This window comes from Bos javanicus, chromosome 22, assembly GCF_032452875.1.
Source record: "Bos javanicus breed banteng chromosome 22, ARS-OSU_banteng_1.0, whole genome shotgun sequence".
Lineage (NCBI taxonomy): Eukaryota > Metazoa > Chordata > Mammalia > Artiodactyla > Bovidae > Bos > Bos javanicus.
The window spans coordinates 32,974,883-33,885,447 of record NC_083889.1 but is presented as its reverse complement, the minus strand read 5'-3'; the positions used below and the strand labels follow the sequence as shown (position 1 = coordinate 33,885,447).

The window sequence follows — 910,565 nt, the reverse complement described above, 5'->3', positions numbered from 1 at the left end:
ATCACCCTAAAAAGAAAATTCAAAGATTCAAAAATATCTAGAAATCTGCCAATACCTTCTAACAAGAATGGAAGTTGAGGCCCATGAAGGGAAAGAACCTGCCCAGTGTCACACAGAACACTAATGGTTTTCTTCACTGTTCTTCAGAGTTCTTAGATGCCTTCAAGATCCACCTCTCCCCAACCTCTCTCTCTTGTTCCCAACTTTTATTGAATAGGTATGTGCTTTCTCCAAGCCTTACAGAACTTAGTCCCCACCACAGCCTTATTTTACAGATTTGCAAACTGAGTCTCTTGGAAGAGAGTAAGTTGCCTGAGATAATGATTAGAAGGAGGCCAATCTCAAGCAATCTGGGACTGAATCTATGCCAGCACTATCCAATAGATCTTTTTGCAGTGAGGGAAAAGTTCTTTATCTGGGCTGTCTGGTATTATAGCTACCAATCATGTATGGCTTTTGAGGACTTAAAATGTGACTAGTGGAACTAAAAAAGTCTTTATTTAAATTTATTTTAATTAATTTATATTTAATTTTGAATAGCTACTCATAGCTAACTGGGATTTTCCTGGCAAAAATACTGGAGTGGGTTGCTGTGCCCTCCTGCAGGGTATCTTTCCGACCCAGGGATCAAACCAGAGTCTCTTGTGTCTCCTGCATTGCAGGTGGATTTTTTACCACTTAGCCACCCAGGAAGCCCATATATAACCATAAATAATTTGAAATCTAGAAAGTAGGATTGGGGTGATTTTTCTATATTTTTATCTAAATTTATCATAGTTAATGCATATTATAGTAAAAAAATACTAAATATATTTTTAAAGGACCCAAAAGATCCTTTTCATCTTGTCACTTATATGTCCTATTTTAAATCACTTGATACTTCCCATCACTATAAATTAAATCTAAATTCTTCCAGTCAGTGCTTAAGGCTATTGAACCACTGGTTTAAATACCTGTTTCTAACTGTCTCCCCAGTGGCTTCCCTCATGAGGGGTTTGTTCAGCCAGAGTTGGATATTAACTCTTTGTCCTCAGGAAAGGCCTTATAAATTCTGCCTTGGCACACTTAGTCATAGCTTTTGTCCTGTCCAGAATGCCATCCTTCACAACCTAAGCCTGAAGCACCCAGCTCTTCCCAGTTGCATTCCTAAGTCCTTCCGACAGCATCATCTTCCCACAGCATCTACTGTCGTGGGTGGAAAATCTGGTTTCCTTTAGAAGACAAAGCAAGAAAGCCTAAATGAGTCAGTGATGCCATCTAACCATCTGATCCTCTGATGCTGAAGCTGAAACTCCAATACTTCGGCCACCTGATGCAAAGAACTGACTCCTTGGAAAAGACCCTGATGCTAGGAAAGATTGAAGACAGGAGAAAAAGGGGATGACAGAGGATGAGATGGTTGGATGGCATCACCAACTCGATGGACATGAGTTTGAGCAAGCTCTAGGAGTTGGTGATGGGGAGGGAAGCCTGGTGTGCTGCAGTCCATGGGGTTGCAGAGTTGGACGCGGCTGAGTGACAGAACTTAACTGAACTGAGATTCAAAATAGGGATGGGGGTAGGTTGAAAACGACAGATGGACAAGATGTTTCAGACTTAGGGAAAAGGCAGAGAATAGTCCATTCTTCAATCCTAAATACATTTAGGATTGAAGACTGGACTTAGGGTGTCTGTGGTAGAAGTTATGCAATAATTTTTAAAATGAAATTCCAGTGTCTTATATTTTAGGTTATACCAGATTATCTCTAGTGCCAAAATGGCTTCATCAAAACAGACCAAACAAAATACCTTGCTTCATCTCCCATACCCCCACCCAAGTTCTTCTCATAGTAATAAAAACAACAATAGTTGAGTTGGATCTATAATATGTGCAATCAGTGTGTTAAGCACATTTACTAGGAGTGTCCACCTGAGTCAGTTCTCAAAATAGCTCTGTGAGATGAATGCTAATCCTCTATTACAGATTAGAAAAAAGACATAGGGGCAGGTTTTATGGATCTGCCTCAGGTTATATGGCTACAAGGGGGCAGGGCTGACTTTTGAATCCAGAGTCCAATCCAGAAGTTTTACAATGAACACAGATCATCTCCAAGCGTTAACCACTTAACCACTGCAGTGTACAACTCAGAAGCGGTGAAAGAAAGAATGTTTGGTAGCAAGCATATAAGTTAGAGGATCTTAACCTCAATACTATTAACATTTTTAGGATGTGCATTGTAGAATATTTATTAGCAAGATTAGCCTCTACTTGCTAGATGCCAGTAGCAAATGACTGATAGTGACAATCAAATCTGTTACTGTATATTGCCAAATGTCCTTGAGAAGAGTGGGATTATTAGTGGAGGAGGAGAGGGAGCAAAATCTCCTGTAGTATAAATATTTGTACCACTGATATAAATACTTATTCTTAGAGCAGAAATGCAATACTTACTGTATTGCTTAATACAATATAATATTGTCATTTCCCCTATGGACGTTCATAATCCTAGATACATCTCTTCTTCCACCAATTTTCCAACTATCAAACTGAGAGCAACAGAGATTATTGCACAAAATGTTCATTTTATAAATCTAATCATTTCACAGATTAATTTCATTAAAAAGCCATAGCAAAAGGGAAGCAAAAACTTTTTAAGTCATCAAGCAATCATTAAATGAATTAAAATAGTAACTCTCAAGTCATTAGTCTGATTTTAGCCAAGCCAAGTAAGTACTATTCCAATATTCTGCACAAAATAGAAAATTACAATTTGAAAGTTCTCCAAGCAGTTGATGGTCCTGTTATTCATTCGATTTAGTAAAGGTTCAGAGCATTTGTGAGCTAAACTTTCCCAGGAAGTCATTTTTATACTATTACTGTTAGTCTGTGCAATTAGGATCTTTTTTTTTTTTCTCCTTTGGTAAATGGGTTTTTATGTTATCATTCTGTGTCTCAGGGAAAAGTACAATTTTTAATGGAACAAACCTAAAATCAGCCTCCATATTCCCCCTTAGTGACTTTATATCATCAATCTGTGCAAAAGGAGAATTTTGCATTCTAAAGAGAATCAGTTTGAATTATTAAAAACAATTGACATACAGTATGAAAAATATTGTCAAAGTATTTGATTATACCTCAGAATACAAGTTGTATTTCTTTGCCAGAGGGGGAAAAATGTGAAATCTATTTGAACTCTAATTCTGAAAGGCAAAATTTTGAACACTGAATATTGGTTATTGCCTATGGCCTTACTGGATAAGAGTAGTCCACCTGTTTGATCCAGTTTGTTCTAACCTGTGCATTTCACATGGCAGGGGCAGAAGGCCCTAGTTCCATTGCTTAACCAGAAATTTTGATCAAGACTGCTTCTATTACAAGTGACAAATCTTAAACCAGACTCATTTATTGGCCAACATAAAACACTTCAGAAGGAAAGAGTATCTATTCTGAAATATAACTGTTTGGACCTAAATACCATGAGAAGGGGCTTCCCAGGTAGGGCTAGTGGTAAAGAACCCACCTGCCAATGCAGGAGACATAAGAAATGCAAGTCAGGAAGATCCCCTGGAGAAGGGCATGGCAACCCATTCTAGTATTGTTGCTAGGAAAATTCCATGGACAGAGGAACCTAGCAGGCTATGGTACATGGGGTTTCAAAGAGTCAGATACAACTGAAGCAACTTAGCACAGGAGTCTCTCTCTCTCTGTCTCTATCATCATCATCATCATGGTTTGAGTTTCTCTCACTTTGGCTTTTAAAATCATTTTTCACAAGATGAAGTGGGTAGCAGGAGCTTCCATGTCACATCCTTATTGCCTCTTGATTTTAGAGGAAAGAGAGTCCTCATTCCCTAACTCAAGTTCTAAAAGAATATCTGAAAGATTCTGATGAGGCTATCTGGGGTCCCAGTTCCATTTCTTGGCATCTCTGTGGCCAGAAAGGGCTGCCATGATATTTTAGATTGAATTCAAGTACAAGTGGTTTTATCCAAGAAATTCTCCCTATGGAAAATGGTAAGCAAATGGGGGAAACAGGGTAAAGGAAGGAAAAGAGTCTGCCAAAGCTGCAATATCAGATGAAGTGCCAGCCTCCTTCTGATCCAACATGGAGCTCTGGACCATAAATTGCATGTCAGTTTGTCCCTGTGTGGAAGCAGCGAAGCTGGGCTTGTCACCTATGCACCAGTAAGTTAGCTACAGGTTGCCCTGAGAGGGTATAATCTCCTAGGCACTTTCAGCTCTGGCTCTCTGGAAGTGAGGCAGCTCTAGCAGCCCAAATGCAAGCCTCTGAGGAAGGTTGCAGGTACCAGCCTTTTGCAGCATAGCCCAGGGAAGCTGGGGGCTGGGCACACAGCACTGGTGTTTCCTGCACAAGTTATCCCTGAGTGGCCAAAGTACTGGTTCTCTATGATTGATTACCTCTGTCCATGGAATTTTCTAGACAAGAATACTAGAGTGGGTTGCCATTCCCTTCTCCAGGGGATCTTCCCCACCCATGGATTTAACCCGGGTCTCCTGCACCACAGATTCTTTACTGACTGAGCTATGATGGAAGCCCAAACACACATTCAGAGAAGGAAAATTACATTTACTGAGAATCTTCTGTGTCACTAACAGTTTTTGTTAACAGCTTCATTGAAGTATAATTATAAGACAATAAAGGACACATATTTAAAGTATAACTTTAAGAAATGTTGACATATGTATACATCCGTTCAACAGTTATAGCAATCAATCAAGATGATGAACATCTTCATCACTACAGAAGTTTCTCTTTCTTACCCATCACTTTCTCCCTTTCCTGGTTCCTCCATCCTTGAGCAATTGCTCAAGTGCTTTCTGTCACTATAGATTACTTTGCATTTTCTAGAATGTTATATAAATGAAATCCTTCAATATATACTCTGCTTTTTTACTTAGCTTGAGATTAATCCACGTTGTTTCATGCATCACTCACTAGTTCATTCATTTTTATTGCTGAGTAACTCCCTATTGTGTCAGGGTACCGCAATTTGTCTATCTGGTGAACAGCTGATGGATTTTAGCACTTTTATGTATCATATTATATTTATATTTCATATTCTTTTCACCATACTGTGGGGTAAGTCTTCCCGTACTCTTTTTACAAAAGAGATATTTAGGCTCAGAGAGATGAACTAAGATAACTGATCATTTAGCTCATAAGTAATGGAGTTTAGATCTCAGGTTTTTCCCTCAGCAAACTCTGTGCTGTTTTCACCCTCCCCATCTTTCTAAGAACACAAACTTGACACTCAGTAATTGCTTGTTATTCACTTTAATTAGCAAAATTTACATATTCAAAAGATGTTTTCCAATTTTAAACTCTCACTTAAAAGTCTTGCCTCCAGCTTTGATGCGTTCTTTATGCTGCAATTGGGAAATAGCCCATTTCCTGCTCTTTTTCCTCTTAAAAATAATGAAACAGAATAATTCTGTTTCCTAGCACATGTCCAATTTTTGGCCATTTTTACTCCGTTGCCCAAAATCATGTATCATTTCACTACTGAGTTACACAAGTGATAGTTTAAGAAGTCAGCACTAAGTAAGTGTGTGCCCTGTTTAGATCCCTTGAAGTTTCAAAGTGAAATGGGAAATGATACTAGATGAAAGCATTAGGATTTCAGCAGCTTTCCCAATGACAAAACCTCACATCTCACTTAGAAAACTATACCGCACCTACTATCTACTTTGGTACCTTAAATTTCTAAATTTACATTTTTTACTAGTGTATGTCCAATCTCTCCAATAGTAAATTCTGTGAGAGTGTCTACCAAACCAACCCTGTTATAAACTCTGGTCGTCCAAGTTCAAATTTCTAAGTCCATTCAACCAGAGGGTTGACACTCTAATCTTGCCAGCCTACAGTTTCCAGATGAGTAGATGCCTAAGAATATAGTTTGAAAGATTTTACCTGTATTATAATAACATCATAAAGTAGGATATCATCATTAAGGAGATTAATAAAGTCTGGGTTAAGAAGAATGCAGCAGATCCTGCTGGAGCTCTGCCCATATCCCCTGTGTGTGCACTTCTGTACTTGAAAGGCCAGTTACTGAAATCTCTTTGATTCTTTCTGCCTGTGGTCATTTGCTTTTGGGAACAGACTGTTCTAGCATTCAGGCCAGGCCAGAAGGGCAAGAAGGTTAATGTCCCCAGAAACAATTCTCAACCAATAATATGATAAATACCCTAGCTTTCTCACCTCTTAGGTGGGGATAATACTGAAGCTGTTCTGCTTTGATCTCTTACAGTTCCCCTGAGGAATTGAGCCCCAGTTATCCCTAGCAGCCACTTGGTCAATAAATCACCTGCTAATGTCTTCCTTCCCTTCTCTGTCTCCCTTCCCAACTCCTCTCCTCCTGTGCTTTCTGTGATTTCTTATATAAACTTCTTGCACCCAAATCCTTGTCTAAGAGGCTGCTATTAGGAAAGCCAAAGACAGACATTAACTAGAAAAGCTATAATAACAGCCACTGTTGCACATCTGCAACATATTGTGTTGTTTCCTATACATTAACCTACTCAATTCCCATAATTAATGTAGAGGTAGGTATTTTTATTCCCATTTGACTAATAAAGAAATTGAGTCTTTGAAAACTGAAGAAATGTCCCAACTTCATACATTAAGTGGCAAAGTCAGGTTCCACCCAATTCTGAGTAACTCTCAATTATATGTTTTATACTCTATTGCAACACTAAAGCCAGGCCCCTTCAGTGTTGTGTGCACAATTAATACAAGCTTACCTAGTGGGCCTGGGAAATGCCAGCATCTTTTTCTTATATGTTTGATACTACCTGAAAAAGATAACTCCAGGAAAAACTAGTTAAATTGCAAGGATTTTTTTCCTTTATTTGTCGTGATTCTTTTGAAGCACTGACATGCAGTTTTAAATGACATTAACTCTCCTAGTTGCGTTTGCGGAAGTAATATCAAAATGATACCCTGCTGCTGCTGCTGCTGCTAAGTCGCTTCAGTCGTGTCTGACTCTGTGCGACCCCATAGATGGCAGCCCACCAGGCTTCCCCGTCCCTGGGATTCTCCAGGCAAGAACACTGGAGTGGGTTGCCATTTCCTTCTCCAATGCATAAAAGTGAAAAGTGAAAGTGAAGTCACTCAGTCGTGTCCGACTCTCAGCGACCCCATGGACTGCAGCCTACCAGGCTCCTCCGTCCACAGGGTTTTCCAGGCAAGAGTACTGGAGTGGGGTGCCATTGCCTTCTAATGATACCCTATTAACATCTATTTCAACTATCCACTCTGGCCTCACTGACGGTATGCCAAAGAAATTGTTGTAAGTGACGTTTTCATCCTTGCCACTCATTACTGGGGAAGGAAATTCAAGGAGTTCCTAATATATTTTATTTTTTAGTAGTATAACAAACATACACTACATTCCTTGTTCTTAAATATATGCAATTTATCTATCAGTATCAGAAAGGGTTTCATTTCTTATTCACTTGCTTTTCTTTCTTTTCCATCCATATGCCAGAGAGAAGGAATTTTAATCACTAAAGGAGCATTTGTGTAATAGAAATGATGTCTGCAATTCCTTCAGCGAAGAGCATGAATAAATGATCTGTAGGTTTTTAATGCGTTGCTCCAAATACGAGTTTCACTTTGTACAGAAGTTTCAATAAATTCTTTTGTGTCCCTACAGATCTGCAGATGCCTCATGGGATGTGTTGCAGAGGATTCCTTTTAGGAAGAATTTTGTTTATGAGTAATATATTCTCTGCATTTTTCTCCCTCCTATTAATGACTAATGACATTGAATAATATAAGCATGCTGTTTTTCTTTTCCTTTTAATAAGAGGTCTAACATCAACTTCAATCTGAAGTTTTCTGGGTGTTTCAGAATTCAGCACCATGTTTTCACTCAAGGATTTAAAAGCACAATACAACAAGAGTTGAGATCAAATGATAATTTAAGCTTATACAATAGTTAACTTCACACTGAAGTGACACACACTACTCTATTTTTATCTTAGGTCGCTTCAGTAGTGTCCAACTCTATGTGACCTATGGATTGTGGCCCTCCAGGTTTCTCTGTCCATGGGATTCTCCAGGCAAGAATTCTGGCATGGATTGCCATTCCCTTCTTCAGGGGATCTTCCCAACTCAGTGACGAAACTAATGTCTCTTAAGCCTAACCTGCACTGGCAGACGGGTTCTTTAACACCAGTGCCACCTAGGAAGCCTTTGATGATGATGATAAAAGTCGCTCAGTAGTGTCCAATACTTTGTGGCCCCATTGACTGTATAGTCCATGGAATTCTCCAGGCCAGAATACTGGAGTGGGTAGCCTTTCTTCTCCGGGGGATCTTCCCAACCCAGTGATCAAATCCAGGTCTCCTGCATTGCAGGTGGATTCTTTACCAGCTGTGCCACAAGGGAAGCCCTTATAATATGTCTATGATACAGATGCTATTATTATACCCATTTTTTAGATAAATACACTGAGACTTAGAAAGGATAAACATTTGGCTAAAGGGCACACAATCATTATAGTGTTTAAATTTTACCCACAAGCTTTATCAGTTTGTTCCTTAATAATTAATCCTATTTCATCTTGCATACAAACCCTGTCCTGCAAGTTAGCCTAAATACCAAATATTTTGTCTCTAAAACTTAACAGTTGGAGAAGGAAATGGCAACCCACTCCAGTATTCTTGTCTGGGAAATACCATAGAAGAGCCTGGCAGGCTACAGTCCATGGTGTCACAAAAGAGTGGGACACAACTTAGTGACTAAACAACAACAACAAGGCACTAGCCACATATAACTATTGAGCACTTGAAATAAGCTAAGGTGTGCTACAGGCAAAAAAATGCACACTGGATTTTCAAGACAGTTTGAAAAAAAAAGAGAAAGAGTGTAAAACACCTAATAATCTTTATATTGACTACATGTTAAAAGCTGTTTGGTGTATATTGGGCTAAATAGAATGTTATTAAAACTCAGCAGTGGCCACAGGACTGGAAAAGGTCAGTTTTCATTCCAGTCCCAAAGAAAGGCAATGCCAAAGAATGCTCAAACTACCACAAAATTGCACTCATCTCACACGCTAGCAAAGTAATGTTCAAAATTCTCCAAGCCAGGCTTCAGCAATACATGAACCGTGAACTTTCAGATGTTCAAACTGGTTTTAGAAAAGGCAGAGGAACCAGAGATCAAATTGCCAACATCTGCTGGATCATGGAAAAAGCAAGAGAGTTCCAGAAAAACATCTATTTCTGCTTTATTGACTATGCCAAAGCCTTTGACTGTGTGGATCACAATAAACTGTGGAAAATTCTGACAGAGCTGGGAATCCGAGACCACCTGACCTGCCTCTTGAGAAACCTATATGCAGGTCAGGAAGCAACAGTTAGAACTGGACATGGAACAACAGACTGGTTCCAAATAGGAAAAGGAGTACGTCAAGGCTGTATATTGTCACCCTGCTTATTTAACTTCTATGCAGAGTACATCATAAGAAATGCTGGGCTTGAAGAAGCACAAGCTAGAATCAAGATTGCCGGGAGAAATATCAATAACCTCAGATATGCAGATGACACCACCCTTATGGCAGAAAGTGAAGAGGAACAAAAGCGCCTCTTGATGAAAGTGAAAGAAGAGAGTGAAAAAGTTGGCTTAAAGCTGAACATTCAGAAAACTAAGATCATGGCATCTGGTCCCATCACTTCATGGGAAATAAATGAGAAATCAGTGGAAATAGTGTCAGACTTTATTTTTTGGAGGCTCCACAATCACTGCAGATGGTGATTGCAGCCATGAAATTAAAAGACGCTTACTCCTTGGAAGGAAAGTTATGACTAACCTAGATAGCATATTCAAAAGCAGAGCTATTACTTTGCCAACAAATGTCTGTCTAGTCAAGGCTATGGTTTTTCCAGTGGTCATGTATGGATGTGAGAGTTGGACTGTGAAGAAAGCTGAGGTCCGAAGAATTGATGCTTTTGAACTGTGGTGTTGGAGAAGACTCTTGAGAGTCCCTTGGACTGCAAGGAGATCCAACCAGTCCATTCTAAAGGAAATCAGTCCTGAATATTCATTGGAAGGATTGATGCTGAGGCTGAAACTCCAGTACTTTGGCCACCTCATGCGAAGAGTTGACTCATTGGAAAAGACTCTGATGCTGGGAGGGATTGGGGGCAGGAGGAGAAGGGGACGATAGAGGATGAGATGGCTGGATGGCATCACCGACTCAACGGACATGAGTTTGGGTGAATTCCGGGAGTTGGTGATGCACAGGGAGGCCTGGCATGCTGTGATTCATGGCATCACAAAGAGTCGGACACGACCTAGTGACTGAACTGAACTGAATTGAAATTTTTTTAAAAAAGAAAAGGATGGATAACTAATGAGAACCTACTGTATAACGAAGGGAACTCTATACTCAGTGCTCTGCAGTAACCTAAATGGGAAGGAAATCCAAAAAAAAGAGGATATATGTATACATATAGCTGATGCACTTTGCTGTACAGCAGGAACTAACACAACATTGTAAAGCAACTATACTCCAATAAAAATTATTTTAAAAAGAAATAGGCTTTGCAAGCATGAAGATAGGAACACCTTTTGTGGGAGCCCCAAACTTTATGTGTCTCAGAGAAAAATAGCAGGATGGCAGAGAACAGCTCTCAATCTTGTTGTTGTTCAGTCGCTCAGTCATGTCCAACTCTTTGTGATCCCATGGACTGCAGCACACCAGGCTTCTATGTCCTTCACCATCTCTCAGAGCTTGCTCAAACTTATGTCCATTAAGTCTGTGATGCCATCCAACTATCTCGTCCTCTGTTGTCCCCTTCTTCTCCCACCTTCTATCTTTCCAAGCATCTGGGTCTTTTCTAATGAGTCGGCTCTTAGCATCAGGTGGCCAAAGTATTGGAACTCTAGCTTCAGCATCAGTCCTTCCAATAAATATTCACTAGCCCTTCCAATGAATTAGCTCTCAACCTAATTTTGCATATTGGCAATGGTGGCTAATCTGTCTTAAGAAAAATTGTTCACCCTTGTGAGACTGAGAGCTTCCCTGATAGCTTATTTGGTAAAGGATCTTCCATCAATGCAGGAGACCCAGTTTGATTCCTGGGTTGGGAAGATCCACTGAAGAAGGAACAGGCTACCCACTCCAATATTCTTGGGCTTCCCTTGTGGCTCAGCTGGTAAAGAATCTGTCTGCAATGTGGGAGACCTGGGTTTGATCTCTGGACTGGAAAGATCCCCTGGAGAAGGGAAAGACTACCCATTCCAGTATTCTGGCCTGGAAAATTCCATAGACTGTATAGTCCATGGGGTCGCAAAGAGTCAGACATGACTGAGCGACTTTCACTTCACTTCACTTGTGAGACTGAGCTTTTGACCTCAATGCCAGAATCTCCTATGATCTCTATGCTAACCTTGACAAAGGGGCAATTGGCATGACAACTTTCAGTGCTTCTAGAAATAGCATGTGCTAAGTCCCCTTTTCCCAGGGAATGTGTCACATAATCTTCAGCACTGTTGATTGCTTTCTCCTAAGACCTAACCAGAAGTCATAGCCTCTGTGGAGGTTAGAATCTAGTGGTAGATAAGCCATACAGGGGCTAAGTGGCAAACATAATTGATACATTTCTTGTTTTCATGCATATCATGTTATTTTTTCTGATGTTCAAAAGTTAAGGGTTAAAGGTATAAATTCTGTTTTTCTATTTTCTCAAATTTTAAGCCTTAACACTTAGTAAAGCTAACTCTGGTAAATGTTGTTTTACTTAGAAATCCTAAAGTATGTCTGACTGTATTTAGAGAAAAAAAGAAACTTTAAAACAGTTAATAAAGTACATAGATTTTTAAAAAACATAATGCGTACCAAACTTGAGAAGTAGAGAGTTTGGAGGTTGGGGAAAACTAGAATTTATGTATCTTTCCTGAAGGGCATACACAAATTTCATGTGACTATGGCTCTGGGGGTTAAAGGTATACAGAAATTCTCAGGACCTACAGCTCTCTTTTTCTCCTGTGACCAAGGTCAGTCTCAGAACAAATAATCTGAAGGTTTTCTGGATTCCTTTATCTTCCTGGGCTGTTGACCTTATGGCCATCACTGCACAAGCAGGAAGCCTAGAGCAGAGAAGAATGAGTCTCTGTATGAGTCTCTTGGATGAGTTTTGTGACCCAGCTAGTGTTTAGGGGGTCAGAGTCTTAATTTTCTCCACCCTTTGCTGCCTCTGCAAAGCAAGAAGCATGTCTTGACCCTATCAAGACATGGAAAATGGGAGATGGTTGAGTCGATATATAGGATTGGTTGATTTTCCCAAAGAACTGGGAGATCCAGATTTTTATGTAGGCCCATTTAATCTCTTAATATCTTTGCTGGTTTATAATTGTAATGGAATAAACAGCACTTACTTAAATTGTGGAGCTTCCCAGGTGGCTCAGTGATAAAGAATCTGCCTGCCACACAGGAGATGCAGGTTCGATCCCTGAGTTGGGAAGATCCCCTTGAGAGGGAAATAGCAACCCACTCCAGTATTCTTGCCTGGGAAATCACGTGGACAAAGAGGAGCCTGGTGTGCTACAGTCCATGAGGTTGCAAAAGTTGGACATAACTTAGCAACTAAACAATAATAACACTTAAATTGTACAATGTGCTGAATTTTGACATATGTATGTAGCTATAAAGCCATCACAACAATTAAGGTAATGCATATATCTTTACCCCCAAAAGTTTTCTCATGCCCCTAAATGGTCTTGTCATTCCCTAATCTACATGCAACTATTGATTTGTTTCATTTCATAACACATTAGTTTACATTTTCTTGAATTTTTTACAAGTGTAATACAGTGTGAGGTTTTTTCCTACCTTCTGTCAGTAAGCATAATAGTTTTGAGATTATTTACTGTTAGGAATATCAATAGGTTATACCTTTTTATTGCTGAGTAATATTTCCCTGTGTATGGATGGTATACAGTTGTTTACCCATCAATTGTTTATGAACATTGAGGTTGTTTACAGGTTCTGTCTATTAAAAATAAAACTTATTTGAAGCAAAGAAGCAAACAAACTAAAAACTTGGCACTTGTTCCAAAGTCATCAGGTAGTTTATATTTTACACTGTATGGTTGAAAGCTTTCCATATTAGTTTGCTTGATAAAGGGAGTAGTACTTGACATTTTTTTGACATCTCCATCAATTTTAACCTATTCAACTTTGATAGTAACCCCAAAGTTTTCATATTTTTTGTTATTTTAGTAGTTAAGAAGAATACAAAAACTACCTACATGTGCTAATAATTCATTTTTGGATTTATTATAATCTGATGGTATTGATGAAAGACTTTAAACCATTAATTAATTATCATGGGCAGAACAAAGAAATATTCTTCCTCTTAAGTTTTAATTTTAGATTTCTTTAGCTTAAGGATGTTGCAGACCTTCACGTCTGAGATCTGAAAACTTACAGGGTATCATTTTTGTAATTGTTAACAAAATTTCATGTACAAAAGGAGAGGGAGGGGCCAAAAGGATTTTTTTTTTTTTTTATCTGTTGAATCTCTAACTTGTGCTATGCATCTCCTACAGTGTTATTTACTTTCAGTCCACTGTCTTCAGCCTTCAAAAGCAGGTACACTGCTCTTCTGCAGCCGTTTTACCAAGTCACTGTGAGTTCAGGGAACAAGCCCAAGCTGGAGACACAGGGAAGTGACAGGATGGAAATTTGAATCCTGGACTGACTGTGGTCCAGGTTTTTTTTTCTCCCTGTTCCGGTATATCCCAAGACGTAGATAAAACATAACACTAGTTTCAAGGTCAATGATGGTGTTGTGTTAAAGTTTTCATTGAGGCCAAACAAATTTGGTGAATAGGTGGGAAGAAAGTCAACCAGATTTCTTTCCTCTAGGATTTTTCAGAGATCATGACATGCTAATTCACAAGCTGGATCTGGGCTGTCAAAAGAAGAATTCTAAGGTTGTCCCCAAGATTCCAACCCCTGAATATTTGAGTGCAGTGTAATCTTGTCCCCTTGAGTGAAGGTCAGATGGGAGAAGTTGATGGGATATCCTGCCTATGTTTTGGCTACATTACATGGCAAATGATTCTGTGTGTGTGTTTGTGTGTGTGCTCTGTCATTTCTGACTCTCTGTGACTCCATGGGCCTACCAGGTTCCTCTGTCCATGGAATTTTCCCAGGAGGAATATTGGATTGAGTTGCCATTTCCTCCTCCAGGAGATCTTCCCAACCTAGGGATCAAACCCATTTCTCCTGTGTTGGTGGGTAGATTCTTTAACAGTGTCACCACCTAGAAAGTATGAAGGGTCTCAAAACAGTTGACTTCGAGTTAATAAAAAGTGGGATGATCCCAGATGAACCTGACTTAACCAGGAGAAAGTCCTTAAAAGGGACTGAAGTTATCCTGCTGACCTTGAGAAACAAGCAGCCATGTGTGGTTGCCCATGGAGAGATGCTGTCTCTAGTTGCTGAGGGCAGCCTCCAAGAGGAACTGAATTCTGCCTCATACTGCATAAGCTTGGAGGAGAACCTGAGCTCCAGAAAAGAACACAGCTCAACCAATACCATGATGAATCCCCATGAGAATCTGAACAGAGAGCCCAGTTAGGACCTGCTTGGACTCCTAACCCACAGAAACAGTGAGATAATACATGACTATTGCTTTAAGCTGCTAAGTTTATGGTAGTATGTTATGTAACATAGAAAACTAATAGAAGGATATAGCACTGGATTGTCAAGAAATCCTTTCTTTTTTTTCCCCAGTATATCTTATGGGATTGGCATTCCATAAAATTAACTTCCAGAAATGCTTAATTTTTAATAACTTTTTTTTTCTTTTTGGAGAACGGTTAATGGTCCTATCACAACATTTTGCTTCTGGGAATAGACAGACCTTGTTCTGATCAGGAAAAGAAGGGATGTGTGCTCATTTAGTAGACCCAGACTTGGTGTGGCATGAGGGTAGAAGCCAATGAATTAGCAAGGCAAGGCCAGGCAAGAAGAAAAATGTCAAAATTTCACTCGTGGGATGGTTAATTGTATATGTCGACTTGACTGGACCAAGGAATCTTTAGAATTTGATTAAATATTATTTCTTGGTGTGTCTCTGAGGGTATTTCTAGATGAGATTAACATTTGAATCCATAGACTGAGTAAAGCAGATTGCCCTCCCCCGTGTGGGTGGACCTCATGCAATTCACTGAACAAATGGCTAAGTAAGAAAGTACAACAAAAAAAGTAGCCAAGTAGAACAAAAGGCTAAGTGAGAAAGAATTCTGTCTGCCTGACTGTCCTCAAGCTGAGACATCAGTGTTTTCCAAACTTCATATTTGGACTCGGACTCTAACTAAAAGTTGTATCATTGGCTTGCATGATGCCCTTCTCAGCCTGACCAGTTTTGAAATTCAAACTATCAATGCCCCAGAGTTGATGAGTGATGCTTTCCAAAAGTATACTGATGAAGGAAATTCAAATGCCAACAATTTACACTGCAGTAGTTGGACAAGACCATTTTGAGTTGGCCTGATCAAGTCATCCCTACTTGTAAAAAACTTGCATTTTTGATGGTTTACATGTGGAGATTAAGAGAGAAGGGCAGATCCTGGATGATTCCTAGGTTTCTGGTTGCTAACAGCATGGTTGGTTGGGGGCAACATTCACTCATTGAAAAAATAGCTCAGGTTTAGTAGAGAAAGATCATTAGTTAAGTTGATTTTGATATGCCTTTGAAATATTTTAAAAAGATATATCAAAAAGGCAATTAAATATGTGGTCACTACTGGACTAGCAATATACATGTGTGGGCCATCTGAAAAATAGTTGTCATTGAAGCTGTGGTCATGGGTGAGGTTGTTATGCTGGGGGTAGTTTGGGGATCAAAGGAGTGGATCTAGAATTCTTGAAGAATTCTGTACCTATAATTCTATAGCTAATGGGCTGATAGAGGAAGCTACACTTGAAAAGGTGACAAGAACCTTTTGTAAAAGCATAGGAAAATAGAATTTGAGCTCCTACTTGAAGGATAATTAAGCTTCTGACTAGAAATCAGTAGAAAGGACATTTGGAGATGGAGGAAACATAATGAGCTGAATCACTGAGGACAAAGTGAGAAGATACAGAGAAGAGCAAGTTGTGCAGTTTGACTGTGAGGCTGAGAGAGAGCTGGGATAACAAAAAGAGCTGGTTGTCATACGATGAGCAGGCCAGAGCATTGTTGTAAAGATTTGCATTTGTTCAGCAGACTTGGGGTTTTTCAACTTGGGATGCTGTGTGTCAGGGCTCTGGACATCCCATATACACCTCAACTGTTTTGTCTTTCCATATTTGGCTAAGACAGTATTTGGAGATACAAATCCGTTATCTTCCCTCTCTGTATTTCTCTCCATTCAAATAGAAGTTTGCTCTACGCTCATTGCCTGCTCTGTTTCTCCAGTGGGAGACACATGTTGGAAGCTTAAATTGCCTAGAAACAGCAGACAGGTGGTGGGAACAGATCAAGTGGATTGGGTGCAGAAGAACCAATGAGTTACGAGGTTTGTGGAAACTGGGGAGCACTTTTCTCTTTTAAAGAATTCAAATTTAAACTTAGACAACAAAAACACATGAGGAAGCCACACAAGGATTATCTGCAGGCTCTTTCTCAGTTCCTGTGGACTAAACTTTGGAAGAATTGGGTGAAGAAGGTGGCTGCTGCTGCTGCTAAGTCGCTTCAGTCGTGTCCGACTCTGTGCAACCCCATAGATGGCAGCCCACCAGGCTCCCCCATCCCTGGGATTCTCCAGGCAAGAACACTGGAGTAGGTTGCCATTTCCTTCTCCAATGCATGAAAGTGAAAAGTGAAAGGGAAGTCACTTAGTCATGTCTGACTCTTAGCGACCCCATGGACTGCAGCCCACCAGGCTCTTCTGTCCATGGGATTTTCCAGGCAAGAGTACTGGAGTGGGGTGCCATTGCCTTCTCCAGAAGAAGGTGGTGGAAAGTTTTAAAAATGCAAAAATCTGGGAAGAACAAGATGGCAGAGGAGTAGGTGGACATGGAGTACATCTCTTTCCATGAGTACGTCAGGAAATACATCTTCAGACACAGAAGTGCATGCAGAACACCAGCTAAGAGTAGACAGAAGTACCTGACCAGCAGAAAAGAATATATAGAACCACGCAAAACTCGGTAGGAGAAAGGAAATAGGGGGAAAAATAGGAGTTCTAGTAGGACTGGACCTACTAGTCAGGTGGGGGAACTGAAGCAGGGGTTCAATCCCCACATTGGGGCAATTGTCTGAGTCAGAGGAGAAACATTTAAGACTGAGAGTGAAACAGCTGATCTGCGGCAGCCTAGATGGAATGATAATCAGACAGTCCTTGCTGTAGCCATACATACCCTGGATAGGGATGCAGGTTCCCTGGAAAGCACAGAAGCTGGGAGCTGGGGTTTAGGGATTGTGGAGCAATCCCAGAGTGAGGGCTGCTGTTGACTGCGGAGACATGGATCAAGGGGATCTGAGGGAGATTGTGGTGGAAAATGCCTGTGGAGGAAAGCCAGGCAGCCATGGAAGCAAGGTAATACTGCTGAGTTACGAGTAGAGGGTGGAGCCATCACCATAGCCTCTCTCCCCCAACAGGCGAGCATCTGCAGCTGAACAATAGAGAGGCTGGCCCATCAAATGCCTGACGCACTGAACTACAGAGTAGGACCCCACCCAAGGTGCTCCTTTAAGTGACTGATGTGCTGAACTATAGAGTAGGACCCCACCCAAGGTGACCCTTTAAGTTCCTGACATGCTGAACAACAGAGAAGGACCCCAGACAAGGGAACCCTGTAAGTGCCTGAATGGGTGGAGTTATGGAGAAAGACTGGCCAAAGAGGCCTTCTGATCGCCAGCTATAAGAGACTGAAAAAAAGACTCTTATAGGGCCATAACTCTGGCAGTCCATGTCCCTGCACACTTGGTACCACCAGGGTCCCTGAAAGCCAAGTGGCTATGCCACCTTCACACTCAACTCTCACTGGGGCAGAGCTGCCACAGGCAAAAAAAAATCTTGCATCTGTGTGCACAAGGTCATTTTGGTAGTGTCCAGCTCTTTGCGTCCCTATAGTCTGTGACCTGCCAGGCTTCTCTGTCAGGGCAGATCTCCAGGCAAGAATACTGGAGTGTATTGGCCGATACTGGTTGCCACACCCTTCTAGAGCACTATACTTCCTGCTGCCCTAGCTGCCAACTCCTCTGAGTACCTGGTGCTGCCAGAATCCCTGCAACCCAAGTAGCTGCCTCATTTCCACACCTGGCCCTCATAAGGGCAAACCCAAGTCCTCCAGGGCAGCCTCGAGAGCAAACCCCAGTGGACAACCTACATGCAGAGGTGGAAATAAAACTATGACTGAAACCCAGGGGCAGTGTGGCTAAGGAAGAAGACCCAAAACTTTCCCACCAGCTGTACATGCTGCAGGTTAAATCCACACAATCAATTAGGCAGACTCTGTGGCTATGGAATATATAAAAAAACACTGAGAGCACCCACAAAAGAAACAGTAGTTCTAATAGCTGTGGACATTGGAGGCAACAACACACAGGAGTAGGACCTGATTAGAATCTGAGATGCCACCACAACAGGTCCAGAGATCAGCACAGTGTTGGAGGGCATCCTAGGGAAGTGAGGTGGACTATGACTCCCAGCGAAGGAAAGGACTCTGAGAGCAGTGACTCAAGAAAAACATTTATTATTCTTATGTTTTGACTTGTTCTGTAGATTCTTTTGGATTTATTTTCTGCCCCCTCCACCCCATTGTAGTTGTCAATTTTGTTGCCACTATGAAATCTATTTAAGCTTTTGAGCTTTTTTTTTTTCTCAGTCACAATTTTTATTGTTGTTATAAGCCTCTGCCTCTACAGGGCTTTTACATTTCTCTGGAGTTTTCTTTTTTTCCTTTCTTTTCTCTATTTTTAATTTTTTTAACTTATTATTGTTTTTTCTACATTTATTTCTTTGTTTGCTTTTCCTGATGTTCTTTTCCCCTTGCAATTAATCTTTAATGTATATAAATCTTCTTCATCTACCTCTATCTAACTTTACATATCTATTATTTCTTTCTTTTCTTTCTTTCCTTTCCTTTCTGCATATTTGATAGTTTTGTTTACAGTGTTTTGTTTCCCACTTGGTCCTTGCTTTAGTTTGGCTTTTCAGTTTTTGCTTTAGTTAGTTTTGTTCTTAAATGGTAAATATAATTTTTTATTTCTTTGTTCGTTGGGTCAATCTACTGTACTTTATTTTTGTTGGACTGTTTTGACTTTGCTTATGGGTGTATATGTGTATGTGTATGTTCCATTATTTTAATTACTATTTGCCTGATTTTGTAACTGCCATTTGTCTGAGGTTCATCTTTGGTCTCTCGTTTTTGGGTATTTGTTTTCATCTCACTTAATGCCTAGAGAATCCCAGGGACAGAGGAGCCTGGTGGGCTTCCTTCTACGGGGTCACACAGAGTCGGACACGACTGATGTGACTTAGCAGTAGCAGCAGCAGCACTTAATGCCATAAAAAACCACTTGTGGAACCTTTGTTCCTGATCAGATATCAAGTCCCGACCCTTTGGAGTGGGAGCACTGACTCCAAGAACCTAGACTACTGGAAAACTAACCCTGCTGCTGCTGCTAACCCTAGGGATTATCAAATAGTGAAAACTCACACAAAGGAAACTACTTGAATGCAAGACCCAGTACCACCCAACCACCAGTAAAACCCTATGCAGGACACTTCATCTAAACAACAAACAAGATGAAAATCAAACACAATCATCAGCAGACAGGATTACCACCTCACTCAGCCTTGCCCACTGAGGAAAAACAAACAAACAAACAAGAAACTCAGCACAAATATCACCCTATACGTAGGTTGCACACATCACTGGAACAACCTTAGGAGGGCAGAAACCAAAAGGAAGAATGAATTCAACCTTTAAGCCTGGGAAAAGGAGACTTCAAGCATAATAAGTTAAAAAAAATAATGAAAAGGCAGAGATGTACTACACAAATGAAGGAACAATCTAGAAACACAGAAGTCCAAATAAATGAAGAGGAAATAGGCAAGCTACCTGATAAAGAATTCAGAATAATAGTAAATATGATCAAAAACCTTGAAAACAAAATGGAGAAAATGCAAGAATCAATTAACAAAGACCTAGAAGAATTAAAGAATAAACATACAGAGACAAACAACACAATTACTGAAATTAGAAACACTCTTGAAGGAATCAATAGCAGAATATCTGAAGCAGAAGAGTGAATCAGTGAGCTGTATTATAAAATGGTGGAAATTACTTCTGAAGAGCAGAATAAAGTAAAAAGAATGAAAAGAACTGACGGTAGTCTCAGAGACCTCTGGGACAATATCAAACATACCAACATTCGAATTATAGGGGTCCCAGAAGAAGAAGAGAAAAAGAAGGGTTATGAGAAAATTTTTAAAGAGAATATAGTTGAAAATTTCCTCAACATGGAAAAGGAAAAGACTCAATCAAGTCCAAGAGGCACAAAGAGTCCCATATAGGGTAAACCGAAGGAGAAACATGCAAGACACATACTAATCAAAGTAACAAAGACTAAACACAATGAAAGAATATTAAGAGCAGCAAAGGAAAAGCAACAAGTAACATGCAAGGGCAATCCCATAGGCTTAATAGCTGATCTTTCAGCAGAAACTGCAGGCCAAAAGGAAATGCAGGATATATTTAAAGTACTGAAAGAGAAAAATCTACAACGAAGATTACTAGACCTGGCAAGGATCTCGTTCAAAATTGACAGAGAAATAAAAAGCTTTTCAAACATGCAAAAGTTAAGATAATTCAGTACCACCAAATCAGCTTTACAACAAATGTTGAAAGGACTTATATAGTCAAGAAATACAAGAGAAGAAAAAAGATCTACAAAATCAACTCCAAACAATTAAGAAAATGGCAAGAAGAACATATATATCAATAATTACTTTAAATGTAAATGGATTAAATGCTCCAACCAAAAGACACAGACTGGCTGAATGAACACAAAAACAAGACCCATATATATGTTGTGTACAAGAAACCCACCTCAGACATAAAGTAACATATAGACTAAAAGTGAGAGGATGGAAAAATATATTCCATGCAAATGGGAAGCAAAAGAAAGCTGGAGTAGCAATCCTCATATCAGACAAAACAGACCTTAAAATTAAAGAATATTACAAGAGATAAAAAAAAAAAAAAAAGATGTCCTTTTCATTATAGGGGACTGGAATGCAAAAGTAGGAAGTCAAGAAACACCTGAAGTAACAGGCAAATTTGGCCTTGGAATACGGAATGAAGCAGGGCAAAGACTAATAGAGTTTTGCCAAGAAAATGCACTGGTCATAGCAAATAACCTCTTCCAACAACACAAGAGAATACTCTACACATGGACATCACCAGATGGTCAACACCGAAATCAGATTGATTATATTCTTTGCAGCCAAAGATGGAGAAGCTCTATACAGTCAACAAAAACAATACCAGGAGCTGACTGTGGCTCAGATCATGAACTCCTTATTGCCAAATTCAGACTTAAATTGGAGAAAGTAGGGAAAACCACTAGACCATTCAGGTATGACCTAAATCAAATCCCTTATGATTATACAGTGGAAGTGAGAAATAGATTTAAGGGCTTAGATCTGAAAGATAGAGTGCCTGATGAACTATGGAATGAGGTTCGTGACATTGTACAGGAGACAGGGATCAAGACCATCCCCATGGAAAAGAAATGCAAAAAAGCAAAATGGCTGTCTGGGGAGGCCTTACAAATAGCTGTGAAAAGAAGAGAAGCAAAAACCAAAGGAGAAAAGGAAAGATATAAGCATCTGAATGAAGAGTTCCAAAGAATAGCAAGGAGAGATAAGAAAGCCTTCCTCAGCGATCAATGCAAAGAAATAGAGGAAAACAACAGAATGGGAAGGACTAGAGATCTCTTCAAGAAAATTAGAGATACCAAGGGAACATTTCATGCAAAGATGGGCTCAATAAAGGACAGAAATGCTATGGACCTAACAGAAGCAGAAGATATTAAGATGAGGTGGCAAGAATACACAGAAGAACTGTACAAAAAAGATCTTCACGACCCAGATAATCACAATGGTGTGATCACTCACCTAGAGCCAGACATCCTGGAATGTAAAGTCAAGTGGGCTTTAGAAAGCATCACTACGAACAAAGCTAGTGGAGGTGATAGAATTCCAGTTGAGCTATTTCAAATCCTGAAAGATGATGCTGTGAAAGTGTTGCACTCAATATGCCAGCAAATTTGGAAAACTAAGCAGTGGCCACAGGACTGGAAAAGGGCCGTTTTCATTCCAATCCCAAAGAAAGGCAATGCCAAAGAATGCTCAAACTGCCACACAATTGCACTCATCTCACATGCTAGTAAAGTAATGTTCAAAATTCTCCAAGCCAGCCTTCAGCAATACGTGAACCGTGAACTTCCTGATGTTCAAGCTGGTTTGAGAAAAGGCAGAGGAACCAGAGATCAAATTGCCAACATCTCCTGGATCATGGAAAAAGCAAGAGAGTTCCAGAAAAACATCTATTTCTGCTTTATTGACTATGCCAAAGCCTTTGACTGTGTAGATCACCATAAACTGTGGAGAATTCTTCAAGAGATGGGAATACCAAACCACCTGACCTGCCTCTTGAGAAATCTGTATGCAGGTCAGGAAGCAACAGTTAGAACTGGACATGGAACAACAGACTGGTTCCAAATAGGAAAAGGAGTACGTCAAGGCTGTATATTGTCACCCTGTTTATTTAACTTATATGCAGAGTACATCATGAAAAACGCTGGGCTGGAAGAAACACAAGCTGGAATCAAGATTGCCGGGAGAAATATCAGTAACCTCAGATATGCATATGGCAGAAAGTGAAGAGGAACTCAAAAGCCTCTTGATGAAGGTGAAAGTGGAGAGTGAAAAAGTTGACTTAAAGCTCAACATTCAGAAAATGAAGATCATGGCATCTATCCCATCACTTCATGGCAAATAGATGGGGAAACAGTGGAAACAGTGTCAGACTTTATTTTTCTGGGCTTCAAAATCACTGCAGATGGTGACTGCAGCCATGAAATTAAAAGACGCTTACTCCTTGGAAGGAAAGTTATGACTAACCTAGATAGCATATTCAAAAGCAGAGACATTACTTTGCCAACAAATGTCTGTCTAGTCAAGGCTATGGTTTTTCCTGTGGTCATGTATGGATGTGAGAGTTGGACTGTGAAGAAGGCTGAGCACTGAAGAATTGATGCTTTTGAACTGTGGTGTTGGAGAAGACTCTTGAGAGTCCCTTGGACAGCAAGGAGATCCAACCAGTCCATTCTGAAGGAGATCAGCCCTGGGATTTCTTTGGAAGGAATGATGCTAAAGCTGAAAGTCCAGTACTTTGGCCACCTCATGTGAAATGCTGACTCATTGGAAAAGACTCTGATGCTGGGAGGGATTGGGGGCAGGGGGAGAAGGGGACGACAGAGGATGAGATGGCTGGATGGCATCACTGACTCGATGGACATGAGTCTGAGTGAACTCCAAGAGTTGGTGATGGACAGGGAGGCCTGGCGTGCTGCGATTCATGGGGTCGCAAAGAGTCAGACACGACTGAGCGACTGAACTGAACTGAACTGAACAAGAGACAAGGAAGGACACTACATAATGATCAAGGGATCAATCCAAGAGGAAGACATAACAATTGTAAATACCTATTCACCCAACATAGGAGCACCTCAATGCATAAGAGAAACACTAACAGACATATAAGGAGAAATTGACAGTAACACAATAATAGTAGGAAGCTTTAACACCCCTCTCACACCAATGGTCAGATCATCAAAACAGAAAATTAATAAGGAAACACAAATCTTAAATGATACATTAGATGAGATGGATCTCATTGATATCTTCAGGACATTCCATAAATGCAGAAGAATATACCTTATTCTCAAGTGCACATGGAACATTCTCCAGGATAGACCACATTTTGGGTCACAAAGCAAACCTCAGTAAATTTAAGAAAATTGAAATCATATCAAGCATCTTCTCCAACCACAACGCTGAGACCAGATATCAATTATAAGAAAAAAAATCTCTAAGAAACAAAAACACATGGAGATTAAATAACACATTTATAAGTAACCACCAGATTACTGAAGAAATAAGAAGGGAAATTAAAAAGTTCTAGAAATAAGTGACAATGAAAACACAACAACTCAAAACGTATGGGATGCAGCAAAAGCAGTTCTAAGAGGGAAGTTTATAGCAATACAATCCTACCTCAAGAAACAAGAAAAACATTGAGTAAACAACCTAACTTTATACCTAAAACAACTGGAAAAAGAAGAATTAAAAAAAACCCCAAATTAGTAGAAAGAAAGAAATCATAAAGATCCGAACAGAAATAAATGAAAAAGAAATGAAACAATAATAAAGATTAATAAAACTAGAAGCTTGTTCTTTGAGAAGATAAACAATATTGACAAACCTTTAGCCAGACTCATCAAGAAAAAGAGAGAGAAGAACCTAATCAATAAAATTAGAAATGAAAAACGAGAGATTACAACAGACATTGCAGCAACACAAAGGATTATGAGACTGTTATGAACAACTATATGGCATAAAATGGATAACCTGGAAGAAATGGACAGATTCCTAGAAAAGGTCAATCTTCCGAGATTGAATCATAAAGAAATAGAAATAATGAACAACCCAATTAGAAGCACTGAAATTGAAGCTATTATCAAAAATCTCCCCAAAGACAAAATCCCAGGACCATATGGCTTCACAGAATTCTGTCAAACATTAAGAGAAGAGCTAATGCCTATCCTTCTAAAACTCTTTCAAATAATTGCAGAGGAAGGAACACTTTCAAACTCATTCTATGAGGCCACCATCACCCTGATACCAAAACCAGAAAAAGACAACACAAAAAAAAGAAAACTACAGGCCAATATCATTGATGAACATAGATGCAAAAATCCTCAACAAAACTTTAGCAAACCGAATTCAGCAACACATCAAAAGCTCATATACCATGATCAAGTTGGGTTTATTCCAGGGATGCAAGGATTTCTTCAGTATACACAAATCAATTATTGTGATACACCATATTAACAAATTGAAAGATAAAAGCCATATGATAATCTCAATAGATGGAAAAAAAGCTTTTGATAAAATTCAGCATATATTTATGATTAAAACTCTTCAAAAAATGGGCATAGAAGGAACCTACCTCAACATAGCAAAGGCCATATATGATAAGCCTACAGCAAACATTACTCTCAATGGCAAAACACTGAAAGCATTCCCGCTAAGGTCAGGAACAAGACAAGAGGGTCCACTTTCACCACTATTATTCAACATAGTTCTGGAAGTCCTAGCTACAGCAATCAGAGAACAAAAAGAAATAAAAGAAATACATACCAGAAGAGAAGAAGTAAAGCTCTCCCTGTTTGCAGGTGATGTGATACAGTACGTAGAAAACCCTAAAGATAGTGTCAGAAAACTGCTAGAGCTAATCAGTGAATTTAGCAAAGTTGCAGAAAACAAAATCAACACACAGAAATCACTTGCATTTCTATATACTAACAATGAAAAATCAGAAACATCATTTAAGGAATCAATCCCGTTCACCATTGCAACAAAAAGAATTAAATATCTAGGAATAAACTTACCTAAGGATGCAAAAGAACTGTACACAGAAAATTGTGACACTGATGAAAGAAATCATGTTTCATGGATTCATATCTCTCCATGTAACATGGAGAGATATTCCATGTTACAGAAATATTTCATATGCCTGGGTAGGAAGAATCAATATTGTGAAAATGACTATACTACCAAATGCAATCTGCAGATTCAATGTGATCCCTATCAAATTACCAATGAAACTTTTCACAGAACTAGAACAAAAAATTTCACAATTCATATGGAAACACAAAAGACCCTGCATAGCCAAGTAGTCTTGAGAAAGAAGAATGGAGCTGACGGAATCAACCTTCCTGACCTCAGATTATGCTACAAAGCTACAGTCATTAGGACAGTATGGTACTGGCACAAAAATAGAAATATAGATCAATGCAACAAGATAGAAAATCCAGAAATAAACCAATGCACCTATGGGTACCTTGATTTTGACAAAAGAAGCAAGAATATACAATGGGGTAAAGACAGCCTCTTCAATAAATGGTGTTGGGAAAACTGGACAGCTAAACATAAAAGAATGAAGTTAGAACACTTCCTAACACTATACACAAAGATAAACCTAAAATGGATTAAAGACCTAAATGTAAGACCAGAAACTATAAAACTCTTAGAGGAAAACATAGGCAGAACACTCGATGACATAAATCAAAGCAAGATCCTCTATGATCCACCCTTTAGAGTAATGGAAATAAAAAGAAAAGTAAACAAGTGAGAGCAGTCTGAAGAACCTTAAAAGCCTTTTGAGTTTCTGGACACCAAACCAGTTTGTCAGTTTGGGCCTGCTGAGTTTCACAAGTGGAACCTCATTAATCTTAAAAGCTTTCGCACAGCAAAGAAAACTATAAGCAAGGTGAAAAGACAAGCCTCAGAATCGGAGAAAATAATAGCAAATGAAACAACAGACAAAGGATTGATTTCCAAAATATACAAGCAGCTCATACAACTCAATACCAGAAAAACAAACAAACCAATCAAAAAGTGAGAAAAAGACCTAAACAGACTTTTCTCCAAAGAAGGAATACAGGTGGCTAAAAAACACATGAAAAGATGCTCAACATTGCTCATTATTAGAGAAATGCAAGTCAAAACTACAATTAGATATCACCTCACACCAGTCAGAATGGCCCTCATCAAAAAGTCTACAAACAATGAATGCTGGAGAGGGTGTGGAGAAAAGGGAACACTCTTGCATTGTTGGTGGGAATGTAAGTTGATACAGCCACTGTGGAAGATGGTATGGAGATTCCTTAAAAAACTAGGAATAAAACCAGTATATGACCCAGTAATCCCACTCCTAGGCATATACCCTGAGGAAACCAAAATTGAAAAAGACACATGTATCACATTCATTGCAGCACTATTTACAATAGCTAGAACATGGAAGCAACCTAGATGTCCAATGACAGATAAATGAATAAAGAAGTAGTGGTACATATACACAACAGAATATTACTCAGCCATAAAAAGGAATGCATTTGAGTCAGTTCTGATGAGGTGGATGAACCTAGAACCTATAATACAGAGTGAAGTGAGTCAGAAAGAGAAAGATAAATATCATATTCTAATGCATATATATGGAATCTAGAGAAATGGTACTGAAGAATTTATTTATAGGGCAGCAGGAAAGAAAGACATAGAGAATAGACTTATGGACATGGCAGAGGGGAAGAGAGGGTGAGATGTATGGAAAGAGTAACATGGAAACTTACATTGCTGCTGCTGTTGCTAAGTCGCTTCAGTCGTGTCTGACTCTGTGCGACCCCATAGATGGCAGCCCACCAGGCTCCCCCATCCCTGGGATTCTCCAGGCAAGAACACTGGAGTGGGTTGCCATTTCCTCCTCCATTTCCATATGTAAAATAGATAGCCAATGGGAATTTGCTGTATAGCTCAGGAAACTTAAACAGGGGCTCTGTATCAACCTAGAGGGGTGGGATGGGGAGGGAGATGGGAGGGAGTTTCAAAAGGGAGAGAGGATATATGTATACCTATGGCTGATTAATGTTGAGGTTTGATGGAAAACAACAAAATTACGTAAAGCAATTATCCTTCAATAAAAAAAAATTTTTTTTAATGCAAAAATCTACAGGTATACTAAAAGGTGCTAAAGAAGCAAGGGGACAACTGCAACTTCCCCTTTTCTACCCCCTAAGTTGGGGAAATTCCTCCCAATTGCAGTGAGAAGGGACCAAAAGCAGGGCTTATGAAGCCCGTGAACTCCCTCCATCCAGGCTGCTCAGAGGAGGCAGGGCCTCAGAGCAAAGGCAGACATGACCCAGAAGCAGCAGAGGCTTCAGCACTGGAAGGGGCCTAAGGCACAGGGACAGTAAAGAACTCAGCAGCTGCTTCCCGGGCACCACACTTGACTGAGGGCCAGGGAAGTCCCTTTACCCCTCACCTGGGCCTCTGCTTAGAATCCCAGCACTGAGGCAGTCTGTGAAGGCGAGATCATAGGTTAGACTAAGATTTTTCTTTCCTTCTAAAAATGAAGTCAGAAAGTTAAGTCAGAACTTAGTCTAAATTATTTTTAAAATAACAAAAATAAGCAGTTATGACAAATTTCACCATCTGTCTTTGAACCAAAGATTCATATCTGTTGTATACATTCTAGAGTTCCACAGAATTGTCTGGAAATAAACGGGGCTCCCTGCTATGGGTCATCCATCATGCTAGTTTGCCTGGGACAAGGGCTTCTTCAGTCTTTCGATGCTAAAATGTTAAAACTGGGAAAATCTTGAACAAAATGGGAAGAATTGGTTACTCTTGCTGCCAGGGAAACAGTTATAAAATACAGCTCAGAATAAGAACAAGCTTTTGAAAAGGAGAATATCTAACCAGAGCTGTGTTTGGGGGAGATCAATATCCTTACTGTATGTAGGGTGAGCTGGGAACAACAAGAGGCTTGAGCCTAGCTCAAGGGATACAGTGTCTCTAGTGAGGGGAGAGAATGCTTGAAATAGGAAAGAGACTATAGGAATACAGAGGAGGGGCAGGATTCAGAAGACCCTGTAATGGTAAGTGACTGTACCACCAAACTGTTCTATGTGGAGTTAGGTTTGATGACTAAATAGAACCTTAACTGTGCTGGCTAATTTAGGCAATGGCTCCTTAACAAATAAAAATTAGAAACCCTAACTTAGGTGATAAAATATTTTCTATCTTTAGTTCTGTCAGTTTATACCTACCTGTTTATAAAGACTTGGGAACACAGTCCCCATCAGGCTAGGCTAGTGGTTTTCAACCAAGGAAGACTTTGCACCCTCCCCTCAACCCCAGGGAACATTTGGTGATGTCAGGAGATGTTGGTTATCACAACTGGGGCTTCTACTGGGATCTTGTGGGTAGATGCCAATGATGTGTCTAAACATTCAACAATGTGAAGGGTAGCTCCCCACAACAAAGTATTAACCAGCACTGAATGTCAGTTGTTTCAAGATTGAGAAACCCTGGGCAATGTGAAAGAGCATGAGAAAACCTGGCCATCACTGTAGAGAGCATGTAGTCTAAGCCTAGGTAATGATGGATGCTTTCATCAAAAATATTTGCTAGAGTAAGTAAACTTTTTCAAGTCAGATATTTTTTACCTCTGAATTTCTGGAATCTTGCACATAGTAGCTGTTCAATAATTGCTTAATGGACAAAAATTAAAACAATAGTTATCTTTTATTGAGCTTTTTACTGTATGTCAGGCATTTCTTTAAAATATTGCTTACTGTTTGTAAGAACCGTTGGAGTTAGATACTATTTTTGTTATTCCATTTTGCAGATGAAAAAATATGAAAAACAGATAATTAAGTCATGTTCTAGCAAGAAAAGGAGCCAATAATGGAGTCCTTGTTTATCTGACTGTAATGTTTATTTTATTAATCATCGCATGGCACCATCTCTGTTTGTTTGTTTTTTTTTTTAATGCCCCAGTGAATCCTGAAAATTTATTATTTGGGAGAATATCAGATATTGATCCTTTGTTTTACAGCTCATGATAATTATCAGAAAATATACATTTTGAAATGACAGTCAAAAGAAAAGAAATAATTACATATAATACAGATTACAGGTATTTTACTTGTACATAAGCAAAGCAGTACTAAAAGCATACTTATGGGTTCATAGTAGGTGAACATGGCAATTTTCTGTTTAAAGCTGCAGCAACTCAAATCCTCTTCGGGTCAATAAAGAAAGACAGATTGAGAAATACATTTAGGGCTTATCTCTGCGTCTGGCTGTAAACCTATTTTTTTAACCTTTCCCCTCCCCCCATATATATATGTATATACTTTATTGCCTTTATATTTCTGCTGGTTTAATATAATTAGTATACTAAATAGTTATCTGCATTTATTTGGTTTCTAAAAATATATAAAATGCATTGGAATAGAGCTCCTGCAGCTTTCAAGCAGTCACTGTCCTGGCATCGAAAGCTTATTCTGGAAACGTAAAGCAGGAAACGTAAAGCAGGAAAATGAATTACAGATTGAACAGGAAAATGAAAAACAGCTGAAAGATCAACTTCAAGAAATAAGACAGAAAATAACAGAATGTGAAAGCAAGTTAAAGGACTATTTGGCTCAAATTCAGACTATGGAAAGTGGTGTTGAAGCAGAAAAATTGCAACGGGAAGTCCAAGAGGCACAAGTAAATGAAGAAGAGGTTAAAGGCAAGATCGGTAAGGTCAGAGGGGAAATTGACATTCAAGGCCAGCAGAGTCTAAGGCTGGAAAATGGTATTAAAGCTGTGGAAAGATCTCTTGGCCAAGCCATCAAACGATTACAGGACAAAGAACAAGAATTGGAGCAGTTGACCAAAGAGCTGCGGCAAGTCAACCTCCAGCAGTTTATCCAGCAGACAGGGACGAAAGTCACCGTTCTGCCAGCGGAACCCATTGAAGTGGAGGCCTTGCATGCAGACATAGAAAGGGAGGCACCATTCCAGTCCGGGTCTCTGAAGTGGCCTGGCTCCTCTCGGCAGCTCCCCAGTAACCTGCGTATTCTACAGAATCCTATCTCATCTGGTTTTAATCCTGAAGGCATATATGTATAACATTACCTGTCTTCAGGGTGGAGATCCAGTAAAGGTACCAAGGATGGTGAAGATTATTCCTCCTTTGATTTTGTGCCAATGATGAACAGAGGATCTGTTTCACAAGCCATCGTATCTTTTTTCTGTCCTAAGTTGCATACCACTTGGAGCCATACCCTGTGCACTGATGCTAAAGAACAAAGAAACTGTGTTTTCACACGTCCACAGTGTTGACGTTTTTGTCCAGCAGCTGTAATGCCATCTCTGTTTTAACATGGACCCAAATTGGGTCGGGTGGAGAAGGCAATGGCACCCCACTCCAGTGTTCTTGCCTGGAGAATCCCAGGGACGGGGGAGCCTGATAGGCTGCCATCTATGGGGTCACACAGAGTCGGACATGACTGAAGTGACTTAGCAGCAGCAGCAGCAAATTAGGTCAGGAATAATCAAATTTCCAATTACCCAAATGCTGGAATAAATGCCTTTATAAGCTTCATAAACTATCCTCCCTTCTTTTTTTGTTTTGTTTTGTTTATTGCCACTCTCTAAACTTGCTATTGCTGTATGCACATTGAATTTATAAAGTACCATATTACTCAGGAACATTCTATTTTTTTACAGCACAAACATTTGCAGATGTATTCCTGCGATTTATGCATTAATATCACCAGTTGGATGGCGTGTTTGATATTACTTCAGTAGATAAGAAATCCTTGAAAGGAGGCTTGATGATAGCAGTGAGCAAAAATTGCCACTCCTCTTCCTATTAAAAAAAAAATCTCATTCTATTATTTTTGGGGTGAAATGTAAACCAGCCCATTTTCATCTTATTCCCTCCTTTTATTATTCTCTCAGTAACTTTATTTAAGAGGGAAAAAAAGGTTAACTGAGATGGGGAGAATTCAATAGCAGTGTATAGTAGGCTCAAAGAATATATGCTACTGCTTACAACCATTTGGCTGTCTGATGGTTGATTGCTTTCTGAGAACTCAAAAAACAGGAGATCAATATATTGCAAGAGAAGTCTGCTTTAGCATTGTGGGAATCTTTTCTACACTTTAGTGCTATCAGCAGGTGGCTAGAATAGACTGATGCTACAAATAATTCATAAAAAGCCTTCCACACTTTTCACCATCTGGCCCCAGCTTATCTTTCCCATCTCATCTTCCATCCTCATCTACACTCCTGCCTCCGAAGTCAAATATCATTGACTGAATGTGCCTTAGATGTTCACCTTCCAGGACATTCAGATGTTTGGTCTCAAGTATCCCACTGTCCAACGTGAAGAACAATTTGTTCTTCTAAACCAATTTCGAACATCATGTCCAATGAGAGGCTTCTTCTGCCCTAGTTCTCTCTGATAAGAAATCATTCACTTGTTCCCTCATTCGCCAAAGTTTTATGGAGCCCTCTGTTGTCTACTACTGAGAAAATGGCGAATAAGACAGATTTGGTTGCAGCCCTCAAGGAATTTACAGCCTAGATAAATCCAGAAAAATTAAGGACTACCTTCCTTGATTCCCACACTGTTGCTTTTTTTGTTTCTATATTATGTCTTTTTTTTTTTTTTTATTGTGGGCCCACGTCTGAGCTTCGTGAGTGATTCAAAGTCTTATTCAGCCCAGTCTCTTATACATGGTAGATGTTGTTATAGATTTGTCAAAAAATAAGTAGAGTGGTACAGTCAGATTCGTTTGGTTTCTTCCATTTTTAACTATCCCAGAGTTTGCACTCAGTTTATTCTAGGTCTGTGCTATCCAATACATATGGCTAGTTAGTGCCTGAAATGCGTCTAGTCTGAAATGAGATGTACTGTAAATGAAATCCTGTGAGATATATACTGGCTTTCAGAGATGTAAAATACCTGATTAATAATTTCATATTGATTAGTTACCAAAATGACAATGTTTTGCTTGTGTCAGATTAAATAAGCTACTGCTGCTGCTAAGTCATGTCAGTCGTGTCTGACTCTGTATGACCCAATAGATGGCAGCCCACCAGGCTCCTCCATCCCTGAGATTCTCCAGGCAAGAGTACTGGAGTGGGATGCCATTTTCTTCTCCAAAGCATGAAGTGGAAAATGAAAGGGAAGTCGCTCAGTCGTGTCTGACTCCTAGCGACCCCATGGACTGCAGCCTACCAGGCTCCTCCATCCATGGGATTTTCCAGGCAAGAGTACTGGAGTGGGGTGCCATTGCCTTCTCCGAAATAAGCTACATTATTAAAATTAGTTTAACTGTTTATTTTTAGTTTTTACAATGTGGTTATCCAAAAATTTTTAGTTGTATATGTGGTTTCCTTTTTACTTCTGTTGGACAGTACTGTACTGGATTCTTGCCCTCCAATTCTCTGAGTTCTCTTCCTGGAGCAAGCCCTTTTGTGGCACTCCCATAACATTCTGGTGTCTGAGGTGAAAGTCCTTAATTCTGGATTTGTCTGTATATAGCATGTTTTATCTATTTTGTCTGTGTATAGCATGTTGGCATCCTAAGGTGAATTTACCAGACATGGCTGGGAAAACACAAGGATATGAATTCTTGCCTTTTTTTTAGGTCTCCCCCAAGACTCCTCCTGTCCACTCTGCCAAAGCTTCTTAGTTTTCCTCTTGGAAAGATCTGGTCTCTCTTTCCCTGAACTAAACTGCCTCAACTTGTTGGCCTAATTGTCACAGCAGAAGGGCTGTGGATTTTCTTCAGAGAAGCAAAATACAGTTTGATATTTAAAACTTTCATTCCCTCCATATTTGTTTACTGATTGGATGAAATATTGGGACCATCGAGCCTTAGCTGGAGTTCATCTTCTGTGAAATGAAACTTAACTTTATCCTCCTTTTTAGGCCCCAAAGCTTGGGCGAAAAGCACCTTTTGTCATTGTTTCTTTCATTTGTAACACTAGAGGATTTTTTAGAGAAGGGAATATAGCAATAAGCCTCACAAGGACATAGGCTTTCTAGAAACCCACTCAAAGGGTAAATATTGGTTTTGCAAACCCAGAGTGACTCACCAAATAAACTGGACCAGTTATAATTTCCCCAGGATTTAAAATTTTAAACCATGAGAATTTGAGTTTTCTCCCATATAAGGATGGAATTGAAGGATTTCCTCTAGGATTACTAGTTTCACATCTTTCATATTACTCAAGGCTCCAGCTCACATTCTTAACAGTTCAATATAAAATAATTCCTTCTTTCAAAACTGCACCCATAATTAGGCTGTAGCTACACTAAGGGTATCAGTATCAAAGCTTCTTGGATGAGTCTCTTTGAAAAGGTTGCTAAGCAAAGCCTCCATTTTATTTCACAGAATGTCAAATGATTGCCCCTAGATGTTTGTCCTGCCCTTTTAATTCCTAATCTATAGTACTATCAACAAGCTGGTACTCCCCTTCTGAATTGTGCATCTCATTTTTGCCTATGGCAAATGTGAGTGTTGTTATTTTCCTCAAATAAGCTAAATTGTGAATTACATCAGTTCATCACAGCCAAACCTCTTTTTAATTGCAGATTAATCTCAAATGTCCCCCCTCCAAATTATAATGAAACACAGAAAATGCTGCCAACTGTTTCTCCATCTCTTCCAATGTGGAGTATATCCAAATGCTATGAAGTATTCTGATAGATTGAGCCACAGTAAAACACATAAACATTTAAAATCACTTACATCTTCTTTGCTGTTTGGGAAAAATGTTAATGTTTGAGTCATGGAGGTTGCTAGTAAGTATGAGAGTCTGTCTGTTGATTACTTTTTGCTTTCCTTTGAAGAATGAGTTTTGCCAATTTTCAGTTGGATTTCTGCCATTTGTGATCAAGTGTCTGAGGCTGCATTGTTTATGAGGAAGGACAGAACTGTCAGGGACAGCCATTAAAAACATTAATAATTAATGTTTTAGAGTAGTTTTTTTTTTATGGAAACTTTCATTTACTACTCCTTTTTTAAAATTTAAGTATAGTTGACTTACACCATTGTGTTAGTTTCATGTATATAACAAAGTGATTCTGTCATACATATATTTTTTCAGATTATTTTCCATTACAAGTTATTGCAAAATATTGACTATAATTCCCTATGCTATACAGCAAATCTTTGTTGCTTATCTGTTTTATGTATAGTAGCATGTTTCTGTTAATCTTATAATCCTAATTCATTTTTCCCTCTCTTCCTTTCCCCTTTGGTAACCCTAAGTTTGTTTTCTATGTCTATAAGTCTGTTTCTGTTTTTTATATAGGTCTATTTGTATTATTTTTTAGATTCCACATATACGTGATATATATAATAGTTGGGAGAAGGCAATGGCACCCCACTCCAGTACTCTTGCCTGGGAAATCCCATGGATGGAGGAGCCTGGTAGGCTGCAGTCCATGGGGTCGTTAAGAGTCAGACACGACTGAGCTACTTCACTTTCACGCATTGGAAAAGGAAATGGCAACCCACTCCAGTGTTCTTGCCTGGAGAATCCCAGGGATGGAGGAGCCTGGTGGGCTGCCATCTATGGGGTCACACAGAGTTGGACACGACTGAAGTGACTTAGCAGCAGCAGCAGCAGCAGCAGCAGCATATAACAGTTGACTTACTTGATCCATCCATGTTACCACAAATAGCAATAGTTCATTCTTTACTATGGCTGAGCAATATTCCATTGTACACGTATACCACATCTTAAACCAACAGTCTGTGATGAGCACTTAGATTGTTTCCACGTCTTGGTTATTGTAAATAGTACAACTATGAACATTGGGGTGCATGTATCTTTTTGAATTAGAGTTTTCATCTTTCCTGAGTATATACCTGGCAGTACAATTGCTGGATCATATGGTAGCTCTAGTCAAAGCTATGGTTTTTCCAGTAGTCATGTATGGATGTGAGAGTTGAATCATAAAGAAGGTTGAGAGCCAAAGAATTGATGTCTTTGAACTATGGTGTTGTTGAAGACTCTTGAGAGTCCCTTGGACTGCAAGGAGACCAAACCAGTCCATCCTAAAGGAAATCAATCTTGAACATTCATTGGAGGGACTGATGCTGAAGCTGAAGCTCCAATACTTTGGCCACGTGATTTGAAAAGACCTGAATGCTGGGAAAGATTAAAGGCAGGAGGAGAAGGGGACGACAGAGGATGAGATGGTTTCATGGCATCACCAACTCAATAGACATGAGTTTGAGCAAGCTTCAGGAGATGGTGGAAGAAGGGAAACCTGGCGAGCTGCAGTCCATGGGGTCGCAAAGAGTCGGACATGACTGAATGACTGAACAACAATGGTAGTTCTGTCTTTAGATTTTTTAAAGGAAACTCCATATAGTTCTCCATAGTGGCTGCACCAATTTACATTCCCGCCAACACATTTACATTCCCTTTTCTTCACACCCTCTCTAGAATTTGTAGACGTTTTGATGACAAGCCATTCTGACCAGTGTAAGGTCATACCTCATTGGGATTTGATCTGCATTTCTCTAATGATTAGCAATGGTGAGCATCTTTTCATACGCTTTTTGGCCAACTATATGTCTTCTTTGAAGAAATGTCTATTTAGGTCTTCTGTCCATTTTTAATTGGCTTGTGTGTATTTTCAGTATTGAATTATGTGAACTAGAACAGTTTTATTAACAGCACAGTCGAGGGGAAAGTATGGATATTTCCCACATACCCACTTCCACCACACATGCGTAGCTTACCCACAGTCAACATCCCCACCAAAGTGGTACATTTGTTACATAACGATGATGAAACTGCCTTGACGCATCATAGTCTCCCAAAGTTCATAATTTACATGAGAGTTTCCTCTTGATGTTGTGCATTCCATGGATTTCGGCAAATGTGTAGTGATATGTATCTCTCATTATGAAGAGAGGAGTTTCGCTGCCCTAAAAATCCTCTGTGTGCCACCTATTCATTCCCAACACTCCCAATTTTGGCACCCATTAATCTTTTAGTTTTGTCTCTGTAGTTTTGTCTTTTCATAATGCGTTATAGGTGGAGTCAAACAGGATATAGTCTTTTCAGATTGGCTGCTTTCACTTAGTCATATGCATTTGTGTTTTCTTCACGACTTTACATGTCTTGGTAACTTATTTCTTTTTAGCACTGAAAAATAGTTCATTGTCTGGATTACTATAGTTTATCCATTCACCTACTGAAAGATATTTTGTTTGCTTCCTGGTTTTGGCAACTAGAAATAAATAAAACTGCTGTAAACATTTATATGCAGGTTTTCGTGTATATGTAGGTTTTCAAATTCTTTGGTTAAACACCAAGGAATGCAATTGCTTGGAGAAGGCAATGGCAACCCACTCCAGTGTTCTTGCACGGAAAATCCCAGGGATGGAGGAGCCTGATAGGCTACAGTCAATGGGGTTGCAAAAGAGTTGGACACGACTGAGATCTTATGGTAAGAATATGTTTAGTACTGAAAGAAACAGCCAAACTGTACTGCAAATTGGCTGTACCATTTTTCATTCCCACCAGCAGTGAATGGGAGTTTCTTTTGCTCTACATCCTCACGAGCATTTGGTACTGTCAGTTTTCTGGATTTTGTCCATTCTAGTAGGTGTGTAGTGATTTCTCATTGATTTTTTTCATTTGCATTTCCCTGATGTTATGTGAGGTGAGATGACCATACATCATGAGAAACGCTGGACTGGAAGAAACACAAGCTGGAATCAATATTGCCGGGAGAAATCTCAATAACCTCAGATATGCAGATGACACCACCCTTATGGCAGAAAGTGAAGAGGAACTAAAAAGCCTCTTGATGAAGGTGAAAATGGAGAGTGAAAAAGTTGGCTTAAAGCTCAACATTCAGAAAACGAAGATCATGGCATCCGGTCCCATCTCTTCATGGGAAATAGATGGGGAAACAGTGGAAACAGTGTCAGACTTTATTTTTCTGGGCTCCAAAATCATTGTGGATGGTGACTGCAGCCATGACATTAAAAGACGCTTACTCCTTGGAAGGAAAGTTATGACCAACCTAGATAGCATGTTCAAAAGCAGAGACATTACTTTGCCGACAAAGGTTCGTCTAGTCAAGGCTATGGTTTTTCCTGTGGTCATGTATGGATGTGAGAGTTGGACTGTGAAGAAGGCTGAGTGCCGAAGAATTGGTGTTGGAGAAGACTCTTGAGAGTCCCTTGGACTGCAGGGAGATCCAACCAGTCCATTCTGAAGGAGATCAGCCCTGGGTGTCCTTTGGAAGGAATGATGCTAAAGCTGAAACTCCAGTACTTTGGCCACCTGATGCGAAGAGTTGACTCATTGGAAAAGACTCTGATGCTGGGAGGGATTGGGGGCAGGAGGAGAAGGGGACAACAGAGGATGAGATGGCTGGATGGCATCACTGACTTGATGGACACGAGTCTGAGTGAACTCCGGGAGTTGGTGATGGACAGGGAGGCCTGGCGTGCTGCGATTCATGGGGTCGCAAAGAGTCGGACACGACTGAGCGACTGATTTGGTCTGATCTGATCTATGTTAAGTTTATCCCTTGATTTCTACAAACTTCAGCATCTTCATTTATAAACTATTAATGGCGATACATGTCTTGCATGATTCAATCCAGGAAACGATTATAAATAACAAATGTAAATGTATGATTCAAATAGGCCTTCAACAATGAAGTTGTGAGGATTCACAAAGTGATAATGTCCAAGTGTCAGACAAGTCAGCCCCCTTAGCATTTTGGATTTCATGAACTAAGATAATTGATTTTTTTTTGACAGAGCTGATAGAAAGTTGACAAACTTTACTTTTATCTTGTTGAGACACTAAAGAAGAAAGTCAATTCAACTATCATTTACTTTCATTATTTTATCTAAAAGAAAGGAATTTTTGCAACAATGACAAAAGAAAGGAAATACATAATCCAAGAAAATAATACTGTCATTTAAATAAATACAGCTTGTGAAAGAAGTTCTTACTTTTTTTCACTTTGCTATGAATGGTAAAAACAATTCATCTGAAGCAGGCATTGGCTGGACTGATGAATTCTCAGGAAGGCCTGGAACGCTTTCTTTGTTGATGTGTTTGTCCAAAACCGTGTTTCTCTCCTTGGCTGGGTGCCTCTTGTTTTCTGAATGGTCAACATGTCACAGTCATATCTTACTAGGGAAGCAGAATGATGTTGAGTCTTTTTTTCCCCATTGAGATTGAATTTAAATTCTGCTGTTTCAAATGCATCCTTTTGTCAGGCTTTACAGCTTTCTGATCTATTTTCAGTGGCTCTCCATCTGACCTGACAACATGCATATGGGTGCTTGTTCACTGACGTTCCCATCTGTACATATCTGCCCACATTCTCAGGTTTAGCATGCCTTATTTTGCCTTCCCATTTTCAGAATACTACAGGTGAACTCCCTGAAAATCTTGTCATCCATGGTGTTGTTTACAATTTTTTAAGAAGATATTCATTTATACTGTACATTTGGCATTGATTCTTACCTTAAATTTTAAGGTTGTATATCCTACAAAATTGGGCATTTGGTTTAACATATGTATCAACAGAAGCAGTGTGCATTCTGTAACCACAGAAAAACACATGGGATTGTCTCTATAAGAGTGAAAAACTTGGAGAAAGAATGTCAAGTTGATAGAGAATTAGAATTTTGAGTTCAAAGATAAGCTTCTTGATAATATATAGACCAAGACCCTTATTTTCAAATGGAAACAATTAGCATACCAGAAGGGGAAAGATCTGCTGATGGTCACATGGGAGGTTAGATCCTGGATAAATAATTGTAAAATCATGTTGCAAAAGATACTGTATTGGTGATGGAGCTGTTAAAGAATGTCTACTACTCTAGAATTACTTCACAAGTAGGATTTTGGATTATGACCCCCCTATAACTTTAGTGTGATTGCCTTAAGACTTGAGTATATTAATTGCCCTGAAACTAAGATCACAATCATAGAAGAGTCAAGAACAGAGATAGCCAATATAAATATTGCGTTTGTACCCTAAACCAAATTTCCGGTTACACATTCAGTGCATAGGGAGGCAGTTCCCAGTAATTGGTTTGGTGTCAGAAAAAATATTTTGACCCTTGGCTCTGAAACTCATTATTTATATGAACTTCAATAATTTATTTAATTTCTTTCAGATTTAGTTTCTAACCTCTGAAATAATAATATTACCTTCAGGGATTTTTTTGGTCAGTATTTTATAGTACTGTAATAGTAAACAAGTAGGGTATTCTTTCACTGGGGTAAGGCTATACCTTAAACGTTACTGCTCTGAACAATTTTGCATCATTAATACAGTTAGGAGGGCCAAATTTAAATGATCAGATGCAACAAGATTATAAGAAGAATTGTGTAAAAAATATGAACAGGATGAAATATATAATGAAACCATACAGTATGGTTTACGGCATCATATTTAACAGTATATGGTATGTTATGGTATATAATATGGGTAGGCAAACCATTGGCCTGCTTTTGTAAACAAAATTTTATTGGAACATAGCAATGCTCATTCATTTATATATTTTCTATAGATATGCTATTTTTGTGCTACAGTCAGATCAGATAATTCGCTCAGTCGTGTCCGACTCTTTGTGACCCCATGAATCACAGCACGCCAGGCCTCCCTGTCCATCACCAACTCCCAGAGTTCACTCAGACTCATGTCCATCGAGTCAGTGATGCCATCCAGCCATCTCATCCTCTGTTGTCCCCTTCTCCTCCTGCCCCCAATCCCTCCCAGCATCAGAGTCTTTTCCAATGAGTCAACTCTTCGCATCAGGTGGCCAAAGTACTGGAGTTTCAGCTTTAGCATCATTCCTTCCAAAGGACACCCAGGGCTGATCTCCTTCAGAATGGACTGGTTGGATCTCCTTGCAGTCCAAGGGACTCTCAAGAGTCTTCTCCAACACCACAGTTCAAAAGCATCAATTCTTCAGCACTCAGCCTTCTTCACAGTCCAACTCTCACATCCATATATGACCACTGGAAAAACCATAGCCTTGATTAGACGAACCTTTGTCGGCAAAGTAATGTCTCTGCTTTTGAATATGCTATCCAGGTTGGTCATAACTTTCCTTCCAAGGAGTAAGCGTCTTTTAATTTCATGGCTGCAGTCACCATCCACAATGATTTTGGAACCCAGAAAAATAAAGTCTGACACTGTTTCCACTGTTTCCCCATCTATTTCCCATGAAGTGATGGGACCGGATGCCATGATCTTCGTTTTCTGAATGTTGAGCTTTAAGCCAACTTTTTCACTCTCCACTTTCACTTTCATCAAGAGGCTTTTGAGTTCCTCTTCACTTTCTGCCATAAGGGTGGTGTCATCTGCATATCTGAGGTTATTGAGATTTCTCCCGGCAATCTTGATCCCAGCTTGTGTTTCTTCCAGTCCAGCGTTTCTCATGATGTACTCTGCATAGAAGTTAAATAAGCAGGGTGACAATATACAGCCTTGACGAACTCCTTTTCCTATTTGGAACCAGTCTGTTCCATGTCCAGTTCTATATGTTGCTTCCTGACCTGCATACAAATTTCTCAAGAGGCAGATCAGGTGGTCTGGTATTCCCATCTCTTGAAATTCTCCACAGTTTATTGTGATCCACACAGTCAAAGGCTTTGGCATAGTCGATAAAGCAGAAATAGATGTTTTTCTGGAACTGTCTTGATTTTTCCATGATCCAGCAGATGTTGGCAATTTGATCTCTGGTTCTTCTGCCTTTTCTAAAACCAGCTTGAACATCAGGAAGTTCAAGGTTCACATATTGCTGAAGCCTGGCTTGGAGAATTTTGAGCATTACTTTACTAGCGTGTGAGATGAGTGCAATTTTGCTGTAGTTTGAGCATTCTTTGGCATTGCCTTTCTTTGGGATTGGAATGAAAACGGACCTTTTCCAGTCCTGTGGCCACTGCTCAGTTTTCCAAATTTGCTGGCATATTGAGTGCAACACTTTCACAGCATCATCTTTCAGGATTTGAAATAGCTCAACTGGAATCCTGTCACCTCCACTAGCTTTGTTCGTAGTGATGCTTTCTAAGGCCCACTTGACTTCACATTCCAGGATGTCTGGCTCTAGGTCAGTGATCACACCATCGTGATTATCTGGGTCGTGAAGATCTTTTTTGTACAGTTTTCTGTGTATTCTTGCCATCTCTTCTTATTATCTTCTGCTTCTGTTAGGTCCATACCATTTCTGTCCTTTATCGAGCCCATCTTTGCATGAAGTGTTCCTTTGGTATCTCTGATTTTCTTGAAGAGATCTCTAGTCTTTCCCATTCTGTTGTTTTCCTCTATTTCTTTGCATTGATCGCTGAAGAAGGCTTACATATCTCTTCTTGCTATTCTTTGGAACTCTTCATTCAGATGTTTATATCTTTCCTTTTCTCCTTTGCTTTTCGCTTCTCTTCTTTTCACAGCTATTTGTAAGGCCTCCCCAGACAGCCATTTTGCTTTTTTGCATTTCTTTTCCATGGGGATGGTCTTGATCCCTGTCTCCTGTACAATATCACGAACTTCATTCCGTAGCTCATCAGGCACTCTATCTATCAGATCTAGGCCCTTAAATCTATTTCTCACTTCTGCTGTATAATCATAAGGGATTTAATTTAGGTCATACCTGAATGGTCTAGTGGTTTTCCCTACTTTCTCCAATTTAAGTCTGAATTTGGCAATAAGGAGTTCATGATTTGAGCCACAGTCATCTCCTGGTCTTGTTTTTGCTGACTGTATAAAGCTTCTCCATCTTTGGCTGCAAAGAATATAATCAGTCTGATTTTGGTGTTGACCATCTGGTGATATCCGTGTATAGAGTCTTCTCTTGTGTTGTTGGAAGAGGGTGTTTGTTATGGCCAGTGCATTTTCTTGGCAAAACTCTATTAGTCTTTGCCCTGCTTCATTCCATATTCCAAGGCCAAATTTGCCTGTTACTTCAGGTGTTTCTTGACTTCCTACTTTTGCATTCCAGTCCCCTATAATGAAAAGGACATCTTTTTGGGGTGTTAGTTCTAAAAGGTCTTGTAGGTCTACATAGAACCATTCAACTTCAGCTTTTTCAGGGTTACTGGTTGGGGCGTAGACTTGGATTACTGTGATATCGAATGGTTTGCCTTGGAAACGAACAGAGATCATTCTATTGTTTTTGAGATTGCATTTACTGCATTTCGGACTCTTTTGTGGACCATGATGGCTACTCCATTTCAAATGCATTTACTGCATTTGAGATTGCAAGTACTGCATTTCGGACTCTTTTGTTGACCATGATGGCCACTCCATTTCTTCTGAGGGATTCCTGCCCGCAGTAGTAGATATAATGGTCATCTGAGTTAAATTCACCCATTCCAGTCCATTTCAGTTTGTTGATACCTAGAATGTCGACATTCACTCTTGCCATCCCTTGTTTGACCACTTCCAATTTGCCTTGATTCATGGACCTGACATTCCAGGTTCCTATGCAATATTGGTCTTTACAGCATCGGACCTTGCTTCTATCACCAGTCACATCCACAGCTGGGTATTCTTTTTGCTTTGGCTCTATCCCTTCATTCTTTCTGGAGTTACTTCTCCACTGATCTCCAGTAGCATACTGGGCCCCTACTGACCTGGGGAGTTTCTCTTTCAGTATCCTATCATTTTGCCTTTTCATACTGTTCATGGGGTTCTCAAGGCAAGACTAGCATGCTTGTGCTACAATAGCATGGTTGAATAGCTGGGACAGAGACCATATGCTTATGAAGCCTCAAATATCTCTATCTGGACCTTTACAGAAAATGTTCGCTGATCCCTGGTATATATGTATGCTGATACTATGGGTTTGTTTCCTTTTTCACTGGAAAACAGCAAGGCAGCCTTTATTGCCTGAACACTCACTGTAGTGCCTACCTCATTGTTCTGCACATGTTCAGCCACCTATGCATTCAGTAGCTTACTTTTACTATTTTCTATAACTTTAGTAAAAATAAATAATTAACGTAAGGTGGGCCAAGTACCTTCTGACATTAGCACTGTAAAGGGCTAAATACTTTCCTAATACCTGGTTCATGAAACCACTATCCCAGCACAAACCTTGCTGGTTTTAGCTTAGTAGTTCTAAAACTTAAGCATGTGTCAAAATCACCTGGAGTGCTGGCACAAGCACACATGGCTAGCACCATCCAGATTTCTGATTCAAGAGATCTACTCTAGAGCCCCAGAATTTGTTTTTTGTTTGTTTGTTTTGTTTTTTTGGCTAAGCCGCATGGCTTACAGGATCTCATTTCCCCAACCAGGGGTGGAACTAGGGCTCTGGCAGTGAAAGCCTAACTATTGGACTGTCAGGGAGTTCCTCAGAATTTGTAATTTTAATAAGTTTGGAGGTAATGCTGATGCCGCTGGATCACAGACTACCTTTGAGCATCACAGACATCTGGACTCTCTGCACAGGATGATTAAACTGCAATCTCCACAAGGTCCTGAACTTACTTACGCATTTCATTCATTTAAGCATATCCAGCCTCTGTTACAGGGCCTGGCATGTCTTTACTGGGCACTCAGCACATGTTTGTCAAATGGGTGAATAAAAATCCACCACCAGCTTGAGAATAGAGTTTCTTGGATCCCGAGAAAAGACATCTGAGCCCATTCTGAAAGAAAAAGCTTGGTGAGGCCTCCTCAGGACACAAGATTCCATCTTGATCACATCTGGACATTCATATGGCATGTATTTCCAAGTCTATGACAGCCATATTAAAAAAGTCTACTGTAAGTAAAAATGGGCACTCTTTTGCAACCTTTCTGGTCCATGAATGCTCCTTTGTGAGCTAGACCGGGGTCAAAAAACTTATTCTTGGAGGCCCAGTTTATAACTACTTCAGGCTTTGCAGGCAAAGAGGCAAGATCAAGGCAATTATACAGATACATTTATAATCATTTAAAGTGCCATCATTTAAAATTATTTTTCATTTGAAGACTATGAAAAGATAGGCAGCTGGCTGAATTTGGCCCATAGGCTGTGCTTTGCTAACCCCTGAGTTAGACATGAAAGAAAATAGAAGGGAGGTCAGAAAGAGTAAAGAGTAGGTCTAAATATAAATGCTGAGGGGGAGGAAAAAGAAGTTAGTTAGGAAGGTGAAACCTAAGTAGAAACCCGTTTTATTCTTCTACATGGGCCTGCCCTGAGACATTGATATCTTGTTGAAAGCTGTGATGGACACAACATTATAAGCCACTTTCTAGTTTAACTCAGGGCCCATGATCCTGGTTACCTCTCTGTAACCTGACAAAGCAAACAGCTTTGCTTCAGTGTGTGTATGAATAAGCTGCACCCTTTACTTTATTCTAATAAATATAACTAGTCTAGTCATTTGCAGCTGTGTGTTAGAAGAGGCAGAGAACGTTGAGCTTTAAGTCAGCTTTTTCACTCTCTTCTTTCACCTTCAACAAGAGGCTCTTTAGTTCCTCTTTACTTTCTGCCATTAAAGTGGTGTCATCTGCATATTTGAGGTTATTGATATTTCTCCCAGCAATCTTGATTCCAGCTTGTGATTCATCCAGCCTGGTGGTTCTTCTGGTGTACTCTGCATATAAGTTAAATAAACAGGGTGGCAATATACAGCCTTGACATATTCTTTTCCCAATTTTGAACCTGTTTATTGTTCCATGTAAGGTTTTAACTGTTGCTTCTTGACCCGCATACAGGTTTCTCAAGAGAAAGGTAAGGTGGTCTGGTATTCTTGTGTATTTAAGAATTTTCCACAGTTTGTTATGATTCACACAGTGAAAGTCTTTAGCATAGTCAATGAAGCAGAAGTAGATATTTTTCTGGAATTCCTTCGCTTTCTCCATGATTCAGTGAATGTTGGCAATTTGATCTCTGGTTCCTCTGCCTTTTCTAAATCTAACCTGTGCATCTGGAAGTTCTTGGTTCATGGACTACTGAAGCCTAGCTTGAAGGATTTTGACCATGACCTTGCTAGCATATGAAATGAGTATAATTGTGCAGTAGTGTGAAATTCTTTGACATTGCCCTTTTTTGGAACTGGAATGAAAACTGACCTTTTCCAGTCCTGTGGCCATTGCTGAGTTTTCCAAATTTGAGGACATATTGAGGGCAGCTCTTTCACAGCATCATCTTTTAGGATTTGAAATAGCTGAGGTGAAATTTCATCACCTCCACTAGCTTGGTTCCTAGTAATGCTTTCTAAGGCCCACTTGACTTCACACTCCAGTTTGTCTGGCTCTAGGTGAGTGACCACACCATCATGGTAATCCAGGTCATAAGTCCTTTTTTGTATAGTTCCTCTGTATATTCTTGCCACCTCTTCTTAATCTCTTTTCCTTCTGTTTTGTCCTTGTCATGTCTGCCCTTTATTGTGCCTATCTTTGCATGAAGTATTCCCTTGGTATGTCTAATTTTCTTAAAGGAATCTCTAGTCTTTCCCATTCTGTTGTTTTCCTCTATTTCTTTGCACTGTTCACTTAAGAAGCCTTTAGTATTTTTTATTGCTATTCCCTGAAAGTCTGCATTCAGTTCAGTATATCTTTCCCTTTCTGCCTTGCCTTTTGCTCTAGTGCACAGGCTAAGGGATTCTGGCACATAGTCTTAGTTGCTCCACAGCACATGTGATCTTCCTGGATCAGGGATCAAACCCATGTCTCTTGAATTGGCAGGAGGATTCTTTACCATTGCGCCACCAGGGAAGCCCCATTGTAATTTAATCTTCAGTAGAGTGGCCCAGGTGTGGATGATGCCAGAAGCTGATTCTTTCTAACTAAGGCCTGTGGAGAATCCTACCTTTAATTGTTGCTACACAGGCCCCTGGAGCTGTTTTAGTTCTTATACATTTTATGGCCTGTGGTTTTAACTTCTCCTTTGATTCTTTGAGCTACACCAAGCATATTTATTTTTGCTTTAAAGAGTTTGTTTTTATTTGTTACTTGCCCATGCACACACACACAAACACTCTGACACAGAGATTTCTAAAAATACATATTTCCAGGCCTCACCCCCATCCCACCAAATGAGAATATAAGAATAAGCTTCTAGTACTCAGGAGCTTGACTGAGTCTTTAAGTAATACTGATTCAGTTTGGCAACCCTGGACTAAATGCCACTTCAGACACACTCTTGCCCCTGAACCTCTGTGCCTCCTTGCTGATGATTTGGAGTGGGGCTGTGCAGCATGGAGTCTGGTTCATGCCTATTCTCCTGTAAAGTAGTGATCCTCCTCTCTTTAACCTCGTTAAGTTCACTCAAGTCAAGTGAACAAACCATCCAAGAACCCTGCAAAGATAAGGTGCAAAGGAACATTTTCTATAGTCCTACCCTGCTCGGATCTAGCTCTGTGACCTTGGGTAACATTTGTTTTGGCACAGCTGCGTGCTTGTAGAGAAGGTACATTTCAGGAGCAGGAAGCCCTAAGGTTTCTAAAACATGAGCTCTTATGCTATGTATGGATATGTTTACTATTTATTTTTAGCTCATTTTATGCACTCCCTCTCTCCTAATACAAGCTCTATGGGGATAGGGACCTTTTGGTTTTGTTATTTCTGTATCCCCAGTTTCTAGAATAGTACTTGCCACTTAGTAGGCCCTCAGCACTTTTAGAATAAATTATTTATTTATTTTCCATTTTTAGAATGAATTAATTTTTGAAAAACATATTGTACATTAACTGAAGTTTTACCAAAGGTTTTGTTATTAACTATCAACTTGAAAACCTTGAAACTATAGCAGTATTTCCAAGCTCAAGGCTAAGATGGGCTATGTCAGAACTACTTGAAAAACTTAAAGTAGAGATTCCTAGGCTTGTTCCTGAAGCTGTTGATTCAGTTATCCTAGGGCTTTGTATGATGTATTATTACTATTGTTACTGTTGTTTTTGTTATTATTTTAGTGGTGGCTGTTCTGAATTGCATTCTTTAAGCACTTGACTAGATGATTGTTGAAGTCCCTTTCCACTTTGATATCCTAGAATATGGTTCCGATGAGAAAAATAATGCCCAAAACTTCACCAAAACATCTCTGAGATCCATTCTCTTCAAAGTTTAGTTCTCTTCACAAGGAGGTGCTGATGTTGCCTCTGAGGGTTTTACTTTCTTGCTTTAATAAGGTCTTGGAAAAAATCCCCATAAAGTAATTTCACTGCTTTGTGACCAAGGGCAAGCAGAAGTGGTAGGGGGAGAGCTCCACAGTCCTCTTGGAGCTCTGGGGTTTCTCAAGATAGTAGAAGGTATTGTTTATTAAAATGTCTTAGGTGTGTTCCTTCCCTGTGGCAGGCAGGATGGATTAGGCAGTGAAGAAGGTTCACATCTTTTTCTGATTGTGCAGTTTGAAACTCTAGCAGGGGAGATAGATATTAAACAATGACACAAATAAGAATTTAAATTACTGTCACGAAAGGTGAAACACGGAGGGTTTTTAGAGCAGTGAAACTATTCTATATGGTACTGTAATGGTGGATACTTGTCATTATATATATATGTCCAAATCCACAGAAGGTACACCAAGAGTGAACCCTAATATAAACTATGGGCTTCGGGAGATAATGTGTTATTGTAGTTTCATTGATTGCAGCAAATGTCCCACTCTGGTGGGGGAGGTTGATAGTGGGATAGGCTGTGTGAGAGAAGGAGGTATATGCAAAATCGCTATACTTTCTTCTTAATTCTGCTGTGGACCTAAAACTGCTCTTTAAAAGTCTTATGCACATGTACCCTGATGTTCACTGCAGACTATTTACAATAGCTAGAACATGGAACAGTATTCTTGCCTGGAGAATCCCAGGGACAGGGGAGCCTGGTGGGCTGCCGCCTATGGGGTCGCACAGAGTTGGACACGACTGAAGCAACTTAGCAGGAGCAGCAGCAGCAGCAGAACATGGAATCAACCTAGATGTCCATCGACAGATGAATGGATAAAGGAGCTGTTGTACATATATACAATGGACTACTATTCAGCCATACAAAGGAACACATTTGAATCTGTTCTAATGAGGTGGACAAAACTATGGCCTATTATACAGAGTGAAGTGAGTCAGAAAGAGAAAAATAAACATTGTATATGGACACATATATATGGAATCTGAAGAGATGGCACTAATGAATTTATTTTCAGGGAAGCAATGGAGAAACAGACCTAGAGAACAGATCTATGGACATAGTGAGAGGAGAGGAGGGAGAAGGGGAGATGTATGGAAAGAGTAACATAGAAATTTACAATACCATATGTAAAATATATAGCCAATGGGAATTTGCTGTGTGGTTCAGGGAACTCAAACAGGGGCTCTGCCACAGGGCCTGTGAAGGGTGGGATGTAGAGAGAGATGAGAGGGTGATCTGGGAGGGAGGGGATATGGGCGTATGGAAAAGAACTGCAAAAAAGCAAAATGGTTGTCTGGGGAGGCCTTACAAATAGCTGTGAAAAGAAGAGAAGTGAAAAGCAAAGGAGGAAAGGAAAGATATAAGCATCTGAATGCAGAGTTCCAAAGAATAGCAAGGAGAGATAAGAAAGCCTTCCTCAGCGATCAAGAAATAGAGGAAAACAACAGAATGGGAAAGACTAGAGATCTCTTCAAGAAAATTAGAGATACCAAGGGAATATTTCATACAAAGATGGGTTCGATAAAGGACAGAAATGGTATGGACCTAACAGAAGCAGAAGATGTTAAGAAGAGATGGCAAGAATACACAGAAGAAATGTACAAAAAAGATCTTCATGACCAAGATAATCACGATGATGTGATCACCCACCTAGAGCCAGACATCCTGGAATGTGAAGTCAAGTGAGCCTTAGAAAGCATCGCTATGAACAAAGCTAGTGGAGGTGATAGAATTCCAGTTGAGCTATTTCAAATCCTGAAAGATGATGCTGTGAAAGTGCTGTACTCAATATGCCAGCAAACTTGGAAAACTCAGCAGTGGCCACAGGACTGGAAAAGGTCCGTTTTCATTCCAATCCCAAAGAAAGGCAATGCCAAAGAATGCTCAAACTACCACAAAATTGCACTCATCTCACACGCTAGTAAAGTAATGCTCAAAATTCTCCAAGCCAGGCTTCAGCAATACGTGAACCGTGAAATTCCAGATGTTCAATCTGGTTTTAGAAAAGGCAGAGGAACCAGAGATCAAATTGCCAACATCTGCTGGATCATGGAAAAATCAAGAGAGTTCCAGAAAAACATCTATTTCTGCTTTATTGACTATGCCAAAGCCTTTGACTGTGTGGATCACAATAAACTGTGGAAAATTCTGAAAGAGATGGGAATATGAGACCACTTGACCTGCCTCTTGAGAAACCTATATGCAGGTCAGGAAGCAACAGTTAGAACTGGACATGGAACAACAGACTGGTTCCCAATAGGAAAAGGAGTACATCAAGGCTGTATATTGTCACCCTGTTTATTTAACTTCTATGCAGAGTACATCATGAGAAATGCTGGGCTTGAAGAAGCACAAGCTGGAATCAAGATTGCTGGGAAAAATATCAATAACTTCAGATATGCAGATGACACCACCCTTATGGCAGAAAGTGAAGAGGAACTCAAAAGCCTCTTGATGAAAGTGAAATAGGGGAGTTAAAAAGTTGGCTTAAAGCTGAACATTCAGAAAACTAAGATCATGGCATCCAGTCCCATCACTTCATGGGAAATAGATGGGGAAACAGTGGAAACAGTGTCAGACTTTATTTTGGGGGGGCTCCAAAATCACTGCAGATGGTGACTGCAGCCATGAAATTAAAAGACGCTTACTCCTTGGAAGGAAAGTTATGACCAACCTAGATAGCATATTCAGAAGCAGAGACATTACTTTGCCAACAAAGGTCCTTCTAGTCAAGGCTATGGTTTTTCCAGTGGTCATGCATGGATGTGAGAGTTGGGCTGTGAAGAAAGCTGAGTGCAGAAGAATTGATGCTTTTGAACTGTGGTGTTGGAGAGGACTCTTGAGAGTCCCTTGGACTGCAAGGAGATCCAACCAGTCCATCCTAAAGGAGTTCAGTACTGGGTGTTCTTTGGAAGGACTGATGTTGAAGCTGAAACTCCAATACTTTGGCCACCTCATGGGAAGAGTTGACTCATTGGAAAAGACTGATGCAGGGAGGGATTGGGGGCAGGAGGAGAAGGGGATGACAGAGGATGAGATGGTTGGATGGCATCACCAACTCGATGTACATGAGTTTGGGTGAACTCCAGGAGTTGGTGATGGACAGGGAGGTCTGGCGTGCTGCAGTTCATGGGGTTGCAAAGAGTCGAACACGACTAAGTGACTGAACTGAACTGTGGCTGATTTCTGTTGATGTATGACAGAAAAGCACAAAATTCTGTAAAGCAATTATCCTTCAATTAAAAATTTTTTTAAAAATCTAAATAAAATGCAATTGCTAAGAAAAATAAAAGAGTCTTGCCTTGAAAAAAAAATTATTATCATGAGCGTTTCCTTAATTGGGGAATAGCAATTAAAACAGAAGAGTTAAGGATTTATCTTTAGTGTTTCTAGTACGAACAGCATTTTAGGATAAGCAAAGAGCCCAACCTAGTAAGGGAATATTCTTTATAAAAGGGCTTTTACTAATAAAGGGGAAAAGAATAAGGGAATTCACAAAGCACCATTTTATTACTCTTAAATAATAATGCAGATCACACTCATCAATGAATAGAACCATTAGAAGGAAAGTTCCTGGAGAACTTTGTGAGGGAGGGATCAGGCTGATACATTCATTTGCTCACCTGAAATGTACTGTCTCAATTCTAGAGGATAGAAATCCGAAATCCAGCTCTGCTGCATTCCTTTCAGGGACTCTGAAGAAATCATTCCTTGTGTCTTCTAGCTTCTGGTTGCTGGGTTTGTGGCCCCATCACTCCAGTCTCCGACTGCATTTTCGCACAGGCCCTCTGCCTGTCTTTGATGAGAATATATGTGATTGCATTTACAGTCTACTCAAATGATCTAGGATAAGTTCATCTTTTTACAGTCCTTAAATTAATCACATTTTTTCCCCATATAACATAATATTCACAGATTCTGGGGATTACAATGTAGAATTACATTTTAGAAAAATATCTTTTTGGGGACCACATTCTTTCCACTACATGTGTTTGCTGTTGGGGTGCGCTATGAAGCACATGGCATCACTTGTCATATTTTATTACCGCAAAAGTTATATCCGAGTAGAATAAAGCCTATAGAGTTATGATCCTTCCTGAAAATATTGGGAATAGAGAAATAAGTGAAACGACTCTCTAATGTGTCAAAACCAAAGCAGAACAATCTTTAGACAATTAACATTTTTTTTTTCTTTTTGAATAATGGCATAAAAAATGGTGAGGGAGGACTAGTCTAGAATAAAAGAGATTTGAGGACATAGTAGCCTTAACTAATTAAAGATATAATTTTTGGTCCTTGTTTGGATCCTAATTAGGCCAAAGCAGCTCTAAAAGACATTTTTGAGGCAATTGGGGAAATTTGATTTTAGACTGTTAGATGGTACTAAGGAATCAGGATGAATTTGGTTAGCTGTGGCAATGGCATTATAGTTGTGTCAGGCACCTCTTGTGTTTTAGGTCTGGTCCTCTCAGCTCTGTGTTTATCTAGCTGTTGCTGTTGGTACACAGAGCTGTACAGGTGGAAACTGATAACACCTCTGCAAAAGTGCCTCACAGACCTCTCAGCTTCTGCTCCGAGCTTCTCTTTGCCTCCTGTAGATCACCAGTAGCCACATTTCTAGCCCTTCTGTCTTATTCTAAAGCACTCCATTGCAAACCTGGGAGTGTAAAAAAGTTAATACTTATCCCATGGGGAATCCCTAACTATAGGCAGTATGGGAACTGGTGGATAACCCCTTTCCCCACTTTGGTCACTCTATGCACAATCTGAATAAAATTCAACAGCTTGTCACGGACTACTCCACAGAATCAAGCCCCAGGTGTCCCCAGGGCTGATCCTCTTGTAATGCATCTTGGGTTGGCTTCCCCGCCTTCCCTGTTCCATTCTTCCCAGCCCTGTTTTCTCCCTTGGGATCACTTCCCAAAGAGATTACTTGCATACAAGCCTTTGTTTTAGGTTCTGCTTTTGGGTGGAACCTTGGTGGATACAGTGGTTGTGAAAAAATTTATCATTTTTGAGGCACTCATTTTGAAGACTTCAGAGATGAATTGACATGATCCCTAGGTTTGGCTTTAAATATTTCATCAATATACAAACACTGTGGAAAACAGTATGGAGGTTTCTCAGAAAACCAGAAATATAACTACCATATGACCCAACAGGTCCTTTCGGGTATATATCCAAAACAAAAACAACAAACGAAACACTAATTCAAAAAAATACATGCTACCCAAAATTCATAACAGCATTATTTACAATCACCAAGAGATGGAAACTACCTAAGTATCCATCAACAGATGAATGGATAAAGAAGATGTGATATAAACACATACACACACACACACACACACACACACACACAATGGAATACTGCTCAGCCATAAAAAAGAATGAAAATTTGTAATTTGCAACAGGATGGATCATACTAAGTGAAATAATCAGAGCAAGACAAACAATGTATGATAGCACTTGTATGTAGAATCTAAAAAACAACAGAAAGTAGTGAATATAACAAAAAGAGAAACTGACTCACAGATACAGAGAACAAACTAGTGGTTTCCAGTGGGAAGAGGAAAGTGAGGAGGATCAAAATAGGGTTAGGAAATTAAGAGGTTCAAATTATTATGTATAAAATAAGCTATAAGAATATATTGTACAGTACAGGAAACAGAGACAGTATTTCATAGTAACTATAAATGGAGTACAGCTTTTACAATTGTGAAGCAACTATATTGTATACTTATAACTTATTTAATGTTGTACATTAACAGTTCTTCAATAAAGAAAATAAAAATAAAGATTTCACAGAAATAAAAGAAAAAAGAGAAGGAAAGGGGTAGATGAAGCAACGTAGTAAATTACAACAGTTGTTGAATCTGAGTGTTGAGTATATCAGAGAACATTCTTGAGTATTTTTTAATTTGTTGTAACAAAAATGCAAAAAGTTAAAATTTCTATAAAAGCTTTGAGGTAAAGGAACAGAGTTTGTTAATAATGTATACAGAGGACCTAGTCTAGCCTGAGGAGAAGGCAATGGTACCCCACTCCAGTACTCTTGCCTTGAAAATCCCATGGATCGAGGGCCTGGTAGTCTGCAGTCCATGGGGTCTCTAAGAGTCGGACATGAGCGACTTCACTTTCACTTTTCACTTTCATGCATTGGAGAAGGAAATGGCAACCCACTCCAGTGTTCTTGCCTGGAGAATCCCAGGGACGGGGGAGCCTTGTGGGCTGCCATCTATGGGGGTGCACAGAGTCAGACATGACTGAAGTGACTTGGCAGCAGCAGCAGTCTAGCCTGAAGATTAAAAGACTTCTGATGAAGTGGCTTTTAAACAGTGGCTTAAAGAACAAAATGGACTTTTCAGATCCCTTTTCTCAAGGCACTTGTGGTACCTTGGTGAATTGTCCCACAGTTTAAGGATCACTTCTGGAATCTTGCTTAGAACACTAGATAAACAGCCTGCCATTCATGTCCTTCTAGGGCATTTGTTTGTTTTTAGCACTTCAGTTCAGTTCAGTTCAGTCGCTCAGTCATGTCCGACTCTGCGACCCCATGAATTGCAGCACGCCAGGCCTCCCTGTCCATCACCAACTCCCGGAGTTCACTCAGACTCACGTTCATCGAGTCAGTGATGCCATCCAGCCATCTCATCCTCTGTTGTCCCCTTTTCCTCCTGCCCCCAAACCCTCCCAGCATCAGAGTCTTTTCCAATGAGTCAACTCTTCTCATGAGGTGGCCAAAGTACTGGTTTCAGCTTTAGCATCATTCCTTCCAAAGAAATCCCAGGGCTGATCTTCAGAATGGACTGGTTGGATCTCCTTGCAGTCCAAGGGACTCTCAAGAGTCTTCTCCAACACCACACAGTTCAAAAGCATCAATTCTTCGGCACTCAGCCTTCTTCACAGTCCAACTCTCACATCCATACATGACCACAGGAAAAACCATAGCCTTGACTAGATGAACCTTTGTTGGCAAAGTAATGTCTCTGCTTTTGAATATGCTATCTAGGTTGGTCATAACTTTCCTTCCAAGGAGTAAGCGTCTTTTAATTTCATGGCTGCAGTCACCATCTGCAGTGATTTTGGAGCCCAGAAAAGTAAAGTCTGAGACTGTTTCCACTGTTTCCCCATCTATTTCCCATGAAGTGGTGGGACCGGATGCCATGATCTTTGTTTTCTGAATGTTGAACTTTAAGCCCACTTTTTCACTCTCCACTTTCACTTTCATCAGGAGGCTTTTTAGTTCCTCTTCAGTTTCTGCCATGAAGGTGGTGTCATCTGCATATCTGAGGTTATTGATATTTCTCCCGGCAATATTGATTCCAGCTTGTGTTTCTTCCAGTCCAGCGTTTCTCATGATGTACTCTGCATAGAAGTTAAATAAGCAGGGTGACAATATACAGCCTTGATGTGATCCTTTTCCTATTTGGAACCAGTCTGTTGTTCCATGTCCAGTTCTAACTGTTGCTTCCTGACCTGCATACAGATTTCTCAAGAGGCAGATCAGGTGGTCTGGTATTCCCATCTCTTGAAGAATTCTCCACAGTTTATTGTGATCCACACAGTCAAAGGCATTGGCATAGTCGATAAAGCAGAAATAGATGTTTTTCTGGAACTCTCTTGCTTTTTCCATGATCCAGGAGATGTTGGCAATTTGATCTCTGGTTCCTCTGCCTTTTCTCAAACCAGCTTGAACATCTGGAAGTTCATGGTTCACATAGTGCTGAAGCCTCTGCTTCCAAACATCCCATTTCACCCTGTGTTGAATGTTTCTGCTGTGAGTGATAAATCATTTTGAGTGAAATATAATTCATTCACCTGTAGTCACTGATTGTATCTCCGAGTGACTCTTTAAACCTGGATTGTTGCTTTTCTTTGTTGTGAATGGTAGAGAGGAAATAGGAGGATTATTTTAGGGTGGTCCAGTGCTGTATGAACTGCCTGGTAAATGTCATGAAATAGTCTTTTTGGGCTATTTGTGACATTGGAATGCCTAGATCTATTTGATGCCAGTGGGTTCAAGCCAGGTTCTCTGTGCTGTCATTTTGTGCTGTGAATGAAGCAGCAGGAAGAGTTTTCCCCAGTTAAAGCACATTCATCCTCTACACACAGAGGAGAAAGGAAGATTTCTGTGTCACTAACTGGGTTATGAGAGTGCATTTTGCCAATAATTTCAGAAAATAACTAGTCAAGTCATTCTTTTTAATTTACTTTGCTTTATAGTGTCTTATTTACTGTTGTTTTCTCCACTGGTATTGACATTTCGTTCCCAAGGCTTACTGATAGTTACCAGTACTATTCTGTGATTATCCCTTGCACATTTGCTTTCTCTACCTCAAAGTACTTTTACAACTATATCTCATTTAGATATCAACACAACCCTGGGATGTTTTCTCTCTTCCTTTCTTCCTCTTTCTTTTTGCTATTCTTCTTCTTTTTTTTCTCCTCCTAGTTCCCTACTTTAACCTGTGGGATCTACACTAACTCCAGTTAGTGTCAGCACTGAAGTGAATTGTAGGACCTCTACATCTATTGCTTAGTGTAGGGAAATGCCCCTTTCCCTCATTCGGGGTCAAAGTTTATGAGTGTAATAGATGAGAATTTAATTTCCTAGACAGAATCCCATGTTCGTGTTGATGCTATCACACTATAGAAATGAAGATTCACACAGGTCAGTCACTAGTTGCTTAAACTTCTTAAGTCCTCATCTAGTATAGCATAGCAGTTAAGAAAGGGGAGTTTAGAGCCACCAAGACACATTCTTTATCCTTTACTAGCTGTGAGACCTTTTGATGTCTCTGTTTATCATCTGTAAAATTAACAATGGTAATGATTTCATTGGAGAAGGAAATGGCAACCCACTCCAGTGTTCTTGCCTGGAGAATCCCAGGAACGGAGGAGCCTTGTGGGCTGCCGACTATGAGGTTGCACAGAGTCAGACACGGCTGAAGTGACTTAGCAGCAGCAGCAGCAATGATTTCATGGTGCTATTGTGAAGTCTTAATGAGCAAATTTGCAGAAAACAATCTACATAGAGTTTAGTATCTAGGATGAGGTTATCACTGCTCTTCATTTGGTTGTTAAATGCATTTTGAATACCTAGTATATACTGGACATAGGCCAAATGCTAAAGATGCAAAAGTGAGCCCTGTTTAATTTACCCTTGAGGAGTTCACAAAGTGTTCTGAAATTATTTTTATATAGCAAAGCAGAACTATGGTAAAAAACGATTAATACATAAAGCCTCCCAATTCACAGAGTTGCAATGATATGCATCAATTGTATAGTCTGACAAGGCAATTAATTTGGCCCTATGTATGACCATAACTGATTTTCATTTTGACAGTTTCCTTTTGTGTTCAATGCCTGATGCTGCCATTCATTCCAAAGAAATATCTTTAAAACAACACTCTTCGAAAATTGTTACGTTAGAACATTATCAGATAACCTAATGCAATTAGAGCCACACATTGCTGATGTGATCAATTTCAAAACCTCTAGTTTGAATGTAACACAGAATGATTTATAGTTAAACTCCACTGAATTTTTCAAGTTAGATTCCATGTTATTTTAGCTAAGTAGGAACTTACAGAGCCTGAAGGCACTAAGAAAATATAAGCATCTGAAAAAAGAAAAAGAACATAGACTGACAGCTATGTTTGAAATTTAAATTTCATGGAAACTAGGCAGCCACAGATTGTTATGATACCATGTAATGTCAAATCATTACTAATCATTAACTGGGTTGGTTAATTATTACAAACTTTTACAGCTGTGCAGAGGTCAAACAGGGAAGAAAACAAAAGATGGTTATAAGCCAAAGACTCAGAGAGGTGTATGCAGTTTTACCGAAAAATATTTGCTGGCTTCAGGGCAAAGCAATGAGTACCCCAGGATTAACAGCGTCTTTACCCCTCCTCAATGCTGACAAAAGAAGTCACACAGCTTGAGTTTCGTTATTTGTAGATGAAAAATATTGGAAAATTATCCTGTACCTTGAATTTAAGGATTTAAACCAAAATGAATTGACCAATCTGGGTTGATGCTTCAATTTCATTTTAGTGAAAACATACTTTAAATGAAATACAGCATGAGACATTTCAAAATCTATTTATCTGATTAACTAAATAATTCAAAGACATGTCTTAAGGAACGGAAGTTCCTTATGATAGTGAAAATTTCCTGTTTTCCGAGATGAACAAGTGCATTTCCCCCCCCCAGTATGGGTTTGCCTAATCCTTGCTTTCTAACCCAAATCTTTTCTCCTGTCTTAAATGAATAGATCCATCTGTATCTATTATCCAGATAATATGAGTTGTCTGTTGACAATGTACATTTCCCAGTTAATTTTCCAGCCATTTCCATCCCCTCAATCCTTTCCCCATCTTTCTAGGGTTGTTTGACTTCCCCTAGTTATGTCTTACTGTGATTACACATTGGCATTTACTATTCACTCTCTGTTTTTGTTTGTCTGTTAGTTTTTTCTACATGATAAAGTCCTATTCACTTTCAAGGTCTCATTTCCAATATCACCTCCTCCATGAGGTCTTGGCTATATTTCTCACGTGACTCTTGCCCTCACTGTTTACATTATCTTAACTTATTCCTTAGGTTTGGGTCTGCCTAAGTGGACTGTGGACTTCCAGAGGGGCAGGACCATATCTCATTCATCTTTGTACATTCAGAGCCCAGCCCAGGCCTGGCACATGGTGGGTCCTTCATAGACATTTGCTGGATGCAGGGTTTCTTTATATGATGACTAGCATCATATACAAAAACATCTACCTAAGGGAAGCAGTGCACTGAAATCCAGCTTGCCATGGTGTGTACCCTGATGTAGATCTGTAGTAAAGACCTAAGGAATGGCAGCTATTTTGTAATATATTTACCAAGGAGGACCCCTTTTTACAACTTCCACAGAGGCTATTGTACCTGGTAATAGCAGACCTGGTTGGATGGGTGGATAAACAAACAAGTGCATGAAGTTCCCCATAATTCCTAGGACTCTTAAAAAACAAAAAAACCTAAAGAAGTTTTTTCACTGGGTTAAAATTACTATCTAGTCTAGATATCAAAACCAATCAGATTCAACAAGTAATTGCTCATCTTTTTATTCTAGTTGATCTCTGACAAATGCTGTGAAGGATAAACTTTGACATCTCTATCTTAGATTATATTACTCTATTGGCAATGACATCAAAATGGTATTTGAATGCAAGAATTTCTTATGATAATTCTGTGTATACCATCCGTCTTTCTCTCCTATAGAGTAATGCCAACTCTTAAACATTATACAGTGATACTAAAATGTGTCAATAAAGAGTCTATCAGATGTCACATAAACATGTATATACTCAGTAAAAGAGGATGGCCCCAACATCTAGCTGTGTAAGAACCATTACAAAAAGAAAAAAAGAAAGACAAGAAAAAAATCACAAAAATTTCTAGGCAAAAGGCAAGCTGTTTAATTGATTTAAAATAAACATTTTTGTTACAGTGGATTTTTTCCAGCATACTGAAAATGCTAACTCTTATATTGTAAAATCCCATTTCCTATACCAGAAGAGAATATTGAATATAATCTCATTCCTTCATCCACTCATTAACTTACTGAAAAAATATTTACATGTCTTCAGTGCTCACTGTAATGCTTAACATATGGTAGATACTCAGTGAGTATATTGAATTTATTTACATGTTCATTCTTCCATTAATATTTATGGGAAAGCTACCACAGACAAGATACTGCTAGGGATATGTTGCTGATCAATGAAGAGAGTCTCTTCCCTCATGGTGCTTAAAATAACTGACCTATATTACAGTGTTCATTCTGAATGAGTAGATCCTATTTTTAAATATTATAATAAATGAGATATTTAATGAATAGTTTTCAATTCTGGCTACACTTTAGAACTACCTAAGATGCTTGTTTATAATATTTATGCCTGGGCTCCTAACCCAGACTAATTAAATCAAAGAAAATGAAAGTGGGAACCAGGTAGAGCTAATTTTTTCAAAGCTTGCCAGGAGATGATGAAGCATGGCCAAGACTGAGAATACTGTCATTTGTTACCCTTTTGGACTATCACTCTTAGGAGTTGAATTGTGTCTCTCTTTCCCCAAAATCCATATATTGGAGCCCTAACCCTTAGTATCTCAGAGTGTGACTTTATTTGGAAATAGAGTCCTTACAGAGATAAGCAAGTTAAGATGAGATCCTTAATGGGGCTCTGATTCAGTGTGACTGGTAATCCCTATACAAAGTCTATATTTGGAGACAGACACCCACATATGGGATAACAGAAATAGGACTGATGCTTTTACAAACCACACAATGAAGCCCCTGAACCTGGGTGACATGCTATCTCTTTGCTCTTTCCAAGACACATTATTTCTATTGAGGCAAAGTGTTGAAATGTAAATGACCATCCCACCTGGAGCTGGAGTCTGATAGCCTGACTCCATGATGAATAATCAATGCACAATAATTCCACTTGCCAAGCAAAGCTTAGGGTTAACAGTAGCTGCTTCTGGCAGATCAATAAAGTACTCAAAGACACTTGTTTCAGTGGTTCTTTAAATTCCACATCATTTGCTGTGCTCCGACAACATTCAAGTCTTAACTCTTTAAGTTATTGTTTTAGCAAATTCAATTTACAATTACTTTCAATATGAAAAGCTTAAGAGATTCAGTTTAATGCCTTATTAGCTATAAAATCAACCACTGTTTCAACTGCACAGCGCAAGGAGCCCTGAAAAGGCTTTTGTTGCTTGCCTCAGCTTTCCTTCTGAGTTTCTGAGTGACAGCTTCTTCAGTTTCAGAACCGTCCTCACAATACTTGCTTTCTGAACCCCTAATCGTTGGACCCAAATTTGAATATCATTTCCCTCCAATGTCAGGCATTTCTGGGATAAAAACAAGCTACTTTAAAGACATGACTCCCAGCGGTAACTTTTTGCTTGTCAAATGTGAATCCATGCAACAATTTCTAAAGCTCATACTGATGCAGATTTTATTATAATTTTTTTGGTTGTGCCAGATGGCATGTGGGATCTTAGTTTCCCAACCAAGGATTCAACCTGCACCCCTGTGGTTAAAGAATGGAGTCTTAACCATTGGACCTTCAGGATAGTCCCAGATTTTATTTTTAAATCAAGGGACAAAATGGCCATTACAACAGGCGGGCCTTATTAGAGGTTAAGTGGGAGTCTGTTGCTGTGTTGGTTGAATCATTTCTAGCAATGGATATTTGTGTCTTTATATAACTAAATGTTAAAAGTGAAGAAAATTCTCATTATGTCAAATATAACAGACCTTACTATGGTGCACCAGGTCCCATGAGATCCTTTTAGCACCTGTTTCTCGGAACTCAACTTCGCCACCCTCCAGAAGTCATTGCCCTCTTGCCCACAACCTTGATGTCTCCAAGGAATGGAAGCCTGATCTCATGTGTGTTGACAGATAGTGTTTATTGATAGAAAGCTGTTCCCTCACAATTTTTGGCCTGGCTTATTTCTTCTCAACATTCAGGTTTCTAATTAAACATAAAAAAACCAGAAAACCTCTGAAAGTCTTCTTTGTCACTGCCCACTTCAGTCACTCTCCCTTTATCCTGCTTTGTTTTTCTCACAGCCATTGCCTCTTTGTATGTAAAGTTATTATTCATTTCACTATATTTAAATCATCGGTCTTTCCCTTCCTTTACCTCAAGCAGTAGATGTAAAGGCCTTGGAAAAAGGGACCATTGTTGATGTTCACCTGTTTGTCCAGCACTGGTGACTGGCATATAGTTTGCACTCCATACATAAATATTTGTTGGAAGGATAAATAGCTGAAGTGCTACTTTACTTATTGCTGCCTAACAAACTACCCCAAAATGAAGTAGCTGAAATCAAACCCCTTGTATTCTTTGTCTGGCTTGGTGGGTAGTCAGGTAATTCTGCTGTTCTCTCTGGGTGGTCTGGGCAGGCTCCCTTGTGACGGCCAGGGTGCCTGAGCTTCTTTCTGTACACATTCTTTCATCTCATATTCTTTTTTTTAATCTTTCATCTCATATTTAATTTTGTCAGGCACAGTGATCTCAGGGCTTCAAAGAGTGAAAGCAGAAACTGTAAGGCCTTTTAAAGGCAGACTAGAACATGTACTGAGTGACTGAACTGAACTGAGAACATGTGCAGAGTCATATTTGCCAGATTCTACTGGTAAAGAAAGTTAAAAGACTTGCCAAAATTCAACTGAGTAACTAAATAGACTCAGCCTCATGACAGGAGTGACAATGGAGCATTGGTACAGGGAAAGTGACTCATTCAGTTCAGTTCAGTTCAGTCGCTTAGTTGTGTCTGACTCTTTGCGACCTCATGGACTGCAGCACACCAGGCCTCCCTGTCCATCACCAACTCCTGGACTTTACTCAAACTCATGTCCATTGAGTCAATGCTGCCATCCAACCAGCTCATCCTCTGTCATCCCCTTCTTCTCCTGCCTTCAATCTTTCCCAGCATCAGGGTCTTTTCAAATGAGTCAGCTCTTCGCATCAGGTGGCCAAAATATTGGAGTTTCAGCTTCAACATCAATCCTTCCAATGAACACTCAGGACTGATCTCCTTTAGGATGGACTAGTTGGATCTCTTTGCAGTCCAAGGGACTCTCAAGAGTCTTCTCCAACACCACAGTTCAAAAGCATCAATTCTTTGGTGCTCAGCTTTCTTTATAGTCCAGCTCTCACATCCATACATGACTACTGGAAAAACCATGGCCTTGGCTAGATGGACCTTTGTTAGCAAAGTAATGTCTTTGCTTTTTAACATGCTGTCTAGGTTGGTCATAACTTTTCTTCCAAGGAGTAAGCGTCTTTTTATTTCATGACTGCAGACACCATCTACAGTGATTTTGGAGTCTCCAAAAATGAAGTCTGCCACTGTTTCACTGTTTCTCCATCTATTTACCATGAAGTGAAAGAGTCGGACACGACTGAGCGACTGAACTGAACTGAACTGAACTGATGGGACTGGACGCCATGATCTTAGTTTTCTGGATGTTGAGTTTTAAGCCAACTTTTTCACTCTCCTCTTTCACCATGATGCTCTTTAGTTATTCTTCACTTTCTGCCATAAGGGTAGTGTCATCTGCATATCTGAGGTTATTGATATTTCTCCCAGCAATCTTGATTCCAGCTTGTGCTTCTTCCAGCCCAGCTTTTCTCATAATGTATTCTGCATATAAGTTAAATAAGCATGGTGACAATATATAGCCTTGATGTACTCCTTTTCCTATTTGGAACCAGTCTTTTGTTCCATGTCCAGTTCTAACTGTTGCTTCCTGACCTGCATACAGGTTTACCAAGAGGCGGGTCAGGTGGTCTGGTATTCCCATCTCTTTCAGAATTTTCCACACTTTATTGTGATCCACACAGTCAAAGGCTTTGGCATAGTCAATAAAGCAGAAATAGATGTTTTTCTGGAACTCTCTTGCTTTTTCCATGATCCAGCAGATGTTGGCAATTTGATCTCTGGTTCCTCTGCCTTTTCTCAAACCAGCTTGAACATCTGGAAGTTCATGGTTCACATAGTGCTGAAGCCTGGCTTGGAGAATTTTGAACATTACTTTGCTAGCGTGTGAGATGAGTACAATTGTGCGGTAGTTTGAACATCCTTTGGCATTGCCTTTCTTTGGGACTGGAATGAAAACTGACCTTTTCTAGTCCTGTGGCCACTGCTCAGTTTTCCAAATTTGTTGGCATGTTGAGTTCAGCACTTTCACAGCATCATCTTTCAGGATTTGAAATAGTTCAACTGAAATTCCATCACCTCTACTAGCTTTGTTTGTAGTGATACTTCCTAAGGCCCACTTGACTTCACATTCCAGGATGTCTGGCTCTAGGTGAGTGATCACACCATCGTGATTATCTGGGTCGTGAAGATCTTTTCTGTATAGTTCTACTGTGTATTCTTGCCACCTCTTCTTAATATCTTTTGCTTCTGATAGGTCCATTCCATTTCTGTCCTTTATTGAGCACTCATTATGGGATCATTATTATAAAGATCTGCCCTAAATGATATATTTTTGTGCAAACAGCCCATTTGACCTCTACAGGAGCATAAGCTTTTGCGACATAGGATTCATGTCTTACATGTTTATATCATAGACATTTGCATTTCTATTGCCTCTCAAAATACCCCACATACCACAGACCATATACATCTCATTGGTTTTTGCTGCCACTGTTATATTTGAAAGTGAAGTGAAAGTGAAAGTCTCTCAGTCCTGTCCGACTCTTTGTGACCCAGTGGACTATACAGTCCATGGAATTCTCCAGGCCAGAATACTGAAGTGGGTAGTCTTCCCCTTTTCCAAGGGATCTTCCCAACCCAGGGATTGAACCCAGGTCTCTCACATTGCAGGCAAATTCTTTACCTGCTGAGCCACAAGGGAAGCCCAAGAATACTGGAGTGGGTAGCCTATCCCTTCTCCAGCAGATCTTCCTGACCCAGGAATCGAACCGGAGTCTCCTGCATTGCAGGCAGATTCTTTACCAACTGAGCTATCAGGGAAGCCTATTGCATTACTCTATTTAGGATACACTTTATTTTTACACTCACATCAGTGGACATGGAGGTACATGTCCAAAGACCTTGATGATGCTGATGCTGATGCTCAGTCATGTCCAACTCTTTGCGACCTCATGCACTGTAGCCCACCAGGCTCCTCTGTCCTTGGGGATTCTCCAGGCAAAAATACCGGAGTGGGTTGCCATGTCCAAAGACCTTAGGTACATCATTTGAAGAAAATGGGAGTGGATTCTGGAATAAATTATATTGATTGTAACTCAGACATTAAGTTTTTTTTATTCCTTTTGCAGTTGAAGAATTGATCTCAACAAGGCAGGCAAAGCAAAAATAGATTGGTTTTATTGAATTCACGGCGACCTGATTAAAAAACGTAGTCATTATGAGGAAAATAATTTTCTTTACTATTTCATTACAGACTCTTTTTCTTTCAAAAATTTATTGGCTTAATATAGTAAATAAAGAAGATGAATTTTACTTAGAGTTGTGCAGAATTGTTTGGAGGCAGTTAGGAAGCATGTTTCTTAGAATATATCTTTTAATCATCATGTATTCAGGTGATTGCAAAGCTTGTTTGGATCAAAAAGGTGCCTCTGTTTGATGCTTTTAATTTTGAAGGAGCAACAAACTGATGGTCAATCATACAATTCACATTGAACTGACTTAGATCTTTTCTCCTTAAAGAAATTTTGAAATGTGAGTCACTATGTGAAATCTTTCCTTAGAAAATAAAACACTCGAGTTCGATTTAGAAAATTTCTAGAGGATAGAGGTAATAGAGAAGTAAGTAAAAATCACCTCATTTCCTGAAATCTCATCTTCAGTGTGTATGATTAAGATGTAACTTCCAATATTTAATTAAATTTTGAGTGCTCCTATTTGAACCCAGGAGACATTTCCTGATAATTTCACACTAACCAAACTGCTGCTACCAAATAGATTTTAGATAACTCAGAATGCCTTGTTATAGGACATTTCTGTGTAAACTCCCCCTAACAGAAATCAGATTTAGATAGCAAGGTGTCCTTTTATATGTTATCAATGCTTTTTAGAGAAATTGGTATCCTACTGATCCTGTAATCTATACTGTTTGTAAGTTAATTTTTTTTCCCCTGAAAAATGTATTGTGAAGATAAGATTCCAGCTGGGGACATGATTTGTCAATCTGTCTAAAGCTCCACACAAAAACAGAATAACTAGACAGCAAAAAGGAAGCCTTCAGAATATCCGGCATAAGGCCATGACACAGCATTTCTTCACAAACTCCACATACAGTCCATGGGGAGAAGTGTGTTTACACAAGTAACAAACATGGTGCAATAATGCTCTGTTCTGAGCATTAGTGGGGTGAGGCCAAACACAGGGAGTTCCTATAAAATCTTCACAGAGAATCGCAGACTATTTATGAGGAAAAATGCCATGTTGTTTACTTAGGGGTAAGCCTCACACATAGTACTGCTCATATTCTTCTTCCTCATTCAGACTTTTTTTTTCCTTGTGTGGTACTAGCTGATATTCTGAAATTCTAAGAGTTGCTTTCTCGTTTTGCAAAATCAGTTACAGATTGTTTCAAGAAAATAGGTCTTGTCATTTGGGAGGATGACTACTCAGTCCAGTCCTTAATTAGAGTTGGGCTCATTTGCCTGCTCCCCAGCAGCAGCAATATTTTATTTTTTCCAGCTTTATTGAGATATAATTGACATATAACATTGTGTACATTTAAATGAACAACGTTGATTTGATACAGCTGTATTAATATATTGCAGAATGACTACCACTGTAGTTGATACCTCTATCATGTCACATAATTGCCATTTTCTTTTTGTGGTGTGAACATTAAGATCTACCCTCTTGGCAACTTTAAGTATGTAATACAGTATAATTAACTACAATCACTGTGCTATACATTAGATTCCCAGAACTTATTAGTATTGAAACTGAAAGTTTGTACCATTTAGTGGCTATTTTTGTTATTAGTATTTTTCAACAAAGGGTACCATACACAAATAGTTGCCAGTTTTAGGTGTTAAAATGCACATATAGAAGGTTGTTAAATCCATTATTTCTATGCTTTGACCTTTGATATGTTCCAACTTACAGTAGATAGAGTTTGATTATTAAACAATTACTGAAGCTTGTATCACTTTTTTATAAAACACGCTAGTAATATAAGTGATGCATGTCAATTTCAGAAAAATTATAAATGATTTATTAGGAAAGGAATAAAAGGTTACCTATGCTCCCAGTTTGAGGAAAAATTGCTGTTTAATGTTTGAGGTATATATTCTTTCAGAATTTTTTCTATTCAAGTATATTGTTTTCTCTAAATAAGATAATGACATATACTGTTTGCAATCTGATTTTCTTTACACAATTTCGATAAATAATTCTCCACAGCTTTATTTTAAATGGCTTTATGGTACTTTATTGTATGGGCATACCATAATAAACTGACTGATCACCTATTATTATTATATATTCACATTGTCTTCATTTCTTTTTTACTTTCATGAAACTGATATAATAAAAATTGCACATTTAATTTGGCTAACTTGTATAATTGCTTAATTAAAAAAATTAATGGGCAATAGAATTAATGGAAAAATATATATGCATGTTAGTGCTTTCAATCAAATTACCGAATTGCTTTTCAAAATGTACCATTTTATATCTTATTAGAAATGCACGATGATACCCTGTTATTCAGAAGTAATGGATTTTTTTTTGTAAGTAATGAATTTTTCTCATTGCTAGTTTAATTTTAATTTGATTATTACTAAAGTTGAACATATTTGTTATTTATACCTCCCATCTACTAATTGACCACAGGAAGAGTCTACAGTAAATTAAGAGAGCCTAATTAAATTGGGCCATGAAGTATTTATTGACTGGTCCTCAACCCAGTGATTTAGTATTTTAACAGGAGCATTAAAAAATAAACTTTGGTTTATCTGTGTTGGAATAATGTATAGTTTTGAAAAAGAATTCAGTAGTCTTCTATGTATTGAAAAGAAAAAAAAATCAGTAAGAAATTTTACATTACAAAAATATAATGCAGAGTAATCTATATAGTGAAATACCATTAATGTAAAAAACAGCAAAAAGACAGAACTTAATTTTTTTACAACTAAAATTCTTTTGTTTATGGATAAAATTTTAATTTTATTATACATTTTATTTACTTGTTTAAATTAAAAATGTACAAAAGCTTATTTGTTTGAAACTCTTTCTCACCTCTGTCCCAGCCACTTGACTCCTTTCCCTAAAGGTTATCAAGTTTGTTTAATCTTTTTAACCTTTTCAGAAATATTTTCATGCATTTAAAATAAATAAAGAAAAATAAATGCATTAAAAAAAATAAAGAAGGCCAAGTGCCGAAAAATGGATAGTTTTAAATTTTGATTCTGGAAAAGACTCTTGAGAGTCCCTTCGACTGCAAGGAGATCAAACCAGTCAGTCTCTAAAGGAAACCAATCCTCAATATTCAATGTAAAGATTGATGCTGAAGCTGGAGCTCCAATACTTTGGCCACCTGATGCAAAGAGCTGACTCACTGGAAAAGACCCTGATGCTGAGAAAGGTTGAGGACAGAAGGAGAAGCGGGTAGCAGAGGATGAGATGGTAAGATAGCATTACTGACTCTATGGGCATGAGTTTGAGTAAAGTCCAGGAGATAGTGAAGGGCAGGGGAGCCTGGAGTGCGGCAGTTCATGGTGTGGTAAAGAGTCAGACACAACCTAGAGATTGAACAACAATAACCCTGTGTACGAGACAGCAAAAGAGACACTGATGTATAGAACAGTCTTATGGACTCTGTGGGAGAGGGCGAGGGTGGGAAGATTTGGGAGAATGGCATTGAAACATGTATAATATCATGTATGAAACGAGTTGCCAGTCCAGGTTCAATGCAGGATACAGGATGCTTGGGGCTGGTGCACTGGGACGACCCAGAGGGATGGTATGGGGAGGGAGGAGGGAGGAGGGAGGAGGTTTCAGGATGGGGAACACATGTATACCTGTGGCGGATTCATTTCAATATTTGGCAAAACTAATACAATATTGTAAAGTTTAAAAATAAAATTAAAACTAAAAAAATAAAAAAATAAATAAAAATAAAAATGAACACATACTTTACACAGAGTTGTATATCTTGCTTTTTTTCATTTGAGAGTATATTTGAGAACTGTCCATATTTATACATAAAATTTCCTGACTTGTTGCTTGCTGCCTCGGAGAATTTTATTACATGGATGAGTCTTTTATTGGTCTTGTAGTAATGCATATTAAACTTTTTTTAATCTTTTGCTAGTATTAAAAATGCTGCATAAATATATAAATATGTATTTTCAAAGTGAGTTTTAAAATGTCTGAAAGGTTAAAAAACAAATATGGTTGACTACCACCATGGCTTGAAGAAAGTAGGGAAAACCACTAGGCCATTCAGGTATGACCTGAATCAAATCCCTTACGATTATATAGTGGAAGTGACAAATAGATTCAAGGGATTAGATCTTATAGACAGAGTGCCTGAAAAACTCTGGACAGAGGTTTATAACATTATACAGAAAGCAGTGATCAAAACCATCCCCAAGAAAAAGAAATATGAAAAGGCAAAATGGTTGTCTGAGGAGGTCTTACAAATAGATGAGTAAAGAAGAGCAGCAAAAGGCAAAAGAGAAAAGGAAAGATACAGGCATCTGAATGCAGAGTTCCAAAGAATAGAAAGGAAAGATTAAAAAAAAAAAAAAAAAAAGCCTTCCTAAGTGAACACTGCAAAGAAATAGAATGGAAAAGACTAGAGGTCTCTTCAAGAAGATTGGAGATACCAGGGAATATTTCATGAAAAGATGAGCAAAATAAAGGACAGAAACAGCAAGCACCTAAAAGAAGTAGAAGTTTTTTTTAAAGATCTTAAAGCTTTAAAGATCTTTTTAAAGATCTTAAAGACCCAGATAACCACGATGGTGTGATCACTCACCTAGAGTAATACATCCTGGAGTGCAAAGTCAAATGGGCCTTAGGATGCATCACTACAAGCAAAGCTAGTGGAGGTGATGGAATTCCAGCTAAGGTATTTCAATCCTAAAAGATGATGCTGTGAAAGCACTGAACTCAATATGTCAGCAAATTTGGAAAACTCAGCAGTGGCCACAGGGCTGGAAAGGGTCAGTTTTCATTCCAACCCCAAAGAAGGGCAATGATAAAGACATTTCACATGCTAGCAAGGTAATGCTCAAAATTCTTTAAGCTAGGCTTCAGTAGTACATGAACTGAGAACTTCCAAATGTTCAAGCTGGATTTAGAAAAGGCAGAAGAATCAGAGATCAAATTGCCAACATCCGTTGGGTTATAGAAAAAGCAAGAGAGTTCCAGAAAATCATCTATTTCTGCTTCATTGACTACGCCAAAGCGTTGGATCACAACAAACTGGAAAATTCTGAAAGAGAAGGGAATACCAGACCACCTGTCCTGCCTCTTGAGAAATCTGTATGCAGGTCAGGAAGCAACAGTTAGAACTGGACATGGAACAACAGACTGGTTCCAAATTGGAAAAGGAGTATGTCGAGGCTGTATATTGTCACCCTGCTTTTTTACCTGCTATGCAGAGTACATCATGCAAAATGCTGGACTGCATGAAGCACAAGCTGGAATCAAGGTTTCAGGGTGAAATATCAATAGCCTCAGATATTCAGATGATACCACCTTTTAGGAGAAAGAGAAGAGGAACTAAAGAGCCCCTTGATGAAGGTGAAAGAGGAGAGTGAAATAGCTGGCTTAAAACTCCACATTCAGAAAATGAAGATCATGGCATCTGGTCCTATAACTTCATGACAAATAGATGGGGGAAACAATGAAAACAGTGAAATACTTTATTTTCTTTGGCTCCAAAATCACTGCAGAGGGTGACTGCAGCCATGAAATCAAAAGACACTTGCTCCTTGGAAGGAAAGCTATAACAATTATAGATAGCATATTAAAAAGCAGAGACATTACTTTGACGACAAAGGTCCATATAGCCAAAGCTATGGCTTTTCCAGTGGTCATATATGGATGTGAGAGTTGAACCATAAAGAAGGCTGAGTGCCACAGAATTGATGCTTTTAACTGTGGTATTGGAGAAGACTCTTGAGAGTCCCTTGGACTGCAAGGAGATCAAACCAGTCAAATTCTAAAGGAAATCAGTCATGAATATTCATTGGAAGGACTGATGCTGAAGCTGAAGCTCCAATACTTTGGCCACCTAATGCAGAGAGTCATCTGGAAAAGACCCTGATGCTGGGAAAGATTGAATGTGGAAAAGAGGACGACAGATGATGAGATGGTTGGTTGGCACCAGTGACTCAAAGGACATGAGTCTGAGCAGACTCCAGGAGATGGTGAAGGACAGGGAAGCCTGGCACGCTGCAGTACATGGGTCACAAAGAGTTGGACACAACTGAGTGACTGAACAACAACCACCATGGAACGAGAAAGGAGAAAAGAGTGTGCTAAGGGAGGATTTTATATCATATAGCATGAACATTTTTGATTTTCCTTTTTTTTTTAAATCAAAGTTTGACTGCTTTGAATTTTAAAATCGTTAGATTATCAACTCTCCAGGGTACATCCCAACCTAGGGATCAAATCCTGCCTGCATTGCAGGCAGATTCTTTACTATCTGAGCCACCAGGAAAGCCCTAGATTATGAATGGTGATTTAGATTCAGAATTATGGTTTGGAAAGATAAGTACATTTGGGAAGTTGGCACTGGAAAGAAGTTATAATGAAAAGTTAGACTTTGTAAATTAATCCCTTCTAATTCTGATAGTGGTGATTAGGCAGATACATACCAGTTCACAGAGGAAAAAAGAGAAGTTTTTGTCCTTTATAGAACCTCAGTTCTAGAAAGAAATAGGCTTAGAACTTGACTTTTCTTTAGACTAACAGACTCCTCAGATGAAAGTAAGGATGACTGAAGGCTAGTGGGGAAAGTTTTCTGTAGTTGAAGAAATTATACACATGCAGACATTAAACTGGAGAAGGAAATGGCAACCCACTCCAGTACTCTTGCCTGGAAAATCTCATGGATGGAGGAGCCTGGTAGGCTGCAGTCCATGGGGTCACTGAGGGCCGGACACGACTGAGCGACTTCCCTTTCACTTTTCACTTTCATGTATTGGAGAAGGAAATGGCAACCCACTCCAGTGTTCTTGCCTGGAGAATCCCAGGGACGGGGAGCCTGGTGGGCTGCTGTCTAAGGGGTCTCACAGAGTCGGACACGACTGAAGTGATTTAGCTTAGTAGACATTAAATATCTATGTAACTCTTTGTCTAGAGGCACATTTGTAAATTAACAATGATTCATGTTAAAATAAAGATTTATACTTTTAAAATGATCTATGCTGTTACTTGTTGACATCACACTTTTCACTGAATCTTAATATTTCACATTGTAATGCTTGATTAGATTGAATATTGAACATGAGAAAGAGTACCAACATTTATAAAAAATGACATAATTTATTTTGTGAAACCAATTCCAAATACATGAAAACATGGGACTTGAATGAATTCATCAAGAATATCAATAAGCTGATAGATCAGGGGCATTTTCATTTCAATCATAATCTTTAAGCTATAGTCACAGAAAAATTACTTATAAAGAAGCCATATGTGTGATTAATAGGTCGGTAGTGGTACTAATTACTCATTAGAATGCAAGGACTAAAATATCCTAGGACTTGAGGAAATAGTGATTTTCATTACAAGTGTTGGCTGGGTGCCAAATTCTCAGTGAGATTGTATGCTGAGCTTTAAGGGATGGTTTTGATCTAAAATGAGAGGGAAATTATCTTAGGAAGGTCTCAAGTTACTCTAACATAATAAGACCTTTCTTTCAGTTCAGTTCAGTCGCTCAGTCGTGCCCGACTCTTTGCAACCCCATGAATCACAGCACGCCAGGCCTCCCTGTCCATCACCAACTCCTGGAGTTCACTCAAACTCATGTCCATCAAGTCTGTGATGCCATCCAGCCATCTCATCCTCTGTCGTCCCCTTTTCCTCCTGCCCCCAATCCCTCCCAGCATCAGAGTCTTTTCCAATGAGTCAACTCTTCACATCAGGTGGCCAAAGTACTGGAGTTTCAGCTTTAGCATTAGTCCTTCCAAAGAACACCCAGGACTGATTTCCTTTAGGATGGACTGGTTGGATCTCCTTGCAGTCCAAGGGACTCTCAAGAGTCTTCTCCAACACCACACAGTTCAAAAGCATCAGTTCTTCGGCGCTCAGCTTTCTTCACAGTCCGACTCTCACATCCATGCATGACCACTGGAAAAACCATAGCCTTGACTAGAAGGACCTTTGTTGGCAAAGTAATGTCTCTGCTTTTGAATATGCTATCTAGGTTGGTCATAACTTTCCTTCCAAGGAGTAAGCATCTTTTAATTTCACCATCTGCAGTGATTTTGCTTATTTAATCAAAAGTCCCTACCTTGAGATAAAGATCCAGGTTTCTGTCTACATATATTTTAAAAGTTAAAAATTTGAAATATGTAATTTGTTTTAATCTATTGAATGCTTGATCATCTACTGATAAGGTAATTGCTCCTCCACTCCCCACGGCTAATTGCATGGGTGGTCTCTGTGGCTGTTTAAACAGTAAAACCAAACTTTAAGAGTCATAAATTCAATTGGGCATCAGATTAGCAGCATTAATCATCATTAGAAGACAAATAGTGCATGTAAGGATGACTTTCTTATATATTAAAAATATTTTCTCCATCATTACCACTGAACACTGCAGCTCAGAGTAGAGGAAAACCTGCTGTTAGGTAAAGATGAATATCCTAAAGTGTTACTTTTTTCACTTTTTATGTGCTTCAGATTAGTTGAAACACTTCAACTGTTTAGTAGTGACAGGGACCCACTGATGCTGGGGTAGTGTTTTACTTTATATTCAGGATATATAGTAGGCATTCAGTAATGTCTAATGAATTAAAAAGCCAGGGATCTGATTTTCCCGTGGGCTCCTCACCTTCTTGCTGTTCCATGACTACAAACTATAGTACTCTCTGATGCACTGAAGAGAACACTTTCATTCCAATCCCAAAGAAAGGCAATGCCAAAGAATGCTCAAACTGCCGCACAATTGCACTCATCTCACACGCTAGTAAAGTAATGCTCAAAATTCTCCAAGCCAGGCTTCAGCAATACGTGAACCGTGAACTTCCAGATGTTCAAGCTGGTTTGAGAAAAGGCAGAGGAACCAGAGATCAAATTGCCAACATCTGCTGGATCATGGAAAAAGGAAGAAAGTTCCAGAAACACATCTATTTCTGCTTTATTGACTATGCCAAAGCCTTTGACTGTGTGGATCACAATAAACTGTGGAAAATTCTGAAAGAGATGGGAATACAAGACCACCTGACCTGCCTCTTGAGAAACCTATATGCAGGTCAGGAAGCAACAGTTAGAACTGGACATGGAACAACAGACTGGTTCCCAATAGGAAAAGGAGTACATCAAGGCTGTATATTGTCACCCTGTTTATTTAACTTATATGCAGAGTACATCATGAGAAACGCTGGGCTGAAAGAAGCACAAGCTGGAATCAAGATTGCCGGGAGAAATATCAATAACCTCAGATATGCAGATGACACCACCCTTATGGTAGAAAGTAAAGAGGAACTAAAGAGCCTCTTGATGAAAGTGAAAGAGGAGAGCGAAAAAGTTGGCTTAAAGCTGAACACTCAGAAAACTAAGATCATAGCATCTGGTCCCATCACTTCATGGGAAATAGATGGGGAAACAGTGGAAACAGTGTCAGACTTTATTTTTGGGTGCTCCAAAATCACTGCAGATGGTGATTGCAGCCATGAAATTAAAAGACACTTACTCCTTGGAAAGAAAGTTATGACCAACCTAGATAGCATATTCAAAAGCAGAGACATTACTTTGCCAACAAAGGTCCTTCTAGTCAAGGCTATGGTTTTTCCAGTAGTCATGAATGGATGTGAGAGTTGGACTGTGAAGAAGGCTGAGCGCTGAAGAACTGATGCTTTTGAACTGTGTGGTGTTGGAGAAGACTCTTGAGAGTCCCTTGGACTGCAAGGAGATCCAACCAGTCCATCCTAAAGGAAATCAGTCCTGGGTGTTCTTTGGAAGGACTGATGCTAAAGCTGAAACTCCAGTACTTTGGCCACCTGATGTGAAGAGTTGACTCATTGGAAAAGACTCTGATGCTGGGAGGGATTGGGGGCAGGAGGAAAAGGGGACGACAGAGGATGAGATGGCTGAATGGCATCACCGACTCAATGGACATGAGTCTGAGTGAACTCCGGGAGTTAGTAATGGATAGGGAGGCCTGGAGTGCTGTGATTCATGGGGTCACAAAGAGTCGGACATGACTGAGTGACTGAACTGAACTGACCCAAGAACTTAGGGAAAATGTATCATTGGAAAAGACCCTGATGCTGGGAAAGATTGAAGGCAAAAGGAGAAGACGGTGGCAGACAATGAAGTGGCTAGATAACATCACCGACACAATGAACACGAGTTTGAGCCAACTCAGGGAGATAGTGAAGGACAGGGAAGCCTGACATGCTGCCAGAGGTTGCATGTGGTTGCAAAGAGTCCGACACAACTTAGTTGCTAAACAACAACAATAAATACAAATCCAACAGTGCCACTGAAAGAATACATTTGCCAATAGGAAATCAGTATCATCATCATTCACTGGAAAGACTGGATTTGAATTCAAATATAGAATTTGAATTCTATTATTTCTGTAATTCCACTTTACAAAGAAATCTAAGTAAAATGTTAAGGATAAAAAAGATGAATATCCTGAATGAAATCTTAATATAAGATGCAGTCTGAAGGACATCAGATTATTTATATTTTGGATTACACAATCATGTTAGACTTCTAAGTAGGAGCTATAATTTTCACATGAGTAACACCATTAATTTTCACAGGCTAAGAGCAACAACAAAACACCCCACCCCTCAAAACATTTTCATTTTAATTAAGTACCTTAGAGAGAAATGCTGTGAATCACAGGGGTTTTGCTCTTAACACTGGATATAGAATAGAGATCTTGATGCTTTAATTATAATTTTTTTAAAGTCAGGGAGGATTCTAAATATATTACTATTACAAATAGCTTAAAAATATTGAAACACCAGGTTAGTATTTTGTGATGTGAGAGAATTTTATTTTGTGAATGATGAATCTTGTGAAATTTTTGCCTGTGTGGTAAAGTGAAAGTTGAGCAGTCCAGCCCTGTTCATGGTATGTGAGGGAAGGGCAGCAAAATCCCCAATACCATAAAGAATTAAGAAAGAACAAATGATGAGAAGAAAATATGGACATTAATTTGGATCTTTTTCTATCCATAAAGTATCCAGTGTATTCTTCTAGTAAGATGATCTAGCTTTAATACATGAATACATAGTAGGCCATAGTACCTTTTCTTGAAGAGGCAAATTATAATTCTACTTCCTTTTTCTTCCAAGAGAAGTTTGACTAAAATGATTTGTCATTCTGCAGTGACAGGGGGCCAACATTTCAGGGATGATGGGAAACTGAAATAATTGTTCTTATATTTGAAATTTCGACTCCTGACATCTCAGAATACCCACAGAAACAAATATGTTGGTTATGCAAAGCTCTTCCTAAACCTACTGAATTAAGAGAGATGACCACCTTTGTAAAGTCTTAGTGCTGTCTGAAAATGTGAGTTTAGGGGAGGACATTTATAGCATTTTATGGTACAGGCTGGGTGACTTTATGGGCAGTCTTCCAAGGTAGGCAACTGTGATTGGGGAGAGTCTGTGACCTGATAGCTCTGGACTGGTGAACAGAGCGACATGAAGGTCTTCAAGATGGCTTGACGAGCAAGATGTTAGTCTTGCTGAGTAAACTATCTTAGTTTACACTCTTAACTTGCAAGATCAGGTGTTTCTTGGAGTAAGCCTCTGGGTAATATTTGTTTGTTCTAAGTATTTTTTATTGTAGAGGAAACATACCCCACTTAAGATTATGTAGTATGGGGAGAAGGAATTGTATTGTGTGACAGGCAGCCTCTAAAATGGCTCCGATGATCCCTGCCTGTGAGTATTCATGCCCTTATATAATTCTCTGCCTTTGAGCCTGGGTTAGTCTAAATGGTTTCTGTGAATAGAATGGGGGTGGGGGGGACAAAAACATGATGTATTGTTACCTCAGATTGGATTATAAAACATTGTGATTTCCACATTGCTATTCCCTCTTTTGCTTCTTCTTGTAGCCCTTGCTCTGGGGAAAATAAGCTGCTATTATTATGAGTAACCCCTTGGAGAGGTCCAAGTGGCAAGGAATTTGTGTGTCCAGCCAACAAACATCAAGCCCATGAGGCCTGCCAAGGTGTGAGTAAGCTTGGTCTCAGATCCTCCTCTAGTTAAAGTGTGAGAAGACTGTAGACCCAGCTGATGTACCTTGTGAGGCCGTGATGCCCTGCTGACCTGTGCCCAGATTCATGACTGTCAGACACCATGAAATAATAAATCCTTGTTATTTTAATTTACTGTTTGGGGATAATTTCTTAGGCACCATTAGATAGCTAACACAGGTTGGTTCCACTTCTCAGGATGTATGAGCATACTTTCTATTGAGATGTCTGCTTTTTTCAATATAAGTGAATTTATTGGCTGAACTACTAGTTATATTTACTAACTCTATTAGCATGATAATGAGACTTGAGAGCAATGCATCACGTTATGTTCATTTTTATTTATTTATTTTTTCTTTTTTGGCTGTCCTGGGCTTTAGTTGTGGGTGCAGGATATTTAGTGGCGGCATGGTAATTCTTTAAGTGCTGCATGTGGGATCAGTTCCCAGACCAGGCCCCCTGCATTGGGAGCGGGGAGACTTAGCCACTGGACCACCAGGGAAGTCCCCATCATGTTATGTTTATTAGGAACATTTATCCCTTCTGCTCTGTAGAACGTGGGCCCATTTGGAGCAGATAGTAACTACTCTATGAAGGAACAGCTAAAGGGACTCATGTGGAGTTAATGCGTCCTTCATGAGCATCCTCAATTAGTGCCTTGAAAAGAGTTTCTCTCTACCTTGGAGCATTTTCCTTCAGCTTTGTCTCTTTATCACTTGGTGGGCCTGAAGTTTGCTTGAGAAGAGTAGATGTATGCCTGAGACCTGCTTCAGAAGCAGGGTTTCCCAGCCTTAGCCTCAAAGGAGCATTGCCAGAGGCTGCTTGGCAGTGAATCCCGACACTCCCATTGTCTGTGATCCCCTCCACACCATCCACATAACATCTGCTTGAAGGAAACAATTTCCTTCTCTCATCACCAGCCCAGGCAAATCCAGTTATTGGGAGGCAGATGTTTCTCAGAACTTTATCATTTTTTAAATGTAAAAGAAAAAGTACCAAGAAGTACTTTTTGGTACAAAAAGTACCAAAATTCTGACAAAATTTTAAAACAGACACACGGTCACTGAATGGGACAAGGAAACCTAGAGTGCAAACCCTGTAAGAAATGGCTTCTAGGATAATTTGTAAACAGACAGTTGCCAGCATTGTTCTGAAAATTTTCAAGATAGCAACTTCCTCCAAGCCACTGTTAACAAGCTAATGAGTTCAATTGCTCCTGCTGGGGATATGAGACAGGCAAGAACAGTCAGAATGTATTTAGGTTCCATGTGTCTCCCAGTCAACTTTGGTCTCAAATGTGGATTCAGACAGAGTGGGGCTAAATTCCATTTGTTTCAGATATGCAACTTATTTTTGGCCATACACATTGACTTTGATTGTTTGCTTTTGGGTTCATGAAATTTATTAGTTCTTTGCATCTTTATTTTTCTTTTCTCTATCTACCAACTTCTGTGCCCATTCATTACCTATGTATTTCCGGTTTTGCAATGTCTGTGAAGATGTTGAACAAGAAAAAAGAAACTAATGGCCCAGGTGATGTCTGTTGACTGTCCATGGACAAATATGCATAGAGCAAGCACTATGCAAATTGTACCACCTTTGTCCATCTGTCCTTACAATAACAATGTCCTTCTGGAGAGTGTGATCTCGGTGGCACTCCTCACACTAGCTGTGTGGCCTTGCTTGTTCTGCTGTCGGTGCCTCATTTTTATTATCTGCAGTCTATTCTGCCAACGTGAAGAGCTTAACTCATACACAATTCATACTGAGAGTCTTTGCAAGCCATTTTTGAGGTTTTCATTTAGGAAAGTCAAGGGCTTATGTGTTGGGGATTCTGTTCATGTTTTCTAATTTGCTATATTCCTTTATTCAGGTGTGCTGTTTCTAATTCTGCTATGAAGTTGGCTTCCATCTGTAAAGCTTCAGGGCCCCCAAATGTCTATATTTTCTATAGTGTTCTGGGGCTGAGGCATCCAAGGCCACAGTTGGAATCATTACATCAGAGAAGAAAGGTATTGAGCCTTCATTAACCTAAACCCTAGGGTAGAAGAGTCTCCTGGTTAATCAAGAAATTCTAACTAGTTTCTCAGGCTAGGTTCAGGATGAGGGCATTCAACAAAGCAGGGTGTACTTAGACTTTGAAGGTGGAAGAGGCAGAGCTTTGGGGTGAAGGTTAGTAATGGGATGCCCCTGGAGGGCTAGAGTTTTAATCAAAAGGCTAGTTAACAGTAAAGTGATTCCCAAATGGGCAGTACATTAGAATGCACATGTGATCTTTTAAAACATACTGAAGCTGGTTTCTATTCCAGACATTCTAATTCCATCATGTGCAGTGTTACTCAGCACAAAGATTAGAACAAAAAAAAAGTCACCATCAATTTTAATGTACAGCAAAGCCTGAGAACCGCTGGAGTAATGGCCAAAGGCTTGAGCTTTAAAATCAGATCTTAGTTCAAATTCCAACTTTACCACTAGACTACATGACTCTGGTCTAGTTTTTCAACATCTTTGAACTTGGGTGTTCTTTTTTTTTTCTTTCCTTTTCTTTCTTTTTTCTTCCCTCCCACCCTCTTTTCCTTCCTTCCTTTTTCTTTTGTAAACTGTAGAAAATAATAATATCTGGCATATGTGGCTACTAATATTAACATTAAATGTATGTTTATTAGTGTCCAGCACATAGTAAATTCTCAGAAGACATTAACTAGTGTGCTACTGCCAGAGTTTCAGTGTTAGGAAAGGGCTTCATGGTGGCTAAGGCAAAATGTACTTAAGACAGTGTAGCGTGGAGGAAAACGAGGCTTCCTTCCTACTCTGGCTTCTCCCTCTGGCCGCTTCCAGGAATCAGGCAGGGCGAGTATTTGACAAAATCGCTGTCTGTTATTCCCCAAGGGTTCCACCTTACAGGGTCTCATCAATCAACCCATTTGACTTATTATCATATGTGTAATTCTGAGGTTTGTGTCAAAGGAACAAGTTTGTCATAGTTGCTCTAATTATGGGGAAATCAGATAATATATATTACACATGAATTTTTATGGCAGGTCATTTAGAAAATATGCTCTGTTTCTGATAATTTAACAAAAGAGAGAAGTGGTCTAAGGTTTAATTAAACCATTTTAAGTGCATGTTGGACTCATAATTTGTGGATTCAGATATTTCAAATTTGTGTTGAAAACAGCCGAGAATATACTCAGGACTGTCAGTATTTAATTTGTAGAAAGATGCGTATATTTTACATCCACACTGTCCTTTATTTCATTTTTAACTAGAGCTAAGTATACATTTTGTAGACACTCTTATCATTGTTAGCAGATGGCTGCATTCGTACTAATGAACAGTGTCTTTTTTTAATTAAGCTTTTCAATTTGAGGTGATTATGATTATATAAAAAAGTAGATTCGTATGCAGTTGCAAGAAATTAAATGAACTGTTTCCGCAGTTTCCTCCAATGGTAAAACATCACAAAGCCATAGTACAATATCACACCAGTATATTTTTTTAAATTAAAATTTAAAATTTATATTGGAGTATAGTTGACTTGGGGCTTCCCAGCTGGCTCAGTGGTAAAGAATCTGCTTGCCAGTGCAGGTTAAATTCCTGGGTTGGGAAGATCTCCTGATAGAGGAAATGGCAGCCCAGGCTGGCATTCTTTCCTGGAGAATCCCATGGACAGAGGCGTCTAGCAGGCCGCAGTCTAAGGGGTTGCGAACAGGTGGACACAACTGAGCGACTGAGCACACCTGCATAACTGACTTCCGATGTGTGTCAGTGTCAGGTGTACGGTGAAGTGACTCAGCGATTTATATATTCCTTCTCTTTTAGCTTCTTTCCCCATATTCTTTATTACAGAATATTGAGTAGAGTTCCCTGTGCTATACAGCAGGTTCTTGTTGATTGTGTAGTTTAAATATATTACAGTGTATAAGATAATCTCAAGCTCCAGTTTATCCCTCCTTGCATCCCACTTTAACCCTTGGGAAACCGTAAGTTTGTTTTCTAAGTCAGCAGGTTTGTTTGTTTTGTAAATGAGCTCATTTACATCATTTTTATTCCACGCATAAGTGATATTACTGGATATTTGTCCTGCTCTGTCTGACGTTTTTCACTTAGTATGATCATGTCCAGGTTCATCCACATTGCTGGAAAAGGTGTTATTTCATTCTTTTGTATTAAGTTGCTGAGTAATACTCCATTGCAAATATGTACCACATCTTCTTTATTCATCCAACTGTCAATGGATATTTTCCTTGCTTTCATCTTTTGCCATTGTCAAGAGTGCAGGAAATTTGGGGTGCATGTGTCTTTTCACATTATACCTTTTCTCCTCACACAGGCCTAGGAGTGGGATTGGCACATCATGTAGTAGCTCTATTTTTAGGTTTTTTAAAAGGAATCTCCACACTAGTTTCCATTTGGCTGTTACCAATTTCCACTCCCTAAAACAATGCATAGGACTGCTGCCTTTTCTCCATGCCCTCTCCTGCATTTATTGTTTGTAGATTTTTGATGACAGCCATTCTGACTGGTGGAAAGTGATACCTCGTTGTAGTTTTGATTTGCATTTCTCTGTTAATGAGCCATGTGGATCATCTTTTCATGTATTTTATATATATATATAAAACTGGTGTGCATTTAATTTACCTGTTGAGATTGGCTTCTTGATGGTCTGCTTGTTTTGAGTATTTTTTCAATTACCTACCCACGGACATTTCTCAAGGGCAGATAGGCTTTACAGCCCCTCAGGCCTTAGAAATATGAAGTGATCAGAAGCAATGGTTTGAAAGTTGTTATTCAAGGAAATGTCCACAGGGTGGCAGCACTTCTCAACGCCCCTCTTGGATTCCTGGGGCAACCAGTGGGCTGTGCTTAGTCTCTCAGTCGTGTCTGACTCTTTGTGATCCTGTGGACAGTAGCCCATCAGGCTCCTCTGTCCATGAGGATTCTCCAGGCAGGAATACAGGAGTGGGTTGCCATGCCCTCCTCCAGGGGATCTTCCCAACCCAGGGATGGAACCCAGGTCTCCTGTGTTGTGGGAGGATTCTTTACCAGATGAGCCACCAGGGGAGTGGAAATTGCATTCTTTTTTATGGCTGAGTTATATTCCATTGTATAAATAAAGAAGATGTACCACACCTTCTTTATCCATCCATCAATGGACATTTTGCTTGCTTCCATGTCTTGGCTATTTCAATAGTGCTGCAGTGAACATTGGGGGTGCATGTGTCTTTTTGAATTATATTTTTTCTTGGCATATAGGCCTGGGAGTGGGATTGCTGGATCATGCAGTAGCTCTATTTTTAGTTTTTTAAATGAACCTCTTTTCCATCATGGATGTTACCATTTTATATTTGCAAAAATAGCCTAAGAGCGTTCCCTTTTCTCCATGCACTCCCTCGCATTTACTGTTTGTGGACTTCTTGATGCTGGCCATTCTGACTCATTTCAGATGATACCTTGTTGGAGTTTTGATTTGCATTTCTCTAATAATGAGCTCAGAGAAAGCAATGGCACCCCACTCCAGTACTCTTGCTTGGAAAATCCCATGGACGGAGGAGCCTGTTAGGCTGCAGTCCATGGGGTCGCTAAGAGTCAGACACCACTGAGTGACTTCACTTTCACTTTTCACTTTCATGCATTGGAGAAGGAAATGGCAGCCCACTCCAGTGTTCTTGCCTGGAGAATCCCAGGGATGGGGGAGCCTGGTGGGCTGCCATCTATGGGGTTGCACAGAGTCGGACACGACTGAAGTGACTTAGCATAGCAATAATGAACTATGTGGAGCATTTTTCATGGACTTAAAAAACAAAACAAAACAAAAAACAAAGCAAAACAGTGTGCATTTAATTTACCTCTTGAAATTGGCTTCTTGAAGGTCTTCCCTGCTTGGAACTGTTTTCCAATTACCTACTCCAGGACATTTCTTGAGGGCAGGTGTGGTTTACTGACCTGCAGGCCTTAGAAATAATGAAGTGCTCAGAAACACCAGTTTGAAAGTTGTTACAGAAAACGTCCACAAGGCGGCAGCATTTCTTGATGCCCCACTCAGGTTGCTTGGACAAGGAAAGCTAAAGTCCTGTTACTGGGTTGTAGATTAAGGTGGAATATGCTAGAAGAAACAGCCCCGGGTTCATGTCTCATACTTCGTTTCCTTTACCCTTCACTCCCCAGACAAATTCCAAGCATTTAGCCGAGACCACTATGTTGAGGGTGCCGTCATACTTAGGAGAGGTGACTCCCAGGAAGGAGCCTGCCACGGGGAACCCCACCAAGAGGAGACTTGAAGAGCAGGGGACTTTTCAAAGCTCTTCCAGCCCTGAGAGTCCACTGACCTTTGAAAGCACTAAGTTTAGTTGAGCTGTTGGAGAGCCTGTCTGTATCTAGAGATTGGGGTTCCATCCACAGGGGACCAGACCCTCCAGGTCCAAAGGGGGCTAATTTACTGGCAGGTACTGTCCTTCCCTCTCAGGTCCACCCCAGTCTTGCCTTGGGAACCAAGGCTGCTCAGCCTCTGGGATGTGATATCAGCTCAGTTCCCCCATTCCTTAGGGGAATATTACTGTGGTTTCTTTTCCCTTTAAATCAATTAATGGTGTTGGAATGCTTCCTGAGCTCCATTGCTGCTGATGAGAAATCCATTATCATCCAAACTGTTTTCCTTATAGTATCATTACTCTGTTTCTGTCTTGAGGAATTTTTTGTCTGTAATTTTCAGAAGTTTTGTTGTGATGGATGTTTCTTGGTGCTACAGAATGAAATGTTGCCCCCAAATTTGTATGTTTAAACTCTAACCCACAGTGTTACCATATTTCATGATATGGTCTTTAAGGAGGTTGTTGTTCAGTGGCTAAGTTGTGTCTGACTCCTGGCAACCTCATGGACTGAAGCACACCAGGCTTCCCTGTCCTTCATTATCTCCTGGAGTTTGCTCAAATTCATGTTTCTTGAGTCAGTGAAAATCATCTCATCTGCTTCCCTCTTCTCCTTTTGCCTTCCGTCTTTCTCAGCATCAGGGTCTTTTCCAATGAGTTGGCTCTTCACATCAGGTGACTAAAATATTGGAGCTTCAGCTTCGTCATCAGTCCTTTCAATGAATATTCACAGTTGATTTCCTTTAGGATTGATTGGTTTTATCCCCTTGATGTCGAAGGGACTCTCAAGAGTCTTCCCTATCACCACAATTCTTCAGCACTCAGCCTTCTTTATGGTCCAACTCTCACATCCATGCATGACTACTGGAAAAACCATAGCTTTGACTAGACGGATCCTTCTTGGCAAAGTGACGCCTTTGCTTTATAATACGCTGTCTATGTTTGTCATGGCTTTTCTCCCAAGGAGCAAACATCTTTTAATTTCATGGCTGCAGTCAATGCAGTGATTTTGGAGCCCAAGAAAATAAAATCTGTCACTGCTTATACTTTTTCCTCATCTATTTTCTATGAAGCGATGGGACTAGATGCCATGATCTTAGGTTTTTGAACGTTGAGTTTTAGGGCAGCTTTTCCACTCTCCTCTTTCACCTTCATTGCAGGCTTTTTAGTTCCTCTTCACTTTCTGCCATGAGAGTGATATCATCTACATATCTGAGATTGTTGATATTTCTCCTTGATTCGAGCTTGTGATCCATCCAGCATGGCATTTCACATGATGTACTCTGCATAGATGTTAAATAAGCAGGGTGACAATATACAGCCTTGTCATGCTCCTTTCCCAATTTTGAACCAGTCAGTTCATATATTCACTCCTTTTAGGAGGTATTATATGTCAATTGAGATTACAGTGTGAGGTGCTAATCTGATAAAGCTTGTATTGTTATAAGAAGAGAAAGAGACTTGAGATCTCTCTCTCCCTCTCTTTTCCTCTCTTTCTCTTCCCTTCTCTCATCTATACCCCTCTGCCATGCACATACAGAGGAAAGTCATGAGAAGACATACTAAGAAGACAGCTGTTCTACAAGCCAAGAAGGAAGGATTCACCAGAAAATCATTCTGCCAGCACTTTGATCTTAGAATTCTAACATGCAGAACTGTGACAAAATTAAGTTTTGTAATTCAAGTCACCCAGTGTGTGATATTCTGTAACAGTAGCCTCAGCAGATAAATACACTTGCTGTGGATTAAAGAAAAAATTATACTCTTTGGAATTTGCTTGAGTTTTTGAATCTATAGGTTTATCAGTTCAGTTGCTCAGTTGTGTTGGACTCTTTGTGACCCCATGGACTGCAGCATGCCAGGCTTCCCTGTCCATCACCAACTCCCAGAGCTTGCTCAAACTCATGTCCATGGAGTCAGTGATTCCATCCAACCAGTTTGTCCTCTGTTGTCCTCTTCTCCTCCTGCCTTCAATCTTTCCCAGCATCAGGGTCTTTTCCAATGAGTGAGCTTTTTGCATCAGGAAAAACTATAGCTTTGGCTATATGGGCCTTTGTCATCAAAGTAATGTGTCTGCTTTTTTAATATGCTGTCTAGGTTTGTCATAGCTTTTCATCCAAGGAGCAAGTGTCTTTTAATTTCATGGCTGCTGTCACCATCTGCAGTGATTTTGGAGTCCAAGAAAATAAAGTCTGTCACTGTTTCCATTGTTTCCCCATCTATCTGCCATGAAGTGATGGACTGGATGCCATAATCTTCATTTTTTGAATGTGGCGTTTTAAGCCAGCTTTTTCACTCTCCTCTTTCACCTTCATCAAGAGGCTCTTTAGTTCTTCCTTACTTTCTGCCATAAGGGTGGTGTCATCTGCATATCTGAGGTTATTGGTATTTCTCCCAGCAACCTTGATTCCAGCTTATACTTCATTCAGCCCAGCATTTCACATGATGTACTCTGCATAGAAGTTAAATAAGCAGGGTGACAATATACAGCCTTGACGTACCCCTTTCCCAGTTTTGAACCAGTCTGTTGTTCCATGTCCGGTTCTAACTATTGCTTCTTGACCTCCATACAGGTTTCTCATGAGGCAGGTCAGGTGGTCTGGTATTCCCATCTCTTTCAGAATTTTCCACAGTTTGTTGTGATCTACACAGTCAGAGGCTTTAATGCAGTCAATGAAGCAGATGTTTTTCTGGAATTCTTTTGTTTTTTATATGATCCAACAGATGTTGGCAATTTGATCTCTGGTTCCTCTGTCTTTTCTAAATCCAACTTGTACATCTGGAAGTTCTCAGTTCATGTACCTTTGAAGCCTAGCTTGATGGATTTTGAGCATTACCTCTCTAGCATGTGAAATGAGTGCATACAGACCCAGGGAACTTGCCACTGTGTTGCTCCTTGACTTCCAAAGCCCCCAGATCATTTGTCTTCCTTTTCTACTTTTTCCAATCTCTGTATGTTTCTGTCATATGTAATGCCCAGAGTCTTTAGTTGTAGTTGACACAAGGAATAGGAAAAAGTATGTTTATTCCATCTTCCCTGACATGAAAGTCCCTCAAACTCTGTCATTTTAATGGCTAATGCTTTTTAATTCATTATAATGTGCATCTTGGCTTCTCTAGATTAGAGAAATCAAACAGAAGGTTTCTTTTCATTTGTTTGTTGCCTGAGTCAAGAGAACACCCTAGAACAGGTGTCAAGCAGCCTTTGGTAATAAAGTTAGCATCACAGTCTCCCAAAAGGAAATGTTGACAAATATATTGTATATACAATTCAGGGCTGACCTTTTACAGCTGCATTTAAATTTGTGCATATTATGACGTTTTTTTGTTTGTTTGTTTTGTTTTTTAAATCTTGAGCATCTTGTTAGCATACTGCCAGTAACCCACTCTGTTTGGAGTTAAAACCTTTCTCTGGACATTAATGTTGTAGAAAGGGCAGAAATCAGCACTGTAAAATTGTCTTATTTTATAATCAAATGTCAACTAATTACTCCAATAAGTTAAAAAGCCTTGCTCATTTTTAACCAGCATTATATTCATTTTCAGAGGAATAAAAGTCTTCTGTCATAAAATATCTCTCCTCCCCTCTCACCTCCCTATTATAAAAAGTTAAGTGTTATTTTATCTGAGTTTTACTATAGGGGTGGTATAAATGACCAGATATATTAAGCATAGTCTGCTTAGATGCATTCATGGAAGAGAAACTTACAGCCATTTGTCTATGGAGCAGTTTTAATCTGCAGTGCCTTGTGCTTGGAAGACTGATGGTCCGCTTCGTGGAGTCCCACGGGGAATCATTTGATTCAGTGTTTCTTCCCAAGCACTGTCTTACCTTTCACTGGGATTGTGTCCAGAGAATACCCAGTTTTTCCATCCTTCACTGGTCTCAGCTCGGTTCATATCAGGAAATCACTTTCTTACTGGTTCCCAGGTTTTTTTAATTGGCTATTGAGATAGATTTTACGTACTATAAAATTTACTGCTTTAAAGTGAAATTTTTGAAAAGTATAGTTAATTTACAATGTAATGTTAATTTCAGGTGTACAGCAAAGTGTAATCTTTGCCCTTACAGATTATTGTAAGATATTAAATATAGTTTCCTGTTCAACAGTAGGTCCTTCTTATTCATCTACTTCATATCTCGTAGTGTGTATTTCGGAGAAGACAATGGCACCCCACTCCAGTACTCTTGCCTGGAAAAATCACATGGACGTAGGGGCCTGGTGGGCTGCAGTCCATGGGGTCGCTAGGAGTCGGACACGACTGAGCGACTTCACTCAATTTTTTCACTTTCATGCATTGGAGAAGGAAATGGCAACCCACTCCAGTGTTCTTGCCTGGAGAATCCCAGGGACGGCGGAGCCTGGTGGGCTGCCATCTATGGGGTTGCACAGAGTCGGGCACGACTGAAGTGACTTAGCAGCAGCAGCAGCAGTGTGTGTTTGTTAATCACAAACTCCTAGTTTATCCCCCCTTTCCCCTTTGATAACCATCCTTTTGTTTTCTATGTCTGTGAGTCTACTTCTGTTTGGTAAATAATTTCATTTGTATTACTTTTTTTAGATTCCACTTGTAAGTGATAGCATATGACATTTATTTTTCTCTGTATGTCTTACTTCACTTAGTATGGCTATCTCCAGGTTCATCCATGTTTCTGCAAATTATTTCATTCTTCTTTATAGTTAAATAATATTCCAAGTGTCTATGTATATATATATAGATATGTACATTCAGATGGAAAAAATCTTCCTGCAGTGTGGGAGGCCTGGGTTCAATCTCTGGGTTTGCGATGATCCCCTGGAGAAGGGAATGGCAACCCACTCCAATATCTTTTCTGGAGTATCCCATGGACAGAGGAACCTGGCAGGATGCAGTCCATGGGGTCACAAAGAGTTGGACACGACTGAGTGACTAAGCACACATGCATGCACATTCATCTGTTGATGGCTGTTTAGCTTGATTCCATGTCTTGGCTTTGTAAATAGTGCCACTATGAACACTGAGGTGTATGTATCTTTTCAAACTAGAGTCTTTGTCTTTTTTGGATATATGTGCAAGAGCTGGATTGCCCATGCCTTCATTTTAACTCTGGTCACAATTCGTTTCCCTTACAACTTCAGTTACTTTTAGAAATCTCAAAATCACATTCTCTTCTTAAATTAATATGGGAACAAAGACCTGGGGAGATTAAAGTGGTTTTGTTAAGATATGCATATTGACAGTGAAAAGAGAGAAGAACTCCAGTTCTCTAACCAAAGAAAAATTCTTATTATATTTCTGTGATTTCTTCTTCCTCTTTTTGTTACATTTCTATAATCTTCCTGGGAACAGAGGAGGAAAGAATAAAACATTACTAACAATGGGCAGAGGAACCAGAGATCAAATTGCCAACATCCGTTGGATCATCGATAAAGCAAGAGAATTCCAAAAAAATGTCTACCTCTGCTTTATTGACTATGTCAAAGCCTCTGACTGTGTGGACCACAACAAACTCTGGAAAATTCTTAAAGAGATGGGAATACCAGACCACCTGACCTGCCTCCTGAGAAATCTGTATGTAGGTCAGGAAGCAGCAGTTAGAACTGGGGATGGAACAACAGACTGGTTCCAAATAAGAAAAGGAGTACTTCAAGGCTGTATATTGTCACCCTGCTTATTTAATTTATAGGGAGAGTATATCATGAGAAACACTGGGCTAGATGAAGCACAAGCTGGAATCAAGATTGCTGGGAGAAATATCAATAACCTCAGATATGCATATGACACCACCCTTATGGCAGAAAGTGAGGAAGAACTAAAGAGCCTCTTGATGAAGGTGGAAGAGGAGAGTGAAAAAGCTGGCTTAAAACTCCACATTCAGAAAACTAAGATCATGGCATCTGGTCCCATCACTTCATTGCAAGTAGATGGGAAAACAATAGAAACAGTGGCAGACTATTTTCTTGGGCTCGAACATCACTGCAGATGGTGACTGCAGCCATGAAATTAAAAGACACTTGCTCCTTGAAAGGAAAGCTTTGACTAACCTAGACAGCATATTAACAAGCAGAGAAATTACTTTTGCCAACAAAGGTCCGTCTAGTTAAGGCTATGGTTTTTCCAGTAGTCATGTATGGATGTGAGAGTTGGACTATAAAGAAAGCTGAGCGCCGAAGAATTGATGCTTTTGAACTGTAGTGTGGAGAAGGCTCTTGAGAGTCCTCTGGACTGAAAGGAGATCCAACCAGTCCATCCTAAAGGAAATAAGTCCTGAATATTCATTGGAAGGACTGATGCTGAAGATGAAACTCCAATACTTTGGCCACCTGATGTGAAAAACGGACTCATTGGAAAAGACCCTGATGCTGGGAAAGACTGAAGGTGGGAAAGGGGGATGACAGAGGATGAGATGGTTGGATGGCATCACCAACTCAATGGACACGAGCTTGAGTAAACTCTGGGAGTTGGTGATGGACAGGTAGGCCTGGCACGGTGCAGTCCATGGGGTCACAAAGAGTTGGGTGTGACTGAGCAACTGAACTTAACTGAACTTAACAATGGGTGATCAATGGTAGGAATAGACCCAAATCAAGAAACATGAATAAAATAATCAGTGACATCTAATTCAGATTTTGGAAATCTCTGGAACCAGCCCACATGGTATCAGAATGTGGAGACAGCTTGTGTGGGTCTTCTTTGGTATCCTCACAGAAGTATTCTAAAACATAAACTATAAGTTGACATTTGTTGTAAAATAAATCAGCTCTTTTGACTGAAAGTGACCAAAAGCCAACTAAAAATGCCTGAAATATAAAGGACAAATCATTGGCTCATGCATTTAAGGAACACACTTGAGACACAGGTGTTTAAAATGTGTAGTCAGAAATTTAATTTTCTATGTTCCTTGGCTCTACCTTCCTGTGTTGGCTTAATTTCCAAGTAGGCTCAGTGGTTGCTTTTTGTTGTTGTCTTATAAGCAGCATCAGACTTGCCTCTTACAAGCTTAGAAACTCTAGGGGAATGAAGGGTTTTTTCCTTAGAGTCTGAGTAAAATCATGCACCTTGGTCCTGACTAGAACTGCTAAGATCACGTGCTCATCTCTGGACCAGTCAGTTAGGTGAAGGCCGAAATGCTCTGATTAGCTAACCCAGGGCTGAATTCCCTGCATGCTTCTTAACTTCAGAGATGGAGTCGGTAAACTTCATAAACTGAGAGTGTAGAATTTTTTCCTCTGAAAGAATATTGAGATGCTATCACCCGATGAAGGGGGAAGGGATGCCAGGAGGATAGATTGACATGTATCTGTTACCTATGGAGGAGGTGGTAATGCAGAGAATGAGGTCTGGGGAGAATTATTCCCATGAATGCCAAGGCTATCATTACTGCTGTTGCTGGGTTAAGTACTCCTGTTGCCGGGATGGGATTCTACAGGTTCAGATTTTTCACAAAATTTGTTTCAGAATCTTTCTAAAAGTTTTCATTTGTCTCATCCATTTTATTTAAAGCTGTATTTGTTGAAATACGAGCCTTCAAGATACATTTGAAAGTAGAAACTTATTATTTAATTTTACTTCTTTATTTAACAATAAACACCAAGACTGTATGAACATCCTTGTGAATATATGTTATTCTAGCAAAATTACAGGATCAATAAGTTTGGGGGCTAAGCTGGAAAAGTAACTACCTTTTATAAATATCTTTTTAATGGAAAAATGAATTTCATGTTCCACATAACTGGTTTACAAATGGACCATTGAAATACAATCCATTCACAAGCCCACACTGCTAAGCAATCTGGCAGATGCATCAACGAACTTTAATTACACGGAACCATTTTGATAAATTTAGTCTTCTTTCTCTACTCAATAACTAAGGATCTACCTGGAGCAAAGTCAGAGCAGACATGATCATACATATAAGAGTTGGGTCAACCGTGTTTATGTGTACAGATGATGTAGAGAGGACCATGCTAAACAGAACTCACTATCCTTCCTGGTGAGTATAGAGGAGAGATTAAGAAAGTGTTCATATGTCCAGGGAATTATCAGGAAATCTTATTTTCATAAAGATAAAAAAGATGTTAATGACTCTTAAGATAGGCAGACTCTTTGAGCTGATGGCTTTGGAGAAGTCCTTTAAAAGAATATAATTCCCAAGAGAGAACTTCCTAGGGGTGTGGGCAAGCAGTCCTGATTGCCCTTGTCTGCTACCTTTGATTTCCTGACTTGTAAGACTAATGGCCATGAAGTTAAACACAGTTCAGTCTTTCAAGGATTTCATCCACTCATTCATCCTTTCCTTCACTGAGACACACAGGTCCAAGACTCTGAAAGATGGGGACAGGCAGCTTCCAAGCCCCAAGCTTACATAAACCTTAAATTCTGACATCTGCTCAAGCCCCAGTGTGCAGGGAAGTATCATGAGGCCTCATCACAGATGTTGAATCCACTTGAAATCTGAGAAATCCAAGAATAACCAAAGAGTTAGACTGAAAGGATATCCTCAACTGAATCGAAAAGTTGTTTAATTCCAAAATAATCTTTCAGAAAGCGTTTGTGATGTTGTGCTGGGAAAATAGAGAAACAAATAAGGAAAGATCTTGAATTTACATTCTAATGGAAGAACTCGATGTGTAGAAGTACATTATAATATAAGGCAGAGAGAAACAGTTGCCATGCTGGCAGTATAAGCTGTGGGCCAAGGGAGGACTCAGGACAGCTTCAGTCCCACATTCTTGACCTTGTCTGGAAGTTTCTGTCTGACAGACTTTGGCTCCTACCATTTCTGCCTTCACCTCTGAGGTGAATATCTTAACTCTTTGTAGTTCCAGATAAGAAGAATCCCCTGACCCAGAGATTCACAAACTTTCTTGGTTCGTAATACTTGTAGGCCAAAAGAAATGCTTAACAGTTTTGTTTGTTAAGTAGATTAAAATAGATAATGAATTTGTGTCCTAACAACTTAGTAGCCATTTGAAAAAAACACATGTACTTGAATGAAAAAAATATTCTTTCCATTCTTTCATAACCACAGTTGCTTTCTGATGGATGTATGTGCTTGTTGAGCACTGCACAGCTTTTCAAACCTTGGCATCGGATTGAACATTGACATCCTTATTTCCAGTTGCACAGTGATTTTTGCAGGGCACTACCATTTTTAGTGCCTGGCATGTTGCAGTCCATGAGGTCGCAAAGTGTCAGACATGACTGACAACTGAACAACAATAACAGCTTTTTATCACAGAAACCTCTAAACATCCAACTTTGAGAAGGTAGGGTGTCCTCAAAGGAGCTGGAGGTAATGTTGAAGCTGTGGAATACTGCAAGCTAGTAATTCCTGCAGTGTGGATGGATCTGGAATATTGCTGTGTTTCTCTTTGAACTTTAAAATCCCCTGTAGCACTCTGATGTTTGTTGCAGTGCCCTGGGCATAGTCTGGAACCAGGACCTTAGCGGTCTTTTCCCTGTTCACTTTGCTACAAGAACCTTCTCCTCGTGTTATCCATGGCCTCTATCCCCAAGTCCTGTTTTCAGGTTTGAACAGGGAATGAGGGATTTCGCAGAGTCAGAATGTGGACGCTGTTGCCAGTAAGCTCAATCAAGATCAGTTGTGTTGAACTGGTCTACATCCATGGAGATGAAGTATTAAATCTGGAGAGGATAATGGAATACACTTATTACTTGAGTGCAGAGTCAACATGGCTTGATGTATTTGTTTTTTCATGATTTGGAAGCAGTTCTAAGTCTTGAGGTCCTCACCACAATTATTTACTAACATGGTTCTAGTTCATGAGTTCACTGAGGCCCAGTTTATAGATTTATGTTGTCAGAATACCGATTTTATCTTCACTGTAGTATACAATATATTATTTTCTGATTAGACTAATATGAAATTGGTCTAGAGCTTCAGATGACTTTGGAATGCCGCTGTTTTCTGAAAGCAATGAGGAGAATGAGACATAGGTTTGTGAGAATAAGAAATCCTACTGAAAATGGGAATCTAAATAGACTTACAAAAGTTCTTTTTCAGGACAGAAAATAGGACCTGTGTAAAGGGGTTAATGTTTCTGAGATATAGAATAAGTCCATTTTTTATTTAAGTAAATTGTATTACTCTGTGATTCCCCATCAATGGAATCCATAGCATTCATTGGCTTAAGGGAAAAGACAGTTATCACTCAGGACAAAGAAATCATTGTTGGACTCTGAGCCTCAGAGAGAATATCCTGGACTCCCTACAGCACTGATTCTTCAATTTTAGCGAGCATCAGAATCACCTGGAGTGTTTGCTAAGTGATAGATTGCTGGGCCTCATTCCAAAATCTCATCCAGAGTTTCTGATTCAGAAGATCTGGGGCGGGACCCAAGAATTGCATTTCTGATAATTTCCCAGGTGACACTGATGCTGCTGATGTTGAGACCCACTGCCTCCCTCCCAGAGGACAATAATTCCCCAAGATCAAGTGTACTAGGAGAGAAAGGAGGTTTATAAATTTCAGAATTTCCATTTCCGCATCAAAAGCAAAGCCTGGGGTTCTAAAACTGGGTCTTTACTGTAAATAAATGTTAGTAGGCATCACCAGATAAGATCTGAAGTCACCTCTGCTGCTGGAGAGAGGTGACAGAGAGGTGGGAAAGGAAACAAAGGGAAAAAGAGAGACCCGCTGCCTCTCCCTAACCTTAGAGTTTAATTTAAATGGCAAGAAGCAACAATCCTTAGTAAATGCCAGGGAACCAAATATTATCCAAAGCCAGTGCCCATTTTCTTACCTTGAAAGCTATCTGTTCTGTCATGAAAACTTTTCTGCTATGGTGTTTCAGTACTTCTTCCTATTGCTATTAGGTTTTCTCCTATGCATAAAGAATTATTCTTACTTCAGAATCCAAGATCTAGCTTCATGAAAGTTTCACATACTTGAGCACTGAATTCACTGATGACTTAAAATAAGACATCACTCTATTGCCCAATGAATCAGTGTTTTGCAAAGTATCAAATGTCTCCCGTTTTTGTATGAACAGAAGGTTCGTTCAGGACTTTTAAGTGTTAAGAAGCTTCCTTCTGTTTCCCACTGAGGACAAAAGTTATGTTCTTTCTGCAATGGGTACAACCCTGCAATGGCATTCTTTTCCTATTTGGATATGACAGATACCCTCTCAGGAACTAAACTCATTTCTGCACAGTGTACTTGAGACTTGGAGAAGTAAACCACAATTTATCTCCTTTAAATAGCACTCCCCAGTTCAGAGCATAAGGCAGATAACCTCAATGTGAACTTTGCCTATGGATGTTTATCTACAGCCTCCAAGTTATATGGATTTACTCCCATAATATACAGACCATTTTGCAGATAATGTCGAGAGCAAACATTTTATTACTGATTTCTTGTAAATTACACATGGCTGTGTTTTAATGGATTTTCCTTCCAAGCCTCAGTCTCACAACATGAATAGTTACACAGATTTTTATTATGATCTTGAATATTGACTTTTAATTATGCACTGGTTAACAAAACAAATAAGGCTGTCATTTCCATCAAGGGAGCGTTAAAGATGGAGGGTATCTTTTGATATCCCTCCTGCTTTCCCATCCCAGTACTGTTTTTTAAACATCACCCACACCAGGCATAAAAATGTTAAAATCTCACATAACTTTAAGAAGACCCTGGAGCAGTTTTTAATTATGTTTATCGCAAAGGATACATGGCTTACAGTAATGATAGTTGAAGGGCACCTTAACAATCATATTCAGCAGTAAGAAGGACTGTTCAAAGGGGCATAGGATGCATTATTTCCAGCTCAGTAAAAGACAGACTAGAAAACATACTTTAAATTGAAGCCAAAAAACATAGACAGTACAGTGAACTTCCTGACCACAAGGATATCAGGGGAAACAAGTCATTAAAAAAATCCAAGGACTAACCTCCACTCTTTCTGGTATGTTTCAGTTCTTAAGATGGCCTTGTAGAAACTCAGCATCTGATGGCAAAGGCCCAAGAGTCCTGAAAATCTGAAGTCAGCATCCAGAAATGTTGACCACCTCCCCCAACACCACTCTCATTTGCAGGCCCAGTGATCTCATCTTTGAAGATAAAAAGAGGTGGTAAGGAACTTCTATAGGGCATTTATATTTTTAGATTCTGTTTCTGAGTTTGAGGAGGGTTAAAGCCTTTTGAAATTTCTTCCTGGCCATTCAGGCAGGAAAATAGGTCAAGAGCTCAGTAAGACCAAGGAGATCAGCGGTTTATTTCTGTATGCCAGTTACCATTCTTTTTAACTCTTTGTCCCCAAAATATCCTGTCTTGTAGTATGCCCTGTTTGGAAGTGTTAGAGGAAAAGACAAGTTCAAGATATTTGGGTTCTCAATGAATGTTTGTTGTTTAATAAATCTTGGTAGGAGATACAAATGAGTGAATGAACCATGAAATTTTGACAATGACATAAATGGTATCAACAGGTTTAATGTATTTTATTTAGAACTACAGAAAATTGGAGTTCATTCAAGAAATGAATCTAACCCATTTTTTAAAACTCAGTTTTTAAACTCATGGAGCAACAAAATAATTTGCTCCCTCCCCCGCCACCCCTGAATAATAGTATCAGAACTGGGAACTGAAGCTATGAAGCTAGTTCAATGATATTTTCCTTACATTTTACTCTTCTGGGATGCCAGTTCTCTCTGCAGTTTGTCTTATGGAAAAACCAGAAGTTTTTGGTTTGTTTTAAATTCCTATACACAACAACATAAACAACAATTGAAAAATCCCTCAAACCAGTTATTTGGCTCAATCAGGGAACAACAGAAGCTACTCTTATGTCCTGCATGGTATTACAATTCTTTATTCGCTTCTTGGTCTACCATGCCAACTTTGCAAACCAAAGAACAAAAATAAGATAGTGTTAATTACTATAAGAAACCATCACTACACAAAACAGTAGTTTTGTCATTATCATAAAATTTTACAGGCCCTAGCCAAACAGTGAGAAAAATTGTTGCTGGAAAATATCAACTACTTTAGGAGTCAATGGACTCCTTCACATCTTCTCAATTGATTGATCCCTGACTTACTGGTTAAAACAGAATATAATCTAGGGAGTCCATGGGAAAAGGTCACTTTGGATAGCTGTATTTTGAGAGCAAAGTTAAAAAAGGGGGACATTTTTCTAACACAAGGAACTTTAAGGTTGTCTTAATACTGTTAGAGAAAGAAGCACCTGCCTGATAGAATTGGAGCCTCTATGGCCAATGATGAGGAATTCTTTCTATCCCAATGATGGAATCAACTCTTAACAAGAAATGAAACAGCACAAGCCCACTGTGACTTGAAGAAGCTATGTTTATTTTAGATTCTCAAGGAGCCATGTGTTGTTAAACAAAATATAAAATGTGCAATAAACTTTAGGTATAAAGGACTTTGTTGGCTATAAAATTTTATTTTACTGCTGTCCTCCCATGGCTAAACACGTTCGAGATCAGTAAAGTATTAAAATATTCAAGATGACAGAACATGAATCCTAATTCCAGAAATGCAGTGAGAATGAATGACAGGGGGCAGACACAGAATGCCTAAAACTGTCATCTGTGTAAAGTCCATCATTTCAGTAGGTACTTAATTAAAAAGGATGTGGAGGGTAGAGTGAGCATCCTTAATTGATCATTTCTATTACTCTTCACACAGATACCAGTTGAAACTGAGAGTGACAATTCTGAGCCAGAATCTCCTTGTTACAGTGAGTCGAAGGCAGGCATATCCATCTCACTGACACACACAGTCAGGATGTTGCAGAGTTTTCCAGAGGCCCAAATTGTTCTTGTAAATCTATGGGCGCTCAGAAACATACATACTGTTCTAAATTTCCCTGAATGTGCAGGAAGGAAAGGATTTGTACTTTGAAATAGAAAACCCCTATATACTGTCTGAGGAAAGCCTTTGTTACTGAAACAAGTCTCCCTGTGAAGAATCGTAGTTTCCAGGGGAGCTATCCCTACTAATTAGACTCAAGGTTGATTTGGACATTGCAAAACTGTATTATATTCCCTCAGGACAGGAATTACTAAATAAGGGGAAGCAAGATCTTAAAAAGGAGGGAACAGTGGAGTTTCCTACTGAACCCTTGCAAAGTAGGAGAATTGGAAAATTCTTTTGGATCTTCTGTCAGACTTAAAAAACATGATTAGGATGATGTCACAGAAGCCCGTCATTTTTGTTGCTTCTGGAGTAGCACAGTTACATTTAAACTTGATTTTTCCAAGTTCCAGCTTTCCGGTACATGAACATGTGGTTTAAGGTGTCTTTTGTTGCTTTTGTTGTTCCCTGGTGTGTGTATGTATGTGTGGTGTAGGATGAGGGTCGGAGTTCTCATTATTGTGTCCTTAGTTTCTAGTGCAATAGCTGACACACAGTCGGATTTCAATCTGTACATTTTAAAGGAAGGTATTTTAGAACATTTACTTCCGTTCCTTATTTATAAAAATCATACTTATTCATTATAGAAAAAAATAGAAAGGATAATAGAAATAATAGAGATAAAAGTTAAATTCACTCATCATCTAACATCCAGTATAATTAGGGTTAATGTTTTAGTGTAATTCCAAAAAGTTAATTTGTGTATGTATATGTGTACATGCACAAGTATACCTAGAAACCCAGAAGTACACACACTTATATACATACACCAAACAAATGATATAAACCCAAATTCAGTTATATATTCTTTTCTTCAACTTAACTTTAATGAGTTAGGAGAGATATTCTACTGAGTAGATAATTGCTTATAGAGTTCACAGTGTCCACTCACTAAAAACTCTCAAACCATGAATTCCACAATCTGAGGTTGAAGAAGTTACCCTGTGTTTCCCTTATCCGCTAGTAATACCATATATTGAGCAATTACTAAGTGCCAGAAACTCTGCAAAGCACTTGACTCATGGTGAAAGTGAAGTAGCTCAGTCATGTCCCACTCTTTGTGACCCCATGGACTGTAGCCTACCACTCCTCTGTTCATGGGATTTTCCAGGCAAGAGTACTGAAGTGGGTTCTGTTTAAACTTTCACAACTTTTGGAGAGAAACACTATTAGGATCTTCTTTTTAAGACCTGCAGTGTGTAAATAATTTTCTCCAGTTCTCTCAACGGTAAATGACAGAACTGGGTTTTGAACCTGGGCTTTCCTGGTGCCTCAGTTTGTAAAGAATCTGCCTGCAATGTGGGAGACCTGGGTTCTATTCCTGGGTTGGGAAGATCCCCTGGAGAAAGAAAAGGCCACCCACTCCAGTATTCTGGCCTGGAGAATTTCATGGACTTTACAGTCCATGGGGTGGCAAAGAGCTGGACATGGCCGAATGACTTTTACTTTACTCACTGCCTAATTTAGATCCTCAGCTGAATCCAGGGTCTATCACTGCCTTGACTATGACCAAGACTATGTTACACATTTCCACTTTTCACCTTTTGATTACTTGGTCCTTTTAATCTTATTTCTGAAATATTTCCTATTTTCCATTCCCCCCAGAATACCTTAACTCATTGTTTCTCAGTAGAGACAGTCTGCCCTCTGGTGAGACATTTTTGTTGCACCTTGAAGGGGGATACTACAGCGCATCTATTGGGTAGAGGCTAGGGACATTGCAAAACATTCTACAATATTTGAGACAGGCTCCCACAGCAAGGACTTATCCAGCCCAAAATGTTAAAGTGCCAAGGAGCCCTGCTTTAGCTCATTTCTCCAGGCTCTCTTGTCTAAACACGAACAGCCTCCTAATTAGTTTCCCTATCTTACGTTTCATGCTCATCCACACTGCTGCTTTGTCTGTCTCCTTAAACACAGATAAAATCGTGTCTCTCTTGCTCTGTTTAGCTCTGTAGTTATGGAGACTGCTTGGGTCCAAATACATTAGGCAAGTGTGAGGATTTTAACACTTCACGGCTCAGATAGTTAAGTCCTTGATAAATGTTATCCATCATTAAATATATATATGAAGTGAAGTGAAGTGAAGTGAAGTCGCTCAGTCGTGTCCGACTCTTTGCGACCTGATGGACTGTAGCCCACCAGGCTTCTTGGTCCATGGGATTTTCCAGGCATGAATACTGGAGTGGGTTGCCATTTCTTTCTCCAGGGGATCTTCCCAATCCAGGGATTGAACCCAGGTCTCCCTCATTGTAGGGAATTGCTTTACCGTCTGAGCTACCAGGGAAGCCCAAATATATATATATATATCTTTGAAGGTTTTCAACTTCTTGCAGAAGAAAACCCAAACTGAACCCAGCATTCCAACTCTTACACCATAGAGACCCATCAGCAGCCTCTTCTCTGGGCTGTTGGCCTGGATGACCTGTGCACTAGCTGTGCAGGACTACCTGTCATCCTCTAGATTCATGGAGACTTGCATGTCTGTGTCTTTGCTCATGCTCCCCTGCCAGCCTGGGAAACCCATTTCCCTGTCCCCACCTGGAAGCATCTGTCTTTAAGACGGAGGTCAAATATCACTTCTTCTGTTTAGCCTTCTTTTCTAGCTAGTCAGATGTGCTTACTCCTTCCCCCGCTGCTGCTGCTAGGTCAATTGTCGTGTCCAACTCTATGCGATCCCATAGATGGCAGCCCACCAGGCTCCCCCGTCCCTGGGATTCTCCAGGCAAGAACACTGGAGTGGGTTGCCGTTTCCTTCTCCAGTGCAGGAAAGTGAAGAGTGAAAGTGAAGTTGCTCAGTTGTGTCTGACCCTCAGGGACCCCATGGACTGCAACCTTCCAGGCTCCTCCATCCATGGGATTTTCCAGGCAAGAGTACTGGAGTGGGGTGCCATGGCCTTCTCCGCTCCTTCCCCTACCACTCCTTCCCCTACATGGTCACAATATTTTCATTATTCCATTTGTCAGTCTACCCATCCATCCACCCACCCATCCATCCATTCATTCATTGGTTGTAATACATAGTAGTTAAGATTACAAACTCTGAAATGAGATTTCATTAGTTCATAATCAGGTTCCAAAATGAAATTTATGAAATCTTGAACAAGTTACTTGGCTTTACAAAGCCCTATTTTCCTTGCCTTTAAAATAAGTGTAATAATGATAATATGCAGTCAGTAAATTTATTGGGAGGATTAAATGTGTAAACCCTTTATCATATTGCATGCTATGGATAAGCCCTAAATAAACCTCAGATTTCACCCAACTTGTACTTGTTGAGTACCTGCTGTGTGGCAGGCCGTCTTCACATTGTGCCTTCAATTAGAACCTGTGGTGCATATTGCCCACATCTCTCACTGGATATAGTGCTAGTTGCAGAAAGGTAATTTTGAAAAATCTCTTCATATCAACACTTGCAATGTAGGTGACAAAAATACAATTTCTGCCAATACCCCCTCTATGTTTCATAAAGTTGTGCTGGTCAGTATTTCACTCTTAAGATGCTATTTATGCATCTCCTGGTGTGAGAAGTATGGCTGATAAAGGAGTCTACAGGAAGCTACTATTCTCCTGCAGTGATAGACCCCCCCTTCATTTCCAAGCCACCTTTTAAGCTGCTTCTCTGGGCATAATACAATCAAAAGAAATTTCTTCATGATTATAATTCTGGCCTTGAGCCTTCTCCGTTACTCTGGAGTAGGAGAGATGATGTCAGTGACATATTCTTATAGAAGGAACTCAGTGACTGCTTAATTCTACATGTGGACTTTGAATGCTTTGTATTATGCTAAAATTCAGATTACAGTCTTCTCACTAAGCGAGTGGTCCAATCTGATTAATATAATGCATTCTCCTCTGTTGCCCAACATCGCCAAAGGCAAAGTATTACTTAGGGAACCACCCCCTTCCCAACATACACTCACATAAATGCAAAATAAATAGATCTGTACAATCATTATTGAGCTAAAATAACACTTAGAAATGTATTTTTATTGTGAAAAACGGACAAAAAGACTTTCTGACTGTTTGTAGTGCTGTAATGTAAAAGTCAGATAAATTGGTGCCCAGAAATCTGACATTTCAAAAGCCCAAGAATATGTTGCACTTTTTCTGATATGCCATTTTTGTAATTCTCCCAGCTATTTTTCTTTTGCAAAAAGCAATCCTTCTGTGCCCAGGCAGTTCAATTAGAGCATTGTAAAATTGTCAGAATGACTTCAACATAAGTGCCCCTGAGCAATAGGCATAATTTTGGAGAGAAACAAGTTCTGTTCTTACCACCCTGGTGTGGGCAATGGTGTTAACTAACTTGAAGAAAGAATGTATTGTCTGCACCTTCTCCACTCAGTTAACCAGCCCAGAGAATTAGACGCATACTGTCTCACCTCACAGCGGGTTCTTGTTCAGGACAGTTCAGTATCTCTGAGCCCTTCTTTTACCAATAGCACCCTCATTGTCCTCTCAATGTGTTTGTACTAAGTGGTGCCACCTCTGGGTGGTAGTTTTGTTGTTGTTCAGTTGCTAAGTTGTGCTGATTCTTTGAGATCCCAGGGACTGCCAGCACACCAGGCTTTCCTGTCCTTCACTATCTCCTGGAGTTTGCTCAAATTCATGTCCATTGAGTCAGTGATGCTAACTAACCATCTTATTCTCTGCCTCCCCCTTCTCCTTTTGCCTTCAGTCTTTCCCATATCAGGGTCTTTTACAGTGACTCGGCTCTTTGCATCATGTGGCCAAAGTATTGGAGCTTCAGCTTCAGCATCAGTCCTTCCAATGAATATTCAGGGTTGATTTCCTTTAGGGTTGACTGGTTTGATCTTGTGTGTGTGTGCTTAGTTGCTCAGTCATGTTTGACTCTTTGTGAGTCCATGGAAGGTAGCCCACCACGCTCCTCTGTCCAAGGAATTGTTTATTTTATTGATCTCTTTAGTACATGTCAACTAATTCTCCACTTGAGCATGGGCTCACCTTAGAGGCTTATTTGTAGCAAATAGAACGCCGCAGAAGTTAGACTGTGTGAGCAAAGTTTTTCTGTAAAGTGTCAGTTAGTAAATATTTTTGACTTTTCAGGCCATACCCATCTGGTCTCTGCCATAGCTATACTTCTCTGGTATTGTAATTGGTAGTGCAAACAGGCTTGGCTGTGTTAGATGGAAATTTATAAGATTACATGAAGACTCAGATTTGTCCCACAGGTCATAGTTTGCCAACCCTGGTATTAGGTCATAAAAGATGATGTGACTTGTGCTGTTTCTTTCTCTTTCAATCTAAAAAGACAATATTTCTAGAGTAGTTTTAGGTTCATAGCAAAATTGAGCAGAAGGTACAGATGTTTCCGACATACCCCCTGCTCCATTCATAGCCTCCCCCATGATCAACTTCCCTCACCAAGTGGTACATTTATTGTATCACATTGATAAAACTACCGTGACAAATGATAACCTCTTGAAGTTCATAGTTTACATGAGGGTTCACTCTCGATGTTGTGCATTCTGTGGCTTTGGTCAAATGTATAATGATATTTATCTCTCATTATGGTATAATGCAGAGGAGTTTCATTGCTCTAAAAATTCTCTGTGCTCCACCTATTCATCCTCAACTCCCCCAGCCCTGGTACTCACTGATCTTTTTACTGTCTCTGTAATTTTGTTTTTTACAGAATGCCGTATAGCTGGAATTATAGAGTATATAGTGTTTTCATACTGGCTGCTTTCACTTAGTCATATGCTTTTAAGATTCCTTCATGTCTTTTCACATGGCTGGACAGTTCATTTCTTATTAGCATTGAGAAATACTCCATTGTCTGAGTGTACTACAGTTTATTTATCCCACTGAGGGATAAATTTTGGTAGTTATGAATAAAGTTGTTGTAAACATTTGTGTGCAAGTTTTTATATGGACATAGTTTTCAAGTCATTTGGGTAAATACCAAGGAGCACGGTTGCTGGATGGTACATTAGGAGTGTGTTTTAGTTTTGTAAGAAGCTGCTAAACTGTTTTCCAAAGTGGTTGTATTATTTTGCATTCCCACCAGCACTAAATGAGAGTTCCTGTTGCTTCACATCCTCACCAACATTTGGTGGTGTTAGTGTTCTGGATTGTGGCCATTCTAGTAGATAAGTAGTTTATTGTCGTTTTAGCTTGTATTTCCCTGTTATACGATGTGGAGCACCTTTCCATATGTTTGATGTCTGTACATCTTTTATGGCATCTTACTCTCCATTCAAGCCACCACATCCAGCTGCCCTTAAGCCACCTTGCTAGAGAGGCCATGAGGAAAGGCTACATAGAGGAAGAAGGAGATGCTCAAGTAGCCCCAGATGCCCAAGTCTTTTCTCACAGATCTATGAGGAGGCAGTCTTCAAGATGAGTCCAGCTCAGACAAAATCTATCTGACTGCAACCATGTTGTGAGACCCCCAGCAAGAACAACCTAGCTGAGTGCAGTTAGTGTCCAAAATGGGAGATGATGGGATGAGCATATGACATAGTCCTAGCCTTTCACTATGTTCCACCAACCTGCACATATTGCTTCCTATAGGGATGGGTATGCATCTCAATTTGGTCTGGTGAGACTCAGTTCCTTGATCTTCACAGTAAGAAAGAGTGCACGAGTTCTCTTTTTATTATGCTTCCTAATGGGTAGCATGTAAATCTGGGGGTGCTAGTGGACATTTTGGCGGCGTCCAGGGAGACCCTGTCCAAGACAACAACCAGTGAAGAAAACAGGGCAGACTTACTGAGAGAGAGAAAGAAAGATAATGTGTGTGTGTGTGTGTGTGTGTGTGAGAGAGAGAGAGAGAGAGAGAGAGAGAGAGAGCGCGCATCTGTGGAGCCATTTCTGAGGACTAAACCTGGGTATTCCAGGTGTAAGAACCAACTGTTGATTACATATATTCAAAAATCATAATTACAGGTTGATCAGTTTTTTAAAAAATAGACACAATCAGGTCAAGAAAGCAATGTGTACAGCTTTCCCAGACCCCTGCCTCTTGCCTTCTTTCAACTTCCCAATGGTAAACATTATCTTGAATTTTACCAACATATATCAGTTCTTTCTCTTTTAGAGCTTTGTAGAAATTTAATCATATATTATATACTCTTTTCATGTGACTTCTCTCATCCAATGTTCTATTATGACATTTTTTCCTTGCTGTTGTCTGTAGATTTAGATTATTGATGTGCACATCTGTGCAATTTATTTAGCCTATAGTTGATAGACATTTCCAGTATTTGTCTATTATGAATAATAATGCTATGAACATTCTTGAACATGTCTTTTGGTGAATATATATCCACATTTCTACTGGATATGTACCTTCCAGTGAAACTCCTGGATCACAGGGGATACATATGTTAAGTGTTATTTAATAGTACAAAATCATTTTCCTAAGTGGATCTTCCTTCAGCAATGTAGAAGAGTTCGGATTGCCCCACTTTCTCTTCAGCACTGATGTATTTCCATCTTACTCATTTTAATTATTCTGCTAAGAATAGTGTTGCATTGTGCTTTTAATTTACATTTTCCATATGACTCATGAGGTGGAGCACTTTTTATTTATGTTTATTGATATCCTTTCTGATGAAGTGTCCAAGTCTTTTGCTTATTTATCTATTGGGTTAGCTCTGTTTTTCTCATTGATTTTAAGGAGTTTTTCACATATTCCAAATGTGAATTTGTTTTGAAGAAATGTAGGTATGTCAATACATTTTTAATCGTGTATTTGAGTTAGGACTCCCTCCCTTAAAACTGTGGTTTTATTTAAAAGAACATAGCTTGGCTGAGATGCTTAATCTGGACCCCAAAACAGTTGTACACTTGCTGTTCCATGAACGGGAAAGCCTGGAAGTTATGGCTTGGTTGAACAGTGAAGAATTTTTCTGACTCTACCACATAGGCCCTTGTTATGAACTACAAGTTCATCAGGTAAGCACACAGAATCACAGGTCATGCCCCCTTCCCTGTTAAAATAGGCTGGTTAGAGAGGAAGGGATATTTAACTTGAAATGGGCTGCATGGTTGAATTCTTGGATTTTCTTTTTCTAAAAATATATTTCATCATTACAATCAAACTAGCATAGTGTATAGAAGTACTTGATAAGTAACACTTGCTATGCGGCATGTTAGTTCTCTGCCCAGGGATTGAAGCCACACTCTGCATTGGGAGTCTTTACCACCAGACCATCAGGGAAGTCCCTCCCTGCACGTTCTATCCTCTCAATTTGACTTTCTCTATTTGTCTTTCAAAGGAGGTTGCCGTAGTGTGCATTGCATTGTCAAAGGCTGCTCCCATGTGCACCAGGCTCTCTGATGATTCTCCGGCTGGTTCTTTTTTGGATTTAACAACAGAACTTTATGTTTATTTTTTAAAATTTTATTTTATTTAACTTCACAATATTGTATTGGTTTTGCCATATATCAAAATGAATCTGCCACAGGTATACATGTGTTCCCCATCCTGAACCCTCCTCCCTCCTCCCTCCTCATACCATCCCTCTGGGTTGTCCCAGTGTACCAGCCCCAAGCACCCAGTATTGTGCATCGAACCTGGACTGGTGACTCGTTTCATATATGATAATATACATATTTCAATGCCATTCTCCCAAATCATCCCACCCTCTCCCTATCCCACAGAGTCCAAAAGACTGTTCTATACATCAGTGTCTCTTTTGCTGTCTCGTATACAAGGTTATTGTTACCATCTTTCTAAATTCCATATATATGTGTTAGTATACTGTATTGGTGTTTTTCTTTCTGGTTTACTTCACTCTGTATAATAGGCTCCAGTTTCATCCACCTCATTAGAACTGATTCAAATGTATTCTTTTTAATGGCTGAATAATAATCCATTGTGTATATGTACCACAGCTTTCTTATCCATTCATCTGCTGACAGACATCTAGGTTGCTTCCATGCCCTGGCTATTATAAACAGTGCTGCGATGAACACTGGGGTACACGTGTCTCTTTCCCTTCTGGTTTCCTCAGTGTGTATGCCCAGCAGTGGGATTGCTGGATCATAAGGCAGTTCTATTTCCAGTTTTTTAAGGAATCTCCACACTGTTCTCCATAGTGGCTGTACTAGTTTGCATTCCCACCAACAGTGTAAGAGGGTTCCCTTTTCTCCACACCCTCTCCAGCATTTATTGCTTGTAGACTTTTGGATCGCAGCCATTCTGACTGGCATGAAATGGTACCTCATTGTGGTTTTGATTTGCATTTCTCTGATAATGAGTGATGTTGAGCATCTTTTCATGTGTTTGTTAGCCATCTGTATGTCTTCTTTGGAGAAATGTCTATTTAGTTCTTTGGCCCATTTTTTGATTGGGTCATTTATTTTTCTGGAATTGAGCTGCATGAGTTGCTTGTATATTTTTGAGATTAGTTGTTTGTCTGTTGCTTCACTTGCTATTATTTTCTCCCATTCTGAAGGCTGTCTTTTCACCTTGCTTATAGTTTCCTTTGTTGTGCAGAAGCTTTTAAGTTTAATTAGGTCCCATTTGTTTATTTTTGCTTTTATTTCCAATATTCTGGGAGGTGGGTCATAGAGGATCCTGCTGTGATGTATGTCGGAGAGTGTTTTACCTAAGTTGTCCTCTAGGAGTTTTATAGTTTCTGGTCTTATGTTTAGATCTTTAATCCATTTTGAGTTTATTTTTGTGTATGGTGTAGAAAGTGTTCTAGTTTCATTCTTTTACAAGTGGTTGACCAGTTTTCCCAGCACCACCTGATAAAGAGATTGTCTTTTCTCCATTGTATATTCTTGCCTCCTTTGTCAAAGATAAGGTGTCCATAGGTGCGTGGATTTATGTCTGGGCTTTCTATTTTGTTCCATTGATCTATATTTCTGTCTTTGTGCCAGTACCATACTGTCTTGATGACTGTGGCTTTGTAGTAGAGCCTGAAGTCAGGCAGGTTGATTCCTCCAGTTCCGTTCTTCTTTCTTAAGATAGCTTTGGCTATGCGAGGTTTTTTGTATTTCCATACAAATTGTGAAATTATTTGTTCTAGCTCTGTGAAGAATACCGTTGATAGCTTGATAGGGATTGCACTGAATCTATAAATTGCTTTGGGTAGTATACTCATTTTCACTATATTGATTCTTCTGATCCATGAACATGGTATATTTCTCCATCTATTAGTGTCCTCTTTGATCTCTGTCACCAGTGTTTTATAGTTTTCTATATATAGGTCTTTTGTTTCTTTAGGTAGATATATTCCTAAGTATTTTATTCTTTCCATTGCAATGGTGAATGGGATTGTTTCCTTAATTTCTCTTTCTATTTTCTCATTATTAGTGTATAGGAATGCAAGGGATTTCTGTGTGTTGATTTTATATCCTGCAACTTTACTATATTCATTGATTAGTTCTAGTAATTTTCTGGTGGAGTCTTTAGGGTTTTCTATGTAGAGAATCATATCATCTGCAAACAGTGAGAGTTTTACTTCTTTTCCAATCTGGATTCCTTTTATTTCTTTTTCTGCTCTGATTGCTGTGGCCAAAACTTCCAAAACTATGTTGAATAGTAGTGGTGAAAGTGGGCACCCTTGTCTTGTTCCTGACTTTAGAGGAAATGCTTTCAATTTTTCACCATTGAGGATAATGTTTGCTGTGGGTTTGTCATATATAGCTTTTATTATGTTGAGGTATGTTCCTTCTATTCCTGCTTTCTGGAGAGTTTTTGTCATAAATGGATGTTGAATTTTGTCAAAGGCTTTCTCTGCATCTATTGAGATAATCATATGGTTTTTATTTTTCAATTTGTTAATGTGGTGTATTACATTGATTGATTTGTGGATATTGAAGAATCCTTGCATCCCTGGGATAAAGCCCACCTGGTCATGGTGTATGATCTTTTTCCTGTGTTGTTGGATTCTGCTTGCTAGAATTTTGTTAAGGATTTTTGCATCTATGTTCATCAGTGATATTGGCCTGTAGTTTTCTTTTTTTGTGGGATCTTTGTCAGGTTTTGTTATTAGGGTGATGGTGGCCTCATAGAATGAGTTTGGAAGTTTACCTTCCTCTGCAATTTTCTGGAAGAGTTTGAGTAGGATAGGTGTTAGCTCTTCTCTAAATTTTTGGTAGAATTCAGCTGTGAAGCCGTCTGGACCTGGGATTTTGTTTGCTGGAAGATTTCTGATTACAGTTTCAATTTCCGTGCTTGTGATGGGTCTGTTAAGATTTTCTATTTCTTCCTGGTCCAGTTTTGGAAAGTTGTACTTCTCTAAGAATTTGTCCATTTCTTCCTCGTTGTCCATTTTATTGCCATATAATTGCTGATAGTAGTCTCTTATGATCCTTTGTATTTCTGTGTTGTCTGTTGTGATCTCTCCACTTTCATTTCTAATTTTATTGATTTGATTTTTCTCCCTTTGTTTCTTGATGAGTCTGGCTAATGGTTTGTCAATTTTATTTATCCTCTCAAAGAACCAGCTTTTGGCTTTGTTGATTTTTGCTATGGTCTCTTTTGTTTCTTTTGCATTTATTTCTGCCCTAATTTTTAAGATTTCTTTCCTTCCACTAACCTTGGGGTTCTTCATTTCTTCCTTTTCTAGTTGCTTTAGGTGTAGGGTTAGGTTATTTATTTGACTTTTTTCTTGTTTCTTGAGGTATGCCTGTATTGCTATGAACTTTCCCCTTAGGACTGCTTTTACAGTGTCCCACAGGTTTTGGGTTGTTGTGTTTTCATTTTCATTCGTTTCAAGGCAAATTTTGATTTCTTTTTTGATTTCTTCTGTGATTTGTTGGTTATTCAGCAGCGTGTTGTTCAGCCTCCATATGTTGGAATTTTTAATAGTTTTTCTCCTGTAATTGAGATCTAATCTTACTGCATTGTGGTCAGAAAAGATACTTGGAATGATTTCAATTTTTCTGAATTTACCAAGGCTAGATTTATGGCCCAGGATGTGATCTATCCTGGAGAAGGTTCTGTGTGCGCTTGAGAAAAAGGTGAAATTCATTGTTTTGGGATGAAATGTCCTATAGATATCAATTAGGTCTAACTGGTCTATTGTAGCATTTAAAGTTTGTGTTTCCTTGTTAATTTTCTGTTTAGTTGATCTATCCATAGGTGTGAGTGGGGTATTAAAGTCTCTGGTTGGTTCTTAATGACCTTTTAGAAGCCTGGAAAAAGAAACCAATGCATCTGATTCCAGTCATGAAAAAGCAGGTGGTGGGACTTCTGGGCTTTCAGATTCTTCAGGGACTTTCCCAACTTCAGAAATTCTTTCTTTCTTCCATGCCGTTAACAACAAGATCTACATAAAAAAAAAAAACACTTAGCATCAGTGGAAGAAAATGTCTTTTCCATTCTCCTCTGAAAGCTACACCCACCTCCAGGTAAAACATTGAAATGTGGATTTTTAAGCCCCTTTCTTTCTATATGGCTTTGTCATTAAGTCACCTTTGAAGTGTATGCTGGTAGAAGAGTCATGTATAAATTAAAAAAATAGGTAGCTAGGATATGTGAAACAGATCGCCAGTCCAGGTTCAATGAATGAGACAGGGTGCTCAGGGCTGGTGCACTGGGATGACCCCGAGGGATGGGATAGGGAGGGAGGTGGGAAGGGGGCTCAGGATGGGGAACACATGTACACCCATGGCTGATTCATGTCAGTGTATGGCAAAACAACTACAGTATTGTAAAGTAATTAGCCTCCTATTAAAATAAATAAATTAAAAAAAATAGGTAGCTAGGAAACTAGGAAAAAATAGAAATTGACAAATTAGTTAAAATAGAAATAAACATGCATCAATTGATAAGACCACATCTGCCTTAGGATTTTTAATATACTTGACTCTGGAAATCAGATATACTGAAGGATCAAGAGATCAGATATGCTTAAGAAATATTGTATTAACCATTTTGATGACTTACAAATAGAGTTTATGTAAATGATAAAAACCGTGGTCACTGCATCAGTTCAGTTCTGTTCAGTTCAGTCGCTTAGTCATGTCTGACTCTTTATGACCCCATGGACTGCAGTATGCCAGGCTTCCCTGTCCATCACCAAATCCCGGAGCTTGCTCAAACTCACATCCATCGAGTTGGTGATGCCATCCAGCCACCTCATTTGCTGTCGTCCCCTTTTTCTCCTGCCTTCAATCTTTCCCAGCATCAGGGTCTTTTCTAATGAGCTGGCTCTTCGCATCAGGTGACCAAAGTATTGGAGCTTCTGCTTCAGCATCAGTCCTTTCAGTGAATATTCAGGACTGATTTCTGTTAGAATGGACTGAGAGTCTTCTCCAACACCACAGTTCAAAAGCATCAATTCTTTGGTGCTCAGCTTTCTTTATAGTCCACCTCTTACATCCATACATGACTACTGGAAAAACCATAGCTTTGACTAGATGGACCTTTGTCAGCAAAGTAATGTGTCTGCTTTTTAATATACTGTCTAGGTTGGTCATAGCTTTTCTTCCAAGGAGCAAGTGTCTTTTAATTTCATGGGTGCGGTCACTGTCTGCAGTGATTATTGAGCCCAAGAAAATAAAATTTGTCACTGTTTCCACTGTTTCCCCATCTATTTACCATGAAGTGATGGGAACAGATGCCATGATCTTAGTCTTCTGAATGTTGCATTTTAAGCCAGCTTTTTCACTCTCCTCTTTCACTTTAATCAAGAGGCTCTTTAGTTCCTCTTCACTTTCTGTCACAAGGGTGGTGTCATCTGTATATCTGAGGTTATTGATATTTCTCCTGGCAATCTTGATTCCAGCTTGTGCTTCATCCAGCCTGGCATTTCGCATGATATACTCTGCATAGAAATTAAAAAACCAGGATGACAGCATATAGCCTTGACATACTCCTTTCCCAATTTGGAACCAGTCTATTGTTCCATGTCTGGTTTTAAGTATTGCTTCTTGACCTCCATACAGGTTTCTCATGAGGCAGGTCAGGTGGTCTGGTATTCCCATCTCTTTAAGAATTTCCCACAGTTTATTGTAATCCACACAATCAAAGGCTTTGGCGTAGTCAATGAAGCAGAAGTAGATTTTTTTTTTCTTTTGGAATTCTCTTGCTTTTTGTATCATCTCTCTTTGGCAATTTGGTTTCTGGTTCCTCTACCTTTTCTAAATCCAGCTTGAACATCTGGAAGTACTTTATAGTAATGCTGCCTACGAATAGTTAAATTGTTGTCCATGAAAATAAATCAGTGAGGGAGCAGTGACTTTTAACACATAAGCATGGAAACCTAGTTCAGTTCTCCTCCTCAACATGTTTCCATCAGATCTTTAGATCAATTAGAGTGTTTTTGCATGGGATATGACTGGCATCTTGAAGGAAGTGAGGCTCAAAGGATTAAGAGATAAATATTTATCCTGCCTTATCCATCCTTCCCAACAAACAGACTGATAAAAAAATAGCATCAGTCTCTTTAGGCTGACACAGGCTTAGGAGGCCAACTTCACTCCTGTGGGTGTACTGATACTGCTGGTAGTTTATCAGATGTCATGAGGCTCCTGGCCTTTACTTTGGTAAAAGGAAAACAAGATGATCAGATTGCAAAACCCATCAACTTTAATATCTGATCATGTCTAGACAGTTGATGGCCTTGCCTCTTAGGACAGTAGTCAACTGCTTTGCATCAATAATTCGATATAAGGGCATTTTTGAGATGCTACACTTTTATGTCATATCTTGCTGTGCCAAACATCTATCTTTGCACATTCATTATGGCATAACTCAGTGGGCTTAGTACATTTGGTTTAATTCAAGTTTCTTGAAGAAGAACCAAGGGGGCTCATTACCTTAAAATACTACCTGTGGACAAGTTAGGAAAATGTTAGCTAAATTTTAAGCATCTAATGTGTATTTGCTGTAATAGAATTTGAAAGCAATTGTCACATCTGAATTTGGATACTGGTTTTAAAAACCTCGCATCATTTAAATTTATAATTAAGGGAAGAATTCAAGATAGTATGGTAAATAATTTTGGGCAAAGTGAAAGTGTTAGTTGCTCAGACGTGTCTGACTCTTTGTGACCCTATGGACTGTAGCCCTCCAGGCTCTGTCCATGGGATTCTCCAGGCAAGAATACTGAGGTGGGTTTCCATTTCCTCCTCCAGGAGATCTTCCCTACCCAGGGATAGATTCCAGATCTCCTGCATTGCAGGCAGATTCTTTACCATCTGAACCACCAGGGAAATGAGAAAAAAAGTCACACGGTAAAATAGTAATAAAAGAGTGAGAGGTTAATGATACTGACAAAAATCATAATAACTTCGCCAGTATATATTTGTATAAACATTGATTTGCATCAGTTTTACATACAGACTAATCCTGTGGCATTATATTGAGCCAATCCATATTATACTCGGGCTTCCCTGACATCTCAGTTGTTAAAAAATTTGCCTGCAATGGAGAAGACCCCGGTTCAATTCCTGGGTCGGGAAGATCCTCTGGAGAAGGGATAGGCTACCCACTCCAGTATTCTTGGGTTCCCCTTGTGACTCAGCTGGTAAAGAATTCACCTGCAATGAAGGAGACCTGGGTTCAATCCCTGGGTTGGCAAGATCCCCTGGAATGGAAAGGCTACCCACGCCTGTCAGACAGGACTGAGAGACTTTCACTTTTACTTTATCATCTATTTGAACAAGTGGGAAATTAGAGATTCCCATTCTAGCTCTGCTTGTTAAAAAGGATTCAATCAAATCATCCAGTGTATCCTTTTTATAATGGGTATAATAGTGAAAGTTGCTCAGTAATGTCCAACTCTTTGCAACCCCTTGGACAATACAGTCCATGGAATTCTCCAGGCCAGAATACTGGAGTGGGTAGTCTTTCCTTTCTCCAGGGGATCTTCCCAACTCAGGAATCGAACTGAGGTCTCCCACATTGCAGGTGGATTCTTTACCAGCTGAGCCACAAGGGATGCTCAAACAGACAATAAGAACAGCTCAAAACAAAAATACAACCTCTAAAGAATTGAAATTGGCTTTGGGAAGCAAATTATCATTTGTTTCATTTCTTAAATTGTAATTATCACTTAGAGCTACTGTTGCTTTTGCTTTTACTCATGACACTGTGCTAGTTACTCCATTTAAAATACACAAATTATTATACCCATTTTCCAGGTAATTTGTCAAAAGTTACATATGGGAACCACTAGAGAAAACATTACCAATATCCTGTGAACAAACATGTAGACTAAGAACAATAGGAACAAAACCCTTTAGAACCCTATGCCAAGATCTTGGTTTCTAATGCCATTCTCCAAAAAAAATGAACCAGGGTTTCTTGGGAAAATGTCTGATTCTAGGACTGGAATGGAAAATAAACAAGATTTAGCCTGGACCTTTTGTGGAATTAGGAAGTAAAGTGTTCTGAAAAATGAAAGGAAAAAACCCACAGTAATGGGGTGTGTCAAAGGGACACAGAAGTGAAATGAAAGACCTCCTAATGGCCAAAAGTGCAACTATTTGAGGAATAAAATGAAGTAATATTGGATTACAATCCAAAGTGCAAAATAAATATCAATGTGTCTGTACTGATATAAATAAATAATTAAATAAATTAACTGGAGAAATAGACAAATCTCCTCTGCAGAAAACTACAAATACTTTATATAGACACTCTGCTTCTAGGAAGTGGAGCATAACTGCCCACCCCTTAAATGTGAGATATGCACAGTAACTTGCTTCCAAAAAGGACAGTATTAAGGGGGAGAGTAACACAATAACACAGTGGAGAAACCTGACAAGCACTATCTCAGCCAAGTGACCCAGGTCAAATGATAAGTAATAAGTCTAGTTGATAGCATGTACCCTTGATATGGACATGGAACAACAGGCTGGTTCCAAATAGGAAAAGGAGTACATCAAGGCTGTATATTGTCACCCTGCTTATTTAACTTCTATGCAGAGTACATCATGAGAAACGCTGGACTGGAAGAAGCACAAGCTAGAATCAAGATTGCCAGGAGAAATATCAGTAACCTCAGATATGCAGATGACACCACCCTGATGGCAGAAAGTGAAGAGGAACTAAAAAGCCTCTTGATGAAAGTGAAAGTGGAGAGTGAAAAAGTTGGCTTAAAGATCAACATTCAGAAAACGAAGATCATGGCATCCAGTCCCATCACTTCATGGGAAATAGATGGGGAAACAGTGGAAACAGTCTCAGACTTTATTTTTTTGGGCTCCAATATCACTGCAGATGGTGACTGCAGCCATGAAATTAAAAGACGCTTACTCCTTGGAAGGAAAGTTATGACCAACCTAGATAGTATATTCAAAAGCAGAGACATTACTTTGCCAACAAAGGTTCATCTAGTCAAGGCTGTGGTTTTTCCTGTGGTCATGTGTGGATGTGAGAGTTGGACTGTGAAGAAAGCTGAGTGCAGAATTGATGCTTTTGAGCTGTGGTGTTGGAGAAGACTCTTGAGAGTCCCTTGGACTGCAAGGAGATCCAACTAGTCCATTCTAAAGGAGATCAGCCCTGGGATTTCTTTGGAAGGAATGATGCTAAAGCTGAAACTCCAGTACTTTGTCCACCTCATGTGAAGAGTTGACTCATTGGAAAAGACTCTGATGCTGGGAGGGATTGGGGGCAGGAGGAGAAGGGGACGACAGAGGATGAGATGGCTGGATGGCATTACTGACTTGATGAACATGAGTCTGGGTGAACTCCAGGAGTTGGTGATGGACAGGGAGGCCTGGCGTGCTGCGATTCATGGAGTCACAAAGAGTCAGATAGGACTGAGCGACTGAACTGACCTGAACCCTTGATATGATATGATGAGAATGGCATTTTTCCTCTATGGTCTTTCTTCCAAAAACCTTGTAGCTAGCTCCAGTCTAATCATGAGTAATATACCAGAGGAAGCTTAATAGAGGGACAATCTACAACATACTTGAATAGTACTCCTCAGAACACTTGAGCTGAGAAATTGTCCCAGCCAAGAAGAACCTAACTCTTTAGAATCTTTAGATGTGACAAGTACATATGGTATCTGAAATGGAATCCTAGAACAGAAAAAGAATGTTAGGTGAAAACTGAAATCTGAATAAAGTATGGGATTTAGCTAGTAATAACACATCAATATTGGTTGATTAATTGTGACAAACATACCATACGGATGTAAGATGCTAATAATAGGAGAGAGATATGTGATATATTGGAACTTTTTACTATCTTAGTACCTTTTTCATAAATCTACATCTGTTCTATAATGAAATCACTGTTCAAAAAAACTTCTCTAACCTTGAAATAAAAAGTGGGAAAAGCAAGCCAGTCAGAAGAAAACATATTTTTTTTTTTACTAATTATCAGTTCATCTGTTCATTTGTTTGTTTATTCACTGATAATTGTTAATTGTTCAACAAATATTCTTTCACGTCTACTTTGTGGTAGTACAATCCTAGTTGTAATGATTCCTCAGCTCTACAATGGGCATCTAGTGACTGGCACAGTCTTAGGGAAGAAGTTGCATACTGTATTGGGTAGTCCAAAATTCTAGGGCAGTGCAGTGCATGAAGATATTTCACAGTACCCATAAAAGAAAGGAGAGAAGTATTGGAGGGGGAGGTGGCAACTGGAAGATTACTATGGATGGAGAATTTCCCTAATTGGAGTCTGATTATAAATTATATTGCATACACTGGTCTGTTGAAAATTACTGCTTTTTTGATGATATAATCTAATGCTTTGTAGTGTTACTCAGAACTTATACTGACTACCTATTTCTGGTTGACTATAACACTACTGTTTTCTGAAAGTAGCAAATAAACCATTTTATGAAGCTCACCATTTTGGGTCTGCAACATAATTCAACAGAAGTTGATCTCATTTCTTAAGTTCCATTCTGTAAAAGAAATGATTGAATTATACTCTTGGGTTATTTTGCCTTTCACCAGGAGTATATTCTAATTGTAAAACTTATTTTATAATAGAAAAATATATTGAACACAAAAAATGAAGTTCTTGAAGCATTTGGACACCCACTTGTTTTGTAGTGACCTCTGCAATGTTGAGGAAGCTAACTAGAAATATATCCTCAACTTGATGATCTAATGGCTACACTCCAAACCTCCAGACATAACACACAGCATAAATCTGTGTTTTCTGAAAATATAACATTGTGTTCCTGAGGATTTCAGCATAGAAATGATCTCCAGTGTAAAATCTATATGAGATGTATGGAACTCTCTACAAGGAATATTGGATTATTGCACTCTGTAGCTTTGAAAACCATCTTTCTTGGATGGCAGCAGAGAGTTTCAATACACTTGCATGAATTATAGATGACACTCAGTACTCTTGTTAAAGTAGATACAGGATGCTTTTCTAAGACCCTTCAGCCTATGTTATTATGCATCTGTCACACCAAAAATTTGCCTTTGGAATTGCTTTAGTATTCTAGACATTTCTCAGTATGTTGAACATAGTACTCAAAGACTGCTTTTTTTTTTTTTTCTCCTTTTAACTCTGAGAATAGTACAGGCATGTATTTAACCTGGAAATGATGTCATGGCTTTTAAACAATTAGCCCCAAAGAGGAATTGATTTCAAAGAAAGTCTGTCTGTGAAGGAGTTGGAGACAAAACCAACATTGATTCTGAAGTAGAGCTTCTTAATAGTTCAGACTTTTAGGTGCCTAAAAATGAACATCTTGTCAGTAGAGAAGTGGGGTAGCATACAGATCAGAGGCCCCAAATCAACATTCTCCTTTTCAAAGACCCACTGCTGGCTTAGTTTTCATGTTCTTTCATACATTTTTTGATGTTCTCTTTAAACACTGTACACATTACCAACATGAGTGCTTATCATTTCAGCAATTTTCCTTAGTTACAGACTAAATAAATAGTCACTTGGGTTTTTAGAAAGTACTTATTGTTTAAAGGCCACCGAAATGAAGTCAGACTCCTGAATATATAAAATGGTGATATATTCAACTGAAAAAAAACAGTATTTTATATTTTAATTCATAGTCTTTTTTACTTTAGCAAAAAGTAACTTTTAATACCTTAAAATGGTTTTCTCATTAATTATAAGTTGGCAAAATCTCCAAAGAAGGGGACCATGACTGTGTTTGATATTGGATCATGTAGATTTTTTCAACAACATAAAATGTTACTACACAATGCACTAGATATGCAGTTTTACTAACTCACATTGTTTTGAAAGGAAATTATAGACCAAAAATTCACTTTCAGAGTATGAAGAGCCAAGACTGGTGGACAATGAATCCATAGTATCCTACAGATTCTATCATCTTCTCTAGGGTTAACTTTCTGAAATTTACCATTCTCATTTGTAATAAAATTTAAGTAATAAAATTAATAAAATATAGTACATAATTTAATATTAGAATAATGAAGTTAAAAGGGATCTGAGAATAATTACACGGTCACCCTCACCAAATCAGCAGCTTTATGAAATAGAATTAGGAATACACAATAAAGATTCCAAAGGAATTAAATAAAGAGCACTCTAGAAGTGTAGGGCATGGAGTTCCAGTTTCAGCTCCAACATGCAATGTGATTGGCAATCTTTTCCAACCATTCTTATCCTTACAACAATGACAAAAAAGCTAAATAAACTGACAAATCAATCAGCTTTCTTAGCTGCATCAGAGAACTGAGGCCCCAGGGAAAAGCACCATCTGAAAGTCTGGAGAGACAAAGGAACATTACAGAGAATCTCAGTCAAGATCAACTTACCTGGAGCAGAAGACACTAGAGTCACAAATTGGTAGGAATGAATTGCTGGAGACTGAGTGTGAACTGATGCTTTTGAACTGTGGTGTTGGAGAAGACTCTTGAGAGTCCCTTGGACTGCAAGGAGATCCAACCAGTCCATTCTGAAGGAGATCAGCCCTGGGATTTCTTTGGAGGGAATGATGCTAAAGCTGAAACTCCAGTACTTTGGCCACCTGATGTGAAGAGTTGACTCATTGGAAAAGACTCTGATGCTGGGAGGGATTGGGGGCAAGAGGAGAAGGGGATGACAGAGGATGAGATGGCTGGATGGCATCACTGACTCGATGGACGTGAGTCTGAGTGAACTCCGGGAGTTGGTGATGGACAGGGAGGCCTGGCGTGCTGCGATTCATGGGGTCGCAAAGAGTCAGACACGACTGAGCGACTGATCTGATCTGATCTGAGTGTGAATTAACTTGACAGTAAGAAACTTTCAGTGCACAGTTTTAAGGGGACCCTTACACTCTCATGAGTTTGAACTTGAGGAAACTCACCAAATTTCCATGGTAATGATCCTAGGGAAAAGCCCTCTTGTTTTGGTCAAGTGGAATGGGGAAAGCTACCCTTTTGAAGTACTTTCAGGACATTCTCCATAAAAAAAAACTTACTCTTAAAGGGTATTAGAGCTTTATTTGACTTGGGAAGAGGGCTATAAGGCCCCTTCAATCTTCAAGTGTCACCTAAAGGAAGAAAAAAAAAAAAAAAAAAAGCCTAAGAAAAATACTTCTGAAGGTCACAACCCAGGGACTCAGGCCCATTAAAAGACTGACATTTAATAACAAGATTGTAGAATGCCTCCCCCTACCCACACAAAACTTACCACCACATCAACAAGGACTCCACAAAAATAACAGTGAATTATAACAGAAGGAGCTGTGGGACACAGACTTTGTTTAAGAAGGAGTTCTTAGGAAAATCCAATAGTGGAAGAAGCTAACAAGAACACCAGAGGAAACTGAAGTATCTGGTATGCATAGCTACAGACAATATTACACATAACTCAGTTCTTAGACAGGTTAACATAAAACCACACACTAAAGACCACTTTGTCTTAATTCCCATTGCCTGATATATCACATCTGACTTTTGAAAAAAACTTACAAGACATGCTAAAAGGTAAGAAGCAAGGTAGTTTGGAGAGACAAAGCAAGAACTAAAGTCACATATGACAGAACTTAGAATAATTCAGTAGGGAATTTTAAATAACCATGATTAATGACATTAATCTGCATGCTGCAGTCCATGGGGTCACAAAGAGTTGGACACAACTGAGTAACTGAACTGAACTGAACTGAAGGACATTAAGAGCTCTAATGTAAAAAGTAGACAGTATGCAAGAATGTATGAGTAAGATAAACAGAGATGGAAGCTCTAAGGAGGACTCAAAAGGAAATAATAGAAAAGAAAAAACAACACTGAAACAGAAATGAAGAATACTTTTGATAATCTCATCAGTAGCCTGGACACAGACAAAAAAATAATCAGTAAAACTGAAATTATATATGTAGAAACTTTACAAACTTAAATGCAGAATTAAAAATGAATGGAAATAATAGCACCCAAGAATGTCCAAGAATTATAGGACAATTGAAAAAGGTATAACCTATGCATAATTGGAATATATGATAGAGAAAATAGAGAAAATTATAAAATGATGATAATAGCCAAGAATTTTCTAAAATTAATAAGAGACACTGAACCAGAGATTCAGAGGTCTGAAAACAGCAAGCAAGATAAATACCAAAATTCTAAATGTAAGCATATCATATTCAAACTGGAGAATATCCAAGACAAAGAGATAATCTTGAAAGAAGCTACGAAGGGTTTACAAGCTTATCTGTAAAGGAATAATGCTAAGAATTATATCAGACTTCTTCTCAAAAACCTCAAAACCATGCAAGGAAGTAGAGAATGAATAAAACATACAAATTGTTGAAAGAAAAGGTCCCACTTAGTATTCTGTATCTATCCAACTCGTTATTCAAAAGTGAAGGGTATATAAAGATTTTCTTAGATAAACACTCAGTGAGACTGCCACCAGTAGGCTTGTGCTCTCAAATGTGCTTAGCTGCTCAGTTGTGTCTGACTCTGCAACACCATGGACTGAAGTCTGTCAAGCTGCTCTGTCCATGGGATTTCCCAGGCAAAAATACTGGAGTGGATAACCATTCTCTTCTCCAGGAGATCTTCCAGACCCAGGGATCAGACCCAGGGATCAAACCCAGGTCTCCTGCATCACAGGCAGATTCTTTTCCATCTCAGCCACTAGGCCTGCCTTGCTAGAAATGTTAAGAGACATTTTCAAAAAGAAAGAAAATAATATAGGTCAGAAACTTGGATCTACATAAAGAATGGAAGAGCATTTGAAAGACCACATAAAAATAAAATATACCCTGTAGATAAGTGAAGTAAATGAAAGCAGTGGTAAAAGGGGCTGGATGGAAGGAAGTGAGATTGCTCTATTATATGGTGACTGCACTACCCAGGAGGGCTTCCCTGGTGGCTTAAGGTGGTAAAGAATCCACCTGCAATGCAGGAGACCTGAGTTCGATCCCTGAGTTAGGAAGATCCCCTGGAGAAGGGAATGGTTACCCTCTCCAATATTCTGGTCTGGAGAATTCCATGGACAGAGGAGCCTGGAAGGCAACAGCCCATGGGATAGCAAAGAGTTGGACACGAATGAGCGACTTTCAATGCTCAGGAAGCATAGCTGTGTTCATTGGTTGTGGTTACTTGTAAAGGCATGTTGCAAACTATAGAGAAACAACTAAAACATTAAAAAAGGAAATGTAATTGATATGCTAAGAAATGAGACTAAATGTAATTTTATAAACTATGCTTAATTAAAGGAACTCTTTTCAACACCTTACTAGAAGTACTAGCTAGTAATAAAACAAACAAACAAACAAGGAAATAAAAGGTACACAGATGGGGAAGGAAAAGAAAAATGCTGTCTTCGTTTGCAGATGACATGTGAACATTTCTGTTTAGAAAATCCCAAAAAATAAAAAAAAAGCTCCTGAAACTAGTAAGTGATTATAGTAAGGTTGTAAAATGTGGTCCACTGGAGAAGGGAAAGGCAAACCACTTCAGTATTCCTGCCTTGCTGCTGCTGCTAAGTCACTTCAGTTGCGTCCGACTCTGTGCGACCCCATAGACGGCAGCCCACTGGACTCCCCCATCCCTGGGATTCTCCAGGCAAGAACACTGGAGTGGGTTGCCATTTCCTTCTCCAATGCATGAAAGTGAAAAGTGAAAGTGAAGTTGCTCAGTCGTGTCCGACTCTTAGCAATCCCATGGACTGCAGGCTACCAGGCTCCTCTGCCCATGGGATTTTTCAGGCAAGAGTACTGGAGTGGGGTGCCATTGCCTTCTACGATTCCTACCTTGAGAACCCCATAAACAGAATGAAAAGGCAAAAAGATAGGACACTGAAAGATGAACTCCCCAGGTCGGTAAGGGCCCAGTATGCTACTGGAGATTAGTGGAGAAATAACTCCAGAAAGAATGAAGAGATGGAGCCAAAGCAAAAACAATAGCCAGTTGTGGATGTGACTGGTGATAGAAGCAAGGTCCAGTGCTGTAAAGAGCAGTATTGCATAGGAACCTGGAATGTTAAGTCCATGAATCAAGGCAAATTGGAAGTGGTCAAACAGGAGATGGCAAAAGTGAATGTCAACATTCTAGGAATCAGCGAACTAAAATGTACTGGAACAGGTGAATTTAACTCAGAAGACCATTATATCTACTACTGTGGACAAGAATCCTTTAGAAGAAAAGGAGTAGCTATCATACTCTACAAAACAGTCCGAAATGCAGTACTTGAATGCAATCTCAAAAACAACAGAATAATCTCTGTTCATTTCCAAGGCAAACCATTCAATAACACAATAATCCAAGTCTATGTCCCGACCAGTAATGCTGAAGAAGCTGAAGTTGAATGGTTCTATGAAGACCTACAAGACCTTTTAGAACTAACACCCAAAAAAGATGTCCTTTTCATTATGGGGGACTGGAATGCAAAAGTAGGAAGTTAAGAAACACCTGGAGTAACAGGCAAATTTTGGCCTTGGAGTACAGAATGAAGCAGGGCAAAGGCTAAATGTTTTAGCTAACATTTAGCTAAATGTTCTGCCAAGAGAATGCACTGGTCATAGCAAAAACCCACTTCCAACAACACAAGAGAAGGCTCTACACATGGATATCAGCAGGTGGCCAACACTGAAATCAGATTGATTATATTCTTTGCAGCCAAAGATGGAGAAGCTGTATACAGTCAGCAAAAACAATACTGGGACCAGACTGTGACTCAGATCATGAACTCCTAATTGCCAAATTCAGACTTAAATTGAAGAAAGTAGGAAAAACCACTAGACCATTCAGGAATGACCTAAATCAAATCCCTTATGACTATACAGTGGAAGTGAGAAATAGATTTAAGGGACTAGATCTGATAGACAAGAGTGCATGATCAAATATGAATGGAGGTTTGTGACATTGTACAGGAGGCAGGGATCAAGACCATGCCCAAGAAAAAGAAATGCAAAAGAGCAAAATGGCTGTCTGAGGAGGCCTTACAAATAGCTGTGAAAAGAAGAGAAGCAAAAAGCAAAGGAGAAAAGGAAAGATATAAGCATTTGAATGCAGAGTTCCAAAGAATAGCAAGGAGAGATAAGAAAGCCTTCCTCAGTGATCAGTGCAAAGAAATAGAGGAAAACAATAGAATGGGAAAGACTAGAGATCTCTTCAAGAAAATTAGAGCTACTAAGGGAATGTTTCATGTGAAGATGGGCTCAATAAATGACAGAAATGGTATGGACCTAAGAAAAGCAGAAGATATTAAGAAGAGGTGGCAAGAATACACAGAAGAACTGTACAAAAAAGATCTTCATGACCAAGATAATCATGATCGTGTGATCACTCACCTAGAGCCAGACATCCTGGAATGCAAAGTCAAATGGGCCTTAGGAAGCATCACTACCAACAAAGCTAGTGGAGGTGATGGAATTTAAGTTGAGCTATTTCAAATCCTAAAAGATGATGCTGTGAAAGTGCTGCACTCAACATGCCAGCAAATTTGGAAAACTCAGCAGTGGCCACAGGACTGGAAAAGGTCAGTTTTCATTCCAATCCCAAAGAAAGGTAACGCCAAAGAGTGCTCAAACTACCCCACAACTGCACTCATCTCACATGCTAGTAAGATCAGATCAGTCGCTCAGTTGTGTCCGACTCTTTGCGACCCCATGAATCCCAGCACGCCAGGCCTCCCTGTCCATCACCAACTCCTGGAGTTCACCCAGACTCACGTCCATCGAGTCAGTGATGCCATCCAGCCATCTCATCCTCTGTCGTCCCCTTTTCCTACTGCCCATAATCCCTCCCAGCATCAGAGTCTTTTCCAATGAGTCAACTCTTTGCATGAGGTGGCCAAAGTACTGGAGTTTCAGCTTTAGCATCATTCCTTCCAAAGAAATCCCAGGGCTGATCTCCTTCAGAATGGACTGGTTGGATCTCCTTGCAGTCCAAGGGACTCTCAAGAGTCTTCTCCAACACCACAGTTCAAAAGCATCAATTCTTCGGTGCTCAGCCTTCTTCACAGTCCAACTCTCACATCCATACATGACCACAGGAAAAACCATAGCCTTGACTAGACGAACTTTTGTTGGCAAAGTAATGTCTCTGCTTTTGAATATACTATTTAGGTTGGTTATAACTTTCCTTCCAAGGAGTAAGCGTCTTTTAATTTCATGGCTGCAGTCACCATCTGCAGTGATTTTGGAGCCCAGAAAAATAAAGTCTGACACTGTTTCCACTGTTTCTCCATCTATTTCCCATGAAGTGGTGGGACCGGATGCCATGATCTTCGTTTTCTGAATGTTGAGCTTTAAGCCAACTTTTTCACTCTCCACTTTCACTTTCAAGTGAAAGAGGCTTTTTAGTTCCTCTTCACTTTCTGCCATCAGGGTGGTGTCATCTGCATATCTGAGGTTATTGATATTTCTCCCGGCAATCTTGATTCCAGCTTGTGTTTCTTCTAGTCCAGAGTTTCTCATGATGTACTCTGCATATAAGTTAAATAAACAGGGTGACAATATACAGCCTTGACGAACTCCTTTTCCTATTTGGAACCAGTCTGTTGTTCCATGTCCAGTTCTAAATGTTGCTTCCTGACCTGCATACAAATTTCTCAAGAGGCAGATCAGGTGGTCTGCTATTCCCATCTCTTTCAGAATTTTCCACAGTTTATTGTGATCCACACAGTCAAAGGCTTTGGCATAGTCAAGAAAGCAGAAATAGATGTGTTTCTGGAACTCTCTTGATTTTTCCATGATCCAGCGGATGTTGGCAATTTGATCTCTGGTTCCTCTGCCTTTTCTAAAACCAGCTTGAACATCAGGAAGTTCACGGTTCACATATTGCTGAAGCCTGGCTTGGAGAATTTTGAGCATTACTTTACTAGCATGTGAGATGAGTGCAACAGTGTGGTAGTTTGAGCATTCTTTGGCATTGCCTTTCTTTGGGATTGGAATGAAAACGGACCTTTTCCAGTCCTGTGGCCACTGCTGAGTTTTCCAAATTTGCTGGCATATTGAGTGCAGCACTTTCACAGCATCATCTTTAAAGTAATGCTCAAAATTCTCCAAGCCAGGCTTCAGCATTATGTGAACGGTGAACTTCCAGATGTTCAAGCTGGTTTTAGAAAAGACAGAGGAACCAGAGATCAAATTGCCAACATCTGCTGGATCATCAGAAAAGCAAGAGAATTCCAGAAAAACATCTACTTTTGCTTTATTAACTATGTCAAAGCCTTTGACTGTGTGGCTCCCAATAAACTGTGGAAAATTCTTCAAAAGATGGGAGTACCAGACCACCTGACCTGCCTCTTGGGAAACCTGTATGCAGGTCAGGAAGCAACAGTTAGAACTGGACATGGAACAACAGACTGGTTCCAAATAGGAAAAGGAGTATGTCAAGGCTGTATATTGTCACCCTGCTTATTTAACTTATATGCAGAGTACATACATCATGAGAAACACTGGGCTGGAAGAAGCACAAGCTGGAATCAAGATTGCCAGGAGAAATATCTATAACCTTAGATGCTGTATGTAGTGATTCCTGCCCCCTGCCCCAAATACATTATGGAAGGGTGGGGCAAAAAAACTACAGTGGAGAAACCTGACAAGCACTATTTTAGTCAGGTTATCAAAGTCAACATCAACAGCTATAAATCACATGGATATAAACTGATATAATTTAATGAAAATAGTGTTTTATCTCTATGGTATTTTCCCTTTAAATCCAAAGCCTCAGTATAATTACAAAAAAATATCAGAAAAGGCCCAATAGAAGGACATTGTACAAAATACCTGACAAGCACTCATCAAACAGTCAAGGTCATGAAAACATAGAAAATCTGAGAAACTGTCCCAGTCTAGAGGAGACAGACAGACTAAATGTAACATGTATCTTGGATGGGATCCTGGAAGAGAAAAAAGACATTAGGTAAAATTTAGGAAAATCTGAATAACATATGGGATTTAGCTAACAATAATGTATCATTGGTTTATTAATTGTGACAAATATACCATTCTAAGACATGTAAGGCATGTACCATTCATGTAAGACATGAATAATAGGGGTAACAGTCTACAAGAGGCTGGGTGGGCAGAGTATATGGGAACTCCCTGTGCTATCTGCTCATTTGTTCTGTAAATTAAAAGCTGCTTTAAAAATAATACTTATTGAGGGTGGTCCCGAAATGGTGGAGGATTAGGATGGGGAGACCACTTTTTCCCCCACAAATTCATCAAAAAATCATTTGAATGCTAAGCAACTCCCACAAAACAACCTCTGGACGCTGGTGGAGGACATCAAGCAGCCAGAAAGACAGCCCATTCTCTTCGAAAGGAGGTAGGACAAAAGATAAAAGATAAAAAGAGAGACAAAAGAGTTAATGAGGGAGACCCATCCTGGGCAAGGAGTCGTGAAGGAGGAGGTTTCCAAACAGAAGGAAAGCCTCTCATTGGTGGGTCTGTGGGGAGTTTTGAAATCTCAGAGGGGAACATAACCAGGAAAAAAAAAAAAAACCCCACAGAATAGGCTCCTAACCACCACTCACAGTGCAGAAGTAGCCCAGATGCTGGTGTCTACCACCAGTGAGCTGGGGCTGGACAGGGAGGCGCGGGCTGAATGCTTAGGGTAAAGGACCAGGCCTAAATGCCCTGAGGACAATCTGAGGGAGCTAACTTGTGAGATAGCAACCCAAACTGTGGGATAGCCAGAGAGAAAAATAAGAGAACTTTCCCATAAAAGGCTCTTACCTAACATGCAGCCTGGCGCGCTCACAGAACAAAGGATTGAATGAATAGGAGAGCTAGTTGGCTGCGTACAGGCTCCTCCCCCCACCGGAGGCAGAGAGACAGGCAGGCGACAGCCAGAGCCAGAAGGCAAGGGGCAATCTCTGCCCCAGAGACCGGCATCCTCCACCAAACTATGAGCAGGCTCTCAGTTGCTAACAAAGTCTTCCTGGGATCCTAGATGGTTGACATCTGCCAGGAGGGTCGCAGCCTGAGATCAGCTCCCCAAAGGAGAAACACGACACACTAGAGACGGTGCTCTTGTGGCGCACCTGGGAAACTGAGCAGCCAGGTTGGAGAGGTAATTAAGATGCATGGTCCACCTGGGACAGTGCTCTCACCAAGCACCTGGTCGCCTGAGTTGCTCAGACCTGGGAAGGGCAGAAAACGCATGCCCAACTGAATCTGTGCCCTTGCAGAGTACCCGAGCGGAGAAGGCAATGGCACCCCATGCCAGTACTCTTGCCTGGAAAATCCCACGGATGGAGGAGCCTGGTAGGCTGTAGTCCATGGGGTCGCTAAGAGTCCAACACGACTGAGCGACTTCCCTTTCACTTTTTACTTTCATGCATTGGAGAAGGAAATGGCAACCCACTCCAGTGTTCTTGCCTGGAGAATCCCAGGGACGGGAGAGCCTGGTGGGCTTCCGTCTATGGGGTCGCACAGAGTCGGACACGACTGAAGCAACTTGGCAGCAGCAGCAGCAGCAGAGTACCCGAGAACTTGAACCTGAGCAGCTTAGACCTGGGAAGTGCACAAAATGCAGGGCCTGCTTTGGACAGCACCCCTGCAGAACAACCTGGAGCCTGAACAGTGTAGACCCAGAAAGCACATGCCACTGTGAGCTGGGGCAAGCGCAATGTGGTCCATACACTGCGAGCATGCCCCCCACATGCCAGTGATATTTGTTTGCAGTGTTCCTCCCTCCCTACAACACAACTGAACAAGTAAGCCTAAATAAGTGACCACCTTCATCCCCTTGTGTCAGGGCAGAAATTAGACACTGAAGAGACTTGCAAACAGAAGAAGCCAAAATAAACAAAGAAGAGGGAACCACTCTGGAAGTAACAGGTCCAACAGGTTAAAACCCTATAGTTAACATTGACTAAGCATTGGAAGAGGTCTATAGAACTTAAGAAGAAATACAAGCTGGAACAAGGAAATATCTGAAACTGAACTGACACTATACTGCCCACAACAGCTCCAAAGAAATTCCTAGATATATTTTTACTATTATCATTTTTTATTTTTTTATTTTTAAGTTCTTTATTACTCCTTTAATTTTCATTTTATAAACTACTCTTATCTTGTGAAAAAATACCCTATTTTTAAAGCAAATTTCATATATATATATTTATAATTTTCATGATTGACTTTGTTTTGTATTTTTAATATTGTATTTTTGAGAATTTAAACTCTAGATTTTAAATCTTTGCTTTTTGCTATTTTGTTATCAATTTTGTATCTTTAAGACCTCAGATATGCAGATGACACCACCCTTATGGCAGAAAGTGAAGAGGAACTCAAAAGCCTCTTGATGAAGGTGAAAGAAGAGTGTGAAAAAGTTGGCTTAAAACTCAACATTCAGAAAACGAACATAATGGCATCCAGTCCCATCACTTCATGGGAAATAGATGGGGAAATAGTGGAAACAGTGTCAGACTTTATTTTTCTGGGCTCCAAAATCACTGCAGATGGTGACTGCAGCCATGAAATTAAAAGACGCTTACTCCTTGGAAGAAAAGTTATGACCAACCTAGATAACATATTCAAAAGCAGAGACATTACTTTGCCAACAAAGGTCTGTCTAGTCAAGGCTATGGTTTTTCCTGTGGTCATGTATGAATGTGAGAGTTAGACTGTGAAGAAAGTTGAGCACCGAAGAATTGATGCTTTCGAACTGTGGTGTTGGAGAAGACTCTTGAGAGTCCCTTGGACTGCAAGGAGATCCAACCAGTCCATTCGGAAGGAGATCAGCCCTGGGATTTCTTTGGAGGGAATGATTCTAAGGCTGAAACTCCAGTACTTTGGCCACCTCATGCGAAGATTTGACTCATTGGAAAAGACTCTGATGCTGAGAGGGATTGGGGGCAGTAGGAAAAGGGGACGACAGAGGATGAGATGGCTGGATGGCATCACTGACTCGATGGACGTGAGTCTGGGTGAACTCCAGGAGTTGGTGATGGACAGGGAGGCCTGGTGTGCTGCGATTCACGGGGTTGCAAGGAGTTGGACACAACTGAGCGACTGATCTGATCTGATCTGATGGCTTAGTTTCATTGAGTTAGACAGGCTGTGGTCCTAGTGTGATTAGATTGACTAGTTTTCTGTGAGTATGGTTTCAGTGTGTTTGCCCTCTGATGCCCTCTTGCAACACCTACTGTCTTACTTGGGTTTCTCTTACCTTGGGCGTGGGGTATCTCTTCACGGCTGCTCCAGCAAAGCGTAGCCATTGCTCCTTATCGTGGACGAGGGGTATCTCCTCACCGCCGCCCTTCCTGACCTTCAATCTGGGATAGCTCCTCTAGGCCCTCCTGCGCCTATGCAGCCACGGCTCCTTGAACGTGGGGTTGGTCTTCCCAGCCACTGCCCCTGGCCTCAGTCATGCGGTTGCTCCTCCCCGCCGCCGCTCTTGGCCTCAGGCTGGCGTGGGGTATCTTCTCCCGGCTGCCGCCCCTGACCTCAGACGCGGGGTAACTCCTCTCGTTGCCGCCCCTGGCCTCGGGCATGGGTTGCTCCTCCCGGCCGCCGCCCCTGGCCTCGGGCTTAGGGGCTTGGGTTACCTTAAATGTAAATGGGTTGAATGCCCCAACCAAAACACAAAGACAGGGTGAATGGATACAAATATAAGACCCCTGTATATGCTGTCTATAAGACATTGACCTCAAACCAAATGACACATACAGTCTGAAAGTGAAGGGCTGTAAAAAGATAATTCATGCAAATGGAGACCAAAAGAAAGCAGGAGTAGCAATACTCATATCAGATAAAATAGACTTTGAAATAAAGGCCATGAAAAGAGACAAAGAAGAACACTACATATTGATCAAAGGATCAATCCAAGAAGAAGATATAACAATTATAAATATATATGCACCCAACATAGGAGCACCGCAATATGTAAGGCAAATGCTAACAAGTATGAATGGGGAAATTAACAGTAACACAATAATGGTGGGAGACTTTAATACGCCACTCACACCTATGGATAGGTCAACTAAACAGAAAATTAGCAAGGAAACACAACTTTAAATGATACAATGGACCAGTTAGACTAATTGATGTTGGAGCCTGGTAGGCTGCAGTCCATAGGGTCGCTAAGAGTCGGACACGACTGAGCGACTTCACTTTCACTTTTCACTTTCATGCACTGGAGAAGGAAATGGCAACCCACTCCAGTGTTCTTGCCTGGAGAATCCCAGGGACGGCAGAGCCTGGTGGGCTGCCGTCTATGGGGTCGCACAGAGTTGGACACGACTGAAGTGACTTAGCAGCAGCAGCAGCAGCAGGACATTCACTCCAAAACAATCAATTTCACCTTTTTCTCAAGTGCACATGGAACCTTCTCCAGGATAGATCACATCCTGGGCAATAAATCTAGCCTTGATAAATTAAAACAAAAATGAAATCATTTCAAGCATATTTTCTGATCACAATGCAGTAAGATTAGATGTTAACTACAGGAAAAAAAAAACTATTAAAAATACAAACATACAGAGGCTAAACAACACACTTCTGAATAACCAAAAAATCACAGAAGAAATAAAAAAGAAATCAAAATATGCATAGAAACAAAAAATGAAAACACAACTACCCAAAACCTATGGGATTTAGTAAAAGCAGTGCTAAGGGGAAGGTTCAGAGCAATACAGTCTTACCTCAAGAAACAAGAGAAAAATCAAATAAATAACCTAACTTTACACCTAAAGCAACTAGGAAAAGAAGAAATGAAGAACCCCAGGGTTACTAGAAGAAAATAAATAATAAAAATTAGGGCAGAAATAAATGAAAAACAAACAAAGGAGACTATAGTAAAATTCAACAAAGCTAAAAGCTGGTTCTTTCAGAAGATAAATAAAATAGACAAACCATTAGCTAGACTCATCAAGAAAAAAAGGGAGAAGAACCAAATCAACAAAATTAGAAGTGAAAATGGAGAAACCACAACAGACAACACAGAAATACAAAGGATCATAAGAGTCTACTATCAGCAGCTACATGACAATAAAATTGACAACTTGAAAGAAATGGACGAATTCTTAGAAAAGTATAACCTTCCAAAACTGAACCAGAAAGAAATAGAAAAATTTAACAGACCCATCACAAGCCTGGAAATTGAAACTATAATAAAAAATCTTCCAACAAACAAAAGCCCAGGACTAGATGGCTTCACAGGTGAATTTTACCAAAAATTTGGAGAAGAGCTAATACCTATCCTACTCAAACTCTTCCAGAAAATTGCAGAGGAAGGTAAGCTGCCAAACTCATTCTATGATGCCACCATGACCCTAATACCAAAACTAGACAAAGATGCCACAAAAAAAGAAAACTACAGGCCAATATGATGAACATAGAAGTAAAAATCCTCAACAAAATTCTAGCAAACAGAATCCAACAACATATTAAAAAGATCATACATCATGACCAAGTGGGCTTTATCCCAGGGATGCAAGGATTCTTCAATATCCACAAATCAATCAATGTAATATACCACATTAACAAATTGAAAGATTAAAACCATATGATTATTTCCATAGATACAGGGAAATCCTTTGACAAAATTCAATATCCATTTATGATAAAAACCCTCCATAAAGCAGGCATAGAAGGAACATACCTCAACATAATAAAAGCCATATATGATAAAGCCACAGCAGACACTATCCTCAACAGTGAAAAATTGAAAGCATTTCCCCTAAAGTCAGGAACAAGATAAGGGTGTATACTCTCACCACTACTATTCATAGTTTTAGAAGTTTTAGCAATAGCAATCAGAGAAATAAAAGGAATCCAGACTGGAAAAGAAGTAAAACTATCACTGTTTGCAGATGACATGATCCTCTACATAGAAAACCATAAAGATACCACCAGAAAATTACTAGAGTTAATCAATGAATATAGTAAAGTTGCAGGATATAAAATTAAGACACAGAAATCCCTTGTATTCCTATACACTAACAATGAGAAAACAGAAAGAGAAATTAAGGAAACAATTCCTTTCACCATTGTGATGAAAAGAATAAAATACTTAGGAATAAATCTATCTAAAGATACAAAAGACCTATATATAGAAAACTATAAAACAGTGATGAAAGAAATCAAAGATGACACAAATAGATGCAGAAATACACCATGTTCATGTAGTGCAAATGAGTATACTACCCAAAGCAATCTATAGATTCAATGCAATCCTTATCAAGCTACCAATGATATTTTTCACAGAACTAGAACAAATAATTTCACAATCTGTATGGAAATACAAAAAACCTCAAAAAGCCAAAGCAATCTTGAGAAAGAAGAATGGAACTAGAGGAATCATCCTGCCTGACTTCAGGCTATACTACAAAGCTACAGTCATCAAGACAGTATGGTACTGGCACAGAGATCAATGGAACAAAATAGAAAGCCCAGAGATAAATCCATGCACCTATGGGATGCCTTATCTTTGACAAAGAAGGCAAGAATATACAATGGAGAAAAGACAATCTCTTTAACAAGTGGTGCTGAGAAAACTGGTCAATCACCTGTAAAAGAATGAAACTGGAACACTTTCTAACACTGTACACAAAAATAAACTCAAAATGAATTAAAGATCTAAATGTAAGACCAGAAACTATAAAACTCCTAGAGGAAAACATAGGCAAAATACTCTGACATTAATCACAGCAGGATACTCTATGCCTCACCTCCCAGAGTAATGGAAGTAAAAGCAAAAATAAACAAATGGGACCTAATTAAACTTAAAAGCTTTTGCACAACGAAGGAAACTATAAGTAAGGTGAAAAGACAACCTTTAGAATGGGAGAAAATAATAGCAAATGAAGCAATTGACAAAGAATTAATCTCAAAAATATACAAGCAGCTCATGCAACTCAATACCAGAAAAATAAATGACCCAGTCAAAAAAATACACTAAAGATCTAAACAGACATTTCTCCAGATGGCTAGCAAACACATGAAAAGATGCTCAACATCACTCATTATCGGAGAAATGCAAATCAAAACGGCAGTGAGGTACCATCTCACACAGGGCAGAATGGCTGCTATCAAAAAGTCTAGAAACAATAAATGCTGGAGAGGGTGTGGAGAAAAGGGAACCCTCTTGCACTGTTGGTGGGAATGCAAACTAATACAGCCACTATGGAGAACAGTGTGGAGATTCCTTAAAAAATTGGAAATAGATCTGCCATATGACCCAGAAAGAACATACACACCAAGGAAACCAGAACTGAAGGAGATACATGTACCCCAATGTTCAATGAAGCACTGTTTACAACAGCTAGGTCACAGAAGCCACCTAGATGTCCATTGGTAGATGAACGGATGAGAAAGTTGTGGTACCTATACAAAATGGAATATGACTCAGCTAGTAAAAAGAATGCATTTGAATCAGTTCTAATGAGGTAGCTGGAGCTTATTGTACAGAGTGAAGTAAGTCAGAAAGAAAAACACCAATACAGTATATTAATGCATATATATGGAATTTAGAAAGATGGAACGATGACCCTATATGTGAGACAGCGAAAGAGACACAGATATAAAGAACAGACTGTTGGACTCTGTGGGAGAGGGCGAAGGTGGGATGATTTGAGAGAATAGCACTGAAACATGTATATTACCATATGTGAAATAGATCATCAGTCGAAGTTCGATGCATGAAACAGGGCTCTCAAAGCCGGTGCACTGGGACAACCCTAAGGGATGGGATGGTGAGGAAGGTGGGAGTGGGGTTCAGGATGGGGGACACATGTACACCCATGGCTTATTCATGTTAATGTATGGCAAAACCACTACAATGTTGCAAAGTAATTAGCCTCCAATTAAAATATATAAATATATTTTAAAAAGAATAACACATTATAGCATGTATTATCACTGAGAAAATTTTATACATAATGATATTAATCTATGGTATGGCTTAGAAGGGCTTCCCAGGTGGTGATAGTGGTAAAGAAACCGCCTGCCTGTGCAGGAGAAGTGAAAGACATGGATTTGTTACCTGGGTTAGGAAGATCTCCTGGACAAGGGAATGGCTTACCCACTCCAGTATTCGTGCCTGGAGAATCCCACGGACAGAGGAGCCTGGCGGGCTATGGTCCACAGGGTGGCAAAGAGTTGGATACAACCGAAGCGATGTAGCATGCACGCACATAGCTTAGAAGACTAATTTACATTTTAGCTGTTATTTCATTAAATATTATTTAAGTTTTTAAAAGAATTGCTCCACCCAACCTATCTACAATGTTGTTTTGTTTACAAATATTTTCTTGCAAATTGAGACATTCCTTAATGGAAATAATTGATATATTCATAATTTTTCAAAAGAATTCAGTTAAGTTTTTTTCTTTTTTGATGCTTTAGGTGGCACAATTAATTCAAAATTTAAGCATCTCTCCTAACCAACCATACTTGTAGGTTATCATTATCAATAACAAGTACACATGCATTGAGTTTTACACAATGTTGCAATGATATCTTGGATGAATTCTACTATGAAATATTATTTTAAAAGTAGCGTTATGTTTAAATCCTGATCTGCTAATGTACTAAAAATGAATTATGCAAATTGTTTAATTTCTGTATTTTTTTTACCTCAAAATGCGTTATTAAGAATAGTAACCTTTTTTTTTTCTTCTTAGTATAAATTAAGACAATCAGTACAAAACTCTTAGCACTGAGCTTAGCATATTTTAATATTAGTTCTTGATACTGTTATTACCTTATAGTGCATAAAACGAGTTTTGGAGTAAAAACAGCATAAGAGATTAATAATGCTCTACATTTATATGGAAGCCTAGGGCTTTTTAAGTGCTAGATGCATGTGAAAACATTTAAAAAAACACTAATACTTTTTGCAGATGTAAAAATTAGGATTTTTCTTGGAGATTTTTGCAGATCACTTCAACTGCACAACTCTTCTGTGAGGTCAGCAGGGAAAATATTTGTCTTGATTTTATAAATGAGGAATTGAGATTCAGAGGATTTATCAATAAGTCCATCACCTCCACTATGCCATCTTGAACAAATTCCCTAACCTCTCTGAACATCAGCTTCTCCTTCTTTATGAAATAAAGGTACTGCCATTTACCTTTAGGATGGTTGTTAAATGAGTTAATGTACATTATGTACTTAGCTTCATGCCTGATTTTCTAAAAATGCTAAAATAATTATTATCACATTGTATTACTTTTGTATGTTTTTCTATACTATGTTCAGCCTCATGGGGGGAACAGAGTGAGTAGATAGTTGAGATAAGTGTTATCATTTCATTTCCATGATTCCAGACTGAGTTTGATCAGTGTGGTTTCCAGATTCAAGGTTTCATCTGTTTATTAAGCATTTATAGAACTCTCATAGCCAAGCCCTGAATGAGATACAAGATTGTTTCTTGCAGCCTAAATTTTTTTTCTCAAGGAGACAATAAACCTATATAAATAACTTAAAGAGCATATAGGGAGAGGATATAAAATTTTGCAGAAGCAGATGAGATCACTCTATATTTGTAACACTCAAGAAAGTATGTGGGAATAGGTGGCATTTGGATGTGGTTTGAACAAGGAGTGGCTTGTGTGGCACACAGTTGTGTGCTGGAAATACACATTTTCCAATGGGGTGACAGACTGTATTTCATTCTTTCAATAATCGTTAATGAAATAATAATTTTTTATAATAAAAATAAATAAGCTCTTCTGTTACACATATTTCCATAATGCTTATCAGTTCACATACAATTGTTAACAGGTAATGATAATTTAACACAAAAGTGATATTGCAGTTGCACAAGCATTTCCTTAGGCAGGGAAAGCTGGAATGATGGAAGAATTATAAACTTCAGCAGAAAAGGATGGACTTTCACATTATCTGTTGTTCATGCAGGAGACTTTTCTACTCCATGTTGTTGTTTCTCTTGCTAAGTCATGTCTGACTCTTTACAACCCCATGGACTGCAGCACGCCAGGCTTCCCTTTCCTTTACTATCTTCCAGAGTTTGCTCAGACTCATGTCCGTTTGTTGGCAATGCCATCCAACCATCTCATCCTGTGTCACTGCCTTCTACTCCTGCCTTCAATCTTTCCCAGCATCAGCTTCTTTTCTAGTCAGTCAGCTCTTCACATCAGGTGGCCAAAGTATTGGAGCTTCAGCTTCAGCATCAGTCCTTCCAATGACTACTCGGGGTTGATCTCCTTCAGAATAGACTGGTTTGATCTCCTTGCTGTCCAAGGGACTCTCACAAGTCTTCTCCAGCACCACAGTTCAAAGCACCAATTCTTCAGTGCTCAGCCTTCTTTGTGATCCAACTCATATCTGTACATTAACTACACATTAAAGAAAGATAAAAATAAATGCCTGCATCCAATATGCTCCCTAGAAAGGAGCACCTCCACAGTGCCTGGCTATTGTTTGCAGCAGGTTGCACTTCCTGGTGTGCCCACCTTAGCAGCAGCCCCGCTGACTCAGAACTTTCTTTCCATCAACATTGGTTCTGCTCTTAAGCCATCATTAGCACTGTATTGTTTCTTGTTCATTTCTATTTCCTCTAAGGAAGTCTGATGCTGCTGCCTCTTGAGCTGTTCGGATTCTCTTCCAAGGAACCAACTGTTGTTTAATTGTTGATTTCGTTGTGAACTTGAATAGGGTATGGTGTACCCATAACTGTATTTTTTTTCCCACAAGGGCATCATTTTTAATATACTGTTTTATAGAACACAAATGTTTTGTTCAGACCACATGTGTCATCTTCCACCAAGTACTCCCCTTGGATCTTGGCAAAAGATATCCTGGGCCCCATGCTTTAGAAGACATATCTCTGGAACTCCTCAGGGTAGAGTTTATGTGGTTAGGGAGAAAGTGCTTGTGCAACCTTCTAGAAAATGCTCTCTGTACCTAGACCTAGAGTTTTCTAAATTCTACTCACAGAGCCTGTATGAGCTTCTTTCTGAATCTCTCCCACCCAGGACAGATCAAGCTGACAGTTTGGAATACCTAGAACCAGAGTGTATTTGAGAGGTAGTTATTTGCGGGAAGTGGGCTGGGATTGGACATGCAGGACCTCACAGTGTGAGATGGAGCTGTGTGTGTGAAACAAAGGTGAACAGGGCCTGGCATGACAGCTGGAAGCTGGCTCTTCTCAGGCTACCTTTTTTGCTTTAGAACAACAAGGACTTTGATAATTCTAAATTCAAATCTGACCTTGCAGGTCTTTATGATGATATATTTATCAGTGTATGAACTCACAAATTTATTGTCAAGCTCCAATACTTTGGCCATCTGATATGAAGAGCTGACTCATTAGAAAAGACTCTGATGCTGGGAAAGAGTCAAGACAAAAGGAGAAAGGAACAGCAGAGGATGAGATGGTTAGATAGCATCACTGACTCAATGGACATGAATTTGAGCAAACTCTGGGAGACAGTGAAGGACGGAGGAGCCTGGTGTGCTGCAATCCATGGGGTTGCAAAGAGTTGAACACGACTTAGCAACTGAACAATAACAACAACATCTGTCCAGTGTAGAAAGAGAGACTGTGTTTACTTAACACAATGTGAGATTGAAATATTTAGTTCTGTTAGTCATCTTACTCTGGACCTGGAAAATATTAGAGGCAGAGCTTATTAACAGTAAAAGTATTCATGCTAAGAAATTGAGCATTGGACATGAGCGTTCCTCTGGTTTGAAAGAGCTTTCACCGTAAGTTGTGGTACATATAGATTTAAAGGAAATGGTAAACTATGTTAGAATAGTTATTTCCAATGATTTTCAAACCAACATAGAGGACATTATTATTATCTTTGCTATTATTATACTTTGAATCAGCATTCTTTACCCTTCCCCCCCACATCCACCCCTCTTCTGATAAAAATAGAGCTGCCATGTCCTGACTGGAGGATCAGACACATGATCATTCTGGGTCCATGATGTCTTTCTAGAATTTTCTCAACTGAAGGTGGTAGGATTGTTGCTTCTTGACCTTAAGTGTTGAATATAGAAAGGAAGTGACTCCAGATCTATTGGGGCCATGTCCACTCCTAAACAAAGGGTCTGAGATAATAAGGTCAACAAGGGAGAACTGAAACAAGCAAAGGGTCAGTGGAGAAATACTGGGTACTCCTACTTCCAGACAGCCTAGGACCTGCCTTTGGTGCTTTGTTCATGCAAGTCAATAAATTACCACATTATCTAGATTAGTTTCAGATGGATTTCTGCCATTTCAGACAGAATTTTGACTTGCACAAGTGCCTGTTGAGCATAGAATCTCATACAGATCATTGCACTGGAAATGGAAACCTCTCTCAATTATTCTTGTTCGTTAATCATGTTGAACAGTGGTTTGACACCACTGTTCATTAGTAGGAAGGCAGTTTTCTTTCCAGGAAACATTTGAAAGGTGTGAGGACATTTTTTTGTTTGTTACAACTGGGGAGGGGACATGGGTGGAGAAAAACCAAGGATGATGCCAAGTATCCTGGAATGCACATGACAACCCCTATGGCAAACAATTATTTGGCCCCAAAGGGCTTCCCTGGTGACTGAGATGGTAAAGAATCTGCCTGCAATGCTGGAGACCTGGGTTTGGTCCCTGGGTCAGAAAGATCCCCTAGAGGAGGGCATGACTCTCCACTCCATTATTCTTTCTGGAGAATTCCATGGACACAGGAGCCTGATGGGCTACAGTCCATGGGGTGGAAAAGAGTCGAACGTGACTGAGCAACTAACACACTCACTAACATTAGTGGTGCCAAGCTTGAGAAACCCTGATAACACAGAAAAAAAAAAATGGAAGGGAGATAGGAGAGCTAGATTCTAACTGTATTTCTGTCCTTAACCACAGTGTGACCTTTGTGCAATTTATTTCACCATTTTGGACAGATGTACTTGCCTGCATTTCATAAAGCGGCTGAAATAAATGACTTTTAGGATCTGCCCCACACTTACAGTATTTTATTATCTTTCACAAAAATGGGGTTTGTTTTTTTCCTGCTTGCCCCCTTTTCTATCAGTAGAATCACTTTTGTGAATTTTCATTCCCTGTAGTTTTTCAAACTGCCCTGGTCTTTTTCTTAAAACTTAGTGCTATACGAACCAAATTTGCAATATACAAAGTTATCTCTCAGGACTTTACATAAAACAATATTCAAGAGCTTCAAACTTGGAGTGACATTTAAGGATAGAAATAGTCAGATAAAAAGATAAGTTTCTGATTTGCTCTAAAATGAATTCTCTGAATCTGCATTTCTAAAGCTTAGTGGAAATGGTTGCTTCAGTTATTATGCATGGCAAGGTAAAATTCCCTCAGCCAGGAGGATTTAATCGAAACCTTTCCTTATTTCTGCAAGCTACAAAACATTTTCCCCTTCCGTGATGATGAACTTCTCATGAAATCTCTTTCATATGTGACTTACATAGCCTTGGTGACAGCCTTTACCTTCCAAATCAACTAATGGTAAGAACATGGTGACAGATTCTACTGCTGGGGAACGTTAGTGAGGTAGGTGGTGAAAGGTTATATTTAATCATATCACTGGAAAATCTTGTGCAGCCAGAGTACAGACAGCACTCAATTACATTTGAAAAAGAGACATAATCATCATAAGATTACAGTGTATTATAAAATAGATATCAAAGTGAGAATAATATAGGAGGGGTCATGAAATGCAGAGTTGGAATTAAGTCAAGAAGTGTTTATCTCATGAATACCTGTGGGGTGCTTTGTTCTCTGCCAGTCATGGGAGAGGATTGAAAAACCAGAACATGGCTCTTACTCTTGAGCTTCTAATTTACTTGAGGGGACAAGTCATATATGGAACAATTAGAACAAAAACCAAGCTGTGACTGTTGTGGAGGAATTTATGAATTCAGTGAAGGAGTTGTACTTTGTGGAAAAGAACAGGCAGGGTGGAGGAGGACTCTGGTTTAGATTGGAAGGAAGGGAATTTTATTAAAATATTTAATATTTCCTACTATGAAAATGCCTTAGTCCTTCATTTTCCTTACATATTCATTAGTGTTTTTCAATAAGTGTAGAGTGCCTTTATGTTGAAGGCAATATTCTTATGCTGGTGAGCAAATATACTAATGGTAGAGACTAATAAATAAGAAAAATAATATGCAGATGGTGTTAAGTTCTCTGAAAAAAATGTGGAGAAAGGAATAGGGAGCAGTGGGAACATGGCATTCAAGCAGACACCTAGACATGGTTTGGGAGTTAGTCATGTGAATATCTTGAGGAAGAGCATCCGAGGTAGAGGGAACAGCTAGTGCAAAGGCCCCGAGGCCAGGATTTGACTGGCGTATTTGAATAATAGCAGAGACCAGTAAGGCTGCACTGAAAGATGGAAGGAGGGAAGTGTAGACGGTGCAAGGTCAGAGGGGTACAGTGGGAGTCAGACCATGCAGGACATAGAAAGCGCTGACCTTTTCTATGATGGTGTTTATGTTTGGAAGCCATTGAAAGGTTTTGAAGAGAAAAATGTCATGCTCTGACATGTTTTAAGGGATCACTCCAGGTGCTGAAAATTGACCACAGAAGAACAAGGAGATAGTATAGCCATTTATGATGCTGTTAGAATAATTTGGGTGAGAGATGATGGTAACAGTGAAATCAATGAAAAAGTGGCCAGGTTCTAGATGTATTTTGCAGACAGAAACAACAGAATTTACTGATAGATTAGACATGAGGTATTAAAAAAATGAGAACAATCAGGGAAAACTCCAAGATTTTAGGTGTCTTTAGATAAAGTTTTGGAAAACTAAAGTATGAGGACAATGAAATACTTCTCCAAACACATACTACAAATATGTATATTTCTCCAAGTACTCAGATGCTGGAGTTCATATATATATTTGTATGCAATCTGGAGCCAAGCATAAACCACTTCAGCGTATTTACTCACAGATGTTAACATCTGGTTATGTTAATCACTCAGAGTTGGTTGGGGTTTGGGTGTTTTTTATTTGCTTTGCTTCGTTTTTACAAGTGCTCATCCTTTTATGACTGAAGAAGAAGTTGGGTAGTCTCTGCTCCCTTCCTACTTTGTTGTTTTAATTAAGCTTTTTGTTTTTAAATAATTGTAGACATACAAGTAGCTTAAAGAAGTAACATAGAGTGATCCTGGGTACACTTTACTCAGTGTCTCCAAATGATAACCTCTTATAGAACTATACAGCATCATATTTTAAGTTATTAGCCTGGATTCAGTCCAGCTTCAAAACAATTCCATCACTAAAATCCCTAATTTTCAGGTGGTCCTTACAAATACCCCTGTTTCCCTTACTCCACTCCCTGATCTTAAAGGTAACCATAGCCCTGTTGTTTATGTCACACTTAAAACATTACCTTCTTTGCTTTAAGGAAAAAAAAAAAAACCAGTGACACTGGAATGTGTTTAGAGACGAGCTGTTTAGGATGGGGAAGGACCATAAAAGCGTTATATATGAGGGAAAATAACTGAAAATGTTATAAAGAAAATCAAACTCAAAGCAAAAATAAAAAACTGAGCTCTTTTCATGATTTTGAAGGGCTTACCATGTGCATGAGGGCTTAAAGTTATTCTGTAGGAACAATGGATGCAGCTTTTTAAAAAGAGATTCCATTTTCAGTTTCAGGAAGAACTTTTCAGGCTGAGGAGAACTGTTACTGATTACCTCAGGAGGAGGTAAATTTCCTTTCGGTCCAAGTAAATAGAGGTTAAGCAATCACTAGCTAATAATTCAAGAATTTTCTAAGAGTTTGAACTGTGTAATTTCCTTTCAATACTGACATTGTATAATTTCTTTTTCTTAGTGTGTTCATTTAGTTTAAATTTTTATTAAAGTGTAGTTGATTTACAATAGTGCATTAATTTCAGGTATATAGCATACTGATTCAGTATTAGATTGCATGGCATCAAAAGTTATCATAAGATATCATTTAGTTTAATTTTCAGTTGAAAATTTTTGTGATATTGTAGACTAATATTAGTTGTAAAAAATAGTATAGAAAGATTCTGGGTACATCATGTCCAATTTTCACCAATGGTAACATTTTACGAAGTTATGGTATATGGAGAAGGAAATGGCAACCCACTCCAGTATTCTTGCCTGGAGAATCCCAGGGACGACGGAGCCTGGTGGGCTGCCATCTATGGGGTCGCGACTGAAGTGACTTAGCAGCAGTAGTCCTATCCACATTCTACTTAGAACACTTGAAGTTCATGATCAAACTGTACAAAGAAGCAACTTTTAATAGAGTTAAGTTCTGGTCTATGAGCCATTTAATGGTCCTGGTGTTGTGTCAGCCATTCAGTTTTATGTTAATTCATCTATATGAAAGTAAGCAGAAAAGTTGAACTTAAAACTCCAAGCTATTTAACATGAAAAAAAAAGAGGCTGAAAAATGCAATAAACTATTACTGTGCCTATCAAAAAAAAAAAAAAAGTTATGGTATAATATGGTAACTAGTGTATTGACAGTGATACCATCCAGCAATCTTATTCACATTTTCCCAGTTATATTTCTACTCATTTGTGAGTCCTGTACAGTCTTATAGGGCTTCCTTGGTAGCTCAGAGGTAAAGAATCCACTTGCAATGCAGTAGACATAAGAGATGCAGGGTTGATCCCTGGGTTGGGAAGATCCCTTTGAGGAGGGCATGGCAACCCACTCCAGTATTCTTGTTAAAGAATCCCATGGACAGAGGAGTCTGGGGGGCTACAGTATTGGGTCGCAAAGAGTCAGACATGACTTAAGAGACTTACCATACACGCATGCATACAGTCATATTATGTGTATTTGTTGTTGTTGTTCAGTCACTCAGTCATGTCCAATTCTTTGTGACCCTATGGACTGCAGAATGCCAGGCTTCCCTGTCCTTCACTATCTCCCAGGGTTTGCTCAAACTCATGTGCATTGAGTCGATGATGCCATCCAATCATCTCGTCCTCTGTTGTCCTGTTCTTCCCAATCTTTACCAGCATCAGGGTCTTTTCTAATGAGTCAGGTCTTTGCATCAGGTGGCCAAAGTCCTGGAGCTTCAGCTTCATCATCATATGTATATGTTCTTATATCTGCCACCTCAGTCAGGTAATGAACAGTTCCAATAGCACAAAATGATCTCTTATGTAGCCCTTTTATTTATTTATTTCTTTTAATTGAAGAACAAATACTTTACAATATTTTGATGGCCCCTGCCATACATCAGCATGGATGGGCGATAGGCACACATGTGTCCCCTCCCTCTTGAACCCCCTTTCCACCTCCCTTCCACCCCATCACTCTTTGTTGTCACAGAGCACCAACTGGGTTCCCTGTGTCACACATCAAACTCCCAGTGGTGTTCTGTTTTACATATGGTAATGTGTATGTTTAAGTGCTATTCTCTCAAGTCATCCTATCCTCTCCTTCCCCAACTGTGTCCAAAAGTCTGTTCTTTATATCTGTGTCTCCTTCGCTGCCTTGCACATAGGATTATCTGTGATTCCATATATGTGCATTAATATATGATATTTGTCTTTCTCTTTCTGAATTACTTCACTCTGTATAATAGGCTCTAGGTTCACCCACCTCATTAGAACTCACTCAAATGAGTTCCATTTTCTAGCTGAGTAATATTCCATTGTGTATGGATAACACAACTTCCTAATCCATTCATCTGCTGGTGGACATCTAGGTTGCTTCCATGTCCTAACTATTGTAAATAGTGATGCAGTGAACATTGAGGGTACATGTGTCTTTTTCAATTAGCCTCCATAGTGGGATTACTGGGTAATATTGTACTTTTATTCCTAGTTTTTAAGGAATCACCATATTGTTCTCCATGGTGATTGTGTCAGTTTGTATTCCCACCAACAGTGTAGAGGGTTCACTTTTCTCCATACCCTCTCCAGCACTTATTGTTTGTAGACTTTTTGATAGCAGCCATTCTGATCAGTGTGAGATGATATCTCATTGTAGTGTTGATTTGCATTTCTCTAATAATGAGTGATGTTGAGCATCTCCTCATCTGTTTTTTAGCCATCTGATGTTTTCTTTGGAGAAACATCTGTTTACATCTTTCATCAGTGTCTGATGATTTCTTTTATCAGTGTCTTATAATTTTCTGCATACAGGTCTTTTGTCTCTTTAGGTAAATTTATTCCTAAGTATTTTATTCTTTTTGTTGCAGTGGTGAATAGGATTGCTTCCTTAAGTTCTCTTTCTGATTTTTCATTGTTAATGTATAGGAATGCAAGGGATTTCTGTGTATTAATTTTGTATCTTGTGACTTTACTATATTCATTGATTACCTCTAGTAATTTTCTGGTGGCATCTTTGAGGTTTTTTTATGTAGAGAATTATGTCATCTGCAAATAGTGAGTTTTACTTCTTCTTTTCCAATCTGGATTCCTTTTATTTCTTTATATTCTCTGATTGTTATGGCTAGGATTTCCAAAACTAAGTTGAATAATAGTGGTGAGAGTGGGCACCTTTGTCTTATTCCTGATTTTAGAGGAAATGCTTTCAGTTTTTCAGCATTGAGGATAATATTTGCTGTGAGGTTGTAATATATGGCCTTTATTATATTGAGTTATGTTCCTTCTGTTCCTACTTTCTGGAGAGTATTTTTTATCATATATGGATATTGAATTTTGTTGAAGGCTTTCTCTGCTTACATTGAGGTGATCATATGGTTTTTATCTTTCAATTTGTTAATATAGTGTATCACACTGATTGATTTGCCTATATTGAAGAATCCTCGCATCCCTGGGATAAACCCCACTTGATCATGGTGTAGGATCCTTTCAATGTGTTGTCGGATTCTGTTTATTAGAATTTTGTTGAGGATTTTTGCATCTATGTTTACCAGTGAGATTGGCCTGTAGTTTTCTTTCTTTCTTTTTTTTTGGTGGCATCTTTGTCTGGTTTTGGTATCAGGGTGATGGTGGCCTCATAGAATGAGTTTGGGAGTTTTCCTTCCTCTGCAATTTTCTGGAAGAGTTTGAGCAAATAGGTTCTCTAAACTTTTGGTAGAATTCACCTATGAAGTCACTTGGTCCTGTATGTTGCCCTTTTATAATCACACCCACCTCCCACTGGTTCCCTTCCTCCCTCCCACATCAGTCCCTTCCTCTGCACCCTCCTTCCCCTGCCCCCTCCACATGTCATTTACCCTACTTCTACCCTGGGGCAACCACTAATCTGCCTTCCATTTTAAAAATGTTTGCCATTTCAAAAATGTTACAAAAAATGGAATCAATAGTATGTACTCTTTTGAGATTAGTTTCTTCCACTCAACATTATTCCCTAACATCCTTCTAAATGGTTGCTTGTATCAGTAGTTTATCTCTTTTACTCCTGAGTCATAATCCATGGCATGGTTGTGCTGTAGTCTATTTAACCGTTTGTGTAATGAACTTTTGGACTGATTCCAATTCTTGACTCATAGATAAAACTGCTATAGATGTTTGTGTACAGTTTTTTGGGGTGAAAATAAATTCACTTCTCTGGAAAATTTCTACTGGAGTACAATTTCTAGGTCATATGGTAGTTCCATGGTTAGTTTTTAAAGAACCTGCCAAAGTGTTTTCTAGAGTGGCTGTACTCCACATTTCCAGTCTCTTATTTTCATATTGTGGTTTGTCTTCTTTAAGTGAAATTATAATTGGCTAAATGAACTACAATTTGAGAAGTTTAGAAACTTTGCAGAAACAAAAAAGTAAAGTATGTTCTGTACTAATTTGGAGAAGAGAAATTTCTGTTTAACTAAATACCTCTATGTAATAAATTCACAAAAGATGCTACATAATAACAGAGAGTATAGTTCTTTTGGCTTTTCAAAGAAACTTTTGTTAAAATTCTACATGACTCAGCTCTACTTAAAACCACAACCACAGCCACAGGGATTAAGGGAAAAATATAAAGAATCAAAAGTCTTTTCTATGAGTTGAGCAGCCCATTTTATGCCTGGATTCTTGTGTACTTATAGCTGCTTATAGAATATCCCATAAGGAGATGTTCTCCTTGAGGTTGTTTGCTTTCCCAGACCTGCTTTGATGTCCTAGAACTACTAATGTGGACAGGATGAGCTGGGCTACAAAAGGATGTGAGGATACAAAAGGATACAAAAGGATACAAAAGGATGTGAGAAAGTATCACACCTCCATCATGCATCCCATCAGAGGGAATGTTTGGAATTAGAGATAAATTTTGATTGTTGTTTTCATCCTGGGAACAATAAGCTCATAGTATAAATTATAGTATTTATAGTTATGGCTGCCATCTTTCAGTGTCTGCTATGTTGCAGAAGCTATGCTAGATAAATTATATTCATTGTAAGTTGTCTTCAAAATAAACTTGCAAAGAAGGCATTCTTTTATCTCTAATTTATAAATGAGGGCTCTTACACTATTAGAAGTTACTACATGAATTCATTAGTCTTGTCCATGAAGGTGATCTGAAAAATGTTATTAATATCCATGCTGCCATCATTCTAATGGACCCTCAATTTCCATTTTCACCACCTGTTAGTGACTTCTCCATTCATCATGACATATTACAGACTGTGGGGGACAGGGGAAGAGTTGTCGGGCTAGATGGTAGAGGTAGAGTGGCTTAAGATACATGAATATTATTATATTTATTATATTATAGTTACAGTATATTAAATATGTATATTATATCATAGTTATAGCATATGTACATATTATAGCATAGTTACAGTTAACATATTTATAACATAATATCTATATATATTATACATACATATAACATATTAAATGATAGTTACAGTAATACTTTTATTATGCTATTGTTTGTTGAGATTCTACCATATGTCGAGTTCTTTGTTTAAGACATGTAAAATCTTAATACCAAACAGCACCCTAGTAGGATGTATGTTTTTCTTGTGGCTCCTGAAGCAGCCATGCAAATAAAGGAGGAAACAGGCTCGAGGAGGTGAAGTAATTTTCTATTCAGTCACACCACTGGAGAGGAACCATGCTAGAATTTAAATAATGACCTACTGAAAGGAAATCAATCCTGAGTATTCATTGGAAGGATTGATGCTGAAACTGAAGCTCCAATACTTTGGCCACCTGATGGGAAGAGCGGACTCGGTGAAAGAGACTCTAATGCTGGGAAAGATGGAAGGCAAAAAGAGAAGGGAGTGGCTGAGAATGAGATGATTAGATAGCATCACTGACTCAATGGACATGAATCTGAGCAAACTCTGGGAGACAGTAAAGGACAGGGGAGCCTGGCGTGCTGCAGTTCATGTGATGGCAAAGAGTTGGACACAGCTTAGTGAGTGAACAACAACAACTGACTCGAAAGCCCGTGCTCTGTTTGTCTGGGTATCTCTATCAATGTGAACACACACACACACGCCACATTTGTGTATATGTTTGCCAATTATTAGAGACACTGGAGACACTTGATTTTGAAACATGCAAAAGCTTACAAGCATGATATACTAAAAAGTAATTTATCAGTAAATATAAAAGATTATATTACTACATTTAATTTTTCTAAGTGTATTTAGGAATATAAAACTTTTCTTCATGGTGCTAAGGTGAACATTTCACTATAACATCTTCCTTCAACAATAGACATAAAGTGATTTTGAGAGTTGTTATGACTTTTGAGCCTGAAGTCAAAGCTTGTGAAATTGTCAACAATTAATAGAATATTCAGAAATAGGATCATTATAGTGTTATGGTCATTGACATGGTTTGTTCATGCTGATTAGCTCTCCAGTCTCAACCATTCATCTTTATACTTAATGCTTAAGTTTCTTTGTGAGTGGTTATGGAAAACTTGTTTACTTGTGATGGATTGTAGATAATTTCCAACCAAGCAGGAGTTCCGTGCTCTCTTCCTTTTTCTATAATAAACACTTCCTAGATATTTGTTGAGTCATGAATGGATGATTACATCTTTCTCTTCTATGCAATTGACCTTCTTTATATTAATTGTTCTTTACATTTCCACCATTTCTGATATCTCCTAAGAATATATAAAGATGACCCTCTGTGTTGTGTCTGAGCATACTGCTTACTTCATTGTGACAACATTTAGTGAGTGTTGCCTCTGGCCCACGAACTCTGCTGGGTGCTCAGGGCAAGGAAATGGCTCTGATATCCCCTGGCCTTCAAGGGACTCCCCATCTGGTAGAGGACACAGCGCAGAATGATAAGGGTATCTGTGTGAGAAATGGGCAAAACCTCTTGGAACAGATGAATAATTGTCAGAGTAGATGAGCAAAGATGGCTATCTGCAAGGGATGATATCTGAACTGGGTTTTGAAGGATATGTTTTCTTTTTGGATAAACAAGCAAGAACTTTATCTTAAATAGAAAATGTTTTTGTTCCTTCACTTTGTTCTGGAACTTATTAAAAATATTATGTTGGTTTTGAGTCTGTGGGCTCAGAATCAGAAGCTAGGATTTGATGTATTAGGAGTTTCACTTTCACGGTATGCCAAGGTAAAGATTGCTTGGTACAAGTACTCCTTTTGTAAACAATAACTGCCCCAACTTTTTTATAGTTCCCTGATGAATGAAAGCACAATGAAAACCTTCATGGAATATACAAATAAATCTGTCTTAAAAATTATTTAAAATCAGGAGATTAAATGCAAACCTTCTCAATTCAAAGCACTTTATTTTTTCAATTATAAGTGAGGTGTGCATCCAAATGCACAAATTTAAGGAATTGAGGGACTCAGTATGTCAAAAAGTTGAAGAAGGATCCCCTCCCCATCAGCTCTAAAGATTGCTATATCCTTGATAAATACAATTCATGTGTCCAGACTGATGGTGGAAGTCATTTCCGGAAATGCTGTATTGAAACGAATTCTGAGTCAATATCAACATTCACTGGGTAAAACTGATCAGTTATCAGGGTATGTGTATGTATCAGTTCAGTTCAGTTCAGTCGCTCAGTCATGTCCGACTCTCTGTGACCCCATGAATCGCAGCACGCCAGGCCTCCCTGTCCATCACCAACTCCTGGAGTTCACCCAGACTCACGTCCATCGAGTCAGTGATGCCATCCAGCCATCTCATCCTCTGTCATCCCCTTCTCCTCCTGCCCCCAATCCCTCCCAGCATCAGAGTCTTTTCCGATGAGTCAACTCTTCGCATGAGGTGGCCAAAGTACTGGAGTTTCAGCTTTAGCATCATTCCTTCCAAAGAAATCCCAGGGCTGATCTCCTTCCGAATGGACTGGTTGGATCTCCTTGCAGTCCAAGGGACTCTCAAGAGTCTTCTCCAACACCACAGTTCAAAAGCATCAATTCTTCGGCACTCAGCCTTCTTCACAGTCCAACTCTCACATCCATACATGACCACTGGAAAAACCATGGCCTTGACTAGATGGACCTTTGTTGGCAAAGTAATGTCTCTGCTTTTGAATATGCTATCTATGTTGGTCATAACTTTCCTTCCAAGGAGTAAGCGTCTTTTAATTTCATGGCTGCAGTCACCATCTGCAGTGATTTTGGAGCCCCCAAAAATAAAGTCTGACACCGTTTCCACTATTTCACCATCTATTTCCCATGAAATGATGGGACCAGATGCCATGATCTTCGTTTTCTGAATGTTGAGCTTTAGGCCAACTTTTTCACTCTCCACTTTCACTTTCATCAAGAGGCTTTTTAGTTCCTCTTCACTTTCTGCCATAAGGGTGGTGTCATCTGCATATCTGAGATTATTGATATTTCTCCTGGCAATCTTGATTCCAGCTTGTGTTTCTTCCAGTGTATGTATATATAAGGTTAATCATGGGTTGCATTTCTGCATCTCTCAATCAGGAAAATGATGGGCCTCCAAAATGACCTGAGAAGCTAGCTTACCTGATATTTAAATAATTATGAGCACCCCCCCAGACACCCATGAGGTGTCAACATTGCATTTTCAGCAAATTACTGAGGGATGATTTTCTAGTGTTCTTCCTTGTTAGAATATAGCATTTTCAAAAGTGCAACCACGAAATAGGTTGACATTTACTATGATTTTACATAAAATAATGGTGTTGGCTAGAGAGTGATTACATGCAATGTTTAATAAGCACTTATTTTTACCTGGCTCTCTTTTTCCATCCTTTATATTAAATAATAGGAAAACAATTTAATTTTGTGATATATCCATGGAAATAACCACTATAGCTTGGCACTTATAGCTTGACAATGCCCTGTATACTTCTATACAACAGAGAAGGCTCTCAATAAATACATGTCAAATGAAAGAATAAGTCCCTGAGTTGCACAGCAGGGGGAGTAAGAAAGAGACTAAACATGGGGAAAAATTAAGACAAAATTCAAGTGGAATTTTTCTGGCATACATGAAATATGGGATGCAAAGGGTTCTTCATTGTTTTATCGCCACTTCTTAGGGAAGGGCTGTGTAATTCATTCGATGCTTCTCTTCCTGTGACTTATGCTGTCATCCCAGATTCATGGTAATGTAAGTTTACAGCACTCCAAATCGACATATATTCTTTCTCCATTGTGTTTTCAATTCCTCTCTACTTCTTCTGTTTCTCCAGGGGAAGGGGTTAATCCCCGCTAGGGTCCCCCTAGGGTAATGTTGTAGGTGACATTGTCCCAGGTAAACAGTGTCAGCAATGCAGTCATTCCAGTGTGCATTGCACAGTGAATTTGTGTATAGCTTCTAGCTGGTGGCTAAAAGAAAGTTTGGCGTGCTTACCTAGGCCAGATCTTCGTGAAGCAAATAGGACTTTTTTCATCCTTCTTATACTCCATTCTAATCAGAAAAAAATATTTTATTGGTTATAGATAAATAACATTTAGTGAATGCTCGCTCTGTTGCCAGATACTATGGAACCCCTTTGTAGACATAATGCATTGGATTCTTTCCAAACCACATCAGGGAGCACCTATTATTGTCACCAGTTTTCTACCGGAAAAACTGAGTCTTAAGGAGCATAACTAATTAGTCTAAGATTGTACAACATGTAAGTGTCAAAGCCTAGTCAAATCAAAGAATGTCAGATACCTGTGTTTGCACCCTAATCACTGTACAGTGTGGCCTCTTGAATGAAAACTGTGGTTGACATCTTTCCACTTGCTTGGCTGATTTAATAGTCATTCCTAGAAGCTAGCAGCCTAGAGAGTTGTGTCAACCCTATAGAGCAAACATCAGGAATGTAGTTTATAACTTGAACAAAATGTCCACATGTCAAGGAGAGTGCCAGAGAAATAAGACACTGGTTTATTTCCCTCCATTTTCCAATCTTTTATTCTGGTCTTAAAACTGCTTGGTTATAACTAATAAATGTTATTGGGTGAATAAATGTTCATCCAATATACCATTTTTGACATAAATAATATAATATCCAAACAATGCAGGAACTGGTTTAAATAAAACATGTGAAGCCTGGGTCTTTCTTGTAATAATTTGAAAAATATCAATAATGCTGTCAGTTTAACAGCAGAACATGCTATCTGCTCCTTTCATCTTCCTGGTTATGTTAGAAAAGGGAAAATTCACCCCTTCACCACATTAAAAATTGTATTTCCCACCACCACTGTCTGAAAAGTTTGTTTTAGGAGCCCAACATTTAATTTTAGAAATGAGCAAGCAAATATATTTGTCATGTTTCTGAAAATTGAGGAAAGTGATCTGGTTTAATAAGCAAGAAACTGACTTTAGGATCACATTACTTGAATTTGAATCTTAGCTGAGAAACTTTGAATATCACACTTTCTCTGAACCTCTGTTTTCCTATGTATAATAAAGTAGAGATAATTATATATACCTCAGAGAGTTGCTGTGAAGATTAAATGAGATAATTCATGGGTATCAGTTTATTAACCAACTTAAATTTCAGGGAGGTAAAAACAGGAAACAGCATCATTTATTTTTTCTTCCAAACACAATTTTTAGTTCCTTGTTCCATAAGGTTATCTAGTTGGAACCATGGCTATAAGTAACATTGACTGATAATAATTTCTTCCTTGTAATTATCTTAGTTTGGGTTGCCCCCTACAAAAGGACTATAAGACAAGAATTTGGGTGCAATTAGCCTACTGGGCTTCCCTGATGGCTCAGAGGGTAAAGAATCTGTCTGCAATGCAGGAGATCTGGGTTCGATCCCTGGGTTGGCAAGATCCCCTGGAAAAGGGAATGGCTACCCACTCCAGTGTTCTTGCCAGGAGAATTCCATGGACGGAGGAGCCTGGCCAGCTACAGTTCATGGGGTCACAAAGAGTTGAACACAACTGAATGACTAACACAGAGCCTATCTAGGAGGTGGTTCAAAGTAGCATAAGTAAAGAAATGGGGAGAGAGGAAAGAAAGAATTGTTAGTAAAAGCATTGTATGAGCAGGTCACTACTCTGAGTAACTAGGGCTCAATGTCTCTGAAATTCCACATGCAACAGACATTGTCTTTAGAGAAAGGTGAGCATAGTAGATGCTTCTGATTCCTGAACTGGATCCCTTTACTGGCCTGGTGTACATGGCCTCTAGTTACTCTGAACTTTGGGTTTCTCACAGCCTCTCCTCCCTACCCCTTCTCTGGAGTGTTGTCCTTGCTTAAGGGCCTTTCTATCCCAGCTGCCAGTAGCACTGACTGACTTGTATGGGGATACAAAAGCCAGCCTTTTACCTCCAGGGAAACATTTCTGCTGCATGGTTGATGGCACAGAGCCCTCTTCACCATAGACAGGCCAGGGCTAGACTGACTGTGGCTACACCTAACTTGATTTTTTCCCCTTACTTTTTCTGTTTCCTTCCTTCCCTTACTGGTGTCTCCTGATATGTCTACAGTGCTTAATCTCACACATTTAGAATCCCTGTCTCAATCTCCGCTTCTAGGGAACTTGATCTAAGACAGGGGCATTGGGGGCAATTATTCAACATTGTTCATCTCCTGTTGGTTGAGGGTTTGGTAATGTTCACTATCTGCTGTCTCTTCTCCCCATTTGTTGAGGCTGTTTCCAGCCAGCATTCCCTTCCAGCTTCAGAAAACTTTAACAGGAAATTAATGTCAGCTTCTTGTTTCACAAATGCTCCCAAATTTAGGGGACACATGTGAAACTCTTTCCTGAGTCTTGTCACTGAGCTCTGTATGGAGAGGGATGGGGAAGTAGTGGGAAATGCTAAGATTTTTTTTGTAGACCTGAAAGCAATCTGGTAGGGAATGAGACTATATGGATGTGAGAGTTGGACTATAAAGAAGGCTGAGCTCCAAAGAATTGATGCTTTTGAACTGTGGTGTTGGAGAAGACTCTTGAGAGTCCCTTGGACTGCAAGGAGATCCAACCAGTCCATCCTAAAGGAGATCAGTCCTGAATATTCATTGGAAGGACTGATTTTGAAGCAGAAACTCCAATACTTTGGCCACCTGATGCAAAGATCTGGCTCATTTGAAAAGACCCTGATGCTGGGAAAGATTGAAGGTGGGAGGAGAAGGGGAAGACAGAGAATGAGATGGTTGGATGGCATCACTGACTCAATGTACATGAGTTTGAGTAAACTTCAGGAGTTGGTGATGGACATGGAGGCATGGAATGCTGCAGTCCATAGGGTCACAAAGAGTTGGACATAACTGAGTGACTGAAATGAACTGACTGGGAATGAGACCCTAATCCCCTTATCTTATATTCAGTCCCCAGTCTCCTACTAGAAACTTCCTCACTTGGCTGGTGGAATGGCTACTGGGTCAACAACCATCCTGATTTAACCAGTCTGTCCTAACTCTAGTCTTCTACTTATACAGTCTGAATCAGTGATGGGTGTGAGGGTCAAAAGACCAGTTTGGCCATCTTTTTTGAATAAGGGGTTATCTATTGCCTCTTTGGGACTTAGTTAATTTCTAGAAGTCACAGAAAACATTCTGCCTAATAATTTGTATATACATATTTAAATTAATACTTAAATGCTTATTAAGTGGTAGCTGTTAATTAAATTAAAAAATTAATTTCTAACATCTTTGACAAGCCAGCACATTTTACTGCTTGTTTTAATGATGTGACTCAGCACATTTGATGTAAAGATCGAAGGGTCTACGAATCAGGACACCTGGGTCAGCAAGGATTCAGTCTGTGACCTTTTCCAAATCATTTCACCTTCCAAAGGCTTTGACTTCACAGCTGTCAAATAGGATTATCAAAGCTGCTTTACATATTTCACAGGGTTGTTATAAGTCTGAAATTAAGGGGAAAATGCAGGAGCACATATGAGAGTGTAAAATACTGTCAGGCAATGATTAATAAAGTCACCCACTTTTATAGGAATCTACCCAAAGGCATTTTCCCTTCTCTTCAGATACACAAATCTGACAAGCTGCTGTGGCTGAGACCTGACTCATTTGCAGCAAACAGATGTCATGTTAAATGATGACAAAGTGATAAACATATGTAAATATTTCATATGGAAATGAAATCAATATGGACACATGCAAAAGACACAGTTCCAAGACTGGGAATGCCAGGCTATGCATAGTCACAGCAGAAAAAGGCACAGTGTCGGAGTGGATCATCAGCTAAAATCAAGCCCAGTGTTGTTATTTAAAATTTTACCAGAAACTATTAATAGGCATGGACCACGCATAATTTTGCCATTTGTTTCAGACTTCATGATGTAGTATACTGTTAATCGGGCAAGTGTATCATATAGAGGAAAACAGGCTGGGTTCTAATCCCTGCTCCTGGTGACTCTAAATTCACCAACTACCTTTCTAGGTTTTTTGCTGGTTCAAGGTGACATCGTTATGTATATCTGTTCACATTAGTTACAGGTAGTATGCCTTTCTGTGTGTAAAAGTGTTTTGAAAATCCATAGTTATGTTATACGGGTAGAGGATGATATTAAACAAGTGAAAAAAATAGATGAAAAAAATCCAGAAGAAGGTGAATAAACAGCTGGATAAGAGGAAGCTGGAAGGTGTCTAATTCTATCACATCACTGTGGGTTGCCCAAAAGAACAAGTGTCTCTAAATTTCGTAGTGAAAGGGAAGGAGGGAGAGAAGGCGAGAGAAGTTGAATGGACTCAGTGAGATAAAAACAAAGACCGGAGAGTCCCAGCGTGGGACTAGAGAACCTAGAGAGCTGTGCAAGCTGCAGGTATAAAGGCATGCTTTATGTGGTATGGACACTCACTTGTCCAGTGCCAGAGAGTTTTTATAAGATCTCAAAAGTGTAGCCCTTTGAAATGGCCCGTGGTCAACACATGAAATCAGGCTTTAAACAAAAACCAAGTCAAATAATTTTTGAAAAAGCAGAGATCTTTGTTACAAAAAATTTTAACTTAAATGTTTACAAACTGAACAGAATAGAATATCAGTCCTCTTACATACCCTTCACCCAACTTCAATATTATCAGCATTCTGGAAAGACAAATTCCTTTAGGGAACATAGTATTTAAACATTTTTATTTGGAAGTAATTTCATATAAGAAAAGAATAGAATAATATACAGTAATATAATAAAAATAGAATAATTTTAAGTAAGAATAAGAGTAGTGTGAAGAATATGCAGGAATCCTTTATCCAGATTCACTTACTGTTAATATTTTATTCCTTTTTGTTTGTCATTGGCTCAAGTGCATGCACATTTTCTCTCCTTCTCTGTAACATTTTCTTTTTCTGAACAACTTGAGGATAATTTATACCAACTATGGAAATTTACCCCCAAATGTTTCACCATGTATTTCCTAAGAATAAAGACACAGTCATATAGAACCGTAATAAAGTTACCAATCTCATAAATTTATATTGATAGAATTTTATTATGTTCCAAGTATATCAGTTGACCAAGACACGTATGTTATAGCATTTCTCTTCCTTCATTACAGTATCTAGAGTACAGTTAGGTGTAGCATTTACATTTTCACCTCTTTCTGTCACCTATAGTATGGAACATTCCTCCAGTCTTTGCTACTTATGATGCTGACAATTTTATTTTATTTATTTATATATTATATTTTATAGATAAAATAATATCATTTTAATTTCTACATCTTTATTTTTTTAATATAAATTTATTTTTTAAATTGGAGGCTAATTAGTTTATAGTATTGTATTGGTTTTGCCATACATCAACATGAATCTGCCACGGGTATACACATGTTCCCCATCCTGAATCCCCCTCCCACTTCCCTCCCCATACCATCCTTCTGGGTCATTCCAGTGCATCAGCCCCGAGCATCCTGTATCATGCATCAAACTTGGACTGGTAATTCATTTCACATATGATGTTATACATGTTTCAATACCAGTCTCCCAAATCATCCCACCTTCGCCCTCTCCCACAGAGTCCAAAAGACTATTCTATACATCTGTGTCTCTTTTGCTGTCTCGTATACAAGGTTATTGTTACCATCTTTCTAAATTCCATATACATGCATTAGTATACTGTATTGGTGTTTTTCTTTCTGGCTTACTTCACTCTGTATAATAGGCTCCAGTTTCATCCACCTCATTAGAACTGATTCAAATGTATTCTTTTTAATGGCTGAGTAATACTCCATTGTGTATATGTACCACAGCTTTCTTATCCATTCGTCTGCTGACAGACATGTAGGTTGCTTCCATGCCCTGGCTATTATAAACAGTGCTGTGATGAACATTGGGGTACATGTGTCTCTTTCAATTCTGGTTTCCTCGGTGTGTATGCCCAGCAGTGGGATTGCTGGGTCGTATGGCAGTTCTACTTCCGGTTTTTTAAGGAATCTCCACACTGTTCTCCATAGTGGCTGTACTAGTTTGCACTCCCACCAACAGTGTAAGAGGGTTCCCTTTTCTCCACACCCTCTCCAGCATTTATTGCTTGTAGACTTTTGGATCGCAGCCATTCTGACTGGCATGAAATGGTACCTCATTGTGGTTTTGATTTGCATTTCTCTGATAATGAGTGATGTTGAGCATCTTTTCATGTGTTTGTTAGCCATCTGTATGTCTTCTTTGGAGAAATGTCTGTTTAGTTCTTTGGCCCACTTTTTGATTGGGTTGTTTATTTTTCTGAAATTGAGCTGCATGAGTTGCTTGTATATTTTTGAGATTAATTCTTTGTCAGTTGCTTCATTTGCTATTATTTTCTCCCATTCTGAAGGCTGTCTTTTCACCTTGCTTATAGTTTCCTTTGTTGTGCAGAAGCTTTTAAGTTTAATTAGGTCCCATTTGTTTATTTTTGCTTTTATTTCCAATATTCTGGGAGGTGGGTCATGGAGGATCCTGCTGTGATTTATGTCAGAGAGTGTTTTGCCTATGTTCTCCTCTAAGAGTTTTATAGTTTCTGGGGTCTTACATTTAGATCTTTAATCCATTTTGAGTTTATTTTTGTGTATGGTGTTAGAAAGTGGTCTAGTTTCATTTTTTACAAGTGGTTGACCAGTTTTCCCAGCACCACTTGTTAAAGAGATTGTCTTTAATTCATTGTATATTCTTGCCTCCTTTGTCAAAGATAAGATGTGTCCATATGTGCGTGGATTTATGTCTGGGCTTTCTATTTTGTTCCATTGATCTATACTTCTGTCTTTGTGCCAGTACCATACTGTCTTGATAACTGTGGCTTTGTAGTAGAGCCTGAAGTCAGGCAGGTTGATTCCTCCAGTTCCATTCTTCTTTCTCAAGATTGCTTTGGCTATTGGAGGTTTTTTTGTATTTCCATATAAATTGTGAAATTATTTGTTCTAGCTCTGTGAAAAATACCATTGGTAGTTTGATAGGGATTGCACTGAATCAGTAGATTGTTTTGGATAGTATACTCATTTTCACTGTTTTGATTCTTCTGATCCATGAACACGGTATATTTCTCCATCTATTAGTGTCCTTTTTGATTTCTTTCACCAGTGTTTTATAGTTTTCTGTATATAGGTCTTTTGTTTCTTTAGGTAGAGATATTCCTAAGTATTTGATTCTTTTTGTTGCAATGGTGAATGGAATTGTTTCCTTAATTTCTCTTTCTGTTTTCTCAGTATTAGTGTATAGGGATTTCTCTGTGTTGATTTTATATCCTGCAACTTTACTATAGTCATTGATTAGTTCTAGTAATTTTCTGGTGGAGTCTTTAGGGTTTTCTATGTAGAGGATCATGTCATCTGCAAACAGTGAGAGTTTTACTTCTTCTTTTCCAATCTGGATTCCTTTTATTTCTTTTTCTGCTCTGATTGCTATAGCCAAAACTTCCAAAACTATGTTGAATAGTAGTGGTGAAAGTGGGCACCCTTGTCTTGTTCCTGACTTTAGGGGAAATGCTTTCAATTTTTCACCATTGAGGATAATGTTTGCTGTGGGTTTGTCATATACAGCTTTTATTATTTGAGGTATGTTCCTTGTATTCCTGCTTTCTGGAGAGTTTTTGTCATAAATGGATGTTGAATTTTGTCAAAGGCTTTCTCTGCATCATTGAGATAATCAAATGGTTTTATCTCTCAATTTGTTAATATGGTGTATTACATTGATTAATTTGCGGATATTGAAGAATCCTTACATCCCTGGGATAAAGCCTACTTAATCATGATGTATGATCTTTTTAATGTGTTGTTGGACTCTTAATGCTAGAATTTTGTTAAGGATTTTTGCATCTATGTTCATCAGTGATATTGGCCTGTAGTTTTCTTTTGTTGTGGCATCTGTGTCAGGTTTTGGTATTAGGGTGATGGTGGTGGCCTCATAGAATGAGTTTGGAAGTTTACCTTCCTCTGCAATTTTCTGGAAGAGTTTAAGTAGGATAGGTGTTAGTTCTCTAAATTTTTGATAGAATTCAGCTGTGAAGCCGTCTGGACCTGGGCTTTTGTTTGCTGGAAGATTTCTGATTACAGTTTCAATTTCCGTGCTTGTGATGGGTCTGTTAAGATTTTCTATTTCTTCCTGGTCCAGTTTTGGAAAGTTGTACTTTTCTGAGAATTTGTCCATTTCTTCCACATTGTCCATTTGATTGGCATATAATTGCTGATAATAGTCTCTTATGATCCTTTGTATTTCTGTGTTGTCTGTTGTGATCTCTCCATTTTCATTTCTAATTTTATTGATTTGATTTTTCTCCCTTTGTTTCTTGATGAGTCTGGCTAATGGTTTTTCAATTTTATTTATCCTCTCAAAGAACCAGCTTTTGGCTTTGTTGATTTTTGCTATGGTCTCTTTTGTTTCTTTTGCGTTTATTTCTGCCCTAATTTTTAAGATTTCTTTCCTTCCACTAACCTTGGGGTTCTTCATTTCTTCCTTTTCTAGTTGCTTTAGGTGTAGAGTTAGGTTATTTTTTTGACTTTTTTCTTGTTTCTTGAGGTATGCCTGTATTGCTATGAACCTTCCCCTTAGCACTGCTTTTACAGTGTCCCACAGGTTTTGGGTTGTTGTGTTTTCATTTTCATTCATTTCTATGCATATTTTGATTTCTTTTTTGATTTCTTCTGTGATTTGTTGGTTATTCAGCAGCGTGTTGTTCAGCCTCCATATGTTGGAATTTTTAATAGTTTTACTCCTTTAAGTGAGATCTAATCTTACTGCATTGTGGTCAGAAAAGATGCTTGGAATGATTTCAATTTTTCTGAATTTACCAAGGCTAGATTTATGGCCCAGGATGTGATCTATCCTGGAGAAGGTTCCGTGTGTGCTTGAGAAAAAGGTGAAATTCATTGTTTTGGGATGAAATGTCCTATAGATATCAATTAGGTCTATCATATAAAGTTTGTGTTTCCTTGTTAATTTTCTGTTTAGTTGATCTATCCTTAGGTGTGAGTGGGATATTAAAGTCTCCCACTATTATTGTGTTATTGTTAATTTCCCCTTTTATACTTGTTAGCATTTGTCTTACATATTGTGGTGCTCCTATGTTGGGTGCATATATATTTATAATTGCTATATCTTCTTCTTGGATTGATCCTTTGATCATTATTGCATCTTTCTTTGTCTCTTTTCACAGCCTTTGTTTTAAAGTCTACTTTATCTGATATGAGTATTGCTACTCCTGCTTTCTTTTGGTCTCTATTTGCATGGAATATCATTTTTCCAGCCCTTCACTTTCAGTCTGTATGTGTCCCTTGTTTTGAGGTGGGTCTCTTGTAGACAACATATACACAGGTCTTGTTTTTGTAGCCATTCAGCCAGTCTTTGTCTTTTGGTTGGGGCATTGAACCCATTTACGTTTAAGGTAATTATCGATAAGTATGATCCCATTACCATTTACTTTATTGTTTTGGGTTTGAGATTATACATCCTTTTTGTATTTCTTGTCTAGAGAAGATCCTTTAGCATTTGTTGGAGAGCTGGTTTGGTGGTGCTGAATTCTCTGAGCTTTTGCTTGTTTGTAAAGCTTTTGATTTCTCCTTCATATTTGAATAAGATCCTTGCTGGGTACAGTAATCTGGGCTGTAGTTTATTTTCTTTCATCACTTTAAATATCCTGCCATTCCCTCCTGGCCTGAAGAGTTCCTATTGAAAAATCAGCTGTTATCCTTATGGGAAGCCCCTTGTGTGTTGTTTTTCCCTTGCTACTTTTAATATTTGTTCTTTGTGTTTGATCTTTGTTAATTTGATTAATATGTGTCTTGGGGTGTTTCTCCTTGGGTTTATCCTGTTTGGGACTCTCTGGGTTTCTTGGACTTGGGTGATTATTTCCTTCCCCATTTTAGGGAAGTTTTCAACTAGTATCTCCTCAAGTATTTTCTCATGGTCTTTGTTTTTGTCTTCTTCTTCTGGGACTCCTATGATTCAAATGTTGGGGCGTTTTACATTGTCCCAGAGATCTCTGAGATTGTCCTCATTTCTTTTAATTTTTTTTTAAATTTAAATTTATTTATTTTAATTAGAGGCTGATTACAATATTGTATTGGTTTTGCCATACATCAACATGAATCCACCACGGGTGTACACGTGTTCCCAGTCCTGAACACCCCTCCCACTTCCCTCCTCATACCATCCTTCTGGGTCATCCCAGTGCACCAGCCCCAAGCATCTTGTATCCTGCATCAAACCTGGACTGGCGATTCATTTCTTATATGATATTATTCATGTTTCAATGCCATTCTCCCAATCATCCCCCCTCTCCCTCTCCCACAGAGTCCAAAAGACTGTTCTATACATCTGTGTCTCTTTTGTTGTCTCGCATACAGGGTTAGCGTTACCATCTATATTTCTTTTAATTATTTTTTCTTTTTTCCTCTATGATACATTTATTTCTACCATTCTATCTTCTACCTCACTAATCCTATCTTCTGCCTCTTTTATTCTACTATTTGTTCCCTCCAGAGTGTTTTTGATCTTATTTATTGCATTATTCATTATATATTGACTCTTTTTTATTTCTTCTAGGTCCTTCTTAAACCTTTCTTGCATCTTCTCAATCCTTGTCTCCAGGCTATTTATCTGTGATTCCATTTTGTTTTCAAGATTTTGGATCATTTCACTATCATTATTTGGAATTCTTTATCAGGTAGATTCCCTATCTCTTCCTCTTTTGTTTGGTTTGTTGGACATTTATCCTGTTCCTTTACCTGCTGGGTATTCCTCTGTCTCTTCATCTTGTTTATATTGCTGTGTTTGGTGTGGCCTTTCTGTATTCTGGCAGTTTGTGGAGTTCTCTTTATTGTGTAGTTTCCTAGCTGTGGGTGGGGTTGTACGGGTTCCTTATCAAGGTTTCCTGGTTAGGAAAGCTTGTGTCAGTGTTCTAGTGAGTGGGGCTGGATTTCTTCTCTCTGGAGTGCAATTAAGTGTCCAGTAATGAGTTATGAGATGTCAGTGGGTTTGGAGTGACTTTGGGCAGCCTGTATATCGAAGCTCAGAGCTATGTTCCTGTGTTGCTGGAGAATGTGCTTGGTCTGTCTTGTTCTGGAACTTGTTGGCCCTTGGGTGGTGCTTGGTTTCAGTGTAGGTATGGAAGTGTTTGATGAGCTTTTGTTGATTAATGTTCCCTGAAGTCAGGAGTTCTCTGGTGTTCTCAGGATTTGGACTTAAGCCTCCTGCTTTTGGTTTTCAGTCTTATTTTTACAGTAGCCTCAAGAATTCTCCATCTATGCAGCACTCCTTTTGAAGACAATGGGCTGCTTTTCTGGGTGCCTGATGTCCTCTGCCGGCATTCAGAAGTTGTTTTGTGGAATTTTCTCAGAGTTCAAATGTTCTTTTGATGAATTTATGGGGGAGAAAGTAGTCTCCCCGTCCTATTCCCCCTCCATCTTAGGACCGCCTGATGCTCACAATTTAAAAAATTACAGTTCTCCTTTGTACCCATTTGTTTTCATAGAATTCTCCTCATTTGGACTTTGTCTAATGTTTCCTCATTATTGTATTCAATTATGTATCCTTGACCAGAACACTGCATAATGATGACAGTGTGTCCTTCTCAGATGCCATATTTGGAAGTAGAACACTCATCTACCCCTAATTGGGGGTGTTTATTTTGAACACTTAGTCAGACTATTGTCTGATTTCTCCACTGAATAGTCAATATATATATATATATATTTCCCTTGTAACATGGAAACAAATTGTGGGGAGACACTTTGAAAGCATGTACAGATTCTGCTCCTCATCAAGCTTCCCTCCCAGGGTTTAGCATCTTTGGAGGAGGGCATGACAACCCGCTCCAGTATTCTTGCTTGGAGAATCCCCATGGACAGAGGAGCCTGGAGGGCTAAAGTCCATGAGGTGGCAAAGAGTCTGACATGACTGAGTGACTAAGCACAGCACAGCACATAAATCTTGCCTGCTCCAGTTTTTACTACTATTATTGCAAAATGCTGATTTTCTATCCCAGTACACTTTCCACATTTATTAAGTATTACATGGCATTCTATTGTAAGCAAGAATCTTCCCTTTCTTTCTATTTATTACCAATAAGGAATAATGGATTTCTTCTTTCCTTCCAAATGGCTTTTGGTATATTACTACATAGAGTTAATTATTTGGCACTGAAATTGTCCCATATTGATAGTGGAAGTATTTTTAAGTTGGCTACTGTGTCTGGGCCATGTCCCCAAAATAAGTTTGAACACTTACTTTATGACATAGCAAGGTGTTCCAAAGTCTTGTACCTATTCACCCAAGCCCTGGCATTGGCCATTGCTCTAAGGATCCCTGGTAGATTTTAGAGGGGAATGATATTAAACCCTAGCTCTTGATACTGAGTGTGCTCATTTCACCTGGAGTGTGGCGTTTTGGCCCCTTCAGTGCATAAAGGTTGGAACCATATGCATGCATAAACACGTTTACATACATACACTTGCATACATATATTCTTAAACCTATGCACTTGTATATGCATATGCACATACATATGCATATCCCAAAATGAGAATTCACATCAATATCCCCAGTTTCTAAACCTTCCCCACAGGGCTGTTTCTTGTCTTTTCCCATTTTATGTTTTTATGTTCCCTCTTCTTGATTGAGAAAACTGGCTCCCAAATTTATTTACTCGCTCCATCTTACAACACATCTAAAATAGTTTCACAATTCCTTTGCTCATTCCATTACAAAAAGCAAGCCATATTAAAAACAGGTCAAGATTTGTTTGCAATTCTTACCCTCACCCCATTCTGCCACAAACTGAGGGTGTATAGTTAGTTACATGGATTAATTCTTTCTTTTCTCCCTCCCTCCTTTTTCTTCCTTCCTGTCTCTAGTGTTCCACTTAAGGGTAGTTATGGCATTTGTTTGGAAAACAATTGAATTTATGTTGTTTAAATTGACTTTCTGTTTTAGTGCTCTTTTCCTTCTGTATATAGGTATATGTGTACATTATATATATATATTTGTATATATATTGGTGCTTCCCATGTGGCACTAGTGTTAAAAAAAAAAAAACAAAAAACAACCTTCCTACTGATTCAGGAGACATTAAGAGATGCAGCTTCAATCTCTGGGTTGGGAAGATCCCTGGAGGAGGAAATGCAACCCTCTCCAGTGTTCTTGCCTGGAAAATTCAATGGACAGAGGAGACTGGCAGGTTACAGTCCATGAGGTCCAAAAGAGTGGGACACCATGGAAGTGACTTAGCATGCACAAACACATATATTAATATATAGGAGATTAAAGCCTTCAGAAAGTCTAACTATATGCAAAAAATAATATTCACAGATATCACTTTTTTCTTCTCCACTCCTTTCCCACCCCAACATGACAATATATTAGAATAAAAGTATTCACAATAAACCTAATTATATGGTTGTCTTTGGGGGAACAAAAAGGAAATGAGTTAGAGGTGAATTGATCAGTCAGTTGATCAAAGTGGGAACCTTGCACTACGGGGCAGTGAAGATGATACACATAAACTGAGAGATACCACTGACTGTACTGTACTTAAGGTTAAACATTTTACCCCCTAAGATCCCATAAACATGCAACAGCATTTCCCAATGTACGTTCTACAAAACACTAGCCTCATAAGGTTTTTTCCTCTGAGAGGAAAAAAGTTGTTCCTGGTCAAATAAGAATGGGTAATAGTATATATTTGATCCCCTTCCTGGAAGTCTTACTGTTAAGAAACTAAGTGTGTTTCTATAGTTTTTTTTTTTTTTTAACTCAGAGAAAGAGAGAGTAGAAAAGTAGTTACTAGGGCCTGGGAATGGGGAAAATAGGGAGAGGCTGATCAAAGGGTACCATTTTCAGCTCTAAGATGAATAAGGTCAAGTAAGGGGCATACTGAGCTTATTATTATCTTTTAGAAATAATCTTTAAAGGGACAGATTTTGGAAAATTTGGGTCCATGTACTCAGTGAACATTTACTGAACTCCTATTCTATGCTGGGTGCTGTTTTTGGTGCTATGGATGGACAGCCAACAAAACAAATGAAGTAACTGTCCTGGTGGAATTTATAGCTTAGAATGTTTGTAGGGGAAGTGGAGGCAGGCAGAGATATCGTACAGTATCCACTAGCCACTCAGGAAAGATGAATTCAGGCTGCCAATCCCCTTTCTTCCTTTGGGAATATTTCAAAATGCTGACCCAAAAGAAAAAAATAAATAAATAAAGTGGAGTAAATGCTGCAAGCAGCTTGGATGCTAAGCATCAGGTCCAGAAAGAATATATCAAGAAGGCTTCTTCATCCTTCTACTTCATCTGCACACATCTGAGCACAAGCCAAAAATTAAGAGTATAAAATCACTAAAAAAAAAAAAAAAAAAAAAACCACAAGGGAAAAATTCTTGAGTTTTTAATCACATTCCCATGTTGATAAAATATTTATGAGCTCTCTTTCAATTAATTAGAATAAACTGTGTAACATTGCAGCAAACAAATTGAAAATTTAATAAAGTAAGTTCATTTCTAATTTCTTTGAAAGAAGCTAATTATATTTAGTTCTGTAATTATAAGTTTAATTAAAATGTAATGCAAAATATTCCATAAACTGAAAACAGTGCTGAGTAATAAAATTGGGCCTTTAATACAATTTGCTCTTTAGATGAAAATTTATAATTTAAAATGAGGTCTTTAGTGTATCATTCTCCAAAAATTTCATCCTTTCAGTCTAGATTTAATTTAACAACCTTTCTATAAAGACTAATTAATGTTTATTTACTGTTTTAAACCTGTTTCCTTCTGTTTATTACATGCTGAAAATCTCCTTTTCATTGGTTTTAGCTATTTTCCTTTTAGACTTGGTTTAAAGAGACACTTGTATTTCCCTCTTGCACATCATAATTTATAGCACATCCCTTCTGAGTTGGAACATGGCTTGAAACTTTCAGTGATTCAAAACTTGAAAGCTCAGATGCCCTTAGAAGTATGTTCACATATCAGTCGCCTTCACCTGGCTGACACGGAGATGATATGATTGCTCCAGGCAGACATGCAGGTAAAAGGAAATTTAGATCCTCTAAAATGAAATTAGGAAGATGATGAAATGACCTTTCGGTGATGTTTTTAATAATCATTTGCTCTCATACATTTATCAGAGGAATAGAGTAGACTAATAGTTTGCCCAGATGTTAGGCTTAAATTCCAAAGTCAATTGAAATTTGGGGCCATTTGCTGTGATGTTGAAGTAATATCCATTTCTAAAGGCCTTTCTGACTGTTCTTTAATTTGAAAGGGGCTCTGCTTTTACCTGAATCACAGAGGTTTGTGGAAGGGAAATGACACAGTGAAAAACTCACTTTTTCAACTCTTTATTCTTCAGCATTCAAGAAGGATTCACTTGGTTTCATCTGAGTCAGTTTAAAATGACTAAAAAATATTTATTGAATGCACAGTGTATAAAATAAGTTATATTTTCTGTGCAAAGATATCTCCTTGAGGAGTTGTTGAAAATTGCATTTCTGTACCACTGCTCCTGCTCTCACATTCAGACCCACGATGTTTGGTGTGGATCCCAGTGATCTTATTCAGTTAGTTAGAGAAAGGTACTGAATGTTTATAGGCTTCTAGAGTTGAGTAATATAGTCCTAGAACTTATATCTCTGGAGGACAATGTTCATTGAATCAGTGGTTTGTTCTGCTTTCTATTGGAGCAGAACTGACCTTGCCTCTGCAGGAGTCAAGATGGTTGAAGAAAGGAAGGAATAAGTAGGGAGAGGGGATTGTTAGCTCTTTGAATGTGGGGAATGAAGGTCCTGTCGCCTATGATTTGGGTAACTTGCAGAGTGATTACCTCTATTACAAGTTAATCAAGAAAAGATATGCTAGGGGACTGTTAGCATTCAGGGTAGAGATGGATTTGGAATTAGTTTCCAGCTTGGTGCTTTGCTTTAGGGCCTACAACCTTGATACCCCATTCCTAGAACACTCAAGAGAGAATATTTCTAGAACATTCTGAGAACATTCTCTTTGCTTTTCAAACCTCCTGATCTTTCCAAAAGGAATTGGTGGCTTCAGGAAGAGACTTCATATGCTTCATCTTGGTCTCTATCACATGTCTACATGTAACTGCGGGTCTGCATGTACTGGATACTCTAGTTATTACTGCCTAATTATAATTGATAAAACTATTTGGAAAAATACTTGGAAAGGTTTTGCTCATTCTAATAGGTCAAACCACAAAAGGAACACATTTAGAAAAATCTCATCATCTCTCCTACTCTTGTTCCACCAACATCCTTAATGTAATGAATGTGAGCATCTTCATTATCTTCTGCTGTAGGTATGTTTCAATGTCATTTTTTTTTTCTTTTTTTACCAAATAGTGTATGAAACACAATAATCTACATCTCCTTTCCAAGTTTTGTAAAAGCATGCACTTCCCTCTGGGGTCTGTCTGCTCTTATAGAACATGGATATACCTGGTGAGGGCATCACAATAAAGAACAGGGCTGTGGCACATAAATGAAATTTAAGGATATTATGCTAAGTGAAATATGTCAGTCATAAAAAGACAAATACTACATGATTCCATTTAGGTGAGGTATCTAAAAGAGTCAAATTCATAGCGCAGAAGGTAGATTGGTGGTTGCTATGGTTTAGGGGGCAGAAAAAGATAGGAGGTATTCTTTGGTGGGTAAAGAGTTCCAGTCATGCAGAATGGGAGAATGTTCTGGGCTCTGTTATACAACAATGTGAGCATTTGACAATATTATAATGTATACTTGGAAATTGTTGTGTGGGTAAATTTTGTGTGTTTTATTGCCACAATTAAAAAAAAATAATGTATTGTGCAAATATTCCCTTGTCAATAAAAACTACATCATCCCCTGAAAAAAAAGAGAGAATAAGTCTGTGGCCTTTACAGCTCTAGTCTCTGAGCAAGAAGCCTTCAACTCAGTGGTTCTGGGAGGGTGTGGCAGGGAGAGTGTGTTTTTGCCCTCAAGAGGCATTTGGCAATGCCTGGAGGCATTTTCAATTGTTGCACCTGTAGGGGGTGCTTCTGGCATCTAGCTAGTAAAGACCAGGGATCCTGTGAAATAGCCCACAATGCACAGGACCACAACCTCCCTACAAGCAAAGAATTACCCCACCCAAAATATCAGTAGTGCCAAGACTGAGAAAGTCCAGCACAGAGGAACTTTAAACAACAGAAGGAAGAATCTGTTCTTATGCTTGTGAGAAATTCTGCCTGGGAAGACTATATGGTTATCTGTATTTTCTGTGCAATGCTTTTCCATTTATAATGTACTTTCCTATTATTATGGACTACAGATTTGTGTCCTCCCCAAAATTCATATGCTGAAATCTCAACATCCAGTGTGATGGTATTAGAAGGTAGGGCTTTGGGGAAATAATTAGGTCATAAGATGGAGCCCCCATGAAACAGATTTGTGCTTTTAAAAAAGGGACTCCAGAGAGCTTTCATGCCCACCGTCTTTCTGCCACGTGAGGGTAGAAGGAGAAGTCCTCTTGGGAAGAGGCCCTCACCAGAATCCGCTAGGTGGACATCCTGATCCTGGACTTGCATTCTCCCCAAATGTATGAAATAAAATTCGCAGTCCATGGTACTTTGCTATAGCAACCTGAACTAAGACACTTATATCACCCAAGTGTGGTGTTTATTAATTGTGTCCAAGTGACCCCTTTAAGTCTCAGATTCCTCGTAGGTTTAGTGGACCCAATGTCAGTCTCTACCTCATGGAACTATTGTAGGAATTCAAGGAGATGGGACAACTGAAAGCACATAGCTCTATGCTGGGTCTAAGAAGTGCTTCATATGACTATGTGGTTACTATTGTTTGGCATTCAGGGTTTCACTGAATAACAGAAATTACTCTATGTATTTCACTATAAAGTGACTGAATTTGGGGAATTAGAGGCATGTGCAATTTTTGGAAGGTTTGAGGGAGGAAAGGTCAGGAAAGCCACTTCTAATCATCTCAGCCTGCAGCCCTAACAGGCTGGTTGTTGTGAACACTCCCTGAAAGCTGCTGTTACTTTCAACAGCTCCAGGAGATGACTAGCTCAGTCTGTACGACCTAGGGGAAAGAGCCCAGAAAGCGTTGCCCACCACCTCACATACCTACAGCACTGAAGCAGGGGATGTGTGGGGTGCACCCAGAAGCTGCTGCAGATCTCCCAGCTGTTGCAGTACCTCTTCACAGTAGTAATCACCTGCTTTCAGCTTCTGTTCACCACTACTTATACCATTGATTTTCCCTGGCAGAATCCAACCTGGAGAGGCTTTGAGAAAAGGATTGTGGGAATTATTCTAGCACTTTCTGTGCAATGTAGAGGGCACCCCACAAGGGAATGAGAGTGATGTCAAGGTGACAACAGACAATTGGCATACTTTGTCATTACTCTTATCTCTGTAGTTCTTCAAGGCAGATATTATTCTCACTTTTTAAATGAGAAAAATTGCTGCTCTGAGAGGGAACATAATTCTTCTTAAAGTCTAATTTGTGCCCAGACCTGAATTCTAAATTTAATACTCCCCTCCAATCCCACCATCCCCTAGATGTAGTCCAGAAAAAACTAGCTACTATTTTGGAGTCATTAATGAAAACGAAAGATTTACTCTCCCATATATCTTTCTGTCATAGGTCTATCTTTATTATTCGCTTGGGTTAAAATACGGAATTACTCTTTTAAAGTAACAGTAAAGTAGTAGGGGTAGATACAAAGGCTTTATTGATTATTAACACCTTAGACAAGATATCTTTCTCATCAAATTAGGGTATTATGTCAAGGAAATCCTACTGACCCTTTGACTGATTTCCTTGAGGAGCAACGTCATGGAGAGAGTGGACTTTTGAATTTGCCTCAGGTTTTGTAAAACATAATTTTATGTACTTATCTATATTTATTTTTGGCTATGCTGTGTCTTTGTTGCTGCATGAGCTTCCTTTAGTTATGGTGAGCAGGGGCTGCTCTCTGGTTGTATTGCATACTGCTTTCATTAGAGTGGCTTCTCGTCGTGGAGCACAGGCTTAAAGGCCCATGGGTTCCAGTAATGGTGACTTCCAGGGCTTAGAGCACTGGCTCAGTAGTCATGGCGCAGGGACTTATTTGCTCCATGGCATGTGGGATCCTTTTGGATCAGAGATCGAACCCATGTCTCCTGCATTGGCAAGCAAATACTTTACCATTTGAGCCACTAGGGAAGCTCCTATGGGACTTTAAAAGTTACTTAAGGCAATTTAGCTTCCTCTGAGCTTTGATATTCTCATAAATAGGAAACAACATCATATACCTCAGAGTTTGATATAAAGATAAAAATAGGATAATATCAAGACAAGGTAGAGAAAGCACCTTATTTCATTCCATGCTTGTATGAAAAATACTCGAGGTGCATCAGTATGTTAGGTGCTATGTTAAGCATCATGAGGAAAGATGTGGTCCTGGGGTTTACAACCTACTGTGTCTGGGAGAAAGGTGTTATATTCAAGTAAAGAACATAGATAACACAAATACATAAGATAATACAGATTTTCATGATTACTGTGAAGAAATAAATAAGTGATAGGTGAAAGAATGGGGCTGTGAAAAGGTATTTTTGATGACTTTGAAACCGATTACCTCAGACTGGGACTTGAACCCACGTGGCTGGGACTGGAACCCAGTCAAAACACACAGTACCTGTTTTAGGACCTAATGAAGCTCAGATTCTTGATGTCTCATTGCAGAAAGAACTCAGTGAGAGACAAAGTGACATGAGGCTTCCCAGGTGGCGTGACTGGAAAAGAACCTGCCTGCAAATGCAGGAGACATAAGTGATGAAGCTTCAATCCCTGGGTCTGGAAGATCCCCCAGAGAAGGAAAATAGCAACCTACTCCAGTATTCTTACCTGGAGAATCCCATAGACAAGGAGCCTGATGCATTACATTTATTGGGGTCACAAAGAGTCAGACATGACTGAGCAGCTAAGAATGCAAGAGGTGGATTTATTCAGATTCAGAGAGAAGCACAGTCTACAAACAGAGTGTGGGCCATCACAGGCCACGAGTGCAGCTGCAAAATGTGTCATGGTTAGTTTTTATAGGCTGGGTAATTTCATATGCTAATAAGTGGGAAGATTATTCCAAGTATTTTTGGGAAGGGGTGGAGATTTCCATGAATTAAGCCACCCACTGCCCACTCCTTTTGACAGTGCCTTGGAACTGTCATGGATGTGTCATTTAGATTGCAATTGACGATCCCTAAGGCGATGCCAAAGAATACTCAAACTACTGCACAATTGCACTCATCTCACATGCTAGTAAAGTAATGCTCAAAATTCTCCAAGCCAGGCTTCAGCAATATGTCAACTGTGAACTTCCTAATGTTCAAGCTGGTTTTAGAAAAGGCAGAGGAACCAGAGATCAAATTGCCAACATCCGCTGGATCATAGAAAAAGCAAGAGAGTTCCAGAAAAACATCTATTTCTGCTTTCTTGACTATGCCAAAGCCTTTGACTGTGTGGATCACAATAAACTGTGGAAAATTATGAAAGAGATGGGAATACCAGACCACCTGACCTGCCTCTTGAGAAACCTATATGCAGGTCAGGAAGCAACAGTTAGAACCAGACATGGAACAACAGACTAGTTCCAAATAGGAAAAGGAGTACGTCAAGGCTGTATATTGTCACCCTGCTTATTTAACTTATATGCAGAGTACATCATGAGAAATGCTGGGCTGGAAGAAGCACAGCTGGAATCAAGATTGCTGGGAGAAATATCAATAACCTCAGATGTGCAGATGACACCACCCTTATGGCAGAAAGTGAAGAGGAACTAAAAAGCCTCTTGATGAAAGTGAAAGAGGAGAGTGAAAAAGTTGGCTTAAAGCTCAACATTCAGAAAACGAAGATCATGGCATCCGGTCCCATCACTTCATGCGAAATAGATGGGGAAACAGTGGAAACAGTGTCAGACTTTATTTTTGGGGGGCTCCAAAATCATTGCAGATGGTGATTGCAGCCATGAAATTAAAAGACGCTTACTCCTTGGAAGGAAAGTTATGACCAACCTAGATAACATATTGAAAAGCAGAGACATTACTTTGCCAACAAAGGTCCATCTAGTCAAGGCTATGGTTTTTCCAATAGTCATGTATGGATGTGAGATTTGGACTGTGAAGAAAGCTGAGTGCCGAAGAATTGATGCTTTTGAACTGTGGTGTTGGAGAAGACTCTTGAGAGTCCCTTGGACTGCAAGGAGATCCAACCAGTCCATTCTAAAGGAGATCAGTCCTGGGTGTTCTTTGGAAGGAATGATGCTGAGGCTGAAACTCCAGTACTTTGGCTACCTGATTTGAAGAGTTGACTCATTGGAAAAGACTTTGATGCTGGGAGGGATTGGGGGCAGGAGGAGAAGGGGATGACAGAGGATGAGATGGCTGGATGGCATCACCGATGCGATGCACATGAGTTTGGGTGAACTCCGGGAGTTGGTGATGAACAGAGAGGTCTGGTGTGCTGCAATTCATGGGATCACAAAGAGTTGGCCACGACTTAGCGACTGAACTGAAGTGAACTGAAGGTCTAATCAATATGGACTTGTCTGCCATTTTGGACCCATTTGATTCCAATCTGTTTATGTTGTGTCCTTGAACTATGGACAAGGTTTCTAACATTGTACAGGAGGCTGTGATCAAAACCGTATCCAAGAAAAAGAAATACAAGAAGGCAAAATGGTCTGAAGAGGTCTTATAAATATCTGAAAATAGAAGAGAAGCAAAAGGCAAATGAGAAAAGGAAAGATATATTCATCCGAATGCAGAGTTCCAGAGAATACCAAGGAGAGATAAGAAAGCCTTCCTCAGTGACAAATGCAAAGCAATAGAGGAAAACAATAGAATGGGAAAGACTAGAGATCTCTTCAAGAAAATTAGAGATACCGAGGGAACATTTCATGCACAGATGGGCACAATAAAAGACAGAAATGGTAGGGACCTAACAGAAGCAGAAGATATTAAGAAGAGGTGGCAAGAATACACAGAAGAACTGTACAAAAAAAATCTTCATGGCCCAGATAACCATGATGGTGTGATCGCTCTCCTAGAACCAGACATCCTGGAATGCAAAGTCAAGTAGGCCTTAGGAAGCATCACCATAAACAAAGCTAGTGCAGGTGATGGAATTTCAGTTGAGCTATTTCAAATCCTAAAAGATGATGCTGTGAAAGTGCTGCACTCAACATGCCAGCAAATTTGGAAAACTCAGCAGTGGCCACAGGACTGGAAACAGTCAGTTTTCATTCCAATCCCAAGGAAAGGCAATGCCGAAGAATTTTCAAACTACCGCACAGTTTTACTCATCTCACATGCTAGCCAAATAATGCTCAAGATTCTCCAAGCTAGCCTTCAACAGTACATGAATCAAGAATTTCCAGATGTTCAAGCTGGATTTAGAAAAGGCAGAGGAACCAGAGATTAAATTGCCAACATCCATTGGATCATAGAAAAAACAAGAGAATTCCAGAAAAACATCTACTTCTGCTTCATTGACTATGCTAAAGCCTTTGACGGTGTGGATCACAACAAACTGTGGAAAATTCTTCAAGAGATGGGAATATTAGACCACCTGACCTGCCTCCTGAGAAATCTGTACACAGGTCAAAAAGCAACAATTTGGAACCACAGACTGGTTCCAAATTGGGAAAGGAGTACGTTAAGCATACAATACGTACATGTCTGCGTATTGTCACCCTGCTTATTTAACTTATATGCAGAGTACATCATGTGAAATGCTGAGCTGAATGAAGCAGAAGCTGGAATCAAGATTGCTGGGAGAAATATCAATAACCTCAGATATGCAGATGACACCAGCCTTATGGCAGAAAGTGAAGAGGAACTAAAGAGCCTCCTGATGAAGTTGAAAGAGGAGAGTGAAAAAGCTGTCTTAAAACTCTACTTTCAAAAATGTAAGATCAGGGCATCCAGTTCCATCACTTCATGGGAAATAGATGGGGAAAAAATGGAAATAGTGACAAAGTTTATTTTCTTGGGCTCCAAAACAACTGCAGATGGTGACTGCAGCCATGAAATTAAAAGATGCTTGCTGTTTGGAAGAAATGCTATGAACAACCTAGACAGCATACTAAAAAGCAGAGACATTACTTTGCCAACAAAGGTCCATCTAGTCAAAGCTATAATTTTTCCAGTAATCCGGTATAGATGTGAAAGTTGGACCATAAAGAAAGCTGAGCACTGAAGCATTGATGCTTTTGAATTATGGTTTGGTGAAGACTCTTGAGAGTCCCTTGGACTGCAAGGTTATCAAACCAGTGAATCCTAAAGAAAATTAGTGCTGAATATTCATTGGAAGGACTGATGCTGAAGCTGAAGCTCCAATACTTTGGCTACCTGATGCAAAGAACTGACTCACTGGAAAAGACCCTGATGCTGGGAGGGATTGGGGGCAGGAGAAGAAGGGGACGACAGAGGATGAGATGGTTGGATGGCATCACTGACTTGATGGACATCAGTTTGAGCAAGCTCTGTGAGTTGACGATAGACAGGGAGGCCTGGCTTGCTATAGTCCATGGGATCACAAAGAGTCAGACACAACTAGTGACTGAACCGAACTGGACTATGACATTCTTTCAAAATTGTACCCTGCCCCTTTCCCTCCTGTTACAGGTTAATCCACCCTAGGAAAATGAGTATTTGATCTAAGAATTGAAACATAAAATTAATTCTTTCGGCAAATTTTTATTGAAAAATACGCTATGTTCTAGGCACTACAAATGAAACAGTGAACAAAACTGACAGTCTCTGCCCTCATTCCTAGTGAGGGGAGATAGATAATATAAAAAAAATTACATAAGTAATTATATACTATCTCAAAGGGCAGTACATTCTCTGAAGAAAAATAAAGTAGAAAAATAAAGTAGAAAAGTAAAGTAGGGTGCATGTCCTTGCTAAGAAGTCATTGGAGTAAGCTCTAAAGGGAGTCATAGGTGAGCTGTGAGAATATCTTGGGGAAGAGTACTCCAGGCTGTTGGAAAGGCAGATGCAAAGGAGCATTTTCTCCTGAGGCAGAAGTGTGCCCACCAGTTTGAGGAAAGTTTGGAAACCAAGATGAATGGAGTGGAGTGAACAGGGAGAGGATGGTAGAAGAGAAACCCTGAGAAGTAGCAGGGGTCCAGAGCACACGGGGCTTTGGAGTTTATGGTAAAAATGTTGCCTTTTTCTTTCAGTCAGATGGATGACCCTGACTGTGTGAAACAGACCGTATTGAGTGTTTTGTCAAAAGTTTTCACTTTCGTCTCAGGTTCAAAGAATTTGTTAACATAATAAGACACTCATTACATACAAATAAATAATGCCAATATTTATTAGAGAATTATCTAGCTTACTTTCAATATGCTAACATTAAAAGAAAAGAGAAATAGAAACAGCAGAGGATACAGCACGAAATTAGGTTTTGACCAACATCCAGACTTGGCGCTAGGAAGTCCCGTGTCACAGCACATCTAGAGTCCCAGGCCGCACATCAGCTCTGTGGGTGAGACTTCGAAGATTGCATTTCAGGTTCCGTTTATAATTGGATGCCAATTGATATCGTCATCAATCTGTGAGCAAATTGCAGCACCAGTGTCATGTTAATGATGTTTATTTTCTCTTAAAAAACTTGGAATGTGATTAAGCCTAGGGCTTGGTTGTCCAGAGCCCCTCCAAGGGCTCAAGAATCTCAAGATTTCCCCCTATCTTATCTGTGGTGCTATAAGTCTTGCTCTTACAGTAGGCAGTCACATTCACTCACAATCAGGGCAGTGTCCAGGCAGGTGAGAAGCAAGGTCAGAGGCCTGCTCTGCTTTGTCTCTGAAGCCCAAACAAGACTATTTAATTTCCCTAACAGGGAGCAGGGATACCCATTAGGATGCTAGAGCAATAATCCAAATGAGACAGGACAGTGGCTGGGGCCAGAATGGTAGTAGTGGTGGTGATGATAAATAGCTAGATTCTAGATGTATTTGAGGGCTTTCCAGGTGCCTCAGTGGTAAAGAATCCTCCTGTAATGCAGGAGATGCAGGTTTGATCTCTGATCTGGGAAGATCTCCTGGTGAAGAAAATGGCATCCCACTCCACTATTCTTGCCTGGGAAATCCCATGAACAGAGATCCTGGTGGGCTACAGTCCCTGGGGTCACAGAGAGTCAGACATGACTTAGCGATTAAACAACAACAAATGTATTATGAGAGTGAATGCCAAAGGAGGGATATACTGAAAGACTTAATGTTAGGTGAACAAGAAGGAAGAGTCATGCATGTCTCCAAGATTTAGGGCTAGAGCAGTTCGGGAGATGGAATTTTCATGTATCAAGATGGGGAAGCAAGTTTCAGGGAGAAAATTATTTCTATTAAGGTCTTATTAAGTTTAAGATGCCTCTGGATATCTATACATAAAAATGGAAATCTGAAGCTTAAGGAAAAGTCAAAGATAGAGATCTGAGTTTGGGAGTTGGAAACATATAGTTGGCACTCAAATCCATGAAACTAAGTGAGATCACTGAGGAAGTGATTGTAGATAGAAAAGAGGTCCTAGGTCTAAGCTCTGGGGCCCTGCTACTTACAATTGGAGTAGATAAAGGGGTCCAACAGAAAGGATCTATTAGCAAGACAAGTGAAAACCAAGGGAAGAAAGTGCTTCAGGAAGAGAGGTAGTTCAACTGTGTCACATATTGTGAGTAACTCAAGTAAGACATAAACTGAAAATCCTTTGGATTTAGCAAGGTGAGGTCACTGGGGATTTTGGCATGAGCAATTTTGACATAGTAGTATGGGCGTAAACTTGATTGGAGTAGGATTAGAAAGATTGTGAGAAAAGGAATTAGCTTCTCTTTGAGGATCAAAGAAATGGAAACTCAAGACAGAAGACAGATGTGAGGTCAGAAGAAGGTAAACTGTTACTTAAGAGTCCCTGGAACTTAGAGATGCAGAAGTGCTTCATAATCAACAAAATGCCATCAGTAAACTCATAAGGGATTTAAACCTGACTTAATCCGATCACCTTCAGAGAAGGAAATGGCAACCCACTCCAGTATTCTTGCCTGGAGAATCCCATGGACAGAGGAACCTTGCGGGCTGCAGTCCACGGGGTCGCAAGAGTTGGACACGACTGAGTGACTTTGACTTAACTAAGAGTCCCTGGAACTTCGAAGTGCAGAAGTGCTTCATAATCACTTGGGAAGTGAGAGATGGTGCTTATTAAAACAGGACAGCTGGGTTTACTTCCAGAGTTTCTGCATCAGTAGGTCAAGAGAGGGAGTGATGGGGGGATACACAAGAATGTGCATTTTTATCATGATCTCAGGTATCGCAGTTGTTGCTGGTCCAGGGAGTTCATTTTCAGTATCACTACTCCTAGTCATTGATTTCTTTGTTGACCCTTCTATCTAAAGTTGCATCCATCTTCCTATCCTTTTCTGCCAGTCTCTCACTGTAAGAATCTGCCTTATGTATCACTCATTATTAAAATTCCCATTGGTATAGTCTTCATAGGAAAATTCTGTCTGCTTGTTAACCATTGTTCTTCTTGTGTGTTAACACAGTGCTTGTCATACAGCTGGAACTAAAAAGAAAAACCATTGGAATGAATTAATAAGTGAAGAAATGAATGAATAAACGAAGAATCCCAACAGTGATGAGCATTGTTTTATGCATGTTTTGAAACACCTAATGCTTCTTTGGAACTGTTTGTAAAGAAAAAAACTTATATCTTGCCAAATGGCAAATCACAATATTGAGTTAAATTTCAGCCTCTAAGACACTGTGAGGGATCTGAGCAGGCTATTTACATTTCAAAATTCATGGTAACCAGCCCAGAGATACCCAATGTGGCTGTTATGTGGTATTTCCAATGTGATCATGTAGCTTTCAGAGAAAATGCTGCTTGAAAGTAATAGATTTAGTCATTAATTATTTACATGTAGGTCCCCAAATGTCTCTATTTTAGAGACCTCTCTCTAGTGTAAGAGAAAATAGTTAAACAATGCTTTGGTCTTCGATGCACCAATTAGCCTGTAATCCAAGCATTTGTAGCAAGCGTTATATAACACATCTAGGTTTTACATGAAGGATATTTAAGGCCTGTTCAGTTGGAAGAATTTATCTGTCAATCTGAGACTCAAAAAAAGAAGCAACTAAAACAGGGCAGTCAGGTTCCTGTTGAAGTTTTTTTTTTTTTCCAAGAGTGTTAAATGAAAACATCTCTGCTTGATATTCATCATTTGGCAATGACCATTTCATCACTCAGGCAACATGAATAAAAGATATTACTCTTAGTCATTAGCAACTCAGTCAGGGAATAGAGAAAAATTGAACATTTAAGAACATTTTACTTTTCTGTCATTTCAAACTAAATGACACTCTTAAATGATGGCTAGTCAAACCTACAGAATCTATTAGTAACTTGACAATAAGTGTGAAGGGATGCCAAAACCCAAAGGAATCTCAAACTTGCATTTATTAGGCTTGTCACATCATTGCTACTAGTAATAAAAGCATTTTTGTTTTATGTTGTAATGTCTACAGAGAATAATACTTTTTTGCACCAGAGTAAAAAGTGATATTGCAACATTCATCATATTCTTTTATATAATATGGCTTAAAAAGGTTTAAAATTGACATTCTTTATTTTAAGGCTAATTTAAAAGCCTGATGCATTTATAGAGGTTTTTCTGGTTGCTTTTTATAAAGTTCCAATATTCAATAGTCATTCAATTTTCAGAAGCATTTTCTTGCATGGATTTTGTTGGGCTCCCAGCAGTAAATGCTCAGGTTTTAATGGAGGTGGTGACCAACTTATTGGTGTATTTATTTTCTTGTAATCAGTAAGATGCTGGTCCTGTTGTATTGCAATGACCAAAGAAACAAAGAATTATCATTTGTCAAGTTCTGTGAGATTTAATTGTAGTCTAAGCTTTCACTCTTCTATTTTTTTTTTTTTTTTTACCCTCAAGGTCCCTAAAGCAGTGATTCAATGAAAGAAAACTTAATCTAGGAAGTGAAAAAGAACCCAAAACTCCAGGCACCGTTGATATGGATTGCCACATTTATATGTACATTGATTTTTACATGACTGCATTCAGAAACAAAACACCTTCCTTTGTGATCAATTCATTTTCAGTTCTCTTTTAAGGTAAATTAAAAACAAAGTGAATCCAAAGTAGCAGTTCTCTCTTTTGGCTAGAGTTCTGAAGAAGCAAACATTTCTCAAGAAGCAAACATGTATTTATATACCCCTCATTTGCTGGACAGCTAGGACAACAATTGAATTCTCTGAAATTACTAGGAATCTGCATAGTAAAGTAGGTGTAATACCTGGCTAGAAATTCAGATTTAAGACAAACTGCTATACTGGAGAAGTACAAGATTCTAATTCCGCCACTTAATCATCCTCCAAATGTTAGAGCAGGAAAGAGGAGGTATAACATGACTTATATTTCTTGTGGGCTACCAACCCTCATGCTAGCACAGTATGTCCCAGAGAATAGCACACAAATCTTCTGGTAAAATACAAATTGATTTAAAGAGGTACATTAATAAATGCATTTTGTTTTACTGCTTAGAGATTAATTTTCTTTCAACTTTCATTTATTTTATTTTAATTTTTGGAAATATTTATTTATTTGGCTGTGTGGGGTCTTAGCTGTAGCTCACAGGATCTTTTAGTTGTGGCATGTGGGATCTAGTTTACTGATCAGGGATTGAACTTGGGCCCCCTCCATTAGGAGCACAGAGTCTTAGCCATGGACCACCAGGGAAGTCCCTAGACATTCATTTTTATATTTATTAAATATTGTTCAATTCAGTTCAGTTGCTCAGTTGTGTCTGACTCTTTGCAACCCCATGGACTGCAGCACTCCAGGCCTCTCTGTCCATCACCAACTCCCAGAGCTTGCTCAAACTCATGTCCATCTAGTCGATGATGCCATCCAACATCTCATCCTCTGTCATCCCCTTCTCCTCCTACCTTCAGTCTTTCCCAGCATCAGGGTCTTTTCCAATGAGTCAGTTCTTCACATCAGGTGGCCAAAGTATTGGAGTTTCAGCTTCAACATAAGTCCTTCCTGTGAATATTCAGGACTGATTTCCTTTAGGATTGACTGGTTTGATCTCTAATGATATTTGACCTAAATATTGTTAGAACCTCTTTTCTTTTAACTTCATTGATAATATAATTAAGGCACAGTTAAAGAAAGAGTCAATGTAAAAAAATTAATGAAAATAATAGCATGGGATACTCAAGTTATAGGTAAATATGAGTGATTGAAGGATGGAAAATACTGCTAAGGTTTAGTTATTTTTCTTTCTGTTAAGACATCATTAAGTCGTGTTCAAAATTTATAAGGTATTTGAACAAAAGGGAGGGAGAAGAGAGAAGGAGTGAGGGAGGAAGAGAGATGGATCTGACTTTTGGAGAGGTACAGCTATTGAAAGTTTCTCAGAGAGGAAAAAGAAATATTGAAAACTTGAATTCAAAATATAGAGAATGATATTCTGAACACTAACTCAATAATGATCAAGTGATGGCCAATCCTGTTTCCTCTATATCCCTATTCTCTCAGATTACTTTGAGGCATCCCAGATATTATATTATTTTATCTATAATTATCTCTTCATGTGTCATGAAAAGATAACAACCACTTTATAAAACAAAGTAGATTTCCAGTCTCTGGTCTGGACCTTATAAGCTGCCACTCTGTCTTAAAAGTTTACAGATAAAAATATCCTCTTGTAGAAAATCTGAAGAAACTGACAAAAAATTACTCTTGGAAGTAACAAGTGATTATAGCAAGGTTAATATATAAAAATACATTGCTTTCCTATATACGTGCAATGAACAGGAACAATTGAAATTAGAAACACATTATTATTGACACTGTTTGCTGTTGTTTAGTCACTAACTCATGTCTGACTCTTTTGCGAGCCTGTCAGGCTCCTCTGCCCATGGGATTTCCCAGGCAAGAATGCTGGAGTGGGTTGTGATTTCTTTCTCCAGGGGCTCTTAACAACCTCTAAAATAAAATAGCTAGGTTTATGTCTAACAAAATATGTATATGATGTATATGAAGAAAACTATAAAATTCTGTTGAAACATATCAAAGATGGACTAAATGTGAAAGGAGAAGTACTTCATATTCAAGGGCAGGAAGATTTGATACTATCAGATTGTTCTTTTCAGTTTAATCTTTGGATTCAATTCAGTCCCAATTAAAACTCCAGCAAATAGTTTTGTGGACATAAAACTGTTTCTAAAATTTAAATGGTGAGGCAGAGGATTCATAATCGCTACCTCAGTATTAAAAGAGAAGAACAAATTTAGGGGACTGACACCACCAGACTTTCAAGGCTTCTGTAAAGCTGTAGTAATCATGAGAGTGGTATTAGCGAAAGGACAGACAAAGAGATGAATGGAACAAAATGTGGAGGCAGAAATAGACCTATATACATACAGGCAACTGATCTTTGATGAAGGAACTAAGGTAATACAATGGAGCAAAGACAGTCTTTACAAGTGTTGCTGGAACAACCAGACATCTGTATGCAAAAAAATGAACCCGTGACAAAATGAAGTGAATTGCATCAGAGACCTAAGTGCAAAATGTAAAACTGTTGAACTCCTTGAAGACAACACAGGAGAAAATCTAGGTGATCCTGGGTATACTGTAGGCTTTTGAGATACACACCTCTAAAGAGGCACAGTGCAGTGAAGAAAGAATAAGCTGGCCTTCACTAAAATCAAAAACTTCTGTCCAGCTAAATATAGTGTCAAGAGAATGAGACCATAAGCCACGGCCTGTGAGAAATTATTTGCAGAAGATACATCTTTTAAAGGACTGTTATTCAAAATATACAAAGAAATTTTAAAACTCAACAAAAAAAAAGATACTCTGGTTAAAAAATATATCATAGCCCTTAACAAATACCTCACCAGAATATACAGATGGTAAATAAACACTTGAAAAGATGTTTCACATCCTATGACATCAAGGAAATGAAAACTAAAAATAAATTAAAAAAACATGAGATGCCACTCACTTCACATCAGTTAGAATGGTCAAAACCCAAAGCAATGACCACATCAAATGGCGGTGAGGATGTGAGGCATGAGGAACTCTCATTCATTGCTCATGGGAGTGCAAAATTGTGCAGCCACTTTGGAAGACAGCTGGCAGTTTCCTACAAGCGTAAGCATTCTCTTAACATATGATCCAGCAAGCATGCGCCTTGATATGTACACAGATGAATTTAAAATTTATGCCCTCCAAAACCCTGCACTGGGAACTTTATTCATAATTGTTAAAACTTAGAAACAACAGAGATTTCCTTCAATAGGTGAATGGATAAACTGAGATATATTTGTTTAGTAACTAAGTTGTGGCCAACTCTGTGCAACCTCATTGACTGTAGCCTGCCAGGCTTCTTTTTCCATGGGATTTCCCAGGCAAGAACACTGGAGTAGGTTGCCATTTTCTTCCTCAAGGGATGTTCTTGATCCAGGGATTAAACCCCCATCTGCTGCTTGACTGGCAGATTATTTACCACTGAGCTGTCTGGGAAACCCACTGGGAATACTTAGTGCTAAAAATAAATGATCCATCAGGCCACAGAAAGACATGGAAGAAACATAAATGCACATTACTAAGTGAATAAAGCCAATCTGAAAAGGTTACATAGTGTATGATTTCTGGAAAAGGCAAATTAATACTTACAAATGGTAAAAAGACTAGTAGTTGCCAGGGAGTAGGGGAAGGGGGAGATGCATAGGTAGAGCACAAGGGACTTTTAGGACAGTGAAACAATTCTGTGTGATACTACAATGGTGGATACATGGCATTTTACATTTATCAAACTCATAAAATATATAGCAACAAGAGTAAACTGTAATGTATATTATGTACTTTGGGTTAGGATTTATCAGCATAGATTTATCAATTGTAACAAGTGTAGGATTCTCATGAGGGATGCACATAGCAGAGGAAGTTGTATGTCTATGGAGCTCTCTATACATCCTGCTCAATTTCGTGAATCTGAAACAGCTCTAAAAATTAAAGTTTATTAATAACAAAAAGTACAGTATGATTTTTATACCAAATAAATGACTGCTGCTGCTGCTGCTAAGTCGCTGCAGTCGTGTCCGACTCTGTGTGACCCCATAGACGGCAGCCCACCAGGCTGCCCCGTCCCTGGGATTCTCCAGGCAAGAACACTGGAGTGGGTTGCCATTTCCTTCTCCAGTGTATGAAAGTGAAAAGTGAAAGTGAAGTCGCTCAGTCATGTCTGACTCTTAGCGACCCCATGGACCGCAGCCTACCAGGCTCCTCTGTCCTTGGGATTTTCCAGGCAAGAGTACTAGAGTGGGGTGCCATTGCCTTCTCCGAAATAAATAACAGTAATTCCCAAATACCATCAAACATCCACTCAATATTTACATGTCCCTGGTTGCTTTATGAATTTATTTTTGATTTTCAGTTTACTTCAATCAGATTCTAAATAAGGTCCATATGTTGCCATTAACTGATTCATGTCATCTCTTTTAATCCATAGATTATCCCCTCTTTCCTTTACTTTTTCCTTGGTATCTAGGTTGAATTAACATAGAGTTTCTGAAGTCTTGATTTTGCTGATTGTATCTTCATGGTATCATTTAATCAGTTTCTCTGTTGCTTGTATTTTTGAGTGGGTAGTGAGATTGTTTTGATAAGACAGTTTTGATTTTTTTGGTGAGAATACTTTAGGCGGTATTGTGTGCATTTATCAGGAGTGTGGAGTGTGCATAATCATCTGGTCTTGGCTTATTTTGTGGACTTAGCCATCACTGATGCTTATCAAGGGATTCCCTGGTGACTCAGACAGTAAAGAATCCATGTGCAATGCAGGAGACCTGGGTTCGATGCCTGGGTTGGGAAGATCCCCTGGAGAAGGGAATGGCTACCCACTCCAGTACTCTTGCCTGGACAATCCCATGGACAGAGGAACCTGTCGGTCTATAGTCCATGGGGTCACAAAGAATAGGACATGACTGAGTGACTAAGCATGCATGGTGGTTATCAAAGTCCTTATTTCATTGGGTGTTACAAAACAATGAAATCCTAATTCTAGCATTCCTTCTGCAATTTTTAGTTTAAATACTTCTCTGTAAAGGGAAATTTTCCCTTATCAACAATTGATATCTGGAAATAGAGTTCATTTAAGAAAGATAGGGTATATTTTTGATTTCTTCCCTCTCATTTTTTTTATTTGTTGTTGTTCAGTTGCTAAGTCATGTCCAATTCTTTGCAACCCCATGGATTGCAGCATGCCAGGCTTCCCTGTCCTTCACTATCTCCCAGAGTTTGCTCGAATTCATGTCCGTTGAGTTGGTGATGCTATCTAACCATCTCATCATCTGCCACCCCTCTTCTCCTTTCAATTTCAATCTTTCCCAGCATCGGGGTCTTTTCCAGAATCCCCCTCATTTACTGGTTCTAAAAATAATGTGGCTATTCCTCTGGTAAAAGTGACGAACAATATAATAGGTGACATAGTCAAAATCTTGCTGGCAAAATTGTATCATTGAATTGGCCCTTGAGTCAATTATCAGTTGCATTATACCAATGTGCTCTTGGTTTTAACTTTTATTTTCTATTTTAGTGAAAGTAAATGGCAATCTTTAAGCTATCATAGAGCCCTTGGGCTTGAAGCTCAACATTCAGAAAATGAAGATCATGGCATCCAGTCCCATCACTTCATGGGAAATAGATGGGGAAACAGTGTTAGACTTTATTTTTTGGGCTCCAAGATCACTGCAGATGGTGATTGCAGCCATGAAGTTAAAAGACACTTACTCCTTGGAAGGAAAGTTATGACCAACATAGATAGCATATTCAAAAGCAGAGACATTATTTTGCCAACAAAAGTTCGACTAGTCAAGGCTATGGTTTTTCCTGTGGTCATGTATGGATGTGAGAGTTGGACTGTGAAGAAGGCTGAGCGCCGAAGAATTGATGCTTTTGAACTGTGGTGTTGGAGAAGACTCTTGAGAGTCCCTTGGACTGCAAGGAGATCCAACCGGTCCATTTTGAAGGAGATCAGCCCTGGGATTTCTTTGGAAGGAATGATGCTAAAGCTGAAACTCCAGTACTTTGGCCACCTCATGCAAAGAGTTGACTCATTGGAAAACACTCTAATGCTGGGAGGGATTAGGGGCAGGAGGAGAAGGGGACGACAGAGGATGAGATGGCTGGATGGCATCACTGACTCGATGGACGTGAGTCTGGGTGAACTACGGGAGTTGGTGATGGACAGGGAGGCCTGGTGTGCTGCGATTCATGGGGTTGCAAAGAGTCGGACACAACTGAGCGACTAAACTGAACTGAACCTCTCTTCATTTTTTTGGTGCCAGGCACCCAATGTGTGCAGCCACCTGGCATGTAACATATATGAATGAAGTGGTTCAGGTGAAGGTTGTGGCCAACAGGAAGGTGCAGGTCCTCCCCGAGGTTGGCAGAGGTTACTCAGCTCTGGCCAACATTACCCTATAGGAAGTTGTGTGATGGTGGTGGGGGTGGGGGTGGGATAGTATGCCAGACCTTCAAAGTAAGCTGGTATTCTGAATTTTTATATGATGTCTCCTGATTTTTAAAACTTGTCTAATAGTGTGAAATTTTAAAACACCACCATACAAGGTCAAAGAAAATACATCTGCACACAGATCTAGTTTATGGCCTGCCAATACATCATTTATCATCTAGGTAATTTAACTATTTTCATTTCTATTGCCTTAGTTATTTTCCTTTTGGAAGTTAAGGGGACATGTGCTCCACTCCTTATTCCCTAGTCTCCCTCTCAATTCTAGATTGTGACCACACCTTGGGAAGAGCTAATCTAGCCCAAAGGCTTCACTTTCCTGATGGGACACTGGGGCTCAGAGAAGAGGACTTTTTACATGAAGTCGACTGACTGTGTGGATGATCTGAACCTTGAATCCAGACCTAATGTTGGTACAGTGCACTTTCCACTGGGTACCACGGCCTTTTGCTGGCAAAGCAATTGTCCAGCACCATCATCACATCTCCCCACCAGAAGATCTGCTTTCCTAGGCCTTGGCCTCCCATCACTTGTCCTGTTGTTGTGAAACAGCAAAGGAAGAAAGAAACTAACAATGACCTAGAATCTGCAATGTTCTGAATCCCATCCTAGATGCGTTATATTTGTTACCGTAATAATTGTCACACAAAATCCTCAAGAAGTGGGTACTATTATGTTTTACATAGATGAAAAAAACAAGGCTCAGAGATTTAAGTAACTTTCTTTGGGCTACAAAAGTACTAACAGAATCAGGTCTGTGTGACCCTCAAGCCTGTTTTTTTTTTAAATATAACCTCATATTGCCTCCCAAGCTCCCAATGACACCCAATGTCATTTTCTTAATTTCGGCAGCACCATAACCTAAGCCAGATGGCTACAGTAGTAGTGCTGCTTTCCTAGAGGACAGCCAAGGACCACAAACAGCATGTCGTCCTGGAGGTTTCTCTCCCATCAAATGTACTATTTTTTTTCCCTTCTCTTCAAATTGCCTTTCTAGAACTCATTGCCAGAACAAATCTAATGCCCAAGTTAGGGTCCTGCAGGAAATAGATAAAACATTCAAATGGGGTATTTGAGTTGAGTATTATAAGGGGATTGTTATAAAAAGTATGGGCAGTGTTAAGAGAAACCAAGAAAGGTGGTGAAGCACCCCATGGCTAGCAGCAGCAGGGAGCAGTTACTATTGCCCAATCCCAGCAGTAGTCTTGGAAGAACACAGCCCCTGTGTCCTCACAGCCTAGCAGGGAAGGAGCTGGGGAATAAATGTGATTAAGTTGCCTCCTTCCATCAACAATAATAATAGAAATACGACTACTACTAATAATAGAGAAGGGAGAGAGTGGAACCGGAGGGCCAAAAAATGATATAGGATATCTCCCCTGCTTTTCTATAAGCTGCTGCCACCAAAGTAGACAGGAATCCTATTCTGAAGGGCATTTCTGTTAGAAAAGATCAGAATGCCTCCTCCTCATTCCCAGCTTCACTTCTGCCTCCCTGGCTGGAGGCCCAGCCAGCTCGCATGCAGACACACCTTCAGTTCTGCACTGGCAGAGGAGAGAATCTCCACCATCTGGGTCAGGCAACTGGGGTTTTCAAGTTCATATGATCATATCTTGAGTAGAAAAGCTGCAGTCTTTCCCTAGCATATCTACACCATTAACATCTGTATGTTCCTGCCCTTTCCAAAGCCCTGTCCTGTATTCTCATTTCACTCTCTTGCTTTCTCTGGCCCTACTTCTTTTTCTTCAACCCCTGGGATTATTTCTTCCCCAAACCCTACTGCTTCCAGGCTCAGAATGCCAACGAATCAAGTTATTTTCATTTTATGAATATGCATATATAAAACCCAAGATATTTTCTGAGAGAAATTGCAAATTTGATCTGCAGGAAATATGTTGCTATTTCTGCCAATGGGTAGAAGCATTGCTAAATTACACCAAGGGCAAGCTAGTTGTGTGCTCTCAGAAAGTGTTCTGCCCTTTTGGGGAGCAGAACTACTTTTTCAGGCTGCTGATGTTTTTTGGAAAATGGCTTTTCATTTTGCAAACAACCATTAAAAGTTGGATTTTTACCCTCTTTCAAAATACTTAGAAAAGGTGATGTATGCTCTTCTTTGCACAGATGCATAAGTTAAGTGCTTTGCTTTAGAAATCCTAGGTTTTTTTTTTTTTTTCCTAAACCACATCAGGATTTCCTTCCTCATGGTTAAGTCCTCTTCCAGGTAGTCAGCAAGAATATTACAATTTGATTCTCTTTGGGTTCCTCTCTTGTAACGTAAGGAGAAAATTCCCCCCTTCTCCTCACATTTGCTTGATGTATAACAACATGTGTAAAAAGAGTATGAATTATTTTTTTCACCATCTGCATCATGGTACAGAGAGCAGCAAATGAAAAAGAATGAACAGTGGGAATCTTAGTCATGAAAACACCTCAAAAATTAAAAGCTTATGCCAGCTGAACTTTGTTGCAATTGACAAAGATGGCCCAATATTAAGTTATTTGTGTGCCTGCTATATATGCCTTAATTCCTCTCCTAAGCAGGGGGGTGTCCTTAATATTAACTTTCCTTTGCTCTTTCTATTTATTGATGCTGCAGCAGCATAGCTAGGCTTAGAGCATAGGCTCTGGAGTCTGACAGACAGATCTGGGTCTTTGTATTGGTTCTGCCACCCTTTAGTGACATGACTTGAGGTAATCCCTTAAATTCACTGAGTCTCAGATTCCTCACCTATAAAATTAGGAAAATAATAGTACCACTACAGAAGAATTCCATGATTATCAAATGAACCAAATGTATGTAAATCATTTGGCACCAGGCCTGACATAAAGTAAGCGCTATTAGGGTCAGTCTTATTTGGTTATTTCTATTTAGCTCCAAAAGCATTGCCACCTGTGGACTTAATCTTACTCCTTCATAAGAACTTTTTTTACAGACTTTTTCATTAAGTTTCTGTTTTTAGTATCCTCTGTCCCAGTGATTTGGTTTTGCATCATTCACAGAATTCTGTAGGTGCTTACTTCATTGAGTGCTGTATTCTGAAATGCCCATCCTTTTCCTTAAATCTGTTCATATACTGAAGTGCTAGTACATCTGATTGATGGACAGAGCTCCTGGGTCCTCTCCATCCAAAATAGTAAAGCCCTCATCTGCTTTTGAGCTTCAACAAGTTTTCACTTTGCCCATTGTTCTAAGACCTAGCCCAACATCATTATATGATATGAATTTAGAAAGTGATCATCTCATTTTTAACCTCAAATTATGACTTCCCTTCGGAGAAGGCGATGGCACCCCACTCCAGTACTCTTGCCTGGAAAATCCCATGGACGGAGGAGCCTGGAAAGCTGCGGTCCATGGAGTCGCTGAGGGTCAGACACTACTGAGCGACTTTGCTTTCACTTTTTACTTTCACGCATCTGAGAAGGAAATGGCAACCCACTCCAGTGTTCTTGCCTGGAGAATCCCAGGGACGGGGGAGTTTGGTGGGCTGCCGTCTATGGGGTCGCAGAGTCGGACGAGACATGAAGTGAAGTAGGATGAGTTCCCTTGGGAATTCCCTGGGTGTTAAGTGGTTTAGACTTGGTACTTTCACTGCTGAGCACTGAGTTGGATCCCTGATTGGGGAACTAACATCCCACAAGCTGTGTAGCATGGCCAAAAAATAATAAAAATAAATAAAAGAATAATGTGTTTCCCCTTTATCTGTCATCTCAGATTTCACTGTTACTTTGGCTCTAACTATCATCTAATCATTTTCTGTTATCTGACACAATTTATTCAGAAACAGAATATAAGTTTTAATCTTAATTGTTAAATGCACCACTTTTTATTGAAGTATTTAGCCCATATCACTGAGCAGTGTGGACTGTTCAATTTCTAGTTTATTGCTACAGTTAAGATATCCTTTAAAACAGAATAAAATACATTTTTTTCCCTTACTTTGAAAGGAACGTTAATATGTAAATTATTTTTAAATTTTTAAAATATTTGTAAAGAATAAAGAACAATGATATAATGAATGCCTGTGTATCCATTACTCAATTTGTGGGGAAAAATATTACCTTTGAAATCCCCTTAAGTACCCCTGAAATCATCTCTTTCTCTCCCCTTCAGAAGTAACACCATTTATTGAATTTATCATCTTTGCTTAGGCTTGGATTCTTAAATGAGTAAATGAATATATCACAATTTATTTCTGCATTTTATGTTGATGAATATTTGAGTTTTTTCCAGTGTTTTTAAAATTAAACTTTTGGTTTGCAATAATTGTAAACTCATATGAAGTTGTAACAATACAAAGATGTCCCACATAACCTTTATTCAGTTTCCCCAATTGTAATGTCTTGTAAAACTCTAGTACATAATGACATTGATGTAGTAAAGAAAGATAACATTTCCATGAACATCAGTTCAGTTCAGTTCAGTCGCTCAGTTGTGGCCGACTCTTTGCGACCCCATGAATTGCAGCACACCAGGCCTCCCTGTCCATCACAAACTCCCGGAGTTCACCCAAACTCATGTGCATCGCATCGGTGATGCCATCCAGCCATCTCATCCTCTGTTGTCTCCTTCTCCTCGTGCCCCCAATCCCTCCCAGCATCAGAGTCTTTTCCAGTGAGTCAACTCTTCGCATGAGATGGCCAAAGTAGTGGAGTTTCAGCTTCAGCATCAGTCCTTCCAGTGAACACCCAGGACTGTTCTCCTTCAAAATGGATGGGTTGGATCTCCTTGCAGTCCAAGGGACTCTCAAGAGTCTTCTCCAGCACCACAGTTCAAAAGCATCAATTCTTCGGCACTCAGCTTTCTTCACAGTCCAAATCTCACATCCATACATGACTATTGGAAAAACCATAGCCTTGACTAGATGGACCTTTGTTGGCAAAGTAATGTCTCTGATTTTTTTTTTTAATTTTATTTTATTTTTAAACTTTACATAATTGTATTAGTTTTGCCAAATATCAAAATGAATCCGCCACAGGTATACGTGTGTTCCCCATCCTGAACCCTCCTCCCTCCTCCCTCCCCATACCATCCCTCTGGGTCATCCCAGTGCACTAGCCCCAAGCATCCAGTAACGTGCATCGAACCTGGAATATACTATCTAGGTTGGTCATAACTTTCCTTCCAAGGAGTAAGCGTCTTTTAATTTCATGGCTGCAGTCACCATCTGCAGTGATTTTGGAGCCTCCCCAAAATAAAGTCTGACACTGTTTCTACTGTTTCCCCATCTATTTCCCATGAAGTGATGGGATCAGATGCCATGATCTTCATTTTCTGAATGTTGAATTTAAGCCAACTTTTTCACTCTCCTCTTTCACTTTCATCAACAGGCTTTTTAGTTCCTCTTCACTTTCTGCCATAAGGGTGGTGTCATTTGCATATGTGAGGTTATTGATATTTCTCCCAGCAATCTTGATTCCCGCTTGTGCTTCTTCCAGCCCAGCGTTTCTCATGATGTACTCTGCATATAAGTTAAATAAGCAGGGTGACAATATACAACCTTGATGTACTCCTTTTCCTATCTGAAACCAGTCTGTTGTTCCATGTCCAGTTGTAACTGTTGCTTCCTGACCTGCATATAGGTTTCTCAAGAGGCAGATCAGGTGGTCTGGTATTCCCATCTCTTTCATAATTTTCCACAGTTTATTGTGATCCACATAGTCAAAGGCTTTGGCATAGCATAGAGGTAGCCATATTCACTTTCTGAAAACCTTGCCTCTGTCTTTAACTCAAAGCAACCCATAATATAGTTTCCATTTCTATAATTTTCTGTTTTCAAGAATGTTTTGTAAATGGATTTCTTTTTATTGCTAAGGCCTATTCCATGGTATGGATGTACCATAGTTTGTTTAAACACTTACCTGTTCAACAACATCTGGTGTTTTCAGTTTTTGGTTATTATGAATAAAGCTACTACGAGCGTTTGGGTCCAGGTTTTGGTATAAATCCAATGCTTCATTTCTCTATGTTAAATGCCCAGGAAAGCAATTGCTGGTTCATTTGATAATTACATATTTAGTTGTCTAAGAAACTGCTGAATGGTTTTCCAGAGTGACTGTTCCATTTTACATACCCACTAGCATGCTTCAATAATTCAATTTCTTCTCATCCTAGCCAGGTTCCAGTATTGTCATTGTGCTTTATTTTACCCATTCTGATAGGAGTACAGTGGAATCAGATGATGGTTTCTATTTTCATTTCCATAATGGCAAATGTTGTTGAACATCTTTTCATCTGCTTATTTACCATCTATATACCTTCTCTGGTGAAATGTCTTTTCAGCTCAGTTCAGTTTAGTTGCTCTGCTGCTGCTGCTAAGTCGCTTCAGTCGTGTCTGACTCTGTGCGACCCCATAGACAGCAGCCCAACAGGCTCCCCCGTCCCTGGGATTCTCCAGGCAAGAATACTGGAGTGGGTTGCCATTTTCTCCTCCAATGCCTGAAAGTGAAAGTGAAGTCACTCAGTCGTGTCTGACTCCTAGCGACCCCATGGACTGCAGCCCACCAGGCTCTTCCATCCATGGGATTTTTCCAGGCAAGAGTACTGGTTTGGAATGCCATTGCCTTCTCCATTTAGTTGCTCAGTCATGTCCAACTCTTTGTGACCCCATGGACTGCAGCATGCCAGGCTTCCCTGTCCATCACCAACTCCTGGAGTTTACTCAAACTCATGTCCATTGAGTCAGTGATGCCATCCAACCACCTCATCCTCTCTCGTCCCCTTCTCTGCCCTCCTTCAATCTTTCCCAGCATCAGGGTCTTTTCCCATGAGTCAGTTCTTCACATCAGGCAGCTAAGGTATTGGAATTTCAGCTTCAGCATCAGTCCTTTCAATGAATATTCAGGACTAATCTCCTTTAGGATGGACTGGTTGGATCTCCTCGCTATCCAAGGGACTCTCAAAAGTCTCCAACACCACAGTTCAAAAGCAGCAATTCTCCGGCACTCAGCTTTCTTTGTAGTACAACTCTCACATCCATACAGGACTACTGGAAAAACCATAGCCTTGAATAGATGGACATTTGTTGGCAAAGTAATGTCTCTGCTTTTTAATATGCTGTCTAGGTTAGTCATAACTTTTCTTCCAAGGAGTAAGCATCTTTTAATTTCATGGTTGCAGTCACCATCTGCAGTGATTTTGGAGCCCAGGAAAATAAAGTCTGTCACTGTTTCCATTGTTTCCCCATCTATTTGCCATGAAGTGAAGGGACTGGATGCCATGATCTTAGTTCTCTGAATGTTGAGCTTTAAGCCAACTTTTTCACTCTCCTCTTCCACTTTCATCAAGAGGAAATGTCTTTTGCCTGTGTTCTATGTAGATTGTTTGCTTTTTTAATGTTGTTCTTAAAGAGTTCTTTAAGCATTCTGATTAGTTGAACTTTGTTAGATGTATGGTTTGCAAATATTTTCTCCCTATCTTTAGTTTTTCTTTTGATCTTCTCAATAAGATCCCTAGATCCCAGCCAGTTTGGCTTCTCTTTACTTTGTAGTTCAGTTCAGTCACTCAGTCGTGTCCAACTCTTTATGACCCCATGAACCACAGCACGCCAGGCCTCCCTGTCCATCACCAACTCCCGGAGTTTACCCAAACTCATGTCCATTGAGCCAGTGATGCCATCCAACCATCTCATCCTCTGTTGTCGCCTTTCCTGCCCTCAATCTTTCCCAGCATCAAGGTCTTTTCAAATGAGTCAGGTCTTCACATCAGGTGGCCAAAGTAGTGGAGTTTCAGCTTCAGCATCAGTCCTTCCAGTGAACACCCAGGACTGTTCTCCTTCAAAATGGATGGGTTGGATCTCCTTGCAGTCCAAGGGGCTCTCAAGAGTCTTCTCCAACACCACAGTTCAAAAGCATCAGTTCTTCTGTGCTCAGCTTCCTTTATAGTACGACTCGAATATCCATACATGACTAATGGAAAAACCATAGCCTTGACTAGACAGACCTTTGTTGGCAAAGTAATGTCTCTGTTTTTTAATATGCTATCTAGGTTGGTCATAACTTCCCTTCCAAGGAGTAAGCGTCTTTTAATTTCATAGCTGCAGTCACCATCTGCAGTGATTTTGGAGCCCCCCCAAAAAAAAGTCAGCCACTGTTTTCACTGTTTCTCCACCTATTGCCATGAAGTGATGGGGCCGAATGCCATGATCTTAGTTTTCTGAATGTTGAGCTTTAAGCCAACTTTTTCAGTTTCCTCTTTGACTTTCATCAAGAGGCTCTTTAGTTCTTCTTCACTTTCTGCCATAAGGGTGGTGTCGTCTGCATATCTGAGGTTATTGATATAACTTTGTAGAGTTATATATATATATATATATATATATATATATATATATATCTTCCCCTAACCCCAGCAGGACTTTAGTTACACTTAGTGGGAAGAATAAGAAAAACTGCCTCTACTCTTTATTCCCAGAAATGTAAATGGCCCACTACTTTCTTTCTTTTCTTTTTCCTTTGCCTACGCCTGTGCTGTTCAATACATTAGCACAAGTGAGTGTTCTAATTAAAATTGAAAATGAATTAAAATAAAACGTCCAGTTCTGCTGTCTCAGTAGGCACATTTTAAGTGCTCAGTTAGCCACATGGGGCATGTGGCTACTATATTGGACAGCAAGATTATAGAATATTTCCAGCATCATCAAAGTTCTATTGAGCAGCACTGGCTTGGAGTACATACCCAAGAGCAGAACTACTGGGTAGAAGAGTATGAGCTTCTTAACCTTTATTATGTAACACTAAGATGTTTTCCAAAGTAGTTGTATTGATTTTTACTTCCATTAGCAGTGAATAAGAATTCCTATTATTCCCTATTCGTGTTAACACTGGGTAGGATCAGACTTCAAAAAAATTTTGTACTACTGATGGGAATAAAAATTGTGAGGTACTATTTTCTCATTTACTAAAGAGAATGGCTATCTTGTTATGTGGTTATTGACATTATGAAGGAGGCTGTTCAAATCTTTTGCCCATTTTTCCATTGATATGTTTCCTTACTATTTCATAGAACTTTAATAATATATTGGATGGTCATATTTTGTCAAGTAGATGTACTGAAAATGGTTTCTCCATTTTGTAGTTGTCATTTCTCTATGGTGTTTATTCATGAGTGTAGGATACACGAAACTAAGGTAACTGACTTTGAATGTCAGTGAATAACAAAGGCTGATGTTAGTAGATGATCCTCAATATAGAAGCTGTGCTTTAGAAAACACACAGTAAAAGAAGGAAAGTTGGGGATTCTGTAGGTTATTTCTAAGTAAGAGACCTGAAAGTGGTTTCTGTCACTCCTGTCCAAATTGCATCTCATCATGCAGCCCCAAAGGAGGTTGGGAAGTGTAGAATACTCCCACACTGATATTTGGGAGTACTCACGGTTTCTACCACATGGTGCTTTATATGAACAGATGCTCTTAATTTTAATGTAATTGAACCTAACTCTCTTTGCATTTTCTACTTCTACTATATTTAAGAAATCTATCTCTGCTGCTGCTAAGTCACTTCAGTCTTGTCCGACTCTGTGCGACCCCATAGACGGCAGCCCAGTGGCTCCTCTGTCCCTGGGATTCTCCAGGCAAGAACGCTGGAGTGGGTTGCCATTTCCCTCTCCAATGCATGAAAGTGAAAAGTGAAAGTGAAGTCGCTCAGTCATGTCTGACTCCTAGCGACCCCATGGACTGTAGCCTACCAGGCTTCTCCGTCCATGGGATTTTCCAGGCAAGAGTACAGAAATCTATCTCTACTACAGATCAACTCCAGAAAAAATGGAGAATTCCGAGGAGGGAATGGTAAAGTCATTTTTTATGTTGCCTTCTAAAATTTTTATACTTTTGCTGTTCATGTTTAGATCTTTAATGCCTATGGAATTGTTTCAGTTAGGAGTTAATTTTGTTTCAGAACTATTTGTAGAAAAATTCCTGCTTCCCACTAATCTGTCAGTTGAACTTCCATAGTTGTATGGATATATTTCTGAGTTCTCCATTCAGTTCCTCAAGTATATTCCGGGATCTATCCCTGGACCACTATAACCATATCTTAAATATTAGATTTTATAACTCTTGATATCTGGTAAGGCAATTATTCCCTGTATATATTTCCTGTTAAGGGCTCTTTAGACTATTTTTGGCCTTTGTCCTCTAAATTTCACAACCTTTTTTGTCATGTTTCAAAGTAAAAACTATTTAGATGGAAAATATGGATCATTTTGGGGAGAAGTGACATTTTTACAGTACTGAATCTTCCCATCTATGAACCATGGTACATCTTTACTTAGCTCTTATTTAAGTGGTTTCAACAGAGTTTCACAGGTTTTTGATGTCATTAAGGTTTTGTGCATCTTTGGTTAAATTCATTTGTTGGTGCTGTTGCAAATGGTATCGTTTAAATATTTACATATTTCAACTGTTTATCCTATATGGAAACTTTTTCTTTTTTTGTATATGTGTACTCTGTTCTTTTTAATTTATAAATATTTCCTCCTGGCTGCCATCCAGACACAAGTTTAAGGTGGCTAATTTTATTTTCTACTCCTGAGAGGTACAGTTTTATTTCTAGTTTGCCTGCTGAAGGTATAATTTTCTAGTTCAGGTTAATGTGTGGAAGCTCCTAGCAGGTTTCCCACTCTGAAAGATTTTCTTACGCCTTCACTCTCTGTGAGGCCATGCAAAGTAAAGTTCAGAGTTGTCTGGGCTCAGAAGATGCCCTTAGGATAAAGGTGAACTCTGGTCCTCGGCTTATCATGTTGTGCTCCCGTTTTCCTTTAACTTTAGGTCTCTGAAGCATTCTTACCTTCTCATCAATTTGTCAAAGCAATAACATAGATAGATATTCATACTTTAACTTACTTTAATTGAGAGCTGATTAGATTATTTAGTCTGCCATGCTGCCAGAAACTGAAATTGAGATACAGGTACAGATATAAAAAGCAATGCCAAAGAATGCTCAAACTACCGCACAATTGCACTCATCTCACATGCTAGTAAAGTAATGCTCAAAATTCTCCAAGCCAGGCTTCAGCAATATGTGAACCGTGAACTTCCTGATGTTCAAGCTGGTTTTAGAAAAGGCAGAGGAACCAGAGATCAAATTGCCAACATCCGCTGGATCATAGAAAAAGCAAGAGAGTTCCAGAAAAACATCTATTTCTGCTTTCTTGACTATGCCAAAGCCTTTGACTGTGTGGATCACAATAAACTGTGGAAAATTCTGAAAGAGATGGGAATACCAGAACACCTGATCTTCCTCTTGAGAAATTTGTATGCAGGTCAGGAAGCAACAGTTAGAACCAGACATGGAACAACAGACTGGTTCCAAATAGGAAAAGGAGTTCGTCAAGGCTGTATATTGTCACCCTGTTTATTTAACTTATATGCAGAGAACATCATGAGAAATGCTGGACTGGAAGAAACACAAACTGGAATCAAGATAGCTGGGAGAAATATCAATAACCTCAGATACACAGATGACACCACCCTTATGGTAGAAAGTGAAGAGGAACTAAAAAGCCTCTTGATGAAAGTGAAAGAGGAGAGTGAAAAAGTTGGCTTAAAGCTCAACATTCAGAAAACGAAGATCATGGCATCCTGTCCCACCACTTCATGGAAAATAGATGGGGAAACAGTGGAAACAGTGTCAGACTTTATTTTTCTGGGCTCCAAAATCACTGCAGATGGTGACTGCAGCCATGAAATTAAAAGACGCTTACTCCTTGGAAGGAAAGTTATGACCAACCTAGATAGCATGTTCAAAAGCAGAGACATTACTTTGCCAACAAAGGTTCGTCTAGTCAAGGCCATGGTTTTTCCTGTGGTCATGTATGGATGTGAGAGTTGGACTGTGAAGAAGGCTGAGTGCCGAAGAATTGATGCTTTTGAACTGTGGTGTTGGATTGACTCTTGAGAGTCCCTTGGACTGCAAGGAGATCCAGCCAGTCCATTCTGAAGGAGATCAGCCCTGGGATTTCTTTGGAAGGAATATTGCTAAAGCTGAAACTCCAGTACTTTGGCCACCTCATGTGAAGAGTTGACTCATTGGAAAAGACTCTGATGCTGGGAGGGATTGGGGGCAGGAGGAGAAGGGGACGACAGAGGATGAGATGGCTGGATGGCATCACTGACTCGATGGAAGTGAGTCTCAGTGAACTCCGGGACTTGGTGATGGACAGGGAGGCCTGGCGTGCTGCGATTCATGAGGTCTCAAAGAGTCGGACACAACTGAGCGACTGATCTGATCTGATATATATATAAAAACACATTCAAAAACACCTATACTAATTCTTAAAATATACCTCTATAATAATTTTTAAAGGTTTTCCATAAATAAATTATTTAAATTGAATTACAAAACTTGATAGCAAAATATTATCAATCTATCTTCTTAAATAGTTCCTCCCCCCGCCCTCCCCCATTTTTCTTTCTTACTTGGCTGTTAAGTCAATAAAGCGCTCTAAGGCTTGTGGGCAACAAAGTTATCTTATTCTTCTTGTTAGAGGGATTGACATTAAAAACAATCCCGCTCAGTTTCCTAACACCATGGTCAACACTTTATATTCTGAGTAGGTGAGAGTTGGTGGTAACCTTGCTAGATTTTGCAAAGTCAAGTTGTCTGTAATATAAGCTTTCTTCCCTTTCTTCACAATGAATCAACAAGTGGCCATTGAGTTTCCACCACAAATCTGTTATATGATAATGGCAAACTTGTTCTGATAGCAGTGGGATGTTAAACCAGATTTTCCATGGGGTGAGAATCTGATTAAATAGACCTTCTATGATTACTCTAACCCTGCACCTTCCTCCACAGGTTCTTTATAGTGATTTCTCAGGGAGACTAGAGTTTATTGCTTTTGGAGATTTCTCCTTTGTGGTGGTAAAGCCAGTACATAAAACACAGAAATAATTTAAGTCCTAAAAATATCCAAATCATTATAGTTAACATTAAAATACTTCAAGCGATATCCATATATATTAACTTTCTTTTACTTGAGAAGTGAACATTGGCCCATAAAGTATTGCATGTGGGTATATAATCTCTTTGTTAGAAATCTGTTGTAAATCTTGTTCTATAACTTCAAAAAATCTGATAAATATGTCTCATGAAGTTAGTATTTGCTCAGATCATTAAAACACTATCCTTTTGAGTGGTTGATAAAGTTAATTGATATGTCTTCCTGAATACTTTAAATGTCATTAAAATACTTATGTTTAAAAAAAAACTAATCTCTGCTGTTGAAAAAGAAAATAGGATAAGGAGATAGAAAAAACACCAATTCTTTAATTACTCAGAAAAATACACTACAACATTTTCAAAAATGCTTTGTTACAAAATAATTTCAAATTTACAGAAAGGTTGTAAAAATAATACAGAGTACTTCCATGTACCCCTTACCTAGATTGTATATATATATAAATATATATATTCTACATTCTGCATATATAAAATCTATTATTTCCCATATATGTAATCTATTTTATATATATATATACACACACACACACACACACAGGTGTATATATATTTATGTTTATTTTTTTTCTGAATCATTTGATTGAAAGTTGCAATTATCATACCCTAAGTGTATCATATGCCTAAGTGATATCATATGTATCATATGCCTAAGTGTATCAGGATATATTTCCTGAGACCAAGGACCTTCCATTACATATCTATATTTCTATGATCAAATTGGGGAAATTTAGTATTGATACAATATCCTAATTTAAAATGAAATCTGTATTCAGATTTTGTCTTTTTTTTTTTTTTCAGTAATGTCCCTTATAACAATTTTCCCCCAATCCAGGTTTCAATCAAGAATCAAGTATAGAATTTAGTGGACATGACTCTTTGGTTTCTTTTAATCTGGAACATTTCTTCAGCCTTTCTTTATCTTTTATGACACTGACATTTTTGTGGAGAAGAGGCTAGTTGATTTCTAGAATGAGTCTCAATTCATCTGATATTTCTTAATTTTGAAAGGACTTTGAAAGAGTTGTATAAACTCACTGTCAGCCCTGCCTCCCATTCTCTCTTGAGATCCTAATTTACTGACTTCTGTCCCTATCATTCTCCCAAGATTGCTTTTATTCAGGTCACCAGTGATCTTCATGTCACAAAATTCAATGGTCATTTCTCAGTCCAGCTCTTATTCAACCTTTCAGGAGAATTTGATAGAATTTATCTTATCCTCCTCTTGAGGGTATCATACTTTCATCACCAGGCTTCGTTCATACAGCTCTTTATCTCTTTGCTCGTTGGTCCCTCCTTCTAAGTTTTGCTGGACTCAAGCTTCTATTCTGTAAAAAACAAAAGAATACATTCCTCAGTCTTCAGACTTCTTTGACTTCCACACTTCTTTTCAAGGTAGTTTTACTTGATTAGAAAATTGATTTAAATACCAGTTCAAATCTATAAAACCAGTCTGGAATTCAGTCTTGAACTCTAGATCATGTACCCAACTCTCTATCACCCACTTGGAACTCCTGGTCTATTACCAACTCTTCTGCCAGCCTTTGCACTCTATTCAGAAAAGAGTACTTACAGGGGCACTACATAACATGGTTTCACACTGATGTGTTTATCTAACCTCCTACCTCCTCTCCTCTTACTTACTCTATCCCACACACCAAGTACACTTGTACTTTGGACCTTACACTTGCTGTGCCCTCTTCCTGGAATCCTGGTTCCTTAGATACCTACATGACTTATTGTCTTACTTCAGGCTTTTAGGGAAATAACTTTTCATCAGAGAAGTGTTTCTTAACTACTTTATATAATGTTGAAATATTCCCTGCACCAGCCCTATCACTCTTTGTTCAATATTCTTGTTTTATTTCTCTTTGTTGCACTTATTACTATCTTAAATACAGTCTCTCCACTCTGCCTCCTCCCCTACTAGAATGCTAACTCCAGGTGCATAGAAATTTTGCTTTGTTTATTCTCATATATGCAGATCTTAGAGTAGTCTTTGACTCATAGGAGGCTTTCAGTAAACATCTGTAAGGTGAATGAATGAATATCCTTTCAGATCTATTTGGTACATACAAGAGTCTATATAAAACTTTTTGGATAATGTGCTGTATGGTTCTGTCAATTGATTTCTTACTTAGTAGTATGTCCTGAACATCTTTTACATCACCAAATACAGATCTAAATCATTTTTAATAGCCTCAGAATATCCTGAGGTAGTATAACTGCTTTATTCAACCTTAACTGATAGACAACTGGATTGTTTTCAATTTTTTGCTATATCAAACAATGTTGTAATGAATAACCTTATATTGAAGTATTTTGTAATCTAATTCATCAAACAAATATTGAGTATCTGCTTTATGCAATTCACTGGTCTGAGGAATGGGTTGGGAAAGCAGAGACAAATGTGACATGGTTTCTGCATTCTGGGAGCTTATGATCTATTCAGAGAGAGAGATGATGATAAATTAGGATGATATATTTTAGAGAATTGTGAGTATTATATGACCAGTAGAGAAGTACAATGAGCAAGCAGAAGTGAGAGATGGGGACAACCAGAGATAAAGAAAGAGACAGAAAGGCTAACTGGAACTATGTATTTAAATTGGGCTTTAGTAAAAGTTTCAATTGACAGAAGGTCGGGGAGGAGAAAGTGCCATATAATCAGAGGATGGTGGAAATATCCTTGGATAAGTTAGGTTTCTAATTCTTCTGTCTAGAACAGAAGATGAGTGAGGGATAAGGCCAGAAATGTAGGTTGAGGCAGGAACATATGGCAGATAAGAAATCATTGTCAAGTCAAAGGACCCAGAGATAGAAAATACTTGCAAATGGACCCATTTGACATATCAGATTTTTCATTTTTGGGAAAACAGTTTGCCTGGACTCTCCTGGGCTGGGGGAATGCCGATTCATTATTTCTAGATATTCTGTTATTTGAAGAGAAACTAAAAAATCTGTCTTTTTAAAAAACTTCCTGACTTTAAAATGCTGGCTATCAACTCATATTTTTTTCACAACTTCTTTTTTTGAACCATAGAACTAAATAATAATAACAATAAAGCCCCCAGTTCACTCACTCCTGATGGACCATATGTATCCTGTGAATCCCCAATTTATAAACACTGCCCTGAACTGACACTGTCCATTAATATGGTGAATTTCATTCTTCTGGACCTTAAACCACAGCAAAAATTCCATTCTACATTGCAATCTAATATACACATGCATAAACACAGATAAATGAAGCAAAACTTTCTAGAAAACAATGCTCAATACTAACAATAGACTTAACTGAAACGAAAGCACTTTGATCTATTCTACTTCGAACTAATCTATTCTATTATAAAGATAAATGTTTGACTTGACCTACTAAATTAACTTCAGGACTCACAATGGTTTAAAATTTATTAAAAACACTTTACTGACTATGATGATTCTTTTATCCTCTGAATCTATGTTATGTGTGTGTGTGCTCAGTCATGTCCTACTCTTTGCAGCCCTATGAGCTATAGCCTGCCAGGCTCCTCTGTCCATGGGATTTTTGAGGCAAGAATACTGGAGTGGGTTGCTATTTCCTACTCCAGGGGATCTTCCTGACTCAGGGATTGAATCCCTGTCTCTTGAGGCTCCTGCATCAGCAGGTGGATTCTTTACCACTAGCGCCACCTGGGAAACCCCTATCGGGTTGGCCAAAAAGTTCATCTGGGTCTTCCATCACATCTTAAGGATATTGTTAAGATCTAACATCTTGTTATATTGCTTAAGAGTTGCCTTCTCAGGTATTTAGAATTTAGGAAGCCAACCAGAACATAAATAGCTCTGGGTAGGATCTGCTCTTTTCTCTTAGACCCATGGTCTCAGGAATATAACAAGTTATTTGACTCTTGGATACTGGAACTGGGGCCTCTGAGGGTCTCCGTCAATCACCTTTCATATTCTGAGTCCCAAGAGCCTTGAGTCTGTAAGCCTATTATTGAGCTGGAGGAGATGGTCAGTGGGTGTCAGTGAAGAAACTATCTGTGACTAACAGCTACCTCCCCTCCAACAATGTGTCTGTGAACCTCAGCTTGAGATTGAGATCCTCTAGACCTCAAGGTCAAATTGAGTCAACTGACCTCTTCTCCAGCTCCTACCTCAACTCCAGTCTAGATCCTCATCAGTAGATTTACTGTGAAGGATGATTCATAAAGGACCCTCATATTTTAAGCTTCGTGTGATTGATTGTGTGATCAGAATCCTTCTCAGTTACTAAGAAACACAAATGATTTTAGTTACCTTGGAATTAAATATAGCCTAGAACACATCAATATTTGTCAGGCTATATTGCAAATGAGCTACTGTATTCATAATGGATGTGTCACCATCATAAATACAACAAAAGGACATTTTCAAAAAGATGATTATCCACTCTGATGGGAGAGAAATACAAGCTTAAGAAATTAACATTCTCACCAGTGCCTTGTCTCTCTTTGCTTTGCATTATTTAGGGATCTCTGGTGACTTGACTGAAGGCCTCCCTGCCCCCCGAAACCCACAGAGTGCTGAGCTTTTGGAATATACACCGCCCTCATATCAAAGGAAGGACCCCTGTTGGAAGAGTTGACATTTCCCCTCTCATCTCCAGGTTAATGGGAAGACCTGTATTCAGAGGTACATTTGTCTCAGTGGGAGCACGGTAAGACATCTTTGGTATTGATTTACATTGGTTGCAGGTACATGCTGGATCAAAGCACACGAGAGTGGGAGAAAGAAGTCAAATGCAGAGTTGATCCAGGGGAAAAATTGAAATATAGGGCATTTTACTTCCTTGTGTAGCTAGGCTGTGTAATAATAACTGGCCAACATTTATTATTTATTATTATACTATTTATATTTAAATTTTATTTTTTATTATAGCATTTATTATTTATTCTTATTATTTATTATTGAACACTCATCATGCACAAGACCAGTGGTTCACAATCCTCCTGTCTATTCAAATATCTTTGGGGGCTTTTTAAAACTACAGTTGTCCTGGCCTTACCCCCAAAGACTCTGGTTTAATTGGTCATGGCTGGGACCCAGGAAATGCTACTTCTGAACAGCTTTTGGATGATTCTAATATGCAGCCAGGGTTGAGAACCACTGTATTAGATGCTATTTAAAAGCTTTTAAATTAATAGCTCTTTCAGTCCTCATAATAAGTCTGCAAACTTGCTATTATTATTGCTATCCTCAATTTTCACATGAGAAAAGAGAGATGAAGAGAGTTAAGCATCATACCTGTGAACATACAGGCCAGCAAGGGGTGGAATTCAAGTCTGAATCCAGGCATTTGGATTCCAAAATGCAAAGCACGTTTAATGCCAAGATCAAGGGCGAGAGGAACACTTTCTGCCAGGTGTTTGGGGCAAGAGTCACGAAAAGATGACTGCAAAGGAAGACTAAAAAGAGAAGTAGAAAGTCTAAAGCATCTGCAGACCTGGCTTTATGGTTGTGCAACCGTACATGGGCTCAAAGGGGGCCCATATATGCTTTAATGCTGTGTTGCTGTCTTTAAATTCTTAATACATTTTGAACAGGGAGCCCCACATTTTCATTTTGCACTGGGCTCCACACATTGTGTAGTCAGTCCCAAGTGTCAGACTCATGGAAGTGGAATACTGGCCATTTTCCTTGGTTTGAATCACATGTTTGGTGAGGGAGGTGATTGCTTCCCTGGAGTGATTTCAGTGATTTCCATACTTTAAGAGCACTTTTCCTGCAACTGGAAAAACAAACATCAAAGGCCTTGACAAGGGAGCAACAGAACCATGAGTTGCATGCACTCAGATGCAAAGGGCCAGAGTTAGGGGCGGATGAATAAAAAAGAGCAAATATTCTAAAAGATAGGTTTTTGCAGCTTTCTACGTAATGATTGCTATGTTCTAAGCAGTTCAGTGTACATGCATTGTTTCCTTTAATCATTATCAGTCTATGAGATAAAAACTATCATTTGTCCCCTTTTTATGGCTGAGGGAAATGAGATACAGAAAGGTTAAACAACATTCAAATTCACATAAGAGGAGGAACTGAGCTTTTAACCTGACCTGTGCACTGCCCCACTACACTATGCTGACCCTTAGAACATAATGGACCAATTCCTATGTGTTCACCTGAACTCCTGATCACCGCACTCCCAGAGATGCTCCTTCCAATCTCCTCTCTCCTAATTCCTTTATGTGGAGAGAGTGAAGTGTCATAGGAAACATTAAAAAAAATCTGAAACTAGGAAGCACCAGTTCTTGTCCAGTTTCATCCCTGCTGTTTACTGGCTAGATAACTCTAAGCAAGTCAGTTTATTAACACATTTATTTGTACCCCATCATCGCCATTCAATAATTATTCATGAGAAGTGAAGTGAAGTGAAAGTCGCTCAGCCGTGTCCGACTCTTTGCGTCCCCATGGATTGTACAGTCCACGGAATTCTCCAAGCCAGAATATTGGAGTGGGTAGGAAATGGCAACCCACTCCAGTGTTCTTGCCTGGAGAATCCCAGGGACAGTGGAGCCTGGTGGGCTGCCGTCTATGGGGTCCCACAGAGTCGGACACGACTGAAGTGACTTAGCAGCAGCAGCAGTCGTTCCCTTCTCCAGAGGATCTTCCCAACCCAGGGATGTAACCCAGGTCTCCCGCAATGCAGGCGGATTCTTTACTAGCTGAGCCACCAGGGAAGCCCAGAAGCAATCACAAGGAGCCGGGCGTGCCCGGTGCAGGGCGCGAGGCGCAGGGCGACTCGTGGAGGCTGAAACCCGAGAAGTGAGGAAGCGGGAAAGCGATCACCGGTGGCCCGATCCACCCGCCCAGCCAGCGGCGAGGACGGCAGACTGCCCACGCTCGATCCATTAGGGGCGCAGCACGCCGCTTTGACGGCGTGGAGGAAGTAGGGGGCGCCCCTCGTCTTGGGCCCGCCGCCCCGGCAGCCCGGGAGCGGGAGTGTTAGGCACTGTGGTCCTTTCTTAAATTTCAATAGCTAATACGAATAGGTCTCTTCCCTCTTGGGACATACCTCATCCTGAAAAGGGATTTGAAGTACTTAATTACTGGTCTCAGTTTCCATGTTTGTTAAAAAGATGTGAATTGAATTGAGTTGTGAATAAGAGCATGGGAGATAATAGCTATTTAAATGTAAAAATAGAAGGATTGTGAGATGATGTTGTACGAATACAATCTGTTGTTACTTGGGTTTCCACCTCCTAGACAGTTCGGGCTATTTACCAAATTCCCAAGTGTGACTTGTGATTGCATGGCCAGCTATCTCATCTCCTATTTGAATCCTACACTTCCTTCAAGACTAAGAGCAAATCCTATCTATTTCAACTGATTTCTTTTTCCAGAATTCTATAAAACCTAATCTTAGCAAAGATGGTGGTTCTAAGAGTAATTATCTTTTATGGAGCACTCACCATGTGTCAGATGCAGTAACATCACTCATTTGGATCAACTCTTTTAATTCAACCCTTGCAACAACCCAATGAGATAGGTACATTTTACAGGTGAGCGGACTAAAGCTAGGGAAGGAATACTGATCCCAGATACTAATACAAGAGTTAGGATCCAAACATTATTTTGCATGGGTCTAGTTAGTGTCCAGGCTCTTAAACACTGCTGTGGTCAATCACTAATTTAGTACTTCTGTTATTACATAAATATATGATATGTACAACTTTATATTCATTCAAATATTAGTATTTAACATATATTATTTTTGCATGTTGATATAACTCAACTTATTTAGTACTTAAAATATTATTGTACATTGACTTAGAACATATGTCATGTGTTAGCTTCCAAGCTCCTAAAGAAAACTATATTTTAGGCTTCATGTCATATGCAGCATTTTAAATCATGTCTTTCACAGTGTAGATATTAAAGCATATTGATTGACCAAAGTCCAAATGGAAAATATATAATAATAACTAATCTCAGGTCAAGTGAAAAAATCTACAAAATACTTTATATCTGTTTTCTCTTTATATGTATAATTTCTCTTGGTTTGACATCACTTCTTTGTTGTTGAAATTTTTAGAATTTTATTTAGCAAGATTTGCTTTTCTCCCAAAGAGTGGTTAATATTCCTGAGCATTTTTCCATATCCCAGGTATTGTCCAAGTGCTCTTCTACCTGCTCTCAGTCACTTAGTTTTCGTACACTGGATGAAATCAGGTACTGATGAAATCAGGCAGGTACTTTCCTGCCTGATTTACCCTTAGGCATTTATAATTACATTACATAAAGAATCTGCCTGCCAAGCAGGAGTTGAGGATTCAAACCCCAGGTCGAAAAGATTCCTTAGAGAAGGAAATGGCAACTCACTCCTGTATTCTTGCTTGGGAAATCCCAGGGACAGAGGAGCCTGGCAGACTATAGTCCATGGGGTTGTGAAAAAATCAGATACGACTTCGTGACTAAACAACAACAACAACAATTTACATTAACTCCTTGTAACACCAGTGATGAAGAGGAAGCAAACCTGTTTTCAACTCCAGAATGAGTCTGATTTGTCTCCTATGTCTTTGATTGTAATTGGTGTAGGGACTCAGGCATAAGATAGCCAACCATTTCTGGACAGAAGAATGGGTTCAGAAAATGGCATGTAACTCCTTATAAGCAAAGGAGACAGGAAGGGATGTTTGCTGAGGGCATTTGGAAAAGAGAAAGTCATGGAAAAAGATGACTTCCCTTGGCTGTGAACAATGTCATGACAGATTATGGTAGCCTTTTCACTGCCAGCTCAAAGACGAGGTCAACAGAGAAAAACGAAAGAAGAAGACAATCCCAAAGAAACAGATTCTGGCTTGGTTAGTCTGCCCTATTTGTAGGATTTTTCATACATTGAGCCAATAAATTCTCTTTATCATTTAAGCAGAGTTGAAATGGACCTTCTGTTCCTTGTCTCTAAAACTGTTCTATTACATAAATACTCTGTATGTTAAGCATGCGTGCGTGTTAAGTTGCTTCAGTTGTGTCCGACTCTTTGTGACCCTATGGACTGTAGCCTGCCAGGCTCCTCTTCCATGGGATTCTCCAGGCAAGAATACTGGAGTGGGTTGCTATGCCTCCTCCAGAGGGTCTTTCCAACCCAAAGATTGAACCCGTGTCTCATGTCTTCTGCAATGACAGGTGGGTTCTCTACCACTAGTGCCACCCTGGGAGCCCCTGTTATGTAATATACCAGTATTAACATAAAAGGATATACCGAAAATCAAAATACAATAATAACGAAATACATATAACGTCTGCAGAGTGCATAATATTTTAAAATTTGTCTACTACACATTTTTTCATATAAATTTATTTATTTTAATTGGAGGCTAATTACTTTACAATATTGTATTGGTTTTGCCATACATCAACATGAATTCTCCATGGGTGTACATGTGTTCCCCATCTTGAACCCCTCTCCCGCCTTCCTCCCCGTACCATCCCTCTGGGTCATTCCAGTGCACCAGCCCCGAGCATCCTGTATCATGCATCAAACCTGGACTGGCGATTCGTTTCACATATGATATTATACATGTTTCAATGCCATTCTCCCAAATCATCCCACCCTCGCCCTCTTCCACAGAGTCCAAAAGACTGTTCTATACATCTGTGTCTCTTTTGCTGTCTCGCATACAGGGTTATCGTTACCATCTTTCTAAATTCCATATATATGCGTTAGTATACTGTATTGGTATTTTTCTTTCTGGCTTACTTCACTCTGTATAATAGGCTCCAGTTTCATCCACCTCATTAGAACTGATTCAAATGTATTCTTTAATGGATGAGTAATACTCCATTGTTTATATGTACCACAGCTTTCTATCCATTTGTCTGCTGATGGGCATCTAGGTTGCTTCCATGTCCTGGGTATTATAAACAGTGCTGCGATGAACATTGGGGTACTACGCTATGCATTTTAATCTCATTGAGATTCTATAAGAGTAATAGGTTACACAGAAAAGATTGCAGTAGAATTATATCTCGGAGAAGGCAATGGCACCCCACTCCAGTACTCTTGCCTGGAAAATCCCATGGATGGAGGAGCCTGGTGGGCTGCAGTCCATGGGGTCGCGAAGAGTCAGACACGACTGAGTGACTTCACTTTCACTTTTCACTTTCCTGCATTGGAGAAGGAAATGGCAACTCACTCCAGTGCTCTTGCCTGGAGAATCCCAAGGACAGGGGAGCCTGGTGGGCTGCCGTCTATAGGGGTCACACAGAGTCAGACACGACTGAAGTGACTTAGCAGCAGCAGAATTATATCTAATTTACGAGATAGGTTCTATAATTATATATAGTTAAAGTTACCTTTGAAAATCCCAGCCTTCAACATGTACGACTTAGCCAGCTTCCCGTTTCTGTCTCTTACACTGTTCATTCTATTGGTCAAAAATATTTATTGAGCACATTCTATGTGTCATATACTAGCATGGAGACATGACAAGTTCTCTGATCAGATGAAAGTTACTTCCTAGTGTATAAGAAAATTATTAAATAGGTAAACAACATAATTATAAACTGGGATAGTTTCTGGAAAGATTGGGATTACTGAGATGAACAAGGAGAAGCAGACTTTTAGTGAAGGTTGTCAGGGAAAACTTTTCTGAGGAGGTGACTGAGCCCTGAAGGATGAGGGTTGACAAATGCCCAGGGGATGATTGCAGACAAAAGAAAGAACAATAATGGCAAAGACATTGGCTGGGAAAATTTTTGATGTGTGTGAGGAATGGAATAGTCTACCTGGACAGTAGTAAAAGATGGGGAGAGACTAGGAGATGAACTCACAGAGGAAGATGATGGTTATATGCAAAATCTTCCTGTAGAACACGGTATGGGAATTTGAGTTTTATACTAATGAAGATGAAAGGCAAAGTCAATGAAAGACTTTGAGCAATGTAGCGGCCTGTTCTGATTTGAGGTTTAAAAAAATCGTCATGACAAGGGGTAAGAGAGGAACATAAACCAAGTTAAGGAGCTACTGAAGTTCAAAAAAGTTTTACTGACGTGTGGTTGAAAATATTTCCAAAAATATTTTTGATGAAAAACCTGCAGACCTTGGTCATGTTTGGATGTTAGGAGTGATAACACTTAGGCATCAGTGATGATGCTTAAGGTTTTGTCTTAATCATCTGGGGGCAGAGGGATGCCATATTCAAGAACAGGACTATAATATGAGCATTAGAATGAGAACAGAAGAGCTCTTATTAGTACCTCTCAAGTTTGAGATACATAGGGGCATGATATTGTGCAATTTGAAAGAAAAAACAAAGAGGGGTCTAAATGATCTGTTCAAGTCATATGATAAATAAGTGGAGAACCTGAGCTTGAACTTAGGTGTGTCTGAAAACACAGGTGGCTCCCTTCATCACAAGCCCGCAAGATTTTAGCAGTGACTGACCAACTGAGTTGTCATTAGATTATCAAACACCTCACAAATAGTAATGAATACATGCTTACAAGCTTCACAATGGTAGCAACAGCTTTGAAGTGTTTGTGAGCATCTCCATTGACAAGCCCCACAGAGCCAAGATGGAAATGTCAATCGTGCTACAAGGCTGAGCTGGTTGATGGAATGAACAGCTTATTTTCTTCCTTGGCTAATTTTCCTGGCCTTTGGGGGTAGTAACAGCTCCAGTATTTCAACTGTAGAAATTTCTTTTGCCAGGTAACTACAGAAGCTATATACAGCAGTTGTGTTATATAACAGAGTTCCATACAACAGCATATACTAGTAGGTGAAATCAGATAATGACACAAATTATTATGACTTTATTCTTGCCCACTACACCATTATTATCCATAATACCATTCTATATTTTAATCTTATTGTGTCCTTGTATGAGCCCGATAATTTAGGTTTTGCATGCATTTTTATGATTATTATTGTAGTAGAGTTGCATCTTATTTGGTTCAATTCAGTTCAGCTCAGTTGCTCAGTCATGTCTGACTCTTTGCTACCCCATGGACTGCAGCAGGCCAGGCTTCCCTGTCCATCACCAATTCCTGGAGCTTGCTCAGACTCATGTTTATTGAGTCGGTGATGCCATCCTCTGTCATCCCTTTCTCCTGCTTTCAATCTTTCCCAGCATCAGGTTCCTTCCAATGAGTCAACTCTTCACATGAGGTGGCCAAAGTGCTGGAGTTTCAGCTTTAGCATCATTCCTTCCAAAGAAATCCCAGGGTTGATCTCCTTCAGAATGGACTGGTTGGATCTCCTTGCAGTCCAAGGGACTCTCAAGAGTCTTCTCCAACACCACAGTTCAAAAGCATCAATTTTTTGGCACTCAGCTTTCTTTATAGTACAACCCTCACATCTATACATAACTACTGGAAAAACCATAGCTTTGACTAGCTGGACCTTTGTTGGCAAAGTAATGTCTCTGCTTTTTAATATGCTGTCTAGGTTGGTCATAGCTATTTGTCCAAGGAGCAAGCATATTTTAATTTCATGGCTGCAGTCACCACCTGCAGTGATTTTGGAGCCTAAGAAAATGAAGTCTGTCACTGTTTCCATTGTTTCTCCATCTATTTCCCATGAAGTGATGGGACCAGATGCCATGATCTTAGTTTTTTGAATGTTGAGTTTTAAGCCAGTTTCTTCATTCTCCTCTTTCAGTTTCATCAAGAGGCTTTTGAGTTCCTCTTCACTTTCTGCCATAAGGGTGGTGTCATCTGCATATCTGAGGTTATTGATATTTTTTCCCAGCAATCTTGATTCCAGCTTGTGCTTCTTCCAGCCAGGGATTTTGCATGATGTACTCTGCAATAAATTAATAAGCAGGGTGACAGCATACAGCTTTGACGTACTCCTTTCCCAATTTGGAACCAGTCTGTTGTTCCATGTCTGGTTCTAACTGTTGCTTCTTGATCTGCATACATATTTCTCAGGAGGCAGGTCAGGTTGTCTGGTATTCCCATGTCTTTAAGAATTTTCCACAGTTTGTTATGATCCACCCAGTCAAAGGCTTTGGCAAAGTCAATAAAGCAGAAATAGATGTTTTTCTGGAACTCTCTTGCTTTTTTCTATGATTCAACGGATGTTGGCAATTTGATCTAAAGAACGGAAGCAGAATCTTGTGTATAGTCATAGATACCCCTGAGAATTCTATCTTTCAAAAAGTCCAACACAGCTAGTTTTCCCATAAATATAATTCATTTGTATCTATTCTACTCACAATTTGTAAAATGGATGATTTCTCTTTTGGATCATGCCATACCAAAAAACAGAGGCACAATACAGCAAGATGCTCACTATTTCTTCATTCCTTTTTCTTTTCTTCTATATTTCCCTCCATCCATTCCTTCCCTAAATTTTATGGCCTCCTGCTGCTGCTGCTGCTAAGTTCCTTCAGTCGTGTCTGACTCTGTGCGACCCCATAGACGGCAGCCCACCAGGCTCCACCATCCCAGGGATTCTCCAGGCAAGAACACTGGAGTGGGTTGCCATTTCCTTCTCCAATGCATGAAAGTGAAAAGTGAAAGTGAAGTCTCCCAGTCATGTCCGACTCTAGCGACCTCATGGACTGCAGTCTACCAGGCTCCTCCGTCCATGGGATTTTCCAGGCAAGAGTACTGGAGTGGGGTGCCATTGCCTTCTCCAATGGCCTCCTACAGGGCACATATTATTTTAGACACTGGGAATACAGTGATGAACCAGAGTGGCAAGCAGAATGCAGCAACAATGGTCTAGGTCCCCCTGACACATGGTCATTGCCATTAATGATAGCAAAACTCTTGTATGAGAGATATTGTTTCCCTCTCTGGGCACTTACATTTGAGCTTGCATAAGCTAAACTCCAGTAACACACAATTCTGTATTCCAATAATATATATGAAGAAATAGGCTTTGTAAATACAGTAAAGTTGTTTTGAATCTAAGTTTTCAAAGTTAAAGTCCTAAGTTCTGTCTGCATGAGTATCTCTCTCACTCCTTTACATAGTCTCTTGGACCTAAAGTCTGTTGGTCTCCATGTCCCTCCTAAAATCTGACCACTTGTGTCCTTAGTCTTGCCTTTAGCTTACTGACTTTACCCTGTGTAGATATGAATTTTCAAGTATTTATCCTAGTCTTGTGTGTTTGTGCTCCATCTCTTCAGTTGTGTCCAACTCTTTGCAACTCTATGGACTGTAATCTGCCAGGCTCCTCTGTTCACGGGGTTTTCCAGGCAAGAATACTCGAGTGGGGTTGTTATCCCCTCTTCCAAGGGATCTTCCTGACCCAGGGATCAAACATGTGTCTCCTGCATTGCAGGTGGATTCTTTACCCAGTGAGCCACCTGGGAAGCCCTATCCTAATCTTAGCTTTACCTTAATAAAGGAAGTAAGAAAAGGATTCTTAATGTCTTCATGGCTTGGTCTTCTTGAAATCCTTGACTCTTGGTCAAGATTAGTCTAGGCATGGCTATTGAATAGGAAGGGCCTGACTTCACTTTACTGACATATTTCCCTTCCAGCTTCCCCAGAGATTCCATTATATTCCTACAGCCCAGGTAGGAGACTGTCATTGTTACTGACGATAAAGCTATTTAGGTGAATGTCCCTCTGCAGAATCATTTATCTTCCATTCCAAGTTATACGATACACAAGGCTCTGATCAAAAAAAAAAAAAAAAAAAAAACACAACAAAAAACAAAAACCCCTGTGATTTATTAGGGTTTCTATTTAGGACTATGTTTAAAGACACGATGCCCTACATTGTGGGATTGTTAAAGCAAGAAATATCCAAATAATTAAATTTAGAGTAGAAAAATTGGTGTGAGGGAGGAAAGAGCATTATCTAAAGTACATAAAATTCTTAGTGTTAAGACTTCAGAACCCTTTGACTGTGTCATGTCAGTTTGTCCTCTCTCATTACTGGGTAAAAGTAGAAAATCTAAGTGATGTCTCTTCATTTATCTGAGCGTACTGTGTTACAGAGCTGGTTTAAATGTTTTGGAGTAGTTGCCACTGCAATTTTATGATATAATGACTTGGTTTAATGTCATGTTGGTACAGTGAAGTTTTTACATTTACCTGAGATAAGGTATGAAAGGAAACAAATGATTACTTACAAACAGGAAACTTTTACAAGTTAGTTTTTAATAATAAGAGAGATTAAAAAATGAAGTCTTCTGTAAATAGAGCAGTATCATTGGGTAGAAAGAATTGCTATGAACTGGGTACTGAATTGCTATGCCCTTATTTCACTGTGGAACTTTGAACATGTTGCCACATGTCTGGACCTTGGTTTCTGTCAAGGTAAGTAATGTTAGCTGCAATGCCAGACAACCTCAACATTTCAGTGATTTAATCAAATGAAAGTTTCTTTCTCATTCACCTCAGCCTAAGGAGTGTGTGTGGGGAGGTGGACTCTGACTTTTCCATATTGTAGCTTCATCATCTTTAACACATGGTTTCAAAATTACTACTATTTTAAAGTTTTCTAATGGTTAACACCATTGCCCTCATGAGGAAGCCATCTTTAACACTAAAGTTATTTTTTTCTTGTAGGATGTTTTTCCTCTTATCCTTTTCTTACCATACTAAATGACTACAGCATTAATTTGGATAATAATGGAAGAAACATAACTCTTTGATACTAAACTATTGTATTCCAAGAAAATATTTAGGCTGTAGCTCATAATATTTTAGATTTCTTAATTAAGGTTTTAAAATAACAAATCTAGTAACATTTCAGTTTAATCGTTCCAGAAGTGTTCTTCACAAAACCTCAGCCATAAAACCAAAAATGTCTAGTTTATTCAGAAGAAAGTTATTTTTTTTCCAAAAAACATTTCCCAAATTCTTTTATGGAATTACAGTTTTTTTTTTTTTTTAAATCCAGATTCTTCTCTCTTCTTTCTCCTCCAAGAAGAGCACTGAAATGCTAAGTATTACCAAGTAGTCTTTTTTTTTTTCCTTTTATTTAAGTAGACTATCTACCAACATCTTGAGGAACACATTTTGATTAATACCATTGGAGGAAGTATGAAGAATTAGAAGACTGTAATAAAATATTGAAAAGAAATTAAAAACTTGTATTTGGAGTGGATTAATTTGATAAATATGTGGGACAAATTGGTGAAGGATTGGACCAGAGAGGCATGCAAATACATTTGAGGTCTTTAATTAAAGCAAATAACCCAAGTTATTATTAAAACAGTAACCCAAGCCAAATAAGCAAGTTTAAAAAAAGTAAATGAAAAACAAAGGACTGTTGAATCTGCTATTTCAAAAGAAAAAAATTTTAAAAAAAGAGTGAACAATATCTCAGAGTGGTAAAAAGGGGGAAAGCAGTATATAGACTATAGAAGACAGAAAAGCAGGGTAATTAAAACAATAGTGTTGAGAGAGACATCTTGGAATTTATTTCTTGGCTTTGCCTTACTACCTATGGGACTCAGGGAAAGTGGCTTCACCTCTCGGACCCTAAATGTATTCTCTTGAATACACAGACATAATTAGAATACCTACTACATGCTTTTGTTGAGAGGATTTAAAAGCATATTGCAAGCACTCATAAAGGAGCTTTTATTATCATTTTTCTTTTTTTATTGAAGTATAGTTGGTTTACAATGTTGTATTAGTTTCAGGTATACAGCACAGTGATTCAGTTTATATGTATATAAACTGGATATACATAATATATGTATATATAATATATATGTATAATATTTTTCAGATCCTTATTCTCTTAGAGGTTATCATAAACTATTGAGTATACTTCCCTATATTATCATTTTTCCTATTGATTTTTATTACTTTTGAGAAATTTGGAATGAAAACTGGATTTTTATTATAAATAGGGGATTCAGTTATTTTAAAATGTTTTTTTGGAAAAATTATGGAGCCTCATTCTTCAAACTACTATAAGGGGTTAATACAGCATGACTAGTAAAAGGTAACTGTGGTTGAAGGGAGAAGTCCATCTACTTGCTTCCATTCCTTTTCCACACTGCAGTGTTGTTCAAAGAAGCAGTGTAGCAAATTAGGAAATCTATAGTTTATTCTTTGAAAACCATGGCTAAAACTAAACTAAACTAAAACTAAAACTAAACTAAACTAAAGTGGCAACATTTAAGATGAACTGTGAGAAGCTTGGAGAAGGCAATGGCACCCCACTCCAGTACTCTTGCCTGGAAAATCCCATGGATGGAGAAGCCTAGTAGGCTGCAGTCCATGGGGTCGCTAAGAGTCAGACATGACTGAGCGACTTCATTTTCACTTTTCACTTTCATGCGTTGGAGAAGGAAATGGCAACCCACTCCAGTGTTCTTGCCTGGAGAATCCCAGGGACGGGGGAGCCTGGTGGGCTGCCGTCTATGGGGTCACACAGAGTCGGACACAACTGAAGTGACTTAGCAGTTAGCAGCAGTGAGAAGCTCATGGTACAAGTAGAAGATCTGTTTCCTCATAGTAGAGACAAATAAATATATCCTATCCAGTGTGAAGCATATGGGGTCCCCCAAAAGCTGAATTCAAGTGCTGTAGAGGAGAGTGAATTGCTTTCATTATTCCAAATGAAAATTTAGGTTACCTGATAGTTATTATAACTTTGTGGGGAAGGTGCTGGGACTTATTCACTCTCAGATCCCCAGTGTCTCTTTCAATATACGCCACTTAATGATATGCTCAGTAAATAGCAGAGGAATAAATGAATGATGAAACAAGTGGATAAAGGAATAAATCTTTGCATGAAAGGGGCTAGTATACATGGAAGTGTATAAATAGATAAAAAGAAACAGAAAGAAGAATAAATCCAACTTGGCTACAACTAGATGCACTGAATGAAGCAGCAAAACTTCGTGATTTGTAAGAAACAAAATTGCTGAACTACATGATCCTCTTTGAGGTTTAAAGCCCACAATTCTATGTTTTGTGAGTTCTGCTACTGCTAATTTGCTTCAGTCGTGTCCGACTCTGTGTGACCCCATAGACGACAGCCCACCAGGCTCCCCCGTCCCTGGGATTCTCCAGGCAAGAACACTGGAGTGGGTTGCCATTATGAGTTCTAACATTCTCTAACTCTTTAAGCTTAACTCCAGGTTGTATTAGTAGTAGTACGTTTGATAGAAATTTGGGATGCAGGAGGGAAAGCCCATTTGGAAAAGACAATAAAAGAATATACTTTGAGATCTATTGTATTAGAATATTTACATTGAAGCAGAACTACCTAGTAGACAATGGAGATATGGAAGAAACTAGAATGCATAAAGATTAAACGTTGTGGTTCTCAAGTTCCTTCCCTCCAGGAGAATAGTTTTGTAGTGAGGAGCAGTCTGCTAACTGAGCATTTTCCATGTGCCCTGTGCATTAGTCATTATGTAATACCGAAGGCGTGGAGAGCACCCAATTGGGTGAATTGGTTACATGGAGGTCCGTGAATAGGGAGACTAAAGCAATGATAACGATAATACCTTGCATTTACTAAGCATATACAGTGTGTCAAGTACATTAGTATTTGCATGTATCTTTATAGTCTTTCCAGCAATTCTGTGATATAGAGCAGGGATCTGTAAACTTTTTCTGTTATTATTATATTATATATTATTTTTCTGTTATCATTATCACACGGTAAATATTTTAGACTTTGTTGACTATACAATCTCTGCTATAGCTACTCAACTTTGCCCTTGTAGAGGAAAACAGTCATAGATGACATGTAAATGAGTAAGAGTAGATTTGTCCCAATAAAAATTTATTTGCAACCCGTGGATGTAGGTCATCACCCCCATTAGTGTCTTTTAATCTACAAAACCAGCTCACATCCATCTATACCAGAGCCTGTTCTGTTAATCACACCACTACATTGCTCAAAATAGGCTTCAGAAAAAACTGGATTGGAAAGAAAAAACTGGTAATAGACAGGGAGATCAGATGGCAAAAGTCCAAATGTGATCCAATAATACTAAAATGAGGGAGATAAAGGTAGCAATGGCTGGGAGAGAATGAGTATTGGTCCATTGTAGGGATAGAATCTGCATGGATTGCCAACTGACGGGATATATGATGATGCACCAGGATCTGAAAACAGATCCTGACATTGTGCTTGTAAGCCGTGACTGTTAAAAAAGAGAAAACACCACTTCATCAAGATGAACCAGCTCTACCTTTATGCATCAAAGTACTGCCTTATCCCAAGCATGAAGACAATACATGGGGTATGACCATCGGTGCAAATCTCCTGAACAAACTCTCTGTCTGACCAGAGCCTCAACACTATCCGGTACAAGCCCATCTTCCCTTCTTGACCTGGCCCTGACTTTGACCTTAATCACAGAAATACTTGGAACAGCACTTGGCACAGTTGTCCAGGGGAAGTCCCTGTAAATCTGTGACAAACTATGTCACTCATATAAATGTTCTTGCAGCTACAGATGGTTCACAGGGCCCCAAAAATGCCCTTTCATGTTTCAGATGAGTTCTTATGCTTTTGCTGGCCACATTGCCCATCTCTGAGAGATGCCACAGAGTCTGTGCATGGCTCAGTACCCAAGCTTTCTCTACTCCTTTCATTGGAGACAAATTCTTTTTTCTGTTTCCTGCTTTTTGTAGCTATGTGTGAGCCTAAGCTAGGGTCTGCCTTCAACTGGAGCTATTTATTCCCAAGATTGTCTCCTTAACTTGACTGGGGGCAAGTTGAGGGCTGATGTTCTTCTAGTCTTTGGATTAGAACACAGCGAGTCTGCTAGTTTAATACAACATCAGATAATAAAGGCCCCAGAAATCTCAGGTGGATACAGGAAGGGGATGAGGGACTATGAGGGCTCATGAACAAATTTTTAGAAGCACAGAAGTAGAGATAAAAACAATGTTAAAGTTTTCACAACATCTTTACATGCCAGAGAAATATGAAGTGAGGTGTACTTCCTTCTGGTGATAAAAGAAACATTTGGTAGCAGACATTTTTTTAACTTTTTAGTACACATACCTAAATAGATTTCAGGTGCTCAGAAAATTTAGAAAATAAGAATGCCATGGAGGTAGAACTGATGTCATTATTCTTACTATAGAAGCTGATACTGTCAGGAACTCAAGTTTCCAGTCTGCCTTACAAGTTCAAGCATGGGCTAAGACAAACTTGGTCTATCAGGCTGCCCACTCCAGGCTTTGAGTGGTTTCTTGGTTTTGGATCTTCCAAGAGCTCACCCTGAGGCATGGTTTTTGGTTAGTTTGTTTATTTGGGGAGTAATCCCTAGTAGCTCAAGGGGAGGAATAGAAAAGTGAGGAGGAGGGTGGAGAAAGCTCACTAAAAGGAATGTTGATGAGCAGATTACAGCTATAAACAGATGAGTTGCAATATTCCTGACTATAGTTTAAGAAAGCTTCTAGAAAGCAGGCAAGAAGAGCCTCAGTTGGGCTATTTAGCCACCAACTTCTATACATCACTGGTTGAGGTTTTTCCCAGTACATGGGCCAAGTGAGCTCTTGACCACCAAAGAAAGTCCCAGGAGGCAAAGTAAAAAGACACAAGAGAGATGGGAGATTTCCAGAGTGACAAGAATTGCTTGCTGTAGTCACATCAGTGCTGGGCCTAGGGGATATGGGGCAGGGTGTGGGGGGGGCATCAACAGCAGCTGCTCCATGTTGGGGACCTAGGTGCTAAAAGAACAAAACAGCAGGGGAATCTTCCGTAGTGAGGAAGTCCTGGTTGAAGCACTCAGAATCATGGATCATCATCCATCAGGGGAGAGTGCCACAGTAGTTAGGGATTTATTCTGAGGTCTTTTCATTCAGCCTTCATGACCACTTCTTCACATCAGGTGGGGAGGAAACAAAGCCTTGGGGAGGAAAATATAACTTGTCCATGATTATACAATTACTATTACAAGATAAGATGTTCCTGTTCAAAAAGTGCATAATCAATAGTCCACAAACGGTGGCTGTTCTTAAAATTTAGGGGAAATTAGAATGTCATAATAATACTAGTAGTGACAATTTCAGCTCTATGTGCAGCGCATTTATCATACATCTTGTTGACTTTGTTTCTTTCATATCGAGGTAGTTCTAGTCTCTTTTTACAGATGGGAAAACTGAGGCTCCGATATGTAATAATTTGCCCAAGAAGCTATGGAATCGATTGCAGTCTCAGTGCAAGTTGTCTGAGTCTCTCTACCCAGCATGCGTCCACCTTCCCTGCACCTCCCAGTAGGCAGCAGCTGACAAATGTGCTATGCAAACAGTGCAGTTCATTTCCCTTGTATGTGTACGCCTCTCTGTATTCAATTCCCATGAAACCTTTCATGAGGTTAAAGTATCTGTTTGCAGAAGTTTTGAAAAATCCCACTGTTGCAAAGGAAAACACAAAATCTTTATACATATTTCAGTTTCCCTAGTTGCAGAATGGAGTTAGCAAACAGTTGATGTAACCACCTGGTTCTCTGGAGAGATGAAAGATTTAGAGGGCATGTGAAATCTGGAGAAATGGTTCCATAGAGAATTAAGACCCTTTTAAAGGAAGTCTCTGGTTGTTACAACTGGATACATACAAGTATTTCCTCAGGGTTTAAAAAAGAATGAAATTAGATTTTACAAAATATTTTCCTACTATTTCCTACTAGTGACAGTTTGCTGATCTAAACATCTGGATTTTGTGTGCTTTCTCTCATTTTGGAAAGACTAAGTATGAAAGTGAATGGCATTCCAGATGAAATGTTAGAAATTTTGGCTGTACACAGTTGTCCCCATAACCTACAGAAATGTGTAGCTCTGCCAAGGCAGGTGATGTAAGGCTGAAGGATGGAATGGGTCACATTAGAGTCAGTTCTTTTTATCATCACCCCCAAATGCACTGAGGTGCTTGGAGTTTTCAACACATTGAAATCTGTGTGTTAATTAAGTCATGACCTTTGCATATTTGACCATTCAGTTTTTTTTTTTTTCTGATGCTCCCAGAGTAAAAATGAATATAAAAGTAATTAATCCCAGGCCTCGATTATTGGACTATTAGAATCAGATAACAAAATAATTCCTCTTGGGTTTCTTCCTGATACAAATGTCAAACCCAAAGGGGTGAGAATAGACTAGAAAAAGAAGAACATTATTAGAAACTGGGATCAACTAATGTATGCATAATCACTCATTTGGAATCAATATGTTGTACAAACCAGCAGAAAGAGATGCTATGGGCTGGGAATGCTGTATCAAGGTAAATTTTTATACAGAACATATATGCTGAGCAGTTTCCCTGATAGCTCAGTTGGTAAAGAATCCACCTGCAATACAGAAGACCCCAGTTCAATTCATGGGTTGGAAAGATCCACTGGAGAAGGGATAGGCTACCCACTCCAGCATTCTTGGGCTTCCCTTGTGGCTTAGCTGGTAAAGAATCTGCCTGCAATGAGGGAGACCTGGGTTCGATCCCTGGGTTAGGAAGATCCCCTGGAGAAAGGAATGGCTACCGACTCCAGTAGTCGGACATGACTGAGTAACTTTCACTCACTATGTGCTGAGCAGGACTGGGCCATTCTTCAAGTTAGCACTTTGGGTTTATCTGTTACTGCTTAATGAAATACATCATATTCAATGGCTTAAACAAAACCCATTTTATTTATTTGCTCCCAAATCATAGCTGGACTGCTCCACTGGAGCTGGAAGCTCCACTTCTAAGATGGCCTCAGTCACATGGCTGGCAAGGTGCTGCTGGCTGTTGACTGGGAGCTTGACTGGAGCTCCTGGCTGGGGCCTCAGTTCTCTTTGATGCGTGTCACTCCACATGACTAGGCTGGACTTCTCCCAGCAAGGCAGCTTTAGGATAGTCAGACCTAACCCGACAGGGGCTTCCCCCAGAGTGCAGAAGCCGAAGCCATAGGCTTTCTTAAGACAAACACATCATTTCTGTTACACTCTGTTGGTCACAGAGAGGGTCCAGGTTTAAGGGGAGGGAGCTACTAATGGGTATGAACACCTGGAGTATCCTTCATTAGGGGTCATTACAGTCTACTATGTCAGCTCTGTATATAATAACTTAGAACCAATTTATGCACTTTCCTTTGAGAATATGTGTGCAAAGATGTGAAATTTTTCATGGTGCCCTGAGATGGAGTGTGCAGCCATTCTTGTTGGCTGGAGAAGAATGTGAGTGCGAGAGAGGTGTGGAACTGGACATTTATGAGATGTTGAAGTAGCACTGTCCGACAAACTGTTTTCAAAAATACACAGTATTACCTGTTTGTACTTGTAAAATGTCAGGAACAATGTGAAACCTATCAACTACTTGAGATACATGTTTAGCATAAATTGTTTGAATAATTTCCCCATTATGCTTTCAAGCAATGAAGATTTTAAGCAATTTGATTTAAATATTAATACATAGTACTAAATCTCCGTTACTCTGGAAAAATTGTGGAGACTTGGGTAAAAATTTCAGCATACAGTGATCATTCAGCAGGCACACAATCCTTTCTTCTAGGTGAGGAAAAACTGTAACCTAGCAATGGAGGAAAATCCCTTCTGGTAAAATTCAGACTTAAGTATTACTGAACATACCTCCATCAAACATGGTTATCCTTGCCAGCATCATTAAAATTTGATAATTCATTACTTAACTTTCTGGAAATGTATCAAAATGAGGGTCTCTACCCTTGCTAATGGGACTTTTAAAACACATCTTGGAAGTTTATATCCTAAAGCAATGTACCCGTTGATCAAAGTTTTTGAACCTACAAGTTTCATGATCATTTTCATAATGATTTCTGCCTGATCTTAATTTCCCTAAAGACTGCCCAGCTTCTTAGAAGGGATATTTCCTAATTTATATACCTTGTTATGAGGTAGCATCAAAGAAGATGGCTAAGCACTTGTAGCCTGAGTCATGACAAAATGAAGCTAGTCAACAATTACTGAAAATGCTCTCTCTCTGTCACACTGCTGCTGCTGCTGCTGCTAAGTCACGTCGGTCGTGTCTGACTCTGTGTGACCCCATAGACGGCAGCCCACCAGGCTCCCCCATCCCTGGGATTCTCCAGGCAAGAACACTGGAGTGGGTTGCCATTTCCTTCTCCAACCCATGAAAGTGAAAAGTGAAAGGGAAGTCGCAGCTGCTGCTGCTGCTAAGTCACGTCAGTCGTGTCTGACCCCTAGCGACCCCATGGGCTGCAGCGCACCAGGCTCCTCCGTCCATGGGATTTTCCAGGCAAGAGTACTGGAGTGGGCTGCATTGCCTTCTCCCTCTGCCACCCAGTGTTAAATTATTATTATCACCATCTCCATGTCACTTTTTTTTTTTTTTCCAAAAGAAAAAACCTGAAATACAAAAGAAATAATTATGCAAATTAGCAGAGCCAGGATTCAAACCTTCACAGGTTTGGATCTAGGTCTAAATGATAAATTCTTGTGGGGCTAAGGCACACCTTTCTAGACTGGTGGTTCTCAAATGTGTTCCATGTACTGGGATTTGTGGGAGGGCAGAATTGTGATCCCACTCTAAATCTACTGAATCAGAAGCTCTGGGGGCAGAGGCCCAGTGATGTGTGTTTTCTCCCTCCTAGTGATTCCAATACATGCTTAAGGTTGAGAATCACTTATTTTGACATCTACTTCAAGAAAAATGCTATAAATTACAGGTTTCACTGATTAGTGCTATGACTCCAAGGGCTTCTCAGGACATTTACTACTCAACAAAGATCAACATACCTCACAGAGTGATCCACATCTGGCAAACATCCCAGATATAATTTGACAAAATGGTCTTGTCTTTCACATTTGGCTTAGAATCTGAATTTGTTCCATGTCCCTACTCTCCAGTTGAGTCTATGCTTCAGTTTCCTTGTATTAAAATATAGATAATGATGCTTGCTTTCTTCTCTCACAGAAATAGTCTAAAAATTAATGAACTGTATTAAACTCTTTCAGTTCCTGGAAGAAAGGCAGTATATAAACACTGTATTAATATTTGAAACAGGTTAACTTTTTCTATGTGAATAAAAGTCTTTTTTTCTTTTGGTAATCAAACATGCTGCCTTTTCTCCAGAGAGTTTTTTGATTTTTTTCAAAAATTTCTTCTTTAAAGGCACAAGACATTTCTTTCTCAACACCAGGAGGAAGGATATCAAGATGAGAAGGCACTTTTTCTGAGAAATCCTAAAGTTTTAAAAATTCCTGATTTCACTAGTGATAAGAGAGAATGTCGGAGACGGCAATGGCAACCCACTCCAGTGTTCTTGCCTGGAGAATCCCAGGGACGGGGAGCCTGGTGGGCTGCCGTCTATGGGGTCGCACAGAGATGGACACGACTGAAGTGACTTAGCAGCAGCAGCAGCAGCAGCAAGAGAGAATGTGGCGATATACCAGGAACACTAGGTTAGAGATCCAGTAATGCCAAGTTTAAGCTATTTTACTTTTTAGTTTTATAAATTAGGGTGGCCTCTTCCTCTTTCTTGGCTTCAGTTTACCAAGCTGTAAAAAGTGACAACATAGCACAGAATTATAAAGTACAGGCCCTGGCTTCAAAGAACTGGGTGTGATCCTGACTTGGCTATTCATCACCTGTGTGACTTTATGGGTTAGTTATGTACCCTCTCTGATCTTTCATCTACTCATATGTAAATTGAGAATGTGTGTGTGTGTGCGTGTGTTAGTCACTCAGTCATGTCTGACTCTTTGTGACCCCATGGACTGTAGCCTGCCAGGCTCCTCTATCCAGGGAATTCTCCAGACAAGAATACTGGAGTGGGCAGCCATTCTCATCTATAAGGAATCTTCCCAATCCAGAGATCAAACCTGGGTTTCCTGCACTGCAGGCAGATTCTTTACCATCTGAGCCACCAGGGAAGCCCACAATGAGAATAGTGAAAGGATTAAATAAGGCAGTACATTTAAAGTGCTTAGCTCAGTGACTGGCACTCAACAAGGAGTGCTGGCTATTGTGATCATTAAAAAAAATTCATTTGTATACTAGATAATCCCAAAGAGGTCTTGCTGCTTTGGAATTTTAGGATACCTTTTGAAGTTTCTCTCAGACTCTCCGGTTACTTTCTTCCCTAGGACTCAACATTCAACATGTAGTAATTGAGTACTTACAATGGGCCTGGACCGTTCAAAGCATTAGGGGTACATTGAGCACAGATAAACATCCTCGTCCTTCAGAAACCTTCATGCAAGGATGAGCTGGCCTTTCTTGAACTCTTCAGAGTGTGTGGGAGTACTCAATACATCTTAGTTCCATTGAATGGAATTCCTTTTTTGGACTGAAAAATCTTCAACACAAATAGAAAAGTATTTTTCTTAGCCTTCACCTATTCAAGGTGATAGATACTCCCTTTGATGAGTGTTTTGCTTGTTTATTTTTATGAAAAACTAGGTTACCTCTCAGCAAATGTGTAAAGAATTGTGGGAAGAAGGTGAATGTCTTTACTTCTTCTTGCCTGGATTGAGAGATGACTTCATAAATTGGGGTGGGTTGGGGAAGGAAGGCATAGAAGCTTAATTAACAGAGCAAAAGACATTTCGGAGAAGGCAATGGCAACCCACTCCAGTACTCTTGCCTAGAAAATCCCATGGATGGAGGAGCCTGGTAGGCTGCAGTCCATGGGGTCTCAAAGAGTCAGACATGACTGAATGACTTCACTTTCACTTTTCACTCTCATGCATTGGAGAAGGAAATGGCAATCCACTCCAGCGTTCTTGCCTGGAGAATCCCAGGGATGGAGGAGCCTGGTAGGCTGCCGCCTATGGGGTTGCACAGAGTCGGACACGACTGAAGCGACTTAGCAGCAGTAGCAGCAGCATTTTAAAATCTGTGTCACTGCCAATCCCTGTTTGCAGGTTAAGACAAAAGGGGTTTTAAAATTTAGCTACCTGTCTGTGTAGGGGAGTATTCATTTATCTAGAGGTTTAGGGAAATCTGAGATGCTGCTGCTCAAACCTGTTGGGAGGAACATGTTAAACCTTTCTGGATTCAGACAGAAAGTCTTCCTCCTGATGTTCTCTCTTCATAGCACAGGAAGAGCAGTGCCAGGTCTCTGCTGATCTAAACATTTTAAGCAGGAAGGAGTGCACTTTTATTTCTTATGATATAAATTAAACATCATCTCAGACATCAGGCTGGAAAAAGTTACAGGAACTTAGGGTACTTCCAGCACTTGACTAATGCAGTCTGGCCAATGGGGTCTGAGAGGTAGTGAGATCACCAGCAGGTATGGAGCCTGGGGTGATTCCTCGCCAGCCCCACAGACAGGCTGGGGCTCAGGAGGGCAATTATTCTGGCTCCGGATGCTGTGTCTCACCCACTCTGCTTAGGTCTGGAGACAGGAATACAGGCAGAGAGATGGGACGAAAGAGCCTAATCAGTATCTCGCTGCAGCACAGAATCATGGTCAGGGCCAGCTAAGAAGGATCCAAACCAGAGGCCAGGCTGGGCTGGTGAGGGAAAGTGCGAAGCATTGCCCATGCTAGAGCAAAAGCCGGACTTGTCCACATGGAAAGGGTGTGTAGTTAATGATGAGGCTTACTGGCAAAATAAGGCCAAGTCCAGATTGCTAGGCCAGACTGCACACCAGTTTAGCATCCAGGGAGACAGGTTATAGTGGGTGTACTATTTTCCTAATGCACCCATAGGAAATCATCACAAACTTGATGACTTACAGTATATATTTAATCTTTCTCGGTTCTGGAGGCTACAAGTCCAAGGTCAAGGTGTTTATAGGGTTGGTTCCTCTTGGAGGCTCTGAGAAACATTTCATCCCGTACCTTTCCTCCTGGCTTCTGGAGACTGCTTCGCAACCATGTGGGTCCTTGACTTGTGGAGGCACCACTCTAGTATATGCCACCCTCTTCATATCATCCTCCCCTCTTCTGATAAGGACTCCTGATCTCATATTGAGATTCTTACCTACTTCTACAAAGATTCTTTTACCACGTAAGGTTGCTTTTTCATGTCTGGGGTTTAGGACTTGGCCATATTTGTTTTGGGAGCCACCATTCAACCTACTACAGTAGATACAGAGTCGTCAGAAAACTCGAGCTTTTAACCTCAATTAATAGTATGATAATAGATACACTTTATTTTTATTTGTTTTTATTTTGCTATGCCAGGTCTCAGTTGCAGCAGGAAAGATCTTCATAAACAGGAGTGAGACCTTCATTGTGGCATGTGGAATTTTTAGTGGTGGCTTGTGAACTGTCAGTTGTGGCATCTGGGATCTAGTGTCCTGACCAGGGATCTAACCCGAGCCCCCTGCATTGGGAATGCAGAGTCTTAGCCACCAGACCACCAGGGAATTCCCAATAACTACACTCTAAGCTTTTACCATTTTTCAGGCACTCATTCATGAACGAAAAATATTTAGTGAGCATCCAGTATATGCCACCTACCATTCTTGAATCTGGGACATTAGGAATAAACAAAATTGGCAGAAATCTGTCTTCATGAAGGCTATACTTTAGTGGGGGTGGGTGGAGATAGACAAACAAATGACAGACTGAATTATATGGAACATCTAAGAGATGAACACCATAGAGAGAGTAAATTATAGGAGGTGAACAGGAAGTGCTGGGAAACAAGAATGGTGCAAATTTCATAGGATAGGCCAGGAACGCCTCAGTTAAGGCTACTATCTGAGCAAAGACTTTAAGGTTGAGCAGGCATGAGCCTGAGAGAAGACTGGAGGAAAAGTATTGCAGGTTGAGGAAACAGCAAGTGTTGGGGGGTGGAGGATAGAAGATGAGTAGATGGGTCAGCTAGGCAGAAGGTGAGTGAGCAAGAGAGAAGAATCGAAGTAGCTGAGTAGAATTGGGAGAGGTAACAGAGGCCAGATCATGCACATACAGCTGGATGTCTACTGTAAGGACTTCAGCATGGACTCAGAGTGGAGTGAGGAGCCACTGGGGATTTTGAGAAGATGTGTATGACACGATGTGGTTGTATGATTGTAGAGTCACTTCTGCAGATGTATGGAAAGTAGCCTTATGTGCTAGTGAGTGCAGAGTCGGGGAGGATTTTAGGACTATTGCTCTAATTCCAGAGAGTGATGACTGGGGCTTGGACCAGAAGAGACTGGGAGAAGTGATGGAGTGCTGCACGTGTTCTGAGGCTGGAACTACTAGAACATGCTGATGGCTGAACATAAGGAATCAGTGATACTTTCTCTTAAGGTTGCTTGAATTTCTCACATAACTGCAGTCAGATAGTGCTGTGACTGGAGTCACCTCAGAGACTTCCTCACTCACATGTGCTGGCTCTTGGTTAAGATTTTAGCTGGAATTGTCAACTAGAACATCAGCACATGGCCTCATGTGACCCAGGCTTCCTCACAGCATGATTGACTAGGTTTCAGATGCAAGTGTCCTAAGATAAAGAATCAGGTGGAAGCTGTATTATCTTTCACGGATTGAGTCTGTGAAGTCACGTAGAATCAGTTTTATCATATTTATGATCGAAACAGGGATCCCTTTAACAGAAGGGGTATAGACACCACTCTTGCTGGGGAAGGAGCAAAGTCACATATAAGTCACTTAGGTAAGAAAAGCATATAGGTTGAGAGAGGTTATTCAAGCCATTTTTGGAAAATATGATTCACAACTAAGTGGAAAGTATTACTATAAGGGAAATTCATCAAGGCAAGAAGGCTTGATAAAAATAGATTGGGCTCTGGGTTTAAGCCAGGCACAAGTAAATAGAGGGAGAAATTTAGAGCAGGTAACTGGAAACAGCCTCCTGGAGTTGCAGCAGAATAAGCAGACAGCATCATCCAGCCAGATGATGATGAATGTCTGGACCCAGATCAGGAAAATTCTGCTCATTGTTGCATTTTTTCCTATCTCTTTTATGATTTGTTCCTAAACTTATAAAAGGAGCCAGGTAATAATGTTATAGGGAAAATGGCACCCCACTCCAGTACTCTTGCCTGGAAAACCCCACGGACAGAGGAACCTGGAAGGCTGCAGTCCATGGGGTCACTAAGAGTCGGACATGACTGAGCGACTTCACTTTCACTTTTCACTTTCATGCATTGGAGAAGGAAATGGCAACCCACTCCAGTGTTCTTGCCTAGAGAATCCCAGGGACCGGGGAGCCTGGTGGGCTGCCGTCTATGGGGTCGCACAGAGTCAGACACGACTGAAGTGACTTAGCAGCAGCAGCAGCGTAGGGAAACATAACAGGAAAACAGTTACTCATCATCCCACCATAGGTCCAGAGTCCATGTACATGTGCTGGTGTTGGCTAGGTCCTGTTGTCTGCCTGGGTGAGCCCCAGAGCAGAGCATAAAAAATCCAGGTTTGGAAATCCCACACACCAGATTTAAATTTTCTTTTAACTGGATGATCTTGAGCAGTTCTCTATGCTTCAATGTCCCAATCTGGAAAATGCTGATAATTGTGAAATAATTCTGTAATGCAGTCCACGGACTGGAAAAAGTAAGTTCTCAATGCACATTAGCTTGTAACTTCATTATTATTATTATTTTTTTCAACTTCAGCTTCTTCAGCATTACTGGTAGGGGCATAGACTTGGATTACTGTGATATTGAATGGTTTGCCTTGGAAAGGAACAGAGATCATTCTGTCGCTTTTGAGACTGCATCCAGGTACTGCATTTTGAACTCTTTTGTTGTCTATAATGGCTATACCATTTCTTCTAAGAGATTCTTGCCCACAGTAGTAGATATAATGGTCATCTGTGTTAAATTCACCCATTCCAGTCCATTTTAGTTCACTGATTCCTAAAATGTCAATGTTCACTCTTGCCATCTCCTGTTTGACCACTTCCAATTTGCCTTGATTCATGGACCTAACATTCCAGGTTCCTATGCAATATTGCTCTTTACAGCATCGGACTTTACTTCCATCACCAGTCACATCCACAACTTGGGTGTTCTTTTGCTTTGGCTCCATCTCTTCCTTCTCTCTTGAGTTATTTCTCCATTGATTTCCAATAATTATTTCCAAAATTATTTCCAATAATTTTCATTATTAAATAAATACATCATTCTTTTTATAAAAATGGTCTCATTTACAGATACAACATGTATGCTGTTTTGTAACTACTTTTTTTTTTCACATAATTTTACCCTGAACATATTTCCATATGACTGTGGATACAGACACTTTTATCATTGTATTTATGAGATGCACACCTCTGCATTATGCACATGAACTACAGATTGTTTAATAGATTCTAAATGTTGAATAGTTGGCTTTTAAAAAATTAATTTTTACCTATTACATGTAATACTGCAATAAACTTAAATACTTATCTAACTGTTTTCTTAATATTTGGCACATTTGTTCAATGAACAAATGAATATTTACAAATTTCTAGAAGTAGATTTGTCAGGCCCAAACTTTGCCATTCAAGAGTATTTTTTAATTTACATTATACTATGAAGAATTTCAAACCAAATAAAATCAGGAAGGATTGTATAATGCACACAAATATATGGCTAGCATTTGTAATTATCCTGTTAGAATTTGCTTTATTTGATTGATCTGTGTTTTTCTTGAGTGTTTAAAAATAAAACACATCAATCATGATATTTTATTCTGATACTAGTGTGTCTCATAAAAACATTTTCCAGCGTGACTGTTATACCATTATTATATATTTGAAAATTAAATATAATACCCTAATATCACCTAACACATTTATTTTAAAATTTCTGAATTTTCCAAATTGCTTTTCACATCTTTTACAGTATTTTTTTTTTTAAATCAGGACCCAATCATGAACCCGAATTACCTTTGGGTGTTATTGTCTCTTAAGTATTTTCCATCTAAAGCAGCCCCTTCTTACTTTTGTTTCCCATTTTTAATACTGATTTGTTGAAGAACCAGAGCTGGTTGATCTTTTCACCTTCTCACCATTAAAACAAAAAACAAAAAACCAAAACCTACCTCATTTTAAAGAAAATGCTCAGAAGTGACATTATTGGGCCCAAAGGCCATCCTCATTGTAGACAGCCCTCCTGGAGAGAGTATGGACTGCTCCAGAGTGATGCTCTCCTTGGTAGACAGGTATTTTGAAATAGAAAGGTTAACTTTGGCTGGCTGCTGGGAGGTCTCACCCTTCCAGCAGAGATTCGGGGGTGTGCTTATTTTATTTGTATTGCAATATAGTTGCTTCACAATGTTGTGTTAGTTTCTGCTGCACAATGCCCTTCCCCTTGGACCTCCCTCTCACTCTCACGCTTCCTCCCCATTCCTCCCCTCTAGGTCATCACAGAGCTTGGAACAACCTGTGCTATAGAGCAGCCTCCCACTAGCTAGCTATTGACAGAAGTTTGTGTGTGTGCGTGTGCGCTCAGTCGCTCAGTTGTGTCCTATTCTTTGTGACCCCATGGACTGTAGCCTGCCAGGCTTCTCTGTCCATGGGATTCTCCAGGCTAGAATGCTGGAGTGGGTTGCCATTTCCTACTCCAGGGATCTTCCTGAGCCAGGTATCCTCCAGACCCAGGGATCAAACCTGAGTTTCCTGCATCTCCTGCATTGGCAGGTGGATTCTTTACTACTGAGGCATTGGGAAGCCCTGACAGAGGTTTACTCTTCACCAAACCTTCCTCAGAGTAAGACAGACTACTCTAAATTAGCTCCAGAAATGACACTCTGGATTATTGGACAAGGTGGCCTGAAGTCTGACACAAAACAAGATATTCTGAGAGATTTCATTTGACTCCAACTTCAGAGGCAGGTAAGTCTCTCCTGGGTACATTTCTGTTCGTGCTGGTAGGGTGGCTGAGAGCAGACCTAAACAGTCACAAATGTACATCAAAATCCTGGTTCTGCTTGTTACTAGGGTAACACATTTCCTTGGAAAAACCACTTAAAATTCCGTTCTCTTTGGCACTTTGATATGTGCAAGGGATTGAGCCCTTTCTAATGGACCTGTCTGCCTTACGTACTGTCAAGCGGCAAAGACAGCCTTCTTATCCTCCAAGATAGAATTTCTCAAACATTTACATGCATAAGAATCACCTGGAGGACAAAGAGGGCTCATGATAACCAGCTGACATTTTGATACAGTTAGATAAGCCCAGGAATCTGCTTTTCTTCACGGGAAACCCAAAGGGATTTTGACTCAGGTAGTCCAGGACCATGCTTGAAGAAATTCTTATCTGGGAACCTCAATTTGGCTTGTCTGAAATAGGCAACACTTAATAGCAATTACTGTGTGTCAGATATCCTTCCTCCTACTTTAGACACATTGACTAACTCAATCCCTCCAGTCACCCTATGAGCTAGATATTCTTTGTACCCATGTTTTATTGATGAGGAAATTGAGGCTCAGAGAAGTTAAGTAAATTGCCCAAGATTCACACTGTTAGTAGGCAGTAGAGCCAAGCTATGATAGTACGTGTGGAATATCGTGGTGTAAAACTTAAATTAAAAAGTACCTCTTACTGAATTGTAAATTCAGAAGTTCTTAAAGTAAGAGGTTGTTACTACTGTTGTTGATGTGCAGGGAATATTTCCCATTGGGTCAAAGAAGTATGTCTGAAGTATGCTTTTATTGAACCTGAGGTCGACTAGTAGAGAGTAGATGAATGCTTGCTGAATAGAGAGCATTCAATGTGTGCTTATTGAATGACTAAATATGTTCCAGTATGGATGCTCCAATACTTTTCAAAAGTTAGTTCTTGAACCCAGGCACTGATGACATACTTCTCTGTGTCCTCTTGTGATTTTTCTTCCTGGTCCAGTTTTGCTTTTTCCACGCAATACCACCAACTAGAGATCCAGTTGATCAGTCATGGCAACTGTGGATTGCCAGGTGACCTTGCTGTGTTTGTTTTCTCCTGTCCATCTGCCATATTGATATGGTGGGGAAATTTTTGAACTGAAGCTTTTCAGGGAAGATTCCTAGCACTGCTCGTTGAAACACCCCATACTCTGATCCTTCAGCCACTTAAGGCTTCCAGTTTGTTTACATAAAAATGGTATTTAAAAGTACAGGCATGGGTTCAATGTTCAGTTCTGACATCAGGGAAATGGATTCAATTCTTGAATGTGAGATGCTTCCTGTGTCAGATGATCTGATGTCAGTAATTTGCAGTGAGAGCTTTGGAGATATTTTGCCTGTGTTTGAATCTCAGCTGTTTATCAGGTCTCTGAATGTTGGGAAACTAACTTGCCTTATCTGGACAATGGGGCAAATAATATCTATGTTAGAGGATAGACAGTGTAATATAGTAAATCACTTTGGCACAGTGCCCAGCATATAGTTAATAATCACTAATGTTAGCTGTGTTATTGCTATGAAAATGAGGTCATATCTACTCTTTTGGGAGTTTGAAAAAATGTTTGTAAAGTTCTCTGTTTTGTAACTGCTCTATAAATACTAAATGTTAGAATTATTATCACTGTACCTAGAGGTTAAGCTTATAAATTTATTTAAATAAATTTTTAAGCTCACAACTTTATAAGAAAATTTCCAGCACTAACATTTTGTAATTTAAAAACAAAACAAAATAAATGAACTTCCTTGAAAGATATGGCATCCCCACAAAATACAATCATGTGGTGTTTTGGAGGCCGCTTGGGTCATGAGGAGCTCTGAACTCAGGGATGCCTTCAGCTGTCGGCTTTAAGGGCGAAGATTGATATAGATGTTTCCAGTGAGAAATTTCAGTATCTTAAGATTAGACAAGATCACTGAGATTTGCTTTTATAACTAATGGAAATGTCAGTCCTTTTTAGTGTTATTGTATTATTTAATTTCGGGATAAGAAGCATACAGTCCTAAAGTCTGCTTTCAGAAACCAAAACTGAGTCTTTGGATACCTTTTCTTGAAATTCTGATAAATGTTATCTGATTTCCTTCTGGAAATATAAGATACCCAGATAAACTTGAATTTCCAGTAAAAATAATTAATTTTTTAGTATAAATATGACTACCTATATATGTATGGGTGAGTATATCCCAACTATTGCAAATAATTATTTGCTAGATTCGGTAATCATAGGTGTGGTACACGGCAGTGTTTACTGGGGCTGTAAATCACCTGGGCATTTTGTTATACTATGAAATTTGATTCAGTGGACGCAGTGTCGAGACTGCTGTTTTGAGGACCACATCTGAGTGGAAAGTGTGAAAGATAGAGTTTCCCAAGCTTGCTGGTTAGAAGAAATATCTGTGGTGGTGATTGAAAATACAGTTACTTTGCTGTAACAAAATACCACAGACTGACTGGTTTAAACAACAGAAATTTTATTTCTCACTGTTCTTGAGGCTGGAAGTCCAAGATGAAGGTTGGCAGGGTTAGGCTTCTTCTGAGGCTTCTCTCTTTGTCTTGCAGATGGCTGCCTTCCTGTTGCCTTTTCACAAGTTCTTTTTTCTGTGCCCGTTTGTCCCTGGTGTCCCTCTGTTTGTCCTATTCCCAATCAAGTTGAACCAGGACGCACCCTAACAGCCTCATTCACTTAAGTAACTATTGCTTCTTTAAAGTCACATATCCAAATAAAGTCATTCTGAGGATGCGCCAGTTAGGGCTTCAACATATAAGTTTTGGAACAGGGAAATAATTCAGTTGGTAACAAGATCTGAGACTCAGTGAGACAGAATTTCTTTTGGAGGGGTTTTCAGAGGCTGGTTCACTTCACCAGCTTATCAGGCAAATCTAAGACACCTGGTGTAGAGCAACCATGCTTGGACTTGAGCCTAAATCAGAATCACCTGAAAAACTTATTAAAACCCCCAAGTTTTTGATTCAGGAGGTTGAAGTGAAGCTCCAGTTCCTGCTTTTCTAACAAGCAGCCATCATTAGAATTACCAACTCAGAAGAACGCCTACACCTCCTGGAAGAGCAGGGTAGTGATAACATGGCCTTTCTGTTGCTTTTGTGTGAATTTCCTGAGATTGGGAGGCAAGAGCTCTTGGGGACTCTAGAGCCCTGTGTTAGATGAAAATGGGTCTTTGTGATACATTTTCTACAAACTCTAAAATATAGGAAACAAAGTCAGTGTATTTTCATAAACAGGAAAACACTGATTTTTAAAAATATTCCTCTTATTCTATTCTTGAGAGTCAATGAACTGCCTTTTATTCTTGCCACCATTGTGGTCTTTTTGTTAAATAGTACATTATTAGATCCCATGAGGTCATTTTCCAAGATGTGATGGGGGGTTGAAGATCAAATCATCTACCAACTGTTGTGAAGGAAGAGTTGGAAGGACCTAAAATCATGTGATTATACCTTCAGTCTCCTGAGAAACTGCTTGCTATGACTACAGCTAAAGTTCCTGAGACATGAGTCACTTTGATGTTGATCCTGTTAATAAACATGTAAACAAACTCATGCAGGAACAGAAATCAATAGTTTTTTTGTTTGTTTATTCATTTTTTAGAACAAGTCTCTAAATTACTTACAAGATTGACTCTTTCTGACATATTAAAATTCTAGAATTTAGCCCATCCAGGTAAATACAGAGGTCTTCAGAAAATGTACCTTTCTCAATATTATAGTCTCAAAAGAGTCTCTCATTAAAAACCAATACTCATTTCCTTTTGTTTTTCTGAAGATGTAAATGATTGATTGGCAAGCAATTTTAAATATCTTGTTTATAATTATGGGACTGTACATTGATGGTTTTATTATTATAGGTAGCAGTTCAGAGTATCTCTTGGGAGTCCAGGAAGTTGTTGGACTGCTATTGGGTGCTCTTACATATGTTGTTTTCAGAGCTTAATTTCCCCTTTGGTGCAGTGGATTTAAGAATACTACCTACCAGGACTTGGGTGAAAATTATATGTTTGCAATACTACTGCCATGTGCTTGGTGACATAATAGCTTCATATATGGGAGGTGTCATTATTTATATGATTATAAATTAGAATGTGTCATCACTATTTTTTTCTGCTCATTTTATCTTTCTTGTTTTCTTCTTTGCTTTGTTCTTCCTCACTGATTAAAAACGAGGTCTGTTTTGAATAACGGTACTTTGACCAGAAACATTATGAGTAGGAGTTTTGTTTGTTTGTGATTTTTAAGTAACAGGGAAGCTGAGACCTAGAGTTTAAACAACTTGACCAAGATCAACCAGCTGATTGTGACAGAGAAGAATATGAACACAGGATTCTGGTCGCTAATGCCATTTTCTTAGGTTTATGCTCCTCTGATTATTCTTGGACTCAAGATAAAGAGTTATTGGATTTTGAAGTTGAAAACTGATATAGGGGGGAAAATGTATAATTCACTGCTGTTGATTTGGTGGCAAACCATCCAGCTGATTGATTGGTGGAGCCCTATGTCTCTTTGTTAATAGTGTTTGGCTTTTGGGTTCAGATTCATTAATATTTCTGCTAGATGCAAAATATTATATATAGAATGGACAAACAGCAAGATTCTATTGTATAGCACAGGGAACTATATTCAATATCCTGTAATGGCACCATAATAAAAAGAATATGAAGAAGCATATATATACATATTTGTATAACTGAATCACTTTGCTGTATACCAGAAACTAACACAAAATTGTAAATCAACTATTCTTCAATATAAAATGAGCCATGTACTCTGATTTGAACTGAATAAAAATTTTTAAAATTCTCAAAAAAAAAAAAAAACATTCTGCTACAGATTTATCAAATTTGAAAATTTAGAATTCCTGAATAAAAGGGAAAGTTGGTTGAAGAGTAGAACAAATCTGTTGAAAACTGAAATATGATATTCAAAATATCTAGTCATGCTAGATGCTCGGGTATTAGTCCATTGAAGTGTTAATGCTTTGGTTGCTGGATTGAGGAAGTTCTGGGCAGCTGGGGTAGAGGTTGGATTCTTGGGAGCTGAGGATACTGGCTATTTACCAACAAACAAGCATTTAACCATGGGCACAACAATATCAGTGTGAACAGGATGGATTTATGTACCCAAGTTAAAAGACTAGGTTCCTTAATATCCCCTTCTCTTTGGATAATCAATAAATTGATGTTAGTTATACAAAGCCAAATTTGCAACTCCAAGATTTTTAATTTTTCTGGAATAATAAGAATTATAAAATAAAAGTTAATATCAGGGTTTTAAATTAAAAATGCACAATCTTAATGACAGGTGTGCATCACAATAGCCTATACAATTTGCCCCAAATTCATCTGCCTATGAATTTTGCTATGATTTGATTCAGGGAGAGTGGAGTTTCTGGAATCTGTGCTTTTGTGAGTCCTCCCTAGGTGCTTCTGGTCCCTGCTATATTGAATATCTTCTGTTTTACCCTCCAGATGTACACTCAACTTCTCAATTTTTTTTTTTTTTAACATTCTCTGTTCTGTTTTCAAGAGGCCTAGGTCTGTGGACAGTCTTGGTGAACTCCTTTACTTTCTGCCTTCCTGTTGGGAGCAGCAAGTGGGAAGTCCTGCCAGGATATGGGAACAGGGAAGAAGGGAGAGGGTGGGACATTGTATTCCCTTGGCTCTCTCTTTAAGGGATAACTTTGGACTGGCTGTCGCTTTGACCAAAGATCACAGGTCTTTGGGAGGTGGTCCTCTCCATATGTCTCTTTCTGTCCAAGTTCCATAACTGCACCCTCTCTCAGCTCCTTTCAGCTAAGCAGAGGGAACAGCTCTATTGGCACTAACATCAGAGCACTAGTATAGCCTTTAATGGTTTTCTTATACCGTTTGTAAATAGTCCCTTTATTTAACTCTCTTCATTTTTCTATTTGTGCCATTTATTTCCTGCTGGGACCCTACCTAAGGGACGCTGCCTTATACACTTCCCTAATGTTTCTTTAGACTTAGAGGATATTTAAGGAATATGGTTCCTTAAATATGATATTTAAGGTAATGTTTCCCATTACCAACACTCTGACTCTATCCATAGCTCAGATAATTCAGGTAGGATTCTGCCATGGTTGGTCTCCCCCAGGTTCAAGGAGAGATATGGAAAACAGGCAGGAGTTCTAACATTTACCTTCTAACATCCTACTGGCTTTGTGTGAACTGTTTGAAGAAAGGCTAATCCCAAATGGCAAAGGACAAATAAATTAAAGATCATCCTAGGGACAGAAAACTTAAGTGGAATTTGTTTCATTCAAATGATACAATATGATTAAAATATAAAGGCGTTCACTCCCAAGGAGGAACACTTAAAGAGGCCTTAACTAGGTCTCTGTTTGGCAGCAGAATTTTATGCCTCTCAGTATTTGCATGGTCAATTAATCCCTTAAAGTGATGACTAGTAGGCAATTTATTTGGATGGTACAAGAGGCTAATTGGTAATATTGTTATACAAAATCTTGTAGGCAAAAATTATGCCTTTTAAAAAACGTGCCTTTGGTATTTGAAGAGAGAGCTTTAGTGCCTTGGGCCTCAGAGGAATTCAGCCTGCTGATGTCAGAATTAATGAAGAATATGGAAACTTAAGTGTGGGATGGATGGAGTGAAACATGCATTAAAGATTAATGACAGTAGACTAGTGGGGGAGCCACATTTTCTGGTGATCAAAGACTCTGAGGCTTTCATCTCCCAGTGCCTGGGAGAATGTTGAACATCTTGGAATTTGTCATATCGCCTATTGGTTATGTTTTTATCAGCCTGCTCTCCAGCAAGGTGCTCCAAGGAAAACCCCTACCCTCCAGCTCTGATCTGTTCATTCATTTAGCAAATGTGTTTTGAGTACCTACTCTGTGGCAGCGCCGTTAAAAAAAATGGTGACAAGTCAAAACACATATATTTGCCTTCTCTCAGGGAGATTATAGCATAGTGAAATGGATGAGCTTTCTTAAATAAGAAGGTAAATGAAACAGATCAGGGCACTATGGTCCTTCCCTCCCCTGCCCTCTGTCCCTTCAACCTGTATTTTGTCTGTAGAAAAACTTTAGCTACAGAATAAGTTTAATCAGAGTAGAGAGGAGAAAAGCAAAGAAAAAGAGTCAAACGACCAAATAATAACAGTTTAGTCATTAAGTAGAGTCAAGGACCTTTAGTTCCTCCTCAACAGCTATTGGTAATATTCTGAGCTTTATTCTTTGAGCTGTTCTGTAAGATACTGAAACCCCCACCAAGTGGAAGAAGTTAACTACGTGATGACCAGATTGTAGCCATGACATAAGCTGTCATAATTCCAGGAACTTATTTCAAAGAATTGAGAAACTGATCCTGGAATTGAAGACTTAATTTAATTGAAAGTTGCTCAGTTGTGTCTGACTCTTTGCGACCCCATGGATTATACAGTCCATGGAATTCTGCAGGCCAGAATACTTGAGTGGGTAGCCTTTCCCTTCTCCAGGGGATCTTCCCAGTTCAGGGATCGAACCCAGGTCTCCCGTGTTGCAGGCAGATTCTTTACTAACTTAGCCACAAGGGAAGCTCAATGCTACTTAAAGCAATCAAGATGATGCTGATAAGACCAATTTCAAGATGACTGTCAGAGCTGACTGTGCAGTTTCTAAGTGTAGCCCCTCCCTCCACCTATATACCCTTGAAACTCCCATTTTTAAAGCTCTTGCCCACTGATTATCAGTAGGGGCAGTCCCCTGCCCCAGGTTGCCAGCCTCCACAATAAAGGAAGGTTTCCTTTCCAACCAATCTTGCCTCTTTATTGGCCTTCAAGTGGCCAATAGCCTGACCCCACTTTCAATAACATAAGAGCATATTTACATTCTTAGTTGGAGAAACTACATTTCCTATAATAGTGTTTAACAGGATAACAAGAATTCCTCCAGTTTCAAAATATCCCAAATATTGGATGAAATATGGTAAGAAACATTTCATTGGCAGGATTGAACATCTCCAAAAGTCAATGAAACTCTCAGAGGCCAGAAAAAAACAAGATGAAACAAAAGAGAGGAGTGTAAATTAAAGATCTGGTAGCTTTGTTTGTGGAGCAAGAGGGGACGATTCTCACAGATAGTTCATAAAGGAAACAGTTCGCCATGAATGCGAATCAGCAGATACAATGGGCAAGAGAATTTAAGCCCTCCTGACTAAGTGATGTTCTGAAAGAATCAAGATTGCACCCAGAGCACTGAACCACATCATCTGATCTAAGGTGGGCCAGGCATCTGTTGTGGAAGCTTCCATGAAGATACCATGTGTGGAGAGGGCTCTGTGGGATAAGTGGGACTGGGGGAGTCAAGGCCATGGCTGGGCAGTCCTAGCAGAAAGTTGACCATGTGATACATGTCTGGGCCAGATGGGCAGTAGTACATTGAAAGGACAGAAAAGCTACTGGGGCCAGTGAGAGAGAATGAAAGGGAAAGCTCTTTAGTACAAGACTGAGCAGCTAAGTTAAAAAAAAAATTTTTTTTCAGTCTTTATAGGTAGGATTTTCACCTGCACCTGAAAGTCAGTGGGCAACTCTTAAAGATTTTAAGTGGTGGGAGTTGCTCTTTTTAAATCTTTTTGCCACTTTGTAGAGTAGGACTACAGTTGGGTAAGAGTGGAAGATGGTCCAGGCAAGAGGACAAGTGCTTTAAACCCCGGTGGGGATCAGAACCCCTACTCTTCTGTTCTTCTCCCAATCTGGAACCATGAAGCGAAGGAAGGGGAAAAAAAAAAGAGGGAGAGATGGGAAGTAGCAGGCATATGGAGTTTTCTTTTTAAAATGTTCAGGAATGCAGAAAACATAAAACGATAGAAATTGTATAGCCCTAGGATTTTCACATCGATAAAGGTTTTGTTTTGTCAGTCTTATTTCATGTTTTTTTAATGTAAAAGAAACAAAGCATAACAGATAATGTTCATCCCCTTTATCCCACTCTGCTCCCATTTGCTCTCCTACCCTCTCCTGAGTTAGAGAGGTGAACTTCAGGTCATGTTTCTCTACTTCTGGGAAATAATTTTCTAGATAATTTTTATATACATATGTATAATATTGAATATTTAAAATATTCAGAAATTATACTGTGCTCTGTGTAATAATGTACAGGGTACATTTTTCACTCAGCATTATGTTTTTGACCTCTGTCCATGTGGAATCACATACATATGGCTTTTCACTTAAAATTCTACTGCCTCCCATCTTAATTATCTCTTCTTCTATTGATGGGTGTTTGGGTTGTTTATAATATAATGTCACAAATGCTGGTGTAAGCATTCTCGAACAGTCTTCTGGGACACAACAATAGTTTCTATAGGTTCAGATCAGATCAGATCAGTCGCTCAGTCGTGTCCAACTCTTTGCGACCCCATGAATCGCAGCACGCCAGGCCTCCCTGTCCATCACCAACTCCCGGAGTGCACTAAGACTCACGTCCATTGAGTCAGTGATGCCATCCAGCCACCTCATCCTCTGTCGTCCCCTTCTCCTCCTGCCCCCAATCCCTCCCAGCATCAGAATCTTTTCCAGTGAGTCAACTCTTCGCATGAGGTGGCCAAAGTACTGGGGTTTCAGCTTTAGCATCATTCCCTCCAAAGAAATCCCAGGGCTGATCTCCTTCAGAATGGACTGGTTGGATCTCCTTGCAGTCCAAGGGACTCTCAAGAGTCTTCTCCAACACCACAGTTCAAAAGCATCAATTCTTCGGTGCTCAGCCTTCTTCACAGTCCAACTCTCACATCCATAAATGACCACAGGAAAAACCATAGCCTTGACTAGACGAACCTTTGTTGGCAAAGTAATGTCTCTGCCTTTGAATATGCTATCTAGGTTGGTCATAACTTTCCTTCCAAGGAGTAAGCATCTTTTAATTTCATGGCTGCAGTCACCATCTGTAGTGATTTTGGAGCCCAGAAAAATAAAGTCTGACACTGTTTCCACTGTTTCCCAATCTATTTCCCATGAAGTGGTGGGACCAGATGCCATGATCTTTGTTTTCTGAATGTTGAGCTTTAAGCCAACTTTTTCACTCTCCACTTTCACTTTCATCAAGAGGCTTTTGAGTTCCTCTTCACATACTTAAAAATGGTATTGTTGAGTAGTAGATTATGTCCCTTTAAAAAATTACTGATCTGTTGCCAAATTGTTCTTAGAAGTGGTTGTAGCAACTCAGTTGCTTCCAGAAGTTTACACTGTCATCACTTCATGAGGTCAGCCTTTTTCCCACCAACTTGAGAAGTATGAAATAGTATTCTGTTGTTACTTTAGTAGGTGATGCTTTTGGTTGCTACTTGAAGTTGAGCTCTTTTTTTTTTTTTTTGCCCTATTGGAACAAAAAATGTTTTCTACATTTTTGTTTGTCCACATGTTTGGCTCATATTTTCTAACTCACATGTGGGCTTTTTGTTTCTTTGCCCATGTCTTGCATCTTGTAGGATCTTAGTTTCTGGATCAGGGATTGAACCTAGATCACAGCAGTGAAAGCACCAAATCCTAATGACTGGACCACCAGGGAACTCCCATTAATGGACATTTTAATCTGTTCTGAACACTGTTTCCTAACTGTGTATGCATTACAAATAACTATTTGCATTCTGTTACTTGTTCATATTATTTTACATTATCCTTAAGTTGATACTTTTCATTCAGTGAATTTTGTTCTTTCTTTTGTGAATTGTACTTTCTCTTTATTAAGGGTTTTTTTGATACAGCATAGCAGAATGGTTATAATATTTGTCTCTGAAACCAGACTGCTGAAATGGAAGCTGGGTTGCTACTTTCCTATCATATCCTGGCCTGTCCACCTTATCTTATCACATTGCATTCATGAAGACCTTGAGTACAAGGTTGAATAGTAGACATATTTGAAAGAGGCGGATCAGTGGAGATCCTCGAAAATGGCAGCATGGTCTTGACTGGGAAATATGAAATTCTTTCTTTAGTTTGCCTTGTGTAGCAGTCACTGAAGATGGCTTTTGTTGCTGATGCCACATCCTCTCAGGGGCTTTGGTCAAGTGATCATTTGCTCAGAGTTGTGTTATTATACATCAAGATAGAAAGGCTGAAAACTATTTTAGGTTCACCACTAATTTGCTGTTTTGACATCATTTACTCTTAAGTTTTCATTTTATTTATTGATGTCCCTTACTAGACTCATGACGATAATGCAGGTCAATATTACTGATCCAAAACCTGAAATATTGGGCTGGCCAAAAAGTTCATTTGGGCTTTCCTGTAACATCTTACAAGAAAACTTGAGCAAACTTTTTGGCCAGCCCAATAATATCTGGCATATTATAGAGGAGAGTGGAAAAGTTGGCTTAAAGCTCAACATTCAGAAAACTAAGATCATGGCATCTAGTCCTATCACTTCATGGCAAATAGATGGGGAAACAATGGAAACAGTGTCAGACTTTATTTTTTTGGGTGCCAAAATCACTACAGATGGTGATTGCAGCCATGAAATTAAAAGACACTTACTGCTTGGAAGGAAAGTTATGACCAACCTAGATAGCATATTCAAAAGCAGAGACATTACTTTGCCAACAAAGATCCATCTAGTCAAGGCTATGGTTTTTCCTGTGGTCATGTATGGATGTGAGAGTTGGACTATGAAGAAAGCTGAGTGCCGAAGTATTGGTGCTTTTGAACTGTGGTGTTGGAGAAGACTGTTGAGAGTCCCTTGGACTGCAAGGAGATCCAACCAGTCCATCCTAAAGGAGATCAGTCCTGGGTGTTCATTGGAAGGATTGATGCTAAAGCTGAAATTCCAATACTTTGGCCACCTGATGGGAAGAGTTGACTTATTGGAAAAGACTCTGATGCTGGGAGGGATTGGGGGCAGGAGGAAAAGGGGACGACAGAGGATGAGACGGCTGGATGGCATCACGGACTCAATGGACATGAGTTTGAGTATACTCCGGGAGTTGGTGATGGACAGGGAGGCCTGGCGTGCTGCGATTCATGGGGTCCCAAAGAGTCAGGCACGACTGAACGACTGAACTGAACTGAATAGATGCTTATTAATGATTAAATTAGTGATCTTGTTTTATCTCTCTGTTAAATGATATCTATAAAATAGGGTCCTTGAAATTACCTCTATCTCCCACAGTGAGTTAGGAAGATACAATCTGATGTGCTTTGAAAGGTATCCAGAGTTTTTGATGACCATAGGTCTTGGTGGATAATAGCAGACAAGGAAGCACAAGTAGGTGATAACATTTTCCCCACCCTAGAGTATGCATTCTATGAGAATAGGAATCTTGTTTACCTTGTTTATGGTTGTCACCCAAGTACCTAAAATAGTATCTAGAATTCAGGTATTTATTGAATGAGTGGAATAGAGTAAAATTTAATCAAGATCTTTATTTTACTCACAGAAAATAAAAGAAAACATAAAGTTGAATCCAGGGGTTTGATATGAAAACATACATATAAATGAAGGTGAATCGGAGAAGAACGAAAAAGAAAAAAAAAAAAGCAGAATAAAAAATGGATAAGAAAACCATAAAAGAGAATAAAGAAGACCTTGTCTAGGACTTAAAAAATTCTAGACTGAAAAGGTCAATTTGATATTTGACTTATCTTTCTGAGTGGGATCAATAGAATGACAAATCTGATTGCTTAAAACTGGTCTTAGAGAACTGCAATTTAACTGTAAATTCTTGCTCTAGTATTTTTAAGTCTATGAAGAAAGATGAGAGACAAGCGTCTGGAAATCTCTGACCTTTTTTCATTCTTTGGAAGTGCCTTAAGAATTGGACAGTTGCCTGTGGTCTGAGAACAATAATAATGTATCCTAAAGAACTCTGAATTTAAACTTGAGTTTTGTCTTTTGTAACTTTCTCTGTATCCTCATAAAAGTAGTTTGAGTGGGCATCTGCTGGTTTTTCTTGCCCTGCATCTATTGACTTTTTATTTTTCTCCTAATAGCATCCAAATTTGTTCTGGGGAGTAACTTCCTAGCTTCATTCATTTGATTTGTGTTAGGATGGGCTACTCTTCCATTGCCAGGATTGGCCATGTAACAATCAGAATAGACCGTTTTCTTCTGGTAACAATGCTTGACTCAAGAGATGGAGCACAGAGACCAAGATAGGTGAGGACACTCACTCTTGGAACCTTGGTCTAATTGTTGGGAGAGAGAAGTTATTCTTTAACTAGGCCTTCTGCATTGACTAACACCCAAAGAAGACTAATGAAAACTAATGAAACTGAGGTCTTACGATTATGTGTGAGCATCTGAATCCTTTCTTCCTTGAAGCTCCATTTCACTTAGGTCAGCCAGCACATTCTCGACTTCATTTAAGTTTGAGTGGGAGTTACCTTGCAATTCAGAAGAGTCTTGATTAATACATTTTGATTAAAAAAAACTTTTTAATGGAACTTATTCTTTAGAAAGCAAAGCCCTCAGACCTAGATTGGTGAAAGTCAGGAGTATATGTCATTTAGCCTATCTAGGTAATTAGTTATTGAAAACGTATCTTTAGAAACTTAACCTCTCAACAATGTTTGTGTTTCTATAGCTATAGGTGGTTGAATTAGATGATCTCAAGGTTATTTTGAGGTCAAAGTGTAAAAGTCTGCAACAGCGTCTCTTTCAATGACCTTATCTCTCGTATTTGCTGACCACTCCTGATGACCAAGACTAATTCTTACCATTTTCCAGAGTATGCCCTGCCATTAACCTCCCTTTCTTATGTCTGCCTTTGTTTCCTAATGCCTCATAACATAGGAAGACCCTGCAGCTGCAGTAATGATGATGTAAATAGCTACCCTTTGAAATCCTCACAATACCAAGAACTTCACATCATTTCACTTAATCTTGCCAAGAACTGTAATGAAATAATGTGTAATCACTGATCTACTGTAAGAATCTTGGATTTATTCAGTTTAACTTTACCTCACCTACGCACCAAGTGCAGACAGGTATAATTTTTCCATCATCACCTGAATTAATGTCCAGAGACTCATTATCATTTGAGGGACTTATAGGTTCCTTAAGAGATAAGAGGTGTATTCATGGGGTGTCAAGGGCCTGTCAGGTGAAATCTACCAATTCTTCTTCCATAAGTAAGCATTTTACTCCTGCTGGGTTTATAGGTGATCTTCTGTTCTTTTGGCTTTCAGGGAAGGTCAGCTGACATGTTCCTTGTTTAACAATGGCTGCATAATTAGTGATGAGAGTGCTAACTCAATCTCTCACTGATCCTCTAGTCTATATGAGCTGTGCCATGCCCAGTGATCCTTCTGTGAGTTTGCATATCTGGATCTTTCTGGGAAGATGGTCTTCAATCTATTATGGAAGTTGTTCCAATGTAACAACTAACCTTCCAGAGCTTTTTGAAAAATTTACCCAATTCTACTTATCTTTGATTCTTCTGCTGTCTCTTCCATTTTCTCCTTCTTATTCTTACTATTTTTTGGTAAACATTCGTTTTTCTTGTTTTTTAACAATTGACAGGAATGTGTCAAACCCACATGCAAATTTTTGGCAATCCCCCCTAAAGTTGCTTTTTCTTCAAAATCATGAACTTAAATGAAACTGTGTCAGGAAGTGAAAGGAAAATCTTAGAATTGATCTTTGAATTTCATAAAGAAAAAAGAAAAGAACTAACTTTCTCTATTAAAACATTATGAAGAGTCTAAAATGACTTCAATCCTCATTTTACAGATGAGGAACCAGAGGCTCATAGAATTTGAGTCAGATCAAGAGTTATAAAGCTGTAGAGTTCTGGGTCAAAACTTGATAGGATTAAAAACAAAGCCCTGTTATTCTCCACTGAGCTTAGAGGAAGTGGGAAGGATTGGCCCATGATATATTCTTTGGAAAATAATTCTAGAAAAATGTCACAAATAATAGTTTTTAGCAAAAATCTGTAAGTCACAAGTTTTGTCAGATACTCTTTTCTACAAATCGTTAGGGGGAGTGAGCCAATGAAACATTTAAAAACCCATGTAATTTTCTGGAAGAGTTTGAGTAAGATAGGAGTTAGCTCTTCTCTAACTTTTTGGTAGAATTCAGCTGTGAAGCCATCTGGTCCTGGGCTTTTGTTTGATGGAAGATTTCTGATTACAGTTTCAATTTCCATGCTTGTAATGGGTCTGTTAAGATCTTCTATTTCTTTCTGGTTCAGTTTTGGAAAGTTATACTTTTCTAAGAATTTGTCCATTTCTTCCAAGTTGTCCATTTTATTGGCGTATAGTTGCTGATAGTAGTCTCTTATGATACTTTGTATTTCTGTGTTGTCTGTTGTGATCTCTCCATTTTCATTTCTAATTTTGTTGATTTGATTCTTCTGCCTTTGTTTCTTGATGAATCTGGCTAATGGTTTGTCAATTTTATTTATCTTCTCAAAGAACCAGCTTTTGGCTTTGTTGATTTTTGCTATGGTCTCTTTCGTTTCTTTTGCATTTATTTCTGCCCTAATTTTTAAGATTTCTTTCCTTCTACTAACTGTGGGGTTCTTCATTTCTTCCTTTTCTAGTTGCTTTAGGTATAGAGTTAGGTTATTTATTTGACTTTTTTCTTGTTTCTTGAGATAAGCCTGTATTGCTATGAACCTTCCTCTTAGCACTGCTTTTACAGTGTCCCATAGGTCTTGGGTTGTTGTGTTTTCATTCTCATTCCTTTCCATGCATATTTTGATTTCTTTTTTGATTTCTTCTGTAATTTGTTGGTTATTCAGCAGCGTGTTGTTTAGCCTCCATATGCTGGAATTTTTAATAGTTTTTTCCCTGTAATTGAGATCCAATCTTATTGCATTGTGGTCAAAAAAGATGATTGGAATGATTTCAATTTTTTTGAATTTACCAAGGCTAGATTTATGGCCCAGGATGTGATCTATCCTGGAGAAGATTCCGTGTGCACTTGAGAAAAAGGTGAAATTGACTGTTTTGGGGTGAAATGTCCTATAGATATCAATTAGGTCTAGCTGGTCTATTGTGTCATTTAAAGTTTGTGTTTCCTTGTTAATTTTCTGTTTAGTTGATCTATCCATAGGTGCGAGTGGGTATTAAAGTCTCCCACTATTATTGTGTTATTATTAATTTTCCTTTTCATACTTGTTAGCATTTGCCTTACATATTGCAGTGCTCCTATGTTGGGTGCATATATATTTATAATTGTTATATCTTTTTCTTGGATTGATCCTTTGATCATTATGTAGTGTCCTTCTTTGCCTCTTTTCACAGCCTTTATTTTAAAGTCTATATTATCTGATATGAGTATTGATACTCTTGCTTTTTTTTGGTCTCCATTTGCGTGAAATATCTTTTTCCAGCCCTTCACTTTCAGTCTGTATGTGTCCCTTGTTTTGAGGTGGGTCTCTTGTAGACAGCATATATAGGGGTCTTATTTATGTACCCATTCAGCCAGTCTTTGTCTTTTGGTTGGGACATTCAAACCATTTACATTTAAGGTAATTATTGATAAGTATGGTCCTGTTGCCATTTACTTTGTTGTTTTGGGTTTGAGTTTATACACCCTTTCTGTGTTTCCTATGTAGAGAAGATCCTTTAGCATTTGTTGAAGAGCTGGTTTGGTAGTGCTGAATTCTCTGAGCTTTTGCTTGTCTGTAAAGCTTTTGAATTCTCCTTCATATCTGAATGAGATCCTTGCTGGGTACAGTAATCTGGGTTGTAGGTTTTTCTCTTTCATTACTTTAAGTATGTCCTGCCATTCCCTTCTGGTCTGAAGAGTTTCTATTGAAAGATCAGCTGTTATCCTTATGGGAATCCCTTAGTGTGTTATTTGTTGTTTTTCCCTTGCTGCTTTTAATATTTGTTCTTTGTGTTCCGTCTTTGTTAATTTGATCAATATGTGTCTTGGGGTGTTTCGCCTTGGGTTTATCCTGTTGGGACTCTCTGGGTTTCTTGGAATTGGGTAACTATTTCCTTCCCCATTTTAGGGAAGTTTTCAACTATTATCTCAAGTATTTTCTCATGGTCTTTCTTTTTGTCTTCTTCTTCTGAGACTCCTATGATTCGAATATTGGGGTGTTTCACATTGTCTCAGAGGTCCCTGAGGTTGTCCTCATTTCTTTTGATTCTTTTTTCTTTTTTCCTCTCTGCTTAATTTATTTCCACCATTCTATCTTCTACCTCACTTATCCTATCTTCTGCCTCTGTAATTCTACTGTTGGTTCCCTCCCAAGTGTTTTTGATCTCATTTACCCTAATAGCAAAACCAGACAAAGATGCCACAAAAAAGAAAACTACAGACCAATATCACTGATTAACATAGATGCAAAAATCCTTAACAGAATTCTAGCAAGCAGAATCCAACAACATATTAAAAAGATCATACATCATGACCAAGTGGGCTTTATCCCAGGAATGCAAGGATTCTTTAATATCCACAAATCAATCAATGTACGTTAACAAATTGAAAGATAAAAACCGTATTATTATCTCAATAGATGCAGAAAAAGCCTTTGACAAAATTCAACATCCATTTATGATAAAAACTCTCCAGAAAGCAGGAATAGAAGGAACATGCCTCAACATAATAAAAGCTATATATGACAAACCCACAGCAAACATTATCCTCAATGGTGAAAAATTGAAAGCATTTCCCCTAAAGCCAGGAACAAGGCAAGGGTGCCCACTCTCACCACTACTATTCAACATAGTTTTGGGAGTTTTGGCCACAGCAATCAGAGCAGAGAAAGAAATAAAAGGAATCCAGATCGGAAAAGAATCCACTTGTAAAAGAATGAAACTAGAACACTTTGTAACACCATACACAAAAATAACCTCAAAATGGATTAAATATCTAAACATAAGACCAGAAACTATAAAACTCCTAGAGGAAAACATAGGGAAATCACTCTCCAACATAAATCACAGCAGGATCCTCTATGACCCACCTCCCAGAATATTGGAAATAAAAGCAAAAATAAACAAATGGGACCTAATTAAACTTAAAAGCTCCTGCACAACAAAGGAAACTATAAGCAAGGTGAAAAGACAGCCTTCAGAATGGGAGATAATAATAGCAAATGAAGCAACTGACAAAGAATTAATCTCAAAAATATACAAGCAACTCCTGCAGCTCAATTCTGGAAAAATAAACGACCCAATCAAAAAATGGGCCAAAGAACTAAACAGATATTTCTCCAAAGAAGACATACAGATGGCTAACAAACACATGAAAAGATGCTCAACATCACTCATTATCAAGAAATGCAAATCAAAACCTCAATGAGGTACCATTTCACGCCAGTCAGAACGTCTGCTATCCAAAAGTCTACAAGCAATAAATGCTGGAGAGGATGTGGAGAAAAGGGAACCCTCTTACACTGTTAGTGGGAATGCAAACTAGTACAGCCACTCCAAAGAACAGTGTGGAGATTCCTTAAAAAACTGGAAATAGAACTGCCATATGACCCAGCAATCCTACTGCTGGGCATACACACTGAGGAAACCAGAAGGGAAAGAGACACGTGTACCCCAATGTTCATCGCAGCACTGTTTATAATAGCCAGGACATGGAAGCAACCTAGATGCCCATCAGCAGATGAATGGATAAGAAAGCAGTGGTACATATACACAATGGAGTATTACTCAGCCATTAAAAAGAATACATTTGAATCAGTTCTAATGAGGTGGATGAAACTGGAGCCTATTATACAGAGTGAAGTAAGCCAGAAAGAAAAACACTAATACAGTATACTAACGCATGTATATGGAATTTAGAAAGATGGTAATGTTAACCCTGTATGCAAGATAGCAAAAGTTACACAAATGTATGAACAGTCTTTTGGACTCTGTGGGAGAAAGGGAGGGTGGGATGATCTGAGAGAATAACATTAAAACATGTATATTATCATATGTGAAACATATTACCAGTTCAAGTTCGATGCATGAGACAGGTGCTCAGGGCTGGTGCACTGGGATGACCCAGAGGGATGGTATGAGGAGGGAGGTGGGAAGGGGCTTCAGAATGGGGAACACATGTACACCCATGGCTGAGTCATATAAATGTATGGCAAAAGCCACTACAACCTTGTAAAGTAATTAGCCTCCAACTAAAATAAATAAATTAAAAAGATTTAAAAAAAAATCCCATGTAAATTTCCAAACACTATATCCCATAATAGTCCTTGACAGTGAACACTCTGAAATTCATAGCTTGAGGCACACTCCTAGGTGTTTGTTTTTGTTCTGTGTTAAAAACAAAACAAAACTTCGGTATGTTCTCTATATAATTTACTGATTAAATTTTGCAAACAATATCTGTTTTTAATTCTTTCATACCTTTGTTTCTCACTATCTAATGAGGTACGGGGCGAACTATTTTAAATAATGTTTGTCCTTATAGTAGCTATGAACATAGTACTTTGCCATCCTACAGAAAATGGAAAGTACTTTTCTGCATGAAAACCTTGGCTTTTCACAGTTCAGATGAAAATTTTTGATGAATAAGTTTCTTCTCACCTATTCTTGACGTACCTTCCTGCTTTATTTCTGTGTCAGGATATGGAAAACAAAGAGTTGTGCATTTAATATCCTAAGAGAATCTGGCCATATCCAAAGTGGAATAGTTATACAAGTCTAGACTTGCACAGGAAAGACTTATGAGCCTAATAGTGAAATATGCTTTCCATTAGCAATTTACAACTGCAGAAACTAAATAGCTCTTTGTATACACAAAGTTAGACTTTCAAATGAGGGAGTACCTGATGCCAACTTGTTGCTTTATAACTACTTGTCTTTGCTGACTAGAGGCCACTGAAACTTATAAATTTCTGATATTTTTTATTTTGTATATTTTCTTTCATGGCCCGAGTATTAATCCTTGGATAGACAGAAGTACAAAGGTTTTATCCTGTTGTCTGATGTAGACAATATATCTGTTGCTCTACACAGGATCATGTTAGAAAGTTGTGTGGACATATTAAGTCAGTTGCTGTGACATCCCAGGTAATGTTAGAAATGCTTCTCCATTTCTTTTCATCAAGAACTAAGAGGTTTGTGTTGAGGGAGGTGGGAAATGGGGGTAGGGCTTAAAGTCCATCATGAAGGGTTCCTTATAATATCAAAGTTGGGAGGGAGAACTACTGTGAAAAATGCCAAAATGAAAATAAAAATCTAAAGTGACAAGCTAAAAGGGGAGTAATTCCCTTAAGATTACTTCTGATTACAGTGAAGCTTCAGAGGCATCAAAAAATCCAAGAGTTGTATCAGGATGATCGGGTTTAAAATCTACATATGAGGGGGAAAGTAGAGATCTTAGCTGACAAGCACTGCTTTTATAATGCAGCTGCTTATTAGATGATACAATCTTAGGTTAAGCCTTGAGTCACTGCATATACAGTATTGTCAGGGTATATCTAGAATGTAGGCTCCTTTCATAAGGCAGTTGAGAAGTTGAGGCAAGTCCACAATTCTAAGCTGGCTTTAAGGAAGACCAGGAAATGTTGCTCAAAGACACGAAGACCAAGTTAAAGCACATTTTTTTCTCTCTGGCCTATTAATAGTTCAAACTTTGCATGTCATAAATGGAACTGGTAATTTTCCCCTTAAATTTGCTTTTTATTCAGTGTTCTCTATCAAGTGGTAAAGGATATACCAAATAAGATTAAAAAAGAAAATGTGCCACTTAGCTGTAACTTTGGCACATGGCAAACTCTCAGTGAAGTAAGGATTACTGTTACCTGCAATCTCAGATGAAAAAACTGAGTGTCACTGAAGTTAGGTGGTTAAGTCAAGACAACACGGGCTTCAGAGCGGGAGGTAAACTAAGGCCTCTCTGAACTTGAAGAAAGCTCATAGTGTTAACCAGTAATTGCTTCTGCCTCTCAAGAATGTCTAATATGATTGGATAACAGTGATCAAGTGGAACTAGGTTATGATGTCCACATTCTCTTTTGACTTGTTCTGAAAGAGTTGCTACTTTCCTTTGGGTTTTTAAAGCTTCCTGCACCACTCTTTCGTACTTTGAATGTTCTTCTCAACTAGACAGAGAGGGAACTGCATTAGCTATTAAATTGGATACTTGACCGTATACTAATTTCCGACTGAACTTTTTAGGACTTCAAAGACTTGAAGTAGAGTTTAATGGTGTTTTGGCTGTCACTGGAATTAAAAGTTGAGTGCTATTGTAAGCTGGGTTTTGTCCCTCCTTTGGCTGATATTTGGAGAAGTAATTATCCTCCTTGAGGCTTGCAAAGAAGTGTGTACTGTGAAACAAACAATAAAGACAGACCTGTTGAGGTGTGCCACGGATTATTTATTTCCCCTTAATATTGCTCTCTGAGAACAACTCACTGCCTATATTTTTGACCCGCTGTAACTTTTTCCTTAATAGAAAGGTAAAGAGACCTTAGATCTAACTCTCCCAAATCTATATCATCACTAAATCACACAGTATTCAACCCCCCAAATCATCTAGTCCTTAAGGTTGCCAACACAGGGGAGCAAAGGCAGAGTTAGCCATTGCCAGACACTGATTAAACACACCCAAAGTGGTCTCTCTCCTGAGAGGCTCCTGAGGTGGACAGAACAGACTACTAATTGTCCTGTGAGGAGTTTATCCTTCTACATCCCCTCCTTTCACTACACCAGGAATAGACCTCTTCCCCTGGTTAAAATTTGCAAGTATTTATTGCTTGTATTTTGATTTGCTGGTTGTTGGCCTGATATCCCAGTTAAAGCAGCATATCTCCTGCTTTCTCCTCTATTATCACACTCTGAGTCATCTTTATGTGCTAGGTTAATACAGGGGAGCTCCTTCTCATCTTTGAGGAATAGACAGACCAGTTTTCTCCTGTATTATTCAATACAATCTCTGGTTTGAGGTGTTCAGGAAATGCTTGATCAGTACCTGTTAACTTGGTATGCTTAAGAATGAGGCAAGAAGATGATGAAGCCCTGATTCCGTCCCAGTAATAACCACAAGATGCTTTCTGTATCAGCTCTACATGTGGCATATACGACATGAACAGCAGCAGTTATAAGCCTTTTGACATTAGCAATATTTTTTGTATTATGGGAACCATTGACCAGATAGGAAAGAAATGGGTGACAGGAAGTGATCTATAAGACAAGAAGGCATTGTGGGGTTTGTGGGAACTACAGAGGGTTTGTTACATCTAAAAGTACCCAAATTCAATCTCTGTAAAAAAACATAAAACAAAAAAGCATCCACAGACCTTTTAGACTGTTAGTTGTTGGGTTCTGATTAAAAAGAAACTGGGCCAACTTTAGAGAAAAGCATCATAAGTATCAGGGGTTCAATCATGTCTTAGGAGGAATAGTTGGAGCCAAATACTTTATCCTACATGAAGAGAACTCAAAAGAAAGATAAAATTTTCCTTAGCTATCTGAAGGACTGACCAGAGTGAAACAGGACTTAGTGTCTGAGGCCAGTATTTGGAATCAAGAGGAAGAAAGAGATTTTGCTTGGATATATTTGCTTGAGATTTTGATTGAATTCTGATGAGTAATGAGTACCCATCACTGAAAGAGTTCAGGTTTATCTTGAAAAACTTATAGCTGACATGCTGAAGAGGCATTTAATTTGAGAATATTTATTTTTATTTATTTATCAATTTTGCTACTTTATGATTTCTTAAAGGTCAAGGTGCATGGATAGGATGAGCATCTTTTCACACACAGTGCCTTGCAGAAGGAGTAGGTGGGCTATTTGTTCACTGTGCCAAAGCACCCTGTAACTAGATATATACCAAGTAGAAGAACAGATAGACCTCTTCAGCCTTAGGCAAATCCCAACCTTGAGGTGCATAGATCATTGAAAGAATATTATGCACTTCATTTCTTAACAGTAATCAGCATTAAAAGATACATAGTAAAATTTTCACTCAATTATCAAACAATAGCTTTACAGTCTAGAGAATAAAGAAATTAATTGGCTAGTAAATTGGGCTTCCCAGGTGGTGGTAGTGGTAAAGAATCCAGCTGCCAATGCAAGGAGATGTAAGAGACCAGGGTTCAATCCCTGAGTTGGGAAGATCCCCTGTATACTCCAGTATTCTTGCCTGGAGAATCCCATGGACAGAGGATCCTGGCAGACTACAGTCCATAGGGTCGTGAAGAGTTGGACACAACCGAAGCAACTTAGCATGCACAAGCATGCCTAGTAAATTAGTTATACGTCATAGCAAAACAAATCATCCCAGACAATTTGGCTGGAAACAACAATAATCATTCCTGACTGCATGCCTTCTGTGGATCTGGATTCTGTGAGTGGCTTAAGCTGGGCATTTCTGGCTTGCAGTGTGTCATGATGTTGTAATCAAGATATCCACCAGGGCTACAGCTGTCCAGGCTTAACTGAGTCTAGAGGATCTGTTTCTGTGGTTTACTCACATGGCTGGCAAGTTACTACTAGCTATTGGTGAGAAGCTTGTTTCTTCCCACTTAAGATTCTCCAGAGGGCTACTTGAGTGTCCTCGTAGTATGGCAGTTGGACTTTCCCAGAGTGACTGGTTCAAGAGCAAGCAAGGCAAAAGCCATAGTGTCTTTATTTGAAATCACACTTCCGTTTTTTGATATTCTATTGGTTTCACAGGCCAGTCCTATGCATTGTGGGAAGAGACTACACAATGGCATTAACACCAGGAGGAAAGAAACACTGGGGACTGTCCCAGAGGCTGGCTATCACATGTCTTCTGGCTACCCTTGTGGATTCATGTCTCAAATATTCCTCCAAATTTGAAGTATCTTAGTCAAGGAGAATTTCATCATAATTCTATATTTCAGGGTTTGGTTTTTTTTTTTTCAGTTTTATTTTTTCCTTCACTCTTTATAAGGGTGTTTTGAAGCGCAGCTTGACAGCATTCAACCCTGAATCTCTTAGGGAGTAATTCCTCACAAAATCTTTTGTAGTTAACCACAAAGAGCAAATAAATTGGAAAAAATCTGTAAGAGCAGATATTGAACAATCTAATATTATTGTTTGAAGTATTTACTTGTTTGAAAATTTTAACTAAGTGTTTTACTAAGTTTAACATTTTAAGTTCTTATAATTTCTGGTATATAAATAAAAATTACATATAGGCTTGGAAATTTATATTGTCCTTCATTGGTTACTAACATTTAATCTACTGCTCAAATCCTGATCAAACTCTATTTTTTTAAAGTGAGGAATTCATAAAAGGAAGGTTTTACTGAGTCCATTCCATCAGATTTTGGATGGATTTACCAAACCTATCAAAGAATTGCTGTGTCAGAATGTATCACTTTTTAAAAATGGGCACTTGCATAAGATATTTTTGTTTTCCTGGTTATAATATTACAGCACTGTCAGCTGCTGATTTCCACCCCCCTTATACCACAGATTGTTATAGTATTTAACGTTTATGTGTTCTCTCTCAGTACCAACTGGGGCTATGGCCAAAATTCTGATTGGGAGTGGGTGGTGGGGTTGGAAACTATATATGTGATGGCTGAACAGCTGTGATAATCTATGTTTTAGAGGCAGTAATCATGAATAATGCAAATTTAGCTATTAAAAGAGAATGAGGGGATAACGTCTTACTGGGTGGGAATTTTAAGGAAAAGTGATAGTTTTAGAGTTATAATGATAATACCTATGGCTAGGTGTCAGTATTATTACTCACTATACACTCAGTTTGAGAATGAAAATGTAACATCTTTAAATTAACCCCTGAAGAACAGATGATGGGAAATCCATATGATGATGTCCCCTCTGAAAAGTCTTTCTCTGCCTGATCCCCCTAAATTGGGTCAGTGCTCTTCCTGAGAGCTCCCATATCTCCCTGTATTTATCCTCTGTTAGCAGTTGTTATGACTCATTGATTCATTGATACCTCTCACAAGAATGTTGATTCAGTGAAGTGGGATTACTATTTTATTCCCAGCACTGAGAAAGCTATAGGCAATACTGTTAGTCAGTAGACCTTTAACAGTAAGTGAGGGAAATGTAACTCAGGTAAGCATGACCATGAACAGTAACTTATTACTCAATATAATGCAAAAGTCTTTTAGTATAAGGCTTCAGGCATGATTGGACCCAAGTACTCAAAAGTATATGTATCTCCACCTTGAAACTTTTTTCCTCAGTACTGACATTGATTTCAGACAACTTCTTCCTTTGGGGTAACAAGATGGCAACCAGAATGTCCTGTGCTTACCGAGAGGGGATTTTCTCTTCCTCAGTTATCCCAGCCTAAGTGGCTGGGAATCCCAGGGACAGGGGAGCCTGGTGGGCTGCCATCTATGGGGTTGCAGAGTCGGACACGACTGAAGTGACTTAGCAGCAGCAGCAAGTGGCAGGTGCCAAAACACTTTGCTTTGGTGAAGCCATCTGTGGTCAAGTGTTCTGAGCAATTCAATGGGAGGGACAGAAATCTAGTAATTGATACAAGCTGTTTACAGATTAAAGGACCTGCCAAGAAGGTGGAACTTGAAGGTTTTGACTGGATCACTTGGTTTGAGGGAAAAGGGAAGACTTTCTGACCAGGCAAACTAAGGAGCAAAGACAAAGAAAGGATCATGGATGTTGAGAAACCAAAGAGGCAAGTAATTGATGGAAGTAGGATTTGAACCCCCAGATATTTGAACATGTATAGCACTTAGCCACAGTTATGCCACATTGCTCGCTTATGAATGCTATCCTGTAAATGCCTTTTTTTTTTTTTGCTATTTTTATATCTTTATATACTAATGCCATTTCAAGCACTGAGTAGGGTAGGGTATCTCCAAACCATCTGGAGAAGACAGAAGGAGTTGATGTTTTTAGCACTCCATATATTGGTTGAACAGATTTTACCCACCTGAGTGATAAAGTTAGGTATAATTCTAAAACTGCTAAAGTAACAAAAGAATGATAACAATTGACTCAAGTGTGATTTCTAAAATAGAAAGCAGATATATTAATCTATAAAGGCAATGATTTTCCTGAAATGAATATCAAAGCAGAAGTTAACTTAGTGTTCTTACACAGAGGATATTGAGACAAAGTAGTATGTCATTGTTTAATCCATAAAGATCCAAATGCTATTGGTTGGTTCATTGGCTGTACCATATCCACATAGGAGATAAGTAGAAGGCACCTCCCATTTCAGTTTCATTAAGTGATCATATGCCTTCAACACCTCATTTTCTTAGTTGCTAGTATTCTTTTTTATACTAGCAACTTTTTTATTCTTTTATTCTTTTTTGAGTGTCCCCAAACAGACACTCACTTAATGTTCATACATGTGCAAAAGCAGAACACCCAACTCCTCAGACATGTGAAATATGCAATAATGTCTGATGTATTTACAAAGAGTACTTTGTGTTGGTGTCTTTGCACTGAGGTCATTTTCTCTGTTAGAATTTTAAATGCATGCAAAATATAAGTAGTTTTGAATATGATTTATTATTAATTGCCATTAAGATTTACTGGAAACCTTAGTATGTATCAGGCCCAGGTGCCAAGCACTTTATAAATGCAATCTAATTTAACTGACTAGTATTTGTATAGATTAATAGTGGTGTGAATAGAGTAGAGGCAAAATTTATTTAGCTGCTTCCTTGGAATTCACTTTAGGAGAAAGGTTATTACTTCCTTATCTCCCTTTCGAATTAAAATAAGCGGCCAAGACAATGGTGTCTGTTTCCTCCCCAGACCCATATCATTCAGAACCTGTCTGCAGCCATGAGTAACGTGGCTGTGAGTTTCTGCGCCATCCAGATGTTTCAGACCAGACTTGAAGGCAGACAAATACATCCAGTGGAACAGTCACTAGTTGTACTGGTGACCTTGTCTTTGGCACATCAAAATAGCCTCACTGAACAGTTAGGAAATACCTGGGCTCTTCTGTGATTGGGATAGGGAATCAGGCCCTTCTTTTAAAACAACAGTTTAAAAGCCAATGAATAAATTTTGCTCACAATTAAGTCCAAAGATAAAAAAACCAAATACTAACAGTTTCTAAATCATAAACATTTAAGTAATAAGGGGTAAGTGAATTCCCCAATGCAACCAGAAACTATGGACAAATTTGTAACATCAAGTTTCCACTTGGTGAGTACTTGTTATACTAAAACACAAGTTTCCATTTCCCAGCTGCCAGTGAGACCTCAGGACTATAACTGTCCTTATTTTGTGTATATTTTTGTGGGTTAATTGTAGTAAGATATTATGGTACAGGTTTTGCCTTAATGTTGACCCTCTAGCCTCAACTGATATAGTTTTCATTATTCTATTTGGTCTGAGATATTTCTGGTTAGGTTACATAAATGCTAGAGATTTTTGAGTGTAACGAAATGGCATACTAAATGTTCATCAAACAAAAGAAGTTAAAAAAAGACCAAAGAACTACCAATCGGGGATTTTCACCTAGAAACATAATGATCCACTTCTATGGCTTGGCTTGCTCCACAGGAAGGGAGAATCGCTTCTGGCCAGCTGTTGGTTCTGCAGTGTCTTGGCTGTCGCTGGCAGGAGGAAATGCTTTTCCTTCCCTCAGGCAGAAAAGAATTTGGAATTTAGGGAAGCATTGAGGAAAAGGTCAAGATTGATGGGAAAGGGCATTTGTAACAGCTGGTGAATACTACTTTTGTTCTTATGAATCATTGGCTATTTCATATGCTAGAAAGCATTTTTATTTTTATAAAAAGCTCTGAAGTTTGTATAGAAGTATTGGTCTCTGTTTTTCAAAAATTCAGATTTTAAGATAAGCCTTGGTGACCTCAATGTTTCATTACAGGTAATCATTTTCAGCTTTCTTAGCTAAGGTAAAAGAATGTGTCACTTAGCTAGTGATGAACTCGGCTAACTGCCCAGCATCAAAATCTCAATGAGACTTTGATATTGTTGATGTTTCCTATATTTAGTAATAGTTATCCATTTATTAAAATTGAAACTAATAGCAACTTAGATTCTTTGGGAAAATGGCTACCAAATGAAGGTGAAGATGAGGAAAGTTGGAAAGTGGACTATTGGTGGGGTAAAGCCATGCAGAGGAAGCATGTGTATCTTGATGTGATTGGAAAGGAAGCCATCAACCTATATTTATCAGTTTGAGCACTTGCAGTGGTCTCATTTTACATGTACTTCTGAAGATGACCGTCAATTAACATATGTGCTTTAATAGGCACTTTTTTTTTAGTGTAATAACAATGTAGTTAGAAGGATGATCACTATTTAGGATGGTGTGAAATGAATAAACAAATGGCTTAGTCTTCAATGCTCCTCATCTTCTAAACAATTACCAAATCTGATACTGGCATCTTTCCCAATCTTGACACTTCATTTTTTTTCCAGAAGTGAAATAAGGGAGAGACTTAAAAGGAGGAAAGATGGGAAAACCAGCATAGTGCAGGCTATAAGTCAGCCCTGCATCTGTAGATGAAGAAAGCAGCACAGAGGTGACATCATTGAAAATGATGGAGTAAGACTTCCAAAAGTTTCCTCCTTCATAAGAGCAATGACAAAACAGGATGCATTGTCTGAATAAACTTTTTCAGAACTTTGGAAATGAGTAAAGACTTGTAGTAACCTGGAAAGTGTTCATTCAAGAAAAACTGGAGAATTTTCATCAGAGGAGAGAGCTTTGTTGCGCTTTAACGTGCTTGGTTTCCATCTCCCTCCTCATAGCTCCACAGTAGCACTGAAAACTAACAGATCACAATTATTGTGGAAGAATGGGAAGAAAGAATTGGAGCTTCTTCAAAGTCACATTCCCAGAGAATTGTCATTATTTGCCTTTATGATGGTTCCTGGGTCTTCTCAGGTAGCACAGTGATAAAAAATCCACCTGCCAATGTAGGAGATGTGGGTTCAATCCCTGGGTTGGGATGATCCCCTGGAGTAGGAAATGGCAACCCACTCCAGTATTCTTGCCTGGAAAATTCCATGGATAGAGGAGCTGGGTGGGCTATAGTCCATATAGTCACAATGAGTTGGACATGACTGAGCGACTCATCACAATGGTTCCTGAGAAAACCCCACCTGCAAAGCCATCCTTATTTGACCTGACTTACAGCTCATTGAACAAAGAGAGCCTTAGTGAAGAAAGTCTTTTCCATGGGGGCTTTTGTCAAAAATATGTAGAGACAAATGTTTAACTTTATGTCTGTCTGAGGCAATGGGTAACAGGTGGGGCAAACATAGGCAAACCAAAAAACTTAAAAAGCTAGGGAATGAGATGCCCTTTCTAAAGGCTCTGAAAAACTCCTCTTGTTTCTCAGGATTTAGAAAGTCATACACATGTGTAGGGCTATGTGCATGCTCAGGGCTGTGTGAGTGCTGACAAAGACCTGAGATAAATGTCCTAGGCTCTCACCTCTGGCTCATTGAACTAAAGACTAAGGTAAAGTTGTGAGCTGGCTGGCTGGCTGTTTAAGATGTGCCCCAACATGCACACCAAGATTCTAAACAAAGACCGAGACACCTATTTGTTTCAAGAGTTTAAAGAAATTTCTATTCAATAATTAGCAACTACTAAGCTAACTGTAAAGCATCTGTCTACAACGCAGGAGACCCGGGTTTGATCCCTGGGTCAGGAAGTTCCCCTGGAGAAGGAAATGGCAACCCACTCCAATATTCTTGCCTGGAAAATCCCATGGATGGAGGAGCCCGGTAGGCTGAAGTCCATGGGGTTGCAAAGAGTCGGACATAACTGAGCGACTTCACTTCACTTCAAGCTAACTGAGCAGACATTTCATTTACCAAATAAAACAGAGAATACAGATTTTATAAAAATAGTTCAGAAAAGTCGCTAAACAAATAACAATCAGCAATAATAACAAACTCTGCAAAAGAGGGAGAATATAATTTTCAGAGTTTCCACATATGTTCCATTTTCAACCAAAATTATGAGACATGAAAAGAAACAGGAATGGATAGCCCAAACAGAGGAAATAAGCACATGATAGAAACTGTCCCTTAGAAGCAAAGATGGTGGACTAAGTAGATAAAGATTTTAAATCAACTATTTAAAATATATTCAAAATAACTTAAGAATATCATATTTATGAAATCAAAGAAAATATGAGAACAATGTTTCACCAAATAAAGACTACCAATAAATATATAAAAGTTATTAAAAAAAAACAAAATAGAAATTCTGGAGCAAAAAAATACAGTAAGTGAAATTAAAAAAAAAACACAACTTACTAGAAGGGCTCAAAAGCAGGCTTGATAAGGTGGAAGAAAGAATCATTGAACTTAAAGATAGATCACTTGAGGAACAGAAAGAAAAAGGAAAGAAGAAAAATAATAAAGAGAGCCTTAGAGGCCTGTAGTGTATTCAAATGTATGAACACACAAATAATGGGAATCCCAGGAGAGAATAGAGCAAGAGAAGTAGAAAGAATATGTGAAGAAATAATGGATGAAATATCCCAAATTTTATAAAATAAAAACATTTATCCACATATTTAAGAAGCTCAGTGAGCTCCAAGTAGGATAACCTCAAAGAGAGTAACACCAAGACAAAACATAATCAAATTGTTGAAATGCAGAGAAAGTCTTGAAAGCAGCAATAGAGAAGTAACTCATCATTTACAAGATTAACCTTATTTCTCATCAGAAACCATGGACAGCAGAGGCAGTGGGGTGATATATTCAATGTGTTCAGAGTCACTCATTATCAGAGAAATGCATATCAAAACCACAGTGAGGTACCATTTCACGCCAGTCAGAATGGCTGCTATCCAAAAGTCTACAAGCAATAAATGCTGGAGAGGGTGTGGAGAAAAGGGAACCCTCTTACACTGTTGGTGGGAATGCAAACTAGTACAGCCACTATGGAGAACAGTGTGGAGATTCCTTAAAAAAACTGGAAATAGAACTGCCATATGACCCAGCAATCCCACTGCTGGGCATACACACTGAGGAAACCAGAAGTGAAAGAGACATGTGTACTCCAATGTTCATCGCAGCACTGTTTATAATAGCCAGGACATGGAAGCAACCTAGATGCCCATCAGCAGATGAATGGATAAGAAAGCTGTGGTACATATACACAATGGAGTATTACTCAGCCATTAAAAAGAATACATTTGAATCAGTTCTAATGAGGTGGATGAAACTGGAGCCTATTATACAGAGTGAAGTAAGCCAGAAAGAAAAATACCAATACAGTATACTAACACATATATATGGAATTTAGACAGATGGTAATGATAACCCAGTATGTGAGACAGCAAAAGAGACACAGATGTATAGAACAGTCTTTTGGACTCTGTGAGAGAGGGAGAGGGTGGAATGATTTGGGAAAATGGCATTGAAACATGTATAATTTCAAATATGAAATGAATCACCAGTCCAGGTTCGATGCATGATACAGGATGCTTGGGGCTGGTGCATGGGGATGACCCAGAGGGATGGTATGGGGAGGGAGGTGGGAGGGGGGTTCAGGATGGGGAACATGTGTACACCTGTGGCAGATTCATGTTGATGTATGGCAAAACCAATACAATATTGTAAAGTAATTAGCCTCCAATTAAAATAAATAAATTTATATATAAAAACAAAACAGAACCAAAAAAAAGAATGTCAACCAATAAATCCATTAAATCTATCCTTCAAAAATAAAGGAGAAATTAAATCATCATGACACAAACAAATTTGAAAGAATGTTGTATACAAAAATTTACTCCAAAATGGATCAAAGACCTAAATGTAACAGCTAAAACTATAAAACAGAAGAAAACACAGATGTAAAGCTTCATGACCTTGTCTTAGGCAATGGTTTCTTAGCAATGCCACCTAAAGTGCAAGGAACCAAAGAAAAACAGATCAATGAATAGCATCAAAAAAGTAGAAAGATAGCCCCCAGGATGGAAGAAAATATTTGCATAAACACACACATTGGATAATATACCCTTTTTGATATATGATATAATAAAATATTTGTATATGATATGAGATGTTATCCACCTTCATTCTCTTGTATGTGGATAATCCAGTTGTCTTTATACCATTTGTTGAAAAGACTCTTCTTTGTCAGTTGACCCTTGTTTAAAATCAATTGATCAGACATTTATGGGTTTATTTCTGGACTCTTAATTCTTTCTCCTTGATCTATCTATCTATATATATATCTTTATGCTGTCACCACACAGCCTTGCTTTCTGTAGCTTTATGCTAAGTTTTGAAATTGAACTTCAGAAGCATTCAAGGTATGGACTTGAGAGAAGGGATCATCAGTTTAACAGACAGCTGAAACAAAGACACATTATAATTTTTATGTTCACTGCCTCAACTGGGGAATTTCCCAAACTGCATTTTGCCACTTGAGTCCATGTCAAGACATACAGCCAGAACCCTAGTTTGTATGACAGACTGAACAAACATCACGTGGGAGTGTGGCATTTCTGAAATTTGAGTCACCAAGTACTGTTGTAGTATTTTTTGCTATAGCCACTTACCTACTTCTTTCTCATTTTTTCTATGAATTGATTCACGTTAAATGTCTAATTGTTTTACATGACAAATCTATGTTAAGTACATCATAAAAAGTGTTATCTGTGAAAGCATGGGTTTTAATTGTTGGTAATATTTCTTCTAACATACATTAAAATAAATACATAATTATTAAAAATAAAGTTTGCACAGTTAACAGCTACAATTTTTTAGAAGCCATAAGACATACGAATAATCTATTTTGTGAGACACTGCTATTTGGAAAGAGCCTTCCTCTTTGGGATTTATTTGACCAGGTTTCTGGTTTCCATTATACTTTGTCATTCTTGATGAACCAGACAAATTCAGCGACCTTATCTGAAAAATGTGAGTGAAATATTTTATCTCATATTAGCCATTATTTATTGAAGACCTCCTGGAAGTCATGATCTTGGGATCATGGTCAGTGATCTGACCATGAAATTACGTGGTCAGTTTGTCTATTACATTCTGTCATGAGTTGATGTGTATTTGTCTCCCCAAAAGAAAAGTTATTTTCCTAACCCCTAATACTTGTCAATGTGACCTTACTCAGAAATAGGATCTCTTCAGATATAATTAGATAAGGTCACAATGGATTAGGGTGAGCCCTAAATCCAATGATTGGTGTTCTTATATGATGAGAGAAATTTGGACATATGGGCACATTTTGAAAATGCCATGTGACAATGAAAGTACAGATTTGAGTGATGGGTCAATAAACTGAGGAACACTGAGGATTTTTGTTAACCACTAGAAGCCAGGAGAGTCAAGGAAGGGCCCTTTTCCAAGAGCCTTAGAGGGAGCATGGGCCTAGCGACACCTGGGTTTCAGTCTTCTAGCCCCCAGACAATAAGAGGATATATTTCTTTAAGTCATCCAGTTCATAGTAATTTGTTACAGAGCCCTAGGGAAATAATACACCTATCTTTTCTTTTCTGTGTGAACTAGATGAGGGCAAAGGTCTCTCATTTTTTCACTACTAATCCTCAGGTGCTGAAACAGTTTCTCACATTTACCAAATACTCAGTTTCTTTTTCTTTTTTTTGACTGAATGAATCAGTGAGGCTTGTTAACAATCCTGAGAGTTATACATTTATTGTATTATTGAATAAACCAAGCTTAGGAGACTTTGAGAAATATGTCAAAGTTTATATGACTAGCAAATAGTGAAGACTCAAACTTAAATAATCTAATTCCAAAATCTCTGTCCTTTTCCACATACTCTTGTTCAGTCGCTCAGTTGTGTCCGACTCTTTTCAGCCACATGGACTACAGCACACCAGGCTTTCCTACCCTTTACTATCTGAAAAATATAGAGCTGCTGGAACCAAATGATCTCAAGGGGTCTATGATAGCATGCAAACGTTTTAGAAATCATCACGTGCATGCATGTGTGCTCAGTCGTGTCCAACTTTTTTCGACTCCATGGACTAGAGCCCACCAGACTCCTCTGTCCAAGGAATTTTCCAGGCAAGAATACTGGAGTGGATTGCCATGCCTTCCTCTAGGACATCTTCCTGATCTAGGGATTGAACCCGTATCTCTTGTGTCTCCTGCATTGACAGGTAGATTCTTTACCACTGCACCACCCGGGAAGCGAAAGATCATTGCTAAATATCAAGTCATTGTTTATAAAGATACTTATTGAGGTTGTAGTAAAATTGGGACTCCTAGAGAGAAAAGTAATAAGAATTAGTTTCCATTTTTGTTAATTCAGTATGTAGAGAGTCAGACACGACTAAAGTGACTTAGCAGCAGAAGAAGTGGCAGTGAGAGCTTACCAGGCACTAGAACCCATACATATTTTACTCAACAGATTATTTAATTTGCTTTTCACAGGCGCAAGTTGAAATGATTATCATTTCCATTTTACACATGAGGAAAGTGAATCAAAGTCATGCAACTTGATGAATGTCACAGCTTGGAAGTGGCCAAACCTAGATTCAATCCAGACTTTGAAACTACAAATCTTAATTGCCTGAAATGCTTGTACCCTCCCCTTTCGTGTTCCACCTGTTCTAGAAATCCTAGTTCAGCATCTTGCAGCCCAGGAAACCTTCCTTTCATGTTTTACATCTTATGGTATATTTCTCCTTTATACCACTCTTCTGGCCCTTCCCTCTACTTTGGCTGCCTCCCACACTTAAATATAATGCATGCATAATCCCCGTAGCTTGAGCTGGTGATATAAATGGTGTCAAGGAAGGAGCTGTGTGGATACCTGAGACACATTGTCCAAATTTTCCCGGATGACCACATTCTGAATTGGTTCAGACTACCATGTTGCCTCTGACCTTCTCAAGGTTTTTAATCTTTTGCATTAAAATCTGTTGGGTGTGTTTGTTAAAAATTTATTTTCCAGGGCTTCTCTTCAGACTTCTTGAATCAGAATGTCGCACGGTGGGATCTTCCCAAACTCAGCATATGTTCTTGCAGTGCCTACAGTGTTTTCTGCCCCAATTCAGTGACTTCACTAAAAAAATTCTCTTTGTGTTACAGGTGTTAGTTTAAATGTCCCAGTCTCTAAGAATGTTTCTTTTCATCCCAGGCTAAAGATGAGACTCTCCTGCCCTGTTTTCCCATTGAGCAGCTTGGTATTTAGCATTCTGCATGCTCTAAAGGAGAAGGCAATGGCACCCCACTCCAGTACTCTTGCCTGGAAAATCCCATGGATGGAGGAGCCTGGTGGGCTGCAGTCCATGGGGTCGCTAAGAGTCAGACACGACTGAGCGACTTCACTTTCACTTTTCACTTTCATGTATTGGAGAAGGAAATGGCAACCCACTCCAGTGTTCTTGCCTAGAGAATCCCAAGGATGGGGGAGCCTGGTGGGCTGCCATCTATGGGGTCGCACAGAGTCGGACACGACTGAAGCGACTTAGCATGCTCTAATATGCCTGCATCTTTACTTGTAAGTCTCCCTTTGGCTTCTCTGTGAGCTACTTGGGGCCGAGGTCTTTCACTGTATAGCCCATGTTTTTATCGCAGTCCTTGGCATTTACAGGTGGTGAGTAATAATATAGACAAATGCACCAATAAAAAAGAGATAATAGAATTAATGTGCAATTAGGAATACTTAATTTCTACTCAAATTTCTGCCAGGAGTATATAGGGACAGAATATGTCTTCTACACTTAGTGTTAGCATTAGTGTTGCCCCCCACACTCAGCCATTTTCTCTGTTGCAAGGTTGAGTCAGAATTAATTGTCATAGAGAAACAGAAGGAAACCACAAAAGTTGATGGTATTGTTTGTCTTACCTAGTTTGAGAAAGACACAAAGGCAGTCAATTTAGATGTCATTGGAACAACAGCCTTAGCCTCCTAAATAGTTCTGGGCAGATCTGGCTTCTGTGGAAATGCAGGAAGAAACCAGTAATGACAGACACATAATTTTGCAAATCATAGTATTTCAAACAAAACACACCTTTTTGGAAATCCAGACTAACTATAAATCAGAGGAGCTAACATCCCGTTCTCCTAAAATCTAGGAGATTGTTACTTGCTGATATCATATGGCAGGTGCTTTATTGGCATTTAATAAATGCTTATAGATTGGATTTAAGTAGCTAGTAGCCTTCACACTCCTGTATATGGGAATAAAAATATGCTGTTGAGAAAAAATTTCTTTGTGGACCACATGTTTATACAAATCTGCCTTGCAGAGGAGAAAAAATCTACTCTGTTCATCCAGTCAATGAGGTTGTGGTTTGTAGAAAAATCTTGAATCATGATAGCAAATATTCTTAGGCTTGGTCTTGAGTTTGTCTCTAACCAGGTGGCCTTTGATACATTCAACTTTTCTTAAGTTTTTGTGTCCTTACTTCCCAAAGGAGGAAAGCGTTAGCCTCTTTATTAGCTCATGTGTTTATTCAGAGGATTTAATAAGACAATGTGCTAATGAATGTTTCTCTTGTATATAAGAAGTAGTCACTTAGTAAATATCAGGAATAAATAAATAAGTAAACAAGCCAGAGTGTATGAAAGAGCTTTAGAGTTATAGAATTACTAAAGATTATGAAGCCTGCTAAGAGATCAGAAATTTCCAAAGAAAATTATTTCTGAAGGACTCAGGTTTCTTCTTACTTAGGAAGAAATTTGAGCACTGTATTATGTCAGAGTAGGACCTGAAGGAGACGGGCCATAGATTGGATAAGTTTGACAGAAGGATAAAGCTAAGGGCTTATACAGGGAAGAAATGATTGGAGACCAGGTGAAATGTTTCAGAGTGGGGCCATGCATTGCCACACCTTGGGATCTGAGGCAAAAAAAAAAAAAAAGCAACAAAAACAAGCTGGTGGCAGTGGGGAGGGAGAGCAGAGAAGAACCTAAGGTGAAAAGCCAGCTTCTTGTACTACTGTTGATAAAGTTTCCAGCATACATAAAGAGTTCACTGGGATCATAAGCAGTGACATACTGGTAAATGTTCAACAATTAATTCTTCAGAAACAAAAAGACTTGACTGTAGCATTAACTTATTTCCATATACCCACTATGGCTGAATTCAAGCCACCATTGGTTTAAAAACAGGCTTGTAAAAAGTTTAATGGTCAATTCTCAGGACTATTGTGAGCCAACTCTAGCAATATGAAAATTTATTACAGAGTGTTTCAAGGAGCAGAGAGAACTGGCTGATAAACTCCCATGTTCCATAACTAGCTTCAGTAATGATACAACCAGGCAAATTCTTGTTTCATCTGTACTCCACCTGCTCCTTCCATCCCCAAATTAATCATTTTGAAACCGGTACTACAATGTCTCTAAAAAGGAAGGACTCTTTAAAAATAAAACCATCTGGGACGACCCAGAGGGATGGTATGGGGAGGGAGGAGGGAGGAGGGTTCAGGATGGGGAACACATGTATACCTGTGGCAGATTCATTTTGATATATGGCAAAACCGATACAATATTGTAAAGTTAAATAAAATAAAATTTAAAAAAAAACCATAATACAAAAAATACTGATAGCAATTTCTTAAAATTATCAACTATCTAGCCTGTATTCCAATTTACCAGATTATGTATATACATTTTGGTGATTATATATATACATTGGAGGGGATACAGAATTGTTTTATTCAAATCAAGATCCAAACAAGAGCTACTCATTGCATTTACTTGATGTATCTCTTAAGACTCTTTTAATCCATAGGTTCCCTCTTTCTTTCCCCACCTCCTTTATTTTCTTTGCAGTTTGTTTGCTAGGGAAACCAGGTCACTTGCAGTTTTCCATAGTTTGGATTTTGCTGGTTGCGCTTGCATGGTATTACCGATGTGTTCTCCTGTCCCCAGTTTGTTGTTTTTTTTTTTCTATACAGTGATAATCAGATCCAAAGCCTTGATCTGATTTTAGGTTCTCTGTGTGTGCAGGTGTGTATGAATGTGCATACACATGGGTCTTTTATGATGAAACATATTCTGTCTGGTTCTTGATCAGTGAGTTCAGCCTGAAATGGACGACATTCAATGTTGCCCAAAAAACACCCCAAATCTGAAATAAATATTTTCTTTCTCTGTCTTGAAGATGCCTTTTTACCACAAACACATAAATCAATATACAAGTATAAACAGTTACTAAATCAACCCATCTATTTTATTCATGATCACTTCACATTTGAAAGCTCTTGCTGTGTTTATTTTCTTTGAGCTGAATTTGGGGCTTTGACTAGAAAGCCATAAATCCATTTTTTAATGAAATACGACTCATCGTGCTAGTAATGCCAGATTGGAAAACATTCCTTGCTAATTTTTTTTTTTCCTTAACATTGGTTTGGTAAGTAGTAAGCATTCAATTTCATTCTGTTCAGTGTAACACACAACAAAATCAGTGTCAACATTAGAGAAACTTATTTTCTTTACTGTTTAATTTTTGATGGACACAGCATTACCAGGGCCATTCAAATCTGCCAGGTTGTACAGGCAGGATTTGAAGGGTGCCTAAAGTGTGGGCAGGTGAACAAATTCTATCACCTGGAGTTTAGCTGCTGCTTCTAACTTTCTCTAGCCACTAGTTAGGCCTTAATACACTTAGAAGGTTGCTCTTCTAATTTGAACTGTGTGAGACTTTGGCTGGAGGGTAGTTCTGTGTCCCAGTGATAAAAGAACACATAAAACAACCCAGTGCCTGATCATTCTCCCTGGCTGTCAGTGAATCATGTCTAATAGCATCTCCATGCAGTTTGTGCCAATTTGCTTGCAATGGCATCCTTTTCCGTGGGCTTGCTGCTCGGCAGGCCCTGAAGCAATCTATGAATAACTTCCCAACAGATGCTGTTTATGAATTGAAGCAAATGGCTTCCCTGTTTCTCTTTTTTCTCACTTCAATAATTTTCAGTTACATTACGATGAATATTTATAGTCCTGTAGCAGTGCATAAAAATGGAGAACAAGCGGACCTGGGCATTGTTTTATACGTGAGTGCTGTCCTAATGGGTTTTGGCTGACTGGTTTTAATAATGTTCTGTTGATGGACTGAAAAGAGGATGCAAATTGTAGATCAGTCATTTTCATTCACTGTTTTTAGCAGGATGAGCCTTGATGGAGCACTGGCTGCATCCGTCGCATGCACACGACACCTTAACTCACCAAAACAGCCCGTCTGTTGCATGTCTGTCTCCTCTTGATATGTCTTTTGAGTAATTTCAAATATGTGACTTCAACAGGGCCTCTGACACTCACATAAGGGCTCATTAGGTTGATTTTACCACTTTCCACAGGTATGATCATTTGTGATTCAAGTGACTAGCTGCATTAGAAACTGTAGCCCAACTAACATCCTATTCCTAGGAATCAAAATGTGAAATCACAAAGAATGTGTTGGATTTGCTGGTTTCTTTTATAGAAAGGTACTGGGCCATGTTTTACTCTAAAATGTCTTTTTCAAAATGTTTCATAGTTCCCTGTTCTCTTAAATATTACAAAAACGAGACACTTATCTCTAAACATAGCTCTTGAATTTGATTCTCAGGAAATTACTCTGTCTTCAGTGGCTTATGTTTCAAATGAGCTGATATACCTTACTTGCGTTTTCTACTCACAATAATGAGTCAGTTAACTAGCCTATATTTTCCAAACCATTGACTGTGTCATATTGGCCCACATACAAATAATTGCCTCTTTGGCTATTTGCTTATAAATAGAATGCTGAAATTGTATGTAAATATGTATATGCACGCACAATGAATATATATTGAAGCCTCCCCAAATATTCAAATTGTCCCATTTTCTACTCTTGCTTTATGAAATGTTCACCAACTACTGAAATGAAACTGTATTTATTATGCATGCATTTCCGCAATATCTTCACCACCTATCATTTGTATGCTATACACAGAAGGTTGTCCTGTAACACAACAATAAAAAATAAAAAAGGCAATTTGAAGAGGAGTGTGTTTCCTGCTCTAACTGCAAAATGTGCAAAGAGTGATTTTCCTTTGAAAAGGGGCAGTATAACCCCCAATTCTGAAATGTTCTAAAAATTAACAAAAAGCTGAAGAATTTAATATTTGATAGAGAAAGGTTATTTTTAAAGAAACTAATATACAGCATAATGCCTCAAAGGGATTATCCTACCACAAAAGTGCAGAAATACAAAACTCTGGAAAGATTTCTAGGCCTGGAGCAAAAGGGCTAAGAATAGAGTGAGGTCCCTACTCTTACAGAACAATTCTCCATAGCACTTTTCATTTGTTTTAAATAATGGTAATCAAGGAATTGGCAACCCACTCCAGTATCCTTGCCTGGAAAATCCCACAGACAGTGGAACCTGGTAGGCTACAGTCCATGGGGTTGCAAAGAGTTGGACACGACTGAGCAACTTCCGGAGAAGGCAGTGGCATCCCACTCCAGTAGTCTTGCCTGGAAAATCCCATGGACGGAGGATCCTGGTAGGCTGCAGTCCATGGGGTCGTGAAGAGTCGGACAGGACTGAGCGACTTCACTTTCACTTTTCACTCTCATGCATTGGAGAAGGAAATGGCAACCCACTCCAGTGTTCTTGCCTGGAGAATCCCAGGGACAGAGGAGCCTGGTGGGCTGCTGTCTATGGGGTCGCACAGAGTCAGACACGACTGAAGCGACTTAGCAGCAGCAGCAGCAGAGCAACTTCATTTTCACTTTCACTCATTGTCAAAGTAACAAATGTAAATGCTATGTGAAGCTAATGTGAAAATTGTTCCCCTCACTAGGATAACTATAGTTAGCAGTGATTTCTGTATAGTCTTACGTGGTTATATTGAGTTTGTAACATTCATACTAGAATGCTTTTTTTCATGTATAAGATTTTCTCTTTCCCTATTGGAAATTTCTAGATCTTTATTTCCTGTTTGCCTCTAGTTCTGTGGTCAACAACTACTCTGATTTCTAAGAAGGCAAGCCTTTTATTCAATTTATTTTCTTCCATATTATCCCTTTGTTGTTGTTGTTTAGTTGCTAAGTCATGTCCGACTCTTTTGCAACCCCAAGGACAGTAGCCCACCAGACTCCTCTGTCTGTGGGATTTCCAAGGCAAGAACAGTGGAGTTGGTTGCCATTTCATCCTCCAGGGGATCTTCCTGACCCAGGGATCAAACTCTCATCTCCTGCATTGGCAAGTGATTCTTTACTCCTGAGCCACCAGGAAGCTGATATTGTCCATTCACTCTAGAGTAACTTATAATTTCATTTTAAGGATGACTTTTGAAAATCAGGAGGAGACTTTGGGGAAAATCATCTTGTTTATGGTCCTTTTTATAGTGGTCATGTCAGGGCCACTTCCCAGTGAATGGGTGTTGCAAAAATATATGAGTGTGGAGGACTATGTGTGAGAACTGACACTTAGAATATTTTAAAGTCATACTAACCCTGCTGGGCTTTGAACCTAAATCTGTGTGAGACTGAAGACATTCTCTTGAATAGTGTGCTTCCCTCAACCTCTCACAAGAACTCCCTAGAGAAAGAAGTAGGACAAGCTCATAGATAGAAAGGCCATCCCACAGGTAGCATGCTCCAGATAAAGAAAACATTCTGGATCAACCTCTGCCTACCAACTGATTCTCCCCTTTCCCTGACTAAAAGAGCTAAAATTGTTCCCACATCAGGCAGAAATTGGAGCAATAACGATTGTGAAAATCATTTGCAAAATGCTTGTGTCTATGGGGGCCCCTAAAATCTAGAAATAATGGGGTTTATCACTATTGTTATATAATATCATTAAAGAAATCTTTGAACTAAAGGAAATAAAGCATTAATTGTGTTTCCAGACTTTATGGACACGCTATTAGAGAAACAAGAAGATACAGATCATTTTTTTTTCCTCCTTAAACAGTGCTTTCTTACACTGTGGTCTTTAATGTATTACTGCTTGATTCTGGTATCTGAGGTGACTAAATTGCACTGTTACATTTGTCACGTCTCTGCTTTCTCATCTGTCCTGTCATATTCCTCCATATAGTTCATTTATCCATCCATCTCTTCATTTATTTGACAAATAATATCTGTTGAGCAATTACTAGCAGTCATTGTAGTCTGCACTAGGAATTCCCCAGTCAATAAGACAGAGCTTGAACCCACCCTGAGGGAACAGTACCTCTAATGGGATTTTTGGAAAATCACAAAGCTCATTATGACATAAATGTTAGAATAAATGAGAGGAATGATATGCAATGTGCCTAGACAGGTGGATTTGGGGTACAGGCGGATTGTGTATAAGCAGAGATATGAAGAGATCTGAAGGCTAGATAAGAGTTAGCAGTGAAATATGTAGAGATGATATAAAAGGGGTCCACGCTGAGGGACCAGGGTATGGAAAGGCCAAGGGGGAAAAAAGATCATGACTTTGAGAAGAAATGAAAGAAGGTCTGCTTGTCTGGTGTCAGAGTGGGATGGGTGAGTGGGAGCCTGGGTGGAGATGGAATCAGTGTAAAGGCATCATTAGAGGTGCAGACCAAAGAGGTGAGGTGTGGATGGGGTCTGATTTTAAAAGGCTGGGGAAGACTTGGTAAACACCCTGTGTTCCATTATTCTGAGGGTCATGGGAGTTCAAGATTAGTTTTAAACAGAGTAAGGATATGAAATTTTTGTTTTGGAAAGACCGTACTATGAACACGGCATGACAGGTATGTTGGGAAAGCAAGACTGAGGGCAGTGAGCCTGCTGAGAATGCTGCTGTGGTCCAGCTGATAGGTGACTGTGGTCTTAAGTGAGGGTGTCCAGAGAAGTAGACTGACTAGCATCCTTAATCAGAAACCACTATATTGCTTATTGGCCTTTCCTCAACCTGACATTCTAGATGTTTTCCAATATGGAGCTTGCTGCCTGAGTTAACCCTTGAAACCCAACAGGAAACTACAGTTGGGGTCAGTAAGAATTCTTTATAGTGTCTTGAAAAAACTTCCTTTTCTGTTTTCCCAGCCTTTCAATGTTTTTATTATCTCCTTTGTTTGCCTTACCCATGTTCTCTATGAATGTTTCATTTAAATCTGTATACATTTAGAAATTTTATTTAAATTTGGTTTATCTTGAAAATCTGTTGGCAAACATATAGGCTTTGGTGTTGGACATACATAGGTTTAAGTTTTGCTACTCAGTATCAAAGTGAGTTAGGACATGTTTCTTAACTTCCCCAAACTCTGTTTCCTTACTTTTAAAATTGGTGGCACCGTCTTCATCATCATCATCATCATCATTAATCTTTAAAGCCAAACACTAATTCATCACAATAATATTTATAGCATCTACTTCATTAGCCCTGGAAAGGGGCCCATGATTTATAACAAGCATCTCCCTGAAATTCCAAATTGTATGTGCAAAAATGTTGTGTTAGCTCATGTTTCTTTTTCACTGGGTAGATGCAAATTTAAACATTTTAAGATAATGTAAACTAAAAATTCCGCTGTTGGGAAAATCAGACCTTCTAAACATTAACACCAACTGGCAAGTATAAGTTCTAAATTATTTTAGAAATTACATATGAAACATATTATTTTACTCACATAACCTAATAACTAGAGGTTAGATACACTTAAAAATGATGGTTGCCCAGTTACCATAAAAGCATGCATTTTTAAAAAGCATATTTTAAACAGCACAGCACAGAAAGTATCTAATAGCAATTTTTCATTGAAATTACTTTTTTTTTTGTCCCTGGACAAAGCATTCAGAGTCAATCAAAAACCAATCAATATAAACACTAATATAAACTATAATTAAAGATGACAAATAGGTTCTTATGTGATGTTAAATAATGTATCTATAAAAATCCAAAGTAATACTTAATACCAAACCATCAATGTCTAGAGGATGCATGCTGGTGATATTCCTGCCAATTTCTGTTCAAATTTTTATAGATACCAGTAACTGACTATAAATCCCTTATAGGGCTGCATGTACTAGATGTATGAGTCCTGTGATATTTTAAAGGTTGTTTAGGTTTTCATGTAGGGATGACTCATTTTCAGTCAACTCTTGATATTCAGTTGATGTATTGATAGGGTTGCATAATTCTGATTTTTTTTTTTTTGGTGGAAAGAGCAGGGATATCTCTGATGTATTTGGAACTTGAAGGGCCAGATATCTCTCATGTGTTAGCTGAAATCAACACCTATAAGAACTTATACGAAGCAAAAAGAAAGATGTTGTCCATTTCAAAGCAAGGGCTTACAGGAAAAAAAAGACATATGTAAAAGGAAGCCAGCATCTGGGAAACATACAGGGCTATCATGCTGCACACCTCCAGGGGGTGCCAGTTCCATTGTGCTCTGATAAATATCATTCACACTGGGAAGTAATTATTCCCCACACAGAAAATGAAGGTAGAATACCAGTGCATTCAGACTTTACAGAAATATCATGATAACTAACTTATTGGTAAAGGGGCTGAGTATTTTGAAGAATGGAGTAGTTTATATTTAAATATGAGGGTTGCATTCTAAGCCTTCAGTATATCTAATGAATTGTTTTATTAATGTTTTATATGTCTGATGTGCTATCTGATCAATAAAGTATAGATAAAAGGTACTATACGAACTTATGGCTTATATTATTAAAGAACACAAATTTAAATTGATGACTTGAGTTTGTGCTACTTACAAGCAAATTTCTGTTTCATCAGCTATTTATTTTGTGTTTCCCTGTTTGAAGATAATTTTCTAAAGGATTCATATATCTAATGGAGGAACACACTGATCATTTTCTTTAAACTTCGGTTCACATTCTGTCTGCATGTCTGACTTTGAATTTGCCTGTGTGAAGGATTCTTGGGCTCTAGGCTCTTTGTTTTCATAGGCATTAAGGAAGGCCGAGGACTTCTGTGAATCAGATGTGAGTATCAGGCATGGCTACCGCAAAACCAACTGGTAAGATTTACTTTGTCAGGAATAAGGATAAAAATCTCTCTTCCTCCCTACTGGTTAGATAAGTTAAGCAACAGGATCGCCTGATCAATCTAGTCAGTTCTTTCAACTCAGTCAGTCCTCAGGTTGTTTGCTTTGTCCTTTTTATCACTTGAGTTGAAAAAAGTCTTGCTAAATAACTTGTGATTTCTGTCTTAGGTGTTCTGGTAGTGTGCTTCTCATGGACTTGGTAAATCTATCCAGAAAAACTGATGAATTGTTCCAAGATCTAGATTTCTTCTTCTTTCTTCCTTCCTTCCTTCCTCTCTTTTCTTTCTTCCTTCCTTCTTCTCTCTTTCTTTCTCTTTCTCTTTCTCTGTCTCTCTCTTTTTACTATATGTGCAGAAGTAACTTGATATAGTAAACTGACTATACGGACTGTACTTTTTTCCAGCTCTCTTCAAGGTGAAAATAACTATTTATTGAGTATTGACTGTAAGAAGAGTGCTGTACCTTAGCAGTTTAAATGTAGTATCTAATTTATTCTATGCAAGAATCCTACAAAAGAAGAATCTATAATGTTTCCCCCTTTTATAAATGAATAAACTGAAGATCGGAATGATTATGGAATTTGTTCAAGGCCAAAAATTCAGTGTTTATATCTAGGCATGTTAGACTCAAAGTTTTTCTGTAACTTTTCAATAACTTATCTGACAATTATATAGACCTGGCAGGAGATTTCATTTCTGTAGATACAGTTTTATCAACTGTATAATGAAAGGTCCTCAGTAAGTTACTTCTAAGGCTTCCTGAAATAATACAAAATCTTGATTCCATTAATTCATTGCTTTTCTATAGGATATAATTCAGTGTAATGAGTGTCTTTCTTGGTCTCATCCCTATTCAAGGGGGTTAGTGAATAAATTAGCACCTTATTAGGACTTGTTATGGAGGGGGTTTTGCCTATTAATTAAGAATCTGAGAAACAGTATTATCAAATATGTCTAACATACTATTCTCCTCTCCAGAGGTCAAAAAGAGAAGTCCTTCCAAAAACTAAAAACCTACAGGTAGATTCATTAATTATAAGACTTTGCACGTTCACATTTTATTCCAGGAATTGTCAGGGCAGATATATATATATATATATATATATATATATATATATATATTTTTTTTTTTTTTTTTAAAGTAGGTCACAATGCCTGTTTTGCAGACAAATAAAGCAATCAGCTAAAACTTTATGTTTAAATGATACTTGTTGCATCTCTAGGGTCCACCCTGGCAAGAATGAAAAAAGAGCCCTTTCTTCACTCAATTAAGAACACCACAATGATATCTCCATTTCTCTGTGTTTTCTCTCAGCATGAGATGACTCAGCCAGAAATAGCACGATAATATCGCAGATGTTCCTTTGCTCGGGTAGCTGGTTATTGCTTATCTCAAAGATATTTTAATACAAACACACAACTGTTCACCCTGTTTTATGGCTGTCAGAATTTTGCCTCATATTTAACAAATGGAAGTTTGTGAGCATTGACTCAGGTTTACTTTTTCCCTCATTGTGTTACATGGATAAACTAATTCCTGGAGAGGGTATGAGTCACATCTGTGCTAAGTCACTTCAGTTGTGTCTGACTCTGTGCGACCCCGTAGACGACAGCCCACCAGGCTCCCCCGTCCCTGGGATTCTCCAGGCAAGAACACTGGAGTGGGTTGCCATTTCCTTCTCCAATGCATGAAAATGAAAAGTGAAAGTGAAATTGCTCAGTCGTGTCTGACTCTCAGCGACCCCATGGACTACAGCCTACCAGGCTCCTCCATCCATGGGATTTTCCAGGCAAGAGTACTGGAGTGGGGTGCCATTGCCTTGTTAGGCTATTGGATTCAGGTTGCTCATCTGATCCGTCAGCTTCCATCAGCTCTATATCCCCAAGTTTCACTCTCTATTGTTAAGACTAAAAGATCAAAATTTGATTCTAGAATCTTAAGCAAAGTTTTCCCTGTTCTTAACAATGAACTATATTTAATAGCACCATGTCCTCCCTTTGCTCCAGGTACAACTTTGTAGAAATATTGAGACAGTTTGCTCATCCATCATCATTTTCAAATGATTTTTTTTTTCCTGATCTGACTCAGTACACTGAACAAGGCTTTGGAACCAGGCACATTTGGCTATGAGTTTTGACTCCCTCTTGATTTAACTGTATGACATTGGTCGATTCATTTACACTTTGATCTGGTCCCTTACTATCTTCCAGCTTCATTTTGAGCTTCCATTTAATTTACTTCAGTCATAACTGGTCTTTTTTGCTTTATTGCAACAAGTTGCAGGATTTGCCTCTAGAGGATCTGAAGCCCCAGACTACTAGGGGGCTGGTATACCTGGGGAATTCATAGTGCACAATACGGAGCTAGGTGCAAGGTTCTTACGACTTCCACATGCTCAAAAGTCAGTCTCCAAAATCACTGAGATGAGCCAGAGGCCTATTGAAATACACAAATAAAAATGAGGCTGATAAGCAGACCCTTCCAGCTGACCTGCTGCAATTCTTACTCCAGTCATGGTATGATAAGCAGCTGGAAAAATTTAAGTCAAAAAAATTTATAGCTCTGAATGAATATTAAGAAGTCTGGTTCCAGGCCAAATTCAATGCACGATTTCTCAGACCAATAACAAGACTTTTTCCCAGCAGGTTGTTGCTCTCTCCACACCAGACTTGGCACACAAATCCCTCTCTCTTGTCTCCCTTCCCTTACCCCATCATCCAGAAAGATTCAGGAGCCTTTGTTTGGGGCTCCAGGATGAAATGATTCCCCCTACTATGTGCATTGTGTCCTCGTGACCTTCAACTACTACAATTCCTTGAGGGGCAGGAGAACTATGGGGGCCTGACACCCTTCTTTTGCATCTCAGTTGCACTATCATAGTGAGTGACTGAAGCCATGATAGTTGTTCTCATTTGGGCTCATTGTCCTATCTGGCCACTTTGACACCTGATTGCTTAACCAATATGCCACCGTGTTTCCCTTTCTGTGTGCTTCAATAGCAACAAGATGGAAACTTAAGATTTATTGAGGAAGTGGCAACCCACTCTGGTATTCTTGCCCGGAGGAATCCCATGGACAGCAAGCCAGGTAGGCTACAGTCCATAGGGTCACAAAGAGTTGGACTCCACTGAAGCGACTTAGCGATTGCGTGCTTGGCACAGTTTCAAGTACCTTACAAAAATGAGCTCATTTGACAAAATTCAAAACAGGTATTGCTTCTGTCCCCATTTTGTAATTGAGATAAGTGGTTAAATAAATTGCCTAAATCTTGTAGAGGTGGTAAGTGGGAAAATGAAGATTTGGAGTCAGGTAATGTGGGTCAAAACCTCCTGACCTCCATGGCACATGACTCTCCTTTCTGTTTCTTGAAAGAACTTTTATCCTCTGCCTGTGACTTCTGATATGTTTTCATCAATCAATCATGTGAAAGCTGCTGGGACATCAGGTCTGTGTAATTTTCCTCCTCAGGCCTTATGCACAAGAAGTCCACTCGTACATTCATCCTACAGCCTTGTATTCATCAGCTCAAAGATTCTTTTCTCAGAGAAACTTTCCTTGACTCATTTCTGCATTTATTCTCACATCCTCCTGTACCTCTACTTTGAGTACTTACCACAATTGCAATCAAACAATTATTTGTAAACTCATCTCCACTGCTAATGTCAGGTTCCTGGAAGGTAAAGGTCTTGACTTTTCTGGTCATCAATGCACATCCACAGTGAGGTGTAATGCAAAGTGCATTACAGAGCTTAATGCAAGACTTGTGCTTGAATAAATAAAACTTTATTGTGTGCAAGTTTCCTCATTTATAGAGAAGGAACAAGTACAATGATCTTACTTGGATTTTGTGGAGGTGAGATATAATGTATCTAATAGCATATAGAGTCATTCTTGGCATATTATAGATGCTTAATAAACACTACTCATTATTAGGTATGGTAGCAATAGTATTCTTCAAAAATTTTTTTTCCTCTTTTTTGTGGGCTGATTTTACTATCCTGATTCTTTTAGGTTAGGTTAGGCCTTGTGACTTACTTTGGTAAGTGAAATACATGTGGAAGTGATATATATTGTTTTCAAGTTGAAATTATAAAAGTCATTGATCCTCCAGTGCTCCCTCTTCTCCTCCATGAAACTGGCCAAGTCCCAGACATGAGCTCCTCCTTCAAAGATGAAGCATACTTGAGATTCTGTTCAGCCCAGCCTTACTTCTACCAACATCAGTGTGAAGTGCAACCCAGAACTTAAACTTTGCTGCTGCTGCTGCTGCTAAGTCACTATTGCAAACCAATGAGATTTTGGCATTGTTTTGCATGATAGTAAAAATTAGCTTGAGCTAACTGATGTCTGAGTCAAATGTCAATGCCAATACATTATTATGTATTATACTGAATCTTTTTGGAAGTCATTTTATGATTGTGCTTTTCCCAGTATCAAATGCTCTCTTACAAGTTGATACATATGTGAATGTATGGACAAAATAAAAGTAATAGCTAACATTTATTAATTATAGTAATTTACTAGCTTATATAAAAGTTATTAGGTGCAGAACAGTTAGAGTAAATGCTCTGAGGATATACAACTCATAAGCGACAAAGCCAGAATTGCAGTCCAAGTGTTCAGAGTTCAGAGTCCATGGAATACACTGATTAGTGTATTCCATCATGTCACGTTTATAAATACACAAATATATGGACATTAGTAGAAACAAAAGCATCTACAAATTGCTACAATGGAAACAGTGAGAGACTTTTTTGGGCTCCAAATCACTGCAAATGGTAACTGCAGCCATGAAATTACAAGACGCTTGCTCCTTGGAAGAAAAGCTATGACCAATCTAGACAGCGTATTAAGCTATGGTTTTCCCAGTAGTCATATATGGATGTAAGAGTGGACTATAAAGAAAACTGAGCACTGAAGAATTGATGCTTTTGAACTGTGGTGTTGGAGAAGACTCTTGAGAGTCCCTTGAACTGTAAGGATATCCAACCAGTTAATCCTAAAGGAAATCAGTCCTGAATATTCATTGGAAGATCTGATGCTGAAGCTGAAACTCCAATACTTTGGCTACCTGATGTGAAGAACTGACTCATTTAAAAAGACCCTGATGCTGGAAAAGATTGAAGGTGAGAGGAGAAGGGGACAACAGAGGATGAGATGGTTGTATGGCATCACCAGCTCAATGCACATGAGTTTGAGTCAGCTCTGGGAGTTGGTGATGGACAGGGAGGCCTGGTGTACCACAGTCCATGGGCTTGCAAAGAGTCAGACACGACTTAGCGACTGAACTGAACTGAACAAATTGCTAAGAAGGTATATCATTGATTGAATATGATTTAGTTTCATCATATGGAAAATGAAAGGATGGACTGTGTTGAGCATCTTCTCAGATCTCAAGTTCTATCATTTAACTTTCTTTTCTTCTATGAATATGATTCAGTCAAGAAAAAGATCAGTCTTATTCATTGGAATCTCCCACCTGTTGCCCTACAGGAGACAGTGGGTGGAGCAATGGTTCAAATTCACAGATGCTTGGAAAACATACTTTCATGAGAGTTGTTCCCAAAGCGATTATTCAACACTACCCGTTCATTTACTGATTTAATAAAAATTTAAGAGTGTCCACCATAAATGTATAACCAACCACTCTGAAATTGGCTGGATGGCCCACAGTACTGAGAGAGTCAACACCCAGCTGAGATTTTTGGATTCTCTGTGCTAACTCATAGAAAAATGTGTGCTTTCATTTTGTTGAAAGTGTAAAATATGAATATACACACATTTTGAATCATTTAGGAGGTAAATGGAAAGTTGAGGAGGAGCCAAAATGCTAGAGTTGTTGGAAGCAATGAGTTTTGAGTCATGCAGATTTGGTTTCAAATCCTAGTTTTATCTCTGTGTGATGCTGAAGCATTGCCTACAGTCCCTAAGTTTCACGTCCCTTATCTGTAACTTCAGCATGATGAATTCCTAAATCATATGATTACTATGAAAAATAAATTAAATTTTTATCATTATGTAGTATTTAATAAATGTTCCAAAATTAATAAAGTAGCTATTATTTATAATTACCATTAATTATGAAACAAATCTCTTAAAAGGAAAATTCTACATTGTAATATGCTGGCTAGGTACTTATTATCCAAGATGTCTCCCAAAGGACTTCTCCATGGACTGATAATGTCATGAATGCTACCACAGAAAAATTGGCTTCCTTTTAAAGATGTTAGCACTATTTGGCAAACAGGAAAAGCCCTGCATGCCGCAACTATGATTCAATACAGTGTCTAAGCAGCACCTAGATAAATAGATATCCCAAGGAAGAAACTGTTTTAGCATAAAAACAAAATCAGGTAAAGACAATAAAATACAGCAAAACAAATAGATTTTATAAATATAAGGTGAAAACCAAACCACCCTGGCAATTATAGCTTTCATATGATTTATGTCTTTAATTTTTCTAAATCAGTGACCCAAGAAGTATTGGCATAAAAATTTCAAATTCAGCAAAAACCTAAATCACTATAAAGAAACGCTGAGTTTTTATTAGTTATTTTCTTTTACCAACTTCTCCCAAACAAAATGAATTCTTCCCTGAGTGTGGCAAAATGAAGGATTGTACTTTACTAAGATATTAATGTCATCGATCTGTGATTCTTAGTATCCAATATGTCACAGAAACACAGAAACACAACTTGACTGTGAAATCAACACTGTTGAATTACCATTCAAAACTTCCCCCCACCCCGCCTTTGCTTCTGTTAAATATTAACACTTGATATCACATATATTTGATAGAAATCAATAGAAATGGACTCTGACTAACTTGGGTTAAAAAAACACTTTTTAGAAAGATAAGGTATAATTCAAAAAGTCAAGAGAATAGGTCCTATCCAAGCCTCAGAAAAGGACGGAAATCAATGTCAGCTTCTTAGGAGGCATGGACAAATGACCAATCATTTCAGGTCCCCTCAGATGTGATGAAAGAGCTGCACTGAGTTCCGGTTTTGAATTGCTTCACTTAAAATTCATATACTTGGGAAAAACTGTCGATTCTTCAGAGGCCAGAGGAGGGCAAGGCACCTTGATTTTCACTGTTCACAGTGAGGAGATGTTCCTCACATTGGGGATCCTCACCTCCTGAAACGTTTGAAGTCTTATCAACTAAAATTTTGATTTTAGTCCATAATCTGAAGTGTGAACTAGATTACCAAAGCCAGACTTGCTGAGACTTGGCTGTTCGGTGTTCTCTTAGATTGTATATTTGTCTGTTTGGAATCCATTTGTTGCAGGGCCAATTGAAGTAACTTTATTTTCTTATGTTTTGTATTCTTGATGCTCTGGCATCTGGGAGCCTTATAGATCCAGGGAGATATACACTTCTCTGCTGCTGCTGCTGCTAAGTCGCTTCAATCGTGTCCGACTCTGTGCGACCCCAGAGACGGCAGCCCACCAGGCTCCCCCGTCCCTAGGATTCTCCAGGCAAGAACCCTGGAGTAGGTTGCCATTTCCTTCTCCAATGCATGACAGTGAAAAGGGAAAGTGAAGTCGCTCAGTCGTGTCCGACTCTTAGGGCTGATCAATTCTTAGAGACAGCGGGGGCTCGACCAGGAGCACATTTCTCATTGGTGCAAACCCACCAATCCCAAGTCTATTGCCCCAACCACCTCATTTATCTAGTTCTTAAGACCATGCCAAGATTCCCCCTGCTCTAAACCATCCCAGAGCCAAGGACCATCCCTATGCCCCACAGTCCCCTGGAATGATTCAAACTTTGCCAACCCTAAGCTGTTGACTGTGTACTACCTTGCCTTTCCTGTAGAAAATGCAAATACAGGCTCTGGCCAAGACTTTTCCCTTGGCCCTATCTGTCTTCTGCCTCCTGACCACCTCAGTGCTCTTTTGGCCTTTTGTAGTGTGGTATGTCCCCTTCGCACGTGAAATGTGAGTCCTAAATTCTTCCTTTCCTGGCATTGGCCTCTCTGTGTTGTCACTCTGTCAGACCACTCTTAATTAAATCCTGGGTACAACTTTAGAACAATGGCAAACCTGATTTTCCGAATTTTAAGAATAACCACCTCTGGCAGTTAAGGTTGAAGGGAAGAATGAAGAAAAGTGCGGGTGTGCTGCACCCTTTTGTTTTCACACCATCGCCCCACCAGGGACAGGAAGGATGTGTGCCCTTTCATCTAAACCCAAGGTGGGAGAAAACGGGAATGCCGAAAGTGTGGTATCCATCTTTTCTTTTAATTAGACCTGTGGGCTTCCCTTGTAGCTCAGTCAGTCAAGACTCTGCCTGCAGTGCAGGAGACCCGGGTTCGATCCCTGGGTTGGGAAGATCCCCTGGAGAAGGAAATGGCAACCCACTCCAGTATCCTTGCCTGGAAAATCTCATGGACAGAGGAGCCTGGTGGGCTGCAGTCCATGGGGTTGCAAAGAGTCGGGCACAACTGAGCGACTAACACTTACTTCAAAGAGGGAAGAATAAAACACAGTGTATGGTTTTACAGAGGCACTGAGAAAGAGACACCACCCAGGAGAACTTTAAGGAAGGGACCCCAGACAGAGGTGAATGGTAGGAAGTCCTGGGCTAGAATGGAAGTTGAAAGTGGCCGGCCACCTGGACAACAGGCAGAGCTAGTGTCATGGGAACTCTAGTCAGAAGCTCTCAACTGGAGAATGCCCCAGGCTCAGCTGCTAAACCACGGCATGCTTCTTGGATTAGATTCTCCAGGCCTCAGAGAGCAGTTTGCAGAAGAAGCTCTGGAAGGGTGAACACGGGAACAAGAGAAGCCAACCCCTCTCTCTGTGTTCCCTAATTATAATGGTTTTAATGTACCTTGGACTGGACTTTACTTACTGAAATGAGATCGCTCTATGAATTGAAAAAGCTAGGAGAAACTAAGGGACTTTTCCAGCAGCTCAGGTAAGAAGCAGAAAGGATCGGCATGCAGTCCAGGTCAGGAGAGACAGTGGGAGCATCTAGACCAACTTTTTTCATGGTTGTAACTGGTTGAGTCCAGCGTTTTTCATATGTGGTTGTTTATACAAACAGAAAAGTACTTGGCAGACCCAAGGAAAGAAATCTACTAAAACAGAGTCATTACAGAACAGATACAGTAATTAGAAATACTAAGGGAGAGATCAACACTGAAAATCAAATTATTGACATAGAGGAAAGACTAGACATAATCATAATGGATTCTGATGACAGCAAAACAATAAGAATGCTAGCAGATGAATAAGACTAAAATAGCTGACATGAGAAGAGCTGATCTCTCTGAGGTGGCTATTCCTCCAAAAGGGGGAAAAAAAAGCCTAAAATGAAGAAAGAACTACACCTTCAGATCAACAAGCACACATTGACACACTGATCCATGAACACATTCACTGTGTTCTATGGTTTCTGGTTTCTATGTATAAAAATAAAATCATGTACTAGGGTAAGAAATCAGGCTGGCCTCAGACTGTTCCATTGGAATATAGTAATGTCCAATGCCTGAAGACAGAAAGCAATGTCTACAGTGTTTTGACACAGACAGAGTACCACCCAAGGAAACATTACCTGGCAAAGTTGCTTTTATTTCTAATGGTTACAGAGTTCAGTTTAGTTCAATTCAGTTCAGTCGTGTCCGACTCTGCGACCCCATGAATCACAGCACGCCAGGCCTCCCTGTCCATCACCAACTCCTGGAGTCCACCCAAACCCATGTCCATTGAGTTGGTGATGCCATCCAACCATCTCATCCTCTTTCGTCCCCTTTCCTCCTGTTCTCAATCTTTCCCAGCATCAGGGTCTTTTCCAATGAGTCAGCTCTTTGCATCAGGTGGCCAAAGTACTGGAGTTTCAGCTTCAGTATCAGTCCTACCAATGAACACGCAGGACTGATCTCCTTTAGGATGGACTGGTTGGATCTCCTTGCAGTCCAAGGGACTCTCAAGAGTCTTCTCCAACATCACAGTTCAAAAGCATCAATTCTTCAGTGCTCAGATTTCTTTATAATCCAAATCTCACATCCATACATAACCACTGGAAAAACCACAGCCTTGACTAGATGGACCTTTGTTGACAAAGTAATGGCTCAGCTTTTTAATATGCTGTCTAGGTTGGTCATAACTTTTCTTCCAAGGAGTAAGTGTCTTTTAATTTCATGGCTGCAATCACCATCTGCTGTGATTTTGGAGCACCAAAAAATAAAGTCAGCCACTGTTTCCACTGTTTCCCCATCTATTTGCCATGAAGTGATAGGACCAGATGCCATGATCTTAGTTTTCTGAATGTTGAGCTTTAAGCCAACTTTTTCATTCTCCTCTTTCACTTTCATCAAGAGGCTCTTTAGTTCCTCTTCACTTTCTGCCATAAGGGTGGTGTCATCTGCATATCTGAGGATATTGATATTTCTCCAGGCAATTGTGATTCCATCTTGTGCTTTCTCCAGCCTAGTGTTTCTCATGATGTACTCTGCATAGAAGTTAAATAAGCAGGGTGACAGTATACAGCCTTGACATACTCCTTTTCCTATTTGGAACCAGTCTGTTGTTCCATGTCTAGTTCTAAATGTTGCTTCTTGAACTGCACACAGGTTTCTCAAGAGGCAGGTCAAGTGGTCTGGTATTCCCAACTCTTTCAGAATTTTCCACAGTTTATTGTGATCCACACAGTCAAAGGCTTTGGTATAGTCAATAAAGCAGAAATAGTTATTTTTCTGGAACTCTCTTGCTTTTTCAATGATCCAGCAGATGATGGCAATTTGATCTCTGATTCCTCTGCCTTTTCTAAAACCAGCTTGAATATCTGGAAGCTCACGGTTCACGTATTGCTGAAGCCTGGCTTGGAGAATTTTGAGCATCACTTTACTAGTGTGTAAGATGAGGGCAATTGTGTGGTAGTTTGAGCACTCTTTGGCATTGCCTTTCTTTGGGATTGGAATGAAAATGGACGTTTTCCAGTCCTGTGGCCACTGCTGAGTTTTCCAAATTTGCTGACATATTGAGTGCAGCACATTCACAGCATCATCTTTTAGGATTTGAAGTAGCTCAACTGGAATTCCATCACTTTCACTAGCTTTGTTTGTAGTGATGCTTCCTAAGGCTCACTAGACTTCACATTCCAACATGTCTGGCTCTAGGTGAGTGATCACACCATTGTGATTATCTGGGTCATGAAGATCTTTTTGTATAGTTCTTCGGTGTATTCTTGCCACCTCTTCTGAATATCTTCTGCTTCTGTTAGGTCCCTACCATTTCTGTCCTTTATTGAGCCCATCTTTACATGAAATGTTCCCTTGGCATCTCTAATTTTCTTGTAGAGATCTCTAGGGTTTCCCATTCTATTGTTTTCCTCTGTTTCTTTGCATTGATCACTGAGGAAGGCTTTCTTATCTCTCCTTGCTATTCTTTGGAACTCTGCAGTCAAATGGGTATATCTTTCCTTTTCTCCTTTGCTTTTCACTCCCTTCTTTTCACAGCTATTTGTAAGGCCTCCTCAGACAGCCATTTTGCCTTTTTGCATTTCTTTTTCTTGGGGATGGTCTTGATCCCTGCCTCCTGTACAATGTCATGAACCTCTGTCCATAGTTCCTCAGGCATTGTATCAGATCTAGTCCCTTAAATCTATTTCTCACTTCCACTGTATAATCATAAGGGATTTGATTTAGATCATACCTGAATGGTCTAGTGGTTTTCTCCACTTTCTTTTTATTTCAGTCTGAATTTGGCAATAAGAAGTTCATGATCTGATCCACAGTCAGCTTCCGGTCTTGTTTTTGCTGACTGTATAGAGCTTCTCCATCTTTGGCGGCAAAGAGTATAATCAATCTGATTTCGGTGTCGACCATCTGGTGATGTCCATGTGTAGAGTCTTCTCTTGTGTTCTTGGAAGAGGCTGTTTGCTATGACCAGTGCATTTTCTTGGCAAAACTCTATTAGCCTTTGCCCTGCTTCATTGTGTACTCCAAGGTCAAGTTTGACTGTTACTCCAAGTGTTTCTTGACTTCCTACTTTTGCATTCCAGTCCCCTATAATGAAAAGGACATCTTTTTTGGGGTGTTAATTCTAGAAGGTCTTGTAGGTCTTCATAGAACTCTTCAACTTCAGCTTCTTTAGCATTACTGGTCATGGCATAGACTTGGATTACCATGATATTGAATGATTTGCCTTGGAAATGAACAGAGATCATCCTGTCGTTTTTGAGATTGCATTCAAGTACTGCATTTCAGACTCTTTTGTTGACTATGATGGCTACTCCACTTCTAAGGGATTCCTGCCCACAGTAGTAGATATAATGGTCATCTGAGGTGAAGTCACCCATTCCAGTCCATCTTAGTTTGCTGATTCCTAGAACGTCGATGTTCACTCTTGTCATCTCCTTTTTGACCACTTCCAATTTGCCTTGATTCATGGACCTAACATTCCAGGTTCCTATGTAATATTGCTCTTTACAGCATCGGACCTTACTTCTATCACTAGTCGCATCCACAGCTGGGTGTGGTTTCTGCTTTGGCTCTATCCCTTCATTGTTTTTGGAGTTATTTCTCCAGTGATCTCCAATAGCATATTGGGCACCTAACGACCTGGGAAGTTCATCATTCAGTGTCCTATCTTTTTGCCTTTTCATACTGTTCATGGAGTTCTCAAGGCAAGAATACTGAAGAAAGGAATGGTTACAGAGAGACATTATCAAATATGAAAGAAATCAAGAAATATAATTCTATGAGCTCTTGTTGGAACAAAAATATCTTGAAAACTGAAGTCAGCCAATTGAGTGATCAGTCAGAATGACAAAGCCAGGAATGATAAAAGATCCTCTGAGAACACTGATGGCATTTGAATATAAATATAATATCTTTTAGTTATAGGACAGTAACTCATTCATCTCCATTCTATTGTCCTTTGATGGTGCAAAGTTGTAACAGTAGGGCCTTCCTTCCCCAGCAGCTATTGATTTAGGTTGGGCTAAAGTTCCTAAGTTCTGTTCTCTCTGCCTTCAGGCCCCCGCAGAAAAGTCTTGAGTTTTCTGTAGAGATGCTGCAATGAGTAATCACGAGCTTGTGATTTCAGGTTAGAGTGAAGGACATCCCATTTGTCTTCTCACCATTCTGGATCCAGGAAGCATGGTGTGGCCCTGAGAGCGGTAGTTGTGATGGCAGTAGTGTCTGGTGTCTGTGTCGTATTATGTTTTAAATCAAGTAATTCTGTCCCGGGAGCTGTCCTGTACACTGTAGGATGTTGAGCCTCTATGCATGAAATGCCCATAGCACCTGTCCTCCTCCCCAGATTTAACAACCAAAAACGTCCCCTGGGGTTAAAATCAACTTCTGTGGAGAACTACCCATATAAAGTCAGGTAGCCTATTCTACAGTCCTTCTCATCCTCTTGTTTGGTTTGTGCTCTGTGTTAAGATTTGAAAAAAAGGAGAAGGTTTCAAATATTTACACAAAGCAAGAATTTTAGGACAAGGATCACAGCATGGCTTTCTATCACTGGAACAGCAGGACTGTGTTTAGGTAGGCTGAATTACTTTCTACCTGGGGGTGTATCATGAGCAGTGACTGAGCATCCTCCACAATCCTCATTCTGGGAGTCTTTGAGGACTCTCTTCTATCCTCAGTAATCTTGTGATACAGGCCTTGGGATGTTAGAAAACCATATAGCAGAAGCATATTTGAGGCAAAGAATTTACTCTGCCTAACCCTAGGGTCCAGTGCATTATTTTGTCATATTTGTTATGCTATTGATTTGTGGTACTCTAAGAGGTACAGTTTGTATATTTTGATAAATTATAAAATATCTATTTCTTATTCTACTTCCCTATCCTTTATTTTCTGTTGAATTTGGGACAGACTTTTTATAGCATCACTTTTAAGATTATAAATTATAATTAATACATATTCGATGGCACCCCACTCCAGTACTCTTGCCTGGAAAATCCCATAGATGGAGGAGCCTGGTGGGCTGTAGTCCATGGGGTCGCCAAGAGTCGGACACAACTGAGCGACTTCACTTCATTTTTCACTTTCATGCACTGGAGAAGGAAATGGCAACCCACTCCAGTGTTCTTACCTGGAGAATCCCAGGCACGGGGGAGCCCGGTGGGCTGCTGTCTATGGGGTCACACAGAGTCGGACACGACTGAAGTGACTTAGCAGCATTTTAGAAAATCTGAAAAATATGAAGAATACAATAAAAATTACCTGTAATCCAACTGGCCTCAGATACTTATTGTTTATATTTGGATACTTTTTTTTTTTAATGTCCTGTCTTACCTATCACTATATGTATGCATGTATTTATTTGTGATTACTTGCTCCTTAAACCAAATTTCCATGTTAATGTGTAGTTTTCAAGGTACTTATTCACATAGTCACATGCTGTATTTTATGTAATATTCCACATAACATTACAATGAAAATGTGAATTTTCTTCCCACTCTTCTAAGTTCGTGCTTTTAAAGGCTACTCTTCTCCATCTTGTCTGTGCCATTCATGTATTCAACAAGTATTGAGTAGTTCCAATATGGTAGGTTCTGGCTTCAGCACTGAGTGAGAAAGCACAGCTGAGCAAGAAAGCATTCCTGCCACCAAGGAGCTTTTTAAGCCAAGACACATAAAGAAGCAAACACTTTCAGTGCCATTTCCATTGCCGTCACCAACACTGAAGCTACTTTTCTGCCATTATTTAAAATTAGGTATTAAGTTCCTAATTGCACAAAGAATTGATTTTGGCAGAAAGCTAGGGAAAACATGCTGATAAGACACAACAGTGAGCTGCTGACATCAACCAGAGGTTAAGGGCAAGTGCATTTTTGCCGAAGAAGGCAGGGGTCAGTACCTAACTGGTAGGAGAGCTGGAGAAGTGATCAGGGGTGCACAACACAACTGGTTGTTGGCCCAGCCAAACCTGGGAGAGGCTTTGAAGCAAAAAAAAATTGTAAGAGAGAAGGACCAATTCATGATATCAGCTGGTGGAACACTTTATGCTGAGTGTTACCTGCTGCTTTAGGGTTCAACGTCTGCACCATTTATTAAATAGTACTGTAGCAGAAGTCACTTGCCTCCATCCCTTGCTTCCAAGCAGCCATACCCCACAGCCATCAGAAACAGACTTGGCTTGGATTCACTAGATGAGTGGAAGAAGTTCTGGATGTCAAAAATTCTAAAGTCAAGAAGACTGTTGACATCTTACTGCAGTTCTCCATATTTTAGGATTTTAATTGGCTAAACAGTAGGGTAGTTAGCTCTGGTTACAATTAATCACGATGATATTTTGCTGCTCAAAGATACCTTGAAAGGTATTTTTGACCAAACTTTTCTATCTGTGAGAAAGCACCCTGTATTCTTTCTATGGATCTGTGGGTGACAGTATGAAATCCAGGGTATGTTTCCTCTTAAATGCTCAGCATACCTACACCTTTTTCTGTGGGTGTCAGTTGGTTACCTTGTGTTCTATTAGTGGAAAGCCCTCAGTGGAGGCTCCTGATCTTATGGTTTTAGGGTTCTGGTCTTCCTTCCTCTGGGGAAAAAAGCTGGACTATTTACTGTGTGAACTGCATTGTGCTTGCTGTGGTGGAAACCACAGCAGTTCCAGCCTCAGGTCTGGACCCACAGAGCTCTGGCTTTCCCAGTAGCTTCCAGGAAGGGCTTTGTACTGTAACCCAAAAATGCAGGAAGATAACAGCGCATGGGGAGAACTTTGGCCAGTAAGTGACAGGAGAGGGAAATGAACCAGCAGATGAAGTGTTGCTACTGTTGCCCTTGATGGGCTGTTCTTATTGATAGCCATCCACTATGGCTTATGAGGGACTGGGTGACTGCTCTGTGTTCTTCTGGGAAGCCAAGGCCATCTTAATGATTCACCATCTGGTCTTGGTTGCCTTTCCTTTTTGCTTGAATTCACTCTTTCCCTCAGTCTTGCTTCCCTAAGATTAAATACCCCTCCAAAGTGAGGGAATGCATTTTTAAAAATTATGTCCTACCAACCATGGGCTTCCCTGGTGGCTCAGACAGTAAAGAGGTGGGAGACCTGGGTTCAATCCCTGGGTTGCAAAGATCCCCTGGAGGAGAGCATGGCAACCCACTCCAGTATTCTTGCCTGGAGAAATCCCATGGAGAGAGCAGTTTGGCGGGCTATAGTCCATGGAGTTGCAAAGAGTCTGACATGATTGAGCAACTAAGCACGGCACACCAACCGTGATTGGAAACAGATAATTCTTAATTTTGACTTTTAACTTAAAAAACATAAATGAGGAGTTTATAGGCCATCTGAACATTATTGCAAAAGTGACAGATTTCATCTTAACAGGGCAGTCACTGGCAGCAAGCCTATAAGGTCACTGTGCCTGTGGGGTGAAAGTGAAGGAATGAGCTTAAAGACTATCCATCTGTGTTTGGAGTGTCTTAGAGAAGTGTGTAACAGGATGCAAGCATTAGGTCAGTGGGCATCCCTGCTGAGGATAAATGGGAATGTTTATAGGCAGAGTTCAGTACACTGGAAGTGAGCTTGCACAAATCCCCAACCTTTTGACTCCGTCCCTGCAAAATGTGTCGCTGAAAAAGATGAAAAGACCAATGCATCCTACTCGTACCTACTATATTCTAATCAGCCAGCTGGGTATTTCTCCTAAGGTATGACATGTACCTGTTCAACCATATTTTCCTAAATGGAGATGGCATCAAGAGGAAAAAGTTCTCAGGTATAAAATCATCATACATGCTTAATACCAAAGGAGATGTTTTCAAATGAAAATAAGGTCCCTAATGCAGAAACTAACAGTTTTACTAGATGAAGTAAATTGAGACTATTGGCTGCTGAAAAATTTTTGAAGAACTGTTTGAGGTATCTAATATCAGTATAACTTTATTGCCAATTTTCACTCCTGTCGACAAATAACTTAGAATGTTTTCTAGAAGCAGCAAGTTAAATGCCTGACATCCCCCAGGAACTGAGGAAGCAAGCCAGAGCTCCCACATTCTGGCCACTGCTCTATCTGTTGCGGGCAAACTTTTTAGTACTAATAAATGTTTTTCTTGTTCCTGATTTAGTCCCAGCTCCATGATTACTTTACTGTAACTTTTCTTTGACAGCTTATTTCCTTTGCATAGTCATTTGTTATTAAAAAAAAAAAAAGAGAAATGAATAATATATACATTTTAAAAACTACCCCTTCTCAACTCTCTCATTATGGCCCTCTGAGTTTTTAGTAGTTTTTGTGTTGGAGGAGTGTTTGCAGTATTCATGACTTGAACTTCTAATTTATGGGCTCTTAAAGCTACACTAATCATCAGCACAGTATTAATATTGTACTCTAAGGATTTTCCTCCAACTTCTATTCCGGACAAAAAGAACAATCTTAAAAGTAATATTCAACGATTTCAATAAGCAGGCAGGTCAGGTTAGAACATGAGCCACTGGCATTGATGTGTGGATGGTAGCATTATAAGAAGTTATTTACTACAGGAAATGCCAACCTTGCCAATTTTTAAATGTTAATGGCCTTATGGTGAAGATGAAAGGTTTATGCATTCTACCTAGGGATTTCAGAATTTTGCAATCTGGGCATAGGAATGGCTTGATTATCTAATAAATCATTTTTACTTCTCTTTAATTATAGGTGTTTATAAATTTTTATAAATTTAAAAGCAGAACTTTCTGGTATGTTGTGTATAATAATTGAGCCTAAAAGACTGAATTTAATATGCAGGATTTACTGATTTGGGGGGAAGACAAATTTTTTTGTTAGTCCTGGGGGGAAAATGAACCAAAATAAATTTTAAATGGATTATGCAGATTTGTCTAAGCAGATCCAGAATGTTCACTGCATTTACAGGAAATTCTAATTGACTTACTGTAACTTGAGTGTATCATCTTTAGCAAATTAGAAAGAGTTGCCCAGGGCCCAGCTTATTCTAAGAGACTTTGCCTAAATGTTCATAGAATCACAGTTCATTACTTAATTTTTATTTATCATTATGAAGCTACTTTAAAAAATGTTCAACTCAAAAAATATCTTACATTTGGATAATATTCCTTAGATGTGTTTCACCTTAATTGATTTCATACTAGTTGCAATATTTTAGAAAGCTATTCTTAAAGTCTTTATTTTAAAAAATGATAAAAATTGCACAAATTATTCATGAGATGCTACTATAGTTAATAATAGGTGATGTGCATATTATTTGTATGAATGATACCATGAAATATATCAGGAAGCATTATCCAAACACTTACTTAATAATAGAAAAGCTATATGTTCTCCAATCTGAAATTACTTATGGTTTTGAGAGATTTAGAGAAATGCACTACCTTTTCTCTGTTTGTTTTCAAGGCAAACTATTCAATATCATGGTAATCCAAGTCTATGCCCTGACCAGTAATGCTGAACAAGCTGAAGTTGAACAGTTCTATGAAGACCTACAAGACCTTCTAGAACTAACACCCAAAAAAGATGTCCTTTTCATTATAGAATGCAACAGTAGGAAGCCAAGAAACACCTGGAGTAACAGGCAAATTTGGTCTTGGAGTACAGAATGAAGCAGTTCAGTTCAGTTCAGTTCAGTCACTCAGTCGTGTCCGACTCTTTGCGACCCCATGAATTGCAGCACGCCAGGCCTCCCTGTCCATCACCAACTCCCGGAGTTCACTAGACTCATGTCCATCGAGTCAGTGATGCTATCCAGCCATCTCATCCTCTGTCGTCCCTTCTCCTCCTGCCCCCAATCCCTCCCAGCATCAGAGTCTTTTCCAATGAGTCAACCCTTCACATGAGGTGGCCAAAGTGCTGGAGTTTCAGCTTTAGCATCATTCCTTCCAAAGAAATCCCAGGCTGATCTCCTTCAGAATGGACTGGCTGGATCTCCTTGCAGTCCAAGGGACTCTCAAGAGTCTTTTCCAGCACCACAGTTCAAAAGCATCAATTCTTCAGTGCTCAGCTTTCTTCACAGTCCAACTCTCACATCCATACATGACCACTGGAAAAACCATAGCCTTGACTAGATGGACCTTTGTTGGCAAAGTAATGTCTTTTCAATATGCTATCTAGGTTGGTCATAACTTTCCTTCCAAGCAGTAAGCGTCTTTTAATTTCATGGCTGCAGTCACCATCTGCAGTGATTTTGGAGCCCCCCAAAATAAAGTCTGACACTATTTCCACTGTTTCCCCATCTATTTGCCATGAAGTGATGGGACGGATGCCATGATCTTTGTTTTCTGAATGTTGAGCTTTAACCCAACTTTTTCACTCTCCACTTTCACTTTCATCAAGAGGCTTTTGCCATAAGGATGGTGTCATCTGCATATCTGAGGTCATTGATATTTCTCCCGGCAATCTTGATTCCAGCTTGTGCTTCTTCTAGCCCAGCGTTTCTCATGATGTACTCTGCGTATAAATTAAATAAGCAGGGTGACAGTATACAGCAGGGCAAAGGCTAATAGAGTTTTGCCAAGAGAATGCACTGGTCATAGTAAACAGCCTCTTCACAACACAAGAGAACACTTTACACGTGGACATCACCAAATGGTCAACACTGAAATCAGATTGATTATATTCTTTGCAACTAAAGAGGGAGAAGCACTATACAGTCAGCAAAACCAAAACTGGGAGCTGACTGTGGCTCAGATCATGAACTCCTTATTGCCAAATTCAGACTTATATTGAAAAAAGTAGGAAAAACCACTAGACCATTCAGGTATGACCTAAATCAAATCCCTAACGATTATACAGTGGAGGTGAGAAATAAATTTATGGGATTAGATCTGATAGACAGAGTGCCTGATGAACTATGGACAGAGGTTTGTGACACTATACAGGAGACAGGGATCAAAACCATCCCCAAGAAAAAGAAATGCAAAAAGGCAAAATGGCTATCTGAGGAGGCCTTACAAATAGCTGTGAAAAGAAGGGAAGCAAAAAGCAAAGGAGAAAGGGAAAGATACACCCATTTGAAGGCAGAGTTCCAAAGAATAGCAAGAAGAGATAAGAAAGCCTCCTCAGCGATCAATGCAAAGAAATAGAGGAAAACAATAGAATGGGAAAGACTAGCGATCTCTTCAAGAAAATTAGAGATGCCAAGGCAACATTTCATGCAAAGATGGGCTCAATAAAGGATAGAAATGGTAGGGACCTAACAGAAGCAGAAGATATTAAGAAGAGGTGGCAAGAATACACCGAAGAACTATACAAAAAACATTTTCATGATCCAGATAATCACGATGGTGTAATCACTTACCTAGAGACAGACATATTGGAATGTGAAGTCAAGTGGGCCTTAGGAAGCGTCACTACAAACAAAGCTAGTGGAAGTGATGGAATTCCAGTTGAGCTATTTCAAATCCTAAAAGATGATGCTGTGAATGTGCTGCATTCAATATGCCAGCAAATTTGGAAAACTCAGCAGTGGCCACAGGACTGGAAAAGATCTGTTTTCATTCCAGTTCCAAAGAAAGTCAATGCCAAAGAATACTTGAACTACTGCACAATTGCGCTCATCTCACATGCTAGTAAAGTGATGCTCAAAATTCTCCAAGCCAGGATTCAACAATATGTGAACCATGAGCTTCCAGATGTTCAAGCTGGTTTTAGAAAAGGCAGAGGAACCAGAGATCAAATTGCCAACATCCACTGGATCATTGAAAATGCCGGAGAGTTCCAGAAAAACATCTATTTCTGCTTTATTGACTATGCCAAAGCCTTTGACTGTGTGGATTACAATAAACTGTGGAAAATTCTTCAAGAGTTGGGAATACCAGACCACCTGACCTGCCTCTTGAGAAATCTGTATGCAGTCAGGAAGCAAGTTAGAACTGGACATGGAACAACAGACTGGTTCCAATAGGAAAAAGAGTATGTCAAGGCTGCTGTTACCCTGCTTATTTATTGTCACCCTGCTTATTTAACTTCTATGCAGATTGCATCATGAGAAACGCTGGGCTGGAAGAAGCACAAGCTGGAATCAAGATATCCGGGAGAAATACCAATAACCTCAGCTATGCAGATGACACCAACCTTATGGCAGAAAGTGAAAACTAAAGAGCCTCTTGATGAAAGTGAAAGAAGAGAGTGAAAAAGTTGGGTTAAAGCTCAACATTCAGAAAACGAAGATCATGGCATCTGTCCCATCACTTCATGGCAAATAGATGGGGAAACAGTGGAAACAGTCACAGACTTTATTTTGGGGGGTTCCAGAATCACTGCAGATGGTGATTACAACCATGAAATTAAAAGACACTTATTCCTTGGAAGAAAAGTTATGACCAACCTAGACAGCATATTAAAAAGTAGAGACATTACTTTGCCATCTGTCTAATCAAGGCTATGGTTTTTCCAGTGGTCATGTATGGATGTGAGAGTTGGACTATAAAGAAAGCTGAGTGCCAAAAAATTGATGTTTTTGAACTATAATGTTGGAGAAGACTCTTAAGAGTCCCTTGGACTGCAAGGAGATCCAACCAGTCCATCCTAATGAAAATCAGTCCTGAATGTTCATTGGAAGGACTGATGTTGAAGCTGAAACTCCAATACTTTGTCCACCTAATGTGAGGAGCTGACTCATTGGGAAAAAACCTGATGCTGGGAAAGATTGAAGGCAGGAGAAGGGGATGACAGAGGATTAGATGGTTGAATGGCATCACCACCTCAATGCAGATGAGTTTCAGTAGACTCCGTGAGTTGGTGATGGACAGGGAGGCCTGGCATGCTGCAGTCCATGGGGTTGCAGAATTGGACATGACTGAGCAACTAAACTGAACTGAACTGAACTACCTTTTCAAAGTTGAGTTCAGGAATAGGTAGAAATTTCTGTGACCATATTCAAGTTGGAATTTCTATTAACCTTTTTGAGAAACATTTTGATCAAGACCACATTGTAAGCTAATAAAAATGTGAAATAATTTAGTAACTATAGAGGATAACTTTCTAACCACCCACTAGTGAAATGTAGTCAAAAAGTACTCAAGTTTTGTATCATCAAAGATAATCATCATATCTTTTCATACGTTTTAGTCTTTTATATACACAGAGCCTGTTTTTGTTTCATACAGTGCTATGTTCAAATATGAAATGAAATTCTGTATTATACTTTTGTTATACATGTTTTTCTATGTAATTGCAATACAGTGGTGGTGATATCAAAGTGTGAGAGTGAAATTCTCAGTTGCTCAGTCATGTCTGACTCTTTGTGACTACATGGACTGTAGCTCTCCAGATTCCTCTGTCCATGGAATTCTCCTAGGCAAGAATACTGGTTGTTGTTGTTATTCAGTGGCTCAGTCATGTCTGACTCTTTAAGACTCCATGGACTGCAGCATGCCAGGCTTCCCGGTCCTTCACTATCTCCTAGAGTTTGGTCACACTCATGTCTATAGAGTCAATGATGTCATCCAACCATGTCATCCTCTGTTGCCCCATTCTCCTCCTGCCCTCCACTCCTCTTGGAGTGGGTAGCCATTCCCTTCTCCAGGGGATCTTCCCAACCCAGGGATTGAATCTATGTCTCCTGCATTGCAGATCAATTTTTTTTTTTTTTTTAAACCGTTTGAGCCACCAGGGGGACATGAAGGTGTCAGGTAATTCCTCTTGAAGAAAATAGTTTTAAAAGATTCATGTCTAGAATTTGCCATCTGTATATCCTCTTTTGTGATTTGTCTTTTCATATCTTTTCTGGTTTTCTAATTCATTGTTAAGGTTGTCTATATACCCTAGGTATAAGTCTAGAGCAAAATACACTTTAAAAGCACAATGGGATATCACTGTATACTTATTAGAATGGCTAAAATAAGAGTGTTGATGAGGGGATGAATAAACTTGATCACTCATGCTGAAGGGAATGAGAAATGGTACAGTAACCCTGGAAAAGAGCTTGCAGTTGTTTTTTTTTAAACTAAACCTGCAGTTGCCAAATGATACAGTGATTATTCTCTTAGGCATTTGTCCCAGAGAAATGAAAACCTGTGTTCACATCCACAAAAATAGCAAACTATATACAAATGTTTATAGTAGCTTGATCCAAAACTGGAAATATGTCGGATATCCCTCAAACAGGTAAAGACTAAAGAAAATGTGTATATATTCATTCTATGGAATACTACTCAACAATAAAAAGAAAGTAGCTGTTGATATAGCCCACAGCTTTGATGAATCTCTGGGGAATTATGCTGAGTGAAAAAAAGTAAATCCAAGAGAATTACATAATGTTTGATTCCCTTCAGATAATATTTTGAAATGACAATATTCTAGAAATGGAATACAGACAAGTTGTTTCCAGGTGTTAAGGAAGGATGAGGTGGAAGGGAGGTAGATGTAGTCTTTAAAGGGCAGTTCATGGGATCCTTGTGATGATGAAACTGTCGAGTATCTTGACTGTGGTGGTGGGTGCACAAGTGATAAAATTTAATAGAATAAGACACATTCACACACAAACACAAGTGAAACTGGGCAATGTGGAGAAGATAAATGTATTATATCAATGTCAATACCATGGCTGTGATACTGCATTGCAATTTTCCAAAATGTTCTTATTGGAAAAATTGAGTAAAGTATACCTGGAATTTCTCTTAATTATTCCTTACAACTTCATAATTATCTCAATAAAAACTGCCCCAACTTCCTTATTGGATGATAGATCAGAGCACAGAAATGTCTGAGCTTCAAAGAAGAACTTTCAAAAGTGGAAAAGCGTCAAAGGTGCTTAAGTCCAAAATCTAAGTATAAACTCTACTCAAATTCCTAATTGATCACAAAACTACACATGCTTGGAATTAAGAGACCCCAGGGGGTAAAAAAGTGAAGTAGAAACTAGAGAATCAGCTGCCACTAAAATTCAAAACTATCTGGTGTTAAGGTTTTTGAGTTTGCTGTGTTTTTGACTGAGTGTGTTCTCCAAATCACACACAACTTAAGCAGCAGAAAGGAGAATGCTTCTTTATCTTAAATATCAGAAGCATGAAGTTCGGACTGGAAAAACATCTGGAAATTTAGAGAACCCCCCCAGAAACAAAATAACCATTGAGAGTGAACCCTAAAATCTAAATGTAAAATAGACCCAAATTTTTGCTGACAGCCAAACTATGCAGGCACAGAGAGACCCTGAGGGGTCGAGCCAAATAAGCAGCAGCTGGAAGCCAAAGAAAATTGATCAAACACCAGCTGCTGCACATTGCAGGGAGGACTGTTTCACAGTTTGATTTTGGGCAAGAAAATTGCCTTTAGAACAAATAATAAAACAAACAACCCAATCATCCTCAGACTATCCCAGAATCACTACAAAGTATAATCTACAGGATACAGTTTCAAAGCAAGAATTACTAGATATGCAAAGCAGGAAAGTGCTTCTTTGCCAAACTACCAGTGACAGTCAATAGAAAGTGAAATTGAGTGGGCCCTGACGATGTATTGAGCAAAGGTTTCAAATAGTCAATTTAATATACAGTTAAATAATTAAAGGAAAATATAATATTAATGAGTAAACAGATAGGAAATTTTAACAGATGTAAGCTAAAAGAAAAAAGCAAAAGAAAATTTTAGAACTATAAAGTATTAACTGGGTATAAACACCTCACTCTATGAACTCAAAAGAAAATTTGAAATAGCAAAAGAAAAAAAAGTCAGTGAAATTAAAGTATCAGTAGAATTGCCCACTCTGGACAACAGGGGGAAAAATATTTAGCAAAAGTGAAAAAACTGTAGAGGACTGTGGAGTAATATTTAACAGTCTACTATATGTGCAGATGGAGTCAGACATGACAAAATGAGAGAGAAAAGGGGGAAAAAAACTGAAGACAGATTGGTCAAATCTTCTTAAATGTGCAAAAGAAAGTCCATTAACTTAGAAATCCAAGAAGTTCAGTGAAGTTCACTTAAATAGACACACACATACCCCCCATAGTTCAATCTCAATATACCATAGTAGAACATCTGAAAACAAAAGATAGAAAATGTTGAAAGACTCATAACATGCAGAGAACTAACAATATGATCAACAACTGACTTATCACCAGAATTGATGTGGGCAAGAAAACACTGGACTTACATATTCAAAAAAAAGAATAAGTAAACAAACAAAACCAACCAAACAACAATGACAACAAAAAAACCCTGGCTGTCAAGAAATCTAGAGTTCCTACAGGTATTCTATAAATATGAAAATAAGATAGAAGTTTCTGATGAAAATTTACAAAACACAATGCTAGCAGACTAGCATATCAAGAAATATTAAAGAAATACCTTTGGGTTCAAGGGAACTGACACCAAACAGTAGCGGTGATGTTCAGAAAGAAATGAGAAGCAGTGGAAAATGTACATATATGGTGAAATATAAAAGATTATACAAATAATTTTTTCACTTAATTTTTTAAAAAAAGGCAGTGTAGAATGCTTAAGGTATATTAGTATATATGACAATAAAAGAACAAATGAGAATGGGTAAATGGAATTATAATGTTTCAAGATTTTGGTATTTTAATCAAAGTCATAATTCAGTGTCAGGCAAAAGTAGATTGTCATGAATTAACAATGTATCTTGTTATTCTTAAGCACCTAATAAAAATAATGTAATAAATATAGTCAAAAGTTAATAGGGATTAAAATGACTTACAAAAATATTTTCAGAAAACCAAAGGAGAGATGAACAAAAAGGAGAAGAGACAACTAGGAAAATACATACTGCAATGGCAGATTAGAATATTGCTGTACAAAAATCACATTGCTATAAATAGATGACCTATTCTAATTAAAAGGCAAAACTTGGATTAAAGAAAAAAGATTCAACTGTTTTCTTTCAATAAGAGATATATAGGGTATACAAATAAATTAAAGGAAAATGATGGTAAATAGTGCAGTATTTGAAAAATAAGCATAAGAAAAAGGGGATGTATATATTAATATCATATAAATCAGACTTTAAGACAAGGATTAATAGAGACAAGGAGAGATATTTGATTCAAAAAAGATCAATGCAACAGGAAGATAAAGCAATTATAGATTATGTTTTTGTTGCTTAGCCGTTAAGTTGTGTCTGACTCTTTGTGACCACATGGAGTGTAGTCCACCAGGTTCCTCTGTCCATGGGATTTTCCAGGCAAGAATATTAGAGTGGGTTGCCATTTCCACCTCCAGGGGATCTTCCTAATCCAAGGACTGAACAAGTGTCTCCTTCTTAGCAAGGCAGATTCTTTACCACTGAGTCACCAGGGAAGACCATGGTAAAACATTCATATACATTTAGTTCTCAAAATAACTTTATAAACTATATATTATTATTACACTTATTTTTTGTAAATTAATTTATTTATTTTAATTGGAGGCTAATTACTTTACAATATTATAGTAGTTTTTGCCATACATTGACATGAATAAACCATGGGTGTAAATGTGTCCCCCATACTGAACCCCCCTCTCACCTCCCTCCCCATCCCATCCCTCAGGGTGGTCCCAGAGCACTGGCCTGGAGTACCCTGTCTCATTCATTGGACCTGGACTGGTGATATATTTCACATATGGTAATATACTTGTTTCAATGCTCTTCTCTCAAATCACCGCACCCTCGCCTTCTCCCACAGAGTCCAAAAGTTTGTTCTTTACATCTGTGTTTCTTTTGCTGTCTTGCATGTAGGGTCATCGTTACTATCTTTCTAAATTCCATATATATGTGTTAATATACTATACTGGTGTTTTTCTTTCAGACTTACTTCACTCTGTATAATGGGCTCCAGTTTCATCCACCTACTTAGAACTGATTCAAATGCATTCTTTTTAATACCTGAATAATATTCCATTGTGTATATGTACCACAGCTTTCTTATGCATTCATCTGCCGATGGACATCTAAGTTGCTTCCATGTCCTAACTATTGTAAACAGTGCAGCAAAGAACATGGGGGTACACAAGTCTCTTTCAATTCTGGTTTCCTCAGTGTGCATGCCCAGCAGTGGGATTGCTGGGCTGTATGGCAGTTCTATTTCCAGTTTTTTAAGGAATCTCCACACTGTTCTCCATAGTGGCTGTACTGGTCAACCACTTGTAAAAGAATGAAACTAGAACACTTTGTAACACCATACACAAAAATAAACGCAAAATGGATTAAAGATCTAAATGTAAGACCAGAAACTATAAAACTCCTAGAAGAAAATATAGGTAAAACACTCTCTGACATAAATCACAGCAGGATCCTCTATGACCCACCTCCCAGAGTAATGGAAAAAAAGCAAAAATAAACAAATGGGACCTAATTAAATTTAAAAGCTTTTGCAAAATGAAGAAAACTATAAGCAAGGTGAAAAGACAGCCTTCAGAATGGGAGAAAATAATAGCAAATGAAGCAACTGGCAAAGAATTAATCTCAAAAATATACAAGCAGCTCATGCACTCAATTCCAACCAAAAAATGTGCCAAAGAACTAAACAGACATTTCTCCAATGAAGACATACAGATGGCTCACAAACACATGAAAAGATGCTCAACATCACTCATTATCAGAGAAATGCAAAGCAAAACCACAATGAAGTACCATCTCACACTGGACAGAATGGCTGCTATCAAAAAGTCTGCTGCTGCTGCTGCTAAGTCGCTTCAGTCATGTCGGACTCTGTGCGACACCATAGATGGCAGCCTACTAGGCTCCCCCCGTCTCTGAGATTCTCCAGGCAAGAACACTGGAGTGGGTTGCCATTTCCTTCTCCAATTCATGAAAGTGAAAAGTGAAGTCGCTTAGTCATGTCTGACTCTTAGCGACCCCATGAACTGCAGCCTACCAGGCTCCTCTGTCCATGGGATTTTCCAGGCAAGAGTACTGGAGTGGGGTGCCATTGCCTTCTCCAATCAAAAAGTCTACAAACAATAAATGCTGGAGAGGATGCAGAGAAAAGGGAACCCTCTTACACTGTTGGTAGGAATGCAAACTAGTACACTTATTTTAAAGGCAAGGAAAATTGGGTTTCATAAAGCCAAGTAACTTATTCAAGATTATATAAATTTCGTTCTGGAATTTGATTTTGAACTAACAAAATCATGTTCCAGAGCTTGTGATCTTAACACTACATATTATATCCAATGAATAGATGGATAGATGGGTGGAAGGATAGATGGAATAGTAGCAAGTATAGTTGAAAGTTTCAGTAGTCCCCTTCATAATTGATAGAATAAATAGCATTCACCAAGACACACCAAATGCAGGGCCATAAAGCAATCTCAGTGATGCCATGTATATGTGTATGTGTGTGTACATATTCTCTTTCCTTGTGGGTTATTACAAAATATTGAATATAATTCACTGTGCTATACAGTAGATACTTGGTTGTCTATTTTATATATAGTAATGTGTATATGCTAACTTCTAAACTCCTAATTTATTCCTTCCCCCACCTTCCTCCTTTGGTAGCCATAAGTTTGTTTTCTGTCTGTGAGTCTGTTTCTGTTTTGTAAATAAGTTCATTTGTATCATTTTTTTTTAAGATTACACATATAAGTAATATCATATGATATTTGTCTTTATCTGTCTGGCTTACTTAGGGTGATAATCTCTGGGTCATTCCATGTTGCTGTAGATGGCATTATTTCCTTCTCTTTATGGTTTTATGACTGAGTAATATGCCATGATATACTGCTTAGCTGCTTCAGTCATATCTAACTCTGTGCAACCCTATGCGCTGGAGCCTGCCAGGTTCCTCTGTCCATGGGATTCTCTAGGCAAGAGTACTAGAGTGGGTTGCCATACCCTCCTTCAGGTCATCTTCCTGACCCAGGGGTCAAACACAGGTCTCCTGCATTGCAGGCAAATTCTTTACCATTGAACCACCAGGGAAGCATATATATCTCTTTATCCCCTCATTGTGGATGAACATTTAGGTTGCTTTCATATCTTGGCTATTGTAAATGGTGCCGCTATGAACACTGGAGTGCATATATCTTTTCAAATTATGGCTTTCTCTGATATATGCCCAGGACTAGAATTGCAGGATCATATGGTAGCTCCATATTTAGTTTCTTAAGGAACCTCTATACTGTTCTTCATAGTGGCTGTACCAGTTTACATTCCCACCAGCAATATAGGACGGTTCTTTTTTCTCCACACCCTCTCCAACATTTATTATTTGTTTTCATTTCTTATGGTTTGTAGTTTTCATTGTATTTGAAACTTTAATTATCATTATCCATTATTGTTGGTTAAATCTGAATACTGCATGATAAATCAAATTAAACAGAAAATATTCTTGGACCATTGAGTATAAGGATATCTGATATTTGTGACATTCAGGCCCATTGAGGCAGTTTGCATTTGAACTGGTTCTAGGCAATGCAAATCCTTTGGAACAAACTATGACAAATTTGGGGGCATTATACCATTTGATAGTTCCATATCAGGGATAATTGGCACTATGATACTTAAAATAGTTCATTAATTCTCTTTAAAAATCCTTCTTCATGGATATAGGGATTATCTCCTTCCTGTAAGAAACTTTGGCATTTAAAATCTGATTCTGCTACTTATTGTCTATGAGATCCTGATAAAATTTCCTAATCTTTCCATTTCCTCATCTTTAGATTAAGAGTGATAATTGCCCCCATTTTTTCAAGAAGGACTATAAGGACTGAATGAAGTAATATGTAGAGGGCACCAATCAGAGCCTGTAACTTACCTAGTGCTAGATAAGTATTTATCATCATCGTAATCCATTTTCCTTGTTAATGCTGTATTTTGATAGAATAGGTTTAAAAGTTTTATAACAGCCATTGTGATTAGTGACTGGATTAATGAATTAAGTTGAATGGAAGAGAAATTTTAACCAGTATTTTTAATAATGTCATTCTTTCTCAACTCATCTTCCACAGCAGTTATCTTGCCTGGAGATAGGAGCTCAATATGGGTTGAATGAAATAGATTCCTGATAGTTCATGATCCGAGCAAATACAATAACCTTGTTGACCCTATTATATTAGAAGTCCGAGTCCTCATAGGTGACTTGCTTGCTAATTATAGTTCTCTCTTCTATGAGTAAAACCCTAGTAACAATAACCAAATAATAACAAATAACAAAAAAACTTAGCCATAAAATGAAGCCTTTCTACAATGAATTATAGCTGTCTCTGCCAATTTCAACAGTATTTTGAACAGAATATTGTGTTTTATGTAAGATACCTTAGGGTTATCTGTTTGCTCTTATTGAACTCTGTGGACAGCAGTGTTGTCATGAGATGTCCTTCCTGGTCCATGAGAGCTAGACTTTTGAACACTTATATCAGATGCTGTATTATTTTCTCTTCTTTCCCTAAGTGTTAGACACCACTTCTTGCTCAATGTGTGTCTTACCAGCTCCCCTTCCCTTTCTCATTTGTTTTTTTACAATAGCTATTATACAGGGAAATGAAATAACTAAAACTGTTCAAAGTATGTATAAAATAAGAGTAAGTCATTAGTGAGTATGCTTTCTTAGGAGTAAAATACATCAGTTGAGATCAGTTCAGTTGCTCAGTCATGTCCGACTCTTTGCAACCCCATGGACTGTAGCATGCCAGGCTTCCCTGTCCATCACCAACTCCTGGAGCTCACTCAAACTCATGTGTATCAAGTCAGTGATGCCATCCAACCATCTGATCCTCTGTCGTCCCCTTCTCCTTCTGCTTTCAATCTTTCCTAGCATCAGGGTCTTTCCCAATGAGTTAATTCTTCGTGTGAGGTGGCCAAAGTATTGGAGCTTCAGCTTCAGCATCAGTCCTTCCAATGAATATTCAGGACTGATTTCTTTTAGGATTGACTGGTTTGATCTCTTTCCATTCCAAGGGACTCTCAAGAGTCTTCTCCAACACCACAGTTCAAAAGTGTCAATTCTTCGGCACTCAGCTTTCCTTATGGTCCAACTCTCACATGACTACTGGAAAAACTGTAGCAGCTGACTTATTTTACACATCTTAGTGCCTCTGAATTCTGTTTTGGGTCTTATTTACCCCAATCCTCCATCCTCAGTTGAATTTCGTATATGAATTGAGTTAAAAAGTTTCTCCATCTGTATGAACTATTCTTGTAAGATGTCTGACATATCCATGAGCTCAATTGGTAGGTATTAGTTAGTGTTATTTTTAAAACAAATGATATGGATAAGACTTGTCTTCAATTATTTAAGAGATGAACAGGAAAATATGAAGATTTAAAGGTAACAGTTCCTAAGTACTAGCAACAATATACCACTTGGGTATGCAGTGTATTTTTCAATATTATAAAAACTTAGTTTTTGATCAGAACTAAGTGTTATAGTCTTCATTAAGCATCTGATTGATGGCCAAATTTGCATTTTTATGTTGCTAAATGTATAAAATACTTCAAATTTATAGTGACTTAAACTTAAACTAGGATTTGGGGTAAATGCTTCACCAGGTCCCTCTATAAATAGCTGTCAGTTCAGTTCAGTTCAGTAGTTTAGTCGTGTCCGACTCTTTGCAACCCCATGAACCACAGCACGCCAGGCCTCCCTGTCCATCACCAACTCCTGGAGTCCACCCAAACCCATGTCCATTGAGTCAGTGATGCCATCCAACCATCTCATCCTCTGTCATCCCCTTCTCCTCCTGCCTTCAATCTTTCCCAGCATCAGGGTCTTTTCAAATGAGGCAGCTCTTTGCATCAGGTGGCCAAAGTATTGGAGTTTCAGCTTCAACATCAGTCCTTGCAATGAACACCCAGGACTGATCTCCTTTAGGATGGACTGGTTGGATCTCCTTGCAGTCCAAGGGACTCTCAAGAGTCTTCTCCAACACCACAGTTCAAAAGCATCAGTTCTTCAGCACTCAGCTTTCTTTATAGTCCAACTCTCACATCCATACATGACCACAGGAAAAACCATAGCCTTGACTAGCCGGACCTTTGTTAACAAAGTAATGTCTTTGCTTTTTAATATGCTATCTAGGTTGGTCATAATTTTCCTTCCAAGGAGTAAGAGTCTTTTAATTTAATGGCTGCAATCACCATCTGCAGTAACCTTGGAGCCCAGAAAAAGAAAGCCAGCCACTGTTTTCCCATCTATTTGCCACGAGACAATTATTCTAAAAATGAATCTATCACTTGTGGTCAGCTGTATAATAGCAAAGTGAATCTCCCTTACTAGGAAATACAGCAAGCCATTGTCTAAAATAAAGAATGAGGTGATTCTCAGTGATTCTCATATACACTTGATATAGAGCTGCTTTTAATATTTTTTCTCATTGTTTGGGCTCTAGGCAATGCTACGGAGGTAATAATGGCATGTTCATAGATGCTGGCATGCTTTCAGAGAAGACTTTCACCATACGGAGAAAGCACAACCTTTACCATTACTTTAAAGTAAGGGATCTGATCTTGCCTGCTCTAAGTCACATAATTCTCATTTTATGTTAATAGAAGTATGCCTAATTATCAAGGGGAGAGTAGATTTCTAAATTATAGTCTCTTTCAGAAGAGTTATGAGTATAACCTCCATTAACACTGGGGAATATTAAGAAGGCAACTCTTTGAATGTTGAGATAAAAATATGTCCCTCTAGTGGAGGGTTATATTTTATCCATAACTGAGTAATTTTGACTCAAGTGACCTATATTGAGAAATAGATTTAATAGTGGAAAGACTGTGGATTGATGGATCCCTGCCAGGCAGAAACAGAAAGTTCAGAGCATTAACAGTAAGTGGAGGAATGTAGGACATGATGTTATTCCCAAAATTATCAGGAAGAGAAAATAATAGAGGAGAAAAAATAGTGTGAACTCTTGCCCACCCCCACCTCCCTGGATGTTCAAGTTAATGTCTCCTCAGATGGAGTTTTGTATCAGATTTCTCTTTTGAAATGGTGAGTGTTTTATAGGCTCTTATCTAATCAGAAATAAACCAAAAGCATTTGTTTATTTTTGTAGCAGTCACTGTGCCTTCAGTATGCAATTCTCTGAAGCCCATTTGCTGATGTTCTAAGAAAATTTGCTGCCTCATCTGTGATAAAACCAGCATACACAATCATCTTCCAATTTAAAGTTCAGATAGGAATGTTTTCTAGTCTTCAGAGCAGTCTAAAAGTCTCTCTCTAAAATAAGAATTGCTTGTTCATGGAAGGAAGTCTGGGGAATAAGTTACGTTGGTTCTTTCTGTTCCTTCCTTCCTCTCTCCTCTTCCACTCCTACCCTCATCCTGCTCCCTTCTGCCTTCCTCCATCCTTTCTTCTTTCTTTCTTCTCTCCTCTTCCTCCTTCCCCTCCCTTTTTTCACCTTCCCTGCTCTTCCTCCCACATTAGTTCTTGTAACACTGCTGAAAAAAATCTGTCCCAGATTTTAACTTTGAGATTTTTATACACCCAGAATTTAATCTGATTATTTAGGAAAGACTTGCAGATTCAATTTACTGTAGTAACTTGTTACTGCTTTATTGACCTGATGTCTTTAGGACTTAGCTAGCATCATCTGAAGTGGGTGGCAAAAGGAAAACCAACAAATAAAAACCCCAAATAACCTGTATTTCTTCATGATGTAATGTGTGTGCTTAGTTGCTCAGCTGTGTCTCACTCTTTGCAACTCTTTGGACTTAGCCCACTAGGCTCTTATGTTCATGAAGTTTTTTAGACAAGAATATTGGAGTGGGTTGCCATTTCCTCTTGCAGGGGATCTTCCTGACCCAGGTATCGAACCCGAGTCTCCTGCATTCCAGGTGGATTCTTTACCACTGAGCCTCTGGGGAAGCCCTTCAATATATAATACAGACTCAAAACTGTTTCAAAAGTTTTGGAATTGTATCACTGTTTTGTTTTTGTTTTTTCTTTCTGTCCTAGGTGCTTAAGGGAATTTAGATGTGCCTGTGATGCATTAAACTATTTTTAAAGCTAATTTCAAGAAGAGCAATCATTAAGCCCACAAACATCACTCTGAAAGATGCAGATTCCTTAGCTGTATAACTTAGCTTCTGAGTGGGCATGGTTTTTGATCTTTGAACTGAGAGTTTGTATCGGCACAATCACTTCCTGAACGATCTAATTATTTCCAGGCTTCGGTCTATAAATCAGCCATTTTGACATTCAGTAGCACAGCTGCCTTCCTTAAAAATCTAAGGATATAGATTGATTTCTCACATAAGCATTCTGAGAAAACATAAGACTTGCTAGTATCATTAAAGCAATAAAATATTTTTCAAGAATTATATGCTTAAAAGAACTTGATCCAAGTTGAAACTCAATCTGTTTTGCCTTTGAGGCTGATTTTATTGAATATTTATTTATTAAAATCAGTGCCGGGTTCAACACATAATATAAGTTCATTAAATGTTCATTTATAGGGAAGGGGAGGAATGATCTCTAGGAACACCAGTTTTCCATGTGTAAAACCAAGGACTGGCCTAGTTCGGGTCCCTTTCAGATCCACAGCCCTATGACTGAATCTTAAGCACACACTTCATGAACCATGAAGTGGTGATGAACTAGTCAAGCCTTGGCTTCTGGTTATAGACGTAATTCGCGCGGTCATGTCTGACTCTTTGCCACCCCATGGACTGGAGTCCACTAGGCTCCTCTGTCCATGGAGTTCTCCAGGCAAGAATACTGGAGTGGGTTGTCATTCCCTTCTTCAGGGATCTTCCTGATCCAGGGATGGCCAGCTTTCTGGCAATCATACCCTGTCTTTTTCTTCAGTGAAAGGAATAAAAAATGTGAAAGTTGAGTAAAAAATCTGAAGTATTTAGCAGTCTTCCAGATGCTGGCAGATTCGTCATGACAGTCACCCCAGAGCATTAACATCTGTATCTCTTGACTTGTCTTGTTGAAGGTTCTGCCTTAAAATCTGTCTATACTGATATGATGTGATTTCTCAGATAAACTAAAATGCAAAGGAGCAAGAAGGGGAGCAAGTCTACATGTATACACATAAATATATATGCATGTAAAGTATATATACACATATATGTAATGCATATATACACATTAAAATGTATCTATGTTGCCTAGATTAATACATTATGTATACAAACATTCAGTATCTCTGAAAAGATGCATAGGAATTGGCATGAGATTGCCTTTAGAATGAGACACAGGGAAGAAGACAAATTTAATTTTCACTTTATGTACCTATTTAAATTTAAAAACAAGATTAAAAGTAACTTCTCCTATATAACTATTCTGGGGCTAAGCTGATGTTAAAGCTGATCTCTTCAATTAGATGTCTCCTAATTATACATCAATAGTAAGGTGCTTAGCCCAATACCTTGACAAAAATCTCTTGTACATATGCTGATTAAATAGCTTTTTTATAATGTGATAGATGGAAAATGACCAGATCACTGTTAGAGTCTAAGCATTGGCTTTATCACTGTAAATCTACAGGACTTCCATTGAAAAAGAAATGTAGAAGGTTCCAACGCAAGTTGAGGCACTTTTGTAAACCACCTCTAGGTCTGTGTGTATGAATGCGTCATTGAAATCTTGCGGGCTGTCTGAACATACTATATAATGGATAGGAATACTAAGTTGTAGTTGAAAAAGAAAATTTTAAAGAATTGATGAAAAAAATTCATAGTCTGTGTCAGTTAGGTATAGTTGAATAAAGAATCACCTAAAATGTGATAACTTAAAGTAGCAAGCATTTATTTGGTTCATGACTCTGCTGGACTGTCCTGGTTGTGGGTTGGTCCCCTTCATGTGTGTGTAGCCATTTGGGAGTGACCATGAAAGCTGCAGATTGACTCTGCTTATTAGTTTGGGCTCTCACGCCTGTCTGGGATCAGCTGGGCTGACTGGCCCGCGGCTCACATTGTCTTTCCAACTCCTGCAGGCTAGTCTGAGGTTGCTCCATGACCAAGGCAAAGTACAACGTGATGCTCACGTGACCTCTTGAGGCCCAGGTCTGGAATGGAATGGACCTTATGCCTCCTTTACTGCATTCTCTTGGCCAAGCACTCCACAAGCCAGCCTAGATCCAAGGGGCTGAGAAGTAGACTCTGTCTCATGATGGAGGGCCGTCAAAGCCATTTTCTAAGAGAAGAGGTCCTGGACAGGAAATCCCTTTTGCCACATGGTCTTGAAGCTTTATGGCAAGGACCCTAAGTTGGGTAAAAGGAATATATTTAAATTTAAAAATTTAATTTTCCAAGTAGTTTAAAAAAAGAGTAATTTTAATGTTTTGGGAGGAATATGTCATAGTAATTCCATCTGTTTTATTTGTTTTCATATTTTTCTACCACAATAATAATAGTTATAATTTACTGAGAACTCCTAACACGCTGCTGCCGCCACTGCTGCTAAGTCACTTCAGTCGTGTCCGACATAGACAGCAGCCCACCAGCCTCCGCTGTCCCTGGGATTCTCCAGGCAAGAACACTGGAGTGGGTTTCCATTTCCTTCTCCAGTGCATGAAAGCTGGATGCTATCAACTCACGAGTTAATTTATATACATTTATCTCTCAGGTTTACTGCTATAATGTAAGATCTCATTCCACTTTCTCTATTATAAACTAAGTTTCATCAGTTGACTGACAGTAGCAGACCAGACCATTGATCTAGATCTGTGTGGCTATAAAATTCAGGTCTTTTCTTTGCCCAGTGGAGTTCCATATCTGGAATTAATTTTTGTGACTTCAACTGTGGATGTGCCATTGAAGGTCCAGATATGGGGATTGGGAGAGAATGAAAGAGAAAGTGATTTAAATATTATGGATAAACCAGCCAGCCATTTTACCCAATAAATATGTGTCCTACTGGAATCCTGATTTTCGAGCTATAAACCTACTGTTGGTTTCCCTGATAGCTCAGTTGGTAAAGAATCCACCTGCAATACAGGAGACCTGGGTTCGTTCCCTGGGTTAGAAGATCCCCTGGGGAAGGGAAAGGCTACCTATTCTAGTATTCTGGCTTGGAGAATTCCATGGACTGTATAGTCCATGGGTCACAAAGAGTCGGGCACAACTGAGAGACTTTCACTTTCACTTTCAAACCTACTTTAGCATAGGTTATTACAGCTCCAGGTGCCTCTTAAGTGGATGTGGTTTTGATATTTTTGTTTCCTTTTAGGAATATGGCTCTAAATGTAAGATAGCTCCTTTATCTTATAGTCAATCAGAGGTAAAAATGATTAAATTAGTGTTAGAGGGAAAAAAATCGTCTTGCAGGGTTGTGAGTTGTAATGCAATCTTTGGTCTGTCACATTGTTGGAGAATTTTCAAGGGTAATTTCGAACCTGTGTCTCCTGCATTGCAGGCAGATTCTTTACTGTCTGAGCCTCCAGGGAAGCCCTAATTTCAACTCTACATACTCTTAATTTTAAGAGCAAAGTTCTGATCTTAATCCACAGTAATATGCAAATTCAGTTAACTATGCTATATAGTATTTTCTGGAGAAATAAATTTTAATGTTTGTATAATAAAATGCTTTTTGAAGTGGGGTACAAAATATTTATTCTGCATTCTTCAGGTATGTTAATATAGTTAAGCCTATCAGAAAAATAAGTGGCATAACTACAACAATACTACTGTAATGCTACAAAAACACTAGTCCATATATTTTGTAGAAGAACTAGATTTTGCATCATGTTTTATGAATGTATCATTAGTTCATTTGTAAAGAATATTCTGCAAGTAAGAAGATAGTCTTGTTATTAAGTACACTTAGCTGTTTAAAATTAACATAAACAGTGTATAAATTGAAGTAAGCAAATGAAATTATTTTGTCACAAGCATTTATAAAGAGACATGCACATAGAAGTGTACAGTTAAATATATCTTCACAAGTTGTATACACCTGTGTGAGCAGCACTCAAAAAGAAGCCCACTAAAGCCCCCTCATGCTTTTGTCCACATATGATTCCCCCAACCTCCAGAATAACCACTATTCTGACTTTTGACAGGATAGATTAATTTTGCCTACATTGTGCTTATACAATGGAATCAATGGTCTATATCTTTTGTTTTTCTGACATTTATTCAACACTGAATTGGCAAGTTGATCTGTGAGACTGCATGATATTCAGATGATTCATCCTCATTTTTGATGAGTGAATATACCATTCCAGAGACATGAACATTTGAGTAGTTTCCAGTTTGGGGCTATTAAAAAATGCTGGTCTGAATATTAAAATTTTCAAATACATACCTTTTATGGACATGCACACATTTCTGTTGTGAATGTACCCAGGAGTAGAAATTTTCAGTCATGGACCATTCATGTTTTCATCTTTTTCCACTAACTTTTTTTTAGCCAGTATAGTTACCTTACCTAAAATACTGTAAGGTTGAAGTTTCATATATATATTATTAGAGAGAAGATATTATTTTTCAGAATTATATTGAAACTCACCTTCATAAAAATAGAACACAGAAAAATTATAAATTTAAGTTAAAAGTGATGGTAGATGGTTTGTGTTATTTTTTTTATCTCCCTAATCAAACTGTTAGGAATGACTAACCCACACTGTATATTCATTTAAAAAGCAAAATTTTAATATAACAATCTTCTTTTTCCATTGGAGTTTTCTTTCCAAGTATGATCAAGGCCTAATTAAAGTTAGAAAATAGTCTTTTCAAAGCAGTTTTTTGCATTACAATCCTAAGACAATTCTATGTAGAAGAAATACCTGTGGCTTCATTTTCTCAGCACATGCTTAAGTTAAAGAAGAAGCCTATGGATACATGCAAGTTCCCCTTTTGCATCTCAAAAAATAAGCTATTTATCAAAATAGTAAATCTCTAGAGAGCATATGATTTTTGGCAAATTACATTTTCATTAGTTTTGATTAGGGAATTATGACTCCAGCACTCTTGCCTGGAAAATCCCATGGACGGAGGAGCCTGGTGGGCTGCAGTCCATGGGGTCACGAAGAGTCGGACACGACTGAGCGACTTCCTTTTCACTTTTCACTTTCCTGCATTGGAGAAGGAAATGGCAACCCACTCCAGTGTTCTTGCCTGGAGAATCCCAGGGACGGTGGAGCCTGGTGGGGCTGCCATCTATGGGGTCGCACAGAGTCAGACACGACTGAAGTGACTTAGCAGCAGCAGCAGCATTTTTGTGAATTGCTCAGTAAATTATAAATAGATAAGAAAAAGTTAAAATAATATAAATTATTGGAAGACAGTATTACTCTACAAATACAATGGTGGCAGGATTTTAAAAGTTGGAGTTTCTTAGTTTAAATATTGTGCTGCAAGAGGCTTTATAAATCAAAGATACAGTCATTTTTAAATGATATTATTTTGATTAGATTATAGGCATTGGTTCATTTATAGTAACCCTAGTGGAAACGTCACAAGAAACATTGATTCATGTACAGTTAACCACTAATTATTTATTCTTTAAAATAAGACATATGTAAAGAGGCTGTTCATATTCATTTACAGGTCATGACTTTTCTGAATGATATTCTCATCTTATGGGTAAATAGCAATTGGTGTGGGCCAAGTATCTTTTAAACATGTAAGCCACATTTGGGGGACTGTAAAAAAAAAATCCTATAAAAATGAGTGAAATACTACTATTTGCAGCAATGTGTATGGTCTTAGAAAATGGTATATTTAGTGAAATCAGACAAATATTATATAACATCACTTTTACATGGAAAGTTAAAAAAAAAAAACAACAACTGTACAAAATAGAAACAGACTCACATACATAGAGAACAAACTATGCTTACTGAAGGAGAAAGCAAGGGCAGAAGAATAAATTGGAAACTTGGAACTAACAGATACAAGCTACTATATATAAAGTAGATAAGCAGTAAGGATTTACTGTATAGCACAAGGAACTATATTCCATATCTTATAATAACCTATAATAGAGAATCATCTGAAGAAAATACATAACTGAATATCTTTGTTGTATACCTAAAACTAACGCAATATTATAAATAAAATATACTTCAATTAAGAAATATACATTCACCAAATAACATGGAAAACACTAACACCTATAAAGAAAAGGAAATATTAAATGTAACATTTCCTAATCATTACCATATTAACACTTTTAGCATCCTACCTGGTGTATGAATGCCTAATGAGTGATAGTAAAAAAAAAAGAAATGAAACAAAAACAATGGTAAGTGCTGTTATTAGCTCCAGCTATCAAGGAACCCTATTTTACAAATAAAGACATTAAAACTCAAAAAAAAATTAAAATAAGTAAATTGTCAGGCCAGATAGCTAATAGTGTTCAGATGTAGAATTCAAATGATCCTACATGGGTCATTGGACATATCATCTTTTAAGCTATCTAGATGTACAGTCAAAGGAACTTAGTGAAGGCAAACTTATCAACATAAACAGGGAAAGGGATTGTGATGAAAATATGAAGGTGTCCTAGAAGAAGTGACATCAGAAAAAGTATTCACATTAGAAGAGCTCTTGGAGATATTTCATGACATTGAAACTCAAGGATAAAATGTTGGAAGGTGATTTGTACTTAGAAAGGGCTATGACAATTTTCCAAGGCAAGAAAAGATGCTGACTGGGTATCATAAGTCCTGTGATGTAAAAGAAGAAGACAAGCAGAGTTTAAACTACCCTTGATATGATTTTTCTTTTTTAACAAAGAAATAAAACACCTTGTCTTACTCAGCTTGGAATGGCATAATAAAATACCACAGACCGGGTGATTTTTTTTAAAAAGCAGAGATTTATTTTTCACAGGTCTGGAGGCTGAGAAGTCTAAGAACAAGGTGCTGGCAGGGTAGATTTCATTCTGATGCATCTCTTCTTGCTTGGTTGGTGGCCGTGATCTCGTTGTATGCTTCCATGCTTGTCTGTGTGCTTGCACACAGGAGAGAGAGATAGAGATCTTCCTCTTTCTCTTCTTATAAGGCCATTAATCTTAATAATCTTAATAGATTAGGGACCTACCTGAGTTATCCTTCTTAAGGATGAGGACACATTTATCCATCCACTCCCAGTCCCCAAGCTCAGAAGTCGCCCCATGGACATGAAGTTCCTCACAGGCTCAGGAATTAACCATCTTCTTGTAGGTACCCTATGCCATGACTTAGATAAATTCTGGAGAAAGAAGAAAGAGATACGTGAAGACTGGCAAAAATTTCACATTGAAAAAAATCTTGAGGCTATTTCATGACATTGAAAGTACAAAGAATAAAATATTGAAAGCTGATGCAACTTTCAAAAGGAGTGAGTTACTGTGAGGTTGCACCAGCACCAGGTTGATCAAAACTTGGAAGAAAGCATCTTGACATCAGTAGCTAGAGTGAATGATGGGACAGGAGGATGTAAAGTGCTGTAGTATGAACTATTTAAAGAAATAAAAGGTGGAATAAAAATGAGCATTCAACTTTAAAAAGTTGTCAAATATAAGCAGATATTTGACAAGTGAAGATTTATTTTTATATCCAGTATAGCCAGCTCTTTGATATTAGAACTGTGATAGAAAATAAACATTTGTGATTCATGAATGGAAATATATACAGAAAAAAATTAATTCAGAGATTATTAGGTATAAAAAGTCATTAAATAAAAAATAAAATCTCAACTCACTAGGAAGAGGGAATAATTCTCAACATGTATCCACTTCACAAAAGAGCTTCAAAAAATATAAAGCCAAAGTTGTTAGAAACACAGAGACAGTCTAATATCACATTAGGATATTTCTATAGCAAAGGGCTGGCACATGTTCATCATATTAGATATTATTTACTTTATTAATCTTTTCAATTTTACTAGTTCCTTGAAGACAGTTGAGTCTGACTCTTTGGCATATAACATGAAACTATGTTAAAAAATTTCCATGTTCACTAAGAAGAATGTGTCCCGTTTACTTGTTGGGCATAATGTTTAGTGTGTATTTTCTAGAGAGCCAGACTTATTAATTGTCTCCCTCAAATCTTTTATAAATTTATAAATTCACTCATTCAAAGAAAGCACCAGACCAAGATGACTTTCTAGGAAAATTCTACAGCACATTCAAAGAACAAATCATTCCAATTTCATGCAGATTCTTTCACAGAGTAAAAAAGGAGAGATTACTCAACAATTCCATTGTATGAGCCAAAGTGGAAACAAGAAATGGTTTCTTTCATAAGTATAAATGCAAAGATATTAATCAAAATAACAGCAAAATAAAATTTGGCAATATATACAAAAGGTAATGCATCAAAACTGAGTTTGTTCCAGGGATTCAGAGGTAAGTTAACCTTAAGTGTTTCTTCAATGATTTCTTGCCAAAAGCACAGGCAACCAAAGCAAAAGTAGACAAGAGGGATTATATCAAACCAAGAAGTTTCTGCATTGCAAAGAAAACAATAAAATAAAAAGGCAACCTGTAGAATGGAATGCAATCAAATTGCAACCCATGCATTTGTTAAAGGGTTAATATTCCAAAAATTGTAAGAGATTCTTACAATTCAATAGCAAAAGCAAATAACCTGATTTGAAAATGAATGGACAAAAGAACAGAACAGACATTTCTGCAAACAAGGCAGACAGAGGCAATAGGTATATAAATGGATGCTCAACATGGCTAATCATCAGAAACAATGGAAATCAAAACCACAATGAGATATCACCTCATGCCTCTTAGAATGGGTATTGTTTAAAAGACAAAAGATAACAAGTGTTGGCAAGGGTGTGGAGAAAAGGTAACCCCCTGCATTGTTAGTGGGAATGTAAATTGGTACAGCTACTTTGGAAAAGAATATGGAGGTTCCTCAAAAAATTAAAAATAGAACTACCATATGATCCAGCAGTAAAACTTCTGGGTGTGTATTGAAACAAAGTGAAATCACTAATGAAAAGACATGCAACCTCATTACAGTATTATTTGTAATAGCTAAGACACAGAAACAACCTAAATGTCTATAAACAGATGAAAAGATAAAGAAAATGTGGTATATACCCACACTGGAATACTACTTAGCTTTATAAAATAAGGAAATCCTTCCATTCGTGAAAATATGGATAAACCTGGAAGACATTATACTAAGTGAAATAAGCTAGACACAGAAGACCAAATACTGCAGAAAACCACTTACATGAGAAGTTTAAAGTAGTCAAACTAATAGAAACAGTAGAAAAGTGGTTGCCAGAGGACTGAAGAAGGACAAAACAGAAAAGTATTAGTCACAGGACACAAAGTTTTAGTTATGCTAGATGAATAAATCCTGGAGATCTTGGGAACCACATAGTATCTATAGTTAACCGATTCATTTTGATATTTGGCAAAACTAATACAATTTGTAAAGTTTAAAAATAAAATAAAATAAAAAAAAAAAATAAAGTGAGGTTGATACATTGATGACAAAAAAAAAAACAAAAACAATATTGTATTATATATTTAAAATTTTGCTAAGAATATGGTAAAATGTGTAGTGTCTGGGGGGCTTCCCAGGAGGCGCTAGTGGTAGAGAACCCACCTGTCAAAGCAGGAGACATAAGAGACACTGTTTCTATCCCTGGGTGGGGAAGATCCCCTGGAGGAGGACATGGAAACCCACTCCAGTGATCTTCCCTGGAGAATGCCATGGACACAGGAGCCTGGTGGGATATGGTCCCTATAGTCGCACAGGGTTGAACATGACTAAAGTGACTTGGCATGCACACACGCACATAGTGTTCTTCAGTTCAGCTCAGTCGCTCAGTCATGTCTGACTCTTTGCGACCCATGGACTGTAGCACGCCAGGCCTCTCTGTCCATCAACAACTCACGGAGTTTACTCAAACTCATGTCCGTTGAGTAGGTGATGCCATCCAACCAATTCATCCTCTGTCGTCCCCTTCTCCTCCTACATTCAATCCCTCCCAGCATCAGGGTCTTTTCAAATGAGCCAGTTCTTCGCATCAGGTGGCCAAAGTATTGGAGTTTCAGCTTCAGCATCAGTCCTTCCAATAAATATTCAGGACTGATTTCCCTTCGGAAGGACTGGTAGGATCTCCTTGCAATCCAAGGGACTCTCAAGGATTTTCTCCAACACTGCAGTTCAAAAGCACCAATTCTTTGGCATTCAGCTTTCTTTATAATCCAACTCTCACATCCATACATGACTACTGGAAAAACCATATCTTTGACTAGATGGATCTTTGTTGGCAAAGTAATGTCTCTGCTTTTTAATATGCTGTCTAGGTTGGTCATAAATTATCTCCCAAGGAGCAAGTGTCTTTTAATTTCATGGCTGCATTCACCATCTGCAGTGATTTTGGAGCCTCCCAAAATAGTCTGTCACTGTTTCCACTGTTTCTCCATCTATTTGCCATGAAGTGATGGGACCAGATGCTGTGATCTTAGTTTTCTGAATGTTGAGCTTTAAGCCAACTTTTTCATTCTCCTCTTTCACTTTCACCAAGAGGCTCTTTAGTTCTTCTTCACTTTAGCCATAAGGGTGGCGCCATCTGCATATCTGAGGTTATTGATATTTCTCCAGGCAATCTTGATTCCAGCTTGTGCTTCATCCAGCCCACCATTCCTCATGATGTACTGCATATAAGTTAAATAAGCAGGGTGACAATATACACCTTTTCCTATACTTGATGTACTCCTTTTCCTATTTGGAACCAGTCTATTGTTCCATGTCCAGTTCTAACTGTTGCTTCCTGACCTGAATACAGATTTCTCAAAAAGCAGGTCAGGTGGTCTGGTATTCCCAACTCTTAAGAATTCCACAGTTTGTTATGGTCCACACAGTCAAAGGCTTTGGCATAGTCAGTAAAGCAGAAATAGATGTTTTTCCGGAACTCTCTTGCTTTTTTGGTGATCCAACAGATGTTGACAACTTGATCTCTGGTTCCTCTGTCTTTTCTAAAACCAACTTGAACATCTGGAAGTTCATGGTCATGTACTGTTGAGGACTGGCTTGGAGAATTGTGAGCATCACTTTACTATTGTGTGAGACGAGTGAAATTGTACGGTAGTTTGAGCATTCTTTGGCATTGGCTTTCTTTGGGGTTGGAATGAAAACGGACCTTTTCCAGTGCTGTGGCCACTGCTGAGTTTTCCAAATTTGCTGGCATGTTGAGTGCAGCACTTTCACAGCATCATCTTTTAGGATTTGAAATAGCTCAACTAGAATTCCATATCCTCCACTAGCTTTGTTTATGGTGATGCTTCTTAAGGTCCACTTGACTTCGCATTCCAGGATGTCTGCCTCTAGCTGAGTGATGACACCATCATAATCATCTGGGTCATGAAGATTTTTTTGGTATATTTCTTCTGTGTATTCTTGCCACCTCTTCTTAATAGCTTCTGCTTCTGTTAGGTCCATACCATTTCTGTCCTTTATTGTGCCCATCTTTGCATGAAACATTTCCCTTGGTATCTCTAATTATTTTGAAGAGATCTATAGTCTTTCCCATTCTATTGTTATCCTCTATTCTTTGCACTGATCCCTGAGGAAGGCTTTCTTATCTCTCCTTGCTATTCTTTGAAACTCTGCATTCAAATGGGTATATCTTTCCTTTTCTCCTTTGCTTTTTGCTTCTCTTCTTTTTACAGCTATTTGTAAGGCCTCCTCAGACAGCCATTTTTCTTTTTTGCATTTCTTTCTTGGGGGTGGTCTTGCTCCCTGCCTCCTGTACAATGTCAGGAACCTCCATCCATATTTCTTCAGGTACTTTGTCTATCAGATCTAATCTCTTGAATCTATTTTTCACTTCCACTGTATAATCGTAAGGGATTTGATTTAGGTCATACCTGAATGGTCTAGTGATTTTCCCTACTTTCTTCAATTTAAGTCCTATTTTGGCAATAAGGAGTTCATGATCTGAGCTGCAGTGAGCTCCTGGTCTTGTTTCTGCTGACTGTATAGAGCTTCTCCATCTTTGGCTGCAAAGAATATAATCAATCTGATTTTGGTATTGACCATCTGGTGATGTCCATGTGTTGAATCTTCTCTCGCATTGTTAGAAGAGGCTGTTTGCTATGACAAGTGTGTTGTCTTGGCAAAACTCTCTTAGCCTTTGCCCTACTTCATTCTGTACTCCAAGGCCAAATTTGCCTGTTATTCCAGGTGTTTCTTGACCTTACTTTTCCATTCCAGTTCCCTATAATGAAAAGGACATCTTTTGGGGCTGTTAGTTCTAGAAGGTCTTGTGGGTCATCATAGAACCGTTCAACTTCAGCTTCTTCAGCATTACTGATCAGGGCATACACTTGGATTACCATGATATTGAATGGTTTGCCTTGGAAACGAACAGAGATCATCCTGTTGTTTTTGAGATTACATCCAAGTACTGCATTTTGGACTCTCTTGTTGACTAGAAGGGCTACTGCATTTCTTCCAAGGTATTCTTGCCTACAGTAGTAGATATAATGGTCATCTAAGGTGAAGTCACCCATTCTAGTCCATTTTAGTTCGCTGATTCCTAAAATGTCGAATTCCTAAAATATTCACTCTTGCCATCTCCTGTTGACAGCTTCTGATTTGCCTTGATTCATGGACTTAACATTCCAGGTTCCTATGCAATATTGCTCTTTACACCATCAGACTTTGCTTCTACCACCAATCTCATCCACAACTGGGTGTTGATTTTGCTTTGGCTCTGTCTCTTCATTCTTTCTGGAGTTTTTTCTCCACTGATCTCCAATAGCATATTGGGCACCTACTGACCTGGGGAGTTCATCTTTCAGTGTCCTATCTTTTTGCCTTTCATACTGTTCATGGAGTTCTCAAGGCGAGAATACTGAAGTGGTTTGCCATTCCCTTCTCCCGTGGACCACATTTTGGTCCACATGACCAAAATGTCCACATGACCACAGTTCTGTAAGAGACCACAGAACTCTCCACCATGACCCATCTGTTTTGTGTGGCCCTACATGGCATGACTCACAGTTTCATTGAATTAGACAAGGCTGTGGTCCATGTGGTCAGATTGGTCAGTTTTCTGTGATTGTGGTTTTCAGCCTGTCTGCCCTCTGATGGAGAAGGATAAGAGGTTTATGGAAGCTTCCTGATGGGAGAGACTGAGGAGGAAACTGGGTCTTGTTCTGATGGTGGGGCCATGCCCAGTAAATCTTTAATCCAATTTTCTGTTGATGGGTGGGGCTGTGTTCCCTCCCTATTACTTACTTGGGGCAAAACTATGGTGGAGGTAATGAAGATAATGACCACCTCCTTCAAAAGGTCCCATGTTTGTACTGCTACACTCAGTGCCCCCAACCCTGCAGCAAGCCACCACCAACCCATGCCTCCACTGGAGACTCCTGGACACTCCCAGGCAAGTCTGGGTCAGTCTCTTGTGGGGTCACTGCTTCTTTCTCCTGGGTCCTGGTGTCCACAAGATTCTGCTTGTGCCCTCCAAGAGTCTATTTCCCAGTCCTGTGTTAGTTCTGGCAGCTCTTTGGTGGGATTAATGGTGACCTCCTCCAAGAGGGCTTATGCCATACCCAGGTCTGCTGCACCCAGAGCCCCTGCCCCTGCAGCAGTCCACTGTTGACCCGCACCTCCAGAGGAGATGCTCACACACAGTTCTGGCTCAGTCTCTGTGGGGTCTCTGGGTCCTGGTGCGCACAAGGTTTGTTTGAGCCCTCTGAGCGTCTCTGGCAGGAATTTGGTTTGATTCTAAATGTGAACTCACTCCCCCTACTATCTTGCTGGGGCTTCTCCTTTGCCCTTGGATGTGGGGCATCTCCTCAAAGTTGCTCCAACATCGTGCAGCTGCCACTCCGGCACCTACCATCTGGTGGGGCTTCTCTGACCTTGGATGTATCTCCTCATGGCCACTCCAGCACCATGCAGCTGCTACTCTAGTGCTGTCCAGCCATAGTGTTTTTACAACACTCAAAATTAATGATAAATAAAAAGGGTGGGGGAAACTTTTGGAAGTGATGGATTTGTTTATGGCAAAGATTGTCATGGTGGTTTCATGGATGTAATGTTGTTGTTTAGTTGCTAAGTAGTGTCCAACTCTACGTGACTCCATGGACTGTAGCCCACCAGCCTCCTCTGTCCATGGCATTTCCCAGGCAAGAATACTGGAGTGGGTTGCCATTTCTATCTCCAGGAGATATTCTCGACCAAGGGATCACACCTGCATCTCCTGCATTGGCAGGCGGATTCTTTACCCCTGAGCCACCAGTATACTTAATGCCAAAGACATTTAGATATATGCTGCTGCTGCTGCTGCTGCTAAGTTGCTTCAGTTGTGTCCAACTCTGTGTGACCCCATAGATGGCAGCGTACCAGGCTCCTCTGTCCCTGGGATTCTCCAGGCAAGAACACAAGTGGGTTGCCATTTCCTTCTCCAATGCATGAAAGTGAAAAGTGAAAGGGAAGTTGCTCAGTCACGTCCGACTCTTCACGACCCCATGGACTGTAGCCCACCAGGATCCTCCATCCATGGGATTTTCCAGGCAAGAGTACTGGAGTGGGGTGCCATTGCCTTCATATGTACAACTTTTTGTGTGTCAGTCATACCTCTCTTAAGTGGCTCTTAAATAAGTTTATTTATATATTTTCCACATTAATGCATTGAAGAATAAAACCCACAAATTTGCAATAGATGTCAAATAAGCTCTTGATATATCTCATACTCATTTGTGATAAAACTTGAGCAAACTGTGAATAGAGAAGAATTTCTTTAGTCTGATAAACAGTATGAAAACCTACAGCAAACATAATTCTTAACACTAAAACAGTAGAAGCATTACATTTCAGACTAGGAACAAGACAAAGATGCCAACTTTTACTGCTACTGTACAACACTGTACTGGAGACCCAGCAAGTACAGTAAGGAAAGAAGGAGATGCAAAGACTCTAAGAACTGGAAAGGAAGAAACCAAGCTCCCACTTTTTTTCTTTTTTTGGCATGTGATCATATATAAATAAATATATAAATAAGTGTATATAAATTAGTTAGTAGAATATAGCAAGGTGGATATAGTACTGTCAATCAAAATTTGCAGTTATATATAAGCAAAGAATTTTTAAAACACAGTTTTGGAAAGATAATGAACAATACTGAACAACAAAGAATGTACAGTATTTAGGAATAAATTCAACAGGAAGTGTGTAATTATAACACATTATTACTTTATCTGGGGATTCCCAGGTGGCACTAGTGGTAAAGAACCCAGCTGTCAATGCAGGAGACATACGAGATGAGGGTTTGATCCCTGGGTCAGGAAGATCCCCTGCAGGAGGGCATGGCAACCCACTTCAGTACTCTTGCCTGGAGAATCCCATGGACAGAGGAGCTTGCTGAGCTCCACAGGATTGCAAAGCAATGGACATGACTGAAGCAACTTATCATGCATGCATGCATTACTTGCATTACTTTATTGTAAAATATAAATAAATAATAATATGTAATCACTTTTATGATATGAAGGCTTAATATTATAAAAATGTTATTCTTTCAAGTTGATGTATAGATTATATAAAAGTCTCAACAGAGTTTTATAAAAGAGCTTTACAAGCTGATTTTCAATTTAAATGGAAGATCAAATGCCTGAGAACAACCAAGAGACTTCTGAAAAAAAAAAGAAAAGAGAAAGAATGTGATAGTATTAGCTCTATTAGATAAGAAGAACTATGACAAATTTATAATAATCAATAAAGAATAGCATGATAGGCAATTTGACCAGTGGAACATACCCAAAAGCCCAAAAGGAAACCCACACTTATGTGGCATTTTCGTATATAATGAAACTTTTGCAAAGTTATGAAGAAAAATGAACCTTTCAATAAATGGTACTGGAACAATTCATTATTCAAATAAACAAACAAAACAATAAAATGAGATTCCTATCTCATGCCCACAAATAAAATTAATACATGATGAATTTAAAGCTTAAATGTGAAGGCAAGTATTTACAATTTTAGATAAAAATATAGAGTTTTTTTTATAGCTTTAGAATTAAAGAAGTTATAATACAAAAATGGTTGACAATTGTATTAGTTTCTTGTGCTTGCTGTAATAAATTACTACAAAGCTGGTGGTTTACAATACAGAAATATATCCCCTCATGGTTTTGGAGACTACAGGTGCCTCTGCATTCTGAATGCCTTAGGAAAGAATTACTCCCTGACTCTTCCCAGCTTCTAGTCCTTACTGGAAGCCTTGGTCCAGTGACCTTATTTCAATGTCTGCCTCTGTTGTCATGCGATCTCCCCTGTGGCTGTTCTCTCTCTGTGTCCTCATTTCCCTTTTATAAGACATCAGTGATTGGATTTAGGGCTCACCCTAATCAAGTGTGACTTCATCTTAATGTGATTTTATTTGTAGATAAAGTCTACAAATTTCCAGATAAAGTCTCACTCACAGGTGCTGAGTGGACATGAATTTTGAGCGGGACACTATTCAAGTCAGTACAACTGTGCAGGAGAAGGTTGATAAATCTTTTAACTGTTTCCTATAAAGAGAATGAAAAGACACAGAAGCTATCAGTAATATATTTAATGGGTACTTTTATATGAATGTAATAACTATATAAACAGTTGATATGAATCAGTAAGCAAGACAAATAACCCAGTAGGAAAATTGGCCAGAGTCATGGATAAGCAGTTTTCAGGGAGGAAAACATATGTGGTAGATTACCTAAGAAAAATGTGCCAAAAGTGCTTAGTAAGCAGGGAAACACAAATTAATATCACAATAAAATATTATTTTACTTTCCCTAAATTATGAGTCTGACAATACCAGGTATTGGTAAGGATGGTGGCATAGCAAAAACCCATACATTAATATTGAAATTGTTCATAGAAGCATTATTTTTAATAGTGTACACATTAGAAGAAACCCAGTATTCACAGATAGGATAATTGAAAGATTGTGATATATTCGCTAAATGTACTATTATACAATAATAAAAAATAGATTAACTGTAGTTACATATGACAGCACAGTTGATGTTTCAATTAAGCAAAATTATTTGACACAGACATATATGATCAATCTCTTTAAAAAAGCAAGAGATTAATAAATATAAAATTCAAGAGAATGGTTACCTTCAGGGAGGAGGCATAAAGAGCACACAAAGATGTTGGCAATATTCTAGATTTTGGGTGGTAGATTTCTGTATTGATTTTATTAGACATCACAGGGTAGATGCATGTTATCAACAATATAAACAAAACAAAATTCATGTTTAAGGGTCATGGCATGGGAACACAGGTATATCCAACACTTTGAAACTAGTCTCATTTTAATTGCAGTATTGATAGATTAAGGATTTAAGCAGACAATAGAATATACTGGCAAATCCCTGGAGTCCACTGCCGATATAGGAATCCTGACCCTGCCATTGACTAGCAGCAAGATATTGGGAAAATTTCTTAATTTCTCTTTACTTCCATTTCATTCTCTTTTAAATGAGGAGAAAAATAGGCCTGGCTTTATAGTGTTGATGTGAAAAATATTTGAAAGAAAAAGGGTAAAGCATTCAGTTACTTGAACACATAGTAAGTGCCTAGTGAATATGACTTAAACAGATTTGGTCAGAGTTCTGAAATGAGCTCTCACACAGGTTCTCTGGCACCTGTGACATTGCTCTGAAAAGCCTTTGCCCTACGTAGCTGCTGTCCCCCTTTCCTGGGCTCCAGAATGAACACACAGGAGCCAACCCAGGATGAGAAGCCAAGCCCCAGTGGGCCTCATTCTAAGTCAGGGCTGCCTGAGTTCAACCAACATGCAGTTAGAGAAACTAAGAATAAACAATTGTTCTTAAGCCTATAAGTCTTAGAGCATTTTGTTTGCAAAAGTAATTAACTGATACATGAACTGCTATTATTGGTATTATTAATATTAAAGATTTCATAGCTAGTTGCTACAGAGTCTGCAAAGGTTGTCTCATTCGCATTAGTTGTGCCTAGTCAGGTTGGATTTAGTGCCTTGAAAGACTAAGAATTTTCCGTTTATATCTCAGGAAGCTGCCAGCAGCATGCATATCTTATTCCTGTTGACTTCGTCTTTCCTGTAGCCCCAGAATACATAGGTTTGAGTCAGCTTGGCTGCAGCACTCTGGCATCATCAAAAGGACCTGAGGACAAATGAGACGTGCTCTGTTTAGTTCAGTTAAAATTATCTCTATTATGAACATTGTCCTTTACTGTTAGAGCATCATTATACAGCCCATAAACTACCCAACACACTGTTTTATTGATCTGCACTGCAACCTGCCTGGTAGCCAGGGTCAAGATCATGTTGCCTCCTGCAGAATGAAGAGCCCTAATCTCAGAACCATTGTAGTGACTTGCCAAAGGCCACAAAACTTGTAAAGGATAACACTGGACTGAAATCTGCCACTTCTGATGCCAAGTACTGCCTCTCTTCTAATGTTTCACAGATACCTTTTAATACCTCCAATTTTCTTGCTTGAGAATATACACTTTTCTACAGAATGGGTCACCAACAGACTGGGTCACTCTCTTATGTCACAGTGATGCCATGGGAAGTGTGCTGACACACAGGTAGCAACAGTCTGTCATTCTGATGTCAGGCAAATACATGGATTGTAAAACTAGCTTCTGCAACTCTAGGTCTTTGTTGATTTCTCAAACTGTGTTTGGTTAGAAGATCTGGAGATGCGAGTGCAGATGAGACAGGAACAGATCTTTACCTGAAGTAATGTGGACATACCTGAGCTCATTAACTGGCCTGTGCATTAAATGGGACTGTAGAATCAATGCCCAAAGCCTTCTTTTCCTATGCTTATTTAGAAGTTAAGGTATCATGTGACATGAATTAAATAATGAATTTATCATATTTTCTTTAGGACTTTTGTACAAACAGAAACACAGTAATTGAGGCTTTCCAAGGATTGCCCCTGCTTAGAACATTATCAGACATCTTTGTGAATTCTTTTAAATAAGGTTGCAATATTTAAAATCATATGTCTTATTTTTAAGAAATAAGACTATATAAGAGTTTCTAAAAGTTTCTTGTTTTCTGAAAAGAACTGGGTTCTATGATACTTAGTGTAGTGATGAAGACCTGGGCATTTGACTGTCTAAATTGCAATCTCAATTCTACCACTTGCTGTTTGTGTGACTTTGGTGGTGGTGGTGGTGGTGGTTTTAGTCGCTAAGTCATGTCTGACTCTTGCAACTCCGTGGACTATAGCCCACCAGAGTCCTCTGTCCATGGGATTTCCCATGTAAGAATACTGGAGTGGTTGCTATTTTCTTCTCCAGGGGATCTTCACAACCCAGGGATTGAACCTGTGGACCCGTGTCTCCTGCACTGCAGTCGAATTCTTTACCTCTGAGCTACCAGGGAAACCCATGTGACTTTGGACAAGTTATTTAAGATCTCTTGCCCTCCGATTTCTCATCTATAATTTGAGGCAGCTAATAAGACCTTTATGGTAGATTTTGTGAAGATGATTCAACATAATGTGTATACACTGCCTAGAAAAATAACTAGCATTAGTGGGTCTTCAGTTCAGTTCAGTTCAGTTGCTCAGTCGTGTCCAACTCTTAGTGACCTCATGGACTGCAGCACTCCAGGCTTCCCTGTCCATCACCAACTCCCAGACTGAGTAGGTCTTCACGTGTTAGCAATTCATTACAAATTGCTCCTCAACCAGATATTAGCTGGGTATGGCCTTTGGCAAGAGATTTCACCTTTGTCAATCCCTTCATCTGAGCAGTATATGGTATGGATTGGTTTATATGAGGATTATGTGTTGGCTCAGAAATTGGACTTGAGTCAGAACTACTTAAGTTTCAGATTCCATGGGCAAGTAACAGGGTATCTCAAGGCTCTAGTGCCTTATGTTTTTAATGCTGGAAATAAGAGAATCTACCTCATAGAACTGTTCAGAAGATTAAATGAGAAAATCACTTAGACAAATGTCTCACACATGCCAATATTTTTAAAAATGGTAGCTATGCTACAATTATGAGGGAGTTGGAATAAAGAGCTAATGTCCATTATTTTTGTCTTTACTGGTCTGAGAGTGTTGCCCCTAAAAACCTCTAACAAGAATGTATTGGGTTGGCCAAAAAGTTAGTTTGGGTTTTTCCATAATAGCATGGGGAAAAACCAGAATGAACTTTTTGGCCAATCCAATATTAGAATCAAGCCATTGGCAGCTTTGTACTGTTAGTTGCCTGTCCCTGGATTTTTGGTTTCTGGCTCCTCTTAGCTTGGCTTGTACTTGGCTTTGGGCCCTCCCTCCCTAAAGAGGCGTGTTCAGGATTGAGCCAGAATTCATGCTCATGCATTGGGTCCCACAGCTCACAGCAGCTGTCAGTATGTTGCCTAGAATACCCTCTCCTTGAGAGCGTTCTTCTGAGTTGTCATCCACTGGTGGTTGGAATAGAAGATTCCCCTCAAAAGTCCCTTCCTCCTGAGTTAGATTCTACTTTACTGACAATTCTGCAATTCCATTTCTGTGCATCTTTTACTCTACTCCAGGCAGGTTCTATCCTCTCTGATCTTTTATCAGTACCTCAAATACTTCTGTCTTTCACTTTAGCCTGTAAAAATCCAGATCTTTCCACCTTTAAATGTCTGACTAGAAATCTTTCTTCCTTCACAGTTAATCTGAAATTCTCTTTTTTTATCTAAATTTATTACATTAAAAAAAAAAATCTAAACTTTCTACCATGGCCTCCTGTAAAGCTCTATCTGTTCTTGTCTGCCTCTCTGATGCCATATCCTGCTTCTCTTCAGTCAAATAAGCCCCTGTCTGTTCCTTTAGGACTTCAAGTTCGTTATCACCTTATCACTTTAGCACTTAACTGTTCAACTCTGCCTAGAAAGCTTTCTTCCAAAATATTTCCTGGTTGGATTTTTTTTTTTTTTTTTTTGGTCTCAAAGAGGTCTTTCCTGACCATCCAAGAAAAACAAAAGCAAAAAACTCATCCTTATTCCCATCACTCTTGTACAGTGGTTTTCAGCTGGGGAGGAATTTGCCACCCCACGCCCACCCCAGGGGATATGTGGCAATGTCTGGAGATTTTGTTGGTTGTTTTAACTGAGAAGGTGCTATTGGTATCTAGTGAATAGAAGCCAGAGATGCTACTAAACATCCTACAATGTTTACAATGTTTACATCACTCCCATAGTAAAAAATTATTTGACCCAATATGTCAGTAGGGCTGAAGTTGTAAAATTGCATCTAGGATGTTTATTTCCTTCAAGGAAGTTGACATTCTTTGAAACTATCTCATTCATTCATTCTTTTCTTAATTTGGTCTGTCTCCTGAATTAGGATGCAGGCTCCATGTGAGCAGGAATCTTGCCTGTCTTGGTCAGTGTTTCATCTCCTGTGTCTACCGTGGTGCCCAACACTTGGTAAAAGCTTTAAGTTTTAGTTGAATTACTAAATCAATCAGTCAAGAAGTTTCGGCAGAAACTTTTACTGTGCGTAGTACTTAACCACATTGAGTCATACATGGTGTGCGTTTGTATGTGTGTCTGTGTGATGGTTATTTGTGCACGTCCTTGGATTATATTGGGCTTCCCAGGTGGTACTAGTGGTAAAAAACCTGCCGCCAATGCAGGAGATATAAGAGATGTAGGTTCGAACCCTGGGTGGGGAATATCCCCTGGAGGAGGAAATGACAACCCTCTCCAGTATTCTTGCCTGGAGAATCCCATGGACAGAGGAGCCTGATGAGCTACAGTCCATTGGGTCACACAGAGTCGGACACGACTGAAGTGACTTAGCACAAACACACTTGGATTATATACTTGCTGGCAGGGATATGACCCCACAATAACTAGCATGATGAATAAACATATGATGGCTGAAATGAACTCCTTAGTAGGAAATACCCAATACCCATATTTTGCTTTTCCTTTGTGTTTAAAGATCTGTGTAGCAATCATCTATATTATAGGCTCGTGGTTTTCTTAACTGTGCTCTTCTGAGGGTCCTCTACACAGTGGTTCTTAGTACTTTTAATTCTGATTTTATCTTTAACTACCTAAAATATTAATAAAACCCAATATACACTTTCATAGTAACTGTGAATCAGTTTTAAACATTTTGAAATTCCAGGTTCACAAACCCTTTTTTTGTGCAGATTTTGAAATATCATCCCCATTCTCTGAAACATACACCCTTTTTCTATATGTAGGCGGTGCTTGAAAATCTTGAGAACATGTTATGATTAGGGATTGTTTAACTCTGCAAAGTGTCACTGAATTAAAATTCAGACGTGCACTTGTCTGCTCATTTAACACCAGGCAGGTAAGAACAGGCTCAATGAAAGGCCGGTGGTATCTCTGGCTTAGTTCTCCTCAGGGTAGAGCAGCACACAGTGAGGTGACAAGCATGTGTGTGGTGTGCACCGGCACTGTCCTGGTCTGGAAAGTGTCAGCAGTTTTTTAAGATCGATGGAATGTAGAACTGAACTTTACTTGTTGTCATGGAATTAGGGTACTGTATAATCCCTTTGTTCAAAAGAGAACCGGTGTATCCATGTGATGCTTATTGAAAACTGTGTCTCCATCGTTCCCACACTTCTGCAGTCTGTGTACACAGGAGATTAAACACATTCAAGATCATAGGGACCTGTGGACTTTTCCCTTCCCTCTGGAAAGGAGGTCAAGGAATTCAAGAAGATCATGTAGATATTAAGAATTTCTGATCAAGCTAGCTAATTGTGTTGATTAAAATTTTATATCTCTAGTAAGTCTTTTGCTTGTACAAAATGCACACCGTTCTTCCATTCTGATGGTGTAATTGCCTATTTTTTCATCTTGTACTCAACATTTTCTATTCTATGTATTTGGAAGTTGTGTTTTTAGGTTTATACTAGTTTAGAATTTTGTATCTTCTTAGTGAATTAAATTGCTATTGTGCTTAGTACCAAAATATTGCTATTTATAAGAGTTATTTTTGTCTTAAAGTCTATTTTGTCTAATATTATTACTTCTATACTCATTTTCTTTTAGTTAATATTTACCTGATAAATGGAGCTTCCCTGGTGGCTCAGTGGTAAAGAATCTACCTGCTGATGCAGGAGATGTGGGTTCAATCTCTGGGTCAGGAAGATCCCCTGGAGAAGGAAATGGCAACCCACTCCAGTATTCTTATCTGGAAAACCCCTTGGACAGAGGAGGGTCTGGCTATCATCCACAGGATTGCAAAGAATCATCTTTCAATTCCCCTAAGTCTTAAAATTTAGATCTATATCCTGGAAACAGCAGACAGCTGCTGGATTTTTTACTACCTGTATGACAATTCTGTATGTTGTCATCATGTTGATTTACTGCAGTCTTTTTTTCTTTTTTCTTTCTTCTCTTTATATTGATAATGGATTTTTCCTTAGTTCTCCTTTATGACTTTTTTTGTTTAAAAGGTCGATATTGTATGTCATTTAGTATTACCCAAGCCAAATTCACTATAGATGGTGATTGCAGCCATGAAATTAAAAGATGCTTACTCCTTGGAAGATAAGTTATGACCAACCTAGATAGCATATTCAAAAGCAGAGACATTACTTTGCCAACAAAGGTCTGTCTAGTCAAGGCTATGGTTTTTCCAGTGGTCATGTATGGATGTGAGAGTTGGACTGTGAAGAAAGCTGAGTGCCGAAGAATTGATGCTTTTGAACTGTGGTGTTGGAGAAGACTCTTGAGAGTCCCTTGGACTGCAAGGAGATCCAACCAGTCCATCCTAAAGGAGATCAGTCCTGGGTGTTCATCGGAAGGACTGATGCTAAAGCTGAAACTCCAGTACTTTGGCCACCTGATACAAAGAGCTGACTCAGTGGAAAAGACTCTGATGCTGGGAGGGATTGAGGGCAGGAGGAGAAGGGGACAACAGAGGATGAGATGGCTGGATGGCATCACCGACTCAATGGACATGAGTCTGAGTGAACTCCGGGAGTTGGTGATGGACAGGGAGGCCTGGTGCGCTGCAATTCATGGGGTCGCAAAGAGTTGGACACAACTGAGCGACTGAACTGAACTGAAGCTGCCTATCTTAAAGATATCTGAAGTTAATATTTTTATCATACTACAGAATAATATAAGACCTTACAGTTGTTTATTCTAATTATCTCCTCCAAACTTAAATATTACCATTATCCAGTTTCAGTTTTAATTATTCCCAAATTAGACAATATTATTGTATTGTATAATGTTAGTTATTTTTAAATTTACTCACATATGTACCAGTATATTTTATCACATTTCTTCTTGCAACTTAGCCTTTCCATGTGACATAATTTTTCTTCTGCTTGATATACATCCTTTGAGAACATCCCCTAGAGAAGAAAATGGCAACCCACTCCAATATTCTTGCCTAGAAAATCTCATGGACAGAGGAACTTAGTGGGCTCCAGTCCATGAGATCTCAAAAGAGTTGGACATGACTGAGTGACTAAACAAGAACAACAATAATAATACATCCTTTAGCATATATAAAAGATACTTCTAAAACATACTAAACTGTAGTTGTGTAACTTTTACTCAGTGGACACGAACTTGGACAAACTCTGGGAGTGAGGGACAGGGAAGCCTGGCATGCTGTAGTCCACGTGCTCGCAGAGAGTCGGACACAACTTGGTGACTGAACAACAACAGCTCTTACTCTTATGGTAGTGTGTGTGAGCAAATTCTTGATATCATTAGTGATTAAACTTTAAAACAAAGTTCACCATATTTCCAGTTCTGGGTGGTCTAAATTAAAGAGAATGGAAATATCACAGGTGGAAATACTTAAGAAACCAAACACAATGACTACTGTTACCTCGAACTACATGATGTTTTCATATTTGTTGGTTACAATTAATCGATAGCAGAAATTTCACATTGCTTCTCCTCATATTTATAGTTACATATAAAGGCATAAACACAGATAATGAGAACCAAAGCTTGATAATAATCTTAAACTAATTCTAAATATTTTAATTGATCACAATCGCCTTTTTATTGATGGACACTAAGAAGAAAATACAAATTTGAACATACAAATAATTTATTTTAATAAGACATCACTTTAGTTTGTTTTACATATTGGGTTTCTGCAAAATATTCCATTTGAGAACACAATTTCTCTAACTAAACCAAACCAAAGTATGAAGCATGTATCTTGTCCTTAGATATCCAATTCTTAACCTGTTTATTACTCTTTGATATAGAACCTTAAGATTTACTGTTGTCATTAATATTATTTCAAATCAGGATATTCCCTCCTTCACTTTGATTAACATACGCAAAACTTTTGAAGAAACTTCTACAAATATGTGAGTTAATCCAAATTTTTCTCTCATATGCTGTCCCTGACATTTCTCTCACCAAAAGTAAAGGGTAATTACAATTTATATCTTTAACTGCAAGCTTTTCCTAAAATTCTTTAACTACTTTTTAGTGTGCAATCCTGTACTCTTACTTAGAACAGCATTTGATGTTTGTGATAAACCAGTCAAGAATACATGAACTGTTAAAAATCCAGCTAATCATAGTGCTTAATTGAACAATTTCTTATTAAAATTTTGTGTGTCCTGGTAAAATATAAAATCCTTTTAGCTGACTTGTTTCGTTGACACAGAATGTTGATGTAGAGTTTTATTATGATAATACAGTTAAAATGACTTTTCCCTGGCCTAATATACTTCCAGTTAATATAGCTCATGGAAATAAACATCATCATTCCCATTATGCTCTTGTACCCTCATGTCCCATGATGACCTTCTTTATCTCTTGACATATTTTTGGAACTAAAGATCTAATTTTGGTGAATAAATAAAATAAGAACAACAGTTAAACAAATTTAATAATTATGTAACTGGTTCACATTTCTACTATCAAGAATTTTATATGTTAATGATTTAGGTAGAGATCTATTTTTAGAACAATTTTCCTGTGGAAAGATTATCTAATATAGATTTTAGGTTAAAAACAACAATGCTGATATCATCTTCTTCCTCACCAAACATTAATCATCACTATTATCTTAAAAACAACCATTGTTACCATTCTTTACATCATATTCTCTACAATTTAAGTTAGTTCATTGTATCCTCAGAATGATGCAGAGAAGTAAAAAAAACAATGAACTCTGTGCATTTTAAGTGACTTAATCAAGCCAAGACTCAATTCTAGACCCTCTTTTTCTCCCTAGTGTTCATTTTCCTCCCTCTTGCAGGTCCAGTACCTGCAAAGCTGACACCTATCACCTGTAACTAGCAGTGATTTTTATATAAACTAGAGTTAATACCTTCTTAAAATAATTTTTGAATCTCAAAATTGAATACATGGTTTTAGATTAACCTATTGTAATGCCTTAGACATTAGCCACAGTCTGTACAGACTTAAATCTGTATTGTCCAACTTGATAGTCACTCAGTCAGTTCAGTTCAGTCACTCAGTCGTGTCCAACTCTTTGCGACCCCATGAAATGCAGCACACCAGGCCTCCCTGTCCATCACCAACTCCCGGAGTTCACTAAGACTCAGGTCCATCGAGTCAGTGATGCCATCCAGCCATCTCATCCTCTGTCGTCCCCTTCTCCTCCTGCCCCCAATCCTTCCCAGCATCAAAGTCATTTCCAATGAGTCAACTCTTCACATCAGGTGGCCAAAGTACTGGAGTTTCAGCTTTAGCATCATTCCTTCCAAAGAAATCTCAGGGCTGATCTCCTTCAGAATGGACTGGTTGGATTTCCTTGCAGTCCAAGGGACTCTCAAGAGTCTTCTCCAACACCACAGTTCAAAAGCATCAATTCTTCGGCACTCAGCTTTCTTCACAGTCCAACTCTCACATCCATACATGACCACTGGAAAAACCATAGCCTTGACTAGACGGACCTTTGTTGGCAAAGTAATGTCTCTGCTTTTGAATATGCTATCTAGGTTGGTCTTACCTTTTCTTCCAAGGAGTAAGCGTCTTTTAATTTCATGGCTGCAGTCACCATCTGCAGTGATTTTGGAGCCTCCCAAAAATAAAGTCTGACACTGTTTCCACTGTTTCCCCATCTATTTCCCATGAAGTGATGGGACCAGATGCCATGATCTTTGTTTTCTGAATGTTGAGCTTTAAGCCAACTTTTTCACTCTCCTCTTTCATCAAAAGGCTCTTTAGTTCCTCTTCAGTTTCTGCCATAAAGGTGGCATCATCTGCATATCTGAGGTTATTGATATTTCTCTCAGCAATCTTGATTCCAGCTTGTGCTTCTTCCAGCCCAGCATTTCTCATGATGTACTCTGCATAGAAGTTAAATAAGCAGGGTGACAATATACAGCCTTCGCATGCTCCTTTCCCTATTTGGAACCAGTCTGTTGTTCCATGTCCAGTTCTAACTGTTGCTTCCTGACCTGCATATAGGTTTCTCAAGAGGCAGGTCAGGTGGTCTGGTATTCCCATCTCTTTCAGAACTTTCCACAGTTTATTGTGATCCACACAATTAAAGGCTTTGACATAGTCAATAAAGCAGAAATAGATATTTTTTCTGGAGCTCTCTTGCTTTTTCGATGATCCAGCAGATGCTGGCAATTTGATCTCTGGTTCCTCTGCCTTTTCTAAAACCAGCTTGAACATCTGGAAGTTCACAGTTCACGTATTGCTGATAGTCACTATTTCTATAGCACTTGCAAGTAAATAGTCTGAACTGAGATGTTCTGTAAGTATCAAATCCACACTGGATTTCAAAGTACCAAGCCAGGCTTCAGCAATACATGAATATTAAAAGTCTAGTTTGTTCTAAAGGATGTATAAAGTAGAGAGAGGGTTAGATCACAAAGCAGTTTTGTCCTGCAAGGTTAGAGCTTGATAAATGGTAATGATAATGATAAAAATTTAATGATACAGTAAAATTTTACTGAATAAATACACTGAGAAAGTTCTGCCTGAGTTTCCTCATCAACTATATATATATATGTCTATATATATATATAATATATAACTTCCCTTTTATATATGTATAAATATATATCGGTTAGAATTTTATATCAATTAGAACTATATAATATATATCATATATAATAATGAACATAATATGTATTAAGGTATTAGTTTAAGGATATATATATCCTTAAATATATATATTATATATATACACTTTATAAGTATAAATATATTATATATACATATACATAAATTTATATGTATATTTATACATATACATAAATATAAATTATATTTATATTTATAAATATGCACACATCCAACTTTCCCAATGTGTGTGAGTGTGTATTTATGAGTTTTTCAAGGATCAAGTGAGTTTGTTCACATATAGCACAGCACAGTGCCAGTCATAAACAATAAATATTAGATTTTATTATATTATAAATGTTTATTGAAGAAACCTCAAAGATCATAATATTTTCCAAATGATCTATGGCACAGTAAACTTCATAGCTAATATGGGAGTGTTTGTTGAAAAAAAACAGTTGTAGAAACATATATAAATAACATTATTGTCTTTTGACATCTTTTATACATTTTTGCAACTGTGTTCTTTATGTTTATATTCTTAGAATCTCACTACTAAAGGGAGAATGATAGGTTATTATCTCGTCAAACTTCATTAATGAACAGATGAAGAAGATGCCACCCAAAAAAGTTAAAAGTCATGTCTTGCACTCAAATTCTTATTTAAGAGAAGCAAGACAATAGTGGCATTTTATTAAGTAGTTGCCACAGGCTGGAGGTGTGTAAAAACTTTGGAGATTGTATCTCATGGAAGCAATTAAACAAGCAACTAAAATAAATGCTGTAACTTCTCCCTAACATATGTGAGAAAATGAGAGCTGGAAGACATTGTCTTAGCTGTCTGAGGTCCCCTCGCAGGTAGACTGAGAACCAATCTATAAACTCTAGTTTGACATCAAAACTTGTGGACTTTATCTTGTATTTTGTTTTCCGTGTTAGTTTTATTGTTGTTTTTAAAGTAAAGTGTCAACATACAAACTCTCTACTTTTGGTTAGTCTATAATGAAGGTGAATTGGAAGCATCTTGTCGAATCTAAACTCTAATTGGCAGCAAATGCCAGCACAGAAAGGAGGTAGTTCAAGATTAATGGTTATGGGGCCCTGGGTAACACCTCATAGAGGCCCTTGATCTATTCATCTCATTGGGAATAAACATACAGGATGAGGAATTAGCTGGGTTATGATGGACAAGATATATAGACACACTTCCTTGAGGGACATATAAAGTGATTGAAGGAGCAAATGGACTGTGAAAAATGACTTTTTGCTTCTTCTCAGTTTAGAGACATCAGAGCTTAACTTTTATCTCCCAACAAAAGCATTAAGTGATCAAACAAATTTCAGGATCTTTAATTTAACAGACCTAGTATTAATGGATTAAATAACTGTAAAATTAGGTAAAAGAAAATTGAATTAATTTAATTGCTTGCTAATGAAGAAAAAAAATCAACTTCTTCCTTTATTATTAAACTGGTTAAAAAATTATCTTAAGTAATGTATTTGAACTAATATAAGGTCTACTGGCCGTATTGATTTGAACAGCCAAATTTGATATGGAGATGACAAGAATTCTTTGGATCCTTCTAGCTTGAAAAATAATCCTCCAAAAATGAATAAATCATTCATTCCTAACTTAAGGTGATGGCAGGAAGAAAGGAAGATGAATACATTTTATTTAAATCAAAAATATTGTTTCTAGTTTACTGGATCCAGTGAGTACAATAAAAGATAGTTTGATAAAATTCACATGGAAACTGGCTAATTCTGGTAAGAATGTGTGTGTGTGTGTGTGTGTGTGTGTGTGTGTTAGTCACTCAGTCGTGTCCAACTCTTTGCGACCCCATAAACTGTAGCCTGCCAGGCTCCTCTCTACATGGGTTTCTCCATGCCAGAATACTGGAGCGAGTAGCCATTCCCTCCTCCAAGGGATCTTCCCCACCCAGTGATCAAACACAGGTCTGAATTGCAGGCAGGTTGTGGCTTAGATGGTAAAGTGTCTGCCCGCTATGTGGGAGACCCATGTTTGATGCCTGGGTTAGGAAGCTCCCCTGGAAAAGGAAATGGCAACCCACTCCAGTACTCTTGCCTGGAAAATTCTATGGATGGAGGAGCCTGGTAGGCTGCAGTCCATGGGTCTGCAAAGAGTTGGACACGACTGAGAGACTTCACTTTCTTTACCATCTGAGCCACAAGGAAAGCCCAAGAATGGGTGTAGTGGTTTGCTATTACTGTTATAACAAATTAACACAAACTTGGTGGCTTAAAACAATAAAGATGTGTTATTTGTTTTGTAGACCAGAAATCTCACTGGGGTAAAAATCAATGGGTCAGCAGGGCTGGGGTGCTTCTGGAGGCTTTAGCAGAGAATCTCTTTGCTTGCCTTTGCCAACTTCTAGGTCCTGCCTGCATGTCTTTGCTTTTGGCCCCATTCTTCCGTCTTGAAGGCCAACAGAATAGCATGTTCAAATCTCTCTCTCTGACTTTCACATGTGCTCTATCTTTCTCATCTCTTTTTTCCACTCATCAGGACCCTGATGCAACCAGCCTTCCTTTCAGAGACACAATTCCTTTATGCTGTCCCTGTCTTCCCTGTGATCAGCTTTACACACCCCTCTCTTCCCATCTCTTCAGTGATCAAGTTTTAGTAGTCACAGGTCCTAATTTAAATTACTGTTGTTTCACTTAGATAGCTTATTTGATTCTATTCCACTATTATCCTAGAGGCTGTATCAACCAGATTTATCTGAGATCAAGTTCACTCAGTCACCTGTCCTCTTGGGACTTTTGACTAACCCATAGACCTGAAACTATACAAACTTGAAAGCACCAAGTTGGATGCTTTTTCTGCATGATTACTACGTGTCACAACTGGCATTGCTCATTCCATAATTCTTTCTATGCCCTTCTACTATTCCTAGAGTTCACTATATCCATTTTGCCATGTGTTCAGTTGTTCACAATGTCTGTGTGTATACAGACACACACAATATCTGGATGTATACAGATTGCTCATGATATCCGGCTGTGTGGACAGGTGTACATAATATCTGAATGTGGATACAGACACACACCTATAATTATATGTAATTTATGGGCATAAGTATTTGACAGAACACACCCATTTAAGAACAGCATCCTGTGCTTGTGCTAGGTATTTGAAAAGTTTGGAAGAGGAATGATACAGAACCAGTTATGATGAAATTACGTAGATAGTTTTCTCAGAAGACATTGTTTGACAGGAATATTCTCTCTGTGTGAAAACCAAACCTTAGTCTCTGGGACTCAGACAAGCCTCACTATTGAGGCGAATCTTCTCACAAGACCATGTGCTGTGCTTAGTCGCTCAGTCGTGTCCAACTCTTTACGACCCCATGGACTGTAGCCCACCAGGCTTTTCTGTCCATGGGGATACTCCAGGCAAGAACACTGGAGTGGGTTGCCTTGCCCTTCTCCAGGACCTTCCCAACCCAGGGATCAAACCCAGGTCTCTCACATTGCAGGTGGATTCTTTGCTGTCTGGGCCACCAAATCACTATGGAGTCAGCTTACTGAAGAACTATAGTCCTATATTAAAATGGATTACTACTGGTGGATTAATGTTAGACACTAAATGTATTTTACCATGTATTTTACCCCTTAATATAAACCATGGTATGAAACAAGGACACCTATAAGTGCTATATTCAGATTTAATAAATAGTAATTTTTTTCCGTTGAAGTTTAACAAATAATTTAATAAGTCTCCCACCAGAATCCTATGGAATTCCAAATAAATCAGTAGATTTTCAGTTTAGCTGTTTAGCGGTTGTAATGAATCCTTAATGTCTAACAGCGTCTACTGTTTACATTTGCCTGGGGTCTCTAAAACATTATGAGATGAAATGATTTTCCTGGTCCTTGGTGTATGGCTGTCATAGAATGAAAGTGTTTCATGAATTTCATATTTGAGCGAATGACTTCCATTCTTCAGTCTCTTGTGGGAAAGGAGAAATAGGTGGGGCTGAATTGAATGACACGCTGTCTTGTCTAGATTGAATTTGTTATGAATTGCATGGTTCTCAATTGTACTCTCATGCATCCTTAAAACAAACCACGAATTCTATGGGACATATTTTGTTCTTTGGTGAACACTAGAAATATATAAATGATGATTTAAAGGCCATGAAACTGAAGCTGGTATAAGGCTGCAAACAGCATGCTAATTTTCTTTAGAAACATAAAGAGAGTTTGTTTTGAATATCATTAAAAGTTTAATAAGAGTTCCTTTCAAGGCACTATACAAAAGCAACTCCACAGAAAAATAAATATGTACCCATTAGCCTTTGCTAAAATGTACCCAGATTTTCAATTATGCAAGGCTTGTAAAGCCAATGATTTCCTCCTTTTAGAATCACTTAAAACAAGTGCTAAGAATTATATTGTTATTTAAATAGGGAACATTCATGTATAAAGAATGGATTTCTGTCTAAACATAAGAGATTGCAGAACTAAAACATGATTCTGTTTTAACACTTTGGACAGTTCATTAGGAGGAATCAAAACAACACAGAGAAGCGAATCAGCTGGCTGGTCTCTGAGGAATATTTGGTCTCTATAACCTTTTCTATGAGCTCAGATAACCGAATTCATTCAGCAAATCTCCACCAAGGTCCTGTTATGGCTACACTTTGTTCTAGGAATTGGGGTATAATGCTGAACATGTTAGCCAATATCCTGCCAAAGCCTGATGGCACTTACTTTTTACTGGGGTGACAGACACAACTCTAAAACAAAGTAACATATAATGTAAAGTCAGCTGGTTAACTGTAAGCGCTACTAGGGAAAATAAAGGATGATCAGGGCCAAAATGACAGGAGTGTGATGTAATTACCCAGGTTTAACTTTTCTCACAAGGGTATTTACCTTATGATTACTATCTGCGCGAGAATTTAAAGCAGGTTATATAAATGGACATGAGTTTGAGCAAGCTCCGGGAGATGGTGAAGAACAGGGAGGAGTGGCGTACTGCGTGCGGTCCACGGGGTTGCAAAGAGTCAGACGCGACTGAGCAACTGAACAACAATACAAGTAAACAAGGCACAGAATAATTATATAAATATTGGTAGGAGTTGGGTATAATTATATTCTAAAGTTAAATTCAATCACAGAAATACAGACCTTACAGCCTGGTTTAGGTGCTGCATATGAGCCATGAATTTGGCACAGAGGACTATTCAAGGAATCCTTAAGACTGTCTAACTTCAAAACCTGAGTACTGCCAAGGGGTTCAGGAGAAGAACATTTTGCTGAAATACAGACACAGAAAGTTTTTTTCTGGCATGGATCAGAACTATGCAACAGAGTAGATGATTCTTTGACATCCTTTAATGTCAAGAAAAGCAATTAAAGGTCTAATTATCTCAGCATTGTAATTCATTTTCTCCTCATCTTGCTTTGTATTTTTGTTTGTTTGGTGTGTGTGTGTGTGTGTGTGTGTGCTGTGCAGAAATGTCTCAAGCCCCTCTGTGACTTTAAGGAAATCTATGGACCCTGTCCCCAGATTATGTCATTGTTGTTTAGTCGCTAAGTCATGTCTGACTCTTTTGCAATTCCATGGACTGGAGCCTACCAGGCTCCTCTGTCCATGGGATTTCCCAAGCAAGAATACTGGAGTGGAGTGGGCTGCCATTTCCTTCTCCAGAGGATCTTCTCAACCCAGGGATCAAACCTGCATCTCCTGCATCACAGGTGGATTCTTTACCACCAAGCCGCCAGGGAAGCAGATTATATCCCCAAATTATATCCACCCCTAATTGGGCACACAGTGTCAAGGAATGTCAAGGAGGTCTGAAGCCCAAGCCAAAATCCAATGATGTCCATTTTCCCTTTATTATAATAGCATGAAGAAGAGAGAAACATTCTGTTGTAGGCTCTGATTTTTTTTTTTTAAATCACATGCCGATATTCTTTGGCCAGTTATTAACAGAACCATATGTTTTGAAAATTAAGACCTTCTGAGAAAAATTAAGGAACCAAGAAAGACACTGGTATCTCTGACCATATGTTAAACAGGTTGTACAAGCCAGCTTTCATATTGCATCCAAGTCATCACCATTTATGTCTACATTGCTAAAGTGTCTACTTTTTTCTTTCTATTTTATTCACTGTTATATTTTTAAGCAACATGGAAAGAAATTATGTGGCAGTGTGTATATCTGCTTGTCAGTATCATTTCATTTCCGAGGAAATTGAATTAACTAGGTAATTAATAGAAAAGAATTGAATACAGTTTAAAAAAAAATCCCTCTATTTGAGCCAAAATTGAAACTCAAATCACAAAAAGGTATATATCATAAACAGCAAAAAAAAAAAAATAATAATAATTCCAATCTGGGTGGATAAATGTCTTAATTGCCAAGAATCACATTGTAACAGTTCAGTTTGACATCATTAAGAGTATTTCAAATTACTATATCACCTACTGGGACTCATTTAATCATGCCCACATTTGCCCACCTGATCTGCTTAAAAAAAATTAAGTGAATCAGAATAAAAATGCTCATTGTGATATGATATAACTTTACTCATTTTTCAGAAGCGCCTTTTCCATTGTCTCTTTGTGTTTTTTTTTTTTCCATTTTCTTCCCCATAGTATTCAAAACCTGTATTGGAAGCCAAGAAAGCAGAGGGTGGGGAAGTCATTAGTTACCATGAAAGGGAAATAAGGTCTCTGCATGGGGTACACAAGTCTTTGGCACGCCAGTGGTGGCACTGAGTTAACGAATTGTAAAAACCTGATTCTGTTCTGAAGACACACAATGGTAATACCCAGCAGGAGGAAAAAAAGTACTTTTTTTTTTTTAAAAGAACATAATTCCTTTTTAGCGTAAATTTCTTTTCAGGTACACTTGCATAAGCACTTGTTTCATATGAGAGGGTCTTTTGATATACAGTGGGTGTGTTTCTTGACAATTCAATACCCCTGAGACATTTCTAACTTGAGTCGTATTTTCCCAGAGAAGTTGACTAGATGTTGAGAAAACTTTTTATTTGTGACTTGCTAGTGTGCTGATCATTGCTTAAGATCAGAAACCGTAATTAAATAAATATATCCTTACAACTGCTGGCTTGAGAATATTCTCTAGGGTTATCACATATGAGGCAGCAAATCAATGCCTGAGATTCAAGATATCTTCCCTGATGACTTTTGATTTGGGCCTCTTTTGGGGGAAAGAGGCATCTTTTTGAACCATGGTTAGTTTTTTGTTCATGTGGTATATTAAAACACTATGACTTAATTTCTCTAATCATTAATTTGCTTATCATTGAAAAATGGAATAAAAGTAGTGCCTATGGCATAAAGTTGTGGTCAGGGTTACATACATTGATACATGTGAAACAGATAGAACTCACATAGGCACACAGGCAGCACCCAATGGAACTGGCAGTCATGATACGAGGGTACCAGGTTTTCTCTCTTGTTTGGCATATTCATGGATTTCTCTTTATATCCCACTTCATTTCTAGCTGCTCTAAAGGGTGACAGCCTATCTTTTTTGGTGTGATCCAATTTTGTATACTTAATTTAAAAGTGTGAAAGTGTTAGTCCCTCAGTCCTGTCTGACTCTGCAACAACCCCATGGACTGTAGCCCACCATGCTCCTATCTTCATGGAATTCTCCAGGCAAGAACACTGGAATGGGTAGCTATTCCCTTCTCCAAGGGATTCTCCTGACCCAGGGAGCATCTATACACATCTTAGTGTACCTGTAATTTGGTGGTTGATTCCTACCTCAAGTGCCCCCAAGTATCTCTCTGCTGTTCTGCTTCAAGACTCTTCCTAAAGCCATGAACAGTTATTATATACAAGGAAGATAAAACCCACAGTAAATCTCAACTATTAGAGACTAAGAATCTATAAATGGATCAGACACTTTGGTTTTTGGTGGGAGCATTCTGAGACATATTCTACCTTGTTCTCAGAGGCCCCCGGTAGGAATGAACCTAGTTGCTTAAAACCATCACCAATTCAATATTCCAGCTTAATTGGATTTTTCTCCTGTCATGCTTCCTGCTTCTGGGACCATCTCTCAAATAAATTCCCAAGACTTTGACTCAGGCTCTTTTGTGGAGGAATCCAACTTCCAGTATAACATAGCCTATATTTTCACTTGGACCTCACAACAATATTAGTGGAAATTTTCAGATTATTTCTTTTTGTATAGTATAACAGCAAGGAGACAAACTGAAAGAAAACTAATTTTATTTATATAGAAAATCCATAAACCTATGTACCTTTCCTTGAAATTTTTATGGACCTCCATGTATTAAATGAATTATCAGTAGATAAAAACTTAGAAATCCTAAAGATGCCAACTTCGTTATCTTATTAATAGTTCTGTAAAACAAACAATCCTATTTATAGTTTTCTGTCTTCACTTGTCTATTTTCTAGGTGTGGTTTTTGGGTAGTTCTTGTGATTTATTACCAATGATTAAACTCACTTTGAAGCTGGAAATGAATGGAGTCTATGGGGAGATATATCAGTACATTTGAGGGAAGAAAAAGAAAGCAAATTTTCATCCTGTGGCCATTTTGATTGACTAGTCAGCCCAGCCATAATTTGTGCTGTTCACCAATCAGCCAATGGAGCTATAGCTCAGATCTCAGTTGGTAAGCCACCTCTGCAAAACCAGTTTGTCTTGCCCTGTAGGCATTTTTAGAGTATCCCGTGTCTATCTTTCTGACTGTCAGTTTCCTCTCTGGTTATTATGATGCTTTACTTAGCCTTTTCCTTGTAGCGGAAAAGGTTAGTAGTTTTTTGGTTTTTTTTTTTTTAAAGAGAGAAAATTAATATGGACTCAGGCTACCGGATCCTTCCCCTGTGGAAACTTAGCTTGCAACAATAACCCCCTGGAGGGGTAAATCTTATTCAATATGGCTTTCATCATGAAACCAGTAGCTTTTAGATAGGCTTGAGCTGCCAGCGTTTGGCCTGCACAGTGATGATGTTTTAATTTGAATTGGTTGTCAATTTAAAGATCAAGGTGGTATCAACAAATATGAATATTTTGAGCTTCTGAAATACTGGAAACATTTATAAACTCACATCTCTATCTCTTTAATGCTCACAGAGGCTAGAGCATAGTATCAATGTTCTTCAGTCACAGATCACCACGGTCCTCGCATCGGTGTCCATGGTCTCCTCACAGATGCCAGTTCTTGATCCTTGACTCTATTTTCTTGCTTGTCATCTGCGTCACTCACTTATACTACAGTCTGGCCCCCAGAAGATTTGAATTTCAGTTTCAGTATTAGAAAGGACACAAAATAACATGACTTTCCTTTTTTAAAGTCAAAATAAATCTAGGATACAATAGTACAATTTAAATCAGCTAATTCTAGAGCTTGCCAGGGACTTTGGAGTTTGATCCAAACTCCCTTAAATTACTGATATGGAAACTAGGAACAGAGAAGTTAATTTCTGCATTAGCTAATGATACAGTGTATCAGCGCTGCTGCTGCTGCTGCCGCCAAGTTGCTTCAGTCGTGTCCGACTCTGTGCGACCCCGTAGACGGCAGCCCACCAGGCTCCCCCGTCCCTGGGATTCTCCAGGCAAGAACACTGGAGTGGGTTGCCACTGAAGTGGTCTAAACAACACTTTGAAGATGCTTCACTTTTTCCCTTGGAATACAAAGGACATAGGCTATGTCTTTATCCAGGATTTTGATTGTTTCAAAATTCTCCTTTAAAAAAAAAAAAGTTAAGATATTTATGAAATACAAATTGCAAAATTGAGAACCTTACAAACAGCCAAGAAATAAAACCATTATGTTTTGAAGCCATCTCAGTAGCTATTGTGAGCTTTACCTTCAAGATGATAAACCCATAAGAATGTGAGAGCACACAGGAAGTGGAAAAAGAAAGTGTTAATAGAAAGAGGCTTTAAAGAGGTTGGATGTATGATTCTAAGTATTACTTTTTTTGGTCATTATTAACCCTAGTAGTTTGTTTCATTCTTCACATTGGAAATTTCTTCCACGGCAAGATTTCGGCTTTATATAAAAAGATAATAGGTATTCTAACCTATTTTAGGACCTTTGTAAAGGTCACTCTGGGAGTGATCTGAGAGCTTTAACAGACATGCTCACTGGAGTCCTCATTATCTACTGAAACAAAAACTCTTAAAATTCCAAGAATTCTGAGTTGCTATTAGGATGGAGTAAAGGGACACTTTTTTCTTTCAAAGGCAGTAAAAAAAAATACCCTCAAGTGATGACCTGCAGGGTGTATTAAGAATTTCCAGACTTAACAGGTGCTTGGTCTCTGAACTGGCTGTGCATGGACATGAGTGGAGGGGAAGCTGGTGACATACAGAGGTCATATAGTTCTTATTAAGTAAGTGCTGTTCTCCAAGAATGTCAGGCTTTCAAGGAATCATGGTAACTCAGATCTCTTATTTATGTATTTGTTTTCTATGAATTAATCCAAATGCTCCTTCCCTCCCATCCAAATAACACCCAAACAACACATGCTGCTCCTTGCTGCTGCTGCTTAGTCGCTTCAGTCGTGTCCGACTCTGTGAGACCCATAGACAGCAGCCCACCAGGCTCCCCCGTCTCTGGGATTCTCCAGGCAAGAACACTGGAGTGGGTTGCCATTTCCTTCTCCAACGCACGAAAGTGAAAAGTGAAAGTGAAGTCACTCAGTTGTATCCAACTCGTAGCGACCCCATGGACTGCAGCCTACCAGGCTCCTCCATCCATGGCATTTTCCAGGCAGGAGTACTGGAGTGGGGTGCCATTGCCTTCTCCGACACTGGTCCCTAGGTACTTTTAAGCAGTTGCTTCATATTATATACTTTTTATTCTAATAATCGTACAATTGGTTTCTCTGCTTCGACCAGTCACCCTTTGGTGACCCTGTTCCCCACCCAGCAGGCACGGCATCCTGCTAAAACAGAAGTCCTCCTGTGTCACCCCTCTAATCTAACCCTAGAATAGCTTTCAGCTCTCACAGAGCAAAGAGCTAAGCGGTTACAATGCCTGATGTGTCCTACAACAAGGATTCTCAAAACATGGCCCCTGGACCAATAATATCAGCATCGGGAACTTGTTAGACACGTATATTCTCAGAGCCTACCCCAGATCTACTGAAGCACTGAGGGGTGTGCCCAGCTCTCTGTGTTTTAACAGGTCAGCCAAGATTCCCTGGTATTTAGATTCTATTACACTTGGACCTGAGTGCTCTCCCTTTCCTAACCTGACCACAGCCACTCTGGCCCCTTTGCAGCCACAGGAATCTGCTGCGTCCACTCCTACTTCTGAGCCTGTGTACTTGCTCTTCCCTCTTCCTCAGGGTAGCTGTGTGGGTGCTCCCTCACCAGCTTCAGGTCTTTCCTCAGATGTCATCCCCACAGTTGAGGTTTCCTTGCCCACTATATTAATTTCCTATGGCTACTATTATAAAATACCAAACTATTGAAAAGGCTTGAAAAAAACAGATATTTATTTATTCTCCTAGGGTTCTGGAGGCTACAAGTCCAAGTTAAAGTGTCAGCAGGGCCACATTCCCTCTCAGACGTTGGGTACAATCCCTCCTTGCCTTTTCTTAGTTCTGGTGATGGGCAGAAGTCCTTGGTGTTCCTTGGCTTATAATTGCAATGCTCCAGTCTCTGCTTCTGTAGACACGTGATGCTCTCCTTGTGTGTCTAAACATTATCTTCTAATGAAAAGACAATAGTCATATTGGACTAAGAGTCCACTCCCCTCAAGTATGACTTCCTCTTAACTCATTATATCTGCATAGATTCTGTTTATAAATAAGGTCACATTCTGAGGTCCTAGTGATTAGGACTTGAATTCCTCTTTGGAGGAATACAATTAAACCCTTAATACCCACCCTATTTAACACTGCATTCCACTGTCAGCACTTCCTATCCCACTTCTTTTTCTTTTTGCTGTTTATCTCTTCCTCAAACTTGCTGTGTTTTACTTATCTATTTGGTTTACTCTCTGGCTCCCTTCTCTGAAATTTAAGTTCCATGATGACAAAAATTCTTGTCCTTTTTGTTTTCATTCTCACAATATCCTTAGCTCTTACAACATACCTGGCACACAGTACCACTCAGTAAACCTATTCTGAATGAATGAAAATGAAATAGCTTAACAAGACCATTTCACTGTTAAGAAGTCTGATTACCACAAAAATAATCTCTCTGTTTTTTTTTTTTTTCACTCCCTAGAGGCTAGGCATGCAGAGGGTAGTATGAAATACCCTCCGCCCCCCCACCTCCTTACAGTCCATGAAATTCTCCAGGCCAGAATACTGGAGTGGGTAGCCTTTCCCTTCTCCAGGGGATCTTCCCAACCCAGGGATTGAACTCAGATCTTCCGCATTGCAGGTAGATTCTTTACCAGCTGAGCCACATGAGAAGCCCAAGAAATGTTAAGTTCATTCTAAAACTAATGATAAACCCGTAGGTGGACTGGGCTTTCTCTCACGTGAGAGACTCAAGGGAAGCGCTAGAACTGGGGATCTTATTGGGTTAATAACGCAGGATCCAGGAAATGGGCTGCTATTAGCAATATAGTTGGTGAAAGCAGGTCAGGGAGTAAAAAGCTCCTACACTGGTGTCTCTTGTGCCTGGATCTTGACATTGCTGTTCACTCACTCACTCACTCATTCCTTCAGTCATTCAAGAGATTCTTGGATACCCAAGTGCTACCTTCTGGGCTCCAAGTTTGGGATACGAGACTAGGTCTGTGACCTTATGGAACTTGCACTGTGTCAGTTCGGTCACTCAGTCATGTCTGACTCTTTGCAAGCCCATGGACTGCAGCACGCCAGGCTTCCCTGTCTATCACCAACTCCCAGAGCTTGATCAAACTCATGTCCATTGAGTTGGTGATGCCATCCAACCATCTCATCCTCTGTTGTCCCCTTCTCCTCCTGCCTTCAATCTTTCCCAGCATCAGGATCTTTTCCAATGAGTCAGTTCTTCACATCAGCTGGCCAAAGTACCGGAGTTTCAGCTTCAGCATCAGTCCTTCCAATGAATATGCAGGACTGATTTCCTTTAGGATGGACTGGTTTGATCTTCTTGCAGTCCAGGGGACTCTCAAGAGTCTTCTCTAACACCACAGTTCAGAAGCATCAGTGTGCAAAATGCACTGTATGCATGAAAAGTGCACTGTATGAGGGGATAAGATGTAAGTGAGTGCACGGTTGTACCACAGACACTTTTTTCATGGGCCAAGACCTGCTCGAGGTGTTGTCTTGTTATTCACCCCAAAGAAAATCAATTTCCTTTAATCTAATAGGTATAAAATAATACAGGTGTTTAGTAGCCAGGTGGGAATTCACCAGAACAGACCCCGGATTGGACTGTCAGAGGTAAGGCTGCTGTTGAGCAGGTCTTGTTTTTAGAGTCAGTGCTTAAGCACACCCCTGCATAATGGAATTGAAAAGAAAGAGCTGATTAGTGAGGTGGATTAGCAGGTGAGGCCATAAAATTATACCGAAGTTAACATTTCTTCTCAGCCATAAATGAGCCATATAACTTTGGAAAAAGTTGCCTAACCTACCCGAGGCTTCATTTTCTTATCTATAAAATGGCATTAATCTTTCTGTGTCATGAGATGGACATAGCTAAAGAATATAAGCATGTAGCCCAGCGGCTGGTCCATAGTCAGCACTCACTAATCCTATTCAAGGGAAGACATAAATCCAGATGTGAAAGATTTTGAATTTGGCAGATCTTTGCTTATCTTTAGTGATATTATGGGATAAAAGAGATGGAGCTATGAAAACAATATGAGCCAGAGCTCTGAAATGTGAAACACCTGCCCATATCAAAAGGTGGACCATTGTGTCAAGAATGGCCAAGAAAATTACAACCTTCTCTTTTAGGACAGTTTTTACTTTTGACTAGGTATGAATTTGGGGGTGACAAATATAAAGGGAGTTTCACAAAACACTACAGGGAAGTGACCCATAGTATAATACAAGTTTTCATCCGGGTATTGCTAAAATTATGCAATATCTCTCTTTAGCTGCTGTCTTACAAAATACAACAATGAATTAAAACTGAACAGTGAACTGCACTCTCACCATCTGTCTTGAGAGAGGTATAACATGGGCCTGGCTGTCATTCAGATTATTTGGGAAGGAAAACCATTATATGTTTTACCAGCCTCGGATTGAGCACCCTGTACAGAGTTTGAACCAAACTATTAAAAATACCTCCTCAAGTTATTTCCAGGGCTTCCATTGTCAATAAAAATGCTTTGACAGTGAAGTTTAGTAAAAGTGTTAGTTGCTCAGCCATGTCCGACTCTTTGTGACCCCATGGGCTGTAGCCTGCCAGTCTCCTCTGTCTGTGGAATTCTCCAGGCAAGAATACTGGAGTGGGTAGCCATTCCCTTCTCCAGGGAATCTTCCCAACCCAGGGATCAAACCTGAGTCTCCTTCATCACAGACAGATTCATTACTGTCTGAGCCACCGGTAAAATTTAAGTCACTGATAATTCAAATGACTTTATAGGCTCTGCTAACTAAAACACTGAAGGTAAGAAACTCTCTTTCATCTTCTCCTGTCCTATTCTTTCCCTCAGATTTTCCTCAAGTGATCACTGAAGTACGGCTAGGATGTCAGGCTGATGTAAAAGGGTCATTAATTAACAACCATGGTCTTTGCTAGCCATTTGGTGCCTTTGGAAAACTATATCTGTAGCTGCAATCCTGTTTAAAGCTGTGAGAATAATGTGTGTGTGTACTCAGTTGCTCAGACATGTCCAACTCTTTGCGACCCCATGAACTATAGCCTGCCAAGCTCCCCTATCCATGAAATTTTCCAGGTAAGAATACTAAAGTGGGTTGCCATCTCCTCCGCCAGGGGTTTTTCCTGACCCTGGGAGCGAACCTACATCTCTTACATCCCCTGCAATGGCCACCTGTGAGAATAATAGCATGTTTTTAAAAATTCTGGACCTAGACAAACAAAATGTCCTTTTTAGAGCAAGGATGTCATCAGTGTTTTAGAGAGGCAGAGAAAAAGAAAAACGCAAGTAGCCGCCATTCTCCTTTGCTAGAATCTCCAATGAGCTGTCAAGATATCAGTTTGCTGGCCCACTTCTGACTAAACATAAAGATCTTTTTTTAAAGGTAAGGTATTTGATATACATTTTTCTATTCTGGAAACACGAGCTGTGGCCTTTTTAGGTCAGGTATATAGGTCTCATTATGGATGGGACCCAGCGCCTGCTTTTATAAACTGATTGCTGTTCTGTCCTTGCTTATCCTAGTGCAGAGAAGATGTGCAACCCAAACAGGCATCTTTATGCTAAATGACCTTCCCTCAGCCTTCTTCTCGGTGTAACTTCACAACATGTCAGCAGCTTGGATTAAACTAGGTTTAGTGTCTATTCAGTAATTCCTTGAGCAGTGGGTTTTCTTATTTAAAGCTATACAGGAGAACTCTGCTTTGTTGCCAATACTAGGGGGATGGTTTTATGTGGAGACATAATTTGACTTAGAATATTCCCACTTCTTGTAGCAGTGTGCTGTATTTTAATAGAGTTCCCATATATTATGCAAACAAAATGTTTTACAGACTTGTCACAGATGGCAGTTGGAAGTGACTATTGGACGATCACTCCATACCATCTTCTTCTGAAAAACGATGAGCTTGATTTGTCTCCCTGTGATCCCTAATTTGAGGAGCATAAGCCTTAGAATTAACAAAAACTTCTGAAGAGTTATGCAGGGGTGGGAAAATACAGAGTTCTTTGAAGAGAGACTAGGAGAAAATATCTTCCTGTGTGGTTCCTAAAAGACAGAATTTTGTGCCTTTACTAATAAGTATTATTTTTTTTTCTTTTTACTACATATTATGCATTGTGCTGGGAGGAAGGTGAATGGAGAGAAAGAAAAACATATCTGAAAGCTTTGGGGGCTGTTTATTTCTTACAGAGTTAAGCACTGCTCATTAGCAAAATTGTAGGTCAAATGTTTCCATCTCACTCATCTCCTTTCAGTCCTTCCAGACCAATTTTGGAACATCCCCTAAACAGCATATTTTCTGGAATCTGCTTTCTGCTTCAGGTGCCACTCACCTCTCGCTGGGCCAGCAACTCATAACCATCTAACCTCTATTTCATAAAAAAAGAGCCTTTCCCCCATTTTCATTTATTACTCTTGTTTCTAAATCTGGTCACCATTAACATCCCCAAGGAGTTTAGCTTATTTATTGAATGAGCCACATTTTGTTTTAGTGAATGCAATTTGGCTGAAAGACATCCAGTGAAGAAATTCAGTAGAGATGGGGATTGTTGATAGAAGACTGAGAAATTTCATAGAAATAGAGTATGGAAAACACTAATGCCAGGGCCTTTTGAAGATGGGAGGATCTGGGGGCCTCAACAGCAACAGAAGCCACCAACTTCCTTTGAATGCTTTGGCGCCTTTCACATGTCCTTAATTTTTTGCCCTGCCACCAACCCATAAATGTTTTACAGTCCTAAATCCAGCTTCCTTGAAGTGGATTGGTTAGCCTGACCTCACTTTTCCCATTGATTTTCCTGGTCAGTGGTCAGCCTATAGTTGATTCTTCCTCAGTTTGGATATCCACTTCTGGTCCAATCAGATGATGTTGGACTGGGCGGTACTAGGGGAGAGTATGGAGGAAGAGTCATACACACATGGAGTATCAGAGACTATGGTCAGAGACTGATAGTTTGAGAAAGGGGTGTGAAGTGAAAATCACTCAGTCAGGTCTGACTCTTTGTGACCCCATGGACTGTATAGTCCATGGAATTCTCCAGGACTGAATACTGAAGTGGGTAACCTTTCCCTTCTCCAGGGAATCTTCCCAACCCAAGGATTGAACCTAGGTCTCTTGTATTGCAGGCAGATTCTTTACCAACTGAGCTATCAGGGAAGCTAAAGGGGTGTGGCTATATCCAAATATGGTCCTACTTATCCTCAGAGACCTTTATGGAAAGGTTGAATTTTGGGAAGATGCTAAAAGGAGGCATGGTGGTTTTTACTTATACTGAGATTATGTTGCGTAAGCATTTCTTATTTTGCTCAGTTTATTCCAGACAACAATTAGAAAATATTAATAGAAGACTTACATCTGTGGTGTGTGTGCAAGTGCTCTATGCACACAAATGCAGTAGGGACAAGAAAGGAATACTTTTACTGCTGAAAAGGACCTCAGAGATCCTCCAGCCTAACCCACACATTTCACAGATGAAGAAAGCCATACTTTTAAAGGTTACGTGACTGGCTTAAGGGCATACAGCTATTAAGTGGCAGAAAATAGACTCAGTTCTCTTAAGTCTTTATCCAATGAGCTTTATAACCCAGCTCTATTATATTTTTCTCTAGAAAAAAGTCTTAATTAATTGAAACAGGATCAAATATATACTATGCTTTGTCATCACATGGTTTGCTTATTACCTTTCAAACCCTAGCTCAAAGCTCGCCACTCGAAAGGGCCACCTGGGCCCTGCCTGATGTTGGTCCCACTCTTTATCCCTAGGATTTCTATTATATCATTATTTTCATAGCTTTTTATTACTAGTCCTAGTCCAATCTTTAATCACCTCGTTCATTTTTTCTCATTTTCTTCCTTTGTGAAAATAGGAGATTCTAGGAAGGTAAAGGTTGCTTCTCTCTGTCATGTTTGTATCCTCAGCTCCTGTGATCATGCTCAGCACATAGTAAGCACATATCCATAATTAGTCCGACCTTTGCAAAGTTAATAAATATAAATGTTAAAATAATAAACTTTTGGAGGGAGCACACAGACTCTTTTCTGGTCATTCATACTTCTTAATTATTGACATCATGCACATTTTTATATCCCTATGATATTAAATTCTCTAAAGGATTCTACCTATTTTTCTGTATCATGTCACAATTTCAGGCTAAAACAAAACCAGGAACTTATAGCAAAGGGAGCCAGCAACATCTGATTCAGATGTGGCTTTACCTGTGTGGGTATGTTCTATGTAAACTGTGAGTGTGTTCGTGACAGGAGTAACTTGGCTTACAGATGCTGCTCCCCAAATATCCTTTTTGTTTGTGAGTATTCCTGTGACTCTCTGACGGTAAGAACTGTTCATTCTTATTTCTGGCTCTTGGCAGCCTACAGATGCTTCCTGTTAGTGCTCCTGGCAGGTTCCTGGTAGGGCCTGTTGTTTACTGCCCTATCTATCAAGTCCTATTTATTTTTAAAATAAACTTTAAGTATACTGTAAACTCCTTTCACAAACAGATTTTTCCTCCTCTTGTACACTTGACAAGCCTCTAAAAGAAATAGCAACTCTGTCTCATAAATATCTGAATCTGAACCTTTTAGGAAAGAATTATACTTAAAGTACCTCAAGAACAGAGATGATCTCAGTCCAAAATCTCCTCTGCAACTACTAATTCTCTCTCTCTCTCAACCTCTCCTTCCCTGCTACTCTTTCTCTCGCTCTTTGAATCCCTTCTTTTTTTGTATTATCTCATTCCTGTTTCCATACTGCTCTCTCCTTTTGCTAATCATCCCATTCCAGGTTAAATTCACTAGTTGAAACTGTCATTCATATCTTTCTTAAATACAGCTTATATAATGTGAATGTCTTTAGCAAAATGATTAAAGGGTTTCCTTTGTTGCAAGCTCACCAAATCTAAATATTTTACATCTCTTTCTTGGTCCTTTAAAACCTACTATTCCTTTAATTTGTAAACTCTACTATTTTCCAGCACAAAGGGAAAGTATATTGGCACAATACAACATAAAAGAACTTAGAATTTAGAGTCATACTGACTCTGCTGCTGCTAAGTCGCTTCAGTCATGTCCGACTCTGTGCGACCCCATAGACGGCAGCCCACCAGGCTCCCCCGTCCCTAGTATTCTCCAGGCAAGAACACTGGAGTGGGTTGCCATTTCCTTCTCCAGCGCATAAAAGTGAAAGTGAAGTCGCTCAGTCATGTCCGACTCCTAGTGACCCCATGGACTGCAGCCTACCAGGCTCCTCCGTCCATGGGATTTTCCAGGCACGAGTACTGGAGTGGGGTGCCATTGCTTTCTCTGATACTGACTCTAGGTTCAATTAAAACACTGCTACTTTATTAATGTTAACTTTGACAAAGTCTGCTAACTTCTCTTACTGAATTTCCTCATTGGAAAGGTGTTTACCCAATATTTCTTTGGGTAAACATTACTGGTATTTTCTAAATATTTCCAGCTCTTCTTCTGATCACATTTCACCAGAATTTTTCAATATAGGCATGGCTTTCTGGCTTGTTTTTGCTAATGCAATCTGAGCGAAGGTGCTGTATTTCACTTGTAGATGGAAGTTTTTCTAGAGGCAGTGTGAGATTTGCTATGGTCCCTACCCTCAGTTTGAGCATTCTGTAGCATTGCCTTTCTTTGGGATTGGAATGAAAACTGACCTTTTCCAGTGTTGTGGCCACTGCTGAGTTTTCCAAATTTGCTGGCATATTGAGTGCAGCACTTTCACAGCGTCATCTTTCAGGATTTGAAATAGCTCAACTGGAATTCCATCACCTCCACTAGCTTTGTTCCTAGTGACGCTTTCTAAGGCCCACTTGACTTCACATTCCAGGATGTCTGGCTCTAGATGAGTGATCACACTATCGTGATTATCTTGGTCATGAAGATCTTTATTGTACAGTTCTTCTGTGTATTCTTGCCACCTCTTCTTAATATTTTCTGCTTCTGTTAGATCCATACCATTTCTGTCCTTTATCGAGCCCATCTTTGCATGAAATGTTCCCTTGGTGTCTCTAATTTTCTTGAAGAGATCTCTAGTCTTTCCCATTCTGTTGTTTTCCTCTATTTCTTTGCACTGATCACTGAGGAAGGCTTTCTTTCCTCTTCTTGCTATTCTTTGGAACTCTGCATTCAGATGCTTATATCTTTCCTTTTCTCCTTTGCTTTTCGCTTCTCTTCTTTTCAGAGGAACCAGAAACCAAATTGCCAGCATCCGCTGGATCATCGAAAAAGCAAGAGAGTTCCAGAAAAACATCTATTTCTGCTTTATTGACTATGCCAAAGCCTTTGACTGTGTGGATCATAATAAACTGTGGAAAATTCTGAAAGAGATGGGAATACCAGACCACCTGACCTGACTTTTGGGAAATTTGTATGCAGGTCAGGAAGCAACAGTTAGAACTGGACATGGAACAACAGACTGGTTTCCAAATAGGAAAAGGAGTTCGTCAAGGCTGTATATTGTCACCCTGCTTATTTAAGTTATATTCAAAGTACATCATGAGAAACGCTGGGCTGGAAGAAGCACAAGCTGGAATCAAGATTGCTGGGAGAAATACCAATAACCTCAGATATGCAGATGACACCACCCTTATGGCAGAAAGTGAAGAGGAACCAAAAAGCCTCTTGATGAAGGTGAAAGAGGAGAGTGAAAAAGTTGGCTTAAAACTCAACATTCAGAAAACGAAAATCATGGCATCTGGTCCCATCTCTTCGTGGGAAATATGGGGAAACAGTGGAAACAGTGTCAGACTTTATTTTTGGGGGCTCCAAAATCACTGCAGATGGTGATTGCAGCCATGAAATTAAAAGACGCTTACTACTTGGAAGAAAAGTTATGACCAACCTAGATAGCATATTACAAAGCAGAGACATTACTTTGCCAACAAAGGTCCATCTAGTCAAGGCTATGGTTTTTCCAGTGGTCATGTATGGATGTGAGAGTTGGACTGTGAAGAAAGCTGAGTGCCGAAGAATTGATGCTTTTGAACTGTGGTGATGGAGAAGACTCTTGAGAGTTCCTTGGACTACAAGGAGATCCAACCAGTCCATTCTGAAGGAGATCAGCCCTGGGATTTTTGGAAGGAATGATGCTAAAGCTGAAACTCCAATACTTTGGCCACCTCATGAGAAGAGTTGACTCATTGGAAAAGACTCTGATGCTGGGAGGGATTGGGGGCAGGAGGAGAAGGGGACGACAGAGGATGAGATGGCTGGATGGCATCACTGACTCGATGGACGTGAGTCTGGGTGAACTCCAGGAGTTGGTGATGGACAGGGAGGCCTGGCGTGCTGCAATTCATGGGATCACAAAGAGTCGGACACAACTGAGCGACTGAACTAAACTACCCTCAGTGAGGCAAATATGAAAACATGTGTTGAAAAGGAACCTCCATCATCTTGAGATCTTGGCTGTTAAGACTAAGCACATTCTGCTACTGATCCACCATGGATGTGCAGCAAGAGATACCAGGTTGATTTGTTATTGCAGCAAGACTTGTTCTATCCTTACTGATATGTTTACTGTACAAGATTGAAGGATGAGTGAAAATATATGTAAAGCATCCACATAATATGCAGTCAATAATTGGAAGATGTCATCATCAGTAGTATAAGTATCATCTGTGACCATTGCTACTTTGCTAGTTTTTGGGTGTATTATTCTGTATTGTATTTTTTCCGCATTATATACTATACATATATATTTACTTTTCTATTTACCCTTCAATAAACTATGAGCTCTTTGAAAAGGACAAAATACTTCATATGTCCTCATTTAGCCATTGTTAGTTAGGTTTGGTATCTATTTCAACTAAACACTGCCATGGCAGAATAGAAGCATTTATAGATAATACAATATAAATGGATGTATTGTGTTCCCATAAGCAGGAGGCAGACCCTAGTTTGCCAACCCCTGATTTAGACTCCCTTCTTATCCCCTGTCTCTTTCTCCTTTTCTATCTTTCCATATTAGTTTGTCTCTTTCCCTTATGGGTGTGGCTGTGCTTCTGCTGCCACAGGTACAGTTTTTCCTTGTAGCAAATAGAAATGGCCACCAGTAGCCCCAAGTCTATGCTATAAAGGAAGCAAATCTCTTTCTCCCTGATGTTCCTCTTGAATAATGTGCCACAATTGGACCAACCTCTGCTGAGAGGACTTGGGAATTCCTGATTGGTCAGGCCTGAGTCATGTGACTACCCCTGCCATCAGAGAATGGTTGAGACATGGTGATTGATAAACCCTTCAGGACCACCTGGGGTAGGGATGGGAGAAAAAGGAGTACTTGGTAGAAACAATAGGCTGCACTTTATAAGCCTCATTTCTCCTACACATGCAGAGAAGCAGGAAAGAACCATTTCTACCAATTCTTCCCTGTGTAGTAGCCTTGATACTTTATAGCCAACCTCACTGGGCATTCCTCAAAGACCTCCTGTGGGATCTGGAAACAAAAGCACTGCTAGAGATTTTGCATGGATTGTAGGTGAGAAGCAAGAAAGAGAGCAACCAAGGAAGGCACTTAAACTTCTGTCTTAAGCACTTGGTTAAGTAGATGGACAGGGAAGCCTGGCGTACTGCAGTCCATGGGGTCGCAAAGAGTTGGATACAACTGAGCAACTGAACTGAACTGAGAAGAGGTGCCCTGTATTCAGATGGCTAAAAATCATTTCCCAAACTGTGAAAGAGGAAGCAGAAACATGGATAATTCCCAACTGGCTTCTAAGTACTTTTTAAATGATCTGAGAAAACTCACAAAACTTTACAAAAGGTGATCAACAAAGCAATAAGATGGTATATGAGTCAGGACTTGCTGGAAGCTATCCAAATCCCTCTCTGTAATATGGGGAACACTTGCAAAGTTCTAATGTGAAATGCCATACTAAGGGAAAAGCCTTATTCATGTTATTCCCAGGCACATGAGCTCTGCCTAAAGGTCATCACTGGCTACCATGGATATCTGTTGGACAACTCAAAATCTGAGTCAGTTTGAGATACCAGTACTTCCTCTATTTTTACTTGGCTCAGAAAATTTAATGAAATTATACAAATCCCTGAAATCTAATATTTTTATGTGATAAGATTGTGTAAGAGGAGGAGGTGGAAGAGAAGTTTGGAAAATGTGGTGACAGATGGCAAGTGGGCTCAGGCACATAGCGTTCCTATATATAGGGGAGGGGACAATCTGGTTAATCAAGGGGTGGGGGAGTATTTTTAAATTTAGATTCAAGTATTTTATATATTCAGAAACATCATTTACTGAAGCAGCCTAGCTGGATAGAACTTTAAATTTTTTTTTGGTTGGGGGTGGCTTGTGTGATATATATTTTCAACAGTTTTGCATATTCTTTCATGACGTCTGCATTTGAAAATCAAATGGTCTCTACAGGCTTTGAGTATGTCTTTTGAGAAAAGGCTGAGAATATCTATTTCTAGAGAGAGTTCCTTCCAAGGAAATTTAATGACATTTAAAAAATTAGGGTCATCACAGCTAATTTAGCAACATTTGAAAATTAAAGTGAATGTATACAATAAAGACTTTATTCTTTAGTAGAATGAACAATGCACTGGAATGAGGACACTTGAAATCCAGGCCCAATTCTAGGTAACATAAGACCAGTAGACCGCGTTGTCCTCCATGAGTTATTTTGGCTGTTTGGGTCTTAATCTTCTCATTTTTTATTTTTTGGCTGAACCTCACAGCATGTGGAACTTCCCCTGCTGGGGACTGAACCCATGCTGCCTGCAGTGGAAGCACGGAGTCTTAACCACTGGACCACAAGGGAAGTCCTCAATCTTCTCATTTTTAAAATGAAAGTTTGGGTTAAATAATCTTTGGGATATTTTTAGTTTTATAGTTCCACTGTTGTAGGCTGTCTCTTATGTGTGCTCAGTCAGGTCTAACTCTGTCCACCAGACCCCTCTGTCTGTGAACTTTTCCAGGCAAGAATACTGTACTGGGTTGCCATTTCCTACTCCGGGGCATCTTCCCCAACCAGGGATAGAACCCACGTCTCTGACATTTCCTGCATTAGTGGGTGGATTCTTTACCACTAACACCACCTGGGAAACCCAGGCTGTCTCTTAATGCTCCATTAATTAGGATGCTTTTGGTTGAAAGTAACAGAAAGCCACACTCAAACTGCCTTAAACTATTACAGGGCAAGTCTAACACTGAGTGGACTTAAGAGTCTGGTTCAGCAAAGGACATTTTTTCCACACTTGTTTTCTCTGCTTTTCATGGTATCAGTCTCATGCTAAGATTAGCACTGCTTCATAATGACACTGAGTCTATGACCTGCTCCCTTTCTCCGGTCTGGAGAAGAGAAAAAAAATTACTTCCTAAAACTGTCTTGGATGAATGAAAAAAAGTATCTTTCCAGGAGATCTCTGCAAACCTATCCTCGCATAATTATTGGCACAGATTGACTTTTGTGCTCATCCCTGGTTATGGCAGGGAATGGGGCTACCCTGAGCCACAGAATAGACTCCTAGAACCAGCAGTTAGCTCAGCACAGGAGATTGTGACTAAATGATAAGAAGTTAAGGTGGGGGGGAATGTATGTAAGCGGAGCAATCATGATGTGTACTAACCATCTCTTGGAACACCCAAAGTTCACATAATCTATGCACTTAAATATGAGGTAGGAAAAAAAATCACAAAGAAATGAAATAGAGGTCTTATATGGTAAATATTATCATATCAAGCACATAGTAAGCTTTCCATAAAGATGTACTGGAAACACTGGCCTAACCTTAAATCTATTAAACAGGGGGAATGTGCCTCTTAGTTGGCAATTAATTAACAAAATATCACAGGTATTTATGGGGTTGCCATAGTGACCAAACACTGCAGTAAGGTTTTGTTTTACTGCAGTGGCTTTCAAACTTGGCTGCATGTTGGAACCACACAGAGAGCTTTGAAAATACTGCTGCCCAAGTCGCACTTTCACAGATCCTGATTTGATTGATCTGGGGTAGGGTCCGAGGCCATTTAGAGTTTCACAAACTCCCCAGGTTATTGTAACTCACAGTCAAGACTGAGGACCTCTGGTTTAGGGAATCCAAGTGTGGGTGTGCTCAACTACTCTATCCTACCCGCTTTAGTCATGTTCGATGACTCCCTTGAACTCCTTTTTATAATTCTCTCCTCCTCTACTCTAAACTAGCAACTGCTAGATCTCCTAGTTGGGACTCCCAGAGATACCACATGTTCTTCACTACAGTATGAACGTGAAGGTGGAAACTAAGAGTGGGAAAGGCCTACTTTCAATATGGTGTGGCAGGAGAAAAGGACAAAAGGGTGGATGAGAAAAAACAAGAAGCAATTCAAAAAGCCTTTCTGGCACTGGGCTGTGGTTGGAGATGCACATTTAGGCATTCTCAGACTCAGATTCCCACACAAACACCCATACACATACAGACACATCATCTGAAATTCTTCCCAGCCTCCTCCCTGCTCAGCCCACCGCCAACCACTTGCTTAGAATATTGCTGCAAATTCATAAGACACCTAAAACATGAGAACGAGAAATGGCTGTGTTTATTCATTCACTGACACATTCCTTTATTCATCTAGTCTATAAATAATGATTGATCACCTACTATGTGCCAGGTACATTGTCAGAGGGTGAGTGAACAGTGATGAATAAAACAGGAGTTTAGAGCAGGTACAAAGGCTAGAAAGCTTTTGGAGTGCATGAGCAATTTCTATCTTATATACCAGTTCTTGAGTTCTGTTCTCTGTACTTGGCTTATTGCATGAATGCTTCTTAAAGGAAAGAATACCGAAGTGTATTACTGAGAGAAGTTAAGAGTGACTAGAGCATAGTGAATGTGGGAGCAGGTAGAGAGGAATGGGATGATATTTAGATTGAAAACATAGGCACACTTTGGTTGTGTTGAGTCTTGTGGTCTGTGGTTTTTAAACCACATTTAAGTCATCATCTGTTTTCAAAAAGGGAATGATAAGGTCAGGGAAAATCTCTGTGAGACCAGAGGGATAAAAAAAGAGCCATCTGGGGAAAGAACAGATGAAGGAATATTCCAGAAGGAGGGAATAAATTGTGTGTGGAAGTGAGAGATAGACTAGATAGTGATAGTGATCTTGTGATCACTAGATAGTTATTTTCACTTCACTAGTCTATCTCTCACTTCCACATCCCTAGATAAAGCATGGTGCCTTTCAGTCCTTCAAACAAAATGCCTTCTTCAGTCCAAGATTTTGCACAATTTATTCCCTCCTTCTGGGACATTCTTCCATCTATGCTACCACACTGAGCAGTAGATGCTTTAGCAAATGTGGTTGGCACTGAATCTTAGAGAGACTGAGGTGTGTCTTATAGGACACAACTATATAGAGCGGTGTCCAGTCTAGACTTGGGAGGCCAACAAAAAGTCCGTGGACAATAAAGCACTAGAACTAACTCTAAAAAGTGATCTGATTTAGAGGAAAGAAGGGGAATAGGAAAGGTAAGTGGAGGTAAAAGAGGGGAGCAAGAATGTTTCAAATTTTAAAAGCTGAGGTTTCAAAGACATGTGAAAGCATCTTAAAATATAGAACTAAATCTTAGAGCCTAGATACCAAATTTAATTTTAAAAGTTTACAGAGACTTATAATATACCAGATATTCTAATATGCATCTTAACAATAATCCCTTGAATTAGATATCAGTATTTGGCAACTCAAGAAAAGGTACTGAAATATGATTGGACAGTTAGTAAGAGATGCTGCTGAAAGAAGGACCCAAGCTGTCTGAGTCCACAGTCCATTCTCTTAGCCCTTCTATTTCACTGCCTCTCTGACCAAGTCGAAAAGCAAAGAAATAAAAGGAGGGACGGCCAAGGAGATATGGATTAAAAGATATACATATCTATTTTTCTATATTTTTTCCATTTCGGGAAATTATTTCTTTCTCATAATTAAAATTCAAACCAGATAAAAGAGAACAGATAATCAGCCATATTAAAAATAAAACAAAGACCAGAAGAGAAATTTACCTGAAGGCAGATCAGATACAAACCGACAGCGTCAAATAAAGTTCACCAGATTTAAGCCCACACCAATCAGCGGGGATGTATGCTTTTCTGTTGCAGTTAACCATTGGTATCATATAGGGTCCTGCAGAGAAAAGAAAAATATTTTCATTGTTAATTCTCTGTCTTGCATAGGAGGCAGTTTGCTGCCATAAAAGTGAGAAGATTAACCACAGTTTACAAGCAATAAAGGGATGTGGAATGCTTAGAAAGAGAAAAGTATTTTAGGTTGATTATCTAGATTAAGTTCACCATTAAAGGAATTGTTATTGACATTGGAAAATGTGATATTTTCAGAGAAAAAAATAGATCATAAAACATATTCTATAAATTGTATATAAAACATACTATATATCAGTCAGTGAGTCAGTTGAGTTGCTCAATCATGTCCGACTCTTTGCGACCCTATGAATTGCAGCACGCCAGGCCTCCCTGTCCATCACCAGCTCTCGGAGTTCACCCAAATTCATGTCCATCGAGTTGGTGATGCCATCCAGCCATCTCATCCTCTGTTGTCCCCTTTTCCTCCTGCCCCCAATCCCTCCCAGCATCAGGGTCTTTTCCAAAGAGTCAACACTTCGCATGAGGTGGCCAAAGTACTGGAGTTTCAGCTTTAGCATCAGTCCTTCCAATGAACACCCAGGACTGATCTTTAGAATGGACTGGTTGAATCTCCTTGCAGTCCAAGGGACTCTCAAGAGTCTTCTCCAACACCACAGTTCAAAAGCATCAATTCTTCGGTGCTCAGCTTTCTTCACAGTCCAACTCTCACATCCATACATGACCACTGGAAAAACCATAGCCTTGACTAGATGGACCTTTGTTGGCAAAGTAACGCCTCTGCTTTTGAATATGCTATCTAGGTTGGTCATAATTTTCCTTCCAAGGAGTAAGCGTCTTTTAATTTCATGGTTGCAGTCACCATCTGCGGTGATTCTGGAGCCCCCAAAAAATAAAGTCTGACACTGTTTACACCGAGTGTACCACTTTCACAGCATCATCTTTCAGGATTTGAAATAGCTCAACTGGAATTCCATCACCTCCACTAGCTTTGTTCGTAGTGATGCTTTCTAAGGCCCACTTGACTTCACATTCCAGGATGTCTGGCTCTAGGTGAGTGATCATCTTGGTCATGAAGCTCTTTTTTTGTGCAGTTCTTCTGTGTATTCTTACCGTCTCTTCTTAATATCTTCTGCTTCTGTTGCTGCTGCTGCTAAGTCACTTCAGTCGTGTCCAACTCTGTGGACCCCGTAGACGGCAGCCCACCAGGCTCCCCCGTCCCTGGGATTCTCCAGGCAAGAACCCTGGGAGTGGGTTGTCATTTCCTTCTCCAATGCATGAAAGTGAAAAGTGAAAGTGAAGTCACTCAGTTGTGTCCAACTCTTAGTGACCCCATGGACTGCAGCCTACCACGCTCCTCCATCCATGGGATTTTCCAGGCAAGAGTACTGGAGTGGGGTACCATTGCCTTCTCTGTCTGCTTCTATTAGGTCCATACGATTTCTGTCCTTTATCAAGCCCATCTTTGCATGAAATTTTCCTTGGTATCTCTAATTTCTTGAAGAGATCTCTAGTCTTTCCCATTCTGTTGTTTTCCTCTATTTTTTTGCATTGATCTCTGAGGAAGGCTTTCTTATCTCTCCTTGCTATTCTTTTAATTTCATGGCTGCAATCACCATCTGCAGTCATTCTGGAGCCCCCAAAAATAAAGTCTGACACTGTTTCCACCGTTTCCCCATCTATTTCCCATGAAGTGATGGGACCAGATGCCATGATCTTGGTTTTCTGAATGTTGAGCTTTAAGCCAACTTTTTCACTCTCCTCTTTCACTTTCATCAAGAGGCTTTTTAGTTCCTCTTCACTTTCTGCCGTAAGGGTGGTGTCATCTGCATATCTGAGGTTATTGGTATTTCTCCCGGCAATCTTGATTCCATCTTGTGCTTCTTCCAGCCCAGCGTTTCTCATGATGTACTCTGCATATAAGTTAAATAAACAGGGTGACAATATACAGCCTTGATGTACTCCTTTTCCTATTTGGAACCAGTCTGTTGTTCCATGTCCAGTTCTAACTGTTGCTTCCTGACCTGCATATAGGTTTCTTAAGAGGCAGGTCAGGTGGTCTGGTATTCCCATCTCTTTCAGAATTTTCCACAGTTTATTGTGATCCACACAGTCAAAGACTTTGGCATAGTCATAACAGTCTCTTATATTCCTTTGAATTTCTGCATTGTCTGTTGTAACCTCTCCTTTTTCATTTCGAATTTTGTTGATTTGATTCTTCTCTCTTTTTTTCTTGATGAGTCTGGCTAAAAGTTTGTCATTTTGTTTATCTTCTCAAAGAAGCAGCTTCTAGTTTTATTAATCTTTACTATTGTTTCATTTCTTTTTCATTTGTTTCTGCTCGGATCTTTATGATTTCTTTTCTTCTACTAATTTTTTTTTATTTGTTGTTTTTGGTTACAGCTGTTTTAGGTGTAAAGTTAGGTTGTCTAGTCAATGTTTTTCTTCTTTCTTGGGTAGGATTATATTGCTATAAACTTCCATCTTAGAACTGCTTTTGCTGCATCTCATAGGTTTTGAGTTGTGTTTTCATTGTCATTTGTTTCTAGAAATTTTTTGATTTCCCTTTTGATTTCTTCAGTAATCTGGTGGTTATTTAGAAATGTGTTGTTTAATTTCCATGTATTTGTGTTTCTTACAGTTTTTTCTTATAATTGATATCTAATCTCATAGCGTTGTGGTCAGTGTAGATGGTTGATATGATTTCAATTTTCTTAAATTTACTGAGGTTTGATTTGTGACCCAAGATGTGGTTTATCCTGGAGAACGTTTCATGTGCACTTGAGAATAAGGTGTATTCTTCTGCATTTGGATGGAATGTCCTGAGGATATCAATGAAATGCATCTTATTTGGTGTATCATTTAAGACTTGTGTTTCCTTATTAATTTTCTGTTTTGATGATCTATCCATTGATGTGAGTGGGGTGTGAAAGTCTCCTACTATTATTGTGTTACTGTCATTTTCTCCTTTTACGTCTGTTAGTGTTTGTCTTATGCATTGAGGTGCTCCTATGTTGGGTGCATAGATATTTACAGTTGTTATGTCTTCCTCTTGGATTGATCCCTTTATCATTATGTAGTGTCCTTCCTTATCTCTTGCAATAGTCTTTAATTCTAAGGTCTATTTTGTCTGATATGAAGATTGCTACTCCAGCTTTCTTTTGCTTCCCTTTTGCATGGAATATATTTTTCCATCCTCTCACTTTCGGTCTGTATGTGTCTTTAGGTCTGAAGTGCGTTTGTTGTAGACAGCATATATATGGGTCTTGTTTTTGTATCCATTCAGCCAGTCTGTGTCTTTGGTTGGATCATTTAATCCATTTACATTTAATTATTGATACATACGTTCTTACTGCCATTTTCTTAATTGTTTGGGGTTGATTTTGTAGATCTTTTTTCTTCTGTTGTATTTCTTGACTATATAAGTCTGTTTAACATTTGTTGTAAAGTTGGTTTGGTGGTATTGAATTCTCTTAACTTTTGCTTGTCTGGAAAGCTCTTTATTTCTCCATCAGTTTTGAACGAGATCCTTGCCAGGTACAGTAATCTTGGTTGTAATTTTTCCCTTTCAGTACTTAAATATATCCTGCCAGTCCCTTCTGGCCTGCAGAGTTTCTGCTGAAAGATCAGCTGTTAAGCATATGGGGTTTCCCTTGTATGTTACTTGTTGCTTCTCCCTTGCTGCTTTCAACATACTTTCTTTGTGTTTAGTTTTTGTTAGTTTCATTAGTATGCGTCTTGGCATGTTTCTCCTTGGGTTTATCCTGTATGGGATTCTTTGTGCCCCTTGGATTTGATTGTCTATTTCCTTTCCCATGCTGGGGAAATTTTCAACTATAATCTCTTCAAAAATTTTCTCATACCCTTTCTTTTTCTCTTCTTTTTCTGGGATCCCTATAATTCGAATGTTGGTGCATTTGATATTGTCCCAGAGGTCTCTGAGACTATCCTCAGTTCTTTTCACTCTTTTTACTTTATTCTGCTCTTCAGAATTTACTTCCACCATTTTATCTTCCAGTTCACTGATTTGTTCTTCTGCTTCAGATAATCTGCTCTTGATTCCTTCTAGAGTAGTTTTTAATTTCAGTAATTGTGTCATTTGTCTCTGCATGTTTATTCTTTAATTCTTCTGAAGTGAAGTCACTCCTTCGTGTCTGACTCTTTGCAACCCCATGGACTGTAGCCTACCAGGCTCCTCTGTCCATGGGATTTTCCAGGCAATAGTCTTGGAGTGGATTGCCATTTTCTTCTCCCGGGGATGTTCCCAACCCAGGGATTGAACCCGGGTCTCCTGTATTGTAGACAGACGCTTTACCGTCTGAGCCACCAGGGAAGTCCAAGAATACTGGAGTGGGTTGCAATTTCCTTCTCCAGGGGATCTTCCCAACCCAGGGATCGAACCCAGGTCTCCAGCATTGCAGGCAGACGCTTTACCCTCTTAGCCACCAGGGAAGCCCATGAAGTAAAGTGAAGTGAAGTCGCTCAGTCGTGTCCAGCTCTTTGCAACCCCATGAACTGTAGCCTACCAGGCTCCTCTGCCCATGGGATTTTCCAGGCAATAGTCCTGGAGTGGATTGCCATTTCCTTCTCCAGGGGATCTTCCCAACCCAAGATCGAACCTGGGTCTCCCGCATTGTAGACAGGTGCTTTACTGTCTGATTTTTCTAGGTCTTTGTTAATTGATTCTTGCATTTTCTCCATTTTGTTTTCAAGGTTTTTGATCATCTTTACTATCATTATTCTGAATTATTTTTCAGGTAGTTTGCCTATTTCCTCTTCATTGATTTGGACTTCTGTGTTTCCAGTTTATTTCCTTCACTTGTGTAGCATTTCTCTGCCTTTTCATTATTTGTTTTAAACTTATTGTGCTTGAGGTCTCCTTTTCCCAGGCTTCAAGGTTGAATTCTTTCTTCCTTTTGGTTTCTGCCTTCCTAAGGTTGATCCAATAGTTTGTGTGAGCTTCTTATAGAGGGAGATTTGTGCTGAGTTTTTGTTTGTTTGTTTTTCTTCTAATGGGCTAGGCTGAATGAGATGGTAATCCTGTCTGCTGATGATTGGGTTTATATTTTCATTTTGTTGGTTGTTTAGATGAGGCATCCTGCACAGGGTGCTAGTGCTGGTGGGGTGATGCTGGGTCTTGTATTCAAGTGGTTTTCTTTGTGTGAGTTCTCACTATTTGATACTCCCTAGGGTTAGTTCTCTGGTAGCCTAGGGTCTTGGAGTCAGTGCTCCCACTCCAAAGGCTCAGGACTTGATCTCTGGATCTGATTCCACAGCTCTCAGCTTCCTGCTTCAGTTGCTCCAGATCACTCATCCTTGAATTTCCTCATGGAAGAAACTACCAAATGAAAGTCCAGAAATAATTCTGTTCAAGGCCTCAGCATCCTAGTTCTCCTGCAATGTCACCTCTTCTTTTTCTCCTCGACTCCTTGAGAAGCACCACTGCCTCCTCACTGACTCCAGAGGTGGAAGTTCACTGGGAGAGGGCATACACTACTCCTACCCCATCTTCACTCTTACTTACAGACCAGGACTCTCTGATAGACGTGGAGGAGGGAAAGAGATTCAAAGAGGGAGGGGAAGTTTACTACCTTTCAAAAACCATACTACTTTTAAGTAGAAAAAAATTATAAAAATGACAAAGTACTTTAGTCCTAAAATATATATGAAAACACCACCAGCTTTTGTCCACACTGTGGTTGTTTTCAATATTCATCCTTTCTTCCAAGTTATTGTCCTAATTTTCATTTAAGTGACTTCCCTGGTGGTTCAGACAGTAAAGCGTCTGCCCACAATGCTGGAGACCAGGGTCAGGAAGATCCCCTGGAGAAGGAAATGGCAACTCACTTGCCTGGAAAATCCCGTGGATGGAGGAGCCTGATAGGCTACAGTCCACAGGGTGGCAAAGAGTCAGACATGACTGAGTGACTTCATTTTCACTTCATTTAAGTATCAGACCTCCCACATTCCATTCATTTCTTTTGGAGGAAGTTAATTTCTCTCTTGACTTGGGTTTGGGACTAATGCTCTAGCCCTCAGTCTAACCATGTGATCTTTCCCCCCTGATCAAGGTAGCTAGCTCAGGGAGGGGCAAGTGATCCAAGACAAGCTAAGGAGCTCTGAGAAGTGGTTTGCTAGGGGAAGCTAATGAAGATTCTTCCTTGCTTATCTGAGGAGAGCTTCTTGAAACAATCCTTTTTGTTCCCATATCTGGATGAATAAGATCATATCTCAGACAGCTTTTGGCAGCTGTGTTTCATCCATGGTGGGAAGCCTACTTTAGAATGACACCTTGCACAGCAGAGAAAAAGTTGAAACTGAGCTACATGCTTGATAACTGAGTGGAGTTACTGAGTCAAATCCACCAGGAGGTGAGCCCCACCTGTGAACAATACACCTTTAAGAAAACTTACATCCTCTGTATTATTTACTCTGGTTTGCATTGTTTCTGATTTCTTTTCCTATTACTTGTAACCAAGCCCATTTTACCTTCTTCGATGTTATCCAAATTCTGGAAGGTTACTGTGAGGTAATTCAGATTTTTCTGCTAGCTTACTAAAAATTATTTGATGTCATTGCATATATTTTCCTTAATCTAGCTAACATATTTTAGAGCTATGCTGTTCAGTACAATTTCCACTAACCATATGAAGCTATTTAAGTTTAAATTAATTAAAATGAAAAATTTCATTTCCTCAGTTGCACTAGCCACATTTCAAGTACTTGATAGCCACATGAGGATAGTGGCTACCATCTAAGTCAGCACAGATACAGAACATTTCCAGTCTCAGAGAAAGTTTTACTGGATAGTGCTATGAAAGAGAGAGTGTGAGAGAGAGAGGAAGAAGAGAAAAGAATAGAAGAGAGCATATAAGATGAGGAGACTTGTATTCTAACATGACACACACCAGTGAACTCATTGTATTCCCTTAGGAAAGCCTCTTCCCTTTCTTAGGTCTTTTTATTTCCTGTACAACAGAGAGGCTGAACAAGGATGTTTGGGGGAGGTTTCTTCTAGGTTCAGAGTAATGAAATTCTAAGTGTTTTTTTTTTTCAATTTTTAACATTTGTAGATTTTTGTTATTCTTCAGGGGTCACCTGTGAATTCTACCATCAGATCATATTTAGACACTAAGTATCAGGGCTGAAAATTCAGGACAGTTTTATTTTTTTCTTCTAGCAAAAAAAATAATAACGTATCAAAAATAGATTTAGTGGCAGGTAGGTAAGTATTTAAACAATACATGGGCACTTTCTTTCACTTAGTGTCAAAACAATAGACTCAAACAGAACAAGGCAGTCATCCTTAATATGTATTGCTGCTTCATACATGTGTACTACCAAAAAGAACAAATAAAGCCTTGGAGGAGGGCACAAAATATACTTATTTCTGAAAACCAGTTCATCGTATATGCCATCTTGATAGTGGCCTCATATTTTATTTCTGATTCATTGATTATTGTTTATTTACACATACAAACACTTGAGTCTCTACTATATGGTACGTAGTGTGTGTGTATATATATATATATATATATATATATATATATACTCGATTCTGACAATAGAGTAGCGAACAAGGTGCTAGTTCTCCTCTTATAGTGTTTATGGTAAAGAGATAAAGCAGATATCATAAATAATTCCAGAAACAGTTATTTACAATGGTAATTAAGGCTATAGAGATGATACACTGTGAGAGCATATATCAGGGTGACGATTTGGTTTGGAGCATTCCAGAAGACAACTGAGAGAAACTGTATCCCACTCAAGGACCCAACAGTCTAGTAAGAGCTGAGTGAGAATGTAAAGATGAGCCTAGAGAAGTAGACAGGGGCCGACTCATGCAGAGCCCTGTCAACCATGGCCAAGAATTTGGGCTTTATTTTAAGCACAATGGGAAAATAATTGAAAGGTTTTCAAGGTTTATTTGAGTGGCATGATCAACATGAATCTCAAATCCATTCCCTCTGGTGGCAGAGTGGGAAAGAGATGCATGGAAGGTTCACATTTGAAGGCAAGTGGACTAGTTAAGGAAGTATTGTTATAATTCAAATGAAAGATGGTGGTATTTGGGGTGTATATGTTTGAATGGACAGGGAGAGAGTGGAGGGATTTAAGACACAGAGTCTGTGAAGGGCCATTTCTTAGGTCAGAGTGGGTATGGGAGATAGTGACTATGAATCTGGCTATGGATCTGAGCATTTTATAAACCAAAGAAATCATGTTATTGTTTTTATTATTATCATCAAAGCAGTCATTTTCACAGCCTTTATGTGCTCATAATATATATTCATATTCTCATAATAAAGAGACCACTTGTTCTTTAAAAGTTCAGTTTATTTATCACTTTCATTAGTGCAATGGAAGTGAAGCTGTTTGTGGTTTCAACTTTCTTTCTGTTCTAAAAAGAGAATAAGGAGATGAGATGTGGAAGAACAAAAGAAATGACCTTATTCTTTCTTTTCCTGCTGCCTGGAAGACAGACAAGATAAGCAGTGAGGAATTATAATTGATAAAGTAATTGAAGAGACAGGCTGCTGGAGGTGAAAAATGAGACTCCTACATGAAGGTTATCTTTTCTTCTAGCCTAAGAGAAATCTTGCCTTCCATTTCCCTTTTCTTACAGTTACTGAAAATTCTGGCTTGTGTATCCACATCCAAATTACCAAACTGAGAGTCACCAGTTTTACAGCAAATGATTCAGCCTCTGCTCATTAAGTCTTATTTCTGGAGCAGTTTTTTGGCTTTTTTGGTGGGTGTGCTTTTGCTTGGTTTTTTACCTTATGGACGCTGTACATTTTTATGAAATAAGTTGTCTCTTCTTCACTTCTACTGTTAGGAAGCTTTGAGTGACTTCCTCTGTCACTTGATGGTTTGGAGTTCACTTTCAAAGTTCTCATTAGGCTTATCTTACTTAGCTTACATGGCTTTTATCTTTATATTGTAATTTTTTTTTCGTTTCTTGGCAATATCGCTTGCCTAGAATTTGGTTGCTTAGAGCTTTGGTTCTGAAAATCAAATATGAGTTTGCATCAAAGTTGTTCAACCTTATGAGAGGTGTGACATTAGTTCAATCACTTCTCTGAAATTTGTGTTTTCACTGATAAAATAGAGATGACTATAATACAGACCTATTAGCATATTTGTGAGTATTAAATGAGACACTGCATGTGAACGCTAAGCCAGTGGCTTGGCACATAAAAAGATTCCTCTCTCTAGATAAAGGGTATTAATACAATAGCATCATCATCATTATTAATACATGTTCATCAATCATCATAGATATTATATATTATATAACTCATATTCTCTTGTACTTCATTTGCTTTCTCTTCATTTTTTCCTCATCTTAGCTTAAATGTATTTTAAAACAATACAAGGTACAGAATAAAGAAATAAGACAAGTATATACATTTTATTTAGGTCCCAAAGTAAGACTTATAAGCTAGGAATGTTGTTGTGTATCTGATGCTGCTGCTGCTGCTAAGTCACTTCAGTCGTGTCCGACTCTGTGCGACCCCATAGATGGCAGCCCACCAGGCTTCCCTGTCCCTGGGATTCTCCAGGCAAGAACACTGGAGTGGGTTGTCATTTCCTTCTCCAATGCATGAAAGTGAAAAGTGAAAGTGAAGTCTCTCAGTCATGTCCGACTCTTTGCGACCCCATGGACTTCAGCCCACCAGGCTCCTCTGTCCATGGTATTTTCTAGGCAAGAGTACTGGAGTGGGGTGCCATTGCCTTCTCCATGTATCTGATATGGGGCACATATTAGGACACCAGGGGAGACAGAAAAAATTTAAGTGAGTTCCAGACAAAGCATGATGTAACACAAATAATTTATGCAGTTGTGTTACAGGAGAAAGATAGGGTAGCATTATTACTTAGCCAAGGGAAGAGGTATATTGTCTTCTCATAATCAGGGACTGAAAACAGACATTGTCAGCCAATTGATGGATAGCCCCAGTGACTACAGAAAAGAGAAACTGAGTTTCAGTGGTATAGAAAGCATCTAGATTAGAGATAATGACAATGATCCTCTCATCCATAACTTCATTTCCATTAGCCAATTGAAATGGAACAAGAAAAAAACAATAGAGTTGTGAAATCACAACCAAAATTGTTTTATTTCAGGAAATGCTTAGAACTCCTTTAAATGGCATACATCTAAACCACTTTCATTTGCATTAGACTGAAACTTGGCATCTTTCTCAGTCCAGATGTAATTTATTTAAATTCCTTTAGTTGTTTTTTAATTTAGAAATATGCATAGACATAAAATTTTGCATGTCTCAAATGTGTTTTTCCTGCACATTTGTGAATTCAAATTAGCCAAATTATTAAGTGGATTGTTCCTAAACTAAAGTGAAGATGGATTTTATTTCTAATGCCAAGAAATGAAAAGTGTGGTAATCAGGGAACTGAGGGATTTTCTGGTGGTACTTCGGGCCTGGATCCAGGATTTTACCCCTTCAATGGGTTTCCCAATTAACTTACTAACACAAAGTATATATGAATTTTTTGTATTTTAAAACTGTTTTTAATCATTTGAAGAGACAAAAGGTGAAGTCACACTCCACAGGATGCAGTTTTCCACCAGGAAATTCCCTTTGGACATTTCTGTTGCCCCCAGTTCTTCTCTTCCTGAGCTTCTAGAGAACCTCTGCATCTCTTTCTCTCTCTCTCTCTTTTTCTGCCCACCCCCACCATTTTCCCCCTCTCCAGGTTTCTGCCCTACTGGTTCCTCTATCCTCCATTCCTCTATCCCCATGCCTTTCATTATGCAGGGCAATATGCTAAACATTCTTGGCTATGTAAACATTTTGAGTTTTATCTTTTACCCTCAATTATTTTCATTGAGTCTTCTGAGTAAATGTGGCTTTTTCCATGGGGACATGTTCTAGTGAATATGATTTTCTCTCTTTTTTACATAAACAGATGTACATACACATAGATACTATATTTGAAATTATATTTTTAGGAGTTTGGCCCCACTGAGTAAGTATCTTAAAGTCCTGTAACTGGAAGGGCTGTAACAGTGGTGCGGTAGACCTTTGCCTTTTGCAATATCATACTTGTATAACTGAACCAGCCTGGCCATGGGCATGTGAATGTTCAGTTTATAACTCCTGGCTTATGAGAATCTGAAGGGATACTGACTGCAATAATCAATGCTTTGGATTTACACTGCTCTGATCAAAAATCTCCAGTGGGTGTCTATACCATGGAGCTCTGTGAAGACGTGAACTGGGCCTGATATATAATTCTGCTATAGCTTAGGGAAGTAAATGGAACATAATTCAAGTAATACATGATTGATATAGGTTAAATATCAGTCAGGACAGACTAGGTTATATTGCAGTAACAAATAGCCCCCAAATCTCAATTGCTTAAAGAACAGAATATTTCTTATTTACTATCTACATCTGTTGTGAGTGGCAAGGTGAAGATGAGGACCTCTGCTCTTTTCAGTCTCTCAAGGATCCAGGAAGATAGTCCCTGTTCCAGAGGCAAAGAGTGATCTGGAAAGTGTTGCTTCAACAGTCCTTCAGCCTCAAAGAGATACCATTAGTCTGGTTGACACCTCATTGGCCAAAACATTATGGCCCACCCAACAAGAAAGTGATCAGGTGATGAAGTCCTGTGATGGCCAAAGGTGGAAAGGCTCAACTTCTTTGAAAGGCATGAGAATAACTTTGCTTTGTGTTGGGAGAATGGACTAAATTGCCTTAAGTGTCAATATCTGTTGATGCTTATATTATTAGGGAAAATGATCATTGGCAGCAATACAATGGACAGGGTATTTAGAAAAGAAAATGGAGCTAGTCTGACATTCTTGTTCCATCATATGCAAATATAGAAGCCACTTAAGACTGAAAGAGAAAGTCATTATTCCAGTCTTTTTAAAAAATTCTAACAATGCCTATCTGAGTGCCTTGAACATAATCCATTAGTATGTAAGTTTATTAAACTAAATCATAGAAAAGAAATGATGTTGAACCTTAGTTTAATCCCTAGAAATGAAAAATATAATGTGCAGCCTTCAAAATGGTAGCCTTTATTAGCAAATGTGAAAAGTAAAAGTTGCTGAGTCATGTCCAACTCTTTGTGACTCCCTTGGAATTCTCCAGGCCAGAATAATGGAGTGGGTAGTCTTTCCCTTCTCCAGGGGATCGTCCCAACCTAGGAATTGAACCCAGGTCTCTGGCATTGCAGGCAGATTCTTTACCAGCTGAGCCACAAGGGAAGCCCTTTCCTTCTAATTTTAATGCATTATCATAGCAAGGGCTTCCCAGGCGGCGCTAGTGGTGAAGAACATGCCTGCCAAGGGAGGAGACATAAGAGATGTGGGTTTGATCCCTGGGTTGAGAAGAGTCCATGGAGGAGGGTATGGGAACCCATTCTAGCATTCTTGCCTAGAGAATCCCAAGAACAGAGGAGCCTCATGGGCCACAGTCCATAAGGCTGCAAAGAGTCAGACAGGCACACACTAGCATAGCAAAAACAAAATAAAAAACCATGAGGTAAAACTGTCTTTCATATGTCTATACTTCAAATGCCTGGAATATACTCAGCATATAAGTCTTGAATGAATATATAATAATTTTTGAAGACTGTATTAATTGTAAAGAAATAAGAAAATATAATGGCTAATTTTGGAGGGTAGGTTTTTTGTTTTTTTTTTCTATGAAATATTTAATCCTAGTATTTAGAAGATGGGCTCTTGACCCAGATCATTGGGGTCTGCTCTATCACTTAGCAGCTATAATACCTTGAGTAAGTTTCTTAATCTCCCTATTCACCCTCTGGTTCCCCATTCATGAAATGAGACAATAGTAATGATACTTATCTTATGGGGTTGGTAAAAAGGATTAAATTACACCTTATAAGCAACATACTTTGGAGTAGCATCAGCACATGGTGAGAGTTTAAATACACCTTACCTACTGCTACTGTGGGCTTCCCTGGTGATTCAGCAATAAAGAATCTGCCTGCCAAGGCAGGAGATGCGGGTCTGATCCCTGAGTCAGGAAGATCCTCCAGAGAAGAAAATGTCAACCCATTCTTATATTCTTACCTGGAAAACTTCATGAACAGAGGAACTTGGTGAGCTGCAATCCAAGGAGTCGCAAAAGAGTCAGACATGATTTAGAGACCAAACAACAACTGCTACTGTAGTTTTAATCACTTTTGTCTTGAGATTGAATGGTGTGAGCTTACTATATATATTCACCAACTCAACAATAATGAAGCATAGAAATGAAATACACAATCGCACCTAGAACTTTGGCACTCAACTTATTTTCACTCTAAGGTTTGTATTTACTGTTATCTTGAAATTTGTTTAATGATGAGCTTTAATAAACAGTTGTTAGGGTCCAAAGAGCTATTCTGTGCAGGACCAGGGATGAGGATTGATGTGTTTGAAGGGTGTCTCAGTGTCTCACTCTGTGTAAACGGAGAGAGAGAAGGATAGCTTCTGAAGATGCACTGCAACATCAAACTTTCTTTATAATGACTGTGAAAGCCCAGAGAGTACTCGGAGGCACTTGAAGAGGTTGTTGAAGCCAGAATATTATAAGAACTACCTTAATTTTGAAAATAAAAAAGAAAGCAAGAAAGACTAGACAGTATGATGTATGACAGTGGCAGTCACATCAGTGTTACTTTCCCACTTGTCCCCAAGCACCTAACACATAGTAGGTGCTTTATAAGTGGATAACTGATTGACTTATTTGAGTGAATCATTGTCAATGTAATCTTTAAGTGAAAACTAGGTCACTTCATAGGTACCATCATATTTATATTTCCAAAGAAGAAAGTGTCTAAACCCTAGCACTGGAAACAAAATGTTGAACTTCTGAGTGTTTCCTCTTCCCACCCCAGCATATTATTTGAAGGAAATTTTTATAAAATGTCCTGAGCATATTTCTTTGTCAAAACTCACTCTTCGATGCTGAAAATGATATATTTCTATGTATTCAACATGTTTAAAAAAAAAACTCAGAAGGTTTGTTTTAGGCTTACTCCTATAAACATCTATACTGTAGTCTAGCTAGATCACGTTCCCACATTTAGCTGCTGAAATAATTGACAGACTTAAATTTGTATAAACTCAACAATATTTCAGGTTAACTTACTGGTTAAAAGAACCTTAAGAGGTAAGAAATGGCTTACATTTTTCACTTTCCCATTTGCCGTTAGAAATCTAACACCCATTAACACTATCAGTATTTTGCAGAATGCTTTTTTCTTTTGTTTCTCCTTCCCTCTTTCTTCTTTTGGTAAATGAACAGTATCAGTAAAATCTCTAAGAGAAAGTACTGGGCAATACAGTGTTAAAGTGCTGCTTGAGTTGTTCAATAGTTAGTGGGCAGGTATTACAATTCACTGTAGCTGTAATAGAGGGTAATGTCACTTTAAGACATGTGATACTTTACAGAGGAGGGATGTATTGAAAGAGACTTGCTACTTACAGCGCCGTATAGCAGCCCTGCTCCTACATTTTGCTGCCTTACTCTGCCCTGAATGCTCTGGAGTGGGGATGGTCCGTCATTAACTTAAACTGATTCTCATCAGGAAACTGCACATTATCTCACCATCATTTCAAAGGTCTCGTCTGGCAGAGGTGACGCCAGGAGATGATTTAAAGGTGAAAATGACAAGGTTTCCAGCCCTCAAACCTTGGTTCCTTTTCTGACAATACAGTCTGAATGAACCCAATGTCTTCTTTACTGTGGAAGTAGCATCGGAAGAGAAAAACATATATACATTTTTAATCCTGATAAAGAAGATTATTGGGAAGCTCTTTTTAAAAAAATCTTCAATTGTGGCACAGATGGATTTTAGAAAGTGTTAGAGCTTTCCAATGAACACTAATAGAGTACTCTGCTCTTGGCTGGATTTTTCAGGTAAGAAGCCTCTTTAAGGATTTAAGATTCAGAAAGCAGATTTGAAATCTATTTAGTCAGGTCTAGAGACCTATGTAAAGCTGAATGCATTATTTTGGGGGGAAACACTTATTAACATAGAGATCACCTCTTGCTAAGAGAGTTAGCAAAGAGAGCTATTTGCAGGAGCCTTGGAAGTAATGTTAAGAATTAAAGAAAGTTAAATGAAAAAAATAAAATAAAAAGAAGGAAAATATTGCAAACGTCAAACCACAGCAATTTTGAGTGCTAAGATTTATATGGGTGAAGAAGAGAAAGCAGTCATTGAAAAACTGTTAAGTTTTTATCCTGGTAGGGTTTTTTTCAAGTTTAGATGAATTCCTAGTACATTTTAACTGAAATTCACAGTCATTGCATGCCACCATCCGCTCTATTTTGTCTTTCTATAATTTGCAGGCACCCAGATGCACTCATTTCAGAATTCATAGGAGGGGTGTTGCTCTTATCTGAAGAGAATGCATCTATGGTACACTGATAGTTCTGAAGACAATGAGGCTAAATCTGTTGTACACAAAAGTAAACAGTGGGCCGGGAAACTAATTATAAAGTGAATGGTCCATGTGAATCACAGACCAGGGCATGAAAGGCATCACGCTGTTGAACCTAATGTTTTCCTACTTTGCACTTAATTATGGTTGTCACCATTTGTCTATTATAATTTAAAAACCCTTCTTAAAGACTAAGTCTCTCTCTCCTAAAACCCACAAATTATCTTGTATTATGTCTGTATACATACACACACACACACAGGTATAATGTATATAGTTTGCTTGCTGAACATCACAGCTTTTGAAAGAGAGCCAATTTTCATGAATAAAGAAGCCACACTGGGAGGTCACTAGGAGGTTTTAAATGTAGAGTTTAAATACTTGAAGTATATGATTTGACAATGGAAAGATGAAAAACAGAAAGAAACAATCTTGGGTCCAAAGCTCTAAGAGAAAAGCATACACTTAACTGGATTCTTATATAGAAAATGCTTCCGTATCACTGGCTGAATAAGGACGATGCTTCAAGTTTGATTAATTTGGCAAATATGAAATGCAGCATAAGGTGTTGTTTGAGAAATTGGACAATATGTAGCGCAGTTGAGCTTTTGTACCTCCTAAGATTCTCATAGGTGCTGAGAAGACTGTCAAAGTTTCAGCGCCTGAGAAAAGGTGGATGTTCGTCCATAAATACATACACCACCTGTATATGCATATTCATCAACACTCAACAAATGCCACAATAAGATCTTAGGAGGCAAAGCAATATTGTAAATTATGGTTTGCTTTAGGAGAGATGCATAGATCTTAGATCTTGTATCTGAAACTCATTTGGCTGAAGACAAATCCTTCTGATTTTAAGTCCAGCCCCAAACACCAGTTCTTTCAGGAGATTACAACATGCCTCTGAGAAATGATTTCTTAGTTTAGAAGACAGCACTGGAATTAAAAATTCATGACTGTAGAATTAAAAAAAAAAAAAAAAAGAATCCACTCTTTCCTTCCAGGCTTATGTCAGACTTGCAATGAAGTTAGAATGAACAGGAGCATGCAGCCTTTCAATGCCTGGAATAACTATAGCTTAAAGATAATTGTGTAAAACAGGATATTTAGTCAGGGTATAGTGTTTCAAACTGCCTAACAGTCAAAAACTTTATTTCTGTATTTCAGCTATCCTAAGAGTTTGGTTTTGCAGAATTTCAAAAATGGATTCATGATCTCGTGGAGAGTGATTTCTCTCAATCCCACTTCATGCCATGACCTCTGCCAGGTCATTAATTCTAGCCAGCAAAGTAGCAAAGGGACATGACGTCTGAGACCCCCCTTCTTTCATCAGTGGGACTGACAGAGCTGGGGGCTCAAAGCCGGGGGTAATTCTTCCTTTCTAATGTTCTCTTTAGAGAATGGCAATGGTCTCTGCGATGTCCTGGGTCCTGTATTTGTGGATAAGTGCTTGCGCAGTGCTGCTCTGCCATGGATCCCTTCAGCACACTTTTCAGCAGCATCACCTGCACCGACCAGGTAAGTCGGAGGCTGGCTCCACAGTAGCCTCCAGTCTCCAGCCTCACTGTGGTCTTCTAACAGATGGTTGAAGGCAAGTGACAGAAAGTGCTACAGTGTGGGCAGCTTGCCTCGGAATTCCAAGACTTACTGTTGGCTGGATGCTACGGGGAGTGTGGGGGATACTAAAATGCCATGGATGTATTTTCAATAAATGTTTAGAAAATGTGATTCTGTCTAGGAGTCCCACCATCCCTTGGTGCATAAAGTAGAAGTCTTTTGTTTGTGGATACCTTGGCCAATAGTGAAATATTCTGCAAAAAGTGGGATAACTTTCAAGACTTGAAAAATTTTTAAAGAGCCAAAATACAATATTTGCAATCGAGAAAGTGTGTCCATGGTCCTGGGCTGCATTTGTCTGAAGCATAGATACCATAATTTTGGTGTGTATGTGGCTAAGGATTTTGTGCGCATGTTAGTGCCAAAATTAACTTTGGAAGTAGTTTGTCAACGAAAAAGAAATTAAACAGCAACTTACTATTTCTTGTCTGGTTTGTCTCCTCTCTTTTCTCCCCTCCTTCACTTTCTGTTCTTCCGGTATGCTTGGTGCCTTTTTTTTTTTTTTTTCCTATCTCTCTTGGCAGTATCGGGGACAAGTTCTCTCTAGCGTGACTCCCCCCCGCCCCCCCGCCCCGCCCCATCGAATTTTAAGTTCCAGATGCATTTTACTTTCTTCGTTTTTCTTTGCAGAGTATATTTCTCACCCTTCCATGGTCTCACTCTTCAATCTGTATTTTTCTCTCCTTTGCCGCTCCAGCTTTCTCATTACCATTCCCTCAGCTCGACTGTCCTCACCCATCCTGGTTCTCGGAAAGGTTGCCTTCCATTTTCTGCTTAGCTTCAGCCCTTGCACTTATTCCTCCACCTTCAGCGCACCCCTTCCCCTCCCCCACCCCCCATCCGATAGCCAGGTCCGGGCTCTGGGGACCAGTTGCGCGCTCAAGCTCCGGATCCTTAGTTCTCTAGCGCTGCCAGCTTTCCACACACACTCCTTTCCTTCCAAATCCCTCTCTGGCTTTCTCCCATCTGCCCGGCTTCCTGCAGCTGCGTGGTCCAGCGTCTATGCCTTCGCCTTTCCCTGCCTCGCAGCCGGCCTGGGCACCCATCCTGGGCTCTTCGACACTCTCTTCCAGCAACGCCTCCCAGGGCGCTGCTTGCTGCTTTCCTGGGCTCTGCTTCCTGGCTGGGGGCGGGATCGAAAGAGCGCTGCTGCCGCCCAGGTTCTCCCGTGCCGGCTGCGGGCGAGCGCACCAGCCAGCTGAATGCTGCAACTTGGGCCGCCCCGAGAGCAGGGGTTTGGCGGGGCCTTAGCTTGGGGCAGAGGCCCAGGGTTGCCTCTGGGCTCCCGTTGCCCTTTCTCCACTCCCTGGGTCTGGGAGGAATGGCGAGGGGGCGTTGGTGCCCCTGCAGGTGGGTATGGAAACGGCTTTGCGGATGCTGCGCGCTGGTATTTCTGCTCCGCGTGTATTCTGAGACTGGATCTATCACTGCCAGAGTCCGAGGCATCAGTGCGGAGTTGGAGCAAAAACAAACGTGGGTCTTGGAACCCCCAGTTTACCTCCAATCAGTAGATGGCCAATCTGTTCTGGCAAAAAAACGTCTTTGAGTTGTTACATAGTCATACAAATAACGTGAGAAATTTCTAGTCATGATAATACTTAACGATAAGCATGCATAACAGAAACAGCTAATGTGAGTGTTTTAGACAGGATCTGAAGGTTAATTCACGTTGCTTGGCTTAATTCTTATTCAGGTAGGTGTGATTCCCCACCGTGTTGCTCAGGCGACTGAAGTTCTGAGGGTCTGGGTGACTTAAGTTCACACAGCTAATATCTGTCATTGGAGACTTCAGTCTGATTTCATCTCCAGAGCCTGTTTCCCAAAGAGGAAATAATGCCTCAAAGTGCAGAGAACAATCTTGCCATGTAGCCTTTTTGAAGCTTTATGAGAACCTTCATATAATTCAAGAAAACTTTCCAGTTATGTCAATAAACGGACTCATTTGAAGTGCATTCTGAAAGGTGTCTATGGCAGAACTGGTGAGGGGTGGCTTGTGGGGATGACAGAACTCAGGCCAGACCATCAGTACGCGTGCATGTGCGTGTGTGTGCACGCGTGTGTGTAAGTGCTCACAGTGCTCTCAGTCATGTCTGAGTCTTTGCATCTGTCACTGAACATTAGTGATATGACCCTGGGCAAGTCACTTTTCTTCTCTGGGCCCAATTTCTCATTTAGGGGTATTGTGGGGAGTGTAAATAAACTAATCTTCAGAAAAGTAGTTTATAAACTGTAAAACTCTTCAGAAATATCAGGAATTACTGACATCCTGGGGTTTCCCTGGTGGCTCAGATGGTAAAGAATCCACCTGCAATGTAGGAGACCAGGGTTGGACTCATGAGTGGGGAAGATACCCTGGAGAAGAGAATGGGTACCCATTCCAGTATTCTCGCCTGGAGAATTTCATGGGCAGAGGGCCTGGCGGGCTGCGGTCAGTGAGGTCACAGAGAGTCAGACAAGACTGAGCAACTAACACATTTTCACCACTTCATACATTACAAATGTGCATGTCATAGATGTTGAATTAGTGACGTCTTGCTGTTCACACAGCTAATTATCCTTACTGGTAACAATATTGCTTTTACTCTTGCTGTTAATTTTAACTATGTGATACCTGGCTAGAATATACTTCCAAATTCCACCTGTCTTATTTTGTGCCCTATGCGTACAGTCAAGAAATATGGCACAGTTTGCAATGAGTTTTCACATAGACTGTCTCTCAATTAATTGATTAATATATTAGATTTTTTGGGAGTGAAGGGTTGTGGCTATGTAACAAGTAATGTTATGTCTTTGTGGAGCTTGTTATCAAAATACAATAATTTTAAACCTGGAAACATATCATAGGTTCTCTCTGCAATTAAACTCAGTATTTTTTTTTCATTGTTTACTCTTAGTAATTGCTTATTATCATCAGTTCATGGTTCATCTGTACCTCGAATACTCCAAGAAACTGCAGCACTGAAACCAATTTCAACCCCAAGTACTTATACATTTGAGACCTATTTCAGATTCATTGATGAAATGAAGAAACTATAAATACTCTCTTCTAGATGCAGAAAGATGAAAATAATATTAAACTAAAGTCCAATGTTTCTATGTATTAGGTTTATTCAACTTTCTTGGGTTTTCAACAATAGCTGCAAAGATTAAAGTCATAGATCTTGGACACAGCAATATTCTACATTATTTCAGTGAGAAATACAATCTCCTTTAATGCAATCTTCGGTCTTGATTTTAAGGGAAAATGTATGCTTCCTGTGATGAGAGTTGTGATGTTTCCCTTCATGGGTCTTAAATCTTCAGGGACACTAATGAAATGTGTATGAAAACAAGAGAGAAATCAGGGCCAGTTATCTGTGACAATTCCGTCCTTCAATGAGCAAATAAATAAATAAATAGCTGGATAAATGAGCAAAAAGGAAAAACATAATCTCATTTTCTCAAATCGGTTAAAACAAGTGACATGATGAGAAAAAATGAGACACCAGCAGACCCTGAGCTTTGCCACATTTGCCTAAGCTTGAAAAATCGCCTCTTTCATAAAGTAGGAGCTGGCAGACACCATGTGCATATCAAGTGTCTGGGAAATGTGAAAAATGACACATCTTTCACTCACAGCCCTGGATGGAGTGAAGGCTTTACAGTTGCCTCCTCACCTGTTTAAGAATGTCTGGGCCCCCTCTCTCCAGGCTCTTATAGGCAGCTTCACCATCATCCCCTACACTGTAAGATGGATAGTGCTCTGATCCCAAGCAGCCAATCTCAGTCTCTCAAGAAATAATCCACTCCACTGACAGATGAGTGAAACTGGATGTTCCCCTCATTCAAACTATGCCGTACCTGGATGGCACCAGCCAGCCGGAGTCCTTTAGGGAAATGGTTAGAGATTTGGGCCAATTTCTGCTGTCAGCACATAGTATTAGGACCTTGTTTCTGTGAGGTTGTGAATTTGTGATCTGTCTTTTCAATGCTGTTTCTACACAAACAGAATGAGAATATGTTAACTAGAAAACGGACTGAGTTTAATGTATTCCCCTGCATTCCCAAAGTGCTTCCTATTTTTCATATTTATAGTATTAGGAATGCACCATTTGTTTTCAGTGACTCACTAGTTAAGGAAGATTAAAACAGTCAATCAAATGAAAGTGAATTTTAAAATTACACAAATAAGTAAAATGTGCTATAGATTAACAGATTTGTAATATCAATAATTTAATATTTGGCTAAATCAAGTTTTTTTATTTTGGGAATGATGTAGGAAATTAGTGTAATAACTTGAAGAATACTCATGCCTTTTTAAAAAATATGTACAGTAAAGCTAGAAGAAGGACATTTAATTTAAAAAAGGCAGACTGAACAATGAAAACTCAGAGTGGTATTCCATTGTTCCCAGAAGTTAAAATAGACAGCTTCAACTCTTTATAATCACCAGTTATTATGTGACAGGTAAAAAAAGATGAGTGGTTTGCTAAACGTAACTTTCTTATACAGGATTATTTTTTCCCCTTGTGGGTATAAGATTATGACAGCAATTTTAATGGTTACTTAATTTCAAGGGTGAGAGTACATGTGTATGGGTGTGAGGGGTTGTCCTTGAAACTTAATAAAATATGGATGATTTCAAAATACTTTAGTGAGAAAAGATCTTTGGGATTCTTTAGCAATTTAAAATTATAAAGATAAATTACATGAGACAAGAAGTTGTAAATGCCTTATGAATCATTTATTCTCTCGTCACTGCTATTTTATTGACAAGGGTGTATGGAAGTATAAAAAGATGACACTGAATAGAATTGTCTGTGTAACTTATACTTGGTTTGATTTAAAGCTTTATAAAGCAAACTGTACTTAGAGGTATTTGTGACTTAATTATTACATAGTGAACATCACCATCCATTTTAAAGTGAGTGTTTTTGTGAAGATTGGAAAGCATCCTTGTATACCTTATACTTATTTTTCCCTTCCTGTTATATATTACTTTATTGAAAGCTGCTCAGGGAATATGTATTAGAATACCAAGTTTCCTTACAATAAAGGGTTGTTTTACAATTGTAGTATAAAAGAAATAGTGAAAACAAGAGTGGTTGTATATTGAATTTTCAGAATGTGTACCAATTCTAGATTGCTAAGTGTAGTGAATTGGCCTAAGGATTGGAGCAGACAGGTTGTTATTTGGTGTAACTGGTGCTGGTGATAATCCGTCGATCATGTGATTGAGGATATTGACCTCATCCTAGAGTCAAAGTGCAGGCATGAGCATTTGATGGTGGCTCAGATGATAAAGAATCCACCTGCAATGCAGGAGACCCAGGTTCAATCCCTGGGTCAGGAAGATTCCCTGGAGGAGGGAATGGCTTCCTACTCCAGTATTCTTGCTTGGAGAATTCCATGGACAGAGGAGCCTAACAGGTTATATATAGTCCATGGGGTCGCAAAGAGCCGGACATGACTGAGGACTAAAACTTTCACTTTCACACTTTCTTTTCAAAATCAAAATCAGGTAAAGATGCAAATAAAAATTTTCTGACATCCCTGTGAATTTATAAAAGAATTACTACAATGCAGTCTAAGTACTGTTACTTATGACCGCCTATGGCCTCAGTTTTATACAACAGTGCAAACAGATATTTAGAACTGGCATTAATGAACAGTAGTCTTAGTTGTTCATCTCTTTAAAGTTCATTTAAAATGAAAATTGCTTTTTAAAATCTTCTAATTTTGAACTCTGTGTAAAAATTCAAAGCTTGGGTATAAAAATTGGTACATCATTAAAACAACAACAACAATCTTCAGTGTTCTCCAAAATGTAAAATGTGAAAGTCCTGACACAATTCCATTTCTAGATGCTTATACTAAGAAAATGATTGGACAGGTTTAAAAAGATGTATGTTTAAGGTTTAGTCACTGAAACAGTAATTTTGATGGCAAAAAATTAAAGGAAGTTTCCATCTCTATCAAAAAGGATGTGCGTGCATGCTTAGTCACCTCAGTCATGTCTGACTCTTTGTAACCCCATGGACCATAGCCTGCCAGGCTCCTCTGTCCATAGGAGCAAAATAGTTTGGAGAAAATATTTATTTGTACATGCATAAAAAATATCAGAAAAGATAAAAACATTCCTTATACACTGTTAGTTAAACCTGATGGGAGGATTGGATTGACGTGGCTTTTTATTTCCTTTAATTTTGAAAAATTTTCAAATTCATTTGTAGGATGGGTATGTAATGATCTTTAATGAAAAGCTTAAAATCTTAGCTATAGAGAATTCAATGATTAATTTAAAAATGCATCCATGTTCCTTCTCAGTTTAAGGAAAAAGAAGCAAATGTAGGTTGCAAAAGTATCATTAGGCCCTTTTCCTTCTAAGAGCCTTAATCCAATAAAATATTCAGATTAGCATTTCCCAATTCAAAAACACTGTCCCCTCAAGATGCTCTTTGGAGAAAAACTATTAACTGCTGAGGAAACACTCACTGTACGATGTGTCTTTCTCTTGGAGATTTGCAGTGTGTGTGAGTGTATGAAAGTTCTGAAAAGGTTTGCAGATGGGAGTCCTGATTGTGTTTAAAATTTTCCAAAAAAAATTTTTTTTTAATTTGGAAAACACCTACAGTGCCTAGTCATATCACATGCATTGAGACGCATAGGCCTAGATAATCCCGGAATCATGTAACATTCATCTTTTTATCTTTCATTTCTAGTAAGGAACCTGGCATATAGTAGGTACTCAGAAAATATATGTTAGATTATTAAAGAAGAAGGAATGACTGTTCTGGTGGAATCAAACACTCCTTCATTTTTTCCTACTTATGTGTGAGTGTTTGTGTGTATGTGGCTGGGTACATCTGTGTCTATATGTGTGTTTGTAATGGAGAGTGGTATAAACACTAAATTGTCACTGTAACATATGCATGTGTGTGTGCGTATATCTGTGCAGTATCTTTGGGTAGATATTTGACTCTATTCAATATTTGACATTAATCAAAAGCCATGGCTCAGATGGTAAAGAATCTGCCTGCAATGCAGGACCAAGGTTCGATTCCTGGGTCTATCCCTTGAGAAGGGAATGGCTACCCACTCCAGTATTCTTGCCTGGAGAATTCCATGAACAGAGGGGCCTGGTGTGCTACCAGTCCATGGAGTCACAAAGAGTCAGACACGATTGAATGACTAACACTGATATTATAGTACATTAATCAAAATGGTCCAAAGAACATACTTAAAGATGTAGTGAAAAGTCAAATCCTTAAGGTTTTCAGTCACAGCATGAGTTTTTATTTTTTCCTATAGATTAGAAAATATTATAGGTGTGCTCTTGAGGGTCTGAAAAGGAAACTTCACTTAGTAAATAGGAAAATGACTTTTGCTTTCAAATCTTCTGATATCAAGAAAAAAATATTCACTTTATCTTTGCAGAAGGAAAAAAATAGCACCAGACCAGCAGTTTATTATCATTTATTTGGGATAAATAGAAGAAGAAGAGTTATTTTGCTAACAATTTGTATAAACTAATTGGATTCCCAAAGATAATACCCTCAAAGTATTTAGGGAATCTTCTTGGCCTGCTATTTCTTTCTCTTTTCCTGAATTTATATAATAAATGTCCAGAGAAAGAAAAGAAAAATGATATATCACAGCACCTTTCTCTCAGAAGATAGATAGACATCAGAGTGATCTGCCTACTCTTAAGCATATCCTTTCTCCCTGCAGGGCAGGAATCCAATCAAGCTTTCCCTCAGTCTAAAAGGGAGGAAGACTTTCTACATCCTCAGCAAAGGCCATCTTCTGTTGATGGGATTACCTGTGTTTACCATTACCCTGCCCTTAGTAGGCCTTCACTTGTAGATGTACCTCCTTTATACCTAAGACTAAATACAAGCTGAGTCTGTGTATATCTAAAGGGGTTTTCTGATTTCCCACTTGTGTGGGTGAAGAATGGACCTCCTGAGTCACATGCTTTGAAGTGAATAAATGTCAGCTTCCAGATTTAGATGAATTACTGCACAGTGCAGGGTGGTGGGGCTGGTGAGTGGCGGAGTGGGGGTGGTGGCGATGGTGGTGGTGGTGGTGGGGAAGGATTTCAATGCTCCTGAAATTGACAGCAGGCCAGCAGTTCATCCTATCCCTGGATTAAATACTATGTAGGTATTTGATCAATATTTGCTGAGCAACTAGACAAGAGTTTTATATCCTTTAAAAAAGTGCACATATTGGTGGGAAAGCACCACTTTACACCTTCTCTTATACCTAATGGTGTTGAAGAAAGAGCCAGAGTAGGAGTAGGACACTGGAGCTTTCAGCATCTCACTTCTGTTATCAATTGCAAGGCTCCAGATTAGAAGGTTGGAAGGAATCAACCGTTTTAATATTGCTCCTAGCAACTCCGAGGAGACGATCCATGCATTCCACAAATAGTAAAGTATATCCTGCCAAATAAGGAAGCTTTAAGCGGCCCAAGGAACTGATTCATTGCCTTTATCCATTTGATAGAGCAAGAAGCAGTACAAAATCACCTTTGTATATTAAAAAAACCTTCTGCTAAAGCTATTTGAAAACTTTCTGGATGATTTCATAGATGGAGAAGGCAAATAGCTTCACAGACCAGGTAGTTAACAAAAATAATTGGATCAGCCTGGAGGCCAGATATTACAGAATGCTGAGAACTGTGGCAGCTTAAGAGCATATGCACATCTAGAGGGCATAGCACAGAATTCGCCACACCTGAGATGGACTCAATGTGACCCGATCACCCGGTATTTCAAGGCAAGTCAGAAACCTAGAATTTTATGTGTTAAGTTCTTTATCTTTTAAATGTCAAGTGGGCCAAACAAAACTTAACTCAGGGCTATATCCCACTAGCAAGCTGTCAATGGGTGACCTCAGACAAGATTATCTCCGGCTCCAACATTTTATGATTCCTAATGAATTTATGCGAGCACAGTGGAGCGAGGCGAAGGCAGTAGGGCCAAAAGGGGAATCTCAATGCAGATCTGTTTTGTTTCGGCCTGCTTTAAAATTATGCCCGTGGATGAGTCCTATTTTGAGTTAAATTCAACATGTTAAAATGCTGTGTGTCTCTGAGCCTTTTATATGCAGTGAACTACTATCACTAGGGGGTCTGATGAACAGAGAGTATTTGTATTATGAGGCTAGTGGCCTAAGCAGAGGTCTCATTTGAATCTTAGCTAAAAGTCAATTAACTTAACTTCAGATTAAGGCTAAGCAGAAAGAGTAATCTGTAAATGTAATAAAACAAAGGGAAGCATCGGACAGCATAATGATGCCTATGTAAAACCCTTTATTTATTAAAGTTCTCAAAATCTAGTCTGCAGTCCACTAGCGGATTATAAATTTATCTTGAAACCCAAGGTGTTTTTTTGGTTGTTGTTGTTCTTTTGAGCAAATGATTTAAGATTTTATGTACATTCATTTTGTATATGAACACAGGCTACTTATTAATATACTGGCTGAGTTATCATTCTACACAAATGACATGTAACTAAGGTTTACTGAGCTTCCTTAATTCAGTATTCTGCTAAGAAAACTGGCTGCTGCCTCTGGGAAACATTGCAGAGTACCTGCATGCAAATAATTAGAACTCATGCAATTTGGGGAAGGATAATTTGTTATCACTGGATCTTGAGCGTTGTTTGAGTTGTTAGTGATTTTCCATTGCTGTGGTCCTTGCTTTTTAATTATAAATTAGTGTTGCTTCAGTTTCATCATTATCAATTAAGTTTGCTGTGGGTTGTTTCATTAACCCTATAGTCTATAATAATGCATATTTGCATACTTGGGGTTTTAAATTTGCTAAGGATTAGACTTTGAAACATTCTTTGGTTGTGGTTAGAAATGATTCATTGATATGCTTATTGTAAAACATGTGTTTATATCACTCTCAAAACTTATTTGTATGGTGACACTAGTCTAGTGACATTTTGTATATTGCCTGTGAACCTACGCGACATAAATTCTCAAGAGAAGAAACATTTTTTGAGTTATTTTTATGTCTGTAAGGCATTGTTTCATAATATACTAGCATATTAATAGGTTCATCTTATTTTACCAAAATAATGAGTGATTCATAAATGCGTCTTTCCAAGTATTTATTACCCAAGTATTTTCCCACTGGAAGTGGAAACAGGTAGAAACTGGATATTGCACCTCCTCAGGGTGTTGGGATTAGGAAAATTTGAACACCACTGTTCTTTGAAGAAATTGTATCTAGAGGTCAGACCTACTGGAACTCTGAATTAAAAACTATATGACAAAGCAAAAAATAAAATAATAAAACCATTTTTTTCTGAGATAAAATGATAAGATATAAGACAGGAGAAGAGAGTACTTGGAAGCTTCCCAGATGAGGTCTTATTAAGTTGAATTGTTTTTGTAGCTTCTTACACTTTTTATCTGATGAAAATGCAAGATGCCATGTACTGGACATGTGTTTGAGAAAGTAGGTCACTGGGTGAACATTTATAGGGCAGCATTTTTGACAGTTACTCCCAGGATTGTTTAGAAGAAAAAGCAGATTTATGGCATACACGCTGCCAATCTCCAACCCTCTATCTATCACAGACCAAAGGAATCAATCACAGTGATTGTTCCCACAGAGCCTAGATGTGATTTCAGAATCTTTTTCAATCCTTCTCTGGACCACATACTAATTGATTGACACAAGCAAGTTGAGAGTCTTTGACCGTCCCTGCTGGTTCATTGACCATCTTTAGAATCCCTCTCCTATCCAAAAATACATGCCATGAAACAATTCATAAAAAATAAAAAGATCCAAAGTGTGATTAAAGCAAATATAAATAGCCACACATGTCTAGTAATGATGGTTTAAGATAATGGATCTTTAGTCATTCTGTCAGCTTCTAATATTTGCAGAACTTTCTTTTTATTTAATCCAGAAATTTTTGATTACTTTCCCCATTTTCTTATTCTAGGTCAGGGATACAAGCTGCTTGTCATAGGAGCTCTAGTCAATCAGGTGCTTGATCATAAAGCATGAAGCACTTCATTCTGAACAGAGAGGATTTGAGAAGCCCTCATAGAAAGCTGGATTTTGTGTTGGCTTTGAATGTTGGGTAGGAAGTCAGCTAGTGGGAAAGATCAAGGGTACCATACTGAACCAGAGGAAACAGAACAAGTAAAGTCTTAGTGGAAGGTAAGGGGGATAAGGTAGGACAGCAACCTAAGTGTCTATAGGCCCTAAACTAGTTGGAGAACTTCATATTATTGCAGATAAAGGGAAAGCAAGATTTTGTTGTTGTTGCTGCTGCTGCTGCTAAGTCGCTTCGGTCGTGTCCAACTCTGTGCGACCCATAGACAGCAGCCCACCAGGCTCCCCCGTCCCTGGGATTCTCCAGGCAAGAACACTGGAGTGGGTTGCCATTTCCTTCTCCAATGCATGAAAGTGAAAAGTGAAAGTGAAGTCGCTCAGTCGTGTCCAACTCGTAGCGACCCCATGGACCGCAGCCTACCAGGCTCCTCCGTCCATGGGATTTTTGAGGCAAGAGTACTGGAGTGGGGTGCCATTGCATACTGTTTTGTAATCTAAAGGTTGCCTTAGCAATGTCCACTGATGATCACAGATGAACAGCTAGTTAAAATGGAAGAAAGAAGCCCCAGCATCCACAGTTTGAGTCTCTGTGGAAAGCAGGTCATTTAATAATACAAGCCAAAATATGCTACTTCTGCTGATTTTTAAAGTCTGGTTGTTACTTTAGAGTAAACTACATATCTCTTACATCAAAACCTAAGGATAATAATTTTATTTTTAATGGACAACAAATTTAATGTGTTATTCAACAAATGTTTATGAACTGCCTACTAGGTTCAGAAAACTACACTTCCTCAATAGCTATAGCAATGCCTCTTTACTATAATCACTGGTTCAATGCTGCCTTTCCTGACTGGATCACCAGTTCTGTGTAGGTAGGGAACTGAGCAGCCTGGGGATCCCTGACTGGGTGTCTGGCCCATGTGCTGTGCTTAATCGCTCAGTCGTTTCCAGCTCTTTGCGACCCCATAGACTGTAGCCTGCCAGGCTCCTCTGTCCACTAGGATTCTCCAGGAAGAATACTGGAATGGGTTACCATGCCCTCCTACAGGGGATCTTCCCAACCCAGGGATCGAACCCAGGCCTCCTGCATTGCAGACAGATTCTTTACCAGCTGAGCCACCAGGGAAGCCCCAACGTATGGATAATAATTAAAAGCTGAGAGGGAAACTTAGGTTATATCTTGTCTTTCACTCAGGTGCTCTTTCCATCACAACCAAGTACTACTTTTAGGAATATCAGCAAGTTGGTCTTGGTTTAAATATAATTACAAAATAAATTTCTATGTTGTGGGGCATTGTGCTGTATTAATAGGCTCTGTGTCTTAGGCTTGGCTACATCATGCTATAATTTTAATTTCCTGTGCTCAATAGAACTTTAGTGTTTATATTTCTTTGCATACAGGCCTGACTGAAAGCATGCTTTCTTTGCTTGTTGCATTAACAGGACCTCATTTTCAAGTATTTTTTTATAGGGCTATGGTCTTATAATGTTTTGTTTTGATTTTTAGACTCTGGAGGCCCTTTTCTTGTGCTCCAGGGGAGGAAGAAGCAGCATAAGATGAATCTACATTTATTAGACTCAGTCTTAGTGTAGATTTTCTGTTTTACTTAAAATGAAGTTATAAATCATTCACAGTGGAGAAGAATTCCACCTAACTGCAGTTTAACTTTTTGATAAGATTTTTTGGCATTTATCATGTTGAGACTTTATAAATTATCTAGAATATTGTAAAGTGGGCTGACCTTTCTGGTAAGTGGTTTGATCATTTGCGGCAGTATCTTTTTGCTAAAATATAGAATTTGCTATCTTTCAAATAAAACTTGCCAGATTCATAACTCAATAACATATTTGGTAGAAATCGCTTTCATAATCAGACCTGAAGTTTCCCTTTCAAATTCCTCTCACCATCAAAACAAATCCTTTTGTTTGTTTGAAAATATCCCCATGGCCAGTGGTGGCAAATTCTTGAAACATAGTCAACTCTTCCTATAACCATACATTGCATATATGATTGCTAATCAATTATGACACTCTTTGTATTTTCACCTAGATTCAATCTCTGAATCCTTCCAAGCACTGTGATCCAATCATGAGTTGTTAAAAGAGGTAGGGATGCTTTCAAAAACAACCACAACAGCCACCCCCACAACCATCATCATTCAGCACCTACAATGTCAAATACTGTGCAGTTTCCTACCTGGACTTACTTGTTTAATTTTGAGGTGAGACAGTTGTCCATTCTTGAGCTATGCTGTTCTTATATGTAATTGAAGTCCCCATCAAGGTGGGCTATATTATTCATTTAAAATAATGATATAAATAAGCATTGACATGTAAAATATTTAGGATGGTACCTGCAGCAAGACAGTTACACCCCATTTGTGTAGCAGCTGTGTACATCTTTGGGAATGAGGTAAAGAGCTGACTTGCTTGCAGGCTTTTTACCTGATCTTACCCTTTTTGCCACCTGTGATCCCTGGCCAAAGAAGCGGTAGGAATTGGAGTAGCTTGGTATCCTAATCAAACCAGGAGTTCTCACCCTAAGTCTATCACTACTAGCTCCACGTGTGGACTAGACATTATAATTCTCCCTGCCTCACTCATGAAATGGGGATTCCTGTTTATAAAATTTCCACCTTGCTGACTTACGTAAGGAATAGAGAAGGTATCCTTTCTATATCTGCCATATAGTACTTGTCCAGCACAAAGCGTCTCACTGTATTGTTATGTAAATATATGAATGTCACAGCAGAGATAGTATAGAAGGACTGCTTTATACTGACATGTATACCCATAATATTTTATTCTATAAGATGATGCATATAGAAATTTTATAAGTTAGACTTATTTGACTCACTTTATGAATACATCTGAGAATTCTGATAATAAAATTCATGTATTCAGAACAGTTAAAAGGTAGGGATTTTAGAGCTAGTCTCTACTCTGGAATACATAATGTTTAGCCATTAGTTCTAAGTCAATATGACCAGGTTAATACTCACAGTATACTTCCTTTCAATAGCAGGTTGTGTAGGTAATTACTGAAGAAGGTGCTCTAATCCATAAGTTTGGTAGAGTCTGTATGATGTCAAATAAGAGGAAAGTTTGGTTAATTAATTAAAACATCTGGCCAATATTTCATTAACAAGAAATGGTCTAAAAGCCAGCATTGGCTCTTCGTGATTCTCAGAATGGGTTATAATTGTATTAAAACCCTATTAAAAGAGCCACTAGTCAACTGAAATCTTATACCATTTATCCATATTTCCTCAGTTATTTCTTTTTCCATTTATAGTGTTGTCCTTCCAATAACCCATCACCTCTTTATCATAAGACCCAACTGCTAAAGGAAGTAACCCAGGTGTATACTGATTTGCACATTAGTACCTAAACATCCACAGTTTTCATCCCAGGGTACCATTTTTGTGTATTATTATGTGCACCCCATATTTTCTACTTTGAATGCAAAATGATTTCTTTATGTACTAAGGATTGCTTAAGTAGCATGGTGTCTAACATTTTGAGCCTTAGTAAAAGCAGCAACACAAAATAAAGTGCCAGTGGTCAATTTCTTATGTTTTAAGACTCCAGGGAATTCGAATTAACATAAAATAATAGCCTATGCAGTTAGAAGCATGGATTAAATATATTATAAGATGATGATAAATTTGCAATTACTGTTTAAGAGTCTCTTAAGAACCATATCCAACATATCCAAGAGCTCTCTACTGAAGAGGTCAAAGCCTTATAGAAGTCTTGATGAGTTACTTGATAAAACTTTATCTCTTTTTTACTGTCTCATTAACATACTTCAAAAATGCTGTTAAGTATTTCTGGCAAGCTGAGCATCAGAGTAATTTTACAGTAGTGTAAAGGATTTATTATACTCTTTTCATGAGCCTATTTATATTCAATAGTGACATTAATAGGTTGCCAAAACAAACTAGAGTTAATTGTATTTAATTAAATTGTTGAAAACAACTAAGGGTAGTTTATTATTATTGTAAGAAGAAAGCTCTATTGATGTACTTATTTGTGTGAATAAGATCTGGGGTAAAGTTCTTTCTCATGGGTATGGTATTATTCATCAACAGAAAGCAATATAAAAATGCTAATTTGAGAAAGTTGTTATTATAATAGAACATTTGGAAGTGGAAGCTTCACATAACATTTATAATTTTATATCCAGTATTAGACAGATAAAGTGGGGTTTCTGCCAAAACATTCATCCTGTTCTACTATGCATCCTGAGGAGCTCCAAGACCATCTATTCATCTCTTCTTCCTTCTGTTGAAGGAATATTTGGTGGGGGAAAGGTCTAAGATCTGGGTCAAGTCTTCTGCGAAAAAAAAATGCTTTAAATGAAACCTAGAGAAGTAGAAAAGGTGAGATCAAGAGTTAGGGATGTAGTTTGGACAGCAAAGAATTCCAGGCAGGTAAAGATAATAGCATTATGAACATCTGGAGTCAGAAAAGAAGATGCATTAGAAAACTCTAAAGAAGATCAGAAGATCATGGAAAGGGCACTTCTTTGTCATGTTTTAAAACATCTAAATGTTTTGAACATAATAGGAGACAAAGAGTATATGCTGACTTTGGAAGGGAAAAGCTAATTTAGCACTCCTCCTTGTCTGAGATATATATATATATATAGTTTTACTAAGTACCTTGTGCCTGTCAGTGTGCTAAGAATTCCATATTATTTCATTAACCCTTATACTTACCACTGAAGGCAGCTACTCTTTTTCTCTTCTTTCTACCAATGAAGGAAATAGGGTTCAAAGAGTTTGAATAACTTGCTCAAAGTACACAGCCAATAGGTGGTGAAGCTATGATTTAAACTGGGATAATCTAGTTCCAGATCCCATGCTCTTCATGTCTATAACACTAAAATTATTTGCCTCTACCAGCATCATTACTTTTAGTTGTGATGGACAGAATTAAGAAGGAAATGAATGTGTTTCAGAAGAGGCTTCAAGATGCTATGATGACCAATCAGCTCCAAATTTCAATGGCTTAATGCACAGAAGTTATTTCTTGCTTATGGTACTGTCCTCTGGGGTTGGCTGGAGACTGTGGTCTGTGCTATGGTCAATCCAGAATTAGGAGCAGCATCTGTCATTCATCATGGCAGATAAGAGGAGAGAATTTGAGGTAACATTAACAAATAAATGCTTCAGTTTGGAAGTGACACATGTCACCACTCACGGGCCAGATCTGGTCATATGGCTCAACCCAATGGCAAAAAGCCAGAGAGTACAATCCTATCATGTTCCCAGAAGGCAGACAACAGGAAATATCTCGTGAAGAGCCTTCATGGTAACTGTGAAATGCCTTAATGACTAGGAAATATTTTCTTTGTTACAGTGCCCTTTCATTCTTAGATATCCAAGTTTAGATATCTCTGCTTATTTTAGTATTTGGATAAGGCTCTAGACGTTTCAGTTACTCAGTCTATAAAGAAGAGGATAATCCAGTTAGTGAATCTAAAAAAGCGAAACAAAACCAGATGCACTGTGACACCAAGCATACAGTTTTGTTTTGTTCTGTTTTCACACAGCTGACTTTTGAACAAATGGGTGTCACAGGGCCCAGCTCCCCATGTAAGTGAATGTGGAGCAAACCTCTGGGGCCATCAGAGACCGTGCACTCTTCTCCACTGAGTCCTTTCCCATAGCAAACACCTAAAGCGCTCACTTGCTCACTCTTTCTCCTTCCCTCCCTCTACCCTCTCATTTGTGTGAGCCTAATAGTTGCTTTTGAACTGTGGTGTTGGAGAAGACTCTTGAGAGTCCCTTGGACTGCAAGGAGATTCAACCAGTCCATTCTAAAGGAGATCAGTCCTGGGTGTTCACTGGAAGGACTGATGTTGAGGCTGAAACTCCAATACTTTGGCCACCTGATGCGAAGAGCTGACTCATTGGAAAAGACCCTGATGCTGGGAAAGGAGGAGGGCAGGAGGAGAAGGGGACGATAGAGGATGAGACGATTGGATGGCATCACTGACTCGATGGACATGGGTTTGGGTGGACTCCGGGAGTTGGTGATGGTCAGGGAGGCCTGGTGTGTTGTGGTTCATGGGGTTGCAAAGAGTTGGACACAACTTAGCGACTGAACTGAATCTGTGAAGTGTCCTCCTCAGAGGAGCCTGGCAGGCTACAGTCTATAGGGTCGCAAAGAGTCAAACACGACTGAAGCGACTTAGCACACGCAAGCACACACAATGTGTGAACTGATCTGTTTTAAGAATTGTTGCCAGTGACCAAAAAGTCAAAGCATTCATTACTCTACCATCTGGGAGGCTGCTGTTTGCTTTAGATAAAGCATTTATAAAGCATATTTAGAAAGAAAATATTATTTTTATATTATCCTAGTTATTTTTTACATTGTTTCCATTTTCAAAACTATATCTGCTCCTAGTTGGCAGGCAGAGAAATCAGTTATGGATCAAATGTACCCATTTGTCATGGATTAATGCATATAAATGCTCTGATGACAGCAGGAGAGAAAGGCTGTAAGGATAGATGCTGACTTTGGAAGACAAAAAATTAATGAAGCTAGGGAAAACAGTGATAGCATAGCGCATTGCAATTGTAGGTGCTAAATGACTTATTTTCATACCCTAGGAGTATGGTAACATTATTCCTCTCTTCCCTCCTTTAATTAGGTGCTCTTATAATCCATAGTGGCCTCAGCTGACAAAAAAGTTGTTTTAGGAAGAGTCAGGCTTCCTGGGAGCTGTTATTTACTAGACAAGGTTTTTTTCTTATTAGCTACAAAACTGTGTGTTGATGAGCAGACAAAGCTGTAATTCACCAACATGTGTCTAAAGGAAGAGAAGAAAAAATTAGGAAGACTAGACTGATCCATCAACACTTCTGTCACAAATGTCATTACCAAGCGGCATTTCCCATGGATGGTTCAGGAAGACAACACATATCAGGTTTAGTCCTATTAAACATGGCTTCAGTCTCTAACTTCCTACCTCTTAGTGGTGGAATAAGGCTGAGGTAATTATTTTGTCAGGATTTTAAAGGACTTTCAAGACTGTCTCCTTGGTACACACAGACACACTTGATTAAACATTGTTAAATTACTTAAAAATAATAATTAGATAAGTTAAGAATGAGGAATTACTTTAACAGTTATCTAGATCAAGCTTTCCCTGGACACTTCATTTGCCTCAAAGCAACCCCTGCCAAGTGGTTATGGATTCCCTGGTTGGGTCCTTCGATTTGTTGGAGAATTTTGAAATCAGGACTCATTTTTTGACCTACATAAAATTCTTTCAATGATTTGCCCCCATTCTCAAGCCTCTTCCATCCATAGTTTTATTCATCTCAGTTAATGGCAGTTTCAGCTTCCCCATCCTTTTCATTAAAACCCTGGAATCACCCTGCACTCCCTCCCTCAAATTTCATGTTCAATCCATCAGCAAGACTATACTTCCTGAATGAGTGTATGTCTACCTCTAATTGAATCACTATGCTGTACATCTGAAACTAACACAACAGTATAACTCAGCTTATTCAAACAAACAAACAAACAAACAAAGAGACTGTTAATTCCCTAACTTTAGATATATCCAGACTCCAGCCACTTCTCACCTTTCCCCTGTTATCTCTGTGGTGGATTCTCTTAGATCTCCACTGGCCTCCTTGCTTTCCCTTCAAAAATAGAAACAACTTCTGTGTTTGTTGGCTCTTGCTCTGCCTGGAATGTTCTTCCCTAGATATCTACATGGAGTACATCCTCACCCCCTTCAAATTTCTGCTCGAATATTGCCTCCTGTGTGAGGTCTCACACAACAACTTTATATTAATTCTTATTTCACCCTCCTCCCAGCACTTCAGATCCTGTACCCTGCTCTCCTTTTGCAGTAGCATTTGTTGCCTTTTAACTTGATAAATCATTCACTTATTTGTTAACTTTATTACTTGTCTTCCCCCATTAGAATCTAAGTTCCACAAGGACATAGATTTTCTTTAACCAACCTTAGTCCCTGATGTATCATAGGGCACAAAGAAGGCTCTTAAGACACGCTGATTAACTAAATGAATGAAAAAATGAAAGAGAAACTTTAGGACCTCATGAGATAGAGCTCATTCTTTCTACTCCACATTAAATATTGTAAAATAAGTATTCATAAATTACCTGCTAGAGCCTTCAGTCCACTGCTGAAAAGGAAATTCTGTCCTAGATCCATTGGCCCTGATCCTCTGAATTGGCATGACTCTATTGGCCACAGGAGTGAGCACCGGGGTTGGTCTGAAGCCCACAGTCCATGGCCAAACCCTGTGATAATAACGTGAAGAAGGAACTTTTATAATCTCAATTTTCCAGATGAAGAAATACAAGCTCAGAGAGGTTAGGTAATTTGCTCAATGTCACACAGGTAGCAAATGACTGAGCTAGGGTTCAGACCCAGACAGCAGTTTATGCTCCTAATGACTGCCATAACTCTAACTTGTATGACCTTATTTCAGGAAAGGGGTGCACAGTCTTCTTAGGATGTCACTTTTATGGAAAATGAACAATAGTTTCAGACTTTTTCTGAATCTCTTGTAAGACCTGGGATGTTTATTACCTTTTGTGGGAGCCTGTTTCAATATTGGATAGCTGAAATGATTAGATTTCTATACCCCCATGATGCTTAGCAAAGTCCTAGGGAAGAACATCTGGATGGTTTTTAGTTCTGTGGCAGGCTTTAGAACAAGCTCAATATGTTTTCCATAAAAGAACCATTTAGATGTAAAGACAGTATATTTCTCCTAGGACATCCTTTTCCAGGCTAATTGATTGTCGTATGAAATAGTGTGGCTGTGAGCTAACACAGGACAATTGCCTTTGGAACCCCAATTTTTATTTAAACAGCCCAAGGTCACGATAGCTGTTTTGGCAGCTCTACCAACCTGCCAACTCAGATTGAATTTATCACCAGTGAAAACCCCCAGGTCTCTTTCACACGCCATAGTGAAGTCATATCTCCTCACGTCTCTGTTTTCACAGTTGGCTATTTGGACCCAAGTGTGGATTTTAAATGTGTCCCTGTTACTTTCTATCTTGTTAGATTTCAACTTTCATTTCATCTAATTGGAAACTTTCAAAATTACAATTCTCTCATCTAATATTTTAACTAGACTGCCCGAACTTAATGGTTTTGAATGAATAGAAATATCTGCAAATTAAAAAAAAATTATTTCCTAAACATGAATAAAATAATCCTACATTCTAGGATGCTAACATTTTTGTGAATTTAAGAAGATGATATCATTTTGTGAATTTAAGATTTTTAAGCTGCTTCTTACATATGTGACCTAAGAGATGGAAATTCCACACAAAATATTATTTGGAAAAATAGATAATCTCTGAGAGCTTATTCTGTAGCAGCGTAGTACAGGAAAAATACAATGAGAGCCAAATAGGTAATTTAAAATGTTCTAGTAGTCACATTTCTAAAGCTTAAAAAAAGAGAAATTAATTTTAATAATTTTTAACCCAATGTATCTAAACTATGACTGTGTAACAAGTTTCCAGAGATTGGGATGCCCTAGAGAGCAATCCCTTCTTCATATCTTCTTCTCATGGATATTAGTGCTCCTTGACATGTGGCCTCCTCTCTCCAATCCATCTTGTCCCCTTCTTTGCTGTCTGTCAAATATCTCTTGGCCTTACTCTTAGAAGGACTCTTGTGTTTCGAATGAGACCTCACCTGGATAATCTGGCATAAGAGCCTCCTCTCAAGGTTCTTAATTACATGTCTTTTGCTGTGTAAGGTAGCATTCCCTCATTTACATGTGAGATGACACTCACCAATTCTGGAGATTAGGCTGTTGATGTAACTTTTGGAAGAATACCATTCAGTCCACTCCAGATATCATGCCCGTGCATGCCAAGTTGCTTCAGTCGTGTCCAACTCTCTGAGACCCCATGGACTGTAGTCCTCCAGGCTCCTCTGTCTGTGGGATTCTCCAGGCAAGAGTACTGGAGTGAGTTCTCTGAGCCACTAGGGAAGCCCTGTAATCAATATAGAGACTTGTTAATGCAATGTTTGGGCTTCCCAGATGGTGTTAGTGGTAAAGAACCTGCCTGCCAATGCAAGAGGCATAACAGACATAGGTTCAATCCCTGGGTTGGGAAGATCCCCTGGAAGAGGGCATGGCAATCCACTCCAGTATTCATACCTGGAGAATCCCATGGACTGAGGCGCCTGGCAAGCTACAGTCCTTAGTGTCTTAAAAAGTTGGATATTATTTTTACTGTACTAAGTCTTTGGACTCTAGTGTGTTCCATACGTACAGCACATCTCAATTTAGACTCCAAATTTTCATTAGAAAGACTTGATTTCTATTTAGATATTATAAAATTTCAAGTTGAAAAGATGGATTCACATACTTGAGTTTTTCGACACTATTGGAAGTTTCCTAGTAAGAAATCACACATCAGTTTTAAAATTTAAACTAAATAAATAAAGTTTGCAACTCTTTATTTTTGGTCTTACTAACCACATTTCACATGCTCAGTAGTCAAATGTGGCTGGTGTATTGCAGCACTAGAGCTTACTTCAATTATTAAATATTAATTGTAAGGCATAATAGCCAGTGCATTGGAAAAGACTCTGATGCTGGGAGGGATTGGGGGCAGGAGAAGAAGGGGACAACACCAACTCGATCGACATGAGTTTGGGTAAATTCTGGGAGTTGGTGATGAACAGGGAGGCCTGGCGAGCTGCAGTTCACGGGGTGGCAAAGAATTGGACACGACTGAGTGACTGAACTGAACTGAGCTGAACTGAATAGCCAGTGTGCTCAGACTTTTATAGTGCTGACAGCTTTAAGCAGCACTAAGGTTTTCATTTGCAATACACATATCTCTGAGCATCTATAGTGTGTCAGGACTTGGAAATACGATAATAAACAAGAGAGACAGTATCTCTCTCTCATGGGATTTTCTGTCCGAATTCACATTTGTTTTCTTACCCTATCTATGTCCCACTTGACAGGAATTGGTTTGGGATAATAGGGATGTAAACTAATGGAAATACACCTGAAAATGTTTGCCTAAGAAGCCAATTTAATCTGCAGCAATACTGTGCTCAGAACTTTGGCAGAACTTTGTTTTGGGCTTTCCATCAAGCATGATCTAAATGCCCTTCTAAGTTCGTCTAATTAACTTCTTTTCAGGACATTAACTCGATGTCTTGTAAGATGAAGAAATAAGAGAATATAGTTAAAATGTCAAGAGAATGAATGTAACTGGAAATAAAATGGATAGCATTATTAATAATAGCAAACAGTAATGTCACATCAGTAAAACAAGTTATAAAGATAAAACAAGTTTATGCTTTTTCTTGACCAGCACACATCTTAATGGTGTTTTAAGCCATCGGTCTTTTATATAGTACATTTTGCCTTGGAGTTTTCCCAAATAAAATGCTGATTATTTGTTTGTAGTAACAATCCTAGGCTGAAATGTACCCTTCTTCGGAAGAGAAAGGATGTCCCTTTTTTAGTGGTTTTGAAAAGACCACAAGTCAGCTTATATATCACATTACAAGAGCTTAGATTCAATACCAGAAAGCATTGCACCAAAAAAACTACTGTGGCTTTTGAGATGGTCAGGCAACTAAAACATGTTGTTACTACTGGGCTGGCATGCATCAATTTTCAACTTTGGAATTGTTTCTTAACTCAGAATTTCCTATTCAGAATCAATTCCCAGCAAATTTTAGGGGAGAGAAAAAGCTTATTTAAGAGCAGAAACCTGCAGTCAGTTGGAAATATTTTAATGCAATCATTATTAGAAAAGGATAAATATTCAGTAGGTATTGGGGCCTGGAATTATCCATATGGAGAGACTGATGTTCAAGTAATTTTCTAGTGGGATATTTGGTGACTAATTTTATGTCCTACCTGGATTCCAATTTCATCCTTCCAACATTTATGTGATGCTGTAGTAACACTGTTAGGTGCCAAAAGAGAAGAGAAATAAAAGTAGATCTCATCATCAAAGCTCTTAAAATGCAGTGAGGAATGCCTAAAGAAGGAACGATTATATAAGGCAAAGAGGAGGAAGTACTGGAGAGAGGTTTGAGGAGGAGAAACCAGTAATGATTCTAACCTGGACTTAGACCAAGGTTAGAGAGAGGATCTCGTTCGTAAACGGCAGATAAGTAGGCTGGACAGATAGATGAGAATAATTGTTTCCATTTGTCTAGTCGTCCTAGTTTGAGGGACTTGTCATAAATCTCAAAACCTGGCATCACAGCTGCTGCTGCTGCTAAGTCGCTTCAGTCGTGTCTGACTCTGTGAGACCCCAGAAATGGCAGCCTACCAGGGTGGCCAATAATTTTAAACAAGTCATGAATAAATGAAACCAGGATTTTAAAAAGTTTGATTTTAAAAAACTCCCAGACTTCCCTGGTGGCTGAGTGGTAAGAATCCACCTGCCAATGTAGAAGACATGGGTTAGACCCTGATCTGGGAAGATCTCACATGCCATGGAGTAACCAAGTCTGTGCACCACAGCTATAGAATCTGTGCTCTAGAGCCTGGGAGCCACAACTATTGAGCCCACGTGTGGCTTAACTATTAAGCCACACTTACTAAAGCCTGCACACCTACAGCCTGTGCTCCACAACAACAGAAGCTGCAATGAGAAGCTCCCACTCTGCAACTAGCAAGTAGGCCCCTCTCACCTTAACTAGAGAATAGCCCTTAAAGCAATGAAGACCCAGCACAGCCATAAAATAAAATAAAATGATATATAATAATTTATATATAATAAAATAAAATTATACACAAAAAGTTGAAAACAAAACAAAACTTCAGGCTTCTTTGTATAAACATCCATTCCAAACAAAGTAGAGCTATAGTGTTTTTTTTTTTTCAGAGAGTTGTTTCAATGACTTGTGTCTTCTGTTACATTTCCTGTGGTCTCTGTTTTTAGTCTTACTGTACATAATGCGAGTCATATCCCATTGTGATAAATCAAGCCAGAATTGAGGAGACACAGTTTACCTACTTAATCTCTAAATTATACCTATTTGAATCTTCATACAGATTTTCCTTCTCTAATCTGCAGGGTTTATTTATTTATTGGACGCATGGAAAATTGAGTGTTGATAGTTTTCTTTTCTATGAGATTTTATCATGTTTTTAATCTTAAGCCTCAGCCAGGTACCCTCATGTCTTTTCAGACTGTTCGGGGGTTTGACCAGCCTCCTCTTGGCAGAATGAACCAAGGGCTTATGTGGTCTGTGTCTAAGCTTCACAAGTTGGATCTCTCAAAATATTTTTGTATTTTTATAGAGTTCTAGAAGGTAGAAAAATCTCTCTGGTGAGCAAGTACACACAAGAAAAGGAAACGTGCAAGAAGATAAGTCTGCTAAAATGGTCAAACAAGGGCAAGTTTAGTCAAGCTGTTGTTTTTATCTCTTATCCCTATTTCCTCCCTCCTTCTGTCCCTCACCCCATACAAGTTGTGGACACCTCGGAGAAGGCAATGGAAACCCACTCCAGTATTCTTGCCTGGAAAATCCCATGGATGGAGGGGCCTGGTAGGCTGCAGTCCATGGGGTCACTAGGAGTCGGATACGACTGAGCGACTTCACTTTCACTTTTCACTTTCATGCATTGGAGAAGGAAATGGCAACCCACTCCAATGTTCTTGCCTGGAGAATCCCAGGGACGGGGGAGCCTGGTGGGCTGCCGTCTATGGGGTCGCACAGAGTCGGATACGACTGAAGCGACTTAGCAGCAGTTCCCACCCAAAAGCCAGTCTCATCCCAGTAACACTTAAAAAAGCAAAAGTTTTAGAAGGTAATGCACACCTTGGCTGACACACAACCGCTTGCAGAGGTAATACAAAGGGACTTATAGCTTTTAACATGGAGTGAGACTGTTCTAATCCTCCTTTTCAGCCCAGTCTCCTTTTAGCCGCTGCCTGGGTCCTTGTCCATGTTTTTCCAAACTCCAAACCACTCCTTTCCTATCACTTGGCTTGGCTTCCCTCCTCACCCTCCCTCTCCTCTCTTGCCTCTGCTTCTAGCCTCCCAGACTCCTCTGTTCCTTCAGGGGAATCCCAAGCCATTTCTCAAGTACAGAAATCGGTTTCTCTGAAGACTAGCCTTCATACCATCCTGCCCAGCAAAGCAAAAGGATCTTCTTTTTGTTATCTTTGTTCACATGCGTAACACTTCTTAACACTTGTAAATTCATCATTTACTCTTTTGCTTGCCTTCTTCACCTCTCACCTTTATGTTTTCCTTTCCTGCTCCCAATTCTTCATTCTATTCCTTTTTTCTCCTGTGTGTAATGCATGCATGCAGGTGTTAGTCATGTCTGACTCTCTGCGACCCCATGGACGGTAGCCGTCCAGGCTCCCCTGTCCATGGAATTTTCCAGGCAAGAATACTGGAGTGGGTTGCCATTTGATATTCCAGGGGATCTTCCCAATCCTGGGATCAAACCCGAGTCTCCTGCATCTCCTACATTGGCAGGTGGATTCTCTACCATTGTGCCACCTGGGAAGCCCTGTGGGTAATATCCTTTTATTTCTTCCAAAATTAAATCAGAGGAAAGAACATTTGATATATATAGTTGATGAAAATATATATACTTAACGACCATCTAGGAGAGCAAAGTCTAGTTGTGAAACACTTTTACAATCATGAAAAAGTGGCTAAATTGTCTTCAATTTCAACAGGAATAGATAGCATCTCTTGTAATTTTTCCACATTTTCCGTTGACCTAGTTACTGTTTGATCATATGGAAGTGGGGACCCAGACATTTTTCTGCGTCTGAGCTTTTATACTCACTTCCTTTTCTGCCAAGTTGCTCAGCTGTTCCAGTCTTCACCTTCTTTCTGTCCTCACAGTTGGGGACTGCACTTTTACTTTCAACACCTGAAATATCTGGAACAATCTGACTCAAAGACATTCAGCTTTACATCTTTCTTTTATGAGCATTGCATTACTATGGGTTTATTTTTTAGTTGTATAGATTTTTTGGCATGTGTGTTTTTAAAACCATTCATCATGCAAGTATTTAGCATCTGACATTGATCTTAACATCACATTATGTGTTAGATGTTTCTTTCTTAGACAAGAATATTCTCCATTGAATTTTTATGCACCTCTGATAGCACAGTGCTTTTGTATATTTATAAGCTAATATAATATGACAAATACCAGTTTATGACTTGTGGATTAAACGTATGCTGGACACTTTCTTACTAAGGCAATAGATAGAATAGAAAAATTAGCATTTAAAGAATTTTTTTTGAAAGCAGGCAGTATTTATTCTTTATTATAACTGGAATATGTCTCCCTGTCAAAAAACGTTTACCAAAGGACAAGTTTATCAGTGTGTAAATACTAGAAATATACGATAATGTCTCTGCTGGGTTAGACAAGATGAACAAATAGATGCTCCGCTTGGGTTTCTGAAGGAACCTTTTGGTTTGGAGTTTGATGTAATCTTCAGATCAGTCATTTTAATAGCAGGATGGACAGGTGACAATATCACTGTAAAACAAATGACAACACCATTAGACTAAAGAGGAGCAAAATAAGATAGTCAAAAGCAAGATAGTCAATGTGAATTGATCCCTCAGCTTTGAACTATAAACTAGATATAGCAGTATCTTTTGTAGTATGGCCCTGCCTCTCTGCTAACCCATGGGCTTCCCTGGTGACTCAGATCATAAAGAATCTGCTGGCAATGTTTGAGGCCTGGGTTTGATTCCTGGCTTGGGAAGATGCCCTGGAGAAAGGAATGTCTACCCGCTTCACTATTTTTGCTTGGAGAACCATATGGATAGAGGAGCCTGGCGGGCTACAGTCCATGGGGTCACAAGGAGTCGGACACAACTGAGCAACTGATACTTTCATTTTTGCCTATCTTTAATGCAGGAATGAACTCATTTATAGATTGAGCCAAATAGTACCTTTGTACTATTTGTAGTCTTTAAAGTCGTGTATTTATTTATTTATTGAAGGTAATTGCTTAACAGAATTTTGTTAGTTTCTGCCAAACAAGCTGTGTAGTTTTAGCATAAAGGGGGACTTAGATCCCCTAGAAGACTTCCTTCACTTGATATATGTTAATATTCATTACGACAATAAGAAACGTAATAGCAATAAGAACTAACATGCAACAATTATGATGTTCTAAGCACTATTCTAACCTCCTTACTTGTGTTAATGAATGGAATCCTTATCATAAACCTGTAAAGTACTACTATTATTAACCCCATTTTGCTTGAGGGGAACCTGCAACACAGTTCTTCATTGTCTTGCTGGATGACATCACATGTTCAGTATGTGGAGGGCAGGGGTAAGAATTTGAGCCCAAGCAGCCTGATTCCAGACACCAGGCTCTTAAAACGATCTTAAATGGGCTACTCTAGCCTGGCCTATCATAGGAAACTTTGGAGAATTCCTTTATGAAGTGGTGCTTTCAGCCTCTAGTTCCCGTCTTTCTTGGGGTGGAGCACGAGGAAGTCACTATTATCCTTTCATGTCCTTGCTTGGTGAGTAAGAACACTTTCTGTTTTAAGATGTAAGCCCCAAGGATCCTCTGTCCCTGTCCGTATGAGCATTTGGAGGAGAGAGAGACTGGGCACATTGTTGGGTGGTGAGGATAGGAATGCTGGGAGGAAAGTTTGGCTGATTGTGTGGGTTGGCAAATATATGTCACTGTCTTAGAAAGGAGAAATAAAAAATTCTATATACCAAGGCAGACATCTTATCTACTCATCACCTTTTACACATCTATCCTCAAACTGGTTCCCAGGTTGGAGGCATATTAGGGCTGATTCACAGACTCTCTTTATTTCTACCTGAAGATTATGCTTCTGAGTCACTCACCCAACATTTACCTAAGGCTGCTAACAGTGAATTTGGACCTTCTCTGCATTCCATCAGGACCCTAGCTTGGTTTGTTTTTCAAAGCCCTTAATTCTAATTCCTTTCCTAGATCTTTCCTTATTTCAGACGGATTTTAAAGAAACAAAGCACTTCTCTGATTTATCACATGAATTCAGACCTTTCTTTCAGATGATTGTGATTCATTCCAGCCTGTGGTCTCATAAGTCCATTGACTACTATTTCATCAGCACAAAACTTCTACTTCATCTGTAAGCATATGCTGTCTTAAACCCCAGACTCTCTTTGTATACATTTCCTCATATTTTCTCTATGATGTTAAATATTTAATATATTTGGTTAAAAGAAAACTATTGATTGTTACTATGTCAATGCTCCATTAACTTATTTTGTCATATTACGAATACTTTTTGATTACCTGTTTAGAATATCACCTTATGTTTCCAAGTAACCCAGCTCCAAGATCCTGTGACTAGAATGCCCAAAAATGCAGGGCAGGGAGGGACAAAATAAGGGTATGGAATTAACAGATACAAACTACTACAGTTTTTAGGAAAAAAAAGAAAAACCTCATCTGTGGCCATTCTGGGATCAACAGAAGTTTGAATACCTTCTTTTTACATTAGATTTCCTTTGTTTTCTCATTCATTTATTGAACACTTGTTGAGCTCCACGAAGAGCCAACATCTGGGCCAGGAACTTAGGAAGTGAAACTGAGTCCTGACCTCAGAAGTTCATAGTCAGGTGGGACAGACATACAATGGATAGATGTAGCATGGTAACTGCAGAATTGCAAAGAACTAGGAGGCAGTGGAGAAGGCGATGGCACCCCACTCCAGTACTCTTGCCTGGAAAATCCCATGGATGGAGGAGCCTGGTGGGCTGCAGTCCATGGGGTTGCGAAGAGTCGGACACGACCGAGCGTCTTCACTTTCACTTTTCACTTTCATGCATTGGAGAAGGAAATGGCAACCCACTCCAGTGTTCTTGCCTGGAGAATCCCAGAGTTAGGGGAGCCTGGTGGGCTGCCGTCAGTGGGGTCACACAGAGTCGGAGGAAGCAGTGATTAGTTTTCTTCACCTCTCCCGCTCCTGCCCCCAATCCTTGGGGAGGTTGGGGAAGAATTAGCCAAAGTGGTGGTAGCTTTAGTAAGTCTTTAAGCATAAGTACATTTTTTCCAGGCATAAAAAGGTGAGAAGAGGGCACTCCAGAGAGGGAAGAACTCGTAGAGAAGCCCCAGAGCATGAACAAGTGCAGTGTGCTTCTGAAAATGCGATACTGCAGAATTGCTGGGAAGTGACATTTACAGCGGCCTGTTTGGAGATGATGCCAAAGAGGAGAAGGCCAGATTTTCAGGGCCTGGTGTATCATGCCAAGAAATTTGTACTTTTATCTTGCAAGTCTGTGATGAGTATCCCATAAGGCACAAGTTCTATCTGATTCTACCTAACCCAGCGATTCAGTTTGAGGTTGAAAGATGAAACAGCTACCCTTCAAAAATATCCAGGTATTAGCTTTCTATGGATAAACTCCAGCTTCCATCTTTCCCAGTGACAGTCTTCTGTTCAGTAAAGTAGGTAATTCACTTTTGGAAGAATATACAGTGCATACATGGGCTTTGGTAAAACTAGTTTCAGTTATAGTGGAAAAAAATTCAGATACATATTTTTATCTTTTCTGCATTAAGTGAAAGGGGTCCTTTTAAATGGTTTTCAGCAGGGAAGAGACACACTGAGATTTGGATTTTAGAAAGATCATTCCAGAGGCAGTATGGAGAAGGAAGGTCTCTGGCAAGATATATTTTACTGCTCTGGAGGTTTAATTTAAGCAAATCCTTTCTAAGCATCTTATGGCCAGATAGGATGAAAGAGAAAGAAAACAAATTCTCACTCTGCCGGTGGGAATGCTATATGAACAAAATTGTGTGGTCTCTCTCTTGCTCCTTCTCTCTGAAACACAGAAGCAAGGAAAGGAAAGACAAAGAAAACCACAAAGAACCTTTCCATATAATTGCATAAAACCCTGATGTCATTTGAATTATTATATTCTACATGATTCTCAACTGATTGTACCATTAACAGACCACAGAAGAAGCATTAGGAAATTCCACAGTGATACTGAATTTTGCCTACATATATTTAGCTTAATGCACTTGTGTTTTGCCTTGTAGAATACTTTATCGTATTTTATCATAATTTTAAAGACTGTCATTGTCACATTTAAGAACAATAGATCACTGAGTCTTCTGAGATCTGAGAAGTCTTGTACTTTTTTTCATGAGTCACTTTGTGAAGGTGATGGGAAAGAAAGAATTTGAAAAAAATTGAGACAAGTAATTAAATGCTTTTGATAACCAAGGTTCTGTGTCATAGGAATCTTTAGTCAACATTTTTGGAAATGTCTAATTTCAACAGAATTACATTGGAACCAAAGTAGAATTTTCTTTTGAGATTATTATAGTAATTTATCCAAATGCTTTGCATAAATCAGTCTTCTTTCCTGGACTGTAAGCTCTATGAAGCTAGGATTCACATCTCTCTCTGCTTATAGCTGAATGCATGGCATGTGCCATGGAACATGGACTCTAGCAGAAACTCAATAAACGTCAATTGTGTGAATAAATAATGCCTGGATGGATGCAGTATTGATCTAACCACTGAAAGGTTGAAAACAATGATGAGATTTAAAAAAAGGAAAAGCTAAAATCTGATGTGGAGTAATTGTAGCTTTCCAGTTTTCTAATACAGTTTCTTGAAGAAACTGTCTTGTCTTTGTATTCTTGCCTTCTTTGTCATAGATTAATTGACCATGTAAAAATGGGCTTATTTCTAGGCTCCGTATTCTGTTCTGTTCATCTATGTGTCAGCTTTTGTGCCAGTATCATACAGTTTTAAATACTGTAGCTTTATCATATAGTTGAAATCATGGTATATGATAGATACAGCTTCCTCAGATAATGTCTCTTCTTATTCAGGATTGCTTTGACTATTTGGATCTTTTGTATTATTTCTTCTAGTTCTGTGAAAAATGATATGGTTATTTTGATAGGGATGGCATTGAATTCAAAGATTGCTTTGGGCACTATCAGTTCAGTTCAGTGCAGTCGCTCAGTCATGCCCAACTCTTTGCGACACCATGAACCACAACATGCCAGGCCTCCCTGTCAATGACCAGCTCCTTGAGTCCACCCAAACCCATGTCCATTGAATTGGTGATGCCATTCGGCCATCTCATCCTCTGTCATCCCTTTCTCCTCCGCCCCCAATCCCTCCCAGCATCAGGGTCTTTTCCAATGAGTCAGCTCTTTGAATCAGGTGGCCAAAGTATTGGAGTTTCAGCTTCAACATCAGTCCTTCCAATGAACACCCAGGACTAATCTCCTTTAGGATGGACTGGTTGGATCTCCTTGCAGTCCAAGGGACTTTCAAGAGTTATCCAACACCACAGTTCAAAAGCATCAGTTCTTCGGCACTCAGCTTTCTTTATAGTCCAACTCTCACATCCATACATGACCACTGGAAAAACCATAGCCTTGCCTAGATGGACCTTTGTTGACAAAGTAATGTCTCTGCTTTTTAATATGCTGTCTAGGTTGGTCATGGACAGGGAGGCCTGGCGTGCTGAGATTCACGGGATTGCAAAGGGTCGGACACAACTGAGTGACAGAACTGAACTGACTGACTGAGGTTGGTCATAACTTTCCTTCCAAAGAGTAAGTGTCTTTTTAATTTCATGGCTGCAGTCACCATATGCAGTGATTTTGGAGCCCAGAAAAATAAAGTCAGCCACGGTTTCCATTGTTTCCCCATCTATTTGCCATGAAGTGATAGGACCGTATGCCATGATCTTAGTTTTCTGAATGTTGAGCTTTAAGCCAACTTTTTCACTCTCCTTTTTCACTTTCATCAGAGGCTCTTTAGTTCTTCTTCACTTTCTACTATAAGGGTGGTGTCATCTGCATATCTGAAGTTATTGATATTTCTCCCGGCAATCTTGATTCCAGCTTGTGCTTCTTCCAGCCCAGCATTTCTTATGATGTACTCTGCATATAAGTTAAGCAGAGTGACAATATACAGCCTTGACATACTCCTTTTCCTATTTGGAACCAGTCTGTTGTTCCATGTCCAGTTCTAACTGTTGCTTCCTGATCTGCATACAGGTTTCTCAAGAGCCAGGTCTGGCATTCCCATCTTTTTCAGAATTTTCCACAGTTTGTGGTGATCCACACAGTCAAAGGCTTTGGCATAGTCAATAAAGCAGAAATAGATGTTTTTCTGGAACTCTCTTCCTTTTTCCATGATCCAGCAGATGTTGGCAATTTGATCTCTGGTTCCTCTGCCTTTTCTAAAACCAGCTTGAACATCTGGAATTCATGGTTCATGTATTGCTGAAGCTTGGCTTGGAGAATTTCAAGCATCAGTTTACTAGCATGTGAGATGAGTGCAATTGTGCGGTAGTTTGAGCATTCTTTGGCATTGCCTTTCTTTGAGATTGGAATGAAAATTGACGTTTTCCAGTCCTGTGGCCACTGCTGAGTTTTCCAGATTTGCTGGCATATTGAGTGCAGCACTTTCACAGCATCATCTCTTAGGACTTGAAATAGCTCAACTGGAATTCCGTCACCTCCACTAGCTTTGTTCGTAGTGATGCTTCCTAAGGTCCACTTGACTTCACATTCCAGGATGTCTGGCTCTAGGTGAGTGATCACACCATCATGATTATCTGGGTCGTGAAGATCTTTTTTGGGCACTATGGTACTATTTAAATAATTTTAATTTAATATAACTTTAATAATTAAAATTCCTACAATCTATAAGCATGTTTATTTCCATTTTTTTGGTTCTTCAGTTTCTCTCATCAGTGTCTTATACTTTTCAAAGTACAGATCTTTCACCTCTTTGGTCAAATTTATGCATAAATATTTTTTGGATGCATTTGTACATGGGATTGTTTCCTAAATTTCTCTTTCTTGTAGTTCATTATTAGTATATAGAAATGTAACCAGTTTATGCACACTGATTTGTATCCTGCTACTTCCCTGAATTCATTCATTAGTTCTAATATTTTTTTTGGTGCAGTTTATAGTGTTTTCTGTATACAATATTATGTAATCTGAAAATACCGTCAGCTTTCCTTCTTCCTTTCCAATTTGGATGTCTTTTATTTCTTTTCGTTATCTGAATGCTATTGTGGAAACTTCCAATACTGTGTTGAATAAAAGTGGCAAGAGTGGGCATTCCTGTCTTGTTCCTGATCTTAGAGGAAAACTTTTAGCTTTTCACCGTTGAATATGATGTTAGCTGTGAGACTGTCATTTATGACCTTTATTATACTGAAGGGCTTCATTGGTGGCTCAGAAGGTAAAGAATCTGCCTGCTATGTGTCAACCCCTGGGTCAGGAAGATCCCCTGGATAAGGGAATGGCAACCCACTCCAGTATTCTTGCCTTGAGAATTCCACGGACAGAGGCTGCAGTCCATGGGGTTGCAAAGAGTTGGACATGACTGAGAGACTAACACTTTCATGTTCCCTCTATGCCACTTGGTTTAGAGTTTTTATCCTATGTGAATGTTAAATTTTGTCAGATTTTTTTTTCCTGTATCTATTAAGATGACCATATGATATTTATCCCTTGTTTCTTAACATGGTGTATCACACTGATTTTTTTTGCAAATACTGAACCATTCTTGCATGTCTGGGATAAAACCCACTAGATCATGATGTATAATCCTTCTAATGTCTTGTTGAATTCAGTTTGCTAAAATTTTGTTGAGATTTTTGCATCTATGTTCATCAAGGATATTGATCTGTAATTTTTGTTTTATTTTTGTAGTGTCTTTGTCTGGTTTTGGTATTAGGGAAATGCCAACCTTGTAAAATGAGTCTGGAGTTGTTTCATTATCTTCAGTTTTTTGAAGTAATTTGAGAAGGATAGATATTGACTTTTCATTGAATGTTTAGTAAATTTCCCCCCTTTGAAGCCATCAGGAAAAGGACATTTGCTTAACGTGATTTTTTAAAAAATTTTGATTCAGAGTTCATCACTAGTAACTAATTTGTTTAGATTTTCTATTTCTTGCTGACTTATTCTTGGAACATTGTATATTTCTAGGAATATATGTATTTCTTTCACATGAGCAGTTGAGTTCAGAGTCTCCCTAGGCTGCCATCTTGGTCCTCTCTTTAATTTGAAACTTTGCAGATCACTTCTTGACTTTTACTTAATAAATAGACATTCCTAAAATTATATACTATCATTTCATGTGTATGTTTTTTGTATATTTGAAATTTTGTGTATTTTAAATAATATCATTATTCTTATTTGACAAGTTTTGGCCCCCTCAGTGATTATGCTGGAATTTATTTCATAATTACATCATAATGGACAATTCAATTTCTTTCTTACCATTTAAAACAATGTTTCAGTGAACAAGTAGGATCTGTCAAATGCAAATCTTGAAGCATATATTGGAGTGCAGATAGTTTCCTTGAAGGTGACTGTTTCTCAGGAAGGGGGAGGAAGTCTATATGTGTTGCTTCCATAGCAGATCATTGCTCCAGACAGTTCTAACTCAATTTCACTACAACCTTCTGGGGAATGGTGCACAATATGTCTCTGAGAAGTCCTATTTAAGGATTAACAAACAGGTATGAATCCATCAACTTGAGCTTGTCATTGGCTGTGGGCTGCTCCCAGGGGTATTAACTCCACAGTACTTCTGACCTGTCCTGTGAATGGGCTGAACATGTCCCTTCATTCATGTCTCTAGAAAGTTCCCCATCAGGGGCTCACAGGAGGAAGCTGTCAGCATGAAGGCATGCTGGTTGCTGAAAGAATATGGGCAGGGCATTGAGAACACCTGCTACAATGTTCCTGTGGGTGCTTTCTTGTAAGTTTGTGTCTGTGTCTTAGTAAGTATTTTAGGGAAAATTTTTGAAATTATTCTTTTAATACTTTTAACTGGACCTTGCATTTTGACTGGATGTGTTTGCTTGCAAACTCTTTTGCAAGGCAATCTTCTTACTCACCTGCTGCCTTGTTCAGTTCTATGCAGAACTGTTTCTGTTCCTTGTGAGCTTTCTCCCCTGCTGAGTCAGCCATTTAATTTAATTGTCTTGAAACACTCTGGACCATCTGATAAACAATCCAACTCTGAACCCTTCTCCCAGGGGAGGTTTATTGCTCCTATAGTTGGGTTTCAAGTGAATAGAGTCAAAGAAGGCAGTCACTGCTTAAGTGACTCTGGAGCTGAATGTAACCTGTGTGTCCAAGAAAATGTCTTTTTTAGTACGACTAAAGCAGATTGTAATTTTTTCTGGTGCTCCAATGGTGAATGAATGATTTATCCATAGCCACTACCGCTTCGTTTTGAAAAGGGTATTAGATTTCCTCTAGTCCAGGGGCTCATAAAAGAAGTTTTTGGCTAGCTCAAAATCATGGCTAGTAGTTATAGAGGCATGTGCCTCACTGTATAGTCGCAGTATCACCTGGGAGTTTATTTGAGGTTCACATCCTAAGGCTCTTCCTCCTCCACACCTACCAATTCAGAATCTCTTGGATTGGGACTCAGCAGTCTGTTTTAAAAAGCCCTTCAGGAGATTTTGATAACAAAATTTTAAAACAACAGTTGTAGCTGTTTATAATTCACATTAGTCCAAGCATTTATGGCCAATTAAATTTTATAAAATAAAATTTCTTTTTTTTGAGTAAAATAGCAAATTTCTTCCCTTTTTAACAACTTCTTTTTTTCTTTAATAACATATCACTAACGAAAATTCTAGTGCCTTTAATCTGTGCATGTTTATGGACTATGCAACTGTGAGGGCAATGCTATTTTGAAAATCACATCAAGACAATTCTTCTGTTTTGCCCAGCACATAGAGGATTATTGTAACCATAAAAATTAATTATCTTATGGTTATATCTTTTCAATTATTTTAATCAAATGACATGATTATATTTTTCAAATATCATGACTAGTAATTATAGAGGCATGTGCCTCACTGTAAAGGAATCTGTAATCCAAAACCCCAAAACTTTGATACCAGTCCCTTTCCCCAGCGTTGTATGTGATTGTTGACATTCACAATAGTCTCTCCGTTGAGGTTCTTCTACATAAAAACATATTTATTGCTTGTCAAATGATTTGCTTAAAAAATAATAAAAAGTAACTTATTTGGTTTACCAGAATTCAATTATGTGCATTCCAAGAGTTTATACACAGATTAAAGTGAGAGAGCACAGAATATATGCCTTTGAGCTTGTCTGGAGACATTCTTATGATGATGATATCATGAATTTTTGTTCTGTCTTCGTGAAATATATATATATATATATATTTTTTGGTCTTTCATTTTCCTAATATGAATAGATAGGAATAACTCGAATGTAGAAAGGCTCAGGAAATTAACCTAGGTTGAAAAGGTTTGAAATCAAACACTGCTCATTACATAATTTAGTCATTGGAAAAAAAATATTTATTGAGTGTCTACTATATTAGGCATTGTGCTGGCTGCTGGGGCTGTGCGAGGAAAGAGGACAGAGTGAGCTTCCAGTCCAAGATGGGCAAAATCCATGCTCTTTAGTGCATTCCCCGCTACACACCAATGTTTTTCCAAGTTTTTACAATGGTGGAACCCACTGATTCCAACTGTATCTTATCTAGAAGTTCAATATCTAGAAAAATATCGTTTGAGTTATTCTGGAGAAAGGGAATATAGAGCACCCCATGAATCCTAATCTCCCAAGGTAGCTCTTGATATTCCATGGAATATGGTTTGAATACTGTTGACGTAGCATGGAGGTGGCAAACATTTCAGAGAGAGATTTTGCTGGACATGGTCGTCATATTAAAAAAAAAATCTAAAATTATTTCCCAATATTTACAAAATGAAGAAAGATCTAGGGTTCTGGATTTTCTGAAAAAATTGGCAGATTGGGCCACAATGAACTTTCATTTTCCCACATGTGGCTACAATTCACCATAGACTCCATCACTCCCTGTTTAATGACTACTGTTTTCTTGCCCTAATTCATACCAGCTGCCTTGAGCTTGTAGAGTATTCTATGTATAGCCTCAACTTCCGATCTGAGAACTTAATCAATGTAAAATAGTTGCAATTGCTTGAGATCATACATTTATCTAACTCATAGGATTATATTCCTATGCATAGCAAATATTGTTTTCAATTTTGATTAATGGAAGCAGAATTTTATATTTAATTAAATGCAGCAATGTCTATAGTGTACATTATATGTGTGTGCATACTCATTTAATCCTCACTTCACATCTCTTGTAAGAGATAATTTTTCTCCTGCTCTACAGATAAGAAGTATAGAAAACTGTACTGTGATTTTAGTTCCTAAAACTTCACATGTACATTGATTTCCACTTCAATCACAATTTAATTGTGCTGTTCTGAGTTTATATGTTAACGAAAGGAGAGTGGAGTATTTTGTGTGAAAACAGTATCATTTGTTTCACTGTTTGCTAGGTGACTCTGCCTCTGCTTGCTTAAACAAAGGAAGGTGGTAGTCTTGGAGGGAAAGAAAAACTGTTAAAATTGTCTTCTCTGTAATTTCTCATTTCCGTCCCTTTTAAATTCACCTAGTTCCTCTGAATCTCTTACAGTTTTTCTATTTGGGATGAAAGAAGAATTGTTTTAAAGAATTGATTGGTTTTGCCATACATCAACATGAATCCGCCATGGGTATACACGTGTTCCCCATTCTGAACCCCCCTTCCACCTCCCTCCCCGTACCATCCCTCTGGGTCATCCCAGTATTGTAAAGTAATTAGCCTCCAATTAAAATAAATTTATATTAAAAAATACTAAAAAATAATAATAAATAAAAAAATAAAATAAAGAATTGATTGGAAAATTAACTTGCTAAAAGAATTTCCTTCCAAAGTACAGACTATCCAGATAGAATAGGCAATATTATTCATTTTCTAGGAAATTACTCACAAAATTTTTATATTTGGTGATGTATGTATTTTATGAAATACTTATTTTAATGCATGTTTTGGGTAAAAATGATTAAAAGATTAGCCCACCTAAAACATATAAGCATTTATTATATTTTAGAAACTAAACACATTTCCCTTAATATGTATCAGACTTTTTCAAAGTAGATTGATTTTACTTTTGCTTCTGAGGAAGAAGCCAAATTCTTCACATGAAAAATAAAAATACAAGTTCATTATTCATAGAATTTTCTATGAGATCTTTTTCTCTGGAATCTAAAAGTAATGCTGGAGTTTTGATTTTTTTTTTTTTTTCCTCCCTGAATCCTAAAAGAGGCTGGTGCTACTTGTAGGATTCAAACTTTTTTTTCTCTTCTTGTTTTCTTTCTTCTTGGGCCATTCTATACAGGATGCTGCTTGCCAGAATCAAAACCTGCCTAGGTTGCTGCTAATGGCATTCATTTCGAAGTAAAGTATTTCTAAGGGATTCATATGGACATTTTTCAAGGAAAACTCATTTCTGTTTTCTGACCTGAATCCCTTTCCCATCATTCCAGCCACTCCTTCCACTGAAGTAAAAAGGTGAGAAAATTCATAGCCCTCAGCATTAGGATTCTACTCTTTGAAGATCCACATTTGGTACTGTGGATGACAAACATGTCATATCCTTTGTTTGGATGGGAATTGTTTCTATCAGTTTGTTCATTTATTCATTCCTTTAGCTACTGTCTACTCCAGGCTCTCAAAGAATTATGTACTTCTTCCTCCTAGCATTTGTGATAATTCTGTTTTTTACCTTTATTTTTGGTTCTTTAACTAGTATCTTGCTCTTATTCCCTGAATTGTAAACTTAATGACACTAGAGACTTTTGTACTTTTATTGCTGACTATTGGAAACCTAAAGTCTATCAAGGTGCCTGTTGAATATCTACTGAGTGAATACATGGGGCTTTCCAGGAGGCACAGTGGTAAAGAATGCCTGCCGACGAAGGAAGACATAGGAGACACGAGTTTGAGATCCCCTGGAGAAGGGGATGACAACCCACTCCAGTATTCTTGCTTGAGGAGTCCCATGGGCAGAGGAATCTGGCAGTCTACAATCCGTGGGGTTGCAGAGTTGTACATGACGGAGTGACTGAGCGTGGGCACGTGAGTGACTATATAGATGAGCACATTCTTTGTCCCCCATTTTTTGGACCTCTGTTTTGCTCTGAACTTTCTACAATGACCTGGGAGGCCCTGTATAACTCAGCCCTGGTCATTTCCCTGACTTCTAGTCTTACTACCTATTTTCACCTTTGCACACTTCAGCATTGAGCTATGCTTTATTATGGTTAAATAACATATATATTTTCTTCTGGGAAGTTGTATGGTTTCATATTGGTATATTCATACTCATATTGATAGCTAAATAAAAAGAGGGAGAATAAGTCTGGTGTTTAAGAAAGGTCATGAGTTTTGGGAATTGCATCAGAATTCAAACCATAGACCAGCCAGTTAGTAGTCGTTGGAACTTGGGCCCATAACAGCTTTCTGAATCTCATTTCCCAATCTCTAAAATGTGGCTACTGTTGTTGCAGAAATGTTAGGAGGATTAGACATAAAATGACAAAATGCCTGGCATATAGAAGTTATTTGAGACAGTAATAATGATCATCATATGCAGCACAATTACACTAATCAACTGCTGTTGTGTAACAAATATCCACCTAATCTCAGGGCATAAAATATTAGCTTTTTTTTTTCCTTCAAGTCTCTGTGGAGTAACTGGGGGTACCTTTGATTTATCTTAGCTAATCCACTGATACAACTGGGAGTCAGCTGATGTTGGCTGGGAGGCTCAGAGCTGTGAAACCAATCTGCTCCTATAAATTACATTTCGCAAGGGCACAAGAGAGGGGAGTGACAGCATAGGTGATTTGTATGTATTATTATGATTTATTTATCACATAGCTACTAGATTATCTCTTAAATCCTTTTTACCTATCTAATCATTCATTTTATTATTTTCTCAAGTTTTATTCCATTTTGAAAATATGCCAAAATTCTCAAAGGGCAACATTCTTATGGTGAGACACCTTGTATTCTAGATAAAATTTCATTCATAAATGACTATGAGCTATAAATAATCTGAAGTGTTCTAGTGATATTGTCATAAATTACTTAGTCAAGTTTGGGGAATTAGCTTAGTTACATGTTTTAATTAACTTGCCCATTGGCAGCATATTTTCCCTAATAGGTTTACAGTTCCTCTTAGACTTACAGTAAATCCTTCATTTTTCCCTTATCTCCATTATTTGTGTAAGCCATATTCCCATCGAGGATATTTGCTTTTGCAACCACGAATGTTGGATGGGATACAGTTATTTTGGCAGTAGTTTTCAGTATTTGAAACAAATCCGTATCTTTATTTAATTTCTCTACTACTTGAAAAATTGAAATGTGGGTCTAGATAAAATTTTTTATATTGTTTCCTATAATGATAAGGTTATGTTTAGTGACTAATTGCAGAGTATAAAATAATTCATCTTGGAAGACATGGCTAAGTAGACTTTTGGAAGTTGTAGCTTCCTTAATCTCAGAATTTACTTAATTCAACTTTTTTAAAAACATTTTTTTCATGATTAGGAACAGTTATTGAGTTTGCAATCATACATTTTCAACTTTTTAAGCAATTTATTAGTTATAAGTAAGCCTTCTAGAAATAAATCAACAAAATTGATCAATTTAGGGTCTAATTATCTTATTGTTAGGATCAATGTTGAATAGATTGATTTTTTGATAATAGTAAATATTGACTAAGTGCTTGCTATGTTCAAGCATCATGATGAATGTAGTCTGTGGCTTATCTCATTTAATTCACACAATACTGTATATGGTAGATACACCAGGTGAGTTTATAAATAAACCAAAATCCAAGGAGATTGTGTAACTTAGCTGGTTAGACAGACAACAAGTAGCAGAACTAGGAACTACTGTAGGTAGACTGATTCCGAATCCTGGGTTGTGAAACATGATAAGGTAAACCTGCTGATATGAATTTATCCTTAGTAAGTAATATCATAGACAGCATATTGATTTTTAAAAGAAAAGTACATGTAAATGTGCACCAGATGTATCATAATTTGTTAGACATAAAATGTAAGTGCTGTACTTAAAAATTAGGGGATAGCTTTTGTTTCATTAGTCATTCTAGTGTAATATCTATGAAAAACTGTTTTAATATTTAGAAGAGTTTTATCTCCTTAATATATCCATCTTCATGATGGTAAGCAAGCTGTGGGTTTGCCCACATTACTTTCATAATGTACTTAGAACAGTTTTCCTCTCCTTCAGATAATTCTAGGGTGTGATATGAGGTACTGTCACATTTTTCAACATAGGAAACTCCTATAGAGATTCAAAGTGATCCTTTTCAGATAGCAGCATAAATTCATCTGAGTCCCTGAACTCAGGTATGAAACAATTCCGAAACAATCTTCCAATTGAAATAAAACATACAGACAACATGAGAAAAATAAATAAATTCAAGACGGAGCTCATCACAAAGGATTAAACTTTACCCCAAAGAGAAGTTTATATGAGTAGCAGTTTCTTTTAATGACAACGGAAAGCCCTCATCTCTGGAATAAACTAGGAATTCATAGATTCTGTTCTTTCTTTTGGAATGCCATGTAACTTCATTGGATTCAAACTGCAGTAAGAGAAACGTTCCTTTCTGCCTGGAACAGGCAGCTGAGTTGTTACAGCAATATGGTTACAAAGAGTAGAAGCTCACTTAAGTTAAGTAATGGAGGATAAGAATATATTAGAAAAATTTATAGATGAGGAACCAAGGAGCAAAGCAACCAGGCTTTGGGAAGATACCACCTCTTGACTTCTTGGAGTCTAGATATGTGATAGAAATCTAAGCTTCTAACTCTATCACTCTACTACAAGAGAAAGTGAAAATGTTAGTTGCTCAGTTGTGTCCGACTCTGCAGCTCTATGGACTGTAGCCTGCCAGGCTCCTCTGCCCATGGAGTTCTCCAGGCAAAGATACTGGAGTGGGTAGCCATTTCCTTCTCCAGGGGATCTTCCCAGCCCAGGAACAGGTACACATTACTGTAAGAGCCTGAGAAGTTTAAACTGAGATGTTTAAGTAAATGAATCAAGTTGGCCAAGTATTTTGACAGATGATTCTGAGAGCTGTGGTAGCTATTTTATGGCCAAAAGGCAGAAGCGAAGGTAAATGCAGAGGAATCAACCTGGTATCATGGAATCATTAAGGTAACAGACTCTACAAGGCCCTGTTTCCGTTCTTCCTGCTTCATGAAATATAACTGCTGTTAGTTGAGTACTCTGTTGCTGCCAAGTGAAAGCATTCTGAGACTCTGAAAATCGTTAATACTAAATAATACAACAGTTATGATTATATGAATGTATTGGGCAGGACAAATACAATCAGAGTTCATGGACCTTGGAAATAGGTTTAAGGCAGGCCTGTCATGTATAGTTGGCCAGATTTTTCACTGTATAAGTGTAAGGAGCACCAGTCACACAGTCTAAAATGTACAACACTATGTATTGGTCCTGTCTGGATTCCTTATTTTCTCTGAGACCATTCATTTTCTTAGAAATCTGCTTTTAATAGCACATGGGCTATTAAAAGAAAATAATCCCCAAATCTTTGCCTATAATGCCTGAGGTAAGGGCAAGTCAGAGGTGTCAATAAAGAAGGACTTTTCCCCTTGGGGAGCAGCTCTTAGCCACCAGGCAGGATGTACGCATGACAGACAGCATGATTTCAATGATTCTTATTATATGAGGATTGTGAGCTGTGTATAAAGAATTATGGTTGTGGTGTATCCTTCAAATGTGTGATCTTTAATCCCTAATAAAAAAGAGAATGATAGTCTGTTTTCCACACTGAAGAGAAATAGACGTGTGATTTCTGTATGTGGGCACACATGGATTCTGAATCTCTACAGAGTTTCATAGCTACTCTAAGGCCTAGTAACTCTCGATTATTTACTTCGAGCTTAAGGGAATATTCTGGGTCATGGCCAATAATGAAGCACAAGCAAAGGAGTGTATAGATGTTACTTTCTAAGGCTCAGGAGAGGAAAATTTGCCTCTGTCCCTCTCTCTTGGGTGCTGGCAGGGAAATGGACTATCCCTCCTAGATAGGGAGGGGAAGAAGCAGAAAGAAGGCATCGTGTGTGTGTGTGTGTGTGTGTTAGGTAAGTGTGTTTCTCTCTGAAAGAACTTTTATCCCTCCCAAAACAAACTCTGAGACAGTGTTGATAGCTATCTGTTTTTCCTGCATAGTAGAGAAAGGAGAATAGGAATATCCAGAATGCCCCTATAAGTGACTATTACTTGGGAATGGTTTGGTTAAGAGTGGACTCTTGAACGAGATGGCCAGGTTCAAATCCTCACACCACCAGTTGCCAGCTGTGTGACTTTGGGCTAGATATATAACCTCTCTGGGCTTTAGTTTTCTACCTATAAAAATGGCAGAAATTGAAATACCCTCAGACATAGAATTTGAGATAAGAATTCAAGTACAGGTAGTTTATTTGGGAAATGTTTCTAGGAAACATAGGTTGGGAAATGGGCAAGTGAAAGAGGGAAGGGAGAAAGCCAACAGAAGACATGTTTTCAAAACCAGTTACCACAGTGGGAAACAGGGAACTCGGGGAATGAGCATAGAAGAGACCTCAATATATTCCACAACAGGGGTAAAGACTCTGAAGAATTTATCGCTAAGCTGTTGAAGGTTGCTTCTGGGTTATTTATTGTCTGGTGCATCCCACTTGTCCCGTGCTTGAGCCAAATATATTCCCAAGGCAAGGGAAGAAAAGCCCTCACTGTGTAGATGTGACTGCTGGGGAAATACGAGCAAGACACCAACAGCATCTGCTGTCACACGTCATGATGCCTCATTGGGTTATGCAGAGGATTAAATGAGTTTCCACAGATGGATGCTGAGAGGAGTGCCTGGATCATAGTAAGCCCCAGCCCTGTGCTGCTGCCATTCCTGTTGTGATCAATAGAGCCCTGTGGGTTAGAGCCTGGCTGTCACTGGGCTAGGTTCAAGTTCTCTTTATACTACTTACCATTGGAGGGACTAGCTTCTTAGCCTCTAAAGCAGGGATAGGCATCAACAGATCTTTTGTGCAAAAGGCCAGGAGAGAATGGATACACGATTATGTATGGTTGAGTCCCTTCACTGTTCACCTGAAACTATCATGTGTTTGCATGCTAAGTCGCTAAGAGTGGTGTCTGACTCTGTGCAATGCTATGGACTGTAGCCCATCAAGCTCCTCCATCCACGGGATTCTCCAGGTAAGAATACTGGAGTAGGTTGCCATGCTCTCTTCCAGAGGATCTTCCTGACCCAGGGATCAAAACCTCCTCTCTTAGGTCTCTTGTATTGGCAGGTGAATTCTTTACCACTAGCGCCACCTGGGAAGCCCCCAGACTATCACAATATTGTTAATTGGCTATACCCCAATACAAAATCGGAGAAGGCGATGGCACCCCACTCCAGTACTCTTGCCTGGAAAATCCCATGGATGGAGGAGCCTGGTAGGCTGCAGTCCATGGGGTCGCTAAGAGTTGGACACAACTGGGCGACTTTCACTTTTCACTTTCATGCATTGAAGGAGGAAATGGCAACCCACTCCAGTGTTCTTGCCTGGAGAATCCCAGGGACGGTGGGGCCTGGTGGGCTGCCATCTATGGGGTCACACAGAGTCGGACACGACTGAAGCGACTTAGCAGCAGCAGTAGCAGCAATACAAAATAAAAAGCTAAAAAATAAAAAATCTTTTTAAAAAGGCCAAATGGTAATACTTTTCATCTTTGTGAGCCCTACAGTCTCTATCTTGACTATTCAACTTGCTTTTCCAGAGTAAAAGTAGCCTCAGACAAAATGTAAATGAATGGGTGTGGCTGTGTTCCAATAAAAATTTGCTTGCTAAACCAGGTGATGGGCTAGATTTGACTCTTGGACCATTGTTTGGCCCATAAGCCAATTTATCTTTTCCACAACTATCTAATATGAAATAAAAAATAGTGTTTACTTTGCAGGAGACAGTAGAGCATGGACTGTGAAATTAGAATCTGTGTCAGCCTGCCAAGTTTTGGATCCCAGTGGTTATACTTTGTACTTTGATAATTTTGCACAAAACATTTATTCTCTGTAAATCTCAGTGTTCTCATCTATAAAATGGGAAAAGTAAGAGTACTGCCCCATAGGGTTGCTGTGAGGATTAAATGGGATTATTCTATGTCCCATACTTAGCATAGTGACACATAAGCAGAACTCAGTGTTTCCAACACACTTATTTTGTTTTCTATCACTCCTCTGCTTTTTCATTGAAAGAATCTACTGAAACTCTACTTGGGTGAAAAGATAACAAGATAGTTATTGGTATCCTTGCTGAGATTCAGATCTGGCACAAAGATTTACCCGTTAAATTTGAGCAACCTATTAAACTGCATGGACTTAAGTCAGTGGTTCTTAACTAGGGGTGATTTTACAATGTCTTGATGGTAAAGAATCTGCTGCAATGCAGGAGACCTGGGTTTGATCCCTGGGTCAGGAAGATCCCCTGGAGAAGGGAATGGCTACCCACTCCAGTATTCTTGCATGGAGAATCCCATGGACAGAAGAGCCTGGAGGGTTACAGTCCATAGGGTCGCAGAGTCAGACACAACTGAGCGACTAACTTCCTTCCTTCTTAATTGGGGTGAGGAAACTACTGGTGTTTGTAGAGGCCACCATGCTGCTAAACATCTCTCAATGTATAGGATGATTCTGTACAGCAAAAGCTGATGTGGCCCAAAATACCACTCGTGCTGAGGTCAAGAAACCCTGGTTTAGATAGACTATGTCCCTTCTCAACTTTTACCCTCTAACATTTGGCAATATGTCTATCACAACTTTTCAGACGAGTTTTAAATTGTCATCATGATTTGTTGGTTCACAGGCTTCCAAGAGATGCATGGAAATATTTTGTCAAGATAAATAGACTAAGGTGTGAAGTATTATATTTTTGAATGACATTATCATTTAAAAAATACTCTAGATGCCTGGTTGACAAAACTACATACTTTATTTTCTGCCAAAACAATTTTAACTGTTGAGGAATCTTTTTGACAATACGAATGATGTTCTTTACATTCCATATCTTTCTATCAATTGGGGACAGTTTGAGATGATAGAAGATAGCCTCTCAAATCTGTCATCTTTGTTGTGATGTAAAGAAACCTTTCTCTATAAATTACCAAGGTATCTGGCAATGGGAAGTGTGCAAGGCTATTATTTATACCTGTTTAACTCTCAATATTATGACAGTATGATTTTTGAAACGGACTATCTCAATTCAAAATGCTTTCTGTTCTGAATTTCACCACATTGGAGTGATTGTTAATAGCTCTTCACTGTCAAGAAATCACCATGACCTCTTCTTTCTCTTATTTTTAAGTGTTGATATATTCTCAACTTGACAGATGAATTTGCTAGAGAATTTTTATTTAAAAAAAAAACAACTCTAAATAGGCTATCTCCAACCAAACATCCCTTCTGAGTGACAGTCTCTTTTCTTTTCGTGCTCAATTTTCATTTAAATCTCTGCAGATTTCCGTGACTACTCTGGGTCTTCAAATGGCCTCACAGTGTTCTTGTATCCTCCCCTAATCCATGTGGAACCTTTGGGCTACTTGAAGAAAGGCATCCTACTCTGAGAAAATACCGCATGAATGAAGTGAAGCGGAGTGAAGTGAAGTGAAGTGAAGTGAATTCGCTCAGTTGTGTCTGACTCTTTGCGACCCCGTGGACTGTAGCCTACCAGGCTCCTCTGTCCACGGGATTCTCCAGGCAAGAATACTGGAGTGGGTTGCCACTTCCTTCTCCAGAGGATCTTCCTGACACAGGTATCGAACCCAGGTCTCCTGCATTGGAGGTACACACTTTAACTTCTGAGCTACTCAGAGAAAATACCCCATGAATACACCCCATGAAAATGCCCCATGAAAATTCCCCATGAATCAATACACAGAGCCTTGACTGGGAACTCTTGAACACTGCACAACTTGTATACTTTTACAGGATACTCCTGAAAGTTGTACTGTAGCTATGCTTGTATCCTGACTTTCTCTCCTGTTGGGACATCACCATTTATTTGTTCATTTATTTATTTTGCCAATAAATATTCACTAAGTTCCTTCCCTGTGCCTGGCATAACAGTAACACAAAGTCCCTCATCTGGTTGACTTTTAAATCTCAGAGCTGGTGCACTGGGATGACCCAGAGGGATGGGATGGGGAGGGAGGTGGGGGGAAGGTTCAGGATGGGGAACACGTGTACACCCATGGTGGATTCATGTCAATGTATGGCAAAACCAATACAATATTGTAAAGTAATTAACCTCCAATTAAAATAAATAAATTTATATTAAAAAAGGATAATTTATAAAAAAATAAAACTGTAAAGACTTACAAAAAAAAAAATAAAAAAGGATAAAACCATGACTCTCACACAAATGCAAAATGAACACATGCCAAAGATTTTTACTGTTAATGGGGGAACCAATAATATGGTTCAAATAAGAATTAGATTTATAGAGATTTATCATTTCTATTGGACAATATGCATTTGCCTTGCCACCAGCAAGAGAGAAAAGATTTATTTCAGCAGCATCATCTAAAATTTAACTTTTTCTTCTCACAATTGCAAAACAGATGAGTAAAAAACAATCAAAGACGTGCACTCCATGTTAATCAGCTTATTTCCGAGGAATCCGTTGACATCTTTCAGTATTCTGCCGCAGTCTTTCTTGATTCATTTTAAAGTCTTCACAACTTCCCTTAACACTAGCACAGTGTTCGAATAAGGAGCCATTTCCGGTAACGGTGAGCGTGCTGAGAAACAAAGCAGAGTGCTGTGGGAGCAGGTGGGTGGGTGAGGGGGGGACAGTTTTTAGATGGCAGAACCAAGAGGAGGTAGCAGAATTGGTTCATTGGTTAAAGTAATACTCCCAACATTACCTATTTAAATTTTAACAGCTGTGATAAAGAACTTATTCTACAAGTGGAAAATGTTGATATTTATGGCATCAGTGTTGGCTACTAGCGGAGTCCATTTGTAATTTTTTCACTAGAAATTAAAACAAAATTGGATGTATTGACAAGTCTTCTCCATGTCTTTTTATTTCCCCTTCTGAAACCTGATGTCCATATTTTTTTTTTTTACAACTTTTAACACAGTTTTATTTTATGTATTTTTAGTACATTAGTAACTATGTAGCCACTCCAGTGTTCTTGCCTGGAGAATCCCAGAGATGGGGGAGCCTGGTGGGCTGCCATCTATGGGGTGGCACAGAGTTGGACATGACTGAAGCACCTTACAGCAGCAGCAGTACTTTAGAATTGTCTTACATTTTATTAATGATTGCTTATAATTTTGAGTATGTTTTTCATAGGATAATTTATAATTTCATGTATAAAATTAAAATATATGTTTATTATTTTAATAGTAAAATTATAAAGCTATTAAATTTTTGTTGTTTTATTAATGCAATTTTAATTATCTTATCTCTAGCAGAGATAGAGGTATTAAACAAGTTGCTAAGTAAAAAAGGAGCAGGTTTAATTTACAGTTGCTTGAGAAGTTTTATTTTTATAAATTTTTTAAAGATTTATTTTATTAATTTTTTATTGATGTATAGTTGATTTACAATATTACATAAATTTCAGGTGTATTTATTTTATTTTTATGCAGTGGAATATGTCTGCTCTTTTTTCATAAAATTTATTTTACAGTAGTTTGTGTAGTATGCTGCTACTGCTAAGTAGCTTCAGTCGTGTCCGACTCTGTGTGACCCCATAGACGGAAGCTCACCAGGCTCCCCTGTCCCTGGGCTTCTCCAGGCAAGAACACTAGAGTGGGTTGCCATTTCCTTCTCCAATGCATGAAAGTGAAAAGTGAAAGTGAAGTCGTTCAGTCGTGTCCAACTCTTCGCGACCCCATGGATTGCAGCCTACCAGGCTCCTCCATCCATGGGATTTTCCAGGCAAGAGTACTGGAGTGGGGTGCCATTGCCTAATTACCCAAATGGCTTTCAGAAAAGTAGGGCCACCCAAAATGAGAAAATCCATTAAAAAAATAATAATTTTATATTTTAAAAAGTATCAAAATAACCATCAGATAAGTCAGAATTTCTTCTAAACTTCACTTATTTGAAGTTTTGATATGATTTTAATTTTGATTTGCAGCAAGATTTGGCAAACTATAGCCTATGAGCCAAATTGGCCCGCATTTATTTATTTATTTATTTATTTTTTTGTAAATTAAATTTTTTTGGAATGCAGTTACACTCATTTATTTACATATTATCTATGACTGCTTTCGCATTGCAACAATAGAGACGGTGGAGACTATGGGACTTGCAAAGCCTAAAGTTTTTACCATCTAGCCCTTTAAGGGCAGTTTTGCCAACTCCTGGGCTACATAATTGGTGGGAGCTCTGATGCTGGGAGGGATTGGGGGCAGGAGGAGAAGGGGATGACAGAGGATGAGATGGCTGGATGGCATCACCGACTCGATGGATGTGAGTTTGAGTGAACTCCGGGAGCTGGTGATGGACAGGGAGGCCTGGCGTGTTGCAGTTCATGGGGTCACAAAGAGTTGGACATGACTGAGCGACTGAACTGAACTGAACTGAACTGAATCTTTTCATTTATTCATTTGTTTTTCATATCATATATTGAACACATATTTGATAAGTAGGCACTGTGTGCCAGACCCTGCTCTATAAGATCAAGGGTTACAACACAGTGGGAGAAACAGTTTTATGATCTTGTTTCCCTTTTTTCTTTTAATTTTTGGGGTGATAGATTAAAGAATGTTCTCTAAAGTTTTAGTCATGAGATCTTTGCCTCCATACTTTGTCTTAGTATCTCCCTGAAGCAGACTCTCAGGCAAGGATTTGGGTGCAAATATTTTTCTGTTGTTGTTGTTAAAGAAAACACCCCCTAGAGTGGGGAAATAAGAAAAGGAAGTGAAGGCAGGCGGTAGAAGGTGTATTAGTAAGCCACCTGCCTTGGTATAATATTTACAGCAAAAAAGCCTTTCAGGCCCCAAAATGCAGAGATTGGCATCTAGAATTTGCCTGGAGATACTGAAAGATCTGGAGGATATGAGTGAGGCAACACAATATTTGTTAAAACTTTTCATTCCTGGAAGTACTCAGATCCACTTATGACCCATGATAAGTTGCCTTTGTTGTATAGTGAGGGGTTGGCTGGACACAACTTACACAGGAAATTTGATGGGAAAAAGCTTCAGTCCTGGCTTTTAGACTCGAGCTGCAATTGAAATCCATAATCTCTGTCCTCTCCTGCCTATTTTAGATTTCTTTCCCTCCTGGCCAGCAATTATGTTGGTCCCAGGTGCTCCTCCAAAGAGGGCAGAGCATCCCTTCCTGTGTCAGAGTCAGTGTATAGTTCACAACGCTGAATTGGGAGCCAAACATAGAAATAAATCATGTACAGATTTGCCCCTGTGATAACTCAAGTAGTCTACTTGGCTTGGAGCTAGAGATGTTAGTTATACCATCTGGCCAAGTGCCTTTACTTAAAATGGAGCCCACCAAGCCGGCCTCCTCTCATTAGTGCTGGGGAGGTGACACAATGTATTTTCCTCACTCCTCTGTAGCTGACCACATAAATGATTGTATTTTTCTGAGACCATTTCAATTTCACTGCCTCATTTAAACATGGATCTTTGTCACAGAAAAGACATAGGATGGACACAATTCACTTCCTTTCCATTTTTAGATGCTAGAGACAGATGGTGCTGGTGGAAAAGAACCCTCCTGCCAATGCAGGAGACCCAGGAGATGCAGGTTCGATCCCTGGGTCAGGAAGATCCCCTGGAGAAGGGAATGGCAACCCACTCCAATATTCTTGCCTGGATAGTCCCATGGACAGAGGAGCTGGTGGGCCACAGTCCATGGGGTTGCAAAAAGTTGGATACGACTGAAGCATCTAAGCACAACAACTATTCAGATAGTTAACCTGACAATGGAAGAGTATGGTAGGCAAAAAAAATAAAAAATAGCTCCCTCAAAGATGATCATATCCTAATCCACAGAAGGTGCAAATATATTACCTTATATGGCAAAAAAGGACATGGCAGATGTGATTGAATTACAGATCTTGCTATGGGGAGATGATCCTGGATTATCTGGGTAGACCTAATGTAATCATAAGTGTCCTAAGAGGGGGGCTCTAATCAGAGTCAAGAAGATGTGATGATAGAAGAGTGGTCAGAGTAATGTGACCAGATGACTTTGAATACAAGAAAGGAGTCATGAGCCAGGCAGTGGAAGCAGCCTCTAGAAGTTGGAGAAGGCAAAGAATGAATTCTCCCCTAGGACCTTCAGAAAAAAATACAGCCCTGCTAACACTGTGATTTTAGACCTGTAAGACTCATTTCAGATTTCTGACCTCCAGAACTGTAAGATAATTTATTTATGGTATTTTAGACTATTAGGTTTGTGGTAGCTTGTTCCAGCAGCAAGAGGAAACTGATATACAGGGTAAAACAGATTATAGTCATCTTTGGAGCTAGAGCAGAGGCAGAGATGTTTGTGTTTCTGGTGAAAATATAGTGTAGATACTGAGAATCTAAGGACTGAATTAAAGTCCCATGGCTCTATAGTTTATTTGCAATGTGACCTTTAGAAAGTTATATTATATATAATATATATATATATTATATATTATATACATACTGAGAATCTAAGGACTGAATTAAAGTCCCATGGCTCTATAGTTTATTTGCAATGTGACCTTTAGAAAGTTATATTATATATAATATATATATTATATATATATATAATATATATATATATATCTAAATATATTATATATATTTAGAAAGTTATATTATATATAACTTTTGAGTCTTGGTTTCCTCACCTGTAAAATGGGAATGCTAATAATATATGTCTTATAGTGTTGTGAGTGTTGAATAAGATAATCTATATAGTGCACTCAAAAGTATTCCTAGAGAATATTGAAAAATCAAAAAATTGACTATTATTGTTGTGATCTAAAAATAACGATCTTTGTGCTTGTGATGATCTCACAGTTTACAGTGTTCTCATAAACTTAAATCAATCCTTTGAGATTGTTTTGCTTTTTCTCTCCCTCACCCTTCTCCCGAGGGACACATAGAATCATGGCGGGGATAATGGAAATTCCCAAGGTCTGAGACTGGCTCCTAACTCAGTGCTCTTTTTCAGTACTGAGTCAATGTTGAAAATATGATGCAATAAGTACAAAGTTCCAGAGATAAAACACAAATGTGCTTCACAATGGCACATGCAAAGCTCCACATGTTTCATAAGGTCTCAGAATGCAGTTGGCTTCCTTTTATTGGGTAGAGTTATACACTGATATCTAAGTCTCCCAACTTTTAAAACTTTTTAGTTTGGTTACTTTTAATGAATAACCCATAGAAAAAGGCTCATATAATTTTCCAAAAGACTGCTCTATATTTGAGTTCAGTCACTGACTACCGAGAGAGATGAGCTCTGGTGACAGAAAAAAAAAATGTCATAAATTGAGAAGTTTCAGGATCAGAAGCTACCAGTGATTGCTGAAGATGGGACCAAATTGTGGAGAAGTTTGCTATTTTATATAAAATCCCCACATGCTGAGTAATAAGTAATCTTTCCTATCACTTTCAGGGTATGAATGATGTCAAAATGCCTGCTTTCTTGACAACTCATATTTCCTACAGGAGGCTGAGAAAAAGCATTGAAGAAAATTCATGATAATGGCTTGAAAAATAAACCATATGATCAAGAGGAATCTTGTATTGATACCTGACGCCATTTATAATGATAGTAGGGCTTCCCTGATGGCTAAGATGATAAAGAAATCTGCCTGCAGTGGAGGAGACCCAGGTTCGATCCCTGGACTGGGAAGATTCCCTGGAGGAGGGCATGGCAAACTACTCTAGTATTCTTTCCTGGAGAATCCCATAGACTGAGGAGCCTGGTGGGCTCCAGTCCATGGGGTCCACTTCAGACAAGACTGAAGTGACTTAGCATGTTGACACTCATAATAATAGCAGCAATAGCTAATGCTTATTGAGTGTTTTGAAAGTGCCAGGCACTGCTCTGGTCATGTTTTAAATATGAAAATACATTTATTCCTCACAATGACCCTATAAAGTGGAAACGATTAGTTGTCCAACTTTGCAGATGAAGAAACTGAAGCAGAAAGGCTAAATAACTTAGAGGACACAGAGTTATTACGTGTCAGAAGTGGGGTTTCAACTCAAGTGACCTGGCCCCAGAGCCTAAAAGAGCCTACATTCCTACTCACTAATAAGTTACCTCGAAAGGTAGAGAACAAATTTCTGAGAGAACAGAATACAGGAGAAGTGAGTTTTCAGAGGAAAAGAAGGGGATGCTAGGTAGAGAATGCACAGTCAGGTAGGACACCATCACAGGGTCCCTGAACTCTGTGGTTAGCAAGGGCCACTCGGCATATATTTGTGCAGTGACAGATGGGATCTGGGAGGCAGGGAAACAAATTGAGAGAAGAGGCCTCATGAATAATGTTTACCTATTCCATGATTTAGCCAAGGGATGGCACTAACTAAATACATGAAAGATTCAGAGGAAATAAGGTCTTGGTAAAAATGTGTTTGTTTGATTTACAGACTCAGTTGGGAATTGTTAACCCAAGTGCCATGACAGAGAGAAGGTAATTGTTTTTACTTAGAAGAGCACTTGAGCCTAAATTATTGGATGCACATAAATCTATTTCTGTGAGTCAGTGGTGGTAGGGGTGGGGCTCCATAGACTTTTTCTGGCTTCTTCAAGTTGGGGCTGGATGCCCTAGCTATTCACATCCCGTTTGGAAGGCTAAAGTGAGACAATTTGTTCTGAATGTTTAAGAAGGCTTTCTCCTTTGATAATCAAGGCTTGCCCAAGCAGAACTGGGAAGGAAGAGAAGTTTATCTTTGATGTCTTCATGTTATCCTTTAACCTGCATGCTCCTCTGCTTTGGAAAATCCCCCATCGCAACCATATGTATGTGTGTTTACATACACACATAGCATCCCACATTCCCTTGTTCTCCCTTTATCATTGCTTTTCTACCAGCTGGTTGGCATTCACACGTGCAGATGTTGGCTGTATGATGACTAATGCAATTTCAAGTTGTTACCACCAGGAAGGGTATATTTATTTCAAAAGGTATTGTTGGAGCCCATGATACCTTACCTTGTAGGAGGGAAGCTAGAATGGGGGAATCTCAGAGAAGCTAATGGGTAGAATAATTAGTGAGATTCCGGGCCTTTCCCGGGAAATCTGTGCATTGTATTTTTATAGTGGATTTCCATTTTGATTATGAATCACATTGCCCTGGCCCCCATGAATGTGGAGAAACTGGCTTCGACTGAGACCACGTCCTGGCCTGTTCTCCGTTAAGCCATGGGTCTTTGTCATGGATGTCAGACACATAAGCCTCAGAGGCAAGATAAAAGAGTTGGAGGGGCAGTCTGGAGAGAGGCTGTATAATTTTATTGAGCAATATTTCTTCTTTAAATGGGCTCATGGATAATTCAATTAGCTGGGTTTTGATTGCTCTTCTTAGCGGGTAGACTCTATATAATGAAAATGTGGATTCTTCATGACCCACTGTCACAAACCATCTTGTCAAGATGGATGATTCAACATCATCCCATAGTGTGTTTTGACACTGGTTCAGATTTGACACAGGTTCAAATTCCTCTTTAGCAGTATGTGTGTGTGTGTGCTCTCTCTCTGGATATTTCTCTCACCTTTTCTTGGAGATAGAGCTAAGAGTTGTAGACAGTAAATATGTACTTAAACTGAGTGGACAATGGCCATGGCAGAGACCATGAACTTTTCCCAGTGGAGAGCTCTGGGACATGGCATGTAGGAGTTTGTCATTCTCATCAATGCTGGGTGCAAATGGCTTATGTCTGGTGGCAGAATTTGAGGACATTTATTAAGCCTCAGGCTAAGAGTTTTCATATCTTGGTTATGAAAATGACATAAACCAATTAAAAAATAAAGTATTTGATAAGTTTCTCTATTTATATGGACCTTACATATTAATAACTTAACTCTACATTCAGTCTGGTATGCCTCAAGGAGAATGGGGAAAGCAGGAGCAGTGCTGAGAAAAGAGACTGAATAAGTTCCCTGTGATGAGATGGTTTCTCTATGAGAATGGACTAACAAGCACAGTGGGAGTCAGCATAGGGATAGTAGATCTAAGGAGGGATGGTACACACATCCACAGAATTAGAAAGGGGTCAGGCACGATTATGTGCCTTTGTTTATCACATCCCTAAAAACCAAAGGTTTTGTTCAAAGCCTGAAAGTGATGATTTAAGATGTAGAATAACGGATGCAGTTGGCACAGGTCATAAGCACTATTGATCATGTACAGTGGCTTGAAAGAGAAATAGATTCCAAAGAAGAGCAGTTTAAAAAGTGAAGAATAAAACTATAGTTGACGATTAAAGGTGCATTAAGAACATTCAGGAAATATCTCTATTTTTGAGGATGAGGTCATTTTTCTCCACAAAATACCTTTCTGGGAAAGAGGGGGAAGTTGGACCACTTGTCAAGCAGGGTTTCTCTCTTTTTATGTTTCCTGAATATATGACATTTATCCCTGATCAAAACGTGATTTTCCTCTTTCCTGGCAAATGTAGAAATGACACCTCAAAAAATGTGGTCTCTGTTCTCAAATTCATATTAGAGACTCTAATGTTTTCAGTATATATATATATATATATATATATATATATACACACTAGGCATAAAAAAGTAGTATTTTATTGTGGAAGCTGTCAATTTATCTTCTGCTACTATATTTCTAATCTTCAAAGCCTCTTGGTAGATTATCACTTATGCTTTTTAAAAAGGTAATTTTATCTTTGTTTAGACTAGGTGGTTTCAAATCAAGATGCTTCAGAGCAGGTGAGTAGGCAAATAATATGGACTATTGAGATGGGCCAAGGTGTTTGTTGCTCCGTTGTGCCTGACTCTTTGCAACCCCATGAACTGTGTAGCCCATCAGGCTTTCCATGGAATTCTCCAGGCAAGAGTACTGGAGTGGGTTGCCATTTCCTTCTCCAGGGGATCTTCCTAACTCAGGGATTGAACCCAGGTCTCCTGCATTACAGGCAGATTCCTTATCACTTGAGCCACCAGGGAAGCCCTGAAATGGGTCAAGTGCACTTCAGCAGGGAATGGTGAGGACTGTGGCAAACTGGAGGTCATAGTCCTTTGGTGAGGGAGGCTTCTGTTGCTCACTTTCAGCCAATAGCTGCCAAGTGGGGCTCTAGGCCCAAAATTGTGATTCTGTACAAATATTTTATAGAGATGCCAGAAATACGCTCAAAGAAATGAAGAGTTCTGTCATTTGAAATGATGTACAGGCCCCCAAAACCTTAGTTTGTGACTTCTGGAGAACACTCTGATAAAGGGGAAAGTTCAGCAAATAGCGACAACAAAGCATCAACAAAACAAAAACACAGGTTCTTGACCTAACCAATTCATATAAAATAAACAACTAATTCAAATTACTTTCTGTGTATGTACAGGACCCTAGGTTTTGTCCACTGGAAAATCTAAACCGTAAATCAAATTATGTATTATGTTAGCTGCCCATTGAGAGTAGGGGCACATATTTCTGTTTGGAGTAGGATAGGGGAGGGTGGGTAATATGTGAATTATGATTTGAAATATAGATATGACCTGATGATGAGCAAAAACATAATGAAGAAGCAGTCCTACTAGTTGAATTAAGTGAGGATAAGTCCATGGTAGGAAAAGACAGCTATTCCTTTCCTGGAACAATGGTGACACTAATTTGATCAGTAAATGTAATTCATGGAAAGCGCCAGGTATTGAGGGTCTTAAATGACAGGCTGAGGAGTAAGAGTTTTATCCTCTAGCAGGGGGTTGCCAATTCAAATGTTTTTAAAGGCCAGACAGGAAACAAAAAAGAAAACTTCATTTGGATAGGAGTCCGCCGTATCTAGATGAAAAAACAGGCTCAGTTCCAGTGGACGGTTGCCATGTAGAAAAGCAGCACCAGCATTGCCCACGAGAAGTTGGAAATCTAAGTTTTTAGTTTTTATTTGAAAGTTACGGTTTTTAAATGTTGGCAGCACATGCACATGAAAAAAGAGAAGTGTGAATCAAAGCTTATTTGGAAGCCCACATGGAGAATCAACTTAGATCTGCAGGGCACTGGGGGAAGGTTATCATGAGCCTGTATTCTCTCTATTCTTGAGCCAACTGGGGGTCTCTCATCAAAGAGTGGACTTTAAATACTCCTGCTACTGATAATAGGAAAAGATAAAAGACATAAATTTTGTATGCATTGTAAAGATGCATGCACAAAGACCAGAAGTATTAAATGCAGATATTTTTGTGTGTAAAAAGATTTTTTTTCATGTATTATGCTTCATATTATAGCATACAATTTTAAATTAGAGACACATTAATTAAAATATTTTTAGAAGTTTAGAAAAAAATTTTCTTCCACATCAGTAGTTTAAAGCAGAGAAAATTCAGGCTTGTGAACTTGAGCAAAAACATAATCACATCTTTATCTCCATTATCCTCTAACTTAAGTGTAACACTTCATTCAATTATGAAATATTTAACAAACCATAGAAGCTCAAGTGGTACCCTTGTGACTTTGTCACCAATGGAAATCCAAGGAAATTTTCATACTGTTGAAATGCAAATGGCTGGAAGTCATAGTTAGGCTTATTACTATAGATACTTAAAAAACCATAGCAGTTAGCAGACTCAGATCATGTTCTTCCATGCATTAATAAAGAAGTACATATACTACTCTGTCACATATTTAAAAAATACTATTTTACAATAAGCTTTCATTTCTAATCCATATTTTAAATGTTTACATGATTACATTGAGCGGAGTCCATTGGCTTTACCAGATCGCCAAAGGGGTTTGTGACAGGAGAAAAGTTAAGAAGCCTGGCTCTGAATCAGTAAATAAAAAGATTTTCCATTGTGGAGGTTCTGAGATTGCTCTTTTTTTTTTTTTTTTTTTTACTGCAAGATTTCCTATCTGGGGTACTAAGGTGAGAACAACCTTTCCAACTGGAGTTCTTACTGCTTATAAAGATTCAGGAGTAACTGGGATAATTCATTGTTGTGAAACAGAACAAAAAAAGAATTAAAAAAATTTGAAAACAGTTGAGTTCAAATGTAAAAAAACAGAATATGGGAGGGAACTGACAGAATGTTGCCATATGTTTGTACCTGCGGCAAACCAAAATGAGGAAATAAAAACGCGATCAAGTGGGACCTCAAGTTGGTCAAGCTGGCTCACATAGAAACCATCCAAGTGCGCAATTCTTCAAAACAAAAGTAGGGTATCAATATTCTGGACAGTGGCTGGGAAGCAGGGAACACTCTCTTAGCTATTTAGAAAAAGCATCTTCTGAAGCTTTTTTTTTTTTTTTTTACCTGAGTGGTGGTGATTAAAGGACAGAGTTTCCATCTCCTGGGGAAATGTACTGACTGTGACCAAATTAGCTCTGAATTTGCTATTATTTAAATGCAGGTTCTTGTATTTATTAAAATGAAGTGACTGTCATATTAAAATTGAAAACGAGCAGTTGCACATGCAAATTATTTCTAAAGTTCAACTGCTGCTAAATGAGACGCAGTGCTCCTAAACTTAGAAATGCTTAACATAAATTATGACCTAATTAACATTTGCATGGTAATCCGGACTTCCTACAGCTTATTCTGCTAATTAACACATGATAAATGAGCACACATTAATATTTTATTGTAACATAACTTGTCCAGGAAAGCTTCTTAACTCCTTGGAAAATATTTTGTGTATGTGTGTGTATATTTTTATATTTCCTGCCTGAGAAGTATCCTATTTTGGCTTCTGCCGTTACATAATTTTGATGATAAAACTGTTTCATGTTGTAAATTTAATAAGACAATGAGGCAAGCTCTAGGAGTGCTTTTCTCCCCTTCATTTTAAATTCTTTTTTCCATACTCTTTCTGGGAAATATCTGCATTTTTGAGAGAGAAAAAGGATGGCCTTGGTATGTACATTTCAGCTAATTATCACTTGTCATGGTTAGTTTTTTTAATACCTGCATCTTGGTTATCCTGCACTAAAGGAGTCACGAGTGACTCTAGATGTGTTGAGTAGAGCAAAAATGTGTATAAAGGTATGGATTTTGTACTTAGCAAATGATTTCCTATTGGTCATATATTCAGCTAGTTTGTGTCTTTCAACCAAATCATGACAGCCATCACGTAAGTTAGGGAGACAAGAAAGCTTCTGTATCTATCAGGGACAGGAAGTATCTTTCAGTATCCATCACTTTCATTGTTGCTGGGTTACAATTTTTGAGTTTTGACTTACCTACCTGGTATACTGTAGGGGACCAGATGCCATGATCTTCGTTTTCTGAAAGTTGAGCTTTAAGCCAACTTTTTCACTCTCCTCTTTCACTTTCATCAAGAGGCTTTTTAGTTCCACTTCACTTTCTGCCATAAGGGTGGTGTCATCTGCATATCTGAGGTTATTGATATTTCTCCTGGCAATCTTGATTCCAGCTTGTGCTTCTTCCAGCCCAGCGCTTCTCATGATGTACTCTGCATAGAAGTTAAACAAGCAGGGTGACAATATACAGCCTTGACGTACTCCTTTTCCTATTTGGAACCAGTCTGCTGTTCTATGTCCAGTTCTAACTGTTGCTTCCTGACCTGCATATAGGTTTCTCAAGAGGCAGGTCAGGTGGTGTGGTATTCCCATCTCTTTCAGAATTCTCCACAGTTTATTGTGATCCACACAATCAAAGGCTTTGGCATAGTCAATAAAGCAGAAATAGATGTTTTTCTAGAACTCTCTTGCCTTTTCGATGATCCAGTAGATGTTGGCAATTTGATCTCTGGTTCCTCTGCCTTTTCTAAAATGAGCTTGAGCATCTGGAAGTTCATGGTTCATGTATTGCTGAAGCCTGGCTTGGAGAATTTTGAGCATTACTTTACTAGCGTGTGAGATAAGTGCAATTGTGCAGTAGTTTGAGCATTCTTTGGCATTGCCTTTCTTTGAGATTGGAATGAAAACTGATCTTTTCCAGTCCTGTGGCCACTGCTGAGTTTTATGGGGAAACAGTGGAAACAATGTCATACTTTATAATATTTTTGGGCTCCTAAATCACTGCAGATGGTGATTGCAGCCATGAAATTAAAAGACACTTACTCCTTGGAAGGAAAGTTATGACCAACCTAGACAGCATATTCAAAAGCAGAGACATTACTTTGCCAACAACGGTCTGTCTAGTCAAGGGTATGGTTTTTCCAGTGGTCATGTATGGATGTGAGAGTTGGACTGTGAAGAAAGCTGAACACCAAAGAACTGATGCTTTTGAACTGTGGTGTTGGAGAAGACTGTTGAGAGTCCCTTTGACTGCAAGGAAATCCAACCAGTCCATTCTAAAGGATATCAGTCCTGGGTGTTCTTTGGAAGGACTGATGTTGAAGCTGAAACTCCAGTACTTTGGCCACCTCATGTGAAGAGTTGACTCATTGGAAAAGACTCTGATGCTGGGAGGGATCGGGGGCAGGAGGAGAAGGGGACAACAGAGGATGAGATAGCTGGATGGCATCACTGACTCGATGGACATGAGTTTGAGTGAACTCTGGGAGTTGGCGATGGACAGGGAGTCCTGGCATGCTGCGATTCATGGGGTCACAAAGAGTCGGACATGACTGAGTGACTGACCTGAACTGAACTTATCCTGTAGGGGATTTTGTTTGTTTTAGTTTGTTTTACTTGGGTCTACCAAGGATGATTGCCAATTGGCGTCTTACTTAATTACATAAATCTGAACATGGGGTCTTTGGAAGAAGATTTTCTAAAACAGAGTGAGAGCAGTTGACTATGGTGAGCAGTGCATTGAGTGTTCTGGAAGCCCATTAGAGGGGCATCTAATGAGTGATTGAGAGGGTCTATAGTGTGTTGCTCTGTTTTTAAAGTCACCATTGGGATCACTGAGCAACTTTTCTTGCCTAATGCCTGAATCTTACTCGTGGTCTTTCAAACTCATTCCTTTTGAAAGTGTTTTCAGCCACACTTCTTACACCAACTGCGTGAGATATTCTTCTCCACCATCACTGGTTCTCCAACTCTCTGGTCACCTACTGGACATCCTACAACCCAGTTCCATTCTGACACTGTCTACTTGGATAGAGGTTAAAGGCTCAGTCCCACAGAACTGCTCCTCACCCCTAGCAAATGTTGATCAAAGTCCCAAGCCTCCCATAGTTCTGAACAACTGGGTATACACTGAGGGTTCCTACAACCCCTTCCTCAGACTGGCAGATTTCCTGGAATAGGTTATGGAAGTCAGGAAACACTTTACTTACCATTGACAATGTATTTTAAAGGATATTAGAACGCATACACATGAACAGCCAGATGAAGAAGTACACAGAGTGAGGTCCAGAAGGGTCCCCAGCACAACTCTATCCCCTCCGTGGTGGAGTATACTAACTTTCCAACACCTGCATGTGTTCACCAACTTGGAAGTTCTTCAAACCCTACTGTTTAAAGGTTTTTGTGGAGGTTTCATTTTGTAGGCATAATTGATTAAATTATTGGCTGCTGGCTCTGGGCACTGGTAACTAGAGACTAAGAACTAATCCATACCGGACAAACACTCCTGACTTAAAAAAAAAAAAAAGAAGAAGTTTTGAACTGACTATTAGGTAATAGATAAGTTAAATAACTGATGCATTCAAAATAAGAAATACAAAGTGGAGCGAGATTTTCAACTTATGGATAACTGTGGTTGAGATGTCATTCTGTCCATCAAGGATCTTCATGCCCTCATGGGCATAACTTTCTTGTAAGTCTGCTCTTTCAGAACTAGACATCTATTTTTAGCTCAGAGTCCTCTTGTTTATATTAGCTGGCTCTTTCTGCCTTTCTGAGGCTTCAGATATCATTGTATGACAATGCTGATGGTTCTCAGCTTTTAAAGCTTTAATCATGCCAATTCCTGTACTTGGGGTCATGTTACTTAAGTAGGCGCCACTGTTCTCGGGAACAGAGCTACTAAAATAAAAGTGTAACTGTGTCTTCTCATCCCCTGTGGTTTCCCTGTAACAGACCCCAAAGAACATGGCACTGGAAACCACAAACTTACTTCTTTTCAAAATTTTCTCTGTCTGATCAAGGGAGACCCGCGTGTTATAGTTAGTTACATGGCTTGCTTTCTTTCTTTCCGACGTTTTTTCTTAGTGAATAGAAAAGTTGTTCTTGTTTCTTCTCCTTGGGTCAAATAGTAGTGAAAAACAACCATAATAACAATAAGACTAACATTTTAAGTACTTTGCTATGCCTTAGCTGATTTAATCCCCCACATTGTTACACGTAAGACTCTACTACGTAGATTATTTGTGATGCACGTAACCAGTCTCTTTCCTTTGAATTTCAAATCAGTAGGTCTGGAGTGAGATGTGGAAATCTGCATGTTAGGGATGATTTTCAGAAAAAAGAGAAACATTAATTGTTTATCTTGGAACACATATGCTGGATCATTCTGATGAAGGTGTTGCTAGGATTGCACTTTGGGAAACAATGGACTAGATGCATTATCATCCACTAGGATGGAAAACAAGAGCCTGAGACTGCCGGCTACTATGTCATACCAGTAAGATGGGTGGAGTGATATTGGTAAATCATGGAAGACGCTGGAGGACGTGAGGTGTAGTGGTTAAGAACAGAACTCTGGAGCCAGGCAACCTGAAATCACATTCCAGCTCTGCCATTTGCTACATATGTGACCCTGAGCGAGTCATTTAACCTTTTTGTGCTTCAGTTTTCCCACATTAAAATGAGAATAAGAATGTTAATTAAAAGAGCCCTTGGTGAATATGGTCATTGGAAAAATGGAATGAGTTCATACTTGTAATTTGGTTAGCCTAGCACATTATACTGCTGCTGCTGCTGCTAAGTCGCCTCAGTCGTGTCTGACTCTGTGCGACCCCATAGACGGTAGCCCACCAGGCTCCCCCATCCCTGGGATTCTCCAGGCAAGAACACTGGAGTGGCTTGCCATTTCCTTCTCCAATGCATGAAAGTGAAAAGTGAAAGTAAGTCGCTCAGTCATGTCTGACTCTTAGCCTCTTAGCGACCCCATGGACTGCAGCCTACCAGGCTCCTCCATCCATGGGATTTTCCAGGCAAGAGTACTGGAGTGGGGTGCCACTGCCTTCTCCAAGCACATTATAAGTGCTACTTAATTAGTTGCTTTTATTATGTTTTTATTTGAGGGTAGCTGAAATTTAAATAATGAGGAGGAGTCTGCCAGGTCACTTATCAGATGTGGTAGTAGCAGGTGGCCATCTCAGCAGAGCAGACATCATGTGTAAAAGCAGAAGAGACTCAGACTGCTGGACCAGAAAGCAGGGGATGTGAGGCCATAGAAGTAGACGAGGGTCCAGTCACTAAAGCACTTGGCTTTTATATTGTGGATTCCTTCACGGGGCTATCAGGGGGTGATATATTTTAGTACTATTCTGGTGGATCTATGGAGCATTGGTTTGAAGGAAATAAGATGACAGTCCAGGTGACAGATGAAGAGGTGAAATATGAACGCTAGTGAAAGGATGGAGAGAGGATATTTTAAATGCTTAGGAGTTTGGGATTAATACATACACACTACTATATGTGCAAAAGGTAAGTAACAAGGACCTACTGTATAGCACAGGAAACTATACTCAATATCTTGTAATAACCTATAATGGAAGAAAAAATCTGAAAAAAAATATAATTGAGTCACTTCACTGTATACTTGAAACTGATATAACATTATAAAGTAACTATACTTTATACTCAATATACTATTGAGTATACTATACTCAATAAAAATAAAAAAAGAAATGCTTAGGAAATTCAGTAGGCAGGTCTTGATTGTCTGAGGGCAAGTTTAGAAGAACAGAAGAGTCAGATCTCTGTCTTGAGAACTGGATGAACAGCAATGCCATTAACTGAGATAAAGCATAAAGGAGTGCTTACAGAGTCAATGAGTTCAGTTTTGGACTGTGGAGTTTGTGGTATTGAGTAGGATGTCTGCATAGAGATGTGTACAGCCAGTTGGACATTATGGGTTTAAAGTTTGCATCACTGGTTTGATCTGAAGTTTGGAACACATGGCATAATAAATGCAAAAGCTTGGGAAACTGAAAAGGATGCTACAAATATAAAGCATTCAGAGCAGTATTATCCTATTCTTGCAGTGTTCAGCAATAATTATTTATTTTAGGGTACAAAGAACTGCAGTGAAATTCTTCTGAAAAGAAATAATATGCTCTTCCCCCAGCTCATTAGAAGGATTTCTGAAGAGAAAACAGTGTGTGCAGTGACACGCATCTAAATTCTAGACTTTCAAAGGAAATTTTCAGACAGGCCATCCTTGTTCTTGGTTAATTAGAAAATAAGAAAAACCAGCAGAGGAGACCTCCTTTTGGCAGATTTTTCCATTTGTTGTGGGCTTCTATGAGGATGACTTAGACCTATGGCTTTATTATAAGAAAAATAGCATTTTTATGGATTTACAGACTATTAGACTTAGAAGCACCCTGATAGTATATTATCTGTGATTTAAAAAAAATAAAAAATGAGAGAGACTCACTGAGGCTGGCTGATTTACTTTAGATTTCATAGCATGTATATGACAGGACCAGGCTCTAAGAGCAAAGCCCGCTGGATTGGGACAGTGAGTTTCTCCGGGGTTCCATACTGGCTCTCATTTTTCAGTACTGAAATAGCTATCTCTATCTATCTAATCTTTGCACCCCTTGATTCTTTTCCCCCTTTCTATTATTTACCTTATATCTAAGGAGAACATAAAAGTACGAATACATATAGCACTACCAGGTTAGACATGTCGGCTTGGAAATTCTGTTCAGTGAAACATGGCATATTTGTTTCAAACTGTCCAGTAAGATTCGGTTATAAAATTCTGTTGGATTAAAATGTTTCCATATATTAAAAGGACAAGTGTCACAATCTTTTGCATAATCTTTCTTTTCCCCTAAGTACGTATTAGTAATGGTAGTGGTAGTAGAAATAGTAGTGAGTAGTAGCAGGAGTCATGGTAGGAACTATAGAAGAATGATGGTAGCAGAAGTAGTAACGATGATGGTGAGGGTGGGGATGGTGATATATATATTTCCTAAGTGCTTTCTATAGGCCAGACACTCTATACATAAGAGACTGTACAGAATATAACTCAAAACTTTAATGCTCAGGTTCAGATTCCTGGGCTTGTATCCCAGTGCAAACATTTCCTGGCTATTTGACTTTGAGCAAATACTTAAATTCTTGAAGGCTCAATTTCCACACGAGTAAAAACAGAGAAAATGAAAGTGCTTGCCTGAAATGGATAAAGGGAGACTAAAATGAACAGAAAAGTACATAAAACATCTGGCAAAGCTTATAACCCACACTCTGTGACTAAGGCTTCGTTTTTATCCCCATTATACATATGAGAACACTGAGGCTCAAGGAGCTGAAATAACTCCCAAGGCTTTTTTTCATGGTAGTACTGGGATTCAAATCCAAGTCTATATGACTCCTCACCTGCTTCAAAACCACACTGTGTGTATTCTTTGGGAGAAAGTTACTTCAATCTTGGCTTTTGAATATTGCTTCTTAAATCTTGAAAAACCTCTTTGCATTTGTTATCCGAGGGCTTTTTTTTTTTTCCCAACATATGAGATGTTCCATTTCTGAATCTTCTGAAATTGTTGCAGCAAGATGCCTCTGTTGTCAACATTAGTCTTTTGGGTCATAAATGGTTGGCCTTTCCCAGGAACCTGACAGTTGACAAAAGGTACACATTTAAATTGCAAGACTGAAGACTGAACAAAGTAGTCACTGAAGATAGATTCGAGGTCAATAAATGCTGTTGTTAGAATATTATTTAAAACTATAAATCTGACTGCTTCTTTTGTATACAATATTGTGTTGGGACTGGCCAGCATTGGATTCTTCTTTATAGGGATTGCAGAGTTACTGCCTTCCCTATTAATTGGCACTGGGGATAAAATTAGCTAGTGTTTGACTTTCCACTGAAGTCTGGGACCCCTGTGACTCTGATTCTTACTCCTAGGCTAATAGACTATTAGTCACCTTCAGTGAGTTTTCTTCCTCTCTGTTTCTTTTCTGTAAGCTGGTTCAGAAACCAACTTGTAGTTTGTGGTAAGAATATTGAAAACCTAACTAGGATGTTACATTCAACTCCACAAAGAAAAGATCACTTCAGTAGAATTATAATGAATTGCTTTCCTTTTACACCATTTTAAGTCCCAGGGATTTTAACAAGGGGGTTGTTGAAAGTAAATGCTGTTTTATTACACATTATGAAGGAGCAGCAATTAAGATGTTGTCTAAGTAAGTTAACCTTTTAACCCTTAGACATATTCCAGTTCTCGCAGGTGGATAGAAAAGTAGTAGGTGTCAACATTAGAGCTGAAGGACCAAGTACCATTTTCTTTCAGAGGAAAAAAAAAAGCCCTCCCAATCATTTAAGAAAAACTGCCATCAGCAGAATTAAATAAGCATCATTGAAATGTTGTGAGATATTTTTGCTCTGTTGCCCTTGAGAATTTTGTTCTGTTGTCCTTTGAGCAATTTTAGTGAAGGCTGAATGGAAGAGCTGGGACCTGAGACCAGGTCTTTTGACTCTTAATTGTCATTGGGCATCAGAGGTTGATAAAAGAGAGTGAAATACCAAAATGCTCTCACAAAAACCAATAAGCCATTGGTTTTTGTGAGAGCAAAAACTCCATCAGGAGTCTTTGCGTTATTTCTATTTCCTAATTAAAAGTGTCCCTCATTTTTATTCCTGGAGCAATTTATATAAACCTTAAACATAGGAGCTGCTGCTAAGTCATTTCAGCCGTGTCCGACTCTGCGACCCCATAGACGGCAGCCCATCAGGCTCCCCCATCCCTAGGATTCTCCAGGAAAGAACACTGGAGTGGGTTGCCATTTCCTTCTGTAATGCATGAAAGTGAAAAGTGAAAGTGAAGTCGCTCAGTTGTATCCGACTCTTAGCGACCCCATGGACTGCAGCCTACCAGGCTCCTCTGTCCAAGGGATTTTCCAGGGAAGAGTACTGGAGTGGGGTGCCATTGCCTTCTCTGTAAATATAGGAGACACATCAATATAAGTGATTATAAGCCTGAACTTTGCTGGCTGATAAACCTGCATTTAAGCTTTAAGCATGACGTGCTCTAACTTTGTGACATCAAATAGTTATTAATCCCTCAAAGTCTTTTTTCCATGTCTGTAAACTGGAGCCATTGGTAGTGCCTAAATTCTTTTGGTTGTCTGAGGATGGAAACATAGAATTCAAGTGAAGAAAATAGGACAGTGCTAAAGTATACCTAAGTGTTGATGAGGATAGTGACGATGACAGAGATGATGATGATTTCCTTTGTAAAATGTGTTATAATAATTTGTTTCGGCCAACCTCCCCACTAAACAGTGAAAGCCTTTAAAGTAGGAGTGAATTGTATTTATGTTGTGTCCCCAGGGACTTATACAGTGTTGACTGTCTTGTTGTTTAGTCACTCAGTAGTGTCCAACTCTCTGCGACCCCCTAGACGGAGCCCCCCAGGCTCCTCTGTCCATGGAGTTTTCCAGGCAAGACTACTGCAGTGGGTTGCCATTTCCTGCTCCAGGGGGTCTTCCTCACACAGGGATCAAACCTGTGTCTCTTGCGTCTTCTGCATTGGTAGGTGTATTCTTTACCACTGCACCACCTGGGAAGCCTTGACTAATTTGGAAGCGTCTAATAAATATAGGACTGAATTGAATAAATTAAAGTTTAACAGAAATTGAGGCCGGGCTTACATTACTGATTATGCTGCTGTTTGACATTGAAGAAGTCATCTCCTCCCTTGGTTTATCCAGTTTTCCATATATAAGGAGGAGGTATCCTACTTGCCCTTTAGATGTGCTGTAAGAATGATTTTAACATTCAGTGGAAAATTGTACCTTAATTTGTGAGGGATTAATATTTAATATTAATGAAGTTCATAGCCATCCATTTCCCTCCATTCATTTTTTTTTTGTAGTTGCAATATGCTTACGAGCTTAGAGCCTGAATGAAAGAGTGTGAAGGCCATGCCTTATGTCACACACATAGCAAATGACTGAGTGCCTCTCAAATCAGAGGAGATATCTGTCCAGGCAAAAAGAGCATTGCAAGCAGTAAGAAAATTAATTGAGGCACTTAACTGCACCAAGCCCCAACCCTCACCTATTCATTTCCAAGCAGTTAAGTATTTTAGGTGATCGTCACTTTTGTCTTTGCTTCAATTACTTGAATTTTAATTGCTTGTTTTCTATAGATCTTATATGAACATCATTTAAAATAAAATTATACATCAAAAACACCATGGATGAATACCCCCTAATGATCATTATGTGTGAGCAGTGAGATTATAAGTGATTTCTGTGTTCTTTCTTATTGTAAACTTGCTTTAATTTAGCCTCTTTTAGTGGCATGAACAGACTTATTAAGGCTGGAGCAACTGAGTGAATGCTTATGGCCATGAGGCTAATGGGGAGCTCCTGAGAATCTGAACATGCATTGTTACACTGTTGAGGTTCTCCAGAAATGGAGATGAATGCAGAGCATCACTGCAAACCTCTGTCATCATTCCCTCTTCCCTGTGGTAGTTACAGGCTTCAACCACTTTATTGGTCTTGGCTCCTTTTGGTGTGTTTTCTTACTTCTGGTCCATTATCAACTAGCCTTCATTCAATCTTTATTTGGTATTTTTCTCTCTCCACTTCTGTTTCCTCATGGTCTCTGCTTTTTCATCAATTCAGTTCACTCACCACAAAAGATTCAGTATGAATCTTGCAGGTTATCACCACTCCTGGCTCTTACAAGAGACCGAAAATGGAGATAGTGCCTTCTGCAGAGCTTAAAAGTGAATTTTATTTATTTTTTAACTTTTATCCATTTCAAAGATTATACCTGCCTATGTCAATAAATACAAGTTTCTGTCACATATTCAGAATTCACTAGAACTCCCTAGTCATTCAGAGACTAGGAAAAATGTTTGTTACAACTTTAGATTGTCTGTAGTTTGAGCGGGTTTTCAACAAATGCCCCCAGTGGGAGGACTTTGATAATTATTCTTTGGAAGTGTCTTTATGGGGGCTGGGCTTTTCCCCCAATTTTTTAAACACTGATGTACCAGTTGATGGACAACTACAGCACCCAGACATCCCTTCTGGAGCAGAAGTGCCCAGTGCGGATAATTCTAGCCACAGGTCTTGATCTACATTACAGAGCTGAGTGCTAATTCTGGTATTCGAGAAAACCAATACCAAATACTTGAAATTCACATTATCTCCTGCCCTGAAGGGATTTTTCTTTGTTCTTAAGAGGCACAGCCCATTTATAAATACTAAAATGGCCAGTCCTCAATCAAGACATCTGGAAGTGGAGGATAACCTGATGTTCTGATCTGATTGGTAGTTCAGAATCAAGACTTTTTGAAGAGGAAGCGAAGGTCACTTTCTCTCTTTTCCCAAAGTGTTCTGTGACCACTTTTCATGACCACAGACATTTCCAGAACATAGTCCTGGTTTTTGAGGATACTGATTATCGCCTCCATCCGGGAGAGAGACCCCACCAGTGTCAGATGTAAGGAACTGTCTAGGGTCCTATGTTTGGAGCTTCTTGGAGATGCAGGTTGTTTCCTGGGTGGTCCATACAATTTGCAGATTTCTCACCTTTCTCTCTGCCTTTTCATTTCATGAGTGTGAGCCATGAATTTTATATGTCTCTATTGCCTGATTGCTGTCTCTCAGTTGTATGTTAAAACAGCAGTCTTGCCTCTCATATTCATTTATTCTTAAGTCAAAAGACTGACCAACTGCATAAAAAAACATTCTCACTAGAATTTCCCTTCTGATTTCAAAATTGGTTTCTGAATTGTTGGCTTATTATTATTTTTTTAAATCTTTATTCTGTAATGTGCATGTGAGAAAAGGAGCATGAAATAGTCATTTACTTTTAATTTAGCCTAAAGAGTGATGTGGTCCCATCACTTCATGGGAAATAGATGGGGAAACAGTGGAAACAGTGTCCGACTTTATTTTGGGGGGCTCCAAAATCACTGCAGATGGTGATTGCAGCCATGAAATTAAAAGACGCTTACTCCTTGGAAGGAAAGTTATGACCAACCTAGATAGCATATTCAAAAGCAGAGACATTACTTTGCCAACAAAGGTTCGTCTAGTCAAGGGTATGGTTTTTCCAGTGGTCATGTATGGATGTGAGAGTTGGACTGTGAAGAAAGCTGAGCACCGAAGAATTGATGCTTTTGAACTGTGGTGTTGGAGAAGACTTTTGAGAGTCCCTTGGACTGCAAGGAGCTCCAACCAGTCCATTCTAAAGTAGATCAGCCCTGGGTGCTCTTTGGAAGGAATGATGCTAAAGCTGAAACTCCAGTACTTTGGCTACCTCATGCGAAGAGTTGACTCATTGGAAAAGACTCTGATGCTGGGAGGGATTGGGGGCAGGAGGAGAAGGGGACAACAGAGGATGAGATGGCTGGATGACATCACCAACTCAATGGACGTGAGTTTGAGTGAATTCTGGGAGTTGGTGATGGACAGGGAGGCCTGGCGTGCTGCGATTCATGGGGTCGCAAAGAGTCAGACACGATTGAGTGACTGAACTGAACTGAACTGAAAGAGTGATGGCAGCTCGTTGCCAATAATATGTGATTTTGAAGCTGTCAGTCTATTGTGATATAAACCCATTTTCCCAGACAGTGAGGGGCCCATTGGAGAGGAATTCTTTGATTTTATTGGATAACAAAAAGCTTTAGGTAGTGTTCTCTTAAATGATTTACAAAAGAAATCTTTCTCCTTGATCAGGATCTTTGAGGTTAACATGAGAGTTAGAGTATCATTTTTCTTGCAAGATCATCATTTTATCAAAATAAAAAGAGTCTTCAACAAGACACCCCACAAATCCCAAGAGAGTAATTACACTCTTGGAACTGGAAATCTTGCATGTTTGCAGACATTTTGGAGTTCGGCATTTGTGGCTCTTCGCACACTATGAAATATTTATGCATTGTTCAAATAACCCTGCTTAGTTACCACTGGATACCTACTGTTGTACAGGAATTGCATTTAGAAAGGAACTGAATCTAATTTGCAAAATCCATAAAGCTCTCATACACATATACTTCAGTGGAAATTTTTCTGAGACAGTAGTTGAACATACTAGTAAATAGATGCTTATTTGGTTTGGAGGATTTTTTGTTATTTGCAGCAATGAAAAAAATTACTTACTCTCAACATATTGCAATTAATTTATAAAACAAAGTTGCCAATAAAATTTGACTTTCTATACCAGACATTTTAAAAAAATGATTACTGTGCATGCAGTAATCCATTTTACTAATGCAAAAGCATAAAAATAAACAAGAGATTATTTATAACTATCACCTAGAGAAAGCATTTTATAAAATACCCTTCTGACTACTGTTTTGTTTTTCTTCCTTTAATTATCTCCTTTCCTTCCTTCCCTTCCCTTTCCTTTCTTCCTTCCTTCCTGGTCTTCTTCCATCCTTCCTTTCTGTCTATCCATTCATCTGTCCTTGTATTTAAAACATGGTGTTATATTAGATATAAACTTTTTACAGTTTGCTTTGGTAATGAAGCAGCATACTTTGAGTGTCTTCCAAGCCAGTAGATATACTTCTACTTAACAGGGATTTTATTTCATTGTATTAATGTTCCATAAATTATATGTCCAATCTCTTATTACTGGGCATTTATATTGTTTCTAATTTTTGACTAATATAAACATTTCTAAACAGATAAAGAGAATTAAAATTCATTTATTCAATAAATAGTTATTGAACTGACACTATGTGCCACATACTGGGGTTATAGCAATGTTAGAAACAGCTCATGTTTCTGTCTTTCTATAAGTCCATGATAAATAGATAAAACAAGATCTTTGAAATTTAGATTAGGGTAACATTTGTTTTTCCTGAGACAGTCTTTATCATCTGTTAGAGAAGGTTAATACTTCTGGTTATTATTTTCCCAGGCCATTAAAAGGCTTTATTCCTGATGTCACATTGACCAACTGTAACTCCAGTTACAGATGACAAGGTGAGAGATGGCTGTGTTATCTCTAGAGATGGTGAAAAATGGTCACATTCTGGATCTATGTGGAAGGTAGAGACAACTGGATATGCTGATGGTTAGGATGTCAGGTGAGAGGGAAAGAGATGTTCAGGTGGACTCTACAGTTTTTAGCCTGAGAGACTAGGTTGTCAGTCACTATCTGTCAATCACTGATTGGTGGATAGGAGGGAGCAAAGGTTTCATGGAGGCAGAGATGAGGGTGATCAACATTTTGATTGTGAGGTGTTTATTAAGTGGAAATGTTCAAGTGTGAAATTGGATGCATGAATCTAAAGCTCAAGAGAGAGAAATCAGAGTGGGAGATTTAAATTTGGGAATTATCAACACTGGCCAAGTGATCTTAATCACGGCAATTAATCTTTCTGTACCTCAATTTAATCATCTATAAGATGGGTATAATGCTTTTTTGTAAAAGTTAAATGAAATAATACAAATTTTATAAAAATTTAGCACACTGCCTGACACATGGTGAGTAGATAATAAACATTACCTCCTACTCCTCCTTCCCATGATGATGATGGATGCATGGGTAGGTGGATGATTGCAGTGTTGATAAATTAATTAATGTGAACATTTTTAAAACCCAGGTCAGAAGTTCAACTCATTTTGGAGAAATGGAGAAAACATGGGTTCATCTGCTTTCAGTGTAGGATATAGAGGTATAGGAGAAAAAGCAGATCCTAAAATACATTTAGATTAGAGGCTTAGTAACTATGGGTTATTAATTACATTTTCCAGGGAAACCAAGCCATGAATCCCAGGGCTCATATTATCATGGCTGACTATGCCAAGTCTAATCTTTGTGGTTGAAGTGTGGTCCTGACCTTCCTTGCCTAGATGGAAATGTTAACTAAAAAAGCATTTTGTAGTCCTTGAGGTGCTCAGAGAGAATCCTTTTAATAATTCAGTCAACTGTATTTACATGGTCCCTCGATGTCTGGGCCAGGCCTTGTTAGGAATAAAGGATAAAATATTAAAGAGAGAAATATAAACAATCCTGACTTGAATTACAATTTCTAGTTAAAAAAAGAGTTCATGACTCACAGAAGCTATTATGTGTGTAATCTCTGAAAATGGAATTGGCTGGCTGACCTCCTAAGAGCCCCTCTTAAACACTAAGTGAATATTTCACTATAATGACCAAGACTTTGCAGTTGATGTTAGCAGACTGCCTACTCACTAAGAATTTGCAGTCATTCATTCAATCACCAAAGTTGTGAAGAGCAATTAATATGAGCCAGACATCCTACTAGCTGAGAATTGCAGTTTTTGAAGTTATGATGGCTTAGTTGTCTGCTAACTCAAAGTCTTTTCTCCAACACATGAAACACATTTCTGCAAAATATATTTCATTTTTTTTAGAAAGCAAACATTGATTCTGAGATACTTGTAGATTTGCACACAAAAGATCCTGTGTACCCTTTACCCACTCCCCTCAATCGTAACATCTTGTAAAACTATAGTTAATGTCACTGTAGGGATATTGACAATTCATTTTTATATTAAGAAATGAAACCTTAAGACTATATTAAGATTTGGAATCACAAATGTAAGATTTAAATATACAAGTCTAAAGACATGCGAAGATATCTCAGCTAATGCTATTTTCCCTGTTTTGTACCCTATGCTCCTTCCCTCTGTCTGTGACCCTGAGTCTGGATACACCTTCTGTATATTGCTCTAGGGATTTTTGTATACGCCTCCTTTTGTAACACTCAGCTCACAGGAAATTCCTTGTTTAAAAAATGTTTTCTTTTGTGACTCAAATCTCAAACGGCAAAAATTACATCAACTATTCACTACTGTTTCTATGGCATCTGACAAAGTATCTGATGCAGAGGGTCTTATTTGGATGAGAGAATCAATTAGTCACCCCTGTGACAGGTCATCGAAAACTAGGATGTTAGTGGTGATGCTTCTTCAGAAGTCAGTAAGACCTTTGCTTCTCTAATTACACATCTGCCCTCAGAAAGCTTTCCATCCACCAAAACAACCAAAATATGTATGTGGTCTAACACATGTGAGAAAGTTATTATTCTTCAAAACAATCTAATCTGAGTTAAATAACAATCCGCCAATTACTGAAATGTCTTGAAATCAGGTGTGAAAAGCAATCTATTCTAGAATACTTTTCTTGATGAAGGATTTTTTGGGTTCTCCAATGTTCTAATCAACTAGACCATCGTAGCTGAATGATTTCCCCTCTAAATGACAGTATAAGTTAATGCTTCTTAAACCTTGCTTGTGAACACCCAGGGCACCTACAAGCTGGCTTCTCTCTGGGGGATAATGGAACTCTGATAATTTGGTGCTTTAAATAGCTTGGCAGATTATCTGAAACAAATAGTGTAATAAACAACTATACCCTAATGGTTAGCTTCTGAGAACATACCTTAAAAGCTTTTCATTGGAAAGTTTTGTTTTTTGAAGTTGGGAATATCTGTGTCTGATCTGAGACATTCTAAGATTGCTCAGTCTGTTGGGTGCTTTGTTCAGTGGCACTGAGAAGTCACTTGGGATAAAATTAAGAGCCAGTTAGTCATGATATCTATCTTAATAGAGCTTATTTTCTAGAATAAAGAACAGAAAAAAATATTAAGTGAGCAAAACAACAAATTAAATAATTATAATTTTTGAAAAGCCACTTCTAGTGAGTGAATGAATGAACATGAAGAGAGAAAAGCAGCCCTGAAAGGCAAAAACTAGCCTCAAACACACATAGGTAGGCTGTGGTTTGCTCCTGTTGAACATAAAAAATTTCACAAAACATCAACATCATCCTTTCTGAGACTGTAACTGATCAAAACAATGATGCTGTAATCATTTTTGAATACAGATAAAAACATGAGCATTGTCCAAACCAGAAAAATGACCAAACATTTCTCCGTAATAGTTAATATGTGTGACTGCTGCTTTTTTTTCCTTTTTTTTTTTTTCACAAATCACCAGGTGCTTACATTCTAGGTGAGAATTATTAAGATACCCAATCACAGAATTATCCCAGCTTCCTAGCAGCGTCCCATGCAGAGCAAAGTCTCACTTCCTTGAATCATCTCCCAGATGACCTAATTTCAAATCCTACAATGAACCCTTTTCAATACTTCCCCCACCCACCTCAGCCATGGTGTTCCCCAAGGTGGAGCTCTTTCTCCTTGCCATAAGGCAATAAACACAACATTACTCAATTAAAATGTGTTCCTGCTGCTCTTTGGCTTGAAAAATGAATGCTGCTGCTGCAGCTGCTAAGTCACTTCAATCGTGTCCAACTCTGTGTGACCCCACAGACGTCAGCCCACCAGGCTCCCCTGTCCCTGGGATTTTCCAGGCAAGAACACTGGAGTGGGTTGCCATTTCCTTCTCCAATGCATGAAAGTGAAAAGTGAAAGTGAAGTTGCTCAGTCATGTCCGACTCGTAGCGACCCCATACCAGGCTCCTCCATCCATGGGATTTTCCAGGAAAGAGTACTGGAGTGGGGTGCCATTGCCTTCTCTGGAAAAGTGAATGAAAGAACTTTTTTCAGATGTCTAAAGCTTTCTTCACTCAGATTTAATTACTGAGTCAGATTTAGAATAAAACTTACTAAAATTTGGAAACACACATGAAGAAGAAAATGGTTTATCAACAGTAACTTGTTACAGAGAAAAAAATTAGAAAGACTTGAAAACTTGAGTGATTCTCAGAGAAGAAGGCTCTGAGCAGATGGAGGTCAGCGTATGATTTGGGAAGAGGTCTATATGTGTCTAGGTAGACAATGGAAAGAATAGATACCAGCATGGGAAAGATTTCAGCTTATTCGAAGAAGAATTCTAGACCAATGAGAGAGCTCTTGCGACAAATGGGCAAGAAAAGAAGGAAATTGAGCCATGTTCTGCCCGTAAGTTCTTCCTTCTCTCTCAAGTAAATCTTAAATGTAGCTTATTAAGCAATTTTTATCAAAGAGTTTGTAAGTACTTCAACAGGCAAAAGAACTCTTCTTCCTTCCAAAATACATCTCTCAGAAATCATAAACAGTTCTTAATATCTGGACACCTACCAGAATAGCAATTGCACTCCCCAAGTGTGCCAAAGTAAAATCAGTTGGCTCTATGTGCATACAGAATAAGGCAAGATAAATCCTAATAGCTGAGTCAGGAGCTAAATCTTTATCCAGGGATCAAGATTTATATACTACAACTCAGCTTTATTGTCTCTAGCTGCACAATGTTGGCTGGGAATAGCTTAATTTTAGGCACTTCTTTCACTGCTAATTTTAAACAGTCTCTTTCAGATTATCTCAGTTTCTTTTAGATACATATTCATAAATTAATATTTGAAAGTAACTTTCGTATATGTTTATTTCCTCCCCAAAGTTTTCCCCGTCCTTCCTCAAAATCCAAGATGGCATTAGGTATAGATGAAGAGCTTTTGTGTACTCATGATGATGCAGAAAGGAAAGCTGGAGTGAGTGAGGATGGGTGGCTTGACTATCCCCTGGGTTCTTTTGGGCTCCACTGAGATCATTCTTGTCCAGCATGGTGACTGAACATTGTTCTCTGTATGTTTCTCAAGTTTACGGCTGGTGAAACTGTTCTTTCCACACAGTGGGGCCTGGCGCTTCTCCTTTCCACCTCCTATTTCACACTCTAGAACTTGGTCTCATTTGGCTCTTTCTGGCCCAGGTGATTCTCCTTGTTATCAGCTATGATAATAAATGGATGCTCATTGTCCTCATTTCAACTGTAAAAGAGAACCTAAAAATTACTCTAGCCTATCAGTGGCAGGTTCTGGGTTCTTAATTATCAGCTACCATTTGTAATATCCAAGAGACACTTTAAAATCTTTCCCATATCATAGACAATCCATTATATACCATGCTGGGTTCTGGGAAGGTGGATCAGCCTGAAGGAGTTACCTTTTGACTATGTCATGTGGCCAATTACACCCTGTGGAGCATCTCAAAAGGGTGCACTTTGGTTGTTGTTCAGTCACTCAGTTGCATCTGACTCTTTGCAACCCCATGGAATGCAGCATGCCAGGCCTCCCTGTCCATCACCAACTCCTAGAGCTTGCTCAAACACATGTCCATTGAGTCGATGGTGCCATCCAACCATTCTCTTCTTCTGTTATCCCCTTCCCCTCCTGCCTTCAATCTTTCCCAGCATCAGGGTCTTTTCCAGTGACTCAGCTCTTCGCATCAGGTGGCCAAAGTATTGAAGATTCAGCTTCAGCATTAGTCTTTTTAATGAATATTCAAGATTGATTTCTTTTAGGATTGACAAGTTTGATCTCCTTGTAGTCCAGGGGACTCTCAAGACTTCTCCAACACTACAGTTCAAAAGCATCAATTCTTTGATGCTCAGTCTTCTTTATGGTTCAACTCTCAACACCTTGGCAGTTGCATTTTTTTTTTCAAGTTAAAAGTAGAAACCTGCTTATGACATTCCATGTCAATATATCTTGTGTTTTTATTATTCCCTTTCAGGATTGGTCCTCAAAAGTGGATAGGGATTGATGAGAAATAAGAACTCTAACTGCTGGTGCCCTTGGATGCATTCTTTATTTCTCCTTTGATGGAAATTTACATCATGTTCTATTCTGAATTTTCTCTACCAAAGTCATAGAAAAGTCCATGTATGCGATCACCAGATTTGTCTGTTGATATGGAGAAGGAGTTTTGAGAATTTCTTTTTTCTTTTTTGACAAGGCCCAACTATCAGAACTATTATCTTGTTATAGACTCAAAATAAATCTAATTTGACAGTCAACATGAAGCATAGGTTTTGTTATTCTAGATGATTCCTTTTCTCTGAGGCACTGAAACCCATTAGGGTAGGAGAGCCCTAGGGTATTATGATTTAAGATGAATGAAAAGTACATCAATTTAATATTTTAAAAAATATTGTACCTATCAAAACTCTAATTCCATGCAGTCATGATTCCCAACTTTGATGGGTTCATGGATGTTTAAATCATTCATCTGCTCTGAGTCAATGAATCTTTCTCTGACATCTTTAATAATTTGTTTATTTATTCAATGTACTACTTATTGTATCACTTCTTCCTTTACAATAAGATCCACAAGGACAGGAATATTTGTTTTTATTTACTCACTTATGTTACTGGTGCCTGGAACTAAGTAGGGCCTCATAACTATTTGCTGAATGAATAAATAATGAATGGATACAAGAAACAGATTCTCTTATGCTCATTTAGCAACAAATATTAAAAAGATAGTCAGGTCTTACATACAGCTGAGAAAGTAAGTTGTAATAATATGCACTGAAGAATGCTTAGGAAGTGTCCATTAGGTACTGAGGTTACAACAAGGAACAAAGAGATATGTGTCAGTTCTCATGGAAGAAGAGAGGGAGAGATATTAATTGTAATCCTGGCTTTGCATTTATTAACTATGTGATACAAGTAAAGTTATCCAATCCCTATGAGCCTCAGTATTTGAATCTGGAAATTGGAAATAGGGAAATTTATCTATTTCCTATTTGAAATAGAAAATTTATCTTATAGTGCGTTCTCTTGGCAAAACTGTATTAACCTTTGCCCTGCTTCATTCTGTACTCCAAGGCCAAATTTGTCTGTTATTCCAGGTATTTCTTGACTTCTTACTTTTGTATTCCAGTCCCCTATGATGAAAAGGACATCTTATTTGGGTGTTCGTTCTAGAAGATCTTGTAGGTCATCACAGAACCATTCTACTTCTGAATCTTCAGCATTACTGGTCGGGGCATAGACTTGGATTACTGTGATAATGAATGGTTTACCTTGGAAATGAACAGAGATCATTCTGTCATTTTTGAGATTGCATCCAACTACTGCATTTTGGACTCTTTTGTTGACTGTGTTGGCTACTGCATTTCTTCTAAGAGATTCTTGCCTACAGTAGTATATATAATGGGCATCTGAGTTAAATTCACCCATTCCAGTCCATTTTAGTTCACTGATTCCTAAAATGTCGATTTTCACTCTTGCCATCTCCTGTTTGACCACTTCCAATTTGCCTTGATTCATTGACCTAACTTTTCAGGTTCCTATGCAATATTGTTGTTTATAGCATCAGACTTTACTTCTATCATCAGTCACATCCACAAATGGGTGTTTTTGCTTTGGCTCTGTCTCTTCATTCTTTCTGGAGTTAGTTCTCCATTGATCTCCAGTAGCTTATTGGGCACCTACCGACCTGGGGAGTTCATCTTTCAGTGTCCTATCTTTTAGCCTTTTCATACTGTTCATGTGATTCTCAAGTCAAGAATACTGAAGTGGTTTGCCATTCCCTTTTCCAGTGGGCCACATTTTGTCAGAACTATCCACCATGACCCATCCATCTTGGGTGGCCCTACACAGCATGGTTCATAGTTTCACTATGAGTTACACAAACACCCTCTTCCAACAACACAAGAGAAGACTCTACACATGTACACTGCCAGATGGTAAATACTGAAATTAGATTGGTTACATTTTTTGCAGCCAAAGATGGAGAAGCCCTATACAGTCAGCAAAAATAAGACTGGGAGCTGACTGTGGCTCAAATCATGAACACCTTATTGCCAAATTCAGCCTAAAATTGAAGAAAGTAGGGAAAACCACTAGACCATTCAGGTGTGACCTAAATCAAATCCCTTATGATTATACAGTGGAAGTGACAAATAGATTCAAGGGACTAGATCTGATAGAGTGCCTGATGAACTATAAACAGAGCTTCATGACATTTTACAGGAGGCAGGGAACAAGACCATCCCCAAAAAATAAATGCAAAAAGGCAAACCATTGTCTGAGGAGGCCTTACAAATAGCTGTGAAAAGAAGAGAAGCTAAAGGCAAAGGAGAAAAGAAAATATATACCCATTTGAATGCAGAGTTCCAAAGAATAGCAAGGAGAGATAAGAAAGCCTTTCTCAGTGATCAATGCAAAGAAATAGAGGAAAACAATAGAATGGGAAAGACTAAATATCTCTTCTAGAAAATTACAGATATCAAGGGAATATTTCATGCAAGTTCAGTTCAATTGATCAGTCGTGTCTGACTCTTTGTGACCCCATGAATCGCAGCACACCAGGCCTCCCTGTCCATCACCATCTCCCGGAGTTTACTCAAACTCACGTCCATCGAGTTGGTGATGTCATCCAGCCATCTCATCCTCTGTCGTCTCCTTTTCCTCCTGGCCCCAATCCCTCCCAGCATCAGAGTCTTTTCCAATGAGTCAACTCTTCTCATGAGGTGGCCAAAGTACTGGAGTTTCAGCTTTAGCATCATTCCTTCCAAAGAACACCCAGGGCTGATCTACTTTAGAATAGACGGGTTGGACCTCCTTGCAGTCCAAGGGACTCTCAAGAGTCTTCTCCAACACCACAGTTCAAAAGCATCAATTCTTCAGCACTCAGCTTTCTTCATAGTCCAACTCTCACATCCATACATGACAACCAGAAAAACCATAGCCTTGACTAGATGGACCTTTGCTGGCAAAGCAATTGTCTCTGCTTTTCAATATGCTATCTAGGTTGGTCATAACTTTCCTTTCAAGGAGTAAGTGTCTTTTAATTTCATGGCTGAAATCAATATCTGCAGTGATTTTGGAGCCAAAAAAAAAAAAAAGTTTGACACTGTTTCCCCATCTATTTCCCATGAAGTGATGGGACCAGATGCCATGATCTTCGTTTTCTGAATGTTGAGCTTTAAGCCAACTTTTTCACTCTCCACTTTCACTTTCATCAAGAGGCTTTTGAGTTCCTCTTCACTTTCGCCATAAGGGTGGTGTCATCTGCATATCTGAGGTTATTGATGTTTCTCCCCGCAATCTTGATTCCAGCTTGTGTTTCTTCCAGCCCAGCGTTTCTCATGATGTACTCTGCATAGAAGTTAAGTATGCAGGGTGACAATATACAGCCTTGATGTACTCCTTTTCCTATTTGGAACCAGTCTGTTGTTCCATGTCCAGTTCTAACTGTTGCTTCCTGATCTGCATACAAATTTCTCAAGAGGCAGGTCAGGTGGTCTGGTATTCCCATATCTTTCAGAATTCTCCACAGTTTATTGTGATCCACACAATCAAAGGCTTTGGCATAGTCAATAAAGCAGAAACAGATGTTTTTCTGGAACTCTCTTGCTTTTTCAATGATCCAGAGGATGTTGGCAATTTGATCTCTGGTTCCTCTGCCTTTTCTAAAACCAGCTTGGACATCTGGAAGTTCATGGTTCATGTATTGCTGAAGCCTGGCTTGGAGAATTTTGAGCATTACTTTACTAGCATGTGAGATGAGTGCAATTGTGCGGTAGTTTGAGCATTCTTTGGCATTGCCTTTCTTTGGGATTGGAATGAAAACTGACCTTTTCCAGTGTTGTGGCCACTGCTGAGTTATCCAAATTTGCTGGCATATTGAGTGTAGCACTTTCACAGCATCATCTTTCAGGATTTGAAATAGCTCATCTGGAATTCCATCACCTCCACTAGCTTTGTTCGTAGTGATGCTTCCTAAGACCCACCTGACTTCACATTCCAGGATGTCTGGCTCTAGGTCAGTGATCACACCAACATGATTATCTTGGTCGTGAAGATCTTTACAGTTCTTCTGTGTATTCTTCCCACCTCTTCTTAATATCTTCTGTTTCTGTTAGGTCCATACCATTTCTGTCCTTTATTGAGCCCATCTTTGCATGAAATGTTCCCTTGGTATCTCTAATTTTCTTGAAGAGATCTCTGGTCTTTGCCATTCTGTTGTTTTCCTCTATTTGTTTGCATTGATCGTTGAGGAAGGCTTTCTTATCTCCTCTTGCTATTCTTTGGAACTCTGCATTCAGATGCTTAAATCTTTCCTTTTCTCCTTTGTTTTTCACTACTCTTCTTTTCACAGCTATTTGTAAGGGCTCCCCAGACAGCCATTTTTCTTTTTGCATTTCTTTTCCATGGGGATGGTCTTGATTCCTATCTCCTGTACAATGTCACGAACCTCAGTCCCTAGTTCATCAGGCACTCTATCAGATCTAGTTCCTTAAATCTATTTCTCACTTCCACTGTATAATCATAAGAGATTTGATTTAGGTCACACCTGAATGGTCTAGTGGTTTTCCCTACTTTCTTCAATTTCAGTCTGGATTTGGCAATAAGGAGCTCATAATCTGAGCCACAGTCAGCTCCTGGTCTTGTTTTTGCTGACTGTATAGAGCTTCTCCATCTTTGGCTGCAAAGAATATAATCAATCTGATTTCAGTGTTGACCATCTGGTGATGTCCGTGTGTAGTGTCTTCTCTTGTTTTGTTGGAAGAGGGTGTTTGCTATGACCAGCGCATTCTCTTGGCAAAACTCTATTAGCCTTTGCCCTGCTTCATTCCGTATTCCAAGGCCAAATTTGCCTGTTACTCCAGGTGTTTCTTGACTTCTTACTTTTGCATTCAGTCCCCTATAATGAAAAGGATATCTTTTTTGGGTGTTAGTTCTAAAAGGTCTTGTAGGTCTTCATAGAACTGTTCAACTTCAGCTTCATCAGCATTACTGGTTGGGGCATAGACTTGGATTACTGTGATATTGAATGGTTTGCCTTGGAAACAAACAGAGATCATTCTGTCGTTTTTGAGATTGCATCCAAGTACTGCATTTTGGACTCTTTTGTTGACCATGATGGCTACTCCATTTCTTCTAAGGGATTCCTGCTCAAAGAAGTAGATGTAATGGTCATCTGAGTTAAATTCACCCATTCCAGTCCATTTTAGTTCGCTGATTCCTAGAATGTCGACGTTCACTCTTGCCATCTCCTGTTTGACCACTTTCAATTTGCCTTGATTCATGGACCTGACATTCCAGGTTCCTATGCAATATTGCTCTTTACAGCATTGGGCCTTGCTTCTATCACCAGTCACATCCACAACTGGGTATTGTTTTTGCTTTGGCTCCATCCCTTCATTATTTCTGGAGTTATTTCTCCACTGATCTCCAGTAGCATATTGGGTACCTACTGACCTGGGGAGTTCATCTTTCAGTATCCTATCATTTTGCCTTTTCATACTGTTCATGGGGTTCTCAAGGCAAGAATACTGAAGTGGTTTGCCATTCCCTTCTCCAGAGGGCCACATTTGTCATTTCATGCAAAGATGGGCTCAATAAAGAACAGAAACGGTATGCACCTAACAGAAGCAGAAGATATTAAGAAGAGGTGGCAAGAATACACAGAATAACTGTACAAAAAAGATCATGAGTCATATAATCATGATGGTGTGATCACTCATGTAGAGTTGGACATCCTGGAATGTGAAGTCCAGTGGGACTTAGGATGCCTCACTACTAAAAAAGCTAGTGGAGGTGATGGAATTCCAGTTGAGCTATTTCAAATCCTAAAAGATGATGCTGTGAAAATGCTGCACTCAATACACCAGCAAATTTGGAAAGATCAGCAGAGACCACAGGACTGGAAAAGGTCATTTTTTATTCCAATCCCAAAGAATGACAATGCCAAAGAATGCTCACACTACTTACTGCACAACCACACTCATCTCACACACTAGCAAAGTAATGCTGAAAATTCTCCAAGCCAGGCTTCAACAGTACATGAACCATGAAATTCCAGAAGTTCAAGCTAATTCAGAAAAGGCAGAGGAACCAGAGATCAAATTGCTAACATCCATTAGATCATGGAAAAATAGAGAGAGTTCCAGAAAAACATCTACTTCTGCTTTACTGACTATGCCAAAGCCTTTGACTGTGTGGATCACAGTAGACTGTGGAAAATTCTTCAAGAGATGGGAATACCAGACCACCTGACCTGTCTCCTGAGAAATCTGTATGCAAGTCAAGAAGCCACAGTTAGAACTGGACATGGAACAACAGACTGGTTCCAAATTGGGAAAGGAGTACATCAAGGCTGTATATTGTCACCCTGCTTATTTAACTTATATACAGAGTACATCATGAGAAACGCTAGGCTGGAGGAAGCACAATTTGGAATCAAAATTGCCAAGAGAAATATCAATAACCTCAGATATGCAGATGACACCACCCTTATGGCAGAAAGCAAAGAAGAACTAAAGAGCCTCTTGATGAAAGTGAAAGAGGAGAGTGAAAAAGTTGGCTTAAACTCAGTATTCAGAAAACTAAGATCATGGCATCTGGTCCCATCACTTCATGGCAAACAGATGGGAAACAATGGAAACAGTTAGAGATTTTATTTTTTGGCTCCAAAATCAATGCGGATGGTGACTACAGCCATGAAATTAAAAGATGCTTACTCCTTGGAAGAAAAGTTATGACCAACCTAGAGAGCATATTAAAAAGCAGAGACATTACTTTACCAACAGAGATCTGTCCAGTCAAAGCTATGGTTTTTCCAGTAGTCATGTATGGATATGAGAGTTGGACTATAAAGAAAACTGTGTGTCAAAGAATTGATGCTTTTGAACTGTGGTGTTGGAGAAGACTTTTGAGAGTCCTTTGGACAGCAAGGAGATCCAACCAGTCCATCCTAAAGCAAATCAGTCCTGAATATTCGTTGGAAGGACTGATGCTGAAGATGAAACTCCAGTACTTTGGCACCTGATGTGAAGAACTGACTCATTAGAAAAGACCCTGATGCTGGGAAAGATTGAAGACAGGCAGAGAAGGGGATAACAGAGGATGGGATAGTTGGATGGCATCACCAACTCAATGGACTTTGAGTTTGAGGAAGCTTTGGGAGTTGGTGATGGACAGGGAAACTTGGCGTGCTGCAGTCCATGGGGGTCACAAAGAATTGAACACGACTAAGCGATTGTACTATGCTGATCCTATATTGTGTAAATTGCACATCACAGGTACTCAGTGAATGTTAATTTCCTATTTCACATCACCAGGTATCAACTTATAAAGTGATGTGAAAAATAGAGGAAAAAATGGAGAAAAGGAAAAGTAGAACATGGATTTTGATTCTCAACCATAAGTGGAATTTGCTTTAGCTCTATACTTTCTTGACGTATGCATGCATGAATGCTAAGTTTCTTCAGTCGTGTCTGACTCTGTGTGACCCTGTGGACCTCAGTCCACCAGGCTCCTCTGTCTACGGGATTCTCCAGGCAAGAATACTGGAGTGGGTCTCCATTCCCTCCTCCAATGGATCATTGAAGCTGTATCTCTTACGTCTCCTGCCTTGGCAGGCAGGTTCTTTACCACTAGCACCACCTGGGAAATCCCTATTGAAGTATAGTTGATTTACAGAGTTGTGTTAGTTTCAGATGTTGAGCAAAGTGATTCAGTTTTATGTGTATATGTTTATAAATATATATATATTTAAGATTATTTCCCTTATGGGTAATTTTAAAATACTGACCATAGTTCACTGTGTTATATGTTTCTTCCTTGTTGATTGTCTATTTTATATATAGTAGTGTGTATATGTTACTCTTAAATTCCTAACTTATCCCTCCCCCTCTTTCATTTTGGTAAGCATAAATTTGTTTTCTATGTCCAGGGTCTATTTCTGTTTTATATATAAGGTTATTTGTATCATTTTTTTAGATTCCACATATAAGTGATAGCATATGATATTTGTCTTTCTCTGTCTGGCTTACTTCACTCAGTGTGGTAATCTCTAGGTCCATCCACGTTGTTACAAATGGTATTATTTCATTCTTTCTATGGCTGAGTAATATTCATTTTATATATATATATATATATACATATATATATATATACCACATCTTCTTCATCTGTCCTTCTATTGATGGACATTTAGATTGCTCCATTGTAAATAGTGCTTCAGTGAACATTCAATAAACTCAAAATGGATTAAAGACCTAAATCTAAGACCAGAAATTATAAAACTCCTAAGGGGAAAAAAGACAGAACACTCTTTGACATACATTGCAATATTTTTTTGGTTCTTAACCATAGCTGAAATTTGCCTTAGTTCTTGATAATCATTTTTCTCTGTCTAACAAGGAGTCAACCTGTAGCATAACTGTTGGGGGTCCCATGGAATTACTCCTACAGCAGTGTACAAGGCCACCCATCACGGAGAATGGACTGTGACCCTCTCAGAGACCCTTCAGTGACTTGGCCTCAAGCAAGTGACATTCTGGTCCCTCGTCTTCAAGCAAGCGAGATCTGATTGGCTGTTTTCCAAAGTGTGTTTGCAGCTCCCTGGACACTCTTGTTCTGCTCATGTTTGATAGAGCTCTTAGGTTCTTAACTCTGCTGAGTACAGTCTCTCATTTCTCACTTCCCATGAGAGGGAATTTCTGGTTCTTGATATCAGTTCAAGTGAAAACCTGCCCAAGTTTCTTTTAAGTGGTATTGCCAGTAAAGGGGATTTTATTAATTCAAAGAGTAGGATTCAAAGATATTTCTGCAATGATACACCTTTGCCTGGTGCTGTTCAAGCCTGTGGACACTCAGTCTTGAAACACTTTTTACAATTAGTCCTGGAACGCATTGATTTTTCATATTGTCAGTTGAATACCTTACTATTTAGTGTCAGAGCCTTTCTTCCCTGGTGGCATGTCCTTACTCTGTAGGTATTTCACCTCCAAGTCCCATGATAAGCAAACAAAATTACTAAGGTATATTTAGCTACCCAAGATCTGTCTTGAAGAAACATTTGTAAGCCATGGTTCCTGCCCTCCAACAGATTAAAGATGATGGTGGTGGTGATGATAATAATAATATTGACAGTAAGTGACATTTGAGCACTTATTGTGTCTCAGAAAATATGTTAAATACTTTGCATGCATTAATTAATTTATTCCTGGCAAAATGGTCAATGGATTAGGTACTCTTAGTGTCCCCATTTTGCAGATGAAGAAACAGGGCTCAAAGAGGCTAAATGACTTGCCATAATAGCAGACTTCAGAGAATTTCCTGTCTCTCACTGTACCACAGTGCTTTGGATACATTATCTTATTCTGTTATTCCAGTAACTGTGAGATTGGAATATTAGTTACATTTTCCCCCTATGGAAACTAACACTCAGAAAGGTTAGGTAACTTCTCCAAGATCACACAGCTTGTAAATGGAAGACCTGGGATTTAAAACAACAAAGCCTATAATCCTAAACTTTAAATTAAACTATTATAGCAACTTGATAGCCAATAGAACACTGTATTACTGTGGACCAAGTCTAAATAATACGTATACACATATATTCCCTACACCTTCAGAGAGTTATAATCACAAAGCACTTTCATATAGATTAAAAGTGAGAGTTTTGGAAAGTTATTCTCAGAGATAATGATGAAGAGCCAGGGTGAAGACTGGAGGGTTTTGTAAACACCTAACTGCCATCCAGCAGGTGTCTGCCCCCAGGCTCACACAACAGGTAAAGTGGTGTCTTGGGATAAGAGTGAACAGTTCTTTCCCTAGATGTGCTTTTCTCTCTATACCATGTTTTTGTGAGCTGACGGATTTAATAACAGATGCTCTGGGATCATTCTTACTAAAGCAAAAGAATTGTCTCCATAGATTCATTTCTTGCCCAATGTTCACCATGAGCACATCCTAAAAGAAATGATCATCTGACAGAAAAACACAGTAGAGATCACAATGGGATTGGGTTTCTCATGATGATAATGACAGAATTGCCACTTCATGAACATAGAGTTTTACACAGGACACTTCTTTCCTATCATATCCCTTAAATGAAAGAAACACCTTTCAGCCTCAAGGCCATAATACTTATGTTCAGGTTGAAGAAGAATTTGTTTCTATATAAGTCTGAGTAAGCAAACAAATTATCTCTTCTGTTTGTTTTTCATCACGATCTACGTTTGATCCTGTGTTCACTTCGTGGAAAACCAATATGAAACATTTCCTATTTGTCCTGAAATGAGCATCAAATGAAATATCTTTTCATGTACAGCTTGGGCTTGTATTCTGTTGTCTCAGAACAGTTATTTGGTGCTTTGAATACAGTTCGATTGAATTATCTCATCCTTCAATAATGATAGGAGAGTGAAGAAGGGAAATGTGTCTTTTTCCTTTATGTAGCTTACAGTCTGGCAGAAAGATGGATCAGGGTATTTCATTGGTCTTGTTCCTGCTGTACCCAGTTCCTGGCACTTAATAAGTGCTCCATAAATGCTTGTTGAATGAGTATATTCACAGTGAAGTTTAGTAAGGACTATGATAGAGAGATTACCAGACAACCATGGAAATGTCTAGCACTGGACCTGTTTCCCCAACAGAGATTTGGGGCAGAAGCTCTTTCTACCATACTTGACAGCCTCACTGGAAGAGAACCCTCACAGCATGGTGATCCAGACGACACCCCCAGTGTCAGAAAAATATGGATCCCAATTCTGCTTCCTCACATGCTCTGCATGAAAGTGTCCACAGGCTGTCCCTCCTGTTTTCTTATATGTAAAACGGTAAATGACTCATGTAATGCTCCTAGTGACCAGCACATGCTACGCAGTCAATATGAGTAACTGCCATTGTCTTCAAAGGATTGGTTTGGGTTCTCATTATGTAGAACTATGTTATTCCTTCCAGGCAAAACTTTGCAGTGGATTTAGTGTCCTAAAAGACTCATGATAGAACTCAATAACTGAATGCCTCAAATAGTAAAAACATTCACAACCTCCTAACTGAAGACATTTTGAAGTGTGGTTATTTTTTAAAGGTTTATATTCAGTTCAGTTCAGTTCAGTCTCTCAGTCGTGTCCAACTCTTTGTGACCCCATGAATCACAGCATGAAAGACCTCCCTGTCCATCAACAACTCCTGGAGTTTACCCAAACTCATGTCCATTGAGTCGGTGATGCCATCCAGCCATCTCATTCTTTGTTGTCCCTTCTCCTCCTGCCCCCAATTCCCCCCAGCATCAGAGTCTTTTCCAATGAATCAATTCTTTGCATGAGGTGGCCAAAGTATTGGAGTTTCAGCTTTAGCATCAGTCCTTCCAAAGAAATCCCAGGGCTGATCTCTTTCAGAATGGACTGGTTGGATCTCCTTGCAGTCCAAGGGACTCTTGAGAGTCTTCTCCAACACCACAGTTCAAAAGCATCAATTCTTCGGCACTCAGCTTTCTTCACAGTCCAACTCTCATATCCATACATGACCACTGGAAAAACCATAGCCTTGACTAGATGGACCTTTGTTGGCAAAGTAATGTCTCTGCTTTTCAATATGCTATCTAGGTTGATCATAACTTTCCTTACAAGGAGTAAGCGTCTTTTAATTTCATGGCTGCAGTCACCATCTGCAGTGATTTTGGAGCCCAGAAAAATAAAGTCTGACACCGTTTCCATTGTTTCCCCATCTATTTGCCATGAAGTGATGGGACCAGATGCCATGATCTTCGTTTTCTGAATGTTGAGCTTTAAGCCAACTTTTTCACTCTCCTCTTTCACTTTCATCAAGTGGCTCTTTAGTTCCTCTTCACTTTCTGCCATAAGGGTGGTGTCATCTGCATATCTGAGGATATTGATATTTCTCCCGGCAATCTTGATTCCAGCTTGTGCTTCTTCCAGCCCAGCATTTCTCATGATGTACTCTGCATAGAAGTTAAATAAGCAGGGTGACAATATACAGCCTTGATGTACTCCTTTTCCTACTAGGAACCAGTCTGTTGTTCCATGTCCAGTTCTAACTGTTGCTTCCTGACCTGCGTATAGATTTCTCAAGAGGCAGGTCAGGTGTTCTGGTATTCCCATCTCTTTCAGAATTTTCCATAGTTTATTGTGATCCACACAGTCAAAGGCTTTGGCATAGTCTATAAAGCAGAAATAGATGTTTTTCTGGAACTCTCTTGCTTTTCCGATGATCCAGCATATGTTGGCAATTTGATCTCTGGTTCCTCTGCCTTTTCTAAAACCAGTTTGAACATCTGGAAGTTCACAGTTCACGTATTGCTGAAGCCTGGCTTGGAGAATTTTGAGCATTACTTTACTAGCGTGTGAGATGAGTGCAATTGTGCAGTAGTCTGAGCATTCTTTGGCATTGCCTTTCTTTGGGATTGGAATGAAAACTGACCTTTTCCAGTGTTGTGGCCACTGCTGAGTTTTCCAAATTTGCTGGCATATTGAGTGTAGCACTTTCACAGCATCATCTTTCAGGATTTAGAATAGCTCAACTGGGATTCCATCACCTCCACTAGCTTTGTTTGTAGTGATGCTTTCTAAGGTCCACTTGACTTCACATTCCAGGACATCTGGCTCTAGGTCAGTGATCACACCATCGTGATTATCTGGGTCGTGAAGATCTTTTTGTACAGTTCTTCTGTGTACTTGCCACCTCTTCTTAATATCTTCTGCTTCTGTTAGGTCCATACCATTTCTGTCCTTTATCGAGCCCATCTTTGCATGAAATGTTCCCTTGGTATCTCTAATTTTCTTGAAGAGATCTCTAGTCTTTCCCACTCTGTTGTTTTCCTCTATTTCTTTGCATTGTACATCCAAATGAATGACCAGTGTTTTCTTAAGAAGAGCAGAATGTTGTACTCTGCTGTGCTGCTCCCCTACCCCAACTGCCTTGTGATTTGAGAGTAGCCCTTGGATCTTTTAAGCCTCAGTTCCCAAAGCTCTGAAATGCAAAGAATTAAAATTAATGTATTTAGGCATTTACTTTTCTATCTCAGAGAATTTTTAGGAACCCAAGTCTTCCTAGGTTCTACTTCTTTGATTCATTGAGTCATCAAATACTTATTGGTCACTACTCATTTGCAATGCATCATGCCAGTCATCAGTTCAGTTCAGTTGCTCAGTTGTATCAGACTCTTTGCAACCTGATGGACTGCAGCACGCCAGGCTTCCCTGTCCATCACCAACTCCTGGAGCTTACTCAAACTGCAATCCATTGTGTCAGTGATCGCATAGAACCATCTCATCCTCTGTCCTTCCCGCCTTCAATCATTCCCAGCATCAGGGTCTTTTCTAATGAGTCAGCTCTTCACATCAGGTGGCCAAATTATTGGAGTTTCAGCTTCAACATCAGTCCTCCCAATGAATATTCAGGACTAATTTCCTCTAGGATGGACTGGTTGGATCTCCTTGCTGTCCAAGGGACTCTTAAGAGTCTTCTCCAACTCCACAGTTCAAAAGCATCAATTCTTCAGTTCTCAGCCTTCTTTATAGTCCAACGCTCACATCCATACATGACCCCATAGCCTTGACTAGACAGAACTTTGTTGGCAAAGTAATGTCTCTGCTTTTTAATATGCTGTCTAGGTTGGTCATAACTTTTCTTCCAAAGAGTAAGCATCTTTTAAATTCATGGCTGCAGTCACCACCTTCAGTGATTTTGGAGCCCAGAAAAATAAAGTCTGTCACTGTTTCCCCATCTGTTTGCCATTAAGTGATGAGACCAGATGCCATGATCTTAGTTTTCTGAAGGTTGAGTTTTAAGTTAACTTTTTGACTCTCCTCTTTCACTTTCATCAAGAGGCTCTTTAGTTCTTATTTGCTTTCTGCTATAACGGTGGTGTCATCTGCATATCTGAAGTTATTGATATTTCTCCTAGAAATCTTGATTCCAGCTTGTACTTCATCCAGCCCAGCATTTCTCATGATGTACTCTAAATATAAGTTGAATAAGCAGGGTGACAATATACAGCCTTGATGTACTCCTTTCCCGATTTGGAACTGGTCTGTTGTTCCATTTCCAGTTCTAACTGTTGCTTCTTGACCTGCATACAGTCATAAAATGGGATACATGCCTCAAGGAAGTGTGTGGTAGGGAAGTAGGTAACAACAAACATATGTATACATTATTATAAGGGAAGATAGTTACGGTAGAGAGAGGTGCTAAGATTGCCAGTCATATATAAAGAGGCTTTTGGCTCAGTCTAGGACTCTTAGTGGAGAAGGCAATGGCACCCCACTCCAGTACTCTTGCCTGGAAAATCCCATGGATGGAGGAGCCTGGTAGGCTGCAATCCATGGGGTTGCTAAGAGTCAGACATGACTGAGTGACTTCACTTTCACTTTTCACTTTCCTGCATTGGAGAAGGAAATGGCAAGCCACTCCAGTGTTCTTGCCTGGAGAATCCCAGGGATGGGGGAGCCTGGTGGCTGCCATCTATGGGGTCACACAGAGTCGGACACAACTGAAGTGACTTAGCAGCAGCAGCAGCAGCAGGACTCTTAGGTCCAGTAGATGGATACTGTGATTTCATAATCCTAGCCCCAAATTCAGTGTTTAAAACTGCTTGTCAGTAGGTCTGCTGTGAACCTTTAGACTGCATTCAGCTCAATGCAAATCTAAGCATTCTTTTCCTGATCATCATTTATTATTCCAGCTATCTGTTTATCCAACATCAATCCATTAATTAATAAAGGGATATTTCCTGATATTCCTTGCAATGAATTGATAAAGAAATACTTCCTGAGCACATATTGTGTTTCCAGTACTACACTCTGAAATCAGGGATAAGTGAAATTCCATTCCTCTCCTTAAGAAGCTCCTAGTTTGAGAAAATGCAGGGGAAAATGCAGATTGCTGTAGCCAGGAGCAGAAACAGAAGGCTGAGAAACAGTGGAAGTTGGTGTTTTCACACTTGGCCAGCACCATATGCTTAGGGACGTGGACAACCACTCCAGGTTCTGGAAGGTGTAGACCCTGTCCTGACTGTGGGAAAGGCACAAGATGAATCTCTGTAGAGAAGGGAGGTCTCAAATGTCCCATACATCAAAATAGAGAGGTTATGCAATAGAAGGAGCTTCCCTCAGTTTTGAAGCAGAGAAAAGGGGAGCAGCAGTAGAACTAGAAAGCTGTCCAGCTCTTATGAGAAGGCTGAGGCTGGGAGGATTTTGCCCAAGGAGTATTAAATGAGCTTAGCTTTTTCTTCAGAGAAGGGGTAGGTTGAGACTTTATTTAACAATCAAATGCCTTGTCAAAGACAAAAAGGCATCCCAGACTGTGTTTCACTTTTTACAAGAATAAAGATAAAGGTGTTACAGTAACTTTTTGTCATTTCTACTCGAAATTATAGCTTTAGTTTCTGGTGGAAATCATTTCTTTCTTTCCTTCCGTGCTGATTCATTTCAGCAAGACACATCAAGAGTGGCTTGAGCTGTGAGGCTGATGGGATTTCTTAAAGTTTAGAAGAGACAATTCTCCTAAAATTCTCCCCCAACAAAAAATTCTGAAATCACTTTCCAGTTCTTTAAATACCCTGAGCTTAGGATTTAAAAGCCTGTTGCTTTACTACCATTCAATTATCTACCTCTCAGGTAACTGTGATATTATAATTTTGTGACATCCTATAGTGCTATCCAAGCATTCAATTATATGTATAGCAGGGTTTTATACTAACCTAATTAATAAGGGAGGGGACTGGGTAGAGGCATTAATGTCAGTTAACTCATCACATGCACAGGAAGCTTTTATTTCCCATACTGAATTGCTATCTATACACACAAAATTTTAGCTGGCACTGAGTCTCAGACCCATGGTTATATAATAAAATCTGTAATTTGCTATTCTGTATTATGATTATTAGAACTTCACTGATCAATTTCTGGGATGATAGGAAAAAGATGCCTGGCCTTGCAGGCTATCTCAATTAGGAATCTATTTCCACCACTTGCCAGGAAGAAAACCACATAATTGTCTGGTTCTTAGATTTTTCATCACTTATAGCAATACCATCCTCACACCCAGGCCAACTAGCCCTGTTCTCGGCTTTGGTCCTTAGGGTCCAGCTCTGCTCTCTGCCGGTTGTGTCCCTCCCCATGGGAATCTTCAGGCCCAGAACTGTGTCCATCCAGAACCCATGCCCTCTCTACCTCCCAGGCTGTGAATATTTGAAACCCAAGGATTCTCAGTACACCCTGAACCTGTTTTCAGACTCTCTTTGCCTGAGTTTATTCTATCAAGGTAAGGAAAGGATGTTGAGGGTGTATAGACATGGTGTGACCAAAGGGTAGATATTTCTGTGTTGGGGATAAAGGACATGGGTATCTGAAATCATGTGCTTAACTCTTAAGACCAGAGACTGGTATCAGGCATAAGAGAAGGGAGGCAGGCTGGAGAGAGGATCTCCATTTGTACTCTTGCTTCCTGCCCCTCCAGTGTTGGGTCAGGCGTGCTCAGACCCTTGAGCACCTGCTCTTTAGGAGGAGATGCAGCGGGATAAGCTGCTAGAAGGATAGCCTTATGCTTTTAGGTTGGAAGTGTCATGGGCTAAGTGTGTTTAAAGATTTTCTTGTTCATAAATATGCTTATTAACTACTGTCACAGTGATGTCAGCCTTAGCAATTCATTCCTTGAGTTTTAACACTGAATATTTGTTGAAATATAGAAAGTTCTTCGGGGGTGCAAATACATCTATATTTTTCACGAGCAGCAATTAACATTTTTGCATGTGTTTATTCCATTAGCCAGTTACTTACCAAGGCTCAGGGGAAACACACAGGTTTTAGTAACTTTCACTGGTGGTGAATTACTGTCTGGAAGATTATTAGAATTCGTAATTTACAAGGAATTTCTAAGTTACTGGTTTCAGTACTATAATAATAAGTAATAATATAATAGTGAGTAACTAATCAGCACTGTAATAATAAGTAATGAATAAGTAGTTAATATTCATTGAAGATTTGCTATGTACCTGGTTCTGTTCTAAATACCTTGTATTGTTCTGTGCTGTGCTTAGTTGCTCAGTCCTACTGACTCTTTACAACCCCATGGACAGTAGCCCATCAGGCTCCTCTGTTCATGGGGATTCTCCAGGCAAAAATGCTGGAGTGGGTTGCCATGCCTTCCCCCAAGGATCTTCCCAACCCAGTGATTGAACCCAGGTCTCCTATACTGCAGGCGGATTCTTTACTGACTGAGCCACTAGGGAAGCCCAAGAATACTGGAGTGGGTAGCCTACCCCTTCTCCAGGGGCTCTTCCCAACCCAGGAATTGAACCTGGGTCTCCTCATTGCAGGCAGATTCTTTACCAGCTGAGCTACCAAGGAAGCCCTCTAAGCACTTAAAATGATCATATCATTCAATCCTCCTAGAACATAGGAAGTGGGTTCTTTTCTTATCCATATTGTAAAGATGAGAAAACCTGAGGCTCAGAGAGTATAAATAATTTTCCCAAATCCTAGAGTTAATAAGTAGCAGAGTCAAGCTTTGAACGCAAGTTTTTGATTACTCCTTCCCATTGGCTCAAGACTCCTTCTTTATTTGCATATGTCTTTTGTCAACCTAACTTACTGACTTATCATTCATGTGTCTCCAGTGCACTATAGGAATTTGAAGTCTAATGTTAAGCCATCTTGCCTATAATAATTGATCTTTATTGCTTTTATTATTATAATTGTCCCATTCTAAACTCAGTAGCCACTTTATACCAGTCTTTTACCCTGATCATTAAGAGGCTTGGGAGACTGCCAACATTCATACTAATATGGGTCTACTGTGTTTATTTAACTAACCACCAAAGTGATAAACTGGCATTGAACAATTCCAAGGACAATTCCCTAAGAATCATTACATCATTCAATTAAGAAGATGTATGGCAGATATAAAAATTTTAAATGAGAAAAATATATGTAAATATTGTGAAATACATTAACAGAAAAACATCATTAATTTTTTATTGGAATTAAAAATATCACAAACGTAGAATATATTGTCACCTTTCAAGGAAATGAATTACCTTTATATTTCATTTATTGTACACTATTACTTTGGAATGAACTTCCTGCCTTTTAATAAAATGGGAGTGAAGATCTTTAACTCTAAACCAGGGGCCAGGTCAGGCCCACAGCCTGTATTTTTTTAGGTAAAGTTTTATTAAAAAAAAACTGAACTAATTTGTTTACATATTGTCTATAACTGTTTTTGTGCTGCAACAGCAGAGTCAAGTACTTGTGACAGAGATCACTGGCATGCAAAGAATAAGATAGTTACTCTTTAGTCCCTTATATAAAAGTTTAAAGACTCTAAGCAATTTTCCAAACAGAAATGTTGGTTGATATATACTGCAATAATAATTTAAGAGTCCCATCTAACTGGAGACATTTCAAAATGACTAAAACACAGTTGTGTCAAACATTGTTTCAGTTCAGTTCTGTTCAGTTGCTCAGTCATATCAAACTCTTTGCAACCCCATGAACTGCAGCATGCCAGGCCTCCCTGTCCATCACCAACTCCAAGAGCTTACCCAAACCCATGCCCATTGAGTCAGTGATGCCATCCAACATCTCATCCTCTGTCGTCCCCTTCTCCTCCTGCCCTGAATCTTTCCCAGCAACAGAGTCTTTTCAAATGAGTCAGCTCTTCGCATCAGGTGGCCAAAGTATTGGAGTTTCAGCTTCAACATCAGTCCTTCCTAGGAATACCCAGGACTGATCACCTTTAGGATGAACTGGTTGGATCTCCTTGCAGTCCAAGGGACTCTCAAGAGTCTTCTCCAACACCACAGTTCAAAAGCATCAATTCTTCAGTGTTCAGCCTTTATAGTCCAACTCTCACATCCATACATGACCACAGGAAAAACCATTGGACCTTTGCTGGCAAAGTAATGTCTCTGCTTTTGAATATGCTATCTAGGTTAGCCATAACTTTCCTTCCAAGAAGTAAGTATCTTTTAATTTCATGGCTGCAATCACCATCTGCAGTGATTTTGGAGCCAAAAATAAAATAAAATAAAATCAGCCACTGTTTCCACTGTTTCCCCATCTATTTGCCATGAAGTGATGGGACTGGATGCCATGATCTTAGTTTTCTAAATGTTGAGCTTTAAGCCAACTTTTTCACTCTTCTTTCACTTTCATCAAGAGGCTCTTTAGTTGCTCTTCACTTTCTGCCATAAGGGTGGTGTCATCTGCATATCTGAGGATATTGATATTTCTTCCAGCAATCTTGATTTCAGCTTGTGCTACCTCCAGCCCAGCGTTTCTCATGATATACTCTGCATATAAGTTAAATAAGCAGGGTGACAATATACAGCTTTGACGTACTCCTTTTCCTATTTGGAACCAGTCTGTTGTTCCATGTCCGCTTCTAACTGTTGCTTCCTGACGTGCATACAGGTTTCTCAAGAGGCAGGTCAGGTGGTCTGGTATTCCCCTCTTTCAGAATTTTCCACAGTTTATTGTGATCGACACAGTCAAAGGCTTTGGTACAGTCAATAAAACAGAAATAGATGTTTTTCTGGAACTCTCTTGCTTTTTCGATGATCCAGTAGATGTTGGCAATTTGATCTCTGGTTCCTCTGCCTTTTCTAAAACCAGCTTGAACATCTGGAAGTTCACGGTTCACATATTGCTGAAGCTTGCCTTGAGGATTTTTCGCATTACTTTACTAGCATGTGAGATGAGTGCAATTGTGCAGTAGTTTGAGCATTCTTTGGCATTGCCTTTCTTTGGGATTGGAATGAAAACTGACCTTTTCCAGTGCTGTGGCCACTGCTGAGTTTTCCAAATTTGCTGACATATTGAGTGCAGCACTTTCACAGCATCATCTTTTAGGATTTGAAATACCTCACCTGGGATTCCATCACTTCCACTAGCTTTGTTCATAGTGATGCTTCCTAAGGCCCACTTGACTTCACATTCCAGAATGTCTGACTCTAGGTGAGTGATCACACCATCATGATTATCTTGGTCGTGAAGATCTTTTTTGTACAGTTCTTCTGTGTATTCTTGCCACCTCTTCTTAATGTTTTCTACTTCTGTCAGGCCCACACAGTTTGGGGTCTCTAAAATGTTCAGCCAGTTAAAAACAGTGTGTTTTATTTTACTGCCACAGTTACTTGAGAAAACTTGCAAAATCAAGGTGAGGTTCCCTCAATCCTATGGTTGTTCTTAAAGCAAAACTATGTTTATCAAATTTACTTACGAAGTGGAAATGAAAAGGCACAGAAAGTAATGGAAGGTTTTGTGATAAAACCCAGAATCTGATATTTACTTTTTTCTTTAAAGCAGAATTATAATGGGAAAATAAAAATACCAAAGTTCATGTGAGAAATATATTTTTTCTACTAAATAAAGTAAAAAGAAAACATACTCACGCTTGTTTCCCACTATAGAGGTCTCTTTTCAGAGACCCATTTCTATATAATAATACAAATTAGTATTTTCATACTTTGGATCACTTAGTTTATTTATAAGAGGCAGAATTTCCCTTGCAATTGAGCTGCCTCCCTGTGCAAACCAGGCTTAATCTACCTGGTACTCACAGATTAATCACCTAAAGCCTAGCAGACAGGGTGTCAGAAACAGATATTGGTTCAGAAGACAAAAGGTGGTAGAGAATACAGTTTTCTCCAAGTGAATTTGATGACCCTAACTCAACCACCCTGGTGGCTCAGACAGTAAAGAATTCACCTACAATGCAGGAGACCTGGGTTTTATCCCTGGGTTGGGAAGATCCTCTGGAGAATGGAATGGCTACCCACTGAGTATTCTTGGCTGGAGAAGCCCATGGGCAGTGGGTCTTGACAGGCTACCATTCATAGGGTTGCAAAGGGTCAGTCAAGACTGAGTGATGAGTAACAACTTTTTTTTTTTTTTAACTCAACCACGGTTTTTGATCTCTAACATTTTATCCTCAGGTATGCCTTTTTTTTGAAAGAAATCATAAAAATGCCAAAGGTAAAGTCTTGTGTCTACTTTGACATACAAAAATTGTTATGGTAGTAAAAAGGAAAGTAGATTTCAAAAATGTTGCTGGAACAATTTGAAATTCATATGCAAAAACAAAGACTCTACCCATGTATCACACCATATGCAAAAATTGACTTGAAATATATTAGAGACTAAATGTAAAACCTAAAGCTATCGAACTTTTTGGTGAGTGATGTACAAAAGGAACGGTACACCAAAATCTAAGCGTTCAGTAGCTACTCTGTCGGATAGGATAGCCACTAGCTAGTCAGGTTACTGAGCACTTGAAATGTGATTAGTGCAACTTAGGAACTGAAGTTTTAACTTTATTTAATTTTAATGAATTTGAAGTTAAAATATCTACATGTAACTGGTGGCTGTTGTACTGGACATTTGAGTTTCAGAAGAAATTACAGGAATATGTATTTGTAACTGGGATTTGGCAAATATTTTTTAGGATAAAAAAGCAGATATCATAAATGAAAAAAAAAATGACAAGTTGAACTTTCAGTTTAGTTCAGTTCAGTTGCTCAGTCATGTCCGACTCTTTGCAACCCCATGAATCGCAGCATGCCAGGCCTCCCTGTCCATCACCAACTCCAGGAGTTCACTCAGACTCACGTCCATCGAGTCAGTGATGCCATCCAGCCATCTCATCCTCTGTTGTCCCCTTCTCCTCCTGCCCCCAATCCCTCCCAGCATCAGAATCTTTTCCAGTGAGTCAACTCTTCGCATGAGGTGGCCAAAGTACTGAAGTTTCAGCTTTAGCATCATTCCTTCCAAAGAAATCCCAGGGCTGATCTCCTTCAGAATGGACTGGTTGGATCTCCTTGCAGTCCAAGGGACTCTCAAGAGTCTTCTCCAGCATCACAGTTCAAAGGCATCAATTCTTTGGCGCTCAGCCTTCTTCACAATCCAACTCTCACATCCATACATGACCACAGGAAAAACCATAGCCTTGACTAGATGGACCTTTGTTGGCAAGGTAAAGGCTCTTTTTTTGAATATGCTATCTTTATAAACACTAAAAACATGTGCTTTTTTAAAAGATAGTAGCAAAAAATGAAATGACAATTTACTGAGAGAAAATATTTACAACCAAATACCCAATAAAGGACTTGTACTGAGAGTGTACAAAAAATTCTCAAAATGCAATAATTAGAAAATAAAATAGGCAAATTATTTGAACAGACACTTCAACAGAAAGATGCAAAAGGCAAATAAGCATAAGAAAAGATGTTCAACATCACCAGGCATTAAAGAAAGTCACATTAAAACCACAATGTTACATACCTGATAGAGTGGTTAAAATAAATTGCTTTAAAACTTGAATAATAAAAAATGCCAGCTAGAACGTAGAGCAACTGGAACTCTCGTACATTGCTGATGCAAATGTGACATTTCAAAGCCCCTTTAGAATAGTTGGGCAGTTTCTTATAAAGTAAAATTATGACCATTGTTGTGTTGGAATCAGTCCTTAACTCACTCATGCAAATCATTCATCCAACTCCACTTTTAGTGGTGCCATATGGGAAGCTTGAAACAGGCTAGGTGGGAGTCTATACTCAGACACTGGCAAATGCTACAAATAAAAGTTTTCTTCAGGGGAAACAATGATTAAATATCTACCATAATGCAGTGCATATAGCCTAGAAATTGTAGTCCTAGAGAAATTAAAAAGTATGTCCATCCAAGTACTTTGCATTACTGTTTTTAGTAGCTCTGTTCATGCTTACCCCAAACTGAAAATGAACAAAATGTTCATCAGTTGGTGAATGGATAAACAAATTGTGGTACATCAACAAATGAAATGCTGCTGCTGCTGCTGCTAAGTCGCTTCAGTCGTGTCCGACTCTGTGTGACCCCATAGACGGCAGCCCACCAGGCTCCCCCATCCCTGGGATTCTCCAGGCGAGAATACTGGAATGGGTTGCCATTTCCTTCTCCAATGCATGAAAGTGAAAAGTGAAAATGAAGTCGCTCAGTCGTGTCCGACTCTTAGCGACCCCTTGGACTGTAGCCCACCAGGCTCCTCGATCCATGGGATTTTCCAGGCGGGAGTACTGGAGTAGGGTGCCATTGCCTTCTCCAATGAAATACTACTACTCAACAGCAAAAAGGAATAAGCTGCAGTTAAATGCAATAACATGATTTCTTTTTAAAAAAACATTAGACTTAAGTGAGAGAAGCCACAAAAGATGACATTTTATAAGAATGGAACAGGAAAAATTATAGGGACACAGCTAAAATTAGTATTTGCCTAAGTAGACTAAGAGTGAGGGAAGAAGGATTAACTACAAAGGACCACAAAGAAATTTTAGGGTGATGAGAATATACTATGTATACCTCTGTTGAAATGTATAGAACATTACACTTCAAGCTGTTGCAGTTTTTATTGTATCTAAATTATATCTCACCAAGTCTCACTTTGAGGAAAAAAACAGATTTCCTCTGGAAAAATACCTGTCTTGTACTTTTTGGTTCTCTTGCAAAGAAACTTTTCTGAAAATGTATATGAAAGCGGTCACAATGTATAAGAGAAGTTGAGAGTTTGGTGAGGGAATCTCTTTCTGTCTCTATCTCTGTCTGTCTCTTTATCGCTCTCTCATTTAAAAATAAAACTGCAAACATGAATTAGTCTAGATGTTTCACTTGGGACCTGAATATGCAGTATTTTTTTTCAATACATTCCACATTGCCCCAATTATTTGAGTATAAAAGGTATTCTTGAATTACCAGGCAGCTGTAGTTGGTATTAAATCATCAAATGAGTTTTTAGAGACACGTCACATCTTCAGTTTAGTTCAGTTCAGTCGCTCAGTCATGTCCGACTCTTTGCAACCCCATGAATTGCAGCACGCCAGGCCTCCCTGTCCATCACCAACTCCCGGAGTTCACTCAGACTCACATCCATCGAGTCAGTGATGCCATCCAGCCACCTCATCCTCTGTCGTCCCCTTCTCCTCTTGTCCCCAATCCCTGATTCAACTAGCATAGAATCAGGCCTATGATAGAAAAGCATTTGATTTATATGCAGAAGTCTAAGAAGTCAAGAAAACATAAATGATCATACAAATCAGGTCCAGCATCTTGGGCAAGCTGTCTACGTAGCTCTGATGTCATCATTTTCTCATCCTGGTGTAGTGTAGTTTCTCCTGCTTGAGCATCATTTTAAGGTGAGATCAGGTCAGCTGTCTTCTTTATAGACCAATCCACTGTAGGGGTCGGTCAGGGCACTCTGGCCTGTTGTCCGCATCAGGAGGAGATCAGGGACAAAAGGGTCCCAGGTGCGGCCACTGGGTCTGGTCCATTGGCAGGCAAGCTGGCCCCTGAGTACCCTGAGTGGTCAGGATGTCAGTCTCAGCGAAGAAGAGTCCCTGCCAGAGTCGCCATTTGTTGCAGGAAGGCGGACCCCTTCCAGGGCCCGAAACTGTGCTCTTGTCTAACACTCGGAAATGAATTGTCCGAGGAGACACCCGTGCTGACAAAGCAAGAGACTTTATAGGGAAAGGGCACCAGGTGGAGAGCAGTAGGATAAGGGAACCCAGAACTGCTCTATGCCACATCTTACATCAAATTAAAGAGCTCAGAATTCTTCATGTTTATCAAGTTTCAAGGAGTGGTTTGATTTCATATGATTTCTGATACTCACAAAATAGCATCGAATAACAAAGTCTAGTTTCAAATCCAAATTCAAAGGGCTAAAGTCTTTAATCATATAATTTAGCACCTGTTTCAATTTACTCCTTGTATTTTCTTGATTTTACAGGGGCCCTTGGATAATTCTGTTTTAGTCATTAGGATACTAATTCTGTTGAACATTTGGTGGTTTTAGTCACTAAGTTGTATCCGACTATTGCAGCCCATTTATTATGAACCAAATTATCTATTCATGCCTAGCCCTGGTGATTCAATGCTAAAGTGTAAGGGTCAGGGAATACAGAGATTAACAGGCTGATTGGATTTGTTTTCCAATCATATTGTGTTTCAATATTCCCGGCCACTTTTCCAAGAATTTTGGGTTAGTAAAAGCAAAATCACCTTTAGCAAATAATTAGATAACTCTATGGGATGAATGTGACAGTGTATGACAGTTTATTGTTTTTCTTCTTAAAGTGTTTATTTTGTATAACAAAATGTAGACACTTGCTCAGACAAGGGCAATGGGAGCTGTTTTTTTAAGTGAGGTTTACCAGTTGAACTGACTTGTAAAAAGTATTATTGTAATAAGTATTATCTAATGCATCAGAAGATTCAGAACCCCTCAAAGTAAACTAAAGTATGTTCAAATTAGATAACTTCTCTCTGGAATGTCCAGTGTAATAAAGCCAAGGTAAGGTAGTGGGAGAGATAACTGATTTGAAATTTTTTACAGAGTTAAGCATTACAACATGCACTGACTGTCATTCATCCTTACCTATTTGTGCTTGGGATATCACAACATTGATTGCTGAGTGGCAAGTTTCCTGAAGGAGCTTACCAGACTAGACATGAAGTGGGAAGAACAAATTAATCCAGACAGCATAAACCTTACAAATGTATTAGTAATTTTTAACACCTTGAGAATAGTGTCATTGCTGATTAGATGAAGATGCAAAAATACAGCTAAATGAGATGTTCAAAATTAAAAGAGATGTGATATTTTAAATTTCTGAGTAGCTTCTTTGGTCTTTCATTATTATAAAAAAATAATATGTAGAATGAAATATTAAAGCAGAGATATAGAAATAGTAAATAATTTTTTCCCAGTGGCAGTTTCACTTAGTAATATGTTACATATTTTAATATATGCATATATAGAGACATGTATTTTAAAAATAAAAGCTTTATCATTTTATACATCTACTTCTACAGTTTTTCTCAGTGAAAAACTTATCATTAACTTCTTCCATGAAAATATCTTAAAGTCTTCCTCAAGGCAGCATATAATTAAGCTCTAAGATACATTTTGATGTACTTAGCTCTAAGAGAATATTTAGTTTTTCTTTTTTTTCCCCCTATCAAAGTGTACTTTTTGTGTCAGTTATTTGCTTACTAATATGACTGTTTCTTTGGATATATTACTAGTAGTTAATTCTTGTGGGGAGGGGTTGAAAAAAATTCTGTTTTATTGGGGAGGAAATTGAGTGGTATTGAATGAGAGATTTGGAATGAAGTATAAAAGGGAAGGATGAATTCATAAGACCATGACTGGATGAATGATTTATGTATGATGTACAGGGCTCTATATTCTGACTTTCAGCAAATGTATTTAGATATCTTCTATATGCCAACATTCTGTCACATGCTTTTATGTGTTCCTTCTTTTTGTTGACTTAGTTTTATAAACAATTATGACATTTTCAACAGTGTCTCCCCTATATAAAAAGAGGTATTTTCACATTATCGTTGACTGGAATTTGTTGCATGGAATAAAAAGCATAATTTCAGGGATTGGTAAATGCTATTAATGAAGTTAAATGAGGCAAAGCACAAGAGTCCAGAGAGAGAAGGACTTAAATGGGATGGTGAGTGAGGGCCTCTTGGGTTTCTCTTCTTGTTTGTTTTTACTGAAGTCCTCTTGTAAGACGCAACATTCAAGGAGAAACTGAGGGTCCAAGAGGAGATATAATGAGGAAACTGCTCTTTCAGAAAAAGGAAACAGCAAGTACAAAGCAACTAAAGCAGGAACTAATTTGGATTATTCATTAAAAAAAAAAAAAATTTTAGTATGCCTAGAGAGAAAGGCAGGGTCCAGACCATGGAATGCCTTGAAGGTCAAAGTAAAAAAATTGCACGTTAGAGAAACAAGGCACTCCAAATTCAATGGGAAGCTCTTAGAGATGTTTAACTGGGGCATCATAATCTGGTTTATGTGAATTGTGTGGCTGATTTTAAATGTTTGGTGAATGGATCACAGGAGACAAGGGTAGAAACAAGGTAGGATGATACTGAAGTCGCTTAGAGAAGAGGTGATGAGGGCTTTGCAGATTGGGAGCAGATACAGATTAATGATACATTTTTCCCAGTTTTTTTTTTTTTTTTTCACTAAAGAGTAATTGCTTTACAGAATGTTGTGGTTTTCTGCCATACACCAACATGAATCAGCTATTGGTACACCCATGTCCCCTGCCTTCTGGACCTACCTCCCATCTCCCACCCCATCCCACCCTTCAGCCTGTCACAGCACCCCTGTTTGAGTTCCCAGAGTCATACAGCAAATTCCCATTGACTATCTATTTTACATATGGTATTGTAAATTTCCAGGTTACTCTTTCCATACATCCCCGCTTCTCCCTTCTCTCCTCCCGCCATGTCCATAGGTCTGTTCTCTGTTTCTCCAGTGAAACAAAACATAGGACTTGCTGATGAACTCACTGTGAAGTGTGATGGAAAGAGATAAATTGCCATCATCAGAAAGTTCTCTGACAGAGAAGTACTTCTAATAGAGATTGAAAAATTTGGATTCCAGAACCCACTAGGGATGGAGTCCATACAAAGCCTTTCTACTTTGGACTGGGATCCTGAAGGGTGGCATCCTGGGAGTGAAGATGAGCCACAAGTAAACTTGATGTCACAGGGACTGTATCATAGTATGAGTTGCTTGAGTCAGCCTCAAAAATCTCTGTCCTTAACACTAGCATTAACATGATCCTAAATTGCTAGGTTCAAGACATAAGGCTGAAAAAAAAATTATTATCTTTCCTAGAAAAATATAGGGTATTTATAAAGCTGAAATTATTTCTACAAATTACACTTGCAATAAAATTTCCATAGCACGATCAAAGATAACAAGGTACACAAGATTTAATATGCTGCTGTTTCCTGGGCCACATTCTAGGCAGGAAATATCTACCAGTAGACACTTACTCCTCCTAGGAAAGTTATGACCAACCTAGATAGCATATTAAAAAGCAGAGATATTACTTTACCAACAAAGGTCTATCTAGTCAAGGCTATGGTTTTTCCAGTGGTCACATATGGATGTGAGAGTTGGACTGTAAAGAAAGCTGAGTGCAGAAGAATTGATGCTTTTGAACTGTGGTGTTGGAGAAGGCTCTTGAGAGTCCCTTGGACTGCAAGGAGATGCAACCAGTCCATCCTAAAGGAGATCAGTCCTGGGTGTTCATTGGAAGGACTGATACTGAGGATGAAACTCCAATACTTTGGCTACCTCACACAAAGAGTAGACTCATTGGAAAAGACCCTGATACTGGGAGGGATTGGGGGCAGGAGGAGAAGGGGACGACAGAGGATGAGAGGGCTGGATGGCATCACCGACTCGATGCACATGAGTTTGGGTGAACTCTGGGAGTTGATGATGGACAGGGAGGCCTGGCGTGTTGCGGTTCATGGGGTCGCAAAGAGTCAGACACGACTGAGCGACTGAATTGAATTGAACTGAGACTTCTTAACAAAAATAATGGGAGCCAGAGAACAATGAAATAATGTCCTCAATGAACCAAAAGAAAAAAAAAAGCTGCTAATCATTAATTCTATGGCCTATAAAAATAGCCTTCAAAAGGAAAACAGAATAGACATATTAATAGAAAAGAGTGAGTGATTTGTACATAATACCCAAACTAAAAGCTAAAGGAAGTTCTACAGACAGAAGAAAACTGTTCCCAGAGAGAATGTTGGAGAAATAAGAAAAAATAAAGGATGAGAGAAGTAATAAATAAATTATGAATATAAACTGCATATATAGAATTAAAATATATAGCAATTATAGCATATGGGTTATGTGGGGATCAATTGGGCTAATGTGTTCTAAAATTCTTGAATTCCTTGGGAAGAGATTGTAATTTAAATTACCAATTAACAGTAGATTTAATATGCTAAAATACATGTATCCATTATAATAACTCTGGTAGCCATTATAATAACTGCAAAAATTACAATGTTTAAAAAGCTTAGTAAAATAAACATAGAAGAAAAGAGAAAGTGAAAACATAGAACAGGACACATTTAAAACATTAACAAGACAATAGATTATTTAAGCAGAAATATACCAATAATTGCAGTAAGTGCTCCAATTAAAAGCCAGTCATTTTCAGATGGTTATTTTACTAAAACAACAGGAAAGATACTCTATAAAATACTAACTAAATAGAGCTGGTGTATCTATAGTAATATCATAAATATAAAACCAACTATAAAACAACATTACTAGAGGCAAAATGGGGAACAGTATTATAATAAAACACTCAATTCACCAGGAAGATATAACAGTTCTAAAGTTGTGTGCAGCTAGAAACATCGCTGAAATAATACATACAGAAAGATGGTTATAGTTATAAGCAGAAATCACAGTGGAAAATTAAGATCTTGTCTCAAATATATTCTATTTTGAACCATTCTTGCCCTTTTTGTTGGTTTTCCAAGCCATTGTTCAAATGCATCCTTCATCCTATGGGACACCCATATTCTGTATTTGACTAATTGCTTCTTCATAATCTGTTTACCTTTGCTTTTCTACCTTTCATTTCCCAGTAAGTTGGTAGATAGTCCTGGAGAGTTGATTTGACGCAGGCTCAATTTATTTTAGAGTAGGTTTCTTCCTGGACGGTGTTATATACTTTTTATTGCAACTCTTCATGAGGCATATGATTAATCAGTGGGTTTTGGTGAATAGGGGAAATTTTTGATACCTCTTGCTTAGTAGCTAATATAACAAGCAGACAAAATATCAGTAAAACTAAACAAGATTTAAAAAACTCAGTGGATTCTTTAACACTGTACCAAATAACTGCAGGAAACACCTTTTTTCCCCCAGCACATGTAATACAGTTATAATATTTACATTATTTTAGAATAAGTAAGTTTCAGCAAATTAAAAAAAAAAAAAGCTATGTTATAGGGTATATGTCTTCTGACTAGAGTTTAATTAATGTAGAAACTGAGTACAAAAAGGTAACAAACTTAACGGGGACGTTTTCAGCATCTAACCATTCAGTTCAGTTCAGTTCAGTTGCTCAGTCGTGTCCGACTCTTTGCGACCCCATGAATCACAGCACGCCAGGCCTCCCTGTCCATCACCAACTCCCAGAGTTTACCCAAACTCACGTCCATTGAGTCAGTGATGCCATCTAACCATTTCATCCTCTGTCGTCCCCTTCTCCTCTTGCCTTCAATCTTTCCCAATGTCAGGGTGTTTTCAAATGACTCAGCTCTTCACATCAGGTGGCCAAAATACTGGAGTTTCAGCTTCAACATCGGTCCTTCCAATGAACATCCAGGAACGATAACCCTTAGGATGGACTGGTTGGATCTCCTTGCAGTCCAAGGGACTCTCAAGAGTCTTCTCCAGCACCACAGTTCAAAAGCATCAATTCTTCTGCGCTCAGCCTTCTTTATAATCCAACTCTCACATCCATACATGGCCCCTGGAAAAACCATAGCCTTGACTTGACAGACCTTTGTTGGCAAAGTAATGTCTCTGCTTTTGAATATGCTGTCTAGGTTGGTCATAACTTTCCTTCCAAGGAGTAAGCATCTTTTAATTTCATGGCTGCAATCACCATCTGCAGTGATTTTGGAGCCCCAAAAAATAGTCAGCCACTGTTTCCATTGTTTTCCCATTTATTTGTCATGAAGTGATGGGACTCGATGCCATGATCTTAGTTTTCTGAATGTTGAGTTTTAAGCCAACTTTTTCCCTCTTCTCTTTCACTTTCATCAAGATGCTCTTTAGATCTTCTTCACTTTCTGCCATAAGGGTGGTGTCATTTGCATATCTGAGGTTATTGATATTTCTCCGGGCAATCTTGATTCCAGCTTGTGCTTCATCCAGCCCAGCATTTCTCATGATGTATTCTGCATGTAAGTTAAATATGCAGGGTGACAATATACAGCCTTGACATACTCCTTTCCCGATTTGGAACCAGTTTGTTGTTCCATCTCCAGTTCTAACTTGCTTCCTGTTAAGTAAGTAAATTATCTACTTGTGTTTTAGGTGAATGCTATATGAAATTAAAGAAATTCCCTTTTTGTTATTTCCTAGGAATTTTTTAAACTATGAAATAACATTTGTTTGTCACTTTTCTGCCTTAATTGAAATGACTTCCCTCTTTTATTCTGTTAATGTGGTATGTTACACTTAAAAATCAATCAATGTAAGGAATTTTGAATTTCTTAACAAACCCTGCATGGCATTATATATGACTGGAATCAGTTTACTAATATTTGTTTACAATTTCTGAATCTATATTGTAACTTACCTATAATTTACCTTTTCTGTAATTCCCTTTTTGGGAGTTTTGGCAGGCTTAACAGGCCTCCTTAAGGAAATGAGTATTGCAATCTTTAATACTTTGTGAAAGAATTTAAGATTGTTGTTACTTCTTTCCTGAATGTTTGATTGAAATACATGATGAAAGAATCCAGGCATCAAGGAAACTAAACAAAATTAAATGTAATTTCATAGTTTAAAAAATTCTTAAGACATAAAAGAGAACTTTAATACATTCTATTAACAGAAACACAAGTAGATATTATACTTCATGGTTAAATGCTGAAAATTCCTTCTTTGAGTTTGTTTTAAGTCACTAAGTTGTGGAATAGTTTTTCTGTCAGCAACAGTTAACTGAAAAAAAAAGGCAATAGACTTAAATGGGTACTGCACACAAGAGCAAAATAAATGACCAATTAAGTGTAGGAAGATGCCCAATCTCATTACTAAGGGAAATACAAGACCACAATGAAAGCCCTACCAGGAGAGCTAATATTAAAGACTAACAATGCCAGTGCTGATAAAGATACAGAACAACTTCAGTTTTCATGCGATGCTGGTTGGAATGTAAATTGACACAAAACACTTTGACCAACACATTGGCATTAGCTAACAAAATTGAAAATAAAAATATCTTGTGAATCAGCAATTTCTTCTCTAGATAAGAAAAACATGTATGTGTATACTGAGACATATAAAAGAATGTTCAATTCAACATAATGTATAATAGTCTTAAAGTGAGAACAATGCAAATATCCATGAATTTATAAAAATATAGTGATACATTTTTACAATGGAATAGAATACAACTATGAAAAAAAATAGGTAAAAGCAACTACAGTTAAAAGCAGAAACTTGATGAATTGAATAGCAGAAGTCAGATATATACCATATATTATATTACATAATTAGAAGAATATATACAAATATGTGTGTGTGTTAGTCACTCAGTAATGTCTGACTCTTTGCAACCCCATGGACTGTATAGCCTGCTAGGCTCCTCTGTCCATGGAATTCTCCAAGTAAGAATACTGGAGTGGGTTGCCATTCCCTGCTCCAGGGGATTTGGGCCTCCTGCATTGCAGGCAGATTCTTTACCAAATGAGCCACCAGGGAAGCCCCATAGTTTATATATATTCATCCAATTATATAAACCTCAAAAATAAGCAAAACCAAACTAGTATAATTTATAGTTCATAGATGATCAAAGTATTAAGAAAAGCAAAGTAATGGTAAGTATAAAAATCAAAACAGTGGTTACAATTATCATGGAGGGAGGGGCTGTAATTGGGAAGGTGTACCCAGGAGTTTTCTTAGATGTTGGCAAAGTTTTATTTCTTATCTTAAGTGATACTTACATGAAGCCATGCTATATGGTAACTTATTAATGTTTTAGGCACTTGCTGTGAATGTGTTCTATTTCACAATTGAAATGTGAGAGATGGAGTTCAAGAGTGGCAGGTGTGAATGTGTTGCTGAAATCCAACCACCCTACTGTCCCCCCTGCTGTTATGACAACTATTTTGTCTATGAAGCAAAAATTTGGTTGACCGGGTGGATTTAAGTCCTCCTTTAGAATTTTGGGACTTTAAGTGCTAAAGGAGAAGCTAGTACAATTGGCACCTCACAGTCAAGGATTCAATTAACCCGCAGATACAGAACCTGTAAATAGGGAATATGGACCCCTTTATGTGTTTTTACATAAGGAACTTCAGCATTCACGGATTTTGGTATTGTAGGAAGTCCAATGTTGACACACAATCCCGATAATGAGCCCCCAAATTAGTGAGAAATGACATCCAATGGACCAGGTTGAGGTTTTGATGTAATCTGGGCAACAACATACATTATCTGAGGTGCGCTTCGAGTGCTTTGCTCCATGCTTTCTGAGTGACTTGAGTCAGGCTTCATGTGTGTTCATCCCTGCCTGTCAGTCTCAGACTTGTCGGCAGCAAACGTAGGAGGATGCAGATCAGAAGGTTCTTGCGCCCGTGCTCATGCTCAGTCGCTCCATTGTGTTGAACCCCATAGACTGTAGCCCCTCAGACTCCTCTCTCCATGGGATTTTCCAGGCAAGAATACTGTAGTGAGTTGCCATTTCCTTCTCCAGGGGATCTTTTTGATCCAGGGATCAAACCTGTGTCTCTTGCATCTCCTGCATTGGCAGGTGGATTTATTTCTACTGTGCCGCCTGGGAAGTCCAAATCAGAAGGTACCTATGTCTTATCAGTTCATTCCACATGTACTGCTCCTCTATCTTATCTTTTTGTGGCAAGAACATTGTTTATCTGTGTAATTCAAAGCCTGCTCAGTATATCTAGGGTGATTGAAAATTGTTAGTAATACTGATACTTGTGTAGCACATGTCCTATTGTTCATAAAACACTCCTGTAAAAATAAAATATGGGAATGAATAACCCTCTACAATTGATGTGTAAAATTATCCTCCAATAAAAATGTCTACATCTGAGAAATTCTTAAATACTAACATGGAATTTATGTCATACATGTAATGCACATGTAGTTAGTTTTCTTGTATGAGTGAAGTGTATGTATTTCTATCAGCCAAACTGTTTGCAGTGCACATATTTTGTCCTTTGTGTGTTGAGGAAGCTAATTCATTAATAGTTCATTGATTCAATTTTGCTATTTCTTATTTCTCCATCACTGAAATTAATACTAATAATTTTTCTCAACCATACCTATAGAAACAAAGGTTGTTTGACCAGATATCTTACCTGCAGAACTTTCTGAAAAGTATTCCTCCTCAAGCTCTACCCTATACCCATTGAATGAATTTTTTTTTTCCAGATGAACTTCTGTAATGTGGATTTTTGACAATCTATTAAGTAGCCAGGTCGAAACCTTTAGTTTGGAAGATGTTGGAGCAAACTATTTTTGAAAGGAAATGACTCCATATTATTTAACATTATTTGAAGCCTCTTTGTTTCTTTGTGTCTCTCTCACACTTTGTCTCTTCCTCCCTTCCTTTTTTCCTTTCTCTTCTGCATTCCTGCTTCCTTTCCCTCCCCCCTCACCCTCTCTCCCTGCTTTTCCCTTGTCTCTCTGGTGGAATATAAGCTTCATGAAAACAAGTCCTCTGGACTGTTTCCTAAAATGTAGAACAGAAGTTAGCATCTATGGCCCATGAGCCTAATTCGACCCACCTGCCTATCCTTACGAATAAAGTTGTGTTGGAACACAGCATTGCTCATTTATCTAAGTATTATCCATAGCTTCCTTTATGCTACACAGGCAGAACTGAATAGTTTGGAGACAGGGACCATTTGGTCTGCTAAACCTGTGATATTTACTATTTGCTCCTTTACAGAAGCAGTATGCTGATCCCTGATCTAGAATGTGTGTAGTTGCTAAGTCGTGTCCAACTCTTTGGGACCGCATGGACTGTAGCCTGCCAGGCTCCCCTGTCCATGGGATTCTCCAGGCAAGAATACTGGAGTGGGTTGCCATTTCCTCCTCCAAGAAGAATAGTTATAGTATAGTGAGTCCTACATAACTGTTGAACATTGAATAAATGAAAAAATCATTTATCAGTGTCTCCAAGCAACTTTCTTTTGCCCAAATAAGTTTATTTTTTGCAAGGTACCCTTAGTGAATCATTTTTATTATACTGTGGTCTCTCTTAGAAAACTTACTCCCCTCATTGTATTATTAAACGCCCTTCATTTCCCTTGGAGCTAGTGTGGAGTTTTTGTTATGCTAAAGTACAATGAGATATGGGAGTATATGAATCAGTTTAAGCATAACTACTCAGGAGTACATTAATTAGACACCATAAGATTTGTTTCAGCTCTCTTTCATTCTCAGGAGAGTGGCAATAGTGTATCAGATTACAGGTTAAATGCAGAGCCAAGAATGCAATGTGGTGTGTTACAGCGGCAAGTATCCCAGCTGGATTTAATGACAGGTTATCAGTACCCAGGAATGAAGTGCATTATCTTTTAACAGGTGGCTAACAGAAAATATCGTGGACTGATTTTTAGGTTTGTCATTCCATTAACTGTTGATAAACTTGCACAGTAGACCATTTCCCCGTATTCCTTGGTTCTTCCTTATTAACTAAAAAAAGAAATCTAGGTTAGTTGATGTTTGTTTATAGTTGCTTATTATTTTATTGATTTATAAATAGGAAACTAGATAATAGCCAGAAAATATGGTAGAATCAAAGTTTAATTTAAAGGTTAGGTTTTAGAGGTTTTTAATACTGCATTATAGAAATTTTCATACAGTCTAAATGACCTTTGATTTTTCCATAAATGACACATATGTTTTTGTTAAATTGTGGTAAAATACACATCACATAAAGTTTACCATCAAACCATTTTTAAGTATGCAATTCAGCAATGTTAAGTACATTCACACTGTTGTGCAACCAACCTCCAAAACGTTTTTGTCTTTTAAAGACGAAATGACAAGTGTCATTTCAATGACAATGCTGCTTTCCCCACTCTCCCCAGCCTACTGCCCTCTCACCATTCTGCTTTGTGTCTCTATGAATTTCACTATTTTAGGAACCTCTCATAAGAGGAATCATGCTATCTTTGTCCTTTGTTGAGAGACTTATTTCACTTAGCACTATGTCCTCAAGGTTCATTCATGTTGCATTTATAGCATGTGTCAGAATTTCCTTCTTTTTTAAGCTGAATAATATTCATGTGTGTATGGGCTTCCCAGGTGGGACAATGGTAAAGAATCCGCCTGCCAGTACAGGATATGCAGGAGATACAGGTTCAATGCATGAGTCAGGAGAATCCCCTGGAGAAAGGAGTGGAAAACTATTCCTGTATTCTTGCCTGGAAAATTCCATGGCAGGCTGTCCCGGGGGTCACAAAGAGTAGATATGACTGAGTGACTGAGCACCTATGTGTATACCACATTTTGTTTATCCACTCATCCTTCAATTGACATTTGGGTTGCTTCCACCTTTTTGATAATGTGAATAACACTGCTATGCACATGGGGGTAGAAATCTATCTCTTTGAGATTGTGCTTTCAATTCTTTTGGGTATAGAATCAGAAGTGTAATGGCCAGATCATATGGTAATCCTATTTTTAATTTTTTAAAGAATTTCTATACCATTTTCCATGATAGATATACCATTTTCCCTTCCCACCAACAGTATACAAACAAGCATTCCAGAGTCTATCACTAATACTTGTTCAGTTCAGTTCAGTTGCTCAGTCGTGTCCAACTCTTTGCGACCCCATGAATCACAGCACGCCAGGCCTCCCTGTCCATCCCCAACTCCCAGAGTTCACTCAGACTCGCATCCATAGAGTCAGTGATGCCATCCAGCCATCTCATCCTCTGTCGTCCCCTTCTCCTCCTGCCCCCAATCCCTCCCAGCATCAGAGTCTTTTCCAATGAGTCAACTCTGCATGAAGTGGCCAAAGTACTGGAGTTTCAGCTTTAGCATCATTCCTTCCAAAGAAATCCCAGGGCTGATCTCCTTCAGAATGGACTGGTTGGATCTCCTTGCAGTCCAAGGGACTCTCAAGAGTCTTCTCCAACACCACAGTTCAAAAGCATCAATTCTTCGGTGCTCAGCTTTCTTCACAGTCCAACTCTCACATCCATACATGACCACAGGAAAAACCATAGCCTTGCCTAGATGGATCTTTGTTGGCAAAGTAATGTCTCTGCTTTTCAATATGCTATCTAGGTTGATCATAACTTTCCTTCCAAGGAGTAAGCGTCTTTTAATTTCATGGCTGCAGTCATCATCTGCAGTGATTTTGGAGCCCAAAAAATAAAGTCTGACACTGTTTCCACTATTTCCCCATCTATTTGCCATGAAGTGATGGGACCAGATGCCATGATCTTCGTTTTCTGAATGTAGAGCTTTAAGCGAACTTTTTCCCTCTCCTCTTTCACTTTCATCAAGAGGCTTTTTAATTCCTCTTCACTTTCTGCCATAAGGGTGGTGTCATCTGCATATCTGAGGTTATTGATATTTCTCCTGGCAATCTTGATTCCAGCTTGTGTTTCTTCCAGTCCACTAATTCTTGTTACTTTCTGTCTTTTAAAAAGTTGGTAGCCATCTTAATGTATGTGAGGCAGTATCTCATTGTGGTTTTTGTTTGTATTTCCCTAATAATTAGTAATATTGAGTATCTTTTCAGATGCGTATTGGCCATTGTACAACCTTTTAGAAAATATCTAATTGACATCTTTGCACATTTTAAAATTGAGTTGTTTTGTTGTTGTTTTAGTAGGGGTCCTTTATACATTCCTTGTATAAAGCCCTTATCAGGGGTTGTAAATATTTTTGTGATTTTTAAATATTTTCTCCCATTCTACTGATTGCTTTTTCACTCTGTGGATTGTGTCTTTGATGCACAACTTTATAATTTTTATACAGTCATATTTATCTGTTTTTACTTTCGTTTCATGTGCTTTTGGTGTCATATCCAGAAAATCATGGCCAAATCCAATGTCAAGAAGAATTTCCCCCATGTTTTCTTCTAAGAGCTTTATTATTTTTTTAGGTCATATTTTTAGGTCTGATCCATTTTGAGTTAATTTCTGTATATGGTATAAGGTTAGGACCAAATGTTATTTTTTGCATGTGGATATTCCGTTTTCTCCACATTACCTATTAAAAAGACTGTCCTTTTTGCATTGAATAATATTGGCACCCTAGTCAAAAATCATTTGACTATATACACAAGAGTTTATTTTGGGGTTTCTATTCTATTCTTTTGGTCTGTATGACTGCTTTTATGCCAACACCACAATGTTTGGGTCACCATAGCTTTGTAATAACTTTTGAAATTGGGAGACCTCCAATATTTTTCTTTTCAGTATTATTTTGGCTACTCAGGATCATCCTTGCAATTTAGTATGCATAGTTTCTTGCAAGTCTACAAGGTATGTTTAGGTTTATAGAACTATTGGCATGTTAAAAAATACAATGAAGGGAGGAGATCCATATGCAAATATCTGGTAGGAGTTTTTGGTTGTTCCATTCTTCCTTTAGGAGAACTGTGAAATCCTCAACACCTGGGACTGGGTAAAGACTAGTCAAGTAGCCCTTTTTGCAGCCACAATTTTGCCAGTCAGTGTTCAAAGTAAGTCTCCAAAACTTAACTTTTTTGTCTAGATCTGTTTACTCTAGTGAGGGTTACAGAAATGATACAGCTTCACCATACCTGGGGTAAGGTTGATAACCTTGGGGTAAAAGGCCATTTGAAGACACCACTGTCCACCTTCATGTCTCCATGCCATATATACTTATTACGGGTCTGCTCTTTTATGAAACTCATGGAAGAAATGTGTTTTTCTGTGTGCCTTTGAGGATCATTACTCTAGAATCCATGGTAATAGATATTTTCAGGAGATGTAATTATCCTAAAAGAATGAAAATGACTATATGAAGTACTGAAAGGGTAATATACTTTTCCCAGGGACCTGTCACCTTTGAGAATGTGAGGGTCTGCCTCAATCTTTTATTGACAAATGCCCGAAAAGCTACTTAAAGACTATTTAAGAACTTTATATGTAACTTGGATTGAGAGCTGAATTGAAATTCAAATCCTATATGGAGTCAATAGTCTCTTCTTTCTTCCAGTAGCTTTGTTTTGTCTCAGCTAATTTCCATTACTGAGTCAGCAGAGTTGCAATAACAAGCCAGCATGTAAATTCTCCAAGTCTTAATAAAGAGAAGTATATTTTAGTTCCCTTGCTAATAATGTTTCTATAGGCTGTAGGCTAAAAATGCTTTCTATAATGTATTTCATCCTAATTATTCAAAGGATACAATTTATCAATAGAATTTTCAAATGTTGCTCATGAGTGGGTGTGTGTGAGTCTGTGTGTGTGTGTGTGTGTGTATATATATATATATATATATATATATATATATATAAAAGAGTCAGACACTGAGCGACTGAACTGAGCTGAACTGAATATATATATATATATAGAGAGAGAGGCCCTCTTTAGAACTGGGGCCTCATATAAGTGAACTCAGGATATTCTGGCTTGATAATTATTAAATGATGGAGAAAAAATAAGAATGCTTCCCTCTGTTTTTAAAAACCCCAGCAGAACTCATTATTCCGTGTCAGTGGCTCTTTCACATATGCAAGCTTATTTTTGGTGTTCCAAGAAATCTGAAGTTCACTAACAAGGTTTTTGAAGAACGCTCTTGAACTGAATGTACGAGCTGTAATTGAATAAGAACAGTATGTGTTTGGAGTGCAAATGAACCAGCTGGGCTACAAAGTTCTCCATGGTGCCCCTAATTCAATAATCACATGTTTTCTTTTTCTGTCAAAATGAGGCACTGTTCAGGGTTGAACATAAAAATATTATCACAAATGGACATAATTTACTATTTTGTGCAACATTATAACTCTGTCATCTAGATCAATTAAAATACAGCATACATTGTGATTTCTAACAACAAATGACAGTGAAGTGTAAATGGAGTGTCCTTTACTTGAGAAGCTTAATTCTTTATATAGGCCTGAATTTTGCAAGCAATCATTTGGAACTATAGCGGGAAAATTAATTGCAAGATGTTTATATGTTGGTTCTTTGTATCTGTAAAAATACCAACTAATGTTTCTAGAGCATGCAATATATGCCAAGCATTCCTTTCTTCCTATTAGACAACATCCCTCTCAGGTAGCCTGGGGAATAGTCAAACTATGTGGAGCCTTTGGCACACCTTTAAACAGTATCCTAAAGGCATACACTAAGACTATATACTTAGGTATGTAGTCCCTTTATATTCACATCTATCTCAAGAAGTGGGCTTCCCTTGTGGCTCAGCTGGTAAGAATCTGCCTGCAATGCAGGAGACCTGGGTTCGATCCCTGGGTTGGGAAGATCCCCTGGAGAAGGGAACAGCTACCCACTCCAGTATTCTGGCCTGGAGAATTCCATGGACTGTATAGTCTATGGGGTCTCATGAAGTAGGTGTTCTTTTTATCTCCATCTTGTAAAGAAGAAAGCTGAAGTGTGCTAATAAGTTGTGAGTCTGGAATTCAAGAGTCATTTTATCTAACTCCAAAATTGAATTTTCGATGCTCCTACTGTATCAGTACTCTGATACAACTCTTCTTTATATTATTTTTATATTATTTATTTTCTAGGCTCTCTCTATATTTTACCTCACCTAATAATTTTGAATATTTCCCACTTAACAATACATTCAGGTTTTCATCTCCTCCATGGCAATGACACCCGTACTGAAAGAAATTATCCATGTCATGTGTAGATTTCATCCTATTTATAGATGCATTGGCCCAGAAGGAGTTTTGTCTTCTATGCAGTGTAAGTTAGAAAAGATTAAATAATCATGTATGTCCCAGGAGAAGCACAGACTGGAAAAGAATTGTAAATGAGATGAAGATAATAGAATGAGAAGATTCCGAGCTAAACATAATATGCAGTTTAAGGAATCCACATGGCAGGAACACTTACTCTTGTGTGAGGAGAGAAAATGAGTTAAATGTGAATTTAGGACCATGTTCTAATGAAAACCAATGTCAAGATAAACCTAATAGTTTGCCATTGGCATAGTTTATGTGTTTATCGTAAAAATGCAAAGCCTGGAAAAAAGCAAGTTGCTTAAAATTCTATGAGCAGAACATGAAATAAATGAGAAATTTATTTATTTTTATATTAGGATTTCAGCTGCTCTTATTCACTATAACTTACTTCATGACATTTATAATGTGGTGTGTGTCTATGTGTCTCATTGAAGTTTCATGACTCATTGAATAGTGGGTACTGACCTACTGGAAATAGCAGTGAAGAAACTAGCAAGGTATAGAACCTTCTCTTTCAAAAATATTTCTGTAGATTTATTCCTTTTTTCCTCCCTTCCTTCCTCCCCTCCCTACCCCAGACAGCTCTTGCACATGAGTTTCTTCTTGCTATAGGAAGGTGTGTTATTCTTCTCCCTTTTCAACCTTCCATAAAGCTCATTTTCTGGTTCACCTCTTCAGGTGCTAAAGATGTGTTTTGAGTGCAGAGAAGTTAAGATGGTTAGAGGAGCAGGGTTGACCAGAAGCATGGGAAGAGTGGGCTGCTGCCTTTAGGATACTGTTTAAAGGTGTGCCAAAAGCTCCACATAATTTGATTATTTCCCAGACTACCTGAGAGGGATGTTGTCTAACAGGAAGAAATAAATGAAGGACTCTGAAGAGAACAATGGGAAGAATGGAAAACAGTCATTTCCTGTTGCACAGCTTGCCCAGACCTAGAGGAGTCCTGCCTGAGATGATTCAGAACTTAGTATTGTATGCCCAAAACATTAGGGTGGACAGTCATGTTTGTGGTCAGCTTCAGATCTGGTGAAGACATCTTTATTTGTCTGAAATGGCAGATGGTCTGTTCTTGATGATAGAATAGACCAACGATTAAATCTATTACATTCAGCATGTGTTCATCTCTTCTCAATTAATGCAATGGCTTGGTCTGTTGTTGATTTAATAATCAGCTAGTTCAGTGGTGTATCCACTGGAAATATTTCTAAATCCATACAGTTGTCCATCTGATATTTGATTGTAGATTTTATAATAGTGATTGTACTGATGTTTCAGGCAACCTTTGCTTTCTTAACCAGCTGTGCTATAAGAACATTTACACTACTTTTGTACTCTGATAAAGAACAACATTTTAAAATGTGTTTCACTCACTAGAAACTTTAGGAATCACTGTCCTTGAGATCTCTTGGTTTTGTCATGATTTCCTTAAGTCAAACTATTGGACAAGTGTGGGGATTGTTGTCCTTTTAGTTTTGAAACCCTTGCAATATTTGCTGATTTGCTGACCTATGTTAATCACTATGTATAAAGGATTTTTTAAGTATAAGTTAATGTTGCCTTCGGCTTAATTAATTAAAATTTTAATTGTGCTGGCTGTAAGCTTCACCACTCACTGGTAATAAGGATTTTATAATTAGTAGAGGTTAAAAAATGAGAGAAGATTCTTCTCTTTTTTTCCCTTTTGTGTTCCCACGGCTCTTCGCAGTTGCAGACTCTGGTCCCCCTATATTTTCTCCAACACCTCTTTGGGTAAAATTTCCTTTGGAAATGTCTTCACAGGCTCCACCTAGAGATGTCCCTGTGTGGACCATGGGGATGCTTAGTGAGTTGTGATGTCTCTGAGACTGGATGAAATCGTGTGTATATGTGTACTTGTGAGGGAAGGGTGTCCACAGCATCACAAAATCTTAAATGGAGACATGAGCCACTAAGTTAAGAGCAAGGGCTCCTTTCACAAAGAATGTGTGGCAGTGGAGCAAATAATGACAATATCCAATGGTTTCCATGTTGGAGATACTGTGCTATAGAATTTTGAAATATTTTCTAGACTTTAGGCACTGTTACAATGTCCATATTGCAGGTGAGGAGACCAGTGCTTGGCAGAACTTACATGAATCAAGATTTGAACCCAGGAAATGTGAGTCCAGATCCTGAGCTCCCAGCCCTGCTATTGAACAGGGGCTGTGGAACCTGGTCTATCACCGCCCAGCGATGATGTGTCACTACCCCAAAGAGCAGAATTTGTGCTACCTGGTAGCATCTGTTAATATGGGTATGAGGGTAAGAATAAGGGGTGAAAGGTTGGGATCAGGGTCTCAGTTGATGAGCTCTCCATTTCCTCTCAGTTCTGGAATAAAAACAAACTGATTCTTCCTCCACCAAGCATTGACTGAGGCTTGTGTGATATCTGAGAACTCTTGGTTGCATGCTGGACACAGACAGGGAAGAGATGCAGATGACTGGAAAAGGAGTGATGCCTGATCTTTGCATTAGGCTGAGACAGACTGCAAGATGTGGTGAGTAAGAATTCTGAAATCTGACTGGTAGGTGTGAGTCTTTGTCCTCCATCTCACTAGCTGTTTCACCCTGGGCGTATCTTAAAATTTTGTTGTGCCTTGGTTGCCTAATCTGTAAAATGGGGGTGATAACAATGGTATCTTTGACACTGAATTATTGGAAAGATTAAGAGAGATGAACTAGGTTTACCACTTAGATCAGAGCCTCGTGCATCTGAGGGAGTAAATTGTGCTACTATTGTTATTCTTGCTATTGTTTTTAACACCATTTTGTTGTTGTTTTGAAAAATTAGCACTTAATGTGCTTTGAAAAGTGAATCTGATCACCACACCTGTTTATTTGATCTTTGGCTATAAGCTGAAGGATGTTCTAAATGGGCAAGAGAAACATGGTCCCTGTCTGTGGACATGTGGGATCTAAATGCTGAAGCCCTTTGTGTTTTTCAGCTCACATGCAGGATCCTGGCACAGGGCCTGTCAGAGAGGCAGGCCCTTATTAAAATCTCTGTAAAAGGGTGACTGTCACTCTGCCTTTGGCATCTCATGTCTCATTCCCTCAGCTTACCTCTCATCTGAGCCACAGCTGTGGTGGGCATTGCCTTGAGGTCCCAAATTCACTTCGTGCCAGCAGCACCTGCCTCAGATGCCTTCAGATTGTCTGCTACGAGGTCTTTTCCAACACTGAGAGAGCCTATGTGTGGAAGTGGCCTCAAAGAAACCCTTAACCAAAAAGGATACTTCCCACCCTCCAGATGGGCAGTCCTAGAAGGTGCTTTCAGAGTACCTTCTCCTACAACAAAGGCATTCAAAACACTCCCTCATCTTGGGTTTTACCCTTCGCTGTATCACTCTCCCTGTTCTCTCCCTCCTGTCTATAGAATTGCCTTCTAAGTAAACAACTTGCACATAAGTGCTTGTCTCAGCCACTGATTTCTGGGACCCACACTAAGACATGCCCTCTTCTAAAACCCTAATTCCAAAACCAATATCATTGTGCAAATCCCCTGTATACTCCATTCCCTTCTTTTGCTGTGGTTTCCAGTGCTTAGCGTGGAGTCTGATACAGCCTAGACACTCAGTAAATGCTAGTTGAGTGACTGAGTCAATGAACAAATAAATCAACATGCTTCTTAGTACTTGATAGTGATCATATAGGTTGGGTACCATGCAATCTTATTTACTAAATGCTGTACCATAAGCATGGCAACTGATTGTCAAAATCTTCCTTGGAGGGTTCTTATATCTTCATGGAAAACATCGTTTTTCTCTGCAATCCTGAAGGGAAAAAGTGATCAGTTCAGTGATTCTCTAGCTTTACAAAAAATGTATATTTTTCAAAGATAAAAATGTTTTACATGTCAGCAAATATTCATTGGTCTTTTATAGACCCTGTTCCAGGCTGGGATAACAGATAATGGTGAACTGTTTGATGCAAACCTTATAAGAAGGGGCTTATAGACCATATGTACAGTCAATACTACACCACGGGGCAATGTCTGGATGCCAGGAGGTTATAATGCAAGGAGCATCATGTTATATGGGAGCTTGTTTGACCATACACCTCACTTGCTAACAATAAGAACACAGAGCTCTCCCAGGCTGACTTGAGAAAGTAGAATATTCTTCAGTGTGTCATATTCCTACTTCATTACATGAACTCATTTGCATGAACTCCTCAATGCAGTAAGTTCACAACCGCAGCCTTTCTAAAGGGAGATTTGAATTTTAGAACATTTAATCTGCAGAATTTGATGAACTCAGTGTTTTTGCATATTGATTTCAAACCATGATATAACTACCACACCTGAAAATACAAAATGTGTACAACAGGACTTCACTGAAAAAACAATTAGTACAAACTGAAAAACTCATGAATGAGCTTTATTAACTGACTTCTGACTTGATCAGACCACAAGCAACTTTCACTGATTAGAAGTCTAGAGTTAGTGCTCATGCCTGTGACTCTTTGGATCACTAAAGAGAAGGAAGAAGTCTATATAAATAGATTTTTTAAAAAAGAATGAGTTTTACTTAGTGGTTCATAATGAAATATTAAGGCCATTGACAATGTCAGACAGACAGAAAAATGGTTTAAGGGCAGGACATTTGAATTAAGCTACCTAAAAGAGACAAAAACGGGAAGTATTAAAGACCTCAGCTAGTTGCCCCAGTGGCTTTTGCTTAATGTCTTGTTAGTTTTTAAAGCTGCTTTTAGTTGTAAGATGGAAAACTTGAGCGATGGATATGAGAGAAAAGGAAAATATCTGGACTCAAGTAGAAAAGAAAGAGACATTAAGTGGGTCTTAAAAACCTGGACTAATGGGTTTGGGTGTACATGACATTTTTGTTGCTGCTGATAATGGTGAAGTAGAGACAGTAAGTGGATCTTAAAGAACTCCGCTTATGGGCTTGGGTGGACCATGGTGTTTTTGTTGCTGCTACTGCCTTTGCTAATGACGAGGGTGGTGATGATAAAGGTAGTGGTGATGATGGTGCTACTGACTGTGGTGATAATGATGCTGAGGGAACGACGGCGGTGCTGAAGGTGGAGGTAACGGTGGCGGTGATGGTGATGCGATAGTGGTGACAGTAGTCATAGCTAATATCTATAATCCAGGAACCATGTTTCTCTTAATTTTTATAAGTACTCACTGAAGGACTCATTTTTATAATAATTATCATTATATTATTATAATTAGTTTTCAAGCCGAACAAACAGACTTAGAGAGGTCACACAGTTAACAGTGGAGCCAAGACTCAAACCCAGGTAGGCTGACTCCAGAGGCCAGACACTTAATTTCACGTAGTCTTTATCCAAATCCGCATCTTGTGCTTCAGTTTAAATTCATCAAGATCCAAGACCTTCCAAATTCAGTTTTAAGCAAGACCCTACATCCTGCTGCTAAGAGACTTCAGTATAATGAATAGAAAGCTGTGCTCAGATCTTAAAGTTAATGACTAACAGGCAGGACTTCAACCACAACTTTGTTAGCCAGGCAGCAATTTCATTAGGTAGACAAGCTACTTACAGAAGGATTGTGAGCAAGGTGATATTGTGTTTTAAAGGTCAAAACTGGTTTCATGTAGATCTAACAAAGCCAAGAATAAAGTGTGATTTGAAATCAGCAGCTTTCTTCATAGTCAGAGCAGACCCTCCTCCCCACACATGCACAGATATCATTCCTAATTGTCTAGCAAGTCTCATTATCTGTCCTCCCTGTTCTTATCCCCACCTGATATGATGTAGATCCATTCCATGGAGAAGAGATGTGTGATACTTAGACCAGTACCTCAGGAATCATTTAGCCATTCAGTAGCTATGTCCTTAACTCAGTTTTCTTCATATAACTCAGGCTCAGTGAATTAACCGTAAACCAAGTGTTCCCAGCTTTGAAAAAAGAAAAGAAAAATAAAGGCTTTTACTTAAAGTTTACTTCTAGAAAAAAGTAGTTTCCCAAGATTAAGTGATTATGTGCAGCTTTTGTCTTTTGTCATTTAAGCCTGCACTTTGACATCAGAATGCCTGCCTGCCTGCCTGCTAAGTTGCTTCAGTCATGTCTAACTCTTTGCCATCCTATGGACTGTAGCCCGCCAGGTTCCTCTGTCCATGGGATTTTCCAGGCAAGAATACTGGAGTGGGTTGCAATGCCCTCCTCCAAGGGATCTTCCCGACCCAAGAATCAAACCCCTGTCTCCTATGTGACAGGTGGATTTTTTTTTAAACCACTGAGCCACTGGGGAAGCCCTTGACAGAATACAGCAAGCTAATCAAAACTCTGAAGGGAGCACGACTTATCCTCATCTTTTGATAACCAGTATTCCGTTAGGAGCATCTTCTCCTCAAAAATATCATACTATACAAATGATATTGTACAAAATAATAAGATCACACATTTAAGAGGTGTTCCTATTTTTCCAGGCGCTGGGCTAAGTATTTGACTTGTACTGTTCCATTTCATCCTGATGATAAACCTTAGGGTGGGTGGGATCTTTGCTGTCATCTGTCAGGTACAGATAAGTTAGCCAGGGATCAGAGAGGTTAGGTAACTCACTTAACATCACACAGTTACTAAGTGGTAAAGCCAGGATTTAAACGCTTTGACTGCTTTGCTCTGCTCTTGCCTCTACTTGTGTTTAGGATTAGGACAGAGGTCATACTAGCCTAACCACTGCTATACCTCATCCCAGCATTTAAAAAGAGCCATTGGGTATAATGCTTAGAAGCACACATGATGGTTACCCATCAGTTGGATGAACTTATGCATGTAACTCAACCGCTTCCAGGTTCAGTTTTTTCATCTGTTATTTGGGGATCATAATGGCTACTCCATAGGCTTCTTGTTAGAGTCAGGAATACTGTGTTCCCGAGATGTCTTACCTAAGCCCCACTTTTCATTTTGTTCTGCAATGGGTATTTTATGTTTTTGGTGCCTAAGCAAGATATTGACCCCCTAGCCTGGTAATTATTATCCAAAGGACTAATAAGTATAATGTAAGTGCAACATATTTTCTCTGTTGGAAGATTTTTAATTTTAGAAGTTCTCCTGCTGTCTCAATAACATCTTTTACATCTCTATAATATTAATACAATGCTTGCCAAACTGTGTTCTACAAAATCCCTAATCAGGTGGTTTGAAAGAAAAGAGTTCGTTCTTTAAGTAAGTAGGAAATACAGTATTCTATTGGTGATTCATTAATTCACTAAAAAGCCATACGCATTAATGCATTAAAGGCCCTGATAAATCCTGCAATATAGAAGTCTAGAAGGGTATTTGAATATCAAATGCTTATTTTCATATCTTTTGAGCACATATTCTCCAGTTTGGGAAATACTGGGATAGGGGTGTAACGACTTTTACTTTATTATTCATTAATTAAATTTTCACAACAACCCTGCCAGGTAGCCAGAACTGTAGATATAGAGCCCGATGAGCTTCAGTGAGGTTAAAAAGTTGGCCTACAACAAAGCAGCCATTCATGTGGGAAGCTGAGGCTGGAAGAGAAACTACTTAATATCTTTATCTTGAATTAGTTTTGAACAAAACTCGTTATCTTTTTAATTATTTAATTCCCCAAATTTTAGGCATTAGAGAAGTTTGCTGCTGACATTTGGAGCAGTGAAGCCTTTGGGCAAAAGGTACAAGTTATTCCTTCTCCGAGACACAACTCAAACTTTTTCATTTATTTCCATTTTTGCTGCTGCCACATTCGCCCAAACCACCAGGGCCTCCACCTCAGCCTCCTAACGAGCCTCCTTGTTTCTCTTCTTCCTTTTTTACCCAGAAACTGAACTGCAATCCACTGCACGTCATGATGTTCTCCCACTGTTGTTGTTTTGTCACTAACTCGTGTCTGACTCTTTGTGACCCCATGGACCTCAGCTCACCAGGCCCCTCTGTCCATGGGATTTTCCTGGCAAGCATACTGGAGTGGGTTGCTGTCTCCTCCTCTAGCTCATCTGGTTCTCCCATATGACCCTCTAAAACTCCCTTTTCTTAAATATAACCCCAAGGTTAACCCCTGGACTACAAATTCATCCTGTCTGGCTCCTGTCCATCTCCAACTCTTTCCTGTCAATTTCCTGGCCCTACTATCTTTCTTTTCACTCACATTTCTCTTCCTCAGGTGCATCAGAACTCTTTTCTGCCTTGGATCCCTCTGCTTCCAAGGTTCTCTTCATACCAGCTCTTTGCAGAGATGATTCCATCTCATCCTGGATGTTTCAGCTTCAATGTTACCTTCCCCACAAACCCTCCCTGCAACATACCCACGCCCACTCTAGCCCATTACACTGTCCCTTTCCTTCGTAACACAGTCCATGTCTTCATCCATTAGTTATCTCGTTGGTTATCAACCTCTCCCAAATAAAAGGCAAGCTGCATGAAGGCAGAGACCTTTTCCGACTCTTCACCATTTCATCCTTAGTACTGTGTAACACATGGCACATAGTTCTCTTAATAAATACTTTAGGGAAAAATCCATGTAGAATGAATGAATTGCTGAATTATGCTCTCCCAAGATCATTGCTTGCACTGTATATGACTGGTCACACATGTGATCTTTGAAACCATCTTTAAGTGGTCGTTTTTTCCTTACTCATCAGTGGCTCTATTATAGCTCCTCCTAGGGGATCCCACATTCTCCTCCACTCTCAGTAATGTGTAAAGTCTCTTTCAACAATCACCCTTAAAATCACACACTCATCCCCAAAAGGAGAATATGACTTTAAGGTGGCGGTCAGAACTGGCTAGCCATTTAGTTGACCTCTGTTCTCCCCAGCAGAAGAGCTTAAATTAATTACCTTTGAGTCTTCCCCCTTCCTGCATCCTTATTTTTATTTTTAGACTTCTCACCATCATGCTACTGCCCTTTGTCAGTAGCTTAGTTATCTGCTCCTTACTTTTTAGTGCTTCTCTGGGGTAGATTAAGGAAACTTTTTAGCTGCTGCTGTAAGCTATTGGGTTTTCCAGTGGTACTAGTGGTAAAGAACCTGCCTGCCAATGCAGGAGACTTAAGAGATGTGGGTTCGATCTCTGGGTCGGGAAGATCCCCTGGAGAAGGAAATGACAACCCACTCCAGTATTCTTTCTGGGTAAATCCCATGGACAGAGGAGCCTGGAGGGCTGCGGTCCATGGGGTCACAAAGAGTCGGACATGACTTACTGACTGAGCGCGCACATGTGTGTGTGTGTGTGTGTGTGCGTGTTAGTCACTCAGTAGTGTCCAACTCTTTGTGACCCCATGGACTGTAGCCTGCCAGGCTACATTCACACAAGAGAGCTGTTAAATCCACAAAAATCAAGCACAGGCATGACTACTGACCAAGCTGTGTTGGATGGGTCATGAGTCCCACTGCAGGGGGCTGGGCTGCACAGAACCTTCAGCAAGTTCGCATCTTAGAGTCACTGTAATTTTGTGGTTAGAGTTCAGTTCTTACAGCCCAAGGGCCTGCTTGAGAGTTCTGGCTCTGCCACTACCAGATGTGGACTGGGGTATGTTACTTAGTTTCTTTGCCTCAGTATCTTCATCTGTGAAATAGAAATACTTACAGAACCTCCATATCTGCTGAGAAGCAACATATGAAAGAAAACATTTAACCTAGTATCTGGACTGTACTAAGCAGTCAACATATGATTTAGGAAGCAGTTAACACTGACTTTCTTCGGACCCTGTGTGTTTTTTCTTCCTTATCACAGTAGCTACCTAGTTCCCAACTTCCAAGAAACTAAGATCCAAGAGCAAACAGTCAAGATAACAAAAGTTTATTAGGGGGATCAGACACCATGCCAACAAGCAGGAATCACAGACAGGGAAGACACAGTCCTTGCTCTTAAAGATCTTAGAAACTAGATGATGGAAAATGATTTTCACATGGTAAATGACAGTTCTAAGTAAAAATACAATTGATTGGACAAAGAATTAGGAACAGAAGGAATGGAGACTTTTCTGAGGTTGTAGTGGTTAGGACTGGCCTCTTGTAGTGTGTCAGATTCAGGCTTGACCTCAGAACAGAGGTGAAAATTAGTTGAAATGGCCAATTCATGATGATAACTAGCAGGAAACTCTATGATTGGTTAATCAATAGACATAAAGGGAGCTAAAATGGAACTGACTTTTGATTGATTCATGTAATCAAGGCCACCAATATTTACTGGTTGAAAACATCTCATGTAGCAGATACAATGCCAAGCAAGTTCATCTCTGACCTCTAATCCTCCCATCAACTGCATGAGGTCATCTTCTTGGTGTTTCCATTACCACTGGCGAGGCTGGCTTTAGAGAAGATTCTATAGCTGTAGAGGAAAGCCTTCTAGAATGACATGTACAGAAGGAAAGGGGGAGAATGCAAACTAGGACAGGGATTTGGAGATTTCAACAGCAAATAGATCTGCTGTTCTGAAGTGGAACAAGGACTTAGTTCTATAGAGGAACAAGAGGGGAAATCAGATCACACTCAAGTGGCATTCAAATTCTTAATAGGATGAGTTTCTGAAAACACCTCTGATGTGTGTACAAAAAGATGCTGCTTTGCAAGTATAATCTAAAGACCCGCAGACCTCCTTTGTGAGCCACTGTCACTTGGAGGGACAAATTTGATTTTGGGTTTCCTGATAGCACAGTTGGTAAAGAATCTGCCTGCAATACAGGAGACCCTGGTTCAGTTCCTGGGTTGGGAAGATCCACGGGAGAAGGGATAGGCTACCCACTCCAGTATTCTTGGGCTTCCCTTGTGGCTCAGCTGGTAAAGAATCTGCCTGCAATGTGGGAGACCTGGGTTCGATCCCTGGATTGGGAAGATCTCCTGGAGAAGGGAAAGGCTACCCACTCTGGTATTCTGGCTTGAAGAATTCCATGGACTATATAGTCTCAAAGAGGTAGACGCAACTTTCACTTTCACTTTCTTTTGTTTTCTTCAGTTGGTTCTTGCTGTCAGTCAGTCTAAGTGGCCTGCTGGCATCTCTCCAGAATAAATTTTTTTATAGTTCATTTAAACTGGATTTAGCTTTAAAAATGACATTAAGAAAGATGGACCTTCCTTGGTGCCTCTTCTAAGATATCTACTTAGTTTAAGCAAATAAGTAACCATAGACCTCATGTTGTTTACATGGAAAGTCCAAATGATGAGGAGAAGATATAAAAGTAAATGTAAGAGCAGGGTCTCCAACCTTAAGGTAATTATCATGGGAAGACAGGGACATAAATCCTGCCTTTTTTCTCTCCTAGCAGGATATGTTTTAGTTGGGACTGGTTTTGAGTTTGTATAACAGAAACCCCAAATAATAGTGTCTTAGAATAAGATATAGGTAATTTTCTTTTGTGTAACTTGAAGCCTGTACTTGTCTCCAGGTTTTGTGTGGCCTCTGGCTTCTGAGTTGCCATATAATTATGACTGTGGCTCAGCTTTCAGTCATCGGATGAGTATTCAAGACAGTAAGAACAAGGCAGGAAGTAAAGCTAAAAGGGCACATGTCCGTCAAATAGAACCCTGTTAAAAACCTTTGCTGAAAAGCTTACCCAAATCTTCTAATTACATTTCCCTAAGCACATAGATGGGGAAACAGTGGAAACAGTGTCCGACTTTATTTTGGGGGGCTCCAAAATCACTGCAGATGGTGATTGCAGCCATGAAATTAAAAGATGCTTACTGCTTGGAAGAAAGTTATGACCAACCTAGATAGCATATTGAAAAGCAGAGACATTACTTTGCCAACAAAGGTCCATCTAGTCAAGGCTATGGTTTTTCCTGTGGTCATGTATGGATGTGAGAGTTGGACTGTGAAGAAAGCTGAGTGCCGAAGAATTGATGCTTTTGAACTGTGGTGTTGGAGAAGACTCTTGAGAGTCCTTTGGACTACAAGGAGATCCAACCAGTCCATCCTAAAGGAGATCAGCCCTGGGTGTTCATTGGAAGGACTGATGCTGAAGCTGAAACTCCAATACTTTGGCCACCTGATGCAAAGAGTTGACTGATTGGAAAAGACTCTGATGCTGGGAGGGATTGGGGGCAGGAGGAGAAGGGAACGACAGAGGATGAGATGGCTGGATGGCATCACCGACTTGATGGACATAAGTTTGGGTAAACTCCAGGAGTTGGTGATGGACAGGGAGGCCTGGCGTGCTGCGATTCATGGGGTGGCAAAGAGTCGGACACGACTGAGCGACTGAACTGAACTGAGGCACATATATTTGTAAGATAGCCTGGCTAATACAGTTGTTTATCTGGGCACATTGCCACCTCTTATTTAAGAGGAGGGTGGATGGATTTCAGTGGTCATCTATCAATATCAACCAAAACATATCTCCTGGATACCTAGCTCTGGCCAAAAAAAAAAGTATAATTTCTTTTCTGACATTGTTCCAGGATTCAATGACCATGTACTTTACATGACTGAGGTTATGCATTTGAATTTTGGCATTTCCTGATTTCCAGGCAGCATGGAAGAAGAAGCGCAGACTCTGGATTTTCAAGACCCTGGTTTAAACCCTCTGTGGCTACGGTATGAAAGAAAGAACCTGGGCAAATTGCTTACCCACTCTAAGTCTCTATTTTCTTATTTTTGATGAGCAAATTCAGTTATGAATATATAGTATCTAGCCTTGTTCTTAGAATGTAGTAGATGTTTAAGAAATTTCAGTGGTATCTGTTGAATGCTCAGAGTTGGAAGCTGAATCATAGGGCTGAAACCATTTGAGCTTGCTGGATAGCAGTTTATTTACATGGTTTGTACTCCAGTACTCTTGCCTGGAAAATCCCATGGATTGAGGAGCCTGGAAGGCTGCAGTCCATGGGGTCGCTGAGGGTCAGACATGACTGAGCGACTTCACTTTCACTTTTCACTTTCATGCATTGGAGAAGGAAATGGCAACCCACTCCAGTGTTCTTGCCTGGAGAATCCCAGGGACAGGGGAGCCTGGTGGGCTGCCATCTATGGGGTCGCACAGAGTCAGACACGACTGAAGTGACTTAGCAGTAGCAGTACATGGTTTGTGTTAAAATACAATGATGGTTTCCTCTTTCCTTTCAATCTATCAGGATTTTTCTTTTCATTTTTTATTTAGGCAACTGTAGGCATGACTGCTACTGCTAAGTCGCTTCAGTAGGCATGACTACAGCCTACAGTCATGTAGGCATGACTACAGGTGGATATTTCACACATATTTGGGGGGAGGGTAAGTGTGTATCTCATGTGTACATAAATATATTTCCTTTCACTAAAACTCAGGCAGTTATGCTGAAATGTAATAAAGGAACTGAAGTTTGCTTACATATTCTTTCAATAAGTCTCAACCAGCAGAGAGATTGGATTTCAGAAAGGTGAGCTTGTATATATTGCTCCGGTTTAGGCTAATGCCCCTCAAGAGTGAGAGACAAATGTGGTTACAGTGGGAGAGGGAAGGGGAGAGAGGCGGCACAGGCGCAGGAGGTTAAGAAGTATGAATTATTAGGTGTGAAATAAGCTGTAAGGATATATTGTACAACATGGGGAATATAGCAAATATTTTATAATAACTATAAACAGGATATAACTTTTAAAAATTGTGAATCAATGTATTGTATATCTGTAACATATATAATAATATTGTGTATCAACTCTACTTCAATTAAAAAATGAGAGAAAGTATAGCTAAGGCAGCACATGATGGATCTATGTTTTCCTCACACTAGGGAAGATCAGGAGACAGAGTTCAACAGTTTACCCCACTGTAAGAAAACCCAATACCTTGAAACCCTATTTAGGAGGGGAAAAATCTTTAAACAAAGGATTGCCATTAGGGTTCTATTAAATATGACACCGTGTATATGCTTTTGAAATGTACTTTGATTTAAATCCACGGAGTCAGGACACAGTTCTTCTGTAAAGCAAGGCATCCTCCCAAAAGGACAGGGTGTATTCTAGATACCCACAGAATCATGTTGTATTTAAATTAGTGGGGGCAGAACTTACGATCTCTCGGGGGTTGCTGCAGCATTTCCGCTGACAAGTTACATGCCACTTGTCTGTAGTTGGAGTGTCTATTCTTTACCTGGAACAGCTTCTCCATGGCAACCCCATTCACAGAGCGCCTTCATTACATCTCTCTTTGTAACTGAACACATTGGAAAGGAAGTCGAATATATATATTTTGTGTGCATAAAGGAGAAAGGGAGGGACGACAGACTCTGAGGAAAGAAAAGAGGATTTTTTTTTTTTTTTCTCAATTTGCCTCCTTCCTGGATGGATATGTCAAAAAGAAATGAAAATCACCAGTACTTTGGATTCTTTGATTCGTTAGTGAGCGTCCCGATGAGATATGGTCTGGACCAAAATTCGTATGTATCTCAGTTGATACTAAGCTTTGACCCAGTGGTTTTCTGAAATTTTAGTCGCCTTTTCACCTGTTCATTGAGGACTGTCTTTAGCCACCCAGGCCTGGAGCATTTGGTTGAGGGGAAAATCCCAGAATAGTGTTTTCAAGGACATAAGTTGTCAGGAGAGAAAAGTGAAAACACTAGAATGAATGATTTTTCCATTATTTCAGGAAAATATTGTTTTCTAGACTTTTTTTTTCCGAGGTCTAAATAAGAGTACTGTGTAGGAAAATCTCTCTTCACATGGTATAATTTAAGAGGCTCCTCTAAACAGAAAAACAACACAAAAACCATCAAGAATTCACTTTACTCCATACAAATGCCCTGATTATTTTTATCTAAGTCTTCTATTTTTCATTATTCTTTCAATTTTATGATTAAATGGAGGAGTAAGCACTGACTAGGTATTGACCTTCCTTCAATGTTGTGTCTTTCTTAAATAATTTATCCCATCAGATTATATTCAGCCAATGAGAGTTGGATTTTAAATCAAGAAAGTATAGTGCACATCACAGAATGCCTGTAAGTAACAACAGCAGTAGGGGATACAATATTGCATGAAAGAAGGTTCTAGAAAATAGGAAGCCCTGGAGTACACAAAAAGCAAAGAAACCCAGATCAGTAAATTGATGGGTGCAGAGGTTTTCTTGCTCTGAAATTTTGCTGTAGTGTGAAGTCAGTTCACTTCAGTTCAGTTGCTCAGTCGTGTCTGACTCTTTGCAACCCCATGGACTGCAGCACGCCAGGTCTCCCTGTTCATCACCAACTCCCAGAGTTTACTCAAACTCATGTCCATTGAGTCGGTGATGCCATCCAACCATCTCATCCTCTGTTGTCCCCTTCTCCTCCTGCCTTCAATCTTTCCCAGCATCAGGGTCTTTTCAAATGAGTCAGCTCTTCGCATCAGGTGGCCAAAGTATTGGAGTGTCAGCATCAGTCCTTCCAATGAATATTCAGGACTAATTTCCTTTAGGATAGACTGGTTGGATCTCCTTGCAGTCCAAGGGACTCTCTAGAGCTTTCTCCAATACCACAGTTCAAAAGCATCAATTCTTTGGTGCTCTGCTTTCTTTATAATCCAACTCTCACATCCATACATGAACTACTGGAAAAACCATAGCTTTGACTAGACAGACCTAGAGTGAAATAGAGAACGATAAATGGAAAGGTTGCCTATCACACAAGTCGTCTCCCCTGATATGCATTCTCTTTGGACCTGTAGTTGTGCTGGTCAGCGTGTTTGGTTAGAAAGTTAGGGTGTAACAATAAATCATGCGAGAGATGTAGAGAAAGGCCCGAATGAGCCATCTTGTCATCTGGCTGACACTAAAGCTTGATATTTTCCCATAAAGACTGGTGAGTGAAAATTGGATCTGTGATATTTGGCAAGAAATGGCAATGTTGTTGTGTTGGTAATAGGGTAATAAAGATGTCCAAATCCATCTCTTGACAACCCACAGATACATTTATTAAAGGTATTTTCTTGTCACCAAATATCCTGTTAACACACATGATTAACCTTAGCTACCATTTAGAGTGAAAAAAATGTGGATCCAACAAACAGATGATTACCTCCAAAATATTAGGGCAAAGAACTTTAAAATGTGTAATGAAGTATGTTTTTGCAGGTGCCCCATGTATAAGCCTCCTCCTACCTAGGAATCATGAGAAGTGTTATATGGCAGTGGCATCTGTTGTTCATTGAATATCCATGTGCCCTGCCCCAACATTTTCCCATCTTTTGGCATTTGGGAAATGGACTGTGGACTTAGCACTGTGGACTTAGCACTGTGGACTAAGGCCAATGAACTAAGAGCAGAATTGGTGTGTTCTTTGTGGGCTGAAGCATTTGAGCCAATGCAAGATCCCCCAGGTTTTACATCACTTGCCATGGGTGTCCTGCAACATGATGGAGCCACAGGGCAGAAGGATAGGATACATACTGAAAACACATGCATAAATGTAAGGAATTTGGAAATGCAGGAATGGTGCCCATCCTGCATCAGATTCTGTGGCATAAGTCAGAGCTTCTAGCACTTTCTCTATCCTGACTAATAAACCTGAATGTTTGTTACTCAGTCTGAATTTCTGCAGCCACTTGTTTAGTATGAAGGAAGCTTATGGAGCAGGTGTTATGGTTGTAGGCTTTGTGGTTAAACTGAGCGGGATCGGAATCCTAACTCTACCACTTACAAGGTGATAGACGATGGGAAAGTGATTTGCTATCTCAGGGCCTCAGTTTCTTCATGTGTAACATGCAAACTCCTTACACAGGGGCACTTAGCCTTTAGTGCTCAGCACAAGATGTGTATTCAGCAGTACTGGCAGTTGTCTTTGTTGTTAGCAATAGTTGGTTTCTGTGATAGTGAGGCTGCATTTAGTAGGGAACTGAATCATTGCAAATCTTTTCCAGGTAGAATTAGGATATGTTTGACATTGCTGGAAGTTGCTAGAACTGGTGGAATTGGGGCTCTGAATGCCATGATCAAAGAGAGAAAATCTGAATGACTCAGGATGTGACAGTTCCTCTGCTCTTTGAATTACTGTTCCTGAGTGTGGCCGTATAGAATCAGATTGTTTTTGTCTTCTATTTTAGATTTGCATGGATGTACCTTTAGAATTCTGGAAACTATTAACTTATTTCAATTGTTAAGGAGGTCCAATGGGAAATGAATTTCTACTGTGTTGTTACATCCATTATTATATATAATATTTATTTATGTTAACACATGCAAACATTGACATACCAAATACCAGGTCAATTAACCATAGAAATTAATTGTATATGTAAATAGCAGTAAACGGAGAAATATGCACCGCTGGAAATTAGAGTTGGGAATAGGTTCTATAAAGTGAGCACTGTTTCAATAATATGTGGGTATGAATAATTCCCCTTGAAATACCAAAGTAATAATGTACTGTAAGCATTGCTTTCCTCTGCAGAATTTGCCAGGAATTCAGTGGGAGACAAGTAACATTATGGGAAAATATTGATTCACTGCAGGCACAGTGAGTCTAGTTATGATAAAGAAAGTCTGTGGCCATTTCTTTTCTCACTGTATTCTTATTTGGAAACTAACTGTGTGGAATTGCTTACAGTAATTGGAATATTTATGTTGCTTCATTTGATGAAGGAACTAGAAAATTCCTTGATGAAGGAATTGATGAAGGATGAACTAGAAAATTCCTTGGGCCTCAACAATTTTTTCATGCCCTACATACCTTAAGGTCATGAAAAAGTTGAGCTCACACAGTTATGTCAGATCTGGCTTTTGCATTTTGATTATGCATGGAGTCTGGTGTAGGAATATCTTCCAATCAGTAGCAAAACTTATCTTACTTATTTGCACTCATCTCCTGTTCCATCTCAGTCCGTGTCAACACGGGACGCTGAGCATTTAGTGGTTAAGAGATAAGCTCTTCCACAATGGCTGATTCCTCTGCCTTTTAGCTCTGTGTGACTTGTGAGCCTCATTTTTCTTATCTGCAAAATGGGGATGATAATGAAACTAAACTGATTGTGAATTGTCAGGACTAAATGACATAATGCACGTGAAATTCAAATAAGTCCTCCTTAAACACCAGGTATCACCTAACTCTCCTTTCCTGTGTACCCTGGGCTCAGTTTCACAGTTGAATCTCCAATTGCAGTGAATAACACATACTATATTAGTGAAATCAGTCTCAAGTTTCAGCCTGTCACACCATCTGTCTCTTCAAAACTTAGTTGGGAGGGTTATTTGGTGACAGTAGCACTTGACATGAATCATCAGAATTGATTCAGAAAATGAGGCAGCTTGGGGGCCAGTGCCCCTCTTTATTCATTGCACACAAAGGTGATCTGTTTCTGAAACTCTGAAGGACAAGAACCAGGCCTTTTACAGAGGTAGCTGAGTATGATGCAGTCTGACTAGAATAGCAAAATAAATCTCCTCTTCCACAAAGCCCTTCCAGATTAAACTACTGCATATCCCAATCAATAATCACACCTTTTGGTACTGAAATGACAGTCATCCGAAATGATATATACTACTTTGGAATTACACATTTCTTAATGGAAGTGCATCTGTCACCAGCTCTTCCCATCTGTGAACTTTTTTTCGATTGGCCACTATTTACAAGGCTCTGTGCTAAATACTTTCCTGCCATTTCTAGAGGTGCATCCTTGGTCAAGTTCCTGAACCCACTGTGTCACCATGTGTAAAATGGAGATAATAAGAGAACCTACCTCACAGAATTTGGTATGAGGATTCAATGCATGAAAGCACATTTTTAGAGTAGGCATGGGGCAAACTGAAAATGTTCAGTGGGCAATAGTCACGGTGACCACTTTACAGATGAGGAAATGGTCTCAGGAGAGTTAGACAGTTTGCTTAGGGATTTAGAGCTCACTCTGTCTACCTTTAAAGTCTCAGAATTTAGGTCTTTTGTTGTTGTTCAGTTGCTGAGCCATGTCTGACTCTTTGCAACCACATGGATGGCAGCTCATCAGGCTTCACTGTCCTTCACTATGTATCACACATGCTCAAACCCATGTCCATTGAGTTGGTGATGCCATCCAACCATCTCATCCTCGGTCTTTTACTACCCTGCTTCATAGCATCCATTGTGAATAACTACAAGTCCAGGGACTGCCATCCTTAAAAGCTCCTTACTGTCAGTTGAAGTGAGCCCAGCGAGCTTAAGAAGAAATGTACCAAATCTTTGTTGGAAATAGACAACAGCAGAAGTGCCCTAGAATAAATCCAGATTTCTGCTGTCTGCAATTCTGAGACCATGGAGTTATGGAACCTTGTACTTAAGCTAAGTCTCCTCTTCTTACTTTGACAGTCTGAACTCTTTGGAGCATGAGAATAACTAGAGGGGAGCCACAGGTCAGATGCTGGCAGGAACTTGTGAGAGTCTACTTTTCTCATGCAGCCAAGCAGCTCCATGAGAGACAGCCAACGTGGCACATGCCACCTATTTCCAAGGAGGATAATTTCAAACAAGACTAAAATAGCACACAAGAAAAAAAAAAACTCCTTTCAGCCCAGCTGTGCATAATCTATTCTCATTTCAACCCCTGCTCAACTCATTCCATAACCACCCATGTAATATACACGGAAGAAAGAAAGGAGGTAAGTCCTTTATCAAGAAAGAGAACATGGGTGGTCAGCAAGTGCAGTGGGTGCTCCTGATTTTGCCTGATTGGCATCTATTCTGCCTTTTCCTGGTTACTCCTCTGCCCCCTCAGTCTACCTGGTTCAGGTGTGGTGCCAATTGCAGGAGTAAGCACATGATCCAAGCCTGAGCAAGGCGAACTAAATACTGAGACTTTCACCAGAGTGACTGGGAAACACACGTTATGTCTGCTGGGCTTGATAGTGAAAGAATGTATGTTTGAGCCTCCTGGGGGTCACCACTGCAGAGGGCCTTGATGAGAGGGAAGCCAACAGCAAGGAAAGAAAAGTCAAGAGATGGAAAGGCAGATTCCCAATGATCTCTTGAGCAACAGGAGTCTGCCTAACCTAAAGCTTTCCACTGGGCTTCTCATCTATGATAAGAGCCGACAGATGTCTTCCTATTTATTCCTTCCAGCAGTTTTGACTTTCGATCACCTGCCACTGAAAGAGACCAGATTAGCAAATTTGAGATATCTTCCCTCCCAGGTCACTTTTGATCACACTTCTTGTGATCACTTGGAATTATTTGAGACCATGTAAGTTGTCTTTGAAGAATCTGAGGTCACTGAGCTTCTTGACTCTTGGATTTAACTCAAAATTTTGAAGATTATGCAAGTTTTATTGGGAAAAGTGAAGAGTCTATGTCAAGGAGAATAGAGATCATCTATCTACAGGACACTTTTATTTCATACATGAGAAAAGAATAATTAATAGAAAAAAATTTTTATGACTCATTCAAGTTCCTCAAAGTCTCAAAAGAGAGGTATTAATATCAATCTCTATTGCATATGGGAAAAAGCAGAACCTGGACAAATTAAATAAGCTGCCCAAGATGACATAGTTAATAGCTGGTGTGCCTGGGATTCAGAAGTGTATAATCTTATTTGCACGTGGCAGAAAGGCAAGCTGGAGACCTGTAACCTTCTTCATGCCAGGGCATCTTTAATCCAGATCTGATGCTTTGGTGTGGAGCCCACAGCTCTTCCCTTACTTTGGTTTCCATGGTGCGCCTTGCATCTACATTCCTTGAACATTCTTGCATTTGCTGGGGGTGGGAAGCCTTTCTCCAGCCCTCAGCTTCAGATGCTGCCCACCCAACCATCTGTGGCAACAGATTTGTGTGTTATCAATTAAAGTCTAAAGGAAGTTGGCAAAACCTCCTACTCTAACAGGATGGGCTAAAGCAGTTCCTGTTAAAACAGAAATGGGTTGTGTCTGTGATATTGGTAATTGGTAGCTTTCCAAGAGCACTTTAAATACACCCCGTGCCATGAATTGCTCAGCTTTGATTCTCTTTAAGACATTCGCCTCAGACAGAGGTGGCTCATTTCCAAGGAGTGGACCATGCAGAACTACATAGGGTTCTCCTTGTGGAACTCAAAGCAACATCCACAATTAACAGAATCTGGCTGGCCTGAGGTTTTTCACTTTGGGACTCACTTTGGAAACCACAATTTTTTTTTTTTTAATCTACAACATCTTCATACATATGGTGTGTTGTGCCCCATTTATAGTCACCAAGACTCCTTAGTTTCAGCTGCTCTGGAAGACTATCTATGTTTGTGAGAGGCCTTACTCAGGGACTCCAAAATATCATGTATATGAAATAGCCTGTAATTTTAAGACAGACCATCTCTAGCACATGCCCCTAATTCTGTGACAATCTGTCTCGCTGTTTTTACATAACTAGATGATTTGAATTTTCACATAGAGATTTGCAAAATAAATCTGAGTGCTAAGTGCTTAGTCACTCAGTCGTGTCTGACTCTTTGCAACCCCATGAATAGTAGCCTGCCAGGCTCCTCTGTCCCTGGCATTATCCAGGCAAGAATACTGGAATGGGTTGCCATTTCCTTCTCCAGGGGATCTTTCCAACCCAAGGATTGAACCAGAGTCTCCTGTGTCTCTTGCATTGCAGGTGGATTATCTACCCACTGCACCATTGAGGAAGCCCCCTGCAAAATGTCTACTATATGCAATTCTCTGTGATAGGCCCTAGGGGAATAGAAATTAACCATGTATGGTTCCTGCCTTCATGAAAAAATGTACTGTCCAATATATGACTGGCTAGTCAATAGAGAATTAGGTCGTTCTGACTACCAAAAAAAAAAAAAAAGAGTTCCACATCATCTTATGAAGAAATGTGTTTCTGAACTTCTGAACCATGGAACTTCAGTCCCACTATAGGTAGGTCCTTGTGCTGTATAGCAAAATGCAAGGAAAGATGCTCTCGCCTGCTCATTGCTCTGTTTCTCAATCTCGGTGTGTTTACTTGGGGGCCTGATAATTCTTTCTTATTGGGCTACCCTGGCATTTTATGGTGTTTAGGGGTATCCCTGGCCTCCACCTACTAGGTACCCTTGTGGTTCAGCTGGTAAAGAATCCGCCTGCAATGCAGGAGACCTGGGTTTGATCCCTGGGTTGGGAAGATCCCCTGGAGAAGGGAAAGGCTACCCACTCCAGTATTCTAGCCTGGAGAATTCCATGGACTGTATAGCCTATGGGGTCACAGAGAGTTGGACACGACTGAGTGACTTTCACTTTCACTAGCCTCCACCCACTAGATGCCAGTAGCAACCTCCTGTCCAGCTGTGACAATCAAAAGAGTGATCCAGACATTGTCAAATGTCCCCTGGGTGGTTGGCTGGCTGCGGAGGAGGAAGGGCAAAGTCACTCCCAGTTGAGAACTAAGACCAAAGGTAAATGCATAAGAGTGGAGAAGTTTTCATGTGTTGATCCACAGAAAAATCTGCTTCCCAGTATTTTCTAAAAGAGAATGAATTTGTCCTATGGTGGTCCAATTTAATGGGGAAAGGTGAGTCCTTCCTAGAGACAGAGGAATGGACTAAGTGACCTCCCAAGATCCCTATGGACCCTCAAACTCTTGGACACTGTTTATTCATGACCTGGCCTGATTCCTCTCTCTTTCTGTCCCTGTGGGCCTGTACTAATGATAATGCTCGTCAGCAGCCTTACCATCCAGCACACCTTTATGTCCGCAGGAAGCCTGGAGGGGTCTTTTTTTTGAGAAAACTTGGCAGAAACATTTTTTTTTTTGAAACAGAGAGAAGAAAAATTAAATCTCAGGGTTGTGGAAAAATAACTTTCTGTGCTCTTAGGTACCAAAATCGACCATTTGTTAGAACCGAGCTTCTGCTAAAGTGTGAAAAATTCTTGGAAGGCATTTCCTCAATTTTGTCATTGTTGTTTTATCAGTTCATTTCCATGAGCCCTCTAGCTTGCTGTCTGTCAGCTGTCTAGGCTAGGCTAGTCAGCTAGAAGTATACCTCTCATCTTTTATTCTTAAGGTCCTAACATTTATCCCACGGTTGGTAAGCGGGTTGTGCTGCTGCAAAGAAGCTCAGGATTTCAAAGTTTTAAGACCTGGTTTTGAACCTTATCACCATTACTTCTGGACTTGGAGATTTTAGGAAATATTCTTAAAATTTTCTGCCTTCTTCTGTCCCTAAAACTGGAGATGGTAAAATTTTCCACTAGACCACAGTGAGGATAAAATAGAGAGTAGCTGTTTGTAGATTTCACAATGACTATGCAAAGTATTTGTCAACATGATTAGACATTGTAATCATGTAACAAATATTTATTCAATTATTGTCCACTTATGCAGGGTTCTTAATTTCAAATTAGGGCAAACCAAGACCATGTCCCCTAGAAACATATTCTAGCCGCAGTTTTTAAAAAATTTTTATGTATTTATTTTTATTTATATTTGGCTGTGCTGCATTTTCGTTGCTGTGCCGCTTTCTTGTAGTTGCAGCGAGTACAGGCTACTCTCTAATTGCGGTGCTCAAGCTTCTCATTGCGGTGGCTTCTCTTGTCGTTCCTGGGCTCATGGGCACAGGCTTAACTGTCATGGTGCACGGGCTTTGTTGTTCAGCGGCATATGGGATCTTCCCAGACCAGGGGTCAAATCCATGTCTCCTGCACTCGCAGGTGGATTCTTTAGCACTGAGCCACCAGGGAAGCCATACCACACTTTCTATAGCTAATCTGTTGTCAAACATAATTCCTAAACTCTCCTGTAATTTCCCACCTCAATATTCTATCCTATTCTATAGATTTTTAAAAGTCAGCTTTTCTGTAGTAAGAACATACTCTCTGGAGTTAGATTTACAGTCAAATCCCAACTCTACTATTTGATGTTGAGTATATAGCATCATTTATAAATCCTTAAAAATCCCCTTGTCTTTATCAGTAAATGGGGATGATAATAGATGTTGATAATATAATGACTGTAAAGTGACTTGAAGATTCCTAGACTCTATTAAGTGCTCAAAAAGTGTTACTGATAAACTTGACTAATAAGAGTTCTTTGACAAAACTGAGAATACAAAGGCTCTGTCTTCCACATAGTAGAGTGTCAATTTTGAAAAGACTTCTTGGGTCTGTATAACTCTGGGGACACCGTGCACTCTATGTCGTATGTGACTGGCGCCCCCTGGAGTTGTAGAGCCACAGCCCAGGGTTTTCCTGCCTTTCGGGGGAATGATGAAGATACACTGCAGAAGAAATTACTGTTGATGCATGAAGGTTTCCTCAAAGCCAGAATGAAGAAACCCAGGAAGGGGTTTAAAAAGTGATGGATGAGAGTAGGGCTTCTTAAATTTTAATGCATCTAGTCTTTCTTGAGGATCTTGTCAAAATGCAATCTATGGTTTAGTGGGTCTAGAACAAGACCTGAGATTCTATGTTTGTAACAATTTTTCCGAGCTGCCTCTGAGGCTGTTACAGGAACCACACAGTATAGCAAGGTTCTAGACTAGAAAGATTATCTTCATCACATCTTTTTTCTTTAGGTGCTGTCCTTCTTTTTAGGAGGTGCCTTAGGGTGTTACTGAATTCAGACTCCATCAAAATATCCCTTCTCCTGTCCCAGAACTCATTAAGTCACTGTGGAACAAGTCCTTGAAGGTGTTCAACCTCAATGCTGCTGCTGCTGCTGCTAAGTCGCTTCAGTCGTGAGTAACTCTGTGCGACACCACAGACGGCAGCCCACTAGGCTCCTCTGTCCCTGCGATTCTCCAGGCAAGAATACTGAAGTGGGTTGCCATTTCCTTCTCCAATGCATGGAAGTGAAAAGTGAAAGTGAAGTCTCTCAGTTGTGCCCAACTCTTAGCGACCCCATGGACTGGAGCCTACCAGGCTCCTCCGTCCATGGGATTTTCCAGGCAAGAGAACTGGAGTGGGGTGCCATTGCCTTCTCCTCAAAGGACTCTAGAGTGAAATAAATATGCCCAACACTATAAACTTCCCATCTTGGAGACCCACAGGATACAAGAGTGTATTAAAAACTCAGAAATCCTACTGTCAAGAAACTAGCTAAAAAAACATTATACATGGTTAAATATAGAATGGTGGTGGTGGTTTAGTCTCTAAGTTGTGTCCATCTCTTATGACCCCATGGATTGTAGCCCACCAGCTTTTTCTGCCCACGGGGTTTCCCCAGAAAGAATACTGGAATGGTTGCTGTTAACTTCTCTAAAATATAGAATATCTCTTACATATTCTGCAAGTGTCTTCAAACTAGGTTGGTTACAATATCTGAGTCTTAGGGACAGGCCCCAGATATCAGATATTGCCTCCCCAGGTGATTCCAATGTGTAATGGGGACAATGGTAAAGAGGACATTCGACAATATATAGAGCTCGAGCTCGTTTGGGGGAGTTCCTGGTGGCCCAGGGGTTAGGTCTCCAGAGTTTCACTGTTGAGGCCCAGGTTCAATCGCTGGTCAGGGAACTAAGATCTCACAAGCCACACAGCCAAAAAATAGGAAAAACTAGATCCCCCTTAGGGAGTCAAAACACTTCATTTAAAAACACATTGCTGAATCTAATGCTAAAGATGACAACTCCTGAATTGTTAGGCCTACATTTATACAATAGGTGCCTTGTTTGAACAGATTTAAATGGCTTAAATCAGGCTGGGAATATGCGGACAGTGGAGCTGACAGATTGGGTAAGGAAAGATCGCAAGAACTTTGAAACACTCTCAAACCCTCTGTACTATTGACTACATATCTCTGTCTGCTATAGGCTCTGACCTGATAATTTTCTTACCATCCTTAAAATATTTGAAAGAGAGATATTTTTCATAGCTATACTGGACTCGAGCTCTACTCTTGGCTCTTTTATCCAGTTAATGATAGACCTTTAGCAAAGACATTTAGTTCTTCTTGCCATGTTCCTTAGGTATCAAGTGGGACTCACAACTGTCCTGTCTGCATCTCAGACCTGTTGTGCAAAGTAAGTGGGACCTCCAATGCAGAGAAAACACTTGGTAAACTATTGAACCAAACACATATAAAATGTTATGAAATATTCTCATCGTGCAAGGCAAATGTCATGTACGTTTCTGAGGATTTGCTATGTTGTTTGATGTCTTCATTTGCTGCAGAAATTTGTTTAGTAAAAAAGCAGGACTCTGTGCTTCTGCCAGTATTCTTATATATTTTACTTCTACCCAATACCTGGGTACGTATCGATTCTAATGGAAAAAGGCAGGATAAATTTTTTTATCTGGTATTTCTAACGAATAGCCACAGATAGATTTATCATTTGCTTCTCTTAAAGGTGATTGGTTTCTGACCAATGGATCATGTCCCCAAATAGTTCCATGATGTGTCACAAATTCACCCTACCACAGACAGAAATATGACCTTTTAATGACCATTTGAAGTAATACAGCAGTCTCTACCTCACTAGAAGCCCTATGTATTTAACATCTCTCTCCTGTGCATTTTGAACCAGTGTTTTCTACTTGCTAGGTCCCTCATAATGAGCAATAAACTTTGACACATGTTCAGAGTAGTTTGTTTAAGAAATTCTGCGTTGACAGCATATTTGCATTGTCCTTTCCTCCTACATTTAAGGAATAGGAACCAAAATACCTAACATGAGGGCAGACCCTTGACCTCTCATCTATGAAATGATGGGCAGTTGAGAAAGTCATTTCTAAAGCATGTTACAGAGGTTTCAGCAAAACATTTGGCCTGGATCCCTGTAACTTCTCAGCTCTGTCTCCATCACGTCCTCTGCTATTTTCAGCTTTCCTCCCAACTCTGGTAGCTTTTCTAAAGTGGCCTCCAAATTCATCCTCATCAAGTACTGGAGAATTCCAAGTGCAGCTCTGGTCAGCTTTCTCCAGGGAGGTAAAGCTACAGGGCCTCCCAGCAATGTACAGGGCATCTCTCATGCAAGGGATTTTTATCAAAATTATGTTTATTCAAGTCCAGGGTAGTTTGTAAAACTTCAGTCCCACAAGAGTATCTGTTTCAAAATACCCAAATGAAAGAAAATTCTTCTAAGTAAACGATAAGCCCAAGAGTTGGGATTTTTACACACACACACACACGCTTTAAAAATTAGCAGTGTTTATTTTTTGTCCAGCCCTTTAATACTTATTTATTTCATCTATTTGGGTACAATGCTGTCAGTACTGTATCTACTGCTGACTAGAATATGGAGTGTTTTACGTGTGTCTGGACATAATGCACTTCCCATGCATTGTCTCATTTCATCATCTTGACAATCATATGTGATGGATGATGTTCTTATCCCAGTTTATGGTTAAGGAAACCAAGGCTTGGAGTTGTTAATAGTTAAAAATTCACTCACTGCTTTCTCAGTGCCAGTCATTATTTGAAGCACTTTACATGCATTAACTCAATCTTTTCAACCTCGCGAGGTAGGCATATTATTATCCTATTTAATGGATGAAGACATTGAGATATAGATATAGAAACCTTACCTCAGTTTTCTAGCTAGCAATGTCAAAAGTGGGCCCAGTGTGTACATTTCTAAAGCTTATGTGTAAGCTCACTTCTCTCTTGATGGGAAACTAGAAGTTGGAGACATGGGAGACAGAACTGGGTTTTGGGTTGTCTGCCATATTCCGTCCTTTACCCTGACATATAACTCCACCCATAAAACTGTCATTTATTTCAGTGGATATGCTGCAAAGGAAATGAAGCAAAATCTCTAGTGCTGAGAGGCAAATACTGTAATCATCTGCACGACTTGATTCTTTATTCCAGTAATATGAAAATTGTCAATTATGGATGAATTATGGATGCTACAGATACCTGTAATTTGTGGCTGCAGTTTTGTAAACACATGCAGCTGCCTTTAATTTTATTTTACCAGTCATGTAATTCATTAGCACACACCTGCAGTTACCAAAGATAAGGAGGCTAATGAAGCTAGTTTTCAGTTTCCACTATTTATGTTTTATGCACCTCTCTGTTTAATTTCCGCTCTCAGAGGTTGAGAAATTGGTTAAAAACAGATGCATTTCAAGAAGGAGCCTGGTGATTATCCTTTAAGAACATACTCAAATTTCCACCTCAGCCATTGACTTAAATCATTGCTTTATCAGCCAAAGCCCAGGCATTTTGGAAAAGGAGAGGACTGTGAAATTGATTTTTTTTTTTTCTTCTTGCAACTGTTATGGCAGCAAAGGCTAAAAATGTATTTGGGAGATAGCCCTTGAAGGTCCATTAACATCAGAGCCATTGTTAATGCTCATGGGTTCTTGCTGCTCCACCATGTGTACCTGCAAAGCCAGTGAAGGGAATGAAGGCATGCAGCACTGGACCGGCAGGAAGTACTTTCTTAAGCCTGCCTCTTCTTTATTTCTTTCGCCACTTGTTGAAATTAATTGAAATTAATGCCTTGGGTTCTTTCTGATTGTTTCTTCTCCCTACTCTCATGTCTATAGAAATATGAAATATTTTATATGTTTTTTCCTATCCTCATCTTGCTAATTATTTTTAAAAGTAGTATCTCCATGGTGAAACCACAGTAATAAGAATAATAGTGCACTCATCCTATGTTAACCATTCTATTAAATATTTTACATCAGATATTTCATTGAGTCCTGAACACAACCTAATGAGATTGGCTTCATTTTCCTCTGGAAACCAGAAGCTAAGTGACTCATCAATGTCGTGGCTCTTCTAGTAAATGGGACCTTGGTAATTTAAACTTGGAACAACCAGTCCTTCTTCAAAGCCTGTCCTCCATGTCAGGATGACTTGGAGGTATGCTTATTTCAGGTATATACAGATATATACAGGTATGCTCATTTCCTCCACAACTTTCACCATGAACATCCTCCCTTGTGTAGCTATGCCTATCATACAAGCTGCTAAACCAGTTCCATTGCCTACTCACTTCCGTGTTTAGGGCATTGTTATTCTTTTTTCAACAGGGAAAGTTTAGGGCATTGCTATTTAATGTACAAGACTTTTCAGTGTGAGGCCTAAAACTGTACTGGTAAGCCATTAAACTTAAGGACATTAGTCCTAAGTGGCTTTAGGCAAGATAATAGGTGAGGTAGGATTTTTTTTTTTTTTTTTGGTATTTTCCCATCCTTTGTACACCAGAACTTTTATCAGGCTGAGTCTGTGTCCTCTTTTCCACACCAAAATTTATATATTCTGTGTTTCATTGCTTCAAGGTCTTGTATATTTCTAATTAGTAATAATTGGTTTATCTGAGAAGCTAATCCATGTAAATGAATTACCAATAGATACCATTGTTGGAGTCTTACGGTATGACAGGGTTTGTGCTAAATACTTTACAAGCTTTATCTTGCAAAGCCCTCTATGATGGCTTTATTATCTTCATTTGTAAATTAGGAAGCTGAAGCATAAAAAGATTAAAAGATTACCCTTTGTCCCAGGTATTGCCTGTAGGCAGTAGAAACAGGATTTGAAATTCATTTGTATATTATTTTAGTCCCTGAGTTCTCATCCACTTGTCACAGTACTATTTCATAAGGTTTGGCTACCTGTATCAAAATCATCTAGGCTGCTTGATGAGAATGGTGATTTGTGGAGTGCTCAAAGGTCTCCTAAATCAGAATCTATCAATAAAGAACTTCAGTTCAGTTCAGTTCAGTTCAGTCGCTCAGTCGTGTCCGACTCTTTGTGACCCCATGAATCACAGCACACCAGGCCTCCCTGTCCATCACCATCTCCTGGAGTTCACTCAGACTCACGTCCATCAAGTCGGTGATGCCATCCAGCCATCTCATCCTCTGTCGTCCTCTTTTCCTCCTGCCCCCAATCCCTTCCAGCATCAGAGTCTTTTTCAACGAGTCAACTCTTCTCATGAGGTGGCCAAAGTACTGGAGTTTCAGCTTTAGCATCATTCCTTCCAAAGAACACCCAGGGCTGATCTCCTTTAGAATGGACTGGCTGGATCTCCTTGCAGTCCAAGGGACTCTCAAGAGTCTTCTCCAACACCACAGTTCAAAAGCATCAATTCTTCCCCGCTCAGCCTTCTTCACAGTCCAACTCTCACATCCATACATGACCACTGGAAAAACCATAGCCTTGACTAAACGGACCTTTGTTGGCAAAGTAATGTCTCTGCTTTTCAATATGCTATCTAGGTTGGTCATAACTTTTCTCCCAAGGAGTAAACGTCTTTTAGTTTCACGGCTGCAGTCACCATCTGCAGTGATTTTGGAGCCCAAAAAGATAAAGAGCTTAGGAATCTGCAATTTTTACCATTTTCCAAACTGTCCCTGGAATCCATATAAGTTTTACTTGGGTTAAAAAGCTCATGACTTTTTGGTAAGTCCCTCAAAAAGTAACCACTAGTATGGTGACACTGGTATAAATCAGTGAGTGAAACAATTTTGGACAGCTTATAATAAATGATACCTGAATACACCACTGCCAGGAAATCTGACCCTGTTGCTATCAGCTTAATTCATCCCCATGATATTAGACTTGTTACTTTTAGAGAAACCTAATGGTGACTGGAAGAAGCATAAAAGGTAATTGATTTCCTTATGTACAATACATTTTGATCAAGGTGCTTACACACAGAATGAACTGTGCTTTGGGTCACCTCTTCTATGTTTGGGCTTCATTCTTAGGTAGCAACTTCCAAGGAGGGATGGGGTTGCCTCCACCATCTCCAGGTTTATCTACTGCCAGGTTAGAATTTCCAATGGGAAGAGTACATCTTTCAACAAAATTCCTTCAAGAGCCAGATTACTACCATAACCTCCCTGAACTAAAGAAAAGAAGGGGATGGCATGCCCCCCCACCAAGTTTGGCTAGACTTGGATCCTGTCCACAAGATTCTGAAACTGCAGGGAAGAGGGAGTGAAAGGTGGAATCTAGCCATTGATGAACCATAAGAACTGATGGCAAGAGAGGCTTGGTTCCCAAGGGAAACTTGAGTCTTAATACTCCTAGTAAAGGGAATGATGGACAGGCAAATCAGTAATTATCCTTTTACCATGAATAAGTAAAACAAGCCACACTCTGCTCATGGCTCTGCTATTGTTTTTCTCCTTGGTGTTTGGATGTAGTATAATTTTCTTAGCAAATATTTTTAAATGTTATAAAATCTAATGTAATCTGGTGCTCTGTGAGGTACATCTCCCTACAGATCAATATTCACATCAGATTCAATTAGTGTTCTAATAGAATTTATTTCCCAGATGCTTCAAATCAGTTAAATGGAAAAAGTGGCATGATAGTTCATAGGACACATTAAAGGACCAGCTAAAAACTGCTGCAGGTTGAGGGCAACAGGGTCGTCCTCACTGGAAGCTGACAAAGAGGCCAGATGAGGGGCTGGAGAGAACAGGGATTTTATATGAAAGTTGAACGATATGAGGGTGTTTCTTAGATGTAATTTGAAAAGCTCTCCTATAGCTTTGAAGAATTTTGGAATTGAGTTCTTAAAGTAAGTTTATTTCATTTGTTCATATTTTATTTATTTTAAACCTCCAGGTATTAGCATCATGCATATTTTCAGAGAGCACTTCATGGGTGGTTAAGATTCTTATACTGGTCTGATCAATCTCTGGTGTTCTCCTGGTAGAATGGCTGAGATGGCAACTCTAACCTTGACCCTTTTCTGGAGCGAGAGAACCATGTCATATGATTCCAATGAATTTGTTATTAAAACAACCTGTGATGTAAAATACTTGCTTTTTATGATGCTTTTTGCTGGTATGTTACTTAGACTGTTACATGGAAAATCCAATTTTTGTAATATTAAAGCTGTGCACAAACTTAAGTGTGAATCATATTTTCTACATGTTCTTTAATTTTGTTTTCTTTCCTTCACATTTTAGGGCTGATGACAAATTCTGTGTCAGGTGTTTTATTAATCAGTAATTAATGTTAGCCATTGTATTAATAATAAACAGCATCCAATTCTTTGTGGCTTAATATCATATGCATTTATATGTCTCAGTCTTGTCGTACATAGTCTGATTGCATACTCGGCAAATGACTTTTCATATGGTGGTTCAGTGGATCCTTCCATCCATTTTCTAAATGTCCTCATATTCTCTACTGCATCAGTCAGCTAGTGAGCAAAGAGCAAGTGTATAGGACATCACCTGCTGAGTTTCAGGTTGAACGTTGCATGCATTACTTCTGCCCGTATTCCAGGGGCCAGATCTGGTAAAGTTAATTTCTCTGTTCACCCAAGAGAAAGAAATGGGTTTAATGAATATTCGGCCACTTCCTGCTACCATTATTCCTGGGACTTTCTTTTGCTTCTGGGCTGCAGTAAGATCTAGGGCAGAGAAGGTAATGGCACCCCACTCCAGTACTCTTGCCTGGATAATCCCATTGACGGAGGAGCCTGGTAGGCTGCAGTCCATGGGTCGTGAAGAGTCGGACATGACTGTGCGACTTCAGTTTCCCTTTTCACTTTCATGCACTGGAGAAGGAAATGGCAACCCACTCCAGTGTTCTTGCCTGGAGAATCCCAGGACAACAGAGCCTGGTGGGCTGCCATCTATGGGGTTGCACAGAGTCAGACATGACTGAAGCGACTTAGTAGCAGCAGCAGCAAGATCTAGGGAATTTAAAGCCTGCTATGATCACAGTTAGCAAAGTTCTTATCCTCTTACCTAAGCCCATGACATTTCACTGAGGCTTCTGTTCCTCTTCTCCCTTACCTATGGTAAATAGGACAAGTTGGGCATGCACAGGATATATGAGGATTAAGTTAGATCCAAACCTGAAGAAAATACAGAAACTATTTATCCACAGCTATTTTCCTTTATTTGCTGCGATCCTCTACTACATTGCAGTTTCACGAAGTAGTTTCAGGGTTATTAAATGTGAACAGCTTAAAGTTATGTAATTAATTGCACTCAGGTTTGGTTACAATTCCTGATTGATCCAAGCCTGCCAGCTTGGCACCTGGCAGCAGTCAGGAACACGACAGTGATGGCTGGCAGGTGGTTGCAATAATTAGGTTGTTACTTTTTTTTTTTTTTTTTCTCCCCTCCTGCCTCGAATACCAGGTGGTCTAAACCCCGGGGTCAGGTAGACTGCGTTTGGCCCACGGGTGCCATTTCTGATTCTGGAGTTCTTTGCTGTGGCAGGACATGCTAGTCGATGAGAATAGGGTAAATAAAACACAAGAACCCTGCTGGCTTTCCTGAGGCAGAACTGGGGACCAGGATCCTGACAGAAGGTCCAGAGGAAGAAAAAGACTGCTTGACCTGCAGTTGTTGTATCTGAGCTTTTGACCTGCAAGCTTGCCTCTTCTAACCAGAGTCTTGGAAGCAAGGAAGGATGAAGACCTAAAGGTAGGCATGTAATATGAATGTGTGGGCAACGTTACGTGGTGCACATAAGCGTGGGATTTAAAATGAGGCAGTATTTTGCCTGCTTGTCTGTTTGCTAGCTCACTTGTTTGGGGCCTTTTTTTCCCTCCTGGATTTGTTTCATATTAAATGTGAGACTTTAGGCAAATTGCTTGACTTTTTCAGGCCTCAGTTTTTTTCATCTGCAAAATGGAAATGGAAAATATGGTGTAGTCTCTACTAAATGAGAAAATGAGTAAACGTTGCTTAGCACAATGTCTGCTGTGCAGTAAATGGATCCACTGGTGTTAACCTGTTTCAACTATATTGTCTCCAAAAGAGGAGACCTGCACTTTGAGCTAGGATGATTGACAATAAATTTAAAGTTTGAAATGCGAAATATTATCATCTTTATTTTTATGATAATAGCCACACTTTATTGAGTATAAATTTTGTGCCAGGGGAAAAAATTGTCTTACATTATCTTTAACTCATGTTATCTTTAAACTTGAAACAGATATTAACATGTCCAATTTACAGATGAAAAACCGAGGCATGAAGAGATTGTTACTTCTCTCAGGTTTATACCTATTTTTAGCTGCTAAATGAGGGACATGAGTTAGAACTCAATTTTTTTAATTCTATCACCATTAACTAGTGTGCTTTTCTGACTTCATAAACCCTGGAAGTAGTGTTCTCAGGTTCTTTATTGCAATATGAACAAACTCACTTTTATGTTGGAGTGCCAGGTAATACTAGCTCAATGTGTGTTACAATTCAGATTACCCTCAGAAGCAATCAGTATGACTTTGAAACCATGCATTCAAAGCATACTCAGAAAGGATCCAGGGAAATTATTTTTTTTATTACATTTATTTTTTTTATTTAGTAGCTTTTCTCTGTTTTTGTTTGCTGTTTTTGTGCTTTAAAACATGCTCTGGATCATCCTATTGAAATCCGAGCTGAAGTCAATATTCAGTGGTGGGCAGGAAACTTTTGATAGGTCTGTGATCTTAAATCTGAAATTCATTGCCACAAGATATTAAAAGTAACTACAAAAATGGTGATTACTATTCTGTCAAGAACATCTGATAAATAAACATTTTCTTTACTGGAAGTAGAAGTCTCCCAAATGCTGTAGAGAGGAAAGAAAAAAAAAAAAAAAGCCTTGCTTGGAAGACACACAGGAAAAATGATTGTTTGTTTTCTAAACAGTTTGGAGTCCTTTTGGAGCTGTCTTCCAATCAATAGAAATGACTAAAAAGTCCTTTGGTTTCATCTCCTAGGTTTTATGTTTCCCATTTATTTAACCAAGATAATAAAAACTCGTATGTGGTCTCTTCAGTCATTTCCAAATAGGGCTGGCATCTTTAGTTTATCTCCAAATAGCTTTGGCTGCAGATTTCATTTTAGAACTGTCGTTATGATAATCACCTGCTAGTAGGATAGCCAAACATCACCTTGGTTTTCTTATTAACAGAAATAACACTCTTTGGTTTAAAAGCCTTGGGTTATGATCATGAAAAATTATATCTTGTTTTTTGGCCCTTGGAGAGGCCCGTGAGACCTGGGCAGCTTTCACATTTTGAGCCTTTCCCTCTCAGGTGTATCCTCTCAGCCTTAAATTTAACAAGTTCCAGAGATCAATACCTTCAGTAAGAATCAGCTGAAATTAAAATCTGTGTTGAGGCTTCACTCAGCCCCCTTACAAAACCTGCCCTGAGGAACAGCCCAAATATTCAGGCCCCAGTGAAATGGTTTTTGCTGCTGCTTTATTCTCCTGACAGCTGAGATTGATAGGAAATAGGCTTCAGATATTAGTGTATCTTTTTCACTGATGTTCATCCTACTGAAGTTTGCTCTGTGCTGTAGCCAATTCAGGAGTGCCATGGTTATCATGTGGTCCAAACAGCTCCATGTCCCAGCATTCCACGGGAGTCCCTACTTCTCCATGAGTCTGCCAGCCTTGAACATGTGATGTGTGCAGTCCTGTGGAATGGTTTCTGTTCCCGGTGTTGATTTCAAGTTCAACTTGCAGTGTGTAAAATGTATAGATTACTTATAAAGGTTATGACAGTTTCTCTTTGACTCTTGATGGCACCGATACTAGATACAGTCTGGCTATATTTATGCCAGGTTGGAGATGGATATGAGGACACATCGATTGAAAAGTCTACCAAGATGAATTATCAGGATTAGTCAAGTTTACTCTTTCTTCCATTAAATATATGATGATAATTGGCTTGCATAGAGAGTCATGTAGGGTGAAAAATACTTTTAAACCCTAGAATCATTGAGATGAGAGAGTCTCAATTTGAGAGGTCAGGAATTTGCAACCATTATTGTTCTCTTTTCTTCCATTTGCACATTACTTTTTTTCTTTTACAAAGTAAGTGCATTTGATTTCATGTAATTTGAATAATGTATGCTATAACTTTATAATATGTATTTTGTATCAGGAGAGGGCATTTTGCACGCATAGAGGTTTAAGAGAGAATCTTACAGTGTCTGTGGGAAATATCTGCATCTTTAAATAGCCAAGCCAATGCTGACTGAATGAAGGAATTCCAAACACTGAGAAAGGGCCTGACTTTTTGTTCAATCTCCTGCTCAGTCAACTACTGATTATTGAGCACCTCCCATACTGTAAGCTTTGCTTAATTTGCTGGGGATACAGATGGGAAGGGTACCAACCCTGGTCTCAAAGAGCTCACAGCCTGGCCTGAAGAAAGAAAGAGTTCGTACATAGCAAGGAAGCAAGGGTGGTAGAGGAGCCCCACTGAGACCCATGATTTTCAGTCCTCTGGAGCAGGAGTCAGCCCATGACAGCTTGTCGGAGCTATGCTGGCCCATCACTTGTTTTTGTGAATATAAATTTATTGGAACACAGTAACACTCATTTGTATAACTATTATCTATGAACAGCTGTTATGGCACTGCAACAGCAGTACTGAATAGTTGAAACAGAGGTTACATGCCCCCAGAGCAAGAATCCTTTAGTATTTACATTTTCCAGAAAATTTTTGCCCATCACTGGTCTGGAGGTAGCCGGTGTCTCACATCACTTTTGGTGAGTGAGCTAGCGGAATAGAGAGTTGCTAAATTCAGTGTCCTAACTGTGACTTCAGTTAGGCTCCTCGACTCTTTTCTACGTGTTTCTCAGCGTGCTGGCTGACTGTTCGTGTGAGAACTATCATTCTCCCTACCAGCATCAGTAAACTGCTTTCCCTTTCCCCTATGGTTCAATGGTGTGGACTCTGTCAGCATTCTGACCATCAAGTTACCACAATTATGCATTTCCTAGTTATTCTCAGCAAGTGGTGTTAACTATGTGCACACCAGTGTGACATGGTGACATTCTGAAAAGCATTCCAAGAGGAATGGTTCGAGCACAGGCAAGAATCAAAACAAGAAATATACTCTTGCCTCAGTGATTATGTTATCTGAAAAACCTGAAGTGTTTTATAGTGAGCTCTGTGTCCAGACTCAGAATGAGGAATGACAAAATTTTTAGATAAATTGGTTTGTGAAATATTTATGTGCATTTTAGTGGCACAGACAGGAGGTAATCTGTTTTGTATTGAATCAGCTTGGGACAGAAAAAAGAAGCACAATGTTAATGAGATTTTTTAAAGCCACTTTTAAATTCATGTTGGCAAAAGACAAATAGTCAAGACATTTAATTTCTATAAACTTAACGACTAGAGAACAAATAAAGCTTTATTAACATAAATAAAAGTAGCTTTCCTTTCAAGGGCATAGCCATTTTTCTTTCGGTGTAATGTTCTGAAGGACTGTTTTTGTCTATGTATTGATCAGCCTTTTCTAGTGTGTTTAGTTAGATTTTAACAAAGTACTGTTGATTTTGAGAAAAAAAAAAAAGGAAAAGAAAGAAAAACATAGGATGATTACAGCTTGGTGCAATGGGAAAGCTTTTGATTTGGGTGTTAGCCAACAAGTATCCTCATACTATTTCTGCTGTGCTCTTGCTAAAGAGCCTTGATAAGACTGCATTTCAATGTGGCAGTCACTTTATTAATTAAGGTAAAATATAAACAAAATTAGTGGCAAGTAACATTAAGCAGTTGGAACACCATTTCCATTCCTTTCAGCAGGGCAGACATGACAGGTCAATGCTTGTACACACCTTCTTTCTCCACAGAGCCAATCTCAACATTTTTCTCCAGTGAGTGTTCTGAGCATCTAATGTTAAGAGATAGGAACTGCTATGTAAATTAAAACCATTTACCAGTGAGTGTTCTGAGCATCTAATGTTAAGAGATAGGAACTGCTATGTAAATTAAAACCATTTACCAGTAAACAAGTACATGCCCTCTGGGTTCTTTGATGATGTGCAGTGTCATAGTAATGTTTTTTCCTCAGGTATTCTGTAGTCTCACCTTCTGCTAATAAACCCACATTTTAAAGACTGCATGTGTTAAGGTATGGATCGAACTCAGAAGAATGAATACCCCTTGGTTATTTGAGGGAGAAGAAAACTACAATGAAAGTTTTAACTTTGCCTTGCCTTAAAAAAGTTCCTGGGAGATATGGGAGATGAAGAAATTAAAATTGTTAAAAAATACATTTACCACTTATTACTGTTGAAGCGTGATCTCTAGACACAGCTCTAATTTACTACTATACACTGTTTGAAATCCAGTGGTTAGTACATTAAATAGAAAACTTTGTCTAATATTCAAAAGATTGTGGGAAATTAAAAACATAAACCCCTGATATGTTAATGCTTTGGTAAATTTATTATTATTATTATATAGACCATATTTGGTTGCTCAGACTCTCAGTCATGTCTAACCCTTTGCAACCCTATGGGCTGTAGCCTGCCAGGCTCCTCCATCCACAGGATTCTCCAGGAAAGAATACTGGAGTGGGCTGCCATTTCCTCCTCCAGGGAATCTTCCAGACCCAGGGATCAAACCAGCATCTCTTATGTCTGCTGCATTGACAAGCAGATTGTTTACCACTAGAACCACCTGGGAAGCCCTTATTTATGAGATAAAAAATTTATATATTTCTTAAAAAAATACTTTCTGCCTGAAATCTGTTTTATAGATATTTCTCCTCTGTCTCCAGTTCTCTGTATTGGTTTGTGGTGTGTGTGAGTGCTTCTGTGCGCAGAGGAATCCCTTACTATATAGTGGAAAACTACCAACAGATGTTGACATGTCAGAAAGTGACCCTAGAGTTTCCTGAATTCATTAATGTAATCCAGAGGTGAAAGACACAGCCTACATGTTTAAGAAATCAACAGAATGTGTCATTTCCACACAGAAAGGTGAATGGAGCTATAATTGTTGGCACTTAACATGAGCACTGCATATATCTCTTCACTAGTACATGCTTTTCTGATTTGGAGACCTAAACTAAGGTGAACTAAAAGGAGAAAATTTTCTTCATGTGAAGTGATTCCTACCCATGGCTATTTGGGTGTATGCTTGGTAATTTTTTCTTGTTCCCATCATTGTTCAATGCCTCAGTTCAGTTTAGTCACTCAGTTATGTCCGACTCATTGTGACCCCATGAATCGCAGCACGCCAGGCCTCCCTGTCCATCACCAACTCCTGGAGTTCACTCAGACTCACATCCATCGAGTCGGTGATGCCATCCAGACATCTCATCCTCTGTCGTCCCCTTCTCCTCCTGCCCCCAATCCCTCCCAGCATCAGAGTCTTTTCCAATGAGTCAACTCTTCGCATGAGGTGGCCAAAGTACTGGAGTTGCAGCTTTAGCATCATTCCCTCCAAAGAAATCCCAGGGCTGATCTCCTTCAGAATGGACTGGCTGGATCTCCTTGCAGTCCAAGGGACTCTCAAGAGTCTTCTCCAACACCACAGTTCAAAAGCATCAATTCTTCCTCGCTCAGCCTTCTTCACAGTCCAGCTCTCACATCCATACATGACCACAGGAAAAACCGTAGCCTTGACTAGACGGACCTTTGTTGGCAAAGTAATGTCTCTGCTTTTGAATATGCTATCTAGGTTGGTCATAACTTTCCTTCCAAGGAGTAAGCGTCTTTTAATTTCATGGCTGCAGTCACCATCTGCAGTGATTTTGGAGCCCAAAAAAATAAAGTCTGACACTGTTTCCACTGTTTCCCCATCTGTTTCCCATGAAGTGATGGGACCGGATGCCATGATCTTTGTTTTCTGAAGGTTGAGCTTTAAGCCAACTTTTTCACTCTCCACTTTCACTTTCATCAAGAGGCTTTTTAGTTCCTCTTCACTTTTTGCCATAAGGGTGGTGTCATCCGCATATCTAAGGTTATTGATATTTCTCCCAGCAATCTTGATTCCAGCTTGTGTTTCTTCCAGTTCAGCGTTTCTCATGATGTAGTCTGCATATAAGTTAAATAAGCAGGGTGATAATAAACAGCCTTGATGTACTTCAATGCCTATCGGCGACTTATTAGGAGAAAACTCTGACTGATAAGTGTAAAATCCCACCAGAGGGCTTGGCAGTAGTAAGTGCTCAATAAATGATAGCTAGCTATTATTTCGGAGAAGGCAATGGCACCCCACTCCAGTACTCTTGCCTAGAAAATCCCATGGACGGAGGAGCCTGGAAGGCTACAGTCCATGGGCTCACTGAGGGTCGGACACGACTGAGTGACTTCACTTTCACTTTTCACTTTCATGCATTGGAGAAGGAAATGGCAACCCACCCCAGTGTTTTTGCCTGGAGAATCCCAGGGACAGCGGAGCCTGGTGGGCTGCCATCTATGGGGTCGCACAGAGTCAGACACGACTGAAGTGACTTAGCAGTAGCAGCTATTATTTTGTTGCTTTTGTGCTTTCCATCTTTTGTGTCTCCTAAATATCTGTTCTGCAACAAATATTTGACCAGTATTTCAGTTCAGCTCATGTACTCTTGCCTGGAAAATCCCATGGACAAAGGAGCCTGGTAGGCTGCAGTCCATGGGGTCGCTAAGAGTCGGACATGACTGAGCGACTTCACTTTCACTTTTCACTTTCATGCATTGGAGCAGGAAATGGCAACTCACTCTAGTGTTCTTGCCTGGAGAATCCCAGGGATGGGGGAGCCTGGTGGGCTGCTGTCTATGGGGTGGCACAGAGTCGGACACAACTGAAATGACTTAGCAGCAGCAGTAGCAGCATTGAAGATTGAATGGCTTCCTTTGAATCCTGGATCAATTGCTTCCCCTGGCTGACTCTGATACTATTTTATGGTCAAGCTCTGTGATCTTAAGAGTTACTGAACTCGGTTCCTCAGATGTGAAATCAAAGATGATAGTAGTATCTCCTCTTAGGGTCATTGAGGAAATTAAGATGGTAAAGGTGAAGTATCTCAGTAGAAAGTAAATGATCAACTAATATTTACTGTATTATCTAATTTATTTAGATGAGACAATAAAGGCTTTTTTAGTATTATTGCATTTGTCTCTAAATTCACATTCTAACTACACTCACTCCTGTCCTTTTAGTTTGTGTTCTCATGCTTACCTCCTTTAGATGGTTTTCCTGATGAATCCACAGAAGAGAGATGACCCACCTCCATAATCCTTAACTAGATTACAAAATACCAAAACTTCCTTTAAAACAGAATAGCCTCCAAGGAAATATATCTCTTTTAATTTATAACCTCAGGGTCCATCTGTGAACACATACTTTATGAAATCAAACTGACAGCAGTGATTCTCAATATCTGCATGTGTAAGAATCTTCTAGTGTGTGTGTTCTAAAAATGCAGATCCTCAGGGTTCTTCCCGATTAGGTCTATGGTAGGATCTGGGTATCTTTATGTTTAACAATCACCATAGAGCTGCACCATCCAGTTTGGCAGCCAATGGCTACACATTTGTTTTAGTCCATTCAGGCTACTATATCAAGATACCTATGGACAAAGTGGCTGATAACCACTAGACATTATTTCTCTCAGTTCTGGAGTCTCGAAATGTGAGATCAGAGTGCTAACATGGTACAGTAAGGGCCCCTTCTGGGTCACAGACTTCTTGATGGATGATCAAATAGCAGAAGAGGGGGCTAGGAATCTCTCGAGAGCCTCTTATATCAGGCATAACCCACTCACAAGAACTTCATCCTCCTGAAGGCCCCACCTCCTGTTACAGTCATTTTTGGGAATTAGGATTTCAACATGAATTTCGCAGGGACACAAACATTCAGAACATATAGTTAATTAATATGTAAATCAAGATGAACTAAAAATAAAAATTCAAATCCTCATTCACACTGGTCACACTTAAGCATTGAGTAGCCACATGTGGTTAGTAAATGTTTTCATCATAGAAGAAAATTTACTGGAAAGCACTGCCTTGTTCTATTTTGATAAATAGTCTCCTTCAATCACACATTAAGAAATGTAGGAATAGAGCCATACTTATGAAAACTCTCTTGTATCTGGTGACTTCAAACTGAAAAGCCATAATTATTTAAATTGCTCATGTCTAATAATATTAGTAAGCAGAGTAACTGCAACAGCAGATACAATACTGCAGGTATCATTTTATTGAGTATATTGTTGATGCTTTCTGTCAGATGTACCACCTACATTAATTTCTTCAAATCTCTAAGTGTTCGTATATTTGGTATGTTATTCCTATATTACAGGAGCTCAAGGCTAAACTTGCTCAAGTGCTCAACGTCATTCAGCTGGTAAATAGTGAGCCAACTTGCAGTCTTGTTTTAAGGCCAACACTTACTCTCTTCACTTCATCAGCTGATTCTACCCATAAATAAGGCATTAAACTGGTTTTAATGTCTGAAGTTGATGCTTCACTTTGGACCTGAAAAATACTCTAGTGAAGTGTACAAAAAGGGGAGTCAACCCTAAGATCCTTAAGTCAAAGCTTAAACCTTTCATTTCATTTACCTCCTTCAACCCAGGTCAAGGATCTCATCTCTGCATTTCCATAGTTCTCTCTACTTACTCATCTCTATTAGTGTATAATTCATTCCAGACTGAAATTAGGCTGTATTTCCCTTGTAAACTATGACATTTCTTGAGAGTAAAGACTGACCTTAATTTTCAGAGTATCCCAAGTACCTGGTATATGGTAGACGCTAAATCAGTTTCAAGCATGTGAATTCATTAGAGAGACAATTTTTGCTAATCAGCTGGAAGATCAACTATAAGGATGGGAATGATGATGTAAACTGTCAAAATCTGCCAGGGACCACGCTAAAGAACACCCTTCTGGAACTTGTTAGGCAAAAAGAGACTGGATTCAATTTGGAGTTCCACAGATCGTTTAGGTCACTATATAATTCCTTTAAATTTTTCTGACCCTATCTCCTAATCTTGTTATTTATGCAGATATCCCTTTTCTGCTGACCAGTGGCAGAATGCTTATGCATGGCTGAATGTTCTTTTTTTTTTTTTTTAATTTTTTAACAAGTATGCTAATCTTAGGGATGATGCTTTCAAGCTCTGGCATCATTAAAATACTATCCCATTGCCATTCTGCAAGTCACTGCTGAGTCAGCACCTTCACTACAATCTTTCTTTTCCAGGCTTTCTAATTTGGCCATAAAAATTCACTCAGGTTAGAAACTTAATCACAGGAGGTCTTACTTCTGAAAGGTGTTTTTTCCAAACAGAATCACAAACTACATTGTTGAATATGAAAGGTATTGTGGGGTTCACAAGTATTCCAATGGAATTCTGAAAAGGGCCTTTAAGGCATTATAACTTATGGCATTACCTGAAATGTTGACACTTCATCATGGAGGTGTCATCAGGCAAGTTTTGAATAGATCTTTTTCTTCCCTCTTGGGTAAATGCCCAGGGTATATTATGTAGACTATTCCCAGTTTTTGTGAAATCAACACATTTCTCATTTTTGCAGAATCTCTTCTTTTTCATTATATTCTGTATACCATTTCCATTTGCCTTTGCTCTTATTCAGCTTTTTCCTCATGGTCTCATCTACCATGTTCATTGTCATTGCAAAATGTGTGTGTAAGAGGTGTCTACATGGAGATTAAATTATTATCTAGTGCCTATGGTCAGCTCTCAGAATTTCCCATATGATTACCCCCTGGTGAATTGTCTATGATATATTTTTTCCTACAATTTGACTTTTCCCTACTTATCTGGATTATAACCAAATTACCTCTTTCTCCCATTTGAAAACCTCTAGTGACTTAAAAACCCTTTGTAGATTCTATGAGATATGTCATTTGAGGAATGTATTTTGTCTTCCAAACCTCATAAAATAGGTTGAGTTTCAGTTGTTTAAATGCTCCTATGAATACGCCACTAACTTGTAGTATCCGGAACTCCTTTGCATATTAGCAATAAACAAAGGATGACTGTTCTTGAACTTGTACTCTGAGCACAAGTGTTCATAATGGATAGCAAGGAAGATCAGGGGGTGAAGTTCAGGCCATGGTGCAGCAGCCTGAGAGCTTGAAAACAGGTGGACAGCTGTGAAATCTGCATTCATGCATAGAACTCTTGGAATTTTAGAATCTTCAACATAATGAGTGACTTCCCAAATAAACCAACCCTCCTAACACTGAAAAATATTGTTGAGTTTGCTACAGGCTCTGTGGCAAATGGTGGGTATTCCAAAACCCTTTCTCCCACCAGCCAAACCGCCTCATCGGCAGCAGGGAGACCTCCCCACACACAGATTCTGCTTCTTCCCACATCTGTCTGAGCGCCTAAAGTAAGAGAAAGATTTCTTAGGGTAACACTTTGATCTTAAGCTATCCCAGGATGAATAATTGTCTAAGTTGATCGGCTAGCTTCTGAACGTAAGGTGCATGGATGTAGCTACAACACTAAGCTTAGAGAGTTTTATTTATCCATGAGCATCTGGTCCCTGCCAGGTACATGGCTCTGCTCTGCAGATGCAAGAGGTGAATGTATAACCTCTACCCTCAAATCACCTGCAGTCTGTGATGCAAAACAGATACCTAGCCAGCCTTCTTTAGTCCAATGTAGTGTTAAAGTGAAACATTCCTTAGATGTTTTCTGTGTGCAGGCAGGGTTCTAGGCTGTGGAAGTGCAATAATGCACTAAACAAACAAGACCTTGCTCTCCTGCTCCCAGGAAAAACAGACAACATGCAAGTCCTTAAGCTTGGGAGGCAAGGGGCTTTGTCTTGCTCACTGCTGTATCCCCAGCATCTAGAGCAGTTCCTGGCACACTGTATGTACTCGACAAATATTTGCAAACTTGAATGGACATAATTATGAGTAAAATGGGCTTCCCAGGTGGCTCAGTGATTTTAAAAATATCCACCTGCAATTTAGGAGATAATGCGGGAGACACGGGTTCAATCCCTGGGTGGGGAAGATAACCCCTGAAAGAGAATATGGCAACTCACTCCAGTATTCTTGCCTGGAGAATCCCACGGACAGAGGAGCCTGGTGGGCTACAGTCCATAGGCTTGCACAGAGTCGAACATGACTGAAGTGACTTAGTACCCACGTGTATGCGTGCGCACACACACACACACGAATAAAACAAAGGCTACAGTTGCTTTGGAAGAGGAACTATTTGCCTGGTGAAGGTGATCAGGGAGGGAGGAAGGTGAAGAGGTGAGAGCTCATTCTGTATGTGGGGGCTGGAGAAAGAAAAGCAAGAGGTGAAGCAGCAGTGGCAGATGGAGGAGGGCAAAGTCCAAGCAGAGGCAGTTGTGAAAGACTATAGTTCATTCCAGACACTGAAATTCACTGTGACCAGAGCTCAGAGACCAGACAGGCAAGTTGGAACTTGATCACAAAGTTCTTATTTGCCAAGGAAAAGGTTTTGCTATCTCAGGGAGTCTGGGGGCACCTAAAGGTTTTTAAGCAAGATGGGTCTTGATCCCATCTGCCTTTCTGGGTTCTTCCTTTCCTGAGCCACTTTCTCTCTCACACTTGGTTTCTGTTTCCCCTTAGTGCGTTTTGTCCCTCAACTGTCAGCCAATCACACAACCTCTTCTTCCTTTGAGGTTTTCTTGGATCATTTCTTAAAATGAGCAGAGTTCATTGTGTGCCCCCTTGTTTGGATAGTAACTAAATAGCTTACCATCTCAAGATCTCTAGCAACAAAAAGACACCTTTCTGGAGCAGCTAAAGTGGTGCATTGCATAGTAAGAGAGAGACCTACTACTGGCAGTCTGGCTTCACACATTAAAAATTAACAGTGTGCAATATACAGCAAAGCCTGCCATGCTCCTCCCTCATGGAGCTCATAATGGGAGAAAACAGCCTTCCCTGGAGGATGGGAAGGGAGCACTTTCATACAGAGGTGCCAACTGAATCATCAAAGGGAAATTCTGCATATCAAATAGAGGGCAGAACTCTCAGGAAGAGGCTGTAGGTTTAATTGCCCATTTGTGAGTCCTGAAATGCTCTTACAGGGTTGTATAAAGGCCAAGGGAAGTACATCTGCCATGAAGCCCTATGCAGAGTAGAATTGCAGTAAATATCTTCTAAATGATAAATAAGATTGATGATGTAACCTGGTCACTTCTGGCAGAGGCCTCAGCAGTAAGGATATTCTGAATATCATTTATGGCGTCTTTATGATTTACAAAGCCTTTCTTTCATGTTGCCTCTTTTGTCTTCAGCACTAACCAGAACGAGACAGAAATTTGCACCATGATCAGGAGGAGTCCTAGGAAGGTCAAGGGAACCACGGAGGGTCACATGACTAGTTAGTGCTGTGATTGGGACATGAACTCAGGTCTGCTGAGTCAGAATTTTGGCTCTGACAGTGTAACTCGCATACCGTAATAATCTAATTCCCAAACTATAGTCTTAGATGATTGCTTCAAAGTCACCTGGTAGGAGGTAAATTGCAACTTTGAGGTCCTCCATCAATCAACATCTCTGGAAATAGGGCCCCAGGAACCTGCATTTTTAATAACAGCACTCAAGAGAATCCTTACTGCAGAAAATTCTGAGAACAAGTGCACCAAAAAACCACCTAACATAGGCTGAGACACTTAGTAAAAGTTCTAAAAGTCTAAATTATTCCTAGATAAATCTTAGAAACAAAGGAGAATGTGTGTGCAAACTGCAGAGTCACACTTGGAGTAGATCTAAAGATCAATTTCAGTGTCATTTGTCAAGAATGCAGTCCTGTTTTATTCAGGTTTTGACTGCAAATATTTTGATTTGGGGTCAATTGATTACAATTATGAATGTAGAAAACCTTGTCTGTTGGTGGTGATAAACTTCTTAGATACAAAAGGAAATGATAACAATGGCTTTTGGTAACAATGTTACCAAATGGTAACAATGGCTACACCTTATTTTGAATTCTTTTCTTCTTAGCTGGGTAGTATTTGCAGTAACCACGGGCACTTCAATTTCAATGATGAATAAGTGCGTGACTGTGAACCAATGTAGCATTTTTGGAGGAAATAATTTATGTCTCCTAATGTTCAAGCAGATGATGTAGTAATCACATATTCATTCTCCACTTTTCATTTATATATTTGCCAGAGTTTGAAACAAGTAGTTTAAAACTGTACAGCTTTATGTTTCTGGAAAGAGTCATAATTTGGATGTTGATTGGTGTAAACAGCATCCAGGTAATCTCAATCCAGCCTAGAAAAGTGGAAATTCAGAAGACACTGGTTTTTCTTTAGATACTGGTGGCAGATTATAATTGTGGTCAATACCTTCTGGTTTCAGTGGTTTAGCTAAACATGGTAGTTTGAAGTTGCTTTGCCCACCATGAGGTTGAAAGTCTTTAGACAAAACATTAGTTTAAAGAGTCTAAATCTACTTCTAACTTAAGAAACTAAAATAAGCACCTGTTCCTTTCTATCTGCAAAGGAATTTGTTGGAACTAATAAATAGGCGATCGTTTCCTGATTTCTGTCATAGCCAAGAGTCCCTCTCAGTAGAACACCCATGTTAAGGAAGTTGGGTGCCATCTCTACCTTTTTTTTTGAATTCTTAAAGTATATAACCTTTCATTTTCAGCACATAATTTATCTTAGTAGTATTGTTATTGGAACATGTGCCTCTTTATCCACAGGGTCTCAAGCTAAATAGGTAGTGTAGCAATAAGCTGGTATCATGTCCTCAAATAATTCATGTCTCCATGTACTTGTGCCCTTTCCACATTGAATCAAAGCTGGCATTGCATGACCAACAGAATGTACCAAATGTGGTGATGCGTGACTTCCAAAGCTAGGTCATAAAAGGCACTGGAGCCTCTTCCTTGTTCTCTTGGAACATTAGCTCTGGAGAACACCAGCTGTCATGTCATGATGACACTCAAACAGCCCTTTGAGATGAACTGAAACCCCTGAATAAAAGCCAACACTAAGCTGCCAGCCTTAAAATTGAATTGCCTAAAAAGTAGATCTTCCAGAGCCAGTCAATATCTGAATATGACAAAGTAGAGCCCAAGCTGGAACCATTCAACAAAGCAACTTTAATATTCTTTTCCACAGAAACCAAGCAGCAATAGCTGCTTGATTATATAGACCTGAACATCTATTTAATAGATAGGAATTTCTGGCTAATACATGATGATCATTGCTTTAAGCCAATACGTTTTAGGGTAATTTGTTTCTCAACAATAGATAACACAGAATTTCATGGCCAAAGACAAGAGCATGATGTGAAAGGTTCAAATTACTGGATGTATGCCAAACTCTGTGATGATCATGAATCTATATTTCATTCTATTCATTTTGTGGAGAGAGAAGTTAGTTTTTAACTAGGTTTTAACAATCCATTATGGTGGTAAGATAGAAAAAAGCATATTTAATTTGTGGTAAATTCTTAAAAGATTGAAGGCAGGTTGCCTTCAGTGGTTTGTCTGAAGGTTTGCTGTCCTGGTAATGACAAAGAATGTTAGTTGCAAAAAAGACACAATTTGAAAGTTAAGAAGATGTTTTAAGAATCCCTTCCAGGAGTAAGGACCTCAAAAAATCTTCCTTTCCACAAAAGAAATACTTAAGAAAGGAAGCAGAATATCAGTTTTGATGCAGAATATCAGTTTTAAAAAAATATCAAGCTTTATGATAAACTAGGGATAGAAAGCAAGTTTTTAAACCTAATAAAGTATGTCTACAAACCACCACCCCCCCACCTCCCGCCCGCCAACAATTAACATCACACTTAATAAAGACTAAATACTTTCTCCTCTAAGATTAGGGACAGAGAGAGATGTCTGTCTTCACCACTTCTATATTGTTTTGGAGGTTCTATGCATGGAATTTAGGCAAGAAAATGAAATAACAGACATACCGATTGGAAAGGAAAAAGCAAAACTATTTCCATTTGAAGATAGTATGATTTTATTTAATTTTTTAAATTGAGCACTTTTTAAATTTTTTAATTTAAATTTATTTATTTTAATTGGAGGCTAATTACTTTACATTATTGTATTGGTTTTGCCATACATCAACATGAATTTTTTAAATAAATTTATTCATTTTAATTGAAGGCTAATTACTTTACAATATTACAGTGGTTTTGTCATACATTGCCATGAATCAGCCACAGGTGTACATGTGTTCCCCATCCTGAACCCCCCTCCCAGGTCCCTATAGTATGATTTTAATATAGAAAATTCTAAGGAATCCACTAAAACCCATTAGAACTAATAAATGAGTTTGACAAAGTTCCAGGATACAAGATCAAAACCAAAAAAAAAATTGTATTTCTATGTTGTAGTAATGAAGAATCCCAAGATGAAGTTAAGAAAGAAATTCTATTTATACTACAAACAACAAGAATAAAGTACTTAGGAATAAATGTAACAAAAGAAGTACAAGACTTACACATTGAAAATTACAAAACATCATAGAAAGAAATTACATACCTAAGTTAATTTGAAGCATTACATGTTCATCATTGAAAGTTAATCTTGTTAAGAGGAAAAAACTGTCCAAATTTTTCTACAGGTTTAATGTAATTTCTGTCAAAATTCCAAGCTACTTTTTTTTTTTTTCTTTTTGCGTTTTGACAAGTTGATACTAAAATTCATATGGAAATAAAAGTGACCTGGAATAGCAAAAATAGGACAGTATATTTCTGGAATTACTATATAATTTCAATCCTTATGCCATATATATTCTATATTTTCTTATGGTATATGAAAATCGCTGTTGTGTCTGACTCTTTGCGACCCCATGGACTATACAGTCTATGGAATTCTCCAGGCCAGAATACTGGAATGGGTAGCCTTTTCCTTCTCCAGGGCTCTTATGGTATTGATTACTTACATTTTTGGACGGTTGATTTTAACAAGGGTGCCAATTCAGCTCAATGGCTAATAGCTTGTCTATTCAACAATTAGATAGTTTCATACACAAAAAAAACTAATTCGAGCTGTATCTCACATTGTATAAAAAATAATTCATAATGGATCATAGAACTAAATTTAAGAGCTAAAACTACAAAACTTTATAAGAAAATGAGAGTAAACCTTAGTGACTCTGTATTGGCAATAGTTTCTTAGGTATGACATGAAAAACAGAAGCGACAAAGGAAAAAAAAATGAATTGAACTTCATTGATTGTTATTTATTATTATCACTGATCTTTTATGTTTAAGGGACACTATCAAGAAGTCAAAATACAACTCCAGAATGGAGTTGAAAATAATAATTTAAGATTTATTTGGAAATAATTTCAAATCACACAACTGATAAGTATCTAGAATATATAAAGAACTCATAACTAAACAATGAAAACAATAAAACAATTCAGTTAAAAATGGGCAACATATTTGGATAGACATTTCCCCAAAGAAGATTTGCAAATGGCCAATAAGCCCTTGAAAAGATGCTCAGAATCATTAGTCACTCAGGAAATAGAAATACAAATTAGAATGAAATACCACTTCACGCTCACCAAGATGGCCAATATAAAAAGAAAGACAATAAAAAACATTGGAAAGGATGTAGAGAAACTGGAACCCTTATACACTCACGTATTGCCACTTAGATTGTAAAATGGTGTGGACACTCTAGGAAATAGGTGATGAATTCCTTGAAATGATAAAAAGTAGAATTACCATATGATTCAGCAATTCCACTCCTAGGTGTATACCCCAAAGAACTGAAAAACATCCAACCACCCAAAATCTTGTATGCAAATATTTATAGCACTGTTATTCATAATAACCCAAAGCTGAAGACAACCCAAATGTCCATCAGCTACTGAATGGATAAATGAAACGTGGTTTATCCTAGAAGGGACTATTATTTGACCATATGAAGGTATAAAGTGCTGCTACAGGCTATAACATGCATAAACCTTGAAAACATTATGTTAAATGAACACAGCTGGTCAAAACTGCTATATAATGTATGAAACTATTTATATGAGATGTCTGGAGTAGGCAAGCCCTTAGAGATATAGAGTAGATTAGTGGTTACCAGGGCTGAAGGTAGGGAGAAACAGCGAGTGACTGGCTGGCTTTTATGCGGTCTTTTGGGGGGTGACAAACTGTTCCATACTTGATAGCAGTGATGACTGCAAAACTGAATATATTAAAAAGCCCTGAATTTTATACTTTAAGGTGAATTTTAGGGTCTCTAAATTATATCTCAATAAAGCTGTAATTTGGGTTAAATGTAGCCATTTGAATTAAGAAAGCTATTAAATCATTGCCAGGATGTGTGCATTGAGCAGAAGGCTTTACTGAACATTACTGGTAGAGATTTATTACTGTCCTGTCAACAAGGCAACACAGTATCAGAGTGAACGACTGCCGTGGGCCAAGAATAAGGGAGAACCTAGCTAGAATCCTAGTTCAAATTCTGACAGCATGCACATACGTGCTATCTGCAAGTCGTTTCTTGATTCTGAAGTAAAATGTGGGGGTTGTATCAGACCAGCAGTAGAAAAGTCTGCTCCAGGTTGTCATCTTCAGGAGCTGAAGAATGTGACACACTTTCTTGTGACAAGAGAGCAGAGCAGATCTGACTTGATCTGTTTTATGTATTATACAGTGTTTTGCTTTCTTGGCTAAAAAGAAAGCTTCAAACTTCCCAGATTAAATAATTTCTGAAGGACTTTTCAGCTATATTACTCTAAGATCTGTATGTAAAGACTTTCCTTTTAAATACATATCTCTGTGTATTTTAAATATACATGTTTTCTGACAAGTGGGAGCTATAATGCCTCCAATAAACACAACAGAACATGTATTCATTTCTGTAGTGCGCTTGATAGCTTCTTCATATTCCTCTCTAGGTTGATTTTTTAATCTCCCAGTATATTTGGATCATGTTATACATTTTGAGCAAATTTTCCAAGCTTAATAGCAGTGTTCTGTGTTCATAGCTTGTTTTATTTGTTTTTTTCATAGTAGAAGTTAGAATCTGTAGTCGTAGACTGTGGCCTATTATCAATGTGATATTTTTTTCATACTGAGCTTAGGGTTTTTGAGCCAATCCAACTTCTAAGATTTTCCTTAAAGGTAATGGAATAGCCTTATGTTGTAAACAGCATTTAATCATTTTGAGACATCAGGCATGAAAGAAACAGAGGGAATCAGAGAAATAGTATAATAAAAGGTTCCTTGTTTATCCTATTTCAGATTTTAAATGTATGAGAGTTCACATAGTTATGCACAGAGTGTATTTTGAAAACCTCAAACAATAAACTTTCAGGATTCAAGATTTATTTTCCTATAAGTACATTTAAAGGATGGGGAATGTGAATCTTCAAATAATTGCTTTCATGCTGCTTTTTGTCTTTTTTTTCCTTTGTCTTCTCAGCATTAATTTTTTTTCTAAAGATTTTTTTCCCACTAAATTAGCAGCGTGGTATGTCATTCTGGTTATTTGCCTTTCTTTGTGGTCTTTTTAAGCAATTCCCTTAACTTCCAGAGTCATTGATTTTCAGAAGCTTTAAAAAAAAAAAGCAGTACTAGAACCACTATTGAAAGAGTGTTTAGGTAACAAGTTATAGAATTTTATTTTTTTAAACAAATCGTTTTTCCAATTTTTAAGAAAACACACATTCTGGATGTGAGTCTGTCACCTAACTTATTTCCAAAATGATTTTTGAATGTTATAAAAATGACACCAGGGTAACTAAAATCTCTTGTAGAAGTTCCATTCCAAGTAAACAGTAACACGGACCAGCAACTTTGTTAGTCGGTTCAGTCGCTCAGTTGTGTCCGATTCTCTGCCACCCCATGGACTGCAGCACGCCAGGCTTCCCTGTCCATCACCAGCTCCAGAGCTTGCTCAAACTCATGTCCATCAAGTTGGTGATGCTATCCAACCATCTCATCCTCTGTTGTCTCCTTCTCCTCCTGCCTTCAGTCTTTCCCAGCACAGTTCAAGGCCCCATTACAAATACGCAGAATCAAAATATGAATTTTAACCAGATTGCACTTGGAAAGCACATTACATTTTGGCAAACACTGGTTAGCATGGAACCAAAAAATGGTAGCTAGTATTACAGTTTGAAAGCCAAATTACTGCTGTTGGAGGCAGTAGAGAAAATAATACAAATGAAAATGCAACTTACAGATCATTTAGTATCCTTTTTAATTTTGGTAACTTTTTTTAAATTGAGAAGGTTTATATTATTTCAAGTGTTTTCTATAATGGCAGACAGAACCATTCTGATGTCACTCATTAAAAGCTAAAAGCTCCACACCCACACTTACCAATACTCTATTCCAAAAATATCCCACTAAGCCCTGACCAGTGTGTTTGTACATTTAGACAATGCTCCTTCTGGGATACCCAGGCCACATAAAATTGCAAAGAGTTCATTAGAACAGTGTCACCAGCATAGCAATAATTAAGGCTGTATCAGCAATTTAAGGGCTTATAACTGTGCTGTAAAGTTGTACTCTGGAATGAAACTCAGCACAAAAGCTCAACCTGGGAGTAGACTATTTGCCAGATCTGGGAGGAATGTGAGGGAAAATTGATTTGGTTGTTTATGATTCGCTATATGTCTCATCTGATTCTTGGTGGCATTTGAATTAAGGTGTTTTATGGACTGGTGATCATCGTGAACCGGGATTTTCATGGATGTCTTCATAGACCTTACTCAAACTGTAAATATTACAGTAACTCAGAGGATGTCACTGTTTATATTACATAATTGGGGACAAGTATGCATAGGAATGTAGTTAAAAAAGAAAAAGGAGTAATTCTAATCAGGCAGAAATGGTAACATATTTCATTGAAGTAGGACACAGTGAATTCCTTAGTTGCCTCTACTTTTCCGCCAAGGAGACCCTAAGGCATGCTCCTATGGACTGTTCTGGGATATTTAATTGGTAAGTCAACATTAATGCTTAGGAAAGTTTAGATCCAGCTGATTTAGAAAGCTACTACGCACTTTTGACTTCCTTTAGTTACAGCTACAGAGCTAGTGGCTAAAGGGAAAATTCCTCACTAAAAAAACAAAAAAAATCCTGGAATTCTGTGCTCTTTTAGTATCACTTTGCTCTTTTGAAGAGAAACTTGGCATCCTGAGACTTTTAGCTGTAGTAATTAAGAATATAATAGGAGTGCACTCTTCTTATAGTCAATTTGTAATTAGATACATCGTCATCTTGGGTACAAGTTTAAATGTGGTTTTAGGCAGTTATCTAAAATGTATCCCACTCTAAAAAGGAACTCTTGATTTTCAACCAGGGATTTACTATTAATATTAATGGTGTGTGTAATAGTTACGAGCTAGAGCTCTTGAATAAGACAGAACTGGGTTCAAACACTGTTCCTGCTCTCTTCACTCTCTGTCTGGGCTTTGGGCAAGGAACTCCTGTAAACTTCTGTTTCTGCTTCTATAATGTGATGTTGGTAAGACTAGCTACTTCAGAGGATTGTTATAAAAGTTAACAAAATAACTCAGCCAAACAGACTGCTTATATGTGACAGCTATTATTATGTTACGCAACAGCTGAAACAAAAGGACTTTTTCATGTCATTTATTCACTCACTCTCTCATACTTATCAGTTGTTTTCATTGTGCCAGACACTCTGATTAGATGCTGGTACAATGGTGAATGGGCTTCTTGGATGGCACTAGTGGTAAAGAATCTGTCTGCCAATGCCAATGCAGTTGACATAAGAGATGTGGGTTTGATCTCTGGGTAGGGAAGATACCCTGGAGAAGGGAATGGCACCCCACTCAACTATTCTTGCCTGGGAAATCCCATGGAGAGAGGAGCCTGGCAGGCTACAGTCCATAGCGTCGCAAAGAGTCGGACACGACTGAAGCAACTTAACGTGCACACAAAATGGTGAATAGGGTAGGCAGAGTGCCTTTCTCATTTAGCTAATAATCTGGTGGAAAGAAGGAATCAGACAAGTAATCATGGATTATGATAGGTGTTAAGAAACAAACAAGCAAGGGGTTAAGATGGAAATAAACAAGGGAAGAGGGGCATGATAATTAATTCAGGATTTAGAGAAGGCCTCTAGGAGGCAGAACTTATAAAGCTGATAATTGAGAGACAAAGAGTAGAAAAACTCAGGGAAAAGCATTGCTGGTGAAGGACCAACATGTGTATATGCCTTGGTATGCCCAGGGATCTGAGGGAAGACCAGTTTGCTTATGGCATAGAAGGTAAGGCAGCATAAGATTAGCTTGGAAATGAAACTAGGGCAAGTTAGCTCAGTTTCTTACTCATGTAAATTTGGAAACACTAATTCAAAAAAGTACATGCACCCTAATGTTCATAGCAGCATTATTTATTCTTGCCAAGACATGAAAACAGCCTAAATGTCCACCAACAGATGAATGAATAAAGAAAATGTGATATTTATGTGTGTGTACACACTTACACAACAAAATACTATTCATCCATCAGTTCAGTTCCATAGCTCAGTCATGTCCAACTCTGCGACCCCATGAATTACAGCATGCCAGGCCTCTCTGTCCATCACCAACTCCCGGAGTTTACCCAAACTCCTATCCATCGAGTTGGTGATGCCAACCAGCCATCTCACCCTCTGTCGTCCCCTTCTCCTCCTGCCCCGAATCCCTCCCAGCATCAGAGTCTTTTCCAATGAGTCAACTCTTCACATGAGGTGGCCAAAGTACTGGAGTTTCAGCTTTAGCATCATTCCTTCCAAAGAACACCCAGGGCTGATCTCTTTCAGAATGGACTGGTTGGATCTCCTTGCAGTCCAAGGGACTCTCAAGAGTCTTCTCCAACACCACAGTTCAAAAGCATCAATTCTTCCCCGCTCAGCCTTCTTCACAGTCCAACTCTCACATCTACATATGACCACAGGAAAAACCATAGCCTTGACTAGACGGACCTTTGTTGGCAAAGTAACGTCTCCGCTTTTGAATATGCTATCTAGGTTGGTCATAACTTTCCTTCCAAGAAGTAAGTGTCTTTTAATTTCATGGCTGCAGTCACCATCTGCAGTGATTTTGGAGCCCAGAAAAATAAAGTCTGACACTGTTTCCACTGTTTCCCCATCTATTTCCCATGAAGTGATGGGACCAGATGCCATGATCTTCGTTTTCTGAATGTTGAGCTTTAAGCCAACTTTTTCACTCTCTTCTTTCACTTTCTTCAAGAGGCTTTTTAGTTCCTTTTCACTTTCTGCCATAAGGGTGGTGTCATCTGCGTATCTGAGGTTATTGATATTTCTCCTGGCAATCTTGATTCCAGCTTGTGCTTCTTCCAGTTCAGCGTTTCTCATGATGTACTCGGCATATAAGTTAAATAAGCAGGGTGAGTGATGTTGAGCATCTTTTCATGTGTTTGTTAGCCATCTATATGTCTTCTTTGGAGAAATGTCTCGTTCTTTGGCCCATTTTTTAATTGGGTCATTTATTTTTTCTGGAATTGAGCTGTAGGAGTTGCTTGTATATTTTTGATATTAGTTGTTTGTCAGTTGCTTCATTTGCTATTATTTTCTCCCATTCTGAAGGCTGTCTTTTCACCTTGCTTATAGTTTCCTTCGTTGTGCAGAAGCTTTTAAGTTTAATTAGGTCCCATTTGTTTATTTTTGCTTTTATTTCCAATATTCTGGGAGGTGGGTCATAGAGAATCCTGTTGTGATGTATGTCGGAGAGTGTTTTGCCTATGTTCTCCTCTAGGAGTTTTATAGTTTCTGGTCTTAGGTTTAGATCTTTAGAACTGCCTTATGACCCAGCAATCCCACTGCTGGGCATACACACTGAGGAAACCAGAATTGAAAGAGACACGTGTACCCCAATGTTCATCGCAGCACTGTTTATAATAGCCAGGACATGGAAGCAACCTAGATGTCCATCAGCAGATGAATGGATAAGAAAGCTGTGGTACATATACACAATGGAGTATTACTCAGCCATTAAAAAGAATACATTTGAATCAGTTCTAATGAGGTGGATGAAACTGGAGCCTATTATACAGAGTGAAGTAAGCCAGAAAGAAAAACACCAATACAGTATACTAATGCATATATATGGAATTTAGAAAGATGGTAACAATAACCCAGTGTACGAGACAGCAAAAGAGACACTGATGTATAGAACAGTCTTGTGGACTCTGTTGGAGAGGGAGAGGGTGGGATGATTTGGGAGAATGGCATTGAAACATGAATAATATCATATATGAAACAAGTCGCCAGTCCAGGTTCGATGCACGATACTGGATGCTTGGGGCTGGTGCACTGGGACGACCCAGAGGGATGGTATGGGGAGGGAGGAGGGTTCAGGATGGGGAAAACGTGTATACCTGTGGTGGATTCATGTTGATATATGGCAAAACCAATACAATATTGTAAAGTTAAAAAATAAAATAAAAATTAAAAAAAAAAGAAAGCAAAAAAATAAAAATAAGCAGGGTGACAATATACAGCCTTGACGTACTCCTTTTCCTATTTGGAACCAGTCTGTTGTTCCATGTCCAATTCTAACTGTTGCTTCCTGACCTGCATATAGGTTTCTCAAGAGGCAAGAACAATTTTGTCATTTGCAAAAACATGGATGGTCTTGAAGAGTATTATGCTAAAGTGAAATAGATCAGATAGAGAAAGACAAAGACAATGATATCATTTACACGTGAAATCTAAAAATTACAACAAACCAGTGAATATAACAAAAAAAAGAGAGACATAAATAAACAGAGAACAAACCAGTGGTTACCAATGGGGAGAGAGAAGACAGGGTAGTGTAGGGTTAGGGGATTAAGAAATACAAGCTCTTACATATAAAGTAAGTTCCAATGATATATTACATAGGTTATACAACCAACATTTTATAGTAACCATAAATAGAGTATGAAGAAGGAAATGGCAACTCACTCCAGTATTCTTCCTGGGAAATTCCTTGGATAGAGGATCCTGGAAGGCTACAGTCCAAGAGGTCACAGAGTTGAATTCAACTTAGTGACTAAACAACATTAAATGGAGTATAACCTGTAAAAACTGTGAATAACTATTATTGTACACCTGTAACTTATATAATATTATACATCAACTATACGTAAATTATATGTATGTGTGTGTGTGTATTTAGAGAGAGAGAGGACCTAGTAAATAATCCTAGAAGAGATAATATAATAAGGTTGACAGTGTAAGAAGATGCTTCAAGCTGCTGCCCTGTGGAGAATGGCCTGAAGAGAATCCAAGGTGTTGCCCTGAGCTTCCTCCTCACTGATTACAGGGGAAATCCTCAACCTTCCATTGCTGGGGCTATTTTGTATCTGATGAACTATGAGACGTTAGATATTTTCTTCATTCTGCATGTATCAGGGAGTGGAGGAACTGGTGCTCAGAAGGCATTTATTTGCTAAGTAAGAGCAGCTTTTTATAGCATAACCACTTAAGATTGCACTTAACTATTGTTTTGAGACTCACTTCATCATTTAAAATTTCATTAGGTCATAACATATTTCCAGGAAAACTATATTACATCTCCCCACCTTCCCTGCACAAAACATCACTTTTGGTATTTTTAAAATTTAAAATTCAAGGACATGTACCAGATCAGCATATTTCTCTGATTTTTCTCCTCTCTAGGTCAAAAATATTTTTAGGCATGTTACAACACTATAAGACTAAATGACCTTCAGAATTTAATTTGAGTGCATAAGTAACAAAGAGTGAGACTGGAGTTTATTAGAACACCTGATCTTTTTTGTTTATTTTGTTCATCTTTCCTTTTACTCATTTCACTTTGGTTTATATTTTTAGAGAAATAAAACTTGTAAAAACCAAACAGGATTTTCCTTTTATTGTACTCAGTGTATGTTGCTGAATTATTAAGTAATAATATAATAACAAGCACTTATCTAGAGCTTTACTCAAGGACTTCTTACTTGCAACTTTACCCCTGGAGAACACTGAAAATGTTTTCTTTTTATAGTTTCCAATGTAAACTTCGGAGTGAATCTGTTTCTTCTTGGTGTATCCCTGCAATGAAAAAATTTCCCATTTATTATCAGATAAATAAATTGGATGATACGTTGTTGTTTAGTCACTCAGTTATGTCTGATTCTGCCACCCCATGGATGCAGCATGCCAGGCTTCTGTGTCCTTCACCAGCTCCTGGAGCTTACTCCAACTCATGACTATTGAGTCAGTGATGCCATTCAACCATCTCGTCCTTTGTCATCGCCTTCTCCTCCTGCCTTCAATCTTTACCAGCATCAGGGTATTTTCTGATGAGTCAGTTCTTTGCATCAGGTGGCCAAAGTATTGGAGCTTCAGCATCAGTCCTTTCCATGAATATTCAGGACCGATTTCCTTTAGAATGGACTGTTTTGATCTCCTTGCTGTTCAGGGGACTCTCAAGAGTCTTCTCCAACACCACAGTTTAAAAGCATCAATTCTTTGGCACTAAGCCTGCATGGTCCAACTCTCACATCCATACATGACTGCTGGAAAAACCATAGCTTTGACTATATGGACTTTTGTTGGCAAAGTAATGTCTCTACTTTTAATATGCTGTCTAGGTTTGTCATAACTTTGCTTCCGAGGAACACGTGTCTTTTAATTTCATGGCTGAAGTCACCATCTGCAGTTATTTGGGAGCCCAAGAAAATAAGGTCTGTCACTGTTTCCATTATCTCCATCTATTTGCCATGTAGTGATGGGACCAGATGTCATGATCTTTGTTGTTGAATGTTGAGTTTTAAACTAGATTTTTCACTCTCCTCTTTCACTTTCATCAAGAGGCTCTTTAGTTCCTCTTTGCTTTCTGCCATAAGGGTGGTGTCATCTGCATATCTGAGGTTATTGATATTTCTCTTGGCAATCTTGATTCCAGCTTGTGCTTCCTCCAGCCCAGTGTTTCTTATGATGTACTCTGCATAGAAGTTAAATAAGTAGGGTGACAATATACAGCTTTGATGTACTCCCTTTCCTATTTGGAACCAGTCTGTTGTTCCATGTCCAGTTCTAACTATTGCTTCCTGACCTGCATACAGATTTCTCAAGAGGCAGCCCAGATAGCTGACTCACAAAATTCTCTACTGTTTTAAGCTGCTCAATTCCAGAGTAATTTGTTATGCAGTGATAGATTAATAATATTCCATATTACTTCAGAGGAAGATGATGCATTGATTAGCATGTGCAAAAACCTTGCCTTGAGATGATATAAATTAAGGTAGTAAGTTTCTCTATTCCCATGACGATAGTTTCCTTGTAATGGCTGATGTTAGAGATACTCGGTAACTAGGAAATGAATAAAAGTTGACCAGTGAGGACTTAAATGCTGTGAGAGACTTGCACTAAAATGTTTCTTACAGTGCTACTTTTTCAGTATTGTTTGAGTTTGTTCTTCAGGTCTCTTTAGATGTGCTTCCAAATATTCTGATGATCAAAACTGTGTGTCAGCCATAAAAAGGCTGGAAAGTATTAACCACAGTAAGTTTTCAGAATACCAGACTCCATATAGGAGACTACCAGAGAAGGCAATGGCACCCCACTCCAGTACTCTTACCTGGAATGTCCCATGAACGGAGGAGCCTGGTAGGCTGCAGTCCATGGGGTTGCTAGGAGTTGGACACGACTGAGCGACTTCACTTTCACTTCTCACTTTCATGCATTGGAGAAGCAAATGGCAACCCACTCCAGTGTTCTTGCCTGGAGAATCCCAGGGACGGGGAAGCCTGGTGGGCTGCCGTCTATGGGGTCACACAGAGTCGGACACGACTGAAGCGACTTAGCAGCAGCAGCAGCAGCATAGGAGACTACTCAAAATTATGCAGATATTTGGCATAGATTGAAGATGGAACCTTCTTCAATCTATCAAATAGGGTGAAATATAAGAAAGAAGCAGAGTAAGGCTAAACACAGTCTACAAAGATTTGGATACGATTCTTTACTGATAAACTGGGTAACCCTTAGTGGATTACTCAGTATTACTTTATTAATTGGAAAATAAGGTACTGTTCACTTTTGTGTTTAGCAAGCTTTTTAAAAGCCCCTGTATGTAGCAGTTATTATGCTCAGTTTGGAGATAAAATGAATCAGTTACAGAGTGCTGTGTATGCTGTCTTCGGCTTCTAAGGTTGTGGTATTTGAATAAAGCCTACACACAATGCAGTAGTATTTTATTCAAAATTAATTTGACAGCAAAATGTATTTGAATATGGAGATGGGAGGAATTATTAGTGCTAGGTTGTTGCTTCAGCTTGTGTTTCTGCTAGTACTTCATTCCTCTGCTCCTCTAGCAAGCTGACTTTTTTTAGATTAGCCTAAATTTCCTTTTAAAGTGCAATTATATTTATATATATAGATTTTAATGTGTATTTTAATGTAATGTCTGGTAACCGTCAAACCATGTCTTTGTATAAACCTTGCATTTCTGTAAACCTTAGGAAAAGCCTATTGCTTTATGCATTATACACACTTCTTAGTAATTTCACCAACTGAATTTCTTGTTTAGTAATAATGTCATGATTTATGAACATTGTTTATATTTTATGCATTTATGTGGTGGTGATAAACATAGTCAAGGCTACGGTTTTTCCAGTGGTCATGTATGGATGTGAGAGTTGGACTGTGAAGAAAGCTGAGTGCCGAAGAATTGATGCTTTTGAACTGTGGTGTTGGAGAAGACTCTTGAGAGTCCCTTGGACTGCAAGGAGATCCAACCAGTCCATTATAAAGGAGATCAGTCCATTCTAAAGGAGATCAGTCCTGGGTATTTTGGAAGGAATGATGCTAGTACTTTGGCCACCTTATGCGAAGAATTGACTCATTGGAAAAGACTCTGATGCTGGGAGGGATTGGGGGCAGGAGGAGAGGGGGATGACAGAGGATGAGATGGCTGGATGGCATCACTGACTCGATGGACGTGAGTCTGAGTGAACTCCGGGAGTTGGTGATGGACAGGGAGGCCTGGTGTGCTGCGATTCATGGGGTCGCAGAGAGTCGGACACGACTGAGCTACTGAACTGAACTGAACTGATAAACGTGAGCTGGATTTAGTTGAAAATAAAAAGAAATACTATTTGTATATACGTTCATGCAGTTCATAGACAAAATGTTAAAAACATAAATCATCAAAATCATGCTTCTGTTATCAGTTGGTTCTATAAACCCTCCTAAATAATTATTCCACCATAATATCCTTGCAGTATTCAACATATTTGACCTGAGGGGTGTGTATGTGGCTTTATCATCTGTCACTGGCCCTTGCTTCTGGTGAAAATGGTGGTCTGAAAGGGATTTTCCTCTTCAAAAAAAAAAAAAATTGTTTGACTAATCATGCCAAGGTCACCTTTTAAAGTTTTCCCAGGACCACTCATTGTCCGTTAAGTATGTGGAGCAGATCAAAGGTTAACAAGTCTTAATTGGACTTCATTAAGTGATAATATAAAATCTCGAGCTCCTCATTATGCCCCAGGATTGGACAGCAGTGTCATAACATCATGGAATAATGAACCAGAAGGCATGCATTATCATGCCTTAGAACACTCCAGCAACTTATTATGTTTCAGATGTATTGTCTCAAGTGAGGTATAAAGTGAGGTGCTTATTAACAGCTCAGTCATGTCCCCATTTTGAGAACGAAGTATGTCTTCAGTATAATGAAGACTTCCTGATTTGAACTGTTAGGATTTGTAAGATCCTATTGGAGCCCATTTATCTTTCTTTACTGTTTATTTGCTGCCCCCAACCTTGAGAAACAAGGTTACTTGCTCATTCCAGAGCTGGTGCAATTCATTTGAAACATAGCTTTTTGGTCATGCATCACTTTTGAATTTAGCAACTGTCCTTTTCTTCATCTCCTGTGTGTTGATTCCAAATCCACTTTCATAATATAGAGGACTAAGATAGTGTATTTTCTGCTAAGCACATTCTATTTAGATCAGAGTCAGTTCTATGGTTTCCCTTTGCTCTGAGAATGGGAATCTGTGCATAGAAAGCAGTCGTAACCGTAGTTAACTTGTCAGGGAAAATGGATGCAGAAATGTGCAGTGGAGTGCCATGTGCTTCAGAGATAACCACGATGAGGGATAATGAGCTAACCTTGGCCTTTAGTAATGCAAAGCTAATATACTCAGAAAGACACTGCCCTTCATCACAGTTTAGTATAATTGCTCCTAATCTGTAACCTGAACAATAAACGCAAACATCTTATCCAAACACTAACATTAAGCTGGTTTTCCCCAGAATGTCAGTATGACATTGTGCATTCGTATGCCTCAGAGAGGAAAAGGACAGCAAAAAGTACATTATGTGCTATGGTTGCTCTGAACTTTTCTATGCATTTCTGTGAATAAAGAATCAAATGACTGAGTTGACACTTACATTTATAACTCAGTTGACTGACAGAGGATAGCTTTGGTGGTGAAATAGATCACCTCCACAGGATACATCCCAGCCATCTCATCCTAAATCCTACATGAAAGCAATTATCAGATTCAATGGGCTTTGCAGGGCTGTAGGCTTAGAAAATTATTACAGTTCATATTTTGGAAACACCATGGCTAGAAGGTATACCAACATATTTTTTTCACATTTAAGATGATAAGCTCTGTGTGTGTATGTGTATAAGAAAAACAGAATGAGAGTTTTATCTTTCATAAGTATAAACATTGAACTTTAGCTCAAGAAAATAATCCAAAATGCTACAGGATGTCTTTTCTTCTATTCCTAAATTAGATCTACTGATGAGCTCCAGTGTATACTGGGAACATAGAAGCTCCCATTTGCTAGCAAAGCAGGTGTTGAATAAATATTAGGTTTGGGCAAATGAGCAAAGATTAACTACTCATTCTTGTGGAACTGCTCCAGAAAAAGAAAGATTTCAAGTCCAAAGTATGGGTGTTGACTGTGATATGTATAGATCTCTCACAGTGGCCTGTGGACCACTATTTTACTTTGAAATATTAATACACTGGTTCCTGAACATAATGTAGTGAAGCAGGTTCACAGGGGCTGAAGCCTTGAAAAGGGTATTCTACACAGACACCCAAGAAATCATTGTATATGCTTTACTTGAACAACTTTTGGTATAAATTCTGTTTCTTGCTTGGGATGATGTTTTTCCCTTTCAGTTCAGATTGATAAATATTTAACTCTGCTTTGTGACTGTTACTCTCCCCAGAGAGTTGTCTCAAAGTCCCTGTTCCCATGAAAATCCTCAGGCTCTTAGGGAAGACAGACATCTGAACATGCAGTAAACATGCACTTGGACTAATCCCTGTTGGGACAGCAGGAAAGACAGCCCTGAAGATGACATTTCAAAGTCCCTTTAAGGATGAATAAGAGTCAGTCAAGGGAAGGAAAAGAGGGAAAGAGAAAAAGAAGGGACTTTCCCAAATAGAGAAAACCATATTTGTGGACCGGACCAGAGTCGATAAAACAGAGTAGATTTGAAAGATGGAAAGACTTAATAGTTGGAAAAGGGAATGAGTAAAGTTTGGGGCTTGAGAGGGGCTGGGCAGAAGTTAAAATTACAGGATATTATAGACTTCAGTTCACTCGTGTTCGATACTTTCATATCATGTTCATGGTTTTGTCCACCAGAGTTCCACTTGTACATTTCCTTAACACATTGCTGTACATCTATTTAGTTCTTAAACAAATTTATTCTAAAGGAAAGAAAGTGTCACATCACTGTGTATATGTGACACCAGCTTCTTCTCATGTAAACAGGTCACTGTTTAAAATGAAGCTGAAACAAAACAGAGTTGTTAAATCATAACTCAGCATTGTTGCCGATGGGAGATGATGAGCACAGAGCCTGCTCTTTGTCAAAAATGGAGCAAGTGTTAGGAAGGAGGTAAAGTTACCCCAGCACCAACATGAGACTTCCTCCCTGGAACGGAAGTGAAGAACCAGACTGCCTTCTTCTTGTGAATTCATAAATACTCAGTGCCTTCAGCATGTGCCACCTCCCACCCTTAGAGGACGGTCTACTGTTAGCTTGAAGGTTTCCATAATACATTTCTCACTATTGGGGAATAATTATAAATCCTGTAGATTTAAAATTTTGTCCTAAAGACAATAAACTCTTCTAGGGAAGTACCCAGAACTGCCTGAAGCCAGAGAAGCAAGTTGAAATGGCTTTGAATTCTGCTCTCTTTTCAGCATTCAAGTGTGATTTCCTGCTCTAAAGTGTAATACAGCCCCTTCTCATTATAATAATAATAGGTCATTGAGTAAAATTCATTTTACTGAGATGTGAGAGTACGCTTTTTCTTTCACTGTTGTTCTCCTTATCAATTACACAGAGACGGGCATATAGTGGTGTTCAATAAATAGATGTTAGTAAGCGGACACATTTATTGTGGCTTTTAGTGGCCTCTAAACACATGCATTTTAAGGTTTCTCATACTGAAAGAAAATATGTTTTCGAATTGTCAGTGCATTGATATTTCTGTATTTAAAATATGCTTCCAAGCAGTCTCTGGCATCAATTACTAAGGAAATTAGTAAATAATGGGCTCTGCCATCTCCTTACCCAGGTTTACCAACGCAACTCAGCTTCTGTGTTAACACATTGGACTGCGGGTCAGGTGTCCACTGCAGGAAAGAATCTTTGTTTATCCCCACCTGGAAATGGAAATCGTCGTTGATTCTACTGTAGTTATCTTTGCAGCCTCTTCACCTTCCTCCTGCATCCGGGTGTCTAACCTGCCTGGTCTATTTTCTTTCTTCTTTTCTTGCTCCATCTGCCTGTCTTTTTCCCTTCCTTTTCTCCAGCTTCCCTCTCTGCCTTTCTCCTTGTCTCTAATTCATTCATCAAGGACTATTGTGTGCTAGACTCTTTGCTAAGTGCTCAGGATGTACTGAATTTCTTTTGGCTGCCAAGAAAGCTCAAGCTTTTGGAAATGACACATTGATTTCCTCCTTTCCAAACTTACTAGTAGCCCTCACCCACAAAGTACCCTTCTAAAAATCCTCTGTCCTCTTTCCCTCTATGGGTGATAAGTAGATCCTTGAAAACATGTAAAACTTGTGAAGGCAGTGAGCCAAGCTAGTTCCCTAATTCTGCATCCCATCTTTAAGTCTGCACTCTTTGTTTCAGGCCAAACTTTCATGGAAATTTGGAGTATGTTTGAAAAAATTAAGCCGTAAGTTCTATACTAAGTCAATTTTGCCTATCATTATTTGGTATGGATAAAGAATAAAACATAAGCATTGCCATTTTTTTTCCTGCCCATGTAATCTGACATTATTTTCTCTGTATAAGCAGCCTCTCAAGGTATCTTTAAAATTTTAGTTTATGGAAGTATAAACACACAGGGTATAAATCATAAATGTACTGTTTAATGGGCTATCGCAAGGAAAACACATAGATCTAGCAATAAAACATTATCAGCAACTTAGAAACTTTCCTCATGCCCTCCTTGATCACCCCCAGCCAAAGGTATTATCATAACTTTTAACCCTACAAATCAGTTTTGGCTATTTTTGAACTTCATATGATGGGCTAATATATTGTGGCTCCATTTGTTCAGCAAAAGTTTTGTGAAATTGATTAACTTGAGTGATGTAGTTTATCACTGGGTGATATGATTACATGACAGTTTCTAGATATCCTCTGTAATATTGAATTTCAGTCTGGGGCTATTACAAATAACGGTCCTGTGAACTTTATCGTGTGTATATTGGAAGCATGTATTTTTATTGGATACATACTTAGGAGTGGAATTTGAGGTCATTACATACAATAAGCATTTGTTTATCTTTAGTAGGAAATGGCAAGCAGTTTTCCAACATGCTCTGCAAGTTTATACTTATGCTAGAAGCGATGTATGATAATTCTTTTCTCTTTAAAACCCATGTCAGCACTTGGTTCTGTCCATCTTTCTAATTTTTGCCATTTTAGGGAGTATTGAGGTGGTATTTTGGCTTTAATTTGCATTTTATTAATTACTAATGAAGTTGAGTGTTTGTTTATTGACTTATTGGCCATTGGAATATTATGTGAGACCACTGTTTAAATTTCTTGTCCATTTTCTACTGGATTGTCTAGTTTTGTTTTACTGATTTTTAGAAATTCTTTTGTATTCTGAGTGTAAGACCTTTCTTATTCGTGTTGCATATTCTATTCTGTGGATTATCTTTTCATTGTCTTAAGGGTATTTGCTTGCTTGCTTTGAAAATAAATGGGATTCTTTTTTAACTTTAATACAGTCAAATTTCCCAGTATTTTTTGCATCCTGTACAGGAAATCTTGAGTTAAGATAAACTAAATTCCATGCTCCCTAACTTTTTTGGACATTGGTAAGAGCAAGTTTACAATGTTGGTTCCTCATATAACTTACTAGATTAATTTTCTAAATGGTTATTTGACTTTAAAAAAGAATATTGAAATAGACGAATTTCCCTTACTCCTATTCTTCCTGTTTTAATTTTTTTGTTTTGTTTTGAAGCAGTCTTTCTAAATATTTTTCCATATAGCCTTTTGAAACTAGTAGCCCTTATATCAGTTAATGTTGATAAAAGAGAATCTGGCTCTTACAAAGCAGTCTTTGTGTTTCCATTAAGCAGTTTAGAAAGAAAGAATAGTAGGTTTTCTTAACTCTGAATTAGATTCCACATCCTTTTGCCCTGAGGACAAAACCATAGATGGGTAGGGAAAGATGACTTTTTGACATTGACCAACATCTTGTGTGATGCTTCTTCTGGTTAATTTTTATTGTTCAAGGTAATTTTAGTCATTCCTTTTTTTGTGGCCTGCCATTTCTGTTTCATTAATGGATTGAAACCAGGTACATTAGTGACCATGCTCAAGTCTTTATAGATCCTGGCTGTAGTTGTCAGCTTTAGACAATCCCTCTCATGTTGGATTGCCACCAGTGATTATGTATTTAGGGGCTGATTTATACCAAAATCCTTTGTAAAATGATCTAAAATCTTGGAATGTAAAATAATAGAGATTTTTTTCAATTAATTATTTTATTTGGAGGATAAAATTTTAAGAAGATGCAGTGTACATCCTATTCATCTTTATATCATCAATGGCTAGTCACATGGTAAGTACTCAGTAAATGTTAGCTCAGTGAAAGAAAGAATGAATGATATTCTTGCATATCTGTCCCATCCTAGAACTCTTTAACTTCAACATACCCACATGCCAGTTGTCTGATATATGGAATCTAGCCCCAGAGAGCAACATTTGTCTTAAATGTTGCTTCATATTGATCTTTAATAACATTCAACTTTTCCCTTGTTCTTATTATCTGTTTCATAAATTCCTGGCAGTGTATTCCCAATTTAAATATCAGCTCTGGGGTTGGCAACCCAGTTCAGTTCATTTGTCAAACGTAGCTGTTCACTCAAAGCTGGACCCAATACCCTGATTTTATGGCCTAAGTGAAAGTTTCACAGTTCTAGAACTAAGCCCTTTAGAAGTTCCCCAAATGGGTCAATGACTGGCAGTCTATTAGAGAAGGGAGAGCAAATTAAGAATTATACAAGGCATATCCTACATTGAGAAAAAAAAATAGCCTGAATCACTGGCTCCACCTAATTAAATGTGACCTTCCTTCAAATTATTTAATCTTTCTGAGCCTCAGTTTCTTCAACTTTATCTTCAGGATAATAATTATGCCTCCCTCATAGAAATGCTTTGAATATGAAATAAGATAATGCAGGATCCAGTCCCAGCACAAAGGGAGTTGCCATTAATATTGATTTTGTCTCTTTTGTGATTCTTATTGACACCAATGCCACTCTTAGTCATCTGCACCAGGGAATTTCTCCTGGTGAGTGAACTTTGGAGATCCAGTTATAGAGAGGATGGCTTTGAAGAGGATGGATTAGAACGAAAGAAGGTAGTGAACTTCACAGATACTTACAACAAGCTACAGTGGCTAAACGAATTGTCTTTCTCCACTTGAAGGAGATTCTGTCAGAAAAGCTACTATTAGTCATGTGGGATCAGCCTGCTGTCTGCTATGAATAGTGTCAGGAAGAAATACTAACAAATCCTAACATTTTGTCATTCTCTTTTTTCCCTTCAGTGTTCATTCCCAGTCACCAAAAGCTTCTTTTGTGGCTCTATTATCCTGCAGTGAAAGAAATGATTAATTAGATCACAGCTTATCTGGCATTTTCTACATTATAGCCTGGCTGTCTTTCTGATACAAAAAGGCTGGCTACACTTTTGGATAAGCTGTAGGTGATACCAGCATGCCTTTAGGAAAACATTTCCAAATATTTCCTGAAGGTGCTTCCACACATCTGTTTGATTTCTATGAGTTTTGTTTTCTGAAGAGAAAATATTGAGGTAGGAAGAGTGCCCTCGTACAGAGTCTGTGTTTCTCACAGTATGGTCTTCAGACCACCTGCCTCAAGGTCATTTGAGACATGAGTGAAACATGAAAAAACTAGGCTGTGCTCCAGTCTCCCTGTTTTTGTTCTTTGTCAATAGGAGCCTTTGCATTTTTAGTGGATACTTACGTGATTCTGCTGTACATTAAATTTGAGAAGCACAGCCTTACCCGGATGGTAATAAATAAAGGTACGTGTGTTGAGAGGATTTTGTGAGAATAGAATAGCTCACCACATGGGCTCTTAATATTTTTAAGTATATCTGTATGAACCAGAAAAGTATGACTTCTTCATTTATTTCTGATTTAATATATATCTGGTGTTTCCTCCAAGTAATATGAACTTCTAGTGACACCAGAGTATAAATGACATAAAGTACCTATACCAAGACGCAATTTTAACAAATACCTCCATTTCACACTGACATCCTACCAGTTTCAGTTACTAAGTATGTTGTAGGATTGTTATTTTAGAGACCTTAAAAACTCACCTACATAGCTGTTTGAATTCAAAGATTCAAATTCAGCTAGTCTAAGATGGAGACTTCAAACATGCCCTAAAGCAAATCTCAGTGAGTGATCTTCAAACGACCCTTAGAAAAGGGAGTAGTAAATGCTGTTCTATGAAGAGTCTACAGTATGTCTATCTTGTTTTGTTTTTTTTTTTTTAATTTAGTGGCAAATACATTGTAATACATTTTATCTGTATGGTGTACTTTCTCTTCTAATATCCCTCCTATGAAATCCCAAATAACAATGTGAAGAGCTGAGTGTATCATCACACAGCATGGATCATCAATTTAGAGTTTAAAAGTATTTCCCACAAGACACATAGGGATATCATCATGGAAGCATTTACTAAACCTGCTCAAACAGTACAAAACCATGACTATAGTCAAAGTGAGTCATTTTTACTGGTAAATTGAAGCTGGATCTTGTGGTACACTAAACGTGCTATGTTGAAGTTGAATCCAATTATTTTTGGCTTTTTGGTGTCTTGATTGCTTCAATTTTAGTGTAGTTACTTGTAGAACTGATGGAGTCGAATGTCTAAGGAAGTACTTGTAGATAGGTCAAGTTCAATTCTAGTAAGTTGGACTTGACTCATCAGCTCTGCTTAATTCTGTTGTCATCACGGAATGTTTTATTACAGCAAAGACAGTAGAAATCAAGGAGGGGGAGAGAGGACTCATTACACAGGGCCATTACTTGACTTAAGGTCGCAACATGACAGATAAACTTTATGTCATGTAGATTCGGAGCCAACACTATGGATCCATAAGGTACACGGTAATGGGCACTTGGTTTTCAGTATGGGCGATTTAGGAGACCTGGCTGATGTAGTCATTGTACAGCATATGATCTGATGGTGTTTGGTCATCTCCACAGGGTCACAGTAGCTGCTAAAGGAATTTCTCACTTGCTTTGACTCGGTCACTCTTAGGTGAATTCTCATTGTCCCTATATTGCCTCCTTTTGTGTTCCGTCTCTACTTTTGTATTGGTTCCACTTGCCTTCCCAAAACCCTGCCTAAATGTATCCCTAGCTTTAATTCCTAAGTATCTGTCTTCTGAGCTACGAGGTTTATGTTCACTGTGGCACAATAGTTTTATACTGAGTGACTACTATGTGCCAGACTCAGGAATTATAAGGGAATAAGCAGCATGGCTTCTGTTCTGATAGGGATTACTATAATTAAAATTAAACTAATAACCTTCAGTTATGAGTAATTCTGAGGGTCTAGTATATAGCATAACCCACTCCAGTGTTCTTGCCTGGAGAATCTCAGGGACAGGGGAGCCTTGTGGGCTGCCGTCTATGGGGTCGCACAGAGTCAGACACGACTGAAGTGACTTAGCAGCAGCAGCAGCAGTATATAGCATGGTGACTATAGCTAATGACTGTATTATATATATTATATATATATATATAATTTTGTAAAAGTAGATCTTAAACTTGTTAAAAAATGTAACAGTGAGGTGATATATATATTAATTGATTGTGGAAATCATTTCATGATGTATACATGTCAAATCATATTGTACATTCAAATATATTACAGTTTCATTTGTCAATTGCACCTCAATAAATCTGGAAAAAAGTAAACAAATGAGATTAAAATTAGGATGAGGGATTTATTAAGAAGGTAAAGGAGCTTCTGAAAGCTCATAACAAGGGGTCTTGTTTAGGCTAAGCAAGTGAAAGATGTGGTTTTGGAGGGCATGATGGATCACCTGAGACCTGAAACTTGACTATGAGTTAAGTCAGGCATGGAGGGACCTATGGTTAATAATCCAGCAGAAAGAACAGGGCACGGAAATGTGCACAGTGAGGTCCACGGAGGCTGAAAAGCAAATAGCGTGACATACAGTAGAGTGTCCTGGAATGTGTCTACATGGTGGGCAGCGAACATCATTCAGGGCTTCTTAAACTTACTGCAGATTGTTCTCTGGGGGCAGAGAATGTCAGAATAGCAGGAGATTCGGAAAAGTCTTACTTTTGCACATCATGCTATTAACTCTGGCACTTGGGGAGTGGGATCTGGTGGGAGAGAGATGGGCTTCCCAGGTGGTGCTCGTGGTAAAGAAACCACCAGCCAAGGCAGGAGACAAGAGAGACGTGGGTTCAATCCCTGGGTCAGAAGATCCTCTGGAGGAGGGCATGGCAACCCACTCCAGTATTCTTGCCTGGAGAATCCCACGTCAGAGGAACCTGGTGGGCTACAATCCGTGGGGTCAGACAAAACTGAAGTGACTTTAGCACGCATGCACAGGAGAGAGATACCTCATTTTTATTTTAGGTACTTGTCTATCATCGAATGTTTATTAACCTTTGTATCAAGAATTTCATTTTAATTTGAAGAAATAATGAGACATTGTGCCCTAGCTTCAACATTTTTGCCAAAAGTGTCAAGAAAGAAACCAAGAAGTTAAATAGAGTTTACACAGAAAAAACTTGCCCCCAAAAAGTTTCCTTTGAAACTTGAACAAGAAAACAAAAAGGCTATACTATGTGTTCTTCCAGTGAGCCTTCTTCCCTTGACAAGTTTTGAAACTCACTGTTTCCCCCACCCACCTCCCCCCACTGTCAAGGGCAAGGAGTTAGGCAGAGTTCTGAAGTCTGCTGCATTCTTGAGAGTATAGCTTTCATTGTTATTTCGAAGACATTTTTTCCCCAGGCAAAAACATCTCTGAAATGATTGTGAGTCAATAGGAAAACATGATTTTGTTGACAGAAATTTTGTTTTTCCCAAGTTTCTCAAGTTACTTAGGCTTTAAAACTAATTTGGGAAAGAAAAAAAGAACAGATCTTCTCTGTATCTATCTTAGACACTTGCTGTTTTAGTCAGGTTTCTGTTGCTCTAATGCTATATAACAAGCAATCCTCTGAATCCTAGTTGCTGACAACTGTAAACATTTCTTTACAGGCTCAAGGGTTTGCTGTTCTGAGACTCAGGGAAGATTAATGTCTATTTGGGGTATGTTCTTCCTTTGGCAAAGTGCTGAATCTCAACAGGGTTAGTGGAATCTTGCAATGCATCTTTAAGATTATGGCTTAAACCCATTCCCACTTCTGCCCACTGGTCAATATAAGTGGCCAAGCTCAAAGTTATTAGAACAGAGATGCATACTCTGCTTCCAATAAAGGAACTCATTATTACCATGTCATACGACAAAGTCACTCAGTCATGTCTGAGTCTTTGTAATCCCATGGACTGTAACCTGCCAGTCTCCTCTGTCCATGGAATTCTCCAGGCAAGAGTGCTAGAGTGAATAGCCATGCCCTTCTCCAGGGCATCGTTCCAACCTAGGGACTGAACCCTGGTCTCCTGCATTACAAGCAGATTCTTTACCATCTGAGCCACCCTTCCCTGGTGACTCAAATTTTGTGTATGTGTGTGTGTCTAGAGAGGCTTCCCAGGTGTTGCTATTGGTGAAGAACCCACCTGCCAGTGCAGGAGACATGAGACATGGGTTTGATCCCTGTGTCAGGAAGTTCCCCTGGAAGAGGGCACGGGGCAACCCACTCCAGTATTCTTGCCTGAAGAATCCCATGGATAGAGGAGCCTAGCAGGCTAGTCCATAGGGCCACAAAGAGTCAGACACAACTGAAGTGACTTAGCACACATGTGTGTGTGTGTGTGTATATAAGAAAAAATGTTGCTCTAGGTATTGTAGGGTGCATGGCTCTACCAACAGCTTGGTTTCAGACTTCTAGCCTCCAGAGCTGTGAGAAAATAAATTTCTGTTGTTATAAGCCACCCAGCTGAAGGTAATTTGAAATGGTAGCTCTAGAACACATACTTCAATGTATGAAAGCTTAGTTTTGTCTCCTTAAAATGGCAGTGGCACCAGTAGCTGTCCCCTTGGGTTGGTGTAAGGTTTTGTTTGTAAAGTGTATATAGCATAGAGACTGGTGTATAGGGAAGTATTCATCACAGGAGAGGCTTTGCTATCATCCTCCTCATCATCATCACCCTCAATCAGTGGTAGTTGTCTTCTCCTAGATTTTCTCTCTGATTGTTGTTATTGTTCAGTTGCTCAGTCGTGTCCAACTCTTTGTGAGCCCATGGACTGCAGTACACCAGGCTTTGCTGTCCATCTCCCAGAGTTTGCTCAAACTCTTGTCCACTGAGTCAGTGATGCCATCCAACCATCTCATCCTCTGTCATCCCCTTCTCTTCCCACCTTCAATTCCTCCCAGCATCAGGGTCTTTTCCAATGAGTCAGCCTCTTCCCATCAGGTGGCCACAGTATTGGAATTTCAGTTTCAGTAACAGTCTTTCTGATCAATATTCAGGACTGATCTCCTTTAGGATTGACTGGTGGGATCTCCTTGCAGTCCAAGGGACACTCAAGAGTCTTCTCCAACACCACAGTTCAAAAGCATCAATTCTTCAATGCTCAGCTTTCGTAATAGTCCAACTCTCACATTACATGACTACTGGAAAAACCATAGCTTTGATACTCATTCTTTAAGTACAGCCACTTAATTTCCTATAAATCTGTTAAAACTGGGTGTGTCCCCTCTGTGCTCATCTATGTCTGGGTCCTCAATGTGCTTCGCTTGATGGCAGAGGAGGCTAAGTGTGTGTTTGAAGAGGTTGGGGATATAGTCAGAAATAGCCCGTGACATTTAGAAATGTTCTTTCAGGCTTTAACTAAATTAGAGTTTATACCATAATATATGTGCATTTACTTAAATATAAATAAGTACACTCTGAATTACTATCTAGCTTAACTTTTAAATCCTCAAATGGAGAGTTCAGGTCCTAGGAAGTTATAATATAAGGCTTCCTGTTCCCATCCACTCCCCCTACCCCCAGTATACTGTTGTAAACTCCTGGGCTTATCAATATCCTAGTCTGATAATGAGAGTTTGAGGATTTCTGTGTAGATATTTCTGCCTAAGTCTTAGCTAGAATTTCTTATTATGGACTTTCCGTTTCTAAGCATCAGTACCTCTTGGCCAATGGTTCTCAAGTCAGGAGTGCTTGGACTCCCCAGGGGACATATGACAACATCTGGAGGCATTTTTGTCATAGCTGAAAAAGCTACTGGTATCTAGTGTTTAGAGGTTGGGGATGGTGCATAAGATTCTACAGTGCCTAAGATGACCCCATAAAGCAAAAATTATCTGGCCCAAGATGTCAACAGCGCAGAAGTTGAGAAACCCTACTCTAAACTATGCCAAAGATGATAAAGTTGTGTTGGGTCATGTCAGCCATAGAGATTGCTACTTTTCACTAGGATCATCACCATAAAATATTTAATTATTTTCCCTCTGTCTCTCCATGCAACTTCGTGTCTTAGGCGTTAGTGTGTCCCTTTTCACTCCTAGCACTGACCCTGGACAGTAGGCTTCAGTACTTGTTGATAGATGGAATCTACTGCTATGAAGATGACCTGTGCCTACGTCACTTGGCCACTCACAGATAGAAAACTATTTCTCTTTTCTTATGGTTCAGATAGCATTAGAAATGCATAGAATTTCAGAGGCAACAGGGTTCTTAGAATGTGGGTCATACATCACACAGCTGAGGTTTTAGGGGGAAAAGTGATCCTTGAACAAGGGTAGGGTGGAAGCTGCTCAGGAATCAGAGACCTGGTTCTTCCCTTCCCGTCTGTGTGTAGGCGCTTCCCACTGGGCCCACACATTACTCTGTGCTACATAACTTGTTACCTCCCCCAAGCCTTCAAAGGAGTTCAGTGGTAATAATATTCTCACATCAATGGATAACTTGTGTTTAATTGGTTGAGCTGTCCTCCAAGAAGCATTCTCAGTCTCCAGGAACAATTTTATCAGACCCCAAATCCTCAAGGTACTCTGCACACTGCAGTTAAAGCTGTCATCACATTATATTAGAACACCTTTCCTGATACACAGTGAACCCCTAATGGCCCTGTGTCTCTCTCATCTTTGTAAGTAAAGATTTTCCCCAGCACCTGGAACATGATGGGTTATCAGGGAATGTTTGAATGGATGAATGAATCTACTGGTCAATCCATAAATCATTCCACCATTTTGGATGATACTTATGTGGGATCTATATCTCTTTTGGCTCACCTGTTTGCCAGTGTACATTCAGCATTCAGCAACTGAGAAAATCAAGTTCCAGTTCAGTTCAGTTGCTCAGTTGTGTCCGACTCTTTGCAACCCCATGAACCTCAGCATGCCAGGCCTCCCTGTCCATCACCAACTCCCGGAGTTCACCCAAACCCATGTCCATTGAGTCAGTGATGCCATCCAACCATCTCATCCTCTGTAATCCCCTTCTCCTCCTGCCCTCAATCCCTCCCAGCATCAGAGTCTTTTCCAATGAGTCAACTCTTCACATGAGGTGGTCAAAGTACTGGAGTTTCAGCTTCAGCATCAGTCCTTCCAATGAACACCCAGGATTGATCTCCTTTAGGATGGACTGGTTGGATCTCCTTGCAGTCCAAGGGACTCTCAAGAGTCTTTTCCAACACCACAGATCAAAAGCATCAATTCTTCAGCACTCAGCTTTCTTTATAGTCCAACTCTCACATCCATACATGACCCCTGGAAAAACCATAGCCTTGGGAAAAATGGAGGATTATTGCTTTGGAAATTTTCAAAGAACCAACATGTAATTGGATATGGGGAACAAAAATGATATTGTGATATTTCTATCTCTCATTTCTCCTCCTCTTTCTGCTTTTCTGTGTTGTATGCTGCATGTCAAACTCTCTGTGGCCCTGTGGACTGTAGTCCACCAGGCTCCTCTGTCCATGGGATTCTTCGGGCAAGAATACTGGAGTGGGTTGTTATTTCCTACTCTAGGGGATCTTCCCAACCCAGGGATTGAACCTGCATCTCTTACATCTCCCGCATTGGCAGGCGGGTTCTTTACCAGTAACACCATTATTTTATTTATAATTGGAACCAGGGTCTTAGACTACTGTTGGCAGTGCTCCATGTCCTTGGTCATCTCATAAACTGAATCTCTCAACCTAGTGGGCAGTGGGGCCCTGGTGAGGACTAATGCCCCATAACATTTTTAGAACAGTTCTAAGAACTTACAGGGCATTCACCAACAACTGAGCCAATCATGTTGGCTACAAGGATGGGATCATTTCATCAGGGCCAACCACAGAACCATCCGTCTGACTGGAGGAGGTAGAGATAGTCCCAGCCAACTGTATGGAAAAGATCAGGGAAGGAAAAGGTCTTTCATCCCCAGGAGAAAGGGCAGAAAATAACTGCTGTACAAGAGCATAGGGAATGCTCAGGATGTGAGATAGCCTATCACAGCTTCAACATGTGTCACTCCTCTGTCTTCTGCAAGGCCTAAAATCATGCTTTATATCCCAGCAGTAATTGGTGAATGTATATATAGCCACCAACTGAAGAAAATGTGTCATAATTTACTATGTAAGGTGTTACCAACACACTGGTTTATTTAGGATGATTTGCCAGCATAGTGCATGAAAGATTTTCTAGCCCATAAATAGAACATTTATGCTCTGCTAAAATATGTCTCCCCCAGCATGCTTACTATCTTGCTTTTCTTAACAATAAAATGGTGAAACTGAATGTGTAAGAGAATTGAAAGTGTAGGGTTTGGAGTATATGCCTTTATCAGATTAGGGGTATCTTTTGGAATTACTTGATTTTTACCTGGTAGGTCTGATAACAGTTTAATCAGAACAAGCTCCTCTGGGGCTCAGGAAATGGAATACTTGTAAGTTGCAATGGGCACCAATTGAAATTTAGGACCACAGTATCTCCACATTAGTGGCAACATCTAATTATTAAGAAGGAAAGGTCAATTTTGTTGTTTTGGCAGGGTAGTTGTATTACATCTAACTTTGTTGACAGGGAATACTCAAGATTATCCTACAGAAATGTGCAATCAGACAATGAATAGATCTTTGTCAAAACAGCAAGCAGGGACTCTTTGTTTAAAAACATAACAAATATTGAGGCCTTAGGCTCTGGTGGTTAACTGGGTTCCAAATTCACTGGTGAAAGAAAAGCACTTCAGAGCTGAGATCTATAAGTCTTAGAGTGTTATTTTGCATTCTGGATTTAATTGTTCCTGAATACAGATAGATGGATTGGGTGGATCTGAGATGCGTATTGTATATAATTAAATATAACATAACTCTGGTCCTGCTAGAATGTTAGCTCAATAGATGTAGAGCTTGTCTGTTTTGTTCAGCATTGCATCCTCAAGACAGCATGTAAAAGTTGTTCAGTACTCAGTAAATAAGTGAATGAATTGTAGTTAATCTTTGAAAATCATGATGTGTCACTTAATATGTAGATTTAAATATTGGACATATATATATATATTTCTTAGAACCACAGAATCATTCATCAGATCAGATCAGATCAGTCACTCAGTTGTGTCCGACTCTTTGCGACCCCATGAATCGCAGCATGCCAGGCCTCCCTGTCCATCACCAACTCCTAGAGTTCACTGAGACTCACATCCATCGAATCAGTGATGCCATCCAGCCATCTCATCCTCTGTCATCCCCTTCTCCTCTTGCCCCCAATCCCTCCCAGCATCAGAGTCTTTTCCAATGAGTCAACTCTTCGCATGAGGTGGCCAAAGTACTGGAGTTTCAGCTTTAGCATCATTCCGTCCAAAGAAATCCCAGGGCTGATCTCCTTCAGAATGGACTGGTTGGATCTCCTATGTGGTCCACTGGAGAAGGGAATGGCAAACCACTTCAGTATTCTTGCCTTAAGAACCCCATGAACAGTATGAAAAGAATCATTCATAGCATATATTAATTCTTTTAGTGTATCAACATATATTTCATGGGCAACTATTTCACTGGTGTGTTGAACTCACTTGTACAGAGTAAATAACATCATTTCTGAATGTACTAATTAGAACTCAATCAGGAGCAAGTGAGCAAGCCTCACTTCAAATTATCTTAAGTGAGGAAGAGGAGCTTATGTTTTGGGAAATCTAGAGGAGGAGAAGTGACCTCAGGTATAGCTGGATCCAGAGATCCTATTGATGTAAACTGGATTCTGACTCTTCCATTTTTTTTTTAAAATTTCTGCTTTCCTCTGGTTTGGGTTTAGTTATGGACAGAATCTCCTGACTTAGTAGCAAAGATGATGATGGGAAGGTCCATACTTATATTGGCTTTAGAGTTAGTGATACCAGAAAAATTAGTCTAGTCCTTCCTCCCACAGACCTGTAAACTGACCTTCATTTGTGACATCGCCCACCACTGAACCAATAACTGTGGCCAGAGGAAGGGAGGCAGGAATGCTCTGATAGATCAGCCTGAATCATATATCATCACTTGGGCAGGGAAGGTATAACTGGGACTAGCAGCCCATGGGACTCCTGTGGAGTGAGAGAGTAGCACTGAGATATGTACATTACAATATGTAAAATAGATACCTAGTGGGAAGTTGCTGTATATAACACAAGGAGCTCAACCCAGTGTGCTGTGACAACCTGGAGGGGAGAACGGGGTCGGGGAGGGAGTTTCAAGAGGGAGGGAACATACGTATACTTAATGCCTGATTCACAGTGTTGTACATCAGAAACCAACACAACCTTGTAAAACAATTATCCTCCAATTAAAAAAAATTTTTTTTTAAAGAAAAGAGGCAGATCCCTAAAGTAAGGACACAATAAAAGCAACAACCACAGATGTCCAGATGCCCACCATATTCCCTCTAACAAGCTTCCTGTGTGGAGTTTGAATTGATTTTGATGGTGAACTTCTGCACCTCCCTTATGAGCAAACTGAAATTGTCAAGGCTGAAGTGGTTTGCTCAAGGTCATCCGGTAAGTTAATGACTAATCTATGAGATAACTAAGAGCTCGAGTTTCCTAGTCTCGAGCCTATTCCCATTGCACTATTTGGCCTCCCAGATGCCCTATAAACCTGCTTCCCTTTTTTCCTTTCACTTGAAGCATAACTATTCCCATTTAGTATATCATATCTTATTACAGAATTATAAAGTAGACTGGCCAAATTGCAGTTCCACATACAGTATAAAACTGACCTTGTGTATAATGAGTTGAAATTCCATAACCTGGGTAAGCCCAAGAAAATGAACCATGACTTAATAGCACTGCAGTGCAAGGATTATGGGTGGGAGGATTTCTTTTAACTTATTCTATAAGGTATGGGTGGTTTTTAGACATCACACTTTTCCTGAGATGATTTAAATCAGTTCAATAGCAAGGGTTTGTGCTTTATGAGCTGAAACTCTTAGTCGATAAACCCAATGGAAATCATTGCAAGGAACGAGGCTCTGGCTGTGTTCATTTCACAGCCCCTCTTAACAGTCTGTGTTGTCCAGCCAGTATCCATGGCAATATTCTAGACTTTGTCCTCAGAGCAAATGACTATGAGGGAGTGTGGGGAATGGAAAAGAAAATAAAGCCGGGATCCCATCAGGACATTGTGACTCTGGGCAAGGCACATCACCTCTGAATGTCACTTTCTTCATCTGTAAACTGTGGATATTTATCACTGCATGGCAAATGGAAGAGGAAAAGTAGAAACAGTGACAGATTTAATTTTCTTGGGCTCCAAAATCACTGTGAACAGTGGCTATAGCCATGAAAAGTAAAGACGCTTACTCCTTGGAAAGCTATGACAAACCTAGACAGCGTATTAAAAAGCAGAGACATCACTTTTGCCCTTTGCACTTTGACATATAGTCAAAGCTATGGTTTTTCCAGTAGTCATATATGGATTTGAGAGTTGGACCTTAAAGAAGGCTGAGCGCAGAAGAACTGATGCTTTCAAACTGTGGTGCTGAAGAAGACTTTTGAAAGTCCTTTGAACAGCAAGGAAATCAAACCAGTCAATCCTAAAGGAAATCAACCCTGAATATTCACTGAAAGGACTGATTCTGAAGCTGAAGCTCCAATACTTTGGTCACCTGATACAAAGAGTGGATTCATTGGAAAAGACACTGATGCTGAGAAAGACTGAGTAGAGGAGGAAAAGGGGGCAATAGAGGACAAGATGGTTAGATAGCATCACTGACTCAGTAGGCATGAGCCTGAGCAAATTCTTGGAGATAGTGAAGGACAGGGAAGACTGGTGTGCTGCAGTCCATGGGGTCACAAAGAGTGGGACACAACTTAGCAAATGAACAACAGCAACAAGTTACTATCATCAGGCAAAGGTGAATTTAAAGATGGGAAATAATCCCTAGGTTATCTTTTCTTCAGACCACTGAATATGTTTATAATTGCCGTGACTTTCCACAGAAATAGATTACAAGTAACACAAGTGATTATAAGCAGTATACCAGAAAGCCAAAATGATTGTTCATATAAGAATGGATGAAGGGAAAAGAGGAATTAGTCATAAAACTGGTCCTCCTCACACTAATAAGAAAATATATTAGGTAGCAAAATACTAACATGGAAAAAGTAAAAAAAATAGGTAATGCACACATTTTCTCTTCAGCTGAATTGCACTTTCAGGAAATATGCAAAAACATTCTGAAGTTACAACACTCTAGAATCCTTTGCAGTCACTCTGACATAGAAACAATATAATTAAGGACATGGTCCAAAATTTTTTATTATTCCACATGTCACAGGGAAATTGGAATGATTTTAACTATTGTCATTCTTTGTTCTATGAATTATTTTTAAACCACAGATTTACACAGAAATGACCAGTCTTTGAGTAGTAAAGAGATTTGGGGTAGATTTTAAATTAGGTATATTGTTATGACATGAGATACACTATGTGTTTATTAAGTGAGGTGGATAATTGCTGATTTGAATTTACTTCTCTGTCAATGTAGACAAGATTGTCTAATGTGTCTGATTTTTCTTAAACTGCTATAATGTATCAATTATGCACTGTTATTACTCATTTTATAGAAAAAATAACAATTTCTAAATGATATTATTCAGGACTCTTCCAGTGGCAGATAGGAAAATTGACTTAAACTAGCTTAAGCAGAAAAATGATTTATTGGCTCACATACATGAAAATAAATGATACCATGGTTTCAGGCATAGCTGGGTCTGGTTGCTCAATGTCAGTATGAATTATGCTTCTTTTGACCTCTGCCATCCTCTCTGTTGGTCTCATTATCGAGTGAGGTCTTCCTGTGTGAACACAAGAGACCATCATCAGCTCCTGATTTACATTCTTATCATCCTAACTACCTTAAACCCATGAGAACTTGTTTTTCAATTCATTCCAGTCAAAGTGCTGGTGTTGTATCTCATTGAGCCAAGTTGGGCCATATACCTGAACCTGAACCAATTACTGTAGTTTGTAGAGTGAATTACCCTGATTGTCCAGACTCCAGTCACATGACTTCCATAGAACCCGGGGTCAGTCATACACAAATCATACTGACAAAGAGTGGAGATGACTTTCCCCCTGAAAGTGATGGATATGCTTTTTCTAAGAAGGTAGACTGCTCTAACATCAATAAAGTTCAGATGTTGTATGTATGTAGCATGTGGCAAACTAAAAGGTTAATACCAAGCTACCTGGTGAGGATTACACTGAATGTTGCCAAACTGTATGATTGATGGATTTTTAAAAAACAGCCATTTGTCAACCACAGATTGCCAAAAATTAAGAGACTGCCTTCTATTGAATAATACAGAGTGAATTCTTGGTAACCAGGATCCCTAAATTTACTATTGTATGAAAATTCCCCATTCTTGAGCAAGGCTTCAAGATTTAATACATTATGCTTTCTCTGTGTTTTCCAAATTAAATTATATTAAAATGTCACAGCTAATTAAAACTGGTACTGTTTTCTATAGACCATCAGAAAAAGTCATAAAAGTGAAAAATACCACATGTTAAAGGTTTGCCTGTACAGTGGAATATCATGATTACTGGGATTAACCTTTTCTCCTATTCCCTTGGTGAAGTGACAAGCTTCACAGAATAGACATTGATTATCACCATGTCAGGTCAGTTTTCAGGGCCACACCTCAGATTTACTGAGTCAAAAACTTTGGGAGTGGGTCTCATAGTCTGTGTTTAATTAAGCCTTCCAACTGATTATAAAGTTTAAGAACTACCAACTGCTCAATGTCAAGTGTGTGTTGTCAACAATTTTATATCAATAAAAATTCCATAAAAATTTTATTCTGATAGTATTAGCAGCAGTAGCAGTTGTAATAATTAATTACTAATCTCTTACTATAAGTCAGACATTGGGCATATCTCATCTATGATCACACCTGCAGATATTAGGTGGTCTTATTATTCCCATTTTACAGAAGAGGAAATTGAGGTGGAAGTGAGGTGATTATAAGGTCACACAGCTACTAAATACCATTAACCTTTATCATCCATCCTATTATGATTTTGTTGCTTAGAAAGCTACTCTCTTCAGGCAGCAGTAGAGCAAGGGAGTAACAATAGACTCAGACTTTTATAGATACAAAGCAGAATGGTGCAAGACCTTTCTATTCACATGAATGTAAACCTTGTCCATTTTTATTTTTAGTTGAATGAGAAAATAGAAGGTAGAGTTATTTTTAAATAGTGCATTTTCCATGGTAAAATGCAATATGCCTATCATAACTGTGTAGAATATGCAGGGATTGGGAGCTATCCTTTCCATTTGTGAGTGACCTGTGAACTAGTACCGACAGTGCCATTTTATTTCAGCAGCAACAGCAACCACAGTGCCCACCACACATTTATTGTATTAAAGGTCACTATGTTGATTGGATCAAAGGGCTAACCAAGTTCCCATCCCTTTTGGCAAGGTGGTTATGACAAGCAGAATTGGTGCAGTGTACCTCAGTGTGGCTTTTCTCTTGGCTCTGAGTCCTCTTGAGGTGCATAGTTTCAGAGAACCCCTTCTGTGCAGGTTGCTGCTGCTGCTGCTAAGTCGCTTCAGTCGTGTCCGACCCTGTGCAACCCCATAGACGGCAGCCCACCAGGCTCCCCCGTCCCTGGGATTCTCCAGGCAAGAACACTGGAGTGGGTTGCCATTTCCTTCTCCAGTGCATGAAAGTGAAGGGTGAAAGTGGAGTCGCTCAGTCATGTCCAACTCAGCGACCCCATGGATTGTAGCCTACCAGGCTCCTCTGTCCATGGGATTTTCCAGGCAAGAGTACTGGAGTGGGTTGCCATTGCCTTCTCCGTCTGTGCAGATTAGGGTCTTGCTAAATTTGAAGAAAGACCCGAATCCTCTGTTCATCACTGCACCTTTTGTCATCAATCAGGAGAATCTATTCAGACAACTTAGATTCTCTCATTCAGGGAATGGCAAGCTCTTGAGGTGATCTGAAACCCCCACATACTTCATCCTGTTTATGAGAAGAAAGCAGTGTTACTTGTCCCCGAAGAATATCTTCACCTCCATCTTTTCAGTGTCCCATGAAGCTCATCTTCCCCAACCTCACTCCCTGATGTGCATGCCCTAAAAGTGGAATCCCCTCTTCTTGAGTGTAGTGGGTTTTAATAATCAGGTGAACCCTTTAGAAGAGGCTCTAAACGGTCACTTAGGCCACCTGATGAAAAAAGCCAACCCAGTGGAACAGATCCTCATGCTGCGAAAGATTGAAGGCAAAAGGAGAGGAGGGTGGCAGAGAGTGAGATGTTTAGATTAGCATCACCGACTAAATGGATATGAGTTTGAGCAAACTCCGGGAGATAGTGAAGGACAGAAGCCTGGCATGCTGCCATCCATGGGGTCACAAAGAGTTGGATGGCTTAGTGACTGAACAACTACTACTGATGGTCAGAGCCAGAAAACTCTGGGAAACTCAAAGATGCAGAGGCATGCATCCTGCTACTTTACTTTTTATTAAAAAAAAAAAAAGTTCCATTTAATGAATAGGACCACATGAAAAAGACCTGAGCATGACCTCTGGGTGTTGGTTGAGGTCCCCAACCAACAGCTCACCAAAGGAAAAAAAATCGGGAACCTCAGTTGTATAGCTGCAAGAAGGTGAATTCTGTCAGTAAGCTGAGGGAGCTTAGAAGTACATCTTTGTCTGGTCAAGCTTCCAGATGAGGACACGGCCAGCCAATACCTTGATATCACCTCTGTGAGACCCGGAGCAGAGTATCCAGCAGAAACCTGCCAGATTGCTGACACACAGAACTGTGAGGTGATAAATGTGTGCTGTTTTAAACTGCTAAATTTGAAGTAATTTGCTATGCAGCAATAGAAAGCTAATACAACCTGTAACATGCTTAATCCTCTGTCCGGAATACTATATTATATAGCGGTAATTTCTAAGATTCTTATACCAAAATGAGATAATGTGGTTCTGAAACAAATGGAATACAACACAGAAATGTTGTGATTCTCATGGACAATTAAGTTAAGAGGGTAGCATATTATATTATCTATTGTCCCTTCTTGCTTCTTAACCAGTTTAGTCTCCATTTCCCAGTGCAGTATTACGTTATGTGTCTGTTCTCGGCAGTTTGCAATTTTCTGGCTTCCTATGTGTTTACACAGTGATTCAAAATTGCAGTAGTATGTTTTGATTTTTTAAACTGTTGAAACACTATGATTCTATTAACAAATGCTACAGTATTCCTAAGACTTTTTCCCTTGATATTGCTCATGTCTGCTGTGTTAGAGAACTTATATTTTTGTTTTATAATACAGATACATCCATGATAAAAGGTACAAAAGCCAACACAATTTATATATAATTTAATGTTTCAGATTGAAATTCAAAAATACATAGTCTAAATCAAAATATGTGAACCCTATACAGGCTGAAATTGCAGGCCTAACTTTTAAGCTCATTAATATCAGGTTTTAATTTTTTTCTGAAACATGGTTAAACATGATATGAAAGCACCATACTCTATGACAATTTTTTTTTTCCTTTTTGCTGCCCTGTATTTATAATGAGCTTGTGTTTTAGAGAAAAAGAAAGGGAGGGAATTGAAACTATCCTTCCTATTACAACCAAGCCTGGTTTCTGAAGATGTTTTTTCTATTATTTAGCATCTTCCATTTGTTTTACCTTACAAGTGTGATTCAGTTATCAGAACCTGAGGAAATTGAAACTGACGTTTATGATTTCACCACAAACATCTCTACTCAAATCAGGAAAACTGAACTTTGTCACAAGACCTATTCCTTCAGGCCTTTTCTCTAAAATGAAAGTCTGCCTAAGTAAATGTCAATTCATGGGACCATCCTTAGAGTCTATATATTACCACCACGATCATCAACATTAATTCACATTAATTATGCACTTCTGTATTCAGAGCTTTGCTAGGTACTCATCCATTAATGGAATTTGATGGCTACTATCTTGGGATTTGCTCCCGGGGTTATCATGATCTATGAAATTACCCGACTAACAGAGACTGAACCATGTGAAAGTTCTGATTTGTCACCTCTATCCACAATTGACTTGGCATAATGCAAGCCATTTTTGGAAGCCAATTTTTATGTCCACCACACACTGTCTCTGCTTCGCAGGTCTGACTATAAAGACTTAAAAGTTCTCTTTCCTACACTTGTACCCATTCTTCACCAGACTCGTTTGGGTAGCCACCCTGCTGTCACTGCTATTTAATGCAGCAGCTGCTGCTTGCTACTATTTTTTTTTTATAATACTTACTACGTTCCAGATACTGCTTTAATAGTGTATTGGTCAGCTCGTGCTGCATGGGAAATCACCCCAAGACTTACAGATAAAGAAACAACAAGCATTTATTGTCTTATGCAGTTACTCTGGGTCACAGATTCAGGACTGGCTTAGCTGGGTGGTTCCAGTTTAGGGTGTCTGATGAGGTGGCAGTCAAGATAGAGCCTAGGGACTGCAGTTTCTGAAGAGTTGATTGGGGCTGGAGAATCCAACTCTAAATTAACTTACTCATCTGGCTAGCAAGCAGATGCTGGTTACTAGGAAAAGCCCTTCCTTCCTTACTACTCAAACCCCTCCATGGAGTGGCTAGGATCTCTTCTCAATGTGGCAGTTAGCTTCCATTAAAGCATGGAAGCATCATAGATCTGTATTTTGTAACCTAGCCTTGGAAATCATACACACCCTTTCTATAATATCTTATTGGGTATGTAGGTTAGCACTACTCCATGCAGAAAAGAACTACACAAGGGCAAGAATACCAGGTGGCAAGAATTACAGGGGCCATCTTGAAAACTGACTACCAGATGTAGGTATATCATACAATTTTTGCTTACAGAATATATTTTGTGTATGCTCTTCTCAACTATTAGATAAATTTCCTGTCTTGAAAGTGAAGTCACTCAGTCATGTCTGACTCTTTGCAACCCCGTGGACTATAGCCCACCAGGCTCCTCCATCCATGGGATTCTCCAGGCAAGAATACTGGAGTGGGTTGCCATTTCCTTCTCCAGAGGATTTTCCTGACCCAGGGATGGAACTGACCCAGGTCTCCCGCATTACAGGTAGATGCTTTAACCTCTGAGCCACCTCTTCTCAACTATTAGATAAATTTCCTGTCTTGAAGGATGTACCTAAGAGAGTAGATTCTGAACATACTAATTTTAGTGCCTTCACTTTCATGATATTGATACCCGAATCTAGATATTTGAAAATAATTACTGAACTATAACAGTCTGTCTCCATTCTAGGCACCAGAGATGCTGTCATGATTAAGGTAGGCAAGACACCAACCCTCACAGAGCTTATAATTGAGGGACAAGAGACTTTGAATGAATAAATAGGGGTAATGCTGAGCATCATAATGAAAACAAATTAGTGCTGAAATAGAAAATAACTGAGAAGTGGAGCTTTCCTAAGATAGGGTCCCACCAATAACATTTAATCCTAGATCTCAAGGATGATTGTGGAAACTTATAGGAAAATGGGCAACCCTGGGGAGTAGGGTCAAGTCAGAGAGAAAGAGCACAGTCATGTGCCTTTAGAGGAAGAAGCCTGGCCTGTTGAAGAGCTGAAAAAAAAAAAAAAAAAACAGCATGGCTGAGACACACTGAGTAGAGGGGGAGGACTGAACAGAGGGGAGAGGACTGAACAGAGGGGAGAGGACTGAACAGAGGGGACGGGGATGAGAGGTGAGAATGAAGAGAAGACCAGATGTGGATGACCTGCTTCCAAGCTGGCTGCTGGCAGGAGGCTTCAGTTCCTAGTCATATTCATATGGACCTCTCCCAGGGTGCTGCAGGTCACTTCTAAATGCAATAGGAGTCCTTGAATTTTAGTAGAGAATCAGAAGGATGTTCTTCATATTTTGGGTTCATCAGCCTTGCCACTAAGTAGAAAACAGATGGTCAGTTTCAGCTGCTTTTTTCTTCCCCTTTTTGTCCTCTTATAGGGCCAAGTGTCTTTAGCTTTAGACCTTGCAATGTGCAGTCACTCTTTTCCCCCCTACTATTAGAATATTGTTAAAACCATAAGCACTTTTTGAAAAGTCAATCACTGAATGAGCCTAGCCAAAGTGAGAAGTTGAGACAATGATGGGAACGTTGGAGCAAGGAGATAGTTGCTATGGAGATATTCATCCATATCTAGTAAGCATCTTTGCTTGGTTCTGTGTGTGTACACTCGGCCCTGTGGTTGCTCAGACTGAGCAGCTAGATGAGATGACAATACACCCTCCAAGCCACAGGGGGAGCTGTCATCTTTCCACAATCTCAGGATATTGAACTCACCCTCAATAACATTCCTCAGGGTGCAGCATCCTCGAGTTGCAAATGGTGGTTTTTATAAAAATATTTTAGGCAGAGGAAAAGTATGACACAAACCTAGTAGTGTTACCAGTTACTCTACACTTCAACAGAAATTGGTACTCGATTCTTTTGAGTGATATAATTAATCAGTTTTAGTGCTCCATTGCCAGTAGAAAAGAAACCAACTCCAGCTAATACAGGTAGAAAATAAATTTATTGGATGATGGCCAGGAGACTTGGGAAACTGAAGAGAATGTTGGATATAGAACTTTGGTGGGGGGCGGATAAAACATAAACCTAAAATCACCATCTGTCCATGAATTAAGATGTAGCATCTAGTTTAGTATCTTCAGATTGTCAATTCTGGAATGAATGGGTTCTACCATTCATTTTTGTTTATTTTCCTTTTTTGTGTCATTTTTATTCATATTAAAAATCTTAGAGCAGTATGTAGTTTCAGTTCAGTTACTCAGTTGTGTCCGACTCTTTGTGACCCCATGAACCCCAGCACGCCAGGCCTCCCTGTCCATCATCAACTCCCGAGTCCACCCAAACCCATGTCCATTGAGTCTGTGATGCCATCCAACCATCTCATCCTCTGTCGTCCCCTTCTCCTCCTGCCCTCAATCTTTCCCAGCATGAGGGTCTTTTCAAATGAGTCAGCTCTTCGCATCAGGTGGCCAAAGTATTGGAGTTTCAGCTTCAACATCAGACCTTCCAATTATTCGGGACCGATTTCCTTTAGGATGGACTGGTTGGATCTCCTTGCAGTCTAAGGGAATCTCAAGAGTCTTCCAATACCACAGTTCAAAAACATCAATTCTTCTGTGCTCAGCTTTATAGTCCAACTCTCACATCCACACATGACTACTGGAAAAACCATAGCCTTGACTAGACGGACCTTTGTTGACAAAGTAAAGTCTCTGCTTTTTAATAGGCTGTCTAGGTTGGTCATAACTTTCCTTCCAAGGAGTAAGTGTCTTTTAACTTCATGGCTGCAGTCACCATCTGCAGTGATTTTGGAGCCTAGAAAAATAAAGTCAGCCACTGTTTGGAGAAGTAATATTTAAGAAGAAAATCAGGGTGCTGTTACCAGAAGTGATACTTTCCCTTCTACTCTCAAATCCCTAAAGTTCAGCAGATAGGATATTGCATGTATGAAAGATATTAAATCTTAGGGAAAATGTCATTAAGGCTGTGGATTCTACCAATACAGTTAAGACATTCAACTTACATATTCAAGTTAATTTGATCAGTAAACTACAGAAAGTCATATGCCATGTCTTTCTATGTAATAAACCTCCAATTTAGGAATTATACCCATAGTAAATGCTTGAAACCAGAGGGTGTGGCCTGCTTAAATCTTCTTGCCATTTGAGTCCCTGAAAGTTCTACTTTAATCCAGAAGAGGCTTTAGCACATTCTTCCAATGTTGAATCAAATGAACTTTGATTTTAAACGTACTTGACATTTGTTTGCCTATTTTAGCCTCAGACGGATATTGTTGTTTAGTCATTAAGTCATGTCTGACTCTTTGTGACTCCGTGAACTTTAGCACTCCAGGTTTCACTGTCCTTCACCATCTCCCGGAGTTTGCTCAAATTCATGTCCTTTGAGTCAGTGATGCCTGATGGATGTTATTATATATAAAACACAACCATGTAAAAATGACTTAACTTCAGAGTTGGTATTATTATTCATGTTATCATCGATCTATCTATATATCTCCTGTGCTATACCATTGAGTTGTATTGAAGATAATTCTCAATTGATTCTGACTATCCCAGTCAAATACATTAGGATTGATTTCTTGGATTAGTTTAGAATGGATTAGTTTCCATTAGAAAGAATGGATCAGCTAGGCTATTGGTCTTGTCTTTGACATACTTTGACAACCCAGGATTCCACATCAACATCACACTGGGTGCCTTTGTCTGCCTTCTCATTCCTTCCAATTACTTAAAGAATAGTCATTTCCTTAACCTACTGGGCATTGTTGGAATGATAATAACTTATAAATTCCATCAGGAATTAAACTGTATCTATAGAAGCTGTGGTTCTTTGTGGCATATGTAACACAATTGAGTAGTCTTCCAAAATTTTCCAATTAAATTCCTTAGATGCTGTGAGGTCTTTCCTCTTGTAAAAAACTTGGCATCATAAAGTTCTAGTCTTCTAACCACATGATCTCCACAGGGTAGAAGAACAATGCTTCACAGTATAGGCTCAGAGTTCAGAGAGACCAGAATTCAAATCCTAAAACCATTTTTCTGATCAGGTGACTCTGGGAATTTTACTTTATTTCTTTGGGCCTCTGTTTCCTTGCTTTCAAATAAGTATAATAATAATAAGTGAAGTTAAATAATATTATACATGTTAAGTTCCTGTGTTTTGCACACAGTAAGAGATCAGAAAGTGTTTTAAGTTAGCAGCTGCCACTTCACTTTGCCCTTACAAGATGCCTTGTAAGATGTTCCCAGTCTCCTCTTATACAAACAGTCTTTGGTTATTTATTGTACTCATAAGAGAATCCATTGCCCCAGCCTTTTAAATAATGAATACCAGATGTTTTCTTCTGATGGTGACAAGGAAAGAGACCCCAGGGAGCAAGTGGGGTCTTTGGTACAATCTTAACTCAAGTGTCATAATAAAGAAGAAAGTTAAAGTTTTGTTTAGAGGCTGTATATACACTATACTGATCTGTGAAATAAAGGGCACTCAGATTTCTGCATTATTTAATCATATCAATATAAAGCTCCATAAAACTACTTTAAATTCAGTGACGCATCATTCATCCAGTGTGCCAAAGAGGTTCATTTTAAATTAGCATTGTTTTAACTGAAATCAAACCTATAAGGTAATGCTTAAGAGGAATAATAATAAAAACAAAACAAAACCAATAATAAATAGGTTGTACTCAGTGGGCCCAGAGTACTTTCCATACATTATCTCACTTGCTATCACACTAAGCAACATGGTTTTTAAAAGACATAAAAACATGCTAAGAACATAGAAATTGAGGCTGTGACAGTCTGAGTTGAAATTTAGGCTATGTAGCATCAGCTAGGTTATTCATGTTATAGGAAGGGGGGCCCCCTCCAGAGCCCCAAAAGTGGGCTCTTGTCTAACAAGAAAAGAGTTGTCTGAGGAGATATGTGCTGACAAAGCAAGAGACTTTATTGGAAGAGGGCACCCAGGGGGAGAGCAGCAGGGTAAGGGAACCCAGGAGAACTGCTCTGCTGCGTGGCTTGCATTCTTGGGTTTTATGTTGATGGGATTAGTTTCCGGGTTGTCTTTGGCCAATCATTCTGGCTCAGAGTCCTTCCTGGTGGCTCACGCATTGCTCAGCCAAGATGGATGCTAGCAAGAGGGATCCTAGGAGGTGGATGGACACGCAGTGTCTCCTTTTGACCTTTCCTGAACTCTTCCAGTTGGTGGTGGCTTATTAGTTCCATGTTCTTTACCAGGACCTCCTGTTGTAAAACAACTCATGCAAATGATTACTAGAGAGCCTGGCTCGGGTGGGCAGTTTCAGTCAGTGTGCTTCCCCTAACACTGACATTCTGCTTTCGCCATCTGGAAAAAAAGAATTATATAATTCCTGAAAAATGGAGGGTTGGAGAAAATCTAGGTGATGGAGTGTTTAAGTTTTTAGATAAAACACCAAAAGCATAATCCATGAAAAAAATACCGATAAACCAGGCTTTACTAAAATAAAGCATCTGCTCTGTGAAACACTTTGCTAAGAGAATGGAAAGACAAACTGCAGACTTAGAGAAAATATGTGCAAAACATATATCCAATAAAGCCATTAGAATGGCTGAAATCCTAGAAACTGACAACAGCAACTGCTGCCAAGTATGTGAAGCAACAGGAATTCTCTATTTACTGCTGCTAGAAATGGAAACTGGCCCAGCCACTTTGAGAAATGTTTGGCAGTTTGTTACAAAGCTAAACATTGTCTTACCATATGACCCAGCAATCATGCCCCTAGGATATATGCACAGCTGATTCTAAAGTTTATGTCCACACTAAAATGTGCACGTAAATATTTATAGCAGCTTTATTCATAATCACTTCAAACTGGAAGATATCCTTATCCTTCAACAGGTGAATGTATAAACAAAATGTGATACGTCTGTAACACAGAAGCCATAGCCGTAAAGAGAAATGAACTGTCACATCACAAAAAGATACAGAGAAAAGAAATGCATACTGCTCCATGAAAGAAAAGTTTACAGGCGTGATTCCAACTATATGACATTCATAAAAAGTAAAACTTCAGAGATCTTTAGAAACAGAAAATAGTTCAGTGATTGCCAGAGATAGAGAAGTTCAGAGTTGAGTAGATAAAGCACAGGGGATTTTTAAATGTGGTGGAACTATTCTGTATGATTCTCCAATTGTGGATACATGACACTGTGCATTTGTCAAAACTCATTGAAACTTACAAAAGAAAGAGAAAATCTTAATGTTTACAAATATACAAAAGTCATTTGAGAGGTCTGGGTAATCCCAAATGAAAGCAAAAGTGATTTTAAAAACTATTTATAATAAAACATAAAATAGCCTCATTGAAAGGAGTGGGGGAAAAACCACAGTGATAAGTAATTTGGGGAATAAGTAAAGCTTGTAAAACAAAAGGTAAAAGAAGCTGTATGTAAATACTGTACTCTAGCTGCTAATGATGTATCCACAAGAGTTAAATGTGTATGAAAACATGCACATGGTAAGTGAAAAGTGTTAGTAACTCAGTCGGGCCCAACTCTTTGCGACTCCATAGACTGTAGCCCAACAGGCTCCTCTGTCCGTTGGATTCTTCACGCAAGAATACTGGAGTGGGTTGCCATTCCCTTCTCCAGGGGATCTTCCTGACCCAGGGATTGAGCTCAGGTCTCCTGCATTGCAAGCACATTCTTTACCATCTGAGCCACCTAAACACACATGTATTTTCTTGCATTAGTGCTGAGTACATTTAATGCTCAGATCTTGGTTCCTAATGCCACTATCTGATAAAAGAATCCAGGAATCTTTGAAGAAATAGCTAAATCAAGGATTGGGGCAGAAAATAAACAAGCTGAGCCTAGGACATCTTGCAGTGCCAGAAAGTGAGGAAGTGCACAAGAATCCAGACGTCCCACACTGAGTCAAAAAAGATCATAGACACCAATTGAAAGAACTCCCAATGAGCAAACTGGGGGGGAAAATTTGAGCAAGAAAATAAAGTAGTAGCGAATTGTAACCCAAAGTTTAAAATAAATATCTGTGAGTCCACATCGTTTCCTGTTTCTGTGGGGCATGCATACATGCTAAATTGCTTCAGTTGTGTCTGACCCTTTGTGACCCCATGGACTGTAGCCCCCCAGGCTCCTCTGTCCATGGGATTCTCCAGGCAAGAATATCGGAGTTGGTTGCCATTTCCTCCTCTAGGGGATCTTCCCAACCCAGGGATGCAACCCATGTTTCTTATGTCTCTTGCTTTGGCAGGTGGGTTCTTTACCACTAGTGCTGCCTGAGAAGCCACTATAAGCAAATAATGGAATACATAAACACCTGGGAAAGAATAGACAAATCTACTATGTAAAATAATTCCAAATAATTTATGTAGATACCACCCGCCCTCAAGGAGATGGGTGCAAAACTCCCCATACGTAAAGTGTGGGCTGTTTATAGTGATTTCCTTCTAAAGTGAACAGTGTAGAAAGGGCAAGAAGGACCAGTAACTTTACAGTGAAGAAATAGAGCCAATATTACCTCAGCCAGGTGACTGAGACTGACATACACGGTGATGCCATGTTGAGAGTATGTCCCTTGGTTGTAAGAGATGAACATGAAACTTGGTCTCTGTGGTTTTCCTCTTCAAAACTGGTAATCTCAGTCTTACCATTAGAAAAACATCAAAATTGAGGGATATTCTACAAATTATATGACTGGTGCTCTTCAAATCTGTCAAGATAATGAGAAAAAAAGGAAAATCTGAGAAACTCTTTCAGTCAAGGGAAACCTAAGAAAACATGATGCTTAAATGATAGGGATCCTGGATGGTGTCCTAGAATAGAAAAAGGACATTGGGCATAAAACTAAGAAAATTTGATTAAGCTCTAGTTAATAATAAAGTGTCAGTATTGAATTACTAATTACAACAAATGTACCATACTAATGAAAAATAATTATGTATAATAGCAAAACTGGAATAGAGGATATAGGAACTATTATAGTCACAGTTTTTCTGTTCAAAATAATGAGGTTAACTTTTTTTTAACAGAGAGTTGGTATAAGTGAGATAGTGTACATTCCAAATATTTTACAGGCATGGATTTATTTCATTCTTGATAAATGCACTTAATATAATCTTATAATATAATATTATATTAATAATAATAATATAATATAATCATATAATCTTCATAATAACCCTGTGTATTGCCTAACATGTTTTAGCATGTATTATTATCATTTTTATTTTGAATGGTATTTAGATTGGAAGAAAATGAATACCCTTCACAGTAAACCTCTAAAAATAGGCTAAATGGTTTGTATTTGTATGGCTTTCTGGGGAGGGTCCAAAGCACTCACCATGTCTTCACATCTTTTAACAATATGTTCCCCAGAAGTTGAATCAGCATCCTGCAGGACATGATGGTTCAATGTTCTAGCATTAATTCAGTGTGAAAAATTCCAGCTTTTAAATTCTAAATGTAGAAGCCTAATGCTGCTGCTGCTGCTAAGTCACTTCAGTCGTGTCCAACTCCGTGTGACCCCACAGACGGCAGCCCACCAGGCTCCCCCGTCCCTGGGATTCTCCAGGCAAGAACACTGGAGTGGGTTGCCATTTCCTTCTCCAGTGCATGAAAGTGAAAAGTGAAAGTGAAGTCACTTCCTAAAATTTCCATTTACATGTATTTAAATAGATGAATAATTCAGGTTATCTTCTCAACATTGAATGACAAGTATCTTTAAGCTATGAATGCTGTTCTGAAGTCTTAGTTCATACCATGTTTTGATGGAATGATGCATTTAGGAGAATCAAATGTAACTTCTTAATATAGAGGTTAATTATTACAGTTTTTTAAAAGGGAAAAATGTACTCCTGATAATCCAGATTCTTGGTTTATTGTGGTTAGTTCCCAAATTACCACATGCTTGTTGGGGAATAAGTAGTAGCTGCTCCTTTGAAGAACCTTCCCTGGTGGCTAAGCAGTAAAAGAATTGACCTGCAATGCAGGAGATGTGGGTTCAATCCCTGGTTCGGGAAGATCCCCTGAAGGAGGAGATGCAACCCATTCTATATTCTTACCTGGAAAACCCCATGGACAGAGGAGCCTGGCGGGCTACAGTCCATGAGGTTGTTGGTCTTAGAGTTTATCGTGTGCTCATCAGTCCCATTGTCTTGTAACTTTATATCTGTGTGTAACTTCATGCTTGATCCTATAGGGGTCCAGTTTATGAAAGCGAGTAACTCCTACCTTCAAATATTAAAGTGCATCCAGATAGAAGAGAGACAGAACTTTTTCTCTGGAGTGTTGGGGAGCAAAGCTTATATAAAGGTTAACACTTACATTGACTTAAGTTTCTGCTTCATTAACCTGAGGCATGTATTGACTTATGAGGTGTAGATCTCTTCTGCCTGCAATAGCTGATGTAAAGGAGTATCTGAATTTGGGGTGGACTGAATGAATGGCCCCTGAATTCCTGTCACACTTTGAAAGTGTACAGTTGTTTCTCTGGTAACGTCAGTTTCTTACCGTCCATGACTATCACAAATATAACTTCATTTCATCTTCTCTAAATGTGAATCCTTTTGAGTGCCCTTGATACTGCTGAAAGATGTCTAAATAGTACTACTTAATTCCTAAGCATTCTTTTTTTTGAAATTATTTTAAACCAAGATGTTCTCTAAAAGGATTTATAACTTACCATTAGAAATCCTCTTCATTGCATTTTAGCACTCTAGGATTTTGTTGGGATTACAAAGGGGATTTCTTTTTATCACTAGGGAAATATGGTTGCAGCTATTATATCTTAAAAGTATAAATCATAGACATAGCTTGACAGTGAGAAATGAATTTATATTCCACACTGAACTAGGCTTCCTTATAACCCAAAGACATTTTTAAAAACAATTTTAATTTCACAAGAAGTATAATAAAAGAAAACCCAGGGGAGTTCAATTCACCTGTGAATGTAGTTTACTAATATATACATTATTGAATATCAAAATATAGTTTAGAAAGCACAGTACTTAGGAAGCAGTGATATTATAGCCCTCTGACTCGTGTTCAGCTCTGTCAATAACAGTTGTACATAAATGCAGGTGTCTATATAATCACTCTAGTCCCGTTTCTGCATCCAGTCCCTTCAACCTGCTTTCTTATTGACTGTCAGATAAGAGCCACTCTTTGCCCTTGGGAGGTCCCTCTTCTCACACGTGGCTGATTGCTTTCTTCTAGGCCTGCCAGAGAACGCTTCTCTCATATTTCACCTTTTAAATGGGTCGTCTGATTCAGTCAGTTTCATCTCCAGGATAATCTCCCTTTTGATTAACTCAAAGTTAACTGATTCATAATCTTTAATAGTGAATGCTATCCCATCATATTCACTGGTCCTGCTCATGGCCAAGGGAAGAAATTCTACAACATGTATATACCAGGGAGCAGGAACCTTGGTGACCACCCTCAATGCTTCCTGTCTCAGATAGGTACCGGTTGGGCTCAACATTGGTTGTGAGTCTGGAGCTTGTAGTTTGTTACCAGAATAAATATGATACCTTGCACCTACTGGGCAAACTGAAAACAAGATCTTCAGCAGTTATCAAAGCAGAAGGAAGTCTTGTCCTCTCCAACTATTTCTGGATTTAATATGATAGTTGATAAGTTTCATATGGCCCCTTAGTTAGTTATTAATTGTGTTATTTACCTGTGGCTTAATTACACAAGTGACAATACAAATTGTAGTAGAGCGTGAATTAGACATTTGAAACCAACCCGTCTTAATTAGAAAAAATGCCATTTAGCTTTTAAATTCAGTTAATTTATTAACTCAGTAGGACAAACTATTGTATGTTCACTGCGACAGGTACCCTCAGAGAGCTTGTAATTTTGTAACATAAACATGCAAATAGTATCTTCACTATAAGGCTGAATGACGTCAGTGCAACATGGGTGAACATACAAATTGTCCTCCTGAGTGAAAACGTCAGACAGAGAAAGACAAATAGCCTACGTCACTTATATGTGGAATCTGAAATTTAAAAAAGGACGGTACAAATGAACTTATCTGTAAAACGGAAGTAGAATTACAGATGTAGAAAACAAACTTATGAATAGCAGGGGGTAAGGAAGGGAGAGATAAATTGGGAGATTGGGATTGACATGTACACACTGCTATGTATAAAATAGATAGCTAGTAAGGACCTATGTATTAGTAAGCATGTGAAACTCTGCTCAGTGATCTGTGCTGACCTAAAAGGGAAGAAAAATTTTAAAAGTGGGGATATATGTGTACATACGACTGACTTTGCTGCACAGCAGAAAATAATACTATGTTGTAAATCAACTATACTCCTTTTTTTTTTTTTTTTAAGTAAGTGAGATCTTGTGAATCTCAGATGCACGCAAGCAGTCTCAGTTGTGTCGACCCCATGGACTGTAGCCCACTAGGCTCCTTTGTCCATGGAATTCTCCAGGCAAGAATACTGGAGTGAGTTGCCATTTCCTGACCCAGGGATTGACCCCACATCTCCTGCATTGGCAGGCGGATTCTTTACCACTGCGCCACCTGGGAAGTGGCTCTCAGATGAGGAAGTGCTTAATTCAAACCGAGTTCATTCCCACAGATGTGGGGGCATGTGTATCAAGGCTGGCAGCAGAATAGGGTAGCAAATGTAATACTTCAGCTTGAAAGTGCAGAGAAGATGGAATTTCTTTAATTTGTTTATAATTAATATGGTCTTTTCCCTAAATCCTTTACCCACTCATTAGTGCAGTGAAGAACAACAACTCCGGGGGAATGTCCAATGTCAGGTTTTACAATTTGTCTGATCTGTTCCCACAGTCTCTTTAGGGAGATTTCAGGACCTTGTACAGAAATGACCAGGGGAAAACACACTCAGCTTCTCAGGTTGCCACCATCACCTCCAAGATATTCTCCAGGATGGTGCACATGTGGAAGAGCATGGCTCTCTCAGTCTCTTCATGGAGAAGATGAGTTGAGGCCCTTGGGTCATGGTGTCCTGGGCTCCTCTGTCCACTGAGTGATAGTCCTTCTTCACTTCTTCCTTGTTTGTGCTGTTGGCTTTGGGAGTCTTGACTAGTCTCTCTTGTCTTCACTGGAGTGCATGGAGCTCCTGGCTGACTTAGCCTTACATTGTTCCTCCTGGCACTATGGGTGCCTCTGCAGACCACCTGTGATCTCCATCAAGATCCAGCTTCCAGGGTTTGCATTAGGGCCCGAGTCACAGAACTCTTACTCCTGCTAATGCACTCCTGTCAGAAGCCCCCCAGTCACATCCTCAGCAGCCTCTAGTCCTATCCCTACCACACAAGAATCAAGTGCGGCTCAGGGAGGCTAAGTCTGAGGGCTTCCCTCTACTTGCTCTCGTGTCGAACAATGTCCTCAAACTGGTGTGAGAAGCGGCCCAAAGACCGTCTTGTTCTAGCACCAGATGCCAGTTTTCATTTGCTCATCTGATTACCTCCACTCATTGGGCTCTGGCTGGAGTGAACAATTAACACCCCGTTTTGCTCCCTTTCTCTTCTCTGCTCTCTTTCCTATCATTTACTAGGGCCCCAAAAGGATAGGTTTTTCCCTGTTCCTCTTTTGTCTGGATATTCTTTATATAAAATCCTAACACAAAGAGACTAGGTTGCCTCTTGATATGTTAAAGGAGAAATAAAATAATTTGAACTTTATTTTCTCAAGAAAATAGCCTGGCTTGAAAGGCAAGTGTTTTGTAACAACATGTATTTTCTTTTCTAATAACAGAAGCAAAAAGCTACCTTTCTGCACCACATCTCTGTCCCTACACTCCTGATACCTCTCCTCTCCTACCTCGAAGCAAATGGATGCACGAACAATTAAGGAAAAAGTAAAAAAAAAAAAAAAAAAAAGTCAAACTGAAAAGATAGAAAGCACATTAATGTCCTTAAAAGTCATTTCAGAGAAGGTTATGTAGTATTTCAAAAAGCTGAGTATTTAGGTAGAGAGAAGAGAACGAGCGAATACACAGTGGGGACATTTTCAATGAATAGAATACCCAATAAATAGGATGTGACTGTGCTTTCTGATTCTTCCAGCCTCTTAAGATGCACCACTAAAAATCATAATAATTTGCCATATAAGCTGAACACAAAAATCACTCCTGATTTGTGTAGTAGAATGAGAAATTCACGGTGTGTTTGTTGAACACAGAAATATAATAGGGAATGACACCTGGAGGTTGCTTTGGGGCCAATTGTCGAGAGCTGATTCCCTCGAGATGAATAATGGTTCGTCCTGAGCAAGCCAAAAATCCTCCAACTTTTTATTTTCATGATTTTATTGGCGGTGAGAAGAATGCAAAAGAAAGCCTGACTTATTTAAGCTTGTGCTTCTGATTTACAAGAGAAAAGTTCACACATGAAGCACCATGCATTTTCAGAACTGCAGGGAGCCTGAGGATAAAGGCTGACAGGGTTCATCTTGTCCTTTAGGGCAGACTTTATCTGATGTCATTGAGAAAGAAATCTGCTGTTAGATAATTGTTCTTTTCATAAGATAAATTTCTTGCCAGAGAGGAAAGCACTATATTGTCCTTCCATCTCCTCTTCTGATAGATCTTTATTTGCAGAGTTTAAAGTAAGGCAGTTAGAGTTGGTCTTTACCTCATTGTCTCCTCTGATGGCTTCTGAGGTCTTTGATAAGTAGGGCTACTTTTCTCTGTATTTCCTTGCCTTCTCAACCCTGCTGTTTCTAGCCTAGTTTTTCTTTCTTTTTTTTTTTCACCTGGAGGGTATTCAGTATCTATTTGATCCATTAATGTCATTGAATTAATTTTCTTGAGTTTATTTGCACAGCATCATTTTCTCTTACAATCTTAATTCCTGACAGATGATTACTCCAATTCATACTTTAAGACTTTTTTTTTGAACAATGAGGAGTATTTTTTTTTAATATAACTCAGATTCTATTGAGCATCCTTAATGATCACATTCATTTTTATACTTAAGGCTTGATTTCCCCTTGGGAAGAAATCAAGACTTTCAAACCAAAGTTTGGTGATTACCATAGGTGATCGGGATGCATGGTCCTCTTTCTAGCTAAAATAATCATTGTGATTTCCTTGAAGGCCTATGAGATGATTTTTTAAACGCATTTCCAAAGTACTTAAGGGTGAGATAGCTTACTAAGCCTTTCAAAATTTTCACAAACACTTGGAAGGAAATCTCTGCCAAACAGCAAGCTGGGGTTTCCACTCAGTGTTTTTTTAAGAAGGGAGCACTTACTACGTCCCAGACACTATGCTAAGCACTTCATACACCTCGTGTTATTCAGTACAGTCATCCAGTATTTACAACCAAGGTAACTGAGCCATAGAGATAAAGCAACTTTAAAATCATTACTTATTTTGTTCAAGGGGTGTGTGTTTGTATACATATATTGGGCTTGCCTACTGGCTTAGATGGTAAAGAATCTGCCATCAGAGCAGGAGACCTAGGTTTGATCCCTGAGTCAGGGTGGTCCCATGGAGAAGGGAATGGCAACCCACTCCAGCATTCTTGCCTGGAGAATTCCGTAAACAGAGGAGTCTGGTAAGCTGAAGTCCATGGGGTTTGCAAGGAGTCAGACACGACTGAATGACTAACACACACACGCACATGAGACGCCCATGCTCTGTTCATGTCATAGCCATGCCCTTGTAATAACAGGCTGGTTTGCAGACTTTCATTTCCAAAGATGTAGAGAGCATGCAAGCTGTCCCCTGATGTCCCAAGCATTTAGCCATTCAAGAGTATTTTCCCCATGCCCACTGACAGGGTGAGGAAGTTTAAATAATGGCAGGATTGTATCAGTAACGATTATTGATCTGGGGCCATGATAGATGCCAGTCAGGGAAAACAATTCATGACACAACCCAAGTTATTAGCAGCCTTGGGCTGAAATTTATGATGGATCAAAGCTCTCTGGGTTTCAAACTGATTTATTTTAATATCTGTATTTAAAATTGAGTACAAGGCAGTAGGGTCATGTTTCTGTGAATGCCTCAACATTAAATGATTTGATTAAACCTTAATCCATTGTTTTCTTTTTCCAGAATGTAGTTAATGAGAGTAAAATTTATTGAGCACCAATTTTATGGCCATTAACTATGTGAGCCTTGACAAATTGCTAGTATTTTAGAGTGTTTTATATCTCCCTTCTTGACCAATGTTTTCTGGTTGGCTGCTCACATTTGACATAAAGTCTAGAACACTTTAGAGAGATTTAAATGCATGTCTAAATCACATTCAGCAAATAAAGGTAGATGTAGGCAAATTTAAGACAAGCTTACACAAAAGAATTAAGATTAATGCTAGCACTGGTTCTTCTTCGAGTGGGTTTCTTCCTTCCCAGTACTCTGACCCCCTGCTTATTAAGTTTAAGTTCAAACACAAGAGATTACACTGACTCTTTAGGGTTCCAGCTCTGACAAAGGAAATCGTGTCATTTAAATAAATTTTAATTCTTATGTTTTTAAAAATTGTGTCATCTAAGCTGAAGGGCTGCTAATTTAATTTTAGTTTCTGTGGCTAATCTTTGGGCAGTTTAGAAATCCAGGCTTAGAGGGGTATCAAATATGAGGTGTGTGTTTCTTGACAAACTTTGTGGCCTGTGGCTTTCACTCCCATGTAGAGCACACACTTGATAACAGAGCATCACGCAGCAGGACTGGCCACCAGTCACCCTTGTGCTGAGGTTCACAAGCTTTCACTTTTAACAATGCCCTTCATTGCTCCGTGCCTCAATCTCCCTGTCTTTGAAATGAGCCTTTTATCCTGAATGATTCCTGAAAGGCCTTTAACTTGTATTCATAGTCAGTAGAAAAGAGGAGACTTTAGATTTGCAATGGGGAGGTGGTGGAAGACAGGGTGAATGGGCCTGTAATCATGTGCCTTGGTGTTTTACATTTCAGAAACCTCTGGGTTCTGACACTTTATTTCTTTTTTGGGTGACAGTTATATTGCTGGGTTCAACTTACATAGTCTTATGTGTGTGAGGGGACCAAGTTGGAGTTTTTATTACAATCTATAATTTCTAATCAGGATCTTATGCTCATGTATTTATAGTGACTATTACAGGATCATCTCTTTAAATTGACCTCCATCAAACAAATCCATGAGAGCAACAGTCAAAATAGATCACCTTATAGTTCCTGCCTGTGGTGGCAATATGGTACCACGGAAGGAGGGCCAGCTGGTGACCTTGAAAAGGTCACATCTCCTCTAAATATGTTTGCCCTCTCTGCCTCAGGGCATGGTTGCCAATAGTGATAAGAAATGCATATTCCCTGAGCACCTGCCAGGGGCCGTTTCAGGCATCCATCATGCACAGTAGATGGCAGTGTGGTGAGAGAGCAGAGCAGGGAGTCAGTCTCTTGGTTTAAGTCTTGGCTCTACTACTGACTGTGAGACCTCAAGCAGGCTATTTCATTTCTCTAAGCTTGACTTTCCACATCTTAAGTTCTTTTTGTCTTTGTTCTTACTGGGCAACCTGTGGAATCTTGAATAAGTTTTCTAATGTTGCTGAGCCTCTGATAACCCATCTCTGAAAGGGAAACAGTAATAATACCTGCATTTCAGGGTGGCCATGAACCAAATCAAATAAACATAACTCATATGAAAATTCTCTGGGAACCATCTGGCAAAATGGAGAGAAAAGATATTGTCATATGTCAGTTGACAGCATAGAGTGGTGATATGACTGAAAAAATAGTTTCACCAAAAGGAGTAGTTATATCAAAACACTCCCTTGGCATGTGGTCATTAAAAAGAAAGAAAATTCAAGTTTTATTTTTAGAGTTCAATTTACTTACATTCAAAGACAGACAGACAGATGGATGGAAACATACTGTGATTTTCTTGGTGTCAAGCAGCCCATCTTTCCGCACTGTTCCTTAGCATTCTTTGATTAGACAATTAAAAGCAAGGAGTCAGGTTATAGCTCAAAATGAAATGATTTCATGCCGTGTACAAATGCTTTCCACTCCTCAGCAGACTGATAAGCTCAGAAGTGTTTGACACTCTGTCATGTTCATTAACAGAGAAATGGGACCAACCATATTATCAGAACGACAGGAATCCTGTCCCCGTGTCAGTTGTTCAGAGGAATGGCTCTTATGCTTCTGAGGGATGAATTTGATATGGGCATATGAATTATCACTTCAAAATATTTCCTCTCCCTCCTCTTTCTCACCTCTTACTCTCATCTCTGTCATTCTTTCTGTGAAGTTCCAACAGAGGAGAGACACACGTGTTTAGTCACTAAGTCGTGTCCAACTCTTTGCGACCCCACATACTGTAGCCTGTCAGGCTCCTTTGTCCATTGGCATTTCCAGGCAAGAATGCTGTAGTGGGTTGCCATTCCCATCTCCAGAGGATCTTCCCTCCCCAGGGATGGAACCCCGCATCTCCTGCATTGAAAGGTGGAGTCTTTACCACCGAGCCACGGGCATTAACAAAAATAAAACTTGTGATATATTATCCTTCACCTCAAGAAGCTCTGTAATTTAAATGGGAGAGGAGATCTTAATCATTCCTTCCCATCTCTTTTGGCCTTCTTCATTTTAGCTTCCACTGTAGAGCACATTTGACAAGATACTTCAGTGTATACTTATTTCACTTAACACTCTGGACTTCCCTGAAATGAAGACAGAGCATGAATTATTTTCATAGTTTTGAAGTCTGAAAAATCTTGGTTTTTGGCCCAAGTCACAGATCCAGTAGTTCTCAGAGACTGGTCACTTCCAACTCCACCTCTCCTGATGCCAGAGCTTCCTCATTCTACCACACCCATCATGCCTATTCTTCTAAAACAGTTCTTAGAAGAGACAATGACCACCAAGAAGTGCCATCAGGAAGCCAACTAGGAGTTTGGAGGAGCAAAGTGTACCGATCTGTCCTAGTTGTTGTGGGGCACCCGATAGAAGCTGATGCATTCTCTGTCATTTGGAGAATTATTGTTGGGATGAAGGAGCCAAGATGCAAGTGAATGGAACAGTGAGTTGCTGTGAGTCTGGAGTCAAGTGGTCATTGTTACTGGTGTCATTTAGTCTTTGAATATTTCAATATTTTTTCGGGGGGGTGGGCAAGAGGCAAATATCTAGTAAATCTGACATATTCAAATATTGCATGCCATATAATATATGATCATATATAATGTATCATATAATTTTTAGTATTTGCAAAATTAATATATTTCCTAAGGAAAAACATTTTTTAAAGGTAGATTAGCTTGTATCTGAACTGAACTGAAGTGAGCTTGTATCCTAGCAATATCTGTTTTGGTTTCGTACAACAGGACTAGAACTAAAAATAAATAATATGTCATTAGATAATCTCACAATACATCCATTAATTTCCCTTTCTGCTAAAAAGCAATGAAATTGTGGTTTAAGCTGCTTTAAAAACATTACATGAAAAATGAGGAGCGGGGATGAAGACAGATTAGAACATAATTACAGGGGCTGGAACTCAGCCAGGTCCTTTTATGCCTTGCCAAGTTGGAGACAGCCAACCTCCAGGTGAACTTGGAAGATGAGTACTTCAAACTCAGAATGCCACCTCCCACATAGCAAGACTCCACGCAGCCAACTGGGGGAAATACTGACTCATAAAAGACCATCAAAGGGCAAAACTAAGTGTAAGACTGAATGGAACATGGAAAAAAAAAAAAAACACAATACAGATCACTTCTGTATTATAGCAGAGAGCATTATATTTTTTCCCCAACTTCGGTCAGAGATGTTAACTTTCTCTCTGCAGATCTGGCTTAAATCCTTGGTGAATTCCCAAACAGGGTGTGAATTTATCACTCAATATTGGGAGCATCTGGGGTATTTCATTTTATTAAAATGATTCTTTTTTTTCCCACCACAGATGCTCCATGGAGCAAGGTCTGTACATTATAAGTGAAAAGTGATTCCCCAGAAGGAAATCTTTTATCTCAAGCTGTAACTTAAAGTTGAGCACGTACTTTATTTTGGAAGCTGCTTTGTGAAGAAAACAGCAAAAGGCTGAATGTAGAGACAGGTTGACAAATGCATTAGTATCTAGTTTGCAATTGGGTCTCCAGGATGGCAAGACAGACCACAGCGTAATTCAGCAGGTGTATTTGAGGTTCACTCATGTGTAAAGCCGGAGAAGGCAATGGCACCCCACTCCAGTACTCTTGCCTGGAAAATCCCATGGACGGGGGAGCCTGGTGGGCTGCAGTCCATGGGGTCGCTAAGAGTGGGGCACGACTGAGCGACTTCACCTTCACTTTTCACTTTCATGCATTGGAGAAGGAAATGGCAACCCACTCCAGTGTTCTTGCCTGGAGAATCCCAGGGACAGAGGAGCCTAGTGGGCTGCCGTCTATGGGGGTCGCACAGAGTCGGACACAACTGAAGTGACTTAGCAGCAGTAGCAGAATGTGTAAAGATGGAAAAAATAAATGTAGTGACCTGATTAGGTAGTTGTGGAAATAAAATGAGATCATGCATGTAAAGAATCATCATGTCATCTGACATGGTGTAAATATTAAATAATATTTAATATTTATAAATAAATATTAAATAATAGGATATCAAGGTAACCTGATAACTAGACTTAAAAATATTTCTATGGAAGATAAATACATTATCACCATACAGTTTCTGTTCTATACAGTGATACCATATGGCTCTATACTTCTACTTGTTTCTTTTGCTCTGGTTTAACTGACTGGAATTTGTTTACCCACCCATGTCCCCTATCATTCTATGAATGTTTCAAGAACTAGATTTACTCTTATTGTCTACCACTGGCTCAACATTACTAGTTCTCAGTATATACAAGTTTAATTGACTTGAAAGCAACGGTTCTTTGTTTCTTAGGGAAATATACCAAGACTGGAATAAAACCATCTGATCTGATGTTAAATTTGCAAGGGGAACAGACCAGGATGCACTGGCTCTCAGACCCAGTGCAGGTCTGTGGCTAAGTGAAAGTTGAAGGAAGGAGGAGAATTGGGAGAAATAAGGAAAAAGGGAATACTGTGGGGGACTGTGTGCCAAAGGCTTGCCCCAGGAGAATGCATTTTGCCTGAATCAGTTTCCAACTCGCTTTTCCTTCTCTAACCTCATGGCTGCCTACCCTCTGCCCCCTCCCAATATGGCCTCTGACTCAACTTTGGAAAACCAGGCAGCTTGATATTCGTCAAAGTTGAGAAATCTTGGCTACTGACTTTATATTTTTGAACCAAGTAAGCACAAGAGTCTTAGCAACGTTTTGTGTTGCAGTATATTTGGAAGTCATACTGAATGTTTCTTCCCTGATTTTCTTTATTGGCAGTCAAGCACGTAACTAGGATTTTCTATTGCTCTTATTTTTTTCAGTGTTCAAAAAAAAAAACCAAGTTTTACCTCTGTGAAATAAACATGTATAAGATATCCTTATATGCTAGCTAGAAAAATATGTAAATTCTTGGTAGGATGTCTAACTCTAAAACAGAAAATACACCTGTGGCTCTACAGTCTAAAATATCATCTCTTCACCATTCATTTATAATTGAAATAGGGGAAAGTACCCCTACAGTAACCAAAGTAGTAACACTCCAGTGTTGCAAACTGCTTTGCAAATGTGGAAACATACACTGAAATACAGCATGGCCAAATTCATTGTAACACAGTGACAAGATTTTTTTTTTCTTTTCAAATTATCAATCTTACTTTTTGGTGGATGGGGTAAAATGAAAACTAATAAAGTTGACATCATTGTCATGATTTTAGCAGCTCCTAATAATGTGCATCTATTAGACCAAAGTTGTGCTGTTAATTCTTCAAGTCAGATCTATTTCAGATGATAACTCCTCCACTTATACGTGCATTTAAAACCCCTTAATCCTCAGCTTCTTCATCTGTATCATGGAGATATTTATAATGCCTGCCTCATACAGCTATTTATGACAACTAAATGTGATAATGTATGTAAAATCCTCAGAACAGCAAATATATGGCAGTTTCTTTGTAAGTATCTTTCAGTCTTTCTCTACTAAGTACTATCTCTAACCTCAAGAATCTTATCATATTAACTGTATTTTTCTCAAAGATAGGATGTTTTTGTCCACATCTTTGTTTATTTAAATATATGCATGTATCTGCATATTTATACAGAGATATAAAAAGTGGAAGGTCTAATCCTTTCCACCAAGTGAACAGACACTAGTTTTTATAATATACTTTCCTGACATTTTATTATAAACACTTCAAATACTCATAAAAATATAAAAATTATACAATAAACACCCATTACCAACACATAGCTCATGCACTTACCATTTTATTATATTTGCTTTACCACATTTCAGTCAGTCTATCCATCCCTCAATCATTCTTATTTTTGCTAACAGCTTTATTGAGATATAGTTTATCCACCATCAAATCAACTTGTTTTCAAAGTGCAATTTAATTATTTTTAGCACATTTACAAAGTGCACAGCCATCACCACTCTCCAATTTTAGAACATTCCCATCTTCCCAAAGAGATTCTTCATACCTATTTGTAAATACTACCTCTTCTCACCTCAGCCCCCGGCAATTGTTAAGCTACTTTCTGTCTATATAGATCTGAACAGCCATAAGTTTTAACCAACATCACAAAGATTCATGGGGATGCTCCTGTCCTATGACTCTTGGGATTAAAAGATCTCAAAAGAAACTGTCTATAACCAGAGGGACCTAATATTTTTCACAAAGCAGAGCTTATGTGCAGAAAAATCTCCCTGCAGTTTATGATGACCCTGATTCCTTATTCCCAGAGCATTAAATCACTCCCACTTTACTGACGAGGAAATATAAGGCAGGAAAGAAGGGTCAGAAACACTGAAAGTGTCCAGAAAGCTATGACAGTGGTGGAAACAAGCCAGGGGCTACCGTTTACCACTCTGCTCACTGCTCCGAAGCTGGCTTTGTTGAGTATCACTGTACCTCTATGAAACAAATGGCACTGGATGAAGGAGTGTATACAGATTACCCAGCAGCTGACATTTCTGTGGGTCATCGGCCAAGGCTGGTGATTGTGTGAACAGATTCCCCAGGATGGCATTTGAGAGTGAAATCAAAGAACAGTGATGGCAGATATTTGGAAACCACATTTGGAATTGGCCTCAGACAGAAAGGAGCTGGATACTAATTTGGTGGGTGGTGAGGGATGTCCATGGTCTTCTCAGAGGGGAGTTGCTTCTCTGGCAGGATTCCAGTCAAACAGATTTAGGTTTCTTTTACATTAAAATCCCCTGAAGACATTTATGGGAATAGGAGGGAGCTAGAGGAATGCCAACATCATGTGTTGAGTATCTATTCTTTCAGAGATAAAATTGTCAGTGCTAACCCAAAGGAGAGTATTTAGCATTTATCAACTCCTTTTGTTGTTGTTTGGTCGCTAAGTTGTATCTGACTATTTAGCGACCACATGGACTGTAGCCCACCAGGCTCCTCTGTCCTTGGGATTTTCTGGGTAGAGTGGATTGCCATTTCCTTCTCCAGGGGAACTTCCTGACCCAGGGATCAAACCCATGTCTCCTGCATTGGCAAGCAGATTCTTTACCAGTGAGCCACCTGGGTGCAATTAAAATATTAAAAAAGTACCAGTTCTTCTGCCTACTGCTGCCACAGTTTCCATTGTCCTATTTACAAAAAGATTGGCTTTTAACTCAAGTGATCCTCCCCTGGGTTCCCTCTCATGACTGTCACCCGGCTCATCAAAGCTCTGCTCATACTTCTTAAGTGGAGTCATCCTTGCCCACATTTGTCACTAGCAGGTTAGTTTCTCTTATATTGTATTTTCAGCCTTGCAAAACTAAAAAAAAAAAAAAAAAAACAACTCACAGAACAAAAATTAGCATTCATGGCAGTTGTGATAAATGTACTTAGATTTCCCCAGACTACTCAGTCTCTGAAAATTTCAGGGTGAAAACCCAAGTGGCAGACAGGTCACTTTTAATTCAAGCAATGTAGCTTTAGTGTCTATTTGGAGCAACTTGCTTTGAATTTCTGGCATACTAGCCACACTCAGTAAATACCTGTGAAAGAAGTGAATGAGACACACAAATGAACACTTAAGGTCTTTATTAAATACTTGAATCATTCATTCCTGGCTCCTTGTCCATATGTGTGCACACATATGTGTGCACAACATACACACACACACACACACACACACACACACACTTCCTGGAGTTTAAACCATTTAGCTCTTAAAGGCTAATAGGCATTTTCATCTTAGTTTAAGGTGAAGGAGCTATTTACTGCTCCTGTATAGATCATAAGGACTTGAATGCCTCAAATATGACAACTCTGTAGAGAAACTTTGAGTTCAATTTGGCAGAGTGTTAATTTATTTAAATTAATATAAGTGGTTTACTTTTAGTTAAACACCTTTCCATCCCATTTGGTATCATGCTAGATGCAGAAAGCATTTTGGAGATGAAGCCCTGATGACCTGTTATCTTTGTCTCTGTTATGTTGGTAGCATCTCTAACATGTAACTATGAATTCTGGGTATGGTTTTGAAATGTTTTTGGAGTAACAACAGTTTCATCCTTAAACCACATATAATAATCCTTAAAAAAGTAGGTAGTATTATGAGGATTAAATGCCACCTTGTAAGTTGGTACCTAGTTAAAATAAATTACAACTGGCAGAAATTTGAGAACTTTATGTCTGTAAAACACCTATTTCCATTTTTCCCGAAGAGTAGATAGACCTTATGATCTGATTGGGGCCAGTCCTACTCAATGTCAAGTGTGCTTGGCCAATCAAATCTTCTTGTGGCCCATAGTATGCAGTGAGACTCAGACCTGGGACCTACCTAGATAGATTGGCAAAAGGAAACTGTCTTTCTGTTAGGCTTGAAAATGGGAGAGCATACACCTGGAGCTTCCTAGAACAACCATATGTATTGAAACTTCTTCAGGGTGAAGACAGAGCATAAAAATAGAGCTGATATATAGCAAAGAGAAGGGGCTTCCCAGGTGGCACTAGTGGTAAAGAACCCACCTGCCAATGCAGAAGACATTAGAGATGCGGGTTCAATCCCTGTGTTGGGAAGATCCCCTGCAGGAGGGCATGGCGACACACTCTAGCATTCTTGTCTGGAGAATCCCATGGACTGAGGATCCTGATGGGCTACAGTCCATAGGGTCCAAAGAGTCAGAGATGACTGAAGCAACTTAGCATACATGCATGGCAAAGAGAAAGATGGATTCCTTATCATGTGGGTTGAGTATCTTATTGTCACCTATGAAACTGGATCTATTCTAGGATTTTTCCATTAGATGACTATAAATTTCCCTTATTTGGTTGAGTTGGTCTTTGTTGGATTTTTGACATCTGCAGCTGGGAGCCTTAATTAATGAACTGCTGTATATGTTAGCAGTGAAAGCACCACAGCATCCCATTCCTCTGTCAGTTTACCAGGTTCTGCATGATTGAAGCTTGATAAAATCTGATCATCTGAAAGCTCATAGTTAAGCAGAGTAGAACCAAGGAAAATGATCACTTTATTTCAAAAAGTTGGGAATTCTGTAGCCATTTAATTACTTATACCTGTAATTCCTTAGGGCATATTGGATAATACTCTAAACTTTTGGGGGAAAAAAATTGGAAAGATTGTTTTAGTCGTAGGTGATTTCAGTAGTTCATACTTTAAAAATATATATTTCCATAAACTAGCCTATTTAGAATAAAATTATAATTACTATTATTACTAAAATTAGGAAGTATCATTCTTTTTTTTAACCACTCCATGAAACATGCAGGATCTTAGTTCCCTGACCAGGGATCGAACCCATATCCCTTGCCTTGGGAGCACAGAGTCAACAACTGGACCAACGGAGAAACCCCAGAAATGGCATTCTTATACAGCAAAATACAGAGTTGAGGCTAAAGTCACCCCCTTTCATCTTTTTGATACTGTACTCTGTGGCAGAGTTACAGTAACAATAAGGTGGGCTGAAAGGAGATATTAATGGAGTAGGTCTCAACCTACTCAGGAGACTGATATTAACTAACGAAGTACACAATGGGAAAAATGATAGAGCTGTTGAAAGCCTCCGTATTGGACCAAATGTTTTAATTGTGGTTTTTCATATTCAGAGAGAGTTAATATCATTCATGGGAAAATGTACATCTTAAAGTGCATTTTAATTATTCCTCCATTAGACTGTCTCTGTCTGGTTACATAACTGTGGTTTCATGGAAGGACATCAACACTTAAACTGCTTCTTTGAACCTCTGAGCTGAGTAATGTAAGAAGCAGCAGCACCTTCTCATGAGATCATGGTCATGGAATCCTTTATGGAGGATCATTGAGACTGGGTTCATAGGAGCTCATAAAATGTGTGCTGGAATTAATGGGGCCTCAATAGGAATCTCAGTGATGAATTAGATGCTCTAATCAAAATTAGATTGTATTCACTAAACAGTAAACCAATGAATAACATCTCTAGCATATGTTAGTATTGTAGTACAAGTTAGACAATTAAGACCATTAACTCTAAGCAGTTAAGTAACCAAGTTGGTTTGTTTTAAATGCTACCTGCACATCAGGTGCATGTGGATAACTAGGCATGTATGTATGAATTCATGTATTTTTGAATGTAATTCATGAGACACTGGTGAATGACACATCTTAGACATAGGTGATCTCATCATATACATATAATTAAAATCTGTACTTTTCTTACCTTCCCATTTTTTTTTTTTGCTGTAAAACTTCTTTGTTGGTTTTTGTTCAATTTCAAGTATATCCTCACTCATTATAAAAAAGTAAAAGTATACCCAAAGATATTGAATTAGTAGGGGTCCAATTAGAAAAGAGAAAACCCACATAGTAATTGGAATAGGAAGTTTAATATAGAAATTGTGAATTATAATAGGAGATAGGGATATCAGGGGATTTGTTACTAGAAATTAAAAGAGAACCCTAATTAATGTCAGAATAGCAGATATAAGGAAGAGTCACTACCCTTAGGGCTGAAATGGAACACTCTAGAAGAATTTTCCTCCCCTAGGTGGAGACCTGGACCTTGTTGCGTTTCATGGGCCTTGTTAATTTCAACAGCTAATTTTCCTTATTGGTTACATGTACTGGATAGAGAAGAAATTCAGGATTTTCTCTGTGAGGGATTGGCCACTTGATGCTAAATATCATGACAGGCAGCAAGATTCTCTACACCAATTAATGCATCTCCTGCAGGTGAATTGTCCAGAAATGAAGCTTTTGTGTTGCATGCATAATACATTATACAATCCCTAATTCAGCTAATTTTTGAAAAAAAATTTTTTTTGATGTTTTGATGATGACAACTTGGTAGGAGTTTAAATGAAATTGTGACAAAATGAGATGCTGGCAGAAACTGACAAAGTACCAAAGGGAAGAGTGGAATTCTTTTGTTAATTCTTTCCTTTGTCAAAAAGATGGCTGATGATTAAATGTTTGATAATACTTTAATGGGTTTCCCTAGTGGGTCAGCAGTGAAGAATCTGCCTGCCAATACAAGAGATGCAGGTTCAATCCCTGGGCTGGGAAGATCCCCTGGAGAAGGAACTGGCAACCCAGTCTGGTACTCTTACCTGGGAAATCCCATGGACAGAGGAGCCTGGTGGGCTCTAGTTCATGGGGTCGCAAAGAGTCAGACACAGCTTAGTAACTAGACAACACCAACAACAATTTCTTAATAGAAACATGGCCATTTCAAACAAGTGTGCTTTTTTGGCATTTTATTTTAAATATAGCTGTGTGTACAAGTCATTCCCAAACTCCCAACCTATCCCCTGCCCCTGCCTTTGGTAAAGAGCAAGACAGGCAGGGAATAAGGCGAGGAAAAGACTTGCTTCTCATGACTCCAATTTTGTGATACAACTGTGTATTTTCTAGAGGAAAACATATCAAATATTGAGGGACTTTCCCCGTAGATTAGTGTTGTTTTTTTTTTTTTACTTTTTTCATTCCACTCTTTGTATTTCTTAACACAAATTGTGCTTATGAGATTGAAAAAATACACAGATGTTTCGTGGAAAAAAAAAAAAACTCGCTTGTATCCTTACATTAGAGTTCAACACATTTTCTGAAGCTGCCATGCATTTTTACAAAGCCTTTTTTTCCCAAAGAACTCATGGACTATCCTTTACTATTTTGTCTGGCCTGGGAAAAAATAAAGCAGATATGCCTCTAAGTCTAGGCTTTGTGGCACAGAGGCAAATAAAATTAACTGTGGACACATAATTATAAAAAGCATTAAATAATTGTGAGTTTTGGCCTCATTTATCTCTGCCAAAGAAAGCTTTGAAGCTATGAAATGAGCTCTGGTGTGGATATTCTCGTATTTGTTCTTTGATTGAGTGGGGAAAAAAGATCTCCTCTGATATAAACCATCATAGAATATTTTTGGCTTGCCTTTTTAAAACTAAAGTATGAAATTTTTACATCTTCACCATGGTTAGGTCAGTTATCAAAGATCTAAGGGAAAAGTTGAAGTTATGAAATAATACTTTTTTTCATAAAATCACAATTTCATATAAAAATGTGCCGCTTGATCCTATTGGAAAGAGCAGGAAATGAATGATGCCTATTCATTACAGATTTAAATAGAAGAAAAAGAATACAGTGGTTGTTTGGTGATCTTCTGTGTTATTTTTTCCATATACCCTGAGATGGCACAAATATCTTCTGAAGATATCCCTGGACAAATAATTTCCAGTGATATTTTATTTTTAAGGCTTTCTGGACTCAATATGCAATGGAAGAAACTATGCTGAGAAGTCCATCTCTTCATGACTTTTAAACAACTTGTTTTCAGCTACGGATGAATTAGTGCCAAGGCCAGTAGCACTTTGGGGAAAATAGAGCATGACTCTAACCTGAAAATTAATGTCCTTTTCCAAGGATATAATTAGTCTTTTCCACACATGGCTTTGGTGGCACTTGTTGAGTTGTGGTATCTTAATTCTCTGTGAACTGACCATTATACTTTCATATGACTCCTTTTTAGGAAAATGACCCAACGTTGCTTCTCTTTGGGGGGGCAATGGGTAGGTGAATATGTGACTGGACAGAGGAAAGCATGTGGCAGGCACTTGGGCATCCCACTCAATTTAATGCTTGATTCAGAGGTTTTATTTTACTTCTCCAGCAGAACAAAAACTCCCAGAAGTCCAACTAACTTCAGAGCCAAAGCCCAAACACAGAACCAACAGGAAGCATAGCATGTGAGAAACACATTTAAAACATCAGTTTTTTGAATATCTTGCATCTTTGCAAGTTATCTGAGGAGGGCCACATATTAGATACAAATTTGGATCCAGAGATTTTGTGTTGCCATTTTGTTGTGTTAATTTTTTTTAATCCTATCAACCTTGAGTTTGGCCTGACCTGTTGTGCTGCCTAAAGTTGCAGTAAAAGAGCCTAAGGCACTTGTAAGTGACTGGCAAGCTGGAGATGATTTCAGAGAAAAGGATTCCCTTGGCATGAATGAGTTTAGGGGAATCTCTTATTAAGGTCTGTTCCCTGTCCTTGTACTATCCTATGTCCCCCTGTGACATGATAAATAAATAAGAAAGGTTTCTAATAACCTCTCCATTCTTGTACACACAAGAATTTCTAAAGTGTTCATTGAGTCTTTAAAAGTTTGCTATATTTAAATATTCTTCTCAGATACTTCTCTGTACAATTTACTTAGATAGTAAATCTGTCTTTTCTTAAATATTAGAAATAGTGATATGGGTAACACCCACCATAAGCTGTTACAAGTTCTAAATTAGTAGAGTCTACATTAATGAGGTTTTACTGTACATTAAGTATACTACATCTCTAGTACTTGTGCCTAATGAATTTTCACCCCTAGTAATTAGGTGTTGTTTAATTATGGTTAGAATCTTTCATATCACCTAGGTTAATCACCATATTAAAGACTATTTGAGAGTTGAAGTCATTTGCTGATCATCACAGATTCAGTTACAGAACTAAAAATGTGGTTCCTTTTCCCTACTTCAGTGTTACTGATGAGAATTAAGTGCAGGCATATATTTTCCTATAAACTGTAATTTTGATGTAGACTACATAAAATCTCACTCTACACATTATATGTAACACTGAGCATATGGTGATTCCTAAGCAATGATGCGAGGTGTGGAGATGTGTGTGAATGTGTGCTGGAAGACGTGATGAAATGAACTCCCTTTTCCATCTCTTATTTCCCAGGAAGCATTTTGATATTTATTCTCCTGGATAGCTCAGGCACCACTGAGCTTTATGAGATTTCATCCTGAAATCGTATGTTTAATCCTTAAATCTTTGAAATCAGCATAATTTTTTAAACTCTTTATGTTGCAATCATAACAGAGTCATAGCAATTTGTATCTAAGTGTCCAGAGATGTCACCTGTACCCTTCACCCAGTGTCCCCCAGTGATCACATGCTGCATTTATAGTTTATCAATAATTATGCTAGGAAACTGGCACTGGCATAATCCACAGAGTTTATTCAGATTTCACTATTTCTAGGTGTACTCGTGTGTGTATGTGTGTATGTAGATCAATGCAATTTCATCACATATGCAGCTTCACTAACAACCACTTCCACAATGTGTGTTAGTCTCTCAGTCATGTCCAACTCTTTGTGACCCCTGTAGTTCACCAGGCTCCTCTGTCCATGGGATTCTCCAGGTAAGAATACTGGAGTGGGTTGCCATTTCCTTCTCTAGGGGATCTTCCACACGCAGGCATTGAACCCAGGTCTCCTCCATTGCAGGGAGATTCTTTAATGTCTGAGCCACTTCCACAATGAATATGGTTAATTACACCATCCCCATAAGTTTGCCTTTATATAACACTATAACACTATCCCTTTATAGCCACACCCACCCCTCTTGCCACCCTAGCTCCTCACAGCTGCTGATCTTTTCTCTATTCCTATGACTATGTTATTCCACAAATACTGCGTAAGTGAAATCATACCATATGTAACTTGATGAAATTGACTTTTTTCCATTCTTTGAAGTTTGTCCAGGGTGTTGTGTGTATCCAAGTTCATTCTTTTTTTTAACTATTGGGATAAAGCTGTTTATGATATTGTTTCTGCTATACAATGAAGTGAACCAGCTATATGTATAGACACAAATCCCCTCCCTCTTGAGCCTTCCTTCCACCCTGCCCCCCTGCCACCTCTCTAGGTCACCACAGAGTACCAAGCTGAGCTCCCTGTACTATACACCAGGTTCCTACTAGCTATTTTACATATGATAGTGTATATACATCATGCGCTTAGTCACTCAGTCGTGTCTGACTTGTTGCGATCCCACAGACTGTAGCCCACCAAGTTCCTCTGTTCATGGGATTCTCCAGGCAAGAATACTGGAGTGGGTTGCTCCTCCTCCAGGGGATCTTCCCAACCCAGGGATCGAACCCAGGTCTCCCACATTGCAGGCAGATTCTTTACCAGCTGAGCTACCAGGGAAGCCCTATATGTAGATAGATAGATAGATACAGTGTATATACATTATAGTTCATTCTATTTTTATTGCTGAGTAATATTCCAGGTTATGGATGTACCACAATTTGAAGGACATTTGGGTAGCTTCCAGTTACTGTTTATTAGGAATAAAAATGCTATGAACATTCTGAAAAAAATACAGTTTTTCAGTTTTCTGAGGAAACTGATTTCTAGATCATATGGTAAGTTCACTTTTAGCTTTTAAAGGAATTGCCAATCTACTTTCCTGAGTGGTTGTGCCATGTTCATCCCCAACAGTAATGTTTGAGTGAGCTAGTTTCTCTGAGTCCTCACCAACATTAGGTTGATCACTAGTTTTTTCATTTCAGCTATGCCAGGGAATGTGTAGTGATACCTCATTGTGGTTTTCGTTTGCATTTTTCTAATGACTGATAATGTTGAACATCTTTTTGTGTGCTTATGTATCATTTTACTGACAAAGCTATCCTTCTCTTCCGTGAAATAACTGTTTTACCCATTCTCTAATTAGATTGTTCTTTAATGGTGAGTTTTAAACAAGTCCATCGTTATACATGTGAATTGCAAAATAAGTCCTTTTGCTTTCTATTTTGTCTTTTCATTTCCTATTGGGGTATTTTTACAAAGCATAAGCTTTAAATTTTGATGTTTTTCTTTAATTGATCTTTTGCTGTCAAGTCTCAGTATTCTTTGCCTCAGTTCAGTTCAGTTCAGCTCAGTTGCTCAGTCGTGTCTGACTTTTGCGACCCCATGAATCGCAGCACGCCAGACCTCCCTGTCCATCACCAACTCCCGGAGTTCACTCAGACTCACATCCATCAAGTCAGTGATGCCATCCAGCCACCTCATCCTCTGTCACCCGCTTCTCCTCCTGCCCCCAATCCCTCCCAGCATTAGTCTTTTCCAATGAGTCTAATCCTACCTAGATCCTGAAGATTTTCTTTTGCTTTTTTACCTAGAGATTTGAATGATATATGTTTTACATTTAAGCCCATAATCCATTTCAGTCATTTTTAAAGATGCAATAGGGGGTTTATGCTTATTTCTTTTGCTTGTGATGTCTAATTAGTCCAACACCATTTGTTGAAAGGTTATTTCTCCTCCATTGAATTGCAGCATATTTTTTAAAGATGTATAGATCTTAAATAAGTTATATGTGCTACATAATAATAAATGGAAATGTTGAAGGACCTACTCAGTGCCAGGCATTTTAACTGTGCAGTCTCTTTACCTGCATTATTAACCATATCTTATTTGTAGGAAAAAAATGTGGGCAGTATTACTATCTTCACTTCAGAGATATGGAAGCTAAGATTTGAAAATCATTGTGACATGCTCAAGGACACGAAGGTGCTACAATATAAACATAGAATTAGAAGTCAGATCTGTGTGATTTGAAAGCACATATCATGCTTAATACTAAAATGTTTTACCATCAAAGGAAACTCAGAGTCAAAGCTTTTCATCTTTCAAGCGATTATTATGTTGTATAGTAAGAACTGATGACTTCTTTGGCAGGCACTTAAAAACATTTCTTTAGCTTGAGAAATCAGCTATGAGTTTGGAATCTGGTTCTGGAATTTGACTAGGTTTTTGCCACATTAAATATAACCATTTTAGAAAACGAAATGGTCCCTTCATCTAGTATCAGTTTTTTTTTCTTTTTACATTTTATTTTATTTATTTTTAAATTTTATTTTATTTTTAAACTTTACATAATTGTATTAGTTTTGCCAAATATCAAAATAAATCCGCCACAGGTATACATGTGTTCCCCATCCTGAACCCTTCTCCCTCCTCCCTCCCCATACCATCCCTCTGGGTCATCCCAGTGCACTAGCCCCAAGTAGTATCAGTTTTTAACAATACTCTTTGTTATGCTCACTGGGAGACGGTGAAGGACAGAGGCATGCTGTAGTCCATGGGGTCACAAAGAGTCAGACACGACCTAACAACTGAACAGCAACAACATGCCAATAGTAACAGCCAGAGCATCTGACCTGTTTTAGCCTCTCTTCATTCAGTTTGTAATTTAACAGAACTTCTTCCGGAGCCCTTTACTTTTTCCACAAAGGTCATGTAGCTAAGGGTGACTTTCCCTATTTATTGAACCTCTAATTCTTTTTAAAAATCTTGAGAGACGATTTTTCCGGACATAAACCCATAGTAACGATTTCTATGTGATTTACATGTTACACCCTCAATTTACATACATTTCCGATGTGCTACTTTTCATTTCATGGAGGCTTGCTTAGATGTTGCATATTAAAGCAAAATGAACAACAGGGGTCATCTAGTGCCATATGTTGCCCGGAAGATGATTAGCAGGTTTTTGTTGTTGCTGATGTTTTAAATCATAGTTCTCCTTTTGTTCCTAAATATTTGGTACTTGGTCACCTGTTGCAAATAGGAAAACTTGTGGATAAAACAAAAATCAGAAGATGAGTTGCTTTGCTTCCTCTACTGATTACTTATTGTGTGACCTTGAGTAGCCTCCCATTCTGAACCTTCCATCTTTCTGGTGGAGATCAAAAAGAAAATAAATGCTTTACCCTTGAGAGTTAGCTTTTATCATTTCCTTGTTTTGTGATATGTATGAGCTAGCCTTTCAGAAGCAAGAATATGTAAGTTAGAGGGTATTTTACAGGAGCCATAAGAAGGGCTTATCTAGGGCAGTAAGCTAGACTCAGGCATGGGTAAAAGTTAACTGTGGTACAGAACAGCCTCCAGCAACAGAAGCTCACTGATAATAAATAAATAAATTTTTAAAAAAGAAGAAGAAGCTCACTGAGGACAGGAGATCTGTGTGTTTGGCTCCCTGCTCTATCTCCAGAGTTAACAACAATATCAGGCACTCCCCACAGTCAGCTATTTCATTTCCTATTTCCCCATCTGCACAGAGAGCTTGTAAGGTAGTAAAACTAGCCACATATGCCTTGGAACTCCATGCTCCATCCTAAAGCAGTGTTCCAATTCCCTGGTTATCTATTGCCTGCACTATGCTCTCCAGAAAAGCTTCCCAAGTAGTCCTGATCTTCCTGGGGGAAAAAAGTAAACCAAGAAAAAGAAGTCCTGGATGATCTCAGTCAGTCAGTTTTCCCTCCCATGGTTTCAGTGTTCTGTCTGTAGAGTGAGGAAATGATTCTGGACTTCACTGTTCTATTGAAAGTACGAAATGTATGTATGAGACAGTGACTGGATTTCCCAAATGGCAAAGCATCATACCCAACTCTAAAGAGGACGGTCACTGTTATAACAGTGAAGTAGTACCATGGCTCTGTTACTGCTCAAATCTTAGTTTTAATGCCTGTATTAAAATAAACTGTAAATGGGCACAGTCTCATTTTTCCTGTATGTAAAATGAGGGTAAGATTGGGTAAATCAGAGTGTTCAGAAGGATGATAAAGATGAGAACATGGGATCGAGCTGCTTGGGTTCAGATGCTGGCCCTGATGCTTCCTGAACTTCTTCTTGCCCCTGTTTCTCCATCAAGAAAGTGCCATACGATAATGATTGTTCATGAGGTTGACATGAGAATGAAATGAAATGACATAAAATGGTTAGCAATAGCCTTGGCACATAATAAATTTCCAAAGCATGAGTTATGATGTTGCCTTGATTAAGACCCCTAGCTACCCTACCAATTCTCTCTCCTTCCTCCCTTTCCCTATCCTGGACCTGGAAAAATGAGTGTGATTCGAAACACAAAGAATTCTGTCATGTATCATCCTGAAGACAATCCACCTAGAATGCTCCCTCAGAGACTAAATCTCTTTCTTTCGGATGTTTTGTTTGGAAGGGATTCTTTCTCTTATTAGGAAAACTCCTCTAACTTTTTCTGCTTTTAAAGAAAAACCTACAAAGACCAAACAAAGTCACATGCATGGATTATTTTTTTTTCCCCCAAAGCAACAGCAGAGCTCACATCTGTCCTATTTACAGCTCTGGTGTCCTGGAGAGGACTTCCTCAGAGGGGCTGCATTTGGAATTTGGTCAGTTTTACAGTGCTTTTTTGCATGAAGGCAACTGAAATCCTTCTTTCTCTGGATTTTTGCTGAGTGGCCTGGCAGTGATAGGTTGGTCAGGATCCACACACACTGGGACCAGGTTCTGCAGAGCTGTAAGGTTGGGTATGTTTTACTCTCTCCCCACCTCCACCATTTATATATGTACTTTCTGAATTCTTTCCATTTTCACAAGTTCCTTTTAACCAATATCTGAGTGCAGCCCTATGGGAGAAAGGAATATCATAAACATGATTTTTTTTAAATAGCAACATAGCTGTGACTTTACCACAGAATGGGAAGAGGAAAAAAATTCTCTCTCTTAATCAGATGATTAAATCAATGTCTGCACGGCATCTTGGACTGTGAGCTCTCTGCAATGTCCTGTACTAAACCTACATCAACTAGTCTGATCACTCTTTCTCTTCATTTGTGTGGAAATGAGTTGAAATTCTGTCCTTATTAATAATGTAAGTAACTTTGGAAAGGTGACTTAAATTTTCAGGCTGTGGTTTATAGTCCTTATAAACTGAAGCCAATTTGAGTATCAAACCACTATTAGCTAAAGGGCAGAATTACAGATGAGTAATTCTGGAGTATTGAGTTGCAAAACTGTTGGGAGAAAAAATCTCATTTTGAGGGGAGGAGGGATAAATTAGAAGATTGGATTTGACATAATCACACTCCTATGTATAGATAGATAAGTTTGTACATAAATAGATAACTAATAAGGAACTCTACTCAAAACTCTGTAATGGCCTATGTGGGAAAAGAATCTTAAAAAAGTGTAGGTATATGTATTTGTCTAACAGATTCATTTTGCTGTACACCTGAAGCGAACACAACATTGCAAATTAACTATACCCTAATAAAAAGGTTTTTTTTTAAATCTTTTAATATCACCTTAAGATCTGGACACTGAACATAGGGTGACTGAGTCTTTAGAACATAACTGACTTCTAATGGATGATTGTAAGAAAATGATTCATCATATTAATTTCTAACACTAAAAATATTCATTATATTAATTTCTAACAAAAATTATGCAGTGAAAATATCACATGAAGATTTATTTGTAAAGTCAGAGGGTAGGATTTTTATTTTATAAAACTAAGACATTCCCAGTTCTGTTCATTCAAAACCCTAATAAGAACCATTAAGTGGAAACACTTCATAAAGTTATATAACGTTAGATCATTAGTAGAGAAGAGATTTCAATTTGCCTTAGGCTTAACATTTCTAGAAATAAAATGAAATTATTGAGAAAAGATTAAGAATGAGAAAGAAAAAACTTTGAAAGAATAAAATTCATAAAATGACTGAAAGGAGACATCAAAGTAAACATCTTTTTAAAGTTGGCATGACTAGTCAGACAGTAACCCACACACAAGCCACCTGTCTTCGAAAACCCAATTGAAATTGGCTTAAGCACCAAAAGAAATGTAGTAGCTCAAGTGAGTAAAATAATACAGAAATAAAACCAAACCTAGGAACTAGATGATGTCATCAGGATTTGGTCTCTCCTAGCCCCTAACTCTGTCTTCCGTGTGTGAATTTCATTACCAGGGAGGACCTTCCTTTTAAATCAGGACATTTGAGGAGTTCTCCCAAATGTACACTGATGCTGTTGTTCAGTCACTCAAGCATGTCCGACTCTTTGCAATCCCATTGACTGCAGCACGCCAGGCTTCCCTGTCCTTCACCGACTCCCGGAGCTTGCTCAAACTCAAGTCCATTGAGATGCATATTAGATGGTTTTACTAATGTGAAAACATACAAGAAATGCATTCTATGGAAAAAATACTTCAGTAAATAACTGTACATTCTCATCACCTCTAGTCATATTCCCGCCTCACTGTCTGGTGTAATGATTCTACTTTAAACTTCTCCACCCGCTAAATGTATCACCCTTAAGAAATAGTGTGCTGAACTGTCCAGTGCAGGTAATAAGAATACCTTCTGCAGAGGTTGGTTATCATGGTGCCTGACAGAGGGTAATCATAGGTTGGCTGAAATGATTGTTGACGCATTTCAGCTTCATTTGGAAATGATCTCAGAGCTAATCAGATGTACTTGCTTAGAGTATTCCAAGAACATATAAAATACACTGATGCTCAGTATTACGGTACTGGGAACTTCACCAGGAGTCACACTACTCCTAGCTCAGCATGGCCTCTGGTACCTAGTTTATCCAAGGATTGCCCTTACCTTGTCTTTCTAGCCTTGTGAGAAATAACCAGTGATATTTCCTAGTTTCAAGAGACTAGTTTTCTTTGCAAAACATTTATGTACTCAGTCATCTTGCATACTTTGAAGTTCTCACCTATTATTCCTTTTTCAGGCAACCAGCCCCTAAGGCAAAATGAAAATTGCTTGAGTGGGAATTTGGAGGAGAAAGGCAGATTTTTAGTGAAATTGAGCAAGCCTAAGAGACCCTTTTAGCGATTTTTCTAGCAATTTCCTTCTTCTCTGGAGCCTGACCCTATAGGACAAGGAACTAGTTCAAGTCAATTACTATTCATAAAGGGCATAATTACATAAAAATCAGAAAAGGAACCTCATTTCTCTTATTGTAATATAATGGTAATTTTTGAAAGAACTACAATGCATATGATAAAAATGACATTTGCTTCCTTTGGATTTCTCATTGCTTTTAGTTTAATATTACCATTTTATTCCCAAATCTCTAATTTATCAGCAAAACAGCAGTAAGTGGCAGTTTGTAGGTTATCTTTAAGCAAGAAAGCAAAACAAAACAAATGATTGGCTAAGAGCACACCATTGTGGCTAATATACTTCTTAATGAACAACATTCAAAAATCTCCCCCAAAATTTCTCAAGGCTAACCCTTGAGAGCTTGGATGATGACAGCAGATGCAGATTTCGCTGCCCAGGAAGCTGTTCAAGGTCTTAGACTCCAAGCTCCAGGGCTTGCATCCAATTCCCTGCCCCCATCTTGTCATTTCCTATTCTTTTCAACTACTTGAAAAAACTCTTTTCTCTGGCAACTTGAGTGCTTTACACATGTTCTTTCATTTAATCTACATACTACTTACTTACTACTCTACATACTGACTCAATGGATATGAGTTTGAGCAAACTCCGGGAGTTGGAGACGGACAGGAAGGACTGGTGTGCTGCAGTCTGTGAGGTCACAAAGAATCGGAAACAACTGAGCGACTCAACTGGCATCTACTTCTCTGTTAGGATTTCTATTAGTCCCTTTTTTGGCATTTTCCTTCCATTCACTCATACACATCAATGAACATTCGTGGAATGTCAGGCCACACCCTAGGCACTATGGATATAGCAATGTGAATGAAAATTTGCATTCTAATTGAAAGAAAGGCAGTAGATGGAAGGGGAAGAAGAAAGTGGAGGAGGAGGAGAAAGAGGAGGAGAAACCTCCACAGAGATGATATTTGAGCAGAAACCTAAAGGGAGCCATGATGTGAACTCAGGATGGAAAGTATTCCAGGTAGAGGAACCATCATGTACAAAGGTCCTGTGGCAGAGATAGGGTTTGTAAGAACAGAACAACACCTCTGTGGGTAGGAGGGACATGGGCTGGCAGAAGGGCCCAGGACCTCTTAGGCCAGGTAAACATTCTGGATTTCTTTTTGACGATAAGGAGAAGCCATACATGATTAACAGCAGGGGGATGACATGATTTACCTTCAAGGAAACAGAAGCTAAAGAGATGTTAAATAACTCATTACACATTTGGGAAACCCAGAGCCAGGACAGGGTCTATTCAATTCCCGAGCCCTAATCATTTATAATCACAGTGCTGCTTTTCAGCTATTCAGTAGATAATTCTGTGTATATATGCTCTGTTACTGCCTTATAAATAAGCTTAACCCTTGAAACTAACTACTTTCTTCTATTGATATTCCCTCACTCAAAATCTCAACTGACTTCTTCTTGCTTAACTTTCACCAAATCTGCCCTTCCAATCACAGAATCATTTATTAGTTCCTTATTAAAGTCATAGGATGTATCTTTCCTGTTCCATCGGCTCTAGTACTATTAGAGCTTTAGCTGTGTGTATTCCATCTTCTCAAGATTTCTGAATACTCAACAATTTGGTACCAGTCTACCTTTTCAATCTCAACCCTCCTTATTCCCTTACATTTCTTATTGGTCACCTATCTGCAGGTTATATTTAGACCATATGGTCTTTAAAAAAATGCATACAAAATTAGGTTACTGAATTCTCTTAAAAAAATAAATCACACTGGGGGCATATTCCCACAAGGCTGAAATTCAGCAGCATCCATCAATTTTGTATGGGCCATAAACTCAAGTTCTCGGCAGTGTCCATAGTCAGACACCCACAGGCATCACTTGTAGCCTGTCTGATCCTTAGAAGCATTCTCATATATTTTGGCAATAGTTACAGATGGTGGCTGTAGGTACTTTCTGGAGCTGGACTACCTGGGTTCAAATTCCAGCTTTAACACTTACTAATCTTCCTAACTTGACTGGTGAATTAAGCTTTCTGTGGCAGCCCTATAAAATATAGGTAATACGATACCTACCTCATATCTCTGCTGCTGCTGCTGCTAAGTCGCTTCAGTCGTGCCCGACTCTGTGCGACCCCATAGACGGCAGCCCACTAGGCTCCTCTGTCCCTGGGATTCTCAAGTCAAGAACACTAGAATGGGTTGCCATTTCCTTTTCCAATGCATGAAAGTGAAAAGTGAAAGTGAAGTCGCTCAGTCGTGCCCGACTCTTAGCGACCCCATGGACTGCAGCCTACCAGGCTCCCCGTCCATGGGATTTTCCAGGCAAGAGTACTGGAGTGGGGTGCCATTGCCTTCTCTGGTGTGATTAAATGAATTAATACATACACAAACATTTAGAACAATGGATTGTCATAGAAAGCAGTCAGTAAGTGGCTGTTTATAATTCCTGCTGTTTGTCAGTAAAGTTGGTACACTTAGCAATTGAACATACCTTTTGCAATCCTATCTCTCTACTCTTGTGTGCCTTAATCTTCTATCTCAAATAGCTTATCCGATCTTCCATGATTACTGAATTCTATCCATCTCTTAAAATCTTCAGTCTTTCCCCTTTATGAAGTCTTTACCAACTACTCTAGCTGCTTGTTTCTCACTGCTCTCCATTCCTCTAGCTTGGACTTTTTGTGCTACCCATTGTGTACTCATCTCTTCCTTTGCATTGGCATTTAACTGTCTGTGTTGATATTTTCTCTCTCTAATCAAACTGGAGCATCCTAATGGAGATGTATGACAGGTGACGACTGGGTCTTGTTTCAACTTGCTGGCAGATAGTTGGCACCAATGTTATAGAGTACAAAATTTATTTTCTGAAATCTCATGAGGGAAATTTTTATTATGACATTTTTCTTGGCTAACAAAACTAAGTTAGAGGGTCAGGTTTCTGTCTAATCAGTGAAATAGTGAAAGAGCCGGTTATGAATAACACAGTTAGAGCTTGGAAATGGCTTTTTCACCCCTTCTAATATAGGTTGATGTGGACTGAAGGTCATCACTGTGTAACACTACTTCCAAATTGAAGGTCATTATCATGTGGCAACTGTGTTATGATTTATTTCCTTCCTACCTTATAGAAGCAAGAATCTAATTGGAAAATCTGTAAAAATAACCAGGGGATCAGTTTCTTTGGAGTTTGGCCTTGGTCTTCAACATGGATAAAAGACCAAGGATGAGAATTCAACACATAAAAGGTTATGTAATGGAGATGATGAAATTAGTTACTGGGAAAGTGTGAAAACCAATTATGTATATCAAGATTGAACCTAACAAGATGTTTGTTAGTGGGAATGGGAGGTTCAGAAGTGTTCTTGTTCACTAATGTCAGAGAATGCTTCCTAAAATTCAGTCAGACAGAAGAATTACTTAAACCTGAAAGGAAAATATGTGTCATTTTTTGCTTAAGTCTCTGAAATGAAATACTTTTCCATATGCCATCATGGTGTGGAGTGAGCTATAATTACTGAGACTACTTTATAAATACTACTGCTGGAATTGATCCATATGGGAACCAAAAGATCCTGTGATAGATAGGTATTACCTGTATGGAGGAATATACAGGAATATTACAAACAACCTTGACTTCCCTAATGGCTCAGATGGTAAAGCATCTGCCTACAATGCGGGAGATCTGGGTTCGATCCCTGGATAGGGAAGATCCCCTGGAGAAGGAAATGGCAACCCACTCCAGTACTCTTGCCTGGAAAATCCCATGGATGGTGGAGCCTGGTAGGCTACAGTCCATAGGGTCACAAAGAGTTGGACACGACTGAGCGACTTCACTTCACAAACAGCCTTAGGTTTTAGCACTGGATCTGCCACAATTAAGTCCCAGTTTTCTGAATGTGACCTTCTAGAATGTTCATGTCTGACTGTATCAAAGGTCATGATCCCATGCAAGGAGAAGGGAGTAATGAAATTGATTAACTAGAGAAAACCCAATTAATCCTGCTGGAAGCAAACAAACCAAACCCACAGTGCCAGCTTATATAGCACAATAAATAGATAAGGTAATTTGATACTCTGGTTAAACTAGCTCTGGAAGTGACAGCCACTTGGCCTCATTGAAAAGATAAGGAGAAAATGAACTTTGTAATAAATTACTTGTCACTCAAGAGATCTTTGATTTGCAATAGGAAAAATAACACCTCAAAAGAGAGACGATTTTGTAACAACAACAAAGAAATAAATAAGTGCTAGTGAAATGGATGAAGAATATTCATTCATGTTTAGGTCATCTATAACCCCAAGCTATTAAAGTGGAATGATCCAATCCTAGAAGTGTGACTAGGTAAAGAAGGAATAAAGAGAACACTGTAGTTCTCAAATAACTGTCTATTAAATATTATTGTTTTTCATTTATTAGGTTTGTCCTAAAGACCTATATTTTACAAATCTGGTTTGTGTCCAATTTAAGGAAATGTAATCTATTTACATTTATTTATTTGGTTCTGATGCGGTAATCATGGAATCTAGATAGATAAGAATATTGGCCCACTCTTCAGTGTACCAAAGAATTGTGAATTGAGGACTTCAAGGTCTTGAAGTTTAATCAGCAGTCACCAGTATTATTTCTTAAATGTGATACCAGTTGGAAAGAAACCTGTATATCCCACTTTACTTCTGGTATTGTAAGCTAAAACTGTTGTCTATAGGTCCATTTAGAGGTTACTAGAATCAATGACAGCACAGGAAATCACTACAGAAATGGAAAACCCATGCTAGAGATTTTTATAGTTTGTTTTGTGAGGGACAATGATTTCTTTAAGGGTTCCTGAGCTTCGCAGGATTTGTGTTTGTCTAATATGTTTGCAGAGTAAATGGCTGCAGGCAGGCTGATAGAAATTGAAACACTAGTTCATTTTCTCTGGCTGACAATGGCAGTTAAATCTGTTTAAAAAAACGGAGATTTCAGTTTCACTAAATATATTTTTAATTACTTGAGAAGGGTCTAATGAATCACTTTCTAAATGACTTTATTTACTAATATGGCTCTCTTTCAGAACCCTATCTCTGCTACAATACATACTATTTATCAAAGCCCCAAAATGGCATTAAAACATTTTCCAAATATTATAGTTTAAAATCAGACCAGATGGCTACTCCTACTGCTTTTAAGTTGGAATATTACAACAATCCTTCCAGGTGTGGAGTAGAATAAAATAATTTTAGGTCTAGGGACGACTTCCGGCAGGAGGTAATACTGCTGACTGACTAAACAGCTCCCACATTTTCTAAATACACTTTGTCACCTCAAAATGTCTTCCTTTAGCCACAGAGAAATGCCAGGGTTTCTCTTAAACTAAAATTCCATTAGCACTGAGATACATCCTACTGGTTCAGAGCAAATAGACTGGCTGTGAGATCAAGACATTGATTAAGTTCCTTCCCATGATTGAATCTACACTTCTGTAAAGTGGGGATAATAACTGTACCTATCTTTTCACATGGTAGTATAAAGTCACATTTAAAATAGGGCTTGCTCTGTGGTGTTATTTATGTGCTGTTACTGTCTTTTGGGGAGAATAATTGCTTTGTTGAGATGATGAGTAGCACTCTTTGCTAAAAGTCTCAAGTGTCTAAGATATAAGGGTGTCATGTAGAGCATCCTATTTATAAAATTATTTTTTAATTGTTTAACGTACGTAGTCTTGTGTCCAGTTGAATGGAGACAGCCTTGACTTTGTGCAGAATGTTATTTGGGAACTATGGGACAGGAGGACAGCAAATTCAACTGTAGGGTTTTAAGCCCAGAGGGTTAATTATGACATAAATCAGACTAGGTGATTCGGGAAGAGAAGACTGAAAGAGATTGGTGTCTGTTTATGTTTATCAACTGGGACATTCACGCCCCTCTTCCCTCTGCTGCCGCCTTCTCTCCCCTGAGTTCTTGTTGTAGCCGAAGAAGTTAATCTCCTCCTCCACCCTGTTACCGTTTCCTACAATGCAGCCTGTGTGATTTCTTACGATTTTCTGCCACGTCACACCATCCCCCTGCTTAGCATCACATGTCAATTGGACTTTGGATAAATAGGAAGCGCCAAGCTTCTGCTTCCCTCTCCAGCTTTGTCTCTCCTCACAGAGAGCTCTCACTCTGCTCTCCTTCTCCCTGGTCCTTGAAGTATTTCCAGCGTCAACACATGAACATGTGCTGTTCTATGTGGACATCTTCCAGTCCCTCTTTCTTTCCTACTCGCCCTTCAGACCACAACTAAACATAACTTTCTTACCAAGCAGTTCTTTGAAACCTAGCCCACCACATTATAATGCTAATTTTCAGAAATAGCATACTGACCCTTTTCTTTGTATAACTTATTCCAATATGTAGTGCTATGTTTTCCTATGTGTTTGTTTGAAACATCCATCTTCTCCAATAGACAGTTAACTCCATAAACGCAAAGGCTGTCTTTTTTAAACTCTGTATATACTGACTCCCATGGTAACACCTCAGACATGGTTGGTAGTTAATGAGTAGGTGATGAGTCAATGAATGCATGGATAAGTGAATGCTTCCTGTGTGTCAAACCCTAGGTCAATATTCATGATTTTGTTTCATCCACAGAAGAACCTTTTGAGTTAATTACCATGAGAATCCCCATTTTACAAATGAGAATATAGTGGACCTAGAAAGGGCTGTTAGATCTCTCTAAAGATCTGGACTATGGGCTGAGTTTAGTGATTTGCTTCCAAAGAAGAGAGAAAGGAAAGGAAAATAAAAAATAGTAATAATGGTAGCTTCATACTGGATAAACCTGGAAGACACTGCCTTAACCAAGTGATAAAGTTTAATAAGTGGTTGATATCATGTACCCCCTGGTGTTGGTGTGATAAGGAAGGCACTTCACTTGCTTGATATCCTCCCCCCAACTTCATAATCCAGTTTACTCATGAGGAAAATCAGAAAACCCCAGTTAGAGTGACATTCTATCAAATACCTCTTCCAAACTCTCAAAATTATGAAAAAATTGGAAAGACAGGGAAACAGAGATCCAAAGAAAGCAAAGAGACATTGGCACTAAACACTAAATACTTTGAGAGATCCTAGAAAAGGACAAAAGTGAGAAAACTGGTGTAATTCAGATTAAGTCTGTAGGTTAGTTACTATCAAAAGTTAATTTCTTAGTTCTGATAAATTCACTGTCACGTATAAGATGTTAATATTACAGCAAACTGAGTAAAGGGTATACAAGAGCTGTTTGTAGTAGCTTTCTGTAAATCTAAGATTATTCCAGTATAAGAAATGTATTTAAAATAGCTAAACTGGGTTAGAAACCAGTGGTGACCTCTGGTTAGTATACACTAGTTGTTTACCACTGCCATGACTTAAGTTGATGTCACATGTCAGTTTTGACTAATCAAGGATTGTATGGTGGCATTGACTCTTTTTTTTTTTTCTGTTTATTTATTTATTTATTTTACTTTACAATATTGTATTGGTTTTGCCATACATTGACTTGAATCTGCCATGGGTGTACATGTGTTCCCCATCCTGAACCCCTCTCCTACCTCCCTCCCCATCCCATCCCTCCTGGGTCATCCCAGTGCACCAGCCCCGAGCACCCTGTATCATGCATCAAACCTGGACTGGCCATTTGTTTCACATATGATAATTTACATGTTTCAATGCTATTCTCCCATATCATCCCACCCTTGCCCTCTCCCACAGAGTCCAAAATACTGTTCTATACATCTATGTCTCTTTTGCTGTCTTACATACAGGGTTATCGTTACCATCTTTCTAAATTCCATATATATGCATTAGTATACTGTATTGGTGTTTTTCTTTCTGACTTACTTCACTCTGTATAATAGGCTCCAGTTTCCTCCACCTCATTAGAACTGATTCAAATGTATTCTTTTTAATGGCTGAGTAATACTCCATTGTGTATATGTACCACAGCTTTCTTTATCCATTCATCTGCTGATGGACATCTAGGTTGCTTCCATGCTCCACTTTCTCTGTCTCTTTCAGAAAATGTGTAATCAACTTTCTATTTACTCTGGAGAATTTCCTTTAAAATACTTTTTTCAGAATAATTAGGAACTGTTATATAACTTTAGCCATTTTGTTTAAGAGTGGCTGTCGTGGTGAATCCACATGTTCAAGGAAAATTTTCAAATTAAAATATCATATAAAGTTAATGCCAAGGCACAAGAAAAGCCAGCTGCTGATGATATGGTTTTGAAATCATATAAAAACTATACAAATCACATGCGGTACAGAGTCCAATAGCAGCACCTAGGAGCTTTCTGGAATTTAAGAAACTCCAGGCTCAACCCACAGTCATTGAGTTGGAATCTGCAGGTTATTAACAACGTCTGAGGATCTACCATGTAACATGGAGACCATCGTTGATAACACTGTATTGTGTACTTGAAATGTGCTGAAAAAGTGGAACTTAAATATTCTTTCACATGCACAAAAAGAGATAAATATGTACAATGATGGATGTGTTAAATAACTTGATGAGAGAGTCCTTTCACAATTTATACATACATCAAATCATGCTGTACATTTTAAATATCTTACAATTTTATTTGTCAATTATATGTCAATAATACTGGGAAAAAAGATGTAGAGTTTGATAATTATTAAAATCTGCTATAATAGCATATGCCCCTCCATATAAAATTAGCATATTTATATGAAAATGTACACAAAAAATTGGGGCATTTTTTATAGACTATTTAAGTAAGAAATTAACATGCTGTTTAGCTGGCAATGCAAGAATTGTGTTCAATTTAGGATAATTTATGTCATCCCAATTTTGATTTTCATCTCATCGTAGTTCTGTTGAACTTGGAAACTCTTTTTAAAAGACTCTCATCAAAAACGCTTTCTGAGACTCTGATCACTTAGATCTCCATTTAATTTTCCTCAGTCATTATTAACATGTGTTGATTTCATTTTCTTTGTCTTAATCATTTCTTGCTAGGAATTCTAACCATGGCATTCTCGCTGTGTATTCCAAAGGGGCCCTGGGCCTGCTGCTTTCAACATCAACCTAATTTGAGAGGTCCTTTTATGTGAGAATGACTAGCCATCATCAAGGGCAACCCATCCCTTAATTAAAGATGATTATGCACAGCCACCCAGCACCCTATCAGGACAAGCCAATTGACTTTTTGGCCGCGTCACAGTTTACATCCCCAGTGGGAATTTCTATGAATTCTGAAGTCTCTGAAAGATGTTTTGATCTCTCTCTCTAGGGAGAGAAAGTTTTCTAGGACAGAGATGCTATGTGAAGCTTGAACTAACTGAGTTCATCTCCAGACCCGAGAAAGAGCACATGAACAGAAAAGCATAGCTTTGCAGCCAGTATGAAGGAGAGCTTCTGCAAGGCTTGTTAAGGAACTGACACCTAACATCCAAGTCCCTTCATTCCCATGGCCTGTGAGCACTGCCGAGTGCCAGGGAGGCTAACTCAGCCCTCTAGAAAGGTCTAGTCTGCATGACTAGGACATGGGTAAAGAAAGTGCCAGGCCTGAGTAGTACTGGACTCTTTTTCTCCAAGGCACTTCACAGCTCTCGTGTGTCATGTTAAAGGTTTACACCTGAAAGTAGAAGTTGTGAGTATGGAGAAGAAAAAAATGAGACAGTAAGTGGAATGCTAATATCTTGAGTTTCTAAATTGAAAGCATACTTAGATTAAGCTCCCCAGACACAGTCATCACGTGCTTATTCTTTTTACACGGGCCTGGCTGCTGCCCTTAAGGCCATAAAACATTTCCTTCCTAAGGAAAAGAAGTGAAAATGTTAGTCTCTCAGTCCCATGCTACTCTTCATGACCCCATGGACTATAACCCGCCAGGCTCCTCTATCCATGGGATTCTCCAGGCAAGAATATTGGAGTGGGTTGCCATTTCCTTCTCCAAGGGATCTTCCCAACCCAGAGATTGAACCCAAGTCTCCCACGTTGCAGGCAGATTCTTTGGCATCTGAGCCACCAGGGAAAGAAAGCATCTACAATAAGGACAGCATTTTTAAAAAGTGGTCAGCGTTGGGACTGAATTGAGACAAAAGTGGAATGCCATCATTTTCCATAGTGCAGTTAATCTACAGCCAGGTTGATGCTTAAACTTTTATAGTTTGTAACAAAGTTGTAGATGACACCACCCTTATGGCAGAAAGTGAAGAGGAACTAAAAAGCCTCTTGATGAAAGTTAAAGTAGAGAGTGAAAAAGTTGGCTTAAAGCTCAACATTCAGAACACGAAGTTCATGGCATCTGGTCCCATCACTTCATGGGAAATAGATGGGGAAACAGTGGAAACAGTGTCAGACTTTATTTTTTAGGGCTCCAAAATCACTGTAGATGGTGATTGCAGCCATGAAATTAAAAGACGCTTACTCCTTGGAAGGAAAGTTATGACCAACCTAGATAGCATATTCAAAAGCAGAGACATTACTTTGCCAACAAAGGTCCGTCTAGTCAAGGCTATGGTTTTTCCTGTGGTCATGTATGGATGTGAGAGTTGGATTGTGAAGAAAGCTGAGTGCCAAAGAATTGATGCTTTTGAACCGTGGTGTTGGAGAAGACTCTTGAGAGTCCCTTGGACTGCAAGGAGATCCAACCAGTCCATTCTGAAGGAGATCAGCCCTGGGATTTCTTTGGAAGGAATGATGCTAAAGCTGCAACTTAAGTACTTTGGCCACCTCATGCAAAGAGCTGACTCATTGGAAAAGACCCTGATGCTGAGAGGAATTGGGGGCAGGAGGAGAAGGGGACAACAGAGGATGAGATGGCTGGATGGCATCACTGACTCAATGGACGTGAGTCTGAGTGAACTCCGGGAGTTGGTGATGGACAGGGAGGCCTGGCGTGCTGCGATTCATGGGGTCACAAAGAGTTGAACATGACTGAGCGACTGAACTGAACTAAATGAAGTTGTCCCTGCAGTTGGTGGAGATAGAAATTTCATCTTTGATGAAGAAGAATGAGGTTGAGATATTTCAAAACTAAAGTCTTTAATTGAAGAGATATGTATCACATGAGTTGCAAAGCTGGGAGTTTAATAAGACATAGAACTACTGTCTTGACCTTAAAGTAAACCTAAGTTACCTTAAGTGTTGATAACTCTGTGTCCCACTTTCATGTCGTCATTAATGATCTGACATTTGGTTTGCTTTTTATGGCTTATAGAGAGATTTCACAGAAACTTGCTTAATTTTTGCCTCTCCGGTGTACACAGTATTGTTATTCTCTCTTTACCAAGATTTGTGTCAGGTTTGCAATTCTCCATTTCTAGAATTGCACTTCTAGTAGGGCTGCAAACTATTTTATGTGGAATGGGAGCCTGGGACATTCCAGGAGACAAAGAGAGGGGTCCCTGGCAAGAGCTGGGTAAAGCACAGTTCCCAGATGCGTGGGGTTGTGCAGAGTGGGGAAAGGAATGCCAAAGCATCTGGCTGCCCGTGTTTGGTTGTGGTTCTGCCTTCCAGAACCTTCCTCTCCAGGGACTGCTGCCCAGCTCCCAGAAATAAGTGTGATTTTAATTGGCTTGTTACCATAATTTGAAGCTACATGGCCTGCCTGACTGGTATTTAATGAGGCACATCCACTCTTGGGCTCAGTCAAGCAAAAGAGGCTTCCTTGGATTAATGTACTCGAGTTTTTCCTGTGAATCTTGCCGAAGGAGCAGGGGGTTTTGGGTTTCAGGAGAAATAGATTTTCCACTGTTAGACTTCCTGCATGCAAATGGTCCTCATTCCCAGGGGATAGTTTAGCAAGACAAAGCTGAGTCTCTGTTCTCAATTATCCAAACTTATTCCCACCCCTTGATGTAAAGTGGTCCATCAGAACATGTAGATGAAGTCTTCTGAACCCATACTGTGAGGAAACCAAGCTTGAAAACCTCAAGTAGCTCATGCAAGTTACACAGAAAATTATGTATGAAGTCAAACCTTGAAGTTCAGCTGTGGAATCTTAATGCCTGTGGACCTGGTGGTCACAGGACTGACCCCACCTAGGGATGGAAAGCTGTCTATCACAGCCTTGACTTAAGCGAGTTTGTTGAGTATATATATGTGTGGACTTTCCTGCCTGAAAAGATAATTGATTCTGTCAAGACTGCTCTTTTGAACGTGATACATCTCTGCTAGACAATTGACAGATATTATTAAGGTTGCTAGAGGACGCTATGGATATGAACTGGCAAAGAGGACTTAGTTTTGGAGTTGTTCATAGTCATGAGCTCGTTAAAAGAGCTGTAGTCCCTTGCCATTGGCAGTCCAGACAATTCATTTTACTTTCTCTTTGTGTTGGAATTTTCAGACTCTGTTGAAAAGGTGTTAAAAGGTGAGGCGTATTTTGAGAATCGTTCTGTCCCTCTCTTTTATAACACCAGCTCCAAAAATAAAGTTCTTAGGTATTTGACTGCCATTATGAGTCCTTCTTATTGTGAAAAGATATCTAAAGTTTTGGCTCCAAAAAATAATATTGTAAAAAAAAAAAAAAAAGGACAAGCCAGGTCAAGATAGAAGAAGATAAGAGAGAGAGCACCATTTCAGTTTCAATGAAGAAAGATATATTTTCACGTGTTGCCTAAAGTTTGACATTTTAAGGGTTAGCAGATCCAAACCAGAGACCAAAAAATGCTTGGCCCCCTGACTCAGTGCACTGTGGGTGCTGAGAAGTGGAGGGGGTGGGCAGGCAGTTCAATTGTCAGCTAAATATGAGTCCTTGAGGTATTTTCTTCCTATGATATTTGACCTCTCTTTCATGGGCATTAACATCATTTTTCCCCACTGGGAGAAAATACAGTGAAGGAAATGAAAGGTGAAAGCAATAGAAAAGAAGAGAATGGATGAAGAAGAGGTAGAGGCCAGACACCCTGACCCCAGGAGAAAAGGGTCAAAGGAAGCCCTTTGGTTTTCTTCTAGAAACTTAAAAATATCCACTTCTTGACTGATTGACGTTTCCAATCTGCTTTCCTTACGACATGCTATAGGGCCTAAACTCACTTGTTCCCTGCACTTTTCCTCCGTTTGAAAGAAACCAGTCAGTTGGGTAATCATGGTAATTAAAAAAGATGTAAACTTTCAGAGTGGCTGACACTAACTCATTACACTAAGATGCCTTGCTTGACTGAACTAACATTAATTCCAGTATCCCGTTACATCATGCACATCAGAGTTGCCAGCCAGTGGAGATATTTCTGCCGTCTTCCCTTTCTTACCAGGAAATTCCTTCCCTGCTTCCTTCTCTCCCTTCTTTCCTCCCTCCATCCCTCCATCCTTTCCTCCCTTCCTTTCTTCCTCATTCCTAATGAGGAAGACATTCCTCATGTCTCCCATTTATGTTGATGCCCCTGGTCCAAGGACCACACTTAGACCGCATGTTCCAGACATTTTGAATGAGCCTGTGAATTACCTGGGGGTCTCAGTTCACTTCAGTTCAGTCGCTCCAACTCTTTGAGACCCCATGGACGACAGCAGACCAGTCTTCCCTGTCCATCACTATCTCTTGTGTTGGTTTCAGTTTCAGGAATGATTTCTCCACATAGTGCCAAGGATGGCCATTAGCCAATCAAGATCTGTTTCCCATGAGGTCATAAAATTTCAATCAATCACAGAACTCCTGCTTCCCAAGAGGAACCATAGAAGTCCAGAGTTCAATTTTGTAAGCCTGGCTTTGTCACAGGCTCATCTCTGAATGAATTATGTGGTTGAGGATATGAAATTATTTCCCTCTAACTGTACAGAGCTTGGTCACATAAAGCACATCACTACAAATGGGACAAAGATTATTTTCCCAGTAAAACTGGGCTATTGTTTCAAAAAAAAAATGAATGAATTGTGGGGTAAGAAACAAAACTGATTTCCAAGATCCAAAAGTGTGTGTCAAGGTGATAAATTCCTTTAAAGAACTTGGTCAAAAAAAAGAAGAACTTGGTCAAGAGAGAGAGATTCCAAAACACACACACACACACACACACACACACACACATACATTGAAAGGCTTTTCAATAAAGAGAATAAATATCATATTCTGATATCTATCACAAACAAGGTATTAGCAAATACTTTACAGTTTGCAAAGTGTTAAAGTTCAGGTGCTGAGCATGGGGGAAATACTTGGGTAACAGCTACCTGTATTTCATCTGTCAATTTCAATATCAGGGTTTACTCACACACTTACGTGTGTGTGTGTGTGTGTATATATATTTATTTATTTATATTTATGTGTGTGTGCGCGTGCTCACGTGCATGCTTAGTTGCTCAGCCGTGTCTGACTCTTTGTGAACACATGGACTATATGTAGCCCGCCAGGCTCCTCTGTCCATGGGTATTCTCTGGGCAAGAATACTGGGGTGGGTTGCCATGCCTTCCTCCAGGGGATCTTCCCAACTCAGGGATCAAAACCAGGTCTCCTGCATTGCAGGCAAATTCTTTACGGTCTGAGCCATCAGGGAAGCTTATATATATATATATATATATAGAGAGAGAGAGAGAGAGAAAGTGTATATATAAGTATATATACTTATATACAGTAAGTGTATATGTGTATATATATATATATATAGTAAGTATACAAATATAAGTAACTGTTAGAGTTCAGTCATATCTGCCTTTTTGCAACCCCATGATCTTCCCAACTCAAGGATCAAACCCAGGTCTCCTGCATTGCAGGCAGATTCTTTACCCTCTGAGCCAACAGGGAAGCCCCCCCCCCCCACACACACACGCATACACACACATTTATTTAATGTATACAATAAACTTATTCACCTCAGAAATGGGGATGTGATGCCAGCCAGAGGATTTTACTCAAACGATTGAAATGTGGTTAAGTGATTTTCAAGTATATAGCGATTTGCACTATGTAACTATAAATAGGTGCTCTGGGAAAATACTCTTTCCCCAATCCTATTGACTTATGGAGATGTATGAGGAGATCTGAGCTCTGAGCAGAGTGAAATATGATTTTGTACTAGAGTTTCTTTCTGCCAAAGATAAAAATCACTTTACATAAAAAGAGCCTTATTCTCACCAAGTGACAAGCTGCTCTTTCATAATAAAGCACAGTACTTTGGTAAAGCACATCAGCTCCTGTGTGCCATTGGAATACCATTCAGGGAGGCAGAGAGCAGGGAGCTCAAAACCTTTGGCTTTGGTACCAGTCAGCCTTTCTCGCCTGGGTGACCTGCTCAACTTACTAATAATAGGTTTCCTCATCTCTTTAATGACTGTAACCAAGCTATCCAAAGCAAAGGGAATCATGAGGACAAAAAGGATAAAACCTATTACATGGGACCTGGCGTATTATGCAGTCACAAACAATTGTTAATGGGCGAAGATCCCCTGGAGGAAGAAATGGCAACCCACTCTGGTATTCTTGCTTGGAGAATCCCATAGACAGAGGAGCCTAGCAGGCTATAGTCCATAGGGTCAAAGAGTCAGACTCCACTGAAGTGGCTTAGCATGCATGTGGCAACTCCTCCTCGCCCCCCAGTGGCTCAAGCAGTGAAGAATCCACCTACAATGTAGGAGACTCAGGAGACATGGGTTCAGGCCCTGATCTGGGAATATCCCCTGGAGCAGGAAATGGCAACTCATTCCAGTATTCTTGCCTGAAAAATCTAGTGAGCAAAGGAGCCTGGTGGGCTACTGTCCATGAGGTCACTAAGAGTTGGACACGACTAAGCATGCACGCATGTCTTGTCTTGCCTCTCATGTGGCACTTAGGTACCTGAGAATGCAGCAAGTGGACTGTAACAGTTCATTGCACATTAAGTAAAAATTGTAATTTTGGTCTATTTTTTCAGAAACTTACTGGATTAAAAAAATCAGTCAGTGTTAGATTAAGAGAGTATTAAGATTTTTTGATACTTATAATTCATCTCTTTGAGCTGTAATTTCCTCATCTATGAAATGAGAGATTCAAATACAATTTTTTAGGATCCTCTCAGACTTTACAACTCTAAAATTCTCAGTAGAACATTTTGATACCTTTAGTTTTTGAGCATTGTAATAACATACTGAATGTTTTCAAAATAGAGCTAACTTTTATGTTAGGCTAAGCAATGATTTAAGCATGACTGAAACTCCTGAAATATCATAAAAACATTTCTTTTAATACATTCACATTTATACAGTAGGACATGGGAGGCCAGAGCTTTGAATTCAACTCACATTCATTCCTTTATTCCATAAAAGTAAACTGAGGGCCTCTGCATCCCTCACTCCATGATAAGCGCAGGACTTATATTTTAACTGGGAGGAGGGGGTAAAAATATGTAACAGAAAATACATTTATAAATCATGTCAAAAGTTAGGAAGAAAAGAAAGTAAACAAGAGAAACAAAAATATTACCAATGTGGGCTGCCTTGTTTTCATTTAGCAAGCTCTCTAAAAGGAGGTGACACTTAAGCTAAGATACAAAATAAAAGGAATCCAAACATGCAAAGGAGAGAAAGAAGAGCATTCCAAGCAAAGGGAAAGCAAGTGCAAAGGCCCTGGGCTAAGAAAGGTAAGTATATAATTGAAGAACAAAAAGCCTGGCTGGACCATAATCTGTTGGGGAGAGAAAGTAATATGATATGTGATTGGAGAAAGGAAGGAGCCAGATCAATGAACTCATGTTGTTGCCAAGACCTTGCATTGTTTTATGTGTGCACTGAAATACTGTTGAAAGAGATTAGAATGATTAAAGTAATGATTTAAAACCACTCTTGCTACTGTAGAGAAACACAGGAGAGTATTAAACAATGAAAAGAGGGAGACCAGTTAGAAAGCTATCAGAGAAATCCAGAGAAGAAAGGTTAGTGAGCTATGTCAGATGGTGACAGTACAGTGTAGAGGAAGAAATGTTTCCACCTTACCTCTATCTGTGTTAATTTGACACAATTTCTTTTCATCCCTGGGACTCTGTTTCACTATAAGATAAGCACGTAGAATGCAGTCCCTAAGGACTCTTCTAGATCAGCATTTGGTTCCAGCTCACAAATATCCTAAGCCACACCAACCTGTCCATAAAATCCATTTGACTTTAGTAGGACTCAGTGATTTGCTCTGACCAGTTCTCAGCCATCCCCCCAAGACAGAGATGTGAGAATACTGACCAGCCAAAGATGTAAGAAACTAGTCTATGTCTTATTGAGAGCTATGGCAGTTGGCCAGCCTTAAAATGGTGCTATATTCTGTTACCCTCGGAATGACTTCACAGTGGTTCATTCAGGTCCACAAATGAATTTCCACTTCCAAGTTCAGACTGTTCGTTTCGTATGTCCAGATTATGAATGTTAAATCTCACTCCATGGTGTTTAGGGTGATGCTTTTCATGAAGAAGTGCAAAAGATGAAAAAGAGCTATGATGAATGTTTCATAAAATGAGGGATTCAAAAGAGAAAATTCTCCAAAACTCCTCCAACATTTTTCTTTCCAGTGTTCAGATAAAAACGGTAAATTAATAGACGAGCAAAACAGTATGGGATGCCAATACATTCAAGAAAAAGCCAAAGTTCATTTCTGCCTGCAGATTCAAACGCTTGTCGGCAGATCAATAGGAGCTTCTCAGTGTGATTTGCAAAAATCGTTCTGCAACTAATACCTCAAGGACAAGACTTGTCCTGCTTTGGCTACTGCAGACGTTTGCCTGGATTGCAGTGGGAAGTGATATTTTCCACTGGGAGGACTTCGAGGGAACGTATAGTTTACTCCATCCATTAATCATCAAACCTCAAAAACGTAGTGAAAGTTTTGGTGTTTGCATGTTTTTTTCCATATAAAGCTGTGTGTGTTTCTGTATGTATATGGAGGGTGTTTGTGTGCATGTGTTCCTAGTCTTAGAAGTTGAATTATATGCTTCTTCTTCAATTTAACTAGATTATGACTATGTGTATATGCCCTCTTTCTCTCTCTCTCGTTTAGTTATACTCTCTAGAAGATCTTCCATTAGCTAAGGACCTTGTTTGCATTTTTGTTGTTGCTGGAAAATTAATATTTAGTTCACACACAGTTTGCAGAAGCACAGTAGAGGTGGGTTTATAAAGTTAATATTTCTTGAAAAAAAAAAAACAAAGTAAAAGTCACTTAATGTTTTATTAGCTTTTATATTTAAAAATCAGTTTCAGATCTGCAGGACGGAGTAATTTAAGCAGTATATATTTGTGGAGCATGTATCATAAGGAACGAATCAGGGTGGGCATTGGGGTGGCAGCAGTGGAATGGAAGACAAGAGCTCTGTCTTCATTGGGCTTCTAGCCATAAGAGAAGGCTGGCAAGGCAGGGGGCAACAATTAAAGTGCAGTAAGGAATATTTGGGAGCAATGCAGAGGGCAATCTTTGTGGATAGTGGAAGAAATCATGCTTAAAGACAATTGCTGAAGGATGAATGGTTACTAGTCAGAAAATGAGGAGAGAGTTTTAGTAGCAGCAGAGAGATGTCCAAAAGGATCAGAGACTGCATGTTCTGATGAAGAAGCTGATGAAGAATAAGACCAGTGTGGCTGAGAAGGAGAGAGAGTGAGGGCAGGAGAGCTTCAGGTAAGACCACTCACATCCTCAGACCGTACATCCTCCAGGGCCTTGAAGAATCGGGGCACATTTTTCCAAAAGTCATTGTTGAAGGGACAAACACTAAACAAGGAAGCAAGACGTTTATAGTCAAGAGTGTGAAACAGGGTGGTGGGACAGAGAAAGCTTAGAAGAGACAATAGCTGGGGTGAACAGGAATGTCCTCTCTGAGGGTAAGACATTTGAGTAGAGACCTGAATGGCACAAAAGAGCCAATAGAGAAGAGATCTGAAGCAAGGCTAATGCAAGCAGACGAGTAAACAGGGCAGACACGAAGGAAGCAGGGCTGGGCTACGTGTTAATCAACAGAAATGAGGAGATGGTTACCTGGAATTTGGACCTGGGCCCTGAGTCCACATCCAGTGTTCATGTCACTACCTTCAAATGCCATCCCCTATCTGGGCCCCCTGCCCTCCAGGATTTAGGAGTATTTTCTCTCTCTTGGCCCGGTAAACATGTGGGCATTGGCCATGTCTTCTCACTTACATCTGTGCACTCACTCTCTGGCCACTGGCTAGTCCTTATTAGATATTGAGTAAAAATTTATTGTGTGAAGGGATCTCTAAGAAAATGTAGTCACATGTCTAGTGTTGGGATTCTAAGACTGGGAAAGAAAACACTTTCAATGTTGAAAACCAATTAGTAATTTAATAACCCAATACAGAATCCAAAAGTTAAAGCAGTCAAATTACTCGTATCAGTAGATACAGCCTAAATAACAAGATAGGGAATCTATGTGTGTGTATGTGTGTGTGTGTGTGTGTGTGTGTGTATTTATTATATTTATTTATGGAGCTTCCCAAGTGGTGCTAGTGGTAAAGAACCCTCCTGCCGCTGCAGGAGATACAAGAGACCCGGGTTCAATCCCTGGGTCAGGAAGATCCCCTGCAGAAGTGCATGGCAACCCACTCCAGTATTCTTGGAGAATCCCATGGGCAGAGGAGAATCCTCTGGGCAGAGGAGAATCCCATGGGCAGAGGAGAATCTCCAGTATTCTTGGAGAATCCCATGGGCAGTATTCCTGAATCCCATGGGCAGAGGAGCCTGATGGGCTATGCTCGATAGATCACAAAGAGTCAGACACAATTGAAACAACTTAGCACCCACACACAGGTACATATATATAATACAAGCATACACACACACATATATGTATACACGCACACACATGTATATTCTCAGCCTCAGTACTGTGAGCATTTTGGAGTGAGTAACTCTGTGTCATGGAAGTTATCCTGTGTATTATTTAGCAGCATTACTGCCCCCTGCCCATGAGGTACCAGTATTATCCCCTCAGTGGTAGCAACCCCAAATGTCTCTAGATACTGCCTTATGGTCCAGAGGAGACTGCTATTATAAAAGTATTCATGCCATGATGCTTTAAAAAAATGTTGCAGAAATTGTTGCACCACCCAGAGGGGTTTCAGTTGATTTGTCTGCAGTTTTCCAGAGAGGTATGATAAATGTGCCCCCTGAATTGAGATACTGTACATCATCATACATGCATTTGTAGCAGCAGAAAACAAAGATGCTTAATTTTTTATTATTTCTTATGGTGAGTGTTCAGACATCCATCAATGTAAAAGAAACCATTTTCAAAATTTTTCTTTATAAATATGTAATATAATTGTAAAGTAAAACTCCTCTATCATCCTGATGGGGGAACAGACAAACACTCATCTTATATATCGAGCTTTATCAGGATCTCATTCTATTTTTTTTCAGTGGAGGGAGGGAGGTGGGGAATGGTTTGATTTGCAATATGTTGATATCTATGGAATAACATAGTTTCACTTTATCATTAAGCCCTACCACACAGCTTTAATAATTTTTAAGAATAGTTTTTTTTAACTGATTTTAAATATTCAGAAAATACAGGCAAGTATACAAAAGGAAATTAAAATCATCCATAATCTCACCATCTAGAGATAACTGTACATTACTCTTTTATAGATTCCCTTACTCTTTCATTAAATTATGTACCCAGCATTTTGCTAAGGCTGAGAACTTCTGGTGGACCAGACGCACATCTTTAGATGAAACTGATCTGCACATATATTGATATTTATGTATCCGATCCCCACTTATGCCAGATGTACCTAGATCCCTGGGTAGTTAAATAATGCCTGGGTAGAAAATTGTTTGTCTGTAAGTGACAGAAGTCTAAAGAATATGAACAAATCAATGGCTTTATCTTATTGATATAATGCAGAGTTTGAAAAAAACCATTCAGGTCTAATTCATTCCACACTTGCTTCAGGAACCCAGGCTCCTTTTAGTTTTCCATTGTACCATCTCTAAAATCATGGATCCATTACCCCAGTGCTTGCAAAATAGCTTCTCTTTTTCAGGTATTCAGCTAGTTTCCAAGCTAGAAGGAAGGGGAAGGGCAAAGAACAAACTGTAGGGACCTCCTGAATTTGGCCCTATCAACCAGCTTTCTCAAAACTTAAAAGAGCTTTCCCTGTGACACTCATTTATATCTCATTGGCAGGAACACTGTCACACGGACCAAGATACAAAAAGGATAATAGTGCAAAATTATACAAAATTGAAAACTATAGACTTCCTCCTCAAAATGGGCATATTTCTCCCCCAAGTAACCATTAACTGTTCAGTATTAGACTTCCAGATACTTGCCTATGTATATACAAAGAGAGCCATACACATAAACATTAGGAGTTTTTCTTCCCACTGAAAGGCATGATAGACATTTTTATCTTCTTAGTGATATATTATTGTCTTCTAGAGCAGTACATTTAGATGTATCTTTAGAAATAATAATTGTACAATCGACCTCATTATGAACATGTTTTATCTTTATAGTTATGTAGACTCCAAGTTACTTCTTATTACAAGTAAAGCCACCGTCATCTTCTTTGTATTGTTTCCATACACAAATGGCTGAGTTCTTCTGTAGATATGCTTTCTAAAAATAGTTACTGGATCACTATATGTGAAACATTTTTAAACAGTCTAGCATTACTGTCAAATTATCTTCCAAAAGTCATAACTACTTGTACTCCTACCATCAGTGTATGAGTTTGCTTTTCTCATACCTTCATTAGCAATAGATATTATCCATATTTTAATGCTTTTTAACTACATAGGCAATAATGTATCTCAGGATGCATTTATTTTCAGCTTTTTATTATGAAGCATTTCATGTATACTCAAAAGTAGAAGAAATAGTACAATACATTCTCATTACTCATCATCCAACTTCAACAATTACTAATAGAATGCTATACTTGTTTTATCTGCATGAGGTTTAATCTTTTTCTTAATTTTCCTGCCATAGTCTTTTTCATTTTTTGTTTGTTCATCTTTCACTCTTCATCCTAGTACTAATTCTGATGTCAAGCATCATACGTGTGAGTCAAGTTTTCCATCTAGAGCAGAAATAATATATGTGTAGCATGAGGGTTATGCCTTCCCCCTCTGCACCTGGATAGGTATCATGAACCAATGAATGCATCAGTTTGCCGGAAGCCCAGCCTATCTTTGTAACCCTTTTTAACACAGGGCTTTAGACCAGTAGGTCTCAAACATTACCATACTTGAGCATCACCTGGAAAGCTTGTTAAAACACAGTCTTGGGACTTCCCTAGGGGTACAGTAGATAAGAATCTGCCTACCAATGCGAGGGACATGGGTTCAATCCCTGGTCCAGGAAGATCTTACATGCTGCAGAGCAACTGAGCCCGTGCTCTTAAGCCCCTGTGCCACAGCTACAAGTCTTTGCGCCACAGTTACTAAGCCTGTGTGTTGCAACTGCGGAAGCCTCAGCACCCAAGAGCCTGTGTTCCACAACAAGAGAAACCACTGCAGTGAGCAACCCACACGCTGCAACAAAGAGGCCCCCACTCGCAGCAACTAGAGAAAGATCATGCACAGCAATGAAGGCCCAGTGCAACCAAAAAGAAAAATTTATGGAAAAAGAAAGAGTATTAAGAAAAACACAATCTTGGATCCCTCCCCCATAGATTCTCATTCAGTTAGCTCTGAGATGGAGCCTCAGATTCTGCATTTCAAACAACCTGCCAGGTAACATTGATATTGCCTGTCTGCGTGTCACATTCTGTTAACATTACTCTAGGCCACGTCTGACTCTTACAACCCCATGGACTGTAGCCTGCCAGGCTCCTCTGTCTGTGAGATTCTCCAGGCAAGAATATTGGAGTGGGTTGCCATTTTCTTCTCTGGGAAATGATTCTTTTTTTTTTTTTTTTATTCAGGGGGTTTGCTGCAGAGCCTGCAGTTCAGCTTTTCTAATATGCTTCCAGGGGACACTGCTGTTCTATAGTCCAACTTTGAGTATCTAGGTCCTCAGTGACCACTGCCAGAAATGGTGTATCAGGTGAATCAATTGCCTATGTCTGACCAAAACAAAAGGGCTTCCTTTATCTCAAAGAGTCTTAAATATGACTCTACAAACCAGAACCAAACTGGCTACAAAATATGCAACTTAGAAACTTATATTGAAATTTACATTCCAGGGCCCTTCAATGAGAAATTCTGATTCAATAAGTTTGAAGTGGGGCCTTGAAGTCTAATTTCCTTTAGTCAATTCTGGGGCACAGCTAAGTGTTTGAGCCACTAGCTTACATGTCATAGATGATGATGCTTAGGTAGGTGTTCTTTCTTGGATGTATCTGGTCCCTCTCCAAACCATTCATCTTATCAAGACACTTGTATTTGCACTGACCATTTGTTATACATGACTATGCTCCAAAATCACTGCAGATGGTGACTGCAGCCAGGAAATTAAAAGACGCTTACTCCTTGGAAGGAAAGTTATGACCAACCTAGATAGCATATTCAAAAGCAGAGACATTACTTTGCCAACAAAGCCGTCTAGTCAAGGCTATGGTTTTTCCAATGGTCATGTATGGATGTGAGAGTTGGACTGTGAAGAAGGCTGAGCGCCGAAGAATTGATGCTTTTGAACTGTGGTGTTGGAGAAGACTCTTGAGAGTCCCTTGGACTGCAAGGAGATCCAACCAGTCCATTCTGAAGGAGATCAGCCCTGGGATTTCTTTGGAGGGAATGATGCTAAAGCTGCAACTCCAGTACTTTGGCCACCTCATGCGAAGAGTTGACTCATTGGAAAAGACTCTGATGCTGGAAGGGATTAGGGGCAGGAGGAGAAGGGGACGACAGAGGATGAGATGGCTGGATGGCATCATTGACTCGATGGATGTGAGTTTGAGTGAACTCCGGGAGTTGGTGATGGACAGGGAGGCCTGGCGTGCTGCGATTCATGGGGTTGCCAAGTGTTGGACACGACTGAGTGACTGAATTGAACTGAACTGATGCTGAATGTTGGGAGCCATGCAAAAATGAAGCAGGAGTTGAATCAGAGGTGTTCCTACTCCTCTAGACCTGACAATCTGGTGAAAGGTAGAGACATAAGAATACATAACCAAACACGTATAGGAAACCAGAGAAGGAAAAAAAAAATTCTTCCTTATTTCCTCCTTTTTGAAAGTTCATTCAATACACTTAACAGGAATTTTTCCATTTCAGAAGGAAATATCACAAAAGCATAGAAATGCCAGGGTGATAGTTTTTTCATGTAACATTAAGTCATAATATGGGCTTTGCACACGGGTTGTGTTCCTGACTATTAGCTAGGCTTGAAAGTATAACACATGTTGTTCATTACTGGTACGTACTGCAATGGGGAAATGAACACCACCTAGAGAACCATAGCTTCCTTCATTCCTTGACTCAGGGAGAATTTTAATCTGTAATCTTAATAATGTACAACTGTAGTTTTTGCATTTTAAATAATGTGCCAGTTGCAGTCTCGCATAGCATTCTGAGTCTCCCAAAAATCTCATTTCACAAAGCTTCCTATGCAGGGTGTAAAAATCACAAAATGCTAATGACATAAATGATATGGTAACCATCTGCTGGATAATGCTATTTGCTGTCAATGAGATACTGATAGAACCACTTGAGAAAACGGAATAATGGAGAGGGAAAAGAATGGTAATCAAATGTCACAGGACTTTTCAAAGGGGGAACTGAGACGTCTTTCAGCAGTGACCTTTATAACACTGCTATTGGATCGGGACTGTAATTGTCCGTCATTCCCTTCAGTGGTCGATACCCCACTTGCCACAACTCATTCTTTCAATACCATTGATCCCTTTAACAACATTGGCTTGCAATCACTCTTTGTAAGTTACAAAGTTAGTGGCATTCCTTCTGCCCTGCTTTTCAGTTCACTGTTAGGCAGTCTCAACATTCTGTCTTGATGAATGCAGCCTGGTAAGTGAATTAGGAAATTCCTCAAGTGGTAGTATAGAGTGACTTTTAGACAGGTTATCCTTGTGGGTAATGGGAGGCATGGGTATCAACTGACAGCCTCCCATCATCATTAAAAAAATTCTATCTCCATTTTTAAAGGAGTTGATCTAGCTTTGAGCAGGTCCTATTTAATTGTTTTTTCTTTCCTGCACAGTGGGATGATTAGAAAGATTTTGATCTTGTGTGTACTTATTTCTTAACATTTTGGAATATTCTTATGGAATAAAAATCCATACGTTTCTAATAAACTATTTTATAAGATGTTACCAATTTAAAGTTTATACACAAGTCAATTTTTATGACAGCCCTATTTAATAGGCATGATAAATGTTTTAATTGGGGGTTTACAGATGAGTAAATTAAGGCTCGGGGAAGTTAAAAGAATGGCTGTGAACTGGCAGCCTTATACACTACAGAACAACTTAAAAGTTGCACACACACAAAAATGATGTTATGTGGCTGCTGCTGTTAAGTCACTTCAGTCGTGTCCGACTCTGTGCGACCCCATAGACGGCAGCCCACCAGGCTCCCCCGTCCCTGGAATTCTCCAGGCAAGAACACTGGAGTGGGTTGCCATTTCCTTCTCCAATGCATGAAAGTGAAAAGTGAAGGTGAAGTCGCTCAGTCATATCTGATTCTTAGCCACCCCATGGACTTTGCAGCCTACCGGGCTCCTCCACCCATGGGATTTTCCAGGCAAGAGTACTGGAGTGGGGTGCCATTGCCTTCTCCGGTTATGTGGCTAAAACCCTCATTTTCTGACTCAAAGCTTTTTCCACTTTATCATTTTGCCCTTAGGGTTATCTTTTTAATATATTAAGATTTTATTTTTAGTGTTTTTCAAATCATACATGCTGATTTGTTACGCTGTGACATCAAGCCCTAGAACCAGTTATTTAAGATGTTTTGGTTTTGCTGGGCACTAATTTCCACATTAACCATTCTAAATGAAGCATAAAGCTACTGTGGGAAAGGAAGACCAGGGGAATGCAATTAGGATATTTAGTTTTATTCTATACATAGCACCATAGTGATACAGATGAACCCACTTTGCATTCATATTCACATTTTCCAGTCATCTGGACCATTGATCACAAACATCTATCATTAGCTCTCAAATTCAATTAAAGGCATGAGGACTTTGTGTTTGATGAAATAGCTCTGTTGGCATAGATGAATTTGTATTTTTCTTCCATGGAAAGTTTCTATATTTCTCAGGATACTTACAAGAGTGGATTTGTGGCATCAGTGCTCTACCACTTGGATTTTCATTAATATAAATTATCAGTATTATTTCTGTCCACAGAAGGGAGTGAGAGGGCTTTGCTTTTATTATTATCCCTGATTATGACAATCATGAACAAAACAGGTGATGAGAACTTATCAGGAACTTTCTGAGTTCAGTTCAGTTCACTCTCTCAATTGTGTCTGACTCTTTGCGACCCCGTGGACTGCAGCACGTCAGGCCTCCATGTCCATCACCAACTCCCGGAGTTTACTTATCATGTCCATTGAGTTGGTGATGCCATCCAATCATCTCATCCTCTGTCATCCCCTTCTCCTCTCACCTTCAATCTTTCCCAGGCTTTTTTCCAATAAGTCAGTTCTTTACATCAGGTGGCCAAAGTATTCAAGTTTCAGCTTTAACATCAGTCCTTCCAGTGAATATTCAGGACTTATTTCCTTTAGGATGGACTGATTGGATCTCCTTACAGTCCAAGGGACTCTCAAGAGTCTTCTCCAACACCACAGTTCAAAAGTATCAATTCTTCTGTGGTCACCTTTCTTTATAGTTCAACTCTCACATCCATACATGACTACTGAAAAAACCATAGCTTTGACTAAACAGACTTTGTTGGTAAAGTAATGTCTCTGCTTTTTAATATGCTATCTAGGTTGGTCATAACTTTTCTTCCAAAGAGCAAGCATCTTTTAATTTCATGGCTGCAGTCACCATCTACAGTCATTTTGGAGCCCAAGAAAATAAAGTATGTCACTGTTTCCATTGTTTCCCCATCTACTTGCCATGAAGTGATGGGACCAGATGCCATGATCTTAGTTTTCTGAATGTTGAGTTTTAAGGAACTTTTTCACTCTCCTCTTTCACTTTCATCAAGAGGCTCTTTAGTTCTTCTTCGCTTTCTGCCATAAGGGTGGTGTCATCTGCATATCCGAGGTTATTGATATTTCTCCTGGCAATCTTGATCCCAGTTTGTGCCTCATCCAGTCCAGCATTTCTCATGATGTACTCTGCATATAAGTTAAATAAGCAGGGTACCAATATACAGACTTGACATACTCCTTTTCCTATTTGGAACCAGTCTGTTGTTCCATGTCCAGTTCTAACTGTTGCTTCTTGACCTACATACAGATTTCTCAGGAGGCAGGTAAGGTGGTCTGGTATTCCCATCTTTTTAAGAATTTTCCACAGTTTGTTGTGATCCACACCATCAAAGGTTTGGCATAGTCAATAAAGCAGAAGTAGATGTTTTTCTGGAACTCTCTTGCTTTTTCAATGATCCAGCAGATGTTGGCAATTTGATCTCTGGTTTCTCTGCCTTTTCTAAATCCAGATTGAACATCTGAAAGTTCACAGTTCACCTACTGCTAAAGCCTGGCTTGGAGAATTTTGAGCATTACTTTGCTAGCATGTGAGATGAGTGCAATTGTGCGGTAGTTTGAGCATTCTTTGGCATTGCCTTTCTTTGGGATTGGAATGAAAACTGACCTTTTCCAATCCTGTGGCCATTGCTGAGTTTTCCAAATTTGCTGGCATTTTGAGTGCAGCACTTTCACAGCATCATCTTTTAGGATTTGAAATAGCTCGACTGGAATTCCATCACCTCCACTAGCTTTGTTCATAGTGATGCTTCCTAAGGCCCACTTGATTTTTGCATTCCAGGATGTCTGGCTCTAAGTGAGTGATCACACCTTTGTGGTTATCTGGATCATGAAGATCTTTTTGTACAGTTCTGTGTATTCTTGCCACCTCTTCTTAATATCTTCTCTTCTGTTAGGTCCATACCATTTCTGTCCTTTATTGTGCCCATCGTTGCATGAAATGTTCCCTTGGTATCTCTAATTTTCTTAAAGAGATCTCTAGTCTTTCCCATTCTATTGTTTTCCTCTATTTCTTTGCATTGATACTGAGGAAGGCTTTCTTAGCTCTCCTTGCTGATCTTTGGAACTCTGCATTCAAATGGGTTTATCTTTCCTTTTCTCCTTTGTGTTTCATTTCTCTTCTTTTCACAGCTATTTCTTATGCCTCCTCAGACAACCATTTTGCCTTAGTATATTTGTGCCTATGTGTTTATTTGTGCCTAATCCTCCCAACTACTCTCTGGGGGTAGTTATAGTTAGCACCCCCATTTTATAGAGGAGGAAACTGAGACTAAAGGATAGGTAGTGACTTGTCCAAGTTTACACAGCAGGTAAACAGTAGTACTGACATTCATACCCTATTTTCAAAGGCCAGCACCCATTCTCTTTTTTTTTTTCTTGAAACTTTACAAACATTAAAATTTTGCTTTATTTGCTTTTGATCTTTTCTTTTTTTTTAATTTAATTTTATTTTATTTTATTTTTTTTTTTTTTTTATGAACCCTTATTAGGTGCTTTCACTTTCAGGCATTGGAGAAGGAAATGGCAACCCACTCCAGTGTTCTTGCCTGGAGAATCCCAGGGACGGCGGATTCTAGTGGGCTGCAGTCTATGGGGTCACATAGAGTCGGACACGATTGAAGCGACTTAGCAGCAGCAGCAGCAGCAATAGGTGCTTGGCTGTCAGGTCACATGAGGACACAGCTGCGTATCAAGGATGCATGTGCCAGAGTTGGAGAAATCCCTGTGGTTAGTTTGTATCCACTTTTTTTTTTTTTTTTTTGTAGTCCAGCTAAAATATAAATTTTATTTATTTATTTATTTTTTTAATTTTTATTTTTTTATGTTAATAAACTTCTGTTTGATTTTGTCCTGCTATTCTGTCATTTCTTACAGAGATCCTCAGCTAAGAACTCAAAAGGGTAAAGGGAAATGAGCCTCTATGTCACCCTAAGTCAGCTTCAATAATTGCCATAGTGAGCAGTCTTTTTTTTTTGGGGGGGGGGATGAAATGTCCTATAGATATCAATTAGGTCTAACTGGTCTATTGTATCGTTTAAAGTTTGTGTTTCCTTGTTAATTTTCTGTTTAGTTGATCTAATTTTATTTTTAAGCTTTACAATATTGTATTGGTTTTGCCTTCCATCTCTCCTGATATAAAACAAAACTGTGGGCCTCTCCTAGTACTAATAGAAGAAATCTCTTCTGACCTTGCTATCCCATGAGCTCCTATAGTCATATATCTGACCTCCGTCTTATCAAAGTCATTTCCTTCGTACATCAGGAAAATGAAAACTATTTTAAGATCCTTTTCAATGTGTAGTCTCTTTCAGGCTGGATGGTAGCTATTTCTTTTAAAGGTAAGGTGGCAGGTCCTCTTCTCCACTAATTCTCCAATTGTTTTTGCCCATGCTCCATTTTCTTACTCATCACCTTGAACACTTACTATGTGCTAAGTGTATGTTATATTATTTTATATTATCTAAGCACAGTATGTATATTTTCAGTCTTCACCATAGCCTTATGAAGCAGGCATGAGTGTATCCTCATTTTAGAGATGAGGAAACCATGACTTAGGATGTTGAACTGAGTCATCCAATGTCTAACAACAGAACTGAGATTTCACCAAAGGAGTCTGACCTTATTCTCTCTTCCCTAACTTTTCTTCAAAAGATTCGTGTTTGTCCAAATAAAGTCCACATAAGAGTATCATTCTCATAGGAATGGATGCCACATTTTATAAAGCTAGGATGCTTGTTGTCCTCTAAGTTATGGATATACTAACAAAAAAAAATCTCTAAGACCATCATTCATGGATGACTCACTTCTTACTACAAAACTGAGAACTTTCAAGGTTCCTTAGATAATTTTTAACTCCTTGCAGTCTGCTATGCTCTCATGAGTATGAGAGATATAGGTGTAGCTACAGCAGGCTCATGGAGTCTGCAACCCAGGGAGTATGGCCTCTTCCTTGAAGATCACCATCCATTATGAGGCTCATAGCAAAATCAAGGCTGGGAATCTCACCTGTATAAGCAATGATTGGTCATCTTCTCCAGTGAGTCAAGTATTTGCCCAATGTGCTCAATCATTTCGTGGGTAAACTCTCCCACCTGTTTTTCAATGAGACGTTCTGAAGTATATAAAATTCCAAGTTTTGTTCTTGTTCAGTCACCCAGTTGTGTCCAACTCTTTTCAACCATGGACTGCAGCACACCAGGCATCCCTGTCCCTCACCATCTCCCAGAGTTTGCCCAAGTTCATATTCATTGCATCGGTGATGCCGTGCAGCCATCTCATCCTCTAATATCCTCTTCTCCTTCTGCCCTCGATCTTTCCCAGCATCAGGGACTCTTCCAATAAGTTGTCTGTTCACATCAGATGAACAAAATATTAGAGCTTCAGTTTCAGCATCAGTCCTTCCAGTGAAAATTCAGGGTTGATCTCCCTTAAAATTTACAGGTTTAGTCTCCTAACGTTGTCTAAGGGACTTTCAGGAGTCTTCTCCAGCACCACAGTTCAAAAGCATCAAATCTTAGGAGTTCTGTCTTCTTTACAGCCCAGCTCTCACAACTGTATGTGACCACAGAGAAGACCATAGCCTTGACTATTTGGATCTTTGTTGGCAGAGTAATATCTCTGCTTTTCAACACTGTTTAGATTTGTCATCACTTTCCCCCAAGAAGCAATTGTTTTCTGATTTGATGGCTGCAGTCACAGCCCACAATGATTTTGGAGCCCAAGAAGAAATTTCTTACTACTTCCACATTTTCCCCTTCTATTTGCCATGAAGTAATGGGGCCACATGCCATGATCTTAGTTTATTTAATATTTAATCTGAAACTGGCTCTTTCACTCTCCTCTTTCACCCTCATCAAGAGGCTTTCGTTCCTCTTTGCTTTCTGCCATTAGAGTGGTATCATCTGCATATCTGAGGATGTTGATGTTTCTCCCACCTATGTACTTGCCATGAGAACCTCATGAATTGTATAAAATTCCAAGTTTTCTGGTAGCTAAATCCTTGGCCTGATTCCTGAAATGGGTCTTCTACTTTCAGCTTAAAACAGATGAACTAGAATCACTTTCTGTCCAGCATATACTAGAGCTCTGGGCACATATCTTAAATCTCTCTAAACTCCAGTTTTCCTCATAGTACAATAGGAATGCTATTGTATTCACATTTTACCTTTTGGTTGATTATGGAATATAACATTTTTCTTTGTAGCTGTAGTTATACTATATTGTAAAATTCTCAGACCAACAGATGTAGTAGATGTAATGTGTTTTATGATTATAAAGGATCGGTACTTAAACAAGTAAGCTATGCACACAAGGAGGAATGCTTGAGACTGTTCTGCCATACCTGTTCACCACTAGAGATTTCATAAGTCCTGTAAAATGCTAAAAAGAAGAGAGCCCTGAATCTGCAAATATCATCTTATGTTCTTTCTTTTAGTCTAACTTACTGATTCTCAAGCTTTAGCATGCTTAAGTATTACTCTTTCAGGTTATATATACCAAGCCACTCTGCCCTACTGTATAGACAATTCAAGGATTTTTAGGAATAACTTTTGCATAAGTTTCTTATTATCTCTAAATTTAATCTAATTCATCTCTTTGTAAGAGAAAACTCTGTGGCATTACTGCTTATATTACTGGGTGTATTCTGGTCCAAGCACTTACAGTGAAAGCTCCTAAATGTTTCTGAGCCTCAGTTTCCTTCTTAGTAAAATGTAGTAATAAAACCCACCTTAAAGATTTTAGTGAGGACCTAATTCAAGACTAGGTACCAAAAATTCTGTGTGTGATGGGTGGCACATTGTATCTGCTTAGTAAATGTTATTTCCTTTCCCATCGTACATGCCCTACAGCCCATCCCATGCTGAAAATCAGAAATGGGTGGTCATTCCCGGGTTCAAAGCCATGCAGCTGTTTTCTATTGTCCTTAATTTGCTTTCATACATTGTATAACTGCATAAACTCCAAAATACTCATTGATGAGTAGAATTCTTTTGGATACATGTTTGTGCAGTTTTGCATGTCTTGTCAAGTTAGGTGAATAAAAGGATGGATACATCAACTTTAACCAGAAGCTAAGACCTGAGATTTCCCTAGAAAACCTGTTGCTCTATATGATCTGACAGAGGTTGACGGGCTTTTGATATTGAATCTGTTTAAATGCCCACTTTGGCCAAAGAATTTTGAAAGAGGGAAGAATTAGATGAGATTTGAGTCTTTCCATGTTTTTCAGTCTCACCAACCTTAATTGCATTTTTACTGATAGCAGACAACACCACGTGAAAGAGCTTGTTCCTATTAAAGTCTCAACACTTGTGAAAGTTGTTGGCTTATTCTTAATTTGGGGTGAATCTGAGAGTTAAACATAAATACTGGCACTGCTCATCCATCGATCAGTGCACACCCTACAAGATGACCGATATTTGAAAGATTGATAATATAAAATTAAGTACTGGTGAGGGTATAGAATAACTGCAAATTTCATACTTTTCTGGTAAGAATGTAAATGTCAAGTGCTAAACGACTTGAGACTACTATTAATCTGTAACAAAATACTTGCTTCCTCTATAACCAAGCAATCCTACTCCTAACATATGTCCACAAGATATTAAACAGTTATGTCTTCAAAAAGATCATATATGCTTTTAGCAGCTATATTCACAACAGACAATATCTGTCCATAGGAAAATGGCAAATGAATCATGATGTGTTCATAAAATCACACAGCAATAAAAAAGAACCAACTACACATACACTCAACATATGTATGAAACTCAAAAATTTTATGTTGAATGAAATAACCAAGTTATAATACAAAAGAGTTCATAAGGTGTAATTCCATTAATGTGAAGTGAACAAATAGGCAAAAGCAATCTATGCTCTTGGCAGTATAGATATCATAGATAGTATCAGATACTATCATAGTCAGAATAGTATCTGAATTTGCCTGTGGTGGGTAGCTGATGGCTGGAAAGGGTCACATTTACATCTTTCTGTGGGATGAAAATGTTCTAAATATTGATATGGATAATGTCAATATATAAACAGTTATAAAGGTGTGCTTTAAAAATTTGTAGATTTCATTATATTCATATTATACCTGAAATTCCAAATAACCTATATATTGCCATGGAAGAGATTTAGTAGCATAAGATATATCACAATAAATTAGTGACTTTATATGAAAAACTTTCTGAATATCCAGTTTCTTCAGCAAATATGTAGCATTGAAAAAAAGGGATAGAGAACTACTATTAAAGGTTTAAAATGATTTAATAAACAATAAACATCAGTCAAATGCAATTTATGTGAACTTTATTTGGGTTCTAATTTATTTTTAACTTAGGTTTTTTAGTCAATTGGGGGAAAATTGAATGTGGACTGGTTGCTAAATTATATTAAGGGTATATTACTAATTTTATTAGATATGATAATGCTATTGTGTCTCAAAGTAAAATAAGAGTGTTTCTGGGATTTTCATTATATCTTTCAACTAATACAGTGAGAGCAGAGGTGAAACAAGAAAGGCTAAGTGTTATTCAGGAGTAAATCCAGTTTTATGACTTGAGTGACTAAAATATAATAAAAATAATAAAGCAATATCAGAATGGCATGAGGGTATGAGTAATGAGTCCAAGTGTTGATGTTTCCAATAAACCATTCAAGAGATTGTTTGCTATGTGGCCAACACTTCTGGACTGGAGAGGAAAATGGAGGGAGTCACCAGTCCTTCAAACTGCAGCTCTGAGTTGTGTGGGGGTATTTTCTGCATTGATTCTTTAAAAAAATTTTTATTTTATATGGAGTATGGTTGATTTACAATGTTGTGTTAGTTTCAGGCCTATGGCAAAGTGATTCTGTTATACATATATCTATTCTTTTTCAGATTTTTTTCCCATTTAGGGTATTATAGAGTATTGAGTAGAGTTTCCTGTGCTATATAGTAGGTCCTTGTTGGTTATCTATTTATATATAGTAGTGTGTATATGTTAATTCCAATTTATCCACCACCCCGCCGCCCCCCGCCCCCCGCCAACACACACACACATTTCCAGTTTGGTAACCATACGTTGGTTTTCTTTGTGAGTCTTTCTGTTTTGTAAATAAGTTTATTTGGATAAATTTTTAAATTCCACAGATAAGTGGTATCATACAGTATTTGACTGATTTATTTGTTTAGAATGATAATCTCTAGGTTCATCCATGTTGCTGCAAATAGCGTTATTTCATTCTTTTTATGGCTGAGTAATATTCCATCATATGTATGTACTACGTCTTCTTTACTCATCTATAGATGGATATTTTGGTTGCTTCTATGTCTTGGCTCTTGTGAATAATGCTGCTATGAACATTGGGGTGTATGTATCTTTTAGATTTATGACTTTCTCCAAATATATGTCAAGTTGTGGCTCTGAGTTTGAAAGAGAGCAGATGAATAGAACAGAAGTGGGCAGAAGCTGAAGTCCCTCAACCCTCAAAGAGTAGACAATGGAAGTAGAGACCCTCAAGGATGCTAAGAAGGACTAATGAGGGAAAACTGGGAGGAAAATAAAAACCAGTAAGCCCAGGAAAGTTGGGAATAGCAAAAAGTATCTTTTGAATATCACTCAGCAAATATTTTCTGAGCACCTGCTATCCAGGCACTGGGATGGGGCTCTTGACAGATCACTGATGACACCTTCCTGGGGCTGTCCCAGTGGGCTGCCTGGGGACAAGCACGAGGTGGCAGTAATGGAGAGCAATCAAGACATTGAGTGGTTGGTTACTCTTACCAGAATGGTAGGAGAGAAAGCAGAGTAAGCTGGTGATGGAAATTTGAAAATGCTCTCTCCTCCTAGAGCTGATGCAGCAGAGGATCATCTTCCTGCGAGAGCAAAGCCTCTTGACACTGCTCTCATCATAGGCCCATCCTTGGTGTGATATAATTGGAATCGAGAATCATTGCATTTCAAGCAAGGAAGTTCAGCATAGGGCCCTGCAGTCAACCACATTGCAAAAAAAAAAAAAAAAGCCGGAAAACAGTAATCTCTCCAGCAGAGAATTAAAGGTGACCTACTTTCAGACTTCTGGGCTTAGCATGCCCGAGTGGAGAACCTATTTGCCAAGTCTCGGCCCACAGTTAATTTACTTTCGTTTTATTTTTCCTATTCCTGGATTGAATTATCATCACCTTCCTGAAAAGCTGTGTGTGTAATGGAAAAGCTGACACCAGCCAAAGTGGATTGTAGCAGCCCAAATGAGTCTCCTATTATCGCCCTATTACATGAGGAACAGCCTTCTCTTTGCCCTTCATTCATCACCTGCTAACTATGAAAACCTAATCAAGCCACTGTGTTTTAATGGCAGAAGTTCTGCTCCCTGACTTGTGCTGCTCAACCCACCCCCACCTGGCCCCAATTCCAGGAGCAGACAGATGAGTTCCATTTGGAGCTGAAATTATTGTGTGAGAAAATCACAGTTAGGGGCAAGGAGATTTTTTTCCTTTGCCTCCATGGGACAGAAAGCATTAAAGTCCAAAACAGACTCACACACTCAGACCAGAGGACTTCAGCTTTGCCTTGTGCCTCCTGCTGAAGGCTTTCAAGATCCCTACTGATGTTTTCATAAGCATTTTCAGGGTATTAAAAATATATCCTAGGAAATGATTTTAATCGTGGGTGTTTCCTGGCCTATGTCACACACAGTATACACTTATGACAATTTATCCCGCCCCTCCACCATGCCCTAAAGCAAGGGCCATTTGTGAAATCTAATTATACCTATTTCTTTCTTTAAAAAGAAGGACATTTTTAGATCTTTCACCAGGCACACTTCTCACGCTTGGAAGATTTTTGATTTTTTTTTCCCCTTGGCGGGGGATTTTATTTATTTACTTGAGAGCCCCCAAATGATTGGAGGCCTGATATTTATTTATTTTAACACCAATTTCCACAGGACACTGTGTAGGAGACAATGTAAACTCTCTATAGTGAAGAACTTCAGTTCTGAAAGCTTCTTGGCTGTCGCTTCCCATTAATTTTTTTTTGTTTTTAAGTCATGGGTGATCTCTCCTCTCCTGGCAGGGCTGAGAGTTCATGAGAGTTCATGGCTGTTTCTAACTCAGAACTTGCAGAAATAGAAAAATATGCTCCTCGAGATCATCATTCTCTCCTATTTGCAGCTGCTCACCCGTCACAAGGGCTTCCCTGGTAACTCCGGTGGTAAAGAGTCCACCTGCAAAGCAGGAGACCCCAGGTCTCCTGGGTTAGGAAGATCCCCTGGAGAAGGAACAGACTGCCCACTCCATTCCTCTGGAGAAAAGATAGGCTACCCACTCCACTATTCTTGGGCTTCCCTGGTGGCTCAGCCAGCCACCTGCAATGTAGGAGACCTGGGTTCGATCCCTGGGTGGGAAGATCCCCTGGAGAAGGAAACAGCTACCCATTCCAGTATTCTGGCCTGGAGAATTCCACGGACTGTATAGTCCATGAGGTCCCAAAGAGTCGAACACACTTGAGTGATTTTCACTTTTACCAATTATAGGGCAAAACACAACTTGGTTCCAGACCCACGAGTGATCCGTGCCATTATCACAGGCACAAAAATATATACATTTTTTAAAAGCAGCTTTGTGAAGATGGATATATCCTTGGGCTAGTGTTTGTGTTGAATCTCAAACACTTGGTGAAAGCAGAAATGAGGAAAACAAAATGCAGATCGAATCCGGGGAATTTCCATTTCCTCAGTTTGGTTTACTAGAGAATCAGTCCATAGAAGATGATGATGCCATTTGCACCAAGTCAGACTGGCTGTTTGTCAAGGGAGTCTAGCATTCTATTTGTATTCTTACCTAGCCCACATGTTTAATGATGTCTCTTCTCCATTTCTCATCCAGACATATTTTTTTTATCTGCTTTCAATGCTAATGCCTCCTTGTCCTGTTTTTCAAATTAAATATTGTACTTAAAATATTAATACTCCTTGCTCTTTGATTCTTTGTTTATTCATCTTATGCAAAACACAACAGTGAGCCCTCCGTGTATATTAAATGCTACTGTATGGGCAGATTCAATGACTTATTAATGACTTTTCCATGATATGAAGAGCTAGGGCTTTATATAATCATGCAATTCTTATTCAGAAATGCTCTGCTGGTACTACCCTGTAGGGAAAAAAGTGAAATACGTCTATCTTTTCAAAGAAAAAATGACTTGTTTTGTGAAGACCATTGTAGAGACAACTAAGCATTGAAAGTGGGCCAAGTTACTTCAGTCTCCAAGGAAGTTAGCTCGTGTCTTGAAGTATCTGGGTATATAAATTATTGTAAAATTTTTTGAAGTTAAAACCATGTACCATAAAGGTGTATAGTTCAGTGAATTATCATGAAGTGTACAGTCAAAAATAGTATATGTTTAAGGTGCCTTATTCTTGTCTCTGGCCCATATTGGGTTATTTCTGCTTTGTGTATGATTTATAGGTGGTGTTTGTATACATTTTTAAAAGGCCTAGATATGAATCTTCTGTCTATTGTATATGTTAATAACCCACTATGGAGGCTAAATTTTCACTCTTTTGATGTCTTTTGATGAATTGAAGTTCTTAATTTTATTGCAGTCCAATTTATCAAGCTTTTCCACTATGGTTAGTAGGAAAAAAAGTGTTTTTTCTGTTTTAAATATCTCTGCCTATTCCACCATCATAAAGTCTTCACTATTACTTCCTAGAAGATTTACTGCTTGTCCTTCATAGTTAGATCTACTTTACTCAGAAATTTACTTTAGTATTTGTGTGAGAGTCACAGGATATCACTAGAATGTTTGTGGAAGATGCTTGCCTTGGTTAGTTTATCTCTTATATAGATCCTTCTGGCTGCAATATGAAAGATGGACAAAGTGTGGATCAGGGAGACTATTTTGAATCTTCTGCCTCAGTAGTTTAGGTGAGAAATGATTAGGGTAAGGAATTGGGTGGAAGCAGTGAAAATGGAAAGAAGTGGCTGGATTTGAGATACGTCTCAGAGGTTGAGCCTTCTAATTTTACAGTTGGAGGGAGAGAAGAAGACAACTTAAGGATGCTTCCTTGGTTCTTGACTTGAACAACTGGGTGAGTGATGATATTATGGGAATGAATGAGTGAATGAATGAACCAGTGGACTTGTCCAAGATAAATAGTCAAGTCGTTGGCCAAACTTGAGCTGCCAGGTGTTTAACTTTTTTCCATTATACCAGCATAATTCAGAGAATATGCCACTGAAGTCTAGTTTCAAAGTATTCTAGAAAAACAAAGTAACAATCTCTGGTTATGTAATTTGGGATATTTTATGTATTAACTCCCTTGGTGATTTAATATACACATTACTTAAGTCTCTGAGAACCTCTGCAAGAACAAAAAATATTTCTTTGGCTTTATGTAACCTAGTATTTCTCAATTTTTTTCCATAAAAGCATTTTAAAAGGGATACTTGTTAATATTTCTATGAAATGAATGTTAATATTCTATGGAATCATCTTTAGGAAAAGTTTTTGTTCAATTTACTACCATGTTAACATATATAAAACACACACACACACACACACAGTAGACTATGGCCTTACTGTAGTAAACATCATTGTTTTCAAGTTCGTCCATTTCTGCAATCTTACACAAGTGGTAAAATGTCTTTTAACTGCCCTTTCTCAAGGGCAGTTCCCTGTGTTATAATAATTGAAAATTAAGAAGTTACAGAGTCGTAATTAAATTGTCCCCTTTGAACCTTTGTTGACTGAAGCTGCATATTAACCACATCCCATTCAGACAGGAGTAGCAAGAAATATTCAGAACACCAACTGCTACAAGATAACATAACAAGCTTTGACAGCTTCCTAATTACCTGACTATCCAGTAGTTAAGAACTCTTTAACACTGTAGCAATTCTCTTCTTTGCACATAAGTCAAAAGGTATATCTAATTTGCTATTTAATTGATATCTATATTGCTGCTTTAAAAGGAAATTACACTCTCCAGTATGTTTAACTATTAATTTGTAACCTTTGATCTGCATATGAGAAATAATTATAAAAAGAAACTACTTATGTTATCAACTACGATGATGTCAATAATAGATAAATCTAGAAAATGCAACTAAAAATGAGTCCTTTTTTTTTTTTAAGCAAGCTTTTTTTCCTCAAGGTCTAACCCACTTTCTGTTTAATGGTTATGTATTCTTGCAAATTTCATTTCACCCTGCTAAACTTTCTTGTTCTCATCTGTAGGAGGGGGAAAATAATCAACTTAGGGTCACCACGGACATCAAATATAAAATGATGCACGTACAAGGGTTAGAATGGAATCTGATCCATTGAGAACAATGATAGGGCTTCAGCATAGAGAGTAATTTTACTTGCCTTGTGCTGTGCTAAGCTCTTAACAGGCATATTCTTGGCTGAAGTCCACAAGAGCCCTGAGAGTTGGGTAGCATCACTGATCCCGTTTTATAACAACAGCAACAAGAAAAAAAAATGTGGCCTAAAGTCTCCAAGTAACGTGGCCAAGGCCAAAGAGCTAGTAAGTGATGGAGGTACACTGTGACCTAAGTCTATCAGTGTGCAGAAAGTCATACTCTTCCTACTGAAAGAATCTTGTGAAAATAATCATTCTATAAAAGAAGTAGAGGAAGCAGAGAGTATCTATACATTAAAGTAGTGTGGATGGACAGCCGTTATGGAGAATGGTATAGAGATTCCTTCAAAATCTAGGAATAAATCTACCATATGTGTGTGTGCTCAGTTGTGTCCAACTCTTTGAGACCCCATATAGTGCACCAGGCTCTTCTGTCCATGGGATTTTACAGGTGAGAATACTGGAATGGGTTGCCACTCTCTTTTCCAGGGCATCTTCCCAATCCTGGGATTAAACCTACATCTCTTGCATCTCCTGCTTTGGCAGGTGGATTGTTTATCACCAGCACCACCTGGGAAGCCCTAAATCTTCCATATGACCCAGAAATCCCACTACTGGGCATATATCTGGAGAAAGCCACAATTCTAAAAGACACATGTACCCCAGTGTTCGCTGCAGCACTATTTACAGTAGCCAGGACATGGAAGCAATCTAGAAGTCTGTCTGCAGATGAATGGATAAAGAAGATGCGGTACATATATACAATGGAATATTCAGATCAGATCAGACCAGTCGCTCAGTCGTGTCCGACTCTTTGCGACCCCATGAATCGCAGCACGCCAGGCCTCCCTGTCCATCACCAACTCCCGGAGTTCACTCAGACTCACGTCCATCGAGTCAGTGATGCCATCCAGCTATCTCATCCTCTGTCGTCCCCTTCTCCTCTTGCCCCCAATCCCTCCCAGCATCAGAGTCTTTTCCAATGAGTCAACTCTTCGCGTGAGGTGGCCGAAGTACTGGAGTTTCAGCTTTAACATCATTCCTTCCAAAGAAATCCCAGGGCTCATCTCCTTCAGAATGGACTGGTTGGATCTCCTTGCAGTATTAATCAGCCATAAAAGAGAACAAATTTGAATCAGTAGTAGTGAAGTAGATGAACCTAAGCCTGTTATGCAGAGTGAAGTAAGAAAGCAAAAAACAAATATCGCATATTAAAGCATTTATATGGAATCTAGAAAATCGGTATGAACCTGTTTGCAGGGAAGGAATGGAGATACAGATGTAGAGAACGGACTTGTGGAAACAGCAGGGGAAGGAGACAGTGAGATGAATGAAGAAAGTAGCATTGACATATATGTACTATTATGTGTGAAATAGGTGAGAAGTTGCTGTATAACACAGGGAGCCCAACTTCATGCTCTGTGATAACCTAAAGGGGTGGGATGGGAGAAGGGGAGGGAGGCATAAGGGAGGGGATATATGTATGCTGCTGCTGCTGCTGCTAAGTCGCTTCAGTCGTGTCCGACTCTCTGTGACCCCGTAGATGGCAGCCCACTACGCTCCTCTGTCCCTGGGATTCTCCAGGCAAGAATACTGGAGTGGGTTGCCATTTCCTTATCCAATGCATGAAAGTGAAAAATATGTATAATTATGGCTAGTTATACTTATTGTATGGAGGAAACCAATACAATATTGTAAAGCAATTTTCTTCCAGTTAAAAAAAATAAACTAAAAAACAAAGGAAAACAGTAAAGTAGTACAGACTGAAAAAACTTGTCCATTCCCCACAGAAAGGATCTAGATCATGTATAAAGATTGTTTGTTATAAACCAAAATGATATTTAAAACCTTAAACCCACCAATCTCACTAGACTTAATACTTCCTTTCAGATAAACACATGCTTGTTTAGAGAATTCTGGGTTAACTGCCATACAAGGAATATCAGAAATAAAATGAATTTCCTCCCTTTAAAAAGCTAATAGTCTAGTAGAAAGAGAATATAGTGTCAGGCATATATTATTTTATCCCTAAGTATATGAGAGGTAGCTCCTTGAATATGATGATTTTAGACCAACACAGATAAGATTGTAACCAAACATAAGGCATGACGTCAGTCGGTCAGCTCAGCCACTCAGTCATGTCCGACTCCTTGTGACCCCATGGACTGTAGCATGGCAGTCTTCCCTGTCCATCACCAACTCCTAGAGCCTACTCAAACTCATGTCCATTGAGTCGGTGATGCCATCCAACCATCTCATCCTCTGTCGTCCCCTTCTCCTCCTGACTTCAATTTTTCCCAGCATCAGGGTCTTTTCCAATGAGCCCGTTCTTTATATCGGGTGGCCAAAGTATTGGAGTTTCGGCTTCAGCCTCAGTCGTTTCAATGAATATTCAGGATGATTTCCTTTAGGATAGACTGGTTGGATCTCCTTGCAGTCCAAGGGACTCTCAAAAGTCTTTTCCAATACCACAGTTCAAAAGCATCAATTCTTTGGCACTCAGCTTTCTTTATAGTCCAACTCACATCCATACATGACCACTGGAAAAACCATAGCTTTGACTAGACGGACCTTTGATAGGGAAGTAATGTCTCTGCTTTTTAATATGCTGTCTAGGTTGGTCATAGCTTTTCTTCCAAGCAGCAAGTGTCTTTTAATTTCATGGCTGCAGTTACCATCTGCAGTGATTTGGGAGCCCCCCAAAATGAAATCTGTCACTATTTCCATTTTTTCCCCATCTATTTGCCATGAAGTAATGGGACTGGATGCCATGGTCTTTGTTTTCTGAATGTGAGTTTTAAGCCAACTTTTTCACTCTCCTTTTTCACTTTCATCAAGATATGACATAGAGAAACACTTTTTGAGAGATGTGAACAAGGAGTATTTGGGTAATTGCAAAAGGTTTTTTCAGAAGAATAAACTCTTCATCTGGATGCAATTAGAATACGTGTGTTGATTGGACAGTTTGATACAGTTGTACACAGAAGGATATGTCTGGTATGTACTTGTCAGTTGTTCCTAGGAAGCCCAAGGTAGTCAGCCTGTTTGGAAGTAAATTCACTAGGAAGTGAGAGAAACAGTGATGTTTCCAGGACAGGAAGTTTATATTTGATGAAAAACAAACTCTTCACAATGTTTTTTAAGTTGCATGATGCCTTTGGTTTGTAACTTCGTAAGAATTTTAAAAATGATTCAGCAAAATTTCTGAGAAATATACCCTTCAAAAATTTTAGAACCTTATTTCTTTACTTCTACAAATACAGTTTCAATTTTCATTCATGTCAAATACACTCTCATTACCTTTTTGTTTCCCAGACCAAACCAACATAAGCATCAGCTTTTTCCATACAAGTTACATCAAATGTTGTAGTTCTAAATATCTAATGAAACATACTTACTCCATGCTAAGTTGACTCTTGTTTGTATCATTGTTAATAGCTATGTGCTCTTCTTTAGTCTTGCCTACCTAGAGGCTCAAAGAAGGACCAGACATTATCTATGTTTCCCATATCATCTTCTCTATGACTTTTCTCATTTACCATACTTCTTCCAAGAAATGTTTCAAACTTTTGAAGTTCTCATATATATATAGTTGTAAGTTTCATGTGTTTGCACCATCTTTTGCTTCTCTCTTCTTTCGCATTTTGTGAGAACCCCTAGGAAAACATAATCACTTCCCCATAGTCATCCACAAGTTAGATTAAGAGGTCTTTCATTGAGTACTTCTCTTCTGCTCCTTCATTCTGAAAAGCCACATATTCAATTTTGTACATTTTTTAAATTGTTAGCATAAAAGGATGCCTCTCTTTTTTCTAAGTACCTTAGCTTTGTACTAACAACAGGAACCTGATGGCTAAAACGGTTTCACTGAAAGTTTCACTTCTCTGTAGACTAAAAGTCCTTAACCCTTCCTAGTAGAAAAGATACTTAAATAGTTTAATAAAAGTTATAAGTCCTCCTCCTAGGGAAAGAAAATCTTATGTTGTCAAAATATCAGATGAATAAGGACTAAAACCTCTTCCTTGCCTCTTTCTAGGCATGTGATCATGGACATACTACCTGCTTCTAGTCTTCTGGCAAAAATTAACATCTATATATTTGGGTTTCCATAAGGATTAAATGAGATACTCCGTATAACAGGGCATAGCTTGTTGCCTGGCTTAATCAGTGTTTGTTATCATGTTCTTCATAAAGCATTTGTATTTAGTGTCTCAGGCTTTGCAGTGGGAATGGAAGTCAGAGCAGGGAAGCTGGTCTTTTGAGACTTTTGTGAAAATCTGAAGAGTAATTTCCAGGTCAAGAACTGTGGTGGGAAAAGCGTTTTTCATTTCATTTCCAGGCCAACCAGGGGTTGCTTCTTGCAGCCCTCTTATAAATGAGGTCAGGGAGAAAAACAAACCTTGTTGAAAAACACAAAGAAACAGAACCTGGTCAAAGAACAGAGAATCTGCCTACAACACCAAGAATTAAGATTTAGGATTGTTTTGCTCATTTACCATTCAGAGCAGCATTACCAAAATATCCACTTAGCAGTTAAGAAAATTGCGTCTGATTTAATTATCGCTTGAGTCTTCCCTTATCTCAAGGAATATATTAGGATATCTGTTGTTGTCTAAATATGCAGTAAACAATGACAAGTCAGATTTTGGTATGCTATACACCATCCTCCCCAGGTCAAGTAATCGATAGGACAAGGTAATTCAGAGTGATATTACTCAAGATAGGTAAAATGCAAGCCAGACATGTAACTTTAGTATCTGGATCACCAACCCTCATAACTTTTTCTTTGAGTTCATCTGACCTCCATGTTTGTTGTTCCTACCTACAGTCTCAAAATATATGATGTGTCTCTCCACGTATATATCTTCTTGAATTTCAGTTTTAGCTTCTCCCCAGCGTGGAGATGGCTGTCTTCTCCTTACATGTGGTAGGATGTCCTTACAATCATCCGTCTCATGTCTTTCCTTATTAGGGCACTAATCCCATCAGTGAAGGCTCTGCTCTCACAACTTAATCAACTCCAAAAGACCTCACCTCCAAATATCATCCCACTGAGGATGTAGGCTTCACCATGAATTTTGAGAGGACACATTCAGTCAATAGCATGTAACCATGTGCAGACACTGTACTCAGTACTTGGTTTTCAGGATACATGGGAAACAGACCAAAATGACTGCTGCCCTTAGGGAGCTTGTTATTGGTGGGAGACTAGTTTATACAGTCTGCACATGTCTGTACTCAGTTCTTGGTTTTCAGGATACATGGGGAACAGACCAAAATGACTGCTGCCTTTAGGGAGCTTGTTATTGGTGGGAGACTAGTTCATCCAGTAACCAAATGTAAAAAATCAACTGTAATAAGTAGCATAAAAAGATAGGGCAAACTGATTTTGAAGATTTGGGGAGGAAATGACTTAATTGAAGAAGTCAGGAAGGCTTCTATGTTTGAGACTCAAAGTATGTAAAAAAATATTAACCAGATCATAGGAGAGAGGAGGAGGATGGACAGAAGCTCAGAGAATGTACAGAATGAAACATAATGGCACATTCAAAGAAGTCAAGGAAAGCCCCTGGAGCTAGGACTTAAACAGCAAGCAGGAGTATGACACAGGATAACACTGAAGCGGCAGACAGGGACAGATTCTGTAGGACTTGGTAGGCTTTGTCTCAAACACTTATCTTTATCAAAATCTAATCTGATCCTCATTCTAATAGGGCATTCCTTTTCAGAGAGCCTGGCATGCTGCAGTCCATGAGGTCACAAACAGTCAGACACAACTGAGCGACTGAACTGAACTTTCATTAACTAAGGTTGTTGAGAGTATTTAAACCATCACTTGTCTATCTTCAATTTTTTAAGCAAACTGTGAATTAACTTAGAATCTTCTTCTTATATATTCAGAATAGTCACTCTAAATTCAGGATCTTTATCCTGGTGAGATTTACAACAATGTAGATGATGGGACCTCCTCTCCCAACTCCTGGAGTTTCTGACTTCACAGATCTAGGATGGGACACAGACATCTTATCATTTAAACCTTCTACTAGTGATTCTGATAGGAAATAAAGTCTGGAAACTATTGCCTTAGAAATTCACTTTTGTATATTACCAATTTATTCACAGATAATATCAACTTCAGTAGAATAGATAATATTACCAGGTGCTTTTGGAAATTATCTAATGGGGAAGTAATTTACAGCAAGATCTTCCTCTCCCAATATAACTGGGCTTTGTGATATTTTATTTCTTGGGGATCTTCTCTATTAAGAATATATCTATGTGTTTATAATCCCTTCTTTTGCTTTTCTCCTTGCAGAATTTTGGTTCTTTATAAGTTGGCATCTCTATTTTGAAACAATTATTACAACAAGCTCAGTGAGTCTAGCATTTTCAGATAGTACTATTTTTATCTTATTTCTCACTTAAAAAGAACTTGCTATAATTCAAATACTTTCTTGCAGTCAATATTATTTATTTTTTTCTGAACACTTCAGAAATAAGACAAAGATAATTCCTCTCTGACTACATTAATTCGCTGGACCTGGAGATTTGTTTCTCTGACCTTATCTTTTCATCCGTTTTCACCTGTTAGGCAGACTGAGGTGTCTGCGATTGGTGTAACCATGCTGGATGGCCTGTTCCCACAATTCTTGATAAACAAAGAGTGGACCAGTAACATGACTACCTTGGCATCAGTGAGGGGTGGACCATTTCTAAAAAGGGTCAATGAGATGCTTCTGGAAAGAATTTCAAATAGGGATCTAACATATATAATTACTTCATTTGGACTACTTGAAGGGAGAGGCCATATAGAATCGGGGCTTCAGGGCTATCCAGAGGCCATGGACAGGTGGTTGTGCTTGTCGCATGCTGAGAAGCTGTTGGGAGAGGGCATCATGAAATGGGGAGAAAATTGAAATGAAAATGGCAGGAAGTAGCAGGAAGAAATTGAAGGAGGCTGCAGCAGTGGTAGAATATCTTACAGCTGAGGTAATGGAAGGGATAGAAAGAGGGACAGAAACACAGAAAAAGAGGAAACCTGAAAAGAAAAGAGGTGATAAAGAGAACGAAAACAGACAAGATAGTGGGGAAGAGATATACAGGTGAGAGAAATAATGATAAAAAGTGATGGGAAAGAGCAAGGGAGACCTTCAGATACATGGAGATGAAGAGCAGTTTCTTTTCTCTGAAGACTTTATCCCATCATGAGTGTATCTGGCTTTCTTTCCTGCCCTCGGATTCTCTGTTGGATTGTTAGTTAAACACCATTTTCCTTCCAAATGTTATTTATTTGTCTTTTTTCTTATTTGTCTCATTAGAACTTACCTATGATATTTCTCTTTTCAAAAGTGCCATTTCCTTGATATTCTAATCTAACTCTGTAAATTTTGTTTTTTTAATTCTGTTTTAAAATAATTTTAGACTTAGATAACCACAAAAATAGGACACAGATTCATGACCATCACCAAAATCTGACACTTAAAAGGTGATATATTCACGTAGTTAAAAAAAACAAAGTAAAATAATATTAAAAGATATTCAGTGAAACATTGAAATCCTCATTGTATCCCATGATCATCTTGTTCCCTAACATAATGATCACTTTTACTATTCTTTTGTTTCCCTTTCATTCATCCATTTGAAAATATAAGCAGACTAGTGTGTATTTTTATGCTCTTTATGTAAAAGCTCACTTATATAATCTTCTCCTTTCTGTTTTCATTAATACAAGTTGGGCATCGTTTCTTATTTTCACACAAAGCATTTCTTATTCATTTTATAGGTGTATAGTATCCCATTGTATGTATGCTGCACTTTGAATTTACTTACATGTTCTTGGAGTGGCTTTTTACTCCAGACTAAGATGCCATATATCTCACAAAACAGGAGTCTTGGGGAAGCTTGAGAGAAGCTGTCCAAATGCACCCCAGTAAACTGGGGCAAATCTATCAGATGGAGAGGAGCAAAGTGGCCTGGAAGCAGGAAAAGCAAGGCAGAATTGAAGCAAGAGTACATCTCTGCACTGAAAAGATGAATTTTTTCTAATCAAAGAGAATATCACCTGAACTATTTAACTTAATGGAGTCATAACTGAGTTAAAAATTGACATTGGAGACTCAGTCCGGACTCTGAAAATTATCAAAAATCTATCAGATGATTGACAGTTGATGCTTATGTGGGAAACAAAGAAAGAATATTACTTAACTGTCGAGGCCAAGTTGAAGAAGAGCTTATATTTCAAAAAGATAGGATAAATTAAATGTACATATTTTAGAGACAGACCCTTTTACTACATTTATTCAGGTTGGTATTCTCTGTTCATCTTATCCTAGTTCATTTTATTGTTAATTATTCATCTGAATTTTATCACTTTACCATGTGATAAACAAAAGATATTCAGGATTTATTCTATAATTTCTGTTGAGTGTGTATGCATATGGTTAACAGAAAGTCAAATCCATGTAAAATATCTTCTGTGGTCACTACCATAGATCAGATATTTTCCTTTACCCTAACTGAAAGGAAGAGAGAAATTCTCTTAGATGGAGTTTGAAAGACCAAGGTGATATTACATTAAACCTTAACTCATTAACAAAGACTAGAGTAAGAGAGATGTTTATTCCTAGCCCACGCTGTCATCTTTTACTGCTTTTGAGATTGAGAGTTCCTAGAAAGGCAGTTGAATTTAGTGAATCTTTGTGAGCATCTTTTATTTGTCAGGCAGAGTATACATGTCCAGGAAGGAATTTCTTATTCAAAGAGTGCCCTGGTCGCTCCCCCAAAATGTAGCATGATCTCTTCATGCAGAGCTGTTATTTCCAAATAACAGCTAACTACACTGGAAAAATGAATGGAGTTTAGGTGCTGGTAGCTGACAATGGCATTAAGCTTTCCCAGCCACTTGTATATATCATCTTTTAAAAGCTTTCTTCTCAGTCCTATTTTGAATCTCTGTTCTCTTATTCATTTGTTTGCCTATCGTTTACTCCCCCACATGAAAATGAAAGTTCCAGAAGAACAAAGTCCATTCCAGTCTTGTTCACTATCATATCCCTCACATCTACAACAGATTCTGGCACATAAAGATACTCAATAAACCTTTTTGAATGAATGAGACAGAGGCAACAGTCTAACCTACAGTAAAGATCTCCATTCAGGGAGACCTAAATTCCCATTGCCTCTTTGACATTTTCTAACTATGTAAATCAGCAAGGAAAATAATCTCTGGGCCTCAGTTTCTGTATTTATAAAATAGGACTAATGGATTCAGGGCCAAAATACAAGTTCCAGAGCCAAGACACTCAATTCTATCATAGTTCTACTACTTACTAGCTATGTATGATCTAGGGCAAGCTACTTAAAACTCTGTACCCCAGCTGTCTCATTTGTTTAATAGGAGAAAATATGAATAATCTTCCACATAAGATTTTTGGAGGACTGCATATTCTCCTATGGTATGTAGCAAGGTGTCTGGTATATACTAAATGCTCAATAAATACTCATATCACCATCATTTACTGTGAGAATCAAATGAAATGTACTGAAAGTACGTTCACTGTATAAGTAAGTACACAGGTTATATACTTCCTTATTACTATATTACCTTCTGAAGGACACAAACTTGTCTTCTAGTACCAGGTTTCTAGAACCACAGTGCTTTTACAAACTCATACATATAATGGAGATCCTTCCAAATACTGGCATACTGATGGTGTGAGATTTTTGGAAAAGGGATCTTTTGATCAATCCTAATGTAGTACATCATACAAAATCCCAGGCTGGATGAAGCACAAGCTGGAATCAAAATTGCTGGGAGAAATATCAATAGCTCAATAACCTCAGATATACGGATGACACCACCCTTATGGCAGAAAGTCAAGAACTAAACAGCCTCTTTATGAAAGTGAAAGAGGAGAGTGAAAAAGTTGGCTTAAAACTCAACATTCAGAAAACTAAGATCATGGCATCTGGTCCCATCACTTCATGGGAAATAGATGGGGAAATAATGGAAATAGTGACAGACTTTATTTTGGGGGGGCTCCAAAATCACTGCAAATGGTGACTGCAGCCATGAAATTAAGAGATGCTTGCTGCTTGGAAGAAAAGCTATGACCAACCTAGACAGCATATTAAAAAGCAGAGATACTACTTTGCCAACAAATGTCCATCTAGTCAAAGCTATGGTTTTTCCAATAGTCATGTATGGATGTGAGAGTTGGATTATAAAGAAAGCTGAGTGCCAAAGAATTGATGCTTTTGAATTGTGGTATTGGAGAAGACTCTTGAGATTCCCTTGGACTGCAAAGAGATACAATCAGTCCATCGTAAAGGAAATCAGTCCTGAATATTCAGAAGGACTGAGGTTGAAGCTGAAACTCCAATATTTTGGCCACCTGATGTGAAGAACTGACTTATTGGAAAAGACCCTGGGAAAGATTGAAGGTGGGAGGAGAAGGGGATGACAGAGGATGAGATGGTTGGATGGCATCACTGACTCAATGGACATGAGTTTGAGTAAGCTCTGGGAGTTGGTGATGGACAGGAAAGTCTGGTGTGCTGCAGTCTATGGGGTCGCAAAGAGTCGGACACAACTGATCTACTGAACTGAATGTAAAACTCAAAAGGTGGTCATTTACTCTGCCTAAAAAGAGTACAGAGAAAATGCCTTTTGACACAACTCTTACAATTATAGAGACTCTTAAGAATTCAAAATATGTCACAAAAGGCAAAATTCTTATAGAAGTCACTGGTTTGATGACATTAATTGAAAAGCAGTTAAACCAAAGATGTTCCCCTTATTAAAATTATATCTTTTTAAAAGTAGAAGCTTTTATACTTGTGTTTTACTTGTGTTACCCTATTTCAAATATTAGAACCGCACCCACAATACGGTGCTTGGTTAACAAAGGTAGACATTACAGTAGTGGAAAACTGAAGTGTCCTGTAATAGCTTTACCCACAAAGAATAAGGCAGGGCTATTTGTAAATGATGCAAATCTGAAATTGGATATTTAAATATGGCAAAATGAATGTGACTAAAAGAATGTGGAAATAGTATAACCATATTTTTACCTGTCTCATATTAAAGTAGAAAATACTCAATAGCTCTGTGATTTAAATGATATATACCTGATGTGAGCACGTGTAAAGGAGAAGGTTGCATTTAGAATAAGCTATCAAAAATCCAAATGCTGTTAGAATTTTATTTGTAAAAGCCCAAGTCAACACAACCAAATATCTAACCACAGTGAAAAACCTTTTTGAAGTTTTGTTTATACTTGAAATGAGCTAAAAGCCATTCCCAGATGGCTTCATTGGTAAAGAATCTGCCTGCCAAAGCAGGAGATACAGGTTCGATCCCTGGGTGGGGAAGATCCCCTGGAGGAGGAAATGGCAACCCACTCCAATATTCTTACCTGGAGAATCCAGTGGATAGAGGAGCCTAGCAGGCTACAGTCCATAGGGTTGCAAAGAATCAAATATGACTGAGCTCACACACAAAAGATCTTCCAGATTATTATTGTATGCATTACTGGTAATTTTTTCAGTATGTAACTCTTTTCTAAATAATATGAATAAGGGGTGGGATTTAGATCTGCAGCACGTCCTGTGTTCCCTCTACATATTGGTACATCCATGAAGTTTCAGCATAATACCTTATTTCCCAGATTTGTAGTAATAACAGAGTCACAACCATTCCTGAGGTGCTCAGGAAGTGAGATAAATCTTGAATAAACTGTCACAGTTTATCCTTTTCAAACAGCCACTGAAATACAATACGAAAGTACTTAATTACCTAAAGAAGTTGAAGAAAGCCTTGGCAAGATCAGTTTTAAAATAGAGAAACAAACAAAAAATATTCCTGTTGATGGTGATGAATTACTTGGTTAGTTCATAAAAAGAAGTAAAGATGACCTTACTGAAGGAAGAGTTTGCAGAGGAGGGATTGTTTGGTTGTATTTTCATTTGTTTTGTGTGCTTGGCTGGCCAGGCAAAGAGTCATCTGAAATAGACCCCACTGAATAGTAGCTAATCTCTATCAAGATGGCTCCATTTTACTTCTCATGCAAACAAGCAAAAAGCACTCTGTTAGTTCCCTGAAAATGCCAATGCCAAGTACCATAAATTGGGAAGCTTAGCACATAGAAATTCATTTTCATTCTCCCCCATTTTATCATTGTGTTGGCAAAAGCTTGCTCCCTCTTCTGGAGATTCTGGATAGAATTCTTCTGATTCTTTCTAGCTTTTAGTGGTGACCATCAACTATTGGCATCCAAAGGCTTGCAGCTGCATAAATCCAATTTCTGCCTATGTCATCATATTGTTGTTTTACCTTATGTCTCTTTCTTCTGGTGTTTTACTCACTTTAGAAGGATACATCATATTGGATTAGAACCCACCCTAATAAGTGCATCCCAACTTGATTACATCTGCAAAGAACCCTTTCAATAAGTAAAGTTATATTCACAGGTGCCAGAGGTTAGAACTGCAACATATTATTTTGGCTGGAGTCGGGTAGGATGAGGGCAGTAGGAGTTGTCACAATTCAACCCATAACAATGGTATATGGAAAAGGGAAATTATTGGATATTTGAAGTTGTTCTTTCAGAAAAAAATATAAACTAGAAAGCTTCAGATTTCAAGAGTAGATCCAACCATTGGGAGATCACTAGAGGTAGTTAAATGGTACCTGATAATTGTCTAGTCAGAGACCCCATGGCATGTTACCTAGCTGGTTGCATTTCTTTAAAGTTGGATTAAATTGTACCTCATTTTTACTGGGTGGGGTTTTTTCAGTGGGTTTAATGCCTAAGGGGAAATAACAAGTAACTCTCTGAGTCTGACCTTGCAAAAAATGTAATTAAGTGACAGTAATTATCAGGATGCTATTAACTTTGAAACATCTGACACTTGCATACCATCCAAGTTTGCCTGAGTCTGATTTTCAGACTTGAAGAAACACAGTTTTGAACTCAAATATGCAGCTGTGTGTGTGTTTAAATTTATATGCTGTCAAAAATATTTTTTGACTGAACAGTTTAAACTTGGTCTCATACAAATTAATTGATTCTCCCCAGTGGATAGATTTAGATCTCACAGGAGATATAGCTAGTCTCTGGAACCACAATGTGTGAAAACCTGTCCCAACAACAGCTATTTGTCTCTACTATTTGGAACACATTGCAGGCTCCTGAGGGTCAGGTTGCCCAAGACAGCCACTGTACCTCCTGAGTTGCAATCCTTGGTGCTGAATCTTCACTGTACAGGAAAGAAAGTCAAAGTTGCTCCATCGTGTCTGACTCTTTGCGACCACATGGACTATCCAGTCCATGGAATTCTCCAGGCCAGAATACTAGAGTGTGTAGCTGTTCCCTTCTGCAGGGGATCTTTCCAAACCAGGGATCAAACCCAGGTCTCCAACATTTCAGGCTATTTCTTTACCAGCTGAGCCACCAGGGAAGGGATCTTTTTCTAGAGTTCCCACATTCCAACCCCACCCTTACCTCAAGCTTCCGCATGAGACAAATTATGGATGAATTTGCATATTTTCAACCATTTTGTGTTAAATATTTGCACTTTCTTTTCTGTAAATATTTGGTGACATTTCAAGGCAGCATCATGTAGTGTTAAGAAGACAGTCTTGGGAGCCAGCAAGGACTGGTTAAAGGACTCCACCACATGACATTGGAAAGCCATTTAATTTATATCAGCTTCTATTTATTTATTTGTAAAATGCTAATGATAATAGCATAATTGGAATAATGCATGCTAAAAGTTTAATATACATTGCCCAGCACATACCAATGTACCTCATCAACACTGCTAACTTTAGATATTATTTATCATGTCACATTTTCTAAGATGTAAGTCCATTTTATCATGCAATAATGAAAGCAAATTTCTTAAAATATTTATATTTACCTCATTATTCCAAAGTTGGGAATTATTTGGGTTAGCTTGAGGGAAATTTTTTGACAACTCTTGCAGTGCAGCATAGGAAAGAAGATGAACAGTTTAAATAAGCTTTCTAGTATCCCAGTGCAAATCTAGAGTAGTCTTGTATGTAAGTTAATCTCTAGGTCTATAAATAGAGAACAGCTACAAATTCTGCAATTCCAACACTATGATTTTTCTATAAATAACATCTATTAAACAGTACTATCCAATGACATATATGAATAACATGGCATTTTAATTTTCTCAGACTTACTAGATGCATGTCTTCATCATCCCGTTCTCATTTATGGGTTTTATTGGACATGTGCCTCCACTTTGCCTTGAAACAATTTTTGGATTTTATCTGATTGTTGCTTTGCTTATCTTAGCAAGGCAAAACATTTGAAAGGGCTGGAGGTTTGAAGTATACCCCAGACTCCTTTCTTGATTTAACATTAGTTTCATCTGAAGAGTTTAAGCATGCATGAGAGAGTGGCTTCCCCAGGACTGGGAAGACATAGAAAGGGTATGAACTCCATGTTAGGTGAGTCTGAGATCAGGGTTAGAAGTATGGAAAGATGCATAAAAAATGGCTAATCATTGCATCCGAGACTCATAATTGCCCTTGTTACTTCATTGATTTGTAATATGACTATGTTAGCCTTCTTAAATGTGCCAAAATAATTATCTACTTTAAAAAGATAGTGCTGATTTTTAATATTACTGGGCGCTAAATAAACATGTGTATAGTCACTCCCCTAAAATACCAAGTATAGTAATAAGTTGGGTGATATGAATGGAAATTTCCTAATTTGAAAATGAGCTTTAAAATAATCAAACATGCAGACACTCAAAACCTAGGATTTACAAACCACTAATATTGTGTGAATTCAGAGCCCCCATGAAGGTTTGCAACTAAAGGTATTCCTTATACCAGACACTCTAAATCCCACAACAATATTTGATTGATTTCTAGTGCTTATCACTCTTTGAAGTTTTGTTTGCTTTCTTATTCATTTTTACCTATTCTAACATAAGCTCTGTGAAAATAGAAAACATATCTTGTCTAGTCTGTTCACCACCATATCCTCAGTGTAGAATGTACTAAACATAGTGTTAATGCTCAAGAAATATTTGTCAATAGCAGTAGTAATTTTATTCTTCAAGAGTAGCATAACCATAATATGTACAAATACTCTAGTATCTTAAAGAGGAAAGAAAGCTATAGTATTATGACTAAATTATTTCAGTTTTTAAAGTAAGCTTTTATTTTATATTAGAGTACAGTTGTTTTACAATATTGTGTTAGTTTCAGGTATACAGCAAAGTGGTTCAGTTGTTCATATATATATGTCCATTCTTTTTCAGATTCTTTTCCCATATAGGTTATTACAGAATATTGAATAGAGTTCTAAGTGCTATATAGTAGGTCCTTCCTTGTTGATTATCTGTTTTATATATAGCAATGTGTATGTGTTAATCTCAGATGTCTAATTTATCCCTCCCTCCCCCACATTTCCGCTTTGGTAACCATAAATTTATTTTCTGTGTCTTTGTGTCTGTTTTGTAAATAAGTTCATTTGTATCATTTTCTTAGGTTCCACATATAAGTGGTATCATGAAATTTGTCTTTTTCTGACTTCTGTCACTTAGTATGACGATCTCTAGGTCTGTCTATGTTACTGCAAATGGCATTACTTCATTCTTTTCAACTTTCACAACCTCTCAGTGCCACAGCACTCATAAATAGCTTAGATAGATTTGAACTCATGTTTGTCTTACAACAAAACCATGTCATTAAATGTGAAAAAAAAAAAAAACATAGTCATACAACGGGAGACTCTAGGACAAATTTACCTAACAGTTTTCCTCTAGCCACCAGAAATCATTGTTTGTGCATAAATACTCTTTATGGAATTTGTATCATACAGATTTTTGTTAGCATTGACAATTTTCCACTTAAATCTGCTTGGTCAAAAGTATAAAGTAAGATAAATAAATGCATCAGCCCAGAAAATTAAACAGATTGGAGGGATGGCTCTAACGGAGGCTTGATCTAGTGCTCAAATTATATCATCCAGACCCAGTTTTTCTCTCCATTTCTACACTCCACTTCCTTGGTGTTAACATGGCAGGTGGGGAGTTCTAGCAGCTCCAGGCATTATGCATTCTCTTTCATGTCAGTGGAAATGAGGAAGTTTACTTCCACAGTAGTCAAGGCTGCTGCCAGCCCATATGGCACATTTGTGCAAGTTAGAAAAAGGTACCCCTTTCTCGAGGAAATTTCTAAAGTTGGTGGATGATTTAACAGTAATAATTATTGGAACATACATAAAACATTGCAAAAATTAAAACAAATCATACTGTTGAAAATAGTAAAGCAACATGTGTAATGTTTTAATCATAAAGATTAAGAATCCAAAGAAACTTGAATTGTATTTGGGCTTCCCCGGTGGCTCAGACAGTAAAGAATCTACCTGCAAGGCAGGATACATGAATTCTATCCCTGTGTTAGCGAGATCCCCTGGAGAAGGGAATGGCAACCCACTCTAGTATTCTTGCCTAGAGAATTCCACAGACAGAGGAGCCTGATGGGCTATAGTCCACAGGGTCGCAGAGTCGGACATGACTGAGCGACTCTCCCTACTACACTATACACAATTACAGGTTTTCCTTTCAGAAAAACAAAATAGAGTTGTTTCAAAGGCTATCTGTACCAACAAACCATAGACTCCGCCATCTTTCTAGTGATAGTGGAGACTATAAGTAGTGTTCGCTTTGAGGATTCATATTATTGAACAGTGACAAATATTTACCAAGTTAACTATATCCTGTTTTAAAATAAAAGTATGTGAAAAATTTTTTCTGGTCAATATTTTCATACTTTTTAACAGGGTACATTATAAATGTTAGAAAACTGTGTGTGTACAGTTAGTGCCTCATATTCTGATTTCTGCTCATTATTACAGTCCTTACCATGGTCCTCAGGTTCAAGTTTATATTTTACGTTGTCGGAGTAGTTCATGTTCATGTCAAATGTTCACATTACATCTAATCACACAGTAACATAAGCTACTATAAACTTGCACTTTTAAGGTAATTTATGTTCATGTTAAATATAGTATATGAAAAACGTATTTTAAACTTTAGTTTTGAGTTATAGAAGGTACAATCATGGTATTCATATTTGAAATGAATTTCACATTTTCTATGCTGGAAAATGAATGTTAATGCTAAAATATTTGACATTTATGCGCCTTCAATTGTATATATTTTTAAAACATTACTTCATTTCTCTTCAAATAATTCCTTTTTTCCAAGTGCTTTATATATGCTGAATTTTGATTGCTCACCATGTTACTTATAGCATTAGTTTTGTTTAAAATGTCATACTAAATTCATATTACACAAATATATTAGTAAGTGAATAATTTTGGAAGTATAGTGCTATTTCGTACCTCAGAATCTATCTGCTTTTTAAGCTCCTTGCTTAGAATCACACATTATTTTTGCTGATACTAGGCTGGTAGTCTTTCCCTTCTCCTACTTGCTTCTCCTTCATAAGCCAAAGCATAATGATCTATAACCACACTGTTAGAACAGTAGTCTTACTTTCATCTGTTTGAAACTTGTCCAAATATGCTGATTTTCTGAGAGCAAGACATCCTTGTTCCATCTGCCCTCAAATTGTTAAAATAAATATATAAATCACTTATGCTGAAGTTAACAAAGTTATAAAATTTTAGAAAGGTCAAAATAATGAAGATGTATGAATATAAATGGGACCCTCTCAGATATAATGCCCTTCTTCAGGGTACAACCTGGACAAATGTGTATATCCTGAAAAGAACACCAAAAGAGTCCCAAAAGTTAATCTTTTTGACCCTTGATGGCATGACGTGAATCATTTGCGTAAGTCAGTCGCTATGACTGGGGCATGGACTATTCTGATGACCCTTGCCTCTACTCTGAGGGCCTGGGATTAAAGTCAGTTTCAGTAGAAGCCTGTGGACTAGGAGTAGAGAGATGTTTTCCCTTTAAGAAAAGAATGTAAATATTAGCCTGCAGAAATAACAATTGTGCCTTGCATGTTTGATTATGGAAATAACTAGAAATGTAGGAAGGAATCCATTTCTCAACATTAAGCAAAACCACAGTTTCCACTCCATTATTCTCATGTATTCCTGCAGAGTATGAAAATGACTCCAATTTTTGCTTATTTTCCTAGATTTTAGGGTTTTGTTGAATTTGGTGTTTGACCATTGTTTTTTCCTGTGATTGCCTACGAAAGATCTTTAGGAAGAAACAACCCTGTATGCTGAACACATGGTCCAATTAGATAGCAATAGCTGACATGTGGGTGAATAGACAAATGCAGGTTTCTTTATAAAATTCAAATAGGAACACCTGTTCCTCTTCACAGAGGAGTTGGTCATATGTTCAGAGCTGAGTTTTATTTGGATACTTTATTCATAAAGGAAATCAATATCTGCCATTTTACAGTAGAGTTACAGCAAACTCATCCAATCTGCACATAACCGTTCCTGCCACTTCCTCAGTCCCCTGTGCTCTCATTTTCCTGATATTAATGTTCCACACATTAAGTGTCTACAAATAATTCTTATATCAGAATCACATATTATTGGATAAGAAAAGGTTGGCAAATTTTTTCTTTCGACAGGATTGATTTTTGAAAGAGAAAACATTACAGTACACACACGTGGAGGATTGTGCACACACACGCTGTTTAGACTAGCAACTCATCGATGAATGAAAGTCACTTTGCCAATAATATTAGTTACTTCACTTGTAAATATGCCTAGCAAGCACTTTTTTATTCAAAACACTAAAAGTTTTTTTTTTTTTTAATATATGACCTATGATAAGAGAGTTTAACCTGTCCCCTTCTTCTTAATGAAACAAGAGAAGATTTAGCATAGAAAAGATCACAAATAATATCTAAAGTCATACTTGGGTCCATAGTTTGAAAGAGTTGGCTAAAATTATACTTGGGTCATTCCTGGTTCTCAGGATAATTAGGCATTGACAGTGATAATTATACATATAATATGTATGTATATATCAACAATGAATGGAGAATACAGTATATCAAGAAAATCATCAAATAGACATGAAAAATTGTCTTTCTCTGTTAAAGAGGACTTCAGTAAGTAAGAAACTATGTAATATTCTTCCCTGAAAATCATGAAAACCACACTTACTGTGGTTTATCTAAAAGTCCTGCTGTTTCTAGGGAAGAGTACCAATGCACATGTCTTTTAACAGTTCACCAAGCAATTAGATTCTATGATTTCTGATTGGAAAGTGATGCAATAGAGCTGTAGAATTGCCACATTAAATCAGCTTCACGGGAAATTCTCAGAGACGAGTCTATATGGTTCCCAGGTCGGTAAACACATGCTTGGCTCCTTCATGGTCAGTTCTTGGCCTGGCAAGCTATGATGTCCTCTCACATTGAGTTGGGAATGGTATCCTGGCCATCCAACTCCATGAGATGTGTGTGGAAAATACATGAGCTTTGGTGGGACTGAGAACTTGGTTTGTCCTAAGGCCTTTACATTGAGTTAATGATGAATCCTCAAGCCTTAAAACTCTAATGATTTCTCCTGAAGATACATTACTCAGTTAACTTTATTCTCCTTATGCCAGATGTGAACAGCTCAAAAAAATAAATAAAAAACTTCACTAAACTTCCTTTTAAACAGTTCCACATCAAACTTTCAACTATCCTAGAATCTGACAAATCAAATCATTTTAATGAACCACAGCAAGCAGCTCATGTTGAAACAGCTGTAAGCACAATATGCAAATCGTGTTTACTGGTAGCTTATGCTCCAGAGAAATAATCTTTATATGACTGCTTTATTATTTACAGTAGTTTGGAAATTTAATTTTTGTCAACATTGACAGATGTCATCCATGTTAATACTTGGACTGCTATGTATAGGAAAGGCTAAACATATGCAGAAATCTCATGTTTGTGAGCTGATAATGTGGTTGACAAATGGGTTTAACAATATCTAGTCATTTCTGAGCAGTTGACGAAATTCACCTGAGGTCTGTGGTAACAGTGAGGAGGAAGGTCAGAGGAATATGAATGAAGAAACAAGAAAGCAAAGGCTCTGGAGAGCAGTGCATATAATGAAAGCATGACAGAGGATGATTAATTATATTTCAGAGCCAGATAATTCCCAGAGAATATGTGTGTACGATAAAAAGTTTCTAACCTTTCCAGTTGTAATTAAATGAGGGATTCACTAATCTAAGTTGAGTAAAAAGTACTTTGCTCCATCACCATACTAATGCACATATTGAAATAGTTTATTTTAAATAGGTCTTTTACTGCTTGACTTGTAAAGCTGCCAAACTGGACACTACCTGGAGATGAGGAGGAGGTCTGCCCCCTCACCCCACCCCATGCCCCGAAGAGAATGTTCTTCCTTAGAAATGATCAAAATGATTAAATAAAATTACAGTGCCTTGGAAAATTCACCTGCCTTAAAATATCTCATAATTTACTCTCAAGTGAAAAGGAAACAAAACTAATTTTCTACCAACACTGTTTCTTGTTGCTTTGGATTTCAATCTTCCACAAAATAATGTGTTTATAATGTTTGGGTTTCTCATAATGTTCTGCCTTTTAGAGGTTGCTAGCTTGCAGTGTTCTGGACTTTTCTCTCTCCTTTTCTTGGTGTTTGCTTTCAGACAAGGAAAAATAATGGGTCTAGAAAATGTACTGAAAAACCTGGTAGTTTTTATGAGGTGGTTTGAGTTCATACTAAAATTAATTAAATTCCTAGATTTTTCAACAAATATTTAGTGACCGTTTTGTGCATGCCTGATGCTGCATTAGGCACTGGGGGATTGAGTGCCTACAACAGTGCCTGGCACACAGTAGGTCTCAGTAAATACATATGGAATGAATCAGTGAAATAGAACCATGTATCATCATTTTGATGTGATGACTTGAGTCAATTATCAATCTGCTTTCTTAAGACATGAAGAAAAAAGTAGAACATAGTTAATAAACATTTCACAAGTGTTTTGATGAATGGAAAAATAGCCTCATACTGCCATTATTTCCTTCTATTTTTCCATTACAGTAGGATGGTGGCATGAGTGTGACTCACAGCCAAGTTAACATTTGAAATAGATGGTACTATGTAGGACAAAAAATTAATCAAACTAAATACATATTCATTGAAGAGTCAATAATTTTTGGAAGGAGATGGCTGTAAAGTTGATTAATGGAGAGCTGTTTGTAAAAAAGGATTCCAGTGCTCACTATAAAAGACTGTAATAATTTTCTGGATAAAGTAGAGATGTTGTGTGTTTAGAGGTCTCAAATTTCATGCTAAATCTCTGGGGATTGTGGAGAGGTTCCTCTCCCCAAGTGAAGTGCCATAAATTAGTGAGGGTAGATTAGATGATGCTGCATTAACAATCAACCCCTATATCTCAGTTACTTGCTGAAACCAAGGCTTATTTCTCAATTAGGCTGCTTGTCAGCTGCAGCTTTACTCTGTCACTTGGCTCCTAGGACCCAGGTTAAAGAACAAACATCTATGAAGAATATTGCTGGTCCCTACAGCAGAAAGGACAGAAACCTGGAGAACTATATGTTGGCTTTTAAAGCCAGTGGAGCCTGGCGGGCAAGTCTACATAGGGGTGCAAAGAGTAGGACACGACTGAGGACACACAGCACCCCAAAGTGACCCCCAACACATCCATCCATATTTCACTGGTTACCGCAAGTTGAATGACCCCTCCCGAGCTCACCTCAGGGGAGGATACCCAGGAACAAGAAATAGAATATTTGATAAACTAGTACTGCAACCTACATAGTTGATTTTCCTAATTTCTCTTCAGCATATAGGGAATGTCTTTATCAGGAATCTTGACAAGGAGTGTCAGGGATGGGAGGGTGGGTAATAATGTTGAAGTCATTGCAAACTCCCCAGGGGCTGAGATGTGCTTTCTTTTGTTCACAGTTAGGCCGCCTGTACCTAGCACAGTGCCTGGAAGATGCCAGATGCTCTGTCAATATCTGTTGTTTACATGATCAGCTTTGGTACCTTATTTGTGAAGCCCAGTGTAAAATGAAAATGCAGGGGTTTTGTTCCCCCCAGATAGGGATAAAAGTACTGTTAGAGCTATGGAAATGTATTTTCCTCTCTCTATCTTTGACATGGTGCTTTCATTTGCTATCTAACGTTGAGATTACTCAGGCACAGGGATTCCTGCTGGTGAGATCAGACTTGTACGTGTGCCTGGGAGCTCCACCCCATGGCCCACCAAGTTCCCATGTCTCTACTCTGCAGTCTTTTGACTCTCTTATCTTGCCACTGAGGAACAAAGACCCATGAGGACAGCGACATAACTGTGGTCATGCCATAGTGCTTTGTAAACATAAGGATTCAGTTCTGACCATCTTTCTAACGTTATACTATTTTGATTTACTCTTGTGTTTTTCTTCCTCCCAGAGTATTTTTTTTCCTTTCTGTTTTGAAATTTATTTATTTTTAATTGGAAGATAGTTGCTTTACAATGTTGTGTTGGATTCTGCCATACAAAAACATGAATCAGTCACAGGTAGACACATGAATCATCCTTCTTGAACTTCCCACCTCCCACCCCATCCCACCCTTCTAGGTTGTCACAGAGCATTTGATTTGCTTTTCCAGTTTCCATTAGATTTTATAGGACAGAATAAATATTTTTAAAACTGAGAAATTTTTTTTACCTAGTTCTTTGCACTTCTGAAGAATATATCTTTCCGTATAATTGCTTACAATATTCTAAGGTAGTCTGGTGTAGGTACACTTGTTTACTTGATAATTAATTGAATTTAAGCCTTCTGAATTATGTTGTCTTCAATAAAGATGCACCATGTAATGCATCTAATAATAAAATAATTGAATCCCCAAATTTAAATTCATAGCTAGAAGACAAAGCCCATAACATGGGTAAATGTCCAATTTTTCAAAGAATTATGTTAATGGAGAATCCTCAGAAGACAGCATTTTATTTGAATATTATTCTTTCTTCTCCTCCTCTTACCCTCCTACAAAAGTGTCCTCAGCAAATAAATCCATTTTACTTGAGGTATCTTGGCTCCCATTAGCCATACTGAAGCCTAATTTTTGGTTCAATTTAAGAACATGTAAGGAATAGCTATAAAAAGATTGAATCCTACAAAGAGATTTGATCCTTGGATGTTACTTCTAGTACAACCCAGTTCAGTGTGTATGATTTTTAAAGCTCGAAATCAAACTAATTCGAGAGAAGTATAAACAGTCACAACCAGTAATAGTACAAGTGAGATAACTATAAATAATGAGTTGGCCAAAAATGTCCTTCTGGTCATTCTGAAACAGCTTACGGAGAAACCCAAGCAAACGTTTTGGCCAACACAATATCTACAACATAAATTATCCGCTGGGGGTTATTTGCCCCATTCCCCCACCACCACCTCAGAGGACACTTGACGATGTCTGGATTCATTGTTGTCATGACTGAATGGAGAGGATTACTGGAATCCAGTGGGTAGAGACCAGGAATGGTGTGAAGCATCTCATCTTATAAAGGACAGCCCACAGCCAACAAATAACTATGTACCCCAGAATGTCAGTACTGTAAGGCTAGGAAACCCTAACCCAGAGGGTCCATCCAAAGCATTAAGGAGTGTGGGCAACTGATTTAAAAAAAAAAGGTAGTCAGGTTTTATCCAGTATCACCTACACATGCATTAGTGGTATCTGTCATTCTTACCACTAAGGATTTTGACAAAGTTAAATTCACTCTGGGCTTTGTCCCTCGGGTAAAAATCATTTTTCCACATCCCCATTTCAAAATTAATTCATCATCCTCACAACAGAATAAGTATCGTTTTTCTTCTTTAAAGTTCAAAAGAGACATTTCTGTATTAGAAGGATTAAAATCCTTCATTCTGGTTTAGTATTCCAAAGATAGAAGGAACTAGCTAAGCCATGGTTTGGATCCAATTTATCCTACTGAGCTATTTAAAGTCTTCATTATCATAAAAATAATTGGTATTTTTCATAGTAACATTAGAATGGTTGTTAGCTTTGATAAAGCAAGTAATGAGAATACTACTAAGACAGTGTTTCTTCTAAAATGATTTCACTTGAATACTTTATGTCCAATTTGAATATATATATGTATGTGTGCATTTGTGTATGCATATATGTATATTTGTGTGTGTGTGTGTATATGTGTGTGTGAGTGTATATATATGCAAAACAAATCCTTCTGTGCTTACAATTTAACTGCAAATTTGGGGACAGAGGATAATAATTAAGCCCTTTCTCTTATCTCCCAAATTCCAAGTCAATTGAGGTTTAAGTTATATACATGAAGATCATAATACCACTTTAGCTTTATTAATGATACAGCCAAGCTGAGAACAAGGCTTAGATACATGGCCACAATCTGGCTTCTTTGTGTCTTTCCCTTTATGTTGAACATGCCTACGTGTGGGTCCCAGCTCTTTCTGTCCTCAGATCCATGCATTACCCTCTTTTGCCCTGTCTGTGTAGTGAGGCTACATTGTCCTGGCTCCGGTGCTAGCTAGTTTCAAGTAACAGGAGGTCCGGAAGTGTTAGGAAAGAAGAAACAAGAGTTTCTCCCTCCCTGTCTCTACAATATCTTTGGCAGCAGCTGTCTCCCCTCCATAGTCCTAGACCCTGCTGAAAACACCTGCTATGGTAGATTCTGGAACTGAGGCCCCTGTGAAAGCACCTCCTTTCACTCTTCTGACCCAGACCCAGAGGGGGCTCCCTGCTGCTGCTGATCTCCATTTTCTTTTAGCTTCTCACCTCTTACTCAGCCTCTGTGACCAGTTTTCCAATGAAAACCATGTTCTAAAGACTCTCTCACACCTATATTCACCAGAACCCAAGGTTGCCCCACAGAGGCAGGATCTCGAGATGACACCCCAAAAACAGGCTCTTCCTCAGTGGGAACCAGAAGGGTTCCTGCTCCTTTTCTTCCTCTGAATTCTCCCATCACATAAGAACCCCCCTTCCCAAGAGAACAAAGAAAGAAGGCCCTAGAGAGGAGCTGAAGAAGGTCTACCTCATCGATCTCCTCCTGGAGCATGACCAGAAGCATCCATGTTTCTTCTACAGTGGAGGCAACATGGACCACACAGTTACGAGACTGAGCTCCAAGACCAGACAGTCTGGGCTCAAACCTCTGACATGCCTCTCACTGGCTGTGCTATGTAGGCAGGTCAATTTGCTTCTCTTTTCTTAGGTCTCTTTCTTTAAAAATAGGAGCTAATGTGGCCTACTTTATAAGGCTATTACAAAGTCTATGTAATCTAATACACAAAATCAACTAGAGCATCACTTGGCGTCTACAACAGAGTCTAGGACCATAGAGGGGAGAGAGATGCTTCTACAGATACTGTGGAGGCAGAGAGGGAGAAATTCGTTTCTCCTTTCCTAACAGTTTCCAAACTCCCATCAGTAAAAGATACATCTCTGTCTTAAGATAAGTCCCTTTGCATTTCAGCTATGCCTGCTAAATCACTTCCTTCAAGTCCGACTCTTTGTGACCCCATGGAGTGTAGCCCGCCAGGCTCCTGTCCATGGGATTCTCCAGGCAAGAATACTGGAGTAGGTTGCCATATACTCCTCCAGGGTATCTTCCTGACCCAGGGATTGAACCCGCATCTCATGTCTCTTACCTTGGCAGGCAGGTTCTTTACCACTAGCACCACCTGGAAAGCCCTATTTTAGCTATGTATTGTGCCTGCATGCTCAGTCGTGTCCAGCCCTTTGTTACTGTGTGGACTGTAGCGCACAAGTCTCCTCTGTCCGCAGGATTTTCCAGGCAAGAGTACTGGACTGGGTTGCCATTTCCTCCTCCAGGGGATCTTCCTGACCCTGGGATTGAACCCATGACTCCTGTGTCTCCTGCATTGCAGGCGGATTCTCTACTACTGAGCCATTGGGGAAGTCAATATTTTATATTGTAATATAAGTAAATATATTTTAGCTATATCCATTATCAAAAGCAGAGAGATCTTTTTCCATAACCATGTATAAAGATTGTTCCAGAACATCACAGAATATCTTATAAATATAGACGAGCATTATGAACAATGCCTAATGGCAGAGAAGGCTACTTTTCTAATTTCATGGGCTTGGAGCCACAAGCCAAATTTTCCTACTAGGTACCTTTATGGAATGCATTTACATTTTTCTTCCAACTCTCATTATTGCTTTACTACAAAAGAGAAGTTTAACCTACCTGCTAATTACTTACAGCTCAATCTTTTAGTAAGATTAATGCTTCCATAAGATTTGCTGAGTTTGCACCATGTCTTCCTGTTCTTCTCACAACCATAATATTCCTTTAGAAAGATACACACTTCACTCAAGATATCCAGAAAGTCATTCTGTTAGTTAATTCTCACTAAGATATCAGTGCCAGTGCTTCCACTATATTAGCATCTGCAGATCTGGGGAAGTGGTATGACTCGCCCAGTCAAGTTCATATCGTTAGAGTTCGGACAAGAATTAAGTAAATCAAGCGAGTTAAAGAAGCCTCAGTTCCTCCCATTGTATTACAGGGCCTCATTTACCTTGAGGAAAATCAGGGCCAGCTGGGAATCTATAATCAATATTTATAATGTCTTGGAAGGGGTACCAATGCTTATATTAAAAGGTGTTTAGAAAAATTAATTGTACGGAAAATTCTAACACAATTTTGCCAAATTTCATCTCACCTTAAACATTGGCTTCACTCTGAACAGACTCTCTGCCCTAGATCCAGATAAAGTAAATGCATCCCTGGCAGAGATGCTATCTCCTCCAGACGAAATGGATCAGGATTTATGCAGCCACCTGTGTATCACATTAGCGACCACCTGCAGGCCTACCCAGCTGTGTAAAATTCATTGAAATGAACAGATTCAAGTGGCTAGAACTTGGAAACAGGTTGAAGAGACAGGAAATAGGAGCCAACACAAATGCAAAGAAAAACTGGGGACAGTCAGAAACCAAACCAAACCAAACATTGAATTTTATACACAAAAGAAGTAGGGCCATCTAAGTTAAGAGCAGGTCAGTGATTGACCAAATGTTCTTTGGCCAAAATGTATTAAATTGCCTGTCCTCATATACGGAGCTAGGTAATCTGGGCTGTAAAAATGATTATTTTTCAAGGCTGACATGCCCTTAGTTGTCTTAAGTTGAAAGGGAGGGGGAAAGAATAACCAAGTATCAGAGATTGAAGTTGAACCAAATGGTACAAATATTTGTTTATTCCTTTAGCCTGTGAGATCAGCTGGAATTCATTTCTTGAAAAATAATTCTCAGAAGCAGCATGACATAAGGCAATGTTTATCAAATGCCAGCACTTGGTGGATTTACTGTGAAACCAAGGAAACCATGCTTTGGAACTCTCCATTTGCACAGACCCCTGCATTGTGTTCCAGGTGGGGAGGGGGTGCCAGATTTCAATCAGGAGTAATTTCTGTCTAAGCATTTCTGAAAAAGTGCCTAAAGGAATATCAGAAAAAGGGACACCTCCATCTCTAAGACTCCAGGAATCCTTGCATTTTTTTTTCTGATTCTCAATAAACATCACCTTTCCTGCCTAATTTTGTATTTTTCTTAAACAGCTCTCTCCACTCACAAATTGCATAAGCTTTAGGCTTTCCAAACCCAAGTCCCTTCTTGGAAGTGCTGGTCCATGGTGAAGATTTTGCTCTGCCAAAATGAAATGGGGAAAATGAGAAAAATGTAGAGACTTTGTCATCAAGACAAGTTAGTAATATTAACCATAATTTTGTGGGTATTTTTTAAAAGATTTATGGCCATAATTATGACATAGTAAATGCAATTCATTTAAAATGATCTTATACCTAATAAAAAAATAAACAGTCAGTCCCCCATATCTGGGGTTTCCACATGTGTGGATTCAAACAACTGAAACCATTTGGTGTCATTTCCAAGAAGGGTGGCTCTAAGGAGCTCCAGTACCATAGTTCTTTATGTCTCAAGGCAGAAAAGAATTCAGCAAGAGGCAAAGTGATAGATAAGAATTGATTTGTTAGAATAGGATGCTTGTTGGAAGAAAAGTTATGACCAATCTAGACAGCATATCGAAAAGCAGACATTACTTTGCCAACAAAGGTCCATCTAGTCAAGGCTATGGTTTTTCCAGTGGTCATGTATGGATGTGAGAGTTGGACTGTGAAGAAAGCTGAGCACAGAAGAATTGATGCTTTCGAACTGTGGTGTTGGAGAAGACTGTTGAGAGTCCCTTGGACTGCAAGGAGATCCAACCAGTCCATTCTGAAGGAGATCAGCCCTGGGATTTCTTTGGAAGGAATGATGCTAAAGCTGAAACTCCAGTATTTGGCCACCTCATGTGAAGAGTTGACTCATTGGAAAAGACTCTGATGCTGGGAGGGTTTAGGGGCAGGAGGAAAAGGGGACGACAGAGGATGAGATGGCTAGATGGTGTCACCAACTTGATGGACATAAGTTTGAGTGAACTCCAGGAGTTGGTGATGGACAGGGAGGCCTGGCGTGCTGTGATTCATGAGGTCGCAAAAAGTCGGACACGAATGAGTGGCTGAACTGAACTGAACTGAGGTTTACAAGCAGGCAGGTGAAAAATGCTGCAACCCAAGAACTTATGGGGCTACAGTTTTATAATCAAAGGAAAAGTGGGAAAGGGAAGAAGAACATCTTTGTCTTTCCTGAGTAGACATCATGCTTCCACCTTCAGGTTGTCCATACATGGCCAAGCTTCTCCTCCAGGTTGTCCATACATGGCCAAGCTAGGTCCATAAATTACTGTTTTTTTATGAGTGCACAGAGAATATGTCCTAGGGAGCATTAACTTACTGAACTCACTGGGCAGGATGCAGTTCTTATGTCAACATTGATTTACTGTTTGGGGGCATGTCACACGCTTCTGTTGCAAGGTTTTGTGGTAAAGCAAGTCTACTTTCTTGACTATTGACTAATTGTTAATTTTCAGGGGTCTCACAAAGTTGGTTTTTTGTTTTTACTTACAATCCCATAGTGGGATTAACTGTTTAATCACCTACTTTGTCTCTTTATTCTGTCCCTATCACAATCATGAAATTAAAAAACACTTGCTCCTTGGAAGAAAAGTTATGACCTACCTAGACAGCATATTAAAAAGCAGAGACATTACTTTGCCTACAGAGGTCCGTCTAGTCAAGGCTATGGTTTTTCCAGTGGTCATGTATGGATGTGAGAGTTGGACTGTGAAGAAAGCTGAGCACCGAAGAATTGATGCTTTTGAACTGTGGTGTTGGAGAAGGCTCTTGGGAGTCCCTTGGACTGCAAGGAGATGCAACCAGTCCACTCTGAAGGAGATCAGCCCTGGGTGTTCTTTGGAAGAAATGATGCTAAACCTGAAACTCCAGTACTTTGGCCACCTCATGCGAAGAGTTGACTCATTGGAAAAGACTCTGATGCAGGGAGGGATTGGGGGCAGGAGGAAAAGGGGACAAGAGGGGATGAGATGGCTGGATAGCATCACCGACTCGATGGACGTGAGTCTGAATGAACGCTGGGAGTTGGTGATGGACAGGGAGGCCTGGCGTGCTGTGTGATTCATGGGGTCGTAGAGTCGGACACAACTGAGCGACTGAACTGAACTGAAAAAGTTTGAGAATGCAAGAAAATGACAGTTCCAAAGAAAATGTAACTAAAGGGTCTAGCAGAAATTTCTGTCCTTTTAAATTCCAAAGTGCTGTTTTCCCAAAGTTGCTTATTTTCTTATTTGCCTATGACAAACAAGAAATTGCAGTTTCCAAGCTGATAGAGAACATTGGGTTTCCTGTTAGCTTATGCCAGTGGTGAAGGAAACCTACTTGTAAAGTGTGCCTTGTATCACATGTTCACATTTAAAAGTATGTCATTGTTTTTAATGAGCTGTAGTTGCTGCAGATTTTGCCTTGTGTCATTGACAATTACATTTGGAAATTAAGCCTAGGAAGGGGAGTCAGTTAAAATAGAATAGGCAGATTAAGAGCTATTGGGAATTGGTTGGGTTCACAGATCTTTTTTGTGTCACAGAGTTATTTCCCATTCAAATTGTCTACATATTCATATCAGCCTGGGGTGACTTTACCTGAGAGTTTGCATTCAACAAACTCTTTCTCTTGCCCTGCATAGCTGTGCTCAGTCTATGCCATGCATGCATGCTCAGTGCTCAGTCATGTCTGACTCTTTGCAACCCCATGGACTATAGCCCACCAGGCTCCTCTGTCCATGCGATTCTTCAGTCTATGCCACCCTTTACATGTTCAGCAATTTATCAGGATCTGATGTTTAAAAAACAATGAGCTTCTTTATCATGGAATATAAAACAATGATCAGACAGAAGGAATAAAATTAAAATTTAAAGTGTTCTTATTACTTGATACACACATTAGCAGATGTATTTATGGATATTCTCTCATTTAATCCTCACAACTCTGGGAAGCAGGTATTATCATTTCCTTTGAAAAGATGAAGACATAGGACTGAGAGATGTTGTGTGACAAACCCAAAAACATTAAAACAGAGTTTGCTGCTGCTACTGCTGCTAAGTCACTTCAGTCATGTCCGACTCTGTGCGACCCCATAGACGACAGCCCACCAGGCTCCGCCGTCCCTGGGATTCTCCAGGCAAGAATGCTGGAGTGGGTTGCTATTCCCTTCTCCAGAGTTTGGGCATCTTCAAATATAGGATTTCAAGACTATAGACTATGTTGCCCAAACTGCTATATTTGAATATTTTGATATTAACAGAATATCAATTTTATATTAACAGAATATTTTGATATTAACAGGGAGACTTTTTTTTTATAAAAGAGTTTTGGGCCTATCACTTGGTTTTAGTGAGAAGGAAACTTTATAAAATCTTTGCTGGTGGCTCAGGCAGTAAAGAATCCAGCTGCAGTGCATGAGACCTGGCTTCAGTCCCTGGGTCTTGAAACCAAAATGGATTTTTAACCAAGGAGGGACAATATGAGTTAAGCAGCAGCCCTGATGTTAGACCATCCTGGGTTTGAGTACTGGCTTCACCAGCTATTACCAGCCTGAAATTCTGTTCTAAATACTTAACATTACTAAGTTTTAATTCTCTTATCAGTAAAATGGAGATACCAATACTAACTTCACAGGTTTGTTGAGAAGGTTAAATGTGTGTGCATGTGAAGTTGCTTCATTGTGTCCAATTCTTTGCGACCCCATGGACTGTAGCCTGCCAGGCTCCTTTGTCCATGGGATTCTCCAGGCAAGAATACTGGAATGGGTTGCCGTGCCCTCCTCCAGGGGATCTTCCCAACCCAGGGATCGAACCCATGTCTATTAGGTCTCCTGTATTGGCAGGTGAGTTCTTTACCACTGCTGCCTGGGTTAATTCAAATATATCCATGACATAGAGCTGGGTACCAAATAAGTAGTCAACAAAGGGTATTAGTTGAAGTGTTGTTATTGCCCTGTATAAAGCTGGATATTATTTGTTTATAATAACTAAAGTGTTTAAAAACCTCCAGCCTCTCTCTCAGTAATGAAAGGACTTGGGACTTCCCTGGCGGTCCAGTAGTTAAGACTTCGCCTTCCAATGAAGGGGGTGTGGGTTTGATCCCTGATCGGGGAGCTAAGATCTCATAGGCTTCATGGTCCAAAACCAGAATATAGAAAACAGAATCAACATTGTAACACATTCAATAAAGTCTTTCAAAATGGGACACACACAAAAATCTTTAAAAAGGAAATGATGATAGGACTTTTCATTGAAGAGATATTTCCAAGTAGATCATATTACTTAAAGCAGTTCATAGGGCTGCCTTTAGTTTTATCAGTCTCTATCAAGAGAAATAAATGGACCAGGATAACCTACAAACTAGACATCCCCCAAATCCTTGATAACTATCATTTGGGTTGGCCATAAAGTTCAGTCACTCTTTCTATAATATGTTATGGGAAAATCCAAATGAACTTTTTGGCTAACCCAATACTATAGTTTTTTTGTGTGATAGAGATGAATTTTAAATAGAGGTATCTGAATATTAAAATAGCTGATCATAGTTACTATGGTGTCTTCTAGGGCATATTCGTAGCTTGTCTTTGTTAACATAGATGATCTGTTTGTGTAGAAAGATGTTTCTCTTTGCTGCCTAGAATCTCATTTTTCTCATGTGGCTTAACCGGAAAGCTAGCCTCAACTTTTGTATTTTTCCACATGGCTTGTTTTCATGAGTCAGCTAGTTGGTGATCAACAGGATTTTGTGCCACTCACACAAATGCATTCCCCAGTGTCTGGCCTGGGCTGTGTTGAAATTACCAATTTCATAAAATTGCTTTTGATGTTGGCTAAGATGCTATTTTTATTGAACACAGCAATTGGTACCCAGTTTCAGAAGGACAGTCTCTTCTTCTTGATGATCCTATTTAGTTTCAGATTTGTGTTTGGGGAAAGTAGTTATTACACAGCTTTGAAGCCCCTTGAGCTGAAATTGCTGAGAAAAGTGTCTGCTGGGTCAGGAAGCTAGTTGAAGCATTTCAGCTGTTTTCTGAGGTAACAAACTGATGTGACTGCCCTGTGCACATTTCAACTTTGGCAGATTATCACAAATTATTTAGGGCATTTCCCAAGGACTTCTTGTGTAAACCAGCAGGTTAACATGAAGCACAGTTACATTACCCATTTTTTATTGTGCAGGTTGCTTTGAAATTCACTATGCCTGAGAAGCAACTCACAGATAAAACTAATGTCCAGACACTTTTTATTTCTTCATTTCAGAGAATAAGCTCTCTCTATATAATGAATGCATGTATAGCCTTGCAGATCCCAAGACCAGACACAACTGAAACTGAACTAGAAATTAGAACTTAATGGTAAGAAACGATGGCATGAAAGCTAAGGGGAAAAGAGAGCTTGTGGGAAACCAAGAAGAGTGACAGAATATAATGAAATAAAACCATATAGGATGGCGAAGAGTAAATGGATGTTGGTTCCAAGCTACGTGCAAAATGGAACAAAATAAAACATTGTGATGCTGCTACGGACTGTGATGCTGTCCATAGAGGAACAGAGAATTGTCTTAGTTGTGGCCATTTTAATGGCTAATCTACCATTTTCTGTATCTCAGCTTCCAAAGTCTGTCCCTCATGGGTAATCTACACCAGCATAGTCATGCAAATCAAGTTCTGTTACAGGATAAATCTCATTAGGCAGTGATAGCTAATGATGCACTGAATGAAGACTGGCTTGAAAGATCAGAAACCTTAGTGACTCTTGACTATCAGTCTTTGCTTTATTTAAGCAAAATTCCTGTGTGTTTGCTGCTTTATTTTGGTTTTAATGCCCTCAGTCTCACAGGATGACCATTGGCTTTCTACAAGCCTCAGGCACACATCTTCAGTCTTAGCTGTCAATAAACCCTATACTTTGGAAGACATTTACATTTGTAGAGCTAAAATCAGGAGTACCAGAGACAGCCTGTGGCAATGTATGAGTGATCTCTGAACCACCATGTTTATGATGATGCTCTGGGCAGAAAGATGGAGAAATAGCAGGTTTCTCATGCCTCATGAATTGAATATTATGTAAACAGGTTAATTTACCTGCTTGTACATTAAATTTGCATTCAGTTCAGTCGCTCAGTCGTGTCGACTCATTGCGACCCCATGAACCGCAGCACACCAGGCCTCCCTGTCCATCACCAACTCCCGGAATTTACCCAAACCCATGTCCATCAAGTAGGTGATGCCATCCAACCATCTCATCCCCTGTCGTCCCCTTCTCCTCCTGCCCTAATCTTTCCCAGCATTAGGGACTCTTCAAATGAGTCAGCTCTTCGCATCAGGTGGCCAAACTATAGGAGTTTCAGCTTCAGCATCAGTCCTTCCAATAAACACCAGGACTAATCTCCTTTAGGATGGACTGGTTGGATATCTTTGTAGTCCAAGGGACTCTCAAGAGTCTTCTCCAACACCACAGTTCAAAAGTATCTGTTCTTCGTCACTCAGGTTTCTTTATAGTCCAACTCTCACATCCATACATGACTACTGGAAAAACCATAGCTTTGACTAGATGGACCTTTGTCAGCAAAGTAATGTCTCTGCTTTTTAATATGCTGTCTAGGTTGGTCATCGCTTTTCTTCCATGGAGCAAGCATCTTTTAATTGAAGGCAGGAGAAGGGGATGACAGAGGATGAGATGGTTGGATGGCATCACTGACTCAATGAACATGAATTTGAGCTAACTCCAGGAGATAGTGAAGGACAGGGAAGCCTGGTGCACTGCAGTCGATGGGGTCACAAGGAGATCGACATGACATAGCAACTAAACAACAACAACAAAAATGGGGAAACAATCCAAAATGTTTATCAATGAGGAGTGTGTAAACAAAATGTGGTGTATCCATCCAATGATGTGCTTAGTCTCTCAGTCATGTCCATCTCTTTGTGACCCATGGACTGTAACCACCGGGCTTCTATGTCCATGGGGCTTCTCCAGGCAAGAATACTGGAGTAGGTTGCCATGCCCCCCTCCAGGGGAATTTCCCAACCCAGGGATCAGACCCAGGTCTCCCACGTTGCAGGTGGATTATTTACCATCTGAGGCACCAGGAAAGTCAACCATAAAAAGAAATAAAGTACTGACATACTACAAGTGTCATACCTGAAAAACATTATGCTAAGTGAAAAAAGCTAATCACAAAGGGTCTATACTGTATGATTACGTTTATATACAATATCTAGAAAAGGCAAATCCATACAGACATAAAGTAAAATAGTGGTTGCCAGGGGCTACAGCGAGAGAGGAATAGCGAATTACTGCCTAAAAATTGGGGTTTCCTTTTGGAGTGAGGAAAATATTATTGAGCTAGATTGTGGTGATGTTTGTTCAATGCTGTGAATATGTCAAATGCTACTGAATTTTATACATTAAAATGGCCAAACTGGTAGATTTTATGCTATAAGACCTTTACGATACACAACAAAAATAGTCCAAGCACATAATAGATATTTTAAAAATAGTTGTTGAATAAAACAATGAATGGATACCTGAGATAACAGACTTTAAAAAAAAAACATTATGGGCTATGTTGTCACTAAGACTATAGTTACCTCTGTTGCAGAGAGAAACATTTCCTTTGTGATAATCTGAAGCCAAACTATTCATCTTATCGGAGATTGTTAGCAAATTTTTATGAGTAAGATATTTATATGTGTTTCCCTTTCCCAATTCTTTGAGATAGGAATAGAGAATATTCATACTGTTAGGTATATTTTGAGGCAGTGCTGCCATGATGTATTTCAGTTATTTCTTTGTTGGCTTTGTCATATTTGTGAGACTGCTTTGAAAACTTGATGAAAAAGATCCTTAAGTAGAGATAGTCATGATAATTAGGGAAAGCTAGATATTTCAAATATATATCTATGGGGCTGGCCAAAAAGTTCATTCAAGGTTTTCCATAAGATGGTACAAACAAACCTTTTGGCCAACCCAATACATTGGACAAAGTTAAGGGTTGTATAAGTCAGAATAGACTCTCAGTGCTTCTCTAACTGTGTGTGCAAATCACCTGCAGCCTATGTCTCAGTAGTTGTGACCTGGGGCCTGAGATTCTATATTTTTAATAATCTCCCAAGTGATAATGATGCTGCTCTACCATACACATCACACACTGATTTTTGCTGTGGGAAGAAATGAACTCTGATATTCTGACATTCATGCTATATGTTTTTCTCACGCTGTGGGTCTCACTCGTGCAGTATGTCTTCCTAGACCACTTCCCTGTTGACTCAGACAATAAAGAATCTGCCTGCAGTGCGGGAGACCTGGTCTTCCTATTTAGGTTATGCCAAGTGCAGACTGAATGAGATACTGAGCTCTACAGAGTCTCGTAGGGACCCATATCAGCGGAAGACTTAACATCTCATACTTGAACCACCCAAGGGATGACAAATGAGAGGGTTAGAAAATTGAGCCCCAGCAATTAAGTGCTTTGACCTCAAGATATCCCATGTCACTTACAATCATATTTCATGAACATGATTCACTTCAAGGAAGCACCAAATGCAATCCTCTGTATATTCACATATACACAAATAGCATAGAACCATATGTTGAAATATTAGTGAATTTTAGGAACTTAAGTTGAGGGCCTGTGCTTGCAGTTCCATCATGTGAACAAAATAGTTCAAAAGTCATTATTCACAAATTTCATAAGAAATACATTTGCCTTAAGGTTTCAGTTATATGCTTTCTATTTACAAGAGATTTGGAGTGATTTTCTTCCTCCTCATAAGATAAGTTAATAATTCTTTTTGACTGATAGAGTTTTGGAACTGAAAAGACTTGCAGAAGTTATTTCCAATCCTGTTACTTACAGAGGTATAAAAAAGAGGTAATCACTTTTCTTTTCAGAATAGGAACATCAAGTCTAGAATTCAGTTATTTTGACTTCTGTAAATTTTTGCATGGCATAACTTCTTGTTTGTTACTCTGATCAGTGGCATACAATGAGTGGAACAGAAACCAGCTTCTCCATATCCCTGGTTAGTATATGTGATCTTGAAAATAATTTTGTGGCCCTTTTAGTTTTAAAACAGTTGAATTAGAATGGACTTTAGATGCTGAATTGGAGAAGGAAGTGGCAAGACACTCCAGTATTCTTGCCAAGAAAATCTCATGGACAGAGGGGCCTGGCAGCCTATGGTCCATGAGGTCACAAAGAGTTGCGCATGACTAAGCATGCACATACCCAATTTAGATGCAGAATAACTCAAATTTCTAGGCCATTGCAATGGTGTGTTTGTATAATGGGAACTTTTTTTAAAATGGAGGATTCAGTTCAGTTCAGTCGCTCAGTCGTGTCCAATTCTTTGCAACCCCATGGGATATCCTACAAAATTTAAGATATATGATTTTACATATACATACAAACAAACATAATGACATCAGGAGACACATAATCATATTCCAAACTTGACAAATAATTGAGTCCACTTATTTTAAGAATTTCCATTAATTCTAGAATTTGCAAGATACATAATGGATGATCTCAATAACCAAGATGAACACCAAATTGTCTTTGACTTAGCTCCTTAAACAAAATTTTCTTAAAAAGGAAGTCACATGACATGACAAACTTCAGTTATGGAAAACATTTCTTAGTTGCTTTTTCAAGTTTTGATTCATAAACATTCTTTGTGATTCCTGAATCCCAACCCAATGCTTTTAACATTTATCCTGTGTTCCTCTTCCTCCTTAGTATACCAAATTGGAGAAGCAGTGGGTCATTAAGAATGGGGAGCCAGCACCACCCTTTGCCAGCTGAGAAACCTTAGGTAAAACATTCTGACAATTAAATTTTTAATCTTATAATAAAAATCCAATATCCACTTTGTAGAGTGGTTGTGAGGATTAGAAACAATATTACTTAAAGTCTCTAGCAGAAGGTCCAGGTCACTGCATGCATTGTTTAAACGTGCTGGTGATTGTTTTAATGCCAGGTGATCTGAGATTTCAGCCTGAGAACCTCAGTCCTAACATCTTGCCCTACCAGGATGGTAGCTTTGGTCTCTTGTTTCCATGCTTTCAGGATCCTCCCAACTGACCACCTTGCAACTTCTCCAGAGTGTTAATTTGTCATCCTGAAACCCAGTTCAGGAATTGCCTATGCCTAGTTGCTCAGTCATGTCTGACTCTTTGCAACCCCATGGACTGTAGCCCACCAGATCCTCTGTCCACGGGATTCTCTAGACAAGAATACTGGAGTAGCTTGCCAATGCCCTCCTCCAAGGGATCTTCCCAACTCAGGGATGGAACCCAGGTCTCCTGCATTACAGCCAGAAGAGCCACCTGGGATCTCCTTAACTCTTTTAAGAAAAGCTAGAAATTTTTTTGTGTGAAATTTCATACATTTTGGCACCCACCAAAGAAAACAAGTCTGTGAGGCACAGAAAACACTAGTTTGTGCCCCCACCCCACCCCCGCTCCATTAAGTTTAGGTCAGTGCTCCTCAAAGAACAGTCTTCACACCATCTGTTTGACAATGAGGTGGTCCTCATCTGGTGCATGAGGTAGGGAAGAGAAGTTCCCATCCTCACTCCAGACTGATAAATCAGGAAGTCTGGTGCTGGGCAGGATATACATTTTATTTTATTTTTAATATAAATTTATTTATTTTAATTGGAGGTTAATTATTTTACAATGTTGTATTGGTTTTGCCAGTTTCTGGGTGATTCTATGGCCTCTAATGTGGACATAGACTAGTTGAAGTACTACCCTTTGAAAATCATCATGAAACAGTATCTGGGAGACATGCAGCCAGGGGGATTGTAGCTTTTAAGGTGAATCATGACTACATTACTAAATAAGGAACACACTCACCTAAATTTTACTTTCTTATTTTGTTTATTTTTCAATTCCAGGAAAAGTGCTCCACAATATTGTGTTGGTTTCCTCTGTACAACAACACGAATAATTATATATTTATCCCCTCCCTCTTCAGCCTCCCTCCCCTCTCCCATCCCTAAATTTTACATTATTTACTATTTACCTGTTTTATCTCCTCCATCCATAAAAGAGCATTAGGTCAAGGAACTCAGAGACACTGTGTTCTCAACAAATTTCACGAATTCACTGTAGACCACTTGGTTGATTTTTCCAATCATTTGGTGGGTCTCTGTCAAATTAGATTAGCCTGTGTTCAAGTACAAAGCTCAGAGTCCTTTGGCTTGCAATTCATTTGCTTATCTGCGTGTTTGTTCTTATTGTACAAGCTTAGGTTGAAAACTCTCCTCCCTTGTGAGTTCTGGGCTACCTGTTATGGATTTCAGTGCCTGTTGTGAACAACATTTGGATAAGGCCATGCCTTAATTTTTACGTATATAATAGAACTCATCCATCAAATTTTATAGAGACTTTTTGGTATGGTCAGTGCTTAGCAGTGTTCAAAAAATAAATTCCTGTTCCAAACCTGTGTTTAATTCCAAAGCAATTGCCTTTGGCCATGTTCTTCAGTCAATACTAAATATGTTGCCTTGCAGGTGATTCTGTTTTATTAGTGAGTTCAGACTCTACACCAAAAATAGGCTTTTCCCCTCGCTTCTCAGTTTCAGTTAGTAGTGATGCTTTTGTAAATAGTAAATGTTTAATAAAAATAATCCTAGTAGCTATTAATTTTGAGTTTTCATTATGTCCCATATTCTTTGTTGAGCCCTTTATAGAAGATCATTTTGTGGAGAGAATTCTCAGTTCATCCTCACTAGAACCTTATGATAGAAATAGTATTGTCCTCTTTTAATTGATAAAGAATAGAGCAGCTCTAAATATTTGAGCCAGTATTCAAAACTTTGCTCCTGAATTCCAAAGCCTGTGCAAGTCTGATTTATATTTGTTATTTAGTTTCCAAGTCATGTACAACTCTTCTGTACCCCCACAGACTGTAGCCTGCCAGGCTCCTCTGTCTGTGGGATTTCCCAGACAAGAATACTGGAGTGGGTTGCCATTCCCTCCTTCAGGAGATCTTCCCAATCCAGGGATCAAATTCACGTCTCCTGCATTGGCAGGCAGATTCTTTACCAAGTCACTAAGGAAACCCCTGATTTATATAAACTGTTATTTTTTAAAAAATGTTTAATTTCTGCCTACTGTCTGATAACTACATTAGTCAGTTATTGCTACAACACTGCTACATAACACATTACCTCAAAACTTGCCTGATGAAAATAAACATTTATTTAAATAAGTATTTATTGTACACTCATTGAGTTGCCTGGAGTTTGCTTAATCTCAGCTAGGCTTGTCTAAGCTTGGATCTGAGCAATCAGCTGGATTCAAGTCTGTGCCCTGTTTCTTTATTCTGGGGCCAGAATAAAGAAAAGCAGCTTCTAAGGGCATTGTCTTCTTGTGGTCAGTGGCAGGGACAGAAGATAAGCACACAGTGGCTCTTGAGGACTTGGACTAAGAAGAGACATACTGGAGGCTCCACCCACATTCTGTATGGACAAGACTAACATCAGTGTGATGGGAAGTGTGGACATGAGTGTGACTACCAGGAGAGGGGTGGATGTGGAAGAATCACAGCAATGACTAAATACACAAGAACAACTCTTCCGTATTTTCTCCCTGTCAAAGATGTGATTGGATTATAACCAGCACAGCATTAAAAGAACTGTATTTTGTCTGTAAGGTATAACAGGATTTTATTTTGTGACTCTTATTATTCTTTCATCATTTTATAACATTTTTACCACAGATGACTTAGTTATAAAGATATAGTGAATTGCATTATTAGAATCAGGAACAATGTATATACCCCGATCATTGTTTTCAAGATGATTATGATGCTGAAGCTGAAACTCCAATACTTTGGCCACCTCATGTGAAGAGTTGACTCATTGGAAAAGACTCTGATGCTGGGAGGGATTGGGGGCAGGAGGAGAAGGGGACGACAGAGGATGAGATGGCTGGATGGCATCACCGACTTGATGGACATGAGTCTGAGTGAACTCCGGGAGTTGGTGATGGACAGGGAGGCCTGGCGTGCTGCGATTCATGCGGTCACAAGGAGTTGGACACAACTGGGCGGCTGAACTGAACTGAATGATGACAGTATGCAGGCTTCCACTTAGTGGTAAAGAACCCGCCTGCCAATGCAGGAGACAGAAGAGACACGGGTTTGATTCCTGGGTTGGGAAGATCATCTGGAGGAGGGCATGGCAACCCACTCCAGTATTCTTGCCTGGAGAATCCCATGGACAAAGGAGCCTGGCAGGCTACCGTCCTTAAGGTCACAAAGAGTCAGACATGACTAAAATGACTTAGGATTCTTGCACGCATGACAATATGCATGGTAATGGCCACCAAATTTGACAGAAAAAGCAAGTTTAAGGGCCAGTTGTTTTTTGAAGATGTTATATATACTACAAGAAACACAGGAAATTTGTGTATTACTGAAAGTATATTATTAAAAGCTCTTTTGACGCTTTATATTTTGGTAGAACTATGACTTAAATCCTCTTGTCCTATATAGAAACATATTTCTACAATGTGCACAATTCTGGTTAAACATTTTCATTGTTTTTTAATATGCAGCCACTGATACTGTTCCTAATGTAGATTTTTGAGGATACAAAAAATCAATAAGAATATCTGTCTACTTCTTTTATCTTCTCTGCCATCTATACTAGCCTCTAATCAGTGGTGTGTTACTAAAGCAGCCCTCAAAAAAATTTACAAAAATAGGCTTTGAGATGTAATATTTGCCAATTTTTATGGTGTAAATATTCCCAATGTAGCTGCCTTCAGTTTACCAATGGCTTAACAGCCACTCACAAAACTCTGCTATAAGCCAGCTCCCACAAACTTCTTCCACTATAAATAATACTATGTCTTCCATTGAGGAGTATTTTTAGTTCCTTTAATCTTTTCTAATTATTCTTTCATATACCCTGAGTTTGTTCCCATCTACCATCAAGACACTGAATCAGGCTTAAGTGATTTTTGAAAACCAGTATGAAAATATTGTTTGAAGCCTGTAAACAAGCCATGGTACTTTTGGTGTGCAATGGAAATTACATACTGTACATCAGAAGGCAGTATAGAATGATAAGATATTGCAGCATGTCATTTGGTAAACATTCTTCATGATATTAGAAATAAGCTAATATTCTCTTTGAACTTGAATAGCCAAAGTTTCCCTGGGTCAAAGAGGACATCTCCTTGTCTACCCGCCAGTTCCATCTGAGATGGGTCACGTGAAATCTTTAACTGATTCTGCTGATTACACTGAGGAATGTTGTTGATATGATATGTATGCCATCTTGCCTTTGTCATGTGAATGGACATGGATTAGAATGGGGGGAAATAGTCTCTCATTTGCCAGGTGATAAGCAAAAGAGCTAAAGCAGGGAGAGTTTATTTTTAAACAGTCCTCCTGTCCTGTTTTCCTTCCACAGCCAGTTCCCTAGAATTGAGTGATGACCTCACATTCTACACAGAATATGTAGAATTCTCTTCCTGTTCTCTTTCAATGAATATTCCCTTGTGCAGAAACAGAAACGCTCAATCATGTATAGCTTAGATACATTAACATCTTTGAAGGATTTCTAGGGGTAACTGCATATCAGTTCTTTTCTCTCATTCATTCACTCCTCATAGGCAGTATGCTACCTGCCCTGTCTTATTTGTTAGGAAGGATGCAAAAAGTGAATTCTACCTTTTGAGAAGTTACAGTCTAATGGGGAAGATAGAAATCTGACTTTTAGCCACATTTCTTTAATATCAGGAGGAGAGTAATGGGCCCATTGAGATTAGTGTTACAGGTTCAAATCAGAGAAAACAGAGTTCATCAATGGAAGTGCTAGAAGTCAGAGAAAACTTCCTGGAAAGATCACATTAATCATGGGTAAGATACTAACATAGAGAAGTTGGGAAAGAGTGAGGTAATTGTTTTGTTCCTTTGATGATATTTTATTTAACACAGATTCCCTGCAGAAATTATAAAAATTTCACGAGCTAATAGTGAAATACAAAATAATGTTACTTAATAAGCCGATAAATAAATAACATACTTTAAAACAATAGATGAATTATATGACTGTTCCAGGTGAGGAGAGATGAAAGGAATAAAGTCCATATTTAGTTTGCAGTGTATCTTTCTATGAATTGGTTCTCAGGAGAGAGAGTTTCTCCAACCAAGAGTTGGTGTCCAGTTGACAGTGCAAAATCAAAACTCCCTGTAGTTAGAGCATGTTGCTAGGCAACAAAGGTGCTGGTGTGGGCAGGCAAGATGATCTCATTTGTGGGGCCACCGCATGGTTTTCACCACTATTTGGTAGAGTTATCTGTTCTAGACAGGAGCTATTGCCACAGGGTCTTCAGAGAGCTATTTAGATCAGTGAAGAGTCTCCTTGCTCAGCTTGAACACTGTTGGAAAGACTTAACTAACTTCACTAAAGCCTTCCCTAACTCTGGTATTTATCTTGGAAATGTCTCTTTACCATAGTTGTTTGTTCATATGTTCTTATTGATAAGCCACCAGCATGGCCCCTCAGAAGCCAAGCTACTTGGTACCCATTGGCACCATGCATGTTGGTGGCAGCATCCTGACACAACAACTTCACTTTTTTATCCAAATAACTTTACTTAGAAAAACAACTTGATTTTGTCATAAATAAGTGGATTTAAAGTCATATCAAACCATTGCACAATAATTATTTTTCTGAATAGAAGCAGTCACAGAAGTAAAGATTCAGGGATGGGGGACTAGCACATAAAGACCAGGAAATCCTGGTTGTTTCCATTTGGCCTGAGCTTGAAAAAACAAAGAGGAGACATGGAATTTTAAAAGTCAGCTTTATTAACAGGGCCTTCAGTACCAAGGTGGTTTGACAGCGAAAAGTATTGAGAGTTGATGCTTTTGGGAAGCATTTTGGGGTTACCTTTGGGAAGTGGATCTTGCTAAAGAACATGCATCATCAAATTGTTACCACTTTCTCCTAAGTCCGGTCACACTTTTAGATGATGGATGGGTGGATGGATAGATGGAATATCCACCCTTTTGACAAGTTCTGAAGGCTGGCTAGCCTTTCTAAGCAATGACAACTGACCTCAGCAAGAATAGGATAAAGGGTATAAACCTACAGAGTAAGGGCTGCCTGTGCCCTCCATGCCTTCAGTAATAATATGTCAGTGGAGTTAAAGGCCCAAGCTAGTTTGTAAGTGAACATTAGAAGATGCTAGAAAATCTGAGTTTTGCCACCTTAATGCAGAACAGCAGAATGGATGGCCTGCTGGCTTTTGTTTTGGTTCTCTTGTCTGATCCTCTTTAGAACCAAGAGCTTCAACTGAGATCTTTAATCAACTCCAAAGGGCTGTGAACTTGTTTATTTCAGTAACACAGCAGTGAGATGGAGCTAGTTAAATTTAGTTAAAACATTAAGTACCATTCAAATATTATTTTTTTCTTTCTTTAACTGTACAAATCCCGTAGAAAATACGATTTTCATGTCTTAATTGAGATACCGAAAGTGTCTTTTATTCTCAGCATGCTTGAGATAGCAAAGTAATTTTCAAACTGAATGTGATTGTCTCAGACAGTCATGATTCAAATATTTAATCTAAAGGGAAAATTCCCAGAGTGCTTCTCTCATCATTTCTCAGTTCTGCAGAGAATAAAAGCCTCAACTTTATATGATCTGATATTATTTCCATTATTGGTATTATGCTGTAGGCAAATATCCTTCAAGAGGCCAAGTTTCCTTCCTTCATGCTTAGAACTGTAGGCACCACAAAGGCCCGATCTGGCCTTGACAATACGAGCTGCCGCTACCTTGTAATCTGGGGAGAATTTAATAACAATAATTTTATTTTATGCAGTGCAGCCTTTAAGATTTAATAGTAGATTCTTTACACATTCAAAGTATCTTTCCTTTTTCTTCTCAAAGCCTTTTTCAGTTCATGGATCACATTTCCTACAGGTTAGTTGTTTTAACAAAGTGCTATCAGGTGAACTATGTAGGCATGGGTGAGATTCTATAGATTGATACCTGGGGAATTTGATGAAAGAAACTTACTTAGCAAGCCCCTGGAGTCATTTTGAGCTTTTTCATTACCCATTAAGAGGAAAATGTCATCCACTAACTCTCTTCCCTAAATGGCTGGCATTTGCATACATCCCAAACAAAGAAATGTTACCTCTCAAGCAGTTTTCCTCCAAGTGTAGTCTTCTGACCACCTACGTATAAATCTCCCGATGAGAATAAAAAATGGAGACTTCAGGGGGAATAGAGAACCAATAATTCAAAAAAAGAAAAAAGCAATTCTTAGGCTCACTGAAAATTGAGACCCATTGGTTTCTGTGCTTGGCTGTTTCACTATTTAAGTTATCCTTGCAACTTCTATACACACTTTGTTGGTGATGGTTTAGTCATTAACTCATGTCCGACTCCTTGCAACCCTATGGACCGTGGCCCGCCAGGCTCCTCTGTCCGTGGCATTTCCCAGACAAGCATACTGGAATGGGTTGTCATTTCCTTCTCCAGGGGAACTTCCCGACCTAGAAATTGAACTCGTGTCTCCTGGATTGCAGGTAGATTCTTAACCACTGAGTCACCAGGGAAGTCCCATACATACATATAGTAGCCTCCCCCATATTTGTAGGTAAAGGCCAATGAGGCCAACAAAGCTTACATCCATGTTTCTCAAACTGTGCTGAGTCACCCGTGGGCACTGCCTCGTTCTCATAGACACTACAGAATATTTTAAATTTTTCAGGAAGATAGAATGATACTCAACATCTCTTGAACACACTGAAGCTCAAGGTAGTTCAGTCTGAAACTGCGTGTGTTTGTTTGTTTTATTTTGTCATGTATTTTAAATTAATTTTTAATGAAGCGTAGTTACTTTATAATGTTGTATTAGTTTCTACTGTACAGCAAATGAATCAGCCATACATATTCATAACCCATCTCTTTTGGAGTTCCCATTCAGGCTAGATATTTTTGATGATGTCATATCCTTGTATGGCTGAGTTTCAGTAGTTGTTGCAATCACAAGCACATATCACGAGAAAATCAGTGTGGAGCAAGAAGTAAGAGTAATGGTATCTAAGAAGTTGTGCAGAAATACCATTTTGCAATATTTTATATACATTATCTTTATCCATATTATCTTTCAGATTATGTATATTATATTTTCAAATGGTTGTTGTTAGGACATAGATATCTGTTAGGTTTCTTGAACTGACTACTTGTAAATGGAAATGTTAAGTATTCTTTGCGTCTAGATACGTTGAGAAGAAACTGCTGAGATACTGTAGGTGCCACGTGACAGGACAAAGCTCAGAAACCTCTGGCTTGGCCTCCAATTAAAATAAATAAATTTAAATTAAAAAAAGAAAAGAAACCTCTGGCTAAGGCATGAATATGAGGAAATAAAATACTAACCTGAGTCTACCTATTTTTACATGTTCTGTCTATAAACCAGTGCATCTTAGATCATAATCTCAGCAAGGGATTCCAGAGGACAGGTGTGCGCCTGAGCCAGCTCTGATGTGATACACATCAGAGTGTGTCCGAGTGATCAGCATAAGCATTCTCCCCCTACTCCAACAAATGATCAGTGAACCACATATCAAGTGACCTTGACTCCAGCCCTGACTTTGCTCTGATGTAGCTGTGTGACTTGGGCCAGGTCACTTAGCTTCTCCACATTTCTAGGCTTCGTTAAGTCCGCTATAGCTAATAACAGAGATAAGAGCAAGAATAATAATAAACATCTATGCACCTATAGATGGGCACTCTGTTAAATGTTTTGTGTCATTATTATTTGTGATTAACCTTCAAATATCCTTGAATTAGTTTCTTTTATTATTCCTATGCCACAGATGGGCAAACAGATTAGAAGGAGGTGAAGCTAACTCAGGCTTTTCAACACCAGAACTTGTGCTCTTAATCCTTGTCTATTAGTTGTTCAGTTGCTCAGTCGTGTCCAACTCTTTGCAACCCCATAGAGTGATACATAAATTGATTTTGATTTAGGTTCGTATATGATTTCTTTAAAATTAAAAAGTTAAATCAAGTGTCTCATTCATATTTCGATCTCAGGAGATCAATAGCAAGTGGAGTCTAACAAACATTAGCCTTTGCTAACAGTCTACCATCCAGGGCCTGGGAGGGATCATCATTTTGGACTAGGCCATTCAATGATCTCTCAAGATGCTACGTCCTGACCGAGCCCCACAGATGTGTCATTGAGGAATAGGCTGCAGTGAACTGGAACGAAGTGGGCAAGCAGGGCAGGTACCACCTCTACCTCTTCCAGGCAAAAGAGGCTTAGAAGTGTGAATCTGGGACCAGGCAGGTATGGCTATCCTCTTTCCATTTGCCTGTAGTTCTTATCACGTCAGCTTTTCCTTATATAATGGGACAAGTGTAGAAAGAGGGCCTTTTACATAGAAAAATCCTGACTTGAGAAAAATAGAAAAGGGATTGACATCACTCAGGGTATAAGGAGTCAGAGAAGCTCTTGAGAAGCTAGCAGTACATTGATGTGAGGAGTAGAGTGACACCTGAACTTGACAGGCAGGCCCAGGAGATCATGTTCAAGCACTTTGTTAAGGCAGAAACATACCATTCCTTTCAAATTTTTCTTCTGGCCTGGAACATACTCTTATAGCCAGAATTTTCTTTCTTTCTTTTTTTTTTTTTTTTTTTTTAAAGAAAACCAAGTCTCAGCAAAAAGTGTCATGTTTACCAGATGATTGTGTTAGAATATTTTAAATGAAGATTCTGGAAAACCAGGGGCATCTCATGGGAAATTTATACATTATTTTTAGGTGTGGGGAGGTAGAAGTAGGAAAAAAAAAGTTAGAAGATGTACTGAAAATTCTTGATAATGAAATACCCTTTCCTTATTAGAGTGAAAGACGCGAAAGATTGGCAAGAGACTGCAGCTTGTTAAGTTACATATCTGGTTTTACCAGCCAACTAAAAATCTTCTTAGAATTGTTCTAGAAGGAATGGCTGGCTACTTATTTGCTGTTCTTTATACATATTTTCTCTAGGAACTACCCACCTGTATGTGGATCAGTTTTGACTATTTGAGAAGCTAAAGTATTTAAAAGTACAAGAGGAGTGGGTAGTTCACCAAAATGGAATTAAGCTTTATATGTCTTTCTTGGCTTAGACAGTAAAGAATCTTCCAGCAATGCAGGAGACCCAGGTTCAGTCCCTGGGTCCAGAGGATCCCCTGAACAAGGGAATGGCTTGTTCCATTCCAGTATTCTTGCCTGGAGAATTCCATGGACAAAAGAGTCTAGTGGGCTATAGTCCATGCGATCACAAAGAATCAGACATGAGTGAGTAACACAATCACTTTTCATTTAGCAGGGGATGCTGTTTTATCTTGGTTTGGCCTTATCTGAGTCCCAGAAAGGAGTTCACAAAGAGGTTCTCGCAGCATAATTATCTCCAAGTGACAGTACCTGGAGAGATAATTTAAGTTTCAGTTTTTCTGAAGACAGCAGAAGAGTTGATTGACAATGATTGCTAACACTTTTTTGAACTCCTTTTTTCTGACTATCACTATACACAGCGTTTGATTTACATTATCTCATGTAAATGCAAAGGCAGCCTTCAGAGGCTCCAAGTCACAAAGTGACTTGCACAGGTTTACGGTTTCTGACTAGAGTTGTTTCATACTCCTCAGTAATGAGCTGTATCAGTTTCCCAGCCTCTTGCCCTGACATATGTATCTATTTATATATGTTTATATAGTTTATTTTATTACCCATATTTGTAGTTATAAATATATATTTATATAACTATACATTTTATTATGTATAAATTATTGTATAATTATCATATATAATTATATATTTTATAAATACGTATGTATATATTATATACCATGATGGGGTAAATTCATTCAACTGATAAAGGCAGCTGGAGGGCTGATGAAATCATGAAATAGGATGTGTGATAGAACTTTCCAGGTTCTGTGGTTCAGGCTGGGGTAGGGAGGAGGGTGAAGAAATGGCAGTATCTTACTTTACATGCCCACGTATAAAAATAATTAGACTAAAGAAAGCATGGTGGAAAATTCTGGTAGAAGTCTTCAGATCTTCCTAAGAGCAAACAGCTGCTACCATTCTCAAACTAAGAATGGTCTTTGCTTTGCTCCAGTCTGTTTTCCCCATTGAGTTTCTGGGATCTTACTCTGGGTCAGGAAGATCCCCTGAGAAGGGAATGGCTAACCACTTCATGCCACCCGCACTGAGATGCTCTGTTCTGGAATTACAGCTGTTATTATACATCATATTCAGGTGGAATATTCTTAGTGCTTATATTTTAGCAGAAATTACAATCTTCACTTTCTGGTCCTTTATGAAATGTTTTGCTTTTTCTTAAACATACTCATTAAATATTAGCTGCTATTTACCATTTAGCAGGAATGCCTTGGAAGATACTATAGCTTTATGCAGCCTGCATGCTGTCTCTGCCTCTCAAACTCTTTGCTCTATAGAGACTGCTTGCAAAAAAAACTCACTTCTGGCTTCAAATCCAAGTTAGAAAAAGTTCCCCTGTAGTATATATAGCACTATAACACTCTCCATGTGACATAGCCCTCTAGGACAGGGCTTGATAGTCTTATTTTATAATGGATCAGACAGTAAATAATTTAGGTTGTGCTAATTGTACGGTTTCTGTTGCAACAACTTGACTGTCATGGGAGTGTGAAAGCAGCCATCGACAATGTGTAAATGAATGGCTGTAGTTGTGTTCCAATAAAACTATCTTTACAGCAGATATTAGGCTGCATTCGACCCATGGAGACGGATTTGGCCCATGGGACATAGTTTACTGACCCCCACTCTAAAATCACTGGCTCTGGCTTTATTGTGTGTATGTAAGAGCCTTACTTTTTAATCACATAAAGAATCCGCCTGCAATGCGGGAAACCCGGGTTCCATACCTGGGGAGAAGGGAAAGGCTACCCTCTCCAGTATTCTGGCCTGCAGAATTCCATGGACTGTATAGTCCATGGAGTTGCAAAGAGTCGGACACTACTGAGTAACTTGCACTTTCATAGTTTAGCCACAGCCAATTGTGAGCTTCTTTTGCAAGGGCATATTTTAGGATTACAACTATTATCATTCTTTGCAATGTGTTCACTGGTAATGTCTCTGAACAGCTATTCTCCTGTGGAGATTCTTTTTCTGAATCTCTATTTGGAATGGGTGACTACAAGTTTTCATGGGGTGACATGATGTCAGAAGATTTGGGTTCTATCCTGGTCCTGTCATTTACCAATTTCACAATGTTGATTTTTCAGAGTTTTTACATGCTTTATCTATAAAACAGACATACTTCACAGGGAAATAATGGTATATAGAGCAGAAGTTTGTTTTGTTTCATTTTCTTTTCTTTTTTTATTATGGTCTTTACCTCTATGTGCATATCTAGAGAAAGTTACTTCACCTTTTTAGTCTCAGTATCATTGCCAGTAACACAAGATAATACCCTTTAATAATTAAATGAGATTCAGACTTTATTTTTCTGGGCTCCAAAATCACTACAGATGGTGACTGAAGCCATGAAATTAAAAGACGCTTACTCCTTGGAAGGAAAGTTATGACCAACCTTGATAGCATATTCAAAAGCAGAGACATTACTTTGCCAACAAAGGTTCGTCTAGTCAAGGCTGTGGTTTTTCCTGTGATCATGTATGGATGTGAGAGTTGGACCGTGAAGAAGGCTGAGCACCAAAGAATTGACGCTTTTGAACTGTGGTGTTGGAGAAGACTCTTGAGAGTCCCTTGGACTGCAAGGAGATCCAACCAGTCCATTCTGAAGGAGATCAGCCCTGGGATTTCTTTGGAAGGAATGATGCTAAAGCTGAAACTCCAGTACTTTGGCCACCTCATGCGAAGAGTTGACTCATTGGAAAAGACTCTGATGCTGGGAGGGATTGGGGGCAGGAGGAGAAGGGGACGACAGAGGATGAGATGGCTGGATGGCATCACTGACTCAATGGACATGAGTCTGAGTGAACTCCGGGAGATGGTGATGGACAGGGAGGCCTGGCCTGCTGCGATTCATGGGGTCACAGAGTCGGACATGACTGAGCGACTGATCTGATCTGATCTGAATGTACATAAAGTACTTGCTGTAGACCTTGGTACATAGTAATTCTGTACTAACTTATTATTTTTGTTTATCACTATAATTATAATGGTGGAATGCTTCATAACTTCTAAGCCAGAGTATACATTTGGACACAATATATGTCTCAGTTTTCCTCTTGTTTAAAGTTTTTCTAACTGGTGTACTTTCAGTTACTTATCTTGTCTTATATTGTCAAATGTATTTGACTTTTTGAACAACAATTTATTTCATCTTACAAATATGCTTTTTCTTTTGAGCTAGAAATTTAGGAGAAGTAGTACCAATGTCAAGCTACCCAAGACCTTTATTCCTAATTTTAGCCTCAGGTACCTTTGAGAGGGACATTCAAACTATACGAACCAAGTCAGCCCACTTTTTTTTTGCTCTTAGTTAAATTTAAGTTTAGGTCCTGAAACACCAATGAATTATCAAGGACTTCCTTCTTGCTACAATTCTAACATAGTTCAACCCAAGTTTCTTTATGACCCTTGTTTTCTCTCCTTTCTTCTGTATCCTCAAAACCTCTGAAAGCAATTTTTAAAACTCCACATGAAATGTAAGAATGAATTACTGTAACCCCCTACCAGCCACAGGGATCATATTCCTTCCTGAAAAAAAGTAGCATGGTTGGAAAAGCTGCATTAGAAAAGATCAAGGACTCATATAAAATAGGTTGGAGGAAAAGCAATAGGTATTGCTTTTAATAATTAAAAAACATGCTTGATAAAAGCTCTAGAAGGCTTTGCTTCTAAAACAAACTGGGTTTCTGATGTTAAACTTTATTAGTAGTAATCACTTCATAATATATGTAAATCAAACCATCATACTATATGCCTTAAACATATACAGTGATATATATCATTTGTCAATGAAACTGGAAAAAAAATTTTAAACCTTATTAGAAGGCTGATACCAACCTGCTTCTTGTTCCTTTATGGAAGACTGATATGTTTGATTGTTTGTTTGTTTTCTGGAAAGTTCAGAATCATTCTCTGTTCAGGAAATTTTGCAAATTTTCCTAAGGCATCATAAAATCTGATGTAGATTTTCCCACGGCTCTGTTATTTAGGCTGTAACTTTTCTTTGAGACTTTTCCCCTAAATCAGTCTTTGGTATCTCTAAACTCAAAGTCCTTTGTGCCTGTTTTTTTCTTTGTTTCTACAGCAAAATTCTTTCTAATTGCCAAAGATTTCCTCCACATATCATAGTACTTAAGTGCCTATTTTTCTGGATGTGATATTCTCTTATAAAAAAGTGTTAAAAGGAATAAATGTACTATCTCTCCTCTGCCCTATAGAGTCATATTCCAACCACATGTACAAGAGGAAAAGTGAGGACAGGTGACCCTTGAACAACACGGGTTTGAAATGTACAGATCCACTTATATGTGACTGTTTTTCAATAGCAAATACAACAGTACTATACTGTCCAAGGTTGGCTGAATCCATGGATGCGAAGGAACTGCTCATTTGAAGGGATGACTATAAGGTGTATGCAAATCAACCTCTGAGTTCTTTAAGGGTCAAATGCTAGTTCTTCAGCATATCTATTGTATTTGGACATGCAATGCTTTTAGAATTTGACCTGGCATGCAAAAATTTTACACACAAAAAATCTAGATCAGGATCAGCAAATTTTAACTATAAAGGGCCAGATAATAAACATTTTAGGTTCCAAGGGCTATGGTTCTTAGCTGCAAATACTTAACTCTGCCACTGTAGAGAGGAAGCAGTTATAGGCAATATGTAGACAAAAGAGCATGACTGTTTTTCAATAAAACTTCACTTGAAAATGCAGATGGAAGATTGGAATTGTCTCTGGCCTGAGTTTGTACATTCTTGATCTAGACTTTCACCTCCTCTTGGGGCTAGAGACTAGAAGTTCAGCATCTCTGTGTCTGTATTCCCATGTCACCATAACAGACCTGAGCCAAATAAGAAATGTTCCTTTTAGACACAGCTGAGGAGTACATTTGCCACGGCCCTCACGACTTCCTATGAGACTCCCAAGACTCTTACCTTGATTCATTAGCAATGCTTTTCTGGCCTCTGTAGAATTTGGAGTATTACAACCAGCCTAAGGGATGTAAAATGAATCATGCATATGCAGAAATATTGGTATATAAATAGCAAACAGTATTTTAAAACTCTGGTCAGCCAAAATATGGATGGTGGCAAGACTGCAGTTAAGAAGAAATTTATTTGTACTCAGTGATTAATTGGCTTTGTTTGATAGAGCATTCCTTTAGAAACTGTGGATGTAATCTCTGATCTAGAAGTACGGAGAGTTTAACTTTGTGCACAAATTTGGAAAACCAAAAAGCTGAGCCTTATGTTATTTAGAATGAGAGCTAGATGCTGTTTTTATTTAAATAGTTTACACCAGTGTTTGGAATCAAATGACAGGACAGAGCTTCTCAAAGCCTGGCCCCTGGACTATTGGCTTCAGGATTATAAAGGGTGGGAGGGTTGCTTGCTTATTATTGGATAGGAGCTGAAGATTCCTAGGCCCACCACAGATTTCCTAAATCAACCTAAAGCCTGGCCCCTGGACTATTGGCTTCAGGATTATAAAGGGTGGGAGGGTTGCTTGCTTATTATTGGATAGGAGTGAAGATTCCTAGGCCCACCACAGATTTCCTAAATCAACCTTCCAGGCTCTGCATTCCTATAAGTTCCCAAAGTGTTTCCTTGTTTCCTGTGTGTGGCAGAGTGTGCAAAACTGCTCCTATGAAACAAATGTAGGTATTGTACTTCCTGTTTGTTTATTGAATGTAATTAAAACTACTTTTTAACAAAAAAGCAGCAGATGCTTCTCAGAACAGAGTCAATTACACATAAGAACATTTATTCCAGATACAATTAAGGACTGATGAAGAGTTGCTTATCTGTGGCAGGAAGATCTCTGTGCTGGGTCTTCTCATAACTAGCTGTGTGACCTTGGGCCAGCCCCTTAACCTCTCTGGCCTCACTATTCTAACCCGAGGGCAGAAATGAGGGCTTTGCTAAATGACCACTGAGACCCTGTGTAGCTGGAACACTAACTTTAAAATTGTATAAAAGAAATGCTGTGCTGGAGCATATGGTGCCTCTCAAATTTTGCTATTGAGTCAGAAGAAAATTACTCCTTAATAGGTGCCTCACCAGGGCTGCTCACCCTTGGCTGCACAATGACATCACACAGGAGCTTTTAAATACTGATGTTCAGGCTGTTCTCTGGATCAACTAAATCCAAATCACTGGACAGGGGACCCAGGCAGCACTGTTTCTTGTTAAATCTCCCCATTCGGTTTTAAGGCAGAGCCGAAGGTCCTAAATATATAGCCAGAAGGTTATTTGATTATAGGAGTCACCTGGGGTTGTTTTTATGGAGCAAACCCCAGTCCGTGGTATTCTAATCCATTGAATGAGGATTGAGTCCTGGAAATCTGTTTTAAATAAGTAATGGACGGGATTGTCATGGTCAAGTGAATGTGGGGAAAGATCACTCAGAGAGTTGCTTAGCATATCAAGCAGAGTTCAGCGTGGGAGAGAAAACTGCTCAGTGTATTAGAGAACAAGGGGTGTGTAATAGGAGTACAGATACACAGCTGTGGAAGGAGCTGGAGAAGTGAGAGTTGGAAAGAGCTGGACGATCTGAGAAAAGTCACTAACCAGCTCCCACCCTAGTGGAGGTGGACAGGAAAGGAGCTTCCGTGGGAATATGGAAAGACAGATGCCTCTACCACTGGCTGAGATGCTCATGGAAGTAAGGGTGTTGTCCCAGAGCCTGATTGTGGACCTGGGGTCACTGATGACCAGCGGAGTCAGCAGAGGTGAGGGAGTTCGCATCTGTCTTTGAATTCCTCTAACTTCAATGGCTTCAGAAGCTCACTTGCACTTCTGTTCCGACCAACTCTGACTCAGAGTCAGAAGGCAAAGGAGAACTTGGAAAACGTAATTCCAGGTTAGCCAAATTGGCACTATAGTAAACCACTTGGAAACCCACTTAGGAAATAGCTTCTTTGTCACTCTAAGAGCATTCCTTTTCACAGATGAGGTTACCACCTCGCCACTTCTTAAATTGTGCCTAGTGGAGAATAAAAGCTCACTGCACAGGTCTTTTGCTCTCCTCTGCTGGAATCAAGGCATTTATCTCTGGCTCTGAGTCTTCTCCTGCTTTAGGCAATTCACTGAAGCCCTTGCTCCTTGGACACAGGAGAAGCCTATATTCTAAAGTCTTCTCTGTCCTCTGGGAGTCACACTGGCAAGAAGGACTTGCACACAAGTGTCTCTGTTTCTTAAGACATATCCTATTAACCATGTAGAGCTGATCCTGGCCTTATAGTTAAGTGGGTGGTACAACCATGTAATGTGACTGTTGGAGTAAGACTGCTATAGTAGTAATTCTTATTTGGCAGTTTGAAAATTTCTTGATGCTTTAATGGAACGAGTGTTTCCGAATTGGGTTTATGGATAAGTACTTCGTTTTGTATTCATAACCACTATTTGCTGCATAATCTGACTTTTCATGCAACAGTGGCTACAGGGAAGGAGAGAACAATAGAAGAAAACTCTAAATATTCAGGAAAGGTAGTAAGGAGAAAAATCAAGCCTCAGGCAAAGAACAGGCGAGGAAGGCCAGTGGGGAAGAAAGAAAAGGGAGCAGCTTCAACTATAACAAAAGCAACAACAGTTCAGTCACATAATGTCTTAGCGTGTGAAGTATAATACTTCATGAGTGCAGTGTATAAAGCTTGCTTTATTCCAAGTGTGGAGTAAAAAAAGAGTAAGTTCTATTACAATTCCAGAATTAATCAGGCTTGGCCTGAGCAGTACAAAATGGAGTTTCTAGACAAAACACTGCAGCTAATTCTTGAGACTTTAAGCGAAGTATTTTTGATCTCTGGGCCTCTGCTTCCTCACCATTAAATGTGACACTTGGACTGGATTAGAGACGGCATATTAGCAGCCTAAGGTCTAACACACTTAACATATGTGTTAAGTGACCCTCAAGTTTTGGCCACAGGGTCTTGTTTCTTTAACTTATTTAAAAACTAAACTCCAGACTTAATTCAAATTTCATTTGTTTTTCTACCATTGTCCTTTATCCCAAGATCTAGTCTAGGATACTATAACGCATTTAGTACAAGGTGATTTTTTTTTTTAATGAAATTGTCAGTATTTTAAAATGATATATTTGACATAAAAGATCTGGATTTCACACTTTCCTTGAAGGCTTAAGTGATCTGATGATGAGAGACCTGTGCGCAAAACTTGATAAGTTTGACTATAGCAATGATAAGCTAAAGCTGAGTCACCACTGCCCCTTCATTTACTTTATTTTTTTTAATATTTATTCTTTTATTTTGGCTCTGCTAGGTCTCTGTAGCATTCAGGGTCTTTAGCTGTGATATGAGAACCCATTGCCTCGACCTGACCGGAAATGGAACCCAGGCCCCCTGCATTGGGAGTGTGGAGTTTTAGCCAGTGCTCCACCAGGGAAATCTCACCACTGCTGCTTGAAACAGGACACGTGCCCTCCAGTTTGCCAGTCTCCTCTATTCTCTATTGCCTGCTGGACAATAGACAGTAATCATTACCATCACTTGGCACCTCCAATTATAGTACAATCCGGAGGCTATGGACCATTCATTGCACTCATAACTCTGAAAAGTGAGAAATCAAAAGATAGCCTGACAGTGTATTTCCAGAGAAAGTGGCAAAAATGAATTTGAGAAAATAAAGATATATTTAAATAACCAACCCACTTCTCTCATTTACATAAGCTTCCTGGCCAATGTAGGCATTTTGCTTTGAAATCCCTGAGTAAGAGCAGCTTCTCTAGTTTCTTTCTTTGTCGCCATTTGAAAAAGTAGCCTTTGCAGTTAGGCCAGGGTTCTCAGGAAAACACAGATTCCTTTTAACTGAGACTAAAATGTTTCCTATTTAACCCTCTATTACAGAACATAGGAGTTCAGAACTCAGTCACTGGTATGTGGTTTCTGTGCTCTTTTAGATCCTTTAACTTGGGTCTTGAGAAGCCAGATTGCAATGTAGTGAAGACAGTGGGCTTTGAATTCAAAATTACCCAGTTTCAAATTATGAAACTTCCTTTGCCTCACTTCCTTTTCTTAAAATAGGACTAATGAATTGCACTTAGCCTATAAGTTTGTCATAATAGATCAATGAGCTAAACTATATAAAGGACTCAAAATAATGCAGGGCATGTATGAAGTGCTTTGGCCAGGGTAACAATTATCATCATCATCATGTCATCATCATACCTGGAAGCTGAAACCCCATTAAAAAAAGAATCCTGATCCAAGAATGCTTTGTAGTTATGAAGATTTGTATATGGTAAAGAATGTTAGGATATACTAATGTTTTTGTGAAATTGATTGAGCATATTTTATGTAGCTCCAGTAAAAAATCAGGACCAAGTATGTAAAAGTTAGAGGAAACAGATGTTGGTTCAACATGATGAAGGCCTTTCTTATGTTCATAGATAGAAAGCGATTGAATGGGTTGTTTGTCAGGCGACCAACAACCCATCACTTATGTTCAAGCAAAGACTGCAGGACTGTCTGCCAGGAATGTTGTAGATCTCTTGTGTCCAAGTGGTAGCCATGAACTATGTGTGAGTATTTAAATTTGTTATTTAAAGTTGAATACAATTCAAAATTTTTTATTAAATAAAATTAAAAATTCAGCACCTCCATCTTACTAGCTACATTTCAAGTGCTAATAAAAATAGTCACGAGTGGCTAGTGGCTACATTATTGGACAACACAGACATAGAACCTTTCCGTCATCGCAGAAAGCTCCGTTGAATAGCATATTGTAGAGGCAGGTCCTGGATTTCTGAATTCGATGACTCGGGAAAGGTCAGTCCATGTGGAAGAGGTATAAAGAAGGAACTGAGAGTCTGAGTAGTATGAAGTTTACTTATGCAAGGATTCCTGGTTTTCACACACATGCATGGCCCCAGGCAAAGCACTGTCTGATTCTCAGTGTCCCCAGTTGTGTAATTAAATCTTGCCCCCAAGTGTGGTTATCAGTGCAAATGGAGAGAAGTCAGGCTCAGCATTTGGCAGAAGCAGGACATGCAGATGCTTGCCTTCTCTCTTCAGCTGAAGGGAAGGAATCATGGAGAGGCTGTGATCTCAAGTACAGGAAAGCAGCCACTTTGGGCCAGCCTCCCAGAGAGCAAGATGTTTTCAAAATAGATAGCTAACATCAGCGCACACTTAACCATGCATCTTGTTCTGAGCTAAACTCCTTGCATACAATATCTTATTTAATTCCCACTACCACCCTGAGAGGCGGCTTCTCACACAGTCCTAGTCCTGAGGAAACTGAAGCTTCAAGCGATTATGTGATCTGCCCAAGGTTATCAGTAACTGGATACAAAATTTAAATACAGATTTTTTTAAAAAAATTGTATTGAAGTATAGTTGATTTACAATGTTGCATTGGCTTCAGACATACAGCAAAATGATTCAGTTATACCATATACATATATCCACTCTCTTTCAGGTTTTTTCCTCATTTAAGTTATCACAGAATATTGAGTAGAGTTCCCCGTGCTATACAGTAGGTCCTTGCTGGGTCCTTATCTATCTTATTTATATAAATGTGTGTATATTCATTCCAAGCTCCTGATTTATACCTCCTCCACTAAATGTGGATTCTTTTAACTCAAGATGATTGCAATGTGTAACTGTCAATATATTAATACATAGATTCTTATATATGACAGAATCTGTGTAAGAATATTAATGTATCATCTCATTTAATTCTTCTAGGTTTAATTTTATAGGTAATTGTTTAGTTACCTACAGGTAATTAAACCTTTAATTTTATAGGTAATTGTTTTCTGAAGATGTAAATATCTTGCTTAACAAATCATATATAGGAACTGGTTCAGCTGGTATTTGGACCCAGTTCTCTAGAACCAGATGTTTGACCACTGTGCTCCCAGCGTGGCTTCCTTGTTTATAAATGAGCAAAATCTTTAAGGATGATGTCCCTCTGAACTTTGTCATACAAGAATAAAGAAGCCAAGGGTATCTCTCCCCATCCCAATGATGCTGTAAGCTCTAAATAGACTAGTATTATTTCTATAATATTTGTTTCACCTAGGTCTCCCAGAACTGTACAGAACATATAGGAATTGAATAATTCTTCCTAAATAGAATCAGGTAAATCTTCCAAAAGAACAGATTTACCAAGCAACATTTCATATTCAGCAATTTACTTTAGTGAAACCCTGTCCATCTTCATGAAGCAAAACAGCACTCATTGTATATATATTTGTGATCACTTTAATTGCTGATAGATGCCTGTCATCAAGGTAGAAAGGCCCTCCATTCTCAGAGAGGAAAATAGGCTATGGAAGAAAATTAGGAGAAAAACACCTCGCTGATCTGGGACCCGATGGTATGTTTTTTGGATTTATTTTATTGTTGTTTAATTCCTTAAAAAACTGTGATGATGTTTGCTTACTTTTAGGCAATCTTTACCCCTTCTATTGTGAAGAGAGATCTCCCTAGGCTAGTCGGTGTAAGTTTCTCTGCTAAACCAGCCATGTAGAAAACTCCAATGAACTAAACAATTGGTTAGTTAAAGCAGTATTACTGAGACTGAACACAGGGGGATAAAATGGCTTTTGGCAATTGCATTCTGTCTAAGCATTCTAATTTTTGTTTGTTGTGCAAAAGGCTGCCTGAGGGTGGGATGACCAGGCATTTTTATATCTCTGCTGGGGATGTAAATGGTCCTGGAACTTGTGGATTTCAATTACATTTGTTCTCGGTCTCAGAAAATTATGAGAAAGATGATCCATTTTATTTTTGATTTTGAATCTTTGAAACTGAAGAGAGGATTTTTCTTTGAAAGATGATAGAATGATATCAGATGATAAGAAACTTCAAATATTACACAAATGCTTAGATATATTTTACATATTGGTCTGTGTGCTTTGTTGCTTTTAAAAATAAAAGTATTATGTATTTGTTAAATAGATTGTCTTGTCAATAGGTTGTTTTGGTGATATTTTCAGGGAGCCAGGCTTGAACAAAGCTGTTTATTCTTACTTTGGTAGTAAAAATATATCTGTATTGAATTCTACTCTAAGAATTATTACTTTCAGTTCAGTTCAGTTCAGTCGCTCAATCGTGTCCAACTCTTTGCGACCCCATGAATCTCAGCACGCCAGGCCTCCCTGTCCATCACCAACTCCCGGAGTTCACTCAGACTCAGGTCCATCGAGTCAGTGATGCCATCCAGCCATCTCATCCTCTGTCGTCCCCTTCTCCTCCTGCCCCCAATCCCTCCCAGCATCAGAGTCTTTTCCAATGAGTCAGTTCTTCGCATGAGGTGGTCAAAGTACTGGAGTTTCAGCTTTAGCATCATTTCTTCCAAAGAAGGCCCAGGGCTGATCTCCTTCAGAATGGACTGGTTGGATCTCCTTGCAGTCCAAGGGACTCTCAAGAGTCTTCTCCAACACCACAGTTCAAAGGCATCAATTCTTCGGTGCTCAGCATTCTTCACTATCCAACTCCCACATCCATACTTGACCACTGGAAAAACCATAGCCTTGACTAGACGGACCTTTGTTGGCAAAGTAATGTCTCTGCTTTTGAATATGCTATCTAGGTTGGTCATAACTCCTTCCAAGGAGTAAGCGTCTTTTAATTTCATGGCTGCGGTTAGGTGTGTATATTTTTAAACATTTTTCTATGCTTATTTGAACTCTCTGCATATATAATTTTGAGTTGTCTTTAAAAAAAAAAAAGGGATTATTCTAGTTCTTTATCTTAAACTGCATTGCTTTCATATCCTAAATGTCTTTTCATGTCTTCTTTCTGAGCTAGTTATACTATTCACAATTATAATGCCGAAAATAGCCAGTAATTACTGAGGACATACCATATGTCAGATTCTGTACTAAGATATTTAGATCAGTTATCTCATTAACATTTCACTAAATCTGAGGCATTTTCCAAGTTTTATCATTATCTCTGTTTTACAGGCAGGGAAAGTGAAGCTTAGAGGCACAGAGTAAGTAGCTCAAGGAGCCATGAACCAATGGACTTCATCAGCCACAATAGGATACAACTTACTTTTTATAAGGTTGAATATTATCCCATCTTATGGAGGTCTCCTTATTGCCCCCATGACTTGGACTGACCCCATTACTGTCCTGATCACCCTCATGTCCCACCCCCTAAATCTTTAGTCTACTCCATTCCTCAGTCGATGCAGTCAACCACATCCTCAGCTACAGTTACAGTTACTGCTGGTGAATGACTGCTCTTCTTCTTTCAGAATAAAACTCATAACCTTCAGCATTATAAGCCATGTGGCATATACCAGTGACAATGTTATGATTCTTAGATATAGACGTAAAAAACTTCCAGTAGCATTATGGAAAAGATAAGAATCCTTACCTTGTTATTTTAATCACTGGTACCCACTGAGTGCTTTGAATTGAATTTGTACTTCCAACCTTCAATCTATGTTTAATCCTGCTTAAGGCAGAAGTTGCTTTTACATATAGAATCCATTGGGTATCCAGTATAACTGGGTCTCACCACCACCAAGTCTATTTCTTGTAGGAATCTGACAGCATAAATTTAGTGCCCAACGCACCACTGCCTACTCCTGGACTAAATATATATCTGTTATGGGACCCTTCTCCATGAAGATAACTCCTTTTTATTGTTTAAACATGATGCATATATGTGAAATTCTCCCTATACGTTCTGTGGCAAAAGGCAAATATTCTTAAAATCATGTCTATCCGAAATTGCCAAAGAGATTCAGATAATTCTTGGGTTGGTCACTGTGGTAAGTAGAATAATGCACCCCCTCTCCCACCAATTTACACCTCCTAATCCTAAAAACTGTGCATATATTACCTTAAATGACAAAGGGAAACTAAGGTTACAGACAGAATTAAGGTTGCTAACCAACTGACTAGTATAGGGAGATTATCCTGGATATTCTGGGTGGGCTCAAAGTAATCATCAGAGTCCTTAAAAATGGCAAAGAGAAGATGAGAGTAATATGATGTGAGGAGGATTCAGTCTGGTTGCTGGCTTTGATGGTAGAGGCAGGAGGGCATGAGCCAAGGAATAAGGCAGCCTCCAAAAGCTGGGAAAGAGGAGGAAACAGCTTCTCCCCTAGAGGCTTCAATAAGGAACAGTCTTTCCAACCCCTCGACTTTAGCCCAATGAGACCGTGTTAGACTTCCGAACTTCACAACTGTCAGATGGTGAATTTACGTTGTTTTAAACACTTAAATTTGTGGTAATTCGCTACATCAGCAATAAGAAAGTAATATAGCTGCAAATACTCCTCCTTAGATTACCAGGCCATGACTAGACCTAAATTTTATTTCTACTGTCAAGGCAGAGGACTTTTTCCATCATAGGAACCAATTTTCTATTTTTGTAATGAGCCACTTTGTAGATTGCATTACTGAAGACCTTGAAATGAGATGGACTAACAAAACATGGATAACTCAAACAAGGAAATTCATGTCTTTGGTCCCTTATGAAACCTTACATCTAGAGGGTTTGTGGCTGTTCATTCTGATTGGTAGTTGAGTATGGCTTTTAGATCTCAACATATTTATATTTATCAGAATTCAATACAGGCCCCTATATTATTCACTGCTGTGATTGCATATTGATACAAATGCCCCTACTTGAACAATATGAGTAAATAACCGACTCCGGTGGCTCTTCAATTCCATGCCTCTCAACATTAAATGACGTGGAGATTTGGCAGAGAATGTTTATTCAACAGAGCCTCATAGAAGCCTATAATATTCAGAGAATCCTGACTGTAGTACTAAGAACACCACTGTGGAGCAACCACTTTGATAAATGCAAAGTTTCTATGGTTAACAATTCAAATGCTTTGTAGAACATGGATGCTTCTCCTTTCTGTAACGCTGTTTGCCTAGTTACAGTCAAAATACATGACATGATAGACATCATGGGGTCCCTGCGTTACTGTTGGAGTAAATTACTCAAGTTTTCCTCCCAGAAGAGGATGCCAACTCCCTTTGTACTACACACACACTAAGAGAGAAAGGGGTTTGCGGTAGAAGGAAAAGGGCAAAATTCACCTGATTTGTTACTCAGCAGCTATACCGTCTCATGTGGATTTTTTAAAATCATAAGTGTTCCCTCAGTAGGTTGAAAATATCACATTGGTATCACTAATATTTTTATAGTCAGTCATTTGAAATACTGTCTGTACACATAAGTATGACATATGCTACTATTTAAATTCACAGCTTGGCCTCATATGAAGATAAAACAATGCTAGAATCACTGACTCATATGGGAATACTTACATTTGATGCTGAAACAGAAATCACTGTACTCTATATACATTAGCATTTTGACAACATATTGCAACCCTGGAAAAAGTTGTATAGTACTCCAATGAAAGCTAAATGTTATTCATAACAGTTATTATTCCTTGAATATTAGAAAGGCCTGATTAGAGGCTTTTAAATCAATAACTTTAATGTTCAGAAGATATAAGTTTCTGGTCTTCCTTATTGCAATGATGGATTAAAGTGTGGCAAATTTTATGCTAAAAAAATAATAAGACAAAATACAATTCTGCTGAAACCTTGAATTAGCACTGACACTTGAAGAATGACCTCACAAAATCAAGTATTGAAATAATTATAGGAGAGTACCACTAGTTGCCTCCAATAAGCATTGAGCAAAAATAAACAGCTTTAAATTGTAGCACATCAGGCTTTGGTAAGATATAAGGAAAAGAGCAAAAGAACCAATATTTCCTGAGCAGGAACAATTTGTTACCTTTTATTTTGGATGACTTTGCACAATTACTTCATTTATTTGTGATGCAAAATGTCTGTGAGTTGTGTCTTCTTATTCTCATTTTACATATGAAACTTGGTCTCTGAGAGGATCATGAATTTTTCACAGAGATAGTGAGTTAGGAGTTGTCTCAATCCAAAATCAGTTTGAACTAAATCTTATAAGGTAGATAATATTGTCCCTACTTAATAGAGAAGTAAACCAATCCACAGAGATGCCAAGTGACTTAAAGTCTCATGGAAACACAGCATACTCTTGACCACTAAGTTGTTAATAAATTATCCTAGCTAGAGCAAGGCAAAGAAATCCTTTCCACTTTTAATCATGTCATCAGAAACGGCAGGTTGAAGGAAAAAAATGTCATGACAATTAATATACATTTCATAGCCTAGATACTGTGTTTGACTCAAGGAACACGTCTCCAAAATTTCAAAAAATAAGTTACAAAATGACAAGATGAGAAACTTAAAGAATGATTTGGATCAAAGAATTAAAGAGGGTAAGGGTCTTCCTGAGTGACACAGTGGTAAAGAATCTACCTGCCAATGCAGGAGACACAAGAGACATGGGTTCAATCCCTGGGTGGGGAAGATCCCCTGGAGGAGGAAATGGCAACCCACTCAAGCATTCTTGCCTGGAAAATTCCATGGACAGAGGGGCCTGGTGGGCTACAGTCCATGGGGTTGTGAAGAGCCAGACATAAATGAGCACTCACAGCACACAGTACAAGAATAACAAAGATAAGGATATGTTTCAGAGGAGACGTATTTCTAGGGAAATGCTTTCCGCTTATGTTTTGGGCTTCCCTGGTGACTCGGGCATCTGGTAAAGAGTCTGCCTCCAATGCAGGAGTGCTGGGTTTGATCCCTGGGTTGGGAAGATCCCCTGGAGAAGGAAATGGCAACCTGCTCCAGTATTCTTGCCTGGAGAATTCCATGGACAGAGTAGCCTGGTGGGCTACAATCCATGGGGTCAAAAAAGCAACTAACACTCTTTCTACCTATAAATGTAGAGGCATAAAAGTTTATAACCTATAAGCATACATGTTTGCACGGAAACTTGGATAATACTTAAGACTAAGTGTTCTTCAATACTCTATTGCAGTACGAATTTGGGGTGACATTAACTTAAGTAATAATAAAAACAGCTCACACTGACATATTCTTTAATATGTGGTAGGCAATATTCTAAGAACTTCATGCGTGCTGTGTATGTTAAGCCACTCCAGTCATGTCTGACTCTTCACAACCCCAGGGACAGTAGCCCTCCAGGCTTCCTCTGTCCATGGGATTCTCCAGGCAAGAATACTGGAGAACGTTGCCATTTTCTTCTCTAGGGGATCTTCCTGATCCAGAAATTGAATCTGGATCTCCCGCTTTGTAGGCAGATTCTTTACCACCTGAGCCACTAGGGAAGCCCCAAGAACCTCATATATGTTCATTTTCATATTGACTTTTACATCTTTACAGTAACCCTATGATGTAAATAATTCTATCCTCAGATTATAACTCTTATGCACAGAGAATTTATTTATCAAAAGTAACATAGAAAGGGCCAGGGCAGCGATCTGAACCCAGACATCTAGCTGTGGAGTGTCTACTGCATATAATTTTTATTTTGGATGACAATCAGCCTGTCTAAGAAGGAGCATATGCTCTTAACCTTGATCATAAAGCTGAAAGAGCCCTTTATTGAGGGTGGGGATGGGAGAATAATAATAATTGTAATCGTTTCTATTGTAGTATGTAACGTATCCTAAGCAAGTACTATACTTAAAACTTCATATACACTGTTTTATGAATTGATCAGTAAAGTATTCTTAGGTCCATTTTACAGAGGGGTAAAACTGAAATTCTTTTCTAAGATCCTCAGTAACTTTCCTAAAATTGCACTAGTAGTTGGAGAAGGCAATGGCACCCCACTCCAGTACTCTTGCCTGGAAAATCCCATGGATGGAGGAGCCTGGTAGGCTGCAGTCCGTGGAGTCCCAAAGAGTCAGACGCGACTGAGCAACTTCACTTTCACTTTTCACTTTCCTGCATTGGAGAAGGAAATGGCAACCCACTCCAGTGTTCTTGCCTGGAGAATCCCAGGGACGGGGGAACCTGGTGGGCTGCCGTCTATGGGGTCGCACAGAGTCGGACACGACTGAAGCGACTTAGCAGCAGCAGCAGCAGTGGTGGTGATAGATCCAGACTCTAATGTAGGTCTGTCTTACTGCAAAGTTCCTTTTCTAGCAGCAACTATTTGCTGCTTCTTATGGAATTAGTATTGGCATTCAGAAGATTTGTGAGCCAACAGTTATACATAATTTCTAATGCAAGGACCATGGCTACCGAGGGCATCTCTATACTGTATCTGAATGTGTTTGTGGAACTGCCACAATTATAGAAGAAGGCAAGACTCATGGTTTGGATGCTCAAACAATGGCATGTAGGAAAATTTAAGCTGCAGGAGGGAGGGAGGGGATACTGGTCCAAAATATCAAGAATGTAAGTTACCATGCAGAACATTGCAAGTAAAGACAGGTACATGCCCTTCACAGTCTCTCTCTCACTGTGGTAGCTGAGCCTGACAGATATGTCACAGAACCAAGTGGGAAGTGAAATGGCTTGAATCTTCACTTCCAGAAAGGGAAAGAGGCCGTAGGACACTGGTATAAACTCAGAAATTCACAGTCTTCTTTTAACATCTTTACAACATGTCCCTGTTTTCAAACCATTACACAATGTGGTGTTGATTTTTCTCAAGCCAAAGTGTTCAAAATGGAAATAGGGACTGCACTGGATGGAAATGTAAAGTCACAGGAGGTGGTGAAATATACTGGGTACAGATGCATTGAATCTCTTGCCTTATAGCAAGGCAGTCTGTGGCAGAGTTTCACAACATAAGTTTGAAGTCCAGACAGTTCAAACCCAACTTAGCACTTTGGACAAGTAACTAAGCCTAATTTTTCTGTCAATCAAGAAGAATAATAGTAATTACCTAGGATCTGTGGAAGTAAAAAAGAAAAATGAATATGGAGTGCTTAATTTAGTGTCTGATGAATAATATGGGCTCAATAAATAGAGCCCAATATAATTATTAGAAGCAAGCTTTAGGATACAGAATCAGGAATCATACTTGCCTCTCTAAAGCCAGATATTTTCAAAGGTTTTTACATTCTGACCTGTCTTTAAATTATTACACCTGTATGGTGACCACGACTCAAACCTGTAGAATTTACTGTCCACGTCTTCTGCTGCTTCTAAGTTAGCCTTGGTTTCCTCACCTCTTAAACAGGGATAATGACAGGGATAAACTACCTCCTGAGGTTGTTGTAAGAACTGAGTGAATTATGACACATAAAGCACTTTGGACAGTACCAGCACATGAATGGCCAACTTGTCTATTTTAAAGTCCAGCCTAAAGCTTTAAATGGGATGCTTCTGGCACAGAAATCTCTGAGAGTCTAATGTCTTACAGTTCCCCCTTTGGAAATAGGAGGTCTTAGAAAGGACTGGGGCCACTCTTGGGTAATCATAATCCATTTAGCAGCCCCTTGCTTAACCTGGTGCATTTGTCTTAGGATATATGCAGTGGTGGAATTAAAATAGAGCAAAAGGAAACAAGATTAGATCAAATGAACTAATCTAATAATACTCTGCAGTGTCCATCAAAGGTTACAAGTTATGATTTTTCTCCATCAGAAAGGAAAGGATAAACCTATCAAGGGTTTGCTGCTGAGTAGCTTCAGTCGTGTCCGACTCTGTATGACCCCGTAGACGGCAGCCCACCAGGCTCCCCGTCCCTGCGATTCTCCAGGCAAGAACACTGGAGTGGGTTGCCATTTCCTTCTCCAGTGCATGAAAGTGAAAAGTAAAAGTGAAGTTGCTCAGTCGTGTCCAACTCAGCGACCCCATGGACCGCAGCCTACCAGGCTCCTCCATCCATGGGATTTTCCAGGCAAGAGTACTGGAGTGGGTTGCCATTGCCTTCTCCGATCAAAGGTTTACAAGTCACCTATAAGTGAGGAGACAACAATGGAAGAGGTGTTTCCTGAAGGAGATGCTTCTAAAATCCGATGAAACTCATATTGAGATTTTGTGGTCTACCACCTCAGACCAACATCGGAATCATCTGAGAAGCTTTTTAAAAATTCTCTAGCCTAACCTACCCCAGACAAAATACAAGGTTTTCTGTGATAGGACCTGCATTATCAGGTTGCTGGTATGTTGGTTTGTTTGTTGTAAAGCTCCCCAGGGCCTTTCAATGGTAAGACAAAGTTACAAAGTGGGGCATATAAAAGTTCTGGTAAGGCAGGTTCTAGGATAGAGACAGAATGACAAAGGGCAAGTGCTTGAATGGGGGGAGTGCTTCTATTGTCTGTAAAACTAATGTTCAACATTAATGGCTCACTTAGCTGCTGTCTATATCTGGTGGTAAAGCAAATTAACTCAAATGCAAACAGCTTATATGTACACATTCCCATACGTTTATTTCAATCCCTAATGATACTCTAAAAGCTAATTACAATGAAAAATAAGTCATCCTGTGTGTAAATATACATGCAATTCTTCCAGTTAATTGCTTGGAGCTTTCATTTTGTCCACAGTCCCAAGTGGAATAGGAATTTTTTTTTCCCCTTAAGTAACAGACAACCTGGGTAGCCTTTAAAAATGTGTTCAACATCACTATTGTCTGTTGTAATTTCTTAAACCAAATTTATTAGATAAAATAACCCTACGAATAATATTAGGTTAATATAGGTTTTTCTCTGGTCACTCATCTTTCTGTCAAAGGAAGCCCTGAACATTATAGAATTTCGTCCAATAAAAAGAGTGGGTGTATCTCAGTTCCAAGTGAGAGATAATATTTGTGGTCACAAGTACCCGTGACCTCACTCCTAGACCTTGAAATTATTCTCATAGGCCTTAAAGCATTTATATCTGTATCCCCTAGGGATGGTATAGTCCAAGGAAATAAAACCCCTTTCTACAGAGCATCCAAAAAAGTACTTCATAAAGACAGCTGGGATGTTGAGCTGACATGTGAGACTATCTTGAGATCTTTAGTGCCCTTTGTAAAGAAAAAATGAAGATTCTAGATTGTCTTCTCTCTTTCTTCCTTAAGTTTATCAAAATCATTTTTAGATTACATGTTTGCATTGGTCAAAAAGGAAAGGAGGATGCAAAATAACACTATTTCATCTGTGCCACCAGCATCTTCCCCAACAAACCCCTTTACAAACCCGAGGAAAGTTGGGGGCAACAATCAGTGGTATCAGCTGCAATTTAGAAGCAAGACAACATCTCACATGAATGTATTCTAAATTCTTGGTTTACACCTATTCTTATCTGATGTGAATATTTTCATATTAGAACAAAGGTATGGTGGAGAGTTACAAAATTACTTAAGAAAAGCATCTAATGAAAATTAAATGTATTGCATAGGACATGTCAAAAATATATGTAAATGCCTATTATTTGATATAAACTTCCAATATTATAAATAATATATATCAAGTGCTTTGTTATAGCAAATACTTGTCTAAAGTAGGTTTTGTAACCCCAACACAGCATGCATAGTCAGGAGACAGACATTCTGGAACATCAGTCTAGTGTGCACAGAACATACACAGGGCCCCCAACAAAAATAGAACTAAAGTCTAATATATAAATTGCTTCATAATGGATGTTTATTCGATCAACAATGATTTTAATAGTTAGATGAGCTCTGACAAACCCTTGGATCCAAATTTCCTTTAATAGTATATGTGAAGAAAGAGGTGATGCATTGCTTCACATTACATGTCAATAGATTAATGTTAAAGTTCAACAAAATTGTACAAAAATAAAGTGAATTATTTATTCTTTGCAGAGAAACTATACCTTCAATTAAGGTGAGGTATGTGTTTAAGCATATTATTGAAATAGGCAAAATATTTATGAGACCAATTTTAAAAATCAGTACTGTAAAAAATGTTTTCCCACTGGTTATTGGCCAACAGTAGTCACAGTTCAAAGACTATATTGTCCTATCTGGTTTCTGAGGGATCTTTCTTCCTCCACCGATTCTGTTTTTTATAGCTCTTGTTCCATTTAAATCCTCAATTTCTTAGGGATTTGCCATCACTCTCTCACACATTGTTTTCAATCTCAATATAAATTGGCTCTGCCTCTTGCATTGTTTCTCCAAATACTCTTCTTGTTAAACAAGGGCTTCTTTTTCTAGAATTCTTATTAGGAACAAGTCCGGGTTCCTTCTCAAAATATTTGCAAGTGTCCTGCCTTCAGAAGACAAAAGAAATCTTCCTTAAGATGAGAGGAAGTAAAATAAGACCACCCATATGCTTTTAAAACACTCAAGAGATTTCATGGCTGAATATACATTTGTTTTAAAGTACAGAGCATTCTTTAAAAAAAAAAAAACTTTGCAGTGTGAATTTAAGCAAAGTACAAGAAATAGCTGAACTCCGCAAAAATTCTAAAATGAATTGTTGACTACTTAAAGGAAATAGATGTTATAAATCAGATAGTGGAAATCTTTTTTCAAGTGTGAAAGACAAGAGAAGTGCTATCAAAACCTTAGACGAATTTGAAGTTGTCTTCATGAAACCACATGTAAAAGCCACAAAAAATCTCTTAGAAAATTGGAGAGTGGGTACTCTTTTTGTTAAGCCTCCTTCCTTTTCTGTGTATTGCTTTTTATTTATTTTTTAATTGTCTGAATTCCCTGATCACTGAGAAATGGAATAAGTTATGGGACGCTGGGAAGGAGGCTGGGAGCACGTACAACCTGCACAACTCCTTTTGCATGGTGTGGTCTGAGACACCTGCCAGGCAGTTCCAGTTTCTAGCCATCGAGGGAACAAACAGGGGAGCCTGTTCCACTGGAGAGAGAAAAAGTTTTGATCAACTTAATTGACAGTCATCATGTGATTGCATCTTCTGGTTTGAAGAAGATATTTGGGGTGTAATCTCCCAGAACACTACTTTTACTCTCACCCTCTTTAGCTATTTTGGTTTAGTTGTTTGTTCCCGTAACTGTAGCTCAGCCATGTCCTACGGTATGCCAACCCCATGGACTAAAGTCCACCAGGCTCCTCTGTCCATGGAATTTTCCAGGCAAGAATACTAGAGTGGGTTATCATTCCCTTCTCCAGCAAATCTTCCTGACCCAGGGATCAAACCTGGGTCTCCCGCATTGCAGGCAAATTCTTTATCATAGGAACCACTAGGGAAGCCCCAACACTAAACTAGTGTAATGATACATAGATATCTGTGAAGAAAAGGCCAACAAAGCTAGAAGCATTTCATTTTTCTTATTTCATCGACTCTTCTTTTAAAAGGAGATTGTGATGTTTTTCCTCTCCCCATTGATACAATATAAATAAGCACAAGTCCACCCTTATTAGAAACAAAACCTCTTTGAGCCTTTGCTTCTCAGAATTTTTATAAAGTTAAAACACTTTAAGTCCCATAATGCAGATGTTGCCACCTCAAATGCATACAGGATGCAAAAAATTAAGAAATAACCAAAGTGACCAAATGCGAGACAGGAGGGAGTGAAGACTGTGATAAACAAGGGAACACATGCTAATTCTCAATAGGGTGGGGGCTGCTAGTCAGTTTCATCACCAGCTAGTTATTCCCCTGGGGGCATGATGGCCCAAAGTTGCCAAACATTCTGATAATTTTCAGAGAAATCAAAAAATCTAGATTCTTGGGTGAAATTTTATTCTAATTCAAACTTATGAAAACCTCAATCAAAGTGAGCCAGTATCAAATGAGTCAATTTTTGTAGGCAGTCTGAGATCAGCGGTCAAATACACATAATGTATTTAACGAAAGTACCTCCTTATTAGTCTTACTTTTATTTAACTATGAGTTAAATAAGTAAATTATTAAGGATGTTCCATTAAAAAAAAAATCAACGAGACATAGAACTTCAGTGTCATTTGTTTGTTTTGGAAATGCAGTGTTAATAACATTTGTGGTCTGGCCAGCCTAGATGAAGAACATAACTTTGCAGCATTGAGGGATCCTCTGGGTCCTGGTGGCAGTGTGACAGGTCAACAATAGCTGAAAAAGTACATTCAAGTAAAGAGAAAGACTGCTACAGATGCTGTGCTATGCTTAGTTGCTCAGTCGTGTCCGACTCTTTGTGACCCCGTGGACTGTAGCCCGTGAGGCTCCTCTGTCCATGGGATTCTCCAAGCAAGAATACTGGAGTGGAATGACATGCCCTCCTCCAGGGGATCTTCCCAACCCAGGGACTGAACCCAGGTCTCTGTATTGCAAGTAGATTCTTTACCACACACATGCTGATCCGAAGTCTAATGGGAAATAGACAATCCCAGAATCTGACAGCATGGAATCTCAAACTGCGAGTTAATGAGCACTTTGATGAAGGGGGCCAGGTGGATTTGTAGATGAACTACCAATCTTTGGTGCTCCTCTGGGCATCTGCTCAAAATGCCCTTTTTACTAATTGCTAGTCACATGACAAATAGCCTAATGTGGAACCAGCAGGTGATGCAAAATTGCAGGGCAAAGAAATTTCAGGACATAATACCGCATAGTCTTGTGAATATAGAAGCAAATGAAAACTGAACTAGAAAAGCACAATTTGGGGAATAAAGTGCAAAGACCTTCATACAACAAAGGTTGGATTAATCAGATGAAATAGCACAGCCAATCAGATGGAAAAAAAAAATAAACCCAGCACTGAAGAAATCGGTGATTAGAAACAAGAAGTGAAAGATACAAAGGAATAGCCTCACTGAGAAGCTGAACCCAGGAATCTGTTGGAAAATACAAAACTTATTTGAAAAACTGTCAAGGTTTATAAAGGAAGCCTGTGTGCAAGGCCCCCAATCCGTCAGTGGGCAAATCTCCCACTGGAGAAGGAAATGGATTTATTTGGCTTCCAACTCAGTGGATAGAAATTGGTCCCTCAATATGTAAAGTTCACAGTTAATATATCTTTCCTGTTTTACCTTGCAAGTTTCCACTACCATTTATTGAGTACCAGGGTGCTGCCTACAAGAAGATACAGATCATTGCCTTGCAACTGTGGCCAAGAAAAAATTGTCCAAATGATTACACCCTCATACAGTGTGGTTCAAAATGAGCATGAGGAGAAAATATGTGTGTTTATGCATGCTGCATTTAAAATGATGGCAAACAACACCACTTTCTGTTCAGACAGAGTCTTGTAAGGGTCTCCAAAGACCAAGAAGTTTGAGTCTTCGTTATATTTGTTTCTTTCTCAGTGCCTGCTGTATTGTAAGCACAGCGAGGACATGGGTGTCGCTCTTGTTCACTGATGCCATTCTAGCCCCTCACACGGTGCATGACACATAGCAGGTATAAAAAAAAAATGTGGAATGAAAAGTAAATGAAGTAAAAAATGAATTAAACCAAATAGCACAACCTTGCCTAAGTGATGAGTGGGCTTCCCAGGTAGCTCAGCTGGTAAAGAATCTGCCTGACCTGTGGGAGACCTGGTTCGATGCCTAGGTTGGGAAGATCTCTGGAGAAGGGCATAGCAACCCACTCCAGGATTCTTGCCTGGAGAATCCCCATGGACAGAGGATCCTGGCAGGCTACAATCCATTGGATCTCAGAGAATTGGATACAACTGAGCACAGCACAAACGATGAGTAACTGTTTGTAATCAGTAATCAGGTCCTGCTGCATACCACTTATAAAATCAGTACTCACAAATGTTGATAGGAAGGAAGTTTGCTTTCAATCAGAGTGCCTACAATCTGGGGAAATGGTGGTCTCAGCATCCCCCAAAATCTACCTCCAAAGATTCTATACAGCCATGAAAGCTTTTAAAGGGAAACAGGAAAGTTACCTCAGTTTTATCACTGAGATAGGGGGTCTGAGTAGTTACCATTCCCCACTTTATGCAGGCTTGTTGACTCCTTGTGACCTTTCTTTAGGTGCAAACCTGTTCGCACAGTGTGTCTGAGAGATTATTGAAGAAGTTAGGGAAGAAATCCAGTCATCTATTAATTGCTTATTCTTCATTCCTACTTCTTTGAACTATGAAAAGAACAAAAAAGTTAGGCAAAGTATTGTGTGATCAAAAGGTTGGAATGGTGTGCTAGGACCAGAGATGAGTAGGGCTTGGTGTGCTTGATTTAAGGTTACTGTCAAGACAGGGTTGCCTCCTGCAGAGAGCTCTTTGCTGCAAAGAACTTTTTCCTGCCAAAAGTTGCTCCCATAATTACTATGCCTCTAGCTCCTCCAATGTTTCTTATGATGATTTTCAGGTTACAGAGGAGGCATCTGAGGCTAAGAAACTGTGAGGGACTGAATTGAAGTCACATGACTACTAGTAAGTACCAGAAGCGAGATGTGAACCGGTGGCTAGTTAAACTCTAAAAGGGTACTCCTTTCTTTACACCACTCTGTTTAGCTTCGTAAATAATAAACTTTGGGGGAGTGGTTTAAACTAGTCAAAGTAACGCAAGACTTAAATCCAGGTAATTTACTCAAATCCATCTGCACTTATAACCACAGTAGCCATAGCTGCTTTGTTTTCCTCACTGCAGCCCCAGAAGACGGTACCTTTTTTAGCCTGATCAGCAGCCCCCAGCACACTCTGGCTATGTAATAAATGTTGATGTCAGAGCTACCATAAAAGACAGAAGTCATTTCATTTTATATCAAGACGCGAGCCACCATCTGGAGGACCAGATATGCCAATCTTAATTTGAAACCAGATTTTCAAATCTGACTCCAATGCAAGGGAAATGCTTATCAGCATTCACACTGAAAACTTGGGTCACTCTGCCCAGCAAACATTCATTTTGTCAGGACCCTTTTTCATGAGTGAAAGCGAATGGATTCTGCAAACAGCTAGAGCCCATTTCTGTATTAATTCAGACTCCTGTTTGACAAGAGTAGACACCCATTTGAGGAAGAATGAAACACAAGAAGGAAATGTATCATAAGGGTATAGAATATCTCCTTGAACCTAAAGGAAGGAATGCATCAAAGACTCAGAAATAGACCAAAGATGGGGTTACCTCCTCTCTGTATCCCTCTACTCTATAAACTAGTTTTTGTTTTTGTTAACTTACATAGTAAAACATAGTAAAACCTACAACTTTTGTGATGAAATCCAGTCATTCAAGAGATAAAGCAAATGGGTATAAGAATTCCATGTCCCCTTTGATTTTGGTCAATTACCCACTCCTGGCCAATCAGCTGAGGAGGTAGGGGTCATATTTTATGAAATATGATTGCCTATACTGTAGCCATATAAATAGAGCAAACAGTGAGGGGCTTGTCTTTGTAAGGAGGAAGGGACTGAGGGAGAGTGGATTTTGAGCAGATTAATCACTCTCTGTTGCCCTCTGCACTATTATGTATATGCACTTATAAAAAGAGAAATATCCCTATGGGGTACAATTATATACAGAGTGGAATTAGAAGGGAGAGGTTACTGACTGTAAAGGTTTGCGCAAAGTAATATTTATTAAAATTAACTGGCTCTTTGAACACTCTAGAATTCAGAAACCCTTAATGCATAAAATGACTATTAAAAATTCCCACAACTGTTCTGTATTATGTAACTCCTCTCCTCCTCATCTATTTCTAGAACTCACCACACTGTGTCAGTATCCTGGTAGGCATGCACCATATGATTCTGTATTGATGAGAGTCACCTACTTCCAGGTCTTCTAGTTGTTACGTTACTTAATGCTTTCACGTGAGGTAAATGTTTCTAAACCTGCTACGAACTCCAGCTCAGCCTTTTCGAATTTTCTCAGTAATCCCAGGAGCTCTGTCTTTATATGTTCGGTACGGATCTCATTACTTTCAACAGCTCTTATCTCCCTGGCTGTAAAATCATCCTCCAGGTGAAGAGTTTTAAAAAATTCTTATCTACCACCACCCTTTTCTTGTGATGATGAATCATTGTATGTGCGGATAAATTTATGTGGTGTTGAGTTTATCACAACTAAATCTTTGGGGAAGAAGGTCCCCTTTTGATATAACTCTACTAGGGGTATTTTTGTTTGTTTGTTTTTCAGAGCTACCAACTGATCTGTAATCCTCTCAAATATAAAAAGTCTTTTTGCCTTCTGTTCTTCATTTTACTTTTTGATCAGCTAATGTCATCTAAGGCAAGAACTTCCTTTTGTTCAAGAAAGAACTGCTTTCTATTGTGAATTCTACTCTAGATAGTGATGTTCTCATATGGTAATGTCTAACAGAACTTTCTAGTACTTTGGAAATAATTTCTAAGTCGATTTTGATAGATATAGTTAATTAAAATCATGGATTCTGGCTTACCTACATAAAGTAAGTACATGTTTGGAATCAACTCAATGAGTATATACTGTGTGCTTATGCCGTGCAAGTAACTGGGCAAAAAAAAAAAAATGAAGATGACTCAAATGTTGTCCTGTGACGTTAAGGCAGTCATGATCTATATAGTCTGTCTATAAATAAGTCCAATCAACTCTCTTGTCTGGAAGAAGTCCATATCAGATGAACTTATAGACGATTTCCAAGGACTACTATGAATCATTTTTCCTGATTTAACTCAATTCATTAAAACAGATATGAGGTCTGCTTCTTCATGGTTCACATTCTCAACTAACAATAATAACTATTATTTTTTGAGTTCCTTCTATGTGTCAGGCTCTGTGCTAAGTACATACATACACATACACAAGTGATTCAAATGTGCGACCAAGTTTGAAGCCCTTGCTGTAGCTTATTTTTATACATACATATATGAATCCACCAAGGGATTCCAAGGCATAGTCAAGGGTGAAACCTTCGCTTTTAGTTCCACTAGTCCAAAATGAATGAGCATCTCTGGACAAGCAGTCCAGGCATCTGTATGTTTTAAAACCTACCAGAGACTGCCCAGTGAGTGCCTGAGAACCCCTGTGTTAACATGCTGATGTTTTCCCATCTATCTTTCACTGCATTTTACACTTTGTCTCCTGGTCTTCAGTGGAACATGAACCTTTGAGTTTCACATTCTCATTCTCTGTCAATTATATGACATTCTTGAGTGGAAAAGGAACAGCTCTGTGCAGAGTGTAAGTGCTTCAACATTTAACCTTGGAACCCACTATCTTGGGGTTATATCCTACCTAGCACTGTAATTTACTAACTGTGTGAGCTTGGGCAAGTTAACCTCTCTGAACCTCTTGTTCCTCATCTGTGAAATGAAGATAGTAATAGTGCCTGGGATTAAATGAGATAATGCATGCAGCTAGGCTGTTATGAAAAACAGGGAAAGAATGGCCTTCCACATTTTTTTTTCCCCACAGAAGGGAAAATCTTTTGCCTCTTCTTTTAAAAATGTTTCCAATGACTATTGAAAACTGTGGTGTTTGCCTAGGAAAAATCCTTGTCAGAGTGAAGTCCTTGGTTAGTTACCATGTATGTTCTTGTTTTTAAAATTTTTATTTGCTTATGTATTCAGCTGTGCCACGTCTTGGTTGCAGAGGTGTGTTAGTTGCAGCAGGCAGGATCGTCAGTTACGATGTGCTGACTCTTAGTGGTGGCACTCACGTGGGCTCTAATTCCCAGACAGGGATCCATCCTAGGCCCCCTGCATTGAGAGTGTGGAGTCTTAGCCACTGGACCACAGAGAAGTCCCCTATTAAGTGTTTTGAAATGAATGGTGAACTATCAAACATTGTTGGTTTTTTCTTTTTATATATATATTTTTTTCAAGTAACAGTATTCCACAGCAAATCATTCTTTATTTTAAAACTTTTAATTAGTGGATAATTGTTCTACAGGACTGTGTTGGTTTCTGCCATATAGCAATATGAATCAGCCATAGGTATACATATGGCCCCTCCCTCTTGAGCTTCCTCCCACCTCCCAGCCCATCCCCCCCCCCCCCCGCCCCGTCTAGATTGTCACACAACAGCTGATATAAAAATCATTCTTAAAGTTCTCTTTGGCCTAAATAATTTAGAGCAGCCCTCGCCACTCTTGTTGATGTCATTATGAGTTCATTTTCCTTCAAATAATTTCACAGCAAAGAGAGAACATACAGTGAATTATGAGTTACAAATAGAATGCCTTCCCCCAAAGCCGTGTAAGGATGGTAGAAATCAAAGGTAAAGCTAATTGAAGCTCTTCCAAATTTTTCAAGACTGCCTAATCGTTATAAATATGAGTGGTCCACTTTCTCAAAATTGAACTACATTAGTGTTTTGTTTGAACTTCAATTTCAAACTGACCTTTTTTCCTGGCATTTAATTACATTCTGATAGCGGAGTCACTTCCCAGGTGGCACAGTGGTTTAAAAGAATCTGCCTGCCAGTGAAGGAGATGCAGATTTGATCCCTGGGTCAGGATGATCCCTTGGAGAAGGAAATGGCTACCCACTCCAGTATTCTTGCCTGGAAAATTCCATGGACAGAGGAGCCTGGCAGGCTACAGTCCATGGGGTTGCAGAGTTGAACAGGGTGGGCACACACATACAGAGGAGTTAATAGGTAATAGTCAGTGCCGTAGTGAGCGGTTAAGAAAACAAACTCCCAAACCTGAGCACCTAGGCTCGTATCGTGACTTTTCAGCTTCTAAGCTGTGTAATTTTTAGCAAGTTACTAACACCTCTGGGCCTGTTTGTGCTGTAAAATTGGAGATATTAATAGTAGAATAGTTCCTATCTTATGACAACTGAATGAATTAATCTAAGTGAAGCACCTAGCACAGTATGTGGCATATTGTAAGTGATTTCAAATATTTGATAAGGATGGTCAGTCCTGGGTGTTCATTGTAAGGACTGATGTTGAAGCTGAAATTCCAATACTTTGGCCCCCTGATGCGAAGAGCTGACTCATTTGAAAAGATCGTGATACTGGGAAAGATTGAGGGCCGGAGGAGAAGGGGAGACAGAGGATTAGATGGTTGGATGGCATCACTGACTCAATGGACATGAGTTTGGGTGAACTCCGGGAGTTGGTGATGGACAGGGAGGCCTGGCGTGCTGCGATTCATGGGGTCGCAAAGAGTCAGACACGACTGAGCGACTGAACTGGAACTGGAACTGGATTCATAATATTACTATTAAGCATGTCTCTTAAAGCATTACAAATTACAACCTCTGAGCCAAATCCAACTCACCTCCTGTTTTTGCAAATAAAATTCTACTGGAACACGGTCCCATCATTTACATGTTGTCTCTGGCTGCTTTTGTGCTTACATGGGCACATTGAGAAGTTGAGACAGAGACTACTAGGCAACCCAAGCCTAAAATATTTACTATCTGGCCTCTAGCTGTTTACAGAAAAAGTTCACTGACCTCTGCTATAAGCAAGAGACTGTGCTAAATTTAATCCCCACAACATGAAAATTAATTTCTGTACATAACACTATGTGGTTACTATGTTATCCCTATTTTGCATAAGAAGAAGCAGAGACTCAGAGTTATTATGTAAGATAATACACTCACCAATCACACAACTAGTAAATAACAAAATTAGAACTTAAAGCATATTTTTATGACTCCAAATACATGTCTCAGATGAGGTTATGTAGTTCTTTAATGATATGTGCTGACTGTGGTGGTTCCTAGTTACTTTGTCTTACTTTGTCTTTAATCTCATGCGTGGATGACACAGAGTACATATTTTAAAAGTCCATGTTCAAGACAATCAGTTCCATTTCATCCATGTTGAGAACTCGTGCAGGTTGCTACGTGCTTGATCTAGTTTGTTTTCCCATCTCCATCTTTGTTGACATCCAGCTTCCCCTTCCTGGGAGGGAAATATTTGCCTTCACCAACAGCGTTGCCTGCAGACAGCCAACTGTGCCATTGATGGGGAGGGTTGTAGGCCGTGGCTTTGTTTCCTCTTGGCTGCCCTGTAGGTAGTTAGGTGTAAGCCAGTTGAAATGCCAAGTGTCTGAAGCTTTGCCTGCCAGAAGCTTAATTTGTTTAAGAAGGTTTGATTTCCCTTTGATTCCCTTTTGAAAGATGTTATATGCATAAGAATTAAGTCCTAGGAACAGTGTCCCATGAGATCAATTTGCAAGACCCTTTAGTTTAGAAAGAAAGATCATTCTCTAGTGTCTATGTTGGTTTGATATGGAAATACATACACTTGCCCTACATCTTGATTGCCAGTGTGCTCAGAATTTGCTTTGTAAAGTCAGGCATTAAATCCATACTCTCTGCACCTTAATGTTCTTTTTTGGCATCTGCATATAGACACTTTCTAAAGGATGAAGCCCTTAGGCCCAAGAAGAATGTGATGGAATAAATCTCAAATCTATGCCTTCATAAAGCCATCTTTGTTGTTGACTGAAAGAAGGACTGAAAAGTCTGGTGACTATAAATCCAGACAGTATACTTCCACTGATAATTAGGTTTCTTACAGATCTGAGATCCTCTGTGCTAGACTCAGAACGACAGTTGGTAGTTCATTTTGCAAAAGGGCTTATTCCAAAACTCTAAGAAAGACATTATTAGATTGTCAAGTGATTTTTGGAGTTTTCCAGTTACATAAAAGCATCTCCTCAGGATCTTTTGCTTCATAAAATGTTTATAAAGCCTAATTAGCATTTATTTGTCCTCACTATGCACAGAAGTTGCCTGGATAGTACTATTTAATATAAAAAATATATATTAAATAGTACTATCCAGGCAATTTTTATAAACAATTATTTATGTTTTTAATCAGAGGTTAATTACTTTACAATATTGTGGTGGTTTTTCCTGTACATCGACATGAATCAGCCACAGGTGCACATGTGTCCCTCGATCCTGAACCCCTCTCCCACCTCCCCCTCCACCCCATCCCTCTGGGTTGTCCCAGAGCACCAGCTTTGAGTGCCCTGCTTCATGCATCGAACTTGCACTCCAGACAACTTTTGTGTATAGTCATTCATGCCACTGTACCATGGAAATCATATGCCTTAGTGAAGAGTCTTGGTATGATTTTACCCTGCAGTCACCCTTCAGTGGTTACACAGCATGACCGACTCAATGCACATGAATTTGAGCATAAGTCGGGAGATAGTGAAGGATAGGGATGCCTGGTGTGCTATAGTCCATGGGTTTGCAAAGAATTGGACACAAGAACTGAATAACAATCTATACCTGGCGTTATGATGGGCACTGGGGAAGTAAAAGCGTGAGGATGTATTAGGTTCATCTATGTGCCCAAACTTTCTATTCATTTCAAAGAGTCTTCTTTCTTCTCTCACTTAGGGTGTCATTTGTGAGGTCCCTGCCAGAGTTAAGGATGCCCTGACAGGGTCATCAGTAGTACTTACAGTTTCTAAGAGTGACATGGCAACCTTTGTGTGTGTGTGTGTGTGTGTGTGTGTATGTGTGTGAAGGAGTTCATGCTTGTTTTCTGAAACTGTAGCCTTGGAACGTCATTTACACATTATGCATTTCATTCAGCTTTAGTTTTTATACAAAACAATGATTGTATTCCTTAAATAATCTAAACCCTTTTTGACTATTATCATTGAAACTAATACATGAGATTTAAGGTGACATTTCCTCATTCCATGAAAGAAACTTGTGCTATTTTATGATTAAATATGAATTATTAATCATAAATAAAGCATATACTGTGTAATTTTAAAAAGCATATTCAGTATTTCATTATAGCATTATTTTTAGAAATCAAATAAAATTCCTAATGTCTTAACTCACATTATGAAAACTTAGGCTTGGAACTTGACTGTGAGAGACATGGAAAAACAGTCTTAGAAGGAGTTTGGAGGGAATATGCCACTGAATGAATGCATATTGAAATCACTAGCTTTCAATTTTACCTTTATAAAAAGTTACTATGAATTTAAAAGAAAAAAGTGGTTGAAATAATTAAACTAGATACTCAACTTGTATTAATGAAGCCCCAAAGCTCATTAGCAGTTTTAGTAGCATGATCATTCACTCAGTCATATTTGACTCTTTTTGACCCCATGGACTATACCCACCACGCTCCTCTGTCCATGGAATTCTCTGGGCAAGAATACTACAGTGGGGTAGCCATTCCTTTCTCCAGGGGATCTTCCCCACCCAGGGATTGAACCCAAGTCTCCTGCTGACTACTGCATTGGCAGATGGAGTCTTTAACACTGAGCCCCGTACTACATCACATAGAGGCCTCATTCTGAATTCACTGTCAATTTAAATCTGTCTCCTTTTTTCAGAGCCACTGCTGCTGTTAAACCTCTTTTCCATGTATACTTACACCTTGTTTTCTAATAGGTCGTATCTAATATTTGTCTCTATTACTTCTTGCTATCTTCAGCTCATTATCCCATGAATTTCTTTTGAAATCTTAGCACCAACCTCTTATTTATTAGCTCTCCCTAATAGATCCCCAGCATCTTTAGGTGTAGATAGCAGGCACACTGGGTCTTCATTGTACCAGGTTGCTTTAGACCTCCTGGGTCTCTATTCCAAACTGTGAAGCTAGCAATCAATTCTACAAGACCTTTTTAAAGAGTTTATGGCTATCTGATGTCTTTTGAATATAAACTTAAGTGACCAAAGGGGCCTTTTGAATGGTCTTTCTAAAGCTTAATAATTAGCCAACAATTTTATCACAATGGACTATAGACCTCATGTGATTGACCATCGATGCTTTAGCTTTACTTCAAAAACCTATTTTGTAGAAAATTAGGTTGTAATTTTTTGCATTGTTAAATGATATTTATCTGAGAAACTGACCCAAGAGAGTTATTGTACACTGGTGGTTTAGAAAAGGGTTTTTTATTGTGAAAGTTAATGAACCACAATACAGGTCACTTTAATTGTACTTTATATGTGAACTTTTTCTGCAATGAAAATAAGATTATCTCTGCCCATGAGTCAAAGATAATTTTTTAATTAAAATAAAATTGTGAATTCTGCCAGCTACTGTATAGTCCATGTTGATAAAGACAGCCCTATATCTTTAAAGTTTATACTTGTAGATGCTGGAAAACATGCCTGTACAACCTCTACCTTGAATCAAGGGGAACTTGAATATATTTATAAGTCTGCAAGTGTTTTGCCTTGATTTTTCAATTATTCCATCTGTGGCTAATCACAGTAGATATTTGATAGCGCTTCTTAAGCTCATATTTTTTTTTCCCAGAGGAAACACATAAAAAGCTTTCATCAGTCTGGCCTCTTTGTAATTAATTTTTTCATTTTATATAATCTTTAATAACTATCTCATTTTTCTAGCTATTATGAATTAGGGTACCCTGAATAACTTTGTACATACAGCTTTGTTAACTGACTAACTACTAAACTACTAAAAGTAGAAGAGACTTTTAGAATTGATATTACTGGGTCACAGAATATATCCATTTAAATATCGATAGATACTGCCAAAAAATGTCTGTTAATAATTCCCCAGTTGTGTCTGTGTTTGCTTTTATGTAAGATCATAAACTCTGGACATTAGCCTTCTTTATCCTTTTTATAAATCTGATTAGGAAAAAATATTTCCAACTTTACATTTCCTAATTATAAATGAGGGTCTGTTTTTCTTCATTTATTTCTTTACTTTAAAGCAAAACTTCTGTTGAGATGGGGGTTCTTATCAGTAGGAAGTCTAAATGGCTGCAGTGTTTGCTTCTTTTTAAGATAATTTTTAATTGAAACATACTATACACTGAGAACTCACTCTAGTATTCTTGCCTGGAGAATCCCGTGGACAGAGGAGCCTGGTGGGCTGCTGTCCATAGGGTCACGAAGAGTTGGACACGACTGAGGCGACTTAGCAGCAGCAGTAGCATACAATGAGAAAGATGGATTTAGAAAAGGCAGAGGAACCATAGATCAAATTGCCAACATCCATTGGATCATTGAAAAAGTGAGAGAGGTCCAGAAAAACATCTACTTTTGCTTTATTGACTACACCAAAGCCTTTGACTGTGTGGATCACAATAAACTGTGGAACATTCTTAAAGAGATGGGAATACCAGACCACCTGACCTGCCTCTTGAGAAACCTGTATGCAGGTCAGGAAGCAACAGTTAGAACTGGATTTGGAAAAACAGACTGGTTCCAAATCAGGAAAGGAGTACGTCAAGGCTGTATATTGTCACCCTGCTTATTTAACTTATATGCAGAGTACATCATGTGCAATGCCAGGCTGGCTGAAGCACAAGCTGGAATCAAGATTGCCAAGAGAAATATCAATAACCTCAGATATGCAGATGACACCACACTTATGACAGAAAGCAAATAAGAACTAAAGAGCCTCTTGATGAAAGTGAAAGAGAAGAGTGAAAAAGTTGGCTTAAAACTCAACATTCAGAAAACTAAGATCATGGCACCTGGCCCCACTACATCATGGCAAATAGATGGTGAAACAGTAGAAACAGTGAGAGATTATTTGGGGGGCTCCCAAATCACTGCAGATGGTGACTGCAGCTATGAAATTAAAAGACACTTGCTCCTTGGAAGAAAAGTTATGACCAACCTAGACAGCTTATTAAAAAGCAGAGATATTACTTTGCCAACAAAGGTCCACCTAGTCAAGGCTATGGTTTTTCCAGTAGTCATGTATGGATGTGAGAGTTGGACTATAAAGAAAGCTGCTGCTGCTAAGTCACTTCAGTCGTGTCCAACTCTGTGCGACCCCATAGATGGCAGCCCACCAGACTCCCCCATCCCTGGGATTCTCCAGGCAAGAACACTGGAGTGGGTTGCCATTTCCTTCTCCAATGCATGAAAGTGAAAATTGAAAGTGAAGTCATTCAGTCATGTCTGACTCTTAGCAACCCTATGGACTGCAGCCTTTCAGGCTCCTCCATCCATGGGATTTTCCAGGCAAGAGTGCTGGAGTGGGTTGCCATTGCCTGAGCACCAAAGAATTGATGCTTTTGAACTGTGGTGTTGGAGAAGATTCTTGAGAGTCCCTTGGACAGCAAGGAGATCCAACCAGTTTATCCTAAAGGAAATGAGTCCTGAATATTCATTGGAAGGACTGATGCTGAAGCTGAAACTCCAATATTTTGGGAACCTGATGTGAAGAACTAACTCATTGGGAAAGACTCTGAAGCTGGGAAAGATTGAAGGAGGCAGAAGAAGGGGACAACAAAGGATGAGCTGGTTGGAAGGCATCACCGACTCAATGGACATGAATTTGAGTAAACTCTGGGAGTTGGTAATGGACAGGGAGGCCTGGCGTGCTGCAGTCTATGGGGTCACCAAGAGTTGGACATGATTGAGCGCCTGAACTGAACTGATACACTGAGAAAAGTATACAAGTCATGAGTGAACAGCTCAATGAATTCTTACTAACTGTATTCATGCATGATACCACAATTCACATAAAGAAATAGAATAATACCAGCAATCCAACAACATCCCTTGTGACCCCTTTCAGTCACAACTCTGTGGGAATTATTTTCCTAAGTTTTAATACCATATAGTTTTGCCTTTAAAAAAGACATTTAAAATCATTAATATCCTATATCCTCTTTGGTATCTGGCCACTTTTTTGCCTTTGTTCCATACAGGAGTAGATGATTCGTTCTCATTTCTGTATACTGGTCTACTACATAAACATACCAGAAATTTCTTCTGCTATTGATGCACATTTAAGTTATTTCAAGTTTGGGGCTGTAATGAATTAAGCTGCTATAAACATTTTTGATAAGTTCTTGGATAGCTGCTTTCATTATTCTTGGGTATATACTGTTGGAGGAGAAATATTTTTAGGTTCCATGGCTGGTCTAATAACCAAATTGACATAAAACAGATGAACAGGAGAAAAATTAAGTTTAATTACATGTATACCTCCTGTATACTTGGGAGAGACTCTAGAAAAGTGAATAACTTGCCCAAATGGACAAAGCTGCTACCTTTATACCCTCTTTCAGTTCAGTTCAGTCGCTCAGTCATGTCCGACTCTTTGCGACCCCATGAATCACAGCACGCCAGGCCTCCGTGTCCATCACCAACTCCCAGAGTTTACCCAAACTCATTGCTGCTGTTGCTAAGTTGGTTTAGTTGTGTCTGACTCTGTGCAACCCCATAGACGGCGGCCCACCAGGCTCCCCCATCCCTGGGATTCTCCAGGCAAGAACACTGGAGTGGGTTGCCATTTCCTTCTCCAATGCATGAAAGTGAAAATTGAAAGTGAAGTCGTTCAGTCGTGTCCAACTTCCAGGGACCCCATGGACTGCAGCCTACCAGGCTCCTCCATCCATGGGATTTTCCAGGCAAGAGTACTGGAGTGGGGTGCCATTGCCTTCTCCGCCCAAACTCATTAGCTAAAGACAAAAGATACTGGGGTGGGATCAATGAGTTATGGGAGATGACCAAAAAGAGCACAGTACACAAGGGTTGGTTTGCAGATTGAAGTTCCTGCCATCTCCATTAGTAGGAGTTCTTAGAGACTGAGTCATCCTCTTCTTCCTGGTACAACAAGGGAGACACCCCTACAACTGGAGTTTCTCTTAGAAATGTAAATAGTTTTTTAAAAAGAGTAACTTCTAGTTGGCTTTCAGAGCTGTTTTATGCCCCAATTTTCTTTAAAATATCAGCTTAAAATAATTCATATGCCAAAGAGGCATATTTTGGGATGACCAATTCTGCTCCCCTACAATACCTGGAAGAGAGATAAAATTCCCCATAGGAGATTAATCAGTTCTACTAAAAGACTACTTCAATCATGTCATTGCACTCAGTGTCCTTAGAATAAACTAAGAACATTTTAACATGGATTTTAGGGGTTGCACATCCACTCCAGTATTCTTGCCTGGAAAATTCCATGAACAAAAGAGCCTGGCCAGCTACAGTCCAGCTACCATACACAGGGTCACAAAAGAGTCAGACCTGACTGAGCAACAACAACAGCATATTAAGAGATATACCTTTTTATCTAAGCAACTTACCTACAAAGCAGGGCAACTTTTGTTTTCCAAACATCTCCTCTCATTTTCCTATAAATAGCCTTCTTTCCCTTTGTATCTCCAGGCCCCTAGCCCTTTCCTTAGCTCAGGATGCTTTGTAAGCCTCAACTACCTGACTGCCCTTTGAGTCTCACATTTCTATGAGCTCCTGTACCTAAGAAATTAAATTTGTTTTTAATCTACATTGTGTCAATTTAATTATTAGACTAGTCAGAAAACCTACAAGGAAAGAAGTTTCCATCCACTTCAAAGGCAAAATAGGAATAGTTCAGGCTTTGTGAGCCAAAAAGGCAAAACTGAGACTATTCGTAGATACTTAAATATCATGGTAAAGGGAAAACAAAACTACACACAATTTTCATTGCTGAAAGTTAAAATATAATAATAGAGTAAAACTGACTGTCTGTAACCTTCCAACACAAAGAGCAGCAGTGGCCCTCCAAATGTACTGAACTCACTCAATTCAACCACACATACTCAAGTAAAACAGAGCTAGAGCCAATATAAATAAATAAGAATTTTAATAATGCTAATTCTTATGGTTTTTTCTTGGATATTTCCTGGAGTGGGCATGAGATGTATCAACTTAAAAAAATAGTCACAACCTGCAAGTTGAGAGTTCTGTTTTATTTGGTGGGAATTTTTAGGACTTCAAGCCCGGGAGACAGCATCTCAAGTGACCCTAGGAGAATTCTTCAGAGGACCTAGGGGGAGGAATCAGGTTATACAGAAGCTTGTAGCAAGAGGCCAGTAGTCCGAACATCAAAAGATTATTGTTAATTAAGGAAAACCAGGTGTCTCGGAAGTTAGCACTTCTCTATGCGTGGGAAGATGCAAGAGACGGGGCTTACTGAAGTCATTCCTTTCGTGTGCGTCTCACCCATGTTGGGCCAGCATCCTGGGACTTGACTTTTCACACCTTAGTTCCTTGCTCACCTTGGGGAGTGACTGATGGCTGCCAGTAGCCAGCATTGTTCTTCCTGGGTGCCCCTGGGGCTCAGAGGCTCACATTTGGAGGGCCAGAATCACGAATCGTGCGTGACTGTGACAGCCTTGTTCACTGATACGGCAGGAAATATCCCATTTCACAGATGGCCCTCTTGAGTCAATTGTTCTCCCCTTTTAATTTGTCTTGTCTCCTACACTGTTAGCATCTCTCCAGTCTAATGAAGGAGTTAGTGACTTTCTGAGGTAATTTTGACCTAACATGTTTTTTGGCCATTCCTCCGTGGGCTTTTTTAAATTAACTCTGTTTAAAAAATAAGGAGGGAGGAGGGTTCAGGATGGGGAACACGTGTATACCTGTGGTGGATTCATTTCGATGTTTGGCAAAACCAATACAATATTGTAAAGTTTAAAAATAAAATAAATAAATAAATAAAATTAACTCTGTTTAACAGATAAAGGAACTGATGGTTAGAGTCATTTATCAAGGATTCCATAGTTAAATTCATCCCAGAACCAAGGGTAAAATCACGCCTGAATAATCGAAATCTGTTCTCCTGACTGCCGTTTCAGATTGCTCCTCTCAGCTTCCAAAGACGACGTGATGAACCAAAGAAAAAGTGAGGTGATGAGTTTAGGGCTCAGAGATTGGAGGGTGTGAAGTGACTGAGTAGGAAAGAAGACATTCTAGGCTAAGACAGAGGTCTAAGTGAAATCTGAGGAGGAAAACAGGAGAAAGGCATTCCTTGTGTAAGACTCTTCTCTGAGGACCTTGCATTTTTGCAAACACTTGTCTGGAAACAGCATTCTTCCAAATGGCTTTCATGCATTATTCAGTGCGGTGGAAATTTGGTATATGACGCCTAGGCCTCCTCAATAGCTTCAATTCCCATGTTGACCCCATTAACCTGAATATAATTTGCTGTGAAGAAGAAAACTTTAGCCTTAGGTTGAAATTTATGTACTTTTCAGCCAGCTTTTCCCTAATGTTATTTCATTACAAGCATTCACTTACATAGCTGTTTCTTCAGGGAACTCAAAACTTTAGTAACCATATTCTGCTCTTCAGATTATCACTCATAAAATGTGTGCTGACGAACTGACATCTAACCAAGGAAAAGCAGTCTTTTTTTTTTTTTTTTTTTTTACAGACTTCTCACTGCAAGGTCACTTTATGTCTGACTTATCTAAAGGCATAAGCTGAAACTCTGAAAGATGGCATTTTTTTACAGTAGGTGGGAAAATTTCTCTCTCATTTAGTCTAAATAAGTTAAAGTCTAAATTAATCTATTTCTACATGTTGCTTCTACATTGCTCAAATGTCAGTTAATCAATACTGTTTGGTCATAAAAATGTTAAGGTCTAATTTACATCACTTAAGAGTTGAAATTCAGTGTATTTGCATCAGTCAGTATAATTAAAACATCAAAAGCGATGATTATGAAGTTTTACAGTTTGAGTCAAACTGTACTGAGCTGTTCATATTTATTACTCTATTTATTCTTCACAAATATCTAATGAAGTTATTCTCACAATCCCATTTTACAAAGCTCAGAGACTTTAAGAGATGCATGTTTTACATGACCTAGTTGGGACTGAAACCCGTGTTTGGTTTACTACTGAGCTCGAGAGTCTTCACTATAGTATTTTACCAATTCTTTCATGACTCTACTACTTGGAATTTCTTAACAGAGGCTCAACCATCCAGTTGACTGTGAGTCAGTTCACCTGATTGTTTGACTATCAATTGCTAGGAATCAATATGGTGACTTATTTGGACTTCGTCTGCAGTAGACGTCTCATAAAATCATTATCTAATTGATTCTCTCTCCCAGTTGCTCTCAGTAAATTTAAAAGATGATTTTTATTACAGGAACACTAATAGTAACAAAGACAGCTACACAGTTTGTGCATTTACTATGTTTCAGGCACTGTATCAAATACTTTATGTGCATTTTTAAAAAATTAAGTTCTCATAAAGATTTTACGTACAATGTTAGAACCCTAAAACTAAATTCCCAGGGTATCATAGAAAGGTGTCTTATCTTTGTACCCAGTTCCTGGCACACAGCTGGTAAAATCCTTGGACTCTCTAAAGTAATAAGTGTATGCTAATTTTGTATGCTAATGAGATGACTAGTGGCTGGGGATCCCTAGATAGTTTCAGGACAGAAGTTGATCACCAAGATGACCAAGGTACCAGGAAAACCAAGGTATAAGAGGATTGGAGAGAAGCAGGCTGGAAGTTGTGTTAATTACGAATGGCCAGCAATTTAAATCAATCATGCCTATGTAAGGTCAATAAAACCTTCATAGAATGACAGGTTTTTGAGAGCATCTGGGTTGGTGAATGCTTTGCGATGTGGGGAGGTGGCAGTACCTGGAGCAGTAATAGAAGCTCTACTTAAACCTCCCTCCTCCCAACCCATGACCATACCTTGTCCTCGGCATCCTATTGTCCTATTTGGCTGTTCCTGAGTTGAATCATTTATAGTAAACTAGGAAGCAAGGAAATGGCAACCTACTCCAGTGTTCTTGCCTGCAGAATCCCATGGATGGAGAAGCCTGGTAGGCTGTAGTCCATGGGGTCCCACAGAGTCGGACACGACTGAAGCGACTTAGCAGCAGCAGCAGCAGCAGGAAGCATAAACTGCCTTCCTGAGTTTTATGAGCCATTCCAGCAAATTATTGAATCAGAGGAGTCATGAGAACCCCTGAAGTTATCACCAAGTCAGGCAAAAGCGCAGGTAGTTTGGCCATCCCATTTGCAACTGTTGTCTGAAGTGAGGTTGGTGTTGGAGGACTGAACCCTTCAACCTGTGGGGTCTGCACTAACTGCAGGTAGTTAGGGGTCAGAATTGAACTGAATTGAATTATTGGATACCAGTTGCTGTTGGGGACTTGGAGAAGTGACATGAAAAAGAACACCACAGAATTCTTTAAATAACTGAAGCCAATACAGTCAAAAAGAAGAAAATTTATCAGCACATTTAAAGAAAGAGCCCAGAGTAAGAGCCAGCAGTGTTGGATCTACACGAGGGCCAGGTCCATCACTATCTCTTCTGTCCACTGTTCTCCAGATCAGTTCAATTCCTCACTGAATCTCTGAAAAGATCAGCTTGCATCTAGTCCAACAGAAAGTACGTTTTTTCCCAGTATTTCCCCTTAACTTTGATTCAGCCTGATTGAACCAACTTGGATCACAAGCCCATCTTCAGACCAGTTTCCATGACTGTAGAAAGACTATGCGGTGTGGCCAGGTCTAGGTCACAGCCCCACCCCTGAAAGCTTTAGTTCACTTGCTCTACGTGGACTGCAAATAAGGTGGGAGTAGTCACACCCCAAAGGAAACCTGACGTGCTCTTATCAGAAGAAAGAATGAAAAGATAGGCAAGCAAAAACAGTTGGGTTTTGTCTTACTAACTGGCAAATTTTGACATGTCAGTTAAACCTCCTGACCCTTAATTTAGTTGTTGTTAAGTTCTTTTCTTCTCTGAACAATCAAATTCTTAAAGACAAAAATGTACATTTTCATACTTGATTAGATCTTATGAGTGCTGTTGATTTTTAGGAGATGTCCTTGGTAACTGAAATCAAATATCAAATGAGGTAGAGATTTTTACCAGAAATTACCTAACTAATCCCTAAACATTTGAGAAAAAGTGTACCACATGGGTATAAGTTGACAGACATGTAGATTCTCTCCAGAGGATCCTTCAGATTGTTGGTAGAATCCATGTCCTTGCAGTTGTATGACTTCCAACTAGGGACTACTCCCAGCGCTTAGAGGCCATCTGCAATTCCTTGCCATGTGGACATTTCCATATATCCTCTCCCAAAGTCAGTATTGGAAATAGAGTGTCTCTGTGATTGTTGTATTAATAGTCATTGTTCAGTCGCTAAGTTGTATCTGATTCTTTGCAACCCTGTGGACTGCAGTAAACCAGGCTTTCCTTTCCTTCACTGTTTCCCAGAGTTTGCTTAAACTCATGTCCAGTGATGTTATCCAACCATCTCATCCTCTGCCATCCCCTTCTTCTTTTGCCTTCAGTCTTTCCCAGCATCAAGGTCTTTTCCAGTGAATTGGCTTTTTGCATCAGGTAGCCAAAGTATTAGAGCTTCAGCTTCAACAGCAGTCCTTCCAGTGAATATTCGAGCCTCTTTAGTACATATTAACAAGACTTGATAGAGGTGGAGCTACAGATACAGACAGATACAGATAAAAGATCATTATGGGAATGACATCACATTATCTTAGCCATACCTATAACCTGATCACAGAAGTGCTATTCTATCACCTTTGCTTTACTACATTCCATTCTTTATTCTAAAAGTACCATCCTCACTAAGGGGAGAGCATTAGGCAGAGCATGAAGAGGGGACCACTCTAGAGTCTGTCACAAGCCTCATCCTTAGGTATTTGCTCACCCTATTCTTTGAACCTAAAGTGTGTATCTCCTATCACCATAAGAATAAATAGTCCCTGAAGGACCAAAGACCTGAATCAAATCCTTTTACTTCAGCAAGTCTTACTCAATCCATTAGGATGAAGATAGTATCTTGTAATCCTTCAGACACTCCAGTAATGAAAAGAGTCTACCCTCTCATGGCTCTTATTACTTTATACTTTGAATTATTCATTTTTACTTTCTCTCTGTCTTAGATCTCTGACTAGATCTTTGAAGTCAAGGATACTTCCTTTCGTTTTCTCATATATTTTTAAAGCATTTATCAAAAATGGTAACATGTACCAATATATCAGAACTACATTTTGTTGCAAGTAATGGGAATCTCATCTGGGTGGTAGGTTAAGCAAACTGGTAGGCATTTATTTTTTCTCATGAAATAGACAATCTGGAGGCATGTTTGGTGACTTGGGTTTAGTTGCTTAACACTCTCCAGGTTAAAGTCTATGATTTTCTTGACCTCTTCTTTGACCTTCCTTTCTCTCATTGGCACAAAATGGCTGCTATATTTCCAGCCATCTAACCTTCATTTCAGATAGGAAGAAGCAAAAAATAGTAAACAGGAAGGGGCAAGTGTTATGTAACGAAAGCAAAGTCTTCCTAGATATACTTAGCAAATTTGCATATATAACCCATTGACAAGAACTGTGTCACATGTCCATCATAGTTATAAGGGGAACAGAAAAATAGTTTTGAATGCATGAGTATATGGTCCTCTGTTCGAAATTGTTGTTTTAGCTCTATGAAAAAGAAGACAATAAGTATTGAGTGACCTAGCAGGGGAAGTAAAGGAAGTTTTCCCTCAGGAGGTGGCACTGAGATAGAGGTCAGTTTTGGAAGCTGTCTTAGAGTACTGCATATAACAAATGTTTAGAAAAGAAGAAATTAGAATTGCAGAGAATCTTCTTAATATCTTTGGTATAACTCAGCTTCATGACTCTTTGTGATAGAATATATAATTAAAAAAGCATGTTCTACCCGAAGTTAGCTGCCAGCTTCAGGCAGAGCTGTATCAAGTAGCACTAACAATAACGCCAGGAAGCACTCCATTTTTCCCCTTATCTTCCCTCTTTGTTGATTCCATTCATTTGCACTCTTTTATGTCATGATACTAAGATAGTGGCAAACTCCTGATTTATATTTTTTCATTAGAAAGACTTCCAGAAAAAAATATTTTCCCAAGAATGAATAGTTTACAATTGGATCTCATTGTGTACAGCTTGAGCTAGGACTGGTACCAGTCCTTGTAGCTCTAGACTGGTCACTAGAGATTTCATAATCCACTTGGCTAGTTTTGAGTCTTTGCACTTTTCTGGATCAGGGGTAGAACCAACAACTTCAAAACTCCATGAGTTAACATTGGAGAAGAGGCCTTTGGCTCCCTAAGGAAAACAAAGAAGCAAGTACCAGTAGAAGTAGCAGAGTTTGCTGGGAAGATAAAAAGAATAGAGACTTTTCTATTCTGTAGTAGTATTCTATTTTCTGTTCTCTGTAGTACAGAGAAACTTCTCTTTGGAGGAAGTTTCCACAATGGCTCAGTGAGTAAAGAATCTCTCTGCAATGCAGGAGACACAGGAGAAGCATGTTCGATCCTTGGGTCAGGAAGATCCCCCGGAGGAGAAAATGGCAACCCATTCCAGTATTCTTGCTGGAAAATTCCATGGACAGAGGAGCCTGGTGGGCTACTACTGTCCATGGGGTCTCAAAGAATTGGACACGACTGAGTCAGACACAACTAACAATTCACTTGCACAAAGTAGAAATGACTAATGGCATTAATGACTGCCACAGTTAATAATAGCAATACTAAAAACAAACACTTACTTTGTGTTTTTTTTTTTTAATTATACTCATCCATTCAAACTCATTCTGCTGCTGCCGCTGCTAAGTCGCTTCAGTCGTGTCCGACTCTGTGCGACCCCATAGACGGCAGCCCACCAGGCTCCACAGTCCCTGGGATTCTCCAGGCAAGAACACTGGAGTGGGTTGCCATTTCCTTCTCCAATGCAGGAAAGTGAAAAGTGAAAGGGAAGTCACTCAGTTGTGTCTGACCCTCAGCAACCCCGTGGACTCCAGCCTTCCTGGCTCCTCCATCCATGGGATTTTCCAGGTAAGAGTACTGGAGTGGGGTGCCATTGCCTTCTCCATTCTCAGAAATCTGAGAATCCAGCCTGCTTTACGCAAACCAGAAGGCAAAAGTGACTGTATGTTTTTAGATTAGTTGAGTATGAGATTTCCAAAGAGCAGGGTTTAAGTAGGACTAATACCCTTCCCTCAGTCACCAAGTACACACTGAATGCCCTGGTGGTCATCTACTCACATAAACATGCCTCCCTTTGTGCTGAGCTGGTGGAGCAGGTCAATTAAGTGAAGCTCATTTCAAGTGCAGATGGTCCCATGTAGCTTCACGTCTGCCTGGTGGCCAGACTAAGTGATTTCAGATGGCCTCAGACTTCTGATCACATCCATGCAGCCAGGGAGGAAAGGAAACCTTGTTTATCATCTTGATAAACAGTCCCTTTCAATGCCTCCGGACGCTTTATGTAACTCGGTAGAGTCAAATACTATTAAATTGTCATCACTGTCAAAAAGAGAAGTAATAAGTTTTTCTACCTGAGTCATAGTTAATGACTTCTACAATGTGTAACACAAATCAGAGTTTCTGTTTGCCTTCTTTTCCCCTAAATGTGTGTTTTCTGATCTTGCTGACTGTGGAGGAGAGGCACAGTCTCATGATATGAAGAAATATATACTTTTGTGATTACCTCTCAGCTACACCAATAAAACACCAAGATGACAAGGGCCAGATCCTTGGCTTGGATGAGATATGTGCACAGAGGAGGAAGCTGAGCGGCTATATCTCATTCCCGTTCTTCATGGATGGCATCGATTTGAAAGACTGTATTTCATGGGTAAAAGCCTTGGAATGGTTCCACCTTAGTTATCACTAAATATTTACAGAAGCAAGTTAAGCTCTCTTAAGGGGGTAATACACCTTTTTCATTCTCATCACCTTAAAGAATAATACATGAGTCAGATTAGGCTGTATTGAACTGCAATAACAAACCACCTGCAACTCTCATTGGCTTAAAACAATGAAGGTTTATTTCTTGATCAAGCAACACGCCCTTTGTGGTTCCTCACTGTGATTGTGTTTGGAGGTGTCATCCAGGAACTAGAACTGCTGGAGCAGCCAATATCCAAAATAGGGGTGGGCACACTAGTCCATAGACCAAATCTGGCCCACCATTTGGTTTTCTTTTTATAGCTTATGAGCTAAGAATGATTTCTACCTTTTTCAATGGCTAGAAAAAATCAAAAGAAGAATATTTTATGACCCCTAAAAAATTACATGACGTTCAAGTTTCACTTTCCATACACAAAATTTTATTTATGCACAGCCATACCTTTTATTTATGTTTTGTTCATGGTTGTGTTCCAACTGCAGAGTTTGGTAATTGCCACGGAGATCAGATGGCCGACAATACTAAAAACATTTTTGACCTGAGACCTTTATAGAAAAAGTTGGCTGATCCCTGATCTAAAACACTGCTGGTTACTACACCAACAGGAAGAGAGCTCCAGAGTCTTCCACAAGGAATTAAAAGCTTGGTATGAAAGTGATGGGCTTCCCTGGTGGCTCAGCAGTAAAGAATTTTCCTGCCAGTGCAGGAGACCTGTGTTCAATCCCTGGCTCGGGAAGATACCCTGGAGAAGGAAATGGCAACCCTCTCCAGTATACTTGCCTGGGAAATCCCAAGGACAGAGGAGCCTGGTGGGCTACAGTCCATGGGGTTGCAAAGATCAGACATAACTTCGCAACTAAACAATAATATGAAAATAACAGATCACTTCCTTTAATACAGAAATACTCAGATGGCCCTGCCTCCCACAAGGGGACTGGGAACTACCCTAAACCTAGGGGAAGGAGAGTCAGAGATAGTCATTCAGAAGTCCTAATGGTTACAACAGCTAAAATTAAAAATAGCAAGACTATTAACAGCAAACACTTGTACGGTTCTTCAGGCATAATTCAAGTGCCTCATTTATCCTCACAACTCCCTAATCATGAAAGTATTGTTATTTTCCCCATTTTACAGATGAGGAAACTAAGAATAGAAAGTGTAAATGATCTTCCTGACATAATACAGATCCCAAAGGCTGGAGGCAGCATTTAAATCCCGTCAATATGGCTCTAAAATACAATCTCAAATGCTATAGTCTTAAATATCCTACTACACGTGGATCCTTTAGGTCTAAGAAAAGTCTCAACCATTGATAATGTAGAGACCACTTCTTCACAAAACCGTTATAGAGTTCAGTGTGTGTGTGTGTGTGTGTGTGTGTGTGTGTGTGTGTGTGAATCACTCAGTCATATCTGACTCTTTGTAACCCCATGGACTGTAGTCCACCAGGCTCCTCTGTCCGTGGTATTCTCCAGGCAAGAATACTGGAGTGGGTTACCATACCCTTTTCCAGGGGATCTTCCCAACCCAGGCACTGAACCCTGGTCTCCTCCTTTGCAGGCAGATTCTTTACCATTTGAGCAACCAGGGAAGCCCATAGGATTCAATAGACATAAGCAAAATGTTAATTTTAGTATTTGTGTAACAGATTGCCTAAAACTTAGTAATTCACTTAGGAGTTTGAGAGTGATTAGACCACGCTGCTGCTGCTGCTAAGTCGCTTCACCATAGATGGAAGTAAAAGCTAATGCCTATGGATTTTCATGTGGTTCTCCTGTGGGTACCACAGAAAGGACTTAGAATTTAAGATCAGTTTAAGACTCAGCAAGAGGACCCAGCAGAGAAAATCAGACCCTAAACTAAAAACGCTTCTTTCAGGGGATGTTATTTTAAAGCCATTTCTCCTTGGATAATCTGAAATTGTACCTTGATCTTCTTGTTTTTGCTTCTAAGCTAACTCAGGAATATTGTTCCATGAGTGTGTATTTTTGTTTATCTGGAAGAAAATATGTCATAAAATAGTTATGATTTAGAGACAATAGATTCTGGGCCGTTGCATTGCCTGCTGTCCTTTTATGTTTTGATAATGGAGTTTGTGTATTGTCATTACTCATGTTCCTTTTAATATCCATATACTTACCCATGGAGGCTAATAGAAGAATCCCCTTTTAAGAGAATTATTTTTAAATTGTATTTTTATTTATTTATTGTTGGCTGCTCTAGGTCTTCATTGTTATTGTTATGGTTGGGCTTTCTCTAGTTTTGGTGAGCAGGGACTACTCTTCTTGAGGTGCTGGGGCTTCTCATTGTGGTGGCTTCTCTTGTGGAGCACAGGATCTGGGCTGTGGGCTTCAATAGTCGCAGCATGTGGGCTCAGTGATTGCCGCTCGTGGGCTCTAGAAAGCAGACTCAGTAGTTGTGGAGCAGAGGCTAAGCTGCTCCATGGCAGGTGGGATCCCCCCAAACCAGGGATCAGACTGGTGTCCCCTTACATTGCAGAGCAGATTCTTAACCACTAGACCACCAGAGAAGCCCTCCTTAAGAGAATTTTTTAAAGTTTATCATTGTTACTGGGCTTCCTTCTCAGAGTGTATTCCTGCTGGTATGCCATTAAATAAACATCATGAAGAAACAGAATAAAAATGAATAAAGACTTAAGAGCAGATGAAGCAAGGATGCAAAGTAGAAAGCCCGTAGACCACCCGTCATTGCACCAACAGTTCACACATCTGACAGGAGAGTCTTGGAACTTGAAAACTAAATGCTTCCATTTTCCAACCTTTCAGAATTGTGTCCTTCCATCAAAATTCACGTCACATATAACTGCCTCTGGTAGTGTCTTTGAAATTGGGTTTCATTTTTTATGTGAACAGTAAGAAAAATGTCAGTTCTTATTTACGGTGGACATGCTGTGTGCTGGTCAGTGTATTAACAGCTATTTATTATAATCAGTTTGCCTGCACTCACTTAATTCTCATACTCATTTAGTCCTCACACTAACCCTAATAAGTTAATATTATTATTATTCACATTTTACAGAGGAGAACCCTGAGACATAGAATAGAAGACAATAGGAAGCTGATTTAGGACTTGAACTTTGGGGGCCTGACTCTACAATATTTTATTCATTTTGCTCTACTGCCTCAGACATGACTGTTTGGCCCAGAATTTGTTTCTTTTTCCTGCATTTGTCTACACTGTATATACCACAGAACCCTGGGACAGAGGAGATGGTAATTTGTTTAATCTCAAGTTTAAACAAATCAAGCAGCCGTTTTGCCCTCCTTGACCAAGACATGCTTAAAGATCCATTAGTGTCTCTCTTGTCAATGATTTACAAAGACACTTGGAGCTTCCTTCCAGTCCATTGGGTCAATAAAGCATTTTTAACACAGTCTTAAATATGCATTTCTGACATCCGCTACAATAGATTCCAAGAGAGCTATTTATAAGGCCTTGATCGAGAAGTCCTATAAAAGTGAATATCAAAACACCTGTGCTTCTTACATTTAACAGCTTTCAAAGAAAGGAACCATTTGCAATAAAGTTAAAATGCTAGATCCGAATTATCATGTCAGTCTTAGCATTCCTTAATCACATTTTATTCATTTCCTCCAAAAATTGGCTTCTACTATAAGCAGATATATCCTGGCTTTAGCATTAATGAGGACTGAAGTTTCCTTATGGTTACTCTTTATTGCAATTTCATTTTTCAGTCATTTTGCTTAGAGTAAAAATCTTTTCCTTTGTACAATTTGGCTCTCCCCCAAAACCAAAGTTCCAAGCTGATTTTTCTAGAAGGTGTATTAGAAGGTCACTTCTTTGCAAAAGCTACATTTATCATTCAAGTTCGTTTTCTGAAAAGACCACATATTGGATACTCAGGAAAAGATCCCCAAAGAGGATTAATATCTAACAACATTTCATTTTTTCCCTTCTCTTCTTCTTTCTTCCTCTTTCTTTCTTCTATCTAACACTTTCCTTCTTCCCTCCTCTGCTTCTTTTCCTTTCTTTCTTCTTTCCCTCATTCAGTTATTTAATTACTCAGTAATCTAGCAAGTACGAGAATGTCTGTACCACGTACTATGGGTTTTCCAGGTGGCACAGTGGTAAAGAATCTGCCTGCCAATGAAGGAGACACAAGGTTCATTCCCTGGGTCAGGAAGTTCCCCTGAAGAAGGAAATGGCAACCCACTTCAGCATTCTTGCCTGGAAAACTCCATGGACAGAGGAGCCTAGCAGGCTACAGCCCATGGGGCTGCAAAGAGCTGGACATGACTGACCCACTAAGCACACACACACACATGTTCCAGACACTAGCGATAAAGAAGTAAACAAGATGAGCTTCCTACCATTACAGAATGTGTAACCCAACAGGATGGAGAGGTGATAAACCAATCATTTCAATTAGGAGACATGGGGGACAAAACCTAGTCTTTGTGGAAGAGGTTCATTCACCAAATAATTACTGGCCAGAAATGGACCCAGTAATAACATAATGAAATATAAAAGTTGCTGCTCTTATGGAGATAAGAAAAGTGAGATATTCTTTAAAAGTGCCAAAATAGTGCATTGTAAATATTATTATGGGGTAATTATATGAGCTTGTAGGGTCATATAGAAGAGAGCTTTAACTTACAATCTGATTCAAGGAGACCACCTAAAAAAGACCTGAATAGTGAGTACAGGAGCCCCCCTCCTTCCAAAATACAGAGTTTAGACTTACATTAACTTCAAAAAAAAAAAAAAGATTATTTTCCATCTCAACCTTACATTCTCCCCTAGCATCTTCTTTCCCAGAAAACTTGGTGTTGTGATCATTTCGAATTGCTTGGCTACGCTTGGTCATGGACATGAAACCATCAACACCAAAATATACTAGTGTCAAACTCTCTGACAGATGAAAAGGATTAGATATTAGCAATCTCCCACAAGTGACCATTTTTAAATGGTTGACCCAGTTTGTAGCTCAGATCAATCAGTTTTGTCAGTATAAGCTATTTCTACTAGATGTCCATGGTGGGGGAGGGGGGGGACAAACCATTTAAGATCCCAATCATCAGATTTTTAGCCATCCACCTGCCAATCATCCCTAATCTCATCTTCCCTTTCCTTCAAGATGTATAATTGTCATTCACAGGGACTCTCTTTTAAAGAAATATTATCCTTAGCAATTTATCTTCTTTTTGTTTCCTCACCAATACAGGGCAAGACAGCGATGCATTGAATTGGGAAGGAGGGATCATTGCTAGGAACATATTGGGCTTGAAAATTTTTGTAAACTTTTCCATCTCAGAAAGAGTTATTGCTGCCAGAAATAAACTTGAAATGCTGTCTTTTTTTTTTCCCCCTTTGGGGCTATTAGGAACTTTCTCTTCCTGTTAAAAATAGGTTTTGATAATGCACTCCAAATGCTGACAAATCCAAAAGAAAGAGTAGACAGAAAAAGTGGAGAGCTGCCTTGGAGAGCTTCTCGGCAGGGGACTTGCCCATCGCCTCCTGGGAAACATGGGGTAAAAGAGTGGGAAGCAGGCCACTGTTTTAAAAATGTGTATTGGAGGGAAAACTAGGAAACTGATGTCCATCTAACACATCTAACTTTTTCAGATTGGCCTGCATTCATCATGTAATTACTGTATTTACCTTCTAATCTAGAAGAACAATAGGGCCCCCTTCTAAGATTAGATTTAGGGTAGAAGGCTAATTTCTTATATTTCACCTTCAGAGAAGGCAATGGCACCCTATTCCAGCATTCTTGCCTGGAAAATCCCATGGACGGAGGAGCCTGGTGGGCTGTAGTCCATGGGGTCGCAAAGAGTCGGACACGACTGAGCGACTTCCCTTTCACTTTTCACTTTCCTGCCTTGGAGAAGGAAATGGCAACCCACTCCAGTGTTCTTGCCTGGAGAATCCCAGGGACAGTGGAGCCTGGTGGGCTGCCGTCTATGGGGTCGCACAGAGTCGGACACGACTGAAGCGACTTAGCAGCAGCATTTCACCTTAGGTGTGTTTTCTATAGACAAAGCCATGATACAAACCACAAACTAGAAAATCTGAATAGTACAAACAAATCCCATACTGGCTTGTATTACGACACATTCTCTGCCAGTAGTGAAAAGGTTACTTCACCTGTCTTCTTGGCTGGTTCTACAGATGCTGAGTGAAATCCAGAAAAGAAGCAAGTTTCCAGGTAATCCGTAAGCAAGAAAGGAAAGCTCAGTTTTCTGAGCACTTAAATGACTTTGCTTTGAGAGGCCATAGATCATCTTGAAATCATTTTGACTTGGATTGAGATAAAATTTAGAATGGTCAGGTATTAGTGCCAAAGACTGAAAGGCATTTACATGACAAATATTATCATTATGATTTTGCAATAACCTTGCTAGTTGGGTTTGAAAGGACAGTTCACTAGGTAATTCTTAAAATGCAGATAAAATAGATTTAAAAGAACAATTTTCTAGTTCCCAGAAAGGGTTATGACAAACTTAACTCTTTCCTTTCACAGGAACCAAATCTGGGAATATTTTTATTTTAAGTCTCTTTTTTGAAGTAGCCGGCTAGTGAGGCCAATAGGTAAAGAAAAATACAGTCAACTCCAGAGGGTCTTGAAAAGTTTTATCCACGTGGTTATTATAGAAATCCAGAATTTTATTTCTTTTCACAGAATTGGATCAGCCTCTCCCTGTGTCTTGGGTGGATCAAAGTAAATGTGGGCTTCTGAGATAGCCAAGAAATAAAAATAATACTAAACATAGAAATTGAAAATGGGGAGTGTATCGTACCAACTTACTATACAATTCTGTACCAAAGACATCTAAACATCTCAGAAACAGTAAGTTCCTTGTTAAATGTGCAGTAATCCACGACAGACTTGTAATTCATGTTTCATCTTGTTCAATCATCCATCCATCAAATACTTGTCACTTGATATTAGCTTTCGAGCTGCTCATCAGCCGAGTACAGTGGTTTTAACTTTTTCCTTAGCAAAGGAATCCCCTTGAAGGATTATACTGAATGTTAAAATAAACATTTAAATAAAACATTGAAGTGCTATACTGAATATTAAAAATAAATTATCAAGAGTTGCTTTCTCCTTTCTTCTAGTGGATATAACTGAACCCCCTCAGATAATCCGTGAAGTCTCATGAGGCAAAACTTGAAAAATTCTAATCAAAGGACTGCATATCTGAGCTTTTTCCAAAAAAAGTAACTTTTTTTTGTAATTGCAAGCCTATGGACCAGGGTTTCATAGTTAGTATTCTAAAGAAAGATTAAATTTCTACTGAAAGATTACATTTCTCTGATTGACTGTGGCTAGGTCAGTCACAAGCATAAACCTTGGGAATCAGGTCTGCATATATGGCAGGGCCCATCAGACATTCTGAATGGCAGGGTCCTGTGGTTCTCTGAGACTCTGTTCTGGTCTCCACATTGGTGTACCTGAGCAGTAGGTGTCAATGAAGCCATAGTTCAACTTGTCAAGATCAGATGAGCTCATTATTTAGAGCAACCCAGTTGCTCCAGTTGCCCCAGGCTCCCAGTGTGCAAACCATCATCCATTAGCCTAAGGAAGATGTGGTCTGGGGTCACTGACTTTATGTACAAGATTTTAATGAAAATGGAGCACTTGTCAATTCCCTGTCCCTTTTCAGAGAAAAGGCAGCATATGTGCCAGGGTGGGACTGGGGAAAGGATACATATATGGGGTCAGAGGATCTAAATTCTGGTCCAGATGCTGACAGGTACTTGCTAAGTAAAATGTGGTAAGTGTTAAGCTGCTCTTGATGACACATGCCTCCTCTGTAAATGAGGGTCATCATGACCTCATTGGGCTTTTTGAGTATGTAATAAATTGAAGCTTTATACAGTATCTACCATGATGTCAGTAACGTATTAATAGTAAATAGTCAGTGAATGATTAACACTTGGAATACTATTATCATTGCCGATTCTTTTATGGCTATGTCATTTGGCTGCTTTAAGTCTGCATCCTCACTCAAACAAGTACAGATGACAATAGTCCTATTTCTATCTTTGAACAGTTTTTCAGTTTTAATGAAATATGCATCAAAAGTACTTTTGAAATCCTAACAATAATGTGACAGACAATATTTAATGGGAAACATCAGGAATCCCTGTCCTTGAGAAAATTGCAGTCCACTGAGAAACACACAGTAAGTATATAATACATAAATAAATTATATACTGTATTTGGTAAGTTACAAGTACCCTGGTGGCTGGGTATGGGGCAGTGGCTGGCACAGAGCAAAGTGAAATCATGGGTGCTGACTAAGGGAATTACGATTTCAACGAGTAAAAGTCGCTCAGTTGATTTCAGTAGGGTGGTCAAAAGTGTCTCTGGTAAACTGACATTTGAAAAAGATATGGAAGAGTTGAGAGTGAGCCAGGGATCCACTGGACAGGAGTCCTAGGTGTTACAGAGTTCAACTTGTTCAGGTAGTTTGCTCTCTGAATCAGAGCAACCCTCAAGAGGAATCACTCCTGCCACGTTCAGCCAGTAGTCTGCAAAGAGACCAGTGGCCCTGGAGCAGAGGGAAGGAGAGAAGGGTGGAGTAAGTGAGGTCAAGGACACAGTTATGGGAGGGGTAGGTTGAATGCCTAACCCTGATACCCCTTCTAAACAAAGTGTCAAACTTCCTTTTGGAAGTTCTTCATCATCAAAGAAAGTCTTGTGACAAGATGCAGAAAACATGTGAGTTTGGAGTACAACATACTTGGGGCACACTTGTGTGACTCTGGGCAGGTTATTCAACCTCCCTTTCATCTGTTGAGTGGAAACAATGCCTTGTGTAGTTCCTGGGAGGTTCACAGTTAATGTAGGTAAAGTGCCAAGGACAGCACCCAAATCAGAGCTCACTAAAGTGTAGTGAGCACGGACCTGACAGGGAACAGAATTCAGTCATCTACAACAGTGCTTCCCTGGTGGCTCAGATGGTAAAGAATCTGCCTGCAATGCAGGAGACCCAGGTTTGATCCCTGGGTTGGGACGATCCCCTGGAGAAGGAAATGGCAACCCACTCCAGTACTCTTGCCTGGAGAATACCCATGGACAGAGGAGCTTGGTGGGCTACAGTCCATGGGGTCACAAAGAGTCAGACATGACTTAGTGACTAAGCCATTGCCACAGCAGGGCAGTGAGAACTGGCTCTGGGCCTCCAATGGCCACCTCCTTGTCCATATTATAAAACTCGGTCAGTAATTCAGATGATCTGGCTTGTCTGTCACCCTGCCAGCTTGGCTCTAAATGAAACGAGAGCTTTCATATGCCTTGTGCCATTTTCAATCAAAAATGTTGCTCCAATCTTACATTAAACTTAAGCGGTGACTTTAGAATTAGTGGTATTTTCATGAAGTATAAAACTAGTTATTAGTGACTTAACTGGGGACACTTGTTGCTGACAATTATGAGCTAAAGTAACATGATTGCAAGTGTCGATGTTAAAGAGCGAACTGTGCCTCTAGCCCTGCTCTTTCATTAACTGCCATCCAGTGATGGGCAGGTGGTGAGACGGAAATACTCTTCTCATCATCCAAGTTCAAGCCTGCTTACTTACTGCTTAGAATTCTGCAGCGGCCTCTTGTTTCTTCTTCTTTGCCCTCTCTGACCCCTCCTGAATGGGGTCAAAGAGTAGACATGGTGTCGCTCAAGAGCAGTATCCAGGTCACATCTTTCCTTAGCTTCATAGTCACGTTGTACCTCATTGCAAAGCAGAATCACCCCCAATGCCTCTCCCTGAAGATGAAAGTCCTCTTCTGTTCAGTCCTGTTTCAAGTCCTCAGTTCCATCTGTTCCAATATTTAAAATATTGTCCCAGGTATTTAAAATACCTTGACTCTCCTTAGAGATATGGCTAATTCTAGGACTAGGGCAGGAAATATATATGATGAGGCAGGATCATAACACAGGGCCAGAAAGAAAGGAAGTGCTTTTAAAAAGAAGAAGAGAAGAAGAAGGCAAATCAACTAGAAAAGTTCATAATGGCCAAATCTGGACCATCTTGATCAACAAAATAAATAGCATAGTATTGGATTATAACCCAAAGGATAAATAAATAACAATGAGCCATGAACCCATACTGATATGATTAATTCATCAATCAATTAATATAAATAATTTGCTGATGTAAATAATAAATAATTAAATAAATGGCAGAGAACAGACTTATATACCTTGTAGAAGGATTTCCAATAATTGTAATGGATACTGCAACCCCACAGAGATGGAGACAGAGCATAAATAACTCTGTATTCTCTAAGGATGGGCTGTTGTCAGTGAAATCTTTCCAAAGAGGACGCCATAGCGAGTGGAGAAGGAGTGTAACTTTATGGTAGAGAAATCTGACAAGTACTGAATCAACCATGTGATCAAGGTCAACATCAAGAGTAATGAGTCATGTTGATGATATGTACTCTTGATTTGATGTCATGAGAATGGTACTGTACCTCCAGGGTCCTCCTCCAAAAACACAGAACAGTTTAATCATGAGAAAACCATAAGAAAAATCTCATTTGAGGGACATTTTATAAAAAACAAAACAAACAAAAAAAACACTGCTCAAAACTGTCCAGGTTCTCAAAAAGGAAAGAATGTCTGAGAAACTGTCATAACCAAGGAAACCTAAAGAGATAAGATAACTAAAATTAATGTGGGATCCTGGAAGTGTCCTGGCATAGAAAAAACATTAGGCAAAAGGTAAAAAAATCGGAATGAAGCCTAGACTTTAGCTAATAACACTGTATCAGTATTTGTTCATCAATTGTAACAAGTGTAGTATACTAATATGTGATGTTAATATTAAGGGCCTAAAACTAGGAAATATGTAGTAGAGTGTGGGATATATGGGAACTCACTATACTATCTTCATAAATTTTCTGTCCTATGTCGTCCTAAGATTAAACATTTGTTTTAAAATCATATTCCAACCTCTCACATTAGCAAAATGCTTCCCCGTCATCGTCCCCTGCTGAAGCCCTACCTTTCAACTCAACTTCAGTAGCCTTCCTAATTCTTTAAAAAGGAATGGGTGTCCCCTTCCATCTGTGTCCAAAGAACTCGATACTTATCCTGTTGATTTTCATTAATTTACTTATTCTTTCAATAGTTATGGATTAACCACACCAGTTATTGACTATAGTGTTGTGGAGAGACAAGCAACAACCTTGACTCTGACCAGGCTTACAGTTTTGTGGTTACAGTCGTGCAAGCAAATGTGTACAGTTCTAAGAGAATGGAAACTGGTGATTAGGGAATGTCTCTAAGGATCCGACCTTTGTAATCAGTCTATGCATTTGATGTGTGAGTGGTGGATGCAGGAATGGGAAGACAGGAAAGGGTATTCTGGGAGAAAACCTGTTTGAACTTTCCTGAGGCAGAAAGGAGGGGAGTATCCCCAAAGAAATATAACATCAGTGTGATTGGACATTCCCAACATAGGCACCATATATGAACTCAACTCAGTGCTAACGCGTGTTACCTTGGTTAATACTTACATAACTCGTGACGCAAGGTTATTTTTATTTGTACTTTACAGATATTTGTACTTTATAGATAACAAAACTGAGGGACTTCAACAGTGACAGAGCTGAGATTCAGGCTAGAACAGGTTTGTTTGAAAGCCCAAACTCTTTCATCCTATTGAGGAAGACACAGTTCATCTGCTTAAGTCAGAGATTTTTGTTTGGTTGTTTTTGGCTGTCCGTTACTATGTGGGCTTTTTCTGCTGGTGGTGAGCAGGGACTACTCTTCATTGCAGGGTGTGGGCTTCTCACTGCCACGGCCTCTCTCGTGGGGAGCCCCGGCTCTGGGCACGCGGTGCAGGGGCAGCGGCTGCGGCTTGTGCGCTCTAGAGCGCAGGCTCTGTATTAGTAGTTCTGGTGCTTCACCTGAGTTGCTCCGTGACATGTGGGATCTTCCAGGACCACAGATGGAACCCATGGTACCCGCATTGGCAGGCAGATTCTTAATGACTGGACCACCAGGGAAGTCCAGTCAGAGATTCTTGTGATTGTTCCCGTCGTATTATACCAGGGTTTCTTGGCTCTATTGACATTTGGGTCAGATAATTCTTTGTTGTGGGGTCTGTTCTGTGTACTCTGGGATGTTTAGGGGCGTCCCTGGTTTCTACCCTCTAGATGCCATTAGCTCTCACCCTCTACCTGTAATGACAATGAAAAATGTCTTCAGACTTTGCCACGTTTGATTGACAGCGAGGGCGACTAGCAAAACAATCCCATCCCCCGCCCCTGCATTGCAAGCCCCTGAGTTACACTGTTTCAGATCAGGATGGAGTTGTGTTTAAATTCTTCCCTTCCTCCTCTCTTCCCTCCCTCTGCTCCTTTGTTTCAGTGTTTCTTTTTTTTAATTTATTTATTTTAATTAGAGACTAATTACTTTACAATATCGGAGAAGAAAATGGCACCCCACTCTTGCCTGGAAAATCCCATGGATGGAGGAGCCTGGTGGGCTGCAGTCCATGGGGTCCCTAGAGTCGGACACGACTGAGCGACTTCCCTTTCACTTTTCACTTTCCTTCATTGGAGAAGGAAATGACAACCCACTCCAGTGTTCTTGCCTGGAAAATCCCAGGGACATTGGAGCCTGGTGGGCTGCCGTCTATGGGGTTGCACAGAGTTGGACACGACTGAAGCGACTTAGCAGCAGCAGCACTTTACAATATTGTATTGGTTTTGCCATACATCAACATGAACCCGCCAAGGGTGTACACGTGTTCCCAATCCTGACCCCCCCTCTCACCTCCCTCCCCATACCATCCCTCTGGGTCATCCCAGTGCACCAGCCCCAAGCATCCTGTATCCTGCATTGAACCTGGACTGGCGATTTGTTTCTTATATGATATTATACATGTTTCAATGCCATTCTCCCAAATCATCCCCCCTTCACTCTCCTACAGAGTCCAAAAGACTGTTCTATACATCTGTGTCTCTTTTGCTGTCTTGCATACAGGGTTATCGTTACCATCTTTCTAAATTCCATATATATGTGTTAGTATACTGTATTGGTGTTTCTTAAGTGTCCACCATATACAGGCTGGATACACATCCTGTATAGTTTAGAACACAGTAACTTATAGACAGAGGTTGCTTAACAAATGCTTGAGGAATTAACTGCCAACAGAGTCCTAAATGCCTAGGATTCTAAGTGTTACAGACAAATGGAAAACGTTCTTCCTGAATGCAAAACTTGAGGTTGGTGAAATAAATCCCAAGTTTCTGATCACTTGGAGTACCTCTTATGTCCCTGGAGAACTGGCTTAGCTGGTATCCTTTGGGCTGAAAAGGTCCACTTGAATTTCACTGGCCTTTAGACAGACCCAGCAGAGCACCTGTTAAGAACCTAACAGAGAGTTGCATACATTAGGTTGCCAGTAAATGCTGAAGAGAGCATGGCTGATCTGTAATAATTAAGTGAAGCCATATGCCTTGGTCTGTAATTTGAGATTCTATTTGAAGCACATACTGATTTTCTTTTTCTATCATTTTTGGGTGAGATCTGGTTTGGGGAAATGACTCTTCAACTAGATTTTCTATTCAACTCCCTTGAGAGTGAGTGGGTACTAGGAGGGAAAGCTCATTTCAGGGCAGTTTTCTTGCCACTGCAGGTTCTATACCACTGGAGTGTCAGTTTCTTGTCATTAGTGGGAGCTCAGAGAATTCTAAACACAAAGATAATGCAGGGGTGAGCTCTCCAAATCTCCGGGCATTCACTGCTCCACTGCCTCTTCGTACATACAGCCCAGAAGTGTTGCCTCTTGAGGGCTCTTTGTTGTTGCTCTTTGTTGCATTTAAAATGTTGTGCCCTGATGCCTGTCTTCTCCCAGATGACATGACACATCCCTTGTATGCAATCTTGTATACATGTATAGATACATGGTGTAGGAGAGAATCCCATAGTAACTCTACTTTATGGAAACCCTTCCCTTTACGTTTTTCACTTTCCGAACCCCTCCACTCACACGTGCACATACCTGAATGGCCACTGAATTATCTCTAATCAGCATCCCGCTTCTTTCTCTCTTGCCAGAAGGAGGGACGTGTGAAGTGATTGCTGCACACAGATGTTGTAATAAAAACCGCATTGAGGAGCGGTCGCAAACAGTCAAGTGTTCCTGTCTACCTGGGAAAGTGGCTGGAACAACAAGAAACCGACCTTCCTGTGTCGATGGTAAGTAGCTGGTTTCACTCCTCTCTCTATGGGTTCACCTGTGTTGTTGTGGTGTAATATATATATATATTTTGTTTCATCTAAATATGGTTCAGGATAATAAAGAAGGTGTCTCTACAATGCTGCAAAGTTAGACAAATGCCAGCCCTTTGCACAGAGTTTGAATTCTTGTTTCTCTGGCTCTAGGTTTTTCAAATAGCTGTATTTGAATGTGTGTTAGAAAAGATAAGGTGAAGGAATTTTTTCAAGTCTATGAGTTTGAGGGTCCAGCTCATTTTGGCATTGATTTTGGATCAAGTTTATGTATAATGATGATGATTAATGTGGTAAAGATAGTAATACCTGACAGGCATTCAGTCTGTATTTAATGAGCATTTACTGTATCCCAGGCACTGCTCTAGGGCTTCATATATATTCAAGAACAGATAGAAGTGCCCTGAGAGTTCACCATTTGCTATACCCTGTCCAAAACCCATGCATTATTTTATTTACTCATCCTAACAATACCATCTTTCTTATGTCTTGCTATATAACAATTCACATTCCCCCCGAAGTTAGCAGTTTTAAGCACTAGGCACCATCTCACAATTTCCATAGGTCAGGAATTCAGCTTTGCTGGGTGGTTCTGGCTTGGGGTCCCTTCTGTTGCAGCCAAGATCTGAGGACTCAACTGATGCTGGAGGCTGGTTTTAAGATGGCCCTTCACAGAGCTGTTGGCAGGTGGCCTCTGTTCCCTTCCACATGCACCCTTCCAAAGGAAGCTAGGTGTCTTCACACCGTAGTGGCTGGCTTCCCGCAGAGTGACCCTTTTCTTTTATGATAGAGCCTCAGAAGTTATCCTTTATTGTTTCCACAATATCCTGTGGGTTATATAAGTCAACCCTATCTGTCCAGCACGGAAGTGGACAAAAAAGGCTTGAAAACCTGAAGGCTAGATACACTTTCCACCAGGGTAGATACACTTTCCCTGCCATTTTAAAAATGGAGGAAACTGAGCCTTAGAATGGTTCATTAATGTTCCATTGGTCCCATGATTGATAAGCTGTAGCTCTGCTAACTCTTGAGATGAAACTAACTGACTCTAATACCTAGTCTTGACCACCATCTATAAACAATTTTATATGCCTGTCAAACAGAGAGTCCACAGTTCAAAGGGATCACAGATATCTCTTCCCCTCTTTCTCTTTCATCATTTTAGAACCAGATTTGAGTTGACCTTCAAAATCTTAAGTAAGGAAATCAGGACTCAGAGAAGTGACTCACTTGCTCTGGTCATACAGCGGGAATTATAACCTAAACCTCTTGACTTAGGGTCCATGGTCCTACCTCTAGATATAGATGGAGAAAGATACCTTCTAGATTGGCTCATGCTGTGTATTTTCATTATGAACCGTTAGGTGGTTAGAAAGAAAACATTCACGCACAAACTAAACCAAGAAAGGTAAAAGTTATTTTTTAAGAAAACAGAAAAATCCTGGGGAACTCAGTTATAGGAAATTCAGCAAATGTCATGGGATTCATAAGCCATTTAGGCAGCCTCCATCTTGTTTTCTTTGTTTCGATCTTTCTTTCCCTCATTCTTCTCTGTGTAGACTGGTTCCTTCAAGGATTTTATCTTTTGCTCTCCCATAATTTAGGGATTGGCGTAAAGCTTTTAATTTCCGTGGTACCAACTCTGATCTCATTTAGCATCATGGTATACAAAAAGTATATTTGACTCACTTCCTGTATTGACTTCCCTGGTGGCTCAGATGGTAAGGCGTCTACCTATAATGTGGGAGACCCAGGTTCAATCCCTGGGTTGGGGAGATCTCTTAGAGAAGGAAATGGCAACCCACTCCAATACTCCTGCCTGGAAAATCCCATAGATGGAGGATCCTGGTAGGCTACAGTCCATGGGGTCACAAAGAGTTGGACACAACTGAGCGACTTCACTTCACTTCACTTCCTGTATCTTAAATGCCATCTCCAAAAGACTAAATATGATCAACCTGGCTTGGGTCACACGTTATCCTTTGTCCAATCAGCCACAGCCAGAGGGACAAGCTCTTGGGGCATTCTGTACCATGGGAAGGTCAAGCTGTTTTTTTTTTTTTTAGAAGATGTGAAAAGGTTAGATTTAGGAATGCACTGTGATCTGTAGTTCTCAATTAGGGCAATTCTCAGGAGCCATTTGACAATGTCTGGAGACAATTTTGGTGCAGGTATCTGTTATAACTAGAAGAGTGCTACCGGCATCTGGTGTGTACAAGCCAAGGAAGCTGCTCACCAACTTACCATGGACAGGACAGCTCCCACAGCAAAGGATTATCATGCCACCAGTGTCAGTGGGGCTGTGGCTGAGAGACTTGCACTCAGTTATTCTAGATCACAGTCAGTACCATAAGGCGCCTCCACCGCAGGGAAAGCAGGCAGCTAGAGCAGAAAAGCCATTGCATCCTCTTAGAGGAGGAAACTCTTGGCCCCTAAAGCCAATATACATTATAAAACCATGATGATTTCTCCTCTTCTCTGCCAAAGAAAGCAGTGAGTCTTTTAACTATAAATCTCCATTTTGTTTCCAGTTCCTTTTTTTTTTTTTTTTAATCACGGATTACCTAGAAATAGAATTGCCTTCAGGATCTGAATGGAGAACACAGGGAGCAGCCCACTGTCTGTGCCGACACAGGGGGAACTGGCATTTGGCTCTAAGTTTCTCTGAGAAGCTAAGCCACATATCGGTAACTTTAGTTTCTCAGAAGAAGTCTGTCTGACTTTGGAAACTCAGAGCCCTTTAGTGTGGTAGGTTTAGGCAGGAGAGCTGAAGACAGTGGCACCTCACTCCAGTATTCTTGCCTGGAAAATCCCATGGACGGAAGAGCCTGGTAGGCTGCAGACCATGGGGTCGCGAAGAGTCGGACACGACTGAGCAACTTCACTTTCACTTTTCCCTTTCATGCATTGGAGAAGGAAATGGCAACCCACTCCAGTGTTCTTGCCTGGACAATCCCAGGGACAGGGGAGCCTGGTGGGCCGCTGTCTATGGGGTCGCACAGAGTTGGACACGACTGAAGTGACTTAGCAGCAGCAGCAGCAGCTGTTAGTGTCTATCTTCTGAGCAAAAGTCAATAAAATGCAGCATATTCTATAGCCTCACACTCATTGTTTCTAATTTCCAAAGCATTCTACTCCTCAAAAATCTTGGAATCCATTGGCCTGTGTAGTAAAAAGTGTCTGGTTACTTTGATCAAAACTCTTTTAAGGCCTGGATCACTACATGCAAATTGAATAGGAAGTGGATATATAAAGGAACAGTTCCAGTGTAGTTATTAAGACCATAAACTATGAAATTAGACACAAGTGGAATCCCAGCTGTACCAGTTGCTAATGGGATGATCTTGGGCCAGTCATGTTGCTTCCTAACCTGTTTCCTCATCTGTAAATGGGAATAAGATTGTTTCTGCTTCATGAGGTTGTGATGAGAACTAAGGAAATCATGTGTATAATGTGCTTTGTCTAATGTCTGGTTCTCCTCAAGTGCTCCTTAAATGATGGTGTCAGTTTTTTGTCTTACTGATAAAGTGTGGGTAATGCTTAGAAACAGACATTATTTTCTGAAGTTTTGCTTCACAGTAATTCAGTACAGTGGCATTTTGGCCACTATATTTTCTTGGAACTGCTTCTAAGTGTTTATACTGGATATCACTAATAATGGTCTGTCTTCTTCTGAAATGTATATTCATTGTAAGAATTTTGAAAACTACAGCACATCCATTAAAATCACCCATAATATTATTGCTTTGTAAGAAAATAAGTATACCTTCTTTGAGGTTGAATCCATTGAAAGAAACTCACAAAGCAGATATTTTATTAAACTAAAATCTTATAGTACTATTTGATAGACAGCTTGTTTCTGTTAATATATCGGGTTGGCCAAAATAGTCGTTTGGGTTTTTCCATAAGAAAATGAACATTTTGGCCAACTCAATATGATGAACATTTTCCAACTTAATACATACTCTTTAAAAAACATTATTGTTAATAGCTACACAAATTTCAGGGTAGGATGTACCACCATTTATCTTACTATCTTCCACTTTGGCATATTTATGATGTTTCATGCATTTCCCTTCTCATCCTAAAAATGGATAGAAATGAGTTTCTGTCCATGACAACAGTTGGCAATCCAGATACCACATTTGCCCTAAACATATTTTGTTCTACATAGTGCATTTCCCAGGGTAAGTGTTCCAATTGCTGTTATTTGCTTTCCTCTGAAATTGCAGGTCAGTTGCCTTTTTGCAGTGTTTCCAAAAACAGAGGCACAGCTTGATTTTTCAAAATGCTTATATTGGATTGTTTGAAGATTCACAATCTGAGACCAGATTGTTTTAAACAGGGCCTACATTTAGCAGTATAATCTTAGCAACTCATTGAAAAGTATAATACATGATATTTGAAGAGATATTTAAGGAGTGGACTTTTAGTTTAAAAGTGATATTCTGTTGCCTAATAATACCAAAATACCAAAAATACACACTCAACAACCTAAATTTTGGCATAGTCTTTTGCAGATATTTTAGAAAGCATTATACAATTGGATGTGTGCCTAGCACTATTCTGAGAGAATAGAGTTTGTTACATTAGAATTCACATCATGTTGTGTTTTTATTAATTATTCTATAACTCAATATAAATGGAGTGGCCCCTTGCTCAAGATCTTTGGTTGAGATCAACTAAAAATGTAGTCTTTCCATAATCTCCAATTATTTTCCAGAGACTAAATTTAGAATACAATAAATAAGAAGATGATGGAAGAAGCATAATTATTTATTTAAGAGAAGAATTTTTCCAAGCAGATGATGGAAAACAACAAAAACACCTAATTTCTAGGAGGCCTGTGAAGTTGTATTTTATTATTCTAATTGATCTATAGTGGCATAAAAAGAGTATCAAAGTCTTAAAAATAAATGACTATAAATAGTAAGAATAATGATAATAATAATAATGAAAAGAGTGGCTGACATTTTCTTGAAGGCTTACCATGTTCCACTTTTCCAAGTCCTTAGAATCTGTTTATTCAGTTCTAACCCCAGCCCCATAAGGTGTAACCTTCGATTATTTCAGTTTTACTCACCAGGAAATTGAGGCTCAGAAATTGAGTGACTTGCTCAAAATCTTATAGCCATAGTGGCAGAGCCAGAAGGTCTGCCTGGGCTATCTGACTCCAAGGGCCCCATTTAGCAAGCATAGGCAAACCACAATCTAACACACTCATGTTCTATTCCAAAGGCTTTCTTGCAGAATGCCAAAATATTTGAGGGAGAAGAGACAGACAGTGCAACTATGACGGATACTTACAGAAACATTCAGTACTTTGGGCAATACTTTCCCCTTCACTTTCTGTGTCTTCGAAATGGTTGATTGATTACCCTTCCTAAGGTCATTGTCATTGAGCAATTAGAAGCATTTGAGTAAATAATGGCTTCAGTTTTGTAGAATGATTGAAGTGTCATTGTTTGGGGAGGGGGTCCGGAATAAAGTGACTGCTTGATGGGAAAATTGTCATGCAGTTGTCTCTATTTTGTATTTTATTTTCATGTAATTTATGTTTCTAACTTAGACAAATACGTGGAAAAAAATCATTGTAACTACTGTTTAGTGAGGACTTTTCATTCACTGTGAAGTTTTAGTGTCAAAAAAAGTAAGAAAAATCTCCATGATAAGATGATAGGCCTTCCTTTCTCATTCCTTGTAACTTATGACCATTTCAGTGACTGATTGCTAGCAAATTTTACCTGGTATTCTTGTCTTCTTACACTGGGATTACCAACCAGAGATAGCAGCAAGAAGAGACCGCCTCACATCATAAAACTTTCTAACTTTCTCAGATATAGAAACCCCAGATTATTTTGCTTTTGACTATTAGTGTACAGTTAATACAATGAAAAAGGCGTCATACTGCTGGCTGTTTTCTTAAAGAGAAACTTCCAAAATATATCACTACATTTTGTTCCCGGCTTATCACAACCGAGTTTCCAAGGTAAGAGCAGAAGAGACAAAAGGAAAGATACACAAAAACTCAGACCCAGGAAAAAAAAAAAAACAGAATTATAGGAAAGGAGGCCCACAGTCAGTGAACTGGAGGGATGTACAAAGAACAGAGGGGCCTGGAAAGAGGAACCAAGGAAGAAGGGATAAAAGAGACAGAAGACAATGGATGCCTAGAAGGAATGTTAAAACATCTGTCCATGAAATTACTTCATTCATTTTTCCAAACAACTTATTTGTATTATCTCACAGCATATAACTAATTTTCACAAAATAAAGTGTTATTTGGTAGACTGAAACTTTATTTTTTTTCAAATTGTATTATTTGAGATTCCAGGACCAGAATGTCTCTAAAACTTGCTTCTGAAGATTGCTCCTTTGGAAAATACATAAGAAAATTTTCTTGACCACATGCCATTATATTCCCATCATGAATAGATAGATCAGAGAACTGAAGTAAATTTGAAATTCAGCAACAATTTTCTGTAGAATAGCATGAAATGTGTACGAGAAATACTGCATATTATAGCCCCTTCTTAGCCTTCTAAAACATGATAGCATATTAAAGGCTGTGAGAAGCTCTGCAGACCAGGAACCTGTAGAACTTTAGGCCAGTATTCCCTAAACATATTTGACCATAGAACCCTCTCCTGTGTAACACTTGTTTATATCCTGCAGACCCAATGTTCCATGAAATGGACTTGGGGCCATGTTGGTGTTAGACTGTTTAGACTGTGTTTTTGTTTTTGTTTCCAGGAGAGTGCTTTAGGCATTCCAAGACCAGCCGATAATTCCTTTGCCCGTAACTCAGTGTTTTGCCAAAGACTGGCTTTTCCAAAGACCAAGCAGTGCACAACAGGTCTTGGCAGTAATGTGGTTTATCACATTTCAGTGATATGTCAGGCTCAACTTAGGTTTGGAAAGCATCTAGCGAACTTCCAGGGAAATGTACTATGAAAAAGCTTAAGCCCTTATTTTTATCCACACATATTAAATATTTTAGGGGACAGACAAGATAACCTATTTTGGTTCTGCCGTTTGTTACTCAACATCCACACATAACAAATAATGAATTGCTATGGTGGACTAAGACACAGTAGCTGTCTATGGTCCCTTCATTACAATCTCTGTTTAAAGTTTTTCTCGCTCTTTCAAAGCAGACTTTGGCTTGTTTAATAGACAGAAGTCTGCGTTCAACTGGTTTCTTCATGAGCTGTTGCTGAAAGGAGATTCTATGGTTCTTGTTAGAAGAAGGTCTTTTATAGCGTCATTAGTGTAATTGTTGCATTTCCAAGCATAATTTCTGAATTGTGTAAATTTTGTTTTGCTCCCCTCCTTGGCACCTATTCCTGCCCAGGTAGGTAAGGAATTCAAGTCTACATTAGTCAGAGCAATGAGAAGAAGAGTATACAAGAGCTGACAGAGTTTTTAGACCATCTAATAAAAGTGCTTCCCCAGTGGCTCAGAGGTTAAAGCGTCTGCCAGCAATGCGGGAGACCTGGCTTCGATCCCTGGGTTGCGAAGATCCCCTGGAGAAGGAAATGGCAACCCACTCCAGTAGTCTTGCCTGGAGAATCCCATGGACAGAGGAGCCTGGTGGGTTACAGTCCATAGGGTCGCAAAGAGTCGGACACGACTGAGCGGCTTCACTTTCACTCACTTAATAAAAGTGCTGTTTCTCCATTTGCTCCTTGTCAGGATAAAGAGACGGGTATTCAGTTTTCAGATAGTCCCATACCTCCAAGTGTGGGTGTCACTCTTCATTTTTTGGTTTAAAGCCATAGGTTCCAACTCCGAGAGCCCACTGGCAGAAACTACTGTCAGACCTGTTCTTGGGTCCTTGGCTGAGCAGTGGGAAAATTGGCTTTGCTTGCTCTTTGATGGGACACTCCAGTTCCCGCAGGATTCACCACTCCCTCTTACACACCAGGCTCTGACACATTGATATTGCTTACCTGATCCCTGAATACAGTGGAATGTATGGTTCCTGGCTCACAAAGCCATTTCCCTAGTATTCTAAAGCTAACAAGCATATCACTTGTTGGAAGAAATTTGCTCTTTCATATAAAAGTACTAACCTCGTGTAAATTCAAGTGCTGTTGTTTAGTTGTTAAGTTGTGTCCAACTCTGTTGAACCCCATGGACTATAGCCCACCAAGATCCTCTGTCCACGAGATTTCCCAGGCAAGAATACTGGAGTGGATTGCCATTTCCTTCTCCAGGGGATCTTGCCAAGTCAGGGATTGAACCCACATCTCCTGCATTGGCACACAGATTCTTTACCACTGAGCCACCAGGGAAGCATCATAAATGGAAATACATGTATCCAAAAACAGCAAAGAAAGGATCAAAATAAGAATAGTCCTCCTCCTCCCTTTTTCCACTAATCCTCTCACATCTTAATTGCCAGAGGGAATCATCATTACCAGATTTCTGTGCATTCTTACAGATAATATCTGTGCACATGTAGGCTTATGGATATACACATGAAACTCAATAAATCAAAATGATGTCACATTATTATGAAAATGGTCTTAACCTTTTTATTTTTAACATAAAAAATATCTTAAATACTTCACTTTTTCTGTAAAAGAATAGCTAGTAAACATGGAAAAAATGCTTAAACTCACTCAAGAGAAGAAATGTAAATTAAACTCTGCAGAGTTTATATGCAGAGATGAAAGGTTTAGTAATATGCAGTATTAAGGGAAGAGAGAAAAATTACATATAAATTATACTCAATGATAAACAGCTTCCAAACTCAACTAGTTAGCCACTTTCCTTTATTTGGTTCACCGAAAAGAAGTAAGATAAATAGGAAAGTTTCTAATGAGACTGGATGTTTGGGGAACGTAATACAAATCGCAGGCATTATAACTCCTTGCCTTAACTTTATTTAGCCACAGTTCTTAGACATATAATTCACCACATTTCCTCAACAGGACTGGGTTCATGAATCTAGATATCACCTAAGAAATCTCAGGATTTTGATGTCCTTTCCAGAGAGAAAACTAAATAAGAAAGTATATTAGTGCATATTTCTTGTTTTTGTTCAGTTGCTAAGTCATGTCTAGTTCTTTGTGACTCCATGGACTGCAACACACAGTCCTCCTTGTCCCTCACTGTCTCCCCGAGTTTGCTCAAAACATTGTGCACTGAGTTGGTGATGCAATCCAACCATCTCATCCTCTGCCAACGTTCTCTCTTTTTGCCTTCAATCTTTCCCAGCATCAGGGTCTTTTCCATGAGTCAGCTCTTCCCATCAGGTGCCAAAATATTGGAGCTTCAGGATCACTCCTTCCAATGAACAGTCGAGGTTGATTTCCTTTAAGACTGACTGGTTTAATCTCCTTGCTGTCCAAGGAACTCTCAAGATTCTTCTCAAGCACCACAATTCAAGAGTATCGGTTCTTTGGCCCTCAACCTTCTTTAAGTCCAACTGTCACATCCGTAGATGACTATTGGAAAAACTGTAGCTTTGACTGTACAGACTTTGGTTGGCAAAGTGATATCTCTGCTTTTTAATACACTAAGCTTGTCATAGCTTTCCTTCCAAGGAGCAAGTGTCTTTTAATTCCGTGTCTACAGTCACTGTCCTCAGTGCATTTAGAGCCCAAAAAAATAAAACCTGTCCGAGCTTCCACTTTTTCCCTTTCTATTTGCCACACTTGCACCTAGATATAGTAAATCCTATTGTAAAGCCCTATGTAGCCACTTGAGAAACACAAAACTCTCTGCATGAACATTTGTCAGAGTGTGTAAGTTGGTGCATGTGCGTGTGTGTGTGTGTAATTATGATGCAACATATCCCAAATCGTTGTCAGTTATCTTGCTGGAATATACTTGGTTACACAGAATTCCAAAATCATCAATAAGAAAATTTCCCTAACATAGCTCCAAAGTCATCGCTTTCCATTTATCTACAATGAGCTCAGGTGTTCTCAGAGACCTGTTCTTGTCTGATATGAGAGCACCTTTAATCATTTTTTTTTTAGAAAGGGGAAAAAAATGTTGTTCTAAATCTATGGAGTCAGGTCCTCATCCCTCTAGCTTGGCTCCAGCCTAGATAAGGTAAGATTTCAGGGTCCTGTGTTATTAATGTGCTGTCCATATGAATAATGAGTGAGGCTGGTGAATTATTTCACACTTCTAGGAAAATCTATAGCCCTGTCCTTCTCTAACAGCACTGGAAGCCACTGAGGATGCTGGTCCCTTTCTAAGTGGAAGATTGTGGTAACTTCATCTAGGAAAGTGGTAAAACTCTGTCCCCTTCTGAGGCCCATGTAGAAATTTATGCAGATGAATAGTATTTTGAAAAATCAGTACTGTATTCTATCAAGCTCTTTGAAGTTTTGAGGGCCTGCTCCCAGCTTAAACAACAAGATGTGAATTACACACCAACCAGAGAAGAGATGCCCAAATGATCTTTATTAAGTTCAAAAGTCATTCAGAAACTCTGCTAGAAAATTGAAAGATGAGAATATTTTGCCCTCAAACTGATATGGATGCCATGAGCCCAGGGAGGGAGAAAAGAAGGACCACATGAATAGGAAAACTGGAGCACAGACAGACATGCCACTCCTGCCAGGGACATGGGTCACCACCTATGGACCCATCTCTCCAGCTGCCAGCAAAAAAAACTACTATACATAGTAGGTCAACACACTCTTCATATCCTTTTGGTTTCCTTCCAGTGAAGACCACCCATGAATAGAAGCTAGCTATTGCACACAAATAGTCCAACAGGAGTCATCACCACCTGCCTCTCTAGTCTTCCACTCTGCGTAGGTATGCTCCCAGGAAGTGAAAAAAGGAATCAGGGTCCTTAACTGGTGTGGTGGACATAGAAATGAAGTTTCACACACCAAGCACACAAGACCAGTTGGAGTCAAAATCTCCAACAGAACTAGGATACTGGTAGGACATTCTCACCTTCCCCAAGCCACCAGTTTTACTTATAAGCCCCGATGGTATTTAGTATTCTCATTATTGCTTCATTTAAAAGATTTAAGGGTAAAATTAAGTGGTATGCATGCTCAGTCACTCAATTGTGTCTGACTCTCTGCGACCTCATGGACTATAGCCCACCAGGCTTCTTTGTTCATGGGATTATCCTGGCAAGAACACTAGACTGCATTGCCATTCCTTCTCCAGAGGATCTTCTCTGACTCAGGGATTGAATGCACATCTCCTGCGACTCCTCCATTGGCAGGTGGATTCTTTACCACTGAGTCACCTGGGAAGCCTTAAAATTCAATGGACTCAAATTCAAGGTCAGCAGTATTACTTAGGCTGATATAATGGTTGGGTGCTTAACTAGCCACTCATTCAAGGGAAGGTCACATTCCTTCAGATATAGAATGGCATGCTAGTGCGACTCAGAAATGATCATTCATGTTCCCCTTTGGTGCTTATATAGCAGTGTTGCTCTACGCTGGGTACCCGTTCTCAGCAATCCTCTCAATAGTGGCTCAAGTGAAAAGGGAAGTTATTGTGACAATATACTGGGATTAGCATAGAGTACTGAGAGCAGAGAGTGCACGAAGGAGGCCTAAAGACAGCTAAAACTGAGGCGAGTCCATATGGGCTCATCATAGTGTTCACAAATGACGGTCACCTTTCCTCCTGGGCTCTTTCTGGATATCTGCTTCATTCTCTTACCTGTAAACAAGGGAGGTTAAGTCCATATCAGCTGGCAATGCTCTTATCACCTATATGGGACACGAGTTATAGTACGAATTTAAAACTGATCATTGTACTAGCTTATAATTATTGAGCTCTTAATAGGTGCTAGACCTGTGTTTTACTTTATGTATTTCTCATAACAGCAGCCTTATAAGACAGGTACTATTATTAACCCATTTTATAGAGGAAGAATCAAGTGCCTTAGAGAAGTTAAATCGTTTCTTCTAAGCATGGTAGCAGGAGATCTGAGACCCCAAATGAAGAACTGCTAGAAATGATGAGTAGGAGCCAGCACTGAAAACCTAGGTAGGAAAGGTTCAGAGTACCTCCCACTTCATGTATTCCCTTCCTTGGGAATGACAGCTTCCTGAAGGCATCTTCAACATACACACTCATCATTCCCATCACATACCTTTCAAATCCATCATTTTCTCATCATCTCCTAATTTTAATACAGTATAAACTTTTCTCTTGACCCTGATTAATCCCTCTGACAAAAATGTGCCCTAAGCTCTTCTCCCTCTACCCCATCCCACTCCAAGTTCATCAACCAAGTTACAGCACCAGCTCCCGAGGCCTTTCCTCAAACCTATGCACCCAAATCAAACAGATACCCTTTTTTGTGTCCCTGGCATATCCTGGATAATATTTGTCAGAATTTACCATAATGTAGTATAATTTTCTATTGACTTATGTCTAAAGACAGTCATCTGTTCACTCAGTAGTTCTTTTCAGAGCATTGACTATGTGCCAGGAATTATGCCAAACACATGTTCACATAATGATGAACAGCGTTAGTCCCTCACTCTCATGGAAACTACAGTCCAGCCGGGAAGACACATCTTACTCTAATCATACATCAGATTGTTGAAGTAGAAACTGCATGTTCTGGAGCAAAGGAATTCAGAGAGGATGTAATAACAAAGAATCTCAAGGAGGCTGGGAAACTGAGACTTCTGGGAAGAAGTAACAAGAGGTCTGAGTTGTGACTTAAGCTTCTTGGGTAAAGAGAACAGCTGGGCAAAAGCCTTGGATTTTGATCAACAACTTGAGGAAATCATTGTGGTTTTCTCAAACAATAATGAGATCATATGCCAGAAGAGGCTGAAAACATAGGCAGGGGTCAGACAATAGTGTTGTAATTGAGCTGAGCGTCTCCAGTTCTGAGTATAGTTCTTGAAACTGAGATGTGCTCATCAAATGTTTAGAGAAGGCAGCGGTGCAGGAATCTGCTGGGGGAAATTGAATGATAAGTCAACTTGGAACTTGGTGAGTGAGGAAACAGCACTGAGAGTCCTCTACTTAGACAGAAATCTGCCTATGTAGTGCCTGACAACAGATTTTAAAAACTCCCTACTGACACTTGAGACAATGCCAAATCTAAGCAAATCAAATTGCCTTTTTGATATCCCCATCTTCCACACACACTGTTATCCACATGGTTGCTGTCACCTGAATGTCTCAGTCTCGCTATGCTGAGCCAGTCACACTGCTGCAAAGAATACTCACAACCACCTCCAAATCAAGCAAGCAAAACTTTCTGATAGAAATTGCAAGTCACTGCTTTTCAATTCTACTGTCTGACTTTAGAAAATATTGTAACTACTAGGTTCATTATGGGAGAAGGCAATGGCAACCCATTCCATTACTCTTGCCTGGAAAATCCCATGGGCGGAGGAGCCTGGTAGACTGTAGTCCATGGGGTCGTGAAGAGTTGGACACGACTGAGCGACTTCACTTTCACTTTTCACTTTTATGCATTGGAGAAGGAAATGGCAACCCACTCCAGTGTTCTTGCCTGGTGAATCCCAGGGACGGGGGAGCCTGGTGGGCTGCCGTCTATGGGGTCGCATAGAGTCAGACATGACTGAAGAGACTTAGCAGCAGCAGCTGGTTCATTATATCAGACAGGGCGTCAGGGTAAAGGGCTGATAATTTGAGGTATATTTAAACATGGCAGCTAACTACAGGCTCATGTTAGTTTATTTTCTTCCAGATTAACCTATATGTTCTTTGACTCTAGTTCATTTCATTATGAATTTATAATGCCCTGATCTATGTATCAAAAAAGGAAAAGAAAACTTCCCTAACACATATACCCAATGGATGCCTGACAAACCCATTCCTGAAATCTGAGGTAGTGTGTAAAAATTCAGATGGATTCAGATTATATGTCTATTTTGTGAAGAGGGAAATAATGAGAAAATTGTTTCTTACATTACTGAGTCCTGCTCCCTTCAAAATCCTCAAGCACATAGAGTTGAAAAGCAGTATAATAAAGCCACAAGCACACTATAAAAATTCTCCACTGTACTAAGAGCTCTTATAGATAAAGGATAATAATGACTGCAGGAACTGGAAGTTGGGGAGCACCATGTGTCAGGTACCCTGCTGAGAACTTTTCCAGCATTTTCATGTTAGAATTTTACAACAGCACGAGATGGGTACTGTGATGATTATCCCTGTTAACAGATTCATCCATAGAGCCTCATCTTATCCTGTACTTCAGATTGCTGAATTAATGGACATTAAGGAGCTTGACTTTACTTATCCTTCTTCTTGTGTTTGTATGCTGAGAATTTTTATTCCATTTTAATGCAAATTAAAAGGAAGACCTCAAGTAGAGGTCTGTTCCATCACTGATTATTCCTAGTGTTCCAGGTGGAGACAAAATATATGTAAAGAGAAAATTTACATAGAACTTTTGATCAAAGGCGGAGTTTTTCAGTGCACTCATTATTCAGATGGATAAATGTTACACATGATCTTGCAGCCTGCTGACTGACTGATTTTTGGTATGTCTTTAAGAGTTAATACCATTTGTCTAAAGCCTGTCATTTTTGACAATATCATCCTGCAGAATCTGTAGCATGTCTAATACTAATGTCTAATACTACCTTGTAAGTCAAAAATGATAGAGAAAATGGCCCAGGAAAATGCCCACATACCGAAGATTCATTCGACAAACACCATTGATACTGAGCATCAGAGACAGAGTGACCTAATGATTATGAGATCTAGGGGAGACGACAGTAAATGGGTGATTTCAAGACTATATGAGAAGGATTAGCCCAGGGCAGTCTGAGAGCCAAGGTGAGGGTATTAACCCATGGTAGGGAAGGGCTCTGGATGGTGTCCCTGCAGAATTAACATCCAAACTGAGACCTGACTAAGCAGGTAAGATGATACAGTAGTATGTTCAAGGCAGAGGAACAGTATATGTACAAGTGTGGAGTCAACAATGGGCCTTGTGGATCCAGAGAAGTGAAAGATGCTTAGTGTGCCTGGAGAGAGAAGACCGTGAATTAGGTCTGGAAGAGGTGAGACCAGAGATTCCCTAGGATGAACTCATGCAGCATCCTGGTAACCAAGATGAGGCATTGGAACTCTGTCCAAAAGTGGTGGAGTCTGGTGCTAAAGAATTTTGTGCTGATAAATGACATAATTCAATTTCCTGAGGGTTTTTCACTACCTAGTAAAGGAATCAAAAACATTGCTTCTACCATAGCTCCTATTCATTGTACTTAAACTTATCTTTCTAAGCAATAGAAAGATTAAACCCAAGAAATGCCAGAAAAGATGCAAGTCAATTCTGATATTTAAGTCAATGCTCACTCAGCAAAGGTGCATCAAATTTGCTGGCCAAAAAAAAAAAAAAAAAAAAACCTCAGAGTGAAGATTATGCAAGAGGACATGCATCCCAAAGGAAACCTGAGCATCTAATTAGCTGGCAGACTGGAAAGCCCTGACTTGTGCATATTCAAAAGGTCTAGGACAAGAGTCCAAGGTTCTTCAGGAAAACTTGTGGTAATGCATCAAGATCACGATGGCAAGAGGAGAGTTGATTTCACTTAGAAATAAAAAGTGAGAAAGACTGGGGTGATGATGTCTTAACCATGGAAAGAGGAGATACTTCACACTAGGAGGATCAAAGGGTACTGTGAAATCACCCAGCTGCACATTATAGTCATCAGAGAGGTTCTTAAAAACACCAATGTCTTGACCACATCCTTAAGTATTTTTATTTCATTAAGATAGGGTGGGACCTGAGTATTTGTATTCTTGGAAAGCTCCACAAGGACACTAAAATGTAAGCAGATTTGAAAACCAAAGGTGTCACAGCCCAGAGCATGGGCTGAGGAGGAAAGCAGTGTGAGTTGGAATTCCAGCTCTTTCTAGAAATACTTATTTTGCTCTTTATATTTTTTATTTGCAAGCATCCCATAAAACATTAAAGGTGGCTTTATATGGATATATCCAACACAGCAAGGTAAAGATAAAATGTACAGATACGAAGGAAATTTAACTCTTACCGCTCTGTCCTTAGTTTCCTCATCTGTAAAAATGGGAAAAATTAATAGCATGGCTCTGATAGGATCATCAAGGATCACATGAGTTAATGAACAAAGTGATTTACAAATTCCTGGCAGATAGGTGCTCAACAAATGGAAGCTGGTAAAGAATCTGCCTACAATGAAGGAGACCCCAGTTCAATTCCTGGGTTGGGATGATCCCCTGGAGAAGAGATAGGCTACCCACTCAAGTATTCATGGGCTTCCCCCATGGCTCAGATGATAAAGAATCCACCTGCAATATGGGAGACCTGGGTTCAATCCCTGGGTTGGGAAGATCCCCTGGAGGAGGGCATGGCAACCCACTGTGGTATTTTTGCCTGGAGAATCCCCATGGAAAGAAGAACCTGGAGGGCTACAGTCTATGGGGTCACAAAGAGTCAGACATGACTGAACGATTAAGCACAGCACATTTTTCTTAAACCAGATCTAGGTAATAGGAGAAACAACGACAGGGAGATGGAAATCACAAGGCATATTCCAAGGACACCAGTTAGTTTGGTTATTGCTTCAGAGAATAATGGGGGCTTCCTTGGTGGCTCAGATCTTAAAACATCTGCCTGCAGTGCAGGAGACCCAGGTTCAATCCTTGGGTCGGGACAATCCCCTGGAGAAGGAAATGGCAACCCACTCCAGCATTCTTGCCTGGAAAATCCCATGGTTGGAGGAGCCTGATAGATTACAGTCCATGGGGTTGCAAAGAGTCAGACATGACTAAGGGACTTCACTTTCACTTTCTTTCAGAGAATAATAGAAAAAACCATTTAGAAAGGCAAGTTGGGGCCAAATTGCTTTCTTGAGTTCCAAGCTAATGTTGGAATATGAACAAGTGTTCATTAATGGATCATCTAATAACTGTCCCCAAATATGAGGCAAGGAGGTATACACTGTACAAAATAGAATAAATTCAAGGGTTGCTCAGAGTCTACTCCAAAACTTGGACTCTGATTTGAATTTAACACAAATGTGGAACCAACAGATGTCTCTGAAGAGCTGAGATCAAATCAACATAGAGCTTCAAAAATGAATAGCGAGTCACTGGACATTAATAATCCCTGGTGCCCCGATGCTCGTCTTCCTGACATCTTGGCTCTCATTCACATAGGCAACTCCATTTATGTTGTCCAGATACAACCCACTTTATTAAGAACCTCTAAATAGTGCTGGGAATGATTTCTGCTCCTTTCCCTTTTCATTTATAAATATTTCTGAAAACGAGTAAAGGTGACTTAGATGGATGCACCAAACACAGCAGGGAGAGATAAAATGTAATACAAACGTGAAAGAAGTCAGGAGGCAGGGAATATGCGGGTAGGAGACTTCAGAGGAGACCTTAAGGGACATGAAGATGCTGAGAGTAGGCCATAAGGACCTATAAATATGCCAGTAGTGGGGTGCAAATTGGTTTAAAGCCTTCTAACAGACAATGTAAAGAAGGAAACAAGATGGGTTACAAGATTCAGAAGGTCCCCAGCTTAATCCAGGCAACTGCTGAAGAGAGAAATAGCTCTTTCTGGAACACTGCTAGAGAAAACCATCTCCAGATCTAAATAATGAGGCTACTGTATAAAACTGTAATAACGTCATCCACATCCACGCACCCTAGTAGAGCGTATGACATGTAGTGGCCACCAATACATATTGAGTGAATAAATGATAGAGGAAAGGAAGCAGGGAGGGGACCTGTCCCATACATCACTAAATTCATGGGATGCTCTGCCATTCCTCGTGTGGGCTGAGGGACTCCCACCAGTCAATAAAAGTAATTGTGAAGGTTGTGTGTGCAAAATGGCCCAGTGCAGGCATCAGTACTCAGCTAGTCTGGCTGAAACCAGAAATAGATTATAGTGCCTATGGAAGGAATCCACTAGGCACTGTAATCTATAGTGACAGACAGTCTTCCTTAAAGACTTTCCACTGAGCATCTGCCAAGTGTTGAGGGGCGGTAATTTGATCTTGTACTCCTCTATAGCTCCAGCTGCTGGATTTGTGTACTTAATATGATAGCATTCTACTTCTCACCCACAGCCCAACTAATCTGTGTGTACCTGAACAGCAGGGGGCTCTCCTCCAGGTGGAGATTCAGAAGTCTCCATTCTTCCATATTGTGGCTCTGTCAAGTAGGGCTGCTGGGGGCATCCACGCCAAGGGCAGACAGGGAAGAAGGCCCACTGATTTCTTAGCCAGCTTGGTCCAGAAATGGCTCATCTCACCTCTACTCACATTGTCTTAGTGAATGGTCCTACCCTGTCGTAAGACAGTTGGAAAACAGAATCCCTAGTAAGACAGGCTCTTCCCAGTTATATCCCTTGCTCCAGGCCAAAATAAGATGGGAGCTATGGAAGGCAGCTAGTTGTGTCTCCTTCAATACTTACCTCTAGTCACCCATTATATCCTCATATACACAAAATAAACTTCCTGTCACCCAAAGAGACCGCCTGAAGTTGAGGGTCTCCAGGTTGTGCATAGTTTCTTTAACAGGTCTAAATGCGACTCCTCTTATAGTCTGGCCTCCTGAAACCATTACAGGCATGATCTGTGCCTCACCCAAGCTCACATACTAAATATATAGGTGTAGCATTGGTTTAAACACTCTCTTTCAGAGGAGGAAAGAAGAACAAAAAACAGCAGTCACGCCATTTTCTAACAATATAAAGTCCTGCTCAGTGGGCATTGTCAGGACTACTACCTAGGGACTGTGCAGGGTTTCTGGTCCCTCTCTCCCCATGGCCCTGCTTCTGCCTTCTGGCACTTTGTCCTTGTCCTTCATCCTCCATGGCATCATCTGAAGGGAGTGGCAGGCAATGTGCCCTCCTTGTGGCTCTGTAGCATTTACAGCATACATCTTATTCATACTAATTTGGGAGCCCAAGAGTTGATTTAAGCACAAACAGCTAGTTTTTTTAACCTCTGAGCAGAGTTCCCTCAAACACTCAGAAGGCTCCGATATACATTTTTTTCCCACTAGTGACCACTTCCAATGTTATTTCTTAGAAACAGTTCTCAAGTCTGCTTTATTTCTTTGCTCTCTCACCCACCTTGTCACACACAATTTCCACTCACGTGCCATTGGACAAGAGTAGTCACACGACCCTTCCTGAATGAAGTGAGCCTGGGAAATGTAGTTCTCATCTGAGCTTGAACAGTGCAATACAGTGGAAGGGATTACAAATATTAGATGAAGAACTGACCATTGAAAAAAATCTCTCTGAGAATATTTGCATAAATATAGCTAGTCTTTGATGTACATGTAATATACAATGCTCCCATTGCTCTTCTTTTAATTAAAATGAATCTGAGTTCAAGTCCTACCTTCATCATTTGCAATCCCTAAAAGCTTAAGTAAGCATTGCTCTGTCCCTTCTGAATATCCCATATTTCATAAGATTGTTCTATAGAATAATATACTTAAATGATAAATTATGTAAAATTATGTCCAGTAATTTTAAATGAAGTGACATTATCTTGATAATTATAGTCACTGTCTGTATTTAAGGTTTGTAGTAACCCGATGATAATGAAACAGGACTCTGACGTGCTCTTATTTACATCTTTAAGGCATTTCATGCTTTATAAACTTTGCATTTTGAGCACTCTATTTCCTTTTCGGCAAACTAACAGATTTACTAAGACACTTGCTTAGCAGTTTATGTATAATACATGGTCTATCTCTGCTATTTTAATTTTGCATTTTATGAAAGTGTTATCAAACACTCCAGTCCTGTTGGAAGAAAATCTTCTGACTGGACACCAAACAATGTATAATTTGATCCAAATTTGTGTGGCGATAAGATGCACACCTTTGTAGAATTTAGTACTGAAAGGTTATCTGCTTTACAGGATTATTGTTTTAATCAGTCAACAAATGAACAAATGATCTATGCAATGAAGTATGGGCAAACTAATTTTCTCAGAGGAATTCTCCATGGATAATTTATATTGAACAAATATATAAACACGAGTGCAGTTGCAGACATGAAAATTAGCATTCAGCATGAACAGTTTTTGAAATGAATTCTAGCTGTAAAGTGGGTAAGAGAGAATTCTATTTGGATGAGACATATGGTCCCCTAGGCTAAAGCAGTGGTTCTCATGCATCAGAATCACCTAGCGTGTTGGATCTCATCTTCAGGGTTTCTGATTCTATACATCTACGCTCAGAAATACACATTTCTAAAGTCTTCTAGTGATGTTGCTGCTGCTGCTCTTGAGATCCCTCTGGGAGACTCACTAGTCCAAAGTCTAGGTAGGCAAACAACATCTTGCACCCCAGTCTGACCCACCATTTGTCTTGTAAATAAAGCTTTATTGGAACACAGCCATCCTCATTTGTTTATGCATTGTCTGTGGCTGTTTTCACACTATAATGGCAGAGATGAATAGTCTCAACAGAAACCATATGGCCTGCAAAGCCAAAGATATTGAGTATCTGTTCCTTTGCAGAATGTTGGCAGACCCCTGGCTAAAGAATAGGGAAGTGAGGGTAGAAGATGGCAAGAGACCTGGCCTTTGCCTTTTCATTTCAGTTCCTTTTATTGCCTTGAGTTAGGGATTCACTATGAGCTCTTCAGCAGCGCAGTCAATTATAAGGACAAATCATTTATATATGCCTGTCATTAAGGGATGAAAATTAAAGGGAATTGAATTACACACTTCAGTACCCAGTTGCTACTGGATGGATAGAAGGCTGACATCTAAAAAGAATCACAAAGTCAGCTTTCTTCTCAAACCTTTCACTCCTGGAAAAGACCCAGTTGTTAGCTTTCCCTCCCGAGATGATGGAGAGGCTCCATCAGTGTCACGAATGGTTCGCTATCATGTCCAGTTAATTAGGCACCCATGCCCACCTGCAGTTGAAATACCAGAAGTAAAACAAGGTGTCCATCGGACAGAACCAGGTGATCTGACAATCGCTACTTGATGAGGTCATCTTCAGTGGCATAGACCAGTCAAAAGAGAGAGAGCGGTTTCTTTGTGGTGACCCCCTGGCTTTTGATCTGCCCATTGCATTTTTGAGTCTAACAGTGAATGTTGAAGGATCAGATTCTCTTTGGTGGTAGTAAGTCATTTGCTGTCACCATTTGGGTAAGAAACCTTGAGAGGACTCTTGTGGTGTTGGAATGATGTCCCACACTTTGAAAGTGAGGAGTAGGAAAGGAAACTAGCATTTGTTGAATATCCCTAAATATGTCACGTACTCTTCTTATATCTGCTCAAGTCAGCTCCAATACACATCACGGCAGCCCCATGGAGTTTGCTATAGCATATTATATTCCACAGAAAGAAAAACTGAGCTGTAGATTACTAAACAGACTTCCTCGGCTTCACCCACTACTCAATGCCAGAGCAGGATTGAACTGTGGACTAACAACCACCAAACTAGTGGCTGTTCTACTCTGCCCGCTGCAAATTCCCAACCCTGAATTTTCTGGATGTGATCACAATGTGGCACTCGTTCTACTGGTGTGCCTCTTGTCTACTCTGTAGAAATGCCTGGCCCCAGTCACCTGTGACCATTGTCCCTGAACTCTCTAGTTTATGGTCTGATTATTAACAAGCGAAAAGTTCATGTTAAAGATGTAAACAACAGTTGATGAGTATGGACAGTGGTTGAAAATGATAAAAATATGTTTTCATAGATTCGTGTCACTGAGAATCATGGAGAAGTATAGCCAGGCCTGTCAACAGAATTAATTTCAATACTCAAAAATAAGTTCCATCTCTTGAGTCACCTCTTATCAATAAACACAATGTATTTAGAAGGATTCTGGAGCTATGCTCTAGCTTGGTAGGAAAGAATATGATAAACAGTAATCAGAAGGATAAAACGTAACACACAACTTGACAGGTATGGGACCAAACATTTTAAACATATTAACTTGGTTATTCTTGAAATAATCCTATAAAATAAGTTCAAATGAGGAAACTAAAGTACCAAGGTTAAAGATTTGTCCGGTCCACAGATTCAGTGATATTAAGTGGCAGAGCTGGGCTGTGAGCCCAGGAATCCACCTACAGAGTTTGTGGAGTGTGTGGTCATTTCTGGAAGGAGGAACAGGAGGGTATGCATCCCTGGGGTACCCTCCTACTGAAGGGGTCCCATATCTGCTTTGTACCATGGAGCCCTTAACCATCTTGTAAGACCCATTAACCCCTTCTTAGAATAATGTTTTAAATGCATAAAACAAAACTAAGAAGTATATATTAATTTAATATATATATAATTTAATATATATTTAATTATATTACTAAACATATATATTTAAATAAATTTATAGCAGCAGCAGCCTGGAGAATTCCGTGGACAAAGGAGCCTGACAGGCTATAGTCCATGGAGTCACAAAGACTTCGACACAACTGAGTGACAAACACTTTCACTATATGTTTATTAATTAATATAATATATTAAAATTCATTTGTTAAACTATTTTTAGAAGTAAATTTCTGAGAGAATAACATACATGCTCCTTCATTAATACAGAAAGTTACAAGAGCCATCAATGAATCTAAAACCAGTTGTAATTTGGAATAATGAAGAGCATAAACTACATTTTAAAGAATTAAAGAAGCTCTAACAACTGTTCTGTGATATGAAAACCTTTGTGATTTCCATTTGTGACAGAGTGAGTCACAGCCTGCTGATTCTAGTGTGGTTTGTTGCCTTCTTAGATAATTGAAGAAGATGTTAAATTTCTGTTAAAGGTTAATGAAAGTGAAGATGTCATTTTTTATTCCCACTTAAGGTCACAGACCCTCTAAATTCTATCCACTCTGACTAAACTGCATTAAGAGTAGCTCTGATGTTATAAAAGGAAAACTGAATATGAAAGTTAGAGTAGAATTTAATAACTTCTTTGTAATTGTGTCACCTGAATACATCTGCTGCTACTGCTTCTGCTGCTAAGTCACTTCAGTCGTGTCCGACTCTGTGCGACCCCATAGACGGCAGCCCACCAGGCTCCCCGTCCCTGGGATTCTCCAGGCAAGAACACTGGAGTGGGTTACCATTTCCTTCTCCAATGCATGAAGGTGAAAAGTGAAAGTGAAGACACTCAGTCGTGTCCGACTCTTAGCGACCCCATGGACGGCAGCCCACCAGGCTCCTCCATCCATGGGATTTTCCAGGCAAGAGTACTGGAGTAGGGTGCCATTGCCTTCTCCAGAATACATCTCCTAGCCTCTCTGAATTTTCATTTTCTCACTGTAAAATGGGAATAAACCTCTCTTATGGGACCAATGTAAAAGGAAAAAAACAACACAGTTGGAAATGACTCTATGAGGTATAAACCCTTTTTCCTAAGATATCTTGATTATTACTTGAGAAGCAACTATATGGTGGTATAAGAATGTGAGCTGCCTGTTACTCAGCTTCCATTCTTACTGTTAAAAAAAATTTTTATTGGTTGCCTACTGTGTGTCCACACTGGGATAGGTTTTGCACTGAAGCACAAATGAATGAGATAGGTTACTGCCTTTAATGAGGTTGCATTCTACTGTGGGAAATACAGTCACATCTCCATGAAATGGTGAAGGAAGTGCAGTGGAGGAGGAGATGCACAGAGAAGAGGCTGAGCGGACTTCCTGTAGGAGGTGATGCACCAAGCCTTAGTGTGAATAGAAGTTAAGCAATTAAAGAGATAGGTTACTGTTAGAAGGGACAGTATAATAAGCAGTACAGAAGTAAGATATGAGCTTATGAATGCAGGAAATGAGACTCATTTTTGCCATTGCCAGAGCATAAAGCTCTAGAGAGGAGAGGCATTTTTGAGCAATAAGGAGAGAAAGGTTGAGGGCAGAACATGGTAGTTCTTGCCTTCTGTGCTAAGGGTCTTGGACTGTATTCATAGGGAATGGAACACCCTCATATCTGCATAGATGATTTATCTGGTCAAATCAATGTTTTTGGAAAAGGTTACAAATTAGTGACCTTCTGAAAAAATCTAGTTTACATATGTATTTGGAATGTATTGAATTTTTAAAATTCTTCATGTGTTTAAAAATCAGGAGACTATACTTCCTCCAAAAAATTGAAAGATCCAGCATCCCTGACTTTCTGTTCCATTTGGCTTCTATGGCGGAAGCTAACTGGTGATTGTCGAATTTGGACTGCATGTGGGCTCTCCAGGTGGCCTTGATCCCTCTACTCTTTGTATCTTTGCCAACACTGAGCCCAAATAAGTGAGGCCATTTATCATCAGGTTCACTGCACATTTTTCTCATAGCAAAGACATGTTTCTCCATACTTATATCTGTGTCAAAAGTGGGAAAGTGAAAAATAGATCAAGAGGACCGTGCACTTCAAGCAAAATGGGAAAGACAGTATTTCCTTTCTTACACTAGCAAGCTTCACTCATTCACAATGCCTGACTTTGAGCTTGACATTGGAGTTTGCAGCTCCTCTTGCTAAAGTCATCATCATCCTAGAGGATGGATTTTATGAAGCAAAACTAGAGGCAGGAAGAACAACTGGCTGATGGCTAGGATACAGATAAGGAATAAGAGTGAGAGTTAAAACTATGGTGCTGAGGTTGGAAAGGAGAGTGGATTTACATAGTCCACAGGTGATACAATCACAGGGTTCATGGTTCATTGACTCTGAGGTTGAGAGAAGAAAAGGATGGTTTCTCTGGTTCTACTTTGTGCAGTAGAGGCTGCTGGTGGTACAATAAGAGAAAGAGCCAAATTAGGATGAAGAATGTGAAATCCATTTTGGACAGGTTGAATTGGACATAAATTGTGACACAAAGTATCAGTATTGATTAGAAAGTTGCATACATGAGCATGAAATTAGCAGAGAGATCTGGGTTAAAAGTTTGGATTTGACTAGTCAGAAGAGGCAATTTGTAAGTGGATCCATAAGAATGAATTCCATCAGTCAGGGAGAGTCTGAGGTTCAAGAATGGCATGTGGGCAGATGCCCAAGAAGCAGTACATTTAAGGAGTATATCCCACAGAATAGACCCAGGAAAAAAAAAAGCAGACAAGAATGAAAATAATCTTGACATAAGGGTGTAATGGAGGCTAGGAAGCAGATTTTAAAGAAGTGTCAAACGAAACAAAAAGTGAAGTTGGTCCATTCATTTGGGAAATTTGGAGTTCATTGTTAATCTTAGCGAAAGTACTTACAGTGACATTTTAAGGACAATGGAAGATAACATTAATAATTACATAGCAGTAATTACATGGCTGCAGAGTCCTAAGTGTTCTACATTTTAACTCAATTAAAACAATAACCTTATGAGATACTACGTTTGTCCCTGTGATACAATGAGAAAACTGAGGGACAGAGATATCATATAGTTTTCCCAAGAAAACAGCAAGGAAGTGATAGAAGCAAAGTTTTAAACTCCGGAAATCTACTCAAGAGTCCAGATCTTGACTTTACTCCTACTGGACTATCTTTTCACACCACAGTGGGTAATAAATAGTATGATTCAGTTTATGCCTATTATCTCAACATCCTACCAAAGAATCAGCATTTTCCAGATTAAATGATAAATTCCATCTGATCACTCCACTCATGTAATGAATGGACAGACAGGAAATGAGTACAGTGAGCCTCAACAGTTCTTTGAACCACACTGCATCACAGTTCATAAGTTCTCGAGAAATATTTGTTCAATCAATATGTGAGAAATTTTGGCTACAAGAGGAGAAGAGAAATTAGTACAAAATGGTAAAGACTTGAACATATTAATCAAATTCAAAGGAACTTGCCAGAAGGGGAGAAACTTGTGAAAATACACCAGGAAGTAAGTGACTGATTCAGTGATGTCTCAAAGGGAGAAACAGAGGGTGCTAAAGGCATTCCTTCATCACAAAGAAAATAAAGGCTATAATATCTTTATTTCTGAACTCATATTCCTGTGAGAATTGGACCATAAAGAAGATTGTGTGTCGAAGAAGTGATGCTTTCAATCTATGGTGTTGGAGAAGACTCTTGAGGGTCCCTTGGACAGCAAGGAGATCCATCCAGTCAATTCTAAATGGCAACCCACTCCAGTAATCTTGCCTGGAAAATTCCATGGACTGAGAAGCCTGGTAGGCTACAATCCATGGGGTTGCAAAAGAGTTGGACAGGACTGAGCAACTTCACTCACTTCACTAATTCATTAGAAGGACTGATGCTGAAGCTGAAGCTCAAATACTTTGGCCACCTGATACGAAGAGCTGACCCATTGGAAAAGACCCTGATGCTGGAAAAGACTGAAGACAGGAGGAGAAGGGGTTGACAGAGGATGAGATGGCATCACTGACTCAATGGACATGACTTTGAGCAAACTCCAGAAAATGGTGAAGGACAGGGAAGCCTAGCATGCTGCAGTTCATGTGGTTGCAAAGAATCAGACATGACTTAGCAACTGAACAACATATTCCTGTCGTTTTATCTCTCCATCTGTACTTTATTGAATACTTATGTTATAAGCATGGAGGGACTGGCTTTGAAAAAGAATCAGGAGAAAAACCTCTGCCCAAAAACCTCTACAACAGGAAAAACAGAGGTACATAGGTATAAAGACATGTAGAGACAGAGGATGGAAAGCTGACAAAGACCTTAGGGATGAATTAGACTCTTTCCATAAGAGAGGGGTGAGAGCCATCTGCCAAGAGAGAGTTGTGTGAGCTTGAGGATAGACATGGGAGACTTGGAAGAGTCAATGACCCATTGAAAAATGAGATGAGAGAGTTAGCTGATATATATAAGGGATAAAGAGCAGTTCTGATGGCCCAGTGTTTGAGACTAAATATTTTATGGTAAAAATATGAGTGTAGTTCTGTTTCTGTATCAAGGTTTTTCTGGACACATGTGATGGTAGGTTAGAACTATGAAGGAATCCAGGTAGCTTTTGAGGGAGTAGCCCAGATAACCACCCAAGAAAGAAAGAGAAGCCAGGGGTAGGGAAGTTGGGGTTGGAGAATAGGAATTTAACTCCCAAAAGGCAAGTTACTTTCTCTTATACCCAGCTTCAGTGGAATGCATCCACTACTATCCTTACGCAGCCATGGAGAGCACATTGAACATGGAACTTTTATTCAGCTCCAAAACATGTATCTTATTCTCCAGATAATGGCCCATGTTGTGTGTTAAGTAGCCATATGAGTGTAAATACTGGACCAAAATGAAGACTTGACATTAGTGTGCCCAGTCAAAGAGGCCATTCTTATCTTCCACCAGGGAGATGTTCCTGGGTGAGTGCAAAATTGATTGTAAATCACTTGCGTTGTTTTCTAGATATTGAACATGCCCATTTAACATAGTTAATGTGTTTCTGACATTCACACAGTGTCTAGCAAGCTTTGGACAATCATTATTTAAAGCATTTTACTGAAAGTACCCCTGAGTAGTTCCTAAACATTGCATTCTTTTTCAATCAATTCTGAACATCCCTGAAGAGGGAATTGTAAATGTTGAATACTGTAGTTGTCAATCATGGGCTCATTCACTCTCCTCTTTGAATGATAATAGAAATCCATTTGAAACCCTACAAGTAGCCAGATACTCATTTTTTCCCTCATTGGTATGGCATTGCTTTATTTCACTAAGATTGAGAAATTGGATTAATCTCTAGGGACATAAGTGCTCGCTAACCTTGAGAGCTACACAACTCAAGATTTTTCAATGGTTTTTTAAGAATAATGGGGTTTGAGTGGATCAGAGGCAGTGCCCCAAACCCTCTGTCTTGACAAGAGAGCCATTGCAGACAGCTCTCACCCTCATGTAATCTGTGCTGGGAGTGACAGGTTGTACATTAGGACATGAAAATATCTCCAATCAGAAAATCCAGCATGTTTCAAAAATGACAGAAATTGTGCATGTTATAAACACGAGTCTTCCTCAAGGCACTTTTCACTCCCATTCTGATCAACATGCATACTGTAGTCTCATACACAGCGACTGGTGCCCAAAATGAGATGACGGAGTATAAGTGTGCTTGAACCAGCAGGTGAGCAGCAGTGTGGAGTAGCAACAGGCATTGTGAGTGTAGAATACAAATGCAAGCCTCTTCATCCTCAATTATATTTTGATACATTCTCTGCATAAAATATCAGTGCCATCTAATGAGAAAATGTTCAGCTAGGCCATTTGGCAATGAGCAACAGATTTTGTGTAAGCATCTGGCACAAGAATAATTTGACAAACAGCAATATGCCAAAATTGTGTTAGATAACTTCTAAAGAACTATTTGTCAAGCTGAATCCTCATTATTCCTGGGATGTTATTCATCAACCCCATGATTTAAATGACAATTAGCCACACCATTTACATTGTAGTCAGGGCGTGCACATTTCCCATAATCCTCTGCTTGCTAATTTTTTATTGGTAAAAATGCAGTAACTTCTACAGCTTCTCACCTTGGCACTCTGCTGGAAATCTGAACTCAACTTCTGAGTGCACCTGAATAAATGAAGCTTAAGGAGGAGGACTGAAATGAAAAATTATTTCTTTGCACATCCCATGGAAGTTGAAGTAGGTTAACAGATGTTCGTTACCAATGGGGCACCTTTAGCAACTTGGAAATTTACAGCCGTGACTGCAATAGTGTTTTTAAATGAGCATTCCACAACTTCAAAATATGAGATCTACCTAGTCAAGCCAGGAATTGCAAAAGGATAGTAGCAGCTTTCCTGGGCTTTTATCATCATTTTTGTAAGGAAAAAGGGTTGCCATATGTATTTTGGCTCTTGGACCTTCTTCTCTATTGCTCCTACTGAACTTGATTTGATCACTCCTGAGTCCCTCTGGATTTCCCCAGTCTGTCAGTTCCCAATTGGTCTTGGGGGTCCTTCCTCCCCGATATTAGATCTCAGTGTCTGCTGCACAGTCTTGCACCACAACTGTGAACTTGGCAACACATATCTCTAGTCTCTCACTTTATCCTGTTTGATACAGGCCCCAGCTCTAGATTGGGGATTCCCAGGTGGATCAGTGGTAAAGAATCCACCTGCCAATGCAGGAGACACTGGTTCAGTCCTTGGGTTGGGAAGATCCCCTGAAGAAGCAAATGGCAACCCATTTCAGTATTCTTGCCCAGGAAATCCTATGGACAGAGGAACCTGGAGGGCTACAGTCCATGGGATTTCAAAGAGTTGTACACAACTGAGTGACTGAACACAGTGCACAGTCTAGATTCATAGAAAAGTCTATTACCTTAAAACTCATTCCCAAGTTTTCAGAAAGTACATCAAGTCTTGGGCTGCTTGGACACAATGTAAGAATGATTTCATCCATTCTCACCTGAGCTCTCAGTGTCAATGCCTTATTATTGTTGTAGCTAATCCACAATAGCTGTTGTTTCAGTCCTTTATTCCCTCCTTGAGCCCCAGTAGCCACCTCTCCTCATAACTTTTCAGATTGCATAAGAGTTATCAAGAATGTTGACTTAAAATGCTCTTTACCTAACACCACTACACAGAGATTCTATTTCAGTAGGCTGGAGGTGGGGAATTCAATGAATGTGCCTTTTAAACAAGTATCCTTGGATTCTGATGAGGTTTTCCTGAGGACTATGCTTTGAAATAGTTTACCCTATCACTTTTAGGTAAGGAGATGAATCCATGAAGCATTTTTAGCCATCTGGTCTTATTCCACTATAACAGCATATTGTATGAATCAGTAGATGTACATTTGATTAGCCAGAATTACAGCTTCCCCCCCCCCACCACAGGGATCATTTACTTGTTCACTGTTTTATCATTTCCAAGAAAGCTCAGTAAAGTTCAATGTTTTGTCCAAAGACATTGACTAAATTCAATATTAGGACACAGGATTTTGAGTCTAAGTTGATCATTCACCCCAATCTTCCTAAGAGGCTCTGTAGATTCTCAACCAGAAATAAATAACATAATGGCAACTACTAGTGTGGTATTTCCAAATGTTTTATATGCAAATCCTCCATATGTAGTTCACTTAGAGCTCCTTGGGTGAGGATCATATGTGGTTGGAGTAGAGAAATATTTGAATAGTGTTTTTCACTATTTAAAACTGTATCATGACTCCTATAGGAAAAGATAAACCATGTTATATTTAGTGATAGCTTAGGCTCCCTGGGAAACAGACCTTAAGACCCATTTGCTTGCAGGAGTTATATTAAGTGAAGTCTTCAGGATCAACCCCTGGAGAAGATGTGAGGCATAGAAGCAGGTGTGGCATAAGGCAGAGTTGAATGGCGATATAGTCATAGCAGGGTTTCCCAGGTGGCTCAGTGATAAAGAATCCACCTGCACTGCAGGAGATGAAGGAGACTTGGGTTCGATCCCTGGGTCTGAAAGATCCCCTGGAGGAGAGCATGGCAACCCACTCCAGGCAGTATTCTTGCCTGGAGAATCCCATGGACAGAGAAGCCTGGCAGGCTATGGTCCATCTGGTCAAAGAGTTGGACACGACCGAAGCAACAAGAGCAGGCATGCACATGGTCACTGCAAAGCCTCACCCAGTCCATAGGGACAGCCCTTCAGAGTTGTTCTTTCTCTAGCAAAGAATTAGTCCCTTCTATCCTCACATTAGGCAGTCACTGAATGTAGGGGGATAGGATGACTTTGGGCAAGGAAGCTCTCTTCAAATGAGGGCAATTCTAGTGAGCCATAAGCCACCTTATGAGCCAAGAGAATGAACCACTTGGTCCTGAGAGAGGAATCCAAGCCACACCATCCACTGCAAGTAACAATTTCCTAATCTTTAAGACAATAAGCGATAATAACATTTAAAAAGAAAAATAATAGATGAGTTTTAGAGTACTGAGCACTTGAAATTAGTGAAAAATGTGTACATTGTTATACTTTTGATCTTAAATTCACAATCTACATCTTAGACATAAATAAGTTTTAAGCAGGGACTAATTTCAAAGGATTTGGGGGGGGGGCGGGGTTTCTCTTTATCTTTTAATGCACTAGGAGAAGTAAGCAATGATTCAGCTTTGAATGTTCATTTTTGCAAAATACAAGTTCTGAGAATTGAATAAATATATCTAAATCCTGGTTCTGAGGACAAAATAAATGGAACTAATACTAGTTTTATGGGAGCTAAATGAAAGTGTTTGCAGTTGATAGAAAGTATTATCTCATCCTTGAAATGAGTGATAAGATCAATACAAAGAAATCTCATCCCTGCTTTCCCCCTAATTCCCTATTTGCCCATATAAGACTTTCATTTGAAGACGCCCCAGTCAAATGCTCTTGAAGTAATGTCATCCCCAGCGAAATAAAAGAAAATGATAAATAAAGGTGAACTTCTCACATGTAATCAGAAATACCTGAAGCTCTTGAAACATAATGAAGCTATGTTCGACTCATCATGAAATGTGGGCTGTGTTTTCAGTATTTGTGTGCTAAGATTCACACAGTAATTAACCACTGCTTTGTTATTTGGAAAACAAATGCACTTTAGGCCCTTCGTTGGAGTTTGAGAGATGAACAATTGCTCCATCATCTCTGAAAGACCTCAAGGTCGTACCTTCAATCTTGCAATGGATTTAAGAAATAACTTTTTAGGTCTCAGAAGCAAAGGGAAATGAGGGGGTTTTGTTGTTGTTGTTTTGTTTTTGTTTTCATGCCTCTTCTCCCTACAGCAAAACTTAAGGTGTAAATTGTTAGGAGAGCATTAGTGAAATTACAAAAGAAAAGGGACAAAATGTGCATTTTTAAATCTCAGAGTTCCAGATTGGGAGGGAACTTTAGAGCCCATCTGATTCATCATGGTTCTCCCGCTTACTTCATGAGAGAAATTGATGTATTTTTCCCCTCACCACTCTTCTTTCTGGAGTCTGGTTCCTCCATGAATAAAGGATTTTTATTTTTCAATACTGTCACTCAGGTCCAGGGAAGAGGCAGACTTTTAGCATAATAAGGTGCTAGGAAGGGGCCAGGAGGAGGAGAACCATCCCAATAAAAGAAGTTGAACAGTATTTTTAGATACATCATTCAGAGGCAAGATCTCTGTAAGATTGTCTTCCTCTCCTCCACATCCTGGGTTCAAAGCATCCCCTGCTCATTCCCAGGAGTGAGGAAGGAACGTTTCCCAGGAGTAACACAGAGAATGAATATTCATCTATACAGATGCCAGGGATGGGGGAGACAGGCTTTTTTAAAAAAATATTCTGCATAATGTTTTTTTCTTTTTAACTTTCTATAAAAACTTTTTATTTTGTATTGGAGTATAGCTGATTGAAAGTGAAAGTGAAGTCACTCAGTCGTGTCTGACTCTTTGCGACCCCATGGACTGTAGCCTACCAGGCTCCTCGGTCCATGGGATTTTCCAGGCGTGAATACCAGAGTGGGTTGCCATTTCCTTCTCCAATAGCTGATTAACAGTGTTGTAATAGTTCCAGATGAACAGCGAAGGGACTCAGCCATACATATACACATATCCATTCTTCCCCAAACCCTCCTCCCATCCAGGCTGCCACATAACACTAAGCAGAGTTCCATGTGCTATACAGTAGGTCCTTGTTGGTTATCAATTTAAAATATAGCAGTGTGAACATGCCTATCCCAAAGTCCCTCACTATCCCTTCTCGCAGTCAACCCCCCACTACCCACCCTCAACCATAAGATTGTCCTCTAAATCCGTGAGTCTCTTTCTGTTTTGTAAGGAACTTCATGTGTATCATTTCTTTTTAGATTCCACATATATAATAGATGCCATACAGTATTCCTCCTCCTTTGTCTGACTCACTTCACTCAGTATGACAATCTCTAGGTTCATCCATGTTGCTGCAAACGGCATTATTTCATTCTTTTTAATGGCTGAGTAATCTTCCGTTCTGTATATATACACCACATCTTCTTTATCCATTCCTCTGTCGATGAACACTTAGGTTGCTTCCGTGTCTTGGCTGTGGTAAACAGTGCTGCGGTCAACATTGGAGTGCATGTGTCCTTCAGATCTTGTTCTTCTCTGGATATATGCCCAGGAGTGGGATTGCAGGGTCATATGGTAGCTCTGTTTTCAGTTTTTTAAGAAACCTCCATACTGTTCTCCGTGATGGCTATACCAATTTATATTCCCCCAACAGTGTAGGAGGGTTACCTGGGGAGACAGGATTCTGAAGGGATTGTTAGCAGAAAAGTTGCTGAAACTTGTCGCCAGAGTTTCTGATCCCCTAAAACTGGATCTCAGTTTGGGAATTTACATTTCCAGCAAGTTTCCAGATTATGCTGGTGCTACCAATGATCTGGGACCACATCTAGAGAATCATTGTACCAGACACACTCAAAAATGTTTAAAGGCATATTTAAAAAAAGAAAGATGTCTTAAAGTGAGATCTTTCTTCTAAACCTCAAATGTAAAACAGATTAAACTCTGCTCTCAGAGTTCAAAGCAGGCTTTTTTATAAAATATTCTGGAAAGAAAAAAGTACAAATAACGTGGCTAGTATACCCACAAGGAGTCTACACTAATTATGCTGCATACATGTACACATCCCATATAAAGATTTTTAGCCAATTGAACATGGGTATGTGACCCAGTTTCTTTTTCTTCCCATCTTTCCTACTGAAATCTATTCATAATCTCAGCTTTCATCGTTGCTCTCACCAAATCGCAAATTTTGGTAGAAGTGAGAGCTTGAAGAGGGATTGAAGCTTGATCCATATACCTCCATCATCCTATTGTTACACCCTCTCTGCAGACAATGGCCTGTTTGGTTTCGTGGAAACTCTGGTGCTAATAGAGCACAAACCTGCCACATTTCCTCCTAATGTCATTAAGAATGAAAACCTACCTCAGTTACCATGTTCAGCTCTTCTCAAGGAGGAGGCAGTTGCTGTTATGGTCCTGTTTGCCTCCTTCCAATGGAATCATGGGTGATTCCAGTGATGATGTCCTGTGACTCAGGGCAGAGCAGTAGGCTCATCCATCTGGTTACTCTTCCTATAATAGCCAGAGTTCTAGGGGCACCTTTATCTGTTAATGCATAATGAGTTAATACTTTAAGGGAAAAGATACAGTTGCTCCCAGAGTCGTTCTCTAGGTTGCAATATAGAAGTTTCGGGTAAGAAAAGGGGGGAAAAGTCACACAGTGCAGCAGTAGGAAAGTTAATGATTGTCAGACACTGATAAGACAGAATACATTTTGGCTCATAAGAAGTAAAGTTTTGAAGACATGGGGGAAAATTCTCAATACAGTGGTAGGTATAAAAGGGAGCTTAGGAAAATAGAAGATTTTTGCTTTTTTCTTTATATTTTAATGTGTTTTTGAGTATTCATTAACATATGCATATATGCACATAAGCCTGATTTTTAATAAACTATAAATAGTTATTTTTAAGTAGAAAATAAGTTAATTATAAGTAGAAAATATGAGGTAAACTTAATAGATAACAGATTCATTTTGTAGAAAGCAAAGTAGTTACTGCTATTTATTTATATTTCATTATCATTTGTGTTGTATTAAATTGTGTCAGGAGGGAAGTTCATTGTCACAGAAAGAACTGTTAAAACTTTGGGCTTACGTAATACGCTAATATATTTTTGTAAATAGAATAGTCTCCTTTGCCAGTAACCAGACATTTTCAGATTAAATCATGACATATATCCAGTACTTCTTTTTACAGTCTAACAAGCATATTGAAATTTGATGGAACGTATATATTTTACCTCTCATTGGTAGGGAAAATTTGCCTTTTATTGTGTGTGTGGCTTATGTACCATTTCATGAATTCCCAAATTGGCAAGTACTAAGATAAACAAAAGCACTCACAAGGTTTGTTATTTTCAACTGAAGTGGCCTATTTAAAAATATGGATTAAACTATTGTAAGCAGCTCATTCTCTCACTTCTTTGTATGGTACCTACTTCTTAGTTCTTTGATTTCTTATGATTATTATAATTTTAGCTGAAAGGGCATCATAGAATTTTCTAACACATGGAGAGGGGCATAGATTTCTATCCAGGGTGACACATTTATTGAGTCAGCCAGTAAATCAACAGCAGCAGAACACTATTAAATTTTAAACTTAATTGCCTTCTCTTCTTAATTTCTATGGATATAATCAATAGATACCAGAAAAAAGTTAAAGGAGTTAGTAAGCAAGCATCTATTTCCTGGAGCATAATGGAGGGGGGAGTGGAAAAACTGTTTCATCTCAGAGTCAGTGCAAAAAAAACTTGTATTTCAAATTCAGTCACTTACAAGGTTTTTATCAAAAGGCTTTATTTTCATTGGTTTTTCCTTAATTAGCTCTTTTTCTTAACAAGCAAATGGAAATTCTAGTTGTATAATCAGTTTAGTTTTCTCTCTGGATCTGCTCCTAGCTATCCTTGCCTGCTGAATTTTATTGTGTATCTTCTCCATCTTTGCCATGTGTCAACTCTCTTTCCATCTCCACATTGAATCTGTGTCCTGTGTTCCAGATTTACACAGAAAATAGCAACTCAATATAAAATGCTGAGCATGTCCACATACCCAAGAATAAGCCCTACCAGTTGGAATTTTTGGTATGGTGTGGGGTGAAGCTAAAATCTGATGACATATTTTGCATCATTTGTGTGATTCAGGTTTCTTTTCCTTGAGCCATTTCTACTGAATTATGGGCTATAGCAATGGCACCCCACTCCAGCACTCTTGCCTGGAAAATCCCATGGACAGAGGAGCCTGGTGGGCTGCCAGTCCATGGGGTCACTAAGAGTTGGACACGACTGAGCGACTTCACTTTCACTTTTCACTTTCATGCACTGGAGAAGGAAATGGCAACCCACTCCAGTGTTCTTGCCTGGAGAATCCCAGGGACGGGGGAGCCTGGTGGGCTGCCGTCTATGGGGTCGCACAGAGTCGGACACGACTGAAGTGACTTAGCAGCAGTAGCAGCAGCAGCATGGGCTATAGCTTAACAGGCAATTTCACAGCTTCTTGAATCACCCTTATCAATAAGATACATATGGTTACAAAATAAATGACTGAAAGAATGCTGGGTTTAAAATAAATTCAGTGAGCTACATGGGTTGAAAATAGTATTAATCCTTAAGTGAATGAATAGGCTTATGATTTTCACTTTATTTTTTAAAAAGTACCATGCCTCACTTGACCCTTTGTAGATTTGAATTAACACATTCTTGATGAGGTGTCATTTCATTTTTGTAGGCAAACTTGAGTGCATGCCATTTCCTTTAGCCATGTAAGGATGATTCGTGATTACTCTCATTATCACCCAGATTTCTGTTCATTGTTTCATTGTGTTGAGCACCTACCGTGTACAAGGTGCTGGTCTTCTTACTAGAGGTGTGTAGGTGAAGAAAATGGACAATACCCTGGCTTTCATTCATCTTGCAGTCTCGTGGGGTAGAACAAAAATAAGAGTACAAAACAACTTATAAATGCATAAATAAATCCTTTCCAATCAGGAAATTACAAAGAAAACAAAGCCAGATAGAGGTAGAGAGAATTGGAAAGGAGGGATCTGCTTTATACTGAATGGCTGGAGAAGGTCTCCCAGAGAAGGTACCTTTGAAGTGAGACACGAATGGACAAGAAGTCAGATAAAGGTTTCTGGGGAGACATGACAGGAGGTTCATAATCCCCAAGGTTGGAATGAGTTCATAACTTTTGGAGAATACTCACAAGTCCCTGCTCACAAGTGCTGGAGAGCAATGGGAGGAGAGCGTAGCATGAGGAGTAGGACTGAGGGAAGCCAGGGTCAGATGGCTAGCATCTTGTAGGACACAGAAAAGAGGATGTTTTAATCCAGGAAATGGCAAGTTTTAGGTGGGATTTAAGCAAGGGCAATAAGATTATATGATTTGTTTTAAAGAGGATATAGCCCAATGCCTGCTATTTGAGAAGAGGTTGAAGGTAGAAGGATGAGTGAAGGCAGTACAGTAATGAAACATCATCTCTCTCTACTCTGTCTTGTTTTAGTTCTATATATTTAGGGAAAAAATACAAAGAAATATATATTTAGGAAAAAAAAATGTGACTTGCTCAATGCTCAAAATGCTCCAAGCCAGACTTCAATAGTATGTGAACCGTGAATTTCCAGATGTTCAAGCTGAATTTAGAAAAAGCAGAGGAACCAGAGATCAAATTGCCAACATCTGTTGGATCATCAAAAAAAGCAAGAGAGTTCCAGAAAAATATCTACTTCTGCTTTATCGACTATGCTAAAGCCTTTGACTGTGTGGATCACAATAAGCTGTGGAAAATTCTTCAAGAGATGGGAATACCAGACCACCTGACCTGCCTCTTGAGAAATCTGTCTGCAGATCAACAGGCAACAGTTAGAACTGGACATGGAACAACAGAATGGTTCCAAATAGAAAAAGGAGTACATCAAGGTTGTATATTGTCACCCTGCTTATTTAACTTACATGCAGAATACATCATGAGAAATGCTGGGCTGGATGAAGCACAAGCTGGAATCAGGATTGCTGGGAGAAATATCAATAACTGCAGATATGCAGATGACACCACCCTTATGGCAGAAAGCAAAGAACTAAAGAGCCTCATGATCAAAGTGAAAGAAGAGAGTGGAAAAAGTTGGCTTAAAACTCAGCATTCAGAAAACTAAGATCATGGCATCCAGTCCCATCACTTCATGGCAAGCAGATGGGTAACAGTGGAAACAGTTGCTGACTTTACTTTTGGGGGCTCCCAAATCACTGCAGATGGTGACTGCAGCCATGAAATTAAAAGATGCTTACTCCTTGGAAGGAAAGTTATGACCAACCTAGACAGCATATTAAAAAGCAGACATTACTTTGTCAACAAAGGTCTGTCTAGTCAAAGCTATGGTTTTTCCAGTAGTCAGGTATGGATGTGAGAGTTGGAGTATACAGAAAGCTGAGCACCAAAGAATTGATGCTTTTGAACTGTGGTGTTGGAGAAGACTCTTGAGAGTCCCTTGGACTACAAGGAGATCCAATCAGTCCATCCTAAAGGAAATCAGTCCTAAATATTCATTGGAAGGACTGATGCTGAAGCTGAAACTCCAGTACTTTGGCCACCTGATGTGGAAAGCTGACTCATTTGAAAAGACCCTGATGCTGCCAAAGATTGAAGTCAGGAGAAGGGGATGACCAAGGATGAGATGGTTGGATGGCATCACTGACTCAATGGACATGAGTTTGAGCAAGCTCCGGAAGTTGGGGATGGAGAGGGAGGCCTGGCATACTGCAGTCCATGGGGTCACAAAGAGTCGGACACGACTGAGCGACTGAACTGAACTGATGGGACTTGCTAAGTGTAAAAGTAAAGGAGAAGTCTAAGAGATTCTGCTGAGGCAGACAGTTTCCCCCTTCTCCCTTAACCTATAGATGCCTTTATTTGGACAGCAGTCCGCTCCTGCAAAATCAGCCTATTCTCCAGCCCTGGGAGATGAGTCATGATGCCCTAACACCAGTTCTTTTTGCTAATGATTGGTTTAGGGGAGGGCACGTGTCTTCATTTTAGATATGGAAGGAAAGATTCCTTGTAGGGTAGGAAGTGGGTAAGAGGGGAAAGGAGCAGAGAGCAGTAATGAACTTCTTAAAGGGTATTGCTTCCTGATGAAAATAGAATAGGAGATCTCCTTCTCTTCATGCCTTGAGCACTGGTAGAAATGACTGGCATTGCAACAATCATCTCATAACCACACAGTGACCAAATCTAACATGATGAGGATCATAAATCAGAAAGAAAAAACTTAAGTCTGTGGAGCATCAAAACTGTGGAACCATCAACATCTAGACAATTCTGTCTTTCTTGTTTAAGCCACTATTGGTTTAGCTGTTCTTTTTTGACATTTTATTTACTTATTTATGGCTGTATTGGATCTTCATTGCTGCACATTGTCTTTCTCTTTTTGCAGTGTGCAGGCTTCTCCTTGCAGTGGCAGAGCACAGTCTCTAGAGCATGTGGGTTGTGGCTCACAGGCTTCGTTGCTCCGTGGCATGTGGGATTTTCCTGGTCCAGGGATCAAACTGGTGTCCCTTGCATTGCAAGGTGGATCCTTAACCACTGGACCAGCAAGGAAGCCCTGATTTGACTATTCTTTTACTTGCAACCAAATACATTCATTCCTTCATTTTACTGAATAAGTTTGATGTGTAACTTTGTATAAGTTTAAGATGTACAGGCATGTTACTTTGATCTATTCATGTATTATAATATGATTGCCAATGTAGCAAGATTTATCATACTACATATTAATACTTAAAATACAATATTTATTGTCTGTATTCATTATACCATGCATTAGATTTCAATGGTTTATTTACTGCTGGTTATACATTTGTTTCCCTTACATTATCACTGTTATCCTTTCCCCACCCAGACCCCTGGGACCCACCATTTTACTATTTTCTACAGGTTTAACATTTTTAGATTCCACATACAAATGCTGTCACACCATGCTTGTATTTCTCTGTCTAATATCACTTGGTGCAATGTACTCAGGGTCCACCCGTGTCACTGAGAATGGAAGGATATCCTCCTTTCTCATGGCTAATAATATTCTTTTTAAATTACCACTTTTTTTATCCATTTACCTGTTAATGATCATTTGGGTTATTTCTATTTTTTGGCTATAGCAAATAATGGTAAGATAAATATAGAAGCGCATATATCATGTTTTTATTTCCTTTGGGTATATCCCCAAAAGTGTAATTGCTGAATCGTAACAGTAGATCTAGTTTTAATATTTTGAGAAAACTCCATATTGTTTTCCACAGTGGTTGGATCAGTGTTCATTCTCATCAACAAAGGGTAAAGGTTCCCATTCACACATCCTTGCCAGAACTTGTGTTTTGTCTTATTGATGATTGCCATTCTAATAGTTGTAAGGTGACAGATCATGCAGTTTTGATTTGCATTGCCCAGATGATTAACAATGTTGAGCACGTTTTCATGTGTCTCTAGGCCACTCTGAGGTCTTCATTGGAAAAATGTCTAATTAGTTCTTTTGTCCATTTTTTTAAATTAATTAATTATTTTTTAAAATTTATTTATTTTTACTTTACAATATTGTATTGGTTTTGCCATACATCATCATAAATCCACCACGGGTGTACACGTGTTCCCCATCCTGAACCCCCTCCCACCTCCCTCCCCGTACCATCCCTCTGGATCATCCCAGTGCGCCAGCCCCAAGCATCCTATATCCTGCATCGAACCTGGACTGGCGATTCATTTCACATATGATATTATACATGTTTCAATCCCATTCTCCCAAATCATCCCACCCTCTCCCTCTCCTACAGAGTCCAAAAGACTGTTCTATATATATGTGTTTCTTTGTCCATTTTTATTTTATTTTATTTTATTATTTTTTTTTTAGCTTAAAGAAAATTTATTTTTCTATTTCTGGCCCCTCAATAAATTTATTTATTTTTATTTTTTTTTCTAATTTTATTTTATTTTTAAACTTTACATAATTGTATTAGTTTTGCCAAATATCAAAATGAATCTGCCACAGGTATACATAAATCACATTGTTTTGTTATTAAGTTGACTGAGTTTTTAAAATACATTTTAGATAGTTTATAAAAGTTTTCTCCCATTCTATAGGTTGTGTTTTCGTTTTGTTGTTTCTTTTGCTGTACCAAAACCTTTGAGTTTGATGTAGCTCTATTGTTGATTTTTTGCTTCTGTTGTTTGTACTTTTAGCGTTATGTTCAAAAAAATCAATGCCACAGCTAATATCAATGCGTCTCCTTCCTATGTTTTCTTCTAGGAATTTTATGGAATCAGATCTTATGATTAATTTTTTCATTCATTTCAAGTTAATTTGTGTTAATGGCATGAGATAGAGGTCCAGTTTTATTCTGTTCCTCCAATTTTTCCAGCACTATTTTTGAAGAGACTGTGCTTTCCCCTTTGGTCATTCTTGGCTCCCTTTTTGAATATTAATGGATTCTAACCTCCAGTGCCTGTTTGTGCCAAGACAGGAAAAGGCAGATGAAACTCAGATCAGTCCCATTGACTGCTTATACCCATTCCTGTCAAGAGTTTGCCCCAAGAGGGCACTGGAACTATTAGATAAAATGAAGTTTTTAGATTATCACTGGATTTCAATTACAGCATTTGTGCTCTCCTAGACCCCTATTACCATTAATAGTTGAGGGTTGACAATATTTTGGAGATTTATGAGGCTTCCTCACTGGTGAGCTACATCGAGCATGGGGCCCACATTATCAGCACTTTTCTATTATCCTCAAATCTGGTTTCTATGAAAGACATATGTTTGCTGCCTACCATGACTTTAAAAACTGCCAACTCATCAATATCTGCATCACTTTTAGTAAGAAATGAATTCCACAAAGTGTCAAAGTATTCCTTGTCAAAGTGGTTGGTTCATTGGAAATTTACAGAAGAGAAAAAAGAAGAGGAAATAAGTAATATACTATGGTGGCTCAAATTGAAACCCTTTTCCAAGTAGTTGTTAAGCTCAAACCTGGCAAAGGCATGTTTTTATATTTTCTTTGTTTTGGTATTCTAGGATGATGAAAGAAAGAATTTGTTAAGAAACAATCAGGAGACTTAATTTTTCTCCACATAGAAAGGAGGTATGTTAGCCATTGGAAAGCATGAAGCATTATTCATGTATCATTTGCTTCTCACTTTCAAGGCTAGTTATTGTTTTTTTTTTTTTCTTTTGCACAGTCAAAGAGATGTTTAAGGAGGTATTGGAAGCTTCATTGGCTATCTTACAGGGAAAAGTTCATTCTCCTATGGGGCCAGATATTAAAGGACTTGGATTCATATTCTGGTTCAAATACTTATTGTTTAACCATATACCTTTGACTTATGGTGTCTAAGCTTAGTTTTCTATGTGAAAAATGAAGATAATAATAGGACCTATAAGGGATTTGATTTAGGTCATACTGAATGGACTACTGGAGAAGGCAATGGCACCCCACTCCAGTACTGTTGCCGGAAAATCCCATGGATGGAGGAGCCTGGTAGGCTGCAGTCCATGGGGTCGCTGAGAGTCAGACACGACTGAGCGACTTCACTTTCACTTTCCACTTTCATGCATTGAAGAAGGAAATGGCAACCCACTCCAGTGTTCTTGCCTGGAGAATCCCATGGACGGAGAAGCCTGGTAGGCTGCAGTCCATGGGGTCGCACAGAGTCGGACACGACTGAAGTGACTTAGCAGCAGCAGCAGCAGAATGGACTAGTGGTTTTTCCTACTTTCTTCAATTTAAGCTTGAATTTTGCAATAAGAAGCTCATGATCTCAGCCACAGTCAGCTCCCAGTGTTGCAAAGAGTTGGACATGACTTAGTGACTAAACAACAATAGTACCTATAGGTACACTGTAAGGATTGAACTTCAAAAGTACATATAAAGCCCTTGTAGTAATGGAACTGATATCTTGACTGTTATATTGGGTGCGTGAGCTTACAACATGTGCTGAAATTGCTTAGAAGTAAATACATGTACACACAAGTCTGAATAAAATCTGTAAAATCTGGTTGTGATATTGTACAGTAGTTTGGCAAAATGTTATTATTAGAGGAAACTGGGTAACGGATCCATGAGGTCTCTAGTTTTTGTTTGTTTGTTCGTTTGTTTGTTTTTTACAACTGCAAGTGAATATAAAATTATCTCAATTAAAAAGTAACATTTGGCTCAGTGACTGGGACATCTTAAGTCCTCAGTCAGTGATAGCAACTAAGCGCCTGCTTGTCAAATAAACTATTGCCACCTATAAGACTGCTTCTTATATGGGTTACAAGAGCATAAATAATGAGGAATGGTGTATCAGTCAACCTTTGAATGGAAAAATAGAAGCCACTATACTCTAGATACTTTGACTAGCTAGACATTTAACATGAGAATGACAGGCTTACTCAAATGATACGAGGGCTCAGTGGAGGGAGTGAGAACGTGGTTAAGAGACCACATTCAAGAAATCTTGATGATCCCATTTGCTTTCAAGACCAAAGTGATTTTCAGAAGAACCCACAGACAGTAAAGCAAATCAGTGTCCATTATCTCAGCTGCCTGAGAAACCTCAGTAGCTCAGGAAAGCTGTGAGCTGAACTGCCTGCCTTTAACTTCCACCAGAGAATGATGGCTTCTATTTCTCTTCCACCTACAAAACCTCCCTCAAATGCGTCTCATTGACTATGAGTGTATTAGTTGCTCAGTCATGTCCAACTCTTGGCTACCCCATGGACTGTAGCCCACGAGGCTCCTCTGTCAATAGATCCTCCAGGGAAAAACAATGGAGTGGGCTGCCCTGCCCTTCTCCACTCATTGACTAAATCTAACCAGAAAAAGTATATGCTATGCTGTGCTATGCTAAGTCACTTCAGTCGTGTCCAACTCTGTGTGACCCCATAGACGGTAGCCTACCAGGCTCCCCTGTCCCTAGGATTCTCCAGGCAAGAACACTGGAGTGGGTTGCCATTTCCTTCTTCAATGCATGAAAGTGAAAAGTGAAAGTGAAGTTGCCTAGTCGTGTCCGACTCTTAGCGACCCCATGGACTGCAGCCTACCAGGCTCCTCCATCCATGGGATTTTCCAGGCAAGAGTACTGGAGTGGGACGCCATTGCCTGAAATTCTAGGAAATAGTATTCTAAGCTTCTTCCTGGTAACAAATAGGAAATGTAGGCAGGGATGATGGTGATTGATGATGATGGCAGTAAAGGCAAAGACAGTAATGATGATGATGATAATGGTGATGACTGTGGTATGAATCAATGACAGAAAATATAGGAGAGATAAAAACCAAAGAATTTTCTATCATATCCCTGATGGCATAAATTACTAAGTGGACTTTCTTCTTAACCTTCCAATCTAATACTTTCATATTTACCACCAGACACTGAAGGTCAAGTGATCTTATTAGTAGATGGCAATGTTTTTGTAATGAAACTTGCTACCAGATACCAATGGCCTTATCTGTTCCCTTTGCTTCCTCTCAAGTGGAATTGGCCGAAGGTAGAATGGTTATCAGAGATAAGGAACTTGAGGTCTAACAATCTATCTGCCATGGGAAGCTAAGAAAGGAGAGCCTCAGGCAAAAGAAAAAAAAAAAAGTGATGGTTTTCCAAGTCTTAATCACTTGGCTTCCAGTTTGCTACCTGCACAGAAATGACTCTACTTCAGTTTCCCAACCCCAGTTACTCCATCAAATACCTTAGATTTTTATTGTTATTGTTGTTTATTTCCTTCCTTGAGCTTTCACAATCTGTAATCATTTTATTCACCTATATGCTTGTTTATTCTTCATTTCTTCCCTTACATATTATAGTATTTAATCCCTGCAAGGAGTATAACCTTTTCTAAATTGTTCTAATCCAAATCTCCAGTGATTTGACCACCTGACACATAGAATATACCTGGTAAATTCATTATTTGTTGCATAAAGAAAGACTTAATGAAGCAGGGGTCACCATGGACAAAGTGAATTAGCTTACAGCCTAGTATGAAGTGGTATATTTGCAAGAAAATGTACCAAACCATTTCCTAAATACCTTGCATTGTTGTTCAGTTGCTTTGTCTGACTCTGCGACCCCATGGACTGCAGCATGCCAGGCTTCCCTGACCTTCACCATCTCCCAGAGTTTGCTCAAACTCATGTCCATTGAGTCAGTGATGCCATCCAACCATCTCATCCTCTGTCGTCCCCTTCTCCTCCTGCCCTCAATCTTTCCCAACATTACGATCTTTTCAAATGAGTCAGCTCTTCGCATCAGGTGGCCAAAGTATTGGAGTTTCAGCTTTAACATTGGTCCTTCCAATGAACACTCAGGGCTGATCTCCTTTAGGATGGACTGGTTGGATCTCCTTGCAGTCCAAGGGACTCTCAAGAGTCTTCTCCAGCATCACAGTTCAAAAGCATCAATTCTTTGGCACTTAGCTTTCTTTATAGTCCAACTTTCTCATCCGTACATGACTACTGGAAAAACCATAGCCTTGACTAGACAGACCTTTGTTGACAAAGTAATGTCTCTGCTTTCTAATATGCTGTCTAAGTTGGTCATAACTTTCCTTCTAAGGAGTAAGAATCTTTTAATTTCATGGCTGCAGTCACCATCTGAAGTGATTTTGGAGCCCCCCAAAAATAAAGTCAGCCACTGTTTCCACTGTTTCCCCATCTATCTGCCATGAAGTGATGGGACTGGATGCCATGATCTTAGTTTTCTGAATGTTGAGTTTTAAGCCAACTTTTTCACTCTCCTCTTTTAGTTTCATCAAGATGCTCTTTAGATCTTCTTCACTTTCTGCCATAAGGGTGGTGTCATCTGCATATCTGAGGTTATTGATATTTCTCCCGGCAATCTTGATTCCAGCTTGTGTTTCATCCAGCCCAGGGTTTCTCATGATGTACTCAGCATATAAGTTAAATAAGTAGGGTGACATACTCCTTCCCCTATTTGGAACCAGTCTGTTGTTCCATGTCCACTTCTAACTGTTGCTTCCTGACCTGTATATAGGTTTCTCAAGAGGCAGGACAGGTGGTCTGGTATTCCAATCTCTTGAAGAATTTTCCACAGTTTATTGTGATTCACACAGTCAAAGGCTTTGGCATAGTCAATAAAGCAGAAATAGATGTTTTTCTGGAACTCTCTTGCTTTTTCTTGTGAACAGATGTTGGCAATTTGATCTTTGGTTCCTCTGCCATTTCTAAATCCAGCTAGAACATCTGGAAGTTCACAGTTCACGTATTGCTGAAGCCTGGCTTGGAGAATTTGAGCATTACTTTGCTAGCATGTGAGATGAGTGCAATTGTGCGGTAGTTGGAGCATTCTTTGGTTTTTCCTTTCTTTGGGATTGGAATGAAAATTGACCTTTTCCAGTCCTGTGGCCACTGCTGAGTTTCCCAAATTTGCTGGCATATTTAGTGCAGCACTTTCACAGCATCATCTTTTAGGATTTGAAATAGCTCAACTGGAATTCCATCACCTCCACTAGCTTTGTTTGTAGTAATGCTTCCTAAGGCCCACTTATCTTCACATTCCAGGATGTCTGGCTCTAGGTGAGTGATCACACCACAGTGATTATCTGGGTCATGAAGATCTTTTTTTTGTATAGTTCTTCTGTGTATTCTTGCCACCTCTTCTTAATATCTTCTGCTTCTTTTAAGTCCATGCCATTTCTGTCCTTTATTGAACCCATCTTTGCATGAAATGTTCCCTTGGTATCTCTAATTTTCTTGAAGAGATCTCTTGTCTTTCCCATTCTATTGTTTTCCCCTATTTCTTTGCACTGATCACTGAGGAAGGCTTTCTTATCTCTCCTTGCTATTCTTTGGAACTCTGCATTGAAATGGGTACGTCTTTCCTTTTCTCTGCTTTTCACTTCTCTTCTTTTCACAGGTATTTGTAAGGCCTCCTCAAATAGCCATTTTGCCTTTTTGCATTTTTTTTTCTTGGGGATGGTCTTGATCCCTGTCTCCTGTACAATGTCATGAACCTCCATCCGTAGTTCATCAGGCACTCTGTCTATCAGATCTAGTCCCTTAAATCTATTTCTCACTTCCACTGTATAATTGTAAGGGATTTGATTTAGGTCATACCTGAATGGTCTAGTGGTTTTCCCTACTTTCTTCAATTTAAGTCTGAATTTGGCAATAAGGAGTTCATGATCTGAGCCACAGTCAGCTCCCAGTCTTGTTTTTACTGACTGTATAGAGCTTCTCCATCTTTGGCTGCAAATAATATAATCAGTCTGGTTTCGGTGTTGACCATCTGGTGATGTCCATGTGTAGAGTCTTCTCTTGCATTGTTGGAAGAGGGTGTTTGCTATGACCAGTGCATTCTCTTGGCAAAACTCTTTTAGCCTTTGCACTGCTTCATTCTGTACTCAAGGCCAAATTTGCCTGTTACTCCAGGTGTTTCTTGACTTCCTACTTTTGCATTCCAGTCCCCTATAATGAAAAGTACATCTTTTTTGGGGGTGTTAGTTCTAGAAGGTCTTGTAGGTCTTTGTAGAACCATTCAACTTCAGCTTCTTCAGCGTTACTGGTTGGAGTATAGACTTGGATTACTGTGATATTGAATGGTTTGCCTTGGAAACGAACAGAGATCATTCTGTCATTTTTGAGATTGCATCCAAGTACTGCATTTCAGACTCTTTTGTTGACTGTGAGGGCTACTCCATTTCTTCTAAGGGATTCTTGCCTACAGTAGTAGATATAATGATCATTTGAGTTAAGTTCACCCATTTCAGTCCCTTTTAGTTCGCTGATTCCTAAAATGTCAGTGTTCACTCTTGCCATCTCCTGTTTGACCACTTCCAATTTGCCTTGATTCATGGACCTGACTTTTCAGATTCTTATGCACTATTGGTCTTTACAGCATCGGACTTTGTTTCTGTCACCAGTCACATCCACAACTGGGTGTTGTTTTCACTTTGGCTCCATCTCTTCATTCTTTCTGGAGTTATTTCTTCACTGATCTCCAGTAGCATATTGGGCATCTACCGACCTGGAAAGTTCATCTTTCAGTGTCCTATCTTTTTGCCTTTTCATACTGTTCATGGGATTCTCAAGGCAAGAATACTGAAGTGGTTGCCATTCCCTTCTCCAGTGGACCACATTTTGTCAGAACTCTCCACCAAGTCCCATCCATCTTGGGTAGCCCTACACGGCATGACTCATTGTTTCATGGAGTTAGACAAGGCTGTGGTCCATGTGATTAGATTGGTTAGTTTTCTGTGATTGTGGTTTCAGTCTGTCTGCCCTCTGATGCCCTCTCTCAGCACCTACCGTCTTACTGGGGTTTCTCTTACCTTGGATGTGGGGTATCTCTTCACGGCTGCTCCAGCACAGTGCAGCCACTGCTCCTTACTTGGACGTAGGGTATCTCCTCTGGGCTGCTCCCCACTCCAGGGCCATGCAGCTGCTGCTCGCTACATAGGAGTTTTCTAATATTGTAGTGCTACTATGTAAGTATTATTGATCCCATACATAGATAACAAAACAGAGGCTAAGGAGATTGAGTAAACCAAGGTTACTAAAATTATTCAGGATGTAAGTTCTTATGTTTCCATAGCATGTAGTTTCACCACAATTCCAGGCTGCTTCACTCCTCTGAAGGGGCTAGAGACAGGGGTTACAGTAGGAACGTGGCATTTGTCCACTAGTCCATTTGAAAATCTGAGGCTTTGCCTAAGGGTTGATATCCACAGCTATGTCCCATTACTGAAACAATGTTAAGTTGGCTGTACCATCCAACCAAGTCTATCCAGTCATCAGAAGTTTATCCTCATCTACAAGATTTAGATGTTTTGTTGAAGCCACCAGGGTCACGCTCACTAAGATATGGATTCACTGCAAATTTGGTCTTCCAGTTAGTCAGAGATAGTTAAACGCCGCTTCTGAAGAACAGTGATTATCTAGATAACTGAGTTTTACATGGGTGTATTGCAGCTTCAGCATCTTGGTTTCATAAACCTTTGAAGATTATTTTCCTACCTATGTTCCCAACCATTTCTGTTACTTTTCCATGAAAAGTAAACTTAGACAGAGGTCATACATAGAGAGGTGTCCAGAGATTAAGACAAAGGGAGTCAAATAAATAATCTCTAAGATACCAGTCTCTAGCAAAGGGGGAAAAATAGCACAAGAAAGAAACAATTTAAGTGGCAAAGATAACTTTGACTCCCAGGACAAAGATCTTGTTTATCGCAGTAGTGGCTGTGTTTTTTTTTTAGTAGGACTGTGTTTTTTTCTGTTGAACATTAGAAATGTGGAGTTTCTCACAGGTAAGATGTGATCTGCTGAACCGATTACCTAAGGTTTTACTTTATTATCAAAGAGGCTCTGTTCCTTTGAGTTACTCTTGATGTTGAAATTGAAAATCCCCTTTACACAGGGTCAGATGTGAAAAGGTTCTGGTACCACCTGCTAGAACAACTTTTAAATGTTGACTTCTCATTTTGAAGGAGCTAACCTGTAGCTGTTAAGTCTGAGATAGCCACTGTCTTCAGAAACCTACCGGCATTCAACACAGTAAGAAAGTGCTTAGAATCTGTCCTGTTTGGCACACAGGTTATAAAAGGGAAGCATGGAGTTCAACTCGTCTTTTTTTTTTCCCAACTTAACTGAGTGTAATTGACAAGTAAAATTGTAAAATATTTAAAGTGTATATATTGTGATGATTTGATATATGTATATATCTTCCTTTTTATTTTAGTAGTAGCATTTGTTCTACTTTTTTAGTGAATTTTAATTTTAATGGTACTTGATGTTCAGTCACTGACTCATGTCCAACTCTTTGCAACCCCATATTACACAATATTCATGGTATAATACAATGTTATCAACTAGCCACCATGTCTTACATTGGATCCTCAGAACTTACTCACCTTATAACTGAAAGTTTATACCTTTTGACCCACCCCCCCACCCCCCCGTTTCTCCTGTCCTCCATCACCATCCCAGCCCCTGGTAACCGCTTTTCTACTCTCTGTTTCTGTGAACTTGACCTCCTCCCCCTCCCACCCCAGATTCCAAATATAAGTGCTACTATATGGTGTATTTGTCTTCATCTTTCTGGCTTATTTCTCTTACCACAATGCCCTCAAGATCCATCCATTGTCTATAGAGAGTAGAAAAGCAAGCCATTGTCTCCTTAAAAATAGAGACCAGGAACCAGAGAATTTAATTTCAGGTTTAACCGTCTTAAAGTTCACACCTATTCCCAATTCACTACATACTTGAAAGTGTGGAGTAAGAATGAATATGTTCACATGATTAAGGAAACCCAATAAACATCATTTTTCTGAATTGGCTTAGGATGTCGTCAGTTGTTAGGTACCTGCTTCTGATTCAACAGTTCCAACTACAATATATGATATGACCTGGGCTAGCAGCAGCAGCAGCAGGGCCTCACTAAATTAACCCAGAGTGGATCATTTCCAAATATCTGTCCTTTAAAATTTGTAGGAAATTTTTGCCAAGATCAAAATTATTTTATATTGAAGTATAGTTGATTTGGGCTTCCTTGGTGGCTCAGTGGTAGAGAATCCACCTGCCAGAAGATGTGGGTTCAATCCCTGAGCTGGAAAGATCCTCTGGAGAAGGAAATGGGAACCCACTGCAGTGTTCTTGCCTGGAGAATTCCATGGACAGAGGATCCTGGCTAGCCACATTCCATGGGGTTCACATTCATGGGGTGAACACAACTTAGTAACTAAACTGCAACAACAATAGTTAATTTACAATGTTGCTTTAATTTCTACTATATAGGAAAATTAATTCTAAAATTTTATATGAATGAGATAAACACAATATACTATTTTTAAGTTTATTTGTTTAATTGAAGGATTATTGCTTTACAGAATTGTGTTGGTTTCTGCCAAACATCAACATGAATCGGCCATAGTATACATGTGTCCCTCTTGAACCTCCCTTCCTCCTTCCTCCCCATCCCACCCCTCTAGGCTGTTACAGAGCCCCGTTTGGGTTCCCTGAGTCATGCAGTGCAAGTGACATAGAGACGTGGGTTTGATCCTGGGTCAGGAAGATACCCTGGAGGAGTGCATGGCAACATTCCAATATCGTTGCCTGGAGAATCCCATGGGCAGGACTGCAGAGTCAGACATGACTGAAGCTACTTAGCATGCACCCACATGTACTTCCTTAACACAATATGGTCTTTTATGTCTTATTTTTAGCTTCATTTGTTTGTGAGATCATCCATATTTTTTTGTATAATAATTGTGTTGAGTCTCATTGCTTTGTAATATTATTCCAGAAAATGAACATGCCATGTTTTGTGACTTAGTCTACTTTTGATGGGCACTGAAGTAGCTTCCAGTATGGGACTGTTACAAATATTACATGTATAGATATACATATATGTTAGTGTTTCTATTGAATATATACCTGAGAGTGAAATTTCTGGTTAAAAGAATATGCATTGTTGTCAGCTTTAAAAGATACTAACAGACAGTCTTCTGAAGAGTTTCCAGTTTATACTCCTACCAGCAGTGAATGAGAGTTTGAATTGTTCTACATATTTGACAATACGTGGTGTGTACAAGTTTGGTGACAGGAGGGGTTAATCATACTGATGATGTATAATAATATACCATCGTCGCTTTAATTTGAGTTTTAGAACTGGAGATTTCAAATGAGGTGCACAGACCATCAGTGATATAAAAGCAATTCCACTAAGGGCTTGGGGATCATTCGTCTATCATGAGAGATTTGGATCTTGTGTTTTATTCACTAGAAAAGGGAGGAAGTTTTTCAATCATAAAATGGAATTTTAAAGCTAGAAGGAGCCTCGGAGATTAGGACTGAAGTTGATCCTTAGAGGTGTGATAGACACTCTCCCTGTGATTCTTGGATTCTCACCGGTGACAGCAGGAGCATTTGCTGTCTCATTAGGTACTCCCAACTTGGCTGCTTTCTTTGTTTAACAAATCAGAACACGGTGTGCCAAGTTGACAGTAGAGTTGAGGAGAATTCTCGGCAATGCTTATTATTATTATGTGCTCAGGATACCTGTGCATATTTATTTGGACTGCTCATGTTCCTCAACAACAACAACAAAAAGTCAGCAGGCCCTTCCTAAGTGAGAGGTCTGAAAAACTTCCAGCAAACTGTTCGAGAAAAAACATCCAGCAACTTCTAGGACATGAAGGGGAAGTAAGAGCAAAGACAAGTAAAAATTATTTTCAGTAAGGCTTAGAACCTGCAAAACATGGAACACTTTCTCAATGAATATTTATTCACCTCCCATAAAATGCTAAAAGTTTAAATAATCATCCTTCCCTCAAATTCTGGAATCTTTTCTGTGCATGGTAGTTGATAAGCTATGAGAAATGATGAATAAAAGAAAGTTTGTGTAGATTGAACCTACCAATTTTAAGACATTGTGACAAGTGATCCTCAATGTCTGTTCCGCATTGGGACAGCTGGATGCCACATTGAAACATCCAACAGGTTTTTTTTCCCCATTAATATAAGAACAAGCTGAACTGAAACTTGTAAGTATACAGATGTTGAAAATACTGTTTACATGGGTGGGTAAATTGAAAAATGTATACAAGTGCCATGTATCCAAACACCAAGCTCTGTACTTCTATTTTATCAGAGAGATTCCAGAGAGAAAAGTAACTTTATGGACTATTTAGATATATATTGAAAAGCAGAAACATTAGTTTGCCAACAAAGGTTCGTCTAGTCAAGGCTATGGTTTTTCCAGTGGTCATGTATGGATGTGAGAGTTGGACTGTGAAGAAAGCTGAGAGCCGAAGAATTGATGCCTTTGAACTGTGATGCTGGAGAAGACTCTTGCGAGTCCCTTGGACTGCAAGGAGATCCAACCAGTCCATTCTGAAGGAGATCAGCCCTGGGATTTCTTTGGAAGGAATGATGCTAAAGCTGAAATTCCAGTACTTTGGGCACCTCATGTGAAGAGTTGATTCATTGAAAAAGACTCTGATGCTGGGAGGGATTGGGGGCAAGAGGAGAAGGGGACGACAGAGGATGAAATGGCTGGATGGCATCACTGACTCAATGGACGTGAGTCTGAGTGAACTCCGGGAGTTGGTGATGGACAGGGAGGCCTGGCGTGCTGCGATTCATGGGGTTGCGAAGAGTCGGACACGACTGAGCAACTGAACTGAACTGAACTGAACTCATATATGGGCTTCCCTGGTGGCTCAGATGGTAAAGTGTCTGCCTACAACGTGGGAGACTTGGGTTCAATCCCTGGGTCAGGAAGATCCCCTGGAGAAGGAAATGGCAACCCACTCTAATACTCTTGCCTGGAAAATTCCATGGATGGAGGAGCCTGGTGGGCTACAGTCCATGGGGTCACAAAGAGTCAGACATGACTGAGCTACATCACTTTAACACATATATAGCCATCACATTTATATTATTATGTAGGTATATGTATGTTTATAAATACATATGAGAATATATACTGCTCTAAGGATATATAATGTATAAATATATATATATATATATATATAAGAATATATAGTGCTCTACCCTACAAACAGTAGCTCCACACACACATACAAACTCACGTGCTATGAGTGTATTTGTGTGAATATATGTATTCCTGTGCCCTGCATAAATGCTAACTCTAAGCACTATGTTGTTCAGTCATGCAGTCATGTCCAACTCTGTGACCCCATGGACTGCAGCATGCCAGGCTTCCCTGTCCTTCACTATCTCCTGGAGTTTGCTCAGACTCATGGCCATTGAGTCGATGATGCCATCCAACCATATCATCCTCTGTCATCCCCTTCTCCTGCCTTCAATCTTTCCCAGCATCAGAATATTTCCCAGTGAGTCAGCTCTTTGCATCAGGTGGCCAAAGTACTGGAGCTTCTGTTTCAGTATCTGTCCTTCCAATGAATATTGAGGATTGATTTCCTTTAGGATTGACTGGTTTGATCTCCTTGAGGTCCAAGGGACTCTCAAGAGTCTTCTCCAGCACCACAGTTCAAAAGCATCAATTCTTCAGCACTCAGCCTTCTTTATGGTCCAAGTCTTATATCTATACATGACTGCTGGAAAAGCCATAGCTCTGACTCTAAAGACCTTTGTCGGCAAAGTGATGTCTCTGCTTTTTCATAAGCTGTCTAGGTTTGTCATAGCTATGTTATAGCTTGTTTTTTTCCTCACTTTCTAGATCTTATAGCTCTTTGAATGTCCTAAATAAGAATTCTTCAAGGGTTTCAGGAATCATTATCAGTACATCTCTCTTATTTTTGAAATGACAGCATAGATTCCATTGCAGGCATCTATCATAAATCAGATGAATGCTCTTTTCTTGATGGATCTTTTGGGGTTTTTTTCCTATTAAAACAATGCTAGTTGATATATTTATAAAACATGAAACTTTATTTTCAGGATAGATTCTGGAAAACATGCATGCTTAATCAGCGATCCCTCTGATAGATAAATTTTGGACTTATTTCTAGGTGTTCTTTATGTTTATCTCTGCAAGTGGACATGACATCAATTCCACTCAAATCATAGGAACACAGAGGAGTGAAAGCATTCTTATGATCAAAAGAAGGAGTAATGAATGCTTCATAGGCACAAAAAGAAATCTGCATATGTATACATATATGTATACACACCTTTACTTAGAGAGGAGTCCACAAATTATTTCCCTCATTTTCAACTGTAAAATTAGCTAGTGTAGTTTCAGACAAGTCTTATACTTCCCTGGGCTTGGATTAGCTCATTTACAAAATGAGAAACTTGGCCTAAATCAATGGATCTCAAAGAGTTATCCACATACCAGTAATATCATCATGACTTGGAAACTTGTTAGAAATGTACATTCTTAGGGTCTGTTCAGGACCACCTGAGCCAGAAACTTATGGTGGCAGGGTCCAAGACCTGTGTTTCATCAAAGTTCTGAAGGTCATTCTGAAGGATCCTGAAGTTTGAGAACCATTGGCCTAATGACCTGGAATAACCCTTCTAGCTCTTAGGATCTATGAACTTAAATCTTCAAGACTTTATGTGTCTCTTTCCTTCCTTTTAAATTGTAAACTTTTTGAGAGCAAGAAGTGGGCCCGTAATCTAATTAATTGTCCGTACTTTTTGCTTCATGTAGCAAGTAATGAGGGTGTAAGTATTATAAAAATCCTTCATAAGCTTGGCTACCTTAAAAACAATTATGTTTTTTTTGAATGTGCATGATTTATTTCCAGTATGTCTTTACTGTATCTGATACATAATCCCAGATCCTGTGATGACACCCATGAGCTATTCATTCATGTTGTGACCATTATTTGAATTCTGACTTTATCAGGTGCTATCAGAGAAATCTACTGAGGAATTACTATGCCAATAGACATGAACAGTGGGTGTTGTAATCAATTTTTACAAAGAATATTACCACAGGCAAGTTATGTCTTGCTCAAATAGTTAAAAATAATATGCTCTCAACCCCAGAGTTACTTGGTTGGGACCTAAAAGAGTTTTAGAAGCATCACCTACCTCTTTTGTCATTAAAAACAACACAGTTTTTGGAGGCAGATTTTCATTCAGATCTAGAGTTTACCCTGATTCACTGCATAACTTTGGACAGCTTGCTTAACATTGCTAAAGCTCTTTCCCTATCATCTCTAAAATTAGAATATTGCTTACCTCAAGTGGCATTGAGAGACTTTAATTTTTTAATTTATATAAAACAAATACAAACATTTAACACTTAGGCAAGTATCAGTGAACAGTAGCTGTAGCTTTTTTTACTGGTTGAAGCTTTTGATCAATAATTTATAACCTTGTTTCTGGATGAGTGATATAGAAAGAAAATTTCTAGACATCAGGTTCCTTCATCTCTTTTCCTGTAGTCATGGTCTAGCCCCTTTCATTCCTCTTCATCTCATTCTGTAATATAGTATGGCCTTCTAGCTACAGTCTTCCCAAATTTACCCTACCAGTTACTACCAAAGTAACCCTCCTAAAATACAATCTTTGTATGGTTATTCCTTACTCAGGAGAAGAATGGTTAAAGTCCACATTTACATATATTTTTCAGCATGTATTGGGCTCTTCCTCTATAGTGGTCTCTGTGTTTCTATGCTGAGGATACAAAGAGCAAAGTCCTGTTTCAAAAAGCTCGAAGCCCCGGCAGAAAAGAAGCAAGGTAACCATTTACTCCCATGTGGTGTGAGCAGTGCTGATGTAGAGGAAAGTCCAGGGTTACAGGAGACCAGATTGTAGAATTCAACTGAAGCAGCAGTAAAGGGATCTGTGGAGACACCCAAAAGAAAGTGATGGTGTGTCCATTAGGACTTCAAGGACAAGGTAGCAAACATCCATGATTTTGGCCACATAGCTCTCATTTCCTGCTTCTCCTAATTTTCCCCAGGAAGATCATACTCTTCCCCTTCTGCTTTATGGTCTGCAGACCTCACTCAGCAGGCTGACAATTGACCTAGCTTTGAGCCAATTAAAATACCACATCCTCTGTCCAGTGTGAGCAAAAGGTTCAGGCATGGGCCTATGGTTTAATTAGAACAAATTCAGAACAGTCTCTCTGGGACTTCCGGAACCTTATAGCTTTGGGAGCTCTTAGAAGCTGTTTTGCTCCACAAGAGGAAAACTGCCTGTGATTAGAGCCAACACAGAGGAAGAAGAACATGGTGATGGAGAGAATGAAAGCAGCTCCTGCTGACATAGCTTAAACCTCTAGACCAGGCAGTCCCACACTCGTTTATGGAACCAATGAATTCCACTTCTTTCTTAAACCAGCCAGAGTCATTTCTGCTGTCTCTTGCAACTAACATAGGACTTCACCAGATGTAGGGAAGAGAAACGTTTCCAGCCAAGGAAATGAGAATAGAAAGGTCTGACCCTGGGAGAAGTCAGTGCCTACAGGCCTCTGCGTGTGGTCTGGCTCAGCTAGAGCCTAGGATGGAAGAGAGGAAATGGCTTGGGAAGACACCAGTGTGACAGACAAGGCCCAGCTCATAAAGGATCCTGCATAACTTCTATCTGTCTATCTATATATCAACAAAGGTTTTCTGTAAAGGGCCAGATAGTGAATATTTTTAACTTTGGCCAAGAGTCCGTATATGGTCTCTCTTAAAAATCATCAGCTCCACCTTTGCAGCAAGGAAGTAGTCATTAAAGAATATGTAAACAGGGACTTCCTGGTGGTCCAGTAGTTAAAAGTCTGCCTTGCAATGCAGGGGATGCGGCTTCAGTCCTTGGTCAGGGAACTAAGATCCCATATGCTGCAGGGCAGCTATGCCTGAGCACCATAACTGCGTAGCCCATGCACTCAAAGAAAGATCCTATGTGCCATACCTAAGACTCAACATAGCCAAACAAACTTAAAAAAAAGATGTAAACAGATGAGCATGGCTGGAGGAAGGGGCCAATGTAAGGTGGGGAGGAGAGGGAAAGTTGGCCTGTGGGCCATAGTTTGCCAATACCTGATCTATATAATATTTCATGGGGGACAAAGCACATTTACAAATGTTCTGTAAGTATGTGAAAAACATTTAAGAGGAGAATGTCTTTTATACACTTAAAAGAGGCAAAAAGCCAGTGTGACTGGAGCCTAGAGTTTATGAAGACACATAAGAGGAAATCAACAGCCAGATCACTTAGGGCTTTATAGATTGTTATATAATAAAGCTCAGACTTTGGGCTATGGGAAGCTAAAAGAGGATTTTTAAGGAACATGATCTATTTGATAATAGTGCTAGCCAATACAAATATATAATTTTTAATTTTCTGCTAACTGTTGCAAAAAGAAACATGTGAAATTAACTTCACTGATATAGCTTCTTTAATCCAAATGCATTCCAAATATTATAATTTCAACATGTAATCAGTATAAAATTATTAATGAGATTTTTCCTTTTTTTTTTCTTATCTTTTGTGCAACATCTCTGAAATCCAATGTACTTTTACACTTAAAGCTCATCGTAGTGGGAACTGACGGTATTTCTATGGCTTGATAGCCACTTAGTTAGTGGCTACCATGTTGGGAGTTTCAGGGAGATCTCTGACTGTCATGCAGGGAATGGATTCTTGAGAACCAGAGTGGAAGTGAGGGGAACAAGTTAAGAGGCTGCTGAACTGGTCTAGATGAAAGGTGATGGTCCAAGGTAATAGTAGCAGCAAGATAAATTTGAGATATGTTGAGATAAGGTCTGATGAATTAGTTTTGGGGAGTGAGGTGAAGAGAGGATTCAAAGATGATTTCTAGGGATTGGTATAAACAACTCAGTTGTTGGTTCCATTTTGTGGGTGAGCAAAGCCTAGGAGTGAAAGACACCAGGCAGGAGCAGAATGAGGAATCTGAATTTAGATACATTAAGTTTGGGATGCCTATTAGGCAGCCAGGAAAGCAGTTAAACAGAGTGGTTCTGTCCCAAGGATCCATCATTAATCTTATGGGCAGAGGTAGTTTTTCATATTTCAAAATCTTTGAAAAAGCAAGTTTTAATCTACATACACTTGGCCCACATTCTCCTCTTCTCCCCCTCCTGTTTCTAAAGAGATTGATTTCACTTTGCCTGAGATGCTACAGTATTTTCAATTTAAATAGAAACCTCAAATAAATTGGATTTAAAACCTTCTCAGGGAAAAAGGAAACAATTTGTTTGCTAGAGTTTAATTTCAAGGCAAGAATCATAACCAGGGCTGTTTTAACCCATCTCTTGATTGCCTTCCATGGCAACACGTGCCCTTGCAAAGGTGGAGGGATTATTGAAATTTCAAGGAGGAGGATGCAGCTGTAGCTACACACTTGAGGAAGCCACGAAAGGGCTCATTGGTTACAGTCCCCAGCCTCTAGGGCTTCTAATCCACCCAGAACAAATAAGTGTCTTTTCTCTTCTTAGCGATTTCCACAGCTACAGGCTACAAAATCTCTCTTGATAGTCGACTCCACTACCTTATCACATGCAAGCCAGCTGGGGGAGAAGGGTAAATGCTGTCAACTCACCAGCTGCTTTAACCAGATGTTTACCTGATTCCAGCCAGTTGTTTCCAAAATACCCGCTTGTTTAAATGAAGCCGCACTCTTCCCAGGCACACTACGTAGGTAATAGTGGCTAAATAAATCTGAACATTTTTTTTTCTACTTTGCCAAAGGCTTCCTTAGAAAGTTAGGAAAAGTCCTTCAATCCTGTTTTTCCTTCTGAGACACAGGAGAAGTGGGTTCATTCCTTGGGTCGGGAAGATCCCCTGGAAGAAGGCATGGCAACCCACTCTAGTATTCTTGCCTGAGAATCCCATGGACAGGAGGCTGGCAGGCTATACAGTCTATAGGTTCACAAAAGTTGGGCACAACTGAAGTGACTTAGCATGCACACACTGGCAAATGCAGGGTTTAGATACTAAAACTGATGTATCTGATGATAATGTTGATATAATATTGAAACCCAGTCCTTCACTATCATATTTATTAGGGAACATCTATGATATTTTCATTCTTCTCTAACACTCCAGAAAAGAAAAAAAAAAATGTTTCCATTCTTCTCTGACACTCCAAAGGCAAATTAGAATTATTGTAAAAGTCTTTGTGCCTACTGGATAGAGAATTCAATATCAAGACAATTAGATTTGAATGCCCAGTTATTCATTTATTAGCTGATTCAGGGCCCCTCATTGGCCACTTGCCTGTGGGCAGTTCATCACTGATTAGCACCTTGAACTCTAATCTTCAGGAATCTTTGAATACTGAACTGAGCATTTTGCTACAGTAAGAAGCTACTGCAAGGATTTAAGAGGAGAGCTCAGAATTGCTGACTCCACTCTAGGCACTGCTTTGAGAAGTTTCACGTATACTTCATTTAAATTTGGTAGCAAGGAAAATTTTATTCGTTGCTAAATTCTTATTGAAACAGACTTGAGCTGCTTTCTAAACAACTCATTTAGGCTAAAGTGAAAATTGCTAAACAAAAAAAGCAGCCCATATTTACAAGATTGTTTTTACTTAATTTTGTCTGCGTCAGAGCAGCCAGCTGAAGAACTGGGAAGATCACGGGATTCTGTTTTGGTTTGCATGCATCGTGTTTTTTGGAACTTTGGATTTGAAAACTATCAGGCAAGGTATGAAGTCTCCAGTTCCTTAGCATTCTGGCCATTACTTGCAGTCTGAAACTGAACCACATTCAGAAGTTCAGGCCATCTGCCTGGCCCCTGGGAGGTTTTCCATTTGCAGGCCCTGAGTCACACCATGCCTCCATGCCTAAGCACAGCCTGGACTTGGAAATCCCACAGACATGGGTTCAGATCTTCCCTTTGTCATATACTAGTTCAGTTGTTGTTGCTGCTGCTCTTTAGTTGCTCAGTCATTGCTGTTCAGTTGCTCAGTTGTGTTCCACTCTTTGCAACCCCATGGACTGCAGCATGCCAGGCTTCCCTGTCCTTCACTATCTCCCAGAGTTTGCTCAGACTCATGTCCATTGAGTTAATGGTTGCCATCCAACCATCTCCTCCTCTATTGCCTCTTTCTCCTCCTACCTTCAATCTTTCCCAGCATCAGGGTGTTTTTCATTGGTTTCTACCCATGTTATTAATCTTTCTAAGCCTCAGTGGTTTCTGCAGAACCTTAATCTTTCTAAGTCTTAGTTTTCTCATCTATCAAAAGAGGATCTTTACTCACTTTTTCAGAGAGCACTTGCAAGGTCGTTGTTCTAAGAGAATACATTGTACTTATGCAGGCTTCCTTGGTTGCTCAGTTGGTAAAGAATCCACCAGCAATGCAGGAGACTGCCTGCCATGCAGAAGACCCGGGTTCAGTCTCTGGTTTGGGAAGACCCCCTGGAGGAGGAAATGGCAACTCACTCTAGTATTCTTGCCTGGAAAATTCCATGGACAGAGGAGCTCGGTGGGCTACAGTCCATGGGGTCGCAAAGAGTTGGACAAGACTGAGCGACTAACACTATTGTACTTATTCAGCAAGTGGCACAAAGCATAGCACCGTTTAACAATGATGATCTCTCAAGTCTGTGGAATGGACTCATGTTTAAGGCTGTCAACACAGCAGTAATCCTTATAAATGGTTAACATTTAATTACCGAGATATCATGACATCTGGGCATTTGGCAACCAAAGTAAGATAGATAACTGAGTTACCTACTTCTTATCTGGCTTCTTGGCATTTTATCATCATAACTAGTGCTTTCCAAGGCTTCTCAGAGGCATTTTGGCTTCACCCTGTGTCATCGGTACACTCATTTCTGAAACCATTTAGACTTATGAGTTTATTGTGAAGCTTTATTTCCAGTAAGTTTTGACAATCAGCCAAGGACAAAATGAATTAAAATACCAAAAATTACAACCCTTTGGGATCCAATTAACCCAAGCAAGGTTATTTTTAAACTTATGAAAAGATAGAAATGTTATGACGGGTCGGAGAGTGTTTGAAAACTCCAGAATTTAATTGCAAATAAAAAAGAATGTCAGTTGCCCAGGAATGTGACCTAAATCCAAAATATTCTAATGTCAGCAAAGGTTTTGGGAAATTTGATAGTACTCTCTGCCAAAGTTCAGGTGGTTCTAATTACAGTCACAAACCATGGAGAGCTTTTCTTAAGAACATACTGTGAATTTCCTTCATTATTTATTTGACAAAACCATGTTCTTGGTTTTAATTTTTCACAGCCAGTTAATTATGCTTCATTATATGCTTCACAAATTATGGCATATTTGTGAAGAGGAAAGTGTGTGTTTATTTCTATAAACATTGAAACGTCTGTTAATGTCAACTCTACCAAAAGGTGATGTGATAAATTATAAATCAGTTTTATTGGAACATGTAGTCTTTCAGATGTTTCTGCTTGTTCTTTTCATTGGCGTGTGTTGGAGAATTTCCACAGAAAGAAGCACCTATGTGATAGGTCCACAGGCCTGCAGGAATTAGCACAGATTTCCTCCTTATAAGCATTGATAATCAGCGACCAGTAAAGATGTATATAGACTAGATAGATGGATGTATTTTCAGTACAAACCAGTGTTGTGTGTGGATTCAGTACTTGAGATTCTTAAAGACCAAAACTTTGTAGCTCTGAGTTCATGTAGCTCTGTCTGAGTAGGCTCTACTTGAGAACCTTCCTTAAATTCCCTGAGCCTTACTTTTCTTATCTGTTTAATGGCAATAAAATATCTCTATCACAGGGTTTTGTAAAGATTAGCTGAGGTGATGGATATGATTAGCATAATACCAGCAGCATGGGAAGTGCTCGATACTCGGTATTTATTGTTGCCTCACTGTTCTTTCAGGTGGTGGTAGAGAGGCTGCTGGTCATTGATTGCCCTTCTGTGCCTCATTTTCCTCATTTCTAAAACGAGACCACATAACTTCTAGGGTCCCTGTGAAGGTTGAATACATGGCTCTGTCACCATTGGCATCATCAACAGAACTAACTTCTATTATGAACTTAGGGATTTGAGAGACTCAGAGCAAAATTCTTTACTTTTATAATCCCATTTAATCCTCACAACTTTCATAGTATTATCCCCATTCGGAAGATAAGAAAACTGAGACTAAGAAAGATAAGAACACTGAGAGTCACTTCACAAGTCACATAGCTAGTCATAGAAAGATTGAGATTTTATGTCTTACATATATTAACTTCACAGGCTTTGCTTTTCATCATTCTATCATAATACTAGCATTTACAGACTTAGACTGCTTTGTACCTAGGAAAGTAAAGGTAATGAATGAGATAAATTGAGGTGGGAGCGGTTGTGCCAGCTGGAGAGGAGCCTGCCTCATGTAAAGGGTAGCCAGTCCATTATCATGAGGAAGGAAAGAGAGTCCAGTGTTATCATGTCTCTGATCTTTCAAGAAAAGCCCAGGACTCAGATTTTTATATGAAATCTCCTGGCTATTAAATGCTTACAGCTAATTTATATTTTAAAATGCTGTGATGGTCAGAGGAAATAAATCTGCATGCAAAGTTCCATTTGTTGTATTGACTCTGTATTATTTATTCTCTGCTTCTAAGTCACTTCAGTCGTGTCCGACACTGTGCGACCCCATAGACAGCAGCCCACCAGGCTCCTCCGTCCCTGGGATTCTCCAGGCAAGAACACTGGAGTGGGTTGCCATTTCCTTCTCCAATTCGTGAAAGTGAAAAGTCAAAGTGAAGTCGCTCAGTCGTGTCCGACTCTTAGCGACCCCATGGACTGCAGCCTACTAGGGTCCTCCATCCATGGGATTTTCCAGGCAAAAGTACTGGAGTGGGGTGCCATTGCCTTCTCCAGTATTATTCTCTAGAATAGTGATTCTCAAATGTGATCTCAAATGTGACCCCACCCCCGAAGGTGGGGTCCCTTAGATTCTTTCAAGGCAGCTGCATGTTCAACACTTCTTTCACAATAGCAATAATTTTTTTTTTCATTGACACTTGCACGAATGATACAAAAGAAACCATGGGTAAAATCGCTGTTGCCTTAGCATAAATTAAGGCAATTTCTCCAAAACATATCAGTAACCATTGTTTTATTCACCAACATATGCTCACAAAAAAATGTTTTAAAATGCCCATTTTACTTAAGAATGCCATTAATAAAGCAGTAAAAGCTACTCGTTTATTTAATCTAAACCTTTGAACATATATATTTTAAATAGTCTGTGGGATAAACTGATAAGTTTACATAAAAGTATTTTTTCTAGAAGGACGACTAAGTAATTGATCAGAGAGCAAACTAAACTCGCCACCTTTTTTAATGGAATATCATTTTTATCAAAAAAGTTGACAAACTATGATTATTCAGATTTATTCTTTGGCATACATTTTCTTTATTAAAAAAAAAAGTAAGCCTGTCACTTCCAAGGGAAACAACTGACAATATTTGTTGCCAATGATAAAGCTCAAGCTTTCAAGTGAAAAATTAAAATTTTGGAGAACTTAAGCTTGACAGATTCCCAGTTCTTACAGACTTCTCTGATATAATTGGTAGTTATATTAACAAATGTGATTTTTAAAATATAATAACATATGTCAATATTTGAAAAATCTGCTTAATTCAGTAAACCAATACATTCCAGTGAATATACTACAGAATCTTGCATGGAGGTAAGATCATTCAAAGTGAAGATGACTGAACTGTCATGTTAATAAGTATGGAAAGTTCATTGATGCAATTTCAGAGCTGTATTGAAAATAAACTTTAAGAAATGACTACTTTTTTAGTTTTGAGTATCAAAGAATATCCACAACTATCTTTAAAGACTCTTATGATAATATAATATCCTTATATAATATCAGGACCCACCTTTTCCTGCTACACAACAGACTGAGTATGGAAGCAGATATGAAGCTCCAACTTCCTTTTATTAAGCCAGGCGTTAAAAAGATTTACCCACTGTAAAACAAACCACTCTTCTTGCTTATTATTTCATGTTGAAAATGTAATTTCTTTTCATTACAATAAGTAAGTATTAACATGAGATTTATTATTCAGTTCAGTTCAGTCGCTCAGTCGTGTCTGACTCTTTGTGACCCCATGAGTCGCAGCACGCCAGGCCTCCTTGTCCATCATCATCACCCAGAGTTCACTCAAACTCACATCCATCGAGTCAATGATGCCATCCAGCCATCTCATCCTCTGTCGTCCCCTTTTCTTCCTGCCCCCAATCCCTCCCAGCATCAGAGTCTTTTCCAATGAGTCAACTCTTTGCATGAGGTGGCCAAAGTACTGGAGTTTCAGCTTCAGCATCATTCCTTCCAAAGAACACCCAGGGCTGATCTCCTTTAGAAAGGACTGGTTGGATCTCCTTGCAGTCCAAGGGACTCTCAAGAGTCTTCTCCAACACCACACTTATGTTTCAAAGATTAAACCAATAAATATATGTTTTAATTCCTAATTCAGTATTCATAAATAGTAGCAGATAAAGTTATTTGGGATCCCCAACCATTTTTAAGAGTATAAAGGGATCCTGAGACCAAATCATATGCTCATCACTTCTCTAGAACAGTGCTAGTCTATTATTCTATTATTATTCTATTATGGATGAGCAGTGTCAACACCACCTGGGAAATTTTTTTTTAATTATTATTATTATTATTTACTTTACAATATTGTATCGGTTTTGCCATATATCAGCATGCATCCGCCACGGGTGTACACACGTTCCCCATCCTGAAGCCCCCTCCCACCTCCCTCCCCACACCATCCCTCAGGGTTGTCCTAGTGCACCAGCCCCAGGCTTCCTGTATCCTGCATCGAACCTGGGCTGGCAATTCGTTTCTTATATGATATTATACATGTTTTAATGCCATTCTCCCAAATCATCCCCCACCTCCCTCTCCCACAGACCCCAAAAGACTGTTCTATACATCTGTGTCTCTTTTGCTGTCTCGCATACAGGGTTGTCGTTACCATCTTTCTAAATTCCATATATATGCGTTAGTATACTGTATTGGTGTTTTTCTTTCTGGCTTACTTCACTCTGTATAATAGGCTCCAGTTTCATCCACCTCATTAGAACTGATTCAAATGTATTCTTTTTAATGGCTGAGTAATACTCCATTGTGTATATGTACCACAGCTTTCTTTATCCATTCATCTACTGGTGGACATCTAGGTTGCTTCCATGTCCTGGCTATTATAAACAGTGCTGCGATGAACATTGGAGTACACATGTCTCTTTCCCTTCTGGTTTCCTCAGTGTGTATGCCCAGCAGTGGGATTGCTGGGTCATATGGCAGTTCTATTTCCAGTTTTTTAAGGAATCTCCACACTGTTCTCCATAGTGGCTGTACTAGTTTGCATTCCCACCAACAGTGTAAGAGGGTTCCCTTTTCTCCACATCCTCTCCAGCATTTATTGCTTGTAAAAATTATAGAACGCTTCATGAATTTGCGTGTCATCCTTGTGCAGGGGCCATGCTAATCTTCTCTGTATCGTTCCAATTTTAGTATATGTGCTGCCAAAGCGAGCACTGGGAAACTGTTAAAAATGTAATTTCATAGACTTGACCATAGACCTACTAAATCAGAATCTCTGGGTATACATCCCAGAAATCTGCATTTTAACATCTTTTAGGTGATTCTGAAGCTCACTAAAGATAAGTTGTTCTACATCGAATTGTATTGATCACATATCTCATCAGTTAAAAAAAAGTTGGAGTACATACCCTCAATTTATGTATACTTGCATATTTATCTATAGATTAGCACTTCTGCACTATTTCATGAATATCAGATAGAAATGGAAACATGTACAAAACTAGAAATTAGAGAATGAGATGTTTTCTCCTCTGTATATTGCACCTCTGTGTGGAGACTGGTCCTTGTGGGTCCCCAGTTATAACTACATTGCTTCATAAATTAGATTTGTAAACAAAACTCCCTTTCCTCCTGTGATTGAGTCGTGATCAATTAAGAAGCAGTGCCTCTTTCTGACTCTAGTCTGTTTCAACCAGTGCACTTTTTTGCATCAAGCCTTTCCCAAAACACTCAAAGAAGACTTCTGTGTCACTGAGATTCTCTTTTATAAAAGTTGAGAAACAAAGCAAAGGGAAGCCAGACTACAAAGAGAATTTCTGAGCAAGCTGCTTTTCTGATGGTCTGCATTCCCTCTCTTTTTTTCCTGAGTTCATCTGATCTCTCCGTGAATGAAAGAAGAAACCAATGAATGAATCAGAAAGGAGTGTTTGCTCAAGTTCTGTTGTTTCACTGTAGTCCTTCATTCTTCATTTTATTCATGGATGGCTTTTTAGTCCTGAAGTTTCAAGATAAGTGACTTTGGACTCTTAAATGATTGTTTGTGATGTTTCCATATTTATTTTGTAGAGAAAGCAAGAGAAAATCAAGAAGAAACATTTTGTTTTTTTTTCTTGGTGTTGGAAGGAAAGCCTTTTTTTAAAAAAAGAAACTATTGCAGGAAGACATTTTCACCTTCAAGTTCCTGGAAACTTAGCAGTAGAAGTGGAAGCATATGGTTAAACTATGTAAATATATTTCCCACATTAGCCTGATTGTAAGGATGAGCTGGAGCAGGTTTTCAACATGGATTTCTCAGCTCTACTCCATCTACTGAGTATAATCTCCAGGGGAAAAAACTGGGAATTTATTTATTTATTTACTTTGGGGGAATTTATTTTTTGACAAACATTTTAGATGACTTTTTATGATCAAGCAAATTTAGATACTGCGTGATTCAGTTCAGTTCAGTAGCTCAGTTGTGTCCGACTCTTTGTGACCCCATGAACTGCAGCACGCCAGGCCGCCTTGTCCATCACCAACTCCCGGAGTCTACCCAAACCCATGTCCATTGAGTCAGTGATGCCATCCAACCATCTCATCCTCTGTCATCCCCTTCTCCTCCTGCCCTCAATCTTTCCCAGCATCAGGGTCTTTTCAAATGAGTCAGCCCTTTGCATCAGATGGCCAAAGTATTGGAGTTTCATCTTCAACATCAGTCCTTCCAATGAACACCCAGGACTGATCCGCTTTAGGATGGACTGGTTGGATCTCCTTGCAGTCCAAGGGACTCTTAAGAGTCTTCTCCAACACCATAGTTCAAAAGCATCAATTCTTCAGTGTTCAGCTTTCTTTATAGTCCAGCTCTCACATCCATACATGACTACTGGAAAAACCATAGCCTTGACTAGATGGATCTTTGTTGACAAAGCAATGTCTCTGCTTTTTAATATGCTGTCTAGGTTGGTCATAACTTTCCTTCCAAGGAGTAAGTGTCTTTTAATTTCATGGCTGCAATCACCATCTGCAGTGATTTGGGAGCCCCCAAAAATAAAGTCAGCCACTGTTTCCACTATTTCCCCATCTATTTGCCATAATTAGAAAGAATGAAAACAGATTTAAGGATAATGAACCATGCTGCTGCTGCTGCCAAGTCGCTTCAGTCGTGTCCGACTCTGTGAGACCCCACAGACAGCAGCCCACCAAGCTCCCCCGTCCCTGGGATTCTCCAGGCAAGAATTCTGGAGTGGGTTGCCATTTCCTCCTCCAATGCATGAAAGTGAAAAGTGAAAGGGAAGTTGCTCGGTTGTGTCTGACTTGTAGCGACCCCATGGACTGCAGCCCACCATGCTCCTCTGTCTATGGGATTTTCCAGGCAAGAGTACTGGAGTGGGTAATGAACCATATCTAGTTATATATTGTAAATGGGCTTCCCAGGTGGCACTAGTGGCAAAGAACCTGCCTGCCAGTGCAACAAATGTAAGAGATATGGGTTCAGTCCCTAGGCCAGGAAGATCCCCTGGAGGACAGCATGGCAACCCACTCCAATATTCTTGCCTGGAGAATCCCATGGACATAGGAGCCTGGTGGGCTATAGTCCGTGGTGTCACAAAGAGTCAGACACAACTGACGATACCTGGTATTTTCATTCAGTGAGCAACATCCCCTGGGGACTTAGTGTAGAGGGATGAGATGGTGCCAGGAATCTCTGTTGACTCTTTCCTAAAACACGCAATGGTATTAGTGTGGCAGAATAGTTTAGAGATCCCTGTTTGGTATCTGACAAACCAGATTCCACGTATGATCTTATTTGCCATGTATTCATTTGTGAGCTTAACCTCTTTAAGTCTGTTTCCTGAAAATTAGAGCCAATAGTATCAACTACAGGGTTGATGGTAATGATTAAATATAACACCTCGCCTGCTAAAACTTTTAGGCTTTCACTAACTACCTTTGTGATCAAGAATCTAAACCTTGATAAGCCTCAGTTCCCTTCTCTGTACAATAGAGATGGTAAAAAGAACTAGCTGGGTCCTTGTCTAATAGTTGAGGGCCAGGATCCATTCTCTTCCTGCTTTGTAGAAGAACCCATATTCAAATTGAGTATCAAATTGCACAGCTAAAAATGTACCCCAGACTCCCATCACAGACAAGCATGGCCTTTGCAGTATAAGTTCTAGATCTTAGATAGTCCTTCTAGAGAACTTTCCTCCCTTCTACCATTTGCTGTCACAAAACAGATGGGAAGACTCTAGTGGTCATCTTGGATCATGCAATAATTCTGAAAATGGAAGTCACACGTGATGAATGAATTCCTAATTCCAAGCCCATGGCTGTTTACCTTTTAAGTTACCTTCCTTAGAAGAAATCAAACTTCTTTTTAAGCCCCCTGGTGGCTCAGAGGTTAAAGTGTCTGCCTCCAATGCGGGAGACCCTGGTTCGATCCCTGGATTGGGAAGATCCCCTGGAGAAGGAAATGGCAACCCACTCTAGTATTCTTGCCTGGAAAATCCATGGGCGGAGGAGCCTGTTAGGCCACAATTCATGGGGTCACAAAGAGTCAGACATGGCTGAGCGACTTCACTTTCACTTTCATTCTTGCACTAATACAACTTAATGCAATTAAGGAACTTAATGCAATTTCTAATTGGTGCACGATCTCATAGGGGTTTTGGAAGGATAAAATTAGATAAATCACATGAAACAGCTATACAGGGCCTGGCACATGAATCATGCTATTAAAAGTGATAACATTTATTTAAACAAGGCCTAGATTTCCTAGGACTTGGCAAAGGTCATGCTGATTCTCCTTTGGACTGTTGACAATGTGATTTTCTGTGGGGCTAAGTCACAGCCACAGTGGAAAACAAAGAAACACACCAGACGCTCTCTTAACTGACCTCTAACCCAAACACCAGGTGAATGGAGACTGCCCTTCCCTCTGTAAAAATATCCCAGTGGAGACCAGCAGTGCAGTGAGGCTTCTATTAGGTCACCTTCTAGCTCCCCTGAGTATTCGCTGTTCTCACCTGTTGAACTGTATACTTACCAAGAGTCAGTGTTTTCAAAACTTTTCATGCCTGTTATATTTGCTATTGAAATATGTGATTCAATTTTATATAAAATCCATAATTTAATATTTTGAAAAATTCCATTAGAGAGAAACATTACCCTTTTGTACATGGGAAAAATCATTTAGAAATTTGGAAGTATTTTGTGTTCTCCCTTAAATTCTCATTTTACTTGAAAGAAAACAAAACTGGCATCAAGCATGATGCTTAATAAATGTAGTTTATGCAAGAATGACTACTTGGAACCTCCAAATCTGGACTCTTATTTTGAGAAAAGTCCTCAGCTTTACATTTCTAAGTTGGCAAATAATTGTACAATTAGTAGTTTTAAGTTGCGCCGAAATGTATATGAGGTTTATGTAGCAACTTGCCATTTATTGCTTTCACAGAATTTTCAGCTCACCAGCTGCCATTCTCAATCATTTTGGGTTAGGGGGGCACACTTTCAGTTCCATCCAGAGTCCACAGTGCTGCAGGCAGTGCCTGAGGACAGATATCTAAAGCAACTCAGGGTTGATTGTGAGGGTTCAGAGAGACACATGCTCCCTTGGCTCCCATGTGGACCAAAAAAGAAAGGAAACTGAGAAAGGAATTTACATCAAAGCAAGTTAGGAAACGCCAAACTTTCTTCACAGGCTTAAAGGGAAAAGTGATCTCCATGGACAGTGATTTAAGAGGCATCCTTTGAAGGGCTCCTGTTTGTTCTGCAGGGTTTTCCCACTTGCCTCTTGAAATAGAATGATAGTGAAACTTCTTTCCCTCAAGCAAGAGAGAAAAAAAAAGATAAACAGACCTTCTCAAATCAAATACCACTGTGTCTATGGTTTGTGTGAAGAATGCTTGAAGTTGTTATCCTTTGGGACCTGGAAAGAGGCTTACCTTCTTATCCACCATGATCAGCATTAAAGAGTATCAGTGCCAATGCAAATAAATTATGAAACAACATAGTATCTTAAGGAAGATAGTTTTCAAGATGGTCTTCGTCAATTTCTTCCCTCTGTGTGTACGTGTGCTGCTCTGCATGTCCAGACTTTAAGTGTAACTCCTTTCCCTTCACCCTGGGATTTCCTTAGTGTTTGCTGGACCAATAGAATGTGAGAATAGTCATGTTCTAAACTTATAACTCTAGCCTCTAAGGAGACTTGCAGTTTCCCCTGATATTGTGGAATTACCCCTGTTGGAATGATCCCTATCAAAACCCAGCTTCATTGCTGTGGGAAGTCCAGGCCATATGGAGAGGTCACGTGTAGGCTCTCCAGTCAGCAGTCTCAAAAGCATTCCCAGCCAACAGCAGCAGCAGCTGCCAGCTCTCCAAGTAAGCCATCTTTGATGCTGAGACTAGTGAATGCTTTAAATGTCTAAAGATCCCAACTGACTACAGCCTCAGGAGAGACACTAAGCAAGAGCCACACAGAAGAGCCTATTAACCCCCAAAATGGAAAGAGCATATTGCTGTTTTCAGCTATGAATGTCAAGACTGGGTTCATATGAATCCTGACTATGCCTGTATTATCTATAGAAATATAGATAATATATTTACTATATATATTATATATATATATAGAGAGAGAGACAGTTACTTAACCCTTCTCTATCTAGTTTCTTCATCTTTATGGTGTGGGTAACAATATTACCTGTCTCATTAAGTGGTCCTTAGGACCACATATGATTGTCCTGCATTTAAAGAATATAGCATATAGTAAGATACCATCAGCAACACTATTATCATCATCATCTTTACTGTTACCAACACTGCCACTACCATTGATATTGGTGTTTCTTACCAGTTTTTAGGAGGAAAATGAGAGACTTCTGATTTGGTCTTCAGGAAAAAGCCAATGAAAATCAAAAACAAAAATGACCAGTTTGTTCACAGTTCTTGGAAAAATGCCTTTTACATAGTAAATACTTGGAATATATTAGCATTTATTATAATATCACTGTTTTTTTTTTAATTGTCTGTGTTCCTGGGTAAACTATTTCAGTGCTCTACCAACTATTCACATTTTCAAGACATATTTAAGCCTTTTATTGTCTCTAAGGTAATGGTTCCTAGAAGTGACACAATTTAATTATTTAATATATGTCCATTAATTCACTCAACAAGTATGAAGTATCAGCACTATGACAGATATTTGGTACTGGAGATATGGCAAGAAAGGAAGACAGATATTCAATGTGTAATTATAAGAGCATAAGGGGAGTTTAAAAAACAGAGAAGCAAGACTTTGATGGTACATTTTAGAGGACTCTAGTATGATCTGGGACTGGAATATATCAAGAAAATCCTTTCTGGCCAAGCTGAGACCAAAAGGAAAGATGAGTGGACCTATGACAGCAGGTCACAAACACAGTTGGATGGTTGGAAGCACAGAGTGTTGGTGTGCCCGACTAAAGCAGCAGCCAGAGTAAATATCTTTAGCTAGGAAAGAGCATGTTTCCTCCAGGAAATGAAAGCAGATGGAGTGTGACTGGATTCAGTCAAAAAAGCTTGAGAGGTGTCTGGAAAAGTAAGCAGGACTTTCTACACTCAGGTGAAGATTTTGACTTTTTCCTAAAGATATGTAGAATACAGTGAGGGTTTTGAATAAGGAAAGTGACAGAGAATGGTGGATTTGTTTGTTTAAATGGCTCTGACTGTTTATTATAGAAAGGGCTGGAAGGATACACATGTAGCCCAGGAAGAAGAGTATAATAGCTTGCACTGGGAGGTGGATGAAGAAAAATACTCTGGAATCACTTGCCATTGGATAATTATCCCCAGTTGGTAGCCAACTAATGGAATTTTCACCAAAGATCCACTTGGATCTGATGCTACTCCAGGGAGCATCGCCTATCAGAGACACTGATTACCAATCCCTTGCTTGGTAGTCAGTAGACTCTTCACTAACAGTGGCTTGGAGTTCAGTCCCTGGTATTATAAAAAAAAGTTGAGAGATTTTGGAGTCAGAATTTGAATCCTGACTCAGCAATATTTGACTGTCATATGACCTTGAAAAAAATCACTTCTCTGTGCCTCTGCTTCCTCTTCTGTGAAATAGACGTAGCCCTAAGTGTCTACCCAGAGAAGGCAATGGCACCCCACTCCAGTACTCTTGCCTGGAAAATCCCATGGACAGAGGAGCCTGGTAGGCGGCAGTCCATGGAGTCGCTAAGAGTCAGGCACGACTGAGCGACTTCACTTTCACTTTTCACTTTCATGCATTGGAGAAGGAAATGGCAGCCCACTCCAGTGTTCTTGCCTGGAGAATCCCAGGGACAGGGGAGCCTAGTAGGCTGCCATCTATGGGGTCACACAGAGTCGGACACGACTGAAGTGACTTAGCATAGCATAAGTGTCTACCTCATGGGATTCCAGTTAGGATTAGAAGTATGAAAAGTATTTGTAATCACACCTGGAATGAAGAGAATCTTAAGTAATAAGTATTACTTTGTAATCATTCATTCTACACATATCTATCAAAGGAGGCACTGGGATGTCCCCATGTTCAAAGATATTTATACTCAATAAGTATTGGGTTAGAAATCACAGAGAGAAATGGGTGCTCGGAGCTGAGTACAGTGCTGGAGCTGTGCAAAACATGAATATCAATTCAGAAAAGCACACTTGGCTAAGTGGGTATGAGAGGCTGTATCTCCCTAAAGCAGAGTCTATTATTTAAAAAAAAAATAACAACAGCAACAACAAAAAGGCTAAGGGTATTCGTGACTGAAAACATGGTAATTGCAAAGCCCAAAATGTCACTGGAAGTTCAAGATGGCATGAAGACACAGTTTTCTTTCAAAAGCCAATTTAAAAAGAGGATTTTTTGAAAGTCTATTCTGGATCATAAAAATGCACCCCCCCCCAAAGTTTTTTGGTGTTTTTTTTTTGTTTTTTTGGTTTTTTTTGAAAGAATACTATTTTAGTGGTGGTGGTGGTGATGGTTTAGTCGCTAAGTTGTGTCTGACTCTTGCAACCCCATGGACTGTAGCCCACCAGGCTCTTCCATCCATGGGATTCTCCAGGCAAGAATACTGGAGTGTGTTACCATTCCCTTCTCCAGGGGATCTTCCCAATCCAGGAATCGAACTCTGGTCTCCTGCATCCCAGGCAGATTCTATACCAACTGAGCTACCAGGTGGCTCAGACAGTAAAGCATCTGCCTACAATGCTGGGGACTGGGTTCAATCCCTGGGTCGGGAAGATATCCTAGAAAAGGAAATGGCAACCCACTCCAGTATTCTTGCCTGGAAAATCCCATGGACGGAGGAGGCTGATAGGCTACAGTCCATGGGGTCGCAAAGAGTCAGACAAGACTGAGCAACTTCACTAATTTTAGTGGCCTCCATATAGAAGGTAGGAGAAGGCAATGGCACCCTCACTCCAGTAATTTTGCCTAGAAAATTCCATGGACGGAGGAGCCTGGTAGGCTGCAGTCCATGGGGTCGCTAGAGTTGGACACAACTGAGCGACTTCACTTTCACTTTTCACTTTCATACATTGGAGAAGGAAATGGCAACCCACTCCAGTGTTATTGCCTGGAGAATCCCAGGGACAGGAAGCCTGGTGGGCTGCCGTCTATGGGGTCGCACAGAGTCAGACACGACTAAAGCGACAGCAGCAGCAGCAGCATGTAGAAGGAAATATTTGAAGTAGAATGTGTTTCTAGTGGGTCATCTGTTAGGGTGATTAACTTTAAAATGGTCTTGAGGAAGAAGAATGGAACTGAAGGAATCAACCTGCCTGACTTCAGATTATACTACAAAGCTACAGTCATCAAAACAGTATGATACTATCATAAAGACAGAAATATAGATCAGTGGAACTAAATAGAAGGCCCAGTGATAAATCCACGCACCAATAGACAGCTTATCTTTGGCAAAGGAGGCAAAAATATACAATGGAAAAAAGACAATCTCTTTAACAAGTGGTGCTAAGAAAACTGGCCAACCACCTGTAAAAGAATGAAACTAGAACACTTTCTAACACCACACACAAAAATAAACTCAAAATGGATTAAAGATCTAAATGTAAGACCAGAAACTATAAAACTCCTAGAGGAGAACATAGGCAGAACACTCTGACAAAAATCACAGCAAGATCCTCTATGACCCACCTCCCAGAGTAATGGAAATAAAAGCAAAAATAAACAAATGGGACCTAATTAACTGTAAAAGCTTTAGCACAATGAAGGAAACGATAAGCAAGGTGAAAAGACAGCCTTCAGAGTGGGAGAAAATAAAAGCAAATGAAGCAAGTGAAAGAATTAATCTCAAAAATATACAAACAGCTCATGTAGCTCAATAACCAGAAAAATAAATGACCTAATTAAAAAAATGGGCCAAAGAGCTAAACAGACATTTCTCCAAAGAAGACATATAGATGGCTAACAAACACATGAAAAGATGCTCAACATCACTCATTATCAGAGAAATGCAAATCAAAACCACAATGAAGTACCATCTCACACAGGTCAGAATGGCTGCTATTAAAATGTCTACAAACAATAAATGCTGGAGAGGGTGCAGAGAAAAGGGAACCCTCTTACACTGTTGGTGGGAATGCAAACTAGTACAGCCACTATGGAAAACAGTGTGGAGATTCCTTAAAAAACTGAAAATAGAACTGCCATATGACCCAGCAATCCCACTGCTGGGCATACACACCGAGGAAATCAGAATTGAAAGAGACACATGTACCCCAGTGTTCAACTCAGCACTGTTTACAGTAGCCAGGACATGGAAGCAACCTAGATGTCCATTGGCAGACGAATGGATAAGAAAGCTGTGGTACATATACACAATAGAATATTACTCAGCTATTAAAAAGATTTGAATCAGTTCTAATGAGGTGGATGAAACGGGAGCCTATTATACAGAGTGAAGTAAGTCAGAAAGAAAAACACCAATACAGTATATTAACGCATATATATGGAATTTAGAAAGGTGGTAACGATGACCCTATATGTGAGACAGCAGAAAAGACCCACATATAAAGAACAGACTTTTGGACTCTGTGGGAGACGGTATGGGTGGGATGATTTGAGAGAATAGCATTGAAACATGTATATTACCATATGTAAAATAGATGACCAGTCCAAGTTCGATGCATGAAACAGGACACTCAAAGCCAGTGCACTGGGACAACCCTGAGGGATGGGATGGGGAGGGAGAGGGGAGGGGGGTTCAAGATGGGGGACACATGTACACCCATGGCTGATTCACGTCAATGTATGGCAAAAACCACCACAATATTGTAAAGTAATTAGCCTCCAATTTAAATAAATAAAGTAATTTTTTAATGGTCTTCAGGGACTTTCATGAGTACAGGAGATGTTCTTTAACATTTCCTTAGAACTGGAACCTTGAAAGCCTATCTCCAGCAAAGACATGTATTGGCTGGAGCCTAGAAGGTATTAAATTTTCTCTTTTGCAACATTTCCCCCTTTATCCTGGTAGAAGTCAAAATAGTCAACCTTGTGTGATTAAAATGGAATTGTAGAAATCATTAAAGAGATACCTTTTCTCCCACCTCTCATAAAGCAGCCTGGGTATAAAATATCTTTTGAGATCCATGCAGAATTTTCATGTATACTAAGGAACTTATTTTGTCAGGGCAAAACTGAGAGGAATAATGATTATCTGGAGCAGTACTTTCTATGGAAACCCTTTATATGTTAATTTTTAAAGGTATTATTTATTGAAGCAATAATGAGTATTCGAGTCATTTTTAATATGTTTTGGCAATGATATGACTTGAGAACTAAGGTCTTACTTGGTAAAACTTCATTATTTTTATAGCTGGGGAAATAAATATATGAGTAAGGGAGGTGGTTCCCCCGATGTCTCACAGTTAGTTAATGGAAGTGAAAGGTAAGCAAATTTATATTTGTCAGATTATTTTGGTTACAAGTGACCAAAAACGCCATGAAAACTGGTTTTTTTTTAAGGAGGAGGAGGGATTTATTGGCTTACATACAAGTAAATTTCAGTGGTAAAACTTACCAGTTGGGGAAACAGACAAAATGCAAATAAGCAGTACCAAGCTGAAGACTTGATCAAGGTCTCAAGTGATGTCATCACAGTTGATTTCTGTCCACCTCTTGGTTGTGCTTTCCAATATCTTGCCTTCCTTCTTTCCTGGACTCTTTGAGGTGGCCCAATAGCTGCAGGCTCACAATTTCTAGGTTTAAGTGCCAAGGGGGAAAATGGGTTTCTTCCTACAAGTCTTGGATTGGCTTGAATCAGGCTGATGAATTTACCTTACACTGTGTTGTATTCTAAGCCACTGCTTCTCAAACTTTCCATCATGAGGACCTTTTTATCATTTTTTTTAAACATCCAGTGTGTAATGGACCAATAATTTTGTAAAATACAATTAAATATGAATTAGCATAAAAATGAAAGGAAAAGAATTATATTTAAAAAATACATAAAATTCCTCTGTTAAAGTGATATAAAATTTTCTAAACAGTTATTCACACTTTTGGTACTTGTAGATCCATAGCCAGGGGTTGGCAAATGGCAATTCACAGACCGAATCTTGTCCCTCATGAGTTGCTAATACAGTTTTATTACAAGACAGCCATGACCATTTCTTTACATGTTGTCTAGGTTGCTTTCATGATACAAGCACAGAGTTGAGTAGTTGAACAGAAACTGTGCAGCCTGAAAGACCAAAATATTTACCATCTGGCCCTTTATAGGAAAAAAAATTGCCAATTCCTACTTCAAGCAATCCCTGTGACCAGAAGACTGTGAGTTTATGATTATCCAAGAAGTCACAGACCCATATCTAAGCACGTGGATGGGGAGTAGCAATGGGATGATTCTCCAAAAGGAACTTGTAACCCAGCTACCAAAAGAATGGGAAACTTATTCTTTTTATTGTAAGAAACTCACTCTTAGAACATGGCGTAAGGTAAACTCTTCTTATTCAAGAGAAGGGGAAGCTGAATTCCTTCAAATATCTAGTATAGAATTTGGATTTTGATTTTTCCTCTTAATATCCTGTTTTCTTGATACTCTTTAAAAATGAATACTGAAACCTCAAAATGTGCCTTAAATGAATTCCAGCTTGAAAAATTGTCATCTCAAATCCTTTGATGATTGAAAAGTAATAAAATATGCAAAGAAATGAATAAATAATTTTTAAATGTTATTATAATAAAGAAATTAATGAGCCCAACCATGATAAGATACAAAATAATTATAAAATACTTAAGGCTTGCCTAACTCTCATTTCCAGAAATGAAAATAGAAACTATTTGAAGAGTTTATTTATTTAGAAAATATTTAATAAATATATACCATGAATATCTAAACACTGAGCTAGATATTGATTCTTTCAAGAGACTTGAAAAGAGAGAGGAGCAAACTGTAGTCAGTGGGTAATTAAATAAAATCACTGCAGGTTATAATTAGGCTATCGTTTAACTCCAGCAAAAGGGAGAAAAAATAGAGATTAATAATGGAGGATGTCCTTTAGCAAAAGGCCTCTACGACAAAGTGGCGTTGAGACAAAGTTCCACAAGAAGGACCGTGGATGGTTAGCCGAGAGAAACGTAGACTATAAATATTCCCAGCAGAAGAAAAAGCAGGCGCCAAGTCCCCGAGGCAGGAAAATCTTGATCTGTTCTAGGAAATAAAGCCAACGTGGTTGGAGAGAAGAAGCAAGAAGAAAAATAGTCCAAAAACATTTGGAAAGTTAGAAGCAAAATCATTCAGGTGAGGCCTTAGGACACGCGAATTCTTTCCTGAGTCCATAAACTGGAAAAGCATCGAAGGGTTTTTAAGCAAATGGACAATATGGTTTGATTTGCTTTTACAAATACTGCCTTTACTACTGTGTACTGAATGAATAATAGTGATGATAATAATGACTGATTCATTAAGGGCAACGCCTTTTAATTTAGAAGCATTAAGTTACTTAAACCTCACAACTAACCTATTATTAACTCCATTTTACAGATAAGTATTATGATTACACTTTTTAGTGTCTGCTAGGAAAAATAAATATAGGTCTTCCTTGCTTAGAACACACAGAAACAAAGACTGTCATCAAACACAAAATAGTTGTTAATGGAACCTTACGTCAAATGTCTTAATTTGTGATTATTAGTCTTAATTATTTCACACAGTTGGTGGATTACTAAACATTGAGTAATTGAATAAAAACAGAATGTATTTATTCCTGGGAACACAGATGAATATAGACAAACTGGTAGTCATAGGCAAGTAGATACAATCCCAAACACTACCGATATAGCAGATTATGAGAAATTCTGTTTCTTCAGAGAGTCCCAGCCCCAAGCTCTTTTTTCTGTACATTTCTTCCTCCCTAACTCGTCCACACATGTTCTCATCTGCTACCTTCAATCTACTGAGTCAAACAGCTTCTTCTTGATGCTCTTAGAAATAACAACATGCAAAAAAGGATAGTTGCCAAAACTTGTCTTGACCACATTCAAAGACTCAAAACCAACCCTGAAAATTATTCTAAGGCCCCAAAGAATTGAAGATACATATTCAAATCAACTTCTTTACATAAGTGCTCTGAGTAGCATTATTCATAACAGCCAGAAGGACTTCCCTGGTGGCTGACAGTAAAGCGTCTGCCTACAGTCCAGGAGACCCGGGTTCGACCCCTGGGTTGGGAAGATCCTCTGGAGAAGGAAATGGCAACCCACTCCAGTAGTCTTGCCTGGAAAATCCCATGGACGAAGGAGCCTGGTGGGCTACAGTCCACAGGGTCGCAAAGAGTTGGACACAACTGAGCGACTTCACTTCACTTCACTTGGGACATAATGCAAATGTCCCTCAATAGATGAATAGATAAACAAAATGTGATACAGACACAAGGGAAAAAATATTATTCAGCCATAAAAAGAGGTAAGATACTGTATATACTACAACATAGATGAATTTTGAAAGCATGGATGAACTTGAAAAATTTTTTTGAAAGAGCCATATGTAAAAGGCCACATAATGTATAATTCTGTTTATGTAAGTATCCAGGATAGGCAAGTCCTAAGTGCAGGAGAAGCCAATGGTTGTCAGGGGCTGTGATGAGAGGGACATGGGGAATGATGTTTAATGGGTACACAGTTTCCTTCGGGGATCATGAAAATATTCTTGAACTAGATAGTGGTGAGAGTTGTGCATTTTGAATGCGCTAAAATCCACTGAATCGAATACTTGAAAATGGCTAAAGTGGTGTGTTTTAGTGATGTGAGTTGTACCTTAATAATTAAAAAAAAAATCATTACAAGAATCATTCCTGCTAGGGAGGCATTTCAGGCAAAAAGCTATTATGTGTGCATTTCCCCAGAAAGAGGCATCGTTTTCTGATAATACATATTTTGGAAAGGAAGCCAGTGAAACAGCACTGATGGATTTGTTTTTGGATTTGAACTAAGTGCTCAATGCAGAAAGAATGATGAAGTAAATAGTTGATGATGCTGTTCACCACCATGATGGCTATGGTCATCATCATTGTACCATCATTATATAATCTGGATAACTTGATAATCACAGAAAAAATTAATCCAGTGCACAGAAAACTGAATCTTAGTGCATACTTTCTGACTGCTTTCTTTTTGATGGTTCTATTTTTAAAGCATAAATTTGTGGTGAAGGGACAAGGAAAAGACGAATGATCACATTTTAGTCTCATTTACGTACAACCAAATAAAAAGCAAATGATAAGTCCAGCCATGGAGTTTCTCCATCGTCCTTGTCTGCTATAGGCATTTTTCTGAAAAGATCTTTCTTATGATCTTTACAAACATAAAGATCTTATGAACAGCCAAGCTTCCCTCGCCCAGTTCACTAGGTTGACCAAAAAAGAAACTGCCTGCCAGGCCTTTGTTCTGAAAACTAGCAGGGCTCCCCCGTGGCCACCCTAAGCTGAGTTGCTCTAAACACAAACTGTCCACAGAGCAGGCAGTTTTGTGTTTGTCTGCTTCTGTCCTGGGGAGGACCTCCCTGAACTCAGATTGTGTTCCTGAACACCTTAACTAGGATCGTAACCAGGATCCAGGCATGACAGACACACTGTCCTGCAGTGTCTGCCATTGAGAGTTTCGGCTGACTTGATTAGTTTCACCTGGTCCACACGAGCACAGTCACGAGAGGCCTGCCACTGTCCCCTGTCATGTCACCATATATCGGTGTCCTCACTCTGACTCAGTCTCTTTCAAAGGAAGAGTGAATCCTCTACCATGTCTGAATGGTGGTTACCAATCCTTTTCTTATCCCTTTACTAAAAATTTGCCATCTAACCTCAACATTTTGGCTCATGAGCTTTGTATTTTCCCCCAACTTTATCAACCAAAATATCAATGGCCAGTAAAAATCTATCCAAAGGTATTATTAGCAAGGTTGAGAGATAGTGCTTGCAACTTTGTGCTGTGGTGCACAGGTGTACTACAATCCCTTAAAGGATCAAAATATGATGGAAAAATAAAAATTGCTCCTGCTAAAAATGGGGCTATTTACTCAAAACTAAAAGTTGTGAGAAAAGGCTGTCAGATGGCGTAATGGATGGATTGTGTGGAATGCTAAGAACAGAGTGCATTTTGCTGCATGTGTTAGAAGGTAAGAAGTGTGACATTCTGAGAAGCAGGTACTTAAGGTCTGAGTGTGTTTCCTGAAACATGGGAGAGCCACCTCCTCTGGATATGAGAGCAGAGTCAAGGCAGCAAATGGCTGTACCCAAACTGTGACATGAAGAAGGAAATGGCAACCCACTCCAGTATTCTTGCCTGGAGAATTCCATGGACAGAGGAGCCTAGCATGCTGCAGCCCATGGGGTTGCAGAGTTGGACATGACTGAGCGACTAACACTAAACTATGAGGAGGCTTGGGAGGATACCCAAGTGCAAAATGAGATAACTGCAGAGACAGAGTCAGTCTAATCCTTTCAGGTTTCCACCCAAATTCCTAGTGTTTAGAAAACATAGAAAGTTAAGAACCTCTGTCAGGGAGATAGTTATACATGATACAAGCTATATTCTTCTGACTTCTGCTTTTTATCTTTTAACAAGTTCTCTCACCTTTCCTGACATAACAAACCCGTCACCTTATAATCACACTAACAACCTTATAATATAATCTTATAATCACATTTTTCAAGTTCAAGAGCCATATTTTAAATTCATCTCCATGATCTTATATTATTTTTATACTTCTGCATAACAAATTACAAATCTAGCAACTTAACAAGTGTTTATTAACCCATAGTTTCTGTATGTCTGGAGTTCGTAGCTACATCTTCTGCTCAGTGTCTTACCAGGCTCAATTGAAGTGCCAACTGGGCTGTGAGGTGCCTGGCTTCAGAGGGTTGTTATAACTAGTTTATGTCCTTTCTGGACTCCAGTGGAAAACCCACATTGTATGTAACTTTGATTCCCCATCAAGCCAGGATAAAATCTAATGCCATTGTCATGTCTTATAAGATCCTTAATGATCTGTTCCCACCTCCTTCCTTCATGCTTCCTCTCATGTTCAGACATTTATAAAGATGATCCCTCTGCCTCCAGTGCTCCATCCTTTCCTCCTTTGCATCGCTGTTTCCTAACAGACATCTTCCTTGATCACCCTCCAAGGCTGAGTCTGGTGCCCTTCACCTGTGCTTACTCTGCTGTAGAACTTATTACACTAAACTGCAATTGCCCCTCAACCTGACTATCTCCCATTAGACTTGGGGGAACTCAAAGGAAGAAAGCAGACAGTGCCTTGGACATCCCTGTATCCCCAGTGCTTTGCGCTATTCCTGGTGGAGGAGGCTTTCAGGTGATAAAGTGATTGCTTACACACACACACACAGTCCTTTTTGATAGTTTTCCTCTGCTCAAAAAGTCAAGGATTTTGAAGCGAAAGCAGTTTAATCCTCTGTCTCCTGGAAAGTAGCTTCCTTGTTAACCCAGAGAATCACCCATGATTGACCACATGCACCATTGCATGTCCCACTTTTGTGTCTCTGGGCATCTGTGTAATACTACCATGTGATACTACCAGATTTTATGCTGTGTCTAAAGTTCAGAGTTCACTCTTTTCTTAGGATAAAGAAATGAAAACTCAAAAAGTTGAGTAAGTCAAACAAGGTGACATAGTTAATTACCAACAGAATGTAGACTTACGCTGGGGAATTTTGACACCCAATTCAATGTTCTTTCCACTGTATCATTTTACATAGTAAAGAGAAAATATGAATAAAACAAAAATAAAAATGCAGGAAAGTGACAGATTTATCGAGCTCTACGAAAGAGTAAAGGGGAAGAATCGACAAGGTATTATTCTTCTTTGGCTATCAGGTAAATAGAAATTTGCTCCCTGATGTAAATGAGCTCATTGCAATCCTTAGGATTTTACACCTTTTGATTTTAGTGTGTTCTTGCTTATTCCAAAGAACAAGAAAAAGGTCAGGTATCTATCGTATTGATTTTCCAGAGCGTATATTAAGAAGACTCAATTGCAAATGCATCTCTCCACTGTGCCATTTCCTTGCCCCTGAAAGGGGAAAAAACTCATTACATTTTTTGCAATCGTATTTCACTTGCTTTCCACATTGAAGATTGCACCCATTGCTGTTTCTTAAATAAACATATAGTATAAATATCTGGGTAGCAATAAATATGGAAATAAGGCTCAGCCTCTTGCTATAATAAATTTAAACATGAAGTAATAGTATGGAAACAAATGTGAAAATAATACTATTAGAAAATGCAGTTGTCATAAATGTTATTAACATAATTATCTTCATAGTTTTGCAAGGTTTCTAATCGTATATTTCTACCAACAGTCAAGTTGAAATTACTTATTTCCTCTAGAAGTTGATTAAAAATATGCTAGAAAAGGAACCCATTTTCCTTATATCAAAACAATAAAATTAAAGAAATGGAACAGAGGCAAGAGTGCGGGATCTGGGCAAATATCATGAGTTTTTATCCTATAAAGTGATTCTAAGAACTCTCTTAATTACTCTAAGAAAATAGATACTAAGAATTATATTATAAAAAATCATTATTTCAAAATTTTTCAAGAATATTATTATTTAAATATGGATTAATATTCCCTAGATTCATAATTTTTTTACTTTTTCATGGTAGTATTAGTTACCATAGATAAACTTAATTTACTAAAATAATTTATCTAGCTTTACTATAACTCTCAATATACTTAACTATTCAAATGAAAACCAAATATGTGCCAGGAATGGTTCTGGGTAATATAAGCAATGATAGTAACCATCATCATCATTAACAACATACATTGTGCTTATATGGGACTTAATGCAGGAAACTTGAGACTCGGATTCTATCCCTGGGTTGGAAAGAGCCTCTGTAGGAGGAAATGGCAGCCTACTCCAGTATTGTTGCCAGGAGAATCCCATGGACAGAGAAGACTGGTGGGGTACTGTCCATGGGATCGCAAAAGTCAGACATGACTGAGTGTCTAAGCACAATGCATGATTGCACTGATATATGGCAGGACTTCTTCTAAACTCCTGTATCAACTGTTTAACATTTAATCACTCACACAACTCTCTGAGGTAGGAACACTATGATTATCCCTATTAGATGAAAGAGGATACCAAGGTTTTCAGAAGTCATATAACTTAAAGCAGGTTATGTAAATCTAGGTTTCCCTGACTCCACAGTTAAAGTTTCAACCATTTCACGTGCTGCCACAGGGCTTGTGACCTATTGATTTGTTTACAAAGTTCACTCTATTTCTTTCATCATGTAGCAGACATAGATTTATTTCCCACAGTATAGAAATGAAGGACTTTGAAAAAAAAAAAAAAAACTCCTTAAAAAAACATCTTTCATTGAAATAATGCCATTTGCAGCAACATGGACAGACCTAGAGATTATCAGACTAAGTAAAGCAAGCCAGGCAGAGAAAGACAAATACCATATGGTATCGCTTATACGTAGAATCTAAACTATGACACAAATAAATGTATCTATGAAACAGGCTCACAGACAGAGAATAAATAGGCTCGTGATTGCCAAGAGGGAGGGAGGCAGGGGAGGGATGGGCTGGGACTTTCAAATTAGCAGATGCAAATTATCCGTATAGAGAAGGGATAAACAGCAAGATCCTACTCTATAGCATAAGGAACCATACTCATTATCCTCTGAAAAACCATAATGGAAAATTATATATATATATATATAACTGAAGCACTTTGCTGTACAGCAGGAATTAAGACAGCATTGTTAATCAACTATATTTCAATAAATAAAATTAATTTTTTAACAAATCATTCATTAACTTTTAAAAGTAAAGACTATTTTATCAGGATTAAGCACAATGAGCAACCTCCTTAAGAAAATACACTTTTAAAAAATTAGTAGGATCATTAGCTCTCTATAATTTTCTTTACCCACCATCAGAAGTCCAGATACACTCCTACAGTCGTTGTATCTATGTAATGACTGAAAGCCTTGCAATGGCCTGGGAGGCATTAGGACAGGAAGGGTCAGCTGATACTTTTTAATCCATTCTGTGTGTCAGTTACAATTCTTAATTCATGTTATCTCACTTAATCAGCACAGCATCAGTATTAAATAGTTAAGTATTAAGTAGGTTCTTGCCTTCAATTTTATGAGAAAGATGGAATTAAAAGTGCTTAAAAACTTGTGCAAGATTATACAACTTGTGAGTGGCTAAAATGGGATTTAAAGCAAATTTAAAATAAGTAATTATTTTATCTGATATCAGAGCAAATGATCTTGACTGTGTTGTTATTGATATGTTATAAAATTAGATCTTGAAAAATTTCTCTTGAGGAAAAAAATTAACTTTTTAAGAACTTTGTTAATCTTGATTTTTGTACATTTTCAAAACACATAGGCTCCCTTGTGCAATTTCAACAACTGTGTGAAGTGAGTGCTATACCCACTTTACAGATGGGAATCTGAGATTTAATGACATAACATGATCAGCTGAAGTTGTCACCTGCATCGGTATTAGATATTGGACTAGAATTCAGGTCTTCTGAGGACTTCAGTCCACTTTACATGAGTTCACAAGTGCCTCCAGAGTGGCGAGCATAAGACATGAAAAGGATGTGGAGCTCAGAGCAGAAGTGGCAGGGTGCTGCTGGTGACAGTAGATGGATGTACGCCATGTGATGGCTAGTAGATGCTGGGCTGATTGAACGTCAGGTATAGTAGGCCAGTGCTATCCAGTAGAAGTGTCTATAGTGATGGGAATATTCTATTCTACACTGCCCAGTGCCACTTATTGAAGAGACTTGTCTTTTCTCCATTGTATATTCTTGCCTCCTTTGTCATAGTCATATATAGCTCTTAAGCCCTTGAAATGTGCCTAGTGAAGTTGAGAGGTTAAATTTTAATTGCATTTAATTGTAATTAATGTACATGTAAATAGTCACACATGGCCAGTGGATACTGTATTTGACTGTATTGGCATAGGACATTTTTAGCATTAACTTCGGGAGTCAGCTTGTGGCTCAGCTTGTAAAAAATCCACCTGTAATGCAGGAGACCTGGGTTTGATCCCAGGTTGGGAAGATCACCTGAAGAAGGGGAAGGCTACCCATTCCAGTATTCTGGCCTAGAGAATTCCATGGGCTGTATAGTCCATGGGGTCACAAAGAGTCGGACACGACTGAGCAACTTTCATTTTCAGGAGACAGACCTATCTTTCCTGCTGACACACGTCTATTTCATAAAGACCAGTACAGCCAAATAAGTCCTCCCCTAAACTGTGAGCTCTAAACAACTTTACTTGCCTATTTCCAGTTGCCTCCAAAAGCACTAACTCTAAACAGAGTTTAATTAAAAATTCTGTGAAGGAAGCAGGACAGTTATTATTCCCATTTTACAGACCAGGAAAATAGACCTCAGGTCATCAAAGTAACTTACCCACTGAGACATAAGCTAATGGTTTTAACCATCATGCTTGTTTATTTTTTCCCCATTTCCTTTTAATCACACTATGCATCTGTACTTTTATATTTAGAAGTACAATTAGAAAGATCAGAATGGCCTCTGAGCTAAAAGCCCTCCTATATAGGCCTGGAAAAATTATTTTTAGATGTGTCCTTAAGTTGCCTTTTTCTTTGTATTCCTCCACTTCTGAAACTGTGACTTGATGTTAATTTCAAGTGGTCCTTCTTTCCCTTGTTTGCATTCTTTCTTTCCATCTCACCTTTATCCCATTAACATAGCTTTCCTTGGTAGAAGCTTCTTCAGTTGGAAGAAACAGATTTCATTTGATTTAAACAAAAAGTTTATTTTGCTGTGAAATAAGAGGCCAAGGCTATGATTATCTTCAGACATCACTCCCTCTCTCTCTCTATCCTTCTCCTGTTGCTTCTCCGTTGGCCTTAGTCTCAAACAAGCTGTGCACCAGTAGTAATAAAAATGCTACCAGTAGTCCCAGTTTTGTCTCTTACCTAATCACCACCAAGCAATGAAAGGAGAGTTCTTTTTCCCAATAGAATTAACAGAACTCCTGGAATGAATGTCATTCATTGACTCAGGTTGCAACCCATCCCCAAACCAATCATTGTGGCCAAAGAGATTGTTCTAGTCTTTAATGTTGCATCATAACCCCACAACTTATTGGCTTAAAACAATAATTTTTATTACATCCTATGATTTTATTTGTCAGTAATCTGAATGTGTCAGCAGGTTGATTCTTCAGTTATGACATTGACAGAGGTTACTGCATGGTATTTAGCTGGTGACTAGACTGGACAGATCTGGTCCAAAGTGGCTCATTTACCTGGGCTTAAAGTGGGTGGATGGAAGGATGGGTTCATCTGGGATTATCAACATAGTGTCTATGCCCTTTTCCAAAATGGTAGTTTCAGGATAGCTGAACTTCTAACAAGATGATCCAGGACTCCCAGAGAGAGGATTCCAAGAACAGATAGAAGCTACAAGGGTTTTCAGGACCCACCATAAGAAATCCCAGAATGCCGTTTCTGCTGCATTTGTTTGGTCAGGCAAGTTACTAGGGCCATCTAGGTTCAGCAGAAAGGCAACAGTACTTTAATTCTCAAAGAGTGAAAGTGCTTGGTCATGTCCGACTCTTTGCAACCCCGTGGGCTATACAGTCTATGGAATTCTCCAGGCCAGAATACGGGGTGGGTAGCTGTTCTCTTCTCCAGGGGATCTTCCCTACCCAAGGATCAAACCTAGGTCTCCCACATTGCAGCCGATTCTTTACCAGCTAAGCCACCAGGGAAACCCCAATAGATCTCAAAGAGAGGAGTAGCTATTTTTCTAATTTTCTGCAACAGTCTAACCTGCAGAGAGATACAGTGATATGATTGGACAAACCTGGTCATGTGCCATCTCTATTTCCATAGCGTGGGATCAGATTTACCTAAAACATCAGACTAACATTGTAAGGAGAGTAGTTCCACAGAGGAAAATTAGTATCTTGTTGCCAGTAGACAAAGAAACAGATGCTAGGTGTGTGAAAACAACAGCTATGTTACAAATTGACGCTGGTATCACCAAACCTGTGCTTCCAACAGGCATTCTGGAATTTAAAAATGCATAAGAAGTTAGGACTCAGCCTGAGTTTGTACCCTAACTTGTGCCATCCACAAGTTGGGCTGTTTACTTAAAATCTGAACCTTACCTTCCTATAAAATGTGGATAATAGCAGCTTTTCCAGAATTGCTGCAAGCATTAGCTGAAATACTCTATAAAGTACTTAAGATTTGCTCAGCAAATGTTATCCCCCTCACTTTCTTTCCCAATGAAACCTCTTCAGCTGTAGATGTGAGCTTCTTATGAAATTAGCCCTCCCTTTGAGAGTGGCATAGGAGATAGTAGCCTAGGGAGTCTCAATGCTTGGTAGAAACCAAGCATTGTTTACAGGCTACATCAGCCATTACTTCCCAAAATCCAATTCACATTGTTCAGTTTGATCAATAAATGCAGATGCAGGTTGGTCTCTGTTCACTGGAGAGAGAGATTCTATGCATTTTTGCAGTGACATACTATTTCCTATTTCATCTTCAAAATTCATTTCTCTCAGAATCCTGAGCATCCAAGGCCATCGGTCTCTTAAGGAATATTGGAGGTCACTCAACCCATCGTAATAATGAAATTTTAGGGCTGAATTTAGCTTTTCTTTTTTATTGGTCATCACTAATAAAACTTGATTGATTACTATTTTTTTCCTGGACATTCAGGTGCTGGAAGCTGTCTTCCAAATTCAGCCATTAGATAAATGCATCTTAAAGTACCAGACCGATGGCTTCTCAGCCTGGCACTTTTCATCATGGAGCCAGGGCTGAAAGGGAGCTGTCCTTCAAGAAATGTTAGCCTTGGTTGATACATATTTTAATGTGAATGCCAGCTGAAAAACTTATGCTAGTAATGTTGCAGCTCTTCCATAGCTTACAGTTTCATTTATTCATCTCTCATTAATGTGTCTGGTTCTTGAATGCCATCTAAATAAAAGTGGTCTTGGATTGAAAGCGATCAGGATAGTGTAAGACATCTAAGGATAGCATTAGCTCTTTCTCCCTCCTGCTTCTTGAAGAAGCAATAAAAGAGATTATTTCATTCTGGTCAGTATGCAGGGGTCATACCCCTGGTGGTAAATGAGATCGTTTTAGGTAATAATAGGATACTAAATAATAATGAATGCAGAGTAATTAATACTTTTTTTTCAGTTTCTTTCTGTCAGTCTGATGTCTTGAAGAACTCAATCAGGTACTACTATTGTGTCTTTAATACCTCTCTAAAATCTGCTCATTATCAATTTTCTTTTTTTTAAAACAGACCAAAGACATCAGTTTAGGAGGGCAGCAGTATCTAACTAGATATAGTAACCTTGTTTGGGTGAGGGTTATGTTTATATTTTTGATATGAGAACAATGCTACTAGTCTACCACATACAGCAAGGAAATAAAGGTCCCTTTTCATATAAATTCACTTCAGTAAAAGAAACATTTCCTAAAAGTGGTAACCTACGGCTTAAAACTCAGATAGAGAGCTCTCTATTTGGGTCATGGCCTCCTGCTGTTTCTTTTGTCCTGAATTCTTGTCTATAAACCAAGGATCTCTAGTTGGGTTTGCAGCCTGGGTACAGGGAAAGATGCCGAGGCCTGTGGTCACATGACCTCCAACTGGAGGTGATAGAGATGCTGAGCAGATATCCTACAGGCTACCCCTGATGGAGATCTGAACTGAAGGAAGTACTCAGTGAGGACAGACCACTTGCTTCTGCCAAATGAATGAATTCATCCCCAGTTCCATCTACTAAAATACACTTTCCAAATGTGGAACCGTGGCCCTGGAGAAGAAATTCATCTGACAGAGAAACAGTACCACTCAAGATCAAAGAAAACTTGCTCCAGATCAAAAATGATTCTTTCCATCATTCTCTTGGAATCTTTGATTTGCCACAGCATTAGCATTTTATAAAGCTGATTTAATTAAGAAGACCTTGATCAAATTCCTCAGTACCTAGAACACACCCAGCTTCTCACCTTCTTGGCTTCCTCACAAACACACACATATATTTTGCTCCAGAAATTCTGAATCACCAATAGTTCCCGAAGTACAGCGTTCTAGACAACAATTCTGGGTTGTGCACAGCTTTACCTCCACTGAAAGTATCCATCTCTACTTTGTTTACATTGCAAATTACTATTCATCCTTCCACATTTACATCAGGCAGCACTTTCCCAAGCCTTCCATTGGCTCTGGAGAAGGTTGCTTCAGCTAATTCACAATTCTTCCCCTTACTAACAGTGTGAACATGGGCAAGTTACCTAACCCTCCTTTGATTCCATTTCCTCCTCTCTAAAATGTCAGTAATACTTCTCAGCTCCCAAATAGTATAAGTTGATGTGTCTATATGTTGCAAGTTGATATGTCTACTTGTGCCTATATGTTTCAAGATGTTAAGCTTCTTGGTCTAAACTGCACAAGACCAAGGAAATGGCCAATTAAAAGATTCCAGATTATTGCCTAGTGGTTTTATATCAACTACGCTCTAGGCTGATGCATTTCAGAAATGAATTGATCTTAGGATGAGTGTGTTTTGTGGATTTACGTACTGGACGTGCTTTAACTCTCTGCACTGAGGGGAGACATTGTTCAAGAAAGTTTGCAAAATAAGACTTACAATTGAAAGGAGGTAATTTCAGTATATTCCTTCTTATAGAAAGGGGCTCTTATGACCCAACAAAATCGTATAACAGAAAGCTGCTGCTGCTGCTAAGTCACTTCAGTTGTGTCTGACTCTGTGTGACCCCACAGACAGTAGCCCACCAGGCTTCCCTGTCCCTGGGATTCTCCGGATAAGAACACTGGAGTGGGTTGCCATTTCCTTCTCCAATGCATGAAAGTGAAAAGTGAAAGTGAAGTCGCTCAGTCATGTCCAACTCTTAGCAACCCCATGGACTGCAGCCCACCAGGATCCTCCATCCATGGGATTTTCCAGGCAAGAGTATTGGAGTGGGGTGCCATTGCCTTCTCCGATAACAGAAAGCAGTACACCTTTACTCAGAATTTTACATTAAGCCCTGTTGTTACAGTGATAATTTTTTTCTTTGAGAAAAGTTGTCATCTCAGAAATTGAAATGAAAATGGTGTTTGAGCTTGGTACTTGAGACTCAAGCCAACTTATAAACTCAGAGCATTAGAAAAAAATTCCTTAAGCCTGTCTTCTCCCCAAATCACATCAATTCAAATAAATTTTCAAACTCTCTCCTACTGGCTGGGACTCAGGTAGAGATCCATTTCAGCCTGCTACAGGTAGAATGGAAAATGATTTTAAATCAACAATAAATAAATACTAGAAGCCCTTGCTTTTGTTACTCTGTTTCTCTCTTTCTTTTGATGGCTGATTTTCAGTCCTTTCCCAATTTCTTTCTTTGCTCCAGCCAGCCTCAGAAAATACTTCACCATGAGAGCAGTTTCTATATGTGTTCCTTTTCTTGCTCAAATAGTACATCGAAATGAATCTTAATAGTTTAGCAAAATTGAATTTAGCTTCTCTAGACCATAACAGTTAGTATTACTCCATTGTGAGCATATCTGGATTGTAATTAAGAAAATTCAACATTACCACTGACACTGAATTGCTCTGGGAAAATGCCTAATTTACATACAGCTATGCTAGTTTGGTATCTTCCACATCTGGTGAGTTGTGAAGGAAGGTGTGACTATGCATGCAAATTGGAGACACACACAATGAGGACAGAAAACCACTCTCAGGACTGTCTATATGTCAATTGAATTTCTGAATCTGAATGCCAAATAAAAGGTCACTCTTTGACGATCGTGAATATTTAGTAGTTGGTGGATAGAAATGGCAGGATCTGGCCTAGGCACAAGTATCTGCATTCATTCATTCATTCAGGTAGTCCAGATATTTATTAAATACCTTCAGTTTTACTTAGGATTGTATTAGCTGGCGAGTAACAGAATCCCCAACTGTAATATCTGGAGTAATAGGAATTGATTTTTCTTAGATAACAAGAAGTCCAGAGGCTTGGATTGTTGATGTTGATTTAATGACATAAGTGCCAGCCTTGCAGCCATTTTCCTGAACGTTCCTTGGTGAGAGCCACTGAAGTTGCAGCTGTCATTTAAATATTCAAGACAGGAAGTGGCAGATGAGGGGGCAGGTAAGGAGCAGGCTAGCACTGAACTTTGTAGAACTGGGGTCTAGGATGGTCTCAGCCACAGTCTGATGGTCGGCAGGCTAATTACTCCAGGAGGGCATCAGATCGGAGAGCTCTTCTCAGCTCACATGACCTTTCATCATGGTCAGCTCAGCATTCCAGAGGGCAGCAAGCCCCAAGCAAGCAAAAGTATTTTCGATCTTCCTGTAGTGTTTGCTAACTTCTAATTAGGTAAACAAAGCACATGGCCAAACCCAGACAAAAAGAGTGAGGAAATAGATTTCATTCACTTCCTGATGCAAGGAGAGGTGAAGTCACATTTTAAAGGGTGGACACAGAAGAAGAGGAAGACTGTGCAGCCATTTCTACAATCAAAATGAAAAGGTAGTATCACCTGACATAAAGAAATAGTAAATACAAAAAATAAAAATCAATCAGAATTACTAAATTCAAGAAGACTCTACAAACCACCATGGTAACCACAGTCGTCCCCACCTCCTCCGAGGTCTGTAGCCCTCAGATGGAGAAGTACTTTTCTGGCTTCTAGGTATTGCTGTTGAATTTTAGGAACACGTTACCTCCTGCTTCCAATTTAGGTAAACATAGAGGTTTTCACAGAGAAGGCAGTGGCAACCCGCTCCAGTACTCTTGCCTGGAAAATCCCATGGACAGAGGAGCCTGGTAGGCTGCAGTCCATGGGGTCGCTACGAATTGGACACAGCTGAGGGACTTCACTTTCGCTTTTCACTTTCATGCATTGGAGAAGGAAATGGCAACCTACTACAGTGTTCTTGCCTGGAGAATCCCAGGCACGGAGGAGCCTGGTGGGCTGCCATCTATGGAGTCGCACAGAGTCGGACAGGACTGAAGCGACTTAGCAGCAGCAGCAGAGTTTTTCATGGAGAAGGCAATGGCAACCCACTCCAGTACTCTTGCCTAGGAAATCCCATGGACAGAGGACCCTGGTAGGCTGCAGTCTATGGGGTCACTAAGAGTTGAGAATGACTGAGCGACTTCACTTTCACTTTCCACTTTCATGCATTGGAGAAGGAAATGGCAACCCACTCCACTGTTCTTGCCTGGAGAATCCCAGGGACAGAGAAGCCTAGTGGCTGCCGTCTATGGGGTTGCACAGAGTCATACATGACTGAAGTGACTTAGCAGCAGAGGTTTTCAATTTAGCATGAAGAGTAAGGATGTGTGGCTTGAGGCAGTAGAACTATCATTCTGACCTTTTTGCAGCTGGTTGCATCGAAAACATTGCAACATTTATATTGCTGGCTTTCTTTGATTTTCTAGCCTTCCTTTTACTATCATCATGAACATGAAAAGCTGCAAACTGTCAATGTTGTGAATTTACCCATATATGTGGTAATTTCTAAAGGCTAATTCTGGTTGTTTAAATAAATTTGTTTGATATTTAGGCATTAGGTATTTAAAAATAAGGACCTTATATCATTTTTCATTTGCTCATCTACCTTAAACTCATCATAAAGCTTTGACATCACTTTTATGTCACTCAGACTGCCTATATTGAATGATGATAAGCATAGAACATATAGTCTATAGCTATTTTCTGATAAATGAAGCTGAACTTTTCCAAACTATCACAACAATTCCACCAAATTGACCATTCTAGTTGTAGGGCATTGTATAAGAAAACATAAAGAAAGCACCAATTGTTATTTTGCATTTCTCAAGGGATTGGTGAGTGAAGACATATGCCAAAAAGATACTGCACAGTTCTTGCTGAATTATAAAGATAACCAGTTATCAAAATATTTTGCCATTTCAAACACATACACACAAATAAAATTAGATTCAAGAGCACTCTGTGATCAGGGTTTACACATCTCATCCTCACATGAAAGTTGGGTTATGTTTTCTGAAATTAAATTAATTATAATAAATCAGAAGGCATCAAAGTCTTCCCCAGAGACTGTGTGAGCATGGTAGCATCATAGTGTGTTTTTGTCTTATTTTATCAAACATTTATGAGACAGGCGTATAAAGCACTGACTGCCATAGGCTCTTCATCCAAGCTTCAGCTCAGCTCAGCTCAGTTGCTCAGTCGTGTCCAGCTCTTTGCTACCCCATGAGTCACAGCACGCCAGGCCTCCTGTCCATCACCAACTCCTGGACTTCACTCAAACTCATGTCCATCGAGTTGGTGATGCCATCCAGCCATCTCATCCTCTGTCGTCCCCTTCTCCTCCTGCCCTTGACCTTTCCTGGCATCAGGGTCTTTTCCAATGAGTCAGCTCTTCGCATCAGGTGGCCAAAGTATTGGAGCTTCAGCTTCAACATCAGTCCTTCCAATGAACACCCAGGACCTATCTCCTTTAGGATGGACTGGTTGGATCTCCTTGCAGTCCATGGGACTCTCAAGAGTCTTCTCCAACACCACAGTTCAAAAGCATCAATTCTTCGGGGCTCAGCTTCAGTCCTCCCCATATTTCCATGCTCTCAGTTGTACTTTGACCAACCACACATAACATCCTAATGAAATAAGAGAAACAATGTTTCCCATTCAATTCCCCAGGATTTGGCTTCTAAGGCAATAGGTAAAGTCATGTTTGAGACATTTCTCTCCAGCTTACTGTCAATTTGCAAAGATCTGAAGAGGCCTAAGAGGTTCCGGGTGTCCTGTTCTCTCTCCCTTGTTTGAAGTCTCCCTCAGTGCCAAGAACATCTCACTGGGAGTTTGAACTTGCCTTTAATCTAATCCATTTAGAAAATGACTCACAGTTTATTGAATAAAATCGAGAAAATTGATACCTTTTCATTAGGCTGACAAAGTCTTTTCTACTGCTGGCATCTGATATATGTTTTCTGTTTAAATTTTATTTATATCAATCTTCTCTAGTGGGAGCAAAATTAAAATGAAAGACCTTACGATCAGTGTGCAACTTTCCCATTACAGCTCAGATAGCAGGCACTGGTTTTGCAAAGGATCTTGATGCCAAGAATTTTCTGAGAGTAATTTAATATTTGAGATCACTTATAACCTGGAACCAACCAAAGTGATAGTTTTGTATGTCAATAACTGTAAAAGTGATTACCTTACCTATGAAAAGGAAAAAATGGTACTTAACTAATATTATTTGATTCTATTAAATCTGTAGCCAGTCTAGAAAATAAACTATATTATATAATCTAATAATAACCTTTAAAGTTACCTTTTCAAATTGAGAAATAAAAATATCCCTCCAAGGAGCAGTTTCCTACATTGTAAGAACAGAGAGCTAGCATCCAAAAGTATACAGATGTATAAGTGTCTTGAAAGTTGCTTGTAAATATCATTTTAAAATCTGATTTCCCCTTTGATTTAAAATGCAGAACCATTGTGGAGTTCCTCTTTATACCCACATCAGTGTTAACCACTTTCCCCATTTATTGCCATGAATGTAAACGGATTGAATTTACAATCCATAGGGACACAGAATTTCAGAAGGACAGCATAAGTGCTTGTTCTTTCAGAAATAGCAAGATTTTCCACACCAGGTTGGCTAAGCCTGAGCGATCCATGTGCAGTAGCCACATACTATCCACTGGAGACCTCCAGGAGATATCAGAGCACACTAAGGACTCCAATGTAGTGGTTTTGGTTTTGTTTGGGGCTTAGTGCCTTCACTATGCCATTCTCTCTTTATTCTGTGACAGCACTCTCAGTCAGATTCCTTCAAGGAGGAATTATTCACAAATAAATTGAGACCTTATTATTGTATTAGGTCACTCGTTTGATAGTCAAGTTGGACTATGAAAGTTGGCAGTTAACTAGGCTCGCTAGGTAAGCAACATGTTCCTGTAACTTGTTACCCCTCAAAAGACAAACAAAATCCATAATTCACTGAAATCATTAGCAATGCAAACAAGTATTGGTGTAGCTGTGCAGAGAAATGGGTACTTTCGGTGGGAAATACCAGTTAGTATCAAGTTTCTGAAGGACTCATTGATGATATAAATATCACAAGCACCAAAGTGAAATCACTTGGTCATGTCCACCTCTTTGAGACCCCATGGACTGTAGCCTGCCAGGCTCCTCTGTCCATCAGATTTTCCAGTCAAGAATACTGGAATGAGTTGCCACTTCCTTCTCCAGGGGATCTTCCTGACCTAGGGATCAAACTCGAGTCTCCTGCACTGCAGGCAGACTCTTTACCATCTTAGCCACCAGGGAAGCCCAAGCACCAAACTTTTTTTTTTTTAACCTTTTGACTCAGAAATTCTGCTCCTTGGATTTCATGCTAGAGAAATAAATACGTTGCAAAGATGTGTGTGCAAGGTCATTCATATAAGCATCCTTTCTAATAGCAACCAACTCCCCCCCCCAAAAAAGACGACTTTCCAATAATAGGGGATAGGTTAAATCAGTTATGCAGCCCTCCTATGGGATATTATGCAGGCATTAAGATAATGATGCCTCTTACTTAATAATAGGCATGGGGAATGTTTGTGATTTAGTGTTTAGGTTTTAAAGAAGGGTACAGATAGTACATGTGGTATGATATGGTATGTGTTGGTAAATACATTTATTCAAGCAATTTAAATATATATATTGACCACCTACTATGTGCTAGCACTGTTCTAGCCATTTGGATATACAAAGTCCAAACCTTCATGGAGCTTACCATCAGGTGGGAGGAAAAGACAAGTATTAGGTCAATAACATATTCTATAAATTCGGGTAGTAGTATGTGCTATGAAGAAAAGCAAAGCAGAATATGAGGGGAAGTGGCAAGGTAAGAGAGTATGAATTAGTTTAGATAAGTTATCAAAAAAAGGCCACTTAGAGAACAAAGAATTGGAATTAGGCCGGGCAATGTCAATTCTTAGAGAAGAAAATGGCAAGCCACTCCAGTACTCTTGCCTGGAAACTCCCATGGACGGAGGAACCTGCTAGGCTGCAGTCCATGGGGTTGCTAAGAGTCAGACACAACTTAGTGACTTCACTTTCACTTTTCACTTTCATGCATTGGAGAAGGAAATGGCAACCTACTCCAGTGTTCTTGCCTGGAGAATCCCAGGGACGGGGAGCCTGGTGAGCTGCCGTTTATATGGTCGCACAGAGTCAGACTCAACTGAAGCGACTTACAGCAGCAGCAGCAATGTCAATTCTGGAGAAGGAATGGCAACCCACTCCAGTATTCTTGTCTGGAGAATTCCATGGACAGAGGAGCCTGGTGGGCTGCTGTCCATGGGGTTGCACACAGTCAGACATAACTGAAGCGACTTAGCATGCATGCATGCATTGGAGAAGGAAATGGCAACCCACTCCAATATTCTTGCCTGGAGAATCCCAAGGACGGAGGAGCCTGGTGGGCTGCTGTCTATGGGGTCTCACAGAGTCGGACACGAATAAAGCGACTTAGCAACAGCAGCAACAAGGATGTCAATTCTGGGAAAACATAGCCCAGACAGGTGGGTAGCCAAATAAAAAAGAGAGAGCTTTACAGGTGTGCAGAAGAGCTAAAGGGGGAGAGAGATGGTAACAAAATGGGGGGAGATGGGTGGAGATAGGGATGGTGGAAAATGTGGGTTGGGAGATAGGAGGGGCCAAGTGATGTGGATCTTTGAAAGCCATTGTAAGGAGTTTAGGATTTATTCTCTATAATGGGGACTGTTGGATTAAAGAGATGAATGATAGGAAATTATTTGCATTTTTAAAGATCATTTTGGATGCTATGTCATGAATACTCAGAGGGAAATTCTAGGAAAAACATACCCAAATGGAGCAATTTATCTCTGCCTAATGCAATTAGGTTTATGTTCCTTTTTCTAATTATCTGTATGCTTTGAATTCTAGAAAAGAATATTTATTACTTTTAAAATTAAGGAGGGGAAAATGTAAAGTTTTCTACAGTTGGAAAAAATAAGAACAACAAAATTTCACTTCCTATTTACTGTAAACTTCAGAGTTAGTCTTTAACATAAAATGTTAAATTTGAGAATATGAGAAATGTACAGGATTTTTTGTCTAATAACTGATACTTTGTGTTCTTTCTTAACCATATATTTTAAATTATGTACTTACATAAATTCAATATATATATATGAATTAAACTCAAAAATAAAAGCATCAGTTTAAGGAAAGCAAGACTAGCATCCAGTGTTTGAATTATAAGTGGATGTGTGAAGAGAGTTGTCATGTATTAAAAGCACAAAATAAACCAGAGACTCCAGTCCTGGTGTCCAGACCACAAAGAAGGATATTACTGCTGGCAGGAATTAGGAGTGCTCCCTTAAACTGGCAAAGGGTCTGAGAATTCTCTTACCAAGCAGACAGCCTTTTTTTTTCCCCCCTAAAGCAGTGGAGATGATACCCTGCATCCTGATAAGACAGCCCATGACAAGTACAATACTTTTTTGTGTTTTATCTTATAATTCAGGTAAAGTTAACCTTTTACCTCATAAGAAATGTATTTATTTGCTTCCGAATGAAGATACTTTGGTGATTACTTGGTGGTTAGATTACCTCCTCAGTGAGGACTTCTTTCCTGCCATCATGCTGACACTCTAAATCAGATCAGTTTAGTTTCCCTTAAAGCACATAGTATTTTTCTACATATCACAGTTTGTAAACACATGTTACCCCATCATTACATACAGTGTATATCTCCCACAAGAGATTGTGTGCCACTTTGGGGTAGAAACCATGTCTCTTTTATGTCCAGCACAATACTTAATGAATAGTTTTCAAATGAATAAAAGATAACTTTTTTCTTCAAATACGTTCAAGGAAAACTATTACTCAAGGAGACTGTACCACATTTATCTTGTGGCTTTAAGTATGGCCCATTTCATAATCCACATCCTCACCTCTACCCTCACCAGGATAAAACTGCCTCAGTTTGAAAAGCACTAGAATAGAATTAGTAGAAGAGAAGTAATGCTTATCAATTCTATCATCAGCTATTAATTCTGTATATGTCTCTGAAATATATTATAGGTCCTATAAAGTAGTACAGTCTAATCAGTACAGTAAAAAAGAAAATATATGTCTCACAAAACTGGGATAAACTTCCATTAAAAAAGGCACTCATTCTCTGTAAAGACAATTGCATGAATGCATACATAGCTGGCTAGAACACATGGATAAATAATAGTAATAATTTTCCCTGTGTTGAGCTTTAAGCTTATTAGGTATTATGCTAAGTATCTTATTTCATCTAAAATTCACAATTACAGTGGTGATTTTTATTAACTCCATTTATAACTCAGGAACCTGAGACTTGAACCAAAGAACTTTCAGAAGCCATTCTACCAATAAGTGATGGAGTTAAGGTTCAAACCTGAGTCTCTCTATCACATACCCAAGAGTTTAGAGTCTTAACTATTCCCCAATCCCTCCAAACTGGATCCAGTTCTTAAATGTGAGCTTACAGGAAAGAGGGAGCGCAGAATATCTACAGACAATGGTATTCAGTGCCTTTAATTTTCTGTTTCCTTTGATAAAGACAATCACACACAGGGAGTCACTGCAGGTGTTTTGAAGAAGAGCCTCGTAACAGCTGTTCCAACAACCTGTGCAAAAATGGAGGCTGGAGAGCTGTCCCATTCTTCTAATGGAGTCCCAGCCATTGCTTTAAATTGTGTGACAGGTTGCACAAAAATGAGCCTGGAAACTTGTCATGATTGATGTACTTATAACCTACTTCTGGGAACATGAATGCAATCATATGCTCAATCATTTAATTTATGCTCAAACTCTCATAGAAGCGAGCTGAGAGTTTAGCATAATATTGAAGAACAATGGTGTAGTTGCTAACTTTGTGAAGAACTGCCTTTTCTCTTTGGGAATGATTTTATTCTTTTGAGTACTAAAATGATGCTGATGATGATAATGATAGCTAATATTTATTAAACATTTGCTGAATGCTAGACAATACTAAGTGCTTGGGATGAATTTCTCATGTGAACCTCACAATCCTTTGAAATAGTCACTATTTTTTCTTTCTCTTTATTGTTTCATTGTTTTATTCGTTCACTTATGAGTGAATGAACCTGTCTTAAGCTACTGTATGCCATTCAAAGATGAATGTAATATGATCTGTGCCCTCAAGGAATTCACTACTTAGTGAGTAGAGGGAGTATGCATGCATATGAACTGTTTGCTGTCACTGTTGAGTTACTAAGTCATGCCCTACTCTTTGCGACCCCATGGACTGTAGCCTGCCAGGCTCCTCTGTCTATGGGATTTCCCAGGCAAGAAAACTGGAATGGGTTGCCATTTCTTTCCCCAAGGGATCTTCCGAATCCAGGAATCAAACCCAGGTCTCCTGTTTGGCAGGCGAATTCTTTACCCTTGTGCCACCAGGGAAGCCCCTGGCACATGAGCTAATAAGTTAATAATTAGTGTCCAGTGTGGTTAGGATTACAATTAACACGGTTGAGATACTGGCAACTGTGTTTCCCCCACTTGTTCCTAACATCACTTTCCGCTCTACCATACTTCACGATTCTAGAGCAGGCATCCAAAAATCAAGACCTGTCGCTTCTCTGTCTGAATGCAGCGGTGCTTACCTGGCATTTCAGGTGCTTGCTTCTTCCTTCTTGCATCTTGCATATCACTGCCAAATTCATCTTCCCCCAGTCACCCCTATAAATAGGTCCTCCCTTTGCTTGGAAAATCAAGAATATTCAATGATTTACCTTTCCTTAAAAAATAAGTTAATGACAAAACAATTTTTTTTAAGCTCAGGCTCCTTGCTTTAAGAAACTTCTACAACCTTACTAAGAGTTTCTATTTTCCTACTGCTCCCAATCGTGAGGCTGCTGTTCTAGTACATTATAATATTTACTACTGGAGGAACACTTTTTGTTCATTTATTTCTCTTTACCATAATTCATGCTAAAATGCTAATAGTGTTCATACTGAAAAACCCTGAGCTAAGCTGTGGGCTCTTAGGGTAGGGACAATGTCATGTTCATTATTTTATTACTCTCAGCAAATCAGGGAGCTTTGACTAGGCAAAGTACCCAATAAATATTTGCTGAACCACAACTCAAACATATCTACTGAAATGATTTTTAAAAAGGACAATTCTTAGACAGTATTTTTTAAAATATATATTAAACCCATTGATTATTATATCCCATTCTATTTTCATGGGGAAGTTCCTCACAGTGAACGACAACCCAAAAAATAAAAAAACGGGATTTCTGCTCCATTTACAATTGATCACCAAAAGATGGATTCACTCTCCTTTTATAGTCTCTCTTCTGCTTGATAGCAATAGGACCTGGTATAAGGGCAAAATCAAGACTCATGATTAAAGTGGCCTTAGTGATTTTAAGAATCTCTCAAGGAAAGATGAACATTCTTGAAAAAGTTGAAGATCAGATATTTTCCTGAACATGGCACTTTCATAGAATCTCAGAATCCCAGGGTTAAAAGGGACTTTTAAGGTTCTTTTTCATAATCACCACAGATAAGAGAGAGTTGGGTTTTGCAGCTGATATTTAATTCAGTTCTAAGAGAGAAAAGTTCTTAGAGCAGTTAGGCATCTACCTCATATGTTTCTTATGGATTCACAAAGTGTTCACTAGTGGGAATTTCTCTTAAAATGCTATGACAAATGAAGCAACATGTAGCTGAGACTAGGAAAAAACAAGTGTGATCAACTGTTCCTTCCCAAATTATTTTTTAAGTTAATTTTGCAAAAAAACTGAATGTTTTTGTTTTCTGCAAGTGTTCAGGTTGATACAGAATTTATTTTCAATAATAATAGAGCAGAAAGAATTCATTCATCCATTCATAAGTCAATACATGTTTTTCTAAGAGAACTATGATTTTTAAACTCACAACTAAAATAAGCTAGCACTATCATGGTGCAAATCATGGGTTTTTGTGGTCAAGCAGGCCTGAATTCTTGTGTAAATTTCTGAACTTCTCTACCTGTGTAAACTCGGGAAAGTTACTTAACCTTTCTGGGCTTTATTTTTTTTAATCTAAAAAAACAGTCTCATGATATCTACTTCATAAGATTGCTTTGAAGACTGAAATAATACATTTAAAAGTATCTAACAGAGAGACACACAAGAAGTATTCAGAAATGTCAGTTATCACTTGCATTATTGAACTGACCATTATAATGCAAGATATCTTAGAATTATTTATATTTACAGTTTTATTATTATACTTATCTCTGTAATAAAAATTATTAAAAACAACTAACTAGCATTAATATTAGCTCATTTTATTAAATCCAATTGTTCATTCCTTGTCCAATATTCAGAAGGTTTTCAGTAGCTTCCAAATTGGGAGAAGAGAAGGCAATTTTTAAATCCTTTCTTTGTGAATTTTTAAAAGATATTTCAGGAAATGTGAGTTCAGAAAAAAAGGTGGGGGGACGAGAAACTATATTTTGACCTAGGCCATAAAATAATAGGTATTAAAATGACTGTGTAATGCACAAAGCAGAAACAACACAGGTCTAATAACATCTTAAGAAAAGCGATCCTGGAAAAATGAACTAGATTGTAAAAAGCCGGAGGGAATACCAAATCATGAAACTCCATGTAGAAGAAGCAACTGTAATACGAATTTTTCAAGACCATCGGCAGATCTGGGACATTTTTATTCTTAAAAAAGCTTTTTCTCTTTCCCTCCATGCTGGTGGGTCTTTATAAACTTGAATTAAAAGTGATACTCAGGATTTGAGGTGCATTCCTTTTCCTACAGCCTACGTGTTCATTCGGGAGATATTAATGCTTGAGAGAAAGGGGAGAAGCTGCTTTGTTAGCTTGCAACAAAGTAGGTCAGCTGTGAGAGGGCAAAGAGCAGTCTGAAGAAGACAGAATGGGGTCCTTCAGAAAGAGGCAAAGATACTAACGGCTGACCTTACCAGCAGTTGTTCATTATCTGTGAGCCTCTGCGAATGGAGGGGGACAAATGCTAAATCTAAGACCTTTGGGAAAGGCAGTTTCCCCTCCGAGCAAAGATCATAGGGTCTCTGTTCTTGATGGTTGAGATGCAGGGCACAATACTGAAATATTAGGTGGGCTTTAAGGGGACAAGCGTGGCAAGTGTCATTGGCTTGTGTGTGACCGAACTCTAGCCAGAAGGGAGCCTCAACCTGGAAGCTCTCAAGAAGCACTGCCAAACACTGACTTGTATCTTACGTTCCTGAAAGCTTTGCCATGTGGTTTTATTCCCCTTAACACTACATATGCTTTTCTTGCTTCCAAAATATATGCTTCTCTATTTAGTATTGTCAACCTATTTGTTCATACAAATAAGGCCTCTTAATTCATAACAAGATTCTTCTTCTACTCCATATCCTGATGCTGAATCCTACTATTAAAAAGAAAATTATTCAAAGTGTTCATAGTCATTTTGGACACTCTAGAATAGTGATCCCCACCATTTTGGTACCTGGGACTGATTTAGTGGACGACAGTTTTTCCACAGACTGGGTGTGGGGGGATCTCTCAGGATGATTCAAGAGCATTACATTTGCTGTGCCCTTTGTGTTAGTCGCTCAGTCGTGTCTGACTCTTTGCCACCCTATGGACTGTAGCCCGCCAGGCTCCTCTGTCCATGGAATTCTCTGGGTAAGAATATTGGAGTGGGTTGCCATTCCCTTCTCCAGGGGATGTTCCCAACCAAGGGATTGAACCTGATTCTCCTGCATTGCAGACAGGTACTTTACCATCTGAGCCACCTGGGAAGCCCTTTGTGAACTTTATTTCCAATGTAACGCCACTGCTTATCTGAAGGTGAAGCAGGTCCATGGTCCAGAGGCTGGAGACTCTTGCTGTAGAGGATTTGTGTTTCCTGTTTTTAGTCCAAGTTTTTCAAAAATATCACATTGTTTTGCATATGGATAGAACAATACGCAAGATTTTACTTCCTCTGCTTGCTCTATCCAATAGAGTTGTGTTTTCTGTGATTTGGTCTAGTCTACATGTAAAGTGAAGTTGCTCAGTTGTGTCTGACTCTTTGCAACCCCATGGACTGTAGCATACCAGGCTCCTCTGTCCATGGGATTTTCTAGGCAATAGTACTAGAGTGGATTGCCATTTACTTCTCCAGGGGATCTTCCCAACCCAGGGATTGAACCCGGGTCTCCTGCATTGTAGACAGACACTTTACTATCTGAGCCACCAGGGAAGTCCGTCTACATGTAAGGTGTATATCAAATGTAGGCAAAGTTACCCTTGGAAAAAAAAATCTTTAAATTGACCATAAAATAGAGAAGATATGATTTTGCATATATAATCCTGCAGAATAATTGTTTTTCAAAGGGAAGTTTGAGGAAGACTGAATTCTAAAGGAGAGGAAGTGTGAAATAAGAAAAATGTGGAAGAGGGAAACTTAAATGCAGATAAATGTCTGGATGTTTAAGCCATTCTGCTTCTGAGGTAGCAGTCTGATCTCTCTCATATACGCTGGATGGATAGAGAATTTTAATATGCTCCTGCTTCCCTATACCATGAACTCCATTTCATTTTAACATTAATGCCCTGTGATATCAAGAGATGTCCTGTGGGTTCTTTGTTGTTTTGAGACAAAACATCATGGTAGAGACAACGTGGGAATGTGAGGGATTGAAAAGTGACTCTATTTTTTTTTTTTTTTTTTTATAAAGACCTAGAGTTCCAGTTCAGTGTAAAGACAGCCATTTGGAAAGTATCACAAAAGAAACACTCACAGATATGTTAAGGATTTTTCATGAAAAAGCCAGGTGAATTTGATAAAAAATAAAAATAAAAAAGCCAATGCCCTGAGGATCCTCAGAAACAACCAATGCTTATGCAGAAATCATTTTCACTCAAGATATTAAAGCTCTGGGGCTGCTTAATTTGTACTGAGTGAATCCAGTCTTTAGTTTTATAAAATCTCATTATCCAAAAAAGTGTGCTATAAATCCAGCCACTAAATTCGTCGCCAGCTTCCTAATGTGGTCATCCTTGGTGTCACCCTAAAAAGTAGAGCTGTTTTATCAGAGGCTCAGGTTTTAAATTTCCACTCATATCCCCTCAAACACATTGAAAGGAAACACAGTGAAAGCTCACATGGAATATACTTTTGACTGTAAACAAATAGTTTCCTTTATTATCACTGTTGGTTTTAATTTCTCAGGCTTTCTTTTGTACTTTCCATCAATTTTTTTTTTTTCTTTTTTCAGTAGGCCTTTGAAATTCTCAAAGACCCTAGGCTGGGAGATAAACCCTAATGCTGGGGGTGAATAAACTGGCCTTTCTGAAAAAGAACAGCTCAGTCAGTCATTCTAAAGAACATTTAGTCCTTTTGTCCCTCACACTGAAAAGAAAGTACCAAATCCTTGATCTACAAAACTAACACAGAAGTTTCTCTAAAAAGTGAATGTCGCCATTCTTCGTATTTTCATCATACAAGGAGATTCTGGACAAAATGTAGCTTGATGAAACCAGACAGCATCATTATATTTGCATTTTAAGATGTTTTAAGTTAAAATCTTACTCTTCTTAATAGTGTTCTTACCCAATCATGAAAGGTTCAAAAGGACCTAATGCATCTCATAGAACATTAACATCTATAGAAGGACACAGTCTCACGCCCAGATTGGATGAATTGCAAACAAACTTGTTTCCTGTCTTTGCACAGCCTCCATTGTGATCGGGAAATGGTGGTGTGAGATGGAGCCTTGTCTAGAAGGAGAAGAGTGTAAGACACTCCCTGATAATTCTGGATGGATGTGTGCTACAGGCAATAAAATCAAGACCACAAGAGTAAGTTGTTTTCTTTTTTTGGAAATGTCTCATGCATGTTACAGACTGTACTGTTTGCCTTTGTGTTGTATAAAGAACACCCAGAGAAGCTTCGAACAAGAGAGAAAGAAGCCTTTTCCCCAGCAGAAACTATTTTTGACGGTTCAGATCAGTGTCCATCCATCAAAGAGAAGTTAGAGATTGAACTTGACTTCTCCATCCTGAGCAGTTTAGTGTTTCTGTTATGGACTCATAAACAAAGCTAGGCTGCCATCGCCAAAGGGAAGAGGGGCAGTGAGGTGGGTATTTGGATAATGCATTGGACATCTTTGGTGCTCAGAATAGATAATAAAATAAGGATCTTGCCTAATTCATCCAGATGGTTTTCTAAAAAGTTCTGCATTTAAGTACTGCCATTTTCTAAAGGTTGTTTAAAGGAATTTTTGATGCTCTTTTAGGGAAATGAAAGGTTTCTCTGATGTGAATAATTGTTCTTTGCTTTGTGTGGTTGAAGCAGGAATTGGCTTCAAAATATGTAATGATGTGTATCAGGCTACCCAGCCCATCAGAACTGGTGTCATGAGGCTGGAACAGGTTAGAGAGGCCAGTCTAGGCCAGTTGTTGACTCTGTAGTTACTGGTTGATAAGAAAGTTTGAAAGTTCTAATGGGGGTACCGAGGGGGGTTCTTTAGGGTATGCAAGACGGTAACTATTCACTATACAAAAGTCTATTAGTACAAAAGTCTATTTGTATTTTAAGTCAGTATGGTAATATGTACATGAACCATGAGAATATCAGCCCTGCTATCTGTGTATATGTTGCAAGTATTGGGTAGTTTTTAAAGCAAGCTCCACTAGTTAAAATTCCAATGTGTTGAACTTGTAAGTTTCCAAAAGAATGATCTGAATTTCAAAGGGCATATCTGATTCCAGCCCCTAAATCATGAGTCTTAACCTGGTCTTTCTTCTCAGAATTTTCCTTTCAAAAAATAAAATTGGTTCTTGGATTTTTATGATGCAGAAAACATAACACTTTATGAAACTTTTTATAAGTGAAGACTCTGTTTTTCTAGTTTAGTTGCCTATACTGACCACATTAGCTAGTAAATGGCTCTACCTCCCTGGCTTGCAGCCAGAAGGCTTGTCGAAACCATCCTATCTTGTTAACCTACAAATTGAAGGTGCCAAGAAGTCAATCTGGAATATTGTATTTCATTCCAATGAAACATCTACAGAAGAGAGTGGTTAAAACTGAACCTAGTTTGTGCTACTTACTCCAGAAGTCATCTTAATTAGCTGGTCTGGAGTATGGATTTTTGGTTTCCCTTTGGTTACATTTTTCATGAAGATGATTTTACCAGATAATTTGAAGATACCCTTGCAAGTTAGTTTTAAGCTACTCTGGATTTTAGCCAGTATGGTTGGAAATCAGTAGCCGTTGTTTTGAACATGTTGTTGACATACTCTCTGCCAAATCTCCATTCCCTATTCCAGTGATAACCAATCACCCTATATTGATGGTAATCCTTGTTCTCATAGTACCTTCAGACTTAAAACTCCTTAAAGAACAATAACACAAGTCAAAATATTTCAGAATTTAGATATGTAAAATTCCAAGAGTACCAATGAGAAGACTCTTTGGCTGACAGAAAATAAAACAAAACAGAGAAATCGTTAGTGCTGCTTATTTGTGACCCATGTCACTTTCTTTTATTTGGCTTTCATGGAGTATATTTTAAAACCATCATGCTTGCAGTAATACATCCTAGACATTCTTCTGAATCACCAAAGTATTGTGTGGAATCTGATAATGGTAATAGAGTCAAGTACGCACTGTGTTCGCTATGCCACCAGGTGGGTTGAACGCAATCCAAATAGTTGAATAGTATAAGAGAAATAAATCACCCTTACAGGCAGTTTAAAAGCAGAAGATGCACCTGTTTCTGGTGTGTGTATCTATTTCAGGCAAGGAAATAAGAGAGTCCTCTATAGCCATGTGTGTGGCACGTCAGCCAACTAAAAATTCTCAAGTCTCTCTTTAGAGAAGGAAAAAGAAGGCAATAGAAAAAGCTGAATGTTTCAGACCTTACGAAAACCCCAACACTGCAATTGACATATTTTCTTCCCCCTTCTTTACAAAGAAATTCATGATGAAATAAACACTTTTAAACACAAAAGCCACAAGTTAAGTCCAAATGATATACACAGGCACTCCATCCCATATAAATGGATAACACCAGTCCTTAGATCATATGCTCTAAAAAATAGGTTTTATATGAATTTTTCTAGTATGCCTTGTGTGTTTTTCCCCATCAGAATATAAATATGCCTACACACTTCAAATGTTGACTCTAGCAACTTAACTTTTAAAAGTTTAAGTCACAGATGTATTTTAATTAGGAATCATATGTTTTCATTGTTCTTTAAGAAGTAATCTTTAGGGTAAAAAAGACATTATTAAAGTGAAAAGAAGAATAAAAAAATCACCTCTTTTTGTTTTATGGGTAAGATTGGTTCAAAGAGTTCTTTAAGAAAAAAACAAAAGCAGAAAACTGAAGAAACATACTCAGATTGCTAATGGCAACTGTGAATTTCCTGCAAACTTATTTTTTAAAAGGAGCTTCAGTGTAAAGAAATTTGCAGGAAAGATTCCTGGGACTTCAGTCTTTCTCCCTACACTTTTTTTTTTCCATATAAACTCCCTATTATGTGAGTTACTTCCCAACTAATCATACTAAGCCAAAATTCTCAGCATTTTTTGAAATGTCGATAAACAAAAGATGGTTTAAAGTGTGCTCTAATTTAAATTTTTAGGATGCTCATTTTTCAAGGAAGGTGGAGAGTAGAAATTCAGTGTTTCATTTAACCCACCAGACACCACAGAATATAGACTAGCCAGGGTAACAGGCCACAGTCTGAAGGAAAATCTTGGGGAAATTGGATCTGGGTGACAATAAAACTCAGAAGGAAGGAGAGAAGGTAAGTGGAATCAAGCAGAGTCTTCCCTTTCAGGAGACTTGGCAGAATAAATCATAGGGAAAGAGGAAACTTCCTGAATGCCACACCATGGAGAGAAAGTAATCACACTTGAGAGGTGCTCCAAAAACATGGCATGGGCACAGTAAAATAGATGCCTTCTGAGAAGAAGCTTGGTGCATCTGGGTGAAGTTTCTTGGCTAAACTTTAACACTGTTCCTGCTTGATCATAGCTTCAGTTGTTTTATCAAATTGCTTTGTTAGGAATTTGGAGCAAGACTAAACTACCTAAATATTGACTAGAGATTTTCTTTCTATGATTTTAGATATCCATTAGTTTATCCCTTTTCTTTAAACTGATATATGAAAAACGTAATTTGGCTAAATTTTACCCCTGTTCCTACTTGATCATGGCTTCAATTTTTATTATTACATTGCTTTGTAGGTAGTTTGTAGCAAGACTAACCTGCCCAAATATTGACTAGAGATTTTTTTCCTATGGTTGTGGCTACCCATTGGTTTATCTCTTTTCTTTAAACTGATGGAGGAAAAGCATAAGTGTGAAAGGTGAAGAGGCTATCATCCATGTTTTCAGGAATGAATCTACTCCCTTGTGCATTCAGGAAGAATGACTTAATTCAAAAAGCTAGACTTCCCCTTTTGAGTAAATAAGTTGTCTGACAATGCTGTAATAATTTATGTGTAGAAAGTGAACAATGATTGTTTGGGGACAGGAGGAGGAAGGGAATAAAATGAGGACAAATCCAAAATCACTTGGGAAGGAAAATTAGTAGATTAAAATACCAGAACGTAATCTGGTTTTATATCTGGGGAAATATCAAGCAGTTTTTTGGATTTCCTTCATCCAAGTATGTTAATGTCTTTCACATTAGTGAGGAGATCAACACTTAGTGTACACTGTAAAGTCTCATTCCCTAAGAGTAAATTACAGACCTCAGATTGCAACCTAACCCCTCAGATTACACACCTAACCACAATAGCCATCTTTTCAGATGTGGTATGCCCTGTGACTCACCCAGTGCAATTCACCAGAGTCATTTGTCCACAGCCTCCTGGCCTTATCCTCCTAATGGCTTTGCTTATCTCCACCCATTCTAATCACCCCAATGTTTTTTTTTTTAATATTACTGAGGAGTAAAATACCAGCTTTGACATATTCCAGCTTCTTCACTCAAAATTCCACCAGGCGTGAAAGGTTCTGAGAGTCTTGATAGTCTTGATATCTAGTCCATTCGTTTTGCAAGAAATGTCTGAGAGAGAGAGAGAAATGATGGGGAAAGAGGGGAGGCTGGAGTGGGAGTGGTATTCAGAGATCGCAGGAAGGAAGAGTAATCTATCTTCTTAAAGAATAAAATATGCTATCAAAATTGCCACAAATGATCCAAGTGTGCTCGTTCATTTCTTTAACTAATAAATAGTATTAAACCTCTATTATCTAAAGTTAAAGTCTTGGGAATGTGATAATGGTCATGACATGGCCCCTGGTCTTCCATGAAGAATAGAGCCGAAAGTCGGGTGGGATGGGGAGAGAGGGAGGGTCATTACAGATTTTTTTTTAAAAGGCAATTCCAGATCAGTTTCAGAAACATCTCTTTCTCCTTCCTTTTGGTGGAAAAGAAGACAGTGAAAACAAATGTCATAAACACCACTGGACTATAAGAAACCAAAGTTTTAAAGTATCTGTTATTTGTATGGAAAGAGTAAAAAAATAAATGTGTGAAGTTTTCTTATACATTCTGCCCCTGACCCAACCAACTTTTGAATGCAAGCATGTATTATCATTCCTACCTAACCCTGAAAGCTTTAAGTGGACTTCACTCCTGGACTCAGAATACTCAGTTTCTAAAGCTATAAAGAATTAAGAGATGATGAAGAAAACTGTTTTAAGTCCTAGAACTCTAAAATAGAACCTTCAACTTTATTAGAACCATCATCATGCTCTAAACCGGTGATTCTTCATGCATGCATCCTTCGGAATATGAGTCTTTGGGACCATTATTTGAATGGATTGAATGACATCAGTGGTTATAGAAGTATACCATTGATTGCCCTTGAAAACGATATCATTGTTTGAGTGGAACACTTTCTCACCTTGCAAAGGTCTCCTAAATTCCTCAACAAATGTGATCCAACCTTGGCAATGACTTCACCTTATGCCACCCCTCTGCATCTTACGAGTGACCAACATGACGAGGCTAATGAATTTCCTTCTCATGAAATTCTCATCAGACAGACATAGGAATAACTACATAATTTACAGAAAGAGTTCAGTGCAAAATGAAAACACAAAACCCCTTTTTAAAAATTACTAAGAGTTTCAAGATGGCAGTTGTAGGTCATTAAACCAAGTGTGAAATCCTTTTCGGCACGGGGCTCCCCACAGTTACGTAGGTTGCATGCCTATGACCGCAGTCTTGCTTAACCATTGCTCCAAGAGTCTGTGTCCTCACTTGTGGCAAATAGTAATGAATTGATTAAATATGATGGCCTGTGCATGTGCTTTGATCATCGTTTGAAAACTGCTGCTCTAGACTTGAACATTTTTTATTTCGGTGCACTTGAAAGAAGCAACATCCTAAAAATTCCTGGTGTCCTTAATTTTCCTCCTAATCATCTTTCTTTGTGCCTTCTTTTCCTTCTTTTCTTCCTGAATTTTCTTTCTTTCTCTCTTTGCTTTCAGATTCACCCAAGAACCTAACGGAAGCATCTGTTATAGTAATAAAGGAAAACCAACTCTGCGAAAATACGTTTTAAAAAGTTAAAACATCTTATACATTAGAAGCCAAATGGATTTCTTATTTGCACTTTGACTGATTACCAGATAAGCACAGTGATTTTACTGTGTATCACAGAGTATCCTAGAGTGAGAAGACCCGAAGTTTTGGCGGTACCATGGAAAGTGGGTTAAGGAAAAAAAATGGGTTTTCTCAATGCAAATTTTTTGGGATTACGAAGAACGATCAACTATCTTCTCATTTGGATCTATAGTTACTTTGTACCACTTGAAATACATGTATATACATAATATTTTGAAATATTATATATTCTCTTCAAGAATTGAACTGTACCACAGTTTGAGACGGCTGGTGTACCTCTTTGAGTTTTGGATGTTTTGTTTTGTTTTCTTGTCATTTCTTTTGCTATTGGCAAGGAAAACATGTGCCCTTTGGAGAGGTGGGCATGGCACTGACACTGGAAGGCCAGCTACAGGTGGACTCCTGGAATCTGAGGCATCAAAACAACACTGAGTCAAGAGCTTCCTTCTGTTTCTACCAGATGGCCCGAGGAAGCTCATCATCCTGATTTATTGTTTTCTATCCTGTGCAATATTAGCATGCAAGCTTGGCTTACACAACCATACTTTATATTCAATTGATATAACCATTCTAACCTCTTCCAGGAAAATATTTTTAGAACTACTAGCTTTTCCACAGATAAGAAAAATGAGGATTCTTGAGGGAGCCACTCCACCATGCTGTTAAGACTCTGGCAGAGTGATGGTCAAATATGGATCCCTGTATTAAGTTCTGTAAATACAGTGTCTTAAGGCTTTGTATAGCTATCTTAAACTGCAGAAATGTCCTCTGATTAAATCCAAAGTCAGACATAATTAATAACATAGTGCTGTAGCATTGAGTCTTATCATGGCACCTCTTTCTACATTTGATTTGATTTTTCCAAGAGTATTCAGAGATCTCTTCTGATGAGATGGAAAGACTGTTAAAGCAGTTAGGTTTCAGAATGATCTGTGTGACCAAATGTTGGACAGCCCTATTAAATTGCTAAATAACTTCTTTCTAAATCACTGTGTCCTCTTCATTTGCCGTTTATTTTTCCTCGATCAGCATTAGCCAAATCCAGAGAACATTCATGTAGCGACACATAGTCCACAAGAATTATTTGCACAAGGTCATTGCTGCTATCATAACCAATATTTCCAACTCTAATATTTGAAAACTAGAAATTCATTACTAGAAGTTCAATGTTCTCAGCCAGCAAGATGAAATGTCAAATCCTATTATTGGGCTTCCATAGTGGTCACCTGGATGATACATACAGGCTCAGCCCCCCAAAGATCAATTTGTGTCCATCTTCTTTTTTTAGAGTTACTTAGCTGACACTTTTAAGAAAGACTATCTACTTAAATTCTTGTTTAAATAGATATTATGTTAGCACTCTGGTAGAGCGTAATATTACTGTACATTCCTGTTACTTATCATATCACACTGCAAGTGTGTTTTTTCCCTCCAAAATCTTTTCTCCAGAATATGTGTTATTAGGGCCTGTTACTAGATCAGCGGCACAGTGAGTCTCTTAGAGTGGATTTTTCAGTTAACCTTTGGGTAAAATCCAGAGGCTTCTTCATCTTTTCTAATATTCCTTGAAATCTGATTGAATATATAAATACTCTAGGTGGATTTGTTCTGCATTTTGAATGTCTATAGAAGCATCCAAAAATGGAAATGGAAACCTTATTGCAAAATCTGAGCTTCCTAAACACTTTAACAAATATTTTCTAGGAGGTAGCATAAAATTCATACCAACAATTCAGAATTGCTTGAATTTTGTGGTCCATATCCATGTACCATGTAATACGTTACAAATTGATTTCATCTATAAATTTCAGAGGTGAAAACTGAAGTCATAAATCCCAAGATTTATCTAGAACAGTACATCCCAAAATGTGGAGCAATAGATTTCTGTAATCAAATATATTAGGGAAATTTTTTCCAACAAAATAAAGTAGAAGTAGTCGAAGGGATTCTCAGAGCCTTTAATACATCAAAAGATACTGTGTGTCCTCAAGAAAGACTAAAACAGGGGGAGTAAAGTAAAAGGCTTCCAGAATCCAAACATGTTGAGTGGTCCTTGACTAATGGAGCACTCGTTTGCTGACTAATAGAAGCTGCAAGAAATTATTTCTGTGTGCGGATAGATATACTGTATTGTCATGTCCTCAGTTTTTCTAGAGAACCAGAAGTCTGGATTTTTACATACAATCTTCTAACATTCTTAAATAAGATGAACCAAAATGAGACTGTTTCCATTAAAAAACTCTGCAAGCCTTATTGGAGAAGGAAATGGCAACCCACTCCAGTATTCTTGCCTGGAGAATCCCAGAGATGGCGGAGCCTGGTGGGCTGCCATCTATGCGGTCGCAGAGTCGGACACGACTGAAGCGACTTAGCAGCAGTAGCAGCAGCAGCAAGCCTTATTACTGCTCAAAATATCTGACCATGTGGCCTTTTCTATAAGATTAGTATTTTCTGGAATATCCTTTGAAGAGTGTTTGTCCTGAATAAAAAATCCAATGAGAAGCAAATTTTTTGTTTTCTATGGCCTCACACATGTGGACCGTACTCATGATTCTCAGCATGTGGGGTTCACAGCTTTTTCCGTTCTGTAACTAGAGCCTGTAAGTCAATGAAAGATCCAGTCTAGAGGTCCATGTCTGTTGTTAGTTCATCTGTTGTTCATTTAATGCGGTAAATTCCCTGGGAAAGAGTTGGAAGAAAAGAGAAGGGGGGGAGGGGGAAAGAAAAGACCACATCAGAATCAAGCAATCATCCAAGAAAACAGTGAAAATATTTGTAAATGTCATCAAATTCAGTTTCCATTTATCCAAGTCCCTTACCAAAATGTGTGAACCATCAACTTGTGTTTAAATTTAACTTGCAGCAGTTTGGGGAATTTTCAGTAACTACCATCTGCCTATTGAATCTGAATGTATATGGTTTTAAAAGGTATATCACGTATTTCTGGTTAATAAAGAGCTCAGTGTGGTGTGACTAATACTGATATTGAGCTTTTAAATCAAGAATGATGAATAATATTACAACATAATTAGAGCAAATGCCAAGGGTTTCTTCCAAATCCTTTCTCATGGTAAAAGGGAAATATGACTCAGTTCATAAGACAAAGATTTTCAAGGAAGGTAAAGCTTATTTGCTGACTTTTTTGTGTGTGTAATTGCATTTACCATAAATGGACTTGGCAAGCACACTGAGATGTTTAACTACTTCTTTTCCCATTATAGAACAATGAAGAATGTTTTCACCAACACACAGTTCATATCTTTTTCTGATCAAATCCAATGTAAGTTTCACCAAGCAATATAGTGATTTTATAGTGCAGTATATTGTGCCACCTTGCACTGTCACTGCTAAAATAAGTTATGAAGGGTATAAAAACTGTTTATATGAGACAATTCACACATTCCTCACCTGCATGGGATATGCACTCCTCCTTAGAAGGTCAAATATCGTGTCATGAATGAGTTTCTGTTTTAATTAAGCTTGACAGTCCCATTTCAAAATCTATTTGGTTTTGCTTGACAAAGTGTATCATGTCTCTTTTCACTATCTGTCTGCCTTCCAAATAAAAGATTTAGTGTCTAGCAAATTCTAGGGCTCAAGTCACTTCCACCTAGTTTATAAACATAAGAAAGCAACATAAAAGGGTTTCTATGGAATGTAGAGAATCGGAGCTCATGCAGCAGTGAAAGAATATGATTTTGTAGCGCCCGTGGACATTATACAAAAGTGATAAAATCATATTCACACTTCAAAGTAAATTTAAGAAGAAGCTACTAATTGCACCAACACACACAAATCTCCTGCTAATAAAGATTTTAAGATTTTAGGTTGGATAGTTCAGGATATTTTTTCCTTATAAAAGATCTCAGGAGCCTCACAGTAGAAGTTACATTATGCTGACATCTTTGGTCAACAGTGGCTCTCATTTATTTATTTCCTTAGGTAGTTTGTTTCATTTTCAAAAAGAAAATGTTCCACTCTCATATATTGATTTTGGTAGCTAGCTACATTATTTAAAAAAATAATAATAACCAATTACCAAACATGAAAGCCAGGACCCCAAACACAACTGACTATATTTAAAGCCCAGCTCTACTTGCCACCTCCTTAGAGAGACTCTAACCCTGGATTAGATTCCACTCATGCCATGAGGAAAAACCTGAGGCCAGACTTTCCTTATGACAATGGTTCTCAACAACATGGATATGTGGCCATTGTTTACAGAGGGGTTAGAAGTGGCTTATTAATATGATCTGTAAATACATTTTTAATTAATTATTATTGCAATATAGTTTATTAATAATATTGTTAGTTTCTGCTGTACAGCAAAGAGAATCATCTGCTGTATGTGCACACACACACACACACACACACACACACTCATATCTCCACTCTTTTTTAGATTCTTTTCCCATATAGGTCACTACAGAGTGTTGAATAGAGTTCTCTGTGTTATACAGTAGATCCTTATGGCTTATCTATTTTGTATATAGTAGTGTGAATACGTCAGTTCCAATCTCCCAATTTATCTATCCCTACCCCTCCTTTCCTACTTGGTAACCATAAGTTTGTTTTCTACATCTGTGAGTCAATTACTGTTTTATAAATAAGAAAAGTATAATTATTTCACAAGTAGTTCCCAACCAGAGCCTATAAGATATGTATGCCAACAGGAGCTAGGCAAGTAACACTTGTTAGCTAACCAAAGTCACATGTCACTGCCAAAGCACACATGATTAGGGTTGCGATGTAGCTGGCAGGTTCCGGCAGGCAGCATTTGGTCCCAGCCTGTTACTCCCGCTTAGCATTGGTGCGCTAATATGGCCCAGTTCTTCTGTTTTGGGGGTGTTTTATAAGAAAATCCAGAAATTCCAAGGTTTATATGAAATCTCCAAATTGTGCATATTTATAACTTACTGAACTTTTATTAAAAGATATGACCGAAGATTCTATTTTGTCTATGAGACATTGGTTTGCAAATCTGGCCTACAATGGCATTCTTCTCAGGATCTGCATTCTTGTGTACTTCCTCTGGTGGTGGAAAAAATGCAGTGGCGTTAGAGCTTGTCTGCAGTCCATTGCATGGAACCTGCAACCTCTCCTGCTTTTGCCACTGGGAACCCTATGTGCACAGCAATGGATATCAGTTATACTTGAATAGGGGCATGCCAGGGTTGCAAAAAGAGGTCAGCCCCTGTGCCAGAATAGAGTAAATGGATTAAACCTCCATAGATTCCACCATTGGGGTCACCAAACCACTGTGGGAGCCAATTTTAGGGGCTGGAAAGAAGCAGTGTCAGGTCAGAATCTCCCACAAGCAGCTGCTAAAACACCTGAGAGGCTTGAACATTTAGTTTAAGGGAAAAATGCTAGGTACTACCTGCCCAATGGAAACGGCCTCCTTCCTCTGCTTTCTCATCCTGCACACACCCTCCCACACTCACATGTGTGAATTCTTAAGTTCTTTGTCCCGTGATCTGGATCCTCCTCTAGAAGGCCAGATGGAGAAGCTCTCAAGGCCTCTCACCCCATCACCCCTTTCATTCAGCTCACCACTGTCATATTTCCTCTTCTCCCTTTTACATTCCAGACTTAAAAAGCACTGTATGTATTAAAAAAAAAAAAAAAAGTTCTAGGATTGGAAGCCAAAAGAACTTCCAATCTCCCTTGAAGATTTGGGTCCTCGCCCTCCACTTATAACCTAGAAAATTTGTAACCTCTTCCTCTTGAGTTTTCCTGTCTGTAAAATGCAGATCATTGTACAAAGTTTAAAGGTTATGGGAAGACTAGGAAACTAGAGAAAATGGAAATGTGTTATACATGGAAAGCAGTAGGCAAACTCTTGTTGTTCTCAGGTTACTAGACAGATCTCTGTTCAACTTTGTAGAATTCCCCATCTGCCACTACTATTGCTAATGTTTTTAAACCACTGGAAAATGCCAATATTATCTACACTTGATCACTGCCGTTAAGACTTGAGTTGGCCAGAGTTCATGGCCAGAGTTGTCTGGTTCGTAGGACAATGTTCAACAACTATGCACAATGTCATCACCAGCCTACTCCCCGCCTCCCCCGCATCTTACCCTCTTGTCATTCAGGCAAAATATTCATACAAATTCACACATAACCCTCATTAGTGCACGGGTCTGACCTTTCATGATGTCTAGTAGAACTTTCTGTAGTGTGAAAATGTTCTGTATCTGAGTTGTCCAATACAGTAGCCACTTGCTCCGTATGGCTATTGAGCACTTTAAATGTGTCAACTGTGACATAAGAGGTTTTTACATTTATTTAATTTTATTAACTTACTAGACAATCACATGTGGCTAGGCGGCTACCTTACTGGACAGTATAGTTCTGTTTTGTCTTTCAGAAGTACTAACACTGAGCCCCAGTTGCCCAAAGCCATGGCATGCTCATAACAATTTTATTGACTTCTTTTCACTTCCTCACTTCATTTTCAGTGCTGCCTGGATTTACCTCTCAAATACATTCCTTGCATTGAAATCTTTGTCTCAAGGTCTTCCTATGGAAAGACCCACCAAAGGCAATATTTTAAGATGACCACTCTATTTCCAAAATGGAGAAAAACGGGAAGGGCACCAACTAGAGCTGAGGAGATCAGTAAGGAGGTTTTTGTAGTATTTAGCAAACATATGTGGAGCATTTCCTTGTCAGAGCCTGAGGACAGAGCAGTGAATCATGCTTTTCCCTTCATGGAGGAGCTGATAGCTTAGATTCAGGTCTCAGCTACATCAGTCAATTGCCATTTTATAGACTCAGTTATCCAAGGCCATCGTGATAAAACAAGAGTAAGGTTATGCTGTATCTCTTAGAGGTAACTCAGACAGAGAAAACTTTAGTCCCTTCTGATTCACCTTGTTCCCAGCTAGCTACCCTCATTGCCAATGAACAAGATTCAAATTGAATTAATAATAAGGAAATTCCAAGTTTGTCTCCAATACTAGTATTTTCTAAAAACCACGTGGTAAAACGTGGATGGCATCCTAGAAAATGCACTGGGTTAGACGAACCCTGATCTCTAGTTATAACCCAGGAAATGACTTAAACTTCTTGCAGTGGTTCTCAGAAATGGCATTCTGTGCAGGCAACCACACATTGTAATTGTAGGGGAAATGGTGAACTAATTAAAGTACCAATTTGAAATTTTAAAGGCCATAGGCATAAGATTTTGCAAGGCAAATAAAGAGTGAAGACTGTATATGACAGTGACAGAGACCTCTAAGAATATGATAGAGTTACATTGACTTATGACTTAAACTGACTTCCAGACACGGTAAGGTCAATGTCAAAACCTTTTTGTAACTATATTAAAAGGACACAACGACTGGGTGAAGCCAGTGGTATATAGGAGAATCCAGGACTTTCAAGCAGCTATGTTGTTTCTGGTTTTTCTATGTTGATAAAAGTTACCTGCTGGCTAAAATGTCTGGAAGGGATGTTATTAAGAGAAAAATAACTCAAGATAGGGGAAGAAATTTGGAAGAGAACATCTAGTCCTCCTCAAGGATTTAAGTACCCAGGGTGCAGTGATGGCAGAAGGAGGGAAGCTCTAATTTGTACATATTTTTGTTGATCCCAAGCTACCAGTGACAGGTTGGGAAGAGATACACTTGGTTGGCCCTCACAAGCCTGTGAGAGCCAGCTTCAGCATACCACTGTGCAAGGGAAGTGACATTCCTAGTTCAAAAAACAAACAAACAAACAAAAAACCCTGTCCAAATATTACCATGCCAGTGCTGTGGAAATATGTACCTCTAGGAGGGGTACTAGATGTCTAGTATGGGTTAAGCACAGTTTAAATTGTTTGGGAAAGGAAGTGGATTCTGAAATCTACAGGTCAGAGATCCTGAGGTCAACCCAGGGCAAGATGCTAACGTAGATCATTTAAGAAATCTGGGGGGGGATAATTAGGGAAACAGTGATTACCAGGAGCCAGCGTGGGTTCACTGAGAAAAAAAATCATGCCAGACAAGTTTTTCATTGACCTCACTGTTTTCTTTAATTAATCTAAATTATTTTTTTAAATGATTAACATATTATGTCTAGATATTAAAAAAGATATGAGTCTAAGCTAAGGATTGGTGAACTGTGATCCTTAAACTAAGTCTGGAATGCTGCTTGTTTTTGCAAATAAAGTTTTATTGTAATACAGCTACTAGTTTGAATAATGGCCATAGCTGCTTTTGCAATATTATATCAATTGAATGACTACAACAGAGATATTATGCTCAGAAATTCTAAAGTATTTACTATTTGGCTTTTTACATTTTGCTGCTCCCTGGTATATTCTGGAGAAGGCTAGATGAGAGTAAAAACTGTGTGAGCTCATAATCATAATGAAGCGTGGCATTCAAGTGTTTCTAATTTCCAGAATAATTGTATCCTAGAGAAAGATTTCTAGTAATAGAATCCTGAGTACTGTCCTAGCTGTGTCCTGTGCATTGTTTTATTATCAACTGTGTAAAAGACAGAACTGACATGCTATACAGACCAGTTTTGCAGATGATCCACAGTCAAACTGGTCATCGACTACCTGGCATGTTTCAATCAAGTTCAAGCAAGTAGACAGAGGAAAGTACTTATGATCATCAGAAACAGCTGAAGGAGGTTGATGCTTAGATTCTTGGAAAAAGAAAAGTGGGTCAAGAATGAGAAGCTGTATTTAAATATTCAAAGGTCTCATTTAGAAGGAGGGGTTACACTCGTTTCTAAAGAGTATGTGCAATTTATAACTAAACATTTACCAGTTTAAGAACAACTTACCTGATTGACTTTGTTTAGTAGGTAATGGCTTTGTTGCTATGAATGGTATTCAAGCATAGACGAGGAGAACTCTTAGGGGTGCTGAATCTGAGCAAACTCTGGGAGATGGTGAAGGACAGGAAAGCCTGGTGTGCTGCAGTCCATGGTGTCACAAAGAGACAGATATGACTTAGCGACTGAACAATAACAGAAGGATTCATGCCTAAGGAATCTTGTACTTCTCAGAATTTGTGATTATCTGAGCCTAATTTCTTATTGGTAGAGTGATGATTGGTAGAGGAGAAGGGGACGACAGAGGAAGAGATGGTTGGATGACATCACCAACTCGACAGACATGAGTTTGAGCAAGCTCCGGGAGTTGGTGATGGACAGGGAAGTCCCTGGGGTCGCAAAGAGTCGGACATAAATGAGCAACTGAACTGAACTGAGAGTGAAAATAGAATTCAAGATACTCTTTAAAGTCGGATACTTACGACATAACAAATTCTTAGGTTCTGAAGAGCAGCTCTGACTGCTTAGATCGAGATTGCTTGATTTAGACATACAGATGTTCCTTAACAGCCCCAGAAGCCTTGCTTGCGGGTAAAGAAAAAGCTCTTCCTTCCCAACTTCTGTGGCATCTGTTTCTTCAGGCTCCAGCCACACCTGGAGCAAGCCAGCGTAATCACTGATCAGTCAGTGAGAACCATAACGGGGTGATGATTTTGCCATAAGTCAGCAGTCCTTGTTACAGAAACTGGCCAAAAGACTTCAAGGCTATTAAGTCAGGTAGAAACAACTGCAAAGATGAATCAGTTAGACGTCTGAGAACAGGGAAGCAGACCCAAACCAAACCAGTGAGAAACACAATGGTCGAAGGCAGGAATTGGTTTAAAAATGTAAAACTGAGCAAGTCCTTGAACATTTCAGCCAGATATGTCTCTCTACCTTTTTAGTGGTTTATCAGATTATGGATATCATCTAATTATTTTTTTAATTTTATTTGTGATAAAAGTCACATAATATAGAACATACTATTTTAAACATATTTAGCTATACAGTTCAGTGGCACTAAGTACAAACACATTGTTGAACAAATCTCAGCATCATCTATCTCCTGAATTTTTCACTTTCCTAAACTGAAACTCTGTACCATTAAACACTAACTCCCCATTCCCCCTCTTCACCTTCCATCCCCTGCCCCTGGCATCTACCAATGTACTTTCTGACCCTATGAATTTGACTACTCTAGGTACCTAGTATAAGTGAAATCAAACAGTATTTGTCAGCATCTACTATATACTGGAATGAATTTTTCAGTTCAGTTCAGTCACTCAGTCGTGTCCGACTCTTTGCGACCCCATGAATCGTAGCATGCCAGGCCTCCCTGTCCATCACCAACTCCCAGAGTTCACTCAGACTCACGTCCATTGAGTCAGTGATGCCATCCAGCCATCTCATCCTCTGTTGTCCCCTTCTCCTCCTGCCCAATCCCTCCCAGCATCAGAGTCTTTTCCAATGAGTCAACTCTTCACATGAGGTAGCCAAAGTACTGGAGTTTCAGCTTTAGCATCATTCCTTCCAAGGAAATCCCAGGGCTGATCTCCTTCAGAATGGACTGGTTGGATCTCCTTGCAGTCCAAGGGACTCTCAAGAGTCTTCTCCAACACCACAGTTCAAAAGCATCAATTCTTTGGTGCTCAGCTTTCTTCACAGTCCAACTCTCACATTCATACATGACTACTGGAAAAACCACAGCCTTGACTAGATGGACCTTTGTTGGCAAAGTAACATCTCTGCTTTTGAATATGCTATCTAGGTTGGTCATAGCTTTCCTTCCAAGGAGTAAGCATCTTTTAATTTCATGGCTGCAGTCACCATCTGCCATGATTTTGGAGTCCCCCCAAATAAAGTCTGACACTGTTTCCACTGTTTCCCCATCTATTTCCCATGAAGTGATGGGACCAGAATGAATTTTTAAGGTTAGCTTAATATATGTCCTACACATTATGCCTTATTTCTTCCCCGTGTGCTATGCAGCAGGTTCTCATTAGTTACCTACCTTACCTACCTTATACACAGTAGTGTATATATGTCAGTCCCAATCTCCCAGTTTATCCCCTCCTTATCCCTTGATGTCCATATATTTGTTCTGTATGTCTGTGTCTCTATTTCTGCTTTGCAAATAGATTCGTCTGTGCCATTTTTCTAGATTCCACATCAGTTCAGTTCAGTCACTCAGTCATGTCTGACTCTTTGTGACCCCATGGATTGCAGCATGCCAGGCCTCTGTGTCCATCACCAACTCCCAGAGTTTACTCAAACTTATGTCCATGGAGTCAGTGATGCCATCCAGCCATCTCATCCTCTGTTGTCCCCTTCTTTTCCCGCCTTGAGTCTTTCCCAGCATCAGGGTCTTTTCTTTTTATTAATTTATTTATTTTAATTGGAGGCTAATTACTTTACAATATTGTAGTGGTTTTGCCATACATTGACAGTATTCTTGCCTGGAAAATTACATGGACAGAGGAGCTCTGGTGGTCACAAAGAGCCGGACACAACAGAGCATGCACATAGACACAAAAAGTGTAACAACACATATTTGTCTGCTCACCACTCAACAGACAGTAAATTGAGAAGCAAGCTTCAGTAGAGAAGAAACATGCTATGTTCAGAAAAATCCAGCAACTCTGAAGATACTGCCCAACCCTAGTGACGATTTTTAAAGGGAAAAGGGGGAAACAGTTAATTATTAAGCAGGAAGTCAGAGTCTTCATCATTTTTCCATTGCACGCAGGCCTGTTGACTTACCCCAGTCTTACTTGGATGTTGTCTTGCTCACATGGTCCACCTGTAATTGAATGTTCTCTTGCCGTCCACCTGTGCCCGCAGAGTCTACTTGCAGATTTACTAAGGGGAACCTAGGGGTAGAGAGTCAGTCATTCTTTAACTACTTAATTCTTCATTCTTATTCCTTTTAATCCAGGCAGGGAATCAACAAATCAGGTAAGGGGTTGTATTTATTTAGAAAAGCAGAAATCGGGAGCAGAGTTAAATGTTGCCTAATGAACTCATCTTTATGTTTAAGGTCTAAGCAAAACAAGAATGAGCAAACAGAAAAAGGGACCAAGGAGCTGCTTACAGAAGTAGATTCATTTCCAGGGGATAGAAGGGGGAATGGGAAAGTGACTGCTAATTGGTTGTTTGAGGCAGATGAAAACAGTCTGAAATTAGATATCGGTGATGGTTGCACAACTAAAAACCATTGACATGTAAACAGTTTTAAAGTGGTAAATTGTATGAAATGCTAATTATACCTCAATTTTTTAAGGGAAAAAATACAAAGATATTATTTTTTGTATCTGAGCTCAGTTCTGGGCTCAAAACATCATAAATGGATTTTCTTACGTACATTAATCTTCAGTGTGACATTATTAAGTCAATAGGACAGTAATTCTCCCTTGAGCAGGAGTATCTCATGCACTTCAGGGCGTACATCCTTTCTCCTCCTTGCCCACCACACAGTAATAGCAGCCCACAACCACTGTAACAGCCAAGAAATCACTGCACACATGCCCACATGATCCTTGAGGATAAGATACTGCCCTTGTTGAGAGCTGCAGTTGTAACAATAATCAAACCAAAAATAATCAAATGCAAAAATAATCAAACCATATAAATATTTTGCACCATGACTTTCTCGATTTCCAAACTAACAGTTAGTCACCACTTACCATTACTTAGGGCTTCCCAGGTGGCCCTAGTGGTAAAGAACCCGCCTGCCAAGGCAGGAGATGTAAGACACCCAGGTTCAATCCCTGGGTTGGGAAGATCCCCTGGAGGAGGGTATGGCAACCCACTCCAGTATTCTTGCCCGGAGAACCCCGTGGATAGAAGAGCCTGGTGGGCTATAGTTCATAGGGTCACAAAGAATCGGACATGACTGAAGTGACTCTGCACACACCCACCATCACTTAGAGACTACTTCAAGGACTACTGAAGCTGTATTTGTTGGTGATTTCACCTGCGTCTCCTTCCCATTGCATATGATTTGTAAAACAGCCATGCAGAATATACTCTCGCCCAGTGATCCATTAAATAAATTGCAGGATTCTGTTTGTTTGTTTGTTTTTCCTAAATTAATACTATTAGGATGTGTGGTATTTCTCAGAATTTGCAACAGCCCTTACAGTTCAATGATGATGTGTTTCTCAACTCATCATCAAGAAGGAACTCAGCAACTTTATAGTTCAATGGTGGTTTGAGGTAGAGGGTTTAAAAAAAAAAAGGCTTCCCAGCTATTTAGGAAGTTTTTCTGTTCCTCAAAGATATTTTTTATTCTTACTTGATTTTGCATTTAAAACAGCAGTTAAGAGACCCTCCAGGCACAGACCGTGGTTTCAAATATGAATCTGAATAGCTGTTGGCAGAGTTGAAGCACCAGAGGCTGCTGGTGTCAAACACACACACACACACACACACACAGAGCAAAGAATTTTTTCAGGTTTTCGTTTCATGAATTGGCTCCTACCAAGTGCCGAAGGCTTAAAATTAGGATCTAAGTAATTCCCAAATCACGTGTTGGTACACACAAGGAGATCTTTTAACAGTTTCAAGGAGAGTCTAAAATTCTCAAAATACTTCATTTTTATTTGCAATCTTTTTCAAAATAAAATACACCCCAGAGTAGGTTAGAAGGGCTGGGCGATGCAACCCAGACTTTCTCAAAAGTAATATCCCAGACTGCTGGCCATGGACTGAAATCACTGTGAGAATGCTTTCTACAGTCTTCTTTGAACCATTGCCACTCATGGGATGGGATTTTAATGAAATAGTTATCTGGCTTTAAACATTGGCTCTAGTCCCAGAGAGGAGAAAAGAAGGCATTTTACTTAAAAAAAAAAAAAAAGCCATTCTCTTTCTAAATACAATAGTGGATTTTTCAAGTTCATAGTATAATTAGTGATATGTCTGGTATTTTTCAGCAATTGTTACATTTGGCCTCCTAACATAAGCACTGCAACTTCTACAACTGGAAATAAAAAAACTCTTTTGGTCAAATATTATAATCTGAGCATACAGTTCATTATCTCATTGAATAAACTGGAATCTAGTTTTCAAACTGATCACTCAGCATTTCAAATTTGTTAAAGCTGATTTCTAAAAAGAATAAGAAATCAGCTTGAACAAAGAATAAAGATTTGGGTCAGATCAGAAACACTCTTAGAGAAACTCAAGATAGGCTCAAAGCCTACTGGGGAGATTCTTTTAATTTATAAGAAAATGGTGGTCATTATGTTGGTTTTATAATTTCTGAGACGTTTATCAGATTTCAATGACATCTGAGAGGTATGTGTATGTGAGACATACGGATTTTACAGAGGGGGCTTTGGAGTCCTATAGGTTTTGGATTTGATAGCTGTAAACCTAAATTAAACATTTGATTAAAAAGTGAATCTTTAGAGACCTTGCCCTGCCCTGTGAGCTCTTCCAACTGCCAACTCTAAGGTCAAAGCCCCTGAACATACTTGAGGATTGCTGGCTTCATTTTGTTCCATGCTGGGGCTCTTTTCCTTTTTTAATTTTTTTTTATTACAGAAAGTTTCAAGCATAAGCAAAAGAAGATCAACTAATATAATGAACCTGTTTACCCACCAGGCAGCTTTGATAAATACCAGTACACAGCCCCTCTTGTTTTGTCCACATCATCACCAACTGCCCCCACCCTAGATTATTTTGAAGCATATCATACCATTTCATCTGTAAATATGTCAGACTATATACAACAAGGAATTTTTTAAAGATAATTTGTTTAAAGTCACAATATGATTATCAAAACTAATCAACAATGACGTCATTAATATCAAAGAACAAGTCAGCGATATTTGTGCTCTTCTGATTGTCTTACAATTTTTCAGTAAAGTCTTGAGTCAAGATTCAAATAAGTCCCATCCATGACAATTGATTATAGATGTGATTTGCTTTAAACTAATCAGAGTGATGGAGTTGGTGTGAACCAACACAGTGGATTATAGCCTGTTATATTTTCTCTTGATGAGAACCACCATCCATGAAGTTCATCAAAAAGCCCATTCCCTAGGATGGAGGAAGATTGAGAATGTGTTGCAGAGTAAGCACTTTATAGAGAGCAAATTGTATTTTCACAAACCCTTTTTAGTTGAGCAGAAGTAGGGAGAAGATGGAAATAAAAGAAGACCCTTTAAAGAAAAAAATTGTTTCAGGTCAGACTAGTTTTTCCTGGAAGAGGATTAAGCCCCGTGATAGGTATCTTAACACTATCAAGCGTTTTGCTCTAACCCAATAAACTGGATCTTTTTCCTGCTGACCAGAGACATAAAATAAGCATAATATCTTAACCGTGTTTCAAGCAGATGAGCTGCAATCCTAGTGTTTGAAATGGTCTGATGCTCTTCAACCATTGCCTGTTTTCCTCCACCACAGTTCATGTTCCACAGTATGGTTCGATGAGGTTGGGAGTAAGTGGGAATTTGCTGTAAAGTCAAGCAATGATTTTGTTCTCTTGGCAAAGTAACGTTTACATAATAAAATGAAATCAAATGTTTCTCTTAATGATTCTTTAAAAGAAAAATTGGCTGGAAAAAAAATAGCTGTGACAAATTAGTAGGAGGGCAAAGGTATTTCAGGAAAAAAATAACAACAGATGCTAGTAACGTCTCTCCACATTCATTGCCTATGATTGAAGCTATCTCTTTTTGAGTTGTTTGGTCTTTTTTGCTCAAAGCAGCATACATTTATTATGTCAACTTCTATGGGTTAGAAGTACAGGTACAACATGGCTGAGCTCTCTGCTTAAAGCCTCATAAGGCCAAAATCAAGATATCAGCCAGTGCTGACATTTTTGTTTGTTTAATTTTTATTAAAGTATGGTTGATTTACAACGTTGTATTAGTTTCAGGCAAGTAGCAAAGTGAATCAGCTAGTTATACGTATATATGTATCCACTCTTTTTTAGATTCCTTTCCCATATAGGTCACTACAGAGTACTGAGTAGAGTTCCCTGTGCTATACAGTATATCCTTATTAGTTATCTATTTTACATACAGCAGTTTGTGTATGTCAATCCCAATCTTCCAATTTATCCCTCCCCTCACCTTATGCCCTGCTAACCATAAGTTTTTTACATCTGTAACTCTTATTTCTGTTTTGTAGATATATTCAATTGTACCTTTTTTTTTAGATTTCACATGTAAGTGATGCATGATATTTGACTTTTTCTGTCTGACTGCAGTTAGTATGACAATATCTAGATCCGTCCATCTTGCTGCAAATGCCACTATTTCTTTCTTTTTTTATGGCTGAGTCATATTCCATTGTGTGTGTGTATGTATATGTGTGTGTGTGTGTGTATGTATGTATGTATATAAAGGAATAGATATTTCTTTATTCCTCTGTTGATGAACTTTTAGCTTGCTTCCACGTCCCGGCTATTGTAAATAGTGCCTCAGTGAACACTGGGGTGCATGTATCTTTTCAAATTACAGTTTTCTCAGGATATGTGCCCAAGAGTAGAATTGACGGATCGTATCGTAGCTCTAGTTTTAGTTTTTTTAAAGGAACTTCCATACTGTTCTCCACAGTGGCTGTACTAGATTATATTCTGACGAACAGTGTAAGAGGGTTCCCTTTTCTCCACACCCTTTCCAGCATTTATTGTTTGTAGGTTTTTGGATGATGGCCATTCTGACTGATGTGAGATGACACCTCATTTCAGTTTTGATTGGCATTTCTCTAATAATTAGTGCTGTTAAGCATCTTTTCATGTGCTTTTTAGCTATCTGTCTTCTTTGAAGAAATGCCTATTTAGATCTTCTGCCCATTTTTTGATTGGGTGTTTGTTTTTGTTTTAATATTGAGCTGCATAAGCTGTTTGTATATTTTGGAGCTTAATCCCATATCATTTGCTTCATTTGCAAATATTTTCTCCCATACAGATGAGAGGATCAAACTATTGTCTCCTACCAGTGACCTCAGAGTTGCTTAACAGGCTACATGGGAAAAAGCAGGTGCCACAACAAACGTGAAATACCTGAAGGAAAAGCTAAAAATGGAATCAACCAGGTTTTAACAGATAACTAGATATAGGCATTTTTTACATCAAATACCTAGATCATGGGTCAAGAAAATTTTTTCCATAACGAACCATAAAATAATTATGTTAGACTTTGCAGGCAGTTATTGATTTCTGCCATCAGAACATGAAAGGAGGAATAGACAATGCATAAATATCCCTATATAATTTATTTACAAAATCATTTACAAAAGCAAGCAACAGGCTAGATTTGGTGTACAAGTTATGGTTGGTAGACCTCTGATACAGATGATGACAGAAATCTTGCTTTCATGTGGGTATTTGCCACTTAGTTGCAGATATGAGAAGGAATGTGCAGGTTAAAAATTATGTAATTGGCTCAGGTAGGAGGTCACAGCCCCGGTATCTACAGGTTGACACTGTTCAGCTACATGAAGAGATGTAGGTGTGTATTAAAAGGTTGAAAGTGATGAAGACATAGCCAGGTAGAAAGACCTTTCTTTCCCAGTGGAAAGGGACCCTGTTACTCAGCTGTACCTGACTGTCACCATGTGGAAATGTCCAGCAGCTCCATCTCCTCTATTGGTTCAGTGAAATCTCCCTATTTCTGAATATCTGAATATTTAAATATGGAAAATAATTAAACATTTTTAGGACAATGGGAAAGCAAACAAATCTCAGGGCACCCAGAAAAGTGTTGAATAGACACATAGTAGATTCTCAATAAATATGTGTTTAAAGGGCAAGAAGGAAAGAGAGATGGAGGCAGAGAGGCTGAGAGGGAAAACAAGCAAGGGGAAAGGCAGAAAAAATGAAAAGAGACAAGTGGACAAAACCGTTCCTTAAACCACCGGTTTTCAAACTCTGGGCAAGAGGCTACGTCCTAGTCATTCATATATGGAATCTGCACAGGCCTGATGACAGCATGTGCGTTAGAGGAGAGGTTTTATATTTCTTTAACTTAAATGATGTGTGCTATTTTCAACCTAGTAGGAAGGAAATAAAGTGAAGACCAAGAGTCTGGAGAGAGAAATCTCGATTTTTGTTTCTGCCCTGCACTCTGGGGTGCACACCATACTTCATCGTCAATGCCCATGTATTCTCTCCCTCACTGAACACGAGTCATCAGGGAGTTTTGTAGGAGCATCAGTGTGCAGTCAGAGTCCTGAGATTCTGATTTAATGGATCCAGTATGATGCTCCGGCCTCGATATTTTTTTTTTAATCACCCCATGTCATTCTAAAGCACAAAGTAGAGAATCACTAAACACTAAGGACTTATGTGGTGTTAGGAGAATAGTTGGGCATCCCAGCTGGCTCAGCGTTAAAGAATCTGCCTGTCAATGCAGGAGGCGCAAGAGATACAGGTTTGATCCCTGGGTCAGGAAGATGCCCTGTAGTAGGAAATGGCAACCTAGATTTACAAAGAGCAGACAATACAGAACCCCTTCAGCTTGCCATTCTGGGATGTCTCCAACGTTGGTCTACATTGTGGAATTGAGTCATCCAGCAAACTCAGCAATTAACACAATTTCACTCCCCTGTCCTTCCCAAAAGTACCATCTGACCTATGTCTTATTTCAAGGATCAGTCAACTACAATCCCTTATGGGCTTTTGTACGGCCTAGAGGAGGAATGGCTTTTTACATATTTAAATGATTGAAAAAAATTCTTAAAGAATAATGTTAGTGACCTACCAAATTAAAAGAAATTCAAATTCCAATCTATAGTGAAAGAAAGTGAAGTCGCTCATTTGTGTCCGACTCTTTGCGAACCCATGGACTATAGCCTGCTAGGCTCCTCCATCCATGGGATTTCCAGGCAAGAGTACTGGAGTGGGTTGTCATTTCCTTCTCCAGGGGAAATTCCAATCTATAAATAAAGTTTTATTGAAGCCCAGTCATGCCCTTTCATTTACATATAGCCTGTGGTTGTCTTTTCACTGCAAGGGCAGAGTTGAATCACTGCAACACTAACTGTGTGGACTGCAAAGTCCAGCATATTTACTCTCTGACCCTTTACAGAAAACCTTTGCCAATCCCTGTCTTGGAGAGTATAGACTCTTTGATGTGAAAAGACTAACAAATATAGCATCTTGAACATCTCGGTGGGTTAACCCAGCAAGTGTTTATCTTCCCCATATGTCATATGCCCCGTGTGGCATCATGATTCTTAACCTTTTTGTGCCTCGGACACTTTGGGAAGTCTGATGAAGTCTGTCAACCCTTTTTCAGGATAATAATTTTCAAAAGCATAAAATAAAATATGTAGAACTTAAAGAAAAATACATTAAAATTCAATAATCAAAATATTTTAAAATGTGACATAATATATATGCTTCACTACTAAAGAATTAAATAACAAAATCTGGCAACAGGTTCAACAACTATAATAACTTTAAAACAGTAGTAAGTGTAAAACACTTTTGAAATATCTGCAGTAACTAAGTGATATGAAAAATCTGTGATTTATCCAGGTGACAGTCATAGGGAGTACTTAAATCATTGTAGTTATTTGCCTACATTCATAATAGAAGGAGATACTAAATTTAAGTTAGAGTTTCATGAAAATAGGGATGTAATATTTTTCTAGCCAAGGCCGTAAACTCCTCAAATTTTATCCATAGATCAAGCAACCAGGGACTCAACGTTATAAATTCCTGAGAGGCTCTACCATTTTTGAGACAATAGAAACATCTATTTGAAACTCTGCTTTCCACCAGCAGGCAGGGAAGAGAGAGCAAGCATAGGGCAGTCCTAGAAATGGTAGAAAATACAACAGCCCACATTTCATGAAGCAGAACTCCAGTTTATTGGAGATTCCAGCAGAGCCTACCTGACTGCAAGAGAGGCTAGGAAATGCATCTCAGGATGTGCCCAGGAAGGAGGGGAGACCCACTTGGTCAACCGTCAGCTGATCTCCACCACAGTCTCTTCTCCAGAGTATAAAACACCACAGACTGGCTTAAGTAACAGATTTATTTTCTCACAGTTCAGGAAGCTATAAGTCCCAGATCATGATGCTGCCTTTTCAGTTCCTGGTTGATAACCCACCTCCTAGTTTGTAGATGGCCCCCTTCTCACTGTGTCCTTACATGGAGAAGGGAGAGCACTTTTTGGTGTCTCTTATTCAGATCAGATTAGATCAGTCGCTCAGTCGTGTCCGACTCTTTGCAACCCCATGAATCGCAGCATGCCAGGCCTCCCTGTCCATCACCAACTCCCAGAGTTCACTGAGACTCACGTCCATCGAGTCAGTGATGCCATCCAGCCATCTCATCCTCTGTCGTACCCTTCTCCTCCTGCCCCCAATCCCTCCCAGCATCAGAGTCTTTGCCAATGAGTCAACACATCAGGTGGCCAAAGTACTGGAGTTTCAGCTTTAGCATCATTCCTTCCAAAGAAATCCCAGGGCTGATCTCCTTCAGAATGGACTGGTTGGATCTCCTTGCAGTCCAAGGGACTCTCAAGAGTCTTCTCCAACACCACAGTTCAAAAGCATCAATTCTTTGGCGCTCAGCCTTCTTCACAGTCCAACTCTCACATCCATGCATGACCACAGGAAAAACCATAGCCTTGACTAGATGAACCTTTGTTGGCAAAGTAATGTCTCTGCTTTTGAATATGCTGTCTAGGTTGGTCATAACTTTCCTTCCAAGGAGTAAGCATCTTTTAATTTCATGGCTGCAGTCACCATCTGCAGTGATTTTGGAGCCCATAAAAATAAAGTCTGACACTGTTTCCACTGTTTCCCCATCTATTTCCCATGAAGTGATGGGAAAGGATGTTAATCCTATGGGTTCAGGTCCCCATCTTTAGGACCTCATGTAATTTCATTGCTCCATAAAGGCCCTATCTCCAAATGCAGTCCCACTGAGGGGTTAGTCCTTTGAGGATAAATTTCGGGAGAAATTCACATTTAAGTCCACAGCAGAAAACATGCCAAGTTCTCCTTTAAGACTCAGAGAAAAGAGGCTGTTTTGTTCAGAGTCTTCCTGGTGGCTTGATCTCAATATGGTAAACAGCTCCACGTTTTTCCATTTTCATGTTTTATCCCGAAGCAACAGAGCATTACATTAATTGACTTGTCTTATTAATTCAGTAAGCTGCTTCCAGGATGAAATGCTTAGCTATGCTTGCTTGTTTGGGGTCCTTTTTGGTTGTTGGGAGAAAGCTTCAAGGCTCAAGCCGTTCTGCTGTTTTTCACAGTCACTGAAAATTTTTATGCACTGGTGCAGATTCACCACATTTGGAATTACTATGAACTTCTAGTTTCTCATTATATTATAATTTAATTCACACTTTTTAGTATGATAAGAAAGTATTGGGTAGTTCACATATTGTAGTGGGATATTTGCTCATAGACAGTTAATATTGTGCTTTAGCATTAAAGGGAATTTAAAGCAGCAAATTTGACAGCTTCAATTAAAGCTGATGGAAGCGCTCGTGTGACAATGCTAACTGCAGCCTAAAACAGCGGAATAAGGACTTCACTCAAATACTTTTTTGAAAATGAAATTAGGAAATCAACCAAGTATAAAGTGAAAACTTTCTACAAATACAGGGGGAAATCTAGATATTTAATTATCAAATCATTACATTGTACACCTTAAACTTAACACAATGTAACATGGCAATTATATCTCAATAATCTGAGGTTAGGGGGAAAGTATAGATATTTAGGCTTCCCTGATGGCTCAGAGGATAAAGCATCTGCCTGCAATGCAGGAGACCTGGGTTCGATCCCTGGGTTGGGAAGATCCCCTGGAGAAGGAAATGGCAACCCACTCCAGTATTCTTGCCTGGAGAATTCCATGGACAGAGGAGCCTGGTGGGCTACAGTCCACTGGGTCGCAAAGAGTCGGACACGACTGAGTGACTTCACTCACTCACTCACTCACTCATAGATATTTAAGAGGCTAAAATCTTTCAGGAGTTAAAATAAATCTTGATAGGAACTTATTCATTAAAAGACTTCCCAGACTTATATTGTTGAATTTCTTTTTCCCCAAAATCCTTTGATACAGTACCAGAACAGTACAGATGGGTGCCTGTGTGTTTTTAATGAAATCTCTATTGATGATGATAAATATGTTATTTTGTGAAACACATGGATAGGTACTAAAGCATGGCAAAAGGATGTTTTTAAAACTTGTTAGCAATTTAGACACTAATCTCAAGGACAATTGGAAATTTACATTAGTATTATAAAAGCAGCATTTTAAAGCAAAACTAAAGACAATCTCATCTTAACACAAGGACACAGATGTGCATGTGTTTTTCTTTGCAAAGAGGCAACTGAACAAAAGGTTTTTGAAAAAATCCAAAAAGACTTAAAATACTTATTCTACACTATGTTTGATATATAAAGTCTACAAAGCAGCTCACACCTAGACAAGTGGGTTTAATACAAATAAATATTCATGGACCAATGCCCACTTAAGCCTGGAACAAAATGTTGAAGTAACTAAATATTATTTTAAGCTTTCCTCCAGTGTATTGTACCAAACCTTGATGCAAATTAAAGGTTAATGCAATGCATTAGGTAAAAGGATTTTTATTGCATAGAATTGACTTTCAAACAGGTTTTCCAGTACTAATATTAGGAGAACTGATAATGACGAAAAATACAAAGTCAGTAGCTTGGACCTGCAAATCTTATGTGGTCTTCTGTTAGCTGTAGAATTTCACAAACCACTTCCTTGCTTCCACATAATGCATAGCAAAAGAACTGAAAACATGTGAATCTGTGCATTCATTTGTTCATGTGAACATTTATTCACTCATTCAAAATTCATTCATTTATTCAACAAGTATTTCTTGAATAATTACCTTGCAGCAGGTTTTTCCCCATTCATTTATTTAATAGCACTTTTTTAACCCATACATTTCAGGAATACATTCCCTGAGAAAAAATAATTCAAACAATAGAGACCATATAAAGGAAAAAAGTCTAAAATCTCCCTTCACTCTTCCCAGTGCCACAGATTTCACCAGAACTAACCAAACCCAGAGGATTTTATTTTTATATAATTCATGAGCTAAAAATGCTTTTTTTTTTTTTTGCAGTTTGAAAGAGTTGTTTACAAACAAATGCATGAATAATATCCAACAGAAACTGTTAGATGACCTGCAGAGCCTAGAATAGTTATAGTCTGGCCCTTTACAGAAAAAAATGTTTGCCTACTGGCATAGACTTTCAGACCTTTCTCCTAGCGTATATCTGCATGTGTACATATATAAAAACACAAATAGACACACAGAAATCTAGAGTTTTGTTTTTCTATTTATTTATAGAAAAGAAGTTGTATTTATTTGTTCATTGCACTTACTACTATTTTTTTTTTTTACTGAATAATGTATCTCTGCTGCTGCAGCTGCTAAGTCGCTTCAGTCGTGTCCGACTCTGTGCGACCCCATAGACGGCAGCCCACCAGGCTCCCCGTCCCTGGGATTCTCTAGGCAAGAACACTGGAGTGGGTTGCCATTTCCTCCTCCAATGCGTGAAAGTGAAAAGTGAAAGTGAAGTCGCTCAGTCGTGTCCGACTCTTCGCAACCCCATGGACTGCAGCCTACCAGGCTCCTCCATCCATGGGATTTTCCAGGCAAGAGTACTGGAGTGGGGTGCCATAGCCTTCTCTGAATGTATCTCTAAGATGACTCTATGTCAGTATATTTATCTCAATTTCTCCTTTTTTAACTCCTAGCAGTATTTCATACCTGTTTCCTGTTCCCTGCATCTATAAAGCCATTGGCCCCTCTTCAATTTAGAGCAACAACTTCTCTTTAGACTCTCCCATACACGTCCTCAGTTTATGTCTCAAATATGTGTCCTTGTCTTCCATTTTAATCATCCATCCATTTATTTATTCATTCTACACATTTTTTTTGACACATACTATGTATCAGGTACTCTTCCAGCTGTTGTGGATTCAATAGTGAATCCAAAATTCCTACTTTATAGAATTTAATTTAACTTTCTAGTAGAAGAAACAGAACCTGCTAGTGAAAAATAATATGAAGCAAGGAAGGAAATGTCAAATAGTAGGGCTTGAAATTTAGATCAGGTGGCCATACATGCCCTCCATGCAACAGTGACTTGAGGAAAGACCCTTGGGGAACAAGGCTGCTGACCCTGAGGATACATGAAGGAAGACATTCTGGGATTGAGGGAGTGGCAAATGGAAAGGCCCTGAGATGGAGGAATGCTTGGTGAGTCCAAGGAAGAACAGAAGTAACAGGAAGAGCAGTGGGCCAGAAGCAAAGAGAAAGCATTGATGGTTTCATGCAGCATGGTGACCAAGCTCGTGATCGGAAAAGAGGAGTGGAGATGAGGTTAGTAGGTAATAAGAATCTGCATTATGTGGGTTAAATTGTGGATTATTATGAAGACCTGGGGTTTGACTCCAAATGAGGGGGAGCTGTGGAGTGTATTGAACAGAAGAATAATGAGGTCTAATTCTCTTTGAAACAAAGTTACTCTGGTTGCTTTGTTGAAAGTAGATTAAAGAGGCAAAAATATAAGGATAGAAGCAGTTAGACCAGTTAGGAGGCTATGATCATAATCTAGGTGAGATATGCTGGAGGCCAGGAATCGGGGGGCCTTGAAAGGGAGTGTATTATGGAATAAATGTTTGTGTCCCCCACCGTCAAATTCATATGTTGAAATCTTAACCCACCAGTTTTGGTATTTGGAGATAGAGCCTTTGGGAGGTGATTAGGTCTCTCATGATCAGGTCATGAGGGTAGGGGGCCTCATAATAGATTTTAAAAGGAGGAAATACTAGATGAGTATCTCTCTCTGCACATCAGCGTGTGAGATACGCTGCAAAGGCCACCATCTGCAAACCAAGAAGAGGGCCCTCAGCAAGCACCACTTCTGTCAGCATCTTGATCTTAGACTACCAAGACCCCAGAACTGTGAGAAATAAAAGTTTGCTGTTGAAGCCACTGGTCGATGGTAATTTGCTATAGCACCCTGAACAGAAGGAGACAGGGTAGTTAAGAAACAGAGGCTATAAGAAGCCACGGAGGAGAAAAACCAGTTTTGCAACTCCAACATACTGACCCATATGTAACACTCTCATTCCAAAAATAAAATAAAATAAAAAGTATGTTACAAGATGAATTTTCAACTCTCAAAAACAGGCCAAAGGCAGCCTAAAAAGTAAATCTTAAAGTCTGAGATCACACCTTATGTGTGTAAATATCCTTAAAGTAGGGCTTTATTACTTATTTTAAGATCAAGGCCATATTCTAGTGAAGCGTCATCTTAGAAGTTTATTTGTAAGCCCCATTGTGAAAACAGTGAAACTAGGAGAAGGAAATGTTTTCCTTTGCAACTACTCCAGGAAAGAATCCAGTAATATGTATGCAACTTTTTTTAACAGAAAAAATGAAGAGTTTGAGCGTATGCCAAAGAACAAGGAGATCCCCAGAGCATAGGGCTGTTTGGCAACAGATATGAGTAGATGAGGTCAGAGCCTAAGGAACAGCAGAGCCAGCAGTGGTCATGAAGGCTCTTGGCCAAATCCCAAGGGTCTATTTTCAGCAGGTTGGGATAGCTCTGGTGGTCACTCCAGCATCTTCTCTTCTTGCGGGCTTGACTCCCTCAAGTTGTCAGTGGAGGCCACATTCCAGCATCCTTCCATTTCTCCACCTGAAGGGTGTTCCCTTTTTCTGTCTCCCAACAAATTCAGAAAGTTGAGAAGAGTTCCACTGAGTTGAATGGCTTCTCAGAGGCACAGTCTCAGGGGCAAATTCTAAGTCAAGAGTCTCAAGAACATTGTAGAGAATCTGAAATTCAGAAGGTTCTGTGCTTTGAGTTGGACTTTATATACCTTTAAACAATACTGATGCTTGTATACAGAAACTGGACTTAGTATATACTAACATGAGTAAGATCATTCTTAAGTGTGAGGCACAATGAGGTTAGAAGATATCCAGACAATTATTATTTAATTTCTGTTTCTAAGGAAAAGAAGTCCAAAATGTATTTCAAACTTTGGGGGGAAAAAAAACTAGTAATAATTTTAAATATAGTAACACTCTTCATACCACTGTATATATTGATTGGATTCTTTTAGTTACAAATGATAGAAAAAATGACTCAAACTAACTCAGACAGAAAGTGTATTGGCTCATCTAGCTGTGAAGTCCAAGAGTGGACACAAACAGAAGAAATTTACATGTTGGGTATGGCAGATTCCAGGGCCTCAGATGATATTCAGCTGCTTTTCTTTCTCCACCTCTAGTTTTATTTCCAGTACGTGTTGGCCTCATTTTCATTCAACTATCATGTAATTTGATAGATCACAGACAAAATCATACAGAAAGTAGGACTAGTCTCCCAAAGAAAGTGGAACTGAGAACACAAAAAGTTTTGTCCACTGTAACTGTATTTCTTTTTTTATTGAAGTATAATTGATTTACATTATTATAGTAGTTTCAGATGTACAGCACAGTGACTGGATACTTTTATAGATTATATTCCATTTAAAGTTGTTAAAAATAATGGCTTTATGTCCTTATGCTGTACAATATATTCTTGTAACTTATCTATTTTATACAGAGTCATTTGTATCCCTTAATCCCATATCCCTATTTTGTTCTGCCCACTGATAACAACTAGTTTGTTTTCTATATCTGTGGATTAATTTCTGTTTTGTTATATCCATTTGTTTGTTGATTTTTTTTTTTTAAGATTTTGCATGTAAATAATTCAGTCAGTTCAGTTCAATTGCTCAGTCAATTCCCGTAACCTGAGGGTTTTCCATCCATCTCCTGCCTTACCCATTCCACATAACAGCCCAAGTCTCTATCACTGCATCTTCTGCACCCACGAGGGCAGATACTGCCTCTGATGCACTTTTAGAAAGCAAAAGTTGACTATGTTTATGTCCTGTACCGAGACAGACAGCAGTCTCTGTCACCACCAGTAGTTATGATAGGGTTCATTTCTAGCCAGTGAATTTAATTGGCTATATTTCTAGAGTGCCAGCATCAGCAGAGCTTCTCCAGTTCATCAATGACTGTTATTTCATCCACTGAATGAAATCCACCTGCCGAAAAGGGCATAAATCCACAGCAATAAAGACATTCAGTGGTTAAATAGTCTCTAGCATGTATGACTGCTCGATTGAACAATGAGCTCATAGAGAAACTGTTACACTGAACACTGGCACTTATGTGGATCTCAGAAGAATGGGGTTCAATAGACAGAGTGAGTGTCTTCATGGAGCCTTAATTTACTTTTTAAGGACCCAAGGGCTTCATCAAAAGATAGCTTCACTTATGAGAGTGTTCCACAGAGATAGAAGTGAAATTTTACAGCAGGTAAAGCAATAGCCTTTGGCATTAGAAAAGCTTGGGCTTGAATTCTCTCTCCACTCCTTGCTTCTTGGGTAACCTCGGGCAAGTCACTTAATCTTTCTGAGCAGACATACCTCTTTCTGTATATTGAAGGTAATGATGTACCAAGTTATAGGGTTCTTGGGATCATTAAATTAGATAACCTTTAGAAAGTAATTAGCACAGTGCCTGGCACAAAGGAAGCACTCAAGAAATTTCCCTCCAACAAATTTCTTCCATTCCTGCACTCCTTGGGACCAAACAAGTGGTCTCTCTACATACATACCCAAGTTTATCATGGCCCTCACTCAAAGATCACTCCTGGCTTCCTAGCTACCCGGTAACATTGAAACTCCTTAAGATAACATACAGGCATTCACAGTCTATTCCTCTGCTATCTTTCAGCCTCACATCTAGATTCTTCTTCAGTTCAGTTCAGTCGCTCAGTTGTGTCCGACTCTTTGCAACCTCATCAATCGCAGCACGCCAGGCCTCCCTGTCCATCACCAACTCCTGGAGTTCACTCAGACTCACGTCCATCGAGTCAGTGATGCCATCCAGCCATCTCATCCTCTGTCGTACCCTTCTCCTCTTGCCCCCAATCCTTCCCAGCATCAGAGTCTTTTCCAATGAGTCAACTCTTCGCATGAAGTGACTAAAGTACTAGACTTTCAGCTTTAGCATCATTCCTTCCAAAGAAATCCCAGGGCTGATCTCCTTCAGAATGGACTGGTTGGATCTCCTTGCAGTCCAAGGGACTCTCAAGAGTCTTCTCCAACACCACAGTTCAAAAGCATCAATTCTTTGGCGCTCAGCCTTCTTCACAGTCCAACTCTCACATCCATACATGACCACAGGAAAAACCATAGCCTTGACTAGACGGACCTGTGTTGGCAAAGTAATACCTTGCATGTTTTACTGCACCCATAGCAAACTCTTCACTGTACCCCACTTGCTCATGGTATGATGCCTTCTCTATTCTCTCCCCTTTGCCTGGAATGCCTTTATGGAGGACTCAAGGCTTATTTAGTCAAGGATCACCTTATTAGCCTATATTTATTAAGTGCATATTGTATGCCCAACACCATGATTATCAACCACTCTATGATGTGATACTATTATTAGGAATAAGAAGAAATATGAGACTTGGCAAAGTGGAACTCAGCCAAGTGATCCAGGGATACATGTCCAGGAAGTGGCAGAGTGAGAATTCAAATCAGGACATTCTGACTCCAAAGTAGCTGTATTAGTTTGCTATTACTGTTGTCCCAAGTAACCACAAACTTTGTAGCTTAAAGCAATGCATACTTGTTATTTTCCAGTTCTAGACATTAAAAGTCCAAAATGAGTAGTAATAGGTTCAAATCATGGTGTCCATGGTGTCAGCAGGCTGTATTCCTTCTGAAAGCTCTAGAGGAGAATCTGTTTCCTTGGCATTTCTAGATTATAGGCACTGCCTTTGTTCCTTGGCTCTTGACCTCTGATTCCATCTTCAAAGCCAGCAGTCATGGTAATTATTTCCTTGGTGGCTCAGATGGTAAAGAATCTGTCTGCAAGGCAAGATTCAATCCATGGGTCAGGAAGATGCCCTGGAGAAGGGAATGGCAACCCACTCCAGTATTCTTCCCTGGAGAATTCCTGGATGGAAGAGCCTGGTGAGCTATAGTCCATGGGATCACAAAGAGTTGGACACAACTGAGCAACTAACACACACACACATCAAAATATCAGGTTGTACACCTTAAATATATACAATTATCCTTTGTCAAATATACCTTAATAAAGCTGGAAAAGAAATATTTTTTAAAAACTTTGGAAGCAAACTGTAACTACTACTGCAATAGAGAGGAAAACAAAAACCACATCAGCTTA

General features: G+C 39.0%; 1 protein-coding gene, 1 long non-coding RNA gene and 1 other non-coding gene across 3 annotated transcripts; 1 reads left to right on the top strand and 2 right to left on the bottom strand.

The window, feature by feature from the left end:
• Window positions 1-325,188: 325,188 nt before the first annotated feature.
• LOC133235232 (uncharacterized) lies at window positions 325,189-381,115 on the bottom strand. The gene is made up of 3 exons (XR_009732490.1): window positions 380,975-381,115; window positions 363,405-363,525; window positions 325,189-326,785 (listed from the first exon to the last, which is right to left on the bottom strand). It is a non-coding gene; the product is annotated as an uncharacterized LOC133235232 (long non-coding RNA).
• TAFA1 (TAFA chemokine like family member 1) lies at window positions 377,953-882,494 on the top strand. The gene is made up of 5 exons (XM_061396437.1): window positions 377,953-378,409; window positions 380,337-380,457; window positions 770,059-770,199; window positions 875,592-875,716; window positions 881,373-882,494. The coding sequence occupies exons 2-5, from the start codon at window positions 380,340-380,342 to the stop codon at window positions 881,388-881,390; spliced, it is 402 nt and encodes a 133-aa protein (XP_061252421.1). The 5' UTR covers window positions 377,953-378,409; window positions 380,337-380,339; the 3' UTR covers window positions 881,391-882,494.
• On the bottom strand, window positions 835,437-835,543 carry LOC133235788 (U6 spliceosomal RNA). Its single transcript, XR_009732653.1, has one exon. It is a non-coding gene; the product is annotated as a U6 spliceosomal RNA (small nuclear RNA).
• Window positions 882,495-910,565: the final 28,071 nt, after the last annotated feature.

Bases quoted from the DNA above. Each gene is read 5' to 3' on its own strand.
- TAFA1 (XM_061396437.1), top strand. From the start codon at position 380,340: ATGGCAATGGTCTCTGCGATGTCCTGGGTCCTGTATTTGTGGATAAGT. The intron at 380,458-770,058 runs GTAAGTCGGAGG...CTCTCTTGCCAG, and splicing joins GCATCACCTGCACCGACCAG to AAGGAGGGACGTGTGAAGTG. The intron at 770,200-875,591 runs GTAAGTAGCTGG...GTCTTTGCACAG, and splicing joins CCGACCTTCCTGTGTCGATG to CCTCCATTGTGATCGGGAAA.